Genomic DNA, 1,153,433 nt, shown 5'->3' with positions numbered 1-1,153,433 from the left:
ACATTAACCCCTTCATGCTGCATATTACTGGCTAATGGCTTAATTAACCCCCAATCACAAAACCCACCAAGACATTAACCAGTCCAGTGCACTGGAAAAGCATCACTGCAACATTACACTGTTAAGCAACATATATTCCCCTCTGTCTGCCATTGCTCACTTACCTAATTCCAGCAACATGCACGCTCTCTCGCGGTGCCTCTCTCTCTTCCTGTCCCGGCCTCTGAATGACATCATGTCAGAGGCGGGGACTAGAAATGATCTGTGGGGCGGAGTTCACTCCTCCTGACAGAGAAGTGTAACTGATGTCTTCTCAGCTGAGTGTAGGAGCGCAGGGAGCGTTCCAGCACTCAGCATCGCTGCAGCTCTGCAAGGACACTTTAGGTCTGACTTAGGTAGTGATCTGTGACTGTGTACTGATGTGCATGTTCATCTGCCATCGAGCACAGTTTAGCCGGCACTGCCCGCAATGTCACGTTGCCGATTCCAGGGGGGGCACTTGACCCCCATTGCCCCCTGCTGCGGACGCCCATGCAGCTGGGATCTCCAACCCCACTATACCTTCAGTCCTCTCTGAGACCTGCACTGACAGGAATGAAGGTGTAGAATTAGGTGTGTCACAGCCAAGTACTTGGGGGCAATCTGCTATCGGTACACCAACGTCAGATTGTACCAGGCAAATTTCCTTGCCCCAGTTTCTGCACCGCCGAAAGAAGTTCGCTCCCAGCCATCCACATGCCCAGCGGTTGAATGCTAGCTTGGCTAAATTGCTAGCACTTCAGCTGCTGCCTTTTCATTTGGAAGACTCTGCCCCCTTCCGTGAGTTTGTGGAGTGTGCGGTTCCTCAGTGGCAGGTTCCCAAACGCCACTTTTTCTCACGGAAGGCGATTCCGGCTCTCTACCGGCATGTGGAAGGCAATGTTTTGGCCTCGCTGGACAGGGTGGTCAGGGGTAAGGAGCATATTACTGCTGACTCATGGTCCAGCAGGCACGGACAGCGACGTTACCTATCTTTCACCGCGCACTGGGTGACTCTTCTGGCAGCTGGGAAGGATGCAGGACAAGGTGCAGTAGTGTTGGAGGTTGTTCCGCCACCACGCCTCCAAAATACTACTAGTGGTGATTCTGCCACACCTCTCTCCTCCACCCCTCCTCTTCTTCTTCCTCCATGGCCTCTTCCTGTGCTGATTTGACTTCAGAACCAGCGGTGCTCCGTAGGCGTTCAAGGGGCTACGCAAGCACGCAGGCCAAAAGATGCCATGCGGTGCTTGAGCTGGTGTGCTTGGGGGACAGAAGCCACACTGGGGCAGAGATTCTATCAGCTCTGCAGGGGCAGATTCAGAGGTGGTTGACGCCACGCCAGCTTAAGGCAGGTATGGTGGTTTGCGACAATGGCACCAACCTCCTCTCCGCCCTCCAACAGGGACAACTGACCCATGTGCCCTGTTTGGCTCATGTCCTTAACTTGGTGGTGCAGCGGTTCTTGGGCAGGTACCCAGGCTTACAGGATGTCCTGAGGCAGGCCAGGAAAGTCTGTGTGCATTTCCGCAGGTCATATAATGCCAGTGCTCGGCTGGCTGACCTCCAAAAGGAATTTAACCTGCCCAAGAACCGCCTAATCTGTGACATGCCCACTAGGTGGAACTTAACGTTGGCCATGTTGCAGCGGCTGCATATGCAGCAGAGGGCCATCAATGAGTACCTGTGCGACTATGGCACTAGGACAGGGTCAGGGGAGCTTGTTTTTTTTCCCCACGCCAGTAGACCATGATCAGGGGTGCATGCACTGTCCTGTCACCATTTGAGGAGGCCACGAGGATGGTGAGCAGTGACAGTGCATGCATCAGTCACACTGTCCCCCTTGTCCACCTGTTGGAGCACACGCTGCGTGGAATAATGGACAGGGTACTTGATGCAGAACAGAGGCAGGAAGAGGAAGACTTCCTTAGTTCTCAAGGCCCCCTTTATCCAGACAATGTTCCTGCGTGCCGGCCGATCACACAGGAAGAGGACAAGGAGGAGGAGGAGGAGCAGGAGGAAGAGGAGGATTGTGTCAGTATGGAGGTGGAGCCTGGCACTCAGCATCAGCAGCAGTCTTTAAGAGATCATTTACAGTCCCAAGAAACCCATGGACTTGTACGTGGCTGGGAGGAGGTGGTTGCGGATCATGTCGTCCTTAGTGACCCAGAGGACTCCGGACCGAAGGCCTCAGCAAACCTATGCTGCATGGGCTCCCTGATCCTGCAAAGCCTGCTGAAGGATCCTCGTATGCGTGGTATCAAGGAGAGGGATCAATACTGGCTGGCAACCCTTCTTGATCCACGTTACAAAGGTAAGGTTGCGGACCTTATCTTGTCGTTGCAGAGGGAGCAGAGGATGAAACATCTTCGGGAGGCCTTGCAGAAATGTCTGTGCAATGCATTCCCAGAGACTGGGGGGTTACAAACTCCTGTTCCTGGACAACGTGTTGCTGAGGCTTCAGTCAGTCAAAGGAGGAGTGGTGGAGAAGGTGGCCGTCTGACCGTTCAGACAATTTTTTAGTCTGCAGCCCTAAGGTATGGTCGATTCCAGCAATCATTGCCAGCGTCTGTTTTACATGGTGCAGGAATACCTAGGGGCAAGATCTGACTTGGACACCTTTCCCACTGAAAATCCTTTAGGTTACTGGGTCTTGAGGATGGATCACTGGCCAGAGCTTGCACAGTATGCAAGTGAGCTACTGGCCTGTCCAGCATCCAGCTTTCTTTCGGAACGCACATTCAGTGCTCCTGGAGGTTTTGTAACTGATCACAGGGTGCACCTGTCCACCGACTCGGTCGATTGACTGACCTTCATAAAAATGAATCAGTCTTGGATGACCACCAGCTACCAAGCACCTGATGCTGATGTAACCGAATAAAATTTTTTTTTTTAATGTGAGATCCCTTGAAGACTGCCTTTGCTGATGCTGAGTGACTATCCTCTTCCTCCTCAATGATCATGCTGATAGCTTGTAAGAATATTTTTGGTTCTGGGCGCCGCCACCAGTGGCTAAGGTCCAATTTTTCAGCCCCTGTTTAACAGGGGCGTGTAATTACAATTTTTGATGCAATATTTTACAGGAGGGCTCATTCCTGCACTCCAACTAGAGCAGGGGTCTTCAAACTGCGGCCCTCCAGGTGTTCAGGAACTACAATTCCCATCATGCCTAGTCATGTCTGTGAATGTCAGAGTTTTACAATGCCTCATGGGATGTGTAGTTCTGCAACAGCTGGAGGGCCATAGTTTGAGGATCCCTGAACTAGAGTATCTGTGAGGGGTTGCAGTGTTGTGGCACCAGTGCCTAAGGCCCAATTTTTCTGCCCCTGTTTAACAGGGACATGTAATTAGAATTCTTGAGCTAATATTTCACAGTAGGGCCCGTTTCTGCGCCCACCAAGAGTAACTGTGAGGACTTACAGTGTTGTGGCACCAGCACCACCTAAGGCCCAATTTTTCTGCTCCTGTTCAACAGGTGCATGTAATTACAATTCTTGATCTAATATTTCACAGCAGGGCCCGATCCAGCTCCCACCAAGCGTAACTGTGAGGATTTACAATGTTGAGGAAACACCACCACCAAAGGCCAAATTTTTCTGACCCTGTTCAACAGGGGCATATAATTACAATTCTTCTTCTAATATTTCACAGCAGAGCCCGTTCCTGCGCCCACCAAAAGTAACTGTGAGGGCTTACAGTGTTTTGGCAACACCAACACCTAAGGCCGCAATTTCTGCAGAGTATATAGGGCAGACCCCTACTTTAAACATCCAACTTACAAACGACTCCTATGTACTTGCAAACAGAAGGAGACAACAGGAAGTGAGATGAAATCTACCCTGTGACAGACTCACCCGGGATAGAGGCTTTTGGAGGGGACTGAATGTGAGCCTCTTGCCTACAGATTATGGGCCTTGGCATTTGGGGTACCCTTGAGGTGTTGTTACTTTGGCTTCAGGTCCTTGTCCCCCAGGACACACAGACTCTGGGGACCCTGTATTTGCCATAGTAGCAATAGTGACTGAGTCATACTGTTGGGACTCATACTGTGAGAAGATGCTAATGTCATCAACTCCACTCACCTGTCTGATGTCAGCTATAATGTGTTTAATGTAAATGAGTTTAGTCTGGCTTACCACAGGTTCTAAGGGTATTCAACTCATTGTTATTTGTTCTAATTAACCCTGTGTTGATGTTTATGGTAATGTGTGTTGAATAGTCAATGAGCTAGGAGACGTAGTCACCTAGGCTGTATAAAGAATTAGATAATTAGCTCATGTTAATTAGGTTACAGTTGTATTGTTAGAGGAGGTTCCAACGGCATATAAAGTCTTGTAATTTTGATTCTAAATAAAAACAGTTTATGTTAGCATCTAAGCAAGTGTCGCCTTGTTTTGTGCTTGGAAGCATTTGGAATATCTGATATCTGTATCCAAACTACAAGGAAGTGGTATACTGACGGAAGCACTCAAGTGGAGTGAGGGACGTTCCATGACATACCCCTAGGAAGGGAAATTCTCTCCTGTAAGAGTTAATATGGGAAAAACGTGTCTCCTCTCCACTGATGCTTTATCACCAATCCTTGTTTCACTAAAAACCCCAAATTGTCAAAAAAACATTTGTCATTGGGACAGAAAGTGAGGTAAAATCTTCTGAAGAGGTGCACAGACAGTAAAACAAATGTCACAGGGGTGATAACCCTTCCCTATGTTTTCCAAAAAGCTTAAAAATAGATTTTTTGGCTGGAGCTACACTTTAAAAATGTACCAGTTCAAAATTACAAACAGATTCTACTTAACAACAAACCTACAGTCCCTGTCTTGTTTTCACCACCTGTATACTGCTGTTCAGAGTATATAGGGCCTGGGGCCCCACGCCTTTCCTTTTTTTAATTTGGGTGCGGGGTTCCCCTTAATATCCATACAAGACCCAAAGGGCCTGGTAATGGACGGGGGGGGGGAGGGGGTACCCATGCCGTTTGACTCAGTGATTTTCATCCATATTACCAGGACCGGACATTACATTAAAGCCGTAAGCAGTTTTAAATGACTTTTATTACTTTAAAAATGTCATTTTGTGCAGGGACTGTTCTAAGCACGGGAAACACACGCCACTTTACAGGCATACTATTGACACCCCCCAGGTACGATATTTAAAGGAATATTTCACTTTTTTTTTTCACTTTAAGCATCATTAAAATCACTGCTCCCGAAAAAACGTCCGTTTTTAAAACTTTTTTTTGCATTGATACATGTCCCCTGGGGCAGGACCCGGGTCCCCAAACCCTTTTTAGGACAATACCATGCAAATTAGCCTTTAAAATTAGCACTTTTGATTTTGAACGTTCGAGTCCCATAGACTTCAATGGGGTTCTAACGTTCGTGCAAATTTTCGGTCCGTTCGCAGGTTCTAGTGCGAACCGACCCGGGGGGGGGGGGGTGTTCGGCTCATCCCTACTCTTGAAGAAGCGGTTCACCACAAAACTTGTAGAGTTTGGAACTGGGAAAGGGACGAATATCTAATCCCTCATCGTGGGTTGATACATGTATTTTCTTTCCAGTTCCTATCAGAGTTATTCAACTGTCTTAATGTGTTATGTGTCTATCCTTGTGTGTATTTTTAATTGATAATTCCCAATAAAATTCATATATTTTGTAAACCTTCTCTGTGATTCTATACCATACCATGAAAGTCCAAAGATGCCTCAAATTTTCTGCCTTTCTTTGAACTGATAGGATGAAGGTACATTACTAACAGACAAACAATCTTTAATCAGCCCAAGTTTACAGTTGGAATATTTTTTAAAAAGGGGGAAAAACCCATGTAATAGAAAAAAGTAGCTTACTTGTTGAAGAGCTAGCTATCAATCAGTTGTTACAGATAAACATAATTTGAATGTACAGATGTCTGCACATAGGCAGGGCACGTGAAAGTACCCCAGCACAACAATTCAAAGATATCAAATTTGTTAAAGTAAAGTCAACTGCTGAAATGTCATATAAGCCTAATGATACTAATATAAAGTTCCTTGTTTGGGCAAAAAAAAAACACCTTTAAAAAATATTGCACCCTCATGGTTGGATGCCATTCCCCTTCCTAGGCCGTCGGAAGAACAGCAACAGGCTCTTAACGCACCATGCACAGAGGAGGAGGTGGCCTCCATTATCTCTACCTTGAAACCTTCAAAGGCCCCAGGCCCTGATGGCTTTACGGCCAAGTATTATAAAAAGTTCAGGTCTTTTAACCCCAAAATTAACTAGACTTTTTAACAAAATCCTGGCGGGTGATTCATTCCCGACTGATATGCTTATGGCTAACATGTCATTGATCCCAAAGGAAAAGATCATTCTCTCCCTCAAAATTTTAGACCTATTTCGGTCATCAATAATGATTTAAAAATATTTAGCCACATATTAGCAGATCGCCTTGCATCTTCTATTACTACACTAATCTCCCCAGACCAGACAGGATTTATCCCCACTAGGCAAATAACAGATAACATACGTCTCGCGACTAATGTTATACAGGACGCTGACTTGCACTCCCGTAAGGTCTTGCTGATAAGCCTTGACATCAACAAGGCCTTCGATAGTGTCTTCTGGCCTTATTTAGACACAATCCTTTCCAAATTTGGGATTCAGGGAGAGTTTGTAAATGGTTTCCGTGCACTATACCACCTACCTCAAACCAGAATTAAACTACCAGGATGCTCCTCTGAATATTTTCCCCTGGGGAGAGGTACTAGACAGGGCTGCCCGCTTTCCCCTCTCCTCTTCGACCTCGCAATAGAGCCCCTCACTAGACATATTAATAGCAACCCCAATATTAAAGGATATATCAGTAATAGTCAAGAAACCAAGCAGAGTCTCTATGCAGATGATGTAAAAAAACAATGTAAAAAACAGCAAGAAGCGCCAATCTAAGTGCAGTATCATGAAACTTTAATGAGATAATTATAAACGGACAAACAGCCAAATGGCTACTCACAAAGATGAAATAGGTTAAGGCAAGGACAAGTAATGGGTCCAGGGACGTCCTCCTCAGATGTGGGCAAAGTGCATGGTGCAGGTTCACGTCCATACGTCACTTCCGCTTTGTTGGTTCCTGGACTAAGTGCCTTGCGTTCCACGCTTGACTTCCGGTTCCTGTCTACTGCGACGGCTCTGGCTCTCCATGTCCACTTAGACGCTGGTTGTCTTTGCGGACACCTCCATCGTTTTGCAGCCCAGCACCCAGCGATGACCCCGGTGACTACTTGCACATCCTAACGTGGACAGCGCTTCCAGGAGAACCTGCACCATGCACTTTGCCCACATCTGAGGAGGACGTCCCTGGACCCATTACTTGTCCTTGCCTTAACCTATTTCATCTTTGTGAGTAGCCATTTGGCTGTTTGTCCGTTTATAATTATCTCATTAAAGTTTCATGATACTGCACTTAGATTGGCGCTTCTTGCTGTTTTTTACATTGTTTTTTCAGAGTTGCCTGCTTCCACTCTCAAGTGAGCTGCCGCTGGTGCTTTTTATCAGATCTTTAATTTCAGTGACATTTTTTATATATATATATATATATATATATATATATATATATACATACAATTTTTCTATATATATATAATTTTATTGACTATCACACCCTGGATGTTTTTTCACATTTACTTTGGACTCTTTATATGCATGTTTGTATGTTCTAGCGCCATTTATCCTTTTTTGTATTTCTCTATGCAGATGATGTCCTGATGTTTCTATCTGACCCCTTAATCTCATTGCCCAATCTATTTTCAGCATTAGACAGCTTTGCCAAGGTGTCAGGTCTGGGTGTCAACCCCTCCAAATGTGTGGCTATGCCCATTAACTTACCAATTTCCTTAATATCTTCCCCAAAAAAGCAGCTTTGATATCTCCTGGAGTGTGGAGTCTCTACAATACCTGGGCATACGTTTAGCACCTTCCCTTAAGAAAATATACACTCAAAACTACCCCCAGGCTTTCTCAAATATTAAAAAATTACTGGCTCAATGGTCCATATAACATATCTCATTTTTAGGCCGCATACAAGCGGTTAAAATGTCGGCCCTCCCAAAGTTACTGTTTTACTTCAGGGCCCTGCCTCTGTATGTTCCCAGATCTACTATCCAAACCATTCAGAAGGCCTTGTTGAATTTTATCTGCCAGGGAAAACACCCACGCATGGGCAGGTCTTTGATGTTTAGGTCCCGAGATAAAGGGGGACTGGGATGCCCTGACATATGGAGGTATTACTTATCAGCTAGAATGGTACAACTGGTCCAATGGCACACCACCCAGTCTCATATACCATGGGTAAAATTTGAGAGGGCTTCGAATAGACCCTATTATCTCCCAGGCCTTCAATGGACAAATGCAGTGAACTACAGACATATCTCCCAGCTCAACGAAATAGTTGGGCATGTCCCTATATCTCTGGACCTTATGTAAAGATAAATTTGAGCTTCTTACCAAGCCCCCTCATCTGGCATCATTCTTGGGTGACCCTGAATTCCCAGCAGCCTTCCATGCTGAAATGGATTTCGCATACTGGTCCGTACAAGGATTGGTGACGCTGCATTCTCTGCTACAAGGCAACACTTTCTGTTCTTTTGAACATCTAACCCAACACTTTGCCATACCCAATTCAGATCTATTCAAATATTTACAGATTCGCCATTTCTTCCAAACAGCTATCTCCCAGCTGGGAGCTGAAGTAAGAACACCCTTTGAGGGTCTATGCCATGAAGGGTCCAGGGATAGGGGGACGATCTCTACATTGTATAGGTACCTCAGTGACCATCACACTGAAGCTAAATCTCAAGCAATGGTGGGTTGGGAGTCTGAGGTAGGCCAGGAATTCTCAGTAGAGGACAGGAACTATATGGTCTCCAATAAGCACAAATGCACCTGCTCAGTGGCCATTAAAGAAACGGTACTAAAACTGCATACTAGATGGTATTATACACCGTCTAGAATTCATAGAATGTTCCCAACAATCACAGACAGATGCTTCAGGGACTGTGGAGAGAGGGGTACTCTTCTCCACACTTTCTGGAGCTGTAGGGTTCTGGAGTCTCTCTGGCAGCAGACTGCCTCAAAAATACTGCAAATAACTGGGTCTGCCATTACCTTGACATATCAAATGTATATTCTGTTCGCTGACCTCCCGCTGGTAAATCCCTCAGAACAAAAACTGATCCACACATTATTTAGCGCTATACAGTGGGCAATAGCCTTAAATTGGCGTAAACCCACAGTCCCATGGTCCCAGGTTCTTACTCACATGGAATCTATAAAATTGATGGAACGTATTCACCACATGCTGGGGGATACTATGGAGATATTTGAAAGAAAATGGAACTCCTGGCCAGCTTCCTAGCGGGCTCGGGCCGTCGGTTATTCCCATGGGTTCCAGTACACATTTTTGACCCAAAGAGAAGATCCAGTTCATGGATTGTCTACATTATAATTTAGAAACCCTCGCATCATGACCTTACGGAATAACTTGCCGAAGCCCTATAAATGAGAGTTATAAGTCTAATTAGATGTGAAACCAGCCGCACCAGAAGCAGTATGTAATTTCATTTCAAATGTTTTAGTTTTTTCTTTTTGTGCCTTTTTTTTATGTTTTTTTTTCATTGCTCATTGATACACAATATATTTACAGCATCCTAAGAACTTGAAAACCACAGGTGCTCCCTATGTAATGTTTGAATTTCAGCATTCTATTCAGTGAATTATTACTATTTACAGTGTTCATAATTACCGGTATGTAGGCTGCTACCAATGTGGATATATGTTGCTGTAATATCTTTCAATGTAACTGTTTGAATCCTTTTCAATAAAGCTTTTGTAAACAAACAAAAAAAAAAATATTGCACCCAGCAACAGTTATGAAGTATGCTCTGTGAAAATACACATTTAGCTGCTTAGCATTAAAATAAAAGTGGACCCGTGCACAGCTGTTAAAAACCACATTCACCAAAAAATAGAAAATATGCTATTTAAAAACACACATGCAGTCTGGTGTGACTGTAAACATTGCATACTGAGAGGCTGTAAAGGAGCTGCTGGGCACACATTAACAGTCAGCACCATTAGGATGTAAAAATCCTACCAGGGCGGCCCGTCCATTAATACCACCCGTGCGCCGCCCCACCACCCTACATGGTTAATGGATATATTCATGCATAGCATGAATCGATCTACGGCCGCCGAGGCCACCCCCTATTCATGCGTCCAGCCCCTTTCAGGATGCCGGTGCATAAATTACAGTAGTGGGGGTTTTTTTTGAAGCACCTGATTAGAGCCATAGGCTCTAATAAGCTTTAAAATAGGGTGGACTCGGAGCGCAGAGCATTGCGCTCGGAGCCCACCGAGGTGTGTTAGAAAAATGAAATGAATATTTGCTTTTCTAACACTGAATAGCCTCTCCACCAATCAGGAAGTGCGGGTCTGATGATACCCGTTTCCCAATGAATGGCTGAAAGGTCAGGCGATCCTATTGGACACATATGAGGAGGGGAGGAGACACACGGCAAAAGCTGCCATGATCTCAGAAGAGAATAGGACACAGGAGATGCTGCCTGCCACAGCCTGATCCCCTGCCCGATGTGCCCGCCGATCCCCGCCACTGTGTGCCCGCCGATCCCCGATGCTGTGTGCCCACCAATCCCTATGTGCCCTCAATCCCCGCCGCAGATGGGGTAAGTGCCGGAGGACCGGCAGACAGTGGGGGGGTTGTTTTTACCACCCCCCCAAACAAAAAACCACCAGCCGCCACTGAATCCTACCCTCCCTCACCTCCAAATTTCCCAAGATCCCCAGCATTTTGCCCACCAAAGGACATTAGGTGAACGGTTAACGTCTATTTTAACATACTAGTGCCTGCCTACACTAATCTATCCCTGTGCACTTGGTGATAGCTGTCCTTCTCCTACGGCTACTGCTCCCAGTACCACCTCTCCAGACACTGCCAGCCCGCCTGGCTGCAGCTGCCCCTTTCACTAGCCCTACTTCTCCACAGTCCTCCCAGACTGATTCTGCATCCATCCCAGACTGCTTGCACTCCCCTTCAGTCTAGTGAAGTGAACTAGTCCCTTCAGGCATGCCTCTCAGTCCTCTGACAACATTTACCAGCCCTCTTGGCTGTCTTCCTCCCTGGAGATTTGTGTCCTCCTGCTGTCCTCTCCTTGCTCACATGCCATGTCTGTGTGTCATGAGAAGGGGTCCCTTCTGCACCCAGACCTGAGTTCAACCCCCCAGACAAGGGGGCTACTCTCAAAGGAATCCGACTGCCTAACACTCCATCTTCCACTCTGAACTCCACTGCCTCAGCTAGGCTAACCCTGAGTATTTAAGCGGGCCTGCCCCCTGTCAACCCTTCTGTTGGGGATTGGTCAGGGCCCTCAGAACATTCCAGCCAGCTCCTCCTAGACCCCACCCAACTGCTTCTGGAACCTTCTCCAAGTTTCCAGCAAGCAGGGAGGAGTCACCAGAGAAGCTGCTGCTGAGTCATCCAGCCTACCTCAGTCATCCCCCCCCCCCCAACGTCCAGCCTGTCCCAATGGCAGGGAATTTACAAAAAGTTCATCCCAAAAAATACAGTTTTGTAAGAGGGAAAGGGAACAAATTGGGGAGGGGCTAGAAAAATATACATTGTTTGAGAATCCATATATATACACCACACTATATACATCCTGGCTACAGGTCCCTGCAGCTAACACACACAATATCACAAAAAAATGGGCCAGAACACCTCCCCCTCAAGGGAAACCCTCTGCCCACTGGAAAATGTTGTCCAATGATGACAGGGTGAGCATCCACTCACAATGACACCTGCAAAACAGAGAGAACACAAGGTAAAAAATCATACTACTAACAACTGTCTGACTTTTTCTGTCAGCAGGGGGTTATGATTCCACTGATAGAAAATAAAAAAAATAAACACACTTTTTTTTATTTCTGGGAGGGGGGGACCTCTTGACCCACTGCTTGAATTCAGCTGCTCTGATCTGGGTGGTGGGGGGCCTGTTATAGAAGATCTTTCTTGCACTGACAGGGGTTCCTGCGGTTCCTCGGGTTCCCATAGCAGGATCTGGTATATCTAACACCTTGGACTGGATCTCTTCCTGGACCAGGGAGCCTCCCATCTTCCATTTCTCCTCTGAGCTACAGTGTGATGACCAATCCGCTATCTCATCTTCCAGGGACCCAAATTCTGCCTGCAGTCTGGGGGAACCCCAAACTATGGCCCTGTCTTCGCTATCCTCCTCTGGCTTCCCTCTTCCACTTGCTCCTTCCAGGAGGGGTCAGCAGATTACAGAAGCACAGCCGGCATTTCAGGGACATTACCTGGTTCCTGCTGGGCAGTATTTACAGTTACCAGGTCCCCGACCCAGCTACAGGCCACGGTAGATCTCCATTCTTCTTCCTCAATGTCGCTGGTTTTGGCAGGGGAGCCACCAGGCTCTGACTGAACTCTGCCTTGCTTGGATGATCCAAGGCCCGCTCCGGCCTTCTGGGACTTCCACGGGTGAAATTGGCACAGTCCTAATTGCAGGTCCACATGGTAGTACTGCGGCCCCTCCTCGCTGGATACTAGCTGGGTAAGGGGCTCATCACAATGTCCACACCGGACCCATGCACTGACCACTGTGGTATCCAGCATTCAGGACCCAGAAGGCATAGTTGCTCCATCCCCTCGATCATCCTGAGGGCGAATCCCCCACGATGCTCCAACTGGAAACCATTGTCCACCAGTGTCCGTTCCTGCAGATCAGGCAACCAGGTCAGTGCTGGATACACATGAGCACACTGCGCCATCTTGCTTCTCCCTGCTGGTAGGGTTCACTGAATTTCCTCTGGGGCGCAGCTCCACCCCAAAGCTTCCAGGCGGGCTGGCGCCTGTGGAGCTGATAAGCAGGCCTTTTCTCGCACTTACTGCTGTAACCCCTTGTTAGTTGTACTGAAGTTTGCAGGCTCACTGATGCTTGGAGAACTTGTCTGAACATGCTGCTCAGCAACTACTGTGCCCGAGCACTGGAAGCAGGTGGTCACTGACTTGTACTATGGTTGCCTGGGGTAACAATAAAGTCTATGGCACATATCTCACTGTAATGAGCAGGATTAGGACAGTCCCTCCTGCAGGCACCCACTGGCTTACCCCGATCACCACGGGCAACAGTAGATATCTCCATGCACACTTTACTGTAAATAGCAGGAGTTTGAAGCATAAAGTCACTATGTCCAGCATTAGAAGATTGCTGGACATATTTGTAATCCATGGGCGTGATCACAAGCCGTGATTGCCATGGGTGACAGTACATGGTAAAGTTACTGAATAGCAGGTTTGCATTCAAGTGTCCATCTCAGCCGCTGTTGAGGAAACTGGGTAAGCAGGGCAGCAATAACTTGAGAGGTAGCTCCCTCTGGTTGCTATGGGCAACGGCACTTGATTTTTGAAGGAACAGTCACAAATAGACAAAGCACATAAGTCTTCTCTGGTTCAACCCCTCTGGTCGTCGTTGGAACAAGGCACAGTTCCCTGGCTCAATAAAAAACTCTGATTGCTAGGAGCAATGGTCGGCAGGTTGACCGTAGGCAGATGGTTCTGGGGAGGGGCAAAATGCATTAGGTGGAACTTCTGGTGACGTCATATCCATTCTATGGAATGCAAATCGTGAGTATTGAACCACTGACTTGTTTTCTATGCCTGATAACCTAGTGTTGAATGTGAGTGTAATACTGTTTTTAACACATTTTTTAACGCCAATAGAAACTGATTTACACTACGAATACTAATTACTCTCCTCCATGCAAACCTCTCCAAGTTACTAAGGTACTGGGAAAGCCCAAAGACATTGGAGCTGGTTGTCAGATATCCAGTGGAACCTCATACATATATTACAGGCGCATGACCCACCTCGAGTCGGTGAGTTGGGCACATAAGAAGGGAGCACAGATTTGCACTTTGCCCACTACTATCAAGGTAATATCAGCACAGACTGCACTTTGTGAAGGATTTCAACATATTGTTAATTTATGGACACTTTTATTACTTTACTATTTTTTTCATGGCTTGGTTTATTTAAAATAGTAACATTTGTTTAAACGTGATTTTTAGTACACTTGGTCCTTAAGTGGACATGTCACCAGTAATTTAAAATAGTTTTTTAGTTTTGTTTTGTTTGAGATACAGACATCGCTGAGGTCACATATACTATTCAACATCTAGGGCATTTTGCCTATTTCACCAGCAGTCAATATATAAAAACACCCACCCAATCACCATAGCGCAGGAATAATTACCAATATATTAATGACAGCTTCAAGATGCCTCCTGTATGGAGAAACTAGTCACATTCATTACTGTGTGTAGAGTTGGGCGAATGGTTTGGGCTGAGCAAAAGTTTGGCGAACACAACCAAATCAATCAGGGCACAGTGAATAGCTGTTATTAAGGAGCGGGGCCATGAAGCTGGCCTCTGCGTCCTTAAAAACTGATGAGTCATCAGCTGTCAGTGGGCTTCCCCACTGACAGCTGAATAGAAAAAAAACATTGCTGGCAATAGCATAAAAAACGGTGTGAGGTCCCCCTCAAAATCCATACCAGACCACAACCACCGCCCCCTTATGACATCACAGACTGGTGCATGCTGGGTCAGTGACATCACAGGGAGGCAGCACTACCAGGTGATGTCACCAGGTGGCTCTGCCCTTTACCTAGATAAAAAGTGTCAAACAGCGGAGCCTGCAGTAGGCGGTTAGCCTTTGTTGCGGATGGACCTTTCTTTTCTTCTTTTTTTTGGGTCCAGCGGTGGCATCGGCATCGTAATTGATGGTGAATCTACATCGGGGGACAAAGCTTTTTTTTTTACTTTTAATAAAGGAATTGTCAAAAATTGTGTGTTGGTTTTTATTTATTTTTGGCACTTTTTTGGTGAATAGGTAGAGGCACAATGTATCCCATACTCAATCACATATGGGGGGCAGGATGTGGGGGTCTCCTTGTTCAAGGGAGCTTCCAGTTTCCGATAAGCCCCCTGCCTGCAGACCCCCACAACCAGAGGTCAGGGTTGTCAGAAGAGGCCCTTGTCCCCATCAACATGGGTACAAGGTGTTTTGGGGTGGAGGGGCGGCAGGGCACCCCCACCCCAAAAGCCCCCCTCATGTTGAGAGCATGTGGCCTAATATGGTTCAGGAGGGGGGCGTTCGCTTATTTCCCCTCCACACCATTTTTATTTTTAATTTTAGCATGGGGTTCCTCTTAATATCCATACCAAACCCAAAGGGCCTGATATGGATTGGGGGGACCCCATGTGTTTTTTTCCCACATTTTTCTATTGCCGACAATGGTATTGTATTGCTGGCATTTTAAATGTAATTTTTTTCTTTATAAATGTCAGTTTTTCTGCAGTAGGTTCTATACACTGTACAAATATGCTACTTTATAGGCAGACTAAGGGGACCCCCCCGCCACTAGGCGCTATATTTAAAGGAATTTTCCATTTCTATTGTTTCACTTTACCCCTTGCCAACCAGCCACCGCAGTTATACTACAGCAGTTTGGCTCGGATACGCAAATCGCCGTAAGTGTACGTCGTGCTCGTACAGGACAATCTGTGGGCATGCACCGATTGGCTAGCAGGGGGAGCCAATCAGCGGGACCGGCTGATTCAATGTCCGCCAGCCACCCGCGATCGTTCCGGGCAGTGAAAAAAACGGGAATCTGCCAAAGTAAACAAGGTAGATCTTCGTTCTGTCATGGGATGACACACAGATCCTGTCTTTCTGCTATGCAGGAAGACGGACCTGTGTGTTGTTCCAAGCAGCCCATCCCCCATACAGTTAGTGAACACACTGAGGGAACACATTTACCCCTTGATCGCCCCTGGTGTTAACCCCTTCCCTGCCAGTGCCATTAGTACAATGTCAGTGCATATTTTTAGCACTGATCACTGTAATAATGTCACTGGTTCCCAAAAAAGGGTAAAACATGTCAGTTCGGTGTCCAATCTGTCTGCTGCAATGTCACAGTCCCGTTAAAAATCACAGATCACTGCCATTACTAGTAAAAAGATAAATAATAATAAAAATGCCATAAATCTATCCCCTATTTGCGCAAACCAATCAATATACGCTTATTGGGGTTTTTTTGCCAAAAAACCCCAATTGATTCAGTTAACTGCAGTGTATTTCATATATATATATATATATATATATACAGTCAGACTGCTATATATATATATATATATATATATATATATATATATATATATATCCACTGTATCCAGTTTGACTAGCTCTCACTGACCGTTCCTGTTGTACTGTTTCTATTTCTAATATACTTCAGGCAGCCAGTTGATTCATTTAGCTGCAGTGCATTTCACTATATATACACATGCACACACATATATACAGGATTATATATATATATATATATATATATATATATAGTCTAGCCAAGCCTATACCTGACTGTAGGCCATTCCTGGAGTACTTGTTCAAAGACACTCTCAGGCAGGTGACTCATTGAGCTGCAGTTCATTTAATATAATAAATTAGAAGGCCAGTATGCTGGCCTAAATTTATGGGAGGAGCCCAGAGGGTATTTAAACTGACCACTTCCCCTTCCTCTTTGTCAGTTCCAGTGCACGATATCCTAACTCCCATTCCCCTTTTTACAGCACTCCTCAGCAAATTCTCCTCCACAATCATCCATTACTTATCTTGGGTATGGCCCCTTTTTTTGCTATACCTACCAGACGACCAAAAGCCACACCTCAGGTCTATTTATGTTGTGAGTCTTGTTGCGTGTTTATGTGATCCACATTTATCTTGGTCTTAGGGCCACGCCCATCAATATATATATTCATATACAGGCTTGTATATATAGTCTAGCCGAGCCTATACCTGACAGTAGGCCATTCCTGGAGTGCATGTTCAAAGACACTTTCAGGCAGGTGACTCAGTGAGCTGCAGTTCATTTAATATATATATATATAGTCTAGCCAAGCCTATACCTGACTGTAGGCCATTCCTGGTGTACTGTTTTTAGTAAACTTCAGGCGTTGTTTTGCTAATCTAATTGTACGGTATGTCTGGAAGGCCACCAAGGAGAGGCAGACACTCACAGGCTTCTAAAAGAGGGCAAGCAGGCTCTGTGTCTACAGCCAACAGTGCTGGTCTTGCACACACTGCATCCTCAGCATGTGGCCATGGGGCACGCTTGTCCTTTTTTTCGGCAGCTGGCCGTGTTGAGCCACAACATGCAGATGAGTTGATAAAGTGGATGACCAAGCCGTCCTCATCCTCTTTCACCCAGGCTCAGGATACTTTGTCTGCCAATGTAGCTGCCAAAGCGGCCTATTCCATTGGCTCAATGTCATCAGTCACTCCTTCCCTAGCCCCACCATCATGCCCTGAGGAGTCACCCGAACTGTTCGACCACAGTGTAGGGTACATGCTGCTGGAGGATGCGCAGCGCTTTGAAGGCTCTGACGATGGTACCCAGGTTGAGGATGAAGGCAGTAACGTGAGCCCAGAGAGAGGGGGTGCCCAAGAAGGACAAGAAGCTGGCAGTCATGTTCCCCCAGCTGCAGCATACTGCCAGGTTTGCTCCAGTGGTGAGGAGGGAGGGGATGATGAGGTCACTGACTTTACATGGGTGCCAGATAGAAGAGAGGAAGAGGAGGAGAAGGCACATCTCCAATGAGGCAGGATGCCCTCCAGGGGCCAGATTAAGGGCAGGCAACCGACTGCATCACACCGCAGAGCTCCGCATGCACATTTTTCCAAAAGTTCTTTGGTGTGGGCCTTTTTTGAGACGTGTGCAGCAGATCGCACCATTGCTGTTTGCAACATATGTCTGAAGCGTATCAAGTGTGGCCAAAACAGCAGCCGCTTGGGCACTACATGCTTGACCAGACATGTCGAATTCCCATGCAGTCTGTTGGCAACAGTACTTAAAAGACCCACACCAAAGAACAAGGCGGACCTCTCCTTGCTCCTCATCGGCTGGGATCTCCAACCCCACTATAACTTCAGTCGTCTCAGAGTCCTGCACTGAGAGGAATGAAGGTGTAGAATTAGGTGTCCCAAGCACTTGCGGGCAATCTGCTAGTGGTACACCAACATCCGATTGTAGCAGGCAAATTTCCCTACCCCAGTTACTAAACTGGCAAAAGAAATTTTGTCCCAGCCATCCACATGCTCAGCGGCTGAATGTTAGTTTGGCTAAATTGCTAGCACTCCAACTGCTGCCTTTTCAGCTGGTAGACTCTGCCCCCTTTCGAGAATTTGTGGAATGTGAGGTACCTCATTGGAGGTTCCCAAACGCCAATTTTTTTCTCAGAAGGCCATTCCGGCTCTCTACCAACATGTGGAAGGCAATGTCTTGGCCTCTTGGACAGGGTGGTCAGTGGTAAGGTGCATATAACCGCTGACTCATGGTCCAGCAGGCATGGACAGGGATGTTACCTTTCTTTCACGGCGCACTGGGTAACCCTGCTGGCAGCTGGGAAGGATGCAGGACAGGGTGCAGTATTGTAGGAGCTTGTTCTGCCACCATGCCTCCAAAATGCTGGTAGTGGTGATTCTGCCACACCTCTCTTCTCCACCCCCTCCTCTTCTTCTTCCTCTATGACCTCTTCCTGTGCAGATTTGTCCTCGGAACCAGCAGGCATTCTAGGGGCTACGCAAGCTCTCAGGCAAAAAGATACCATGCGGTGATTGAGTTGGTCTGCTTAGGGGACAGGAGCCACACTGGGGCAGAGATTCTGGCAGCTCTGCAGGGGCAGGCTCAGAGGTGGTTGACGCCACACCAGCTTCAGCCAGGAATGGTGGTTTGCGACAATGGCACCAACCTTCTCTCCGCCCTCCGACAGGGACAACTGACCCATGTTCCCTGTTTGGCTCACGTCCTTTATTTGGTGGTGCAGCAGTTCTTGTGCAGGTACCCGGGCTTACAGGATCTCCTGAGGCAGGCCAAGAAAGTCGTGGGCATTTCTACTGGTCATATAATGCCAGTGCTCGTCTGGCTGACCTCCAAAAGGAATGCAACCTGCCCAAAAACCGCCTCACCTGTGACATGCCCACCAGGTGGAACTCAACGTTGGCAATGCTGCAGCGGCTGCACACGCAGCAGAGGGCCATCAATGACTACCTGTGTGAGTATGGCACCAGGACAGGGTCGGGGGAGCTTGGCTTTTTTTCGCCATGCCAGTGGCTCATGATCAAGAATGCATGCACTGTCCTGTCACCATTTGAGGAGGCCACGAGGATGGTGAGCAGTGACAGTGCATGCATCAGTGATACTGTCCCTCTTGTCTACCTGTTGGAGCACACGCTGCATATAATAATGGACAGGGAACTTGAGGCAGAACAGAGGGAGGAAAAGGAGGACTGCCTTACCGCTCAAGGCCTCCTTTATCCAGACAGTATTCCTGCAGGCCCGCTTATCACACAGGAAGAGGAGGAGGAGGAGGATTGCGTCAGCATGGAGGTGGAGCCTGGCACTCAGGATCAGCAGCAGTTTTCAAAGGATCGTTTTCAGGCCCCAGAAACCCATGGACTTGTACGCGGCTGGTAGGAGGTGGCTGCGGATCGGGTCGTCCTTAGCGACCCAGAGGACTCTGGACAGAATGCCTCAGCAAACCTATGCTGCATGGCCTCCCTGATCCTTCAAAGCCTGCGAAAGGACCCGCGGATTCGTGGTATCAAGGAGAGGGTACTGGCTGGCAACCCTTCTTGATACACGTTTCAAAGGTAAGGTGGCGGAACTTATCTTGCCGCAGAGGGAGCAGTTGAAGAAACAACTTCGGGAGGCCTTGCAGAAAGGTTTGTGCAATGTGTTTCCAGAGCCTGAGAGGTTACAATTTCCTGGTTCTCCTGAACAACGTGTTGCTGAGGCTTCAGTCAGTCACAGAAGAAGCGCTGTAGAAGGTGGCTGTCTGATCGATGCGTTCAGACAATTTTGTAGTCTGCAGCCCCAAAGTCTGATCGGTTCCAGCAACCATTGCCAGCGTCTGTTGTACATGGTGCAGGAATACCTAGGGGCAAGATCAGACTTGGAGACCTTTCCAACTGAAAATTCACTGGGTTACTGGGTCTTGAGGATGGATCACTGGCCAGAGCTTGCACAGTATGCAATTGAACTACTGGCCTGTCCTGCATCCAGTGTTCTTTCGGAACTCACATTCAATGCTGCTGGAGGCTTTGTAACCAATCACAGAGCGTACCTGTTCACTGACTCAGTTGATCGGCTCACCTTCATAAAAATGAATCAGTCTTAGATCACCAACTACCAAGCACCTGATGCTGATGTAACCAACTAATTTTTTATGAATGTGAGATCCCTTGAAGACTGCCTATGCTGATGCTGAGTGACTATCCTGTTATGCTGAGTGACTATCCTATTCCTCCTCAATGTTCATGTTGATAGCTTCTAAGAACATTTTTGGTTCCGGGCACCACCACCAGTGGCTAAGGCCCAATTTTTCTGCCCCTGTTTAACAGGGGCGTGTAATTACAATTTTTGCTGTAATATTTTGCAGCAGGCTTGTTCCTGCACTCAACAAGAGTATCTGTGAGGGGTTGCAGTGTTGTGGCACCACCACCAGTGGCTAAGGCCCAATTTTTCTGCCCCTGTTTAACAGGGGCGTGTAATTACAATTTTTGCTGTAATATTTTGCAGCAGGGCTCGTTCTTGTGCTCAGAAAGAGTATCTGTGAGGGGTTGCAGTGTTATGGCACCACCACCATTGCCTAAGGCTCAATTTTTCTGCCCCTGTTTAACAGTGATGTGTAATTACAATTTTTGATCAAACATTTAACAGCAGGGCTCGTTCCTGTGCTCAACAAGAGTATCTGTGAGGGGTTGCAGTGTTGTGGCACCACCACCACTCCCTAAGATCCAATTTTTCTGCCCCTGTTTAACAGGGGCATGTAATTACAATTTTTGATCTACTATTTCACAGCAGGGCCCACCCACCAAGAGTAACTGTGAGGGCTTACAGTGTTGTGGCACCACCACCACACCACCAAAGGCCCAATTTTTCTGCCCCTATTCAACAGGGGCATGTAATTACAATTCTTGATATAATATTTCACAGCAGGGCCCATTCCTGCGCTCAACCAGAGTATCTGTGAGGGGTTGCAGTGTTGTGGCACCACCACCACTGCCTAAGGCCCAATTTTTCTGCCCCTGTTTAACAGGGGCATGTAATTACAATTTTTGATCTAATATTTCACAGCAGCACCTGTTCCTGCGCACAACAAAAGTATCTGAGAGGCTTTACAGTGTGTGTCACCACCGCCTAAGGCCCAATTTTTCTGCCCCTGTTTAACAGGGGCATGTAATTACAATTCTTGATATAATATTTCACGGCAGGGACTGTTCCAGTGCCCAGCAAGAGTATCTGTGAGGGGTTGCAGTGTTGTGGCACCACCACCACTGCCTAAGGCCCAATTTTTCTGCCCCTGTTTAACAGGGGCATGTAATTACAATTTTTGATCTAATATTTCACAGCAGCACCTGTTCCTGCGCACAACAAAAGTATCTGAGAGGCTTTACAGTGTGTGTCACCACCGCCTAAGGCTCAATTTTTCTGCCCCTGTTTGACAGGGGCATGTAATTACAATTCTTGATATAATATTTCACGGCAGGGACTGTTCCAGTGCCCAGCAAGAGTAACTGTGAGGGCTTACAGTGTTCTGGTACCACCAACACCTAAGGCCCAATTTTCTGCAGAGTGTATAGGGCAGGCCGCATAGTGTATACAGGCGGTCCCCTATTTTCAAAAATCCAACATACAAACGACTCCTACTTACAAACGGAGGCAGACAACAAGAAGTGAGAGGAAATCTACCCCTAGGAAGGGAAATTGTCTCCTGTAAGAGTTACATAGTTACATAGTTACATAGTAGGTGAGGTTGAAAAAAGACACAAGTCCATCAAGTCCAACCTATGTGTGTGATTATGTGTCAGTATTACATTACATATCCCTGTATATTGCGGTCATTCAGGTGATTATCTAATAGTTTCTTGAAGCTATCAATGCTCCCCGCTGAGACCACCGCCTGTGGAAGGGAATTCCACATCCTTGCCGCTCTTACAGTAAAGAACCCTCTACGTAGTTTAAGGTTAAACCTCTTTTCCTCTAATTGCAATGAGTGGCCACGAGTCTTATTAAACTCTCTTCTGCGAAAAAGTTTTATCCCTATTGTGGGGTCACCAGTACAGTATTTGTAAATTGAAATCATATCCCCTCTCAAGCGTCTCTTCTCCAGAGAGAATAAGTTCAGTGCTCGCAACCTTTCCTCATAACTAAGATCCTCCAGACCCTTTATTAGCTTTGTTGCCCTTCTTTGTACTCGCTCCATTTCCAGTACGTCCCTCCTGAGGACTGGTGCCCAGAACTGGACAGCATACTCTAGGTGCGGCCGGACCAGAGTCTTGTAGAGCGGGAGAATTATCGTTTTATCTCTGCAGTTGATCCCCCTTTTAATGCATGCCAATATTCTGTTTGCTTTATTAGCAGCAGCTTGGCATTGCATGCCATTGCTGAGCCTATCATCCACTAGGACCCCCAAGTCCTTTTCCATCCTAGATTCCCCCAGAGGTTCTCCCCCCAGTGTATAGATTGCATTCATATTTTTGACACCCAAATGCATTATTTTACATTTTTCTACATTGAACCTCATTTGCCATGTAGTCGCCCACCCCATTAATTTGTTCAGGTCTTTTTGCAAGATTTCCACATCCTGCGGAGAAGTTATTGCCCTGCTTAGCTTAGTATCGTCTGCAAATACAGAGATGGAACTGTTTATCCCATCCTCCAGGTCATTTATGAACAAATTAAATAGGATTGGTCCCAGCACAGAACCCTGGGGGACCCCACTACCCACCCCTGACCATTCTGAGTACTCCCCATTTATCACCACCCTCTGAACACGCCCTTGTAGCCAGTTTTCAATCCATGTACTCACCCTATGGTCCATGCCAACGCACCTTATTTTGTACAGTAAACGTTTATGGGGAACTGTGTCAAATGCTTTTGCAAAATCCAGATACACCACGTCTACGGGCCTTCCTTTATCTAGATGGCAACTCACCTCCTCATAGAAGGTTAATAGATTGGTTTGGCAAGAACGATTCTTCATGAATCCATGCTGATTACTGCTAATGATATCATTCTTATTACTAAAATCTTGTATATAGTCCCTTATCATCCCCTCCAAGAGTTTACATACTATTGATGTTAGGCTAACTGGTCTGTAATTCCCAGGGATGTTTTTTGGGCCCTTTTTAAATATTGGTGCTACATTGGCTTTTCTCCAATCAGCTGGCACCATTCCAGTCAATAGACTGTCTGTAAAAATTAGGAACAACGGTCTGGCAATCACCTGACTGAGTTCCCTAAGTACCCTCGGATGCAAGCCATCTGGTCCCGGTGATTTATTAATGTTAAGTTTCTCAAGTCTAATTTTAATTCCGTCCTCTGTTAACCATGTAGGTGCTTCCTGTGTTGTGTCATGAGGATAAACACTGCAGTTTTGGTTACTGAAGCCCCCCGATTCACTCGTGAATACTGAGGAGAAGAATAAATTCAATACCTCTGCCATCTCCCCATCCTTTGTAACCAGATGTCCTTCCTCATTCTTTATGGGGCCAATATGGTCTGTCCTCCCTTTTTTACTGTTTACATACTTAAAGAATTTCTTGGGATTTTTTTTGCTCTCCTCCGCTATGTGTCTTTCATGTTCTATCTTAGCCATCCTAATTGCACCCTTACATTTCTTATTGCATTCTTTATAAATTCTGAATGCTGTGGATGATCCCTCAACCTTGTATTTTTTGAAGGCCTTCTCCTTTGCTTTTATATGCATTTTTACATTGGAGTTAAGCCATCCAGGATGTTTGTTCGCTCTTTTAAATTTATTACCCAATGGGATACATTGGCTAATGCCCTTATTTAATATGCTCTTAAAGCAAACCCATCTCTCCTCTGTATTCTTTGTTCCTAATATTTTATCCCAATTTATGCCTTTTAGCAAGGTTTGTAGTTTAGGGAAGTTGGCTCTTTTGAAATTCAGTGTCTTTGTGTTCCCTTCATGTCTCCTATTTGTGTGATTTATACTGAAACTAATTGACCTGTGATCGCTGTTACCTAAATTGCCCCGTATTTCCACATCTGTTATCAGGTCTGTATTGTTGGTAATCAGTAGATCTAGTAATGTTTTATTTCTAGTTGGTGCGTCTACCATCTGACCCATAAAATTGTCCTGCAAGACATTAAGGAACTGGCGAGCCTTAAATGAATGCGCGGTTCCCTCCGCCCAGTCTATGTCTGGATAATTAAAATCCCCCATTATGATAACACTTCCCATCCTTGCTGCTAATCCAATTTGTGATAGGAGATCCGTCTCCACTTCCTCCCTCAGGTTAGGGGGCCTATAGCATACTCCCAGTATTATTTTCCCCTTAGCTTCATCCCTTTGGAGCTCTACCCATAAAGATTCCACCTCCTCCCTAGCCCCCTCAGTGATGTCATCTCTCACATTCACTTGTACATTATTCTTGATATATAGGCATACCCCTCCCCCTTTTTTACCCTCTCTATCCTTGCGGTATAGGGTATACCCTTGAATGTTCGCCAGCCAATCATGAGAGCTGTTGAACCAGGTCTCTGAAATTCCCACAAAATCCAAATCCTCCTTGTACAACAGTATCTCTAGTTCACCCATCTTGTCCGCCAGGCTCCTGGCATTGGTGAACATGCCACATAGTTTAGACCGGTCGCATATTGTCCTCGTATTGGGTGTTTCAAGATTGCAACTTGGACTTGCTACTATACTCACCTTGTGTTTTTGTGCTTTGGTTAACCTACCACTAATGCCCCCAATACTACCCTCTGGAATATCTTCCGCGCTGGCTATCACTGTCTCTGGACCCTCCCCCCCATCGCCTAGTTTAAAAACCCCTCTAACTTTTTGGCCATCTTCATTCCCAGCAGATCTGCACCCTCCTCATTTAGGTGCAGTCCGTCCCTTCTATAGTACCGGTTACCGACTGAGAAGTCGGCCCAGTCCTCCAGGAACCCAAACCCCTCCTTACTACACCAGCTCTTCAGCCACTTGTTTACTTCCCTAATCTCCCTCTGCCTCTCTGGTGTGGCTCGATGTACCGGTAGTATTCCTGAGAACACTACCTTGGAGGTCCTTTTCCTCAATTTAGCTCCTAAGTCCCTAAAATCGTTCTTTAGGACACTCCATCTGCCTCTGACTTTGTCATTGGTGCCAACGTGCACCATGACAGCCGGGTCTTCCCCAGCCCCTGCCAGTAATCTATCCACAAGATCCGTGATGTGCCGATGGGAATATGGGAAAAAGGTGTCTCCTCCACTGCTTTATCACCAATCCTTGTTTCCCTTAAAACCTCAAAATTTTCAAAATCTAATTGTCACTGGGACAGAAAGTGAGGTGAAATCTTCTGAACAGAGGCACAGACAGCAAAACAAATGTTACAGGGGTAATAACCCTTACCTGTGTTTTCCAAAAAGCTTTAAAATAGATTTTTTGGCTGGAGCTACACTTACAAAATGTACCTGTTCCAAATTACAAACAGATTCTACATAAGAACAAACCTACAGTCCCTGTCTTGTTTTCACCATCTGTATACTGCTGTTCAGAGTTTATAGGGCCTGGGGGCCCAACGCCTTTTCTTTTTTTAATTTGGGTGCGGGGTTCCCCTTAATATCCATACAAGACCCAAAGGGCCTAGTAATGGGGTGGGGGGTACCCATGCCATTTCTCTCACTGATTTTCATCCATATTTCCGAGACCCAACATTACTTTAAAGCCTCAAGCAGTTTTAAATGACTTTTATTCCTTTAGAAATGTCATTTTGTGCAGAGACTGTTCCAAGCACGGGAAACACGCACCAATTTACAGGCATACTATTGACACCCCCCAGGTACAATATTTAAAGGAATATTTCACCTTTTATTTTTTAACTTTAAGCATCATTAAAATCACTGCTCCCGAAAAACGTCCGTTTTTAAAACTTTCTTTTCCATTGATACATGGGGCAGGAACCGGGTCCCCAAACCCTTTTTAGGACAATAACTTGCATATTAGCTTTTAAAATTCGCACTTTTGATTTCTCACGTTCAAGTCCCATAGACTTTAATGGTGTTCGAATGTTCACGCAAACTTTCGGGCCGTTCGCATGTTCTGGATGCAAACCGAACTGGGGGGTGTTCGGCCCATTCCTAATACTGACTAGATTTCCTAGAATATATAAACATCAGCATAACCAAAATTATGATTTTGTAAAAAAATAATAACACACAATTGCTATGAAACTCAGGTATAATGTTTATGAAGATAAAAATAAAACTAAAACAGGTAATAATGTGCATGTCTGTCTGAAAAAAAATAAATAAATAGAGAGAACATTTTGTAACAGTATTATCGAGGGCTTGAACTACACTTTACTGGAGTGTACCTAAGATTTATAGCATGTTAATACACTGCAAGCTCTGTCAACCTGCTTTAGCTGTTACAGATGATTGACAGAACTACAGAGGAATACAAAACCATTATAACATTAATAATACTATTTTCTGCTCTGATAAGCCTGGTGGCCTTCCAGGCTGCTGCAACAGACATACTTGGGGCTGCATTTGCAAAGCATTCTTTTTTTTTTTTTCTTTAGTGGAATGAGGAATACAGACTCACTTCAGACTCTGCTTTCTGAATGTGCTGACCATTCAGCCTCACTTCATTTGCCATATTAATCAGAGTTGATAGACGTGGGAGGAAACGCTGTGTTGCTTTGCCAACAACAAAGCTTGGGGATTCAAGCAGTTTTGTCAGCAAAAAGAAAACACATGCTTACTCTAGTGGACCCTTTTTAATCCTACTAAGACACCTGAAAACCATAAACACATTCTGTACTTTCCAATAGTCTGCATGCATGGGTCTTTTTTGGTAACAGTAAGAAACAGAATAACTATTTATTTGAAATGATAAATCTTAGTTTTGTTTTTTTTTTCTAAATGTAAATTTATATGTCTAAATGTATGTAGAATAATAACTGTGCTACTGTGCACAGTCTTTAGAGCATATTTCCACTTTTGCAGTCACATTTGAGAAAACCCTACTATACATTTGTTATGTGCTTCCATTCACACAGCATGCTAAAAAAAGTGTATATATATATATATATATATATATATATATATATATATATATATATATATATATAAAATATATTTCATAACCTTTAGATGTTTCCAAGGAGAAGGTTTGATGGCTGAGGTTTGCTAATTGTTTTGTGTGGCTGCAAGGTTTTTTGTTTGCTGTGAGGCTGCAAGGTTTTTTGAACAATGTCAAGTCTGTCCTAAGTTGCCAGTAAAAAGCAAAAAAACTGAAATAGTTCCCCCATGGGCTTCCGGATCGCCCACTGTAGATATACATCGCTACTTTGACATTAAATACTGTTGGTATGGCAGCAGATAGCTGCCATAACCCTGGTATTTTTCTCCATAGTGAGTGGTCTGCTTTAAGATAAAAGTGGTCTCAGAGGGGGTTTTGCCGTAAGATCACTTTTATGGGTGATGGGAGAGATGCCCTCCCGCCGTTCCCGGGCGTCTCCGCTGCTTACCAGAGCCAATGGAAGCGGCCGAGACGATCCATTCCTATGGCTTGATGGGCAGGAAGTCAAGTGAGGGCGTGATGGCCCCCACTCAACTCTATGCCCTTGGAGGGCAGTAACAATGTCAAACGTCACTTCCGCCCAACGGCCTTAAAAGGACAATTTTTTTTTATTTAAAAAAGAAGACTTTTTTTTTTATTGCTTTTAAGTGTAAATGTGAGATCTGAGGATTTTTTGACCCCAGATCTCACATTAAAGAGGTCCTGTCATGCTTTTTTCTATTACAAGGGATGTTTACATTCCTTGTAATAGGAATAAAAGTGATCCAATTTTTTTTAAAGGGACAATGTAAAAATAAAAAATAAAAAGTAAAATAAATAAGATTTTTTTTTATAATAGTTTTAGGCACCCCGTCCCTCCATGCTTGCGCGCAGAAGCGAACATATACGTAAGTCGTGCCCACATACGTAAATAGTGTTCAAACCACACATGTGATTCATCGCTCATTAGAGCAAGAGCAATAATTCGAGAAAAATACCCCCTCTGTTAATCAAAACTGGTAACCTGTAGAAATTTTTAAATGTCGCCTATGGGCATTTTTAGGTGTCAAAGTCTATCGCCATTCCACGAGCGGGAGCAGTTTTGAAGCATGACATGTTGGGTATCAATTTACTCAGTGTAACATTATCTTTCACAATATAGAAAAAAGTTGGGCTAACTTTACTGTTTTGTTATTTTTTTATTTAAAAAAAGTGAATTTTTTTCAAAAAAATTGCGTTTGTAAGACCACTGCACAAATACGGTGTGACATAAATATTGCAAAGACCGCCATTTTATTCTCTAGGGTGTCTGAAAAAAATATATAATGTTTGAGGGTTCTAAGTAATTTTCTAGCAAAAAAAAAGAAATGATTTTAACTTTTAAACACCAAGTGTAAAAAATAGGCTTAGTCCTTAAGTGGTTAAGATTTCCAATGACTTTGGATAGTGACAAGCCATGCATGCACAATCTGGCCAATAAATTATTATTATTATTATTAGTTGTTGTAGTAGTAGTAGTAGTAGTTTAAAAGATTGTTGTACAAATATGCTCCTCTTTATCAGAAAATGTATGCGTTTTGCCAGTGGAGAAGGGAAGGTATAGCACTTGAGCCCTTGCTTAGTCTGAAACTAAATAGTAGTAATTGGCCACAAAAATCTATTATGGTCAAGTGATTTGTCTCAAATGGTTCTGAAAAAGTAAAAGTTGGGAAGTACAGACATAAGATCATTACCTCATCCAACAGTAACCAGCTGGATCAGGTGAGCCTTTCAACAGTAACTGGTAAAGCTTCTCATTTATTCCAGATGAATGTCTGTACATAAAACCATTTGCATCTTATATTTTATGAAACATTCTTATTAATATATATCACTGACAACCAAATTATTTGTAATGCCCTAAAATGTAGCTATACTGGTCATATAAAAATGTATCTAATACTGGTGTCTGGCTCATTTCTGAGTAATTTACAGTTCTTGTGTTTTAAACTTCATTGTCTGCAATCTGCATTTCACATAGACAGCCTGCAAAATATTGTTAAGAAGTATTCCTGAAGTAATCAATGTTATAGCTTCTCCTTCAGAATTGCACCCAACCTTTCTAGAAGGCTGCCTTGTGCTAGTGTCTCTTCTATTCATCAAACAGTATGCAGTTAGATACAGTTCATTGAACTTCCATGTCATTTCCAATATTCCCTGCTGCGTAAAGGTTGACCTGCTTCAAAATGTGTAATTTTTCCTGCTTTTGACTTCAGCATCATGTCTGTTAAGTTCACTCATGCTATGTTGATGAAAGAGAAATGGATGCATTTTGGTAGTATAAACAACATTTCCAAGTTTGCAGCATTTCAGTCTGCAGCTTTAGGCATTTTAGAATAAATTGTGTTCCCTCTTACACGCCAATATTAAAGATGTGAATTTCACAGCCATGATGACCTTTTCAACTAAATGTTCCTAATAATTAGCATTTAATAACAGTCAACCCAGCTGCCCTTTTTTTAGAAAAAAAAACCAAAACTAGATCTAAGTACACATTATTGTATTGACTCTTATTACGTATAACCAATATTAATGATTAATAAAATTAGGTTTCATAAAAAATAAAAAAAAAGCTTAAATAAACAACGAAAATAATGGGGGAATTCTTCAGAGCCCATTCACACAGGGGCAACTTTGGATCCGACTTCAAGTTGCCCCAAGTCGCCCCTAGTCGCCTCAAGTCGCCCTACACGAAAAAATCAATGTAAGTGAATGGATCTGTCTTAATGCACACTACTGCAGTCGCTCCGACTTCAGAAAAGGTTCCTGTACTACTTCAATCCGACTTGAAGGCAACTTGTACCCATTGATTTCAATGGAAGTTGCCTCCAAGTCTGATCACTGTTCATACCGAGGCAACTTTACAGGAAGCAGAAAAGAAACAGAAAGTAATTTCCTCCACTAAACAGCCAGCCCCCTCCTTCTCACACACAGCTGATAAGCTCTGATTGGCCACTTGTAAAGTTCCCTGTCCTGGAGGCGACTTCAAGTTGTGTTGTAAGTTGCCCCAAGTCGTGCTGTGATTCATACTCAAGTCGTGTCCAAGTTGCCTCCCAAAGTCGTGCTGGAAGTCGTGTTGCCCCTGTGTGAATGGGCTCTAAAGGGTGTTGTAGAATTATGTTGGCTGCTGTAATGAATGTGTCAGTTTTTCCAGCCAATTCAGTTACCTGTCACAGATTGTGACAGGCATATATCACCATACTGGACATTCTTTCCTTAATGTGCTCCCACCCTCCCCAGCCATTACGCTCATTACACTGACAGAAGCATGACTGAGGAGTTTTGTAGTAGGGGTGTTTGGAGCCTGATGGGGAACTAAGAGAATAGCTCCCTATGAGATCCACCTGGCTGTTGATTGACAGTGCACAACAGTGAACGGATCCATAGCTGCTATTCAGACTAATAGCTAATTTCGAATTTGTTCACTGCCATGCACTCTCAATTAAAAGTCTCTCAGTTCTCCATCAAGCTCCGCCCACCAATGACGCATGTCATTTCCCAAATATAGGCAATGTCACATTTGGGTAATGACATCACCACTATCTCCAGCATCTTGGAATACATTTAGCTTTCAGCCAGGGTGTCTGCCAGCTGACAGCTTAATGGGGATGGAGATACAGCACTGTGAAGAAGTTGTCACATTCATGACAGCTTACCAACACAGACATGCCCCACTCTGAGAACTGGGATACCCATGTATTCTAGCTTAGAACCGGTCTTAATGCTAGTTTCTCAATTTGCAAACTGTTGGTGATTCATTAAAAATCTGTTCTTAAACTGGCAGTAATTAGAACTACCTGAATTTTTTGCCCATGTAGGCAATCTTACCAAAACTGGTACAAATGCTTGCCTAAATTAGGAACAGGTAGTTGTAATGAAAACTACCACCAGAAAAAGGGTCTTTAAGGCTTTACTGAATTGCCATGAATGTGTTTTCTGCCCAACCTGCTATAAAACCACCAAACATCAGTCAGAGACATAATTTGGTTGATTTATTAAAGATAGCGAAGTGTATCTTGACTTTGCAAAGTGAACCACATTTACTAAATACAGTGAAGTTGTGTGACTGCGATACCCAATCATGTACAAGAAAAGTTGCACTGGAATTATAATATTGTATATGGATAGATTAGATGTCAATAATGCTTGGTAGAAGTTTTCTTTAAAGTACAGTAGTACAGAGGAATTTAAAACACCTGTAAGGTTTTTGTTGCTGTTTATGCTCCGTTAGAGACATTCAAATTGTTATGTTTACCTTTATCACTGAAAGTGAAAGAAAATCACCAATTTTGTTTTTTGTCCCCAGAACAGTAGTAGTAGGGAGATCTTCCAATGAAAACACTGATTCTAAAGATCCTGGTGACAGGCCGGGATTTCCTCTCACTTCCTGTTTTGGCTATGGGACAGGAAGAGAAGGAAAATCTCCCCAATGGAACACAGTTGACAAAAAAAATCCTGACAGTGGTTATAACCCTCTCTTACTCTATCTAAAATGAATAAAACTGTTTTGTGTTTAATTCTTCTTTAAGTCCTGTGCTGTAAAGAACTGTTTAAATGAAATGAACTCATGTTAAATAGTTAAGTTAAATATTAAGTGGCTTCTCTTAGTTGAACAAATCTGATTTAAGGCTGTCATAGGCAGCACCGTTCTGCCTAGCAGCATTAGTGTCATTGGTTTAAATCCCAACCACAGCACTACCTGCCTGGAATTTGCATGTTCTCCCTGTGCCTGTGTGGGTTTCCTCTGGGGACTCTGGTTTCCTCCCACACGCCAAAGACATGCTGGTAGGTTAATTGGCTACTGTCTAAATTGACCCTAGTGTGTGTATGTATGAATGTGAGTTAGAGACCTTAGATTGTAAGCCCCTTGAGGGCAGGGACTGATGTTAATGTACAATATATATGTAAAAGCACTGTGTAAATTGATGGCGCTATTAATAAATACCGGAATTTATCACAATATTCTGTAAGCTTATATTGATGGCAAAAGTCCCAAAATAGAAAGTCCTTACAGTTCTTGTGTAAAAAGTCAAAATGTATGTAATAATAAAATAGCATAAGATTACAAGAAAAATAATAATATAGAATGTAAAAATAAAATCAATAATGTAGTTACAGTATCTCACAAAAGTGAGTAGACCCCTCACATTTTTGTAAATATTTTATTATATCTTTTCATGTGACAACACCGAAGAAATGACACATTTCTACAATGTAAAGTAGTGTGTGTCAGCTTGTATAACAGTGTAAATTTGCTGTCCCCTCAAAATAACTCAACACACAGCCATTAATGTCTAAAAGTGAGTACACCCTAAGTAAGGTCTCAGGTGTGAATGGGGAGCAGTTGTGTTAAATTTGGTGTATTTCACTCTCTCATACTGTTCACTGGAAGTGCAACATGGCACCTCATGGCAAAGAACTCTCTGAGGATCTAAAAAAAGAATTGTTGCTCTACATAAAGATGGCCTAGGTTTCTGTTATGTAATCTTGAGTTTACTTATCTTTTGTTCAGATAATACTACCGGATGTCCATGTGTAGGCTACTTTGTTTACACTACATATTCTGTGAAGTTATCGTTTCAATGTATGTCGCATACCACTAAATAAAAAATTTAAAAAAAAAAAAAAAAAAAAAAAGGTGGCCTAGGCTATAAAAAGATTGCCAAGACTCTGAAACTGAGCTGCAGCACGGTGACCAAGACCACACAGCGGTTTAACAGGATAGGTTCCACTCAGAACAGGCCTCTCCATGGTCAACCAAAGAAGTTGAGTGCACGTACTCAGCGTCATATCCAAAAGTTGTGTTTGAGAAACAGATGTATGAGTGATGCCAGCATTGCTGCAGAGGTTGAAGAGGTGGGGGGTCAGTCTGTCAGTGCTCAGACCATACTTTGAGGGGACACTGCATCAAATTGGTCTGCATGGCTGTCATCCCAGAAGAAAGCCTCTTCTAAAGATGATGCACAAGAAAGCCCGCAAACAGTTTGCAGAAGACAAGCAGACTAAGGACATGGATTACTGGAATGTCCTGTGGTCTGATGAGACCAAGATAAATTTATTTGGTTCAGATGATGTCAAGTGTGTGTGGCGGCAACCAGGTGAGAAGTACAAAGACAAGTGTGACTTGTGTATAGTCAAGCATGGTGGTGGGAGTGTCATGGTCTGGGGCTGTATGAGTGCTGCCGACACTGGAGAGCTACAATTCATTGAGGGAACCAAGAATGCCAACATGTACTGTGACATACTGAAGCAGAGCATGATCCCCTCCCTTTGGAGATTAACCGCAGGACAGTATTCCAACATGACCCCAAACACACCTCCAAGACGACCACTGCCTTGCTAAAGAAGCTGAGGGTAAAGGTGATGGACTGGCCAAGCATGTCTCCAGACCTAAACCCTATTGAGCATCTGTGGGGCATCCTCAAATGGAAGGTGGAGAAGCGCAAGGTCTCTAACATCCACCAGCCCCATGATGTCATCAAGGAGGAGTTGAAGAGGCAGTGGCAACTCCAGTGGCAACCTGTGAAGCTCTGGTGAACTTCATGCCCAAGAGGGTTAAGGCAGTGCTGGAAAATAATGGTGGCCACACAAAAAATTAACACTTTGTGCCCAATTTGGACATTTTCACTTAGGGGTGTATTCACTTTTGTTGCCAACAGGTTAGACATTAATTGCTGTGTGATGAGTTATTTTGAGGGGACAGCAAATTTGCAATGTTATACAAGCTGTACACTCACTAGTTTACATTGTAACAAAGTGTAATTTCTTCAGTGTTGTCACATGAAAAAATATAATAAAATATTTACAAAAATGTGAGGGGTGTACTCACTTTTGTTAGATACTGTATATTCTTGAGATAAATATTGTATGTCTAATCAGATGTGTATGTCTGTGTGAGCTCTCTCATGTCTGCAGTCAAATATACTCCAAAATGTCTCCCTCCTCCTAACTTAAAAAACAATTATTTTGTTTCAGGCCCGGTTCACACTAGTGCGATGCTAGACATTGCATGTGATTTGCACCGCATTGCTATGAAGATCACATGCTATGTCTGTGCAATGCGATTTCAGCCATACTAATTGTATGGCTGAAATTGCATCACATTCACACTAAAATGGTGCAGGACCCTTTTTTGGTCCGCACTGGAATCGGATCGCATGGGTGTTTACACCTATGCGATCCGATTCCTGCACCATTTCACAGTTTGCACTGCGATCTGTGAACCAATTTGGGGGTGTCGTTAACCTTACATTGACACCCCCAGCAGTTCACAGATCTCAGTGTGAACCACAGTGCGATTCAGGGGCGGTGTGGGAGCCCGCACTGGGTTCTCGCATCACACCAGTGTGAACTGAGCTTCAGTTCAACCACCTCCCCCTTTTATAAAGCAGTGGGAAATGACTTAATACAAGGCAGCTAGCTACTGAAATACAATACTTAGGAATGTTCCTGCATAGTTGGAGGGGGGGCACACTCCAAACCTAAGAAGCTTTGTAACTATTTATCATCTACATCAAACAATACATATATTTTTAACACAGACTATAAATTCTATATGTATTACTTTTCCCAATCTAGAAAAAATAAATATTTACAACTCAATTATACTATTAAGCTACTATTCAGATCCACACACATTCATACTTATGTTAGTAATGTTAGTAATGTTAATAAGCAAATATTGGATATTAGACTAAGGAATAATAACATAATAAGTAAATGTAGATGCTCATGGGGATGGCATAGGTGCAGTGTTTCATGTTTTGCCTACAAGTCAAATAGATATCAATTGGACCTGCTGTGTTCTAAGAAATGCAAAACAAAGCAGCTGAAACACAGTCACAAAACAATCATCCAGTCTATATAATTGTAATGCTTGAAAATTTGCAGACTTCTGAGCAAACTGCAATTCAAATAGATGTCAAATGCAGGAAATCTAATCTACACAAGCCCCTATAAAGCTACAATGAGGTTAACCTAACTCCAGCACAATTTACAATGTACAATTTTAAATAGAGTGTTAGGATTAAGTTAACCTGTTGGTGGCACTATCCTGTTCTGGACTGTTTGCTGCAGCTCCAGTGTCCACCAGCAGGTGTCTCCCAGGAGCCAGAAGGCTGTGGTAATCAGGCACATTAGTGTTCACCTGCCGGGGGTCTACTTAAGGCTTCTCCTCCCTTCCCCCGGTGCATCACGATTCTGGTCCCTTCCTTGCTACCAGTTTGTGCCTGATTGCCAGATCCAGCCTACGCGCCCCTGCCTTGTTCTTGCCCCCCTCTGCCTAGCTGCTGCTTAAGTTCCCAGCCTTGATCTCCTCTACCTCACATCCCTGCATTCCCTGTACCCTTAGCAGTATATTGTATATATTTGTATTTCATTAGTAGTTATTCTGGTTCTTGTGCATTGGGGGTTTGGTTCTTGTTTGTCTTTGGGGTTGTTCATGTTTGTTGTTTGCTGTGTTCATGGTTTGCTGTTTTTCACTGTAAATAAATATCACTTTAAGGATATATACTTTCATTGTTCGGTCTCAGTTCCCTTGTGTAGCTACGTGTCTGGTCTCCTTAGCCACCGATTCCTGACATAATCGTGATGCCCACCAACAACCAGATCGACTACAATTGGGAACTGGTAGCCAGTTGCTTTGGATTTTTGCTTTTCCTTTGCCAAGAGGCTGAGAGTGAAGGTTATTTGCTGTGTGCAACTTGCAGTAGAGGATAAGGATTTTCATTATTCACTTTGGCAGGATCTCACTCAGGAGGAGCTGTTGGGAAGCATTCTGAAAGTACTTTAGCTGTTGGGGGCAGATTTTCCCTTAGTGAAGTACAACCTTTGATTCAGGTCTGTTCTGAGCTACTATTTCAGTTCATCTCTAAGGGCCATGATGTTTTCACCCCCCCCCCCCCCACTTACTATGTACCAGGCTAGATTTTTGGGATAGTTGATGACACACTGTGCAGGTTCTTTTTTTCAGCAGTATTCAGTCTATTCACAACAGATGGTATTGGCTTGTATTGCTTCTGTGCACTGTTTAATTTAGCTATGTAAGCAAGGAAAAACAAACTGACTTTAGTTCACCATCTGCTACAAGCTTGGTCAGGAATCATATCCCCAGTGCTAGATGAGTCACAAAGTTAGATCTGCTGCTAAAGATCAAGAATTTGTCCCTCTGTTACCCTTAGCAACCTTTGCTGCTACTGAGTGTTCCTTACCTCCTGTAGATCAGTATCCTGCCATCAGTAATCACACTTCCTCTGAATGTAATCCATTGAAAGCTCCCTCTGCAGTACCGTTCCTATATTTCTGCTACTCTTCCCTCTATTCTCCCCATTACTGTTACTACCTCTCCATCAGTACACTCTGGTCAACACAATCCAACTACGTGCAGGACTCCAGTATCTAAGCCAAAAAAGAAAATGAAAGAAACAAAACTGTTCTCCTGCTTTTATAACTCTGCCACTATCCATGTTGCCTGCAGATCCTGTGCCCACTGATCCAGTGCCTGCTGATCCGATGCCCACTGATCTGATGCCCCCTGCCCAGTCTGCTTATCCGATGCCCACTGATCCAGTGCCCACTGCCCAGTCTGCTGATCAGGTGCCTGCTGATCTGATGGCCACTGATCAAGGTCCCGCTGCCCAGTTTGCTGATCTGGTGCTTGCTGTACTGATTAGCGATGGGCTGAATGGACCCCTGTTCAGTTCGGACCAGAACTTCCAAACACCGCCAACGTTCGGACCCGAACACCGAACCCCATTAAAGTCAATGGGACCCGAACGTTAAATATCAAAAGTGCCCATTTTGAAGGCTTAAATGCAAGTAATTAGGCATACAATGGTTATAGGGGTTTGGGTCCTGCCCTGGGGGACATGAATCAATAAAAAAAAAGTTTGTGAAAAACGTCATTTTTAAATGAGCAGTGATTTTTTGATTTTTAAAGTGAAAGCCTAAAAATGAAAAATTCCTTCCAATATAGTGCCAGTGGGTTCCCTTTAGTCTAGTCACTGTAAAATGGCAGATCTGTACCATGTCTAGAATCTGCTGCAGCAATAATTGAATTTATAAAGCCAAAAAAAATTACATTTTTCCTGCAAGCTGCCTTTATTTTGCTCAGCAACAGCTGGGGAGCCATTGTTTATAATGAGGCCACAATGTAGTACACTGGGAACAAGATTAGAGATTTTTTGGATACATTCTGGTGTCACTTGTGACTTTGGATAGAAGAAACACGTGCGTTAAAATTGGTCTTTGAGTGTTGGTGGCGCCTTCCCACCGTAACCCTATATAGAGATAATTTTGATGAAAGCAATAATGTGGGTGGCAGGGACTGTATTTTTTTCCTCTGCAGAAGATGGGGCAGAGAAATTTGCCTGCTACAGTCTACAGCTGGTGGTGTGCTGCTGGTAGATGAGCTGCTAGGACCTAGGAATCCCTGTGCTATACCATCACCCCTGTCAGTGGAGGCTGCTGAAAGCTAATGACCCGGTATTGCAGGGGCAGACTGAAGTGGGTAAGGAGGAGGTGGAGGAGGAACAGATTTGTGCCCCTTTTGTGTGGCTTTTAGGTGCTCTTGCCAACGGGCTGAGTGGTTGGATGTTAAATGCCTTGTTAGGCATGTGATACCCAAATGGTTGGTGTTTTTGCCATGTTTTATGTGGCTGTAACACAGTTTGCAGATAGCAACAGTGCGATCTGCTGCAGATGTGCTGAAAAAAGCCCAGACAGCTGAGCTGTGGGGAGTGGGCCGGGAGATAACAGCTGCAGAATGTGATGGAATAGGGTGGCTGCTCTCTACTCTTTCTTGATGCCGATCTCCTTGGGGTTGTGCCACCTCACCTTCAGTTTCCTCCTCTGCTCTATCTGGCACCCAAGTCACTTCAGTGACCTCATCATCATCATCATCATCATTTCCATCTCCTCCATCTTCATCATTACCAATGGAGACAACTTGGCAATACGCTGCAGCTTGGGGAACATGAATGTCAATTTTTCTACCAGTGTTCCTCCCTCTCTCTAGGCTCATGTTCCTGTCATCCTCAACCTCAAAACCAGCATCTGAATCCAGTAATGGCTGGGCATCATAAAGGAGCAAGTGGCTGACGCTGTGGTCAAAACACTCAGCTGACTCCTCAATGGCTGATGTTAGGGCTATAGCAGGAATAGATGTGGACAAGGAGGCAGGTTTATTCACTCTGGCAACTTCAGGGGACTGCACACTTGTCTCGGCTTGTGTGACAGAGGATGAGGAGGATGAGGAAGGTTTAGTAAGCCAGTCCACCACCTCCTCAGCATGCTGTGGCTGGATAGCAGGGGCAAACTGACTAAAGAGAGGAAATGATGCCCTGCCTGAGGACTGACCACCACGTCCACCTTTGCCTGTGAACACATTTGTTGCTGGCCCCCTTACAATGCCAAGGGAATGTCTGCCTCTCCTTGTTGTTCTCCCAGACATTATTTGGAGAGAGGGGGTGGTGCTTATAAGCAAATGTAAAGGGGAAATTGAAATCTGTACGTAGATGCACTTTAATCAATGTAAAGAGGTGTTTGGTGGCCTTTAATTTGAGTACTCACACTACACAGACACACTCCACGGATACAATATAATACACTGCAATATAATGCGCCAAACGTACAGTGATGCACAGAACTATATGGCGTTAAACTGGCAGTAATGCACTCAAAACGATATGGCGTTAAACCTGCAGTAATGCAAAAAACTATATGGCGTTAAACTTGTAGTAACACACACAGAACTATATGGTCTTAAACTGACAGTAACGCACTCAAAACTATATGGCGTTAAACTAGCAGTAATGCACGCAAAACTATATGGCGTTAGAACTGGAAGTAACGCACGCAAAACTATATGACGTTAAACTGGCAGTAACGCACGGAAAACTATATGGCCTTAAAATGGCAGTAATGCACGTAATACAATATGGCCTTAAACTGGCAGTAACGCAAGCAAAACTATATGGCATTAAACCGGCAGTAACGCACGCAATACGATATAGCGTTAAACTGGCAGTAACACAATCAAATAGATGGTGTTCAACCATCACTACACTGAAGCTATCTGAACTGTCCCTACTCTAGCTATATACTAATGTCAAGATTACTGACACGGTCTCACTACACTACACTGAAATTATCTGCGCTGTCCCTACTCTAGCTGCACAGTATGAAAAGCTGAATGATGGTCCTCCTCACTACACTCACACTATCCATAGACTGACACTAAACTAATATTTTACACTGACAATTGAAGCAAAATAGCACAGCATAGCACACTAACTAATAGCACTAGCCAGAGCCCTGTTCTATCTCTCTCCACACCAAAATCACACTGAAAATGGCTGCCATTGAAAGAATACTTTTATACTGTGGGGCGAGAATGAGCCATGATTGGAGAAAGTCATGGTGACAGTGTCCAATCATGACTCTGACAGTGCTCTGTGCCCTGATTGGCTGAAGCTTTCACTGCTTCAGCCAATCAGAGCTTGCAATGCACTGTTCAATGCCACAATGCATTGTGGTTGGTGCGGGGGGCCGAACGTCCCGTTTGTTCAGCTGTTCTCCGAACGTCCGAACAACAAAAGTTTGGCCCGAACTTATGCTCGGGCCGAACCGTTTGCCCATCCCTAGTACTGATGCCCACTGACCTGGTGCCCACTGCCTAGCCTGTTGACCTGGTGTCCGCTACCCAGCCTGATGTGCTGCTGACTACTGCCGATGAGATCCAGTCCTCTTCCATGCTGATGACTGCTGCCAATTCAATCCAGTCCTCCTCCATGCTTCTGCCTGCTGATGGTGTCCATACCTCCTTCATGTTGCCGCCTGCTGATGGTGTCCATGCCTCCATGTTGCCGTCTGCTGATGATGTCCATGCCTCCTCCATGCTGCCGCCTTCTGATGGTGTCCATGCCTCCTCCATGTTGCCACCTGCTGATGGTGTCTATTTCTCCTCCACGCTGCCGTCTGCTGATGGAGTCCATTCCTCCTCCATGCTGCCACCTGCCGATGGTGTCCATTCCTCCTCCATGCTGCCGCCTGCCGATGGTGTCCATTCCTCCTCCATGCTGCCGCCTGCCGATGATGTCCATTCCTCCTCCATGCTGCCGCCTACTGATGGTGTCCATTGCTGAACCATGCTGCTGCCTGCCATGGGTGACCTGCCATCTGTTGCCAAGCTTGCGGCGGCTTGTTCCCAGGCTATCACTGCCCCACTGGACTATGCTGGTTCCCAGGCTGCTGCTGCCCCACTGGACTATGCTGATTCCGGGGTGGCCGCCCTGGTGGACTATGCTGATTCCGGGGTCGGTGCCCCGGTGGACTATGCTGAACCCTGGGGCTGCCGCCCCACTGGATTATGTTGATATACTTTGATTGTTTTGCTTGTGTAGCTACGTGCCTGGTTTCCTTAGTCGCTGATTCCTGACACAGAGCTTGCCATCCATCTAGACTAACACTTTCTATGCCAGGAGCCATTGGATGATTTCTATTTTGCACATGCCCTTGGTAAAGTGTCAGAGAATGAGTATAAAAACAACAACAAGAATTCCCAGAGAAATTTTAGATTTTAGATTTAGGCTGGGTTCACACATGTCCGGTGCAAATTGAATGTCCATTTTGACTGCGAATAAAAAAAAGCATTTGTTCAGCAGTTCAGGTACGTTTTTGATGTGAATTTGATGCAAACTTGCAAGGCTCAGAACCTGATTTTTGTCACAGCTGTGATTTCAGTACTGGCCAATACATAGTAGTTAAAGGGTGTTGACTCCTGTAGTAAGAGAGCAATCTGTACTGATATGCTGAACTGATTCCTGAACATACTGAGCTGAATCCTGAAATGAATCCTGTACTGAATCCTGAACATACTGAACTGAATACTTAACTGAATACTAAACTGAACACTGAACTGAATCCTGAACACAACTGAACACGTGTGATTCAGATACGTCCCATAGAACTCAATAGGGTCGATTTACTAAAGCCAGATAGGCTGTGCACTTTGCAAAATGCAGTTGCATTCTGCAAGGGCAGTTGCTCCAGAGCTTAGTACAAGTGTGTCCAAACTTTTTTCAAAGAAGGCCAGATTTGATGAAATGAACATGCGCAAGGGCCGACCATTTTGCCTGACATTCTTTGAACCATTAAAATTCGGTCTAAGTGTGTTAGTTCGAGCACAAATACACTGCCCAACAAGAACTCTCTTGCCTTTGTGGCTGTGTGTGAGTAAATAGATGAGCTTGGGTGTGTTATTTGGATATACCATATTTATTGGCATATAACACGCACCTTCACTTTAAGAGCAAAGTTTCAGGGAAAAAAAAAAATTTAAATAAAGAACTGTGAAGCAAATTAAGGGTCAGTGCCCATCTTCAGACCCACCATTGCCATGAATGTAGCCTCACCATTGCTAGGGATACAGCACCCACCATTGCCAGGAATTGCACACACCATTGCCAGGAATTGCACACACCATTGCCAGGGATTGCACATATCATTGTCAGGAATTGCACACACCATTGCCAGGAATTGCACACACCATTGCCAGGAATTGCACGAATTGCACATACAGTTGCCAGGAATTGCACATACAGTTGCCAGGAATTGCACATACCATTGCCAGGAATTGCACATACCATTTCCAGGAATGCACTCACGAGTGCCAAAGATTCCTACAGGAGAATCTCCTGTTTACACAGCGGCCTCTTTAATAGAAAGTCCTGTAGAGTAGAAAGTCCTCCTCCCTGTCCCCTCCACGGCATATACATCTTTTGTGGCCCCGGAGCTGGGAGATTGTCGGGGGCCACAAAAGATATATATATCCAAACAGCCAGGCGGGCCATTTAAAACCGGAACGCGGGCCGCGATTGGCCCGCGGGCTGGACTTTGGACATGCCTGGCTTAGTAAATGAGGTAAAGCTTCACTTTTCAAAGAATACCCAATCACGTGCAAGGAAAATAAAAAAAAAGCTTTTTTTGCTTGTGCATGATTGGATGGTGGAAGTCAGTAGAGTTTTTGCTCATTTAATAAGCTCTGGAGCAACTGCTCTTACCATTTGCAACTGCACTTTACAAAGTGTACAGTCTATTTGCCTTTAGTAAATCAACCTCAATGAGCCTGGAATTCGCACTGTGGATGCACCGCATACAGGGCTGCATTGGGACAAAAATTTGGCCCTGGGCTTCATCCAGACCGGCACACTTTATTTTGCAAACACACACAAAAACAGTATATAAACTATATGCAATTTTGCAAAAACATAAGTAAAAACATTCTACTGTACGTATAAATGGCTTTTTTTAAAAAAACTCTTTATTTAGAGAAAAAGTTACATTCCAACATTACCGACGCCTTCAGAATGACATGATTTGAATGAATGACTTACATCAGGGTCCCTAAAGAGTCCCCCTTACATCAGGGTCCCCAGAGAGCCCCTACTTACATCAGAGTCCCCAGAGAGCCCCTCCTTACAACAGGGTCCCAGGGAGCCCTGCTTACATCAGGGTCCCCAGAGAGCCTCCTCCTTACATCAGGGTCCCCAGAGATCCCCCCCACTTACATCAGGGTCCCCAGAGAGCCCCTCCACACCTCAGAGTCCCCAGAGAGCCACTTCTTACATCAGGGTAAGTGATGTAGAATGGGTGGTGAGAGATGATGTCATCTCTCTGCTCTCTCGCTCACCCATCTCTCCCGTGCTGCCTGCCCGCTCTCCCGTGCTGCCTGCCACATGGCTGCAGAGAGGCAGAGAGTAGCCACCCCCTAGCAACGCCACTGGTTGTCACTGAAACCGGCCCACTGAGCCATCGGCCCACCGGGAAACTTCCTGTAGTCCCGATGGCCAGTACATGCCTGACTGCATATATGTAAACAGCTTCAATGGAAATTAATGTTAATTCACACATCATGCGAATCAGACGCATTTCAAAACACATCCAATTTGCTTATATGTGAATGGAGCCAAACATTTGACTTCTGTTTAAGGCTCTTCACACTCACAAATGCATGCAAAGCCTGGGAACCAGGGCCTTAAATAGACTCTGCCTGACCCAAGATGGCTGCATGAGTCACATGGGGGGGGCAGCATACAATTGGATGTACAACTTGGAAAGAAAAATACGCTGTGCTAGGGTGTACTAAATATGCTGCTAAGTATGCCACAACTGGTACGTTTATAATAACGCATATAACCATAAGTGTATAAATAATATGCCCCCAACGGGCAAAAAAGAAATAAATGTGTATATAAATGCCATATATGTGATATATAAATGCATCAAAGTGCATATGCAATTTTCTGACACAGCTGAACAGCAGTCTCCTGTCTCCTCAAGAGGTTCAGTCAGCTCCTTTTTTTCCAGAGAGGAGCCATTACAGCAACCTGCAACAAATCCTCAAACATCAACACAGCCACCAGATCAAAGAGGAAAAAGAGGACAAGACGGGGGGTCATCATACAAACAACACAGGCTACAGAAGATATCCAAGGAAAGCCAAGAAGACACAGAACTAGCAATGGAGCCTGGGATCCTGTGATCTGCATAGAACCCTGGGGTGGTTCAAAAGCGTGATTTGACTTTGTTTAGCGACTTAGTCACACGCTCTGAGGTGAGCATATTACCTTGGGGGTCACTGGATTGCATTGTCGCATGGCCTGCAGCACTGAAAAATCTTGAGCATGTTTATTCACATCACTATTGGATACCACGTATAAGAACCTTCATTGTATATCTGCAGGACTTCACAGTTTACATTATGATCCAATTTATAAAGGACTGTTTTCTCATGAACTGTGTGGCACTTAGCACTTTTGTTGAATTTTGATTCAATCTTGCACTCAGCACTTTTTTGGAAATGATTTGCATTTGTATTCATACACTTGGAATTATTTGCATTTATATTTATGCACTTGTTTGATATTGTCATCAGATACACTGATTATTGCATATGCACTTTGATGCGTTTATATATTTATATATCACATATATGACATTTTATATACACATTTATTACTTTTTTGCCCGTTGGGGGCATATTAATTATACACTTATGGTTATATGTGTTATTATAAACGTACCAGTTGTGGCATACTTAGCAGCATATTTAGCACACCCTAGCGCAGCGTATTTTTCTTTCCAATTATCTTTGCACGCCTATTGGACGGGTTTAACGTGTGCAGCTGGGTAGTGTTTTTTTATTGAGCATAAGATTTAGTGTGGCAGGATATTCCCCTCCTTTTGTACAACTTGGTCCCCAGTGACCCAGGAAACCCTAAAGGCACCATGTTCCTTTTGACTTCCTATCCAACTGCAATGCCACTGTGAACGAGATAGCCAAGAATATTAATAGCCCAGTCATGTGAAGAATAAAGCTAAGATTCAGCAATACCAATTAAATCCTAGTTCTCTTCATGCACCAAAGCTTTCAACTCACCTATTTTGTTTGGCAGACTTCTGGCATTGGTGAACAAACACTTTAATTCATTGTCACATTTTACACACGTATCTTGCATATTTTTTATTATTATTATTATTATTATTATTATACAGGATTTATATATCACAGACAGTTTGTGCAGCACTTTACAACGTTAGGGAAAACAGTACAGTCTAGAAATAAATAGTAACATTTGCAATAGTTGTTTGTAACATGAGAACCTCCTTATCACCTGCCATAGGGCCCCCCCATCTTTCCAATTCCACCCACCAATAGAGACTGACCTGTCTGACCTGTCTGCCCCATTATAATCGTATTCTCCCTCCCTCTCAATCCTGGTTAAAATACTCCTCCAGCCTTCCCATAATCCTCTCCCCCAGCACAGCAGACCCCCTTCCATTTAGGTGCAAACCATCTTTAGCATATAGGTTGCACCCCAATGAAAAGTCAGCCCAATGCTCTAGAAAACCAAATTCCTCCTTCATACACCAGGTCTTTAGTCATGCATTCAGTTCTCTAATCTCCCCCTTGTTTTTCCTGTGTTGCGTGTGGCACAGGCAGTATTTTACAGATTATCACCTTGGAGGTCCTTCCCTTCAATTTGCAGTTCTTTAAATTGATTTTTAAGGAGCCTCCACCTTCCATATATTCTGTCATTGGTTTCAACATAGACTAGGACAGCTTGGTTATGCCCCTCCCAGTAATTTATCAACCCGGTCCACCACATGCCAAAACTTGGCACCAGGGAGACAGCAAATTATTTGGTTGAAGTGATCCTGGTGACAAATTATTTTATCAGACCTTCTGATTATAGAATGCTCTATTACCACCTGTCTAGGCCTTCCTGCACTACCCCAACAACCCCTACTAGATGGGCTGCTCTCCCGGATATTAGGGGTAGCAGTGCCATCTAGGGCTGCCACCTCTGAGCTTACCACCCCCACATCTTCACCCAACTTGGCAAATCTGTTTGGGTGCTGAAACCCAAGGCTGGCCTTTTCTTTTCTGTGAGCCCCTACCACTCCCTCTGACTACAATCACCCATCTTCCTACCTGATAATCCTGACCTACCCCTCCACATCAACCCTACTAATCACCTGTTCAGTGAACAGAGGACCCCTTTCAAGGTTGTCATCTCTGCCCAGTGTTGCAACTTGCTCCTCCTGATCTCTAAAGTGTTAACAAAGGCCCCATAATTACTGATAGTGGTGGTGCATAGGGAGTTGACCATTTTGTCTCGACCTAGGTTTGCACTTACTGAACCCTTGACTGTCGCCCCCTCCATTCAACCATTATCCCCTTATATAGCTGATGCCAGTTGTGGAGCTGTCATTTGGCTGGTGATGCCATTGGAAATAGTCACAAGTACTAGGTTGTTGTTTTTTTTTTTTGCCTAATCAGTGTGCAGCAGACATCATGATTGATGATGGATTTACAGTGACGGACATTATTTGGGGATTTTTATTATTTATAAAAAAGGACTTTTGGGTGTGTGTTTCTAGGTGACATCTCTTTTTTTTTTTAAATGAGGAGGGGTGCTTTGCACCCCATACTCATTCATGTGGCAGGGGGCCAGTATCTGGGAGCCTACTTTCTTTATCGTACATCACGGGACACAGAGCCATAGTATTAACTATATGGGAATATAGGCACCTTTAGGGGATGGACACTGGTATACCTAATAAAGGAAGTTCACACCCTATATAACCCCTCCTCCCACCAGGTGTATCTCAGTTTTTTTGCCAGTGTCTAAGGTGTTGGTCACGAGTGAAAATGTGCTCTAAAGAGCGTCGCTGGAGGGATCCTTGCTGGATTTAAACAGCCTTCACAGACCGGATCCATCCAAAGTGCCACTGAGGCCAAAGTGGATGGTACCTGGGCCTTGTATACGAAGAACAAGGTTTTGCCTGTAACACCTCTCCGTGCAGGGCTGGACCCCGGGACCCAGGGTTTTTGGTCATGCTTACATTACCTAAAGTTTTTCCTGGCGGGGTGCTAATACACGTCCAAGGGAGTGGAACCCCGATACAAAGGGACCCTATCCTTGAAGGTTTGCTAACACAGCCCACTGTGATGAATGAAGTTTGGATCTGTCTGTCTTCAGCAGTATCCTACATTGAGGATAAGGTAAGGGAAGAAGCCTAGGAACTGTTAAAAGTCCACCTATGTTTTTTTCTTCCATGAGTGAAATGTTGTCATGCCTTAAAGTCTCCACTATAGGGAGTAAATGCACATACCTGGTACGTTGCTTCTCGGTCAGCTCAGTGTCCCAGCTAACAGCATGTGTGTGTGGTCTCAGCCAGCCAGGGGGGATTCCTGATCTAGAACAAAGTTTGCAACAGTATGTTCTTTTCCCCCCTGGGGCAACTAAGGGGCTGGGAGGTACAAAAGTAGTTTGTACTCCCCCCGTGCGGCAGCTTCCCTACGTTGATATTTTATGTCCCCACAGAAGCCCATAAACATCAAGCTTAATTCCCTGCCTCCCCAGCTTTCCCTTTTTCTCCCCTCTCACTGGGTCTGCACTGGCAGACCCAAATCCCATCCGTGCACTCATGTGGACTATTGGTAGTTTTAAACAAGAGGAGGGGCTGGTTAATGAGTGGAGGGGGCGTGGCTTAGGCACGGTGCCGCGTGCGGGACATAGCGTCCACAAGGAGCACACAGCGCAGGTGCTGGGGACGCAGAGCAGAGAAAAACAGACACTTCTCAGCTAGGAGCTGGAGAATATGGATGTCTGGAGCACAGGGGCACATGAGGCAATGCATACAGGCATTTCCAGTACAGGAAATACATTTTACTCAGCACCAAGATGAACTTTATTAGCAGCATTGTATTGCTAGACTTTTGCTCAGAAAGTAGTGCATTTACTTAGTGCCTCTGCTTTTGTGCTTAGCACTATGGCTCCCAAAAAAGACACCACAAAGACCTCAAAAAAGGTACCAAAGATTTCACCCCCAGGCACTGGGAACTCCAGTTCTGCCACCACACTGTCATCCTCTCCTGAAATACCAGATGTGTCAAGCCAGGATGAGTCATTGGAACCAATTGGCGGTGCAGCTGCTTCTCACATTTCAGCCCCTGTATACGTGATTGAAGATGCCTTTTCCTTCACCCTGCTGGGCCTAGAGGGAAGATTAGCGGCTTTAATTGCATCCTCCATCCAAAAGGATAGGAAGTGTGTTAGATTACCCTCCCCCACGTTAGACCCTTTACCAAGGGAACAGTGGGTAGAGGATGAGGTGTTACCCTCTGGCGATCAGGAAGAAAGACAAACTGATTACACCTCTGCAGAGGAAACAACGGTGGATGAACCTTTTTCAGCCTCGCAATCTGAGAAATTGCTGGTGCAATCTCTTATGGAGATGGTTCGCTCCACTTTCAAGCTACCCTTAACAAAGTCAGCTGAAAGTTCCGTTTCTTCTTTGGGTTATTTAAAACCTTCACAGCCTTTGCATGCATTTCCTGTCCATGCATTATTAGAACAGATTATTTATGCTGAATGGAATCACCCGGATAAGCATTTTCTCCCTCCAAAGAGATTCTCAGTTCTCTATCCCATGGAGGAGAAATTCACCAAAAGATGGATTGTACCAGCAGTTGACACTGCAATTTCCAGTGTGAATAAAAGTCTAACTTGTCCAGTAGACAATGCACAAACGCTTAAGGATCCAACAGGTAAAAGGTTTATATTCCTGTTAAAATCCTCTTTTTCCTTGGCAGGTGCGGTTACTCAGCCTGCAGTCGCTGCAATAGGCATCTGTCAATACCTAAAGGACCAGTTTAGACAGGCCCTTAAGGAGGTTCCTGTACAGCAAGAACTACCAAAGGCATTATGTTTTGCCATAGACGCCATTAAAGATTCTATTCACCAGGCACCCAGCCTTGCGCTTGTGCTAGTACACATTCATAGGATCCTGTGGTTAAAAAATTGGTCAGCTGAAGCACCATGCAAAAGGCTCCTGACCGGGTTTCCTTTTCATGGGGATCGGCTATTTGGGGATGATTTGGACAAATAAATCCAAAGGATTTCAAGTGGAAAAAGTACTCTTTTGCCAGTTAAGAGAAGGAATATACGTCCTTCATTTAAGCGGACTCTTTCTCCTGCGCCAGAGGCATCCACCTCTAGGCAGTGGCGATGGCCTCCACCATCAGAGTCTAGAGGAAAGCCTCAGGGTCAGGCCCAGACACAAAAGAAGTCCTGGGGGCAGAAACCTGCAAAACAGAATTCTAAAGCCTCATTATGAAGGGGCCCCCAGCTCGCCAGGGTGGGGGGAAGGCTTCTGCAGTTCTCAGAAGTCTGGCAAGAGGAAATTCAGGACAGATGGGTCATCGCCACGGTAACTCTAGGGTACAAGCTAGAGTTTGGGGAGTTTCCACCGTCTTGTTTTCTGAGGTCAAACGTTCCCAAAGATCCAGGGAAAAGGCAATGTCTGTTTCGAGCACTAGACCGATTACTGGCTCAGGGGGTAATCATACAAATCCCCACAGTAGAGCAAGGTTTGGGGTTTTATTCAAACCTCTTTACAGTACCAAAACTGAATGGAGATGTCATACCCATTCTAGATCTAAAAAATCTAAATCAGTTCCTGAAGAATCCGCTCTTTTTGCATGGAGTCGATCAGGTAGGTGGTTTCTATCCCACAAGGAGGAGAATTTCTGGTGTCTATCAACATCAGGGATACATATCTGCATGTACCTATATTTCCCGCTCACTAAAGCTTTCTGCAGTTCGAGGTAGAACAGCATCATTTTCAGTTTGTAGCCTTGCCCTTCGGGCTAGCTACAGCACTCTGGGTGTTTACAAAAGTTATGGATCCACCTCTAGCCAGGTTAAGGGCTCAAGGCATAACAGTCTTGGTGTACTTAGATGATCTATTGCTAATAGACAAGTCAGTGGCTCGTTTAGAGCAAAGCATGCATATTACAACCAAATACCTGGAAAATCTGGGGTGGATTCTCAACCTAGAGAAGTCTTCCTTAAAACCGCTAAAAAGGCTGGAGTACCTGGGTCTGATCACAGACACAGCCCAGGCAAAGATCAACTCCATAAGAGAGCTGGTGCAGATGGTCAGGTCGAAAGGAGATCCCTCCATTCGCATTTGCATGAGGTTGTTAGGGAAGATGGTGGCTTCATTCGAAGCGGTTCCCTATGCCCAGTTCCATTCGAGACTGTTGCAAAACAGTATCCTGTCTGCTAGGAACAAAACAGTTCAAGCTTTAGACTTGCCAATGTGGCTGTCCCAAAGCCTCAGCTGGTGGTTGGTAACCAAGAATCTGCTGAAAGGAAAATCATTCAGATCGGTTATCTGGAAGGTGGTAACGACAGATGCCAGCCTTTCAGGCTGGGGAGCAGTACTAAAAGGGACAGTGGTCAAGAGCCTGAAAGAACCTTGCCCATCAATATCCTAGAGATTCGGGCAGTGTGTCTGTCTCTGAAGGCCTGGACATTCAGGTTACGGGGTTGTCCTGTCAGGATCCAATCCGAAAATGCCACAGCTGTGGTTTACATCAATCACCAAGGGAACACCAAGAGTCTCGCAGCACAGAGGGAGGACCATATCCTAACTTGGGCAGAAAGGAATGTTCCGTGCCTATCAGTTTTCATTCCGGGAGTAGAAAATTGGCAGGAGGACTTCTTGAGCCGCCAGCAGTTGCTCCCGGGGAATGGTCTCTTCACCCCGACATTTTTCGGGCTATTTGCCAAAATCGGGGACTCCGGACGTAGATGTTCTGGTGTTCAGATTCAACACGAAGTTGGTCAACTTTGTGTCCAGGACAAGGGATACACTCGCATACGGAACAGATGCGTTGGTGACCCTGTGGGATCAGTTCTCACTGATTTATGCATTCCCCTCTATTCAGTTGCTGCCACGACTTCTTTGCAGGATCAAGCTAGAAAGAAAGCCGGTAATTCTGGTAGCCCCAGAATGTCCCAGAAGGTCCTGGTATGCAGAAAACGTAAAGATGGCGGTGGAGGATCCATGGTTCCTTCCACTATGGCCAGACCTACTCTCACAGGGGCCGATATTCCATCCTTCCTTACAAACTCTAAATTTAATTGCTTGGCTATTGAAGCCCACATTCTGAAGAAACGTGGGCTTTCCGGGTCAGTTATCTCTATCTTTATTAATGCAAGGAAGCCAGCTTCCAGAACTATATATTATAAAGTCTGGAGGGCTTATGTTTCCTGGTGCGAGTCCAAGGGTTTGCACCCTCAGAAGTATAACATAGGCAGAATTCTTGCTTTTCTACAAGTAGGGGTAAGGATGAAGCTGGCCTTGAGTACTATTAAGGGCCAAGTTATTTCAAAGACCGCTTGCTTCGCATTCTTTGGTCTGGGTTTTTATGCAAGGGGTAATGCGGCTTAATCTGTCAGTGAGACCTTCTTTGAATGAACAAAATTCCAGGGATGGGGAGAAAGCAGGAAAGAAGCCCAAAGAGCTGGAAAAGGTTTCGTCAGGGAGGAACACCCAAATAACATATTCAGCAATTCTTTATTAGAAAATTACAAAAAGAAAAAATTGCACCCACACTAAATATAATGAGGTATCTCACTACCTCCACTGTAAATTTAAAATTAATGACAACGTTGTCATGAACAGGTGATCTCCACGGACAACACCCCTCAATCATACACACTTTCATCCACCATATGAAGCTCATACTAGAAACTGGAAATAAATACAATAATTTGCTGTAATAAATTAAATAAAGGTCAACAGTTCATAGAAGGCAAGATGGTAAATGTCCCAGCTAATGTAGAACCTGCCCTGACACTAAACATCAAGGGGAGCAGATAAGGAGATAAACAGGGGGCTGCAGGAGTAGTCCTGAATGAAGGTGGAGGTCCCCTGATAAGAGAGCAATTAAGGACAATGAATGAACCTATTGCCACAGCACTATTTAGTATAGAGATCTGTTTGATGAAAGATAGCAAGTGAGTGAGGGGGGTAAAACACCCTTCCTCTATAGTGATCTGTGTGTAGAGGCTTCAATGGAAGTAACCTTCATTAGTAAAACGGAAGCACATGCTCACAGGTGCAGAGATAGGCATATGTTATACACCCACAGTCTAGTATCCTTGTGAAGGCTTCAAATCAGGATAACAAAAGCAATCCAGTGTAAAGGGGCTTACTGGTCCGTGCATGGCTGTGTAGCGGTTTCCACAGGACCAGACCCGCTCCACTCACAAGCAAATTCACTCACCAGCCATGCAGCACCAAAGGTATAACCACTCAGGAGAGGTCTCAGGAAGGCTCTAAGCAGACGTTTGCCGGTCCTTGTGATTGTAGTCAGCGATGGTGCAGGGACCGGACTATTCATCTGACAGGCAAAGCCGCACACTGACCTGGTAACACTGACAAGGGAGTTCACGTGATGGAATTCCAAGCGGAGGCTTCGGTTCACATCCACTATGCATTAAAACTCAGGTGTGCGTAAGAACTGGTTGATCCCAAATATGTTGAGTGCCTCCTAGAGAGTCAGTGGACACAAAGTAAATCTCTCCTGAAAAGTTAGTTAGTGGACACAAAATAAGTTCACATTATGGAAGTAGTTCATCCATGAGAGTGCTGGCTGTTTAGGCTGTTTAGGCTGCAGGCATCAATAGGCAATGTGGTTTGCCCATGCTCTCATGCTCCCAGGGCAGGAATGGTGGGAGGTGAAGGGGTGAAGAGTCCTTAGTGAACACTGTAAAAAAACAGGGGCGTCTAGCTGATGCGTTTCTATCAGCAAGCAAAATTCATCAGTTGAATGCTGAATATGAGTCCACTAAATAGTAGATCAATTGACCTGATTGGCTACAGCAAACTCCATTGAGACTGCCCACACATGTCAGTTAACCCCAAAAACTCAAAAGCACTGAGGAAACATTCATTGTATATACAAAGAGATCTGGTATATCTTAACCGATGGCCTAGAGACAAGATAATCATGAGAATAAATGATCATATGGAGAATAGTATAAAGAAGCAAAGAAAAAAGGAAAACAGAACACTAAGACAATTGGTATAAAATTTACTATTAAAGAAAAATAGACGAAGACACAAAGGAAGGGGGGGGGGAGAAAGAGGGGAGAGAGGGGAGAGGAGGGGTGGAAAACAAGGGGGAAAAAAAAAAGAGAGGGGGGAGGGGGCGGAAGAAGGGAAGGGGGGGGGGGAAAGGGGAGAGGAGAAGGAAAGGGAGAGAAGGGAGGGGAGAAAGGCCCTTCAGCCTTCTGGCTTAAACAATGAATGTAATCTATCAGTGTTTTTAGACTCATGACATTTTTCGGGGTCTACTTGTATCCACACCGATATTTCTCATTCAAATCTCTCATCTCTCTGTGCTGCTGAACCTTTGTTTGTGTCCACTAACTAACTTTCCAGGAGACATTTACTTTGTGTCCACTGACTCTCTAGGAGGCACTCAACCTATTTGGGATCGTCCAGTTCTCACACACACCTGAGCTTTAATGCATAGTGGATGTGAACCGAAGCCTCCGATTGGAATTCCATCACGTGAACTGCCTTATCAGTGTTACCAGGTCAGTGTGCGGCTTTGCCTGTCAGCTGAATAGTCCGGTCCCTGCACCATCGCTGACTACAATCACAAGGACTGGCAAACGTCTGCTGAGACTCTCTCCTAAGTGGTCCTACCTTCTGTGCTGCATGGCCGGTAAGTGAATTTGCTTGTGAGTGGAGCGGGTCTGGTCCTGTGGAAACCGCTAAACAGCCGTGTCCGGACCAGTAAGCCCCTTTACACTGGATTGCTTTTGTTATCCTGATTTGAAGCCTTTACAAGGATACTGGACTGTGGGTGTATAACATATGCCTATCTGTGAACCTGTGAGCATGTGCTTCAGTTTTACTAATGAAGGTTACTTCCATTGAAGCCTCTACACACAGATCACTATAGAGGAAGAATGTTTTACCCCCTCACTCACCTGCTATCTTTCATCAATGGTGTCAGTCAATCACCATGGTGATCACCTGTTCATGAAAACGTTGTCATTAATTTTAAATTTACAGTGGAGGTAGTGTGATACCTCATTATATTTAGTGTGGGTGCAATTTTTTGTTTTTGTTTTTGTAATTTTCTAATAAAGAATTGTTGAATATATTATTTGGGTGTTCCATCCTGACAAATCCTTTTCCAGCCCTTTGGGCTCCTTTCCTGCTTTCTCCCCGTCCCTGGAATTTTGTTTATACTTGTTTTTGATTCAGAGGAACTTGCCTTATTAGCCTTATTATTATGATTTAACTATTTGGGCTATACGCAACTGACCTCTATCTCTGGGTGGGTTGAGTGTGTTATTATTTTTACTTCTGCTTAGATACTTTTACACTCCCCTTCCCTTGGGTTATTCTTACAGATGGTACCTCCTTGACGATTTTAGCCAGTTTTCTCTATAAGACCTTCTTTGAAGGGACTTGAACTTAGTTTTGTCAGTGTTACAAAAACAGCCATTTGAACCGATACAACATATTCCCTTAGTCCTTCTGACAAGGAAGTTGGTGTTCTTGGTTGCTATATCCTCAGCAAGGAGGGTTTTTGAATTGGCTGCTCTTTCTTGTAAAGAGCCATATTTGATTGTTCACGAGGACAGGGTCGTGTTGCATCCTCATCCAAGTTTTCTCCCTAAAGTCTCGGGTTTTCACCTGAACCAAGATATTGTCCTGCCATCGTTTTTTCCAAAACCATGTTCTAGGGAAGAGAAGTCACTACATTGTCTTGATGTGGTGAGAGCGGTCAAGGTCTATTTAAAGAAGACTGCTCAGATCTGGAAGACTGATGTCTTGTTTGTGCTGCCAGAAGGTCCTAGGAAAGGACAGGCAGCATAGAAATCCACTGTCGCTAAGTGGATTCGGCAAGTTATAATTCAGGCTTTTGATTTAAGGGGTAAGATTCCACCTTTTCAAGAGCCAGAGCAGTTAGTGCTTCTTGGGCAGTGTGTCACCAGGCCTCTACCAGAGCAGTTAGTGCTTCTTGGGCAGTGCGTCACCAGGCCTCCATGGCTCAGATTTGCAAGGCCGCAAGTTGGTCTTTAGTACATACATTCACCAGGTGGATGAAAGAAGGCATGAGGATAGTGCCTTTGGGCGCAGTGTGCTGCAGGCAGCAGTATAGGTCCTCAAGTCTGGGGTGCCCTATGGGTTGTGTCTCCCTCCCCTCAAATAGCATTGCTATGGGACGTCCCATATAGTTAAAACTGTGGCTCTATGTCCCGTGATGTACGATAAAGAAAATAGGATTTTTATAACAGCTTACCTGTAAAATCCTTTTCTTAGAGTACATCACGGGACTCAGAGGTCCGTCCCCTCTTTGCTACAAAAATCGAGATAACCTGGTAGGAGGAGGGGTTATATAGGGTGTGAACATCCTGTATTGGGTATACCAGTGTCTATCACCTGAAGGTGCCTATATACCCATATAGTTAATACTATGGCTCTGTGTCCCGTGATGTACTCCAAGAAAAGGATTTTAAAGCTAAGCTGTTATAAAAATCCTATTTTTAATAAATGGTGGTTTTTAGATTACAATAAACAGACTTGAGCACTTGGGGGATTAACTCAGGAAATTCTAAAATAGGTTGACATCTTAAAGTTCATTGAAGTTCATTCCAATTAATTATATTACTCTTTAGGTTCTAATAAATTAAATATAACCTATTCATATTTTTTTTTAATGGACTGGGCAGCATGTGCATACTGTAAACTCATTATTCTTAAACTGTGGAGATTTTTAGAGTTCACTGTGATGTTGACATATAAACAAATGCATTTATACAACAACAGGCAGTGCCTCTCCTCTATCATTTCCTGTGTGATGCTGGAAATTATCTGCGGGTGGACAGGACGCCCCAAGCACGCTCTATTTCTTATGCCTTTTGCACCACTGGCCATACCACACTTTCTGTGCAACTTGTTGGTTGACACAGTTTCACATGAGGTAACTGTCTTGGTATTTTTGGACCTTTTCTTGCTGTGCACAATTCCTTGCTGGTCTTTTTACTTCCTTGGCTGTTATATATATGACTGCCATATATTTTCTACCCCCAGACTCATTTATCTGGATATGGCTCCACGGTTCTTAATGGCAAACCTTTATCATCTCTCACTTACTAAGTATTTACCCAATACATTGGTAACTGGAATGTGCTGCTATTATGTTTTTTGGGTTGTATATATATGAATTACCTGGATTATGTAATTGTATTGTAGCGCTTACCCCCGAAGGAGCAGCTGATTAATTATTATATCCGTAATTCACGTTTACCACCTGACCCATCGCAGCCCATAAAATCAGAAACAGTCCATATTGCATTTTTCTTTTGCTTTATTAAGTAACATGAACTGGGATAGGAGAAGGGTTTCTTTTGAGATGCTCTTTTGTTGCTTTAACATCTTTTCACTGCCTCTCATACAAGGACCTGGAATCATTGCGGATAATAAGAAATCACTTTATGTGATTTCTTCAATCAGGGAAGATGGAAGTAGATTTGATAGAGAATAATCGATAAAGAGTCACTCTGAATAACTTCTTCATCTGCAGAACTTTTCAAGAACAGTCTGTGTCTCTATATGTGTGCTTGCAGCTTTACCGCTACCTTTTTACCACTACTTCCCATCTGCATGGTACTTCCAAGATGAGCTAAAGAAAAGTCACTCTGAATAACTCCTCCCGCTTGACTGATTGGAATCCCGGGGCATTGCTGAACCCAAAGTCACAGGCCATCACTGCCTGTCTCACCGACTTGCGCACCAACATCCCTCAGCCTCTGGCAGTACCCTTCCCTTGGGCTTTCACTCACGTGATCAATAGTCCATGTGCCACTTATAAACGATCGATCGCCCAGTTTCCTTCCGCTTTGTTGCTACTTCTTCCGCAATGATTCTTTGCTCCCTTGCCGCTTTTCTGGCACTCTCCCCTCCCCGCAGGGGCAGCCAACGATACCAGTGACTACATGCTGTATGGTGTCATCTACTCCTCTATGGATGCCGGTTCCCCACCCTCCTCGCAGGGGGGGCTCCGTTGGCTCCCCGGAGGGGGGGCCTCTCCCCTCTGGGAAGCAGGCTGGGCTTCTCCGAGCTCGAACAGGAAACTACTCACTGACCATGTGACCCGGCTTTTATATGAGAGTCCCAGGGCATTACTAAACAAATGAATGATTGGCCGAGACTCGCATACAAACCACCTGCCACTCAAATCCCAAATGAACAAACAGGCCTGCTGTAATGGTACAAGCCTGCCTACATTTACCTGAAACTATAACCTAGCAAAAAAAGTCACATACTTAAAAGTAGCTGCCCGCTACAGTATTCTTTAATTTTATGTGTTCATGAACTGTACTTTCAAAGCTAATACATATATGTGAATGTTGAATAATGTATGACATACTGAGTGCGGTTCTATACCCTCTTTATGTTAATAAACTCATTAAGTCCTTATGTATGTATTGCCCTGTTCAATTGCCATTTGCTGCATATAAAGTTCCAACTTCCTCTCTACTTTTGAGGGAGCAAAAGGTGTCAGAGGTTTGGTGACATGAAAAATTGTTGTCACTTAGTGTCAAGACTAGACAAGGCATTGCCTACATGACAATGCTTTGTCTTAAAATTATAGAACACACCTGGCCTTATCTGTAAAATAAGGCCAGTGCAACTGAGTTTTTAAAAGCTACTGATCTATCGCAGGTACATTTAAATTACAATGCAGAGAGAATTATGAAACAACACAAAATTTGAATAAAATTCAAACCCCACCCAAATCTCAATACTTGTAACAAATAAAGTAGAATGATTATACTTTTTCAGTATCTTAAATTCGTAGAAAAATGTTAAAATAACCACAACAGTAAACTAATATTAGCTGTGCTTTCATTAACTTTTGCAATCATATCACATGATTTCAAAATTAACAAATACATGTAAGCCCATAATGTCAAATGCAGAGACTCAAATCTGTCTGAAAACACCATTTTGCTTGACCTGCCTTACAGAATTTTTTTCACAATTGGATGTGCCTAATCAGACATCTCATTTTATACTCTGACTCATCTTTAGCCAATTTTTAACACAGTCTAGATGAGAAAAAAAGAAAAGCTGACTGAAGGCGTTTGTTAATGTCAACTAGAAGTTCTTAACCATTCTTATCTAGTCTCCCAGATGAAAGCCAGACATACATGAGTCTAAATTCAGCCGCTTCAGCAGGGACTGGCCAAATTTCCATGTATGGGCACCCTAATTATACACAAGTCAATTGATAGACCAGCCTGTCATGTTTTTCATGAACAATTAGTGCTGCCATCAACAGTAATCATTGTGTTCTGCCAGCAGGGAGGGATCCCCACATTCCCCACCAGTAGAACACAATAGCACTGCAGGAGGGATTTTCTCATGAACACTGTCTGTGTTGATGGGGGAATTGAACAATTAGTGGTAGAAGGAAAGAAAATTGCATAATAAATGGCCTGCTTAAGACTGGCACATTGAAGCCAACACTAAAAAGAATGTAAGATTGTTCCACATGGAAGATTATAGTAAGCAAAATCACTAATCATTAAGGATTAGGTTGTTCATTTATAATGATAAGGAAGAGGCCAGTTAAGAACAAGGTAAGGAGAAAGGATGGTGACTGTTCTATGGAAAAACAACATTGAATTAGCATGATGGTTTAGAGTCCTTTTTATCAATGAAAATTAATTGCTGCACTGTATTTTTCAACTATAGAACTACAAAAATTGTTTAGTTTTTCCTTTTAAACACAACTATACCAGTAACACAATGTAACACACTAATTCAGAGATTTGTTATAAAGTAAATTTGAATATTTGTTGCACTATGATCACTTTAATACTTGCCTGTGTGTCAAGAGCAATTTGATATTGAATGTAGTTACATAGTTAGTTTGGTTGAAAAAAAAAAAACACAAGTCTATCTAGTTCAACCAATATGAAGAATGACATTGTTAATGGAGCTAGTGATGAGGTGGAGTCTGTGTGGTTAATCAAAGGGATTAAACAAACAGTAAATTAATTGTGAGTGTATGCTATAGGCCCCTTAACATTAAGCATGAGTAAGAGACCCATCTTTCACAGTTTGAGATGGCAAGCAGGCAGGACAATGTTATAATTATGGGGGGACTTCAACTATCCTGATATTGATTGGACGGACAGAACTGCAGGCTCAATTAAGGATCATCATTTCTTGACAGTAATGCAGGATTATTTCTTGTATCAAATCTATGGAAGCTATGGAAGCCCCAACTAGATTAGACTAGACTTATTATAAACAACACAGAGCTGATTTCAAATGGGAAAGTAAGGGGTGAATTTAGGAAACAGTGATCACAGAGTAATTATGTTTGCCATAAATCATAGAAAAAGAAGAAATGAGGGCAGGACAAGAACACTAAATTTCAAAAGAGCCAACTTTACTGAACTGTGCTCCATTACTACATGTAACTGAATGGGATTATATTGTTGCAATAAAGAACACTGAATAAAGTGGGAATGCTTTAAGGACATATAAAACAACAGCATTTGTCAGTGCATTCTACTGGATAACAAATATAAAAGAGCATATGTTAAACCTGGGTAGCTAAATACTAAGGTAAAAAGGCATATTAATGAAGAAATAACTACCTTTTAAAGAAATATAAAGCTCACCATCAGCATTCCAAAACTACAAAGAATGAAATAAGAAATGCAAGCGTTCAATCCGGGTAGCTAAAATAGAGTGTGAGAGACACATTGAGGAGAGTGACAAAAAATCCCCAAATTTAAACAAAAATATATTAACAATAAATAGGTGAGACCTGAAAATATTGGCCCCATAAAAGATGATCAGGGTTGGTCCCAAGTGACAGGGACAAGCAACCGTATTAAATATAATCTTCTACTCTGTTTATACCAACAAAAAGAAGGTATATAAATAAACAAGACAGTAATGTTAATAACTGGTGTTCAGAAAAGTCCAGAGAAACATAATGTGAATAAGTCACTCAGATCACTCAGAACTCAAAGAACTTAGCCATGTTATGGCCAGACCATTATTCCTAATTTTTAAGGACAGCTTACTGGCTGGAATGGTATCAGCTGATTGTCCAAAAGCAAACAAGGTAACAATATTGAAAAAAGGGCCGAGAAATATATCTGAGATATGACATTGTCAGGGGCACACCCTCATATATGACAAAATATGTTGGGCTGAGCTTAGTGATCCTGGAATAAATTGGCTGCATGTGAGCTGGAAAAACTGAAGCAATGCATGGTGGTTTGGCTCTGTATTTCTCCGACAGCACTGTTATGTCAGTAATTTATGAAAGTGGTTTCTCCTTGTTTTAAATTTACACAGGTTGGACTGGATGGACTAGTGTCTTTATTCAACTTTACCAACTACGAAACCATGAAATGTGAATGCACTTTTGTTCAATTAAATAGTTTTAAGAGGTGAACACTAGGAGCCTCTCTCTCCCTGGATATTTTACCCTGGATGGTTTACCCAGATGGATAATTATTAAAGCTGTTCCTTGTGAGCCTAATGAAGTCATGCTGGTAATACACATTGGTTGAAGCATACTGGAAGGTTACCATTCCTATGTCCATTACTAAGTACCTTGCTGCATCCTGGTATGATAAAATGTGTGTTTTGACCTTTGCAAAGAGGGGCAAATCTTAAGATGAGCATTTACCCTCAAGGGGATGGTGGCAACCATTCAGCTGGAAGAGCACCTTTATTTTGGATATTTTGATTTTTTTTTACATATTGCACCATTTAGATTTTATAGTGCATTGTTTATTTCACATATTTTTCTGTTTATTTTAATACTTACACATTTGTGTATAATTATTACAATATTTACACGTTTGTTTCATTTTCTGGTGTTTTTATGTGTTGAATTGAGAATTCGGTAAGTGGTTTGAGCACAAAGGGAGGGATGTCCTTGAACTGGAGAGAATTCAAAGAAGCGCAGCAAAAATAATAAGGGGACTGGAGGACCTTAGTTATAAGGAATGACTACATAAATGAAACCGATGAAACCTAATTTACCTGGAGAAGGGGCGCTTAAAGGATAAGTTCACAGTAAAAAAAAATGCACATTTTTTGTAGATTAAAAAAAAATGGGCATTTAGTTTTTTTTTTGTTTTTTTGTTTGGGAGCCTGTAACTCATTGCACCCACGATCAGCAGATTGCAGGTGCTAAGTAGGGATGGGCTGAAATACCCCCCCTCCCAATTTGGTTCGCATCAGGATACCTCGAACAGGCAAAAAGTTGTAGTGAACATGCGAATCCTATTAAAGTCTATATGACACGAACATGAAAAATCAAAAGTTCTTATTTTAAAGGCTTATATGCAAGTTATTGCCATAAAAAAGTATATAGGACCTGGGTACTGCCCTGGGGGACAAGTATCAATGCAAAAAAAAGTTTTTCAAACAATAGTTTTTAAAGGAGCAGTGATTTTAATGATGCTTAAAGGGAAACAATAAAAATTAAATATTCCTTTAAATATCATGCCTGGGGGGGGTCTCCTTAGTCTTGCTGTAAAGTTGTGTATCTGTGTATAATGTGTAGAACATGCCTCAGCAATAATGACACTTCTAAAGGAAAAAATGTAATTTAAACTTGCTCATGGCTATAATGTATTGCCGGCAATATAGAAGAAAAAAAAAATGAAAAAATGGCATGCGGTTCCACCCAGTCCATACCAGACCGAGGTCCAAATAAAAAATTGGCGTGGGGTTCCCCCCAAAATCCATACCAGACCCTTATCTGAGTATGCAGTCTGGCAGGTCAGGAAAAGGGGGGATGAGTGAGTGCCCCCCCTCCTGAATTATAACAGGCCACATGCCCTTAACATGGTGGGTGGGTGCTTTGGGGCAGGGAGGGCTCTGCGTCCCCCACCCCAAAGCATCTTGTCCCCAATGTTGATGGGGACAAGGGCCTCTTCCTGACAACCCTGGCCAGCGGTTGTCAGGGTCTGCAGGCGGGAGGCTTATCGGACTCTGGAAGCCTCCTTTGACAAGGGTGCCCCCTGATCCCGGCCCCCCTATGTACATTGTACCCCTACCCATTCACCAAAAAAAGTGTCAAAAAGTAAAAACCACAAGAGACAGTTTTTGATAAATACTTTATTAAAAAAAAAAAGTTTCCCACAATGTAAATCCACCATCAATTATGCCGCCCGACGGACCTGAAAAATAGCAAAAAAAAGAAAAAAGCTGTCTCTTCGCTTTGACAGCTCTTATATAGGCGAGGGCGGGGTACGTAACTGGGTGACCCCGCCCCCTTCTGACATCATGTGTATTTAGGTATTTATAAAAACAATTAAGATTGCACTCATAAAATAAGAGGAATGCAAGCATGACATCAATCTCAGTAAAATGGCCGGTTTCCGTATGCCGAAGGTCAGGAGGAGGCTGGGTGGAAGATCTGTGATTCCTGCTGTAGATGGAGGGCAACGTGCCTTGGTGGTGATAGGGAGAATTCCACTGGATAGGCTGACAGGCAAGAGGATTCGCTGGTGGAGTTTGTAACCACGCTGGAATGCAAGGCAGTGTGGAGCCCCGAACTGGAAAGACGTCAGGGTGCAGTGACATCACAAAAAGGGTGGTAACATGTGTCGGAGCAAATCAGCTCCTTTGTCAAAACAAGTTAAAACCCCAAGACTAACACTACTAGGATAAAAACATGCAATCTTAAACAGAAGGAGTGGCTATGGAAACCTAGTGAAGCTTCCATTAAAGAAAAAGGGTCTGGACATCCAGAACACCACACAGAAGAATTAGTCTTATATGGCACCAAAAAAGGCAAAAAATGGCATAACATTTGGTGAGAGCGCATAGGTATAAAGAAGGCCATCAGTTGGATATCCATCAATGGGTAGTCGATGCCTGCCTGGTATTTGCCATGTGCAATGGCGACCATTTTTTATAAGTTATATGAATAAAGCACTTAGCCAAACTATAATAAATCCCATCAAAGTGAAGAAAAAAATATTAACAATTGTATCTACGGTGAATGAAGGCTTAAAGGGGAAATTAGAAAAATGGTTGTAAAGCACATAGGACACTAAGGACATTTCTTGCATAAGGCACTTTATTTTGGACTTTACAATTTTTTTGACTTTTTATATTGGTTTGATGTTTCATATACAATCACGTGGTTTTATGTATATAAACTAAGGGTATTTTTGTATATACAGTAGTATTGAGCACATTTTTAGCACTGTATATACTGTATAGTTGTTTATTTATATATTTTTATTCTTCCCTTTGCTGGGATTTTTTATAGCTTGGCTGAGCGCTTTATTTATATAATTTATCCACTTGCTGACCAGGCCTTTTCTGGAACTTTTTGTTTACAAGTTTAGTATTTTTTTGCTAGAAAATTACTTAGAACCCCCAAACATTATATATATATTTTTTAGCACAGACCCTAGAGAATAAAATGATGATCATTGCAATATTTTATGTTACACTTTATTTGCGCAGCGGTTTTTCAAACGCAATTTTTTTGGAAAAAATATACTTTAATGAATTAGAAAAAACAAAACACTAAAGTTAGCGCAGTTTTTTTGTATAATGTGAAAGGTGATGTTATGCTGAGTAAATAGATACCTAACATGTCAGGCGTTAAAATTGTGCACACTCATGGAATGGCGACAAACTACTGCACTTAAAAATCTCCATAAGCATTGCATTAAAACATTTTTACAGGTTACCTTTTTAGAGTTACAGAGGAGATGTAGTGCTAGAATTATTGCTCTCACTCTAACGATCGCAGCTCTACCTCACATCTGGGGTTTAAATAGCATTTACATATGAGGGCACGACTTACATATGCCTAAGCCCATTTCTGATATTTATTGCTTACAAGTTAAAATCTGTATTTTTTGCTAGAAAATACTTAGAACCCCCAAACATTATATATATATTTTTTTTAGCAGAGACCCTGGAGAATAAAATGGCTATCATTTTTTTTGTCACACAGTATTTGCGCAGCGGTCTTTCAAACTCGGTCTTTCAAACGAAACAGTAAAATTAGCCCAATTTTTATATTTCTATATAATGTGAAAGATGATGTTACACTGAATAAATAGATACCTAACATGTCATGCTTTGAAATTGCGCACACTCGTGGAAAGGCTAAAAACTATAGTACCTAAAAATCTCCATAGGGGATGTTTTAAAAAAAAAAGAAGGGTTACCAGGTTAGCGTTACAGAGGAGGTCTTTTGCTAGAATTATTGTTTTCACTCTGACGATTGCGGCAATACCTCACATGTGTGATTTGAACACTGTTTACATTTGCAGACATGACTTACATATGCATTTTTTTGCTGCGCCAGCATGCGGTAAAGAGGGTGCTTTAAATTATATTTATTTTTTTTTCTTATTTATTTTAACATTGTCCCTTTAAAAAAAAATCTGATCATTTTTATTGCTGTCACAAGAAATGTAAACATCCCTTGTGACTGTAATAGGCGATGACAGGTAATCTTTATGGAGGGATCTGTGGTCTAAAATCCCTCCTTTGCACTTAAAAGTATTCAGATCACCAAAATCGGCATTTCTGAATAATGGCGTCGCTTCTGGGATTTTACATTGGAGACCCGATCAAAGCCAAATCCGGCTGTGTGCGGGTCTCAACCTAGCCGGCAGACGTGCTGTCTGGCGGCTCGGGTCTCCCGATGGGACGAGAGGCCCGGGAAGAGCAGCGGAAGGTGACGGGAGGGGGGACGTCCCCTCCCGCTCCTTTAGGATAACAGCTGAGTGGCTTTTAGCCACATTGGTTGTTATCACTAAAAAGCCAACCGCTGGCTATAAAAACCATTACCGGGGTGATGCCTGCAGCTGTAAAACCCCTTCAAGCCATGAACACATATTTGTGTACGGTCGGCGTGAAGAGGTTACATTTTTTTCTTAATTATTTTTTTCTTAATTATTTTACTTTTTATTTTTACACTGTCCCTTTATTCTATATTTTTTATCACTTTTATTCCTATTATAAGGAATGTAAACATCCCTTGTAATAGAAATGAGCATGACAGGTCCTCTTTATTGAGAGAACTTGGGTAAAAAAAAAAGGCCCTTTGACTTTTAAAAAAAAATCATCTCTTTAAGCCCGAGAACTGGAAGTGATGTCAGAGGTTGCTCTGGTCCTCCAAGGGCATGGAGCCGAGCGGGGGGCCATCTTGCCCTCACTCAACATCCTGCCTAGCCATTGGCAGCATTGGATCAGTTCTGAGCTTACCAGCGGCTCCAATAAGCTCAGAAGCGACCAGGAAGCGACGGAAGGGAGGTTGGCACCTCTCCCGCCACCTCTAAAAGTTATCCGGGTTCAAATCCACTGCTGGAACCACTTTAAACTGACACTGAATCACCTACAGAATAAAATGATACCAGGGTTATGGCAGCTAGCTGCTGCCATAACAACGTTATTTAATGTCAAAGTCATGACGTAAATGTACTGTAGGCAGTCAGCAAGTGGTTATATCTTAGATCCCATTCTGATCCAGTACAGCAGCTGTATACAAAGTAGATACATAGCGTCAGATTATGAGTGTATAATGTTTTTCTGTATTTTGCCTTTTTATGTACAAGCTATTTTTGATAGCTTGATTTAAGCTAGGATTTTGTATATTTTGCCTTTTTGATGAACTATTTTGATTTGCTCTTTTTATGATCTTCCTTTGACCTCTACCCTGTATGTGTCTTTTAACCCTTGCACTGTGTGAGGTCATCACTAGGGGGTGTTGTTGGTGGGTGGGGCTTAGGGTTCATTAGTTTGTTCACTTCCATATTGTAGTGTCTTTAGAAAGATGGACTGAGTTTTATCAAAACATAGACAAAAAAAAACACTGCTGTTTTTGAGCTTACTGCTCTGCAAGACCCGACTGCCTTTGAAATCGAAGTACACATGTGTGAGAGTTGGCAAAGCTGCACGCCCCAAAAAATTGCAAAAATGGGACAGTTCCCCCAAAGGGTTTTTTTTAGCAGCAAGGTGATTAATTTGTAGAAGATTTATTTTTATTTAAAAATCTATTATTGTACAAAGAAGAAAAATTCTAATTCACAATGAGTTTAAAATATGAACTCTGGTTTGTGACATATGAAAAACATAATCCATCATTCCTGGTAAACAACACACAGTGTAGCCAGTTGTTTACAATACATTACATCATTGCCAACCACATAAATACCCCACAAGTGTTTCAACACCTTCAGTCGTGGTCTTCTTCAGGGAAATTTTTATTCTAAGGCGATATATCAAAAGAAAACTTCTTTTAAAATAATTAAACACTTTATAGTATACAAGGTATCTCTCCATATATGTGGTGATTTATTTACCTTTCAGAAGATGGCAAACAAGGAATGTGTCCTATAACCGGAGTTGTTTAACCACTTGCCGACCAGCCGTCATCATTACACTGTGGCAGGTCAGCACGATCCCGCGAGCCGTCGTAGCTATACGTCGGCTCCTTTAAGTGGGATAGCAGGCGCTGCACTGCAGGTGTTGCCGATGCTTGTGGCCAACGGTCGCGATGACTGCCAGCCATGAGCGATCGCGGGCACGAGAGGCAGAACAGGGATGTGTGTGTGTAAACACACACATCCCTGTTCTGTGAGGAGTGATAGATTGTCAGTTCCCAATAGCTAGGAACCATGATATGTCATTTCCTCTAGATCAGTCCCCTCCACCTACAGTTAGAAACACACACAGGGAACACAGTTAACCCCTTGATCGCCCCCTAGTGTTATCCCCTTCCCTGCCAGTGACATTTTTACAGTAATCAGTGCATTTTTATAGCACTGCTCGTGTATAAAAGCCAATGGTCACAAAAATGTGTCAAAAGTGTCTGATGTGTCTGACATAATGTCGCAGTCCTGATAAAAATCACAGATCGACGCTATTAGTGGTAAACAAAAAATAATAATAAAAAAGCTATAAATCTATCCCCTATTTTGTAGACGCTATAACTTTTGCGCAAACCATCGCAAATCAATATATGCCTATTGCAATTTTTTTTACCAAAAATATGTAGAAGAATACATATCGGCCTAAACTGAGAAAAAATTAGCTTTTTTAAAAAAAAAATGGGGATATTTATTATAGCAAAAAGTACAAAATATTGTGTTTTTTTTCAAAATTGTTGCTCTTTTTTTGTTTATAGTGCAAACAATAAAAACCCCAGGAGGTGATCAAATACCACAAAAAGAAAGCTCTATTTGTGGGAAAAAAGGACATCAATTTTGTTTGAGTGCAGCGTCGCACGACCACGCAATTGTCAGTTAAAGCTACGCAGTGCCATATCGCAAAAAAATGGCCCGGTCATTCAGCAGCCAAATCTTCCGGGGCTGAAGTGGTTAAAAGATTGAGCGATCCTGAAATTTTCATGTGTTACCTCCACCTCTTCCAGGCAAGACCCAGCTCCAGAGGGCTTAAAAGGAGCCACTTGGACCTCTGAAGGGAGAAGGGATGTGAAGCACCTGCGACGTATTATTTAAACAATAAGGCTCAAGACATGATAGGTCATGATAGGTCATTTATTTTGAAGGAATTGGAATATTTTCAATCACAATTACTTTTCCTTTGATGGTTCTCACTACCTCCAGGTGCAGTGTGTAGCTATGGGACATGTTGTTCCCCATCCTACGCCAACCTGTACCTGGGGGAGTGGGAACAATCTCTTTTTTGGTGATAAGGATCTTGTCAAGTACCTGAGCCATGTCTCTACATGGCTCAGGTACATTGATGACTTCTTCGTCACATAAGAGGGACATGAGGACCTTCTTTTGAAGTTTTTTTTGTAAAATCAGCATTAACAATTATAATTTAAAATTTAACATGGTCCATGACACCAAAACCATTACATTCTTAGATGTCCAGGTGGATTGCAACCTGGAAGGAAGATTGTGCAGCACTTTGCATCGAAAAAGTACTGCTGGTAACATTTTTATCCAACTTCCCCTAAAACATTCCATTCCATAATGACAATATCTTCATTTGCAAAGAAATTGTTCCAATGATGATGTTAGGAGAAGAAGCTGGCAAGCTTCAAAACAGTCTACTTGAACGAGGATACAGTCGTTCCTGTCTATGTAAAGCTTAAGAAGACCACGACTGTAGAGGTTGAAATGCATTGGGGTATTTATGTGGACGGCAATGTTGTAATGTATTGTAAACAACTGGCTCCACTGTGTGTTGTTTACCAGCAATGATGGATTATGGTCACAAACCAGAGTTCATATTTTAAATTCTATTTTTTTGGTACAATAAATGATTTTAAATGAAAATAAGTCTCCTACAATGTGATCACCTTGCTGCTAAAAAAAAAACCCTGGCGGAACTGTCTTTAAACCAGTTTTGGATAATATAATGTATATATTTTGTCGCTGTTCCACGGGCATGCACAATTTTATCATACAATTGGGTATTATATTGTGTTTTCTGTGCATTAAATTTCATTAAATTGTATTTGGCCTTCCTTGGACTAATTTCCTACTACAGATCGTGGATTTCAGAAGCCTCCCTACTGATGCAACCTTTGTACGATGCTCTGAAATCAGACCCCTTCCAGATGTCTCCAGAAGAAATATCCAACTCTGAGGCCCTCAAGCGCCATCTCCTCTGCCCCGGCGCTAGGGCTACCAGATTACGACAAAACATTCAAGCTCTTTGTATTCGAATGTCTGGGACATGCTGCAAGTGTACTTACCCAATCACACGGCAACCAGCTACGCCCCATAGGATATTATTCCTGTCGGCTGGATGTGGTAGCAAGAGGAGGCCCATCCTCCCAGCTGTCTTTGCTGCACAAGCCTTGCTTGACAAAACTTCGGTCCTCGAACACTTCCTCATTCTGCTTGCTCCCCATGACATTACTGCCATACTAAACCAGATCCAGCCGAAACATCTATTCACTGCCAGACACTTGAGACTCCAATGCTCCCTCCTTCTACCGGACAACATTACTCTCTTACATTGTCAAACACTGAACCCTTCCACCCTCCTTCCACTTTCCGAGGGGGGAATGGAGGAGGAGCCGAGTCCTGACTTGTCACCACATGACTGCTTCAAAATAATGCGGCTGGAGACCACGCATCTCCCCACCGTGAGTGAAATACCCCTGCAGAATCCAGACCTAACAATTTTTGTTGATGGCTCCCGATTTGCTGATGGACAAGGCAAATACCACACAGGATATGTTGTCACCACTGAAAACACAGTTCTACAAGCTGAAGCCTTACCACAGGTGATGTCTGCACAGGAGGCAGAGCAGCAAGCACTTACTACAGCATGTAAATTGGCAGAGGTAAAAGGAGCCAAGATTCATATGAACTCAAGATATGCTTTCGGTGTTGCCCATGATTTTGGTGTTAGTTGGAAGGCCAGAGGATTCCTGACGGCTGCAGGAACACCTGTGAAACACAGTTCAGCTATCAAAGACCTGAGGGACGCCTTGCTTCTCCCAACCCAAGTGGCTATTCTGAAAGTGAAAGCACACGGCAAACCGAACTTGAAGGAAGCTTGAGGCAATCATCTAGCCGATTCAGCTGCCAAACAACCAGCGGTCCACGGGAAGTGGACAGCAGGGTGGTAGAAGAAGACCACCCCGTGCTTGCCCTACAGACTCTCCCAGTGGACAGAGTTTATCTGAAAGAACTACAGGAAGCAGCAAGTCTGGATGAGAAGGAAAGCTGGAAGTGGAGAGGAGCAACTCTCAGAGATGGACTATTTGAGTGCAACAAGAAGTCTTGTCTACCCTGGAGTATGTACCCAGCCGTGGTGCAATGGGCACATGGAGCTGCACACTTGTCAAAGACTCTTATGAACTCTCTTATCAACAAATACTATGTAGCACCAGGAATTACTCCAGTGACCAACAACTTCTGCAGATCATGCTCTATCTGCACCAAATGTAACCCAGGATGCACAGAAAAGGCCCCGCCTTCACAGCCTCAGTGACCAAGGAAATCTGGACTGCACTGGGGTTTACCCTAGCTACCACCCCCAGAGTAGCGGGAAGATTGAGAGAATGAATCGTACCTTAAAGACCCAAATGTTAAAAATGGCCCAAGAGACAGGTGTGCATTGGCCGGACACCTTGCCCATTGCCCTATTCAGCATCAGATACATACCTAAGAGAAAACACTCCCTATCCCCTTATGAGATTTTGTTTGGTTCAGCCCTAGACGACTTGGTTGTTACTTTCCACAACACTTACAGTTGCAATCTGATGTGTTGACTAATTATGTAACCGCATTATCAGGAGAATTAACCCAAATACATGCCCAGGTGTTTTCTTCCATTCCAAATCCTGAATTAGATACAGGAACACACCAACTACTGCCTGGAGATTGGGTGCTGGTAAAGAAGTTTGTGAGGAAGCACTCCCTTGATCCAAGATATGATCCATTCCAAGTTTTGCTGACCACAGCCACCTCAGTCAAATTGGCCGGGAAGAACACCTGAATACACGCTTCCCACTGAAATAAAGCTCCAACCCCTGAGGACACTTCATGATGACCATGCTGCATATCCTTTTTCTGTTGGTCTGGGGGGGGCCCGGGTGGTCATCTAAAAAAATGATAACATAATTAAATTTTGGTATAACTCTTCAAGCACTCATGTGGCCACCTTTACCTTTGATTACTGTGACATAGTACCTTGTCCATTTGACCCACATGTGTACATAGATACCATAGGGGTCCCAAGGGGGGTCCCTTATGAATTCAAAGCCAGGGACCAGGTAAAAGCTGGTTTTGAGTCTTTGATCCCCATAATTACTGTTAACAAGAATGTAGATTGGATTAACTACATATACAATAACCGACAGATTTGTGAATTACACTAGGGATGCCCTTCAGGGAATTGCTGAATAGTTAGCCCCCACTTCCTATATGACATTCCAGAACCGGATGGCCTTAGACATAGTGTTAGCTGAGAAAGGAGGTGTCTGTAAAATGATAGAAAGAACGGGAACCTGTTGCACCTACATTCCTGATAATACTGGCCCAAATGATAAGGTTGCTCTAGCTATAAAGAAATTAGAAGATCTGTCATTGGAGTTGAAGAAGAACTCAGGTATCACAGACCCAGGGGATCAATATTTTATCTGGATGAGTGGGTGGCAAAAGGTGCTTGCCCAGATAGGGGTAACTGTATTAATAATCCTAGTTCTTTTAGCCCTGACTGTATGTTGTATCCTACCATTTGTAAAGAAGTTAATGAGCAAGGCTGTAGACAAGAGCACACCCACATTTCTCCACCAAGAAGAGGAGGACCCTATTGTGATGGAAGAAGATAAACCCTTCACCCCTCTACAGTCACTCCCTGTCCATAATCTCACAATCCTATAGGGTTGTAGGTATAGGTAGCGCCTGACTGCCCTTCTCTAGCTGTATCGATGAGGGGAAGTGAACTAGTTGCTGCCCATCTCTATATACAGTCTAAAAGAGTTGCTGAGAAAAATGGGCCACGTAAGTAGGACCTTTAGTATGAGGGACAGAAGAAAATAGCCATTTTAGGGGGGACTGTGAAGGAATGTAATGAGCATGATGATCAGAAAATGCCTATTTTCTTATGTGTATACATGATTCTATGCAACTCCTTACTTGTTATATAGTATACAGCTTAGCTTTGCTTCAGAACTAAAATGACACCTGCATCTTGCTGACTACACCCTGGAGGTATGAGGAGGTAAAGAGAGAACAAGCGACAACCAAGCTACAAGCATCAAGTTCCTGCATTCTTCCTGTATTTCAGCCACTAAGATGTGCCTTTTAGACTATGATCACATTTACATAGTAGTGACGTATACTCTATTGTTCTTTGTGTATAAAACGTTGGGCACCGCCCTGCAATAAAGAGAGATGAGGAAGTAATTGAACTGAGCAGACATCAGTGTGATTACTCCCGGCATGCACGTACATCCACATTTCATAATTAGGAGCAGCAACAGACATCTAACCTGAGCCCGATTGCAGCTCTGATCTAACACAATGGGACCTAGTGATGCAAGTTGAACACTAATGCCCTGTACACACGGTCAGACATTGATCGGACATTCCGACAACAAAATCCATAGTTTTTTCCAACGGATGTTGGCTCAAACTTGTCTTGCATACACACGGTCACACAAAGTTATCTGAAAATCCGATCGTTCTGAACGCGATGACGTAAAACACGTATGTCGGGACTATAAATGGAGCAGTAGCCAATAGTTTTCGTCTCTTAATTTATTCTGAGCATGCGTGGCACTTTGTGCGTCAGATTTGTATACACACGATCGGAATTTTGGATGCCCAGGGGCGCTCTTGCCTATTGGCAAAACTCCCGCCTCTCTGTGCCACCCTGCATGCTCTGCATCACTTCTCTCTGTTCCTACAGGGATGATTTCTCTCTCCTTCTTTGACCACCACAGGGGGGAGCTGCTCCACTCCATCGGACACCTGAGCCTTAGGACCTGGTGACGACGGGCGAAGCCGTGCGGTAGTGCACTGCACAGGCGCGTCACAGCTTCACGTCTGCCTCCGGCCCTTCGGGACCGGATGGGGGGGATAAAACGCCGCTGCTCCAGCGTTTACACACTGCTGGAGCCCCTTGGGACATGAAGTGCCACTGCTCGCTTAAAGGTAACATTCATAGGCCCTATTGAGGATCTTTGCTTGCCTCAACTGTATGTATACATATTCATGATTTGTTGCTGGGCTGTCTTATCTGTGACTGTCCTGGCTCCCTCTGACTCTCCCTACCTTTTTAAAACAACACTATTGCTTGTACTATTGGTCTTCCCCCTTTTGGATCATCTTTTTTTTACTAATTCCTTTTTTCAGTATCAGTCCACTGAATACCCTTAGTGTTGTGAGGTAGCCCTACTAAGTCCCTCGGTCTCAAGCTTTTCCAGGGTCTACATTGTAAGTTCATTCTTTATTATTCATTTAATTGGTTATTAGATTGTCCTGCAAACTTCCCACTTACCATATATATATTATATATATAATATATATATATATATATATATATATAGTTTAAGATATTTTATTTCTACTTCCGTACATCTTAATCCCTGTATATTGTTTTTAGCTGGCCCTTTTGTCCCCTCTGTGACCCCCAGCCGCCTGTGGCCTTGACTGTTACGGTCAGCTTTGGGTGTGACTGCGACAGGACTGCTGCCCCCGTTGCTTTGGTTGAATTGGGACAGAAGCACTGCCCTGGGAGTGGAGACACAGGTGCATATCTTTCTATTGTATATTTCATGTTTTTTGGAAGATGGCTGTTGAGTGTTTATTCATCAAAGCCTTGGTAGTCTGACACTCATTATTAATATTTTTTGTATATGTTGTTTGTCCATTTCAGAAGGTCTGTACCTCCGCAAAGACAGCTCCCCTGAAGAAGCCCGATCTATGGGCGAAACATGTCAGGTTTTTTATGCTGTCCTGTTTAACATCTCGACAATAGTATTGTACATGCCTGTGTCCTTTGGTTTTATGTATATTTTCTGTTTTGCTCTTCAAGACAAGAAATAAAATATTTTTTATTGAATACATTTGATGATATTTTGCACCTCTAAAATCCCCACCCCTTTTTTTCTTTGACTTCCAGGATCTAGGTGATTCTCAGAATCGCTGACATCAAATGACCTGGACAAGGCATTGGCTCGGAGGTTTTTGGCACCTGGACGAAAAGTAATGTTAAAGTTTAAGCGGGCGAAAAAGAGGGCCCAGCGAGCTTGATGTGGGTTCAAGCGTTTCGCGAATTGTAAATACCGCAAATTTTTATGATCAGTATAGATGGTAATACAATGGGGAGAACCCTCTAGAAGATGTCGCCATTCTTGAAGAGCTAGTTTAATAGCGAGTAGCTCACGGTTCCCAATGGTATAATTCTTCTCCGCATCAGAAAACTTCTTGGAAAAGAATCCGCAAGGCTGAGACTTGCCCTTCTGAGCTGGGAGTAGGACGGCACTGACTCCTACTGAAGAGGCATCAACCTCCAAAGAAAAGGGTTTTGTAATGTCCGGACGTAGGAGAATTGGGGCGGAGAGGAAGGCTGCCTTGAGTTTGAGGAAAGCATCAATGGCTTCAGGGGACCAGAGCCGGGCATTGACACCCTTGCGAGTGAGAGATGTAATAGGGGCCACCAAGGTGGAGTAGTTACGAATGAATTGGCGATAGTAATTGGTGAAGCCCAAAAAGCGTTGGGTGGCTTTAAGACCAGAGGGCTGGGGCCACTCAGAGATGACCCGAAGTTTGGCTGGGTCCATAAGGGGGCCCTGTGATGAGGTTATGTAGCCCAGAAATGGAACTTGTGTTTGTTCAAATAGACATTTCTCCAATTTTGCAAATAGACAATTGTCCCGTAGACGCTGTAGCACAGCTTTCACATGAAGACGATGGGTAAGTAAGTCTGGTGAGAAAATAAGAATATCATCCAGATAACCAATAACACAGAAATACAGAAGATCGCAGAAGATCTCATTAACCAAATTTTGGAAGACCGCTGGGGCATTGCATAAGGGAATCACAAGATATTCATAATGTCCGTTCCTGGTGTTAAAGACGGTCTTCCACTCGTCTCCTTCTCCGATTCTTATCAAATTGTAGGCCCCTCCAAGATCCAGTTTGGTAAAAACATGGGAACCTCGTAGTCTGTCAAAGGAGTTCCAAAATTAAAGGAAGAGGGTATCGGTTCTTCACGGTGATGGCGTTAAGGCCCCTGTAGTCGATGCATGGACGGAGTGAACCATCTTTTTTTTCTCTACAAAGAAGAAACCGGCTCCGGCAGGTGAGTTTGACTTCCTGATGAAACCTTTTTGCAGGTTTTCCCGAATGTATTCAGACATGGCTTGTGTCTCGGGGATAGATAGAGGGTAGACTCGGCCTCAGGGAGGAGAGGTCCCAGGTAACAGATCAATGGAGCAGTCATAGTCCCTGTGAGGAGGAAGGCGATCAGCGTTTTTTTTGCAGAAAACATCTCAGAAAGACTGATATTGGGAAGGCAGCATGGGAGTTGTGGAGGTCTCAGCCAGAGGAATGGAAGGAGGAGGCAGCATCCCGGATATACATTGCCGCTGACACGGAGGACCCCAAGCCAGTACTTGTCCAGAATACCAGTCAAGATGCGGGGAGTGTTTCTGCAACCATGGAAGGCCCAGGATGATGGGATTGGAAGACTTAGGCAGAATTAGGAAAGAGATCTCCTCAGCATGCAAAACCCCAATGCGTAAGACAATAGGAGGGGTTTTAAACTGGATGAGGCTCATAGGCAAGAAGGAGCCATCTACTGCGGTCACGGAAAGGGGTATAGCCAAGGCAACAAAGGCAATGCCCAACTCGAAAGCTAAAAATTGTTTAATGAAATTCTTGGCAGCACCAGAGTCCACGTATGCAGGGAGTTGATAGGCATTTTGAGCCCAGTGGATAGCCACGGGAAGGGTGAAATGAGGGAAGCGGACAAAATTAAAGAATCGGTCTAGATCACCTCCCTCCGAGTGACCTAGACCCTGGAGTTTCCTGGACGGACTAGACAGGAGTTCAAAAGATGTCTTTTATTGCCACAATAAAGGCACAAGCCCAATCCCATGCATCGGGCACGTTCCTCGGGAGTGAGGCGAGTTCGCCCAAGCTGCATAGGTTCTTCAAATGTGTGAGAAGTTGAAGACGGAGAGGGTTCCACAGGTCTTTGGACTACCTGAGCTGGACGGCCAGCAGGGGGATGACTGGATCTGGATTTCTCCAGGGCCCGCTCCTGGAAGCAAATGTTTATTTGAATGCTCAATGCGATTAAATCATCCAATGTGGTAGGAATGGTGCGTCCAGTGAGTTTATCCTTGACACGCTCATATAGGCCTTGCCAGAAGGTAGCACTAAGGGCCTCATTATTCCATTTGAGTTCAGTGGCCAGCTTACGGAATTGAACTGCATATTGGCCGACTGTCATTCCTTGCTGACGAAGACGAAGGAGGGCCCCAGCAGCCGAAGATCTGTCGGGCTCATCAAAAGTTTTCCGGAATGCATCCAAAAAGAGCTGGAGGTCGGAGGTGATAGAATCGTGTGATTCCCAGAGTGGGGAGGCCCAAGCTAGAGCATCACCGGAGAGGAGAGAGATGATATATGCGACTTTGGTGCGATAAATTGGAAAATGGTGGCTGGAAAGTTCAAAGTGGATGGAACACTGATTAATGAAGCCCTGACAAGCCTTAAGGTCGCCAGAAAAATGAGGTGTCGGCGGCAGAAGCAGGCAGGGATTGCCAGGTGTAGCAGGTAACACGGGAGCAGCTGAAGCAGAAGCAGGAATGGGAGGAGCTGAAGTTGCAGCTAGTTGCAGACGATACAGACGGGAGGCAAGATCCTGAAGGACCAACGTTATTTGTTCTTGATTTGCTTGCTGGGAGTTAAGTCTCTGAACTAGATGTTGCATTTGATCCTCGATCAGTGGCCAATTCTCAGAGGCGCTCATGGCTTGAACAAACTGTCACAGTACTACTTACAGTGAGTCCACAGGCAAGCAGGTGACACGGGATCCCCCAGGGTGTGGAGTCTAAGGGCCAGTCGGTATTCTGCCAGGGACCCCCTCACGAGGGTTTGGGCTTAGCTGCGTGCTGACCCCAGGTCACAACCCCTGGGTTCACCCCGCTCGCTAGGGAGGTACCAGAAGACACTGTCAGATGGATGGATGGATGGATGGATGGGTGAAGCAAAGGAGAGCCAGATAGCGAGCCAAGGTCCAGGCGGGCTGCAGACAATGTAATCAGAACAAGCCGAGTCGGTATACAAGAGATCAGTTCACGAGAGGTTAGGTTAGTAAGGTAAGTGGTAAGTGGTAAGTGGACTCCTACATAATAGTCTTAACTGTAATTTCTGAAATACAGTGCCAATAGCTCTTTATTCACATTAGAAAGAGGATTACTGAAAAAGTATAATACATTTAAAAAGGAAAATTTATTATCAAATGCTTACCGTAATTTTCCTTTCCTGATGGACTCCATGGCAGCCTACGTGTGGGTTAACCCCGCCTCCTCTCCAATGCTATAGGACCCCATTCCCATAAATGAGAGCTCACCACTAGGTACTGCGTTCCGTAACTAGCCTACTCTTTGACTGATGGGTGGGAACTCCGTCTGCCATGGGGTCCATCAGGAAAGGAAAATTACGGTAAGTATTTGATAATAAATTTTCCTTTTTCCTGACAGAATCCATGGCAGCCTACGCGTGGGAAATAACTAGCCAATCCACACGGGTGGGTATGCTAATCAGAAATAAATTTCAATTTGACCCATCCACCGACAGGATTTATAACAAAGTTCACAGAGGATAGTGAAGCAGGCTCAATATAGTAATGTGACGATAAAGTTTTAATAGAGGCCCATGAGGCCGCTTTGTAGATCACATCTGGAGCCACGTGCCGCGCTGCTGCCCATGAAGCCGCTATACCCCTGGTGGAATGTGCCATCACTGCTTCCAGAGGAGCCAGGCCCCTAGTTCTAAAAGGCTGATGGATAAACTGGATGATCCAGGCCACAGTTCTTCGAAAGAACCTGAGGATTATTGGGAGCGGTGGAAAGGCGTATGCCCTCTTGAAACTCAATCGATCTGTCAGGGCATCCATTCTGGAGGCCTAGCTGCAACGACCCCGAGTGTAATACCTCACCAGCTTGAAGTTGCCTGGGAAGAGAATAGATCCACTTCGGGATTGACTCCCAGGAACTGAATCCACTTGAATGTCTGCACACAAAGAGACCACTCATTAATGTCTTAACCGAACGGGCGATAAGAAATTCGCTCGGACGTTCTGGACTCTGGGGAAGTAGGCCGATGAAATGTTGTCTGGGCCCAAGACATGATGGGCTCGACCTCCCGGAATAGTGTGGAGCTTTGAGTGCCTTTATGATTCCTCATATAGGAGATCGCCATTGTCGCATCCATTCTCTTTTTTTTTTTGAAAATCTCTTTTGTTGGGTATAAGACATACAAACAGACAAACACCAGTAGATCTGCCACAGCATTGGGGTGTCGTCCATTTTTAATAATATTGGCCTCCCCAACCTGGCATCGGTCGTGACCTTGACCCATGAGTTGGGGCAATGGAGTGACAATTGGGCAGGTTTTGGGCTGAAGCCACCAGAAGAGGCTGCTTCTCGTCGTTGACATGTGAATAGGTTGACTGTTGCCCCTTGATTTCCATTACTGCAGAAAACCTGACTGGAAAGGGTATAACCTCTGCAGGGACAACTTGACCATAGGAGTCGCGGAGACCCATGAGCCGATAGTTTTAGGCCCTATAAGGCCCTCAGCCATGAAGTGATTAGAGACCACAAAATTCTCTCCTGGGTGACCGTGATCTTCCCCACTGGGAGAGAGATGGTGCGTGTAATGAACTGGGCCCCAAAGAACATCAGGCATTGGACTGGTTCTAGAAGGCTTTTTCACAGATTTAGGAGCCACCTGAAGCTGGTCAAGGTGGAGATTACCTTTTCCCTGTGAACCAGCAGCTGGACTTTGTCTTAGGACAGCAACAGGAGGTCGTCGAAATAGTGATAAAGATGTGCCCCTCTCGTTCTGATTAAGGCCATTATGGCCAGAGGAATTTTTGCGAAGACTCGGGTGAGGTTGTCAGCCCAAAAGGGAGGTGGAAGAACTGTAGATGGTCTTGCCAACTTGGAACCGGAGGTATTTGGGAAACTCCTTTGCCACCTGAACACGGAGGAAAGCATCTTTAAGTCGATTGAGATTAGGCAATCGCCTGGCCTTACAGATGGTCGACAGAGCCTTCATTTGGATCTTTCGAATTTTATATATAAATTAGGTAAGTTAGATCTAGCATTGGTTGCCATAAACCATTTAGTATTGTGTTAAGAAGAGGGGGAAGTATACCCCCCTGGAATTTTTTGTCCCTCGGGACGTGTACCACTGCTCCCTGAGACTACAGCGAGTCCACGTAGGACAGTAACGTCTGCTTCTTCTCTTCCGACCGAGTTAGCAGAGTGGAATAAATCTGGGTGGAGGAGTATCAGCGAAGGACTATGTGTGGCTCGATCAACCGTCTTGACGGCCCAGCAATCCGTGATTGAGGCCACCCAGACGTGCCGGAAGAGGAGCAGACAAGTTTTTAATAAAACACCCTTCCCTGACCCCCCTGGCTGCATGCTCGGATAAGGTTCTGGCATGGATTTTGGGGAGGACCCCAGCCAGTTTTTGTTGTGGGGTTCCCCTAAAATCCATACCAGACCCGAAGTGCTTGGTGTGGACTGGGGGGACCCTACAGGTGTCAGCGGGGAAACCCATTAACAGTTAATGACTCATCGGTTGTTAAGGACGCGGCGGCCGGCGACATTCCTTATCAACCAGCTTACACTGAGCCCTGATTGGGCAAAGTTTTGCCCAATCAGGGGACAGAATGCACTGTGCAGTGCTCAGTGCATTGCAGGGTGTTCGTCGGGGCGAACACCCAGTGAACATTCTGCAAATTTTGGTGTTCGGCAAACTGCTGAACAGGCAAATGTTCAGCCCGTACTCATGCTCGGGCCGAACCGTTTGCCCATCCCTAATGGACACAAATGATTTTGATCCACTGCTTAAAACCTATTTACACCGCTACCAAATAGGTACGTTAAAGTGATTGTAAAGGCTCAAAGTTGTTTGAGCATAAAGGTAAAAAGCCTTGTGTGCAGCAGCCCCCCCAACCCCCCCCAAAAAAAATTACCTGAGCACCATCTCGATCCAACGATATACACAAGAGCCTCGACTCTCCTGGGTCTCTCCCTCCTTATTAGCTGAGACAGCAGCAGTAGCCATAGGCTCCCGCTACTGTCAATCACAGCCAGTGAGCCCATGAGGAGAGAACAGTGGCAAAGCCGAGCCGTGAATGGACACACAGAGCAACAGTTTGGGAGCGAGCCTGCTTGGGTGCTCCCATAGCTTGCTATGGGTGCCCTTAGCAGGAGAGAGGGGCCTGGAGCACCGGTGGTGGACCCGAGAAGAGGAAGATTGGGGCTGCTCTGCACAAAACCACTGCACAGAGCAGGTAAGTATAACATGTTTGTTATTTAAAAAAACAAAAACAAAAGCTGGACCTTTAATATCACTTTAATGAAACCAAATCCTTAAATAGTTTTTAAGCCTCCTTGTCAACACAGAATATCTTTGCTGTCTACTTATCCATATACATATTATGTATCTTTCTTAATATTTGGATAAATGGGTACTGCATAAAAACTTAACAGAAAAAAAGAGAGCCAAAATGCTGTGATGAGGGTAATAACATTTTAGGTATAGAAGATGCTCTAGATCTTTGGATGGTTCTTTTCCACAGCACTTATTTATGTTAGTAATAATATGCATTTCGTTTTAGAATTACTTCTGGTGAAGACAGTTTTAAGATTTGGTAAGAATGGTACATGATGATAATGTATATGTGTCAGAAACCATGAACCAGACCGAGACAGAAGTACAGTAAAATCACACTTATTTATTAATAAAAATAAAAAGGTAAATAGAGTATGCGTAGTCAAAGCATAGCCAGAGTCAAGTAAGTGGATCGTGTAGTCAGCCAAGCCAGAAGTCAGGGATCCAAGTAGAGGAACAACAAGCAGCATAAGGAGCCAGAAGGGATGTCAGCAAAGCCAGTCTTTAAACAGGAACGCAGGAGATGGTTTCTTGTGATGTGACCAAGGCAAAAGCAGGAATGAAGTGAGCTGGAGATCTTTAAGTAGGCGGGACTGACGAGCAGATCCATAACAGCTGGTTAACTGTGGAGAGAGATGAGAGCTGACAATTAGCTGACAGCTGAGCGGCTAGCTCAGAGAAGGAAGGGCTGAGCCAGCCCTGAGAATATGGAATTTTGAACAGGAACTGGACTGAAACACGCAAGGAAGGAGAGTATGGTAGCCTCTCAGTTGACCACTGTTTCTGTCACAGGACAGTGTGATGACATCTCTAAAGTTGTCAAATATATTCCTGGACAGACATAGTTTATACTTGGTACATGACATGACATGACACGACACAAGATATATTATCCAGAAATTAACAGAAAAAAATGAACCATCCTAATTGAAGTCACTACTGATCTTTGGGCTTGCATAATTAGCACTTCTATGCATTAAGATAAAAAAAAACTTATGTGTGCAGCAGCCCCCTTCAGCCCCCCTAATTCTTACCTGAGCTGGTCTTTATCCAGCGATGTTGCAAGAGTGTCTAAGCTGCCCGGGAGTCCCCTCCTCATTGGCTGAGCCAGCAGCGTGGCACGATTGGCTCCCACTGCTGTCAATCAAAAATCATTCAGCCAATTAGAAAAGAGAGGGATGGGACAGGGGTGCGGCTCTGTGTCTGAATGGACACAAGAAGCTGTGACTCAGTTCGAGTGCCCCCATAGCAAGCTGCTTGCTGTGGGGGCACTCAACAAGAGGGAGGGGCCAGGAGCATAGAAGAGGGACCCGAGAAGAGGAGGATCTGGGCTGCTCTGTGCAAAACCGCTGCAACAGAGCAGGTAAGTATGGCATGTCTGTTTTTGTTTTTTTCTTTTTAAATCAAGACTTTACAATCACTTTAAGCTACCCATATCAGAGACTGGGCTAGAAAAATGAGACAATGGGATAAAAGTAAAGTCATATACATCCTACTCCTAGAAGATTCTCCCCCCCCACCCCAGATCCATCCATCGTGTCCTGGGAAAGAGACCTCCAGATGATCCTTACTGATAATGAATGGGATACCATTCACAATTACACACAGGCTCTTTGAACGTAGCGATTCAAGAAAATTGAAACCAGATGGTATTGAACTCCATCTCACCTCCACAAATTTTCCCCAACAATACCCAACACCAGTTGGAGATGCAGGAAAGTGGAAGGTACCATGCTCCACATCTGCTGGAAATGTGAATCACTCCAGCCTTTTTGGAGAGAAGTCCATTATCTTATCACATGTTACCACATTTATTCTAGACTACTGTATATCCCCACACAATTTCTCCTACACCACAAAACCTTGCCTAAAAAAGATTACCATCAGAAGCTAAGCAGTGTCGGTCCTGGTTAGTACTAGAATGGGAGAACGCCTGGAAATACCAGGTGCTGTAGGCTTAATGCAGTGGTTCTCAACTCTTGTCCTCTGGACCCACTAACAGGCCAGATTTTAGGTATTACCTTGGGGAGACGCAGACTAGAATACTGCAATCACTGAGCAGCAAATGATATCACCTGTGATGTATTTCAGTTTTCCTGCAAACCTGGCCTGTTAGTGGGTCCTGAGGATAGGAGTTGAGAACCACTAGGTCAAAGCCTACAACTTCACCACCCTGAATGCACTCAATCACATCTGATCTTGGAAGCTAAGCAGGGTTGGGCCTGGTTAGTACTTGGATGGGAAAAGAAAAAGATTACCACAAATCACTGGCTATGCACATGGTGAATGCGGCAAGATGTCCTGTACACTGGCACTCCACATGCATCCTGACAATTAGAGAATGGTTTGCTAGGCTCTCTAAAGTAGAGGAGATAGAAGAACTGAATCACATTTGCCATGAGCGGATACAAAAATTTACGAATACATGGTCAAGTTGGACCCATTTCAAAATCACTGAGCGTTTTCACTCTTGCATTCCTTAAATAAGTCACAGACACCGCCCATTTCAGGCGAGCAGGTGGGAACAGGGAGCGTGTCTAATCAAATCCCTGCCATTTCTATATTTGGCTACTACCTCTTTCCCTTGAGCCTTGCCTTCCCCCTCCCTTTACCTACCTTTTTTTTCTCCTTCTCTTTCTCCTTTTCTTTCTCTCTCTCTCAGGTTTTTCTGTGGCAACTTCTGTGCCCCAATACACGGAATCTAAAGTCCCCTATAAAATATGCACAGTGGGGATGATGTAACTTTGCTTTGGAACAAACCTGCATCTCATTTCTTCCCTGTTGAATGTACAAAAATGTATTTTTTACTTTTGTTTGATTTACTGTATTACTTCTGGCTATTATACTCCATGACTCATTAGCAATCTGTTGTCTACAAGTCCTACGCATGTCATGGTCTCTTAATGAAATTATGTGATTTCTGTATTGTTTGTACCACTTTTATTGCTGTCAATACAAATGTTTGTGTAAAAAAAAAGTAAAGTTTATTTATGTATTTATTTATATATTTAAGACAATTCTGCAGATTGTGACATTTTTAATGGACTAGCATATTTATTATTTAGCACTTATTTTATTCATTATTTAAACCTCTTTTTTTATTGAATTATTTATTCCAGCGTAGAGGAAACATGTCCTTTTGGAGAATTTTGTCACCTGTTTAATATAATTTACAACAGGCACTTGGGTTGCAATCTGCTGTACAGCTAAGTATTGCTGTGTAGGATCATCAGCTCTAATGTTCCTGATTCAGCCTTTTATTTAGTAAATAAATAAATGCAGGAGTTTTAGATCACTCCCACTCATTCTGATGTTACATTTTAAAAAACTATTTAAAGCGGACCTTCAGTCATTTTTTCAACTTTCCATCTATTAAATCTTCTGCCCTTGTTGTTTTAATTTGGATAGTAAAACATTTTTTTTCTGCCAGTAAATACGTTATATAGCCCACTTCCTGTTTCTTGTCTGGTCATTAGCCTAGGCTCATGACATTATGCACAGCTCTCTCTCTCACTTTAGTGAGAGTTTGCCAGGAAGGGAGGGGGGATGAGTCAAAAGAGAGCCAATGAAAACTGCAGGTCTGCAGAGCTGGAGATGTGCCTCTGTGTGTCTATGTAAATCCAGGAAGTGAAAAGGCAGCAGCTTCAGCTGCCCACAGTTAAAATGGCTGCAACCGGACTTAGTGGAGGGAGATTTCTGCAGCATATTTGGTAAGTACAGAATCACAGTATGTATATAACAATATGCAAAGTGTCACTTAAACTGATGTACTCACTAAACTACCCACAAGCCTTTTCCAATGTCAAACGCCTTCTTAACCAGTGGTCCTCATACCATATCTTATTTTTGAGCCACATACAAGCAGTCAAAATGTCTATTCTCCCTAAGCTATCGTTCCTCTTTAGATCACTTCCTATGTATGTCCCTCGCTCCACATTACTGACAATCCAATCGGATTTGCTCAAATTTATATGGCAAAATAAGAAGCCCCGACTAAACCGCTCATTTATGTATAGGGCCCGATCTAGCGGCGGCCGGGGATGCCCGGGTTTATGGAAATACTGGCATCCTGCCTTGTCCAACTGGCACAATGGCATGCTTTCACTACATCCATACTAGTGCAGATAGTGGGGTACTTTTACCTTAATGCAGAGAATGCATTAAGGTAAAAAAAAACATTCATATTTTAAAGTTCCCCCATTCTGGGATCTAACAAATCTTCTCATTAAGAAATCAGTTCTCTCTGTGTCAGAAGAAATATAATATACATAGAGAATAGAATATTACAAATTGAGATAAAAATATTCTAGAAGAACTCTGGAACCCTTTAGTATAATTTTATTTATTCCTTTTTTTCAAATGTTTTCAGTATAAATGTAAAGTTTGTAGTTCTGAAATTCTCACTTCTCACTCAGTTCAAATTATTTATATTTTGCTTTACATTTCTTACAGACAGTCCACTGATAAGTCTCATCATGCCTTGTCATTCCAAGTAATAATATAACATTCACAATATACAGTTATTTTTCATTTACTGCTCTGTCTGCTTAAACCTATTACCCGTGTTAGTTAAATAACAGAATACTGTTACTTCTCTTTGAGAAATTGCTAGAGGTACATTTGTTTCACATTTTTTCTTACTCATGTGTTAAATCATTATTAGTGTCAGACTGGCTTAAAAGATTACTAAACTGTACTACATGAATTAAAGGATCCATATCAATACTACTTTACAAAAAAGAATGCATGGACATGCTTTCACCCTGACTTATAAACACTAGTTTAAAGAGCAAATGCCATTGAAGAAGCTGCAGTTGGTATTTGGTAAGCATTTAGTAAACAACACCCTGCCTGAAAGTTCCCCAGAGCTTGATAAAATGTTAACAGAAATGAAATGTATGCTAAAGCCTGTATATGTTTGTTAAGGTCTTAATTATACTGGGAATATTTAATTTCTTAGTATCTTGATAGAAACCCCATTGATAATAACATCTTGCAGTTGAAAGAGTTTAAACTCAGGCTATTGAGTTTACAATGAGCTAACAATGAAAAATTAGCACTGTAATTTAGCATTTAGTGCATTGCATACTAGCACATTATGAAAGACTTACCTGAAAATGAAGCCCTCCAGCTGCACGCTGTCAGGGGGAGTCACAGCCATGGCACGGCTCTCTCTATGGACAGCACGCTGGTGCTGCTGAAGTAAATATCCTAAACGGTGCATGTTTAGGAGATATTTACTATACCCAGTGGCGTACCTACGGGGGGTGGTCTGCCCTGGGTGCCACACATGGGGGGGGGGGGGGTGTCAGGCCGGCTATCAGGGCCAGGACAAGGCAGTGGCAGGTGCAGGAGGTGCTCTCTGCTCTGTAGCTGTACTGGCTTTCTGTGTTTGTGTGAGTCAGCTGCTCTGTCATTGAGCTCACATTGAGCTCTATACTGCCACCTCTGGCTGCTTCAGGTATGTGCGCTCCCTGTGTTACTACCTGTACTGTATTTTCACAGGGACATGTGAGATCAAGACCTGGGACAAGGAAGACCACCTTACAAGTGGGGGCTGTGAGTACAAGTGAAGGGAGGAGGCTGTTTGCGTACAGGAGGTGGGGCAGAGCGGTGTGTGTGTTTACAGATGTGTGTGGAGGGGGCAGCTGAGTGTGTACAGGTGTGAGGGGGCAGCTGAAGCTGAGGGTGTACAGGTGTGTGGGGGCAGCTTAGTGTATACATGTGTAAGGGGGCAGATGAGCGTGTAAAGGTGTGAGGGGGGCAGCTGAGTTTGTACAGGTGTAGGGGGGGGCAACTGTGTGTGTACAGGTGTGAGGGGGCAGCTCAGTGTGTATAGCTGTGAGGGGGGCAGCTGAGTGTGTACAGGTGTGGGGGGGGCAGCTGAGTGTGTACAGGTGTGGGGGGGGGCAGCTGAGTGTCCACAGGTGTGAGGGGACTGAGTGCGTACAGGTATGAAGGGGGCTGAGTGCGTACAGGTATGAGGGGGGGCTGAGTTCATACAGGTATGAAGGGGGCTGAGTGAGTACAGGTATGAGGGGGCTGAGTGAGTACAGGTATGAGGGGGCTGAGTGCATACAGGTGTGGGTGGGCTGAGTGCGTACAGGTATGAGGGGGCTGATTGCATACAGGTATGAGGGAGTTGAGTGCGTACAGGTATGAGGTGGCTGAGTGCGTACAGATATGAAGGGGACTGAGTGCATACAGGCATGCTCAGTGAGGAGGGGTGCCAGATGGGGGGGTGCCAGATATAGGACCCGCCCCGTGTGCCAAATGCTGTAGGTATGCCCCTGTCCCTGAGGTGTGAGGGGGCAGCTGAGTGTGTACAGGTGTGGGGGGTAGCTGAGTGTGTACAGGTGTGAGGGGGCTGAGCGTCTACAGGTATGAGGGGGGCTGAGTGCGTACAGGTATGAGGGGGGCTGAGTGCGTACAGGTGTGTGGGTGGGCGGAGTGTGTACAGGTATGAGGGGGCTGAGTGCGTACAGGTATCAAGGGGGCTGAGTGTGTACAGGTATGAGGGGGCTGAGTGCGTACAGGTATCAAGGGGGCTGAGTGTGTACAGGTATAAGGGGGCTGAGTGCGTACAGGTATGAGGGGGCTGAGTTCGTACAGGTATGAAGGGGGCTGAGTGTGTACAGGTATGAGGGGGCTGAGTGCGTACAGGTGTGTGTGTGTGTGAGCTGAGTGTGCACAGGTATGAAGGGGGCTGAGTGTGTACAGGTATAAAGGGGGCTGAGTGTGTACAGGTATGAGGGGGCTGAGTGCATACAGGTATGAGGGGGCTGAGTGCGTACAGGTATGAGGGGGTTGAGTGCATACAGGTATGAAGGGGCTGAGTGCGTACAGGCATGATCAGTGAGGGGGTGCCAGATGGGGGGTGTGCCAGATATAGGATCCGTCCCCTGTGCCAAATGCTCTAGGTATGCCCCTGACTATACCTACAGGTAAGCCTTATTATAGGCTTACTTGTAGGTACAGTGCCTTGCAAAAGTATTCACCGCCTTGGCATTTTTCGTGTTTTGTTGCCTCACAACCTGGAATTAACATGGATTGTCTGATGATTTGCATCATATAATTCACAGAACAAGCCAACAACTTTGAAGATTTTTTTTTTATCGTGAAGCAAACATCAAATAGAACAAAATAACAGAAAAAGTTAATGTGCATAACTATTCACCCCTAAAGTCAATACTTTGACACAGCTCCAAGTCACTTTGGATGAGTCTATGAATTTGCCACATCTTACCACTGGGATTTTTGCCCATTCCTCCTTGCAAAACTGCTCCAGCTCCTTCAAGTTGGATAATTTGCACTTGTGAACAGCAATCTTTAAGTCTGACCACAGATTTTCTGTTGGATTGAGGTCTGGGCTTTGACTAAGCCATTCAAACACATTTACATGCTTCCCCTTAAACCACTCAAGTGTTGCTTTAGCAGTGTGTTTGGGGTCATTGTCCTGCTGGAAGGTGAACCTCCATCCTAGCCTCAAATCACACACAGAGTGGTACAGGTTTTGCTCAAGAATATCCCTGTATTTAGCACCATCCATCTTTCCCTCAATCCTGATTGCTGAAATGCATCCCCACAGCATGATGCTGCCACCACCATGTTTAACTGTGGGGATGGTGTTCTTTGGGTGATGTGATGTGTTGGGTTTCCGCCAGACATAGCATTTTCTTTGATGGCCAAAAAGTTCAATTTTAGTCTCATCAGACCAGAGCACCTTCCTCCATACATTTTGGGAGTCTCCCACATGCCTTTTCGCAAACTCAAAACGTGCCATTTTGTTTTTTACTTAAAGTAATGGCTTTCTGCTGGCCTCCTTGCCATAAAGCCCAACTCTATGGAGCATACAGCTTATTGTCATCCTATGTACAGATACTCCAGTGGAACTCTGCAGCTCCTCCAGGGTTACCTTAGGTCTCTGTGCTGCCTCTCTAATTTGCTGATCCATGAGTTTTGGTGTGCAACCGTCTCTTGGCAGGTTTGCTGTTGTGCCATGTTTTTTCCATTTGGTTATGAAAGATTTGATGGTGCTCCTAGGGATCATCAAAGATTTGGATATTTTTTTTTAACCTAACTTGTACTTTTCAACAACAGTGTCCCTTACTTGTTTGGAGAGTTCCTTAGTCTTCATGGCAGTATTTGGTTAGTGGTGCCTCTTGCTTAGGTGTTGCAGCCTCTGGGGCCTTTCAAAAAGGTGTGTATATGTAATCACAGATCATGTGACACTTAGATTGCACACAGGTGGACATCATTTTACTAATTATGTGACTTCTGAAGGTAATTGGTTCACCAGAGCTTTGTATGGGCTTCATAACAAATGGGGTGAATGCATACGCACATGATAATTATCAGTTTTTTATTTCTGAAAATAGTTTCATGAATATATTTTTAAATTTTACTTCACCAACTTAAACTATTGTGTTCTGATCCATCACATATAATTCAGATTAAAAAAACACTGAACTAAATACCGTATTTATCGGCGTATAACACGCACTTTTTTCCCCTTAAAATCAGGGGAAAATCGTGGGTGCGTGTTATCAGCCAATCCCTGCTAATTGTGAGCTATCGGCGGCGATCGCCACCGACATTCACATAGCGAGTAGTTTTAAATATGGCACCGCGGAGTTCGGAGGGACTCGGCAGAGCTGAACGAGCGCCGCCGAAATCACAGAGCCGAGATACACATAGTCGAGTGTATTTGGCTCTTTCCGGCGCCGCTCACAGTCACGCCCAGTCCCGCCATTGGACCTGTGTTATGTCCATCATAGGGCCGGACTGGGCGGGACTGTGAGCGGCAACAAGAAGAGCCGAATACACTTGACTATGTGTATCTCGGCGGCATTCGTTCAGTTCCGCCAGCGCTGAGTCCCTCCGAACTCCGCGGCGCCATATTTAAAACATGCAGCTATGTGTATGTCGGCGGCGATCAAGCATGGACACTGGGGGCAAGGCTGCACTGACCACTGGGGCAAAGCTGCACTGACAAGACTGCACTGGGGCAAAGCTGCACTGACAAGACTGCACTGGGGCAAAGCTGTACTGACAAGGCTGCACTGGGGAAAACCTGCACTGACAAGGCTGCACTGGGGCAAACCTGCACTGAAAAGGCTGCACTGACACTGAAAAGGCTGCAATGACACTAACAAGATGAACACTGATGAGGCTGCATTGATGGGCATTTAAATGTAAGTTTTTTTTCCTTAAACTTCCCTCCTAAAAGTTTTTTTCCTTAAAATTCTCTCCTAAACTTGGGGTGCGCGTTATACGCCGGCGCGTGTTATACGCCGATAAATACGGTAGGTAAAAAGCCAAGGGGGGTGAATACTTTTGTGAGGCACTGTATAAATAAATAAAAAATGCCTTTACTACCACAAGCTGAACTCCAAGCAGACACCTATATATATACTGTATACAGTTAAAGTACATTTGCAAAAGTTGTTTTATCTGCCAACAATGTCATTTTGTTTAGGCCTTCTAGTGGTCCAGGCAACTCTGTCAGGTGACACAGTGAGGTTAGTGACCCTGGCACCTTTTCACCAATGCAGTTAAGAAATACAGCTCAGTTAAAAAAAACTCCAATTGGACAATGGAAGAAAAGCAGCACACTCTCTCTCAACAGCTATTGAGTAACAGGCTTACATAACAATACCACCTTTCTTTTGGCTGCATTACAAAGGATTAAAAGAATATGATATTACAGAACCGATTTATGTATTTATACTAGTCTTATTTAAAATGCATTAAATATTTTGATTAATACAAAACTTGATTGAATTGTGCCTTTTTAATTTGTCTTGAGTTCAGTTTTAAATGCTGCATTCAGCACTACCAGATTACAGAAAAAGATCATTTAGAATGATTTGAGAAATCTTCTAGACTCATTCAGTGCTTTGTAAATGCATTCTGAACCTTATGCCGCGTACACACGATCGGAAATTTGGCCAGCAAAAGACCGATGAGAGCTTTTGGTCGGAAAATGCGACTGTGTATGCTCCATCAGACTTTTGCTGGCGGAATTCCAGCCAGCAAAAGATTGAGAGCATGTTCTCAATTTTTCGGTTGGAAAAAGTTCCTATCCGAAAATGCGATTGTCTGTAGCAATTCCGACACGCAAAATTCCTACGCATGCTCGGAAACATTTCCACGCATGCTCGGAAGCATTGAACTTCATTTTCTCAGCTTGTCGTAGTGTTGTACGTCACCGCGTTCTTGACGGTCGAAAGTTCAGTGAACTTTTGTGTGACCGTGTGTATGCGAGGCAAGCTTGAGTGTAATCCCGTCAGAAAACCCATCATACCTTTTTCCGACGAGAAGTCCGATCGTGTGTACGCGGCATAATACTGATTTCACTTTTTCATAAGATACGATTAACAAAATCCCTATGTGTACAGAGTAAACCTGTTTATTTATGTCTTTAATTTATTTTCTTAATTGCAGAATACATATTGTTTTATGTTACCTAAATTTTCAATTTTTTTACAACTTTATCTGTAAATTTGTTTGATTTACTATTAAAAACAATAAAATATGCACAGATCATTGCTGTGCCTTTCTCAAAGCAAATTGTCATATGACTTATTGGTTTGAACCATAAACAAACATAATTTTATAAGTACTCCCTGTTGTTGTTGTAGGAATAATGAATAGTTTGTTAGGCTATGTCTACAATAAAGTTTTTTTTTTTTTTTTCTCAGTGGGAGCTGCAGAAGCCTATTCTGACAATCTGACCAGCAACAAATATAACTTTAATCTGCTACCCCATATTTTCTGTATGCTTACATCATTTTATTCAACAGGGAATAAAGGCTGGCTGTTTTTATAACTCTTCTACAAGCAGATTGATATCGGATGTAGAATTTCAGATCAGAAGCTGGTCTTGTGCCAAGGTTGAACCAAGACCTGACTTAGTGTAATCTGAGGAGTCCTTCACTGTGTGCTTCTGAGTAAGTCAAAATCTCTAAAAGTCAGCAGGCTCTGTGTTACAGCAGAATGAAACCCGTCGATTTAACTATTTCCCAACACAGTTACATTTAAGGCATGCCATGAATGATAACTGTCACAGTTGCTTATGTGCTTAACTAAACCGTCAAGCCATCAAATGTATGGTGTCATAACTGATCCGTGTGCACTGTCATGGCAACTGCAGATCAAACAGAGGTGAAGATGGCAGATTTCTTGGCTGTAAAGGGTAAGAATTTAATTTCACTTTTTTATCAATGATGGATGACTCTCAGAAAGCTTAGAAGGGGGTCAATGCAGTGAAACCTCACCGGGTTGGGGTGAATCGACTGGCCAAGAGAGAGTGCCTTATCCTGGAATTGGCCTAAAATGTTTTATTTGCCTACATGTTAATACATGCATATTGAAAGTGTAAAAATTGGCTGTGCCTAATATACAATATTCAAAACTTCCAGTGACATAATAAATTATGTAAAAACCATATAAAAAATATTCATATACAGTAAATAACAAAAGTTCATATGTGTCCAATTATTCTTCTATGTTTATAATTGTTCAGGGCTGACCCCTGAGGAAGTCATGTTGGCATAGGCGTCACTAGCAGGTGGCTATTGAGGCTGGAGCCCTGAATCTGGTGCCCATAGCCCAGAGTCTAGGTTTGCCGCCTGTCAGCTTGAGTGTGGTAAGATAGCTGGAGAGGAGAGTGTGTGCTCTCCTCCCTCCAGCCTGCAGGGGGTGGCAGAGAGCTGACACAGCTCAGTGTGTCAGCGTGGGATTGCAGGGAAGTGATGCGTGGTCAATATCTGATTATTGAGGATTCGTGAGTGATCATAATTCTTCCCCAAACATTGTTGTAGAAGCCCCTTGTGTTTCTGGTGCTCCCTGTACTTTGACTATCACCACCTTTGGATTCTTCTAGTCTGATCTTCCTGCTTGTTTAACTGTCTGCTGTATGACTCTCATCCTCTCCTCTCATTACTATTCCTCTTGACCCTGAGCCCTCCGTGCCTGACTTCTAAAAGCTGTCTCTTTTCATGCAAAGTGAACAGTCAGCCCCCCCTGCAATAATCTTTTACAAGGCTTGTGTAAACACTGAAGTAACAGAGGTGTCAGATGGCAGGCAGAAAAGGTGCCCTCTGTATTGCGTGTGTTTATAGCAGGGGTAGATATGGTGAAATAGCTGAATGCAGAATTCACTAATGTGTGGGATATCTCCAAAATGAAATCACACTCCACCATGATTGGCAATAGACTAGGAATAACTAGGTGCTGTGTTCTGCTCACATCCAAATCCTCTGGTCTCCCTGCTGGGTGCTATGTTCTGCCCACATCCTAATCTTCTGGTCTCCCTGTAGAGTGCTGTGTTCTGCCCACATCCTAATCCTCTGGTCTCCCTGTAGGGTGCTGTGTTCTGCCCACATCCTAATCCCCTGGTCTCCCTGTAGGGTGCTGTGTTCTGCCCACATCCTATTTCTCTGGCCTCCCTGCTGGGTGCTATGTTCTGCCCACATCCTAATCCTCTGGTCTCCCGGGTGAGTGCTGTGTTCTGCCCACAACCTAATCCTCTGGTCTCTCTGCAGAGTGATGTGTTCTGCCCACATCCTAATCTTCTGGTCTCCCTGCTGGGTGCTGTGTTCTGCCCACATCCTAATCCTCTGATCTCCCTGTAGAGCGCTGTGCTCTGCCCACATCCTAATCCTCTGGTCTCCCTGCTGGGTGCTGTGTTCTGCCCACATCCTAATCCTCTGGTTTCCCTGTAGAGTGCTGTGTTCTGCCCACATCCTAATTCTCTGGCCTCCCTGCTGGGTGTTATGTTCTGCCCACATCCTAATCCTGTGGTCTCCCTGGTGGGTGCTGTGTTCTGCCCAAAACCTAATCCTCTGGTCTCTCTGCAGAGTGATGTGTTCTGCCCACATCCCAATCTTTTGGTCTCCGTGCTGGGTGCTGTGTTCTGCCCACATCCTAATCCTCTGGTCTCCCTGTAGAGTGCTGTGTTCTGCCCACATCCTAAGCCTCTGGTCTCCTTGCTGGGTGCTGTGCTCTGCCCACATCCTAATCCTCTGGTCTCCTTGCTGGGTGCTGTGTTCTGCCCACATCCTAATCCTCTGGTCTCTCTGCAGAGTGATGTGTTCTGCTCACATCCTAATCCTCTGATCTCCCTGTGGAGTGCTGTGTTCTGCCCACATCCTAATCCTCTGGTCTCCCTGCTGGGTGCTGTGTTCTGCCCACATCCTAATCCTCTGGTCTCCCAGTAGAGTGCTATGTTCTGCCCACATCCTAATCCTCTGGTCCCCTTGCTGGGTGCTGTGTTCTGCCCACATCCTAATCCTCTGGTCTCCCTGTAGAGCGCTGTGTTCTGCCCACATCCTAATCCTCTGGTCTCCCTGCTGGATGCTGTGTTCTGCCCACATCCTAATCCTCTGGTTTCCCTGTAGAGTGCTGTGTTCTGCCTACATCCTAATCCTCTGGCCTCCCTGCTGGGTGCTGTGTTCTGTCCACATCCTAATCCTCTGGTCTCCTTGCTGGGTGCTGTGTTCTGCCCACATCCTAATCCTCTGGTCTCTCTGCAGAGTGGTGTGTTCTGCCCACATCCTAATCCTCTGGTCTCTCTGCAGAGTGATGTGTTCTGCCCACATCCTAATCTTCTGATCTCCCTGTAGAATGCAATGTTCTGCCCACATCCTAATCCTCTGGTCTCCCTGCTGGGTGCTGTGTTCTGCCCACATCCTAATCCCCTGGGCTCCCTGCTGGGTGCTGTGTTCTGCCCACATCCTAATCCTCTGGTCTCCCAGTAGAGTGCTGTGTTCTGCCCACATCCTAATCCTCTGGTCCCCTTAATGGGTGCTGTGTTCTGCCCACATCCTAATCCTCTGGTCTCTCTGCAGAGTGGTGTGTTCTGCCCACATCCTAATCCTCTGGTCTCTCTGCAGAGTGATGTGTTCTGCCCACATCCTAATCTTCTGATCTCCCTGTAGAATGCAATGTTCTGCCCACATCCTAATCCTCTGGTCTCCCTGCTGGGTGCTGTGTTCTGCCCACATCCTAATCCCCTGGGCTCCCTGCTGGGTGCTGTGTTCTGCCCACATCCTAATCCTCTGGTCTCCCAGTAGAGTGCTATGTTCTGCCCACATCCTAATCCTCTGGTCCCCTTGCTGGGTGCTGTGTTCTGCCCACATCCTAATCCTCTGGTCTCCCTGCTGGGTGCTGTGTTCTGCCCACATCCTAATCCTCTAGTCTCCCTGTAGAGAGCTGTGTTCTGCCAACATCCTAATCCTCTGGTCTCCCTGCTGGGTGCTGTGTTCTGCCCACATCCTAATCCTCTGGTTTCCCTGTAGAGTGCTGTGTTCTGCCCACATCCTAATCCTCTTGCCTCCCTGCTGGGTATTATGTTCTGCCCACATCCTAATCCTCTGGTCTCCTTGATGGGTGCTGTGTTCTGCCCACATCCTAATCCTCTGGTCTCTCTGCAGAGTGGTGTGTTCTGCCCACATCCTAATCCTCTGGTCTCCCTGCTGGGTGCTGTGTTTTGCCCACATCCTAATCCTCTGGTCTCTCTGCAGAGTGCTGTGTTCTGCCCACATCCTAATCCTCTGATCTCCCTGTAGAGTGCTGTGTTCTGCCCAGATCCTAATCCTCTGATCTCCCTGCTGGGTGCTGTGTTCTTCCCACATCCTAATCCTCTGATCTCCCTGCTGGATGCTGTGTTTTGCCCACATCCTAATCCTCTGGTCTCCCTGTAGAGTGCTGTGTTCTGCCCACATCCTAATCCTCTGGTCTCCCTGCTGGGTGCTGTGTTCTGCCCACATCCTAATCCTCTGGTTTCCCTGTAGAGTGCTGTGCTCTGCCCACATCCTAATTCTTTGGGCTCCCTGCTGGGTGCTATGTTCTGCCCACATCCTAATCCAGTGATCTCCCTGTAGAGTGCTGTGTTCTGCCCAGATCCTAATCCTCTGGTCTCCCTGCTGGGTGCTGTGTTCTTCCCACATCCTAATCCTCTTGTCTCCTTGCTGGATGCTGTGTTTTGCCCACATCCTAATCTTCTGGTCTCCCTGCTGGGTGTTGTGTTCTGCCCACATCCTAATCCTCTGGTCTCCCTGTAGAGTGCTGTGTTCTGCCCACATCCTAATCCTCTGGTCTCCCTGCTGGGTGCTGTGTTCTGCCCACATCCTAATCCTCTGGTTTCCCTGTAGAGTGCTGTGGTCTGCCCACATCCTAATTCTCTGGCCTCCCTGCTGGGTGCTATGTTCTGCCCACATTCTAATCCTGTGGTCTCCGTGGTGGGTGCTGTGTTCTGCCCACAACCTAATCCTCTGGTCTCTCTGCAGAGTGATGTGTTCTGCCCACATCCCAATCTTTTGGTCTCCGTGCTGGGTGCTGTGTTCTGCCCACATCCTAATCCTCTGGTCTCCCTGTAGAGCGCTGTGTTCTGCCCACATCCTAATCCTCTGGTCTCCCTGCTGGATGCTGTGTTCTGCCCACATCCTAATCCTCTGGTTTCCCTGTAGAGTGCTGTGTTCTGCCTACATCCTAATCCTCTGGCCTCCCTGCTGGGTGCTGTGTTCTGCCCACATCCTAATCCTCTGGTCTCTCTGCAGAGTGGTGTGTTCTGCCCACATCCTAATCCTCTGGTCTCTCTGCAGAGTGATGTGTTCTGCCCACATCCTAATCTTCTGATCTCCCTGTAGAATGCAATGTTCTGCCCACATCCTAATCTTCTGGTCTCCCTGCTGGGTGCTGTGTTCTTCCCACATCCTAATCCTCTGGGCTCCCTGCTGGGTGCTGTGTTCTGCCCACATCCTAATCCTCTGGTCTCCCAGTAGAGTGCTGTGTTCTGCCCACATCCTAATCCTCTGGTCCCCTTGCTGGGTGCTGTGTTCTGCCCACATCCTAATCCTCTGGTCTCCCTGCAGAGTGATGTGTTCTGCCCACATCCTAATCCTCTGGTCTCCTTGCTGGGTGCTGTGTTTTGCCCACATCCTAATCCTCTGGTCTCCCTGTAGAGCGCTGTGTTCTGCCAACATCCTAATCCTCTGGTCTCCCTGCTGGGTGCTGTGTTCTGCCCACATCCTAATCCTCTGGTTTCCCTGTAGAGTGCTGTGTTCTGCCCACATCCTAATCCTCTGGCCTCCCTGCTGGGTGTTATGTTCTGCCCACATCCTAATCCTCTGGTCTCCTTGCTGGGTGCTGTGTTCTGCCCACATCCTAATCCTCTGGTCTCTCTGCAGAGTGGTGTGTTCTGCCCACATCCTAATCCTCTGGTCTCTCTGCAGAGTGGTGTGTTCTGCCCACATCCTAATCCTCTGGTCTCTCTGCAGAGTGATGTGTTCTGCCCACATCCTAATCTTCTGATCTCCCTGTAGAATGCAATGTTCTGCCCACATCCTAATCTTCTGGTCTCCCTGCTGGGTGCTGTGTTCTTCCCACATCCTAATCCTCTGGGCTCCCTGCTGGGTGCTGTGTTCTGCCCACATCCTAATCCTCTGGTCTCCCAGTAGAGTGCTGTGTTCTGCCCACATCCTAATCCTCTGGTCCCCTTGCTGGGTGCTGTGTTCTGCCCACATCCTAATCCTCTGGTCTCCCTGCAGAGTGATGTGTTCTGCCCACATCCTAATCCTCTGGTCTCCTTGCTGGGTGCTGTGTTCTGCCCACATCCTAATCCTCTGGTCTCCCTGTAGAGCGCTGTGTTCTGCCAACATCCTAATCCTCTGGTCTCCCTGCTGGGTGCTGTGTTCTGCCCACATCCTAATCCTCTGGTTTCCCTGTAGAGTGCTGTGTTCTGCCCACATCCTAATCCTCTGGCCTCCCTGCTGGGTGTTATGTTCTGCCCACATCCTAATCCTCTGGTCTCCTTTCTGGGTGCTGTGTTCTGCCCACATCCTAATCCTCTGGTCTCTCTGCAGAGTGGTGTGTTCTGCCCACATCCTAATCCTCTGGTCTCTCTGCAGAGTGATGTGTTCTGCCCACATCCTAATCTTCTGATCTCCCTGTAGAATGCAATGTTCTGCCCACATCCTAATCCTCTGGTCTCCCTGCTGGGTGCTGTGTTCTGCCCACATCCTAATCCCCTGGGCTCCCTGCTGGGTGCTGTGTTCTGCGCACATCCTAATCCTCTGGTCTCCCAGTAGAGTGCTGTGTTCAACCCACATCCTAATCCTCTGGTCCCCTTAATGGGTGCTGTGTTCTGCCAACATCCTAATCCTCTGGTCTCTCTGCAGAGTGGTGTGTTCTGCCCACATCCTAATCCTCTGGTCTCTCTGCAGAGTGATGTGTTCTGCCCACATCCTAATCTTCTGATCTCCCTGTAGAATGCAATGTTCTGCCCACATCCTAATCCTCTGGTCTCCCTGCTGGGTGCTGTGTTCTGCCCACATCCTAATCCACTGGGCTCCCTGCTGGGTGCTGTGTTCTGCCCACATCCTAATCTTCTGGTCTCCCAGTAGAGTGCTATGTTCTGCCCACATCCTAATCCTCTGGTCCCCTTGCTGGGTGCTGTGTTCTGCCCACATCCTAATCCTGTGGTCTCCCTGCAGAGTGATGTGTTCTGCCCACATCCTAATCCTCTGTTCTCCCTGCTGGGTGCTGTGTTCTGCCCACATCCTAATCCTCTGCTCTCCCTGTAGAGCGCTGTGTTCTGCCAACATCCTAATCCTCTGGTCTCCCTGCTGGGTGCTGTGTTCTGCCCACATCCTAATGCTCTGGTTTCCCTGTAGAGTTCTGTGTCCTGCCCACATCCTAATCCTCTTGCCTCCCTGCTGGGTGTTATGTTCTACCCACATCCTAATCCTCTGGTCTCCTTGCTGGGTGCTGTGTTCTGCCCACATCCTAATCCTCTGGGCTCTCTGCAGAGTGATGTGTTCTGCCCGCATCCTAATCTTCTGATCTCCCTGTAGAATACAATGTTCTGCCCACATCCTAATCCTCTGGTCTCCCTGCTGGGTGCTGTGTTCTGCCCACATCCTAATCCCCTGGGCTCCTTGCTGGGTGCTGTGTTCTGCCCACATCCTAATCCTCTGGTCTCCCTGTAGAGTGCTGTGTTCTGCCCACATCCTAATCCTAAGGTCTCCCTGCTGGGTGCTATGTTTTGCCAACATCCTAATCCTCTGGTCTCCCTGCTGGGTGCTGTGCTCTGCCCACATCCTAATCCTCTGGTCTCTCTGCAGAGTGATGTGTTCTGCCCACATCCTAATCTTATGAACTCCCTGTAGAATGCAATGTTCTGCCCACATCCTAATCCTCTGGTCTCCCTGCTGGGTGCTGTGTTCTGCCCACATCCTAATCCTCTGGTCTCCCAGTAGAGTGCTGTGTTCTGCCCACATCCTAATCCCCTGGGCTCCTTGCTGGGTGCTGTGTTCTGCCCACATCCTAATCCTCTGGTCTCCCTGTAGAGTGCTGTGTTCTGCCCACATCCTAATCCTAAGGTCTCCCTGCTGGGTGCTATGTTTTGCCAACATCCTAATCCTCTGGTCTCCCTGCTGGGTGCTGTGCTCTGCCCACATCCTAATCCTCTGGTCTCTCTGCAGAGTGATGTGTTCTGCCCACATCCTAATCTTATGAACTCCCTGTAGAATGCAATGTTCTGCCCACATCCTAATCCTCTGGTCTCCCTGCTGGGTGCTGTGTTCTGCCCACATCCTAATCCTCTGGTCTCCCAGTAGAGTGCTGTGTTCTGCCCACATCCTAATCCTCTGGTCCCCTTGCTGGGTACTGTGTTCTGCCCACATCCTAATCCTCTGGTCTACCTGCAGAGTGATGTGTTCTGCCCATATCCTAATCCTCTGATCTCCCTGTAGAGTGCTGTGTTTTGCCCACATCCTAATCCTCTGGCCTCCCTGCTGGGTGCTATGTTCTGCCCACATCCTAACCCTCTGGTCTCCCGGCTGGGTGCTGTGTTCTGCTCACATCCTAATCTTCTGGTCTCTCTGCAGAGTGATTTGTTCTGCCTACATCCTAATCCTCTGGTCTCCCTGCTGGTTCTGTGTTATTCCCACATTCTAATCCTCTGGTCTCCCTCCTGAATGCTGTGTTCTGCCCACATCCTAATACTCTGGTCTCCCTGCTGGGTGCTGTGATCTGCCCACATCCTAATCCTCTGGTATCCCTGTAGAGTGCTGTGTTCTGCCCACATCCTAATCCTCTGGTCTCTCTGCAGAGTAATGTTTTCTGCTCACATCCTAATCCTCTGATCTCCCTGTAGAGTGCTGTGTTCTGCTCACATCCTAATCCACTGATCTCCCTGTAGAGTGCTGTGTTCTGCCCACATCCTAATCCTCTGGCCTCCCTGCTGGGTGCTATGTTCTGCCCACATCCTAACCCTCTGGTCTCCCGGCTTGGTGCTGTGTTCTGCCCACATCCTAATCCTCTGGTCTCTCTGCAGAGTTATGTGTTCTGCCCACATCCTATTCCTCTGGTCTCCCTGCTGGGTGCTGTGTTCTGCCCACATCCTAATCCTCTGGTCTCTCTGCAGAGTGCTGTATTCTGCCCACATCCTAATCCTCTGATCTCCCTGTAGAGTGCTGTGTTCTGCCCAGATCCTAATCCTCTGGTCTCCCTGCTGGGTGCTGTGTTCTTCCCACATCCTAATCCTCTGGTCTCCCTGCTGGATGCTGTGTTTTGCCCACATCCTAATCTTCTGGTCTCCCTGCTGGGTGTTGTGTTCTGCCCACATCCTAATCCTCTGGTCTCCCTGTAGAGTGCTGTGTTCTGCCCACATCCTAAGCCTCTGGTCTCCTTGCTGGGTGCTGTGCTCTGCCCACATCCTAATCCTCTGGTCTCCTTGCTGGGTGCTGTGTTCTGCCCACATCCTAATCCTCTGGTCTCTCTGCAGAGTGATGTGTTCTGCTCACATCCTAATCCTCTGATCTCCCTGTGGAGTGCTGTGTTCTGCCCACATCCTAATCCTCTGGTCTCCCTGCTGGGTGCTGTGTTCTGCCCACATCCTAATCCTCTGGTCTCCCTGCTGGGTGCTGTGTTCTGCCCACATCCTAATCCTCTTGTCTCCCTGCTGGGTGCTGTGTTCTGCCCACATTCTAATCCTCTGGTCTCCCTGTGGAGTGCTGTGTTCTGTCCACATCCTAATCCTCTGGTCTCCTTGCTGGGTGCTTTGTTCTGCCCACATCCTAATCCTCTGGTCTCCTTGCTGGGTGCTGTGTTCTGCCCACATCCTAATCCTCTGGTCTCTCTGCAGAGTGATGTGTTCTGCTCACATCCTAATCCTCTGATCTCCCTGTAGAGTGCTGTGTTCTGCCCACATCCTAATCCTCTGGTCTCTCTGCAGAGTAATGTGTTCTGCTCACATCCTAATCCTCTGATCTCCCTGTAGAGTGCTGTGCTCTGCTCACATCCTAATCCTCTGATCTCCCTGTAGAGTGCTGTGTTCTGCCCACATCCTAATCCTCTGGCCTCCCTGCTGGGTGCTATGTTCTTCCCACATCCTAACCCTCTGGTCTCCCGGCTTGGTGCTGTGTTCTGCCCACATCCTAATCCTCTGGTCTCTCTGCAGAGTTATGTGTTCTGTCCACATCCTAATCCTCTGGTCTCCCTGCTGGGTGCCTTGTCCTGCCCACATCCTAATCCTCTAGTCTCTCTGCAGAGTGCTGTGTTCTGCCCACATCCTAATCCTCTGATCTCCCTGTAGAGTGCTGTGTTCTGCCCAGATCCTAATCCTCTGGTCTCCCTGCTGGGTGCTGTGTTCTGCCCACATCCTAATCCCCTGGTCTCTCTGCAGAGTGATGTGTTCTGCCCACATCCTAATCCTCTGGTCTCCCTGCTGGGTGCTGTGTTCTGCCCACATTCTAATCCTCTGGTCTCCCTGTGGAGTGCTGTGTTCTGTCCACATCCTAATCATCTGGTCTCCTTGCTGGGTGCTGTGTTCTGCCCACATCCTAATCCTCTGGTCTCTCTGCAGAGTGATGTGTTCTGCTCACATCCTAATCCTCTGATCTCCCTGTGGAGTGCTGTGTTCTGCCCACATCCTAATCCTCTGGTCTCCCTGTAGAGCGCTCTGTTCTGCCAACATCCTAATCCTCTGGTCTCCCTGTAGAGTGCTCTGTTCTACCCACATCATAATTCTCTGGTCTCCCTGTAATGTGCTGTGTTCTGCCTACATCCTAATCCTCTGGTCTCAATGCAGAGTGCTGTGTTCTGCCCACATCCTAATCCTCTGATCTCCCTGTAGAGTGTTGTGTTCTGCCCACACCCTAATCCTCTGGTCTCCTTGCTGGGTGCTGTGTTCTGCCCACATCCTAATCCTCTGGTCTCTCTGCAGAGTGGTGTGTTCTGCCCACATCCTAATCCTCTGGTCTCTCTGCAGAGTGGTGTGTTCTGCCCACATCCTAATCCTCTGGTCTCTCTGCAGAGTGATGTGTTCTGCCCACATCCTAATCTTCTGATCTCCCTGTAGAATGCAATGTTCTGCCCACATCCTAATCTTCTGGTCTCCCTGCTGGGTGCTGTGTTCTTCCCACATCCTAATCCTCTGGGCTCCCTGCTGGGTGCTGTGTTCTGCCCACATCCTAATCCTCTGGTCTCCCAGTAGAGTGCTGTGTTCTGCCCACATCCTAATCCTCTGGTCCCCTTGCTGGGTGCTGTGTTCTGCCCACATCCTAATCCTCTGGTCTCCCTGCAGAGTGATGTGTTCTGCCCACATCCTAATCCTCTGGTCTCCTTGCTGGGTGCTGTGTTCTGCCCACATCCTAATCCTCTGGTCTCCCTGTAGAGCGCTGTGTTCTGCCAACATCCTAATCCTCTGGTCTCCCTGCTGGGTGCTGTGTTCTGCCCACATCCTAATCCTCTGGTTTCCCTGTAGAGTGCTGTGTTCTGCCCACATCCTAATCCTCTGGCCTCCCTGCTGGGTGTTATGTTCTGCCCACATCCTAATCCTCTGGTCTCCTTTCTGGGTGCTGTGTTCTGCCCACATCCTAATCCTCTGGTCTCTCTGCAGAGTGGTGTGTTCTGCCCACATCCTAATCCTCTGGTCTCTCTGCAGAGTGATGTGTTCTGCCCACATCCTAATCTTCTGATCTCCCTGTAGAATGCAATGTTCTGCCCACATCCTAATCCTCTGGTCTCCCTGCTGGGTGCTGTGTTCTGCCCACATCCTAATCCCCTGGGCTCCCTGCTGGGTGCTGTGTTCTGCGCACATCCTAATCCTCTGGTCTCCCAGTAGAGTGCTGTGTTCAACCCACATCCTAATCCTCTGGTCCCCTTAATGGGTGCTGTGTTCTGCCAACATCCTAATCCTCTGGTCTCTCTGCAGAGTGGTGTGTTCTGCCCACATCCTAATCCTCTGGTCTCTCTGCAGAGTGATGTGTTCTGCCCACATCCTAATCTTCTGATCTCCCTGTAGAATGCAATGTTCTGCCCACATCCTAATCCTCTGGTCTCCCTGCTGGGTGCTGTGTTCTGCCCACATCCTAATCCACTGGGCTCCCTGCTGGGTGCTGTGTTCTGCCCACATCCTAATCTTCTGGTCTCCCAGTAGAGTGCTATGTTCTGCCCACATCCTAATCCTCTGGTCCCCTTGCTGGGTGCTGTGTTCTGCCCACATCCTAATCCTGTGGTCTCCCTGCAGAGTGATGTGTTCTGCCCACATCCTAATCCTCTGTTCTCCCTGCTGGGTGCTGTGTTCTGCCCACATCCTAATCCTCTGCTCTCCCTGTAGAGCGCTGTGTTCTGCCAACATCCTAATCCTCTGGTCTCCCTGCTGGGTGCTGTGTTCTGCCCACATCCTAATGCTCTGGTTTCCCTGTAGAGTTCTGTGTCCTGCCCACATCCTAATCCTCTTGCCTCCCTGCTGGGTGTTATGTTCTACCCACATCCTAATCCTCTGGTCTCCTTGCTGGGTGCTGTGTTCTGCCCACATCCTAATCCTCTGGGCTCTCTGCAGAGTGATGTGTTCTGCCCGCATCCTAATCTTCTGATCTCCCTGTAGAATACAATGTTCTGCCCACATCCTAATCCTCTGGTCTCCCTGCTGGGTGCTGTGTTCTGCCCACATCCTAATCCCCTGGGCTCCTTGCTGGGTGCTGTGTTCTGCCCACATCCTAATCCTCTGGTCTCCCTGTAGAGTGCTGTGTTCTGCCCACATCCTAATCCTAAGGTCTCCCTGCTGGGTGCTATGTTTTGCCAACATCCTAATCCTCTGGTCTCCCTGCTGGGTGCTGTGCTCTGCCCACATCCTAATCCTCTGGTCTCTCTGCAGAGTGATGTGTTCTGCCCACATCCTAATCTTATGAACTCCCTGTAGAATGCAATGTTCTGCCCACATCCTAATCCTCTGGTCTCCCTGCTGGGTGCTGTGTTCTGCCCACATCCTAATCCTCTGGTCTCCCAGTAGAGTGCTGTGTTCTGCCCACATCCTAATCCCCTGGGCTCCTTGCTGGGTGCTGTGTTCTGCCCACATCCTAATCCTCTGGTCTCCCTGTAGAGTGCTGTGTTCTGCCCACATCCTAATCCTAAGGTCTCCCTGCTGGGTGCTATGTTTTGCCAACATCCTAATCCTCTGGTCTCCCTGCTGGGTGCTGTGCTCTGCCCACATCCTAATCCTCTGGTCTCTCTGCAGAGTGATGTGTTCTGCCCACATCCTAATCTTATGAACTCCCTGTAGAATGCAATGTTCTGCCCACATCCTAATCCTCTGGTCTCCCTGCTGGGTGCTGTGTTCTGCCCACATCCTAATCCTCTGGTCTCCCAGTAGAGTGCTGTGTTCTGCCCACATCCTAATCCTCTGGTCCCCTTGCTGGGTACTGTGTTCTGCCCACATCCTAATCCTCTGGTCTACCTGCAGAGTGATGTGTTCTGCCCATATCCTAATCCTCTGATCTCCCTGTAGAGTGCTGTGTTTTGCCCACATCCTAATCCTCTGGCCTCCCTGCTGGGTGCTATGTTCTGCCCACATCCTAACCCTCTGGTCTCCCGGCTGGGTGCTGTGTTCTGCTCACATCCTAATCTTCTGGTCTCTCTGCAGAGTGATTTGTTCTGCCTACATCCTAATCCTCTGGTCTCCCTGCTGGTTCTGTGTTATTCCCACATTCTAATCCTCTGGTCTCCCTCCTGAATGCTGTGTTCTGCCCACATCCTAATACTCTGGTCTCCCTGCTGGGTGCTGTGATCTGCCCACATCCTAATCCTCTGGTATCCCTGTAGAGTGCTGTGTTCTGCCCACATCCTAATCCTCTGGTCTCTCTGCAGAGTAATGTTTTCTGCTCACATCCTAATCCTCTGATCTCCCTGTAGAGTGCTGTGTTCTGCTCACATCCTAATCCACTGATCTCCCTGTAGAGTGCTGTGTTCTGCCCACATCCTAATCCTCTGGCCTCCCTGCTGGGTGCTATGTTCTGCCCACATCCTAACCCTCTGGTCTCCCGGCTTGGTGCTGTGTTCTGCCCACATCCTAATCCTCTGGTCTCTCTGCAGAGTTATGTGTTCTGCCCACATCCTATTCCTCTGGTCTCCCTGCTGGGTGCTGTGTTCTGCCCACATCCTAATCCTCTGGTCTCTCTGCAGAGTGCTGTATTCTGCCCACATCCTAATCCTCTGATCTCCCTGTAGAGTGCTGTGTTCTGCCCAGATCCTAATCCTCTGGTCTCCCTGCTGGGTGCTGTGTTCTTCCCACATCCTAATCCTCTGGTCTCCCTGCTGGATGCTGTGTTTTGCCCACATCCTAATCTTCTGGTCTCCCTGCTGGGTGTTGTGTTCTGCCCACATCCTAATCCTCTGGTCTCCCTGTAGAGTGCTGTGTTCTGCCCACATCCTAAGCCTCTGGTCTCCTTGCTGGGTGCTGTGCTCTGCCCACATCCTAATCCTCTGGTCTCCTTGCTGGGTGCTGTGTTCTGCCCACATCCTAATCCTCTGGTCTCTCTGCAGAGTGATGTGTTCTGCTCACATCCTAATCCTCTGATCTCCCTGTGGAGTGCTGTGTTCTGCCCACATCCTAATCCTCTGGTCTCCCTGCTGGGTGCTGTGTTCTGCCCACATCCTAATCCTCTGGTCTCCCTGCTGGGTGCTGTGTTCTGCCCACATCCTAATCCTCTGGTCTCCCTGCTGGGTGCTGTGTTCTGCCCACATTCTAATCCTCTGGTCTCCCTGTGGAGTGCTGTGTTCTGTCCACATCCTAATCCTCTGGTCTCCTTGCTGGGTGCTTTGTTCTGCCCACATCCTAATCCTCTGGTCTCCTTGCTGGGTGCTGTGTTCTGCCCACATCCTAATCCTCTGGTCTCTCTGCAGAGTGATGTGTTCTGCTCACATCCTAATCCTCTGATCTCCCTGTAGAGTGCTGTGTTCTGCCCACATCCTAATCCTCTGGTCTCTCTGCAGAGTAATGTGTTCTGCTCACATCCTAATCCTCTGATCTCCCTGTAGAGTGCTGTGCTCTGCTCACATCCTAATCCTCTGATCTCCCTGTAGAGTGCTGTGTTCTGCCCACATCCTAATCCTCTGGCCTCCCTGCTGGGTGCTATGTTCTTCCCACATCCTAACCCTCTGGTCTCCCGGCTTGGTGCTGTGTTCTGCCCACATCCTAATCCTCTGGTCTCTCTGCAGAGTTATGTGTTCTGTCCACATCCTAATCCTCTGGTCTCCCTGCTGGGTGCCTTGTCCTGCCCACATCCTAATCCTCTAGTCTCTCTGCAGAGTGCTGTGTTCTGCCCACATCCTAATCCTCTGATCTCCCTGTAGAGTGCTGTGTTCTGCCCAGATCCTAATCCTCTGGTCTCCCTGCTGGGTGCTGTGTTCTGCCCACATCCTAATCCCCTGGTCTCTCTGCAGAGTGATGTGTTCTGCCCACATCCTAATCCTCTGGTCTCCCTGCTGGGTGCTGTGTTCTGCCCACATTCTAATCCTCTGGTCTCCCTGTGGAGTGCTGTGTTCTGTCCACATCCTAATCATCTGGTCTCCTTGCTGGGTGCTGTGTTCTGCCCACATCCTAATCCTCTGGTCTCTCTGCAGAGTGATGTGTTCTGCTCACATCCTAATCCTCTGATCTCCCTGTGGAGTGCTGTGTTCTGCCCACATCCTAATCCTCTGGTCTCCCTGTAGAGCGCTCTGTTCTGCCAACATCCTAATCCTCTGGTCTCCCTGTAGAGTGCTCTGTTCTACCCACATCATAATTCTCTGGTCTCCCTGTAATGTGCTGTGTTCTGCCTACATCCTAATCCTCTGGTCTCAATGCAGAGTGCTGTGTTCTGCCCACATCCTAATCCTCTGATCTCCCTGTAGAGTGTTGTGTTCTGCCCACACCCTAATCCTCTGGTCTCCATGTAGAGTGCTGTGTTCTGCCCACGTCCTAATCCTCTGGTCTCCTTGCTTGGCGCTGTGTTCTGCCCATATCCTAATCCTCTGGTCTCCCTGCAGAGTGCTGTATTCTGCCCACATCCTAATCCTCTGGTCTCCTTACTGGGTGCCGTGTTCTGTCCACACCCTAATCCTCTGGTCTCCCTGCAGAATGCTGTGTTCTGCCCACATCCTAGTCTGCTGGTCTCTGCATAGATGGGGGCAGAACACAGCACCCAGCAAGGACACCTGAGGACTAGGATGAAGGGACACCTGGGGGCACCTGATGTAATGAGGGGGGTTCGGGGGACCCAATCAATTAATAATAACAAACCATGGGATCCACACTCAGACATGTAACAATATTATATATATATATATATATACACACACACACAACACATGTATATTATAAGCATATGACTTTCTTTACTTTGCTGCTATGGGCTCTAGCCCCAGATCTTTTGCAGACCTAGCAACGCCCCTGCATGTGGGTGTGATGACAGGAGTTGGGTGGAGTCGGGTGACGTAGCACTGTGAAGGATGAGTGAAACGAATAGAACGGGAGCCGCCGCTCCGCTGGAAAACTCTGTGGGATCGCTAGACTGTTTTTTTAAATTTAAGTGTACTGTTGTGTGGAATAAAACACCTTTACATACTACACCACTGGGATCAATTTGTTTGAGGAATAGAGGAGTAAAGAGGAGCACTACCAGCATAGCTGAACCCAGAGAGGGGAGAAGGAGGACACAATTGATTTGAGCAGCTGATAAGCTGGGATATGAACCCCGGCAGGGGAAGGTGTTTTTAAACCAGGAAACAGGTCTAAATTTAAGGTGAGTGCAGTGGTGAACGGTGGTCGGACTCACTTTATGTCATTTATAACTATATAAGGATCACAATTTTTAACAATTATAAACACAGCAGAATATTTGGACACATATGAACTTGTGTTATTTACTACATGAAGATTTTATTATATAGTTTTTACATCATTTATTACGTCACTGGAAGTTTTGAATATTGTATATTAGGCGCATCCAATATTTACACTTTTATTCATTGTCAGTTGTGGGAACACAATTCTTTGGATTTGCAGCCTGTTTGTTGTTTTGCACTATATAGTTTAGGGAGCGTGGGACAACACACCAGCTTTTAATATAATACACGCATATTGCAGCTTCTACAGCACTGATTCACAAGCTGTTTACATGCCTGGTAAGCATATTACATGCTCTATATACGCCTGCAAATAGTTTTTACATATTAGACCAGAGACAGTTCCACTTTAAGGCACTAAAAGGCACTAGTGATTACATTTGTAATAAGGGAAGAGCAATGATTATTTCACTGGTGCGCATGTTAAAAACATACTGTGTCAGTGTCCAGATTAATGTTAAAATCATATATACAAAATAATCCTCACACAACCATGTTAATAATCATCTTCATTGTCTAGGCAGAGAATAGTGCCAGGGACTTGGATTCAATGCTGGAGATTACAATAAAGCCTTCTTCTCAACACTGTGATCTTGCTTTGTGATAGATGTGTTTTAATCATGATTATATAATTTTTTTAAATTTGTCAGTTTGTCTACACTGTAACTTATACTGTAAATGTGTTCAAAATCTATACAGCAACATACAGAGTCTTTATTATTGTTCCTTTAAAAAAGAAGCACAAAACCGATCTGCAGAACATAGTGATGCTCAGTCTTTTACTTAGATGTGGCTACCGGTACATTTTTTCACAACCCACCCCTACTCCTCCAGCCACTGAAAGTAAAGCTTGCCATTAACAGACTTTCGAACGAATGCTTGTACAAACATCAATTCTCAATACATTTGATGACTTGATGAATGTTGTTTGAAAGTACTTTGAAATGTTCTTTGCTTTTGAATTAGGAACAAATAACATTTGATTTAGGAACAAATAGACTCTCCAAAATGAAAACTACATACATTTTCATGTTCATGCATATGACATTATTTTTCCATACTGCTCCTTCAAGTTTTCAAGTCACCGTCAATTTGATACCCCACTAACAATTAGAAAATCAAATATTCTTAAAACTAAAAATGTAAATGGAAATTCTACTACTGTATGGCCAACTTAAGTTTCAAAAGATTAACACAATTTGATGAAAATTAGGGGCCCTGTAGGCAGTTTTTGTGAGTTAGGCACACCCAGTAAGAGAAGTAATAACTGTGATTGTTAAATCATGTGCAGATGAAATAAGTAGGCAAGATCTTTCTTTTTCATGTGATTGAAAAATTTAAGTGAATATTTACACTATTTATTGTGCAAAAATGATCAACACTTTTAGTAAATTAGCCTCAGCATTTTGCTAAAACACAATCTGTGTTCTGCTTTTACAATGACACATTGGGGGTCATTTACTATAGCACCATGGTGCTAATTTGCGCAAATTGCCGCAAATTAGCGCTAATTCGCAGCAATTTAGCATGAATTAGCGCTAATAGCTCTAATTCACGCTAATTCGCGCTAAAACGGTATTCACTATAGCGCTGGTGAGAAAATTCTCCCAAAATCAAATTTACTATAGCTCCCTGAAACTAAATAGTGCCCAAACCCTTACTCTGCTAAAACCTAGAGAATTGCACATGGAAATAATGTTTAGAGCATGATATAATTGCCTAAATGGTACTGAAATATGCGGTATATTATTTAAAGATAATCTGCTTTTAAACTGTGTGAAAATGTGATTTCTACGCTGAAATATCTTTAGAAGTCTGAAAAGTGAAAAATTCCCCGTTTTGGACAACTAGGTGCCAACACAACTGAGTATGCTCAGACCTGAAAATAACTCTCATTTTAACTCAAGTGTCTTTTTCACCCGGAGCTATAGTAAATACCAAAATGAGAGCTAATTAGAGAACACTTTTTGGGAGTTAAAATCTGCTCTATTTTAGTCCAAATGAAGTTTCAGTCATTGATTCTAAGGCCCCTTTCACACTGGGGCGGTTTGCAGGCATTATTGCGCTAAAAATAGCGCCTGCAAACCGCCCCTAAACAGCCTCCGCTGTTGTTAAGTGTGAAAGCCCGAGGGCTTTCACACTGAAGCGGTGCGCTGGCAGGAGAAGAAAAAATCTCCTGCAAGCCGCATCTTTGGAGTGGTGTATTCACGACTCCTAAACCGTTCCTGCCCATTGAAATCAATGGGACAGCGCGGCTATACCGCGGTAATACCGCGGCTATAGCCGCGCTATACGAGGGGTTTTAACCCTTTTTCAGCCGCCAGCGGGGGGGTTAAAACCGCACCGCTAGCGGCCGAATACCGCGGTAAAACAACGCTAAAAATAGCGCTGTTTTACCGCCGACGCCCCCTACCGCCCCAGTGTGAAAGGGGCCTTATGGAACAATTCTAACTTTCACAAAAAAAACCTTTTAATGTTGAGATTAAATGTATCTTTCTGTGAAATACATTTTCCTTTGCAACATTGTTGCTTCTACTTAAAATATTTTGATTTTAAGAATGCTACAATGTGGAATGTTTTGGTAAAATATATTTTTCTCTGTCACTTTCACTTGTTACTCTTCATTTCACAACAATCTTTACCCCAAACTCACACAGGTGTCTTTATAATCCACAAACAATACCATTGCTGATGCAAATTTAAAATGAATCACAATTTTTTGTGCTTTTTATTATTTCCAAATATTCATAATTTGAGCCCAAAAAATGTGATATGTGTACCAACATCAGAAATCAAAATGTAATTCCCAAAAATTTGAGGGTAATATTCTACTCTCACCCACAAAAAAAAAACACCAAATATCACAGAATAAATCAAGAAGAAAAACTCTTGAGTAATGTAATTCCATCACCTGTATGTCCATAGAAATGCAGTATTTATGTGTTTTTATGTGTATTTATGTGTAGTTATGTGTAGGAGGGTCTCACATGTGGCAGCTCTGTGCCTTAGAGGTTAGAACTTCTGCTTAGTATCTCTGAGGGTCTGGGTTCAAATCCCAACCATGTTACTTCATGTAGAGAAGTTGTCTTAGCTCCTATAACTATGTCTAAATGTAGTAGTTATGAGTAGGAGGGTTCCACCACCATTGTTAGTCTTTTCCAGATGCACAATTTAGCCAAAAGTATTGGGACACCTGCCTTTACACACACATGAACTTTAATGGCAGCCCAGTTTTACTCCGTAGGGTTAAAATTTGATTTGTCCCACCCTTTGCAGCTAGAACAGCTTCTGGGAAGGCTGTCCACAAGGTTTAGTGTGCCTATGGGAATGTTTGATCATTCTTCCAGAAGTGCATTTGTGAGGCCAGGCACTGATGTTGGATAAGAAGGCCTGGCTCGCAGTCTCTACTCTAATTCAGCCAAAGGGTGTTCTATCGGGTTGAGGCTAGAACTCTGTGCAGGCCAGTCAAGTTTCTCCACCCCAAACTTGCTCATCCACGTCTTTATGGACCTTGCTTTGTACACTGGTGTGCAGTTTTATCATTAACAGCTGTGGAGAATTGCAGGTAATGAATTCAGCTGGTGGATAGGCAGTGTTTGAATGTGTCAGCTCTGGTTCACATTGGTGTGATTTGACATGTCAAATCTGTGGCAATTGCACTGTTCTAATTGGTGCGATTTGTATTGATATTGGTGCAGAAACCTGCACTGATGTCTCTGATGTTGCCCCCACAGCTGGGACTGACATGCAGGAATGAAATTGTGGGAGTTCAGCTGAACGCTTTCCTTCCACTGTCAGTGTGAACCAGGGCTCAAACTGGGCCTTTTGTCTTTGTAATTCACCTGCTGCTAACCCAGGGACACCATTTCTTATCAAACTCCCTTAAGTTTACCTTCAAATATATGTAGAAATACAGATTTGCATATCTGAAAATAAAAAATACTAATCATGGTTGAGATCAAATATTTGCAGCTGCAATCAAAAGCGTGGTTTCACCTTCTGACCTGGAAATTAGTCATTGTATGCACCCGGAAGTTCCTGTGCTGGTCAGGATCTCCATCTAGGTGGACATGGCGAGGTCTCTTTAGCAAAGAGGAGGTGCTGCTCATTGGCCGGGTAAGTGTAGGATATGTACTTGTACTTAATCAATGCGGGGGTGGATGTCATAGTTAGATTTGGTGTGGGTGGGGTTCATTGATTTGTTTGGCATCACCACACATTTGCTTCCGTCCCATGTGCAAACATCACTTCCTGCATTTGTTCTGTTGATGTAAATCAGTAAGGTCTATGCAAGTATAAATGAGAGCTCCTTTTATTAAAATATATATGACTTGTTTCACAGCTGGGTGAATTTTCCAGCAAATTTGGACCTCTGAGTTGCATGACAAGTTGTACCCCATGATTCCCAATGATAACCATTCATATCTGTGCTACTTTAAGTCGCACCAACTTCAAAGTAGTCCCTGTACTACTTTGATGTGACTTTCATGTGACTTGAGGTATATCGGGTACAATATTACACAGGCATTCCCAGAAATTGGGGCCAAGTTGCTGCGGCAAAGTGGCAGCAAAATAGTGTGACTTTCAGGTCGCAGCAGTGTGAATGAGATTCAAGGATAACACCTTTGAATTTGACCCTATTGTCACTTGTGCATCCTGAAAGTGTGGCAAATTCGTCCCTGCACTACCTGGGTTTGACTTTGATGCAGGTCCATACACCACAAGATTACACAGACATTGCTTCAAGTCATGACAAAGCTGTGCAATTTTGAGGTCGCACAAGTGCAAATGGGGCCTTATTCAAAGGTGTTATCAATTAATTGCATTAGGTTACTATTACACTTGGGTGACTTTTCATGGAGCTTTGGACCTCAGAGTCACATGAAAAGTTGTCCCCCTTGATTTCCATGCATATTTATATTTTACGATCTTGAAAAAAGCGTTTCACGATTCTTGCTATGCAAAGAACTATTTCTGCTCTTCTGAAGCCACAGCCGAAAAACCAGGATGTCTGCCAAGAATTAGAACATTCTTTATCAGTGAACTTAACTAGAAACCTTGTAACAATTTGTCAATGAAATAGACTTCTGTACCCCCCTCTCCCGGAGCACATTCCTTCCGACGGGACCTGGAATACCAAGCCAGGGGACAACCTGTAACCCCCCCCGCAGGAATCACCAGGAGGCCTGACAAAGCCATCTTCAATTCTTTTTGATATCCTGACACTATCTAAGTAGGTCTGTTTTCCTCAAGAGAGATTCATCTTCCTGTTTTGGTTCACAGCTTTCATCTTTTTATTTTATGGAATTTATGACTCATCTCCATTATACAAGCTAGAACTGTGTATAACCTCATTTATGCAGAGACGACCATGACTTCCTTGCCCGCTGCCTTGCCCTTTAAAAATCTTGCACTATGACTCTAAACAAGGGTCTGCAGAAATCACCTGATCGGAATTTTCATAATTAGAGCAAAAAACCCATATAGACCCACGCGGAAAAAATATTGTCTGACCATGCAGCGAGGAATCGAGACACCTCCATTAAACCAGACTCTTGAGACTTCTGCATTACCTGCCACAACCTCCAAGTCTACAGCTGACATGCTCTCCTGCCGCCCCCAAGACAGCTGAGGCTTCTCAGCACGTTAAGAAGTTAACACATCTTACTCCTGAGGCTCTTCCCATACACTGGGTCTTTCAACGACCGCATACTCACCAACACCTTGGGAGACAACTTTTGTGTAAGATGAATACATACACTGCTCTTAGATATCTGGGACTCGATATATCTGTATTGGTAAAGTAACCGGTTTAACATTTTTCTTTCTAGGGACACCTTCGTCCTCCCCCCTATTCCTACCCATACCTTCACCCTTCCCTTCCTCATTTTTCCTTTCCCCCATTATCTCCCTCTCTCTTCACCCAACCCTCCTACCCCTTTTTTCCCTTCTCCCACCCCTTCCCCTCCCTCCCTCTCCCTCCCTCTCCCTCCCTTTAACCCCAACCCTCTCTCCCGACCCTCTCCCCCCTCCTTCCTCCCCATTTTATACCTCTCTCCCTTCCTTGTCCTCCGATCTCCAACCCCCTTTCATACGGATATATGCGCTAACTATCTCAGTATACCCTTAACATATGAATACGTATGATGATTGGGAGTCACCGAGGCAGACACATGCAGCTTCCCTTTTTTCCCTATAAGCGCAACTATCCTCCATCTGCCATTCAATGTAGATGACATTGGCTCGGAGACATACTAAAAGAACAATACTCTAGGATATTACTTACTACCCTAATAATCATGAACAGGAAGCCGCACAGTATGCCTCGGGGCTCATAGGGCTATAATGCTATAATGTCATAAGAGTTAATACGAATCATCAATACAGAAACCTGTATAATATAAATAAGAAGGTAACCCCCGAAAACCCCAGGAAATGGGGTGGTCCCATATCCCATACCCCTATTCTCACTGTCTAGTTCTAAGATGGGGAGTTACGGTTACATGACCCTATACACCTTCGAACGGGGGGGGGGAATTAGAGTGCACATGCATAACGAGGTGAAGCCCCCATAAAACCTAGATGGGGAGGCGAGTAAATGGATCTATGAGTCATGATATCTATGTTTATGTATAACATATGTTCTGAATATCTCTCAGTTTTCAGTTTCCAGGTATAAGACCTATATCTGTTCCCCACTGGTGGGCTCTCAAGATATTTATGTTGAGTTTACTGTTGACAGGATGCAATCGTCCCATCCTTATTTTCATTTTTGCACTGTTTCCTCTTACACTACCATCTACTCACACTCCTCTCTATGGCCAAGGAGTAGGACCCCAGACACGCTTACCAACCCCCAGCAGCAGCACTAAGAATTAGTCTGCTGACCAACCAGTTTCCTATATTATAGGTGGATTGGTACTTCCGTTTCCACCTCTGGTATTTCTTTCCACCCTATACCCTACCTGCCCCCACTGATTCCCTATCCCTCTAGCTTTTCTTACCCCTGGCGGGACTCCCCCTTTTTTTTTTTTTTTCTATCTCTTTGACTCCCCACAAGCTCTACCCCAACACACTTCGCAGCTACTGGCTGAACCACCCCGACGTGAACTGACAATCTTTAGAGAAGATAAATAAACACCCGGGTCTTGATCTTTATTTCGAAATCCATCTATTTACAAATTAAAAAAAAAAAAAAAAAAAGAGTAAAAGAAAATGCCTCACCGTGCTCCTCTAGCGTTGAAATGTGTTTCTCTCAATGCAAAAGGTCTTAATGTACCTGAAAAGCGCTCACAGGTCCTGTCCTCTCTTACCAAGCAAAAGGCCCAATTCATCTTCCTACAGGAGACTCATTTTCGCTCTAACTCCATCCCAAAAATTTCCAATCACATATACCAAACTGCCTTCCATTCCACCAATCCCATAGCTAAGACAAAAGGAGTTTCCATACTTGTTTCTAAACAGGCCCCATTTAAGCTCTCAGACTCCCTACTGGATCCTGAGGGTAGATTTGTATTTATTAAAGGTACCTATGCTTCTAAGCCGATAACATTGGCAAACATATATGCTCCAAATGAACACCAGGTATCTTTTTTTAGGAAAGTATGCGACCTTTCCTTTTGATCTCCTTCAAAGAGGGTATTGTACTCTTAGGAGGTGACTTCAATGTACCCCTCAACCCAAACCTTGATACCTCCTCAGGAACTTCAACGCTATCCTACCGAGCCCTAAGACAAATTAAATTACAACTTCAAGGTCTAGCGCTGCACGATACATGGCGCACAATGTTCCCCTCCGTGAAGGACTACACCTTCTATTCTATCCCTTTTCAAAAATACTCAAGACTGGACTACCTTTTCCTTTCCCAACCTGACTTAACCTATCTCACACAGGCCATGATTGACCCTATGTTCCTTTCTGACCACCACCCTATCTCAGTTACCCTGACCTTCCCGGACTTGACCCCCAAAACAAAAACATGGAGACTTAACTCCTCCCTACTAAAAGATGCAGCGTTCACCTCACGCCTGACAGCAAGTATTGACACATATTTCAGGGAGAACTCCACCACAGGTATATCTCCTACCACTTTGTGGGAAGCTCACAAATGTGTGATCAGGGGGGAGCTGATGGCCCAGGCTGCGAAAGTAAAAAGGTTGCATCAGGTCACCATAGATAACCTGATCGCCAACATTAGGCGACTGGAGACCAGACATTGCAGGAACTGATGCATTCACGCTAAACGTTGTTAGAAGAACTAGGTAAACGCACCAGGCGCCAGTATGTTCTCCACCAACGAGTCTTTTATGAACAAGGCAACAAGTGCGATAGATTACTGGCCAGAGCAGTACGTTCCTCTAGACCGTCTAACACAATTCACTACATACAGACCCAACAGGACACTTCACTATCTAAAAATGAAGACATAGCCCATGCGTTTGAACAATACTACAAAAGTCTATATAATCTTAAGACCCCCAATTCAAACTCTGAACAAGCATTACGCAGAACGGAAGCTATAAAGAGTTTCTTGACCCAATATGGCCCAAAACCAATCTCACAAACACAAGCAGAAGAATTAGAGCAGCCCCTCTCAACTGAAGAACTGCAGACCGCCATACGACAGATGAAATCGGGTAAAAGTCCAGGTCCAGGCGGGTTCACCCTGTAATATTATAAATGCTTCGTCCAGTCCCTAGCTCCAAAAATGTTAACCACCTTTAATTCTTTAGCGGACCCCACGATGAACATGGGGCGTATGTTGGAGGCACACGTAACAGTAATCCCTAAGGAGGGAAAGGACGCTACACGAGTACAAAACTACAGACCTATTTCACTACTCAATGTGGACATCAAGATTTACGCCAAAATCTTAGCCAACAGAATGTCCATTTTCTTGCCAAGCCTTATCTCGTTAGATCAGGTTGGTTTTGTCCCCGGACGAGAGGCCAGGGACAATACCATTAGAGCATTAAATATCCACCACTGGCTCACGACCACAAAAACCTGAGGGTTCTTTCTGTCTTTGGATGCTGAGAAGGCGTTCGACAGAGTGGCCTGGGATTACATGGAGGAGGTCCTGAAGAGGATCGGTCTCCACCCACGCATGTTGTCCCACATCTCAGCGCTGTACTCTAACCCGAGTGCAGCTGTAAGAGTAAATGGCCACCTGTCGGACGCCTTCCCTATAAGAAACGGTACGCGGCAAGGCTGCCCCCTTTCACCATTAATTTTTGTACTCTCCTTGGAACCTCTCCTTAACAGACTAAGAGACAATTCCGACATCACAGGTCTGACAATTCAAGGAAAGGAATATAAGGTATCTGCCTTTGCAGATGACATTCTACTCTCCCTGACCTCCCCAACCACCTCTATACCTAATTTACTCAAAGATATAGAGCATTTTGGAACCTTATCGCATCTAAAGATTAATTATGCGAAATCCCAAGCCTTGAATATCACCCTTACAACACAGGAACTTAAACGTTGACAATCTTCCTTTCCCTTCCAGTGGAACCAACAGGAAATAACCTACCTAGGTATCCAAATCACCACTAAATTAGAGGACATATACAGGGTTAATTTCCTTAAGGTCTTAAAGAAAGCGCAACTTGACTTAAAAGAATGGAGGAACCTTAATGTCTCCTGGTTTGGCAGCTCCGCTCTTTTAAAAATGTTAACCTTGCCACGATTTCTTTATATTATTCAGTGCCTACCTATTCATCTTACAGCATCCTTTTTTGCAGCATATAGGAAGATGTGCACACTGTTTCTATGGAAAGGTTCCCCTCCACGCATCAAATTCGCTAGGCTCAAGACTTAACGGAGGCATTGGGCTTCCAGACCTCCACAAATACTCCCTAGCGAGCCACCTTGCCCGAATCGTGGACTGGAATGTCCATGAACCGGGTAAGCTTTGGGTTACCCTGGAGAAATCGATCTCTCAACTTCCACTGGAGTCTCTCCCCTGGATCGCCCCAAAACAAGTGCCACAGGAGATATTGGCGCATCCTCTCATCTCAGCGTCGCTAAGTTCCTTTAGACGAACAATTAAAATCAGGTCAATCTCCTCTGTACCAGGCCCGTTAACCCCACTGAGAGGCAACCCTGAGTTTATCCCAGGGCTCTCATCATCCTTTCTCAACCTGACATGGCCACACAACAGAATGTTAGCCTATCAATTCTATGAAGTCAAGACCCCTAGATCATATGAGAACCTAGTTGACTCGTCCCTCCTCAAATCCTTCCCCTTTTGGACATACCGACAGATCAGACACTTTCTATCAACTCAAGGAACGACACTGACATGGACTAGACAATTAACTCCATTTGAGGAACTATGCACCAAATCCTCCCCACAAAGACACCTAATCTCGTACATGTACAACACGCTTATAGAAGATACCTCTTACACTCCAGACTCCGCACACACAGCATGGGAAGCAGACCTTCAGATGACCTTCACGGAGGAGGATTGGTCTCGTATCAACGAATATATACATAAGGGCTCCCTTAATGTAGCCATTCAGGAGAATGGCTATAAAATTCAAACACGCTGGTATAGGACTCCGTCACTTCTACATAAATTCTCTCCAACCATCCCAGACACATGCTGGAGATGTGGGAAAGCAAAAGGCACAATGCTGCACATATGGTGGAACTGCGTCTCCATACAGCCATTCTGGAAAGAAGTCCACGACCTCATCTCACATATCACAACATACTCCCTGACCTATTCCCCTGCCCAATATCTCCTACATCACACTCACCTGACTAAAAACGAGTACTTTAAATCATTAGCTATGCACCTGGTGAACGCAGCTAAACTATGTATCCCGACACATTGGAGATCCACTTCCACTCCCACGATTGGGGAGTGGTTCCGGAGGATCTCTAAGATAGAGGAGATGGAGGAGCTGGTGCACATTTCACAAGAACGAATCCAAAAATTTACGACCACATGGGCCTGTTGGACACATTTCAAATTATCTCAACGCTGTAGCACGTATAGCTCCTGAATATTCTTTTGATTAGACCATCAAGAATTAAAAACAGTTCAGGTCAGGTCAGGGTGACAATGCCCTATAAAGGGGACCGGATGGACCGCGACTTATGTCGCTATCCACCCCTCAAAACTCCACTATCTCTCCCCTACCCAACCCGCCATTCTTTTCCCCAGTTCCCACACTTCTCTATTCTACCTCCCTATCCCCCACACACTTCTTTTTTTCCCCCTTTCCTCATTTCCTACCTAAGATCCCTAACTTAATAAAGGGGTCATAAGAATCCCTTTGAACACCCCATCAAAGGTTATGTATAGAATCACACGAGTTTGTCAAAAACAAATTGAAATCCTGAATTGACATTTACATGTTTGTATTTATGTAATATATCTATATTTGAGAATATTGTGACAAAATTTCTATATGATACCCATGTTATTGTACAAGCTACTACCTTGCATATCTCTTTTCAATAAAAATTATTATGGAAATAGACTTCTGTGTAAGTGAGGAAAGTTTAACCACTTAAACACTAAACATTTTTCTGACATTTGTTGGTTTCAGGTTAAAATCATTTTTTTTTTTTTGCTAGAAAATTACTTAAACCCCCCCAACATTATATATATTTTTTTAGTAGAGACCCTAGAGAATAAAATGGTGGTTGTTACAATATTTTATGTCACACTGTATTTGCGCCTTTCAAATGCAATTTTTTTTGCAAAGAAAAGAAAAGTTAGCCCAATTTTTTGTGGGATAATGTGAAAGATTTTACGTCACGAGAATTGTGATCTTTTTATTCTAAGCAAAAAAATTGTGATTCTCATTTTGTCCAGAACCATGCAGCTCTAATATCTATGCAACTTCACCCATGTTCACATAGGTCTGAATTGACATGTCAAATTGTAGGCCAAATCAGCGCCTATTGATGGCAATGGAACTGTCCGAATTGGTGCGACGCCACAACGATTCCCAAAAGTAGTTCCTGCACTACTTTGGGCGACTTCAGGGGGCGATTTCTTACCTCCCAACTTTCTGAGATGGGTATAAGGGACACCTATTAGCAAAAGTAGGTAGGCATAGGACACCTTCTTAAAGGAGAACAGTTGGGACCTATGTGATTTCACTAGACATCTGTGCAGGAAAGTGCACTGATGTCTGTGAAATCGCTGACAAAGTCGGCTAAGTCACACTTGTGCAACTTTGGACATCAGAGTCGCATGACAAGTCATACCCCATGATTTTCAATGTGTACCATTCATATCTGTGCGACTTCAAGTAACACTGACTTCAACGTAGTCCCTGTACTACTTTGGTCTGACTTTGATGCGAGTTGAGGTCCATAGACCTCAAACATTAGTAAATGTATTTTCTCTGTAGGTAAGTGCTTAGCTCTGTAGCATAGCGGTATACCCTGCTGCCCCCAAAATTTCAAGCCATGATTTCAAATCCCACTGACAGCATCACCTCCTGGAAGTGTGCATTGTACTCAGAAGCATAATTAGCCAAAGCACATCAGCTTGCTTTATTCCATATTTTAACTCTTCAAATGCATGCAATGGTATGTACGTATTCAATAATATTATGGTATGGAATTGCAAAATTCAAGGAAAAAAATGTCGTAGGGTCCCCCCAGTACATACCAAGCCCTTCGGTATGGACTTTAAGGGGAACTCCACACCAAATTGTTAAAATACATTTGATGTGGGGCCCCCCAAAATCCATACCAGACCCTTATCTGAGCATGCAGCCTGGAGGTCAGGATAGGGGGGGACGTGTGAGCACCCTCCCCTTCTGAACCTTACCAGGCCACATGCCCCAAAGCAGCTTTTCCCCATGTTGATGGGGGCAAGGGCCTCTTCCCGACAACCCTGGTCGGTGGTTGTCGGTCTGCAGGCAGGGGGTTTATCAGAATCTGGAAGCCCCCTTTAACAAGGGGGCTCCCAGATCCTGCCCCTTATGTGAATAGGTATGGGGTACTTTTTACCCCTACCCATTTACCAAAAAAAGCAGTGAAATGTAAAAAAATCAATAGCCGGTTTTTGACAAGTCCTTTATTGTAAAATAGCTCTGAGCTGTGTTCTTCCCTGAGCCATCTTCTCCAGACGCTGTCTCTCCCTCCTCCATCTTCTCCCCGAGCTGTATTCTCCCAGAGCCGCCTCTCTTGCCGCCGCCATCTTCTCCATCTGCTGTGTTCTTCCGCACCGCTGGTTACCCACTAATAAAAAAAAAGCTGCTCTTCTTCCATGGTGGTCTTCCTCCGCTGTGTTGTCACCCGCTGTGTGGCGTCTCTTACATAGCGATGGAGCGGACTCTCCGGGTGACATTATCGGATGGCCACAGAACACCGCCACAAGAAGAGCGTCTTTTTTTTTATTAGTGGGTAACCGGCTGCGCTGAAGAACACATCAGCGGGAGAAGATGGTGGCAGCAGGAGAGACAGCTCAGGGAGAAGAAAAAAAAAGCAAATGATTATTAGCCAGTTAGCCAAAGCAGCATATGCTGAAAATAGGTGAATGCCAATTAGCCAATGCACTTTAAATTTGGCCGATTCTGTTATATTAACTCTTCAAATGCATGCAATGATATGTAAGTATTCAATACTATTATGGTGTGAAATTCCACACACTAACTAATGGGCAGATTACATTTTTTTGTTTGTTTATTTTAATTCGCATGTGCACTGAAAAAATAAACACAGCTGGGGGATGGTAGGTTAGCTGGTATTTGAACTTGTACCGTGAGTGCTATGGATACATCTGAGCAGACTACTAAGCCATTGTGCTAAGTATGAGACCTGCATAATAGTGTAGTATGATTAAAGAATGAATATAAATAATTGCCGCTTTATAGTCACCTAAATTAAAAAATAAAAAACATACAACAAATAGGTAACCTAAATGTTTAATACATGTAACTTTACAGAATAGCAGACATTACTATGTAATAATCATTCATAACTGCATTAGTTAGCAAAAGAAGGAAAAAACTAGGAATACTAATTGCAACATACATCAATAGATGCACACGAGGTAGAGCACATTTCACATAAAAATGTTTCTTTCACATACATGGATCATGGTTACAGTGCAGTACTATATAACAACTTGGTAGGAATTGGCATTTGCATATACGCGGAAGCGCTAATTAGCGCCAGCTTAAAATTTACTAACACGTGTTTCTCACTAATAGCGCTAATTTTTCATTCGCACATTCGCCTGTTGAAATTTTATTTGGCTAAAATGGGAGCTATTATTTGCCATAGTGCCCAGTACTTCCTGGCGCTATAGTAAATGACCCCCATAGACTTTAACGGTGTTCGCATGCTCGAACAAACTTTTTTCCTGTTCACATATTCTGGTACGAACCGAACAGGGGGGTGTTCGGCTCATCCCTACCTAGCAGTAAAAAGGGTCGCTGGTTCGTATTCCCAACCACACCACAAGACTACCTGCCTGGAGTTTACAGGTTCTCCCTGTGCCTGCGTGGGTTTCCTCTGGGTACTCCGGTTTCCTCCAAAGACATGCTGGTAGGTTAATTGGCTTCTGTCTAAATTGACCCTAGTATATGAATGTGAGTTAGGGACCTTAGATTGTAAGCTCCTTGAGGGTAGGGGCCCATGTGAGTGTATAATGTATATGTAAAGCACTGCGTAAATTGACGGCACTATAGAAGTACCTTAAATAAAAATAAATAAGTCTTCACTAATATTATGGTGTGAATCTCCAAAACACCATACACTAGCTAACAAGCAGTTTACATTTGATAAACTTTATTGTATGGTATATAAACCATCAAACACTAGTAAAAGTATTTTGTAGATATAATTGTGCTCAGCCAAATAGGCTAGCAGTTAGCACCTCTACCTTCAAAATTCAGGTATTGAAAGAGTCATGGGTTCAAATCCCACAGAAGAATCCTAAAAGATTATTATTGGTGGAGAAAAGGAGAATTACTGTTAGCCAGTTAGCCAATTAGCCAAAGCAGCATACATCGAATGCCAAGTAGCCAATACACTTTAATGTGGTTGATATTATTGTATTAACTCTTCAAATGCTTGCAATGGTATGTGTGACGGGAGGGCCCGTGGAACTCAGAATACATCTTATGTCTAAGTCACCCTGTGCCATCCTGGCACAGGGTGAGTGAGAAAATATATCTTGGACTACTTAAAATGGGATAGTAATATTTGTCCACAATATCGCCCAGGATGTATGTAGAAACTATTATTGGTTTGGTTGTTTCTGAACTCAACCTGTTAATTGAGTGGGCTGATCACATTAGCCTCCAGGACTGGCTAGGAAACAAACTGTTGATGAATAGGCTGAGGAGGGGGGAGATTGTTGTTTGTATTGTTAATTGTAATTAGCTCCTGTTATTGTGTTTATACTACTGTGTGAAGCTCGGTGCCCACAAGTCTGTCCTACAGGTCATGTCTCTGAGTCATCTGGTCTGGGTAAATTTAATAGTAAATTAGCTCATGTTAATTAGGTTAGCTTTGAGTCATCCTGGTGTATAAATGTGTGTGAGATCTCAAATAAAGAGTTAGTTCTGATGTACTCCAAGACTGATGTTGTCTAGTTCTTGGGGGTTCCTATAGCCAGATCCATTGGACTCGTGTTCCAGAACTTAGGAAGCGGTATACTGACGGAAGCACTCAAGCGGAGTGTGGGACGTTCCGTGACAGTATGTAAGTATTCACTAATATTATGGTGTGAATCTCCAAACACCACACACTAGCTAACAAGCAGTTTACATTTGATAAACTTTATTGTATAGTATATAACACATCAAACACTAGTAAAAGTATTTTGGATGTATATTTGTGCTCAGCCCAATAGGCTAGCAGTTAGCACCTCTACCTTCAAACATTCAGGTATTGAAAGACTCATGGGTTCAAATCCCACAGAAAAATCCTAAAAGATTGCATTGGTGGGAAAAGGAGAATGCCAGTTAGCCAAAGCAACACAAATATACATATATATATATATATATAATGAAAATAGGTGATTGCCAAATAGCCAATGCACTTTAATGTGAATGATTTTATTGTATTAACTCTTTAAATGCATGCAATGGTATGTAAGTATTCAATTATATTATGATGTGACATTCCAAACACCACACACTAGCTAAAGGGCAGTTTATATTTCTTTGTTTGTTTATTTTAATTCACTTGTGCACTGAAAAAATAAACACAGCTGGTGGATAGTAGGTTGGCTGTTGTTTGAACTCATACCATGAGTGGTGTGGAGATATCCAAGCAGACCACTAAGCCATTGTGCTAAGTACAAGACCTGCATAATAGTGCAGTATTAATAAAGAATGAACATAAATAATTACTGCTTTATAGTCAACTAAATTAATAAATAATAAATCAAAAACATGAAAAAAACAACATACAACAAATAGGTAACCTAAATGATTAATACATGTAACTTTACAGAATAGCAGACATTACTATGCAATAATCATTCAGAACTGCATTTCTTAGCAAAAGAAGGAAAAAAAACTAGGAATACTAATTGCAATATAAATCAATAGATGCACGGGAACTAGAGCACATCTCTGATAAAAATGTTTCTTTCACATACATGGATCATGGCTACAGTACAGTGCTATATAACAACTTGATAAGAATTGGCATTTGTATATACGCGGAAGCACTAATTAGCGGCAATTTAGAATTTACAAACGGTTGTTTCCCGCTTATATCGCTAATTTTCATGCGCAAATTCGCCGGTTTTGTTTCCATTTGGCTAAAATGGGAGCTATTATTTGCCATAGTGCCCAGTACTTCCTGGAGTTATAGTAAATGACCCCCATTGTATACAATTGTTACAATTCATGTGAATTGTATAAAGCCTGAAAGCCAGGATGGACAACAATGAGCTGGTGCTGACGCTTTTCCAGCGCTTACTGCCTGGAGTTCAACAAGGTCAAGTCGGTAGTATTTCAATACTTACCAGTATTGTACAATGACAAAATACAGCGTATTCTAAGATACTGTCTAAGGGTGTCAAGATTGTGTCCTGTTAGGCTCCCTCTTTGGGCACCTTCTTGTCTCCAAGTTGTTTTTTCAGAGAGAATTGTAAAGCGATGAGTTGGTTATGTTTTATAGGATATTTTAGATGTGATGACAATAGGTGCCCTTTGTTGCCCACTTATTGTTGTGGGTGACAATGTTAGGTCCATTAACAGTGGGAAAAACTCTTTTGTTAGTTGCAACACCAAATAAGTTACTGTATGTATATCATTACTTGCAGTATTTGCTCTGTGCCATATGTAGGCAGGACCACAAGAAGACTGTGGGGTTGCCTCCATGACCATTTGTATGACACAGAAAAAAATAATTTGTCCAATATTGCTAGTGATGAGTGAACCTTGAACATACCCAACATGTATGGGGTAATCCAAATCCCCTGTGTCTTATGCCGCGTACACACGAGTGGACTTTACGGCAGACTTTGTCCTGCGGACTTTGCGACGGACTTTCCGAATGAACGGACTTGCCTACACACGATCAACCAAAGTCCGACGGATTCGTACGTGATGACGTACGACCGGACTAAAACAAGGAAGTTCATAGCCAGTAGCCAATAGCTGCCCTAGCGTCGTTTTTTGTCCGTCGAACTAGCATACAGACGAGCGGACTTTTCAACCGGACTCAAGTCCGTTGAAAAGATTTGAAACATGTTTCATTTCTAGGTCCGTCGAACTTTTGGGGTAAAAAAATCCACCAGAGCCCACGCACGATCGAATTGTCCGACGGACTCCGGTCTGCAGGACCAAGTATGCCGTAAAGTCCGGTCGTGTGTACGCGGCATTATATATACAAGCACAGCACTGATATGCAATACACTTCCATAACATCTGACATTCCTTTCAAATTTGCTGCCTGTGTAAGACTGATTTTGTCAGCTATATTTTTTATTAAAAATGATCAATTTTCATAGTAAACAGGTTTCTTTAACCACTTGCCGACCGCCTAACGCATATATACGTGAACAAAATGGCACGGGCAGGCAAAATAACGTACCCCCCCCCTGGTGCCAGCGGCGGTCGGCTTTGGTCTGGGAGCGTTGAGAGGCGAGGGGAGGCCATCCGATCGTGGCCCCCCTTGCGATCGCTCCCAGCCAATGAGAAACATCCCCTGCCTCTGTATAGTACACAGAGGCAGAGGATGTGATGTCATCTCTCCTCGGCTCAGCAGTTTCCGTTCCGGCGCCGAGGAGAGAAGACATCTGAGTAAGTGTAAAACACACACACAGTAGAACATGCCAGGCATACATTACACCCCTGACCCCCCCCCCCCGATCACCCCCCAATCACCCCTCCCCCCTGTCACACTGACACCAAGCAGGTTTTTTTTTTTTCCTGATTACTGCATGGTGGCAGTTTGTGACAGTTAGAAGTGGTAGGACAGTTAGTATTAGCCTCCTTTAGGTCTAGGGTACCCCCCTAACCCCCCCAATAAAGTTTTAACCCCTTGATCACCCCCTGTCACCAGTGTCACTAAGCGATCATTTTTCTGATCGCTGTATTAGTGTCGCTGGTGATGCTAGTTAGGGACGTAAATATTTAGGTTCGCCGTCAGCGTTTTATAGCGACAGGGACCCCCATATACTACCTAATAAATGTTTTAACCCCTTGATTGCCCCCTAGTTGACCCTTTCACCACTGATCACCGTATAACTGTTACGGGTGACACTGGTTAGTTCGTTCATTTTTTATAGTGTCAGGGCACCCACCGTTTATTACTGAATAAAGGTTTAGCCCCCTGATCGCCCGGCGGTGATATGCATCGCCCCAGGCAGCGTCAGATTAGCGCCAGTACCGCTAACACCCACGCACGCAGCATACGCCTCCCTTAGTGGTATAGTATCTGAACGCATCAATATCTGATCCGATCAGATCTATACTAGCGTCCCCAGCAGTTTAGGGTTCCCAAAAACGCAATGTTAGTAGGATCAGCCCAGATACCTGCAAGCACCTGCGTTTTTCCTCTCCGCCCGGCCCAGCCCAGCCCACCCAAGTGCAGTATCGATCGATCACTGTCACTTACAAAACACTAAACGCATAACTGCAGCGTTCGCAGAGTCAGGCCTGATCCCTGCGATCGCTAACAGTTTTTCTGGTAGCGTTTTGGTGAACTGGCAAGCACCAGCCCCAGGCAGCGTCAGGTTAGTGCCAGTAGCGCTAACACCCACGCACGCACCGTACACCTCCCTTAGTGGTATAGTATCTGAACGGATCAATATCTGATCCGATCAGATCTATACTAGCGTCCCCAGTGGTTTAGGGTTCCCAAAAATGCAGTGTTAGCGGAATCAGCCCAGATACCTGCTAGCACCTGCGTTTTGCCCCTCCGCCCGGCCCAGCCCACCCAAGTGCAGTATCGATGGATCACTGACACTTACAAAACACTAAACGCATAACTGCAGCATTCGCAGAGTCAGGCCTGATCCCTGCGATCGCTAACAGTTTTTTTGGTAGCGTTTTGGTGAACTGGCAAGCACCAGTGGCCTAGTACACCCCGGTCGTAGTCAAACCAGCACTGCAGTAACACTTGGTGATGTGGCGAGTCCCATAAGTGCAGTTCAAGCTGGTGAGGTGGCAAGCACAAGTAGTGTCCCGCTGCCACCAAGAAGACAAACACAGGCCGTCGTGCCCATAATGCCCTTCCTGCTGCATTTGCCAATCCTAATTGGGAACCCACCACTTCTGCAGCACCCGTACTTCCCCCATTCACATCCCAACCAAATGCAGTCGGCTGCATGAGAGGCATTTTTATGTCCTCCCGAGTACCCCTACCCAACGAACCCCCCCAAAAAAGATGTCGTGTCTGCAGCAAGCGCGGATATAGACGTGACACCCGCTATTATTGTCCCTTCTGTCCTAACAATCCTGGTGTTTGCATTGTTGAATGTTTTGAACGCTACCATACACTAGTTGAGTATAAGCGTAGGGTACAGCATTCCACAGACTAGGCGCACTTTCACAGGGTCTCCCAAGATGCCATCGCATTTTGAGAGACCCGAACCTGGAACCGGTTACAGTTATAAAAGTTACAGTTACAAAAAAAAGTGTAAAAAAAAAAAAAAAAACCACAAACAAAAATATAAAATAAAAAAAAATATTTGTCGTTTTATTGTTCTCTCTCTCTTTATTCTCTTTATTGTTCTGCTCTTTTTTACTGTATTCTATTCTGCAATGTTTTATTGTTATTATGTTTTATCATGTTTGCTTTTCGGGTATACAATTTTTTATACTTTACCGTTTACTGTGCTTTATTGTTAACCATTTTTTTGTCTTCAGGTATGCCATTCACAACTGAGTGGTTATACCAGAATGATGCCTGCAGGTTTAGGTATCATCTTGGTATCATTCTTTTCAGCCAGCGGTCGGCTTTCATGTAAAACAATCCTAGTGGCTAATTAGCCTCTAGACTGCTTTTACAAGCACTGGGAGGGAATGCCCCCCCCCACCGTCTTCCGTGTTTTTCTCTGGCTCTCCTGTCTCAACAGGGAACCTGAGAATGCAGCCGGTGATTCAGCCAGCTGACCATAGAGCTGATCAGAGACCAGAGTGGCTCCAAACATCTCTATGGCCTAAGAAACCGGAAGCTACGAGCATTTTATGACTTAGATTTCGCCGAATGTAAACAGCGCCATTGGGAAATTGGGGAAGCATTTTATCACACCGATCTTGGTGTGGTCAGATGCTTTGAGGGCAGAGGAGAAATCTAGGGTCTAATAGACCCCCATTTTTTCAAAAAAGAGCACCTGTCACTACCTATTGCTATCATAGGGGATATTTACATTCCCTGAGATAACAATAAAAATGATTAAAAAAAAAATGAAAGGAACAGTTTAAAAATAAGATAAAAAAGCAAAAAAATAATAAAGAAAAAAAAAAAAAAGCACTCCTGTCCCCCCTGCTCTTGCGCTAAGGCGAACGCAAGCGTCGGTCTGGCGTCAAATATAAACAGCAATTGCACCATGCATGTGAGGTATCACCACGAAGGTCAGATCGAGGGCAGTAATTTTAGCAGTAGACCTCCTCTGTAAATCCAAAGTGGTAACCTGTAAAGGCTTTTAAAGGCTTTTAAAAATGTATTAATTTTGTTGCCACTGCACGTTTGTGCGCAATTTTATAGCATGTCATGTTTGGTATCCATGTACTCGGCCTAAGATCATCTTTTTTATTTCATCAAACATTTGGGCAATATAGTGTGTTTTAGTGCATTAAAATTTAAAAAAGTGTGTTTTTTCCCAAAAAAATGCGTTTGAAAAATCGCTGCGCAAATACTGTGTGAAAAAAAAAATGAAACACCCACCATTTTAATCTGTAGGGCATTTGCTTTAAAAAAATATATAATGTTTGGGGGTTCAAAGTAATTTTCTTGCAAAAAAAAATAATTTTTTCATGTAATCAAAAAGTGTCAGAAAGGGCTTTGTCTTCAAGTGGTTAGAAGAGTGGGTGATGTGTGACATAAGCTTCTAAATGTTGTGCATAAAATGCCAGGACAGTTCAAACCCCCCCCAAATGACCCCATTTTGGAAAGTAGACACCCCAAGCTATTTGCTGAGAGGCATGTCGAGTCCATGGAATATTTTATATTGTGACACAAGTTGCGGGAAACAGACAAATTTTTTTTTCTTTTTTTGCACAAAGTTGTCACTAAATGATATATTGCTCAAACATGCCATGGGAATATGTGAAATTACACCCCAAAATACATTCTGTTGCTTCTTTTGAGTATGGGGATACCACATGTGTGGTACTTTTTGGGAGCCTATCCGCGCACGGGACCCCGAAAACCAAGCACCGCCTTCAGGCTTTCTAAGGGCGTAAATTTTTGATTTCACTCTTCACTGCCTATCACAGTTTCGGAGGCCATGGAATGCCCAGGTGGCAAAAAAAACCCCCAAATGACTCCATTTTGGAAAGTAGACACCCCAAGCTATTTGCTGAGAGGTATAGTGAGTATTTTGCAGACCTCACTTTTGTCACAAAGTTTTGAAAATTGAAAAAAGAAAACAAATGAGAGCTGCAAAATACTCACCATGCCTCTCAGCAAATAGCTTGGGGTGTCTACTCCAAAATGGGGTCATTTGGGGGGGGGGGGGTTTGTGCCACCTAGGCATTCCATGGCCTCCGAAACTGTGATAGGCAGTGAAGAGTGAAATCAAAAATGTATGCCCTTAGAAATCCTGAAGGCGGTGCTTGGTTTTCGGGGCCCCGTAGGCGGCTAGGCTCCCAAAAATTCCCACACATATGGTATCCCCGTACTCAGGAGAAGCAGCTGAATGTATTTTGGGGTGCAATTCCACATATGCCTATGGCCTGTGTGAGCAATATATCATTTAGTGACAACTTTTTGTAATTTTTTTTTTTTGTCATTATTCAATCACTTGGGACAAAAAAAAAAATATTCAATGGGCTCAACATGCCTCTCAGCAATTTCCATGGGGTGTCTACTTTCCAAAATGGGGTCATTTGGGGGGGGGTTTGTACTGCCCTGCCATTTTAGCACCTCAAGAAATGACATAGGCAGTCATAAACTAAAAGCTGTGTAAATTCCAGAAAATGTACCCTAGTTTGTAGACGCTATAACTTTTGCGCAAACCAATAAATATACGCTTATTGACATTTTTTTTACCAAAGACATGTGGCCGAATACATTTTGGCCTAAATGTATGACTAAAATTGAGTTTATTGGATTTTTTTTATAACAAAAAGTAGAAAATATCATTTTTTTTCAACATTTTTGGTATTTTTCTGTTTATAGCGCAAAAAATAAAAATGGCAGAGGTGATCAAATACCGTCAAAAGAAAGCTCTATTTGTGGGAAGAAAAGGACGCAAATTTCGTTTGGGTACAGCATTGCATGACCGCGCAATTAGCAGTTAAAGCGACGCAGTGCCGAATTGTAAAAAGTGCTCTGGTCAGGAAGGGGGTAAATCCTTCCGGGGCTGAAGTGGTTAACCTATGCTTTTAAAATGTAAATCAACAATATTTTTTAAGTTTTAAACAGGTTTTAAGTTGGTTCTCAAAGGCATATTCAAAGTCCCTCAAGTTTTCTATTTTTACTCGGTTGTACACACATTTGGAATGATGCCACTGAGAACTTTATAGTACCGTATTTATCAGCATATAACACGCACAGGCGTATAACTCGCACCCTAATTTTAAGAGGGAAGTTTCAGGAAAAAAAACTTTCCACAGCCCCTTTTACATTCCAAAGCCCCCCCACCACTATCTTCAACCTCTAGTAAAACTCATTCCATCATAACTAAAAGACACAGGAGACACCATTCGACTTTTGGAAAAAGTAACATACCATGATGATGTAATTCTAGTTACGGCCGACGTGTCTGCTTTATACACTTGTATACCACACCATTTGGGCCTTTCAGCCGTTGAATATTACCTTAAGAAAAACTCATCCCTTCCACCAATTCACATTAACTACATTATGGAACTCTTGGTGTACACTACCAAACACAATTATTTTTGGTTCCAGGGTAACTTTTTTTTTACAGATTAAGGGTGAGGCTATGGGGGCCAAATATGCCCCCAGCCTAGCCAATTTGTTCATGGCCCATTGGGAGGAGCATGTCGTCTATGCTCTAAACAGACCTGCTGGTGTGGGCCAGGTATATAGATGACATCCTCCTCCTATGGAAAGGCAGCCATCCCTCCCTTGATTCCTTTATGGCTACTCTCAACAGCAATGATCGTGGGATTGTTCTCAATTACGAGGCCAGAACCACGACCATACACTTTCTTGACCTAGAAATTACAGCTATTAACAATCGCCTTGAACTCAAAACTTTTTTTAAACTTACTGACAGGAATGGATATATTCCTGTGGACAGCTGCCATCATTACCATTTACTTAAATATGTCCCCCGAGGCCAATTCCTTCGATTAAGGCGCAAATGTACTCAGAACAGCGACTTCATTTTCCAATCACAAGTTTTCAGGCAGCGATTCATAGAAAAAGGCTATAAGCCCTCTGACCTAGATGCGGATATCAGTTTGGTCTCCAGGATTGAGAGAGCGACTCTTTTGGAGCCCAAATCCAAGATGGCTACAAATAATAAATGGAAATGGTCCTTTTTCACGTCCTTTTCTTCCCAACATAGGGATGTGAAGAGGATCATCAGTAAGCACTGGAAGATTCTCCAAAGCGATAGCATTTTGGGTCCTTTGCTCCCAGACAAGGCAGGGTTTACCTTCAGGGGAGCACGCTCTATACAGAGCGATATCGCTCCCAATACCATCGATCCCCCTAAACGAATGGCCTTTTTCCCCAAATGTAAAGGCTATTTTCCCTGCAGAAGGTGCAATGTCTGTTTGCATAATGTTCTGGGTAAACGAAAAACCGAAACCTTTTCGTCCACAGTAACTTCACGTACATACTCTATGAAACACTTTACAACCTGTGTAACTAGTCTCATTACGTGCCCCTGCAAATTACAATACGTAGGGAGGACTATCAGGAATTTTAGCATTCCACCGGCACCCAATTTCAGATTATAGATCGCTTTGTCTCTAACTGGAGAGGTGATTCTTGCCTACGGGGGGTGTCTCAACTCGAGACATTCTGGATATATGAACTCAAATGTTATATGCCCCATGGTATGAATGTGGAGTGGGACCTTAATTGCTTTATCAACCAGGCCTAAGTGCATTTAATAACCGTCCCACTCCCCCTCCATACCCCATTCAGCATATATTCTCTCTGTTACTGTTCTCAGCAGTGAATGACCCCACATTGCACTTATATTGAGTTCCCTTAATACTGTTTCTGTCAACTAACACTTTGGGATTGAAGTATTGATACACAATCTCGTATACTGCGTATAGTGTGTTGCACAAAACATACGCTATCAAACACAGTTAGGCACGTTCATTATTACCATCATTTACCTATCCATTTAAACATTTACCTTTTGGATATCATCTATTCCATGCCCAGGTTGTTTTATGACTCTCTTTGCCGTTTACTATGAGATTTATCTCCTAACCAGAGTTTTAACCATGTTTTGATGTGCAAATTTATTTATTGTCTCCATTCAGTTTTATTTTCCCACCGGAAGTTGAACATACCCCAGAGGGTGTCACCTCATATTTTTGACACACCGCCCAGCCGTCATGTCAGTGGCGTTGTGCATTCCGATGCTTCGGATCTGCACACGTATTACGTCTGACGCCGGGCTATGTGGAATCCTTCCTTGGGTACAGTTCTTTGATCACCGTGTCCCATTGGTCGGAACACAATACATGACTTTAGTTCACATTGAGGCTTGGATCCCATTAACATATATCTGGCCTCTTTTTCAGTCGGTCATGTGACCTAGAAGTCACATGACCGCACCACGAGGTTTCACCGTCCTATAAGTGACTCTGGATTGGGAAATCTCTCACGATATACCGCCCAACTGTCTTGTCAGTGGCATTGCGCATCCCGATGCTTCGGGTCTGTGCACGTATTACGTCCGACGCTGGGCTGTGTATAACCCTTCCTTGGGTACTGTTTTATGAATACCAGACCTCATTAGTCCTAGCTTATCACATGATGGGAGTTCACATTGAGGCTTGGAACTCATGAACACATGTCCGGCTGTGTATAACCCTCCCTTGGGTACTGTTCTATGAATACCAGGCCTCATTGGTCCTAGCTTATCACATGATGGGAATTCACATTGAGGCTTGGAACTCAAAAACACATGTCCGGCTGTGTATAACCTTCCCTTGGGTACTGTTCTATGAATACCAGGCCTCATTGGTCCTAGCTTATCACATGATGGGAGTTCACATTGAGGCTTGGAACTCATGAACACATGTCCGGCCTCCTTTTCATTTACTGATAGGATTTAAACCCCTTTTTTCATTTCAAACTCTGGTGTAACATATATTGATTTAGTTATATGTTATCTAGTGCCACCTAATAATTTGTTCATTCTGCCTGTGTCACTGGCCATCCAGCTGGTCCTCAGACTCCGCCCCCTTGGAGGACGGATCTCTGGCACATTAGTGTATATATTCAATGGCAATGTGAGGAGATACAGTTTTGCCCCAGTTGAAGGCCCCTTAGTGTTGAAACCGGTCGGGCCAGCATTTCTTGTATCCCACATTGCTCTTATCTTATTTTATTACTTGTTTTTTGTGATCACTTTTATTACCTTGGAGTCTACCATTTGACTTTTTTAATAAACCCAATTGGTTTTTGACCTGCACCATTGGAGTCCTTCTCCTTTCCTCTGTTTTATATGATTACTTCCTGGAGCCTTCACGGAACAGCTTCGGAGACGGCTATTAGACTGGGGAGCACTTGGAGTCTGCATGGTTCAGGAGCCGAGGATATTACCTTGAACCAGGTCTCATTCATCTGTGTCCAGCACCCAAGCAACCTCCGATGAATACAGCACAAGATCCCAAGCTTGTTTGACCCCTCTGTCATACGACATTCGGGGTCCATCAAAGCTGGTAAGAGTACCCATTTACTTTTCGAGTTTCATTGTTATTGACTACAGACAAGCCTTACACCACTTTTCCAAGATTGGGACTACCTCCGTCAGAGGGACATATACCATTCAACACTCTTGTGGACACTTTTTTCACCTACTTACTGGGCTATATTTAGTCTAGCCAAAATGTTTTGGTTTCACATTTAGTTTTTTACTTATACTTTTTAATAGCGCTACACTGTCACTGTATCATCTAATTTGAACTTTGTATGTTTGAATGTTAGCAGCTTTTTCTCACTTACCCCATTATAGCGCAGTCCTTTCCTTTACCTCCATTACACAGACCCCCTGCACATTACACAGACCCCTTTACATTACATAGACCCCCCACACATTACAAAGACCAAAGCCCCCCCTGCACATTTCACAGCCTCTTTACATTACACAGCCTCCTCCCCCTGCACAGTACAGAGCTCCTTTACATTGCACAGCCCCCTTGCACTCCTAGGAGACCCCCCAGTCTCCTGGGAAAGCACTGCCAGCATACTTTAAAGTTTAAAAAAAAATCACTGCTAATACCTGCTCATAGATTCTTCCTACACTGTGTCACTGTCATTGTAAACCAAAGCCTGCAAATACCTCATTAGCTGCATTCTTTCCAGCTGGTCACATAATCGTTCTCCTCTCATGTGACCGCTCTCCTCCTCCAATCTAAAGCTACACTCGGAGGAGTGGGAGGAGGAGAGCGGCCAGGAAGAACAGGGAGAATGAGGTATTTGCAGGCTTCAGTGTTACTATGACACTTACACAATGAGGAAAATGTTATACTTACCTAATGGTAAATTTTCCTTTCCTGATGCAAGCATGACAGCATAAGCGTATGGGTAGGCTACGCCCCCTGCCCTATCACAGGACCGGTTATATTATAAGATTAGGTCTCCTCTCTACCTGCCTCATTCTCCTAATTTAGTATCACTGCGAGGCCTTTTGTTTTTCTTTTACATTTTTTTTATGGGAGGGACCCCTATATGTTGTCATGCTTGCATCAGGAAAGGAAAATTACCGTTAGGTAAGTATAAAATTTTCCTCATTCCTGACACAGCATGACAGCATATACGTATGGGTTGTACCAAATCACCAGACGATAAGGGTGGGTACTGTTGGAGTGTTTGAGGATTAGGTCTATCCCCACTAAGACTGAGATGTATTATAGTTAAGGCTGCTGGTCCACAAGAATGGACCCCCAACGTATTGAATGTAGCCAGGTCTTAGTTTACATATTAACTCTCAAGGTACTCTTTTGGAGTTCCGCCCATGGATACGCAATGAGTTTGGAAGAGCTGTCTCTGCCCTTATGTGATAGATTTGTCTTAGCCATCTAAGCCCTTTGACTGACTTGATCCACACCCCTGCGATTGTCTTTATTGGACAGCACTTGTCTTCTGATGTCGTTAGGCCTGACGAGCCTATCGTTTTGCTTCTTGAAGAAGGGACAATTCATGTCTATCATCTTCAACCTTGAATCTATTTTCAATGCTTGTGGTACTTCAAACACTTTAGTTTGGATATGCCAGAAGGATGATGTTTTAACCTAGGTTGCAAAGACACTAACCTTTGTATAGTGTTGGAAGAGACTAGAATCATTTTGCCTGATAATTTCAGCAACAAGGTAGTTTATGTTTTGACACTTGGATGTTTGAGATCCTTCTAGAACTATTTGCCATACAGAATACTTATTCCGTGTTATTGAGGATGTCTTATCCTTCTGGATGAAGCGTGAGACCATGTGTCTCACACTATTTGGAAGACCCCATGGGGGAAAGAATAATCTGCCCAGTTCTTTCGGAATTGGTTGTCAAGATATGCAACCGTTATTGGATCCCAGAGAGTGAGGACATGACTGAGTTTCATGTATCCTTTAATGCCATTTCTAGGTTTACTTGTATACAATTCAATCCTTACAGCAAGAAACAGAATTCCATCCTTTAAATTCTGTAGGTTTTTCTCGTATCTAATGTACTTGAAGTCTGGTGTAGGCGTTCTGACTTCCATAGGATTTCAAACACTAAAGGTGAGACCTCCACTTCTTGGTCTCCAGCATCTAGATATAAAACTTGTATGGATTTGGAAGATACCACTGGCCACGCTGTATAAGGTGTTGGACCTCTGGAAGGAGAATAGGATGATATTGTACCCGTGTATATCATGGCCTGCAGGCCACGGGGCCATTATTGTTATCACCACTGAACAGCTGCGAATCCGGATAAGGTTCCTGGAGACTGTTAGGTTTGTTCAATATACATATTGGCCAGTCTGTATGCCCAGCTGGCTGTGATTAGTTTCTCTGCTTCCACTTCTGGGAAGCCACCCAGGTTATTGTCAGACCAATATCTTGATAGTCTTTACTTGTTGCCGATCCCTTGATTGGCTTGTTGGTTTGGAGACTATCCATTTGTCATCCAACGGCCTTTGTACCTTACGCCATCTGGCAGTAAGTTCTAGAAACTGTACCTAACGGCCTGGTAGACCTGACTGGGAGATACCTCTGACAGAAGTTGACTAGTTCTGCATTCATTCTTGACAGCAAAGATAGGCCTTCCCCATTTTGCTGAGTCTTTGCAGCATAGTTGAGGCTCTTTTTGTTTTGGAAAGACTTCAGTCTGCGACCACTGCAACTCTGACTTTTGGACACCTTGTCCTTCATCGGCATGAATACCCGACGAGTAACAACTTGTGATGATTGATATGCCTAATAGCTGATACACTGAAAAATTAGTTAGCTTAGCTACCTCCTCATAGGGGACTTGTCTCCTCTGTGGAGTCACTGTTCCTGGTGCAGGAAGTAAGTCTTTCCTTACTACGAAAACAAGATAATACAGTTGTCAACCTTCCCTTGGGCCCTTTGAACCACCTGGGCTACTTTTATCCCTCTTGCGACTGTGAGATGCAACCAATGGGAAAGAGCTATTTGTTCAATTGAAATACTTATATTGTTGCTCTCTCCGAGGGTAACTTTATTGTATTTTTTCTGAGATTCAGAACTGCTTCCTGATAGGTCATTGTTGTAATGAGACTAGTTAGTCTCTAGATGATGGCTCCTCCTGACTCGATCAGAGTCTGTACTAGGATTCTTTTCCCAGAACCTGGAAGTCTTTGCGCCAGTCTATTGCTCAAACAAGGCTCACCAGAAGTCCTTGCAAGTCAGCCCCTACTGGACCCAATATCCCGGGAAAATGCCCGGAGTTTGTGAAAGGTCACAGTCTGCCCGATGAATTAGTAGTGAACTCTAACGGCCAAGCGAAGGTACTTGCTGAAACATGGGCATCTCGAAGTGTGTATACAGTATACACACATACTCAAACACACACTTTTGAACGACCACAACATACAGGATATACAAGGTAATACCGACATATAATCACACACATAGGTTGGACTTGATCGATTTGTGTCTATCCTCAACCTCACCCACTATGCAACCATGCGATTATGCAACTTGCTAGGTCCAAAGACCATCTACAGTCTTAGCCTAGGTTTCCACTATTGCGACCTAAAAATTGTGCAATTTTACTGTGATTTCTATGCGACTTGAATCAATGCCTGTGTATTCCTGATGTCCATGGTCCCAAGTACATCACAGTGGGATCAAAAGTAGTGTAGGGACTACTTTGAAGTCGTTGCAACTTGGAGTTGCACCGCTATAAACAATACTTCTTGAAAATCATGGGGTATGATTTGTGGAGGTCAAGCCTTACTGACGACGCAGTAATTGCAATGATGGCCTATGCAATTTTGGATCCTCATCCTTCTGCTTGTTATTTAAGTCTTACTTTTGACTAACGACCATGTAGTTACAACCCTTGTGCTCCAATGGAGGGGATGCAATGAATTGGCAGAGAGGAATGAAAATTCCATCGGTTTCCTTAATGCACAGGACCCACGGATCCTAAGCTCAAATTTACATAGAACTGTCAGCTGCCCTACTGGGCGGCTTGGGTTTAGGCAAATAAAGATGATAATTGATTCTTTATTTTCTGCTATAGTTCTCCTAGGTTTAGCCTGTCACTCTTCGTTACTTTTCCTTTTGGCTATCCTCTGGTCATTGGCGATTAACATAAGGATTAATCAATCCTTCTAGATATCACCAGATCCAAATTGAACAGTCACCACTCTGACTTAACGCAGCATGTGTTTACTTGTGGGATGAGCCATAAGGGTTCCCTGACCACAATGATTACTGGAGAAACAGCATACAGTCTTGTATCCGCAGTGGCTGAACTGCATCATTGGCTACTCGACTTTCAATCTAGGATCAGTAATCATAGAGAGTTTATCACTGATCAGAGCTCTGCTTTCATCCTGTCTGGGGTCCTGACAGTCTGGCTACCGAAGTGAGCTCAGTCGCAGGTCAAAAAACACTACTTGACAGTAGTATGAAACTTCATCTCTGTTTCTATTTTCTGTCCCAGGGTCTCTGCAAAGGATATTGTTTCTTCTGTTGGAAGAATGGCACCTTTAGTTAATCTGATGAAGCCTGTTTGGCCGGCTGCTTTTGAGGCAGAGGTACCCTTTAGGTGACTGTTTGAATAGCTTAGTACCTGAGCTCCACACAGTCAGTTTGGATGGGGTTAAAGTATCCACCTTTGCTTCTGATATGCCAACTTGCCATAGCAATTTCCCAGAAGCAAGCTAAGGCTGACCCCTCTGGCCAGTCCGATAAAGACTCCCTGGTCAAATGCTTCTGAGGTAGAGGTTGCCTTTAAATAAACACAGTTGTTTGATTAGGCTTGGTATGGAACCATTAGTGACTGTAGGCTTTCTCAGTCTCTGCCTATTTGTCACTGCTTCTGGCCTGCAACTTCATTTTGCATTTTGGCCGACACACCAGTTAACCCCAGACCACTATGATTACTGTAGAGATTTCTTAATCTGCCTCTTCTGGCAGTTAAATACATAGTGGTTCATTCAGGGCTGCAAAGGGCCTGTCCCTTGTGGCAGAAGCAGGTTGACTGGTGTTGGTGTTGAGGGCTGCAGAGATTACACTCATTATGTCCATAATGTACACTCTTTTAGGATAAAGCATATACCTACCTGCCCTCACCTTTTAGTTAAAGTTGCTGCTCTAGGAAGGCTGATTGCTACTGGTTCACAGATGAGCTGAAAGCCTGGAGTCATGTGTGGGAGTATTTGCCATAAGTAGTAACCACTACAAACCACATATCCCTCTGTGGGGGTACCCCAAATAACACCAGCAATTGCTCATTGCTAACAGGTAAGTACTAAGGAATGTGACTAAACAGATCCTAACAACGAAAAAGTGTAGCGCTAAACAATATCATAAACGACAATAGATAGGTCGATGTGCAGTGAAGGGGATCACCTATGCATAAAACTTTTTGTAAATAGGTAGTCCTGATATGGATATTATGACTAAAAATGACAGTGGTTAGTCCTTAAGTAAACATATATTACACAAATAATTCCAGCGTCCCAAAATGCAGATCAGCTCACTCCCACCGAGAGATGAAAAGGCTTACCAGATGAGGTGGACCCAAAGGGGCATACGCCAAATTGGGTCAGATAAGGCTTGGGTGGTGAGTGGCTGTGGATGCCTGTGATCCCACGGATTGCTGTATTCCTCCAAGTGGCACCCGGGTCCTGAAAGGTGTGGGGAGTCACACGGATGTAGATGGTCCTATAGGTCCTCCTCCTCACTAAGTGTGAGTGTGGAGAGAGTGTGTATCCATTGAGGAGGAGGACCTATAGGACCATCTACATCCGTGTGACTCCCCACACCTTTCAGGACCCGGGTGCCACTTGGAGGAATACAGCAATCCGTGGGATCACAGGCATCCACAGCCACTCACCACCCAAGCCTTATCTGACCCAATTTGGCGTATGCCCCTTTGGGTCCACCTCATCTGGTAAGCCTTTTCATCTCTCGGTGGGAGTGAGCTGATCTGCATTTTGGGACGCTGGAATTATTTGTCTAATATATGTTTACTTAAGGACTAACCACTGTCATTTTTAGTCATAATATCCATATCAGGACTACCTATTTACAAAAAGTTTTATGCATAGGTGATCCCCTTCACTGCACATCGACCTATCTATTGTCGTTTATGATATTGTTTAGCGCTACACTTTTTCGTTGTTTTCTTCCTATATATACTTTGTTGGTTGTGTTAGCTGCTTTTTGTTTCCTTTTTGGGTAGCGCAGAATTATTTTGCATATACTAAACAGATCCTGACTTTTATTTTAGCACCAAGGTCAGCATGTTAATGCATAGAAATAAACACATAACAGTCATTGATACTGTAGCGTTAATGTAATCACAGGTAAGCAGCACAAGTTAAGTCATCTGACAATTAGCACTAGCAGGTTAACCTACCTTAGACACATGTACCGCCAAGGATTATACCACAACCAACATCAATACACATTGAGCCCAGTCTGCAGGGCCAGGCCCTGCATTAATAGAAAGGGCTCAGCATCACCTGTTATCAGTCCAAGCATTAGCAATACTGCAGACACAGACTACAACCTGTGAAACATTAGTGAACAGAGTGGCCCTATAGACAGCCAGTAAGATTCGCATGTGATATATGCTTTTCAGAAATGCAAACTAACAGCATACCTGCAGACAATAAGTCAAGCCTGTAGGGCCAGGCTTTGCTCCGTTAATAGGAAGGCTTCAGCTCAGCACAGCACACCTGCTATCAGCATTAGCAGTATTGCAGACAAAAACCACAACCTTTCAGAGGTGCAAGCTTAACAACATACTTGCAGCAGTAACTGAATATTATGGATCTGTGCACCATGTGGTGCCTTACCACCTGCATGCTTCATGTTCCAAACAGAAAGTCCAATGAATATCCGTTCATGGCGTCATGATAAAGGAAAAATCAGAGACCAGATACCTGCACCCCTCTCCAGGATCCTTGTGGGGTGAGGTCTCCCCCATATAGGCGTTCATGTCAGCCTTCTTCACAGGAGAGGCTCGAACCTGTACGGATCGGTCAGAAGTGTCTGACAGGTGAGGGAAAAATTAGAAATCCTGCTCTTTCAGCAGAAGCATAACCGGCTGTTAGCAGTGAGGAAAAAAAAGAGAATGAGGCAGGTAGAGAGAAGACCTAATCTTATAGTATAACCGGTCCTGTGATAGGGCAGGTGGCGGAGCCTACCCATACGTATATGCTGTCATGCTGTGTCAGGAATGTTCAAAGGATCTATGTGAAGGGACTGGCAGTGTTTTTTTTATGACACCATCGCCAAATCCCTGTCCCCCCATTGGTAAAAAAAAGAGATATCAGCGTATAACATGCAGGCACAGTTTGTTCTCTGTTTTCAGGGGGAAAAAGTGTGTGTTATACGCCAATAAATATGGTATTTACCTGAGCTGTTCCCAGGGGTAGACTCAAATACTTTGTATGATGAGTCAGTTCCAGCAGCGATTTCTGAAGGTTCAAGATCTATCTGAACCATTGCAACTTCTGGACAGTCAAAGCCATGTTGTTTAACACAGCCTGCACCAAATGTTCCCTCAACAGTAGGTCTTCAAAGTATCCCAATCTGGGGATGCCTCAAAAGCATACCAGGGCTAGTACCTAGTAATAGGTTTAAAACTTTAGGGAAAACTTGAGGTGCAGAGGAGAGATTGAGGGGTAGGGCCACAAATAGAGATGGGCCGAACACCCCTCAGTTTGGTTCACACAAAAACTCCCGAACATAGCAAGAGTTTGGACCTGAACATCGAACCCCATTAAAGTCTATGGGACCATAACATGAAAAATCAAAAGTGCGCATTTTGAAGGCCTATATGCAAGTTATTGGTCATAAAAAGGGTATGGTATTAATGCCCTGAGAGATATTTATCAATGCAAAAAAAACTTTTAAAAAAGATAGTTTTTAAAGGAGCAGTGATTTTACTGCTGCTTAAAGTGAAACAATAAAAATGAAAGATTCCTTTAAATATAGTGCCTGGGTTTTTTTTCCTTTAGTCTGCCTCTAAAGTGGCACATCTGTACCATGTATAGAACCTACTACAGCAAAACTGACATTTCTAAAGAAAAAAAAATACATTTAAATTTCCAGGAATAACCTACCATTGCTGGCAATAGAAAAGCTGAAAAAAATGGCATAGGGCCCCCCTTCAATCCATACCAGGTCCTTTGGGTCTGGTATGGATTTTAAGGGGAACCCCACTCCAAAATGTAAAAAAAAAGGCGTGGGGCCCCCCAAAATCCATACCAGACCCTTATCCGAGCATGCAGCCTGGCAGGCCAGGAAAGGGGGGACGAGTGAGCGACCTCCCCTCCTGAACCATACTAGGCCACATGCCCTCCACATGGGGGGGTTCTTTGGGGCAGAGGGGCTCTGCCCCCACCCCAAAGCACCTTGTCCCCATGCTGATGGGGACAAGAGCCTCTTTTCGACAACCCTGGGCTGTGGTTGTGGGGGTCTGCGGGCAGGAGGCTTATCAGAATATGGAGGTCCCCTTTAACAAGGGTGCCCCCAGATCCTGGTCCCCCCATGTGAAGTATGTTGTAAATTGTTGTAAATATGTTGTAAATTGTACCCCTACTCATTGACCAAAAAAACTCAAAAACAAACAAAAACACTAGACACGTTTTTGACAAGTATTTTATTTAAAAAAATAAAAAACAATGTACCCCGATGTAAATCCATCATCAATTATGGCACCTGCCGCATCAACGGACCCGGGGAAAAAAAATGCTGCGCACTTGTTCACGGCTAACTGCCGAATGCCTCATGCGTGGGGTGACAGTTCTTAAGAAGTAAGGATTGGGGTCACCTTATGATGTCACCAGGTGGCCCCGCCCCTTAACTATTTAGGAACTGTCACCCGGCAGAAAAGGCATTTGGCAGTCTTGTCGAGGGCAGAGCTTTTTTTTGGGTCCAAACTTTCGCTGGTCCTGAACCATTTGCCCAACACTAGCCACAAACTGCAGTAGTAGTGAATGTGCCCCACAGTTAAAGTAGGAAATTTAGATCTACTGGAAAGAGGAGGATGTGCAGGTATGTGTCCTTAATATCCATGATATTGGCCATGACAGATTTGGAGGCATTCGTGTAGAATTTCTGGATTCAAAAGACATTTAAAGTGGTTGTAAACCCTTACATATACACAGTAACATGATTGGCCTCAGGTGATACACAGAGATTAATCAAATCCTTCTACATAGATGATTCCTGTTTATCTGTAATTTTCTCTTTTCTACATCCGTTTAAAGTCCAGGATTTATAAAGCTTGTCTGAGTGTTCAGAAAACAGGGGACAGAGAGCTGAAGTTGCACTCTGCAGAGCTCAGTGAGGAGAGCTCTGAGAGCTAATTGGAGGGAAGGGACATACTACCCTTCACACAGTACACAGATACAGAGCTGAGGCTGTAAATCAGCTGGCGCTCCCTCCCCTGTCACCTTGTGTTTCTTGGTGTCAGGAAAACTTGTCAGAGGTGATTCATACTGCAAGAGGAGGAACGAAGCAGCAAACAGATGTTTCAGGTCTGAGGTTTGCAACCGCTACTTTGTGTATGGAAGGAGTAAAACCCCTAAAACCATTCCAGCACTTGAAATGGGGCACTGAGACCTTGATCCAGAAGATCTGACAGTGCTCAATGGAGATCTGCTAATCTGTGGTGTGACACAGGCATTTTTGAGGTGAGAGAAGGAGTAGGGGCAGACCCAAACTAATGCCCCAGCTGCCTAGATGTACTACAATACCAAAGACAATGAGGAGGCCTGTAACAGGGCTCCAGCCAGTACTATGCCCTTTAAAAAAATACATAGTGACCAAAGAGAAATGTTGAAAGAAAAACAATTCTGGTGATGGAGTAAAGTACTGCTAACATCTCCATTAGGGCAAGTAGAGCTACATGGAAACAACTGCACAAAGGAATCAACAACAGCTTTAACCACATGAGATTTAAAAACGAAATTCCCTGAGTACTATCTTATCATGGTCTGTTACACATCCTGCATCAAATAAAGTACAATTTGACCATGATCCATTAATTATCCTGCATTACCATAGAGTTACTCTATGTTAATCTGGTAATAACGATGCTTCTTTTTTTTGACATAGTACACTTTTCAGGAGCTTTTATAGATAGAGTCCTATAGGAAGCCTTTTCATTCTCTAGTCAAACCCTGATGAAGCAGGATTGTTTGCTCCCTGAAATGATTGGACTGTCTTTTTTGTTCCTGTTATCATTTACAAGTGGAAATTGATGTACCGGTGTCTTTTTTCCCCCAACAAGTATGTAGCTAAACTATGTAACTAAGTATATAGGAAAATTAAATCTGCTGACTCTTAATACATGTCAACTGTACTTTGAATTTGCAAATGTTCTCCTTTAATATATGGCTTGATTATCATGATGCCATTAAAAATTTCAAACAAAGGGTACTAAGAGTACACACACAGCAATGATTTTTGCTAGAGTAAGCACTGTCCATGAACTTCCCTCAATTATTGCTAGCAATTAGCAATTGATCACTATATAAGGTGAATAACCAAGTGTAGCTAGCAAACTGCATGCAGCAGGTAATTGCAATTAATCATTGATAACAGTAAAATGAACCACATTTGTGTGATCAATCGATACTATGTGAAACGGCATGTGTAGAGATTGCTAGCGATTCATTCATGGGCAGTTCAAAATGATTTTAGTATGTGAACCTAGATCCAGACATAATTGGAGGTTTTTTTTTTTATGCTGGCACAGGTATGTACATGCAAAAATAACAATTTACCCCTGTAGCATTTTTTTTGTTCAGTCACTTTAACTACTTGCTTACTGGGCACTTAAACCCCCCTCCTGCCCAGACCAATTTTCAGCTTTCAGTGCTCTCACACTTTGAATGACAATTACTCAGTCATGCAACACTGTACCCAAACAATTTTTTTGTCCTTTTTTTCATACAAATAGAGCTTTCATTTGGTGGTATTTGATCACCTCTGGGTTTTTTAATTTTTGCGCTATAAATGAAAAAAGACCGAAAATTTTGAAAAAAAATGCTTTTTTCTTCGTTTCTCTGATAAAATTTTGCAAATTAGCAATTTTTATTCATAAATGTTGGCCACAATTTATACTGCTACATATCTTTGGTAAAAATAACCCAAATTAGTGGATATTATGTGGTCTGTGTGAAATTTATAGAGTCTACAAGCTATGGTACAAATCATAAAAAAATGATCACATCTGATCACACCTGATGTACTGAGGCCCATCTCCTTTCTTGAGACCATAACAAGCCAGGAAAGTACAAATGCCCCCCAAATGACCCCTTTTTGGAAAGTAGACATTCCAGGGTATTTAGTAAGAGGCATGGTGAGTTATTTGAAGTTGTCATTTTTTCCCACAATTCTTTGCAAATTAAGGTTTTTTTTTATTTTTTATATTTTTTTCAGAAAATTGTCATTGTAATAGCTTATTTCTCTCACATGGAATGTGCATACCACAAATGACACCACAAAATACATTCGGCTACTCCTCCTGAGTATTACAATACCACATGTGTGGGACTTTTTCACTAACTGGCCACATACAGAGGCCCAACATGCAGGGAGCATCATCAGGTGTTCAAGGAGCATAAATTACCCATCTAACTTGTTGACTACCTATTACATTTTGAAGGCCCTAGAGCACCAGGACAATGGAAACGCCCACAAAATGACCCCATTTTGGAAAGCTAACACCCCAACGTATAATCTATGAGGCATAATGAGTCTTTTTAACGGTTCATTTTTTTCCAGAAGTTTTTGGAAAATGTGGAAAAATATGAAAACGCATTTTTTTTTACACAAAGTTGTCCGTTTATAAGATATTTCCAACACATAGCATTTACATAGCAAAAATAACACCCCGAAATACATTCTGCTACTCCTCCTGAGTAAAACGATACCACATGTGTGAGACTTTTACACAGCCTGACCACATACAGAGGCCTAACATTGAAGTAGCACCTTCAGGTGTTCTAGGAGCATAAATTACACATCTCGATTCTCACCTACCTATTACACTTTTGAAGGTCCTGGAGCACAAGGACAATGTAAACGCCCACAAAATGACCCCATTTTGGAAAGCTAACACCCCAACGTATAATCTATGAGGCATAATGAGTCTTTTGAACGGTTCATTTTTTTCCAGAAATTTTTGGAAAATGTGGAAAAAAATGAAAACGCATTTTTTTTTACACAAAGTTGTCCGTTTATAAGATATTTCCAACACATAGCATTTACATAGCAAAAATAACACCCCGAAATACATTCTGCTACTCCTCCTGAGTAAAACGATACCACATGTGTGAGACTTTTACACAGCCTGACCACATACAGAGGCCTAACATTGAAGTAGCACCTTCAGGTGTTCTAGGAGCATAAATTACACATCTCATTTCTCACCCACCTATTACACTTTTGAAGGCCTTGGAGCACCAGGACAATGGAAACGCCCACAAAATGACCCCATTTTGGAAAGCTAACACCCCAACATATAATCTATGAGGCATAATGAGTCTTTTGAATGGTTCATTTTTTTCCAGAAGTTTTTGGAATATGTGGAAAAAAAATGAAAACCCATTTTTTTTTACACAAAGTTGTCCGTTGATAGGATATTTCCAACACATAGCATTTACATAGCAAAAATGACACCCCAAAATACACTGTGGCACTCCTTCTGAGTATGGCAATACCACATGTGTGAGACCTTTACACAGCCTGGCCACATACAGAGATCCAACATGCAAGGAACACCATTAGGTGTTCCAGGGACACATAGCATGCATATACCAAGAATTACACCCCAAAATACATTATGCTGAGCAAAGAGAAACAAAAGATTACCTGTGGTTTTAGTAGTATAGTTGTCCCCAGGAGGATAGCACTGGTCCAGGCAGCAGGCAGGGACTTGGTCAGCAACAGCGAACACAATTTTTCAGGCAGCAGGCAGAAATACTGTCCATAGTCAGTACAGGCAGCAGGCAGGGATACTGTCCATAGGTCAGTGCAGTGCAGGGTCAGTGCAGGCAGAGATTGTCAGCAGTGCCAAAATATTGGTCTTGGTAGTAGGCAGAAACAAGGTCCATGTGCTGTGGTCAGTGCGACAAACAGAGGCATGACAGCAGTAACTCCTACAGGCAGCAGGCAGAAGTAGGGCCTCGTTCAGGACAGAATGGGGACAGGGGTAGAGGCTTCTCCCTCCCAAATCTCTTTGAAGCCTCCGAGTCTCCAGACCCTAATCTAGGAATGAGAAAACAAAGAAAATTGTTTTCTTCATCCAGAAAAACTATTCTGGAGCCCCTCACATATGTGAGACCCCTGTGTTGAATCCCACTAGTCCAGTTGCAGGGTACAAGATCAGTCCAAGAGGCAGGCAAGAGGCATGGTCAAACAGTCCAAGGTCAGTTCCAGATCAGGCAAAGGTATGTACAGAATCGTTAGGCAGAAGCATGGTCGAATAACAGTCCAGGGTCAGTTCCATATCAGGCAGAGGTATGTACAGAATCGTTAGGCAGAAGCATGGTCGAAAAAACAGTCCAGGGTCAGTTCCAGATGAGACAGCGGTATGTACAAAATCGGCAGGCAGAAGCGTGGTCAAATAACAAGCCAGGGTCAGTTACAGAGCAGGCAGTGGCATAAGGGGTGTGAAGGCAGGAACTGAGGATTACGGTTACCATACTTCACTAATAATTTAGTGAAGTATGGTAACGGCGGAAGCATTCACCTATACAGAGGCCTGGTTCGGAAGGACATTCTGCACAATAATAAGATGTGTCTCTTCTGACTCCTGCTCTGGTACACACCTTACATCTTTTTTGGCGTCTTTGGCCTGTTGGTCTGGGAGGGAGTTTATCTGGAAAGTGGCGCTCGGAGAGTCGACTAACAACATCTGATCGGATGTTTACTGGTGGGCCGTTCGGGAATATAAGGGCAGTGTAAATTTCCTCCAGGTAGCCAAGGAAGCGTTGGGGGTTTTGGGTGGATTTGCAGTAAATGATATAGGAGTTGTATATGGCCAATTGAAAAAAATAAATCGCTACTTTTTTGTACCAGTGGTATGTCCTTCTTGAGGCAAGATATGGTTCCAACATTTGATCGTTAAAGTCGACTCCCCCCATAAACAAATTGTATTGATGGATGCATGTGGGTTTCTGGATGGGGCCATTCCTTCTGGGGATTTCCACATAGGTGTTGTTGTGGATGGAAGACAACATATACACATCCCTTCTGTCCCTCCACTTCACTGCCAGAATCTCTTTGTTACGCAGACATGCCGTTTCTCCTTTTCTCAACTTCTTATTAACAAGACTTTGAGGAAAGCCCTTCCGATTTTTTTTCACGGTGCCACATGCTGGCGTCTTCTTCCGATGAAGGTTGTGGAACAGGGGCAGAGAAGTGTAGAAGTTATCTACATACAGGTGGTATCCTTTGTCGAGTAGGGGGTATATGAGGTCCCAAACAACTTTCCCGCTGGTTCCCAAGTAGTCCGGGCAATTAGGAGGCTGCAGCTGGGTGTCCTTCCCTTCGTACACCCTGAAGGAATATGTGTACCCTGTGGCTCGGTCACATAGTTTGTACACCTTCACCCCATAGCGGGCCCTTTTGCTGGGGATATATTGCTTAATTTTAAGCCTGCCGCTAAATTTCACAAGGGACTCATCTACACATATTTGTTGGTCCGGGGTGAACAGCTGGGGGAATACTTCGGAAAAATAATTTAATATTGGGCGAATTTTGTAAAGCCTGTCAAAATTTGGATCAGTTCGGGGAGGGCACTGGGTATTGTCGCTGAAATGTAGGAACCTCATTATCATCAGATACCTGGTTCTGGGCATTACCGCGGAGAAGAGCGGCATGTGGTGGAGGGGGTGGGTTGACCAATAGGAACGGAATTCGTTTTTTTGAGCCCCATATTCAATGTGAGGCCCAAAAAAACCTTGAACTCCTCCACTGTCAGGTCTCTCCACTCAAAGGGACGGGCATAATATGATGTGGGATTTTGCAAAATAAATTGCTGTGCATACAAGTTGGACTGGGCCACAATTGACGCCAACATGTCCTCCGTAAAAATTAAATTAAAAAAATTAATTGGGGTGAAATTCCCTGTATCCACCTGGACTCCTGGCTGGGCCGTGAAAGGGGGAACGCTAGCTTCTCCTGAATTGGGAGGAAGCCACAGGGGTTCTGAAGTGCAAAGGGAAGGCTGGCATGGGACCTAACCCTTTGGGGCTGGGGTGACACCCCACTGGTACTTGGCCTTTCTTGCCGAGGCACTGCAGTGCTAGTGGATGCCACTGCGATGCTGGCAGATGCCACTGCGGTGCTGGTGGATGCCACTGCCTCCTCACTAGAACGCCTTCGTTTGGCGGGCCGAGTTTCTTCCTCCGAGTCTGTAAGTGTTTCACTACTGAGGACTGGCTCGTAATTTACGTCAGAATCCGAATTGGAGAGGGAATCTGAAAAAGAGAGCTCCGCGTTGCTCTCATCGGCCGTAGAAAGAATTTGGTATGCCTCCTCGGCGGAAAAGCTTTTTTTGGACATGGCTGCTGGTGGTTTATGAGATTGCACAGCTGTGTGCTAAGCCTGCACTGATGAGGTGGCACTAATTGATGGCACAGATGTGCACTGATGAGGCGGCACAGGTGGGCACTGATCGCACAGATAGGCACTGATGAGGCGGCACAGATGGGCACTGATGGGCACTGATGAGGCGGCACAAATGGGCACTGAGGCAGCAGATGAGCACTGAGGAAGCAGCACAGATGTGCACAGATTTACACTAATGAGGCGGCACAGGTGGGCACAGATATGCACTGATGTGGCACAGGTGAGGTGGCACAGATGGGCACTGATGAAGCGGCACAGATGGGCACTGATGAAGCGGCACAGATGGGCACTGATAAGGCAGCACAGATGGGCACTGATAAGGCAGCACAGATGTGCACTGAAGCGACAGATGGGCACTGATTGGTACAGATGGGCACTGATGAGGTGGCACAGATGGGCACTGAGGAGATGGCACAGATGGGCACTGAGGAGATGGCACAGATGGGCACTGATGAGATGGCACAGATGCGCACTGATTGCACAGATGCGCACTGCACAGACGGGCACTGATGGGCACAGACGGGCACTGATGGGCACTGATGGGCACTGATGGGCACAGACGGGCACAGATGGGCACTGATGATGCACTGATGGCACAAGTGGGCACTGATGTGCACAGGTGAGCACAGATGGCACTATATTGGTGTCACTGTGGGCACTGTTGGGCACTTTTTGGGCACACTTTGCTGTTTTACTACTCACAGAATCTCTCTCTCCTCACACGCTGTCTTTGTGTGAGGAGAGAGAGAGCCGGCAATGAGAGATGATCTCAATTGTTTACCTTTTAGATCATCTCTCATTGGAGGCGGCGATCGCGCTGTAAACGGCCGCTGTGATTGGCCGTTTACAGCGATCTGTGATTGGCTGTGTCCAAGGGACACGGCCAACACAGATTTTCCCCGAGGCGCGCTCACGAGAGCGCGCTGGGAATGAGGAAAGGGGAGGACGTCAATGGACGTCGTCCCGGTTTTTCAGATCCGCGCTGTTGCCGTCATTTGGCAATGGCCCGGATCTGAGCAGGTTAAAGGAAACATCTGCCATAGGAAATATGTGGCCTGTCATTGCTATTCTTTTTGAAAAATGCAGTAGCCTAACTGTCTCTGGCATCAAGTAGAGTAACTAACCTACAACTTGTATTCAGAAAGTTAAAAGTTAGAACGAATGATCTTTTTACCTGTTCTAGGTCAGTTACTCAGAAAACTATCTAGTCAGCATAGCAACCAGACAACTGCCATTTTTAGATGTAGAAGTTGAGCAATGGCAATTCACATATATTTCTTAATGGCAATGCCCTTTAAGTAATGTCCTACTATCAAAGTATACTTATTTAAACAGGTTTGCATAGTAGACTCAAAACTTCATTCATATTACTTTATAACCTGCAAATATTATAGCAGTTTTAAAGTTTAAAAGTGATTTCCTGCTTATGCTATGCCAGTATAAACTATACAAAACTTCAGACGTATTGCAAGAGGACTTTTAAATTTAAAAAAATCACAGGAGGCTAGAGATCACTACAAATATGCCCTGTACACGCGGTCAGACTTTCCGGCGGAATATGTGCGATCGGAGCTTGTTGTCGGAAGTTCCAACCGTGTGTGGGCTCCATCGGACTTTTTCCATCGGAATTTCCGACACACAAAGTTTGAGAGCAGGCTATAAAATTTTCCCACAACAAAATCCTTTCGCGTAAATTCCGACAGTGTGTGGACAATTTCAACGAACAAAGTGCCACGCATGCTCAGAATAAATTAAGAGACGAAAGCTATTGGCTACTGCCCCGTTTATAGTCCCGATGTACGTGTTTTACGTCACCACGTTCAGAGCGATCTGATTTTCCGACAACTTTGTGTGACTGTGTGTATGCAAAACAAGTTTGAGCCAGCATCCGTTGGAAAAAATCCATGGATTTTGTTGTCGGAATGTCCGATCAATGTCCGATCGTGTGTACAGAGCAATACAGACCTATTTCAAATTGCAGCCCATTTAAAATTATTGGTGCTAAACTTGATTTTTTTATCATCAAGATCAATTACAGAGGTTCAGAGGAAAAATGCATAAAGAAAAAGGAAGGGACAGCTTACAAATGAAAGCAGATAGGAAGAACAATTTGATCAACAGACTAATGCCGCGTACACACGATTGGAAACTCCGCCAGCAAAAGTCCTATGTGAGCTTTTGGTCAGAAATTTCGACCGTGTGTATGCTCCATCACACTTTTGCTTGCGGAATTTATGCCAGCAAAAGACTGAGAGCAGGTTCTCTATTTTTCCATTGGTAAAAGTTCCTATCGGAAATTCCATTCGTCTGTATGCAATTCCAACGCACAAAAAAACACGCATGCTCAGAATCAAGTACGAGACGGAATCACTCGGTCTGGTAAAACTAGCCTTCGTAATGGAGATAGCACATTCATCACGCTGTAAATTTTTGGATCTTTTAATGCAGCGCATTCTTTTGTTCTTTATAATGCTAGAAGAATGAAGTTGTTTTGCTGCTGATATTCACACAGAGTTCTGACAAACTTATTTCTTTATTATTTCTTGTGATCTCCTTAATAATATTTTTAGTTTTTAACCACCTCAATACTGGGCACTTTCGCCCCCTTCCTTCCCAGACCAATTTTCAGCGCTCTCTCACTTTCAATGACAATTGCGCGGTCATGCAATGCTGTACCCAAGTAAAATTTTATCATTTTGTTCACACAAATAGAGCTTTCTTTTGGTAGTATTTATTCACGACTCTGTTTTTTATTTTTTGCGATATAAGCGCAAAAAGAGCGGAAATTTGGGAAAAAAAACAATATTTTCTTCTTTCTATTTTAAAAGAAATCCAATAAAATCGAATTTTGTCATAAATTTAAGCCAAAATGTATTCTGCTTCATGTTTTTGATTAAAAAAATCCCGTTAAGTGTATAATAATTGGTTCGTGGGATCACGGACACATGTGCGCAAATGATCATGTACAGATGTGCGCAGGTGACATGTGTGCAGATAATCATTGGGACATGTGATTTTACTGGGACATATGTGGGGGACAGGTGTTTTTACTATGTGGGGACATGTGTTTTGGGACATGTGTTTTGGGGACATGTGTTTTGGGGACATTGTGTGTTTACTTTGTGTTTACTTTGTGTTTTTTCATGTGTGTGGGGACACTAGACTGGTGATCCTTGAGTAAAAAGCTGTAAAAAACAGCTCATACTCACTGATCACCAGCCAGCTGCAGCGATCCGCTCTCCTCTCCTCACTGACAACTTCCGTGTGAGGAGAGGAGAGCCGATTGCCTAGCAACCGGCTCTGTGTTTACATCACATGATGGCTGTGATTCGACACGGCCATCATGTGATCAGGAGGGCCAATCGCAGAGCCCTCCTGCCGATCGGAGATGCGCCGTGTCCGGGTGACATGAGCGCATCGGGATCGCGCTGCTGCGCGGGCACGTGCACGCGATCCCGCTCCTTCTGAGGTATCTCCATAATAATGTTTAGAATTATTTTTTATAATGATTCTTTTTTCCTTTTTTTTATTTAAATCAAGATCTACTTTTTTTATTATTTTAAAATTATTTTCTAGTGATCTCCATTTTTTTTTTGTGTGTGTGTCAAGTTACCACAACAACATTATTATCTTGTATTTTTTAACCTCAAGGAGCTTGGTGTCCCTTGTTATTTTGACATTGTATTTTTGAAATGTACCTGCCTACTCACAAACAAACTGTCCTTTTTTAATAAAAACACATAGGCAAGTATTTGCTGAAAACAAAATTACCATTTATTCTGGGTCATAACAAAAGAAAGAGGGAAGGCAATGCTGGAGAAACTGCAGAAATTTGTGAAGCCTTTGGACCCCAGGTCAGACATCAGCTATTTGAAAAACAAAATTGGTAGCCTGAGGAGTCCATACAATAGGGAGCACAATCTGGTCCTGGACTCCAAGAGATCAGGAACAGCAGCAGATCACAAATATGTCCCCAGGCTGTGGTACAACAACAGCCTGCGTCTTCTGTCAGTCCAGACTGAACCCAGGCCATCACTCTCTTGTCTTTCTTTCACGCTTCCCTGCATGCTGTGACTTTGTTTGTCGAGTTGTGGTAGCAGGTGGAGGAGGAGGGGGAGGTGGAAGAGGTGAAGGAGGAGGAGGATGGACGAACTCAGAAAGGTGTGGTTTTTCTGTCAGTTGGCCACTCAACCTCTTATTTAGGGTCTGTAAAATGATGTTCTCACAAATAAGGGAATTGGCCCTCCTCCATTTCCTGCATTTTCGCTGCTACTATGCAGGCATAGCCCTCTTGAACGCGGGGGGGTCTCTCAGGGTTGCTTGAGCATCCTGAATGAGGGCAAGTGCTGCCTCATCCACGTTCCTCCCCTTCCTGGGACTTTTGGGTGGAAGACGGAGGGGAGGGACCTGGAATTGGGTCAGTCCACTGGGCCTGGCTACCTCCTGGCTGCCACTTCCCCTTACCACCTCCTGCCTGCCACATTCCAGACCCTCATCCTGGCTGAGGCTTTGCTGTGTATAAAAAAGGACATAGTTTTAGTTTTTGCTTCATCAATCACACACAATTTTCAGCTCATGACTGTTGCAAATTGAATGTTAATATATAGAAAAGACTATCATTCTGACCCCAGCATTTTTCATTCTTGTCCCAATCATTTTTGGCCAATACTGTATATTGATATGTAAAACACCTTTTGTTCAATCATTAATTTCTTATCAATAATAATATCTAGTTAACATCATTCATTTTAGGACAAGAAATATGTAGAAAAATACTATACCTGGCTCAAGCTGGGCTCCTCCACTTCTTCCTGGATGGAAGGCCCAGGTTGGTCCTTGGAAGCCTCAGCCGGGGGGGAAGAAGTGTGGAAAGTGATGACCTCACTTCAGTCTGGTCTTCCAGAAAACGCATTTTGTTGTAGTACCACAGACTGGGTACATACATGTCCTCTGCTGCTGCTCCTGAACTCTGGGATGCCAGGACCTTATTACGCTCCTTCTTGTATGTGCTCCTCAAGCTACCAATTTTCCTGTCCAAAAAATCGCTGTCTGCATTGGGGACCTCCGTCTTCACAAATTCGAACAGTTTCTCCAACGCTGCTTTCCTAGCTGGTATGTTATGATATAAATAATGTTTGACTGGGCAGTTCCCTGTACCTATTGATAAAGTGGCTCATAAACTCAGGCTTTTTGAACAGATTCATTATTTCTGCAAGACAAAAAACAAGAGAAAAATAGTAATGTCAGTCTAAACTCTCATAATCTTATCACAATATAGGCCTCAATCTAGAAGCAGTATAGGCCACTGATGCTCCAAGTTAAAATGTTACCTTCTTTCTCATGATCGGCACTCCCTCCGCTCACAGATCGTACGTCAGACGCCCGCGTGTTACACTTTATATACACTACGCATGCGTGAAACTCCACCCGTGTCGCCCACCCCTGATGTTCTTTCTAGAATATTTCCCGCCCCTTCTCTTTCGGCGCAGTGGGAGAGGACATGGCGGAGACACAGCAGGTGTATAATTCCAGTAACGACGAAAGCCCGGAGCCGGAAACATCCCGATCCCGGAGGAGATATAAGGCCTCAAATATGTCCTTTGTAGAGATGGCAGAGATGGTGGACATCTTGAAAAGGGCCGACTATGATGGGAAGTATGGACCGTACCCCAACCCTAATGTGATAAAGACCAAGATCATGTTTAAAGTTTTGAGAAGTCTGTACAGGAATTTTGGGGTATGACGATCCAAGGAGCAATTGAGGAAATGCTGGTCAGACCTGAAATTGAGGGAGCATGACCAGTACAGAATGATCAAGAAACTGCTTCTAAAAAGTATTTGTCCTGTGTTCCTATTATTATTATTATTATTATTACTTGCATGCTGCATGGGTGAAATAGTGACCACAACAGGTCAGTGTCTGAGACCACAGCTGCAGGTAATAGATGTATGCCTGCATATTTAAAATACATGGTGTGTTTTTTTTTATTTTAGGTGATGTGCATGTTGTGGAAGAACAATCTCCTCATTTCATCAGTGCAAGTGCACAAATCCTAATCCAGGACATAATGATGTGTAGTCGGGATTTAGACATCATAAAGCAAAAAACCAATGATGTTGAACAAAAAATTAAGAACATGATTATTAGTGAGAATCTAAATAACAACAAAATGACACCATTTTAGAATTTTTTGGAGAAATTTCCTAAAGTTTTAATACATTTTAAAAGCCAAATTTTGAAGATGCACACAGTGTGTCAACATGTGCTATCTACCATCATGGGATAGCAATGTACGCGTTTTGTGGGTGCAACCCTTCCTCGCAACTCAAGTAGGTGAGAGGAAGGGGTTGCACCCCCAGAACACGTCCTTTGATCCCCCATGATGGGAGCTAGCACATGTTGACATTAGGCAATGGATCAGGAGGGAAATCCCCATTTTGAATCCCAATTTTCGTGCATCTTCAAAATTTGGCTTTTACAGGGATGACATCACCCCATCTGATGAAGACAAGATCAACACATTTTTGACATACTCATGTCTGATATTGCCTTCACTTTTTGTACGTTGAACTTTGTAAGTTCCAGAGTTGTGTATGTTATGGTTTGAAACATGCCTGTTAAAGCAAAATATAAAACTAAAAATGTCAAACCTAATTAAACAAAGATGTATTTTTGGTGGAAAATTGTTTTACAACACACATGTGAATGTGTACGGAGTAAAGGTTTTTATACTCAACAATATGTGGCTTCTTCTTTCAATGCTCAATACCAGTTTTTGTATTAAGTTGGTGTTTACAGTGACAATGGGGGTTATTTAATAAAGTAAAGTCCACTTGGCACTACAAGAGCACTAGGAGAACCTAGGAGACAGCTAAAAGAAACACAAGCAGTAAATCAAATTCAAGATGATTTCAGATCAAAATAATTTTTAATTTTAGAAAAGAATAAAAAATTTACTGGCATAGCAATGGCCCTCCTACATGTAAAATAGTCCAGATACTTTTGCCGCACATCACGGGCGCTTTGGGGGGGCAAGCCAGGACGGCCAGCTTCCAGGGCCGTCATTGGATTTATGTCCTGAATTGTGGCCTCAGGCCCAACTGAGGCCACATAATTTGGATATTTGGAGCATTTCTCCTTATAATAATTATGTAGAATACAGCATGCTATCACTATGTGATTCAGTTTATACTCCCCCATGTTGATCGTCGTAAGGAATAGGCGGAACCGGCTGGCCATTATACCAAACGCATTCTCCACCACTCTTCTGGCTCTGGCCAGCCGGTAATTAAAAACCCTCTTCTCTAGGGTGAGGGTCCTCTGGGGGAATGGCCTCATCAGATGTTCACCCACACCAAATGCTTCATCTGCGACAAACAGAAATGGGAGTCCTTCCACATTCTATTTAGCAGGTGTCAATCCCAGGCCACCACTCTGGAGACATCGGTAAAACTCGGTCTGGGCAAGACTCCACCATCCGACATCCAGACACTCTTCCCCATGTCCACATATAAAAACTCATATGTCGCCGACACCACCGCCATCAACACGATACCCTTATAGTTAAAATAGTATGACCCAAAGTGGGGTGGTGGGATGATGTGGATATGTTTCCCTTCGATTGCCCCTCCGGAGTTGGGAAAGTCCCACCGCTCGGCAAACTGGGAGGCCACAGTCTGCCATTCCTGTGGCGTTGAAGGAAACTGTGGAGTCAAACCAGAAAAAATAAAATTACTACTTTTGCACATAACATGGCAAGCAGATTGGACACGAACATTCTTGGCCAAAATCAGTATAACATTTATTTTAAGGAGTATTTAAAGACAAAAAGATAAGGTACACTTATCAGATTCCTCACCCCCTCTGATGGCCCATTGTAAAAATTTTAGGGGGGTTCTAGATGAGTTTGGGACCCCAAAAAAAAGATTATGGCACTCTGCCTATGAATTTAAGGACAACAATAACATTTGTACACATTTTAGGGGGTGTTTAGGGTAAAGCACTACTATGGAGCTGACAAAATACATTGTTAAGTTACTAAGCTAGGTGTGTATGGGCCCAGGATAGCATGCTGGGGAGGTTAGTGAAGGCAAATATGCATGAAGGACAAAAAGAGCATTAAAAGCTTACAGCATGCATGAGGACAAAGGGGACATTCACAGCATATTACAATCATGGTAATTAGGGAATGATTAAAGAAATAGAATACATTAGCAAACATTAAATACATAGAATGTGATGTTAAAGGAGAAAACTTACCTTAATATAGTCCTGCAGGACCTGTATAATGGCAGAACAGGTCTCTGCAATAATGATCCCCAGAGCCTGGGGGGAGATGTCTGTTGAGAACTTGAGGTCCTGCAGACTTCTCCCTGTCGCCAAGTACTGCAACATGGCGACGAGCCTCTGCTCGGGAGTAATGGCTTGCCACATGCAGGTGTCATGCTTCATAATATAAGGCGTGAGCAAAGCCAACAGATGGTGAAAAACAGGGTCTGTCATCTGGAGAAAATTCCTGAAATCATCATGATTATTCTCCTGGATCTCCCACAACAAAGGCATATGACAGAATTGGTCACGCTGGAGCAACCAATTCTTTGTCCATGAACTCCTCCCCACCCTGTTCATAGACTGGGCTTGGGTCAAAGCAAGAACCCCAACACCAAGCCCCCGCACAGCACGAACTCTATGATGAGTATGTAACCACAACATGGCTTCAAAATGGTCGGCTGGTCAGAATGAACTAACAGAAAGCACTGAAAAACAGAAAGGCCTGAGAGAGGCGAGCTGAAAATCAGAAACGAGCGGACAAGAAAGCACTGAAAAACAAATACATACTATAATAATACGCACTACACAAACACACTGAAGAACAGATACGAACCCACAAGCACAAACTGAAGAGCAGTAACGATCTGAAAAGCACGAGGCTGAAAAGCGCAAATCGTCTCTCACTAAACTTTTACTAACACGAGATAAACACAAGATTAGCAGAAGGAGCCCAAAGGGTGGCACGCTTCGTAATGAACTTACATTTTCTAGTGCCGTCGTACGTGTTGTACATAACCGCGTTCTAGATGGTAGAAAGTTCAGAGAACTTTTGTGTGACTGTGTGTATGCAAGCCAAGCTTGAGCGGAATTCCGTCGGAAAAACCATCCAAGGTTTTTCCAGTGAAAATTCGTGTGTACGCGGCATAAAAAATATTTTTCTCTGGCTCTAGGTAACCACTTAGGTAGGGAAAACACAGACTTGTTACTCCTGGGGCCCCAAAAGTTCCTTCAAATAGCCACCAGGGACATATTGGATTAATTAGATACCATGAATTGCTCTAGAAAACAAAATATAAAAATGGTCTAGTCTAATGGAAATTAAATCTTGGTTTATTAAATGTTTTTGTTTACTGAATTGAAAAAAACTGAAATAAAAACCAGCATTTAAAAGCATTTACATTGTAGGATATAATAATATTTATAGAGGAGTTTTATCATTTTGAGAATCATGTTTGTTAAATTTAAATAAAGGAGCAAACTGACCCAGTGGCAGCAGTTTTTCATAAAACACAATACACAATTCTCCGGCACAGAAGTGTGAGCTACATTTTTGGGCATGGCAGAGACTTTGCCTTTAATATTTATTTATAGCCTCACTTATAGATATCATCATAATAACTGAAAAGAACAGGGTCAAGTGAGCAAGCAAGACACTCTGAGATCTCGAAGTGCTTTAGTGCACTGCTTCTACTTGCAGTTTAGAGGTTGGTTGAAAATCTGATATTATTGCCCTCTGGAGCTTTTTATTATACCCAGCTAGACCTACTACATATTGGAAGGTTGGATTTGACTGGAATTCCTAGGAATATCTTAATGCCTGCCCAATGCAAATGGAAATCTTTGCTAATTTGCCTAAAGAAATTCTGTAACTGCCCCATGTATATAAAAATTAGGACCTGTGTCAATGGATTCTGGGCTTGTGTCGAAAGGCAGATAGAGCTTGCTTTCAGTTGCATTTTGCTTGAAATTGACATCAGTTTAATACACTTTGGAGATCATTACAGGTGCGTTTGACCTACAGCGGACTACCTTCTGACCTGCATTATACATTGTTGTAAGCTGTATAACTTATTTTTTTCTTTTTCTTTGTGAGTTGACTTCTATGGGGAGAGAAACAATTCTGGTACCCACTGACAAAAGCCCTTTAACAAAGGACCAAAAACTATTGTTCAAATCTACCAGTTTTCAAATCTTGCTAGACTTTCCCAGCCACTGTATGGAGCATGGATGATATCAGGCTAAGAAGGGGGAGCAGCAGTGTCAGGATGGCATGCAGAGCCTCTGTCTGTCACCTCTTGGTTAAGAAAAGAAGCAATGTTTGCAGAACACCAACAAAACTAAAATTAGAAAATAAAGGCAGGCACAGCTATTCAACTGTGAGTGGATTTTCATGACACCCTAACTTTAATGTGCATGAGATTGTGATGATGTCGCTTTAACCTGCTCTCTTCAGGCTTTTACAAGAGACAATACAAAAACAAGTATGAATTGCAAATTGCAATAAGCCTTAACATCAATTCATACGTATGTCTACTGACATCAAAAAAGTCAAATTATGAATTATGACTTGGATTAAATTCATGTACATTTCACACTGTTCTTTGGCTTAATAAAGCCTTTAGAAGTTTATACAATACACTTAATCCATATTCCCATATACTAAAAAAAAATAGGGTATTTTTTTATTTTTAGCGAAGAAAAAAATAGTAATTAACTACCAAATTTTGAAAAATTAGAATAATGTTTAGAAAATCTCAAAGCAATGCATACACAGCCAGCGCACGCACACACACACACACATACTCATACAAAGCTACTGTTTTTAGAAAATATATAGTTCACTTGTATAGAAATTATGTTTTTAGGCTGTGGAGGATGCATTTTTGCTTATACAGTACATTTTTATTGCACAGACTCTGTCCTGCATATAGGTGCTGCAATACATTCCTGGAAGGATTTGCACATCGAATCACTGTTTGGCATAGAAAATCGTTAATGCAGTTTTCAGGGGCAAACTAGGTCAACCACAATATGTATGCAGAGGCCATATATTCCTACTATAAATGATATGCAATATCTAGGAAGCAATAAGGGACGTTGTCATTTGTCAGGCTGACAGTGCATGATAGACAGTATGGTGAAACATTTTTTTACTGTTTATAGTGATATTAAAAGAAATGTATTTTTATTTCAAACATAAACCACACAATATTTCCCACTGTTCCTAGTTGTTACTCTCGTGGGTGGATAGTTTACTCAGCTTGTGGATTCATAGTATGATGCATCTATTTAATATACTCAGTGCAGGGAGTTATCATCTGAATCTTACAGTGGTATAATATAAGACAAAAAGATGAAAGTTAAGGATTCAAAAATCATTAAATGAGCTAGAGGAAAACATTAGACGCCTGCCTTTTTTCAATAGGATTGATTTGCTAAGGGTAAATTGGCTGTTTACTTTGTAGGAGATTTCTCCCTTAACTTGGTGAGTATGATGACATTTCGCATTGAAAAGAATACCCATACACGTACAAGGAAATTGGCTTGAGGAGGAAGATTTTCTAAAAGTTTGTATCTTTAACCACTTCAGCCCGGAAGGATTTACCCCCTTCCTGACCAGAGCACTATTTACAACTTGGCACTGCGTCGCTTTAACTACTAATTGCGCAGTTATGCAATGCTGTACCCAAAGGAAATTTGTGTCTATTTCTTCCCACAAATAGAGCTTTCTTTTGATGGTATTTGATCACCTCTGCGGTTTTTATTTTTTGCGCTATAAACGGAAAAAGACCGAAAATTTTGAGAAAAATGATATTTTCTACTTTTTGTTATAAAAAAATCCAATAAACTCAATTTTAGTCATACATTTAGGCCAAAATGTATTCGGCCACATGTCTTTGGTAAAAAAAATGTCAATAAGCGTATATTTATTGGTTTGCACAAAAGTTATAGCGTCTACAAACTAGGGTACATTTTCTGGAATTTACACAGCTTTAAGTTTATGACTGCCTATGTCATTTCTTGAGGTGCTAAAATGGCAAGGCAGTACAAACCCCCCCCAAATGACCGCATTTTGGAAAGTAGACACCCCAAGGAAATTGCTGAGAGGCATGTTGAGCCCATTGAATATTCATTTTTTTTGTCCCAAGTGATTGAATAATGACAAAAAAAAAATTACAAAAAGTTGTCAATGATATATTGCTCACACAGGCCATAGGCATATGTGGAATTGCACCCCAAAATACATTTAGCTGCTTCTCCTGAGTATGGGGATACCACATGTGTGGGACTTTTTGGGAGCCTAGCTGCGTACGGGGCCCCGAAAACCAATCACCGCCTTCAGGATTTCTAAGGGTGTAAATTTTTGATTTCACTCCTCACTACCTATCACAGTTTTGAAGGCCATAAAATGCCCAGATGGCACAAACCCCCCCAAATGACCCCATTTTGGAAAGTAGACACCCCAAGCTATTTGCTGAGAGGTATGTTGAGTCCATAGAATATTTTATATTTTGACACAAGTTGCGGGAAAGTGACACATTTTTTTTTTGCACAAAGTTGACACTAAATGATATATTGCTCACACAGGCCATGGGCATATGTGTAATTGCACCCCAAAATACATTTAGCTGCTTCTCCTGAGCATGGGGATACTACATGTGTTGGACTTTTTGGGAGCCTAGCTGCATACGGGGCCCCGAAAATCAATCACCGCCTTCAGGATTTCTAAGGGCGTAAATTTTTGATTCAGTCCTCACTACCTATCACAGTTTCAAAGGCCATAAAATGCCAAGATAGCACAAACCCCCCCAAATGACCCCATTTTGGAAAGTAGACACCCCAAGCTATTTGCTGAGTGGCATGGTGAGTATATTGCAGCTCTCATTTGTTTTTGAAAATGTAGAAAGACAAGAAAAACATTTTTTTTTTCTTTTTTCAATTTTAAAAACTTTGTGACAAAAAGTGAGGTCTGCAAAATACTCACTATACCTCTCAGCAAATAGCTTGGGGTGTCTACTTTCCAAAATAGGGCCATTTGGGGGGTTTTGTGCCACCTGGGCATTCCATGGCCTCCGAAACTGTGATAGGCAGTGAAGAGTGAAATAAAAAATGTACGCCCTTAGAAAGCCTGAAGGCGGTGCTTGGTGATGCTTTCAATCTGTATAGGTGTGGGTGCACAACCCCAAATGCAAACAGTGCGAGCTCGCATGCACCCAGACCTACATGGATTTCAAATTGGGAGCTATGGCTCTGTTCATGCAGTTGCTACATTCCAAATAACATCAATGGGACTACATGTAAACATGCCCTTGCAAGAGTGTAGGCTGTGTATACCCTGTGTATGCCCTTTCACATGAGCAGAGCGTTTTTCAGGTGGATCAGATCGGACCACCCATTGTTCTCTATTAGGAGGTGGACGTACATGGACATGTCTGTTTACACCCCCCCTGCATCTGATCCAGTCTTCCAAAAACAGACGGATGGGGATCTGTTCCCCATCCATCTAGCAGGTCAGAGTGGATGACAATCAGATGGAAATGGACAGGCAGAACAACGGGTTGTGTCCATGTCCACTCTGCACCAGATAATTATCTTTAGCTTTAGCGCATAAAGATTACCATTATATAGCTATGGATTTTGCTAGGTATTACTCATTTTATATTTTGGCCTTTGCTGTGTATACACACGGAATAAAAAGTAGAGGTGATACATTGAAGGACTATTCGTGGGCTTCTTTACACAGCAACTGAATTTTCAGGTAAGGTTTATATACTGTATATATGATTTATATTGCAGTTGTGTATCCACTTTATTATATACCTTTACATGTTTGATATACAGCACATCTGTAGCCTACTAGATGTGCATAAAATAGTACATTGTAGTTACAGTATATTTAGATATTATCAGTAGGTCATTTTATTGCATACTATAAGGACATTTCACACAGAAAGGTTTTAGTAAGAATCAGTTAGAAAAATATAATTTTGAAAGACTGCATTGTTTAATCATTCTTAAAGGTGTAAAAGCATAAGCAAACTGTAACATCCGTTTTGTATGTTTTTTTATTAGAGGAAAAAATATTAAAAAGTATTAAAGTAGAGCTGATTGTTATATCCTTCTTATATAGCTGATAAATTCTTCTAGAATAGTATCCTTTTTTGTCTGTTCAATTGTTTCTACTCTTAACAAGCTTCTTTTGTAAGTCTTACCAAACATGTCAAAAGTAGTGCTGCATCAGTTTACAGAGTAAAAAAAAATCCACTGAGCAGGTCTAAGATGTGCATCTGTTTGAAGAATTTTTTTCCAGCATACAGATGCAAGGCTCACGGATGTAAATAGAAAAACTTAAAAATCACAGTTTTTAACTCAAGCAGGTGCAGGTTTGTGCACCACCATATATTCTAAAGTAAATAGCCAAGCCACTAAGTCTGAACAGTCCAAAATGTAAAGAAAATGCCAACTATTAACAGTGTAAAAAAAAAAGCTTGTCTTCAAAGATATAAACTCAAAGTATAATTTGCTTCAATTTAGTTTAATAGCTATAACACAGTGAGTAAATAGCTTGTTAGTAAGAGACCCTAATAACTGATACAGAAAATACTGCCAAATACAGGCTCCCTTATAGGCACCCAATAAAAAAAATTGCTTTATTCATGAGGTATGTTTAGAAAGATTTCAGCAAAGGAACAGTAACTGCCCAATGTGTATTAGGAAAAAAAACACTTCATCATGGAGGTGCCATTATTGTGTAAGTGAGCACTAATTAAAAAAAAGTTAGTCAGATAAAATCAGGTAAGGTCCCTAGTTTTTTGGTTCTATTAGCTATAAACAAGATCATGGAATGGAGTTGTTTGTAGAAAAGCTGAGGAAGATGTTGCCTGAGGAGTATTTGGGATTTAAAGGATCTTTAAGAAAGCTTTGAAAGAGTAGCTTTGGAGGTTTGAAGAACTCATGATTATGCTTGGCAACATAAATATGGGCTGACTATTGCTATAAAACCACATTTATATATATATATATATATATATATATATATATATATATATACACACACACACACACAGTATCTCACAAAAGTTAGTACACCCCTCAAATTTTTGTAAATATTTTATCATATCGTTTTATGTGACAACACTGAAGAAATGACACTTTGCTACAATGTAAAGTAGTGAGTGTACAGCTTGTATAACAGTGTAAATTTGCTGTCCCCTCAAAATAACTCAACATACAGCCATTAATATTTTAACCGCTGGCAACAAAAGTGAGTTCACCCCTAAGTGAAAATGTCCAAATTGGGCCCAGTGTCAATATTTTGTGTGCCCACCATTATTTTCCAGCACTTAACCCTCTCGGGCATGGAGTTCACCAGCGCTTCACAGGTTGCCACTGGATTCCACTTGCACTCCTCCATGATGACATCACGGAGCTGGTGGATGTTAGAGACTTTGCGCTCCTCCACCTTCCGTTTGGTCGTTATCATGTTGGTATTCTGCCCTGTGGCCCAGTCTCTGAAGGGAGGGGATCATGCTCTGCTTCAGTATGTCACATGCTGGCATTCATGGTTCCCTCAATGAACTGTAGCTCCCCAGTGCTGGCAGCACTCATGCAGCTCCAGACCATGACACTCCCACCACCATGCTTGACTGTAAGGAAGACACACTTGTCTTTGTACTCCTCACCTGGTTGCTGCCACACATGCTTGACACCATCTGAACCAAATAAGTTTATCTCTGTCTCATCAGACCACAGGACATTATTCCTGTAATCCATGTCCTTAGTCTGCTTGTCTTTAGAAAACTGTTTGTGGGCTTTCTCGTGCATTATCTTTATGTAGAGCAACAATTCTTTTTTTCAGATCCTCAGAGAGTTCTTTGCCATGATGCACCATGTTGAACTTCCAGTGACCAGTATAAAAGAGTGAGAGTGATAACACCAGATTTAACACACCTGCTCCCCATTCGTACCTGAGACCTTGTTACATGACACATGACACCGGAGAGGGAAAATGGCTAATTGTGCCCAATTTGGACATTTTCACTTAGGAGTGTACTCACTTTTGTTGCCAGCAGTTTAGACATTAATGGCTGTGTTGAGTTATTTTGATGGGACAGCAAATTTCAACTGTTATACAAGCTGTACACTTGAGGATGTCCCACAGATGCCTTTACATTGTAGCAAAGTGTCATTTCTTCAGTGTTGTCACACGAAAAGATATAATAAATATTTACAAAAATGTGTACTCACTTTTGTGAGAGATAATATATCTCATAAATCTTTGTCATTGTTCATTTTTTACTCATTAATGTACACACAGCACCCCATATTGACAGAAAAACACAGAATTGTTGACATTTTTGCAGATTTATTAAAAAAGAAAAACTGAAATATCACATGGTCCTAAGTATTCAGACCCTTTGCTGTGACACTCATATATTTAACTCAGATGCTGTCCATTTCTTCTGATCATCCTTGAGATGGTTCTACACCTTCATTTGAGTCCAGCTGTGTTTGATTATACTGATTGGACTTGATTAGGAAAGCCACACACCTGTCTATATAAGACCTTACAGCTCACAGTGCATGTCAGAGCAAATGAGAATCATGAGGTCAAAGGAACTGCCTGAAGAGCTCAGAGACAGAATTGTGGCAAGGCACGTATCTGGCCAAGGTTACAAAAAATTTCTGCTGCACTTAAGGTTCCTAAGAGCACAGTGACCTCCATAATCCTTAAATGGAAGACTTTTGGGACGACCAGAACCCTTCCTAGAGCTTGCCGTCCAGCCAAACTGAGGGGGAGAAGAGCCTTGGTGAGAGAGGTAAAGAAGAACCCAAAGATCACTGTGGCTGCGCTCCAGAGATGCAGTCGGGAGATGGGAAAAAGTTGTAGAAAGTCAATCATCACTGCAGCCCTCCACCAGTCGGGACTTTATGGCAGAGTGGCCCGACGGAAGCCTCTCCTCAGTGCAAGACACATGAAAGCCTGCATGGAGTTTTCTAAAAAACACCTGAAGGACTCCAAGATGGTGAGAAATAAGATTCTCTGGTCTGATGAGACCAAGATAGAACTTTTTGGCCTTAATTCTAAGCGGTATGTGTGGAGAAAACCAGGCACTGCTCATCACCTGTCCAATACAGTCCCAACAGTGAAGCACGGTGGTGGCAGCATCATGCTGTGGGGGTGTTCTTCAGCTGCAGGGACAGGACGACTGGTTGCAATTGAGGGAAAGATGAATGCGGCCAAGTACAGGGACATCCTGGACGAAAACCTTCTCCAAAGTGCTCAGGACCTCAGACTGGGCCAAACGTTTACCTTCCAACAAGACAATGACCCTAAGCACACAGCTAAAATAATAAAGGAGTGGCTTCACAACAACTCCGTGACTGTTCTTGAATGGCCCAGCCAGAGCCCTGACTTAAACCCAATTGAGCATCTCTGGAGAGACCTAATAATGGCTGTCCACCAACGTTTACCATCCAACCCAACAGAACTGGAGAGGATCTGCAAGGAGGAATGGCAGAGGATCCCCAAATCCAGGTATGAAAAACTTGTTGCATCTTTCCCAAAAAGACTCATGGCTGTATTAGATCAAAAAGGTGCTTCTACTAAATACTGAGCAAAGGGTCTGAATACTTAGGACCATGTGATATTTCAGTTTTTCTTTTTTAATAAATCTGCTAAAATATCAACAATTCTGTGTTTATCTGTCAATATTGGGTGCTGTGTGTACATTAATGAGAAAAAAAAATGAACCTAAATGATTTTAGCAAATGGCTGCAATATAACAAAGAGTGAAAAATTTAAGGGGGTTTGAATACTTTCCATCCCCACTGTACATGCCAAGCACATGTATAATTGTAATCTTGTGTAAGCTACCAGCTCTTGTACATTTAGATGCACACTCCATAGCAAAACACACATTTTAGTAAATGTGTGCTTCTACCTTCATCTGCACAATGTTAGACTGGTCAGTTTAGTTTATATTTTCATTATTTTTGTCACTTACTGTTAATCTAGGGAACTGTTAATCTATGGGAATTTGGGTTTGGTTATCATAGCATATGTAAGTGAGGAGGACAAGTGAGGAAGATAAATGATGACAAATGAAAAGAGGAGAGGAGGATAAAAGATAAGGGTGGTAAAAAATCAAAGTTTAGAAGGAGGCATGGCCGAGGTTTGGAGGCCATGTTATAGTGGTTTGGAGGATGACTGATTATCATTATTCCATACTCTTACTCTTGGACCATTCTGCTGCCTTTGATACAGTTGACCACCCCCTCCTCCTCAAAAAACTCAATTTGCTTGGTCTTCATGGCTGCACTCTCCGTTGGTTCGAATCTTACCTATCTCATCACACCTTCAGTGTCACTTACAACTCCACTTCCTCTTCTCCAACTCCTCTTACCGATGGGTCCCCCAAGGGTCTGTCCTTGGACCTCTACTATTCTCGATCTACACGTCTTCCCTGGGTCAGCTAATAGCCTCCCATGGCTTTCACTACCATTTATATGCTGATGACACCCAAATCTATCTCTCTGCCCCTCAGCTCACCCCATCAATCTCTTCACACATCACTGATCTACTAACAGACATATCAGCCTGGATGTCAAACCACTTCCTCAAACTGAATCTATCTAAAACGGAGCTCTTAATATTTCCTCCCCCACGTGCCCCTTCCCCTGACTTCTCTGTCAAGATCAATGGCACATCTATCAGTCCGTCCCCGCATGCCAGGGTGCTAGGGGTAACCTTAGACTCTGAACTGTCCTTTCAGGCCCACATACAATCCCTGTCCAAATCATGCCGCCTTAGCCTCCGCAACATTTCCAGAATACGCCCCTTTTTAACTAATGACACCACCAAGCTTCTAATTCACTCCCTGGTCATCTCTTGCCTTGATTACTGTAACTCCCTCCTCATTGGATTACCTTTACATAGACTATCCCCCCTTCAGTCTATAATGAATGCCGCTGCAAGACTCATCCACTTTACCAACCATTCAGTGTCCTCCGCCCCTCTCTGCCAATCCCTCCACTGGCTTCCACTCACCCAACAAATAAAGTTCAAAGTACTAACAATAATTTACAAAGCCATCCATAACTCTGCCCCCAGCTACATCACTAACCTAGTCCCAAAATACCAACCAAGCCGCTCTCTTCGGTCATCCCAAGACCTCCTACTGTCTATCTCCCTTGTCACCTCCTCCCATGCTCGCCTCCAGGATTTCTCCAGAGCTTCTCCCATCCCTGAAAACCCTTCTCTTCAAAGAAGCCTATCCTGCTTCTAACACTGTTTTACTTCCTCCATCAGCTCATCCCCCCACAGCTATTACCTTTTGTATCAATTGACCCTTCCTTTTTAGATTGTAAGCGCTAACGAGCAGGGCCCTCTGATTCCTCTTGTACCAAATTGTAATGTAACTGTAATGTCTGCCCTCATGTTGTAAAGCGCTGCGCAAACTGTTGGCGCTATATAAAACCTGTATAATAATAATAATAATAATAATCAAGTACCCTAAAATGTTCAATATAAAAAGGGAACTTTGTATTTGTGGTAAATCTAGTGCTTTTTATATCCTAGAACAATAGACCTGGGAGAATTAAAGTAATCTTTAATTAGTGCTAAAAACTGATGATTTTTGTTCCACAAAAGAGAAAAATTAGGTCTAATTAGTTGGTAATAACACAGCTTTTGAATAGAGACCAGAGGTTTAGGTGTTATTTTCACATTTTTGTTGCCTCCGTTGGCATACATTTCCTTCATTGCTATCTGCGGTATACATGGCTTTTGAATTATTAAGTATATTTACTTACTTAGTATTTTTTTTAAATATGTATATTTATCCTATACATTGGTGTATAATTATTACTGAAGATTAGTTTGAGCTGCTTCTTTAAGGCTTTTGCATAAGAACTAGTGGTTTCATTGTAATAACGTCACAAATATCATCGATAAAAACATCATCAAAAACATTATCACTTACATTCACTGGTATGTTAGGCAGGTTCTCCATAATATATCAGTATTGAATACTCATGGATAAAGAGAAACTCTATCACGAGTAACCAGATCTTTTGTGCCATTGGGAGAATATTATATGGGTTTTCCTTTACAATGAAAAACATTCTTGTAGGCTTATAAACGTTTGAGCAAACTGGCTCTAATTTGTAACTATATATTAAAATGTTAGAATGGTAGTTACTTTGGAATGGTTTCAATGTTCTCTGCAATGACTAAATTAAACAAATGTGCAAAATAAATAAAAGTTGTGTAGTAAATCAATGTATTAGGAAAAAAAATTAAACTGTGCAATTAAAAAAAAATGTTAATTTAGTTGAAAAATGTGCAACCTATAATTCAGTATAATTCAACAGGACTACAGTCACATGCTGTGTCAGTGCAAAATACCCTTAATAAAGCAGAGATAATAAGCTCTGCTGACAGCTAGAAATGGCAATCCTAAGAAATTTCGATGCACGTGACATTAGTACAGGAATGAATAACTCTAGAAACTGTTTAATAGGATGTTTTATGCATTGGAGTCTGTGAAAACAATGGATTTTATTTTTTTGCTAAAAGTTGAAAATTGATGATTTGACACTGAATTAATGTTATTGCCTCCAGCAGAATTATTTTATATTTATTGGCAATAGAAATATTGAAAAAAAAAGTTTAAGCAGGTGTAAAAATGTATGTACTCTATACTTATATACTTAATGAACATATTCACATATTATTACTTTAAATTATGAATTTTTTAAAAAATGTAAAGAATGAAAAAAAAAAAAAAAAAAAAAAAACCTCCTGAAGAAAACTACTTGGCTTAATGCACAACACTGCCACACAATGATAATGTAAGGTACAGATCACCCAAACATGCTCACTTATGGCAATAATACTTGGTATGCCATAGACATTTTCAGTCTGGTTCACTAAATTGTAGTTTAAGCTACCAGGGATGGTGAGCAATGTCAATCTTCACTGGCAAAATAAAGCAAACCTTTTGCTCATTAAGTCTCTGGAATGGAGCTTGTAGCAGATACTAATTTATATTTTTCTTTTATCTTATTTTACTGTAATAACAACATCAAAAACAAATTGACTAAATTTAAGATCCAGACTGTATATTGCAATTCATTTTAGAAAATCATTGGATACCCTGCCGTAGCACCTGCGATCAGTCAACATGCAAGCCTATTGAAAGCCTATGCCTTTGGTAAAGCAGGGCAATTATGTCAGAACAAACACACAGTATGAGGTTGATCTACTGAAGGATTATTTGCTCTCTTGGTGAAAAGACCTGTGTTCACTAACATACTCTAAAACACTTATTTTATCAATGCTTGTGTAATTAACCATAACCCTTCTAGGTATTAAATTACCATCACTCCCTACCACATATACCAGATGATTTTTTAAAAATCATAAAACCAGTGAGGTGGTTGAAATTACTGCTGAAACAGAAATAAAGTATAGGTCAATAGTGAATTATCCATGTTTTCTGTGCAGCAGCTATAGAAATGAGGGAGGAGGATATGTGTTTAAAAAGCTTTAGGCAGTTCAGGCTTATGTTTAGGAGGAATTAAAATCTCACTTTTAATATTTTATGCAGATCTTTTTTATTTTTTCTAAAACAGCTGGTCCCATGAATATGTAAACATTGTTTGTTTCACCATAGGGTGAGTACATGGATTGAAAACTGGCTACAAGGGCGAGTTCAGAGGGTGGTGATAAATGGGGAGTACTCAGAATGGTCAGGGGTGGGTAGTGGGGTTCCCCAGGGTTCTGTGCTGGGACCAATCCTATTTAATTTGTTTATAAACGACCTGGAGGATGGGATAAACAGTTCAATCTCTGTATTTGCAGACGATACTAAGCTAAGCAGGGCAATAATTTCTCCGCAGGATGTGGAAACCTTGCAAAAAGACCTGAACAAATTAATGGGGTGGGCGACTACATGGCAAATGAGGTTCAATGTAGAAAAATGTAAAATAATGCATTTGGGTGGCAAAAATATGAATGCAATCTATACACTGGGGGGAGAACCTCTGGGGGAATCTAGGATGGAAAAGGACCTGGGGGTCCTAGTAGATGATAGGCTCAGCAATGGCATGCAATGCCAAGCTGCTGCTAATAAAGCAAACAGAATATTGGCATGCATTAAAAGGGGGATCAACGCAAGAGATAAAACAATAATTCTCCCACTCTACAAGGCTCTGGTCCGGCCGCACCTGGAGTATGCTGTCCAGTTCTGGGCACCAGTCCTCAGGAAGGATGTACTGGAAATGGAGCGAGTACAAAGAAGGGCAACAAAGCTAATAAAGGGTCTGGAGGATCTTAGTTATGAGGAAAGGTTGCAAGCACTGAACTTATTCTCTCTGGAGAAGAGACGCTTGAGAGGGGATATGATTTCAATTTACAAATACTGTACTGGTGACCCCACAATAGGGATAAAACTTTTTCGCAGAAGAGAGTTTAATAAGACTCGTGGCCACTCATTACAATTAGAAGAAAAGAGGTTTAACCTTAAACTACGTAGAGGGTTCTTTACTGTAAGAGCGGCAAGGATGTGGAATTCCCTTCCACAGGCGGTGGTCTCAACGGGGAGCATTGATAGCTTCAAGAAACTATTAGATAAGCACCTGAATGACCGCAACATACAGGGATATACAATGTAATACTGACACATAATCACACACAGAGGTTGGACTTGGTGAACTTGTGTCTTTTTTCAACCTCACCTACTATGTAACTATGTAACTATGTAACTCTCTAACTGTACTAGTAGTGGTTCCATAAAGTTATTGCTCATAATAAACAAAACTGCTGGTAATACAGTTAAAGCATACTTTACACAAAAAAAAAACTCCACTCATTCCTCCGTGTAATAGATACACTCCAATGCCTTAAAGTGATTGTAAAGTCTCATTTTGTTTTCTTTAAAAATAGCAAACATGTTATACTAACCTGCTCTGTTGCAGTGGATTTGCACAGAGCAGCTCTGATCCTCCTCTTCTCAGGTCCCTCTTCTGTGCTCCTGCCCCCCCCCTTCTGTCGAGTGCCCCCACAGGAAGCAGCTTGTTATGAGGCACTTAAGCCCAGACACTCATGGACATCGCTGGGCAGAGATGGGGCTCAGGTAAGTATTAGGGGTGCTGGGGCAGCTGATGCACACGGAAGGCTTTTTATCTTAATGCATAAAGCCTTTGATTAACCTTTACTACTCCTGCATGCTACCCCAATTTATTTCAGGTATGATGCACATTTGCATTTTCCCTGTCCTCCAGTGATATGTAGGGATGAGCCGAACACCCCCCAGTTTGGTTTACACCAGAACTTGAGAACAGGCAAAAAATTTGTGCGTAAAAAAAAGAAAGAGAAAACCTGCGCTATCAAGCAAAAAATTATTAATATAACTGCAGCTGCAACAAAACCACAAATATCAATGAGGTGAAAAATTACATACAAAGAAAAAATTGTGCGCTTGCATTAGATATTTAAATCTATATTACTACATGATTATCATAAGTAGATAAACAAATAAATAAAAAATAAATAAAAAACACCATCAAAGTTAATTGTGAGTGATTTAGAAAGTCGCTATGCTACAGAGCAAACAGCGACATGTAAGACAAATACTAATATTGACCATTGCATACATATAAACCAACAATAAAGTTATAAACTGGTGTGCAAAAAAGAAAAGAAAGAAAAAACAAAAAAACAAAGGTTATTCCACCCAAGTGCAAAGTCATAAAGTTCAAAATTGCATCCTGAGTCGCAGGAAAAACGCATATCCAAAGTTCATGAATTGTATTCCTTAGTGTGTATAAAGGAATAAGGGGACGTGAAGGGACCTCCAACCACCAGTGGATCCGAAGGTTGATAATAGATGTATCCTTACCAGACACGTTGGACCTCCTTTATAGCAAGGTCTTAGAAGCATGCAGATTTAGCCCTCTGCAGGGACAGTAGATGTCAGCTCACCACACAGCTGGAGATGGTTCCGACACTTCCGCATTGATGTAAACACTCCCTCGTTTGGACTCGTAGGTAAAGAAGGGGAGAAAGAAAAAACTCCAATGGTATAGTATGTAAAAAAAGGGGAATTTTATTGCCTCAGACAACTAGACATCTTTAAAACATCCAAAACATAAAAACATAAAAGCAGGTAAAATATAAAAACAACAGAGACGCCCGTGCTAGGTTACATGGGGCTCTATGGCGATCTGGCGTACACTGCGTAGCCACGCCCTACATGTTTCGTGATAGGTCACGTCTTCAAAGGGGCACGGGCGACGCAGTGAACCATCGCCATTTATAGTACTTCCTTACATTCAATACTCGTTTTCATCTGAGTGTCAATTACAATCTGAGCATGTGCAAAGGATACCAAGCCTCGATATGGCTCCCGTTATAATGCTTCCTCTCTATTCAAGCCTCGTTTTCGTCCAAAGAATGAATTACGATCTGAGCATGTGCAAAGGATACCAAGCCTCGACGTAGCTCGCATTATGAAACGCAAACCAGGAAGCTTGTTCCTGAACGTCATTAGCACACTTTATATGGCCAAAATTTTGTTCTCATCTCAAACTAATATATGTCATCTATTATAGGTCTAAGCAATTAGTTATTTTTGGGTCAAATCATCCCATTTTACATACTGTAGGACACTACTCCTACAGTAATAGACATTTAGCAACAAAAAAAGGGGAAATTTTTGAAAAGGACGAAAAAAAACCAAAAAAAAAACTGCTAAATCTAAACAATATTGCTTGTTCTTTCCTCAGACCACAACTACTGTATTATTGAAAAAAATCTCTATATTTGGGGGTTACATTACTAAGAATTGTCATACATTAGTCCTATATTTATGTGTATTACTACATTCAAAGGGCAGCCATATCTTGACATGGTATCCCCCTATATTTTTTACAAAACCGACAATATAACCACCCCTAGAAAAAGAGGGAGAGGGGGGGAGGGGGGGAGGTTTACAAATTATTCTCCCAAGTGTCGAAATCAATGCGTCCACACACAACATCGTCTAAGCATTGTCAATAAACGCATTAATCTCGACATCTACATTGAGCCCAAAGGGTTTTAAACATTTCATTCTATATATCCACTCCATTTCGAGCTTGGATATAGCTTGTTTTTTCGGACCACCCCTCCATGGTGTCTTGAGTCTATCTATGGCTATGAATTTTGTACCCCTAGGATCTCGCCCATGTACATCCAAATAATGTTTGGATACTGGGTGGCCTATAAACCCTCTTCGGATATTTCCAATGTGCTCGTTCAATCTGACCTGAAGGGGTCGTACTGTACGGCCCACGTATTGTAATCCGCATGGACATATTAAGAGGTATACTACGTGGGTGGTGGAACAGGTAATAAAGGATTTAATCGAAAAAATCCTCAAAGTGCTGGTAGAATGGAACTGTTTCACTTTACGATCTTTGATGTCATTAATAGTACAAACAGCACAGTTTTTACATTTTATAATACCCAACCAAGTTCTGAAAGAATATGGGTTTCCTGATGGGAGGGTCGCAGACACCGGGAGCTATCACTGATCTGATAGAAGGTACTCCTCTGAAAATTACACAAGGTTTCTCAGGAAGTAGAGGGCCTAATACACTGTAGTTTTTTATAATATGCCAGTGCTTATACATCAATTTCCTAACCAAGGAATATTGATGAGAGTAGCCTGTTATAAAGGGACAAATGGACTCTTTCCTTTCAGGAATTTCCACCCTACTCTTATCTCTAAGGAGTGACTCTCTATCAACCAACTCCACCTCTCTCATTTTTTCCTCAAGGAATGGAAATTCATATCCTTTTTCCAAAAACCTCTCAGTAAGTATCTTAGATTGTACTCTAAAGTCATTGATGGTAGAACAATTACGTCTAATACGTAAGTATTGACTTTTAGGGACTGAATCAAGCCAAGCTTTATGGTGGCAACTGTCTCTGGGGATAAATGAATTGCGGTCTGTGGTCTTAAAATAAGTAGAGGTATGCAAAGAGTCTCCTTCTCCCTTAATTACAAGATCTAGTAAGTTCACAGATTTTAAACTGGCCTCATACTTAAATTCAATCCCCCTGTCGTTCCTATTTAGATTTTCCATAAACTCACAGAGAGATTCATGGGTACCGTTCCACAGGAGGAGGACGTCATCTATGTACCTTGCCCACAGGACTAACTCTAATCTCCTCTGGGCATAGATGACGTCCTCCTCCCATTTGCCCATGAATAAATTAGCCAGGCTGGGGGCGAACTTCGCCCCCATGGCAACTCCCTTTGTTTGAAGGAAGTATTGATTCTTATGCCAAAAAAAGTTGTGCGTGGTGGCATATTCAAGAAGTTCCATTATAAACCGCTTTTGTCTCCTTGGGAGTGAGGGGTCCTTGTATAGAAAGTATTTTACTGAGGATATACCCCATTTATGGGGGATCGTGGTATACAGGGACGTAACATCGGCAGTTACCAGCCAATGTCCCTCCCTGTATCCACAATCTCTTAAAAGATTAATGGTATGTTTACTGTCCCTAATGTAAGCGGGTAATGATCTAACCAAGGGTTGGAGAAACCCATCGATATACTTGCCAACTCTTGAGGTGATGGAATTTATTCCACTAATAATTGGACGGCCAGGCGGGTGTATAGGGTTCTTGTGGATTTTCGGCAAGTAATATATAATAGGTATCCATGAGGATACTGGTATCAGAAATTGTTTCTCTTTTTTGTTGATAATACCTGATTGAAACCCGGAATCAACAATTCCCTCTAATTCCTTCCTGTACTTTATACGGGGGTCGGATTTAAGGAGAGTATAAGTAGTGGAATCTCCCACTAACCTGTCCAACTCCTGTAAATAATCACTTTTATTCAGTACTACAATACCCCCTCCCTTGTCAGCTGGCCTAATGACAAGGTCTTTGCGTTTGCAAAGTTGGTCCAACCCCTGTTCAAGGTCCTTGGTCATTCTATTATTTTTGATTTTTAAATAGTCAAGGTCCCTTAAAAGAACATCTCGAAATACCCTAATTGAAGCTGGCAGACCACCTGGGGGATTAAATAATGATGCGTTTGCAAGGCCTGAGTGACTAATATTAGTGAGATATTGGCTTTGGGTACCAATAGGATTAGATAATGGATACCTTTTGATATTTAACTTTCTGGTGTATTTGTGAATATCGATATATGTTTGAAATTTGTTAAGTGGCTTGGGGGGTGCGAATTTTAAACCCTTATCCAAGATGGCAGTTTCCTCTTGGGTCAGGGGGGTATTACTCAAGTTAAAAATACCTTGGCCCGTTAGACCCGTTTTCTTTTTGCTCCTTGTTCTCCTCCCCCCTCTGACTCCTCTCTTTTTTCTAGTGGTCTTTGATAGTATTGATCTCCTCGGGGAAAACCCCAATGTTGAGATTGGGAATACTCTTCCCATTGTGGATAATTAGGACTGTGCTGATCCATCCAGATATCTCTCTGGGGTCGAGGGGGGCGATCCCGGTTGGATGTGTCTCTCCTTGGGGTATGATTGCCTAAGTATGGACCTCCATAATCTTCCTCCTCCCTGTATTGATAATGTGTATCTCTTAAAGGTTGGAAGCGATTTTGGGTGCGGATGGGATATTCATCCTCGTATGGCGTACCCCGGGGATCGTGATAACTAGGGTAATGACCCTCACGATAGCTCCCTGTTCGCCCACGAGGGTGATAATCCTCCTTATGTTGGGTATGATTCCTTGGTTTCTGATTCCTAAACTTTTTAAATGGCTTTGGTCTGGCCCTCGGAGTATGAACTGGTGGCCGGGGATAAGGGACAGGATTATGTCTTACCGGTGACCTGTAAGAAACCCGTCTAGGGGGATTGGAATATTGGGCCTGGGTTGCTAGAATTCTATCTGGTGCTCCCGGCTGTCTACCTCTATTCTGACTTGGGGGGGCAGAAGTGTCCATGCTCTCAGTGGTTCCCGCCTCCTCAGCCGCAATCAGTGGCAAATCAAGATTGCGGCCTGAGAGATTTTGTTGGTTTATATGTATGCAATGGTCAATATTAGTATTTGACTTACATGTCGCTGTTTGCTCTGTAGCATAGCGACTTTCTAAATCACTCACAATTAACTTTGATGGTGTTTTTTATTTATTTTTTATTTATTTGTTTATCTACTTATGATAATCATGTAGTACTATAGATTTAAATATCTAATGCAAGCGCACAATTTTTTCTTTGTATGTAAAAAATTTGTGCACGCCAACAACGTTAAAGTCTATGGGACACGAACATGAAAAATTGTGCAAAGGCTTATATGCCTGTTATTGCCATAAAAAGTGTGCTGTTTTTTTTTTTTATCAGGAGCAGTGATTTTAACCACCGCAATACAGTACACCCCCTTCCTGCCCAGACCAATTTTCAGCTTTCAGCGCTCTCTCAGTTTGAATGACAATTACTCAGTCATGCAACACTGTACCCATATGAAACTTGCAGCCTTTTTTCACACAAATAGAGCTTTCTTTTGGTGGCATTTAATCACTAGAGGTTTTTTTATTCTTTGTGCTATAAATAAAAAAAGATCGTAATTTTTGTAAAAAAATGCCTTTTTCTTTGTTTTTGTCATAACATTTTGCTAATTAGTAATTTTCTTCATAAATTTTGGCCAAAATTTATATTGCTACACATCTTTGGTAAAAATAACCAAAATTAGTGTATATTATTTGGCCTTTGTGAAAATTATAGAGTATACAAACTATGGTGCCAATCACTGAAAATTGATCACATCTGATCAGGCCTTCAGTACATCAGGTGAATCGCATTTCTTGAGACAATAACAAGTCACAAAAGTACAAATACCACCCAAATTACCCCTTTTTAGAAAGTAGACATTCCAAGGTATTAAGTAAGTAGCATAGTGAGTTTTTTTTAAGTTGTAATTTTTTCCCACAATTCTTTGCAAAATGAAGATTTTTTTTTTAACAAAATTGTCATATTATCAGGTTATTTCTCACACACAGCATATGCATACAACAAATTACACCCCAAAATACATTCTGCTACTCTTCCCAAGTATGGCGTACTCGGGTACTCTGATGGACTGGTGACTGGTATTCGGGTACTCTGAAGCGTGGTGACAAGTACTTGGTACTCATATGAACTGTGACAGGTACTCATATGGACCGTGACAGGTACTCAGGTACTCAGGTACTGATATGGACTGTGACAGGTACTCAGGTACTCGGGTACACATATGGACTGTGACAGGTACTCAGGTACTCATATGGACTGTGACAGGTACTCAGGTACTCGGGTACTTAGATGAACTGTGACAGGTACTCAGGTACTCATATGGACTGTGACAAATACTCAGGTACTTGGGTACTCAGATGAACTGTGACAGGTACTCGGGTACTCAGATGGACTGTGACAGGTACTGGGATACTCGGATGGACTGTGACAGGTACTCGGGTACTCTGATGGACTGTGACAGGTATTTGGGTACTCTGGTGGCCTGGTGACAGGTACTCAGGTACTCTGATGGGCTACAGATAGGTACTCGGGCACTCTGATGGACTGGTGACTGGTATTCGGGTACTCTGAAGGGCGGTGACAAGTAAACGGTACTCATATGAACTGTGACAGGTACTCATATGGACCGTGACAGGTACTCAGGTACTCGGGTACTGATATGGACTGTGACAGGTACTCAGATACTTGGGTACACATATGGACTGTGACAGGTACTCAGGTACTCATATGGACTGTGACAGGTACTCAGGTACTCGGGTACTTAGATGAACTGTGACAGGTACTCAAGTACTCATATGGACTGTGACAAATACTCAGGTATTTGGGTACTCAGATGAACTGTGACAGGTACTCGGGTACTCAGATGGACTGTGACATGTACTGGGATACTCAGATGGACTGTGACAGGTACTCGGGTACTCTGATGGACTGTGACAGGTACTCGGGTACTCTGATGGACTGTGACAGGTACTTGGGTACCCTGATGGTCTGGTGACAGGTAATCGGGTACTCTGATGGCCTGGTGACAGGTACTTGGGTACTCTGATGGCCTAGTGACAGGTACTCAGGTACTCTGATGGGCTACAGATAGGTACTCGGGTACTCTGATGGACTGGTGACTGGTATTCGGGTACTCTGAAGGTATGGTACTCATTTGAACTGTGAAAGGTACTCATATGGACCGTGACAGGTACTCGGGTACTGATATGGACTGTGACAGGTACTCAGGTACTCATATGGACTGTGACAGGTACTCAGGTACTCATATGGACTGTGACAGGTACTCAGGTACTCGGGTACTTAGATGAACTGTGACAGGTACTCAGGTACTCATATGGACTGTGACAAGTACTCAGGTACTCGGGTACTCAGATGAACTGTGACAGGTACTCGGGTACTCAGATGGACTGTGACAGGTACTGGGATACTCAGATGGACTGTGACAGGTACTCGGGTACTCTGATGGACTGTGACAGGTACTCGGGTACTCTGATGGACTGTGACAGGTACTCGGGTACTCAGATGAACTGTGACAGGTACTCAAATGGACTGACAGGTACTCAGATGAACTGTGACAGGTACTTTGATGGGTGGTGACAGGTCCTCTTTATTGGGGGGGCAATCAGTGTGATTGGTGTACACTGTAAGCTGTAATGAGATGTTACCACAATCTCCTTCTCACACACGATCGGTGTGTGAGAAGGAGAATCCGGTAACATCTTGTTACTGCGGTTTGTTGACATTTAGGATCACAGCCGATCACGTGGTAAACACCTGCCGGCCAATGGCTGTTTGCCAGCGTTGGTGATGAGCAGTGTTCCCGGGAACACGCCGCCACCGACGTGCACATGCAGTCCATTCACGACTTCATCATGGCCGATCACGTGGTAAACAGCCATGCCCATATGGCTGTTCACCCCCCTCAGTGGCGAACTGTTTCTCCATGACACGCCGCTACCGAAGGTACAGGGATGTGCTCACATGATCGCGCACATTCCCTGTTTAAATGGACATCATATGACGCCCGCCCAGAACGAAAGCCACGCCGCCTGGCTGTCATATGATGGCCGGTGGGCGGCAAGCAGTTACTAATGCTTAAAGTGAAACAATAAAAATGAAATATTCCTTTAACCACTTGAGCCCCGGACCATTATGCTGCCTAAGGACCAGAGGTCTTTTTCCAATTTGGCACTGCGTCGCTTTAACTGCTAATTGCGCGGTCATGCAATGCTGTACCCAAACGAAATTTGCGTCCTTTTCTTCCCACAAATAGAGCTTTCTTTTGATGGTATTTGATCACCTCTGCAGTTTTTATTTTTTGCGCTATAAACGGAAAAAGACCGAAAATTTTGAAAAAAAATGATATTTTCTACTTTTTGTTATAAAAAAAATCCAATAAACTAAATTTTAGTCATACATTTAGGCCAAAATGTATTCGGCCACATGTCTTTGGTAAAAAAAATGTCAATAAGCATATATTTATTGGTTTGCGCAAAAGTTATAGCGTCTACAAACAAGGGTACATTTTCTGTAATTTACACAGCTTTTAGTTTATGACTGCCTATGTCATTTCTTGAGGTGCTAAAATGGCAGGGCAGTACAAAACCCCCCAAATGACCCCATTTTGGAAAGTAGACACCCCAAGGAAATTGCTGAGAGGCATGTTGAACCCATTGAATATTTATTTTTTTTGTCCCAAGTGATTGAATAATGACAAAAAAAAAAAAATAATAAATATTTACAAAAAGTTGTCACTAAATGATATATTGCTCACACAGGCCATGGGCCTATGTGGAATTGCACCCCAAAATACATTTAGCTGCTTCTCCTGAGTATGGGGATACCACATGTGTGGGACTTTTTGGGAGCTTAGCCGCGTACGGGGCCCCGAAAACCAAGCACCGCCTTCAGGATTTCTAAGGGTGTAAATTTTTGATTTCACTCTTCACTGCCTATCACAGTTTCGGAGGCCATGGAATGCCCAGGTGGCACAAAACCCCCCCAAATGACCCCATTTTGGAAAGTAGACACCCCAAGCTATTTGCTGAGAGGCATATTGAGTCCATGGAATATTTTATATTTTGACACAAGTTGCGGGAAAGTGACACTTTTTTTTTTTTTGCACAAAGTTGTCACTAAATGATATATTGCTCACACAGGCCATGGGCATATGTGGAATTGCACCCCAAAATACATTTAGCTGCTTCTCCTGAGTATGGGGATACCACATGTGTGGGACTTTTTGGGAGCCTAGCCGCGTACGGGGCCCCGAAAACCAAGCACCGCCTTCAGGATTTCTAAGGGTGAAAATTTTTGATTTCACTCTTCACTGCCTATCACAGTTTCGGAGGCCATGGAATGCCCAGGTGGCACAAAACCCCCCCAAATGACCCCATTTTGGAAAGTAGACACCCCAAGCTATTTGCTGAGAGGCATGTTGAGTATTTTGCAGCTCTCATTTGTTTTTGAAAATGAAGAAAGACAAGAAAAAACTTTTTTTTTTTTCTTTTTTCAATTTTCAAAACTTTGTGACAAAAAGTGAGGTCTGCAAAATACTCACTATACCTCTCAGCAAATAGCTTGGGGTGTCTACTTTCCAAAATGGGGTCATTTGGGGGGGTTTTGTGCTACCTGGGCTTTCCATGGCCTCCGAAACTGTGATAGGCAGTGAAGAGTGAAATCAAAAATTCACGCCCTTAGAAAGCCTGAAGGCAGTGCTTGGTTTTCAGGGTCCCGTACGCGGCTAGGCTCCCAAAAAGTCTCACACATGTGGTATCCCCGTACTTAGGAGAAGCAGCAGAATGTATTTTGGGGTGTAATTTCACATATTCCCATGGCATGTTTGAGCAATATATCATTTAGTGACAACTTTGTGCAAAAAAAAAAAAAAAAAAAAAAAATTTGTCTCTTTCCCGCAACTTGTGTCGCAATATAAAATATTCCATGGACTCGACGTGACTCTCGGCAAATAGCTTGGGGTGTCTACTTTCCAAAATGGGGTCATTTGGGGGGGTTTTGAACTGTCCTGGCATTTTATGCACAACATTTAGAAGCTTATGTCACACATCACTCACTCTTCTAACCACTTGAAGACAAAGCCCTTTCTGACACTTTTTGTTTACATGAAAAAGATATTTTTTTTTCCAAAAAAATTACTTTTAACCCCCAAATATTATATATTTTTTTAAAGCAAATGCCCTACAGATTTAAATGGTGGGTGTTTCATTTTTTTTTTTCACACAGTATTTGCGCAGCGATTTTTCAAACGCATTTTTTGGGGAAAAAACACACTTTTTTAAATTTTAATGCACTAAAACACTATATTGCCCAAATGTTTGATGAAATAAAAAAGATGATCTTAGGCCAAGTACATGGATACCAAACATGACATGCTTTAAAATTGCGCACAAACGTGCAGTGGCAACAAAATAAATACATTTTTAAAAGCCTTTAAAAGCCTTTACAGGTTACCACTTTAGATTTACAGAGGAGGTCTACTGCAAAAATTACTGCCCTCGATCTGACCTTCGCGGCGATACCTCACATGCATGGTGCAATTGCTGTTTACGTTTGACGACAGACCGCCGCTTGCGTTCGCCTTAGCGCGAGAGCAGGGGGCGACAGGGGTGCTTTTTTTTTTTTTTTTTTTTTTTCTTTATTATTTTTTTGCTTTTTTATCTTATTTTTAAACTGTTCCTTTCATTTTTTTTTTTTTTTTAAATCATTTTTATTGTTATCTCGGGGAATGTAAATATCCCCTATGATAGCAATAGGTAGTGACAGGTACTCTTTTTTGAAAAAATTGGGGTCTATTAGACCCTAATTAGACCCTAGATCTCTCCTCTGCCCTCAAAGCATCTGATGACACCAAGATCGGTGTGATAAAATGATTCCCCAATTTCCCAATGGCGCTATTTACATCTGGCGAAATCTAAGTCATAAAATGCTCGTAGCTTCCGGTTTTTTAGGTCATAGAGATGTTTGGAGCCACTCTGGTCTCTGATCAGCTCTATGGTCAGCTGGCTGAATCACCGGCTGCATTCTCAGGTTCCCTGTTGAGACAGGAGAGCCAGAGAAAAACACGGAAGACGGTGGGGGGGGGCATTCCCTCCCACGGCTTGTAAAAGCAGTCTAGAGGCTAATTAGCCGCTAGGATTGCTTTTACATGAAAGCCGACCGCTGGCTGAAAAGAATGATACCAAGATGATACCTAAACCTGCAGGCATCATTCTGGTATAACCATTCAAAGTCGTGAATGGCGTACCTGAAGACAAAAAAATGGTTAACAATAAAGCACAGTAAACGGTAAAGTATAAATAATTACATACCTGAAAAACAAACATGATAAAACATAATAACAATAAAACATTGCAGAATAGAATACAGTAAAAAAGAGCAGAACAAGAGAGAGAGAGAATAGAGAGAGAGAGAACAATAAAACGACAACTATTTTTTTTTTATTTTATATATATATTTTTTTTTTTTTACACTTTTTTTGTAACTAACTTTTATAACGGTAACCGGTTCCAGGTTCGGGTCTCTCAAAATGCGATGGCATCTTGGGAGACCCAGTGAAAGTGTGCCTAGTCTGTGCAATGCTGTACCCTACGCTAATACTCAACTAGTGAATGGTAGCGTTCAAAACATTCACCAATGCAAAGACCAGGATTGTCAGGACAGGAGGGACAATAATAGAGGGTGTCACGCCTATATCCGCGCTTGCTGCAGACACAACATCTTTTTTGGGGGGCGTTGGGTAGGGGTACTCGGGAGGACATAAAGAAAATGTCTCTCATGCAGCCGACTGCATTTGGTTGGGGATGTGAATGGGGGAAGTACGGGTGCTGCAGAAGTGGTGGGTTCCCAATTAGGATTAGCGAATGCAGCAGGAAGGGCACTATGGGCACGACGGGCCTGTGTTTGTCTTTTTGGTGGCAGCGGGACACTACTTGTGCTTGCCACCTCACCAGCTTGAACTGCACTTATGGGACTCGCCACGTCACCAAGTGTTACTGCAGTGCTGGTTTGACTACGACCGGGGTGTACTAGGCCGCTGGCGCTTGCCAGTTCAATAAAAAGCTACCAAAAAAACTGTTAGCGATCGCAGGGATCAGGCCTGACTCTGCGAACGCTGCAGTTTAGTTTAGTGTTTTGTAAGTGACAGTGATCGATCGATACTGCACTTGGGTGGGCTGGGCCGGGCGGAGGGGCAAAATGCAGGTGCTAGCAGGTATCTGGGCTGATCCCGCTAACACTGCGTTTTTGGGAACCCTAAACTGCTGGGGACGCTAGTATAGATCTGATCGGATCAGATATTGATCCGTTCAGATACTATACCACTAAGGGAGGCGTATGCTGCATGCGTGGGTGTTAGCGGTACTGGCGCTAATCTGACGCTGCTTGGGGCTGGTGCTTGCCAGTTCACCAAAATACTACCAAAAAACTGTTAGCGATCGCAGGGATCAGGCCTGACTCTGCGAACGCTGCAGTTATGCATTTAGTGTTTTGTAAGTGTCAGTGATCGATTGATACTGCACTTGGGTGGGCTGGGCTGGGCCGGGCGGAGGGGCAAAACGCAGGTGCTAGCAGGTATCTGGGCTGATCCCGCTAACACTGCGTTTTTGGGAACCCTAAACTGCTGGGGACGCTAGTATAGATCTGATCGGATCAGATATTGATCCGTTCAGATACTATACCACTAAGGGAGGCGTATGCTGCATGCGTGGGTGTTAGCGGTACTGGCGCTAATCTGACGCTGCTTGGGGCTGGTGCTTGCCAGTTCACCAAAATACTACCAAAAAAACTGTTAGCGATCGCAGGGATCAGGCCTGACTCTGCGAACGCTGCAGTTATGCGTTTAGTGTTTTGTAAGTGACAGTGATCGATCGATACTGCACTTGGGTGGGCTGGGCTGGGCTGGGCCGGGCGGAGGGGCAAAACGCAGGTGCTAGCAGGTATCTGGGCTGATCCCGCTAACACTGTGTTTTTGGGAACCCTAAACTGCTGGGGACGCTAGTATAGATCTGATCGGATCAGATATTGATCCGATCAGATACTATACCACTAAGGGAGGCGTATGCTGCGTGCGTGGGTGTTAGCGGTACTGGCGCTAATCTGACGCTGCCTGGGGCGACGCATATCACCGCCGGGCGATCAGGGGGCTAAACCTTTATTCGGTAATAAACGGCGGGTGCCCTCACACTAAAAAAAATAAACAAACTAACCAGCGTCACCCGTAACACTTATACGGTGATCAGTGGTGAAAGGGTTAACTAGGGGGCCATCAAGGGGTTAAAACATTTATTAGATAGTATATGGGGGTCCCTGTCGCTATAAAACGCTGACGGCGAACCTAAATATTTACGTCCCTAACTAGCGTCACCAGCGACACTAATACAGCGATCAGAAAAATGATCGCTTAGCGACACTGGTGACAGGGGGTGATCAAGGGGTTAAAACTTTATTGGGGGGGTTAGGGGGGTATCCTAGACCTAAAGGGGGGTAATATTCACTGTCCCAACACTGTAACTGTCACAAACTGACACCAATGCAGTAATCAGAAAAAAAAAAAAAAACTGCTGGTGTCAGTTTGTGACAGGGAGGGGGGGGGTGATTGGGGGGGGATCGGGGGGCGATCGGGGGGGGATCGGGGTGTTTTGTGTGCCTGGCATGTTCTACTGTGTGTGTAGTGTTAGTGCACTCACAGTGATGTCTTCTCTCCTCGGCGCTGCAACGGAATACCGAGCCGAGGAGAGATGACATCATTTCCTTTGCTGCTGTTTAGCATACAGTAGCAAAGGAAGTTATCTGATTGGCCGGCGGCGATCGCGAGGGGGGGCCACTAACGGATGGCCTCCCCCTCATCTCCGATCGCCGTGGGACCAAAGACGACCGCCTCGGGCACCGGGGGGGGTCCGATCGGACCCCCCACCCGCGGAAGGCAAATCACGTATATATACGTGATTTTGCCTGTCCGTGCCACCTTGCCGACGTAAATCGGCGTGAGGCGGTCGTTAAGTGGTTAAATATCGTGGCTGGGGGGTGTCCTTAGACTGCCTGTAAAGTAGCGCACCTTTCCCGTGTTTATAACAGTACCACAGGAAAATGACATTTCTAAAGGGAAAAATCTAATTTAAACTGCTCGCGGATGTAATGTATTGCTGGATCCCAGCAATATAGATAAAAATCATTGAAAAAAACAGCATGGGTTCCCCCCACAATTCATTACCAGGCCCTTTGGATGGGGTATGATTATTAAGGGGAACCCTGCGCCAAAATGTAAAAAAAAAAAAAAATGGCATGGGGTTCCCCCGCCAAAATCCATACCAGGCCCTTCAGGTCTGGTATGGATTTAAGGAGGAACCCCGAGCCAAAATAACCCCCCCAAAATTCATACAGACCCTTATCTGAGCACGCAACCTGGCAGGTCACAGGAAAAGGGAGGGGGATGAGAGAGTGCCCCCCTCCTGAATCTTATCAGGCCACATGCCCACATGCCCTCATCATGGGGAGGATGTTTTGTGGTCCCCCTCAAAACACCCTGTCCCCATGTTGATGGGGACAATGGCCTCTTCCTCACAACCCTTGCCCTGTGGTTGTGGGGTTCTGTGGGTGGGGGGGCTTATCGGAATTTGGAAGGCCCCTTCAACAAGGAGACCCCCAGATACCGCCCCCTATGTGAATGTGTAGGGGTACATTGTGCCCCTACACATTCACCAAAAAAAGTGTCAAAAAAGTAAAAATGACATTAGACAATTTGGGACAATTCCTTTATTAGAAAAAAAAAGTCCCACAATGTCCATTCATCTTCGATCACAGTGTAGACAACCCCCCCCCAAAAAAAATCTGAAAAACTCTGTCTTGTTAAAAACCACTGTGGGGAAGAGGCCCTTGTCCCCATCAACACGGGGACAAGGTGTTTTGGGGGAGCCCAAAACATCCTCCCCATGTTGAGGGCATGTGGCCTAGTATGGTTCAGGAGGGTGGCGTTCTCTCCCCCCCTTTCCTGCTGCCTGCTAGGTTGCATGCTTGGATAAGGGTCTGGAATGGATTTTGTGGGGAAACCCATGCCTTTTTTAAAATTTTGGCACAGAGTTTCCCTTAATTTCCATACCAGACCTCAAGGATCTGGTATAGATTTTGGGGGGACCCCCACACCATTTTTTTTAAAAATTGGTGCGGGGTTGCTCTTAAAATCCATACCAGTTGATTTTTTTTTCTATATTGCTGGGATCCGGCAATATATTACATCCGCGAGCAGTTTTAAATTACATTTTTTTCTTTAGAAATGTAATTTTGCTGCTCTCATTCATAACCCTTTGTACGGCCGCTGTGTAAGCAGCCTTACATAGTGTGGGGTGTGGACTCAGCCCCCTGAGCCATGATTGATCAAAGGCACCCTGCCTTTGGCCAATCATGGCTCCCACAACAGAGCACGCTGTGATTGGCCAAAGCATGCAGGCCAGGTGCATGCTTTGGCCAATCAGCAGCCGTCAATGCACTGCGATCTCGCAGTGCATTGACGGTCTCGCCGATCATTATGGGGCATGCCGTGGGCGCTCTAATTTCCCGCAAACGCCCATAATGTTCTAAATTTAGCGAACGGCGAACACCCGATGTTCGAATTGAACTTACGTTTCTTCTCGAACATCGGGCTCATACCTAGTGATATAACTTGGTCCTTGAACGGCTAATCACCAAACCTAAGCACTTTCACTTGAGGAATGGGAGATGTCTAACTGTGCAAAAAATGTGATGGCTACAATTGGGCTGGATGGTCGGCAGAAGCTGTGTTATGTCAGCACACATAAAAGGTGCTTACTACTCTTTAAATCCTAACCAATAAAGCAATGAGAATTCATAAAAAAATTATTATGTACAATTATTGTACAAATTATGTACAATGTATGCTAAACTGCAGGTGGAAGAAGGCATTTTGCATTGTTCAATGTGCTGTATGCACTGAGTTTTTGCTAACAAAAACAAAAACAAGGAGAGATATAGAACTCCAACAGCTAGCTTTTTCTCCCCAGCTTATTTTGGGTGCCAGGTTTGCCCCTTTTGATTGGCCGCTGCAGGATAAGGTCATTCCCATGCATGTACAGGTGTACAGTCATCCAAGCACACAGGCAACATGCCGGAAGGTAAACTGAATTGCACATGTGCAGCTCAATGTACATTCTACATAGGATTGCGAACATGTAGATATGTTTATTTTATTGCAGAGGAGACATTGCATGTCTTTTGCAATGAAACGCCTGCCTGTTAGCTATTTTTTATTTCTAGCATTTAGTTACATTTTAATGCACATGAATTTAAAGTAAAAATAAAACTAGCATAGTGTACGTCTGATTTATATAAAAAGCAAAAACAATTACAAACACCAGCTCTAGCAAGCCTGACATGTTTCAGCTTCTGACTTCATCAGGTGCCTCTGATGAAGTTGATGGACGAAACATGTAAAGGTGATTTTTTTGCTTTGTAGCAATTTGATTTTAGGTTTTGTTTCCACCTGTAAACTGTAAAGGGGTTGTTCAGCCAAGTGCAGCCAGGAGGTGGAAAAAGCAAGACATAGAGCCATGCTCCCCCTCCCCCACTGCAATGCAGTTGCTCAGAGCTGTACAAATGCCACAACACTTTGATTTGTGTTTAAAGTTAAACTAAAACAGTATGCCATTTTCTGCTGCCAAATGTGACCCTAGAAAGAGAATTGGGTGCACCATTAAAGTGTGGTGGGTCAGCATTGTAGGGTTAAAACAGACAGCGAGAAGATGATATGTTAAATGGCCTCTGAAAAGCAATCCTCCACGGGTTCGGCAATAATACTTGTGAACAAGCCCTAATACTCTGTATGTATGTAAGTTTTCCCTTTTTTTTTTTGTATTAGTAATTTAAATGGCTTCTGGCTGAATTTATATTATAGTAGCAAATGTGTGCCCATTCTGAGCAAAGAAGGAGCCATACTGATGAAAACATTTCAGTATTAGGTGATTCACAGGGGATCAACAGAGAAAAGTATGTTGCACCCTAGATAATGTAATGTACAGCAATTTATCCTTCAATAGGACCCCCTGCATAACAGCATCACAGGACCTTGCCCCACTCTGTGACACTGTTACACACATGTGAGGAGTCTGCATGAACTAGACTTGAGTTACACAGGTTCTCAGTGGTGCAGCACTCAGCACTTGGTGCAGAGATAGAGAAATATACTGTATGTAGCAGGCTGTCTATTCTGAGTGCTGGGCAGGGCACTTGCTGTGTGAGCATGGTTTGCTTTTAACTTACTGTTTTAATAAAGTTGCATTGTTTTGCTGTGAGACTTTACTTAATGGATCTACGAGGGAATATTAAAAAAAGAAAAACAGAAAGCCATGTATCTTACATGTTTGCCAAGCATCATTACACAACACTGTTTGGCCACCCTGCAACGAAAGGTCAAATAAATCTGGTTAGTGATCCTGAGCCACTGGGGATGTACTTATAAAGATGGGAAGCATCAGCACTTTATACGAGTGGATTTTTTTCACATTTCTGCATCAAATTGGCAATGTTGTTTATGCGATTTATACAAATTTTGTTAAGCACCAGCACTTTAAAAAACTAAGGGAGGCCATACACATATTTTGCACCATTTTGAGTAATTGTCACCAAAATCATTTTTGATTTTACCACTTTGATACATGGATTTATTTTGAGCGTGTGCAATATCCAGTGTCCAAATTTACCCAAGGTTTGTTAAACAATTTTCATAATTTGGTTATTGCACAGATTTACAACTACACTGTAATTACGCTGTAATTAGATTAAATCCTTACTTCTATTTTTGCACAAAAAAAATGCGTATAAAGACACATGATATAAACAGCCTGTTCACATTTCATTGTAATGGGTTCATTAGTATAAAGCGTTACCTTCAAAGAGATACTAAAAGAAAAAGAAAACTTGCAGGAGGCCTTACATTACAATTAGGGATGAGCTTCGTGTTCGAGTCGAACCCATGTTCGACTCGAACATCGGCTGTTCGATCGTTCGTCGAATTGCGAACGATATGGGCCGTTCGCGCCAAATTCGTGTGGCGCGTCACGGCCCATAATTCACTGCGGCATCGCAGTGCATTGCTTGCTGATGATTGGCCAAGCATGCACTATGACCCGCATGCTTGGCCAATCACAGCGCCGCCTTAACAGAGAGCCATAATTGGCCAAAGCCAAGGAGGCTTTGGCCAATTATGGCTCAGGGGATTTAGTACACGCCCCACACGATTCCGGTGTGCTTAGAGAGAGAGAGAGACAGTGTCATTTCATTTGAGTTAGCTAGATTAGGCAGGACAGTCAGTCAGTTAGCTGCACTTAAAGTGTATTGTGTATATATATGCATCCCAGGTGTTGCATATATATATATATACACTGTATTCAGTTTAGCTAGATCCATTCCTGTTATCTTCTAGACTATTTACATTTAGTGCAGTGCGTCCTGCTCACAGTGTTCAGCTAGATCCGTTCCTGTTATATTCCTACTGACAGGCAGGCTTGTCTTGTTACAGCATTTTGAAGAAAATTACTGGTGTTCTTTTGATCCTATTAGTACCACAGTCAGGCAGCTAGACTATTTACATTTAGTGCAGTGCGTCCTGCTCACAGTGTTCAGCTATCTGTTATCTTCTTACTGACAGGCAGGCTTGTCTTGTTACAGTATTTTAAAGAAAATTACTGGTGTTCTTTTGATCCTATTAGTACCACAGTCAGGCAGCTAGACTATTTACAGTTAGTGCAGTGCGTCCTGCCCACAGTGTTCTGCTAAACCTACAAGTAAGTGGGGTGCGTCCTGCTCACAGTGTTCAGCTAAACCTACAAGTTAGTGGGGTGCGTCCACCTCACAGTGTTCAGCTAAACCTACAAGCTAGTGGGGTGCGTCCTGTTCACAGTGTTCAGCTAGATCCGTTTCTGTTATCTTCTTACTGACAGGCAGGCTTGTCTTGTTACAGTAAATACAGCTACCTGAAGAAAATTGCTGGTGTTCTTTTGATCCTATTAGTACCACAGTCAGGCAGCTAGACTATTTACAGTTAGTGCAGTGCGTCCTGCTCACAGTGTTCTGCTAAACCTACAAGTTAGTGGGGTGCGTCCTGCTCACAGTGTTCAGCTAAACCTACAAGTTAGTGGGGTGCGTCCACCTCACAGTGTTCAGCTAAACCTACAAGCTAGTGGGGTGCGTCCTGCTCACAGTGTTCAGCTAGATCCGTTTCTGTTATCTTCTTACTGACAGGCAGGCTTGTCTTGTTACAGTAAATACAGCTACCTGAAGAAAATTGCTGGTGTTCTTTTGATCCTATTAGTACCACAGTCAGGCAGCTAGACTATTTACAGTTAGTGCAGTGCGTCCTGTTCACAGTGTTCTGCTAAACCTACAAGTTAGTGGGGTGCATCCTGCTCACAGTGTTCAGCTAAACCTACAAGTTAGTGGGGTGCGTCCACCTCACAGTGTTCAGCTAAACCTACAAGCTAGTGGGGTGCGTCCTGCTCACAGTGTTCAGCTAGATCCGTTCCTGTTATCTTCTTACTGACAGGCAGGCTTGTCTTGTTACAGTAAATACAGCTACCTGAAGAAAATTGCTGGTGTTCTTTTGATCCTATTAGTACCACAGTCAGGCAGCTAGACTATTTACATTTAGTGCAGTGCGTCCTGCTCACAGTGTTCAGCTATCTGTTATCTTCTTACTGACAGGCAGGCTTGTCTTGTTACAGTATTTTAAAGAAAATTACTGGTGTTCTTTTGATCCTATTAGTACCACAGTCAGGCAGCTAGACTATTTACAGTTAGTGCAGTGCGTCCTGCCCACAGTGTTCTGCTAAACCTACAAGTAAGTGGGGTGCGTCCTGCTCACAGTGTTCAGCTAAACCTACAAGTTAGTGGGGTGCGTCCACCTCACAGTGTTCAGCTAAACCTACAAGCTAGTGGGGTGCGTCCTGTTCACAGTGTTCAGCTAGATCCGTTTCTGTTATCTTCTTACTGACAGGCAGGCTTGTCTTGTTACAGTAAATACAGCTACCTGAAGAAAATTGCTGGTGTTCTTTTGATCCTATTAGTACCACAGTCAGGCAGCTAGACTATTTACAGTTAGTGCAGTGCGTCCTGCTCACAGTGTTCTGCTAAACCTACAAGTTAGTGGGGTGCGTCCTGCTCACAGTGTTCAGCTAAACCTACAAGTTAGTGGGGTGCGTCCACCTCACAGTGTTCAGCTAAACCTACAAGCTAGTGGGGTGCGTCCTGCTCACAGTGTTCAGCTAGATCCGTTTCTGTTATCTTCTTACTGACAGGCAGGCTTGTCTTGTTACAGTAAATACAGCTACCTGAAGAAAATTGCTGGTGTTCTTTTGATCCTATTAGTACCACAGTCAGGCAGCTAGACTATTTACAGTTAGTGCAGTGCGTCCTGTTCACAGTGTTCTGCTAAACCTACAAGTTAGTGGGGTGCATCCTGCTCACAGTGTTCAGCTAAACCTACAAGTTAGTGGGGTGCGTCCACCTCACAGTGTTCAGCTAAACCTACAAGCTAGTGGGGTGCGTCCTGCTCACAGTGTTCAGCTAGATCCGTTCCTGTTATCTTCTTACTGACAGGCAGGCTTGTCTTGTTACAGTAAATACAGCTACCTGAAGAAAATTGCTGGTGTTCTTTTGATCCTATTAGTACCACAGTCAGGCAGCTAGACTATTTACAGTTAGTGCAGTGCGTCCTGCTCACAGTGTTCTGCTAAACCTACAAGTTAGTGGGGTGCGTCCTGCTCACAGTGTTCAGCTAAACCTACAAGTTAGTGGGGTGCGTCCACCTCACAGTGTTCAGCTAAACCTACAAGCTAGTGGGGTGCGTCCTGCTCACAGTGTTCAGCTAGATCCGTTCCTGTTATCTTCTTACTGACAGGCAGGCTTGTCTTGTTACAGTAAATACAGCTACCTGAAGAAAATTGCTGGTGTTCTTTTGATCCTATTAGTACCACAGTCAGGCAGCTAGACTATTTACAGTTAGTGCAGTGCGTCCTGCTCACAGTGTTCTGCTAAACCTACAAGTTAGTGGGGTGCGTCCACCTCACAGTGTTCAGCTAAAGCTACCTGTAGAAGGTTGGTGGTGTTCTCATACTACAGGCAGGCAGTTGATTTTGCTAGCTGCAGTATCAGTACATATATATATATATATATATATATATATATATCCCAGCTTAGTGCAGCTACAGGCCATTAGTATGTCTGGAAGGCCAAGAAGGAGAGGCAGACAGTCACAAGCCAATAAGAGAGGGCAAGCAGGCTCTGTGTCTAGTGCTGGTCGTGGAGACGGTGCATCCTCATCAGCATGTGGCCATGGGACACGCTTGGCCTTTTTTTCGGCAGCTGGCCATGTTGAGCCGCAACATGCGGAAGACTTGGTCGAGTGGATGACCAAGCCGTCCTCATCCTCCTCATCCTCTCTCACCCATGCCCAGGGTACTTTGTCTGGCAAAGCAGCAGCCTCTTCCCTCGGCTCAATGTCATCAGTGACTCCTTCCCTAGCCCCACCATGTCCTCCTGAGGAGTCCCTCGAACTGTTTGACCACAGTGTTGGGTACATGCTCCAGGAGGATGCCCAGCATTTGGAAGGCTCTGATGATGATACTGAGCTCGATGAAGGCAGTAACACGAGCATGGACAGAGGGGGTGCCCAAGAAGGACAGCAATCTGGCAGTCATGCTCCCCCTGCTGCAGCATACTGCCAGGTTTGCTCCAGTGATGAGGAGGGAGGGGATGATGAGGTCACTGACTCAACGTGGGTGCCTGATAGGAGAGAGGAGGAGGAGGAGGAGGAGGAGGAGGAGGAGGCGGCACATCACCAACGAGGCAGGATGCCCTCCAGGGGCCAGCCTAAGGGCAGCACATTGACTGCATCACACCCCAAAGCTCCACATGTGCAGGGCGCTGCAGTCTCTGCGCGTTATTCAAAAAGTTCTTTGGTGTGGGCCTTTTTTGAGACGAGTGCATCAGATCGCACCGCTGCTATTTGCAACATATGTCTCAAGCGTATCTTGCGTGGCCAAAACATCTCCCGCTTGGGTACCACATGCTTGACCAGACATATGTTGACCTGCCATGCAGTTCGTTGGCAAGCGTATCTAAAAGACCCACACCAAAGAACAAAGAGGACCTCTGCTTGCTCCTCATCAGCTGAGATTTCCAACCCCACTAGACCTTCAGTCCTTTCTGAGACCTGCAGTGAGAGGAATGAAGGTGTAGAATTAGGTGTGTCACAGCCACGTACTTGTGGGCAATCTGATTTTGGTACACCGACGTCAGATTGTACCAGGCAAATTTCCCTGCCCCAGCTGCTGTACCGCCGAAAGAAGTTTGCTCCCAGCCATCCACATGCCCAACGGTTGAATGCTAGCTTGGCAAAATTGCTAGCACTTCAACTGCTGCCTTTTCAGTTGGTAGACTCTGCCCCCTTCCGTGAGTTTGTGGAATGTGCGGTTCCTCAGTGGCAGGTACCCAAACGCCACTTTTTCTCATGGAAGGCGATTCCGGCTCTCTACCAGCATGTGGAAAGCAATGTCCATGCCTCGCTGGACAGGGCGGTCAGCGGTAAGGTGCATATTACCGCTGACTCATGGTCCAGCAGGCATGGACAGGGACGTTACCTAAGTTTCACGGCGCATTGGGTGACTCTGCTGGCAGCTGGGAAGGATGCAGGACAAGGTGCAGTAGTGTTGGAGGTTGTTCCGCCACCACGCCTCCAAAATGCTAATGATTGTGACACACCTCTCTCCTCCACCCCCTCCTCTTCTTCTTCCTCCATGGCCTCTTCCTCGGAACCAGCGGTGCTCCGTAGTCGTTCAAGGGGCTACGCAAGTACGCAGGCCAAAAGATGCCATGCGGTGCTTGAGCTGGTGTGCTTGGGGGACAGGAGCCACACTGGGGCAGAGGTTCTGTCAGCTCTGCAGGGGCAGGTTCAGAGGTGGTTGAAGCCACGCCAACTTAAGGCAGGAATGGTGGTTTGCGACAATGGCACCAACCTCCTCTCTGCCCTCCAACAGGGACAAATGACCCATGTGCCCTGTTTGGCTCACGTCCTTAACTTGGTGGTGCAGCGGTTCTTGGGCAGGTACCCGGGCTTACAGGATGTCCTGAGGCAGGCCAGGAAAGTCTGTGTGCATTTCCGCCGGTCATATAATGCCAGTGATCGGCTGACGGACCTCCAAAAGGAGTTTAACCTGCCCAAGAACCGCCTAATCTGTGACATGCCCACCAGGTGGAACTCAACGTTGGCCATGCTGCAGCGGCTGCACACGCAGCAGAGGGCCATCAATGAGTACCTGTGCGACTATGGCACCAGGACAGGGTCAGGGGAGCTTGGTTTTTTTTCCCCACGCCAGTGGGCCATGATCAGGGATGCATGCACTGTCCTGTCACCATTTGAGGAGGCCACAAGGATGGTGAGCAGTAACAGTGCATGCATCAGTGACACTGTCCCCCTTGTCCACCTGTTGGAGCACACGCTGCGTGGAATAATGGACAGGGCACTTGAGGCAGAACAGTGGCAGGAAGAGGAGGACTTCCTTAGCTCTCAAGGCCCCCTTTATCCAGACAGTGTTCCTGCGTGCCCGCCGATCACACAGGAAGAGGACGAGGAGGAAGAGGAGGAGGAGGAAGATTGTGTCAGTATGGAGGTGGAGCCTGGCACTCAGCATCAGCAGCAGTCTTTAAGGGATCAGTCCCAAGAAACACATGGACTTGTACGTGGCTGGGAGGAGGTGGCTGCAGACCATGTCGTCCTTAGTGACCCAGAGGACTCCGGACCGAATGCCTCAGCAAACCTACGCTGCATGGCCTCCCTGATCCTGCAAAGCCTGTGTAAGGATCCTCGTATTCGTGGTATCAAGGAGAAGGACCAATACTGGCTGGCAACCCTCCTTGATCCACGTTACAAGGGTAAGGTTGCGGACCTTATCTTGCCATCGCAGAGGGAGCAGAGGATGAAACATCTTCGGGAGGCCTTGCAGAAAGGTCTGTGCAACGCGTTCCCAGAGACTGGGAGGTTACAAACTCCTGTTTCTGGACAACGTGTTGCTGAGGCTTCGGTCAGTCAAAGAAGGAGCGGTGGAGAAGGTGGCCGTCTGACCGATGCGTTCAGACAATTTTTTGGTCCGCAGCCCCAAGGTATGATCGGTTCCAGCAACCATCGCCAGCGTCTGTTTTACATGGTGCAGGAATACCTAGGGGCAAGATCAGACTTGGACACCTTTCCCACCGAAAATCCTCTGGGTTACTGGGTCTTGAGGATGGATCACTGGCCAGAGCTTGCACAGTATGCAATTGAGCTACTGGCCTGTCCTGCATCCAGCGTTCTTTCGGAACGCACATTCAGTGCTGCTGGAGGCGTGGTAACCGATCACAGGGTGCGTCTGTCCACTGACTCGGTCGATCGACTGACCTTCATAAAAATGAATGAGTCTTGGATCACCACCAGCTACCAAGCACCTGATGCTGATGTAACCGAATAATTTTTTTTGAAATCTCAGATCCCTTCAAAGACTGCCTATGCTGATGCTGAGTGACTATCCCTGAGTAATTATCCTCTTCCTCCTCAATCATCACGCTGATAGCTTGTAAGAACATTTTTGGTTCTGGGTGCCACCACCAGTGCCTAAGGCACAATTTTTCAGCCCCTGTTTAACAGGGGCGTGTAATTACGATTTTTGATGTAATACTTTGCAGCAGGGCTCGTTCCTGCATTCCAACTAGAGTGTCTGTGAGGGGTTGCAGTGTTGTGGCACCAGCACCAGTACCTAAGGCCCAATTTTTCAGCCCTTGTTTAACAGGGGCGTGTAATTACAATTTTTGATGCAATACTTTGCAGCAGGGCTCGTTCCTGCATTCCAACTAGAGTGTCTGTGAGGGGTTGCATTGTTGTGGCACCAGCACCAGTGCCTAAGGCCTAATTTTTCAGCTCCTGTTCAACAGGGGCATGTAATTACAATTCTTGATCTAATATTTCACAGCAGAGCCCTGTGAGGGCTTACAGTGTTGTGGCCACAGCAACACCTAAGGCCCAAATTTCTGCTGAGTAGGCAGGACCCTACTTTCAAACAACTAACTTACAAACAACTCCTACTTGCAAACGGAAGGAGACAACAGGAAGTGAGAATAAATCTACCCCTAGGAAGGGAAATTCTCTCCTGTAAGAGTTAATATGGGAAAAACATTTCTCCTTTCCACTGATGCTTTCCAATCCATTGGGACAAAAAGTGAGGTGAAATCTTCTGAAGAGGAGGAAAGACAGCAAAACAAATGTCACAGGGGTGATAACCCTTCCCTATGTTTTCCAAAAAGCTTAAAAAAGATTTTTTGGCTGGAGCTAAACACGTTAAAAATGTACCCGTTCAAAATTACAAAGAGATTCTACTTAACAACAAACCTACAGCCTGTATACTGCTGTTCAGAGTATATAGGGCCTGGTGGCCCCACACCATTCCTTATTTTAATTTGGGTGCGGGGTTCCCCTTAATATCCATACAAGACCCAAAGGGCCTGGTAATGGACTGGGGGGTACCCATGCCATTTGTCTCACTGATTTTCATCCATATTGCCAGGACCCGACATTACATTAAACCCGCAAGCAGTTTTAAATGAGATTTTTTCCTTTAAAAATGACATTTGGTGCAGGGACTGTTCTAAACACGGGAAACACGCGTCACTTTACAGGCATACTATAGACACCCCTCAGGTACGATATTTAAAGGAATATTTCACTTTTTTTTTTTTTTACTTTAAGCATCATTAAAATCACTGCTCCCGAAAAAACGGCCGTCTTTAAAAGTTTTTTTTGCATTGATACATGTCCCCTGGGGTAGGACCCGGGTCCCCAAACCCTTTTTAGGACAATACCATGCAAATTAGCCTTTAAAATGAGCACTTTTGATTTCGAACGTTCGAGTCCCATAGACGTCAATGGGGTTCTAACGTTCGTGCGAACTTTCGGTCCGTTCGCAGGTTCTGGTGGGGGGGTGTTCGGCTCATCCCTAATTACAATATTCATTTCTGACTATTTTACATTTCCTTAGGTGGCAGTTTATAAAAGTTTCCTGCAAAAGTAGGTCTTATGTAAAAGAAAAAGAAAAGATGTTTGATATGTGATGAAAACCATTTTAGTGTGTATGGAAAACCCCTATTTAACCACTTGCCGACCGCCGCACGACTATATACGTCGGCAGAATGGCACGGGCAGGCAAAAGGACTTACATGTACGTCCTTGCCTGCCCGCGGGTGGGGGGTCCGATCGGACCCCCCCCCGGTGCCAGCGGCGGTCGGCAAATCTCCCCCGGCGATCGGAGGTGAGGGGGAGGCCATCCATTCGTGGCCCCCCCCTCGCGATCGCTCTCAGCCAATGGGATCATTTCCCTGCCTCTGTATTGTACACAGAGGCAGAGGAAATGATGTCATCTCTCCTCGGCTCGGTATTTTCCGTTCCGGGCCGAGGAGAGAAGACTGCAATGTGAGTGCACAACACACTACACACACAGTAGAACATGCCAGGCACACTAAACACCCCGATCCCCCCCCCCGATCGCCCCCCGATCCCCCCCCAATCACCCCCCCCCCCTGTCACAAACTGACACCAGCAGGTTTTTTTTTTTTTTTTTTTTTTTTTTCTGATTACTGTATTGGTGTCAGTTTGTGACATTTACAGTGTTAGGACAGTTAGTATTACCCCCTGTAGGTCTAGGGTACCCCCCTAACCCCCCCTAATAAAGTTTTAACCCCTTGATCACCCCCTGTCACCAGTGTCGCTAAGCGATCATTTTTCTGATCGCTGTATTAGTGTCGCTGGTGACGCTAGTTAGTGAGGTAAATATTTAGGTTCGCCGTCAGCGTTTTATAGCGACAGGGACCCCCATATACTACCTAATAAATGTTTTAACCCCTTGATTGCCCCCTAGTTAACCCTTTCACCACTGATCACTGTATAACCGTTACGGGTGACGCTGGTTAGTTTGTTTATTTTTTATAGTGTCAGGGCACCCGCCGAATAAAGATTTAGCCCCCTGATCGCCCGGCGGTGATATGCGTCGCCCCAGGCAGCGTCAGATTAGCGCCAGTAACGCTAACACCCACGCACGCAGCATACGCCTCCCTTAGTGGTATAGTATCTGTACGGATCAATATCTGATCTGATCAGATCTATACTAGCGTCCCCAGCAGTTTAGGGTTCCCAAAAACACAGTGTTAGCGGGATCAGCCCAGATACCTGCTAGCACCTGCGTTTTGCCCCTCCGCCCGGCCCAGCCCAGCCCACCCAAGTGCAGTATCGATCGATCACTGTCACTTACAAAACACTAAACGCATAACTGCAGCGTTCGCAGAGTCAGGCCTGATCCCTGCGATCGCTAACAGTTTTTTTGGTAGCGTTTTGGTGAACTGGCAAGCACCAGCCCCAGGCAGCGTCAGGTTAGTGCCAGTAGCGCTAACACCCACGCACGCACCGTACACCTCCCTTAGTGGTATAGTATCTGAACTGATCAATATCTGATCTGATCCGATCAGATCTATACTGGCATCCCCAGCAGTTTAGGGTTCCCAAAAACGCAGTGTTAGCGGGATCAGCCCAGATACCTGCTAGCACCTGCGTTTTGCCCCTCCGCCCGGCCCAGCCCAGCCCACCCAAGTGCAGTATCGATCGATCACTGTCACTTACAAAACACTAAACGCATAACTGCAGCGTTCGCAGAGTCAGGCCTGATCCCTGCGATCGTTAACAGTTTTTTTGGTAGCGTTTTGGTGAACTGGCAAGCGCCAGCGGCCTAGTACACCCCGGTCGTAGTCAAACCAGCACTGCAGTAACACTTGGTGACGTGGCGAGTCCCATAAGTGCAGTTCAAGCTGGTGAGGTGGCAAGCACAAGTAGTGTCCCGCTGCCACCAAGAAGACAAACACAGGCCCGTCGTGCCCATAATGCCCTTCCTGCTGCATTCGCCAATCCTAATTGGGAACCCACCGCTTCTGCAGCGCCCGTACTTCCCCCATTCACATCCCCAACCAAATGCAGTCGGCTGCATGAGAGGCATTTTCTTTATGTCCTCCCCCTAGTACCCCTACCCAACGAACTCCCCCAAAAAAGATGTTGTGTCTGCAGTAAGCGCGGATATAGGCGTGACACCCGCTATTATTGTCCCTCCTGTCCTGACAATCCTGGTCTTTGCATTGGTGAATGTTTTGAATGCTACCATTCACTAGCTGAGTATTAGCGTAGGGTACAGCATTGCACAGACTAGGACACACTTTCACAGGGTCTCCCAAGATGCCATCGCATTTTGAGAGACCCGAACCTGGAACCGGTTACAGTTATAAAAGTTACAGTTACAAAAAAAGTGTAAAAAAAAAAAAAAAAACACAAACAAAAATATAAAATAAAAAGTAATAGTTGTCGTTTTATTGTTCTCTCTCTATTCTCTCTCTCTCTATTCTCTCTATTGTTCTGCTCTTTTTTACTGTATTCTATTCTGCAATGTTTTATTGTTATTATGTTTTATCATGTTTGCTTTTCAGGTATGCAATTTTTTATACTTTACCATTTACTGTGCTTTATTGTTAGCCATATTTTTGTCTTCAGGTACAGCATTCACGACTTTGAGTGGTTATACCAAAATGATGCTTGCAGGTTTAGGTATCATCTTGGTATCATTCTTTTCAGCCAGCGGTCGGCTTTCATGTAAAAGCAATCCTAGCGGCTAATTAGCCTCTAGACTGCTTTTACAAGCAGTGGGAGAGAATGCCCCCCCCCCCCATCGTCTTCCGTGTTTTTCTCTGGCTCTCCTGTCTCAACAGGGAACCTGAGAATGCAGCCGGTGATTCAGCCAGCTGACCATAGAGCTGATCAGAGACCAGAGTGGCTCCAAACATCTCTATGGCCTAAGAAACCGGAAGCTACGAGCATTTTATGACTTAGATTTCGCCGGATGTAAATAGCGCCATTGGGAAATTGGGGAAGCATTTTATCACACCGATCTTGGTGTGGTCAGATGCTTTGAGGGCAGAGGAGAAATCTAGGGTCTAATAGACCCCAATTTTTTCAAAAAAGAGTACCTGTCACTACCTATTGCTATCATAGGGGATATTTACATTCCCTGAGATAACAGTAAAAATGATTAAAAAAAAAAAAAATGAAAGGAACAGTTTTAAAATAAGATAAAAAAGCAAAAAAATAATAAAGAAAAAAAAAAAAAAAAAAAAAAAAAGCACCCCTGTCCCCCCTGCTCTCGCGCTAAGGCGAACGCAAGTGTCGGTCTGGCGTCAAATGTAAACAGCAATTGCACCATGCATGTGAGGTATCACCGCGACGGTTAGATCGAGGGCAGTAATTTTAGCAGTAGACCTCCTCTGTAAATCTAAAGTGGTAACCTGTAAAGGCTTTTAAAGGCTTTTAAAAATGTATTTATTTTGTTGCCACTGCACGTTTGTGCGCAATTGTAAAGCATGTCATGTTTGGTATCCATGTACTCGGCCTAAGATCATCTTTTTTATTTCATCAAACATTTGGGCAATATAGTGTGTTTTAGTGCATTAAAATGTAAAAAAGTGTGTTTTTTCCCCAAAAAATGCGTTTGAAAAATCGCTGCGCAAATACTGTGTGAAAAAAAAAAATTAAACACCCACCATTTTAATCTGTAGGGCATTTGCTTTAAAAAAATATATAATGTGTGGGGGTTCAAAGTAATTTTCTTGCAAAAAAAAATAATTTTTTCATGTAATCAAAAAGTGTCAGAAAGGGCATTGTCTTCAAGTGGTTAGAAAAGAGTGGGTGATGTGTGACATAAGCTTCTAAATGTTGTGCATAAAATGCCAGGACAGTTCAAACCCCCCCCAAATGACCCCATTTTGGAAAGTAGACACCCCAAGCTATTTGCTGAGAGGCATGTCGAGTCCATGGAATATTTTATATTGTGACACAAGTTGCGGGAAAGAGACAAATTTTTTTTTTTTTTTTTTTGCACAAAGTTGTCACTAAATTATATATTGCTCAAACATGCCATGGGAATATGTGAAATTACACCCCAAAATACATTCTGCTGCTTCTCCTGAGTACGGGGATACCACATGTGTGAGACTTTTTGGGAGCCTAGCCGCGTATGGGACCCCGAAAACCAAGCACCGCCTTCAGGCTTTCTAAGGGCGTAAATTTTTGATTTCACTCTTCACTGCCTATCACAGTCTCGGAGGCCATGGAATGCCCAGGTGGCACAAACCCCCCCCAAATGACCCCATTTTGGAAAGTAGACACCCAAAGCTATTTGCTGAGCGGTATAGTGAGTATTTTGCAGACCTCACTTTTTGTCACAAAGTTTTGAAAATTAAAAAAAGAAAAAAAAAATTTTTTTTTTTGTCTTTCTTCATTTTCAAAAACAAATGAGAGCTGCAAAATACTCACCATGCCTCTCAGCAAATAGCTTGGGGTGTCTACTTTCCAAAATGGGGTCATTTGGGGGGGGTTTGTGCCACCTGGGCATTCCATGACCTCCGAAACTGTGATAGGCAGTGAAGAGTGAAATCAAAAATGTACACCCTTAGAAATCCTGAAGGCGGTGATTGGTTTTCGGGGTCCCGTACGCGGCTAGGCTCCTAAAAAGTCCCACACATGTGGTATCCCCATACTCAGGAGAAGCAGCAGAATGTATTTTGGGGTGCAATTCCACATATGCCCATGACCTGTGTGAGCAATATATCATTTAGTGACAACTTTGTGCAAAAAAAAATAAATAAATAAATAAATTGTCACTTTCCCGCAACTTGTGTCAAAATATAAAATATTCCATGGACTCAACATGCCTCTCAGTAAATAGCTTGGGGTGTCTACTTTCCAAAATGGGGTCATTTGGGGGGGGTTTGTGCCATCTGGGCATTTTATGGCCTTCAAAACTGTGATAGGTAGTGAGGAGTAAAATCAAAAATGTACGCCCTTAGAAATCCTGAAGGCGGTGATTGGTTTTCGGGGCCCCGTATGCGGCTAGGCTCCCAAAAAGTCCCACACATGTGGTATCCCCATACTCAGGAGAAGCAGCTAAATGTATTTTGGGGTGCAATTCCACATATGCCCATGGCCTGTGTGAGCAATATATCATTTAGTGACAACTTTTTGTAATTTTTTTTTTTTTTGTCATTATTCAATCACTTGGGACAAAAAAAATGAATATTCAATGGGCTCAACATGCCTATCAACAATTTCCTTGGGGTGTCTACTTTCCAAAATGGGGTCATTTGTGGGGGTTTTGTACTGCCCTGCCATTTTAGCACCTCAAGAAACGACATAGGCAGTCATAAATTAAAGGCTGTGTAAATTCCAGAAAATGTACCCTAGATTGTAGGCGCTATAACTTTTGCGCAAACCAATAAATATACACTTATTGACATTTTTTTTACCAAAGACATGTGGCCAAATACATTTTGGCCTAAATGTATGACTAAAATTGAGTTTATTGGATTTTTTTTAGAACAAAAAGTAGAAAATATCATTTTTTTTCAAAATTTTCGGTCTTTTTCCGTGTATAGCGCAAAAAATAAAAACGGCAGAGGTGATCAAATACCATCAAAAGAAAGCTCTATTTGTGGGAAGAAAAGGACGCAAATTTCGTTTGGTTACAGCATTGCATGACCGCGCAATTAGCAGTTAAAGCGACGCAGTGCCAATTTGTAAAAAGTGCTCTGGTCAGGAAGGGGGTAAATCCTTCCGGGGCTGAAGTGGTTAAATATCCACATTGCTTTATTTCATTTTGTCACAGACCAGAAAAATATATCTTCTAGTCATCAAATCATTGTATTCTCCATACAAACCTATGGTAAATCTGTCTGTCTTTTTCTGAAATATTGATTACCCCTTAAATTCAAAGCAATTAAAAAATAGCACTGTCAGGTCTCAAGATCATGATATACATTTTAATAATATTGAAAATGAAACTTTACAATAATGAAAAGAAAAATAGGATACATTGGATATATCATTTTAAACTAAGCCATTTAAAAAAACAACCCATTCTGTGCATATATCAAATTGTGCTAATTTCTGTTACGCATTTTATTAGGTATGGTAATAAGGATATATCAATTTTATGCTAATATTGAGTTATTTTTGCATTTTTACTAAATATGCTTTTAGAATAGACTGTTTTGTGTTCAACTGTGCTTGTGGGTGTGGATGACTATTCTTCCTGGACTTTGGAAGAACCAATGATTTTGCTATTATTAATCTTAAGATGTTACTATTGGTTTCTTGAAAGTTATATTTTTTCCTATGTACAGCAAAAGATCTGTAGAATATTGTAGATTTGATTAAATGTTTTCTGAAAAACAATATGCTAGCTGGAGAGAGGGGGGGGTGACCGGATGGACGAAAGTGAGGAATGAGGAGTGAGAGCGTGTGTGTGTGTCTCCTTCCACCCGAAGTTCCCGCTGATGCAGCTGATACCGCTGATTGCCTTGCGCTGACCCTCGGCTGGGGAAGCTAAGCAGCGGAAATGCGAGCCACACAGTGCAGAGCGACTCTACCCCTCTCCCCCCGGCTGGCTGGCGGTGTGTAGTGGAAGGAAAATTGTGGAACTCCACGGCGTCAATCAAGAGAGGGGAAGTGGGGACTCTGCTCTACCCGGAAACAGCTGACGGAGCTTCATGGTGGTGAAGGCAGCGATCCCTAAACTGAATCCCGTGCCCTAAGCAAACCGCAAGCCCAGTACCTCCTAAGCAAGCCCTGTACCCTGCACTTTGGCCCGGAGGAGTCCCCTCTGTGAAAGGACATGTGAGTAAAGGGCAGACCCTGAACTCTGGATCCTTTAAACTGCCAGAAGGTCGCGTGAGTAAAGAGGAAAAGTGATATGCTACACGCTGCCATATGCTGTTATATGCTGTCATACGCTATTATATGCTGATCTAGAGACTGTATACTGGGAAGTTACAGCAGTGACAGTCTAAGAGTAGATCTATACAGACTTGGCTTGGCTTGGCTGGAATAACGGCAATAGTCAGTATATGTATAGGCACGTGCAATAAGGCAGGGTTAAGGCTTGCTATATATGCTATATGCTATACATGTCCAATATTGATGAACTTGAAGTATCTTTCAACACTGGCTTAATTTTATACATATAATGCTGGATTGAGATAAAAAAGGTTAATATCTCACAGACCCTTAGTAACATACTGTGTTTTTCTTTTCTTTTTGTGTACGAGACTGTAGCTACCAACTCCCTGCGACCCCCTCTTTTTCCTTTTTTTTGGGGGGGTGGAGGATAATAGCTAAATGCAGATACTCTATCTGGGGGACCACTGACTCCTGTGGTACCTGGGACACCTAGTGCCCCCTTTTTTTTTTCAAATATAAATTTTATTGATTTTCAAGAGAAAACATAGGAGGGAACAAAAAGAACAACAACAGAGTGAAAAAAAAGGGGAAAACGACAGACAGTATAGTACAATGCCAGCTTTAACAACTGATGGTCACAGGTAAGTTCATGTAAAAATATAAACCACAATGTCAGTGTTAGCCAAAATCGTGGTGGTACATCCGTCTGCCATACTTTCCATCTACAGCATAAAAAGGTGCACTGAACAAGGGATCTCACCACGTCTTTGTAATTGTAAGTCTGGTTGTATTGCCCGTTCCTTGAGTAAAAATACCTCATAAAACCAGAAAAGAGATAGAGTGGAGAAGAGAGAAAAGAAGAGCTGAAACGTGATGGCTAGAAGGAAAGGGACCTGAAAGTTCCAGAGAGGCTGGAGAGCGGGGGAGAGAGAAAATCAGAGAGGGGGGGTTGAGAAGAGGGGGAGGATTAGGGAAGTTAGGGGGGATTTAGCCCGGGTGAGAGGGCACGTTATCTTCAGGCCTGTGGGGTTTTATTATTCGTGAGGCAAGCAGCGCCGTTCCTTCATCTGAGAATATAAACAACCTCCAAAGCCTCCATACTTTGGAATGTTGTTCTTGTTTATTTAGTCCACCAGGACTAGGTCCTCTAACTTCCTGATCTCCTCCACTCTGCGTAGCCACAGCCCAATAGTCGGTGGTGAGCATTTCTTCCACATAAGTGGGATGCAATGTTTAGCTGCATTCAGCAAGTGTCTTATTATCAACTTTTTGTAACTCCGTGCTGGTATTGTGGTGGCGTGGAGCAGAATGAAAGCTGGGTCATCGCTTATCGTGTGATCTGTAAATTTTTGAGTGATCATCCGGACTGTTGTCCAGAAATGCTGAAGCAGAGGGCAAGACCAGAAAATGTGGAGGAGTGTCCCTATGTCTGTCTGACATCTCCAACATCCGTCTGTTGTAGTCGGGAAGCATGCGTGTAGCCTTTGAGGTGTATAGTACCATCTGGTCAGGATCTTGTAGTTGAGTTCTTGTATCTTTGTGCAGATAGATGATTTTAAGGAGAGTCTGATAATTGTTTGAATTTGGGCGGTAGTAAACTTGCATTGTAGGTCGGTTTCCCATTTCTGTATGAATGTCAGGTCAGGTTGTTCAAGTGGGGAATTGATTAATTCATAAGTTTTAGATAATAACCGGGGTAGCGTTCCCTCATCTGCACAATAATCTTCAAAGGTCATCAGGTCACGGTTAAACTGTGCCGGGTTAGGGATCGAATGTAGAAGTGGTGTATGCGAATTGCTTTCCAGAATGACAGTTGGAATTGTCCCCTAACATCAGTCAAGAAATGTGATGCTCGATCCCTGTTGGATGATGTAAGTGTCTCGTATTCTGACCGTTATAATCCGGGGGGGAAGTAGGATTCCCCAATATCGAGTAAAGAGGGGAGTCTCTAGAGGAGAGGGCGTTACCAAATAAAGTGGATGCGCCTTTTCTAAGGGTCGTGCCTATTACCGGGTGCGACTTCAATGCTGGCGGTAACTGGTCAAAACACCAAACCGCTCCCTTCAATGGGACCACGGACTGGGCCTGTTCCAATTGTATCCAAAGCTTGTTTTGGCCGTGCCGGTTCCAGTCTATAGTTCTACCTAGGTGAACTGCCCGGTAGTAGTTTTGTAGATCTGGGAGGGCCAGTCCTCCAAAATGTTTAGGTAATGTTAAATAGCGCCTGCGTAACCTAGGTTTTGAGTTCGCCCAGATGAATTTAACAAAAAGGGAATGCACTTGTTTAAGGTATTGGGGTGGAATCCTGACTGGCAGTGCCTGAAATAAATACAGAAATTTCAGGAGTATGGACATTTTGAGAAGATTACACCTACCGAACCAAGAGTGCGGTCCTTTGCTCCACTTCTCCAGAAATAGGCGGGTCTTAGTCAATAGCGGTGGGAAGTTAAGTCCAAAGGCGTGTTTTAGGTCATTTGGTATCCGGGTTCCCAGGTAATTGAGGGAGGTGTCTGACTATTTAAATCTAAACTGTGATTTTAGGGAGCTTAAGCTATTCGGTGTAATGTTATTCCCAACCCTTCTGATTTATCAAAATTGATTTTTAGGTTGGATAAGTTTCCATATCTATCGAATTCCCTGAGGAGGTTTGGTAAGGATACCACTGGGTTGGTTAGAGAAAACATCAGGTCATCAGTGTAGGCTGAGATCTTGTATTGGGTGTCTCCGACTGTCACGCCAGATATATCCGGGTTAGATCGTACAGTGCATAAGAAGGGTTCCAGGGCTAACGCAAACAGGAGGGGTGAAAGCGGGCATCCCTGTTTGATATAGGGAATGAATCTGATAGTATTCCGTTGGCTTTGACTTGGGCAGTGGGGTTGAAGTATAAACTAAGGATCCACTGTAACATCTTGCGTCCCAGGCCGGTCTTTTTGAGAACTGAGGACCTAAAAACCCAATTGACCCGGTCAAACGCCTTCTCTGCGTCTGTACTAAGGAAGACACATAGGGTTTTAGTAGAATGAGGTTAAGCACCTTGCTGGTGTTATCCCTCGCCTCTCGGGCAGGGACAAACCCCACCTGATCCAGGTGTACCAAGTTCGGCATATGTTGGGTCAATCTATTGGCTAAAATCAGAGCTTAAGATCTACATTCATCAGGGATATAGGTCTATAGCTTCCACATACCGCTGTGTCTTTACCTTCTTTCGGTATAAGGGAAATATGTGCCCTCAGAGTCTCTCTGGGTAGAGGGGCTCCCTCTCCCAGACCGTTAAACATCCTCACCATGTGAGGGGCCAGGAGCGGCAGGAGGGTTTGGTAATACTGCAAAGTAAACCCGTCTGGGCTTTACCAGGTTTCATCCCACCTACCGCTCGCTGCAGCTCCTCCACGGTAATGGGGTCATCCAATTCTGTACTAATTGCTGTCAAAATTTAGATTTGAGCTGCTGATATGTAGTCATTTATCGTCGTGTCGTTTGGGGGTCGTACTGGGAGGTTGTATAGAGAGGAGTAGTAGTCTCTAAATTCTTTCACTATCTGGGTTTGTGTGGTCTTTTTCTGTCCCAATGAGGCTATGATATGGGGAATGTACATGTTTAATTTATTACTTCTAACTGCTTTCGCAAGCAGTTTCCGCATTTATTCCCTGATTCATAAGAGAGTTTTCGGCATACTTGTAATGCTGCTTTGGCTCTATTATGTAGCAGGTCTACTGCTTGCTCTGAGTGAGAGCAGTTCCACTTCTAGTGAGGCAACTGGAGTTTGTTTGTGTTTCGATTCAACTACATGTATCTTATGGAGGAGTTGGAGAAGTTGCTGCTCTCTTTCTCTTTTGATGTGAGCGCCATGTTTAATTAACACTCCTCTCATCACAGCCTTGTGGGCCTTCCATAAGATACCAGGGTCACAATATTCAGTATCATTAGTGTGAAAGTAATGTTTCAACTCGTTTGTGACGTCTGTCAGGACTACAGGTGTCTGGAGTAGACTTTCATTTAGTCTCCAAAATTTGGATCTGATGCTCAAGGTGAATGACAGGCCATAACGCATGGTGATGGGCACGTGATCCGACCATGTAATATTGCCTGTCTCCACACTGTGGACAGTTTCTAGTTGACTATGTGGGACAAAGAAATAGTCTATTCTCGAATACACTTTATGCGGAGATGAGTAAAAAGTGTAGTTTCTCTCTCCCGAGAGGTGTAATCTCCAAATGTCTATCAGTTGGGCGTTGTGAAGATCTTGGGTTATGCATTTGTGCTCGTGCGTATGGAGGAAGTACACGATGAGGTGTCCACCGTCGGGGCTAAAGGTATGTTAATGTCACCCCCCAATATCAGATGGCCCTCCCTGAATTCTGCAAGTAAATTCAAAATCCGAGGCAGAAAGGCGTCCTGTCGATCATTAGGAGCATAGATAGTGGCCAATGTGACCTTCTTGTCCCCTATCCATTCCTTAATAAACACATAGCAGCCTTCGGGGTCCACTAAGGTGTCACTACATGTCCAGGGTACCACCGTGGATAGTAGTATGGACACACCCTTTGATCTGGCCGCTACATTAGTGGCGTGATAGTAGTGCGGGAAGTATCATTTTTTAAGGCATGGCGGATTACCTGTCTTGAAGTGCGTTTCCTGAAGGAATGCTATATCAGTGTGTGCCCTTTTAAGGTCATGTAGCAGCATGCGCCTCTTTTCTGGTATGTTTAAACCTTTCGTATTTAGCGAAAAGATGTTGATGGTGTCCATTGTCACCCGGGCTTAAGAGTTCTGGTGAAGAAGGTAGAGTGAGGGAAGTGGGGTGGGGGGAGGTCAAGGGGGGTTAGAATAAACAGATGTTAGTAAAGGCGTGAAAATAGAAGAGATAAGAAAAGAGAAATAAGATGGAAAAGGTGAGTGTGCACCCGACCAACAAGACGGATACTAGACAGTGAGATTTCACTGTCCTTTAACTAAGTGCAAATAAACTTATTTGCAAAGAAGCATGTCCCGACTCTCACTGGGGGATGCTTCATCCTAATGGAGAAGAGGTAAGAGTTTACCGAGAGAGAGTCTCCCAATCCACTCCAGTCCTCCCAGCTTGACAACATATATTAACAATTAATTCTTTAACAACTTACGTAAATAAAAAGGAAAAAGGAAAAAATTTGAAGAAGTGAGGAAAAACAACCACAGGGGGTTCCCACCTCCCTGACGTAGTGTGTACGGCAGCGTGGTGTATGCCCCAGAATAATTCGGGGGCCATCCACCAAACAGCGAGGTTGGTGTCACCCTCCATTCAACCTGTCCCCTGGATCCTCCTCCCAGGCCGTCCAAGGAATGCTGGAGCAAGTGTCTTCTGGTAAGTGTCCTAGCAGGGAATAGAGAAGTGGAAGGTGGGGCCAATCACGGGATGTAATCTCCCTTGTTGTGGGGCTATGCTTCTGTGAGTAGAGCAAACCCGGGTACTTACCCATCCCACCGCCTATTATTATAGTTATCCCGGCTATCGGCGATATAAAGTGAAGCCGTGGCCCCCCTTCCCCCAGATCTAAGCGACCGAACCTAATCCTCCCCCCCAACAAACCCTCTGGGGTCACCCGGGGACATTGGTGATATTGTGGGTATGACTTATTCCTTGAAATACTGCCCTGTATTTAACCTAAAAAATGTGGGTGCTTTCTGTGTAATATAACTATAGCAGCAGGAATTAACCACAGTACAATCTTACCGCTTAGTTAGTTAGTTACCCCCCCCCCACATTTCAGATCATAACATATAATAAGTATATAGATCAGCAAACCTCTATGCATGTTAACACAGTTCACAGGTCTAAACATAGTCTCCTTGTGTCCTCAGCATGTCAGGAATTGCTGAATCTTCTGGTGTCTCCAATACCCGTTTCCGAAGTCCTCTGGATGACTACCATAATGTCACGTTAGCCCTCCTGCTCGATAAGAGTTTGTTCAAGTCCTGTGTTAAGGGGCGTCTACTAGAGGTAATGAGGGCAGGGCGAGGAGAGAGGAAAACAAACAAAGAAGATGAATGGGCTCCTCTGTAGAACTTACAATAAGTGCAGAGAAGGTATGAACGCGTGTCTGCCTATGTAGAGCACTCGTAAAGCGTTCCCCTCTCCCGGCTTCCCTGTAAAACTGTTAATGTCTCTGGGTGGCTGTTGGCATCCAATGCTATGGCCAGGGGGGGGCAGCATGATCAGTCTCAGATTATAGGGGGATGTCCCGGGGGGTAGACAGCTGCAAACCAGGATGAGAAGAGACAACTAGGGGAGTAGGAGGACACATGGAGCATATAAGAACACGGAGGGAGGAAAAGGTGCATCAGGGTGGAGACCAGTTACTAATATCTCACCGCAGAGCTGGCGACAATCAGTCTTCCCTCGGTGCTTCTGCTGAGGTGAGGTGGGATCTGCGCCAGCTCCTCTGTGGTCTGGGTGATCTGGCTCTTCGTATGCCCGACTCTTCGTATGCCCAACTCTCCGAAGCGGGGGGTGAATCGCTGTAGCATCTGCAGACAATTAGGTACCTTGACGGGTTCTGTATCCAAGAAAGAGAATAGAGCCAGAAGGTCTGCGGGGGTCCGGAGCGTAAAGGCTTGCTGGGCTTTCCTAAATGTTACTGAGATGGGAAAGCCCCACCGGTATGTGAGCCCACCACGCCTGGCAGCTTCCAGTACTGGTTTCAGGAGAGCCCTTGGCTGTAGGATCGCTCTGGATAAGTCCGGCATGATACGGATGACAGCGTTGTCGAATACAAGATCTTCTTTTTCCCATGCTGTGCAAAGTATTTACTCCTTGTGGTTATACTGGTGGATTCGGCAGATGACATCCCTTGGTCTGTCTGGATCAGCTGAGCAGGGACCGAGGGCTCTGTGGATCTGATCAGAGGATAGGTTAGGGGGGAATAAATCTCCCGTTAGGACTCTGAACATTACGAGGGCAAATGCCGCTAGATCTTCCTTCCAGTGGCTTCTGGCAGGCCCCTTAGGCGTAGATTATTGCGCCTGCTGCGGTCCTCGATTTCTTCCATGTGAAGCTGATGTGTGAGGAGAGCATCAGCCTGGGATGCTTGAGTTGCCTCGACTGCCGATATCCGCCGCTACAATGCAGAGACTGAGGATTCTCCAGTCCCCATTCGTTCCGATAGCGACTTCACCTCCTGTCTCACCACCGCCATCTCTTTGCGTTGGGTTGCTTCCATTCTGATGACTATAGCTTCTATGTCCAAACGTGTTGGGAGAGCCTGTAGCAGTGCTCTCAGTTCGGTGTCAGCTTTCAGGATCAACGGCGTGGGAAATGGCTGTGACAGTTCTTGCGATTCCAGTCGGAACACCTCCGGAGTGGTAAGGTCCATGTCTGTGGTGGTTATCAGTGGTAGGGAGGTAAAGGAGGCCCGCAGCTACTGTTCTGTTGGAGGACCAGGCCTCGTGGTGTCTGCCATCTTGGTGACCGGAGAGGCCCCTTGATTGTTTAGGAGGTATTGCTGGATATCTGCACTCCTGTGTGATTTGGGAGATTCCCTCTTCCTCTGCTTTCCTCTCTGCTTCCCAGCGGAGTACATTCCAAGTGTACCGGGAAAATATAAGCTGGATAAAAGTTGTATAAGGACGGGTCGGACTGGGAGCTCCTAAATCATACGTGCTCACTGAGGCATGTCCAGACCACGCCCCCCGTACCCTTTTTTTTTGCCTCTCTCACACAGTTAACACTGGGGAGGGATATAATATAACTGAGCGGTACTGTTTGACACCCATTAATTGGAAAACACAGGATGCAACATCTATATCTTCAAAGGAGAAAAACTCTCAACAAATGGCAGCAGCAGCAAAATTGGAGCAATATGCCTATACCCCTGTTCAGACCCCACCAAAGAAGGGGTCACAGGCTAAAGCACAACAGGGGGCTACGTCAGACAGAAAAAGCCAGGGCCAAACAACAGTTACAGCACCGCCGGCCTTGACAGCAAAAATACAGAGCAATAAGAGCTCAGGGCCGGCTGAACAAAGTGCAGATGTAGCAAATGATGCTTGCTTACCTTTAGAGAAAGAACCAACATTGAAAGACGTATTTTTGGCAGTGAATGCATGCAAGGGTTCACTAAAGGAACTTTGCGATCAAATGAAAGGAGTAAAGGAGGATTTGATACTGGTCAGACAGGACCTACAAAAAACAGTGGAAAGAACAACAGCCCTGGAAGGGAGGACAAGTCAATTAGAGGATGATATATTTCCACTAATAAAAGAGGTGAAAAGTATGAAAACAGCTGACCAGATACGCGTCAAAAATGGATGAGATGGAGAACAGGCTCCGAAGGGATAATGTGAGGATGGTGGGGCTGCCTGAAAAAAGTGAGCGTTCCAATCCTATAGCGTTCCTGGAAAAATGGCTTGTGGAACTTTTTGGAAGAGAGACATTTTCAATAATGTTCTCTATTGAAAGAGAACATAGATTCCCCTTCAGAGCTCCGCCAGCAGGAGGATATCCTAGGCCACTCCTGATGAAGTTTCTGAACTATAAGGATAAAGTGACATTGCTGCGGAAAGCAAGGGAGGGGGGAAATATCTTTTTCAATGGTACCAAGATATCATTATACTCTGAATTGTCGACGGAACTTCAGAGACATAAAGCAGAGTTTATACAAATCAAACGTACTTTACAAAAGTTTAAGTTGCCCTACGCTTTTCTCTACCCGGCAAGGCTACGGGTAACTGCGCTGGGGGGAACCCTGATTTTTGATTCCCCGGCCAGCATGGAGACATGGCTGGAAGAAAACAAGGAGAAATTGTAGACAAACTGAAGGGTGGTGGGAGGGTGTAAAAGTGCTGTGGTTGCTGTATTTGTTTTTTCTCTTTTTTTCTTTTTCCTTTTTTTTGTTGTTGTTTTATTTATTTATTTGTTGTTGTTGTTGTTATCTTGAAGAATCATTGGGGGGGGGGGGGATATACACAGATGATGAATGAGGAGTGATGGATGGGAGTGATTATGAGGAACAAGTGGTGTGGGAAACGGTCACTAAAAAGCCCCTTAGAACACACCTAGATAGGTGGTGGGAGGGAGGGGGGAGGGGGAAGAGGGAGGTAACACTGGAATCGATCGATTATCAACACAGGGGAAATGTGGATTAAATAAGGGTCAAAGAGTCAAGGTCACAACACAAAGGAATTTTATAGGAAATTATATATGTTGGTTGCAAGATAATATACAAGGTAATAATTTTCGGTACAGAAAAATGGTGTTTGAAATTCATATGAACATATTTTGGAATGTAGGAAAAATGGTGTTTGAAACTCACATGAACTTACCTTGTAATGTATATTCACTGTTACTGGGTGTGTTGTTTAAAATTATAAAAGCTAATATAAGAGACACGGACACGGGGACTTCAATATACTCTAATTGGTATTAGAGTAGAGATTAGTTATGAATTAAATATAAAATTATTATTGAATAGGTACCTTCGACAGCTTTTTACATATTTCCCGCCTTTATATGCAAGCTAAAACACTTAATATAGGATCCTGGAATGTTAGGGGTTTGGGGACACCGGCCAAAAAAGCAGCAGTATTCTCCATGTTGGAAAGATATGGAACAGAGCTGGTCTGTCTGCAGGAAACGCACCTAACTAAACATACATCCCAGCAACTTCAGAATGAGAAATACCAACTTCAGTACCATTCGGTATATTCCTCCTATGGCAGGGGTGTAAGTGTTATGGTAAGAACTGGGGTGATTTTTTTCCTGCAGACAGACCAGCATAGATGAGAATGGCTGATATATCTTTTTGTATTGCTCAATTGATAACAGAATGTACATTGTGGCAAATATTTATATCCCTCCATCATTTAAAATGGATGTTATGCTCAGAATAAATGAATTCCTGTTAAGCCCCATACACACGATAGGACTTTGTACAAACTTTCCCTTGGATTTTTGTACAAAGGGCATTGGCCAGAAGTTTGTCTTGCATACAGATGGCAGGACTTTTCCAGCCAACTTTCACCAAATCACGTGGTTTTTCAGCTCTTTACCACCACCCTTTGGTCAACTTCTGTATTGTTGTCTGATATTGTGGCAATCTCGCCACTTTTATTGGCGAGATTTACACCTTGCTAGCCGGGTTCACACTGGTGCGGGGATCTGACTTGGATCTCCGCCAATGCCAGGCACTGTGTTTGGTATGAATCTTGAGGGGGAACTCCACACCAAATTTTAAATAAAAAACCAGCATGGGTCCCCCTCCAGGGGCATGCCAGGCCCTTAGATCTGGTATGGATCTTAAGGGGAACCCCCTACTCTGAAAAAACAGGGGGTCCCCCCAAAATCCATACCAGACCCTTATCCGAGCACGCAGCGGCCGGTCAATAAAGGGGGTGGGGACGAGCGAGCCCCCCCTCCTGAGCCGTACCAAAAAAAAGTGTCAAGAAAAAAACACACTACACAGGTTTTTAAAGTAATTTATTAGGCCGCTCCGGGGGTCTTCTTCCGACTTCAGGGGTCTTCTTCCGACTCCGGGGGTCTCTCTGGTGTCTTCTCCCGGTGTCTGGATCTTCTGCCGGTTCCTCCCCTATCTTCTGCTGCTCCTTTGCTAGCGGTGGCCTGGACATCTGGATCGTTTTCTTCCCTCTTCTCTTACAGAGATGTTGACACGATGCTCTCTCCGGCTGTAATGCTGTCTGTGCGCTCTGCTATGACTTATAGGTCATAGGATGACATGACCACGCCCCCTTATGACCTCACAGTTCCAGCATGCCTGTGATGTCATAGGGGGGCGGGGTCACGTCCATATAAGTCATAGCAGAGCGCACAGACAGCATTACAGCCGGAGAGAGCGTCTTGTCAACATCTCTGGAAGAGAAGAGGGAAGAAGGCGTCTCAAAAGACCGGGCTCCTCCGCTAGCAAAAGAGCAGCAAAAGAGCAGAAGATAGCGGAGGAGCCTGGCAGAAGGAAGAAGGCACCGGAGAAGAACCAGAGGGTGTGGAGACGACACCGGAGAGAGAGGGAGAAGAGGCCTGAGAGACCCCCGAAGTCGGAAGAAGACCCCTGGAGCTGCCTAATAAATTACTTTAAATTAAATTACTTTTGTTTTTTATTGACACTTTTTTTCCCTAGGTGAATGTGTAGGGATACCATGTACCCCATACTCATTCACATTAGGTGGGGGGCCAGGATCTGGGGGCCCCCTTATTAAAGGGGGCTCCCGGATTCCGATAAGCCCCCCCGCCCGCAGACCCCGACAACCAACAGCCAGGGTTGTCAGGAAGAGGCCCTTGTCCTCATCAACATGGGGACAAGGTGCTTTGGGGGAGAGGGGGGCCGCAAGGCCCCCCCCTCCCCCAAAGCACCCACCCCCCATGTTGAGGGCATGTGGCCTGGTACGGCTCAGGAAGAGGGGGGGCTCGCTCGTCCCCACCCCCTTTCCTGACCGTTCGGGCTGCGTGCTCGGATAAGGGTCTGGTATGGATTTTGGGGGGACCCCACGCCGTTTTTTCGGCGTAGGGGGTTCCCCTTAAAACCCATACCAGACCTAAGGGCCTGGTATACCCCAGAGGGGAATTCCCTCTTGCGCTCACCGCAATAGGAAAATGTGTTTTTCCTATTGCAGCCAGCGCAAGATGTACAGTACCCTGTCGCCGAGAACCAGCACGATGGGTTCGTGCTGGAAACATTCTCGCGGCCGCATACTGTAGTTTGTACAAAAGTCCAATGCTTTTGTGTACACACGATCGGACTTTGCTCCATCGGACTTTTGTTGCCGGAAAGTTTGTCCGTTCGCACAGCCAACAAAAGTCCGATGGAAACAGAAAAAGTTTGTCCTATGGAGCGTACACACAGTCGGATGTTGCTCCAAAACAGCTAATTTGCATGTTTGTTGTCAAAAAGTCCGATCGTGTATACAGGCCTTTAGATAAGGAAGAAGTGCCGGTCATAGTAGTAGAAGACTTCAGTGAGGTCCTAGACAAAAAGTTGGATAGGTTCCCCATACGGATACACTCAGAGTCTGCAGAGAAGTAGACTGAGCCAATTTTTGGATGAACTGGGGTTAATGGACATGTGGAGGGTGCAGAATCCGAGAGTTCAGCAATATTCCTGCTACTCAACCTCGTATTCCATGCTTTCCAGGATAGATATGGCCTTGGGAAATGATAGAGCGCTGCAGATCACAGAAAAGATTGTATATCTGCCAAGAGGGATATCAGATCATTCCACAATGGTGCTTACACTGAAACTAGGGGGGAAAAGAGCCCAGGGTGAGTGGAAAATAAACCCATACTGGTTTGAATTAATAACAAAAAAACAGATGGGGTCCTACCTAAACTAAGAGAATTTGTAGAATTTAATGAAGGTACGGCAGTAGCTGGGATATTTTGGGACACCTTGAAGGCATATCTCAGAGGTGTCCTAAATCAACAGGTGGCTAAATTTAATAAAGAGGCCAGGGTAGGGGAGGAAAATATCCAAAGAGAGGTGATAGAGGCTGAAAACAATTACGTAATAAATCCAACACCCAGGAGGGAAAAAATATGGTTAGATAAACAAGACTACAAGATAGCAGTTATGCGGAAAGCTGAGACTAGACAACTCCTCACAGCAGTCCTCTTTTGTAGAGGGCGAAAGCGTAGGAAAGATGTTGGCGCAGGTAGTGAAGTCCAACTCCCCACCTTCTATTATCCCTACTATTAGATCCACAGGAGGAAAGATTATATCTAACATCACAAAGATAGTGCAGATATTCAGAGCTTATTACAAAAATCTCTATACAGCTCAGAAGGTGGGAGTAGAGGGTGTAATAAAAGATTTCCTGGGAAACCTGGAAATACCGACCATTACACAAGAGGAAAGAGATTAGTTGGAAACTCCAATAACACTCGCAGAACTCCAACAGGCAGTAGCCAGTATGGCAAATCAAAAGTCCCCTGGTCCAGATGGGTTACCGATTGAGGCGTACAAATATTATGGAGAAATATTACTTCCGGAACTCCTAAAAGCATTAGGGGAAGCGGCCAGGGAGGGAAGACTGCCTGTTTCAATGCTAGAAGCAACTATTATAGTTTTACAAAAAGAAGGGAAGGACCCTCTAGATGTAGCTGCATACAGACCAATTTCTCTCTTATGCTCCCATGCAAAAATTTTGACTAAGGTCCTGGCAGCCAGGCTGAATAGAATTATCTCAAAACTGATCCACCCAGACCAGGCGGGATTTATAGCCAATAGATCAACAAGCATGAATATTAGAAGGGCATTCCTAAACCTACAGACCCCGACAGAGAATGAGGGATCAAGAACGGTGTTGTCACTGGATGTGACCAAAGCTTTTGACAGCATGGAGTGGGGATACATTTGGAGGGTGTTGGGGAAATTTGGATTTGGTCCCTTCACCGGCTGGATAAAAATGTTTTATGATAAGCCCAGCGCCAGGCTCAGAATTAACAACGAACTCTCGGATAAAATTGAGTTGGAAAGGGGGACGAGACAGGGGTGCCCATTGTTACCCCTGCTCTTCGCCCTAGCAATGGAACCCTTGGCTATCTCTATAAGAACAAGTGCTGAGATAACTGGTTTTCAGAGGAAGACGGGAGATGAAAAAATTGCGTTATACGCGGATGAAATCCTGCTCTTCCTGGGAGATACGGGGCAATCATTAACAAAAGCAATGAGCATAGTGGAGGAATTTGGTAGCTTTACAGGCTTAGAGATAAATTGGGGTAAATCTGAGCTTTTACCAGTGGATCCCATTAGTGATTTAACAATACCAGGAATGCCTCAGCTGGTGGTAGTGGACACACTGAAATACCTAGGGATAGCCCTAACAAAGGATCCTAACCAATTTATAAGTAAAAATCCTATATCATTAATGGCCAAATTGAAACAAAAAATTGGCCTCTGGAAATGGTTTCCATTGTCAGTGGCAGATAGATGCAGTCTAATAAAAATAATCTGGATGCCACAATTGTTGTACCTACTGCACAATTCACCAGTTTGGATATGCAAGAAATTATTCAACAAAATCAAGACCCTTTTCAGGGAGCTAATATGGAAAGGGGGACAAGCTAGGATTCGACTCCGAACGCTTCAGCTCCCGGTAGGGGAAGGAGGTTTGGCATTACCCCACCCTGAGCACTACTACCTGTCGTCACAGTTGCAGCATTTAATGGGTTCTGATACCCCGGGAGGAAGCACCCCTAACGGGAGAATAATATTAACCGGCGCTTTACACAATAGAATTATTGACCCAACAATAAAAATGATAATCAAAATATGGAAAACAGTTAAAAAACAGATGAGATACAATGGGGTAACTGAATACACCCCCCTATGGAACAACAGCAATCTGCAGGAAACTTTCCTGATAGGAAAAGCTAAAGCATGGGAAATACAAGGTATCAAAAGGCTGAGGCAATTGTATGTGGGTAATACTCTCAAAAAATTCTCGGACCTGAGACGGAAATTTAATATACCGCAATGTACATTCTACACCTACTTACAGGTGGGGCATGCCCTGGAAGCCCAATTTAGGGAAAAACCCTTAAATGGAATAAAATGCCCCTGTTTCAAAGTATACTTCAGGTAGGCTCCACTAAGGGTCTTATATCCAAAATATATGGACAGATAAGCAAAGAAGCCAACACTGGGTGGAAACTCTGCAATGAAAGAGAGAGATGGGAAATGGATATAGGGGTAATAACACAGGAGCAGTGGAGGAGAATCCTAGAGATGGGCCCGATGGTTTCGGTCTCACCCCCGCAGAAGATATCCCACCTGATGTTGATAAATACAGCTTATTACATCCCCAAGCAACTATTTAAGTTTGGCAGAAGACCAGATGACAAGTGCCCCAGATGCCAGGGTGCTGGCGATCTTATACATATGGTGTGGAGATGCCCCAAGCTGTTCTGATACTGGGAGGGAGTGCTTAATACCATGCGTGATATATTTGGAATAGCATTGGAGATGGATGCCGTGTTATGCATTCTGGGGTATAGGAAGGAATGGGGGGAGAGGAACAGCACCACAATTGCAATATTAAGATGCTTGTTTCAAGCGAGGAAAATTATTGCAACTAGACGACAGTCAAGGGCACCCCCTACAGTAAGAGACTGGATTGGGGTAATGAATGAGACCACTTGTAAAGAAAGAGCAGTGTATACAAAAAGAGGTAACCTCAAAGAATTTGATAAGATGTGGAGACTCTGGCTGGAGAAAAAAAATGGGTCCCCTTCCAAGGAGTGAAAAATGTATATATAAAGCCCGAGAACAACCAAAATAGATAAATTGACAGGTTAAGGACATTCTAGATAAACTTGACGTAATTAGTTTTCCAACTTTAATATTGTAAATCATGCGAAATGAAAGAAATGGTTGAGAGATTCGATCTATTAATTCAGTTATGAGATTATTGGAAGGCTAATAGGAGGGGTGGAAAAGAGGGGAGGGTTTAAGGAGTAACGCTAAATTTTATAATACTGGAAATAGGAGAAGCAAGGGGGATAAGGGTTCACTTTTGACTCTTTTTGTCTTTATCTCTCACTCTACACGATTATAGTATAATGTGATGTTACTTTTTTTGTTTTTTCTTTTTTTTTATTAATCTTACTGTGAAGATAGAGACTATCTGCTTTCCCTTTTAACTGAATTGTTAAGCTTTGAAAGAAAATTGAATAAAGAATAAAGTAAAAAAAAAAAAGAGGACAAACAATATGCTGCCTAGGTAGGTTATTCTGCATTGACTTTCTGTCATTGACATTCTGACAATAAAATTTATTATAATCATAAACAGTCTGGTTTCAGTTTCCTAAGTACAGCTACACTGATTCAGTCATCCCTGCTACTGCTGGATGTCTGCATCAGCAACGGGCTTATGTTCTCTCTCATCAGACATTCAGCAGATGACGTTGCCACTGCCCAGACAACCACTAGAAGGAGCAATTACTGGTCTATTTATGCACTATCATCACAAATATATGGCAGTGTTACATAAAGCCAAACAAAATATATTTATTTCTAGTTTAAGATTATTACCTTAAAGTGACAATTAAATATCAATTCCCATGCTTCTACAAAATCCTGAACATTCTATTTAATGTAGATCGCATTAAGGGGAAGATTCAGTAAGCAAATATTTAGAGGTGATCTGGGAAAAGGGTGTGGGCCGCTCAGGTTCGATAAAGAGGGGGTTTGTGGACAGTACATCCACAGCTGCTGCTAGAGTGCTGACAGGGGATGGAGCCTGTTCTGGCTCCTGCAAAGGTTCAAGAAAGGAAGGGTAATCCCTGGAAGTCATACATCTATGGTGTTTTACTGCAATGAATGGAGTGGCAACCTCAGCCTGGACTCTGACCTGGCCATGCGCCCATCGTTTTTCACTCCACCCCCTGGAGCTTAGTCATGGGGATGCTCCAGGGAGTGGAGTGAAACATACTGGGGGCATAGCCTGTCGGAGTTCAGGCTGAGGTTGCCACTCCATTCATTGCAGTAGGACATCATAGATGTGCAACTTCCAGGGGTTACCCTTTCTTTCTCAAATATTTTTGCTGTAATTTTTAAAGATGAATTTCATATTTTTACCTTTTTTATCAGTTTTTTTGCTACTGTATTATGAATAGAAATGTGTATATTGGCCACATGAGGGAACTCTTAGCAACCCAGTGGAATAATTTTCCTCTCTTTGGAATTAATGTTGTGTGTCTTGGGACCAATTTTATTCAATTCATTCACAAATGACACTGAAAATTGGATAAATAGCTCAGTCTCAGTTTTTGCAGATGACACAAAATTAAGCAGGGCAATAAATTCACACTGAGCTATAGAAATTTTACAGAAAGACCTGAACAAAATAATGGAGTGGGCAACTACATGGCAAATGAGGTTTAATGTGGAGAAATGTAAAGTAATGCACTTGGGTGCAAAAAAAACTACTCGCTAGAGGGAGAACCGATGGGGGAAATCAAGGCTGGAGAAAGATCTGGGGGCCCTAGTAGATGACAGATTGAGCAATAGCATGCAATATCAAACTGCAGCTACCAATGCAGGCAGAATATTAGCATGCATAAAAAAAAGGGATATACTCCAGAAATAGAGCAATAATCCTGCCACTTTATAAAACATTTGTTACAACAACAAGCATATGGGGATCCTTTTCTTGTGGTATCTCCCATCCACTATTATTTAGTATCTGTATACCCACCTGGCCTTAATTTAGTTATTTGATTACCTTTTCCTCATTTTATTTGAAAGAAAGGCTTCTTTTCTCCCTTTTTTGATTTTGTGGTGCATACTCATATGTGTATTCACAGATGGTATATATACATATCCATTCTTCCTCCTTTTTCTTACGCTTTTAGATCTGCATCTTCCATGCCCTTGTTTGGCGGTTCTCGTGAGTCCTGACCTGCTGTCCTACCTGGTGACACTAGGATAAGCCCCATATATAGCCAAGGCTCCATTGTATATATTTTTACTTTTCAATCAATCTATATTACTCTGGACCCGTTTTGAATGGTATTCCTATGTAGTGGACTTATGGACGTGGGAATTCATCTCCCTACACCCCTGCTGTGTACTATTGTCATGATAGTAGAACGGATGTCTTGTGAGTGCCCTTTGACCCAACACGAATGTTGATGCTTTTTTCTGCCCCTCTGAAGGAAAAAAACTTTGTCCCTTTTTTCACTGTATATGCTATTGTTCACATAAATGTGAAATATATTTACTCATATATATGTATGCATATATTTTTGTTTTGTTCTGATAGAAATGCAACAATCTGGTTTATCGAAACCCCTGAAGAAGGAAGTACATATCATAAAAAGAAATTAATCTTTTTGTGTTTTTCTGAAACATGTAGGGTTCATGTTGCATCCCCAATTTGCTTTTGGTCATTTGGTTTGCCTCAACTTGTGGCTGCTGCAGCATTCTAGCAGTTGTATCTTAACATTACTGTTCCCTTTGCACTAATGTTTTTAGATGTTAGTATGTTTTTTGTATGCTGAATAAAATTTTCTATTTTTTTTAAACAAACGTTACTTTATTTGTACCTTTAATTCATTGATCCTTGTTAGTCTACTGCCCATAATATCCCCTCTGGGGCATTTTTGTCATCTTGTTCTCTTTATAAAATATTTGTTAGACCACATCTAGAGTATTCTGTCCAGTTCTGGTCACCAGTCCTCAGAAGGGATGTGCTGGAACTGGAGAGAGTCCAAAGAAGGGCAACAAAACGAATAAGGGGACTGGAGGACTGCAATTACCAGGAAAGACTGCAAACACTAAATTTATTCTCGCTGAAGAAAAGACGCTTGAGAGGAGATATGTTAGCGATTTACAAATACCTCAATGGCGATCCCAGCATAGGAAAAAACTATTCAGTCTCAAGGAGAGGACAGGGGGCCACACATTGAGATTGAAAAATAAGCGGTTTAAACTTAAACTGCAAAGGGGGTTTTTCACTGTCAGGGCAATAAGGATGTGGAACTCTCCTCCACAATTGGTGGTGGCTGTGGGGAGTATTGATAGTTTTAAGAGACTCTTGTGCATCTTAAGGAACACGACATACAGAGATATGGGAGATAATTAAAGACACTGACACACCTGCACCTACACAGGTTGAACTGGATGGACTATTGTCTTTATTCAACCTTACATACTATGTATTAGGTAGTTCTGTAAACAGTATCTGATGAGTTCTCCTTTCTTCTGTCACTGTCCCGATAGCTTTGGAAAAGTTGGGCAGACCTAGATATAGATAAGCAGAGTTGAGCAATGAGAGATGGGAGTTTAGAATCATGTTGGTATCATTATATTGTCAAGAATAATGTAGAGACTACATGGGGGCATTGAGAGGACTGGTCAAAGTGCATGTAGAAGGATAAGATGTCAAGTACCCTGCATAGGAAATATGGCTGGAAAAGCTATTGAAAGTGGACTTTGAGAGATGACTCTTCTTTGAGGAAAAAAAATAGAATATATTTTTTAAGCCCAGTACAAACTGCAGTTTTTTTTGTATTTCTCATTCAACCCTGTGGGTTGAACGAAAAAAGAATCCCCTGACAGATCACAAGTGATGTTGGCGCATCGATTTCCCCCATTGTGCTATTGTGTGGGTGTAATGTTTGCCTGTTGTTCTTATTAAAACAATAAACATTATTGAAACAGAAAAATGTAATGTCTCCTTACATGAAGAAAGCCAAGTTCTGGAATACAAGCATATAGCTTTCAAGCAACTTTGTGCAGACAGTCTGAGTGAAAGCATACATCTGACCATGGTCATTTAAGAGAGTTTACTTGGCAGATTTGTGCTTGAATAATCATTTAATTTTCCTTCATGCTTACGCAGTGTTGTATTTGTAGGAAAGGGACTGTACTTCATGAGCAACTGCAGCAGCAAGAAAAAATAACCCCCTTCTACCCTACTTCTCTGATGCCACCTTACTACCTTTAGATGGTTATTACTGCATCTGTCCTTCAGTATGTTATCACTGTACAGTAGTTGTTGCATGACCAGCTCTATTCTCTGCTTACCATTTTCTTTTCCAGCCCTAGTTTTGCTATATTTGCCATCACATTAAAAGTTATTTCATAACCTCATAATTTCACAGTTATTTCATGCTACTCAAACTGTTATTTATTCTCCTTAACCTAATAGATACATTAGGCAACCTTGTACAGTTTATCTCCTTTCTAAGCTATACCTTGATTAAATTGAGAAAACACTATAATTTCTCTGTTTGTTAAGAATTAAAGACTGTGACTTAAGAGTAGTGGAGTCTGACAACTTAAAGTATGAGGAAAGCTCCTAGATTAAAAGAAATGAGATTAAGCAGTACCCTGGCACTAAGTTAATGTGCCATGTTCATTGGTATCCTCCTATTATAGCTGCAGAGATGAATGAGCCATCCAGTTGACAATGTCAGCACCATTATTTGGATTTACTGTCCTTCTTCATTCTATGTATAGGTTTTTACCATTCTGAGCACCAGTCTATAGAATCTTGTATGCTGGTTAGTGCTTGAATTTCTGACCATGTGCAAATACAAAACTGCTCCCCCATTGTAACTTTCTATGATGCATGTTGGACCTTAAAAACTATGAAGAAAATCATATTTTTATTTTGGGCACACCAAAGCTTAGTTGATGTATGCATTGGTGTTGGAAAGTACATTCCATAGCAAATCACCCTTGTTAGTAACATATACTGTGTATATATATATATATATATATATATATATACATGAGTGTTTGTGCATATTGTTTATAGCAAATTCCATGAGCATATGATTTGCATGTTTCTGCACAATGAATGTAGGGTTGTGCACACATAGCTATTAGTTAATCAGAAACACTCTATACAATACAGTGTTCTACTGACACTTTTTCAAAATGCTCTATGCGTACTAGAAATAATACTTTCTAAGGTTAGTTTTAAACTTTCCTTTTGCTAGTTTGAGATGATGCCCATGTGTTCCTGATCTCTATATATTGATAATACTGCCCTCCAAAAACGTATTTACAACCTACACCACTATCAAAAAGAACACATTTAAGTGAATACACTCTTAAATGCTTTTATATATATTGGTGTTCTGTGTTTACCCCAATTGACTTACTGCAGCAAAAGATTGTTAGGCACAATAAAAGCTTGCAACACATACAAACTAATTCTTACATAGTAAGGTTGAATAAAGACACAAGTCCATCCAGTTCAACCTGAGTGAGGGTGCATGTCTACAATTGTCCCTATCCCTATACATTGTGTCTCATTAAGATGCTCATCTATTATTATTATTTATTTAAGGTACCCATATAGTGCTGTCAATTTTTAACGCAGCGCTCCAACATACATCGCACACTCACATCGGTCCCTACCCTACCCTTTAATTTGAGGGTATTTACATCCAAATCAGGTGAACGGTGTAGGAATTACAACAGTTTGTATATGTACCTCCCACTTTTTAAGGGACCAAAAGTAATGGATCAATTGGCTGCTCAGCTGTTCCATAGCCAGGTGTGTGTTATTCCCTCATTATTCCACTTACAAGGAGCAGATGAAAGGTCCAGCGTTCTTTTCAAGTGTGCTATTTGCATTTGGAATCTGTTGCTGTCAACTCTCAATATGAGATCCAAAGAGCTGTCACTATCAGTGAAGCAAGCCATCATTAGGCTGAAATCAACTGTTGGCAACTGTGGCCAAATCAACTGTTTGAAACATCCTTAAAAAGAAAGAACTCACCGGGGAGCTCAGCAACACTAAAAGACCAAGGTACCAGAAGACCACAGAAAACAACTGTGGTGGATGACTGAAGAATTCTTTCGCTGGTGAAGAAAACACTCTTCACAACAGTTGGTGTAGGAGAACTATTAGTTCCTGTCCGGTGCGCACTTGTGCGCATGCCCGTGTGCACAGGCATTTGCAGATGCCTGGGCGAATCAATGCGAATGTGCGTGCGCGTCGGACTGCACGCACACGCAGGAGCGCACCCATAATGCCAATTGGCACCAAATGGCCTATTTAAGGAAGTGCTCTAACCCCAGACCCTTGCTGACTGGTCTTCAGCTGTGTTCCTGTTACCCTGAAACCTGTGTTATTCTGCCTGATTCCCGTTGTTGACCCGACTCTGAACTCTGCTTTACCTGATCTCTGGTTCCTGATCTCGGCTCCTCATCTGACTCGTCTCTGCCTGATGTACCGGTACCCTGCTGCCCGCCTGTTGACGAAGCCAGCTTCCCATCTGACCCGTCTCTGCATGATGTGCCGGTACCCTGCTGCCTGCCTGTTGATGAACCCGGCTATTCCCGTGACCTTGCCCTGGTGCCCAGCACAACTACCCGAGTGTCTGCAACCACAGTCCTGCGACCAGCTGTGACTTCCTATTCTGCAACCACAGTCCTGCGACCAGCTGTGACTTCCTACTCTGCAACCACAGTCCTGCGACCAGCTGCGACTTCCTGCTCTGCAACCACAGTCCTGTGACCAGCTGCGACGTCCTGCTACAGGTTTCCAGGTCTCCATCTGCAGGCACTCATGTGCCTCCTGTTCCTTGGTTCCTTCTGTTTCACTCTCAGCGGGACCTGGACTGGCGATACAAGAGAGGCCAACCTTGTCATTTTAGTCTCCCTTCAGGTACGTGAAAGTTGGCCAGATCAAGAACACTCTCCAAGAGGTAGGAGTATGTGTGTCAAAGTCAACAATCAAGAGAAGACTTCACCAGGGTGAATACAGAGGGTTCACCACAAGATGTAAACCATTGGTGAGCCTCAAAAACAGGAAGGCCAGATTAGAGTTTGCCAAACAACATCTAAAAAAGCCTTCACAGTTCTGGAACAACATCCTATGGACAGATGAGACCAAGACCAACTTGTACCAGAGTGATGGGAAGAGAAGAGTATGGAGAAGGAAAGGAACTGCTCATGATCCAAAGCATACCACCTCATCAGTGAAGCATGGTGGTGGTAGTGTCATTGTGTGGGCATGTATGGCTGCCAATGGAACTAGTTCTCTTGTATTTATTATTGATGTGACTGCTGACAAAAGCAGCAGGATGAATTCTGAAGTGTTTCGGGCAATATTATCTGCTCATATTCAGCAAAATGCTTCAGAACTCATTGGACGGTACTTCACAGTGCAGATGGACAATGACCCGAAGCATACTGCGAAAGCAACCAAAGAAGTGGAATGTTATGCAATGGCCAAGTCAATCCCCTGACCTGAATCCAATTGAGCATGCATTTCACTTGCTGAAGACAAAACTGAATGGAAAATGCCCCAAGAACAAGCAGGAAAAAAAGACAGTTGCAGTAGAGGCCTAGCAGAGCATCCCCAGGGATGAAACCCAGTGTCTATGCCTTCTAGACTTCAGGCTGTAATTGACTGCAAAGGATTTGCAACCAAGTATTAAAAAGTGAAATTTTGATGGATGATTGTTAATCTGTCTTTTGGTCCCTTAAAAAGTTGGACGCACATATACAAACTGTTGTACTTACTACACCGTTCACCTGATTTGGATGTAAATACTCTCAAATTAAAGCTGAAAGTCTGCAGTTAAAGCATGTCTTGTTCGTTTCATTTCAAATCCATTGTGGTGGTGTACAGAGCCAAAAAGATTATAATTGTGTCGATGTCCCAATATTTATGGACATGACTGTAAGTTCAACTCAAACATCGGTTGTTTGCCTGTTCTCCGAACAGCGAACAATATGTGGTGTTCACGGCAAATTCGAAAGCCGCCCGAACACCGTTAAAGTCTATGGAAAATCAAAAATGCTAATTTTAAAGGCTTATATGCAAGTTATTGTCATAAAAAGTGTTTGGGAACCCAGGTCCTGCCCCAGGGGACAGCGATTTTTTTAATGCTTAAAGTAAAACAATAAAAATGAAATATTCCTTTAAATATCATGCCTGAGGGGTGTCTATAGTATGCCTGTAAAGTTGCACATTTTTCCCGTGTTTAGAACAGTACCACAGCAAAATGTCATTTCTAAAGGAAAAATTATCATTTAAAACTGATCGTGGCTGTAATGAATTGTCGGGTCTTGGCAATATAAATAAAACTCTTTGGGTCTGGTATGAATATTAAGGGGAACCCTGAACCAAAAAAAAATTGCGTGGGGGTCCCCCTAAAATCCATACCCTTCAGGTCTGATATGAAAATTAAGGGGAACCCTGTGCCAAAATTTTAAAAAAATTGCTTAGGGGTCCCCCCAAAATCCATACCAGACCCTTATCCTAGCACGCAACCTGGCAGGCCGCAGGAAAAGAGGGGGGACAAGAGAGCACCCCCCCTTCTGAAATGTACCAGGCCATATGCCCTCAACATGGGGAGGGTGCTTTGGGGTCTGACCCCAAAGCACCTTGTCCCCATGTTGATGGGGACAAGGGCCTCATCCCCACAACCCTTGCCCGGTGGTTGTGGGGGTATGCGGCAGGGGGGCTGGCAAGAAGGAGACACAGTTGGGGGAGGGGAAAAGAAATTGCTGCTCACCCCTATTATGAAGGCAAAAAATAGGAAAAGGATTTCCCCAGATGGGGTTTTTAGGCAGCGGGGTTTGAAATATTAGACCAATGTTGTATAAAAAGAATAATGTTTATTATACAAAGAATAAATTTACACAAAGATTGTTAAAAAAATTAGCTCTGATATAGAGTGTTTACAAAACTAGTAGAGGCAGACACGCATTTATACAGACAAATTTTCCATAACAACATCATATAGATATTATCAATATTGAAAAAAGGGACCTGACGCGTTTCAACCTATATATTTCAAGGTCTTCTTCAGAGGTCTGTCTGTTGAAACATATACAATGAGAATATACTTATAAAAGCTTGGTTGCATATACCAAAAGAAACATATCATATTCCATATAGCATAGTTACCTAATAGTGCGTGTCCCATAAGCGAAAAACTTCCTATAAGAGAGGCCCCTTAAAATAAAAAATGCCTGCTCACTCCCCCTGAGAGGTCCTATAACGCTTCCACCAACGCAGCCACCGGAGCCGGGGCAGAAGCCAGTGATTACGAGAGGTCACACGAAGATCACCCCCCACCCGGACCACACAGTCGGTCGGGGGGAAGGCAAACACCTGCAGCAGAAGCCCAAAAAGAGCATTTTTGAGAAACATACTTATAATATATATCAAAAACATTGTATTAAGAAGTATATGCTTAATTAAGTGAGAAGGTAAAAAAGTAAAAGGTAGAGAAGTGAGAATATCAGTCTATACACATACCTCATATACAGACTGTATTTAAATAGTATTGGATATATATATTTGGAAATAAGTAGATCGTGCATATGGGTGACAGAAATACCAAGGTAAAAATTCAAAACGAGGAAACCAAGTGATGGTGATCAAATTCAGATGAATTGATCAGATGAAATTAGAAGTGAATAAAAAGGCATGGGGGTGTTTGTGTGCTGGGACTTTAAGAGATGATAGGAGACTATGTGTGCAGCATATATAATATATTGTATGTGCTGTGTAACAAGGAGAAGAAGAAAGAGCACGTATACCAAATAGGTAACTCAAATATAAGTAAGTGAGCAGAGATGTGAAAATAAAAAACTGAAAATAGGTGAGGGTGCCTGCAAAAAGCGCGATGTAACATGATGTGATAAGAAATATATTGATAATGGACAGTGCATTACCTTATATCAATGTGCAAGCAAAATGTGAAAGTGCACTGTACTGCCCTTTACATTTAGACCCAAATGTGACCCAACCCGGGAAATGGAAAAAATGCCCATATATGTGTCAATATGGGATTTACATGCGAACACATTGTTTAAAATCGCATGTATAAAATCGCATGTATACCTACAAAGGGGGAAGGGGATGAATATCAAAACAAAAGCAAGCAATGGGGGCCTATGTTGAACAAGAGAATGTTTTTTTACCAGGAGGGGGGGTCTATTGGGTTTTTCTGGACACAAACCCCCATAAAAATGGGGCGAATGAAAAAGCCTCATTCAACCCCAGAATGGGGATAGGGGGTAGGATGACAAATTAATCACGCTGAGGGATTCTGTTGTACCCTCGTGACATATGCGTCCAAATTCCCTACTCCCCTGTTTGTCTGGAGTAAGGGGAGTCCCCGTATCGGGTTTAAAGGACTCTGAGATCCAGGTTTCAGACGTCCTGTTGTTTGGCTCGTATGAGTGGTGTTAATTGAAATATTGGAGGAAACCAGATCCGTTTCACTCGTTCCTATAGTAGGCATATCAGGCCTAAGAATAGGGGGTGTCGGTTGATCGTGTATGGAAGCATTATACCCATTCTCCACGGATGTATCAACAGTACGTTTTTTCCTGTCTTGTTCGGGGGAACCTCCATTGTTTCGATTTCTCTTGAATTTTCCCCATCCCTTAGGTTGTATTTTTTGGTTCTGACCAGAACCAGATTTATCTTTCTGTTTTGGCATGTTGTTCATATTTCTAAATTGCTGTTGTGGTATGTGTTGTTTAGTGTTTTGATTTCTTATCAGAATCTGGAAGCCCCCTTTAACAAGGGGACCCCCAGATCCCGGCCTCCCCCCATATGAATTGGTAATGGGGTACCCCTACCATTTCACAAAAAAAGTGTCAAAAATGGTAAAAAAAGACAAGAGACAGCTTGGGACAAGTCTGGGAAGCCCCCGTGGTGTCAGAGGGGGGCAGGATCACCCATTTATGTCACTTGGTGGCCCCGCCCTCAGCTATATAGGAACTGTCACAGAGAAGAAGCGTCAGTCGGCGGGAGTCTCCCATGGAGGCAGAACGGTTACGGCTTTTTTTTTTCGGTCCGTCGGGCGGCATGAATTTACATCACGGGATATTTTTATTTTTTAATTTTTTTAATAAAGGACTTGTCCCAAGCTGTCTCTTGTCTTTTGATACTTTTTTGTGAAATGGTAGGGGTACAATGTACCCCATTACCAATACACATAGGGGGGAGGCCGGGATCTGGGGGTCCCCTTGTTAAAGGGGGCTTCCAGATTCCGATAAGCCCCCCACCCACATACCCCCCACAACCGCTGGGCAAGGGTTGTGGGGATGAGGCCCTCGTCCCCATCAACATGGGGACAAGGTGCTTCGGGGTCAGACCCCAAAGCACCCATGTTGAGGGCATGTGGCCTGGTACGGTTCAGGAGGGGGGCGCTCTCTCGTCCTCCCCTCTTTTCCTGCAGCCTGCCAGGTGGCATGCTTGGATAAGGGTCTGGTATGGATTTTGGGGGGACCCCTATGCCATTTTTTTAAATTTTGGCGCAGGGTTCCCCTTAAAATCCATACCAGACCCTTCAGATCTGGTACGGATTTTGGAGGGACCCCTACGCCATTTTTTTTTACATTTTGGTTCGGGGTTCCCCTTAATATTCATACCAGACCCAAAGGGCCTGGTAATGGACTGGGGGTGAACCCATGCTCTTTTTTTTTAATGAGTTTTATCTATACTGCCGAGTAGGGATGAGTTTCATGTTCAAATCGAACGCATGTTCTACTCGAACATTGCCTATTCAGTCGTTCACCGAATTCCGAACGATATGGGCCGTTTGCGCCAAATTCGAGTGGCGCGTCACGGCCCATAATTCACTGCGGAATCTCAGTGCATTGCTGGCTGATGATTGGCCAAGCATGCACTATGACCCGCATGCTTGGCCAATCACAGTGCCGTCTGTACAGAGAGCTGTAATTGGCCAAAGCCAGGGTGGATTTGGCCAATTATGGCTCAGGGGGTTTAGTACACGCCCCACACTATATAAGGCCGCCTGCACGGCGGCCCTGTGTAGTGTGTTCCGGCGTTGAGATAGAGATAGATAGACAGAGAGACAGTGTCATTTGATTTAAGTTAGAGTAGGCAGGCGAGTCAGTTAGCTGCACTTACAGTGTATTGTGTATATATATACGTCCTAGGTGTTGTGTGTGTGTGTGTGTGTATATATATATATATATATATATATATATATATATATATATATATATATATATATATATATATATATATACACTGTATTTAGTTTAGCTAGATCTGTTCCTGTTATTCTCTTCCTACTACTGACAGACAGGCAGGTGTTTTTACAGTATTTACAGCTACCTAAAGAAAATTGCTGGTGTTCTTCTGATCCTATTAGTCTTATTAGCTAAAGTATTTACAGTTAGTGTAGTGCGTCCTCTGCACAGTGTGCACCTAAAGCTACCTGAAGAAAATTAGTGTTCTTCTGATCCTATTAGTACAGTACCGCAGGCAGCTGTAGTATTTACAAGTTAGTGTAGTGCGTCCTCTGCACAGTGTGCACCTAAAGCTACCTGAAGAAAATTAGTGGTGTTCTTCTGATCCTATTAGTACAGTACTGCAGGCAGCTGCAGTATTTACAAGTTAGTTTAGTGCTTCCTCTGCACAGTGTGCACCTAAAGCTACCCAAACAAAATTAGTGGTGTTCTTCTGATCCTATTAGTACAGTACCGCAGGCAGCTGCAGTATTTACAAGTTAGTGTAGTGTGTCCTCTGCACATTTGCACCTAAAGCTACCTGAAGAAAATTAGTGGTGTTCTTCTGATCCTATTAGTACAGTGCCACAGGCAGCTGTAGTATTTACAAGTTAGTGTAGTGCATCCTCTGCACAGTGTGCACCTAAAGCTACCTGAAGAAAATTAGTGGTGTTCTTCTGATCCTATTAGTACAGTGCCACAGGCAGCTGTAGTATTTACAGTTAGTGTAGTGCGTCCTCTGCACAGTGTGCACCTAAAGCTACCTGAAGAAAATTAGTGGTGTTCTTCTGATCCTATTTGTACAGTACCGCAGGCAGCTGCAGTATTTACAAGTTAGTGTAGTGCGTCCTCTGCACAGTGTGCACCTAAAGCTACCTGAAGAAAATTAGTGGTGTTCTTCTGCTCCTATTAATACCACAGGCAGACAGCTACAGTATTTACAGTTAGTGCACTGTGTCCTCTGCACAGTGTGCACCTAAAGCTACCTGAAGAAAATTAGTGGTGTCCCTCTGATCCTATTAATACCACAGGCAGACAGCTACAGTATTTACAGTTAGTGCACTGTGTCCTCTGCACAGTGTGCACCTAAAGCTACCTGAAGAAAATTAGTGGTGTCCCTCTGATCCTATTAATACCACAGGCAGGCAGCTACAGCATTTATGGTTAGTGTAGTGTGTCCTCTGCACAGTGTGCACCTAAAGCTACCTGGAGACAATTGTTGTTGTTCTGCTCCTATTAATACCACAGGCAGGCAGCTACAGTATTTACAGTTAGTGTACTGTGTCCTCTGCACAGTGTGCACCTAAAGCTACCTGAAGAAAATTAGTGGTGTTCTTCTGATCCTATTAATACCACAGGCAGGCAGCTACAGCATTTACGGTTAGTGTAGTGCGTCTTCTGCACGGTGTGCACCTAATGCTACCTGGAGACAATTGCTGTTGTTCTGCTCCTATTAATACCACAGGCAGGAAGCTACAGTATTTACAGTTAGTGCACTGTGTCCTCTGCACAGTGTGCACCTAAAGCTACCTGAAGAAAATTAGTGGTGTTCTTCTGATCCTATTAATACCACAGGCAGGCAGCTACAGTATTTACAGTCAGTGTAGTGCGTCCTCTGCACAGTGTGCACCTAAAGCTACCTGGAGACAATTGCTGGTGTTTTCATACTAGTAATACTACAGGCAGGCAGTTGATTCTGCTAGCTGCAGTATCAGTAAAAATATATCCCAGCTTTGTGTTGCTACATCTTACTCCAGGCCATTAGTATGTCTGGAAGGCCAACAAGGAGAGGCAGACAGTCACAAGCAAAAAAAAGAGGGCAAGCAGGCTCTGTGTCTAGAGGCAACAGTGCTAGTCGTGGAGATGGTGCATCCTCATCAGCACATGGCCGTGGGACACGCTTGTCCTATTTTTTGGCAGCTGGCTGTGTTGAGCCGCAACATGCAGAAGACTTGGTAGAGTGAATGACCAAGCCGTCCTCATCCTCCTCACCCTCTCTCACCCAGGCTCAGCGTACTTTGTCTGGCAAAGCAGCTGCCAACGCGGCCTCTTCCCTCGGCTCAATGGCATCAGTCACTTCTTCCCTAGCCCCACCATGTCCTCCTGAGGAGTTCCCCGAACTGTTTGACCACAGTGTTGGGTACATGCTCCAGGAGGATGCCCAGCGTTTTGAAGGCTCCGATGATGGTACCCAGCTAGAAGAAGGCAATAACGTGAGCCCAGAGAGAGGGGGTGCCCAAGAAGGACAGCAATCTGGCAGTCATGTTCCCCCAGCTGCAGCATACTGCCAGCTTTGCTCCAGTGATGAGGAGTAGGGATGAGCTTCGTGTTCGAGTCGAACCCATGTTCGACTCGAACATCGGCCGTTCGATCGTTCGTCGAATTGCGAACGATATGGGCCGTTCGCGCCAAATTCGTGTGGCGCGTCACGGCCCATAATTCACTGCGGCATCGCAGTGCATTGCTTGCTGATGATTGGCCAAGCATGCACTATGACCCGCATGCTTGGCCAATCACAGCGCCGCCTTAACAGAGAGCCATAATTGGCCAAAGCCAAGGAGGCTTTGGCCAATTATGGCTCAGGGGATTTAGTACACGCCCCACACGATATAAGGCCGCCTGCACGGCGGCCCTGTGCAGTGTGTTCCGGTGTGCTTAGAGAGAGAGAGAGACAGTGTCATTTCATTTGAGTTAGCTAGATTAGGCAGGACAGTCAGTCAGTTAGCTGCACTTAAAGTGTATTGTGTATATATATGCATCCCAGGTGTTGCATATATATATATATATACACTGTATTCAGTTTAGCTAGATCCATTCCTGTTATCTTCTAGACTATTTACATTTAGTGCAGTGCGTCCTGCTCACAGTGTTCAGCTAGATCCGTTCCTGTTATATTCCTACTGACAGGCAGGCTTGTCTTGTTACAGCATTTTGAAGAAAATTACTGGTGTTCTTTTGATCCTATTAGTACCACAGTCAGGCAGCTAGACTATTTACATTTAGTGCAGTGCGTCCTGCTCACAGTGTTCAGCTATCTGTTATCTTCTTACTGACAGGCAGGCTTGTCTTGTTACAGTATTTTAAAGAAAATTACTGGTGTTCTTTTGATCCTATTAGTACCACAGTCAGGCAGCTAGACTATTTACAGTTAGTGCAGTGCGTCCTGCCCACAGTGTTCTGCTAAACCTACAAGTAAGTGGGGTGCGTCCTGCTCACAGTGTTCAGCTAAACCTACAAGTTAGTGGGGTGCGTCCACCTCACAGTGTTCAGCTAAACCTACAAGCTAGTGGGGTGCGTCCTGCTCACAGTGTTCAGCTAGATCCGTTCCTGTTATCTTCTTACTGACAGGCAGGCTTGTCTTGTTACAGTAAATACAGCTACCTGAAGAAAATTGCTGGTGTTCTTTTGATCCTATTAGTACCACAGTCAGGCAGCTAGACTATTTACAGTTAGTGCAGTGTGTCCTGCTCACAGTGTTCTGCTAAACCTACAAGTTAGTGGGGTGCGTCCTGCTCACAGTGTTCAGCTAAACCTACAAGTTAGTGGGGTGCGTCCACCTCACAGTATTCAGCTAAACCTACAAGCTAGTGGGGTGCGTCCTGCTCACAGTGTTCAGCTAGATCCTTTTCTGTTATCTTCTTACTGACAGGCAGGCTTGTCTTGTTACAGTAAATACAGCTACCTGAAGAAAATTGCTGGTGTTCTTTTGATCCTATTAGTACCACAGTCAGGCAGCTAGACTATTTACAGTTAGTGCAGTGCATCCTGCTCACAGTGTTCTGCTAAACTTACAAGTTAGTGGGGTGCGTCCACCTCACAGTGTTCAGCTAAAGCTACCTGTAGAAGGTTGGTGGTGTTCTCATACTACAGGCAGGCAGTTGATTTTGCTAGCTGCAGTATCAGTACATATATATATATATATATATATATATATATATATATATATATATATATATATATATATATATATATATATCCCAGCTTAGTGCAGCTACAGGCCATTAGTATGTCTGGAAGGCCAAGAAGGAGAGGCAGACAGTCACAAGCCAATAAGAGAGGGCAAGCAGGCTCTGTGTCTAGTGCTGGTCGTGGAGACGGTGCATCCTCATCAGCACGTGGCCATGGGACACGCTTGGCCTTTTTTTCGGCAGCTGGCCATGTTGAGCCGCAACATGCGGAAGACTTGGTCGAGTGGATGACCAAGCCGTCCTCATCCTCCTCATCCTCTCTCACCCATGCCCAGGGTACTTTGTCTGGCAAAGCAGCGGCCTCTTCCCTCGGCTCAATGTCATCAGTGACTCCTTCCCTAGCCCCACCATGTCCTCCTGAGGAGTCCCTCGAACTGTTTGACCACAGTGTTGGGTACATGCTCCAGGAGGATGCCCAGCGTTTGGAAGGCTCTGATGATGATACTGAGCTCGATGAAGGCAGTAACACGAGCACGGACAGAGGGGGTGCCCAAGAAGGACAGCAATCTGGCAGTCATGCTCCCCCTGCTGCAGCATACTGCCAGGTTTGCTCCAGTGATGAGGAGGGAGGGGATGATGAGGTCACTGACTCAACGTGGGTGCCTGATAGGAGAGAGGAGGAGAAGGAGGAGGAGGAGGCGGCACATCACCAACGAGGCAGGATGCCCTCCAGGGGCCAGCCTAAGGGCAGCACATTGACTGCATCACACCCCAAAGCTCCACATGTGCAGGGCGCTGCAGTCTCTGCGCGTTATTCAAAAAGTTCTTTGGTGTGGGCCTTTTTTGAGACGAGTGCATCAGATCGCACCGCTGCTATTTGCAACATATGTCTCAAGCGTATCTCGCGTGGCCAAAACATCTCCCGCTTGGGTACCACATGCTTGACCAGACATATGTTGACCTGCCATGCAGTTCGTTGGCAAGCGTATCTAAAAGACCCACACCAAAGAACAAAGAGGACCTCTGCTTGCTCCTCATCAGCTGAGATTTCCAACCCCACTAGACCTTCAGTCCTCTCTGAGACCTGCACTGAGAGGAATGAAGGTGTAGAATTAGGTGTGTCACAGCCACGTACTTGTGGGCAATCTGATTTTGGTACACCGACGTCAGATTGTACCAGGCAAATTTCCCTGCCCCAGCTGCTGCACCGCCGAAAGAAGTTTGCTCCCAGCCATCCACATGCCCAACGGTTGAATGCTAGCTTGGCAAAATTGCTAGCACTTCAACTGCTGCCTTTTCAGTTGGTAGACTCTGCCCCCTTCCCGTGAGTTTGTGGAATGTGCGGTTCCTCAGTGGCAGGTACCCAAACGCCACTTTTTCTCACGGAAGGCGATTCCGGCTCTCTACCAGCATGTGGAAGGCAATGTCCATGCCTTGCTGGACAGGGCGGTCAGCGGTAAGGTGCATATTACCGCTGACTCATGGTCCAGCAGGCATGGACAGGGACGTTACCTAAGTTTCACGGCGCATTGGGTGACTCTGCTGGCAGCTGGGAAGGATGCAGGACAAGGTGCAGTAGTGTTGGAGGTTGTTCCGCCACCACGCCTCCAAAATGCTAATGATTGTGACACACCTCTCTCCTCCACCCCCTCCTCTTCTTCTTCCACCATGGCCTCTTCCTCGGAACCAGCGGTGCTCCGTAGTCGTTCAAGGGGCTACGCAAGTACGCAGGCCAAAAGATGCCATGCGGTGCTTGAGCTGGTGTGCTTGGGGGACAGGAGCCACACTGGGGCAGAGGTTCTGTCAGCTCTGCAGGGGCAGGTTCAGAGGTGGTTGAAGCCACGCCAACTTAAGGCAGGAATGGTGGTTTGCGACAATGGCACCAACCTCCTCTCTGCCCTCCGACAGGGACAAATGACCCATGTGCCCTGTTTGGCTCACGTCCTTAACTTGGTGGTGCAGCGGTTCTTGGGCAGGTACCCGGGCTTACAGGATGTCCTGAGGCAGGCCAGGAAAGTCTGTGTGCATTCCCGCCAGTCATATAATGCCAGTGCTCGGCTGACGGACCTCCAAAAGGAGTTTAACCTGCCCAAGAACCGCCTAATCTGTGACATGCCCACCAGGTGGAACTCAACGTTGGCCATGCTGCAGCGGCTGCACACGCAGCAGAGGGCCATCAATGAGTACCTGTGCGACTATGGCACCAGGACAGGGTCAGGGGAGCTTGGTTTTTTTTCCCCACGCCAGTGGGCCATGATCAGGGATGCATGCACTGTCCTGTCACCATTTGAGGAGGCCACGAGGATGGTGAGCAGTGACAGTGCATGCATCAGTGACACTGTCCACCTGTTGGAGCACACACTGCGTGGAATAACAGACAGGGCACTTGAGGCAGAACAGAGGCAGGAAGAGGAGGACTTCCTTAGCTCTCAAGGCCCCCTTTATCCAGACAGTGTTCATGCGATCCGATCACACAAGAAGAGGACGAGGAGGAGGAAGAGGAGGATTGTGTCAGTATGGAGGTGGAGCCTGGCACTCAGCATCAGCAGCAGTCTTTAAGGGATCATTTACAGTCCAAAGAAACCCATGGACTTGTACATGGCTGGGAGGAGGTGGCTGCGGATCATGTCGTCCTTAGTGACCCAGAGAACTCCGGACTGAATGGCTCAGCAAACCTATGCTGCATGGCCTCCCTGATCCTGCAAAGCCTGCAGAAGGATCCTCGTATTCGTGGTATCAAGGAGAGGGATCAATACTGGCTGGCAACCCTCCTTGATCCACGTTACAAGGGTAAGGTTGCGGACCTTATCTTGCCGTCGCAGAGGGAGCAGAGGATGAAACATTTTCGGGAGGCCTTGCAGAAATGTCTGTGCAATGCGTTCCCAGAGACTGGGAGGTTACAAACTCCTGTTCCTGGACAACGTGCTGCTGAGGCTTCGGTCAGTCAAAGAAGGAGTGGTGGAGAAGGTGGCTGTCTGACCGATGCGTTCAGACAATTTTTTAGTCTGCAGCATCAAGGTATGTTCGGTTCCAGCAACCATCGCCAGCGTCTGTTTTACATGGTGCAGGAATACCTAGGGGCAAGATCTGACTTGGACACCTTTCCCACCGAAAATCCTCTGGGTTACTGGGTCTTGAGGATGGCTCACTGGCCAGAGCTTGCACAGCATGCAATTGAGCTACTGGCCTGTCCTGCATCCAGCGTTCTTTCGGATTGCACATTCAGTGCTGCTGGAGGTTTTGTAACCGATCACAGGGTGCGCCTGTCCACCGACTCGGTCGATCAACTGACCTTTATAAAAATAAAGTCTTGGATCACCACCAGCTACCAAGCACCTGATGCTGATGTAACCGAATAATTTATTTTGAAATGTCAGATCCCTTCAAGACTGCCTATGCTGATGCTGACTGACTATCCTGTTATGCTGAGTGACTATCCTCTTCCTCCTCAATGATCTTGCTGATAGCTTGTAAGAATATTTTTGGTTCTGGGTGCCGCCACCAGTGGCTAAGGCCCAATTTTTCAGCCCCTGTTCAACAGGGGCGTGTAATTACAATTTTTTGATGCAATATTTTGCAAGGAGGGTTCATTGCTGCACTCAACTAGAGTATTTGTGAGGGGTTGCAGTGTTGTGGCACCAGCACCAGTGCCTAAGGCCCAATTTTTCAGCCCCTCTTTAACAGGGGCGTGTAATTACAATTTTTGATGCAATGTTTTGCAGGAGGGCTCATTCCTGCACTCCAACTAGTGTATCTGTGAGGGGTTGCAGTGTTCTGGCACCAGCACCACCAAAGGGCGAATTTTTCTGCCCCTGTTCAACAGGGACATGTAATTACAATTCTTGATCTAATATTTCACAGCAGAGCCCATTCCTGCACCCACCAAGAGTAACTGTGAGGGCTTACAGTGTTGTGGCAACACCAACACCTAAGGCCACAATTTCTGCAGAGTATATAGGGCAGGCCCCTACTTTCAAACATCCAACTTACAAACGACTCCTACTTGCAAACAGAGGGAGACAACAGGAAGTGAGATGAAATCTACCCCTAGGAAGGGAAATTCTCTCCTGTAAGAGTTAATATTGGAAAAATGTGTCTCCTTTCCACTGATGCTTTATCCTTGTTTCACTAAAAACCCCAAATTGCCAAAAAACATTTGTCATTGGGACAGAAAGAGAGGTAAAATCTTCTGAAGAGGTGCACAGACAGCAAAACAAATGTCACAGGGGTGATAACCCTCCCCCATGTTTTCCAAAAAGGTTAAAAACAGATTTTTTGGCTGGAGCTACACTTTAAAAATGCACCAGTTCAAAATTACAAACAGACTCTACTTAACAACAAGCCTACAGTCCCTGTCTTGTTTGCACCGCCTGTATACTGCTGTTCAGAGGGCCTGGGGCCTCACGCCTTTCCTTTTTTTAATTTGGGTGCGGGGTTCCCCTTAATATCCAAACAAGACCTAAAGGGCCTGGTAATGGACTGGGGGGGGGTACCCATGCCGTTTGTCTCACTGATTTTCATCCATATTGCCGGGACCGGACATTACATTAAAGCCGTAAGCAGTTTTAAATGACTTTTATTACTTTAAACATGTAATTTTGTGCAGGGACTGTTCTAAGCACGGGAAACACACGCCATTTTTTAGGCATACTATAGAAACCCCCCAGGTATGATATTTAAAGGAATATTTCACTTTTTTTTTCACTTTAAGCATCATTAAAATCACTGCTCCCGAAAAAATTGACATTTTTTAAAACTTTTTTTGCATTGATACATGTTCCCAAACCCTTTTTAGGACAATACCATGCAAATTAGCCTTTAAAATGAGCACTTTTGATTCCTAACGTTCGATCCCATAGACTTCAATAGGGTTCTAACGTTCGTGCAAATTTTCGGTCCGTTCGCAGGTTCTGGTGCGAATCGAACCAGGGGGTGTTCGGCTCATCCCTATTGCCGAGACCCAACAATTCATTACAGCTGCGATCAGTTTGAAATGACAATTTTTCCTTTAGAAATGTCATTTTGCTGTGGTACTGTTCTAAACATGGGAAAAATGCGCCACTTTGCAGGCATACTATAGACACCCCACAGGCACAATATTTAAAGGAATATTTCATTTTTATTGTTTCACTTTAAGCATTAAAAAAAATCACTGCTCCCCCAAAAATGGCTGTTTTTAAAAATCTTTTTTGCATTGATACATGTACCCTGGGGCAGGACGCAGGTCCCCAAACACTTTTTGACAATAACTTGCATATAAGCCTTTAAAATGAGCACTTTTGATTTTTCATGTTTGTGTCCCATAGACTTTAACGGTGTTTGTGTGTTCTTCCGAATTTTTTGCCTGTTCGGTATGTTCTGGTGTGAACTGAACCGGGGGTTGTTCGGCTCATCCCTACTCAGCAGCTCAGAGAGGCCACACCTCATGAGGCAGAGATATCTTGGTAAGTGATCTGTAGCCAGATGAGAGGCCGTCAACTGACTGAACAGGTTTATAATCAACTGGGCCAGAGCCTAATAGCATGTAGCTTCTCTGTACATTACTTTCCTCCTCAAAAACATTTTCTCAAGTCCTCTGTTTTACCATTAGTGCTTCATTTTTTTGAACAAATTCAGATATGAAATCTCCAACACACATCTGTCTACCAGTTAAAAAAATAAGTTAATCGGGGGGGGGGTTGGGGGTGCGTGGCCAGCTGTGAAGGCAGATGGAAGCAGCCTGAGTGAGCTCTGTACGAACGGGTCTCCCTGTGGTATTTTAAAGCTATAAAAGCAATCCTGAGGGCTCCAACTGAATTCAGGAACGGCAGTGACCAGCTAGAAACAATGAGAAAAAGAAAAAAACTGAGAGAAACCCTGAAAAGAGATTTCATCTCCAAATACGGAAAGGTTTCTTCACAGTGAGAGCTGTGAAAATGTGGAATAGACTCCCTTCAGAGGTGGTTCTGGTCAGCTCAGTAGATTGCTTTAAAAAAGGCCTGGATTCTTTCCTAAATGCACACGATATAATTGGTTACTGACATTTATAGGTAAAGTTGATCCAGGGAAAATCTGATTGCCTCTTTGGGGTCAGGAAGGAATTTTTTCTCCTGCTGTAGCAAATTGGAGCATGCTTTGCTGGGGTTTTTCGCCTTCCTCTGGATCAACTGTGGGTATAGCATTGGGTATATGGGATTGTTTGATATTATTTTTTATTTATTTATTTTTATGGTTGAACTAGATGGACTTGTGTCTTTTTTCAACCCGACTAACTATGTAACTATCTGTACCATGTGATTAGCTATGGCCAATCACATCTAATCACAACAATACCCACTGAATGAACCAGTTTCATTCAGTAAAAATGGTTGCTTATACCAATGAAATTCATTGGTAAAAGAAATCATTATGTGTAAAAAAAATGGTAACACTGTATTGCTATGGTCAGAGTGTGTTAAAAAAATTGTCAAAAAAAGAAAAATTTTAATCAAAAGAAAAAAAATTTAAATAATTGAAAAAAAAGATTAACTTTTTTTTTCATACACTGTCACCAGTGTCCCTGATCACTGCCACACCCATTATATGATAGCACTGTACTGCACTGGTAACCAGGGCCGTCTTTATTATTGATTGGACCCTGGGCAAACATTTTCTTGGGCCCTCCCGAATCCTCTTATCAACTATTTGAGGGCTGTGTAGGCTTAAGGGGCAGCTGCTTTGGGCCCAACAATGACTGGGCCCGGGGCAGCTGCCCCTTTTGCCCTGTGGTAAAGACGGCCCTGCTGGTAACAGTGTGTAAAACAAATTGTGAAAAAACTATTTTTTTAATTTCGGAATTTTCCAAAAAATTGTGCCAAAAATTTTTAACTTATATATCATATATTGGACTGTCCACTTTTCAAAAAGGGGGAATCTGGGGGATATTTGTACTGTTCTAGCATTTTCGGGCCTCAAGAAATTAGATAGGCCATGAATGATCAATTTTCAGATATATATGGCCGACTTCCACAGTGCGGTGCCGTCACGTGACATTGCTGCGCCATGGAAGTCAGCCATCTTTATGGTTGGAAACTTTCTTGCTGTTTTTATGGATTGACTTGCAAGTTTTACATCTATGCTTGTGAGTATACTGGATTACTTTGAATTTTTTTTTTTGAATATCAGTAATACTGCACAATGAAGTGTTCTTTATCTATCTCCAAACCCTGCATGAGTTGAGGTTCATTTTCCCTTGGAGTCCCTACTGTTAGTGTGGCTACAGACATCTGGTGATCCAGTGGATCTTGTGGCTTAGAGTTGGGTTAATTAAATGCGTTTAACCACTGTATGAGGTGGTCCATCCACTACTGAGGGTAAGGGTCAGTGTGTGCTTTACTCTTGGGGAAGGACCTCTATAGCACTTCTTCTGTGTGGAGATTGCATGGGTTGGATCCCACACTTTAGAACTTTAATATCATACTGAAAAGGACTCTCATTGTGAATTACATGTGAAAGCGCTGCACCTATGGTATTGTTTTTATGTTTCATTTCCAGTGAATTGTGCGAGCTGCTTTCTTTATTGAGTTAACCTGTCATATACTTTCATATTCTCACATTATTGTAAGCGCAGGTATATTGTGGTTATATACAATTGATATACAGTATATATCATAAGTTTGTGGCCTCTGTAACTTTCCTCCAGACTGAATAATAAAAACTGATTTTGGATATTTTCACTAAATAAATTGAGCAGAATACATTTTGGCCTGTCTTTTTTCATTTATTTAGCAAGAAAAAACCCAGTGTTGATTAAATACCACCAAAAGAAATCTCTTTTTGTGTGAAAAAAATTATAAAAAATGTCATATGGGTACAGTGTTGCATGACCGCATACTTGTACCTCAAAGTGCAACAGCGCTGAAAACTGAAAATAGGACTGGGCAGGAAGGGGGTAAACGTGCCCTTTTTGGTGCTCTCATTGCATTGTATAGCATTGAAAGGGTCTTTAAAGAGGACACAGTTTGATGAGATTTTCCTGTTGAAATGCAACAGTTTGCCTTCTCAAAATATAATGCTATGAATATTCACTCATCTTTGCAGCAGAGTAGTCTATAGACTAGGCCTGTTTTTTCCATTGCCATTCTTAAGAGGACTGATTTCAATATCAGAACAAATAAAACTGGAATAAAACAACTTTTGCTCATTAAATAATGAGATCCCCAGTATTTTCTTTCCTATTGCAGACTACTTTACCATAATGGAGGATGTTAGCCTACAAAATGTGATCGCTGTTCTGATATATGTTCCACTGAATATTTAACAGGGTTTGAGGCCAGGGAACTTCATGGCTAAATAAAGCACACACCTCAGTTTATGTGCCCCGTTTTGACATAACCCTATGGCTTTAAGACAAACAAAAGCATATCTGAGCCTTGTGTATCATTATTTAGCAATTCTGCCAATTTTCAGGCATGAAACAGGATCGTCTGCTCTACTTAGAATTATAGTTTATTTGTAGCACTTGGTGATGAGACCCTTATATGCAGAGAAAACTGGCATCAACAGCTGAGATCATACACTTTATGGTATTTCACAAATCATTCATTATATCTTAATCCCTCTTCTTATATATACATAATGAAGAAAATAGGTACAAGAAAAAAAAAACCTTTTGGAGCAAATTGCTAATGTGATATACAGGTGCATGTTCATGCACTGTTGAATTGTAAAAGGTTAATTTGTTATGATAGGTCCACTTCAACCACATCTGGGTTAGGATTAATTAGTGAAGAAGCTGAGTAACTCAAGCCAAAATGAAAGCAAGAAATGAAAGTTTGCTTACATGAATCAGTGAATAATAATATTCAGAAACACGAAACAAGCAAAAGAAAAGAAAAAGAAAAAACCTCAATGACTTTACATATTTTCTCAAAGAATGAGGTTTTACCTTCTATCTTATTCCTCTTATACCAAGGTTCTCATTTGGGTTACTTTAATGTGTATATTCTCTGCTGGTCTAATCTTTCTGGTCTAGGTCTAATGTTATTTTGTCAAGTCAGGTAGAAATTAGAAAGAAAAATACACAAGCCATACATTTTCTACATTTTGTGGTGGCTGGCAAATGATTAATTTAGTTTAGTTGCTGATATTTTAAAGAGGAACTGCAGTCTGCTCACATAATTTGTAATAAAAACATCTTTGCCATTCTGAAGCTTTCCTCCAACCACTTTGCATATTATTTTATATATACTGTGATTCTGTACTTGCCAAATATGCTGAAGAAATCTCCCTCCACTGACTCTGGCTGCATCCATTTTAACTGTGGGCAGTTGAAGCTGCTGCCTGTTCACTTCCTGGATTTACACAGACACACAGAGGCACACCTCCAGCTCTGCAGCTCTCATTGGCCCTCTTATGTCTCATCCCCCCTCCCTTCCTGGCAAACTCTCACGAGAGTGAGAAAGCTGTGCATGATGTCATAAGCCAAGGCTTTTTACCAGACAAGAAACAGGAAGTGGGCTGTATAAGGTATTTACTGGCAGAAAAAAAAAATTACTATCCAAAGTTAAAACAACAATGGCAGAATATTTATTGGTTGGAAAGATGAAAAAAATGACTGAAGTTCCGCTTTAAGGAGAGCCTTCATGCAGCTACTGTTGTATGTTACTTTCTACAGAGGGAATAGGCACCCTAATACTACTTTTACGATAACCAAAATAGAGCACCATATTGTCTGCTTCCCCCTGGTGTGAAATGCAGAGTTAAAGAAGTACATGTGCTACTATTGTTCTTTTTGGAAACTACTAATTCCCTGGCTGACCATACTAATCCCCTGACTGACTCTACACATGAAGCAAGTAAAGTATACACATGAAGCAAGTAAAGTCCAAACTATTGATCTTCAAACTTATTTAAGGTCATTTGCAAATGGTGATGAAACCAGATGATCAGGAGCACAGACAGGCAACTCTCACAATATTTTTACCTTAAGTAGTGAACAGTTTTTAAGTTACACACAAGTAAGATTTAGTAACTCTGTCCTTACTAGTTTAGGTTATTCTCCCTCAGTTCAGGTAGGTGAACATAAACTCATGGCTGCACACCTGACATTATGACATTATTCAGCACTAGGTTTAAATTGGCATTACATACATTGTATTAACATAATATATGAGCACAGTTTTTTCTTGCTTGCACTCTATGCTACCAACCATAAAACTGGAGAGGAGGTACAGAGGCTATAATTTTTTTTCTTTACTGGCTGGGTAACCTGTGTGGCAAAACTCAAACACCTGTAGACCATCTACAGTATGCTGTAACCTTGTCCCTTTTAAAGCTGCAGGGTCAGAAAGATTACGGTATAATATTGATATATGGTTTACTGCAAATAAATAATGCAGCGCACACACGAGCGGAATGTCTGACAGAAAAAGTCCGACGGGAGCTTTTCATCGTATATTTTCCGATCGTGTGTATGCCTCATTGGACTTTTTCGGTCCAAAATTCTGACAGACCTAGAAAGAGAACATGTTCTAAATATTTCCAACGGAACCAATTCCTATCGGAAAAAACGCTCGTCTGTATGCTGTTCCGACGTACCAAAAACTACGCATGCTCTGAAGCAAGTACAAAACGGAAGCGCTCAGTGTGGTAAAACTAACGTTCGTAATGGAGCTAGCACATTCCTCACACAGCAAATTCTGTGATCTTTTAATGCAGCGCATTCTTTTGTTCTTTATAATGCTTTAAAATTAAGTTGTTTTGCTGCTGATATTCACACAGAGTTCTCACAAACTTATTTCTTGATTATTTCTCCTGATCTCATGAATAATATATTTTTGAAAAGCCCAATCTCCATAATAATGTTTACAATTATTTTTTTATAGTCATCTTTTATTTTTTTTTATTTCATCAAGATCTCCTTTTTTTGGATTATTGAAAAATTATTTTTTAGTGATCTGCATATACAATTTTATTTTGTAGGTGTCAAGTTACCAAAATAACATTAATATCATGTATTTTTTATTAACCTCAAGGAGGTTGGTGTCCCATGTTAATTTGACATTGTCTTTTAGAAATGTACCTGCCTACTCACAAACTGTCTTATTTAAATAAAACACATAGGCAAGTATTTTCAGAAAATAAAATCTCCATTTATTCTGGGTAACAAAATAAAGAGAGAGGCAACGCTGGAGAAACTTTTGGAATTTGCAAAGCCTTTTGGCCCCCAGGGCACACGTCAAGTCTGTGGAAAGGAAAATTGGTAGCTTGAGGAGTCCATATAATTTGGAGCACAATCTGGTCCAGGAATCCCAGAGCTTAGGACCAGCAGCAGATGACATATATGTCCCCAGGCTGTGGTACTACACCAGCCTGCGTTTTCTGTCAGACCGGACTGAAGCCAGGTCATCACTTTCTTCTCTTCACTGCAGCCTTCCCTCCACATTTCCCTGCAGCCTTCCTTGGAGGCTGTGGCTCTGGTGGTGGACTTGTGGCAGGAGGAGGAGGAGGATGGGCGAGCTCACATACATGGCTGTTCTCAGTCATTTGGCTCCTCAACCCCTTCTTTAGGGCTTCACCAATAATTCCCTCACAGAGGAGGTGTTGGCCCTCCTCCAATTTAGGCAATCTGGTGGCTAGATAGCAGCCATAGGCCTCTTCAGCATCGGGGTTGCTCCTGAGGACATTGCTTGCTTCCCTAATTAGGCCCAGTGCTGCCTCCTCCGTGATCGTCCCCTTCCTGGGCCTTTTTGTTGTAAGGTGGAGGGGAAGCACCTGGGAGTGTGTGAGGCTCCTACTGGGCCCACCCTCCTCCTGGCTGACACTGAGCCCACCCTCTTCCTGGCTGACACTGGGCCCGCCCTCCTCCTGGCTGACACTGGCACAGCCTCCTCCTGGCTGCCACTGGGCATGGCCACCTCCTGGCTGACACTGGGCACGGCCTCCTCCTGGCTGCCACTTTCAAGACCCTCCTCCTGGAGGCACCTGGGATTGTGTGAGGCTCCTACTGGGCCTGCCCTCCTTCTGGCTGACACTGGGCATGGCCTCCTCCTGGCTGCCACTTTCAAGACCCTCCTCCTGGAGGCACCTGGGATTGTATGAAGCTCCTACTGGGCCCGCCCTCCTTCTGGCTGACACTGGGTACGGCCTCCTCCTGGCTGCCACTGGACACGGCCTCCTCCTGGCTTCCACTGGGCACGGCCTCCTCCTGGCTGCCACTGGGCACGGCCACCTCCTGGCTGACACTGGGCATGGCCTCCTCCTGGCTGCCACTTTCCAGACCCTCCTCCTGGCTGAGCTCATCCTGTCTATAAAAAAGGGACATAGTTTAAGTTTTTGGTTCATCAATCACACACAATTTTCAGCTCGTGACTTGCAAATTGAATGTTAATAAATAGAAAAGACTATCATTCTGACCCCAGCATTTTTCATTCTTGTCCCAAACATTTTTGGCCACTACTGTCTATTGATATGTATACATCACTTCTTTTTAAATCATTAATTTGTTATCAATTATAACATCTAGTTAACATCATTAATATTAGGACAATAAATATGTCTAAAAATAATATACCTGGCTCCAGCTGGGCGCATCCACTTCTTCCAGGATGGAAGGCCCAGGTTGTTCCTCGTCAGCCTCTGCTGGGGTTGAGGGAAGGGTGGAGGGAAGGCTGCAGGGAAGGGTAGAAAGTGATTCCCTGGCTTCAGTCTGGTCATCCAGAAACCGCAGTTTGTTAAAGTACCTCAGCCTGGGTACATACACTCGCGCTGCTGATGCTCCTGATCTGAGTGATTTCTGGATCTTATTATGCTCCTTCTTATACGTGTTCCTCAAGATCCCACTTTTCTTTTCCAAGAACATGATGGTTGCATCGGGGACCCGAGTCTTCACAAATTCCAGAAGTTTCTCCAACGTTGACCTCCTAGTTTGTTTATTATAATTTAAGCTGTGTTTCACCTCCCACAAATTCCGCATCTCCCTGTACTTGTCAATGAAACTGGCCATAAATTCTGGGTCCTTAAAGTGATTCATATTTTCTGTGAGACAATACACAAGACAAAAACACTAATGTCAGCCTAAACTCTCATAATCTTATCCCAATATAGGCCTCAATCTTGAAGCAGTATAGGCCACTGATGTACCAAAGTTAAGAATTTACCTTTGTTAGAATGTTTGTCCTCCTTCCTCAGCACACTGTACGTACGTACGTACGACACACACGTGTTACTTTATAAACACTGCGCATGCATCGCCCGCATCACCCCCCCGACGTTCTTTCTAGTGTATTCCCTGCCCCTTCTCTTCGGCGCGCAGTAGGAGCGACATGGCGGAGACACAGCAGGTGTATGTTAATAATTCCAGTGATGAAGAGGAGGAAATAAACATCCCGATCCTGGAGGCGAAAATTTAAGGCCTCAAATATGTCCTTTGTTGAGATGGCGGAGATGGTGGACATCTTGAGGACGACTGACTGATGGGAAGAATGGACTGTACCTAAACCCAAATGTGAGAAAGGCCAAAATCTTGACAAAAATTGTGAAGAGTCTGCACAGAAATTTTGGGGTACGACGATCAAAGGAGCAAATAAGGAAACGCTGGTCAGACCTGAAACTGAGGGAGCAAGATCAGTATAGAAGGATCACAAGAAAGTGCTTAGAAAAAGTAAGTAGCTGTCGTGTGTTCTTCTTCTTATTATTATTACTTGCATGCTGCGCCATGTGATTTTATTTACTGTAGGACATTTTAAAATGGCAAGTTTCAGGTTAGTGGGCACAGTAATCGGTCGTAGTAAACATTGTTCGCTCATTAAATACGATGTTTTGGGCAGATACAGGTTAAATACATTTGGTCATGCCTAATTATCTGTGTGCTAAAGTATACCTTTTGTTTCATCCCCATAGGGGACCAAAGACTCGGAGGACACCACTCAACAGAGGACACCAGGAACCCCCACCACCTGACAAAGAAGGGGAACTCCGAAAAACACCACACTCCGAGGATCTGGAGGAAGGAGAGGTGGAGGAATTGGGCAAACTTGTCGCCACAACAGGTGAGTGTCTGACACCCCAGCTTCAGGTAATATATGTATGCCTGCATATTTATAATACACGTTTTTACCAAAAATTTTTAGGTAATATGTTGGTTGTGGAAGAGCAAACTCAACATTTCACAAGTGCAAGTGCACAACTCCTAATCCAGGACATCATGACATGGAATCGTGAAATCACCATCATAAGAAATAAACTAAATTTTCCTGAACAACAAATGAAGAACATGATTGATGTGTTGGGGAGAATTTAAAAGATCTTCAAAATGCAACCATTTTAAGAATTGTTGCTGTTATAAAAACACAATATTTTTGTAATTAGTAAAAGCCAAATTTTGAAGATGCACACAGTGTGTCAACATGTGCTATCTGCCATCAGGGGATATCAATGTACGCGTTTTGTGGGTGCAACCCCTTCCTCCCAAATGAAGTAGGTGACAGGAAGGGGTTGCACCCACAAAACATGTCCATTGATCCCCCATGATGGCAGATAGCACATGTTGACATTAGGCATGGGATCAGGAGGGAAATACCCATTTTGACTCCCAAATTGTGTGCATCTTCAAAATTTGGCTTTTATAGGGGTGACATCATCCCATCTGATGACGGCAATATCCATACATTTTGGACATACTATAATGTCTGATAATGCCTTCTGTTTTTCTACGTTGAACTTTGTAAGTTCCAGAGTTTTGTATGTTATGTTATTAAACATACCTATTTAGAACAAAAAAAAAAAAATTGTAAAAAAATTTAAAAAAATATCAAAAATTATTTTAACCAAAAATTTTAAAACGCACATGTGAATGTGCACACAGTAAAAACTTTGCTAATCAACAATATGTGGCTTCTTCTTTCAATGATCAATACCAGTTTTTGAAATAATTTTGTGTTTACAGTGACAATGGGGCTTATTTTTCTAAAGTAAAATCCACTTGGCACTACAAGTGCACTAGGAGAACCTAGGAGACAGCTAAAAAGAAACACAAGCAATAAAGAAAATTCCAGATTTTATCAGATATTTTTTTTTTTAATGAAAACATTTTTTAGACATTGTCTGGCATAGCAATGGCCCCCCTACCCATAAAATAATTTACATATTTCTGCCGAACGTCACAGGCGCTTTGGGGGGCCAAGCCAGTACGGCCAGTATCCAGGCCCGTCAGGGGATTAGCAGGAAGTCCGGCCTCAGGCCCAACTGAGGCAATATAATTTTGGGCATTTTTTCTTAAAAAATTGTGCAATATGCAGCAGGATAGGATGATATGGTTAATTTTGTAGTCTGCCATATGGATTGCTGTCAGAAACAGGCGGAACTGGCTGGCCATTATCCAGTACTCTCAACAACTCTTCTCGCTCTGGCCAGCCGGTAGTTAAAAACCCTCCTCTCCGGGGTGAGGATCCTTTGGGGGAAGGGCCTCATCAGGTGCTCGCCCAGACCGAACGCTTCATCAGCAATAAAGGCGAACGGGAGTCCTTCCACGTTGTCCGCATCAGGTGGCAATGCCAGGCCACCAGTCTGGAGACGTTGGTAAAACTCTGTTTGGGCGAAGACTCCTCCATCCAACATCCAGCCATTCTTCCCCACGTCCACATAGAAGAACTCATATTGTGCCGACACCACCGCCATTAACACTATACTATTAAACCCCTTATACAGTCAGGTCCATAAATATTGGGACATCAACAAAATTCTAATCTTTTTGGCTCTATACACCACCACAATAGATCTGAAATGAAACGAACAAGATGTGCTTTAACTGCAGACTTTCAGCATTAATTTGAGGCTATTTACATCCAAATCAGGTGAACGCCATATCAGTGCATAACTGTACGTTTAATGCAGTATATTTCAGTGTGTTAGTGCTCATTTACCACAGTATATTTCAGTGCATCAGTGCAGTTTTACTGCAGTATATTGTAGTGTGTCAGTGTAGTGTGTCTGTGTAATGCGTACTCAAGTTAAAGTGCACCACTTTTCATTGATTAACCATTGCTGGGCAGCCGCCGTCATTATATTGCAGCAGGTCGCCACAATCCCGCAAGCCGTCGTAGCTATACTATATATATACAAAAATCCGCGCTTAGGACAGTCAGTGGGCTGCTGCCTATCTCAAATTAGTACCACTAATGGTCTAATTGCAGAAGTAAATAGATATTAGAAGAGATAGAAATGGCGCTGCCCTCTATATTGCTTATTGAATAGTATAATCTTTAACCTAAATACAAGTGTCTGTGGCATATAGGACCTTCATCACTAAATGCCGTGAACAGGTCCCAAAATAGAAAATCTATACAATATAAACAGAACAGAAAATTTATATTCAAGTGAGATAAATATGAAAATGCTGTGATGCAAGTGAAAGGTGTATATAATATTACATGTGTCGTTGTGGTAACGTAAGTGAAACAGTATTCTTTGCACCAAAAATTGAAAATATGATAGAAAATGCACCCCAAAGTCCAAAAATATTGGGACAAAATGGCGCTTAAAAGTGAAAAGAAAAAAAAATTCTTTTGTAAACATCAAAAAATGTGTCAGTGCAATAACTAATAGAACAATGACAATTTAGGTGGGTTACTGCAATTATGTGGTAAATACCCCCGGACTAAATAATTACAGTAATATTTAACTCAAATGTTCAAAATTATTGAGACAGTGTGCCAATTGTGAACTGTGACATATTCCAATGTAAAACAGACTGGGTTTAGCATTAAGTGAAAACACTAACTGTGCATAAATAAAAAGATAAATATACAATAGTTCCAATATAGTAGATTTCAAGTAAAGTTTAGTCCATTCAGAGAGAAAAAATTATAATAAACCATGTAGGAAAAACAGAGTTCAAGTACAAATTGCTGTTTATTACACCCTAGAGGGTGCACCACGGTGACTTCAGTGCGATTTTTCACAAGGTGACTTGTAGTGCTCGCCCCCCAATGTTACCCCACTCACCAGAGATAGCCACCCCTGCAGGGGTACCAAGCGTCTGAGTGGGTGCCTTAGGGCGGGTGTTTTTTACTCCACAGACTGCTTCCAATCCTCTGCTTAATGCGGTCCTCACGGTTGTTGCAGGGAAAAAGAGTGTTCTGATATCAACATACTCCTCCAGCTGTATACCCCCTTTAAAATGCTAAACTCTCCAGATGACCGAAGAAAAGAGAAACACAAGGGGCTGCCTTCGTGAAGTATGTATAGGTAGTTTATTCCAATTTAAGCAAAGAAAAGTTCAAAAAGAGTATCCAAATCAAACTAGCCAGGAATTGTATTTGAAATAGAATCAAGCTGCGCTGTATGCAAGGAACGAACCAGCATCGGAAATGCGAGCGTGCGTTCCAACTTGCGTTCCAGCGTCTACTTCCGGGTATGACGTGTGAGCGTGACTCCGCCTTACGCGTTTCATCATAGGACGTTTTCAAAAGCCTTTTTGGAAAAGTCCTATGACGAAACGCGTAAGTCGGAGTCACGCTCACACGTCATACCCGGAAGTAGACGCTGGAACGCAAGTTGGAACGCACGCTCGCATTTCCGATGCTGGTTCGTTCCTTGCATACAGCGCAGCTTGATTCTATTTCAAATACAATTCCTGGCTAGTTTGATTTGGATACTCTTTTTGAACTTTTCTTTGCTTAAATTGGAATAAACTACCTATACATACTTCACGAAGGCAGCCCCTTGTGTTTCTCTTTTCTTCGGTCATCTGGAGAGTTTAGCATTTTAAAGGTGGTATACAGCTGGAGGAGTATGTTGATATCAGAACACTCTTTTTCCCTGCAACAACCTTGAGGACCGCATTAAGCAGAGGATTGGAAGCAGTCTGTGGAGTAAAAAACACCCGCCCTAAGGCACCCACTCAGACGCTTGGTACCCCTGCAGGGGTGGCTATCTCTGGTGAGTGGGGTAACATTGGGGGCCGAGCACTACAAGTCACCTTGTGAAAAATCGCACTGAAGTCACCGTGGTGCACCCTCTAGGGTGTAATAAACAGCAATTTGTACTTGAACTCTGTTTTTCCTACATGGTTTATTATAATTTTTTCTCTCTGAATGGACTAAACTTTACTTGAAATCTACTATATTGGAACTATTGTATATTTATCTTTTTATTTATGCACAGTTAGTGTTTTCACTTAATGCTAAACCCAGTCTGTTTTACATTGGAATATGTCACAGTTCACAATTGGCACACTGTCTCAATAATTTTGAACATTTGAGTTAAATATTACTGTAATTATTTAGTCCGGGGGTATTTACCACATAATTGCAATAACCCACCTAAATTGTCATTGTTCTATTAGTTATTGCACTGACACATTTTTTGATGTTTACAAAAGAATTTTTTTTTCTTTTCACTTTTTAGCGCCATTTTGTCCCAATATTTTTGGACTTTGGGGTGCATTTTCTATCATATTTTCAATTTTTGGTGCAAAGAATACTGTTTCACTTACGTTACCACAACGACACATGTAATATTATATACACCTTTCACTTGCATCACAGCATTTTCATATTTATCTCACTTGAATATAAATTTTCTGTTCTGTTTATATTGTATAGATTTTCTATTTTGGGACCTGTTCACGGCATTTAGCGATGAAGGTCCTATATGCCACAGACACTTGTATTTAGGTTAAAGATTATACTATTCAATAAGCAATATAGAGGGCAGCGCCATTTCTATCTCTTCTAATATCTATTTACGTTGTAGCTATACGTCGGCTCACGGGATTGGGATAGGAGGCACGCACACACACCCGCTGCAACTGCGGGGGTGCTGATGCTCGTGGCCGACAGTCACAATGACCGCCAGCCACGAGCGATCTTGGGCACGAGAGGCAGTACAGGGACGTGTGTGTGTAAACACACAATTCCCTGTTCTGTTCTGTGAGGAGTGACAGATCGTGAATTCCTAAAAGCTAGGAACCATGATCTGTTATTTCCTCTAGGTCAGTCCCCTCCCCCTACAGTTAGAAACACACACAGGGAACACAGTTAGCCCCTTGATCGCCCCCTAGCGTTAACCCCTTCCCTGCCAGTGACATTTTTACAGTAATCCGTGCATTTTTATAGCACTGATTGCTGTATAAATGCCAATGGTCCCAAAAATGTGTCAAATGTGTCCGCCATAATGTCTCAGTCCCGATACAAATTGCAGATCTCCACCATTACTAATAAAAAAAAAATAATAAAAAAAATGCTATAAATCTATCCCCTATTTTGTAGACGCTATAATTTTTGTGCAAACCAATCAATATACGCTTATTGTGATTTTTTTAACAAAAATATGTAGAAGAATACATATAAACTGAGAAAAAATATGCTTTTTATAAAAAAAAAAAGGGGATATTTATTATAGAAAAAAAGTACAAAAATTGTGTTTTTTCCAAAATTGTCGTTCTTTTTTTGTTTATAGCGCAATAAATAATAAACGCAGAGGCGATAAAATACCACCAAAAGAAAGCCCTATTTGTGGGAAAAAAAAGGACGTCATTTTTGTTTGGGTGCAGCGCCGCATGACCGCGCAATTGTAAGTTACACCAATGCAGTGCCAAACCGCTAAAAATTATTTAGCAGCCAAATCTTCCAGGGCTGAAGTGGTTAACGTGCATCCATATACACATTTCCACATCTTTATTACATTTTGTTAATAAGCACCCCTCCCCATCATGTTTAGGAGACCAACAAGGAGAGGCAGATTCTCCCATGCACTGTGAGGGGGCCAGAAGCACATGTGACCACAGGCAAAGGTGGACGTGGTCCGTTCTCAGGCAGGGCATCATTTCCAGTGTTTTCACTGTTTAGTGATGTTAACCGTGCAATCCAGACACAGCATGCAGAAGAGGTGGTGGACTGGCTTACTAAACCATCATCATCCTCCTCATCCTCCGTCACCCAAGCAGAGACTAGTGCACAGTCCACTGCAGCTGCCAGAGTGGCTTTTTCTGCCTCCTTGTCCACAGCTACTTCTGCCATACCCCCAGCATCAGGAATTGAGGAGTCAGTTGAGTTATTTGAACACAGCATCAGCCACTTACTGCTTGACGATGCACAGCCATTACTTGATTCAGATCTTGGTTCTGAGGTTGAGTAAGGTAGGAACATAAGCCTACAGAGAGGGGAGAACACTGGTAAGCAACAAATTGGCAGTTATGTTCCCCCAGTCGCAGCATATTGCCAAGTTGTCTCCAGTGATAATGAGGATGGAGGGGATGAGGTCACTGATGCGACTTGGGTGCTGGATAAAGCAGAGGAGGAAAGTAAGGGTGAGACACAACCCCAAAGAGGCAGCCATCATAGAAGAGTAAAGAGCAGCCACCCCATTTCCACCAGATTGTGAAGCTGTTATCTCCCGCCCCACTTCCCACAGCTCAGCTCAGCTCATTTGGGATCTACACTGTGGACGGGAGGCCCCCAGCCCCCCCCCCAACCTGCTACTAGTAAATTTGTTATCACAGCTTGACTTTCTGTAATATTTCGAGGGCAATAACATGAGGCAGGAAGACCTGCAAAGAATAACAAAAAAGAAAAAGGAAAGAGTAAGAAAGAGGAGGAAAAAGAAGAAGAAGAGAAAGGGTGGGGGAAGGGTTGGGGTTGAGTGCACCCCTAAGGATCACCACCAGGATCCATTATCTATCGAAGCCCGTGGACAGATAGGTCCACCATGGTTCCCAGATCCTGTCGAAAGCCTGTTGTTTATCCAAAAGAATCGCTGACAGACGCTCATTAATCATGATCTACGTCAGCTTCGCTTTTACCAATTCAAAGGGGACCAGAGGCTTTCTCCAGGACCTAGCAATCGCGATCCTAGATGCTGTAAAAATAAAAGATATACTTTTTTTGTGTGCCTGGGCACTCCTTCCACTGGACCCCCCAGTAGTGCCTGTTGTGGAGATTTGGTTAAATTACCTTGGGTCAGTGAGTAGATAAAGTTATAGATGTGTATCCAAAATCGTCTGACTTTAGGGCAAGTCCACCAAGTATGGTATATTGTACCTTCCCTGCCGCACCCCCTGAAACATAGTGGGGAAGCGCCAGGGATGTATGTAGCAATTCTCACTGGAACCATATACCACCGTAATAAGACTTTATAATTCGCCTCTATCAGGGAGGTATTTATATAACCTTTTGAGGCTAATTGAGCCATATTAAACCATGTATCCATCTCCATCTTTACCTCTATATCCTGTTCCCACTTTTGCATATAAAATAGTTTTTCTGTCTTAGAGGTCAGGATACCCCCGCATAAACTTTCCATTGGGGAGGAAGTCGTGATATCGGACTTGCGCTGTAGGGTTTTCAGGAAGTGGACTATTTGGAGGTAGTGATAGAATTCTGTATTAGGAAATTGATGCTTTTCTATAAGTGATTGTTTAGATAATATACCTCTATGGTCACATAGATCAGCTATACGAATCAGACCCTTGTTGGTCCACCATGATAATCTTTGAGGATTAAGACCTGGGTTGCCCGTTAACGGGGCTAAGGGAGCATGAGACGAGCGAAAAGTGAAAGGTTTTTGTAATCTGTCCCACAAGCTTAATGAAAAGGATAATGTGGGGCACAATATGGTCGGTCTGTCTTTCATATGAAGCCACAACAAATGGCTAATCGGTTTTGTGAGATATGGGGATGATTCCAATTTCATCCAGGATGGTTGAGGTAGCCCAGAGTGGGAGCGGATTAACTGGGCCAATTGGGCTGCCTCAAAATATTTGGCCAAATTTGGGACCCCCAAACCCCCTTTAGATTTGGGGGTGTAGAGGGTTTGCTGATTCACCCTGGGTCTTATCTCTCCCCATATGAACTTCATTATCTTTTTCTGAAAAACCATAAGATCAGGCCTATTGATTGCTATTGGGAGAATTCTGAACAAATACAACAGTCTCGGCAAGAGATTAATTTTGATGGAGTACAGTCTGCCAAACCACGACGGGGGGCTTTTAGCCCATGACAATAGGTCCGCTGTTAGTTTTCTATATAGGGGGGGGTAATTAGCTTGGTACATAGTCTGTAGAGTGGGGGTTAGAAAAATTCCCAAATATGGGAGTCTATCATGCTGCCATTTAAACTGAAACGATTTTTGGAGAAGTTTTACAGTCTGCGGTTCTAAGGTTAAGTTTAGGGCTTCAGATTTGGAGTGATTTATCGTGAGACCTGAGAAAACGGTAAAGCGTCGTAGAACCTGATAGAGATTAGGGAGGGACGTGATCGGGGAGGAGAGAAACATTAAGATATCATCTGCGAACAGAGAACATTTCTGTTCCCCGTCTCCGCACCATATCCCTTTTATGTCTTGGTGATGTCTAAGCTTGATTGCTGGGGATTCCAATGCTAAAATGAATAAAATAGGAGATAGGGGGCATCCTTGCCTCGTTCCCCTATGTATATCTATTGTGTAAGATTTGTAGCCTTTTATCTGAAGTATGGCTGTGGGTGAGTTGTATAGCATCTGTAATATAGTCAAAAAATGAGGTCCAAACACATATCTTCTCAATGTATAATAGATATATTCCCATGTGACTGAGTCAAACGCCTTACAAAGATCTAATGACAGTAGCATTCCCTTCCGCGAGCCTTGATTGTCCCAGTTTGAGTTAAGTGCTGCTATAATATCTATCGCCCGTCGGGTTTGGTCCAGAACCTGTCTATTGGGGACAAATCCCACTTGGTCGGGATGGATATATTTGGCTAGAAAGGAATTCATTCTGGTCGCCAATACTTTGGTCATCAGTTTGAGGTCCACAATGATGAGCGATATCGGACGATAGTTAGCAGGATCCCCATGATCCTTTCTTGGTTTAGGAATTACTTGGATAAGGGCCTCATTTTCATGTATATATAAAAAAATTCCGCGCTAGAAACACATATAAATGAGCAGCAGTAAACAGTGCGACAACACCAATCAGAATAAAGAAAAATTATAAACTGCGCTAAACAAAAAATATTAGGTAAGGTGGAAGTGTTGCCTACCACCAGCAAATATTGATAGAATTATGAGAAGCAATAATAAACACAGAAAAAGTCCAAATCTTCAAAGATAGTAGGATGTTCAGCTTATTTGTAGGTAACAGTCCAAAATAAGCTATGATTGCCCTTACCAGAACTTCAGTGATAATGAGCGGATGGCATAAAACCCTGCCAGGGCCTTAGGGATAATAAACCAGTCAGCACCTTCCGTTTTCAGATTAAAGTCCCCTCAATGGATTCAGGAGAAGAAACAAACAGAAAAAAGCTGGCCATAGTGTAGTATATCAGATGCTTAGCATGGACAAACAAACATACCAAACACCCTGGTGAGCACACAGGAACAACCAAAAAAAAAAGGGGAGGGAAGTGAAAAAAACCCCACCACCGTGGCTGTAGATTGTGCTTACCGACTCACGGTGATAAGCATGCTCTATGTCAAACTAGGAGCAGATCAGTAGTTGACAAGGAACACTTTGATTCGTCCACATTAGCCCGAAGTCCATACCATCAGTATACAACCTGGCAGTCAGGTATCCAAATTGTGATCTCAGCAATATCGCCAAAGGTGTGCTAGAGGTTATTGAAGTGGAACTACTTGAATTAGAGTGAGAAAGTAGATGCAGACGCTTTGCCTCATTTTCATGTGTAGCTAAAGGGTTACCTTTCCGTATCGCATTGAAAAGGGTAGATGAGGGGTCAATATGGCTGCATATTTTCTATAATAGTGGCCAGTGAAGCCGTCCGGGCCCGGTTCCTTTGATAGCTGCTAATATCTCTCCCTCGGTAAAGTCTGCTTCCATTAAGTCTATGTGTTCTTGTTCTACTTTTGGTAAAGGAATATCCTAAAAAAAATCATCTGCCCGGGCATTGTGAAATGGGGCTGGTTTATTGTATAGATCAGTAAAGAACCTTGAAAATTCTTTGAGTATCGCTTGGGGGTTTTGGGTAAGTTTCCCATCCAGTGTATGTAATCTCGGCAGTGCAGGGTTAAATGGTCGCGGGGTTAGTTTTCTAGCTAAAAGTGTGGTAGGTTTATCTCCCTTGGTGTAAAAACGATGTCTGGACCAGCGTAGATATTTCTCCGCTTTGGTTGTAAGGCTAAGATATTCTAGCTGTATCTATTTTATGTCGCAGGTCCAGATGATGGTTAGATTTTTGTTCCTGAACTATTTTTTGGAGCTCGTCTTCCTGTTGTTGAATCTTTTGTGTATTCTCCCTTTTTTTTCTAGAGGCCACTTGAATCAATTTGCAGCGAATGGTGGCTTTATGTGCCGCCCAGTTGATGCTAGGGGACATGTCGGTGGCTCGGTTATCTGTAAAATATTGTTGGATAGTCTTCTCTATCTCAGTGTATATAATGGGGTCATTAAGTAAGGAAGCGTTAAGTCGCCACGTTGAGGGTTTTGGTCTCGTCCATAAATCGGTTAGTGTCATTTGTACAAGTGAGTGGTCTGACCATGAACTGGGCACAATTTTAACTGATTCAATTGAAGGTAAGAGTGATGACTGTATTAGTAGGGGGTCTATCCGCGAGTACGTTTTATGGACCTGGTAGTGGGGTGGAAGTCTCTCCAGGTATCTATTTAATCATAAGAGTGTAGAGTCCGGGCCAGTTTGATGCCCTGCTTAGGAGTATGTTTCACTATCGGTTTATGTACATTGGTCCTATCAAGGGCTTAGTCTAATGAAACATTGCTGTCTCCGCCCATTATAACTTGTCCTTGTACATGAGGCATCAGTGTTTGTAGCATGTTTTCGAAAAATATTACCTGACCCGTGTTGGGGGCATAATATGAGATGAGAGTAATAGCATTTTCATTTACTTTCCCCACGACCATGACATACCTCCCCTCCTTATCTCTAATGACTGTTGAGGGGGTAAACGGTACCCTCTTTGCAATGCAAATCGCTACTCCTCATTTCTTATCTAGCCCGTTCGATAAATAAAATGTGGGAAATCTGGCATTCAGGTATCTAGGGGCTGAAGTACAAGAAAAATGCATTTCTTGGAGGAGTAGGAAATCTACATCTAGTTTATGGTAGTTAAGGAAGGCTTTAGCACGTTTTGTAGGGGAATTTAGGCCTTGAACATTATGTGTTAATACATGAGTGTGTGAATGGGGTAACTGAGATTTTAGCATTATCGTCTGGCAGACACGCCTGTTGTAGATGGTCGTCATGCCTCCCAAGCAGAAGATATTTTGATGGGCTTCTTTAAATTCCGGATGTAGGGGTGCACTCAAGGAAAAGAAAAAGACAAAAGAAAAATCAGTGTTAGGATAAGATGAACTGGACCAGAGTCCACCTGTCACCTTTGAGCTAAGGTACATAAAAAGCTGATATAACAACATGAACATATTCGTAAAGGTCCCGGAGACTATGGTCTCCACTAGGTAGGGTGAGGTTGTCTCCATCTAATTGATGACGACAAGCTCGTCGAGGAGTGGCATGCGTATCCGCCTCGGCACTTTCCGTATAAAACATTGTATTGGTAGAGAAGGGAGTCAGGCAAATCTAGCTAACTCAATCTAGTACATTCCCTCAAGTCCTACTGAACAAAACTAGAATAAACTAGGTTAGGGGGTTCAGGGTTTACTGAATCTATATAACCATCTTAATAAAATAACAAACATAGGTAAATCATTTCTAGTTTCCCAATAACGAAAAGGGGGTTTTAATCCCTCCAGGAGTTAGGCAGTCACATTGGCATCTCGAAGACGAGGTAAACTGGCTGAACTATAGCCAACAGTGTGAGTTCCAGACCGCTGAAAGGAAGTCCTATATGGGTTTATGGTGATATCAATTATCACTGTATGGTGAATACTTCACAAAAAAGGGGGATTCAACTCCATCATCCATCCGGACCAGCTACTGGGTGTCGTTTTCTAGAAGAGTATAGCTGGCGTTGTTCCCATAAGGGTGAGATTGGACGATCCGTTTCCTGTTGTGCTTTGGGGGCCGATGATTCTCTGGAGATCAAACCAAGGCCCAAGAGAATATCTTCTCCATCCGAGAAATTTGCAAAGGAATATGTCTTTCCCTTGAAGGTAAACGATAGTTGAAAAGGAAATGACCACCGATATTTGATTTGACGATTAGTGAGCTGTGCCAATAATGGTTTAAAGGCTCGTCTTTTTTGTATAGTCATTTGCAAAATGTCCGCGAAAATTTGTATGGGATGACCATGAGGTAAATTTCGCCCCTGGCCCGGGCTGTGGACATTATTTGTTCCTTGATTCTGTAAAAATGCGGGTTGACTATGACGTCTCTAGGAGGGCCATCTTGTCTTGGGACCATCAAAGCGCGATGTACCCTGTCAATTTCCATGTGCTGTGGTGAAATGTCTGGAATCAGATCTTGCATGAGAGTATGTACTGTGTCCTCCAGGTCAGTCACCGCCTCCGGTAAACCGCGAATTCCGAAATTATAGCGTCTGGATCTATTTTCCTGATCTTCAATTTTGGCATTGGCTTGATCTAGTTGATCTTGTAATGAGGCTATCATGCTTGAGTTCTGATTAACCCTCCGCACTGTGCCATCCATTTTGGATTTGATAGTGTCCAATTTGTCCCCTATGTCAATAAAGTCATGTTTCATTTCAGCTGTGATTAATTGGCAAGCCTTAGTGAGCTCTTGCTGCAATAGTGCTGAGAAACGAGCGAGGAGGACAGAATCCCCTGAATATGGTGCTGGAGGTGGGGGAGGTTGTTCACTCCCTATGCTGTTTTGGCTCAGGGCAAGTTTGGCTATTTCAGCCATATTCCTCTCCATGGAGGAGGCTGGGGAATCAGCACCATCCACTCCCTCCCCCTGATAGGTATGGGAGGGAGAGAGAGAGAACCGCGGGGACCCATCTTTCTGTGGCCTTGTGATATCTTCCTGTGACTGAGAGGAAAAGGGGTCCCGCTCTCTATCCAAGCCAGCTGCCGCTATATTGTGGGGAAAGAGTCCTTGTGGAGGGGGGGTCTGGTGCCGCTGGGTCCCGCTCACCTGCTTAGCAGCTTCTGCCTCTGTCCTCCGGCCCGCTGCCATCTTGGAAGGGGGACTCCCTGCTGTAGCATTCCCTGAACGGAACGAATAGCTGGATGTCGGGGGTTTCTTTTTTGGTTGTCCCCCCTCCTCTTCTGTTCATAGTGTGGATCGCGCAGAGAACCGCAGTCTTTGTGCCCTCTCTCTGGCTTAAACGAGCTTGGAAAGGCCAGCGGCGTACGGAGCAGGTCAGAACATGTCCGCTCCCTGCCCGCACGCATGCGCACTCCGCTTTTTATCTTTCCTGCTATATCTATTCAAATGAGCTGGGGAGATACGATGGAATCTGAGTTCTCATAACCCTATTTGGTATCTCTGGATGTCCAATCACCACCTATGAACCTTGGATTTGAGTCCATTCGTTGAGCTTTGGAGGGCTACATTTACACAGGCTTCCCCTGATCCTCTGTAGTGGGGGATCACAGGACTCTGGTAAGCGGCCAATCTTTTCTCACTGGTGGTGGATTGAACACAGTATTTCCTATGTTACAGAAGATTCCACATATTTACCAATTGTTGGACTTTTTCTTAATTTTAATATTCATTTGTTCACGGGTGTCGAACATTATTTTGGTTGAACATGTTATTATATATTTTAACACTTTGTATTAAGTACTTTTGTATTTTTGGCATTATGTCATTTTGGATTCTGATCATGCCACATATATTTATGTTTCACAGACATTAATATTACCAGTTCACATACCATTGAGCTAACGCGATTCTAATATTTTTTCTTTTTTTTCTTTTTTTCTTTTTTCCTTTACAACTCCTGCCTTTCCATCTAGTGGATTTTGCCCCCTTCTGTGAATTTACATAATGTGCTATACCACAATGGCAGGTTCCCAGTCACTATTTCTTTTCACGTAAGTCTGTTCCAGCTCTCTTCCATCACGTGGAAGGCAATGTTGTGGCATCGTTTGGCAAGGCAGTCAGCGGCTAGGTCCACTTTACTGCTGACATGTGGTACAGCAAGCATGGTCAGGGACGATATATTTCATTTACAGCACACTGGGTAACTCTGCTTGCAACTCGAAAGGATGCAGGACAGGGCTCAGTGCTTCAGCTTGTTTTGCCACCACGTCTCCATACAGCTAGTGGTGATAATGCGGGATTTGTCAGCTCCACCCCTTCTCCCTCCTCCATGCCCTCCAGGAGGATTCTGGCAGCTTTGGAGGCACTGAAGCAGAGCAAGACATACATCAACTATTAACAGATGGTTTTCCATCCCCAGAACCCTTGGGAGTAGTACGTGGCTGGAAGGAGGCAGCTCCAGATACTGTAATCCTCAGTGACCTTGAGGAGTCTGCTTCTCATGCCTCCGCAAACTTGCGGTGCATAGGCTCCCTCATTCTTCAAAGCCTGCCAAAAGACCCAAGAATACCTGGCATTGAGAAGGATCGCTATTGGTTGTCAACCCTCCTTGACCACCGTTACAAGGGAAAGTCTCGGAACTCATCCCATCCCCACAGAGGGAGCAGAAAAAAATGAGGAGGAAAATGTTGTTTTGAGGCTTCTTTTGGTCAAGAGAAGAGCGGTGCGGAAGGGGGCTTTCTCAGTGAGGCATTTCAAAAAATTTTAGTCCTCGGTGCCTAGGGCTATCAGCTTCCACATCCCATCAGCAGCGTCTTCATCATATGGGAGATTATCTAGGGGCGAAAACAGATATGGAGAGATTTCCAGTTGACGATCCACTGGGTTTCTGGGTCATGAGAATAGACCACTGGCCAGAACTTGCCCAGTATGTAGTAGAGCTGTTAGGCTGCCCTGCATCCAGTGTACTTTCCGAATGTGCATTCAGTGTTGCCAGGGATTTTGTGGCAGAAAAGAGAGCGTGTCTGTCCACAGACTCCGTGGACCAGATGACATTTATCAAAATTAATTAGTCCTGGATTAGCAGCAGCTATCAAGCCCCTGATGCTGATGTCGCAGATTAAGTGCTTTCTGGATCTCAAATCTCTGAAAGACTGTCTAGGCTGCCTAGCTTTGTGGGTGTTGATTTCATCTGGAAATTTTTTGGTGTAGGTTTCATGGGCACAATTAACACCCATGGACACATTTTTACGCAACTGTTTGACAGGTGCATATCATTGCAATTTTTGACAGCAAGGCCAATTCTTGCTTTCATTAAGAATACCTTGATAGGGTTACGGTGTGAAAGCACCACCGACACCCAAAGACCAATTTTTCTGCAACTGTTTAAGCGGGGCATCACATTTAAATTTTTGACAGCAAGGCCAATTCTTGCTTTCATCAAGAATACTTTGATAGGGTTACGGTGTGAAGGCACCACCGACACCCAAAGACCAATTTTTCTGCAACTGTTTAAGCGGGGCATCAAATTTAAGTTTTTGACAGCAAGGCCAATTTTTGTTTTCATCAAGAGTACCCTGTTAGGGTTATGGTGTGAAGGCACCACTGACACCCAAAGACTAATTTTTGTTTGACAGGTGCATATCATTACAATTTGTGACAGCAAGGCTGATTCTTGCTCTCATCAAGGGTACCTCGATAGGTTTATGGTGTGAAGGCACCACCAACACCCAAACACCAATTTTTATGCACCTGCTTGACATCAAGAATACCTTGATATGGTTACGGTGTGAAGGCACCACCGACACCCAAAGACCAATTTTTCTGCAACTGTTTAAGCGGGGCATCAAATTTAAATTTTTGACAGCAAGGCCAATTCTTGTTTTCATCAAGAGTACCTCGATAGGATTACGGTGTGAAGGCACAACTGACACCCAAAGACCAATTTTTGTTTGACAGGTGCAAACCATTACAATTTGTGACAGCAAGGCTGATTCTTGCTTTCATCAAGAGTACCTCGATAGGTTTATGGTGTGAAGGCACCACCGACACCCAAACACCAATTTTTATGCACCTGCTTGACAGGTGCATATCATTTCAATTTTTGACAGTAAGGCCAATTCTTGCTTTCATCAAGAGTACCTCTATAAGGTTAAGCCCAATTTTTCCACACCTGTTACTTTTATCCAAAGTCTGTGAAAGAGACACCAGAATTAATCCAAAAAATCTCTAATCTTGTTCTGAGTACACTAAATGGTGGCCTCATCATACAGACTGGCTCCCCAAGCTGTTGTTTATAAAAAATAAAGCAAGCTTGAATGGAAAATGTCATTTTTTTGGCTTTATAAATGTCATTATTGCTGCAGCAGGCTCTATACATGGTACAGATGTGCCACATTACAGGCAGACTAAGGGGACCCCAGACACTATATTTAGAGGAATTTTTATTGTTATTTCTCATTTTGATGGTTTCATTTTAATCACTTCCCGCCTGGCCTATAGCAAAATGACAGCTGGGCGGTGGTTCAGTTATCCTGACTGGGCGTCATATGACATCCAGCAGTATAACTGCCGCAAGCTGCGTGGGGGCAAGCATCTCAGCGATCGGTGGTGTGGTGTGTCAGTCTGACACACCGCTACACTGATCTCGGTAAAGAGCCTCCGGCGGAGGCTCTTTACCATGTAATCAGCCATGTACAATCATGGCTGATCACGATGTAAACAGGAAGAGCCATTGATCAGCTTTTCCTCACTCGCGTCTGACAGATGCAAGTAGAGGAGAGCCGATTGGTGGCTCTCCTGACAGGGGGGTCTGTGCTGACTGTTTATCAGCGCAGCCCCCCCTCGGATGCCCACACTGGACCACCAGGGAAGCCACCAGGACGACCAGGGAAGTCCCCAACATGTGGATGGCCAGGTACGTACCCCATGGCCTCCACATATACAAAAATATGCCAAATATATGGCAATCAGTGCCCACAAATGGGCACTGACCGGCAACATTATGCAGCAGATCAGACAAGTGATGCCCAGCAATGCCACCCATCAATGTCATCAGTGCCACCCATCAGTGTCCATCAGTGCCACCTCTCAGTGCCCATTCATGCCCACCTATCGGTGACCATCAGTGCCCATCCGTGCCACCCATCAGTGCCACCCATCAGTGCCACCCATAAGTACCCATCAGTTCCACCTATGAGTGCCCATCAGTGCCGCCAATGAGTGCCCATCAGTGCCGCATACCAGTGCCACCTATCAGTGCCCATCAGTGCTGCCTATCAGTGCCCATCAGTGCTGCCTATCAGTGCCTATCATCAGTGCCCATCAGTGCCACCTCATTGGTGCCCATGGGTACTGCCTTATCAGTGCCCGTCAGTGTAGCCATATCAGTGCCCATCATTGAAGCGGAAAACTTACTTATTTACAAGTTTTTTTTAACAGAAACAAAGAAAAACTTTATTTTTTTCAAAATTTTCAGTCTTTTTGTATTTGTTGCACAAAAAATAAAAATCGCAGAGTTGATCAAATACCACCAAAAGAAAGCTCCAATTCTGGGAACAAAATGATAAAAAATTTGTTTGGGTACAGTGTAGCATGACCACGCAATTGTCAAATTGCAACAGCACTGAAAGATGAAAATTGGCTTGAGCAGGAAGGTGTATAAGTACCTGGTATTGATGTGGTTAAGCATCAGTAAATCACTGCTCATTTAAAAATGATGTTTTTTACAAACTTTTGTTTCATTGATACATGTCCCTCAGGGCAGTACCCGGACCCCCATAACCATTGTATGCCCAATTACTTGCATATAAGCCTTCAAAATAGCCCCATAGACTTCAATGAGGTTCATTATTTGGTTCCGAACTTTTGCGATGTGCGAAAGTTCTGGTGCGAACCAAACAGAGGGTCATTCAGGCCCACCTTTACTAAAGAAGAAAATGAGCCTGCTAAACTTAAAGACATGGGGTGATTTATGAAAGACGAGCGCCATCAGTAGAGGTGCACGGCGAGGCGCAACACACATTTTCATATTTACGAAATGGTGCGCCTGTAATAGAGCGCAAATTCCCCATTTACTATAGTGATCTTGGGGCGCATGGGAGAAGGCAATCTGTGTGCCACTATGGACATGGCGTACGGCATCTCCAAATCAATATTGACAGAAGATGGAGGTGCCAATATTATGGGGTGATGTGAGGAAGTTTAGTAACAACTGCCCAAGTAACAAATATACCCAAAATTGAATGAGAAAGTAACTTTTTCAGAGAAAACCTGCTGTGCCTGCAAGTACGTTTAGAACTGCGTGAGATTAATGTAAGCAGTGCGCATGTGCAAACGGCTGTTGCGCTCGTTCACATGCGTTTGTTCACTGCACGGCCAAAATCTTAGCAAATGTTAAGCAATGTACATTATTAGTATTATTATTCAGCTGTCAGCGGTGAAGCTTGTTGACAGCTGATGATTCATCGGTTGTTAAGGACGCAGTGGCTGGCTTCCTGGCCCCACTCCACAACAACCAACTTACACTGCGCCCTGATTGGGCAAAGCTTTGCCCAAACAGGGCACAGAATGCACTGTGCAGTGCTCAGTGCATTGTGCACAGTGCATTGCAGGATGTCTGGTGAACACCCGACAAACTCCCTGCAAATTCAGGTGTTCAGCGAACAAGCCCAACACTACTGTCCAGTAGTCCAGCAATTTTGGGCTGAAGTTTTCTAAGTGTTAACAAAGCTGTTAAGGGACATGTTACCCTTACAAGGGAAATATGCTTTGTTAAATGTTAGACCTCCAGACCTCCACAAAGTACAATTCAAATTCTTACAGCAATTTAAAAAAAATGAAAAAACTATAGGCAAAGCTTAGAAAACTAGATCCAGAATTACAGAATTACTCAATTGATGCCCCATTACACAATTGATATTTGACAAGTACCTAACGATATGGCATCCCTTGGTTTCACACTTTCTTCCTTCAAGCTTTAGATGTAGACCTCCTTCATTTATAAGCTGGAGATTGTCTGCAGTCTTCTCTACCACCTTCTTCCTATCCTAATTCCTTCTCCCCTCTATCCTACCTGACTGTCCCCCGTCAAGCCATTGGCAGACTCAACCTGTTGGGTTCAAACAACATTACAATCCTTTTAAAAACACCATGTTAATTTTGAACATTACTTGGTTAGCGTAAATGCACTCTCTTATAACAAAAGAAAAAAAATGTATACAAGAGAAAACAGGCAAACATTGAAGCAATATGGTGTGAAGTTGTGCGCTAGCTTCAGCTGAAAATTCAGGAAAAATTATTCAGTCTTGCATTTACTCATAGTGGGGCAAACCACTTGACCTATGGTAATGAATATGTCATATAATGGGATTCTAAGCACTTTGGGTTTTTTCATTATGAGATGCTCAGAACAAGCTTCTGAAAGAACTGCTGCATATTTGATTTTTATGACAGTTAATATATTGGGCATAGGTCCACTTTAACTGGTTGCCGCCCGCCCACTGTCAAATGACGGCGGGGCGGCTCTTGTTCTGGGATGCTATCATATGCCAGAACGGCCGCTCTTGCACGCCCGCATGGGCACACAGCGTGGCGATCTCGCCAGCACCATGTTGCTAGGACACGGCGCAACCCCGATCTGTGTAAAGAGCCGCGTCCAATCACAGCCGGTCACATGTAAACACGGAGATGCTGGTAATCGGCTTTCCTCGCCTCTCACTGACAGAGTGCCGATCAGCGGCATCTCCTCACAAGTGGACATCTAGGGATGTAATCAGGGCACTGATCATCAGTGCCCTGATTACAATAAAAAAATATAGTGTAACAATACCGTGCCCACCAATGCCAGCATACAGTGCCCCACCACTGCCCACAAGTGCCACAAATCAGTGCCCATTAGCCATGCCAGTCAGTGCTGGTAATCAGTGCCACCTATCAGTGCTGCCCATCAACGTCCATCACTGCTGTCCATCAATGCCCATCAATGTCGCCCATCAGTGCCACCCATCAATGCCCATCAGTGCCCATCTGTACCGCCTATCCATGCCTCCTATCCATGCTGCCTATCCGTGCCCACCAGTACCGCCTATCAGTGCCCACCAGTGCTGCCTATTAGTGCCCAGCAGTGCCACCTAACAGTGCCCATCAGTGCTGCCTATCAGTGCTCATCAGTGCCACATATCAGTGCCACCTATCAGTGCCCATGAGTGCGGCATATTAGTGCCTCCTCATCAGTGCCCAGAAGTGTAGCCCCATCAGTGCCCATAAGTGTCACCTCATCAATGCCCACCAGTTCAGCCTATCAGTGCCCATCAGTGCCACCTCATCAGCGCATATCAGTGAAGGCGAAAAATTACTTAATTACAAAATTTACTGACAGAAAAAAAAGTAAAAAACCTTTTTTTTTCTAAATTTTTGGTCTTGTTTTTTGGAAAAAATAAAAAACCCAGCAGTGATTAAATACCATCAAAAAAAATCTCTATTTTTGTGAAGAAAATGATAAAAAATATGTTTGGGTACAGTGTAGCATGACTGCGCAATTGTCATTTAAAGTGCAACAGCACTGAAAACTGATAAATGGCTTGGGCAGGAAGGGGGTGTTAGTGCCTGGTAGGCAAGTGGTTAAAGAAACCTTTATGCAATTTAAAGAGAAAAAAAAAGTACAACATAATTGGTTTAACCAAGACCCCTACATAAGAAAACAACTGCAGGTGGTAAATAGTTTATGCTAATACTTAATGAACTTCTGGAAATAGCGTAGAAAGCTCTGGGGAGGAACAGTGGAGACTAAGCTGTTTCCTTGAAACAGCTTCTTAGTACTGAGCTACAAATGTATATCCAACAACTGTTATAATCTGTATACTATCCATGTGCTTCAAACAGCATGAAACATTCATTAACAAAATAGTTCTGCTATAGAATTTAGAGTTATTTCAGTCATCTGACTTGTAATTTTTAAGGTGATAAAGCTGAAAGTACTGAACAACACACGGTAAGCTAAAACAAAGTATGTTAAACCTCTACTACAATTAATATTTTTACAATTCTTCTGCCAACATGCCTTATCTGTTTCCAAAGAGATTTGCAAATTAAAAATTCCTGGCAGCTTTACAGGTGTCAGTTAACTATAACATTGAGTGGCTGTACTTAGTCCACTTTACACTTCAGTGATTTACACCATCACCATGTCACTGCCCCTGCATCATTTCTTCTGCCACTACTTCTGCCAAAACCAAAAGCAAGTTATAGTTTGGAAATAGCAAGATAAAAATGAATAGCTCAAAAGTTAAAATAACAAAACCTGTATTTGCTCCAATGTTCATCTTCAGTCCAGACATTTCCCCTATAATATTTTTTTCTGCAACTAGATGTCCTCGGTCCGATGGTCAACATCATTCAACCCATTTCCTCTGAGCCCTGGTCATCCTAGACCCAACCCAGCCTACTACTGGACAGGAAACAGACGTGGCACAGTAATCATCTCTCTGTCATTCTACTTTATCCCATTATTAGCATGCTTTTTATCAGCACATAAAACAGCTGTCTCCTTCTCTTACACTGCTTGCATTTAAAACAATATATTCCAAATGATGTATAAATTATTACATAGATGCATTATTTGTGTCTTATATCTGACTAGGGTTCACTCAAAAATCAATAATGATGTGCAAATTGCTATAGCCCCTGATAACCAATCTGATTTCAGTTTTTAACAATTAGAGAAGAGATCCTACTTTGTTTACGATCATTGCATTGTGTATGCATTTACTGAATTAACCAAATTGATGTACAACAGCTTGGTTAATAGTGTCAATCTGAGGAAAATCTGCTATTACTGCAAAGTGTTGTCTTGACATCTTCAAATAGCAAAGATACATCACACATTGTTGCACATGAAATGAAAGGCAATGGAATTAAACATAAACTGACTAAAAATGACATAGAGGGCTCTGCCTTGAAATGCCCTGTAATTACTGAAAATAATGTTGTTCCACAGATCATCTACTCCATTAATACGATTAAATGATTTAAATATTAAAGCTTCTCGAATGAAGCTTTTTTAAAGGTCAGTTATCTAAAGTAATAAATTGTGTTAACTACGCTTGTATAACATTTTATACTAAAATAGCCTATATCCTATTCTATGCTTTTCCAGCAAATTAATGAGTTTTCCAGTTGTTTTCAAAAGCAACTTATATAATGCTACCTGTGGCAATTTTTTAATTCATCACTGAACAGTAGAAAGTGAAAAATTAGATAAACAGATGCCCTGCCACTCCAAATAATGTATCAAGGCATTTACATTTAGTGAAGGGACAAGGTCATCCAGTGCCCAGGGCAAAGATACCAACTGTACCCCCTACTATGTCTGTGCCCAATTGTCTTCTGTAGTTGCAACCATGCTTGTCTTAGAGCTACTGCACAGCCCCAGGTCCAACAATCAATTTTAACATGAATTCAGAAGTATGCAGTAACATCATAGGACCCCCCTGCCCTGTGTCCTCTGTGTCTGGCGGTCTCTTTGCACTGACTGTCCTTAGTACTGGAAAGGCCAGAGGCAAAACTAGAGGAAGGGCACCAGGGGCATTACTAGGTTGTGAAAAACCAGGAAACTTCAGGGCACTATAAATAGAGGCAAAATGTGAGCTAACAGTGGAAGGACTTAAAAAAGTATGGTGAATTAGGACCTGAGCCTGCATGCTTTATGCACAGCACACATATGCCATATTCCTTGCACCCACAAAATTTGCTTTAAAGTGACATCTGCTTTATCTTTATCAGTATGCAACCTTTAAGTGATTCTAAAGTTTTTTTATTTTTTTTAATAACAAACATGTCATATTTACCTGCTCTGTGCAATGATTTTCAACAGAGCAGCCCCGATTCTCTTCTTCTTCCCACCGACACTCCTGACTTCTTCCCCTTGACAAGTGCCCCCAATAGCAAGCTGCTTGCTATGAGGTCACTGGTGCTTACTCGTTCCCGAGCCCCGCACTATGCATCCATAAGACACATAGAGCCATGACTTGACCACACCCCTAGGTCTCTCCTCATTGGCTCACTGACAGTGATTGAAAGCAGTGAGAACCAATGGCTCCCCCTGCTGTGTCTCAGCCAATGAGGAAGGAGGGACTCGGAACAGCCAAGGCTCCTGTGCACATCGCTGGATCGTGAGGAGGCTAAGAGGAGTATAAAGGAGGGACTGTGAGGGGGAGCAGCACACAGAAGGTTTTTCTACCTTCAGGCGTAAAATACATGAAGGTAAAAAAATCTTAATTAATTTTTTATAACCATTTTTTTTTTTAATCTTTTTATTAATTTTGTGCATTGAAAACATACAACACAGATATACAACCCAAAACCAGACGGGCAACATACCCGTCCTCAAGTTCGCCACATAGGGCCCAGACATTAAAGAACTAACATAGTTCAACTACCCCCCTTTGCCCCTCCCCTCCCCCCCTCCCTGTCCCGACCAACCGCCACAGCCACTAAAAATTTTTTGGATATGAATAAATGGGTACAATGGAAATATAGGTTTGCACTGTCCTCTGTATACACAGCTTAGTCTTCTCTCTTTTCCTATAAAATCAGTTCAGGAAATGTAAGAAGCAGCGATGAGACAAAACACCATCTAGCCCAACAATTCTCACTCGACAACAATATTTTACCAGCCTACAGTTTGTTGATCAGTTTAGCCCACAGTTACTGATGCATCCAACCATGCTTGCCATACTTTTGTAAATTTCTTTGGACAACCTCTGGTTCTATAAGTAGCCTTATACAGGGGTAACACTGAATTGACCAAACCCTTCCAGAAAGAAATTGTGGGTGCAGCTGAATTTTTCCATTTCAACAGTATAGCTTTTTTCCCATAAAATAAACCTATATTAAGTAGTGTGCGATGTGCTAGAGAAGGGACCACCTCCTCCACCAATCCAATGAGAAAGACTCTAGGAGTCAAAGGTACTGGAATGCTGAGCACCTCCGACAGACAGTCCGTGACCTCCTTCCAAAAGATATGTATTGCTGGACATCCCCAGAAGATGTGTTCTGTATCCGCTGGGGAATGCACACATCTCCAACATTTTCCATCGGAGGACGGGAAAATACGTGATAGCCTAGCTGGAGTGAAACAAATGCGGTGTAGAAATTTGAATTGAATTAACCGATCCCGGGCTGAGACTAAATTTTTAAAAGGGTGATCCCACATATCCTCCCAATCCTCCCCTTGGATATCTGGAATTTCCTTCTCCCATCCTTCCCTGCATCTGGCTACCCCCTGCGGTGTTTTTTTAAATAGGGATTTATATATCATTTATAATGGTTTAGTTAAATCCTCTTCCTTTAAAATCATTTTACAACCATTTTTAAAGAGAGTTTGTTATGAGGTGTTTGAACCCAAGGTGATTAGGGAACTGAATTGTGGTAGTGGCCTCAGTTTCTTGCAAAATGGCAAACTGACAATGCAGACTCCGAAAGCAGAAGCTGCTTGCAATTAGCAGGACAGCTATGTGAGAGCTGGAAGATAATAGGATCTGACACTTCCAAAAGTGCCAATTTCCTAGTGATTTTTCAAAACCTAAAAATAAAGGTCGGGGAGCGTGGCTGGCCGCGGAGCTTGATGGCCACTTAATCCACCAGCTCTGCTCAGCCTCCGGACAACCAGCAACCCTCTGCCTTCTACAGCGACTTTTGTCCCCTCTCTCCTGCACCAGAGGGTGCTCACACGTGCAGCTACTGAACGATATGTCCAGAAAGAGGAACACATACCCCCGCAACTCCCGCCGCCTCATGGACTATTTCACACACACAGCCATGCAGCAATGCCAAGATGGCACCAATGCGGAGCCTCTTCCTCTCCCCTCCTCACTATCTGATGCCGATTCACAGGATACCGCTGGCAACCAGGAGGATATGGACAGCACAGAGCCCACATCAGCTTTCCCACAAGGCTCACCTGCTGACAGAGGTAAGAGAGCTGCTCAATCCCCTGTGCTCTCTCCCTACAAAGCTCCTTCACATAAGAAGCAGCACTGGGATAACCCTGACAATCCACTTCAGGGTGAGAATGACATTGACTCCCTTGCTGCACACAGTGACCAGCCTGCTTCAGAATACACACTGAAGCTCATGCTCCTTTCCTTACAAAAGGACCTCCGCAATGAACTCCCCGCCTCCACATATTTTTTACACTCTAGAATAGACCCTGTGGAAGAGCGCACAGACAAACTTGAAAAAATAATTACTGAGCACATGGCAGCTTATAATGATGTTGCAGAGGTCCAGGACCACCACACTGAGGAGATCCGCTATCTATGGGCAAAAATGGCTGACCTGGAAGATCGTTCCAGAAGGAACAATATCAAATTCAGAGGCATTCCAGAAACCATCAAACCTCCTGAATTGCTTCAATATTTACAAAAATTATTTCTCAAACTCCTGCCCCGGCTAACACAAGCTGACATCACCTTGCTCATAGGATAGCCAAGCCTAACCACCTCCCAGCATCTGTTCCACGAGATGTGCTGGCACGCATTCACATAAAGGAATGCATTATGGCCGCAGCCCGTTCTGCCTCCACATTACTAGATCCCTATTCCTCTCTTCACAGATATATCCATTGCCACAGCTCAGAAATGCATGGAGTTCGCAGAAATCGCTGAGGTACTCAGAGATAAAAATGTCACCTACAAATGGGGCTTCCCCACCAAATTGGTAGTGACCTACCAAAGCCAACAAACCAACGTCTCAACATCGAAAGAGGACATCAAAAGGCTGCTAAACTGGGGCCTCCTCACCTCACCTCCACCGGATCCTAAACCAAGAACGGGAATACCCAAACTATCGTTCCTCATATTAACTATTATCGCTACCCTTGCTCTTGACCATGCTTCCGGTCGCTCAGGTGTTGGCATAGCACTCTGACTGCTTTCTCTGTTCCAACAATACAATGTCCCAGGTGAGTGACACTCCAAGTGTGCGTTCAGTGTTTTTGTGTTACTATCTTCTTACCCCGGAGAAGATAATAGGGTGCTAAGCATCATAACATAATTAAAAATTCTCATTTTACATTTTGTTGTATCTGTTACTGTCCTTTTTTTTACCTACTGCTGCAATACGTGCAAGCAACAGTTACCACTGTTGTTTGCACTCATATTATTGCTGTTTAACTGTATGGTTATAGAAGGTGTTGTCTACCTCCTCTCTTTCTGATTGTTTTGATCACTTCCCAGCATATCGATCATTATTACATCCTTAAATGCAAAGGGCCTAAACCCCCCTTTTAAAAGAACCCTATTATGGAAAGAGGCCCTTAACCACTTGACCACTGGGCACTTAAACCCCCTTCCTAACCAGACCAATTTTCAGCTTTCGGTGCTCTCACACTTTGAATGACAATTACTCAGTCATACAACACTTTACCCATATGAAATTTTTGTCCTTTTTTTCACACAAATAGAGCTTTTTTTTGGTGGTATTTAGTCACCAATGGGTTTTTTATTTTTTGCGCTATAAAAGAAAAAAGACTGAAAATTTGGTAAAAAAATGAATTTTTCTTTGTTTCTGTTATAAAATTTAGCAAATTAGTAATTTTTCTTTGGAAATTTTGGCCAAAATTTATACTGCTACATATCTTTGGTAAAAATAAGTACAACTTGGTGTATATTATTTGGTCTTTGTGAATGTTAGAGAGTCCAAAAGCTATGGTGCGAATGTCTGAAAATTGATCACACCTGAAGTACTGACGGCCTATCAAATTTCTTGAGACCCTAACATGCCAGAAAAGTACAAATACCCCCCAAATGACCCCTATTTGGAAATAAGACATTCCAAGGTATTTGAAAAGATGCATGGTGAGTTTTTTTGAAATTGTCATCTTTTCCCACAATTCTTTGCAAAATCAAGATTTTTTTTTTTCTTTTTTTTTTTTCACAAAATTGTCATATTAGAAGGTTATTTCTCACACACAGCATATGCATACAACAAATGACACCCCAAAACACATTCTGCTATTACTCCCGAGTATGGCGATACCACATGTGTGAGACTTTTACACAGCGTGGCCACATACAGAGGCCCAACATGCAGGGGAGCACCTTCAGGCGTTCTGGAGCACCCAGGCCAATTCTGACATTTCTCTCCTACATGTAAAAATCATCATTTATTTGCTAGAAAATTACATAGAACCCCAAAACATTATATATATTTTTTTAGCAAAGACCCTAGAGAATACAATGGCGGTTGTTGCAACTTTTTATCTCACACGGTATTTGCGCAGCAATTTTTCGAACGCGTTTTTTGGGGAAAAAAAACAGTTTTGTGCTTTAAAAAAAAACAAAACAGTAAAGTTAGCCCAATGTTTTTGCATAATGTGAAAGATGAAGTTACGCCGAGTAAATAGATACCTAACATGTCACCCTTCAAAATTGCACACGCTCGTGGAATGGTGCCAAACGTCGCTACTTAAAAATCTCCATAGGTGACGCTTTAAAATTTTTTACTGGTTACATGTTTTGAGTTACAGAGGAGGTCTAGGGCCAAAATTATTGCTCTCGCTCCAACGTTCGCAGTGATACCTCATATGTGTGGTTTGAACACTGTTTTCATATGTGGGCGGGACTTACGTAAGTGTTCGCTTCTGCATGTGAGCACACGGACAGGGGCACTTTAAAATTTTTTTTTTTTTTTTATTGTTTATTTTACTTTATTTATTTTAGTTTGACACTTTTTTCCCCCCCAAAAATTTTTTGATCACTTTTATTTCTATTACAAGGAATGTAAACATCCTTGTAATAGGAATATGGCATGACAGGTCCTCTTTACAGTGAGATATGGGGTCAATAAGACCCCACATCTCACCTCTAGGCTGGGAAGCCTGAAAAAAAAACGATCTTGGCTTCGATCTAGCGGTGAGTCGGTAGAAGCACCGGAGGGTGGCGGGAAGGGGGGGGCGTCCCCTCTCACCTCCCATAAGAACGATCAAGCAGTGGAACAGCTGCTATGATCATTCTTATGGTGTAGGAAATCGCCGGCTGAAAAAGCTGATATCTGAATGATGCCTGTAGCTGCAACCATCATTCAGATATCCCCGCTCAAAGTCAAGGACGTCATATGACTGTGGGCGGGAACTGGTTAAAAATTGCAGAGTATTGCAGAGTATTGCAGGGTATATTGCAGGGTAGTGCCGGGTATATTGCAGAGTAGTGCCGGGTATATTGCAGAGTAGTGCGGGGTATTATGCAGAGTATTGCAGGGTATTATGCAGAGTATTGCAGGGTATTATGCAGGCTATTATGCAGAGTATTGCAGGGTATTATGCAGAGTATTGCAGGCTATTATGCAGAGTATTGCAGGCTATTATGCAGAGTATTTCAGGCTATTATGCAGAGTATTGCAGGGTATTATGCAGAGTATTATGCAGAGTATTATGCAGAGTATTGCAGGGTATTATGCAGAGTATTGCAGGGTATTATGCAGAGTATTGCAGGGTATTATGCAGAGTATTGCGGGGTATTATGCAGGGTATTATGCAGAGTATTGCAGGGTATTATGCAGAGTATTGCAGGGTATTATGCAGAGTATTATGCAGAGTATTATGCAGAGTATTGCAGGCTATTATGCAGAGTATTGCAGGGTATTATGCAGAGTATTATGCAGAGTATTGCGGGGTATTATGCAGAGTATTGCGGGGTATTATGCAGAGTATTGCAGGGTATTATGCAGAGTATTGCGGGGTATTATGCAGAGTATTGCAGGGTATTATGCAGAGTATTGCAGGGTATTATGCAGAGTATTATGCAGAGTATTGCGGGGTATTATGCAGAGTATTGCGGGGTATTATGCAGAGTATTATGCAGAGTATTGCGGGGTATTATGCAGAGTATTGCAGGGTATTATGCAGAGTATTGCAGGGTATTATGCAGAGTATTATGCAGAGTATTGCGGGGTATTATGCAGAGTATTGCGGGGTATTATGCAGAGTATTGCAGAGTATTATGCAGAGTATTATGCAGAGTATTGCAGGGATGGCTGAGCATGGAGGGATGGATGGATGTGACAGCAATTGTCACTGAGCACCGCTGTGGGCACTACACATGCAGCCCACAGCGGTGCTGCCATCCGATCCCTCCCCCTCTCCTCTCACACTGTACCGATCGGTACACAGAGGGAAGGGATGAACCGGCGTCATGACATGACGCCGGTCTGTTGACATGTGATCGCTCCGTCATTTGACGGAGCGATCACATGGTAAACGGCCGCGATTAGCGTGATCCGTGATGCGCCGGGTCCTATGGACCCGGCGGTCACGGAAGTTCTCGGGTGCGCGCCCCAGGGGGCGCGCGAGAGCAGTATTCTGGGGGGAAGTCCATGGACGTCCACCCAGAACTAGCTGACCGCGCTGCAGACGTCTTTCGACTATTGCCCGGTCGGCAAGTGGTTAAACACAATACAGACCTGATATAGTTACATAGTTATATAGTAGGAGAGGTTAAAAAAAGACACAAGTCCATCAAGTCCAACCTATGTGTGTGATTATATGTCAGTATTACATTGTATATCCCTGTATGTTGCGGCCGTTCAGGTGCTTATTTAATAGTTTTTTTAACTGTTAATCCTCCTTTGATCCTCTTCCCGCTACCGATCCGGACCCCTACCGCTCCCATCTGCCACCGGACACCCTTGTGAACTCCGCATTGCTCACCCGGTGCTGTACGGACCCCATGAAGCCCCGTAAAGGGGATAAAGAAGCCGAGAACGGGACGAGCATGGAGATCCAAGATGGCGCCGACACACCTCAGGCACAGAGGCCGGCAAGAAGCTCCACTAAACAGCATGATAGCAGTGGTAAGTCTCACACTGCACAAAAGCACCAGGGGAAAGACCAGGGGAAAGATCAGCCCAGGGACATGCTGTATTATGCACAGAAGATGCAAGGGGCAGGCTGTTCGAATCCCCCTACCATTCAGGCCTATCATTATGATACTAACAGAGGACACAGCCCTCCAGCACTAGATGACACAGTGCCGCTGGAATCATCTATGGTCTTTACCCCTGATATGTTTGATATGCTGCAGGAGGACATACAGAAACCCACATTGAATGACATATTGCGTGCTGTACACCGATGCACTGCCTCAGTGGATGGCTTGAAAGAGCAATTTGGGGGGTTAACAGAGACAGTCTCTCTTTTAAGGCAAGACCTCCAGAAAATCAGAGAGAGAACCACATCGGTGGAGGGCAGAATTAGCGATATGAAGGACCAGATGCCCCCACTTACAAGAGATACCAGAACAGCACTGCAGCAAGCTGCGCAAGCTACCGCCAAAACTGAGGACATTGAGAACCGTCTTAGAAGGAATAATGTTCGCACTGTGGGACTTCCTGAAAAGGTGGAGGGCAGGTACCCAACGGCATTTATAGAGCAATGGTTGCAGGACATTTTTGGCAAAGAGGCCTTTACATCATTGTTTGCAGTGGAGAGAGCACACCGCACGCCACCAAGACCCCTCCCCCCAGGTAATTTGCCAAGGTCCATGCTGGCACGTCTACTGAATTACAAGGATCATGAGATCATACTCAAGCTGGCGAGGGAAAGAGGCTCTGTTCATTTCAATGGGACAAAAATTTCATTTTACCCAGATTTTTCTGCTGAGGTGCAGAGAAAAAGAGCCAAATTTGTGGAGGTGAAGAAGCGCTTACAAAAACTTCAAGTTACATACGCCATGTTGTTTCTGGCTAAGTTACGCATCACTGCCAGGGGTCAGGCTACCTTTTTTGAAACGGCCGCGGAAGCGACCTCATGGTTGGATCATAATGAACAAGACCTCCGGAGACGGCGAGAAAATGAACGAGGTGACTGACACTTGGAGAACAAATCTGACAAGTTCGGTAAGATGTCGGCAGATGGTTACATTATATGTTTAGCGGGACATTTTACATTTGATTAAGATCAGCGTGTTGAACAGGCTCAGACACAATGGGTGACTCCCACCCGCACGATCTTGCAGGTCACTAATGGGTCCCAACCTCAGGGACAGGTTAATTGTTGCCCGGTTGGCACAAGTTTGATGGACTGTTACACATCTAAAGAAGCAAGGAAACAGTGTATTCTAATCCCACGTTACTGCTACAACACCAGCGACTGTTTCCTCCGATGTCTTTCTGTTGCGCAGTTGCGCTATGCTCTAAGTCACATAATCTATTGCAATGTATCACTGAACTTGGAATTTGATCAGTTTATGCCCATAGGCTATCAAAGGGACTTGCTGCATATCCATGATTACGGGACACTTTTCCTTCCAGATGCGGGGCCGGATGGCCTTTGCGTCACTTAGATAAGTATTTAATTTACTGGACATGGCTGCTACATTAATGGTGTCCTGGAATGTCTGGGGTGTGCATGATCCCCTAAAATGCACAATGATAAATTAATGTCTAAAGAAGTTTCATCCTGCTATTGTGGGTTTACAGGAGACTCACCTCACTAAAGATGCGGTGGGACTCCTACAATATTCCTGGGTGGGGAGGGCTTATCACTCCACACATTCTGCGTTCTCCCGTGGAGTAAGTGTGTTGGTCCATAAGTCCTTAGCCTACCGAGTTATTGATCCACTAGGGAGATATGTGTTTATTTACTGCAAACTGTTTACTTTGACCCTGATTATTGCTTTTATATACATCCCCCCTGTTTTCTAGAGAAATATTACAGCTCCTGTTGTCATACCTGGTTGACAAGCCTGATGTACCCACCATAATTATGGGAGATTTTAACGGATTTCTTGATCCAAAACTTGACAGGCATCCACCAGTCCAGGCTCCACTAGGGGGAAGAGGCACTATTTTGAGTCGCCTGTTGTTGGAGGTGGGCTGGACGGATGTCTGGAGAACAAAAAACCCAGAATCCAAACAGTTTTCATGTTTTTCTAAATCGCATGGCTCACTCTCACGCATCGATTTATGCGTGGGGTCCTCCCATGTAGTGAACCTTATCACTAAAGTGGAATATTTACCCAGAGGGGTGTCAGACCACTCCCCAATAGTGGCACATGTGACAACGCGCCCAGTAGTTTCTTTGCCCAAAGCCCCTTGGAAACTTAATGCCTTCTGGCTAAAACTTTTTACATCTCAAGAAAGAGTAAGCAAACAAATTGAACAATACTTTTATGACAACCGAGACCATCCTGATGTTACAACTAAATGGGATGCTTTTAAGGCATGCCTTAGAGGCATGTTTATAACTGAAATAGAAGCCATTAAACATAATTCAACAGCCCTTCTGAAACAGGTTGAAGACCAGGTGCGATGGCTTGAGCTAACATATGTGACGGACCCATCCGACTCTGCGAGGGAGGCATGGATATCGGGACAGGATTCCCTGGACCGGTTGAGATCCTCCGCTGCAGAGAGGAAGCGTTTTTTACTAAGCAAGCTTTTTACGAGGAAGGGGAAAAGACTGGTCGACTATTGGCTAGAATATCGAAGTCTCAACAGTCCTCACCAGCAATAGGAGCCATTAGATGCTCAACTGGAAGACTAGTAAATGACCCTGAATTAATAATTACAGAACTAGCATCCTTCTATGAAAACCTATACAAGCCATGTGAAAATTACACAGATGAGGCACTACAGAAATACTTAGACACAATATCTTTGCCTGCCCTGTCGGGCCAGGCACGCGTAGAGCTTGAGGCCCCACTCACATTGGACGAATTGAAGGAGGCGGCTGCCTCCTTTTCTACGTGCAAGGCACCGGGGGATGATGGGCTCCCAATGGAGGTGTATACCCAATATGGGGAGGTGATTTTACCGAAATTGCTGGAGGTGTTCAATTCTGCCTTTAAATCAGGAAAGCTACCAACATCTATGACGAGAGCCAATATTATACTGTTACTTAAGCCCGGTAAGGACCCCGTAGACCCAAGCTCATACAGGCCCATATCGTTATTGCAAAGTGATGTGAAATTATTGGCCAAAATTCTGGCTTTAATGCCGCGTACACACGGTCAGACTTTTCGTCTACAAAAGTCCAACGGACGCTGACGGACTAAAGCTGGCTGGTAATCCGATCGTGTGTGGGCTTCTCCGGACTTTCAACTGACTTTTTCAGCCTCAAATCCAACGGACTTTAGATTTGAAACATGCTTCAAATCTTTCCGACGGACTCGAGTCCGGTCGAAAAATCCGCTCGTCTGTATGCTAGTCCGACGGACAAAAACCCACGCTAGGGCAGCTATTGGCTACTGGCTATCAACTTCCTTATTTTAGTCCGGTGTACGTCATCACGTAAGAATTCGACGGACTTTTGTGTGATCGTGTGTAGGCAAGTCTGTTCGTTAGAAAGTCCGTCGAAAGTCTGTCGGACAGGCTGTCGGACTTTTGTAGCTGAAAAGTCCGACCGTGTGTACGCCCCATAAGAGTCAATAAGGTCATATCTTCCATCATCCACTCTGACCAGGCAGGTTTCATGCCCAAAAAATCCACCGCCACTAACCTACGCAGACTGTTCTTGAACATGCAGACCCAGACGGATGTGGCCGGCAGAAGAGCACTGTTGTCTCTTGACGCTAATAAAGCATTCGACAGTGTTAGCTGGCGATATCTGTGGGCTGTATTGGTCAGGTTCGGGTTCGGTCCTAGGTTTATTACATGGGTGCGGCTGCTATATGCCTCACCGCAGGCAGCTGTACGTGTGTCGGACAGGATGTCACAGGTTTTTGCATTAGGCAGGGGGACCAGGCAGGGGTGCCCCTTGTCCCCCCTGCTATTTGCGTTGGCCATTGAACCACTTGCCGCACAGGTCAGGGATAGCCAGCAGATTAGGGGATTTCGCTATGGTGAATTGCATGAGAAGATCATGCTTTACGCGGATGATATGCTCCTCTTTTTGGAGGACGTGGACGCCTCATTATCCCATGCAATGTCCCTGATTGCAGACTTTGGCCTTTATTCAGGTCTTACTATTAATTGGTCCAAGTCTGCACTGATGTTTTTGGATGGGTCTTCGGATCTGCGGGCTGGTCTCTCATGTCCGGTCCCCATAGTTACCTCCTTTAAATACCTGGGTGTTTACATATCCCCCACTATAAATGATTACTACAAACTAAACATATATCCCCTACTAACTCGTTTTCGAGACAAAATAAATATATGGAACAGACTTAAAATGTCCCTGGCAGGAAAGACGAACCTTATTAAGATGATTCTAATGCCTCAACTCCTGTACATGCTGCACAACACGCCGATAGTCATACCACTTAAAATATTTAGGGTGGTTAATACGCTGTTCAGAACTCTGCTATGGCATACTAATCCTCCTAGGATCAAACTGGAACAGCTGCAATATCCAAGGGAGGGTGGTGGTCTTGCACTCCCTAACCCTTGGATATACTATCTTACAGCACCTAGTGGGGGCCATGGCTCCATCCCCCGCAAGCTCGTCAGCCAAACTTTTGCTGGCGGGGGGGGAGTCCATACCTGAGAATCTGGAAGCTCAGAGATTGCAGAAACCTAACAAACAGATGCCCACTTACACACTTATTCAAAAAGTGTGGAATAAGGTTAAACAATTGGAACATGTCACAGGATACACTACATATAGCCCAATTTGGGAAAACAACTCTTATGAGGAGTTGGCCAAAATTAAACAGGGTCATCGATCGTTCCCTGGGAATTACACACCTAAAACATATATTTCAGAATGGAAAACTGCTGTCCTTTGCAGACTTACAAGCTAAATATGCACTACCATCTAATATGTTGTTCTATTACTTACAACTACAACATGCAGTACAGGTGCAAGGGAGGGCGGTGGAATGGGGACAGTCACCCACCCCTATTTTTCATATATTACACGAGGCAACAGACACAAAGGGCATAATATCCCAATGCTACCTCATGCTTCTCTCCTCCTTTTTGGAGGGGAATCCCATGAAAGCAATGGCACAGTGGGAGGAAGACCTGGGTCCTATTACGGGGGAGCAGTGGGAGGAGGCCCTTCAAGCTGTCAATACCTGTTCACTAAATGTATCACAAAAAGTATCCCAATTATATATTCTGTTGAGAGTGCATTATACCCCAGTAAAACTACACAAAATGGGGAAATTACAAGACCCATTGTGCAACAGATGCAGGAATGTGCCGGGTGATCTGATTCATCTCCTATGGCGATGCCCCAAACTTCATAGATATTGGAATGGGGTTATGACACTACTTAACAGGGTGTTCCAGACCAATGTTCCCCTTGACCCATTGGGATGCCTCCTGGGGATACTGGAGGAGGTCATTCTGGAGAATATATCTAGAATGGCCTTTGCCAGAGCTCTATTTCAGGCGAGAAAAACAAAACTCCTGCAGTGGAAATCTGCCACACCGCCACTGGTCAAAACATGGATTCAACAGATGGGTACCACACTTGTTATGGACAAGTATATATATCAACACAGAGGAAACCCAGGGAAATTTGATAAGTCGTGGGACGCTTGGCTTGATACACCCGGCATAAGCCCAGTAGAATTGGTACAAATGAGGCTACTTAGAGGTACATAGAGATGTTTGGGAACAGAAGCAGAAGAATTAAAACTGTAAACTCTGGAATATTGCCATAAGGGTTAAAGTTATGGGATAGTGACTGGGGGAAGGAGAAGGGGGGGGAGGAAGGACAGGAGACATACTGGTGGTCAAAATGAAATTTATTTAGATTGTACCCTTTAACTCCCAATTGTATACTTAAATATGTACTGGTGAATAAGCAGGAAAAATGGCTAAATGACTGTATACAAGACATATAACTGATTGTATAGAAAATAATAATCAGCATAAGTGGTGATAATGTATGTTTCTTGAGCAATAAAAACTTTGTTGATATATAAAAAAAAAAAAAATAGTTTTTTTAAACTATCGATGCTCCCCGCTGAGACCACCGCCTGTTGAAGGGAATTCCACATCCTTGCCGCTCTTACAGTAAAGAACCCTCTACATAGTTTAAGGTTAAACCTCTTTTCTTCTAATTTTAATAAACGGTCACGTGTCTTGTTAGACTCCCTTCCGCAAAAAAAGTTTTATCCCCATTGTGGGGTCACCAGTACAGTATTTATAAATTAAAATCATATCCCCTCTCAAGCATCTCTTCTCCAGAGATAATAAGTTCAGTGCTCGCAACCTTTCCTCATAACTAATATCCTCCAGACCCTTTATTAGCTTATCGTAAGGAAAAAAGCTGCGCAATGTGAGATTAAACAAGGAAAATAATTAAAAATCCTCATATAACTTTTATAGATAAAAATGTGGTTACTCTCAGTGAAATGCTTGATACAAATCCCTAAGCATATAGGTTATATGATCTGAACAGATGTACTATACATTAGACTGCACAGTATATCTCTGAAAATGTCCTGAGTGCAGTTCTCGTTAGCAGAGAGTCCTCATCCAGAGCAATATGATTAATCCCAAATGTATAATGTCCTCAGTGCACTGGTTATTAGTGACTTCAAACTGAAAAAACACCTCAAAAGGAGTGATCAGGGATAGAAAAAGATTCCTCCACCTGGACAATAACTGCCGCTTACCAGCTACATTGATCTCTTTTTTAAGGAGATCGTATCCACTTGTGGCATATACCCCTGCCAGGGTCTTTATATACTTCAGCCAGATGTCACCTCTCTTCCCACATAGATTGCCTCTGAATGACTCCTGATCAGTGATTCCCCATGTTGAGAAAAGGGCTTACATAGTGTGATACCGTAAACACTTTATTATTGTTAAATAAGATTACACTTACAAGATGGTCGTTTTTGTAAAAGCAAAGCAAGATAACTCGAGCCAGCTGGCTCTCGATAAAAACGACCGTTGCTTCCGTGACTGCGTTGTCGTTGTGGTGATGTCAGCATGCCGCTCCTCCCTACGCCGTTTCGTCACAGATGACGTCGTCCAGGGGCACAGGTGGCGTGCTGACTCGCCACCTTATAAGCACAAACAGGTCATTCCCAGCCCTGAGCGTCCCCGTCACATGAATCATCATTTTGAAAAAGGGCTCTTGCCCTTACCTCTCCCAAACCTCCTCATAAAAAGGTGATAATGAGGGTTAAACATAAAAGGGGTGGTAACTCATTCTTCATATCCCACTATATACATTACAACTGGGAGGTTTTTTACAATCCTTGTACTGGAAAAAAAAATGTGCTCAATTACAAAAGGGACGCCTCATGGCTTCCCAATAAATTGCTTTCTTGATTAAGCCATCACACAATAACTGGTAATCTCCCATAAAAATGCACTTGCAACACTAAAAATGTATATTTATAAAAAGACAAAATTATGCTCAATAGAAAAACTTATATTCCATTGTTCATATCAAAAAGAGAAAAAGAAAACGAAAAAGAGGAAAACCCCGGTTTGTTTAAAAATTAATTTTCCAGAGAGAAAATTCATGTCTTATTTTTGGTCTAAGAATAAAATTGCAATTAAAATGAAATTAAAATCAAAAGGAGAATCTCCGGCTTGCAAAGAGGGAATGAGATAATCCGTCTACCAAAGTTCATTAGACTAAGTAAATAGATGCTCTCAACTACAAAGCAGGGGTCATCTGGGAGCTCAGGTCTAGTTCACATTAATAGATCTATCCATTGTCTATAAAAGCATTGACATCAATATCAATATTGAGGCCATACGGGATGTAGCAACGTACCCTGTGGATCCAAGCCATCTCTAACTTCTATAGTTTTCTCACTAAGGAGCCTCCCCTCCAGTGTGCACTATATTTGTCAATCGCCAAGAAAATTGTATTAGCTGGATTGCAATTGTGAAACATGTCGTAGAGGCTGAATGATACTTAAAACCAATTTTGATGTTAGCAATGTGTTCCCCTAGGTGGACCTGCATCGATCGTTTGGTCCTGCCAATATATTGGAGCCCACATGGGCATTGGAGTAAGTAAACCACCCCTGTGGAACTACAGGTGACAAATTGTTCAATTTTGTGTTCCCTAGAGGTACTAGTTGAAATAAAGGACTCAGTTCTTCTCATCTTATTTTTATTCAACGTGCAGACTTGACATTTGCGGCATTGGTGGTACCCAGAAAGATTCTGGAAGAAGGACAGCCTTTTAGTGGGTGGGTCTACAACGTTAGGGGCAATTCTGTCCCTAAGGGAGGGGACTCCTTTGAAGATTACCTGTGGGTTGGCTGGTAGAAAAGTGTTGATGATTCTATCATTACCCAACAGGTGCCAATGTTTACGAATAATTTTCTTAATCAAAAAATGTTGTGTCGAATATGTAGTAATGAAAGGTAGGATAGGTCCCTCTTTCTTTTGTTTCGGTCCTACATCCAATAAGGTTGATCTATCTAGCTTTGCTACTTCCTCCATGGTAACCTCTAGAGGGTCCAGATCGTAACCCTTTTCAAGCAATCTTTTTTTCAAGATATCAGCTTGAGATCTGTAATCCTCCAATTCTGAACAATTACGTCTCATTCTAATGAATTGACTCTTAGGAAACAACTTCAGCCAGGAGTTGTTATGGCAGCTGTCTAAAGGTATAAAAGTGTTACGATCAGTTTGTTTAAAATATGTAATTGTCTTAAAGCTACCCCCATCTTTTATTATAGTGAGGTCCAAGAAGTTGATTCTTTCCTGACTTGCTTCGTGAACGAACCTGATCCCTCTCTGATTTACAATAATAGAGGAAAAAAATGCATCAAGCTCAAAAATGGTTCCGTCCCATAGGAGGAGGACATCATCAATGTACCTCGCCCAAAATATGAGATGTGGGTTATGGTCACTATAGATGACATCCTCCTCCCACTTGGCCATGAAGAGGTTGGCCAAGCTCGGGGCGTACTTGGCTCCCATTGCCACACCACGCTGTTGTCGATAATAGTTGTGGTCAAACCAGAAACAATTGTGGTTTGCCGCAAATTCGAGTAAATCCATGATGTATTCCTGTTGTTGAAGTATTTTAGAAAATATTCCCAGTTAATATCTAACAGCTGATAACCCTAGATTGTGCGGAATAATGGTATACAATGATGTGACATTGGCTGTCATCAGCCAGGTATGGTCTTTAGGTTTTAACCCAGACAATAAATTAATCACATGTCTTGTGTCCTTTAGGTAAGAGGGCATTTGCTGCACTAGGGTTTGGAGAAAATGGTCTATATACTTGCCCACCCGGGATGTAACTGAGTCAATGCCACTCACTATTGGATATCTCAGGGGGCAAGTAAGACTCTTGTGGATCTTTGGAAGCTAATACATTACTGGGACCCTTGGGGCCTTAGGAACCAGAAATATTTTTTCTTTTTCATTGAGTATACCTGACTGAAATCCTTTCTGTACCAATAATTCTAGAGATTTTTTATACTGACTAACAGGATTGCCAGGTAAGGGAATGTAAGTGTCTCGATCCTCTACAATTTTATGCATTTCTTGCAAATAGTCTTTTCTATCCAGGGCGACAATTCCCCCACCCTTGTCTGCCGGACGGATGATTATTTGTTTATTGTTGCAAAGTGAGTCAAGTCCTTCTTCCAGGTTTTTTTTCTTTTTTTTTTTTCCATCTTTTGATTAGTAACTTTAATGGATTCTAAGTCTCTTAGGACTACGTCCCTGAATACCTTCAACGAAGGTGCCAAAACACCAGGGGGATTGAATGTGGAGGCATTTGCCAATCCGGAATGTTGAAATTCATGTTGGACTAGTTCTCCTGGTTTAGCTGTAATGCTCGCAAAATGTCTCTTGACGTTAATTCTGCGAACATACTTGTGAACGTCCATAACAGTTTGGAATTTGTTTAATTTCTTAGGGGGTGCAAATTTCAAACCCTTATTTAACAATGTTATTTCCGATTTTGGCAGCACTTGAGAGCTTAAATTAAAGATACCATCCCCTTTTACATTCTTTTATTTTTTGGATCTTGCTCTCCTCCCCCCTCTTGTTCCTCTTTATTTTCTACCGGCCTTTTTATCCCTTGATTGGGTCTGGGAAAACCCCACGGGTGTGAATCCTGATTTCTACCATTTGGTCTATCAGGGTAATCCCTAGATGATCTAAAGTACTCATAGTCTCTATTGTCATAATTGTAAGGGGTCCCCTCCCTTAGGGACAGGATTGCCCCTAACGTTGTGGACCCACCCACTAAAAGGGTGTCCTTCTTCTCTTCTCCATCTTTCTGGATACCACAAATGCCGCAAATGTCAAGTCTTCACGTTGAATAAAAATAAGATGAGAAGAACTAAGTCCTTTATTTCAACTAGTACCTCTAGGGAACACAACATTGAACCATTTGTCACCTGTAGTTCCACAGGGGAGGTTTACTTACACCAATGCCCATGTGGGCTCCAATATATTGGCAGGACCAAACGATCGATGCAGGTCCGCCTAGGGGAACACATTGCTAACATCAAAATTGGTTTTAAATATCATTCAGTCTCCAAACACTACGACATGTTTCATATGGTGACCCATCTTTTCTCAGTGTCAGACGATAGCAGACATAGTGGTATTTTACAAGAATGAGCCAGATGAATAATATCTAAAGCCCTAGTGGTATTATCTTTAGCCTCTTTGGTAGGCATAACGCCTACCTGATCAGGGTGGATGACAGTCTGAAGGAGAGGTTGTAGTCTTGTAGCTAATATCCTTGTGAAAATTTTCAAATCGACATTTAATAATGAGATTGGTCTATAGTTCTTACATTGGGTGAGGTCCTTGCCCTCCTTAGGAATGACTGCAATATGTGCCCTAAGAGTGTCAGTCGGTAAGGGTCGATCTTCTAGGAGGGAATTAAATGCTTTTGTAAATCTTGGACCTAAAATAGGGGCAAATACCTTGTAATAGACTACTGTATACCCATCTGGGCTGGGAGCTTTATGTGGCTTTAACGTACTGATTGCGTTCATATATTCGTCAATTGATATCGGCGCATTTAGTGCCTCCGAGTCGTCGTCGGAGATTGATGGTAAACCTGAGGAGGCAAGGTACTCTCGAATTAATTGTTGCTTTTGTGCCATTTGGTCTGACGGGGTATTCGTCTGTAAGTTATATAGTGACTGGTAATATTTTCGAAAAACCTCTGCGATTTTATTAGATTCGAAGAAACGGTTCCCTCCGTCAGAGTCTATATGTGGGACATAGTTTCTACGTGAGTTTTCCCTAAGTGAATGTGCCAGGAGTTTGCCTGATTTGTTCCCTTGTTCGTAGTGTACATTTCTAGCTCTCGCTGTCTGTATGCTGGCCTCCTGTTTCATCAAAGAAAAGAGTTTTTCCCGCTGTATCCTGAGATCTACTGCTACGGTTTGTGAAAGTGATTTTTTATGTTTAGTCTCTAACTCTGCTACCAATTTTAATTGATCCTGAAACACTCTTTGTTTTTTTTTAACTTATTTCTGTCGCCTTTTTAATCAATATACCTCGCATAACGCATTTATGTGTTTTCCATAGAATGAGTGGGGAGATTTCTTCTGAGTCATTTTTATTAAAGATTCTAATCAGTTCGCTAGACAACTTGTTCCGAAGTTGGCCTTCTTGTAGTAGCGATTCATTAAGTTTCCATGTCCATGGTCTGTTAGCCGGCTTAGACAGCTGAAGATCTAAAGACACCGGAGCATGATCTGATACCGTTAATGTCCCGATGGTCGAATTGACCATCCCTGGTAGTAAAGATTGAGATATTAACACATAATCGATTATAGAGTAACTATTGTGTGGCGCCGAATAGAAAGTGTAGTCATGTTGGGCTGGATGCTGGACTCTCCAAACATCTACAAGTCGCATAGATTGTATAGCTTTTTTTATTCGTCTAAGATATTGATAAGATAGATGTGTGGCGGATTTAGAAACGTCCAGTAAAGGATCAAGTATCAGTCCACCCTCCATAAAAACCTGTAGATTATTAAGAATTCCATTAAGACAACTCAACTGTGCCTGGTTCGGTAAATAGATGGACGCCAAAGTAACTCGACGGCCAGCTAAGTCGCCCTTAAGAAAAAGGTAGCGTCCTTCCGGATCGCTCATCTGGTCAGCGTAGAACCATGGAACCGTCCCAGAAAGAAAGATACTCGCCCCCCTCGTCTTAGAGTCTGGGGCTGTACTGTGGAAAACATATGGATATCTTTCATCTTTAAATTTTGGTGTCCTCCCGGATTGGAAATGTGTCTCTTGTATGAATACCACCTGAGCGCGCATGCGCCAGAGTTTACGTAGGACCACTGTGCGCTTCCCTGGTATATTCAATCGATTGACATTCAGGGAGAAGGCAGCGCACACTGGTCATAGCGAAGCCTGATACGGGAAAGAAGAGAGAGCGAGAGAAAAAAAAAACCCACACACCCCAACAAACCAAAAACACAAAATTGAATACACAACAAATACACAACAAACTACTAATAGGGCTCTAATTGAGCCTGGGCACCCCTGCGAACTCCTCCTAGAATAGCCCGGGAGGAGATAGCACTGGGAGGCAAAAAAATTCCTATGTGGAGGAGCTGGAGAGCGATACCAATAGTGGGGATCATTCGGATCACATTAACATATATAGCACGTGTGATTCTTTATCCTAATATCCACAGCTTAGGTTTCATATCAAATCACGTATTCCATGCCCGCCTTAAGAGGGGAAAAAAAAAAAACCCACACAGCTCCTGTATATTTATGACTTATACTCCATTTACATTATCTGTTATTATCCATGCCTGCCCCATCCCCCTCCCCCTCCCCCCAGACATCTCCCACCCCCAGTATTCTTATTTCTGTAAAGTAACTTTCCACAGTGCCTGCTCTTCATAGCACAGCACTTAAATAGTATAAAGCGGCCCCCGCTGCCTCCACCTCCCCCCTCCCAACTAAATGGGGGTGGGCAAAAAAAAAAAAGGGGAGGGGGGGATGGGAACGGGGGGGGGGACGGAGAAAGGGGATGGGGGAGAGGGAGATTCTAACACCCAGTTCTATTCCAGTCTAACACCTCTAAGGCTCTATTCACACTAATGCGTTTTTTTGATGCAGTTTGCATTTTGCAGAAATGCATGGGAAATTTTTAACATGGGTTCCCATGGAACATGTTCACATCAATGCTTCTTTATACCTCTGCGTTTTTGGAAAGGGTCTGGGACTTTTTTTCATGCAAAATGCAGCGTTTTGCATGTAATTCAATGGACAAGCATCAAAAACGCAAGTACAGCGTCTTCACAGCGCCTCCACAGCACCCCCGCGGCGCCCCGCGCCTTTACCTTTCTTCCCTTTACACTGAAACGCGGCAAAAACACGGCAAAAACGCGGCAAAAAAGCTGCAAAAACGCCGCAAAAACTCTGCTCAGGAACTCGGCAAGCACCACAAAAAACACTGCAGAAACGCTCAAAAGCAACATGCATAGATGTGAATCGAGCCATAGACATCTATAATGCTCATATAAACAGATAGATAATGGATTAGCAAATCAGTACTTTGTCAAAGCTTTATTTAGAAGTCATTCCTATTTGTGGAGAATAGAATATCTGATAAATAAGTTCAATCATGCTATATCAAGCCAGTTTCAGTGTCAGTCCAGTCATGAAGCAGAATAGGTGTCATAGACAGCCTAACGAACATATCTGGCAATTGGGTGTGTGCACGTAGTACAAAAAATTGTTGGCCTTTCTGTATATGCAGGGAAAAGGGGAAACCCCATCTATACGTAGCACCTTCTTCACGTAATTTGTCTAATAGGGGCTTCATGCTACGGCACATCTGTAAAGTATATTTTGAAAGGTCCGGCAGAATCTGTAAAGTCGCTCCATTAAAATCAGTAGTACCCAATGACCATGCCTTCCGGATAATTTCTTCTTTAATAATATAGAAATGTACTCTGAATAGGGTGTCCCTCGGTCTACCATCTGACAAAGGAGCATTGCCTTGTATCCGATGAACTCTGTCTAATTCAATATCCGCTGTCGAATCCATCCCCAGGATTTTATTTAATATGACCGTAACAGTGGGGCGCAGCTCTTTAGCGGACGTGGTCTCAGGGATACCCCGAATTTTTAAGTTATTCCTCCTGCTCCTATTTTCTAAATTGTCCTGTTGAAGTCGCACATTGTGTAGATACTGCAACTGTGCCGCTAACTTAGCCTCCAGAGTCGCTATTTTTTGTTCTGCTGCAGTCTTGTTGTGTTCAATGGTGTCTACCCTGAATGTCAAGCTATGCAATGACTCTTTGACCTCCTTGAACTCTTCTCTAAGTACTTGCTCTAGAGTAGCGGTCATTCGGTCCATATCTGCCTTAGTAGATAGTATAGAAAAAAAGGAATTTGTATCCGAATCGGCCAACAGAGATGGCAAAACCGGGATGGCAGGTCCAGTTGTACCAGTTGTGCCAATTATACCAGATATTTCTTTAGAGGGTGTTGGTGCATACTGACGTATATGCTGGTGTGTAAGCTGATGTATATGCTGGTTAACCTGACCCGAAAATCCATCAGCTGTTTGCCCCGTCTGCATGTTAATAATTATACTGGTACTTGTAGTATTGTTAGTGCTATTAACCCCCTTTTTGGCTCTTGTGTCCGGTTTGTTTACTGGTGTGTGTTTTCCTTTAGCTTCCTGTATGGGAACCCCAATAGGTCCCTCAGGAAAATTAATTTTTAAACAAACCAGGGTTTTCCTCTTTTTCGTTTTCTTTTTCTCTTTTTGATATGAACAATGGAATAGAAGTTTTTCTATCGAGCATAATTTTTTGTCTTTTTATAAATATAAATTTTTAATGTTGCAAGTACATTTTTATGGGAGATTACCAATTATTGTGTGATAGCTTAATCAAGAAAGCAATTTATTGGGAAGCCATTAGGGGTCGCTGGAGAGGCGTCTCTTTTGTAATTGAGCACGTTTTTTTCTAGTACAAAGATTGTAAAAAAAACTCCCAGTTGTAATGTATATAGTGGGATATAAAGAATGAGTTACCACCCCTTTTATGTTTAACCCTCATTATCACCTTTTTATGAGGTTTGGGAAATGACATAATCCTTAGTTCCGACAGAGGTAAGGGCAAGAGCCCTTTTTCAAAATGGCGATTCATGTGACGGGGACGCTCGGAGCTCAGGGCTGGGCGTTACCTGTTTGTGCTTATAAGGTGGTGAGTCAGCACGCCGCCTGTGCCCCTGAATGACGTCATCTGTGACAAAACGGCGTAGGGAGGAGCGGCGTGCTGACGTCACCACAACGACAACGCAGTCCCGGAAGCAACAGGCGTTTTTATCGAGAGCTGGCCGGCTCGAGTTATCTTGCTTTGCTTTTACAAAAACGACCATCTTGTAAGTGTAATCTTATTTTTTAACAATAATAAAGTGTTTACGGTATCACACTATGTAAGCCCTTTTCTCAACATGGGGAATCACTGACTGGGAGTCATTCAGAGGCAATCTATGTGGGAAGAGAGGTGACATCTGGCTGAAGTATATAAAGACCCTGGCAGGGGTATATGCCACAAGCGGATACGATCTCCTTAAAAAAGAGATCAATGTAGCTGGTAAGCGGCAGTTATTGTCCAGGTGGAGGAATCTTTTTCTATCCCTGATCACTCTTTCTGAGGTGTTTTTTCAGTTTGAAGTCACTAATAACCAGTGCACTGAGGACATTATACATTTGGGATTAATCATATTGCTCTGGATGAGGACTCTCTGCTAACCAGAACTGCACTCAGGACATTTTCAGAGATATACTGTGCAGTCTAATGTATAGTACATCTGTTCAGATCATATAACGTATATGGTTATCTTAGGGATTTGTATCAAGCATTTCACTGAGAGTAACCACATTTTTTATCTATAAAAGTTATATGAGGATTTTTAATTACTTTCCTTGTTTAATCTCACGTTGCGCAGCTTTTTCCTTACGATATTATTGAACTGTGTGTATCTCACATTTGAGCTGCAGCAGAATTTACTGTTTATGCTATTAATTTTAGCAGTTTTGTTTACGAGACAGCGCTGTACCTTCACCCTTGACCTTTATTAGCTTAGTTGCCCTTTCTTTGTACTCGCTCCATTTCCAGTACATCCTTCCAGAGGACTGGTGCCCGGAACTGGACAGCATACTCTAGGTGCGGCCGGCCCAGAGTCTTGAAGAGCGGGAGAATTATGGTTTTATCTCTGGAGTTGATCCCCTTTTTAATGCATGCCAATATTCTGTTTGCTTTGTTAGCAGCAGCTCGGCATTTCATGCCATTGCCAAGCCTATCATCTACTAGGACCCCCAGGTCCTTTTCCATCCTAGATTCCCCCAGAGATTTTCCCCCCAGTGTATAGATTGCATTCATATTTTTGCCACCTAAATGCATTATTGTACATGTTTCTACATTAACCACTTGAGCCCCGGACCATTATGCTGCCTAAGGACCAGAGGTCTTTTTCCAATTTGGCACTGCGTCGCTTTAACTGCTAATTGTGCGGTCATGCAATGCTGTACCCAAACGAAATTTGCGTACTTTTCTTCCCACAAATAGAGCTTTCTTTTGATGGTATTTGATCACCTCTGCAGTTTTTATTTTTTGCGCTATAAACGGAAAAAGACCGAAAATTTTGAAAAAAATGATATTTTCTACTTTTTGTTATAAAAAAAATCCAATAAACTAAATATTAGTCATACATTTAGGCCAAAATGTATTCGGCCACATGTCTTTGGTAAAAAAAAGTTGGTTTGCGCAAAAGTTATAGCGTCTACAAACTAGGGTACATTTTCTGTAATTTACACAGCTTTTAGTTTATGACTGCCTATGTCATTTCTTGAGGTGCTAAAATGGCAGGGCAGTACAAAACCCCCCCAAATGACCCCATTTTGGAAAGTAGACACCCCAAGGAAATTGCTGAGAGGCATGTTGAACCCATTGAATATTTATTTTTTTTGTCCCAAGTGATTGAATAATGACAAAAAAAAAAAAAAAATATTTACAAAAAGTTGTCACTAAATGATATATTACTCACACAGGCCATGGGCCTATGTGGAATTGCACCCCAAAATACATTCAGCTGCTTCTGAGTATAGGGATACTACATGTGTGGGACTTTTTGGGAGCTTAGCCGCGTACGGGGCCCCGAAAACCAAGCACCGCCTTCAGGATTTCTAAGGGTGTAAATTTTTGATTTCACTCTTCACTGCCTATCACAGTTTCGGAGGCCATGGAATGCCCAGGTGGCACAAAACCCCCCCAAATGACCCCATTTTGGAAAGTAGACACCCCAAGCTATTTGCTGAGAGGCATATTGAGTCCATGGAATATTTTATATTTTGACACAAGTTGCGGGAAAGTGACACTTTTTTTTTTTTTTTTTTGCACAAAGTTGTCACTAAATGATATATTGCTCACACAGGCCATGGGCATATGTGGAATTGCACCCCAAAATACATTTAGCTGCTTCTCCTGAGTATGGGGATACCACATGTGTGGGACTTTTTGGGAGCCTAGCCGCGTACGGGGCCCCGAAATCCAATCACCGCCTTCAGGATTTCTAAGGGTGAAAATTTTTGATTTCAGTCTTCACTGCCTATCACAGTTTCGGAGGCCATGGAATGCCCAGGTGGCACAAAACCCCCCCAAATGACCCCATTTTGGAAAGTAGACACCCCAAGCTATTTGCTGAGAGGCACGGTGAGTATTTTGCAGCTCTCATTTGTTTTTGAAAATGAAGAAAGACAAGAAAAAACATTTTTTTTTTCTTTTTTCAATTTTCAAAACTTTGTGACAAAAAGTGAGGTCTGCAAAATACTCACTATACCTCTCAGCAAATAGCTTTGGGTGTCTACTTTCCAAAATGGGGTCATTTGGGGGGGTTTTGTGCCACCTGGGCTTTCCATGGCCTCCGAAACTGTGATAGGCAGTGAAGAGTGAAATCAAAAATTCACGCCTTTAGAAAGCCTGAAGGCGGTGCTTGGATTTTGGGGTCCCGTACGCGGCTAGGCTCCCAAAAAGTCTCACACATGTGGTATCCCTGTACTCAGGAGAAGCAGCAGAATGTATTTTGGGGTGTAATTTCACATATTCCCATGGCATGTTTGAGCAATATATCATTTAGTGACAACTTTGTGCAAAAAAAAAATTTGTCTTTCCTGCAACTTGTGTCGCAATATAAAATATTCCATGGACTCGACATGCCTCTCAGCAAATAGCTTGGGGTGTCTACTTTCCAAAATGGGGTCATTTGGGGGGGTTTTGAACTGTCCTGGCATTTTATGCACAACATTTAGAAGCTTATGTCACACATCACTCACTCTTCTAACCACTTGAAGACAAAGCCGTTTCTGACACTCATTGTTTACATGAAAAAGTTATTTTTTTTTGCAAAAAAATTACTTTGAACCCCCAAACATTATATATTTTTTTAAAGCAAATGCCCTACAGATTAAAATGGTGGGTGTTTCATTTTTTTTTTTCACACAGTATTTGCGCAGCGATTTTTCAAACGCATTTTTTGGGGAAAAAACACACTTTTTTAAATTTTAATGCACTAAAACACACTATATTGCCCAAATGTTTGATGAAATAAAAAAGATGATCTTAGGCCGAGTACATGGATACCAAACATGACATGCTTTAAAATTGCGCACAAACGTGCAGTGGCAACAAAATAAATACATTTTTAAAAGCCTTTACAGGTTACCACTTTAGATTTACAGAGGAGGTCTACTGCAAAAATTACTGCCCTCGATCTGACCTTCGCGGCGATACCTCACATGCATGGTGCAATTGCTGTTTATGTTTAAGGACAGACCGCCGCTTGCGTTCGCCTTAGCGTGAGAGCAGGGGGCGACAGGGGTGCTTTTTTTTTTTTTTTTTTTTTTTTTATTATTTTTTTGCTTTTTTATCTTATTTTTAAACTGTTCCTTTCATTTTTTTTTTTTTTAATCATTTTTATTGTTATCTCGGGGAATGTAAATATCCCCTATGATAGCAATAGGTAGTGACAGGTACTCTTTTTTGAAAAAATTGGGGTCTATTAGACCCTAGATCTCTCCTCTGCCCTCAAAGCATCTGACGACACCAAGATCGGTGTGATAAAATGCTTCCCCAATTTCCCAATGGCGCTATTTACATCTGGCGAAATCTAAGTCATAAAATGCTCGTAGCTTCCGGTTTCTTAGGCCATAGAGATGTTTGGAGCCACTCTGGTCTCTGATCAGCTCTATGGTCAGCTGGCTGAATCACCGGCTGCATTCTCAGGTTCCCTGTTGAGACAGGAGAGCCAGAGAAAAACCCGGAAGACGGTGGGGGGGGCATTCCCTCCCACGGCTTGTAAAAGCAGTCTAGAGGCTAATTAGCCACTAGGATTGCTTTTACATGAAAGCCGACCGCTGGCTGAAAAGAATGATACCAAGATGATACCTAAACCTGCAGGCATCATTCTGGTATAACCATTCAAAGTCGTGAATGGCGTACGTGAAGACAAAAAAAGGTTAACAATAAAGCACAGTAAACGGTAAAGTATAAAAAATTGCATACCTGAAAAGCAAACATGATCAAACATAATAACAATAAAACATTGCAGAATAGAATACAGTAAAAAAGAGCAGAACAATAGAGAGAGAGAATAGAGAGAGAGAGAACAATGAAACGACAACTATTTTTTTTTATTTTATATATTTTTTTTTTTTTTTACACTTTTTTTGTAACTAACTTTTATAACGGTAACCGGTTCCAGGTTCGGGTCTCTCAAAATGCGATGGCATCTTGGGAGACCCTGTGAAAGTGTGCCTAGTCTGTGGAATGCTGTACCCTACGCTAATACTCAACTAATGAATGGTAGCGTTCAAAACATTCACCAATGCAAAGACCAGGATTGTCAGGACAGGAGGGACAATAATAGCGGGTGTCACGCCTATATCCGCGCTTGCTGCAGACACAACATCTTTTTTGGGGGGGTTCGTTGGGTAGGGGTACTCGGGAGGACATAAAGAAAATGTCTCTCATGCAGCCGACTGCATTTGGTTGGGGATGTGAATGGGGGAAGTACGGGCGCTGCAGAAGCGGTGGGTTCCCAATTAGGATTGGCGAATGCAGCAGGAAGAGCATTATGGGCACGACGGGCCTGTGTTTGTCTTCTTGGTGGCAGCGGGACACTACTTGTGCTTGCCACCTCACCAGCTTGAACTGCACTTATGGGACTCGCCAAGTCACCAAGTGTTACTGCAGTGCTGGTTTCACTACGACTGGGGTGTACTAGGCCGCTGGTGCTTGCCAGTTCAATAAAAAGCTACAAAAAAAACTGTTAGCGATCGCAGGGATCAGGCCTGACTCTGCGAACGCTGCAGTTATGCGTTAAGTGTTTTGTAAGTGACAGTGATCGATCGATACTGCACTTGGGTGGGCTGGGCCGGGCGGAGGGGCAAAATGCAGGTGCTAGCAGGTATCTGGGCTGATCCCGCTAACACTGCATTTTTGGGAACCCTAAACTGCTGGGGACGCTAGTATAGATCTGATCGGACCAGATATTGATCCGTTCAGATACTATACCACTAAGGGAGCTGTACGGTGCGTGCGTGGGTGTTAGCGCTACTGGCGCTAACCTGACGCTGCCTGGGGCTGGTGCTTGCCAGTTCACCAAAATGCTACCAAAAAAACTGTTAGCGATCGCAGGGATCAGGCCTGACTCTGCGAACGCTGCAGTTATGCATTTAGTGTTTTGTAAGTGACAGTGATCGATCGATACTGCACTTGGGTGGGCTGGGCGGAGGGGCAAAACGCAGGTGCTAGCAGGTATCTGGGCTGATCCCGCTAACACTGCGTTTTTGGGAACCCTAAACTTCTGGGGACGCTAGTATAGATCTGATCGGATCAGATATTGATCCATTCAGATACTATACCACTAAGGGAGCTGTACGGTGCGTGCGTGGGTGTTAGCGCTACTGGCGCTAACCTGACGCTGCCTGGGGCTGGTGCTTGCCAGTTCACCAAAATGCTACCAAAAAGATCGCAGGGATCAGGCCTGACTCTGCAAACGCTGCAGTTATGTGTTTAGTGTTTTGTAAGTGACAGTGATCGATCGATACTGCACTTGGGTGGGCTGGGCGGAGGGGCAAAACGCAGGTGCTAGCAGGTATCTGGGCTGATCCCGCTAACACTGCGTTTTTGGGAACCCTAAACTGCTGGGGACGCTAGTATAGATCTGATCGGATCAGATATTGATCCATTCAGATACTATACCACTAAGGGAGGCGTATGCTGCGTGCGTGGGTGTTAGCGGTACTGGCGCTAATCTGACGCTGCCTGGGGCGACGCATATCACCGCCGGGCGATCAGGGGGCTAAACCTTTATTCGGTAATAAACGGCGGGTGCCCTGACACTATAAAAAATAAACAAACTAACCAGCGTCACCCGTAACAGTTATACGGTGATCAGTGGTGAAAGGGTTAACTAGGGGGCCATCAAGGGGTTAAAACATTTATTCGGTAGTATATGGGGGTCCCTGACGCTATAAAACGCTGACGGCGAACCTAAATATTTAGGTCCCTAACTAGCGTCACCAGCGACACTAATACAGCGATCAGAAAAATGATCGCTTAGCGACACTGGTGACAGGGGGTGATCAAGGGGTTAAAACTTTATTAGGGGGGGGTTAGGGGGTTATCCTAGACCTACAGGGGGCTAATACTCACTGTCCCAACACTGTAACTGTCACAAACTGACACCAATGCAGTAATCAGAAAAAAAAAAAAACTGCTGGTGTCAGTTTGTGACAGAGGGGGGTGATTGGGGGGGATCGGGGGGCGATCGGGGGGGGGGATCGGGGTGTTTTGTGTGCCTGGCATGTTCTACTGTGTTGTGTAGTGTTGGTGCACTCACATACCTGTCTTCTCTCCTCGGGCCGGAACGGAAATTACCGAGCCGAGGAGAGATGACATCATTTCCTTTGCTGCTGTTTAGCATACAGCAGCAAAGGAATGATTCGATTGGCCGGCGGCGATCGCGAGGGGGGGCCACGAACGGATGGCCTCCCCCTCACCTCCGATCACCGTGGGACAAAAGACGACCGCCTCGGGCACCAGGGGGGGGTCCGATCGGACCCCCCACCCGCGGAAGGCAAATCACGTATATGTACGTGATTTTGCCTGTCCGTGCCACCTTGCCGACGTACATCGGCGTGAGGCGGTCGTCAAATGGTTAAACCTCATTTGCCATGTAGTTGCCCACCCCATTACTTTGTTCAGATCTTTTTGCAAGGTTTCCACATCCTGCAGAGAAGTTATTGCCCTGCTTAGCTTAGTATCATCTGCAGATACAGAGATTGAACTGTTTACTCCATCCTCCAGGTCATTTATGAACAAAATAAATAGGATTTGTGACTGACCTAGCCAGAACAGAGGCTGTTGGAGAGGACTGTATGCAAGCCTGTTGCCTTTTGATTATGGGCCCTGGATTTTCAATGGAACAATACTCTTTGTGAGGTGAATGAGAAATCCAGGCTGAACTGTACTAATCGGACTCAGTCGTGTATATATTGTATGGGGACTCCTTACTGTAGATTTGTGTCCCTGAAGAGGGAGGGGGGATTCCTCCAGCAGCCCCCTGCTGATAAGACTGATTCATTCTGTTGGGACACATCCTGTGAGGAGATGCCGGTGTTATCAATTCCAACTACCTGTGTTTATGTTAATTGAATGAGCTGATGACATTGTCCTCTATACAATGTAGGAGACGGGACGACTCCTATTGGAGCTGCTATTGTGTTGATATAACTGTGTGAAGCTCGGTGACCACAAGTCTGGGCGAAAGGTCATGTCTCAGTCACCTAGGCTGTATAAAGGATTAGATAATTAGCTCATGTTAATTAAGTTACAGTTGTATTGTTAGAGGAGGTTCCAATGGCATATAAAGTCTTGTAATTTTGATTCTAAATAAAGTGAGTTCTTGGTAGCAACAAGCAAGTGTCGCCTTGTTTTGTGCTCAGAGAGGTTGGGATATCTGTATACAGACTGGGAGGAAGTGGTATATGATGGAAGCACTCAAGCGGAGTGTGGGACGTTCTGTGACAGGATTGGTCCCAGCACAGAACCCTGGGGGACCCCACTACCCACCTCTGACCATTCTGAGTACTCCCCATTTATCACCACCCTCTGAACTTGCCCTTGTAGCCAGTTTTCAATCCATATACTCACCCTATGGTCTATGCCAACGGACCTTATTTTGTACAGTAAACGTTTATGGGGAACTGGGTCAGATGCATATGTATTCAAGAAACCCACTTTCCCTCCCATAAGCCCCCCAGCTGCTCACATAAGCAATTCCCACATTGCTTTTTTGCCAACTCCTCTAAAAAGAAAGCCGGGGTCTTAATTGCCATGCGCTTCTCTTTATCTTTCAAATTGCTTCACTCTGAGGTTGACCCCAATAGTAGATACCTTATCTTAAATGCATCTATCAATAACCGTGTAATGACCATTGTCAACATATATGCCCCAAACACTAACCAACGACAGTTTTATAAAACTGTAATGGAGAAGTTAAAACCTTTCCAACAATCTGCCCTTGTCATTTGTGGGGACTTCAACCAATTAGTAGATCCACTACTGGATTCCTCCAACCCCACACATAAACAATCCACTGCTCTCTCTTCTCTTTTATGCTTGGACCTCTATGACCCATGAAGGTGCCTCCACGAAACTACACCTTCTATTCCCATACGCAAAAAACATATTCACGGATAGATTCTTGGTTCACAAGCACACGCTCCAATCGGTTAAAGAAGCTAAGATTGATATTATTTAGTGGTCTGACCATGCTCCCATTTCTTTGAAATTATTCCCCTCTCTAAAGGCTGAGAAAAGTAATATGTGGAGACTTAACACCTCTCTTCTCTCTCATCCCCTCTACCAGAAACAGATTGCTTCCGAAATTGAAAATTATTTTGCCTTGAATACTGGTTCTGTGACTAACCCTACTCTCTTGTGGATTGCCCACAATGCTTGCATTCTTATCCAACTAGGGGCTCAGTTGGATAATTACCACCACCAATAACCTCCTAGACTGCATATGCACTCTAGAACTTGCCAACAAAGCACAACCATCACTATTTCTTGACGAGCTACGTTTAGTGAGACGCACACTTAGTGAACATCTCCACAACAATTATGATCTATCTCTTAAAAGACGTTGTCTACACTTCTACACACAGAACAACAAACCGGGAGCTTGTCTTGTTGGACAGCTCAAACATCGCCAAAACTCACTCTAAAATCCAGTACCTCACTTCCCCCACAATTTAGCTCCTATTATGCCAACCTATACAACCTCTCCACCTTAGGGCAATGTCCCAGCTCCTTCTCCAGAAAATATAACACATTTTCTAGAACACATACAGCTACCATTGGTCTCACCAGAATAACTCCAAACTCCTTCAGCTCCCTTTTCCCAACTAGAAATCCAACAAGCTATTACCTCCCTTCCATTACAAAAAGCACCCGGCCCTGACGGATTCAGCAATGAATACTATACAAAAATTTGCAGAACTACTCACCCCACACCTCTGCCATTCCTTCAACCACATTACCTCCACAGGCTCTATCCTGCCAGAATCCCTAGCTACCACCATCACCACAATTCCGAAGCCTGGCAAACCACCTGACGACCCTGCCAGTTATAGACCCATTTCTCTTTTGGACACAGACACCAAACTTTATGCTAAACTGATAGCCACTTGTCTGTCTAACATCATTCAGCATTTGGTCCATCCTGACCAAGTGGGATTTGTAACTGGCAGACAAATGTCAGACGGTACTCGAAGATTCATAGGTCTACTTCAGTGGGTCAAACATCACCAAATGCCTTTTCCGTTCATTTCACTTGACGTAGAGAAGTCATTTGATAGGGTGGATTGGAACTTTCTCAAAGCAGTCCTCATAAAATTCGGCTTTTTGGGTCCCATACATAAAGCCATAATGGCTCTCTACTCGATTCCCAGTGCGAGAGTTGTCACTACAGGCATCCTATCTGACCCCTTCCATATAACTAATGGGACTAGAGGTCTGCCCTCTCTCCCCCTTAATTTTTACGCTAATTATGGATCCACTCGCCCATGCCATACGCACAAATCCTCTTATTTCTTGCATTCAAGTGGGAGAATCCATCCACAAGTTGGCCTCTATGCCAATGATGTAATCATCTCCCTTACCAACCCAGTTGAATCCCTTCCTCACCTCCATCACACTCTAGACCTCTTTAGCAAAGCTTCACTTTATAAAATCAATTACACTAAATCCTGCATGTTGGGTGTACACAATGACCCAAACACTAAACACGATATCAATGCCAACACAATCTTCTCATGGGCCCCTAATTCTACCCTATGTGACCTAGGTATTCAACTGGTTACTCCCACCTCTCGCTTACTTTCCCTTAACTTTTTGCATTTCATTTCCAAACTCAAAAAAATGACGTGGGATCTCCAACATGTGCAACCATCTCGGGCTGGTCGAATCGCCTTATCCAAAAAGTACCTTTTACCACACGTACTGTACACATTCAGAACTACCTATTACCTTTCTGCAATCCTACCTTAACAAAATGCAAGCCATTATAACAACCTTCATTTGGAAAGGGAAACATCCCAGGATCAAAAAAGCCATAATGTGCACACCCACATCAGCTGGGGAAATGGGAGCCCCAATCATAAAAGCATACTTCAAGGCAATCATTCTAGATCAAGCAAGAATCTGGTGGAAACCTGCCTCGCAACACACTTGGCTACAGATCGAAAGAACAGTCTTATTTTCCTGTTACAATTTGCACCTCAGCGCCCTACTTCTTAGTCACCAAGGAACACACACACCTACCTTAGCACTATCAATGCAATCATCAAAATGTGCAGAGCAACTCACCAGCAAACTAAGGGTATCCTGCACAGATCACTATCCTTTATCCCCTTAGCAGCATTAACAACCTTCATACTTGACATCTCATTTTCAGAATGGATCAGTGCTGGTCTTCAAAACATTGGGAACTTATACCATAACTCCATACAACTTACATTCCAACAACTACAAGACAATTACAATATTGATCCAAAGACGTCTTTAAATACCTCAGACTCCGCTCAGCCCTCTCCCGGATACAATGGTCAAATGATCCCTTCTTCTGGCACCCTCTAAAGTCCTATGACGCAGAAACCCAGAACCAAAAGGGTATCTCCTTCATCTATAAACTCCTTACTGTCCCACTTCTCCAACACAAAACCTCTGCAATGCTTCATTGGGAGCGTCTCCCCAATCACACCTATTCGCCCCAACAATGGTACCAAGCCCTTCATTTACCAACAAAAATATCCAGATGCATACTCAATTGGGAATCTATCCAAAAAAATCCTATGCAAATGGTACCTTACCCCATCTAAACTAGCATGGATTTATCCTAACACCACTAACTTATTGTGGAGGAACTGTGGACACCCTGGTATATCCTTACATATATGGTGGACCTGCCCGGTAATTGCTCCCTTCTGGCCTCTCCTTTCCAGGTTTATAACCTCTATTCTCTCAATCCCTGTCCCTCTCTCTCTCCGCAGATGGTCCTGTTGGGTTTGGAAATCGATTCCTGGCCTCCAACCATGTCCACCGTCCTATTTCATGTACTTATTGCCACCAGACTAGCAATAGCTAGGAACTGGAAATCTCTCAAACCACCTTCTATTACGGAAATGATCTCAATTCTCAATACTCACTGTCTAATGCAATATATGCACGCTAAGGCCCACCTTCAGACCCCCAAATTCTACAGAAACTGGGGTCCTTGGATCAATCATCCCAAGTGCCTATCTCTTGACTAAACTGTCATCCCTCGAATAAGTTCCAACCATTGTCTATCATTTGATAACCCAACAGGACCACCTTTCATTTATTTTTTCTATTTCTTTTATTTCTATCTAGACTATAACATCTAATGATACAGACAACACCGTTTTACATTGCGTTACTTATTACTTTATTTCACGCCTTTTACTGTTCGTGAAATGTCTACTGTGTTTGCTAAGATTGAAACAGTTGGCAAGTTATTGTAAGCCAACCATGTCTTCCATAACGTACATTCATATATTGTTTAAACTGTTTGTTTTACCTATGAACAATAAGTGATCTGTGGCTGTATTACTTGATAAAATTTGAATAAAGCTTCAGTTTAAAAAAAAAAAGAAAAAAAAAAAAAAGGAAGGAGCAAACATTTAAAAAATAGCGCACATGTATCTTGTTTTATTAAAAGCATCTAAATAAAATAGCTTATTCTAGTTATAGGGTTTGTTTAGTTACTATGCCACCGATAATATAAAGCCTATAGGTAGGGTCTGCCTAAGTCTGCTTTAAAGAAAAACATTTAACCTTTACATTAAACTAGTCAGGATCTATTAAGTAACCAGCAACTCTTGAGACAGTGAACAATTTGGTCTGCTGGAGTAGAATACTACAATTGGCACATAAAGTTCAGAGATCAGGAGAATAAAATGTGCAGTATGTAACATACAGACAAGCGTACAGAGTGCAGTATATGTATTTAATATACAATAGAAAGGTGTGTGTACTGTACATTACATAGTAAAGCAATCAGGAGAATGTAATGTACACAGTATGTTACATAATCATGACTGCTGTACTCTGTACGTAGTGCTGTATGTTGCACACTCCTGACTGTTACATGGTTAAGGAGATGGTAATTTTTAGCTTGACCAATGATAGTTTTACATTTTTTTACTTTAGATAAAAAGTAAAACATTTTTGGCATTTATCCTGCTTTTAACAAAAAAATATGCTTACAAAGCATGGTACACTATGTTACCAAAAGTATTGGGACACTTGCCTTTTCACGCACATGAAATTTAATGGCATCCCAGTCTTAGTCCGTAGGGTACAATATTCAGTTGGCCCACCCTTTGCAGCTATAACAGCTTCAACTCTTCTGGGAAGGCTGTCCACAAGGTTTAGTCTATGGGAATGTTTGACCATTATTTCAGAAGCGCATTTGTGAGGTCAAGCACTGATGTGGATGAGAAGGCCTGTCTCACAGTCTCCGCTCTAATTCATCCCAAAGGTATTCTATTAGGTTGAGGTCAGGACTCTGTGCAGGCCAGTCAAGTTCCTCCATCCTAAACTCACTAATCCATGTCTTTATGGACCTTGCTTTGTGCACTGGTACAAATTATTTGGTGGAGGGGGGATTATGGTGTGGTGCTATTTTTCAAAGGGTTGGGCTTGGCCCCTTAGATCCAGTGAAGGGAATACTTAAGGCGTCAGCATATCAAGACATTTTGGACCATTTCATGCTCCCAACTTTGTGGGAACAGTTTGGGGATGGCCCCTTCCTGTTCCAACATGACTGTGCAATTTCCTGAAGCCTTTGTATTTTGTGAATAAGTTTACAGGATACAAAGTCTTCTTTGATTGGTAAGGAGGAAGGGAGGGGCAGGCATTCATTTGAATAAAATAAAGGAAAAATACTGGGCATGTGTAAAAACATAAAAAATAATGTCAATCACCATCATTACAGTGAAAATTGCCCAGTGGCACCACAAAAGTGAGATATAATCACAATAAACAACATGTAGAAAAAAATGATGCGCTAAACTAAAACTCATATTGGGCTATTAATTCCAACTACAGAAAACAAAAATTTGTGATAAGTAGTTGAATCCAATAAAAGCCTCCACCTCGTGCGTGCACCATCACCACAGGCAATATAGATAGACTCTTACCAGAGAGCCTGGACCCTTTATTATGAAGGGTCAAACAATCTTTGCAGGGGTCATCAGCTGGGAGATGTGTCCTCAGATCAAACAGGGCATAAGCAGGACATTCAAATCAAGCTCCATCCACCCCTCGATCAGATTGATCATAAAATGAAGGAGACGCCAGATAGTGTAAAATCCCAAAAGGTTTGTTTAACATAAAGTATTGCACTTACATTGGTACAGGTAAAACCAGCGCTGTGTACAATATAGGCAGCCGCCTTAAAATTTCCGGGCACTGTGCAAACAAACATGATAGCAGGAAACAGCTCCTAACTTGACCTGTTTCATCACAAAAGGACTTATTCCGGGGCATGAGCGTCATTTCCTACCATCGCTTGTAAATGGGGAAACAGGCAATTCAAGCCTTGCTTCCATTTCCACATTGAAGCCAAGTTTTCATTCCTGCTATCATAAGAGAGGATGAATATCTCACATCCAAGCCTCACTCTCATGCAAACAGGAACAAAGATAAATGACAAAGGCAATGCAAGCCTCATCTTAATTTCTGCAGCCACAAGAGAGGAGGGGTAAACACATCCCAATCCCACTCTCATGCAAACAAGTTATATTAACTTATAGAATAAGTTATAATATAATATATTAATATAAAAATATTTTAAATATTTAATCCCAGGACAAGAAAAAAATAATTAAAAAATTAAATAAATAAATATAAAAATGATTAAATATAAAGAGAGACTCTAACTGGTTAAAAACTACGGGCTACAGATATGAACATAGGCTAAGACACATAGAGGGTGAGGTAAAACTTCAAGGTATTAAATACAAAACATTCCCCTAGACACAAAATACTCTGTATCAAGAGTTATCTATAAAACTGTTAACATCCCAATCGATGTTCAAACCATATGGAACATAACTCTTAAGGGTATATATCCATCTGGTTTCCATCTTGGATAGCTCTCTGACCTTTTAACCCACCCTCCAATGGGGAGCGAAATGATCAATTCCCATAAAAAGGGTACCAGCTGGATCTCTATTGTGCACCAAATCATAATGTCGATAGTCATTATGCTTGGGGTACCCTTTATGAATGTTAACTATATGTTCATTAAGTCTAACATTTAGCGCACGGGTAGTCCGGCCCACATATTGTAGTCCGCAAGGGCATTGGAGCATATATACCACATGCGTAGTGCTACAGGTAATAAATGGCCCAACAGTGAAGTTTTTATGGGTAACATTGGAAGCAAAATCGCAAATTTTTCTAGTCTTGCATTTATTCAGATTACAAACCTGGCATTTCCCACATTTAAAATATCCTGTGATGCTATGAAAAAAAGATGGTCTGACAGGGGGATCTAAGACATTAATTGCCACTGTATCTTTCAAAGAAGTAACACCCTTGAATAGGCTGCCTAACCATTGGAATCCATGCGTCCGGCACCCCGCATGTATATTAGGGGGCCGGATGCATTGATTAGGGGGGGCGGCACCCCTGCACCCTGCATTACGGGCCACCACTGGTACACTAAAATGTACAAGCATTCAATGTAACAGCATCAGAAGGCCAGAGCACTGGAGCAAACAAACCGATGGACAGATTGGGGCTGGGCATGACCCAGAGGTCTCGGTCCATGTTGGAACCAATGACAGAATACATGGAAGGTGGAGGCTCCTTAAGAATCAATTTAAAGAACTAGGCTGCAAGTTGAAGGGATAGACGTCTAAAGGGATTTTCTCTGAAATATTGTCTGTGCAATACACAACACAGGAAAGGCAGAGGAAGCTTAGAGAACTGGATGCATGGCTAAAGACCTGATGTAAAAGGGAAGTATTTGGGTTCCTAGAACACTGGTACATACAAAATAAACAAACAGTGCAGTGAAACCCAAAACATCTCAACCTTCCATAAGTAACATGTATTTTTCTAATAAATATACACGATTCCTATAAGTGATCATACATATAAAAATCCTACACTATTGAATTCATATAGTGAATAATAAAAAAATTGTCAAGCTGGAAGACCCATTCATGACCTATCTTCAGTTTTCTGACTGAGGGAAGAAGGTTCTCATCCAAGATTTTAAAATACATGGCCCTGTCCATTGGCCCTTCAATGCGGCAAAGTCGGCCTTTACCTTTAGCAGAGAAACAGCCCCAAACTCCATGCTTGAATGTAGGGATGGTGATGAGGGTCATAGTCAGCATTTTTCTTCCTCCAAACACGGCGAGTTGAATTAATGCCAAAGAGTTCAATTTTGGTCACTTTCACCCAATCTTTCTCTGAATCATTTAGATGTTCATTGGCCTGACTGTACATGTGCCTTCTTGAGTAGGGGGACTGTGTTTGGAGGGAGAAAAATGCTGACTATAACCCTAAGAACACTATCCCTTTAGTCAAGCATGGAGCTGAAAACATTATACTTTGGGGCTGTTTCTCTGCTAAAGGCACATGTCGACTTTACCACATTGAGGGGCCAATGGATGGGGTCATGTGTTGTAAAATCTTGGATGAGAACTTTCTTCCCTCAGCCAGAACACTGAAGATGGGTCATGGATGGGTCTTTCAGCATGACCATGACCCAAAACATACCGCCAAGGCAACAAAGGAGTGGCTCAAGAAGAAGCACATTAAGGTCATGGAGTGGCCTAGCTAGTCTCCAGAGCTTAATCCTATAGAAAATTTATAGAAGGAGCTGAAACTTCGAGTTGCCAAGCAACAGCCAAGAAATCTTAAGGATTTAGGGAAGATCTATAAAGAAGAGTGGACCAAAATCCCTAATGAGATGTGTGCAAACCTGGTAACCAACTACAAGAAACGTCTTGCCTCTGTGCTTGCCAACAAGGGTTTCTCCACCAACTACTAAATCATGTTTTGCTTGGGGATCAAATACTTATTTTGACTGAACTGCAACTCAGTTTATAACATTTGTATCATGTGTTTTTTTGGATTTTTGGTAGATATTCTGTCTCTATCATTTAAAATACACCTATGATATATTCCCCTTGGCAATAAGTATACAGGCTGAAAAAACCTACATGGCTCTCGGCCAAAGTTATAAAACCTATAAATAATTAGAAAAGAGCTTTTAAAAAAATATAAAAATGAAGGAACACTATCATCATTGAAACGTTACAAAGACTATAACAGAATATGTAAAAGGAAATCGAGGCCACAAAAATTATAATGAAGAACAGATTGCAAAAATTCTTCAAATACAGTATATTAATAGTAAAAAGGGCAGGTCTGAGCATGTAGGGCCTTAACAAAATAATCTGCAGTGGGTGACTGGGGACAAAGAGAAAGCAAATGTATTAAATACCTTCTTCAGCTCTGTGTATACAAAGGAGCTTGGGGAAGCTCATGTCCATAATGTGGATGATATTGGCCCAAATGAACCACTATGGCTCAAAATGTATATGGTCCAGAAATATTTAGACATAATAAAGGTGAATAAAGCACCTGGACCATATGGCATTCACCCATGGATCCTAAAAGAATTGAGCTCTGTCATTTTAAAGCTATTGTTTCTAATTTTTAGGGACTCTTTAATGACTGGCATAGTACCACTGGATTGTGATGCCTATTTTTAAAAAGGGTCAGAGTCTTTACCAAGTAACTATAGACCTGTTATTTTATCTTCTATAGTTGGGTAGATACTGGAGAGTTTAATAAAAGCACTAGACAGCATGGATTCATAATAATTAGTGGATAAGGAATAGTGTTGGGCGAATGGCTTGGGTTGAACATTGGCTGTTCGCCCATTCAGCGAACACCCAAATTGTTGGGGCATTGTCAGGGCATTTGAACATTTGTTCTGGCCTCAGAACACCCCACAATGCACTGTGGCTCTGCATAGTACATTGGAAGCCCTGATTGGCTGAAGAAATAAAGAATTTGCCCAATCAAGGCACAGAACACTGTCAGAGCCATGATTGGAGAAAGTAATGATGACTGTGCCTAATCATGGCTCATTGCTCATAGACCCACCCCACAATATAAAAGGTTCCTTTCCAGAGCAGCCATTTGCAGTGTGAAATTGGAGTGGAGAAAAATAGAAGAGGGCTCTGTTCATTGCTACTAGCAAGTTAGTGTGCTATTGTGATTCTATTGTGAGTGTAAAGTATCAGGCAAAGGTGGATGTGGTCTGTCCTCAGGCAGGGCATCATTTTTTCTGTTTAGTGATGTTGCCTGTGCTATCTAGCCACAGCATGCAGAGGAGGTGGTGGACTGGCTTACTAAACCATCCTCATCCTCCACATCCTCTATCACCCAAGCAGAAACTAGTGTGCAATCCACCGTAGCAGCCATTCTGCCTCCTTGTCCACAGCTACTCCTGCCATAGACTCAGCATCATGCATGGAGGAGTCATGGAGTTATTTGAACACAGCATCATCCATTTGCTCCTTGACGATGCACAGGCATTACTTAATTCTGATGTTGGTTCTGAGGTTGAGGAAGGTAAGAATATGAGCCTACAGAGATGGGAGAACACATACTGACAAGTTAGCTCCAGTGATGATGAAGATGGGGGGGTGATGTCACTAAGGCAACTTGGGTGGCGGATGGAGCAGAGGAGGAAAATGAGGGTGAGGCACAACCCCAACGAGAGCAGCCGCCTGATTCCATCACATTGTGGAGCTGTTATCTCCCAGCCCACTTCCCACAGCTCAGCTGTCTGGGCCTTTTTTAGCACATGTGTAGCCGTTCTCACTGTTGCAAGACAGTAGCCCCCCAAAGCACCTTGTCCCCATGTTGATGGAAACAAGGGCCTCATCCCCACAACCCTTGTCGGTGGTTGGGGGGTCTGCAGGTGGGGGGCTTATCGGAATCTGGAAGCCCCCTTTAACAAGGGGACCCTCAGATCCTGCCCGCCCCTCTGTTTGAAATGGCAATGGGTACATTGTACCCCTACCATTTCACAATAAATGTGTGAAAATGTTAAAAAACCACAAGACACATCTTGGGACAAGTCCTTTATTAAAAAAATTAAGAAATAAAAATGTCCCACGAAGTCCATTCATCTTCTTCTCTCGCTCCGAAAAAAAAAAAAAACCTGCAGGCTGCCACCGATCCGCCTCCGTGTGAGGCACCCGCCGTAATGACCATTCTCTCAGGTGACATTTCTTTTATAACTGAGGGCAGGGCCACACGGTGACGTATCCGGGTGACCCCGCCCCCTCTGACGCACGAGGGCTTCCCAATGGCTTCCCAGTGGTGTCAGAGGGGGGCAGGGCCACCCGTTTACATAAACGGTGGCCCCGCCCCCCTCTGATGCCACAGGGAAGCCATTGGAAAGTCCCCTTGCGTCAGAGGGGACGGGGTGACCCGGGTACGTAAACGGATGGCCCCACCCCCTCTGACGCCACAGGGAAGCCATTGGGAAGTCCCAGAGAGTCAGAGGGGGCAGGGTCACCCAGGTACATCACCGTGTGGCCCCGCCCTCAGTTATAAAAGAACTGTCACCTGAGAGGATGGTCATTACGCGGGTACCTCCCATGGAGGTGAATCAGTGGCGGCGTGTGGATTTTTTTTTTTTTTGTCGGTCCGTCGGAGGAGCAAGAGAAGAAGATGAATGGACTTCATGGACATTTTTATGTTTTTATTTTTTAATAAAGGACTTGTCTCAAGATGTGTCTTGTGTTTTTTTTTTACATTTTGACACTTTTTGTGAAATGGCAGGGGTACAATGTAACCGTTACCATTTCAAACAGGGGGGCCGGGATCTGGGGGTCCCCTTGTTAAAGGGGACTTGCAGATTCCGATAAGCCCCCCGCCCACAGACCCCCACAACCACCGGGCAAAGGTTGTGGGGATGAGGCCCTTGTCCCCATCAACATGGGGACAAGGTGCTTTGGGGGCTACCCCAAAGCACCCTCCCCATGTTGAAGGCATGTGGCCTGGTACGGTTCAGAAGGGGGGCGTTCTTTGGCCCCCCTCTTTTCCTGCAGCCTGCCGGGTTGTGTGCTCGGATAAGGGTCTGGTATGGATTTTTGGGGGACCCCATGCCATTTTTTTTTATTTTGGCACAGGGTTTCCCTTAAAATCCATACCAGACCCTTTGGTATGGATTTTGAGGGGGACCCCTATGCCCTTTAAAAAAAAATTGGCACAGGGTTCCCCTTAATATCCATACCAGACCTGAAGGGCCTGGTATGGAATTTGGGGGGACCCCCACACAATTTTTTTTTTAATTTTGTTTCAGGGTTCCCCTTAATATTCATACCAGACCCAAAGGGCCTGGTATGAATTTTTGGGGGGACCTCCATGCCGTTTTTTTCAATGAATTTTTTCTGTATTGCCGAGACCCGACAATTCATTATAGCCGCAAGTTTTAAATGACTTTTTTTCCTTTATAAATGTCATTTTGTGCAGGGACTGTTCTAAACATGGGAAAAATGCGCCACTTTACAGGCATACTATAGACACCCCCAGGTACGAAATTTAAAGGAATATTTCACTTTTATTGTTTCACTTTAAGCATTATTAAAAACAGCCGTTTTTAAAACTTTTTTTGCATTGATACATGTCCCCTGGGGCAGGACCCAGGTCCCCAAACACTTTTTATGAAAATAACTTGCATATTAACCCTTAAAATTAGCACTTTTGATTTTTCACGTTCGTGTCCCATAAACTTTAACGGTGTTCGCGTGTTCAAACAAATTTTTTGCCTGTTCGCATGTTCTGCTGCGAACCAAACCGGTGGGTGTTCAGCTTATCCCTAGTCACCAGTACCGTATTTATAAATTGAAATCATATCCCCTCTCAAGCGTCTCTTGTCCAGAGAGAATAAGTTCAGTGCTCGCAACCTTTCTTCATAACTAATATCCTCCAGACCCTTTATTAGCTTAGTTGACCTTCTTTGTACTCGCTCCATTTCCAGTACATCCTTCCCGAGGACTGGTGCCCAGAACTGGACAGCATACTCCAGGTGCGACCGGACCAGAGTCTTACAATGTTGCAGAGAATACCATGTTAAGAAGCGAATGTGTTGTCACCTGTATACTCTCTTGACTTTGCTGTCTTTTCTCTCTTCGGTCTCTGTTATGTTGCCTTCCTACAAGTTATTAATGATTTGTCATTTGGCTTACACAGTGGTCCCAGGCAGGATGCCCTGGGCAATCAGGAAGACACCCAAAGGTACCTTGCAATGTCACCTCTTCCACCTGCCATTATATTGTCTATCCCTGGGTAAGCTATATATAGATCAGCTGACACTTATGAATGTATTTTACTGGAAATAAAAAAAATTTAATGTCTTGCATTCATAAAATGCTTTTTAATGTGCAAAACAACGTTTTAGATTTATAACCCGTGCATGCGTATACTGTTGCCTATGGGAGACGATTCAATACCAATGCTCCTTTTAGTGGCTATACCCCCGAGCCTAATGTACAGTTCAGTTGATAAAAAGCAGTACTAAAAAGAATAGAGGAAGGGACATACTTCCTTATGAGAGATCAACCTATTAACCTACCACACTGGGAGAGACCTCTGTCCCTCTACACCTGGACCTTAGCATCCACACTATTAAATCCAATTGAGATGAAGGGTGTAAGATTTGGCCCTGAAATAGCAGGTCTGACCAATCCAGCAGTTGCCAGGGTGAGGGGAGGAACACATAGCTCCGGGTGTAGTGATCGCTTGATGGAATAACAGCATCCACCAAGTTTGCCAGTGGACATAATCCCAAATTGAGTCAGAAAGTCTGCATGCATATGTGTTAATTTCTCATTTTGCATGGCTAAATGTGTGGATTGTTGTAAAATCGCCAGAATAAAGGTGTTAAAATGGCATTATATGTGCAAGGCGGAGCTTGGAAGGCCCCTAATCCTCTGTTCAGGGATGGTTGTTACAATTTGACATAGATGGCCTCTTTCATGCTTCTTGTAAACCAGTTGCTTTTCTTGTCCAAAACGTGCACTTCACTGTTCTCCAAAGAATGTCCCTTTTCCTTAAGGTGTAGGAAGACTGCCAAGTTTTGACCTGTAGAATTTTCTCTACTATGTTGGGTCATTCATTTGTTGAGCTGTTTTGTCTTCCTAATGTACGTTTTTTTAATTCCTCATTAAACTGCACTGCATTTACCAGGTTATAAAAGCTTCTCTCTCAGGGTATTGCTGGGCTTGAAAGACACAGGAATGCAATGTTGGTAAAGATCCTTCTGAGTTTCTTTTGACACTCCAGCTATGGCATAACTACATATATCACTGAGTAATTCTTCTTCCCTCTATTTGATGTTCCTGTGGTTTTTTTTTTTCAAACTTAGTTTTATTCTAACAACATAAGAACAGTCAAATGAGGAATAGGTTATCCTATCAACAAAAGGTATACATAGGTCACTTAAGATGCATTTGAATATGTCTAACGTAGGTTTAGCAAGTAAAGGTAAACATTTGTACTGTGCTGTGTTTGACAGATATATAGTCAGAGATATGGTCAATTGTGTGTGGACAAGGCATTAGGGTTTAAAATATGTGGTAGTGCATTCATGGGAGAGGTAAGTATTTAGGATGTTTGAGCCAAAGATCCCAGTGCTTTTGGAATTTAGGAATTTGTAGGTGGGCTTTGGCGTACATAAATTCTACCAGGCAATGGTTATTCAGAAGAGCAATTAGCTCTGAGCTAGGGGGTTGGGGGTTTTCCAATTTTTGGCAATAGCTAGTCGAGTAGCAATAAATACATAGGAGATGACTGTGTGGGAAGGTCGGGGCCAGATATCCATGTGGAGACCCAATAGCACCATTTGAGGTGTGAGGGATACAGGGGTTGGTAGGATGGAGAGGAGGATTCTAGAAAGCATAATCCAAAACGTGATGAGGGTTGGGCAGTTCCACCAAATATGTAGTGGGGTTCCTGGAGTTCCATAGTTTCTCCAACAGATGGTGGAAGATGGGAAGATGTGGGCGAGTTTGGTTGGTGTAAGGTACCAGTTGTGAAATAACTTTTGGACAGTTTGCCAGTGTAGTATACATTTTGAGATTTTCAAAGGCGATTGAAGCGAGCGGCACCATTGTTGGGGGTGTAGAAGCATTGTAGTAGTCGTTCCCATTTTAGCATTTTGTTGGGGTCTCAGAAGTTTGGCAGGTATCGGTAATGAGTTGGTAGATATATCAGATTCCACACTGGTGAGGGTTTTTTAGGTTGAAAAATCTTGTCATATGCCAGAGTAATAGGTTTTCTGACCATTTTACCTTAGATAGGGCTGAGCGTATCTTGAGGTATTTGAAAAAATCTTTAGACCCAATGTGCCGGGTAGCTTGTAGCTGCTGGAAAGACATGAATGTGGGACCTTCATATAAGTTTCCAATAATTAATTGCTCTGACTACAGTGGTCCAGTCAGAGAAATTAATGTTAGATGTAAGAGTGTGGAGTGCCTCCAGAGGTATATTTGAGAGGAAACATAGTGGGATGCCTTTAGAGCTTCGTATAGTGGCTTTCCATGTCTTGATGATGGAAATGATGGTGTCAAGGAATGTGTGAGTCCCTTGGTTCTGCAGGAGAAGAGCACTGAGAATCTGTTTGGGATGGGAAGCGAGTGCTACACTTTCTATTTGAAACCAGGGGGTTTGTTGCATAGGGTTCCACCAGACCTTGGCCTGGTCAAGAATAGTTGCCTTATAATATGCTAGAATGTCCGGTGCACCCATCCCGCCAGAGGATAGAGTGTTGCTTTTAAGACAAGAATGTTTTCCACCCCAGATGAATGTGGTTATGATAGACTGTAGCTTCAATAGTTGCTTTTTGAGAAAGGGTATCAGGATACTTCGGAACATATATAAGACAGGTGGAAGAAGATACATTTTGGCAAGGGCAATTTTACCTGCCCAGGAGACTGGGGTGTGTTGAAGGTTTTGCACTGTTTTCTGATGCTTGGATAAAAGATTATTAAAGTTGATATATCGTAAACGGGAGGAAGGGGTGATTAGTTGGATGCCTAAATATTTGAGGATGGAGTTAGGGGTCCACGAGAAAAACGTATGGGCAGTAATGTAATTTTTGGTGCGTTGGTCAAAGCCTATACCTAACATGCTAGATTTGGAGAAGTTAATTCTATAAAAGGAGGCCATACTAAATAAATCTAAGGTGTGGGGAAGTTCAGGGAGGGATTTAACAGGATCAGTCAGGGAGATGATGACATAGTCGGCGTAAAGGCCGATTTTATGTGTTCTATCACTGGCTGTAATTCCCGATATGAATGGGTTGTCTCGGATAGATTGGGCTAGGGGTTCCATGACAAGGGCGAATATCAAGGGTGAGAGTGGCCACCCTTGACGTGTCCCATTAGAGATGCAGAAGGGGTCTGAGAGTAGTCCGGAAGTCATTACTGTAGCGCTGGGAGAGGAGTAGAGGGAGGATTGACCTGTGTTTTTACTTGACCTTGTAAATGTTTTAATTAAAAGTCCAGTCTAGGTAGCCACAAGCTTAAAGATGTTTTTGTGCTTTGTTTTTAGACCCTGTATTTGTTGATGTTTGTTCACTTTCATCACTTTCCATTTGTATACTAAGTACAGAAGCTATTGAACCTGTAAAGAAACATCTGAAGCAAGATAAGGTTAAACAGTAGGAGAGAACTTTAGCCTGCTTAGTGGTGTTCCTTGTTGGACCTCTGTCTCAACACCACATATTTCAAGTACATGGATAACTTCAACAGACAGAAACATGGCCTGGCTGTAGTATTGCAAGAATCACTAATTGTAGCTAACCTGTACATGGAGGAGGTGGTGAAGAGAGCTTGTGATTTTCTCAGAGAAATAACAACAAAGTAATTGGTTCAAATATGTGGATGATACAATGGCCAAGATTGGAACATCTTTTCGTAAACACAGTGGAGATCATATACTTTGAAGTTACATGGGAGGAAGCACTGAATAATACATTATTTTTTTGGGGTGTGTGTTACATATCAAGAAGGGGTGAGGGGTGACTTGGACCTTGAGGTATACAGAAAACCTGTCCATGCAGACCAGTATGTGCTTTTTGACTGCCACCACCCACTGCAACACAGACTGGGGATTATTATACAAAAAGCATTTTTTTTAAAGTGGAGTTACTCTTTAAGGACATTCTTTGGAGAAAGGTGAGATGCACATTTGGGACAAGGAGGGAAACAGGTTTGGCATGAAAGAAGCCATCTACAGGTCAATTTGGAACAACCATCCCTGAACAGGGATGATGGCCTTTCACACTTTCTGTCTTCCACATGCCATTGTAACATCTCTATCGGATTTAACAGCAATTCACACCTTTAGCCATGTAAATTGAAAATGTAATACCTACGCAGACTTCCCGTTATCACGTATAGGATTATGTAACTAGTACAGGGTGGTTCCACAACGTACACACCTCCCACATTGTTCTTGGATTCCAAGTAAATCAGCAGCTACAGGTGTCTGTGTTACTTGTGTGGATATGAATTCTAGGGTATCTTCCTGACACTCATTGGAAGCAAAGAAGTGGCTTGAAGAAGCAACAAAATGTCTTCAACTTTACAGAACAAGTTCAGTTGAATGTGACCATCTAATACCAGCTATACCATCACCTGAATAAAAGAAAAGCTTCCCTTTAATGGTTCACATACTGTATACCACTTCTATGAAATTGTCAAACTAGACTAGCACCAGTTATCCTTGCAGAAGAACATTTTATCCTTGCAGAAGAACAATCAAATGAAGTAAAGACAGCCAAATGCATGCAGCTCTAACAGGTTAAAAGGTCAAAAGTTTACCCTTTATTAAATACCAACAGCTGTGCATTGACAGAGTGACCAGAACTTTGCCCTAACTGGAGAGACTAATGTCTGTGGTGAAAAAAAGGAGGAACAATTGTCCCAATGTTAACATGGGGAACTGAGCCATTACAGCAAAGAAGTCTTGTCTGTGGTCAAAGAGATACATTTCCCTGCACTGGGCCTAGATCTTCTAATCCTCGTCCTTAGCATCTGGGTTTTTTTTTTTAAGTGATAATAAAGACAATCTTTAAAAAAATAAAAATAAACATGATAGACGTACCTGTCCCCATCCTGCCACAATACTCCTCTTCTCATGTCCTCTGCCGGTGCTTCTGGACCCTCCCTCCTGCAAGCAGCTTGCTATGGGGGCAACCAAGCGGGCTATTCACACACAAAGCCATTTCTTGGCCCCACACCCATTGGCTCACTGGCTGTGATTGACATCCAATTGTTCCAGCCAATGAGGTGGGAGTGTCCACGGAGAGCTGAGGCTTTCGTAAACATTGCAATGGGGCCCAGGTAATTATTGGGGGAGATGGGGGGCTGCTGCACCCAGAAGTGTTTTTTTTTTTACCTTAATGTATAGAATGCATTAAGATAAAATAAACCTTCTGCCTTTACAACCACTTTAAGAAAAATGTTCACTATACTGGTGTCCATGATAAGACCTAAGGATTCCAGCTAAAAGGACAAAATAAAGATGGATTTCCTGATATTCAGTGCCCAGCTAAAATCCTCTAGAGTGTGCAGGATGATCCTGATGTTGCCTTAGAGGTTCTTTATCGAAGCAGAGAAACAAAGAGAGGGATTATTGAGATAGCAGCTATAGAGATGTGCTTTAGTCTCAGAAGGGTCAGATTTGGGAAAGCACTTTGATAAACATTGAAGGAGGCAAAGTTAGACCTAACGAATGATCAACATGCAGAAATCATTGGTCACCAGGAAATATTGGGATGTGTCGGTAGCACTCCAGTGGTATCCTGCTAAACCATGGCAATGTTTACAGAGGCCAAAAGGGGCCCTAGTGGATTTAGACATCAGCCAAGTAAACTACTTCCATACAAAAGTTTTGGAATCCTACAAAAATTTGAGGGCCTTGAAGTCTAGCTTTGGATGAATACTGCCCTTCTTAGGAACTGTAAACAGCTTAAAGTAAAAGGCTCCTAAGCATGACCTGGGAACAATGCCTTGTGACACCAGGCCTGTGATGGCTTAAAATAGGTCCGTAGTGCCTTCATGGGAAAAATAGGGCTGCAGATCACAGAAGGAAAGGAGGGAGAGTCCAGATAAAACAATGAGTGAGAATGAGTAAGTTAGAACTCTTTTTAGCACATGGCCACTAGCTCCTATACCCAGGTGTCAGAATTGTGTTGAAGATAGCATTTTGTGAAGGCTAAAAAAGGTCTCCCCATGCTAACATCTGAAGGTGGAGGCCAACTCGCATGCTGAGATGGACTTAATTGTATGCTTGGAATTCTTATCATGCAAAAGTCATTTAGGAACTAACCTAGAAGCCCACCTTAGCCTTCTAATCTTTGCTTTATGTAAATTTAGCGTTTATAAATTATTGAGGCTATGGTGCCAGGGGTTAAAGAGAGAGGTCTGATGGAAGTCTAGTTACTCCTCTACCCTTTTTGTCCATAGACCCTATTCAGGGTTACATTCTGCTATGAGATATGCCTTATCTCCTACATGTTACAAATTCTCTGTTACTGAATTAATATGCCATAAATCTGCCAGTAAACAAATCTAACTTTTTTGCTTTGCATGTGTGTGCCCTTAAGTTCCTTTGTTTACAACAGAAATGTCAGAACCCAGAGTGTCTGAGGTCTCGGAGGACTTGCAAGGTCAAGGCAACCAGTGGGGTCAGAATCTTTGAGCGGCCCTCAAGTGGGATATATATATATATATATATATATATATATATATATATATATATATATATATATAAAAAAAAAACTCCCCAAAAATAAACTTCAAATACAATAATGCTGCAGATGTAAAAAGGAGACTCCACCTGCTGGTTGGTTGAAATACTGCATAATGCTCATTATTAATATTTCATATTTACACTAATTTTTTTAAAAACATTTAAGTTTTATTCTTGATCAATTTAAAAATAGTAATATGTACAAAATGGCAAATTCCCTTTAAACTTGTAGAAAATATTGCACTTTACTAAACTCAATCTAATATTAAGGATTATGCAAGAAACAAAGACAAAAATCACACTTCTAAGTATGTTTTTGTGTGGTTTGCTGCTTTAAAAAAATTAACATTTTTATCATTTTCTGGCAACTTAGTTCATAGCATGTAACTTGGTAATGCTGCATGTAATTGGTAGACACTGCAATGAATGTCAGTGTAGATCGTGTGTAGTTCACTGGAGATGTATTTATACTGCTACAATATGTAATTAAACAGCTTTAACTGAATTATGGGATTATGGCATGTCTTTATCAGGAAAAAAGGAAATGTGTAACAGTGCTTTTCTATACTGATGATTGTCTTTTTCCAGCAGTATAAGATAAGATAGCAATACACAAACTATATTGTTCAGTTGATAAAATCATTTTAGGTACCAATTTATAAAAACATGCAGTTTCCCATGTTAGAGCTCAATTTAAGTTTGTTCTGTTGCTGGAAAATGCTGTCTCAGTGATTCATATTGTAGCCAGAAAGAACAAGACAGGCAGAAGTTGAAGATCATTTATCAATGTATGCTTGGCTCTATAAAGTACTGCAGATAAAATGGTTTTAGAAGCTCTTGGTCACACAGATCAGTTTGTACTTGTATTATACATGCAGTTTGTGCATATATTATAGTATCAGAACAAAGAAAACCTGTGGAGCTATATACTCACAATAGCCTGCATTATTTTTTTCCAACCTGTAACCAGTGGGTGTGATGACATTATAGGTTGCTAGCCTTTCCCTACACATTTTATTTATGCAAGAAACATCGAGGGAGAGTAAAGATAGAATACACACCATAGTGTAAACTCTACTGGTTAGCACTATGGAGAGCGCTTCTCTTTTCTTTTATGATACCATTCTCACATTGATCTGTGGGAACATAGTGGTTCAGTTGTTCAGCAAGGTGCTTGAGAGAAGCTGGACATCCAGTGGAGTGTATAGAGTGCTTTTTGACCACTCTTTATTGGGGATCATCCAATTTTAGTAAGCCCTCCTATTTTACTGTGTTGCCATGGCTATTTGCAGTGATTTTATAGCACTAATATGGAGTAGATTTAAGACCATGTGCTGTTTTAGAAGTTAGACCTCCCCATTGATATGCAAATTAACCAGTCAGAGTAGTTTAAGTCAAGTAACAGTACAGATGATGTACAGGAAGTACGGGGGAGGGGATTAGGACTTTTGAACAGGCATGTGGGCAGACAAAGAACAGCGTTGTGTTGGGAGACAAATGAGCAACATGTATGCTGGAAGCTGGAAGACTTTAAAGGAAACAGATGTTGAGCACTGGACTCCATGAGATGACTCCATTATAAAGAAGTTAAGTAGCTGTTTAGTATACTTATTACATACATATTGTACATGTTTATTTGCTAGAAAGGATAATTGACTTGTGCATGTTGTAGGCATATTTTGTAATACTTTGCATGCTATGAATTGTCTATCTTGAAGTTGTATGTGCAGCTTTTCTGTTTAGTAAAAGTATTAATACACAATAGAGGTCTAAGCTTCCTTGGCAGGGATGAGCCCAATGTTTGAGTCGAACGTCCAGCGTTCGCCCTGTTCAAGCAAAAATTCGAGCGCCCGCGGAACGCCCCATAAAGCACTGCGAGTTCGTCAAAGCACTGCGAGTTTGCAGTGCGTTGACGGCTGCTGATTGGCCAAAACATGCACCTGACCTGCAAGCTTTGGCCAATCACAGAGCGCTCTGCTGTGAGAGCCATGATTGACCAAAGGCCAGGTGCCTTTGGCCAATCAGGGAGCTAAGTCCACGCCCCACACTATGTAAGGCTGCTTACATAGCGGGCATACATAGTGTAATAATTGAGAGCAGCAAAATGACATTTCTAAAGGAAAATAATTTAAAACTGCTCATGGCTGTAAAGTATTGCCGGGTCCCAGAAATATACATAAAAATCATTGAAAACAATGTGACTCCCCCCCCCAGTCCATTACCAGGGCCTTCAGGTCTGGTATGGCTATCAAGAGGAACCCCGCCCCAAAATTTAAAAAAAAATGGCGTGGGGGTCCCCCCTAAAATCCATAACAGGCCCTTTAGGTCTGGTATGGATTTTAAAAGGAACCCCATGCCAAAATTAAAACAAAAATGGCGTGGGGTTCCCCCAATATCCATACCAGACCCTTATCTGAGCACACAACCTGGCAAGCAGCAGGTAAAGGGGGGGATGAGAGACTGCCCCCCCTTCTGAATCATACCAGGCCACATGCCCTCAACATGGGGAGGGTGCTTTGGGGTCCCCCCCAAATCACCTTGTCCCCATGTTTATGGGGACAATGGCCTCCTCCCCACAACCCTTGCCCGGTGGTTGTGGGGGTCTGTGGGTGGGGGGGACTTATCGGAATCTGGAAGCCCCCTTTAACAAGGGGGCCCCCAGATCCCGCCCCTCCCTGGGTATGGGGTACATTGTACCCCTACTCATTCAACAAAAAATGTGTCAAAAAAGTAAAAATGACAGGAGACAGTTTTGGACATTCCTTTATTAAAAAATAAAAATAAAAAAGTGTCCAACAATGTCCATCCATCTTCAATCACAGCGCAGACGGTCCTGAGAAAAAAAGAAACAGAAATATATTTTTCCGTTTTTTTTTTTTTCAGTAGTTGGCGCTGTGATTGAAGATGGATGGACATCGCGGGACACTTTTTTTTAATAAAGGAATTGTCAAAAACTGTCTCCTGTCATTTTTACTTTTTTGACACTTTTTTTGGTGAATGAGTAGGGGTACCCATTCACATGGGGGGCAGGATTTGGGGGCACCCTTATTAAAAAGGGTTTCTAGATTCTGATAAGCCCCCTGCCCGCAGACCCCCACAACCACCGGGCAAGGGTTGTGGGGAAGAGGCCCTTGTCCCATCAACATAGGGACAAGGTGTTTTGGGGGGACCCCAAAGCACCATCCCCATGTTGAGGGCATGTGGCCTGGTACAGTTCAGAAGGGGGCGCTCTCTTGTCCTCTCCCCTTTTCCTGCGGCCTGCCAGGTTGCATGCCTGGATAAGGGTCTGGTATGGATTTTGGGGGGGCCGCGGGGGGAACCCAGGCCGTTTTTTTCAATGATTTTTTACCTATATTGCCGGGATCAGGCAAATACATTACAGCCAAGAGCAGATTTAAATGACATTTTTTCCTTTTAAAATGTCATTTTGCTGTGGTACTGTTATGAACATGGGAAAGATGTGCTACTTTACAGGCAGACTAAGGAGAGCCCCCAGACATGATATTTAACCACTTCAATACCCGCGTATAGTCATATGACGTCCACAGATGGGATCTCCCATCCTGGGTGGACGTCATATGACGTCCTGGAATTCCCAGCCGTCTAGGGGGCGCGCGCGCGCACGCCTGCCGCGTTCTTTGGGACCCGGTGCGTGTGCCCGGCAGCCGCGATGTCCGCCGGGCACCCACGATTGCCCGTTAACCGGGCCGGCATGTGGATCTGTGTGTGTAAACACACAGATCCACAGCCTGTCAGCTCTGAGGAGAGCGATCTGTGTTCCCGGAACGGAGGAATACTGATTGGTCTCCTCCCCTAGTGCGTCCCCTCCCCCTTCAGTTAGAATCATTCCCTAGGAAACATACTTAACCCCTCCCCGCCCCCTAGTGGTTAACCCCATCACTGCCTGTCACATTTACACAGTAATCAATGCAATTTTATAGCATTGATCGCTGTATAAATGTGATTGGTCCCAAAAATGTGTCAAAAGTGTACGATGTGTCTGCCATAATGTCGCAGTCACCAAAAAAAATCGCGATCGCCGATAAAAAAATAAAAAAATATTTTTTTTTTAAAAATGCCATAAATCTATCCCGTATTTTGTAGACGCTATAACTTTTGCGCAAACCAATCAATATATGCTTATTGCAATTTTTTTTACCAAAAATATGTAGAAGAATACGTATCAGCCAAAACTGAGGAAAAAATGTGTTTTTTAAAAAAAAAATTGGGATATTTATTATAGCAAAAAGTAAAAAATATTGTGTTTTTTTCAAAATTGTCGTTCTTCTTTTGTTTATAGCGCAAAAAATAAAAACCGCAGAGGCAATCAAATACCACCAAAAAAAGCTCTATTTGTGGTGAAAAAATGACGTCAATTTTTTTGGGGTACAACGTCGCACGACCGCGCAATTGACGTTTAAAGTGCGACAGCGCTGAAAACTAAAAATTGGCCTGGGAAGGAAGGGGGTGAAATTGCCCTGTATTGAACCGGTTAAAGGAATATTTCATTTTTATTGTTTCACTTTAAAGTGGAGGGCCACCCTAAAAAAATTACATCAAAATGTTCCTAAAAATCTGGAGAAAAAAAGAAAAAAAAAACAATTTTAACTTACCAGAAATGGCTGTTGCTAGGCATATCGTCCTAATCTGCCACTTCCCACACCGCGGTGATCTTCAGTCTTCTCCTCCTCGTGTTTTCTTCTGGAGAATGGGGCACGCTGTATTTTGGGAACTGTGTGTGTCCTACAACACAGCGCACCCAATTCACAAAGCGCTGCGTGACTTGCGCATGCACAGTAGGGAACGGGCAGTGAAGCCGCAAGGCTCCACTGCCTGTTTCCCTTAGTTCGAATGGCGGCACCGGGACCTGAAAGCTGAGGGACAGGTAAGTGTGCTTATTAAAAGTCAGCAGCTACAGTGTTTGTAGCTGCTGACTTTAAAAAAAAAAAATTTCAGCTGGCCCACCACTTTAAGCATTATTAAAATCACTGCTCCTGAAAAAATTTTAGTTTTTAGAACTTTTTTCTGCATTGATACATTTCCTCTGTGGCAAGACCCAGGTCCCATACACTTTTTATGGCATATAAGCCTTTAAAATGACCACTTTTGATTTTTCACGTTCGTGTCCCATAGACGTTAAGGGGGTTCGCACACATTTTTTGCCTGTTCACATGTTCTGCTGCTAACTGAACCGGGGGTGTTCGGCTCATCCCTATTCCTTGGCTTTATTGCAATGTGACCTTACTAGATGCAAGCAAAATGTTTACACACTAAGGTGGTATGCAGTTTTACTTCTGGGAAGCTCAGAGGCTGTTGGGATTCAAATCTGTCCTCCTTTTGTCATCTACAGACAAGATTGCTTAGTTTACCTCCTGGCTCTTGATTGTGACATTTGGTTTATCTTTTTTATGCTCTTTTTTTCATATAAGCTTCTGTCACTTTTGATAATTGTGCCACACATATGTTTATAATTTGAATTTATCACTATTGTGATGTTTTTAGAGCTGTATTGTTGTTTAGTATATTTTGTGTACTGTATACCAAGGATTAGTGTATTGTGTTAGTTGCTATTAACCAGTTCCGAACCAGCCGCTGCAGTTATACTGCGGCAGGTTGGTCCGGGTGTGCGAAGCGTCGTAGCTATACGTCGCGCACATGGCGCACGCCCCCCTCACTGGTCGCGATGATCGGATTCGATCCAGAACTGATCAATCTTCAGGCCCAGGCCAATGAAATCTGGCCTGGACCTGGTGATCGGTCCTGGCGAATGAGATCCTTCCCATGTCTGTGTAAGTGTAAACACTGACAGGGGAAGTGATGTCATCTCTCCTCGTGTCGGTCTTTTCTGTTCCAGACCGAGGAGAGAGAACATCTAATAGTAAGTGCACTACACTGACACCAGTACATGTAGATAGACTTGCCACCCCCCGATCACCCCCCACAGTTAACCCTGTCACCCTCTGTCACTGTGTCATCCAGTGCAGCATTCAGATTTTTTTTTTGATCGCTGTACTGGTGTCATTAGTGACAAAAATCAACGTTAGGGTAATTAGTATTATGCCCAGATAGGTCTAGGGACCCCCCCTACCCCCCCAATAAAGATTTAACCCCTTGATCACCCCCTGTCACCAGTGATCACTGTATAAGTGTCACGGATGACGCAGGTTAGCTAGTTTATTTTCTCTAGCTTCAGGGCACCCGCCGTATTTTACCTAAATAAAGGTTTAACCCCTTATCACCTGGCGGGTGATCAAAGTTAGGTTTTAGCATCAGATAGGGTCTGCATCGTCTCAGGCAGTGTCAGATTAGTACCAGTAGCGCTGACACTCACACATGCACCATACACCTCCCTTAGTAGTATATTGTCTGAACAGATCGATATCTGATCAGATCTATACTAGCGTCCCCAGCAGTTTAGGGTTCCCAAAAACACAGTGTTATGCCCCGTACACACGGTCGGATTTTCCGATGGACAATGTCCGATCGGAGCGTGTTGTCGGAAATTCCGACCGTGTGTGGGCGCCATCGGACATTTTCCATCGGATTTTCCGACACATAAAGTTGGACAGCAGGAGATAAAATTTTCCGACAACAAAATCCGATCGCATCAATTCCGACCGTGTGTGGCCTGTTCCGACGCACAAAGTGCCACGCATGCTCAGAAGAAATTCCGACACGGGACAGCTCGTTCTGGTAAACGTAGCGTTCGGAATGGATACAGCACTTTCGTCACGCTGCAATGTTCAAAATGGTTTAATACAGCGCACTCTCTTCTTCTTTATAATGTGACAAGAATTAAGTAGTTTTGCTGCTCATATTCACACACACTTCTCACAAACTTATTTCGTTACTATTTATCGGGATTCCCTCAATATATTTTGATTTCTCACATCTGACAACAACATTTTTTTTTTGGACTTTAATGTAGATTCTTTTTTTGTGTTTCTCTTTTTTATTTTTTTTGGTGATTTTGATTTGTATTCCCGAAAATGTTTGTGTGTGTTTTTGGTGACAAGTTCCCACAACACCATTGATATGTTGTTCTATTTAATCTGTAGGAGATTGTTTGGTGTTGTTGACCCTTGTTAATTTCACATTGTACTTTAGAAATGTACCTGAATCGTCACCAACAAACTGTCCTTTTTGGATGAAAACACACACAGGAGAGTAGAATTTACCCAAAAAAATTTTAGTAAGGGCTCACAACTAAACAAAGAGGGAGGCAACGCTAGAGAAACTGCAGAAGTGGGTGAAGCCTGGGACCCCCAGGGCAGACATCAATTATTTAAAAGCAAAATTGGTGGCCTGAGGAGTCCATATCATAAGGGAGGGCAGTCTGGTCCAGAAGTCCCAGAGATCCGGAAAGCAGCAGATGACATCTGTGTCCCCAGGCTGTGGTCATACGAGAGACTGCATCTTCTGTCAGACCAGACTGAACCCAGGGCAATCACTCTTTGGTCTTCTTTCCACGCTTCCTTACAGGCTTTGGCTGTGGTGGTGGAGTTGTGGCAGCAGGAGGAGGAGGAGGAGGAGGAGGATCGTCCCTCTCAATGACATCCGTCTTGTGTGTCAGTTCCCCACTCTCCCCCTTACGAAGGACTTTATAAATCAGGTCCTCAGAGATCTTGCATTGGCCCTCCTGCATGCCCTGCAATTTTGTGGCAGCCATGCAGGCAAAGGCCTCTTCAGGACTGGGGAAGGCTCTGAGGGACGCCGAAGCCTCCTGGATCAGCCTGTACGCTGAATCCTGCACGGGACTCGGAGTGGCCTTCCTGGCTCGTTTATATGGCAGGCGGAGGGGAGGGACCTGAGACTCAGTCAGGCTGCGACTTGTCCCAGGCTTCTCTTGGCTGCCACTTAGCCCCGCCTCCTCCTGGCTGCCACTAATCCCCGCCTCCTCCTGGCTGACACTAATAATCCCCGCCTCCTCCTGACTGCCACATTCCACAGCCTCCTCCTGGCTGAGGTCTTCCTGTGTATGAAAAAGGGACATAGTTTTAGTTTTTTATTCATCAATCACACACAGTTTTCACCTCCTGACTGCTGCAAATTGAATGTTAACAAATATAACAGACTATCCTTCTGAGCCCAGCAGTTTTCATTCTTTTTCCAATTGTGGGTGCCCACTACTGTCTATTGATATGTAAAACACTTTCAATCAGCAATTAGTGATCAATAATAACATCTAGTAAACATAATTTCTTTATTGCCCAGAAATCTGTAGAACAATGCTATACCTGACTCCAGCTGGGCTCCTCCACTTCTTCCTGGCTGGAAGGCCCAGGTTGGACATCGGAAGCCTCAGCTGGGGTGGAAGGAAGTGTGGAAGGAAGAGTAGAGAGGGATTCCCTGACTTCAGTGTGGTCTGACAGAAATCGCAGTCTCTCATAGTACCACAGCCTGGGGACATAAACGTCATCTGCTGCAGCTCCGGACCTCTGGGAATCTGTGACCTTCTTGCGCTCCCTAAGATAAGTGCTCCTCAGGCCACCAATTTTAGCTTTCAAATAAGGGATGGTTGCTGTGGGGACCACCGGCTTCACCAACTCCAGCAGTTTCTCCAGCGCTGCCTGCCTCTTCTGTTTGTGATTATAGTGGGGGTGTCTCACTTGCCACAGACAGGGCAGCTCCCTGTACTTGTCAATGAACAGGGGCAGGAAATTGTGGTCGTTGAACCCATCCATTTTCTCTGTAAGACACAACACAAGACAAAGCCTAATGTCAGGCCAAACTCCCCTAATCTTGTTACAATATAGGCTTCCATTTCGAAGCAGTATAGGCCCAAGTTTAGATCCTACCTTCGTTAGCACGATCGGCATCTCCGATGCTCCTTCCTCCGCTCACAGATCGTAAGTAAGACGCGCGCGTTACGATTTATACACACTGCGCATGCGTATAACTCCGCCCGCCCCTGACGTTCTTTCTAGTCTATTCCCCGCCCCTTTTCGTTCGGCGCAGTGGGGGAAGAGTACATGGCGGATAGACAGCAGGATCGTGCTAATTGTAGCAACGAGGAGGAGGAGGAGGAAAGGCATGAGCCTGAAACGTCCCGATCCAGAAGGAGATTAAAGGACTCAAATATGTCCTTTGGGGAGATGGTGGACATCCTGAAGAAGGCCGACTATGATGGAAAGTATGGGCCTTACCCCAACCCCAATGTCAGAAAGGCCAAGATCATGGCGAAAGTGGTCAGGAGTCTGCACCGGAAATTTGGGGTACGACGATCGAAAGATCAGCTCAGGAAGCCGTGGTCGGACCTGAAATTACGAGAACACGAGCAGTACAGAAAGATCCGGAAAGTGCTGCAAAAAAGTAAGTAGTTGTGCTGTGTTCCTATTCTTTATGTTTATTACGTTCGTGCTGCTCCATGTGCTTTTAGGAACTGTTGTACAGTTTAAAATGGCAACTTTCATGTTCATGGGCACATTATTCATTCGGTTCACACATTGTTATTTCGGACGATAAAATACCATTGTTTAGGCCATATGCATTTGGCCACCATTTTGACGCCCTATACTTGTCTTCAAAGAATTGGGTTGTGTAGATGGCTTTGTTACTAGAATGAAATGCAAACTAGATTGTGTGTAAGGAGAGGGCACTGAGCAGCTGTTTTCACATCTGGACACTGGAGCACTAGTGTGGGACCCCAGAACACCATTTTTATTAGGTGGGGGCACACAGGTGCTCCAGTGTATACTATAGGTGGGGGCTCCATCTGTGAAGCTTGTACTAAACAGGTAAAGTATTGCAGCTTGACAAAGGGCACTAAAAAAGCTACATCTTGGAACTCGGCTAAAATAGACAATTGTACCCCACTTCCAAGCAATGTTTCATCTTTATAGTTCTGAAATTAAATATCTGTGTGCTAATTATACCATATTTGTTTTACATAGGGGAGAAAAGACTCGGAGGACACCCCTCATCCGAGGAGACTAGAGACCTTCCATCTCTGGAAGAAGGGGAAATCTACCCAACACAAGATGAGCAGGAGGAAGAAGACGTGGTGGAAGTAGTCACCACAACAGGTGAGTGTCTGCAACCACAGGCTCCAATAAGAGATGGATGGCGGCATATTTTTTAGACCTAATTTATTTTGGGTTTCCTCTCTTTTTAGGTGATCATGAGGTTGTGGATCCAGATCCTTTCACATCCGAAAGTGCCCAGATCCTGATCGGGGAGATCATGGGGTGTAATTTACAATTGTAAAACATCAAGCAAAACATCAATGATGTTATTCCAAAATATAAAAACATCATTGATGTTTTGGGGTGAGTTTAAAACCCCTCCAAATCACTTTCTTCTTTTGTGTGCTACAATGAGCGAAATGTTTTTGTGATTTTTCCCAAAGCCAAATTTGGAGGATGCACACAGTGTGTCAACATGTGCTATCTGCCATCACGGGAGATCAATGGACGCGTTTTGGGGGTGCAACCCCTTCCTCAATAATAAAGTAGCGGTGAGGAAGGGCTTTCTCCCCCAAAACACATCCCTTGATCCCCCGTGATGGCAGATAGCACATGTTGACATTGTGAAATTTGTGTGCATCTTCCAAATTTGGCTTTTCCAGGGGTGATTTCCCCCCATCTGAACGCAATATCAAACACAGTTCCTAAATACTCATGTCTAATATTGCCTTCCAGTTCTACCAAATGTGAACTTTGTAAGATCAAGATTTGTGTCTTTCTTGTGGGTTTTACACAGGCCTGTTTTCTATAAAATGCACATTTTGATTTTGGATAATGACACCACAAAAATTGTTATACAACAAACATGTTGGTTTGTCAGAAAAACCTTGGGTAAATGCACATGTGATTGTGCAGGTATTAAAAAGATTGCTCATCAAGAATGTGTGGATTATTGTCTCAACGCTACAACACTTTTGGGGTGATGTAATTGTTGTTTTATGAGAAAATGGGGGTTATTTCCTAAGGGGAAATCCAGTTTGCACTACAAGTGCAGTTTCAGTGCAGTTGCAAGTGCACTTGTAGTGAAAAGTGTCTTTGCATTTAGTAAATAACAGCCAACAGTGCTTTGTATAAGGTTACACAATCACAACATTTTCTGCACTCCACACATTTCTGTCAGGGTCAGCTCAAACAAACACAAGCCGTAAATGTCCACAAAGAAGAGCCTGGGGGGAGATGCCTGTCGAGAACTTGAGGTCCTGCAGACTTCTCCCTGTGGCCAAATACCGCAAGGTAGCGACCAACCTCTGCTCCGGAGTGATGGCTTGCCTCATGCAGGTATCCTGCCTGCTAATATAAGGGGTCAGCAAAGCCAATAAACAGTGAAACACGGGGTCCGTCATCCTGAGAAAGTTCCTGAAATCACCAGGATTATTCTCACGGATCTCACGGAGCAAAGGCATATGACAGAACTGGTCACGCTGGAGCAACCAATTCTTGGTCCATGAACTCCTCCCCACCCTGTTCATGGACTGGACTTGTGTCAAGGTCAGGACCCCAACACCAAGCCCCCGCACAGCACGAACTCTACGAGGAGTACGCATACGAAACATGGCTAGAAAACGGTCGGCTGCTCAGAACGAAGTAACAGAACGCACTGAAGAACAGCAAGGCCTGTGAAGAGCGACCTGAAAAACAGCAACGAGCAGGCAAGATCACACAGAAAACTGTGATACGAACTGACTGCACGCACTGAAGAGCAGATACAAACCCACAAGCACAAACTGAACAGCAGAAAACGATCTGAAAGCCACGAGTCTGAAAAAGCGCGAATCGTCTCTCACCAAACTTTTACTAACACGAGATTAGCAAAAGGAGCCCAAAGGGTGCCGCCCTTGGTTCTGAACCGGCCTTTTTTAGTCTCGTCGTACGTGGTGTACGTGACCGCGTGGTTGTCAATCGGAAATTCCGACAACTTAGTGCGACCGTGTGTAGGCAAAACAAGTTTGAGCCAACATCCGTCGGAAAAAATCCTAGAATTTTGTTGTCGGAATGTCCGAACAAAGTCCGACCGTGTGTACGGGGCATTAGCGGGATCAGCCCGGATACCTGCTAGCACCTGCGTTTAGCCCCCCTGCCCAGCTCAGCCCACCCAAGTGCAGTATCAATCGATCACTGTCACTTACAAAAACACAAAACACATAACTGCAGCATTCACAGAGTCAGGCCTGATCCCTGCGAACGCTAACAGGTTTTTTTGCAGCGTTAGAAGCAGTCGCTGACAGTCAGGTTCTTTTTTTCATGTGAGTCTCACTACTGTACCAGTAAATTTAGAAACCAAAATGTGAAATCGAGGGTACAGTACTGAAGAGGCCTACACATTTCTGAGCATGACAGATAGTGAAGAGGAAGTCACTCATCTGTCAGATTCAGGCTCAAAATACGAACCTGTAGACAGCAGCAGCACCCTGACAGATAGCTCTGATGACGGAGTTGTGGTCCCTGCCACGGTCAGGTGTATCAGACCCCATTCTTCTGCTGTTGTTGAGGTGCAAGAACCACAGGGCTCTCGTATGGAGCAGAGAGCCAGTACTAGTGCCGCTCATCCTTCTGGTGAACTGGCAAGCACCAGCAGCCTAGTACATCCTGGTCGTACATCCAGCACTGCCGTAACAATTGGTGACGTGGCGAGTCCCATAAGTGCAGTTCAAGTAGTGTCCCGCTAACACCAAGAAGAAGAGAAAGACAGGCCCGTCGAGCCCATAGTGCCCTTCCTGCTGCATTTGCCAATACTCCTAATTGGGAGCCCACCATGTTTGCAGCACCCGTACTTCCACCATTCACTGGCCAACCCGGAATTCAGGTGGAAATGGTTGATTTTACGTCACTTGATTTTTATTTGCTGTTTTTCACCAAAGATCTCTATAGATCTATTGTGGACCAAAGCAATTTGTATGCTGGTCAATTCACCGCCGCTAATTCCCAGCTGACCCTTGCCAGAGATTGTAAACCAATTACAGTTTCTGAATTTAAGACCTTCCTGGGCCTATCCCTCCTCATGGGCATAACTAAAAAGAGTGAGTTGCGGTCATATTGGTCCACTGACCCAATTCATCATATGCCCGTGTTCTCTGCCTCCATGACCAGGACACGATACGAGCAGATCTTGTGGTTCATGCATTTTAATGACAATGAACTCTGTCGTCCTCGGGGTGACCCTGAATACGATTGGCTCTACAAAATCTTCATCCCCTGATGAAGTCACGTGGCATGTGACGTCACGCGTAGGGATGGGACAGGCACTCTATGCTGACTGGAGATTACGAGCTCGCCGCTCGTCAGAGATAAGGCACCTTTTTGTTTGTTGTTATGTGAGTACTTTATTATGCTAATAAAACCCAGCTTTTAGCCGACAATATTACACTATTTGGGACCTTCCTTTTTTTTCATTGGTTACCCCCCTATATCCGTGGAGGGACTGAGCTCCTGCATGAGGATGTCGTTTATAGGATAAAAGGTTGCTACTCCCAAATACTGGTCTTAGGCTGATACCCCGTCACCTGGAAGGACCAAGTCCCTGCACCAGGAGAAAGGGCCGATACTTCTAACACTGTTTTTTTGCTGTTACCCCATTACCTGAAGGTAAGGGGCCACTACTTATAAGTGTGTGGTTTGTTGCACGAAGAGGAAACACTACTGTAGATCTGTTCCAGCCACCTCACCCCTTAAAGGAGGACTGTCATATGTGCACTTTATTTTGACATTTAGCAATAGTCACAAGGATTTTGTGTTTGTTTGCACGAGTCACTTTGTTTAGTGTTTGCTTGCTGTGTGCTTGGCATGCACAGTATGATATTATTTACATTGTACATTTGCACTCTATCTTAGTTTTTCTTTTAGTTATTTGCACTGTTTGTACTTAACAGGCACGTCTCAAGATTTAGCCTATCCATTGGGATTATTTTCACTGATTGGGGTTGTAAGTTGCACCCTTACACACTCGTTATTATTTTTCACATGTTTTGGTCACATGTGTGTTGATTTATTCGTTATGCTACAGTCATTAGTTGCTATTCAATATTAGTATGATATCATAAGCACTGTCACTTTATTTTTATGGTATACTTGCATTACTTTGTGTTCTTGGATTATACCATTAGCACCGTCACTTTGTTTTTATATTTGACTTTTACTTTTTGTATTATTTCCTTGCTGGATGAGCGCAGCACCACGCTTTATTTCTGTTTCACTGAATATTAGGGGCAGGGTGTACCCTATCCGGTGCAGGCAGCTTTTCCATTAGCTCCATTCTAACACACATGCTAGCGCAGGAATAACCATACATTTTTACTAGTGGAGTATTAGCTTAGGGTACAGCACCACACAGTCCTAGGCACACGTACACAGGGTCTCAAAAGATGTGATGGTTTACAGTTTTTTACAGTTTAATTAAAAGTGAAAAAAGTAAAAAAAAAATATTTAAAATAAAAAATCCAAAAATAGTTGTGGTTGTATTTTTCTTCTCTCTCTTTCTCTCTCTCTATTATTCTCTCTCTTATGCTCTCTACTGTCCGCTCTACTTTATTTTTACTATGTTTTATTGTATTTGCTTTGCAGGTATGGTATGTTATACTGTGATGTTTGTTTTATTGTTAACTAGGGATGAGCCGAACACCCCCCGTTCGGTTCGCACCAGAACATGCAAACAGGAAAAAAGTTTGTTCGAACACGCGAACACCGTTAAAGTCTATGGGACACGAACATGAATAATCAAAAGTGCTAATTTTAAAGGCTTATATGCAAGTTATTGTCATAAAAAGTGTTTGGGGACCTGGGTCCTGCCCCAGGGGACATGGATCAATGCAAAAAAAAGTTTTAAAAACGGCCGTTTTTCAGGAGCAGTGATTTTAATAATGCTTAAAGTCAAACAATAAAAGTGTAATATCCCTTTAAATTTTGTAGCTGGGGGGAGTCTATAGTATGCCTGTAAAGGGGTGCATGTTTCCCATGTTTAGAACAGTCTGACAGCAAGATTACATTTCAAAGGAAAAAAGTCATTTAAAACTACTCGCGGCTATTGCATTGCCGGTCCGACAATACACATAAAAGTTCATTGATAAAAACGGCATGGGAATTCCCCACAGGGGAACCCCGAACCAAAATTAAAAAAAAAAAAAAATGACGTGGGGGTCCCTCTAAATTCCATACCAGGCCCTTCAGGTCTGGTATGGATTTTAAGGGGAACCCCAGCCAAAATTAAAAAAAAAAACGGCGTGGGGTCCCCCAAAAATCCATACCAGACCCTTATCCGAGCACGCAACCTGGTAGGCCTCATCCCCACAACCCTGGCCGGTGGTTGTGGGGGTCTGCGGGCGGGGGGCTTATCGGAATCTGGAAGCCCCCTTTAACAAGGGGACCCCCAGATCCCGCCCCCCCGTGTGAAATGGTAAGGGGGTACCCCTACCATTTCACTAAAAACTGTCAAAAATGTTAAAAATGACAAGAGACAGTTTTTGACAATTCCTTTATTTAAATGCTTCTTCTTTCTTCTTTCTTCCTTCATCTTCTTCTTCTTCTTCTGGTTCTTCCTCCGGTGTTCTCGTCCAGCATCTCCTCCGCGGCGTCTTCTATCTTCTTCTCCTTGGGCCGCTCAGCACCCATGGCATGGGGGGAGGCTCCCGCTCTTCTCTTCATCTTATTCTCTTCTTCATCTTCTTCTCTTCTTTATCTTCTTCTCCGGGCCACTCCGCATCCATGCTGGCATGGAGGGAGGCTCCCGTTGTGTGACGTGTCTCCTCTTCTGACGGTTCTTAAATAATGGGGGGGGTCACACGGTGACTTGACGGGACTTCCCTGTGACGTCACAGGGAATGCCACAGGGAAGTCCCGTCATGTCCAAGGAGACCGGAGATAACCGCACTTAACCGGGATTGAAGGGGCTCCAACATCCGCTAACCGCCCGGGCATGGGTAGCCGGCAAGGTCCCCGGCGTCAAACCGGCTCCAGGGGTGACCCAGGACCCATGGTAGAGCTGCCCAAGGAGACCGGAGATAACCGCACTTAACTGGGATTGAAGGGGCTCCAACGTCCGCTAACCGCCCAGGCATGGGTAGCCGGCAAGGTCCCCGGCGTCAAACCGGCTCCAGGAACCGTCCAGGACCCATGGTAGAGCTGCCCAAGGAGACCGGAGATAACCGCACTTAACTGGGATTGAAGGGGCTCCAACATCCGCTAACCGCCCGGGCATGGGTAGCCGGCAAGGTCCCCGGTGTCAAACCGGCTCCAGGAACCGTCCAGGACCCATGGTAGAGCTGCCCAAGGAGACCGGAGATAACCGCACTTAACCGGGATGCAGCCTACCAGGTTGCATATTACTAAGCGGAGGAAAAGAAACTAACCAGGATTCCCTCAGTAACGGTGTTCTTCATCGACGCGTGAGCCGAGTGGGTCACCGGGTGGCCCCGCCCCCCGTTATTTAAGAACCGTCAGAAGAGGAGACGCGTCACACAGTGGGAGCCTCCCTCCATGCCAGCATGGATGTGGAGCGGCCCGGAGAAGAAGATGAAGAAGAAGAGAAGAAGATGAAGAGAAAAGCGGGAGCCTCCCCCCATGCCATGGGTGCGGAGCGGCCCGAGGAGAAGAAGATAGAAGACGCCGCGGAGGAGATGCTGGACGAGAACACCGGAGGAAGAACCAGAAGAGCCAGAAGAACCAGAAGAAGAAGAAGAAGAAGATGAAGGAAGATAGAAGAAAGAAGAAGCATTTAAATAAAGGAATTGTCAAAAACTGTCTCTTGTCATTTTTAACATTTTTGACAGTTTTTTAGTGAAATGGTAGGCCCTTACCATTTCACACGGGGGAGCCAGGATCTGGGGGTCCCCTTGTTAAAGGGGGCTTCCAGATTCCGATAAGCCCCCCCACCCGCAGACCCCCACAACCACCGGCCAGGGTTGTGGGGATGAGGCCCTTGTCCTCATCAACATTGCGACAAGGTGTTTTGGAGGGCTACCCCAAAGCACCCTCCCAATGTTGAGGGCATGTGGCCTGGTACGGTTCAGGAGGGGGGGCGCTCTCTCCCCCCTTCTTTTCCTGCAGCCTGCCAGGTTGCGTGCTTGGATAAGGGTCTGGTATGGATCTTTGGGGGGACCCCACGCCGTTTTTTTTATTTTGGTGCGGGGTTCCCCTTAAAATCCATACCAGACCTGAAGGGCCTGGTATGGAATTTAGGGGGACCCCCACGTCATTTTTTTTTTTAAATTTTGGCTGGGGTTCCCCTTAATATACATACCAGACCTGAAGGGCCTGGTATGGAATTTAGGGGGACCCCCACGTCATTTTTTTTTAAAAAATTTGGTTCAGGGTTCCCCTGTGGGGAATTCCCATGCCGTTTTTATCAATGAACTTTTATGTGTATTGTCAGACCGGCAATGCAATAGCCGCGAGTAGTTTTAAATGACTTTTTTCCTTTGAAATGTAATTTTGCTGTCAGACTGTTCTAAACATGGGAAACATGCGCCCCTTTACAGGCATACTATAGACACCCCCCAGCTACAAAATTTAAAGGGATATTACACTTTTATTGTTTGACTTTAAGCATTATTAAAATCACTGCTCCTGAAAAAACGGACGTTTTATTAAACTTTTTTTTGTATTGATCCATGTCCCCTGGGGCAGGACCCAGGTCCCCAAACACTTTTTATGACAATAACTTGCATTTAAGCCTTTAAAATTAGAAGAAACTATTAGATAATCACCTGAATGACCGCAATATACAGGGATATGTAATGTAATACTGACACATAATCACACACATAGGTTGGACTTGATGGACTTGTGTCTTTTTTCAACCTCACCTACTATGTAACTATGTAACTTTTAAAGGGTGTTCCGCGGCATTCGAATTTGCCGCGAACACCCCAAATTGTTTGCTGTTCGGCGAACTTGCGAACAGCCGTTGTTGGAGTCAAAGCTCATCCCTATTGTTAACCATCATTTGCTTAGCAGGTACGTCATTCAGCTGCAGCGCGGGTTTATTTATCTTGACAGCAACAGCGTTTGCTCCCACGATACATAAAGCCGCGACTCCAGCGCTGTTAAGGTGATTTTACCACCACAGTTAAAAAAAAGAGCATATATGCCCAAGCATGGGGGCAGGGGTGGAGGAGCTATTTGCTCCTAACACTAGGGTCAGATTGCCCCCATGCTTCGGCATATATTTTTTTAGGCACAGATTGCAATGTTTTATTTTTACCATGTTTTATTGTATTTGCTTTGCAGGTATGGTAAGTCTTACTGTTATACTGTAATGTTACTTTTTTATTCTTACTGTTTTATTCTTAACCACCATTTGCTTAGTAGGTACGCCATTCAGCTGCAGCACTGGTTTATTTATCTTGACAGCAACAAAGTTTGCTCTCCCGATACGTAAATCAGTGACTCCAGTGCTGTAGGAGGTGATTTCACCACCACAGAAAAAAAAAATGGTGCATTCTAATGGTGGGCATCAATCTCTTTTTTTCGTTCAGCCCACAGGCTGCATGAAAAAAAGAACATTACAATGTATGCCCAACAAGGACCAGCAACGTACTGGACTTTGAGTGGTTATACCAGAATGATGCCTGCAGGTTTAGGTATCATCTTGGTATCATTCTTTTCAGCCAGCAATCGGCTTTCATGTAAAAGCAGTCCTAGTGGCTAATTAGCCTCTAGACTGCTTGTATAAGCAGTGGGAGGGAGCGTACCCCCCACCGTCTTCCATGGTTTTCTCAGGCTCTCCTGTCCCAATAGGGAACCCAAAAATGCAGTCGGTGGTTCCGCCAGCTGACCATAGAGCTGATCAGAGACCAGAATGGCTCCAATCATCTCTAAAGCCTAAGAAACCAGAAGCTATGAGTATTTCATGACTTAAACAGCGCCATTGGGAAATTGGCAAAGCATTTTATCACACCAATCTTGGTGTGGTCAGATGCTTTGAGGGCAGAGGAGAGATCTAGGGTCTAATAGACCCCAATTTTTTCAAAAAAGAGTACCTGTCACTACCTATTAAAAATATGAATGAATAAAAACCAAGCGCTGATCTGGATAGATATGTGTGATATAAATAAATTGTGCTAAAAAATATATATAAACCAATATAGTTAGTGCTATAATAAAATCAGTAAATTAAAGCTGCTATCAATATAGGGTGATCAGATAACCAAACAAATAGTACTAAGTATAAAATTGATGCGCTTTAAATAAATAGTGCACAATATGTTGCTGCGACTAAGCTTAAATCCAGGAATAAAAAATGCATACATGTGAATAAAATAGATAAATAATTATGGTGCTAATACATGTGTTAAAATTGCCAAAATAAATCTTCAAATTGGTGATGTGACGGTGAATATAAATAAAATAATAATGACACTCTGAGTACAATGTCCAGATAGAGATAAATAGTGGGGGAAAGTAAAAATAATTAAACAGTTCCTTCCCTTAATCCAGATTGATTGACTCACTGGGTTAGATCGTTTGTCTCAGGATATTTAGTTTTTCTTGCATCCCACTTCAGCCATAATACTGCTGGTAATTCAACTCTCAGGATAAAGGTTTTATGCAAAGCAAGCAAAGAAAAAATAGATCATTGTGCAGTGAACTTACTAGATAGTGCACAAGCAAAGCAGGGACAAGAGATACACTCACAAACTCCCGGTCTATTAGAAGCATTCAAATATGCAGATTGCAGTCAGCCGCTGTGGACGAAGTTTCCCATAGAGAAACAGCTGCTGTTAACCTTCAGGTGTATTGCAGCAATGAACGTCCTAAGCTCCTCCCACGCGTTACATCACTGACACGTGACTTTTTCAAGGATCCTTGTTTAAACTTACTACCCACAAGTTATTACCTGAGTGACTGAAAGTCACACTTTAACGTATTTGCTAGTTGGCACGCAGCCACAAATGTTGAACCTCGGTTCCCACAAGTTTTTTTTTCTTTTTTTCCTTTTTTTTTCTTCTCTTCTCACCCCGACAGTCAAGACCATTGCTTCACACCTGGGAGGATGTTGCATCAATCAAGAAAAATCATCTCCAGAAAGTCTCAACGTCCCGCAAGAAATCAACATCCAGGTCAGGCACCTAAACGAAGTAAGTGACACTTATATTATAAGTCATACACACCATCACACAAACCGAATGCATGGCAGTGAATTTCCTGACCATTAATGCAAAAGGACTTAATCACCCGGCCAAGCGAAAGTCCTTATGGAAGGAAGCGATGCAAAAAAACAGCGACATCCTATGCACACAAGAAACCCATTTTCACATTGACTCACCACCTAAATGCTCCCATCCGAGATTCCCCCATATTTTCTGCGCAAACGCAAAGGCTAAAGCGAAAGGGGTGATGATAGCAATTAAGGATACAATCACATTCCTCCTGCATAAGATCTTATTGGATCCACAAGGCCGCTACATAGTTATGGTGTGTGACATTAACTCTGAAACTTTCACTTTGGCAAACATTTATGCCCCAAATGCAGGGCAATCCAAATTCCTGCACTCAGTCCTCAAGAAAATTGATCAGATACGCCAAGGAGCAACAGTGATATGCGGAGACTTTAACATGGTGCCTGAATCTGTTGTGGACTCAACATCCAACCCTAAAAGATCTCCACCAACCCTACAACCTATACTTCGCAAGTATTCACTGTATGATGCATGGAGATGCCTCAATGCTAATGAAAGAGACTACTCTTTTTTTTCCCACTGTCATAAATCTTACAGCAGAATAGACCTATTTCTAGTTGATAAACAGATGCTGTTTAAATGTAGAACTGCTAAAATACATAGTATAGCTTGGTCGGATCATGCCGCAGTGGAACTACAAGTGGGGAAACCTTCTACGATTAAAAACACTTATATATGGAGAGCCAACCCCAGGCTGTTCCAGCATGGCCCGACCAAGCTGTACATAGAACAGCAGATGAAGGAGTTTTTCTCACTCAATAAGGGGTCGGTTTCAGATCCATTCACCCTGTGGAATACCCAGAAGGCATTTGTAAGGGGGGTATTGATGCAGCAAGAGACGAGGTCCAGGAGGTTGAGGCAACAGCAGACAACGAGAATCATAAACCAAATTGAAATTTTAGAAAAGCAAAATATGACACTTACTTCTCAAAAATTGATAGAGCAACTTAATATGCTCCGTACAGAGCTGAGGCTAATTCTATTGGAGGACTTCGAAAAGGCCTCCAGGAAGTTAAAATTGACATGCTATACTAGCGGTAATAGAGCAGAGAAATTACTTGCCAATCAAATAAAAGGCCACAGACATAAAACACACATACCATATATCACGCATCCAAAAACACAAATCAAACACCAACATCCACAAGAAATAGCCGATGCCTTTAGCCACTATTACGGCTCTTTATATAATCTTAAAAATGACTCCACAATACCACAACCAAATATTGAAAATATAGAAACATTTCTACAAACTATACATTTACCTAAACTTACCGCAGAACACCTTCATACACTGAACTCCCCTATAAAAGAATCAGAAGTCAGTCTAACCATACAGTCACTGCCAATAAACAAATCCCCTGGACCAGATGGCTTCTCAGGGGAATATTATAAGGCCTTTCAAAATATACTAAACCCACATATGACAGAGATGTCCGGTGCTGCTGTTGCCTCCTCGTCATTCCCTCCAGAGATGTTGAAAGCTACCATAATAGCATTACCTAAACCAGGGAAAGCTCCGGATTCCCCACAGAATTTTAGACCTATATCCTTATTAAATACGGATATTAAGACCTATGCAAAATTACTAGCGAACAGATTAATGCACATTCTTCCTGAAATTATTCATATAGATCAATCAGGGTTTACAAAGGGAAGGCAAACTTCAGATGCCACAAGAAGACTGATCAACGTAATCCACATTGCGGACAGATGTAAAACACCTTCTCTGCTCCTCGCTTTGGACGCAGAGAAGGCGTTTGATAGAATCCATTGGCGGTTTCTCTCTCAAGTACTGGGGAAATTTGGGTTTGAGGGTTCAGTATACTCAGCCATTATGGCCCTATACGCACATCCATCAGCACAAGTACTCATAGCAGGAGCTCTTTCCGCCCCGTTCCAAATTACTAACGGGACGCGACAGGGGTGCCCTCTTTCCCCCCTGATCTTTAACTTATTAATGGAACCATTGGCAACCCATCTGCGAACACACCCAAGCATTTCCGGGGTACAGATAGGCCAAAGAAGCCATACCATCAGCCTATTCGCAGATGACATCATACTGATGCTCACAAATGCAGAAACCTCCCTACCACCAGTCCACAAGGCCCTACAAACATTCAACAGAGTATCGTACTATAAAATAAACGAATCTAAGTCCTATATCTTAAACCTAGGAATAACGCCACAGGTTAGTCACAAACTAGAACAAAATTTCCCATACATATGGAAAAAAGAGGGAATAAAATACTTAGGCATTACACTAACTGCTAAGTCTGGAGATCTATTGACAGCCAACTACACCCCCTTTCTGAAACAACTTCCCGACAAACTAAAAAAACTGGCAAAAACTGAACTCTCGTGGCTGGGCAGACTTGCAGCTTTCAAGATGCAAATTCTACCACAGATACTCTACCTATTTAGGACCCTTCCAATCCCACTACCAAACTCTTTCTTTAATTCCCTTCAACCTATAATAAATAGATACATATGGCAAGGAAAGAAGGCAAGATGTGCCTTCACCAAGCTTATAAAGCACAGGACAGCAGGAGGGGTGGGACATGTACACATGCAGGACTATTACTTTGCAACCATACTAGCGCAAACAAGAAATTGGATGACATCGGAGACGGATCTGTCTACACTGTGGGCAGAGATAGAAAAAAAACAAATAAAAAATAAATCATTGAAAGACTTTCTCATGACAGCCCATATGAACTTCTCCCTAGACATTAAGCTATCCCCAACCATACTTGCAGCAATAAGGGCATGGGGTTACCTTAGAAATTACCCAGACTGGACGGGAACATTGGCTCCACTTAAGCTCCAGATCTCCGCACTTAGCCATATCATTCCAGATATTAACTTAAAGACATGGAAGACAAAAGGAATACAACACATCGAGGACCTAGTAGAGGGTAGATCAATTAAATCATTCAACACGCTACAGGAGGAATTTGGTATACCACACACAGAATACTATAAATACGCACAGATTACTCAACTCCTGAAAAAACACCCCAACATATTTACCAACTTACCAACGAAGATACTCCATTATCTAACACAAACCACAACAAAATTAAAAGGGATATCAACCCTATATCTGGGTCTCCAAGAAAAAAAGGTTTGCACCAAATCCCAAAACATAATAGCATGGGAAATGGAAATGGGACAATCTTACCCGGTGGAAAAATGGGAAACAACTTTTAACAATATATACAACTCTACTAAAAGCACTAACCTAAGGGAGTTGCAGCAAAAAATATTCCACAAGTGGTACCTCACACCCAGTCGTATATCTAAAATCTATCACAATTCCTCTCCTAAATGTTGGAGACTATGTGGGGAGTGCGGTACGTTATCCCACATCCTATGGAACTGCCCTAAGATAAAACCATTATGGAGGCAAATAGAAAGTATAATACGAAATTTTTCGCAACAAACCCCTCCATTAAACTCATCAATGGCCATATTATCAATAAACCTAGATTCTATTCCAAACCAGTTCAGAACAATAATTTCTCACATATTGTTAGTAACCAGGCTTACAATTCTCAGACACTGGAAGGATATAGAGCCCCCATCCATAACAGAAGTAATAACTACAGTCCACAACTATGGTACATATGAAGTTTTACATGCATCAGCTATGGGGAATTATGAAAAGATATCCAAATTATGGGCACCATGGAATTCTTGGTATTCAAGGCGATTGATCTATTAAGAGTAAGAGTAATGTGAAATGAGACATCTACCCAGGGGAAGCAATAAGACTGTTGGGACAAGTTCTATTTATTTACTTGTTTTCTTTCCTTTATGTTACCTTAAGTAAATATTAAGATCAGAGATATTTTATCTATAAAGGTACAAGAAATTATTAACTTACCAATACAAACAGTCATAGTATTAGTAACCACTAGAAGCACTAATAGCAAGTTGAAGTAGAACTGGCTTCACGTCGGAGGATGCGACCATAATGAGAGATCGCTCAATCCAACGACGGAGAGGTCATGAACAAATACCACAACAGGATTATTGCACATACTTAACATGACGTAACATACAGTTATTGTAATGAGAAAAATGTGTAGAATGCTACAGTACTATGGAACGAAAGTCAACAGTACACAATTGTATGTATCATATCTTGTACATTGTTCAATAAAAAATATTTAAACAAAAAAATATATAATGTTTGGGGGTTCAAAGTAATTTTCTTGCAAAAAAATAATATTTTTTCATGTAAACAAAAAGTGTCAGAAAGGGCTTTGTCTTCAAGTGGTTAGAAAAGTGGGTGATGTGTGACATAAGCTTCTAAATGTTATGCATAAAATGCCAGGACAGTTCAAACCCCCCCAAATGACCCCTTTTTTGGAAAGTAGACACCCAAGCTATTTGCTGATAGGCATGTTGAGTCCATGGAATATTTTATATTTTGCCACAAGTTTCGGGAAAACTACACTTTTTTTTTGCACAAAGTTGTCACAAAATGATATATTGTTCAAACATGGCAGGGTTATTTGTGGAATTACACCCCAAAATACATTCTGCTGCTTCTCCCGAGTACGGGGATACCTCATGTGTGAGACTTTTTGGGAGTCTAGCCACATATAGGACCCCGAAAACCAATCACTGCCTTCAGGATTTCTAATGCCCCGTACAGACGATCAGACATTGATCGGACATTCCGACAACAAAATCCATGGATTTTTTCCGACGGATGTTGTCTCAAACTTGTCTTGCATACACACGGTCACACAAATCTTGCCGGAAATTCCGAACATCAAGAACGCAGTGACGTACAACACTTATGACGAGCTGAGAAAAATTAAGTTCAATAGCCAGTGCGGCTCTTCTGCTTGAATCTGAGCATGTGTGGCACTTTGTGCGTTGGAATTGTGTACACACGATCGGAATTTACGTGAACAGATTTTGTTGGCAGAAAATTTGAGAACCAGATCTCAAATTTTGTGCGACGGAAATTCCGGTGGAAACTGTCCGATGGAGCCTACACGCGGTCGGAATTTCCGACAACAAGCTCCAATTGCACATTTTACGTCGGAAAGTCCGACCGTGTGTATGCGGCATAAGGGTGTAAATTTTTTATTTCACTCCTCACTACGTATCGCAGTTTTGAAGGCCATAGAATGCCAATATAGCGCAAAACTCCCCCAAGTGACCCCATTTTGGGAAGTAGACACCCCAACTATTTGATGAGAGGCATGTTGAGTCCATGGAATATTTTATATTTTGCCTAAGTTGCGGGAAAATGAAAATTTTTTTTTTTTGCACAAAGTTGTCACTAAATGATCTATTGCGCAGACATGCCATGGGCATATGTGAAATTACACCCCAAAATACATTCTGCTGCTTCTCCTGAGTATGGGGATACCACATGTGTGAGACTTTTTTTTGGAGACTAGCCATGTACAGGACCCCGAAAACAAATCACCGCCTTCAGGCTTTCTAAAGGTGTAAAATGGTGATTTCACTTCCTCGCTACCTATCACAGTTTCAGAGGCCCTGAAATGTCAAGATAGCACAAAACCCCCACAAATGACCCCATTTTGGAAAGAAGACACTTCAAGCTTTTTGCTGAAAGGCATGTTGAGTTCATGGAATATTTTATATTTTGCCACAAGTTTTGGGAAAACTACAATTTTTTTTTACACAAAGTTGTCACTAAATGATATATTGTTCAAACATGGCATTATATGTGGAATTACACCCCCAAAATATATTCTGCTGCTTCTCCTGTGTATGGGGTCACCACATGTGTGAGACTTTTTGGGAGCCTAGCCACGTACAGGACCCCAAAAACCAAGCACCGCCTTCAGGCTTTCTAAAGGCGTAAAATTGTGATTTTACTCCTCACTGCCTATTACAGTTACGGAGACCCTGAAATGTCCAGATAGCACAACCCCCCCCCCCCCAAATGACCAAATGACCCCATTTTGGAAAGAAGAAACTTCAAGCCACTCAGGAGAAGCAGCAGAATGTATTTTGCGGTGTAATTTCACACATGTCCATGCCATGTTTGAACAATATATCATTTAGTGACAACTTTGTGTAAAAAAAAAAAAATAAATAATTTTCCCGAAACTTGTGGCAAAATATCTAATATTCCAAAGACACAACATGCCTCTCAGCAAAAAGCTTGATGTGGCTTCTTTCCAAAATTGGGTCATTTGTGGGGGTTTTGTGCTATCTTGACATTTCAGGGCCTCCGAAACTGTGATAGGTAGTGAGGAATTGAAATCACCATTTTACGTTTGAGCCATAGACCATTTAGTGACAACTTTGTGGAAAAAAAAAATTTTAAAAAATTAATTTTCCCGCAACTTGTGGCAAAATATACCAATACACACGATTGGACATTGATCGGACATTCTGACAACAAAATCCATGGATTTTTTCCGACAGATGTTGGCTCAAACTTGTCTTGCCCACACAGGGTTACTCAAAGTTGTCGGAATTTCCAACATCAAGAAGGCGGTGATGTACAACACCTACGACGAGCCGAGAAAATGAAGTTCAATAGCCAGTGCAGCTCTTCTGCTTGATTCCGAGCATGCGTGGCACTTTGTACGTCGGAATTGTGTACACACCATCGGAATTTGCGCAAACAGATTTTGTTGTCGGAAAATTTGAGAACCAGATCTCAAATTTTGTGCAACAGAAATTCTGGTGGAAACTGTCCGATGGAGCCTAAACACGGTCCGAATTTCCGACGACAAGCTCTGATCGCACATTTTATGAAAGTCCGACCGTTTGTAAAGTCCCTGACAAAAGTCTTGTCGCTTCTCTATTTTGTAGAAACTCCTGCTATTAACCTGACTTTTAATTAATCAATTGGTGTTAGAAAAAGCTCATATGAAAAGCTAAAGCCCTCCCAAATGATGTTTAATGCATTGAAATAAATTAGTTTCACTGAAAAAAGATTTATCATTTAATCAAGACAAACAGGTCAAATTTTGGCAAGACAAAAGTTTTGTCGCCTATACAGAAATTGAACAACTTTACTGAAAATCCAAAAATATGTCAGCAAATTAAGTAGTGGTGCTGTGAGATCCAAATTTAATATCTTGTATGACTTCCATGAGCTTGAAGGACAGCATCCATGCGGTTTGGCAAGGATTCATACAATTTATTGATGAAGTCATCAGGAATAGCAAAGAAAACAGTCTTGTATGCTTCCCAGAGTTCATCAATATTCTTTGGTTTCGTCTTCCATGCTTCATCTTTCATCCTACACCACATATGCTCAATGATGTTCATGTCTGGTGACTGGGCTGGCCAATCCTGGAGCATCTTGATCTTATTTGCCTTAAGGAACTTTAATGTAGAGATGGAAGTATGCGATGGAGCACCATCCTGCTGCAAAATTTGGCCTTTTTTATGGTTGGGAATATAAGAGGTAGCTAAGATTTCTTGGTATTTTAGACTATTGATGTTGCCCTCCACCCTGCAGATCCCTTGCACACCCCCATACTGGATGTAACCCCAGACCATGATTTTGCCTCCACCAAACTTCATAGTTTTCTGGGTAAATCTCAGCTCCATGCGGGTTCCAGTAGGTCTCCTCCAATATTTGCGGCGACTGTGGTGTAATTCAACAGAAGATTCATCTGAAAAATCCACCTTCTGACACTTTTCCAGAGTCCATCCTTTTAGCAGGCTGTGGCCCTTGGCAAATGCCACACGGTTTTTCAATTGTCTTTTGTTTAGTGCTGGCTTATGGGCACTGATTCGACCATGGAGGCCATTTCGAGACAGAATCCGACAAACTGTTCTGGCAGACACAGGGACTTCAGGTGAGCAGGTCTCGTGGAGCTCTGCTGCAGTGGAAAATGGGCTGGCCTTGGATTTTCGAGCCAACAAACGGTCCTCTCGAGCAGTTGTCTTTCGGGATCGGCCTGACCTGGTCTTGTCCAAAACATCTCCAGTCTCTTCAAATCTTTTTTTTATCCTCTGAACTTGACACTGAGACACATTGAAGATGTCTGCCACATCAGCAGTGGATCTGGTCTTCAGCCTCTTGATAATCAACACTTTATTTTCCGGGTGAATCTTAGGCATGTTTGCAGAGGTCTAGTTGCAGTTGAGAAGGTCTAGTGTACTGGTGTTCTTTTTATATGCACCTGAGATCTAATTGATCCATTATTAGTCACAGGTGAAGCTCATATAACAAGGCGACAACACTTATGTCTTGACAAAAATTGACTCAATGGGCTTTACCAAGCTGTGAGTATTAGAATACTTTTTGTCAGTTTTGTTTTGCATTGAAACATTATTACAAAAGCTGTTGGGATTAAAATGACCCATTTCTTGTAATAAAATCTTGATTAGAAATATATTTTAGCGGCACTTCAGGTCAATTTGTATACAAGCGACAAGACTTTTGTCAGGGACTATACGCGGCATTAGAAATCCTGAAGGTGGTGCTTGGTTTTCAGGGTCCTGTACACGGCTAGGCTCCCAAAAAGTCTCACACATGAGGTATCCCCATACTCAGGAGAAGCAGCAGAATATATTTTGGGGTGTAATTCCACATATAACCATGGCATGTGTGAGCAATATATCATTTAGTGACAACTTTGTGTAGTTTATTTTTTTTTGTCATTTTTCAATCACTTACAAAAAAATAAAATATTCAATGGGCTCAACATGCCTCTCAGCAACTTCCTTGGGGTGTCTACTTTCCAAAATGGGATTATTTGGGGGGGGTTGTACTGCCCTGCCATTTTAGCACCTCAAGAAATGAGATAGGTAGTCATAAACTAAAAGCTGCGTAAATTCCAGAAATGTACCCTAGTTTGTAGACGTTATAACTTTTGCACAAACCAATAAATATATGCTTATTGACATTTTTTTTTACCAAAGACATGTGGCTGAATACATTTTGGCCTAAATGTATGACTAAAATTGAGTTTATTAAATTTTATTTATAACAAAAAGTAGAAAATATAATTTTTTTTCAAAATTTTCAGTCTTTTTCCATTTATATTACAAAAAATGAAAATCACAGAGGCAATCAAATACCATTGAATTTGTAGGAAAAAAGGACGCAAATTTCGTTTGGGTACAACATTGCATGACCACGTAATTACCAGTTAAGTCAGCGCAGTGCCAAATTGTAAAAAGTGCTCCGGTCATTGAGCAGCCAAATCCTCCGGGGCCAAAGTGGTTAATTGTTACCAGTTTGGGATCCTAGCATGGTTTTCTTTAGCTCATAATTTTGCACTTAGGTGTATGTGTGCTCCAATCAATATTCATTACTATGGAAAAGCCATCCTTTATCCCAGCTTGGTTGACAGGCAGTTATTTTAAAAAGAAACTATACATAACAAGAAAGGTTGCTGGGGGAGCGTGTCTAGCCCAAATAAGAATACCTTTATACTAAAAATACAGTTATATTTTAAGAAAGGATGTGACACTACTAAGATCTTTTAAAATGTATTGCTAAAATTTGTTTGGATATTTTATAACATGCATTTTCTTTATTATGGCTATGCATGTGGTATCTAGCTCTATGTAAATATATGTATGGATATGCATGCCCTTTTATAACAATATATTAACCAGTTAATAATTATACGTTTACAGATGTTCTCAGGAACATTTCAATGCTCTTAAAGCGGGGTTCCACCCAAATTTTGAACAATATCTGTATGTATTCTCTTCCTTGCCTAGATGCTGACATGCCGTTTAAAAAAATTTAAATCGCTGTAATTACCTTTTATTTTTCTATTCTTCTTTGCAATTCCTGGTTCTCCTCCCGTGGGAGTAGGCGTGTTTCTAGCCTCTCCCAGACTCCTGGGAGCTAGTCTCAGGCTTCCCAGGATGCCACTGAGCATGTGCGGGAACGAGCGGTGAATGCTGGGAGCACAGCATTCACCACATCCAGGAAATAAATGCTTGTGGGCTTCAAATGCCCACAATGAAGATGGAAATCGCCTGCAGTGAATAGTATAAGTTATTCTTTCCGACGAAATCTGACACAGGCGGACATATTACACACAATATGTGAGTATGTAATGCTGAGAAGAAAAGTTTGTGAATGAACTAAAAAAAAAAAAACGATAGATAGGTGGACCCCCGCTTTAAGTCATCAAAGCACATGGAATAGATAAAGTATCATTATTGAGTCTACTGGATAGCTATTAGGTTACAGGCAAACCATTCAGTAATATTCATTTCCTCATTATGCATGTTAGTCCATTCATTTCTGGACTGCCATTGTCTCATTTCATCCATGGCATTGTAAGGGATATGAAAAAAACATAATTGTCCAGCACTGTCAGCTAAGTTAAATTCAGCAGACTTTTGTAGTCAAGTAGCTTTTGCAATGCAAAGTAATAGTGCCGTTGATTAAAGTATATGTCCATTGATTATTTCATAATTTCATGAAAAGATTTATCTTTGTTTCTACATAATAAGATGCTCTAAAACCCTTTATCTGAAGCGCTGTATTTAGATCTCTTTTGCCCTTTAAAACAAGACTTATACCTCTTCTGGAAACACAAGCACAACATGCCATACTGTACATACATTTATCAACATGGTGAGAAGGACATTAATATTATTATGATTTTTTACTACTATGACCCCAAGTGTACTGGAACACATCAGAATAAATTAAAAAACTGAATCCAAAAACGAATCTCTCTACTAAAGAGTCTGACTTTACAAGCAAGACACAAACAATAAATTCTACAGTGAGTATATACTAAATAGATAATTCTGTTATACCTTTACAAACTTTCATAATATGTATTGCATCCAAAAGGAAATAATAAAGCATTACTTATTATCACTGTAGAAAGACATGCCATGTCATATTTTACTGTAGGTATACAGGCATTCTATAGACATTTGTGGATTACTGGAGATGGTGTTCATAGCTGATGCCTGGCAACAAGAATATAACTACCAGATACAATGGATGGACTATCTTACACCTTTTCGGAAAAAATTACAGCTTCCAAATGTATCTTCTTGTCAGTGTACAATCTTTTTATCTTGCTTTAAGAACATTTTCTCTTCACCTTGCAGAATTATTCTTAGGTCATCTTGTATAATCTTTATGTTTAACTTCTAGCTATAGTTTTCCAGCAATTGATAACAATTTAATTTAGTAAAATAAAGAACATGTAACAAGGTTGTCCAATCAGCTGTACTAAAGGGACTAAAAAAAACCTTTCTTTATGTATTGATTATTTACAACCAGTCAGACTAATTCATCTTTCTGTCCAGTATGAGTGAATGTAACACTCCTATCTGTTTTCATAAAGGAAAATCGTTTGGATATTTATACATGTAAGAGAACAGCTGATTGATCCAGGCTAATAAGATCAGACCATCAGATTATGCAAATCATCAATTCATTTTACATATATAAAGCATCAATCACATTGTTCAGCGACAATGTACTAGCAAATGAGATTTCCCTGCTGTTTTAAGATGTTGATCTGCCGCACTTCCAGCACTAAATGACAGATCCCTGGCTGCTGTGGGTGATTCTATTAGCATATTTGGGAATCATTGTCAGGTGGCAAGGAAACATCATCGGGCGGTAGGTTGCCAGGATTTACATCAGTGAATGACGTAATTGATGCTGAATGCACATTTTTGTTATTTAATTAAAGAACTTTGTCATAGTGTGTGTGCGTTTTTTATTTTACTTAATCTTTTTTTGGAAAGGATTAATGAGGAGTACTAATTTACACTATGTACATTCCCCTGGAGGCAGGGTATATGGGAGTGCAAAAAACTAACAATGTAAAGCTCTGCATGATTTATATATGGTATATGGGAGTGCCCTTTTTTAAAAAGGGGCTTTCGGTTTCCTGGAAGTCCCCAAAATCCCCCAAATGGCTTTACCACACCCCACCTTGCAAGGTACCTTCCCAATGTTGAAAGACATAGGCCTGGTATAGTTCAGGAAGAAGGGCCGTACACTCACTATCCTCCCTTTCCTGGCCACCCAGGCTGCATGCTTGGATAAGGGGCAGGTATAACTTTTAACACTTTTAACGGGATTTCCATTTTGTTTTTGTTTTTTTGCTTTTTTGTTTTCAGTTTGTTTTTGTTTTTTTAAGTAAGAGTACACATTAAAAAACAAAAATTATCCCCGGACATCTTTATGGGGTTCACCCAAACAGTTTTAGCGCTGCATCCCTTTTGTTTTCTATACTTTATTGCAATTAGTCTTATTGCTGATGCTGGCAGCTGTTCGTTATTAGTAGCGCAAATTTCTTTCTTTCAATTTTCATAGAGGTATATTAACTAAACAGTTTCTGAATGAAAACATCAGATGCCGGAATCTGAATTATCTCGATATTATCAGATAGTGAGCTTTCTTAACTCTTTAAAATGTAACTTAGATATCAAATCTATGACGCCCATGGAATATTTATGTAATCATTTTGATAGACTTAAAAGTCATATTTCGGTAATATACTCTATCCTAACATCTACTACAGTGAAACATGGTTACTTGGAAAAATGGGAAAATTATTTGAATGCTACTTTAGAGTTGAAGGAATGGTATAGACTAGTCCACAATGCTTCTAAATCCCTAGTTAACACTTTGATTATCAAAGCCAATTATAAAGTATTATTAAGTTGGTATATGGTTCCAAAGAAAATGGCTTCCTACTTCCCGGAAGCCTCACCATTGTGTTTTAGGGGCTGTGGTCAAGAAGGGATGATGTATCACATATGGTGGCAATGCCCAAAAGTAAAACGTTTCTGGATCTGAGTTTATGATCTTATTTACTCCCTCACTCAAATAAACGTAAACAAATCCCCTAAACAAGCATTACTGTAGTTCAGTGAATAAAAATCCCAAGACACCTGGGAATATTGATTCATTTTCTCTATATAGCTGCAAAAATTACCATAGCTAGATCCTGGAAGACAACGACAATTCCTTTTTAATATACTCAAAGCTAAACTGTCTTGGATTATGGTCAATGAGCATCTTTCAGCCATTTGAAATGATAGGTTAGTTTTGTTTGAGAAATCCTGGAAACCCTGGATTGATTCTCTGGATAATGAATCCAAAGATGTATCAGCTTAAAGAACTCTCATACACAGATACGTTGGCATACAGTACTTTATATCTGTCACTTCTTTCTTCCTTATCTCTTTCTCTCTTTTCTTTCCTATTTCTGACTTTTGTTATGGACTTATAGGGTCTCAGTTGGACCCGATGCAACACCTATTTTTCATTTTAGGATGACATATAAAAACCCATCCATATTTAATTGGATATTTTTAGAGACTCTATATATATATTGAGTACGAATTTCAATTAATCCGTTCTTGACTTCTTTAATATCTCAAATCTTTCTTTTAGTGCATTTGAAAGTTAACTACATATGCATATTCTCATACTTTAAACATCTATACTCATACATATATTTGAGATCTTGAGTTGCTTTGACTTATAGTCATCCTAACCTATTATTACAGTGTATTTATGCATAATAATTGTTAATGTAACTAAATTATTTTTGCTGTACTTTATTATATGTTATTTTTTTTCATTGAAATTCTGAATAAAAACTATGAAACAGAAAAATTAATAGTTTTTTTTATTTTTTTCTGAAAATTGGTGAACCAAAATGAATTTCTAGGAGATCATATACCTGTTACTAGTATCATCTATATATCTCTAAAATATTCTCAGTGTGTGCTTCTTAAAAAATGACTTCTAACTTTTTAAATTTTCATAAAAGTCTCAAGAACCTGAACAACTTCCTTAATAGTCCACTGGACCTGGTTTGTTGACTAATATTATCACTTAAACACAACCTAAAGTTGAATTTTAGGTAGATATAAGAGAAATGAATGCAACTTCATGATCATTAATTCATAGTATATATATATATATATATATATATATATATATATATATATATATATATATATATATATATATATATATATATATTTATATATATATATATATATATATAACTTTGTATACTGTATATATTATTATGTGTTAATGCTTTAGGAAACTTTTCCATATGTTTAATAGCCCTGTGATTGCAGAGGTTTCTGCCTGTTTTTCTGTTATACAGCATTTTGTAAATTTGCTGCAATTTCACTCTGCAACCCAACCCCCCCCCCCCCCCCTTTTGGTTCACACCAGAACATGTGAAAAGGCAAAAATTTGTTCGAGCATGCAAACACCGTTAAAGTGTATGGGACATGAACATGAAAAATCAAAAGTTCTAATTTTAAAGGCTTATATGCATGGTATTGTCTTAAAAAGTGTTTGGGGACCTGGGTCCTGCCCCAGGGGACGTGTATCAATGCAAAAAAAGTTTTAAAAATGGCTGTTTTTTCGGGAGCAGTAATTTTAATAATGCTTAAAGTGAAACAATAAAAGTGTAATATTCCTTTAAATTTCATACCTCTGGGTGTCTATAGTATGCCTGTAAAGTGGCGCATGTTTCCTGTGTTTAGAACAGTCTGACAGCAAAATAACATTTCGTGGCTATAGGAGCCCTTTCACACTGGGGCGGGGGCGGCATCGGCGTTAAAATGCCGCTATTATTAGCGGCGTTTTACCGTCTGTATGCTGCCGCTAGCGGGGCGGTTTTACCCCCCGCTAGCAGCCGAGAAAGGGTTAAATACCACCACAAAGCGCCTCTGCAGAGGCACTTTGCCGGCGGTATAGCCACGCCGTCCCATTGATTTCAATGGGCAGGAGCGGTAAAGGAGCGGTATACACACCGCTCCTTCACTGCTCCGAAGATGCTGCTGGCAGGACTTTTTTGTCCTGCCAGCGCATCGCTCCAGTGTGAAAGCCCTCGGGGCTTTCACACTGGAATGAAAGTAGCGCCACTTTCAGGTCAGTTTGCAGGCACTATTATTAGCGCAATACCGCCCCAGTGTGAAAGGGCTCTTATGAATTGTCGGTCCGGCAATACACATAAAAGTTCATTGATAAAAACGGCATGGGATTCCCCCACAGGGGAACCCTGAACCAAAATAAAAAAAAAAAATGCGTGGGGTCCCCCTAAATTCCATACCAGGCCCTTCAGGTCCGGTATGGGTATTAAGGGGAACCCCGTGCAAACATTTTTAAAAAAATGGCATGGGGTCCCCCCAAGAATACATACCAGACCCTTATCCGAGCACGCAACCTGGCAGGCCACAGGAAAAGAGGGGGGATGAGAGAGTGCCCCCCCCTCCTGAACCGTACCAGGCCACATGCTCTCAACATTGGGAGGGTGCTTTGGGGTAGCCCCCCCAAAGCACCTTGTCCCCATGTTGATGGGGAGAAGGGCCTCATCCCCACAACCCTTGCCCGGTTTTGGAGGTCTGCGGGTGGGGGCTTATCGGAATCTGGAAACCCTCTTTAACAAGGGGACCCCCAGATCCCGCCCCCCGTTTGAAATGGTAATGGGTACAATGTACCCGTACCATTTCGCGAAACACTGTGAAAATGGTAAAAAAAAAAACACACGCGGTGGGAGAAGTCCTATATTAAAAAATAAAATTAAAAACTGTCACACGTAGTCCATTCACCGCCAACGGACCGAAAAAAAATAAAGAAGATCTGCCTCCATGGGAGGAACACGCCATATGACGCATCCTCGCAGGTGACAGCTTTTTTAAAACTGTGGGCGGGGCTACACGGTGTCATCGCTGGGTGACCCCGCCCCCCTCTGACAAACGGGGACATCCCTATGGCTTCCCCGTAGCATCAGAGGAGGCGGGGTCACCCGGTCTGCCCCCCTTTGACACTACGGGAAAGCCATAGGGATGTCCCCGTGTGTCAGAGGGGGCGGACCAGGTGGCCCTTCCAGGTTATTCACTCTCCTCCCTCTTTTTTCCCTCTCATCATTTGAAGCCCACTGTATACATCTATTCTCTCCAACTTCCCTAAGAATTGCTGTGATCTACCGGCCCCTGGACCATTATCGACTTTCCTTGACTGGCTACCCTACTTTCTCTCTTCGGAAATTCCTACAATCCTTCTTGGTGATTTCCCTGCTAATACAAACACTCCTGCTACTTCTAAACTTCTTAGTCTAATCTCTTTATTTGACCTGAAGCAATGGGTACAGGCTTCCACTCACTCTGACGGCAACACCCTTGACCTTGTATTCTCCTACCTATGCACTCCATGCAACTTCTCAAACAATCCTTTTCCTCTCTCCGACCACCACCTTATTAGTTTCTCTCTCCCCCTGTCTTCCACCACCTTTCCCTCCAATCGCCTAACCATCACCCGTAGAAACTTTCGCAACTTCAACTCCTCTCTCCTCTATTCTGCTACTGACCACCTCTATGACAAAATCTCTCCCCTGTCCTGCCCCAACCAAGCCACGACCATCTACAATAAATCCCTGTTCTCCACCCTGGACAAGCTCGCTCCTCTCACTACACGCATAATCAGGCCTTGACCCCTACAACCCTGGCAAACAGATGACACTAAAATTCTCAAAAAAACGTAGTCCTGCTCTTGAGCGTCTGTGGCACAAGGCTAAGTCTCTCAAAGACTTCAACCAATACAAATCTGCCCTCCAAAAATAACATTCTTTCCTCCACACTGCCAAGCAGACCTATTTTACAACTCTTATTAACACCTTCTCATCCAGTCCCCATAAACTCTTCTCTACCTTCAACTCTTTACTTCGTCCTCCACTGCCTCCACCCACTGACTCACTCACTGCCCAGGAGATTGCTAATCACTTCAAAAACAAGATTGATACAATCTGTGATGAAATCTCCACTCTACAGGTATCTCCTCCAGTTAAGACCCCATGTCAACAGGTACCACTGACGCTCCCCTTATTCAAATCTGCTACTACAGACGAAGTTGCTAAACTCCTTTCTATCGCCCACCTAACCACCTGTCCCCTGGACCCTATTCCCTCTCAAATGCTACGGTCGCCCTCTGACTCCATTCTACTATCTCTAACCCACATCTTCAATCTCTCCCTCACCTCTGGCGTCTTCCCCAATGCTCTAAAACATGCACTGGTCACCCCCATACTTAAAAAACCTTGGACCTTACCAATCTTAACAACCTATGCCATATATCCTTGCTCCCCTTTTCCTCTAAACTTATTGAATGCTTGGTTTACAACCAACTGAGTGACCACCTCATTAAGAATAACCTTCTTGATCCCCTTCAATCTGTATTTCGCCCTCAACACTCCTCCGAAACTGATCTTTTAAAACTCACAAATTACCTACTAACTGCAAAAACCAACAGACACTATTCTGTACTCCTACTTCTGGACCTTTCAGCTACCTTTGACACGGTTTACCACCCCCTCCTCCTCAAAAAACTTTACTCCCTCGGTCTCTGTGACTGTGCTCTTCAGTGGCTCTCATCCTAACTATCTCAATGCACCTTTAGTGTCACTTACAATGCTACTTCCTCCACTCCTCTTCCCTTCTCCGTTTGGGGTCCCCCAAGGTTCTGTTCTTGGACCTCTTTTATTTTCAATCTACACATCTTCCCTGGGTCAGCTGATAGCCTCTCACGGCTTTCAATATCATTTCTACGCTGACGACACACAAATCTATCTCTCCACCCTTCAACTCACTCCATCAGTCTTCTCACGCATCACTAACTTACTAACAGACATATCTGGATGGATGTCACACCACTTCCTCAAACTCAACTTGTCCAAAACCAAGCCTATAATATTTCCTCCCCCACGTGCCTCTTCCCCTGACTTATCTGTCAAGAGCAATGGCACAACCATCCACCCATCCCCACATGTCAGCATGCTAGGTGTTATCCTGGACTCTAAACTCTCCTTTCGGCCCCACATCCAATCACTTTCCAAAGCTTGCCGCCTCAACCACTGCAACATCTCTAAACTACGTCCCTTTCTAACCAATGAAACCACAAAGCTCCTGATTCACTCACCCGTTATCTCTCGCCTTGACTACTGCAACTCCCTCCTCATTGGCTTACCTTTAAATAGACTACCCCCCCTTCAGTTCATCAAGATTGCTGCTGCCAGACTCATCCACCTTACAAACTGCTCAGTGTCTGCTACTCCTCTCTGCCAATCCCTCCATTGGCTGCCACTCGCCCAACGAATTAAATTCAAAATACTAACAATACGTTCCAAAGCCATCCACAACTCTGCTCCCAGCTACATCACTAGCCTCGTCTCAAAATACCAACCTAATCAAACTCTTCATTCCTCCCAAGACCTCCTGCTCTCTAGTTCCCTCATCACCTCCTCCCATATCCACCTCCAGGACTTCTCCCGAGCCTCGCCCATCCTCTGGAATTCCCTACCCCAATCTGTCAGACTGTCTCCAAATTTATCCACTTTTAGCCGATCCCTGAAAACTTTCCTCTTCAGAGAAGCCTATCCTGCCTCCATCTAACAACTGCACTATTTTCTCCGTTAGCTCATCCCCCACAGCTATTAGCCTTTTGTATAACTTGACCCTCCCTCCTAGATTGTAAGCTCTAATGAGCAGGGCTCTCTGATTCCTCCTGTATTGAATTGTATTGTAATTGTAATTGTACTGTCTGCCCTAATGTTGTAAAGCGCTATGTAAACTGTCGTGCTATATAAATCCTGTATGATAATAATAATAATAATACTAATAATAATAATTGCCTTTGTTTTGAAACAAAATGAGGAACTAGATTTCTTACATGAACTGGGCTTGGGCAGAAAGACAGTGTCTGTCGGGAGCTGGTTTAAACAGCAGCCAGCAGGGCTGCTGAGATTGATTTTAAATGTGGAAAAGGCACCAGAGGGTATTGGAGAAAAGTTCACAGGTGAGTGGCTGAAGGTGGAGCTTGGTGTATGACTGTGAATTAAATGTGGAATTGCGTGTACAGTGAGTGACAGGAAGGGACAGTGGACGGGCTGAGGTACATGTAGACTGATGAGTAATTATAAACACTTTGGGGTGCTTGCCAGGGGATTGGATTTAAAAAAGCAAAAAAAAACTGGGTTTTGGAGGCTGGATACTGGCTGATGGGGAAATAGATATGAGGATTGTAAATAAACTGAGGGCAGGTGAGGAGATTGGGTAGCAAAAGTGAACAAACTAGGGCTTGCAGGGAGCCTGATGGGAGAGGGATACTGACGTATTGTGAAACAGGTGTAAAAGTGGGAGGTATGTGTAGGCTGCATTGTGGTGGATAGAGTGGGTGGGACTGGTCTGCCACTGGTGAGTGGGCAAATAGAATATGGATGATGTGGAGAGTGGGGATGCTCTCAGAGATTGTTATCATAATGGGGGATTTCAATTATACCGACTGGATGGAGGGAACCGCGCATTAGTTTAAGGCTCGCCAGACCCTAAATGTCTTGCAGGACAATTTCATGGGTCAGATGGTAGCCATACCAACTAGAAACGAGGCGTTATTAGATCTACTGATTACCAACAATACATACCTGATCACAGATGTGGAAATACAGGGCAATTTAGGAAACAGCGATCACAGGTCAATTGACTTCAGTATAAATCACACAAATAGGAAACACAAGGGGAACGCAAAGACACTGAATTTCAAAAGAGCCAACTTCTCTAAACTACAAAGCTTGCTAGAAGATATAAATTGGGATCATCATCAGCATTCAGACTTTACAAAGAATGCACCAAAATATGTAGGAGAGAGCAAGGAAAATCCCAAGAAACTGTTTAAGTAAATAAACAGTAAAAAAAGGGAGGACAGACCATATTGGCCCCATAAAGAATGAGGAAGGTCATCTGCTTACAAAGGATGGGGAGATGGCGAAGGTATTGAATTTGTTCTTCTCCTCAGTCTTCACGAGGGAATTGGGGGGCTTCAGTAACCAAAACTGCAGTGTTTGTCCTCATGACACATTACAGGAAGCACCCTCATGGCTAACAGAGGACAGAATTAGAAATAGACTTGGGAAACTTAACTTTAATAAATCACCGGGACCAGGGAATTACAGACCAGTTAGTCTAACATCAATAGTATGCAAGCTCATGGAAGGGATGATAAGGGACTATATACAAGATTTTAGTAATGAAAACGGTATCATTAGCAGTAATCAGCATGGATTCATGAAGGATCGTTCTAGCCAAACCAATCTATTAAACTTCTATGAGGAGCTGAGCTGCCATCTAGATAAAGGAAGGCCCGTAGATGTGGTGTATCTGCACTTTGCAAAAGCATTTGACACAGTTCCCCATAAACGCTTACTATAGAAAGTAAGGTCAGTTGGCATCGACCATAGAGAGAGAGAGTGAGTATATGGATTGAAAACTGGCTACAAGGGCGAGTTCAGTTTGTGAGAATAAATAGGGAATACTGGGAATGGTCAGAGGTGGGAAGTGGGGTCCCCAGGGTTCTGTGCTGGGACCAGTCCTATTTAATTTGTTCATAAATGACCTGGAGGATGGGGTAAACAGCTCAATCTCTGTATTTACGAATGATACTAAGCTAAGCAGGGAAATAACTTCTCCGCAGGATGTGGAAACCTTGCAAGAAGCTGCTGCTAACAAAGCAAACAGAATATTGGCATGCATTAAAAAGAGAATTAACTCCAGGGATAATTCTCCCACTCTATAAGACTCTGGTCCGGCCACACCTGGAGTATGCTGTCCAGTTCTGGACACCAGTCCTCGGGAAGGATGTCTTGGATATGGAGCGAGTACAAAGAAGGGCAACAAGCTAATAAAGGGTCTGGAGGATATTAGTTATGAATAGGGATGAGCTTCGAGTTTGAGTCGAACTCATGTTCGACTCGAACATTGGCTGTTCGCAAGTTCAGCGAACAGCGAACAATTTGGGGTGTTCGCGGCAAATTCGAATGCCGCGGAACACCCTTTAAAAGTCTATGGGAGAAATCAAAAGTGCTAATTTTAAAGGCTAATATGCAAGTTATTGTCATAAAAAGTGTTTGGGGACCTGGGTCCTGCCCCAGGGGACATGGATCAATGCAAAAAAAAGTTTTAAAAACGGCCGTTTTTTCAGGAGCAGTGATTTTAATAATGCTTAAAGTCAATCAATAAAAGTGTAATATCCCTTTAAATTTCGTACCTGGGGGGTGTCTATAGTGTGCCTGTAAAGGGGCGCATGTTTCCTGTGTTTAGAACAGTCTGACAGCAAAATTACATTTTGAAGGAAAAAACTCATTTAAAACTACCCGCGGCTATTGCATTGCCGACAATACACATAGAAGTTCATTGATAAAAACGGCATGGGAATTCCCCAAAGGGGAACCCCGAACCAAAATTAAAAAAAAAAAATGACGTGGGAGTCCCCCTAAATTCCATACCAGGCCCTTCAGGTCTGGTATGGATATTAAGGGGAACCCCGGCCAAAATTTAAAAAAAAAAATGACGTGGGGTTCCCCCTAAATTCCATACCAGACCCTTCAGGTCTGGTATGGATTTTAAGGGGAACCCCGCGCCAAAAAAAAAAAAAAAAAACGGCGTGGGGTCCCCCCAAAAATCCATACCAGACCCTTATCCGAGCACGCAACCTGGCAGGCCGCAGGAAAAGAGGGGGGGATGAGAGTGCGGCCCCCCCTCCCTCCTGAACCGTACCAGGCCACATGCCCTCAACATTGGGAGGGTGCTTTGGGGTAGCCCCCCAAAACACCTTGTCCCCATGTTGATGAGGACAAGGGCCTCATCCCCACAACCCTGGCCGGTGGTTGTGGGGGTCTGCGGGTGGGGGGCTTATCGGAATCTGGAAGCCCCCTTTAACAAGGTGACCCCCAGATCCCGGCCCCCCCCCTGTGTGAAATGGTAAGGGGGTACATAAGTACCCCTACCATTTCACGAAAAAAGTGTCAAAAATGTTAAAAATGACAAGAGACAGTTTTTGACAATTCCTTTATTTAAATGCTTCTTCTTTCTTCTATCTTCCTTCATCTTCTGGTTCTTCTGGCTCTTCTGGTTCTTCCTCCTGCGTTCTCGTCCAGCATCTCCTCCGCGGCGTCTTCTATCTTCTTCTCCTCGGGCCGCTCCGCACCCATGGCATGGGGGGGAGGCTCCCGCTCTTCTCTTCTTCTTTTCTTCTCTTCTTCTCTTCTTCATTTTCTTCTCCGGGCCGCTCCGCAATCCATGCTGGCATGGAGGGAGGCTCCCGCTGTGTGACGGCGCTCCTCGTCTGACAGTTCTTAAATAACGGGGGGGCGGGGCCACCCGGTGACCCCGCCCCCCCCTCTGACGCACGGTGACTTGACGGGACCTCCCTGTGACGTCACGGGGAATGCCACAGGGAAGTCCCGTCAAGTCACCATGCGTCAGAGGGGGGCGGGGTCACCGGGTGGCCCCGCCCCCCCCTTATTTAAGAACTGTCAGACGAGGAGCGCCGTCACACAGCGGGAGCCTCCCTCCATGCCAGCATAGATTGCGGAGCGGCCCGGAGAAGAAAATGAAGAAGAGAAGAAGAGTAGAAAAGAAGAAGAGAAGAGCGGGAGCCTCCCCCCCCATGCCATGGGTGCGGAGCGGCCCGAGGAGAAGAAGACAGAAGACGCCGCGGAGGAGATGCTGGACGAGAACGCCGGAGGAAGAACCAGAAGAACCAGAAGATGAAGGAAGATAGAAGAAAGAAGAAGCATTTAAATAAAGGAATTGTCAAAAACTGTCTCTTGTCATTTTTAACATTTTTGACACTTTTTTCGTGAAATGGTAGGGGTACTTATGTACCCCCTTACCATTTCACACAGGGGGGGGGCCGGGATCTGGGGGTCACCTTGTTAAAGGGGGCTTCCAGATTCCGATAAGCCCCCCGCCCGCAGACCCCCACAACCACCGGCCAGGGTTGTGGGGATGAGGCCCTTGTCCTCATCAACATGGGGACAAGGTGTTTTGGGGGGCTACCCCAAAGCACCCTCCCAATGTTGAGGGCATGTGGCCTGGTACGGTTCAGGAGGGAGGGGGGGCCGCACTCTCGTCCCCCCCTCTTTTCCTGCGGCCTGCCAGGTTGCGTGCTCGGATAAGGGTCTGGTATGGATTTTTGGGGGGACCCCACGCCGTTTTTTTTTTTTTTTTACAAATACCATACTGATGACCCCATGATAGGGATACAACCTTTTCGCGGAAGGGAGTTTAATAAGACACGTGGTCACTCACTAAATTTGAAGAAAAGAGGTGTAACCTTAAACTGTGTAGAGGGTTGTTTACTGTAAGAGAGGCAAGGGTGTGGAATTCCCTTCCACAGGCTGTGGTTTTACCGGGGGGCATCAATAGTTTCAAAAAACTATTAGATAAGCACCTGAACGACCGCAACATACAGGGATATACAATGTAATACTGACCTATAATCACACACATAGGTTGGACTTGATGGACTTGTGTCTTTTTTTCAATCTCACCTACTATGTAACTATGTAACTATGTAAAGATCCACTGTAAGATGCTTGAAAAAACTACAGTATCTATCTGCACACAAATGAGCTGTTGAGTTTGGGAAATTGAGCTAATGTGATGTTTTCTAAGACAGTTTAAAAAAGTAGTAGTGGGGGGCGTGGCGTCTGAGCCCAAAGATGGCCGCTTAGCCTGAGAGCTCCGCCACACAGCCGGGGGAATCCGTAACCATCGGAGCGCAGACACGGTTTACCCGCCCTCATCTGACCCAGCGCAGTCCGGAGAACCGATCGGGATGCCAAGGAGGAGAATAGAGCCGCCGCAGCTTTGTGAGCTGCCGGGCTACTTTCCTAATGCAGCGCGGCTCCAACAAAATGGCGCCTGAACGGAGAATGAGAACGGGAAGGCCGTGGCCACGGCCTATCCTTCTCCACACAGAGGGAACAGCAAGGGGAATCCCTCTAACGGATCATTATCCGCGGCCTCCACACCCACGACCAGAAGCCCTGCCAAGACTAGGCAACGCACAGCTTCTCCACAAGACGGCCCACGGCCTCAGGAAATGGAGGTGAGTGGGCATGGCTCATCACAGCCTCACACTACAGTGACTCCAGACCCCATAGCTGGATTCCCTACCACAGGGCAGCCCGTGTCAGATACGGTTTTAAAAGACATGCTAATGTCCCTGAGATCATCACTCCATAATGATATGCTGCACACAATGAGCAAATGTCAGGCAGAGGTCCACAGAGTGGGAGAGAGGGTGAATCAGATAGAGAATGCTATGGGAGAATACGCTACCTCTTTCAACAAGATGGTGGATGCCCACAGTGCCCACAATGATGAAATCTCATGGATCAAAGATAAAATAGCAGACCTCGAGGACAGATCCAGAAGGAATAACCTAAAAATAAGAGGTATCCCTGAGACAGTAGCTGCGTCACAGTTACCACAATATGTCCATGATCTATTCTCCGCCATAATGCCCACAATGTCTGCATTAGAACTCACAGTGGATAGAGTACATAGAGTTCCAAAACCGTCTTTCTTAGCAGACGATATACCCAGGGATGTTTTGCTGATTATGCACTTCTACAGAGCAAAAGAGAGCTTATTGGCTGCTTTTCGCAAAACTGACCAACGCCCAGCTCAATATGCCTTCCTACAACTACTCCCGGACCTCTCCAGACACACTCTTCAGCATCGCCGCAACCTAGCCACCATAACTAAAGCCCTGCGCAACCATCACATCCTACACAAGTGGAAATACCCTGCCACACTCTCCATCACTTACAACAGAACTGATACCAATGTATCAACCCTTGAGGAAGGATTGACAGCCCTTCGCCAATGGGGAACTTTATTGGACTCACCTCCAGTCCCCGTTCAAGTGGATGGTCCCCCACACGTACAACCTGAGTGGCAAGTGGTAAACCGGAAGAAAAAATGACAAGCAGAATGTACACCTCAAAAGAACGCTCTTACACATCTAAATATGATCTATTGCTAAATACCCCCCGGCAATGGTACGCATCACATGGAAATTCTTCCATTTCCCCCCACCTCTACTCAACAGTACACACGGTTCAAAAATCCCCAAGTGGATTCTCCTTTTACCCTGTCAACTGTTCCTTTTCTCTATTTCAGTTTGCTATGTTTTGCATTTCTATTTGTTTTTTTCGGATCAACAACCGGCATCAGAGACATCTTCAAGATTCCTTCCACTAAACCTCATCGACCCGCACTGTACCAACTTCCATTCACATGGCATTCCAGGACTTGAAGAATATGCCAGGATTCTCCTTTCCATTCGCCCAGGTCATAGTACACCTACAAAACATCGTCGCCTGTGAACATAGGAAACTACTCCTCCCTTGGCCCATCGATAAGCATCTCAATTGTGAGTACAATCGACACCCGATATTTAATGCACCCCCAAGCTAACACATGCCAGTTAAAATACTCTCCATTAATGCTCACGGCCTAAACCATCCGGCCAAAAGAGCATCTCTCTGGAAAGAAGCAGACTCTTCCCAATGTGACATCTTATGTATCCAAGAAACACACTTCCACCACACAGCTCCGCCCAGATGCTCTCATAGATGCTTCCAACATTATTTTTTCTCCAATATGCCAGCGAAAAAGAGAGGGGTTATGGTGGCAATCAAGGACTCGATATCCTTCCAACTCCACTCAGCATCTGGTCGCTATCTCATTATAGTGTGTGACATAAATGCCACCCGATATACTCTAGTGAACGTATATGTTCCCAATAACCACCAAATTCGATTCCTGAACAGGTTGATGGAAAAGCTCAAGAAGCTCCAACAAGGTTCTCTAGTAATATGTGGAGACTTTAACATTACACCGGATCCACGCATGGATTCCACATCGGTATCCTCCAACAGGTCACCCTCTTTGGCTAATTTCTTACGTTCCCAAGACCTGTATGATGCATGGCGATGCACACATGCCAATGAAAGGGACTTTTCGTTTTTCTCTCATAGACACTGCACATATACGAGGATTGATCTGTTTCTGATGGACAAGTGGCTGCTTCAAAAAATAATTCAAATCAAAATCAATAATATAACGTGGTCGGACCATGCTTCCGTCCTCCTGACTCTAGGGGATAACTACCCCAACAATAGAGCATATGTGTGGCGCTCTAATCCCCAGGTAATACAAAACCCGGCAACTAAAAAAATACTAGAGGGTCACTTGTCCGATTATTTTCAGATCAATCCCTCCTCTACAAAAGATCCATTTGTACTCTGGAACGCACATAAGGCGTACATTAGAGGAATGTTTATCCAACTGGGCGCAAGGTTCAAAAAGCAGAGACAGCAGCGGCTTAATACCCTACTATCAGAAATTAGTACCCTTGAGGCTCAAAACAAAATAAATCCAACGCACCACATCAGTGCGAAAATCACCCACCTGTGACACGACCTTAGGCTAGAACTTCTGCAGTCTTTTGAACAAACTGAGAGAAGGGTGAAAATGTCCTTCTATTCGTCCAGTAAAAAAGCTGGTAAAGCACTTGCTCGCAAACTACAAGGCCAGCGCTTTAAAACCAAAATACCTCATATCATCAACCCTAAGTCTAAACAAAAAGTATTTGATCCCCAAAACATTGCAGATGCCTTTAGTGAATACTATGGGTCCCTTTATAACCTAAATCAGGATAGCAATACTGCACAACCTTCTAATTCAGCTTTAGTTGATTTTTTAAAAGACATTAACCTACCACAACTCTCCGTTTCACAATTACAGGAGTTAAATACCCCCTTCTCCCTGTCGGAAATAATGAAGGTTATAGATACTCTTCCCAATAACAAATCCCCAGGACCGGATGAGCTGACAGGGGAATACTATAAAAATTTTAAACAAACTTTAGGCCCACACCTTCTTAGGGTGTTTGAGACCGCTGCTGCCTCTGCTTCCTTTCCATGTGAGATGTTAGAAGCTCTAATAGTTACTCTGCCTAAACCGGGCAAGACACCGGATGTCCCCCAAAATTTTAGGCCCATTTCTTTATTAAACAATGACCTAAAGATTTATGCTAAATTAATAGAACTGAGACTTGTGGACATCCTGCCCACTCTAGTGGACTCGGACTTATCTGGATTTACTAAGGGTAGACAGACCTCTGATGCCACCAGACGACTAATAGACATAATCCACTTGGCTACGAAACACAGGACGCCTTCTCTGCTCCTTGCTTTGGACGCAGAGAAGGCGTTCGATAGAGTACACTGGATGTACCTAACAACAACATTGGAGAAATTTGGCTTCACAGGCCATCTGCTTTCTGCAATATTAGCCCTGTGTACTTCCCCGTCAAGTCATGTGATGGTGATGACACACATAGGGACGGAATAGGCTGTTTCACATTGCTAGACACAGAACGAGTTCGCTGCTCGTAGGAGAGAGGTTTGCTCTGCATTGTTTTTATGTGAGTACATCTACTTAAAGATTTTTAATAAAGCATTACCTGGTTAAGACATACTTCACTATCAAGTACCTTTGTCCTGCATATTCCTGTACACACATACCTGAGATGTGGAGGCTGAGCTAGGATCCGCGCTGGTCCAGGACCCCTGATTGGACCATAGCCACTTGTAATCAGCTGCCATTAGGATAACCCAACACCGGCAATCGTGGATATAGGGACGCCATGGAGGCTCAGGACCTGGCGTTTTAGCTACAATTCATGCGGTTGACCTAGCACCGCTAGGTAAGGGGCCACTGCTTACATTAGTGTTTTATGCACGAAGAGGACACTGAGTGAATTGCATCCCAGACACCCCACTGTTGTTTTGTTGATTACACCAGAACTTGCTTTTGCACCTTCAATGACTTTTACACTGGCACTTTAAGTTTGCTGCACTTACTGGCATGTCATTGGTCATTTGTTTCGCAGGCCAGCACAATATATTTTATATCACTATTATTGGGACATTTACTTATATTATTTATTATCCATATTGCGTTGTATTGATGTGTTTTATTTGCGATATCTAGATCACCTTTAAGCACTGGCACTTTGTACGTTTTGCACCATTTATAAGGATATGTTTTTGATGGTTATTTCTTATTTATTGTATTTATTTTTTTTAGAATTATTCACATGAAGTAGTGTTTATGTCCCTTTGTGCACCTACACATGATTATCTAGATTTATATATTTTTCTATTTTTGTTCCTGTGGCATGTTCTTCAAAGTGCATTCTGCACATCTACAGCTGTGTTTTTGGCTCTGTGTATCACTGCTGGCCATTGACCCTCATTAGTTATAATGTAATTACTTTGTGTTATGTTGATATTTACAGTAAGTTAACAGTTGCTGACATCCCTGCTCTCTCTGTTTCTTTCATGTGGTGGGGGGGCGTTGTTTGGTGAGTGGCATCAGTGACCATTAAAAGACATGACCCTATTTGGTCAATGATGTGACTAGCCAGACCATGTCCCCTGCTTTATACTAACTGTCAGTCACAGGAGCTTACTTCCAAGGGAAGCGCTGTGATCACTGGTGAGTGACATCAATGGACAAATAGGGACTTGATCAAGCTTGATATTTACTGGTTGCCCTTAACTACTTCAGCCCCGGAAGAATCTATCCCCTTCCTGACCAAGCCATTTTTTGTGATACGGCACTGCGTCATTTTAACTGACAATTGCACGGTCTTGCGATGTTGTACCCAAACAAAATTTATGTCCTTTTTTCCCCACAAAGCGAGCTTTCTTTTGGTGGTATTTTATCACCTCTGCTTTTTTTAATTTTTTGCGCTATACACAAAAATACCATGTAGTGCGCATGCGCGAGAGCTCCAATATGGTCGCCTGAGCCATGAGCTCCGTGCCACCCCAGACCAATGAGCTGAACAAGCCACGCTACATCCCTCTGGGAAGCATCCCACCTACCTGCATGGGACCAGGTGCCTTTGGGTATCATTCTGGGATGTCCGGACCCCCAGCAAGATGTGACCTCGGGCCGCAGTTTAATACAGTGGCGGAGGACGGGTGTACCAAGATGGCAGCCGGCACTGAAGCTAAACAACCTCATGCAAGCTTACAGGCCAAGGCGCCAGAGCACAGGCAAGTCCTCACCTCAGCGACACTGACTTATGCCCAAGCAGCCCAGAGCACCCCCATCATGCCCCAGACAGCCCCTCATGGCCTCCACAAGCCCCAGGCCTCCTCCCTGGCTTCCACGGAGTCCTTGATTGGCAGGCACATGGAGGAGTATGCACTGTCTCCGTCTGGGCCTTCACAACCTCACCTTCCAGCCTATCCGTCCCTGGGCTTTTCAATCAGGGACATCACCACACTTCAGGAAGACCTTTTTGCTAAATTCTCTACTCTGATAGAGAGAGGCTTAGCCAACACAGCAACCCAAATCACTAACTCTATTAAATCTGTTCTCACCAGTTTGGGTTCTAGAATAGAGGCCATGGAGGACAAAATAGAAAGTACAGTTTCCAGAACCAACCAAAATACGGCGCATTTGCAAACCCTCCAGGAACAGCTTGATACGGCCCTCTCCAGGATTGACGACCTTGAAAATAGGTCCAGGAGGTATCATTTTAGAATTAGAGGCCTCCCTGAATCTTTCACCGATATCCCCCTCACAGTACGGGACATTATCTCCGAGCTCATCCCAGATATCCCATCACACCATCTAGAACTAGACAGAGCGCATAGGGCCCTGGGACCCCCCAGAAAAGATGGTACCCCCAGGGATATCATCGTTAAACCATACTTTTTTGCTGTCAAAGAGGAAGTCATGCGCCAATCATGCCTGAAACCTAAACTACAGCACCAGGGGCACCAGATGCAGATATTCGCAGATTTATCTCCTTCCACCATTCCAAGAAAAAGATCTCTCAAGCCACTCCTTACGGTCCTAGCTCAACGGGATGTTAAGTACTGCTGGACCTTTCCCTTTGCTGTGAAGTTTACGATGCAAGGGAAAACTCATTCCTTTTCCAACCTTCCAGGGGGTGAAAAGCTGTTTTTGTCCCTGAAATTGATCTCTCAGGAAGCACCCATGGACTTCTCCACGTCGTCCTCGGGGTCATCCAAACGTCCCCCTCCTGCCAGCCCGGTCTCCCCTCTTTGGAACAAGGGTCCCTCCAAGAAGTGCAAGGACGGAAGACCACCATAAGATGTTGTCCAGACCCCCTCACTCCAACGCCCTCTTTTGGGCACCTCCTTTTGGGACAGGAGTCCCTTCTGTTGATGGAGCTGGAGCTCCAAACCCAAATTTTGGATCGGTTTGTTCCCCATTTTCTTGAACCTCATTGTTCCACTTGGTTCCGCTGCCACCAGTTCTCACTACCCAAAGCGGAGTAACTTTAATAGCTTAACGACCACATACACTTCATACATTTCGGAGGCTTGTTTCCGGTTTCCTCTCCCTTTCAGCCGTGGATTCGAATCCAACTAGAACTGTTACCCCTGGAAAGCGAAGGTTCCTCCCCCTCCAAGACTGCTCTGTGGTGACTGGATCAGATAGGTCCAAATCTCTAGTGAGATTTCTACTAATAATTCATCAAGGAACCCTTCTTCCCCCCTCCTTCAGTTGGGGCCTGGAGCCCTTTTTACCTTCCTCCCCCTGGCCTGTCCACCCCCCGGGGTCAGGTGGGATCCGGGGACGCCTTCTGTGGGTGGCTTGGATTAGAGTTAATAATTGCTATTATTGTGCGAATGCTCCATTTTGTGTAACTGGTGGAATGCACCGAAGACGAGAATATATTAGTTGTGCAAAGTTTATGTATCAATCACATTTTGTTGCAAGGGCCCGGGGTGGCCCCCTTGCGCCTCCTCCCATTCCTTGGAAACCGACTGTGTTTCTCTGGCATGGGTTATCAGTCTGATTTTAGGGACCCAGAGGGAAGGTTTATTCTTGTAAAGGGCACTATAGAGGGAATACTGTATTCTATACTCTCCTACTACGCTCCTAATAAGGGACAAGCCACTTTCTTCCAGAATCTCTTTACAACTCTAAACCCCCTGCTGGAGGGCAAGGTCATTTTTGGGGGTGACTCCAATGTGGCTTTTGACACGAAACCCCCTAAAGACCAGCTCACGAGCCCCACGAAACTGAGCAGCAGAATAGCTAAAATCCTTCACTCCAATGACCTAGTGGACATTTGGAGGGAACTGAACCCCAAGAGTAGAGACTTTACACACTTCTCTGCCCCCACTTATCTTATGCCAGGATCGATCACATACTTATCCCAACAAACCTTACTACCCTGACTAATAAGGCATCTATAACAGACACAGCATGGTCGGACCACTCTTTAGTCCTCCTTACCCTGAGAAACACGCTTTCTGGGAAACAGGGCTCATACTGGCGTCTTAACGAATCACTTATTAGTGACCCAATACATACCAAAGTAATAGCAGATGCAATCAAAGAATATTTTCATTTAAATGATGTAGACAACATATCCCCGGAGACCCTCTGGGCAGCCCATAAGGCTACCATCAGAGGCGAAATCATCCGTATAGCGACCCAGGTTAAGAAGGAGCGTCTGATTGACATCCAAAAGTTGGAAACATCCTTTGTAGCCTTGCAAGCAGAACACAAGAAACAACCTTCCAAGGTCTTAACAGACCGAATGGACGCAATTAGACTTGAGCTCAATCTAGCCTTAACAGCCAAAGCGGAGAAACACATCCACTGGAGCGGGGCCAAATATTATTACCAAAAAGACAAAATAGGTTCGATGTTAGCCGCCAAGCTAACCCCCAAGTACCACTCTAGTACTTTCCCCAAACTTCGTATTTCAGGACAGCCTCCAACAGCCAACCCTAACAAAATTATGACTGCCTTCCACAAATTTTACTCCAAGCTCTACAACTCAACCCAAACAGATAGAGGCCCCATGACCACTTCTTTCCCCTAAAACCTCCAAATGCCCTCTATTTCCCCGGAACACAAAGACTTAATGGACAAAGCCTTTTCAGTTGAGGAGATTAGGGAGGTTATCAAAGGTCTTAAGACTGGTTCAGCACCAGGTCCGGATGGTCTTTCAGTCCCCTACTACAAGACATTCGGAGAAATATTGGCCCCTCACATGGCTAAATTCTTTAACTCCAAAAGATCAGGTTCCCCTCTAGATCCCCACCTGAACACTGCTTTCATATCAGTAATCCCCAAGCCCAACAAAAACCTTGAGGAAGTTGAAAATTACAGACCCATTTCCCTAATTAATAATGACCTGAAAATTGTAATGAAAATTCTCACCAACCGTCTAGCCACTTTTATTAAAGGTTATGTCCACAAGGACCAGGTGGGTTTTATTCCGGAAAAGCAAGGGCCAGACCAAATTAGGAGAGTGGTCGACATTGTATCCCTACTCCAGTCTAATTGGAAAGGGGATCCCAGGAAAGAGGGAATGATCCTTTCACTGGACTTACATAAGGCCTTCTATTCGATCAAATGGCTTTATCTATTCACCCTACTGGAGAGGTGGGGATTTGGGCCTGGATTTTTGGGGGTCCTCAGTTCCCTTTATTCCACCCCGAAGGCGGTGATCCGCCTACAAGGCCAGTACTCCAACCCCCTTAATATAGCGAGAGGCACCAGACAGGGCTGCCCTCTATCCCCTCTAATTTTTGCCATGGCAATTGAAACAATATCAATAGCAATATGTTCTAACCCCAATATCCATGGCGTGTCCTGCGGGAATCAAGTCCACAAATGCGGTCTATTTGCAGACGATATGCTCCTATTCATCACATCTCCAATCACCTCCCTCCCAAACCTTTGCAAAGGAGTTCTCAACGATATCAGGGTTACAGGTGAACTACGCTAAGTCCTTTACCCTAAACATCTCCCTCAAGACAGAAATAGTAGTTTCACTTCAAAGCTCCTTCGACTTTTAGTGGAGTGATTCCTCCATTGATTCCCTAGGGATTAAACTCACAGCAAAAACGGAACAATTATACTCGGCTAACTTCCCACCCACGTATCGTAAGCTCGAAACTGACTTGGGAAATTGGACCAAAGGGGAGGTTTCCTGGCTAGGGAGAATACACGCAATAAAAGTGACACTACTACCAAGACTCCTCTACCTCAGGGCCCTCCCAATCAACATTATAAAGGATCACTTGACTGCATTCTAAAGAAAAATCAACAAATTCATATGGGCAGGGAGAGGACATAGAATCCAGCAAAGAACCCTTTTCCTATCCAGATCTCAGGGGGGTTTAGGGCTCCCCCAGCTATTCTGGTATTATCAAGCTGCCAGGCTGGCCCAACTCTCCTCGGTCTACTCCAGGGCAGAGAAACCAAACTGGATTCAAATAGAAAGGCAGGCAGCTCCATCTTACACCCTAGACTTCCTACTTTGGGCCCCCCCAAGAAACCGTCCCCCAATCCTATCCCTTACTCTCTCTCATTCATTGAAAATATGGGGACAATTTGAGAACCAACCCTGCATTAACCTCGAGCGCCCACCCCCTAGCACATATCTTCAATAACTCTGACTTCACTCCTGGCCTAAACATCAAAGCCTTTGAATGGCGGCTCAACAAGGGGTTGTATCGAATCAGACACTTCTTCACTTCCAATGGTCCTATTTCCCTGGAATTTTGTGGCAATCATCTCGAGATCCCGAATTCAGAACATTACAGATTTTACCAAATAAGCCATTTCCTTCACCATATCTGGGTGGGGAAACCCTCGCCTCCCAGATTCACACCGTACGAATTATGGTGTGGGCAGTCCACGGAACAGAGGGGTGGAATCTCTGTCATATATCAGTCACTGGCACACCAATCAACTAAGGCCCCGTATATGATCACTTGGGAGAGCAACTTATCCCTCAACTGGGACATAGAAAGATGGCGAGCCTCCTTTAATAGATCCTTCAAGGGCATTAAAAATGTCTCCCTAATTGAATCTAGCCTCAAGGTCATTACCAGATGGTACCTTACCCTGGACAGATTATCCAAAATGTTCCCCTCAGCAGACCCCCGGTGTTTCCGAGGGTGTCAACTCTCAGGTACCTTAGCCCACATTTGGTGGGAATGTTCGAGATTAAGGCCCTTTTGGAGCAAGATTTTCTCCCTGATCCGAAAAGTTACGAAAATTCAGATCCCAAAGACCCCAGCCATTGCCCTTCTCAATGCAAATTTACCCAAAATACCGAAACAGACGCGCAAATACATTTCATTCTCCTGGGTGCCAAGCTGACCATTGCCAAAGCTTGGAAACAATCCAAGGTCTCCTTCAAGGCTGCCACACGTAAAATATCCTGGATCTTGTCCCAAGAGAAACTCTCCAGCATTCTCCTCAACACCAAAACGCAATTTGAAGCTACCTGGGAACCATGGGCCCATTATATGGGCATTCCCCTTATTCCAAGTGTCCAACCGCCAAGTTCTCAGGTCCGCAGGAGGACGCGCGGTACTCTCCCGCTGATAGGCTCTTTACTCTTTCCCTCTCTCTTCTACCCCCTCTTCTTCCCCCCCTTTCCACCCCCCTCCTCCTAACCCTCATAGGTACTCGGAGTGACCTTCCGACATTTGAGCATCATGTCCTTCTCCGGGAGGACGATCCCTTTGGGGCTTACGAATCAGGTTTTAGCAATCCTAATGTTTATGCTAAAATCCAGGCCTGACTGGTGATGTTTTGACACTGGGGGCTCGTAGAGATTCGGCCGAGCACAGCATGATCCCTTTCGGGGTGCTGGTGGAACCTCTCCTTGACCCCGCCTTTTTTGTCCTCAGGCCTGGCAGATAATCTACAGTTGGATGAGTGATATTAGCTTCTACGGTCCCTTTTCATCTGTTAGACACTTACGTGATACCTACTCTATGTATCTAGTTTATATTGTAACCTGAAAGGGTACTGATTTGTATTGTTTTGTTTTATATTGTTTTGTTTTATATTTTTAGAAATTCAATAAAATATTTTGAAAGAAAAACCAGTAAATACCATGGTTATTAAGGAGTGGACAGCCACCGCGTCCTTAACAACGGATGACTTATCTGCTGACAGCAGAATATAAACAATAGAACTGCTGATATTAATTTAAGTCTATCTATTGTCAATCACGACGCCTGCTGCACCCACGGATCCGAAAAAAGAAAAAAAAGACTTGCCAAAGGCTCCTGCCATCTGCCTGCTCCACAGTCTGACAGTTCTTAAATAGCTAAGGGGCACTAAGTGGCCCCACTCCTTTGTGACATCATCAAACCAAGGCATGCTGGGTTGATGACGGCACAAGGGGGTGGGGTCACTCGATGACTTCATCAGGTACCTCCACCCCCTAGTTATTTAAGAAATGTCAAATGGCAAAGCAGGCAGACAGCAGGAGATTTCAACAAGACCCCATACTATACTCATTTACATAGGGAGGGCTGGGATCTGGGGGATTCCAATAAGCCCCCCCCGCGCAGACCCATACAACCACCAACCAGGGTTGTGGGGAAGAGGCCCTTATCCCCATCAACATGTCCCCTGATGTTGATCCGACGCCCACCTCCACCACCAGATCCAAAAGAAAGAAAAAATATAGCCGCTCCTCCCACAATGCAGGCTGACCGCTGCTGCATGCTGGGTCGGTGATATCACAAGAGGGCGTTGCCACCAGGTAATGTCGTCAGGTGGCTCCGCCGCTTACCTATATAAGAACTGTCAAGCAGTGGAGCCAGCAGTAGGCGGTTAGCCTTTGTTGATGGCGGAGCGTTTTATTTTATTTTTTCAGTTCCAGCAGTGGAATCGGCATACTGAATGATGATGGATCTACAACGGGGGACTTTCTTTAAATTTTTAATAAAGGAATTGTCAAAAACTGTGTGTGTGTGTTTTTATTTCTTTTTGACACTTTTTTTGGTAAATGGGTAGGGAGACTATGTACCCAATACTCATTCACATGGGGGGCAGGATCTGGGGGCACCCATGTTAAAGGTGGCTTCCAGATTCTGATAAGCCCCACAAACACAGCTCAGGGTTTTCAGGAAGGGGCCCTTGTACACATCAATGTTGAGGGCTTGTGACCTGGTATGGTTCAGGAGGGGAGGAGGCGCTCGCTCGTCCCCCCCTTTCACTGAGCTGCCGGGCTGCATGCTTAGATAGGGGCCTGGTATAGATTGGGGGGACCCACAATGTTCTGTTGCAATGGTACTGTATTGCCGGCAATTTAAATGTAATTTTTTTCTTTAGAAATGTCAGTTTTTCTGCTTTAGGGTCTATACACGGTACAGGTGCACCACTTTACAGGCAGACTAAGGGGACCCCTCAGGCACTATGTTTAAAGGAATTTTTCATTTTTATTGTTTCACTTTAAGCATCATTAAAATCACTGCTCCTTTAAAAACAATCTTTTATAAAAGTATTTTTTTTGCATTAGCTGCATTAGTACATGTCAGCCAGGGCAGTACCCGGGCCCCCATCCCCTTTTTTATGGTCAATAACTTGCATATAAACCTTCAAGGGACTCTTAATTTTTCACGTTCAGGTCCCACAGACTTTAATAGGGTTCGGCGCAGAACTTTTGCTATGTTCGGGAGTTCTGGTGCAAACTGAACAGGGGGGTGCTCAGCTCATCTCTAATGAAAACCTGAAAGTTTACTAAACCAGTCCAACCCCAAACCTTTTGCTGGTAATCTGATGATCCTGGAACATGTGTTCTTGTGATGCCAGGATCCTAATAGTCTTTCATATGAAGAAAACTTGATGCATAAAAAAAAGACAACACTAGAGGGATTCTCACAGTCACCATTCACATTCAAACCTGCCTTGAAAGGTGATACAGGATAGAGAGAGGGAGGGGAAGTTACACAGCACAAGCTCCAAAAAACTCCTGCCCATCTACTAACCCTGAATCAGCAGTGTGTGCTTGTGAATGTATAACATCACAAATAACTTACAGTAAGTAAATCTGTTTGGCTACATATAGTTACATAGTTAGCCAGGTTGAAAAAAGACACAAGTCCATCTAGTTCAACCAAAAAAAAGCCCATAAAATCCCATATACACAATCCTATACCCACAGTTGCTACAGCAGGGGGAAACATTACTTCCTGATCCCCTGAGAGGTAATCGGATATCAACTGAACCAACTTTACCTATAAATGTTAGTATCTAGTTATATTATGTACCCCTAGGAAAGAATCTAGGCCTTTTTTTTAAGAAATCTACTGAGCTGGTCAGAACCACCATTGGAGGGAGTCTATTTCACATTTTCACAGCTCTTACTGTGAAGAAACCTTTCCGTATCTGGAGACTAAATCTCTTTTCCTCTAGACATAAAGAGTACCCCCTTCTCCTTTGTGATAACCTTAAAGTGAATAACTCAACACCAAGTTCACTATATGGACCCCGTATGTATTTGTACATGTCGATCATATACCCCCTTAATCTCCTCTTTTCAAGAGAGAATAAATTCAGTTCCTCTAATCTTTCCTCATGGCTGAGCTCCTCTATGCCTCTTATCAGTTTTGTTGCCTTTCTCTGCACTATCTCTATTTCCCCAATATCCTTTTGGAGAACTGGTGCCCAAAACTGAATTGTATATGCCAGATGAGGTCTTACTAATGATGTGTACAGGGACAAAATTATATATGTCTCTCTGGAGTCCATACCTCTCTTAATTCAAGAAAGGACTTTGCACACTTTGGAAACTGCAGCTTGGCATTGGCATATTAAGCTTATGATCTACCAAAACTCCCAGATCCTTCTCCACTATGGATTCCCCCAGTTGCACGTCCCCTAGTGTGTATGATGCATGCATATTCTTAGCCCCCAAGTGCATAACTTATAACTTTACATATATCAACATTAAACCTCATTTTCTACATAGTTGCCCAATGAAACAGTGCATTGAGGTCGGCTTGTAAGTTGGAGACATCCTGTAAGGATGTTATTCCACTGCATAGCTTGGTGTTATCTGAAAAGACTGAAATTATACTTTTAATCCCAGACCCTATATCATTTATAAAGATATTAAAAAGTAAGGGTCCCAACACTAAAACCATTTTAATGAATGGATGTTAGCTCACCAGGAAGTTTAACAACTTTTTTGCCCCAGTGGGTAACAAATTCTGCATTAGGAACATACAGTGGGGACTGAAAGTATTCAGACCCTCTTAAATTTTTCACTCTTTGTTATATTGCAGCTATTTGCTAAAATCATTTAAGTTCATTTTTTTTTTCTGATTAATGTACACACAGCACCCCATATTGACAGAAAAACACAGAATTGTTGACATTTTTGCAGATTTATTAAATAAGAAAAAACGAAATATCACATGGTCCTAAGTATTCAGACCCTTTGCTCAGTATTTAATAGAAGCACCCTTTTGATCTAATACAGCCATGAGTCTTTTTGGGAAAGATGCAATATGTTTTTCACACCTGAATTTGGGGATCCTCTGCCACTCCTCCTTGCAGATCCTCTCCAGTTCTGTCAGGTTGGATGATAAACGTTGGTGGACAGCCATTTTACGGTGTCTCCAGAGATGCTCAATTGGGTTTAAGTCAGGGCTCTGGCTGGGTCATTCAAGAACAGTCACAGAGTTATTGTGAAGCCACTCCTTCATTATTTTAGCTGTGTGCTTAGTGTCATTGTCTTGTTGGAAGGTAAACCTTCGGTCTGAGGTCCTGAGCACTTTGGAGAAGGTTTTCATCCAGAATATCCCTGTACTTGGCCGCATTCATCTATCCCTCGATTGCAAGGAGTCGTCCTGTCCCTGCAGCTGAAAAACACCCCCACAGCATGATGCTGCAACCACCATGCTTCACTGTTGGGGCTGTTTCGGACAGGTGATGACCAGTACCTGGTTTTCTCCACACATACCGCTTAAAATTAAGGCCTAAAAGTTCTATCTTGGTCTCATCAGACTAAAGAATCATATTTCTAACCATCTTGGAGTCCTTCAGGTGTTTTTAGCAAACTCCATGCAGGCTTTCATGTGTCTTGCACTGAGGAGAGACTTCCGTAGGGCCACTTTGCCATAAAGCCCCGACTGGTGGAGGGCTGCAGTGATGGCTGACTCTCTACAACTTTCTCCCATCTCCCGACTGCATCTCTGGAGCTCAGCCACAGTGATCTTTGGGTTCTTCTTTTCCTCTCTCACCAAGGCTTTTCTCCCCTGATAGCTCAGTTTGGCCGGACGGCCAGCTCTAGGAAGGGTTCTGGTCATCCCAGACATCTTCCATTTAAGGATTATGGAGGCCACTGTGCTCTTAGGAACCTTAAGTGCAGCAGAAATGTTTTTGTAACCTTGGCCAGATCTGTGCCTTGCCACAATTCTGTCTCTGAGCTCTTCAGGCAGTTCCTTTGACCTCATGATTCTCATTTGCTCTGACATGCACTGTGAGCTGTAAGGTCTTATATAGACAGGTGTCAAGTCCAATCAGTATAATCAAACACCGCTGGACTCAAATGAAGGTGTAGATCAGAAGGATGATCAGAAGAAATGGACAGTACCTGAGTTAAATATATGAGTGTCACAGCAAAGGGTCTGAATACTTAGGACCATGTGATATTTCAGTTTTTCTTTTTTTAATAAATCTGCAAAAATGTCAACAATTCTGTGTTTTTCTGTCAATATGGGGTGCTGTGTATACATTAATGAGGAAAAAATGAACTTAAATGATTTATGATTTTAGCAAATGGCTGCAATATAACAAAGAGTGAAAAATGTAAGGGTGTCTGAATACTTTCCATCCCTACTGACTGTAGTTCACTGAGACGGGGGGGGGTAGTACCGGAATGTTTCTGTCCATAGATATTCATAAAGCATTTTACTCTCTTATCCACAAATTTATAGCCTCACTCCACTCACTGTATAGCTAACCTACAGCCCAGATAGTTTTGCGAGGTCATAGATCGGAAAAGCTTCCCATATCTTCGGGTACTCGTCAGGGATGCCCCCTATCTTCTCTCCTGTTTGTTATATCTATTGAAACCCTAGCAACAGCCATTCACCAGAATCCAGATATCCAAGGGATAGAGAGTGGGGGTCAGAGTCATAAATGAGATTTATTCACAGGCGACTTACTGTTATTCATCACTTTCCCCCACACCACCCTACCGAATCTACTGTCCCTCTTGGTCTGTTTTGGGAAAATCTTGGGCCTATAAGTCAATTGGGAGAAATTGGAAGCTCTGAATGTCAAATTTGACTTTAGGGAGCCTTCAATCCCAATATCCTTTTTTGTGGCAACAGACCTCTCTTTCCTACTTTGGAATTTACCTAACCCCCAACATCTCCTCACTTTATAAAGTGAACTATCCGCCTCTATTCACTAAGCTTTTGGAGGATGTGAAAGCATGGTCTGATGTGAACTCCTCTTGGATTGGGAGAATAGCCTTGGTTAAGTCCTACCTAGGCTGTTATATTTTTTCAGGTCCCCGTTAATGTAACACGGCAATTTCAATCAAAAATTTTCCAATTCATCTTGGGATCAAAGGGTTGCAGGATAGCATGGGCTACAATGTACGCCCCCAAGTGGGAGGTTTGGGAGTACCAGCTTTGCGAAAATATTATGTAGCGGCGCAGCTAGCACAATTGTGCCAACTCCAAAGTAAACACTATAGGCCAGACTAGGTGTCTCTGGAGGCCCAAGTCTTCTCCCCACTTGCAATGGATTTAATACGGTAGACTCCTCCGAAATATCGCAAAGCAGGTTTGTGCCCTACGCTCTCCACTCTTTACACTTGTAAGACATAAGTTGTAGGAGATGGCCCTTGCCCTCTACCCATACACCTATGGCTTCTATCTTTGGCAACCCCCTGTTCCCACCTGGAATGCAATTAGCAATTAGCAAGCTTCTGCTTGTGGTTGAATAAGGGACTATAGCATATAGAGGACTATCTTGACCATAGGGGGACTTCATAATATTATTAAGGGTGCAAGCACTGCCCTACTAAACAAACCAGTTGAAAATGCACCAAGACACACACACAGACTCTAATATACTATATGTTTTTAGCAGCCAAAATCACTATTGTGACTGCTTGGAAAAGTCCAGCTTTGGACATAACTGTAATGAAACATAAACTCACATGGATCATGTTAAACGAAAAAATAGTGAAAAAAAAAAAACTGTTTTGATAAAATATGGTCCCCTTGGCTCACCTATTTGCAGGTACCAAACTGTGTTGACTCCAGGAACACTTGATGATTGATCCCCGGACAGACTCACCTTCTCTTTTTCACCTGTCTTTACTCATTCTTTTCTCTCTTACTCCCACCAGTGGCCCTGTGACCGGTCCTCCCCCTCTTCTTTATATCCTTTCTTACCAAATGTTCAACAAATTGTCAGTAATGGGGAGTAGTATCCCCCCATAAATTACCATGAGTAGCATGACAATAAAGAGATCATTTGAATTGTTTAATATACGCTAATTGTTTTCTCCATCTAAAGATCTCTTTGCAGAGGTCACACACTTTTGACATGTTAAATGTCATAATTTCTATGTATATCACAGGCAGACCAAACAAGCCATCTCTGTGATGAGGTTTTTTTTCATTCCTTAGGGCATTGTGGAGATACGTTAAGTAGCTATTTTCATATATGTGATCTCCCTCGTAGTGGGGGATTATAGGGGAGACTATGCTCAGGTTCTCCTCTTTGCCGTGGCTCTTCTACATCCCCTCTTTTATCACTTGTTTCTTTATATTATGTATGTATGTTTTTGAAGGTACAGAGCTTAGCAAGGATTGTTCACTGCTCTGCTTTGCATTGTTTATTCTTTACTTTTCAAATGTTAAATAAAAACAATTGGAAAATAAACATAGTTCACCTTTATTAAAAACTGCCTATGCAGGTTAGGTGTCTGCAGATAAAAGCAAACAGTGCAGCTTTGACCAAAGTTGAATAACGCGCTTGCTATAGGTATAGGCCATTTTTGCCCCTCGTGAAACCTGACTGAAAAACTCCCAGAGTTGCCTTGTGGGTAGGACATTGCTAAGACACTCCCAGCTCTTACTGTTTACCTCCACCATCACAGGAGTGAGCATTTTCTCTAGTATAAGCCCCCACACATGTGCTTTCTCTCCCCTGATGCAGTAGCTCTGAGCTCAGTGTTTCAGAGCTTAGTCCTGTGATAGTTGGCATGATCCGTTTCAGCAGGGAGTGTTATAGCAACAGCCAAGCAACAAGGTAAGATGGGATGATGCCATCTCTGGATTTTTTTCAGTCACGCTTCTGGAGGTATGTAAATGGCTTTCACCTATAGCAAGGGTATTATTCAACTTGGTCAAAGCTGAACTATATGCTTTTATCTTTAGATATCCCTTACCTGCATAGGCAGTTTTTTTGATAAAGGTGAACTATGCCTTTAACTACCCCATGAAAAAACCTGGGTTGTAAGGTCAATTTTTCAGGTACCTTTCCTTGAGATACCCACTGGCAAAATGGCACGTAGGTTGGTTTCAGTATGATGTTATGGCCTGCATGTTTGTTTCCCTTCAGGCGTACCAACTTGTATTCGTGGTTTACCAAGCTAGAATCATGTGGTGTGTAAGTGGGCTGCAAATCTTTACAGCATACAGTATATGTATTGAATATTTAAATATTTGAAAAAACAAGATTTGGTGTCTTAGGTCCTTTAAATAAAAAAAATAAAAAATAAATAAATAAAAAAGTAATAATAAAAAAAGCATATATTTGCTGGCCATGAGTCAGCCCATTCTAGGATGAATTTTAAACTTGGCAGATCCATTCACTTCTCTCTAGTCAAGTAGGAAGCAAAACAAGAAAATAAAAACTATTAATCTGTCAGTTCAGATTAGAATAAACAACTTCTCAAGTGCTTTTAATGGTTTAGAGCCAGAGCAAAGTGAGAGATACAATTGACAGATACAAAATGTGGCTTTCATTTTTTTCCCGATTAATTTGTGTGATTGCCAGACAAAGCAGTGTACAGTTGTACAGTGGCTGATAATCTAAAATATACTGGCTGTTTATCTGTACAAAGAATGTAAGCCATAATAGAGTTACTGGAGGTTGCCAGGAAAAAAAATGACTTAATGGAAGTACAGATAATAGATTAAGAAAGCAGTTTGTGACATGTAAACCCAAACAGTGAAAAAAGAGCGATCTCCATAATGTAATGTGACAACATTGGAGAGCATTGTCGTATTGTATTTTCCAGCTTTCTGAATATGTGAGATTCACATATAAAGGGAATATATCCTCAACCCTTTGTATAATCCCTTTTATGTTAAAATGCAGCTTTAGGTAGAGCATAGGTTTATTTTATACTGATGTTAAAATTATAATGCAACAATTTGCATTATTGTAAGTCAGCAGGGACATTTTATGCATAGCAAGAGTGTCATGTATATAAATGTATTCATTTTTACAATTAAACCCAATATAATGTGAAATTTTCACACATGGCGTTAGTTCTTTTAGAGGTGGTAATACAGATTTACTTCCTCTCAAGTTACCATTACACCTAATTTCTAAAAATCAGTTGATTCCCTAAATGCCAGTAAAAGTCCTGTTACATCAAATGACAGTAAACTGATTGGAATAATTGTGACTCAACATCTCATGTTTCTAAATATTTGATTAGGTCAATATTGGAAATGATAAAAATTGGTATGCAATGATATATCATGATTCCAAGCAGTAATTATAGAAAATGTATCTGGTATAAAATAAATATAACAACACATATGTTTGTAAGCTAACAGTTTTGAACCCTGTGTTTTTACAGGATTAGCTCTTATTAGTTGCACACTTTTTTTTTTCACTGTTTAGAAATTTGTTGAGGATGACTTCCAACTATCCCTAGAAATACAACTTAGCAAGCATGGATATCCTAATAACTTGAGGTCCAGAGAGCTTGCTGCCTCATTTACATTAACCCTATATGATTATCGGCATTAGGCAGGTGTTAAAACCACTGCTCCCTAAAAGCTTCCTACCTGTAAAAAAGCAGCCCAGCGTGGAAGGGCTACAAGTTCTTCTGCATGTTTGGTAGGGACAGTTAGCTAGTCACTAGTCCATATAGGGTTCCTATTAATCCTTCATCTATTCAATAACCACAAAGTAAAATGCAAACAAATAAGCTTTTTTTATTGTTTAATTTAAAAAAAAAGGTCATTCTCTCCTTTTTTTGTTAGTTAAAAAGGGAATTAAGCCTTTGGAGATCACATTTCTTTACTGAACCTTCTTTTTTTCCAAGAGAAATCTTGCATCAAAAAAAAAAGAAAAAAAGGAAAGTTTGCTATGGACAAGATAGCAGCTAAAAGTGATCTTTAACCCTGGATAAAGATAAAGACAAATAAGCCAACAATTACAAGTAAAGGGCAGCAAAGGCGTTTCTTGCCCAAAAAGCTAGCAATTAGTATTAAAGTACAGTTTCCTAATGATCACAATCTTTCCTCATGAAGTTTGTCAGCTTTTTTTATCCTTTCCCTAAAGCAGCTTCTAGGTACAAATAATCAACATGGAAAATTGTCCTCTTAAACCACTTCAACTTCAAGGATTTACCCCCTGCCTGACCAGTCCATTTTTTTGCGATAAAGCACTCTGTTACCTTAACTGACAATTTTGCGGTTGTGCGATGCTGTACCCAAATAAAAAATATATACATTTTTCCCCACAAATAGAGCTTTCTTTTAGTGGTATTTGACCACCTCTGCAGTTTATATTTTTTGCACTATAAACAAAAAAAGGCCACCATGTTTGAAAAAAAAAATAAATAATTTTAACTTTTTGCCATAAAACATACCAAAATAAAAAAGTTAAAAAAATGTAATTTCTTCATCAGTTTTCGGCCAATATGTATTCCGCTTTGGCTATGGGAAGGCAGAGAAAGAAGAGAAAGCAGAAACACAGGATCGAAGCCTTTCCCGCTTGTTTACATAGGCAGGCTGCTGTTCTGCTTGTGTCACAAATGATCAGTGGGTCCCAGCGGACATTGTGTCTGCCCAACCCACTAATTTGCTCCTGCTGTGTCCAATCACAGCGGGAGCGGGTCGTCGGTGGCGCACGCGCTCCCGAGACCCAGAGGTTTCAGATCACATACTAGGTACTTGATCTGGCACAGAGAGGCTGCCCTGCCACAATAAATATACGTGGGGTGGTTGCTAAGTGGTGATTGATACTGCCTCTGTGCCATCCTTAGTATAATGTTAATACATGTCAGTCTTCATATTTGCATCTTCAAAATTTTCAAAATGGTATGTTGTGGATAGTCTTTTTTTTACCTTCCTGACCCCTCATTTTCTTCATAAAATGGTATGGTTGGCATAGGTTATCTTTGCACAGGAAAGACCACATTTGTTTAATTGTTGAATATTTAGATGCATTTATAGACTTATATCATGACTTTATAGTAAATATATTACATACCTTAGGCATATAAAATAAATTGGCTAAGTTCATCAAGTAATTAAAATATGTAAATATTCAGCGCCAATATTCATAGTGGAAAAATATCACATGTGGAAGCATTGTATTTAATACCAGTAACACTCAATTGCACATTTTACAGATACATGGGGGAGAAGGGGGAGAATTACTTACACTGGTGCACACAGAATCTGGTGTAACTGTGCATAGTAACCAATCAGCTTCTAACTTCAGCTTGTTCAATAAACTCAATAACAATAAAACCTAGAAGCTGATTAGTTACTATGCACAGCTGCACCAGATTTTGTGTGCACCAGTTTTAGTTAATGTCCCCCACAATGTATTATACATCTCATGGTAATGTAGATAAAGTAGGTTATTAAGCTTGCTAGGTGAAGGTGTGCTATATTGTTTCGCCTATTCTGTGTTTTAATACATTTACATTTCTTAGGTTCCATTATGACATTGCTTGATTATTAAACTTTAGCATTGGAGAAGATGATAAATACAGAGTAATTATCTTAATGGTGCCTAAAAATATGATGATCTTTACTTGACCCAACCAGCTAATGTTTGAATAGTTATCACAAGTTTGTCCTCAACCTTTCCAGACACACTTCCTCTCTGATCTCCTCCATAGGCCTCAATGCTCACATATTTCTTCATTTGGATCATATCTACACATCCAATTGCAATCTGATGTCTGTTCTTGTGATGAAATAATAAAGTAAAACTATATGCAACCTCAGCTCTACTAATTTTTTTAACAGCCTGTAGTGGTATTAAACCCAAAACAAAATTGTAGTATATTCAGGGCCAGTGCTACCACTATGCGGATTAGGCAGCCGCCTAGGGCACACTGCCACCTAGGGTTCAACTGTGGCTCCTGTGTATACACAGCTCTCTGGTGTGGAGATGACACAGCCTTGTGTGTGTAGAGCCGGGTGTCAGTATAATGATACAGACAAGCATGAGGAGGGGGGGAGTGAGGAGACGCTGTGGCTCAGTCACTGAGGAAAGCAAAAGATTTTTGGTGAAGCCGCTCTGCAGTACATGTGTATGGGAGCGATCTGTGTTCCCCTCCTATAAACAATATACAGAGTAGCCTGGAAGTGTCTTCCGCCTAGCTCCTGACACTCACACATAAGTCCTGGGGAGAGCCACAGATCCCGTGTATAGGGAGACACCAGTGGAGGAAAGTACAGAGACTGGTGCTTGTAAATGCTGCCCTATACACACCACTGACGCCCGAGCCTTTACATTGCAGCACATCCACCCCACTGACTGCTCTGCACACTGCGCTCTGTACATACTCAGCCCGCCCATTACATGGCACAGTAAACAGTTCCATCGGCTTTCTGCAACTTTCATGACAGGATGATATGATACCAGTGTTCAGTTCAGCTCTTCCTCCTGATAACCCCGAGCTCCCTGGAACATCCCCCTCCCCCCAGTCACATTGCACAGGTCACAGGTTGGAAGCAGAGGATGTGGGTGAGTGATCAGTGTCCAGCTACACAATGCTATTACTGATATCAGTGCTGTGCAGGGAGGTCAGTGTGTCTGCTCTCTTTATGTTTCTTCTGCTGGTGACCACGCTGGAAAACTCTACCTTGCACCAGCAGTCAGCAGCTGCAGGAAGAAAATACAGCCAATCAGTTCTAGTAAATGCTGCCCCCCCCCACTGCCCAGAGGTCTGTACACCCACTGTGCTCATTATGAGGGGTTAATTTTGTTTATTGAAAAATCTTACAAACAACAACTTATATACAATAAAACCATAATAAATAAATAAAACATATTTACAAAATAATTGAATATGATAATACAAAACAAGAACATTATAAATGGTACAAACCAAATTGCGCACAACACAATCCTTATGGGAGAGCCAGACTAAGGAACATCACCGTCACCATGCATGTAGCCTTTTATTAAAAATATATTTGATCTTGAAAATCTAGGGGAGTGAATCAAGAATACAAAGAAAAGCCGCACACCCCGAGATCAACAGGCAGCAGCTACAGAGTCCTGATATTCCTCCACGCCCTTATCCAGGCCTCCTGCTGCCACCTGCCTTTCTCAAGACCCTGAATCTTCCCAACCTCACCCAGAATGTCCTGCACCACCACTTCAACAGGCAGGATTTTACTCCGTAAGGATACCTGACACCGTGCACTCCACATGAAATAACGGACTACTAGACTAACTAAAAAAAAAGTGTTTCCAAATCATAATCCCGACAAATCTGGAATGCCCCATACACCCACTCTGCATAACTCATATGGGGGAGGAAGGGTATACTCAGAGCCCTCCCAACCCTCTTGTACACTTCTATATTAAAAGGGCATTGAAGTAGAAAGTGATCTATGGACTTCACCACTCCTCCACACTCCACTCTCGGGCAGCCCCGATCACTCATGGAAAGAAACTTCAAGTTGCCCTTCACATATAGTTTTCCATGAAAGGCAAGCCAAGCCTGATCCCTAAACTTCATTGGGATTCTCTCCAAATTAATCAATCGCAAAACCACCCCCAAAACCAGGCTTGGGCAATCCCTCAAGGCCAGTGGCTCGCAAAAAGCAAAGCTCATGATCCGCTTCTCAAGAAGTTTCCTTGGAAGAGATCTGACTTCTCCTGCTGTTACTTGCCACTGCCGAAGCATTTTCAAACATCGGGCAACATAAGCCGGGAGCTGTTCATGCTTGACCCTCATGCTTTTCACTGGCCCAGCATTTTCCCAGTGTCGCAGAAAGGGCCTAAACCAGGACTGGAAAATACCAACCCACCCAGGTGGTCTCTCTGCCAACATGTTACCAAGATTGTACTTCACAAACATAAGAGAGAAAAAGACTACAGGGTTGACCATCCCTAGACCACCCTCCTGCCTAGGAAGGTAAGTCACATTCCTTTTGACAAGGTTTATTCTGTTCCCCCATAACAGCTGGAAGAAACAACTATAGATCCTGGTATAGAGAAAAACTGGCAAAATGCAAACAAAACTGACATACAGAAAAATCGGAATCAGGTAAGTCTTGATCAGATTAACCTTTCCCTTCAAGGAAAGCTGCCAACCTTTCCAGCTTGCCACCTTGGCATCAGAATTCTCCAGCCTGTTCACCCAATTTTCATGACCATAGTCACCTGGGCCGAATTCAATGCCTAGAACTCAAATTTTTTGTTGGGGCTCCGGGAAGTCATCCAGGAGAACAAAGCTCTCACCTTCCACGCCCATCCAGAAAACTTCACACTTGTCCTGGTTGACTTTTGAACCTGATGCCTCTGCATACTGCCCTACCACTGAGACCACCTCCTGCGCCTCCCCAGTCCCAGAGATAAAAACAGAAACATCATCAGCATAGGCCACAACCTTCAAAGGAGGCTCACCAGCAATGCCCAAAGGTACCCCACACAAAAGTCCACTCTCTAGCCTTCTAATGAAGGGGTCGATTGCAAACACATATAGCAGAGGACTCAATGGACACACCCGAGCCAACCGCAAAGGGCTGCCCGACCCAACCATTAACCAGAGGAAAGCTTTCAGCCCCTTTGTACAAAATCTTGAGCCAATCAATGAAACCCCCCTTCAGGCCATATTTGTCAAGAAGGAGCCACAAGTACTCATGATTAACCCGATCAAAGGCCTTAGCCTGATCCAATGTCAGCAAAAATTTACCCCAACCAGCAGCCCTACAACGCTCCAAGGCCTCCCGGACAGCTAACACTGCTGAGAAAGTGCTTCTACCTTGGACCGAACAGTGCTGGTGGTGGGATAACAAACTGCCTGCAACTGGTGATAATCGCCAGAAGAAAATCTTTGCCAGTATCTTTCTATCGACATTAAGAAGGCTAATGGGGAGCCAATTCCCAATCATCGAAGGATCTTCACCCTTTGACAGAAGGATCACTGCAGATTGCCTCATGGAGGGAGGGAGAGAACCCTCATTCAAACAGCCATTAAAAACCTCTGCAAGGTAGGGAGCCAGGATCGTCTTAAAACATTTATAGAACTCAGCTGTCAAACCATCTGGCCCTGGAGTTTTCTTGATGGCTAGTTTATCAATAGCCTGGATTACCTCATCTGCAGTGATTTCATCTGTCAAATTCATCAAAGGAACATTACTTTCCAGTCCTGGTGTAGAGTCCAAAAAACCCAACATCCTTGTCAAGGTTCCTTCCTCCCAGGAGCATAGTATGACCTGACAACCTCCAGGATCCCTGACCTAGACTTCGTCAGAGAGCCCTTACTGTCCCTCAGGCCATTGACCGTCCTAACTGCTACGCTCTGTTTACAATTCTGGTAAGGGTCAGGCGAATGGTATTTCCCGTAATCCCTCTCCTGAACCAAAGAGGCATGCCAGTCATATTGATGTCTCCTAAGGAGGAGCTTCACCTCAGCGATCACCCCAGAATCTCCTCCATTCAAAACAAGGCGGTCAAGTTTCCTCCGCAAACGCTGGTAGGTGATATACTTATCTTGCTGCTTCTTTCTTCCTATGGCCTTGAAAAGCCTCAAAGGATTGTCTTACTCTCTCGTCTTCCAGGAGGGCCGAATTCAATCTCCAGATACCCCTCCCCCTAGGTGGCATGTCTGGGGCATTCAGAGTCACAGATAGAATACAGTGATCAGAAAACTCCACTGCCCGACACACAGGTGCCAAAAAAGCGGAGTCTCCCTTTAAAAAAAAACCTATCTATCCTACTCTGACTACTACCTCGCTGAAAAGTGAACCCCGTGCTGTCTGGGCATCGCTTAATGTGCGCATCTACCAGACCTGCTTCCCTAACTATCGCATTAAGAAAAAGGGTGTCATAGCCCAGCTTATCTCTGAAACCTCTCCTGTCTTTAGACCTAGTAATGGTGTTGAAATCACCTCCAAAGATAACCTGCTGAGCCGTAAAAAGAAAAGGCTTAATTTTTGTAAAGAGGCATTTCCTGTCCCACTTCGTCTGGGGACAATAGATGTTAATCAGGCGCAAGTCCTGCCCCTTCACAGAGACGTCTAAGACCATGCATCTCCCTATCTCTACCTCAATTACCCGCCGGCATGTTACCATACCAGAAAAAAGGACTGCAACTCCGCTGTAAAGCTCGGCTGAAAGAGACCAAAATGAGGGACCACGTCTCCACTCCCTCTTTGCCAGATGTATATCGGCCAGACTACTCAGATGGGTTTCTTGCAAAAACAAAATGTCAGCATCAAACTCGCTGAGCAAAAATAAGGCCATATGACGAGCACTTACTGATCTTAAGCTGGCAACATTAATGGTTGCCACTTTTAACGGAGTGGGAACTGCCATTAGGGTAGTTGAGGCAGCCGTTTCTTAGCCTGACTACTCCCTCTTCCTGGAGAACCAGCGCGCTTCATTGCATGCTGGCACTCATCATCCATAGAGGATGCAGAACTCAGTGAGTCCCACTCATCATCATCATCAGACAGGACCTTAAACTTATTTTCCAAAGGCAAAAATTTAGGATTTAAGGTAACTGAACCCCCTTTTTTCCTTCTTTTGCCCCTCCTCCTCCTATCTTCCAACCACTCCATATCATCCTTAGACAAACCAGACTCAACAGCCTCCCCACCCCTATCCTCCCCTTCACCCCCTCCCCCCACTCCCCCTTCCCTTATCTACCACCAGGCCAGCCTCTCCACCATCCTCCCCACTCCTCTGCACCCCACGATCCTCAATAGAAACCCTGCAGCGTCGGGGGAGGGGAGTTGGCACCACACCTGACACACCTGCCTCAGCACCTCTTGCTGCCTCTGCAATTTTAGAAGACACAGACACAGAAGGATTGGACACATTTTTGGCAACTGATACCTTACCTACAGAAGACACGGGCACACTGGGTAAACGCACAGACTGGGGAGACACAGAAACATTAGGTATTGGCACAGACTGGGGCATCACAGACTGGGGAGACACATTGGGTATTGGCACAGACTCAGATGGACTCACAGACACTCCAGCTGCTGAGCTCCGAACATCCTCCATGTCCATGCGGAAGAACTCTCTCATGAGCTCAGGATTGTTGTGCATTGCCCCAGGACACTGACTGTAAGGATGTCCCACCGCATTGCACAGATTGCACCTGATGATATTACAATCCTTCACCAAATGTCCTATACCCTGACACAGAGAGCACTTCATCACTGGACAGGAGGATGCAAGATGCCCTTTATCTCCACACTTATTGCAGAGCTTTGGCTGGCCTGAGTAGAAGATGGTCAGCCTGTCCCTCCCCAGGAAAGCTGAGGATGGCAGATGCTGGACGACATTATCTACGACCTTTAATTTTAGCTGCACAGACCATCCCCCCGTCCATATTCCCCGATCATCTACAATCTTTTTTAGACGGCTCAGGACGTCTCCATACCTCCTTAACCATACAGATAAATCCCCTTGTGGTATGGATTCATTGCGGACCAAAATTGTCACCATTTTAATGAGGGGCTGGCATGAAACAAGCCAGCGATGAGCCCTTTCCAGTTTGGCAGGCCCCTACACACGTGTTCATACTTTTTCCAAAATATGTCCAAAGACTCCGGACGTATAAAGGACAAATCATACTCATGGGAACCTGCCGGACTGATCAGGGCGAAGATATCTGTGGGTGTAAACCCCATCTGCAGAATCTTATCCACCACTGTCCTCCTATGTGGGGGGATTCCACCGCCTTCCCATTTTAACTGCACAACATTCCTCCTTTTAAACAGGGAGGAAGATAAACCATTTTCATGCTCCTTCCCTGCTTGCTGCCCCTTCCCAGATCCTGTAGCAGCAACACCAGCGTAAGTTTTTCTTACACCAGCAGCATTTGCAGTCTTGTCCTTAGACACAATCAAACCTGCTGGCAGAGAGTCTGAATCAGCTGGGATAGCAGTCTTCTGATTAGCAGAGGCAGGACCCTCCCTCTCGCCCGAACACATGGTTTCTTTTCTGGGATCAATCACAGTCATGGCTGCTGCAGACTCCTGGAAAGTTGTAGCACTACTGCATCCAGCATCTCCTCCACCATTCACAGGAACAGCCGCTGTGCCTGGTCCAGGCAAAGTCTCTGTATCGTCCATGGACCTCTCTGCAGACTGAAGCTGACAGTTATTAGCAGATGTTATTGCATGCTGTGTAATGTCTATGGGTCTGGGCTGACTGCCTGCAGCACTACAACCCTCAGCAAGCACATTGTCATTAAAGTTCACACCATCCTGCACACACACTGTACCTGCACCTTGTCTCTCCAGAGGTCTTTCTTCCACAGGGCTAAGAACGGCGTCCATCTTTTCCTCACCATCCTGGGAAGCCACACCTGGAGGGGATTCAAGTTTATTGATAAAATCCAGCATTCCAGAACCTTCAACCTCCTGCTCAGATGTTCCACATTGCTGGGGAGTGAAGGGGACAGAGGCCTCCACCATTGAGGGCTCAGCAGATGACTGAGGTGTTGAAGAGCTGGGCTCATCCTCCGGGCCCACTTTTTCACTCTCTGCTGTCTGTACCTGTATCTCCTCACTGGTCTCCTCACCCTCCATGCAGGAAGTGGCTCCTCTTCTCATCTGGCTGAATCTTTCTTCATTCTTATATTTCTCTTTAAATGCTCCACTATTCTCCTTCAGAGAACTCACCAATTCTTTCTGCTTCCGCAGAGCTTGTTCCAGGTCTTTCAGCTCAGGCCTCAGAAGCGGTCTTTTCTTGCTGAACACTTTGGCACAAATCTGCTTTTTCTTTTTAAATTCATTTTTCAAAGCTACCAACTTCTCTTCCTTCTCAATCCGCTTCAACGTTTCAATAACCCTCTGTCTAAAGGCAGACAGGGACTCATCTTTCCTTGGGCCATGCCCAGTGTCGTCCACAGGCTGAGGCCTATCCAGGGGGCCTCCACCAGGGTCCTCCCCAGGATCCTGCATCACTCCTGGGGCAGAGGAGCAACTCTAGCCCCTGGTCTCTGGAAGCACAGGAGCAAAGGAACTAGCAACCTCACACCTCGCTGTCAAGGAGCGGAATGGCAGTTTCCCACCATCCCTGTGCTGAGTTCCCAGGTCTGTACACCTGCTGTGCCCAGTATGAGGGGTTCCCATCATCCCTTTGCTGAGTTCCTGGGTCTGTACACCCACTGTGCCCATTATGAGGGTTTCCCACCATCCCTGTGCTGAGTTCCCGGGTCTGTACACCCGCTGTGCCCAATATGAAGGGTTAATTTTGTTTATTGAAAAATCTTACAAACAACAACTTATATACAATAAAATCATAATAAATAAATAAAACATATTTACAAAATAATTGAATATGACAATACAAAACAAGAACATAATAAACGGTACAAACCAAATTGCGCATAACACAATCCCTACGGGAGAGCCAGACTAAGGAACATCACGGTCACCATGCATGTAGCCTTTTATCAAAAATATATTTGATCTTGAAATTCTAGGGGAGTGAAACAAGAATACAAAGAAAAGCCGCACACCCCGAGATCAACAGGCAGAAGCTACAGAGTCCTGATATTCCTCCACGCCCTTATCCAGGCCTCCTGCTGCCACCTGCTTTTCTCAAGGCCCTGAATCTTCCCAACCTCACCCAGAATGTCCTGCACCACCACTTTGACAGGGAGGATTTTACTCCTTAAGGACACCTGATACCGTGCACTCCACGTGAAATAACGGACTACTAGACTAACTGGTCTGGGATGCCTCATACACCCACTCTGCATAACTCATATGGGAGAGGAAGGGTATAATCAGAGCCCTCCCCACCCTCTTGTACACCTCTGTATTAAAAGGGCACTGAAGTGGAAAGTGATCCATGGACTCCACCACACCTCCACACTCCACTCTCGAGCAGCCCCGATCACTCATGGAAAGAAACTTCAAGTTACTCTTCACATATAGTTTTCCATGAAAGGCAAGCCAAGCCTGATAGCTAAACTTCATTGGGATTGTTTCCAAATTAATCAATCGCAAACCCACCCCCAAAACCAAGCTTGGGAAATCTCTCAAGGCCAGTGGCTCGCAAAAAGCAGAGCTCATGATCCGCTTCTCAAGAAGTTTCCTTGGAAGAGATCTGACTTCTGCTGTTACTTGCCACTGCCGAAGCATTTTCAAACATGGGGCAACATAAGCCAGGAGCTTATCATGCTTGACCCCCAGGCTTTTCACTGGCCCACCATTTTCCCAGTCTCGCAGAAAGGGCCTAAACTAGGACTGGAAAATACCAACCCACCCAGGCGGTCTCTCTGCCAAAATGTTACCAAGATAGTACTTCACAAACATCAGAGAGAAAAAGACTACAGGTTTGATCATCCCTAGACCACCCTCCTGTAATGGATGTGACTAGGAGTGTTATGTTGAAATGCCTTTTTCAAATACAGCCATATAGCAATAAGTGCTTATCTCTTTCTCAGCTATCAGCCTTAACCATATTCAATTAGATGTCTGCCAGCTTACCCCTCCTCCCCCTTCATGTGGAACAGAACTGCAAGAGTTAAGAACAAATTAAAGAACATTGCGCCTGTTTTCAAGACTTTGAGACTACACCCAAGAACTGGAAACAAGACCCACTATTTAGCTATGATAGTTTGCTATTCCCTTATATAGATATAACCCAGCTGAAAGCTTATACTTTGTCACAGTAATGAATATGTATATTTAGTGGTCTATATACGCTTGCCTTTTTGATAATGAAACATCCGGCTCACGGTATATTAGCCGCTTGAGCAGGAAGTAATAAAGGAGAAGTCCAATATACTGAACTCGTGTGTGTCAGTGATTTGCTTCGAGTGTGCACACTTTTACATTGAAGGTTAATTTGGCCAGGGCCACGCCTAGGAAGGTAAGTCACATTCCTTTTGACAAGGTTTATTCTTTTACCCCATAACAGCTGGAAGAAACAACTATAGACCCTGGTATAGAGAGAGGGGTTCCCACCATCCCTGTGCTGAGTTCCCATGTCCGCACACCTGCTGTGCCCATTATGAGCGGTTCCCACGATGTCTGTGCTGAGTTCCCATGTCTGTACACCTGCTGTGCCCATTATGAGGGGTTCCCACTGATTGTTGGTTGCACTGATGGGGGTGGCACTCCATACAAGTGGCACTCATGGGCACTGATAGGTGCCTTGATTATCTGTGTACATATCCCTATGTGCAGGGCCAGCGCTACCTGTAGACAAGGTAGGCGCCGGCCTAGAGCACACATCAGTCAGGGGCACTGTACCGATGCCCCCCACCACCTCCAGGCTCAGTGACTGACTCCACCCCCCTAAAATAATAGCAGTCTATAAAAAGGTGGGGTATACATGGGCAAAGGGGGTGGAGTCAGGGGTGGAGCCAAAGGGTTTCCCCTAGGGTGTCAAAAACCCTTGCACCAACCCTGAATATATTGCAGCTTATAGATTGTTAGGTGTGGTGTCTGCATTAGCTTTTGTCAAAGGAAAATATTTTTCATGTGTTTTTCGCGTGTTATTCCATGCCTTTGTTTTATTCGAAAATGAGGCATAAAGTTATAAACATAAACCTAAATCCACATAGAAAAACTCTCTGTGATTTCGTCAGAGAATGTCTATGGCATGTATTGTAGCTATGTATCCATTCCTCACTGCATCGACCTGTATTAAAAAGAGTTAAAAGGTTTTGTTTCTTATAGATGTAGCTTTGACTAAAGTGTTAAATTTTTACCAGTGTAAATTAAACTTACCACCAGTTTAAGTCCCTAAAAATAAAGAAGCAAAGAAGATATTTAATACTCATCTCTTCTATTGTCTATGCAACCAATCACTTTTGCAAGTGCTGGATTCCTATTCCCTCGATGATTCGACCAGCCTGCTCCTTGGTCACTCTACCTGTAATGACAAAAGAGTTTCAGGGCAAAGTGACAGTGCCACCTTGCCAGTATTCTCCCATCGCTCCTTGCCTCTTTGCAGATAACGACAATAAGGGTTTGGGTATAGAGCAACATTTGACCTTCTCCCCTGCGACAGTGCTTGAATCTAGCAGCCAATAAATAGCTCAAGTCAAGCACTAATACTTTTTTTTTTTTAATTAGATCCTTTTTTATTCCTTTTTTTTAAGCAAACAACATTAGGACAGTACAAACAAATTATTCAAACAAAATCACATTAAACAAAAATTCAAACAAAAAAAAAGAAAAAACAGAAAAAGAAAAGAAAAAATAGAAAAAACAGTATCTAATATTAAAAAGTGCATAGTACATATTGGTTTACAATAACGCCTAAGTCATGGATTGAAGCCACCTTGACTAGGTAGCATCAAACTTGCTCATGGAATTCCTTAGAAAATATGTATGTTTTTCAAAAAGTATAATCCTATTGAGATCTAGAATCCACTCAGATACAGTTGGCAAGTGGGGGGAGGTCCACTTGAGAGCAATCTGTCTGCGGGTAACAAAAAAGGTGCACGCCTTATAGTGTTACCCGTAGAGAGGGTATAAGTGAACATGTCTCTGTAGCCCAATAAACAGATAAGTGGTTCAATCGGAATGTTAGTATCCAGTAACCCGTTTAAGGTACCAATCACCTCCACCCAATATCTTTGGAGTTTTGGGCACCGCCACAAAAGATGTATTAACGTGCCTGTGTTGCCACATCTAGGACAGGCTGGCTCAGATCTTAGTCCAATTGCATGCAGAAATTGAGGAATTCTATAGACTCTATGAAGGACAAATATCTGTGTCAGTCTGTGCAATGGGGAAAGAAACACCCGGGGTGAGGACCACAAAATACCCTCCCAGACCTCCTCCAGGATAGGACCGATATTTTTTTCCCAGCCAGCCCTAGAGCAGATGGGAAAGTTCAATAAGAATGACAATACCCTAAATGTAGTAGAGGTAAGACCCTTTGTTGACCCTGCTTGTACTATCTTGTCAAGAACAAAAATGGGGGAAAGAACATCCTAGCAGAGGAGAATTGGGCATGTAAAGCATGTCTTAGTTGAAGAAATCGATAAAACCAATTAGATTGTACAGAGAACTCAGCCCTGAGTTCTTCAAAGGATTTAAGTATACCATTCTCGTATAGCTTAGCTAGGGTTGTTATTCCTAATTTTCCCCATCTCATAAAACCTCTAAGAGCCAAAATTTGAGGAAATCTATCAATCTTCCCATATGGGAGTATATCTGGTACAATAAGAAACAAGCAGCAATATTTTTGCTGTATCCCATATTTTACACATTAACATACATGTGGGCATATCAGCGAGTGATACATCCCCTCTAGCGCCATCTAAAACATGAAGCGGTAACCGACTCTTAAATGCATATGAGAAAAAACGTTGAGCGGGTAGGGATGTCTGCTCAGACTCCCATCCAGCAAAATTCTGTAGTTGGGATGCAAAAAAAATATCCTTGGATTAGGAACTGCCAGTCCACCCGCATTTTTGGGATGTTGTAGAGTCTTCAATTTAATACGAGGAGTTTTATTCCACCATATTAATCGCCTGCATATGGTATTTATCTTAATAAAAATCCATATGGTTATCCAAATCGGAGCATTGTGTAAAAAATAGAGAAGCTGAGGCATCCATATCATTTTGATTAGGTTGATACAGCCTATTTGTGATAGGGGAAGCTTATTCCAGATTTTACCTCGATTTTGAAATCTAGAAAATAATGGAAGTATATTATCCATGATATATGACTATGGGGAGTCAGTATACCCAGATGAGAGAGTGAAAATGGTAATGAGTCTGGAAGGGGATCCAGGGGCATCAACGTGGATTTCTCCCAATTTATACCTAACCCGGAGAACCTGCCAAACTCCTTGATATATTTCATTACTACCGGGAGGGATGAGCAGATATTGGACAAGAAAAAAAAGAAGCTCATCAGCATTTAATATCTTTTCCTCCATATCTCCCCTAATCAGACCTGTAACATCAGAAGATGCCCGCATAAGACAAGCCAAAGGCTCTATAGCCAGGGCAAAAAGCAGGGGGGACAATGGGCACCCCTGCCTAGTGCCCTTGGAAAGTCTAAAACCAGGAGATTGAATGCCATTGACCCTAACTGATGCCGTCGGGGTGGTATAGAGCAACCGTACCCACTGGCAAAAGCCAGAGCCAAGCCCAAACTTCAAGAATAGCCCAGAGATATGGCCATTCGACGCTCTTGAAAGCCTTGATTGCGTCTAGTGCCAAAAAGGCATGGTTTGAGTGGCCCGGAGCCGGAACCTGCATATTTAAGTATGCACGTCTAATATTAAATGCAGTTGATCTATTGAGCATAAATCCTACCTGATCTGAATGATAATATGTTTAATAACCTTATTTGATCTAGTAGAAAGTATTTTAGTGAAAATTTTAACATCTGTAGAGAGTAGAGAATTTGGTCTGTAAGATTCAGGATATAACAGGTTTTTATCCTTTTTTGGGTAAAACTACTATTACAGATTGCCCCATAGTATCAAGGAACCAACCCAGATGAAAGGCCTCATTTAATGTACTAAGAAGGGCAGGAAGCATCTCTTTGTTGTATTTTTTATAGATCTCTATAGGGAGACCATCAAGGGCTTTAGAGTTAGGAAAGCTAGCCACCGTGCTTTTCACTTCCAAAAGAGTGAGTGGAGCATTAAGAATCTCTCTCTCTCCTCCATTGGGATAACCGGAAGATTAATACTAGCCAAATAACTAGATAGCTCTGCTGAATTATAATCAACCCTGGAAGTATATAGATCTTGATAATAAGATTTGAAGATGGATATAATAGGGCTGGTTTGGTTGAGCACCTCCCCCTTTTCATTCATTAGAGCTGAGATGTATGTAGGGTTAGGTTGAGACCTCACTATCTGAGCCAATAATTTACCATTCGCCTCTCCCTCAGCCCAACTAAGTCTCTTCTGAAAGAAGAGTTTATTACTAGCCCTAGATTCCAGCAGTTCATTCAGCTTATTTTGAGATGAGAGCCATTCTTATTGGGCATCCGGAGAGGAATTCTGAATGTACATGGCTTCCGCTGCAGAGGTATAGGCCTTGGCAAGTTCGTGCTCTCTACGGGAAGCACTTTTAATAACGCTTATATTCTGGATTCAGGCTGGGTTCACACTGGTCCGACAAACGCTCCGACATTGGGAGCTCATGTCGCATGACGTGTGAAATTTAATGTTTCCCTATGGGAGCCGTCCTAACTGGTCCGACACAAGTCGTTCCGACTTTAGAAATGCTCCCTGTACTACTTTGGTCCGACTTTGATCCTACTTCAGCCTATTGACTATCATTGAAGTCGGATCAAAGTCGGATTGCCGTCTTGCATGATCCGACTTCGGCACGCGACTTGTGCTCAGATGTTCTTGAGGGGGAACTCCGCGCCAAATTTTAAATAAAAAACCGGCATGGGTTCCCCCTCCAAGAGCATACCAGGCCCTTGGGTCTGGTATGGACCTTGAGGGGAACCCCCTACGCCGATAAAAACGGCGTGGGGGTCCCCCCCAATCCATACCAGACCCTTATCCGAGCACGCAGCCCGGCCGGACAGGAATGGGGGTGGGGACGAGCGAGCGCCCCCCCCCCTCCTGAACCGTACCAGGCCGCATGCCCTCAACATGGGGGGTTGGTGCCTTGGGGGAGGGGGCGCGCTGCGGCCCCCCACCCCAAAGCACCTTGTCCCCATGTTGATGAGGACAAGGGCCTCTTCCCGACAACCCTGGCCGTTGGTTGTCGGGGTCTGCGGGCGGAGGGCTTATCGGAATCCAGGAGCCCCCTTTAATAAGGGGGCCCCCAGATCCCGGCCCCCCACCCTATGTGATTGAGTATGGGGTACATGGTACCCCTACCCATTCACTAGGGAAGTGTCAATAAAAAAAACCACAGTACACAGGTTTCAAAATTAATTTATTGGGCAGCTCCGGTATCTTCTTCCGACTTCTCCCGGTGTTCCGCCTCTTCTCCCGGGCCCTGCCGCTATCTTCTTCCAGCTCTATTGCCAGCGAGGGGCCCGGTCTGCTGCCGCTGTCTTCTCGCCGCTGTCTCGCCGCTTCTTCTCTTCATCTGATGTTGACACGACGCTCTCCCCGGCTGGAATGCTCTCTGTGCGCTCTGCTCTGACTTATATAGGCGGTGACCCCGCCCCCTTATGCCGTCACAGTCTCTGGGCATGCTGGGACTGTGACGGCATAAGGGGGCGTGGTCATCGGGTGATGACCACGCCCCCTAAAACGTCACAGTCCCAGCATGCCCAGAGACTGTGACGGCATAAGGGGGCGGGGTCACCGCCTATATAAGTCAGAGCAGAGCGCACAGAGAGCATTCCAGCCGGGGAGAGCGTCGTGTCAACATCAGATGAAGAGAAGAAGCGGCGAGAAGACAGCGGCAGCAGACCGGGCCCCTCGCTGGCAACAGAGCTGGAAGAAGATAGCGGCGGGGCCCGGGAGAAGAGGCGGAACACCGGGAGAAGTCGGAAGAAGATACCGGAGCTGCCCAATAAATTAATTTTGAAACCTGTGTACTGTGGTTTTTTTTATTGACACTTCCCTAGTGAATGGGTAGGGGTACCATGTACCCCATACTCATTCACATAGGGTGGGGGGCCGGGATCTGGGGGCCCCCTTATTAAAGGGGGCTCCTGGATTCCGATAAGCCCTCCGCCCGCAGACCCCGACAACCAACGGCCAGGGTTGTCGGGAAGAGGCCCTTGTCCTCATCAACATGGGGACAAGGTGCTTTGGGGTGGGGGGCCGCAGCGCGCCCCCTCCCCCAAGGCACCAACCCCCCATGTTGAGGGCATGCGGCCTGGTACGGTTCAGGAGGGGGGGGGCGCTCGCTCGTCCCCACTCCCATTCCTGTCCGGCCGGGCTGCGTGCTCGGATAAGGGTCTGGTATGGATTGGGGGGGACCCCCACGCCGTTTTTATCGGCGTAGGGGGTTCCCCTCAAGGTCCATACCAGACCCAAGGGCCTAGTATGCTCCTGGAGGGGGAACCCATGCCGGTTTTTTATTTAAAATTTGGCGCGGAGTTCCCCCTAAAGATTCATACCAAACACAGTGCCGGGCATTGGCGGGGATCCAAGTCGGATCCCCGTTCATTGAAAGTCGGACACATGCCGGCTTCATGTCGCAGGGCAAAGTCGTATCCAAAGTAGGACGGCTGTCGTGTCGCACCAGTGTGAACCCAGCCTCACAGTCCCCGAAGATAGGCCTTAAGAGTATCCCATACTATCTGTACGGAAGCAGAGCCCAAATTAAGGGACCAAAAATCCACAGTACGAGTGGGAATGACATCCTCTTTGGGAAATAATTCCAACCAAAAGGGGTTCAGCCACCATGGCATATTAGACGCCCGATACCTGGTTGTAAGGGTAACCAACAAAGGGGAGTGATCTGAAATTCCTTGAGGTTCAATATTTACATCAACAATATATGGTATAAGATCGACCGAACACAATGCCAAATCAATTCTAGATAATGTGTTACGTGTTTTAGAATAACATGTGTAGGTGCATTCTTCAGGATGTAGCCTCCTCCACATATTGTACAGTCCCAGTTCCCTGCATAGTCATCCCAAGAGGGAGAGAAGCCCATTGGTCATTGACACCAGGAGTGAAGAACCTGCAAAGGAAATGAGCTGACAAAATATTTCAGGATTATATGGAGGGGGATATATATATATATATATATATATATATATATATATATATATATATATATATATATATATATATATATATATATATATATATATATATATATATATATATGTATATATATATATATATATATATATATATATATATATATATATATATATATATATATATATAGCATCCAGAATCAACTCAAGATGATCCAACTTACATTGTAAAAAAAATGTATCTGCCATTTTCGTCTACCATAGTCCTACTGCAGGAGAATACCACACCAGCGTAAACCAGGATGCAAACTCCCCTTGAATGGGAGGTAAAGAATGAATGATATGCCACTCTGACCGAACGGCGCTTCAAAAATCTGGTCACACTAGGTGTGGCATGGGTCTCCTGCAGACAGATGAGGGCAGGGCGAAAAAGAACCAGTTACACTTACCGGTAACGGTGTTTCTGGGAAGTCTTCCAGGACGGCACCCTGAGAGATGACTGGTACACCTGACAGGAAACACAATCAATCAAGAGGTTAAAGGCCCCCGCCCCTCACGATGCTCCTCAGTTGTGACAAAGTATTGACTCACACCAGTGCACGAGAGTGAAAAACATAACCACCACCACACTCTAAACATTACATGTTTCTTAAATAGAACGGGTGGGAAGTAGGCCTGCCATCCTGGAAGACTTCCCAGAAACACCGTTACCGGTAAGTGTAACTGGTTCTTTTCTCAAGTCGTCTTCCAGGACGGCACCCTGAGAGAAGAGCAAGTAGCTCAGGCCTACCTTTAGGGTGGGACCACCGCTTGCAGGACCTTCCTGCCAAATGCCAGGTCCTGAGGAGATAGTAACTTCACTCTATAATGCCTCAGGAACGTGTTCTGGCTTGACCATGTAGCGGCTCTACATATCTGCTCCACCGAAGCTCCAGCCCTTTCCGCCCAGGAGGTTGCCAGAGATCGCGTGGAATACGCTCTAAGATTTCTAGGAGCTGCTTTACCTGACTGCTCATAGGCTAACGAAATGGTATGTTTAATCCATCTAGCTATAGAAGCCTTGGATGCCTGTTGGCCCTTCTTTTGGTCAGAAAAATTAACTAAAAGATGGCTGGACCTTCTGAATTCCTTAACCCTTTCTAGGTAGGATTATAATCAGCGTCTGATGTCCAGACAATGAAAAGAAACTTCCCCTTCACTTTTGGGGTTACTACAAAAGGAAGGCAGCACCACTTCTTGAGTCCTATGGAACTTTGATGCTACCTTAGGGAGGTACAGGGGGTCCTGCCTAAGTATAACCCTGTCCTCGAATTAAAACAAAAATGGTTCTTTAATAGAAAAAGCCTGAATGTCACCTACTCTCCTAGCTGAGGTGATTGCTAGTAAAAAGGCTAATTTAAAGGTCAGGATCCTAAGGGGGATCTGATCTATCGGTTCAAATGGGGCCTTTGTTAACCCCTCCAGTACTAGTGTAAGGTCCCAAGGAGGACACCTGGACATTTGAACAGGGGACAACCTCTCCCTGACCAAGAGAAATCTCTTGATCAGGGGGTGTAATGCCAAACGTTTCTCAAGGAAACAGGACAGGGCTGAAACCTGCGCCTTAAGGGTCTTGGTTGCCAAACCTAGATCTGCTCCATCCTGGAGAAATTCTAAGATAGCAGGGATCTCTCTTTGAGAAGTCCCTCTCTCCTGGCACCAGCGAGAGAAAATCGTCCAGGTCTTGGCGTAAATACGCCTTGTGACTGGCTTCCTACTAAGGAGCAGTGTATCCACTACTCTGTGCGACAGCCCCTTCTCCCGCAGGTTCTGCCTTTCAAGAGCCAGGCCGTCAGCTTGAAGAAGCTGGGGTCTGGGTGGCGGACTGGACCCTGAAGGGAGTCCAGTCCAGGGAGGTGAAGTGGTGGGGCTATGGACCAACCCTGCAGGGTTGGAAACCAGGCTCTCTTGGGCCACCAAGGGGCTATTAGAATCAATTTGCTTTCCGAGAGGAACAGTTTTTGAAGAACCCTCGGAATTAGTCCCAGAGGGGGAAAGGCATAGGCCAGTCGGAAGTCCCAGACCTGTGCCAAAGCATCTATCCCCTCTGAGCCTCTCTCTCGAGCAAGGGAAAAGAATCTCTTTACCCTTCTGCTCTTCCTGTGGGCAAAGAGATCTATCTCTGGAACGCCGAATTGCCGACTTACCAGGGAAAAGACCTCTGGATTCAGTTCCCATTCCCCCTGCAGAATCGGCTGCCGACTGAGGTAGTCTGCCTCTACATTTAATGTCCCCTTTATGTGGACTGCGGAGATGGAAGGAACCCGACTTTCCGCCCAGGACAGGATCTCTGCAGATAGGGATAGGAGTGCTGTAGATCTCGTACCCCCCTGATGATTCAGGAACGCCACTGCCGTGGCATTGTCTGACAAGACCTGCAGCTCCTGGCCCCTGATCCTTCCTTCAAAAGCCTTTAGTGCTTCTCCTATGGCCAACAGCTCTCGAAAGTTGGAGGAGGCCCTTCTCTGTTCTGAATTCCAGGACCCCTGAGCTATTAGTTCCTCTAGGTGGGCTCCCCACCCCCAGGAACTTGCGTCTGTAGTTAACCTGAGAGGCTGAAGTTGGCTCCAAAGGAGGCCCCCTTGAAGCCTCTGAGGAAGGAGCCACCAGTGAAGGGAGTTCTTTACTTCGACCGGAATGGCTATCTCTATATCCAGAGAGTCTCTTCTTCTGTCCCAAGAGGATAGAAGGAAGTGCTGGAGGGGCCTGGAGTGTAGCTGTGCCCAAGGAACTGCTGGGATAGCTGACGTCATTAGACCCAGAACTCTAATGATACCTCTGTAGGAGATGGTGCTTGCCTGTAACAGCGACCTGACCGCTGATATGAGGCCCTCTACCTTGCCCTGAGGTAGAATTAACTTTTGTTCTGAAGAGTCCACCAGGAACCCTAGATACAACTTTGTCTGAGCAGGAGTCAGTGAGGACTTTTCCCTGCTGACAATCCATCCCAGGTCTTCTAAGGTCTGCATTACTCTGGATAGATCCAGAAGTAGTTGATCCCGACTTAGACTGTAAATCAAAATGTTGTCCAGGTAGGGAAACAATGCCACTCCCTGGAGGTGCAAAAAAGCCACCACCTCGGCCATGACCTTTGTGAAGACTCTCGGACTGGATACCAGTCCAAAGGGGAGGGCTGTGAACTGCCAGTGTTGCACTCCCTCTGGAGAGGCAATCGCAAATCTCAGGAAACTTTGATGGCCCTGAAAAATGGGGACATGAAGGTAGGCGTCTTTTAAATCCAAGGTCACCATAAACACTTCTTTGAGGAGATGTCTCCTGAGGGAATAGACACTCTCCATGCGAAACTTCTTGTAACGAAGAAAAACATTGAGGTTCCTTAGATTTATAATAAGACGATACCTTCCTGAGGGTTTTGGTATCACGAAAATGTGGGAATAAAACCCCTGACCCTGCTGGTCCACTGGAACAGGTATTATAACCTCCTGACTGGCCAGCTCTCTTATATTCTGAAGGATTCCTACCACCTTGCAGGGATCCCTGGGAAGGTAGGTCAAGAGAAACTTGGGGGGTGGAGGGGAGAGAAACTCCAATCTGTAACCCTCTCTTATGATCCGAAGTACATAGGGGCTTTGGGTGATCCTTTCCCACTGAGAGGCAAAGTGGGAAAGTCTGCCCCCTACCGGAAAGTTATTTGGGGGTCTTGTCAACTGACTTCTGGCTGGAAAAGAGAACACCAGTTTTTTGTTTGTCTTTTCCTGCGCCCCAACGTCTATAAGGGGAGACCTTTTTCTCAGAGAAGTGATTTCTTGCCTGGGGGCCACGAAAAAAACGCTTCCTCTCTCTCCTAGGTTTGGTAGGAAATTTTTTCCCCTTCTCGGTAGATCTGGCTAGAGCCTGATCTAGGCCAGCACCAAAAAGGAGCGTCCCTTCAAAAGGGAGACCACATAGATGGGTCTTGGATGAGCTATCCCCATCCCAGGTTTTAACCCAGAGGGCTCGCCTGGCTGAGTTTAGTAAGGCACCTGTCTTAGCGGTTGTACGCACTGTCTCAACCGCAGCATCTGCTAAATATGTGATAGCATTCCCTATGACCTCCAGAGAATCCAGGACCTCCTTGGATTTTGAGGTTCGGGATACGTGGTCCATTAATTTACAGACCCACGTGTCGGCATTCCTTGCGATGCAAGCTGAGGCCAATGCGGGGCTCATAGCCGCAGCGTTAGCTTCCCAGGCTCTGCGTAAAATGGTTTCAGCCCTGTGATCCATTTGATCCTTTAAGTTACCGGTATCTTCAAAGGAAAGATCCGACTGCTTAGAGACCTGTGCTAAGGAGGCGTCTAGTCTAGGAGTTTTGAAAAACTTTTCCTCATTCTCCTCAGAGAAGGGGCATCTACGCTTTCAGGTTTTATATTTCAGAAGCCTTCTTTCTGGTTCTTTCCATTCCCTTAAGATGACTTCCTTAAGGGTGGAACGTACCGGAAGGACCCTGGCCTGAGGTTTACTCAAGCCTCTATACATCCTATCCTGAGCGGACACCTGTGCAGCAGGCTCCTGAATCTCTTCTGAGGCATAAATAGCTTTCAGAAGATCTTCCATGTCGTCGGCAGAAAATATATGTCTGCTAGACCTGGATTCCTCCCTCCCATCCTCCTCTTGGCTGTCCACCACCCCTTCTTCAGAAAACTCCTGATTAGGAACTTCTAAATCACACTCTTCCTCTGAATCGTGGGGGAGTGGATACTTCAGTACCTCCGCCCGATACCTCCTAGAGGAGGCGGAGCTCTCCTGGGAAGAGGCATCCTTACTAGAGTGAGCCTCTGAATCCCTAGGCTTAAGGGTGGCCTGAAAAGACTTTAAGGTGGACAGCATCTCAGTTTGCACAGTAAGGAATTCCTTCATTATCTGATATGTCTCCTTCCCTGTCAACTTCTGTATGCATTTAAAACAGAAGGGCTTTGGATGTTCTGGGGGTAGCCTGTCATTACAGTTCCCACATCGTTTAGAGCAGGTGGAGGATTTCACAGGACGGCTGGCAACCTCACGGGCGATAGCGTCGTCCCCTGAAAAAAAAAAAACACACAGGCATACACTGTCGGAGGAGAAGAGTTGGGGTACCCTCCCCCTCTAAACCTCCGAAGGCCGGTCAGACTCACCCCCTGTGGTCTCTTCCATGGCCGCAGACCCTGCAGGTCTCTCCTTCTCATGTTCCATGCTACTTCCAATCTCTCCCTGGAGGTGCTGCATACAGGAACACAGAGGAGACATGGGCACCTGTTCCCTATGGCTTTTTATATCCTCTGTATGCTGGCTGCAACTCGCCACCGCCATCTTGCCGAAGACAGGAAGTGATACTGGACCTGAGGTCACTTCCTGCTGCAGCCCTTCCCACTCCCTCCTCTTAGAGGAGGAAGTGATGTCATTTCCTGATCTTCAGGAAAATGGTGCTGAGCTACACTCAGCAAGGCCTGGAAGAAAAGCTCTCCATGTAGAGCTTCTTGCCGCATGACCTTCCATGAACGGTCGTTCCGGTCGGTGGACAGGCGGACGGACAAGCAGATGAACGGCAGCCCTGGCCAGACCTCAGAATGGGTCCCAGACTCACCTCCTGTGGTCTTCTAGCCAGTAGAAGGAAAACCACCAACTCCTGCAACTGCGCGGCCACCGCACAGGTAAGGAAGGGCAACAGGAAATTTGGCCCCTGAAGTTCTGGGTACACCACCGCACCCAGGGTTCTTCAGGACTCAGGGGGGACTCTTCCATGGAAAGAAGCACGGTTCTGCTGCCTCTCCCCCCCCCCGAGACACGGATTGGGAAACCCCCCAGGAAGGATGAGAACCATCCGGCCGGACCCAGAGGCTTCCCAGGCATTTGGTCCGGCTCCCAGGGGGAGACCACCAGCCCCAGGCTTTTAGGTCAACAGAAAAATAACAAACGGTTTCGCTGTGGGGAAACACAATCAAAAACTGAGGAGTATCGGGAGGGGCGGGGGCCTTTAACCTCTTGATTGATTGTGTTTCCTGTCAGGTGGACCAGTCATCTCTCAGGGTGCCGTCCTGGAAGACGACTTGAGAAAGAAGCAATATAATCAAATACAGATTGTCTTTTTAAAGCATTATTCATACCCATAGGTACAATGGCAAAATATCACTACTAGTAAAGCAACCTGCATCATATAACAAACAAAATATAACATGCAAATATAAGATATAATAATAAATACTCCAAGAAGACAAAAAAAACAGTTCCTTATGGGAAAAAATCCACTGATGTAAGAAAAAAAAAAAAACATTCAGTGGCTGTCGCTGATTAGTTCTCCAACGGCCTGGCTGAAAGTGAAAAAAAAATTGGCCAATGCCCCAGCAGTTCACATTATATAGAATTCCTGAAAAAGAAAATGGGCCCATCATCCCAGGGTCTAAGTTCTAACCTGACTGTCAAGCCAGTTCTGAGCTTCCTGAGGTGTTTGAAATATTTGTACATTACCGTTGCAGGCTACTCACAGACAGGCAGGGTATAACAGAGTATTTTAACCCTTGGAGTAACAGGTGTTTCTTCACTTCTTGAAAATTTGCTCTCCGTTTCTGAACCTCTGGTGAAAAGTCAGGGAAAAACATGATTTTTGATCCATTGTATTTAATAACATTTAGAACCCGCACCTGTCACAGAATATTTTCCTTGTCTCTATAATTTAGAAGCTGTATTAGAAAAAGCCGGGGTATATTTCCTGGTTTCTGTGAGCGGGTAGGGACCCAGTGGGCACATTCTATTACAAGTAATGAAGAAAAATGGTTCTTGCCAAGAAATTCAATAAGCCATCATTCAGCAAAGTTAATTGGATCATTGCCCTCGGCATTCTCTGGCAGACCCAGTACCCGGACATTATTAGAGCGTAAACGATTCACCATGTCTTCAACTTTAGCGATAGTAGTATTTAACTTGCGGTTAGCAGCCTTCACCTCTGTTACCATAAGAGGAAAATTATCCTCTTCACCACTAACCCTGTTTTCTAATGTCTTAGTACATTCCTGTACATTTTGAAGATCCCCACATATAAGAACATCTTGTTCCTCTATAGCCTGTACCTGGCCTGTAAACATGGAGAGGGAAGAGGAACAATGTTGTATCATAAAATAGACATCCCTTTTGTGGGTTCAAAAACCTTTTCAGCTGTGCTCTCCCCTTCAGTAAATGTCTGAGTAGAAATAATTTGAGCAATTGATGTATCTACATTCATACTCACATTTAGTGTAGAGGAGGATGAAGTGAAGGGGGGGCATTCTTTGTCATCACTGAGATGCAGTGTCGACTAAGCATCCATCTTAATCATCTGTGGGCATGGTTCTTCTATACGGAAGGCCACCCTGCATTCCTCTGATTGTACATGGTAGTCTTGCGTTGGATTGGTGCTGCTCCAGGATTCAGATTAACGTTAGTAAAAGTAGTAGTTGTAGCGCTTTTACCCTCCTTGTTTTTAGACAAGAAGGGCAAAGGGAAAAAAAAGGAGGTATTACGCCAGCAAACTGTTACTTTTCCAGAGATTTGGAGGCTTAGAGCAACCCTAAAAGAGTCTCTATATTGTATTTACCACCAAGACACCCGACTCCCCTGCACAACGTCCAGACACCAGCTTCACCAGCCTTAGTAAGGTAAAAAAAACAGGGCAAGGGGGGCAGGGGGCAAGAGGTGGGAGAGGGGGGAATGAGAGGAAGGAGAGAGCTGATCAGCCAGCCACCCCCATGGGAGATTTATCTCCAGTTGGCAATAAGAAGCAAACAATCAAAGACCTCTCAGCAGCAGGCTCAGAAAAGTTGTTTTCCCAGCATAGAGACCCTCGGATCCTCCAGGACACAGGAAAAAAGGAAACTGGCAGCCCACAGCCATGTTATGGCACACAGCACCAGACCCAGTACAAGCACAAGCGGGGGATACAGTACATTGCAGTGCAGTACAATACTGTACACTACACAGCGGTAAGCAGCGGGATTGATAGAGAGAGGACCCCGCTCTGTCACAGCTCAGACGGCTCAGTCAGCTCAATCAGCTTGCTGTGTGTGCTGTAGCATGAAACACGAGGCACGGAGCACGGAGCTCCAACAATGATCAGTCAGCCAGACATCGGAGCATAATCAGCTGTGAACATGCTCAGCTGCTCACATGCTCATTCAGAAAGCACTAATACTTGAACAGGGAAATTAGCTTCTGAAGATGCCTAGTGAGAGGGGTGAAACACGTCAAGCGAGGACATCCTATTACAACATTTTCATCTGTTGGAACGCACGTCAAGAAGGCAATCCTAGTTAGGTTTACATGCTCTGTTTACTGCTACATTTGTAGGTGTAACCTTTTTTTAAATGTAATAAATGGTATCACACTATGGAGATTTTTCTGTGATTTCTATGACATGAAAACATCATACTGGTCTGGTTAATGCTACAACTTGCCTTCAACTTGCAGCCTAGTTCTTTAAATTGATTCTTAAGGAGCCTCCACCTTCCATGTATTCTGTCATTGGTTCCAACATGGACCAAGACAGCTAGGTCATGCCCAGCCTCTCCCAGTAATTTATCAACCTGGTCCATTACATGCCGAACCCTGGCACAAGGGAGACAGCAAACAATTCTGTTAAGGCGATACCCTATTCCCTATTCCACCAACTGTCTAGGCTTTCTTACACTACTCTTCACTACCCCTACTAGATGGGCTGCTCTCCCAGCTGTTAGGGTAGCTATTACATCTAGGGCTGCCACAGGGCAAGGGGGACAGGGGGTAGGAGGTGGGAGAGGGGGGAATGAGAGGAAGGAGAGAGCTGATCAGCCAGCCACCCCCATGGGAGATTTATCTCCAGTTGGCGGTAAGAAGCAAACAATCAATGACCTCTCAGCAGCAGGCTCAGAAGAGGGGTTTTCCCAGCATAGAGACCCTCGGATCCTCCAGGACACAGGAAAACAGGAAACTGGCAGCCCACAGCCCTGTCATGACACACAGCACCAGACCCAGTACAAGCACAAGTGGGGGGATACAGTACAGTGCAGTGCAGTACAATACTGTACACTACACAGCGGTAAGCAGCGGGATTGATAGAGAGAGGACCCCGCTCTGTCACGGCTCAGACAGCTCAGTCAGCTCCCTGTGTGTGCTGTAGCATGAAACACGAGGCATGGAGCATGGAGCTCCAATAATGATCAGTCAGCTGGACGTTGGAGCATAATCAGCTGTGAACACGCTCAGCTGCTCACATGCTCATTCAGAAAGCACTAATACTTGAACAGTGAAATTAGCTTCTGAAGATACCCAGTGGGAGGGGTGAAACACGTCAAGCGAAGACATCCTATTACAACATTTTCATCTGTTGGAACGTATGTCAAGGAGGCAATCCTAGTCAGGCTTACATGCTCTGTTTACTGCTACATTTGTAAGTGTAACCTTTTTTTAAATGTAATAAATGGTATCACACTATGGAGATTTCTCTGTGATTTCTATGACATGAAAACATCATACTGGTCCGGTTAATGCTACAACTTGCCTTCAACTTGCAGCCTAGTTCTTTAAATTGATTCTTAAGGAGCCTCCACCTTCCATGTATTCTGTCATTGGTTCCAACATGGACCAAAACAGCTGGGTCATGCCCAGCCTCTCCCAGTAATTTATCAACCTGGTCCATTGCATGCCGAACCCTGGCACAAGGGAGACAGCAAACAATTCTATTAAGGCGATACCCTATTCCCTATTTCACCAATTGTCTAGGCTTTCCTGCACTACCCTTCACCACCCCTACTAGATGGGCTGCTCTCCCAGCTGTTAAGGTAGCTATTACATCTAGGGCTGCCACCTATGAGTTTGCCGCCCACATCTTCACACTACTTGACAATTCTGTTTGGGTGCTTAAACCCAGGGCTGGCATTTCTCTTTGTGAGCCCCTACCACTTGTTCTGACTACAATGACCCATCTTGCTACCTGATAATCCTAACTTACTAACTAACTTACCCCTTTACCCTCCACATGAACCCCATTAACCACCTGCTCAGTGACCAGAAGACCACTTTCAAGGTTGTCAGTGCTGCCCAGTTTTACAATTTGCTCCTCCAGATAATAAAACAATTGCAACAACAAGCAATCCCCAGCAGTCAAAAGCAGAATTCCTGTTTTTCACTCACCACTCAAATTTTCAACTTTTCAGCTTCCAACCAACAAAATGTGGCAAAAGGTGCACAGCTGCACCAGATTTTATACTCCCCGGTCTTACTGTTACCTCTAAGTTATTATGTATAAGGATTCATTACCAAAAAGTAATATCACTTTAATGATCTTATGAAGATGGGTTTCATTCAAATTTGACTTGTCAATGATATTTGGGTAAACTGCCCCACCAAAAATAAACGAGAGCTAATACCAACTATATACCATCTGTGATTTTTGTTTTTAGATTTGTTTACCGCTCCCAAAATTCCCTACTTTATTCCTATCATTTTTCAGCTGATGGTTTATTTGATCATTGAATAATTTCTGAACTGCACTCATAAAAATTATGTTAAAGCATAACTCAACTTTTGTTGAGAAAAAAACATTCCCCTCTGGTTAATCTATGTACATTGCAAGGATTATAACAACCTTTGTTGCAGATTCCTACATTTCGCTAATCTGAAGTAACCCCTGTGTGTTTGTCTGTGTCTCTGAGATGAGTAGGTCTAATGGGAGTGGTTTCATAATTATCTGTCAGCTGTCAGCAGCTACAGGGCACTAATTAGGAAAGCTGCTGGGCCTGCATTCTTTAGACGTGTTCCTTTTGGAAATATCTAATCAAAAATGCCTGAAATCTGACTTGAATCCTAGGCAGACTTCTGGGGAAATTGGTGAGCCAATCACGCAAGCAGGAAATTATGTTTCTGGGGAGTGGTCAGTACAAATTCTGTGCACAGAACAACTCCATGTAGCCATATTGCTTTGCATTTATAAAAAATTACAGTGGCTGCAGATTGAAAAGGAAAGGTAATTTAATAACATTCAATTACAATATGACCTGTATCACAGCTGTACACGCTATATTATTTTTTCTTTATTTGCTATTTTTTTTCCCTACAAAACTGTAGTTACCCTTTAAAGGTTTCAGAGGTAGTTTAAACTCTATATAAAAAAGGATAAAATATTTTGGCAACCTGCAAGTAGATCAGATGACAGATGTAACAAAAATTAATGCAGTAGTTAGGGCATGTTTAGACAATATGTGGTTTAAGATAACATATCGAGTATGAAGAAGTATCAAATAATGAATCCTACCTGACTGCAATGCATCCCCCATCCTCATTCCCTAAGGTATTCATAAACTAATCACAGACTCAGGCATTGACCACTGATAAATAATTCATTAAACAAAGTACTGTTTCATGCAAAAATGTATTCCCATATTCCCACAATATTCCCATTAATGAGCAAATAAAAATATGTTCAGTTCCATGTTTACAAAAAGTATCTCAACGCGTGGCACATTTGGTACCAGTTTTACGATAAATAGTGCAAAATGTTTAAATATATATATATATATATATATATATATAGCAATTGCTTTGGAATTTGGTCAGTTGGCTTAGAATGGTTTATAATGGGGGCTCTGTTATGTGCTTGTCACCTCACTTTACAAGGGGGGCAGAGCAGCCATTGTGTCAATGCATTGGAGGCTATTGCAGGGAAAGCATAGGAAAAGTGCATAGGGAGAGGATAGGATCAGTTAGCAAACTGTAATATAATTTGATTGCGGACTCTTTGGACAATCAAATCCTTTTGGAGAGAGAGTATCACCGCTCCAGGTGGGTCAGATCAAAGTAAAAGGCATCTCCTTCAGTCTAGAAGCCCAGGTGCTGGCAATGCTGTAGCAGTTAGACATCAAAGAAATCCTGGACAGCCGCACTCCAAAAATATTTGCCTTTATTCAATAAAGTGTCATCCAAAATACAGGTCACAGCAAAGTGGAAACAAAGCTACTTAGCTTTGTTCCACGTTGCTGTGACCTGTATTTTGGATGACACTTTACTGAATAAAGGCAAATATTTTTGGAGTGTGGCTGTCCAGAATTTCTTTGATATCTAACAATCAAATCCTTTGCTGTTTTTTATTCATACTTCTTCCTATTATTGGGGGCTTATTTTTGTGTGTTTTTGTGATTGATTTGAAGCCAGTGGTCACCTTTAATATGCTGTCCCATCCATAGCAACTGTTTTCTTTTTTTTTTTTTCTGCAAGGTTTCCCTTAAAAAATGGATTATTGTTGCCTTGGTATTATTTTGAGGTTTTCATTTATTTTGACAATATATTGGTTTTATTGTATGTTGATAGGGCTTTTTATGAGGTTAAACTCTTTTTTTTTCATGATGCAAGGCTTCCCCCTAAAAAAAGAGGGCTTTTGTTTCTGTGGTGTTTTTTTTTTTTTTTTTTTAGGGGGTTGCTTATTTATGTGAAATATGCCCTGTTACACACGGTCGGATTTTCCGATGGAAAATGTGTGATAGGACCTTGTTATCGGAAATTCCGACCGTGTGTGGGCTCCATCACACATTTTCCATCGGAATTTCCGACACACAAAGTTTGAGAGCTTGCTATAAAATTTTCCGACAACAAAATCCGTTGTCGGAAATTCCGATTGTGTGTACACAAATCCGACGCACAAAGTGCCACGCATGCTCAGAATAAATTAAGAGACGAAAGCTATTGGCTACTGCCCCGTTTATAGTCCCGACGTATGTGTTTTACGTCACCGCGTTTAGAACAATCGGATTTTCCGACAACTTTGTGTGACCGTGTGTATGCAAGACAAGTTTGAGCCAACATCCGTAGGAAAAAAGCCATGGATTTTGTTATTGGAATGTCCGATTAATGTCCGACCGTGTGTACAGGGCATAAAGCTCCATCTTGTGACTTAAAAAGAAAATGCAAAATAAAATTTAACATTTACTTGACTTAAAACTAAAACATACTTTTTGTGAATCTTACTCATAATAGTAAGAAATTACATACACATGACTGCACATTTTCTTTAAGTTGATATGTTTCATAGATAGTTGCTTTATCATAAATAAATGTTTCTTGGCAGAACAGTTTTAATGTTCTATTTTATTGTATTTATTTTCGCTAAGTGTATATTTTATATTTTTAAACGTCTCATAAATTATCTTGGATGCTGTTATGTGTGCGTTGCTCACATTTAACTAGATTTATACACATATTAATTGCAAACACACAGCTATTTATTGTTTGTATGGCTTTGCTCCCAAAAGACTTCTTAGTGTTCACAGCAACATGCCATAAATTGCAGTTAGTCCAAAATGTTGACACATGCTGTATTGAATATCCATAGAATCAATATGTTTAACTGATGTGCTATTACTTTTATGCAATGTGCTAATATTTAAACAAGAGTTAGGCAGCAAGACATGAAGTAAAATCATTAGATCTTGTGAAACAGGAATTTTTTTCACCTAGCAGGTTCTACAGTAAGGCTAGTCATAGACATGATAAGGCATTAAGAAAAACTGATTGCCAAAATACTTTTGTCACAAAAAAATACATTTTCAGAAACCGTTTTGGCTGAATGTACATGTTTATACACAAAATAGACTATTCTAGAGCCAATCTCATAATAAACTATGTTATTCATCTTGTTAAAGCAGTTATAAACCACTGAAAAAAAAACCTGCAAGACAATGGCATAATGTGCTAGTATGCACTGCATACTAACACATTATGAATAACTTACCTTAGAATGAAGCCCTCCCAGCAGCGCCCGGTCACCACTGAGAGGGCCTACATGTTCCCCTGGCCTTTCTTTAAGGTTAGGGGGCTCCGGCGCTGTGAGTGGCCTGAACCCTAATGACACCCAATGACATTGCGCATGCAGCCCTCCGTTCCCGCAAGAAACTCTGAAGGTCTAGCACCGTATGCCAAAGCTTCAGAGCACATGCGCCGCTGACGTCAGGGGGTGCACGAAGGGTGAATATCTCCTAAACGGTGCTTGTTTAGGAGATATTCATTTTACCTACAGGTAAGCCTTATTGTAGGCTTACCTGTGGGTAAAAAAATGACAAATCGGGGTTTACAGCCACTTTACCCATTTCACAGTACCTGAAATAAATGCTATTGTAAGCTCTTTATTGATCCCTGTTTAGATCAGCTGTAAAGCCAATATGTTTCTCTATAGTCTTGCTACTACTGTGAAGCTGAACTATTACCTGTGGTCCCATTGTCTGATGATCTGTTATTAACTGATTCTTGCATTGGTCTGGCAGCCTAGGTGAAGATTCTTGAAAAAAATTATTAAGATGGGAGGTACAAAAACTACCCCAGACCTAATACAAGCAAAGACAACATCATGGAGAAGGTTGTCCATGTGCTGGAGAAGAAGTATGGTGTGGAGCGAACAAAGGACCAGCTGCGCAAGAGATGGTCTGACTTGAAGCATAGGGAGGAAGCCCAGTTGCATAAAATACATAGAATGATCAAAAAAGGTATTTTAGCTTATTTTCTGACCTTTCTGCTCTCTCAGCTAGGCATGCAATCCATGTAGTCTCTGCATGCTTTTTCTCTGCATGCTTTTTTCATGATTTTTTATTTTCCTAAACCTAGAAAGACCCAAGAAAGCATACTTTGATAACAGAACTGTAACAACAGGAATGGATATTGTTCTGGTTGATGACACAGCTACTGCTATAGGACCAGATGATGATGATGATGATGCAGAACCATGCCAAACTATACCAGATGTTGAAGCAGACCAGGCCCAACATTCCTCAGATACCATCACAAGCAGCACAGGTAAGCCACTACACGTATACTTTAACATCAACTCCATTTCCAACACATTTTCATGATTTTTCTTTATTTTTTTCTTATCTTCAATAGCACATCATCTGTCTGAGGAACAGGGATTAAATTCCTTCACAGCCCAAAGATTGGTATCTGATATTTTGAAGTGCTCATCAGAGTTAGAGAAAATCAAAGATCACTTGACTTCCGTCCAAAAAACTTTTATGGTTGTAGTTGACACACTTTGTAAAATTTAACACGTGTCACTTTTGTCCATGTTTTTTTTTTTTTATTTCATGTTTGTATAGTTCAGTTCATGTGGTCATTGTTTGCACAAATTTGCACCAAAACTTCAGCTAGTTCTACTGTTGGGGACAAGCACTTTATTGTGGAAATACACATGGGATAACAGACAGGAAGGGAACTTACCAAAAAAAATACACCAGACACAGAATTTATCACACAATATCGGTTGCAAAAAATAAATAAAAAAAAAATTTAATTTTTGGGTGGGAGGGTGGATAGCACCATGGCTATACCTACTGAGACAAAGTGTCTACATGATCGATTTTCGGCCGTTTTTTCATCTAGTGCAGGGATATGCAATTAGCGTACCTCCAGCTGTTGCAAAACTACAAGTCCCATGAGGCATAGCAAGACTCTGACAGCCACAAGCATGACACCCAGAGGCAGAGGCATGATGGGACTTGTAGTTTTGCAACAGCTGGAGGTCCGCTAATTGCATATCCCTGATCTAGTGTATGGCCAGCATAAGGGTGTATTTAAGAGAAATATATGTTTGCGCATTTTTTCCCATGAATAAGGTGAGCTGCATCTATCTTTAATTTGTGTTCTCATGGAAATATCCTGCAAGTGCCTTCTTCCTACTGCTCTACATTTTTACTGAACTGTGAGTGCACCTAACTTCTTTGCCTTTGCGCATCTGTGTGCCACACTCCACACTCCACCCTTGGTTTTATTAATATATACACATACACACACAATGTTGTTTGAGTTTAAAGTAAACATGTTGGCTAACGTTTTTAAAGCAGAGTTCTGCTTTAAAAACAAACAAAAATATTAAAAGTCAGCAACTACAAATACTGCAGCTGCTGACTTTTAATATAAGGACACTTACCTGTCCAGGGAGCCCTTGATGTCCTCACCCTCGGCTCTGGGTGTAGGCATGGACATCCTTACTAAAGGAAATAGGAAGTGAAGACTTGCGGCTTCACAGCCCTTTTCCTACTGAGCATGCACGAGTCATGCTGCGCAATCTGAATTGTTCCTGCTTTCTTCTGTGTGTCTCCCAGAAGACGGGGGGGGGGGAGTAGGAGAGGCCAGACATTGCGTAGTTTGCCACACAAAGTGCGTCAATCTATGCCCAGAAGTGGGAGCAGATACCTGGATTTGACAGGTATCTGCTCTCCCCTACCCCTGAAAGGTGCCAAATGTGGCACTGGAGAGGGGGAGGAATCTGATCAGCGGAAGTTCCATTTCTCTGTGGAACTCCGCTTTAACTGCTAGAATGACAAATAAGAATTACATTAAACAATTTGAAACCATTTAACAACTAGTAACTGTTGAGACAATAAATACTTCAGCACAGCAGGGAAGCATAAGTAATATACAACATAATTTATAGTGTGCATTATCAATAGCATTGTTGCCAACATGTCCAAAAATTTTTTAGGGACACGTTTTTTGCAGAAAGCCAGTGTAGGCAGAGCAGTATGTTAACCACTTGTCGTCCCCCTTCCGCATATATACTGCGGCAAGGCGGCTCAGCTGCGCAAACCGACTTACCTGTACATCATCCATGCATGTGGTATTGTGGGCACGCGCACCCGCACTCTCGCAGGTCTGGCAGACTCAATGGTACAGAGAGGCAGAACGGGGATATGCCTATTTAAACAAGGCAGATCCCCTTTCTGACAGGGGACAACTCAGAGATCTGCTGTTCGCAATGTCGCAGTCCCACTAAAAATTTCATATAACCGTCATTACTAGTAAAAACAATTAAAAAAATGAAGTCTCTAAATCAATCCCCTATTTTGTAGATGCTATAACTTATGCGCAAACCAATCAATATATGCTTATCGCAATTTTTTTACCAAAAATATGTAGCAGAATACATATTGGCCTAAACTGATGAATAAATTAGTTTTTTTATATTTTTATTTTGGATATGTATTATAGCAGAGGGAGACACTCACCAATCCCGCCGCAGGATCCTGTCAAAGGATCCAATCTTCACCTATGATGGCAGGTCCAATCTCTCGTGGACCTTCAAGGACCAGGTCCCCCATATTATTTTGGGGTCTACACCCTTGGACCTGTAAAGCACCCTACTGGAAATCTCCTTGGGCATACTGACCAGGATTCCAATCTCCAGGGTCCAGTGCCCAACGGGTCGCATTACAGGAAAAATCTTGCTCCTACCTTCTGAGGCTCTGGTACCATCCATCTTAGCCTTTTTAGCCCTCCGAATGGATCCGATATAGCCCCCTTATTACTGAGACATCATTTAGGTTGAAGAGCTTTAACAGCCATGACCATCACCTTCAAGACCCTGGCGACAAAGCGGAGGTACTCACTGTGTGGGAGGGGTTATATAGGGGGAACTTCCTGTATATTGGTTTGCCAGTGTCCATTCACCTATAGGTGGTGTATAACCCAGATAGTCATTTTTAATCTGTGTCCCATGATGTATGATAAAGAAATGTATATTAACTTATTTAAATGGAAAGTTCAAACTGGCTTTAATATATTGTTTGTTACATGCAGTTATAATACTTGTGGCCCATTACAAATTAAAAGATGACATAAATACTTTGTGCTATTGACATACAATAATACATGGAAACAGTATAGTTACAAATTGACATCAAATTCTCTTTCAAAAATATCTTTCCAATAAAGTTCCATATATGAAGTAATGGATTCTATTGGACTGAATCTACATTAGCATTTAAATTAAATTAACTATTCAAAGCATAACTCGAATTTCCATCAAGCATGTTGCTTTCACACTCATTTCCATGATAAATACATCTGAATGATGTTTACCAGCCTAACAGTGAGTGGTATAAATCTTAAATACCATTTTAATACTTAATAGCCTGCTGTTCTCTAGGGCCTTCCTCCTAAAAAATTACCATGGAATTAAAGCACATATCTTATGTTCCTTTGAATTTTGAGCCCATTCTGCATAAAATGAGCATAACATATTTGGCAAACTCTAGAAGTTCTTAAAGAGACAAATAACAGGATAGGCCACAGTTGCAGAGATAAATAAAACATCACACACGGAGCTATTATTATAATTAGACAAGCTGAGAATCTTGTTGTAGACATACCCAGTGCTTTAGAGTATTATATTAAATTCTCAGTTTGCTTATTATGCAGCGTACACACGGTCGGACTTTTCGACCGGACTGGTCCGACGGACCGAGTCCGACGGACAATCCGATCGTGTGTGGGCTTTATCGGACTTTCAGCGGACTTTTCCAGTTGAAAATCTGACGGACTTTAGATTTGGAACATGCTTCAAATCTTTACGTCGTAACTCCGCCGGACCCAGAAATCCGCTCGTCTGTATGCTAGTCCGACGGACAAAAACCGATGCTAGGGCAGCTATTGGCTACTGGCTATCAACTTCCTTATTCTAGTCCGGTGTACGTCACCATGTACGAATCTGTCGGACTTTGGTGTGATCGTGTGTAGGCAAGTCCATTCGTTAAAAAGTCAGTTGGAAGTCCGTCAAAAGTCCGTTGAAAGTCCGTCGGAAAGTTCGTCGGACCAGTCTGGTCGAAAAGTCCGCCTGTGTGTACGTGACTTAATCCTCACAGTTGCCTACTGCTATTATGGACAGTGGGTCAGGGTGTAGCAAAGAAGAATCTACATTTATAGTAGCAGAATTGATGCAGTTACAGTAGGAAGAGGAAAAGCTACTTGGCCTAGCTCTAGGATTGGGATGTAATTCAAATACATTTGTTAAAAGGAGTTGTATTCTTTAAAAATTAAATATACAAATACAGTCAATGCCAAATAAGAATTTCTATCTCAAATGCTAATATCAGAAGCTACTGCTGTGGCTGCACAAGTAATGCTATTATTTGCTATAGAGTAACAACAGTCACAACTAGAGCCATGCCCAAATGCAACAGGGCTGTCATGCTCCTCTCCTCAGTTTCTTCAACCGGGAACATGGTCCTCAGGAATAGGTCAAGCAAAAAATAGCTAATTTTCTCACAGTCCTCCAACCAAGGTGCCTGAGTGCTTGGTATGTCAGGTTGTTGTCTCATGGAAAGGTAGACCTCCACAATTTTTTTTAAATTTAAAATCAGCTAAATTGTAAGATGTCCAGTGCTGTACCTGGGCAATACCAGATTTTCATATTGGGTTATATTGGGTTAAACATGAAATAATAATGAATTAAGTATTAACAAGACCACAGAAAATTCTTAACGGTTAATTCTTGAAACATTTCTTTCTGTGATGATTCAAGAAATATTATCACACGCATAAATTCTTGAAATTATACAAACAGTATGCGTTACCACCCCTTAATGCATCCAATGCATCCAGGCTGAAATGACTGAGTGTAAAATTAAGCTTTATTTTATAATGACCTTTGCAGATCATTTAGTGTTATTTTTTTCCTGACCCCCCCCCCCAAAAAAAGGAAATATGTGCAACCATATTTTTTTTAATGGTCATGGAACTAGTATGTGTTAGAAAAAAATGTAGTATGATAAATATAAAAACAAATTTACAATAATAAAACACAACTAACATTTAACCTGTTACACAAAAAATGCTGAAGTGTACACAGACAAGTGTATTCTTATCAGACAAGTAAATTAGCTTTTCACAAATTAGCTCTATAATATTACCAGCACTAAGGTAACACATAGAATGCACTCTAGTGTTAAATTGCCCACACTATTTTTGACAGATGAGTAATGGGCATTGTATATGCACCTAATGTACAAAGGCTTTCATGTGGAGCAGTTCATCATTTCGAAGTGTCTGAACTCTCTAATGTAATATGAAAAGTGTGCCAGTGTTTTCATCCAGATATACACTGCAAGTGTCATTTTTCCCTTTGAAAGTGGTAGCTACAGAATTGACTACATGAACTGACATTTTTACAATATGTTTATGTGAGAGGCACATTGTTAAACTTTACCTGTGTACACATATCTGTCTATTTAAAACAGGTGACTGTTGCAAACAGGGCTCTGTAAGAAAAGTTCTGAGAAATCCATCATTTGTGCTGGATTTTTTATTTGCATTACTATCCTGCTGTTCATCTAACACAAAACAAATGTTCATAAAAATCAAAAATGCATTTTATTTGCCTGTTTAAGAGAAAGTTTATCCTGATGTCTACAACTGGCTTCTGTGAATATAATCAAACAATTGTAAAGATGTAGACCCAAAAATCCTGACATAATGCAGAGACATTTTTTTAAGAATCATTCCAATTTAAGAAATTAAGGTTACCAAACTTAGGTTATCCATTTAAAGTATAATTCCATGCTAAACCTAACTAGTCTTAAAAATATTCCCCAACCCTCCCAACACCTATACTGACTAACTTGTGTAAAAAATATGTATATACTTACCTACTTTCAGCCCGGTCCAGTCACGTATCTGGCTTCCCTGTGTCAGCTGCAGGAGAGAGGAGGGACAGTCGACAATGGCTAGGACATGAGAGTCTACAGATGATGTTACTGCTCCTGGAATCTCCATCCATTATCAAATGTTCTCTCCTCAACCCTGTTGAGTTGCCGCTGGCTGACACAATTGATTACGAGACGAGACTGGAATGGGCTTCAAATAGGTAAATATAGACATCTTTTTTCACAGGTTAATCAAAACAGGTGTTAGGAGGATCCAGATCCCCTGATATCATATTCTGATGAAGCACGTGGGGCCTGGATACCCTGACATCATCACGCATACCAGCGATGTCAGTCAGAACTACTATAGCTGTACAGATAAGCATTACTGATCTAATTTCTATGTGAGTATTTTAATAAAATAACTGTTTTGTGGATTTACACTATAGCTGGCCCTTTTTCTTTCTGGGCATGCTAAATACTATTGTGAATCTGTAATTTTAACCCCTCAATTGACAACTGGAAGGAACAGAGCTGGAGGATTTGCTTTTAATGCTCATCTGCTCTATTCATAGGGTCAAGGACATCCTGGTAAGTGCTTTTCAGTTTGAGTACTGGGACCTTGGCTTAACTGGGAGATAAGGAGACCTTGATCATCTTCCAAGCGTACTTAAAATCACATTGGGTTTGTAAACTTTTTACAGCACTATTTGTTCATGCACATTGTTTGCACTAATAATAATTTTGGTGCTGTTCTGATTGCACATATTTAGTTTATGGTGTTCACTGTTTTATTTTTTTATGATTGGAGTGTTTTTTTATTTTCACATACGTTAGGATCGATGCATGATGCATATATATATATATATATATATATATATATATATATATATATATATATATATATATATATGCTTGGTTCTGTGCTGGTTAATGTTTTGATTTGTGGGATGCATGCGTAAGCATGGGTTTTTCTTTTTATAATTTTTCCGTTGGTTTAAAAAAGATGTCTAAAGAACAATAACCTATTGCGACCAAAAATAATTCACTTTTAATTAGTTTACAGCATTTAGATCAGTGAAAGATAAATGCTGATTGGTTGTTATGGGTTACTGCACTCTGAGCATTATCCTTTGCTTTTTTAGACTGATGGTCTGCTTACATTTACATATTCCTTAATATGGCCTCTTTCAGCAGGATAATACATCCTGTCACACAGCTAAAATGGCCCAAGAATGGTTTGAGGAACACAACAATGAGTTGGAGGTGTTGGTTTGGCCTGCAGATTCTTTAGATCTCAATCCAATTGAGCATCTGTGTGATATGCTGGAAAAACTAGTCAGTTCCAAGGAGGCCCAATCCTACAATTTAAAGGACGTAAAGGATCTGCTACTGATGGTTGGGTGCCAGATACCTTGAGAGGTCAAGTGGAGTCCACAGGTCAGGGCTGTTTTGGTAGCAAAATGGGGGGGGGCTTAATAAATAACTAATAACTAAATAACTAATTTATATGTTTAATCATTATTCTTGCATTATAATGTTCAAAATCAGATACATATGAGATTGTACATTTCTGACAGCCGGAACCTCTCTCATGCAGCTTTAAAAAAAATTACCCCTAAGCGGTAAAGGAATATATTTTAATATACTGTAAAATCGAAGTCACGTATTTTTTTAAATGATAGTGTAAAACCATAAAAATTATTAATGGGACACTCAATATTCATTTTGGGACAGTCAGCCCAAATGCATAAATGCATATATAAGCCCAGTGGAACTCGTAGGCAGCAAACTTTAGCACAGACTACACAATAGTGCACATCCAGGTTTGTTCTGCTCATGTATACACTGAAGACATGCTGGCAGGATTTCTTTTATAAATTCATGTAAACTTTTAATTGCATGTGTGAACACTAATGAATAGATGTGAACATGCACATTTTTTCGTTTTAAAAGGCTTGATTTGTTTAAATCAACAGAAGGAGAACCAGACGGTCAAAATAAAAAAAAAATAAATAAATGTAATGTAGTTCTTAGTGTGCTACAATATAGTTTTTTTATGTCACATTATATAAACAATACAATTGTTATTAAAGATAGTAAACAGACAGTTCAACAAATACCTAATTTTGTTTTTTGCATTCTTCAAATGCTTTTGGAATATCCTTATTTATTATAATTAGATATTCTTCTAATGCTTTTAGTATATTCTTTTTTATGTGTGTAATTTCTTTTAAAGCCTTGAGTTGAAAAATATTCTAACTATTCTTCCTTTATGTGTATTAGCCATAGTAAGTTGTTCTATTTAGAAAGAGTAAATACTGCTCATGCTTGCTTACAGCATAACATTATCTTTAGTAAATCAGGCATATTATGTCTTATAAAGCAATGTGATTGTAGTATCTGTTGATATCATTTATAATCAAATCAATGATCCTGTCAGAATAAAAATATGAGTGCTCTGCTTAAAATGGTTGTATACCCTCATTTGTAATTTTTACCTACAGGTAAGCCTATAATAAGACTTACCTGTAGGTAAAATGTATATCTTCTAAACCCATACTGTTTAGGAGATATTCACTTTGCATTCAGCCACTTATGTCAGCGGCACATGCGCTCTGAATGCCTGGCTGAAGGTCCGGCAGGCGCTGCCGGACCTTCCCGGGAAAAAGTCTCCCACGCGCTGGTGCGGGAGTGACGTCATTGTGGCTCCTGCCACTCACAGAGCCGGAGCCGCAAACCTGGAAGAAACGCAGAGGGCAAAATGTCAGCTCCCTCGGTGTGGACTGGGCTGCGATACTGGGTCTTCGAACTAAGGTAAGTATTAGGTGCATACTAGCTCATTATACCTTTGCCTTACATTTTTTTTTTATCTTTTTTTTTTTTTTTTTTTTTTTTTTTTTTTTTAGATGTGCGGGTATACAACCGATTTAAGCTGGGACCAGTAACTAAATGTAAAAAAACATACACAGTTGTACCTCTGGTCGTGAACTGAATTGGTTGCGAACCAAGGCAAGTTTTCCCACAGGGTTCAATGTAAATCAGGTTAATCCATTCTGAACTTTTTTGTTTGTTTATATATATATATATATATATATATATATATATATATATACACAGTGAAATTATGAAATGTATGTACACAAAAAAGGATTTTAAACATATATTACATATAGTCTTTTACATTAAGCTGACCTCTTTCATGTGTACATCCTAAAAAAAAAAAAAAAAAAAAACTATAGCTCCTCTTTAATACTTGTTTGAAACAAGCCCAAAAATCACTTAAAATGGTAGCAAGCCAAATACATTGAGACTCTACCAGATGCTTTAAGGCCTCATGCACATGGGTGGTTTGGCTTGTGAGTCTCAAATCCTGACCTTTATGGGTGCCCTGGTGGCACAGGTGCAGCATATAGCCCTGCTGCCAGCAGCGTATCAAAATGTCAAGCTGCAAAATGTGGGGGCTGGATGATGTATTTGCAATTAGGGCCATATGCATTCATATGCCACAAACACAGGAATTCTGCATTCGGGGAATATGTCCCTTAACACATACAGTCCTAAATGCAAGTACCACTCTGTACAGCGTCCAGTGGCATCCAGCTGCCACATATTTCAGGGCTATTAAATTGGGTGCTACTACTTCTACATTTTCCCTCAGATCTATTTAGATCATTTACTCACAAAAGAAATAATGCTTGCTGGCGTAAAGCTACCTTTTATTTTTAGCTTTTTACCCTCCATAAGTCATTGTACATCTGCTGCACATCATTATTGTGATACTTCCCCAGCTGAAAGACAATATAGTAAAATAATGTATAGTGGTTTATCAATTATGGAGCTTAAGGTAGATGTAAAACCAAATTAAATGCCATTTTGCTTAAGCACTGCATATCATAAACAATTACCAGGAAAGTATCAACATTTTCAAAGAAAATACTTGTTTTCATCTTTTATACCCTTTATTTAGTATAATTATAATTACTATCATTATTTTTATTATTACTGTTACTGTTTTGATCCCCTGCATCCTCTTTGCAGCTATTTTCTGACCATATTTATACACTCCAGCCATTGCTGAAGGATATTGCTTTAGGGTGATTTTTCTTGATGGTAGTACAGTGGGCCATGCCTGTCTGTGTGTGTTGAAAAGGTTACTTGTAGTTTCCATTGGAGCCCCATGTTACATAGTAATAATGCAGGAGTCACTTAGGACACAGGGGCTGAGTGTTGTCATCCTATACCAGGAAGTTCTTGAACAAGGACTTTAATGGCTGGACATCAGGTATTATTTTAATGATAGCTGCTAATACATTAACATATTAAAGCATATATTAGCATATATTGTATTGATTGTAATTATATATACTTAAATTGTTCATCATATGCATTTGGTAGATATCAATAGTGATCAGTAAGTTATTTATTTTTACAAATAAATGATTATCAGTAAATAATACGAGAATACATATGCCCATCCCTCCATACTGCCCATGTCACAACAAATCCATCCTTCTTCTCACATGGCCAGTGAACCTCTCACACTGAACGGTCAAAATACAACACAGGGGCTGAGAAAAAAATCAAGCTTATATACTCCTCCTCTGGTTTCACTTGATCAAACATCGTCTGTGGTGACCAGGAGAAAAGCTTGTCATTGTAAAGAAGTATTTATGGCAGTAGAGTATCTGAAGTTTAATACTTTTCCAACAGCATAACAACTTTCCATTAATGTGGCATTTTGCACCAAATTACTTGAGATATCCAAACAACAAGTCTTGTGAATCCATCTGTAGAGCCCAGCCTTTCTCATGGTGAGACTAATAATCATTTACACTCATTTAAATACCCTAATACCCCTCACAATTTGTTGGAGACAGCTACCAATAATTGGTACAAATTCCTACCAATATACACACATAAGCAGCATTTTTAAAAGCAGCACAGTGGCTCAGCCAACAATTAAGTCCACTAGAGATGTTTCTGAAGGGACCTCTCCTGCGGGTGGAGAGCAGAGCTGAAGCCATCTTACAGTACATTATCTGACCTATTTTGGTCACAGTGATAAGGTGTCCTGTGTGTGATCAGTTGCCATTTTTCCTTAGCACAGTGGCTTAGTTGTTAGCACCTCTGCCTGCTCAGTTAAAAGCCCTGCTAGGACACTATCTGCATAAAGTTTGCATTTCCTCTCTGTACTTGCATGCATTTTCTCTGGCTTTCTCCTACACTCCAAAGACATGCTGGTAGTTTAATGAGCTTCTGTCTAAATTGACCTTGTATGTGTGACCTAGTGTGTGAGATAGGGACATTTGATTGTTAAGCTATTTAAGGGCAGAGACTGATTTGAATGAATAGTATGTAAAGTGTGTGCAATATTTAAAATACTGATCCACTTACTAATATAATTGTAATTGCATTTTACTACTAGGACCAAGGATAGGGAATATTGAGAACGATTTTACCTTGGTAGTCACTTGTTAGAACATTACTGACTTACAGTTTCCTCTTTGTGGTATATTGAAAGTTCAGTATAAACGGCTGACTGACTGATGTAAGAGGCAAGCGGAATTTGTTATCACATACTGTGATAACACATTTGGCTGTGATAATGTAACTGCAGTATGGAGGGATGGACCTATGCCTCTGTATGCATTACCAACAATCCTGTTACCTGGAACTGGAAATGATACCTGGTATTTTAACAAATGCATAAAATTAAGCATTAATATGTCTGCTGATTTATTCATTTCCGGAACAGAATATTGCCAGTGATTAAAAAATAGAATGCATTTGTAGTTTACTAATGTTTGCAAACTTCTTACAAACTATTATTATTATTATTATTTATTATTTATTTTTTTTGAGGATTTGATTTGCTTACATCTAGAGATAACTATTACAATTTAAATGTAATGTTACTTTATATTCAGTTTATTAGACATTAAATTTTGTCTATTAGATTTTCTGATATGTTTATGGTATATTTCACTATGGTGGAGGTGATTTGGATGTAGTTATACACCAACTGTTTAGGGTTAGGTAAATAACCTTTATTTGTATCCCCATTTTCAGGAAATAAGGTTTTAGAGGGAACTAGCTAAGTGTTTTCTTCTATTTTGTTGTTAGTAAATATTATATGTAAGTGCATATCAGATTTTGGACAACCAACTCATGCTTGCTTGCTCTAGCCCAGCGACTCAGTGTGTAGTGAACAAAGGATAATGAAGACCACTCTGGAGCATATGTCTTCAAAAACAAATCATCAATGGTAGCTACCATAATCCTACCCTGACAGATTCCCTTTAAACCAATGGCTAAAGCAACATTGGCACTGTGCATGGTTTTATTCCTAGTTAAATTCATTACACTATTGCTTTCAGATATCCATCAGCTATCCCATCCAGAGTGAGCCTGTAGATACTGCACTGCTAATTAAAGTATGTGAGCAGTGGAAGATTCTCAAGCGGTAGTTAAGCAGACCTCAGCACTTTATACAGTGATTAATTGACCATGACGTTCAAACTGTGGGGAGGGGAAGACAAAAGAGGCCCTCCAAGACTAAGAATTCACCCCTTACCTTTTCCGACATGATCATAGAGGAGCCACCATGAATCCCCAGAATCGGGATAAAGGTCTGAGATGAAACAAAATCCAAAATCTGAGCCACAGCCTCTTGGTCAGTGTCATCTCCAAAAATCACCCCGTGGATCTTTGTGCCTGACATCAGGTCACACACGTGGGTGATGATACTTTTGGGGTCTGTCTGATTTACAATCAGGGTCACCACATTGACATCAAAGTTCAAGAACATATCCCTTGTCCAGAGAGTTCGGACATCCCTCTCGGTGATATAACGAGTTTTCCCCAAAATCACAGCAATGTTGAGGACTGGAAAAGTTTTCTCTGCTGCTCCGTGACCTAGATCCACCATCTGTAAGAGAGCTTGGAGCAGCAACACAGCACAGCCAAATGGATCCATCTTCTCCAGCTTCACTTCCTGCAAGGGATTGATGGAAAAAAGTTTCAGGTCAGTCTCCCATCACCTTCTTCCCCCATTGATCACACTAGAAAGGCTGAACACTTCATTTGGTGCAGTGACAAGAAGTGGAGCGGTAAAAACAATTAGCTTTCCCCTTTGTTTTAATATCAGGCTGTGTCATGTTTTCCCAATAGAAAAGCTCCCTAGTGACAGCCCTGCCGAAGATGCATGGGGAAGGAGCTGCCACCATGTTATCGTCCCTATTCCAGCATTCTTGCGATATTGGGATTACACTTCTGGGAGCCATGCAGCATCTCTGCATAATTACTATCCCCTCCCCCCCTGCAGATTTGACAGAGGAAGCCTAACATCAGCAAATATTGTGACATGCATCTCTTACAGACAGCTTCAAAATAGCCATAAGCCTGATACTAATGAGATCCATTGGAGTGGCTTGTGTGTTTACTGGGGAGAGATCGGAGCTGTCTTTGTACATCATGCTGCGGATGGCACTCTGCTATGACTCATTAGGTTGCCCGTGACATTCCTACACACTAGGATTTGCACTGACTCCTTCCTCTTTGTCGCCATGGCATCAGTTGATGTGTCTAAGACACACTGCATATTACGTCTACAGGGGATACCCAGGCAGGCAGCACAGTCCCTCTAATGGCATTTCTATTAGCTCGATCAGCAGTCAGGTGTCTGTCACCTGTCAGAGTGTGTCGGCCACCATAACCGGGCCCCACAGACATGCACCCAATCAAGCGATCGCCGATGATGTTTCTCTCTGCAGTCCAGTGCTATTGGTATCGCATTACGTGCTGGGTCGTGTTCAGCGTTTGAAAATGATTGTAGCGGTTAACGATTGAGATTAGGCGGAACACACACAATACACTAGTATGGATGTTGGGATGGAGTTTAGTGGGGATTGCAGGGAAGCTCCTCTTATTACGTACATTATGGGGAACTTAACTCCCTATTCACTAGCGGAACGAAAAGTACACCAGCGCCCCCTCCCGGTGTGCGAACACCACTGCCGCTTACTACAAGTACAGAGCCGACATACCGGAACCTTCAGAATGGGTGGTTGGTATTTGGCATGCTGCAAAGTTTGGCATGGCGTAGCTCTCAGCACAGCTTCCTAGAATGCTCCTCCACTCTCTCCTCCGAGAACATTCTCCCTGCTGCACTTTGATTTACACAAAGCTGCCGACAAAACCATCCACCCCAGCTGGTGCATGTGGTACAACTGCCTAGAGAGAAATGGCAACAACATAGCAGATAAGGAAGAAATCAAGGAGTCTATGAGCACAGATAGATTTCAGAACATTCGCCTATTGGCTCCAGAACACACGGGAATTAGTATCTTGTTTTATAGCACTAGGATGGCCAATAAAGTAATATAAAAGCCTCCGTTTTTATAGACTGATTTAATCATTTACTGTGTATGCAGCTTCTCTTTTAGTCCTTACCTATGTGTTCTCTTTAACCTGGTGCCATGACGGTTGCCCCAGGTTTACTGGGTCAGGTTCCCTCTTTTCTCTTGCAGCATCCTATGGAGCCACTCTGGCATGCAGGAACTAGAAATGTGGCTTTCTACATTGTGTGCATCAATAGAAACATTTACCCCTATAGTCCAGGGTGGCAAAACACATCTCTGCTTATTCCCTTTCCCCCTCTTCCTCTGGCCAGGCTATCAGAATGATTAGAGACTGCACTATCCACAGTTAAGCTTGTTCATGAAGGCACTTCTCTACTACCCCCATCCCTTCTCCAAGCTAACAGACTGACTGGAGACTGCTCTGTCCACTTTCCCATGAAGTCCAGATATTCAAGAAAGTAATGCTGAGAAGTCAAGCAGAATTAAAAGATGTAAACTGCAAATGCCAGGGTAAGAGTTTTAACAAATGGTTTACTGAGGAAGGCTTATTTTTTGTGCTTATATGTGTAAAGCTGAAAAAAGACCAGGTTTAAATAGAATTGAAAGTGCTATATGATTTTGTGTAATTCTGTATATGATATGAGAGGCTTGCAACTTTAGGCTTTACAATTGTCTACATGAAATTGCAGTGATTATGTGATTTTTGGAACTGTAATTTTTTTTCTCAGCATCAAGAATTTCTAAACACTAATTTAAAATGTAATAAAGATGAGCTACTTATAAATAGCGCAGTCTATGGCGAAGGATAATGATCTGCCTAATCTTTAGCTGCTTAGGGCAGTCTATAAAGAATTATATTTTGTAGAGGTTCCCAAGTTAGATCAGAAGTGCAGTCTACAGGGCGTCTATCACTTGACAAGACTGGCACATTTCATACAGCAGATAAACTCCTCGTTAAATATCTGTCTGTAGTGAGTCTGACAGCTAAGCTGGAATACTACAGCAACCGATAGAGGATTGTTCTGATTATATGAAAGTTTGAAGAAATCTAAGAAAATACAATGAAGAGAATTTGCTAATAGAAAGGAAGGTGCATGACAACCAATCGGTTTCCAGTTTTCATTTTCAAAGCTTACCTGAGCAAGCTAAGGTTGAAAGTTGATTGGTTACTTTGGACAGCAGCTCCAGATTCTGTTTTAGAAAATCCCCCTCTTTGCAACACTGCAGGTTTCATTTGCAATTGCTTAGCAATCATTAAATCTTCTTCCCAGTTTCAGCAACTTACAAATGTCACCTAACAGTGCTTACAAGCAGTGTTTTCACATTTGATCTGAAAAACAGTTCATAAGAAAAGAAGAAGGCAAAAAGGCCCCAATACTCACTGCATTCTTCTTTCAGATAATGTATCCTGGGGGTCGTATCCCACAAAGTCATCTCAGTTAATTCTCTGCAGCAGTAGTCTATGTCTTCCTCAGATGGAACTGGATACCTGTTCACATTGCAGAAAATGCAGCATCAATCAGCTTCACTAAAGTTTAAAGCCAGGAATCCATTGTCAGCCATTCCAGTCCAGATCCAGGCTGTGCTCCCTTTGTAGATGTGTTTGTGTGTGTATCTTTTTTTTTTTTTTTGCTGCAGCAGAACACACATCCAGTCTCTGTATTCCTCTTAGCTTTTGGGGAAGTGAAGGTTGCAGTCAGCTACACATCCTTAAGGTAAGAGAGAGAATTACAGTCAGCTCTGACTGCACACAACACAGACACTGGAGCTGCAGTCAAGTTGTGGAGTAGAAAACAGGCAGACAATCCTCTCTGTATTCTGCGGAAGTTCTCCCAGGCTGCTATGCAAACTGAGAAACAGCAGGTGTGTTTGGCAGAAGAGGCAAATTGGTATTTTTGTATTGGATTTGTAGCTGACAAAACAATCTGCATACCATGAGATTCCCTGCTGCGTTTACTATCATTTTACTATTAGTTACATGAGATTTTACATTGATATTATGTTTTTACACTTTGTGAAAACAAAGACAGTGATTAATCAGTATTGTTGCAGTGTAAGATTCTAGGCAATTGTCATGCTGCTCTCCAAGGTCCTGAAATTGTCATGTTGCTTTCCAAGGTCCTGAAATAGACCTTATACAATGGTAGGGCAGCATCCTTTCTATAGTCATGTTAAAATCTTTGGACTGATCTGATCTATATGATTGGAATGTCTCAGTGATGGCATCAGACCTGCTACATGGAACTTAATGTCAGTGCTGTAAACTGCATGAAGAGTAGAAAGCTGCAGTGCTTTTCTCTGGAGCTCTGAACATTACTCACATTATGAAGAGAAAAAAACACTTTGCAGTTTAGGCTGAGTGATGGGGAATATCATGGTCTCATTATCACTGGGAATATGCTGACCTGTTAAGCTTTTGGCTTTGAAATGTGTCAACAAACACACAATATCCGATGGGTGTATATTCTTTTAATGAAGGGTACATGGCAATATTGGGAAATTAGTCAACATGATGTTTAAATTAGTAGAGACAAAAGAAAAGAGCATATACATTTCTGTTTCAGCATATCCACTGCTACTGAAAAGAAATATATAAGGCATTTTCAGCAGCTGTTTCCCATCTTCAAAGGTAATCTTAGTGTTGCAGCAGAATCTATTTATTTACACTTACAGCTTGGGTAAGTAAGCCCCATCCACTATCTAATATAGGGACCTCATATTATGTCATGTCTGCAGCTATTGATCACATAGTTGAGTGACGTAATATCTATCATATATCTCTGTGCTGCAGCAGGATAAATCTATTTACATATACAGTTTGGGTAACTAAGCACAATTTGCTATCTACTATAGGAACCCCAAATTATATAATGTATGTCTGCAGCATTTGATCACATAGTCGATCACCTAACGTAAAAAAACAAAAACAAAAAAAACTATGATATATCTCAGGGCTGCAGCAGAATAAATCTATTTACTAATACAGTAAGTACATATTATATCATGTCTGCTGCTTTTGATCACATAGTTGACCAACTAAGGTAAAAATAAATAAATAAATAAAAAATAAATCCATACTATATCTCGGTGCTACAGCAGAATAAATATATTTACACACAGCGCTTAGGCAAAAAAAAAAAAGCCCCATTCACTAAAAAGTATAGGGGTCTCATATTATATGATGTCTACAGCTTTTAATCACATAATTAGCCACCTAAGGTTAAAACAAATAATAAAATCTATGATACATTGGTGCTGCAGCAGAATAAATCTGTTTACTACTACAGCTTGGGTAAGTAAGCCCTATTCACTATCTAGTATATGGACCTCATATTACATCATGTCTGCAGTCTGTGATCACATAGTTGGCTACCTAAGGATAACGGAAAATTGTATACTTACCTTCCGTAATTTTCCTTTCCTGACGCATCCCATGGCAGCACACACATTGGGTTGTGACTCCCCCTCCACAACCTGATAGGATTGGTTAGCTATAAGTTTTGAAGAGGAGTCCACCGCTGTATTCTCAGTAACTATCACCTTAGAAGGGTGGGATTCTGTGTGCTGCCATGGGATGCATCAGGAAAGGAAAATTACACTAGGTAAGTATACAATTTTCCGTTTTCATGACGCATCATGGCAGCACACACATTGGGAAATAACTCGCTACATGGGTGGGTGCTTTCAGAATATTTTATTTACTCAGGTACAAGGTATAGAAGAGTTAGTTGGAATGATTGATCTCCAGAACTCAACCGTAGTTAATTGAGCCGGGTCTATTCTGTAGTGTGACATGAACGTGGTTTTGGAAGACCAAGTTGCTGCCTTGCAAATGGTTTCTGCAGAGTGGCAGCAGAAACCATTTGCAAGTTGCTGCCTTGCAAATGGTTTCTGCTGACACTCTGCAGTACGCTGCCCAGGAGGTGGCCGCTGCCCTGGTCGAGTGGGCCTTCAGTCCATCCGGTATTGGGAGTGATTGTATAAGGTATGTCCTTTTGATGATTTTAATTAGCCAAGCCTCTATTGTTCTTGAGGAGGGTGCTTGCCCTCTTTTGGGGCCATGTAGAATGACCAGCAGGTTTTCGGCCTTCCTGTACGGTCTAGTAGCTTCTAGGTAGGAAGAAATGACAGATTTAATGTCCAAGGGGTGTGGATGCCCCTCATTAGAGAGGAAGACTGGAAGATTGATTTCTGAGTTAAAATGGAAGGTGGATGCCACCTTGGATATAAACTGTTCCGAGGGTCTGAGGACGACTCTATCCGGATAAAAGATTAGATGCGGCTCTTTAATTAATAGAGCTTGCAGCTCTGAGACTCTCTTGGCAGACGTTATTGCGATCAGAAATGATAGTTTGAGCGTTAGATCCCATAAGGATATTGATTCAAGAGGAAAGAATGGTTCTTTTCGACAGAGCTTCTAGAACGATGGATAAGTCCCAGGTCAGAAAGACTGGTTTCCTGGGTGGCCTTATCTTCAGGCATGCCTTTAGGAACTGAATTATGAGGAGGTCTAATGCCCATCTGGTACCCATCATTGTGGACAGGACAGAGACTTGTACTTTGAGAGTGCTTGAACCTAGGCCCCTTTCTAGGCCTAGTTGCAAGAACTCTAGAATATGCGAGACTGATGGGGAGAGTGGACCCCAAGACTGTTGCTGAGCAAAAGCGGTGAAGCTCTCCCAGATCCTGTTATATGTGCTGTTTGTTGACCTTTTCCTGGCCTGTTGTAGCGTGGTCACTACTCTAAGTGAACATCCTTGATCCAGCAGCCTTTCCCTTTCAACCTCCAGGCCGTTAGGTGTAAACGTTCTGGTGACAGGTGTAGGAATCGACCCCGCGAGAGCAAATCCGGGCTCACTGGGAGCGGAAGCGGCTCTTCTGTGTTCAACTGTAGTACGGTCGCGAACCAAGGTCTCCTCGGCCAGAATGACAACGCTGCTATGACTGTGGATGTCGAGTTCCCCAGTCTGGCCAGAAATCTGGCTTTTAGGGGAATCGGAGGAAAAATATAACCCAGGTGAAATTTCCATGGGTGGTGAAGGCAGTCGATCCCTGCTGCTGTCGGATAGTCGGCCCTCGCCAGGAATCGGGGACATGTGTTGTTCTCTGGGGTTGCCGCCAGATCTATATCGGGAGTTCCCCATCTGCGAGTAAGGAGAGCGAAGGCTTGGGGACTGAGAGACCACTCGTTGTTCGATACAAATATCCTTCTCAAGTTGTCCGCTAGTTGATTTTGTATTACAGGAATGTAGATCGCCTTCAAGTCCGCCAGGTGAACCTGAGCCCACTCAAGTATGGGTCGAACCTCTTCCATGATCGTTTTGCTCCTGGTACCTCCTTGTCTGTGGATGTAGTTCACCGCCACAGTGTTGTCCATACGCAAGAGAACACTCTTTCCTGCTAGGAATGGCCCGAATGTTAGGATGGCGTGCCAGGCGTCCCTGAGTTCCAGGACGTTTGAGACTATGCCCTGTGGGCGAAAGGACCAATGTCCCTGTGCTCCGTGATGTTGGTAATGTGCTCCCCATCCCTGGAGGCTGGCATCTGTCATGACTATTTCTGGTAATGGAGGGACTATGGGTCGACAGCGTGTTAGATTGCTGACTTGTGTCCACCACCATGCAGATTTTTTTACTGCCTGGCTGATGACTATTCGCTGCTTCATTGAAGACCCGTTCCATTGTGACAGGAATGAGTTTTAGAAGATCCTTGAATTCCACTGGGACCACTGGACCATTAGGAAGGTGGAAGACATCGAGCCCAGGATGCTCAGACTCATTCTGACAGGAAGGTGTTCCGCCGCCAAGAGGTTCTTTATTTTGTGAACCAATGGTCCTATCTTCTCTTGGGGGAGCCCGACCATATTGCAGCTGGTGTCCAATTCGGCGCCTAAGAAGATTATTTTTTGCGCTGGGACCAGGCTGCTCTTTTTCCAGTTTATTATCCAGCCGAACTGTTGAAGTGTGGAAATTAGAATCGCTCGATGTTGGAGGAGAGTTTGTTGGCTGTCGGCCAGAAGGATAATGTCATCGAGATAGTGAAGGACTCTTAGTCCTTTTTCTCTCAGATGCGCTATCTCCGGTAGCAAGACCTTTGTAAAGGTTCTGGGGGCGGTGGATATCCCAAATGGGAGGCTTTGGAACTGAAAGTGCTGGCGACCTATTGCAAAGCATAGGTATTTCTGGAAGGTTTGATGCACCGGAATATGCAGATAGGCGTCGGACAAATCGACCGAGAGCATCCAGTCCTTTGTTCCTATTGCTAGTAATATGGATTGGAGGCTCTCCATCTTGAAGGATTCGACTGAAATCGTTTCGTTTTGGTTTTTCAAATCTAGCACCGGCCTCAAATCTCCCATCTTCTTTGCTACTAGAAAGAGCGGAGAATAGAATGCTATGCCCCTCTGTTCCTGTGGAACCTCTACAACTGCTTGTTTTTGTAACAGTTCCAGAATATAACTGACTGGGATTTTTCGTTTTGGGAGAGAAGATGGTTGTCTGGTAGGCCTGTAGTGATCCTTGGGAGGTTTGTGTTTGAATGTCCATCTGTGACCCTCTTGGATGGTGGCAATCATCCAGGGGTCTTTTATCTGACCTGACCATACATGAGCAAATAGCCTCAACCTCACACCTACTATTGCGGGCTGGGCGTGCTTGCCCTCAAAATGACTTCTGTTGATCTCCTGAATTGGGGATTTTCGGTTTTTGCCCCTCACAAAGGATGGTTGGGAATTTCACCAGTTTCGTTTGAATTCCTTCCCCGGTCTGTAAGATCTTGCCTCTCTGTATCTCTCCGGCAGATGGCGTCTAAAAGGTGGATTTCTTTGCTGTTTGGGTCTTCTATCAGAAGGAATGAGACCCGATTTCCCTCCTGTAACCTTCGAGATTGCTGTATCAAGCTTAGGACCGAATAAGTTGGTGCCGTCGTAGGGAATTCTACACCAAGTTGATTTAGAAGTCGTATCTGCGACCCAGGGTTTTAACCACAGCGTTCTCCTAGACATTACTGATGCCAACATCGCCCTTGCTGATGATCTTATTATATCAACCGCTGCTTCAGCCATGAAATCTCCTGCTAGGCTGAGTTCTTGCATAGCGGATATGATTTTTTTCTTGGTCCGCTGCTTCAAGCAATGGTTTTTCAATGTTGGATGCCGAGCATGTGATCGCTCTGCTGACCGCTGCCAGAGTGATTGCTGGTCTGCATGATCCTCCTACCACTGAATAGGCTTTCTTAAGATCGAGATCTATTTTCTGATCCATAACATCCCTGAAGGTCACAGTATCCTCAGTCGGGAGTGTTACATGTCGCGCCAAGTGCATTAATGAGGAATCCACCACAGGAGCTGAGATTAGAGGGTTTACCATTGGTTGCCTTAGTGGGTAGAGCTTAGCTATCCTGTTGTTTAGACCGGATTTTTTATCTGGTTTCTGCCATTCATCCTTTATTAACTCCTCGAGTTCTTCAATAAAAGGGAAAGTTTCAGGGTCCTTTTTCAGTTTAGGTACTAGTATTAGTACTTCCTTAAATTGCGTGGGGGCGTCCTTATCCTCCTCCCAACCAATTGCCTCTTTTACGGATTTTGCGAAAGGATCTATGAGTGCGAAATCAAATGAAGTGGGCATTAGAATTTCGTTCTCTTCTGGGGAATCCTCTTGTAGAATATGTGACAGGGAGAGATCTTGGGGAATATAAGACGTTGAGGCCACTGAAGGTTGTCTGATGGGTTCGTGAGCTGCCACTTGCATGATAGATTCTTTTACTCACTCTCTTATTATATTGGATGCTTCCCTTGCATCCAATTCTTTATCACGGGTTGCTTCGTCCAAACAGGTTTGGCAGACTAATTTACTAGGCAGCGCTACTGCCCCGCAGACCCAGCAAGCATTGGCCGCAGGACGGGTACGTTGGTCATCGCGAGGTTGACAAGATGAAGCCGCATCTCTGTGGTGACGGGAGGAGGTTCTTGACCGACTTCTTCGGGACTGGGAGTGTCTTGAAGGTGAGAGGTCTTTGTGTTTAGAGTGCGATGACCTTGATGATCTGCCAGACCTACCAGGATGAGATAGCATTAGTGGCAAGGCTCTCTTTTTCTCCTCTTCACTACTTACCTAATCTATGCCCCCTTACCTTACAGCTCGTGGATGGTCTGCTGGAGCAGCGGCCTCCATGGAAGGAGATAGAGTGTACCTGAAAGGAAGAGGTCTTTAAGTAAGAGGTGCAAAAAGTTAGTCATACAGTGCTGGGAAGGGGAAGGGTGATAAAAACGCACCAGTGTCAGAGATAAAGCTATGGCCACAAGGCAGCAATGTCGGGAGCAGAACCCGGTGAGGTAGGAAGCTCTTGCCTTCACAGGGGCTGAAAGACAGAATTTTCCTTTTTTTAAATAGATCGCGGTCGCAGATATATACAATAAATATAAAATAGCTCCTTGGGTCTTATTGTGTGGAATATTTGTAACACGCATATATACAATATATGGTTTCCACAGAAGGAAAAATAATGTACTTGATTAATATATTAAGATATGGTGGATATCTATATATGGGTATAGATTTCTTCCATTAAATATGCAGCACTTCTATCATTCTCTTCTCTCCCTGGACAGATTTTAAGAGTCTTTAAAGGACGGTATATATTGATATACACGATTTAAACTGTTCAAAGATTTACATTATATGTTTTTCGCTCATTTTTTTGTTTTTGATTTTGTTTTTAATACATTTTTTTCTTATATGTTTATATTTTCTATTTTTTGTTTGATTATTTTGTAACCATATTAAGATTTTATGTTGGTGAGGCTTTGTGTTGATTGCTCTCAGTTTACAGGTGTTTTGGGTTAGGCACTTGATTTGATACATGCCTTTAAATAGCCTGTACTGAGAACATTTCAATTGTGAACAAGCACGATTCTTTTGTGTGAAATGCGTCAACTAATCATCCTTGCAAGTTTGTCTGGCTTATGACAATAAAGAAATTTCAACAGCATCCTTTGGATTCGAGTGTGCAATCAATTGCTTCTCTTCTTGATATGACTTATAGTGATGAGGCGGGATTAGCACCTTGGACCAGGTGTGCCCATTCTTTGCCTGAAGAGGTGTGTGCGCCCTTCTTCTGTTTCTTAATTATTTGTCATCCTGTGGTAGAGACATTTTGGACTTTTGTGTTTTCTGTCTGTTTTCACAACATCAGATCTCCTAATGTAACCATGAGCTCTGAAATGTTGACTATTTATTTGAACAGATGTCCAGTATCATAGTGTCATATTTGTACTTTTACTCAAGAAATATTCTCCAGACTGATTTGCTTCATCGAAGACAAATCATTAGTCTTGACAGAAAATCTTTAAAACCAATCATTTTTCTAACATGCTATTTGGGCTTAAACAAAATCTTGATTGATACTAAGTGTAATTTTGAACAAAAGATTTGCAGCCAATGACTTGGAACATATGCAAGCTGTACAATTATCTGCCATGAATACATAATGGGATGCTTTCTTTATTGTATTATTTCAAATGTTATAATTATTTGGCTACAGATGGCTCCTCTGCTGAATACTGGCAAGAGTTTGTCTTTGACAAAATACTACGGGACAGTTTACCAAGTGATGCATGATACTATTGCCTTGAGCTTATAGCAATTTTACTGCCATACCTGAATTTATTTTGAAGCAGAATATAGTAAATAAATCAATCTGAAGTCCAGGGTTCGCAGGTGTTTCATACATTTTAGAGTCCTCATCTAAGAAGAAAATGGCAGGAAAATAGTCTTCATAATTTAAAAAAACAGAGTATATGGTCAGTTGCAAAATCATCTGGCACTGAAGCATTTTCACTTTCTAGGTTGTGCTGTATCACTGGCAGAGACTCTTCCCTTATGGCCATGCTTGCTGTAAACAAGAAATCTTAACTATATATAGCAGGTAAAAGGATAATGTTAATCTCCTGTATGTGAAATTAAACGACTGTTACGTCTCATGGATCAACATTGAATCCTGAAGGAATGTTATTATAGTATAATTGAATCACTTTTATAATCATATTTGGTGATCATAGAATAATTTGCAAGTTAAATTTTGTAGTTCAATAGGTTTTTATTTGTTTTTCAAGAGTAAGAACATACATGTATACAAAGTTACAAAAGAAGTATGTACTAACGGTATACACACAGTTACAAAATAGGGATAAGAGGTCAGAAAAATAAGCACCAATGAACAATAGAAGAAAAAACAAAAGAAGTATGAGTCACGTAATCCACTAACATAGTTATAGAGTGTCAGAGTAATTACTTGGAGGAATATGATTAAAGGAATTGTAAAGTCATAAGGTGTTTTATTTTAATATGTTCTATGCATTAAGATAAAAATCCTTCTGCGTGTAGCAGCCCCCCTCAGCCCCCCTAATACTTACCTGAGCCCCATCTCTGTCCAGCAATGTCCATGAGTGTCTCAGCCATCCCTTCCTCCTGATTGGCTGAGACACAGCAGTGGTGCAATTGGCTCCTGCTGCTGTCAATCAAAGTCAGCTAGCCAATCAGTAGAGAGAGGGGGCAGGGCCAGGCCACGACTCCATGTCCGAATGCACACAGGGATCTGTGACTCAGCTCAGGTGCCCCATAGCAAGCTGCTTGCTGTGGGGGCACTCAACAGGAGGGATGGACCAGGAGCACAGAAGAGGGACCTGAGAAGAGGAGGATCCGGGTCGCTCTGTGCAAATCCACTGCACAGAGCAGGTAAGTATAACATTTATATTATTATTATAGAAAAAAAACAGGAGACTTTACAATCACTTATTATAAAGTTGTCAGCGAGCTTAACAGGTGTCACTAGTAACTTGAGATTGACCAGACATTTCATACCACTGCGACCAAACTTGCCATTGGTTACAAACTTAAGTATGTGACCCATTCGACAATGCAAACAGTTTCATAAGTATGGTGAGAGTGCACATTCGCAATTACCTCAGGTACAGAGGGAGCTATTGATAATTTCCAGTGTCTCAATAATACTAGTCTCGTGGCTAGGAAGATATTCGTCACTACCACTCTGGTGTGGTGGAGAAAAGTATCTATTCCCCATAATAAATACAAATAAATAAAGTAAAATAAATAAAGTAAACATTAGACATTCAGTTTCCTGAAAAGACACATATAGTTTTGGATTAAAGTTCCTGAACAAGAAGGGGTATCTAGTACTCGAATGCAGCTCACTGCTGCTCAGGTTGAAAAAGAAGTAATTTAATGCCAAAGGTGGCCTCTGATCACCAGAGGAACATAAAGGTAGCAGGATCTGTGCTTTCCAAGGTCAGGTATGCTTCCTGGAATTTTTGGCAGTAACCATCACCACTCAGGTTACACTGATTGAACACTCTTTGGTGAATGTGAGTTGTTGGGAGGGTCAGGGATAATCTGCAATTCTTTTAGTAGGGAAATACCTTTTTCCAAGGAATCCACTATATAGATAGATTCCTCTTTGGTAATGGAGAGCTTTGTTGGTTACCCCCATCTATAACTGGTTCTGTGGTTCCTGAGAGCTTTGGTAATAGTAGTGAGGCTTTTCCTCTTTTGGAGGGTGTACTGGGATAAATCTGCATAAAATTGAAGATTTTGGTGTGGAGGGATTTGCTCTTTATTGTGCATAGCCGCCATAAGTTTCTCTTTGGCATGCTAGAAATGTAGGCATAGTATTGCATCCCTGGGGTCTAGATTAAAAAGATATGCTGGTTTGGGAAGGCAATGGATTCTGTCAATAGTGACATCTAGCTCAGTGAGGCAGAATCTCTTTAAACAGCCTAATGGCAAAGGCCCGTAATTCAGCTTGTTGGACAGATTCAGGAACCCCTTTAATCTTCATAATGTTCCCCCTGGATCTGTCCTCCATTTCTGCTAATTTAGCCCTAATTTAGCCATTCCATCCCCTCCTCTTTCCCTTCATGGGCATCCATGCGATCATTGATGGTGGATGCAAATTCCTCCACTTTGGATTCAACATGATACACTCTAGATTCCACTGCTTGAATTTCAGTTTTAATATTGTCATGTGTCATCGTGTGAGCCTGGGGTGAGTTCTGCAAATATAAAAGCATATCTTTTAACCTCCCTGGCGGTATTCCCGAGTCTGGCTCGGGTTGGATTTTTTATACCAAAAGCGGTATCCCCGAGCCAGACTCGGGCTTGCATCGCAGGATCCAGGAAGAGCATACTTACCTTGTCCCCTGGATCCTGCGATGTCTCCCCGCTGTGATCGGCGAGCCGCTGTGTCTCGCTCGATTCACAGTGCCGAGCTCCGTTCCCTGCGAGCGTTGCGACGCACGGGGACGGAGTTCGGCGGTAAATTCAAAAGTGAAACACACAGTATAGATACAGCATACTGTAATCTTACAGATTACAGTACTGTATCAAATAATTACACATCCCCTTTGTCCCTAGTGGTCTGCCCAGTGTCCTGCATGCAGTTTTATATATATAAAACTGTTCTTTCTGCCAGGAAACTGGAGATTGTCCATAGCAACCAAAACTGTCTCTTTACATCAAAAGTGGTTTTAGAGCAGCTAGAAAAAAGCGATAATAAATTAGAATCACTTGCAGAATTGAGCGATAGTGATTTGTGGGGAGATCCGTCATCAAACACTAATGCCGCGTACACACGGTCGGACTTTTCGTCTACAAAAGTCCAACGGACGCTGACGGACTAAAGCTGGCTGGTAATCCGATCGTGTGTGGGCTTCTCCGGACTTTCAACGGACTTTTTCAGCCTCAAATCCGACGGACTTTAGATTTGAAACATGCTTCAAATCTTTCCGACGGACTCGAGTCCGGTCGAAAAATCCGCTCGTCTGTATGCTAGTCTGACGGACAAAAACCCACGCTAGGGCAGCTATTGGCTACTGGCTATCAACTTCCTTATTTTAGTCCGGTGTACGTCATCACGTAAGAATTTGACGGACTTTTGTGTGATCGTGTGTAGGCAAGTCTGTTCGTTAGAAAGTCCGCCGCAAGTCCGCCGCAAGTCCGTCGAAAGTCTGTCGGACAGGCTGTCGGACTTTTGTAGCTGAAAAGTCCGACCGTGTGTACGCGGCATAAAAGTAACGAAAGCTAAAATTCTGCAACTGAGCAAATTTCAGTGTTTTTGATTTGATTACATTATTATATATTTTTTATTATTATTATATTATTATTTGTTATAATTATTTATAGTTATTTATTATATTATAATTTTTTATTTCGTTTTTCAAACTTTATCATACCCGGGATGTCTACTAGACTCTTGTTTGGACAGATTTAAGTGAACTATTCCTAAGAATTACAGGCCTACAATATAAAACGCCAAATTTCTGTGCAAAATAATTGTACCGCTTTCAGCACCTAAAATCAGAAATAATCATACCGCCAGGGAGGTTAATACAGTGTCAGTAACAGGCTGGTTCATGGTAGGGAATTACTAAATGAAATCAAGCAGCTCCTTTGTGTCCTTCCCAGAGTCTGTGACAGGGCTGGCTGCAGGGCTGCATCCAAAGCCATCCATCCTGAATTTAGCCTTAGCAGGGTTGGCAGATAGAAGTGTAGGAGGATAGGACTGTGGGCTTTTAGGAGAGCCACTATTTTTGTGAGGAGGATTAGTCTAAGACCCCATACACACTATTGAATTTTCTGCAGATTTTGTCTTCAGGTTTACCAAAACCATATAATATGAGGTCAAATCTTAAGAGTTTCAATTTGTATGCAATCAGGCAGGCCCTTGCACTACATGATTTTGGTAAATTTAAAGACAAAAAACTGCTGAAAATCTAATAGTGTGTATGGAGCCTTAGATAGCTGAGGATGTGCACTATGTGCTGAGGTAAAGGATGAACCGGCATTATTTTGCCTACCTCCATGCTGCTGCTGAGTGAAGAAAGCAGTCAGTTTTTGTGTTTTTCTCTCATCTTTACATTTCCTCGACATGTTCCGTGGGTTGTTGCAGACCAGATAGCCGAGATGAGGTGATGTAAAAACCTCCTGGAAGGCTGCTATGTGCCGCTGAGCCCCCCAGGTGCCAAGCTGCCATCACAGTCTGTGGTTGGCCACGCACTGGGTGGTTTGGAACTGTAAAGGTAGTTCGAAATTTTCCTTGGGATTTGGCATATCCTCCCTGGGTTATGACGAAGAAGAGATGCTATCTGTAAGTATGTATAGCATGCTAGTAGGTGGTATTCAGTTTGAAGGGTCGGGAAGGATTTAAGGTTGTTGAGGTAATACAAATCTTTCAGCCACCGAATACCTCTACTGTTCCATTCGGACAATGATATGTAGGGTATAGCTGTGTCAGGGCTGGGGTCAGCCCTTCCTTCGCTGAGCTGGCAGCTCAGCTGTCGGCTAATTGCCAGCTCCCATCTCTCTCCACAGTTACCCAGCTGTTGCTGATTCTGCTCGTCAGTCCTGCCTACTTAAAGTCGTCCAGCTCACTTCATCTCTGCCTTCGCCTTTGTCAACATCACAGAGACTTTCTCCTGCGTTCCTGTTGAAGACTTGCTTGGCTGACGTCCCTTCTGGCTCCTGATCCTGCTTGCTGTACTACTACGTTCATCTCTGGCTCTCTGACTTTGGCTTGGCTGACTACCCTATCTGGTTACTGAACTCTGGCTTGTTTTGACCACGCTTACTCTGTTTACCTTTTTATTACTATTATTAAACAAGTGTAATTTAACTATACTTCTGTCTCGGTCTGATTCATGGTTCCTGATAGTAGGCGAAGGCCATGAATTCAGAAGATAGTCAATCCACTTGCTGGTAATATTTTTTCCAGATTGGATGAGCAAGATCAGCGCATGGATCAGTTTGCCATGGCGTTGCAAACGCTCTTGAGTCACACGGCCTGGAATCTCCCACTGTGGCTGCTCCAGTACAACCTGTTGCAGGCCGTCCCTGCTGCTGTGCCAGTCTCTGTGCAGGCACCTGCCTCGAGTATTACCCCTATAAGAGGTGTGTCTGGTTCCGCTCTGCTTCCCCAGCGATTTGGGGGTGATCCAGTTCAATGCAGAGGGTTTCTCAACCAGGTTGAGAAATACTTTGAGATGCTGCCCCAGGTGTTTCCCACTGACAAAAGCAAAGTAGGGTTCGTGATATCTTTGCTTTCTGAGAGAGCCTTGGCCTGGGCAAACCCTCTATGGGAGATGCAAAAACATGTTGTCTTGAGTTACCCTGAGTTTGGGGCCTCCTTTAAAAGGGTATTTGACGTTCCCGCATGCTCCCAAGTGCCTCATGTTCATCAAACAGAGTACGAGAACTGTTGCCGTCTACGCCATTGAATTCTGTACTCTGGCAGCAGAGGTTGCCTTTTCTCATGGTCTCTCGGATTTCATCAAGGATGAGATAGCAGCCCAAGATATACCCACTGAGCTGGAGAAGTTGATCACGTTTGTCATCCTCATTGACTCCAGACTCAGAGAAAGACTCTTTTTTTAAGGGGAGCGCTTCCAGAAGCCTCCTGTACATTTGCCTCCGAGCTTTGCAGTCCCACCCGTGCCTCCCTCACCTCCCATGCCTCCTGGTACTGAGTTGGTCAGTGAAGATGAACCTATGCACTTGGGCTTCACGCGTCTCTCTGCGGATGAGAGAACCTTTAGGAGGAGGGAGAGATTGTGCCTTTATTGTGGCCAGGCAGGTCACTTTTTGAGGTCTTGTCCTGTCCATCCAGGGAATGCCCAAACCTTGAGGTCCTGTCATGGACAGACCTTAGGTGGCGTTGTTTCATCCCCAGTTATCCAGAAGGATAAGCCCCTGGTTTCGGTCACCCTTTCTTGGGCTGAGTCGTCCATCGAGATACAGGCTCTAATCGACTCTGGGGCTACAGGCCTGTTCATTGATGCTGCCTTTGTATCGCAGCACTTGATTTCGCTGCTGCTGCGTGACACTCCATATGCCATTGAGGCTCTTGACGGGAGACCTCTACAGCCTGCCCATGTGACTCATGAGACGGTTCCATTGTCCATGGCCATAGGGGCTCTTCAACATGAGATAATCCAATTCCAAGTTATTTCTTCACCTAGGTTTCCACTGGTTATTGGTTATCCTTGGTTACAGAGGCACAACCCCTCTTTTGATTGGCTCCATGCTGAGATTCTCTCCTGGTCACCACAATGCAGTAAGACATGCTTCCATAAGGTAGCCAAGGTCCTGTGCACCTCTCCAATCTCCTCCCTGCCAGTAGTTTGCCTCCACACCAGCCTTATGATTGCGCAATTGACCTTCAACCTGGTGCCATACCCCCTCGTGGCTGGGTTTACGCACTTTTTTGAGGTTTCATCCCCAAATCCTCGTCTCCTGCTGGTGTTGGTTTCTTCTTTGTGAAGAAGAAGAGCGGTGAACTGAGACCTTGTATTGATTATAGGGGTCTCACGATTAAGAATGCCTGCCTGATTCCATTGATTACAGAGTTACTTGACCGCCTCAAGGGAGCAACGGTTTTCACAAAGCTTGATTTGAGAGGGGCATACAATCTCGTGCGGATTAAGGAGAGCGACGAGTGGAAAACTGTGTTTAATATCAGAACAGGCCATTATGAGTACCTCGTAATGCCTTTTGGCCTTTGTAACGCCCCGGCAGTTTTCCAAGAATTTATTAATGATGTCCTCCAAGAGTTGTTGCAGTTATGTCTGGTGGTTTATCTCGATGATATCCTCATATTTTCCAAGTCCCTGGGGAGCCACCACACAAATGTCTGTCGTGTGCTTCAGAAACTAAGAGAGAACAATCTCTATTGTAAACTGGGGAAGTGTGAGTTCCATTGTGAACAGGTTAAATTCCTGGGCTATGTCACTTCCACTGCTGGTTTTTCGATGGACCCAGAGAAACTTACGGCATTCCTACAGTGGCCCCGACCCATGGGTTTACATCTTCTGCATCATTTCCTGGGCTTTGCCAACTATTATCAGAAGTTTATTTGTAACTTCTCGTCTCTGGTCAAGCCCCTAACTGATATGATCAGAAAAGATGGTAACCCACAGAGTTGGTCTCCGGAGTCCATTAAGGCCTTTGAGAGTCTCAAGGCTGCCTATGTTTCTGCTCCTGTGTTGGCACATCCTGATCCTACGTTGCCTTTTATCCTTGAGGTTGATGCTTCTGAGACTGGTGCTGGCAGCGTCCCTTGTTCACCTCTGGACTGTCCGTGGCTAAGTGCGCATGTGCGAGATCTCTCCACGTGCGCATGGCCCCGCGACGTCTCGCGCTTTGCGGCAGAGATGACGGCAATGGCCGGGGCATAATTGCCTTCCAGGACGCCGAGGGAGCCACACTTGGGGCCATGTATGTCACGGCCCAGATGCTTGCGGGGAGCGATGGCACCTGTGCTAGTTTTCCATAATTGTCAATAATGATAATAGGTGATGTGGCGCCACATCACCTATTATCATTATTGACAGTTATTTCATGGTGTGGGAACACCTTTAGGGTGGCAGCTTTATCACCTATATTTATTATTTTATTTACAGTCTAGTTGGTGGATTGGGCACTAGTACGCATTATTATTTTCAATCAGTTTACCATAATTGCCTTCATGGCATATAACAATGATCCTCTGCATGCGAACCACTCCATGATTCCTTGCAGGGCAGGACAGACGGCATTGCATGCAATCCTTTTTGGTTCTCTAGTCCCTATTTTTCTGGCTCCCTTGTATCCTGGGACCCACAACCATCAATCTCCAATCTATACAAACTACACTTGTTTTACAAGGTAAATGATAACATTAGATTCAACAATTGTTTATTTTTTATCACTTTTTGCATTTTTTCCTTACATAGTTTATAGTCATTACATTCCAGCACAATTATCCTTTCAACAACCTTTTCACATGTTTGTTAGTTGGTTATCCTACACGGGATTTATATATTTGGTATTCCATTACGTGTTTTAATTTTATTTTTCATCTTCAACACTCAGCACACATCACTATATCACGGTCACATGGGGTTGTTGCATCAACACCGACACAGTAAATTGCACCACTATTACCAATACTGTTTCAACATTGCTCACATCTTACAACATTCCTCACCATTTCCAACATTTTTAATTTTCTTATAACTAGACATACACTGGTCAATCCCACCCTTGGAACCCTATGATAGTCTGTTGTGCACATAACAATATGTTGCTGCCTGTCTATATATTTAATATATTTAACCAATTTTAATTAATTATTCATACAATTAGCTATCTTCAATCTTATTAAATTCCTCTACTTCATATAGGGTCATCAATTGGAGACTTGTTGCAGGTGCCGTTTCTCTCTTGTCCTTTCCTCCGCCCTGGCGGGCGTCCTTTGGGTGGCTTCCTGTAAGCCCATTGGGTTAGGCCCCTTTTCCTCCGGGGAGGTGGGGGCAGGTACGTGGCCCCCAGGATCACATTATGGTCCTTCAACTTCTTTGGTCATGCGATTATCCACTCCACTACTATATGGTAAATATACCACCACCATATACCCTATTGTGATGTAGGATGATATGTTTCAAATTCTGAAGGTAATTTATATGTCTCTTAGAGTCCACGATCCCCCTGAAGATGACCACCCTATGGTCAAAACACGGCGGGGATTCAACACTTCATAGTACTCGCTATGTTACCATGTCCTTCAACTTTGTTTAGTTTGCTTGTATGCTATAGTGTGGATTATGCATTTTAGTATCTGGCCAGATTTTTTATATATATATTGTAATTCAATTATATTATGATATTTGGAAACTCTTATGATTAAAAACTTTTTATTAATCATTTGTAAACATCCTTGTTTATGTCCATATTGCTATCCAAAGCCCCAATGGGGAGATCTTTCTATGTACACTGTCTCAACGTCCTACCTCTGAGAGTGCTATGCATCCTTGTGGCTACTTTTCCAAGAAATTGTCACCTGCGGAGTGCAATTACGAGATTGGTAACAGAGAGCTGTTGGCGATCATTTTAGCCCTGAAAGAATGGAGACATCGCCTCGAAGGTACCACTGTACTGGTTTTCATATCTCACATTCTTGTCTGAGGCTAAACGCTTCTCTCCCAGAAGGGCGCGATGGGCTCTTTTCTTGTGAAGTTTCAATTACATTGTCTCATTCTTACCTGGTACTAAGAATGTAAGGGCTGGCGCCTTGTCACAACAATTTTCCTCCACTTTCAAGTTGGAGTTGGTTCCGGTTCTTATGATTCCTCCTGATCGTATTCTGGCTATGGTTCACACCAGTCTTACTTCTCCTTTGGGTGACAAAATTCTTGCTGCTCAGGTCCATGCTCCTCCTGAGAAACCTTGTGACTGCTGCTTTGTCCCGGAGAGTCTCTGTACTGCCGTGCTCCAGACTTACCATTCTCCCAAGGCAGCTGGCCACCCTGGGAAGAATTAACTCATTTGGGCCATTTCCCAAAAATTCTGGTGGCCTAGTCTGTGGGCTGATGTAACTGCATTTGTAGCTGCCTGTTCCTTGTGTGCTCAGAATAAGACTCCACGACACCTTCCAGTGGGCCTCCTACAACCCATACCCAAAGGAGAGAGGCCCTGGACCCACCTGTCTATGGATTTCATTGTGGAGTTACCCAACTCCCAAGGCAACACTGTTATCCTTATGGTGGATGACCGTTCTCAAAGATGTGTTATTGTATTCCACTTAAGAAGTTGCCCACTTCTAAGGAACTGGCTTCCATTTTTCCTCGGGGGGATCTTTCGCTTACATGGGCTACCCAAGGTGATTGTCTCGCACAGGGGTAGTCAGTTTGTGTCCCGGTTCTGGCGAGCCTTTTGTGCACAGTTGGGAATTCAGCTTGCTTTCTCTTCTGCGTATCACCCGCAGTCTAATGGGGCCGCAGAACGAGCCAATCAGTCCTTGAAGCAATTCCTACGTTGCTATATTTCTGACCATCATAACAACTGGTCAAACCTATTACCGTGGGCAGAGTTTGCTCACAACAGTGCCTTGAATTCTGCTTCCCGTGTGTCCCCGTTTATGGCAAATTATGGTTTCCAACCTTCCATGTTGCCTGACTCATTTGTTCTGCAGAGTATTCCTGCATTAGAGGAGCATCTCCATGGTCTTCGTTCTACTTGGGCACAAGTCCAGGAGGCTTTGCATCATGCTAATGATATGTACAGACTCCATGCTGACCGCAGATGCCTGCCTGCGCCTTCCTACCATGTTGGGGACAGGGTCTGGCTGTCATCTCGCAACCTCTGACTTCGTGTTCCCTCACTAAAGTTTGCACCTCGGTTTATTGGGCCCTTCCGTATTCTTCGCAGGATTAACCCAGTGGCTTACGCATTAGACCTTCCTTCTAATATGCGTATTTCAAATGTATTTCATGTCTCCTTATCAAAACCTTTGGTCTGCAAATGTTTTACCACATCGGTGCCACATCCTCACCCTGTACAGGTTGAGACCATGAGGAGTATGAAGTATAATCTATTGGTCACTCCCGTAGTTTCCGTGGGCGCATACAGTACCTGGTGCATTGGAAAGGGTACGGTCCGGAGGATCGCTCTTGGGTTTCATCCTCGGACGTACATGCCCCTGTCCTCCTCTGTGATTTCCATAGACGTTTTCCCCTCAAGCCTGGTGGTCCTCTGAGGGGGAGGGGTCGTTGAGGAGGGGTACTGTCAGGGCCGGACTCAGCCCTTCCTTCTCTGAGCTGGCCACTCAGCTGTCAGCTTATTGCCAGCTTCCATCTCTCTCCACATTTACCCAGCTGTTGTTGATTCTGCTCATCAGTCCTGCCTACTTAAAGCTGTCCAGCTCACTTGATCTCTGCCTTTGCCTTTGTCAACATCACAGAGACTTTCTCCTGTGTTCCTGTTGAAGACTTGCTCGGCTGACGTCCCTTCTGGCTCCTGATTCTGCTTGCTGTACTACTACGTCCATCTTGGGCTCTCTGACTTTGGCTTGGCTGACTACCCATTACGATTGCTCAACTCTGGCTTGTTTTGACCACGCGTACTCTGTTTACCTTTTTATTATTATTATTATTATTAAAAAGTGTGATTTAGCTATACTTCTGTCTTGGTCTGATTCATGGTTCCTGATAAGCTGCTTAGCATACAGCTAATTGGATAAGGAGGTCAGTTGATTGGTTGGACTGCACTTTTAAGGTGAGCTCTCATCATGCATTGATAGCAGAAAGGTGGGCGAAAGTTCACAGTGAATCTGGGGTTTAATATGTTGAGCTAAGAGGAAGATCACTAGGTTTTTCCCAGGGATAGATTCTGATTCAATATCAGTCCACAAGTGGGAGAATGGGCCGCCAAACCAATGTTTTAGTTGTGTTAGAATAGTAGCTAAATAGTAATCCCTCAGAGCAACATGGCCCAGGTCACCAACCTTCCTATGATTGATCAGTTTGTTAAAAGGGCAACGTGCCTTTTGGTTCTTCCACACAAACCTATTAACGATGGCTTGTAGAGATTTAAAGAAAGAGTCAGAGACCACTATAGGTAGGGTGATAAATATGTAGAGTAATTGAGGCAGTACCATAATTTTAAAGGCTGCCAGCCAGCCAGCCAGACCATGAGAGTTCAAAGCTGGAAATATGTGACAGCGAGTTACAAACTTTTTGCACAAAAAGAGCATAATTTGCATTAAACAAGGATTTGGTTGAGCTACTGAGAGTGGTACTTAGATACGATTTACCTTCTTCTTTTCACACAAAAGGTAATTTTGCTGCAGCTTCTGTTTCAAGGGGGCGTCTATGCCCAGATTCATTATAAACTATTTGGTTGTGTTGACCTTATAGTATGAGACAGTGTGGAATAGGTGTAAAGCATTCTGGACCACTCCCAACAAGGTTTCCGCATTTGTCATCATCAGTATGATGTCATCCGTAAATAGGCATATAGAGTGGGCCCTACTTCCAGTTTGGAAGCCAATGATATCTGGTAGTGAACGGATAGGGGGCATCCCTGCCTGGTCCCATTGATAATGAAAAAAGGTTGGAATAGCATGCCTGCCATGAATACTTGGGCTGAAGGGCAGGTATAGAGCACCAGGATGGAGGAAAATATGTGTCCAGAAAAAATAATTATTTTCTAAAACTTGGTTAGGTAGGTCCAGTGAATGCGATCAAACACCTAACGCTAGAAGCAAAGAGGGCATTTTTATGATCTTAGCATAGTGAATGACTTTGATAACCCTTCTCATGGCATCCAAAGTTTGTCTATCTTTGGTAAATCTGGATTGAATCAAAGCAAGCAATATATCCACAAATCTAAAGGCTATAAGTTTCTCGTATAGGTTTGTTCAATAATGAAATCGGCCTAAAGTTTTGAGGAGTGTCAGGGCTTTTCCCTGGTTTAGGCAGTTTAATAATTAGAGCCCTTAACATTTCCTGAGGAAAAGAGTAAGAGGTGCAGCAGAGTTGAACATTGTAGTTAGGTGAGGTGCCAGTATGTTTTAAATAGTTTAAAGTATTCTCCGCTATAGCCATCAGGCCCTGGTGATTTATTATTGGGGAGAGAATCTGTTGCCTTGCAAACTTCAGCTAAGGTGATGGGTGCATTTAATGCTTCCAATTGGGACTGAGATAGGGTAGGTAGGTGGACTTTTTAATTTTTTTATTTAACAGTATGCGACAGACATAATAAGAGATAACTTCACATTGCATTTGAACAATGTTCAGTAAGAAAATTCAGATCGTATAAAAGGTTTATTCTGTCAAGTACAAGAACCCTGAAAACACAAATAAATCATTATGACCATATACAGATATATATACTGCTATTATTAATGTGGGAAGAAAAAAAAAAAAAAAATATATATATATATATATATATATATATATATATATACGCAGTTTTCCAGTATATATTCCATATTTATACATATTGAATGAATTCATCTCAGTAAAACCAGTCCCAGTAAAACCACCTGGTCTTATGTTCCTCTGATTTGTCCCAGGGTGCAGCTGTCAGGTCTTCCTTCCGTTCAATGTCAATTACTCTCACAATCCATTGGGCAACCGTAGGTGCAGACTGTTGTTTTCACTGGCCCGGGACACATACACGGGCAGCATTAAGGAGATGTTTAAGAAGAGATTTGTGGTAACGTTTCCTTGATAGAAGAGTAGAGGACCAAGGTTGAGTAGAACAGCTGCAGGATTATCACATAGAGATATATTGGTAAATTTGTGAATACATTTAAGAACTGGTTGCCAGAAAGATTGCAACTTAAAGTGGTTTCTTGATACTTGCTACAGAGGGAGGATTTCTGCGCAAAGAAAAGTATGCATTCCTTATGCGGTTCTGTGAAGGTGACACATAGGTCTCTTTCCCATTTTGCTAAGAAAGGTGGGTCTGTGGTAGCATGTAAGGTAGGTGGACTTTTTTTTTCATTGAACAAAGGTTTTTATTGATCAAATGGTGCATAAATGTTATGTTTGCTTTTGCATATAAACTTGGTAACTGTTACATTATATTATACATTTTGTAGGCAAGATAACAGGTATATTGTTTTTGCCATGTGGGTATGTTCTACTAGTGCATATTAGACATGTGCACACTGAAATATTTCATTTCGGAATTTCGTTTTCGTCTCAAAAATAAATTTATTTAGTTACTCCCGAAATTCGTTTTTATTTATTTCGTTTTTCGTTAAAAATTGCATTCGTCCGAAAATCCAAATTAAGGTCGAATCTGTCATTGAAGGCTTATGGTGTCTGTCGAATGTTCAAAGAAGATTCGACGGAGCAGCTAAACTGTACAATGCTGTATAGTTTACCTGCTCCGTCGAATCTTCTTAGAACTTTCAACAGACACCATAAGCCAAAGTACGTGTGTACTTAGTTCTAGCTATTTTACTGCTCCACCTCTTTGGTTACAATCAGCCAATAACATTCATCATCATCATTATTTTTATTAATCTTTCCTCCCCTACGTCGAATCTTTCCTCCCCTACGTCGAATCTTTCCTCCCCTACGTCGAATCTTTCCTCCCCTACGTCGAATCTTTCCTCCCCTACGTCGAATCTTTTCTCTCTACGTCGAATCTTTTCTCTCTATGTAGAATAATCTTGGACTAATAGAGCTAAGGTTAGGCACATTCGACCACAGGTTTGATGGACACAGATTGTTATTGTCATCATCATGTCGAATCTCCTATCTATATCGAACTGTTGTAGCAACGAAAACGAAAATAAAGCATTTGTTTATGTCTGATCTTTCGTTTTTCGGACCCTGCACTTTCGTTATCGTTTGTTAAAACGATAACGAAAATACCTGAAATTCGGACGAAAATGCATTCGGACGAAAACGAATGCACATGTCTAGTGCATATATTACAAATAAAGACTATACAGTGAGATATGTGTCTGAGTATTCATTCCAAACTGATATGGTTTTGCTACACACAGGTATCAGACTCTTGTAGCCAGTGGTCCCATACCTTGTTATATTTGTTTGGGCAGCCTCTAGTAGCCTCCCTGGCAGTATGATTATGTCAGATTTTTGCGTCTCAATTATTTTGCATAGAAATTTGGCTTTTTATATTGTAGGCCTGTAATTCTTAGCAATAACACACTTAAATCTGTTCAAACAAGAGTCTAGTAGACATCTCTGGTATGATAAAGTTTGAAACACAAAATCATAAATTATAATATAGTAAATAAATATAAATAATTATAAAAAATAATAATATAATAATAATAAAATTAATTTCTCCACAATTCACTATCGCTCAGTTCTGCAAGAGTTCTAATTTACTATCGCTGTTTTCTAGCTGGTCTAAAACCACTTTTGACGTAAAGGGACACATTTTGGTTACTATGGACAATCTCCAGTTTCCAGGCAGAAAGAACAGTATATATAATATAAAACTGCATGCAGGGCATTGGACAAACCACTGGAGACAAAAGGGATGTGAAATAATTTCATACAGTATGTATTATGATTTTTCACTTTTTTGAATTTGCCGCAGAGAACGGAGCCCAGCACAGAGAGGCATCGGGCGGTGGACAGAGCCCACTGACACAGTGGGGGGACATCGCAGGATCCTGGGGAGAAGGTAAGTATACCGCACCAGGATCCTGCAATGCAATCCCGTGTGTGGCTTGGGGTTACCGCTAATGGTGCTGAAATTTAGCCCCGAGCCACACTCGGGAAAACCACCAGGGAGGTTAATATATATACATTTCTTGTATGGCAGGGTATTATTTACTTCTAGTTTCCATTCTACTATCTTGGGAGGTGCTTGTCTCATCCATTTTTTAGCTATAATTTTCCTGGCTGAAAACAGCATCTCATGAAGAAATATTTTTGTATATTTATCAATTGTATCTGGTAATATTCCAAGGAGGCATTGTTTTGGGTCTAATGCCAGGAGTGAGCCCATTGTATCATTTAGAAATGTCACGATTTGCTTCCACAAGCCTTGTATCTTGGGGCATGTCCAGATCAGGTGGAAAAATGTGCTGTCTCTTGTCCACACATCAGACATGTTGTAGATTGAGTTTGTTTGTATCTTGCCACTCTGAGGGGTGTGAAGTATGCCCTATGTAGAATATAAAGCTGTGATAGTCGATCAGATAGTTTGGGGGATACAGCCTTACAGGGCTCCAGTGCCTCCCCCCCTCCTCATCCTCAATTGATCCCACTTCTCTGTCCCACCTGGGTTTCAGATCGTATGCTATTTTGGCAGAAATGGGGCTGGATAACATATTGTAAAATGCCGAGAGGGGGTCTGTACTTTTAATCACTGCCATAATAACGTTGGGTGTAGGGTGTGGGACGGAGTCAGGAAATTGAGATTGTGTCGTGTGGTGGAGTTGTAAAAATCTAAAAAACATTTGGTTTTGGATTGTAAATTCTTCTCTAAGTAAATTGAAAGTTTTGAGGTGTCCATCTTTTAGGATGTGATGTAGATAAAATATTCCCTGCCTGGACCATACACTTGACGGGTGGTCTAGAGGCATAGTTTAAATTTTAAATTTTGATCTTATATTGGATTTTCACATATGTCTTCTTGCTATAAAGTCTCTAAGTTACATAACCTTCTGCTTTCAGCAAGATCAATTTGAACTTTATATACATATTAATAATCATATTGTTCTCTTATTTGTATCCCAGGCTTTATTATTTATTACTTGTTATAATTTGTATTTTATTTATACAAATTTCAATAAAAATATTGAACAAGGACCATAAGCTTGTGTCATGTATTTTGGTGAATTTGGGTAGATTCTTGTTATGCCATATCGTAATCGTTGTATCGTGGAATTTCGGGTTTTGAAGAGGCTAATGCCCTGTACACATGACCGGTTTTGCCATCGGAATAAACTCCCGAGGTTTCCCTGACGGAACTCCGACAGAATTCCATACAAGCGGTCTTGCCTACACACGGTCAAACCAAAGTCCGACCAAAGTCCGACCATCCAGAACGAGGTGATGTACAGCACGTACGACGGGACTAGAAAAAGGAAGTGCAATAGCCAGCACACCACCCTTTGGACTCCTCTTGCTAATCTCTTGTTTATCTCATGTTAGTAGAAGTTTGGTGAGAGACAATTCGCGCTTTTCAGCTTTCGTGCTTTTCAGTCCGTTACTGCTCTTCAGTATGTGCTTGTGGGTTTGTATCTGCTTTTCAGAGCGTGTAGACAGTTCGTATCTGTTTTTCCAGTGTGTTCTTGTGCGCTCGTTTCTGATTTTCAGCTCGCTTTTCACAGGCCTTGTTTTTTTGAAGCCATGTTGCGTATACGTACTCGTCGTAGAGTTCGTGCTGTGTGGAGGCTTGGTGTTGGGGTGCATTCTTTGACCCAAGCCCAGTCCATAAACAGGGTGGAGAGGAGTTCATGGACCAAGAATGTGTTACTCCAGCGTGACCAGTTCTCTCATATGCCTTTGTTTCGTGAGATCAAGGAAAATAATCCTGATGATTTCAGGAACTTTCTCAGAATGATGGACCCCATTTTTCACCATCTGTTGGCTTTGCTGACCCCTTATATTAGCAGGCAGGATACCTGCATACGGCAAGCCATCACTCCGGAGCAGAGGCTAGTCGCCACGTTGTGGTACTTGGAGACTGGGTGAAGCTTGCAGGACCTCAAGTTATCAAGAGGCATCTCCCCCCAGGCTCTGGGGATCATTATCCCAGAGACCTGTTCTGCTATTATTCAGGTCCTGCAGAAGGACTATATTAAGGTAAGTTTTCTCCTTTAACATCACATTCTATATATTTAATGCTTGCTAATGTTTTGTATCTCTTTCATCATTCCCTAATTACCATGATTGTAATATGCTGTGAATATCCTCTTTGTCCTCATGCATGCTGTAATCTTTTAATGCTCCTTTTTTGGCCTACATGCATATTTTCCTTCACTAACCTCCCCAGCATGCTATCCTGGGCCCATATACACCTAGCCTAGTCACTTAACAATGTATTTTGTCAGCTCCATTGTAGTGCTTTAACCCAAACACCCCCTAACATGTTTATAAATGTTATTGTTGTCCTTAAATTCAGGCAGAGTGCCAGAGGTTTTTTTTGGGGGGGGCAAACTCATCTCAAACCCTACCCCCCCTAAAATTTTTACAATGGGCCACCAGAGGGGGGATTAATCTGATAAGACTTATATTTTTGTCTTTAAATACTCCTTAAAATTAAATGTATACTGTTGTTAGTCAAGAATATTTGTGTCTAATCTGCTTGCAATGTTATGTGCAAAAGTACTCATTTTTTTTTTTCTGTTTTGACTCCACAGTTTCCTTCAATGCCACAGGAATGGCAGACTGTGGCCTCCAATTTTGCTGACCGTTGGGACTTTTCCAACTGTGGAGGGGCTCTAGATGGGAAGCGCGTCCACATCGTGCAACTACCCCATTCTGGGTCATACTATTTTAACTATAAGGGGTTTCATAGTATCGTGTTAATGGCAATGGTGTCGGCACAATATATGCTCCTCTATGTGGACATGGGGAAGAATGGCCGGATGTCACATAGAGGAGTCTTTGCCCAGACGGAGTTTTACCAACAGCTCCAGAGTGGTGGCCTGGGATTGCCACCTGATGCAGGCAACGTAGATGGACGCCTGTTCATCTTCCTTGCTGATGAAGCGTTCGGTCTTGGCAAGCACCCAATGAAGCCATTCCCCCAGAGGACCCTCACCCCGGAGAGGAGGGTTTTTAACTACAGGCTGGCCAGAGCCAGAAGAGTCATGGAGAATGCCTTTGGGATAATGGCCAGCCGGTTCTGCCTGTTTCTGACAGCCATACACATGGTGGAGTATAAACTCAACCACATAATCTTATGCTGCTGCATTTTTGCACAACTTTTTTAGGGAAAAATTAAACAAATTATATAACCTCAGTTGGGCCTGAGGCGGGACTTATTACTTCCAATCCTCTGACAGGCCTGGATACTGGCCGCCCTGGCTTGGCACCCCAAAGCGCCTGTGAAGTTCGGGAGAAATATGTTAATTATTTTACGGGTAGGGGGGCCATTGCAATGCCAGACAATGTCTAAATATTTTTTAACAAATACAAAAATTAGATCTGAAAAAATCTTGCATTTTCTTTATTGCTTGTGTTTCTTTTTTGTCTGTCTCCTAGGTTCTCCTAGTGCACTTGTAGTGCCAAGTGGATTTTCCTTTATAGTAAATAAGCCCCATTGTCACTATAAAATCAAAATTATTTAAAAAACTGGTATTGAGCATTGAAAGAAGAAGCCACACATTGTTGATTATCCAAAAAATTTTACACTGTGCACATTCACATGTGCGTTCCAAATTTTAGTGTAATTTTTTTTTTTTAGAAACAGGCATGTTTTAAAACATAACATACACAACTCTCGAACTTACAAAGTTCAACATATAAAAACTGAAGGCAATATCAGACATCATAGTGTCAAAAATGTCTTGATATTGCCTTCATCAGATGGGGTGATGTCACCCCTGTAAAAGCCAAATTTTGAAGATGCACACAAAATGTGAGTACAAATGGGTATTTCCCTCCTGATCCCATGCCTATTGTCAACGTGTGCTATCTCCCATCATGGGGTATCAATGGACATGTTTTGGGGGTGCAACCCCTTCCTCTCACGTACTAGAGTTATGAGGAAGGGGTTGCACCCACAAAACGCGTACATTGAGATCCCCTGATGGCAGATAGTACATGTTGACACACCGTGTGCATCTTCAAAATTTGGCTATTAAAATGTAGAAAAACAAAATAGGTTTAAGTCCAACAAATGGGAAAATGTATTGGATTTGCAAAACAATTATATCCTCCCCAACACATCAATCACGTTCTTCATTTGTTGTTTCATAACATTCAGTTTCTTCCCTATAAGGTCAATTTCCACATTCCACATCATGATGTCGTGGATGAGCCTTTGGGCGCTGTCACTGGTGAAAGGTTCAGCTTGTGGTTCAACAACCAGCACATCACCTAAAAATTGGGAAAAAAACTTGTAATATAAATATGCAGGCATACATATATTACCAGAAGCTGGGGTGTCAGACACTGACCTGTTTGGGTATCAATCTTGTCCACTTCCTCCACCTCTCCTTCCTCAAGATCCTTGGGGGTCTAGGGCTGATTTCCCATTCTTGATGTGGGGGGGTCCCTTGTGTCCTCTGATGAGTGGTGTCCTCAGAGTCTTTTCTCCCCTATGAGAATGAAACAGATATTTCAGTCCAGAAATATGAATAGAAAACATTGCTGAGAAGTGGGGTTCAATTGTCTGTTTTGGGCAGAGTTCCAAGCTAAAGACATGTGTGGGACACCTTAAAAAGTTTGTTCTTGTGTCCCACACTAGTGTTCCTGAGTCCAGATGTATAAACAGCTGCTGAGTGTCCTCTCCTTACATTGCACTGAATCAAGCTTGCATTTCATTCTAGTTACAAACAATCTAGACAGCAGCGTACAAAACTTAATTTTAGACAAATAGGCATGACCAAATGTATTTAACCTGTATCTGCCAAAAACATCATATTTAATGAGCGAACAATGTTTCCTACGACCGATTACTGTGCCCACAAACATGAAAATAGCCATTTTAAACTGTACAACAGTAAAGAAAAGCACATGGTGCAGCATGCAAGTAAATAATAGTGATATGAACACACGACAAGTACTTACTTTTTTGAAACACTTTCTTTGTTCTTCTTTACTGATCCTGCTCCCTCAGTTTAAGGTCTGACCAGTGTTTCCTTAATTGCTCCTTGGAGCGTCGTACCCCAAAATTCTGCCACAGAGTCTTCACAACTTTTGTCATGATCTTGGTCTTGCGCAAATTCAAGTTAGTGTACGGTCCATGCTTCCCATCTTAATCGTTCCTCCGCAAGATGTCCACAATCTCCACCATTTCTGCAAAGGCCATATTGGAGGCCTTACATTTCCTCCTCTGGGATTGTGTAGTTTTGGGCTCCGGGTTTTCCTCCTCCTCGTTACTGTAATAATAATTTCCACACACCTGCTGTGTCTCCGCCATGTTGCTCCTACTGCGCACCGAAGAGAGAAGGGACAGGGAATATTCGAGAAAAAGAATTTCAGGTGCGGGCGACGCGGGCGGAGTTTCACGCATGTGCAGTGTATATCAAGCTAACATGCATGTGTCGTACGAACGATCTGTGTGTGTGTGTGTGTGTTTGTGTGTGGAGGAAGGATGAACGGAAGTGCCGAGCGTGCTTAATGAAGGTAAACTTTGAACTTGACCCATCACAGTGGCCTATACTGCTTCAAGATTGAGGCCTATATTGGGATAAGATAATGAGAGTTTAGGCTGACATTAGTGTTTTTGTCTTGTGTATTGTCTTACAGCAAAGATGAATCACTTTAGGAACCACTTTAGAATTCATGGGCAGTTTCATAGACAGATACAGGGAGATGAGGAATTTGTGGGAGGTGAAACACAGCTTATATTATAATAAACAAGCTAGGAGTTCATCGCTGGAGAAACTTCTGCAATCTGTGAAGACTCGGGTTCCCGATGCAACCATCAAGTTTGTGGAAAATAAAATTGGGATCTTGGCATATAATAAAATCAAGAAATCCCTCAGATCAGGAGCATCAGCAGCACAAGTGTATGTACCCAGACTGTGGTACTTCAACAAACTGCGGTTTCTGGATGACAAAACTGAAGCCAGGGAATCACTTTCTACCCTTCCCTGCAGCCTTCCCTCCACCCTTCCCTCAACCCCAGCAGAGGCTGAGGAGGAACAACCTGGGCCTTCCATCCTGGAAGAAGTGGATGCGCTCAGCTGGAGTCAGGTATATTATTTATAGACACATTTATTGTCCAAATATTAATGATGTTAACTAGATGTTATAATTGATAACTAATTAATCTTTTTAAACAAATAATTTACAAATGAATAGAAAGTAGTGGCCAAAATGTTTGGCACAAGAATGAAAAATGCTGGGGTCAGAATGATAGTCATTTCTATTTATTAACATTCAATTTGCAAGTCATGAGCTAAAAATTGTGTGTGATTGATGAAGCAAAAACTAAAACTATGTATGTTTTTTATACACAGGATGAGCTCAGCCAGGAGGAGGGTCTGGAAAGTGGCAGGCAGGGGGAGGCTGTGCCCAGTGTCAGCCAGGAGGTGGCTGTGCCCCATGACAGCCAGGAGGTGGCCATGCCCAGTGACAGCCAGGAGGTGGCTGGCCCCAGTAGGAGCCTCACCCAATCCCAAGTGCCCCCCTCTGCCTTCAAACAAAAAGGCCCAGGATGGGGACAATCACGGAGGAAGCAGCACTGGGCCTCATTAGGGAAGAGAGTGATGTGCTCAGAGGCCCCCCTGATGCTGAAGAGGCCTATGGCTGCTATATAGCCTCAAGATGAATGAAATTGGAGGAGAGCCAATGCTTACGTTGTGATTGAATTATTTTTGACGGCCTTCATAAGGGGTTAAGGGACCAGCTGACAGAAAACAGCCATATGTCTGAGCTTGTTCATCCTCCTCCTCCTCCTACAACAAGTCCACCACCAGAGCCACAGCCTCCAAGGAAGGCTGCAGGAAAGGCTGCAGGGAAGGGTGCAGGGAAGCATGGAGGGAAGGCTGCAGCAAAGAGAGGAAAGTGATGGCCTGGCTTCAGTCTGGTCTGACAGAAGACGCAGGCTGGTGTAGTACCACAGCCTGGGGACATATATGTCATCTGCTGCTGGTCCTGATCTCTGGGAGTCCTGGACCAGATTGGGCTCAAAATTATATGGTCTCCTCAAGATAACAATTTTTTTTCAACAGACTTGATGTGTGCCCTGCGGCCAAAAGGCTTCGCAAATTCAAAAAGTTTATCCAGCCTTGCCTTCCTCTTTATTTTGTTAACCAGAATAAATGGATATTCTATTTTGAGAAAATACTTGCCTATATGTGTTTTTCTAAAAATAGGATAGATTGTTTGTGAGTATGCAGGTACATTTCAAAAAGACAATGTCAAATTAACAAGGGACACCAACCAGCCTCCTTGAGGTTACAAAATTCAAGATAACAATATTATTGTGGTAACTTGACACACCATATAAAAATTAAATATGGAGATCACTAGAAAATAATTTTGCAAGGATCAAAAAAAAAAAAGATATCTTGATAAAAAAATACATTTTAAAAAAAGATGCCTCTAAAAAATAATTTCCAACTTTATTCTGGAGATCTGGCTTTTAAATAAAAAGATTATGCATGAGATCACGAAAAATAATAAAGAAAAAAGTTTGTGAGAACTCTTTTTCTGAACTCTGTGTGAATATCAGCAGCAAAACAAGTTCATTCTTCAGGCATTATAAAGCACAAAAGAATGCGCTGCATTAAAAGATCACAGAATTTGCAGCGTGAGGAATGTGCTATGTCTATTCCGAGCGCTAGTTTTACCAGACCGACCGCTTCCGTCTCGTACTTGCTTCTGAGCATGCGTCGTTTTTGGTACATCGGAACAGCATACAGACGAGCGGGTTTCCCGATAGTAATTAGTTCCGTTGGGAAAATTTAAAACATATTCACTATCTAAGTCCGTCAGAATTTTAGACAGAAAAAGTCAGATGGAGCATACACATGATCGGAATATATGATGAAAAGCTCCCATCTGACTTTTTCGGACGGACATTCCGCTCGTGTGTACGCGGCATAAGTCCCATATTTTCCTATAGTGATATAGTATGGTTTGTCTATTTTCCCCTGGCTCCGTCCATCCTGAGCCCTAATGCTATAGCGTATATCGAGTCTTTGGTGTGTTGTGCCCACTTTGGACATAGGAGAGTGAGGAATCTCTCGCTATCCATCTTATCTAAGTGGAATAGCTGTGACAACTGTGATGCAATGTAGTATAAATTGAAGTCAGGGAGAGCCGTGCCTCTAAGGTCAGTTGGGTTCTTGAGAGTTTGCCACGCTAGTATGTGTCTGTTTGCTCCCCACACAAAGGGCTTTAGAAGGGCTTCCAAAGATTTAAAATGTTTCAGAGGTAGGTATACTGGGGTATGCCACAGAACATTTAGTATTTTAGGGAGTGGAACCATTTTAATTAAATTTATGCAGCCCCAGACCCCAAGTGGGAGTCAGGACCGAACTGTAGTTTAGTTTTAACCAGGGAGAGGAGAGGTTCTATGTTGAGGGAAATGTAGTCTGCAGGGGTTCTGGATATGTGAATCCCTAGGTATTTGATGACATTGACTCGTTGTAATGGTAGTCTGGCTTGGGATTCCGGGGGTGGGAAGCTGTCAATTGGCAGAATTTGGGATTTATCCCAATTGATTTTCAACCCTGAAAATATTCCAAACTGATCGTGTGAAGTGCAGTATGTAAAGATGGGCCTGAATCTGCCAAATATATCAGCGTATCATCTGCATACATACTGATTTTTTCAATCAGGGAGCCCACTCTCAATCCCCTGATCTCTAGGTTTGCTTGGATGGACATCACAAGGGGTTCTGCCGCAAGGGCATATAGCAGTGGGGATAGAGGGCAGCCTTGTCTCGTGCCTCTACTGAGGTCAAACATCCGAAACAGCCACCCGTTGGCTACCACCTAGGCTATGGGTTCCTGGTAAAGTAGTTGGACCCATTTAATGTATTTGGGACTGAAGCCATAGTCCTCCAAGCATCTCCAGAGATACCTCCACTTCACCGAGTTGAAAGCTTTTGCTGTGTCTAGAGTCACTACGACTCGTGACCCAACCTCCTCATGTGTGGCTTCTATATTTATGTATAGTTTCCTGAGATTAAATGAGGTATTGCGACCAGGCATGAAGCCTGCTTGGTCCGTGTGTATTAAGGATAAGATGACCTGATTGAGCCTGATGGATAGTACTTTGGCCAGTATTTTGATGTCAACCTGTAATAGGGATATGGGGTGGTAAGATTCTGGATATTCGGGGTCTTTTCCTGGTTTAGGGATGAGAACTATTGTTGCCTCTGTCATGGATGGAGTTAATACACAAGACTCAAAGTGATGGTTGTATAAAGCTAGCAATTTAGGGGTGAGTATTTCGCTAAATTGGGAATAGAATTCAATTGGGAGTCCATCTGATCCTGGGGATTTAGACCTGGCAAAACTGGCTATGGCAATCGTGATTTCATCTTTGGTGAGGTGTGCCACCAGGCGGTCTATCTGTTCTTTTGTCAGTTGCGGGAAAGTGATCCCCTCAAGAAATAGGGACATCAATTGCATCTCAGTGGGAGCTGTCATTTTGTACAAGTCAGCAAAGAAGTCTTTAAACATGGAAGTTACCGTAGGTGGGTCTGTAATTTGTTGTCCTCCGGGGCCATGTAGTGTGATAACCACCGGAGGCCTATCTTCACTGTGTACCAAGTACGCTAATAACTTTCCGGCTTTTTCCCCATGTTTAAACATTTTTTGTTTAGAGAAGAATAGTTTTTGTCTTGCTTTTTTTTTTTTCTTTTTTTTTTTCTTTTTTTTTATTAAGGTTTTTTGAAATAAAGTACATTGAACAGACATTGATATGGTATGTTATGTACACAATGATGATAGACAAACATAATGAACTATATTTGTTGTATCGGGTAACATGAGTATATTGCCAATCCCTACCCCATCTCCTCCAGCACCCCAACTGGGAACAAACTGTGCTGGGAGAGACTGGGCAGTACAGTCACTGAATAGCATAAACCAACGGTACCTAAAGTGTACATAGTAGGGTATAGTGGGAATGATTTTCTTTTATTATTTTAACAAAAAGACATCCATTTAATAGAGGATTAAGAGGGCAGATGAGAGGGGCAAGGGAGAGAAGGAGAGAGGGGACTGGGAAAAGAAAAGAAAGAAGGACAAGAAAAAAAGAAAAAAAGGAACGAAGAAAGAACACTTAACCATTTGTATGGTTTACCGCTTGTACCAGTTTTTCCAACATTTCCAATAATTGTCAAAAGATGTGCAAGAGGTTTTCCTTATAGCTATGAGCCTTTCATATTGGTAGTTGAGGTTGACCTGCGCTAAGACTTCTGAGGGGTTGGAGAATAAATGCTTCTCCAATGTCTGGCTATAACTAATTTTGCAGTGATTAGAATGTGGATAACCACTATGCGGGATGTCAGAGGGTATTTGTCTATGCCTAGATGAAGGATTGCCAACGCTGGCTCTGGAGTTTGTAGGATCCAGGTCATATCTGCTAAAACACTAAAGATTTTTCTCCAGAAGCTAGACAAATTCTTGCATTGCCAGAATATGTGAAGAATTGTGCCAGGGATGCCAAACTCTCTCCAGCAAAGTGTGGAGTGAGAGGGAAACATTTTGGCTAGTTGATGGGGTGTTCTATACCATCTCGTTAGGACCTTCTGAGTAAGTTCCCAATGGCTAATGGAATGTGAAGCAGTGTAGTTGTACCAGAACGCTGTGGTCCATTGTTCGGAGTCAAAGACTCTGTTCAGGTCTTTTTCCCAGGACAAAATGGTTGGAGATTTAATAAATTGTTGTTTGAATTGGAGTGTATTGTAGAGGAGAGAGATGCCTCTGCAGTTATTATTGGTAGTTGTGTAGAAATGCCACACTCTTGAGTTTAGTTTAATCAATGGAGGGGGATTTTTAGTTAGAAAGGAGGCAACCCGTCTGTGTAAAAAGTGGCTCCAGCTAGGGATGTTATGCTTATGCCCCGTACACACGGTCGGACTTTGTTCGGACATTCCGACAACAAAATCCTAGGATTTTTTCCGACGGATGTTGGCTCAAACTTGTCTTGCATACACACGGTCACACAAAGTTGTCGGAAAATCCGATCGTTCTAAACACGGTGACGTAAAACACATACGTCGGGACTATAAACGGGGCAGTGGCCAATAGCTTTCATCTCTTTATTTATTCTGAGCATGCGTGGCACTTTGTGCGTCGGATTTGTGTACACACGATCGGAATTTCCGACAACGGATTTTGTTGTCGGAAAATTTTATCTCCTGCTCTCCAACTTTGTGTGTCGGAAAATCCGATGGAAAATGTCCGATGAAGCCCACACACGGTCGGAATTTCCGACAACACGCTCCGATCGGACATTTTCCATTGGAAAATCCGACCGTGTGTACGGGGCATTAGTCTGTAGGGATACAAATGGTTTAGGGGAACCCTGTTCGAAAAGATCATCTACCCACTCTATACCGTTTTCTTTCCAAATGTTAACTGAACAGTAAGGGAGTAGCATTTCTAATGTTTGGATCGGGAGTCTGATCGTGGATATTGAGCTGTCGTGCTTTGATTGAGACAGTAAATGTCTTCATGCTAATAATGAAGCTTGGGTTGTTGGAGGTAGGGTGGAAAGAGAGAGAGGTTTCCACGCGTCAGCCAACACTAGGAGTTTCATGTTGGGAGCTTTAGCAATGGCAACTTCAATACCCATCCAGAGAGGTTTAGATGGGGACATAAACCAGTGTTTAATTTGTGTTATTATAGTTGCCCAGTAATAGTCTTTTAGGTCTGGTACACCCATCCCTCCCACCTTTCTATGTTGAATGAGGTTGTTGTGAGAGCATCCTGCTTTTTTCCCCTGCCAGAGAAGTTGTTTAAGAATCCTGTTGAGTTTAGAGAAATTAGTTGTTTTGAATGGAGCTGGTAGTGTACGAAATATGTATAAAATTTTTGGGAGGATCAGCATTTTGAAGGAAGCAATTTTCCCCACCCAGTTTTTAACTATGCAAGTTAGAGTTTTACGAATGTCTGATAGGATAGGTTTGAAATTGGTCTCTGCTAAAAGGGATATTTTTGTTGTCAGTAGGATACCTAGGTATGGGATGGAATTCTCTGCCCAAGAGTAGGGAAGTAGTTGTTTTAAGTGCATGCGAGCGTGATAGTTGATATCAAGATCTAGGATTAAGGACTTGCTGCAGTTGACTTTATAATATGATAAGGTACTGAAGAGATTAAGGGTATCATGGGCAAATGGCAGCAAGATAGTGGGCATCGCCTGCGAAAAGGTTAATTACATGTGATTTCTGTTGGAATTTGAAGCCTAAAATATGGGGATGTGATCGGATGGCCTCCGCCAAGGGTTCCATCATTAGGTTGAAAATGGAGGGGGAGAGTGGACAACATTGTCGGGTGCCATTCGAGATAATACATTTTTTCGACAGTAAGCCTGAGGTGAGGACTTGTGCTGAGGGGTTTGAGTACAGAGCAAGCACAGCGGAAAGAATTTGACCCTGAAAACCAAATTTTTGTAGCACCACTTTCATGTATCCCCAGTGAACTCTATCAAGCTTTGGGATAATGTCGAAAAGCCTGTTTGCTAATAGTTTGGCATATAATTTGATGTTCACATTTAATAAAGAAATAGGGCGAAAGTTGAATAGTACGTCAGGGGATTTTCCGGGCTTGGGTAGGGTGATGACGAAGGCTCTAAGCATTTCTGCTGGGAAAGTGCCCATGGACATGGCTTCGTTGAATAGAGGTAGTAAGTTGGGAATCAGAGTGTGGCTGAATGTTTTATAATACACATTCGAAAGTCCATCTGGACCAGGGGCTTTATGTGTCGGGAGAGATTGTATAGAATGTTCCAGCTCTTCAGAGGAAAATGGGGCATTCAGTGATTGTAACAGATATAGAAAGAGAGGGTAAATTGATTTTGGCCAGGAAGTTATCTATGTCCTCGCTTATCGGCTGAGGAGTTATGGGATCATCTTTAAGATTGTACAGTGAGGAGTAGTAGTCGGCAAAAGCATCTGCTATTGCCTGCGGATTCTCCACTTTGGCAGAAGTTGTGGGATGGAAAATATGTGAAATTTTAGTTTTAGTTCTTTGTACTTTAAGGCGCTTGGCTAAAAATTTGCCTGCCTTGTTATTATTCGCATAATAATTTAATTTAAGCTTACGCGTGTAGTGATCATTTTGGGTGCAGAACATTTCTCTACGGTTGAAGCGAAGACCGGATAGCTTCGAGACCAAATATGTAGATTGGTTTGATTGGTTTTGGGATTCCAAATTACGAATTTCGGTAAAGAGATCCGTAATTTTCGCTGATCGGATGCGTCGTAATCTGGAGTTCAATTTGATAAGAACGCAGCGTAATATATGCCTTATGGGAGTTCCAGTTAATAAAGGAATTAGTGGCGCATGGGTCATTGAGGCAAAAGAACTCTTCTAGTTGTTGGGATATCTCGATTCATTGCATCTCCATATACGTGCTGTTGCAAAGGCATGCCCCCCTCTATTTGAATTATGATGGGGGCGTGGTCAGACCATGTTATGTCTTGGATAGATGAGTGGGAAATTCTCTGCAACAGTACCTTGTCTGATAAAAACAGATCTAGCCTAGAATAGGAGTTGTGCCTAGGGGAATAGTATGTATATGATCTTTCACTCGTGTTTTGACAACGCCAAACATCATATAGTTCCTCTTTGAAGAGGAGGTCCCGAAAAAGATGGGAGTGGCTCCTAATCGAAGAGGTAGTATCTAGGTTATTATCAACAATCATGTTAAAATACCACAAATTAATATGTTCCCAGCTCACATTTGGGTAACCTTTATGAAAACTTTTTTGATAAACTTGATTTGGTGCGAGCGATATAGCGTCCATCTGGGTCAATAAATGAGTCCTTGAGTTCGAAAGAAACCATGTCCCTTATGGCCAACATTACTCCCCTCTTCTTTGCTGGAATAGAGGATTTAAAAATATGAGGAAAGCTTGCATGGGAGCATTTGGGAGTGGCCAGCTTGTGGAAATTAGTTTCTTGAACTGCTAGGATGTCGGCCTTGTGGTGGAGTGACTCTTTCCATAAGGACCTTCATTTGGCAGGATGGTTAAGTCCTCTTGTGTTTATGGAAAGGAGTTTAAGACTCATGAGTATAGTTCCAGATGATATAGGAAACCATGAGGGCGGTTTGTTTGTTCTCAATCCGAGAGAGAGAGAGGTACTCTAATATGGCAAGTGTATAAATGTGGAAGTAGAGAGCTGTACAGTTCTGGAAAGAATTGAGGAAGGAGTACTGAGGTAATGAGAGATAAGTTTGAGAGTCTGTTGAGTATAGACATGTTATATCAATGCCTAAGATTGAATGAATGTTCAATGTGAAGAATAATAACTGCAACGTTGCCAATGGGGAACCAGGAAACTGAACTAAATAAACAAAATTAAGGTTATGAAAAGGGTCCGAAAGGACAAGACAGTGAAGCTGCCAAAAACAGTGGGGTTAAGGTACAGTGACAGGTACCAAAAGCACTCGGGAAATCCTATTAAGAGAGTTGAACGGAAGGTCTGTTTCAGGAAGACTCAGGTGCGCTTTGAAGATGATTTCCGTTGAGGTTTAATTTGCCAGTCTTGGTGGACTTTGTCGGGAGAAGAATTACGCTGCAGGAGCGGGTCATGACCCATATCTGGTGGTAATATATGCCAATTTTTCAGAAGGTGAAGGCCTTCTTCCAGGGAGTTAACAAGGTGATTGGAGCCTTTGTAGGAGATATTGAGTTTGGCCGGTTATTTCCATCGGTAAATTATCTTGTTGTTCCTATGAATCCTGTCAATGGTGAGGTCCGTTGGGGACAATGAGGGGATCACCGCTTGGAAGAGGTCCCGGGCATAGATAGGTAGATGTTGTGCAGAAATGGTTTTGGGTATCCCGCGGATCTTTAAGTTGTTTCTGTGGGAACGATCTTCGAGATCGGCTAATTTCAACTGGATTTTGGAAATGGCCTCTTGATGTGACGAGTGAGAGTAACTTCGCACATCCTTGACTCCACTTGGTGAACCCTGTCCCCGAGGTCATACATTTCAGCTCTGCACTGTTGAGTACATAATATCATATCTGACTGTAAAGAGGATCTTAGTGACATCAGCATCTCTTTCATGGTAATATCAGATATAGGTTGTCCCGTGGCGGGAAACAGTGCAATAGGATCAACGAGTGGCATGGTATTTGGATCGATGTTTTGGGATGCACTCACCTCCATAGACAATGCAGAGTATCTGTTGTTACATGTATCTGCCTCTGGGTCTAGTCTTGGCTTAGATTTAACAGGGCTCCTAGTAGACGGAGAGCCACAGGGAGGATTAGAGTCACTAAATTGTGTGTCTTCTGCAGCTGTAGCTGCATCTGTGTCTTTCTCCGCTATTCCTGTGTGATCAGGTGCTGCTGGCACTAGAGGTCCAGTGACTCGCGGCGCTTGTTGATTCCTGCCGCCATTTTGTTGAAACCCGCGGGTCATAGTCGGGTAGAAATCCGGCAATTTTAAAGCCTGCGGCTGGTCTAGATGTCTCCTCCGCATGCTGGTCAGATTCCTGGGATACAGGGGAGTCCGGGGGATTAGCGGCAGAGAGTGTAGATGGCTGCAAACGGAAGCAATGCTTATCCGTTTGTGCTGAACGTAGCTCTTCTCCTATGCGACCATCTTGGTAAGCAGTCGCCAGGCCACCCATTTTTGTCTTGCTTTTTGAAATTGGAGTTGGGTGACTACTTTAGTTTTTAGTGTAAGCATGTTAGCCTTTGCGGGAGTTGGGTTGGTGGCAAAGTCTCGCTCAGAGGAGGACAGGTCCGCCATCGCCTAAGCAAGGGCAATGGCGGAGTCTGCCTTAATTTTATTGATACTTGTAGTTAGCTTTGAGCGAGCGAATAGCTTAAAGGAGTCCCATACTGCAGAGGGTGATGCCAAGTTGTCATTCTCCACAAAGTATAGTTTCCATTTGTTCGCAAGCTCATCAACCATCCTCTGGTAGGAGTGAGAGTCAAAATGGGTTTAAACACCAAGATCTTGGTGGTTTATTAATGGGGATGCTTAGAGTTATCCAGTAGGGACTATGGTCTGAAAGTATTCTGGGGCAGAATGTGGCCTCTAGCAGTCGTGGTGTCAGTCTGTGAGACATGAGTATAAAATCTATATGGCACATAGAAGTACGAGTGGATGAGAAACAAGAGTATGACTGCGCATGCGGGAATTTGTGGCGCCATGTGTCTGTTAAATGAAAGGTGGAAATGAGCTTAGAAAACTTTCATTGGGTGCGTTCGGGGTGGGTGGAGTCAGTTGTAACCTGTGTAGAGTTGGATTTACCATGGTATTAAATTCGCCCAGCCAGACTGCAGATAAACTGGAAGACATGTGCTTCCACTGTGGAGACACATATACATTTTGTAGTGTTAGGACTGCAAGTAATACAGGGTGCCTTGACGAGGCCTTGCAGCTTTCACATGCGTTTACAAATGTGTGCTAACTAAACCCCTGCTTTTAACAGACGGTTAGACAGGCTAATTTGGTTGGTCAGCAGACTGGTTGGCGAGTTGAGCAATGGAATTGTCTTTGTCTTACATGTATATGCCCTCCATATGCTCCTTACTGTGAAGGCCAGTTATGGGTGTGGGCGGTGGCCATTTTTTTGAGACTGCAGATATTGCAGGGTGATGGGCATAAATGACAGTACCTCTTTAATTATGGCGATGTTGAACGGGGGTGGCACATAAAAGGCCAGTATGAGGAGGGGTTCACCGTACAATTTAGCCAGAAGGAATACGTATTGCCCCTGTGGGTCAGTGGATAGTTCACACAATTCAAAATGTACAGATTTAGCTATTAAGATTGAGACTCCCCTGGCATGGGAAGTGTGGGTTGAATGAAATGCCCACCCCACTCATGGACGGCAGAGTGCCATCTGGATGTTCCCCTCAACATGCATTTCCACCAAGGCTATCACATCAGCATATTGTCTCTTAAGAAATGTGAAGACTGCTGAACGCTTAACTTTCTCGCGCATGCCCCTCGCATTCCACGTAAGAAATTTTAAAGATGCCATGGATGGAACTTTTTGGAATCAAATAGTAGAGTCATGTTAGGCAAATTTTCCTCTGTGCGTGTAGCACTTAGGTTCCCAATACTCAGACATGGATATAGCAGTATTGTTTTGCATAACATATATGAACATTCACATAGACATAGCTCTCGAAGTGTTACCTGTTTTTTGACAATCACAATCAAGTTCAATAAAACTGTAACCGAATTAACTCCCCCCCCCCGCCCTGCACCCTTCCCAACTGGTGTGGGCTTGTTCCCTTAACTTGTGCGTTCCAACTAAGAAATGCTCTATCTTCTAAATTGTGTAGATAAGGTAGTACAACTGGTTGAGTCTCTGGGTTCTGAATAGGTCAAGGCAGGCATGTACTGGCCATCGGGACTACCGGGAGTTTCCCGGTGGGCTGATTGCTCAGTGGGCCAGTTTCAGTGACAGCCAGTGGCATCGCTAGGGGGGGAATTTTGGGGCTATAGCCCAGAATCTGGGGCCCATAGCCCAGAGTCAGACCAGGGGTCCCAAACCACAGGGTCCCAGACCACTACCGGGCCATGGGCTCTCTGCAGCCGAGCGGCAGGCAGCACGGGAGAGCTGGTGAGCGGGCAGGCAGCTCTCAGTGCCTGCCCTCTCTCTGGTAACCCTGATGTAAAGGGGGGCTCTCTGGGGAACCTGATGTAAGGGAGATGCTCTCTGGGGACCCGGATGTAAGGGGCAGGCTCTCTGGGGACCCTGATGTAAGGAGGGGCTCTCTGGGGACCCTGATGTAAGGCAGAGCCTCTCTGGGGACTCTGATGTAAGAGGGGCTCTCTGGGGACCCTGATGTAAGGGGAAGGCTATATGGGGACCCTGATGTAAGGGGGGGCTCTTTGGGGACCCTGATGTAAGTGGGGGGCTGTCTGGGAACACTGATGTATGGGGGGCTCTCTAGGGACTCTGACGTAAGGGGGCTTTTTTTGTGCAATTGCGTACAGTTTATATAATGTTTTTGTGCTTGCAAAATTAAAGTGGGCCGGTCTGGATTAAGTCCAGGGCCAAACTTTTGTCCCAGACCAACCCTGGGTCAAGGGGTACCTCCCATATTAATAGGTTAAGATAAACCAAAGTTATTCGATCCCCCTGTTTTCTGCAAAAGGCACCAATCAAGCTCCAGAGAAAACTCCAGCAAACATGATAGTGACTCCCAATGGTATGTGGGGCATCATGTCGCTGCACGATGCATGTGGCTGGTAGGACTCCTGTATCTCCAGGGGTCCTTTGATTAGAATGGTCTGGAGTAGTATGTAGGGTTCCAGTGATGTATTGGGCAGGGCCAATAGGACTCCTGTATAGCAAATGTCTGGGGTTTGTGTTTTGTACTCACATTGGTGCATAGCCATTCCATATCGCATGCAGGAGCTTGCTGTGTGTGGCATGAGATGTTCGATGTCCAGAAGTGGGTAGTTTCAAATAAAGTTCCATGCGACTTTGGGGAACAGTACAATTATGCGACTCTGGAGAAAAATAGCACTAGAAATGGTTGTGAGCAGAAAAAGTCTGAGCTGTATACCTGGGACTTGATCAATCGGCTCTTTCAGGGATAGCACAGTGCTCCTGCCAGGAAATAACTTCTTCCGTATCCTCAAAGAAGACTGCACAGCCATCATGTTCCACTCTGAGGTGGGCAGGGAAGAGCATGGAGTATTTGTAATGTTGATTCCTCAGCCTGTGTTTGGCCTCCATAAAGCTCTGGCGGCAGCATTGTACCTCTGCTGAGAAGTCTGGGAAGATGGCACCTTTAACATCCCCCACTGGGATATTGCCTTTCTCCCTTGCCATTCTCAGGGCTGCATCTCGGTCTTTATAGTTAAGGAGTTTAGCTATAATTTGTGTGGGGAGGAGCTTCTTGCGGGAGGGTCTGGCTGGCATGCAGTGCGTTCGCTCCACTGCAAAATGGGGCAGAAGGACTCTCTCCCATAGGTGGTGATTAGGAGTTGTTCTAGGAATGTGGTGGTGTCCTTACCTTCAGTCCCCTCTGGCAGACCTATAAGGCGCAAATTACATCTCAGCCTGTTCTCCATATCAACTTGCTTAGTGAGGAGTTGGTGTATCTGCTGTTGCATGTGATCTGCGGATGTCTGAATGGTGTCCTCCACTGTGCTCAACCTGGTCTCTGTCTCTTTCACCCGGTCTCTGAGCTTTTGGCAGTCCTTACTGATAAGAGAAATATCCATCTTTACCTCCTCAATTTGCTCTGTGAGGGAAGTTCTGCAAAAAGTGATCACTTCAAGCAGTCTGTCAGTGTCACCTGCCGTTTGTCCCCCTCCCACCTTCTCAGGAGCGCCATCTTCCTCCATGTCCTCCTTTTCCTGTCAGCGGTACTGTTTGAGTTTCGCCACCGCCGCTTTCTGCGATTTTGTTGGTGACATTCCTTGGGGGTCTGGGGTATCGTTTTATGCATTTTAAATCCTGTATAGGGTGATCCAGAAGGCAGCAGGGTCAGAATACAGCGCTGGCCAGAGAGTCGGGTGTACCAAGATGGCCGTGGACCTCCTGGAGTAGGCTGAAGCCGCTGACTTTCTTGAATGCGGCGGCCGCCTCGTAGGAGATCGCCGCTCCGCTTGTGCCACCGTATGGCTGAAGGCCTATAGAGTTTAGGCAGGGTGAGAGTCCCCAGGAAGTGGATGGTGGAGTTTGTGGAGTTCAGGATGAGATGTTACAGGAGTAATGGATGGAGCTCAGGGCACACACGTCCTACTCCATGCTGCGTCAGGCCACACCCCCAAGGTAGGTGGACTTTATTTAAAAACTTTAAAATATCTGCTGATGATGGTTGAGGGGTTGTGGGGTCTTTCCCTACATAATAGCAGCTAAAGGCATCACCAATCCCCCTTGGATTCAGCACTTTTTGTTTGATAACGGGGTGGTAAATAAAAGGTATTTTAGTTTTGGTTCTGGAGCCTTGGAGGCATCTGGCTAATAATTTATTTGCCTTGTTACCACTAATGTAATATGTAATTTTCATACATCTGGAGTCTGGGGCAGGGTTAGGGTTGGATTTGTTCGTTATTTTGTGCTGTCTTATTTTAAATAGCAGTTGATCTATAAGTTGCCGCCTTTTCCTCTTAGCCCTGGCACCAAGTTTAATAAACAGTCCCCACATATAATACTTGTGGGCATTCCATAATATAAATGGGTCATTGACAAAGCCTTCATTAAACTGGAAATATTCCAAGAGTCCCTTTTCCAATGTAATTCTAGGCTCCTTAGCTTTCAATAGAGAGCGGTTAGTTTTCAATAGAAAAGTGGGTTGTGAAGCATATGAGTCTGAGATTTTGAGGGTGATGGAAGTGTGGTCTGACCACGATATATTGTTTATAGTGGAGTTTTGGATCCTTTGCAAAAGCCATTTATTGGTCAGGTATAAATCAATTCTTGAGTAAGTAGTGTGGGCCTGAAAAATAAAGTCTCTCTCAGTGGTGTGGAGGCACCGCCAAACATAATAGAGGTCGTGTTGATGTAGGAGAGATTGTAGTGAAAGTGAAGATCGTTTGGGTACAGCAGTAGGGTCAACATGGGGGATCCGGAGGGGCATTGAAATCCCCACACACTAACAAGGAATTTGTTCTATTTTAATGAGTTGTCTGTTTAAGAAATGGATCTGATGCTTGTTAGGTGCATACAAATTCCCTAGGGTGTACTTAGTTGTGTTTATGTCACAGATCAGGATTATATATCTGCCTATAGGGTCGATGACTTGTTCAACTGTAAAGCAACAGTGTCCCAAATTGTGACCAAAACTCCCCTTTTTTAGCTGGAATGGAGGCAGGGAAAATGTGGGGATAGGAAATATGTGTGCATCTAGGAAGGGCTGACTGGTGAAATGTGCGTCTCCTGAACGCATAATATGTCAGAGTGATATTTGGTTTGAAGGGATGAACGTTTGGCTGGGTGATTAAGCCCTTTGGCATTAATTGATAGTATGTTGATAGACATATTTTTAAGGCATAGAAGTGCTGGCGTCAGATGACAGGGTACTCACGTGCTTGATATAGTCTGACTGACAGATAGCATAGGAGAAACAGCCCCACAGAGTGTAGTCAACCTTGACAAAACCCATATGATGGAGGCATGATGTTCAGGTCCAGAAAGTAGTAGTTGACTAATAGAAAGAAAAACAAAAAATAGCATATAAACCAGAATATAAGCAACAGTTATTGGATTAAAAGGTGAATCTTTGATCTGTGTGCAGTGAAACCCTGCTAAAGGCAACTGGAGGAAAGTCCACTAGCAGGTTTCCATAAAGCAGACTAATGCCCTGTACACACGGTCAGATTTTCCGTCGGAAAATGTTCGATGGGAGCTTGTTGTTGGAAATTCCGACCATGTGTAGGCTCCATCAAACATTTTCCATCGAAATTTCCGTCACACAAAATTTGAGATCTGGATCTCAAACTGTCCGACAACAAAATCCGTTGTCATAAATTCCAATCGTGTGTACACAAGTCCGACGTACAAAGTTCCACGCATGCTCAGAATCAAGTACGAGATGGAAGTGCTCAGTCTGGTAAAACTAGCATTGGTAATGGAGATCGCACATTCGCCACGCTGGACTTTTTTAAATCTTTCAATGCAACGCATTCTCTTCTTCTTTAGAATGCTAGAATAATGTAATTATTATTATTATTATGTAATGAAATTGGCAAAGCCTTTGTACCCCAGGGCACACATCAATAATTTTACAGGCAAAATTGGTAGCATGAGGAGTCCATATAATAGTGAGCACAATCTGGTCCTGGACTACAAGAGATCAGGAACAGCAGCAGATGACATATATGTCCCCAGACTGTGGTCATACCACAGCCTGCGTCTTTTGTCAGACCAGACTGAAACCAGGCCATCACTTTCTTGTCTTACTTCCACTCTTCCTTCCAGGCTTCCTTCCAGGCTGTGGCTATGGTGTTGGAGGTGTGGCAGGAGGTGGAGGAGGAGGAGGAGGATGGTCCAACTCACACAGGTGGGTTTTGTTTGTGAGTTGGTCCCTCAACCCCTTATTTAGGGTTGTATACATTATTTCCTCACAGATGAGGCATTGGCCCTCCTCCATTTCCTGCATTTTGCTGGTAGTCATGCAGCCAAAGGCCTCTTAAGGAGTGGGGGTGGCTCTGAGGGTCGCCTTAGCCTTCCAAAACAGCTCAAGCGCTGTCTCCTGCACATTACTTCCCTTCCTGGGCCTTTTGGTTGTAAGGCGGAGGGGAGGGACCTGGGATTCTGTCAGGCTACTGGGCACAGCCACCTCCTGGCTGCCACTTACCCCCGCCACCTCCTGGCTGCCACTTTCCACGCCCTCCTCCAGGCTGAGGATTTCCTGTGTATGAAAAAAGAACATAGTTTTAGTTTTTTGTTCATCAATCACACACAATTTTCAGCTCATGACTGTTGCAAAATGAATGTTAACAAATAGAAAAGACTATCCTTCTGACCCCAGCATTTTTCATTCTTGTCCCAATCATTTTTGGCCACTACTGTCTGTTGATATGTAAAACACTTTGTTTTTTTTTCACAGAAAAATTTTTTATTAAACAAATCAGCATTACAGTACAAGAACTTAGTACAGTCATTATGGTAAAGATAATAACAGTGGGAATTACCCTAAAACAATAACTACTGATTATCAGTTGTTCCAGATGTGTACACAATAGAATTTTCACTTAACCATAGCTCTCATGGCTCATGTCATCTTAAAATTCTTGGATAATATGAAGTATATAACCCAGTATTCAATCAAGCCTAGTAGGGGCAACGGGGGGGGGGGGAGAGAAGAAGGGGGGGAGGGGCGGGAAGAGGAAGGGAGGCAGGGGGGAGAGGGAAAGGGAGGAAAAGGAAGGGGATGAAGGGAAACGGGTATAAGAAGACTTGATATGCAGGATGTCCTCTCCTATGTTTCATGTCTTACTTATGGGGTAGGGGGTTCAGGGTCCCCAGAAGCGTCTATCCAGGACGACCAAATTTTGTCAAACTTCCCTGGACATTGCCTGCTTTCGTACGTCAGTCTATACAGGGGAAGTACCTTGTTCACCGACCTTATCCACGAGGCCAGGGTAGGAGGCTCCACCAGTTTCCATCGCAGTAGAATTTCCCGCCTAGCATAGTACAATGCGAAGGTTAGACACAGTTTATCATACCTATCACCCTCGACATCCTCCAGATGACTGAGCAGTAGTATTTGGGGATCAACCGGTAAGTCTGAGCCTATAACATTGCCCAGTGTGGAGGCCACTGCTGACCAAAAGGGTCGTAGTTTGGAGCAAGACCAGACCATGTGCCAGAAAGTACCCACTTCTTGTCTGCATCTCTGACAGTTGGGATCTCTTTGGTGGTATATGCGCGCCAATCTCTGTGGGGTGAAATACGCTCTGTGTAGGAACTTGAATTGTATGAACCTATCCCTTGCAGCGATCATGGAAGGAATGTAGGAGATTAAACACTCCTTCCACTCCTCCTCGTCCAGAGAGAGAATATCAACCTTCCACTTTTCCCAGATTTTAGTTAATTTCGCATCATACTCCACCGTAAGGTATAAGTATATTGTTGAGAGAGGCTTCCCCATCACGCTGGAGGTCAGGAGCCTTTCAATGGAGTCCGGTTCCAGAGTGAGGGGGGCAGGGAACTGAGCCTCAAAGGCGTGCTTCAGCTGCCAGTATCTAAATTGGAAGGAGGATGGGATAGCAAAGGATTGCCTCATGGCTTGGAAAGTCATGAGCCTGCCATCTTTAACTATATGTTTTAATGTGAGGATCCCCTTTTTTGCCCAAAGAGAGGGGTCCAGAATAGTGTAAAACTGGGAGAGTAGAGTAAAACACTTTGTTAAATCAGCAATTAGTGATCAATAATAACATCTAGTTAACATCATTAATTTTACGAAAAGAAATCTGTTGAACAATGCTATACCTGACTCAAGCTGGGCTTCTCCACTTCTTCTTTCTGGCTGGAAGGCCCAGGTTGGATGTCGGAAGCCTCAGCTGGGGTGGAAGGAAGCGTGGAAGGAAGAGTGGAAGGAAGGGTGGAAGGAAGGGTGGAGAGTGATTGCCTGACTTCAGTCTGGTCTGTCAGAAATCGCAGTCTCTCATAGTACCACAGCCTGGGTACATAAATGTGATCTGCTGCAGCACCTGATCTCATGGAATCCTGGACCTTATTGCGCTCCCTATTATAAGTGCTCCTCAGGCCACACATTTTGGATTTAAAATAGGGGATGATTGCCGTGGGGACCACCGGCTTCACCAACTCCAGCAGTTTCTCCAGCGCTGCCTGCCTCATTTCTTTATTATTATAATGCGGATGTTTCACCTGCCACAGACAGGGCAGCTCCCTGTACTTGTCTATGAATAGGGGGAGGAAGTTGTGATCATTGAAGCCATCCATTTTCTCTGCAAGACACAACACAAGACAAACCCTAATATCAGGCTAAATTCTCCTAATCTTGACCCAATATAGGCCTCAATCTAGAAGCAGTATAGACCACTGATGCCACAAGTTCAAATTGTAACTTCGTTCTACTGATCGGCGCTTCCGATACTCCTTCCTCCACTCACAGATCATGCATACGACTCATGCGTGTTATGCTTTATGTACCCTGTGCATGTGTGAAACTCCGCCCGCCCCTGACGTTCTTTCTAGTCTATTCCCTGCCCCTTGTCTACAGCACATGGCGGAGAAAGAGCAAGTGCATGCAGATAACAGCAGCAATGACGAAAGCCCGGAGCCATGAATGTCCTGATCCCAGAGGAGATTTAAGGCCTCAAATATGTCCTTTGTAGAGTTGGTGGAGATGGTGGACATCTTGAAGAGGGCCGACTATAATGGAAAGTATGGACCTTACCTTAACCCAAATGTGAGAAAGGTCAAGATCATGGCTAAAGTTGTGAGGAGTCTGCGCCGGAATTTTGGGGTACAACGATCCAAGGATCAACTGAGGAAACACTGGTCAGACCTGAAATTGAGGGAGCACGATCAGTACAGAAGGATCAAGAGAGTTCTTCAAAAAAGTAAGTTGTTGTCGTGTGTTCCTATTATCATTATTACTTGCGTGCTGCTCCATGTGCTTTTCTTTACTGTTGTAGAGTTTAAAATGGCAACTTTCAGGTTTGTGGGCACAGTAATCGTTTGTAGTGAACACCATTTGTTCGCCCACTAATACGATGTTTGGGGCAGATCCAGGTTAACTACATTTATTCATGCCTATTTGTATTGAAAGAAGTTTAGTACATTGTTGTCTAGATTGGTTTGTAAATAGAAAGAAATGCAAACTTGATTCAGTGTAAGGAGAGGACACTCAGCAGCTGTTTACACATCTGGACGCAGGAGCACTAGTGTGGGACACCAGAACAAACTTTTTAGGGTGTCCCACACAGGTGCTCCAGTGGATACTAGGGGTGTCTCCATGTGTGAAAATTGTACAAAAAAAGTAAGTATTCCAGCTTTAGAAAGGGAAAAAAATAATGTCTTAACCTGGAACTCTGCCCAAAAAGACAATTGTATGACACTTCCAAGCAATGTTTCATATTCCTATTTGTGCCCTCAAATATCTGTGTGCTCAGTATACCTTTTTTTTATTCACATAGGAGAGAAAAGACTCGGGACATCAGAGGACACCAGGGACCCCCCATCTCACAAAGAAAAGCAAATCCCCACACCACAACCTGAGGATGTGGAGGAAGGAGAGGTTTACGAAGTGGGCGAAATAGCGACCACAACAGGTGAGTGTCTGAGAACACAACTTCAGGTAATAGATGTATGCCTGCATATTTATAATACACAGTGTAGTTTTTTTTATTTAGGTGATGTGAATGTTGTGGAAGATTCGTATTTCACAAGTGCAAGTGCACACGTCCTCATCGGGGAGATCATGGTGTGCAATCATGATTTACAAAAGATCAAGCAAGACATCAATGATATTGAAAAAAGACTCAAAAACATCATTGATGTTTTAGAGCCAAATCTAAAATACACCTAAAGTCTTCATTTTTTTGCGATTCTTTACCAATTTTGTAAGTATCTTGAAAGTCAAATTTTGAAGATGCACACAGTGGGGTTGATTTATTAAAGGCTAATATACTGTGCACTTTGCAAAGTGCAGTTGCCCCCTGCAAGTGCAGTTGCTCCAGACCTTAGTAAATGAGCAGAAGCTCTGCTTATTTCCCTCATCCAATCATCTGCCAGCAAAATGCTGTTTTTTTTAATTTTCCTTGCACATGATTGGGTACTCTTTACAAAGTGAAGCTTTACATCATTTAATAAGCTCTGGAGCAACTGCACTTGCAGAGGGCAACTGCACTTTGCAAAGTGCACAGTCTATTTGCCTTTAGTAAATCAACCCCAGTGTGTCAACATGTGCGACCCCTAAAGTAACTGAGAGGAAGGGGTTGCACCCCCCGAAACACATCCATTGATTCCCTATGATGGGAGCTAGCACATGTTGACATTAGGCATGGGATCAGGAGGGAAATCCCCATTTTGACTTTCAATTTGTGTGCATCTTCAAAATGTGGCTTTTACAGGGGTGACATCACCCCATCTGATGAAGGCAAGATCAATACAGTATGGACATACTAATGTCTGATATTGCAGTTGAACTGAGTTGTGTGTCATTGTGTGTCAATGTCTGAGTTGAACTTTGTAAGTTCCTGAGTTGTGTATTGTTTTATGGTTTTAAACATGACTATTTAACACAAAAAATGCTATTTGGACTGTCTATACCAAAAATGTTATTCCAAAAATATGTTGGTTTGTTCAAAAACCCTTTTATAAAGCACATGTGAATGTGCATAGAGTAAAAAATTTTTAAATCAACAATGTGTGGCTTCTTCTTTCAATGCTCAATAGCAGTTTTGGTACTAAGTTGGTGTTTACAGTGACAATGGGGGTTATTTACTAAAGGCAAATCCACTTTGCACTACAAGTGCATTTTCAGTGCAGTTTCAAGTGCACTTTTACAGTGCATTTGGAGTGCAAAGTGGATTTTCCTTTAGTAAATAACTCCCACAGTGCTTTATAATTTGCCACAATCACGCCATTTTCTTGACTCCCAAAAAATCATTCATGGTGCTGAAAATGATTAATCTTTTTATCATTAATGCATTATATACATTAACAACAAAAACAAGGTGTGTGTGCGTAGCAGACCCACAACATAATAGTTTGCTGAAGAAGAGATTGTCACCTCATGTTTTAACTAAATTACAGGGATACCCCACTTTTAAGTACACAATGGGGTTTATTTACTAAAGCTGGAAAGTGCAAAATCAGGCTCACTTCTGCATAGAAACCAATGAGCTTCCAGGTTTTATTATTAAAGCTTAGTTGAACAAGCTGGGGTTAGAAGCTCATTGGTTTCTATGCAGAAGTGGGCCTAATTTTGCCCTTTCCAGCTTTAGTAAATAAACACCATTGTGTCCTTAAAAGTGGGGTATGCCTGTATGTTTGCACTATTGAAGAAAATGGGTAAAAAGAAAAGCCCATTAGAGAACCTAGGAGACAGCTAAAAGAAACACAAGCATTAAAGCAAAGGAAATATTATTTCAGTTCAACAGTTCAAATATTATTTCCAGGTTCAAGAGCCGTCAGTGTTGGATCCGGCAATAAGCCAGCCTCAGTCCCAACTGAGGCCACATAGTTGGATGCATTTTTTCTTAAAAAGTTATGTAATATGCAGCAAGCAGAGTCCTTCCACATTCTCTTCAGCAGGTGGCAATCCCAAGCCACCATTCTGGAGCTGTCTATAAAACACGGTCTGGGTGATGACTCCACCATCCGACATCCAGCCATTCTTCCCCACTTCCACATAGAGAAACTCATATGTCGCCAACACCATCGCCAACATCACAATACTATTAAACCCCTTATAGTTGGTATAGTATGACCCCGAGTTGGGGGTGGGACTATGTGGACGTGTTTCTCATCAAATTGGAAAGCCACAGTCTGCAATTCCTGTGGCGTTGAAGGAAACCGTGGAGTCAATCAAGAAGAAAAAATTAGTAATTTTGCACATAACATTGCAAGCAGATTAGACACAAACATTCTTGGCCAACATCAGTATAACATTTATTTTAAGGAGTATTTAAAGACAAAAATATAAGGTCCACTTATCAGATTCCTCACCCCCTCTGATGGCCCATTGTAAAAAATTTAGGGGGGGGGGGATGTTTTGGACAGGTAACCCTCTCTACTTCATTGAGAGCTGAATGCATAAATAATGTGTTGTAATTTGGATAGCCTCTCCTTACTTACACAATTGGCAGACCAATGGACATGTAAGAGGTGTCATAACAAAATGAAAATAATACACACTGTACAAATTGAAGCACTTTTTGACATTCTGCAATTACCTATCAAGATAATAGGAGAACAAAACTTTAAACAGTACCATTTGAAAGTATTCAGGCAGGCCCTGTCACTACATGCTTTGGTGAATTCATCCATAAATATGAACACAAAAGTGGTAGGTATATTGTGTATGGGTTTGGCAAAGTTAGCAGATAGAGGATTGGTATCGGTTGACTTAGCGGTTGGGGGGAGGGAGGGTTCCAAATGATTTTGGGACCCCCAAAAAAAGCCTCTGGCACTCTGCATGAATTTAAGCACACAAATTACATTTAAACACATTTTAGGGGGTGTTTAGGGTAAAGCACTACAATGGAGCTGACAAAATACATTGTTAAGTGACTAGGCTAGGTGGGTATGGGCCAAGGATAGCATGCTGGGGAGGTTAGTGAAGTCAAATATGCATGAAGGACAAAAAAGGATGTTTAAAAACTCCCAGCATGCATGAGGACAAAGAGGACATTGACAGCATATTAAAATCATGGTAATTAGGGAATGATGAAAGAAATACAATACATTAGCAAACATTAAATACATAGAATGTGATCTTAAAGGAGAAATCTTACCTTAATATAGTCCTTCTGCAGGACCTGAGTGATGGCAGAACAGGTCTCTGGAATAATGATCCCCAGAGCCTGGGGGGAGATGCCTGTTGGGAACTTGATGTCCTGCAGACTTCTCCCCATCGCCAAGTACCGCAACGCGGCGACTAGCCTCTGCTCGGGAGTTATGGCTTGCCGCGTGCAGGTGTCCTGCTTCGTAATATAAGGGGACAGCAAAGCCAACAGACGGTGAAATACGGGGTCTGTCATCCAGAGATAATTCCTGAAGTCATCAGGATTATTCTCTCGTATCTCCCGCAACAAAGGCATGTGCGAGAATTGGTCACGCTGGAGTAACCAATTCTTGGTGCATGAACTCCTCCCCACCCTGTTCATGGACTGGGCTTGGCTCAAAGTAATAAGAACGCCAACACCAAGCCCCTGCATAGCACAAACTCTACGAGGAGTACATAAACGCAACATGCCTTCAAAACATTCAGCTGGTCAGAACGAACTAACAGAATGCACTGAAAAACAGAAAGGCCTGAGAAGAGCGAGCTGAAAATCAGAAACAAGTGGACAAGAACGGTCTGCAAAATCAAATACGTACTATAAATTACGCACTGAAAAACAAATGCGAACTGACTACATGCACTGAAAACTAGATACGAACCCACGAGCATAAACTGAACAGCAGTAACAATCTGAAAAGCACGAGGCTAAAAAGCGCAAATCGTCTCTCACCAAACTTCTACTAACATGAGATTAGCAGAAGAAGCCCAAAGGGTGGTGCACTTGGTATTGAACTCCCCTTTTATAATGCCGTCGTACGTGTTGTACGTCACCGCGTTTATGATGTTCGGAATTTCTGACAAGATTTGTGTGACCGTGTGTGAGCAAGACAAGTCTGAGCCAACATCCGTCGGAAAAAATCCATTGATTTTGTTGTCGGAATGTCCGACCGTGTGTATGTGGCATGAGACTGGGTTCATACTATTGGATGCAGGATCCCTATGGAGCCAGTTCACATATCTCTGATGTGGCTCCGGTGCGAATTTGCACAGGAGCCCTGTCCGTCTTATGGTCCGTTTCATGTCTGAATTCAGCCAAAAACTGGGGCTGAAGTCGGACCCGAAACAATGAACCAGGATGCACACGACCCCTGCTGGGAGCCGCATTGGTATTAGGTGTGAACAGAGTCTAAGAGTTTAGGATTAAAGTAAGGTAATACTGAAGATTAAATACTCAAGTAGGAGGTGATGAAGTTTGAAGCACTTGCTGCCTTTCTGGTGATTGTCGGGCTGGAGTACGGCTTTCCCTAGTGGACAATGAAGTGTTGTCCAGGATTTCCCATGTTCTCAGGGAGGTCCAATTCTTTCTCTAAGGTGTGAATGACATGAGCAGGGGTGTTGCTCGGTGTGCAAAAGACCAGGGGCTTCCGCCCAAAGGTAAATTTGATAACCTCACCCCACATTTTAATGTAAGTCCAGCCCAAGCCCGGCGTCATTGGGGAGTAGGCTCACTTGCTGGTTGCTGCCTGGCTGGGCTGGGCTGCAGCCTGTTCCAGTGCTGTCCGATGGACCTCAATGATAGCAAACTGAGTCTGCCCATCAATGCAGCCTCATCAGTGCCCATCAATGCAGCCTCACCAGTGCCCATCAGCGCAGCCTCATCAGTGCCCATCAATGCAGCCTTACCAGTGCCCATCAGCTCAGCCTCACCAGTGCCCATTAATGCAGCCTGATCAGTGCCCATCAGTGCAGCCTTACCTGTGCCCAACAATGCAGCCTGATCAGTGTCCATCAATGAAGCCTGATCAGTGTCCATCAGCTCAGTCTTGCCCATGCCCATTAGCGCAGCCTCGCCAGTGCCCATCAGTGCCGCCATGGGGAGAGGAGAGCCGCTGCCTGGCCATCATAGGAGCCAGTCCACTGGACTTCGTATGTCACTGGGCTGAACTGGGTAGTCTCGAGTTCCCGGCTCACCCCAGGCCTGTGGAGTCGGGGCTAATAATTTTAAATGACCAACATCAGACTCTGGGCTTTTTGGGGGCCCACGCGGGGCTATAGCCCCTGGTCAGCCCTCCCTCCTAATACCACTGACATGAGTGTCCAGCTGCTCTTTTACATGGCACATCTCTAGGTACATGCTCCGGGATGAAGGACGGTTTAGGAATACGGTGGATTCTGTCAATAATTGGGTCAGATTCAGTGTGCTCAGGGATCAGTGATTTAAAGAGATCACAAGCATATTGGCAGAGCTCCTGTTGCTGCACAGATTCAGGGATCCCCCTTATCTTTAGGTTGTTTATTCTGGAGCAATCCTCCAAATCAGTACTCTGGCTTTGATCCAGGTACGCTCATCTGTGTTATCATCATGAGCATCCACTAGGTCATTTATAGTATGGGCAAATTCATCCATTTTATTCTCAATATGATCCACCCTGGAGCCAATAGCATGTATTTCTCCAGTGAAGTGTTTAGTGAGCTTCATAATGTGAGCATGGGTAGTTCCTCTGAGTAAAACTAGCATATCTTTCAGTGCAGTCTCTGAGACTGGCTGGTTAGTGGCTGGGAATGACAGGATGGATTCTGGCAGTTCCCTTGTGTTATCAAGAGAATCAGAGACAGGGGAGAACTCACCCATTACGTCTCTGTGGTCACCCAGCCTGATCCTCAATTTGGCAGGGCTTCTCTGAAGTGGAGTAGAGGCTGCAGGAGATAAGGAGGTGACTGGAGAGCCTCCTACCCAGGGCCGCCAGAAAGGGCCACTGCTGGTGTCTTTCAGCCGCCTCGTGAAGACGTATGCGATCCGTGCCATCTTGCCTGGGCTCAAAGTGGAAAAAGGCAGTATATTTTTTGGGCTGGGAGTAGTCTTTTCTCTTGCAGATCATGTCGCCTGTATGCTGGGCAAGTGATCCGCCACGGCAGGGAGGGGAAATGAGGCCTGAGCAAGTTGCTGTGTGCAAAACTTCTCCCTAAAGGAGGACATTATGCGTAAAGCACGCAGAAATGATCAGATCATCTTTAATGGTGAAACTATTATGCTTTTCCACGATCTCTTACAGATCACACTAAAAAATCGCAGAGCCCTCCGGCCATTGCTCGAGAAGCTGAGAGAAAAGGACTTACGTTACACGTGGCGCTTCCCATTTGCACTCTTGGTGAACTATAATGGGAAACAACATACACTTCGCTCGCCGGAAGATCTTCCTGAATTTTTTCAGGCACTTCAACTAGATCAAGTGAAACTACCGGAGTGGTATCAGGAATTCACTCTACCTCCTCTGGACAGGCCCCAACACTGATCTCCATTCGCCTCCCCAGACAAGCGTCAACCTAAAAAGTTAAAACCATTTCGCTCGGGCAGCTCCCAAGCAGGTACATCAAGCAACAGATCTTATTCCTCCAGAGGATCTGAAGACATCTGACAGCAGAATCCGTGACTTCAACACACCCTACATGACTATAAGTAACCCACACCTGTAACGCCATTTTGACCTTAAGTCCCAAAATCACTTGGTCACGGCAAACATAGAGACAAACCAGGTAAAGCTACGTTTAGGTGAGGTCAAACTTTCCCCACCTCAAACCCAACGTACACGGGACCGATAGATCCCTACCTTTGCATTACCCTGGAAAGTTAAACCCTCACAGGAATTAATGCACTTCCTCGCCCCTGATCCCCATACGTTTATAAGGGATTCACATTTGGGACTTTTCAGCAGAAATTAACTCTCTTCACACCCAAGTGAAGTTTTTCAAACCTGGAAGAAATGGAAAGGCACAAGAGGAAATTCTATTGACTCTCCTTATCTGGATTGAGATTATCCACATCAGGACAATCTCTTTTCTTACTTCCACAGGTTATCATCAGCCAATTGGCAGTGGTCTACAGTTACAATAGCAACCACAGATAATATACTGACAGTAAGAATACATGGATGATGGATGGTAACTGACAGTCTAACCTGGTTACAAAGGATTGTAGATCAATGTGATGTTGGCTATAACTATGGGTATACTGCAAAATCCTAGATCCATCCCCACCTATGACACTGTATGGGAATAGCACGGTTTACAACCCCACACAGATGGGGACCTTGCGGTTTCCATCCAGGGCAGTGGTATCTTCGCCTAACCTAAATTTACCCTACCCTGTTTAAGTTAAATTTTCAAGTGATAAGTTTATAGTTTCCTTCTTAAGGCACCATGGGTGCAGAGATGACAATTTTAGCTTCTACATTGTCTATACAGGCTGCTGCCGGTCTTAGTTCACACCTCAGTTTTTATCAGTTTTAATATATTTCATTCGGCTGAATCGACCATGTAGGTTGCCGCCCACTAACCCCCAAAGAGTGCCCCTTGACATGAGAAAATGATCCCGGTGAAGGGCACTAATTTACTTATAGATAAAAATGTCCTTCACATGTACCATACAGGCAAACAACTAGGGTGGCACTTCCTTTCTGCCATACAGCCTCCGACCTGGATATCGCCAATGTTCAATGAGGGGTAAAAGAAACATGTATCCCGCTGTGACTTTCTATTAAAATAATACATCAGCTAGAAGAACATCAGGAGCCGGAATCTCTGCACTATTGGAGTTTCTTTTTTCCCCTCTTTTTGGGTAATCCACATGATGCTCATGCCTGTTCCGTGGAAGCGCACGTCCATTGGTGCATAGCGATTGTCTCCTGGAAGTGCGCCATTGAGGATGATCTTCATTGAAGCTGACCGGCCACCTGTGTAGGAGGTCTGGGAGATCCTAGCAGCTTTCCTGTTGCTCTACTAAGCCTGTTTAGACCCCCCTGAGTAAGGGCGGTCACAGGCTTTCTGGTAAGCCTCCATTGTTTCTATTGAAATGTGACGGGCAGCACAAGTGGTGGAAAACATAGACCCTGGGTCACGCATTGGAAATCTTCCTTTTGGAAATTTTATTTATGAATTGATTTTGTCACCAATTTTTTTGTTTTTATATGCATGTTTACTGCCAATGGAGTAATTACATATGGACTTTTTTTTCACTTGACTTTTCATTTTTTTCATTTTTGCACTGGATTATTGATCACTATTGTTATACTGGTAATATACTGTATACATTATCATTATACATATTATACTCACTTGTAGTATTTATCTGGTGCTACACTTGGGGTTATAGTGTTCAGCTGCAGGATATCCTTCACGGCCCCTTTTATTTAATTTTTCACATTTTTCACATTTATCACGCACCTAGCGCAATTCTTCTTTTTTATTTTAGTTACACTAATTTACTTAGCTTGGACCTGTATTAGTACCCAAGGAGATTACAGTATATCTCATTCATTTTTCTCTTATTTCCATCTTATATTTTCTCTTCTATATTACTGTCTCTCTCCCACTTTCAAATGTAACACGGTATATATTTTTGTGTAATACACACTAAAGATTCTAACGGTTATCAAAGCTTTATTTCCAGATTCTAGCTCCCCGAATCTCTCTGAATCCGCACCATGGCTTATGCCTTCCTGGGACACGCACCCACGGTGATCTCGCACAGCACCAAGGGATTGAATATCCCTGAAAAATGCACTGCTCTTCTAAAAGAACTCCAAAAAGGTAGGCCCCGCTTTGTATTCCTACAGGAGACTCTTTTCAAGACTCAACAAGTCCCTAGGATCACAGACTCCTTTTTCACACAGGCCTACCACGCAACCAATGACCTAGCCAAATGCAAGGGAGTGTCTATACTCATTAGTAGAGATACCTCCTTCGAACTCACTGACAAACCTATTGATCCCCGAGGCAGATTCCTCTCTCTGAAGGGAAAATGCGGTGGAACTCCTATCACGTTAGCAAACGTGTATTTTCCGAATACGGCCCATCTGACCTTCTGCCAGCACACACTTGACAAACTCAAAGACTTCAGCTCAGGATGCCTTATTATGGGAGGAGACTTTAACGTGCCACTGAACCCTCTCACAGACACATCCACAGGCAAAACTTATATTACTTACAAAATTCTCAAATGAATCAAAACTCTACTGAATTCCCTTCAACTGGTTGACAATTGGTGCTTTATTCACCCAGATGATAGGGACTACACTTTCTATTCTATACCGCACTGTTGTTATTTGAGAATCGATTATATCTTTGTTTCACAAAGAGATCTCGACAAGAATTCAGGAGCTAATATAGGGATTCAAACCCTATCAGATCATGCCCCTGTCTCCTTAACTCTAAATCTGTCAGAACCCCCTCCCAAATCTAATACCTGGAGGCTGAATTCTTCTCTACTGACTGACCCAATACTGTTCCTTCAAATAGCTGCATCACTGAAGGACTACTTCACTCACAACATCACACCAGAGATAAACCCCATGACGGTTTGGGAAGCCCATAAATGCACTATCCGGGGAGAACTCACCAGACTAGGAGCCCAATGTAAAAAAGACAAAGAGAAAGAAATCAAACATCTGACAGACAAAATCCAGTTCCTAGAAACCCAACACAAACAATCCCTAACTGAACAGTCTGCATTAGAGCTTTTAGAAACCAGAAAAGCACTCCAACAGATTTTTGACACTAAGACCAAAAGATGCTTATTTTTTAAGAAAAAAATTTATTATGAACATGGTAATAAAACAGGCAAATTTCTAGCGAGAGCCCTGAAAACTGCCAGAACACACCAAAATATTTCGGGCATACGAACGAAAGAAGGAAAATTAGACACCACTAAACAGATCGCTCATACCACTTCCATGACTATTACATGGCCTTATGTAACCTACCTGAACCACAGAAACCAGGTACCACACAGGGAACTAGGCAACAAGTCATTAGAAATTCTCTAAAAGAATCTAATTTACCCACTCTGACAGGAGATGACATAGACCAATTAGAGAGACCCATCAAAGCCATAGAACTCCACCAAGCCATCAAAGACCTTAAGACTGGGAAAAGCCCGGGACCAGATGGCTTTACAGCCATTTACTACAAAACCTTTCAAACCACCCTGCTTGGGCCGCTGCTGAGCGCTCTGAACTCCATGTCAAAACCCAGGGAGACTCCATCAACTCTCCATGTAACAGTGCTTCCCAAGCCAAAAAAGGACCCAGCAAACTGTGCCAGCTACAGGCCAATTTCACTACTCAATCTAGATGTAAAATTGATGTCAAAAATCATTGCCAACAGACTGAAGCCCCTGCTTCACAGCCTAATAGGCCCTGAGCAGGCTGGATTCATGCCGGGCAGAGAAACAAGAGATAATGTGATTAAAGCACTCAATCCAATACATGCTACCTGGATGCAAAATATCGAGGGCCTTCTCCTGTCAACCGATGCAGAGAAGGCCTTCGACCGAGTGGCCGGGGAATTTATGCTGGAGACATGCAGGTACATTGGCTTGGGAAAACATAATGACATGGATCTCCTCTCTCTATAGAAATCCAACTGCACAACTCAAGATCAATGGATCTTTATCAAACACAGTAAAAATTAACAATGGAATGAGACAAGGATGCCCCCTCTCACCCCTTTTGTTTATCCTAACACTTGAACCATTCATCAGACGAATCGCAGCAGAGAGCACATTTGTCAGGGCTGGCTCAGCCCTTCCTTCTCTGAGCTGGCCGCTCAGCTGTCGGCTAATTGCCAGCCCTCTTCTCTCTCCACAGTTAACCAGCTGTTGTGGATCTGCTCGTCAGTCCCGCCTACTTAAAGACCTCCAGCTCACTTCTTTCCTGCCTTCGCCTTGTTCACATCACAAGTAACCATCTCCTGCATTCCTGTTTAAAGATTGGCTTGCTGACAACCCTTCTGGCTCCTTATCCTGCTTGCTGTTCCTCCACTTGGATCCCTGACTTCTGGCCTGGCTAATTACCCAATCTGGTTTCTGAACTCTAGCTTGGCTGACTACCCGATCCGGCTACTGGACTCTGGCTATGCTTTGACTACACTTACTCTATTTAGCTTTTTATTTTTATTAATAAACAAGTGTGATTTAACTGTACTTCTGTCTCGGTCTGGTTCATGGTTTCTGTCAACAATACAGGGGTTTAAAGTCGATGGAAAGGAGTTCAAGGTAGCGGCCTATGCAGATGATCTGCTATTCTTCATAAGCAACCCACACATCTCACTCCCCTCCTTAATGAAATAATTTTCAAACCTAAAAATCAATTACTCCAAGTCTGAAGCAATGGACATTTCCATCCCCACAAAAACTCTTGAGACCATTAAATCCAACTGCCCCTTCAAGTGGGGGGACTCAGCGCTTAAATATTTAGGGATATGGCTGAGTCCTAAGTTATCCCAAATGTATGAGTGTAAATTTTTGCCCTTGCTGAAAACAATTTGCACAGATCTCCAAACCTGGCACCCACGGTGCTTCTCCTGGTTTGAGGAGTTGCTGTTTGCAAAATGACTATTTTGCCAAGAGTTCTCTACTTATTCAGGAACTTACCAATAAAAATCCCCCAGAGTTTTTTTAAAGCTCTACGTTCGACTCAATTGAAATTTATATGGGCCCATAAAAAACCCAGAGTTAAATTCACCTTACTTACACAAACCAAGGAAAGAGGAGGGATGGGCATCCCTGACTTCAGAAATTACTATTTTGCCTCACATGTTACTAGGATTATTGATTGGCACTGTCACCATAAACTAAAGGACTGGGTAAAACTGAAGGATGAGCTGAGTCATACATCCATTCGGTTCTCTCCGTGGATCCCATGGACAAGCTATCCAGCAGCCGTAAAAAATTACACCCTCTTATAGGCACTACCCAACAATTTTCCATAAACTAACCAGACTCTCAAATTTCTCTTCTCACCTAAGCCCACTTAACCCTTTGCAGAACAACCCCGACTTTCTACCAGGAATGGCAAATTATACCTTATGTTCCACTCAAACAAACCTCTTCTAGCTATGCACTGTTTCCACAACCACAAGTTCAAAGAATTCGCAGACATTAAGGAAGACAACCACCTCCCAGACCTGCCAGTATGGACATATTTTCAATGCCGCAGCTACCTTAATCATACAACAAAAAAGGCTAAATTCAGCAGACCGCTGACAGAACTAGAATTAGTCTGCAATGCAGAAGATCCTATCCCCAAAACGACATCACTTGCCTACAGATGGATTCAGAATGGAGATGGTGCAGGCGAGAGTGGATTCAGAGAGTGGCAAAAAGCTTACATATTTACTCATAAATGCTCTTTGAGCACCAGAACTCAGGAAACAGCATATAAGCTGCTTACTCAATGGTATGCCACCCCTTTAAAGCTACATTCATGGTTCCCCCAACACCCCGACACTTGCTGGGGTTGCCACAATGATAGGGGCACCTTATTACATATATGGTGGCACTGCCCTGTGCAAAAACCTTTCTGGTCTGAGGTCAGGGAGAAAGTGTTTCAGATCACAGAGATGAAGCTGAAGCTGGAAGCGGTGGGTTGCCTCCTCCATGTCACAGATTTTCCTATCAAAAAGTACAAACACTCGCTCTCCAAACATTTACTGAATGCTGCAAAAGCGCTCATTCCTCTTTATTGCAAGTCCACATGCATTCCCACCATTCAGGAATGGCTACGTAAAGTGTCTGAGGTCTGCGAGATGGAGGAGACCATTGCCCAGTCGGGTGACAATGCTAAACGCTTCCACTACACATGGTCGCCCTGGTTTCTATACAAATACTCTCAGGCACACTCAAATCTAATAAATACACGTTCACGTTTTATGCCTCTACATGTTTGACCTTTACAGAGGAATTATACACTTAATGGTTTATAAAATTGATGTTTCTGACTATACTTATATGGATGACTGTTACAATAGGACTTACCATGAAAGGTACCAAATAAGATTAGTTATGTATTGGATGACCCAACATTACTACACTACTATCTTCTTTCTAATCTTTCCCCTTCTCAGAACTAAATCTCTTTCCCCTTTTATTAAGACAATCTTTAAACTATGAGTTTTTTTGATACTATTTTTAGTACATTAACATAAATAGAATTTAAAAATTTCACACTAGACAACATCTTGGTGTAATAGAATATTATTACATTTAATCATAAGTTTTCGTACATACTCGATTTCTCGTACTCGATTTCTGTATTTTCATTAAATGGAGCTGCGACTTCATAGCTGTATTTCTTTAACTTCAATAAACTTTTATGTTAAAAAAAAAGATAGATATCCATCAGGTTCAATCTCTCCTGCAGTTATGGACCACAAAAAGGAGCACAATTCTTTCTAGACCCAAGCCCGCCCAAAAACAGTTTGATCAATTTCCTGAATCACTTTATAGTTTTCTATGTTATCCTTTAGTAATCATAGTTTTACATATTGTTAGTCATAAGAAAATAATCTAGGTTTTTCTTTTCTATGTATATTGCTTCCTCTTGCAGAAAGTAATTCCACAGCTTAATAAGGATCTGTCACCATTCCCATTCAAAGTGAAAGATTCTTTTAATGCAACTCTCAGCCAACCACTGATACTCATCTTCACTACACCCCCTTCCCCTCTGTTCATCTGCAGGAGTGCTGAGAAATGGGGGAATATGTGACTTTCTGCTAAGATGCAATGCTTGGGCCTGAACAGTCAATTGTGAGGTCCAAACATTTTGGGTCAAGGAAGTGGATAAGGTCATTAACTATATATAGGATCTGACACTAACTAAGAGATAGCACAAGGTTTAGGTGCAAGTAAATGGTGCTGCAGGGAAGACAAGTAACAGAGGGTGGGTGGTGTACTTAGTGAAACAACCACTTGTAGTTTTCATTGAAAGCTAGTGTGACGTGACAACAGAGCAACCCAACTGGGAGTCAGGAACAAAAGTCCAAAAAGGAAGCAGCAAAGTGCTTGAGCAAGGACCTTCATTGCATTATTGTTTGGCATTATTTGAATAAAAGCTGCAGATTTTAAAATAGTGAATTTAGGGGGACATGGCTGGATCTTGCAGATGGCTGCACACTAACACTGCTCTGATCCATGGCAGCTCTCCAGGGCACACACAGCCAGGTGAACAAATCCCCACAGTAGCAACTCTCAGCGCCAACACCCGGAGACATCAGGGAGTGTGTCTAAGAGGAGGAAAGACCGATCAGCTCCCCACAAACTGAAGCAATTCTATTTGCCACCACCAAAGCCATCCTTCCAAGCCGTCCTTTCAAGATGGCACCAGGAGACCCCCGGCTTCATCACGCCGTGGACTGACAGCCTCTCCAGCCCAAGCATACACTGCCCAGAATACTGCCAGCTCACAACACAGGACGGACGCAGGCTCAACTTCTTCCACACCATCCACAAGCCCAGTCAAATCCAAGCTGCAGTTAGCACAGGCAGAGGATCCAGCAACTGAGGTAGGCCTCCCGCTACAGCCCTTCCTCACAGGCACAACACTGCACAATTCCATAGCAGCATACCCCACCATAAACCAGCCAGTGCTGGTCACCACCTTAAGAGATATGCTAATAACTGTGCAAAGTGCTATAAATTCTGAAACAGCAAACATGGTGCAGCACGTCTCATCTGAAATTTCATATATGGGAAATAGAGTATCAAATATAAAGACCAAAATAGGTGAAATTACATCTTCCTTTAATGACACGGTGGATGTACAGGTAGAGCAATCAGATGATATCGACCGGGTAAAGGCCAAGGTGGCAGATTTTGACGATCGTTCCAGATGGAACAATGTTAAAATAAGGGGGATCCCAGACACTGTCCCACAGTCCGCTCTAAGAGATTACTTCACGTAACTTTTAGTGGCATTCCTCCCTGATTCCCAAGAGGGTGAGCTGGTAATCGACAGCATCCACCGCCTTCCTAAACCGACCCACTTGCCAGATACTGTCCCGTGGGACACCATTGCCCACATTCATTTTTTTCATGTGAAAGAAAGGTTCATGAGAGCAGCTAGAAACACCACGGAGTACACAGAACAATACTCCAACTTCGCTTTTTATGATGACCTATCGAAGTATACAATGCAACAACGCCAAAATCTGGCCACAATTACTAAACCGCTTTACAACCATCAGATCCCTTATAAATGGGGCCACCCAATGAAGCTAATAATCATGAAAGCCAACAACTCCTTCACGATCCATTCGCTAGATGAAGGCCTTTCGCTTCTTAGGCAATGGAATATCCTGGAACCACAGGAACAACAACAGCAACGTCAAAACTTGCCCACAACTTTGAAGATTTTTTTTATTGTGAATCTAACAACAAATAGGACAAACTAACAGTAAAAGTTAATGTGCATAACTATTCACCCCCCTGAAGTCAATACTTTGTAGAGCCACCTTTTGCGGCTATCACAGCTCCAAGTCGCTTTGGATAAGTCTCTATGAGCTTGCCACATCTTACCACTGGGATTTTTTGCCCATTCCTCCTTGCAAAACTGCTCCATCTACTTCAAGATGGCTGGTTTGCACTTGTGAACAGGAATCTTTAAGTCTGACCACAGATTTTCTATTGGATTGAGATCTGGACTTTGACTAGGCCATTCCAACACATTTACATGTTTCCCCTTAAACCACTCAAGTGTTGCTTTAGCAGTGTGTTTGGGGTCATTGTCCTGCTGGAAGGTGAACCTCCATCCTAGCCTCAAACCACACACAGAGTGGTACAGGTTTTACTCAAGAAAATCCCTTTATTTAGCACATCCATCTTTCCCTCAACTCTGACCAGTTTCTCAGTCCCGACTGATGAAAAACATCCCCATGCATTATGATGCCACCACCTTGTTTCACTATGGGGATGGTGTTCTTTGGGTGATGTGATGTGTTGGGTTTGCGCCAGACATAGCGTTTTCTTTGATGGCCAAAAAGTTCAGTTTTAGTCTCATCAGACCAGAGCACCTTTCTCCATACATTTAGGGAGTCTCCCATATGCCTTTTTGTAAACTCAAAACATGCCACTTTGTTTTTTACTGAAAGTAATGGCTTTCTTCTGGCCACTCTGCCATAAAGCCCAACTCTATGGAGCGTATTGTCGTCCAATGTACAGATACTCCAGTCTCTGCTGTGGAATTCTGCAGCTCCTCCAGGGTTACCTTAGGTCTCTGTACTGCCTCTCTGATTAATGCCCTCCTTGCCCGGTCCATGGTGTGCGGCTGTCTCTTGGCAGGTTTGCTGTTGTGCCATGTTCTTTCCATTTGGTTATGATAGATTTGATGGTGCTCCTAGGGATCATCAAAGATTTGGATTTTTTTTATAACCTAACCCTTACTTGTTTGGAGAGTTCTAGGTGTTGCAGCCTCTGGGGCCTTTCAAAAAGGTGTGTATATGTAATGACAGATCATGTGACACTCAGATTGCACACAGGTGGACATCATTTCACTAATTATGTGACTTCACTTAACAACCCTGTGAAGAGACTGGCAGTTCTCAGGCACCTCAAGTCTACAGGGGCCAATATAGTGTGCCTGCAAGAGACTCATTTTTCAGCAGACCCGGCTCCTAGCTTTAGCCCTCGAGTATATTGTACTCAGTTCCACTCCACGCACTCGGCTTATTCAAGGGGAGTGAGTGTCCTGATACGTCAGGACACTCAGTTCCACTGTACTCAAAAGCTTGTGGATCAGGAGGGTAGATATATTTTCTTTCTATGTAATGTGTCCGGTTTATCATGTATATTAGCTGCAATATACATCCCACCTCCATACTCATCCAAGGTCCTCAAACGCCTTGCCAATTTTATGGCCCAGTTTCCGAATGTACCACTCTTAGCAGTAGGTGATTATAATAACTATATAAAACATCAATTAGATAAATTACATGTTCCATCTAATGTACCCCTAAGTAAAGGGGGACAGACATATTTCGCGGGCCTACTTGAGGAACTCGGAATAAGGGATTTATGGAGATTGGGACATCCTTTGGTCAAACAATACTTATGCTGCTCGGCTTCTTACAGGAGCCTGTCCAGAATAGACTTAGGTCTGGGTAACGATCTTATAATCCCATTGTTAGTGGATGCAGGATATAATGGTAGACACATATCTGATCATTCCTTATTGTGGGTTTCGATATCATTACCCAATGTGACCAAACGCAAATGTTGGAAACCTAACCTCTTCTGGCTTTCGCTGTTACCTGAACTGGACCCCATAAGGGAACACATAAAATTCTTTTTTCAGGACAACATTCAGTCAGCGCATCTGACTGTGGTCTGGGATGCAGCCAAAGCATTTATGAGCGGGCAATTTATTACTGTAATTAATCAGATTTAAACTAATACAAAAGCCTGGGAGACTGAGGTCTGTAGGACACTTAGGGATTCTGAAGATAAATATATCAACAACCCTACAGAAGATACAAAGAGAGTTTGGCTCGGTGCACAATCTATGTCCAGACAACTAGAATTGCAGTTGGCTGAAAACAAACGTTTTTTTCTACAACAGGCCCATTTTGAGGAGGGGGAGTCCATTGGGCATATGCTGGCCATTCTAGCGCATGCGCAGAACTCCACCTCCACAATCTCAGCCATACGTGATGTGCGGGGTATCATTCAAACGCAAACTGCCACAATAATAGAGATCTTTAGAACGTTCTGTATTGATATCTACTCATCTAAAGTGCAACCTACAGAGGGGGAACTAGAGGGCTTTTTAGAAAAATGCACATTACCTCGTTTGTCGGCTTCGGTTGCGGCCTTACTTAATGCCCCACTAACAGAAGAGGAAATAGCTACTGCAATAGCACAAACTCACAACAACAAATTCCCGGGGGCTGAGGGTCTTCCGTTCGAGGTCTATAAAAGATATGCAGACACACTGTTACCCACCCTATTGAAGGTATATAATGAGGCACTGAAGGAGGGAACACTCCCTAATTCTATGAATGAGGTTATTATTATCCTACTATTGAAACCAGGCAAGCATGCTGCACTGCCAGACTCCTACAGGCCCATTTCTCTTCTAACGTCTGATGTCAAGCTGTTGGCCAGGGTATTGGCCACTAGGTTGGCACAAGTGATACATACGCTTGTCCATAGAGACCAGTCAGGGTTTATACCCACTAGAACTACAGCCCAAAACATAAGGAGACTTTTTCTGATTCTACAGATCCCTGCCTGTAATACCAGAAATAGAGCGATTTTCTCACTGGACGTAGCTAAGGCCTTCGACAGTGTCGAGTAGCCTTACTTGTGGAAAGTGCTGGACCATTTAGGGCTAGGCACCAACTTTATTACCTGGGTTAAACTATTATATGCCCAACCATTGGCCCGGATTAGGGTAAATGGGGAACTGTCAGAGCCTTTTTCATTGTTCCGGGGCACCAGACAGGGGTGCCCACTGTCGCCCCTGCTGTTTGCCCTGGCCCTGGAACCTTTCGTGTCCAGTATAAGAGGTGACAGTGACATAGTGGGATTTAAGCATGCGTCGGGTGCGGATGTAGTATCATTGTATGCTGATGACACGTTGCTTTATTTCGGTAACACACAAAACTCATTGAGTGCTGTGATGGCTTTCATCTTAGCCTTCGGTACTCTGTCTGGCTTTTCCATTAATTGGAACAAATCGGTGTTAATGCCAATAGACCCCATTACAGCTCCTCTGCCGGAATACGCGGCAACGATACAGATAGTGTCCTCCTTAATTTACTTCCTCTGCTTGCTAAATTTCGGGATAAGGCTAAAGCCTGGTGCAAACTGCCTTTATCTGTAGTAGGCAGAATTAATCTCATAAAAATGGTGTGGGCTCCCCAATTGCTGTACATTTTTCATAACTCCCCAGTCTGGATTCCTCGGTCTTGGTTTGATAGGATTGATGGTTTTGGGAACTAATATGGCGTAAAAAAACAGCAAGAATTAGTTTATCAACATTACAATATAATCAGGATGAAAAGGGATTAGCGGCATCCACTCTAGAGCATATTATCTCTAACAGCTACAACAGCTGGGAGGCTGGAAAATAATAGATACGTCAGATCCGATCCACAGGCTCCTCCATGTCACAGCCGGTGATGACATTACAGCTCTGGCATGCTTGGAGGCGGGTTATTCGCACTTAGATCCTGGAGCTCCAACCATAATCCTTTTAACTTTCAAAAGGTTTTTATTTTATTTTCCATTTAACAGAAATGTAAAATAAAAATAAATCATCAAAATAGTTGTACATACACTTATTGCAGTGTGACATTATCAGACATATTCATAACACATTAAAATGAATTCAATAAACATGGTACCAATAAGCTGTATATTCTTGCCCTAGAGAGTTCCTGTATGCTCCTGTTATCGTAGATGGGAGGACCAACAAAGGAGACTGAGGAGCACTCCGGTCATCCCTTCTGGGGATCATGCTGTGCCCAGGGAAAACCCCTCCAACTCTCCCCTGTAGTACCCCGCTTACTGGGCCCTAAAGGCCATGGTCATCGGGTGAGAAATGTTGGAGCCCCAGCCCTAAGTCCTTGGAGCCGGGGATCCCTTGCATTATACTCCCGGCAGCGGTTGGATCAAATGTCTCCTTGGTAGGAAGAGAATGCGTTCAGTGTATGGTAAAGGGAAGGAAGGGTATAGAATAGAAGATAAAGGGGAGGAGGAAGTGTAGAAAGGAGGAAAGGAAGAGAAGACAGTCAACATTCTGGGCTTGCTGGAAGAAGTCCCTTAGGCTGTAATCCCGGGTATGATGGTTATGCCCATATATTTGGCCCAGGGCTCCCAGGTGGCTTCAAATTCATTGGTTTTGTCTAGTATGCCTGTGAGTTTTTCTTGGGACATAATCCATGAGATTTTACATTTTGTGGACAACAGGGACACTCTGGGTTGTTTCTAAGCTTTGGCTATCATTAGCTTCGCACCCAGCAACATAAAATGAATCAGTTTGCGTGTGGGTTTAGGCATCCTGGGAAAATTGGCATTTAGAAGAGCAATAGCTGGGGTTATAGGGATCTGATGAATAAAGTCAATTGTTCCGCGCTTAGGAAAAAAAGGGGAACTGCAGCCTCCCCAACAAAGAATATCACTTTAGTGAAATTCAAGCAATCGAGATTCTATTATGGGGGAATTGGCGCTGTTCAAAAAGGTATTCAACAAATAATAAATATTAACCACTTAAGGACCAGCCTCGTTTTGGATTTTAGGTGTCTACATGTTTAAAACAGGTTTTTCTGCTAGAAAATTACTTAGAACCCCCAAACATTATATATGGTTTTTCTTCTAACACCATAGAGAAGAAAATGGCGGTCATTGCAATACTTTTTTTTGCACCGTATTTGCGCAGCGGTCTTAAAAGCGCACTTTTTTGGATAAAAATTCACTTTTTTGAATAAAAAAATAAGACAACAGTAAAGTTAGCTCAATTTTTTTTTTATATTGTGAAATATAATGTTATGCCAAGTAAATTGATACCCAACATGTCATGCTTGAAAATTGCACCCGCTCGTGGAATGGCGTCAAACTTTTACCCTCAAAAATCTCCATAGGCGACATTAAAAAATTCTACAGGTTGCATATTTTGCGGTACAGAGGAGGTCTATGGCTAGAATTATTGCTCACGCTCTACCGGTCGCTGCAATACCTCACATGTGTGGTTTGACCACCGTTTTCATATGCGGGCGCTACACGCGTATGCGTTCGCTTCTGTGCGCGAGCTCGTCGGGACAGGGGGGTTTAAAAATTTTTTTTTTTATTTTTATTATTTATTTTACAATATTTTATTTATTTTTACACTGTTTAAAAAAAAATGGTGTCACTTTTATTCCTATTACAAGGAATGTAAACATCCCTTGTAATAGAAAAAAGCATGGCAGGACCTCTTAAATATGAGATCTGGGGTCAAAAAGACCTCAGATCTCATATTTACACTAAAATGCAATAAAAAAAAAAAAAAAAAGTCATTTAGAAAAATAACATTTGAAAAAATGTGCCTTTAAGAGGCGTGGACGGGAGTGACGTTTTGACGTCGCTTCCGCCCAGCAGTGTCATGGAGATGAGTGAGCGCCATCTTGGCCTCACTCGTCTCCAGACAAACCACGGAGGAGGACGCGATCGCCTCCGCCGCTACCGACGGCTCCGGTAAGCGGCGGAGGGCACCGGATCGCGGCGGGAGGGGGGGCCCTCTCCCGCCACTGATAAAAGTGATCTAGTGGCGAATCCGCCGCAGGGACCACTTTTATCTGAAAGCCGGCCACCGCATGAAAACGGGGATACCGGGGTTATGGCAGCTAGCTGCTGCCATAACAACGATATCCCCGTTCAAAGTTTGGACGTACATCGTCGTGCGGCGGTCTTGAAGTGGTTAAATAAATATTAAATTAATACCAATCAGTGATTAAAAAGTGAATCATCATATAAATGCTTCAGGTGAAAAAATGCCATAAATACACTAATGTGCTATAAAGTGCAAAGTGCAAAAAAAATGTGATCTGAATATATGGAATAAATACACTTCATGTGAATAAAATAAATAAATCACTAACAGTGATATTAAACATCAAATAACATGTTGTAAAAAAAGTCTTTCAAATAACTCCACAATAAACCACTGTGAAAAAATGATAAAAACCACAAAATGTGATATGAAAAATACTGGGTGTGAAATATAAAAAATATAAAAAGATCTGTGTCCTAAAAAAGATGAATACAGTCTGTGAAAAAACTACGGTGTATCATTTCAAAAATAATTCTTGATATGGTGATTTAACAAGTGCTCACTGTCTTCAACTGCAACCCCAATCGTGCCCTCACTCACCAGAGCGCCTAACCCCTGCAGGGGTAATAGGCGTGTAAGCTAAGATCCAGCAGTGATGTTTCTTGGTGGTGGGTAATCCTTCACACGGATGCCATTTTCTTCCCGTTTGCTTATGTACCACAGAGATCCTCTTAATACTCCCCAGCGATGGACATCTATATAATATAGAAAAAAAGGAGCCTCATAGTGTGAATCCAAAAAGCGAAATTTATTGTAAATAATAAAACTGATTTAAAACCGGAGCTAACAATGCTCCATCAGCTGGCTCAAAGCCGATCACCGCAGCAACAGTGTGGTAGCGGCGTGCGTTCCACAGCCTGCCTACCAGAAACCAGAAGTCCAAAGGAAAAAACACAAAAGAGACGTATGCGTACCACGTAGCCCCGCCTTACGCCTTTCGTCACACGGATGTCATCTGAGGAGCGGCCATATTGGTACACCATACGTCTATATATAGTGCATAGAGGCGCCATAATATCCAATCAAAACCTATACATACAATCACACCCACAGGGCGGATGTAAAAAAATCTCTAATGAGGGAATGAAGAGGTTTGCACCAAACGCCATCTAGCGGAATATTAGAATAATGTCATAGCTGGTGCCTCCATGTATACAATTTGATCAACAACCAAAAATATTATTAAAATATATATATAAAATTTTTTTTATATAATAAAATGTATATATAAAAACAACAAGAGGTGGCAATATGCAGAAAGGTGAGTCCCCTGCAGTAGATCAATTAAAATAGAAATAAAAAATAAAATAAAAATAAAAATAGATGCATCACTGCATATATTAAATATAAGAAAAATAGATAAATTTAAAACAATACTATCATAAAATGAAAATGTATTCCATAACAAAAATTGAGAATAATTACTTTTGGTATAGGAAAGAATTCTATGTTCAGAAAAAAGGCTTGGCCATGGGTGCCAAGTATGCCCCAAGTGTGGCAAATTTATTAATGGATATGCTGGAAGACCGTTACATATATGGTATCAGGCGACCTGAAATAAAGTTTTACCGTCGGTACACCAATGATGTAATCATACTGTGGGAAGGAGATTTGGAGTCTTTTCAGGAGTTCCTGGATGAATTAAATCACAATGTGTATGGTATTTCCTTTACTGGTAAATGTGATCATAATCTGATAGACTATCTAGATCTACAGATTTACAAAGAGGGTGAGGAATTGTCTACAAAGACCTTTTTTAAGGTAACAGACCGCAACGGGTATATACCCACCTCCAGCTGCCACCACCCAAAGTGGAAAGAGAACATCCCTAAGGGACAGCTGTTGAGAATACGGAGGAATTGCCGCAACATTGAGGACTATCAGAACCAAGCTGATACCCTGATAAATAAATTTGTAGACAAGGGGTCATATTGATCCCTTAGTAAGATTAAAGAAGGAGATACAAGATCTTGATCGGGATTCTTTATTAACAAAAAATAGGAATGCGAGTAACAACTCTCCGCTGGATGTAGTTTTCATTATAGGCTTTACTAACCAATATCGTTCCTTTGAACATATAGTGAGGAAGTACTGGCCCATTCTAAAATCTGATAGGACCTTAAGGAAAATCCTTACAAAAAAGCCCCGTTTTATCTATAGGAAAGCACCTACCCTCAGAAACCATTTGGTTCATAATGTAATTGACCCCCCTAAAACTATTAAATTGTTTTCTAATATGAAGGGCTTTTACAGGTGCCAGAAATGTCTGGCTTGCCGGGTCAGTAAGAAACAACCTAAGAAGAGAACCTCCTTTAAATCAAGGAATGGAAAGGAGTATGAGATTAGAGAATTGGTCACCTGCAATACTACCCATGTGACTTACATCATCGAATGTCCATGCCGATTGCAATACGTGGGTAGGACCACCAGACCCCTTTGTGTACGCATAGGGAACACATTAATAATATTAGAAAGGGGTTCCCTAAACACAACCTTTCCAGACATTTTGATGAATTTCACCAAAGGGATCCATCTGGTTTGGTTTTTTAGGGCATTGACACCATTAAGGACCACTGGAGGGGGGGTAATAAGAAAAATCTGATATCCCAGAACGAAACCAGATGGATATACCGTTTAGATTGTTTGGTACCCAGAGGGCTAAATATGGAGATTGATTTAAACTGCTTTTTATCTAATTTTTAATATGGATCACCTCCCTAGTCCCTACCCATCTTCCATTTATCTCCCTTCCCTTTTTTTTTAATTTTTAAATTTTTTTCTTTTTTAATTTTTTATTATTTTTTTATTATTTATACTTAATAAACTGATACACACATTTGCTTAAAAATACATATTTTTGTTACAGAATACATTTTCATTGTACGATAGTATTGTTTTGAATCTATCTATTTTTCTTATATTTAATATATGCAGTGATGCATCTATTTTTATTTTATTTTTTATTTCTATTTTAATTGATCTACTGCAGGGGACTCACCTTTCTACATATTGCCACCTCTTGTTGTTTTTATATATACATTTTATTATATAAAAATTTTTTTATATATATTTCAATAATATTTTTGGTTGTTGATCAAATTGTATACATGGAGGCGCCAGCTATGACATTATTCTAATATTCCGCTAGATGGCATTTGGTGCAAACCTCTTCATTCCCTCATTAGAGATTTTTTACATCTGCCCTGTGGGTGTGATTGTATGTATAGGTTTTGATTGGATATTATGGCGCCTCTATGCGCTATATATAGATGTATGGTGTACCAATATGGCCGCGCCTCAGATGATGTCTGTGTGACGAAACGCATAAGACGGGGCTATGTGGTACGCATACGTCTCTTTTGTGTTTTTTCCTTTGGACTTCCGGTTTCTGGTAGGCAGGCTGTGGAACGCACGCCGCTACCACGCTGCTGCTGCGGTGATCGGCTTTGAGCCAGCTGACGGAGCATTGTTGGCTCCGGTTTTAAATCAGTTTTATTATTTACAATAAATTTTGCTTTTTGGATTCACACTGTGAGGCTCCTTTTTTTCTATATTATATGGATGTCCATCGCCGGGGAGTATTAAGAGGATCTCCATGGTACATAAGCAAAGGGGAAGAAAACGGCATCCGTGTGAAGGATTACCCACCACCAAGAAACATCACTGCTGGATCCTAGCTTACACGCCTATTACCCCTGCAGGGGTTAGGCGCTCTGGTGAGTGAGGGCACGATTGGGGTTGCAGTTGAAGACGGGGTGCACTTGTTGAATCACCATATCAAGAATTATTTTTGTATTGATACACCGTAGTTTTTTCACAGACTGTATTCATCTTTTTTAGGACACAGAGTTTTTTATATTTTTTATATTTCACACCTAGTATTTTTCATATCACATTTTGTGGTTTTTATCATTTTTTCACAGTAGTTTATTGTGGAGTTATTTGAAAGACTTTTTTTTACAACATGTTATTTGATGTTTAATACCACTGTTAGTGATTTATTTATTTTATTCACATGAAGTGTATTTATTCCATATATTCAGATCACATATTTTTTGCACTTTGCACTTTATAGCACATTAGTGTATTTATGGCATTTTTTCACCTGAAGCATTTATATTATTTATTGATTCACTTTTTAATCACTGATTGATATTAATTTAATATTTATTTAATATTTATTATTTGTTGAATACCTTTATGAACAGCACCAATTCCCCCATAATAGAATCTCTATAGGGATCTGATGGGTCATGACCCTCTGGATCAAGGCAAACATCCTGTTCCAGAATGACCTTATTCTTGGGCATTCCCACCAAGTGTGGGCCATAGTACCCTTTAGTTGGCAACCTCTAAAACATCGAGGGTTGACTGTTGGGTACATGGTCGCCAACCTAGCTGGTGTAAGGTACCATCTGGTCATCACTTTCAAATTGGATTCGATCAAAGAGATATTCTGAATCCCCTTGAAAGATCTGGAGAAGGATGTCTGCCAAGTCACCAAGCTCCAACTTATTTGGAAGTCCTCCTCCCAAGAAGTCATATAGGGGGTTTTGTTGGGCATTTGGGCCAGTGACTAGTAGACTATGGAGATTCCACCCCTCTGTTCCGTGGCCTGACCGCACCAAGTGAAGTGTTCAGAGGCTGGGATTTCCAGTTGTTCCCTACAGAATTTCATGGAGATTGGTCCTGCCAAGGTCAAAAAATGTCAGATCCGGTACAACCCCTTATCCAACCACCATTTTAAGGCTCTGATTTTTAGGCCTGGGATGAAGTTGGGGTTATTAAAGATACGTGAAAGGGGTTGGCATTCTGAGATTAGGGAGTGACTCATTCTCAGCTTGTCCCACAGGGCTAGAGATTGGGATAGGATGGGTGAGAGGATCGGGGGTCTGTTTTTGGAGGGGACCCCTAAAAGGTAGTCAAGGGTATATGAGGGGGCCACCTGTCTCTCTATTTGGATCCAGTCAGGTTTCTCTATTTTGGAGTGCACTGTAGAAAGCTGCGAGAGTCTGGCTGCTTGGTAGTACCAAAGCAGTCTAGGCAGCCCCAGTCCCCCTTTTGCCCTAAGTCTGTATAGTGTGGTTTGCGGTAGTCTGTGGCCTGAAGCCCCCCATATAAATTTGTTAACTTTTTGTTGAAAAGTTTCAAGTGGTCCTTTCTTACACAGATCGGTGTCATGGTTATGCAATAGAGTTTGTCAGCTTACCTGTCTCCATGTGTTCATCTCTAGAGACCAGCTGATCCTCACCTGACTGCTTTTATAAACTCTCCTCTCCAGCTCCTATCAGGGAACCCTATATTAACCTGTGCACTGCAAGCCAGCAGTGCTGATCAACCATTGTGTGTTAGCTTTCGTGTGTACTTGCTGTGTTTCCTACATCTGATTCCAGTTACCGACTTTGGCCTGTTCTCAACTTTCCCTGTCTGCTTGTGACCCTGACCTTTGGCGTGTTATGTTTATCCTTGTCTGCTAGTCGCTGTGACATTTGGCTTATTCCTTACTTTTCTTGTTGTTCCAGCCTGCTGCCTCCTTCCTCTTCTCCTGTAGTCTACTGTGAGCGTGAGCTGTGAGACCCTGGGGGCCGCGACCTGGAGCCAGACTGCAGCTCAGTCCATCCTCACCACTAGGGGCTCTGGTGAACACCTGCTGGCTCTTAGACTCCGCGCCCTGGGGAATCTATGCTCTAGCTCCCAGTGGGATATGTGTTAGTGATCCAGAATGTACAGTGCAGAACAAGGGAGGAAATGACTGTGTGTGCAGGATAGAGTTCAGGGCTCAAGGCAGGCTGGCTGGCATATTTATCATCACCCCTCCAAGTCTGGCCATGACCCCTCTCTGAGTCCCACCCAATTACTGAGGCAAGCTCCACCTGACCTCCTACCATTGCAGATGCCCCCTTCCAGGTAGACACATTGGAATCGTCCCCTATTGGAACGCAGTATACATCGGCTGATCCGGACACCACCATCCAGCTGTCCCTGCAGAGGGCTGTATCTGCATGCTTACGAGACCTTGCTATCAGGGAGGTCCACCATTCCTGGTAAGGGTCTATCTGTAGTATCCCCTGGAGTCACTGTCTGTCTGGATACCCCTCCACGCCACTTTTCTTCTGTTTCACTTATATCGGTGATTTCCAAAGACTTGTGGATCTACCCAAATTTATAGCATTTTTTGATTGTGTTATGACATTCACTAACTATGCACAATATATATGCACTCATATATTTATGTAAGCAGTATATGAATTCAGTTTATATGATCATCTGATTGCCAGCGCACTTATTTTATTTATTTTGGTTTAATACACAGATATTGGTGTTTTTTTGTTGCAGCTGCAGCTCAGTTCTTTGCTTATTGTTTTTTAGCGCAGGTTCTCCTCTTTATATTTAGTGATCCAGTAGACCTGCTTTCTGAACCTCCAAGGGTTCAATCCGCAGCAGTCAGTCCTACGGTCCACTACCTAGCGGTGTACTTCCGACTCCTACAGAGTGCATCTGTCACCTAGCCTCAAGGTGACCTGACAGTTTGATCAGCCATGGACCCGGCTGATGTGCCGCTACCGGCAGATGATCCGTTGCAGGGCTTAGTTCGCAGACTTGAGACCCAGGAATCGCATAAGACCCAGGTGATGCGATTCCTTCAGGATTTGGCATCCTGATTTGAACAGGTTCAGGCCTCATTGGGACCCCCGGTTCAACAACCGCATCCGCTGTCTGCTGCTGCACCTATCGCACCAGTCGCAGCCACACATTCATTACAACTGCCAGCTCCAGAACGTTTCTCTGGGGACTCCAAGGCTTGCAGGGGGTTCCTTAGCCAGTGCACAATTCATTTTGAACGTCAGCCCCAAAACTTCCTGTCCGATCGGGCGAAAGTAGCCTATATTGTATCCCTCCTGTCCGGCGAGGCTCTAGCTTGGGCTGCCCCTATGTGGGAACTGAATGATCAGTGGTTTCTAGCTTGTCTGATTTCTTGAAACTTTTTCGGAATAACTTCGAGGAACCGGGTCGTGTCTCCTCAGCGGCTAGCGCTCTTTAACGTCTCCGTCAAGAGTCCGCTTCTGTGGCACCAGTTCCACAGTCGCTACGCCCTGACATGCGATTCTGGTGATCGCTGCACCTGGCAATGCTGTCCAATCAGCCTCTGCACCAGTTCAGCCTATGCCCAGTGAAGCTATCCAGCTTGACTTCTGTGACACATCACTTTCTAACCAACCTGGTCTCAGGGATTCACTGACTTCTGCCCAGTCTGATGATCCTGTGCTGGATGTCCAGCTCATCTTTAAGGGTCTGGGTGACCCTGCTCAGTCTCCTGATGGTCTTCTTATGCCTTTACCCATTCCTAAGAAGCCTTTAGCCCTCAATAAGTCCTCTCGTCCTCTCCCTACCTCGGTTTCGGTCTCTGAGGATAATCTTAAGTACGAGATTAGTCAAGTTCTGGATTCCCGGTGCCGTAGAGGCATTCTTCAGTACCTCGTACATTGGGAAGGGTTTGGTCCTGAGGAGAGGTCTTGGATCACTGCATCTGAGATCTTTGCGCCTCGTCTGTTGAGGAGGTTTCATCTGGAGTTTCCCTTTAAGCCAGGGCCCAGGTGGGGGAGGGGAGGCCTCATAAGAGGGGGGGGGGTACTGTCATGGTTATGCAATAGAATTTGTATGTCAGATTACCTGTCTCCATGTGTTCATCTCTGGAGACCAGCTGACCCTCACCTTGTCACCCTGTCACCTTGTTTATCCTTGTCTGCTAGTCGCCCTGACATTTGGCTTAATCCTTACTTTCCTTGTTGTTCCAGCCTGCTGCCTCCTTCCTCTTCTCCTGTAGTCTACTGTGAGCGTGAGCTGTGAGACCCTGGGGGCCGCGACTTGGAGCCAGACTGTAGCTCAGTCCATCCTCACCACTAGGGGCTCTGGTGAACACCTGCTGGCTCTTAGACTCCGTGCCCTGGGGAATCTATGCTCTAGCTCCCAGTGGGATCTCTGTTAGTGATCCAGTAGACCTGCTTCCTGAACCTCCCAGGGTTCAATCCGCAGCAGTCAGTCCTAGGGTCCACTACCTAGCGGTGCACTTCCAACTCCTACAGAGTGCATCTGTCACCTAGCCTCAAGTTGACTTGACAATCGGGAGGGCTCTGAAAAGGTAAAGGAGTCTGGGCAATAGTGTCATCTTAACGGCATGTATCCTGCATAGCCAGGAAAGTTCTCCTTTTGCCCAATTTTTTAAGTCAGACTCTAACTTCCGGTATATGGGGATGAAGTTAGAGGAGTATAGGTCTTCAATTTTGGCTGTAAGGGTGATCCCTAGGTAAGCTATAGAAGAATTACTCCACTTGAAAATAAAGGAGCTTTGTAAAGATTTAACTATGTCTGGTTTCAGTGAGATGTTTAGGGCGTGGGATTTGTCGTAGTTTACTTTGAGACCTGAAATGGCAGAGAAGTCATGGAGCGTTTTGCAGAGGTTAGGAAGAGACGTAATCAGGGACGTCAAAAATATAAGTCGTCGGCGAATAAGCCACACTTGTGGATTTGTGTGCCGCATGTAACCCCTTGAATATTGGTATTTGTGCGTATTGCTGTTGCTAGCGCTTTGATGGCGATAGCGAAAATTAGTGGGTATAAAGGGCATCCTTGTCTAGTACCTTTTGCAATACTGAAGGGCTGTGAGTATTGACTCTGTATGTGAATCAAGGCTTTCGGGGTGGAATAGAGTGAATGGAGCAGCCCCATAAAGCGTCTGTCGAAACCCCATCGCTCCATTATAGCAAATATGTATGCCCAATCGATTGAATCGAACGCTTCGTGTAAATCAAGGGACAGAAGCATTCCTTCTTGCTTAGGGCCATTGTTCCAATTAGACTGTAAAATAGAAATGATATCTATGGCTCTCCTAGTCTGGTCGGGCCCCTGTCTCCCGGGAATGAACCCCACCTGGTCCTTGTGAATGTATCTGTTAATGAAGGAGGAAAGACGGTTAGCTAAATTTTTTGTTAATATCTTTATATCATTATTTATTAGGGATCTGGGCCTATAGTTTTCGACTTCTTCTGGGTTTTTGTTTGGTTTGGGAATTACTGATATATAGGCAGTATTGAGTTGGGGGTCCAGAGGGGATCCTGTAGTTTTTGCATTGAAAAATTTGGCCATGTATGGGTGTCTGCGAACGCTTTATAATAAGGGGTTGATAGGCCATCCAGTCCTGGGGCTGAACCCTTCTTGAGATTTTTGATGACATCCTTAATTTCATCTATTGAAATGGGTCGGTATGGGTAAGTCCCACATGAATTCGGTGATCATGGTGCTTCTGTCTGTGGGGGCGGGGGCGTATAGTGCAGAATAGAAGTCATGGAAGGCTGCTAATATTTTGTCGGGATTTGCTGAGGGCATCTGTCCTGGTCTCCTAATCTTGGGTAGGGAGAAGTTGTGGGATTTTGGGGTGAGCTTCGCTGCCAGCATGGAGCCTATTTTGTCCTTCTGAGTATAAAATTAAGCTCCGCTCCAGCGGATATGCTTCTCCGCTTTGGCGGTTAGAGCCAGATTAAGCTCTAGTCTTGCTACTTGTAGTCTGTCAAGAAGGGTTTTAGAGGGATTTTTTATGTTTAGCTTTTAGGTCAGAGAAAGTTTTTTCTAATTTGAGAACGTCCAACTGTCTTTCTTTTTTGATTCGGGTTGCTATCTGAATTAGAGTGCCTCTGATGGTGACTTTGTGTGCCACCCAGAGTATTTCAGGGGATATGTCAGTCTGGTCATTTAGTGTGAAGTATTTTTTTAGGGCCTTTTCTATCTCTAAGATATACGCGGGATTACTGAGAAGTGATTCGTTAAGGCGCCAGTGTGACACTGGTGTTCTAGTATTTGTGTTCTGTAGGATGAGAAAGACTAACGAGTGGTCCGACCATGCTGTGTCAATGATAGAAGCTTTTTGTGCTGAAGGGATCATGATGGGGGAGACCATAATATGGTTGATTCTAGCATAGAATTGGTGTGGATAAGAAAAGTGGGTGTAACCCCTTTTTGAGGTGTTCAGTTCCCTCCATATGTTAACAAGGCCTTGTGAGATAAAAAGTCTTGCTACACTTAGGCTTGTCTTGGTGGGACGTGTCAATTGGGCTGCTGGGGGTTTTGATTTATCTAACCCTTGGTCAAAGGCCAGGTTCAAGTCACCTCCACAAATGACCGAACCCTTCAGGAGTGGGTTCAAGGTCTTGAATAGGTTTTGAAAAAATTTAAAATGGCCTTTTTTGGTGTGTAATAGGATACCAGTGAATATAGCCTGCCTTCCACCGTGGCCTTTACCATAAATAAATTAATAAATCGGCTTTCTGGATCTTTATATTCTGAGATAAGGGAGAAATTACAGTGCTTAGAAATTAATATTGCGGCCCCCTTGGTCTTGTTGGCCGCATTGGCTAAGTAGAAGGTCAGATAATATGCGTGGAAGAATTTGGGGTTGTACCGGGCTGGGAAGTGAGTCTCCTGTAGCATAATGATATCTATTTTAAGGGTACAGTAATTTTAGAAAGCCCTTCTTCTTTTGTTAGGGGAGTTTAGTCCTTGGACATTGTGAGAGGCGATTTTAATTAACGGCCCTGATGATGTGGGATTAGCCATAGGAACAAAGGGGCGGAGTGCTGCTGTGTATACCGCCACCTACCTTTTGCTGACTTCTTCTTTTGGTGCCCTGGGAATGTGTGGGAATGGGTCCTGAGGGTTATGAAAGAGTAGAGAGGGGAAAAAGATACAAGAAAAAAGACAATGTGTCTTCTAAGAAGACCAATCAGGTCTGACTTTGACTTAGTCAGCCAGACTCCTACCCGTGGGCATCTACTGCCCCAATAAGGGGGCCGACAACCCATCACTCAGGAACCAAAACTAGTCTCTGTGTGATAGGTGGAGGTGCAGAGGGGTCACCCCGGACCCCTATGTCAACATGGAACTAAATATGTAAAGAAACACAGCATAAATTCACTTGGATTAAATAGAACCACCCAAGTTAGATGTTGCCAACAGTATTAAAAAAAAAAACAAAACAACTCATAACATGCATAAAAGAAGTTTTTAACCGTGTCAGGATAGGCTGGGGAATCATCCCGAATGAAATCACTCGGGGTGACTTCTCAACCTGTGATTGAGGGAGAATGTCGATTCTGGGGGAGGCAGCAAGGGGTCCCCTTCCGGATGTCTCACTAGACAGATATCCCAACTGGGGCCCCCGCTTCTAGTCCATAGTTGGAAAAGGAGAGACTGTATCTCAAGGCCTCCTTTCGGCGAGTCCTCAGGGAGTAAGTGGTGTCTATGGGTAATTGTTGCAATCTCTGGACTGTGGACTAGCCTGGGTGAAACTGTAGGAAAATTAAGGTTGTTAGACCTCCTTTAACTCGCAGCGTGAAGGAAGTCTTCTCTCCGCCAAAAGGAGTGTTGTAGTCCCTTGATGGATCATTAACTATGGTATAAACTTTAAGTGACCGTCCCGTGCGGCAACAAAGAATAGGGGCGTTTAGCCCCGACAACAGGGAGGATCGCTGGTCTGGCGAGGCAAAAGACCCAGTGCGGGCTAGGTATAACTTGCGGGGGTCTCTCATCTTAAGGTGGTCTGCTGTCCTTGGACTTCTTGCTTCTTCCCATGTCCCAGAGGGGGGAAACTGGACTTGTAGGGGTCGGGTGCTTGGAAGAGCTCGCTGCAGCCATTGCCAGGTCCATGGTAGCTCCCTGTGAAATCAGTTTGAGGTGCAGGAGTAATTTTTCTCCCTCCAGTAGGTTGGAGAAGGAGTGTGATTTTCCTTGTAAGGAGAATTTCACTGCAAATGGGAATGCCCATTTATACTTGATATCTTGTTGGGAGAGGGCTGTAAGAAGAGGTTTTAGAGATCTTCTCTTCTGTATGGTCATGGGGGAGAGATCTGCAAAGATTTGTATTTGATGGCCCAGGCAGAGTAGTTTCAACTTGGAGCGTGACTGCCGCATAACCTCTTGCTTTACATTATAGTGATGTGGCTTCACTATAATGTCCCTTGGAGACCCATCCTTCCTAGGAGGCCCTAGGGCCCTGTGGGCTCTGTCCAGCTCCAGGCGGTGGGATGGAATGTTGGGTAACAGGTCCTTGATCAGGCTCTGGACTGCTGAGGTGATTTCCGTGACAGATTCTGGTAAGCCTCTGATTCTAAAGTTGTATCTCCTGGACCTATCTTCATGGTCATCGATTCTGGAGAGGGCGATGTCCAGTTGGTCCTGGAGTACTTGTATGTGTGAGGCATTTTGGTTTTAGCAACAGTAATGTCCAGTTTATGTTCAATGGCCTCCATTCTTGAACCCAGGTTGGAAAAATCTGATTTGAGGTCCCGTGTGATTTCATCTGCTGTATTGGCCAGTCCCCTTTCTAAGAGATAAGATAATTTAGAGAATAGGTCCTGTTGCAGTGAGCCCTGGTCCTGAGCCATCATGCCTGGAGAAGAGGAAGCTTGCATGTGAGGCAGTGTGGGCCCCTCTGGAGAAAGGTGGTAATCCTCCATTGTGCGGCCTATTAGAGATTCCGTGGAGGCCGGCGATGGGACTGGGGGGAGCTGTGGGGTACCCTGGGTCACCTGGGAGTACGTGAGTGTGGCTGGGAGGATCACTTGCCTCTGTTCTGGGAGCCTGCCTTCAAAGGCCACAAGTGGCAGCATGGAAGCGGTGCCGGAGGCCATCTTGGTACACCCATCCCGCTGTGCTTGGGCGAATTGCGGCCCGAGATCTCTTCTTGTGGCCGGTCCGGACAAAATAGTTTTATGTATACATTTTTCTAATTTTACTTCACCAACTTAAAATATCGTGTTCTAAACCATCACATATAATTCAGATAAAAAAACATTGAACTAAAGGCTGTAATGTAACAAAATAGGTAAAAAGCCAAGGTGGGTGAATACTTTTGCAAGGCACTGTATATGCCAAAATGGTAGCCCAAAGGTTAGCACCCATCATGCACAATATTATACTTCCGTACCAAGTAGGCTTTATCTTGGGCAGACAAGCTCCAGATGCCACACGAAAAATTATCACCCTCTTACACTTTACTGAATCTAAAAAAAATCCCAGGAATTTTTGTAATGCTATATGCCAAAATGGTGTTTGACAGGATACACTGAGGCTACCTAACACAAACCCTTACCAAATTTCTTCACAACCATATTGCCGTTTTCAGTGGTACAAGACAGGGTTGCCCTCTCTCCCTGTTAATATTTACTTTGATGATGAAACCATTGGTTGAAACAATACACAGTAACACACATGTTCCGGGCATACAAGTAGCAGATCAGAACCACAAAATCACCCTTTTTTCGGCTGATACCATCCTTACATTAACTGAACCAGCTTCTTCCCTACCAGCAGTATGTGATATACTTGACAAATTCAATGTATGCTCCTTTTATAAAGTCAATGAAACAAAGTTGAATATTTTAAGTGTGGGTATACAGAACACATTACAAGCCAAAATAGCATACCAGTGGCTGTCCTCCTCAATGTCATATTTAGGCATATTCCTTATTGACCCCGTCAAACAAATTATTCTCACGCAACTTCACCCCATTTCTGAACACTTGTATGCAAGACCTGCAACAGATTAATAAGCAACACCTCTCGTGGGCAGGAAGAGTGGCAGCATTCAAAATGCTTACTGTGACAAACCTAGCCAGGAGAGAGACTTTTAGAAGGGACTGAATGCTAGCCTCTTGCCGATCGATCGTGGGCCCTGGCATTTGGGGGAACAATGCTCTTTGTGAGCTGTATGCCTGGGGACCCTTGAGGTGGTACCACTGTGGATTCGGGTCCTGGTCCCCCAGGACACACAGACTCTGGGGACTCTGGATTTGCCATATTATAAATAGTGGCTGATTCATAATGCTGGGACAGATACTGTTAGGAGATGCTGATGTAAATTCCAGTACCTGTCTGTCTGTTGCCTGCTAGAATGTGTATTGTAAATAAGTCTCTAGTATGGGATCTAAGAGTCATTAGATCCCATTGTTGTTTGTGTTAATTAACTCTGCTATTGTGATAATGTTGATTGGGTTTTCTGAGCTACAAGATGACCAGTCTGGCCTAAAGGTCATGTCTCAGTCATCTAGGCTGTCTAAAGGGATTAGTTAATTAGACCATGTTAATTAGGTTACAGGTGTATTGTTAGAGTAATATGAGCCGGAGGTATGCACCACCACTTTTAGTGTATAAAAGAGCCTGTATTTTCCAATAAAGGAGATTCCTGGTTGAACTTACATACAGCCTGCCTGGTGTTTGTTCTGAGCTATCACAACTGGGTTAGAACGGCACAGCTGTAGTTCTAATCCCGGAGCATTGGATGACCGAGCAATTAGATGGTGCGATCTGCAATCTGATTCTATAGCAGCAGAGGAGTGTCGGGAGAGTGGAACCGAGCAAGCAAAGGGACTCATTACACTTACACTCCCCAAACGTCTATACCTATACAGAGCCATACCGATTGACATTCCTGACTCCTACTTTACCTCACTGTAAAGAAAACTGTGCTCCTTTATCTGGTCACACAAAAAACCAAGATGCCCTCATGCAGTAACTACCAGACTCAAAAAATCAGGGGGCATGGGCTACCAGATGTGAAAGACTACTACATAGCAGTCCTATTAGACCAAAATCGCCATTGGTTCACCCCCACATTGGGTAAATAATGGAGACACATAGAGCAATCTTTCATACCTAGAGGGGATCTGGGTACACTACTCCAGGCCAGTGGGATATCACATATCAACTGCAACATAAGCCATCCGATAGTTACAGCAACCCTGAGGGCTTGGAGATTTTCTATTTCCAACATTAATAGAAAGGCACCAAACACGCGTATTCCCACAAAAGTAGAAATCTTCTAATGTCATCTTCCCAGATATATCACTGAAATACTGGCCCTCCCTTAAACACAAACCACTGGAGGTGTGCATGCGCGGGACTCCCAAGAAGACGCTCTAATCGAGAGCTCCGCACCGTTCCGGCCCTTCTTCTCCCCCAGAGCTCTCAGATCGAGCGGAACCGGCACCAATCCTTCCCCTGGGCTCACCGAACCCCCCCAGCCCACTTTTATATGCCGAGCGGCACGCAGAAGAGCGAAGTGAGCCGTCAATTGATCTTTAATCAGGCGGCCCCTGACCCGTCCAAGATGGCGACCGCAGCTTCTCTGAGGAACGGCATGGAAGTCACTGAACACTCACCCCCCTCCCAGCAGTGCGCGGACATGCTGGCAACAACTGTAAGTCACAGCATCGCTCAAGGGATCCCCCCTGCTAACACAGACTCCCTCCTTAACAGGACCCTGGGTGATATCATTCACCCTCCCAGGCTCCATTCTCCTCTAGGCCTAGCAGGGCCCATTCCTCCCTCAGCCTCACAGCAGCCCCAGACCCAGGACATGCAGCTCTTGCTACAGAGCTTTTCAGACATGCTGGCAGCAGGCCTAGCTCAAAATGCTACACAGATTACAGCCGTTATCAAGGCTGATCTACAAAATTTGGGCTCCCGCATAGATGCGATTGAGCAGGTGGTGGACAACACTGCTGCACGCACCAACCAGAACACAGCCTGTATTCAGTCTTTACAAGACCAGCTAGATACTGCTCTATCTAAAATAGACGATTTGGAAAACAGAAATAGACGTTACAATTTCCGTATACGTGGAATACCCGAAACAGTAACGGATATACTGAATACCGTCCAATTATTTATCAAAGACCTCATTCCAGACATCCAAAGTCACAGACTTGAACTGGACAGGGCACACAGAGCCCTCCAGCTTCCCTGCCAAGATGGCCTCCCGAGGGACATTGTAGTCAAGCCCCATTTTTATGGTGTAAAGGAGGAGGTCATGAGAAGATCCCGCAACATGGATAACCTGTCTTTTCAAGGGCATAAGATTCAAATCTTTGCGGACATCTCGCCAGCCACGGTTCAAAAACGAAGAGCGCTCAAGCCACTGTTGGTAATACTCGCCCAAAACTCCATCAAATATCGCTGGTCATTCCCTTTCCGCCTTCAATTCCACTTCAAAGATGTTCCCTACCACTTCTCCAACTTCCAGGATGGGGAGCACCTGCTCCTGCTAGACCTGATCTCACAGACCCTGGCTCCTCTGCATGAATCACCTACCCCGGGTTCTTCCAAGAGGACCCCCCGGGCAGCCCCCTTACTCCACTGTGGAACAAGCAGCTACCAAAGCGACTACGGGACTCTCGCTCCACAAGATGATCGTTCCTCCTCACGTCTGGAATGGAATTTCTTCCTCTAACCTACCTGTTGGACCGAGGACCATGTATTTTTTTTTATTTTTTTTGAGTAGGGGCGTCCCTACGTTGAACTAACCTCGACAACCTTCTCAAGCCGGTCTATGCCCACAATTAGGCCCCTCTAGCCCTTCTTATGGCTATGGGGGATCCCTTTCCGGGCTACACTGTATTCTTCCGACGAGGACATTTACCTCACGGCATGTCACAGTAGACAATACAAAGGAGACCCTTGTAAAGTCGAACAAGGAAAGACTATACTTTTTTAAAATTTTTTTTACCTCCCCCCGCAGTGACTTTCCCCTTCTTTTATTGCATTTTGATCTCGGTTACTTAATTTATACCTATTGACCTACAAACAACTTGCAATTTAGTTTACACTCCATCCTGGTGACCGATACCACATTTTTCCGCCTTTCATTGGGGGATCCAGACGGCCGGAGCGGCCCTGCATTCCACCCTTTCTGTTGTGACTCAAGGGGACACAGTACCCCTCTGGTGACATCAGGTAGACAACCCTACTTGAGGTTGCCCTCTCCCCCTTTTTTCCGGGCTCCCCCGCCTAGGGGAATCCAGACTAGGACTAGTAATACTAGTCCGAGTTTTGATTACTTCTTATATATACTGTTTCCTAGTTTTGACCTCATTAACTGTTGGTTTTGCACTTAATGTTTGCGGTATTATTATGCCTGATTAATCTACTTGTCCTACATTCTTCTCATTCCCTTCTTCTCTCTCCCTTTCCTTTCTCCTCCTCTCCTGTGCCTCCTCCCCACTCCCCTCCCTCTCTATCCCATTCTCTCCAGGAACCCTCGCGGAATATGCCTTTCTACCCAGACCTCAGGAAGAATTTTGAATTTATTCCTCTTCGAGCCACTGTCCACTACCGGATGGTGCAGGTAAGCCCCCTTTGCTTCATATCGCTCCAAACTCCTTGCACCCATGGCTGACCCGACTACCCAGACACATTCGTTAAAAATAGCCTCGCATAATGTCCAGGGACTCAACTCCCCCTCTAAACGCCGCAAGGCATTTCAGAGCTACCACTCTAGGGGCCTCGATATTGTTCTACTCCAGGAAACCCATTTCCCAGCCAATTATAACCCCACCTTTCTACACCGCACGTTCCCGGCTTTTTTCCTGGCGAATGCTGACACCAAAAAAAGGGGTGTCGCCATTCTCCTATCTAAAAGTACCCCCTTCACACTCACACACACACGATCAAAGACCCAGAGGGCAGGTATATTTTAATAAAAGGAACTATAGGGGGGATTTTGTACTCTATCATTTCATATTACGCTCCTAACCAAAGACAGGCACGTTTCTTCACCTCTATGCTGTCGACTCTAGCCCCGCATTTGGAAGGCAGGGTGATCATGGGTGGTGACTCCAACATCACCTTTGATCAACTGCTGGATAAGTCATCCCATGGGAGATCTCGGCTTAAGAATCCGCCCACTCAAAGTCTCAGAATTGCCTGCCTTTTAGATGATATGGGCCTGATAGACGTGTGGAGGGAACTAAACCCCACGGCAAAGGACTATACCCATTTCTCAGCACCTCATAATACCTACGCCAGAATTGACCATATATTCCTCCCAAATTCAGATTTCCACACAGCATCCCATGCCTCCATACAGGAAGTCCCCTGGTCAGACCACTCCTTAGTGACACTTAAAATCTCCTGCTCCCTTTCACCCTCTGGGCCTCCTCAGTGGCGCCTAAGTAAATCTCTACTGTCCAACCCTGTCCACTGCATAATTCTAGAAAAATAAATCAGGGAATTTTTCCGTCTTAATGATACAGGAGACATCTCTCCTAGTGTGCTATGGGGAGCACACAAGGCTGTCCTTAGAGGGAAAATGATCCAACTGGCGTCTCAACTCAAAAAAGAAAGGAAAGCGGGTATTTTGCAAATGGAAAGGGAATTCCATTCCCTCAGTAAATCACATAAAGCTAACCCATCTTCCACAACCCTAACCAAGCTAGAAGCCTCCCACTTAATCTGGCCCTTACATCCAATGCAGACAAACATCTGACCTGGCTCAGTGGCAGATTCTATATCCAAGCAAATAAAATTGGTCCCCAGTTGGCTACTAAACTATCCCCTAAAATAAAAACCTTCTCGCTGCCCAAGATCAGATCCCAATCGGGAACTCTCACCCAAAATCCCCAAAAGATCTTGGAAACCTTTCAGGCTTTTTACTCTAAGCTTTACTCAGCCCCCGACCCTCACAACTCGGACTCTATTGCTTCCTTCTTCAATAGCCTTGATATTCCTACACTCTCGGACTCCCATAGGTCCATTATGGAATCCCCCTTCAGAGTGGAGGAAATTCATGAAGTCATAAAGAACCTCAAAACAGAATCAGCCCCAGGCCCCGATGGCTTCTCCGCACATTATTATAAAGCTTTTTCAGACGCCCTCTCTCCTTATCTGGCCCGCCTCTTTAACTCACTTTGCGCGGGGTCCCCCCTGGAACCGTCAGCAAACTTGGCATACATATCAGTAATCCCTAAACAGGGCAAGGACCCCAGTGACGTTTGCAACTATAGGCCAATCTCGTTGATTAATAATGATTTAAAGATTATGACGAAAATTCTGGCAAACAGACTGGCTTCCTTCATTGCTAACTATATCCACAAGGACCAGGTAGGGTTTATCCCCGGAAGACAGGGGCCGGACCAGATCAGGAGAGCGGCAGACTTAATTTCCCTTATGCAATCATCATGGGATGGGGGTCCTTCTCAACCAGAATATGTCCTTTCAATAGACCTCCAAAAGGCCTTCGACACGGTCACCTGGCCATACCTCTTTACTGTTTTACGGAAATGGGGCTTTGGCCCGGACTTCATTACCACTATATCCTCCCTCTACTCCTCCCCTAAAGCACGTATTAAAATACAAGGTCACCTGTCCGAAGAATTCTCTATCTTGCAGGGGACTAGGCAAGGCTGCCCTCTTTCACCGATCCTATTCGCAATAGCGATAGAAACCTTGGCTCTGGCCATAAGACAAAACCCTGACATCCATGGAGTGCAATGTGGCCAGAAGACACATAAAAGCGCCCTCTTTGCCGACGACGTCCCCCCCCACTTCCCCCCTAATTTCCACCCCCAACATTCTACAACTACTTAACTCGTTTGGCGGCATCTCTGGACTCCAGGTTAACATGGCTAAATCAATGGCTCTGAATATTTCCACCCCCCATGAGCTGGTGGAGAGGCTCAAGACCCATTTTCCCTTCACCTGGTGCGACTCCTCCCTACCCTACTTAGGTGTTTTTTTATCAGCAAAAATAGAACGTCTCTACCACAACAATTACCCCCCAATGCTCAAGAAACTCTCCGATGATCTCGCGCATTGGGCCCGGTATAAAATGTCCTGGATAGGTAGAATAAATTCGGTCAAAATGACATTACTTCCTAGGATCCTATATCTCTTTCGCTCCCTACCTATCCCAATCCGGAAACACACACTAGACAAACTACAGGCTTCAATCACCAGATTTATCTGGGGGGGGGGAGGGACATTGCTTTTCCAAACAGGTGCTACACCGTCCAAAGAAAAAAGGGGGCCTAGGGCTCCCTAATTTATGGTGGTATTATCAAGCTGCCCAACTCTGCCAATTCTCAGCTATTTATTCTAAAGGCCCTAGGCCTGATTGGGTTGATATTGAACGCCAAGCCACTCCCAACCACACTGTAGACTTCCTGGTTTGGAGACCACAAAAGGACAGACCCCCGATTCTTTCCCCCTCCTTGTCTCACTCAATGGCCCTGTGTGACACACTATATAAAAAACATTACCTCACCTCCCCATGGTTGCCCCTGGCACACATTTTCCACAACCCACAATTCCAGCCGGGCATGAACATCGAGGCCTTTAGGTGGTGGCTCGACAAGGGCCTTTACAAAATAGGGCAATTCTTCATTAACTCTGGTCCCATTTCACTTAAGTACTGCATCTCTAAATTGGAGATGCCAGCATCAGAAACTTTCCGCTATTACCAACTATCACACTTTTTGCGGGGGGTCTGGAAAAGCTCGCCAACCCCACTATCGGTTACTCCCTACGAATTCTGGTGCTCATCAGCCATGGGTGTAAGGGGAGGAATTTGCCTAATATACTCTGCACTAGCGGAGCCCCGGGAGAAAGCAAATTATATGTTGCAATGGGAGCGGGATCTGCAACTCGACTGGGACATGGATACCTGGCATACTTGTGTCTCCCGATCCTTTAAGGGCATGCTTAGTTCCTCTCTGATGGAGGCGGATCTTAAAGTCATGACCAGGTGGTACCTGGTACCCACCCGAATTACTAAATTTTATCCACATTCATCGCCCCTCTGTTTCAGAGGTTGTGGCCATATAGGTTCCCTACTTCACACATTTTGGGAGTGTCCCAAAATTAGAGGATTTTGGAATGGAACTTTTTATCTCATTCGCAAAACCACAGGCTTTGCAGTCCAACAAAGCCCCACCATAGCTCTACTAAATGACAACATCCCGAAAGTGCCTAAATTGTCTCGGTCTCTGATTCACTTCATTCTGCTTGGGGCCAAGATTACGCTAGCTCACGCCTGGAAAAAACCTTCGGTCTCCCTTCGCCAGGCCAAACAGAAAATTTCCTGGATTATGACACAGGAGAAGGTCGCGAGCAGAATTTTAGACACCTCTGATAAATTCAGACTTATTTGGGAGCCTTGGGCTCGTTTCTTAGGCATACCACCTCTTACCTGAATCTGCACAAGGTCTAGGTATCCCCCAGGCTCTGGTCAGCTCCGGGCCCACCTCTTCTTCCGCGAGGGTTCTTGCTCCTAATCCTCTCCTACCTCTTCCTCTCTTCCCCCACTTTACCCCTCTGTTCTTCCTTCTTCTCCCCCTTTCCTCCTACTGGCTTTTTTCTAAAATCCTACTCAATGTGAGACGCAAAGGTTGAGAGTAATGTACCTTGCAGAACTCTCCTTCACTCTTTATATTTCCATTAATCATATGTTAAGGCTGTACAGTCTATTGCCCCGTACACACGGTCGGATTTTCCGACGGAAAATGTGTGATAGGACCTTGTTGTCGGAAATTCCGACCGTGTGTAGGCTCCATCACACATTTTCCATCTGATTTTCCGACACACAAAGTTTGAGAGCAGGATATAAAATTTTCTGACAACAAAATCTGTTGTCGGAAATTCCGATCGTGTGTACACAAATCCGACGGACAAAGTGCCACGCATGCTCAGAATAAATAAAGAGATGAAAGCTATTGGCCACTGCCCCGTTTATAGTCCCGACGTACGTGTTTTACGTCACCGCGTTTAGAACGATCGGATTTTCCGACAACTTTGTGTGACCGTGTGTATGCAAGACAAGTTTGAGCCAACAGCCGTCAGAAAAATCCTAGGATTTTTGTTGTCAGAATGTCCGAACAAAGTCCGACCGTGTGTACGGGGCATAAGAATGGAAAAATCCACAACATTTATTTTATTTATTTCAGGTACTTATATAGCGCCGTCAATTTACGCAGCGCTTTACATATACATTATACATTCACATCAGTCCCTACACCCTCAAGGAGCTTACAATCTAAGGTCCCTAACTCACATTCATACATACTAGGGCCAATTTAGACAGGATCCAATTAACCTATCAGCATGTCTTTGGAGTGTGGGAGGAAACCGGAGTACCCGGAGGAAACCCACGCAGACACAGGGAGAACATGCAAACTCCAGGCAGGTAGTGTCGTGGTTGGGATTCGAACCAGCGACCCTTCTTACTGCTAGGCGAGAGTGCTACCCACTACACCACTGTGCCGAAAAAAAATGGAAAATATCCTTCTCTAACGCATAATGGTGCCAGGCCATCCACTATAACATTTAAAATAGCCTCTAAAAGTGCCAACTACTGGGAGTTATGTCAAAAACTTCACCTCAGGTGGTATCTGACCCCTGTTCACAACATAGTGGTTTAGCATGTACCATCTCTAATTTTGGGGGATAGCCCCCTGTATAAGTGATACTATCTTTTACATTATTGTTGGGCTCATTTCATTGTTAATTATTTCAACAGAATTCTTGTTTTTTTTTTTTTTTTTTTTTAACAACGGGTGGGCCGTGAGTTTAGGACGGGACCGGGGAAGGTCTTTTTGATCCCCCGACGCTCCACTCAGTTAGTCTGCGCACAGCAGGTTCCCATTTGGGGTGCGTGGCCTACCCTTGAGGAGCCCTGGTACCTGCGAGCTTTAGCTTCCCTATCCTGACCTCCGGTTGCCACTATCTAGGAGATAGAGTATTTAATGATGCCCTTGAGACTATAAATGTTTGTGCCTTTATTTTGAAGATGACTCTGTGGCAGGTACATGCACACCTTGATATAATGTTATTGACATGGTTGTGTTACCTCGTTTGGTCTCTGCCAATTTGATACCTTTGTACTGTTATTTATTTTCCAATAAACAGTATTTAAAATGAAAAAAAAAAAAAACACAAACCACTGTCAACTGTGATTATGAAAGATAAGCTCCTTCCCTATCTAACATTACAAGCCAAATACAACTTGCCCCCACAGGGCTTATTTGCTTACAGGCAAATTACCTCTTACCTGCGGAAAAACCCCACCCCAGTTATACACTTACCTGGAAAAATGTGGTCTTTTCTATCCTCTGACTTGTCAACACTTAAAGGCATTTCAATGCTCTATGGTTTCCTACATGACAAAGGTACATTGTTAAAAACCCAGCTCTCAGAAGGTGGGAACGGGACTTGAAAATATCCTTCTCTAACGCACAATGGTGCCAGGCCATCCACTATAACCTTTAAAATAGCCTCTAAAAGTGCCAACTACTGGGAGTTATGTCAAAAACTTCACCTCAGGTGGTATCTGACCCCTGTTCAAATGCACAAATTCGCAAATCTAGATGATGACAACTGTTGGCGAGGTTGCTCACATACAGGCTCTCTGACACACATTCTCTGGGAATGCCCTCACGTTGTCCCTTTCTGGAGAAAAGTGTTTTCCTTCATAGCTGAGATAACCGACATAGTATAGAAACCCTCTCTAACACTATCAGTCTTAAGCTTGGGGATCACTTAGTTCCCAACCAAGTTCAGAATCATAGACTAAAGATAATGCGAAAGTGGAGACAATCAACTGCTCCAAACATTTCTGATGTAAAATTACACCTTAACCTGATTAAGGAACATGAACACATCACAGCCCTAAATTCTGGCACACCTACAAAATTTACATACTCTTGAGAGCCATGGCTCTGACTCCAGAAACACTATGGGTAATGATACGCTACTCCCATTAGCTTCCCTATGAATCCCTTTATTGCGTAACAATAACTACCTATCCAACACATATCCCTCTTAGAAACCAAGTTTGTATTTACTGCTTTGGACCACATCTATGTATATGTCAATACTTACTGTTCTGTTGTTAAACCACCTTTCATCCTCTTATGCCCCGTACACATGAGCGGAATTTCCATCAGAAAACACTTGCATGGTTTTTCCGCTCAAGCTTGCCTTGCATACACACTGTCACACAAAAGTTCTCTGAACTTTCGACTGTCAAGAATGCGGTGATGTACAACACTACGATGAGCTGAGAAAATTAAGTTCAATGCTTCCGAGCATGCGTGATTTTTTGCGTGTCCGAATTGCATACAGACAATCGCATTTTTGGATAGGAACTTTTTCCGACCGAAAAATAGAGAACCTGCTCTCAATCTTTTGCTGGCTGGAATTCCGCCAGCAAAAGTCTGATGGAGCATATACACGGTTGCATTTTCCGACCAAAGGCTCACATCGGTCTTTTGCTGGCGGCATTTCCGACCGCGTGTACGCGTCATAAGACTATAAAGTGATGTAAATTCTGTTACACTTTGAAAACAAAGTTTGTACTAACTGTATTGGACCAACTCTGTGTCTATGCCAATACTTACTGTACTGTTGTTAAACCGCCTTTCGTTCCCTATAAAATTGTAAAGTCACGTGCTTTCTCTTAGTCTTTGAAAAACCAATAAACATTTTAACACAAAAAAAATAGTGAATTTAATTATTGAAATTACATGAACTTGTTAAAGATGATGCAATATTTTATTCACTGGTTTATCCTATGCATTCATTCTTTTAGCACATTGGGTGGATGTTATTTGGGCCTAATGCAGCGTACACACGGCCGGACTTTTCGACCAGACTTGTCCGATGGACGCCGACGGACCAAATCCGGCGAACAATCCGATCGTGTGTGGGCTTCACCGGACCTTCAGCAGACTTTTCCAGTCGCAAATCTGATGGACTTTAGATTTGGAACACGCTTCAAATCTTTATGCCGTAACTCCGCCGGACCCAGAAATCCGCTCATCTGTTTGCTAGTCCGACGGACAAAAAACAATGCTAGGGCAGCTATTGGCTACTGACTATCAACTTCCTTATTTTAGTCCGGTTTACGTCATCACGTACGAATCCGTCGGGCTTTGGTGTGATCATGTGTAGGCAAGTCCGTTCGTTAAAAAGTCTGTTGGAAGTCCATCAAAAGTCTGTCGAAAGTCCGCTGGAAAGTCTGTCGGACAAGTCCGGTCGAAAAGTCCGCCCATGTGTACGCGGCCTAAGGCTTCATCTGTCTTCAATGTTGAGGTGTAACTGCACTTCTTTCTGCCATAGACGTATAACATTGAAAAGGGAGCTCTGATAATCTCTCTCCGTTATATTATTTGATATTAGATATATTTTGTGGCAAATAATGAAGAGTATGTATCTAAGAGCTCAGTTATTGTTTTATCTTATAAAACGGTACTTCCCACATTTTACTTTAATAGATACTATTAGATATACTATAAGATATACTATAAGAGATCTTTCTGTTAGAGGCAACATAATGCATTTGTAAGTTTGTATTGCACTCAAAAAATATTACTAGCAAAAGTGTGTTCATTTCATAATGAGAAAGGTTGGGTTACATATCCTCACCTGGGACAAAAGTCTTCAATATTTGGAGATAAGGGACAACTGACAATTTGAAATGTAGTTTGATCTCCAATATTGAAAATATAACTCTTGAGTGTTTTTTAAGCCCATTTTCAATATCACAGCAGTCGGTGGGTGTGCTACAATGTGGGCGTGGTTTTAAGGAGAACAGTTTTCTGTAAAAACACCTTCACATATGTACATGCTTTATTTAGAAAGTGGGACTGTAAAGGATACATTTTAAAGCGTGAGGTATGCCAGGAACATATTTACACTTTTTTCTCCACTACACTGGATACTTTGGATCCCCCTTTTCCTACCAACCCTAGAAAATGATTTGAATGCTTTGCCCTACCCTCACACACATAGGCACACACTGTATGAGCTATTTCACATAAGCACGAAGAAATAATCACAGGACTTTATAGTTAAAGGTATAAAAAAAACCTGAATTCCTCAAATAGAAATACAAATACGTACATGACAATGTATTCTTAAAAATGCAATATTTACATGTTAATAGAGTGATTTTTAACAGCTCAGCATTAAATCATTGAGCAAATCAATGAATACTGAAAATAACATGTCCGCATAAACCTAATCAGTATCATGCTGACAGAAGCAGAAACGTGCTTGAAGCCATATTCAATATTGTACTACAACAACCAGGAACATTTCCAAGAATACCCAACCAGTACTATTTTGATGTAACCAGAAACATGTCTCAAGACACACTATCAGTATTGTGCTGGCACAGCCAAAAACCTGTCAGCAGAGACACAATCAGTACCTTACTGACACCCAGGGCTTATCCTAGGGTCACAGACTCCTGAGTGCAGAAATATTTGCGGCGCCCCCACATGGGCATGGTCATCGTGCTAACTCCTCCCCTTTACAAATGTTTCTATGGCAACCACTCAAACACAGAGATATTCCCCTAAAGGAGTCTTCATTACCTTGGGATCCTCCCATGACCTCTTAACAATAAACAAAATACAGGAAGAGAAGCAGAGTACTCTAATGGGACCTGGAGGGGGGTCTCTCTTATGGACAAAGAGAGGGCTTCTATTAGAGAGTCTGTTAGAAAGAGCTCCCAGACATACTGCAGACATGCTACAGGAGATGGTTAGAGACTGAATACATGATACAGGAGATGGTCAGAGACTGCAGACATGATACAGGAAATGGTAAGAGACTGCGGACATGATACAAGAGATCAATGCAGCCTCACCAGTGCCCATCAAATGCAGCCTTATCATTGCCCACCAAATGCAGCCTACCAGTGCCCATCGTATGCAGCCTACCAGTGCCCAATTGCAGCCCACCAGTCCCCATCAAATGCAGCCTTATCATTGCCCACCAAATGCAGCCTACCAGTGCCCATCGTATGCAGCCTACCAGTGCCCAATTGCAGCCCACCAGTCCCCATCAAATGCAGCCTACTAGTGCCCATCAAATGCAGCCTACTAGTGCCCACCAAATGCAGCCTACCAGTGGCCATGGATCACACAGAGCGGCGATCCCCTGCTGTCATGGAGCTTGGATCACCCAGGTGGCCACTGTAACAAAGTCCCGCCTCCTAGACCGGCTCGTGGCTCCTATGATACACGTCACACTGATTCAATTTCACTGCATTGGAACAATGTTCTGTCTATCACAGGAGTCGGTCTAGGAGGCGGGACTTTGTTACAGTGCCACCAGGCATTTCAGACCAAAGCTCAGGTGGTGTGTGTGACATACACAAGGAGAGGAGGAGGGAGGGGAGCACTCTGGCATTCAGGGCTGGTGCAAGGATTTTTGACTACACAGGTGAGGATGCATTTTGACATCCCCCCAACCCATCCGCACTGTCCTCTTGCCACTCCCTGTCTAAAACAGAGCTGGTACCTCCTTCACAATGCTCCTGTAATGTTATGGGGCGCAACATGAAGGACATCACATACCACTGAAAATGGAAGTGTGCCGAACTTCCACTAAACAGCAGTGTGTAATGGGGTGGTAGGGTTATGCATTCCTCGCTTCCCCTCACTGCCACAGACAGCTGAGGCCTACTAAAACTTCCAATGGCTGGGTTCCCCCTTAAGCAAACTCCCAGATTACACCCCACAGATACTCCCACTTTGATCACACCTCCCCAGATTCCCCCACCCCCATTATACTCCCATATACCCCCATCCTGATCACACCTCCCCCGATTACCCTACCCCAATTACAACCCCAGATACCCCTCACTCTGATCTCACACACCCAGATACCCCTACACTGATTACACCCCCAGATACCCCCCCACTCTGATCATACCCCCAGATAACCCACCCCACCTTGATCACACCTCCCAGATACCACTACCCTAATTACACCCCTAGATACCCCTCTACACACTTCAGAGCACTCCATCTATAGAGAGAGGAGGGGCTGAGAGAGAGACAGGCTGATAGAGAGGGAGAGGCTGAGAGAGAGAGAAAGAGGGGCTGAGAGAGAGTGGCTGAGAGAGAAAGAGCGAGAGAGGGGCCGAAAGAGAGGGGCTGAGAGAGAGGGGGGCTGACAGAGGGGGGCTGGGCTGACAGACGGGGGATGAGAGAGAGACCCCTAGCCCTGTCCCTATCCACAGTCCCTCCTCTGCCCCCCTATCCTAGTCTGTATCTGCAGGTAGGTCTGTATCAGTTTATGATGCCCAGTACCTTTTAAATCCGGGAGGTGCCCTGCTACTCCTTCCAGCAGCTCCCTGGCAGCTTGTACCTCCTGCTTGTCCTTGTCCTCACTGACTGCTGATGCTGGAGCAGAGAGGAGGTTGGAAGAGACGGAGTCCAGGCTTTGGGACTCCGGGGATGCTTCTGGGCACCACTTTGGGTGTCAAGGAAGTTGTGCAGCTCTTCTCTCTCTTGGGCTCCCAGCTGCCCTCAGTGTTCACCTTCCATGTGGACGCAGCCTCCTTCTGCGGGGCCGCCCATTCACCATGTGGAGATGCCTGAAGGCAGGAAGATGGCAGGACCATTATGGCACAAGGAAAGGAAGGAGCACTATGGTACATGGAAGGCAGGAAAGAAGGATCACTATGGTGCGTGGAAGGCAGGAAGATTATGGCACATGGAAGCCTGGAAGACTTTAGCACATGGAAGGCTGGAAGACTATGGCACATGTAAGGCATGAAGGAGGGATCACCTACACATGGAAGGCAGGAAGGAAAGACCACTATGGCACATGGAATGCAGAAAGGATCACTATAGTACACAAATGGAATGACCACTATGGCAAGTGGGAGGCGGGAAAAGAAGGATCACCAAGGTACATGGAAGACAGGATCACTATGGCACATGGAAGGCTGGAAGAGATGTACACATGGAAGGCTGGAAGACTATGACACAAGGAAGACTGGAATACTATAGCACATAGAAGGCAGGCAGACTATGGCACGTGATAATCTGGAAGAGTGTGGCATGTGGAAGGCTGGAAGAGTATGGCACATGGAAGGCTGGAAGTGTATGGCACACGGAAGACTGGAAGAGTATGGCACGTGGAGGGCTGGAAGAGTATGGCATGTGGAAGGCTGGAAAACTAAGGTACATGAAAGACAGGAAGAATATGGCATGTGGAAGGATGGAAGAGTATGGTATTTGGAAGGCTGGAAGACTATGGCACGTGGAAGGCTGGAAGACTATGACACGTGAACGGCTGGAAGACTATGGCATGGCACGTGGAAGGCTGGAAACTATGGAACATGGAAGGTTGGAAGAGTATGGCACATAGAAGGCTGAAAGAGTATGGCATATGGAAGGCTGGAAGAATATGGCATGTGGAAAGCTGGAAGAGTATGGCATGTGAAAGGCTGGAAAAGTATGGCACGTGGAAGGCTGGAAGATTATGACACGTGGAAGGCTGGAAATGTACGGCACATGGAAGGCTGGAAGATTATGACACGTGGAAGGTTGGAAGAGCATGGCATGTGGAAGGCTGGAAGAGTATGGCATGTGGAAGACTGAAAGAGTATGGCATGTGGAAGGCTGGAAAACTATGGCACGGGGAAGGCCGGAAGACTATGGCATGTGGAAGGCTGGAAGACTATGGCATGGGGAAGGCTGAAGGACTACGGCACATGGAAGGCTGGAAGGCTATGGCAGGTGGAAGGCTGGAAGACTATGGCACGTGAATGGCTGGAAGACTATGGTACGTGGAATTCTGTAGAACTATGGTACATGGAGAGCTGGAAGAGTATGGCAAATGGAAAGCTGGAAGAGTATGGCATATGGAAGGCTGGAAGAATATGACATGTGGAAAGCTGGAAAAGTATGGCACGTGGAAGTCTGGAAGAGTATGACACGTGGAAGGCTGGAAGGGTATGGCACATGGAAGGCTGGATGACTATGGTACATGGAAGGCTGAAAGTCTGACATGTGAAAGGTTGGAAGAGTATGGCACATGGAAGGCTGGAAAACTTAGGCACATGGAAGGCAGGAAGAATATGGTACATGGAAGGCTGGAAGAGGATGGCACGTGGAAGGCTGGAAAAGTATGGCATGTGGAAGGCTGGAAGATTATGACACATGGAAGGCTGGAAGAGTATGGCATGTGGAAAGCTGGAAGAGTATGGCATGTGGAAGGCTGGAAGATTATGGCACGGGGAAGGCTGGAAGACTATGGCACGTGGAAGGCTGGAAGACTATGGCATGTAGAAGCTTTAATGCGTATGGCACATGGAAGGCAGGAAGGAGGGATCACTGGCACATGGAAGGCAGGAAGGAAAGACCACTATGGCACATGGAAGGCAGAAAGCATCACTATAGTACACAAAAGGAATGACCACTATGGCACGTGGAAGGCAGGAAAAGAAGGTTTACCAACGTACATGGAAGACAGGATCACTATGGCACATGGAAGGCTGGAAGAGATGTACACGTGGAAGGCTGGAAGACTATGGCACATGGAAGACTGGAAGACTATGGCACATGGAAGGCAGAAAGACAATGGCACGTGGAAGGCTGGAATAGTATGGCACTTGGAGAGCTGGAAGTGTATGCCACGTGGAAGGCTGGAAGAGTATGGCACGTGGAAGGCTTGAAGAGTATGGCATGTGGATGGCTGGAAAACTAAGGCACATGAAAGGCAGGAAGAATATGGCATGTGGAAGGATGGAAGAGTATGGCATGTGGAAGGTTGGAAGACTATGGCACGTGGAAGGCTGGAAGAATATGGCACGTGAAAGACTGGAAGACTATGGCACGTGGAAGGCTGGAAAACTATGGTACATGGAAGGCTGGAAGAGTATGGCACATGGAAGGCTGGAAGAATATGGCAAGTGGAAAGCTGGAAGGGAAGAGTATGAAACATGGAAGGCTGGCAGAGTATGGCACATGGAAGGCTGGATGACTATGACATGTGGAAGGCTGCAAGAGTATGGCACGTGCAAGGCTGGAAGAGTATGGCACGTGGAAGGCTGAAAAACTAAGGCACGTGGAAGGCAGGAGGAAAATGGCACATGGAAGGCTGGAAAAGTATGGCATGTGGAAGGCTGGAAGAGTATGGCATGTGGAGGGCTGGAAGATTATGACATGTGCAAGGCTGGAAGAGTATGACATGTGGAAGGCTGGAAAAGTATGGCATGTGGAAGGCTGAAAGTCTATGGCACGTGGAAGGCAGGAAGTGTATTGTACATGGAAGGCTGGAAGAGTATGGCACATAGAAGGCTGGAAGAGTATGGCATGTGGAAGGCTGGAAGAGTATGGCACATTTAGGGATGAGAGAAAGGGGAGAGATCACTCACCTGGGCTGAATTGTCTTCAGATGCACAGGCAGCGACATCAGGCAGAATCACTGGCTGCTTTAAAATCTCCAGCCCACACCCCATTCCCAGGCACAGTTTGGCTACACAAAGGGGTTGTGGATGGGCACAGGGAGACATGGGGAGGAGGTGGGGCAGACCTAGCCTACCTCCTCCTCGTACGGGCTTTACAGTGGGCGGGGATGTGTAGCAGGTGCACCGGCAGGTGGGGGATGTGCACACTACACTGGGCAGGTGAGTGGGCGGTGGAGGCACTGAGCAAGACCAAGCGCCCTCGACTGATGTGCGCTCTAGGCAGCCAGGACCAGCTGCTGCCGGCTACACAATACTAACTGGGCTTGAGGCAGCACACTGGGGACTAACGGTGCCCTGACACTTTGGCGCCCCCCCTCCTGTGGCCCATGGGTGCGGTGCACACCATGCACCCACCCAGGATTGGCCCTGCTGACACCCCAAAAACATGTTCTCAGAGCCAATCAGTATGGCAGCATAGTGATTTAGTGGTTATCACTCTTGTGATTTTCCGATATGTAAAGCACTACGTAAACTGTCCACACTATATACATGTAATGTAAAAAAAAAATAGTCTCAATCACACAATCAGCACTACTAAAAAAGCATAAGCATAAATTTGTACAGTTAAATAAAAATAAAGTGCAGCGCTGTGAATGTGCAAAAAAGCAAAAGCAAGTAAAGTGTCAGTGTGACACTATAGGTATGTCAAATGTACAGGGATAGTAAATTACACCTGTATAAACATAAAACATATGTGTGTATATACATAATAAAGTGCATATGTACCAACAGGAACAAATCTTAATCAAAAGTGAATGCACATATTGAATAAAATACATCCATGTAAATAGATGTGACTTAGGATGAGGACAGTTCCGAGATTATAGGAATGTATACAGTCTGCATCCGTGAAGAGAGACCACCATGGAAAGAGTGCACCATCGACTGTGCAACCACCACGAAAAAAGATGTTTAGGTACTCCTACCAAATCGCGTGGACCCCCAGCCAGTGGTACGGAGTCAATCAAGAGTAGAAACTGGCAAAGTAGTCACTTCACAAGAAACCAGTACGAGGAATGAACAGCAACACCGTCTCAATACCAAAAAGCATTAGGCTTCACGTGATCTACTGCAAATCCAAGGAGACACCTGAATTCTTTCTTTGCTATCAGGAAGTCATTTTCACTGCCCTCTTGTATCCTGAAGGCCCACCAGAAAGCATTTGTTTAGATGCAGTGAGCAGACTCCACAAACGCCATTTTCCCGAAAAAGTCCCACAATGAGGTAGAAATATTCAAGCAGTGATTAACAAGCCAGATGGGGGCAGAGTGTTACGTTACAGCGGCTGGTGGATGGATGATACCGCTGCTGGCTTGTTGAACATACCATACTGATGCAGCCAGAAACATGTGCACAGGACCTCCGCAATGGCACCAAAGTTTAGCATAATTTAATTTCATTCTCTTACATTCCAAAGGGATGACACCAGTGAGATTTTGCACTATCTACATTTACCTCAGTCTCAACTCTGATAAGATAAGCGGCACCTAGCAAATTACCATTTAGGTAGGTTTCATAATCCAGTTCAGAATCAGTTTTAATTACTAACCCAAAATCCAGGGCACACACAAGATGACAACCTACCTGCCAGCAGTGCATGCTGCTCCAGGGTTCCAAGAAATTGGTGCCAATTTATAAAGAAGAATAGATCAGGGGGAGAGTGAAAACTGGTACTTTTAAGGGAAATAGCCTCTGTGAGCCTGTGGTTTGCAGAAACTGCCAGGATTTTGCAATGCAATGGTATGTAGCTTCGCCCCTGGCAGCCATAGGACCATTTTCTCTGGGGGAGATTAAAAATACTAATTCAAAACTTTTTTTTTTCATTTTGGATAGAGTAAGGGGAGATTAAAATCCCTGTAAAAATGTTTTGCAACCTGTGTACCATTGGGGAGATTTCCTTCCACTTTCATTTATGGAGATATTGGTCACCAGGACAAATAGATTGGGTGAATCTCCCTAACAAGGACACAGACAGCAATACAAATCTGACAGGTGTTCTAATCCATATCCGCTCGGCCTATTGTGAAACGACAGCTGAGTGAGAGCACTGTTATCCTGGGTGGACATCATATGATGTCCTCCAGCAGGCTAAGGCATTTAGGCAGATCACTGTACCATGTGATCGCTGTGATTGCATTTTACATTTATTGAAAGGTTTTTTTTTTCAATCAAGTTTGACATCAAGAAAAAAGAAAAATACGAATTGTACAAAATACAACCGCCAACATAAAAGTAACCAAGAGAGGATATTCAAGGCTGCCTGGTAGGCTAAATGGAATCAAATAGGGTTATTTATAACAATGTTAGATACCTGATAGCACACAGTGCAAGTTTCAAATACACTCCATACATTTTATGAAGCTTAAAGGGTAAGTCCACCATTTGTAACATAAGAAAAAAGGTGCACTAAAATAGCCACGTCCGTAAATATTGAGGAGACAGTAAAAGGTACTACTGAGTGTTACCAAAAGGGCGGACTTTATAGGCTAAGAAACAATGGAGAAGAAGAACAGTATAAACAATCAAATTTATTGAAAATTACATTCCACAAAATAGTCAAAAGGGTAAAAAGCGTAGCATATATGCATCTGTGTTTTTGTGCAGTGAGCCCTTGTGCATCTACACGTTTCGCCGTTAGTCTTCTTCAGGACACGACCAAGGTTCAGAGATGAAACAGATTTCTCTATCTGAAATGAGATACGCCATTAAACCATACACCTATATTCAGGGTGTAACATGTTACACATGCACCTCCCCTGCAACCCTACCCCCCAATCCTCTATTTTGACAGGGAGTGGGGGGATCTTCTCCCCCCACTCGCTGTCACAAACAAAAATAAAACGCTCCGCCCACTTGTCACTAGGAATGAGCCGAACACCCCCCGGTTTGGTTTGCAGCAGAACATGCGAACAGGCAAAAAATTTGTTCAAACATGCGAACACTGTTAAAGTCTATGGGACACGAACATGAATAATCATGCAAGTTATTGTCATAAAAAATGTTTGGGGACCTGGGTCCTGCCCCAGGGGACATGTATCAATGCAAAAAAAGTTTTAAAAACGGCCATTTTTTTGGGAGCAGTGATTTTAATAATGCTTAAAGTGAAACAATAAAAGTGAAATATTCCTTTAAATTTTGTACCTGGGGGGTGTCTACAGTATGCCCGTAAAGTGGCGCATGTTTCCTGTGTTTACAACAGTCCCTGCACAAAATGACATTTCTAAAGGAAAAAAAATCATTTAAAAGTACTCGCGGCTATAATGAATTGTTGCTGTCCATTTTAGAGGTACATGCAGACAGCTACATGGGAAGTCTGCAGGACTGCAGCATGATACCAATGATCTGCTGATCATGGGTGCAATGCTTTACAAGTTCCTAAAAAAAAAAAAATACAAAATAAATGCATATTTTCTTCACCTGCAAAAAATGTGCATTTATTATTATTTAATTTTTTTGTAAAGGTGAACGTATCCTTTAACAAAGAAAGCAGGTACATTAACAGTGAAAGAAGTTTGAACCAGAGACCCCTCATGGTGGATATGTCATGGATGCTTGTCTCCAAGGAGAGCAAAAAAAAAGGGGGGAGGGGTATTGGGGTGGAGGGGGCACTACTCAAGAAGGGAAAAGGCAGAAAAGTGACACCCAGAGAAAAAAAATAAGGGGAAGGGAAAAAGGAGGGTAAAGGACACACGGCACAACAACGAGCAATCTGATCCACAACTCCCATATCAGTGGCCTTGAGGTTGCAGGTCTTTCAGTGTTCTGGAGATTCCCAGCACATTTTGATGATGACGATATGTTTGAAATACAAGTTATGAATTACATTCTACATACTGTATTCTGACAAACACCCTTCTAGTTTTAATTTAAATACATTCTTTTCCACTTTTTAGGTGACTAGACACATTTGCTCCTTATCCCCTCTACTATTTAACATATCTTTGAAACTTTTAATGAGATTTTTTGAATCACTGGAGATCTACAGAGGATAGAAGGTGGGTGATCAGAAATGTAAATCCATTTTTTTGCAGATTAGGTTATTCTCTTCCTGTCAGAACCTAAGGCTGTCTTACCCAGATAAATTCATCACTTAGATCTGTTGGGATCTTTGTTATGCCCCGTACACACGGTCGGATTTTCCGACGGAAAATGTGTGATAGGACCTTGTTGTCGGAAATTCCGACCGTGTGTAGGCTCCATCACACATTTTCCATTGGATTTTCCAACACACAAAGTTTGAGAGCAGGCTATAAAATTTTCAGACAACAAAATCCGTTGTCGGAATTTCCGATCATGTGTACACAAATCCGACACACAAAGTGCCACGCATGCTCAGAATAAATAAAGAGATGAAAGCTATTGGCTACTGCCCCATTTAGAGTCCCGACATACGTGTTTTACATCACCGCGTTCAGAACGATCGGATTTTCTGCCAACTTTGTGTGACTGTGTGTATGCAAGACAAGTTTGAGCCAACATCCGTTGGAAAAAATCCTAGGATTTTGTTGTCAGAATGTCCGATCAATGTCCGACCGTGTGTACGGGGCATTAGGGTTGCATATAAACTATGATAAAATCAATTGAATTCACATATCTAAGCTGACACCTTGTGGCAGACAGAACTTGGCTAACCCACTGCAGATTTAAGATGCAGTTACTTATTTGGGAATAGTAATTTCCCTGGAGACTATAGTGATTTTTTTTTAGGATATTTAGTCAAATTATGAGAGGTATAGACTCCAGAGAAAAATATATAATTTTGCCTCTGTAGAAATCATTAGTAAGACCTCATCTGGAATATGCAGTTCAGTTATGGGCACCAGTTCACAAAAAAGATATTGGGGAACTGCAGAATGTGCAGAGCAGAGCAACCAAACTGATAAGAGGCATGGAAGATCTCAGCTATGAGGATGGAAAGATTAAAGGAACTGAATTTATTCTCTCTTGAGAAGAAGGGATTTAGGGGAGATATAATCAACAAGTATAAATACATAAGTGGTTCATATAGTGAACTTGGTGTTGAGTCACTTTAAGGTCATCATCACAGAGGACAAAGGGATGCTCTTTACAGCTAGAGGAAAAGAGATTTAATCTCCAAATATGGAGAGGTTTCTTCACAGTTATGCTGCGTACAGACGATTGGAATTTCCAACAACAAATGTTCGATGTGAGCTTGTTGTCGGAAATTCCGACCGTGTGTAGGCTCCATCGGACATTTGTTGTCGGAATTTCCGACAAACAAAATTTGAGAGCTGGTTCTCAAATTTTCCGACAACAAAATCCGTTGTCTTAAATTCTGAGCGTGTGTTCACAATTCTGACGCACAAAATTCCAGGCATGCTCTGAATCAAGTACGAGACGGAAGCGCTCAGTCTGGTAAAACTAGCTTCGTAATGGAGATAGCACATTCGTCATGCTGCAAAGTTTTTAATCTTTTAATGCAGCGCATTCTCTTCTTCTTTATAATGCTAGAATAATGAAGTTGTTTTGCTGATGATATTCACACAGAGTTCTGACAAACTGATTTCTTTATTATTTCTTGTGATCTCATGAATAATCTTTATTATTTTTTTTGCCAGATCTCATGAATGATGTTTTTTTTTATAGTGATCTACTTTTTTAACATTTTTTTATCAAGATCTCCTGATTTTTTAATTTTTTTTTATAGTGATCTCCATAATATTTTTTACGTTTTGTCTCAAGTTTGTGTCAAGTTACCACAACATCATTATTATCTTGTATTTTGTAACCTCAAAGAGATTGGTTGGTGCCCCTTGTTAATTTGACATTGTCTTTTTGAAATGTACCTGCCTACTCACAAACAAACTGTCCTTTTTGAACTAAAACACATAGCCAAGTATTTGTGAAACTAAAAAAGACATTTATTAGCTGTTATAACAAAAAAAGGGAAGGCAACACTGTATAAACTGGTGAAATTGGCGAAGCCTTTGTACCCCAGGGCAGACTTCAATTATTTGACAGGCAAAATTAGTAGCCTGAGGAGTTTATTTAATAGGGAGCACAATCCGGTCCAGGATTCCAAGAGATCGGGAGCAGCAGCAGATGACATATATGTCCCCAGGCTGTGGTCTTACCACAGCCTGCGTCTTTTATCAGACCAGACTGAATCCAGGCCATCATATTCTTGTCTTCCTTCCACACTTGCTTATGGGCTGTGGCTCTGGTGTTGGAGTTGTGGCAGGAGTTGGAGGAGGTGGAGGAGGAGGAGGATGGTCCAACTCACACAGGTGGGTTTTGCTTGTGAGTTCACCCCTCAACCCCTTATTTAGGGCCATATAGATCACTTCCTCACCAAAGAGTCATTGGCCCACCTCCATTTCCTGCATTTTGCTGGCTACCATGCAGGCTTAGGCCTCTTGAATATTGGGGGTGGTTCTGAGGGCCTTAGTAGCTTCCCGAATGAAAGAAAGCACTGACTCCTGCACCTTCCTCCCTTCCTGGTCCTTTTTGGTGGAAGGCGGAGGGGAGGAACCTGTGATTCGGTCAGGCTACTGGGCCCGGCCACCTCCTGGCTGTCACTTACTCTGCCACCTCCTGGCTGCCACTTTCGCCCGCCACCTCCTGGCTGCCACTTTCCCCTGCCACCTCCTGGCTGCCACTTTTCCCGCCACCTCCTGGCTGCCACTTTCCACGGCCTCATCCTGGCTGAGGCTTTCCTGTGTATGAAAATGGGACATAGTTTTAGTTTATTGTTAATCAATCAAACACAATTTTGAGAAATATATTAAAAAAAGCTATACCTGGCTCAAGCTGGGCTCCTCCACATCTTCTTCCTGGGTGGAAGGCCCAGGTTGGATGTCAGAAGCCTCAGATGGGGTGGAAAGAAGTGTGGAAGGAAGGGTTGAGAGTGATGGCCCAATTTCACTCTGGTCTGACAGAAACCATAGTCTGTCGTAGTACCACAGCCTGGGTACATAAACATCATCTGCTGCTGCACCTGATCTCATGGAATCCTGGACCTTCTTGCGCTCACTATTATGTGTGCTCCTCAGGCCACCAATTTTGGCCTTCAAATAGTTGATGTTTGCTGTGGGGATTTGCAGCTTCACCAACTCCAGCAACTGATCCAGCGCTGCCTGCCTCTTTATTTTATTAGTATAAAAGAGGTCTTTTACCTGCCACAGACAGGGCAGCTCTCTGTACATATCAATGAACTGGGAGAGGAAGCTGTGATCATTGAATCGATCCATTTTATCTGCAAGACAAAACACAAGACAAACCCTAATGTCAGGCTAAACTCTCCTAATCTTGTCCCAATATAGGCCTCAATCTAGAAGCAGTATAGACCACTGATGCCCCAAGTTCAAACTGTACCTTTGTTATCATGATCAGCGCTTACTCTACTCCGTCTTCCGCTCACAGATCGTACGTACGACGCACGCGTGTTACGCTTTATATACACTGCGCATGCATGAAACTCCGCCTGCCCCTGACCTTCTTTCTAGTATATTCCCTGCCCCTTCTCTTTTGGCGCAGTGGGAGAGCACATGGCGAAGAAAGAGCAAGTGCATGCAGAGGAGAGCAGCAACGAGGAGGACGACGAAAGCCCGGAGCCACAAACATCCCGATCCCGGAGGAGATTTAAGGCCTCAAATATGTCCTTTGTTGAGATGGTGGAGATGGTGGACATCTTGAAGAGCGAAAATATACAGATAACAATCAGCGCAAACAATTGTAACCAATCCCTAAATTGCAAGCTGAACACTACAGGTAATCACATATGCCTGAAAATATAACTGAAAAAAAGGGGGTAAGTGCAGCGCAATATAAAATCAAATAAATTACCCTATATTCAATCTGGGCCAGTCCACTAATAATATTCAACGATAAAGAAAACAATCTTGCAAGCAGTATCCTGTTGCGCTTACCGAAGGAAGTGGACCTCTGCACAGCAGGGGTCAAACTCACGTGTATCCCCTGAGGGATGATGTTACTCCTTGGAGATGTCACTGGAGATACACACTGTAGTTGAAGTATCCAAATATCCAAAGGAATGAGCCAGCCATCCAACACAGATAACCCAAGGGATGTGAAATGCCAAATTCCAATGAAGACCGCTCTTGGTGGGGTGGAAATATCGCACACTTCCTCCACCTCTACGTCCTCCAGCTTGTCGGGTGGGCGTGGTCTTGGGCTGAAGCTTGGGGTAATTTCAGCTTTAGGCTGGTGACTTGGGGGGGGTTCTGGGATCCTTGGACTGTTGTCTGAGTCTTTTCTCCCTTTTTAAGTTCTCTAAGGAGTGATGGCGATAGATTGCGAAAAATCATTGATGTTTTAGGCAGAATCTGAAACACCCCAAAATTATTTAACCACTTGCTTAGTGAGCACTTAAACCCCCTCCTATCCAGACCAATTTTCAGCTTTCAGCACTGACACACTTTGAATGACAATTGCGCGGTCATACAACACTGTACCCAAATGAAATTTTTATAATTTTTCCCCACAAATAGAGCTTTCTTTTGGTGGTATTTGATCACCTCTGCGGTTTTTATTTTTTGTTAAAAAAATGTAAAAAGACTGAATTTAAAAATATATATATATTTTTTTATATTTTGTTATAAAAAAATTAAAACAGGTAATTTTTCTCCTTCATTGATGTACGCTGATGAGGCGGCACTGATGGGCACTGATAGGCGGCAGTGATGGGCACTGATGGGTGGCAGTGATGGGCACTGATGGGTGGCAATAATGGGCACTGATCTGTTACACTGATAGGCAGCACTGCTAGGTGGCACTGATTGGCGCTACTGGTGGGCATTGATAGCTGGCACTTGTGGGCACTGTTCGGTGGCACTTGAGGGCACTGTTCGGTGGCACGTGTGGGCACTGTTAGGCGGCACTTTGGGCACTATTAGGTGGCACTGTGGGCACTGTTAGGTGGCACTGTTAAGAAGCACAGATGAGGCAGATGTGCCTCTTCCTCTTCGGGACCTTTGTCCCTCTCATCTGAGCCGGTGATCGGCTTTTTTTTCTACTCACTCTATCAGCGTGAGTAGAAAAAAAAACGATTACCGATCTTTTGTTTACATCATGTGATCAGCTGTCATTGGCTGACAGCTGATCCGGGACCGGCCCCTTACTTGGATCGGTGATCAGCCGAGTCTTAGTGACTCGGTGATCACAGCGCGCTTGGCGCGCGCCCTGCAGGGCGCATGCAGAGCGCATGCACAGGGGAAGCCGTCATATGACGGCCTCCCGGGAATTCAGTACGTGCTGTGGCCGTCATTTGCCCATAGCGCGGATGGCAGGTGGTTAAGTTTGTTTTTATTTTTCTGATTTTCTCAAATTTTTAAAATTATTTAGAAAGCCAAATTTTGAGGATGCACAGTGTGTCAACATGTGCTATCTGCCAGCACGGGATGTACGCGTTTTGTGGGTGCAACCCCTTCCTCGCAACTAAAGTAGATGAGAGGAAGGGGTTGCACCCCCGAAATACGTCCATTGATCCCCCATGATGGGAGATAGCACATGTTAACATTAGGCATGGGATCAGGAGGAAAATCCCCATTTTGACACCCAATTTGTGTGCATCTTCAAAATTTAGCTTTTACGGGGTTGACATCACCCCATCTGATGAAGGCAATATCAACGCAGTTTGGACATACAAATGTCTGATATTGCCTTCACTTTATCAAAGTTGAACTTTGTAAGTTCCTGAGTTCCTGAGATGCCTGAGAACCCAAAAAAGTATATTTGTACTGTCAAACCTAAAATGTTATACAACAAATATGTTGGTTTGTTCAAAAACCCTTATCTAAGGCACTTGTGAATGTGCTTTGAATAAAATGTTTTCTACTCAACAAAGTGTGGCTTCTTCTTTCAATACTCAATACTAGGGATGAGCCAAACACCCCCCAGTCCGGTTCGCAGCAGAACAGGCGTACAGGCAAAAAATTTGTTCGAACACGCGAACACCGTTAAAGTCTATGGGACACGAACGTGAAAAATCAAAAGTGCTAATTTTAAAGGTTAATATGCAAGTTATTTTCATAAAAAGTGTTTGGGGACCTGGGTCCTGCCCCAGGGGACATGTATCAATGCAAAAATTTTTTTAAAAACGGACTTTTTGTCGGGAGCAGTGATTTTAATAATGATTACAGTGAAACAATAAAAGTGAAATATTCCTTTAAATTTCGTACCTGGGGGGTGTCTATAGTATATCTATAAAGTGGTGCCTTTTCCTGTGTTTAGAACAGTCCCTGCACAAAATGACAACAAAATTTTTAAAGGAAAAAAGTAATTTAAAACTACTCGCGGCTTTAATGAATTGTCGGGTTTCAGCAATACAGATAAAATTCATTGAAAAAAATGTCATGGGAGTCCCCCCAAAAATCCATACCAGGCCCTTTGGGTCTGGTATGAATATTAAGGGGAACCCCGAACCAAATTTTTTTAAAAAATTGCATGGGGGTCCCCCCAAATTCCATACCAGGCCCTTCAGGTCTGGTATGGATATTAAGGGAAACCTTGCGCCAATTTTTTTTTAAAAATGGCGTAGGGGTCCCCCTCAAAATCCATACCCGACCCTTATCCGAGCACGCAACCTGGCAGGCCGCAGGAAAAGAGGAGGGATGAGAGAGCGCCCCCCCTTCTGAACCATACCAGGCCACACGCCCTCAACATGGGGAGGGTGCTTTGGGGTAGCCCCCCAAAGCACCTTGTCCCCATGTTGATGGGGACAAGGGCCTCATCCCCACAAACCTTGCCCGGTGGTTGTGAGGGTCTGCGGGTGGGGGGCTTATCGGAATCTGGACCCCCCTTTAACAAGGGAACCCCCAGATCCCAGCCCCCCTGTTTGAAATGGTAACGGGTACATTGTACCCCTACCATTTCACAAAAAATGTGTCAAAATGTTAAAAAACCACATGACACATCTTGGGACAAGTCCTTTATTAAAAAATAAAAAAATAAAAATGTCCCACAAAGTCCATTCATTTTCTTCTCTCGCTCTGCCGATGGACCAAAAAAAGCCCCCGCACACCGCCACCGATCCACTTCCATGGGAGGCACCCGCCGTAATGACCGTCCTCTCAGGTGACAGTTTTTTTATAACTGAGGGCGGGGCCACACGGTGATGAACCTGGGTGACCCCGCCCCCCTCTGAACCACGGGGACTTCCCAATGTCTTACCTGTGGAGTCAGAGGGGGCGGAGCCACCTGTTTAAATAAACGGGTGGCCCCACCCCCTCTGATGCCATGGAGAAGCCATTGGGAAGTCCCCGTGCATCAGAGGGGGCGGGGTCACCTGGGTATGTTACCATGTGGCCCCGCCCTCAGTTATAAAAGAGCTGTCACCTGAGAGGAAGGTCATTATGGTGCGTGTCTCCCATAGAGGCGGATCGGTGGTGGCATGCATGGTTTTTTTTCCGGTCTGGCGGAACGAGAGAATAAGATGAACGGACTCTGTGGGACATTTTTATTTTTTCATTTTTTAATAAAGGACTTTTCCCAAGATGTGTCTTGTGGTTTTTTAACATTTTGACACTTTTTTTGTGAAATGGTAGGGGTACAATGTACCCGTTACCATTTCGAACGGGGGGTGGGATCTGGGGGTCCCCCTGTTAAAGGGGGCTTCCAGATTCCGATAAGCCCCCCACCTGCAGACCCCCACAACCACCGGGCAAGGGTTGTGGGGACGAGGCCCTTGTCCCCATCAACATGTGGACAAGGTGCTTTGGAGGGCTACCCCAAAGCATCCTCCCCATGTTGAGGGCATGTGGCTTGGTATGGTTCAGGAGGGGGGCTGCTCTCTCAACCCCCCTCTTTTTCTGCGGGCTGCCAGGTTGCGTGCTTGAATAAGGGTCTGGTATGGATTTTGAGGGGGTCCCTACGCCATTTTTAAAAAAAAATTTGGTGCATGGTTCCCCTTAATATCCATACCAGACCTGAAGGGCCTGGTATGGAATTTGGGGAGACCCCTATGCAATTTTTTTTTTTATTTTGGTTCGGGTTCCCCTTAATATTCATACCAGACCCAAAGGGCCTGGTATAGATTTTTGGGGGGACCCCATGCCGTTTTTTTCAATGAATTTTATCTGTATTGCCGAGACCTGACAATTCATTATAGCCGCGAGTAGTTTTAAATGACTTTTTTTCCTTTAGAAATGTCATTTTGTGCAGGGACTGTTCTGAACATGGGAAAAAGGCGTTATTAAAATCCCTTCTCCCGAAAAAATGGCCATTTTTAAAACTTTTTTTGCATTGATACATGTCCCTTGGGGCAGGACTCAGATCCCCAAACACTTTTTATGACAATACCATGCATATAAGCCTTTAAAATTAGCACTTTTGATTTCTCCCATAGACTTTTAAAGGGTGTTTCGCGGCTTTCACCCCAAATTGTTTGCTATTTGGCGAACAGGCGAACATCGGGCTCATCCCTACTCAATACCAGTTTTTGGAGTAATTTGGTGTTTACAGTGACAATGGGGGTTATTTACTAAAGGCAAATCCACTTTGCACTACAAGTGCACTTTCAGTGCTGTTTCAGTGCACTTTCAAGTGCACTTGTAGTGCAAAGTGGATTTTCCATTTGCCCTAATTAGGTCCGTTTCGGGACTCAAAACAATTAATTCATGGTGCTGAAAAGGATGTGTTTTTTTATCATTAATGCATTACATTAACAACAAAAACAAAGTGTGTGTGTGTAGCAGACCCAAAACATAATAGTTAGCTGAAGAAGAGATTGTCACCTCATCTATCAAATAAATTACGTTTGCACTATTTAAGAAAATGGCCAAAAAGAAAACCCCTTTGGAGAACATTGGAGACAGCTAAAAGAAATAAAGGCAGTAAATCAAACAAAATATTATTTCAGTTTAACAAAAAAATGTATTTTAACCACTTCCCGCCTGGCCCATAGCAGATGACGGCTGGGCGGTGGTTCAGTTATCCTGACTGGGCGTCATATGACGTGCAGCAGGATAACATGCCGCGGTGCGCCCACGTGGACGCGCATCTCAGCGATCGGCGGAGTGGTGTGTCAGTCTGACACACCGCTCCACCGATCTTGGTAAAGAGCCTCCGGCGTCTGACAGACGCGAGTAGAGGAGAGCCGATTGGCGGCTCTCCTGGCAGGGGAGCACAGCCCCCCTTGGATGCCCGCCCTAGATCACCAGGGAAGCCGCCAGGACCACCAGGGAGCCGGGCAACATGTGGATGGCCAGGTATGTACCCCATGGCCATCCACATGTGCCCAATGTGCCCAATCTGTGCCAATCAGTGCCTACAAATGGGCACTGACTGGCACCATTTTAAATCAGGGATGCCCAGCAATGCCACCCATCAATGTGATCAGTGCCGCCAATCAGTGTCAACGGTGCCACCCATCAGTGCCCATCTGTGCCACCTATCAGTGCCACCCATAAGTACCCATCAATGCCACCTACGAGTGCCCAGTGCTGCCTATGAGTGCCCATTGGTGCCACCTATGAGTGCCCATCAGTGCTGCATACCAGTGCCACCTATCAGTGCCCATCAGTGCCACCTATCAGTGCCCATCAGTGCTGCCTATCAGTGCCCATCATCAGTGCCCATCAGTGCCACCTCATCAGTGCCACCTCATTTGTACCACCTCCTCGGTGCCCATCAGTGCCATCGTATCACTTCCCATCAGTGCAGCCATATCAGTGCCCGTCATTGAAGAAGAAAATGTACTTATTTACAAAAAATTTTAACAGAAACAAAGAAAAACTTGTTTTTTTTCCAAATTTTTGGTCTTTTTTTATTTGTTGCGCAAAAAATAAAAACCGCAGAGGTGATCAAATACCACCAAAAGAAGGCTCTATTTGTGGGAACAAAAGGATAAAAAATTTGTTTGGGTACAGTGTTGCATGACCGCGCAATTGTCATTCAAATTGCAGCAGCGCTGAGTGCCTGGTATTGAAGTGGTTAAAAATATTTATCAATCATGCTGGCATACCATAGGCCCCCCTACCCGCATTATTCCAAATAGTATTCCATATATTTTAGACGGACCTCACGGGCGCTTTGGGGGTGCAAGCCAGGACGGCCAGCTTGAAGCACTGTCAGGGTTGTTGTTTGTTCTGAAAATCCGGCCTCAGGCCCAACTAAGGCCACATAGTTTGTAGCATTTCTCCTGAGAAAGTTGTGTAGAATGCAGCATGCAAGAATTATATGATTTTGTTTATATTCTGCCTTGTTGATTGGCGTCAGGAATAGGTGGAACCGGCTGGTCATTATGCCAAAAGCATTCTCCACCACTCTTCTGGCTCTGGCCAGCTGGTAGTTAAAAACCCTCTGGTCCGGGGTGAGGGTCCTCATCAGGAACGGCCGCATCAGGTGATCACCCAGCCCAAATGCTTCATCAGTGACAAAGACGAATGGTATACCAGCCATGTTGTCTTCCGGAGGTGGCAAGCCCAAGCCACCACTCTGGAGCCGTCCGTAGAACTTGGTCTGGGCGATGACGCCACCATCTGACATCCGGCCGTTCTTCCCCACGTCCACATAGAGAAACTTGTATGTCGGCGACACCACCGCCAACATCACAATAATATTAAACCCCTTATAGATGTAATAGTATGACCCCGAGTTGGGGGGTGGCATGATGTGGACGTGTTTCCCATCAATTGCCCATCCGCAGTTGGGAAAGTCCCACTGCTGGGAAAATTGGGAAGCCACAGTCTACCATTCCTGTGGCGTTGAAGGAAACTGTGGAGTGAAACAAGAAAAAATAAATTAGTACTTTTGCACATAACATTGCAAGCAGATTAGACACAAACATTCTTGGCCAACATAAGTATAAAACATTTATTTTAAGGAGTATTTAAAGACAAAAATATAAGGTCCACTCAGATTCCTCACCCCCTCTGATGGCCCATTTTAAAAATTTTAGGGTGGGGGGAGATGTTTTGGACAGGTAACCCTCTCCCCCCATTCATTAAGAGCTGAATGCATAAATAATGTGTGTTACTTTGGCCAGGCCCTCCTTACTTACACTATTGGCAGCCCACTGGACAGGTTAGAAGTGTCATAATACAAAAATATGAATACACACTGTACAAACTGAAGCACATTTTTACATTCTGCAATTACCTATCAAGATAATAGGACAACAAAACTTTAAACGGTACCATTTGAAAGCAAAAAAGGCAGGCCCTTTCACTACATGCTTTGGTCAATTCATCCATAAATATGACCACAAAAGAGGTAGGTATAGTGTGTATGGGTTTGGCAAAGTGACCAGAGTTTTGGTATCGGCTGACTTACCGGTTGGGGGGGACGGATGGTTCCAAATGAGTTTGGCCCCCAAAAAAAAGCCTCTTGAACTCTGCCTGAATTTAAGGACAAAAATAACATTTGTACACAATTTACATTTTAGGGGGTGTTTAGGGCAAAGCACTACGAGCTGACAAAATATATTGTTAAGTGACTAGGCTAGGTGTGTATGGGCCCAGGATAGCATGCTGGGGAAGGTTAGTGAAGGCAAATATGCATGAAGGACAAAAAAGAGCATTAAAAACTTCCAGCATGCATGAGGATAAAGGGGACATTCACAGCATATTACAGTCATGGTAATTAGGGAATGATGAAAGAAATACAATACATTAGCAAACATTAAATACATAGAATGTGATGTTAAAGGATAAAACTTACCCTAATCTAGTCCTTCTGCAGAACCTGTATGATGGCAGAACAAGTCTCTAGAATAATGATTCCCAGAATCTGGGGGGAGATGCCTGTCAAGAACTTGATGTCCTGCAGCCTTTGATCAGGAGTGATGGCTTGCCGCATGCAGGTGTCCAATAAATGGTGAAAAATGGGGTCTGTCATCCGGAGATAATTCCTGAAATCATCAAGATTATTCTCACGGATCTCCTGCAACAAAGGCATGTGCGAGAATTGGCCACTTTTCTGGCTCTGGCCAGCTGGTAGTTAAAAACCCTCTGCTCCGGGGTGAGGGTCCTCATCGGGAACGGCCGCATCAGGTGTTCACCCAGACCAAATGCTTCATCAGCAACAAAGGCAAACGGGAGTCCTTCCACGTTCTCTTCAGCAGGTGGCAATCCCAAGCCACCATTCTGGAGCTGTCTGTTAAATTCGGTCTGGGCGATGACTCCACCATCCACATAAAGAAAATCATATGTTGCCGACACCACCGCCAACATCACAATACTATTAAACCCCTTATAGTTATACTAGTATGACCCCAAGTTGGGGGGTGGCACGATGTGGATGTGCTTCCCATCTATTGCTGCTCCGCGTTTGGGAAAGTCCCACCGCTGGTCAAACTGGGATGCCACAGTCTGCCATTCCTGTGGTATTTAAGGAAACTGTGGAGTCAAACAAGAAAAAAAAAATTGGCATTTTGCACATAAACATTGAAAGGCGATTAGACACAAACATTAGACATTAGACACAAAATTAGTATTAACATTTATTTGAAGGAGTATTGAAGGACAAAAAGAGACGGTCCACTTATCAGATTCCTCACCCCCTCTAATGGCCCATTGTAAAAATTTTAGGGGGGGGGAGATGTTTTGGACGGGTAACCCTCTCCTCTTCATTGAGAGCTGAATGCATAAATAATGTTTGTTACTTTGGCCAGCCAATCCTTATTTACACTATTGGCAGCTAGGGATGAGCCTCATGTTCGAATCGAACGCATGTTCGACTCGAACATTGCCTGTTCGGCCGTTCACCGAATTCTGAACGATATGGGCCTTTCACGCCAAATTCGAGTGGCGCGTCACAGCCCATAATTCACTGCGGCATTGCAGTGCATTGCTGGCTGATGATTGGCCAAGCATGCACTATGACCCGCATGCTTGGCCAATCACAGCGCCATCTGTACATAGAGCCGTAATTGGCCAAAGCCAGGGTGGCTTTGGCCAATTATGGCTCAGGGGGTTTAGTACACGCCCCACACTACATAAGGCCGCCTGCACGGTGGCCCTGTGTAGTGTGTTCTGGCATTGAGAGAGAGATAGATAGACAGAGAGACAGTGTCATTTGATTTAAGTTAGATTAGAGTAGGCAGGCGATTCAGTTAGCTGCACTTACAGTGTATGTATTGTATATATATATATATATATATATATATACATCCTAGGTGTTGTGTATATATATATATATATATATATATATATATATATATATATACATACACTATATTTAGTTTAGCTAGATCCATTCCTGTTATTCTCTTCCTACTACTGACAGGCAAGCAGATGTTTTTACAGTATTTACAGCTACCTGAAGAAAATTGCTGGTGTTCTTCTGATCCTATTAGTCCTATTAGCTACAGTATTTACAGTTAGTGTAGTGCGTCCTCTGCACAGTGTGCACCTAAAGCTACCTGAAGAAAATTAGGGGTGTTCTTCTGATCCTATTAGTACAGTACCACAGGCAGCTGTAGTATTTACAAGTTAGTGTAGTGCATCCTCTGCACAGTGTGCACCTAAAGCTACCTGAAGAAAATTAGTGGTGTTCTTCTGATCCTATTAGTACAGTACTGCAGGCAGCTGCAGTATTTACAAGTTAGTGTAGTGCGTCCTCTGCACAGTGTGCACCTAAAGCTACCTGAAGAAAATTAGTGGTGTTCTTCTGATCCTATTAGTACAGTACCGCAGGCAGCTGTAGTATTTACAAGTTAGTTTAGTGCGTCCTCTGCAAAGTGTGCACCTAAAGCTACCTAAACAAAATTAGTGGTGTTCTTCTGATCCTATTAGTACAGTACCGCAGGCAACTGCAGTATTTACAAGTTAATGTAGTGCGTTCTCTGCACAGTGTGCACCTAAAGCTACATGAAGAAAATTAGTGGTGTTTTTCTGATTCTATTTGTACCGTACCACAGGCAGCTGTAGTATTTACAAGTTAGTGTAGTGCATCCTCTGCACAGTGTGCACCTAAAGCTACCTGAAGAAAATTAGTGGTGTTCTTCTGATCCTATTAATACCACAGGCAGGCAGCTACAGTATTTACAGTTAGTGTAGTGCGTCCTCTGCACAGTGTGCACCTAAAGCTACCTGGAGACAATTCCTGTTGTTCTGCTCCTATTAATACCACAGGCAGGCAGCTACAGTATTTACAGTTAGTGCACTGTGTCCTCTGCACAGTGTGCACCTAAAGCTACCTGAAGAAAATTAGTGGTGTTGTTCTGCTCCTATTAATACCACAGGCAGGCAGCTACAGTATTTACAGTTAGTGTAGTGCATCCTCTGCACAGTGTGCACCTAAAGCTACCTGGAGTCAATTGCTGTTGTTCTGCTCCTATTAATACCACAGGCAGGCAGCTACAGTATTTACAGTTAGTGCACTGTGTCCTCCGCACAGTGTGCACCTAAAGCTACCTGAAGAAAATTATTGGTGTTCTTCTGATCCTATTAATACCACAGGCAGGCAGCTACAGTATTTACAGTTAACATAGTGCGTCCTCTGCACAGTGTGCACCTAAAGCTACCTGGAGACTATTGCTGTTGTTCTGCTCCTATTAATACCACAGGCAGGCAGCTACAGTATTTACAGTTAGTGCACTGTGTCCTCTGCACAGTGTGCACCTAAAGCTACCTGAAGAAAATTAGTGGTGTTCTTCTGAACCTATTAATACCACAGGCAGGCAGCTACAGTATTTACAGTTATGCCCTGTACACACAGTCGGATTTTCCAAGGGAAAATGTGTGATAGGACCTAGTTGTCGGAAATTCCAACCGTGTGTGGGCTCCATCACATATTTTCCACATTTCTGACACACAAAGTTTGAGAGCTTGCTATAAAATTTTCCGAAAACAAAATCCGTTGTCGGAAATTCCGATTGTGTTTACACAAATCTGATGCACAAAGTGCCATGCATGCTCAGAATAAATTAAGAGAGGAAAGCTATTGGCTACTGCCCCGTTTATAGTCCCGACGTACGTGTTTTATGTCGCTGCGTTCAGAACGATTGGATTTTCCAACAACTTTGTGTGACCATGTGTATGCAAGACAAGTTTGAGCCAACATCCGTTGAAAAAAATCCATGGATTTTGTTTTCGGAATGTCCGATCAATGTCCGACCGTGTGTACAGGGCATTAGTATAGTGCGTCCTCTGCACAGTGTTCACCTAAAGCTACCTGGAAACAATTGCTGTTGTTCTGCTCCTATTAATACCACAGGCAGGCAGCTACAGTATTTACAGTTAGTGCACTGTGTCCTCTGCACAGTGTACACCTAAAGCTACCTGAAGAAAAATAAGGTGTTCATCTGATCCTAATAAAACCACAGGAGCGTGTTGTCGGACATTCCAACCGTGTGTGGGCTCCATCGGACATTTTCCATCTGATTTTCCAAAACACAAAGTTTGAGAGCAGGATATAAAATTTTCCGACAACAAAATCAGATTGCGTTAATTCCGACCGTGTGTGGCCTGTTCCGACGCACAAAGTGCCACGCATGCTCAGAAGAAATTCCGAGATGGAACAGCTCGGTCTGGTAAACTTAGCATTCACAATGGATACAACACTTTCGTCACGGTGCAATGTTAAAAATGGTTTAATACGGCGCACTCTCTTCTTCTTTATAATGTGAGAAGAATTAAGTAGTTTTGCTGCTCATATTCATACAGACTTCTCACAAACTTCTTTCTTTATTATTTAGCGGGATTCCCTTAATATATTTAGATTTGTCACATCTGACAACATTTTTTTTGTGTTGGTATTTTTTGTTTTGTTTTTAAGGCAGATTATTGTTTTTTTGGTTTGTCTTTTTTTCAAGGCTGATCTTTGTTTTATTGTATTTTTAGTTTTACTACAGATTATTTTTGTGTGTGTTTTGTGTGTCAAGTTACCACAACACCATTATTATCTTGTATTATTTAATCTGTAGGAGATTGTTTGGTGTTGTTGTCTCTTGTTAATTTCACATCGTACTTTAGAAATTTACCAGAATCGTCACCAACAAACTGTCCTTTTTGGATGAAAACACACATAGGAGAGTATAATTTTCCCAAAAAATTCCTTTATTAAGGGCTCACAACTAAACAAAGAGGGAGGCAATGCTGGAAAAACAGCAGAAATGGGTGAAGCCTTGGACCCCCAGGGCACACATCAAGTATTTTAAAGCAAAATTGGTGGCCTGAGGAGTCCTTATCTAAGGGAGTGCAGTCTGGTCCAGAAGTCCCAGAGATCCGGAAAGCAGCAGATGACATCTGTGTCCCCAGGCTGTGGTCATACAAGAGACTGCATCTTTTGTCAGACCAGACTGAACCCAGGTCATCACTTTCTTGTCTTCTTTCCACGCTTCCTTCCACGCTGTGGCTGTGGTGGTGGAGTTGTGGCAGCAGGAGGAGGAGGAGAATGGTCCAACTCAATCACGTTGGTCTTGGGTGTTAGTTCCCCACTCACCCCCTTACTTAGGACTTTTTAAAGCAGGTCCTCACATAGCTTGTGTTGACCCTCCTGCATGCCCTGCAGTTTTGTGGCAGCCATGCAAGCAAAGGCCTCTTCAGGAGTGGGTAAGGCTCTGAGGGACGCAGAAGCCTCCTGAATAAGCCTGAGTGCAGAATCCTGCATGAGAGTCGCCTTCCTCGCTCTTTTGTATGGAAGGTGGAGGGGAGGAACCTGCGATTCTGTCAGGCTGCGACTTGTCCCAGGCTTCTCCTGGCTGACACTGAGCCCCGCCTCCTCCTGGCTGCCACTAACCCCCGCCTCCTCCTGGCTGTCACTTTCCACAGCTTCCTCCTGGCTGAGGTCTTCCTGTGTATGAAAAAGGGACATTGTTTTAGTTTTTTATTCATCAATCACACACAATTTTCACCTCCTGACTGTTGCAAATTGAATGTTAACAAATATAACAGATTATCATTCTGAGCCCAGCATTTTTCATTCTTGTCCCAATTTTGGGTGCCCACTACTGTCTATTGATATGAAAAACACTTTTTTCAATCAGCAATTAGTGATCAATAATAACATCTAATAAACATCATTTATTTGACCAGAAATCTGTAGAACAATGCTATACCTGACTCCAGCTGGACTCCTCTACTTCTTCCTGGCTGGAAGGCCCAGGTTGGACATCAGAAGCCTCAGCTGGGATGGAAGGAAGAGTGGAAGGAAGAGTGGAGAGGGATTCCCTGACTTCAGTGTGGTCTGACAGAAATCACAGTTTCTCATAGTACCACAGCCTGGGGACATAAATGTCATCTGCTGCAGCTCCTGATCTCTGGGAATCTGTGACCTTCTTGTGTTCCCTAAGATAAGTGCTCCTCAGGCCACCAATTTTGGCTTTTAAATAGGGGATGGTTGCTGTGGGGACCACCGGCGTCACCAACTCCAGCAGTTTCTCCAGCGCTGCCTGCCTCTTTTGTTTGTGATTATAATGCGGGTGTTTCACCTGCCACAGACAGGGCAGCTCCCTGTATTTGTCTATGAACAGGGGGAGGAATATGTGGTCGTTGAAGCCATCCATTTTCTCTGCAAGACACAACACAAAACAAACCCTAAGGTCAGGCCAAACTCTCCTAATCATGTTACAATATAGGCTTCAATTTCGAAGCTGTATAGGCCCAAGTTTAGATCTTACCTGCGTTATCACGATCAGCGCCTCGATGCTCCTTCCTCCAGATCGTACGTACTACGCACGCGTGTTACGCTTTATACACACTGCGCATGCGTGTAGCTCCGCCTGCCCCTGACGTTCTTTCTAGTCTGTTCCCCGCCCCTTTTCGTTCAGCGCAGTGGGGGAAGAGCACATGGCGGATACACAGCAGGTGTGTGCTAATTATAGCAACGAGGAGGAGGAGGAGGACAGCCCGGAGCCAGAAACGTCCCGATCCAGAAGGAGACGATTTAAGGCCTCAAATATGTCCTTTAGGGAGATGTTGGAGATGGTCGACATCCTGAAGAAGGCCGACTATGATGGAAAGTATGGACCTTACCCCAACCACAATGTCAGAAAGGCTAAGATCATGGCTAAAGTGGTCAAGAGTCTGCACCGGCATTTCGGGGTATGACGATCAAAAGATCAGCTCAGGAAGCAGTGGTCGGACCTCAAATTAAGAGAGCATGAGCAGTACAGGAAGATCCGGAGAGTGCTGCAAAAAAGTAAGTAGTTGTCCTGTGTTCCTGTTCTTTATGTTTATTACGTTCGTGCTGCTCCATGTGCTTTTCTTACAAGTGTACATTTTTAAATGGCAACTTTCATGTTCATGGGCACATTATTCGTTCGTATCAAACATTTTTCTTTCGGCCTATAAAACACCATTGTTTTGGCCATATGCATTTGGCCACATTTTTTACGCCCTACTTGTATGAAACTAATTTGGTTGTGTAGATGAGTTTGTTACTAGAATGAAATGCAAACTAGATTCTGTGTAAGGAGAGGACACTCAGCAGCAGTTTTCACATCTGGACGCTGGAGCACTAGTGTGGGACCCCAGAACACCCTTTTTATTAGGGGTCCCACACAGGTGCTCCAGTGTATAATATAGGAGGGTCTCCATCTGTGAAGCTTGTACAAAACAGGTAAGTATTCAAGCTTGACAAAGGACACTGAAAATGCTACATTTTGGAACTCTGCCAAAATAGACAATTGTACCCCACTTCCAAGCAATGTTTCCTATTTATAGTTCTGCCATCAAATATCTGTGTGCTAAGTATAGCATTTTTATTTTACATAGGGGAGAAAAGACTCGAAGGACACCCCTCATCCGAGGAGACCACAGACCCCCCACCTCGGGAAGAAGGGGAAATACCCCCAACCCAAGAAGAGCAGGAGGAGGAAGACATGGTGGAAATTGTCACCACAACAGGTGAGTGTCTGCGACCACAGGCTCAGGTAAGAGATGGATGCCGGCATATTTTTGATACCTTTTTTTTGGTTTCTCTCTTTTTAGGTGATCGTGATGTTGTGGATTCAGATCCTTTCACATCAGAAAGTGCCCAGATCCTGATCGGGGAGATCATTGGCTGTAATTTACAATTGGAAAACCTCAAGAAAAACATCAATGATGTTATTAAAAAAAAAAAAAACATCATTGATGTTTTGGGGCGAGTTTAAAAGTAAAAGCCCTCCAAATACCTTTGTTTTTTGTGTGCTACAATGTTAAAAATGTTTTAGCGATTTTTCGAAAAGCCAAATTTGCAGGATGCACACAGTGTGCCAACATGTGCTATCTGCCATCACGGGAGATCAATGGACGCGTTTTGGGGGTGCAACCCCTTCCTCAATAATAAAGTAGCTGAGAGGAAGGGGTTTCTCCCCCAAAACACGTCCCTTGATCCCCCGTGATGGCAGCTAGCACATGTTGACATTGGGAAATTTGTGTGCATCTTCCAAATTTGGCTTTTCCTGGGGTGACTTCACCCCATCTGAACGCAATATCAAACACAGTTCCTAAATACTCATGTCTGATATTGCCTTTAAGTTCTACCAAATGTGAACTTTGTTCGTTCAAGATTTGTGTCTTTCTTGTTGGTTTTACACATGCCTGTTTTATCTTAAATGGACATTTATCTTTTTTCTAATGCTACCCCAAAAATTGTTATACAACAAACATGTTAGTTTGTTTTAAAAACCTTTACTAAATGCACATGTGATTGTGCAGGTATTAAAAAGATTGTTAATCAAGAATGTGTGGATTATTGTCTCAACGCTACAACACTTTTGTGGTGATGTAATTGCTGCTTTATGTGAAAATGGGGGTTATTTCCTAAGGGCAAATCCTCTTTGCACTACAAGTGCAGTTTCGGTGCAGTTTCAAGTGCACTTGTAGTGCAAAGTGTCTTTGCCTTTAGTAAATAACACCCAACAGTGCTTTTTAAGGTTACACAATCACTCCATTTTCAGGACTCCCCACATTGCTGTCAGGGTCAGCTAAAACAAACACAAGCAGTGAATGTCAACAAAGATTAGCTTTTTTTTATTTGATAAAGGCTTCACAAATTGTCTGGCATATTGATGGCCCCCCTACCCGCAAAGAACTCAAGGTATCTTAACCGGACATCACGGGCACTCAGGGAGGGCAAGCCAGGACGGCCACTTTCAAGCGCCGTCAGGGTTGTTTCATGTAGAATTCCGGCCTCAGGCCCAACTGAGCCAGCATAGTTGGCAGAATGTTGCCGTAAAAAGTTATGTAGAACACAGCACGCCAGGATTATATGATTAAGTTTATACTCCGCCATATGGATGGGTGTCAGAAATAAGCGGAACCGGTTGGCCATGATTCCAAATGTGTTCTCCACCACTCTTCTGGCTCTGGCCAGCCGGTAATTAAAAACCCTCTGTTCCGAGGTGAGGGTCCTCATCGGGAATGGCCGCATAAGATGGTCCCCCAGCGCAAATGCTTCATCCGCAACGAAGATGAATGGGAGTCCTTCCACATTGTCTTCTGGAGGTGGCAAGTCCAAGCTGCCATTCTGGAGATGCCTGTAAAACTCTGTCTGGGCGATGACTCCACCATTGGACATCCGGCCATTCTTCCCCACGTCCACATACAGGAAGTCGTAATTAGCCGACACCACCGCCAACATCACAATACTATTGAACCCCTTGTAATTATAATAGTACGATATAGTACTAGTATAATAGTTGGGTGGTGGGACGATGTGGACGTGTTTCCCATCAATTGCCCCTCCGCAGTTAGGAAAGTCCCACCGCTGGGCAAAGTGGGAGGCCACAGTCTGCCATTCCTGTGGCGTGGAAGGAAACTGTTGAGGAAAACAAAAAAAATTACTATTTTTGCACATAAACATGGCAAGCAGATTAGAGACAAACATTCTTGGCCAACCTCCAGATAACATTTATTAAGGAGGAATTTTACAACACCAAAGTATAAGGTACACCTATCATATTCCCCCTCCCCCCTCTCATGGGCCATTTCTAACATTATAGGGGGGAATCTTGGACAGGTAACCCTCTCCACTTCATTGAGAGATGAATGCCGAAATACAAGGTATTACTTGGAACAGCCCCTCCTTAGTTACACTATTGGCAGCCCACTGGACAGGTAAGAAGTGTCCTAATACAAAGATATAAATACACAATGTACACATTTGAGCACATTTGAACATTCTGCTATTACCTATTAAGATAATAAAAGTATCCAAAAACTTGAAACAGTACCATTTGAAAGTATACAGGCAGGCCCTTGCACTACATGCTTTGGGGAATTCATCCATACATCTGACCACAAAAGAGATGGGTACAGTGTGTATGGGTTTGGCAAAGTCAGCAAATAGATGATTGAGGATAGATAGAGAATTGGGATCAGCTGACTTAGCAGTTGGGGGGAGGGAGGGTTACTAAAAATGATTTGGGGACACCACAAAAAAAAGCCTCTGGCACTCTGCCTGAATTTAAAGCACAAATCACATTTCAAAACATTTTAGGGGGTGTTTGGGGTAAAGCACTACTATGGAGCTGATAAAATACATTGTTAAGTGACTACATGAGGTGAATATAGGGGCAGGAGAGCATGCTGGGGAGGTTAGTGAAGGCAAATATGTATGAAGGACTAAAAAAATAACTACATAAAAATCCAGCATGCATGAGGACAAAGGGGACATTCACAGCATATTACAATCATGGTAATTTGGGAATGAGGAGAGAAATACAATATATTAGCAAACATTCAATACAATAAAATGTGATATTAAAGGATAAAAATCTTACCTTCATATACTCCTTCTGCAGGACCTGTATGATGGCAGAACAGGTCTCTGGGATAATGATCCCCAGAGCCTGGGGGGAGATGCCTGTCAAGAACTTCAAGTCCTGCAGGCTTCTCCCTGTCGCCAAGTACCGCAGGGTAGCGACGAGCCTCTGCTCCGCAGTGATGGCTTGCCTCATGCAGGTATCCTGCCTGCTGATATAGGGTGTCAGCAAAGCCAGCAGACGGTGAAATACGGGGTCCGTCATCCGGAGAAAGTTCCTGAAATCATCAGGATTATTCTCACGGATCTCACGGAGCAAAGGCATATGAGAGAACTGGTCACGCTGAAGCAACCAATTCTTGGTCCATGAACTCCTCCCCACCCTGTTCATGGACTGGACTTGTGTCAAGGTCAGGACCCCAACACCAAGCCCCTGCACAGCATGAACTCTTTGAGGAGTACGTATACGCAACATGGCTAGAAAACGGTCGGCTGCTCAGAAAGAAGTAACAGAACGCACTGAAGAACAGCAAGGCCTGTGAAGAGCGACCTGAAAAACAGCAACGAGCAGGCAAGATCGCACACAAAACTCCGATATGAACTGACTGCACGCACTGAAGAGCAGACACAAACCCACAAGCACAAACTGAACCGCAGAAAATGATCTGAAAGCCACTAGTCTGAAAAAGTGCGAATTGTCTCTCACCAAACTTTTACTAACACGAAATTAGCAAAAGGAGCCCAAAGGGTGCCGCGCTTGGTTCTGAACTGGCATTTTCTAGTCTCGTTGGACGTGGTTGACGTAACCACGTTGTTGGCGATCGGAAATTCCGACAACTTTGTGCAACCGTGTGTACGCAAAACAAGTTTGAGCCAACATCCATCAGAAAAAATCCTAGGATTTTGTTGTCGGAATATCCGATCAATGTCCGACCGTGTGTACGGGGCATTAGTGTAGTGCGTCCTCTGCACAGTGTGCAACTAAAGGTACCTGGAGACAATTTCTGTTGTTCTGCTCCTATTAATACCATAGGCAGGTAGCTACAGTATTTACAGTTAGTGTACTGTGTCCTCTGCACAGTGTGCACCTAAATCTACCTGAAGAAAATTAGTGGTGTTCTTCTGATCCTATTAATACCACAGGCAGGCAGCTACAGTATTTACAGTTAGTGTAGTGTGTCCGCTGCACAGTGTGCACCTAAAGGTACCTGGAGACAATTGCTGTTATTCTGCTCCTATTAATACCACAGGCAGGCAGCTACAGTATTTACAGTTAGTGCACTGTGTCCTCTGCACAGTGTGCACCTAAAGCTACCTGAAGAAAATTAGTGGTGTTCTTCTGAACCTATTAATACCACAGGCAGGCAGCTACAGTATTTACAGTTATGCCCTGTACACACAGTCGGATTTTCCAAGGGAAAATGTGTGATAGGACCTTGTTGTCGGAAATTCCGACCGTGTGTGGGCTCCATCACACATTTTCCATCGGAATTTCCGACACACAAAGTTTGAGAGCTTGCTATAAAATTTTCCGACAACAAAATCTGTTGTCGGAAATTCCGATCATGTGTACACAAATCTGACGCACAAAGTGCCACGCATGCTCAGAATAAATTAAGAGACAAAAGCTATTGGCTACTGCCCCGTTTATAGTCCCGACGTACGTGTTTTATGTCACCGCATTCAGAACGATCGGATTTTCCAACAACTTTGTGTGACCGTGCGTATGCAAGACAAGTTTGATCCAACACCCCTCTGAAAAAATCCATGGATTTTGCTGTCGAAATGTCTGACCGTGTGTACAGGGCATTAAAGTAGTGCGTCCTCTGCACAGAGTTCACCTAAAGCTACCTGGAAACAATTGCTGTTGTTCTGCTCCTATTAATACCACAGGCAGGCAGCTACAGTATTTACAGTTAGTGCACTGTGTCCTCTGCACAGTGTGCACCTAAAGCTACCTGAAGAAAATTAGTGTTGTTCTTCTGATCCTAATAATACCACAGGCAGGCAGCTACAGTATTTACAGTTAGTGTAGTGCGTCCTCTACACAGTGTGCACCTAAAGCTACCTGGAGACAATTGCTGTTGTTCTGCTCCTATTAATACCACAGGCAGGCAGCTCCAGTATTTACAGTTAGTGTACTGCTTCCTCTGCACAGTGTGCTCCTAAAGCTACCTGAAGACAATTGCTGGTGTTCTCATACTAATAATACTACAGGCAGGCAGTTGATTCTGCTATCTGCAGTATCAGTATATATATACATCCCAGCTTTGTGCAGCTAAATCTCACTGCAGGCCATTAGTATGTCTGGAAGGCCAACAAGGAGAGGCAGACAGTCACAAGCCAATAAAAGAGGGCAAGCAGGCTCTGTGTCTAGAGGCAACAGTGCTGGTCGTGGAGACGGTGCATCCTCATCAGCACGTGACCATGGGACATGCTTGTCCTTTTTTTCGGCAGCTGGCCATGTTGAGTCACAACATGCGGAAGACTTGGTAGAGTGGATGACCAAGCCGTCCTCATCCTCCTCATCCTCTCTCACCCAGGCTCATGGTACTTTGTCTGGCAAAGCAGCTGCCAACGCGGCCTCTTCCCTGGGCTCAATGGAATCATTCACTCCTTCCCTAGCTACTAGGCATGTGCATTTCGTTTCGTTCCGAATCGAAATTCGGACGAATTTTTCATTATTCGGAAATTCGGATGCATCCGAATTTCCGAATGACAAAAGTAAAGAATTTAAACGAATCCGAAAAAAAACGAACGAATTCGAATCGAATTCGAAAACATATTCGAATCGAATTCGAAAACATATTCGAATCGAATTCGAATCGAATTCGAAAACATATTCGAATCGAATTCGAAAACATAATCAAATTAAAAAAAAATAGAAAACGTTTTTCTAAAAAAAACAATAAGGTAGAATATAAAATAATAAAGCAATAGAATATGTATATATATATATATATGTGTTTTTTTATGCTTTTCTTTTCTATTATTTTATATTCTATAATAGTATTTTCAATTCAAATTCATTCTATACGAAATTCGAATTTCGGAACATGGCTTCTGAAGTTTGAATTTCGTATAGAATGAATTCGAATTTGAATAGAAAAGATTAGAACAGAAAATAATAGAAAAGTATAGACTAGAAAAACAATAGAACAGAATAGAAGAAAATATAATATATATATTATATTTTCTTCTATTCTGTTCTATTGTTTTTCTAGTCTATTCTTTTCTATTATTTTCTATTCTAATCTTTTACATTCAAATTTGATTTCGGTCTATATGAAATTCGAATTTTGGAAGATGAGATATATATATATATATATATATATATATATATATATATTATATAATTTTCTATTCTGTTTCATTGTTTTTCTATGCTATTCTTTTCTATTCTATTCTAAACTTTTCTATTCGAATTTGAATTCATTCTATATGAAATTTGAATTTCGGAAGATGGCTTCTGAAAGTGGAATTTCATATAGAATGAATTCGAATTTGAATAGAAAAGATTAGAATAGAAAATAATAGACTAGACAAACAATAGAACAGAACAGAATAAAATATAATATATATAATTTATTCTATTCTGTTCTATTGTTTTTCTAGTCTTCATATTATAATTCATATTATAAGAAATTCAAATTTCGGAAGATGGTTTTATATTTTTATATATATATATATATATATATATATAAAAATATAAAACCATCTTCCGAAATTTGAATTTCTTATAATATGAATTTGAATAGAAAAGATTAGAATAGAGTAGAAGAGAAAAGACTAGAAAAACAATAGAACAGAATAGAATAAATTATATATATTATATTTTATTCTGTTCTGTTCTATTGTTTGTCTAGTCTATTATTTTCTATTCTAATCTTTTCTATTCAAATTCGAATTCATTCTATACGAAATTCCACTTTCAGAAGCCATCTTCCGAAATTCGAATTTCGTATTGAATGAATTCAAATTCGAATAGAAAAGTTTAGAATAGAATAGAAAAGAATAGCATAGAAAAACAATGAAACAGAATAGACAATTATATAATATATATATATATATATATATATATATATATATATATATATATATATATATCTATCTCTCTATCTCTCTCTCTCTCTCTATATATATATATATATATATATATATATATATATATATATATATATATATCTCATCTTCCAAAATTCGAATTTCATATAGACCGAAATCAAATTTGAATATAAAAGATTAGAATAGAATAGAAAATAATAGAAAAGAATAGACTAGAAAAACAATAGAAGAAAATATAATATATAATATATATATATATATTATATTTTCTTCTATTCTGTTCTATTGTTTTTCTAGTCTATTCTTTTCTATTCTTTTCTGTTCTAATTCGAATTCATTCTATAAGAAATTCAAACTTCAGAAGCCATGTTCCGAAATTCGAATTTCGTATAGAATGAATTTGAATTGAAAAGACTATTATAGAATATAAAATAATAGAAAAGAAAAGCATAAAAAAACAATAGAAGAGAATAATACAAAAAAATTACCGTATTTATCGGCGTATAACACGCACTCCAAGTTTAGGAGGGAATTTTAAGGAAAAAAAAACTTTTAGGAGGGAAGTTTAAGGGAAAAAAACTTACATTTAAATGCCCATCATTGCAGCCTTCTCAGTGCAGCCTTGCCCCAGTGCAGCCTTGCCAGTGCAGCCTTGTCAGTGCAGCCTTGTCAGTGCAGCCTTGTCAGTGTCCATTGCCCCAGTGCAGCCTTGCCCCAGTGCAGCCTTGCAGCTCGCAGTTTGAAAATCCTATGATCCCCTGCGATCCTGAGCTTCAAAATCGCTGACCGCGATTTGAAAATGGTGCCGCCGGCGCCAAAATACACAGAGCCGGTCCTCGGCTCTTCTCGGCGGCTCTCGTTCACTTTCGGCTCCACTCGTAGTCCCGCCCGGGATGGGCGTGACTGGGAGCGGAGCTATCCGAACCTAGCCGAGTACACTCGGCTAGGTTCGGGCGGCACTCGAGTGAAGCCGAAAGTGGTCGAGAAGAGCCGAGGACTGGCTCTGTGTATTTCGGCGCCATTTTCAAATCGCGGTCGGCGATTTTGAAGATCTGTCAGCTCAGGATCGCAAGGGATCGGCGTATAACACGCACCCATGATTTTCCCCTAATTTTAAGGGGAAAAAAGTGCGTGTTATATGCCGATAAATACGGTATATATATTTATATATATTTTTTTTATTTTTATTTTTTTTCTATGCTGGTCTATTGTTTTTCTATTCTTTTCTATTCTTTTCTATTTTATTCTAATCTTTTCTATTTGAATGCGAAATCATTCTATACGAAATTTGAATTTCCGAAAATGGTTATACAGAAACAGAATGAAATAGAATGAAATCGAATTCTAATAGAAAAGACTAGAACAGAAAAACAATAGAACAGAATAGAAAAAAAAAAAAATATATATATATATATATATCTCTTCCGAAATTGGAATTTGGTACAGAATGAATTCAAATAGAAAAGATTAGAATAGAACAGAAAATAATATAAAAGAATAGCATAGAAAAACAATAGAACAGAATAGAAAAAAATATAAAATATTCTATTCTAATCTTTTCTATTCGAATTCATTCTGTACCAAATTCCAATTTCGGAAGATGGTTTTATTTATTTTTATATATATAAAATATTTCTTACTATTCTGTTCTATTGTTTTTCTATTCTATTCTTTTCTATTAGAATTTGATTTCATTCTATTTCTATATAACTATTTTCTGAAATTCGAATTTTGTATAGAATGAATTTGAATTCAAATAGAAAAGATCAGAAAATAATAGAAAAACAATAGAACAGAATAGAAAAAATATTTTTTATATGTATGTATGTATGTATGTATGTATATAAAACCATCTTCCAAAATTCGAATTTCGTATAAAATTAATTTGAATAGAAAAGATTAAAATAGAGTAGAAAGAATAGACTAGAAAAACAATAGAACAGAATAGAATAAGATATAATATATATATTATATTTTATTCTGTTCTGTTCTATTGTTTTTCTAGTCTATTCTTTTCTATTCAAATTCAAATTCATTCTATACGAAATTCTAATTTTAGAAGCCATCTTTCGAAATTCGAATTTCGCATAGAATTAATTCAAATTCGAATAGAAAAGTTTAGAATAGAATAGAAAAGAATAGCATAGAAAAACAATGGAACAGAATAGAAAAAAAATATAATATATATATTTAACCATCTTCCAAAATTGGAATTTGGTACAGAATGAATTCGAATTCAAATAGAAAAGCTTAGAATACAATATATTATATTTTTTTCTATTCTGATCTATTGTTTTTCTATGCTATTCTTTTATACTTTCTATTCTATCCTAATCTTTTCTATTGGAATTCGATTTCATTCTATACGAATTTCAAATTTCGCAAAATGGTTATATATAGTTTACTTTTTCAAATTCAGTTATTGTTTTTTTCGAATTTTATAGTTTTTTTCGAATGTGGTAGAAATTTTTCGAATTTGACAGTTTTTTTCGAATGTGGTAGAATTTTTTCGAATTTAATATTTTTTTAAAATGTAGTAACATTTTTTTTGAATTTGATAGTTTTTTTCGAATGTGGTAGAATTTTTTCGAATTTGACAGTTTTTTTCGAATGTGGTAGAATTTTTTCGAATTTGACAGTTTTTTTTTCGAATGTGGTAGAATTTTTTCGAATTTGACAGTTTTTTTCGAATGTGGTAGAATTTTTTCAAATTTGATAGTTTTTTTCGAATGTGGTAGAATTTTTTCGAATTTGACAGTTTTTTTCGAATGTGTTAGAATTTTTTCGAATTTGGATAGTTTTTTTTTCGAATACGGTCGAATTTTTTCGAATGCGGTCGAATTTTTTCGAATTCGAATACGAAACGAAACGAATTCCGAAAACGAATGTAATGAATGCAACGAATTTAACTAAACAAATTAAGTTAAATAACGAATCGAAACGAAACTAAACTAAACGAATTTTTTCATCCTGCACATGTCTACTAGCTACCTGAAGAAAATTAGTGGTGTTCTTCTGATCCTAATAATACCACAGGCAGGCAACTACAGTATTTACAGTTAGTGCACTATGTCCTCTGCACAGTGTGCACCTAAAGCTGCCTGAAGAAAATTAGTGGTGTTCTTCTGATCCTATTAATACCACAGGCAGGCAGCTACAGTATTTACAGTTAAATGGGTATAAGGAAGAGAGGGATTTTCACGGTGCAGATAGATTAAGTGTATGAAAAAACTATATATCTTTTCTCTTTTTCTTAAAAAAAAAGAACAATTTTATTGTTTACATTTAAAAAACACATATACTGTATCAAATAAACTCATTATGACAATACGATTAAAACAAAGTGGTCAAAAAATGGGAAATGACAAGTAGGATATACACTACAAATTCATGGGTGGTAGTTATTGCATACTAGCCCGACATGTTTCGCATTTGTCGCTTTCTCAAGGGGTATGCAACTATATAGTGAGTCATCCAATACTTTTAGTGATTCTACAAAAAAAAGGGAAAAGAGTTTTTGTATACATAGATAAACATTTTACAATAATGATACAACATTAGAAGGCATGAGGAAATACGTGTTGTCACTCCGAAGTATCCATAAAGGCTTACCCCCAGAGTTGACCCTATGGAATCTCGTCAGAACCGGCATGTACAGACGCAGCCAAGCAAGACAGCAAGAGGGCTTATTTGCAACCACAGGGAGCAGTAAGGAGAAGCTGTTGTATAGATAATAAATATTCAATATCAGAGAAGGATATCATTATGCAAAGGGTTAATTGATTATTTTGAGGGTGTTTTTCCCATTCTCGGAACCAAAACCTTAAACAGTATTTACAGTTAGCGTAGTGCGTCCTCTGCACAGTGTGCACCTAAAGCTAACTGGAGACTATTGCTGTTGTTCTGCTCCTATTAATATCATAGGCAGGTAGCTACAGTATTTACAGTTAGTGTACTGTGTCCTCTGCACAGTGTGTACCTAAAGCTACCTGAAGAAAATTAGTTATGTTCTTCTGATCCTATTAATACCACAGGCAAGCAGCTACAGTATTTACAGTTAGTGTAGTGTGTCCTCTGCACAGTGTGCACCTAAAGGTACCTGGAGACAATTGCTGTTGTTCTGCTCCTATTAATACCATAGGCAGGCAGCTACAGCATTTACAGTTAGTGTACTGTGTCCTCTGCACAGTGTGCACCTAGAGCTACCTGAAGTAAATTTGTGGTGTTCTTCTGATCCTATTAATACCACAGGCAGGCAGCTGCAGTATTTACAGTTGGTGTACTATGTCCTCTGCACAGTGTGCACCTAAAGCTACCTGAATAAAATTGGTGGTGTTCTTCTGATCCTATTAATACCACAGACAGGCAGCTACAGTATTTACAGTTAGTGTACTGCGTCCTCTGCACAATGTGCACCTAAAGCTACCAGAAGAAAATTGCTGTTGTTTTGCTCCTATTAATACCACAGGCAGGCAGCTCCAGTACTTACAGTTAGTGTACTGCATCCTCTGCACAGTGTGCACCTAAAGCTACCTGAAGACAATTGCTGGTGTTCTCATACTAATAATACTACAGGCAGGCAGTTGATTCTGCTATCTGCAGTATCAGTATATATATACATCCCAGCTTTCCAGTTACTGTATTGTGTACCCTGCACAGTTGCACCTACAGTATGGCTACCTGTAGCCAGGTGCTTGTGTAGGTTCTTTGAAGTATTTCCAGTTACTGTACTGTGTACCCTGCACAGTTGCACCTACAGTATAGCTACCTGTAGCCAGGTGCTTGTGTAGGCTCTTTGAAGTATTTCCAGTTACTGTACTGTGTACCCTGCACAGTTGCACCTACAGTATAGCTACCTGAAGACAAGTGCAGATGTTCCCATAATAATAATACTACAGGCAGGCAGTTGATTCTGCTAGCTTCAATATAATCGGTATATATATACATCCCAGTTTTGTGCAGCTAAATCTCACTGCAGGCCATTAGTATGTCTGGAAGGCCAACAAGGAGAGGCAGACAGTCACAAGCCAATAAAAGAGGGCAAGCAGGCTCTGTGTCTAGAGGCAACAGTGCTGGTCGTGGAGACGGTGCATCCTCATCAGCACGTGACCGTGGGACATGCTTGTCCTTTTTTTCGGCAGCTGGCCGTGTTGAGCCACAACATGCGGAAGACTTGGTAGAGTGGATGACCAAGCCGTCCTCATCCTCCTCACCCTCTCTCACCCAGGCTCATGGTACTTTGTCTGGCAAAGCAGCTGCCAACGCGGCCTCTTCCCTCGGTTCAATGGCATCAGTCACTCCTTCCCTAGCACCACCATGTCCTCCTGAGGAGTTCCCCGAACTATTTGACCACAGTGTTGGGTACATGCTCCAGGAGGATGCCCAGCATTTTGAAGGCTCCAATGATGGTACCCAGCTAGAGGAAGGCAGTAACATGATCCCAGAGAGAGGGGGTGCCCAAGAAGGACAGCAATCTGGCAGTCATGTTCCCCCAGCTGCAGCATACTACCGGCTTTGCTCCAGTGATGAGGAGGGAGGGGATGATGAGGTCACTGTCTCCACATGGGTGCCTGATAGGAGAGAGGAGGAGGCACATCACCAACGAGGCAGGATGCCTTCCGGGGGCCAGCTTAAGGGCTGCACACCGACTGCATCACACTGCAGAGCTCCGCATGTGCAGGGTGTTGCTGTCTCTGCGCGTTATTCCAAAAGTTCTTTAGTGTGGGCCTTTTTTGAGATGAGTGCATCAGATCCCACTGCTGCTATTTGCAACATATGTCTCAAGCATATCTCTCATGGCCAAAACATCTCCCGCTTGGGCACCACATGCCTGACTAGACATATGTTGACCTGCCATGCAGTTCGTTGGCAAGCGTACCTAAAAGACCCACACCAAAGAACAAAGAGGACCTCTACTTGCTCCTCATCAGCTGGGATCTCCAACCCCACTATACTTTCAGTCCTCTCAGAGACCTGCACTGAGAGGAATGAAGGTATAGAATTAGGTGTCTCACAGCCAAGTACTTAGGGGCAATTTGCTATCGGTACACCAACGTCAGATTGTACCAGGCAAATTTCCCTTCCCCAGCTGCTGCACCACCGAAAGAAGTTCGCTCCCAGCCATAGGTTGAATGCTAGCTTGGCTAAATTGCTAGCAATTCAACTGCTGCCTTTTCAGTTGGTAGACGCTGCCCGCTTCCGTGAGTTTGTGGAATGTGCGGTTCCTCAGTGGCAGGTTCCTAAACGCCACTTCCAAGCGGAACCAGCGGTGCTCCGTAGGTGTTCAAGGGGCTACGCAAGCATGCAGGCCAAAAGATGCCATGCGGTGCTTGAGCTGTTGTGCTTGGGGGACAGGAGCCACACTGGGGCAGAGATTCTGTCAGCTCTGCAGGGGCAGGTTCAGAGGTGGTTGAAGCCACACCAGCTTAAGGCAGGCATTGTGGTTTGTGACAATGGCACCAACCTCCTCTCCACCCTCTGACAGGGACAACTGACCCATGTGCCCTGTTTAGCTCACCTCCTTAACTTAGTGGTGCAGCAGTTCTTGGGCAGGTACCCAGGCTTACAGGATGTCCTGAGACAGGCCAGGAAAGTCTGTGTGCATTTCCGCAGGTCATATAATGCCAGTGCTCGGCTGGCTGACCTCCAAAAGGAATTTAACCTGCCCAAGAATCGCCTAATCTGTGACATACCCACCAGGTGGAACTCAACGTTGGCCATGCTGCAGCAGCTGCACACGCAGCAAAGGGCCATCAATGAGTACCTGTGCTACTATGGCACCAGGACAGGGTCAGGGGAGCTTGTTTTTTTTTCCCCATGCCAGTGGGCCATGATCAGGGATGCATGCACTGTCCTGTCACCATTTGAGGAGGCCATGGGGATGGTGAGCAGTGACAGTGCATGCATCAGTGACACTATTCCACGCTGTGTGGAATAATGGACAGAGCACTTGAGGCAGAACAGAGGCAGGAAGAGGAGGACTTCCTTAGCTCTCAAGGCCCCCTTTTATCCAGACAGTGTTCCTGCGTGCCCGACGATCACACAGGAAGAGGACGAGGAGGAGGAGGATTGTATCAGTATGGAGGTGGAGCCTGGCACTCAGCATCAGCAGCAGTCTTTAAGGGATCATTAACAATCCCAAGAAACCCATGGACTTGTACGTGGCTGGGAGGAGGTGGCTGCGGATCATGTCGACCTTAGTGACCCAGAGGACTCCGGACCGAATGCCTCAGCAAACCTACACTGCATGGCCTCCCTGATCCTGCAAAGCCTGCGGAAGGATCCTCGTATTCGTGGCATCAAGGAGAGGGATCAATACTGGCTGGCAACCCTCCTAGATCCATGTTATAAGGGTAAGGTTGCGGACCTTATCTTGCCGTCGCAGAGGTAGAAGAGGATGAAACATCTTCGGGAGGCCTTGCAGAAAGGTCTGTGCAACGCGTTCCCAGAAACTGGGAGGTTACAAACTCCTGTTCCTGGACAACGTGTTGTTGAGGCTTCAGTCAGTCAAAGAAGGAGCGGTGGAGAAGGTAGTCATCTGACCGATGCGTTCAGACAATTTTTTAGTCCGCAGCCCCAAGGTATGATCGGTTCCAGCAAAGATCGCCAACGTCTGTTTTACATGGTGCAGGAATACCTAAGGGCAAGATCTGACTTGGACACCTTTCCCACCAAAAATCCTCTGTGTTACTGGGTCTTGAGGATGGATCACTGGCCAGAGCTTGCACAGTATGCAATTGAGCTACTGGCCTGTCCTGTATCCAGCGTTCTTTCGGAACGCACATTCAGTGCTGCTGGAGGTTTTGTAACCAATCACAGGGTGCGCCTGTCCACCGACTCGGTCGATCGACTGACCTTCATAAAAATGAATCAGTCTTGGATCACCACCAGCTACCAAGCACCTGATGCTGATGTAACCGAATAATTTTTTTTGAAATGTCAGATCCCTTCAAGACTGCCTATGCTGATGCTGAGTGACTATCCTGTTATGCTGAGTGACTATCCTCTTCCTCCTCAATGATCATGCTGATAGCTTGTAAGAATATTTTTGGTTCTGGGCACCGCCACCAGTGGCTAAGGCCCAATTTTTCAGCCCCTGTTTGACAGGGGCGTGTAATTACAGTTTTTGATGCAATATTTTGCAAGGAGTGTTCATTGCTGCACTCAACTAGAGTATTTGTGAGGGGTTGCAGTATTGTGGCACCAGCGCTAGTGCCGAAGGCCCAATTTTTCAGCCCCTGTTTAACAGGGGCGTCTAATTACAATTTTGATGCAATACTTTGCAGCAGGGCTTGTTCCTGTGCTCCAACTAGAGTATCTGTGAGGGGTTGCAGTGTTGTGGCACTGCCACCAGTGCCTAAAGCCCAATTTTTCAGCCCCTGTTTAACAGGGGCGTGTAATTACAATTTCTGATGCAATATTTTGCAGGAGGGCTCATTCCTACAGTCCAACTAGAGTATCGTGAGGGGTTGCAGTGTTGTGGCACCAGTGCCTAAGGCCCAATTTTTCTGCCCCTGTTCAACAGGGACATGTAATTACAATTCTTGATCTAATATTTCACAGCAGGGCCCGTTTCTGTGCCCACCAAGAGTAACTGTGAGGATTCACTGTGTTGTGGCAACACCAACACCTAAGGCCCCAATTTCTGCAGAGTATTTGGGCAGGCCCCTACTTTCAAACATCCAACTTACAAACCACTCCTACTTGCAAACGGAAGGAGACAACAGGAAATGAGATGCAGTCTACCCCTAGGAAGGGAAATTCTCTCCTGTAATGCCCCGTACACACGGTCGGACATTGATCGGACATTCCGACATTCCTAGGATTTTTTCCGACGGATGTTGGCTCAAACTTGCCTTGCATACACACTGTAACGAGCCCCTTGCTCGCTCGGTTCCACTCTCCCGACACTCCTCTGCAGCTATTGAATCAGACTGCAGATCGCAACATCTGATTGCTCGGTCATCCGATGTTCCGGGATTAGAACTACAGCTATGTGCCGTCCTAACCCAGTTGTGATAGCTGAGAACAAACACCAGGCAGGCTGTATGTAAGTTCAAACAGGAATCTCACTTTATTGCAAAATACAGGCTTTTATACACTAAAAGTGGAGGTGCAGACCTCCTGCTCATATTACTCTAACAATACAGCTGTAACCTAATTAACCTAATTAACATGAGCTACTTAACTAATCCCTTTAGACAGCCTAGATGACTCAGACATGACTTTTAGGCCAGACTGGCCGTCTTGTAGTTCAGAAAATCCAATCAACATTATCACAATCAACATAGACTCTTCACACAATAGCAGAGTTAATTAACACAAACAACAATGGGAATCTAATGACTCTTAGATCCCATACTGTAGACTTATTTACAATACACATTTTATCAGACAACAGACAGACAGGTGCTGGAATTTACATCAGCATCTCCTAACAGTATCTGTCCCAGCATTATGAATCAGCCACTATTCCAATATGGCAAATCCAGGGTCCCCAGAGTCTGTGTGTCCTGGGGGACCAGGACCCAAATCCACAGTAATACCACCTCAAGGGTCCCCAGGCATACAGCTCAAAAAGAGCACCGTTACCCCAAATGCAAAGGCCCACGATTGATCGGGAAAGAGGCTAGCATACAGTCCCCTCCAAAAGTCTCTCTCCCGGCTAGGTCTGTCACACACACGGTCACACAAAGTTGTCGGAAAATCCGATCATTCTGAATGCGGTGACGTAAAACACGTACGTCGGGACTATAGATGGGGCAGTAGCCAATAGCTTTCATCTCTTTATTTATTCTGAGCATGCGTGGCACTTTGTGCGTTGGATTTGTGTACACACGATCGGAAATTCCGACAACGGATTTTGTTGTCGGAAAATTTTATAGCCTGCTCTCAAACTTTATGTGTCGGAAAATCCGATGGAAAATGTGTGAAGGAGCCTACACACGGTCGGAATTTCCCACAACAAGGTCCTATCACACATTTTCCGTCAGAAAATCCGACCGTGTGTACGGGGCATAAGAGTTAATATGGGAAAAACGTGTCTCCTTTCCACTGATGCTTTATCACCAATCCTTGTTTCACTAAAAACCCCAAATTGTCAAAAAACATTTGTCATTGGGACAGAAAGTGAGGTAAAATCTTCTGAAGAGGTGCACAGACAGCAAAACAAATGTCACAGGGGTGATAACCCTTCCCTATTCTTTCCAAAAAGCTCAAAATAGATTTTTTTGCTTGAGCTAAACATGTTAAAAATGTACCAGTTCAAAATTACAAACAGATTCTACTTAGCAACAAACCTGCAGTCCCTGTCTTGTTTGCACCGCCTGTATACTGCTGTTCAGAGTATATAGGGCCTGGTGGCCCCACACCTTTCCTTTTTTTAATTTGGGTGTGGGGTTCCCCTTAATATCCATACAAGACCCAAAGGGCCTGGTAATGGACTGGGGGGTACCCATGCCGTTTGTCTCACTGATTTTCATCCATATTGCCAGGACCGGACATTACATTAAAGCCCCAAGCAGTTTTAAATGACTTTTATTCCTTAAAAAACGTCATTTTGTGCAGGGACTGTTCTAAGCACGGGAAACACGCGCCACTTTACAGGCATAATTTAGGCACCCCCAGGTACAATATTTAAAGGAATATTTCACTTTTTTTTCACTTTAAGCATCATTAAAATCACTGCTCCCGAAATAACGGCCGTTTTTAAAACTTCTTTTTGCACTGATACATGTCCCCTGGGGCAGGACCGGGTCCCCAAACCCTTTTTAGGACAATACCATGCATATAAGCCTTCCAAAAATTACCACTTTTGATTTCAAACGTTCGAGTACCAAGACTTCAATGGGGTTCTAACGTTCGTGCGAATTTTTGTGATTTTGTGACCCCAAAAAAAAGCCTCTGGCACTCTGCATGAATTTAAGGACACAAATGACATTTGTACACATTTTAGGGTGTGTTTAGGGTAAAGCACTACTATGGAGCTGCTAAAACACATTGTTAAGTGACTAGGCTAGGTGTGTATGGGCCCAGCATAGCATGCCGGGGAGGTTATTGAAGGCAAATATGCATGAAGGACAAAAAAGGAAGTTTAAACGCTTCCTGCATGCATGAAGACAAAGGGGACATTCACAGCATATTACAATCATGGTAATTAGGGAATGATGAAAGAAATACAATACATTAGCAAGCATTAAATACATATAATGTGATAATGTGACCCACACCATGTGGAGTTTTTTCCTTTTTTCCTCCATGACTCCATCCTCAACTGGTTCTTTTTGATCTTTCAGTTCCTGCATTGGAGAGTGTGCGTGATAGCCGTCAACTTCCACCCAGGACAACCCTTCCTCATCAGTGATCGTGACCTAAGGGACAACACCCGGGCGGATACCACGGGAGGTTATCTCCACAAGCTCTAACAGACATACTGCTATATGGCAGATATGTCCTACAGATCTGGTAAGAGTATTTAATCTTCTTGATGCCTGTGGCGTGTTCCCTGAGGTCGCTTTATGTCTAAGTTTCCAGTCACCATCCAGTGTCCAAGCTACTCCTCCGTTTGAGAAGACCTCCATTGATTCTATGTTTAAGGACTCTGGCCCCAGAACACAATATATTGCACTATAGACATTGTTTTATATATATATCCCACATGTTCTTGTATTGTGTTGATTCACAATTGTTTCTAGGATTTTCCTAATATTTCACAGACTTATGCCCCGTACACACGGTCGGATTTTCCGATGGACAATGTCCGATCGGAGCGTGTTGTCTGAAATTCCGACCGTGTGTGGGCTCCATCGGACATTTTCCATCGGATTTTCCGACACACAAAGTTGGACAGCAGGAGATAAAATTTTCCAACAACAAAATCTGATCGCGTCAATTCTGACCGTGTGTGGCCTGTTCCGACGCACAAAGTGCCACGCATGCTCAGAAGAAATTCCGACACGGGACAGCTCGTTCTGGTAAACTTAGCGTTCGCAATGGATACAGCACTTTCGTCACACTGCAATGTTCAAAATGGTTTAATACAGCGCACTCTCTTCTTCTTTATAATGTGACAAGAATTAAGTAGTTTTGATGCTCATATTCACACACACTTCTCACAAACTTCTTTCGTTACTATTTATCGGGATTCCCTCAATATATTTTGATTTCTCACATCTGACAACATATTTTTTTTTTTTTACTTTAATGTAGATTCTTTTTTTGTGTTTCTCTTTTTTAATTTTGTTTTTTGGTGATTTTGATTAGTACTCCCGAAAATGTTTGTGTGTTTTTTGTGACAAGTTCCCACAACACCATTGATATGTTGTTCTATTTAATCTGTAGGAGATTGTTTGGTGTTGTTGTCCCTTGTTAATTTCACATTGTACTTTAGAAATGTACCTGAATCCTCACCAACAAACTGTCCTATTTGGATGAAAACACACACAGGAGAGTAGAATTTACCTAAAAAAATTTTATTAAGGGGTCACAACTATAAACAAAGAGGGAGGCAACGCTGGAGAAACTGCAGAAGTGGGCTTAGCCTTGGACCCCCAGGGCAGACATCAATTATTTAAAAGCAAAATTGGTGGCCTGAGGAGTCCTTATCTAAGGGAGGGCAGTCTGGTCCAGAAGTCCCAGAGATCCGGAAAGCAGCAGATGACATCTATGTCCCCAGGCTGTGGTCATACGAGAGACTGCATCTTCTGTCAGACCAGACTGAACCCAGGGTCATCACTCTTTAGTCTTCCTTCCACGCTTCCTTCCAGCCTTTGGCTGTGGTGGTGGAGTTGTGGCAGCAGGAGGAGGAGGAGGAGGAGGATCGTCGATCTCAATGACATCCGTCTTGTGTGTCAGTTCCCCACTCTCCCGCTTACGTAGGACTTTATAAATCAGGTCCTCAGAGATCTTGCGTTGGCCCTCCTGCATGCCCTGCAATTTGGTGGCAGCCATGCAGGCAAAGGCCTCTTCAGGACTGGGGAAGGCTCTGAGGGACGCTGAAGCCTCCTGGATCAGCCTGTATGCTGAATCCTGCACAGGACTGGGAGTCATCTTCCTGGCTCGTTTATGTGGCAGGCGGAGGGGAGGAACCTGAGACTCAGTCAGGCTGTGACTTGTCCCAGGCTTCTCTTGGCTGCCACTTAGCCCCGCCTCCTCCTGGCTGCCACTAATCCCCGCCTCCTCCTGGCTGACACTAATCCCCGCCTCCTCCTGACTGCCACATTCCACAGCCTCCTCTTGGCTGAGGTCTTCCTGTGTATGAAAAAGGGACATAGTTTTAGTATTGTTTTCATCAATCACACACAATTTTCACCTCCTTACTGCTGCAAATTGAATGTTAACAAATATAACTGACTATCATTCTGAGCTCAGCATTTTGCATTCTTGTCCCAATTTTGGGTGCCCACTACTGTCTATTGATATGTAAAACACTTTTTTTTATCAGCAATTAGTGATCAATACTAACATCTAGTAAAGATCATTTCTTTATTGCCCAGAAATCTGTAGAAGAATAACCTGACTCCATCTGGGCTCCTCCACTTCTTCCTGGCTGGAAGGCCCAGGTTGGACATCGGAAGCCTCAGCTGGGTTGGAAGGAAGTTTGGAAGGAAGAGTAGAGAGGGATTCCCTGACTTCAGTGTGGTCTGACAGAAATTGCAGTCTCTCGTAGTACCACAGCCTGGGGACATAAACGTCATCTGCTGCAGCTCCGGACCTCTGGGAATCTGTGACCTTCTTGCGCTCCCTAAGATATGTGCTCCTCAGGCCACCAATTTTTGCTTTTAAATAGGGGATGGTTGCTGTGGGGACCACCGGCTTCACCAACTCCAGCAGTTTCTCCAGCGCTGCCTGCCTCTTCTGTTTATGGTTATAGTGGGGATGTCTCACCTGCCACATACAGGGCAGCTCCCTGTACTTGTCAATGAACAGGGGCAGGAAATTGTGATCGTTGAACCCATCCATTTTCTCTGCAAGACACAACACAAGACAAACCCTAATGTCAGGCCAAACTCCCCTAATCTTGTTACAATATAGGCTTCCATTTTGAAGCAGTATAGGCCCAAGTTTAGATCCTACCTTCGTTAGCACGATCGGCATCTCCGATGCTCCTTCCTCCGCTCACAGATCGTACGTAAGACGCGCGTTACGATTTATACACACTGTGCATGCGTATAACTCCGCCCGCCCCTGACGTTCTTTCTATTCTATTCCCCGCCCCTTTTCGTTCGGCACAGTGGAGGAAGAGCACATGGCGGATAGACAGCAGGATCGTGCTAATTACAGCAACGAGGAGGAGGAGGAGGAGGAAAGGCCGGAGCCTGAAACGTCCCGATCCAGAAGGAGATTAAAGGCCTCAAATATGTCCTTTGGGGAGATGTTGGAGATGGTGGACATCCTGAAGAAGGCTGACTATGATGGAAAGTATGGGCCTTACCCCAACCCCAATATACGAAAGGCCAAGATCATGGCAAAAGTGGTCAGGAGTCTGCACCGGAAATTCGGGGTACGACGATCGATAGATCAGCTCAGGAAGCGGTGGTCGGACCTGAAATTACGAGAACATGAGCAGTACAGAAAGATCCGGAGAGTGCTGCAAAAAAGTAAGTAGTTGTGCTGTGTTCCTATTCTTTATGTTTATTACGTTCGTGCTGCTCCATGTGCTTTTAGGAACTGTTGTACAGTTTAAAATGTCAACTTTCATGTTCATGGGCACATTATTCGTTCGGATCACACATTTTTATTTCGGACGATAAAATACCATTGTTTAGGCCATATGCATTTGGCCACCATTTTGACGCCCTATACTTGTCTTCAAAGAAATGGGTTGTGTAGATGGCTTTGTTAATAGAATGAAATGCAAACTAGATTCTGTGTAAGGAGAGGACACTGAGCAGCTGTTTTCACATCTGGACACTGGAGCACTAGTGTGGGACCCCAGAACACCATTTTTATTAGGGGGGCCACACAGGTGCTCCAGTGTATACTATAGGGGGGGATACATCTGTGAAGCTTGTACAAAACAGGTAAAGTATTGCAGGTTGACAAAGGACACTAAAAAAGCTACATGTTGGAACTCTGCTAAAATAGATCATTGTACCCCACTTCCAAGCAATGTTTCATCTTTATAGTTCTGACATTAAATATCTGTGTGCTAATTATACCATTTTTGTTTTACATAGGGGAGAAAAGACTCGGAGGACACCCCTCATCCGAGGAGACCAGAGCCCCCCCCTCTGGAAGAAGGGGAACTCCCCCCAACACAAGATGAGCAGGAGGAAGAAGACGTGGTGGAACTAGTCACCACAACAGGTGAGTGTCTGCAACCACAGGCTCAGATAAGAGATGGATGGCGGCATTTTTTTAGACCTAATTTATTTTGGGTTTCCTCTCTTTGTAGGTGATCGTGAGGTTGTGGATGAAGATCCTTTCACATCCGAAAGTGCCCAGATCCTGATCGGGGAGATCATGGGGTGTAATTTACAATTGGAAAACATCAAGCAAAACATCAATGATGTTATTCCAAAATATAAAAACATCATTGATGTTTTGGGGCGAGTTTAAAAGCCCTCCAAATCACTTTCTTCTTTTGTGTGCTACATTGTGCTAAATGTTTTTGTGATTTTTCCCAAAGCCAAATTTGGAGGATGCACACAGTGTGTCAACATGTGCTATCTGCCATCACGGGAGATCAATGGACGCGTTTTGGGGGTGCAACCCCTTCCTCAATAATAAAGTAGCGGTGAGGAAGGGCTTTCTCCCCCAAAACACATCCCTTGATCCCCCCTGATGGCAGATAGCACATGTTGACATTGGGAAATTGGTGTGCATCTTCCAAATTTGGCTTTTCCTGGGGTGATTTCCCCCCATCTGAACGCAATATCAAACACAGTTCCTAAATACTCATGTCTGATATTGCCTTCAAATTCTACCAAATGTGAACTTTGTAAGATCAAGATTTGTGTCTTTCTTGTTGGTTTTAAACAGGCCTGTTTTCTATAAAATGCACATTTTGATTTTAGATAATGACACCACAAAAATTGTTATACAACAAACATGTTGGTTTGTCAGAAAAACCTTTGGTAAATGCACATGTGATTGTGCAGGTATTAAAAAGATTGTTCATCAAGAATGTGTGGATTATTGTCTCAACGCTACAACACTTTTGGGGTGATGTAATTGTTGTTTTATGAGAAAATGGGGGTAATTTCCTAAGGGCAAATCCACTTTGCACTACAAGTGCTGTTTCAGTGCAGTTGCAAGTGCACTTGTAGTGAAAAGTGTCTTTGCATTTAGTAAATAACAGCCAACAGTGCTTTGTATAAGGTTACACAATCACGACATTTTCTGCACTCCACACATTTCTGTCAGGGTCAGCTCAAACAAACACAAGCAGTAAATGTCCACAAAGAAGAGCCTGGGGGGGAGATGCCTGTCGAGAACTTGAGGTCCTGCAGGCTTCTCCCTGTGGCCAAATACCGCAAGGTAGCGACCAACCTCTGCTCCGGAGTGATGGCTTGCCTCATGCAGGTATCCTGCCTGCTGATATAGGGGGTCAGCGAAGCCAACAAACTGTGAAACACGGGGTCCGTCATCCTGAGAAAGTTCCTGAAATCATCAGGATTATTCTCACGGATCTCACAGAGCAAAGGCATATGACAAAACTGGTCACGCTGAAGCAACAAATTCTTGGTCCATGAACTCCTCCCCACCCTGTTCATGGACTGGACTTGTGTCAAGGTCAGGACCCCAACACCAAGCCCCCGCACAGCACGAACTCTACGAGGAGTATGCATACGAAACATGGCTAGAAAACGGTCGGCTGCTCAGAACGAAGTAACAGAACGCACTGAAGAACAGCAAGGCCTGTGAAGAGCGACCTGAAAAACAGCAACGAGCAGGCAAGATCACACAGAAAACTCCGATACGAACTGACTGCACGCACTGAAGAGCAGATACAAACCCACAAGCACAAACTGAACGGCAGAAAACGATCTGAAAGCCACGAGTCTGAAAAAGCGCAAATCGTCTCTCACCAAACTTTTACTAACACGAGATTAGCAAAAGGAGCCTTTTCTAGTCTCGTCATACGTGGTGTACGTGACCGCGTGGTTGTCTTGCATCCGTCGGAAAAAATCCTAGGATTTAGTTGTCGGAATGTCCGAATAAAGTCCGACCGTGTGTACGCCCTATTATATTTGTTCCATTCATGTTTCTAGTTTATGTTTGGGACCTTAGCGCTGCACTTTTTTATATATCTATTGGTGAGACTTGGTTTGTTTGTGTGTCAGCTGCTGTTCACTTAAATTGTATTGATACCTTTATATTCTTTTCACTTTTCTTGGGTCAGCGCAGCACTTTCTTTATCACTATAACGTGATGTTAACTGCTTGCGGACCAGCCGCCGCAGTTATACTGTGGCAGGTTGGCTCCACTGTGCAAAATCACATAACTGTATGTGATCTTGCAAGGTCTGGATAGCGGGCACGCCCGCCGCGAGCTCCATGAGTCCAACCACGGGTCCTGCAGACTTGATGTCCACGGGGATACCCACGATCATCTCAGGGAGAGGAAGAATGGGGATATGCTGATGTAAACAAGCATTTCCCTGTTCTGCCTAGTGACAGGACACTGATCACAACTCCCTGTAATCGGGAGCAGTGATCAGTGTCATGTCACACATAGCCCATCCCCCCACAGTTAGAATCCCTCCCTAGAACACACTTAACCCCTGCAGCGCCCCCTCCTGGTTAACCCCTTCACTGCCAGTCACATTTACACAGTAATCAGTGCATTTTTAATCGCACTGATCGCTGTATAAATGTGAATGGTCCCAAAATAGCACCAAAAGTGTCCGATCTGTCTGCCATAATGATCACTGCCATTACTAGCAAAAAATTAATAAAAATTCCATAAAACTATCCATTATGTTGTAGACGTTATAACTTTTGCGCAAACCAATCAATAAATGCTTATTGCAATTTTTTTTTACCAAAAATATGTAGAAGAATACATATTAGCCTAAACTGAGGAAAAAAAATATTTTTTAATATATTTTTGGATGATATTTATTATAGCAAAAAGTAAAAAATATTGCTTTTTTTCAAAATTGTCTCTCTTTTTTTGTTTATAGCGCAAAAAATAAAAACTGCAGAGGTGATCAAATACCACCAAAAGAAATCTCTATTTGTGGGGAAAAAAGGACATCAATTTTGTTGGGGAGCCACATCGCACGACCGCGCAATTGTCAGTTAAAGCAACGCAGTGCCGAATCGCAAAAAGTGCTCTGGTCAGGAAGGGGGCAAATCCTTCCGGGGCTGAAGTGATTAAAGGAGAAATCTTACCTTAATATAGTCCTTCTGCAGGACCTGAATGATGGCAGAACAGGTCTCTGGAATAATGATCCCCAGAGCCTGGGGGGAGATGCCTGTCGAGAACTTGATGTCCTGCAGACTTCTCCCCATCGCCAAGTACTGCAAGGTGGCGACTAGCCTCTGTTCGGGAGTGATGGCTTCCCAAATGCAGGTGTCCTGCCTGCTAATATAAGAGGGACAGCAAAGCCAAGAAACGGTGAAAAACAGGGTCCGTCATGCGGAGATAATTCCTGAAATCGTCAGGATTATTCTCACGGATCTCCCACAACAAAGGCATGTGAGAGAATAGGTCATGCTGGAGCAACCAATTTTTTGTCCATGAACTCCTCCCCACCCTGTTCATGGACTGGGCTTGGGTCAAAGCAAGAACCCTAACACCAAGCCCCCTCACAGCACGAACTCTACGACGAGTACGTAACCGCAACATGGTTTCAAAACGGTTGGCTGGTCAGAACAAACTAACAGAACGAACTGAAAAACAGAAAGGCTTGAGAAGAGCGAGCTGAAAATCAAACACGAGCGGACAAGAACGCACTGAAAATCAAATACGTATTATAATAATAAAAATACGCACTGACAAACAAATGCAAACTGACTACATGCACTGAAGAACAGATACGAACCCACAAGCACAAACTGAAGAGCAGTAACGATCTGAAAAGCACGAGGCTGAAAAGCACAAATCGTCTCTCACCAAACTTCTGCTAACACGAGATTAGCAGAAGGAGCCCAAAGGGTTGTGCACTTGGTAGTGAATTTGCGTTCTCTAGTGCCGTCGTACATTACCGCGTTATTGACGTTTAGAATTTCTGACAACGTGTGACCGTGTGTATGCAAGACAAGTTTGAGCTAACATCCGTGGGAAAAAAAACATGGATTTTGTTGTTGGAATGTGCGATGGTGTGTACGGGGCATTACACTTGAACAGCAACTGTTTATCTACCAAGAAGAGGTCTATTCTGCTATAGGATCTATGACTGAGTGAAAAAAAGAGTAATCTCTTTCATTGGCATTGAGATACCTCCAGGCATCAAACATTTCGTATTTACGGAGTAGCGGCATTAGAGATGGTGGAGAGAGTTTTGATCTGGAGGTAGAATCTAGGGTTGGGTCAGGTGTGATATTAAAGTCCCTGCATATCACCAATGTACAATTTTGGACCAGACGTATCTTCTTCATAATTTTATGGAGGAATTTGGTTTGTCCAGCATTAGGGGCATATATATTTGCCACTGTAAAAGTGGTAGAGTTGATGTCACACATAGGGATGAGCTTCGAGTTGGAGTCGAATGTAAGTTCGACTCGAACATCGGGCATTCGACCATTCGTCAAATTACGAACATTATGGTCCTTTTGCGCCAAATTCGAGTGGCGCGTCACGCCCCATAATTTACTGCAGCATTGCAGTACATTGCTGGCTGTTGATTGACCAAGCATGCACTATGACCCGCATGCTTTGGCCAATCACAGCGCGGTAAGAGCGGAGAGCCATAATTGGCAGGGTGGCTTTGGCCAATTATGCCTCAGGGGATTTAGTACATGCCCCACACTATATAAGGCCGCCTGGAAGTCGACCTTGTGTAGTGTGTTCCAGCGTGCTGAGAGATAGAGAGAAAGAGAGTCATTTGAGTTAGATAGAGCAGGCAGGCGAGTCAGTTTGCTGCAGTCAGTGTATTTAGTATATATATGCATCCCAGGTGTTGTATATATATATATATATATATATATATATATATACACACTGTATTCAGTTTAGCTAGATCCGTTCCTGTTATTCTCTTCCTAATATACTTACAGGCAGGCAGCTGCAGTATTTTCAGTCAGTGTACTGTATCTTGTGCACAGTGTGCAACTAAAGCTAACTGCAGACAATTGCTTGTGTTCTCTTCCTAATAATACCACAGGCAGGCAGCCGCAGTATTTTCAGTCAGTGTACTGTATCCTGTGCACAGTGTGCAACTAAAGCTAACTGCAGACAATTCCTGGTGTTCTCTAACTAATAATACCTCAGGCAGGCAGCTGCAGTATTTTCAGTCAGTGTACTGTATCCTGTGCACAGTGTGCAACTATAGCTAACTGCAGACAATTGCTGGTGTTCTCTTCCTAATAATACCACAGGCAGGCAGTTGATTCAGCTAGCTGCAGTATATTAGTGTACTGTATACTGCGCACAGTGTGCAGCTAAAGTTCACTGCAGACAATTCCTGTTGTTTTCTACCTAACAATACTACAGGCAGGCAGGCAATTCAGCTAGCTGCAGTATAATCAGTATATATATATATCCCAGCTTTGTGCAACTACATCTCACTGCAGGCCATTCCTTGTGTACCTATTCCAATACATCAAAGACAGTATGTCTGGAAGGTCAACAAGGAGAGGCAGGCAGTCACAGGCTAATAAAAGAGGGCAAGCATGCTCTGTGTCTAGAGGCAACAGTACTGGTCATCGACACGGTGCATCCTCATCAGCACGTGGCCGTGGGGCACGCTTGTCCTTTTTCTTGGCAGCTGGCTGTGTTGAGCCACAACATGCCGAAGAGTTGATAGAGTGGATGACCAAGCCGTCCTCATCCTCCTCATCTTCTGTCACCCAGGCTACCTTGGCTGGCAATGCAGGTGCCAAAGTGGCCTATTCCTTGGACTCAAGGTCATCATCAGTTACTCCTTCCCTAGCCCCACCGGAGGAGTCCCCCAAACTGTTCGACCACAGTGTCGGGTAAATGCTGCAAGAGGATGCACAGAGTTTTGAAGGCTCCGATGATGGTACCCAGCTTGAGGAAGGCAGTAACGTGAGCCCAGAAAGAGGGGTTGCCCAAGAAGGACAACAAACTGGCAGTCATGTTCCCCCAGCTGCAGCATACTGCCAGGTTTGCTCCAGTGATGAGGAGGGAGTGGATGATGAGCTCACTGACTCTACTTGGGTGCCTGATAGGAGAGCGGAGGTGGAGGCAGAGGAGGAGGAGGCACATCTCCAACAAGGCAGGATGCCCTCCAGGGGCCAGCTTAAGGGCAGCCAACTGACTGCATCACACCGCAGAGCTCCGCAAGTGCAGGGTGCTGATGTCTCCGCACATTATTCCAAAAGTTCTTTGGTGTGGGCCTTTTTTGAGACGTGTGCAGCAGATTGCATCTTTGCTATTTGCAGCATATGTCTGAAGCATATCAAGCATGGACTAGACAGCAAGTGCGTGGGCACCACATGCTTAATCAGACATATGTCGAGCTCCCATTCAGCCCGTTGGCAACACTACCTAAAAGTAGTGTGTTTTGTTTTCTATGTATATAGTTTCTTTAATTGCTGCAAGTATTCATTTTTGTTTGTTGTCTGTTTTTTGAAAATTAATAAAAACATATATTTAAAAAAAAAAGAACAAGGCGGACCTCTCCTTGCTCCTCCTCATCAGCTGGGATCTCCAACCCCACTACACCTTCAGTCCTCTCAGAAACCTGCACTGAGAGGAATGAAGGTGTAGAATTATGTGTGCCACTCCCAAGTACTTGGGGGCAATCTGCTATCGGTACACCAACGTCCGATTCTAGCAGGCAGATTTCCCTACCCCAGTTGCTCCACCGGCTAAAGAAGTTCGCTCCCAGCCATCCACATTCCCAGCGATTGAATGCTAGCTTGGCTAAATTGCTAGCACTTCAACTGCTGCCTTTTCAGTTGGTAGACTCTGCCCCTTCCGTGAGTTTGTGGAATGTGCGGTACCTCAGTGGCAGGTTCCCAAACGCCACTTTTTTCACGGACTGCGATTCCAGCTCTCTACCAGCATCTGGAAGGCAATGTCCATGCCTCGCTGGACAGGGCGGTCAGCGGTAAGGTGCATATTACCACTGACTCATGGTCCAGCAGGCATGGACAGGGATGTTAAAAGAATTGAATAATATGGCGCTCTCGGATTACAACAATCATATATATAAAAATCATGAAGCAATGTGACAGCAGTGTACGGATAGTGTTTTGCCACTGTATGGTGAACACTGACACTACACATAAAAAACATAAAAACGATATAAAAACAGTTGGAATCAAATGTCAAAATACAAAGGAAATAAATCTGTCCACAGAGGGCTGACAGTTCGGAGTAAGAATGAACAAGAACTCTGGAATAGAGAAACGAAAAAGAACAGAGCCCTCTAAGTGCAGTATACAGGTTGGTTTAATCGATTAAAAATGGTTTTAAAAACACTCACAAAGGCGAAGAAACAATAGGCATGAATTCTCATCTGCTCCCGATGGCTGGGTGAGAGTGGGGGAGGTCCGTGAGATGTGGCGGTGGCTGTGTCTCCTGGATCAGATCCTATGTCGGTCACACCGCTGGTTCACTGTGCTGTCCGGTGAATAGGAGAGAGGATCGGTGGTTGACACTGCTTGCTGTAGCAGATGTCACTTCCGGGTCAGGTCAGCGGGAGGTGCTCGTGTTTGGGACATGCGTGTCCCTTCCTCAGGCTTGGATGGTGGCTCTCTTCAATGTCGGCATGTTATAGCCACACAATGCACAGTCACATGATTTGTTGCCATGGAAACAATGTACACAACATAACACACAAGGAGAAGGGGATGGGAGGGGAGTGGAAAGGAGGATAAAACTACTACTATTAAGCGACCTAGTTGTGTGTGTGGGGCAATGGATTGAAAATGCATATGCAGCAGATAAGGAGAAGGGGGGGAGAAGGGGTGGATGGAGGAAGGAAGAATTGAAATACGTGTAGGAAAATATGGGGAAGAAATGCAATTGGATTGGGCGATGGTGGGTAAATATATTGCAGAGGATGTAATAGCTGAAATATGGTAAACTGGTAAAATGATTTACATGGATAGAGTGGATTAGGTAAAGGCTAATGGCTTAGGAAAATGATAATAACAAAATTAACTATGACAAATAAATAAATGATGACTAGAAAAAATGACTAGAAAAAATGACTGGAAAAAATAACTGGAAAAATGCTAATAATAGAAAAAATAACAATGAAAATAAAAATAAAATAAAAATAAAAATAAAATAAAAATAGGAATAATAATGAATATAATTTAATAAAAATAAAAATAAACATAAATAAAAATAAAAATGGGGAGAGTGGTGAAATGACTATTGGGATGGGGGGATGAAGCTAATAAGAGTCTGGATCAGATGGTGATGTGTAGATTTGGCAATGAAACAAGAATAAACAAGAATAAACAAACATAAAAAAACAAACAAAAATGTCAGCTGTATGAGACGGAAAAAAGGATAAAAAAAAAAAAAATATTGGTGAAAAGGATATATTTAAAGTTGCACAAGAGTGAGTGTAAAAGTATGCGGGTGTGTGATATGTAACGTATGCAAGTCTGCATATGCAAGAGGCAACCTAACAAAAATGCCTAGACATTATTTGCGAGAGCAGATAAAATACTGGGGGTTGTGTATTGTCTGAATCATAGTTGGATGTTGATTTCTATGGTTTCGTTAAGGCCTCCAGGGGATAAGGTATCCAGGGTGTAAATCCAATAATTCTCTCTTTCGCAGAGTTTTTTGTATCGTTCAGTGGGAGGAAGGGTGTTCGGAATGGCCTCAAGTATCCAAACCCGTAATCCAATGGAGGACTGGTCATGAAATTCCAGGAAGTGTCTGGGGATGCTGTGTTTGTCCTTTCCCTGTTCAACCAGGTTGCTATGTTCTCCAAAGTGTTTACATAGGGGTCGGATCGTGCGGCATATTTTACTACATGTATTTCAATTCTTCCTTCCTCCATCCACCCCCCCTTCTCCTCATCTGCTGCATATATGTAGCGCTGGTAGATTTGCGATCTACCATATATTAGGTAAATTTAGTAACTTGTTCGTTAAATAGGTTAAGTTTGCCTCTGTTTCAGCTTGGCTGACATTGCGTGTGTTTCCATACTGACCGGTGGGTGTCACTGTTATTACTGGTCAGTGTTGGAAAGGCAATGTGTTGAACCGTATGAATGCTCTTCTGTCCCGGAGACAATTGCATTCTGGGCGAGGGTATTTATGGGACAGAAGCCATATTGTGGGGTTCGTTTTACAGCCACCTGCTGGCCCTCCTGGCCGATAGGTATGCGTTAGAGAGCAATCTCGTGGTCCTCCGTTCCGGAGGCCCACGCCGCAGCGGCGCAGGGGTGGGCCCAGAAGCTTGTCTGGGGCCTACCACAGCAGCCGAGGAATGGTCCTGAGCTGTCTATCCAGAAGGGAAGAAGCTGGACAACCGAGGAGATCCCAGGGGAGGACCTGTCATGGAAGGATCACGCAGTGCGCTGGTCTGGAGAGGGGCCTGGTGACTCAGTTGGAGGACGTATCCTAAAAAGTAACTTTACAGCATAGTGTTGCCGGGTTGGCTTAAAGGTTCAAGCACTGTGACTGACGTTCACTACAGAAAGACCAGTAAATCCTGTGGCAGAGGATTGTACAGGTTTATCCCATCCAAGTCTGTGGCAGAGACTTTTGTTCGTGCTACGTACTGGCTGCTAGGCAAGTGAGAGAGGCCTATCCAGGCGAGCAAAGAGTGTGTCCCACGAGGGGAGCGCATCCTATTGTAATATCCAAAATTCTACCAGGACATTTATCAAGAACCTTACAAGAAGATATTTGAGTTTCTTCTGCAGTTTCCCTTCTGCCTCTTTCCTGCTACTTCTTTAGTAAATCGTTTAATAAAGCATTGAAAACGCATTCAAGTGTTGGTGCGTGTATCGTCTAGAGGTAAACTCAACGGAACCCTAGACCCAGTGTAGGTAAAACAGAGGGAAGGAGAGTGAAGGTAACAAGCCGGCTTAAACCAGCAGCTCCACCGAGAGTTAGTGCTACATATACATTTTCAATCCATTGCCCACACACACCAACTAGGTCGCTTAATAGTAGTAGTTTTATCCTCCTTTCCACTCCCCTCCCATCCCCTTCTCCTAGTGTGTTATGTTGTGTAAATTGTTTCCATGGCAACAAATCATGTGACCGTGCATTGTGCCATCCAAGCCTAAAGAAGGGACACGCATGCCCCGAACGCGAGCACCTCCTGCTGACCTGACCCGGAAGTGACGTCCGCTACAGCGAGCAGTGTCAACCACCAATCCTCTCTCCTATTCACCAGACAGCACAGTGAATCAGCGTTGTGACCGGCATAGGATCTGATCCAGGAGACACAGCCACCGCCACATCTCACGGACCTCCCCCACTCTCACCCGGCCATCGGGAACAGATGACAATTCATGTCTATTGTTTCTTCACCTTTGTGAGTGTTTTTAAAAAAAACATTTTTTATCGATTAAACCAGCCTGTATACTGCACTTAGAGGGCACTGTTCTTTTTAGTTTTTCTATGGACAGGGACGTTACCTATCTTTCACTGCGCACTGGGTGACTCTGCTGGCAGCTGGGAAGGATGCAGGACAGGGTGCAGTAGTGTTGGAGGTTGTTCCACCACCACACCACCAAAATACTACTAGTGGTGATTCTGCCACACCTCTCTCCTCCACCCCCTCCTCTTCTTCTTCCTCCATGGCCTTCCTCTTCTTCTTCCTCCATGGCCTCTTCCTGTGCTGATTTGTCCTCGGAACCAGCGGTGCTCCATAGGCGTTCAAGGGGCAGGCAAAAAAGATGCGATGCGGTGCTTGAGCTGGTGTGCTTGGGGGACAGGAGCCGCACTGGGGCAGAGATTCTGTCAGCTCTGCAGGGGCAGGCTCGGAGGTGGTTGATGCCACGCCAGCTTAAGCCAGGAATGATGGTTTGTGACAATGGCACCAACCTCCTCTTTGCCTTCCGAAAGGGATAACTGGCCCATGTGTCCTGTTTGGCTCACGTCCTTAACTTGGTGGTGCAGCGGTTCTTGGGCAGGTACCCGGGCTTATAGGATGTCCTGAGGCAGGCCAGGAAAGTCTGTGTGCATTTCCGCTGGTCATATAATGCCAGTCCTCGGCTGGCTGACCTCCAAAAGGAATTTAACCTGCCCAAGAATCGCCTAATCTGTGACATGCCCACCAGGTGGAACTCAACGTTGGCCATGCTGCAGCAGCTGCACACGCACCAGAGGGCCATCAATGAGTACCTGTGCGACTATGGCACCAGGACAGGGTCAGGGGAGCTTGTTTTTTTTTTTCCCCCGCCAGTGGGCCATGATCAGGGATGCATGCACTGTCCTGTCACCATTTGAGGAGGCCACGAGAATGGTGAGCAGTGACAGTGCATGCATCAGTGACACTTTCCCTCTTGTCCACCTGTTGGAGCACACGCTGCGTGGAATAATGGACATGGCACTTGAGGCAGAACAGAGGCAGGAAGAGGAGGACTTCCTTACCTCTCAAGGCCCCCTTTATCCAGACAGTGTTCCTGCATGCCCACTGATCACACAGGAGGAGGAGGAGGAGGATTGTGTCAGCATGGAAGTGGAGTCTAGCACTCAGCATCAGCAAAAGTCTTCAAGGGATCATTTACAATCTGAAGAAACCCATGGACTTGTACGTGGCTGGGAGGAGGTGGTTGCAGATCATGTCGTGCTTAGTGACCCAGAGGACTCTGGACCGAATGTCTCAGCAAACCTATGCTGCATGGCTTCCCTGATCCTGCAAAGCCTGCAGAAGGATCCTCGTATACGTGGTATCGAGGAGAGGGATCATTACTGGCTGGCAACCCTCCTTGATCCACATTACAAGGGTAAGGTTGCAGACCTTATCTTGCCGTCGCAGAGGGAGCAGAGGATGAAACATCTTCAGGAGGCCTTGCAGAAAGGTTTGTGCAATGCGTTTCCAGAGCCTGGGAGGTTACAATTTCCTGGTCCTCCAGGACAACATGTTGCTGAGGCTTCGGTCAGTCACAGAAGGAGCGGTGGAGAAGGTGGCCATCTGACCAATGCGTTCAGACAATTTTTTAGTCCACATCCCCAAGGTATGATCGGTTCCAGCAACCATCACCAGCGTCTGATTCACATGGTGCAGGAATACCTAGGAGCAAGATCAGACTTGGACACCTTTCCCACCGAAAATCCTCTGGGTTACTGAGTCTTGAGGATGGATCACTGGCCAGAGCTTGCACAGTATGCAATTGAGCTACTGGCCTGTCCTGCATCCAGTGTTCTTTTGGAACGCACATTCAGTGCTGCTGGAGGCTTTGTAACCGATCACAGGGTGCGCCTGTCCACCGAATCGGTCGATCAGCTGACCATCATAAAAATGAATCAGTCTTGGATCACCAGCTACCAAGCACCTGATGCTGATGTAACCAAATATTTTTTTTTTAATGTGAGATCCCTTCAAGACTGCCTATGCTGATACTGAGTGACTATCCTGTTATGCTGAGTGACTATCCTCTTCCTCCTCAATGTTAATGCTGATAGCTTGTAAGAACGCTTTTGGTTCTGGGCACCACCACCAGTGGCTAATGCCCAGTTTTTCAGCCCCTGTTTAACACGGGCGTGTAATTATAATTTTTGATGCGATATTTTGCAGCAGGGCTCATTCTTGCACTCCAACTAGAGTATCTGTCAGGGGTTGCAGTGTTGTGGCACCAGCACCAGTGCCTAAGGCCCAATTTTTCAGCCCCTGTTTAACAGGGGCATGTAATTACAATTCTTGATCTAATATTTCACAGCAGGGCCCATTCCTCTACCCACCAAGAGTAACCGTGAGGGCTTACAGTGTTGTGGCAACACCACCACACCGTCCACCACCAAAGGCCCAATTTTTCTTACCCTGTTCAACAGGGGCATGTAATTACTAGTCTTGATCTAATATTTTACAGCAGGGCCCATTCCTGCGCCCACCAAGAGTAACTGTGAGGGCTTACAGTGCTGTGGCAACACCAACACCTAAGGCCCAAATTTTTGCAGAGTATATAGGGCAGGCCCCTACTTTCAAACATCCAACTTACAAACGACTTACAAACGGAAGGAGACAACAGGAAGTGAGAGGAAATCTACCCCTAGGAAGGGAAATTCTCTCCTGTAAGAGTTCCTTGTTTCACTAAAAATCCCAAATTTTCAAAATCCAATTGTCATTGGGACATTAAGTGAGGTGAAATCTTCTGAACAGGTGCACAGACAGCAAAACATATGTTACAGGTGTGATAATCCTTCCCCATGTTTTCCAAAAAGCTTAAAAATAGATTTTTTGGCTGGAGCTACACGTAAAAAATGTACCAGTTCAAAATTACAAACAGATTCTACTTAAGAACAAACCTACAGTCCCTGTCTTGTTTGCACCTCATGTATACTGCTGTTCAGAGTATATAGGGCCTGGGGGCCCCACGCCTTTCCTTTTTTTTATTTGGGTGTCCCTTGATATCCATACAAGACCCAAAGGGGCTGGTAATGAGCTGATTTTCATCCATATTGCTGGGGCCAGACATGACATTAAAGCACAAGCAGTTTTAAATGACTTTTTTTCTTTTAGAAATGTCATTTTGAGCAGGGACTGTTCTAAACACGGGAAACACGCGCCACTTTACAGGCATACCATAGAAACCCCCAGGCATGATCTTTAAAGGAATATTTCACTTTTATTTTTTCACTTTAAGCATCATTAGAATCACTGCTCCCGAAAAAACGTCCATTTTTAAAACTTTTTTTTGCATTGATACATGTACCCTGGGGCAGGACCCAGGTCCCCAAACCCTATTAAGGACAATAACTTGCATATTAGCCTCTAAAGTTTGCACTTTTGATTTCTCACGTTCGAGTCCCATAGACTTTAACAAGGTTTGAAAGTTTGCGCAAACTTTCGTTCCGTTCAAATGTTCTGATGTGAACCGAACTGGGAGGGGTGTTCAGCTCATCCCTAGTCACACACTAATATTATTTATTTTATTTTATTTATTTATTTCAGGTACTTATATAGCGCCGTTGATTTACGCAGCGCTTTACATATACATTGTACATTCACATCCGTCCCTACCCTCAAGGAGCTTACACTCTAAGGTCCCTAACTCACATTCTTTCATACTAGGGCCAATTTAGACAGGATCCAATTAACCTACCAGCATGTCTTTGGAGTGTGGGAGGAAACCGGAGTACCCGGAGGAAACCCATGCAGTCACAGGGAGAACATGCAAACTCCAGGCAGGTAGTGTCGTGGTTGGGATTTGAACCAGCAACTCTTCTTACTGCTAGGTGAAAGTGCTATCCACTACACCACTGTGCCGCCCATGAAGCGACCATGCGGGTCTATGATATTCTTATGTAGATGGAAGGCTATTGTGTCTCTAACCGCTATCATCACTCCTTTTGATTTTGCTTCCACATTTGCATAGTATATAAATGGGAATTTTGGGTGGGTGTACCTTGGGGGTGCTTTGATGTGAAAATGAGTCTCTTGGGTGCATAGAATGTCACATTTCCATTGTAGGGCTTCTTTGCATAAGGACCTGTGCTTGTCTGGGTGATTGAGGCCTTTAGAGTTAATAGTTAAGACGTTTACCGCTATGTATCCGGGATGGTAGAGTGTGTGGGGTTGTGTATGCTGGGTGCATCACTTACTTTTGATGATATCATACCTCGTGGGAAAGAAAGAGATGAATAATCAAGAGGATATGAAGACTTTGGGATCAGCTTGAAAGTTGTTCCGAAGTTCCTTGGGATTGAAATGTCACATTTGACTGACAAGGTAAAAAAGGTAAAAAAGCAAAAAAAAGTTTACGTGAACAGAAAGTCAACATAACTGTGCCTGATTGCCAACTAACAAGAAAGGTAGTAGGGTGTGAGTTATAATCACTAAGGGTTCAACTTGCGGGTAAGAAATTGGAACAAACTTTTCGGATCAGAAGTAATTCCTTTTCTGGGGGGCGTGTCCGGCTGTTGAAGGAGCAAGACGTGCTCCAGAGGAGCTCCGCAGAGCCTGAGACAATACGGCTATCAGTTGTGGGAGAGCCTCCAAACTCTCCCCAGCTATCCCCAGGCAACATCTACCTTATCCCCTGCGGGAATTGTGGTGATTGACCGGCCGATCGGGTTCATCCAGGTCCGCGGCTGAGCCTACAAGACAGCAACCCGCCGCCATCTTGAAGCCTATTGTGCCTCCTGCATCTTGAGGCCTATTGTGCCGCAATCCGCGGGTGAAGAGGCAACAGATCGCCACACACAGTCATCAGACATCCCTGGGAGGAGGCCACACTGTAACGGGTCCCAAGAAGATGCTGAGAGCTCCACGGAGGCCAATTCTGGAAGTCTGCGGACCGCCGCCATCTTGCGGCCTGCTACACAGGACAGAGCCTCCAGGACCAGGTACTTTGCCTTAGTATAGTGGCGCCGCTCTCCCTGCGCCATAACCTGGACTTATTCTCCTGCCCTCTTTGTGCCACCATCTGAGTACCTGTGATCCTGTACTTCCTCCCCAGTGCCTCCACCCTCATAATAGCTGGGCTCTGTTGGGGGCCCTGGTCTGGAACAGGCAGTCTATCATCCCAACAGCTCTCATCCCCTCACTGGACTCTTGGGGTTTGCCTGCTACTAATTGCCACCCTGCAACTTACTGCACAAGACACAATCTTCACATCAGCATGCTGTCCCTCAGCAACGTAGTGCTGTCCTCCCACTGCCACAATTTGCAGGAGTAGCCATATTGATAAGGAAGTCATGTCCTATTAAGGTAAAAAATTCTCACATTGACCCCCATGGAAGATTCCTTGTTTTAGATTGTGAATTTATGTCCACTTCTTTTACTCTGGTTAATCTATATGCCCCTAATACAGGCCAGATTGACTTCCTTGACAAACTTTTTGACTCTCCCTAATACTACTCACAACCTTTATGGTTATTGGCAGGGATTTCAATCTGATTATGTCACCCATTAGAGATAGACAGACCCTTCGCGGTAATGTGTCTTCCAAAAAAATTGTATCACAAGCTGCTGCCTTTCGTAGATGTATTAGATCACGTCAGCTATTCAATTCATGGAGGATAAAACACCCCTCTGCCAAACGGTTCATGTTCCATTTTCCGGCACATCAGATGTACTCACGTTTCGACCACTTTCTCATCTCAGCCCCACTTATCCCCTATGTGGTCGAGTCTGACATTCTCCCTATCACATGGTCGGATCAAGCGCCCATAATCTTGGATCTAACAATCTCCAAGACATATCCCAAATCCCGTCATTGGCATTTAAACAATCACCTCTTGCAGTCTGAGGTCTCCCGTTCTATCCTAGAGAAAAGTCTAAGAGATTATTTTCAACTCAACACAGGATCAGTATCTAAGTTTTCTACACTGTGGGAGGCAGACAAGGCCGTGTTTTGTGGTACTTGCATTGCTGAAAGCTCTCGGTTGAAGAGAGATAGGGATGGACTTGTACAGTCCCTGACATCTGTTCTAATAGCTGCTGAGCGTAGGCTGCTGTGTGCTCCCACAGTGGTGAAACTGCGTAGAGTCACCTCTCTCAGATAACGAATTAAACTGATAAAGTTAGAAAATACAGCTAGGTCCCTATTGTGGACAAAACAGAAATTTTACAAATACTCTAATAAACCTCATAGGATGTTAGTAAATAAACTGTGCCCATTCCTGACTTCCTCCAGCAAGCAGACGGATCTAGAACGCACTGCCCACGTGAGATGTCCAAGATTTTTGGTAAATTTTATTGCAAATTGTATAACTGCTTGACCCCAGAGAATAATTTTAATTTCACCCAGGAAAAATTTGAATCCTTCTTTTCTAATATAAAGCTACCGACATTGATAGTCCTGATGGTCTATCTTATTTTTATTACAATACTTTTTTTGACATTCTCTCTCCACACATGTTAACTCTATATGACTCTCTGCTTAAAGGTACGCCCCCACTCCCACATTTCTCTCATTCATCTCAGTTATTCCGAAACCTGGTAAGGACTCCTCTATCCAAGATAACTACAGACCCATAGCCCTTCTAAATTCAGACTATAAAATATTTACCAAAATACTTGCATCGAGATTATGCAAACTTATCCCCAAACTGATTCATGGGGACCAGGTGGGTTTTGTGCAGACATGCGGGGACAATACCCACCGTACAATAGATCTAATAGATCTTAATAGATCTTAAGTTTAGACGCACAGAAGGCCTTTGATAGGCTGAGCTGGCCTTAAATGTTTGCCACCTTAAAAACATATGGTTTTAATGGCCCTTTTTTAAAAGCTTTAGAGGCTCTTTACTCCACTGTCACGGCTCAAGTACAGATGCCGTTCCTCCTGTCGCCTGATTTCCCCATGACTAATGGGACTCGGCAGGGATGTCCTTTATCACCCTTACTTTTTGTCCTGTGTCTGGAACCACTGGCCGAGTCCATCCGTACTCATCCAGATGTCCGTGAGGTGGTGATGCGACAGGGGGAATATAAACTATCACTCTTTGCAGACGACATTCTGTTAGCTATTACCAATCCGCTGATATCTCTCCCTTCCTTACACAAACTACTGACCTCCTTTGGTGCCATCTCCGGTTACAAAGTCAACACTTCCAAAACTGAAGCCCTTTCCATACATATTCCCCTGCCACTGCTATCTCAGCTTAAAGACTCATACCCTTATAAATGGTGCACTACCTCTCTTAAATATTTAGGTGTCTTACTTACCCCATCTTACTCTTCCCTTTACTCCGCAAATTTTCCTCCTTTGATTTTAGACATTTATAAATCTCTATCGACTTGGACAAAATATCCTCTATCCCTAATAGGCAAGATCAATGTTCTCAAAATGTCTATTTTACCCAGGTTACTTTATCATTTTGAGACATTACCAGTTGCCTTACCCTCCTCTCAAATGAAAGCACTCCAGAGGAATTTTTTAAAATTCATATGGAACGGCAAAGCTCACCGCATTGCAGCCTCGGTAGTATTTTCTCTGAGATCCAGGGGAGGTATGGGAGCTCCGGACATCACCAAATATTATTATGCCACACACTTGAGGGCTATCATATCGTGGTCCTCTTTACATGCATCTAATCAATGGACTGCTATTGAAAAGGGAGTGCTATACCTGGTTCACCCATGTTCTCTGGTTTGGGGTGCCCCCCTTCCCTGGATCCCATATACAAACACCAATGCACTGCTCCAATGACTTTTACCTTAACCACTTGGCGTAAGTGTCTCAAAAACTACTCACTTACTTCGTTATGTTCTCCTCTTGCTAACGTGCTATTTAATCCGCTCATACTAGATAGCTTGTCCCTGGATAGGGTCTTCCCATGGCTCACCGCATCCCTCCTCCAGCTCCGAAACCTAGTCCACCCCACCGAAAATTACATATTTTCAACACTTTATGTGAGAAATTTGATATACCCCCCTATTTCTTCCATTTCTATATGCAGGTAAGACACTTTTTTCACTCTAAAGCCTCAACTCTGATCCTTGACATACCTACTGCTTTTGAATACTTGTGTGCACAGGGCCCACACCAATTACACTTAATCTCGTACATCTACTGTATCCTCCATGAGTCGACTCCCTTTGCGGAGACCACTTATCATTACATGAGAAGATGGTCCCATATACTGAGCCGACCTATCACGGTACAAATGTGGGACAAGATTTGGTCCTCTATTTTTAAGTCTTCTAAATGTGTAACCCAGAGAGAGACATCCATTAAGATCCTTATGTTTTGGTACAGGTCTCCAGATGCAATTCATAAATTTGACCCCTCAGTCTCGCTGCGCTGTTGGCGTTGCGGAACCAACACGTGTTCTCTATTTCACATTTTTTGGCAGTGTTCATTGATACAACCCTTTTGGCGTGATGTGAGTGAACTCATTCAAAAGGTAGTAGATGTGTCCCTCCCATTGGATCCCTTGAACTGTTGGTTGGGTTTTTCCCTTTCAAACACAACCAAAAAAAAGAATCATTTAATCTCCTATATTCTATTAGCCGCCAGAAGGCTTATTCCATTGTGCTGGTTATCCAGTGCTCCTCCTCCGTGATCCAGATTCTTAGTTTGGTGGCTGAAATTCGAAGGATGGAGTTTCTAACAGCCTCCATACATGATTCCATCTTTCAATTTAATAAAACTTGGGAATCTTGGGATCTATCGGATTTTTGGACACCTCTGCCAAACAACACGCCCTAAGTAATATTAATTTCATTCTATTCTTGCATGTATGCACTCCTTTTTTTTCTCTTCTTTTTTTATTGATATCTCTAATGCGTATGCCATACCCTTCTTAGAAGTCCTGTGGCTTTGTGACTGCTTTTGAGTTTTAATCTATATCCATGAGTTACCTGTTTTACGTACTGTTAAAAGCGATACAGTCCACTCCTGTGTCCTGTATCCATGGACATCATTGGTTTACAATTACATTTACTTTTCTTTTTATCCCAACATGTATGTTAACATTGCGTTGTTATTACTAGTGTGATGTACAATGTGTAACAAGATTGTATATTTTCTTTTAAAAATTTAATAAAAATACAATTATAGAAAAAAAAAGAAGTAATTCCTCCCAAGCAGCTATTACTTCATGTCTTTTGCCCATGTTCGGGTCAGTTATGAGTGCGGACATTCCTGCGGTCTACTGTACCCCATTCAGGTTCAGGACTTGTAGTGGAACTTCCTTGGCATGGGTGCGGTTGGGGTTCTGGAATAATCCCCCATGTGTTCAGTAGTGCCATGCCTTTGGCAACAGAGTCCATCACAAACTCCTTGCCCTCCCTGGTAACAATCAGCTTGGTTGAGAATCCCCATTTGTACCCTAGCTTATGGTTCCTGAGGGCTTTCGGGATAGTATTCATGTTCCTGTGTTTCTGTAGGGTGTATTGAGATAAGTCAGCATAGAATTGCAGGCTGGAATATGGGGATGGCATCTGGTCTTTTTGTCTTGAAACTGCCATTAGCCTCTCTTTCATGTGGTAGAAATGGAGTCTCAGGATAACATGCCGTGGTATATTATCCAATAGGTATGTGGGTTTAGGGAGTCTGTGTATCCCACAGTGAAATCTAAATCTGTCATATTGGGTAAAATTGCGTTGAAGAGCTGGGACACATAGTTCCGCAGATCTTATTGTTTGATAGTTTCTGGGACCCCTCTTATCTTCACATTATTCCTCCTGGATCTGTCCTTTATGTCCACCATTTTATCTTTGATTTCTTCTATGTCATCCTCCATGCCTTCATTAGCGTCTACCAGATCGTTAATTGTGGTGGCATACTCCCCCATCTTATGTTCTATGTGGGAAACTTTGTCTGACATAGACCGGAGCTCAGTGCTAAACTTGTGAATACATGATATCATATCTGAGTGTAGAAAGCCCCTCAGTGACACTAACATCTCTTTCAGCACTGTCTAAAACTGGCTGGCCATTAGTATGTAATAAGTCTATAGAGTGAATATAACATGGCGTTCAGTCTATAGTCAGTCTTGTCTGTGTATGACTATGAAGGCGCAGACCTAGGAAAAATGAGACTCTAAAATGATATTTACTCTGCTGGATATTTTTGTCATCCGGGTTACGGCACCAGTGTAGTGATATGATGTATAGTGGTGTAGATAATTAATTTAGTAGTTCCGCAGCAACCCAATTCTTCCAGAGAGATGCACTTTATTGACTTCCAACACAGAACAAGGTCCAAAGTCCACAGATGACAAAAATATCCAGCAGAGTAAATATCATTTTAGTGTCCCATTTTTCCTAGGTCTCGCCTTCATAGTCATACACAGACAAGACTGACTATAGACTGAACACCATGTTATATTCACTAGACACTGAATGGCTGAGCAATTTGTTTGGCTGTTTCCATTCAGGCCTTTGATATGCTTTAGTCTTTCAGACAGACAAAAACCCACAGCCGTGAACAGCTGCAGTCACAAACCGCCCCAGTTTGCACTCCCGCATATCAACATCAACAAGTCCCCTTAGATATGTGTAATTAGATTAGATTAACATATACCACCAGAACACCCTTTTGAGCCCTGGAATACCTACATTCCTAATCTGTATTCTTGCATATTAACATCAAAAAGTCCCCTTTGATATACTAGTACCCTGGGAGGGAGTTTCTGCTAGGTCAATATTGTACTGTATGTGTACATATATATAATAATATAATATCCCACATAAATCGACAAACATATTACAACAGTTCCCTGGTGTCATCTCCTAAATCTGGGAGTGAGCTCACCTCAGTATTGTCATCCATGGCATCCGCCTTGAACCTTGCCTTTTCCGGCCTCCCTGAGGATGGAGTAGCTGGTGGGGACTGTGAGCCCTTAGGAGGATTGCTCCTTTTCTGCGTTCTCCTCTGCTGTGGAGAGTGAGGCTGGGCCGCAGATGCCGGCGTGGATGAGGAGCTGGCGCCATTTTGTCTAGGCCCAAAGGAGAAGAACTCCGTAAGTTGCTTGGGCCGGTTCCCTTCCTTCCTCCATCTCGGCATTTCTGCACTCCATTCCATTGGGGAGATGGAATGCCACAATTTGGTCAGGTTTGGTGGCCCAGGTGGGTTGCTATCTGCCGTGTGGGTCCTGGTGGCGCCGGAGCTCCACTACTGCGCGTTCATCTTGGTCTCCGGCTAGCCCTAAAAAGCAAATTTTTTACTCAGTTTAGGCCGATATGTATTCTTCTACATATTTTTTGTAATAAAAATCGCAATAAGCGTCTATTGATTGGTTTGTGCAAAAGTTATAGAGTCTACAAAATAGGGGAAAGATTTATGGCATTTTTATTATTATTTTTTTTTTTTACCAGCAATGGCCGTGATCTGCGATTTTTAGCAGGACTGCGACATTGCGGCAGAGAGATCGGACACTTTTGACACATTTGTGGGACCATTGACAATTATACAGTGATTAGTGATAAAAAAATGCACTGATAACTGTGTAAATGTCACTGGCAGGGAAGGGGTTAACACTAGGGGCGATCAAGGGGTTAAATGTGTTATCTATATAGCTACGACAGCTCACCCAGGGGAGCCAACCTGCTGCAGTATAACTGCGGCTGCTGGTCGGAAAGGGGTTAACTTTATCCACTTAAAGTGGTTTAAACCCCAAAGCAAATATTTAATTATATTGCAGCTTACCAATTCTTAGATGTGATGGCTGCATTCATTTTCTTTTCTAGTCTTTTTTTTTTTCACCTAGTGATCCTGCTAGTGAATCTGTTGTTTTTCAAGAAGACAAGCTGTCTTGCAGATGTTGCAGTTAGAGGGTTGAAACAAACAATTAAACACTGACAGAGGCGCTTACAATGATCTGCTTTCATTTATTTATGTTTGAGATGATTGTAGCTGTATTAGTGCACTTGCGACAAAGACAATTGAGTACTGTCCGTGATACTTTTTTTATTTGCACTGGGACCTTGGTGAAGGGGACATACCCCAAAAGCTTGTCCTGAAAAATTGTATGTTAGTACAAATAAAAAAAGTATCACGGACAGTACTCAATTGTCTTATTTATTTATGTAAGACCTTTATCCCGAAAGGAAAAAAAACTGATTATAAAGTGTGAGCTGGAGTTTGGCTACAATTTGTTTAGTGTACTTAAATCTGCTAGTACATCTAACCCCCCTACCCCCCCTGCCCCTCAGACTTCTGTCCAAAGGTGTCTCTGTTGCTCCTTCATTCAGAGTGGGGGCACTCTAATACAAGAGGTGTGTTACTGACCAAATCACCAGGGCAAAACAGAAAAAACAAAAGCCTAAAAAAAGAAAATGAATGCAGCCACCATATCTAAGTATTGTAAGCTGTAATATATTACATTTTTGGTTTGGGGTTTGATACCACTTTAATTTGTTCCATGATATTGTTAATATTTGCACTGAAAATTGTATTCCTCTCCATTCACAGCCTGAGCCCCCATACCCACCATGGCTCCAGGTGAGAGGGTAACAAATTTGAGGAAAGAAGGGACCCCCCCTCCTTTCCTCCCATCCCCAGGTGTCTCTTCTTTAATTCCTGCTCTGCTGTATATAAGGGCTGCTCATTATTTACAGCCTGAGCCTCTGATTGGTTGCCCGCAGCCTGCAGCCCACAGCCTTTTATTATTGGTTGAATCTTAGAAAATATCTCTTTGACTACTGTAGTCAAAGAGATATCTCAAATTCAACCAATAAAAGAAAAGGCTGCAGACAGCCAATCTGAGGCTCAGTTGTGAGTGGAGGAATCCTTTGCACTTCCACAGCCACAGTTTAATACTGTACTAGTGGTAGGGACCTTGCTAAAATCCACACTTAGGGGCGCAAATTACTTACCTTGCCCTGGGCGCTGACAACCCAAGCTACGCCAGTGGCCCAGGAACACACCTACTGTCTTAGAGTTCCCACACTCTGGATGAAGGAGGGCAGGGGGCACATTTGGACAGCAGTATTACCAGTCTAGGGGGAGGGTATTGTTAAATTTACTTGCAAATTTATATATACTAACAAATTGAAGCCAAACTCCAGCTCACACTTTATAAGCAGTTACAAATAACAGTTTTTTTTTTCCTTTTGGAATAAAGGTTTTACATAAATAAATAAAAGCTGGTCATTGTAAGCACCCCTTTCAATGTAAAATGGTTTGTCTCATCCCTACAAACTGATACATCTGGAAAGAGAGCTTGTTCTTTTGAAAAACAAGAGGCTTACTGTCCAGATCACTGGATGAAAAATAGAAGAAAGAAAGCCTAAAAAAGAAAATAAATGCAGCCATCGCATCTAAAAATTGGTAAGAGGCAATATAATAAATGTTTGCTTTTGGGTTTATAAAAGCTTAAAATTGTCTTGTAGTGAGTTTTTAAATTACTTCCCTTTTACTATTCCAGCATTGCCATTTCATCAGTCAATTTTAACGTCTCCCATTATTGCTACTGTCACAGCCTGTGCAGCCCTTTTTGTTTGTGTAAAGAGCTGAGGCTCTGCTTCCTCATTAATACTGATATCCTGTAGCATACTTCAATAATTAACGTAGCAGCGGGCAAATCTATATGTAACTCCACCTATAATGCCCAAGTTATCATCAGACCATCTATTTAAAAGATCATATTTCACTATAGTTTATGATTTTTCTATGATTCACTACAGCATGAAAAATAAAACCGTTACCCACAGCAATCTATTAAATTGATTAAGCAAACTAAGGTAGCCGATCTGTACAGTAAATGCAATGTGGCTGTATGCTAGTGTATTTTTTTTTTGCTTTCATCTTTTAACATGGAGTAGGAGACTGACACCATTAGCATTACTTATTTGGTAAGGTAGATGCCAATACTAGTCATTAATGATAATGACATTTACTGTGTATTAATATTTTACAAACTACACATCCCTACTGCTCAGTTCACCTATTTTTTAAATACTATTTTGAAATACCATGGGCAAGAAAAGAACATATTCCTTTGAATAGTTTGCTTATTCCTACTTGATGGGACTTTAACGGCAACGGAGTAATAAAAAACAATTTTATTGATACAAATGTACAAAATACAAAAACGGGAAAAATCAACATGTAAATCAAGTATTGTATAAAAGGTAAATATGATGGTGCGGTTGTCAAAGATATATGTTTCCTTAATGTCAAAGTGTGCAGGGACATTTTGTAACCCATATATATTTATCTTCAAGTGATAATATCACTTGGTCATATTGCAAATGTATACAAGAGAAAAAGCACTGATATATGATAACCCAGAGAAACTAGTATACAACAATCTGATTCTATTAAATTATAAAAAGCAGAAAACTGGTTGCATTGTGCCACTTAAGTTTGCTATATCGGTTCATGTAAACTGTTTATTTTAATACCTATTTTAATCTGTTTAAAATGTTGTGTGAACTTCAAGTAGGAATAAAATAAAAAAGGGATATCATCCAATTAGGTCATAAAAATTGTCACCATCCCTGATATGCGGAAATAAAGTAACCCCCTCAGATAGTTGGTGGGACTTTAACGGCAACGGAGTAATAAAAAACAATTTTATTGATACAAATGTACAAAATACAAAAACGGGAAAAATCAACATGTAAATCAAGTATTGTATAAAAGGTAAATATGCTGGTGTGGTTGTCAAAGATATATGTATTTGTGCAATCTTCTACTTGAACTGACGCATTTCGGGACTGAAAAGAAAGTCCCTTCATCAGAGGAAACTTGTGAGAAGAGTCACACCAAGCATATTCAGTCAGAGAAGCTCACTGCCAAGTCCCAGAGGCAAAACTGTAAAGGACGCCCCAAAATGCCAACAGAGGACGGGGTGTATGGCTGGCCACTGCCTTGTCCACACTGGTCCACCCATATGACGCCGAATTCGGCAAGACTCACCGGGGAAACAATAGTAGTATCGTGGAAGGAACATAGGTAGGTATCCAAATGTAAGCACAAAACCTCGAGGTTGGAGACAAACGGGTGAGGGAAGAGTCAAAAATACAGGGGAAAGAGGCCCCTTATATGGGTTGATAGCTCGGATAGATCTATTGATCTATCACCTCTATGGACGATCACAACTTTCTAAGAACTGTGAACGTCAGCTCTGGATCTTTATGATTGTCTGTGTGAATAAATCAGTTACTCAATAGATCTATCCGAGCTATCAACCCATATAAGGGGTCTCTTTCCCCTGTAGTTTTGACTCTTCCCTTACCCGTTTGTCTCCAACCTCGAGGTTTTGTGCTTACATTTGGATACCTACCTATGTTCCTTCCACGATACTATTATTGTTTCCCCGGTGAGTCTTGCCGAGTTCGGCATCATACGGGTGGACCAGTGTGGACAAGGCGGTGGCCAGCCATACGCCCCGTCCTCTGTTGGCATTTTGGGGCGTCCTTTACAGTTTTGCCTCCGGGACTTGGCAGTGAGCTTCTCTGACTGAATATGCTTGGTGTGACTCTTCTCACAAGTTGACCCTGATGAAGGGACTTTCTTTTCAGTCCCGAAACGCGTCGGTTCAAGTGGAAGATTGCACGAATACATATATCTTTGACAACCACACCAGCATATTTATCTTTTATACAATACTTGATTTACATGTTGTTTTTTCCCGTTTTTGTATTTTGTACTTTTTTATCAATAAAATTGTTTTTTATTACTCCATTGCCGTTAAAGGCCCCACCAACTATCTGAGGGGGTTACTTTATTTCCGCATATCAGGGATGGTGGCAACTTTTATGACCTAATTATATGGTATCCCTTTTTTATTTTATTCCTACTTGAAGTTCACACAACATTTTAAACAGATTAAAATAGGTAATAAAATAAACAGTTTACATGAACTGATATAGCAAACTTAAGTGGCACAATGCAACCAGTTTTCTGCTTTTTATAATTTAATAGAATACGATTGTTGTATACTAGTTTCTCTGGGTTATCATATATCAGTGCTTTTTCTCTTGTATACATTTGCAATATGACCAGGTGATATTATTACTTGAAGATAAATATCTATGGGTTACAAAATGTCCCTGCACACTTTGACATTAAGGAAACATTAGAGGTTTCTCACTTGCAGGGGACGCTCCAGGAACTTTATATAGCTTTCTCTTTGCCCTAAAAAGACAGCATGTAAAATCTCATCTTCACCAAACCATGTTCATATTTCCCTTTGGAATACCTGACATGACCAGATTCTACCTATTTTTCTTTGCTATGTAAAACTGAAATAACTAAACATGAATATTTATTGTGAAATGTTCTTTAGCACCGGAATTCGGTATCTGACATTTTCATTTATGTTGTTTAAGATATAATCAGCGCATGTCATCACTCATATTTAGCACAGTTTTACCATCAATAATACAAAGATTGTATTCTATAGCTGGCGGTAAAATTTTACTATTGGATTCTCATGGGATAACACTTTCAGTGTCCTTGAGATGTAAAGCCAAACTGAAGGTTGCTTTAATGTACTTGTAACTAACTGCAAATGAATCTGTAATTATTACTAACAGGTAGAGATGGGCCAAACACCCCCCCTGTTCGGTTCGCACTAGAACTCCCCAACAGAGAAAAAGTTCTGACCCAAACGGCAAACCCTATTAAAGTCTATGGGACCCGAACCTGAAAAATCAAAAGTCTCCATTTTGAAGGCTTATATGCAAGTAATTGGCCATAAAAAGGGTATGGAGTCCGGGTACTGCCCTAGGGGACATGTATCAATGCAAATAAATTATTTTTACTATGTACCCCATACTCATTCACATGGAGGGTGTCAGGGCTGGGCTCAGCCCTTCCTTCTCTGAGCTGGCCGCTCAGCTGTAGGTTAATTCCCAGCTCCTTTCTCTCCACACTGACTCACCTGGCGATGATATCCTGCTCATCAGTCCTGCTTACTTAAGCTGTCCAACCCAGATGATCTCTGCCTTTACCTGGTCAACATCACAGAGTTTCTCTCCTGCATTCCTGTTAAAGACTTGCTTGGCTGACGTTACTTCTGGCTCCAGATCCTGCTTTCTGTTCCACTACACTGATTCCTGGCTTCCCGACTTTCTGGCTTGTCTAACTATCTGTTCCGGTTACCGAACTTTGGCTATGTTTTGACTATGTTTGTTCTATTTACTTTTATTATTAAACAAGTGTGATTTAACTGTACTTCTGTCTTGGTCTGATTCATGGTTTCTGACAGTAGGCAAAGGCCATGAATTCAGAAGATGCAGTCAATCCACTTGTTGGTAATATTTTTTCCAGATTGGATGAGCAGGATCACCACATGGATCAGTTTGCCATGGTGTTACAGATCCTCCTGAGTCACAAGTACATTTTTTTTAACTGACAACATTCAAGATTTCACTAATTCTTCTCAAATTGTATATTACCACTGGTAGAGAGTTTGTGCTATCACTGTCATACCATAGGGACAGCAAGCATTACAAGAGAAAGTACATTTGATCACGTACACTCGATCAGCTGAATATAGAGAGTGGGTAATTTAAACTCTCCTTCACATCAAGTTCACGTGGAGGGGTATATTTGTGGTACAAGGACAGTTGAAGTGTTCTTGGATAAGCTGACTGTAGATGGCTGCCAGCTCGTGACAAGCTAGAATTAACTCTGTGGAAGGCAAAGACAGAAGGAGAGCAGCTCCATCTAAGTGCTTATTAAGACATTTTATTCCATAAAAGACCATTGGTAACTCACAAGATGTATGAGATGTCAGCGCGTGTGGGATTAATAATGTGGTTCATCTGTTCGTGGGAAAGAATATCTTGTCACTGGAGAAGAGACAGCTGGTCCAGGGATGCTGGTGGTTCCCAGTCAGTGGCGGCTGGTGAAGTTTTAGAATGTTGGGCACCAGACCCCGCCCTTCCTTTATGACCCCTCCCACTCGGTGAAAATGGGCGTAGTTTCAGCAAAAATAGTGGGCGTGGCTCTAAGGTGGTGTGGTTAGCATCTGAGATGAATGAGGGATGGGGGGAGAGGGAGGGAGAGAGGGAGGGACAGCAGGCCCAGATCCTACACAACAATAGAAATATGTGTATTCAAGAAAGTTTAACAATCAGCAGATAAAGATACTCCAAACACCTGGTGTTAGCACTTCAATCATCCCGGCACCATGGTTGTTATTGTGTCAGGATGATTGAATTATTTCTATGATTACATTGTAATATAAAATGAAATCATTCAACTTACCATAATGCAGAATCAGTGGGAGCCCTGAGCGTGTCACCTGCCACATCGCCTACCACCAGATGCCATCAGGTGTCCCCAGCGGAGTCCGTCCTTACATCAGGTGCCCCCAGCAGAGTCCGTCCTTACATCAATTGCCCCCAGTAGATTCCGTCCTTACATCAGGTGCCCCAGCAGAGTCCGTCCTTATATCAGGTGCCCCCAGCGGAGTCCGTCCTTACATGAGGTGCCCCAGCAGAGTCCCTCCTTACATCAGGTGCCCCCAGCAGAGTCCCTCCTTACATCAGGTGCACCAAGCAGAGTCCCTCCTTACATCAGTTGCCTCCAGCAGAGTCCCTCCTTACATTAGGTGCCCCCAGCAGAGTCCCTCCTTACATCAGGTGCCCCCAGTGGAGTCCCTCCTCACATCTGTGTCCCCATCACAGGGCCCCTCCTTACATCTGTGTCCCTGTCAGCAGAGTCACTCCTTACATCTGTGTCCCCATCAGTGGAGCCCCTCCTTACATCTGTGTCCCCATCAGTGGAGCCCCTCCTTACATCTGTGTCCCCATCAGCGGGGCCCCTCCTTACATCTGTGTTCCTGTCAGCGGAGCCCCTCCATACATTTTTGTCCCCATCAGCGGAGCCCCTCCTTACATCTGTGTCCCCATCAGCAGAGCCCCTCCTTACATTTGTGTCCCCATCAGCAGAGTCCCTCCTTACATCTGTGTCCCCATCAGTGGAGCCCCTCTGTCACCATCAGTGGAGTCCCTCCTTACATCTGTGTCCCCCAAAATGGAGTCCCTCCTTACATCTGTGTCCCCATCAGAGTCCCTCCTTACTAGGGATGAGCTTCGCGTTCGAGTCGAACCCATGTTCGACTCGAACATCGGCTGTTCGATCGTTCGCCGAATTGCGAACGTTATAGGCCGTTCGCACCAAATTCGTGTGGCATCGCAGTGCATTGCTGGCTGATGATTGGCCAAGCATGCACTATGACCCGCATGTTTGGCCAATCACAGTGCCGTCAGTAGAGAGAGCTGTAATTGGCAAATGGTGGCTTTGCCAATTATGGTTCAGGGGGTTTAGAACACGCCCCACACTATATAAGACCGCCTGCACGGCGGCCCTGTGTAGTGTGTTCCAGCGTGCTTAGATAGACAGAGAGACAGTGTCATTTCATTTGAGTTAGTTAGATTAGGTAGGACAGTCAGTGAGTTAGCTGCACTTACAGTGTATTGTGTATATATATATGCATCCCAGGTGTTATATATATATATATATATATATATATATATATATATATATATATATATATATATACTGTATTCAGTTTAGCTAGATCCGTTCCTGTTATCTTCCTACTGACAGACAGGCTTGTCTTGTTACAGTATTTACAGCTACCTGAAGAAAATTGCTGGTGTTCTTTTGATCCTATTAGTACCACAGTCAGGCAGCTAGACTATTTAGAGTTAGTGTAGTGTGTCCTCTTCACAGTGTTCAGTTAAAGCTACAAGTTAGTTTAGTGTGACCTCTGCACAGTGTTCAGCTAAAGCTGCAAGTTAGGGTAGTGCGTCCTCCTCACAGTGTTCAGCTAAAGCTACAAGTTGGTGTAGTGCGTCCTCCACACAGTGTTCAGCTAGAACTACAAGTTAGTGTAGTGCGACCTCTGCACAGTGTTCAGCTAAAGCTACAAGTTAGTGTAGTGCGTCCTCCTCACAGTGTTCAGTTAAAACTACAAGTTAGTGTAGTGCGACCTCTGCACAGTGTTAGCTAAAGCTACAAGTTAATGTAGTGCGTCCTCCTCACAGTGTTCAGCTAAAACTACAAGTTAGTGTAGTGCGACCTCTGCACAGTGTTCAGCTAAAACTACAAGTTAGTGTAATGCGTCCTCCTCACAGTGTTCAGCTAAAACTACAAGTTAGTGTAGTGCAACCTCTGCACAGTGTTCAGCTAAAGCTACAAGTTAGTGTAGTGCGTCCTCTGAACAGTGTTCAGCTAAAACTACAGGTTAGTGAAGTGCGACCTCTGCACAGTGTTCAGCTAAAGCTACAAGTTAGTGTAGTGCGTCCTCTGAACAGTGTTCAGCTAAAACTACAGGTTAGTGAAGTGTGACCTCTGCACAGTGTTCAGCTAAAGCTACAAGTTAGTGTAGTGCGTCCCCCTCACAGTGTTCAGCTAAAACTACAAGTTAGTGTAATGCGACCTCTGCACAGTGTTCAGCTAAAGCTACAAGTTAGTGTAGTGCATCCTCCTCACAGTGTTCAGCTAAAACTACAAGTTAGTGTAGTGCGAGCTCTGCACAGTGTTCAGCTAAAGCTACCTGTCGAAGGTTGGTGGTGTTTTCCTGATCCTATCACTACCACAGGCAGCTAAATAAGCTACAAGTTAGTTTTTTGCAAGCTCTGCACAGTGTTCAGCTAAAGCTACCTGTCGAAGGTTGGTGGTGTTTTCCTGATCCTATCACTACCGCAGGCAGCTAAATAAGCTACAAGTTAGTTTTTTGCGAGCTCTGCACAGTGTTCAGCTAAAGCTACCTGTAGAAGGTTGGTGGTGTTTTCCTGATCCTATCACTACCGCAGGCAGTTAAATAAGCTACAAGTTAGTTTTTTGCGAGCTCTGCACAGTGTTCACCTAAAGCTACCTGTCGAAGGTTGGTGGTGTTTTCCTGATCCTATCACTACCGCAGGCAGCTAAATAAGCTACAAGTTAGTTTTTTGCGAGCTCTGCACAGTGTTCAGCTAAAGCTACCTGTAGAAGGTTGGTGGTGTTCTCATAGTACAGGCAGGCAGTTGATTTTGCTAGCTGCAGTATCAGTATATATATATATATATATATATATATATATATATATATATATATATATATATATATATATATATATATATATATATCTCCCAGCTTAGTGCAGCTACAGGCCATTAGTATGTCTGGAAGGCCAACAAGGAGAGGCAGACAGTCACAAGCCAATAAAAGAGGGCAAGCAGGCTCTGTGTCTAGAGGACATGGTGCATCCTCATTAGCATATGGCCGTGGGACACTCTTGGCCTTTTTTTCGGCAGCTGGTCACGTTGAGCCGCAACATGCGGAAGACTTGGTCGAGTGGATGACCAAGCCGTCCTCATTCTCCTCATCCTCTCTCACCCATGCTCAGGGTACTTTGTCTGGCAAAGCAGCTGCCAACGCAGCCTCTTCCCTCGGCTCAATGGCATGAGTGACTCCTTTCCTAGCCCCACCATGTCCTCCTGAGGAGTCCCTCGAACTGTTTGAGCACAGTGTTGGGTACATGCTCCAGGAGGATGCCCAGTTATTAGAAGGCTCTGATGATGATAGTGAGCTAGATGAAGGGAGTAACTTGAGCACGGACAGAGGGGGTGCCCAAGAAGGACAGCAATCTGGCAGTCATGCTCCCCCTGCTGCAGCATACTGCCAGGTTTGCTCCAGTGATGAGGAGGGAGGGAATGATGAGGTCACTGACTCAACGTGGGTGCCTGATAGGAGAGAGGAGGCGGAGGAGGAGGCATATCACCAACGAGGCAGGATGCCCTCCAGGGGCCAGCCTAAGGGCAGCACACTGACTGCATCACACCCCAAAGCTCCGCATGTGCAGGGCGCTGCTGTCTCTGTGCGTTATTCCAAAAGTTCTTTGGTGTGGGCTTTTTTGAGACGAGGGCATCAGATCGCACTGCTGCTATTTGCAACATATGTCTCAAGCATATCTCGCGTGGCCAAAACATCTCCCGCTTGGGCACCACATGCTTGACCAGACATTGACCAGCCATGCAGTTCGTTGGCAAACATATCTAAAAGACCCACACCAAAGAACAAAGAGGACCTCTCCTTGCTCCTCATCAGCTGAGATCTCCAACCCCACTATACCTTCAGTCCTCTCTGAGACCTGCACTGAGAGGAATGAAGGTGTAGAATTAGGTGTGTCACAGCCAAGTATTTGAGGACAATCTGCTTTCGGTACACCGACGTCAGATTGTACCAGGCAAATTTCCCTGCCCCAGCTGCTGCACCGCCGAAAGAAGTTCACTCCCAGCCATCCACATGCCCAGCGGTTGAATGCTAGCTTGGCAAAATTGCTAGCACTTCAACTGCTGCCTTTTCAGTTGGTAGACTCTGCCCCCTTCCGTGAGTTTGTGGAATGTGCGGTTCCTCAGTGGCAGGTACCCAAACACCACTTTTTCTCACGGAAGGAGATTCCGGCTCTCTACCAGCATGTGGAAGGCAATGTCTTGGCCTCGCTGGACAGGGCGGTCAGCAGTAAGGTGCATATTACCACTGACTCATGGTCCAGCAGGCATGGACAGGGACGTTACTAAGTTTCACCGTGCATTGGGTGACTCTGCTGGCAGCTGGGAAGGATGCAGGACAAGGTGCAGTAGTGTTGGAGGTTGTTCCACCACCACGCCTCCAAAATGCCACTACTAATGATTGTGACACACCTCTCTCCTCCACCCCCTTCTCTTCTTCTTCCTCCATGGCCTCTTCCTGTGCTTTTTCCTCAGAACCAGCGGTGCTCCGTAGCTGTTCAAGGGGCTACGCAAGTATGCAGGCCAAAAGATGCCATGCGGTGCTTGAGCTGGTGTGCTTGGGGGACAGGAGCCACAGTGGGACAGAGGTTCTGTCAGCTCTGCAGGGGCAGGTTCAGAGGTGGTTGACGCCACACCAATTTAAGGCAGTAATGGTGGTTTGCGACAATGGAACCAACCTCCTCTCTGCCCTCTGACAGGGACAAATGACCCATGTGCCCTGTTTGGCTCACGTCCTTAACTTGGTGGTGCAGCGGTTCTTGGGCAGGTACCCAGGCTTACAGGATGTCCTGAGGCAGGCCAGGAAAATCTGTTTGCATTTCCGCAGGTCATATAATGCCAGTGCTCGGCTGGCAGATCTCCAAAAGGAGTTTAACCTGCCCAAGAACCGCCTAATCTGTGGCATGCCCACCAGGTGGAACTCAACGTTGGCAATGCTGCAACAGCTGCACACGCAGCAGAGGGCCATCAATGAGTACCTGTGCAACTATGGCACCAGGACAGGGTCAGGGGAGCTTGTTTTTTTTTCCCCACGCCACTTTGACAATGGGGATAAGGTACATTGGGTACTTACTATTGGAGGATATCTAGAGGAGGAATAAGGTGGTAAAGGTCCTTATTAGGGATGGGCTGTTTGTTTGACTCGAACATTGACTGTTCGCCCGTTCGCCGAATAGCGAACAATTTGGGGTGTTCGCGGCAAATTAGAAAGCCAAGGAACACCCTTCAAAAGTCTATGGGAGAAATCAAAAGTGCTAATGTTAAAGGTTAAAATGCAAGTTATTGTCATAAAAAGTGTTTGGGGACCTGAGTTCTGCCCCAGGGGACATGTATCAATGCAAAAAAAAGTTTTAAAAATGGACGTTTTTTCGGGAGCACTGAATTTAATAATGCTTAAAGTGATAAAATGAAAGTGAAACATTCCTTTAAATTTCGTACCTGGGGGGTGTGTATAGTATGCCTGTAAAGTAGCGCATGTTTCCTGTGTTTAGAACAGTCCGAGAGCAAAATGACATTTCTAAAGGAAAAAAGTCATTTAAAAGTACTCGCGTCTATATGAATTGTCGGTCCCGGCAATACACATAAAAGTAATTGAAAAAAAGGCATGGGATTAACCCACAGTCCATTACCAGGCCCTTTGGGTCTGGTATAAGTATTAAAGGGGAACCCCAAACCAAAATGTAAAAAAATAAATTACGTGGGGGTCCCCCCAAATTCCATACCAGGCCCTTCCAGTCTGGTATGGATATTAAGGGGAACCCCGCGCCAAAATTTAAAACAAATGGCATGGGGGGCCCCCCTCCAAATCCATACCTGAAGGGTCTGGTATGGATTTTAAGTGGAACCCCGTGCCAAAATAAAAAAAAATGGCATGGGGTCCCCCCAAAAATCCATATCAGACCCTTATCCGAGCACACAACCTGGCAGGCTGCAGGAAAAGAGGGGGGACGAGAGAGCACCCTCATCCCTGAACCATACCAGGCCACATGCCCTCAACATGGGGAGGGTGCTTTGGGGTAGCAGCCCCCCAAAGCACCTTGTCCCCATGTTGATGGCCTCATCCCCACAACCCTTGCCTGGTGGTTGTGGGGGTATGCAGGCAGGGGCTTATCGGAATCTGGAAGCCCCCTTTAACAAAGGGACCCCCAGATCCCACCCCCCCGTGTGAATTGGTAATGGGGTACAAATGTACCCCTTCCTTTTCACAAAAAAGTGTCAAAAATTTTAAAAAAGACAATAGCCGTTTTTTGACAATTCCTTTATTAATGTCTTCTTCTTTCTCCGCTTCTTCTTTCATCTACTTCTGGTCTTCCTTCGGTTTTCTTCTTTTTCCTCCATCTTGTTCTTCCCCCGCTTCTTCCTCTATCTTTCTCTGTTTCATCCTCTGGTCCTCTGCTTCTTCCTCCGGTCTTCTCCTCCGGCTTCTTCTTCCCCGCTTCATCCTCCGGATGATCCTTCTCAATGGGAGTCTTCCACTGTGTGATGCTTCTGTTCTTGTGACAGCTCTTATATAACTGAGGGCAGGGTCACCCGGTGACCCCGCCCCCTCTGACGCACGGGGACTTCCCTATGGCTTCCCCCGTGGTGTCAGAGGGGGGAAGGGTCACCCATATACATAAATGGGTGACCCCGCCACCATCTGACACCCATGGAAAGCCATAGGGATGTCCCCATGCTTTAGAGGGGGGCGGGGTCACCCGGGAATGTCAAAGTTATAAAAGAACTGTCAGAAGAACAGAAGCGTCACATAGCAGGAGACTCCCATTGAGGTGGATCGTCCGGAGGATGAAGTGGGGAAGAAGAAGCTGGAGGAAGATGCCAAAAGAGAAGACCGTTGGAAGAAGCAGAGGATCGGAGGATGAAGCGGAGGAAGATAGAGGAAGAAGCGGGGGAAGAACAACATGGAGGAAGAAGAAGAAAACGGAAGGAAGAGCAGAAGAGGATGGAAGGGTCTGGTATGGATTTTGAGGGGGATCCCCACGCCATTTTTTTTAAATTTTGTCATGGGGTTCCCCTTAATATCCATACCAGATTTTTCCTTTAGAAATGTCATTTTGCTCTCGGACTGTTCTAAATATGGGAAAAACATGTGCTACTTTACAGGCATACTATAGACACCCCCAAGTATGAAATTTAAAGGAATATTTCACTTTTATTGTTTCACTTTAAGCATTATTAAAATCACTGCTCCCAAAAAAAGGCTGTTTTTAAAACTTTTTTTGCATTGATACATGTCCCCTGTGGCAGGACCCGGGTCCCCAAACACTTTTTATGACAACACCATGCATATAAGACTTTAAAATTAGCACTTTTGATTATTCATGTTCGTGTCCCATAGACTTTAATGGTGTTCACGTGTTCGAACAAATTTTTTGCCTGTTTGCATGTTCTCCTGCGAACCGAAGCGGGGGGGTGTTCGGCTCATCCTTAGTCCTTATGTCTAAAAACGATTGATGATAAAGGTTGTTAGCCAAAAAGATTGAAATATTATAATAGGGCAAAGATAATATATATGATATATGGTGATGCATGTTTAGTTACATAGTTACATAGTAGGTGAGGTTGAAAAAAGACACAAGTCCATCAAGTCCAACCTATGTGTGTGATTATGTGTCAGTATTACATTACATATCCCTGTATATTGCGGTCATTCAGGTGATTATCTAATAGTTTCTTGAAGCTATCAATGCTCCCCGCTGAGACCACCGCCTGTGGAAGGGAATTCCACATCCTTGCCGCTCTTACAGTAAAGAACCCTCTACGTAGTTTAAGGTTAAACCTCTTTTCTTCTAATTGTAATGAGTGGCCACGAGTCTTATTAAACTCTCTTCTGCGAAAAAGTTTTATCCCTATTGTGGGGTCACCAGTACAGTATTTGTAAATTGAAATCATATCCCCTCTCAAGCGTCTCTTCTCCAGAGAGAATACGTTCAGTGCTCGCAACCTTTCCTCATAACTAAGATCCTCCAGACCCTTTATTAGCTTTGTTGCCCTTCTTTGTACTCGCTCCATTTCCAGTACGTCCCTCCTGAGGACTGGTGCCCAGAACTGGACAGCATACTCCAGGTGCGGGCGGACCAGAGTCTTGTAGAGCGGGAGAATTATCGTTTTATCTCTGCAGTTGATCCCCCTTTTAATGCATGCCAATATTCTGTTTGCTTTATTAGCAGCAGCTTGGCATTGCATGCCATTGCTGAGCCTATCATCCACTAGGACCCCCAGGTCCTTTTCCATCCTAGATTCCCCCAGAGGTTCTCCCCCCAGTGTATAGATTGCATTCATATTTTTGCCACCCAAATGCATTATTTTACATTTTTCTACATTGAACCTCACTTGCCATGTAGTTGCCCACCCCATTAATTTGTTCAGGTCTTTTTGCAAGATTTCCACATCCTGCGGAGAAGTTATTGCCCTGCTTAGCTTAGTATCGTCTGCAAATACAGAGATTGAACTGTTTATCCCATCCTCCAGGTCGTTTATGAACAAATTAAATAGGATTGGTCCCAGCACAGAACCCTGGGGAACCCCACTACCCACCCCTGACCATTCTGAGTACTCCCCATTTATCACCACCCTCTGAACACGCCCTTGTAGCCAGTTTTCAAACCATGTACTCACCCTATGGTCCATGCCAACGCACCTTATTTTGTACAGTAAAAGTTTATGGGGAACTGTGTCAAATGCTTTTGCAAAATACAGATACACCACGTCTACGGGCCTTCCTTTATCTAGATGGCAACTCACCTCCTCATAGAAGGTTAATAGATTGGTTTGGCAAGAACGATCTATTATACCAGGGATAAATGTTGTGTATATATAATATAAATAAGAGTACACATTTATACAAGAAAGAATGGGGTGTGGGATTAGGAGATAATTTGTGTTAATCTAGACCAATATTTAAAGTAAAGGGTTAATTTCTAGTTCCTCATTCAGCCCACCCAGTGCAAGGGTATCTAATCGGTATATCCAGTAGGATTCTCTTGCGCAAAGGCGCCTGAAGTGTTTGGCTGCTGGGAAATTATTTGGTATTACCCAAACTTTCAGGTCAAGGGAAGAGTGTTCGTGGTGAATGAGAACATGTTTGGGGACACTATGTTGGTCTGACCCATTGTCCACTAGGCGCCTGTGTTCCCCAAACCTTTTTATGAAGTGTACGGATTGTATTGTGCGGCCTACATATTGTAGGCCACATGGACAGGATAGGCAATACAAAGGAAACTCTGATGAGCAAGTATAAAAGTCGGATATGGGATATTTTTGGCCCTTGGACTGGAATTCTTTTAGTCTATAGGTGACATGTAAGCAAGTCAAGCACTGAGACTTAGGACATTGATACATGCCTTGAATGTTGAAAAAATTCAGGGAGGCACTGGTGAAGGAAGAAGTTGGTTTTAATCTGCTAGGTGCAATTTTGTTTTTTAGGTTCCTGGCTCGTCTGTGAGAGATGAGGGGTCGTGCTGAGATTGTGGATTTAAGGTGTGGGTCCTCTTGTAGAATGGACCAATGCTTTTGGAATATGGGTTCCATATTTCTAAATTTAGTGTGAAAATTGGTTGTGCATCTCAATGGTTGTATGGATGAGGTGGTTTTATTATTTTGTCTATCTGTGGTATTGCTTTATTGTGTGTAAAACATGAAGGCTTCATCTATGAGGGTGGGTGGATAACCTCTCTCTAGCCATATTCTACCCATGTTGACCATGGGTAGGGTAATCTTCATTTCTAGTACAGTTATGTTTGAGGCGGCAGTATTGGCTCTTGGGGATGTTCTTGATCCAGCGAGGGTGGTGACAACTGTGATAATGCAGATAAGAGTTGCCTGAGGTTGGTTTGGTGTAGTTTTGGGAATGTATGATCCCTTGATCATGACTAAGTGTCAAGTCAAGGAAAGCTAAAGATTTATCATCACAGACTGAAGTGAATGATAAACCCATATTGTTGGTAATACAGTAGGCTAATTGTGGGATTAGAGATTTAAGACCATCCCAAATGATTATGACATCATAGATATATCGGCCATAAAATGTCAAGTGTGAGGAAAAGGGATTGTTAAGTCAGATGTAGCGATTCTCCCACATACCATGGGGAAATTGGCATAGCTTGGGACAAAGTTAGCTCCCATGGCTGTGCCATGAGTTTGTAGGTAGAAGCCGCCATTGGATTCAAAGTAGTTATGCATCAAGCAGAACTTTGTGGCTTCCAAGATGAATTGGGCTTGACTGGTGTTCAGCATAGGAACATCATTAAGGAATTGTAGTACAGCTCTCAAGCCAAACTCATGTGGTATAGAGGTATACAGTGAGACTATATCTAAAAAGAGCCACATGTAAGATGGTTCCCAGGTGTCATTTTTGAGAGTTTGTAAAAGATGTATGCTGTCTTTGATGTATGAAGGTAAACTGAGCTAATGGCTGTAGGAAATTATCAATATATGGAAAAATAGCTCGTGATGCTCTAATTTCCTCCTCTTTCTCCTCTCTCCCTTATCCCTCTCTTTGTTCACATCCATTCTATGTAACTATATTCCATATTTATAACTATTTTTTATCTTCATTTATATTTATTTTTATTTTTACTTACATTTTTATTTTTATTATTACTCTAATTTTTATTTCCCACGTGATGCACTTAGATGGCTCTCCTTCTGTCTTTGTCACAGCAAGCATTACACAAGATTAGTTAGTTAGACTTTTAGTGACCTTAGGTCAGCATTAAAGCAGAACTTCATCTAAAACAGGAAGTTTCGCATCGCACATTCTCCTCCTCCTCCCCCCTTCTCTCTCATCATTGCAGTTTTTGTCTGGGACAAAGTACCTATTTATGACAGGTAGGGATGGGCCGAACACCCCCCCGTTCGGTTTGCACCAGAACATGCGAACAGGCAAAAAAAATTGTTTGAACACGCGAACACTATTAAAGTCTATGGGACACGAACATGAAAAACAAAAGTGCTAATTTTAAAGGCTTATATGCATGGTATTGTCTTAAAAATTGTTTGGAGACCTTAGTCCTGCCCCAGGGGACATGTATCAATGCAAAAAAAAAGTTTTAAAAACGTCAGTTTTTTTCGGGAGCAATAATTTTAATAATGCTTAATGTGAAACAATAAAAGTGTAATATTCCTTTAAATTTCGTACCTGGGGGGTGTCTATAGTAAGCCTGTAAAGTGGCACATGTTTCCAGTGTTTAGAACAGTCTGACATAAAATTGACATTTCTAAAGGAAAAAAGTCATTTAAAACTACTTGCAGCTATAATGAATTGTCGGTCCGGCAATACACATAAAATTTAGTTAATAAAAACGGCATGGGCCCTTCAGGTCTGGTATGGATAATAAGGGGAGGTCTGCCCCCCTCTGACGCACGGTGACATCCCTATGGCTTTCCCGTTGCGTCAGAAGGGGGTGGACCAGGTGGTCCCGCCCCCCTCTGACGCTACGGGGGAAGCCCTAGGGATGTCCCCATGCGTCAGAGGGGTCGGGGTCACCCGGCGCTGACACAGTGTGGCCCCGCCCACAGTTTTAAAAGAGCTGTAACTTGTGAGGATGCGTCATATGGCGTGTGCCTCCCATGGAGGCAGATCTTCTTTTTTTTTTTCGGTCCGTCGGCAGAGGTGAATGGACTATGTGGGACAGTTTTATTTTTTTATTTTTTAATAAAGGACTTCTCCCACAGCGTGTGCTTTTTTTTTTTTACCATTTTCACACTTTTTTGGTGAAATGCTATGGGTACAATGTACCCGTTACCATTTCAAACAGGGGGGCCGGGATCTAGGGGTCCCTTTGTTAAAGGGGGCTTCCAGATTCCGATAAGCCCCCTGCCCGCAGACCCCCACAAGCACCGGGCAAGGGTTGTGGGGATGAGGCCCTTCTCCACATCAACATGGGGACAAGGTGCTTTGGAGGGGCCGCTACCCCAAAGCACCCTCACAATGTTGAGAGCATGTGGCCTGGCACGGTTCTGGAGGGGGGCCGCTCTCTCATCCCCCCTCTTTTCCTGCAGCCTGCCAGGTTACGTACTCAGATAAGGGTCTGGTATGGATTTTTGGGGGGACCCCACACCATTTTTTTTTATTTTGGCACGGGGTTCCCCTTAAAATCTATACCAGACCTAAAGGGTCTGACATGGATTTTGAGAGGGACCCCACGCCATTTAAAAAAAAAAATTTTGGCGCGGGGTTCCCCTGTGGGGGAATCCCATGCCATTTTTATCAATGAACTTTTATGTGTATTGCCGGACTGACAATTCATTACAGCCACAAGTCGTTTTAAATTACTTTTTTTCCTTTGGAAATGTCATTTTGCTGTCAGACTGTTCTAAATAAGTGAAACATGCGTCACTTTACAGGCATACTATAAACACCCCCTAGGTACGAAATTTAAAGGAATATTACACTTTTATTGTTTCACTTTAAGCATTATTAAAATCACTGCTCCCGAAAAAACGGCAGTTTTTAAAACTTTTTTTGCATTGATACATGTCCCCTGGGGCAGGACCCAGGTCCCCAAACACTTTTTATGACAATAACTTGCATATTAACCTTTAAAATTAGCACTTTTGATTTCTCCCATAGACTTTTAAAGGGTGTTCCGCGGCTTTTGATTTTGCCGCGAACACCCCAAATTGTTCGCTATTCTACAAACGGGCGAACAGCCAATGTTCGACCCAAACATAAAGCCCATCCCTAGTGACAGGTACCCACTCCCACTTCCACTCTTCTCACCTAGAAAAGAAGACCAGAGGACCCCAACCAAAAGCTCCAGGGACACATCATATGTCCCAGGAGGCTTCAGGAGTAGTCTGAAAATGCAGCACATATTGCAAATGCACAGTGGGGAGCTGGCTGAGAAACAACAGGAAGTCACAGTCAGCTTTCCACAAGCAAGATAGCTGCATCAGGGACCTGAAGAATGGTGAAGAACTGGCCCGGGTGATGACAGCGCTGGACTCCTAGACTAGTGGGTATCTTTTCATTAAAAGTTTATTGTACAGTAGTTTAAGTGTTTTTAGGAGTTAGGGTGGATACTGTTATATTATGCTTTCTATCGGGTATGTTTGGTACAATACAGATCGATATATTTGTGATGTATTGTAGTTTGAGATGTGTGCATTGTTAATATATTTGTTATGTATTTGATTTTGTTTCAGTTCTTGTTGAAAAGATTTCCTATCACTTTTTGTCTTGAATGAAAGTTAAGGTTCTGTCACCCACAAGAGACACAGATAGCAATAAAACTGTGACAAAGGCTCCTAGGGTATGCAATAGATTTTAAAACAAAAATATGTACCTAAATTCTTATTAAAATTTGTAAGAAAATGCTTAGTACATTCAAATGATATTCAGAAATAGTTCAAGATTTCATTTGCTTTTAATATTCAGTTTTAAAATGAGTAGAGAAAAATGATGGAACATTCTTACAACAAAAAATGTAGAACAAAATTCTATTAGTATATACCCAGCTTAACCCTTCTTTTTCCAAAACAAAACAAAAATCTTTGGCTGGAGTTGGAATTCAAGATGTAAATGCACCATTGGTGCATGCTCACTTACAGTATATGCAGGACCGGATTAAGAACAACATGGGCCTGGTGCTGAGGATTATGGTGGGGCTTTTAATTAAAAAAAAAAAAAAAAATTAAAAATACAAACATTTTTTTTTATATAACAAATTAAATTAAATAGAGAGAGGGAGGATGAGAGAGAGAAAGGGGATGAGAGAGGGGTGAGGTGTAAGAGAGGGAGGATGAGAGATAGAGGAGGGATTGGAGAGAGAGAGGATGCGAATGAGCATGCGTGGAAGTGACAGCAACACTGCCTGGCCAAGGCAAGTGACTGAAGGCACAGAACCTGGAGGGAAGACAGGGTGAGGATGGAACAAAAGTGTGGCGGAGCCGGCGCGCAGCATGTGAGGACGTCTTGAGAGGAGCTCTCCCTGCAGATTCCACATCCTGACCTAATCCTATGAGCAAAAGCCGGCGTTTTGCCCTGGACTGCTGGGGCATGAGTGGAGGACCTTCTGGAGAGCCTCAGGGGATGATGAAATACGGGCCTCCGTGGCCAAAAACACCGGGAGAGAGACTGGCCCCTTATGCCTGGGGCTCTCAAGATGGCGCCGCGGCGCCGGGCAGAGAGGAGGATGAGGAATGGCCGCCACTCCAGCAGCAGCATGAGGACACAGAAAGACCACAGCCTGCTTCCTCTGGTCGGGTGAGTCCCAGAACACAGAGAGACCGCACCATACGCAGGGGGAGATCGCTGAACAGGGACGATGTGCTCATACATGATGCAGACAGGGCCCTGGAGGAGGAGGGAGAACCGTCCCTTAAGCAAATAATGCATGCCATACAGGGGTGTCAAACTAAGCTGCTAGATCACTTTGGGGAACTGCAAATGGAATTCTCCTTTATGAAACACGATATGCAGAAGCTTAGAGAAAAGGCCCAGGCTACTGATCATCGCATTGCTTCTCTGGAGGACACTGTTAGACCTATGAGCACTGACAACCATGTCATTAAAAAGACCCTCTCTGAGCACACTCTTAAAATGGCCGACATGGAGGATCGCATGAGAAGAAACAACATAAGACTGGTGGGGTTCCCTGAAGGAGTGGAAAGTAGTCATCCTGAGGAATTCTTGGAGGACTGGCTGAAAGAGAATATGGCCCCTGGAACTTTCACTGCTATGTTTGCCATAGAGAGGGCGCACCGTGTACCAGGTAAACCCCCACCAAAGGGAGCAATCCCCAGACCCATGATAGCAAAGATTCTGCACTTCAGGGACAGAGAAAATATCCTAAAAGGAGCCAGGACAGGCCCTGAGCTGAAGGGTCATAATTATCGGATATCTATTTATCCTGATTTCTCTGCCACCACGCAAAAACAGAGGGCTTCTTTCTATCCGATAAAGAAATGGCTTAGAGAACTGAACCTGATGTACAGTATGCTATATCCAGCAAAACTACGCGTTGTGGATAATGGCAAAGCACATTTTTTTACCACCCCCACGTAGGCTTCTGATTGGCTGGATGCGAGGGGACGACCGAGAAGAGGGGGCTCTCCAAGATCACTTTAAATTCCTACATACAGATAGAGAAGATGTTGGGGGATAAGGGATGCCAGGAGAAGGAAATATGGCGGACGCTGAGCTGATCATTTACCGCCCTTTTTTCCCCCAATCCTCTTTACAAGGTGTCAGGAGGCACTGACTGGGGCCCTCGGATGTGGCCTTATACACCTGACAGCCCGGAGGACTACAGAAGATCTCTGCTTGCTGCTTTCAAATGCTCAATTATACTTTTAACACCGAAGGAATCTGCAGGTTTTTTCTCCTTTCGGAAACAAGGGGTTTTTTGTTTGTTGTTTTTCTAATCTCACTTGAAACCTGAGGAGTGGAACAAGAAGTCTTCCTCTTCTCCCTGAACACATATAATTTTTTGTATTTTTGTGTTGTAGGTTTTTTTTCTTGTGGGGGGGGGGAGGAGTTTCTCTCACAATTGAACTCACGCCTCACAATGCTGGAGCCTGTGCGATTTTTTGAAATCGCACATCCGTTATAACCTCTTTTGTGTTAAAGGTTTTGGGAATGAAGTGCCTTGCAAGTTGGGGGCGGGTACAGGGTGGGGGGAGGGGGACAAGGGGGGGGAAGAAGTATTAGGGAAAATTATCATTATGCTTTGTGTATGCTCATGATTTCAAGCTCATTTTCGATACCTGATGTCTGCCTTATATGTTGCTGCTCACCAGGGCGGAGGGGGGAGTGCTGGAGCCCTGGAAGATACCCTACCTGAACGTTGGGAGTGAGGGGGAGGGGGAGGGGGGGTGTTTTTTGCTTTATCCAATATGGCTGTGAACCTTAGAGTGATCTCCTGGAACGTCAGAGGCCTTAACTCCAAATTTAAAAGATCGCTGGTCTTTGATTATCTAAAAAAATACAAACCGCATTTAATATTGCTACAGGAAACACATCTGCAGGGCTCCAGGACTCTCTCTTTAAAAAGGGCACATATTGCTGGGGCTTACCATGCAAGTTATTCTTCATTAGCTAGGGGAGTGTCCACACTAGTCGCTAAATCCCTACCCATATGTATTCATGCAATTATAATGGATATAAAGGGTAGATATGTTATCATAGTGATAAAGGTGCATAATAAATTCATGACCTTTATGAACTTGTATGTCCCGCCTCCCTTCTCCTTGTCTCATCTGGATGATATGCTTCAAGCAACTTTTGAGATAGCAGAAGGGAGGATTTTCATTTTGGGTGACTTGAACGCGGTGGTGGATCTGACAATGGACAAGTTGGATGCACCACCAAGAACGCCAACACCACTAGCGAAGTGGATGTCAGCCCACGGCTTCTATGACGCATGGCGGGCGAGACACCCAGAGATTAGGGAATATTCCTGTTACTCTGAGACACATAAAACACTGTCCAGGATAGACACTGTATTGGTTGAACCTGAGGGACTGCAACTGGTGGCTGGGGCGAGGTACTTACCTAGAGTGCACTCGGACCATTCACCTATACTGGTGGATATTGTAGTGGGACAGAGACAGGGAATCAGACACTGGAGGATGGAGGCTAGTTGGTTACAGGAGGAATATGTTAAAATTAAATGTAATGAGACTATTCAGCTGTTCTGGAAGGAAAAAAAGGAAGCTGGCTCAGATCTAATAAAGTGGGAGGCATTCTACGAGGGGTGTTCATGGCGGAGGTGGGTAGCTTCAAAAAGCAACTAGCCTCTTCAATCATGGACAGGGAACGAGAGGTATCCCTAGCTGAGGCAGAATACGTTAGGAGACCAACTAGGGAGGGTTTGTGTACTCTCCAGGATAAGACACGGGCATACAAGGAAATACTGACCAGACTACCAAACTCGGACTTGCGCAACGTAGACTCATCTTTGAATTTGGGGACAAAAATAGTAGACTGTTGGCATATTTGGCATGACCAGAATACACACCCATATGTATAACGAGTATCTATGGCCAAGGTGGGGTAGAGGTGAGTGATTCCGAGGGTGTGCTACAGGTCTTTGTCCAGTTTTACAAAGAACTTTACAAGTCATGCACCCCACCGGGATGTAACACTCTAGAAAATTATCTGAATGATATTGATCTTCCTAAGTTAACAAATCTAGACCGTGAAGAATTGGAAGCTGACATAACTGTGGAGGAGGTTGCGGGGGCAATAGCTTCTTTTGCCCCTAGGAAATCTCTGGGCCTAGATGGTATACCCTCGGAATGCTATAATACCTTTAGGGGTGGACTGGCGCCCCGACTATTGCGAGTGTTCCTGACTGCGCGGCGGGAGGGAAAACTTCCTCCCTCTATGAGAGAGGCCTTGGTGGTCCTGATACATAAAGGGGGAAAAGATCCTAAAGAATGTGAATCCTATAGGCCCATTTCATTGATGAATGTCGATACCAAAATACTAGCGAAAGTATTGGCGGGGAGATTGCAATCGGTAATCTTAAAACTAGTCAACCCGGATCAGACAGGCTTTATACAAGGGCGCTGTGCACAATTGAACGTTAGAAGGTTATTTATTAACCTAGAGACGGACCATGACAATTCCGGGGAGAGAGTGGTGGCCTCTTTGGACACCAAGAAGGCCTTTGATTCGGTGGAGTGGACCTATCTGTTTGGTCTCCTGGAGATATTGGGATTCGGGCCTATATTTATATCCTGGGTGATGCTGTTATACACTGACCCAATGATCAGGGTGAGGGTAAATGGAATTATATCTGAGCCCTTCTCTGTCCTCCGGGGGACCAGACAGGGGTGCCCGCTATCCCCCCTTCTTTTTGCTTTGGCCATAGAGCCACTTGCGGCAAAGATAAGGGATGCTCCCCATTTGAATGGACTTCGGGTGGGGGGGATTGAGGAACGAGTCTCCCTTTATGCGGATGACATGCTTTTGTATCTGCAGGATCCGGGTGCTTCGTTGTCTATGGCCTTCCGGTTGATACAGGAATTCAGAGATTACTCTGGGTTCCGTATCAATTGGAGCAAATCATCCCTGTTTGCTATAGATGACGCAGTGGCGGTCTCGGTGGAATCCCCCATTCAACTATCTCAATCCTTTAAGTATCTGGGAGTTGTGATTCAACTTCCCATTTCGGGGTATCTGGACCTTAATCTGAGACCGGTAGTGGAGGCTCTTCGTGAGAAGGTGCAGCGGTGGAGGAATATGCCATTGACAGTGATGTGTAAACCTATTTAAAATGATTGTCCTCCCAAAGCTGTTGTACGTTCTATCGAACTCACCTGTATATGTCTCGGTGAAACTGTTTAAACGCATAGACTCCATTGTGGTGGATTTCCTGTGGGGAGCCAAGGCTCCCAGGTTATCCCTAGCAATCCTGAAACTACCAATAACTCGGGGGGGGTTGGCTATGCCGGACATGAGATCCTATTTCTTCGCATCCCAAATGACATTCTTGCATTGGCGGTGTTTCCCCCAGATACCTAATGCCACTACTTTACTGGAGGCAGCTGTTGCCACATCTCAGGAAACATTACTGAATATCCTGTTTAGAAAAGAGATACCAGGGAGAGGGATGGGATCTGTTATGGCACTACCAGGTAGGGTGCGCAGAAAATAATGGATGACCCGCTATGGTTATCACCTAATTGTCCCCTCTGGTACAATAAATCCCTAAAAGAGTTCTGTAAAATAGAGGATGGGCATGGATGGGCCAAATTTGGGATTAAATATCTACATCACATATACCAGGATGGCAGGCTAACATCCTTTGCACAACTGAGGGAGCAGTTTGGTGTACCTAGGACCTGGCAGTTCAGATATACCCAACTGCAGCATGCAGCGACAGCCCAGTTTGGAAGGGGAGAGGTGAAGGTACAAAACACAGCCTTGGAAAGGGTCCTGATTGACCCGGAACCGACTAAGCGTATATCTAGATACTACAAGGAGATTAGATTGGGAGGCCCTGACCTGACCGCTAGGACTAGAAGTAGGTGGATGACTTTCATTCCAGAACTGACTGAGGAATTGTGGCAGGAGGTACTCGATACATATTTTGTATCGGTGATTTCCTCCACGGATAGAATGATACAGCTTAGATATCTACACCAGATGTACTACACTCCAACCAGACTATTTAAAATGCACAGAAGGGACAATCCAGAGTGTCATAAATGAAGGGGTAATGAGGGAACTTTCCTTCACATGGTGTGGGATTGCCCTAGGATAAGACCTTTGTGGTCTCAGGTGACCGAGTTCATATCTGACCACTTTGGTCTTCCAAACATATGCTCTCCTATGAGGTGTCTGTTGGGGATTTTTGATCAGGAAGAGATGAATACAAATACTAAACTGTTCCTTAGACTTCTCTATTTTGGGGTGAGAAAACTGATTGCTCGACGATGGATTCATGGTGAACAACTCACCTTGGGAATGTGGATAAAAATAATAAATGCTGATGTACTTATGTATAGAATGACATACGAGGCGAGAGGAGCCCCCAAAAAATTTAGGAAAGTGTGGTGTAGGTGGACTGAGTCCAAAAATACCTTATCGGTAGAAGAGGAGGGGAGCAATAGAGAGGGAAGAATATAGGCAATGATGAGGGTGGACGGTAGAGTGTTGAAAGAAAGGATGCATACAATATTATGAGCAGATAAATAATGAGGGGGGGAGAGAAGGGAGGGGAGGGAGTCCATGCAGGGGGGGTATGTTGGGAGTTTGTTTTTCTCTGGTTGACACTAAGTTTCCAATGTTTATGTTGACTGTCCAGACGCTCTTCTTTCTGAGCGGTTCTTCAATAAAATATGATATATATATATATAAATAAAGATTTAAAGGGGGGGGGAGGGGAGAGGGGAAAAAAAAAAAAACAAAGAGAGCAAAACAATCAGGTTGAATGAAGTAAAGGCATTTTTACTATTGAAAGGAATAATTGCAAAACATGTGAAACTGGATGTGTTATATGTGTAGAGGTAACATGTTATCTTCAATGAGATGTATAACGACTTATTGATTACAGAATGTGATGTAACATGCCAATACGCTCAATAAAAATCTTGTTTAAAAAAAAAAGAAGATGGAACAAAAGTGTGCCCATTCTCGAGCTGGTAACATTGAGGATATTCAATATAAATTTAAAGAACTTTTTTGTGTGTAAGAGGCATTGGGGAGGAGTATGGATGGTAAAAAAGTGGGAAGTGTGTGCAGGTGAGGGAGAGGAATGTGGAGGGTATGACCATGGGTAGTATGTACAGGAGAGGAGTGTGGAGGGTGTGACAGTAAGCAGTATGTACAGGAGAGGAATGTGGAGGGTATGACAGTGAGCAGTATGTACAGGAGAGGAGGGTGGAGGGTATGACAGTGGGCACTATATATAGGAGAGAAGTGTGGAGGGTATGACAGTGGGCACTATGTATAGGAGAGGAGTGTGGAGGGTATGACAGTGGGCACTATGTACAGATGAGAAGTATGTAGGAATCTGGGAAGGAAAAATGTAAAGGTTTGTGGAAGGATGTTTAGGGACTGTGTAGTGGATAAGCGGGCCATACATGAATTGAAATGAAGTGAATTAAGCAGAGACCAGCTATAGTCAATATATTTAGGGACTAGCTGGTTATACACAAGTCAATCTATTAATTGACTTGAGTACAACCAGCCTGTCAGGTTTTACTCAAAACAGTCAGTGCTGCCAGCTATAGTTAGCAGCACTGATCATTAAACAAAAAACTCTGATGGGGGAATTGGCGCTGTTCAAGAAGTATTTATATATACAAGTGTATGTAAAATAGGGAGTGTGTGTGCGTGAAAGTGCACCAAAGTTTAAATGAAGTCTATGAAGGTGCTAAACCTATAAAATGTGTATATCAAATGAACTGTAATACACGAAAAACCACAAAAAAAATAAAATAAATTAAACATCAATTGACAAATGTTAAAATCTCAACCATTGTAGAAGTCCCAAAAAAGTGATAATCGATATAAACAGTGTGACACAGTGTATCAAATGGCATCTATTGAATCTCTCAACCAATATCTAAAAAATGACAAAAAATCCCAAATAGTGATAGTAGATGTATAAATGAGAAGAAAAAAAATTTGTGAATAATGAAAAAATGAAAAAAATTCAAAAAATGCAAAAAATGAAAAAAATTGATATAGTGTCCTATAAATGTGCCAAAAGTCTGAAATAAGATAGTGATGTGTTAATCCAAATAATCCAATAAAGATCTTAGTATAATGCTGTGACTGGTGTTCCCCGTCTTCTGTTGTACCCCCACTCGTGCCCTCACTCACAGGAGCGCCCAACCCCTGCAGGGGTAATAGGCATGTAGATGTGGATCCTGTAATGATGTTCCTTAGTGATCGATGTTCCTCTCAGCAGTATCCTTCTCTCCTTTCCCAGTATGCCACTGATGTCCTCTTAGTAATCCCTACCGAAATGTATCCATGTATAGTGAGAAAAAAGAAGCCTCATAGCGTAAATCATCCCAAAAAGCAATATTTATTTAAAACAGTTAAAAAGTGGAGCTGACACTGCTCTGCCGGCTGGCTCAAAGCCAAACACCGCAGCAACAGTGTGGTAGCGGCGTGCGTTCCACAGCCTACCTACCAAAACCGGAAGACTCTGGCAAAGCTAAAAACAAAGGCGACGTATGCATACCACGTTACCATACAATCAGAAACATGGAAGTGCAATTGCGCCCACCCAGCGGACCTGGTTGGTGGGGAGTGTGAAATGGATGCTGTGTTTCAAGTTTCTTTCACATTTGCAGTAATGCTTACTGTCCTCCAAAAAGTGATCTGTGAGGTGCTACTGCCGCCTCCTTTTTTTTTTTACATTGCTAAATGGCAGTTTTACATTGTTGAACTATGCTGTTACTGCAAGTGAGTTTGACAGGTGGTGCTGCCTGTCAAACTCTGCAGGCTCCAAGCTATCCATTGAGCTCAGTGCCTCTGATAAGAAGTGAGGAGAGGCACTGTGAGCTCATCCTCTCAGTCTGCTGCAAACAGAGTGTGCCAGCTTGTATTTAAACTGGCTGCTCTGTATGTAGCTTCTGACAGGCTGCACAAGGAGCCCCTGTATCTCCAGGACCATAGGTGATAGGAGCCCCAAATTTTTACCAGTAGTGGGGTAGACCTTTAGCTACATACCCCCTAAATTTGGGCTCTATGTGACCCTGGTCGCTGAGCCACGACCCTTGAAGTCAATCTTTTTTTTGTGATTTTTTTTTTAAATGGGCCTATCTTAAGGTAAGGGGCCTGGAGCTGCAGCTCCGATAGCCCCTATGTTAATCTGGCCTTGAGTATATCCTGGGCCCACAAACCCCCCCCCGCCCTTTCTCAGTCATATACTGATTATTTCCAATCCAGAATTATATCTCTCACTAGATATCACACACTGGATTTGTTTGTCAGAATTTTCCTAGCATGGACAGTGCATGCACCGTGCAACCTCATTTATTTCTATGGAGCTTGTACTCAGAAGTCTAAAGGAATTAATGGGTTTGCGCAAGCAGCTCTGTTATTGTCAGGAATCAGCAGCAGAGATGACCAGATCTGTGTGGCTACACTCATGAAACTGGGACCAGACTGTGTATGCTTTAAAGGATAAGTTCACCTTTTGGAACATGTTACACGTGCCACTCATATTTAGGGTGGAACATGTAACATGTTCCAGCAGCTGCAGCCTCTCTCCCCCCTCCCAGTGACAGCGAGCAAGGATCTTCTCCCGTGCCAGCTGTCACTATTTGAAATTATGTGGCTGTGCAGAGTTCTGGCCATATGGCCACATCACTCATTCAAAGTTTCCTCGGAATGCACAAACTACAACAACCATCAGCCATTGCAGCTGATGGCTTTTAGTTCTGAATGGATTGCAGAGATGCTGATGAGCGGCCTCATAGTTTATTCACAAGCCCTGCAGCTTGTAGGTGTAACAGTCAGCCCGTATATAGGTATGGGCTAAAAGCTGCAGGGCTTTTCTTCAGGACTCTGGCATTGCACCCCTTATCCACTGATCAGGGGTGCAATGCTTTCCAGGCTCCTTAGGGAATAATAAAAAAATGCACATTTTTTCCTGCAAAAATATTTGCATTTAATTCTTTTTTTCAAAAGGTGAACGTATCCATTATATGAGATTACTTTACAGTGAAACAAAATCTTTCCAAACACCAGCACACATGAAAATATAAGGGAACCCAGTGACAGAATACCTGACTAATCACTAACAAACAGAAACCTAACTAACAACTAACTGTATTGCAGTATATACAAAATAGGAAACACTGAAAAGCAGGAAAAAACTGGAGGTGCGGGGAGCAGGTGGGAAGAGGGAAACAAAACTGGGATCAGGAACAAGGGGAAGGAGGTACAAGGCAACAGGGCACAAGGCAGGACGCAAGAGCAAGATCTAGGCAAACAGAATGCGACAGCAGCAAAACACTGGAGTGAGAGGCACTTAGAGGGGAGGGAAGAACCTAAAATACCCTCCGAGCAGTCAGCATTAAGTAGAAACTGATTACTGTGGTCTTCTGTCTGCTGGAAGACACCTGCTGATGGTCATTTGAATTACAACCCTCCGTCCACGGAACCACAGTGACACCAGCAGGTGATCCACGTCCTGACAGTTATCTAGTAAGTAATTTTTTGCTGGATCATTTATTGCAATATGTCTCTTTTTTATTTGCCGCTGTTGTTGGCTAACAACGAATGACTGTTCTGTGTGCATGGTCATGCTGGCAAAGTGACAGGGACTAGACAGCAGTCACTGAGGCTGGACTAGATTCATTAATTAGTTTTTAATAAAGAATTTAATGCATTTGGGGGAAATAACCTTCATTGCTTCACTTTCTTTTTGAAAATATGCTAGAGAAAGAGCATGGGATCACCTAGATGGCAAGCTGATGCTTGGGCAACCAGTTCAGCTTTTATTATTTGGGTAAAGTGGCAGTCCAGATAAAACTATATTTTCCAAGAGCAGCATATTACTTTTTGTTACCAATTGATGTTGCTTTTTGTATTTCTGCTAGTCCTGGTAGAGTTAACCAAAAAGAAGCAGTTGAGAGAAGTGAAGAAAGTCCTAAAGACAAGATACTGGTAGCCAATACCATGAATAAAAATGATCTATTTTCAGTAGACATGGGCATGACGAAAAAATTAGTTTAGTTTTGTTTTGATTCATTAATCAGTTATTTCGTTTAATTTAATTTGGTTTATTCATTCAATTCATATTTGGAATTCGTATTCAGAATTTTCAAATTTTCTTTGAATTTAGTGATTTTTTTCAATTCAAAATGTTCAAATCGATACATTTTGGAATCAGTCGAAATGAAAATGTTTTATTGTTTTCGATTTGAATGCAGCAAAGTGAACAAACAAAAGAAAAATCTTCATCAAACAATTACAATTACTCTTTAAATGACCTTTGGCTTAACAAAAACAGCATTATTTAAAAATGGTACTCCAATAACACACACAGTCTTTGATTTCAGCATTATGTGTAGTTAGAATTCAACTGGAGTCCAATGTAAAATTTGATTCGAATTTCAGTCTGAATTTCCGAAATTAGGATGAATTTTGTTACGTTATTCGGAGCATTCGGTAAAATTTGTTTACATTGTAATTCGGGTATTCAGATATATCCAGATCTCCGAATAACAAAAAATGTGGCCGAATATTAATTTGGAACGAAATGAACTGCACAATTCAGTGCTATAATCCTTCTCCTCACTGCTCTTCTAACTCCCTATACCATTGAAAACATTTTTCTTCATAAATATTCCAACTATACATTGGTTAGATTCACTAGACTGTAACTAATGAGTACCAGAGATTGGCAACGTTGACTGTGAGTAAGAGGACCTATGATTGGTTGAGAAGAAACTAATTTTGCTCTCTGTTTAGGAAATTTCACCTCACTTTTTGTCTCAACAGCAGGTAAAATTAGTGCAGCAAGGATCATAAACACAGGAAGCCACACAGATTGCAATACAGACCTTAAAGTGATTCTAACCTTTCTTCATGCTGTTAAAAAAAGACACTATCATCTAGGTAGGTTCAGCCATTATGTTCCTATTGCCCCAAGTTGCTCAAGCTGACAAAGGTTTCTTGCCCTCCACTAGTTTATAACCAAATTTATTGATTAAGCCTAATGTTACAAGGGATCACATAAGGTTCATTTGTCTCATGTCCTCATTTAAAATTTTCTGTGAGCAGCCACTGGACTATGTGACAGTTTTTTAGCAACAGAAAATAATACAGATGAGATACAAAAAAAATCTGCAAACTGATTGCGGATGGTCATGACCTGTGCAGTTGACTGCAAGTCCATAAACTGCACACACATTGACTTGGATTTTGGGGCTCTGGTTCAACAGTGCCTCTATCCTTGTCCCATAGAAAGTTATGAAGGACACAGCATGCCCGTACCACTTTGATGCCATTTTCCACGTCTAGCGGCAAACATGACAGTAGTGCTCTCCACTTTGCAATGCAGAGGCCGAAGGCACATTCTACAACATGGCGGGCAAGGTTGAGCCGATAATTGAATATTTTTTGCTTATGGCTGAGACAATTGCCACTCTATGACCTCATTAGATTTTAGGGTAGACTGTTTTTTTCTGTACAAGGTAGAGGCCTGCTGGAATGTTAAGACTCGTGAAAGATATGGGCATCACCTTGGCTGCCGTACGCTCCGACATCCACAGCTATGACTCTTAGGTTGACATCAGCCAATGCCAGGAGGACCATCGAGAAATACTTTTTATATTTGAAGTATAGCGATCCAGACTGAGTGACTTTACTCTGATATGCTTGCCATCAAGGGCACCAATGCATTTGGGGGACTGGGTGTTCTCCCAAAACTCATCCGCTATAGCTTCCCAGATGTCTTCAGTAGGCTCAGGCATGACCACTTCCTTCAACTCCTCCCATGGTGCCGCACAGGTTTCTCTCGTTACTTTGGCCACCGTGGAGATGCCCAGTACACAATAGTGGTGTAAGGACACAAAAGTTTGTAGCAAGAAACCTAAAAAAATAACAAAGTAAAAATACTAAAGAAAAATATTTACCAGAAAAAAAATACAATTATTAACATTTCAAACATATTATACATTTGAAATAAAGGGATGAGAATCAATTAAACTAAAATAAAATGAAAACAAAAATTATATATCTGTACTTTTTTCATGATAATAGAAATGTAACATCCTGAGTGTCACAAGCAGCCATTCCTGCGGTGGCACATTGGTTCTAATCTGAGTGTTCAATTATGCCAGCCTTGGTCTGAGCCTCTCCAGCAGGTCAATAAACCCCAGGAACAGACATCCGCACATTTACACATTTTTCCGGATGCATGCATAGTTGGGCAAACAAATTGGAAAAGTACCCAAAAGAGAGATGCTGGGATATAATAGGATGCGTCCAGAAATGCTGTCTCCTTCTCTGCAGCCTCTGTAAGATAATCAGCAAGATGGTGTGATCAATTTTCAGAACGACAGGATGCATTACAGCAATCAAATACTCGTAGATGCTTTCAGATGCTCTCTCTCCAACCAAAATGGTGCAGAGAAATGCTAATTAGAATATTGATTTAGGCATTGGGAGAAATTTGAGAGTGGAAAATAGAAGAGGTCAGTGTTTTTTTTAAAACACTATGCGGCTAAAAACACGTTTTTTTTATGCTGCTTTTTTCTGGCGGCAGTGTAGGCATTGCAGCTCATTTTTTTAATGCTCTGTGTGCAAAAGGCCTTAGACTAGAAGGGAATGTTGTCATTAATGAACAAAGAACAGAAAAGGAAATGCTGCAAAACAACTGTATGTAAACAAACTGCAAAATATGGGCAATATGTTTAAAAAGCTAAAAATAAAACCTATGTGGTTCATGCCCAAAGTTAAATAAAAACTATAAATAATAAGAAAAGAGCATTTAAAAAAATAATACAAATGGGAAAGGGGCGTGACCGGCATCCGAGGAGAATGGCCGCAGTGTGAGAGAGCTCTGTTTCACAGCGGCAGTCCGGAGCGATATACAGCCTTCCTGAGCCTCTAATCACGGCAGTTTTTGGACACAAACCTTCGGGCAACTCCAGGCAATATGTTGAGGAAAAGAAAAGGAGCTGGGAAACTGACCACTATGATGGATTTTTTTCAACAGCACCGCCGCTTGCATTCCCAAGATGGTTCCGGTAAGCTCACAGACGCAACACATGGCAGGCAATCGGGGCAGAAAGGCAGCACACACAGCTTCCCTGCATACAACTCCAGATCTAACCAGGGACACAGTGACTGGTCTCAATCTTCCTCCTCATCATCCAGCCCAGTGAAAGCTAAGCAGCAGAACCTGTAGCAACCTAACAATGAGGGAGTGTTAGAAGAATTAGACTCCTCACTTAATGACACCAGGGAACTGCAGGACTCCATATTAAAGTTTCCAACTAAAAATCAGCCTGTGATAGACACAACTTTGAAAGACATGCTTGTCTTGCTGCGCAGCACAATCCAAACTGATATATTGTCCCTCACAAACTACTTCAAGTCTGAAATCAAGGAGGTTACGGGCAGTGTGACCCATATTGAAAACAAAATGGGTGAGTTTGCAGATACAATGAATTAAGTTATCAATGCTCATAATGACCGGGAAGATGAATTACAATCAATCAAAGCCAAGCTGGCCTATCCTGAGGATCGATCGAGAAGAAACAATATAAACATCCGTGGGATACCAGAAACTGTTAAGACGACTGATCTCCATGATCACTTTCAAAACATACTGCAGGAAGTACTCCCTGATATTTCTATGGCTGAATTGTCTATCCATAGGATTCATAGACTACCCAAGCCGAAACACCTGCCAGAACACTTACCAAGGGACACAATTGCCCAAAAATGTTTTTTCCATACCAAGGAGGAATTCCTAGTGCGCACAAGAAACCTTGACACCACTCTACCCTGCATTGAGGGCATATCATTCTACCAATCCGCATACTCGATGCAAAGACGAAGAAACATGGCCACTACCACCAAGCCACTGAGAAATCATAAGATAATATACAGTTGGACATACACAGCTAAACTCCAGATTACAAAGGACAGTAACTCGTTTAACATCAGCTCTGTAGAAGAAGGTATACGTCTGTTGAGGGATTGGAACATCCTGGATCCAGATGAGAGCCCACGGACAGCTACTACATCGCCACGTCCACATTCTCCTACTTGAGGTTTCACATCGGAAGTCAGGAGGCTCAGAATATAAAATATCCAACTACTCAAACACAGCTCCGGTAAGCTTAAGGAATACAATCCAGGTCTGTTTTAACCCTGAATCTCCTCAGATTCAGTTAGAATCATATTTTTTTACTGTTGATATACCAGAAGTTCAGAGTTTTATTTTTTCTATGGTGTATATTACTTTCTTTACTTGAAGTGAACTTCTTCTACTAGAATTTGTGACATTAACTTACTACCAATACCACAAACTCTAATCATATACTATCATCACAAGCTTCTATCCCTATATAGACTATCTGTGAATCATTGTGATCTGCAACAGTGGATCGTCTGTCCATTTCACATCTTCTGCAACTTTTTAAATCCAGGAGACTTGGATAACCATACCGAGCGATTACCACAATGGGTTTTGAAAATTTCAATGTTCGGGGACTGAACAGCCCCGCTAAGAGAAGTATGCTCTGGAAGGAGGCACAACTCTTACAATGTGACCTAATATGTCTCCAGGAAACTAATTTCTGCCTACAAAAGCCACCAAAACTTCAGCACCCATGCTTTTCCATAATAATTTGCTCCAATGCTCCTAAGAAAAAATGTGGTGTTGCTATTATTGTTAAAGATACTGGGGGTTATTTATGAAAGGCAAATCCACTTTGCACTACAAGTGCACTGCAAGTGCACTTGTAGTGCACTTGTAAGTGCAGTTGTTTTAATTCTAAGGGGTAGATCTGAAATGAGTGGAAGCTCCACTGATTTTATCATCCAATCATGTGCTATAATGCTGTTTTTTATTTTCCTTGCATGTCCCCCTCGAATCTACAGCAACTTTACTTCCAAGTGCACTTTCAGTCCACACCGAAATTTACACTATGGGTAGATATATTATACTAATATGCAAAGTCAATAATGTAGTATATACGATTTTAAATGTATACATACCTAGTGTAAAACAATTGACATGTTTGAAAAAAATATGGAAACTGGTACAGAAAGTGCGACAGGGACATACCATTCTTTGTGGCGACTTCAACGCCATACCCAACAAGCAACTGGATGTATCAGATACATCATATAACCGCCAAGGGAGAGCCACCCTTTTGCACTTTGTGTCATCAGAGAAACTGTATGATGTGTGGCAATGCCAACACTCGACAGAGAGAGACTACTCTTACTTCTCGAGTGTACACTGTACATATCTGAGAATTGATCTCTTTCTGGTTGACACATTTTAACTACAAAATATCAGTGTATCTAACATACACAAATATTACATGGTCTGACCATGCTCCAGTTTCAAATCACTGTGGAGGGGACCCACACGGAAACTAGGGCAAATAGATGGAAAAACTATGTCTTTCTCTTCGATCATCCGATCATGTAAAACGCAATTCATTATGGAAAGAGGCCATTACACACCAATGTGATATTGTATGCGCACAAGAGACACACTTCTTAGCCTATAAATATAAATATATCAACAGATCCGCGCTTACAGACTAATTTACACCTGCAGCCCCCCTATGTGGGAAGGGGATACCTAAGTGATCCCCCAAAAATTGAAAATCAAAGTATAGGGAATGGCGCTGTGTTAGAACTAAGAGTGTGGCTGTAAATTAAACAAATGCTCAAGTGTATAAAATAATTACTATTTAGAAGTGAAAAAATATTTTGGTATGATCCAAAACTTCCACAAAAAAATGTATCCTTATTTTAGTGAAAACACCTTATTAAGTGATAGAGAAAATATGCTACTATATGTGCAAAAAATACCGCAAATATTAAAACAACACCATTATATAACATATATAAATCTTCACATTAATAAATATAAAGTGACAAGTGCCAGAAACAGTGGTTATCAAACCATAGTGCATTAACGTGCAATAGCCATTTGCAATAATAAATCATTAATAATGTGTCAAATCGCAACTATGTATCAAAGAAAAAAATCCCATATGCTGTTTGGTGCAAAAATGTTCATAACAGTAATACAATGTGCCGTGCAATCGTGCAAGAAATTCTTCTTTGATGGTAAAAAGCCGTGCTGTGATAACTGGTAGTCACCCCCCAATGTGGTTGCACTCACCGGAGCACTCCACCCCTGCAGGGGTATGAGCGCGTGATGTTGGTCCTGTCACTCCGGTCGTGTGGGTGCCAATTTACTTCCACGCGTCCCAATCCTAAAGGCAGCTGCTTACATACAAGGAGGTGGGGACTTCCTGTCCCTTGATGTAGTAAAGGTCCTCACTGGGTATCCACTTAAGTGTTAAAAATATTAAAAGAAAGGTTTCCACATAGCGTGATTCTGTTTAAAAATGTGTTCCTTTATTTATATAAAACAGTCCAGTCAAAGTAGGCTGATATCACACTAGCAGATAAACAGTAAAATATTCCCAGGTAGGAGAGAGAGCTCACATGCTGGTATGCCCTCCACACAATCCAGGGCCACAGCGTCAGCGTGAACCGCCGCTTGCGTTCCACCGGTCGGATATCCGGAACCACGATCCGCGGAAATGACGTTGTGCGTGCCAAGATAGTCCCGCCTTACGCGTTTCGTCACATGGACGTCATCGGAGGCGCTGCCATCTTGGCACTCCCAACGTCCTTTATCGAGGGTGTAGTCATCGCTGCGGCCAATCAGATCCCGACTGTCGGACTCACACATCCAGCGGTGTGAATTAGCAATTAGTTGCTAGGTAGATTAGGCCTACAGAGAATGATGTAGCGATGGAAGATTCCATAGGAGCATAGCCTAGCATAGCCCCGTTACGCCCTCTACTGGCATAACAAAGCCAAATACTACAACAGCCGCAGCGATAACTTACATTAATGCATTCATTATAACATAAATGTATTACAGGACTCATAATATACAATTATATTCCTATTGCAATAAAAGTGACTGTTTCAAACCATTCCTGAAACCAACATATATTACAATATTTTCAAGAGGTACAAGCTTAATAGAAAATCTTATTTCATGTTAGATTAAATGGAAAAAAACTAATAAAAATAAAAAATAATAAAAATAAAATTAAAAAAAATTTTTTATTAAAAATTATTTTAAAATAAGTTCTTATTATAAAAAATGAAAAAAATGTATTTATATTTGTTGAAAACTCTAACCATACCCATGTGTTCAAGAAAGGGCAAATGGGAATATGAAAGAGAGAGTTTTATAGATAAGTGGCCCTAAATCAGTTTATAAATGAGTGATCCTCAGTTATTATTCTATAATTAGACTTCTGGAGATTCCTATAAGCAAAGGGTAAACGAGAATTTGTATGGGGCATATTTAATAAACCCCATAAAAATTGGGTTACATATACGGGAAAGGATAGTGAGTTCTATTACTTATATAATTGTATTTTTATTATTATATTATTATGTATTATTAAATTCATTAAAAAATAAAAAATTATTAAATTATCAAATTCACTGAAAATATTTTTATTATTATATTATTATATATTATTAAATTCGCTAAGAATTAAAAATTATTAAATTATCAAATTCACTGAAAATAGAAAATGGGAACTCCAAATCATGTGTGTATGTACATGTTCCTATCTTATATATATGTAAAAAATTATTTGTAGAATCTCTGATATATAAGCAAATAATAAAAGTCTACGTGAGCCTAAAGAGGTCTACTACTAGGACACTTTTAATGTATTTGATTCCCTGATGGTATTAATGGGCAGTGATTGTATTAAAAATTAGACAGGAAACAATTGAGGTCTATATCCACATTCAACCCTCTTGGTACCAAACTGCCCAGGCGGTAAATCCATTTAGTTTCATTCTGGGACACTTTTATTTTCTTGTTACCACCCCTCCAGTAGTCTTTGATCAGATCGATGCCATAAAAAATCAGTCCCGTGGGGTCCCTATTGTGGAATTCGTCGAAATGCCTCGAGAGATTGTGTTTTGGGAATCCTTTTTTGATATTATTAATATGTTCTCTGATCTTGACATAAAGCGGCCTAGTGGTCCTTCCCACATATTGTAATCGACAGGGACATTCGATCACATATGTGACGTGAGTACTGTCACAAGTGATCAATTCCCTAATCTGATACTCTTTGCCGGATCTGGATTTAAACGATAATTTTTTCCTCGGCTGTTTTTTGCTTACCATGGCAAACATTTTTGGCATCTAAAAAAACCTTTCATTTCAGGGAAAAGTCTGATTGTCTTAGGTGGATCGATCACATTGTGTACCAGTTGATTCCTCAAATTGGGGGCCTTTCTGTAGATAAATCTTGGTTTTCTTGAAAGCAGCCCTGCCAGGGCCCTGTCGGATTTTAGAATCGGCCAGTATTTCCTGATGATATGTTCAACTGAACGATATTGGTTAGTAAATCCCGTGATAAATGCCGTGTCTGTCCCAGAGGGGTTGTTATCTTTTTCTTTTTTCCTCAATAGGGAATCACGGTACAGGTCACCTATCTCCATCTTCTGCCTCGCTAGGGATTCCTTTCGGTACCCTTTATCAATAAATTTTCCAATCATATTATCAGCTTGTGTATAATAATCTTCTATTCTATGGCAGTTTCTTCGTAGTCTCATTAGTTGACCCTTCGGGATGTTCTCCTTCCATTTGGGGTGGTGACAGCTGGAAATCGGGATATACACATTGCGATCAGTTGTTTTAAAAAAGGTTCTGGTGTGTAATTCATTGTTTTCTTTAAAGATTTGTAAGTCTAAATATTCTATTTTTTGAGGATCGCATTTACCACTAAAGGAGATACCATATTGGTTCCGATTCATCATTCCCAAGAATTCCTGGAAGGAATCTGATGTGCCTTCCCACACAATGATCACGTCGTCTATGTAGCGACGGTAAAATTTTATCTCTGGGCGTAATCTCTTATAAATATGTTCTGCTTCCCACATGTCCATAAATAAATTCGCCACGCTCGGGGCGTATCTGGCCCCCATGGCAACGCCCTTAGTCTGGAGGTACACTTCTTAGCCTCCAACCCCCCTAAATTTACCCACAAGAATTATCCACATATCTTTACAGCGAACGCACAGTCCAAGACCAAGGGAGTTCTAATAGCTATAAGGGACACGGTGGCATTCAAGATCCACAAAGCTGTGTATGATCCTTTAGGAAGATTTTTGATTCTGGTCTGTGACCTAAACTCTACAACTTATACGTTAGTTAATGTCTATTCACCCAACAACCACCAAATTCAGTTTTTCAACAGATTATTAAAAAAAGTGAAACACCTCCAAAAAGGACTTTTGGTGCTATGTGGAGACTTCAATCTTACTCCTGACCCTGCTTTGGACTCCACCTCTCAACCCAAAAGAACAAGCCCAGCTCTTCTCCCCTCCATAATACAACATGATCTCCATGATGCATGGCGTTGTTTGCACGCCACTGAAAAGGATTTTACTTTTTTCTCATCACCTCATCGTATCTATACTAGAATTTATTTATTTTTGGTCGACCAACAGACTCTTCTACGAATATCATCAGTAAAAATTAATCCAATAACGTGGTCGGACCATGCTTCAATGTTATTCTCCATGTCGGACTCAATGTCAATTAACGCAAGGCCGATATGGAAAATTAATACGTTTCTCCTATAACAAAAGGAATGTAAAAAAATTTTTCAAGCAAGATTGTCCGAGTTCTTCTCTAACAATGCGGGATCAGTTAAAGACCCATTTGTGTTATGGAATGCGCACAAGGCATTTATGAGGGGATATGCATACAAATGGGGGCGAGGGAAAGGAGGCAGAGGCAAAGGCGGCTACAGGACTTGACAACTAAAATTCACACATTAGACAACCAAAACAAAATTAACCCGTCACTATCTATCTCCCAAAAAATAATCCAATTGAGATATGACCTTAGATTACTACTTCTTGAAAATTTTGAAAAAACCAGTAAGAGACTTAAAATGACATATTACGCTAGCGGGAACAAAGTGGGTAAATTATTAGCTCAAACCATAAAAGGGCATAGAATCAAAGCAAAAATCCCCTATATTATACACCCTAACACTAAGCAGAAGGAATATAATCCCCAAAAAATAGCGGACGCTTTTAGTTCTTACTACAGTTCCTTATACAACCTGAAAAATGATCCCAAGACTCCTCAACCCACCCCAGAAATAATTAATAATTTTCTTTCCCAACTACCAATACCAAAACTGACAGATACCCAATTAGAAACCCTGAACACTCCGGTTACTGAAACTGAGATACATAGGATAATGGATTCTTTACCTTTAAATAAATCTCCAGGACCTGACGGATTTAGTGGGGAATACTATAAAGAATTCAAACGCACTTTATCACCATATTTAAATAAAATTTTCAATGCTGCTGCCGCCTTTGCCTCTTTCCCTCTGGAGATGTTAGAGGCACTTATTATAACGTTGCCTAAGCCAGGGAAGGAGCCCAACTCCCCCCCCGAACTTTAGACCGACATCGCTTTTGAATACTGATCTAAAGTTATACGCGAAGTTATTAGCAGCCCGCTTAGTAGATATATTGCCCACATTGATTCATCCCGATCAAACGGGTTTTACCAAAAATAGACAGACATCTGACGCTAGCCGAAGATTAATTACAGTATACACCTGGCGGAAGTGAAGAAAAGGCCTTCTCTGCTCCTAACATTGGATGCAGAGAAGGCCTTTGACCGAATACACTGGCAGTATCTACTCAAAGTACTAGAAACTTTTGGATTTAATAGCAATATTCTATCGGCCATTATGGCACTCTACTCTAAACCTTCTGCCAGAGTGTACATGTCAGGAATACTCTCATCCCCATTTTCCATATCCAATGGAACAAGGCAAAGATGTCCCCTATCCCCTTATTAATGGAACCTTTTGCTATTCACATTCGTTCCCATGCTAATATAACAGGTTTCACAGAAGGAGGAACTGAACACATCATCAGCCTTTTCGCTGATGATGTTATCATGATACTAACAGAAGTGGAATCTTCCCTGGCTGCAGCACATGAAGCTTTATCTTTGTTTAATCGCATATCATACTATAAAATCAATGAAAGCAAATCCCAGATATTAGGACTAGGAATAGATGTTCGTACGCAGAATAGACTTCAGAAAACATTTCCTTGTCAAAAGAAGTTTATTGAGTATACAATGTTATAAAGATACATAAAGTAAGTTTACAAGGATCTATAAAGTAAGCTCATTGTTTTACAGTAGAGTTTATATAGGTAAATATCATGAAATTTCAAATATTAAACATTGGGTTCACGTAAACCTAAATTAAAGATATATATAATTTCCTTAGTTACTTTTGTAGGTATTTAAATGATTTATACCTACTATACATATTGTTTACAAGTAGAGTGTATATAGGTCAAATAAATTCTGATAATGAGCTTTAATCATAAGGTGGAGAAAAGGAAAGAGAAAGAAGAAAAAGGGTTGAAAGGAAGAGGTATGGTCCACAAGGTTGTCCCGCTCGTCAGTTTATTATTCTTTTTAGTTCTCTTTGAAGCCTTAGAATGGGTGTCTCTGTAAGTCATTTAATCTGTTACCATGGCAACAGGACAGAGTCATTGAAATTTGACAGGAACTGTTGTTTTATCCAAGGATGCCAAAGTTTTTCAAATTTTGGAATTTGATTTTGATCGATGGCTACCATCTTAGCATGGGACATTGTATTATTCATTCTGTGAATTGTTTCTGCTAGTACCAATGTTGGAGATTTCCATGCCTTGGCCACTGTTTGTTTTGCAGCCGTTATTAGTTGGATCATAAGTTTGAATTGAGAGAGTGTTAACCATTCCGGTTTTAGATTAAGTAAAGTTAAATATGGATCTGGTTGTATTATTTTTTCAAATATTTTAGATGCAATCACGAAGACTTCCTTCCAGAAGGTTTGGATTACTGGGCACGTCCACCATATGTGTAAATATGTGCCTATTTCTGGGCATCCTCGAAAACAAAGAGTTGAGGTATTAGGTGAATATTTTGCCACTCTAGCGGGTACAAGGTACCAGCGAGTTAGGACTTTATAATTTGTCTCCAGTGCTAAGATGTTGGGTGAAGATGACTTAGATGTGAGCCATATATTAGACCAGTCCGTGTCTTCTAAAGTTCGTCCCAGGTCCTCCTCCCACCTCTGAACGTAAGAGGGTCTATTAAGATTTGCTACTCCATATAATTGATTATAAAGTGATGAAATTGTACCTTTAGCAAATGGATCTTTTGTACAGATTGATTCAAAAATGGATAATTGGGATAATGGTGTATCCCCCTTTAGGAATGGTGTATAGAAATTTTTGATTTGGAGATATCTAAATATCTCAGAGTTTGGTAGATCATATTTTTCTCTAAGCGATGGGAATGAAAGGAATGATTTAGATACTATGAAGTCATTTAGTGTCTGAATGCCTGATGTTGTCCAAGCTTTAAAAGAATTTGGGTAGATCCATGCCGGATAAAAGGCCGGATTTCTGATAAAAGAAAGGAGAGGATTGTGTGGAGATTGTAACTGATATTTGGTTTTTAGTTTATCCCAGAGAGATAAGAAGTGTTTAGTTATGGGATTATGAATTTTAAAGCGGTCTTTAGGATCAAGCCATAATAAATTTGATATTAATAGAGGGTCATTTTCTGAAGCCTCTATAAATACCCATAATGGGATTTCCTGTTTTGCATGGTATTTGGTCAGACTGGCCAAATGTGCTGCTCTGTAGTAGTTAGTAAAATTAGGGTATCCCAGGCCTCCTTTATTTTTGGGAAGATGTAGTGTGTGTATAGGTATACGTGGTTTAGAAGAGCCCCATATAAACGAAGTTGCTCTTTTTTGTACTATTCTCAAAAAATAGGAAGGAATTGGAATAGGGAGGACTCTGAATAGATAAAGCAATTTGGGTAGAATAGTCATTTTGATTGCATTAATCTTCCCTATCCAGGATAAAGGAAGTTGCGACCATTGTTTTATTAGATTTGTGATCTGTCTTAATACAGGAGGATAATTGGTTGAGAATAAGTCAGAATGAGATGCTGTTAAATGAATTCCAAGATATGGGATTGATTTTTCTGCTCATGTGAATGGGAGTGCTGCCCTAGTCGGGATCAATTCCATGTTTGTGAGTGAAATATTAAGCACTAGGCATTTCTTAGGATTAATCATAAGGCCGGATAGGGCTGCAAATCCATCAAGAGCTGGTATTAAGTTAGGACCAGAGACCTGTGGTGATGATAGAAAAAGTAATATATCGTCTGCAAATATACATAATTTGTGTGTAATACCTCCTACTTCAATGCCAGTTATAGTTTGGTTTGTTCTGATGTATTGGGCCATGGGTTCGAGTATAAGGGCAAATAATAAGGGAGATAATGGGCAACCCTGTCGGGTACCTCTTTCGATATTAAAGGCTTCAGATTTGTATCCAGCATATTTTATATAGGCTTTGGGTTTATTATATAATGCTTTGATCCATGTTAAAAAGTGGGGACCAAAACCCCATTTTTGTAATGAATATTGCATATATTGCCAGGATACTGTGTCAAATGCCCTCTTAATATCGAGAGATAGAAAACATAAAGGGATTTTCCGTTTTTTAGCAATATGTGCCAATAACACTGCCCTGCGTATATTATCGCCTGCCTGTCTATTTGGCATGAAGCCTACTTGATCTCTATGTATTAATTTTCCTATAATGCTATTGAGGCGTTTTGCTATTATTTTTGCTAATAATTTAATATCAAGGTTTAACAGAGAGATAGGCCGATAATTCACACAGGAAGTATCATCAGAAAGGGGTTTTGGGATCATACAAACAATTGCCATTAGTGTTTCTTGCCGAAAAGAATGTCCATCTAGAAGTTTGTTAAAAGTTTCAGTGAGAATGGGAGAGAGTATTTCTGAGAATGTTTTATAGTATAAAGCCGAGTAGCCGTCTGGGCCTGGTCTTTTGTTAAGTTTTAGGTCTTTTATGGCGTTAGCAACTTCATCTATAGTTATAGGCTCATCCAAACTGCTTTTTTGATTCTGAGATAACTCAGGTAAGGTTATTTTTGAGAAGAAGGATTCAGCCTCTGTAGGATTAAATTCATTGTTTGTCTTGTATAAAGTTGCGAGATGTGAGTGAAATTTATGGACTATTTTAACTGGATTACAAGTGTAAACATTTTTTGATAATTTCAAACGTATTGGTTTGAAAGATTTGTTAGTTGAATTTAATGCCCGAGCCAAATATGTACCTGGTTTGTTTGTATTCATGTAGAAATTGTGTTTGGAGCGTTTGAGGGATTTATCAACTGACTCAGTGAGAAATAGATCGTATTCCAATCTAGATTTTTCCAGATGAGATTTTGTACTCTGAGATGGATTATCTTGAAATGATATGTAGGCTGCATTAAAATTGAGTTCTAGTTTTTTTGCTAGATTTTTGCGTTCCCGTTTAAATAGTGCCATTTGTCTTTGTATTGTACCACGCAAGACAGGCTTATGAGCTTCCCACAGTGTTATTGGGGAGATGTCTGTTGTATTATTAATTGATATGTATTCCTTTAAAGCTTGTTCAATGGCCATCTGATGTAGTGGATGTTTGAGCATTATGTCCGGTAAGTACCACGTTGGGTCATGCGCTTTTGGTATGGCTGAGGCTATAGTAGTGTATACTGCATTATGGTCAGACCACGGAATCGGAATTATATCTGATGCAATAATTTCTGGTATCACTCCTATTGTTAGAAAAATATGATCTATTCTGGTGAAGGTTTGATGAGGGTGCGAGAAATAAGTGAATTTCTTTTTCATTGGGTTACTTTCTCTCCATGAATCTACCAGATTGTATTTGGAAAGAAGTTGAGAAAAAGGTAATCTAGAGGTTATTTTGGATGGTGTAAATGGTGATTTATCTAGAAATGGGAGGAGGACCTGGTTCGAATCCCAACACATTATCACTGTTCCTATTTTGTGTGTATTAATCACTTGTAATATATGTGAGAGGAATGGTGTAGATTGTTTGTTAGGAGCGTAGTAGGAAATCACCGTGATTGCTGTATCCATTATATAACCCATGAGTATCAGGTATCTACCTTCTGGGTCTTTAATTTCTGATGATAAGGTGAATGGTGTGGATCGGTGAAATGCAATTAGAGTTCCCCTTTGCTTGGTACAGGCAGAAGCCGTGTAAATTTGTTGATAAAAAGGAGAAATATATTTTGGAGTAGAATCTTTGGTGAAGTGTGTTTCTTGGAGGCATACTATGTGAGCCTTCTTGTTATGGAAAGTACGGAAGGCTTTGGTCCTTTTTTGAGGGACATTTATTCCCTGAACATTCAGGGAAAGTATATTCAGTGGTGCCATGGCAATAGATCAAATAGTTTTGACTTACTTTTTGTTATGCAGAGCTGACTGCGCAGATCAACCTGTGTGGACTGAAGAGATGAATAGATAGAAAAGAAACCAGTGAATTCTGGAGTAAAGAGTAAACAAAAAACATATGAGATTAGATGATACATTGTATAAATTATTTTTTGCAAGTAATCACAATTTACCCGTGAAAGAGAATAAATATCTCTCTCAGGGGAATAAGTGCCTTCGTCACACTCCCACATAATATGGTTGGGAGAATGAGGAGGGCTAATGGGGGTACATGGATCTTCCGCTTACAGGAGAGAAGTGCTATGTCAAAAGACATCAAAATGATGTTTCATTAATTGGAATGCAGAATATAGTTTTTGTTGAAATTATTTATTCCAGGGTGGTTGTATATGGTTAGTCTTGCCCTAGGCTAAATAATTCAGTTAGAAAGGTACTGTTAATAACTTTGGTATTGATGAAGATAGTTTGAATTATTTTGGGATTTTAACCCTTTTAGAGTAAACAATTACATATTTTATTCATATGTAACTGTTTAGATATGTTAACTCATAAAATTGAGGTTGTATTGCTTCAGATTAGAATAAATAAAAACATAATTCTAGGGACTAGTTAGGTAATAATATATTTGTTTTAAGAAAAGAAAGAAAAAGCTTCCATTACTTCTGGATTATTGAACATATTTGTCCTAAAAAGTAATAAATCTATTATTATTACCTGATAATATATAACTGAACAAGAATTTCCTTATTTCACTTATATATTCTAAGGCTATATGAATCAGAATGAATAAGAAATATAACTGGAATGTAACATGATCCCACACAGTGTGTGACTATCAGAATGCAGTTACATTCAGTTATAAATATAGGTTTTTTATAGAGAACCATCTCTTAGTATAATAAATGAAGAGATATCAGGAATTAGGATGTCAGTCCATTGAATCTTCTTGGTCCATGGATGATGTGGCATAACGGCCTCTTTTGTGAGAATGATGATTCCCATTTTGTTCTGAAATTTTCTGGGTGCTGCCTGAAGGTGAAGATGACGCCATTCTTCTGCGTGTGGGAGTGTTGCTGCTTGTGGGTTCTGTCAGATTTAATTTTAAAAGGGTTTGTTGTAGTTCATCTGCTGATCTGCTTCTGTAAATTGTACCTTGGTAGTTAAATCTGACTGAAAAGGGGAAGCCCCATTGATACATAATGTTGTGGCGTTGCAGTTCCATTAGTTGGGGTTTCATGGATCGTCTTTTAGTAATAGTAAGTTGGGATAGGTCAGCAAAAATTTGATAATTGTGTCCTTGAAAATTAAGTTCCTTTTTTTCTCTTGCAGCAATTAGTATTTGTTCTTTCGTTCTGTAATAATGAAATTTTGTGATTATATCACGTGGGGGTCCATCTTTCTTTTTGGCTGTGAGGGCTCTGTGTACTCTGTCCAGTTCTAAACGTTCAATAGGGATATCTGGCTTTAGTTCTTGTAATAGAGCAGTAATAGTAGATTGCAGGTCTGTCACAGTTTCAGGTATTCCCCTTATGCGCAAGTTTGAACGTCTGGCTCTATTTTCGTAATCTTCGAGCTTAGTTTGAAGTATTAAATTCTCTTTTTTTAATTGTTCCAATTCTGTTATATTTTCTTGGGTTGTAATTTCAATTTCATCCATTTTTATTTCTAAGGCTGCGGTGCGGTTTCCCAGCTCTCTTATTTCTTTGGTTAGGCTTTTTGTTATTTGGTCTGAGGTTTGTTTTAAAGCCTTATGAAGCATCTTTTCAAATTGTAATAATATTACTGGGGATACTGAGGAGGCTTGTGGAGAAGTTTGTGAGAGGATTTGTTCTGTATCTGACTCAAATGGAGAGTCTTGCTGTGACATTTTCTGTCTGTGAGAGCGCCTTGATGCTGTGTATTGTGAGGTGACTGGAGCTGCTTCAGCTGCAGTGAGTGCCTGTGAGCTCTTTGTGAGGTGATTTTTATTTCTGCCACGGCTTCCTCCCAGTACCATATTTCCTGCCCAAACTTTCACAGTTTGTTCCCTGGGGCAAAAAGGTTCAAATGGATACCTTTTGAGCCTGCAGGCTCCGCTTTGTCCTTCTCTTCTCTCCTCAGCGGTGTGGAGCTCTAACAATGCATGTCTGCTCTGCTAGGCTCTGCCTCCTGCCCCCCAAGAAAACATTTCCATACGCTTGGAGCTCTAAAGGAATAAAATATCTAGGTATAACATTAACTGAAAAGACCGATCATCTAGTCAACGCAAATTACACACCATTCCTCCAAGACCTTTATTCCAAGTTAAGCAACATATCCACAAAGAAATCTCATGGTCAGAAAGACTAGCGTCCTTTAAAATGATGATTCTACCACAATTTATTTACTTATTTAGAGCCTTACCAATTCCAGTCCCTGAAAACTGCTAAATCCCAATCGGTAATTAACTAATTTCTATGGCAAAAGCAAAAGGCCAAATGTGCATTTCATAAACCGATTAAAACTAGGAGAGCTGGTGGGGTGGGGCATGTACTGTTGAAGGACTACTACTTAGCAACTATCCTAGCTCAAACAAAACAGTGGTTCCCGCAACCCCAATCACCTAGGTGGATAGAACTAGAGAAGGCCCAATGTGTTAGCCACAATCTATATGACTTATTGATAACAAGTACTCTCAAACCCATTAAAGCAAATAGCATGTCCCCTACTATGAAAATCACGCTTAAAGCCTGGTCCTTACTTCTGAAATCCCCTATGTCCAATCAAATTATTAAAACAATACTATTAACTATCTTGAGTTTACAATTACTAATTCCTGATCTAAACATTCGAAACTGGTCACTAAAAGGCATTACTACTACAGAAGATATCACAATTGGCCCATCACTTAAAACATTTAGAACAATCCAAATAGAGTATGGACTAGAATCAAAAGACATATATACCTATAATCAAATAGCACATCTATTAAATACCACTCAAGCAAATACTGTTTCTATACCAAGTAGGTCCTTCCTATATTTCACGAACCCGACTATACCTATTAAAGGCATTTCCCTCTTTTACAATTTATTACACCAAAAATCAGAACTTACCAAATCTCCATCTATGAAAACTTGGGAACTAGAATTAATGTCCTCATACTTCATAGAACAATGGCGAGACTCAATTAAGATCACCTTTGCAGCCTCCAAAAGTGTCAATTTATGGGAACTCTCCAACAAAATACTCTTGCGGTGGTATCTAACACCCGCAAGAATAGCCGGATTTCATCCTCAAACATCTCCACTTGCATGCCGGATATTGAAGACTGTTTGGTTTAGTGTCTTTGATCTAATTAGAAAAATCACCAATATATATGTCCCTGAAACTCCAGAACTTGCTATACTATCAATAAGTATAGAGAAAATATCTCCAGCTTATAAACATATAATTTTTCATATTCTAGCAAGCGCCAGACTGACAATAGTCAGAAAGTGGAAAAATAAAGAACCGCCATCCTTCATAGAAGTAATAAGAACCACCAACTTGCATATACATTACTAATTAATGTTCGCTGCCTCCCAAGGTAACTACCAATTAAAATATAAGACATGGAGTCCATGGTTAGATTGGTTACAAAAACATAAGTTACATTGAGGTATTGGCTTTAATACTAAATGTTTACATGTGAAGAGATTTCTTTATAATTATGCTAGGTACACTAGTGTGACTTCCTAGAATGAAGGAGTAGACCTGGTTGGGCCCAGCGCTGGATGCAGTAAGTTCCCGTTGGGGCATTCGGTGTCTGGGGCCACACCGGATAAACATACTATAGTGAGGAAGTCGGTACCCTATAGTGGGGTGGACTTTATAAACGGAGGTCAATATTGATGTATCTAGTGATGGTGTTTTTTTGTTCAGTTTAAGATCAATGATCTGTTTTGCAGGTTTAGCTCAATAAGTTTATCTAAACGCTACTACGGGTAATCTTGTGTAATATAATGGTTATTAACTTGGCAATCTGTTTGCTAACTTTATGTTTATCTACATTTTCTTTTTCTTTTTGGTAACTTTTTATGTATTCTTTATATTTTTAATACACTGTACCTGTACTACTATACGTATACTGTTAACTCTATTTTGTCAAAAATGGAATACCTTTTATTCTTAAATAGGGATGAGCTGAACACTCCCCTGTTTGGTTTGCACCAGAGCATGCGAACAGGCAAAAAATTTGTTCGAACACGCGAACACCGTTAAAGTCTATGGGACACGAACATGAATAATCAAAAGTGCTAATTTTAAAGGCTTATATGCAACTTATTGTCATAAAAAGTGTTTGGGGACCTAGGTCCTGCCCCAGGGGACATGGATCAATGCAAAACAAAGTTTTAAAAACGGACGTTTTTTCGGGAACAGTGATTTTAATAATGCTTAAAGTCAAACAATAAAAGTGTAATATCCCTTTAAATTTCATACCTGGGGGGTGTCTGTAGTATGCCTGTATGTTTCCCGTGTTTAGAACAGTCTGACAGCAAAATGACATTTCAAAGAAAAAAAGTCATTTAAAACTACTCGCGGCTATTAATGAATTTCCTGGTCCGACAATACACATAGAAGTTCATTGACAAAAATGGCATGGGAATTCCCCACAGGGGAACCCCGTACCAAAATTTTTAAAAAAATGACGGGAGTCCCCATAAATTCTATACCAGGCCCTTCAAGAGCCGAGAACTCTGGGCAGAGGAAGAGCACGTCCCCACCGGATGAAGTTCCAGGGCTCATGTAAGTAAAACAGGGGGGCTGGAGGGCCGGTCACTACCAGGTGTTTTTTCTTTTTAATGCATAGGATGCATTAAGGTGAAAAAAACAAGGGTTTACAACCCCTTTAACATACCCAAAATTATTGACACTTAAAAAAAGTCCCGTAACAAATCACCAGGACCAGATGGCTACTCCTCAGGGTATTACAAACTTTTCTCTGAGCTACTTGCCCCCATCTAGCGAAGGTTTACAATGCAGCCATGTCTTCTGCCTCTTTTCTCTCTGAGATACAGAACACCACAATAGTTATGCTGTGTACAGGCGATCGGAATTTCCAACAACCAAATTGTTGATTTATTTCCAACGGATGTTGGCTGAAACTTGTCTTACATACACACGGTCGCACAAATGTTGTTGGAAATTCCGATCGGCAAGAACTCCCTGACATACAACACCGACAACGGGACTAGAAAAAGGAAGTTCATTAGCCAGTGCACCACCCTTTGGGCTCCTTCTGCTAATCTCGTGTTAGTAGAAGTTTGGTGAGAGAGGTTTCGTGCTTTTCAGCCTCGTGCTTTGCAGTTCATTACTGCTCTTCAGTTTGTGCTTGTGGGTTCATACCTGTTTTTCAGTGCATGTAGTCAGTTCGTATCTGTTTTTTTCAGTGCGTTCTTGTCCGCTTGTTTCTGATTTTCAGCTTTTGATTTTCAGTGCATTCTGTTAGTTCCTTCTGGCCAGCCGACCGATTTGAAGCCATGTTGCGTTTACATATTCGTCATAGAGTTTATGCTATGCAGGGGCTTGGTGTTGGGTTTCTTACTTTGACCCAAGCCCAGTCCATGAACAGGGGGAGGAGGAGTTGCTATCCTGAGCCCATACACACCTAGCCTTGTCACTTAACAATGTATTGTCTGCTCCATTGTAGTTAGTTTTGTCCTTAAATTCATACATAGTGCAATAGGCTTTTGTTTTGGGGCCCAAACTCATTTGGAACCCTCCCTCCCCCCAACCGCTTAGTCAACTGATACCAATCCTCTATCTGCTGACTTTGCCAAACCCATACACACTATACCTACCTCTTTTGTGGTCAAATTTATGGATGAATTCACCAAAGCATGTAGTGCAAGGGCCTGCCTGAATACTTTCAAATGGTACTGTTTAAAGTTGTGCTCTCCTATTATCTAGATATGTAATTGCAGAATGTAAAATTTAGCTTCAATTTGGACAGTGTGTATTCATATTTTTGTATTATGACACTTCTTACCTGTCCAGTGGGGGGTGCCAATAGTGTAAGTAAAGAGGGGCTGGCCAAAGTAACACACATTATGTATGCATTCAGCTCTCAATGAAGTGGAGACGGTTACCTGTCCAAAACATCTCCCCCCAACATAAAATTTTTTCACTGGGCCATCAGAGGGGAGGAGGAATCTGATAAGTGTACCTTATACTTTTGTCTTTAAATACTCCTTAAAATAAATGTTATACTTATGTTGGCCAAGAATGTTGTGTCTAATCTGCTTGCAATGTTTATGTGCAAAAGTACTAATTTTTTTTTCTTGCTTAACTCCACAGTTTCCTTCAACCCCACAGGAATGGCAGTCTGTGGCATCCCACTTTGCCCAGTGGTGGGACTTTCCCAACTGCGGAGGGGCAATCGATGGGAAACACGTCCACATCATCCTACCCCCCAACTCAGGGTCATACTATTATAATTACAAGGGGTTGAACAGTATTGTGATGTTGGCTGTGATGTCGGTGACATACAAGTTTTCGTATGTGGACGTAGGGAAGAATGGCCGGATGTCGGATGGTGGAGTCATCGCCCAGATGGCGTTTTACAGATGGCTCCAGAATCGTGGCTTGGGCTTGCCAGCTGTGGAAGACAACATGGCTGGTCATCCATTCGTGTTCATTGCTGATGAAGCATTTGGGCTAGGAGAACATCTAAAGAGGCCATTTCCCATGATGACCCTCACCCCGGACCAGATGGTTTTTAACTACCATAATGCAGCAGGCAAAGACTATGTGGTTGAGTTTATATTCCGCCATGTGGATTGGCGTCATGAATAGGCGGAACCGGCTGGCCATTATGGCGATAGCATTCTCCACCACTCTGGCCATCCGGTTCCGCCTATTCATGACGCCAATCCACATGGCGGAATATAAACTCAATCACATAGTCCTTGCCTGCTGCACTATGCACAATTTTCTATGGAAAAATGCTACTAACTATGTGGCCTCAGTTGGGCCTGAGGCCGGCTGTCCAGATCAACCAACTCTGATGGCACTTGAAGCTGGCCGTCCTGGCTTGCCCCCCCCAAAGCGCCCACAAAGTCAGACAAAAATATCTGGAGTACTTTGTGGGTAGGGGGGCCATTGATATGCCAGCAAATGTTTGAGAAATATTTTTAAATAAATTTTGATTTCAAACTGAAATAATATTTCATTTGATTTACTGCTTGTGTTTCTTTTAGCTGTCTCCTAGGTTCTCCAAAGGGCTTTTCTTTTTGGCCATTTTCTTAAATAGTGCAAACATAATTTATTTGATACATGAGGTGACAATCTCTTCTTCAGCTAACTATTCTGTTGTGGGTCTGCTACACACACACATTGTTTTTGTTGTTAATGTATGTAATGCATTAATGTTAAAAATAATCATCCTTTTCAGCACCATGAATTATTTGTTTTGAGTGCCTAAAATGTCCTGATTGGGGCCAATTTTAGAGTACTGTGTGGGTTATTTACTAAAAGCAAATCCACTTTGCACTACAAGTGCACTTGAAAGTGCACTGAAACTGCACTGAAAGTGCACTTGTAGTGCAAAGTGGATTTGCCTTTAGTAAATAACCCCCATTGTCACTGTAAACACCAACTCCAAAAACTGGTATTGAGCATTGAAAGAAGAAGCTACACATTGTTGAGTATAAAACATTTTACTCAAAGCACATTCACATGTGCATTAGAAAAGGTTTTTGAACAAACCAACATCTTTGTTTTTATGGTTGACATTAGAAATATCATTTTTTTGGTTAAACAGGCATGTTTCAAACCATAGCATACACAACTCATGAACTTACAAAGTTCAACTTTGAAAAAGTGAAGGCAATATCAGACATTAGTATGTCAAAACTGTGTTGATATTGCCTTCATCAGATGGGGTGATGTCACCCCTGTAAAAGCCAAATTTTGAAGATGCACACAAATTGGGAATCAAAATGTGGATTTCCCTCCTGATCCCATGCCTAATGTCAACATGTGCTAGCTCCCATCATGGGGGATCAATGGATGTGTTTCGGGGGTGCAACCCCTTCCTTTCATCCACTTTAGTTGCGAGGAAGGGGTTGCACCCCCAAAATGCGTACCTTTGTATCCCGTGATGGCAGATAGCACATGTTGACATACTGTGCATCTGCAAAATTTGGCTTTTAAAATACTTTAAAACTTGAATTAAGTCCTCGACAAAACAGTACAATTTTTGTGTGTTTTAGATTCTGCCTAAAACATCAATGATGTTCTTCATTTTTTGTTGCACATCATTGATGTTTTCTTTTATCTTTTCTAAATCACGATTGCACACCATGATCTCCCCAATGAGGACATGTGCACTTGCACTTGCGAAATAAGTTTCTCCTTCCACAACATCCACATCACCTAAAATAAAAAAAACACACCATGTATTATAAATATGCAGGCATACATTTATTACCTGAAGCAGTGGTCTCAGACACTCACCTGTTGTGGTCACTATTTCAACCACGTCATGAAACTCTCCTCCCTCCACATCCTCAGATTGTGGTGTGGTGACTTCCCCTTCTTTAGGAGGTTGGGGGTCCTTGGTGTCCTCTGATGTCCGAGTCTTTTCTCCCTTATGTGAATAAAAAAAAAGGTATACTTAGAACACAGATAGTTGAGGCAAGAAATAGGAATATGAAACATTGCTTGAAGTGTCGTACAATTGTCTGTTTTGGAAGAGTTCCAAGCTGAAGACATTTCTTCAAGCTGGAATACTTACCTTTTTTGGTAAAGTTTCCCACAAGGGGACACCCCTAGTATCCACTGAAGCACCTGTGTGGGACACCCTAAAAAGGGTGTTCTTGTGTCCCACACTAGTGCTCCTGCGCCCAGATGTGTAAACAGCTGCTGAGTGTCCTCTCCTTACACTGAATCAAGTTTGTATTTCATTCTAGTTACAAACCCATCTAGACAACAAACTTCTTTTAATACAGATAGGCCTGAACAAATGTAGTTAACCTTCACCCAAAAAAACATTGTATTAGTGAGCGAACAAACAATGTTTACTACGAATGATTACTGTGCCCACGAACCTGAAACTTGCCATTTTAAATGCCGTTTTAAACTGTACAACAGTAAAGAAAAGCACATGGAGCAGCACCAAAGTAATAATAATAATAGGAACACATGACAAAATACTTACTTTTTTGCAGAACTCTCTTGATTCTTCTGTACTGATCCTGCTCCCTCAATTTGAGGTCTGACCATCGTTTCCTCAGTTGATCTTTGGATCGCCGTAATCCAAACTTCTTCTGCAGACTTTTCACAACTTTAGTCATGATTTTGGCCTTTATCACATTTGGGTTGCTGTACAGTCCATATTTCCCATCATAGTTGGCCCTCTTCAAGATGTCCACCATCTCCACCATCTCACCAAAGGACATATTTGAGGCCTTAAATCTCCTGGATCATGACGTTTGTGGCTCCGGGCTTTTGTCGTTGCTGCTCTCCTCTGCATGCACCTGCTCTGTCTCCGTCATGTGCTCTCCCACTGTGCCGAAAGAGAAGAGGCGGGGAATATACTAGAAAGAAGGTCAGGGGCAGGAGGAATTTCACGCATGTGCAGTGTATATAAAGCGTTACACGCGTGCGTCGCACGTACGATCTGTGAGCAGAGGAAGGAGTAGTGTAAGCGCCGATCCTGATAACGAAGGTACAATTTGAACTTAGGGCATCAGTGGTCTATATTGCTTATAGATTGAGGCCTATATTGGGACAAGATTATGAGAATTTAGCCTGACATTAGGGTTTGTCTTGTGTTGTGTCTTGCAAATAAAATGGATAGATTCACTGATCATGACTTCCCCCTAGCTACATTGATACAGGGAGCTGCCCTGTCTGTGGCAGGTGAAACACCCATTTTATAATAATAAAATAAAGAGGAAGGCAGCACTGGATCAATTGCTGGGATTGGTGAAGCCGGTGATTCCCATGGCAACCATCGCCTAGTGCGAAATTGGTGGCCTGAGGAGCACATATAATAGGGAGCGCAAGAGGTTCCAGGATTCCATGAGATCAGGAGCAGCAGCAGATGACATTTATGTCCCCAGGCTGTGGTACTACGACAGACTGCGTTTTTTGTCAGACCAGATTGAAATCAGGCCATCACTCTCAACCCTTCCTTCCACTCTTCCTTCCACTCTTTCTTCCACCTCAGATGAGGCTTCAGAAGTCCAACCTGGGCCTTCCACCAAGGAAGATGTGGAGGAGCCCAGCTTGAGCCAGGTAGCATTGTTCAACATATTTCTTGCCAAAAATTAATGATGTTAACTAGATGTTATTTTTGATCACTAATTTCAGAATTAACAAAGTGTTAACATAAGAATTAACATATCAATAGACAGTAGTAGCCAAAAATTATTGGGACAAGAATGACAAATGCTGGGGTCAGAAGGATAGTCTTTTCTATTTGTTAACATTCAATTTGCAACAGTCATGAGCTCTAAATTGGGTGTGATTGATGACCAAAAACCTAAAACCATGTAACATTTTCATACACAGGAAAGTCTCAGCCAGGGGGAGGGTGTGGAAAGTCTCAGCCAGGAGGAGGCCGTGGAAAGTGGCAGCCAGAAGGTGGCCGTGGAAAGTGGAAGCCAGGAGGTGGCTGTGGAAAGTGGCAGCCAGGTGCCCAGTAGCCTGACCAAATCGCAGGTTCCTCCCCTCTGCCTTCCAACAAAAAGGCCCAGGAAGGGAAGTAACATGGAGGAGTCAGCGCTTTCTTTGATTCAGCAGGCTACTGTGGCCCTCAGAACCACCCCCAATCTTCATGAGGCCTATGCCTGCATGGCAGCCAGCAAATTGTAGGTAATGGAGTTGGGCCAACGCTTCATTTGTGAGGAAGTCATATGTCAGGCCCTAAATAAGGGGGTGATGGGCGAACTCACAAAAAAAAGTCACATATGTGAGTTGGACCATACTCCTCCTCCACCTCCTGCCACAACTCCAACACCACAGCCACAGCCTGGAAGGAAGCATGGAAGGAAGACAAGAGAGTTATTGCCTGGGTTCGGTCTGGTCTGGCAAAAGATGCAGGCTGTTGTAAGACCACAGCCTCAGGACAAACATGTCATCTGCTGCCCCTCCCGACCTCTCAGTGTCCTGGACCGTATTGTGCTCCCTATTAAATGGACTTTTCAGGCTACCAATTTTGCCTGTCAAGTAATTGATGTCTGCCCTGGGGTACAAAGGCTTCGCCAATTTCAGCAGTTTATCCAGCATTGCCTTCCTCTTTATTTTGTTATGACCCCCAATAAATGTCTAGTTTTTTTTCACAAATACTTGGCTATGTGTTTTAGTTCAAAAAGGACAGTTTGTTTGTAAGTAGGCAGGTACATTTCAAAAAGACAATGTCAAATTAACAAGGGACACTAACACTAACCAATCTCCTTAAGGTAAAAAATTTAAGATAATAACGGTGAACAGGTAAACAGTCCCGGGGCATAATAGGTCTGTGCCGTAATAAGGGGCGGGGTCACCCAGTGACATCACACGGTGACCACGCCCCATGCCTATATAAGTCGCCGCACACCTCACAGACGGCATTACAGCGGGAGAGAGCGTCGTGTCAACATCGGAAGAAGAGAAGACGGCTAAGAAGACTGGGCCCCCACTAGCGAAAGAGCTGGAAGAAGATAGCAGGGGAGTCCGGCAGAAGATACCGGAGAACAACCAGACAGCGGCAGAGGACCGGGCCCCCACTAGCAAAAGAACTGGAAGAAGATAGCGGGGGAGTCCGGCAGAAGATACCGGAGAGCGGAGAAGAACCGGACAGCGGGAGAAGACCGGGCCCCCGCTAGCAAAAGAGCGGCAAAAGAGCAGAAGATAGCGGAGGAGCCCGGTAGAAGAACCGGACACCGTGAGAAGAGGGCGGACAGCGCGGAGAAGAACCGGACACTGGAAGAAGATGCGGAGAAGAGGCCAGAAAGCGCGGAAGAACCCCCAAAGTTGGAAGAAGACCCCTGGAGCTGCCTAAGAAAATACTTTAAAAAACTGTGTAGTGTGTTTTTTTCTTGACACTTTTCTCCCCCAGGTGAATGGGTAGGGGTACCATGTACCCCATACTCATTCACCTAGGGCAGGGGGTCGGGATCATCTGGGGGCCTCCTTATTAAAGGGGGGCTCCCAGATTCTGATAAGCCCCCCGCCCGCAGCCCCCGACAACCAACGACCAGGGTTGTCGGGAAGAGGCCCTTGTCCTCATCAACATGGGGACAAGGTGCTTTGGGGTGGGGGGGCGCAGGGCATCCCCCTTCCCTAAAGCACCCATCCCCCATGTTGAGGGCATTTGGCCTGGTACGGTTCAGGAGGGGGGTGCTCGCTCGTCCCCCACCCCCTTGCCTGACTGGCCAGGCTGCGTGCTCGGATAAGGGTCTGGTATGGATTTTGGGGCAACCACCCACGCCTTTTTTTGCCATAGGGGGTTCCCCTTACAATCGATACCAGACCGAAGGGCCTGGTATGCTCTTGGAGGGGAACCCATGCCGTTTTTTTATGTAAAATTTGGCGTGGAGTTCTCCCTCAAGATTCATACCACAGTGCCTGGTATTGGCGGGGATCCAAGTCGGATCCCCATGCTTGTCGCTCATTGGGAAAGGAAAAAACATTTTTTCCTTTCCTGATGAGCGAGCCAGCTCGCCGCTGCTATCTGCAGCTGACACAGTGCACTGCGATTACCTGCGGTTATGTGCTAAATCGCTCCTGGATGCAGTCAATTCTATTTTTTCTATCCGCACCAAACCGCATGTAATCAAAACGCAGTGTGTGAATGGGGCCATAGGAAAGCATTGTGTGCGTTTAGCTGCGGTAAAAAACGCAGCTAAAAGCACAATTCTATCCGTCCATTTTTCAGGTGCTATAGCGCTAAAATTAGCACCTGAAAAATGCCCTAAAGAAGTGGCTCCATTCACTCCAGTGTGAATTGAGCTTTCACACTGGAGCGGTGTGCTAGCAGGACAGTAAGGCCCTTTTCACACTGAGGCGGTGGAGGCATCTGCGGTAAAGCGGCGCTTTTTTTAGCACCGCTTTGCTATCATTTTAGCGGCGTTATTCAGCTGCTTGCAGGGCGGTTTTAAACCCCCTGCTAGCAGCTGAAAAGGGGTTAAATCCACCCACAAAATGCTGCTGGAGCTGCATTTTTGCCTGTGGTATCACAGCGCTGCCCTATTGATTTCAATGGGGAGGAGCGTTGAGTTCACCGCTCCAAAGAAGCTGCTGGCAGGACTTTTTGTGATGCCCTGCCAGCGCACTGCTCCAGTGTGAAAGCCCTCACTGGAGTGAATGGAGCTGCTTCTTTAGGGCATTTTTCAGACGCTATTTTTAGCGCTGTAGCACCTAAAAATGCCCCAGTGTGAAAGGGGCCTAAAAAAAGTCCTGCTAGCAGCACCTTTGGAGCGGTGTATAAACCACTCCTGCCCATTGAAATCAATGGGACAGCGCGGCTCTACTGCCAGATTTATATAATCCACTTTTCGGCCGCTAGCGGGGGTTAAAATCGCTAGTGGCTGAATACCACCAGTAAAGCGGCACTAAAAATAGCGCCATTTTACCGCTGCCGCCCGCACCGCCCCAGTGTGAAAGGGGCCTTTCACAGGGACGGACCGTTCAGGTCCGCCTAAGACCTGCGGACCTGAACGGACACTCCATAGACCTCTATGGAGGGTCGGATGTCAGTGGTGACATGTCCGCTGACATCCGACCCACTCCAATCCGAAAAAGTGTAATGGAGGAAAAACCTATTTTTCCATCCCTCTGCGGATCGCATCGGGTGATGACGGACTCTGCGGTCCATCATCATTCAATCCCCCATAGAGGAGAGCGGCACTCTGACAGGTCCGTCCCTGCCAGTGTGCAGAGACAGACCTGTCATCTGCCTGCTCAGAGGGGATCCATGGAGCGATCCCCCGCTGAGCAGAGCGGGCTCCGTACATGGACACGTTCGTGTGAAAGAACCCTAAGGCCAACGCCCTTTGTACAAAAATCCACAGGAAAGTTTGTACAAAGTCCCATCGTGTGTATGAGGCTTAAACACCAGAAATTCAAGTTTTCATATCTTTAAAGGTCACCATACACTGGCCAATCAGTTAGATCTTCCATAAATTAGATTCAGTGCAAGAGCCTGTTTGGTTTTCTACAATTATGCCCTGTACACACGGTCGGATTTTTCAATGGAAAATGTGTGATAGGACCTTGTTGTCGGAAATACTGACCGTGTGTAGGCTCCATCACACATTTTCCGACACACAAAGTTTGAGAGCAGGATATAAAATTTTCCGACAACAAAATCCGTTGTCGGAAATTCCGATCGTGTGTACACAAATCCGACGGACAAAGTGCCACGCATGCTCAGAATAAATAAAGAGATGAAAGCTATTGGCCACTGCCCCGTTTATAGTCCCGACGTACGTGTTTTACGTCACCGCGTTTAGAACGATCGGATTTTCCAACAACTTTGTGTGACCGTGTGTATGCAAGACAAGTTTGAGCCAACATCCGTCGGAAAAAATCCTAGGATTTCGTTGTTGGAATGTCCGAACAAAGTCCGACCGTGTGTATGGGGAATTAGAAGTAATTCTAATGCCCTGTACACACGGTCGGACATTGATTGGACATTCCGACAACAAAACCCATGGATTTTTTCCGAAGGATGTTGGCTCAAACTTGTCTTGCATACAGACGGTCACACAAAGTTGTCGGAAAATCCGATCGTTCTGAACGCGGTGACGTAAAACACATACATCGGGACTATAAATGAGGCAGTAGCCAATAGCTTTCATCTCTTAATTTATTCTGAGCATGCGTGGCACTTTGTGCGTCGGATTTGTGTACACACGATCGGAATTTCCAACAACGGATTTTGTAGCAAGCTGTCAAACTTTGTGTGTTGGAAATTCCGATGGAAAATGTGTGATGGAGCCCACACACGGCCAGAATTTCCGATAACAAGGTCCTATCACACATTTTCTGTTGGAAAATCTGACCGTGTGTACGGGGCATTACAGTGCATCTTCCTAATAACGCTTTAGCCTAATGCTCTCTTTCCACTATTTCAACCCCAAAGTTGTGTGATTTACAATGTGCTTTTTCGGCTTGTTTTCCACTATTGAAATTGGTCATGCCACTAGGGACTGAAAAGTTGCATAACAAGTTCTACCCCATGATTTACAATGAGTATCGTTCATATGTGTGCGACTTGCTTATGCCCATGTGCACGTGCCATATACACAGCCGGCACACATCTTTATTACAGAAATCCATATTTGGCATGGAAATTAACCACTTGCTTACTGGGCACTTAAACCCCCCTGCTGTGCAGACCAATTTTCAGCGCTGATGCACTTTGAATGACAATTGCACGGTCATACTTAGCCAGAGGTTTTGTTTGCATTCTTTTGGTGGTATTTGATCACCTCTGTTGTTTTTTTTTTATTTTGTTCAAAAAAAAAGAAAAGACAGATTTTTATAAATAATTTTGTATATCTTTAGATATTTTGATATAAAATTTTGCATATAGGTAATTTTTCTCCTTCATTGATGTACACTGATGAGGCGCCACTGATTGGTTACACTGATAGGCAGCACTGCTTGGGACCCCTGGTGGGCATTGATAGATGGCACTGGCAGGTGGTACTGGTGGGCACAGATGAGGCAGAATTGCCTCTTTGGGACCAATATCCCTTGCACCTAAGCCGGTGATCAGCTTTTATTTGTATCCTCATGCTGTCAGCGTGAGGAGAAAAAATAAACAATTACCGAGCTTTAGTTTACATCATGTGATCAGCCGTCATTGGCTGACAGCTAATCGTGTGGTAAGGGGCTGGGATCGGCCCTTACTTTGATCTGTGATCACCCGAGTCTCAGCGACTCAGTGCGCACTGCGTGCCCCTGCAGGGAGCACACGGTGAGCCCATCCTATGACAGCCTCCCAGAAATTCAGGTCCACGCTGTGGCTGTCGTTTGGCTATAGCACAGACACCAAGTGGTTAATAGAAAAACAGATGCAGATTTCTAGGACTGGCCAAAAATAATGTTTGGAGTCAAAGGCAACTGATGACTTGCTCTAAATGGTCTAAATGGGCCATTAACATGCATCATAATTGAATTTAGGAATGTGTCTTTGCAAAGTTAAACTAATTAAAATCCTTTCTTATTTTTGCTTGGGGATAGACTGCAGAGGGATTAGAAGTTTTGGGGGATGTCTACACCCCTGATAGGGTGAAGACAACTTCCAAATTTTGCCAATTTCTCATTCAAAATTATTCACTTCCTGTCACATAGCAAACAGGAAGTGAGGATAAAACCCCACCAATGTATGTCCTTGGGGACACACAGGTCAATCTAAATAGTTTCCCCATTTAGGAAATTGCACTCTAGCATTTTGCCATGTACATCCCAAATTATTATGTATCTTGGGGTTTATTTACTAAAAGGTAAATCCACTTTGCACTACAAGTGCACTTAGAAGTGCAGTTGCTGGAGATCCGAGGGGGACAAGCAAGGAAAAGAACAGAAACAGCATATTTGCTTCTACATTATTGGATGATAAAATCACCAATGTTTCCCCTCTGATTTTCATCAACTACACTTGTATTGCAGAAAGGATTTGCCTTTAATAAACCCAAAAATACCTAATAATTTGGGGTGTACACAACAAAGTGCTAGAGTGCAATTTGCATGATGGGGACACTAGTTAGAGTGACCTGTGTGTCCCCAAGGAAAAATATTGTTAGGGATTTATTCTCACTTCCTGTTTGGCTATGTGACAGGAAGTTAAGCCAATTTTAAGAAAACGGACACAAAGCCCAACCCAAAAAAAAAAAAAAAAAATCTTGATTTTTCTCAAATGTCCACAATTAGAATAGGATTGTCTTCAACTTGATTTTAGTTCAGTGCTCTAAATCAGTGCTTCTCAACCCTGTCCTCAAGTACCCCACAACAGGCCATGTTTGCAGGTTTTCCTTCATCTTGCACAGGTATTTAAAATCAAAGTCAATGGCTTTGTATTTTGGACAGTTATTTTAGAGAAGATACATTTCCTAAACATGTCCTGTCGGGGGGGTACTTGAGGACTGAGGCTGAAAACCACTGCTCAAAAAGAAAATTGAATACTTACCACTCTGAAATGTTACTTTCCTGGTCACTATCCATGGCAGCATACACACAGTCCATGCATGTGCTACGATGAAGGCACCAGGAAAGTAACTTAAAACTAAAAAAAAAAAACAAGGGATTTGTCTAAAACATGCCAATCAGCCTAGTTAAGCTGCAGCTGGGAAGTCCGTTGCATTAAAGGACCACACATAAAAAAAAAAAATTGAAACAATTTTATTGGTTAAAAAAAAAAAAAAACCACAGGACTTGGAAAAGCAGCAAGGAAAGCAAAATATATATATATATATATATATATATATATATATATATATATATATATATATATATATATATATATATATATATATATATATATATATATATATATACACACATACACATATATATATATACATACACATACACATATATATATATATATATATATATATATATATATATATATATATATATATACATACACACACATACACACACACACACACACACACACACACACACACACACACACACACACACACACACACACACACACACACACACACACACACACACACACGTATGTTAATTTGAGACACTAACAGAATATGTTTGAGGTTTGACCCTTTTGCAGTGTAAATTAACAGGAGTTAAAAGGAGTGCACCCACAAATGGACATCTATTAAGGATTAAAACAACATTAGGCAAAACATCTTGAGAAAGAATTTTAAGAATAATGCAGCACAGACAGTTAAATCAAAGTGAACAACGTAAAAACAACAAAAATGGCCAACATAAAAAAGATTTCATGGTAAAATAACCACCACCCAAAAAAATACAACAAATCAAATTAACAAATAAATTGCATAAAAACACATCTGTTTTGCAACAACATAACAAACAAAATACAAATAGAAAATACATGTGTTAAAAACTTGATAAGGACACCCAAACGTACTCCCTTGCTGGCCCCACACACACAATCTTGGCTCTTTTCAGGGCAAAGTAAAGAATGCTATCTGCAAGCTTTATAACATAGGTTTGTATGCTAATGAGGCAATTGCAAACACATGGACAATCCATGAAACACACAAAATGCAAGTTCACCCAATGTAGAGAGAACTTCAAAGTGGGTACACCTGTTAAGGATATCCTTAAATTACTAACCCAAAAAACACACTCTAAGCATGCCCAGGAACATCCAAGTGCTGTTCACACACAAAAAGCACCACCAAATAGTCTCAGAGCATGACCAGAACAACCCAAATGCAGCTAGCACAAAATAAACCACCCCCTTGTCCAAAATTAAGCACATCATCCAGCATGCACCAAAATTACAGATGGGACAAAACACACACCCCCAGTCCAGGGGGTCAACTAAAGAGCCTAACATGTGCAAAAGTTATACAACAAATACCACTGCAGTCTAAGGGAACTGACTTGGTAATTTTACTAGTCCCCACTTGGCTGGCTTATCTTCTAGTTATTGGCCTTAAAATGGGTATGGGGCCCAGGTCCCACCCTAAGGGACATATATCAATGTCACCAATTGGACAACCCCAAAAACGAAACAAGGAGAAATGCCTTTAAATATGCCAAATTGCTTAAGGACCAGTTCACACCAATGCAGTCCAGTGCATATTTTATGCATCAAAAATGCGTGGAAAGTCGGTTATATGGTTTTCAATGGCATAGTTCATTCCAGTGCTTGCATTTCCAGTGCGTTCCAGTTCCAGAAAAAAAAGTAGAACATGCTGCATTTTTTATGCACTGGACTGTACTGGAACATTGTAAAATGCATCAAAAATGTACTGGAATGCACCTAAATGCATCAAAAATGCACTGCAACACACTTGTCCTTATTTAGGGTTAAGAAAAAAGAGGGGGGAAAAAGCACTGGACTGCATCAAAAGCGCACCAAAAACGCACTGGAATGCATCAAAAACGCGCATGCAGAAAAGCACCTGGAACGTGCCCGGACTGCGTTTCTATGGTGTGAACTGGCCCTAAGGGCCCTAAGGGCCAGATCACGCCATAGAAACGCAGTCCGGATGCATTCCAGGTGCTTTTCTGCATGCACGTTTTTGATGCATTCCAGTGCATTTTTGATGCAGTCCGGTGCTTTTTTCCCCCTCTTTTTCTTAACCTTAAATAAGGACAAGTGTGTTGCAGTGTGTTTTTGGTGCATTTAGGTGCGTTCCAGTGCGTTCTTGATGCATTTTACAGCGTTCCAGTACAGTCCAGTGCAGTGGAACTGGAAATGGACTGGAACTGCAAGCACTGGTGTGAACTATGCCATTGAAAACCATATAACCTACTTTCCGTGCGCTTTTGATGCAGAAAAAATGCACTGGACTGCATGTGGTGTGAACTTGCCCTTAAGGAATAAAAGTTATTTAAAACTACTCGCGGCTATAATGAAATGTCGGTCCGGCAATGCACATAAAAGTTAATTGATAAAAACAGAATTAAGAAAAAAAACAAAATTAAGAAAAAAATGTGTGGGGTTCCCTAGAAATTCCATACCAGGCCCTTCAGGGCCATTTTTTTTATTTTGGCGTGGGGGTCCCCCTCAAAATCCATACCAGGCCCTTCAGGTCTGGTATGGATTTTAAGGGGAACCTCGCACCAAAATAAAAAAAATGGCGTGGGGTCCCCCTAAAAATCCATACCAAACCCTTATCCGAGCACGCAATCTGCAAGGCCGCAGGAAAAGAGGGGGGACAAGAGAGCACCCCTCCTTCTGAACCGTACCAGGCTACATGCCCTTAACATTGGGAGGGTGCTTTGGGGTAGCCCCCAAAGCACCTTGTCCCCATGTTGATGAGGACAAGGGCCTCATCCCCACAACCCTTGCCCGGTGGTTGTGGGGGTCTGTGGGCGGGGGGGCTTATCGGAATATTGAAGCCCCCTTTAACAAGGGGACCCCCAGATCCCACCCCCCCGTGTGAAATGGGAAGGGGGTTCAAAAGTACCCCTACCATTTCACAAAAAAAGTGTCAAAAATGTTAAAAATGACAAGAGATAGTTTTTGACAATTCCTTTATTTAAAGTCTTCTTCTTTCCATCTTTGGGTCTTCCTCCTTCTTCCTTCCTTCATCCTTCGGTTTCTTCCCCTATCTACTTCTTCCTCTGCTTCTTCCTCCGATCCTCGGCTTCTTGCTACGGTGTTCTCATCCGGCATCTTCTTCCGCGGCATCTTTTTCCCCGCTTCGTTCTCCGCATCCATGATGGAAAGCTCCCGCTGTGTGACGCTTCTCGTCTTCTGACACTTATATAACGGAACCGGAACGGACACAAAGCCGTGCTTCAGAGGGAGCAGGGTCACCGGGTGGCCCTGCCCTCCGTTATTTAAGAAGTATCAGAAGACGAGAAGCATCACACAGCGGGAGCCTCCCATCATGGATGCGGAGCAGCCCAAGAACGAAGCGGGGAAGAAGACGCCACGGAAGAAGATGCCGGACAAGAACACCGGAGCAAGAAGCCGAGGATCGGAGGAAGAAGCAGAGGAAGAAAAAGATAGAGGAACAAACCGAAGGATGAAGGAAGGAAGAAGGAAGAAGACCTGAAGAAGATGGAAAGAAGAAGACTTTAAATAAAGGAATTGTCAAAAACGGTCTCTTGTCATTTTTAACATTTTTTACACTTTTTTGTGAAATGGTAGGGGTACTTTTGTACCCCCTTACCATTTCACACAGGGGGGAGGCAGTGATCTGGGGGTCCCCTTGTTAAAGGGGGCTTCCAGATTCCGATAAGCCCCCCCCGCCCGCAGACCCCCACAACCACCGGGCAAGGCATTTTAAGGGGAACCCCACGCCAAAATCTAAAAAAAAATGGCGTGGGGCCCCCCTCAAAATCCATACCAGACCCTTATCCAAGCACGCAACCTGGCAGGCCACAGGAAAAGAGGGGGGGCGAGAGAGCGCCCCCTCTCCTGAACCATACCAGGCCACATGCCCTCAACATTGGGAGGGTGCTTTGGGGTTGCCCCCCAAAACACCTTGTCCCCATGTTGATGAGGTCAAGGGCCTCATCCCCACAACCACCGGGCAAGGGTCTGGTATGGATTTTGAGGGGGACCCCACGCCATTTTTTTTTAAATTTTGGCGCGGGGTTCCCCTTAAAATCCATACCAGACCTGAAGGGCCTTGTATGTATTTTGAGGGGCACCCCCACGGCATTTTTTTTTTATTTTTGGCGTGGGGTTCTCCATACTCTCCATACCAGACCTGAAGGGCCTGGTATTGAATTTCGGGGAAACCCCACACATTTTTTTTTTCTTAATTTTGTTTTTTTTCTTAATGTTGTTTTTATCAATGAACTCTTATGTGTATTGCCGGACCAATATTTCATTATAGCCGCGAAGTGAACCAGCGTTAAAAAAAAAAAGTTTAGAGGTGCGCCCGTTCAACCTATGCAAATACATTTACGTTGCTTGACATTTACTAAGATTTTGCCGACGCACTGAACCAATGCATTCGAAATGCTGTTTGAGCATGGGCAGTGCATAAATTCACCTCCCGCAGTTCTAAATGTACTTGCTGGCACAGCCGGCTTGTTCAGAAAAAGTTACTTTCTCATTCTATTTTGGGCATATTTGTGACTTGGGCAATTAGTACTATACTTCCTCACATCACCCCACATCACCCCCATAATATTGGCACTTCCAGCTTGTTTAAATCTTTAAGTTAAAGATACCTTGCGCCATGTCTATAGTGGCGTACCGATCACCTCTTCCCGTGCCCCGGGAAGAGAATAGTAAATGGGGGATCGCGCTGTGTTACAATGTTTTGTAAATACGAAAATGTAATTTGCGCATCGGCGTGCGCCGCAACTCATGGCGCAAACGCTTCGTAAATCAGCCCAACTGTCTCATTTCAACTCCATGAAGTGATTGCAGACCCACAAGGACGGTTCATAATATTAATTTGCGATATCAACTCCTCAACGTACACTATTGTGAACCTTTACGCCCCGAATTCCAACCAAATACGCTTTATTGACAAAACTTTGCGGAAGATACGGGCCCACCAAAAAGGAGCCCTGGTGATATGTGGGGACTTAAACCTTATCCCAGACTCACACCTTGATTCCTCTTCTACCCCATCAGAAAAACCCAAACGCTTCAAAACACCATACATCAGCAAAACTTCGCCTGGAGATGTCTTCACGCAGGGCAAAAAGACTTCACTTTTTTTCTTCACCACACAGGTCATACTCACGAATTGATCTATTCCTAGTAGATCAGTGGACCTTGTCCAGAACTGTAGCAGTATCCATAAATGATATCACGTGGTCAGATCATGCGTCTGTAGTGCTGACAATCACTGACTCATTTTCCTCAAACCCTGTTCCCATCTGGAGAGCTAACCCGCTTCTTACAGGAAAAACCTACTAAAACTATATTGGAACAACATTTAATGCAATATTTTAGCGATAATGTGAATTCTGTGGATGATAAGTTTACATTGTGGAATGCCCATAAGGCGTTCATGAGGGGTAGGGATGAGCTTCGAGTTTGAGTCGAACTCATGTTCGACTTGAACATCGGCTGTTCGCAAGTTCGCCGAACAGCGAACAATTTGGTGTGTTCGAGGCAAATTCAAATCCCGCGGAACACCCTTTAAAAGTCTATGGGAGAAATCAAAAGTGCTAATTTTAAAGGCTTATATTCATGGTATTGTCATAAAAAGTGTTTGGGAACCTGGGTCCTGCCCCAGGGAACATGGATCAATGCAAAAAAAAGTTTTAAAAACGGCAGTTTTTTCGGGAGCAGTGAATTTAATAATGCTTAAAGTGAAACAATAAAAGTGTAATATCCCTTTAAATTTCATACCTGGGGGGTGTCTATAGTATGCCTGTAAAGGGGCGCATGTTTCCCGTGTTTAGAACAGTCTGACAGCAAAATGACATTTCAAAGGAAAAAAAATCATTTAAAACTACTCGCGGCTATTAATGCATTGCCGGTCTGACAATACACATAAAAGTTCCTTGATAAAAACGGCATGGGAACCAAAATTTAAAAAAAAAATGACGTGGGGGGTCCCCCTAAATTCCATACCAGGCCCTTCAGGTCTGGTATGGATATTAAGGGGAACCCCGGCCAAAATTTAAAATAAAATGGCGTGGGGTCCCCCTCAAAATCTATACCAGTCCCTTCAGGTCTGGTATGGATTTTAAGGGGAACCCCGCGCCAAAATTTAAAAAGAAAACGGCGTGGGGTCCCCCCAAAAATCCATACCAGACCCTTATCCGAGCATGCAACCTGGCAGGCCGCAGGAAAAGAGGGGGGGACGAGAGAGCACCCCCCTCCTGAACCATACCAGGCCACATGCCCTCAACATTGGGAGGGTGCTTTGGGGTAGCCCCCCAAAACACTTTGTCCCCATGTTGATGAGGACAAGGGCCTCATCCCCACAACCTTGGCTGGTGGTTATGGGGGTCTGCGGGCAGGGGGCTTATCGGAATCTGGAAGCCCCCTTTAACAAGGGGAGCCCCAGATCCCGGCCCTCCCCCTGTGTGAAATGGTAAGGGTACCCCTACCATTTCACTAAAAAACTGTCAAAAATGTTAAAAATCACAAGAGACAGTTTTTGACAATTCCTTTATTTAAATGCTTCTTCTTTCTTCTATCTTCTATCTTCCTTCGGTTTCTTCCTCCATCTTCTTCTTCTGGTTCTTCTGGTTCTTCTGGCTCTTCTGGTTCTTCCTCAGGTGTTCTCGTCCAGCATCTCCTCCGCGGCATCGGCGTCTTCTTCCCTTCTGAAGAGGAGGATGAGAAGAAGATGAAGAAGAGAATAAGATAAAGAGAAGAAGATGAAGAGAAGAAGATGAAGAGAAGAGCGGGAGCCTCCCTCCATGCCATCATGGATGCGGAGCGGCCTGAGAAGAAGATGAAGCGAAGAAGATGAAGAATAGAAGAAGATGAAGAGAAGAAGATGAAGAGAAGAAGATGAAGAGAAGAGCGGGAGCCTCCCTCCATGCCATCATGGATGCAGAGCGGCCCAAGGAGAAGAAGGGAAGAAGATGCCGACGCCGCGGAGGAGATGCTGGACGAGAACACTGGAGGAAGAACCAGAAGAACCAGAAGAAGAAGAAGATGGAGGAAGAAACCGAAGGAAGATAGAAAATAGAAGAAAGAAGAAAGAAGAAGCATTTAAATAAAGGAATTGTCAAAAACTGTCTCTTGTCATTTTTAACTTTTTTGACAGTTTTTTAGTGAAATGGTAGGGGTTGTACCCCCTTACCATTTCACACAGGGGGAGGGCTGGGATCTGGGGGTCCTCTTGTTAAAGGGGGCTTCCAGATTCTGATAAGCCCCCTGCCCGCAGATCCCCACAAACACCGGCCACGGTTGTGGGGATGAGGCCCTTGTCCTCATCAACATGGGGACAAGGTGTTTTGGGGGACTACCCCAAAGCACTCTCCCAATGTTGAGGGCATGTGGCCTGGTATGGTTCAGGAGGGGGGGCGCTCTCTCGTCCCCCCCTCTTTTCCTGCGGCCTGCCAGGTTGCATGCTCGGATAAGGGTCTGGTATGGATATTTGGGGGGACCCCATGCCGTTTTTTTTTTTAATTTTCGGGGTTCCCCTTAAAATCCATACCAGACCTAAAGGGTCTGGTATAGATTTTTAGGGGGGACCCCACAGCATTTTTTAAAAAATCTTGGCCGGGGTTCCCCTTAATATCCATACCAGACCTGAAGGGCCTGGTATGGAATTTAGTGGGACCCCCCACGTCATTTTTTTAAAAAAATTTTGGCCGGGGTTCCCCTTAATATCCATACCAGACCTGAAGGGCCTGGTATGGAATTTATGGGGACCCCCACGTCATTTTTTTTTTAAATTTTGGTTCGGGGTTCCCCTGTGGGGAATTCCCATGCCGTTTTTATCAATGAACTTTTATGTGTATTGTCGGACACATAAAAGTTCATTGATAAGAGATTCTTAACAAGATCTGGTGTGTAGATTGAGGTGTCTGTGGTTGAACATTTGATCTGCTTCCATACAATGCTGATGTACAGCTGAATCTGGGAGGTGGAAGGAAGCTCTGCAATCTCACGCTGTTCGCTTTCTCTTATAAATTGGAGATCTGGACGCAAGGGTCACGCTCCCGTAGACGTCCTCTGACGAAACGCGCGTAGGGCGTGGCCTAACTCCGACGCCTTGCACCATCTCCCAGCGAACACAGACTTTGTACCTGACGTTTTCTCGGATGACATTTCACTGCTTGTTTGAAACCACTACAATGTGAGTACCAGTTTGTCATCTAATGTAAATAAAAGTGTTTGTGGATTTACACTATGGGAATCTCCTCTTTCTTTCATGTTCAAATGGTTCCCCCGATCCTGAGCCTGCCAAGGACTGCCGCAAAGTGGCATACACTGTGACTGCACGTTACCCCTGCAGGGGCTAAGGAAGCTGGTGAGTGTCTGCACGATCACAGCGCGGGACACAAGCACCCGGTAACCATAAAAATAGTAGCAGATACAAGTTGAATATGCCTGCCTTGTCTTAAAGGGAAACACCAAGGAATTCACATAGACTGTTGATTTTCACCTATGGTGCACTGAGCACGAATCACGGCTGGTTTAACCAGTATATTGTCAAAGAGTGATTACAATAACATCATTTCATAAGGACTGTTTAATTATCACTCGGTACATTATCTATGTGTGATTACAATAACACTATTCTAAGGTTTACGTAACTATTATCACAGCTGCATGTCACGTGTTATAACATATGTTTACTTTTGATTATTTATTTTATTTTTAATTTCTTATTTTTTACTTTCTATGACACATAGCACAAGTCACTTTAATATCTTTTCCTTGTTCACAGTTAATCACTAAGGAGGTTTTTTCTTTGACAATAATATTTTAGGACGGCACCATACTCACTCTTTACTTTACATTTACTTTTCACTCACTCCACTTCGGTGGAGATTGCATGTGTGAGGGCAGCAGTCCAACATTTTGTCTTTATTTAATTCAGTTGCGCGGATTCCCTACCCAATTTTTGCCAATAACTTGCATATAAGCCTTTAAAATTAGCACTTTTGATTATTCATGTTCGTGTCCCATAGACTTTAACGGTGTTCGCCTGTTAGAAAAATTTTTTTGCCTGTTCGCATGTTCTGGTGCGAACCGAACAGGGGGGTGTTCGGCTCATCCCTAACGAGTTGTATCATTATTAAACTGGGGGCAAGGAGGAAGAGGCAGCACCAACATCAAATACAGGATTTCACAAACAAAATTCACAACTTAGAAATCAGTAATAAACAAAAACCCAAACCCTCAATTTCTAAACAATTATCCCAACACCGTTATGATCTTCGATTGCTGCTATTAGGAAATTTTGAAAAGTCTACTAGATGTCTAAATATGAACTATTATGTAAATGGTAACAGGGCGGGGAAACTCCTAGCACAACGCTTACGGGGCTGCAGGTACAAAACAAAGATACCATACATCCAACACCCAATCACTAAAGTTAAACATCAACACCCACAAAAAATTGCCGACACATTTAGCCATTATTATGGATCTCTGTACAACTTGGCAGATGATCCAAATACCATTCAACCAACCCCCGAGCGAATACAGGGCTTTCTAAAGAAATTGTCTCTTCCCCAATTAACCCCAACACAACTACAACACCTTAATTCTCCCTTCACAAACCAGGAAGTGTCTCATGCTATAGATACGCTACCGCTAAACAAGTCCCCAGGTCCTGATGGATACATAGGAAAATACTACAAAACATTCAAGTACATCCTCACACCCTACCTAACCAATATTTTCTACGCTGCAGCTGCCTCTTCCTCCTTCCCATCAGAAATGTTGAAAGCACTTGTAATCACCCTGCCCAAACGAGGGAGGGAACCATCTCTTCCACAGAATTTCAGGCCAATATCATTACTTAAAAAAGACCTGAAACTATATGCCAAACTGATTGCACTAAGGCTGATAAACATACTTCCACAGCTAATACATATGGATCAATCCGGATTTACAAAAGGACGTCAAACCACTGACGCCACTAGGCGCCTAATTAATATAATCCACCACGCAAATCTGAAGGGAACGCCTTCTCTGCTCTTAGCTTTGGATGCAGAGAAGGCATTCGATCAGATACATTGGGGATATCTTGTCAGGGTATTGAAGAAGTTTAGATTCCAAGGCACCATATTTTCCTCAATTATGGCATTATATTCCAAGCACTCTGCCCAGGTTTACACCTCGGGGGCACTTTCCACTCCATTTAATATTACAAATGGAACTCGCCAGGGGTGCCCACTTTCACAGTTCATTTTCAACCTTCTCATGGAACCTCTGGCGATTTACATACGCAACCACCCTCAAATTACAGGACAACTCAGCACACGCCATCAGTCTATTTGCTGATGATGTTATACTCATGATCACAGACGTAGAGACCTCATTAGCCTCAATACTTCAAACACTCAAAATGTTCAACGGTATATCCTACTACAAAGTAAACAACACTAAGTCATACATCCTTGGCATCAATATACCACCTAAAACTAGGCGCAAAATGGAACAATTATATCCATACACGTGAAACACCACCGCTATAAATTACTTAGGCATCACCTTAACACCTAAGACAGAGGAATTGTTCAAAGCAAATTATTCCATATTCTTAGATAAACTACATCCCAAACTCCAAAATCTAGCAAAAACAGAATTATCCTGGTCTGGGAGACTGTCAGCCTTTAAAATGGTACTGCTACCACAATTTCTATACCTATTTAGGACCATGCCTATTCCCAGTGCCTAAAATCTTCTTTATTAAAGCCCAATCTATGATCAACAGATATCTTTGGCAAGGAAAGAGGGCGAGGTGTGCATTCTCCAAACTAATCAATACTAGGAAGGCGGGAGGAGTGGGCTTAGTAGTACTTAAAGACTACTACTTTGCCTCAATATTGGCGCAAATTAAAACATGGTTCCCCCAAAGCCCCAATACCAGATGGAAAGAACTGGAAAATATACAACTTAAAGGTGGCGATCTTTATCCCTTTTTTCTTACTAGCCAACAATACACCCCTAGATATGCATCGCCTTCTCCCACCATCACAGCATCACTTTATGCCTGGAGAGCTTTGTTAAACACTCCATCTCAGGACTCCATTACCTCCACGCTATCAATGCCTACCTATAGCTTGACACACATCATACCTGACTTAAACGTCTCAAGCTGGGTGGAAAAAGGGATAGAAAAAATTGAAGATATGATGATAGGTCCAACTCCAAAAACCTTCAGGTCCTTGCAAAAAGAATACAGCCTAGCTTACACATACCATAGAATTACACATCTACTACGCTCCAACTTGAAAACAAATATTGAGATGCCATGGAGAGTACTCCAATACTACACAAACCCTACCACCAAGATTAAAGGTATATCGTTGTTGTTGTTCTATAATATACTGAAAAATAAGGATATACCCTTGAAAACAACTCATATGATTGCCTGGGAGAAGGACTTAGATACCTTTTACTCCCTGGAACAATGGCAAAAGGCACTTCACATCACGTACGCTGCAATAAAGAGTGTAAACTTATGGGAATTATCACAGAAAATCCTCTTCAGATGGTATCTGACACCCCATAGAATAGCTCAATTCTCACCACAAAGTTCCAATACCTGCTGGAGGAACTGTGGTGCTGTGGGAACATTGTACCATATACTCTGGTCTTGCCCTACTATAATCCCCTTTTAGAAAGGTGTATATGGAGTAATTTCGCCAAGTACCCATGTCGCCGGAAAATGCAATTTTATCCTTAGATGTAGAGTTAATTCCACCAGAATACAGGACCATAGCCGTGCACATTCTTCTGAGTGCACGATTAACGATAATGCGCCATTGGAGAGATCAACAAACCCCGTCTATACATGAAGTAATAAATGCAACTAACACTCATGCAGCGTACGAGATGTTATATGCATCAACCCAAAACAATTACAGTAAAGCCCAAAAAATATGGGTAAAATGGGTAGATTGGTACACAATGAAACATAAGACCTAAATGTATCACTTATAAACCTTACTGTACTACCAAAGGGAAGTAACTATCTGACTGTGTTTTTCTCCTTTTTTTCCTAATTTTATATTATTTCATACTTTTATATTTTATAGTTCTTACTTTTTTCTTTTTCAAACCGAGCGGTACCTTGTATTCTGTATATGCTTGAGTAGCATCTCGGCATGCATTCCAGCTGATCCAGGAACGGAGGACTCGTGAATGTGTCTCGAGCCTCCCTTCAATATATTTCATCCTGAAGACGCACGCACAGCGTGAAATGTATTGAAGGGAGGCTCGAGACACATTCACGAGTCCTCTGTTCCTGGATAAGCTGGGACGCATGCCGAGACGCTACTCAAGCATATACAGAATACAAGGTACCGCTTGGTCTCTGCTTTCCTCCTGTAGCGCAATCCGATTTTCATCCTGTACCTGCACATTTTTTTGGAAGCTTTGTTTATTTGGAATAAAAGACGTTTTTACACTATCCAAGCTTTGTGGCTTTCATGGGGAGCCACTTTTTGCAAATTTAGTTGATGCATTGATGCACCGAGGATCAGATATAGAAGCTATATACAATTCCTGCTGACTGGTGATTGAAGTACTTCTGCCAGGATATCTGGAAAAGTTACCTTTGAAGATATATAGTTTTTTTCATGCCTGAGGGTCACTCTGTGGCTACTACTGTCTGGTGAGCACTTTGATTTACCACTTCAGGTGAAGCACGAATAAGAAAGCATGTGCGCTTTATTATGTGGTGATTGGATCTACTAAGAAGAATTTTGTGTGTTTTTCTTCATAATAATTTGAGGACATTTGATATGTCACACTAAATTCACTTTATTGCAAACACAGAATATTTATTGCTTATGCACTGGAGCACTTTAATATATGTTAAAATCAACAGGTTCACATTGAATATATTGCACTATTGATGCACCCTATATTATCTGTTATATTCTGGAGATCTGGCAAAAAAAAATAAAGATTATTCAGGAGATCACGAGAAATAAAAAAGAAATCAGTTTGTCAGAACTCTGTGTGAATATCAGCAGCAAAATAACTTCATTATTCTAGTATTCTAAAGAAGAAGAGAATGCGCTGCATTAAAAAATTAAAAAACGAAAGTGCAGCGTGACAAATGTGCTATCTTCATTACGAACGCTAGTTTTACCAGACCGCGCGCTTCCGTCTCATACCAGCATGCGTGGAATTTGTTGTTTTAGAATTGTCTACACAGGCTCGTAATTTATGACAACGGATTTTGTTATCGGAAAATTTGAGATCCAGCTCTTAAATATCTGTTGTCAGAAATTCCGACTGGAAATGTCCAATGGAGCCCACACACGGTCGGAACAAATTTTAGACCTATCTCAATATCAAATGTCGACCTCAAATTATACTCCAAAATAATAGCTACCAGAATTCCACATCTTATACCTTCTTTGAATAAACAGGACCAAGTGGGCTTTATTTCTGGGCGACAGACACCTGATGCCACTAGGCAGATACTAAATCTTGTCCACCATATTGAAACTACTGGCGAGCCTTCTATGCTTCTCACTCTCTCTCAAACCTCAGGTATAAAGGTTGGTGATCAGCAACATATTATAACTCTATTTGCGGATGATGTTATCTTGACCCTATCAAATCCAGCCTATGAAGTGTTACAGGCATTTAATAAAATATTATAAAATCAACTACAACAAATCTAACCTCAAGACTCTGGTCCGGCCGCACCTAGCGTATGCCATACTCTTCTGGACACCAGTCCTCGGGAAGGATGGGCTGGAACTGGAGAGTCCAGAGAAGGGCAACAAAGCTAATAATGGGACTGGAGCACCCTAGTTATGATGAAAGGTTATGAGCACTGAACTTATTCTCTCTGGAGAAGAAATGCTTGAGAGGGGATATGATTTCAATGTACAAATACCGTACTGGTGACCCCACAATAGGAATAAAACTTTTCCGGGAAAAGGAATTTAAAAAAACATGTGCCCATTCACTAAAATTAGAAGAGAAGTGCTTTAACCTTAAACTGCGTAGAGAGTTCTTTACTGTAATGCCCTGTACACACGATCGGTAATTGATCGGACATTCCGACAACAAAATCCATGGATTTTTTCTGACAGATGTTGGCTCAAACTTGTCTTGCATACACGTGGTCACACACAGTTGTCGGAATTTCCGAACGTCAAGAACGCAGTGACGTACAACACATACGATGGGACTATAAAAGGGAAGTTCAATACCAAGTGTGCCACCCTTTTGGCTCCTTCTGCTAATCTCGTGTTTATCTCTTGTTAGTAGAAGTTTGGTGAGAGACGATTCGCGCTTTTCAGACTCATGCTTTTCAGTCTGTTACTGCTCTTCAGTTTGTGCTTGTGGGTTTGTATCTGCTTTTCACTGTGTGTAGTTAGTTCGTATCTGTTTTTTCAGTGCGTTCTTGTCTGCTCATATCTGATTTTCAGCTCGCTCTTCTCAGGCCTTGCTGGTTTTCAGTGCATTCTGTTTGATCGTTCTGACCAGCTGACCGTTTTGAAGCCATGTTGTGGTTACGTACTCGGCGTAGAGTTTGTGCTGTGCCGGGGCTTGGTGTTGGGGTTCTTACTTTGACCCAAGCCCAGTCCATGAACAGGATAGGGAGGAGTTCATAGACCAAGAATTGGTTACTCCAGCGTGACCAATTCTCTCATATGCCTTTGTTGCGGGAGATTCGTGAAAATAATCCTGATGATTTCAGGAATTATCAACGGATGATGCACCCCATTCACTATTTGTTGGCTTTGCTGTCCCCTTATATTATGAAGCAGGACACCTGCATGTGGCAAGCCATTACTCCCGAACAAAGGCTAGTCACCACGTTGCGGTACTTGGCGACGGGAGAAGTCTGCAGAACATCAAGCTCTCAACAGGCATCTCCCCCCAGGCCCTGGGAATCATTATTCCAGAGACCTGTTCTGCCATCATTCAGGTCCTGCAGAAGGACTATATTAAGTTTTATCCTTTTACATCACATTATATGTATTTAATGTGTCCAAATGTTAATTGTGTGCTTAAATTCATGCTGAGGGCCAGAGGCTTTTTTTTGGAGTCCCAAAATAATTTGGAACCCTCCCTCCCCCAACCGCTAAAGTCAACCGATTCCAATCCTCTATCTGCTGACTTTGCCAAACCCATACACACTATACCTACCTCTTTTGTGTTCAGATTTATGGATGAATTCCCCAAAGCATGTAGTGAAAGGGCCTGCCTGAATACTTTCAAATAGTACTGTTTAAAGTTTTGTTCTCATATTATCTTTTTTTTTCCTCAATAATTTTTCATTGAAAGGTTTCAAGTGATACAGAATTAAAGAAACATATGCAGTGTTATTCTTTAGAAGATACAGACAACTTTATGAGACAGTTTAACATCTTGCCTAGTATTAAGTAAGAAGAAGTTGTACGGCAAGCTAGGAGATATGTAGTGATACTAACATGTATACATAGTTGTACAACTGCAAGGAACATTGATAGTCAATTGATCTTGATCTTGACCCAGGGGGTCTTGGGATGACAGCTTCACCCGAACACCCGAGAAGGGTGCTAAACTGTGTCCGTGTAAAGCTGCCCCCCCCTTATTAAACCTCCGGACCGGAGTCTCAGGATACTTAACCAATGATGGTAAACTTACAAACAGTGAACATAAAATACTTGCTAAGGAAGACATCAGGAGGATTGTACAGATAAAACTTAATAGAACCATGCAGAGTCTCTTGTTAGTGTTAAGGAATGAGTACCTTTGACTATTTCTGGTGATTTAATCCAATCAGTCCATGGTTGCCACATGTGGAGAGTGTGCGTTTTGTTATGGCTTAGTGCTAGAGTTGTTTCATGGGTGAAGTGGACGTGAGTGGTGTGAACTACGTCCTGTAATGTGGGGGGTCTGGATCTTTCCACTTCCTAGCTATACTGAGTCTTGCTGCTAGGAGTATATGTGTTATTATATTCCTCATCGGATTGGTGTATTGCTCTATATCTAGTGATAATAATGCTAGGGAGGGCTTTTCTTTTATAGTCAAGTTTGTAACTTCCGAGATTAGATGAAAAATGGAGCGCCAGTAATGTGTAAGTTTGGGGCAGTTCCAAAATGTATGTAACAGGTCACCTTTTTTCCACAATTCCTCCAACAAGAGTTGTCAATATTTTTGTCAAATTTAGACAATCTGTCATAAGTCATATACCAACGGTAAGTCAGCTTGAATGCTTGTTCCCACAGAGTGGAGCAGCAAGTGGCCTTATAGATGGATTTACATGCTTTCTCCCATTTGTCAATTGTGAATGTTTGACCTAGATCTCTTTCCCAGCTAAGTATCGATGTCGAGCTAGTGAATGTCCTCTTATGGTGAAGTAGGTTGTAAAATAATGATATTCCTTTACAGTGTATTACAGGGGATCTAAAGTAGATCCATGCTTCTTGGGGAAGTATACATTTCCATGATTTGAGTGACATAAGGCAGTGACAGGTGCGAATGTATAAGAATATGTCAGAGCTTGGAAGTTGGTACTCTTTCTGTAGTGAGGGGAATGATTTAATTTTGTCCTTGTCTATCAAGACAGAGAGGTAGATAATGCCCTTGTTTTTCCATCGTAAATAAGATGTCGATATCATTAGGTGATGTAGAGATTCTATAGGAATGTGTACTGTTGAGTGCACGGATTGAGTTGAAGCCGCCTGCTGGAGTTTGAACCACGCCTTAATTGTCGCCATTATCATCGGCGAAAGGTGGGGGAGGTTTGCTCCTAACGCAATGGCGAATAGCCAAGACGATGGATTGCCACTGGGAATTGAGGGTAGAAACCATTCCCTAGATCGGGTGAGAACGGATGCTGTGTAGTAGTCTAAGAAATCTAAAATACCTGTTCCTCCTGCTAGTCTGTGTTTAACCAATTGAGAATGTCCACATCTGGGTTTCTTATCCTGCCAAATATATTTTGATAGGAACGTTTGTAACGATTTGAAATAGCTAAGGGGTATAGGAACGGGTAAAGTTTGGAATAGATAAAGTACTTGAGGGAGATGGAACATTTTAACGCTGAGAAGCGTCCCAACCACTCAACTGATGCCAGCCTGGTAAGATTGTTTTGTAGTTTGGTTTGGAGCGGTAAGTAGTTCAATGCTATAGAGCTGCGGCGCTAATAGCGCTACTTAGCGCTAAACTGGTATTCATTATAGCGCTGGTGAGAAAATACTCCCAAAATCAAATTTACTATGGTTCCCTGAAACCAAATAGCGCCCAAACCCTTACTCTGCTAAAACCTGGAGTAGTGCTCATGGAAATAATGTTTAGAGCATGATATAATTGCCTAAATGGTACTGAAATATACGGTATATAATGTGCTTTTAAACTGTGTGAAAAAGTGATTTCTACGCTGAAATATCTTTAAAAGTCTGAGAAGTGAAAAATTCCCCGTTTTGGACAACTAGGTGCCAACACAACTGAGCATGCTCCGACCTGAAAATAGCTCTCATTTTAACTCAAGTGTCTTTTTTACCCGGCACTTTAGTAAATACCAAAATGAGAGATAATTAGAGAGCATTTTTTTGAAGTGAAAATCTGCTCTATTCTAGTCCAAATCAAGTTTCAGCCATTGATTCTAATGGAACAATTCTAACTTTCACAAAAAAACCTTTTAATGTTGAGATGAAATGTATCTTTCTCTGAAATAAATTTTCCTTTGCAACATTGTTGCTTCTACTTAAAATATTTTGTTTTTAAGAATACTAGAATGTTTTTATGTTTTGGTAAAATATATTTTTCTCTGTCACTTTCACTTGTTACTCTCCATCTTACACAAATCTTTACCCAAACTTACACAGGTGTCTTTATAATCCACAAACAATACCATTGCTGCTGCAAATTTAAAATTAATCACAATTTTTTGTGCTTTTTATTATTTCCAAATATTCATAGTTTGAGCCCCAAAAAAAGAATAACTCTTGAGTAATGTAATTCCATCACCTGTATGTCCAAAGAAATGCAGTATTTATGTGTTTTTATGTGTATTTATGTGTAGTTATGTGTAGGAGGCTCTCACATGTGGCAGCTCTGTGGCTTAGAGGTTAGAATTTCTGCTTAGTATCTCTGAGGGTCTGGGTTGAAATCCCAAACATGTTGCTTCATGTAGAGAAGTTGTCTCACCTCCCAGGTGCTATAACTATGTCTAAATGTAGTATTTATGTGTAGGAGGGTTCCACCACCATTGTAAGTCTTTTCCAGATACACTATTTAGCCAAAAGTATTGGACCTGCCTTTACACACACATGAACTTTAATGGCAGCCCAGTCTTAGTCCGTAGGGTTAAAATTTGATTTGGCCCACCCTTTGCAGTTAGAACAGCTTCTGGGAAGGCTGTCCACAAGGTTTAGTGCAGGGGTCTCAAGCTGGGGGCCCTCGAGCTGTTGCGAAACTACAAATCCCATCATGCCTCTGCCTGTGGGAGTCATGCTTGTAACTGTCAGCCCTGCAATGCCTCATGGGACTTGTAGTTTCGCAACAGCTGGAGGGCTACCAGTTTGAGACCCCTGGTTTAGTGTGTCTATGGGAATGTTTGATCATTCTTCCAGAAGTGCATTTGTGAGGCCAGGCACTGATGTTGGATGAGAAGGCCTGGCTCGCAGTCTCTACTGTAATTCAGCCAAAGGGTGTTCTATTGGGTTGAGGCCAGGACTGTGTGCAGGCCAGTCAAGTTTCTCCACCCCAAACTTGCTCATCCATGTCTTTATGGACCTTGCTTTGTGCCCACCAGAACCTGCGAACGGACCGAAAATTCGCACAAACGTTAGAACCCCATTGACCCCATATGGGACTCGAACGTTCGAAATCAAAAGTGCTCATTTTAAAGGATAATTTGCATGGTATTGTCCTAAAAAGGGTTTGGGGACCCGGGTCCTACCCCAGGGGACTTGTATCGATGCAAAAAAAACTTTTAAAAATGGATGTTTTTTCGGGAGCAGTGATTTTAATGATGCTTAAAGTTAAAAAAAAGTGAAATATTCCTTTAAATATCGTACCTGGGGTGTGTCTATAGTATGCCTGTAAAGTGGCGAGTGTTTCCCGTGTTTAGAACAGTCCCTGCACAAAATGTCATTTTTAAAGGAAAAAATCTCGTTTAAAACTGCTTGCGGGTTTAATGTAATGTCGGGTCCTGGCAATATGGATGAAAATCAGTGAGACAAACGGCATGGGTACCCCCCAGACCATTACCAGGCCCTTTGGGTCTTGTATGGATATTAAGGGGAACCCCGCACCCAAATTAAAATAAGGAAAGGTGTGGGGCCACCAGGCCCTATATATTCTGAACAGCAGTATACAGGCGGTGCAAACAAGACAGGGACTGTAGATTTGTTGTTAAGTAGAATCTGTTTGTAATTTTTAACGGGTACATTTTTAACGTGTTTAGCTCCAGCCAAAAAATCTTTTTTAAGCTTTTTGGAAAACATAGGGAAGGGTTATCACCCCTGTGACATTTGTTTTGCTGTCTTTCCTCCTCTTCAGAAGATTTCACCTCACTTTTTGTCCCAATGACAAATGTTTTTTGAAAATTTGAGGTTTTTTGTGGAACAAGGATTGGAAAGCATCAGTGGAAAGGAGAAATGTTTTTCCCATATTAACTCTTACAGGAGAGAATTTCCCTTCCTAGGGGTAGATTTCATCTCACTTCCTGTTGTCTCCTTCCGTTTGCAAGTAGGAGTCGTTTGTAAGTTAGATGTTTAAAAGTAGGGGCCTGCCCTATATACTCAGCAGAAATTTGGGCCTTAGGTGTTGTTGTGGCCACAACACTGTAAGCCCTCACAGGGCCCTGCTGTGAAATATTAGATCAAGAATTGTAATTACATGCCCCTGTTGAACAAGGGCAGAAAAATTGGGCCTTTGGTGGTGGTGGTGCCACAACACTGTAAGTCCTCACTTACTCTTTGTGGGTGCAGAAATGGGCCCTGCTGAGAAATATTAGATCAAGAATTGTAATTACATGCCCCTGTTGAACAGGGGCTGAAAAATTAGGCCTTAGGCACTGGTGCTGGTGCCACAACACTGCAACCCCTCACAGATGCTCTAGTTGGAACGCAGAAATGAGCCCTGCTGCAAAGTATTGCATCAAAAATTGTAATAACACGCCCCTTTTAAACAGGGGCTGAAAAATTGGGCCTTAGGCACTGGTGGTGGCACCCAGAACCAAAAATTTTTTTACAAGCTATCAGCGTGATGATTGAGGAGGAAGAGGATAATTACTCAGGGATAGTCACTCAGCATCAGCATAGACAGTCTTTGAAAGGATCTGAGATTTAAAAAAAAATTATTCGGTTACATCAGCATCAGGTGCTTGGTAGCTGGTGGTGATCCAAGACTGATTCATTTTTATGAAAGTCAGTCGATCAACCGAGTCGGTGGACAGACGCACCCTGTGAACGGTTGCAAAGCCTCCAGCAGCACTGAATGTGCGTTCCGAAAGAACGCTGGATGGAGGACAGGCCAGTAGCTCAATTGCATACTGTGCAAGCTCTGGCCAGTGATCCATCCTCAAGACCCAGTAACCCAGAGGATTTTCAGTGGGAAAGGTGTCCAAGTCAGATCTTGCCCCTAGGTATTCCTGCACCATGTAAAACAAATGCTGGCGATGGTTGCTGGAACCGATCATACCTTGGGGCTGCGGACCAAAAAATTGTCTGAACGCATCGGACAGACGGCCACCTTCTCCACCGCTCCTTCTTTAACTGACCGAAGCCTCAGCAACACGTTGTCCAGAAACAGGAGTTTGTAACCTCCCAGTCTCTGGGAACGCGTTGCACAGACCTTTCTGCAAGGCCTCCCGAAGATGTTTCATCCTCTGCTCCCTCTGCGATGGCAAGATAAGGTCCGCAACCTTACCCTTGTAACATGGATCAAGGAGGGTTGCCAACCAGTATTGGTCCTTCTCCTTGATACCACGAATACGAGGATCCTTCCGCAGGCTTTGCAGGATCAGGGAGGCCATGCAGCGTAGGTTTGCTGAGGCATTCGGTCCGGAGTCCTCTGGGTCACTAAGGACGACATGGTCCGCAGCCACCTCCTCCCAGCCACGTACAAGTCCATGTGTTTCTTGGGACTGATCCCTTAAAGACTGCTGCTGATGCTGAGTGCCAGGCTCCACCTCCAAACTGACACAATCTTCCTCCTCCTCCTCCTCCTCCTCCTCCTCCTCTTCCTGTGTGATCGGCGGGCACGCAGGAACACTGTCTGGATAAAGGGGGCCTTGAGAGCTAAGGAAGTCCTCCTCTTCCTGCCTCTGTTCTGCCTCAAGTGCCCTGTCCATTATTCCACGCAGCGTGTGCTCCAACAGGTGGACAAGGGGGACAGTGTCACTGATGCATGCACTGTCACTTGCTCACCATCCTTGTGGCCTACTCAAATGGTGACAGGACAGTGCATGCATCCCTGATCATGGCCCACTGGCGTGGGGAAAAAAAAACAAGCTCCCCTGACCCTGTCCTGGTGCCATAGTCGCACAGGTACTCATTGATGGCCCTCTGCTGCGTGTGCAGCTGCTGCAGCATGGCCAACGTTGAGTTCCACCTGGGGGGCATGTCACAGATTAGGCGGTTCTTGGGCAGGTTAAACTCCTTTTGGAGGTCCGTCAGCCGAGCACTGGCATTATATGACCGGCGGAAATGCACACAGACTTTCCTGGCCTGCCTCAGGACATCCTGTAAGCCCGGGTACCTGCCCAAGAACCGCTGCACCACCAAGTTAAGGATGTGAGCCAAACAGGGCACATGGGTCATTTGTCCCTGTCGGAGGGCAGAGAGGAGGTTGGTGCCATTGTCACAAACCACCATTCCTGCCTTAAGTTGGCGTGGCGTCAACCACCTCTGAACCTGCCCCTGCAGAGCTGACAGAACCTCTGCCCCAGTGTGGCTCCTGTCCCCAAAGCACACCAGCTCAAGCACCGCATGGCATCTTTTGGCCTGCATACTTGCGTAGCCCCTTGAAAGGCTACGGAGCACCTGGTTCCGAGGACAAAGCACAGGAAGAGGCCATGGAGGAAGAAGAAGAGGAGGGGGTGGAGGAGAGAGGTGTGTCACAATCATTAGCATTTTGGAGGCGTGGTGGCGGAACAACCTCCAACACTACTGCACCTTGTCCTGCATCCTTCCCAGCTGCCAGCAGAGTCACCCAATGCGCCGTGAAACTTAGGTAACGTCCCTGTCCATGCCTGCTGGACCATGAGTCAGCGGTAATATGCACCTTACCACCGACCACCCTGTCCAGTGAGGCATGGACATTGCCTTCCACAAGTAGAGAGCCGGAATCGCCTTCCGTGAGAAAAAGTGGCGTTTGGGTACCTGCCACTGAGGAACCGCACATTCCACAAACTCACGGAAGGGGGCAGAGTCTACCAACTGAAAAGGCAGCAGTTGAAGTGCTAGCAATTTTGCCAAGCTAGCATTCAACCGCTGGGCATGTGGATGGCTGGGAGCAAACTTCTTTCGGCGGTGCAGCAGCTGGGGCAGGGAAATTTGCCTGGTACAATCTGACGTCGGTGTACCAAAAGCAGATTGCCCACAAGTACTTGGCTGTGACACACCTAATTCTACACCTTCATTCCTCTCAGTGCAGGTCTCAGAGAGGACTAAAGGTATAGTGGGGTTGGAGATCTCAGCTGATGAGGAGAAAGGAGAGGTCCTCTTTGTTCTTTGGTGTGGCTCTTTTAGATACGCTTGCCAACGAACTGCATGGCAGGTCAACATATGTCTGGTCAAGCATGTGGTACCCAAGCGGGAGATGTTTTGGCCACGCGAGATACGCTTGAGACATATGTTGCAAATAGCAGTGGTGCGATCTGATGCACTCGTCTCAAAAAAGGCCCACACCAAAGAACTTTTTGAATAACGCGCAGAGACTGCAGCGCCCTGCACATGTGGAGCTTTGGGGTGTAATGTAGTCAAGGTGCTGCCCTTAGGCTGGCCCCTGGAGGGCATCCTGCCTCGTTGGTGATGTGCCGCCTCCTCCTCCTCCTCTCTCCTATCAGGTACCCACGTTGAGTCAGTGACCTCATCATCCCCTCCCTCCTCATCACTGGAGCAAATCTGGCAGTATGCTGCAGCAGGGGGAGCATGACTGCCAGATTGCTGTCTTTATTGGGCACCCCCTCTGTCCGTGCTCACGTTACTGCCTTCATCAAGCTCAGTATCATCATCAGAGCCTTCCAAACTCTGGGCATACTCCTGGAGCATGTACCCAACACTGTGGTCAAACAGTTCGAGGGACTCCTCAGGAGGACATGGTGGGGCTAGGGAAGGAGTCACTGATGACATTGAGCCAAGGGAAGAGGCCGCTGCTTTGCCAGACAAAGTACCCTGGGCATGGGTTAGAGAGGATGAGGAGGATGAGGACGGCTTGGTCATCCACTCGACCAAGTCTTCCGCATGTTGCGGCTCAACACAGCCAGCTGCCGAAAAAAAGGCCCAGCGTGTCCCATGGCCACGTGCTGATGAGGATGCACCGTCTCCACGACCAGCACTAGACACAGAGCCTGCTTGCCCTCTCTTATTGGCTTGTGACTGTCTGCCTCTCCTTCTTGGCCTTCCAGACATACTAATGGCCTGAAGCTGCACTAAGCTGGGATATATATATATATATATATATATATATATATATATATATATATATATGTACTGATACTGCAGCTAGCAAAATCAACTGCCTGCCTGTAGTATGAGAACACCACCAACCTTCTACAGGTAGCTTTAGCTGAACACTGTGCAGAGCTCGCAAAAAACTAACTTGTAGCTTTTTTAGCTGCCTGCGGTAGTGATAGGATCAGGAAAACACCACCAACCTTCTACAGGTAGCTTTAGCTGAACACTGTGCAGAGCTCGCAAAAAATAACTTGTAGGTTTAGCTGGACACTGTGAGGAGGACGCACCACACTAACTTGTAGTTTTAGCTGAACACTGTGAGCAGGACGCACCGCACTAACTTGTAGGTTTAGCTGAACACTGTGAGGTGGACGCACCGCACTAACTTGTAGTTTTAGCTGAACGCTGTGAGGTGGACGCACCACACTAACTTGTAGTTTTAGCTGAACACTGTGAGCAGGACGCACAGCACTAACTTGTAGTTTTAGCTGTACACTGTGAGCAGGATGCACCGCACTAACTTGTAGGTTTAGCTGAACACTGTAAGGTGGACGCACCACACTAACTTGTAGGTTTAGCTGAACACTGTGAGCAGGACGCACAGCACTAACTGTAAATAGTCTAGCTGCCTGACTGTGGTACTAATAGGATCAAAAGAACACCAGCAATTTTCTTCAGGTAGCTGTAAATACTGTAACAAGACAAGCCTGCCTGTCAGTAAGAAGATAACAGGAACGGATCTAGCTGAACACTGTGAGCAGGACTCACTGCACTAACTTGTAGCTTTAGATGAACACTGTGCAGAGGTCTCACTACACTAACTTGTAGGTTTAGCTGAACACTGTGAGCAGGAAGCACAGCACTAACTTGTAGTTTTAGCTGAACACTGTGAGCAGGACGCACCGCACTAACTTCTAGGTTTAGCTGAACACTGTGAGGTGGACGTACCCCACTAACTTGTAGTTTTAGTTGAACACTGTGAGGTGGACGCACCACACTAATGTGTAGGTTTAGCTGAACACTGTGAGGTGGACGCACCACACTAACTTGTAGTTTTAGCTGAACACTGTGAGCAGGACACACTGCACTAACTGTAAATAGTCTAGCTGCCTGACTGTGGTACTAATAGGATCAAAAGAACACCAGCAATTTTCTTCAGGTAGCTGTAAATACTGTAACAAGACAAGCCTGCCTGTCAGTAAGAAGATAACAGGAACGGATCTAGCTGAACACTGTGAGCAGGACAGAGCGGGAGCCTCCCTCCATGCCAGCATGGGTGCGGAGCGGCCCGGAGAAGAAAATGAAGAAGAGAAGAAGAAAAGAAGGAAGAAGAGAAGAGGATGAAGAAGAAGATGAAGAGAAGAGCGGGAGCCTCCCCCCATGCCATGGGTGCGGAGCGGCCCAAGGAGAAGAAAATAGAAGACGCCACAGAGGAGATGCTGGACAAGAACGCCGGAGGAAGAACCAGAAGAACCAGAAGAAGATGAAGGAAGATAGAAGAAAGAAGAAGCATTTAAATAAAGGAATTGTCAAAAACTGTCTCTTGTCATTTTTAACATTTTTGACAGTTTTTAGTGAAATGGTAGGGGTAAGTACCCCCTTACCATTTCACACAGGGGGGGCCCGGGATTTGGGGGTCCCCTTGTTAAAGGGGGCTTCCAGATTCCGATAAGCCCCCCGCCCGCAGACCCCCACAACCACCGGCCAGGGTTGTGGGGATGAGGCCCTTGTCCTCATCAACATGGGGACAAGGTGTTTTGGGGGCTACCCCAAAGCCCCCTCCCAGTGTTGAGGGCATGTGGCCTGGTACGTTTCAGGAGGGGGGGCGCACTCTCATCCCCCCCTCTTTTCCTGTGGCCTGCCAGGTTGTGTGCTCGAATAAGGGTCTGGTATGGATTTTTGGGGGGACCCCACGCCGTTTTTTTTTTTTTTTGGCGCGGGATTCCCCTTAAAATCCATACCAGACCTGAAGGGTCTGATATGGAATTTAGGGGGAACCCCATGTCATTTTTTTTTTTTAATTTTGGCCGGGGTTCCCCTTAATATCCATACCAGACCTGAAGGGCCTGGTATGGAATTTAGGGGGACTCCCACGTCATTTTTTTTTTTTTTAATTTTGGTTCGGGGTTTCCCTGTGTTGAATTCCCATGCCGTTTTTATCAATGAACTTCTATGTGTATGGTCGGCAATGCAATAGCCGCGGGTAGTTTTAAATGGAATTTTTCCTTCGAAATGTCATTTTGCTGTCAGACTGTTCTAAACACGGGAAACATGCGCCCCTTTACAGGCATACTATAGACACCCCCCAGGTACGCAATTTAAAGGGATATTACACTTTTATTGTTTGACTTTAAGCATTATTAAAATCACTGCTCCTAAAAAAACTTCCGTTTTTAAAACTTTTTTTTGCATTGATCCATGTCCCCTGGGGCAGGACCCGGGTCCCCAAACACTTTTTATGACAATAACTTGCATATAAGCCTTTAAAATTAGCACTTTTGATTTCTCCCATAGACTTTTAAAGGGTGTTCTGCGGCATTCGAATTTGCCGCGAACACCCCAAATTGTTCGCTGTTCGGCGAACTTGCGAACAGCCAATGTTCGAGTCGAACATGAGTTCGACTCGAACTCGAAGCTCATCCCTAGTGTTGACCATTATACACTGAAATTAAAGCTGTATCCACTCTAAGGTTTTGTCAAATTTTACATTGTATGCTCCTATGAGCAGGGCCCTTAAAATCCCATTGCTAAATGTAGCACCATATATCCTGTCCAAATTTTTTGAAGCTAGTAAATGAATGTACATTTTTTTTTTCTGCTGGTAAAATAAAAGTACATTATTGAGCTTTGTTGTGGTCTTTTTTTTTCTTCTACTTTTCTTTCTCTTTAGTTTTTGTAGGTGGTGGTTTTGGGAAAGTGCAATATCTTATATTTTATTTCAATATGTATTTGTGCACCAAAAAAATAATCTCTTTGCCCTGGTTCACATTGATGCTACTTTCAAAATAGCAAGGTCAGCGTGATTTCAGGTGCTACTTGATAGACATCCGTGTGGCTTCATACACAAATGTCTATTGAAGTCGCACCTGAAATTGGCAAAAGTAGTGCAGGAACTACTTTAGCAAATTGGTGCGGCGCCACAAAATTGGTGTTGCATCGATTGGAACAGTGCCATTGCTGCCAGTAATCATGCAACTTGATCTCTCAAATCGCATGACAAATCGTTCCAATGTAAACCTAGGCTTCTGCACACCTGCAAGTAAATAATAAAGGTAGAATCTTTATATGTAACAGCTGTGGAGAATTGCAGGTAATGAATTCAGATGGTGGATAGGCAGTGTTGTATGTGTCAGCTTTAATTCAAATTGGTGCGATTTGACATGTCAAAGCGGTGACAATTGTTTTAATTGGTGCAATTTGTATTGATATCAGTGCAGAAACCTGCACAGATGTCTGTGAAATTCCCCCTGCAGTCGGGACTGACATGCAGGAATGAAAGTGTATGATTTCAGCTGAACGATTTCCTCCCTATGTCAGTGTGAACCAAGGCCCAAACTGGGCCTTTTGTTTTTGTCATTCACCTGCTGCTAACCCAGGGACACCATTTCTTATTGAACGCCTTTAAATATCAGTAGAAATACAAATTTGCATATCTGCAAATAAACAAAATAATAAAATTTGAATTGTGGTTGCGATCAAATATTCGCAGCAGCGATCAAAAGAGTGTGGTTTCGCCTTCTGACCCAGAAATAAGTCATTGCAATCACCCGGAAGTTCCTGTGCTGGTCAGGATCTCCATCTAGGTGGACATGGTGAGGTCCCTCTTTAGCAAAGAGGAGGTGCTGCTCATTTTCCGGATAATGGTATGATATGTACTTGTGCTTAATCAATGTGGTGGTGGATGTAGTAGTTAGATTTGGTGTGGGTGGGGTTCATTGATTTGTTTGGCATCCCCACACAATTGCTTCTGGCCCATGTGCACACATCACTTTCTGCATTTGTTCTGCTGATGTAAATGCAAGTATAAATGAGAGCTCCTTTCTATTAAAATATATATGACTTCACAGTTGGACAACTTTGGACCTCCGAGTTGCTTGACAAGTTGTACCCCATGATTCTCAATGATAACTAGGGATGGGCTGAACATCCCCCCCTGTTCGGTTCCCAGCAGAACATGCAAACAGACAAAAAATTTGTGCGAACACCGTTAAAGTCTATGGGACACGAACATGAATAATCAAAAGTGCTAATTTTAAAGGTTAATATGCAAGTTATTGTCATAAAAAGTGTTTGGGGACCCGGGTCCTGCCCCAAGGGACATGTATCAATGCAAAAAAGTTTTAAAAATGGCTGTTTTTTCGGGAGCAGTGATTTTAATAATGCTTAAAGTGAAACAATAAAAGTGTAATATTCCTTTAAATTTCGTACCTGGGGGGTGCCTATAGTATACCTGTAAATTGGTGTGTGTTTCCTGTGTTTAGAACAATCTGACGGCAAAATTACATTTCTAAAGGAAGAAAAAAGTCATTTAAAAGTGCTAGCGCTAGTGCCGGTGTTCTGCCGAGAATGTTCCCCCCGGCGGATAAGGACTTCCCTGTACTGCGCAGGTGCAGCGCTTGCGCAGTACGAGCCGCCGAAAATAGCCGAAGCTGAACACCTGTGAGTCAGCTGTACAGGCCTAAAACAGGACCTGTTGACGATCAGCTGTTCAACTTCGGAGACTTTTGGCGGCTCCGTAGTCGTTTGTACTGTGCAAGTACAGCGCATGCGCAATACAGGGGGGTCCTTATCCGCCAGGGGAACTTTCTTGGCAAGACACTGGCTATTAATGAATTATCAGTCCTGACAATACACATAAAAGTTCATTGATAAAAACGGCCCGGGATCCTGCATAGTCCATTACCAGGCCCTTTGGGTCTGGTATGAATATTAAGGGGAACCCCAAACCAAAATTAAAAAAAAAATGCGTGGGGTCCCCCCCCACAAATCCATACCAGACCCTTATCCGAGCACACAACCTGGCAGGCCGCAGGAAAAGAGGGGGATGAGAGAGCAGCCCCCCTCCTGAACTGTACCAGGCCACATGCCCTCAACATTGGGAGGGTGCTTTGGGGGTAGCCCCCCAAAGCACCTTGTCCCCATGTTGATGGGGACAAGGGCCTCATCCCCACAACCCTTGCACGGTGGTTGTGGGGGTCTATGGGTGGGGGGCTTATCGGAATCTGGAAGCCCCTTTAACAAGGGGACCCCCAGATCCCAGCCCTCCCCCCTGTGTGAAATGGTAAGGGGGTACAAAAGTACCCCTACCATTTCACAAAATAAGTGTCAAAAAGGTAAAAATGACAAGAGACAGTTTTTGACAATTCCTTTATTACCGGGTGGCCCCGCCCTCCATTATTTAAGAACCGTCAGAAGATGAGAAGCGTCACACAGGGGGATCCTCCCATCATGGAGGATGCGGAGCGGTCCGAGAAGAAGTAGGGAAGGAAAGAAGATGCCAGACGAGAACACCGGAGGAAGAACCAGAAGAAGAAGAAGATGGAGGAAGGTTGCGTGCTCGGATAAGGTTCTGGTATGGATTTTTGGGGGGACCCCACGCTATTTTTTTAAAAAATTTTTGCACGGGGTTCCCCTTAACCTCCATACCAGACCTGAAGGGTCTGGTATAGATTTTGAGGGGGACACCACACCATTTTTTTTAATTTTGGCCGGGGTTCCCCTTAATGTCCATACCAGACCTGAAGGGCCTGGTATGGAATTTAGGGGGACCCCCACGCCATTTTTTAAAAAATTTTGGTTTGGGGTTCCCCTGTGGGGAATTCCCATGCCGTTTTTATCAATCAACTTTTATGTGTATTGTCGGACCGGCAATTCATTAATAGCCGCGAGTAGTTTTAAATGACTTTTTTTCCTTTGAAATGTCATTTTGCTGTCAGACTAAGTAAAAGTAAAGATGGCTAGATGGTACCAGAGGATACAGCACCTCATCCCCTAAATAATCAAACGTTAAATGGGTGTGTGGACAAGGGATTATAGCGGTGCTAGGGTCAGGAAGATTAGAGAAGAAAAGATAAAACAAAAAATACTAAAATTACAAATTTTATTAATAGTCTATCATAAATACAATGTACATTATAAACAATTCATACAATAATTATACAAATTTTGTGGATACATGTACTGTAAGTGACCCTAAGAATGGTCAAGTGGGCCAGATGGCAAGTGGCCGTTGAAGGAGGGGGGGCTCATTTTCCTACATGTTTCGCCAAAACATTGGCTTCTTCAGGGAACAGGAGCTCATAGGGTGGATATATATAAAAAATTCTGTGTGGTGGACATAAAAACACGTTAGAAATATTAATTTGACCAAACACTGCATAGTAAAAACAATAACACATTGCAACTGTGGCTGGACATTCATGCAACCCTAAGCTCCACACCACTAAACGGAACTGCGGACATACCTGGGGCGTCAGTGCCCAAGACGGGAGGGAAGAGAGGGAGAGGGGGAACACAGCCACCCAAGGAGATCCCCACAGGGGAGCAGGCAGACCGCGCCGTAAATTGTGCCTGCAGGGGGCATACAGTACACCTGGCAAAGGAATGTAAAGATAGTCATGTGTCATAATGCACTGTGGTAGTTATTCCAGGAATAGAAGGTTGCGCATATATGCATTGTATTAAAAAGAGAACAAAAAATATATGTATATAAATAGGTATAAATGTATCTATATCTCTGGAAAAGGTGCGGACTTACATGTATATCTAAAAGCTGTAGAGAGGCAAGGTCAGGAAGTGCCTGTGATATATGTATGCACACAGCAAGGAAAGGACATCAAGGTTGAACCATATCTGCAGACCACTTAAAGCAGGCCTAGTTGGAAAAATGGGTAATGTTAGGGGTCTTGCTGTTGTTAACTGGGGCCAGATATGGTAGTTTATGCCTATACTTACTTGATGGTATCTGCTGTAAGAAAAGATTCTCATAGCGGTACATTCACAGGTATATAGTACCGGTGCTGGGATGAAAAGGGATAAAAATAAACGTGGATCCTATATGAAATATAAAGAAAAAAAGGAGGATCAGAAAGGTAGGGAAATGGAAGCTTTAAAATGTACTTGGGCACAGGTGAGGCTAGTGAAAAGGAGTCTATTACCTAATTCATCATGAAGCACACCGTGTTGCTTGAGAAAATCAGTGTTAACCACCAGAGTAAGAGGCCGGTCCAAAGTAAGTTCTAAAAAGTATGTAAAGGAATAATAAATAATTCATGTAAACAACATGAAGTCAGGGTGTTTTGAAAGGCAGAAGTTTACCTTGTAGCTGTGTGCAGAGCGAATGCAGGCACGTCCCTCGTCCATGGGAACTGAGGGACTGGCCGGTTACTCATATACCCCCCACACCTGATCAGATGATGATCAGGTGTGCGGACGCTAAACGAGGGGTAGCCACGGCTGTGCACTGCACGGTGCCTAGGAACTACGAGTTCCATCATGCAACGCGCGCACATGCTCAGATCTCACGGACCGTGTGGCGATTGGAGAGGCGAACACCCCTGGAATGGGAAGTACCAAGGTGTCATCTCACCCAATCTGCCGATGGAATAAAGGACCAGAGGGTCTGAGAACAGACGTGGGCACCCAGGGGCAGACAGTTGTCTGCGCCTTGGCGTCCGTACAGGCAAAGACAGCGCTAGCCATGCCACCCCCAAACCGGGAGAGCCCGCGGAGCCGCCGCCCACCACCCACGCCACAAATAATCCCCCCAGTCGTGGGGCTAGCCAAGGCACCAGGGACAACCGCAGTCCAGTGGCGAGGAACAAAGGGGCACGAAGTGTAGTGCGCCGAGACACAGGATGGGAGGATATCCCAAAGGTTGTCCAACGATCCACAGAGGCCACTGGGGAAGGTGGGAATTACTGTGTGTCAGCACACGACATCCAGCCACAATGTGTGCAGTGTGCATAGAGAACCACTGGGTCCCAGTACGACAGTAAAACCTGCAACCAAAAATTGAAAATACAATGCAAAAACAATATATAGAAAAGAATATATAAAAAAGGAAACACACAGTATATGTATTGCAACAGTTGTGTCGAAAAATATTGTTCAATAATGGCAAAAAAGAGTTTTAAGTCGCAAATAAATACAGGCAATATACACTTATAGAATACACAGGGATATAAGATATATTGAGTCAATTTGCCAGCTTGTCTCAGAAAAGGAAAAAGGCATTTGTAATCAATGTAGAAGGCAAGGTATTAGTCCATGTCAAAAAAACATATGGATGAAATACCGGGTGGAGCCATGGCAGCAAAGGGAAAGAAAGACTGGGAATACAGGAGAATGAGAAACTAAGAAGGGAAGAGAAGGGGGGAGGGGGGAAAAAGGGATGGAAGAGGATAGGGTAGAGAGGAAAAACCACAAACGACGTTGTCTGGGGAAGGGGCATGGAAAAGAAAAACTTAAAGGAAGGGCTTAAAACTAATATATTCATTGAGTCCTGGGAAGATGGTAGCATTTAATATATGAATCCATTTGGTTTCGAGTCGTAATAGTGAATTATCAGTACTACCGCCTCTTACATGTGAGGGGATATGTTCAAGTGCGGAAAACAAAATAACATGGGGATCGGAGTTATGTTGGGCAGCGATATGCCTATTAATGGCCGTAGTGGTGGTGTTCTTGTATAGTGGTTTGATATGGTCCCGGATACGGGTCTGACTGTACCCGCGATGAAGATTTCTTCAGGGCGGCACACGACCTCTATAATAGACTCTTAGATAGAGGCTACAGCCACTCTCTCTTAAAGAAAGCATTTCATAAGGCAAAAAAACTCAATCGTAAAGACCTGGTTTTCTCCGACAAACCATTGGATTCTAAACAACCCACACGACTCATCACCCAATTCTCCAATCAGCATACCCAAATCAAAGACGTCCTCAAACAATTTTGGCCCTTACTCACATCTGATCCTACCATTGCCAAATATATTAACACTTATCCTGATATTACCTATCGACGCTCTCCCTCTCTCCGTGATCGTCTGATTCATAGTCATCATTCTACTGACACTGCACATAGGCCCACTGCCACCGGTACCTATCAATGTGGCAAATGTGACATATGTACATTCGTTGCCAACTCTCAGGTTGTTAATCTACCCGATGGAAACACACACACCATCAGACACTATGTCACCTGCGCCACTGTTGGGGTTGTATACCTGGCCCAATGCCAATGCGGCGCATTCTATGTTGGCAAAACCAAGCGCCCCTTTCAGACCCGTATCCGGGACCATATCAAACCACTATACAAGAACACCACCACTACGGCCATTAATAGGCATATCGCTGCCCAACATAACTCCGATCCCCATGTTATTTTGTTTTCCGCACTTGAACATATCCCCTCACATGTAAGAGGCGGTAGTACTGATAATTCACTATTACGACTCGAAACCAAATGGATTCATATATTAAATGCTACCATCTTCCCAGGACTCAATGAATATATTAGTTTTAAGCCCTTCCTTTAAGTTTTTCTTTTCCATGCCCCTTCCCCAGACAACGTCGTTTGTGGTTTTTCCTCTCTACCCTATCCTCTTCCATCCCTTTTTCCCCCCTCCCCCCTTCTCTTCCCTTCTTAGTTTCTCATTCTCCTGTATTCCCAGTCTTTCTTTCCCTTTGCTGCCATGGCTCCACCCGGTATTTCATCCATATGTTTTTTTGACATGGACTAATACCTTGCCTTCTACATTGATTACAAATGCCTTTTTCCTTTTCTGAGACAAGCTGGCAAATTGACTCAATATATCTTATATCCCTGTGTATTCTATAAGTGTATATTGCCTGTATTTATTTGCGACTTAAAACTCTTTTTTGCCATTATTGAACAATATTTTTCGACACAACTGTTGCAATACATATACTGTGTGTTTCCTTTTTTATATATTCTTTTCTATATATTGTTTTTGCATTGTATTTTCAATTTTTGGTTGCAGGTTTTACTGTCGTACTGGGACCCAGTGGTTCTCTATGCACACTGCACACATTGTGGCTGGATGTCGTGTGCTGACACACAGTAATTCCCACCTTCCCCAGTGGCCTCTGTGGATCGTTGGACAACCTTTGGGATATCCTCCCATCCTGTGTCTCGGCGCACTACACTTCGTGCCCCTTTGTTCCCCGCCACTGGACTGCGGTTGTCCCTGGTGCCTTGGCTAGCCCCACGACTGGGGGGATTATTTGTGGCGTGGGTGGTGGGCGGCGGCTCCGCGGGCTCTCCCGGTTTGGGGGTGGCATGGCTAGCGCTGTCTTTGCCTGTACGGACGCCAAGGCGCAGACAACTGTCTGCCCCTGGGTGCCCACGTCTGTTCTCAGACCCTCTGGTCCTTTATTCCATCGGCAGATTGGGTGAGATGACACCTTGGTACTTCCCATTCCAGGGGTGTTCGCCTCTCCAATCGCCACACGGTCCGTGAGATCTGAGCATGTGCGCGCGTTGCATGATGGAACTCGTAGTTCCTAGGCACCGTGCAGTGCACAGCCGTGGCTACCCCTCGTTTAGCGTCCGCACACCTGATCATCATCTGATCAGGTGTGGGGGGTATATGAGTAACCGGCCAGTCCCTCAGTTCCCATGGACGAGGGACGTGCCTGCATTCGCTCTGCACACAGCTACAAGGTAAACTTCTGCCTTTCAAAACACCCTGACTTCATGTTGTTTACATGAATTATTTATTATTCCTTTACATACTTTTTAGAACTTACTTTGGACCGGCCTCTTACTCTGGTGGTTAACACTGATTTTCTCAAGCAACACGGTGTGCTTCATGATGAATTAGGTAATAGACTCCTTTTCACTAGCCTCACCTGTGCCCAAGTACATTTTAAAGCTTCCATTTCCCTACCTTTCTGATCCTCCTTTTTTTCTTTATATTTCATATAGGATCCACGTTTATTTTTATCCCTTTTCATCCCAGCACCGGTACTATATACCTGTGAATGTACCGCTATGAGAATCTTTTCTTACAGCAGATACCATCAAGTAAGTATAGGCATAAACTACCATATCTGGCCCCAGTTAACAACAGCAAGACCCCTAACATTACCCATTTTTCCAACTAGGCCTGCTTTAAGTGGTCTGCAGATATGGTTCAACCTTGATGTCCTTTCCTTGCTGTGTGCATACATATATCACAGGCACTTCCTGACCTTGCCTCTCTACAGCTTTTAGATATACATGTAAGTCCGCACCTTTTCCAGAGATATAGATACATTTATACCTATTTATATACATATATTTTTTGTTCTCTTTTTAATACAATGCATATATGCGCAACCTTCTATTCCTGGAATAACTACCACAGTGCATTATGACACATGACTATCTTTACATTCCTTTGCCAGGTGTACTGTATGCCCCCTGCAGGCACAATTTACGGCGCGGTCTGCCTGCTCCCCTGTGGGGATCTCCTTGGGTGGCTGTGTTCCCCCTCTCCCTCTCTTCCCTCCCGTCTTGGGCACTGACGCCCCAGGTATGTCCGCAGTTCCGTTTAGTGGTGTGGAGCTTAGGGTTGCATGAATGTCCAGCCACAGTTGCAATGTGTTATTGTTTTTACTATGCAGTGTTTGGTCAAATTAATATTTCTAACATGTGTTTTTATGTCCACCACACAGAATTTTTTATTTATATCCACCCTATGAGCTCCTGTTCCCTGAAGAAGCCAATGTTTTGGCGAAACATGTAGGAAAATGAGCCCCCCCTCCTTCAACGGCCACTTGCCATCTGGCCCACTTGACCATTCTTAGGGTCACTTACAGTACATGTATCCACAAAATTTGTATAATTATTGTATGAATTGTTTATAATGTACATTGTATTTATGATAGACTATTAATAAAATTTGTAATTTTAGTATTTTTTGTTTTATCTTTTCTTCTCTAATCTTCCTGACCCTAGCACCGCTATAATCCCTTGTCCACACACCCATTTAACGATTGCTGTCAGACTGTTCTAAACACGGGAAACATGCGCGCCTTTACAGGCATACTATAGACACCCCCCAGGTTACGAAATTAAAAGGAATATTACATTTTTATTGTTTCACTCTAAGCATTATTAAAATCACTGCTCCCGAAAAAACGTCAGTTTTTTAAAAAAATGTTTGCATTGATACATGTCCCCTCGGGGAGGACCCGGGTCCCCAAACACTTTTTATGGCAAAGAACTTGCATGACGGCGCTATATAAGTACCTGAAATAAATAAATAAAAATATAAGCCTTCAGTGAGAACTTTGGATTTTGCAGGTTCGAGCCCCATCGACTTCCACTATTCCAGCATATGTGATCTGACAGGCATTATTGCCGGCAATAGCGCTGCTTCCCATTTGCATTAGCGCTGACTTTCTGAGAGTTGAAGTCTTTCTGGCCTTTTTTGAGAGTTATATTTTGGTACTGCAGGATAATTTTTTGGCGCTATAGTAAATGACCCCCAATGTATTAGTTGATTTGGAAAGTTGTATTCCCAGATATGTTATACTATTATCCGCCCATGTGTATGAGAATTGCGTTTTTAGTCACTTGCTAGTAGGCACATCTAGGCCAAGATCCAGTATATATGATTTAGTCTCATTGACTTTGTAATATGAGATATCACTGAACCGTGTGAGCGTCTTTTGGATCTCGGGCAGGGATCGGTCAGGGTCAGTGATCATTAGGATCACATCATCAGCGAACAGGCTGATTTTGTGTTCCATGCCAGCTAAAGAAATTCCAGAAATGTTGTTGTCAGATCTAATACGTTCGGCTAGGGGTTCCATGATAAGGTTAAATATGAGTGGTGATAATGGGCACCCTTGTCTTGTCCGTTTTGATATTAGGAAAAGTACAGATAGGGTGTCTGCAGAGAACACTCGAGCTGATAGGTTGCAGTACAAGGCCATTATTGCTTTGTGTATTTGTCCTGTGAAGCCAAACTTGGTCAGTACTGCTGAGATGTATCCCCAGTGAACCCTATCAAATGCCTTTTCGGCATCTAGGGATAGGAGGAGGGAAGGTATTTTATTGGATTGTACATGGTGGATTATGGCGACCTTTGGTGAAGACGGATTGGTCTTGGTAAATAAGGGAGGGGAGTATGTTCTCAATTCTATTGGCGATGATTTTTGCATATATTTTTACATTCAAATTAAGTAGTGACACAAATTTTGGGGGGATGTAGGTTCTTTGCCAGGTTTAGGTAAAGTTACTACCATGGCGCTAAGCATTTTGATAGGGAATGCAGCGGAGTCAACAGCTGACATAGAGTGGGAGCTAGAATATGTTGAAATTGCTTATAGTATTCCCCGGTAAAGCCATCTGGTACCGGGGACTTGGAGTTAGGGAGTCTGTTAATTACTTTCAAAATTTCCGCAGTCGTGAAGGGGTCGTTTAGCGAAGATATTTGTTTGGTGGTTTAAGGAGGGAAGATTGACATCTTCTAGGAAGGCCTGGATTGATTCGGGGGAAGGTTGGTTGGTGGCTGGGTTGTTTTTGAGATTGTATAGGTCTTCGTAGTACGTACTAAAGGCGTTTGCTATTGAGTGTGGTTTAAGGAGTTTTTAGTTGGAGTGGGGATGATGCAGGAATGGGATTTTTGTTTTGTTTCTGTGCCCTTTGACTTGTAAGGACATTGTCTTACCTGCCTTATTTCCTGTGGTGTATGAATTAGCTTTGAGGATTTTGTATGATTTTTCATACTTCTCAAGGAGCAGGGACCTCAACTTGTGATGGAGGTTGAAGATTTTAGAACGAAGGATAGGAGATGGGTTTGTTTTGTTTAGGGATTCAATCTTGGAAATGTCAGCTGTCAGTTCATCTAGTTTCTGAGACCTATTTTTCTTAGCCCTAGCACCCATTTGGAGGAATACACCTCTTATCACAGCCTTATGAGCGTTCCACACCACCAGTGGGTCAGACACTAAGGTTTGCTTAAACGAGAAGAATTCTTCTAGGTGGTGTTTAATGAGCGCCGAATAGCATGGTGTGTTGAGGAGGAAGTTATTGACTCTCCAAATGTATGAATTGGGTTGAGGTGAATTGTCGGAAATGGTGATACTAATAGGGGCGTGGTCTGACCAGGTGGTGGTGTGGATAGTAGAGCTCGACACTTTTTGTAGTAACCATTTGTCAGCTAGAAATAGATCAATTCATGAATAGGTGTTGTAACGCGACGAGAGGAAGGTGAAGTCCCTCTCGTTCGCATGACAACACCTTCAGACATCATATAGATCATTAGTATTAAAAAAGTTATCTAAAGGAGAAATGTGCCCTTTGAGTCCTGCTGTGGAGTCCATTATGTTGTTCGGGACCATGTTGAAGTCTCCACATATCAGCAAATGACCTTGTTGGAATTTCCGTGCTGATCGCAGTGTTTTCCTAAGAAAGGTCATTTTGCCGTAGTTAGGAGCGTAGATAAAGATTAGAGTGTATGGAACATTATTGATCGTACAGGATAGAAAAATGTATCTACCTTCCGGATCCATGACACATTGCTTTAGTTGGAAAGTCACAGTGTTCCTGATAGAAATCATTACCCCGCGTTGCTTTTTGGGATATGAGGTTTGGAATACAAGTGGGAATTGCCGGTGTTGACACTTAGGAGATGCATTAAGGGCAAAATGAGTTTCTTGGACGCACAGTATGTCGCTGTTGTGGGCAATTGCCGTTTTCCACAAGGAGGCACGTTTCGCAGGGTGATTTAACCCTTTAGCGTTGAGGGAAAGGATGTTGATTCCCATGTTAGGTATATGTATGATGTATCAGAGAAGCTAGTAACTTACAGTTTGTTGGATGCTGGTTTTGATCGTAGAGGTCCTTTTGATGTGGGATGAGAAGGCTGTTGTCAAGGATCGTCAGTTCATTGACAAATGTCACTAGCAAGGTTCTATAGAAGTATAAGACAGGTCAGATGTGACAGTTGATGATAGGTATAAGTTGTTGTTCCATGTGTGCCTGAGGGTTCTGGCTATCTAGGCACGGCAAGCATGTGGAGAAAACACAAAAAAGGAGAACAATAACTGATAATAAGAATAACGAAACTACAAAACAAACACACCCTGTGGTAAAACTCACAGGTGCATCAGCTCACGTGAACTGCTGATCAATTTTGGGAAAGAGGTTAGCAAGCAGATTTTAAAGTGCATTAACAAACCGGACTTGGAGAGTTGCTCAAAATAGTAGCTGGGCTAGATAATTAATGATGTTTATCTTTGAACTTCTCCTGGCCCATGCTGAAGGTGAAAGGGTTTGGGTTCCTGTGAGGGTCTGGCTGATTGTGAGGTTGTTCTGACACGATCCCCCAGGCATGCAGAAGTTTAATGCCACCTTCTATGGTGGAGATTATGTGGGGTATGCCATTATAAGTAGCGAAAATTGTGGCTGGGTGTCGCTATTTGTATGTGATTTTATGATTGTTCATGGCCTTTGTGACGGTTTTTAGCTGCCTCCGCATTTGGAGTGTGTATTGTGATAAGTCAGCGTACAGTTGGATATCTGAGTTTGGTGCTGGAAGTGGTGACAACTTCCTTGCTTTCAAAAGCATCTGTTCTTTTGCCTGGAAAAAGTGGATTCTTAGAAGTACATCCCTGGGTACGTCCGCTTCTAGGTGGCGGGGTTTAGGCAGTCTATGGATGCGATCGATAGTGAGCTCAACAGGGGATAACTCAGGGAGCATGCTGGAAAACATGGTGCTGGCGAAGTTGTGTAGCTCTTTGGACTGGATGGACTCAGGGATCCCACGTATTTTAATGTTATAACATCTGGAGCGGTCCTCGAGGTCTGCAAGCTTTGCTTTGATCCAGAGGGAGTCGTCCTTCTGTTCAGTATAAGCATCTACCAGATCATTAACAGTATCAGTGCATTCCTCCATTTTTTTTCTATAAATTGCATCCTATTATCTATGTGTTTCATTTCTAATGAGAACTGGTTGATCAGGGATGATAGGTTTGACATAAGAGAGGATTGCAAAGATAGAAGCATATCTTTCATGGTAGTGTCCAGTACTGGCTGTCCTGTAGTTGGAAACTGTGCTATGGAGGACAGAAGTGAGGAGATGGCAGAAGCATTATGTAGCCCTGTCCCTTGTTAATTTAACATTGTATTTTTGAAATGTACATGCCTACTCGCAAATAAACTGTCCTGTTTGAAGTAAAACACATACCCAAGTATTTGTCAAAACAAAAATACAAAATTATTAGGGGTCCTAAAAAGATAAAGAGGAAAGCAACACTGATGAAACAGTTGGATTTGTTGAAGCCTTTGTACCCCAGGGCAGATAACAATTATTTGACTATCAATATTGGTAACCTGAGGAGTCCATTTAATAGGGAGCACAATATGGTCCAGGACTCCAAGAGATTGGGAGCAGCAGCAGATGACATGTGTCCCACCACAGCCTGCATCTTTTGCCAGACCACACCAAACCCAGGCCATCACTCTCAACACTTCTTTCCAGGCTTCCTTCCAGGCTGCTGTGGTGGGTTGGGTGGCTGTGGTGGTAGTGGTGTTGCTGGAGGTGGTGGTGGTGTTGCTGGAGGTGGTCGAGGAGTAATATGGTCCAACTCACACAAGTGGCTTTTAGTTATGAATAGATTGTGTAATGGGGTATGGCGCTCCCTTTAGGATAATGGGGTATTATAGTGTTGGGGGAAAGGTTTTTCTGTTGCAGGGTTCCTTGTGACTGGAACCAATTATTTACTCCAGCTATACCCCTATTAGTGGTACGGAGTACCATCAACCCAATAAAGTGAAGACCCTAATGTGCAACGATGCAGTCTTCAGATGAAGCAATACATAATTCATACATGTGGATAAGTGATATGAGAGTGAGAACGGCGCTGCCCTCTCCGTTGTTAGATAATGGGTAAAAATAACAAACTCGTTTTATATAGCTAAAATATATATACTATAAATAAACTACACCATCAACTATCATAATAAGGTCCCCAGACAAAAAAAGCCCATATATTCGGGCAAAACCAAAAAACTCAAAAGACCAGTGATTTAGAGAATGGTAAATAAAGCTGTTAAATAAAAATATAAATATGTCCCTCCAGTGAGTAAGGATTGCTGCCACAGTGAAATAAATCAGTGGGAATATAATATAGTGCACAATGCAGTAATATTAAGAGTGAAAAAATATAATTTGACCCCAAAGTTCAAAAATATTGGGACAAGATGGCGCCTAAAAAAAATTATTTTGAATTGCTAAAAATTATATGTGCATCATAGTGTCGTAGGAATAACCGTGCTACCCTTTCCATAAATATGTGACAATGATGAGTGAGATGGGGATTAGTCCCAATATTCAAAAGTATTGGGACAGCAAGACATTTGTAGTCCTAAGGGTGTGTGAAACAAAATCAAAATCAGATACACGTTCCCTGTGGATTAAATACAATAAATAAAAAAAGATAACTATATAAATATAGAAATGACATATATAAAGGTAAGTTCCAGTTATTCTTGCTTAAGCCAGATGGTGGTTAAACTACTAGAGGATATTTTATATACAGTCCACAAAATAGGTGTTATAAGCAAATATGAGAACAAAAGTTCAAAAGTAAAAGTTGATTATTTCACCCTATCGGGCTCATCACAGTGACTTCTGTGCATTTAGTTCAGATGGTGACTTGAAGTGCTCACCCCCCAATGCTACCCTACTCACCAGAGATGACCACCCCTACAGGGGTACCGAGCGACAGAGTGGGTGCCCAGGGTCAGGTGATGGTGACTTCAGTAATGCTGCCGTTCCTCTGCTCAATGCGGTCCTTACGGCTGTTCCACGAGAGATATATGCTTTGTATGTAACCTTGCTACTCCATCGGTATACCACCTTCAACTGTTATACTCTCCAGAGATGCAGAGACAAGGGAAACAAAGAAAGGGGGCTTCCTTGGTGAAGTAAGTCAAGCTCATTTATTGCACATATCAAAAGAGTCCAAAAACACAAAGAAACAATCCACAAAGTAAGTATGTCGGCAAGATTGTATGCAGGAGTGGGAGCAGCACTAGGCTGCGAGCGTGCGTCCCACCGTGCGTTCCAACCAACACTTCCGGGTATGACGTGTAAGCGTGACTCCGACTTACGCGTTTCGTCATAGGACGTTTTCAAAGAGTGTCGACGCCTACGCTTCACACTCTATTAAAGTCCTGCGGCTCACAGCACCACGCCTCTAATTATGGTAATGTCGCTCGGGGGGAGGGTGTTCTATGGCCGCTTACTACAAAGTTAAAAACTAAGCAAAAACAGACACTGCACAATGAATCTGTACACCATTCACCGCTATATGTACTTCAATTACCCACTTAAAAGATGACCCGTAGACCAAATCCATTACATACATGGCAGATCTGTGGTCAAATACAAAACCATTACTCCTTAGTTAGTATATATTAGAAACAAATAGCAGTGAATAACCATAAAGCATTATAATACGTAGATTGTGGTTGGACAAATATAATAATATTATCTGTATATTAATGACAAACAGAATTATATAATACACGTAAGATAAAAATTATATGATAATACACATAATAAAAATTATATATAAAATATATACACAAAGAAATTATATATATAAAATATATATATAAAAAATGGTTTTATTAATAAGGTCCCCAAAAAATTAAAAAAATGTTTTTTGTATAAAACTTTAAAAACTATTTACCAGACTAAGTTTAAAATGTACAAAAAATGATACACCTACATGTAGTTGTGCGGTTAAAATTATATATATGTTAAAATAATTGGTAACAGGCAAAAAAGTGAGGAAGTGATAATTAGATCTTCTTGAGGTCAGGATTTATAATACTAAAAATATTAATGGTATATTATATATGTTTTTACAAAAAGTAGAAGCAGTTATATTGTAAGCACCAAAACCTGGATACTGAATGGGCCTCAGCGTTCAAAAGTTTTGGGACAGGCCAATGTTAAACTATTCTGCATAATATAGTACCAGCCAATAAAGAGGCGTCAGCACTCGGATGGATACTCCATACCCAAAGTGCTAGGGAGGGTGGGGAATTGGAGGTTAGGGAGTTAGCCCCTAACGTTATATCTGTGCAGTGGGCCAGATATTCACTCAATAAATACTAGGACACAGGATAGGGAGGCATCCACTTAAGGGACTCGGTCTCACTTATAGGTAAGTAGGCTATGGGTTTGCAATATAGCAATTCAGGTCTATATCTAAATTAAGCCCTTTAGGGGCAAGGGAACCTAAACGGTAGATCCAACTCGTTTCGTTTTTAGATATTAGAGTTTCTCTGTTACCTCCACGCCAATGTTCCTGCACAGTGTCAATCCCATAGAAGGTAAGACCACTCGGGTCCCTGTGATGGACCTCATCAAAATGTCTAGATAGACTATGGTTGGGAAACCCCTTCCTGATATTTTTAATGTGTTCCCGGATCCGAACAAACAGCGGACGGGTAGTTCTTCCCACATATTGGAGGTGGCATGGGCATTCCACAACATATGTGACATGTGTACTTCTACAGGTGATTAGTTGGTTGATTTTATATTCTTTATGATCAGTAAATGATTTGAATGTATTCTTCCTTATTGGTTGTTTTTTGGCTACTTTACAAGGTAAGCATCTTTGACACCTAAAAAATCCTTTCAATTCTGGACACATTTTAATAGGCTTTGGGGGGTCAATAACATTTTTCACTAAGTGGTCCCTTAAATTGGGTGCCTTTCTATATATGAAGTTGGGTCTGGCCAGCAAGAGTTTTGTTAAAATGAGATCTTCTTTAAGTATAGGCCAGTACATTTTTATTATTTTTTCTAGTTCTCTGAATTGGCTATTAAACCCAGTGATAAATGCTACTTCCGGCATCTTCTCAGCTTTCTTGTTCTTGTTGAGAAGCAAAGAGCTCCTATCAAGCTTCATGATGTCTGCTTTTAATTTTAAAAGTCTCTCCTTATCATATCCTTTTTCTTGGAATTTTTTAATTAAAACATCGGCCTGTTTATTAAAATCCTCAGCTATATCACAGTTGCGTCTTATCCGTAGTAGCTGTCCTTTAGGAACGTTGGTTTTCCATCTTGGATGGTGGCAGCTGGATGTGGGGATGTACCCGTTTCTATCTGTCGCTTTAAAAAAAGTACGAGTAGATAGCTTGTCTCCTGTCTTAAAAATTTCTAAATCCAAATAATCAATTTTATCATGGCTCCACTTCCCAGTAAACTTGATACCATATTTATTGTGATTGAGGTTCTCAAGAAATTTTGTAAGGCTATCTGGTGTTCCATTCCATAAAATGATCACGTCATCTATGTACCTTTTATACATTTTAATCTGCGGTATATCTTTACTGTAGATGTATTTATCTTCCCACAGATCCATGAATAAATTAGCTACGCTGGGAGCATAGCGTGCTCCCATTGCCGCTCCCTTTGTTTGTACGTAGTATTTTTTCTCATGCCAGAAATAGTTGCATTCCATGGCCATTTTTAGGCCCTCGAGAATATAGCCGATCTGTTCCTGCTTCATGCCCGTATTCATGTGGAGGGCTCTTTCCACGCCCCGTAAGCCATCCTTCAGTTCGATACTGGTGTACAGAGAATTGACATCTACTGCCACCAACAACCATTGTTCCGCTCCCTTGATCTCTTGCAGTTCTTGAATTAGTTGCATACTGTCCCGCAGGTAGGATTTCCCTTCTTTAACTAGAGGTTTAAGAAATTTGTCCAGGTACTCTCCCAACCTGGAAAAGATAGAGTTAATCCCACTGATTATGGGCCTTCCTGGTGGTTTTTCCAATCTTTTGTGGATTTTTGGTGTGTGGTATATCACAGGTGTTTTAGTTGAATTGGATATTAGATATTCTGCCTCTTTACAGTTAAGGATACCTATGGTTTTCCCTTTTTCCACATAGGTTTTTAGCCGCTTTTCATATTTTTTCTTCAGGTTCCCTTTGAGTGTTTTGTAGGTATTTTCTATGCTGAGAAGATTATTCATTTCATCCTGATAGTCTTTTTTATTCAGAATGACTAGGCCACCCCCCTTATCGGCAGGCCTGATCACTACCTCATGTTTTTTTCCAATGCCTTTGATGGTTTTCCAGATATTGTTGGGTCTCTTTTTAGTATTTCCCATTAGTTTAATGTCTTCTTCCACCATTTTTTTAAAAGCATTAATACATTGGTTCCCTGGGGTTTTTGGATTAAAAATAGAGTTATTTTTGAGGTTCGTTTGTTCAAATAGTGAGTCTACCCTTGCTATTGCTCCTGGGTTCATCGCAAAATGTTTCTTTATGTTCAACTTTCTTAGGAACTTTTGTAAATCGATAAAGGCCTCAAATTTATCGAAAGGTTTATCAGGGGCATACTTGAGTCCCAATTCTAGCACCCTTAATTCTTCTGGCGTAAATTCCACACTACTAAGGTTAAATAAACCTTGTCCTAATAGTTTCTGGGCCTCTTTCTTCTTCTTGCCTCCTCGTTTTCCTCGTGCCTGTTTTCTCTTTCTATATGTCTGTGTGTGGGTCCTATGTCCGTCCCCTGTTGGTATTCTCTCATGTTCTCGGTCCGTGGATTTATATCGTATTCCTGATATGCTTTGCGATCTCTTGTCCTCCTTGGACTCCAGTATCGGTCTTCCTGTCTTGATCCTCCTTCCATATTCTGTCCCCTCCATCCATAGGTCCTGTACGGAATACGGGGTCTCCATCTGCCTGGGGGTTTGTCTTGATAAGTGACTTGGGGAAAAACCTTCCTTCCTCCCTCACCTCTTCCATGTCCTGAGTATGGTCTTCTATGTTCATACCTCGGAGGGGGTCTTCTATACTCATCCCTCAAGGGGGAATATCGGTTGTTCACAGGTACATTATATCTGCTTATAGGGGTCCTATAGTTGGGAGGTCCTTTATAGGCATCTCTTCTAGTGTCCCTTCTGTCCACTGGCATATTGGGGGTGTGGTGCTCTGCTGGGCTATATGGTGGGTTCTCTATTCTTCTAGGTGTACTCAGGGACAGAATAGGTATTGTTTCCTCAGATTCCACCTCCATAGAGGGGTCTTCTAGTAGGTCCTCTTCCTCTTCTCCATTGGTTTGCCATTATAGACTTTCGAATTTTTATAATCCATCACATCTCTTTTAAATTTTTTCTGTTTTTTTGCTTGTATGTTGCTATCATACTTTTTGATGGACTCCTGTAATTCTTTTTCTTTATCTTTATATTCCTTCAAATGAATGAAGGGTAGGAGTAAATTTTTTATTTCAGTGATGCTGGTCTCTATCATTCGCATTTTAAATTGTCTTCTTTTAATAATGTTCTGGAGTAGTTCTCCCTCACACTTGTTAAATAGGGAGTACCAATCTCTCATCAGGTCACTGTTGTCTATCCCATCATTGGGGTGCATATCCCACCTAAGCCTTCTAGGGGTAATCTTTTCTGTAAAATACATTTCAAGCGTGGAAATATCCCACCACACCCTGAGTTGTTTTTCCAGGGTGTGTTTAAGTTGTTTGAGCAGCCCATGCATGTCATTATTATTTGAGATCTGCTCTTGGCTAAAAATCGCCTCTACATTAATATTTCTAGTGTTGAAATAACCGAAAATATCCATAGCTGCAGACTAAATCCACCCAAGGGTGGTATTTTAAAGATATAGATAAATGAATCCGCGCTTAGGACAGTATGAGGGCTGCTGCCTATCTCTAATTAGTACCCCTAAGGGTCTAATTGCATAAGTGGATAAGTGATATGAGAGTGAGAACGGCGCTGCCCTCTCCGTTGTTAGATAATGGGTAAAAATAACAAACTCGTTTTATATAGCTAAAATATATATACTATAAATAAACTACACCATCAACTATCATAATAAGGTCCCCAGACAAAAAAAGCCCATATATTCGGGCAAAACCAAAAAACTCAAAAGACCAGTGATTTAGAGAATGGTAAATAAAGCTGTTAAATAAAAATATAAATATGTCCCTCCAGTGAGTAAGGATTGCTGCCACAGTGAAATAAATCAGTGGGAATATAATATAGTGCACAATGCAGTAATATTAAGAGTGAAAAAATATAATTTGACCCCAAAGTTCAAAAATATTGGGACAAGATGGCGCCTAAAAAAAATTATTTTGAATTGCTAAAAATTATATGTGCATCATAGTGTCGTAGGAATAACCGTGCTACCCTTTCCATAAATATGTGACAATGATGAGTGAGATGGGGATTAGTCCCAATATTCAAAAGTATTGGGACAGCAAGACATTTGTAGTCCTAAGGGTGTGTGAAACAAAATCAAAATCAGATACACGTTCCCTGTGGATTAAATACAATAAATAAAAAAAGATAACTATATAAATATAGAAATGACATATATAAAGGTAAGTTCCAGTTATTCTTGCTTAAGCCAGATGGTGGTTAAACTACTAGAGGATATTTTATATATAGTCCACAAAATAGGTGTTATAAGCAAATATGAGAACAAAAGTTCAAAAGTAAAAGTTGATTATTTCACCCTATTTGGCTCATCACAGTGACTTCTGTGCATTTAGTTCAGATGGTGACTTGAAGTGCTCACCCCCCAATGCTACCCTACTCACCAGAGATAACCACCCCTACAGGGGTACCGAGCGACAGAGTGGGTGCCCAGGGTCAGGTGATGGTGACTTCAGTAATGCTGCCGTTCCTCTGCTCAATGCGGTCCTTACGGCTGTTCCACGAGAGATATATGCTTTGTATGTAACCTTGCTACTCCATCAGTATACCACCTTCAACTGTTATACTCTCCAGAGATGCAGAGACAAGGGAAACAAAGAAAGGGGGCTTCCTTGGTGAAGTAAGTCAAGCTCATTTATTGCACATATCAAAAGAGTCCAAAAACACAAAGAAACAATCCACAAAGTAAGTATGTCGGCAAGATTGTATGCAGGAGTGGGAGCAGCACTAGGCTGCGAGCGTGCGTCCCACCGTGCGTTCCAACCAACACTTCCGGGTATGACGTGTGAGCGTGACTCCGCCTTACGCGTTTCGTCATAGGACGTTTTCAAAGACGGTGTAGACGCCTACGCTTCACACTCTATTAAAGTCCTGTGGCTCACAGCACCACGCCTCTAATTATGGTAATGTCGCTCGGGGGGAGGGTGTTCTATGGCCGCTTACTACAAAGTTAAAAACTAAGCAAAAACAGACACTGCACAATGAATCTGTACACCATTCACCGCTATATGTACTTCAATTACCCACTTAAAAGATGACCCGTAGACCAAATCCATTACATACATGGCAGATCTGTGGTCAAATACAAAACCATTACTCCTTAGTTAGTATATATTAGAAACAAATAGCAGTGAATAACCATAAAGCATTATAATACGTAGATTGTGGTTGGACAAATATAATAATATTATCTGTATATTAATGACAAACAGAATTATATAATACACGTAAGATAAAAATTATATGATAATACACATAATAAAAATTATATATAAAATATATACACAAAGAAATTATATATATATAAAATATATATATAAAAAATGGTTTTATTAATAAGGTCCCCAAAAAATTAAAAAAATGTTTTTTGTATAAAACTTTAAAAACTATTTACCAGACTAAGTTTAAAATGTACAAAAAATGATACACCTACATGTAGTTGTGCGGTTAAAATTATATATATGTTAAAATAATTGGTAACAGGCAAAAAAGTGAGGAAGTGATAATTAGATCTTCTTGAGGTCAGGATTTATAATACTAAAAATATTAATGGTATATTATATATGTTTTTACAAAAAGTAGAAGCAGTTATATTGTAAGCACCAAAACCTGGCTACTGAATGGGCCTCAGCGTTCAAAAGTTTTGGGACAGGCCAATGTTAAACTATTCTGCATAATATAGTACCAGCCAATAAAGAGGCGTCAGCACTCGGATGGATACTCCATACCCAAAGTGCTATCTCTCGTGGAACAGCCGTAAGGACCGCATTGAGCAGAGGAATGGCAGCATTACTGAAGTCACCATCACCTGACCCTGGGCACCCACTCTGTCGCTCGGTACCCCTGTAGGGGTGGTTATCTCTGGTGAGTAGGGTAGCATTGGGGGGTGAGCACTTCAAGTCACCATCTGAACTAAATGCACAGAAGTCACTGTGATGAGCCCGATAGGGTGAAATAATCAACTTTTACTTTTGAACTTTTGTTCTCATATTTGCTTATAACACCTATTTTGTGGACTGTATATAAAATATCCTCTAGTAGTTTAACCACCATCTGGCTTAAGCAAGAATAACTGGAACTTACCTTTATATATGTCATTTCTATATTTATATAGTTATCTTTTTTTATTTATTGTATTTAATCCACAGGGAACGTGTATCTGATTTTGATTTTGTTTCACACACCCTTAGGACTACAAATGTCTTGCTGTCCCAATACTTTTGAATATTGGGACTAATCCCCATCTCACTCATCATTGTCACATATTTATGGAAAGGGTAGCACGGTTATTCCTACGACACTATGATGCACATATAATTTTTAGCAATTCAAAATAATTTTTTTTAGGCGCCATCTTGTCCCAATATTTTTGAACTTTGGGGTCAAATTATATTTTTTCACTCTTAATATTACTGCATTGTGCACTATATTATATTCCCACTGATTTATTTCACTGTGGCAGCAATCCTTACTCACTGGAGGGACATATTTATATTTTTATTTAACAGCTTTATTTACCATTCTCTAAATCACTGGTCTTTTGAGTTTTTTGGTTTTGCCCGAATATATGGGCTTTTTTTGTCTGGGGACCTTATTATGATAGTTGATGGTGTAGTTTATTTATAGTATATATATTTTAGCTATATAAAACGAGTTTGTTATTTTTACCCATTATCTAACAACGGAGAGGGCAGCGCCGTTCTCACTCTCATATCACTTATCCACTTATGCAATTAGACCCTTAGGGGTACTAATTAGAGATAGGCAGCAGCCCTCATACTGTCCTAAGCGCGGATTCATTTATCTATATCTTTAAAATACCACCCTTGGGTGGATTTAGTCTGCAGCTATGGATATTTTCGGTTATTTCAACACTAGAAATATTAATGTAGAGGCGATTTTTAGCCAAGAGCAGATCTCAAATAATAATGACATGCATGGGCTGCTCAAACAACTTAAACACACCCTGGAAAAACAACTCAGGGTGTGGTGGGATATTTCCACGCTTGAAATGTATGTTACAGAAAAGATTACCCCTAGAAGGCTTAGGTGGGATATGCACCCCAATGATGGGATAGACAACAGTGACCTGATGAGAGATTGGTACTCCCTATTTAACAAGTGTGAGGGAGAACTACTCCAGAACATTATTAAAAGAAGACAATTTAAAATGCGAATGATAGAGACCAGCATCACTGAAATAAAAAATTTACTCCTACCCTTCATTCATTTGAAGGAATATAAAGATAGGGAAAAAGAATTACAGGAGTCCATCAAAAAGTATGATAGCAACATACAAGCAAAAAAACAGAAAAAATTTAAAAGAGATGTGATGGATTATAAAAATTCGAAAGTCTATAAATGGCAAACCAATGGAGAAGAGGAAGAGGACCTACTAGAAGACCCCTCTATGGAGGAGGAATCTGAGGAAGCAATACCTATTCTGTCCCTGAGTACACCTAGAAGAATAGAGAACCCACCATATAGCCCAGCAGAGCACCACACCCCCAATATGCCAGTGGACAGAAGGGACACTAGAAGAGATGCCTATAGAGGACCTCCCAACTATAGGACCCCTATAAGCAGATATAATGTACGTGTGAACAACCGATATTCCCCCTTGAGGGATGAGTATAGAAGACCCCCTCCGAGGTATGAACATAGAAGACCATACTCAGGACATGGAAGAGGTGAGGGAGGAAGGAAGGTTTTTCCCCAAGTCACTTATCAAGACAAACCCCCAGGCAGATGGAGACCCCGTATTCCGTACAGGACCTATGGATGGAGGGGACAGAATATGGAAGGAGGATCAAGACAGGAAGACCGATACTGGAGTCCAAGGAGGACAAGAGATCGCAAAGCATATCAGGAATACGATATAAATCCACGGACCGAGAACATGAGAGAATACCAACAGGGGACGGACATAGGACCCACACACAGACATATAGAAAGAGAAAACAGGCACGAGGAAAACGAGGAGGCAAGAAGAAGAAAGAGGCCCAGAAACTATTAGGACAAGGTTTATTTAACCTTAGTAGTGTGGAATTTACGCCAGAAGAATTAAGGGTGTTAGAATTGGGACTCAAGTATGCCCCTGATAAACCTTTCGATAAATTTGAGGCCTTTATCGATTTACAAAAGTTCCTAAGAAAGTTGAACATAAAGAAACATTTTGCGATGAACCCAGGAGCAATAGCAAGGGTAGACTCACTATTTGAACAAACGAACCTCAAAAATAACTCTATTTTTAATCCAAAAACCCCAGGGAACCAATGTATTAATGCTTTTAAAAAAATGGTGGAAGAAGACATTAAACTAATGGGAAATACTAAAAAGAGACCCAACAATATCTGGAAAACCATCAAAGGCATTGGAAAAAAACATGAGGTAGTGATCAGGCCTGCCGATAAGGGGGGTGGCCTAGTCATTCTGAATAAAAAAGACTATCAGGATGAAATGAATAATCTTCTCAGCATAGAAAATACCTACAAAACACTCAAAGGGAACCCGAAGAAAAAATATGAAAAGAGGCTAAAAACCTATGTGGAAAAAGGGAAAACCATAGGTATCCTTAACTGTAAAGAGGCAGAATATCTAATATCCAATTCAACTAAAACACCTGTGATATACCACACACCAAAAATCCACAAAAGATTGGAAAAACCACCAGGAAGGCCCATAATCAGTGGGATTAACTCTATCTTTTCCAGGTTGGGAGAGTACCTGGACAAATTTCTTAAACCTCTAGTTAAAGAAGGGAAATCCTACCTGCGGGACAGTATGCAACTAATTCAAGAACTGCAAGAGATCAAGGGAGCGGAACAATGGTTGTTGGTGGCAGTAGATGTCAATTCTCTGTACACCAGTATCGAACAGAAGGATGGCTTACGGGGCGTGGAAAGAGCCCTCCACATGAATACGGGCATGAAGCAGGAACAGATCGGCTATATTCTCGAGGGCCTAAAAATGGCCATGGAATGCAACTATTTCTGGCATGAGAAAAAATACTACGTACAAACAAAGTGAGTGGCAATGGGAGCACGCTATGCTCCCAGCGTAGCTAATTTATTCATGGATCTGTGGGAAGATAAATACATCTACAGTAAAGATATACCGCAGATTAAAATGTATAAAAGGTATACATAGATGACGTGATCATTTTATGGAATGGAACACCAGATAGCCTTACAAAATTTCTTGAGAACCTCAATCACAATAAATATGGTATCAAGTTTACTGGGAAGTGGAGCCATGATAAAATTGATTATTTGGATTTAGAAATTTTTAAGACAGGAGACAAGCTATCTACTTGTACTTTTTTTAAAGCGACAGATAGAAACGGGTACATCCCCACATCCAGCTGCCACCATCCAAGATGGAAAACCAACGTTCCTAAAGGACAGCTACTACGGATAAGACGCAACTGTGATATAGCTGAGGATTTTAATAAACAGGCCGATGTTTTAATTAAAAAATTCCAAGAAAAAGGATATGATAAGGAGAGACTTTTAAAATTAAAAGCAGACATCATGAAGCTTGATAGGAGCTCTTTGCTTCTCAACAAGAACAAGAAAGCTGAGAAGATGCCGGAAGTAGCATTTATCACTGGGTTTAATAGCCAATTCAGAGAACTAGAAAAAATAATAAAAATGTACTGGCCTATACTTAAAGAAGATCTCATTTTAACAAAACTCTTGCCGGCCAGACCCAACTTCATATATAGAAAGGCACCCAATTTAAGGGACCACTTAGTGAAAAATGTTATTGACCCCCCGAAGCCTATTAAAATATGTCCAGAATTGAAAGGATTTTTTAGGTGTCAAAGATGCTTACCTTGTAAAGTAGCCAAAAAACAACCAAGAAGGAAGAATACATTCAAATCATTTACTGATCATAAAGAATATAAAATCAACCAACTAATCACCTGTAGAAGTACACATGTCACATATGTTGTGGAATGCCCATGCCACCTCCAATATGTGGGAAGAACTACCCGTCCGCTGTTTGTTCGGATCCGGGAACACATTAAAAATATCAGGAAGGGGTTTCCCAACCATAGTCTATCTAGACATTTTGATGAGGTCCATCACAGGGACCCGAGTGGTCTTACCTTCTATGGGATTGACACTGTGCAGGAACATTGGCGTGGAGGTAACAGAGAAACTCTAATATCTAAAAACGAAACGAGTTGGATCTACCGTTTAGGTTCCCTTGCCCCTAAAGGGCTTAATTTAGATATAGACCTGAATTGCTATATTGCAAACCCATAGCCTACTTACCTATAAGTGAGACCGAGTCCCTTAAGTGGATGCCTCCCTATCCTGTGTCCTAGTATTTATTGAGTGAATATCTGGCCCACTGCACAGATATAACGTTAGGGGCTAACTCCCTAACCTCCAATTCCCCACCCTCCCTAGCACTTTGGGTATGGAGTATCCATCCGAGTGCTGACGCCTCTTTATTGGCTGGTACTATATTATGCAGAATAGTTTAACATTGGCCTGTCCCAAAACTTTTGAACGCTGAGGCCCATTCAGTAGCCAGGTTTTGGTGCTTACAATATAACTGCTTCTACTTTTTGTAAAAACATATATAATATACCATTAATATTTTTAGTATTATAAATCCTGACCTCAAGAAGATCTAATTATCACTTCCTCACTTTTTTGCCTGTTACCAATTATTTTAACATATATATAATTTTAACCGCACAACTACATGTAGGTGTATCATTTTTTGTACATTTTAAACTTAGTCTGGTAAATAGTTAAAGTTTTATACAAAAAACATTTTTTTAATTTTTTGGGGACCTTATTAATAAAACCATTTTTATATATATATTTTATATATATAATTTCTTTGTGTATATATTTTATATATAATTTTTATTATGTGTATTATCATATAATTTTTATCTTACATGTATTATATAATTCTGTTTGTCATTAATATACAGATAATATTATTATATTTGTCCAACCACAATCTACGTATTATAATGCTTTATGGTTATTCACTGCTATTTGTTTCTAATATATACTAACTAAGGAGTAATGATTTTGTATTTGACCACAGATCTGCCATGTATGTAATGGATTTGGTCTACGGGTCATCTTTTAAGTGGGTAATTGAAGTACATATAGCGGTGAATGGTGTACAGATTCATTGTGCAGTGTCTGTTTTTGCTTAGTTTTTAACTTTGTAGTAAGCGGCCATAGAACACCCTCCCCCCGAGCGACATTACCATAATTAGAGGCGTGGTGCTGTGAGCCGCAGGACTTTAATAGAGTGTGAAGCGTAGGCGTCGACACCGTCTTTGAAAACGTTCTATGACGAAACGCGTAAGGCGGAGTCACGCTCATACGTCATACCCGGAAGTGTTGGTTGGAACGCACGGTGGGACGCACGCTCGCAGCCTAGTGCTGCTCCCACTCCTGCATACAATCTTGCCGACATACTTACTTTGTGGATTGTTTCTTTGTGTTTTTGGACTCTTTTGATATGTGCAATAAATGAGCTTGACTTACTTCACCAAGGAAGCCCCCTTTCTTTGTTTCCCTTGTCTCTGCATCTCTGGAGAGTATAACAGTTGAAGGTGGTATACCGATGGAGTAGCAAGGTTACATACAAAGCATATATCTCTCGTGGAACAGCCGTAAGGACCGCATTGAGCAGAGGAACGGCAGCATTACTGAAGTCACCATCACCTGACCCTGGGCACCCACTCTGTCGCTCGGTACCCCTGTAGGGGTGGTTATCTCTGGTGAGTAGGGTAGCATTGGGGGGTGAGCACTTCAAGTCACCATCTGAACTAAATGCACAGAAGTCACTGTGATGAGCCCGATAGGGTGAAATAATCAACTTTTACTTTTGAACTTTTGTTCTCATATTTGCTTATAATACCTATTTTGTGGACTGTATATAAAATATCCTCTAGTAGTTTAATCACCATCTGGCTTATGCAAGAATAACTGGAACTTACCTTTATATATGTCATTTCTATATTTATATAGTTATCTTTTTTTATTTATTGTATTTAATCCACAGGGAACGTGTATCTGATTTTGATTTTGTTTCACACACCCTTAGGACTACAAATGTCTTGCTGTCCCAATACTTTTGAATATTGGGACTAATCCCCATCTCACTCATCATTGTCACATATTTATGGAAAGGGTAGCACGGTTATTCCTACGACACTATGATGCACATATAATTTTTAGCAATTTAAAATAATTTTTTTTTAGGCGCCATCTTGTCCCAATATTTTTGAACTTTGGGGTCAAATTATATTTTTTCACTCTTAATATTACTGCATTGTGCACTATATTATATTCCCACTGATTTATTTCACTGGGGCAGCAATCCTTACTCACTGGAGGGACATATTTATATTTTTATTTAACAGCTTTATTTACCATTCTCTAAATCACTGGTCTTTTGAGTTTTTTGGTTTTGCCCGAATATATGGGCTTTTTTTGTCTGGGGACCTTATTATGATAGTTGATGGTGTAGTTTATTTATAGTATATATATTTTAGCTATATAAAACGAGTTTGTTATTTTTACCCATTATCTAACAACGGAGAGGGCAGCGCCGTTCTCACTCTCATATCACTTATCCACTTATGCAATTAGACCCTTAGGGGTACTAATTAGAGATAGGCAGCAGCCCTCATACTGTCCTAAGCGCGGATTCATTTATCTATAATTCATACATGTGACAAAAAAAAAAAAATAATATATATATTCCCAATTTCAAGTGTGCTAAATCAGTAATTTTCCCTTATATCACATGGACTTCCAAGTGCATTCTTACTCAGATAAGTGCAAGTGTGTGCAATGACAATTTAGTGGTAGATAATGTGTACAACAATGATTTGGTAATAAGTAATAAATAATAAATAATTATAGTCCATGTGGTGATCAAAATCTTCAAATCCGATATTCAAATGATTTCCAAACGAACTGTGACAACGGTGCTTTCAGATGATAATGGTGACTTATTGTGCTCCCCCTCTCGGGTCCCCACTCACCGAATCCTGCAGCCCCTGCAGGGGCAAAACAGCTTAGGGTATCACGGCCACAAACTCCTCTCCTCCGCGAACATCTGAGGTGTCCAGTTTTGGTCTCCACTCCCCGTGTTTTTCTCAAATGGCTCCCTCATGTAAAAAGGAATAAAGTGCTCCCATAGTGTAATAAAGTAAAACCGTTTTTATTCCACAACTTTTCCAATTAATTACACCATCAGGTAAAAATAGTTAAAATTAAAAAATATATATAAACTAAAAAGTATATATCTAAAAAATATATAGAGAGAATCCAGTGCTGGTAGGTCAAAAAATACCATCCAGCGTGCATAAACTAGTGGAACGTGCCTAATTAGCGTGGAGGCGACAGCGTGGGCTATGGCCGAGATGTTTGCGCTCCACCTGCGTTCCAACAGAGTCCGCACCCGGAAGTGACGTAGCGTGCGTGGCGCCGTCGACTTTAGTTATGAGTTGGCCCCTCATGCTCTTGTTTAGGGCCTGAAGTATTACCTCCTCACAGATGAAACGTTGGCCCTCCTCCATTTGTTCCAGTTTACTGGCTGTCAGACAGCCATATGACTCGGGGCCACCAGGGGTTGTTGTGAGGACCGCAGTAGCTTTCCGAATCGAAACAGTCACTGACTACTCCAAGTTTTTCACTTTCATGGTCCTTTTTGTTGGATAGCGGAGGGGAGGAACCTGGGATTCGGTCAGGCTGCTGGGCACGGCCACCTCCTGGCTGCCACTTTCCACAGCCTCCTTCTGGCTGAGACTTTCCTGTGTATGAAAATATAGACATAGTTTTAGTTTTTTGGTCATCAATCACACACAATTTTTAGCTCATGACTGTTGCAAATCGAATGTTAACAAATAGAAACAACTATCATTCTGACCCCAGCATTTTTCATTCTTATCCCAATCATTTTTGACTACTATTGTCTATTGATATGTTACTTTGTTAAATCTGAAATTAGTAATCAATAAAAGCATCTAGTTAACATCATTACTTTTTTGACAAGAAATATGTTGAACAATGCTATACCTGGCTCAAGCTGGGCTCCTCCACATCTTCTTCCTGGGTGAAAGGTCCAGGTTGGACTTCTGAAGCCTCATCTGATGTGGAAGGAAGTGTGGAAGGAAGTGTTGATAGCGATGGCCTGGGTTCACTCTGGTCTAACAAAAACCATAGTCTGTCATAGTATCACAGCCTGGGGACATATACATCATCTGCTGCTGCTCCTGATCTCATGGAATCCTGGACCTTTTGCCCTCCCTAATATATATGCTCCTCAGGCCACCAATTTTGGCCTTTAAATAGGGCGAGTCACCAGATTCACTAATTCCAACAGTTGCTCCAGCGCTGTCTTCCTCTTTAGCTTGTTGACGTAATCTCTGTGTTTGACTTGCCAGAGACATGGCAGCTCCCTGTACATGTCTATAAAGTTTAGTAGGAATTCTGGATCTGTAAAGTTATCCATTTTATCTGCAAAAACAAGACAAACCCTGATGTTAGGCTAAACTCTCCTAATCTTGTCCCAATATAAGCCTCAATCTATAAAAGCAGTATAGGCTACTAACCACTGATGTCCCAAGTTAAAATTGTACCTTCGTTTGCACGATCGGCGCTTACGCTACTCTGTCCTCCGCCCACAGATCATACGTATGTCGCACGTGTGTTATGCTTTATATACACTGCGCATGCGTGAAACTCCGCCCCTGACCTTCTTTCTAGTGTATTCCCTGCCCCTTCTCTTTCGTCGCGCAGTGGGAGAGCACATGGCAGAAACAGAGCAGGTGCCTACAGAGAGCAGCAATGAGGAGGATGAGGAAAGCCCGGGGCAAGGCAATTCCTGATCCACGAGGAGATATAAGGCCTCAAATATGTCCTTTGTAGAGATGGTGGAGATGGTGGACATCTTGAAGAGGACCGACTATGATGGGAAGCATGGACCCTACCCAAACCCAAATTTGAGAAAGGCCAAGATCATGACTAAAGTTGTCAGAAGTCTGTACAGGAATTTTGGGGTATGACGATCCAAGGAGCAAATGAGGAAACGCTGGTCAGACCTGAAATTGAGGGAGCACGATCAGTACAGAAGGTTCAGGAAACTGCTTCTAAAAAGTACGTTTTTGTCGTGTGTTCCTATTATTATTATTACTTTAATGCTGCTCCATGTGCTTTTCTTTACTGTTGTACGGTTTAAAATGGCAAGTTTGAGGTTCGTGGGTACAGTAATCGTTTGTATTAAACATTGTTCGTTCGACCACTAATACAACGTTTTTGGCAGATGCAGGTTAACTACATTGTTCATGCCTATTTCTATGAAAAGAAGTTTAGTACATTGTTGTCTAGGTGTGTTTGTAACTAGAATGAAATGCAAACTTGATTCAGTGTAAGGAGAGGACACTCAGCAGCTGTTTACACATCTGGACACACTAGTGTGGGACACCAGAACAACCTTTTCAGGGTGTCCCACGCAGGTACTCCATTGGATAAGTATACCTTTACATAGGGGAGAAAAGAATTGGGACATCTGAGGACACCAGGAATCCCACTACTCATAAAGAAGGGGAAATCCGTACACACCATGAAGAAGATGTGGATTCCGAGGTTCTCTATGCAGACCTAACTGACAAACCATTGTTCTTTGGGATATCCCATGGTCACTTCTGCTCCCCCGATAAATTAATATCTTACAACAATGGCTCCCTGTCCAATTCCTTTGTCCCTTCCTCAAACATACTTTCCTAACCAAGTTTACAATCCCAATTGAATACCAACTAAAAAGATAAAATCAATCCCTATATCCCCTATAAACTTACTAATATTACAAATTTAAAAGTATTTAACTCCTGAATAGCTATCCCTATGGGTATCTTTTTAGTATTATGTTATCTGTTTTAGTTTCATATTTTACTGTTTTATTTCCTTATTTATGTTTCTGTTTCAATGTTAATTTGTTATCTGTTCTGATGTGGCTCACGGCTACATACTCCCCCTCTATTGACCTCCTGGTTGGCTTAGAGGCATTCGGTCTGTCCAGTTCAGTCGCACAGCGCCGCACATCCTGCCTTCTTCTCTTGACCGGATATGCAGCGACTGACAGGGACATGGGGCGACCTTTGGTCCTTTCGATCCCTGCCCCTGCTGTCTGTGCATTGGCCGGTTACCGCTGCGACAGGGGTGTCCCCTGGTGCATGCACAGCAGCCGTCGGCCGGGCCGCGGGCATCACTCCCAGCTGGGAGTGACGCACTTCCGGCAGGGACGTATATATATAGACACATGCTCTGCTTGGCACCGCTAGCAGACGCTGATGTGAGACCAGGAGACCCTTCAACACCATACAAACATGGCTCTTTATTTTTTGAGGTAACCACTCTATGTACTTTCACATATTCCTCTACCTAACCTCATCTGATGGGCTAGCTGTCTATATGTTTTATATTACATTTTTGTTCTATTATAGGTACTAGCCTCTTTGAGCCTCCAGATAGACTCTCTACATTATTTAAACAGACTCCACAACTATAGTAAGGCTGTGTTTTCTACTAGCACCTATGCCTTCCTAGATATGTCCGGTGTTCATTTCTCCCTGGATACACCTGTACAATATTGCTTACCAGCAACACACTATATTACTTTTTACGCATCTGATAATTACACGGTAAGCCTCTATGCCTTTTTTTCCTTCGCCGTGTATACTGGCTTTGACATTATAATAATACATTTTAATACTACTATAAATAATTGCTGGTCATTCTGTTGCTTGTCCAGCACCTGTATAATGAATAACATTATTGAGCAACTTGCCTGTATTCTCACTCACCTCTATGTGAGACCTACTGGTCTCTTTTTTCAATTTTTTTTTTTTTTTTATCAAGTTTGTGTCATTTATATCCTAAAATTACTATCTTATTGCAAACATCGCTGATTCTCTCTCGGTGATTTAGCTTTAAATCTCATTATGACTCACTATATTTGCTCAATTCGCTATATATACCCAATCAGTAACAGGCTTGTTCAATGATCAATTTCAAAATTTTACTGTTATTAACTTTTTACTCACAGCTATCCTTATATTATCTTTATACGTTCCAACTGGGTGGCTTTGGTTCCTGCCTCCACTTGGTCAATTTGTGGTGGCTATGTCCTGCCAACTGACCTAGTCAGAGCATTTATGTATTTTGTATCACTCTTATCTCCCGTTTATTTTATCATAAGTTTTTTATACTTTGTTAATAAGTTATATATTTATTGTTATTTTGTTCTGTATATATCTAATAGACTGTTATGCTCCTGCAGAAGAGTACTTATATGCGCAACATGTCGAGCGACTGAGTGAATTACTGTGCCCGGATACACACCCTGACCCATAGCATTTCTCTCTTACTCGGATAGCATTTTGGGAATCCCAACTGCTGTCCCTTTGAATGTATTACTGTATCTTGGTATCATAATAAGTGGTGTCAGAGTTTATTTCTATGTGAGGGGTTCACAAACATCAATTTTATGTAACCTCTTATTTGTATTTATATGTAATATCTATTTCCTCAATCAATTGTCTACTAAATAAATCAAGTTATCACTTTTAGAAGCGTGATGTCCCCAAGGGTAATCTAGTTGTATGCTCGTTATGTGCAATATAGTGACTGGACACCAATCTATCGGAGCGTGTTGTTGGAAATTCCGACTGTGTGTGGGCCCCATCGGACATTTTCCATCGGATTTTCCGACACACAAAGTTTGAAAGCAGGCTATAAAATTTTACGACAACAAAATCCGATTGCGTCAATTCCGACCGTGTGTGGCCAATTCCGACGCACAAAGTGCCACGCATGCTCAGAAGAAATTCCAAAACGGAACAGCTCGGTCTGGTAAAATTAGCGTTTGGAATGCATAGAGCACTTTCGTCACGCTGCAATGTAAAAAATTGTTTAATACAGCGCACTCTCTTCTTCTTTATAATGTGAGAAGAATGAAGTAGTTTTGCTGCTCATATTCACACAGACTTCTCACAAACTTCTTTCTTTATTATTTATTGTGATTCCCTCAATATATTTTGATTTGTCACATATGACCAAATTTTTTTTTTGGTTGTTTTATTTTTGTTTTGTATTTTTTTCACGGGTGCATTTTTTTTTTTTTTTGGTTTTGTATTTTTTTTAAGGCTGTTTTTTTTTTTTTTTTTTTGGTTTTGTATTTTTTTCAAGGCTGATTTTTTTTTTTTATTGTTTTTACTCCAGAATATTTTGTGTGTTTTGTGTGTCAAGTTACCACTACACCATTGGTATATTGTATTATTTAATCTCAAGGAGATTGCTTGGTGTTGTTGTCCCTTGTTAATTTCACATTGTATTTTTGAAATGTACCTGAATCCTCACAAACTGTCCTTTTTGAAGGAAAACACACATAGGCGAGTATAATTGAACCAAAAATTCCTTTTATTAAGGGCTCAGAACCAAACAAAGAGGGAGGCAACGCTGGATAAACATCATAAATTGGTGAAGCCTTTGGCCCCCAGGGCATACATCAATTCTTTTCCAGCAAAATTGGTGGCCTGAGGAGTCCTTATCTAAGGGAGTGCAGTCTGGTCCAGAAGTCCCAGAGATCCGGAAAGCAGCAGATGACATCTGTGTCCCCAGGCTGTGGTACTACAAGAGCCTGCATCTTTTGCCAGACCAGACTGAACCCAGAGCCATCACTCTCTGGTCTTCCTTCCATGCTTCCTTCCCGGCTGTGGCTCTGGTGTTGGAGATGTGGCAGGAGGAGGAGTAGGACCTAGAGGAGGAGGAGGAGGAGTAGGACCTGGAGGAGGAGGAGGAGGAGGACTGTGTGTGAGGTCACAAATGTGGGTAGCACATGTTATTTGGCCCCTCAACCCCTTATTGAGAGCTTCTAAAAATTAAGAACTCACACGGTAGTCGTTGGCCCTCCTCCATCTGCATCATTTTGCAGGCAGTTATGCCAGCAAAGTCCTCCTCCACACTGTGGGGGGTTCTCAGGGCCTCTGTAGCCTTCCAAAATAGGCCTATTGCAGCCTCCTCCAGGTTACTCCTCTTCCTGCCACTTTGTCTTTGAAGGCGGAGGGTAGGGACCTGGATATCAGGCAGCCTGCTTGGGCCGGCCACTTCCTGGCTGAGACTTCCCTGTGTATGAAAAAGGGACATGGTTTTAGTTTTTGCATCATCAATCACAATCATAAATTAGCAATCCAAACTAACATCTATTTAACATCATTGACTGGACAACCAGAAATATTTAGAAGAATGCTATACCTGACTCAAGCTGGGCTCCTCCACATGTTGCTGCCTGGAAGGCCCAGGTTGGGAGTCAGAAGCCTCAGCTGAGGGGGAAGGAAGCGTGGAATAAAGAGTGGAGAGTGCTGGCCTGGGTTCAGTCTGACCTGCCAGAAAATGCAGCCTGTCATAGTACCACAGCCTGGGGACATAAATGTCATCTGCAGCTGCTGATCTCAGGGAATCCTGGACGTTCTGGCGCTCCCTTAGATAAGTGCTTCTCAGGCCACCAATAAGGATCTTCAAATAGATGATGTATGCCGTGGGGATCACCGTCTTCACAAATTCCAACAAATTATCCAGCGCTGCCTTCCTCTTTGTTTGGTTCTTATATTCCGGGTGGTTTATTTGCCACAGACAGGGCAACTCCCTGAACATATCAATGAAGACTGGAATAAAGTCCTTATCTTTCAAAATATCAATTTTTACTGCAAGACACAACACAAGACAAACCCTAATGTCAGCCTAAAGTCTTCTAAACTTGTGCAAATACAGGCCTCAATCTAGAAGCAGTATCGGCCCAATGTTAAATCTTACCTTCGCAATCACGATCAGCGCCTCCACTACTCCTTCCTCCGCTCACAGATCGTAAGTACTACGCACGCGTGTTACGCTTTATAGACACTGCGCATGCATGAAACTCCGCCCGCCCCTGACGTTCTTTCTAATCTATTCCCCGCCCCTTCTCGTTCTGCGCAGTGGGGAAGAGCACATGGCGGAGACACAGCAGGTGTCAGATAATTACACCAACGAGGAGGAGGAAAGCCCGGAGCCTGAAACGTCCCGATCCAGATATAGACGATTTAAGGCCTCAAATATGTCCTTTGGAGAGATGTTGGAGATGGTGGACATCCTGAAGAAGGCCGACTATGATGGGAAGTATGGACCTTACCCCAACCCCAATGTCAGAAAGGCCAAGATCATGGCGAAAGTGGTCAAGAGTCTGCACTGGAATTTCGGGGTACGAAGATCAGCTCGGGAAGCAGTGGTTGGACCTCAAATTAGGAGCGCACGAGCAGTACAGAAAGATCCAGAGCAGGGGTCTTCAAACTACGGCCCTCCAGTTGTTCAGGAACTACAATTCCCATCATGCCTAGTCATGTCTGTGAATGTCAGAGTTTTACAATGCCTCATGGGACGTGTAGTTCTGCAACAGCTGGAGGGCCGTAGTTTGAGGATCCCTGATCCAGAGAGTGCTGCAAAAAAGTAAGTAGTTGTCCTGTGTTCCTATTCTTTTTATGTTTATTACGTTTGTGCTGCCCATGTGCTTTTCTTAACTGTTATCCAGTTTAAAATGGCAACTTTCATGTTCATGGGCACATTATTCGTTCGTGTAAAACATTGTTCATTCGGCCCAGAAAACACCATTGTTTTGGCCATATGCATTTGCCCACATTTTTTATGGCCTACTTGTCTGAAAATAATTTGGTTGTGTAGATGGGTTTGTAACTAGAATGAAATGCAAACTAAATTCTGTGTAAGGAGAGGACACTCAGCAGCAGTTTTCACATCTGGACGCTGGAGCACTAGTGTGGGACACAAGAACACCCTTTTTATTGGGGGCCCACACAGGTGCTCTAGGGGGGGTACTATAGGGGGGTCTCCATCTGTGAAGCTTGTACTAAACAGGTAAGTATTGAAGCTTGACATAGGACAATAAAAATGCAACATCTTGGAACTCTGCCAAAACAGAAAATTGTACCCCACTTCCAAGCAATGTTTCGTATTTATTGTTCTGCCATCAAATATCTGTGTGCTAAGGACACCCCTCATCCGAGGAGACCACAGACCCCCCACCTCTGGAAGAAGGGGAAATCCACCCAAGCCAAGCAGAGCAGGAGGAGGAAGACGTGGTGGAAATTGTCACCACAACAGGTGAGTGTCTGCGACCACAGGCTCAGGTAAGAGATGGATGCCGCCATATTTATAATACATGGTGTTTTTTTGTTTCTATCTTTTTAGGTGATCGTGATGTTGTGGATCCAGGGCATTTCACCTTGGAAAGTGCACAGATCCTGATTGGGGAGATCATGGGGTGTAACTTGGCCCCCAGGGCACACATCAATTCTTGGAAAACATCCTGAAAAACATCAATGATGTTCAACAAAAAATGAAGAACATCACTGATGTTTTAGGGAGAGTTTAAAACCCCTCAAAATCCCTTATTTTTTGGCGCTTTTTGTGAGCTAAAAATTTTTACCATTTTTGGACATATTTGCGAAAAGCCAAATTTTGAAGAGGCACACAGTGTGTCAACATGTGCTATCTGCCATCACGGAAGATAAATGGATGCTTTCTGGGGGTGCAACCCCTTTCTCAATAATAAAGTAGCTGTGAGGAAGGGGTTGCACCCACAAAACACGTCCCTTGATCGCCCGTGATGACAGCTAGCACATGTTGACATTCGGCAATTGGTGTGCATCTTCAAAATTTGGCTTTTCTAGGGGTGTCTTCACCCCATCTGAACGCAATATCAAACACAGTTTGTAAATACTCATGTCTGATATTGCCTTCAAGTTCTACCAAATGTGAACTTTGTAAGTTCAAGATATGTGTCTTTCTTGTTGGTTTTAAACATGCCTGTTTTATCTTAAATGGACATTTCTACTTTTTCTAATGTGACCCCAAAAATTGTTATACAACAAACATGTTGGTTTGTTTAAAAACCTTTTCTAAATGCACATGTGATTGTGCTGGTATTAAAAAGATTGTTAATCAAGAATGTGTGGATTATTATTTCAACGCTCCAAAACTTTTGTTGTGCTCTAATTGGTGTTTTCTGTGACAAAGGGGGTTATTTCCTAAGGGAAAATCCACTTTGCACTACAAATGCAGTTTCAACTGCACTTGTAGTGCAAAGTGTCTTTGCCTTTAGTAAATAACACCCAACAGTGCTTTGTAATGTTACACAATCACGCCATTTTCAGGACTCACGACATTTCTGTCAGGGTCAGCTAAAAGAAACACAAGCAATAAATGTCACCAAAGATTTTAGTAGTTAAATTTTTTTTTTTATTTGAAAAAGGTTTCAGACATTGTCTGGCATATTGATAGCCCCCCTACCCGCAAAGTATTCAAGGTATCTTAGACGGACATCACGGGCACTCAGGGGGGGCAGGCCAGGATGGCAACTTTCAAGCGGCGTAGGGGTTGGTTCATTTTGAATTCCAGCCTCAGGCCCAACTGAGCCAGCATAGTTGGCAGAATGTTGCCGTAAAAAGTTGTGTAGAACACAGCACACCAGGATGATATGATTCAGTTTGTACTCTGCCATGTGTATGGGTGTAAGAAATAGGCGGAACCAGCTGGTCATGATTCCAAACGTGTTCTCCACCACTCTTCTGGCTCTGGCCAGCCGGTAATTAAAAACCCTCTGGTCCGGGGTGAGGGTCCTCATCGGGAATGACCACATAAGATGATCCCCCAGCGCAAATGCTTCATCTGCAATGAAGACGAATGGGAGTCCTTCCACATTGTCTTCTGGAGGTAGCAAGTCAAAGCTACCATTCTGGAGATGCCTGTAGAACTCCGTCTGGGTGATGACTCCACCATCGGACATCCGGCCATTCTTCCCCACATCCACATACAGGAACTCGTAAGTAGCTGACACCACCGCCAACATCACAATACTATTGAACCCCTCATAGTTGAAATAGTATGACCCCGAGTTGGGTGGTGGGACGATGTGGACGTGTTTCCCATCCATTTCCCCCCCGCAGTTAGGAAAGTCCCACCGCTGGGCAAAGTGGGAGGCCACAGTCTGCCATTCCTGTGGCGTGGAAGGAAACTGTGGAGTCAAACAAGAAAAACAAATTAGTCATTTTGCCCATAAACAGGGTAAGCAGATTAGACACAAACATTCTTGGCCAACATCAAGATAACATTTATTTGAGAGAGTTTTTAAAGACCAAAGTATAAGGTACACCTATCAGATCCTCCCGCCCTCTCATGGGCCATTTCTAACATTTTAGGGGGGAGCTCTTGGACAGGTAACCCTCTCCACTTCATTGAGAGATGAATGCCTAAATAATGGGTATTACTTTGGCCAGCCCCTCCTTGGTTACACTATTGGCAGCCCACTGGACAGGTAAGAAGTGTCATAATACAAAGATATAAATACACATTGTACATTCTGCTATTACCTATCAAGATAATAACAGGATACAAAAACTTTTAGCAGTACTATTTGAGAGTATACAGGCAGGCCCTTGCACTACATGCTTTGGGGAATTCATCCATAAATCTAACCACAAAGGAGATGGCTATGGTGTGTATGGGTTTGGCAAAGTCAGCAGATAGATGACTGAGGATAGATAGAGAATTGTTATCAGCTGACTTAGCAGTTGGGGGGGAGGGAGGGTTCCAAATGATTTGGGGACCCCCCAAAAAAAGCCTCTGGCACTCTGCGTGAATTTAAAGCACAAATCACATTTAAAAACATTTTAGGGGGTGTTTGGGGTAAAGCACTACTATGGAGCTGATAAAATACATTGTTAAGTGACTACATGAGGTGAATATAGAGCCAGGAGACCATGCTGGGGAGGTTAGTGAAGGCAAATATGTATGAAGGACAAAAAAAAAATGACATAACAATCCAGCATGCATGACGACAAAGGGAACATTCACAGCATATTACAATCATGGTAATTAGGGAATGAGGAAAGAAATACAATATATTAGCAAACATTAAATACAATAACATGTGATATTAAAGGATAAAAATCTTACCTTAATATACTCCTTCTGCAGGACCTGGATGATGGCAGAAAAGGTCTCTGGGATAATGATCCCCAGAGCCTGGGGGGGAGATGCCTGTCGAGAACTTCAAGTCCTGCAGGCTTCTCCCCATTGCCATGTACCACAGGGTGGCGACTAGCCTCTGCTCTCGAGTGATGGCTTGCCTCATGCAAGTATCCTGCCTGCTAATATAAGGGGTCAGCAAAGCCAACAAATGGTGAAATACAGGGTCCGTCATCCTGAGAACGTTCCTGAAATCATCAGGATTATTCTCACGGATCTCACGGAGCAAAGGCATATGGCAGAACTGGTCATGCTGAAGCAACCAATTCTTGGTCCGTGAACTCCTCCCCACCCTGTTCATGGACTGGACTTGTGTCAAGGTCAGGACCCCAACACCAAGCCCCTGCACAGCACGAACTCTACGAGGAGTACGTATACGCAACATGGCTAGAAAATGATCGGCTGCTCAGAACGAAGTAACAGAACGCACTGAAGAACAGCAAGGCCTGTGAAGAGCGACCTGAAAAACAGTAACGATTGAACAAGAACACAATGACAAGAGTCAATAGTACTCTCTGCATGCACTGAAGAGCAGATACAAACCCACAAGCACAAACTGAACAGCAGAAAACGACCTGAAAACAACGAGTCTGAAAAAGCGCAAATCGTCTCTCACCAAACTTTTACTAACACGAGATTAGCAAAAGGAGCCCAAAGTTTGCCGCGCTTGGTTCTGAACTGGCCTTTTCTAGTCTCGTCGTACGTGGTGTACGTCACCGCGTTCTTGGCGATCAGAAATTCCGACAACTTTGTGCAACCGTGAGCACGCAAAACAAGTTTGAGCTAACATCCGTCGGAAAAAATCCATGGATTTTGTTGTCGGAATGTCCGATTAATGTCCGATCGTGTGTACGGGGCATAAGAGAATTGGCACGTCTGAAAACAATTTCCGGACGTTCACCAATGTATTTTTTGAGTATTGGGTCTTCCTGTAGAAGGTGCCAGTGATTGTTCATTATCAGCCTGACATCCTCATGGATGTGATGAGAATTTCATGATTAGTTTATCCGTAGGTGTAACGAGCCCCTGCTCACTTGGTTCCACTCTCCCGACACTCCTCTGTGGCTATAGAATCAGATTGCAGATCGCAACATCTGATGGTTCGGTCATCCGATGCTCCGGGAATCGAACTACAGCTATGTGCCGTTCAAATTCAGTTGTGATAGCTCAGAACAAACACCAGGCAGGCTGTATGTAAGTTCAAACAGGAATCTCACATTTATTGGATGCACACAACACACTTTTATACACAGCAGGTTGAATGCCCTGCCCCCAACAAGCACTTTCCTATTGGTCAATTGTAAAGTACACTTTAGTCCTCAATTAGGTCCTCTTGACCATGCAAATGAGGACTTGAAACAGGGTCAGCAGGGATTGGTCCGATAGCTTGAATAAGAGGACTGATAGGTGTAATGACACAGAGAAGCCCCAGGGGGTAATTAAAGTACACAAACAAACAGTCAAACACAGAACAATGCATTCCTTCCAGACCATGGAGCGGTCTGGAGGGGGTTAGCCTTAAAACAGGGCATAAGATCCCCCCACTGTGTAATAGAATCAAAGGAGAAATACTTCAGTATTCCAAACTTCATGACAGTAGGTTTCTTGAAAGGGATCTTGGTCTTAAATAGCAGGTCACTGCATGTTTAACACAAGGCCTTGTTATAGGCCTGGCATAGCAGTGATCGGCTATAACCTCTTGCAAGAAAACGTAATTGTAGTTGTTTAGCTTGATGCTGAAAATCTGACAAATGTGTACAGTTACGGTGGAGCCCAATGTATTGGGCGTATGGTATGCTTTGAATGAGTGCTGGAGGATGTGCACTAGCTGTGTGCATCAGTGTGTTGCCAGCTGTGGTTTTATAAAAAAGAGGTTTGTTGCCAGTGTGTTGTCTCTGTCCCTGTAGATAACAAGGCCAAGGAAGTTGGTTTGATTTTTGTCACAACTGTAGGTAAATTTAAGGTTAAATTGATTGATATTTAAATTGAAATTTAAGTTATCGCTTTTAGATGGTTTATTTGTGTGCCTATAAAGTCCACTTTTTTAGCTAGTGTAGTGCTGACAACTGTTGTTTCTAGCTCTATGTGTATTATTCAGTACAATAGTTGTGTTAGTGCCATCTTGTGGACAATTGATAGAGTGCAAGAAGTTTACGTCCCAGGATTAAGGAACACGGAAGTGATTCATTGCTTACTTTGGAACTGTAGCTCTGACCCACCCACAATGCTCCTGGACAAAGTCAGAACTGAACTGCATTGTGGGGGGATATAAAAGGGTAAGCAGCAGCCATTTTAGGTCTCTTGTGCCTGGGACGCATGGCCTGCCAGCAGTACTCTGTGGGTGTGTGTGTCCCACAGGGTTGGGGCCTACTTGGCGAAGGAGCAGAGCAGCTATAGTATCCTGCCATTGCATCGTAGTGAGCTGGACAAGAGACGGTATTGTTTCGGAAAACCTGTGGGGAGGTAACTGAGGACTCACGGTCGTTTGTGACGGAACAGTGTGACAGCGTGGTGGTGCCTCTTTACGGAACTGAGAAATGCTGAACCAGAGACATCCACCTGCCTGGATCCCGTGTGGTAAAAGGGTTGTTACCCAGAAGTTCAATTGAGTATTACACACACAACTTTAGAACTGTACAGAGTGTTGCTGGGACTGATTGTCCCACGGAACAAGTTAAGTCTGAGAGCATTACATCCAGATAGACTTCAGTGTTCAAGAGCGGATGTTAGATGTTTTGTTTCTTCATATAAAGACACCTAGTCACTCATTTGGATTACAATTGTTTTAGTGTGTTATACTACACTACATAGCACACAGGAGGAACCCCCCTATAAGGATTACAATTACAAAAGCTAGCGAAGACTGAAGACGTCTGGACTGCCTTTTTCATTCCAGGGCCCTGCATTTTAGTATAGTGACTTTAAGGTCTAGATTAAGGGGAGCTCCCAGGTATAGATTCATACCAATATATATATTTCTGTGATTGTCATTGATTGTCATATCATTCCTTATACTATCTCACTACGTTGGTGTGATAGTATATTTATTGAAATAACTCTTTATATAAATATATTACTTATTCAAAGAAGGAAGTTATTTGTGGTCATTATTGAAGTTTGTGTGCAGTGTTGTCATTTCTCCTACAGGTGGAGTTACCAGTACCCAGGGAGAGGTAATCCTAATTGTAAGTGTATATTATGGGTTAAAGTTAATGCTCATATTATTACAGGGGGCTGCACATACAGGGGTTCTTCCAAAGAAGTGGGGTTCTTTAAATAAGTGGCACTTCTGCTCTTGCACTATCCATCTGAACATTTTCTTCTCTCTTCGCAGGTAATCTGCGTTTATATTCCCATGTCCTGCAAACTGAAAATTGACTGACCGCTTATATACATTTTTGGTAATCTGCGTTTATATTCCCATGTCCTGCAAACTGAAAATTGACTGACCGCTTATATACATTTTTGGTAATCTGCGTTTATATTCCCATGTCCTGCAAACTGAAAATTGACTGACCGTTTATATACATTTTTGGTAAATCTGTTTGTCACCGCTGTCTCAACTACATCTGTAGCCATGCTCACATTATTTCAATGTTTATTTAGCCATTAAGTTTTACCTAAATTATGGGTTCCCTTATCTTTACAATTTTGGCTTTTTAGTCCCCTTGCAGTTTGATTGTGGTGTGAAAGTTATGCCCTGCTAGCTGTGTTGCTAATATGCCCTCCTAATTGATTAATTGCCAGATTCCATCCACACCCAACACAGTATATAACAAGGCCTTCTTTACGGGGGAACATACAGGGGGCTGCACATACAGGGGTTCTTCCAAAGAAGGTGGGGTTCTTTAAATAAGCGGCACTTCTGCTCTTGCACTTCAGCGATTTGCACAAAGCAAACCATTGCAGGTGATCTCATTTTCATATTATCTCACCTTCTCTGAAACATGCACTCTTTACCTCTCCTCCTCTTCACAATTGCAGCCTCTCTCCTCAAGCTCTCTTTTCTACATCCTTCTGCTCCACTACACAATCTGTACATATCACCCTCACTTCTTCCCTCCCCCTATTACTGCACTCATCACCTCTTTCTAACTCTAAGCCCACTTGCTAACATACCCCCCAGGATACTGAAGCATGTCCCCTCATACAAATCATATTCTCATATTACCTCCCTCACTCTTCTGCTTCTCCTAATCGCTGGAGATATTTCCCCAAACCCTGGGCCTCCCTTATTTAACTGTGCCCAACACACCCATCACCATCACCCTACACCCTCTGGCAGTAGTCGCAATATACACAATTTAGTCTCCATTCCTCTTCTTCCCAACACCAGCCTCCCTTTCTCCTGCGCCCTCTGGAACGCCCGCTCTGTCTGCAACAAACTCACTGCTGTTCATGACCTCTTTGTCACTAATTCCTTTAATCTACTTGCTCTCACCAAAACCTGGCTCCACGAATATGACATCCCTTCTCCTGCTTCCCTCTCCCAGGGTGGCCTTCACTGGACTTACTCCCCTAGGCCTAATGGACGCAAGGGAGGTGGAGTGGGATTCCTCCTATCCCCCCAGAGCACCTTCCAGGTTATTCACCCTCCTCCCTTTTTTTCCCTCTCATCATTCGAAGCCCACTGTATACGTCTATACTCTCCTACTTCCCTAAGAATTGCTGTGATCTACCGGCCCCCTGGACCATTATCAACTTTCCTTGACGAGTTTTCTGCCTGGCTACCCCACTTTCTCTCTTCGGATATTCCCACAATCCTTCTCGGTGATTTCAACATCCCTGCTAATACAAACACTCCTGCTACTTCTAAACTTCTTAATCCAACCTCTTCATTTGACCTGAAGCAATGGGTACAGGCTTCTATTCACTCTGATGGCAACACCCTTGACCTTGTACTCTCCTACCTATGCACTCCATGCAACTTCTCAAACAATCCTTTTCCTCTCTCTCCGACCACCGCCTTATTAGTTTCTCTCTCCCCTTGTCTTCCACCACCTTTCCCTCCAATCGCCTAACCATCACCCGTAGAAACTTTCGCAACTTCAACTCCTCTCTCCTCTATTCTGCTACTGACCACCTCTATGACAAAATCTCTCCCCTGTCCTGCCCCAACCAAGCCACGTCCATCTACAATAAATCTCTGTTCTCCACCCTGGACAAGCTCGCTCCCCTCACTACACGCAGAATCAGGCCTCGACCCCTACAACCCTGGCAAACAGATGACACTAAAATTCTCAAAAAATGTAGTCGCGCTCTTGAGCATCTGTGGCACAAGACTAAGTCTCTCAAAGACTTCAACCAATACAAATCTGCCCTCCAAAAATACTATTCTTTCCTCCACACTGCCAAGCAAACCTATTTTACAACTCTTATTAACACCTTCTCATCCAATCCCCGTAAACTCTTCTCTACCTTCAACTCTCTACTTTGTCCTCCACCGCCTTCACCCACTGACTTACTCAGTGCCCAGGAAATCGCTAATCACTTCAAAAACAAGATTGATACAATCCGTGATGAAATCTCCATTCTACAGGTATCTCCCCCAGCTAAGACCCCTTGTCAACAGGTACAACTGACACTCCCCCTATTCAAATCTGCTACTACAGATGAAGTTGCTAAACTCCTTTCTATCGCCCACCTAACCACCTGTCCCCTGGTTCCTATTCCCTCTCAAATGCTACGGTCACCCTCTGACCCCATCCTACACTCTCTAACCCACATCTTCAATCTCCCCCTCACCTCTGGCATCTTCCCTGATGCTCTAAAACATGGACTGGTCACCCCCATACTCAAAAAGCCGTCCTTGGACCCTACCAATCTTAACAACCTACGCCCTATCTCCTTGCTCCCCTTTTCCTCTAAACTCCTTGAACGCCTGGTTTACAACCAACTGAGTGACCACCTCATTAAAAACAACCTTCTTGATCCCCTTCATCTGGATTTCGCCCTCAACACTCCACAGAAACTGCTCTTTTAAAACTCACAAATGACCTACTAACTGCAAAAACCAACAGACACTATTCTGTACTCCTACTTCTGGATCTTTCAGCTGCCTTTGACACAGTTGACCATCCCCTCCTCCTCAAAAAACTTTACTCCCTTGGTCTCCGTGACTGTGCTCTTCAGTGGCTCTCATCCTACCTATCCCAACGCACCTTCAGTGTCACTTACAATTCTACTTCCTCCACTCCTCTTCCCTTCTCTGTCGGGGTCCCCCAAGGTTCTGTTCTTGGACCTCTTTTATTTTCAATCTACACCTCTTCCCTGGGTTAGCTGATAGCCTCTCAATATCATTTCTATGCTGATGACACACAAATCTATCTCTCCACCCCTCAACTCACTCCATCAGTCTCCTCACGCATCACTAACTTACTAACCGACATATCTGTATGGATGTCACACCACTTCCTCAAACTCAACTTGTCCAAAACCGAGCTTATAACATTTCCTCCACCACGTGCCTCTTCCCCTGACTTCTCTGTCAAGAGCAATGGCAAAACCATCCACCCGTCCCCACATGTCAGGGTGCTAGGTGTTATCCTGGATTCTGAACTCTCCTTTCAGCCCCACATCCAATCGCTTTCCAAAGCTTGCCGCCCCAACCTCCGCAACATCTCTAAACTATGTCCCTTTCTAACCAATGAAACCACAAAGCTCCTGATTCACTCCCTGGTTATCTCTCGCCTTGACTACTGCAACTCACTCCTCATTGGCTTACCTTTAAACAGACTATCCCCCCTTCAGTCCATCATGAATGCTGCTGCCAGACTCATCCACCTTACAAACCGCTCAGTGTCTGCTACCCCTCTCTGCCAATCCCTCCATTGTCTACCACTCGCCCAACTAATTAAATTCAAAATACTAACAATAAGTTACAAAGCCATCCACAACTCTGCCCCCAGCTACATCACTAACCTAGTCTCAAAATACCAACCTAATCGCCATCTCCGTTCCTCCCAAGACCTCCTGCTCTCTAGCTCCCTCATCACCTCCTCCCATATCCGCCTCCAGGACTTCTCCCGAGCCTCGCCCAGCCTCTGGAATTCCCTACCCCAATCTGTCAGACTGTCTCCAAATTTATCCACTTTTAGGCGATCCCTGAAAACTTTCCTCTTCAGAGAAGCCTATCCTGCCTCCATCTAACAACTGCACTATTTTCTCCATTAGCTCATCCCCCACAGCTATTACCCTTTTGTATAACTTGACCCTCCCTCCTAGATTGTAAACTCTAACGAGCAGGGCCCTCTGATTCCTCCTGTATTGAATTGTATTGTACTTGTACTGTCTGCCCTAATGTTGTAAAGCGCTGCGTAAACTGTCGGCGCTATATAAATCCTGTATAATAATAATAATAATAATAATAATATTATTTCAACACTGCACTACAGTTGTGTCAGGGGGAGTGAACAATTTAAAAAGGGTGTAGAGCAAAGAGAACAGGCCCGCTTAAACCAGCAGCTCCACCGTGAGTAGTGCTACATGTGGGGGCTCGTCTGGGATCACTGTCATTCTAAAGCCAAGCACCCTCTTAATAACCCTAGAATGGATCCCCTCACTGTGGCACAGTGGTGTGAGGCAGAAGGCATCCACTCAGAAGTGAGCGTAGCCATGGAACTCTGGGGAGATATCTGGGAGAAGGAACACATTAACCAAGTGGTGAAAACACTATCCCCAGGACAAAGAGCCAAGGTTGCCGCAGTAAGACCTGATCCTGAGACATACCGCACCTATGCCTTATTAGAATGGAGAAAGGGAGTTCCAGAAAACTTCAAGGGTGAAAGTGTTGAACTCGCTGACAAGACAAAATTTAACCTGACCCACCCAAAAGAGCAGGGGGAGGATCCTGCCACCTTCTCTCAGATGAGTTTAACAAGAGTCAGGGGTCCATCACAGTCAGAACCGGCTGCAATTGAGCCCAAACTCATCACAGCCCTTGGAAACTTGGTGTCCCAATGTCAGAAAGGGAGCCCAACCTATTCAGGGATTGGGTACCGAAAACTGGGCATCTTCTCGGGCCAACGGCCTGTACCAAAGGAGAAGATACTTTTGAAGAGTGGTTGGAACAGACCACGCAGGTGCTGGATGAGTGGGACATCCCTGAAACACAGAAGAAGCAGCTGATCACTGAAAGTCTCAAGGGGCCTGCTTCCGAGGCCATTCGAAATTTAAAGCTTAGCAAACAGAACTGTGTAGCCCAAGTCTATTTAGATATCCTGCAAGATGTGTTTGGACGTACTGAAAAGGTTTCCAACCTAATTTACCAATTAGAACACACCTATCAGGAAACTGGAGAGAAGTTATCAGAATATATGAGACGGCTGGACAAGGTCATCCACCAGATATTACTGAAGAGGGGAATAGACCCTTGTAAGGTGGATGAGATTCGAGCCAAACAAGTCCTGAGAGGTGCACAGCCTTTGGACCCTATCACCCTCCAGTTAAGAACCCACCAAGATGGAGGCATATTGAAATACCCAGTTCTAATTCGGATTGTAAGGGAGGAAGAAGCTATCCTAGGAGAGCATTCAAGAACCAAAGAACACTGTTGGAGTCCGAACAGTTAATGTGGTGGAGGATGATCCCCAGATTGAGCTTTTTAAGACTCAGGTGAGTCAGTTGATGGAAATGATGGCTTTGCTGACCACGAGACCCCCCAAATCTGCCCAGTGAAGGAGCAGAAAAATTGAAGAGAGTACCAGACTCCACCTTCAGAAGCCGATCTGGACGTTGTTTCAACTGTGGAGGGGTTGGACACTTCGGGAACATGTGCCCAAGTCCAAGAGCAGCAGTGCAATGTCAAAAGCCGGCAGAAAACTTCAAAGGGCCCCAGTGAAGGAGTCAGCTGGGCGCCCTGTAACTGTTGTCAATTCCAACAAAACCCAAGTTCCCAAAGTTTTGAGAGAAGGAGGAAGAATGAAGCTGAGGAAGCGTCCATGGAAACGAGGAGTCAGGATGTGCTCTAGTAGGCAGGAGAAGTCGAACCCTCAGGGTGAATTTCCCCGCAACTTAGTGGGACCCTCCCCGATCATCCCAATCCAGGTAGAGGGAATCTACACCAAGGCACTGTTGGATACCGGAGCCCAAGTGACCTTACTATACAAAGATTTCTACATGAAGCATCTTAAACATTTGCCCCTGCAAAAGTTGGAGGAATTGGAGATATGGGGTTTAGGTACCCAGAACTTCCCTTATGAAGGGTATATTCCTATCAAAATCACCTTTGATCCATGTGTGGCTGGAAAGGCGGAGACTTTCGACACCCTGGCAGTTGTGTGTCCCCAGCCCCCTGGGGCCCACAAAAGTTGCCTCATCATCGGAACAAACACTGATCTGGTCAGAAGACTCCTGATACCCCTTGTACAGAAGGAAAGTGACCCGGCCATGAAGGTACATCCCATGCTAACCCAAGTGTACAAGGACATGGTATATGAGCAGAAGGCCCCAGCAGAAGGAGTGGGAAAAGTTTGGCGTTTAGACCGAGGTGAACAACTACTACAACCAGGTGAAGTGGTGTGCATGAGGGCCTCTGTTAAGTTGAGCTGGAGACAACCTGGTCCTTTCATTGTCTTAGAAACGGACACCCAGGAAGAGAATGTGGGCCTGGAGATACTTCCAAAAGTGTTATCGACTAAGGCACTCAAGAGGAGCAGAGGGAGAGTCTCAGTCAGTGTTCGGAACACGACAGCCTTGCCTGTGAAGGTGCCAGCAAGAGTGCTGCTTGGGCAGGCGAACCAAGCAACCCCAGTTTCCCCAAGAGATGTAAAGAGAAGCCCCGAAGAGGAGATCCCCATAGAGAATTTCTACCCAAAAAACACCTCTCTTACGCCTGCTTGGATGGAGAGGGCCAAAGCCCAGCTCATGAGATGGAAGGAAGTTTTCTCAAGGAGTGAGTTTGATGTGGGGTATGCAAAAAGTGCAGCGCATAAGACAAACCCTTCCAGGAAAGGGTAAGGAGAATCCCATTGGGGGACCTTGAAGACCTCCGAGAACAGCTGACTGAGCTAAAAAGGACTGGGATTATCAAAGATTATCAGAGTCCAGGAGTCCATATGCCTCTCCGATAGTGGTGGTGAGGAAGAAAAATGGGTCACTCCGGCTGTGTATCGACTACAGGACTCTGAACCGACGGACCATCCCAGATCAATACACTACCCCCCGTATAGAAGATGCCCTACAGAGCTTGTCAGGGGCGAAGTGGTTTAGTGTATTAGATCTGAATAGTGGCTATTATCAGATCCCCATGAGTCCTGAGGATAAGGAGAAGACTGCTTTCATCACCCCCGTGGGGTTCTATGAATTCAACCGGATGCCACAAGGTCTGTCTAGGGCCCCAGCAACTTTCCAGCGGCTCATGGAGAAGACAGTAGGCGACATGAATTTGATTGCGGTCTTAGTATACTTAGACAATAACATTGTGTTTGGCCGAACTATTGAAGAGCATGAAGAGCGACTGGAAAAAGTTCTAAAGAGGTTACATGGAAGAGGGTTTGAAACTTTCAATGGAGAAGTGTCAATTCTACCAGTCTTCAGTGAACTATCTGGGGCACATTGTGTCTGAAGAAGGGATAGCAACTGATCCTGAGAAATTGGAAGCTGTTACCTCTTGGCCAAGGCCCACAAATGTAACTGAGCTCAGGTCCTTCCTAGGATTCTGCTCCTACTACCGGAGGTTTGTGGAGGGGTTCGCAAATATAGCCCACCCACTTACAGATCTACTAAAGAATCAGGAAGAGGCTGATGAGGATTCGGAGAAACCTGGGAGACAAAAAGAAGGGCCCCGGAAGAAAAAGGAATCTATTCTGGATCAGTGGACTCAGGAATGTGAGGAGAGTCTATTGAAGAAGAGTCTTACAACTGCTCCAGTGTTAGCTTATGCGGATCCTACCAAGCCCTATGAACTGCACATGGATGCCAGCCGAGATGGGCTGGGCGGAGTGCTCTATCAGGATCACAATGGACAATTAAGGCCTGTTGCTTATGTGAGCCGAAGCTTGTCTCCTGCTGAGAAGAACTACCCAACTCATAAACTTGAGTTTCTGGCCTTGAAGTGGGTTGTGGTAGACAAGCTGAGGGATTATCTTTATGGTGCCGAATTTGTAGTGAAAACAGATAACAACGCCCTCACATACTTATTCACCACCGCAAAATTGGACGCCACAGGCCATAGGTGGTTGGCTGCTCTCTCAACATTCTCCTTCAGCCTGAAATACAGAGAGGGAAACAGAGATGCAGATGCGCTGTCAAGAAGACCCCACAGTCCCCTGAGCTCCCAAGGGGATTGGACTCAACTTGCCCCAGATGGGGTAAGAGCCCTTTGTGAAGGAGCCATCAAGCAGGAGAAAGGTGGAGCCAGAGCTGAAGAGATTGGAGTGACTACGGCAGGAGTACCTAGGTATTACTGCAATGTCTCCCAGATTGCTGCAGAGGGTTTACCTAAATTATCAAGGAAAGATCTTAGGAAAGATCAACAAGAGGATCCACTCTGCAGCCTGGTGTTGGAAGCTCTGGAGGGGAAACACCCTGACCTACTTTTGAAAAGCGCCCGAAAAGAAGCTCTACTGTTACACAAAGAGTGGGATCGGTTGCAGTTGTTGCAAGAGATGGTCTACCGAAGGGGCCCCTCTGAAGATCCGGAGGAGAAGTGGCAATTGTTGCTGCCAGAGAAGCACAGAGAGACAGTGTTAATCGCTCTACATGATTGTCATGGACATTTGGGGTCAGAAAGAACTCTTCAATTGATAAGAGATAGATTCTACTGGCCTTACATGAAGAAAGAAGTGGAGAGTTACTGTCACTCCTGTCATAGGTGTATCCAGAGAAAGACTCTGCCACAACGGGCAGCCCCAATGGGACATTTATCAAGCCAAGGCCCCATGGATCTAGTTTGCATAGACTTCCTGTTTTTAGAATCTGACTTGAGTGGGCAAGGAAATATTCTGGTAGTCACAGACCATTTTACCCGATATGCTCAAGCTTTCTCCACAAAAGATCAGAAGGCAGTCACAGTGGCAAAGACATTAGTGGAGAAATTCTTTGTCCATTACGGCTTACCACAGAAGATCCACTCAGACCAGGGGAGGGACTTTGAGAGTACACTCATCAGGAGGTTGCTGGATCTACTGGGGATAAAAAAATCCAGAACTACACCCTTTTATCCGCAAGGAGACCCTCAGCCGGAGAGGTTTGATAGAACTCTTCTTAATATGTTGGGGACATTAACCTCCGAGCAAAAGCCCAACTGGAGTAAGCATATTGCTGCTTTAGTACATGCATATAACAGCACCAAGAGTGACGTCACAGGATATTCACCTTATCGGCTGATGTTTGGGCGTGAGGCTAGGTTACCAGTGGACCTGGCTTTTGGAACTTCTCTGGATCATACATCAGAAGCTTCCCATCGAGGATATGCAAATAGGCTGAGAAAGAGTCTGAAGGTTGCTTATGAGAAGGCCTGGACCATGTCGGAAAACCGGGAGAACAGGAATAAGAGAAACTTTGACCTTAAAGTAAGGATCCAAGATCTTCAACCAGGTGACCGAGTCTTACTAAGGAATTTGGGTGTTCCTGGCAAACAGAAGTTGGCAAATCGATGGAGATCACAACCAGCGAGTTTTTCATCACCCACAGCTGAGGGGACTAATGAGGTCCCCAGGCCAGAAGCCCCAGAGTTTGTGCCATTGTCTGGAAGAGCGGAAGAGTGTTTATCTCCCACTGAAGTACAAGAAAGTGGTGTCCAGCCAGAAATAGGGGACACACCAAAACAACAAAGGGAAAAGAGGAACATTCGCCCACCCAAGAGACTAACATACGATACATTGGGTGAGTCTTCTGAAACAACCAAGATTACCAGTAAAAGGAACATTGATGAGCCTAGTTCCTCCTCAGTCAGTCTGGATAATGAGAACCCTGTTTCACCCCTTGGCACAACTGTATCCGATACTAAAGTGACAGTTGTGGGTACACAGAGTAGCTTTCCAACACCTGAGAATTGGTGGGAGGCTCCCCTGTCGGTCCTGTGTTCTCGTTTAGAGGCTAAGATGTGTAGTAGAAACAAGGTCTTACATATCTTTGGGGACCAAAGATTTAGAGCAGGGGGAGTATGTAGCGCTGACAACTGTTGTTTCTAGCTCTATGTGTATTATTCAGTACAATAGTTGTGTTAGTGCCATCTTGTGGACAGTTGATAGAGTGCAATAAGTTTACGTCCCAGGATTAAGTAACACGGAAGTGATTCATTGTTTACTTTGGAACTGTAGCTCTGACCCACCCACAATGCTCCTGGACAAAGTCAGAACTGAACTGCATTGTGGGGGATATAAAAGGGTAAGCAGCGGCCATTTTAGGTCTCTTGTGCCTGGGACGCATGGCCTGCCAGCAGTACTCTGTGGGTGTGTGTGTCCCACAGGGTTGCGGCCTACTTAGCGAAGGAGCAGAGCAGCTATAGTATCCTGCCATCGCATCGTAGTGAGCTGGACAAGAGACGGTATTGTTTTGGAAGACCCGTGGGGAGGTAACCAAGGACTCACAGTCGTTTGTGACGGAACAGTGTGACGGCGTGGTGGTGCCTCTTTACGGAACTGAGAACTGCTGAACTGGAGACATCCACCTGCCTGGATCCCGTGTGGTGAGAGGGTTGTTACCCAGAAGTTTAATTGAGTATTACACACACAACTTTAGAACTGTACAGAGTGTTGCTGGGACTGATTGTCCCACGGAACAAGCTAAGTCTGAGAGAATTACATCCAGATAGACTTCAGCGTTCAAGAGCGGATGTTAGATGTTTTGTTTCTTCATATAAAGACACCTAGTCACTCATTTGGATTACAATTGTTTTAGTGTGTTATACTACACTTCATAGCACACAGGAGGAACCCCCCCTATAAGGATTACAAATACAAAAGCTAGTGAAGACTGAAGACGTCTGGACTGCCTTTTTCATTCCAGGGCCCTGCATTTTAGTATAGTGACTTTAAGGTCTAGATTAAGGGGAGCTCCCAGGTATAGATTCATACCAATATATATATATTTCTGTGATTGTCATCGATTGTCATATCATTCCTTATACTATCGCACTACGTTGGTGTGATAGTATATTTATTGAAATAACTCTTTATATAAATATATTACTTATTCAAAGAAAGAAGTTATTTGTGGTCATTATTGAAGTTTGTGTGCAGTGTTGTCATTTCTCCTACAGGTGGCGTTACCAGTACCCAGGGAGAGGTAATCCTAATTGTAAGTGTATATTGTGGGTTAAAGTTAATGCTCATATTATTTCAGCACTGCACTACAGTTGTGTCAAGGGGAGTGAACAATTTAAGAAGGGTGTAGAGCAAAGAGGACAGGCCCGCTTAAACCAGCAGCTCCACCGTGAGTAGTGCTACACTAGATTTCTATAAATGCCCACTATTGGGACGTTGGCACACTGCTACCTGTATACTCACAGTGTCACCCTAGGAAAGTATACCTAAATTAGAATCCATTTTCTTCTCTAATACATTCCGCAATTACCTATCAAGATAATAGGAGAACAAAACTTAAAACAGTACCATTTAAAAGTATTTTTAAAGGAAGGAAGGCACTTGCACTACATGCTTTGGTGAATTCATCCATAAATATGACCACAAAATAGGTAGGTATAGTGTGTATGGGTTTGGCAAAGTCAGCATATAGATGATTGGTATCGGTTGACTTAGCAGTTGGGGGGAAGGGAGGGTTCCAGATGAGTTTTGGCCCCCCAAAACAAGCATCTTGCACTCTGCATAAATTTAAGGCCAAAAACAACATTTGTATACATTTTAGGGGGTGTTTAGGGTAAGCACTACAATGGAGCTTACAAAATACATTGTTAAGTGATTAGGCTAGGTGTGTATGGGCCCAGGATAGCATGCTAGGGAGGTTAGTGAAGCCAAATATGCATGAAGGTCAAAAAAGGAGCATTAAAAGCTTCCAGCATGCATGAGGACAAAGAGGGCATTCACAGCATATTACAATCATGGAAATTAGGGAATGATGAAATAAATACAACACATTTTCAAACATTAAATTCATAGAATTTGATGTTAAAGGATAAAACTTACCTTAATATAGTCCTTCTGCAGGACCTGAATTATGGCAGAACAGGTCTCTGGAATAATGATTCCCAGAGCCTGGGGGGAGATCCCAGTTGTAAACTTGATATCCTGGAGACTTCTCCCCGTCGCCAAGTACCGCAAGGTGGCGATGAGCCTCTGCTCGGGAGTGATGGCTTGCCGCATGCAGGTGTCCTGCTTCGTAATATAAGGGGACAGCAAAGCCAACAGATGGTGAAAAACGGGGTCCGCAATCCAGAGATAATTCCTGAAATCATCAGGATTATTCTTCTGGATCTCCCGCAACAAAGGCATGTGCGAGAATTAGTCACGCTGGAGCAACCAATTCTTCGTCCATGAACTCCTCCTCGCCCTGTTCATGGACTGGACTTGGGTCAAAGCAAGAATTCCAACACCAAGCCCAAGCACGAAGTCTACAATGAAATCATACCTGCAACATGGTTTGAAAATGGTCAGCTGGTCAGAATGAACTGACAGAATGCACTGAAAATCAGAAAGGACATGAGAAGAATGATCTGAAAATCTGAAACAAGCGGACAAGAAAGCTTTGAAAAACAGAAGTGAACTATTAAATAGAATGCACTGAAAGACAGGAACAAACTGACAACACGCACTGAAGAACAGATACGAACCCACAAGCACAAACTAAAAAGCACGATGCTGAAAAGCGCGAATCGTCTCTCGCCAAACTTCTACTAACACGAGATTAGCAGAAGGGTGGCACACTGGCTATTGAACTTCCTTTTTATAGTCCCATCGTACATGTTTTACGTAACCGCGTTCTTGGCGTTCGGAATTTTGGCCAACATTTGTGTGACCGTATGTATGCAAGACAAGTTTGAGCCAGTATCCTTCGGAAAGAAATCCACAGTTTTGTTGTCGGATCGTTTAAAGTGAAAGAACTGTAAGTAATTTCACCAACAAAAACACACAAACTCACAAGAAATACACACAACTTTAACTGTATCTCAGACCTGGGAATCGTTTCAATTCATGGACCATCTTTTTCACCAGGTAAATAGAGAATATTTAGAGATACAAAAACAATCTAAAAGGGCTCATAAAATAAATATGTTTAAACCACAGTTTTAGCCAAAACCTGTCAGTAGGACAGGTTTTCCTCCAGTTACTTGTTACTCAAAGTGACACGTTTTGGACTCCCTCTGGTTTGGTAGCCATAGTTCTCCCAATTTTACCCTCTTCCTCCTTCCACTTCCAAATGTCCTCCTCCTAGTCAGCACTCACCCTTCTTTCACATCATCACTGCCAGCACTGCAACACTCCTCCTCTTCTTCTTCAGCAGAGGTTTGTTAACGTTTGTGTGTAGGCAGTCTGTGTGACTTTAAAGTTTTTGCTGATGCTGTAGGGGTTGGGTCAGTTGTGACACAGTTTCCCCTACAGGTAAGTAATTTTCCCTTGTGAAGGACATAAATGCATGAAAGACAACCTCATGGGGGAGTCTGGTGTGGGAATCAGACAAGTAAAGATCTGTATTGTCAAGGAGTTTTTTTCTTTAGGCAATCAGTGGGCCTCCAGTGGGACCCATTCTTTAGGGCAACCATCTGTAATGGACTTTGTTGTTATGAACTACTACACCTTAGGGTATGGGTAGCACAATTTATCAATGCATCATAAACCTAAAGCACCACTAGGGTTAATGTATCTAAACAGCACAGTCATAAAACACAGAAAATTATTGCAACCTGATATAGCAATGTAATCCTATGTGTAGTAAAAAGGCAAGGACGGAACACACAGGCCCCATAAAGGACGAGGAAGGCAAGGTGGTTACAGATGACATGGAGAAGGCAGCTCTGCTAAATGTTTTCTTCTCCTCAGTCTTCACACAGGAAAAGGAGGGGTATACCGACCATGACAGTATTGTTAGTAACACGCCACAGGATCTACCCTTGTGGCTAACAGAGACCGGAGTCCGGAAAGGATTAGAGAAGCTTGACATAAATAAATCAACAGGACCAGATGGCTTACAACTGAGAGTCCTTTATAGTCAGGTTATAGCCAGACCGCTATTCTTAATCTGCATGGACAGCATACTGACAGAATTGGTACCAGCTGATTGGCAAAAAGCCCACGTGGTACCAATATTCAAAAAATGGCAGAGAGGGGGCAGGAGGCGGAGCCTAGCGGAGCAGACATGCATTGTTAGAGCTCCACACCGCTGAGGAGAGAAGAGAAGGACAAAGCGGAGCCTGCAGGCTCAAAAGGTATCCATTTGAACCTTTTTACCCCAGGGAACAAACTGTGAAAGTTTGGGCAGGAAATATGGTACTGAGAGGAAACCGTGGCAGAAATAAAAATCACCTCACAAAGAGCTCACAGGCACTCACTGCAGCTGAAGCAGCTCCAGTCACCTCACAAGATACAGCATCAGGGCGCTCTCACAGACAGAAAATGTCACAGCAAGACTCTCCATTTGAGTCAGATACAGAACAAATCCTCTCACAAACTTCTCCACAAGCCTCCTCAGTATCCCCAGTAATATTATTACAATTTGAAAAGATGCTTCATAAGGCTTTAAAACAAACCTCAGACCAAATAACAAACAGCCTAACCAAAGAAATAAGAGAGCTGGGAAACCGCACCGCAGCCTTATGCCGCGTACACACGGTCGGACTTTTCGTCTACAAAAGTCCAACGGACGCTGACGGACTAAAGCTGGCTGGTAATCCGATCGTGTGTGGGCTTCTCCGGACTTTCAACGGACTTTTTTAGCCTCAAATCCGACGGACTTTAGATTTGAAGCATGCTTCAAATCTTTACGTCGTAACTACGACGGACCCCGAAGTCCGCTCGTCTGTATGCTAGTCCGACGGACAAAAAAACGACGCATGCTCATAAGCAAAAACTAAACGGAAGCACTCGGTCTAGTAAAACTAGTGTTCGTATTGTAGGTAGCACATTCATCACGCTGCAAAATCTGTGATCGTTGAATGCAGCGCATTTTATTTCTTCTTTACGAAGGCTCTATAAAGAACGAAGGTGTTTTGCTGTTCATAATCAGAGTTCTCCCAAACTGATTTCTGGATTCTTTTTCTCTTTGATCTCATGAATGATATAGTATGCATTTTAAAAACAATGTTTCCATACTAATAATACTTTTTCCCCTTTTTTTTTTTTAGGTTTGTAAAGTTACCACAAAGAACCCATTATTCTGTTTTTTTTTTTTATAGTGATTATTTTTTAGTTTTTAGATAAAGTTAACCCAAAGCACCGTTTTTGGTTACGTAAATTTTTTGATTTTCAAGACTTACCACTTGAACATTATTAACATTAGTAATGTATTTTTGGTGTGTTTTTTTTCAAACTCAATGAGATTGTTGTCCCTTGTTAATTTAACATTGTGTGTAAAATCAATGATTTCAAAGAAAAAACATAAAGTCTTTTGCTAAACTCAAAAAATGATCCATTTATTCATGGTCAAAATAAAATAAAGAGGAAGTCAACGCTGGAAAAAGTCGGTGTACCAGAAAATTGGGATCTTGCGGAGTCCATATAAGAGGGAGCACAATCTGGTCCAAGAATCCCAGAGATCAACAGCACCAGCAGATGATCTAGATGTCCCCAGACTGTGGTCCTACAACAGCCTGCATCTTCTGTCAGACCAGACTGAACCCAGGTCATCATTTTCTTCTCTTCCCTGCAGCCTTTCCTCCACGCTGCCCTGCAGCCTTCCCTGTAGCCTTCTTTTGAGGCTGTGGCTCTGGTGTTTCAGTTGTGGCAGGAGGAGGAGGAGGAGGAGGAGGAGGAGGAGGGGGGGCTGCCTCATGTAGTTGGGTGTTTTGTGTTAGCGTGCCCTGCAGCCCCTTATGGATTGTTTCCCCAAATAGGCGCTCACAAATGAGGCGCTGCTCCCTATTCATCTGAAGAAGCCTGCTGGCTAAGTAGCAGCCATAGGATTCTTCCGCTTCGGGGGGGCTCCTTAAAAAACGGGTGGCCTCTTGCATGAGGCGCAGGGATGCGTCCTGTGTGACCATCCCCTTCCTGGCCCTTTTTTTGGGAAGGTGGAGGGGAGGCACTTGGGATTCGGTCAGGCTCCTACTGGGCCCAGCCACCTCACTTGGCCCAGCCACCTCACTTGGCCCAGCCACCTCACTTGGCCCAGCCACCTCACTGGGAGCAGCCACCTCACTGGGAGCAGCCACCTCCTGCCTGACACTGGGCCCAGCCTCCTCCAGGATGATGGTGAATCCGGCCTCCTCCAGGCTGTCCATGGGCCTGGTCTCCTCCTGCCTGCCACTTTCCCCACATTCCTCCAGGATGGACTCATCCTGTGTATAAAAAAAGGACAATAGTTTGAGTATATTTTTTTGGGTTCATCAATGACACACAGTTTGCTTCTCATGAATAGCAAATTCAATGTGAATACTTCTCTTTAATAAAAGAGTCTAATCAGACACCCTAATTATTTCAAGCAGGTGCCAAACATATTTAGCCACTACTGTCAATTGATATGTATACACAATTTTGAGTGCCAAATTATTTTAGACAATTATAACATCCAGTTAACATCATTAATATTAGTACAGTAAATATTTGTTAAAATAATTTACCTGACTCCAGATGGTCATATCTGGTTCATCCAGGATGGAAGACCCAGCTTGCTCCTCATCAGCCTCTGCTGGGGTGGAGGGAAGGGTGGAGGGAAGGGTTGAAAGTGATGGCCTGGCTTCATTCTGGTCATCCAGAAAACGTAGTTGATTATAGTACCACAGCCTGGGTACATAAACATCATCTGCTGATGCTCCTGATCTCCTTGATTCCTGGATCTTCTTATGCTCCCTCTTATACATGTTCCTCAAGCCCCCAATTTTCTTGAGCAATGTCTCCATTGTTGCTTCCGGGATGGTCGCCTGGACAAAGGCCAGAAGTCTCTCCAGCGTTGACTTCCTCACATGCTTAGCATAATACTGAGGGTGTTTCACCTCCCACAAATTCCTCATCTCTCGATATTTGGAAATAAAAGATGTAAGGAACTCTGGATCCTTAAATAGGGGATTCATTATATCTGGAAAAGATGAAGTCACAAGACAAAAAACACTTTTATTATAGGTTTCGGCTAACCCCTCATCATCTTCTCCCTATGTAGGCCTCATCAATCTATCAAGCCATATAGGCCGCTTGCTACAAAGTCATGACCATAAAACCCCAAAAAAATATATTTAAAATTACCTTCGTTTTGTAACGTCCTGGTCCACTATCACCTACGCACAGAACGTACGTACGACACGTGCGCAAGGGCCCTCTTCATACACTACGCATGTGTGAAACTCCGCCTGCGTCGCCCGCCCCTGACGTTCGAAATTAACTCATGTTCTCCGCCCCCTAATTCGACGCACAGAACGTACGTACGACACGTGCGCAAGGGCCCTCTTTATACACTACGCATGTGTGAAACTCCGCCTGCGTCGCCCGCCCCTGACGTTCGAAATTAACTCATATTCTCCGCCCCCTAATTCGACGCACAGAACGTACGTACGACACGTGCGCAAGGCCCCTCTTTATACACTACGCATGTGTGAAACTCCGCCTGCGTCGCCCGCCCCTGACGTTCGATTTTAACTCATGTTCTCCGCCCATTTTTTGTTACGCCGCGTAGTGGAGTTAAAGAATGGCGGAGACACCTGAAATGTTGACGACCTCAGGTAGTGGAGACAGCCCGGAGGCTGGAACGTCAGCGAAATCTATGAGGCCTAGATTTAAGGCCTCTAATATGAGTTTTAAAGAGATGGTGGAGATGGTGGCCATTCTTCACAAAGACGACTATGATGGCAATTATGGGCCGTACGCACGGCCAAATTTGCGCAAGGCCAAAATAATGGCGAAGGTCGTGGAGACTTTGCAGGCATCTTTTGGGGTCCAGCGCTCCAAAGATCAACTGCGAAAAAGATGGTCTGACCTGAAACTCAGGGAGCCGGATCAATACCGACGTATCCGGAAAGTTCTTAAAAAAAGTAAGTACTTGTCGTGTTTTTCTCTTGTGTTTATTACCTTGTATACTGCTCCATGTGCTTTTCCTTCCTATCCGATTTTTTGTTCATCGTTTTAAACGATCTTTTAATAAACCTCGTTACATATCTATAGATATATATCTATATATACATATACACATATATATACATACATATATATATATATACATATATATATACATATACATATATATATATATACATATATATATATACATATATATACACATACATATATATATATATACACATATATATATAGACATATATATATATATATATATATATATATATATATATATAACTATATATATATATAACTATATATAACTATAGAGAGAGAGATATATATATATATATATATATATATTGAGAGATAGATATAGATATAGAGATATAGAGAGAGAGAGAGAGAGAGAGAAATATATAGAGAGAGAGAAATATAGAGATAGGTAGATAGATAGATATAGAAATGTAAAACATTCTTTTTGAAGATTTGAAGTTATCTTAATTTTTTGGCTTTACATTTAGTTAGATATTTAGAGATTTTGTTCCAGATATAGAGAGAGATCAAAAGATTATTAACTATATTTTGAGATATTGATATCTATCTATCCGATATGTCTTTCTAATTTTAAATATTGAGGTAAAATAGGAACTCTACACAAACCACTTCATTACAAATGTTGGAAAATTACTATGTACTAAAATATCTGTGTGCTAATTAGATTAATAATTTTTTGTTTCACATAGGGGAAAAATCACTCAGCCAACAACCAGAAGACAGTCCACCCCAAGCAAAACATGATTGGGAAATAAGCCCAAGTCCCATTGAGGATGTGGAGGAAGGAGAGGTGGGCGACATGGGCACCCCACCAGGTGAGTGTCTGACACACCAGCTTACGGTAATCTATGCATGGCTGCCTTTTATTTTATGTAATTTTTCTACTCTATTTTAGGTGATCTGGTTGTGCTTGAGTCAAGCAACAGCGCCACCCCCGAGGATGTTCATGAAGTATGCGACATGGGCACCCCACCAGGTCAGTGTTTGAGACACCAGCTTTATGGTAAGGTAAACTTATGTGTGCATATTTCTAAACATATTTTTTTTTTCATTCCACTTTAGGTCCAAGTGACTATTTCACCACAGACAGTGCCCAACGGCTAATTGCTCAAATAATGGCCTGGAATGGGGAGATCGATCAAATGCGGAATCGGCTGGATCGTATGCAGCAGGAAATGAAGGACATGATTGATGTTTTGGGTCGAATCTAAATGCCCTTTTTTAAACCCCAAAACATCAATCATGTCCTTCATTTCCTGTTTTGCTGACCCCATTCTGGGCCTTCTCTTTTTTTTTTTTGGCAGAACATAAATGGCTGTTTAACCTAATGTAAAAAAGGAGGGCTGTTTTTCGTAAATACCTCAAAAATCCACAAAAAAATAAAACTTGATTTTCAAAAAAACACAAAAAAAAAAAAAAAAAAAAAACTTGATTTTAAAAAACCAAAAAAATTAAAAAACTTGATTTTAAAAAACCAAAAAAATTAAAAAACTTGATTTTAAAAAAACAAAAAAAATTAAAAAACTTGATTTTAAAAAACCAAAAAAATTAAAAAACTGGATTTTAAAAAACCAAAAAAATTAAAAAACTGGATTTTAAAAAACCAAAAAAATTAAAAAACTTGATTTTAAAAAACCAAAAAAATTAAAAAACTGGATTTTAAAAAACCAAAAAAAATTAAAAAACTTGATTTTAAAAAACCAAAAAAATTAAAAAACTTGATTTTAAAAAACCAAAAAAATTAAAAAACTTGATATTAAAAAACCAAAAAAATTAAAAAACTTGATTTTAAAAAACCCAAAAAAAATAATATACAAACTTTATTACAAAAAAATAATAAAAACAAAAATAACTTGATAAAAAAAAAAAACATAAACAAAAAAATTGCTTTAAAAAAAAAAAAAACAAAACTTGATTTTCCCAAAACAAAAAAATAAGCCTGTTTGTGAAAATCAAAAAGCCAAAAATATTTTTTTGTGGATTAGGTATAAATATTTAGATATAATTATATTTTGCTACATTATTAAGATATCATTCTATTTTTGTCTATGAACATTTTATACTAAATGCAGAACTGAATGCATAACAACCATTAATAAAAACATCTCCTTATAGGAATTAAATAAATGTGTGGTTTGTTATTTCAAGGCTCAGTATCATTTTAGTTATAATTGTAAAAAAGTTGTTTACAGTGGCAATGGAGCTTATTTAGACATTTAAAATTACAATACAGTTGGCACTACAACTGCTCGACCATAACCTAGGAGACAGCCCAAAAGAAAGGCAAGCAATAAATATAATGCAAGATTTCATCAATAATTTTTTTATTGTCAAAAATTATATATCCTGGCCCATTGCAATGGCCCCCCTACCCATAAAATAATTAACATATTGCTGTCTAACTTGACGGGCACTTTGGGGGGCCAAGCCAGTACGGACAGTATCCAGGCCTGTAAGGTTGGCTTCTATTTGTCCGGCCTCAGGCCCAACTGTGCCTATATAATTTGTAGAATGCTTATTTAAAAAGTTGTGCACGATAAAATGATAAAATTAAGTTTGTATTCCGCCAAATTAATGGCTGTTTGAAACAGGCGGAACCGGCTGGCCAGAATTCCAAACACATTCTCAACCACTCTTCTAGCTCTGGCCAGCCGGTAATTAAAAACCCTCCTCTCCGGGGTGAGGGTTCTTTGGGGGAATGGCCTCATGAGGTGCTTGCTGAGAGCGAAGGCTTCATCGGCAATGAAGACAAAGGGGAGTCCTTCCACGTTATCCTCATCAGGTGGCAATCCCAGGCCACCACTCTGGAGACGCTGGCAGAACTCCGTCTGGGCAAATACTCCTCCATCCGACATCCGGCCATTCTTCCCCACGTCCACATATAAAAAATCATAGTGTGCCGACACCACCGCCATTAAAACAATACTGTGGAACCCCTTATAATTAAAATAATATGACCCCGAATGGGGTGGTGGCACAATGTGGACATGTTTCCCATCTATAGCCCCTCCACAATTGGGAAAGTCCCAACGGCTGGCAAAATGGGATGCCACAGTCTGCCATTCCTGTGGCGTTGAAGGAAACTGGGAAATCAAACAAGAAAACCAAAATCAATTAATTTGGAAGCTAACATTGCAAGAAAATTAGACAATTAAAAACATTATTCCCCAGCATCAGTATAACATTCAATAATTTAATTGTTCTGGAATAACTAATATGGAAAGGCACACTTATCAGATTGCTCACCCCCTCTGATGGAACATTGATTACATTTTAGGGGGTTGTGAAATCCCTAAAAAAAATTACTTTTAGGACACGCAGGAATTTAGGGACTAAAAAGGCTACAAGACTGCAGTTGTCGCACTCTGCAGGTGCAGTTGCTAACCAGCTTACAGTAAATGAGGTAATGTAAAAAGGCATTCATGTTGCAAGGAGTACACAATCACATGCAAGGGCAATTAATGAAAACACTTTGAGGCTTGCATATGATTTGATGATGGAAATCAGCAGAGCTTCTGCTCATTTACTAAAGCACTGGAACAAATGCACTTGTAGAGTGCACATGCATTTTGCAAAGTGCAACATATATTTGCTTTAGACAAATCAACACCACAGAACATTCCAGCAAATTTTAACGAGGGTGGGGGTGGGGGGGTTGTGAAATCTAGATAATTGCTCATTAGCAGCACACTATTTGGAGTGAGTTTAGGTGGGGGGGGGTTGTGAAATCTAGATAATTGCTCATTAGCAGCACACTAAATACACTCAAACAAAATACATTCCAAATGAGTAGACTAGGTGGATATGTTCCCATCACTTCATGCTGGGAAGGTTATTGAAGGAAAATATACATACATGACAAAAAATAACAGTAAAAAATTCCAGCATGTGTGAGGATAAAAAGGGGACATTCACACTATATTGCAATGATGGTAAGTAGTGTTTGAAGCAAGAAATACATCACATTATCAAAGATTACATAAAAGAACATGTGATGCTAATAAAAGAAAAATATCTTACCTTAATATAGTCCTTCTGCAGGACCTGTATGATGGCAGAACAGGTCTCTGGGATAATGATCCCCAGAGCCTGGGGGGAGATGCCTGTCGAGAACTTAAGGTCCTGCAGGCTTCTCCCTGTGGCCAAATACCGCAAGGTAGCGACCAGCCTCTGCTCCGGAGTGATGGCTTGCCTCATGCAGGTATCCTGCCTGCTGATATAGGGGGTCAGCAAAGCCAACAAACGGTCAAAAACGGGGTCCGTCATCCGGAGAAAGTTCCTGAAATCCTCAGGATTATTCTCACGGATCTCACGGAGCAAAGGCATGTGACAGAACTGGTCACGCTGAAGCAACCAATTCTTGGTCCATGAACTCCTCCTCGCCCTGTTCATGGACTGGTCTTGGGCTGAAGAATAAACTACAGCACCAAGCACATACAATGCACGAGCTCTACGACGAGTACGTACAGGTAACATGGCTTCAAAACGGTCGGCTGGTCAGAACGCACTAAACAGAACGCACTGAAGAACAGCAAGGCCTGTGAAGAACGACCTGAAAATCAGGAACGAGCGGCCAATAAAACAAAGATTTCTCAATGCCAACTGACCAAACGCACTGAAAAGCAGATACAAACCTCACAAGCACAGACTGAACAACAGTTAAAACGAACTGAAAAATACGAGTCTCACAAGCGCGAATCGTCTCTCACCAAACTTCTACTAACACGAGATAAACACGAGATTAGCAGAAGGAGCCCAAAGGGTGTCATACGGGCTATTGAACTTCCGTTTTATAGTCTTGTCGGACTTGGTGTACGTCACCGCGTACTAGGCTGTCGTACTTTTGTGTGGTCGTGTGTGTGCAAGTCCGTTCGTAAGAAAGTCTGCCGCAAGTCCGCCGAAGGTACGTCGGAAGTCTGTCGGACAGGCTGTCGGACTTTTGTAGACGAAAAGTCCGACCTTGTGTACGCGGCATTAGAAATAAAAATGGATGAAATTGAAATTACAACCCAAGAAAATATAACAGAATTGGAACAATTAAAAAAAGAGAATTTAATACTTCAAACTAAGCTCGAAGATTACGAAAATAGAGCCAGACGTACAAACTTGCGCATAAGGGGAATACCTGAAACTGTGACAGACCTGCAATCTACTATTACTGCTCTATTACAAGAACTAAAGCCAGATATCCCTATTGAACGTTTAGAACTGGACAGAGTACACAGAGCCCTCACAGCCAAAAAGAAAGATGGACCCCCACGTGATATAATCACAAAATTTCATTATTACAGAACGAAAGAACAAATACTAATTGCTGCAAGAGAAAAAAAGGAACTTAATTTTCAAGGACACAATTATCAAATTTTTGCTGACCTATCCCAACTTACTATTACTAAAAGACGATCCATGAAACCCCAACTAATGGAACTGCAACGCCACAACATTATGTATCAATGGGGCTTCTCCTTTTCAGTCAGATTTAACTACCAAGGTACAATTTACAGAAGCAGATCAGCAGATGAACTACAACAAACCCTTTTAAAATTAAATCTGACAGAACCCACAAGCAGCAACACTCCCACACGCAGAAGAATGGCATCATCTTCACCTTCAGGCAGCACCCAGAAAATTCCAGAACAAAATGGGAATCATCATTCTCACAAAAGAGGCCGTTATGCCACATCATCCATGGACCAAGAAGATTCAATGGCATCCTAATTCCTGATATCTCTTCATTTATTATACTAAGAGATGGTTCTCTATAAAAAACCTGTATTTATAACTGAATGTAACTGCATTCTGATAGTCACACACTGTGTGGGATCATGTTACATTCCAGTTATATTTCTTATTACTTCTGATTCATATAGCCTTAGAATATATAAGTGAAATAAGGAAATTCTTGTTCAGTTATATATTATCAGGTAATAACAATAGATTTATTACTTTTTAGGACACATATGTTCAATAATCCAGAAGTAATGGAAGCTTTTTTTTTTTTTTTTTTTTTTTTTTCTTTTCTTAAAACAAATATATTATTACCTAACTAGTTGCTAGAATTATGTTTTTGTTTATTCTAATCTGAAGCAATACAACCTCAATTTTATGAGTTAACACATCTAAACAGTTACATATGAATAAAATATGTAATTGTTTACTCTAAAAGGGTTAAAATCCCAAAATAATTCAAACTATCTTCATCAATACCAAAGTTATTAACAATACCTTTCTAACTGAATTATTTAGCCTAGGGCAAGACTAACCATATACAACCACCCTGGAATAAATAATTTCAACAAAAACTATATTCTGCACTCCAACTAATGAAACATCATTTTGATGTCTTTTGACATAGCACTTCTCTCCTGTAAGCGGAAGATCCGTGTACCCCCATTAGCCCTCCTCATTCTCCCAACCATATTATGTGGGAGTGTGACGAAGGCACTTATTCCCCTGAGAGAGATATTTATTCTCTTTCACGGGTAAATTGTGATTACTTGCAAAAAATAATTTATACAATGTATCATCTAATCTCATATGTTTTTTGTTTACTCTTTACTCCAGAATTCACTGGTTTCTTTTCTATCTATTCATCTCTTCAGTCCACACAGGTTGATCTGCGCAGTCAGCTCTGCATAACAAAAAGTAAGTCAAAACTATTTGATCTATTGCCATGGCACCACTGAATATACTTTCCCTGAATGTTCAGGGAATAAATGTCCCTCAAAAAAGGACCAAAGCCTTCCGTACTTTCCATAACAAGAAGGCTCACATAGTATGCCTCCAAGAAACACACTTCACCAAAGATTCTACTCCAAAATATATTTCTCCTTTTTATCAACAAATTTACACGGCTTCTGCCTGTACCAAGCAAAGGGGAACTCTAATTGCATTTCACCGATCCACACCATTCACCTTATCATCAGAAATTAAAGACCCAGAAGGTAGATACCTGATACTCATGGGTTATATAATGGATACAGCAATCACGGTGATTTCCTACTACGCTCCTAACAAACAACCTACACCATTCCTCTCACATATATTACAAGTGATTAATACACACAAAATAGGAACAGTGATAATGTGTGGGGATTCGAACCAGGTCCTCCTCCCATTTCTAGATAAATCACCTTTTACACCATCCAAAATAACCTCTAGATTACCTTTTTCTCAACTTCTTTCCAAATACAATCTGGTAGATTCATGGAGAGAAAGTAACCCAATGAAAAAGAAATTCACTTATTTCTCGCACCCTCATCAAACCTTCACCAGAATAGATCATATTTTTCTAACAATAGGAATGATACCAGAAATTATTGCATCAGATATAATTCCGATTCCGTGGTCTGACCATAATGCAGTATACACTACTATAGCCTCAGCCATACCAAAAGCGCATGACCCAACGTGGTACTTACCGGACATAATGCTCAAACACCCACTACATCAGATGGCCATTGAACAAGCTTTAAAGGAATACATATCAATTAATAATACAACAGACATCTCCCCAATAACACTGTGGGAAGCTCATAAGCCTGTCTTGCGTGGTACAATACAAAGACAAATGGCACTATTTAAACGGGAACGCAAAAATCTAGCAAAAAAACTAGAACTCAATTTTAATGCAGCCTACATATCATTTCAAGATAATCCATCTCAGAGTACAAAATCTCATCTGGAAAAATCTAGATTGGAATACGATCTATTTCTCACTGAGTCAGTTGATAAATCCCTCAAACGCTCCAAACACAATTTCTACATGAATACAAACAAACCAGGTACATATTTGGCTCGGGCATTAAATTCAACTAACAAATCTTTCAAACCAATACGTTTGAAATTATCAAAAAATGTTTACACTTGTAATCCAGTTAAAATAGTCCATAAATTTCACTCACATCTCGCAACTTTATACAAGACAAACAATGAATTTAATCCTACAGAGGCTGAATCCTTCTTCTCAAAAATAACCTTACCTGAGTTATCTCAGAATCAAAAAAGCAGTTTGGATGAGCCTATAACTATAGATGAAGTTGCTAACGCCATAAAAGACCTAAAACTTAACAAAAGACCAGGCCCAGACGGCTACTCGGCTTTATACTATAAAACATTCTCAGAAATACTCTCTCCCATTCTCACTGAAACTTTTAACAAACTTCTAGATGGACATTCTTTTCGGCAAGAAACACTAATGGCAATTGTTTGTATGATCCCAAAACCCCTTTCTGATGATACTTCCTGTGTGAATTATCGGCCTATCTCTCTGTTAAACCTCGATATTAAATTATTAGCAAAAATAATATCAAAACGCCTCAATAGCATTATAGGAAAATTAATACATAGAGATCAAGTAGGCTTCATGCCAAATAGACAGGCAGGCGATAATATACGCAGGGCAGTGTTATTGGCACATATTGCTAAAAAATGGAAAATCCCTTTATGTTTTCTATCTCTCGATATTAAGAGGGCATTTGACACAGTATCCTGGCAATATATGCAATATTCATTACAAAAATGGGGTTTTGGACCCCACTTTTTAACATGGATCAAAGCATTATATAATAAACCCAAAGCCTATATAAAATATGCTGGATACAAATCTGAAGCCTTTAATATCGAAAGAGGTACCCGAGTTGCCCATTATCTCCCTTATTATTTGCCCTTATACTCGAACCCATGGCCCAATATATCAGAACAAACCAAACTATAACTGGCATTGAAGTAGGAGGTATTACACACAAATTATGTATATTTGCAGACGATATATTACTTTTTCTATCATCACCACAGGTCTCTGGTCCTAACTTAATACCAGCTCTTGATGGATTTGCAGCCCTATCCGGCCTTATGATTAATCCTAAGAAATGCCTAGTGCTTAATATTTCACTCACAAACATGGAATTGATCCCGGCTAGGGCTGCACTCCCATTCACATGGGCAGAAAAATCAATCCCATATCTTGGAATTCATTTAACAGCCTCTCATTCTGACTTATTCTCAACCAATTATCCTCCTGTATTAAGACAGATCACAAATCTAATAAAACAATGGTCGCAACTTCCTTTATCCTGGATGGGGAAGATTAATGCAATCAAAATGACTATTCTACCCAAATTGCTTTATCTATTCAGAGTCCTCCCTATTCCAATTCCTTCCTATTTTTTGAGAATAGTACAAAAAAGAGCAACTTCGTTTATATGGGGCTCTTCTAAACCACGTATACCTATACACACACTACATCTTCCCAAAAATAAAGGAGGCCTGGGATACCCTAATTTTACTAACTACTACAGAGCGGCACATTTGGCCAGTCTGTCCAAATACCATGCAAAACAGGAAATCCCATTATGGGTATTTATAGAGGCTTCAGAAAATGACCCTCTATTAATATCAAATTTATTATGGCTTGATCCTAAAGACCGCTTTAAAATTCATAATCCCATAACTAAACACTTCTTATCTCTCTGGGATAAACTAAAAACCAAATATCAGTTACAATCTCCACACAATCCTCTCCTTTCTTTTATCAGAAATCCGGCCTTTTATCCGGCATGGATCTACCCAAATTCTTTTAAAGCTTGGACAACATCAGGCATTCAGACACTAAATGACTTCATAGCATCTAAATCATTCCTTTCATTCCCATCGCTTAGAGAAAAATATGATCTACCAAACTCTGAGATATTTAGATATCTCCAAATCAAAAATTTATATACACCATTCCTAAAGGGGGATACACCATTATCCCAATTATCCATTTTTGAATCAATCTGTACAAAAGATCCATTTGCTAAAGGTACAATTTCATCACTTTATAATCAATTATATGGAGTACCAAATCTTAATAGACCCTCTTACGTTCAGAGGTGGGAGGAGGACCTGGGACGAACTTTAGAAGACACGGACTGGTCTAACATATGGCTCACATCTAAGTCATCTTCACCCAACATCTTAGCACTGGAGACAAATTATAAAGTCCTAACTCGCTGGTACCTTGTACCCGCTAGAGTGGCAAAATATTCACCTAATACCTCAACTCTTTGTTTTCGAGGATGCCCAGAAATAGGCACATATTTACACATATGGTGGACGTGCCCAGTAATCCAAACCTTCTGGAAGGAAGTCTTCGTGATTGCATCTAAAATATTTAAAAAAATAATACAACCAGATCCATATTTTACTTTACTTAATCTAAAACCGGAATGGTTAACACTCTCTCAATTCAAACTTATGATCCAACTAATAATGGCTGCAAAACAAACAGTGGCCAAGGCATGGAAATCTCCTACATTGGTACTAGCAGAAACAATTCACAGAATGAATAATACAATGTCCCATGCTAAGATGGTAGCCATCGATCAAAATCAAATTCCAAAATTTGAAAAACTTTGGCATCCTTGGATAAAACAACAGTTCCTGTCAAACTTCAATGACTCTGTCCTGTTGCCATGGTAACAGATTAAATGACTTACAGAGACACCCATTCTAAGGCTTCTAAGAGAACTAAAAAGAATAATAAACTGACGAGCGGGACAACCTTGTGGACCATACCTCTACCTTTCAACCCTTTTTCTTCTTTCTCTTTCCTTTTCTCCATCTTACGATTAAAGCTCATTATCAGAATTTATTTGACCTATATACACTCTACTTGTAAACAATATGTATAGTAGGTATAAATCATTTAAATACCTACAAAAGTAACTAAGGAAATGATATATATCTTTAATTTAGGTTTACGTGAACCCAATGTTTAATATTTGAAATTTCATGATATTTACCTATATAAACCCTACTGTAAAACAATGAGCTTACTTTATAGATCCTTGTAAACTTACTTTATGTATCTTTATAACATTGTATACTCAATAAACTTCTTTTGACAAGCAAAAAATGGCAGAGATCTATTCCTGGGAACTATAGGCCTGTCAGTCTAACGTTGGTAGTTTGCAAACTATTTGAGGTTATGATAAGGAACCATATGCAAGTTGTTGCTGATGAAAAGCAATAATCAGCACGCATTTATGAAAGGTCGCTCTTGCTAAACCAACCTGTTAACATTCTATGAGGAAGTGAGCTGCCATTTGGACAAAGGTAAGCCGGTGGATGTTGTCTATCTGGATTTTGCAAAAGCATTTGATACAGTCCCCCACAAACGCTTAATCTACAATGGGGATGGGCGAACGGTTTGGCCCGAGCAAAAGTTCGGGCAGAACTTTTGTTGATAGGTCGTTCGGCCGTTTGTTCGCAACCCCGAACTGAATACAATGCATTGCGGCGCTGAACAGTGCATTGCAAGCCCTGATTGGCTGAAGCAGTGAAAGCTTCAGCCAATCAGGGCACAGAGCACTGTCAGAGTCATGATTGCACACTGTCATCATGACTTTATCCAATCATGGCTCATTACCGCCCCACAGTATAAAAGTATTTTTTCAATGGCAGCCATTTTCAGTGTGATTTTGGCGTGGAGAGAGATAGAACAGGGCTCTGTTCAGTGCTATTAGTTAGTGTGCTATACTGTGCTATTTTGCTTCAATTGTCAGTGTACAATATTAGTTTAGTGTCAGTCTAGGGATAGTGTGAGGTTAGTGAGGAGGACCATCATTCAGCTTTGCATAGTGTACAGCTAGAGTAGGGGCAACTCAGATAGTTTCACTGTAGTGTAGTGAGACCGCGTCATTCATACATACATTAGTGTAGAGTAGGGACAGCTCAGATAGTTTAAGTGTGGTGTAGTGAGACCATGTCAGTAATCTTTAAATGTGTGTATAGCTAGAATAGGGACAGTTCAGTGTAGTGATGACTGAACACCGTCTGATTGCGTTACTGCTAGTTTAGCACCATTTACTTCTGTGTGCGTTACTGCCAGTTTAACGTCTTATAGTTTTGCATGCGTTACTGCCAGTTTAATGCTATATAGTTTTGCGTGCACTACTGCCAGTTTAACGCCATATAGTTTTGCGTGCGTTACTGCCAGTTTAACACCATATAGTTCTGTGTGCATTACTGCCAGTTTAACGCTATATAGTTTTGCATGCGTTACTGCCAGTTTAATGCCATATAGTTCTGTGTGCGTTACTGTCAGTGTAACGCCATGTAGTTTTGAGTGTGTTACTGGCAATTTAATGCCATGTTGTTCTGTGTGCATTACTGCCAGTTTAATGCCATATAGTTTTACGTGCGTTACTGCCAGTTTAACTGCCAGTTTAACACCATTAGGGATGAGCCGAACAACCCCCTGTTTGGTTCACACCAGAACATGCGAACAGGAAAAAAGTACGTTCGAACGCGCGAACACCGTTAAAGTCTATGGGACACGAACATGATTAATCAAAAGTGCTAATTTTAAAGGCTTATATGCAAGTTATTGTCATAAAAAGTGTTTGGGGACCTGGGTCCTGCCCCAGGGGACATGGATCAATGCAAAAAAAAATTTTAAAAACGGCCGTTTTTTCGAGAGCAGTGATTTTAATAATGCTTAAAGTCAAACAATAAAAGTGTAATATCCCTTTAAATTTCATAGCTGGGGGGTGTCTATAGTATGCCTGTAAAGGGGCACATGTTTCCCATGTTTAGAACAGTCTGACAGCAAAATGACATTTCAAAGAAAAAAAGTGATTTAAAACTACTGGCGGCTATTGCATTGCCGGTCAGCATTTAAATAAAGGAATTGTCAAAAACTGTCTCTTGTCATTTTTAACATTTTTTGACAGTTTTTTTGTGAAATGGTAGGGGTACACCCTTACCATTTCACACGGGGGGGCGGGATCTGGGGGTCCCCTTGTTAAAGGGGGCTTCCAGATTCTGATAAGCCCCCGCCAACAGACCCCCACAACCACTGGCCAAGGTTGTGGGGATGAGGCCCTTGTCCTCATCAACATGGGGACAAGGTGTTTTAGGGGGCTACCCCAAAGCACCCTCCCAATGTTGAGGGCATGTGGCCTGGTATGGTTCAGGAGGGGGGGCGCTCTCTCGTCCCCCCTCTTTTCCTGCGGCCTGCCAGGTTGCGTGCTCGGATAAGGGTCTGGTATGGATTTTTTGGGGGACCCCATGCCGTTTTTTTTTTTTTTTTTTGGCGCAGGGTTCCCCTTAAAATCCATACCAGACCTGAAGGGTCTGGTATGGAATTTAGGGGAACCCCACGTCATTTTTTAAAAAAATTTTGCCCGGGGTTCCCCTTAATATCCATACCAGACCTGAAGGGCCTGGTATGGAATTTAGGGGGACCCCCACGTCATTTTTTTTTTTTTAATTTTTGTTCGGGGTTCCCCTGTGGGGAATTCCCATGCCATTTTTATCAATGAACTTTTATGTGTATTGTCGGACCGGCAATAAATTACTTTTTTCCTTCGAAATATCATTTTGCTGTCAGACTGTTCTAAACATGGGAAACATGCGCCCCTTCACAGGCATACTATAGACACCCCCCAGCTACGAAATTTAAAGGGATATTACACTTTTATTGTTTGACTTTAAGCATTATTAAAATCACTGCTCCTGAAAAAACGGCCCTTTTTAAAACTTTTTTTTGCATTGATACATGTCCCCTGGGGCAGGACCCAGGTCCCCAAACACTTTTTATGACAATAACTTGCTTATAAGCCTTTAAAATTAGCACTTTTGATTTCTCCCATAGACTTTTAAAGGGTGATCCGCGGCATTCAAATTTGCCGCGAACACCTCAAATTGTTCGCTGTTCGGCGAACTTACGAACAGCCGATGTTGGAGTCGAACACGAAGCTCATCCCTAATGAGGAGGAGGTCACTGATGCGACTTTCCAGATAGAGCAGAGGAGGAAACTGAAGGTGAAGTTGCACAACCCCAAGGAAGCCGACATCAAGAAAGAGTAGAGCACAGCCACCCTATTCCATCACATTCTGCAGCTGTTATCTCCCGGCCCACTCCCCAAAGCTCAGCTGTCTTTTTCAGCATATCTGCAGCAGATCGCACTGTTGCTACAGTACCTGCCCACGAGAATGTGTTTCCAGCATGATCCTATTGCGCTGGTTCTTGCACTGTACATCTCGCGCTGGCTGAAATAGGAAAACCACATTTTCCTATTGCAGCGAGCGCGAGAAAGAATTCCCTTCCAAGAAGGTCTGGTATGGATTTTAAGGGGAACCCCCTATGCTGAAAAAATGGTGTGGGGTCCCCCCAAAAACCATACCAGACCCTTATCCGAGCACGCAGCCCAGCCGGTCAGGAAGGGGGGTGGGGACGAGCGAGCGCCCACCTCCTAAACCGTACCAGGCTGCATGCCCTCAACATGGGGGGTGGGTGCTTTGGGAAAGGGGGGCCCTGCGGCCCCCCACCCCAGAGCACCTTGTCCCCATGTTGATGAGGACAAGGGCCTCTTCCCGACAACCCAAGGCCATTGGTTGTCGGCGTCTGCGGGAGGAGGGCTTGTCGGAATCTGGGACAATCACAGTCCCAGGACATGATGGGACTGTGATGTCATAAGGGGTGGGGTCACCGGGTGACATCACCCGGTGACAATGCCCCATACCTATATAAGTCGTTACACACCTCGCACATGGCATTACAGCAGGAGAGAGCATCGTGTCAAGATTGGAAGAAGAGAAGAGGGAACAAGAAAACAGAGAAGACCAGGCCACCACTATCAGAAGAGCGGCAAAAGAGCAGAAGATAGCGGAGGAGCCCAGCAGAAGAACCGTAGAGCGGGAGAAGAACCGGAGAGCATGGAGAAGAGGCCAGAGAGAGCAGAGAAGTCAGAAGAGACCCCTGAAGTCGCAAGAAGACCCCCGGAGCTGCCTAATAAATTACTTTTAATAAATTACAACAGCCAAGGTTGTCGGGAAGAGGCCTTTGTCCTCAACATAGGGACAAGGTGGTTTGGGGTGGGGGGACCGCAGGGCAATGGATCAGCCATTTAGGTGTTGCAGCAGTGCCCCTTAGCATAGGTATTTCTGACAGTGCAGGAGTTTCTTCATCATTTACCCACCCCCCCATGTTGAGGGCATGCGGCCTGGTATGGTTCAGGAGGGGGGGCGCTCGCTCGTCCCCACCCCCCTACCTGACAGGCTGGGCTGCGTGCTCGGATAAGGGTCTGGTATGGATTTTGGGGGGACCCCCATGTAATTTTTTCAGCGTACGGGTTCCCCTTAAAATCCATACCAGACCTAAGGGCCTGGTGTGCTCTTGGTTGGAAACCCATGCCGGTTTTTTTATTTAAAATTTGGCGTGGAGTTCCCCCTCATGATTCATACCAAACACCTATCAGCAATGCTTGTCGCTCATCGGGAAAGGAAAAAACACATTTTTCCTTTCCAGATGAGCGAGCCAGCTCGGCGCTGGCTCCCGTGACAGGGCTCGCAGGTGTCAAATCTCGCCGATAACTGCCGCGAGATTGACACAATATCGCAGTCACCTACTGTATCTGCAAACTGTGTCTCAGGCACATCAAACGTTGCAAAAACAACAAACATTTGGGTACCACATGCCCAACACCATCCAACCACTCAGCCCGTTGGCAAGAGCACCTAAAAGCCATACAAAAGGGGCACAAATCTGTCCCTCCTCCTCCTTACCCACTTCAGTCTGCCCCTGCGATACCGAGTCATTACCTTTCATCAGCCTCCACTGACAGGGATGATGGTGTAGCACAGGGTGTCCCAGGTCCTAGCAACACATCTGCCAGCAGCACACCACCAGCTGTAGACTGTAGCTGGCAAATTTCCCTGCCCCATCTGCTGCAATGGAAAAAAAAATACAGTCCCTGCCACCCACATGCCCAGCATCTGAATGCAAGCTTGTCAAAGCTGCTGGCTCTCCAAATTCTGCCGTTCAGCCTGGTTGATTCTGCCCCCTTCCGTGAATTCGCACAATATGCTGTACCACAATGGCAGGTTTCCAGTCGCTACTACTCTTCAGGTAAGGCCGTTCCATCTCTCTACCATCACGTAGAAGGGAATGTTCTGGCATTGCTGGGCAAGGCAGTCAGCTGTAAAATCCACCTTACTGCTGACACGTGGTCCAGCAAGCATGGGGCAGGGATGGTATATTTCATTCACACCACACTGGGTAACGCTGCTAGCAACTCAAAAGGATGCAGGACAGGGCTCGGTGCTGCAGCTTGTTGTACCCCCACATCTCCATACAGCTGGTGGTGATAATGCCAGACCTGTGAGCTCAGCTGGTGTGCTTCAGCTGGTGTGTTTAGGGGACAGGAACCACACCAGAGCAGAGATTCTTGCAGCTCTGCAGGGACAGGCCCAGAGGTGGTTCACACCACACCAGCTGAAGCCAGGAATGGTGGTGTCCGATAGTGGCTCAAACCTCTTGTCTGCCCTTTGACTGGGAAAGTTGACACATGTGCCATGCCTGGCACATGTCCTCAATTTGGTGGTGCAGCGTTTCCTAAGTACGTACCCAGGGTTGCAAGATGTACTAAAGCAGGCCAGAAGAGTCTGTAGCCTTTTCAGGTGCTCATAGGCAGCCAGTGCTCAGTTGGCTGAAATTCAGCGGGAATTCCACCTGCCTGTAAACCGCCTGATTTGTGATATGCCCACCAGGTGGAACTCAACTTTGGGAATGCTGTAGCAGCTATACATGCAGCAGAGGGCTGTTAGTACCTGTGCCAGTATGGCATGACGACAGGCTCAGGCCACCTCAGATTTTTTCCCCACGCCAATGGCTGATCATTAAGGATGCATGCACTGTATTGTCACCATTTGAGGAGGCCACAAGGATGGTGAGCAGTGACAGTGCATGCACCAGTGACACAATCCCTGTTGTGTTCCTGCTGGAGCAGACTCTGTGTAGCATTATGGACAGGGCACTGGAGGCAGAGCAGCAGGAGGAAGAGGAGGACTTCCTTTCCTCTCAAGGCCCACTTTATCCAGACACCATCATTCCTATGTCAAAGAATACACAGGAGGAGAGAGGGGAGGAGGATGAGGAGGAGGATTATGGCACTTTCATAGGCTTTGAAGAAGAGGAAGACATGCGTAAATCTGTAAGCGATGACCTTCAAACCCCCGGACCCTTGGGAGTAGTACGTGGCTGGGAGGAGGAAGTTCCAGATTCTGTCATCCTGAGTGACCCCGAGGAGTCTACTTCTCAAGCCTCAGCAAATTTGAGGCGCATGGGCAACCTCATGCTTCAAAGCCTGCGAAAGGACCCAAGAATCCGTGGCATAAAGGAGAAGGATGATTACTGGTTGGCAACCCTCCTTGACCACCGTTATAAGGGGAAGGTCTCAGAACTAATCCCGTCCCCACATAGAGTGCAGAAGATAAAATCTCTTGAGGACACGTTAAAGAGGATTTTATTGGACATTTTTCCTGACTCCAGTAGGTTAAAGTGTGGTGGAAAACGTTGTTTTGAGTCTTCTGCTGGTCAAGAGAGGAACGTTGGAAAAGGTGTCCGCCTAAGTGAGGCATTTCGGAATTGTTTTAGTCCTCGCTGCCTAGGGCTCTCAGCTTCCACATCTCATCGGCAGCATCTGCATCACATGGTGGACGGTTACCTCGGGGCTAAAACAGAGATGGAGAGCTATCAAGCTGATGATCCACTGACTTACTGGGTCATGAGAATAGACCACTGGCCAGAACTTGCCCAGTATGCTATTGAGTAGTTGGGCTGCCCGTGCATCCAGCGGGCATTCAGTGCTGCAGGAGGTTTCATTACTGATCATAGAACGTGCCTGTCCAAAGACTCCGTGGAACGTTTGACTTTCATAACAATAAATCAGTCCTGGATTACCAGCTATGAAGCCCCTGATGCCGATGTCACTGATTAAGTCTTTTTAGGATTTGGAATCTCTGTTCAATCATTTCATCTGGAAGTGTTTAACCAAATGTTTTTGGTATAGGTTTCATGGGCACAATTAACACCCAAAGACCATTTTTTTCAGCACCTGTTTGACAGCTGCATATCATTGCAATTTTTTACAGCAAGGCCAATTCTTGCTTTTATCAAGAGTACCTCTATAGGGTTATGGTGGGAAGGCACCACCGACACCCAAAGACAAATTTTTCAGCGCCTGATTGACAGGTGCATATCATTGCAATTTTTTTACAGCAAGGCCAATTCTTGCTTTCATCAAGAGTACCTCTATAGGGTTACAGTGGGAAGGTGCCCCCAACACCCAAAGAGTAATTTTTCTGCACCTGTTTGACAGGTGCATATCATTGCAATTTTTTACAGCAATGCCAATTCTTGCTTTCATTAAGTGTACCTCTATAGGTTTACGGTAGGAAGGTGCCACCGAAATGCAAAGACCAATTTTTACGCACCCGTTAATTCTATCCAAAGTCAAAGTGACACCAGAATGTATCCAAAAAAGCTCTAATCTTATTCCCAGTGCACTACACTGTGGCCATCATACACCGTGGCTCCCCAGCTGTTGCTGAGGAAAATAAAGGCAGCTTGCAGGAAAAATTTCATTTTTTTGGCTTTATAAATGCAATTATTGCTGCAGCAGATTCTGGAGATTGTACAGATCTACCACTTTACAGGTAGACTAAGGGGACCCTCCAGGCACTATATTGGAAGGATTTTTTTCATTTTTATGCTTTCAATTTAAAAATTTAAAAATCACTGCTCATTCAAAAATGACATTTTTCACAAAATTTTTTTAATTGATAAATGTACCACAGGGCAAGCCCCGGACACCTATAACCATTGTATGCCAAATTACTTGCATGTAAGCCTTCAAAATGGGCACTTTGGATTTTTGCTGTTCGGGTCCCATTGACTTTAATGGGGTTTGTTATTCAGGTCCAAACTTTCACAGTGTTTGAAAGTTCGGGTGCGAACCGAACAGGGGTCCATTCGGCCCATCCCTAATCTACAAGCTGAGGTCTGTAGGCATGAACCATAAGGTATGTACCTGGATAGAAAACTGGCGTGTCCAAAGGGTGGTGGTAAATAACGTACACTCAGAATGGTCTAGCTTGGTTAGTGGGGTACCCCAGGGCTCTGTCCTGGGACCAATTCTGTTTAATTTATTTATAAATGATATAGAGGATGAGATAAATAGCTCAATCTCAGTGTTTGCTGATGACACAAAAATATGCAGGGCAATAACAACACAGCAGGATATAGAAACTTTACAAGAGGACCTGAATAAATTAATGGAGTGGGCTACTACATGACAAATGAAGTTTGATACTGGTAAATGTAAAGTAATGCACTTGGGGGGTAAAAATATAACGCAAGTTACTCTTTAGGGGGAGAATCTCTAGGGCCTTTCAGGATGGAGAAGGATCTAGGGGTCCTAGTAGAAGACAAACTGAGCAATAGCATGCAGTGTCAAGCTGCAGCTTCCAAAACCATCAGAATATTAGCATGCATTAACCACTGAATGACCGGAAGATTTTCTCTCTAATGACCAGGCCATTTTTTGCGATTTAAAATTATGGAAATGTTATTAAATGTTTTCTTTATCGTACATCACGGCACATAGAGCACCATAATAATGACTAATTGGGTTATACGCTACCTTTAGGTGATTGGACACTGGCAACCAATAGTAAGATGGTTCCTCCCATATAACCCCTCCTATACAGGAAATACCTCAGTTTTTTCACCAGTGTCTTGAAGGTGATGGTCATGGTTGTTGAAGCTCTTCAAAATTCTTCAAATAATGTCTCTATGAGGATGTTATAATCGGATCCATTCGGATGGCATAAGAAAGCTAAAGTGGATGGTACCCGAGCCTCGGTTCAAGAGTGAGGTTTTGCTTGTAATGTGTCCTATATGGCACTGGACCCTTGTTAAGTTGGTATTCCTGGTCATAAACTTGCCCAAGGTAAACCAGAAGGGTGCCTTACAGGTCCAAGGGTGTGGCCCCAAAGAATGGGGAACCCGGTCCTTGAAGGTCCTCAGAGGCGCTACCCGCCGTGATGGGGGAAGATTGGGCCTGGTAAAACAGGCCCTGCTGCTTGGGACAGTGAGTACTCCCTTTGGGAATCTTTTATATATTCATTCCCTCTGTTCCATTGAAAAACCTTTGCTTGTGTTCCAAGAACCAGCCAAGTTGGAAATTACAGACGGACAGGTATGGCGCGCACATATGGCAGGCATGCACATGCGCCACGTGTGCGCTGCATGCATGCCACCATTGTGCGCGTGCACTCCTGGCGTGCGCACCAGTGGTGTGTGAGCGTCGCTGCTGTGCGCATCACGGATGCGCGGCGTGCGCAGTGTGTGTCTGGGCATGGCATATGCGCCGTGCATGCTGCTGGTCGCGCGGGAGCGTGCATGTGCTCAGTCCACTGCCAGGTTAGGCTTTATAAGAAGCTGTAGCTCCTGGCGTGTGCAGGGACAACACAGGGCGATACTTGGGCACGTGAGTCTGGAGGTTTTTGGACACAGTTGCAATAGGTTAAGCGCTGGTTACAGCTTGTGGGGAGTACTTTTTCCTCGTATGTAAGCAATGTCCAGAAAATGAGGTACAGGGAGCAGGGCAAGCATAGGGGTAAGAGTACCTTCCTTGAAAACAGGAGACCAGCCCCATGCTGATGCAGCCTCAGTCTCCCCTGGAAGACCTGTGGCATCTGGCCTGGCTGAGCTATTGCATTTGTCAGGCATAGTTGCCACTACCAATATTCCTGCCTCGGCTTATGTTACAAAGAATGATTTGGCATCTGCATTAGCAGGCCTTGAAGGCAAAATAGCTGGCATGATTGCTTCTGTAATGCAGGGAGGGAAGAAGCGTAATAGATCTCCCTCCCCTGAGCCCGGGCCAAGTGGAGATTCATTAGAGCACCAGGACTCTTATAGCCAGATGGGTCCACGTGATCTGGAACCAGAGTGAGCAGAGGATTGGAGGAGGTGGCCATAAAAGACCGGGAGGAAGGAGAGGCCTAAGAATCCTCAGCTGAGGACTCAGGTTCAGAGTAGCCAATTTCAGCCTCCCATTCCCAAGCGTTCCCTTTGCATCCATTATTGGAGCAGGTGATCTACACAGACTGGGATCATCCTGACAGGATATACTTACCTCCAAAAAGGTTTTCTATCTTATATCCTATGGAGGAAAAGTTCAGAAAGAGATGGGGTACACCTTTGGTGGACGCCGCCATTTCTTCAGTGAATAAGAGTTTTACATGCCCAGTGGATAATGCCCAGGTATTTAAGGATCCGGCCGATAAAAAGCTAGAGTCCTTATTAAAAGCCTCCTTTGCGGTGGCTGGTGCAGCAGTTCAGCCAGCAGTTACAGCCATTGGGATTTGCCAATCCCTAAAAGACCGTTTTAAAAGGTTAATAAAAAACCTTCTTGTCAGGAGGAACCTCCCGAGGAATTGTCGGAGCTTCCTCATGCTTTATGTTTTGCAGTGGATGCATTGAAAGACTCAATCCAGCAGATGTCTCGTTTTGCGTTACTGTCCGTACATATGCGCAGGGTTTTGTAGCTAAAGAACTGGTCTGCTGAGATGCCATGCAAAAGGTTACTTGCAGCTTTTCCATTCCATGGAGAACGCTTGTTTGGCGAGGATCTGGATAAATATATCCAAAAGATCTCTGGAGGAAAGAGTGCCCTTCTCCCTACTAAAAGGAGAGGTAAGCAACCCTCTTATAAAATTCCCAATGCTCCAGGACCTAGTGCTTCTTACCCCAAGCAGTATCGACGGCCTCAGCCGTCTGGTTTTAAAAAACCTCAGGGTCAGAGGAAGCCCTGGAACCAAAAGCCAGCCAAGTCCAACTCCAAGTCAACCTTGTGAAGGGACACCGCCCCCGCTCTCACGGGTGGGGAGCAGGCTTCGGCTGTTTTTGGATGCATGGGAAGATCTGGTCCAAGACAGATGGGTAATTTCCACTATAACACAGAGTTGCAGAATAGAGTTCCGGGAAATTCCTCCAGACCGTTTTCTGTACTCAAGGGTCCCATCGGATCCAGAGAAAAAGAAATGCCTATTCCTAGCCTTGCAGCATCTGCTGAATCAGGGGGTAATTGTCGAAGTTCCGCACGAAGAAAGATACAAGGGGTTTTACTAAAACCTTTTTACCGTGCCGAAACCAAATGGGGAAGTAAGGCCCATTTTGGACCTCAAGGCTCTCAATCTCTTTGTAAACGTCCGGTCCTTCCGTATGGAGTCGGCTCGTTCAATAATAAAATGTCTGAGAAAAGGAGATTATTTAGCGTCCATAGATATCAAAGACGCGTACCTTCATGTACCGATCTTTGGTCCACATCAAAGGTTTCTGCGTTTTGCAGTAGAGGGCATCATTTTCAATTTGTGGCACTGCCATTCGGTCTAGCCACGGCCCCCAGGGTCTTCACAAAGATTCTGGCACCGGTGTTGGCATCCCTAAGGTCCCAGAAGATCTCCGTGGTAGGATACCTGGACGATCTTCTCCTAAGGGATTGCTCTTGCCCCATCCTGATCCAAAACGTGTCAAGAACAGTGCGGATCTTACAATGCCTAGGTTGGATTCTAAATGTGGACAAGTCAGCCCTTTGTCCAACCCAGGCATTGGTATATCTGGGTTTGGTCTTGGACACCGCCCAAGAAAGGGTGTTTTTACCACCCTTGTAGGTCGTTTCCATAGTGGAACTCGTCCAGAGGGTGAAAATAGAACCAAGGCCTTCTATTCGGCTGTGCATGAGGTTGCTGGGCAAGATGGTGTCATCCTTCAACGCAATTCCATATGCACAGTTCCACTCCAGGGTGTTCCAGAACAGTATTCTAGAAGCCTGGGACAGGTCTGCTCGAACCTTAGATCATCCTATGGTACTATCCCCACAGGTACAATGGAGCCTCTCTTGGCCTGGAGAGAAGTAACTACAGACGCCAGTCGTCTCGGCTGGGGAGCAGTCCTGGAGGAGGCGTCTGTTCAGGGAATAAGGTCCCAGACAGAAAGGACCTTGCCCATCAATCTATTGGAGATTCGGGCAGCTCGTCTGGCTCTGCGCTTCTGGACATCCAGGTTACGGGGTCTCCCTGTCCGAGTCCAGTCTGACAACTCCACGGTAGTGGCATATAGCAACCATGAGGGAGGTACCAGGAGTCGGGCAGCCCAAAGAGAAGTAAATTACATATTGACTTGGGCAGAAAGGCATGTGCCGTTTCTTTCGGCAGTGTTTATACCGAGGGTGGACAATTGGCAGGCAGACTTCCTAAGTCGCCAGAAATTGTTGCCAGGGGAATGGTCCCTGCATCCCGAGGTTTTTCTACAGATCTGTCAACACTGGGGGATCCCAGATGTGGATCTGCTGGCATCCAGATTCAATGCCAAGCTGGACAGGTTTGTATCCAGGACCAAGGATATGCTTGCTGTCGGGATAGACACATTAGTAGTTCCTTGGGATCAGTATTCTCTGATATATGCCTTCCCTTCGATCCAAATTCTGCTGCACTTACTATGCAGAATACAGGAGGAACGGAAGCCAGTGATCCTAGTGGCCCCAGCGTGGCCCTGGAGATCCTGGTACTCGGAGATTGTGAAGTTGGCAGTGGGGGACCCATTGGTCCTTCCATGCCATCCAGACTTGTTGTCTCAAGGACCCATATTCCATCCTTCTTTACGGTTGCTGAATTTGATGGCATGGCTATTGAGACCAGAGTATTGAAAGGCCGTGGTATTATGGGTTCAGTCTTGTCTACTCTGATAAACACTAGAAAGTCAGTTTCTAGAACTATCTATTATAAAGTCTGGAAGTCATACATTTCTTGGTGTGAGGAAAGGAAATGGAACCCTCGTAGGTATAAGATTGGAAGAGTTCTTGCTCTTCTTCAAGCAGGAGTAGACTTGAAGCTGGCTTTAGGGACAATTAAAGGACAAATTTCGGCCTTATCGTTTTTTTCCAAAGACCAATTGCATCCCATTCCTTGGTACGAACCTTTGTCAAGGGAGTAACGCACCTGAGGCCGCCGGTTAAACCGCCTTTATGTCCCTGGGACCTAAATTTGGTACTGTCAGCCTTACAGGGTCAACCGTTTGAACCTATTGGACATATTCCGTTTGTCCTATTAGCCAGGAAATTGTTTTTTTTGGTGGCTGCTAGAAGGGTGTCAGAATTGGCCGCCCTTTCTTGCAAAGAACCTTTTTTGATTCTTCATCAGGACAGGGTGGTCATGCACCCTCGTCCGGATTTTTTACCAAAGGTGGTTTCCAAATTTCATTTGAATCAGGATATCATTCTACCTTCATTTTTTCCAAACCCTAAAACTAGGGAGGAAAGGTCGCTTCACTCACTTGATGTGGTGAGGGGGATCAAAGTTTACTTAAAGTTGACAGCTTCTTTTCGGAAGACTGACTGCCTTTTTGTCCTGCCAGAAGGTCCTAGAAAAGGACAGCAACAAGTTCAACTATATCTAGGTGGATTCACCAGACTATTATCCAGGCGTATGGATTAAAGCGCAAGGTTCCACCTTGGGATTTAAAAGCACACTCCACTAGAGGGGTTAGTGCATCATGGGCAGTACGCCAACAGGTGTCTATGGCTCAGGTTTGCAAAGCGGACGCTTGGTCTTCAGTTCATACGTTCACCAGGTTTTACCAGGTGGATGTTAGATCTCAAAAAGAGACTGTTTTTGGCCACAGCGTGTTGCAGGCAGCTTTACAGTCTCTGGCCCGTTTGGACTTAGGGATATAGTGTTCCCCCCCGTCATGAAGCTTGGAATACTGAAGTATTTCTCCTTTGATTCTATTACATAGTGGGTGGGATCTTCTGCCCTGTTTTAAGGCTAACCCCCTCCAGACGGCTCCATGGTCTGGAAGAAGGCATTGTTCTGTGTTTGCTGGTTGTTTATGTACTTAAATTACCCCCTGGGGCTTCTCTGAGTCATTACACATATCAGTCCTCCTATTCAAGCTATCGGACCAATCCCTGCTGACCCTGTTTCAAGTCCTTATTTGCATGGCCAAGAGGACCTAATTGAGGACTAAAGTGTACTTTACAATTGACCAATAGGAAAGTGGTTGTTGGGGGCAGGGCATTCAAACTGCTGTGTATAAAAGTGTGTTGTGTGCATCCAATAAAAGTGAGATTCCTGTTTGAACTTACATACAGCCTGCCTGGTGTTTGTTCTGAGCTATCACAACTGCATTTGAATGGCACATAGCTGTAGTTCTAATCCCGGAGCATCGGATGACCGAACAATCAGATGTTGCGATCTGCAATATGATTCTATAGCTGCAGAGGAGTGTCGGGAGAGTGAAATCAAGCAAGCAGGGGCTCGTTACATTGGTTGGCAGCGGTGGGATTTGCTCTCCAGTTACTGGGACACTCCAAACCACCACAGTGAATGACCAGCTATGCAGCCTGCAGGAGAGCCATGCTGAAAGACTTACTTGAGAGCTGTAGAGGGACCGGTGGGATCGTGCTTCCTTGCTGTGAACACATTCAAACCATCGCCTGGATCCAAGGTCTGGCTAGAAGGAGAGGAGAGGTATAGATACGTCGTCATGGAAGAGGAATTCAGAAGGAGGTTGCGAGAGATGCAGATACAGCACAGAGGACCAGTATCAGAGCAGGTCCTGCTGAAATGGTTTGATTCTATCCGCTGCGAACTCTGGAAGGAAGCGCTAGCCCGTGAGCAGTGACACCTGGGAAAAGTTCTCCCCTCCATCCATGTAAGGTACTGGCCGCAGTATGAAGTACGCATGCTGTTATTGGGGGAACAACCGAACCAGGAGTGGACAGCTGAGTTAAGCAAGCTGATCCGGGCAGAAATGCGGTTGGACGAGAGCTACAGAGCCCTCCAGTGGTTTATAGCCCAAGTGTGCCCGTGGACAGCGGATGACAGCCCCATGGAAGGCTTTGATTACGATGGCCTGGGATTGTTGTACTGGAGGCTGTCCAGGGACCCTGACTTTGGGAGTGATCGAGAGTGGCGTTTGGAGGAAATAATGGAGCACAGAGAGCGAAGACTGAATGTCTCGAAAGTGCACTGGGCACAGGAAGATTTGGAGTTTCTGGCCGTTCAGGAATGGGAGCTGGAGATCGCCTACAGACAGCTGTTAGACTCTGCTCAGCAGCAGGGTGGGGCTCCCTTTGCCTGGGACTATCCGGAAATACCAGTTGACAACTCTGAAATCCTGGCTGAAGAGTCGACAATGTGGCAGAGTAACGGCGGATGGAACAAGTGCTGACTGACCTTGATGAACCTGTTTCTGCATTGGATGATCTTGGATGGATGAATATGCCTGTCCAGCAGAATGAAATAAAACAAAAAGTGTAGCGCTAATATAACTAATGCAATGTGCGTAAGTGAATAAACCTCAAAGAAACTAGACAAATTGAATATAACCATAGAAATAATCACATTACATATGTCTAAACATAATGTTAACTGTGCATATATTCTCAATTTAAATATCTCTCATATATCACATATAAATTGCAAAAACCGGAAAAGACTGAGATAGGTGTCCATAAATGTGTTCTTCATCGGAATAAATTAGAAGTGAATCCTGAACCCGGTGCATGTATCAAAATAGTGAAAAAAACACCACCTATTAAAAGGGAGGCTTACCAGATAGTTTGAACATGTCAGAGCATACGCCCCGTGTGTCAAACAAGCTTTAATAAACAGTAGAACGGACTCTGCACTGTATATCCACAGGTAGGTATTCCCTCCAAAGACCGCCAGGTTGAAACCACAGAGGATGTAATACAACCGACAAACCGGGGCTCAGATGTCCACAGGTATATAATAGTGTTTTAAAGAAGAAAGCAAAAAAGGACCATAGTGTAATTCCGTAAAAAACCTTGATTTATTTAAAAAAGTGAATAACACTCACATGATTGAAAATAAAAGACAGCGCTGATATAAAATCAATAGAGGCAACAGTGAGGATCGGTCCGACGCGTTTCGTCTCTACAGGACATCATCTGGGGTGTCCAACCACTGTTGCCCTTCCCAATATAAAGATAATATGACCCCCATCGTAAGAATCCACCCCACAAGCCGTTGCGGTGTATGGAAAGTACACTTCCGGTGTTTCTAAGATGGCGATCTGGCGTGCGTTCCACGCCGCTCATCTAATAATATAGAGCTGCGTTCCATAGGCTAAATTCCTCTCTGGATGACCTGGAACTAGAATCTAGGCCAGCTAAAATTAATGAGCCCGGATATGTTAATCTGAACATGTGACCCTCCGTCACACATCTAAGGAGTCACATGTCCTGACGTCTCTACAATAAGACCAATCTAAGTTCCGTAATCTCGCGATACCTTTCCTGATGAGTCTCGGGCGTGCATGTCATGCACGTAAACAACGTGCGTTCCACTCCTTAGTTAACGCAAGACTTGATCTCCTCCTACTATCTGGCTGCCGTGATAACAGGGCGGGTATTAACCATTTAGTAGCAGTCATCCTAGAGCCTAAATAGGCAATCTCGGAGTAATCTCGCTATTAACAGCAAACTGAAATTACTAATAAAACTAATTTAAATAGGGAGAGTTCGGGTTCTCTTGGATAATATTTAACAAGTGAATACTCTGTAATTAATAATTAATATTCATTTATATAAGAACATGAAATGACCTTATAATAGACATAATATACCTAATTAAATTAAATATAGGTATATATTAGAAACCCCAACTCCTTTGTTATTAGAAAATTAGTTTAAAATTACTACAAAATATGACATTAACCACTGGAATTAAATTTATAATATTACCTACTATCCAACCCGAAATTTAAGAAGATGTGTACGTTATTTGTGGGGTGAACTCTCACGTGAGACAACATATATACCACTTATAATAAACATACTTATATTAAGTTCAATATATAAAAAACAGAAGGGAAATTCGATATACAAACATTTTTAACAGAAATACATTATATTGAAATCAGGCCTGGCTAATGAACGCATTAATATCCCACTCTGTGTTATACCATAAGGCGAATAAGTACGAAGTTCGTAAATCCAGAAGGTCTCAAGTCTTGAGACACCTCTGGTTTTAGCCCCTCCTCTCCATGGAGCCACATATCTATCTATGATTGAAAACGTGGTCCCTTTCAAACTACGATCATGGTAAAGTTTGTAATGTCTTGGTACAGGGTGCTTTGTGTCGCCATCCTTGATCAGAGTAATATGTTCGTTCCCCCACTCTTATGGAAAAAGTACAGATAGTGCGACCCACATATTGCTTCCCGCATGGGCAGGTGATTAAATAAACAATATAGTGGGTCGCACATGTATAGAATTGTTTGATTGAATATTGTTTGTTAGTAACAGACGATCTAAAATTGACCACTCTGCGGCCCACCTCTGTATTATAACAACATACTTTACACTTCCTACAGGGAAAAAAACCTGTAAGTTCTTGAAAGAATGACATCCGTGTGGGAGGATTAATAATGTTTGGGGCTACTTTACTTTGCAGTGTAGGGGCCCATCTGAAGACAATTTTAGCCTGATCTGGTAACGAGGGACCTAGAACACAGTCACCTTTTAAAATATTCCAATATTTAGAAAAAATAGCCTTAATCTGACGAAATTGGGTAGAAAATTAAGTAAACATAGCCCATTTAAAGCTGTCATTCTTGTCGGATTTAGGTTTAGTGGCTAGTAGAGATTCCCTGTCTATTGCTAGAGTTCGGGAGATTTCTGCATCAATTTCTGAATGGCCATACCCCTTATCGATAAAACATGTTTTTAATGCATCTGCTTGTGTTAAAAATGTTTCTACTTTGCTACAATTCCTCCACAATCGTAAAAATTGGCTACGCGGGACGGACCAGAGCCAGGAGGGGTGATGGCAACTGTCTATAGGAATGTAGCCATTTCTATCTGTCAATTTAAAAAAGGTTTGGGATTGAAAGTGTCCATTAATTAATTGAATCTCCAAATCTCGAAAATTGATCTTGTCTCTACTAGAAGAATATGTCAAGGAGATACCTCTATCGTTTTGATTGAGTGTCTCAAAGAAAATCTGTAGGGAGTCAGCGGTGCCGTTCCATAGGAGGAGGATGTCGTCTATATAACGCGCCCAGAGGATCAAAGATGGGTTCTCAAGGGCATAGATGACATCCTCCTCCCATTTAGCCATGAATAAATTAGCGAGGCTTGGGGCAAACTTTGCCCCCATAGCCACTCCCCGAAGTTGTAAATAAAATTGTTGGTTGAACCAAAAATAATTGTGAGTTGTCGCAAATTGCAACAACTCCATGATGAACTCACATTGAGAGGGGACCAAAGAAGGTTCTTTATTTAAAAAGTAACTAACAGCCTCAAAACCCCTTTCATGTGGTATGCATGTTTAGAGGGAGGCTACATCAGCAGTAGCCATAATGCAGCCTTCCTATACTACTAGGCCCTCCAAAAGACAAATGGTAGACCCCGTGTCTTTTAGATGGGATGGTGTTCACCTCACTAGAGGTTGCAGATAGTGATCGATATAGCGACCTATGCGAGAGGTGATAGAAATAATACTGCTCACTATAGGTCGACCAGGTGGATGAAATGCATCTTTATGGATCTTGGGTAGGTAATATATAGTTGGTAACCTGGGAGCTACTGGGACTAAGAATTCTCTCTCTTTTTTATTCAGAATTCTATTGTCATAGCCTCTGGTGATAATTTCCACAAGATCTTTTTTATATGCTTGTGTAGGATTATGCAAAAGTATTTTATAAGTGTTTGGTTCACTTAAAATCCTTTTCATTTCAGATTCGTAATCCGACTTGTCAAGGACAACAATACCGCCTCCCTTGTCTGCCCGTCGTATAACTAAATCTTTTTGTCGACACAAAGATTTCAGGCCCATATTAGACAATGTTTGGCGGCGAGTATGTCTTATTGGCAAGTCAGATAATTCCTTCAAAACAAGGTCCTTAAAGGTATGTACAGCTGGAGCCACAGGGACAGGCAGGTTAAACACTGAAGGGTTAGCCAATCCGGAATGTACTGTCCCTGAAGTTGCAGCAACTTCCATCCTTCTACGAGGATTAGAAATAAGATACCAATGTACATTTATTTTACGTATATATTTTTGTATATCTATAAAAGTTCCAAATTTATCCAACTTTTTAGGGGGGGCAAATTTAAGGCCCTTGTCTAAAACTGATAACTCTTCCTTAGAGAAAGTTTTGGAACTTAAATTAAATACACCTTGTCCTAATATTTTCGCTTTCTTTTTCCTGTACTGTACTCTCCTTCCTCCTCTTGTACCTTTCTTGGGTTTGGACCGTTTCGTCGTAATGTTGGATCCATGTGAAAAACCTGTTCCTGTGTGTTGGGAATAGTTTGGTTGTGTCTGTACCCCGATTGTTCATAATAATCTTCTCTATCTGACGGACAGTTACGTGTAGCTCCATGTTCAAATGAGTAGTCACGTGTGTCCATAAGGGGAGAGAACCTATTATAATTAGAAATAGGAGGTGCTCCATATTGTCGTGGGTTTGAATAATGAGAGTAATCTTTATAGTAGGCAGGAGAGGCTTCTCTATGATGACCATAGTAATATAGTTACATAGTTACATAGTTACATAGTAGGTGAGGTTGAAAAAAGACACAAGTCCATCAAGTCCAACCTATGTGTGTGATTATGTGTCAGTATTACATTGTATATCCCTGTATTTTGCGGTTATTCAGGTGATTATCTAATAGTTTCTTGAAGCTATCAATGCTCCCCGCTGAGACCACCGCCTGTGGAAGGGAATTCCACATCCTTGCCGCTCTTACAGTAAAGAACCCTCTACGCAGTTTAAGGTTAAACCTCTTTTCTCCTAATTGTAATGAGTGGCCACGAGTCTTATTAAACTCTCTTCTGCGAAAAAGTTTTATCCCTATCGTGGGGTCACCAGTACAGTATTTGTAAATTGAAATCATATCCCCTCTCAAGCGTCTCTTCTCCAGAGAGAATAAGTTCAGTGCTTGCAACCTTTCCTCATAACTAAGAACCTCCAGACCCTTTATTAGCTTTGTTGCCCTTCTTTGTACTCGCTCCATTTCCAGTACATCCTTCCTGAGGACTGGTGCCCAGAACTGGACAGCATACTCCAGGTGCGGCCGGACCAGAGCCTTGTAGAGTGGGAGAATTATCGTGGGAGAATAATCTCGAAGATAATCTAAATTAGAATGTTGAGGGTTTTGAAAACCCGAACTTCTCTGGCTTCTACCGCCTCTTTTACCTCTATTATGACCTCTCCCTCTTTGGGAGGTATTTGGTGTATGGGGGCTGTAATGACGTATGTTATAATGGGGAACTCTAATTGGTCCACGTGTGTCCCTATCATATTCTCATTACCAAGAAAACTAATAGATTAACCCTAATAGATAGAGAAATTAAAGAGCTTAAAGATAAACTTCTGGCATTCAAATCCTCTCCAGAATACAGTCTGCTTTCCTCTAATCTTCAAAGTCATCTAGAGAAAGAGGAAAAGGATCAAAAACTTAAAAAGCAGAAAAAGTATTCTAGAGACATTGCAGACTATAAAAACAGAATGGTCTTTGGAGGGTAGAAGCTACTACCCTCTGAACCAACTGCAGATAGCACTTTTACTGCCCCCCTAGCTTCTCAAAATTCAACGTTACATAAATCATAAATGGATAATGGGAGAGTCATATCCCCTATATATCCTATATATAAGAATGATAGGGACACACGTGGACCAATTAGAGTTCCCCAATCTAACATACGTCATTACAGCCCCCATACACCAAATACCTCCCAAAGAGTAAGAGGTCATAATAGAGGTAAAAGAGGCGGTAGAAGCCAGAGAAGTTCGGGTTATCAAAACTCTCAACATTCTAATTTAGATTATCCTCGAGATTACTATGATCTTCATAGAGAAGCCTCTCCTGCCTACTATAAAGATTACTCTCATTATTCAAACCCAAGACAATATGGAGCACCTCCTATTTCTAATTATAATAGGTTCTCTCCCCTTATGGACACACGTGACTACTCATTTGAACATGGAGCTACACGTAACTGTCCGTCAGATAGAGAAGATTATTATGAACAATCGGGGTACAGACACAACCAAACTATTCCCAACACACAGGAACAGGTTTTTCACATGGATCCAACATTACGACGAAACGGTCCAAACCCAAGAGAGGTACAAGAGGAGGAAGGAGAGTACAGTACAGGAAAAAGAAAGCGAAAATATTAGGACAAGGTGTATTTAATTTAAGTTCCAAAACTTTCTCTAAGGAAGAGTTATCAGTTTTAGACAAGGGCCTTAAATTTGCCCCCCCTAAAAAGTTGGATAAATTTGGAACTTTTATAGATATACAAAAATATATACGTAAAATAAATGTACATTGGTGTCTTATTTCTAATCCTCATAGAAGGATGGAAGTTGCTGCAACGTCGGGGACAGTACATTCCAGATTGGCTAATCCTTCAGTGTTTAACCCGCCTGTCCCTGTGGCTCCAGCTGTACATACCTTTAAGGACCTTGTTTTGAAGGAATTATCTGACTTGCCAATAAGACATACTCGCCGCCAAACATTGTCTAATATGGGCCTGAAATCTTTGTGTCGACAAAAAGATTTAGTTATACGACGGGCAGACAAGGGAGGCTGTATTGTTGTCCTTGACAAGTTGGATTACAAATCTGAAATTAATAGGATTTTAAGTAAACCAAACACTTATAAAATACTTTCGCATAATCCTACACAAGCATATAAAAAAGATCATGTGGAAATTATCACCAGAGGCTATGACAATAGAATTTTAAATAAAAAAGAGAGAGAATTCTTAGTCCCAGTAGCTCCCAGGTTACCAACTATATATTACCTACCCAAGATCCATAAAGATGCATTTCATCCACCTGGTCGACCTATAGTGAGCGGTATTAATTCTATCACCTCTCGCATAGGTCGCTATATTGATCACTATCTGAAACCTCTAGTGAGGTGAACACCATCCCATATAAAAGACACGGGGTCTACCATTCGTCTTTTGGAGGGCCTAGTAGTACAGGAAGGCTGCATTATGGCTACTGCTGATGTAGCCTCCCTCTACATATGCATACCACGTGAAAGGGGTTTTGAGGCTGTTAGTTACTTTTTAAATAAAAATTCCTTCTTTGGTCCCCTCTCAATGTGAGTTCATCATGGAGTTGTTGCAATTTGCGACAACTCACAATTATTTTTGGTTCAACCAACAATTTTATTTACAACTTCGGGGAGTGGCTATGGGGGCAAAGTTTGCCCCAAGCCTCACTAATTTATTCATGGCCAAATGGGAGGAGGATGTCATCTATGCCCTTGAGAACCCATCTTTGATCCTCTGGGCACGTTATATAGACGACATTCTCCTCCTATGGAACGGCACCGCTGACTCCCTACAGTTTTTCTTTGAGACACTCAATCAAAACGATAGAGGTATCTCCTTGACATATTCTTCTAGTAGAGACAAGATCAATTTTCTAGATTTGGAGATTCAATTAATTAACGGACACTTTCAATTCCAAACCTTTTTTAAATTGACAGATAGAAATGGCTACATTCCTATAGACAGTTGCCATCACCCCTCCTGGCTCCGGTCCGTCCCAATTTTTACGATTGCGGAAGAATTGTAGCAAAGTAGAAACATTTTTAACACAAGCAGATGCATTTAAAACACGTTTTATCGATAAGGGGTATGGCCATTCAGAAATTGATGCAGAAATCTCCCGAACTCTAGCAATAGACAGGGAATCTCTACTAGCCACTAAACCTAAATCTGACAAGAATGACAGCTTTAAATGGGCTATGTTTATTTCATTTTCTACCCAATTTCATCAGATTAAGGCTATTTTTTCTAAATATTGGAATATTTTAAAAGGTGACTGTGTTCTGGGTCCCTCTTTACCAGATCAGGCTACAATTGTCTTCAGAGGGGCCCCTACACTTCAAAGTAAAGTAGCCCCAAACATTATTAATCCTCCCACACGGATGTCATTCTTTCAAGAACTTACAGGTTTTTTTCCCTGTAGAAAGTGTAAAGTATGTTGTTATAATACAGAGGTGGGCCGCAGAGTGGTCAATTTTAGATCGTCTGTTACTAACAAACAATATTCCATCAAACACTTCTGTACATGTGCGACCCACTATATTGTTTATTTAATCACCTGCCCATGCGGGAAGCAATATGTGGGTCGCACTATCCGTACTTTTTCCATAAGAGTGGGGAACATATTACTCTGATCAAAGGTGGCGACACAAAGCACCCTGTACCAAGACATTACAAACTTTACCATGATCGTAGTTTGAAAGGGACCACGTTTTCAATCATAGATAGATATGTGGCTCCATGGAGAGGAGGGGCTAAAACCAGAGGTGTCTCAAGACTTGAGACCTTCTGGATTTACGAACTTCATTCTTATTCGCCTTACGGTATGAACACAGAGTGGGATATTAATGCGTTCATTAGCCAGGCCTGATTTCAATGTAATGTATTTCTGTTATAAATGTTTGTATATCGAATTTCCCCTCTGTTTTTTATATATTGAAATTAATATAAGTATGTTTATTATAAGTGGTATATATGTGGTCTCACGTGAGAGTTCACCCCACAAATAACGTACACATTTCATTATTTTGGTTTGGATAGTAGGTAATATTATAAATTTAATTCCAGTGGTTAATGTCATATTTTGTAGTAATTTAAAACTAATTTTCTAATAACAAAGGAGTTGGGGTTTCTAATATATACCTATATTTAATTTAATTAGGTATATTGGGGGTCATTTACTATAGTGCTATGGTGCTAATTCGCGCAAATTGCCACGATTAGCGCTAATTCACAGCAATTTAGCGCAAATTAGCGCTAATAGTGCTAATCCTCGCTAAAACGGTATTCACTATAGCGCTGGTGAGAAAATTCTCCCAAAATCGAATTTACTATAGCTCCCTGAAACTAAATAGTGCCCATACCCTTACTCTGCTAAAACCTAGAGAATTGCACATGGAAATAATGTTTAGGGGGGCAGGAGGCGGAGCCTAGCGGAGCAGACATGCATTGTTAGAGCTCCACACCGCTGAGGAGAGAAGAGAAGGACAAAGCGGAGCCTGCAGACTCAAAAGGTATCCATTTGAACCTTTTTGCCCCTGGGAACAAACTGTGAAAGTTTGGGCAGGAAATATGGTACTGGGAGGAAACCGTGGCAGAAATAAAAATCACCTCACAAAGAGCTCACAGGCACTCACTGCAGCTAAAGCAGCTCCAGTCACCTCACAAGATACAGCATCAGGGCGCTCTCACAGACAGAAAATGTCACAGCAAGACTCTCCATTTGAGTCAGATACAGAACAAATCCTCTCACAAACTTCTCCACAAGCCTCCTCAGTATCCCCAGTAATATTATTACAATTTGAAAAGATGCTTCATAAGGCTTTAAAACAAACCTCAGACCAAATAACAAAAAGCCTAACCAAAGAAATAAGAGAGCTGGGAAACCGCACCGCAGCCTTAGAAATAAAAATAGATGAAATTGAAATTACAACCCAAGAAAATATAACAGAATTGGAACAATTAAAAAAAGAGAATTTAATACTTCAAACTAAGCTCGAAGATTACGAAAATAGAGCCAGACGTTCAAACTTGCGCATAAGGGGAATACCTGAAACTGTGACAGACCTGCAATCTACTATTACTGCTCTATTACAAGAACTAAAGCCAGATATCCCTATTGAACGTTTAGAACTGGACAGAGTACACAGAGCCCTCACAGCCAAAAAGAAAGATGGACCCCCACGTGATATAATCACAAAATTTCATTATTACAGAACGAAAGAACAAATACTAATTGCTGCAAGAGAAAAAAAGGAACTTAATTTTCAAGGACACAATTATCAAATTTTTGCTGACCTATCCCAACTTGCTATTACTAAAAGACGATCCATGAAACCCCAACTAATGGAACTGCAACGCCACAACATTATGTATCAATGGGGCTTCCCCTTTTCAGTCAGATTTAACTACCAAGGTACAATTTACAGAAGCAGATCAGCAGATGAACTACAACAAACCCTTTTAAAATTAAATCTGACAGAACCCACAAGCAGCAACACTCCCACACGCAGAAGAATGGCATCATCTTCACCTTCAGGCAGCACCCAGAAAATTTCAGAACAAAATGGGAATCATCATTCTCACAAAAGAGGCCGTTATGCCACATCATCCATGGACCAAGAAGATTCAATGGACTGACATCCTAATTCCTGATATCTCTTCATTTATTATACTAAGAGATGGTTCTCTATAAAAAACCTGTATTTATAACTGAATGTAACTGCATTCTGATAGTCACACACTGTGTGGGATCATGTTACATTCCAGTTATATTTCTTATTACTTCTGATTCATATAGCCTTAGAATATATAAGTGAAATAAGGAAATTCTTGTTCAGTTATATATTATCAGGTAATAACAATAGATTTATTACTTTTTAGGACAAATATGTTCAATAATCCAGAAGTAATGGAAGCTTTTTCTTTCTTTTCTTAAAACAAATATATTATTACCTAACTAGTTCCTAGAATTATGTTTTTGTTTATTCTAATCTGAAGCAATACAACCTCAATTTTATGAGTTAACATATCTAAACAGTTACATATGAATAAAATATGTAATTGTTTACTCTAAAAGGGTTAAAATCCCAAAATAATTCAAACTATCTTCATCAATACCAAAGTTATTAACAGTACCTTTCTAACTGAATTATTTAGCCTAGGGCAAGACTAACCATATACAACCACCCTGGAATAAATAATTTCAACAAAAACTATATTCTGCACTCCAATTAATGAAACATCATTTTGATGTCTTTTGACATAGCACTTCTCTCCTGTAAGCGGAAGATCCGTGTACCCCCATTAGCCCTCTTCATTCTCCCAACCATATTATGTGGGAGTGTGACGAAGGCACTTATTCCCCTGAGAGAGATATTTATTCTCTTTCACGAGTAAATTGTGATTACTTGCAAAAAATAATTTATACAATGTATCATCTAATCTCATATGTTTTTTGTTTACTCTTTACTCCAGAATTCACTGGTTTCCTTTCTATCTATCCATCTCTTCAGTCCACACAGGTTGATCTGCGCAGTCAGCTCTGCATAACAAAAAGTAAGTCAAAACTATTTGATCTATTGCCATGGCACCACTGAATATACTTTCCCTGAATGTTCAGGGAATAAATGTCCCTCAAAAAAGGACCAAAGCCTTCCGTACTTTCCATAACAAGAAGGCTCACATAGTATGCCTCCAAGAAACACACTTCACCAAAGATTCTACTCCAAAATATATTTCTCCTTTTTATCAACAAATTTACACGGCTTCTGCCTGTACCAAGCAAAGGGGAACTCTAATTGCATTTCACCGATCCACACCATTCACCTTATCATCAGAAATTAAAGACCCAGAAGGTAGATACCTGATACTCATGGGTTATATAATGGATACAGCAATCACGGTGATTTCCTACTACGCTCCTAACAAACAACCTACACCATTCCTCTCACATATATTACAAGTGATTAATACACACAAAATAGGAACAGTGATAATGTGTGGGGATTCGAACCAGGTCCTCCTCCCATTTCTAGATAAATCACCTTTTACACCATCCAAAATAACCTCTAGATTACCTTTTTCTCAACTTCTTTCCAAATACAATCTGGTAGATTCATGGAGAGAAAGTAACCCAATGAAAAAGAAATTCACTTATTTCTCGCACCCTCATCAAACCTTCACCAGAATAGATCATATTTTTCTAACAATAGGAATGATACCAGAAATTATTGCATCAGATATAATTCCGATTCCGTGGTCTGACCATAATGCAGTATACACTACTATAGCCTCAGCCATACCAAAAGCGCATGACCCAACGTGGTACTTACCGGACATAATGCTCAAACACCCACTACATCAGATGGCCATTGAACAAGCTTTAAAGGAATACATATCAATTAATAATACAACAGACATCTCCCCAATAACACTGTGGGAAGCTCATAAGCCTGTCTTGCGTGGTACAATACAAAGACAAATGGCACTATTTAAACGGGAACGCAAAAATCTAGCAAAAAAACTAGAACTCAATTTTAATGCAGCCTACATATCATTTCAAGATAATCCATCCCAGAGTACAAAATCTCATCTGGAAAAATCTAGATTGGAATACGATCTATTTCTCACTGAGTCAGTTGATAAATCCCTCAAACGCTCCAAACACAATTTCTACATGAATACAAACAAACCAGGTACATATTTGGCTCGGGCATTAAATTCAACTAACAAATCTTTCAAACCAATACGTTTGAAATTATCAAAAAATGTTTACACTTGTAATCCAGTTAAAATAGTCCATAAATTTCACTCACATCTCGCAACTTTATACAAGACAAACAATGAATTTAATCCTACAGAGGCTGAATCCTTCTTCTCAAAAATAACCTTACCTGAGTTATCTCAGAATCAAAAAAGCAGTTTGGATGAGCCTATAACTATAGATGAAGTTGCTAACGCCATAAAAGACCTAAAACTTAACAAAAGACCAGGCCCAGACGGCTACTCGGCTTTATACTATAAAACATTCTCAGAAATACTCTCTCCCATTCTCACTGAAACTTTTAACAAACTTCTAGATGGACATTCTTTTCGGCAAGAAACACTAATGGCAATTGTTTGTATGATCCCAAAACCCCTTTCTGATACTTCCTGTGTGAATTATCGGCCTATCTCTCTGTTAAACCTTGATATTAAATTATTAGCAAAAATAATAGCAAAACGCCTCAATAGCATTATAGGAAAATTAATACATAGAGATCAAGTAGGCTTCATGCCAAATAGACAGGCAGGCGATAATATACGCAGGGCAGTGTTATTGGCACATATTGCTAAAAAACGGAAAATCCCTTTATGTTTTCTATCTCTCGATATTAAGAGGGCATTTGACACAGTATCCTGGCAATATATGCAATATTCATTACAAAAATGGGGTTTTGGTCCCCACTTTTTAACATGGATCAAAGCATTATATAATAAACCCAAAGCCTATATAAAATATGCTGGATACAAATCTGAAGCCTTTAATATCGAAAGAGGTACCCGACAGGGTTGCCCATTATCTCCCTTATTATTTGCCCTTATACTCGAACCCATGGCCCAATACATCAGAACAAACCAAACTATAACTGGCATTGAAGTAGGAGGTATTACACACAAATTATGTATGTTTGCAGACGATATATTACTTTTTCTATCATCACCACAGGTCTCTGGTCCTAACTTAATACCAGCTCTTGATGGATTTGCAGCCCTATCCGGCCTTATGATTAATCCTAAGAAATGCCTAGTGCTTAATATTTCACTCACAAACATGGAATTGATCCCGGCTAGGGCTGCACTCCCATTCACATGGGCAGAAAAATCAATCCCATATCTTGGAATTCATTTAACAGCATCTCATTCTGACTTATTCTCAACCAATTATCCTCCTGTATTAAGACAGATCACAAATCTAATAAAACAATGGTCGCAACTTCCTTTATCCTGGATGGGGAAGATTAATGCAATCAAAATGACTATTCTACCCAAATTGCTTTATCTATTCAGAGTCCTCCCTATTCCAATTCCTTCCTATTTTTTGAGAATAGTACAAAAAAGAGCAACTTCGATTATATGGAGCTCTTCTAAACCACGTATACCTATACACACACTACATCTTCCCAAAAATAAAGGAGGCCTGGGATACCCTAATTTTACTAACTACTACAGAGCAGCACATTTGGCCAGTCTGTCCAAATACCATGCAAAACAGGAAATCCCATTATGGGTATTTATAGAGGCTTCAGAAAATGACCCTCTATTAATATCAAATTTATTATGGCTTGATCCTAAAGACCGCTTTAAAATTCATAATCCCATAACTAAACACTTCTTATCTCTCTGGGATAAACTAAAAACCAAATATCAGTTACAATCTCCACACAATCCTCTCCTTTCTTTTATCAGAAATCCGGCCTTTTATCCGGCATGGATCTACCCAAATTCTTTTAAAGCTTGGACAACATCAGGCATTCAGATACTAAATGACTTCATAGCATCTAAATCATTCCTTTCATTCCCATCGCTTAGAGAAAAATATGATCTACCAAACTCTGAGATATTTAGATATCTCCAAATCAAAAATTTCTATACACCATTCCTAAAGGGGGATACACCATTATCCCAATTATCCATTTTTGAATCAATCTGTACAAAAGATCCATTTGCTAAAGGTACAATTTCATCACTTTATAATCAATTATATGGAGTAGCAAATCTTAATAGACCCTCTTACGTTCAGAGGTGGGAGGAGGACCTGGGACGAACTTTAGAAGACACGGACTGGTCTAACATATGGCTCACATCTAAGTCATCTTCACCCAACATCTTAGCACTGGAGACAAATTATAAAGTCCTAACTCCCTGGTACCTTGTACCCGCTAGAGTGGCAAAATATTCACCTAATACCTCAGCTCTTTGTTTTCGAGGATGCCCAGAAATAGGCACATATTTACACATATGGTGGACGTGCCCAGTAATCCAAACCTTCTGGAAGGAAGTCTTCGTGATTGCATCTAAAATATTTACAAAAATAATACAACCAGATCCATATTTAACTTTACTTAATCTAAAACCGGAATGGTTAACACTCTCTCAATTCAAACTAATGATCCAACTAATAACGGCTGCAAAACAAACAGTGGCCAAGGCATGGAAATCTCCTACATTGGTACTAGCAGAAATAATTCACAGAATGAATAATACAATGTCCCATGCTAAGATGGTAGCCATCGATCAAAATCAAATTCCAAAATTTGAAAAACTTTGGCATCCTTGGATAAAACAACAGTTCCTGTCAAACTTCAATGACTCTGTCCTGTTGCCATGGTAACAGATTAAATGACTTACAGAGACACCCATTCTAAGGCTTCAAAGAGAACTAAAAAGAATAATAAACTGACGAGCGGGACAGCCTTGTGGACCATACCTCTACCTTTCAACCCTTTTTCTTCTTTCTCTTTCCTTTTCTCCACCTTACGATTAAAGCTCATTATCAGAATTTATTTGACCTATATACACTCTACTTGTAAACAATATGTATAGTAGGTATAAATCATTTAAATACCTACAAAAGTAACTAAGGAAATGATATATATCTTTAATTTAGGTTTACGTGAACCCAATGTTTAATATTTGAAATTTCATGATATTTACCTATATAAACCCTACTGAAAAACAATGAGCTTACTTTATAGATCCTTGTAAACTTACTTTATGTATCTTTATAACATTGTATACTCAATAAACTTCTTTTGACAAGGAAATAATGTTTAGAGCATGATATAATTGCCTAAATGGTACTGAAATATGCGGTATATTATTTAAAGATAATCTGCTTTTAAACTGTGTGAAAAAGTGATTTCTACACTGAAATATCTTTGAAAGTCTGAAAAGTGAAAAATTCCCCGTTTTGGACAACTAGGTGCCAACACAACTGAGTATGCTCAGACCTGAAAATAACTCTCATTTTAACTCAAGTGTCTTTTTTACCCGGAGCTATAGTAAATACCAAAATGAGAGCTAATTAGAGAACATTTTTTGGGAGTTAAAATCTGCTCTAATTTAGTCCAAATGAAGTTTCAGTCATTGATTCTAATGGAACAATTCTAAATTTCACAAAAAAACCTTTTAATGTTGAGATGAAATGTATCTTTCTGTGAAATAAATTTTCCTTTGAAACATTGTTGCTTCTACTTAAAATATTTTGATTTTAAGAATGCTAGAATGTGGAATGTTTTGATGTTTTGGTAAAATATATTTTTCTCTGTCACTTTCACTTGTTACTCTTCATCTCACAACAATCTTTACCCCAAACTCACACAGGTGTCTTTACAATCCACAAACAATACCATTGCTGATGAAAATTTTAAATGAATCACAATTTTTTGTGCTTTTTATTGTTTCCAAATATTCATAATTTGAGCCCAAAAATTGTGATATGTGTACCAACATCAGGAAGCAAAATGTAATTCCCAAAAATTTGAGGATAATATTCTACTCTCACCCACAAAAAACACCAAATATCACAGAATAAATCAAGAAGAATAACTCTTAAATAATGTAATTCCATCACCTGTATGTCCATAGAAATGCAGTATTTATGTGTTTTTATGTGTATTTATGTGTAGTTATGTGTAGGAGGGTGTCACACGTGGCAGCTCCATGGCTTAGAGGTTAGAACTTCTGCTTAGTATCTCTGAGGGTCTGGGTTCAAATCCCAACCATGTTACTTCATGTAGAGAAGTTGTCTCATCTCCCAGGTCCTATAACTATGTCTAAATGTAGTATTTATGTGTAGGAGGGTTCCACCACCATTGTAAGTCTTTTCCAGATACACTATATAGCCAAAAGTATTTGGACGCCTGCCTTTACACACACATGAACTTTAATGGCAGCCCAGTCTTAGTCCGTAGGGTTAAAATTTGATTTGGCCCACCCTTTGCAGCTAGAACAGCTTCTGGGAAGGCTGTCCACAAGGTTTAGTGTGCCTATGGGAATGTTTGAACATTCTTCCAGAAGTGCATTTGTGAGGCCAGGCACTGATGTTGGATGAGAAGGCCTGGCTCGCAGTCTCTACTCTAATTCAGCCAAAGGGTGTTCTATCGGGTTGAGGCCAGGACTCTGTGCAGGCCAGTCAAGTTTCTCCACCCCAAACTTGCTCATCCATGTCTTTATGGACCTTGCTTTGTGTACTGGTGTGCAGTCATGTTGGAACAGGAAGGGGCTTTCCCCAAACTGTTCCCACAAAGTTGGGAGCATGAAATTGTCCAAAATGTCTTGGTATGCTGACGCCTTAAGAGTTCCCTTATCTGAAACTAAGAGGCCAAGCCCAACCCCTGAAAAACAACCCCGCACCATAATCCCCCTCCACCAAATCATTTGGACCAGTGCACAAAGCAAGGTCCATAAAGACATGGATGAGTGATTTTGGGGTGGAGGAACTTGACTGGCCTGCACAGAGTCCTGACCTCAACACAACAGAACACCTTGGGGATGAATTAGAGAGGAGACTGTAGGTCAGGCCTTCTCATCCAACATCAGTGCCTGACCTCACAAATGCACTTGGAAGAATGGTCAAACATTCCCATAGACACACTCCTAAACCTTGTGGACAAGAAGAGTTGAAGCTGTTATAGCTGCAAAGGGTGGGCCAAAAGAGTTTTGAACCCAATGCTAATACTGGGATGCCATTACAGTTCATGTGTGTTTAAAGGCAGGCATCCCAATACTTAGGCCAATATACTGTATATTGCTTGTGACACTGAGCATGGCTATGGACTTAGGGCTGGTTCACACCACAGAGATGCAGAGAACATGTGTGGGGCTGCCTGGTGGCTAAGTGGGTAGCAGTTCTGTCTAGCAGCACCTGGGATGTTGGTTCAATTCCCCAACATGCTATGCTTGTGTTGAAGTTTATATGTTCTCCCTATGTGGGTTTCTCACCACACTCCAAAGACATGCTGGCATTTTATTTGTCTCCTGTCGAAATAGGTTCTAATGTAAGAAAGTTAATTTTGGACTTTATATTGGAAGCTCATTGTAGCCAGGGACTGATGTTAATGTTTATTAGCACTAATCATGCCCAGGGACTTGGACATTTAAAATTTTAGGGTTTACACTGCACAGATACATATGCTTAGAAAACTGTTGCTTTGTTTATGTGGATGCAAATGGACTTTGATCTTTGGCCTGTAGTTGGAGATTTGATGCACATAGCCAAGGGCTAACACAGTTGCAAATACTATTATGTGTTCCTGCTTATCAGGTGCAATCACTTTAGACATACATGAAGAGACAGATTGAAAGATACTGGTGGGCATGTACTTCTATTGGGTGTGTCAGTGTGCTAACAATACAACCTCTCTTATATAAAGGCCTGCAGTAGGGGGGTTCATTTGGCCTGAGAAGGTCAGGTTTTTTGTTGTGAGGGAGAAGGAATGATATTGGGAGATTTGATGAAATTCTTGTGCATTTTTTCAAAAGTGGGTTTATGTGGCCATGCTGTCAATGTTGTGTGTGTATTGTTCCTGTCTGATCGTGCAAACATTGTTTGGAAGCATCTGCTGACCTACTCTTTTTGATCTCGTTTAATTGTGTACACCGAAATGCAGCTTCCAGCAGAACATGGTCACCAATGTATGTATGTGTGGATTGTGGGCTGGTGGTGGGTGTTTTGAATAAGTCTTTTGTAATATTATGTGGGAATGCTTTGTAAGAATGACTGTTAAGTATGTTTCTATAATCTTGCAGATAATAATGTGATGTGTTGCCCGCTATACACTGAAATTAAAGCTGTGTCCATTCTAAGGTTTTGTCTAATTTTAGATTGTAAGCTCCTATGAGCAGGGCCCTTAAAATTCCATTGCTAAATGTAGCACCATATATCCTGTCAATTTTTTTTGAAGCTAGTAAATGTAAATTTTTTTTATTCTGCTGGTAAAATAAAAGTACATTATTGAGCTTTTGTTGTGATGGTTTTTTTTTTTTTTTTTTTTTTTTTCCTTCTACTTTTCTTTCTCTTTAGTTTTTGTGGGTGGTGGTTTTGGGAAAGTGCAATATCTCTTATATTTTATTTCAATATATATTTGTGCACCAAAAAACTAATCTCTTTGCCCTGGTTCACATGCTACTTTGAAATTGTGCTACTTCACTTGAAGTAGCACGATTTCAAAGTAGCAAGGTCAGCGTGATTTCAGGTGACTTCATACACAAATGTCTATTGAAGTCGCATCTGAAATAGGCAAAAGTAGTGCAGGAACTACTTTAGCAAATTGATGCGGTGCCACAAAAAAAAGTTGCATCGATTGGAACAGTGCCACTGCCAATAGTCATGCGATTTGATCTCTCAAATCGCATGACCAATCGCTCCAATGTAAACCTAGGCTTCTGCACAACTGCAAGTTATGTATAAAGATTCCACCTTTATCATTAACAGCTGTGGAGAATTGCAGGTAATGAATTCAGCTGGTGGATAGGCAGTGTTTGAATGTGTCAGTTCTGGTTCACATTGGTGTGATTTGACATGTCAAATCTGTGGCAATTGCACTGTTCTAATTGGTGCGATTTGTATTGATATTGGTGCAGAAACCTGCACTAATGTCTCTGATGTTGTCCCCACAGTCGGGACTGACGTGCAGGAATGAAATTGTGGGAGTTCAGCTGAACGCTTTCCTCCTGCTGTCAGTGTGAACCAGGGCTCAAACTGGGCCTTTTGCCTTTGTAATTCACCTGCTGCTAACCCAGGGACACCATTTCTTATCAAACTCCCTTAAGTTTACCTTCAAATATATGTAGAAATACAGATTTGCATATCTGAAAATAAAAAATACTAATCATGGTTGGGATCAAATATTCACAGCTGCAATCAAAAGCGTGGTTTCACCTTCTGACCTGGAAATTTGTCATTGTATGCACCTGGAAGTTCCTGTGCTGGTCAGGATCTCCATCTAGGTGGACATGGCGAGGTCTCTTTAGCAAAGAGGAGGTGCTGCTCATTGGCCGGGTAAGTGTAGGATATGTACTTGTACTTAATCAATGCGGGGGTGGATGTCATGGTTAGATGTGGTGTGGGTGGGTTCATTGATTTGTTTGGCATCACCACACATTTGCTTCCATCCCATGTGCACACATCACTTCCTGCATTTGTTCTGCTGATGTAAATCAGTAAGGACTATGAAGTATAAATGAGAGCTCCTTTTATTAAAATATATATGACTTGTTTCACAGCTGGGCGAATTTTCCAGCAAATTTGGACCTCTGAGTTGCATGACAAGTTGTACCCCATGATTCTCAATGATAACCATTCATATCTGTGCTACTTTAAGTCGCACCAACTTCAAAGTATTCCCTGTACTACTTTGGTGTGACTTGAGGTATATCGGGTACAATATTACACAGGCATTCCCAGAAGTTGGGGCCAAGTTGCAGCGGCAAAGTGGCAGCAAAATAGTGTGACTTTCAGGTCGCAGCAGTGTGAATGAGATTCAAGGATAACACCTTTGAATTTGGCCCTATTGTCACTTGTGCATCCTGAAGGGGTAGCAAATTCGTCCCTGCACTACCTTGGTTTGACTTTGATGCAATTTGAGGTCCATACACCACAAGATTACACAGACATTGCTTCAAGTCATGACAAAGCTATGCAATTTTAAGGTCGCACAAGTGCAAATGGGGCCTAATCGCATTAGGTTACTTTCACACTTGGGTGACTTTTCATGGAGCTTTGGACCTCAGAGTCACATGAAAAGTTGTCCCCCTTGATTTCCATGCATATTTATTAGAGCTGCACGATTAATCGTCATCGTGATTTTTTTTCCCCTTTACGATCTTGAAAAAAGCGTTTCACGATTCTTGCTATGCAAAGAACTCTCTCTGCTCTTCTGAAGCCACAGCCGAAAAACCAAGAAGTCTGCCAAGAATTAGAACATTCTTTATCAGTGAACTTAACTAGAAACCTTGTAACAATTTCTCAATTAAATAGAATTCTGTGTAAGTGAGGAAAGTTTAACCACTTAAACACTAAACATTTTTCTGACATTTGTTGGTTTCAGTTTAAAATCATTTTTTTTTTGCTAGCAAATTACTTAAAACCCCCCAACATTATATATATTTTTTTAGTCAAGACCCTAGAGAATAAAATGGTGGTTGTTACAATATTTTATGTCACACTGTATTTGCGCCTTTCAAATGCAATTTATTTTGGAAAAAATTACTTTAATGAATTAAAAAAAAAAAAAAGAAAAGTTAGCCCAATTTCTTGTGGGATAATGTGAAAGATTTTACGTCACGAGAATCGTGATCTTTTTATTCTAAGCAAAAAAATTGTGATTCTCATTTTGGCCAGAACCGTGCAGCTCTAATATCTATGCAACTTCACCCATGTTCACCCATGTCTGAATTGACATGTCAAATTGTAGGCCAAATCGGCGCCTATTGATGGCAATGGAACTGTCCGAATTGGTGCGACGCCACAACAATTCCCAAAAGTAGTTCCTGCACTACTTTGGGCGACTTCAGGGGGCGATTTCTTACCTCCCAACTTTCTGAGATGGGTATAAGGGACACCTATTAGCAAAAGTAGGTAGGCATAGGACACCTTCTTAAAGGAGAACTGTTGGGACCTATGTGATTTCACTAGACATCTGTGAAGGAAAGTGCACTGATGTCTCTGAAATCGCTGACAAAGTCGGGCTGAGTCACACTTGTGCAACTTTGGACATCAGAGTCGTATGACAAGTCATACCCCATGATTTTCAATGTGTACCATTCATATCTGTGCGACTTCAAGTAACACTGACTTCAACGTAGTCCCTGTACTACTTTGGTCTGACTTTGATGCGAGTTGAGGTCCATAGACCTCAAGTTTACACAGGCATTCCCTGGAATTGCGGCAAAATTGCTGATGCAAAATCGTGGGAAAGTTGCGTGTCTTTCCCTGCGACTCCTGTGTCCATAGACCTCAAGATTACACAGGCATTGCTTAAAGTCGCATTAAAATCTTGCAACTTTCAGGTCGCACAAGTGTGAAAGGTGCCTAAGTCACTGTGCTGAGTACTATTTTATACCTAGAATATAAAGTAGTCCCACCATCAAACACTAGTAAACATATGTTCTCAATATAATTGTGCTCAAATGGCTGCAAATCACACAGATGGTATCACCTACTGAAAGCTTGCATTGTACTCAGCAGCATATGCTGAAAAGAGGCAAATGCCTATTAGCCAATGCCACATCGGCATGAGCATGGTTGTTACTATAATATTAATGCCTGAAATGCAAAACATTATTGTATTGAATCAAACATTAGTAAATGTATTTTCTCTGTAGGTAAGTGCTCAGCTCTGTAGCATAGTGGTATACCCTGCTGCCCCCAAAAGTTCAAGCCATGAATTCAAATCCCACTGACAGCATCACCTCCTGGAAGTGTGCATTGTACTCAGAAGCATAATTAGCCAAAGCACATCAGCTTGCTTTATTCCATATTTTAACTCTTCAAATGCATGCATTGGTATGTACTTATTCAATAATATTATGGTATGGAATTCCAAAATTCAAGGAAAAAAATGTTGTAGGGTCCCCCCAGTACATACCAGGCCCTTCGATATGGACTTTAAGGGGAACCCCACACCAAAATGTAAAATAAATTTGATATGGGGCCCCCCAAAATCCATACCAGACCCTAATCCGAGCATGCAGCCTGGAGGTCAGGATAGAGGGGGATGAGTGAGCACCCTCTCCTTCTGAACCTTACCAGGCCACATGCCCCAAAGCACCTTTTCCCCATGTTGATGTGGACAAGGGCCTCTTCCCGACAACCCTGGTTGGTTGTCGGTCTGCAGGCAGGGGGTTTATCAGAATCTGGAAGCCCCCTTTAAAAAGGGGGCTCCCAGATCCTGCCCCCTATGTGAATAGGTATGGGGTACATTTTACCCCTACCCATTCACCAAAAAAAGCAGTGAAATGTAAAAAAATCAATAGCCGGTTTTTGACAAGTCCTTTATTGTAAAATAGCTCCGAGCTGTCTTCTTCCCTGAGCCATCTTCTCCAGACGCTGTCTCTCCCTCCTCCATCTTCTCCCTGAGCTGTATTCTCCCAGAGCCGTCTCTCCTGCCGCCGCCATCTTCTCCATCTGCTGTGTTCTTCCGCACCGCTGGTTACCCGCTAATAAAAAAAAGCTGCTCTTCTTCCATGGTGGTCTTCCTCCGCTGTGTTGTCACCCGCTATGTGGTGTCTCTTACATAGCCATGGAGCGGACTCTCCGGGTGACATTATCGGATGGCCACAGAAGACCGCCACAAGAAGAGCGGCTTTTTTTTATTAGTGGGTAACCGGCTGCGCTGAAGAACACATCAGTGGGAGAAGATGGTGGCAGCAGGAGAGACAGCTCGGGGAGAAGAAACATCAAACACTAGTGAATGTATTTTCTATGCATTTTCTATGTATGACTGTGCTACACCCAATAGGCTAGCGATCAGCACTTCTACCTTGAAGAACTCATGGGTTCAAATCCCACAGAGAAATACTAAAAGATTGAATTGGTGAAAAAAAAGCAAATGACAATTAGCCAAAGCAGCATATGCTGAAAATAGGTGAATGCCAATTAGCCAATGCACTTTAAATTTGGCTGATTCTATTATATTAACTCTTCAAATGCATGCAATGATATGTAAGTATTCAATACTATTATGGTGTGAAATTCCAAACACCACACACTAACTAATGGGCAGATTACATTTTTTTGTTTGTTCATTTTAATTTGCTTGTGCACTGAAAAAATAAACACAGCTGGGGGGTGGTAGGTTGGCTGGTATTTGAACTTGTACTGTGAGTGCTGTGGAGACATCTGAGCAGACCACTAAGCCATTGTGCTAAGTATGAGACCTGCATAATAGTGTAGTATGATTAAAGAATGAATATAAATAATTACCGCTTTATAGTCACCTAAATTAAAAAATAAAAAACAACATACAACAAATAGGTAACCTAAATGTTTAATACATGTAACTTTACAGAATAGCAGACATTACTATGTAATAATCATTCATAGCTGCATTAGTTAGCAAAAGAAGGAAAAAACTAGGAATACTAATTGCAACATACATCAATAGATGCACACGAGGTAGAGCACATCTCACATAAAAATGTTTCTTTCACATGCATGGATCATGGTTACAGTGCAGTACTATATAACAACTTGGTAGGAATTGGCATTTGCATATACGCGGAAGCGCTAATTAGCGCCAGCTTAGAATTTACTAACATGTGTTTCTCACTAATAGCGCTAATATTTCATTCCCACATTCGCCTGTTGAAATTTTATTTGGCTAAAATGGGAGCTATTATTTGCCATAGTGCCCAGTACTTCCTGGCGCTATAGTAAAGGAACCCCCATAGACTTTAACGGTGTTTGCGTGCTCGAACAAACTTTTTTCCTGTTCACATGTTCTGGTGCGAACCGAACAGGGGGGGGGGTTGGCTCATCCCTACCTAGCAGTAAAAAGGGTCACTGGTTTGTATTCCCAACCACACCACTAGACTACCTGCCTGGAGTTTGCATGTTCTCCCTGTGCCTGCGTGGGTTTCCTCCGGGTACTCCAGTTTCCTCCCACACTCCAAAGACATGCTGGTAGGTTAATTGGCTTCTGTCTAAATTGGCCCTAGTATATGAATGTGAGTTAGGGACCTTAGATTGTAAGCTCCTTGAGGGTAGGGGCCCATGTGAGTGTATAATGTATATGTAAAGCACTGTGTAAATTGACGGCACTATAGAAGTACCTTAAATACAAATAAATAAGTCTTCACTAATATTATGGTGTGAATCTCCAAAACACCATACACTAGCTAACAAGCAGTTTACATTTGATAAACTTTATTGTATGGTATATAAACCATCAAACACTAGTAAAAGTATTTTGTATATATAATTGTACTCAGCCCAATAGGCTAGCAGTTAGTAGGCATGTGCATTTTGTTTCGTTCCGAATCGAAATTCGGACAAATTTTTCATTATTCGGAAATTCGGATGCATCCGAATTTCCGAATGACAAAAGTAAAGAATTTAAACGAATCCGAAAAAAAACGAACAAATTCGAATCGAATTCGAAAACATATTCAAATCGAATTCGAAAACATATTCGAATCGAATTCGAAAACATATTCGAATCGAATTCGAAAACATATTCAAATCGAATTCGAAAACATAATCAAATAAAAAAAAAATAGAAAACGTTTTTCTAAAAAAAACAATAAGGTAGAATATAAAATAATAAAGCAATAGAATATGTATATATATATATATTTTTTTTTTTTTATGCTTTTCTTTTCTATTATTTTATATTCTATAATAGTATTTTCAATTCAAATTCAAATTCATTCTATACGAAATTTTAATTTCGGAACATGGCTTCTGAAGTTTGAATTTCGTATAGAATGAATTCGAATTTGAATAGAAAAGATTAGAACAGAAAATAATAGAAAAGTATAGACTAGAAAAACAATAGAACAGAATAGAAGAAAATATAATATATATATTATATTTTCTTCTATTCTGTTCTATTGTTTTTCTAGTCTATTCTTTTCTATTATTTTCTATTCTATTCTAATCTTTTACATTCAAATTTGATTTCGGTCTATATGAAATTCGAATTTTGGAAGATGTTTTATATATATATATATATATATATATATATATATATATATAATTTTCTATTCTGTTTCATTGTTTTTCTATGCTATTCTTTTCTATTCTATTCTAAACTTTTCTATTGGAATTTGAATTCATTCTATACGAAATTCGTATTTCGGAAGATGGCTTCTGAAAGTGGAATTTCGTATAGAATGAATTTGAATTTGAATAGAAAAGATTAGAATAGAAAATAATAGACTAGACAAACAATAGAACAGAATAAAATATAATATATATAATTTTTTGTATTCTGTTCTATTGTTTTTCTAGTCTTTTCTCTTCTACTCTGTTCTAATCTTTTCTGTTCTATTGTTTGTCTAGTCTATTATTTTCTATTCTAATCTTTTCTATTCAAATTCAAATTCATTCTATACGAAATTCCACTTTCAGAAGCCATCTTCCGAAATTCGAATTTCGTATAGAATGAATTCAAATTCGAATAGAAAAGTTTAGAATAGAATAGAAAAGAATAGCATAGAAAAACAATGAAACAGAATAGAAAATTTTATATATATATATATATATATATATATATATATATAAAACATCTTCCAAAATTCGAATTTCATGTAGACCGAAATCAAATTTGAATATAAAAGATTAGAATAGAATAGAAAATAATAGAAAAGAATAGACTAGAAAAACAATAGAACAGAATAGAAGAAAATATAATATATAATATATATATATATTATATTTTCTTCTATTCTGTTCTATTGTTTTTCTAGTCTATTCTTTTCTATTATTTTCTGTTCTAATTCGAATTCATTCTATAAGAAATTCAAACTTCAGAAGCCATGTTCCAAAATTCGAATTTCGTATAGAATGAATTTGAATTGAAAAGACTATTATAGAATATAAAATAATAGAAAAGAAAAGCATAAAAAAAAATAGAAGAGAATAATACAAAAAAATTACCGTATTTATCGGCGTATAACAAGCACTGGCGTATAACATGCACCCCAAGTTTAGGAGGGAATTTTAAGGAAAAAAAAACTTTTAGGAGGGAAGTTTAAGGGAAAAAACTTACATTTAAATGCCCATCATTGCAGCCTACTCAGTGCAGCCTTGCCCCAGTGCAGCCTTGTCAGTGCAGCCTTCCCAGTGTCCATTGCAGCCTTATCCCAGTGCAGCCTTGCCCCAGGGCAGCCTTGCCCCAGTGCAACCTTGCAGCTCGCAGTTTGAAAATCCTGTGATCCCCTGCGATCCTGAGCTTCAAAATCGCCGACCGCGATTTGAAAATGGTGCCGCCGGCGCCAAAATACACAGAGCCGGTCCTCGGCTCTTCTCGGCGGCTCTCGTTCACTTTCGGCTCCACTCGTAGTCCCGCCCGGGATGGGCGTGACTGTGAGCGGAGCTATCCGAACCTAGCCGAGTACACTCGGCTAGGTTCGGGCGGCACTCGAGTGAAGCCGAAAGTGGCCGAGAAGAGCCGAGGACCAGCTCTGTGTATTTCGGCGCCATTTTCAAATCACGGTCGGCGATTTTGAAGATCTGTCAGCTCAGGATCGCAAGGGATCGGCGTATAACACGCACCCATGATTTTCCCCTGATTTTAAGGGGAAAAAAGTGCGTGTTATATGCCGATAAATACCGTATATATATAGTTATATATATTTTTTTTCTATGCTGGTCTATTGTTTTTCTATTCTTTTCTATTCTTTTCTATTTTATTCTACTCTTTTCTATTTGAATGCGAAATCATTCTATACGAAATTTGAATTTCCGAAAATGGTTATACAGAAACAGAATGAAATAGAATGAAATCGAATTCTAATAGAAAAGACTAGAACAGAAAAACAATAGAACAGAATAGAAAAAAAAAAAAAATATATATATATATATATATATATATATATATATATATATATATATATATATACACACACATCTTCCGAAATTGGAATTTGGTACAGAATGAATTCAAATAGAAAAGATTAGAATAGAACAGAAAATAATATAAAAGAATAGCATAGAAAAACAATAGAACAGAATAGAAAAAAATATAAAATATTCTATTCTAATCTTTTCTATTCGAATTCATTCTGTACCAAATTCCAATTTCGGAAGATGGTTTTATTTATTTTTATATATATATAAAATATTTCTTTCTATTCTGTTCTATTGTTTTTCTATTCTATTCTTTTCTATTAGAATTTGATTTCATTCTATTTCTATATAACTATTTTCTGAAATTCGGATTTTGTATAGAATGAATTTGAATTCAAATAGAAAAGATCAGAATATAATAGAAAATAATAGAAAAACAATAGAAACAGAATAGAAAAAATATTTTATATATATATATATAGATATATCTATATATATATAGATATATCTATATATATATAGATATATCTATATATATATAAAACCATCTTCCAAAATTCGAATTTCGTATAAAATTAATTTGAATAGAAAAGATTAAAATAGAGTAGAAAGAATAGACTAGAAAAACAATAGAACAGAATAGAATAAGATATAATATATATATATTATATTTTATTCTGTTCTGTTCTATTGTTTTTCTAGTCTATTCTTTTCTATTCAAATTCAAATTCATTCTATACGAAATTCGAATTTTTAGAAGCCATCTTCCGAAATTCGAATTTCGTATAGAATGAATTCAAATTCGAATAGAAATGTTTAGAATAGAATAAAAAAGAATAGCATAGAAAAACAATGAAACAGAATAGAAAAAAATATATATATTATATTTTATTCTCTTCTGTTATTTTGTTTTTCTAGTCTATTCTATTTCTATTCTAATCTTTTCTATTCAAATTCGAATTCATTCTATACGAAATTCTAATTTTAGAAGCCATCTTCCGAAATTCGAATTTCGCATAGAATTAATTCAAATTCGAATAGAAAAGTTTAGAATAGAATAGAAAAGAATAGCATAGAAAAACAATGGAACAGAATAGAAAAAAAAATATAATATATATATTTAACCATCTTCCAAAATTGGAATTTGGTACAGAATGAATTCGAATTCAAATAGAAAAGCTTAGAATACAATATATTATATTTTTTTCTATTCTGATCTATTGTTTTTCTATGCTATTCTTTTATACTTTCTATTCTATCCTAATCTTTTTTATTGGAATTCGATTTCATTCTATACGAATTTCAAATTTCGCAAAATGGTTATATATAGTTTACTTTTTCAAATTCAGTTATTGTTTTTTTCGAATTTTATAGTTTTTTTCGAATGTGGTAGAAATTTTTCGAATTTGACAGTTTTTTTCGAATGTGGTAGAATTTTTTCGAATTTAATATTTTTTTCAAATGTAGTAACATTTTTTTTGAATTTGATAGTTTTTTTCGAATGTGGTAGAATTTTTTCGAATTTGACAGTTTTTTTCGAATGTGGTAGAATTTTTTCGAGTTTGACAGTTTTTTTCGAATGTGGTAGAATTTTTTCGAATTTGATAGTTTTTTTCGAATGTGGTAGAATTTTTTCAAATTTGATAGTTTTTTTCGAATGTGGTAGAATTTTTTCGAATTTGACAGTTTTTTTCGAATGTGGTAGAATTTTTTCGAATTTGATAGTTTTTTTCGAATGTGGTAGAATTTTTTCGAATTTGACAGTTTTTTTCGAATGTGGTAGAATTTTTTCGAATTTGATAGTTTTTTTCTAAATGTGGTAGAATTTTTTCGAATTTGATAGTTTTTTTCGAATGTGGTAGAATTTTTTCGAATTTGACAGTTTTTTTCGAACGTGTTAGAATTTTTTCGAATTTGATAGTTTTTTTCGAATGCGGTCGAATTTTTTCGAATGCGGTCAAATTTTTTCGAATTCGAATACGAAACGAAACGAATTCCGAAAACGAATGTAATGAATGCAACGAATTTAACTAAACGAATTAAGTTAAATAACGAATCGAAGCGAAACTAAACTAAACAAATTTTTTCATCCTGCACATGTCTAGCAGTTAGCACCTCTACCTTCAGAAATTCAGGTATTGAAAGACTCATGGGTTCAAATCCCATAGAAGAATCCTAAAAGATTACTATTGGTGGAGAAAAGGAGAATTACTGTTAGCCAGTTAGCCAATTAGCCAAAGCAGCATACAGTGAATGCCAAGTAGCCAATACACTTTAATGTGGTTGATATTATTGTATTAACTCTTCAAATGCTTGCAATGGTATGTAAGTATTCACTAATATTATGGTGTGAATCTCCAGACACCACACACTAGCTAACAAGCAGTTTACATTTGATAAACTTTATTGTATAGTATATAACACATCAAACACTAGTAAAAGTATTTTGTATGTATAATTGTGCTCAGCCCAATAGGCTAGCAGTTAGCACCTCTACCTTCAAACATTCAGGTATTGAAAGACTCATGGGTTCAAATCCCACAGAAAAATCCTAAAAGATTACATTGGTGGGAAAAAGGAGAGTGCCAGTTAGCCCATTAGCCAAAGCAACACAAATATACGTATATATATATACTGAAAATAGGTGATTGCAAAGTAGCCAATGCACTTTAATGTGAAAGTTTTTATTGTATTAACTATTTAAATGCATGCAATGGTATGTAAGTATTCAATTATAATATGATGTGACATTCCAAACACCACACACTAGCTAAAGGGCAGTTTACATTTATTTGTTTGTTTATTTTAATTCACTTGTGCACTGAAAAAATAAACACAGCTGGTGTATGGTGGGTTGGCTGTTGTTTGAACTCATACCATGAGTGGTGTGAAGATATCCAAGCAGACCACTAAGCCATTGTGCTAAGTACAAGACCTGCATAATAGCGTAGTATTATTAAAGAACGAACATAAATAATTACTGCTTTATAGTCAACAAAATTAATAAATAATAAATCAGAAACATGAACAACAAATAGGTAACCTAAATGATTAATACATGTAACTTTACAGAATAGCAGACATTACTATGTAATAATCATTCAGAACTGCATTTCATAGCAAAAGAAGGAAAAAAAACTAGGAATACTAATTGCAATATAAATCAATAGATGCACGGGAACTAGAGCACATCTCTGATAAAAATATTTCTTTCACATACATGGATCATGGCTACAGTACAGTGCTATATAACAACTTGATAAGAATTGGCATTTGTATATACGCGGAAGCGCTAATTAGCGGCAATTTAGAATTTACAAACGTTTGTTCCCCGCATATAGCGCTGATTTTCATTCGCAAATTCGCCGTTTTGTTTCCATTTGGCTAAAATGGGCTCTATTATTTGCCATAGTGCTCAGTACTTCCTGGAGTTATAGTAAATGACCTCCATTATGTCTATTATAAGGTCATTTCATGTTCTTATATAAATGGATATTAATTATTAATTACAGAGTATTCGCTTGTTAAATATTATCCGAGAGAACCCGAACTCTCCCTATTTAAATTAGTTTTATTAGTAATTTCAGTTTGCTGTTAATAGCGAGATTGCTCCGAGATTGCCTATTTAGGCTCTAGGATGACTGCTACTAGATGGTTAATACCTGCCCTGTTATCACGGCGGCCAGATAGTAGGAGGAGATCAAGTCTAGCATTAACAAAGGGGTGGAACGCACGTTGTTTACGTGCGTGACACACACGCCCGAGAATCATCAGGAAAGGTATCGCAAGATTACAGAACTTAGATTGGTCTTATTGTACAGACGTCGGGACATGTGACTCCTTAGACATGTGACGGAGGGTCACATGTTTAGATTAACATATCTGGGCTCATTAATTTTAGCTGGCCTAGATTCTAGTTCCAGATCATCCAGAGAGGAATTTAGCCTATGGAACGCAGCTCTATATTATTTTATGAGCGGCGTGGAACGCACACCAGATCGCCATCTTAGAAACACCGGAAGTGTACTTTCCATACACCGCAACGGCTTGTGGGGTGGATTCTTATGATGGGGGTCATATTATATTTATATTGGGGAGGGCAACAGTGGTGGGACACCCCAGATGATGTCCTGTAGAGACGAAATGCGTCGGGACAATCCTCACTGTTGCCTATTGATTTTATATATGCGCTGTCTTTTATCGTCAATCATGTGAGTGTTATTCACTTTTTTAAATAAATCAAGGTTTTTTACGGAATTACACTATGGTGCTTTTTTGCTTTCTTCTTTAAAACACTATTATATACCTGTGGACATCTGAGCCCCAGTTTGTCGGTTGTATTACATCCTCTGTGGTTTCAACTTGGCGGTCCTTGGAGGGAATACCTACCTGTGGATATCAGTGCAGAGTCCGTTCTACTGTTTATTAAAGCTTGTTTGACACGCGGGGCGTATGCTCTGACGTGTTCAAACTATCTGGTAAGCCTCCCTTTTAATAGGTGGTGTTTTTTTCACTATTTTGATACATGCACCGGGTTCAAGATTCACTTCTAATTTATTCAGATGAAGAACACATTTATGGACACTTATCTCAGTATTTTCCGGTTTTTGCAATTTATATGTGAGAAATATTTAAATTGAGAATATATACACAGTTAAGATTATGTTTAGACATAAGTAATGTGGTTATTTCTAGGGTTATATTCAATTTGTCTAGTTTCTTTGAGGTTTATTCACTTATGCACATTGCATTAGGTATATTAGCGCTACACTTTTTATTTTATTTTGTTCTTAATACCATTGTTTCCATAAGTGGTGTGTTAGCTGCTGGTTTTAGGAGCAGCGCAAAATTAATTTGTTTTTGATTTATAGCTGTCCAGCAGAATGCCAGAGAATCGGCAGTGAAAATCTGGAGATCGCTATCCCCAAAGCTGAAGTTTTGACAACAGGGCAGAGCTCTGCTAACCTCTGCCCATCACTGATAGCATCTTCTGGGTTCCACGGACAGGAGAGGGTGAACCTTTATCCCCAGACACCAGTTGCAGAGACAGGGGATTTGATAGACTTTTCTGCTAAAGAAGAACAACCTGGTGAGTCTCCAGCAGAAGAAGAGCTGTTATTAGGGCCAAACTTCACTGTGCTCTGCCCAGCACCAACAGCAGTATCTGTGGTGTCACAAGGAACTTCCCCAGCTCAAGCGCTGGCCACTGGACAGAGCGTCCAAGACCTCTGCCCCACATCTGTGGCAGTTCCAGAGGCTCAGGGTGAAAAGGGGGTGGTCACTTCCCAGCAGCAGATCAGGATACAGGGGGAGAAGGGAGAGGAGGTGTTCGTCGTCCCTTCCCAACAGTTGGCCAGGGTGGAGGAAGCGGTCTTTCCTCCCCAGCAAAGATCTGTGCACCTGAGAAACAGTACCACAGACATATCGTCCCAACAGCCAGATGAGGGAATGGAAAAGGAAGCAGCCGGCTCACCTCCCCAATGGCAGTTACACAGTTTGGGAGTGGAGAAAGCCAGCCTCCTGCCCCAACGATTAGCCAGAGCAGAGGATGTGGAGTCCCCAGCACAAGTGCTGGCAACAGGGCAGAGTGCTGCTGGCCTCTGCCCTCAACTAACAGAAGAGGGAGTTCCTGTGGTAGTGGATGGGACTTCGGTCTCCACTGACACAACCCCAGAAAATGGTGCGACACTGAGACAGGAGGATGTCAGCCATGCTTTGCAAGCACTGGGGGATTTTCATCTTCTAAAAGTGGATGGGACTTCAGTCCCCACTTGTATACCCCAGGGATGCTGGGCAGTCGGCATTAGGGGACTGGAACTATGGACTAACTTCCAAGTAAATCCGTCTGGGGTCTCCTCTTGTGTTAGTCATCTGCTGACAAGGGAGAAATGTGACAGACTGAGCCAGGACAGAGGCCTTTGGAGGGGACTGAATGCTAGCCTCTTGCCAACTGATCGTGGGCCCTGGCATTTGGGGGAACAGTGCTCTTTGTGAGCTGTATGCCTGAGGACCCTTGAGGTGGTGTTACTTTGGATTCAGGTCCATATCCCCCCAAGAGACACAGACTCTGGGAAATTGTATTTGCCATATTACAGTGTGACCGATTCATACTGTTGGAACCTTAAGACTACTTTTCCAACATCCTCGAGTTGACCCGTTCGGGGTCCCACTGTGGCTGTTAGACTGTTTTCCAGGGGGAGTATTGTCATGAAGCTTGGAATACTGAAGTATTTCTCCTTTGATTCTAATACACAGTGGGGGGGATCTTCTGCCCTGTTTTAAGGCTAACCCCCTCCAGACAGCTCCATGGTCTGGAAGAAGGCATTGTTCTGTGTTTGACTGTTTGTTTATGTACTTTAATTACCCCCTGGGGCTTCTCTGTGTCATTACACATATCAGTCCTCCTGTTCAAGCTATCGGACCAATCCCTGCTGACCCTGTTTCAAGTCCTCATTTGCATGGCCAAGAGGACCTAATTGAGGACTAAAGTGTACTTTACAATTGACCAATAGGAAAGTGGTTGTTGGGGGCGGAGCGTTCAAACTGCTGTGTATAAAAGTGTGTTGTGTGCATCCAATAAAAGTGAGATTCCTGTTTGAACTTACATACAACCTGCCTGGTGTATGTTCTGAGCTATCACAACTGGAGTTGAACGGTACATAGCTGTAGTTCTAATCCCAGAGCATCAGATGACCAAACAATCAGATGTTGCCATCTGCAATCTGATTCTATAGCTGCAGAGGAGTATCGGGAGAGTGGAATCGAGCGAGCAGGGGCTCGTTACACCCCCCCTCAGGTGCATTGCTTTAGGACATCCCAATTAGTCATTATTATGGTGTTCCGTGTCCCGTGATGTACGATAAAGAAAAATGGATTTTTAATACAGCTTACCTGTAAAATCCTTTTCTTGAAGTACATCACGGGACACAGAGGTCCCTCCCCTCTTTTCTGGGATCGTCATTGCTTGCTACAAAACTGAGGTATTTCCTGTATAGGAGGGGTTATATGGGAGGAACCGTCTTACTATTGGTTGCCAGTGTCCAATCACCTAAAGGTAGCGTATAACCCAATTAGTCATTATTATGGTGCTCTGTGTCCCGTGATGTACTTCAAGAAAAGGATTTTACAGGTAAGCGTATTAAAAATCCATTTTTTAGACATGTGTGACCAAGCCAACCTACAGGGCGATATCAAAGACAAAAAAAAGGATTTTGATAATGCCCTGTAGGTTGGCGACACATGTCGACGTATTTCTGGTGGCACTGACATTATTTCCTGCTCCTTGGAACACACTTCCTGGTTTCTGGAACGTATGCCGTGAGCAGCATCCGGATCCACCTCTAATCCCTTTACATGCCTGTTTTTATCAACTATTTTGTAAGTACCCATTTGTATATGGAATAAATCCCTTTTCAAACGGTACTTTTCACTATTAGTTCAATTTTTTTTCTTTTTTGGTGCCTGGTGATTCTGCTGAGAAATTCCAACAAGAAATCCTTTGATCTGATGTGCACAAGACCACTCCTGAGCTTCTCTGGATACCATCACATAAGCCTGAAGTGACCCCCAGACTGCAAAGCTAGGGGTCATTGCCATTTGGTGAGTGGGGACACATGTGGGGGTGGCGTTTCTACACCTGAAAAGTCCTGGAACATCTGTGGTCTATTGCACTTCAAAAGTTTTTTCCCATTGCGGATCAGAACATTCAGCACATTGTTTTGGACTTTATTTACATGATTTTTGCTTTGTATATTTACATCTGCACTCATCTTCACTTGGTCACACATGTCTAATAACATTTGCAAGTGCCACATTTCCATAATTTTACATTTCTAGTGAGTAGCACTTTGTGTGTGGCAGCTGCTTTCGTTTTCTTTTTCACTGTTTTTTCACCATTCAGCGTGAGTTTAAATTTTATATTATTCACTATTTTTTGAGATTTGGCACTGCATCACTTTAATTGACAATTGTACGATCGTGCGACGTTTTACCCAAACAAAATTGATGTCCTTTTTTTCCCACAAATAGAGCTTTCTTTTGGTGGTATTTGATCACCCCTGCGGTTTTTATTTTTTGAGCAATTAAAAAAAAAGATACTGACAATTTTGAAAAAAAAAAAATATTTTTTACTATTTGCTATGATAAATATATTAAAAAAATCTTCATCAGTTTAGGCCAATATGTATTCATCTACATATTTTTGGTGAAAAAAACACAATAAGTGTATATCGATTGGTTGTGATGGACAGATCGGAGACTTTTGACACTTTTTTGGGACCACTGACATTTTATATAGCGATCAGTGCTATAAAATGCACCGATAACTGTATAAATGACACTGACAGAGAAGGGGTTAACACTAGTGGTGCTCAGGGGGTTAAATGTGTTCCCTGGGAGGTCCTTCTAACTGTGGGGGGAGTGTACTGACCGGAAGAAGAGAGAGATCGCTGTTCCTGATCACTAGGAACAGACAATCTCTCTCTCCTCCCCTGTCAGAAAGGGGAACTGTTTGTTTACATTGACAGATCTCCATTCTGGCTCTCTGTGGAGCGATCGCAGGTGTCCGGTGGACATCAGCTCACCCGACGTACAGCTATGGTGATTTGCGGGAATGAGCAGACCTGCCCTACTATAATGATGGCAGCTGGTCCGCAAGTGGTTAAGGGAATTTACTCCAGAGATAAAATGATTATTCTGCACTTTATAAAACTATGGTTTGTCCACATCTGGATTATTCCATCCAGTTCTGGTCACCTATCCTCAGAAGGGATGTGCTGGAGCTGGAGAAAGTCCAGAGAAGGGCAACTAAATTAATATGGGGACTGGAGGACCTCACTTATGAGGAACGACTACAAGCACTAAATTTACTCTCCCTGGAGAAGAGACACATGAGCGAGGATATGATTGCAGTACAAATATCTCAACAGTAGGGATGAGCTTCGTGTTCAAATTGAACGCATGTTCGATTTGAACATTGCCTGTTCGGTCATCCGTCAAATTCCGAACGATATGGACGTTCGCGCCAAATTCCAGTGGTGCGTCATGGCCCATAATTCACTGCGGCATCGCAGTGCATTGCTGGCTGATGATTGGCCAAGCATGCACTATGACCCGCATGCTTGGCCAATCACATCGCTGTCTGCACTAAATTTACTCTCCCTGGAGAAGAGACACATGAGCGAGGATATGATTGCAGTACAAATATCTCAACAGTAGGGATGAGCTTCGTGTTCAAATTGAACGCATGTTCGATTTGAACATTGCCTGTTCGGTCATCCGTCAAATTCCGAACGATATGGACGTTCGCGCCAAATTCCAGTGGTGCGTCATGGCCCATAATTCACTGCGGCATCGCAGTGCATTGCTGGCTGATGATTGGCCAAGCATGCACTATGACCCGCATGCTTGGCCAATCACATCGCTGTCTGTACAGAGTGGCTTTGGCCAGTTATGGCTCCGGGAGTTTAGTACACGCCCCACACTATATAAGGCCGCCTGCACGGCGTCCCTGTGTAGTGTGTTCCGGCATTGAGAGAGAGATAGATAGACAGAGAGACAGTTTCATTTGATTTAAGTTAGATAGAGTAGGCAGGTGAGTCAGTTAGCTGCATTTACAGTGTATATACACATACACACTGTATTTAGTTTAGCTAGATCTGTTCCTGTTATTCTCTTCCTACTACTGACAGGCAGGCAGGTGTTTTTATAGTATTTACAGCTACCTGAAGAAAATTGCTGGTCTTCTTCTGATCCTATTAGTCCTATTAGCTACAGTATTTACAGTTAGCGTAGTGCGTCCTCTTCACAGTGTGCACCTAAAGCTACCTGAAGAAAATTAGTGGTGTTCTTCTGATCCTATTAGTACAGTACCGCAGGCAGCTGCAGTATTTACAAGTTAGTGTAGTGTGTCCTCTGCAGTGTGCACCTAAAGCTACCTGAAGAAAATTGGTGGTGTTCTACTGATCCTATTAGTGCAGTACCGCAGGCAGCTGCAGTATTTACAAGTTAGTGTAGTGTGTCCTCTGCAGTGTGCACCTAAAGCTACCTGAAGAAAATTAGTGGTGTTCTTCTGATCCTATTAGTACAGTACCGCAGGCAGCTGCAGTATTTACAAGTTAGTTTAGTGTGTCTTCTGCACAGTGTGCACCTAAAGCTACCTAAACAAAATTAGTGGTGTTCTTCTGATCCTATTAGTACAGTACCGCAGGCAGCTGCAGTATTTACAATTTAGTGTAGTGTGTCCCCTGCACAGTGTGCACCTAAAGCTACCTGAAGAAAATTAGTGGTGTTCTTCTGATTCTATTAATACCACAGGCAGGCAGCTACAGGATTTACAGTTAGTGTAGTGCGTCCTCTGCACAGTGTGCACCTAAAGCTAACTGGAGATAATTGCTGTTGTTCTGCTCCTATTAATACCATAGGCAGGCAGCTGCAGTATTTACAGTTAGTGTACTGTGTCCTCTGCACAGTGTGCACCTAAAGCTACCTGAAGAAAATTAGTGGTGTTCTTCTGATCCTATTAATACCACAGGCAGGCAGCTACAGTATTTACAGTTAGTGTAGTGCGTCCTCTGCACAGTGTGCACCTAAAGCTACCTGGAGACAATTGCTGTTGTTCTGCTCCTATTAATACCATAGGCAGGCAGCTACAGTATTTACAGTTAGTGTACTGTGTCCTCTGCACATTGTGCACCTAAAGCTACCTGAAGAAAATTAGCGGTGTTCTTCTGATCCTATTAAAACCACAGGCAGGCAGCTACAGGATTTACAGTTAGTGTAGTGCGTCCTCTGCACAGTGTGCACCTAAAGCTACCTAGAGACAATTGCTGTTGTTCTGCTACTATTAATACCACAGGCAGGCAGCTACAGCATTTACAGTTAGTGCACTGTGTCCTCTGCACAGTGTGCACCTAAAGATACCTGAAGAAAATTAGTGATGTTCTTCTGATCCTATTAATACCACAGGCAGGCAGCTACAGTATTTACAGTTAGTGTAGTGCGTCCTCTGCACAGTGTGCACCTAAAGCTACCTGGAGACAATTGCTGTTGTTCTGCTCCTATTAATACCATAGGCAGGCAGTTACAGTATTTACAGTTAGTGTACTGTGTCCTCTACACAGTGTGCACCTAAAGCTACCTGAAGAAAATTAGTGGTGTTCTTCTGATCCTATTAAAACCACAGGCAGGTAGCTACAGGATTTACAGTTAGTGTAGTGCGTCCTCTGCACAGTGTGCACCTAAAGCTACCTAGAGACAATTGCTGTTGTTCTGCTCCTATTAATACCACAGGCAGGCAGCTACAGTATTTACAGTTAGTGTAGTGCGTCCTCTGCACACACACGATTGTCCTTTTTTTCGGCAGCTGGCCGTGTTGAGCCGCAACATGCAGAAGACTTGGTCAAGTGGATGACCAAGCCGTCCTCATCCTCCTCATCCTCTCTCACCCAGGCTCAGGGTACTTTGTATGGCAAAGCAGCTGCCAACGCGGCCTCTTCCCTCGGCTCAATGGCATCAGTCACTCCTTCCCTAGCCCCATCATGTCCTCCTGAGGAGTCCCCCGAACTGTTTGACCACAGTGTTGGGTACATGCTCCAAGAGGATTCCCAGCATTTTGAAGGCTCAGATGATGGTACCCAGCTACAGGAAGGCAGTAACATGAGCCCAGAGAGAGGGGGTGCCCAAGAAGGACAGCAATCTGGCAGTCATGTTCCCCCAGCTGCAGCATACTGCCAGCTTTTCTCCAGTGATGAGGAGGGAGGGGATGATGAGATCACAGACTCCACGTGGGTGCCTGATAGGAGAGAGGAGGAGGAGGAGGAGGCACATCACAAACGAGGCAGGATGCCCTCCAGGGGGCAGCTTAAGGACAGCACACCGACTGCATCACACTGCAGAGCTCCGCATGTGCAGGGCACTGCTGTCTCTGCGCGTTATTCCAAAAGTTGTTTGGTGTGGGCCTTTTTTGAGATGAGTGCATCAGATCCAACCGCTGCTATTTGCAACATATGTCTTAAGCGTATCTCACGTGGCCAAAACATCTCCCGCTTGGGCATCACATGCTTGACCAGACATATGTTGACCTGCAATGCAGTTCGTTGGCAAGCGTACCTAAAAGACCCACACCAAAGAACAAAGAGGACCTCTCCTTGCTCCTCATCAGCTGAGATCTCCAACCCCACTATACCTTCAGTTCTCTCTGAGACCTGCACTGAGAGGAATGAAGGTGTAGAGTTAGGTGTGTCACAGCCAAATACTTGGGGGCAATCTGCTATCGGTACATCGACGTCAGATTGTACCAGGCAAATTTCCCTGCCCCAGCTTCTGCACCGCTGAAAGAAGTTCGCTCCCAGCCATCCACATGCCCAGCGGTTAAATGCTAGCTTGGCTAAATTGTTAGCACTTCAACTGCTGCCTTTTCAGTTGGTAGACTCTGTCCCCTTCCGTGAGTTTGTGGAATGTGCGGTTCCTCAGTGGCAGGTTCCCAAACGCCACTTTTTCTCATGGAAGGCGATTCCGGCTCTCTACTGGCATGTGGAAGGCAATGTCTTGGCCTCGCTGGACAGGGCGGTCAGTGGTAAGGTGCATATTACCACTGACTCATGGTCCAGCAGGCATGGACAGGGATGTTACCTATCTTTCACTGCACACTGGGTGACTCTTCTGGCAGCTGGGAAGGATGCAGGATAAGGTGCAGTAGTGTTGGAGGTTGTTCTGACACCACACCTCCAACATACTACTAGTGGTGAATCTGCCACACCTCTCTCCTCCACCCCTCCTCTTCTTCTTCCTCAATGGCCTCTTCCTGTGCTGATTTGATGGATGGATGCTTAAAGTAAAAAAGTGAAATATTCCTTTAAATATTGTACCTGGTGGGTGTCTATAATATGCCTGTAAAGTGGCACGTGTTTCCCGTGCTTAGAACAGTCCCTGCACAAAATGTCATTTTTAAAGGAAAAAAGTCATTTAAAACTGCTTGCGGCTTTAATGTAATGTCGGGACCTGGCAATATGGATGAAAATCAGTGAGACAAACTGCATGGGTACCCCCCAGTCCATTACCACGCCCTTTGGGTCTTGTATAGATATTAAGGGGAACCCCGCACCCAAATTAAAAAAGGAAACAGCAGTATACAGGCTCTGTACTCTGAACAGCAGTATACAGGCGGTGCAAACAAGACAGGGACTGCAGGTTTGTTGTTAAGTAGAATCTGTTTGTAATTTTGAACTGGTACATTTTTAACATGTTTAGCTCCAGCCAAAAAATCTATTTTAAGCTTTTTGGAAAACATAGGGAAGGGTTATCACCCCTGTGACATTTGTTTTGCTGTCTGTGCTCCTCTTCAGAAGATTTTACCTCACTTATTGTCCCAATGACAAATGTTTTTTGAAAATTTGGGTTTTTTTGTGAAACAAGAATTGGTGATAAAGCATCAGTGGAAAGGAGAAACGTTTTTCCAAATTTACTCTTACAGGAGAGAATTTCCCTTCCTAGGGGTAGATTTCATCTCACTTCCTGTTATCTCCTTCAGTTTGCAAGTAGGAGTCGTTTGTAAGTTGGATGTTTGAAAGTAGAGGCCTGCCCTATATACTCAGCAGAAATTTGGGCCTTAGGTGTTGTTGTGGCCACAACACTGTAAGCCCTCACAGGGCCCTGCTGTGAAATATTAGAACAAGAATTGTAATTACATGCCCCTGTTGAACAGTGGCAGAAAAATTGGGTCTTTGGTGGTGGTGGTGGTGCTGGTGCCACAACACTGTAAGTCCTCACTCGCTCTTGGTGGGCGCAGAAATGGGCCCTGCTGTGAAATATTAAATCAAGAATTGTAATTACATGCCCCTGTTGAACAGGGGCTGAAAAATTGGGCCTTAGGCACTGGTGCCACAACACTGCAACCCCTCACAGATACTCTATTTGGAATGCAGGAACGAGCCCTTCTGCAAAGTATTGCATCAAAAATTGTAATTACACGCACATGTTGAACAGGGGCAGAAAAATTGGGCCTTTGGTGGTGGTGCCACAACACTGTAAGACCTCACTCGCTCTTGGTGGGCACAGAAACGGGCCCTGCTGTGAAATATTAGATCAAGAATTGTAATTACATGTCCCTGTTGAACAGGGGATGAAAAATTGGGCCTTAGGCACTGGTGCTGGTGCCACAACACTGCAACCCCTCACAGATACTCTAATTGGAACGCAGGAATGAGCCCTGCTGCAAAGTATTGCATCAAAAATTGTAATTACACGCCCCTGTTAAAGAGGGGCTGAAAAATTGGGCCTTAGGCACTGGTGGCGGCGCCAGAACCAAAAATGTCCTTACAAGCTATCAGCGTGATCATTGAGGAGGAAGAGGATAATTACTCAGGATTAGGGATGAGCTTCGTGTTCGAGTCGAACCCATGTTCGACTCGAACATCGGCTGTTCGCCGAATTGGGAACGATATGGGCCGTTCACGCCAAATTCGTGTGGCGCGTCACGGCCCATAATTCACTGCGGCATGGCAGTGCATTGCTTGCTGATGATTGGCCAAGCATGCACTATGACCCGCATGCTTGGCCAATCACAGCGCCGTCTGAACAGAGAGCCATAATTGGCCAAAGCCAAGGAGGCTTTGGCCAATTATGGCTCAGGGGATTTAGTACACGCCCCACACTATATAAGGCCGCCTGCACGGCGGCCCTGTGTAGTGTGTGTTCCGGCGTTCATTGAGAGAGAGACAGACAGTGTCATTTGATTTGAGTTAGATAGATTAGGCAGAACAATCAGTCAGTTAGCTGCACTTACAGTGTATTGTGTATATATATGCATCCCAGGTGTTGCATATATATATATACACTGTATTCAGTTTAGATAGATCCGTTCCTGTTATCTTCTAGACTATTTACATTTAGTGCAGTGCGTCCTGCTCACAGTGTTCAGCTAGATCCGTTCCTGTTATCTTCTAGACTATTTACATTTAGTGCAGTGCGTCCTGCTCACAGTGTTCCGCTAGATCCGTTCCTGTTATCTTCCTACTGACAGGCAGGCTTGTCTGGTTACAGTATATAAAGCTACCTGAAGAAAATTACTGGTGTTCTATTTGATCCTATTAGTACCACGGTCAGGCAGCTAGACTATTTACATTTAGTACAGTGCGTCCTGCTCACAGTGTTCAGCTAGATCCGTTCCTGTTATCTTCCTACTGACAGGCAGGCTTGTCTGGTTACAGTATATAAAGCTACCTGAAGAAAATTACTGGTGTTCTATTTGATCCTATTAGTACCACGGTCAGGCAGCTAGACTATTTACATTTAGTACAGTGCGTCCTGCTCACAGTGTTCAGCTAGATCCGTTCCTGTTATCTTCCTACTGATAGGCAGGCTTGTCTGGTTACAGTATATAAAGCTACCTGAAGAAAATTACTGGTGTTCTATTTGATCCTATTAGTACCACGGTCAGGCAGCTAGACTATTTACATTTAGTACAGTGCGTCCTGCTCACAGTGTTCAGCTAGATCCGTTCCTGTTATCTTCCTACTGACAGGCAGGCTTGTCTGGTTACAGTATATAAAGCTACCTGAAGAAAATTACTGGTGTTCTATTTGATCCTATTAGTACCACGGTCAGGCAGCTAGACTATTTACATTTAGTACAGTGCGTCCTGCTCACAGTGTTCAGCTAGATCCGTTCCTGTTATCTTCCTACTGACAGGCAGGCTTGTCTGGTTACAGTATATAAAGCTACCTGAAGAAAATTACTGGTGTTCTATTTGATCCTATTAGTACCACGGTCAGGCAGCTAGACTATTTACATTTAGTACAGTGCGTCCTGCTCACAGTGTTCAGCTAGATCCGTTCCTGTTATCTTCCTACTGACAGGCAGGCTTGTCTGGTTACAGTATATAAAGCTACCTGAAGAAAATTACTGGTGTTCTATCCCAGCTTAGTGCAGCTACAGGCCATTAGTATGTCTGGAAGGCCAAGAAGGAGAGGCAGACAGTCACAAGCCAATAAGAGAGGGCAAGCAGGCTCTGTGTCTAGTGCTGGTCGTGGAGACGGTGCATCCTCATCAGCACGTGGCCATGGGACACGCTGGGCCTTTTTTTCGGCAGCTGGCCGTGTTGAGCCGCAACATGCGGAAGACTTGGTCGAGTGGATGACCAAGCCGTCCTCATCCTCCTCATCCTCTCTCACCCATGCCCAGGGTGCTTTGTCTGGCAAAGCAGCGGCCTCTTCCCTCAGCTCAATGTCATCAGTGACTCCTTCCCTAGCTCCACCATGTCCTCATGAGGATTCCCTCGAACTGTTTGACCACAGTGTTGGGTACATGCTCCAGGAGGATGCCCAGCGTTTGGAAGGCTCTGATGATGATACTGAGCTCGATGAAGGCAGTAACATGAGCACGGACAGAGGGGGTGCCCAAGAAGGACAACAATCTGGCAGTCATGCTCCCCCTGCTGCAGCATACTGCCAGGTTTGCTCCAGTGATGAGGAGGGAGGGGATGATGAGGTCACTTACTCAACGTGGGTGCCTGATAGGAGAGAGGAGGAGGAGGAGGAGGAGGAGGCGGCACATCACCAACGAGGCAGGATGCCCTCCAGGGGCCAGCCTAAGGGCAGCACATTGACTGCATCACACCCCAAAGCTCCACATGTGCAGGGCGCTGCAGTCTCTGCGCGTTATTCAAAAAGTTCTTTGGTGTGGGCCTTTTTTGAGACGAGTGCATCAGATCGCACCGCTGCTATTTGCAACATATGTCTCAAGCGTATCTCACATGGCCAAAACATCTCCCGCTTGGGTACCACATGCTTGACCAGACATATGTTGACCTGCCATGCAGTTCGTTGGCAAGCGTATCTAAAAGACCCACACCAAAGAACAAAGAGGATCTCTCCTTGCTCCTCATCAGCTGAGATTTCCAACCCCACTAGACCTCCAGTCCTCTCTGAGACCTGCAGTGAGAGGAATGAAGGTGTAGAATTAGGTGTGTCACAGCCAAGTACTTGTGGGCAATCTGCTTTTGGTACACCGACGTCAGATTGTACCAGGCAAATTTCCCTGCCCTAGCTGCTGCACCGCCGAAAGAAGTTTGCTCCCAGCCATCCACATGCCCAGCGGTTGAATGCTAGCTTGGCAAAATTGCTAGCACTTCAACTGCTGCCTTTTCAGTTGGTAGACTCTGCCCCCTTCCGTGAGTTTGTGGAATGTGCGGTTCCTCAGTGGCAGGTACCCAAACGCCACTTTTTCTCACGGAAGGCGATTCCGGCTCTCTACCGGCATGTGGAAGGCAATGTCCATGCCTCGCTGGACAGGGCGGTCAGCGGTAAGGTGCATATTACCGCTGACTCATGGTCCAGCAGGCATGGACAGGGACGTTACCTAAGTTTCACGGCACATTGGGTGACTCTGCTGGCAGCTGGGAAGGATGCAGGACAAGGTGCAGTAGTGTTGGAGGTTGTTCCGCCACCACGCCTCCAAAATGCTGATTGTGACACACCTCTCTCCTCCACCCCCTCTTCTTCTTCTTCCTCCATGGCCTCTTCCTCGGAACCAGCGGTGCTCCGTAGTCGTTCAAGGGGCTACGCAAGTACGCAGGCCAAAAGATGCCATGCGGTGCTTGAGCTGGTGTGCTTGGGGGACAGGAGCCACACTGGGGCAGAGGTTCTGTCAGCTCTGCAGGGGCTGGTTCAGAGGCTGTTGACGCCACGCCAACTTAAGGCAGGAATGGTGGTTTGCGACAATGGCACCAACCTCCTCTCTGCCCTCCGACAGGGACAAATGACCCATGTGCCCTGTTTGGCTCATGTCCTTAACTTGGTGGTGCAGCGGTTCTTGGGCAGGTACCCGGGCTTACAGGATGTCCTGAGGCAGGCCAGGAAAGTCTGTGTGCATTTCCGCCGGTCATATAATGCCAGTGCTCGGCTGACAGACCTCCAAAAGGAGTTTAACCTGCCCAAGAACCGCCTAATCTGTGACATGCCCACCAGGTGGAACTCAACGTTGGCCATGCTGCAGCGGCTGCACACGCAGCAGAGGGCCATCAATGAGTACCTGTGCGACTATGGCACCAGGACAGGGTCAGGGGAGCTTGGTTTTTTTTCCCCACGCCAGTGGGCCATGATCAGGGATGCATGCACTGTCCTGTCACCATTCGAGGAGGCCACGAGGATGGTGAGCAGTGACAGTGCATGCATCAGTGACACTGTCCCCCTTGTCCACCTGTTGGAGCACACGCTGCGTGGAATAATGGACAGGGCACTTGAGGCAGAACAGAGGCAGGAAGAGGAGGACTTCCTTAGCTCTCAAGGCCCCCTTTATCCAGACAGTGTTCCTGCGTGCCCGCCGATCACACAGGAAGAGGACGAGGAGGAGGAGGAGGAGGAGGAAGATTGTGTCAGTATGGAGGTGGAGCCTGGCACTCAGCATCAGCAGCAGTCTTTAAGGGATCAGTCCCAAGAAACACATGGACTTGTACGTGGCTGGGAGGAGGTGGCTGCGGACGTTGTCGTCCTTAGTGACCCAGAGGACTCCGGACCGAAGGCCTCAGCAAACCTACGCTGCATGGCCTCCCTGATCCTGCAAAGCCTGCGTAAGGATCCTCGTATTCGTGGTATCAAGGAGAAGGACCAATACTGGCTGGCAACCCTCCTTGATCCACGTTACAAGGGTAAGGTTGCGGACCTTATCTTGCCATCGCAGAGGGAGCAGAGGATGAAACATCTTCGGGAGGCCTTGCAGAAAGGTCTGTGCAATGCGTTCCCAGAGACTGGGAGGTTACAAACTCCTGTTTCTGGACAACGTGTTGCTGAGGCTTCGGTCAGTCAAAGAAGGAGCGGTGGAGAAGGTGGCCGTCTGACCGATGCGTTCAGACAATTTTTTGGTCCGCAGCCCCAAGGTATGATCGGTTCCAGCAACCATCGCCAGCGTCTGTTTTACATGGTGCAGGAATACCTAGGGGCAAGATCAGACTTGGACACCTTTCCCACCGAAAATCCTCTGGGTTACTGGGTCTTGAGGATGGATCACTGGCCAGAGCTTGCACAGTATGCAATTGAGCTACTGGCCTGTCCTGCATCCAGCGTTCTTTCGGAACGCACATTCAGTGCTGCTGGAGGCGTGGTAACCGATCACAGGGTGCGTCTGTCCACCGACTCGGTCGATCGGCTGACCTTCATAAAAATGAATGAGTCTTGGATCACCACCAGCTACCAAGCACCTGATGCTGATGTAACCGAATAATTTTTTTGGAAATCTCAGATCCCTTCAAAGACTGCCTATGCTGATGCTGAGTGACTATCCCTGAGTAATTATCCTCTTCCTCCTCAATCATCACGCTGATAGCTTGTAAGAACATTTTTGGTTCTGGGCGCCACCACCAGTGCCTAAGGCACAATTTTTCAGCCCCTGTTTAACAGGGGCGTGTTAATTACAATTTTTGATGTAATACTTTGCAGCAGGGCTCGTTCCTGCATTCCAACTAGAGTGTCTGTGAGGGGTTGCAGTGTTGTGGCACCAGCACCAGTGCCTAAGGCCCAATTTTTCTGCCCCTGTCTAACAGGGGCGTGTAATTACAATTTTTGATGCAATACTTTGCAGCAGGGCTCGTTCCTGCATTCCAACTAGAGTGTCTGTGAGGGGTTGCAGTGCTGTGGCACCAGCACCAGTGCCTAAGGCCCAATTTTTCTGCCCCTGTCTAACAGGGGCGTGTAATTACAATTTTTGATGCAATACTTTGCAGCAGGGCTCGTTCCTGCGTTCCAACTAGAGTGTCTGTGAGGGGTTGCAGTGTTGTGGCACCAGCACCAGTGCCTAAGGCCCAATTTTTCTGCCCCTGTCTAACAGGGGCGTGTAATTACAATTTTTGATGCAATACTTTGCAGCAGGGCTCGTTCCTGCGTTCCAACTAGAGTGTCTGTAAGGGGTTGCAGTGTTGTGGCACCAGCACCAGTGCCTAAGGCCTAATTTTTCAGCTCCTGTTCAACAGGGGCATGTAATTACAATTCTTGATCTAATATTTCACAGCAGGGCCCTGTGAGGGCTTACAGTGTTGTGGCCACAGCAACACCTAAGGCCCAAATTTCTGCTGAGTATATAGGGCAGGACCCTACTTTCAAACATCTAACTTACAAACGACTCCTACTTGCAAACGGAAGGAGACAACAGGAAGTGAGATGAAATCTACCCCTAGGAAGGGAAATTCTCTCCTGTAAGAGTTAATATGGGAAAACAATTTCTCCTTTCCACTGATGCTTTCCAATCCTTGTTCCACAAAAAACCCAAATTTTCAAAAAACATTTTTCATTGGGACAAAAAGTGAGGTGAAATCTTCTGAAGAGGAGGAAAGACAGCAAAACAAATGTCACAGGGGTGATAACCCTTCCCTATGTTTTCCAAAAAGCTTAAAAAAGATTTTTTGGCTGGAGCTAAACGCTTTAAAAATTTACCCGTTCAAAATTACAAAGAGATTCTACTTAACAACAAACCTACAGTCCCTGTCTTGTTTGCACCGCCTGTATACTGCTGTTCAGAGTATATAGGGCCTTTCCTTATTATAATTTGGGTGCGGGGTTCCCCTTAATATCCATACAAGACCCAAAGGGCCTGGTAATGGACTGGGGGGTACCCATGCCGTTTGTCTCACTGATTTTCATCCATATTGCCATGACCCGACATGACATTAAACCCGCAAGCAGTTTTAAATGAGATTTTTTCCTTTAAAAATGACATTTGGTGCAGGGACTGTTCTAAACACGGGAAACACGAGCCACTTTACAGGCCTACTATAGACACACCCCAGGTACGATATTTAAAGGAATATTTCACTTTTTTTTTTTTACTTTAAGCATCATTAAAATCACTGCTCCCGAAAAAACGGCCGTTTTTAAAAGTTTTTTTTGCATTGATACATGTCCCCTGGGGTAGGACCCGGGTCCCCAAAACCTTTTTAGGACAATACCATGCAAATTAGCCTTTAAAATGAGCACTTTTGATTTCGAACGTTCGAGTCCCATAGACGTCAATGGGGTTCTAACGTTCGTGCGAACTTTCGGTCCGTTCGCAGGTTCTGGTGCGAACCGAACCGGGGGGTGTTCGGCTCATCCCTACTCAGGATAGTCACCCAGCATCAGCATAGGCAGTCTTTGAAGGGATCTGAGATTTCAAAAAAAATTATTCGGTTACATCAGCATCAGGTGCTTGGTAGCTGGTGGTGATCCAAGACTGATTCATTTTTATGAAGGTCAGTCGATCGACCGAGTCGGTGGTCAGACGCACCCTGTGATCGGTTACAAAGCCTCCAACAGCACTGAATGTGCATTCCGAAAGAACGCTGGATGCAGGACAGGCCAGTAGCTCATTTGCATACTGTGTAAGCTCTGGCCAGTGATCCATCCTCAAGACCCAGTAACCCAGAGGATCTTCGGTGGGAAAGGTGTCCAAATCAGATCTTGCACCTAGGTATTTCTGCACCATGTAAAACAGACGCTGGCGATGGTTGCTGGAACCGATCATACCTTGGGGCTGCGGACCAAAAAATTGTCTGAACGCATCGGTCAGACGGCCACCTTCTCCACTGCTCCTTCTTTGATTGACCGAAGCCTCAGCAACACGTTGTCCAGAAACAGGAGTTTGTAATCTCCCAGTCTCTGGGAACGCGTTGCACAGACCTTTCTGCAAGGCCTCCCGAAGATGTTTCATCCTCTGCTCCCTCTGCGACGGCAAGATAAGGTCCGCAAACTTACCCTTGTAACGTGGATCAAGGAGGGTTGCCAGCCAGTATTGGTCCTTCTCTTTGATACCACGAATACGAGGATCCTTACGCAGGCTTTGCAGGATCAATGAGGCCATGCAGCGTAGGTTTGCTGAGGCATTCAGTCCAGGGTCCTCTGGGTCACTAAGGACAACATGGTCCGCAGCCACCTCCTCCCAGCCACGTACAGGTCCATGTGTTTCTTGGGACTGATCCCTTAAAGACTGCTGCTGATGCTGAGTGCCAGGCTCCATCTCCATACTGACACAATCCTCCTTCTCCTCCTCCTCGTCCTCTTCCTGTGTGATTGGCGGGCACGCAGGAACACTGTCTAGATAAAGGGGGCCTTGAGCGCTAAGGAAGTCCTCCTCTTCCTGCCTCTGTTCTGCCTCAAGTGCCCTATCCATTATTCCACGCAGTGTGTGCTCCAACAGGTGGACAAGGGGGACAGTGTCACTGATGCATGCACTGTCACTGCTCACCATCCTCGTGGCCTCCTCAAATGGTGACAGGACAGTGCATGCATCCCTGATCATGGCCCACTGGCGTGGGGAAAAAAAACAAGCTCCCCTGACCCTGTCCTGGTGCCATAGTCGCTCAGTTACTTATGGATGGCCCTCTGCTGTGTGTGCAGCCACTGCAGCATGGCCAACGTTGAGTTCCACCTGGTGGGCATGTCAGAGATTAGGCAGTTCTTGGGCAGGTTAAACTCCTTTTGGAGGTCTGCCAGCCGAGCACTGGCATTATATGACCTGCGGAAATGCATACAGACTTTCCTGGCCTGCCTCAGGACATCCTGTAACCCCGGGTACCTGCTCAAGAACCGCTGCACCACCAAGTTAAGGACGTGAGCCAAACAGGGCACATGGGTCATTTGTCCCTGTCGGAGGGCAGAGAGGAGATTGGTGCCATTGTCGCAAACCACCATACCTGCCTTAAGTTGGCGTGGCATCAACCACCTCTGAACCTGCCCCTGCAGAGCTGACAGGACCTCTGCCCAGTGTGGCTCCTGTCCCCCAAGCACACCAGCTCAAGCACCGCATGGCATCTTTTGGCCTGCATACTTGCGTAGGCCCTTGAATGGCTACGGAGCACCGCTGGTTCCGAGGACAAAGCACAGGAAGAGGCCATGGAGGAAGAAGAAGAGGAGGGGTGGAGGAGAGAGGTGTGTCACAATCATTAGTAGTGACATTTTGGAGGCGTGGTGGTGGAACAACCTCCAACACTACTGCACCTTGTCCTGCACCCTTCCCAGCTGCCAGCAGAGTCACCCAATGCGCGTTGAAACTTAGGTAACATTACTGTCCATGCCTGCTGGACCATGAGTCAGCAGTAATATGCACCTTACCGCTGACCGCCCTGTCCAGCGAGGCCAAGACATTGCCTTCCACATGCCGGTAGAGAGCCGGAATCGCCTTCCGTGAGAAAAAGTGGCGTTTGGGTACCTGCCACTGAGGAACCGCACATTCCACAAACTCACGGAAGGGGACAGAGTCTACCAACTGAAAAGGCAGCAGTTGAAGTGCTAGCAATTTTGCCAAGCTAGCATTCCACCGCTGGGCATGTGGATGGCTGGGAGCTAACTTCTTTCGGCTCTGTAGCAGATGGGGCAGGGAAATTTGCCTGGTATAATCTGACGTCGGTGTACCGAAAGCAGATTGCCCACAAGTACTTGGCTGTGACACACCTAATTCTACACCTTCATCCCTCTCAGTGCAGGTCTCAGAGAGGACTGAAGGTATTGTGGGGTTGGAGATCTCAGCTGATGAGGAGCAAGGAGAGGTCCTCTTTGTTCTTTGGTGTGGGTCTTTTAGATACGCTTGCCAACAAACTGCATGGCAGGTCAACATATGTCTGGTCAAGCATGTGGTGCCCAAGCGGGAAATGTTTTGGCCACGCGAGATACGCTTGAGACATATGTTGCAAATAGCAGCGGTGCGATCTGATGCACTCGTCTCAAAACAGGCCCACACCAAAGAACTTTTGGAATAACGCGCAGAGACAGCAGCGCCCTGCACATGCGGAGCTTTGGGGTGTGATGCAGTCAGTGTGCTGCCCTTAGGCTGGCCCCTGGAGGGCATCCTGCTTCGTTGGTGATGTGCCTTCTCCTCCTCCTCCTCTCTCCTATCAGGCACTCACGTTGAGTCAGTGACCTCATCATCCCCTCCCTCCTTATCACTGGAGCAAACCTGGCAGTATGCTGCAGCAGGGGGAGCATGACTGCCAGATTGCTGTCCTTCTGGGGCACCCCCTCTGTCCGTGCTCACGTTATTGCCTTCATCTAGCTCAGTATCATCATCAGAGTCTTCTAAATGCTGGGCATCCTCCTGGAGCATGTACCCAACACTGTGGTCAAACAGTTTGAGGGACTCCTCAGGAGGACATGGTGGGGCTAGGGAAGGAGTGGCTGATGCCATTGAGCCAAGGGAAGAGGCCGCGTTGGCAGCTGCTTTGTCAGACAAAGTACCCTGAGCATGGGTAAGAGAGGATGAGGAGGATGAGGACGGCTTGGTCATCCACTCGACCAATTCTTCCGCATGTTGCGGCTCAACACGGCCAGCTGCCGAACAAAAGGCCAAGCGTGTCCCACGGCCACATGCTGATGAGGATGCACCATCTCCACGACCAGCACTGTTGCCTCTAGACACAGAGCCCGCTTGCCCTCTTTTATTGGCTTGTGACTGTCTGCCTCTCCTTGTTGGCCTTCCAGACATACTAATGGCCTGTAGCTGCACTAAGCTGGGATATATATATATATATATATATATATATATATATATATATATATATATATATACATACATATATATATACTGATACTGCAGCTAGCAAAATCCACTGCCTGCCTGTAGTATGAGAACACCACCAACCTTCTACAGGTAGCTTAAGCTGAACACTGTGCAGAGCTCACAAGAAACTAACTTGTAGCTTATTTAGCTGCCTGCAGTAGTGATAGGATCAGGAAAACACCACCAACCTTCTACAGGTAGCTTTAGGTTAACACTGTGCAGAGCTCGCAAAAAACTAACTTGTAGCTTATTTAGCTGCCTGCGGTAGTGATAGGATCAGGAAAACACCACCAACCTTATACAGGTAGCTTTAGCTGAACACTGTGCAGAGCTCGCACTACACTAACTTGTAGTTTTAGCTGAACACTGTGACGAGGACGCACTACACTAACTTGTAGCTTTAGCTGAACACTGTGCAGAGATCGCACTACACTAACTTGTAGTTTTAGCTGAACACTGTGAGGAGGAAGCACTACACTAACTTGTAGCTTTAGCTGAACACTGTGAGGAGGATGCACTACACTAACTTGTAGCTTTAGCTGAACACTGTGCAGAGGTTGCACTACACTAACTTGTAGTTTTAGCTGAACACTGTGAGGAGGACGCACTACACTAACTGTAAATAGTCTAGCTGCCTGAATGTGGTACTAATAGGATCAAAAGAACATCAGCAATTTTCTTCAGGTAGCTGTAAACACTGTAACAAGACAAGCCTGCCTGTCAGTAGGAAGATAACAGGAACGGATCTAGCTAAACTGAATACAGTGTATATATATATATATATATATATATATATATATACACACAACACCTGGGATGCATATTTATACACAATACACTGTAAGTGCAGCTAACTCACTGACTGTCCTGCCTAATCTATCTAACTTAAATCAAATGACACTGTCTCTCTGTCTATCTCTTTTAACGCCGGAACACACACTACACAGGGCCGCCGTGCAGGTGGTCTTATATAGTGTGGGGCGTGTACTAATTCCCCTGAGCCATAATTGGCCAAAGCCTTGTTTGCTTTGGCCAATTACAGCTGTCTGTTCAGACGGCGCTGTGATTGGCCAAGCATGCGGGTCATAGTGCATGCTTGGCCAATCATCAGCCAGCAATGCACTGCGATGCCGCAGTGAATTATGGGCCGTGACGCGCCACACAAATTTGGCGCGAATGGCCCATATCGTTCGCAATTCGGCAAACGATCGAACAGACGATGTTCGAGTCGAACATGGGTTCGACTCGAACACGAAGCTCATCCCTAGTCAGATTCCTTCAAGACTGCCTATGCTGATGCTGAGTGACTAACCTGTTATGCTGAGTGACTATCCTCTTCCTCCTTAATGATCATGCTGATAGCTTGTAAGAATATTTTTGGTTCTGGGCACTGCCACCAGTGGCTAAGGCCCAATTTTTCAGCCCCTGTTTAACAGGGACGTGTAATTACAATTTTTGATGCAATATTTTGCAAGGAGGGTTCGTTGCTGCACTCAACTAGAGTATTTGTGAGGGGTTGCAGTGTTGTGGCACCAGCACTAGTGTCTAAGGCCCATTTTTTCAGCCCCTGTTTAACAGGGGCGTGTAATTACAATTTTTGATGCAATACTTTGCAGCAGGGCTTGTTCCTGCGCTCCAACTAGAGTATCTGTGAGGAGTTGCAGTGTTGTGGCACCAGTACCAGTGCCTAAGGCCCAATTTTTCAGCCCCTGTTTAACAGGGGCGTGTAATTACAATTTTTGATGCAATATTTTACAGGAGGGCTCATTCCTGCACTCCAACTAGAGTATCTGTGAGGGGTTGCAGTGTTGTGGCACCAGTGCCTAAGGCCCAATTTTTCTGCCCCTGTTCAACAGGGACATGTAATTACAATTCTTGATCTAATATTTCACAGCAGGGCCCATTTCTGCGCCCACCAAGAGTAACTGTGAAGACTTACAGTGTTGTGGCACCAGCACCCCCACCACCAAAGGCCCAATTTTTCTGCCCCTGTTCAACAGGTGCATGTAATTACAATTCTTGATCTAATATTTAACAGCAGAGCCCGTTCCTGCGCCCACCAAGAGTAACTGTGAGGGCTTACAGTGTTGTGGCAACACCAACACCTAAGGCCCCAATTTCTGCAGAGTATATAGGGCAGGCCCTTACTTTCAAACATCCAACTTACAAACGACTCCTACTTGCAAACGGAAGGAGACAACAGGAAGTGAGATGAAATCTACCCTTAGGAAGGGAAATCCTCTCCTGTAAGAGTTAATATGGGAAAAACGTGCCTCCTTTCCACTGCTTTCCACTGATGCTTTATCACCAATCCTTGTTTCACTAAAAACCCCAAATTGTCAAAAAACATTTGTCATTGGGACAGAAAGTGAGGTAAAATCTTCTGAAGAGGTGCACGGACAGCAAAACAAATGTCACAGGGGCGATAACCCTTCCCCAAAAAGCTTAAAATAGATTTTTTTGCTGGAGCTAAACACGTTAAAAATGTACCAGTTCAAAATTACAAACAGATTCTACTTAACAACAAACCTACAGTCCCCGTCTTGTTTGCACCGCCTGTATATTGCTGTTCAGAGTATGTAGGGCCTGGTGGCCCCACACCTTTCCTTTTTTTAATTTGGGTGCGGGTTCCCCTTAATATCCATACAAGACCCAAAGTGCCTGGTAATGGACTGGGGGGGTACCCATGCCATTTGTCTCATTGATTTTCATCCATATTGCCAGGACCCGACATTACATTAAAGCCGCAAGCAGTTTTAAATGACTTTTATTCCTTTAAAAATGTCATTTTGTGCAGGGACTGTTCTAAGCACGGGAAACACACGCCACTTTACAGGCATACTATAGACAGCCCCCAGGTACGATATTTAAAGGAATATTTCACTTTTTTTTCACTTTAAGCATCATTAAAATCACGGCTCCCGAAAAAACGGACGTTTTTAAAACTTTTTTTGCATTGATACATGTCCCCTGGGGCAGGACCCGGGTTCCCAAACCCTTTTTAGGACAATACCATGCAAATTAGCCTTTAAAATTAGCACTTTTGATTTTGAACATTCGAGTCCCATAGACTTCAACGGGGTTCTAACGTTCGTGCAAATTTTCAGTCCGTTCGCAGGTTCTAGTGCGAACCTAACCGGGGGGTGTTCAGCTCATCCCTACTCAACAGTGATCCCAGCTTAAGTATGAAACTTTTCAGTTCTAGGGAGTGTAAGAGGACATGGGGCCACACAATGGGACTGGAAGAGAAGCGGTTTAACATTTAAGGGGTTGTAAACCCTCGCCGTTGCACGCTATGCATTTAGGTGAAAAACATCCTGGGTTGCAGCAGTGTCAGGGCTGGGCTCAGCCCTTCCTCATCTGAGCTGGCCACTCAGCTGTTGGCTAATTGCCAGCTCCCATCTTTCTCCACAGTTATCCAGCTGTTGTTGATTCTGCTCGTCAGTCCTGCCTACTTAAAGTCGTCCAGCTCACTTGATCTCTGCCTTCGTCTTTGTCAACATCACAGAGACTTTCTCCTGTGTTCCTGTTGAAGACTTGCTCAGCTGACGTTCCTTCTGGCTCCTGATCCTGCTTGCTGTACTACTACATTTATCTCTGGCTCTCTGACATTTGCTTGGCTGACTACCCGATCCGCTTACTGAACTCTGGCTTGTTTTGACTACGTTCTCTCTGTTTACCTTATTATTATTATTATTATTATTATTATTAAACAAGTGTGATTTAACTTTACTTCTGTCTCAGTCTGATTCATGGTTCCTGACAGTAGGCGAAGGCCATGAAATCAGAAGATACAGTCAATCCACTTGTTGGTAATATTTTTCCCAGATTTGATGAGCAAGATCACCGCATGGATCAGTTTGCCATAGCATTACAAACGCTCCTGAGTCGCACGGCTCACCTGGAAACTCCCACTGTGGCTGCTCCAGTACAACCTGAGTTGCAGGCTGTCCCTGCTGCTGCGCCAGTCTCTGTGCAGGCACCTGCCTCAAGTATTACCTCAAAAAGCGGTATGTCTGGCTCCACTCCACTTCCCCAGCGATTCGGGGGTGATCCAGTTCAATGCAGAGGGTTTCTCAAGCAGGTTGAGATTTACTTTGAGATGCTGCCCCAGGTGTTTCCCACAGGCAGAAGCAAAGTAGGTTTCGTGATATCTTTGCTTTCTGAGAGAGTCTTGGCCTGGGCAAACCCTCTATGGGAGACGCAAAAACCTGTTGTCGTGAGTTACCTTGACTTTGTGGCCTTCTTTAAAAGGGTATTTGATGTTCCCGCACACTCCGCTTCTGCTACCAAGTGCCTCATGTCCATCAAACAGAGTACGAGAACTGTTGCCGACTATGCCATTGAATTCCATACTCTGGCAGCAGGGGTTGCTTGGAACAATGAGGCCCTCATGGCTGCTTTTTCTCATGGTCTCTCAGATTCCATCAAGGATGAGATAGCAGCCCAAGATATACCCACCGAGCTGGAGAGATTGATCACGTTTGCCATCCTCATTGACTCCAGACTCAGAGAAAGACTCTCTTTTAAGGAGCGCTTGCGGAAGCCTCCTGTACGTTTGCCTCCGAGCTTTGCAGTCCCACCTGTGCCTCCCTCACCTCCTATGCCTCCTAGTACCGAGTCAGTCAGTGAAGATGAACCCATGCACTTGGGCTTCACGTGTCGCTCTGTGGATGAGAAAGCCTTTAGGAGGAGGAAGAGATTGTGCCTTTATTGTGGCCAGGCAGGTCACTTTTTGAAGTCTTGTCCTACCCATCCAGGTAACGCCCGAACCTTGAGGTCCTGTCATGAAAAGACCTTAGGTGACATTGTTTAGTCCCCAGTTATCCAGAAGCCCCTGGTTTCAGTCACCCTTTCTTGGGCTGAGTCGTCCATCGAGATACAGGCTCTAATCGACTCTGGGGCTGCAGGCCTGTTCATTGATGCTGCCTTTGTATCGCAGCACTCGATTCTGCTGCAGCTGCGTGACACTCCACTTGCCATTGAGGCTCTTGATGGGAGACCTCTACAGCCGGCCCACGTGACTCATGAGATGGTTCCATTGTTCATGGCCGTAGGGGCTCTTCACCATGAGATAATCCAATTCCAAGTTATTTCCTCACCTAGGTTTCTGCTGGTTATTGGTTATCCTTGGTTACAGAGGCACGACCCCTCTTTTGATTGGCTCCATGCTGAGGTTCTCTCCTGGTCACCACAATGCAGGTAGCCAAGGTCCTGTGCACCTCTTCACTCTCCTTCCTGCCGGAGGAGTACCGCGATTTTAGCGATGTCTTTGACAAAGGTCAAGCCGGTAGTTTGTTTCCACGCCAGCATTATGATTGTGCAATTGACCTTCAACCTGGTGCCATACCCTCTCGTGGCTGGATTTACCCTTTGTCGGTCTTGGAGGATAAGGCCATGGAGGAATATGTTGCAGATGCACTTTCTCGAGTTTCATCTACAAATCCTCGTCTCCTGCTGGTGCTGGTTTCTTCTTTGTGAAGAAGAAGAGTGGTGAACTGAGACCTTGTATTGATTATAGGGGTCTCAATCATTTCAAGATTAAGAATGCCTACCCAATTCCATTGATTACAGAGTTATATGACCGCCTCAAGGGAGCAACAGGTTTTACGAAGTTTGATTTGAGAGGGGCACACAATCTTGTGCGGATTAAGTAAGGCGACAAGTGGAAAACTGCATTTAATACCAGAACAGGCCATTATGAGTACCTCGTAATGCCTTTTGGCCTTTGTAACGCCCCGACAGTTTTCTAGGAATTTATTAACGATGTCCTCCGAGATTTGTTGCAGTTATGTGTGGTGGTCTATCTCGATGATATCCTCATATTTTCCAAGTCCTTGGAGAGTCACCACACAGATGTCTGTCGTGTGCTTCAGAAACTAAGAGAAAACAATCTCTATTGTAAACTGGAGAAGTGCGAGTTCCATTGTGAACAGGTTAAATTCCTGGGCTATATCATTTCCACTGCTGGTTTTTCGACAGACCCAGAAAAAATTTTGGCAGTCCTACAGTGGCCCTGACCCATGGGTTTACATCCTCTGCAGCTTTTCCTGGGCTTTGCCAACTATTATCGGAAGTTTATTTGTAACTTCTCGTCTCTGGTCAAGCCCCTGACTGATATGACCAGAAAGGATGGTAAACCACAGAGTTGGTCTCCGGAGTCCATTAAGGCCTTTGAGAGTCTCAAGGCTGCCTTTGTTTCTGCTCCTGTGTTGGCACATCCTGATACTACGTTGCCTTTTATCCTAGAAGTTGATGCTTCTGAGACTGGAGTTGGCGCCCTTTTGTCTCAGCGCCCTAACTCTGAGAGCGCTATGCATCCGTGTGGCTACTTTTCCAAGAAATTGTCACCTGCAGAGTGCAATCACGAGATTGGTGACAGAGAACTGTTGGCGATCATTTTAGCCCTGAGGGAATGGAGACATCTCCTTGAAGGTACCACTGTGCCGGTTCTCTTTCTTAATGACCATAAGAAACTCACATTCTTGTCTGAGGCTAAGCTCCTCTCTCCCAGAAGGATGCAATGGGCTCTTTTCTTGTCGAGTTTGAATTATATTGTCTCATTCTTACCCGGTACTAAGAATGTAAGGGCTGACGCCTTGTCACGACAATTTTCCTCCACTTCCAAGTTGGAGTCGGTTCCAGTTCCTGTGATTCCCTGATTGTATCCTGGCTACAGTTCGCACCAGTCTTACTTCTCCTCTGGGTGACAAAATTCTTGCTGCACAAGTCCATGCTCCTCCTGAGAAACCTTGTGACCACTGCTTTGTCCCAGAGAGTCTCCGTACTGCCGTGCTCCAGACTTACCATTCTCCCAGGGCAGCTGGCCACCCTGGGAAGAATCAACTCGTTTGAGCCATTTCCCAACAATTCTGGTGGCCTAGTCTACGGGCTGATGTAACTGCCTTTGTAGCTGCCTGTTCCGTGTTTGCTCAGAGTAAGACTCCATGACACCTTCCAGTGGGCCTCCTACAACCCATACCCAATGGAGAGAGGCCCTGGACCCACCTGTCTATGGATTTCATTGTGGAGTTACCCAACTCCCAAGGCAACACTGTTATCCTTATGGTGGTTGACCGGTTCTCAAAGATGTGTCATTGTATTCCACTTAAGAAGCTGCCCACTTCTAAGGAACTGGCTTCCATTTTTGCTTGGGAGATCTTTCGCTTACATGGACTACCCAAGGTGATTGTCTCAGACAGGGGTAGTCAGTTTGTCTCCTGGTTCTGGCAAGCCTTTGGTGCACAGTTGGGAATTCAGCTTGCTTTCTCCTCTGTGTATCACCCGCAGTCTAATGGGGCCGCAGAACGAACCAATCAGTCCTTGGAGCAATTCTTATGTTGCTATATTTCTGACCATCATAACAACTGGCCAGACCTATTACCGTGGGCAGAGTTTGCTCACAACAGTGCCTTGAATTCTGCTTCCCGATTGTCCCTGTTTATGGCGAATTATGGCTCCCAACCTTCCATGTTGCCTGACTCGTTTGTTCCTCAGAGTATTCCTGCGTTAAAGGAGCATCCCCGTGGTCTTCATCCCACTTGTGCACAAGTTCAGAAGGCTTTGCAACATGCTAACAATAGGTAAAGACTCCATGCTGACCGCAGACGCCTGCCTGCACCTTCCTACCAGGTTGGGGACAGAGTCTGGCTGTCGTCTCGCAACCTCCTAATTCGTGTTCCTTCTTTGAAGTTTGCACCTCATTTTATTGGGTCTTTCTGTATCCTTTGCAGGATTAACCCAGTGGCTTACGCCTTGGACTTTCCTCCTAGTATGCGCATCTCAAATGTGTTTCATGTCTCCTTATTGAAACCTTTGGTCTGCAATCTGCAAGCTTTACCACCTCAGTGCCACGTCCTCACCCTATACAGGTTGAGAACCATGAGGAGTATGAAGTACAATCCATTGTTGACTCCCATAGGTTCCGTGGGCGCATACACTACCTGGTGCATTGGAAGGGGTATGGTCTGGAGGAACGCTCTTGGGTCTCCTTCTCAGACGTACATGCCCCTGTCCTCCTCCATGATTTCCATAGACGTTTTCCCCTCAAGCCTGGTGGTCCTCCGAAGGGGAGGGGTCGTTGAGGAGGAGGTACTGTCAGGGCTGGGTTCAGCCCTTCCTTCTCTGAGCTTCCCCCTCAAGCCCAGTGGTTCTCCGAGGGGGAGGGGTCTTTGAGGAGGGGGGTACTGTCAGGGCTGGGCTCAGCCCTTCCTTCTCTGAGCTGGCCACTCAGCTGTTGGCTAATTGCCAGCTCCCATCTCTCTCCACAGTTACCCAGCTGTTGTTGATTCTGCTTGTCAGTCCTGCCTACTTAAAGTCGTCCAGCTCATTTCATCTCTGCCTTTGCCTTTGTCAACATCACAGAGACTTTCTCCTGCATTCCTGTTGAAGACTTGCTTGGCTGACATTCCTTCTGGCACCTGATCCTGCTTGCTGTACTACTACATTTATCTCTGGCTCTCTGAAATTTGCTTTACTGACTACCCGATCCGGTTACTGAACTCTGACTTGTTTTGACTACTCTCTCTCTGTTTACATTATTATTGTTATTAAACAAGTGTGATTTAACCTTACTTCTGTCTTGGTCTGATTCATGGTTCCTGACTAGCAGCGCCCCCGAGCCCCCCTTATACTTATCTGAGCCCCGTAATTCCCAAAAGGAACGAGCACACCAGCTTCGGCCGCTGTCTCGTGCCCTGATTGGATAGACTAAAAGTAGTGCAGCCATTGGCTCCTGCTGCTGTCAATCAAATCCAATGACATGGGCACCGGGGCACGGAGCTGAGTCCTGCTGTCTATGTCTATGGACGCAGCAGCAGGACACAGGAGCGCACCCGCACTGGTGTCCCGTTGGAGAGTTCTTCTCCGGTGGGACACTTGAGAAGACAAAGAGCCAGGAGCGCCACAGAGGGACCACAGAAAAGGAGGATCGAGGCCACTCTGTGCAGAACCAACTGCACAGTGGAGGTAGGTATGACATGTTTGTTATTTTTATTTTTTTAAACCAAACCTTTAAAACCACTTTAAGCTGCGTAGGGGGTTTTTCACTGTCAGGGTGGTAAGGATGTGGAATTCTCTTCCACAATTGGTGGTGTCAGCAGAAAGTATGGATAGTTTTAAAAGACTTTTTAAATTATTTTTCTACACACGCACACACACACACACACATACACACACACACCTACACAGGTTGAACTGGATGGACTGTTGTCTTTATTCAACCTTACCAATTATGTTACTATGTGTATGAGGATAATTATGTATTTATTTTTATATGGATGTACAATTGTAAAATTACGAGTAAGAAAAGGACTTTTATTACTAAGAGAAGAGTCTGAGTCATTTTACTGGGGAATAGGTAATTGAACCGTGAGAGCAAGGTGTAACTATGGTGTATGGATAGAACTTAATGTTGGGAGTGAAGCAATATTAACCCTCTGTGTTAATCAGAGATATTTACATGCATAACCAAGTACCACTGCTGTTAGTGGGTGTATCATGGTAAACCGTTATGGTTGTGGAGGAAGCGTTCAAGCTGAGTTTCACCCGTCCCTTTAAAAATTAAAAGTCAACAGCTACACATACTGTCCAACAATGTCAGCACCACAGCTGATGTTTCCATTGGCTGGTTGGGAACCCGCCAGTGTAGCCTTTCGGCTTCACGACCGGGACCCTACTGCGCATGCCCGAAGCGCTTCGCTCTCTCTCTGGCGGGAGGGAGTAGTGACCAGCTGGCAGTGGAAGTGGGTGAAGGTGGTGGGTGATGGGAATTCCAGTAGTGTGGGAACCAGTGTATTTCATATTCCCAACTTAGTAGCTTTGTCTCTATCTTGGAGCCTGCTACAATACAGGGTTCACCTAGAGGGGTGTCACATTCTGCATGGTGTTGCAAATTAGAAATACATTGGCTTTCTTGTGTACACAGGAGACAGAATCAGCTAAAGCAGGAGTAGGCAAATTTTGAGAGGTGGAGATCTACCTGAACAACATAAAAGAGATCAAAGAACACTGGTGAATGGTGCCCTTTTCTTTTTCTTTTTTTTACGAAATGAACAAGGCCTAACTAAATAGTATGAAAAACGTAGAAAAATATAATAAAACAAACGTCACTGTAAAAATATAAACATAGCCTACCTTAAAAGTGGGCAGTGACAGTAGGGTAATGGACAGTGTGTGGACAGTGTCAGTAGGGCAGTGGGCATTGGCCTACCCTAAAGTGGGCAGTGACAGTAGGGCAATGGATGGTGGGTGGACAGTGTCAGTAGGGCAGTGGACATTGTCAACAGGGTGGTGGACGGTGTCAGTAGGGCAGTGGACTGTGTTAGAAGGGCAGTGGACAATGTCAATAGGGAAGTGTATGGTGTCAGCAGAGCAGTGGACAGTGTATCATTAGGTCAGTATACAGTGTCAGTAGAGTAGTGGATGGTGTCAGTAGGGCGGAGGTTGGTGTCAGTAAGGCAGTGGATGGTGTCAGTGAGGCAGTGTCAGTAGGGCAGTGGATGGTGTCAGTAGAACAGTGGACGGTGTCAGTAGGGCATAGGATGGTGTCAGTAGGGCAGTGGACAGTGTCAGTAGAGCAGTGGTCAGTAGAGTAGTGGACAGTGTCAGTAGGGCACAGGTTGGTGTTAGTAGAGCAGTGGACAGTGTCAGTAGGACAGTAGATGGTGTTAGTAGAGCCAGGGAAGTTTTCCTATGCCTGTAAAGCCAGTGAGTGTTTCCCCTTCCAGCAGGTAGCAACTGTAACGTGCCAGGCCAGGCTTAGCACTATGCAGCATTACAGGCCTCCTCAGATGACCGTTCAGAGCACTGTGCAGCATTTACTGGCCTCCTGACTGTCCAGAACACTGTGTTCAGCATTACAGCCCTCCCTAGACCACTGCCCAGAGCACTGTGTGTATTACAGGTCTCTTCAGACTTTCCAGAGCACTGTGTGCATTACAGGCCTCTTCAGACCATCCACAGCACTCACTGTGCATTACAGGCCTCCTCGGACCATCCACAGCACTCACTGTGCATTGCAGGGCTCCTCAGACCATCTACAGCACTCATTGTGCATTATAGGCCTCCTCAGACCCTTCAGACCTCTCTCACTCCCATTTACTTTGCATCCACACTACATATTAGATTTTAATTCTAGGAGTATATGCGTTTGGAAATTCTAGAGAAATGCTTAAATAATGCATTACAATTTAACTAAACCCATTAGATTTTAATCAACTAAAATGGTTTAAATTGAGTAAAATGTACTGGAAGTTTAAATCAAACAGCAAGAAGCACTCACATGAGTGTAGACGGGTAGGCCGCACACCCCATACAGTGCATGAAAAGAACAAGAAAGAACCCCCTATCGGGGCTTTTAAGCAGCCAATAAAATGCAATATAGGTGGTTGAAAAAATTGGGTTTTATTGGTACAAAAAATATATATATAAATAACGTTAAAAGAGAAAATTCATTGAAATGAATACTGACTGTTAGAGTCAGGACACGAACTGAATATGGCGTACATATGCAACAGACAACAGCCTACAGTGAAAACCAATGCAAGACACAATGTATACGGGGGCAGCCTAAATTCCCCCAATTGTGAGCCTTGGGGTTAAATAACAATAAATGCCTCTAAATAAAGACAGTAGGCCATACAGTGTATGTGGGACAACAATAATTGTATGTATTAAAACTGACGCGTTTCGACCCTTCCCGGGTCTTCTTCAGAGGATGGCTGTCCACACTAAAAGAAAGGGGGTAACATATATCAAACATAACATCAAATTTCCACGGTGCTAGAAACCATGCAAGGATACCCTGTAATGTAATTGAATAAATTGTATAGTTGCCTATCGCAAGAATTGTGACACTACAATGTCATTGTTGACATTGCAAAATGTTTGAGATGGTACAATTATTCCTTCGCTCCCCTGTCTCCCCCGTGTCGGACCAACTCCCCCAGGGACGGGTGATGGACCAAATGAGTCTTACGAGAGATCACGCTTACCAGCCCCCCATGTGGGAGAGGGAGGGAAGAGGAGGGGCGAGACGGGCAATCCAAAACCGCACCCAGATAGGATTCACGTTAGTGCTACAAATCAAAAATGGAAAATAACGGAGGGTCAGTTGATTCATACCATGTAGTTGGGAAGTTTCCCCACCCTGGAGTTCTGTATGCTTACTAAATTATAAGTCCATGGATGTACAGGAGGGCATTGCTAAAGAATGAAAAAGGGAAGGAGAAAAGGGGAGGAAAGGGGGGGAAGGGAAAGGGGAGGAAGGGGAAAGAGGGCGGAATAAGGAAAAATGGGAAAGGAAAGGCATGTGAGGAGAGAGTGAAAAAAAAAGGAAAGAAAAAGGTGAGTAAAGGATGAGTGAGTGAAATACAATTAAACTAGAAAATAGCAAATGCCCTGCTGACAATTGTTCACCATGCGACTTCGAAATATATAAGGAAATTGATAGGGTAAAAGTACCAACAAACCACAAAGGAATGGACAAGTGAGCAAAAGGAGAAGGGGAAGAGCAGACCAACGGTATTGGATGGGACAAAGGGAAGAATAAAAGGCAAAGGGGGGGAGGGGGGAAAGAAAAAAGGAGGGAGGGGAAGGAAAAGGGGGGGGAGAAGACGGGGAGAAGGGAGGAGGTAAAAAGGGGAGGAAAAGAAGGAGAGGGAAGGGAAGGGGGGGGAGGGGAAAAAAGGGAGGGGGGGAAAGGAATTAAAAAAGGGGGGAGGGGGAAAGGGGGGAAGGGGGAAAAAGGGGGGGAGAGGGGGGAAGAGGGGAAGGGAGAGGGGGTGAAGGGGGGGGAAAGGGAAGGGAGAGAGGAGGGGGGGGGAGGGGAGGGAGGGGGGGAAAAAGAAACTACGGACAGGCAAAAAAGTGAAGGAAGGGAGAAACAGGGAAAAAGAGGGAGAAGGGAAAGAAAATATAGGAAGGGAAAAAAGAATATAATAAAATAAAAATGACGGGGGGGGGGGGGAAGAGGGGGAAAGAGGGATGTGCAAGAGTGTAGCGGTGAATGAAGTGTAGTGGTGAATGAATAGAAGTGAGTGAAGAGTGATGGGAATAGAAAAAAGGGGATGTGAGGAGGGGGATATAGGGGAGTGAGACAAGAAATGGAAATGTGTGTAGGATACACAATAACAATGTGTGGAGGAAGGAAGGAGAAAGTGCGACGGTGAATAAAAAGAGTACCCGTGCATGCACAACATAAACAAGTAAACGTGAAAAAAAACACACTAAAAAGCAACAACACTGTGACAAAGTGCAAGGGTGGTGGTGGGACTAATTACCCAGTCAAGCTGAACTGAATAACAGAGTTGGTGTATTCGTTATTCTGAAAGAATTGGATTATGAATAAGAAGTCATGACAAGATCAGGAATAGTTTCAAAAAAGAAACAAATTGCTAAGAAGCTTGTATAAACATGTTACCATCATTTCAGGTACACTTACCACTTTGATGGGTTAGTCAGCGCCTTGCCTGGTGTCTCTGTGTCAGGGAAAATCCAATAAAGTGCCTCTGAAGTTTCCTCTGTTTATAAGGAGTGTCAATTGACTAACTCCCATCAGGTGCAAGTATGTAGTTGCCTCCCCGCCCCTCCCCCGCCTCTTACCACAACGGGGGGGGAAACGAGCAACACAGCTGTGTGCTCAACGTGACCCCCCCAGCGTTCCGGAGAGGATAGCTCCTCCGGGTGTCCCCGTACACCTCCGTCGCAACTGCGCAGGCGCCGCTACGTCACGCGCACGCGCGCTAGGGCGCGCGCGCGTGAGCACGGCGTCCGGAAGGGATCCGGGACGCCGCTGGCAGGGCAAGAAGTGCCCACTGACGGTGCAGCCACCTAGTGGGCACATTTAGGAGACGCGGGCCCCAGCATCTCCTCTCTCACCCTGCCAGGAAGACACATAGGTGCACCCCCGCCCCCAGAGGGGAAGGACAGGCACTGAAGGAGAGGTGGAAGTAGATATAGCACCATACATTCGATACTTTGCAAAAGATTCTTAATGAAGAAATAGTATTAACAATCCTCATCACTTGTTCACAGGGTACTGCATGCATGATCCATGCAGGGCGGATTTAACTACATGCTGACCAAACCATATACATCGTTCATTACATGTCATTGTTTGTTTAAGCAGGGTTATACACTTATAATGGCATCGTCCTCTTGCAAATACATATTTACATAACGTGTATATACAAAAGATAAAAATTGCATAATATTACATGTTGTTACATATAAAGAACTCAGAACTGTATTTTAGGCTAGATTTTCCTCAGAGAAAGAGCGTTTTAAAATGTGTGGTCCATTATCATTGAATCCCATAACTTACGTGGCCATATGCACATCATGCATCCAAGAATAATGGAGAGAACAATGGTGACATAGATGATCATACATGGGGAAAACCAGGCAGTATATATAAGACTGGGAACACTGGATGGATAAAGTAATAGTGGAAAACTCCACTTAGATCAGCATAAAGGGAACAGGGGAACACAGAAAGGGGGAGGAAAAAGGAAAGGAAACACTGGGGAAGGGGAAAAGAGGAGGAAAAGAGGAAAATGAAGAATAAGGAAAAAGAGGGAGGGAAAGAATAGGGAGAGGGGGGGGAGGGGGAAGAAAAGAAAGAAGAAGAGGAAAAGGGGAGGAGAGGAGGAAAAGTGAAGAATAAAGAATAGGGAGGGGGGGGGGAGGGAAGGAAAGAAAGAGGAAGGGGGGGAAAGGGGGAGGGAAGGGAAAAGGAAAAGGGGAGGGGGAGGGAGGGGAAGGGAGGGGGGGGAAGGGGAGAGAAGGGAGGAAAAGGGGGGGGGAGAGGGAAAGGGGAGGAAGAAAGGATTGGGGGGAAGAAAACGAAAAAGGGGAGGGGGGGAGGGGGTTTGGAGGGGGGAAGGGAAGACAGAAGAAAACAACAAAGAGAAAAGAAAAAAAGGAAAAAAGAAGAAAGAAAAAAGAAGAAAGGGAAAAAAGGGGGAAGGGAAATGGTAAATAGAAAAATCTAAATGACAATATGGAATAAAGGTTTATTTTCAATACGTTATTGTGTCTTCCCAGATGAAAACCCCTGCAAGAAAGGGGCATACGAAATTGATTCATTTAAGCCTGGTGGAGAGGTGGCCTGCAACTGGAATATCCATCTCTGCTCTTTCTGCAGCAGAGACTTATTCCAGTCGCCACCTCTGATGGGAATCTTTATTTTATAGAGGGCCACAAAGGTAACTCTGGGGACACTGTAGTTGTGTGTGCTGATTATGTGCCTCCCGATAGGGAGGTATGGGTTCCCCACCTCCATGCTATAAATATGTTGGGAGATGCGTTTCCAGAATTCCTGCCTGGTTTTCCCCACGTAATATGCACCGCATTCACATTCCATCAAATATACAATTCCGCGAGTGCGGCAATTCACAAACTGTGTGGGTGTAAAGGTGTCACCATTAGGCAACATAAAGATTTTTTCTTGTTTGATGAGTGAACAATATGAGCAATGTCCGCAGGGGAAAGATCCCACTGCAGGACAGTGCTTCAATCTCATATTTGCGTTGGTATACTCACTCCGAACGAGCTTGTCACGTAGTGACATAGCTCTTTTGTACGTTATGGAGGGTTTTTTATGAACGAATCCACGCAGTTTTGGGTCATCCGTGAGGATGTTCCAATGACGCTCTATAATCTTTTTGATGACCTGGTATTGTCGAGAGTAACGCATGATGATTCGGGTGGGGTTACATTCAGAGCCTTGGGAGGGTTTGGATTTAAAAAGTAGCTGAGATCTAGAGTGTCCTAAGGCTTGGTTAAAGGCTTTTTTGAGGCAGGATCTACTATAACCCCTTGCTAGGAGTCGATTTTGGAGCCCCTCTGCTTCTTTTTTGAACAAAGCATCATTCGAACAGTTTCGCCGAAGGCGCAAATACTGTCCATAGGGGATCGAGTTCTTCAGTGGGATCGGATGAAAACTCTCAGAATGGAGAACCGTATTCCCAGCGGTCGTTTTTCGAAACAGAGTGCTAGAAAGGTGTCCATCCCCGGTGACTGAAATGGAGACATCCAGGAAGGTGACGCTGTGGAAATTATGGGTCATCGTAAACCTCAGATTGCGATCGTTTACATTAATTTTATGAAAAAATTCAAGTAGTTTGGTCTCAGGTCCCTCCCAGACGACGAAGACGTCATCGATATACCTCAGCCATTTGGTTATATGGCTGGTGTACTCGACAAGGCCCTCGTCGTCCAGGAGGGACTTCTCCCACTCCCCCAAGTACAGGTTGGCGTAAGAGGGGGCACAGCAGGTCCCCATAGCCACACCCTGCACCTGGAGGTAGTGTGAGTTGTCAAAACAAAAATGGTTATAATGCAATATATAATGTAGCCCATTCAAGATGAATCTGGCCAATGCTGGATCGTATTGGGAATGCTGTTGCAGGGCCCTTTGTACAGCATCCAAACCCTTGGAGTGGGGAATGCTGCTGTACAGCGCCTCGACATCGATGGTTACCAAAATCGCATTTTTGGGTATCTTCAGATCATGAATGAGTTGTAGAAATTGTATTGTGTCCTTGACAAACGAGGGCAGGGACAGAACAAGAGGTTGCAAGTGTGCATCTATAACCCGACTTAGATTTTCCGAGATGGCTCCATTGCCTGAGACAATGGGGCGACCTGTGGGTTTAGTTGGATTTTTATGTATCTTGGGTAGACTGTAAAATGTGGCTACCCTGGGGTGTGGAGTTCTGACAAATTCATAGATGTCTTTGGTGATTTCCCCTCTATAGAATGCACGGTCGATCATATTATAAAAGGTGATATTGTATTGATTGATGTTAAGGACTGAGATTACTTTATACCATTCTTTGTTCTTTAATATGTCAAAACACATTGAAACGTAGTCATCATTGTTCATGACGACTACGTTGCCCCCTTTGTCCGAGGGTTTTATCACAATATCAGAGTTTTTTATGAGACGTTGGAGGGCCAAATTTTCTTCATTAGAAAGGTTGGCCGGTTTGGACTGAATTTGCGATAATTTACATATATCGCAAATTGTTTGCCTTAGAAATATTGCTACATTAGGGTTAATGCTAGATGAAAGAAAAGTAGTAGAAGCCTTTTTAAACATTGTTAGGGGATTTGGGGTCGACTTGTCAGCCTCCTGCAGTAAGGCGTCCAAATCGATTTGATCTATTAAATCCACTGTGTTGTTTTCTTGATAAAGAAGAGTTAGGTCACGTAAGGCCCTACATTCCCTCATACTGAGGGGAGACCCATCCACAGCGTCACCTTCCGAGTCATCCTTCGCATGCAGGTATTTGAGTAGTAACCTGCGTGCAAAGAGTTGTAAATCAGTAACTGTTTCGAAAACGTCAAACTGTTGTTCAGGGCAAAAAGTTAGTCCACGAGATAAAAGTTGCACTTCGCTGGGTGAGAGGTTGGTAGAAGATAAATTAACCACACTTAGGTGGCTTGTTGTATTCGCACCACAAAGGGGTCCAAACCTTTGCCTGTTTTGTTGATTTGTGGGGACGCGGGTCCCCGAGATGGGTTTAAAGCTTTTTGTGAAGCTACCTTATTAGAGCCAACGGAGGGGGTGGGATGTCTTGAGGATTCCTGTGTGGATAGGATATTACTATTTGATTCTGAAGAAGTTGCCCTTCCCGCTTCCGCAGCACAATCTGCAGTCTGGTCGGGCTGGGCAACTTGGGAATCTGCTTGTATGCATCCATCGCACGTTTTTTTGAGTCGTGTTCAGGAGAATTTCTAGAACTACGATCTCTTTTCTGCTGGGCTTTGTTGCGCATTTGATTGCGTTGAGAAGAATTCTTGCGTTCAGGTTCGGGATCCAAAGGTCTCCCAACTTTGGAAGTTTGAGTATTCGTTTTGTGCTTAAGTTCCCGACGTGGTTGGCTATTAGATACACCCCCTTGGTTCTTCCATCTATAAGCGTACCCCTCTGAAAAGGCATGTTTATCCCTCCAAAATTGCGTTTCCTTGTTATGCAAAATGTTTTTATTAAAGATTGAGAGATTTTCTTCCAGGCAAATTTGAGATTCAGCGAATAGGGGATGCTGGGCATATTGGCTCAGTGTTTGTTCCAATTTACCAATGACGCAGTCTAAGAGGGCAATTTGTTTGTCGTACTCCCTGGACAGGATTAACATCATCTCCCTGGAGCACGACTTGAGATTGGCCTCCCATTCAGCCCTACACTCATCACTTATTAGATCAACATTTGGAAAAATTTGGACACGTAGTCCATAGGGATTAATTTGTTCCTTGAGGTATCTGCCGAAACTCTTGACGTGCCAAAAAAAGGCAGATTTTCTCTCGAGCACCCTAGTTAGTTTTTGAAATAGCGATGTGATAGACAGGGTTTTTTGATCGCCCTGTTCAAAGGAGTTTTCATACTGAGTCATTAGATTAGCCCAATCAGCCCCGTAAATTTACTCATCCTGAATCAAAAATTGCAAAAAATTAATAATGAAACAAATACTCAAATGGCATAGAAAGAGAGAAAGAAAAACATATACCAGGATAATAGATGACGCCTAAAAAAGCCAATTCACAGTTCGTGTCTAAACTCGAGTGCCAGAAAAACGGGGGAGGGTGTTTAACCACCCAAAATCAAATCAAACAGCAAGAAGCACTCACATGAGTGTAGACGGGTAGGCCGCACACCCCATACAGTGCATGAAAAGAACAAGAAAGAACCCCCTATCGGGGCTTTTAAGCAGCCAATAAAATGCAATATAGGTGGTTGAAAAAATTGGGTTTTATTGGTACAAAAAATATATATATAAATAACGTTAAAAGAGAAAATTCATTGAAATGAATACTGACTGTTAGAGTCAGGACACAAACTGAATATGGCGTACATATGCAACAGACAACAGCCTACAGTGAAAACCAATGCAAGACACAATGTATACGGGGCAGCCTAAATTCCCCCAATTGTGAGCCTTGGGGTTAAATAACAATAAATGCCTCTAAATAAAGACAGTAGGCCATACAGTGTATGTGGGACAACAATAATTGTATGTATTAAAACTGACGCGTTTCGACCCTTCCCGGGTCTTCTTCAGAGGATGGCTGTCCACACTAAAAGAAAGGGGGTAACATATATCAAACATAACATCAAATTTCCACGGTGCTAGAAACCATGCAAGCATACCCTGTAATGTAATTGAATAAATTGTATAGTTGCCTATCGCAAGAATTGTGACACTACAATGTCATTGTTGACATTGCAAAATGTTGAGATGGTACAATTATTCCTTCGCTCCCCTGTCTCCCCCGTGTCGGACCAACTCCCCCAGGGACGGGTGATGGACCAAATGAGTCTTACGAGAGATCACGCTTACCAGCCCCCCATGTGGGAGAGGAGGGAAGAGGAGGGGCGAGACGGGCAATCCAAAACCGCACCCAGATAGGATTCACGTTAGTGCTACAAATCAAAAATGGAAAATAACGGAGGGTCAGTTGATTCATACCATGTAGTTGGGAAGTTTCCCCACCCTGGAGTTCTGTATGCTTACTAAATTATAAGTCCATGGATGTACAGGAGGGCATTGCTAAAGAATGAAAAAGGGAAGGAGAAAAGGGGAGGAAAGGGGGGGAAGGAAAGGGAGGAAGGGGAAAGAGGGCGGAATAAGGAAAAATGGGAAAGGAAAGGCATGTGAGGAGAGAGTGAAAAGAAAAGGAAAGAAAAGGTGAGTAAAGGATGAGTGAGTGAAATACAATTAAACTAGAAAATAGCAAATGCCCTGCTGACAATTGTTCACCATGCGACTTCGAAATATATAAGGAAATTGATAGGGTAAAAGTACCAACAAACCACAAAGGAATGGACAAGTGAGCAAAAGGAGAAGGGGAAGAGCAGACCAACGGTATTGGATGGGACAAAGGGAAGAATAAAAGGCAAAGGGGGGGAGGGGGAAAGAAAAAGGAGGGAGGGAAGGAAAAGGGGGGGGAGAGACGGGGAGAAGGGAGGAGGTAAAAAGGGGAGGAAAAGAAGGAGAGGGAAGGGAAGGGGGGGAGGGGAAAAAAGGAGGGGGGGGAAGGAATTAAAAAAGGGAGAGGGGGAAAGGGGGGGGGAAGGGGAAAAAGGGGGGGAGAGGGGGGAAGAGGGAAGGGAAGGGGAGGGGGGGAAGGGGGGGAAGGAAGGGAGGGAGAGAGGAGGGGGGGGAGAGGGGGGGGGAAGGGGAGGGAGGGGGAAAAAGAAACTACGGACAGGCAAAAAAGTGAAGGAAGGGAGAAACAGGGAAAAAGAGGGAGAAGGGAAAGAAAATATAGGAAGGGAAAAAAGAATATAATAAAATAAAAATGACGGGGGGGGGAAAGAGGGGGAAAGAGGGATGTGCAAGAGTGTAGCGGTGAATGAAGGTGCAGGGTGTGGCTATGGGGACCTGCTGTGCCCCCTCTTACGCCAACCTGTACCTGGGGGAGTGGGAGAAGTCCCTCCTGGACGACGAGGGCCTTGTCGAGTACACCAGCCATATAACCAAATGGCTGAGGTATATCGATGACGTCTTCGTCGTCTGGGAGGGACCTGAGACCAAACTACTTGAATTTTTTCATAAAATGTAAACGATCGCAATCTGAGGTTTACGATGACCCATAATTTCCACAGCGTCACCTTCCTGCATGTCTCCATTTCAGTCACCGGGGATGGACACCTTTCTAGCACTCTGTTTCGAAAAATGACCGCTGGGAATACGGTTCTCCATTCTGAGAGTTTTCATCCGATCCCACTGAAGAACTCGATCCCCTATGGACAGTATTTGCGCCTTCAGCGAAACTGTTCGAATGATGCTTTGTTCAAAAAAGAAGCAGAGGGGCTCCAAAATCGACTCCTAGCAAGGGGTTATAGTAGATCCTGCCTCAAAAAAGCCTTTAACCAAGCCTTAGGACACTCTAGATCTCAGCTACTTTTTAAATCCAAACCCTCCCAAGGCTCTGAATGTAACCCCACCCGAATCATCATGCGTTACTCTCGACAATACCAGGTCATCAAAAAGATTATAGAGCGTCATTGGAACATCCTCACGGATGACCCGAAACTGCGTGGATTCGTTCATAAAAACCCTCCATAACGTACAAAAGAGCTATGTCACTACGTGACAAGCTCGTTCGGAGTGAGTATACCAACGCAAATATGAGATTGAAGCACTGTCCTGCAGTGGGATCTTTCCCCTGCGGACATTGCTCATATTGTTCACTCATCAAACAAGAAAAAATCTTTATGTTGCCTAATGGTGACACCTTTACACCCACACAGTTTGTGAATTGCCGCACTCGCGGAATTGTATATTTGATGGAATGTGAATGCGGTGCATATTACGTGGGGAAAACCAGACAGGAATTCTGGAAACGCATCTCCCAACATATTTATAGCATGGAGGTGGGGAACCCATACCTCCCTATCGGGAGGCACATAATCAGCACACACAACTACAGTGTCCCCAGAGTTACCTTTGTGGCCCTCTATAAAATAAAGATTCCCATCAGAGGTGGCGACTGGAATAAGTCTCTGCTGCAGAAAGAGCAGAGATGGATATTCCAGTTGCAGGCCACCTCTCCACCAGGCTTAAATGAATCAATTTCGTATGCCCCTTTCTTGCAGGGGTTTTCATCTGGGAAGACACAATAACGTATTGAAAATAAACCTTTATTCCATATTGTCGTTTAGATTTTTCTATTTACCATTTCCCTTCCCCCTTTTTTCCCTTTCTTCTTTTTTCTTTCTTCTTTTTTCCTTTTTTTCTTTTCTCTTTGTTGTTTTCTTCTTTCTTCCCTTCCCCCCTCCAAACCCCCTCCCCCCCTCCCCTGTTTCGTTTTCTTCCCCCCAATCCTTTCTTCCTCCCCTTTCCCTCTCCCCCCCCCTTTTCCTCCCTTCTCTCCCCCTCCCCTTTTCCTTTTCCCTTCCCTCCCCCTTTCCCCCCCTTCCTCTTTCTTTCCTTCCCTCCCCCCCCTATTCTTTATTCTTCACTTTTCCTCCTCTCCTCCCCTTTTCCTCTTCTTCTTTCTTTTCTTCCCCCTCCCCCCCCCCCCCTCCCTATTCTTTCCCTCCCTCTTTTTCCTTATTCTTCATTTTCCTCTTTTCCTCCTCTTTTCCCCTTCCCCAGTGTTTCCTTTCCTTTTTCCTCCCCCTTTCTGTGTTCCCCTGTTCCCTTTATGCTGATCTAAGTGGAGTTTTCCACTATTACTTTATCCATCCAGTGTTCCCAGTCTTATATATACTGCCTGGTTTTCCCCATGTATGATCATCTATGTCACCATTGTTCTCTCCATTATTCTTGGATGCATGATGTGCATATGGCCGCGTAAGTTATGGGATTCAATGATAATGGACCACACATTTTAAAACGCTCTTTCTCTGAGGAAAATCTAGCCTAAAATACAGTTCTGAGTTCTTTATATGTAACAACATGTAATATTATGCAATTCTTATCTTTTGTATATACACGTTATGTAAATATGTATTTGCAAGAGGACGATGCCATTATAAGTGTATAACCCTGCTTAAACAAACAATGACATGTAATGAACGATGTATATGGTTTGGTCAGCATGTAGTTAAATCCGCCCTGCATGGATCATGCATGCAGTACCCTGTGAACAAGTGATGAGGATTGTTAATACTATTTATTCATTAAGAATCTTTTTCAAAGTATCGGATGTATGGTGCTATATCTACTTCCACCTCTCCTTCAGTGCCTGTCCTTCCCCTCTGGGGGCGGGGGTGCACCTATGTGTCTTCCTGGCAGGGTGAGAGAGGAGATGCTGGGGCCCGCGTCTCCTAAATGTGCCCACTAGGTGGCTGCACCGTCAGTGGGCACTTCTTGCCCTGCCAGCGGCGTCCCGGATCCCTTCTGGATGCCGTGCTCATGCGCGCGCGCGCGCCCTAGCGCGCGTGCGCGTGACGTAGCGGCGCCTGCGCAGTTGCGACGGAGGTGTACGGGGACACCCGGAGGAGCTATCCTCTCCGGAATGCCGGGGGGGTCACGCTGAGCACACAGCTGTGTTGCTCGTTTCCCCCCGTTGTGGTAAGAGGCGGGGGAGGGGCGGGGAGGCAACTACATACTTGCACCTGATGGGAGTTAGTCAATTGACACTCCTTATAAACAGAGGAAACTTCAGAGGCACTTTATTGGATTTTCCCTGACACAGAGACACCAGGCAAGGCGCTGACTAACCCATCAAAGTGGTAAGTGTACCTGAAATGATGGTAACATGTTTATACAAGCTTCTTAGCAATTTGTTTCTTTTTTGAAACTATTCCTGATCTTGTCATGACTTCTTATTCATAATCCAATTCTTTCAGAATAACGAATACACCAACTCTGTTATTCAGTTCAGCTTGACTGGGTAATTAGTCCCACCACCACCCTTGCACTTTGTCACAGTGTTGTTGCTTTATAGTGTGTTTTTTTTCACGTTTACTTGTTTATGTTGTGCATGCAGGGGTACTCTTTTTATTCACCGTCGCACTTTCTCCTTCCTTCCTCCACACATTGTTATTGTGTATCCTACACACATTTCCATTTCTTGTCTCACTCCCCTATATCCCCCTCCTCACATCCCCTTTTTTCTATTCCCATCACTCTTCACTCACTTCTATTCATTCACCACTACACTTCATTCACCGCTACACTCTTGCACATCCCTCTTTCCCCCTCTTCCCCCCCCCCCGTTATTTTATTATATTCTTTTTTCCCTTCCTATATTTTCTTTCCCTTCTCCCTCTTTTTCCCTGTTTCTCCCTTCCTTCACTTTTTTGCCTGTCCGTAGTTTCTTTCCCCCCCCCTCCCTCCCCTTCCCCCCCCCTCCTCTCTCCCTTCCCTTTCCCCCCCTTCCCTCCCTCTCCCTTCCCCTCTTCCCCCCTCTCCCCCCCTTTTTCCCCCTTCCCCTCCCCTTTCCCCCTCTCCCCTTTTTTAATTCCTTTTCCCCCCCTCCCTTTTTTCCCCTCCACCCCCTTCCCTTCCCTCTCCTTCTTTTCCTCCCCTTTTTACCTCCTTCCTTCTCCCCGTCTTCTCCCCCCCCTTTTCCTTCCCCTCCCTCCTTTTTTCTTTCCCCCCTCCCCCTTTGCCTTTTATTCTTCCCTTTGTCCCATCCAATACCGTTGGTCTGCTCTTCCCCTTCTCCTTTTGCTCACTTGTCCATTCCTTTGTGGTTTGTTGGTACTTTTACCCTATCAATTTCCTTATATATTTCGAAGTCGCATGGTGAACAATTGTCAGCAGGGCATTTGCTATTTTCTAGTTTAATTGTATTTCACTCACTCTTCCTTTACTCACCTTTTTCTTTCCTTTTCTTTTCACTCTCTCCTCACATGCCTTTCCTTTCCCATTTTTCCTTATTCCGCCCTCTTTCCCCTTCCTCCCCTTTCCCTTCCCCCCCTTTCCTCCCCTTTTCTCCTTCCCTTTTTCATTCTTTAGCAATGCCCTCCTGTACATCCATGGACTTATAATTTAGTAAGCATACAAAACTCCAGGGTTGGGAAACTTCCCAACTACATGGTATGAATCAACTGACCCTCCGTTATTTTCCATTTTTGATTTGTAGCACTAACGTGAATCCTATCTGGGTGCGGTTTTGGATTGCCCGTCTCGCCCCTCCTCTTCCCTCCCTCTCCCACATGGGGGGCTGGTAAGCGTGATCTCTCGTAAGACTCATTTGGTCCATCACCCATCCCTGGGGGAGTGGGTCCGACACGGGGGAGACAGTGGAGCGAAGGAATAATTGTACCATCTCAAACATTTTGCAATGTCAACAATGACATTGTAGTGTCACAATTCTTGCGATAGGTAACTATACAATTTATTCAATTACATTACAGGGTATGCTTGCATGGTTTCTAGCACCGTGGAAATTTGATGTTATGTTTGATATATGTTACCCCCTTTCTTTTAGTGTGGACAGCCATCCTCTGAAGAAGACCCGGGGAGGGTCGAAACGCGTCAGGATTAATACATACAATTATTGTTGTCCCACATACACTGTATGGCCTACTGTCTTTATTTAGAGGCATTTATTGTTATTTAACCCCAAGGCTCACAATTGGGGGAATTTAGGCTGCCCCCGTATACATTGTGTCTTGCATTGGTTTTCACTGTAGGCTGTTGTCTGTTGCATATGTACGCCATATTCAGTTCGTGTCCTGACTCTAACAGTCAGTATTCATTTCAATGAATTTTCTCTTTTAACGTTATTTATATATATATTTTTTGTACCAATAAAACCCAATTTTTTCAACCACCTATATTGCATTTTATTGGCTGCTTAAAAGCCCCGATAGGGGGTTCTTTCTTGTTCTTTTCATGTACTGGAAGTTTTAGTTGACCAAAATACGACTAAAATTAAAATGGCATTTTAGTCAGAAGACTATGACTAAAGCTAAATTGAAATTTGACATCAAAATTAACACTGAGTAGAGCAGAGAATGGTGTCAGTAGAGCAGTGGATGGTAGCAGTTAGGCAGAGGTTGGTGTCAGTAGTTTTTTATTTTTATTATTTTTTTTTTCTTTATTTTTTTTTAAATGATTTTTTACAATTTTTAGGAGCCCCGTTGGGGGGCTTTTGTGAAATTTTAGGGTTTTAAACAGACCCATGATGTCTCACCTTTGAGACAGAGAAAGGGAATGAGGACAGAGATTCCCCGGTTCCTTTTTCTGCAGCCTCAGCTGCATTGGACAGTGAATGAATGGAAAGTGCATTGTGTTGACTAGCTTCCTGTTTATTCACAAGCTGAAGCATAATAAGCACAGCTTACTATGCTTCAGTTGTGAATGAGCACAGTCAGTGATTGGTACCAACTTGATTGGTATCACTGACGGGATTCATTTACTGCCACTTCCCCCGCTCTCCATCTTGAATAGATCCCCTTTAGCAGCCGGCAGGAGAGGTGAGGAGGGAAGCTGTCAGTGACACAGGGGGGAGGGACAGTAGATCACACGGGGGGGTTGAGCAACAGAGGAAAGAGGAACCCGGAGAGAAAGGGCAGTGGGGCAGCATTTACTAGAACCAATGGCTGTATTTTCCTCCCTGCAGCAGCTGAATGCCAGCCCGAGGGAGAGGAGGAGAAGCGGGCATTCACCTGATGCATTGAGGAAAATACAGCTATCGGTTCTAGTAAATGCTTCCTCGCCTCTCCAGGTTCTGGGTTGGCAACCAAGGGACACAATCTAACCATCACCTGCCTGTGATCAACGGGTGAATCATGATCAATGAGTTGCAGACCCCCAAACTAAAAACATAGAGCTAAGAGTGAGAATTTGAGAGTCAAGTTTACTTAAGAGATTACACTGTCAAGTTAATCATGGGTCAAGTGAAGACATAGAGGGCTGATGGAGTTTAGAACATGCTCAGCATTACTTGCTCAAAATGCTATGGAGTCCACACGTCGAGCATTTAGACCTAGCCACTGGCTGAAGAGATGGGACATGGTGCTTTAAAAGTGTGTAAGGGGCTATGATGTCAATTGACTTCAGGCTTGATAGTGGTAATGGCTGTACAGTACAGTGAATTACAGTGCTACTTTTATGGCTTACAGTTAATGTGAGCTAACTTGGCTCTGAGGAAAAGTACAAGTCCCTCAAAATGTGTTAGCCTTCCAGACTTGTATTGGTCATTTGTGTGATGTGATGTGTTTTACAGACATATAGCAAGTTTGGTGGTCTGTGCCTAGATTTGTTCTGATGAGCCTGTACATATGTTGGTTTGTGAGTATATAATACATTTCTTGATTTTATCAATAAAGGATATCTAAGGATAATGTACTAGGCTGGTGCACCCTTTTCTTGTTTTATGGTTGCAGCTTGTCCAGACTACCCCAGTATTAAGAAAACAGTAAAGCGTAGATTGGAAGAAGGTATTAAGAGCCTGTAGAATCTGAATACCATTTTCAAGTGCAGGAGGTTTTTGTGTGCTTCAAATTATTAGGAAGTCATTGGTACCTGGGGTTTGACCCTGACGACTCCCAGTGCCATTAGTGGCACTGGGAAATGCCACTAATGGATCCTCTTTATCATATGTGGACACTACCTTTGCAGGTATGCCGAGGCAGCGCATAGCCTGAGCTAGGTTTAGGGATGTAGGAAGAAAAACTGTTCTTGCACATGGACTTTGTAATATGTTGCACTTTTTCAGTAAAGCTTTTGAAAGCTTTTGTTCTCGCCTGGTCTGAAGTTGCTAGAGGGGAGTAATGCAAGTAATTGGCACATTTCTACAGTTCAGGTCACTAAAGCACTTTAACCGCTTGCCGACCAGCCACCTTTGCTCTTCTTAACGTATCGCTGTACCTGTACGGCGGCTTGCGCAGGTGCAGTTGCTGGTGGGTGAGCGCTGCTGCCGGCACACTCTCGCTCCCGCTGCATGCTGCGAGAGCGTGCCTGTGGGTCAGGCAAACTCGATGTCCGCCGGCGACCCGCGGTAGCCAAGTACAGAGGCAGAATGGGGAACTGTCAGTGTAAACAAGCACTTAACCCCTTGATTGCCCCCTAGTGTTAACACCTTCCCTGCCAGTGTAATTTTTACATTTTTACATTGATCACTGCATTTTTACAGCACTGATCAATGTATTAATGTCACTGGTCCCCAAAAAAGTGTCATTTGGGGTGAGATTTGTCCCCCGCAATGTTGAAGTCCCACTAAAAATCGCAGACCGTGATATTACTAGTAACCAGTAAAAACAATAAAAAAAGTAAAAGTCCCTAAATCTATCCCATAGTTTGTAGACACGATAACTTTTGCGCAAACCAATCAATATACACCTATTGCGATTTTTTTTACCAAAATATGTAGCAGAATATATAAACTGATGAATAAATTTTTTTTTATATTTTTTTTGTATATGTATTATAGAAAAAAGTAAAAAAAAATGTTTTTTTTTTCAAAATTGTCGCTCTTTGTTTATAGCACAAAAAATAAAAACTGCATTGATCAAATGCCACCAAAAGAAAGCTCTATTTGTGGGAAAAAAAGGATGTTAATTTTGTTTCGGTACAGAGTTGCATGACCATATAATTGTCAGTTAAATTGACACAGTGCTGTTTCGCAAAAAATGGCCTGGTCATTAAGTGGGCAAATCCTTCCTGTCCTTAAGTGGTTAAGGTATGAATACATCAGTAGAAGGTGTTCATACAATGTCGAGATATAAGTGGCAATGGAGGTTTACCAAGCAGCCTGTCATAAAGTGTTTGCCTGTGACAGGTGGGACAGCCTTTTACAGTGAGGGAGTTGTTGCTGGCACTCTCTCTGTGAGCCGTCCATTTCCTTTAGTAATGTGAGCAGAGGCCCCGCAGAGGTCCCCAGCCTGTACACAGGTTTGGAAGAGTGAAGTCAAGCGCATGCATGGAGTCTGCACCAGGTGAACGGCAGGAACCCCATACCGTTACTGGGAGTGAGATAGCGGTGATACGCTGAACGAATGGATGTGGACAAAGCTCAGTGTGTCCCTCATAAGTCTGGGTTCACGCTGATGCAAAATGGATGCAGGTTTCAATGACAGGAAAGTGTGACCGGCTCTCAATGGATCCGGTTCACGCAGCTCTGGGGCGGCATTGAAAAGGGTCCTGTGAGTCTTTGGCTCCATTGCAAATTCAGGCAAAAATTTGCACCTGAATCGGTGAACAGGGACACACTGGACCCCCTGCTGTGACCCAGCCTGAATGCAAGTTACAGAGAAGGTGTACATTGTCACAGGGACCCGAGAGTTAACTGGAAATCAGTTATGGTGCAAGTGTACACAGTGTACGTTCATCTCTAAAAGCAGAGGCCTGCCTCAAGGTCGAATATTCCCCCACAGCGGGCTCTGCCTTTTCCTAGGGCACTGATGAAAAAGACACAGAAGTAAAGGTATGCCATGTGTAGTAAAGTGATCCTGTTACAGGTGCCCAATCTAACAGGTGCCAAGGAGAACCCACGCTGGGGTAAGCCTTCTGTGTGACCCACACTTGGCAACCAATGAGGAGGGAAACATGAAGGACATTTACATGCATCCTTAAAAAAGAACCATCACCAGAAGAATTGAAAGCTTTCCAATCTCCGAGGATATCCAATGCACATAACACTTGTCCCCACAGCTGTGTTGTCAGATTACTAGCCTGTCCACCCACCTAGCTATCCAACAACACTGATCATTGGAAACACATTTCTGAATGACAGCTCAGGAGGAGAAAGGTGTGACAGGCAGAGTACACAGATCCTCTAAAGCTGAATTTGCGGGACACTCTGCGGGATGTTCACCCACCGAGCGCCCTACAATGCATTGTGTGCTGCACAGTACATTCTAGGGCCCTAAGTGGATAAAGCAATGCACCTGGCCATTGGTCAGGTGCAAGGTTTTGCCCAATCAGGGCACAAAGCACAGTCAGAGCCATGATTGGACAAAGTCATGATGACTTTGCCCAATCATGGCTCATTGCTCATAGTCCCCACACTATAAAAGGTCCCTTCCCACATGAACCTTTTGCAATGTGTTGTTGTAGGGGAGATAGATAGAGCAGGACTCTGTTTGCTACTAACAAGCTGGTGTGTTGTTGTGACTCTGAGTGTCAGTGTAGTGTTATGCCCCATACACACGATCAGACTTTCTGACAACAAAACCATGGATTTTTGTTCGAGGGATGTTGTCTCCAACTTGTCTTGCATACACACGGTCACACAAATGCTGGCCAACAATTACGGACGTAGTGACATACAAGACGTACGATGAGCCGATAAAAAGGAAGTTCAATAGGAACTTCATATATATGAAGTACCAATTGCAATGCTATACACTCTATAACTATTGTGTATATGTATCAATTTGTTGAGTCCCTATAATTGCTAGTCTAATCTATCAGTATCAGAGTATGCTAGGCCTAATGATATAATGTTAACTATGAAGACAGACACCTTTGCTTAGTGAAAACAATATCTTCCATTTATTTCCCAAGGAATTAGGAAACTAACATAAAGGTATTACAAGAAATTACAATTTTACAAAGCTTACAATCAGAACACAATACAAAAATATATTTATAACATCCTCGGCTGGTCTCAAGATGTTGAAAGAGAGAGCTCTGTGCCGCATGGTTTAGGCCCCAGCCAACACCCAGAGCAAGGCCTCAAGATGGCAGAGCCACCATGAGACTTGCAAAGACCAGCATCAGCAGAGAGAGAAAGGGAAGAGAGAGAGAGAGAAATCGCTTGTGTGTGCTCCTTTTATTCAAACATGCACGCCCACTCGTAGCCACCCCCACTTGCCTCCCCCCATAGATATTGCCAAGAGGTATTCCTTGTAATATAATATACTGGCCTCTAGGTGGCAGTATTGCCCATATCATCTCCATGAGCCCTGGGCCGTCTTAACTAGTTCTTATTCTCTTTGAAGCCTGTAATCTCACATATCACAACAGGTGGGCTTGAGCCAAGCCCTTGTTATTCTGATATGCTAAAGCTTTGATGTACAACTTAGGCCACCTGGCTGTGTCAACCAGGAAATGAAATACCAGAAATACGATATTAAACCATGCTGACTTCCAACACCCTCCCCCCAACCGCTAAGTCAACCGATACCAATACTCTATCTGCTGACTTTGCCAAACCCATACACACTATACCTACCTCTTTTGTGGTCATATTTATGGATGAATTCACCAAAGCATGTAGTGCAAGTGCCTGCCTGAATACTTTCAAATGGTATTGTTTAACCACTTCAATACCAGGCACTTATGCACCTTCCCGCCCAGACCAATTTTCAGCTTTCAGCGCTCTCACACTTTGAATGACAATTACTCAGTCATGCTACGTGTATCCAAACAAAATGTTTATCATTTTCTTCTCACATTATTTTGGGGGTAATTAATCACCACTGGGTTTTTCATTTTTTGCGATATAAGCAAAAAAACTGCAAAAATTGTGAAAAAAACATACTTTTTTTTAGTTTCTATTGTAAAATTTTGCAAACAAGTCATTTTTCTTCATAAATTTGTGCCAAAATGTATACTGCTACATATCTTTGGTAAAAATAACCCAAATTAATGTATATTATTTGGTCTTTGTGAAAGTTATGCTGGCCATACACTATACAGAAAATCGGCCGAACCCATTTTCGAAAAAAGACGAAAAAAAACGATCACGCCATCAGGTAAGTAAAGATTTTCGATCGTTAAATCGTTTATGAACAGCAATGTATCGTTTTTTCGTTCGTTTTTTTCATTTATAAAAGGAAGTGTCAAAATGTGTGACCTCTGTACTGTGGCTTCCTGTGTTTGACGAGGAGCAACATACGTTCGTGCGTACGTCGGAACGAACCCTCTACCTACAATATGGATGTAGATGAAAGGACCATTGGCATAGTCATGCTTGGAGTGATGGCTATACAACAAGCAGAGGAACCCATAATCAAAAGGCGAAGGTTATGGAGTAAAGAGTGGCTGAAGAACCGGGATGACTTCTCCCATATGAAATTGGTTCGAGAGCTCAAGGAAAACAATCCAGATGACTATCGGAACTATCTGAGGATGCCTGATGAGTCCTTTCAGCTCTTATTGAGTAAAGTGTCACCCCTTATTACCAAAAAAGACACCGTCTTAAGACCAAGCATCCCAGCAGAGCAGAGACTGGTAGCAACACTTCGCTTTCTGGCAACTGGCCGAAGTTATGAAGATTTAAAGTTCACTACCGGAATCTCTGCCCAGTCACTTGGCCGCATCATACCAGAGACCTGCCAAGCCATTATAAAGATCATGCAAGAGGAATACCTAAAGGTAATGACACACTGCTTTTATTTTGAACTCTCAAACACTGTACAGCTTGCTTTGTTTAACTTTGATTTTAGAAGCTCTAAACATATCAGTAAACTCAAACTAGTTCATAACATGTCAAACTGACAAACATAACATATTTAAACCCAAATGTATGTTATTCACAAAGATGTGTACTGATAATCATGTCCCCAGTTGCTTTGTTGACGATCCTGCTGTGGGAATGGTATGTGCCATTGATGCATTTGTGGAGGTACTTGCAATGATTGTGGGTGTGTGGTTTGCAATGATTGTGGGTGTGTGGTTTGCAATGATTGTGGGTGTGTGGTTTGCAATGATTGTGGGTGTGTGGTTTTGTGCTCAGCTAAGTGTGTATTTGTGGTCAGCTCCCCCCTTAACCCTTTATTAAGAAGTTGAATGAGTAATGGATCCAGTAATTGTTTTTGGTCTTCTGACATCCTGCGCATTTTCTTTGCTGCAAATGCACCCAGGTCATCACATTCATCCTTCTTCTGATTTAACGCTGCAGATGCTTGTAGTAGAAAGTTGCCTGTTGCATCTTGCTTTGTCTTTCTCTTTTTGGTAATGCTTACTGGTGGTGATGTGACAGTTTGTGTTTCACTGCCAAATAGATCCTGTATAATAAAGCCAATTGTTATAATTTTTGGACAATTAAGCCTTAAAATTTTTTTAAACATTTATTTTTATCTTTGCACAGCTGCCATCATCTGTGGAGGAATGGAAATTAACTGCCAAACAATTTGAAGACTATTGGAATTTTCCAAACTGTGGTGGTGCCATAGACGGCAAACATGTTCGGATAATACCCCCAGCAAACTCTGGCTCATTCTTCTACAATTATAAAGGCTACTTTAGTATTGTGTTAATGGCAATTGTCAATGCCAAGTATGAATTTATTTTTGTTGACATAGGGAAAAATGGCAGAAATTCGGATGGGGGAATAATAGAGAAGACCTCTTTTTTCCAGCACTTAAAAAATGGACTTCTACATCTCCCATCACAAGAGGATACAGTTGAAGGTCTCAACTTCTCATTTGTTGCCGATGACGCGTTTGCGTTATCTGAGCATATTTTAAAACCTTTTGCCCTCAAAAACCTGACACCTGAGCAAAAAATTTTTAATTATAGGTTATCTCGTGCTCGACGAGTAGTTGAAAACGCGTTCGGTATTATGGCCAACCATTTTAGAATATTTCACACAGCAATAAATGTAGCCCCCCCAAAAATTGACACAATAGTCCATAGTTGCTGTGTGTTACACAATTTCTTACGGCGTACTAGCTCCACGTACATGCCCCAATCCCAGTTGGACCGGGAAGATACTTTGTCTGGGGATGTCACGCCTGGTGAGTGGCGTAATGACACCGAAGGCTTATTAAACCTAGGCCGTGCCCCACCTCGTCTCTCCAGTCAAGTCGCTCGCCAGAGTCGCATTGATTATATGCACTATTTTCTCGGTCCTGGAGCAGTCGATTGGCAAAACAATGTCTAAATGCTATGTCAATTTGAGTGGCTGCATTTATATATTATTTCATTACTAAATACAGATGTCATGTAAGATTTTTCTTTAAATAAAAAACATTAACAAGTTACATGTGCTTTGATTTTTGTATGTATTCTCTTCAATTTTTAGTTTCAGATGTGTATAATAAAACATAATATTCTGACTTTACCTGACTGTCTGCCATTTCGTCAAATGTTCCATCTTCTTCATCTCCTGAAATATTCTCACTGATACTGTCTAAACTTGACACAGAGGGTCGTGCTTCCTCCTGGTCAGTCAGAAAACGTAGACTCTCGAAATACCACAGGCATGGCACATATACTTCATCTGCACCTGCACCAGATCTTTTGGATTCATTAATTTTATTTAATTCTTTTTTGAAGATCGTACGCAGATTGGCAATTTTTTTGGTCACATAGGATATATCTGCTTTTGCATACACAACAGTGTATAGTTCCACTAATTTAGTATACGCTTCTTTACGTTTTTGACGATCTGAGTAGTCTTTGGAGCGCACTTTCCATAGACATGTAAGGTCTCGGTACATTTCAATGAATTGTGGCAGGAAATGTGGTGATGTAAATTTGTCCACCATTGCTCCTGTAATTATCAAAAATGCTGCATTGTTCAGTTGCCAAACTACACCTAACAATTAACACCCTATAACTATTGTACTGGTCTGCTTACCTTCAGTTTTTCAAAATCTTCTGTGTATTGGCCCGTGTAATCCTTTTGTCTGGTCAGTGGCAAGACAACGTTCTGTTCAGTGTGTGTTAAGCACCATACACACGATCGGACCTTGTACAAACTTTCCCGTTGTTTTTTTTTTTGAAAAAGGGCCTTGTCTCTCTGAACTTGTATTGCATGGAGACGGTCTGACGTTTAGGCAACAAACACGAACGTAGTGACGTTAAAAACGTACGGATAAAACTTCCAAAGAAGACGTTAAATTCTTCGGCGTCACGCTTCGGCTCCCTCTGCTAATTTCTAATTCTTACGTTTGGTCAGTGCGGATTCGTGCGTTACTTTGCGTTTACGACCGTTTGTAAAATTGTATGACAACCAGCCATGTTACACAATCCTAGGAGAGAGTGTGTTGTTTATGGGCTTGCAGTTCTTGCTGTGACTCTAGCCCGGTCCTGGAATAGTCAGAGTAGTAGGATGAGGATTATTTGGGACAAAACTTGGCTACTTAATCGTGACCAATTTAGCCATATGCCCTTGCTGCGTGAGCTGCAGGAGAATAATCCAAATGATTCTCTGAATTATCTCCGGATGACGGACTCCTGCTTTCAGCAACTATTGTAATTGCTGTCCCCCTATATCATGAAGCAGGACACCTGCATGAGGGCTGCTATTCCAGCCGAGCAAAAGCTCATAGCTACCTTACGTTATTTGGCGACAGGGAGGGGTCACCAGGATATCAAGTTTACCACTTGGATCTCTCACAAGGCTCTGGGAGAGATTATTCCTGAGACATGTAGTGCTATTATCCAAGTCCTGCAGAAGGACTATATTCGTGTAATTTTTTGTATTTAATATCACCTTCGTGTTTTTATAAAGTATTTTATAAATTTATTATTCCATCCTTCCCATTTTTGTAATATGCTGTGAATGAATGCCCTCTTTGTCCTCATGCATGCTGTAACTTTTTGGTGGCCTACATGCATATTTTCCTTCACTAACCTCCCCAGCATGCTACCCTTGGCCCACACACACCTAGCCTAGTAACTTAAAAGTGTTTTTATTTATGCTTCATTTTTAGGTTTACCACAAACACCCCCTAAAATGTGTCCCAATCTTATTCCTGTCCTATAAATTCATGCAGAGTGCAAGATTCCCTTTTTGGTTGTGCAAATACTTATCCCCCCCCTAAAAAAACACCCAAAAAACAGTCAACCGATATAGCTACTCTATCTGCTGATTTTGCAAAACACATACATAGTATACCTTATTTTTTTAGGTAAGATTGCTGCCTAAATTCTCCAAAGCATGTAGTGCAAGGGCCTGCAAGATTACTTTCAAAAGGTCAAAATGATACGTTCGTTATGATGAATTTAGCATTATGAGGGGCTCACACCATCCCTGTGCTGTGCTGACTTCCTGTGTTTATAACTTTATCATAACGAATAATCCTAATTAACGAACATTGTTATTATTTTGTCCGATGTATGTCAAAATGTGTATAGATTTGAACAATGTGCCTTCTGATTAACGGATTTGCCCACTTCTTACCTGGCCACTGGCCTGACAATGTTCTAAAGATAGATGGTCAGGCAAAATAATAATTAATTTTTCATGCATTTAGCTCTCATGGAAGTGTAGAGGTTTACTTGTCAAAACCAGCTACCAATTCAACTCCCCCCCTTAAAGTTTAGGAATGTGCCACCAGAGGGGGTGAGGGAGCATATAATTTGAACTTAGCCTTTTTTGGATGTTGGGATGAATGGACGCCACTCTGACGGAGATGTGATGATACGTACTGAATTTTAGGATCGTATACAAAAAGGGACCTTAATTTTTCAAAATGCTCTGGACAATATTGAGGTACTAAATTTTGTCTTTGGGGCAGATGAGGCTACATTGCCTCAGAGAAAAGTGATGAGCCTTTTTCCCGACCAGCTCAATAGGCTGTGATGCCAGCTATGGCAAGTGCATGTGCTGGTTTGGGCTCCCAGAATGCCCGTCTTGTCAGTGAACAATATATGGACTACTTTTTTACATGCTGATTAATTATTTTACTTCTTAATAAAATGAGATTTTCAAGGAAATACTGTTGTCTGTTTACTAGCTTTGCAAATAGCCTTGATCTTTTGAATTTTTGCCACTAGTGCAAACCAACCTGATGTGCAACATGAGGTGACAATCTCACTTTGAGCTAACTATTATATTGTGCTGTGTCTCAGCTACACACATTTTAGAGTACACTGTCAATGTAACCACAGCAACTTAACAAATATACTGGTATTGAGCACTGAAATAAAAAAACATACATTGTTTTTTTTCTAAAAAGTTTTTATATGTGCACATTCCTGTGCGTTTTTTTCTTTGTACAAACAGGCATATTATCAAAATGAACTTGTATGACAACCACGAACTTACAAAGTTCAACATTAACAAAATCTTTCAATTTTTTATTTTCTTTATTTCTTAGAAACAATTGTTTCACAAAATTTTTGCTTTAAAATCTTGATGTAAATTTTTTATGTATTTTTTTTTTTTATATATTTTTTTATTTTTGTGTGTAATTATTTTTTGATAATAATTTATTTTTTTTTTTTATTTTTATATATTTTTTTTTTTTAACATTTTTTTGGTCATTATTTTTTTTTTTAAATTTTGGTGATTAGTTTTGCAAATTTTTTAAAATTTTTTTTGTTTTTTTTAATTAACAAACAGAAACAATAATTTGGACATAATCATGCAGCAGGAAATGAAGAACATGATAGATGTTTATGGACGTCAAAAGTGTTTAGATTCTACCCAAAACATCTATCATGTCCTTCATTTCCTGCTGCATTGTGTTAAGACGAGCTCTCATGGCATCTATTTCGCCATTCCATAACATGATCTTCGCTATGAGCCTTTGGGCGCTGTCTGCTGTAAAGTGGTCAGGTGGCTCTTCCACAACCAGAACATCACCTAAAAAAGTGAGAAAAAACATGTATTTAGAAATATGCAGGCATACATAGATTACCTGAAGCTGGGGTGTCAGACACTCACCTGGTGAGGTACAGGCTCCCACTTCCCCCACCTCTCTTTCATCATGTGTGATGCTGGTGCTGGGTTCAGGTTGGGGGTCCTGTCGATGTTGTGGCTCCCGGCGAGGTTGTGGCTCCCGGCGAGGTTGTGGCTCCCGCCGAGGTTGTGGGTCCCGGAGATGTTGGTGGTCCCGGCGAGGTTGGGGGTCCTGTTGACCCTGTTGTCTGCGTCTTTGATTCCCTATGAACAATTAAAAAAAGGTATACTTAGCACACAGATATTTATGGCCCGAAATAGGAATATGAAACATTGCTTTCAAGTGGTGTCCAATTGTCTGTTTAGGAAGAGAACCAAGTTGAAGACATGAAACCGAGCCCTTTCTTTGATGGCCTTCTCCATCCAGCCTACCCTACCGCATTTGGGTCGCACGCAATATCTATGCTTGTTGGTTGTTAACCATTTTATTGCTCTCTCTATGTATTTAATATTGTGAACTAAAAAGTTTTTAATTTTACATTCTTTTCTCTTATTCACCTGGAATACTTTAGCACTGCTATAATCCCCTGTCCCTTTACTCATTGGTTATGATTAAAAAGACCTTTGACCCCAAATTCAATACTTACCTTTTTGTGCCAAGTTTTTATGGTGTCCCACACTAGTGCTCCTGAGTCCAGATGTGTAAACAGCTGCTGTGTCCTCTCCTTACATTCCACTGAATCTATTTATCAATTAATTAAAATTTCAAAGACATCTAGACAACAATGTCTTTTAAATTCGTTCAATCACATAAATGATCATGACCAAAACAGTCATAAGCCTATATCAGTTTAAAAAAGTCGTATTCATTGGCAAACGATCACTGTTGGTCCTTACGAACGTTATTTCCTACCCACGAACGTTATTTAACACCTACGAACATTCAGTATAACAGTCCAGAAAAGCACATGGAGAAGCAGGCAAGTGAAGAATCATAAATGGGACACACAAGTACTTACTTTTTCGAAGTTCCTTCCTTATTTTGAGGTACTGATCTGGCTCCCTGTTTTTCAAGTCAGACCAGCGCTTCCTCAGCTGGTCCTTCTTTCTATGGACCCCAAACTTCTGCTCCAAGGCCTTCACCACATCAGTCAGGATTTTGTCCTTTACCAAATTGGGATGGGCATATGGGCCATGTTTCCCATCGTAATCTTGCTTTTTCAAGATAGAAACCATCTCCACCATCTCCTCAAATGACATGTTGGTGGCCTTCCTGGATCTGTATTCTGACACATGTGTCTCCGCCATGTTTGCTCCTCACTACGCACCAAAGAGAAAAGGGGCGGGCAATATTCAAGAAAAAGAACGTCAGGGGCGGAATTTCAGGCATGCGCCGTCTATGTCAAGTTAACACGCGGTACGAACGAATGCGTGATGCCGTTCGGGTAGCGGAGTTTTCACGCCTAGATAGTGTATATCAATCGAACGAGCGTGTGATGTAAGATTACGTTCTGTTTGTGTGCGAGACAAAGGCAATCCGAGAGTCACCGCGAAAAGAAGCTGGTTCCAAATTCTGTCGCTCCCGTTCGTAATTTTTAATGACATTTTTTAATTTGAAATGTCATTTTGCTCTCTGACTGTTTTAAACAGGGGAAACATGCGCCCCTTTACAGGCATACTATAGACCCCCCCCATGGTACAAAATTTAAAGGAATATTACACTTTTATTGTTTGACTTTATTCATTATTAAAATCACTGTTCATGAAAAAATGGGTGTTTTGTAAACTTTTCTGTCCATTCATACATGTCTCCTGGGGCAGGACCCAGGTCACCAAACACTTTTTTGGGCAATACCATGAATATAAGCCTTTAAAATTACCACTTAGAATTATTCATGTTCAACTCCCTTAGACTTTAATGGTGTTCACGTGTTAAAATCAATTTTTGGCCTGTTCAAATGTTCTGTTGCAAAACTAACAGGGGGGTGTTGGTCTCATCCCTAATGGCAATTAGCTTGCATATTATCTCTTAAAATTATCACTTTGGAATTCTACCATAGATTTTTAGAGGTTGGCAAATTAGAAAATGTTGTATGGGCCACACTGCAAACAGCCCCCCCCCCCCCACAGCTGCCCTACTGTCAATGCAGCGTGACCTGTGCCACATACAGCATGACCTGTGCCCAATACAGCCTGGTCTGCCTGTGCACCATACAGCCCCACCTATGCTGAGGAAGAGGCAAGCTACTAGGATCAGCAGAGAGCAGGATTGGCCACTGTAATAGCTTTCATTTGAATTTCTCCTCTTCCCGGGGCTCATCACATAGCCCCACCTCTTGGCCCGACGCCTTTGATGACGTCACATGTCCCACATTGGATCGGCGTTCTATCAAATGCACTGGCCCAAAAGGTGGAGCTATGTGACGTGAGCCCCGGGAACACTGGAAGTCATAATGAAAGCTCTTACATCGGGCAATTCAGCTCTGCTGATACGGACAGCTCGCCTCTTCCTCTCCTCTCTCTTCCCCTGGCTGAGAGACTGTGCCGGCGGTGCTCTTATCCTCACTGGGCCCCACTCGGCTGCGGGCCCCATAGCGCCCGCATGGGTCAATATGGTGGTAGTTACGACCCTGAATGCATAGTAATTTTTTTGGGTTCAAAAAGTGAGTCCCATATCAATAGACAGCAGTGCCCAAAAAGGATTAGGACAAGAATGAGAAATGCTGGAGTCAGAATGATCTTCTTTCCTATTTGGACACATTACAAATGAAAAAGTCATGACATGAAAATTGTTGATGAATGATGTCCAAAAATTAAAATGATGTTGTTTTTACACACACAGGAACTTTAGAGCCAAGAAGAGCCTGGGCCCAGCAGCCAGACAACAACTGAGTGCAGGATCCCTCCCCTGCGTCCTCCCAAAAAAAGGGCCAGGAAGAGCCAACATCTGGATGAGACCACAGCTGAGTTCTTAACTAGGGCTACCTCTCTGATAAACACAGCACCCGATAGTGCTGAAGGGTTTGGCAGTTTTAATGCTAGTAAGCTCCGTGAGCTTGAGGCAGATCAAAGGGAGCTATGTGAGGCTCTAATCATCCAGCTCTTCAGCAAGGCCAGGAAACAAGAGCTAACCACTAAATCTCATGTGTGTCATTTGAACAACACTCCTCCACAACAAACCTACCCACCCCAGCAAGCCCACCCACCTGAGCAGCATGGTGGTCAGTGGCAAAAGCAGCCCCAAGGATCCACAACAAGGCCACTGGTGTGGGGAGTTTAGGGGCTAATAATTTAGCAGGTTGAATTTTTTGATTTCAGTATGATTGAATAAGATATATTTTTTATTTTGATGTGTATCGTTTGCTCTTTTTCTTTTGAAATTCTAATTTTTAATTGTGAGGACAGAGAACATGTCTAATAATTTTGTAAGTTTATTTATGTTGTGAATGCACAATAAGCAAAATGGCCTTAAAAAACAAAAACAAAAAAAAGGATTGCTATCACTAGAACACAAATCATAACTAAAATATGTTTGTCTGTACTCTGTCAGTATAACCAGCAAAGCAGATTTATTCTTAAGCCATTAAAAATTTGTGATGGTCCTTGCTTCCGACCATGCGTGTTTGTACTTTGGACTAAAGTCCGATGGTATTTTGTGCACACACGATCGGAGTTTTGTTGACAGAAAGTTTGTCCGTTCGTAGCCAACAAAAGTCACAAAAAATAATTTGTCCGATGGAGCGTACACACGGTCAGATGTTGCTCCAGAACTGCTAATTTGCATGTTTGTTGTCAAAAAGTCCGATCGTGTGTGAGGGCCTTTATATAGTTGGTGTTGACGATTGGTCATGACGTTTGGACGCGAACGTATTTGACACGAATATTTCCCTTCCGGGTTAAATTATTTTCAACCATGCGCAGTAGCAACCATTCGTTTTTTCACGGACGAAGAACGCGTTAAACTTGCAATTTATCGTACGTTCGGCAGAAAATTTCCAAACTTGCCGTTCGTTTTTTTTTCACAAAAACGTCACAAACGATTATCGATTTGTGCCCATTAACTTGCCGAAAAACTAACGAAGTGTCTATATGAACGATTTTTCGGCCGATTTTCTGTATAGTGTATGGCCAGCATTAGAGTCTACAAACTATGGTGCCAATCACTGAAAATTGATCACACCTGATGTACTATCTCACCTGAAGGCCTATCTCATTTCTTGAGACACTAACAAGCCAGGAAAGTACAAATACCCCCCAAATGACCCCTTTTTGGAAAGTAGACAGTCCAATGTATTTACTAGGAGGCATAGTGAGTTTTTTGAAGCTGTAATTTTTTCCCACAATTCTTGGGAAAATTAAGATTTTTATTTTTTTTTACACAAACTGGTCATATTAACAGGTTATTTCTCTCACACAGCATATGCATAATTGCAACTACCCCCCAAAATACATTCTGCTACTCCTCCTGAGTATAGCGATACCACATGTGTGAGACTTTTACACAGCCTGGCCACATACAAAGGGCCAACACTGAAGTAGCACTTTCAGGCGTTCTACAAGCATAAATTGCACATATCCTTTCTCAACCACCTATTACACTTTTGAAGGCGCTGGAGCACCAGGACAATTGAATTGTCCACAAAATGACCCCATTTTGGAAAGCACACAGCCCAACGTATAATCTGTGAAACATAATGAGTCTTTTGAACGGTTCATTTTTTTCCAGAAGGTTTTGAAAAAAGTGGAAAAAAAATGAAAATGCATTTTTTTTTACACAAAGTTGTCCATTTATAAGATATTTCCAACACATATCATGTACGTAGCAAAAATGACAACCCAAAATGCATTCCTCTACTCCTCCTGAGTATGGTGATACCACATGTGTGAGGCTTTTACACAGCCTGGCCACATACAAAGGCCCAACATTGAAGTAGCACTTTCATGCATTTTACAAGCATAAATTGCACAAATCCTTTCTCAACCACCTATTACAATTTGAAGGCCCTGGAGCACCAGGACAATGGAATTATTCACAAAATTACCCCATTTTGGAAAGCACACACCCCAACGTATAATCTATGAGGCATAATGAGTCTTTTGAACGGTTCATTTTTTTCCAGAAGGTTTTGGAAAATGTGGAAAAAAAAGAAAATGCATTTTTTTTACACAAAGTTGTCCATTTATAAGATATTTCTAACACATAGCATGTACATACCAAAAATGACACCCCAAAATGCATTCCAATACTCCTCCTGATTATGGCGATACCACATGTGTGAGACTTTTACACTGCCTGGCCACATACAAAGGCCCAACATTGAAGTAACACTTTCAGGCGTTCTACAAGCATAAATTGCACATCTCATTTCTCAACCACCTATTACATTTTTGAAGGCCCTGGAGCACCAGAACAATGGACTTGTCCACAAAATGACCCCATTTTGGAAAGAAAACACCCCAACATATAATCTATGAGGCATAATGAGTCTTTTGAATGGTTCATTTTTTTCCAGAAGTTTTTGGAAAATGTGGGGAAAAATGAAAATGCATTTTTTTTACACAAAGTTGTCACTTTATAAGATATTTATAACACATAGCATGTACATAGCAAAAATGACACCCCAAAATACATTTTGCTACTCCTCCTGAGTATGGCGATACCACATGTTTGAGACTTTTACACAGCCTGGCCACATACAGAGGCCCAAAATCCAAGTAGCACCTCCAGGCATTCTAGCAGCATTCATCACACATATCATTTTCTGACTACTGATCACATTTTTGAAGGCCCTTCATATTTCTAACACATAGCAGGTACATACCAAATAACAAAAGATTATCTGTGGTTTTAGAAGTGCAGTGGTCCACAGAGGAGAGCATCGGTCCAGGCAGCAGGCTGGAATGAGGTCAGCGACAGCAAAAGCAATCATCCAGGCAGCAGGCAGGAATACTGTCCATAGTTCGTACAGGCAGAGATACTGTCAGCACAGCCAGAGCACAGCCAGAGCACAACCAAAGCACAGGTCCAGGTAGCAGACAGAGGTGTCCCGGCAGAAATACTGTCCAAAGTCAGTAGAGGCAGCAGGCAGATATATGGTCAACACAGCCAAAGTATTGGTCCAAACAGCAGGAAGAAACATGGTCCATAATGTCATGGGTCTTTACAGGCAGCAATATGGTCAGCACAGCCAAAGTATTGGTCCAGGCAGCAGGAAGGACCATCAAGCTTAGGGCCAGGGGGACAGGGGTAGAGGCTTCTCCCTCTCAAATCGCTTTGAAGCCTCCGGGCAACCAGACCCTGTTCTGGGAGCACAAAAAACGAAAAACTCTCTACTCAGAACACTATTCTGAAGCCCCTCACATATGTGAGACCCCTGTGTACTAAAGTAGATGGCCAAAAGATCAGTCCAAGTGGCAGGCAAAAACATGGTCGATTAAGAGGCCAAGGCCGGTGCATGTGGAAGTCAGAAATTTTGTTTTAATCGTCAGGCAGAGGCATCATCGGTAAACAGGCTGAGGTTGGTGCACGTGGAAGTCAGAAACGTGGTTTAAATCGGCAAGCAAAGACATCGTCGGTAAACAGGCCAGGGTCAGTTAATTAACATGGTAGCAGGCAAATGGGGCAATGGCAGTCTGGTAATAATACAGGGAACTAATATTGGATGGATGTATGATAATTTTTGAAGCAATCTCCGATGCACAGGCCAGGTTGGGAGGGACATTGGGGACAATAATAGCTGGAATCTCTTCTTACTCCTCCTCTGCTGCATACACAGCATTTCAATTGGCGTCTTCTTCCAGATTCTGTGGGGGAATGCTATAGGGAAAGTGTTGCTCGTGAAGTTGACTCACGCTATCAGAATGAATGCTTACTGGGGCGGGACCTTGTTGGTAAATGAGGGCAGTGACGATATCTTCAATATACTTGAGGTAGGTGACTTGTTGGTTTTGAGTTGCTTTTTGGTAGCAGACAAACGAATTAAAAAGGGCCATGTGAAACAGGTGAAAGGCAACTTTCTTGTACCAGTAACGGGACTTTCTGTTTGATAAATAGGGCTGTAGCATCTGATCCTTTAAACCCACCCCCCATATACATATTGTAGCCGTGGACACATTCGGGCTTTACAATGGGGCCGCGTCTTCTTTGGATCTCCACCACGGTGTCATTGTGGATGGTAAAGAGGATGTGGACATCTTTCTTGTCCCTCCACTTCATGGCCAACACCTCCTCGTTCCTCATGAATGCCGATTCTCCATTTTGTAATTTTTTTGTCAACAGATTTTGTGGGAATCCCTTCTGGTTTTTTTTTTAAGGTACCACAGGCCGGGGTTTTTTTACTGTAAAGATGACGAAAAAAAGGGGCAGGCTGGTATAATAGTTGTCGACATATAAATGGTATCCTTTGTCGAACAGGGGGTATGCCAGCTCCCAGACAATTTTCCCACTGGTTCCAATATATGTGGGGCAGTCACGGGGCTGGAGCTGGGAGTCTTTTCCTTTGTAGATCCGGAATGTGAAGACATATCCAGTGGCTCGATCGCATAATTTATTTAAGTGCAGTCGGCCAGTGAAATGTATGAGGGACTCGTCCACACAAATTTTTTGGTCTGGGATGAAAACTTCTCTAAATCGCTGGGAAAAGGAATTGATTAGGGGGCGTATCTTGTACAATTTGTCATGGTTGGGATGATCTCGGGGAGGGCACTGTGAATTGTCATTGATGTGGAGAAAACGCATAATTATGTCGTATCTTGTCCTGGACATGACAGCGGAATATATGGGCATGTGTTGGATGGGGTTGGTGGACCAATATGCATGGACTTCGTTCTTTTTTGTAAGCCCCATATTGAAAGTTAGGCCCAAAAACAATTTAAATTCATCCAGTGTGACACATCGCCACTGAAACATGCGGGCGTAGGAAGAATTGGGGTTGGCAGCAATAAATTGGGATGCATACAAATTAGTTTGATCCACCATATTCTGCAGAAAATCTTGTGGGAAAAATAAAGAAAAATTATCGAATTGAGAAAAATTTGTAGGGGGATGATAGCGGATCCTGAGTTGGCAGGCAACCATAAGGGGTTTGCCAGGGCAAAGGTAGGACTGGGGCTGGGTTCTTCGGGTTGGGCGGGTAATTCCAGTACTTGTACTGGGCTCCTCTTCCTGGGGTCTGGCGCTGCTGGTGGTGGGCAGATCTCGTGATCTTGGTCCTGATCTTGGTCCTGATCTCATTCTTTTGGGAGGGACGGTTTCCTCCGTGGACTCGGACTTTGATCCACTATCCTCCACTGGCTCGTATTCCGAACCAGATAATGTGAGCTCCCCGCTGCTCTCATCATCCGACATGGCAAGAATCTCATATGCCTCCTCAGGTGTGTAAACCCTTTGGGACATTATGGCAATGCTTATTGGCGGGTCTGTGTAATGGTACTGCTGGTGGTAGTGGTACCCATTGAGGTATTAGTGGCGGGCCTGTGTGGTGGTACAGATGGCGGTATGGGTGGCGGTGGTACCAATGGTGGTACGGGTGGTGGTGGTGGTACCGATGGCGGTACGGGTGGTGGTGGTGGTGGCGGTACGGGTGGTGGTGGTACCAATGGCGGTACAGGTGGTGGTGTCGGTACAGGTGGTGATTGCGGTACCGGTGGCAGTACAGGTGGTGGTGGTACCGATGGCGGTACAGGTGGTGGTGGCAGTACCGGTGGCGGTATGGGTGGAGGTGGTACCGATGGCGGTACAGGTGGTGGTGGCGGTACAGGTGGTGATTGCGGTACCGGTGGTGGTACAGGTGGTGGTGGTACTGATGGCGGTACAGGTGGTGGTGGCGGTACAGGTGGTGTTTGCGGTACCGGTGGCGGTACAGGTGGTGGTGGTACCAATGGCGGTACAGGTGGTGGTGGTGGTACAGGTGGTGATTGCGGTACAGGTGGTGGTGGTAGCGATGTCGGTACAGGTGGTGGTACCAATGGCGGTACAGGTGGTGGTGGTGGTACAGGTGGTGATCGCGGTACAGGTGGCGGTATGGGTGGTGGTGGTACCGATGGTGGTACTGACGGTGGTACGGGTGGTGGTGGTACCGATGGCGGTACTGGTAGCCTGTGTGGCGGTACCGATGGCGGTGGGCCTGTGACAGATGGGCTGGTTGACAGATGGACTGATTGACAGATGGGCTGATTGACAGATGGGCTGTGTGAGAGATGGGCTGATTGACAGATGGGCTGTGTGACAGGTCCTCTTTATTGGGGGGGCCGTGTTGTGCACAGTACAATACAATAAAGTCAGACAGACACTGATTTCACTCAGTGATCCCTGCTCTCTCCTCTCATGATCGGTGTGTGAGGAGAGAGCAGGGATCAGATGGTAACCGCTACTCAGCCAATTTCATTGGCTGTTTATCCTGATCGGGGAAGCGCTGTGTCTAAGGGACACTCGCCTTCCTCGATCCCTGCTTTGCATGCCTTAGGCGGCTCGCACGGAGCCTTGTTTGTTGTGACAGGTGATCGGCTGTGACTTTGACAGCCGATGAAATTGGCTGTTTACCATGATCGGGGAAGCACTGTGTCCGAGGGAAAACCCAATCAACATTATCACAAATCAACACCGAACTCTTGTTCACACAATAGCAGAGTTAATTAAAACAAACAACAATGGGGATCTAATGACTCTTAGATCCCATTGTAGACTTATTTACAATATACATTCTAGCAGGCAACAGACAGACAGGTGGCTGGAATTGACATCAGCATCTCCTAAAAGTATTTGTCCCAGCATTATGAATCAGCCAGTACAAAGAGCACCATTCCCCCAAATGCCAGGGCCCACGATCGATCGGCAAGAGGCTAGCATTCAGTCCCCTCCAAAAGTCTCTCTCCCGGCTAGGTCTGTCACACATGGCAAATGTCTTCAATTTGGTGGTGCAGCATTTCTTAAACAGGTAGCCAGGTTTGCAAGATCTTCTAAGGCAGGACAGAAGAGTCTGTAGCTATTTCAGGCGGTCAACCACAGCCAGTGTTTGGTTGGCTGAAATTCAGTGGGAATTTCACCTGACCATACTCCTCAGTGACCCTGAAGACTTTGTTCTGATGCCTCCCCAAACTTGCGGTGCATGGGCTCTCTTATTTTTCAAAGCTTGTGAAAGGACCCAAGAATTCTTGGCATCAAGGAGAAGGATCATTATTGGTTGACAAACCTCCTTGACCACCGTTACAAGGGGAAAGCCTCAGAAATCATCCTGCCCTTGCAAAGGAAGCACAGGATGAAATATCTTGAGGACATTTTAAAGAGGAGTTTATGTAACACCTTTTCAGACTCTGGTAAGTTACAGTCCCATAGAAAAGGTAGTTTTGAGGCTTCTGTTGGTCAAAAAAGGAGTGGTGGAGAAGGGGGCCGTCTAAGTGATGCAATTAAAAAAAAAATGTAGTTCTCACACCCAGAGCTGTCAGCTTCCATATCCCATCGACAGCTTCTGCATTATATGGTGAAAGATTATCTAAGAGCAAAAACAGACATAGTGAGCTTTCCAGTAGACAATCCACTGGGTAACTGGGTCATGAGAATAGACAACTGACCAGAACTTGTCCAGTATGCAATTGAGATACTGGGCTTTCTGAACAGGAATTTAGTGCTCTCTGAGGTTTTGTGACAGATAAGACCCAGTTGCCCAGCCGACATTTTTCAAAATGAATCAGTCCTGGATTAGCAGCAGCTATCAAGCACCTGATGCCGATGCCACTGATTAAATGTATTTTATTTTGAAGTAATATTTTGGTACAGGTTTCATGGGCACAATTAACACCCAAGGGCTAATTTTTCCATACCTGTTTGACAGGTGCATATAATTTAATTTTTTTACAACAAGGCCAATTCTTGCTTTCATCACATGTACCTCTATAGGATTATGATGTGAAGGCACCACCAACACCCAAAGCCCAATTTTTCTGCGCCTGTTTGACAGGTGCATATACCTTCAAATTTTTACAAAAAGGCCAATTCTTTCTTTCATCAAGCCATCTAGCCATTTCCTGCTCTCTCCGATGGTGTGTTCTCGAAACATTCCGAAGGGAAATTTTTTCTTCCTTCCACTGGTCTGTAGCTCAGCGGTGGTTTCAGCGGCAGAATGAGTTTGCCACTAAACCCAGAATATTCCTTAATGGCCTTACTGGTAAGCCAATAATAGTGAAACTGAAGTGGGGTATGGAATACAAGGGGTATCTGGTCTCTGTGGATGGCTACAAGATGCAGCTCGCCAATAAAGAAAAGCATTTTGATGGGGTATTGTCTGGACATCTTGGAGAAGTTCTAATAGGGTGTAATAATGTATTGAGTATAAGAGGAGTTTAAGAGGAGGAAGAAGATGGTAAGATGAGAGAATAAAGCAATTTCCAAATTAATTTTGTAAATTTATTTTGAAACTCTCCTTTGATTGGTTGGACATTTTTTTGTATTGGACATTTTTTTGTATGTTTTGTTAAGAAAAATAAACTGTTTTTTTTTTTCAAGAGTACCTCTATAGGGTTACTGCGTGAAGGCACCACCAACACCCAAAGCTATTTTTTTTCTGCACCTGTTACCTCTAAAGTCTGTGAAATAGACACCAGACTTTATCTTAAAAAATATTGTTAATCTTGGCCTGAGTGTACTATAATTTGGCTTCTTCACATAAGGCCCACTGGTCCAAAATTGTGTTATTGTTATTGTGTGTAGCAGGTTCTATACACGTTACAGATGCGCCATGTTACAGGCAGACTAAGGGGACCCCCAATGCACTATATTTAACCACTTCAATACAGGGCACTTATACACCTTCCTGCCCAGACCAATTTTCAGCTTTCAGTGCTGTCGCAGTTTGAATGACAATTGCGTGGTCATCCATCACTGTACCCAAACTAAATTTTTATCATTTTGTTCCCACAAATAGAGCTTTCTTTTGGTGGTATTTGATCACCTCTGTTGTTTTTATTTTTTGCTAAACAAATAAAAGGCCGCAAATTTTGAAAAAAAAAAGTTTTGCTTTTGTTTCTGTTATAAAATTTTGTAAATAAGTACGTCTTCTCTTTCACTGATGGCCACTGATAAGGCGGCACTAACAGGCACTAATAAGGTGGCACCAATGAGGTGGCACCAATGAGCGGGCACTGACGATGGGCACTGATATGCGGCACTGGGCAATGGTAGACGGCACTGATGGGTAGCACTGATATGCAGCACTGATGGGCATTGATAGGAGGAACTGGGCACTCATGGGTGGCACTGGTGGGCACTGATGGGCACTGATAGGCGACACTGGGCACTGAAAGGCTGCAAAGATGGGTTCTTATAGGTGGCACTGATAGGCGGCACTACTGGGCACTGATGGGCACTGATAGATGGCACTGATGGGCACTGATAGGCGGCACTGCTGGGCACTGATGGGCATTGATACGTGGCACTGATGGGCACTGATACGCGGCACTGATATGAGGCACTGAGAGGCATCCCTGGTGGCACTGGCAGTGGTAGGCATTGTAAGTGGGCACTGATTGGCAGCTGCCTGGGCACAAATTAGTATTTCCCTGGGGGTCTAGGGGGGCATACCTGGTGGTCCAGTGTGGATGGCCATCCTGGTGGTCCTGGGCGGCATGATGGTGGTCCTGGGTGTGATCCAAGGTGGGCTGTGCTGATAAACAATCAGCACAGACCCCCCTTGTCAAGAGAGCAGCCGATCGGCTCTCCTCTACTCGCGTCTGTCAGACGCTAGTGAGGAAAAGCCGATCACTGGCTCTTCCTATTTACATCGTGATCAGCCGTGATTGGACACAGCTGATCACGTGGTAAAGAGTCTCCGTCAGAGACTCTTTACCTAGATCGGAGTTGCGGTGTGTCAGACTGACACACCGCAACAACGATCGCTGCGATGCATGCCCCCGGGGGCACGCAGCGGCTTAATATCCTGAGGACATCATATGACGCCCAGTCAGGATATTGAAACTATTTTGCAGCTGTCATTCTGCTATATGGTGGGCGGCAAGTGGTTAAATGAATTTTTCATTTTTATTGTTTCACTTTCAGCATTGTTAAAATCACTGCTCCTTTTAAAACCATTAAAAAGGGGGCGCATGCACAGCGCGGAACTGGAAGGTCGCTTCTGAGCAGAGCTCCGTCTCAGCGGGAACCATAACTCCTTCCCCGGGGCCAATTAAGCTTCTAATTGCTCCCAAACTTACCTGCACCCCCGGGGGAACAAGTGGTGCATGCCGTCCTACAAGTCCCGTCGCGGGAAACCGGCACAGAGGTCCCTAACGAACTATCTCCTCAGAGCCCGGGAGATGGCCGAGAACTCCCAAGATGGCGCCGCCTCACAGCGTGCTTCAGCCCCTGCACACAGCCTGACGGCCTCTCCTGCGCATTCGTTTGGGGATGGTGAGTACTCCTTGCAACTCACAAAGGCAGACCTGGATGACAGCCTCACAGCCATGTATAACAAAATTGCTGAGAAATTCCAGACGGAGCTGCACAAATCTACTAGCACACTACAGAATGAGATAGCGGTTCTGGGAGGGAGAACGGATCTCTTAGAGACAAAACATGATGAGCTGCAGCTTGCATACACTGACCTCCGGAGAGATCATGAGGCCCTCACAGATTCTGTTACCCAACTCCAGGCCCACTTAGAGGACCTGGACAACAGAAATCGGAGAAACAAAGATAAGACAAATTTAAGAATCAGAGGGGTCCCTGAGATGGTCACCGAGTTAACCCCTGCTGTTTACAAGCTTTTCCAGTCCCTGCTCCCAGAATCACCCCTCACTGCCTTTGCCTGTGACAGGTTACACAGAGCCCTTCGGCCTAAACCTCCAGATGACAGGCCCCCAAGAGACATAATTTTATGCCTCAAGGATTATCTGGTGAAAGAAGAGATTCTTAGGGCCTCCCGTAATACCCCTACGCTGGAAGGGTGAGAGAGAACTGCCTACTTCATTATCACTGGAATCCCTCACCCTCCCTCAATCTGTAACCACCTCCATGCACATTTTTTCTGCTAACAGGGTTCCCAGCGGGGTCGACGTTCAGTGGTACCCGCTTGGTTGTTCCCCCCTCTTGCTGATCTGCACAGTCTGAGGGACCAGGATTGTTCCCTCATCCAGTCATTCAAGAGTGTTGGACATTAGTGTCCTACTGTTTAAAAAAGTTTTTGCTTTTACAGCTAAGCATAGTATCCTTTTGTCAGGATGGGCTTTTTCCTCCTGACCCCAAAGTTTTGCATTATGTTTTTTTTTTGTTTTTTGGTTTATGGTTTTTGGGTTGCGGGTCCTTGTCTATGAATGCCCCTGGGCTTAGTTTTACTCAGTAATGTATATATGAGTGTATGCCTGACTGACATCCACAACCTTTCGAGGCAGAGGATGTTGACTACCAACCCCTCGGGATCTCCTCAGGTTGATCTATACCCTTGTACCCTTCTTCACTTACTATGGGTCTTAAATTAATATCCCATAATGCCAGGGGCTTCAACTCCCCACATAAATGTAAGAAGGCCTTTACTATGTATAAACACCTTCGGGCGGATATCATTCTTCTACAGAAGACCCACTTCTCCGAAAACAACCATCCCACATATTTCGATAGAACTTTTGGTCAAGGGTATTATACGACTTTCGGTTCCAGATCCCAAGGGGTTGCAATATTTGTTAAAAGAGGCCTAGTTTTTGAAGCTCATAATGTATACAAAGATCCCGCTAGCAGATTTATCATCCTGCAGGGCTCCTTACAGGGCAAGAGGGTTACCATAGCCAATGTATATGCACCTAATGATTCTCAAGCATCATTTTTTAAGGCTTTTTTCCAAGTGTTGGACAAATATAATTCCCCGCATCTACTATTGGGAGGGGATTTTAACTTGGTGGCGCATTCGGCCATGGATCGGAGCAGAATGGGCAGCACCTGCAATGCGCCCTAAAACTCTAAAATCACTTTTGCACTCACATAATTTAGTAGACTCATGGAGAGCACATAATGTGGGGGCTAGAGAGTATACTTTTTATTCCCACCCTCGTGACAGTTACTCCAGATTGGATTATCTGTTTTGCTCTCCTATATTGCTAGCTAACTCCTCTGCTGCTGCCATTCACTCCTGCCCGTGGTCGGATCACCAGTTGGTATCCCTTGATATTTCCCACATAGGTCTCAAACCCAATGTGGCTGGGTGGAGGCTGAATGAGTCTCTCCTCACTAACCCTATTATAATTTCACAGATCTCTAAACACTTAGAAGACTATTTTGCCACCAATAACGTAGGAGACGCTTCGCCCCCCAGCCTTTGGGCAGCCCATAAGGTTGTGATCAGAGGCCATTTAATCCAGATTGCTGTAGAAAGGAAAAAACAAAAACTGATCGATATTACCAAACTAACGTCAGAGCTAGATAGGTTATACCACTTGCACACACAGAACCACTCTACCGATCTCTTACAACAAATTAATAACACTAGATTCGAACTAGACAAAATCCTCTCAGAACAGACAGAAAAGGCTCTCAGATGGTCGAAAGCTAAGTTTCTGTTACACAGTAATGCGGCATCGCCCATGTTTGCTAGAAAGCTCAACCAATCCATTCAACCCTCACATACCTATAAGTTAAGAAACCCTAAAGGAAGCTTGGTCTCCCACCCAACTGAGATCCTTCAGATTTTTTCTAAATTTTACGAAAATCTGCTTTCTCCTCCCACCTCCTCTCCTAACCCCGTCCTTAATACATGGCTTGAGAATATCCCTCTCCCCAAACTAACACAGGACCAACTCTTAGCGCTTAATGCCCCTTGCTCGGACCAGGAAATTACTAAGATCATTAAATCCCTAAAACCTTCTAAAACTCCAGGCCCAGATGATTATTCGGCCCCCTATTACAAGAAATTCTCCCACCTTTTGACCCCATATCTACAGGCTAACTTTAATCATATATTAAAAGGTAATGTCTTCCCAGATGATATGCTTCATGCGAACATGTCATTAATCCATAAACCCAACAAGGACCACTCCCTGCCACAAAATTACAGGTCTGTTTCTGTCATCAACACAGATCTAAAGATATTCGGGTGTATTTTGGCAGATAGGCTTTCGACTATTATCACTTCCTTAGTTTCACCTAACCAAACGGGTTTCATTCCTACTAGACAAATCACTGACAACATCAGACTGGCTTCTAATATTATTCAGGACGCTGATCTACACTCCCTAAAGTACTATTTCTAAGCCTGGACATCCATAAGGCCTTTAATAGCATGCTCTGGCCATACCTCGAACTAACCTTAGAGAAATTCGGCTTTATGGGAGCTTTTGTTCATGGCTTCCGAGCATTACCGGGCTGTAACTCAGAGTATTTTAGGTTGGGCAGGGGAACAAGGCAGAGTTGCCCCCTATCACTGCTTTTATTCGCCCTCGCCATTGAACCCCTGGCCCAGTCCATTAGTTTTGACCCTAACATCAAAGGTTATATAAAAGGAGATCAGGAGTTCAAATTAAATCTGTATGCAGACGATGTTCTCCTATTTCTCTCTGATCTGATTGCCTCAATCCCAAACCTGATTTCTACCCTCCATACCTTCCGAGATCTCTCGGGCTTAGGGGTTAACATCTCTAAATGCTCAGACCTTCCTATAAACTTTCCCCAACATATTACCTCCACAGTCCAAGCCAACTTTGGTTTTCCCATGGATGGTCAGTATCTGTCTTATTTAGGGATTAAATTGGCACCATCTCTTTACAGATTATATTTAGCTAACTACCCACCAGCATTTACTAGAATCAGACAACTTTTAATCACGTGGAATTCTTACCATATCACTTTTCTAGACAGGATCCAAGCAATTAAATTGTCCATTTTTCCTAAACTTTTATTTTTTTTTAGGGCCCTTCCAAATTATGTGTCACGGAAAACAATTGATTCCATTCAAAGAGATATTAATAAATTTGTATGGCACAATAAAAAACCCAGATTAGGTAAGCAGATGATTTATAGACCCCGGGCCCGGGGTGGATTGGGCCTTCCTAATCTTTGGCATTACTACCTTTCAGCCAGACTCACTCAGCTAACTCAGTGGCATGTCCCCCCTCTTGGGATCCCATGGCTCAGTTTTGAGTGCTCCTCCATAGCCCCTTACTCTCTACCTGGATTATTGTGGGCCCCAGCAATTCGTCCAAAGAATATCTCCCACTTTAATTCAGTGGTGGGCCAATACCTACATCTATGGTCCTATATAAAAAGAAATTCTCCCTACTCCCACCTTACCCCAAATTGGCCACATTTCTAGGTAACCCTCCTTTCATCGCTGCTTTTCCCAACCCCAATGCCTTTGCCTTATGGATTTCTGCTGATCTGGTCACGCTCGGCTCTCTACAAAAGGATGGAGTGCTCCATTCCTTTCTATCGTTGCAAACTTCTCACTCTTTACCCAGGTCTGAGTTCCACAGATACCTTCAGATCAGAAATTTTTATAACTCACACTTTCCTAATCAAGTTCCCTCACCTGACATCACATTTGAAGATCTTTGTGGCCCTGCTTCTAGAGACAAGGGGATAATCTCACTGCTATACAATCATCTGGGTGGCTTAGGCCTCTCAGAGAAATCCTCTGCCATGATTCAGTGGGAGGCAGAGACTGGACAGGAGGTATCCCCCGAGGAGTGGATGGATAGGTTAACGAACCTTCATAAATGTACCAGGTCAGGTAAAGAAACAGTGATGAAGCTACACACTAGGTGGTATTACACCCCCGCTAAATTGCATAAATTCTTCCCCACGGTTTCTGAAAGGTGCTTCAGGGGATGTCTCAAACAGGGCACTCATCTACATATTTTTTGGAGTTGTATAGCCATAAGAGACCTCTGGCAGAGGGTTACAGCCAAGGTGGCAGAGATTCTAGGGATACCGGTTACTATAACTTATCAGATGGGCCTACTTTTTGTGGATATCCCTGGAGCCTCTCCCCCTGACCAAAAACTATCCCATACTCTATTTAGCGCGGTCCATTGGTGTATAGCCCTGTTTTGGCGCACACCCGGAGTTCCCTAGGAACAAGTCCTTCGACAAATGCCTGCCATTCAACTTATGGAAAAAATTTTGCATACAGTCACTGACACTATGCACATTTATGAGCAGAAATGGAAATCATGGGTTCCTTAAACACCCAGGATTTTCTGGTATTAACTAGCATGATCTCTTTCGCCTCTTGGCATCAAATTCACTTCGCCTACATTGGTCTCCCACAACCCGACATGTACCTTATATTCAAGGTTGATTATCCATGTTTTTTTCTTTGTTATTTATGTTTTCAGTTAAATCCTCAAGCAGTTACTTGTATATCTTGAATGTCAAAACTAAGTGTACAAACCCTCCAGTCCTCTCTCAGGCCCCAGGACCCTCCCTCCCGGGAGACCTCCTCAGCTCATAAGGCTTTATTTAGTAACTTATATTTTGGTGATTACTATATGTACATCTGATATTCTAAGTTCTGGACCAGACTTCTAGACCATCATGTACTGTTTTTGACATATTATGTATTCTGTTCTATTCTTTCAATAAAAATGTGTGTGAAAAAAAATAATAAAACCATTAAAAAAAATGTGCCCGAGGCAGTACCTGGGCCCCCATACCCTTTTTATGGCCATAACTTGTATATAAGCCTTCAAAATGGGCACTTTTGATTTTTCAAGTTCGGTCCCATAGACTTTAATAGGGTTCGTGGTTTAGGGTCTGAACCTTTGCGATGTTCGAGAGTTCTGGCACAAACTGAACTGGGGGGTATCTTTATTCTTCAAAAAATAATAAAAAAACTTTCCATCAAGTGCAAAATCACTGGAATAGAAAGCCAAACTCTCTAGTACATAGATGGGAACATCCAATTCCACTTGTATGAGGAACTCAACTTAACACATAGTTGGGAAGGTGCTGATGTGATGCTGCAAGGGCTGGGTCATTTATGACACAGTTTAGCCTGCAGGTATGTCTCTTCCTCTTGTGAAAGACATAAATGCAGAGGGAGCAGACCTCCTCCCTGGGGTAATTTGATGTGGGAAGTAGACAAGTGAAGACCTATATCTTCATGTTTTTTTTATTCAGGCCTCCACCCTCTCCAGTGAGACTCATTCTTTAGGGCAACCATATGTAATGGAGTTTGTTGTTATGTACTACTGTACCTTAACCACTTGCCTTCTGGAAGGTCTTACCCCCTTCATGACCAGGGCATTTTTGCTATTTAGCACTGTGCTACTTTAAAGCAGAGTTCCACCCAAAAGTGGAACTTCTGCTTCTCTGATTCCTCCCCCCACTTCAATGCCACATTTAGCACCTTTCAGGGGGGAGGGGGGAGGGGGAAGTGGGTACCTGTTTTTTACAGGTACTCTTTCCCCACTTCCGGGAGACTGGGCCACGGTGAATTACGCCAACAGCTCAGCCCCCCTCCTGTGAGTGACGGAGTGCTGGGTACACAGGAGATTGTGGCTCTGTGTAATTCATCGGCGCTCGCTCCTCCTCTTCCCTTGGAGACAGCAGGGATAATCCAACACTGGTGAGGCTGAAATGATGGGAAAGGTGAGGCTGCAGATGGGCAGTGAACAGGCTGCATTGTTGGCCAGTTTATATGCTGCAGATGTGCTCTGAACAGGCTGCATTGTTGGTAAATTTAATGGCTGCAGATGGGCACTGAGCAGGGTGCATTGATGAGCTGTGACCCTAATTTTGCTTCAAATTTCTTATTTTTTTTAAAAGCATTTAAATAAAGGAATTGTCAAAAACTGTTTCTTGTCATTTTTAACATTTTTGACACTTTTTTGTGAAATGGTAGGGGTACTTTTGTACCCCCTTACCATTTCACACAGGGGGGAGGGCCGGGATCTGGGGGTCCCCTTGTTAAAGGGGGCTTCCAGATTCCAATAAGCCCCCCACCCACAGACCCCCACAACCACCGGGCAAGGGTTGTGGAGATGAGGCCCTTGTCCCCATCAACATGAGGACAAGGTGTTTTGGGGGCCTCAATGTTGAGGGCATGTGGCCTGGTATGGTTCAGGAGGGGGGCGCTCTCTCGTCCCCCCTCTTTTCCTGCAGCCTGCCAGGTTGTGTGCTCGGATAAGGGTCTGGTATAGATTTTGAGGGGGACCCCATGCCATTTTTTTAAATTTTGGCCGGGGTTCCCCTTAATATCCATACCAGACCTGAAGGGCCTGGTATGGAATTTAGGGGGACCCCCACGTCATTTTAAAAAAAAATTTGGTTAGGGGTTCCCCTGTGGGGAATTCTCATGCCATTTTTATCAATGAACTTTTATGTGTATTGTCGGACTGGCAATTCATTAATAGTAGTTTTGAATGACTTTTTTTCCTTTGAAATGTCATTTTGCTGTCAGACTGTTCTAAACACGGGAAACATGCGCCCCTTTACAGGCATACTATAGACACCCCCCAGGTACGAAATTTAAAGGGATATTACACTTTTATTGTTTCACTTTAAGCATTATTAAAATCACTGCTCCTGAAAAAACTGCCTTTTTTTGCATTGATCCATGTCCCCTGGGGCAGGACCCAGGTCCCCAAACATTTTTTATGACAATAACTTGCATATAAGCCTTTAAAATTAGCACTTTTGATTTCTCCCATAGACTTTTAAAGGGTGTTCCATGGCTTTTGAATTTGCCGCGAACACCCCAAATTGTTCGCTGTTCAGCGAACTGGTGAACAGCCGATGTTTGAGTCAAACATGAGTTCGACTCGAACTCGAAGCTCATCCCTACTTGCGGCTATTAATGAATTGCCGGTCCAACAATACACATAAATGTTCATTGATAAAAACGGCATGGAAATTCCCCACAGGGGAACCTCAAACCAACATTAAAAAAAAATGGCATGGGGGTCCCCCTAAATTCCATACTAGGCCCTTCAGGTCTGGTATGGATATTAAGGGGAACCCCAGACAAATTTTTTTTTTAAAAATGGCGTGGGGTCCCCCTCAAAATCTATACCAGACCCTTATCTGAGCACGCAACCTGGCAGGCCACAGGAAAAGAGTGGTGGACGAGAGAGTGCCCCCCCCTCCTGAATCGTACCAGGCCACATGCCCTCAACATTGGGAGGGTGCTTTGGGGTAGCCCCCCAAAACACCTTGTCCCCATGTTGATGGGGACAAGGGCCTCATCCCCACAACCCCTGCCCAGTGGTTGTGGGGGTCTGCGGGCGGGGGGCTTATCGGAATCTGGAAGCCCCCTTTAACAAGGGGACCCCCAGATCCCGGCCCCCCGTGTGAAATGGTAACCTACCATTTCACAAAAAAGTGTCAAAAATGTTAAAAATGACAAGAGACAGTTTTTGACAATTCCTTTATTTAAATGCTTCTTCTTTCTTCTATTTTCCTTTGGTTTCTTCCTCCATCTTCTTCTTCTTCTGGTTCCTCCTCCGGTGTTCTCGTCCGGCATCTTCCTCCGCGGCGTCTTCTTCCCTTCTTCTCCTCGGGCCGCTCCGCATCCATGATGGGAGGCTCCCGCTGCGCTTGCACAGTACGAACGACTATGGAGCCGCCTAAAGTCTCCAAAGTTGAACAGCTGATTGTCAGCTCTACACGGGGCCTGCGCACTACATTCTGCCTTGAGTCCAGGTTCAAGCCTCACCATCCAAGCGGACATAGAGTTAGACTAAAAATATGCCGAACAAAGCGAGGCCGTGCCTGAAGCATTAGCGAGCGAAGCGAGCCCACGAGGGGCCCTGTTACAGGCGCCCTGTACAGCTGACTCACAGGTGTTCAGCTTCGGCTATTTTCAGCGGCTTGTACAGCGCAAGCACTGCGCCTGCGCAGTACAGGGGAGTCCTTATCCGCCGGGGGAACTTTCTCGGCAGAACACCAGCACTAGCGCTAGCACTTTTAAATGACTTTTTTATTCCTTTAGAAATGTAATTTTGCTGTCAGACTGTTCTAAACACGGGAAAAATGTGCCACTTTACAGGCATACTGTAGACACCCCCCAGGTACAAAATTTAAAGGAATATTACACTTTTATTGTTTCACTTTAAGCATAATTAAAATCACTGCTCCTGAAAAAACAGACATTTTTAAAACTTTTTTGCCATTGATACATGTCCCCTGTGGCAGGACCCGGGTCCCCAAACACTTTTTGAGACAATAACTTGCATATTAACCTTTAAAATGAGCACTTTTGATTATTCATGTTCATGTCCCATAGACTTTAATGGTGTTCGCACAAATTTTTTGTCTGTTTGCATGTTCTGCTGCGAACCGAACAGGGGGGATGTTCGGCCCATCCCTAGTTATCATTGAGAATCATGGGGTACAACTTGTCAAGCAACTCGGAGGTCCAAAGTCGCCCAACTGTGAAACAAGTCATATATATTTTAATAGAAAGTAGCTCTCATTAATACTTGCTTTTATATCAGCAGAACAAATGCAGGAAGTGATGTGTGCACATGGGCCAAAAGCAAATGTGTGGGGATGCCAAACAAATCAATGAACCCAACCCACACCAAATCTAACTACCACATCCACCCCCACATTGATTAAGCACAAGTACATATCATACCCTTATCCGGAAGATTAGCAGCACCTCCTCTTTGCTAAAGAGGGACCTCACCATGTCCACCTAGATGGAGATCCTGACCAGCACAGGAACTTCTGGGTCAGAATGCGAAACCACACTCTTTTGATTGCAACCACTATTAGAATTTTATTATTTGTTTATTTGCAGATATGCAAATTTGTATTTCTACTTATGATATTTAAAGCCGTTCGATAAGAAATGGTGTCCCTGGGTTAGCAGCAGGTGAATGACAAAAACAAAAGGCCCAGTTTGAGCCCTGGGTCACACTGACAGAGGGAGGAAATTGTTCAGCTGAAATCACACACTTTCATTCCCGCATGTCAGTCCCGACTGCAGGGAAAATTTCAGAGACATCTGTGCAGGTTTCTGCACTGATATCAATGCAAATTGCACCCCAAAGTCGCACCAATTAAAACAGTGCAAATGTCACCGCTTTTACATGTCAAATCACACCAATGTGAACTAAAGCTAACGCATGCAACACTGCCTATCCACCAGCTGAATTCATTACCTGCAATTCTCTACCACTGTTATAAAGATTCCACCTTTATCATTAACTTGCAGGTGTGCAGAAGCCTAGATTTACATTGGAGCGATTTGTCATGTGATTTGAGAGATCAAATCGCATGACTATTGGCAGCAATGGCATTGTTCTAATCGATGCAACACCGATTTTGTGTCGCCGCACCAATTTGCTAAAGTAGTTCCTGCACTACTTTTACCGATTTCAGGTGCGACTTCAATAGAGATTTGTGTATGAAGCCACACGGATGTCTATCAAGTCGCACCTGAAATAACGCTGACCTTGCTACTTTGAAATCGTGCTACTTCAAGTGAAGTAGTGCGATTTCAAAGTAGCATCAATGTGAACCAGAAAGAGTTTAGTTTTTTGGTGCACAAATACATATTGAAATAAAATATGAGATATTGCACTTTCCCAAAACCACCACCCACAAAAACTAAAGAGAAAGAAAAGTAGAAGAAAAAAAAAAAAAAAAAACACAACGCTCAATAATGTACTTTTATTTTACCAGCAGAAAAAAAAAATTACATTCATTTATTAGCTTCAAAAAAATTTGGACAGGATATATGGTGCTACATTCAGCAATGGAATTTTAAGGGCCCTGCTCATAGGAGCTTACAATCTAAAATTTGGCAAAACCTTAGAGTGGACACAGTTTTAATTTCAGTGTATAATAGGCAACACATCACATTTTTATCTGCAAGAGTATAGAAACATACTTAACAGTCATTCTTACAAAGCATTCCAACATAATATTACAAAAGACGTATTCAAAACACCCACCACCAGCCCACATTCCACACATACATACATAGGTGACCATGCTCTGCTGTAAGCTGCATTTCGGTGTACACAATTAAACAACAAGATCAAAAAGAGTAGGTCAGCAGATGCTTCCAAACAATGTTTGCATGATCAGACAAGAACAATACACACAACATTGACAGCATGGCCACATAAACCCACTTTAGATTGAAAAAATGCACAATAATGTCATCAAATATGCCTAGTTGGGCATTTGTCAATATGCACAATATCATTCCTTCTCTCCCCCCCCCAAATCACAGCAAAAAAAACCTGACCTTTTAAGGGCAAACAAACCCCCCTACTGCAGGCCTTTATATAAGAGAGGTTGTATTGTTAGTACACTGACACACCCACTAGAAGTACATGCCCACCAGTATCTTTCAATCTGTCTCTTAATGTATGTCTAAAGTGATTGCACCTGATGAGCAGGAACCAGTATTCGCAACTGTGTTAGCCCTTGGCTATGTGCATCAAATCTCCAACTACAGGACAAAGATCAAAGTCCATTTGCATCCACATAAACAAAGCAACAGTTTTCTAAGCATATGTACCCATGCAGTGTAAACCCTAAAATTTGAAATGTCCAAGTCCCTGGGCATGATTAGTGCTAATAAACATTAACATCAGTCCCTGGCTGCAATGAGCCTCCAATCTAAAGTCCAAAATTAACTTTCTTACATTAGAACCTATTTTGACAGGAGACAAATAAGCTGCCAGCATGTCTTTGGATTTTGGTGAGAAACCCACACAGGGAGAACATATAAACTTCAACACAAGGATTAGCATGTTGGGGAATTGAACCAACATCTCAGGTGCCACCAGGCAGCCCCACAAATGTTCTCTGCATCTCTGTGGTGTGAACCAGCCCTAAGTCCATAGCCATGCTCAGTGTCACAAGCAATATGCAATATATTGGCCTAATTATTGGGACGCCTGCCCTAAACACACATGAACTGTAATGGCATCCCAGTATTAGTATTGGGTTCAAAACTCATTTGGCCCACCCTTTGCAGCTATAACAGCTTCAACTCTTCTTGTCCACAAGGTTTAGGAGTGTGTCTATGGGAATGTTTGACCATTCTTCCAAGTGCATTTTTGAGGTCAGGCACTGATCTTGGACGAGAAGGTCTGACCTACAGTCTCCTCTCTAATTCATCCCCAAGGTGTTCTGTTGTGTTGAGGTCAGGACTCTGTCCAGGCCAGTCAAGTTCCTTCACCCCCAAATCACTCATCAATGTCTTTATGGACCTTGCTTTGTGCACTGGTCCAAATGATTTGGTGGAGGGGGGATTATGATGTGGGGTTGTGTTTCAGGGGTTGGGCTTCAGGGGTTGGGCTTGGCCTCTTAGTTCCAGTTAAGGTAACTCTGAAGGCATCAGCATACCAAGACATTTTGGACAATTTCATGTTCCCAACTTTGTGGGAACAGTTTGGGGAAAGCCCCTTCCTGTTCCAACATGACTGCACACCAGTGCACAAAGCAAGGTCCATAAAGACATGGATGAGCAAGTTTGGGGTGGAGAAACTTGACTGGCCTGCACAGAGCCCTGGCCTCAACCCGATAGAACACCCTTTGGCTGAATTAGAGTAGAGACTGCGAGCCAGGCCTTCTCAACCAATATCAGTGCCTGGCATCACAAATGCACTTCTGGAAGAATGATCAAACATTCCCATAGGCACACTAAACCTTGTGGACAGCCTTCCCAGAAGCCGTTTTAGCGGCAAAGGGTGGGCCAAATCAAATTTTAACCCTACGGACTAAGACTGGGCTGCCATTAAAGTTCATGTGTGTGTAAAGGCAGGCGTCCCCAATACTTTTGGCTAAATAGTGTATTTGGAAAAGACTTACAAAGGTGGTGGAACCCTCCTACACATAAATACTACATTTAGACATAGTTATAGCACCTGGGAGATGAGACAACTTCTCTACATGAAGCAACATGTTTGGGATTTGAACCCAAACCCTCAGGGATACTAGGTAGAAGTTCTAACCTCTAAGCCACAGAGCTGCCACATGTGAGAACCTCCTACACATAACTACACATAAATACACATAAATGCTGCATTTCTTTGGACATACAGGTGATGAAATTACATTACTCAAGAGTTATTCTTCTTGATTTATTCTGTGATATTTGGTGTTTTTTTGTGGGTGAGAGTAGAATATTACCCTCAATTTTTTGGGAATTACATTTTGCTTTCTGATGTTGGTACACATATCACAATTTTTGGGCTCAAATTATGAATATTTGGAAATAATAAAAAGCACAAAAAAATGTGATTCATTTTAAATTTGCATCAGCAATGGTATTGTTTGTGGATTGTAAAGACACCTGTGTGAGTTTGGGTAAAGATTGTTGTGAGATTGAGAGTAACAAGTGAAAATGACAGAGAAAAATATATTTTACCAAAACATCAAAACATTCCACATTCTAGTATTCTTAAAATCAAAATATTTTAAGTAGAAGCAACAATGTTGCAAAGGAAAATTTATTTCACAGAAAGATACATTTCAGCTCAACATTAAAAGGTTTTTTTGTGAAAGTTAGAATTGTTCCATCAGAATCAATGGCTGAAACTTGATTTGGACTAAAATAGAGCAGATTTTCACTTCAAAAAAATGCTCTCTAATTAGCTCTCATTTTGGTATTTACTATAGTGACGCTGGAGTTAAAATGAGAGTTATTTTCAGGTCTGAGCATGCTCAGTTGTGTTGGCACCTAGTTGTCCAAAACAGGGAATTTTTCACTTCTCAGACTTTTAAAGATATTTTAGTGTAGAAATCACTTTTTCACACAGTTTAAAAGCAGATTATCTTTAAATAATATACCGCATATTTCAGTACCATTTAGGCAATTATATCATGCTCTAAACATTATTTCCATGTGCACTACTCCAGGTTTTAGCAGAGTAAGGGTTTGGGCGCTATTTGGTTTCAGGGAACTATAGTAAATTAGATTTTGGGAGTATTTTTTCACCAGCGCTATAGTGAATACCATGAATTAGCGCTAATTAGCGGCAATTAGCGCTAATTAGTGCCGCAGCTCTATTGTAAATGACCCCCATAGTCTCCCTTGTGCTTGGGTGTAACTTTGGACCATATCGTTTATCTATGCTTTTTTTACAGACATTGGTGCACTCGCCCATGATGATATGGTAGGAAACCATGAAACGTGCGTCAGGCCAATTTTGATGCACCATTTTCTTTTTAGATGGTTTTATTTCATCCACTCCCAAGCTACCCCACCATGCTGCTTTTCAAGCGATTTTTTACTATGGACGTTCTCCGATACCACAATTAGAGATGAGCTTTGAGTTCGAGTCGAACATGAGTTTGACTCGAACATTGGCTGTTCGATCGTTCGAAGATCGAACATTATGGGGCGTTTGCACCAAATTCGAGCGGCGCGTCATGCCCCATAATGCACTACGTCATCGCAGTACATTGCTGGCTGATGATTGGCCAAGCATGCACTATGACCTGCATGCTTTGGCCAATCACAGCACCGTAAGCAAAGAGAGTAATAATTGGCCAAAGGCAGGGTGCCTTTGGCCAATTATGGCTCAGGGGTTTAAGTCCACACCCCACGCTATATAAGGCCGCCTGCACGTCGGCCTTGTGTAGTGTGTTGCTGGTGGAGAGAGAGATAGATAGAGAGAGAGAGAGAGAGAGAGAGTGTCATTTCATTTATTTTGAGCAGGCAGTTTATTCAGTTAGCTAGATCTCACTGCAGACAAGTTCCTGCTGTACTGTTTCTAATCTACTTCAGGCAGGCAGTTGATTCAGTTAGCTGCAGTGTATTTTGTGTATATATATATATATATATATATATATATATATATACAGTGGGGATCAAAAGTTTGGGCACCCCAGGTAAAAATGTGTATTAATGCGCATAACGAAGCCAAGGAAAGATGGAAAAATCTCATTACAGATTAGACAATCTTATAATATGTCAAAAAATGTTAGATTTTATTTCCATCATTTACACTTTCAAAATTACAGAAAACAAAAAATAGCCTCTGCAAAAGTTTGGGCACCCTGCAGAGTTAATATCTTGTACTGCCCCCTTTGGCAAGTATCACAGCTTGTAAACGCTTTTTGTAGCCAGCCAAGAGTCTTTCAATTCTTGTTTGAGGTATCTTTGCCCATTGTTCCTTACAAAAGTCTTCCGGTTCTTTGAGATTTCTGGGCTGTCTGTCACGCACTGCTCTTTTAAGGTCTATCCATAGATTTTCAATAATGTTGAGGTCAGGAGATTGTGAAGGCCATGGCAAAACCTTCAGTTTACGCCTCTTGATGTAATCCCCCATGGATTTTGAGGTGTGTTTAGGATCATTATCCATTTGTAGAAGCCCTCCTCTCTTTAACTTCAGCTTTTTCACAGATGGCATCAAGTTACCATCCAAAATTTGCTTAAATTTTATTGAATCCATTTTTCCTTCTACTCGTGAAATGTTCCCTGTGCCACTGGCTGCAATACAACCCCAAAGCATGATTGATCCACCCCCATGCTTAACAGTTGGACAGATGTTCTTTTCATTAAATTCTGTGCCCTTTCTTCTCCAAACGTACTTTTGCTCATTCCGGCCAAAAAGTTCTATTTTAACCTCATCGGTCCACAGAACTTGTTTCCAAAATGCCTCAGGCTTGTCTATATATTCATTTGCAAAGTTCAAATGCTGATTTTTGTGGTGAGGACGTAGAAGAGGTTTTCTTCTGATGACTATTCCATGAAGACCATATTTGTACAAGTATCTCTTTATAATGGAATAGTGTACCACAACTCCAGTGTCTGCCAGATCTTTCTGCAGGAATCGTGCAGTCAAACGTGGGTTTTGAATTGCTTTTCTCACAAGCTGTTCTGTCTGATATTTTTCTTGGTCTTCCAGATCTTGCTTTAACTTCCATTGTTCCTGATGACTGCCATTTCTTAATTACATTTCGAACTGAGGATATTGACATCTGAAAACGCTTTGCTATCTTCTTATAGCCTTCTCCAGCTTTGTGAGCATCAACTATTTTCAGTTTCAGTTTTCTAGACAACTGCTTAGAAGAACCCATGGTGCTGATTGTTGGGGCAAGGTCAGATGAGTCTGGTCATTTAAAACCTTTGAGATTGACATCACCTGGTCTTCCCAGACAATGATTGAGAACAATCCATGACACTGGCAGGTCTCAGCTTTGCAAAGGGGGCAGTGCATGCTATAAATTCTGCAGGGTGCCCAAACTTTTGCAGACGCCATTTTTTTGTTTTCTGTAATTTTGAAAATGTAAATGATGGAAATAAAATCTAACTTTTTTGACATATTATAAGAATGTCTAATATGTAATTTGATGCCATTTGGAGATTTTTCCATCTTTCCTTGGCTTCGTTATGCACATTAATACACATTTTTACCTGGGGTGCCCAAACTTTCGATCCCCACTGTACATTCCGGCTTTGTATATAAATATATATATATATATATATATATATATATATATATATATATATATATATATATATATTGTATCCAGTTTAGCTAGATCTCACTGCAGACCATTCCTGGTGTACTGTTTGTAATATACTTCAGGCAGGCAGTTGATTCAGTTAGCTGCAGTGTATTTAATATATATATATATATATACATCCCGGCTTTGTATATATATATATATATATATATATATATATATATATATATATATAGGCCACTGTGCTCTTAGGAACCTTAAGTGCAGCAGGACCATGTGATATTTCAGTTTTTCTTTTTTAATAAATCTGCAAAAATGTCAACAATTCTGTGTTTTCTGTCAATATGGGGTTCTGTGTGTACATTAATGAGGAAAAAAATTAACTTAAATGATTTTAGTAAATGGCTGCAATATAACAAAGAGTGAAAAATTTAAGGGGGTCTGAATACTTTCCGTCCCTACTGTATATACATCCCGGCTTTGTGTATATATATATATATATATATATATACAGTTGCAATAAAAAGTATGTGAACCCTTTTGGAATGATATGGATTTCTGCACAAATTGGTCATAAAATGTGATCTGATCTTTATCTAAGTCACAACAATAGACAATCACAGTCTGCTTAAACTAATAACACACAAAGAATTAAATGTTACCATGTTTTTATTGAACACACCATGTAAACCTTCACAGTGCAGGTGGAAAAAGTATGTGAACCCCTAGACTAATGAGATCTCCAAGAGCTAATTGGAGTGAGGTGTCAGCCAACTGGAGTCCAATCAATGAGATGAGATTGGAGATTTTGGTTACAGCTGCTTTGCCCTATAAAAAACACACACCAGTTCTGGGTTTGCTTTTCACAAGAAGCATTGCCTGATGTGAATGATGCCTCACACAAAAGAGCTCTCAGAAGACCTACAATTAAGAATTGTTGACTTGCATAAAGCTGGAAAAGGTTATAAAAGTATCTCCAAAAGCCTTGCTGTTCATCAGTCCATGGTAAGACAAATTGTCTATAAATGGAGAAAGTTCAGCACTGCTGCTACTCTCCCTAGGAGTGGGCGTCCTGTAAAGATGACTGCAAGAGCACAGCGCAGACTGCTCAATGAGGTGAAGAAGAATCCTAGAGTGTCAGTTAAAGACTTATAAAAGTCTCTGGCATATGCTAACATCCCTGTTAGCAAATCTACGATACGTAAAACACTAAACAAGAGTGGATTTCATGGGAGGATACCACAGAGGAAGCCACTGCTGTCCAAAAAAACATTGCTGCACGTTTACAGTTTGCACAAGAGCACCTGGATGTTCCACAGCAGTACTGGCAAAATATTCTGTGGACAGATGAAACCAAAGTTGAGTTGTTTGGAAGAAACACACAACACTATGTGTGGAGAAAAAGAAGCACAGCACACCAACATCAAAACCTTATCCCAACTGTGAAATATGGTGGTGGGGGCATCATGTTTTGGGGCTGCTTTGCTGTGTCAGGGCCTGGACGGATTGCTATCATCGAAGGAAAAATGAATTCCCAAGTTTATCAAGACATTTTGCAGGAGAACTTAAGGCCATCTGTCCACCAGCTGAAGCTCAACAGAAGATGGGTGTTGCAACAGGACAACGACCCAAAGCATAGAAGTAAATCAACAGAATGGCTTAAACAGAAGAAAATACACCTTCTGGAGTGGCCCAGTTAGAGTCCTGATCTCAACCCAATTGAGATGCTGTGGCATGACCTCAAGAAAGCGATTCACACCAGACATCCTAAGAATATTGCTGAACTGAAACAGTTCTGTAAAGAGGAATGGTCAAGAATTACTCCTGACCATTGTGCATGTCTGATCTGCAACTACAGTAAACGTTTGGTTGAATTTATTGCTGCCAAAGGAGGTTAAACCAGTTATTAATTCCAAGGGTTCACATACTTTTTCCACCTGCACTGTGAATGTGTACATGGTGCGTTCAATAAAAACATGGTAACATTTAATTCTTTGTATGTTATTAGTTTAAGCAGACTGTGATTGTCTATTGTTGTGACTTAGATGAAGATCAGATCACATTTTATGACCAATTTGTGCAGAAATCCATATACTTCCAAAAGGGTTCACATACTTTATATTGCAACTGTATATACACTGTATCCAGTTTAGCTAGATCTCACTGCAGACCGTTCCTGGTATACTGTTTCTAATCTATTTCAGGCAGGCAGTTGATTCAGTTAGCTGCAGTGTATTTAGTATATATATACATCCCGGCTTTGTATATATCTATACACTGTATCCTGTGTAGCTAGATCTCACTGCAGGCCATTCCTGGTGTACGTATTCAAATACACTTTCAGGCGGGCAGGCCAGGCAGGTTATTTAGTAATCTGCATTGCATAAAATATATATACTGTCACCTACATATATATCCACTGCATTCTAGTCTAGCCAAGCCTATATCTGACTGCAGGCCATTGCTGGTGTACGTTTTCAAATAGACTTTCAGGCAGGCAAGAGAGTCAGTTATCTGCAGTGCATTAAATATATATACAGTCTCCAACAAATATATATCCACTGCATTCTAGTCTAGCCAAGCCTATATCTGACTGCAGGTAGTTCCTGGTGTATGTTTTCAAATACACTTTCAGGCAGGCAAGTGATTCAGTGATCTGCAGTGCATTAAATATATATATAGTCTCCAACATATATATATCCACTGCATTCTAGTCTAGCCAAGGCCCGTAGACGTGGTGTATCTGGATTTTGCAAAAGCATTTGACACAGTTCCCCATAAACGTTTACTGTACAAAATAAGGTGCGTTGGCATGGACCATAGGGTGAGTACATGGATTGAAAACTGGCTACAAGGGCGTGTTCAGAGGGTGGTGATAAATGGGGAGTACTCAGAATGGTCAGGGGTGGGTAGTGGGGTTCCCCAGGGTTCTGTGCTGGGACCAATCCTATTTAATTTGTTCATAAACAATCTGGAGGATGGGATAAACAGTTCAATCTCTGTATTTGCAGACGATACTAAGCTAAGCAGGGCAATAACTTCTCCGCAGGATGTGGAAATCTTGCAAAAAGACCTGAACAAATTAATGGGGTGGGCGACTACATGGCAAATGAGGTTCAATGTAGAAAAATGTAAAATAATGCATTTGGGTGGCAAAAATATGAATGCAATCTATACACTGGGGGGGAGAACCTCTGGGGGAATCTAGGATGGAAAAGGACCTGGGGGTCCTAGTAGATGATAGGCTCAGCAATGGCATGCAATGCCAAGCTGCTGCTAATAAAGCAAACAGAATATTGGCATGCATTAAAAGGGGGATCAACTCCAGAGATAAAACGATAATTCTCCCGCTCTACAAGACGCTGGTCCGGCCGCACCTGGAGTATGCTGTCTAGTTCTGGGCACCAGTCCTCAGGAGGGATGTACTGGAAATGGAGCGAGTAAAAGAAGGGCAACAAAGCTAATAAAGGGTCTGGAGGATCTTAGTTATGAGGAAAGGTTGCGAGCTCTGAACTTATTCTCTCTGAAGAAGAGACGCTTGAGAGGGGATATGATTTCAATTTACAAATACTGTACTGGTGACCCCACAATAGGGATAAAACTTTTTCGCAGAAGAGAGTTTAATAAGACTCGTGGCCACTCATTACAATTAGAAGAAAAGAGGTTTAACCTTAAACTACATAGAGGGTTCTTTACTGTAAGAGCGGCAAGGATGTGGAATTCCCTTCCTCAGGCGGTGGTCTCAGCGGGGAGCATTGATAGCTTCAAGAAACTATTAGATAATCACCTGAATGACCGCAACATACATGGATATGTAATGAAATACTGACACATAATCACACACATAGGTTGGACTTGATGGACTTGTGTCTTTTTTTAACCTCACCTACTATGTAACTATGTAACTATGTATATCTGACTGCAGGTAGTTCCTGGTTAGGGATGAGCTTCGCGTTCGAGACGAACTCATGTTCGACTCGAACATCGGCTGTTCGCCAGTTCACCGAACAGCGAACAATTTGGGGTGTTCGCGGCAAATTCGAAAGCCGCGGAACACCCTTCAAAAGTCTATGGGAGAAATCAAATGTGCTAATTTTAAAGGCTTATATGCATGGTATTGTCATAAAAAGTGTTTGGGGACCTGGGTCCTGCCCCAGGGGACATGGATCAATGCAAAAAAAGTTTTAAAAACTGACATTTTTTCAGGAGCAGTGATTTTAATAATGCTTAAAGTGAAACAATAAAAGTGTAATATTCCTTTAAATTTCGTACCTGGGGGGTGTCTATAGTATGCCTGTAAAGGGGCGCATGTTTCCCGTGTTTAGAACAGTCTGACAGCAAGATGACATTAACACTACTCGCGGCTATTAATGAATTGTCGGTCCGACAATACACATAAAAGTCCATTGATAAAAATGGCATGGGATTTCCCCACAGGGGAACCCCAAACCAAAATTAAAAAAAAAATGCATGGGGGTGCCCCTAAATTCCATACCAGGCCCTTCAGGTCTGGTATGGATATTAAGGGGAACCCCGCGCAAAAATAAAAAAAAATTGTGTGGGGGGTCCCCCTCAAAATCCATACCAGACCCTTCAGGTCTGGTATGGATTTTAAGGGGAACCCCGTGCCAAAATTAAAAAAAATGGTGTGGTGTCCCCCCAAAAATCCATACCAGACCCTTATCTGAGCACGCAACCTAGCAGGTCGCAGGAAAAGAGGGGGGACAAGAAAGCGCACCTCCCTTCTGAACCGTACCAGGCCACATGCCCTCAACATTGGGAGGGTGCTTGCCCAGTGGTTGTGGGGGGCTGCGGGCGGGGGGCTTATCGGAATATGGAAGCCCCCTTTAACTAGGGGACCTCCAGAGCCTGGCCCCCCCTGTTTGAAATGGTAAGGGGATACAAAAGTACCCCTACCATTTCACAAAAAAAGTGTCAAAAATGTTAAAAATGACAAGAGACAGTTTTTGACGATTCCTTTATTTAAAGTCTTCTTCTTTCCATCTTCTTTCTTCTATCTTCTTTCTTCTATCTTCCTTCGGTTTCTTCCTCCATCTTCTTCTTCTTTCTCTGGTTCTTCCTCTGATCCTCTGCTTCTTGCTCTGGTGTTCTTGTCTGGCAACTTCCTCCGCGGTGTCTTCTTCCCTTCTTCATTCTCGGGCCGCTCCGCATCCATGATGCGAGGCTCCCACTGTGGGACGCTTCTCGTCTTCTGACACTTCTTAAATAACGGAGGGTAGGGCCACCTGGTGACCCCGCCCCCTCTGACGCACGGGGACTTGACGGGGACTTCCCTATGGGTTTCCCCATGATGTCAGAGGGGGGCTGGGTCACTCGTTACGTAACCAAGAACGAAGAAGGGAAGAAGACGCCGCGGAGGAGGATGCCGGACTAAAACACCAGAGCAAGAAGCAGAGGATCGGAGGAAGAACCAGAGGAAGAAGAAGATAGAGGAAGAAACCAAAGGAAGATAGAAGACAGAAGAGAGAAGATGGAAAGAAGAAGACTTTAAATAAAGGAATTGTCAAAAACTGTCTCTTGTTATTTTTAACATTTTTGACACTTTTTTTGTGAAATGGTAGGGGTACTTTTGTACCCCCTTACCATTTCACACAGGGGGGGCCAGGATCTGGGGGTTCCCTTGTTAAAGGGGGCTTCCAGATTCTGATAAGCCCCCCGCCTGCAGACCCCCACAACCACCGGGCAAGGGTTGTGGGGATGAGGCCCTTGTCCCCATCAATATGGGGACAAGGTGCTTTGGGGGGACCCCAAAGCTCCCTCCTAATGTTGACGGCATGTGGCCTGATACGGTTCAGGAGGGGGGGCGCTCTCTCATCCCCCCCTCTTTTCCTGTGGCCTGCCAGGTTGCATGCTCGGATAAGGATCTGGTATGGATTTTTGTGGGGACCCCACGCCATTTTTAAAAAAAAATTTGTCGCGGGGTTCCCCTTAAAATCCATACCAGACCTGAAGAGTCTGGTATGGATTTTGAGGGGGACTCCCACGCCATTTTGTTTTTAAATTTTGGTTCCGGGTTCCCCTGTGGGGAAATCCCATGCCGTTTTTATCAATGAACTTTTTATGTGTATTGTCGGACCAATTCATTAAAAGCTGCGAGTAGTTTTAAATTACTTTTTTTTCCTTTGAAATGTAATTTTGCTGTCAGACTGTTCTAAACACGGGAAACATGCATACAGGTATACTATAGACACCCCCCAGGTACGAAATTTAAAGGAATATTACACTTTTATTGTTTCTCTTTAAGCATTATTAAAATCACTGCTCCCGAAAAACTTTTTTTTGCATTGATCCATGTCCCCTGGGGCAGGACCCAGGTCCCCAAACACTTTTTATGACAATAACTTGCATATAAGCCTTTAAAATAAGCACTTTTGATTATTCATGTTCGAGTCCCATAGACTTTAACGGTGTTCGCGTGTTCTAACAAATTTTTTGCCTGTTCGCATGTTCTGGTGCGAACCAAACAGGGGGGTGTTTGGCTCATCCCTATTCCTGGTGTACATTTTCAAATACACTTTCAGGCAGGCAGGCAGGTGATTCAGTGATCTGCGGTGCATAAAATATATATACAGTCTCCTTCATATATATCCACTTCTAATCCAGCCAAGCCTATACCTGACTACAGGCCATTACTGGTATACGTTTTTAAATACACTTTCAGGCAGGCAGGCCAGGCAGGTTATTCAGTGATCTGCAGTGCATAAAGATATATATATACAGTCTCCTATATATATATCCCCTGCATTCTAGTCTAGCCAAGCCTATACCTGACTGCAGGCCACTCCTGGTGTAATTTTTCTAGTAAACTTCAGGCAGTGTTTTGCTAATCCAATTTTACAGCATGTCTGGAAGGCCACCAAGGAAAGGGGGACGTTCACAGGCCACTAAAAGAGGGCAAGCAGGCTCTGTGTCTACAGCCAACAGTGCTGGTTTTGGACACGGTGCATCCTCAACACGTGGCCATGGGGCACGCTTGTCCTTTTTTTCGGCAGCTGGCTGTGTTGAGCCACAACATGCAGAAGAGTTGGTAGAGTGGATGATAAAGCCGTCCTCATCCTCCTCCTCCTCTGTCAACCAGGCTAAGAGAGGTTTGGCTACCAATGCAGCTGCCGAAGTGGCCTATGGCATCAGCCACTCCTTCCCTAGCCCCACCATCATGTCCTGAGGAGTCCCCCGAACTGTTCGACCACAGTGTCGGGGACATGCTGCAGGAGAATGCGCAGCGTTTTGAAGGCTCCGATGATGGTACCCAGGTTGAGGATGAAGGCAGTAACGTGAGCCCAGAGAGAGGGGGTGCCCAAGAAGGACAAGAAACTGACAGTCATGTTCCCCCAGCTGCAGCATACTGCCAGGTTTGCTCCAGTGGTGAGGAGGGAGGGGATGATGAGGCCACTGACTCTACGTGTCTGCCTGATAGAAGAGGGAGGAGGAGGAGGCACATCTCCAACAAGGCAGGATGCTTTCCAGGGGCCAGCTTAAGGACAGCCAACCGACTGCATCACACTGCAGGGCTCCACATGTGCAGGGTGCTGCTGATTCTGTGCGTTTTTTCAACACTTCTTTGGTGTGGGCCTTTTTTGAGATGTGTGCAGCAGATTGCACCGTTGCTGTTTGCATCATATGTCTGAAGCGTATCAAGCATGGCCAAAACAGCAGCCGCTTGAGCACCACATGCTTGACCAGACATATGTCGAACTCCCATGCAGTCCTTCTGTAACAGTACTTAAAAGACCCACACCAAAGAACAAGGCGGACCTCTCCATGCTCCTCATTAGCTGGGATCTCCAACCCCACCATACCTTCAGTCCTCTCAGAGATCTGCACTGAGAGGAAAAAAGGTGTAGAATTAGGTGTTCCAAGCACTTGCGGACAATCTGCTGGCGATACACCTAAATCCGATTGTAGCAGGCAAATTTCCCTACCTCAGTTGCTAAACCGGAAAAAGAAATTTGGTCCCAGCCATCCACATGCTCAGAGGCTGAATGCTAGTTTGGCTTAATTGCTAGCACTGTAATTTCTGCCTTTTCAGCTGGTAGACTCTGCCCCCTTTCGAGAATTTGTGGAATGTGCGGTACCTCAATGGCAGGTTCCCAAACGCCTTTTTTTTCTCGGAAGGCCATTCTGGCTCTCTACCGACATGTGGAAGGCAATGGCTTGGCCTCGTTGGACAGGGCGGTCAGCGGTAAGGTGCATATTACCGATGACTCATTGTCCAGCAGGCATGGACAGGGATGTTACCTTTCTTTCACTGCGCACTGGGTAACCCTGCTGGCAGCTGGGAAGGATGCAGGACAGGGTGCAGTAATGTTGGAGCTTGTTCCGCCACCACACCTCCAAAATGCTGGTAGTGGTGATTCACCTCTCTCCTCCACCCCCTCCTCTTCTTCTTCCTCTATGGCCTCTTCCTGTGCAGATTTGTCCTTGGAACCAGCGTTGCTCAGTAGGCGCTCTAGGGGCTGCGCAAGCACTTAGGCAAAAAGATGCCATTCGGTGCTTGAGTTGGCCTGCTTAAGGGACAGGAGCCACACTGGGGTAGCAATTCTGATAGCTATGCAGGGGCAGGCTCAGAGGTGGTTGCCAGCTTCAGCCAGGAATGGTTGTTTGCGACAATGGCACCAACCTCTTCTCCGACCTCCGACAGAGACACTTCACCCATGTTCCCTGTTTGGCTGATGTCCTTGATTTGGTGGTGCAGCAGTTCTTGTGCAGGTACCCGGGCTTACAGGATCTCCTGAGGCAGGCCAGGAAAGTCTGTGGGCGTTTCCACCAGTCATATAATGCCAGTGCTCGGCTGGCTCACCTTCAAAAGGAATGCAACCTGCCCAAGAACCGCCTCATCTGTGACATGCCCACCAGATGGAACTCAACGTTGGCAATGCTGCAGTGCTCCTCTCAAGGCCCCCTTTATCCAGATAGTATTCCTGCAGGCCCACCTATCACACAGGAAGAGGAGGAGGAGGATTGTGTCAGCATGGAGGTGGAGCCTGGCACTCAGCATCAGCAGAAGTCTTTAAGGGATCATTTACAGTCCCAAGAAACCCATGGACTTGTACGTGGCTGGGAGGAGGTGGCTGCGGATCATGTCGTCCTTAGTGACCCAGAGGATGCTGCATGGCCTCCTTGATCCTGCAAAGCCTGCAAAAGGACCCTCGGATTCGTGGTATCAAGGAGAGGGTTCAGTACTGGCTGGCAACCCTTCTCAATCCACGTTACAAGTGTAAGTTTGCGGAATTTAGAGGGAGCAGGGGATGAAACATCTTCGGGAAGCCTTGCAGAAAGGTTTGTGTAATGCGTTTCCAGAGCCTGGAAGGTTACAATTTCCTGGTCATCCTGGACAACGTGTTGCTGAGGCTTCGGTCAGTCACACAAGGAGTGGTGGAGAAGGTGGCCGTCTGACCAATGCGTTCAGACAATTTTTTAGTCCGCAGCCCCAAGGTGTGATGGGTTCCAGCAACCATCGCCAGCGTCTGATTTACATGGTGCAGGAATACCTTGGGGAAAAATCAGACTTGGAGACCTTTCTAACTTAAAATCCACTGGGTTACTGGGTCTTGAGGATGGCTCACTGGCCAGAGCTTGCACAGTATGCAATTGAGCTACTGGCCTGTCCTGCATCCAGCGTTCTATCTGAAAGCACATTCAGTGCTGCTGGAGGCTTTGTAACCAATCACACAGTGCACCTGTCCACAGACTCGGTTGATCGGCTCACCTTCATAAAAATGAATCAGTGTTGGATCACCAGCTACCAAGCACCTGATGCTGATCTAACCGATTCATTTTTTTTATGAATGTGAGATCCCTTGAAGACTGCCTATGCTGATGCTGAGTGACTATCCTGTTATGCTGAGTGACTATCCTATTCCTCCTCAATGTTCATGTTGATAGCTTCTAAGAACATTTTTGGTTCTGGGCGCCAGCACCAGTGCCTAAAGCCCAATTTTTCTGCCCCTTTTAATAGGGGCATTTAATTACAATTGTTGCTGTAATATTTTGCAGCAGGGCTTGTTCCTGTACTCAACTAGAGTATCTGTGAGGGGTTGTAGTGTTGTGGCACCAGCACCAGAGTCTAAGGCCCAATTTTTCAGCCCCTGTTTAAAAGGGGCGTCTAATTACAATTTTTGCTGTAATATTTTGCAGCAGGGCCCGTTCCTGTACTCAACAAGAGTATCTGTGAGGCTTTACAGTGTTGTGTCACCACCACCACCACCACTGCCGCCTGAAGCCCAATTTTTATGCCCCTGTTTAACAGGGGAACGTAATTACAATTTTTGATCTAATATTTCACAGCAGGGCTCATTCCTGCACTTAACAATAGTAACTGTGAGGGTTTACAGTGTTGTGGCAACACCACCACACCACCACCAAAGGCCCAATTTTTCTGACCCTGTTCAACAGGGGCATGTAATTACAATTCTTGATATAATATTTCACAGCAGGGCCCGTTCCAGCGCCCACCAAGAGTAACTGTGAGGGCTTACACTGTTCTGGTACCACCAACACCTAAGGCCCAAATTTCTGTAGAGTATATAGGGCAGGCCGTATAGTATATACAAGCGGTCCCCTACTTTCAAACATCTGACTTACAAATGATTCCTACTTACAAACGATGGAGGGAGACAATAGGAAGTGAGAGGAAATATACCCCTAGGAAGGGAAATTCTCTCCTGTAAGAGTTAATATGGGAAAAAGGTGTACCCACTAAAGCTTTATCACCAATCCTTGTTTCCCTAAAAACCCCAAATTTTCAAAATCCAATTGTCATTGGGACAGAAAGTGAGGTGAAATCTTCTGAACAGGGGCACAGACAGCAAAACATATGTTACAGGGGTGATGATAACCCTTCCCTTTGTTATCCAAAAAGCTTAAAAATAGATTTTTGGCTGGAGCTACACTTAAAAAATGTACCTGTTCCAAATTACAAACAGATTCAACTTAAGAACAAACCTTCAGTCCCTATCTTGTTTGTAACCCAGGGACCACCTGTATTCTGCTGTTCAGAGTATATAGGGCCTGGGGGCCCCATGCCTTTTCTTTTTTTAATTTGGGTGTGGGGTTCCCGTTAATATCCATACAAGGTCCAAAGGGCTTGGTAATGGGCTGGGGGGGTTACCCATGCCGTTTTTCTCAATAATTTTCATCCATATTGCCGGGACCCGACATTACATTACAGCCGCAAGCAGTTTTAAATGACTTTTATTCCTTTAGAAATGTCATTTTGTGCAGGGACTGTTCTAAATACAGGAAAAATGCACCACTTTACAGGTATACTATAGTCACCCCCCCAGGTACTATATTTAAAGGAATATTTAACTTTTATTTTTTCACTTTAAGCATCATTAAAATCACTGCTCCTGGAAAAACGGCCGTTTTTAAAACTTTCTTTTGCATTGATACATGTCCCCTGGGGCAGGACCCGGGTCCCCAAACCCTTTTTAGGACAATAACTTGCATATTAGCTTTTAAAATTCGCACTTTTGATTTCTCATGTTCGAGTCCCATAGACTTTAACGGTGTTCGAATGTTCGCGCAAACTTTCGGTCCGTTCGCATGTTCTGGATGCCATTAGGAGGCTGTGGAATGTGGCAGCCAGGAGGAGGCAGGGGTTAGTGGCAGCCAGGAGGAGGCGGGGTAAGTGGCAGCCAGGAGGTGGCAGGGCCCAGTAGGAGCCTTACAGAATCACAGGTTCCTCCCCTCTGCCTTCCAAACAAAAGATGTAGGAAGAGGAGTAATGTGGAGGAGTCATCGCTCAGGCTGATTCAGGAGGCTTCTGCATCCCTCAGAGCCACCTGGGCTGCCACCAAACTGCAGGACATGGAGGAGGGCCAATGCCTCGTGTGAGGAAATAATTTATAAAACATTATAAAACATTAAATAAGGGGTTGAGGGCCCAACTCACACCCAATACCCACCTGTGATGCAGGCTCTTGTGTGACCACAGCCTGGGGACATAGATGTCATCTGCTGCTGTTCCTGATCTCTTGGACTTCTGGACCAGATTGCACTCCCTAAGATAAGGACTCCTCAGGCCACCAATTTTGCCTGAAAATAGTTGACGTGTGCCCTGGGGGATGGATTTACATTGCGGGACATTTTTATTTTTTATCTTTTAATAAAGGACTTGCCCCAAAGTGTCTCCTGTCTTTTTTACTATTTTTGACACTTCTTTTTGTGAAATGGTAGTAGTATAATGTACTCGTTACCAATTCACATTGGGGGGAGGCTGGGATCTGGGGTTCCCTTTGTTAAAGGGGGCTTCCAGATTCCGATAAGCCCCCTGCCCGCAGATCCTCACAACCACCGGGCAAGGGTTGTGGGGATGAGGCCCTTGTCCCCATCAACATGGGGACACGGTGCTTTGGGGGGATACCCCAAAGCACCCTCCCCATGTTGAGGGCATGTGGCCTGGTATGGTTCAGGAGGGGGGGCGCTCTCTCATCCCCCCCACTTTTCCGGCAGCCTGCCAGGTAGTGTGTTCGGATAAGGGTCTGGTATGGATTTTTGGGGGACCCCCACACCATTTTTTTAAGAAATTTTGTTGCCGGGTTCCCCTTAAAATCCATACCAGACCTAAAAGGTCTGGTATGGATTTTGATGGGGACCCCCACGCAATTTTTTTAAAAAAATTTAGTTCGGGGTTCCCCTTAATATTCATACCAGACCCAAAGGGCCTGGTAATGTACTGTGGGGGAATCCCATGCCATTTTTTTCAATGACTTTCATGTGTATTGCCAGGATCGACAATTCATTATAGCCGCAAGTACATTTAAATGACTTTTTTCCTTTAGAAATGTAATTTTGCTTTCGGATTCAGACAAGGTGCTTTGGGGGCTACTCCAAAGCACCCTCCCCATGTTGAGGTCATGTGGCCTGGTTTGGTTCGGGTGGCGCTCTTTCGTCCCCCCTCTTTTGCTGCGGCCTGCCAGGTTGCGTGCTCAGATAAGGGTCTGGTATGGATTTGGGGGGGCCCTTTGCCATTTTTTTTTTATTTTGGCGCAGGGTTCCCCTTAATATCCATACCAGACCTGAAGGGCCTGGTATGGATTTTGGGGGACCCCCCTGCAATTTTTTTTAAATTTTTGGTTCGGGTTCCCCTTAATATTCATACCAGACTCAAAGGGCCTGGTAATGGACTGGGGGGAACCCATGCCTTTTTTTTAATGAGTTTTATCTATATTGCCGAGACCCGACAATTCATTACAGCCGTAATCAGTTTTAAATGACTTCTTTTCCTTTAGAAATGTCATTTTGCTGTGGTATTATTCTAAACACGGGAAAACTGTGCCACTTTACAGGCATACTATAGACACCCCACCAGGCATGATATTTAAAGGAATATTTCATTTTTATAGTTTCACTTTAAGCATTATTAAAATCACTGCTATCAAAAAAATGGCGGTTTTTAAAACATTTTTTTGCATTGATACATGTCCCCTGGGGCAGGACCTGGGTCCTTTAAAATTAGCACTTTTGGTTTTTCATGTTAATGTCCTAAAGACTTTAACGGTGTTCCGCGACTTTCAAATTTGCCGCAAACACTGCATAATGTTCGCTGTTCGGCGAACACCAGATGTTCGAGTCAAACTTATGTTTGACTCGAACATCGGGCTCAGCCCTAGTGGCAATGGCTCTTCTCGCTGAGTTACCTGAAATGCTGGACAGCACCCTGTCTGATCCATTGGACAACCCTGCCTAGTGCCTTGACTTCTGCTGAACCTTGAACTCTCTGATCCTCCCATGAACTTCCTGATTTAAGCCATGTCTTTACACTTCCTGTTTGCCAGATTATTGTGCTCTCTTCAGTCAGTATCTCACTCTTGTCTTCCCTGCTGCCATCCAAATTTTGCTACCACTTGTTATCAAACCCTTGGCTTGTTCCTTGACTAGTCTTCTGCCTGATCCCAACCTGCAACTACTCATTACTGACGTTTGGCTTGTTTACTGACTACACTTCTTGTCTGCTTATCCACTACTGGACCCTGGTTTGCTTACCTGCTGGCGGGGTGATCCTGAGGACTGTGACCTGGTACTAACATGCAGCAAAATTAATCTCCACCATCAGGAGCTCGGGTGAACACCAGTTAGTACTTAGACTCCACACCTCAGGTAAGCCTGTGTCATCCGCCAGGGTGACTTCCAGTGTACCTATCCTGCGGGTCAGTGGTAGTCCCATTACTGCTATAGCAACAGGTCTTCAAGCCTGACCCCTGATCGTGACATAGCAGCTACATACACTGTAGCTGCTGATGTTTAATACTAGGACACTTACCTGTCCAGGGATCCATAACAGTCCTCACCTGAGCCTGCTCTTCGGCCAGCTTCGGGTCCAGGTGCTGGCGTGTTTACTTTGGGAAGCTAGCTGTGGCTGCTTGAAGCTTCACAGCTTGCACCCCAGTGCGCATGTGTGAGCCGCTTTGCACCTTGTGAATGATCCCATAGCTTTCTGGGACCTGTGATGTGTCCCAGAAGGCTGCAGGGGAAGGAGTGGAGCTGAACTTCCACTAGGATCATCGTGGCAATCCGATCAGAAGTGGGAGTGGGTACCTGTCAAAACCAGGTACCTGCTCCCCCCCAAAACAAGAAGTGCCGCAACTTAAAGGTGGAGGGGAGGAGGTATCCCTTTTGGGTGAAGTTCTGCTTTAACATATGCAGTGTTACCCCTGTAGGAGCTTGGGTACTCTGCTTTTGTCTAGCCCAATGCAAGGCCTCACCCTTGCTGACACCACCAGAATACAAACAAAAACTAAAAATTAAAAACCTGATTGGACTCAACCATCCCTACTAAACAAAAATTATATATATATATATATATATATATATATATATATATATATATATATATATATATATATATATATATATATATATATATATATATATATATATATATATATATATATATATATATATATAATCAACTCACTGGGTCAATTGAAATCATTTGTGTATTTATTATGAAAAGAAAATGCAACATATAAAATTATACCACATAAGACAAACTACACTTATGCTTAAAAACTGTATATCCGCCTCACATATCCAAATATCCAAAAGACCATTTTGTTTGGCCCAACAAGGTATAGGATATGAAGTGTGAATCCCCCTAACTTATCAAAGTACAAGTGTGGAGGAGTTAAAGTTTTGCAGATGCTAAGTGCAGGAAGGAAGACTTTTTGTAAATATTGTAATGTGATGCATAACTGTGATGTATGACTTGCCAGTTCCAATTTCCTGTGTAATGTGTGTTCTTACATTCAATAACATTGAGGGAAAAAAATCAGACAAGTGTCTTCTTTGGAACTGAACTTAATATATGTTTTTTTTAGAACAAATGCGATTTATCATTCATTTCAGTTAACTTTTTTGTGTAATTAAGTTTTTATATTAATGGGCCCACGAAGTGTCCTGAGCCCCCCAAGGTCTAAATCCAGCACTGCTTGCAATCCACTCTAAACTATCCCTATCTTGCCAATGTCTGTCCAATAAAAAGTGAATATGTATCTGTCTCAATGTAAGTATAGCAGTTTTTAATAAATATTAGCAGCAACTAGTTCACAGTGCAAACACTCAAGCACACACTGACAAAAGGCTGCTAGCACACTGCTGCCTAGGGGGCACTGCCACGGCTGCTGACTTCCCCACAAGCCTGGCCAGGGAACATGAGGGGCCCTACACTGGGCTGGGGTGCTGACTGACACTCCAGAGAAAGCAGCAGCCATGGAGGACCTCCGTCATGGCTGCTGCAGAGGAGGTCAGCAGCAGCTCAGCCTAAGAGGTGGGGGGGCAGTGGAGGAAATGGGCACAAGAACAGCTGGGGTGGTGGGTACAAGGACAGCTGGGGAGGTGCAGAAGGTGGGCACAGGGACAGCCGGAGAGCCAGAGGAGGCAGGCACAAGGACAGCTGGGGAGCTGGAGGAGGTGGGCACGAGGACAGCCTGGGAGCCGGAGGAGGTGGTCACCATGTCTCCACATAGTAGAAATTCGGGGGGGGGGGTTGGTGTTAGTGTGTGTATTTGCAGTTTCTTAGGTAGGTGCTGCAGTAGTACATTGCATATTTCAAGTAAGAGTCTAATTACTGGAAGATGAGATATTATTGCATGTATTGGCTGATTTATTATCATTTTCTTTTAGAGGTAGGGTGTTGTCTGATATAGGCCCTACATTCTATTACAGACACAAAACATTATGTAACTATTGTCCTCCAAATGGTGCATCCAATCAATTTACTTAGTTATGACTGGAATATCTGTTTTGCCTGGATTTTACAATATAAATATTTCTCTGCATATTTGTTTGCTGATTGATTAACAACAGTAATGTTTTATCCAATTGATCTTACATTTTCTGCTTTGTGAACACTAACATTTGAATTATTTAAAAAAGATAAATCAAATATTGCTGTTTTATTACACATGCTCTGCTTGTGTTGTGTAAACGCCTTCCCTGAGTATTTTTCATGTTCTGCCCTTGAGAAGGTTTTAACATTACTTTTGATGTGGGTCAATTTCTCCTTTAGTACCCTCAGGCAAAGAAATTGTCATACAAATTGTCAGCTGCTACTTCTTATCTGTCATCAGCAGATGTTATCCTCCTGAGTCTTCAAAATTGCCCTCTCAGGATATCCTTTTATTATGAAGGGTTTGTTAAAGCTCCAAGCTAGTAATACATTATTATTTTCACCTGGCCTGCTTTATATATCTGTTGGAAAAAAGTCTTAGCTGAGCATTAACGTGAAAACAACAAATAGCTATCAAGAAGTCTCTGTATGTGGATTTTGTAAAAGTGATGTCAGCGTCCATCAACATTACTATGGTTTAGCTGACTCTTTCATAAATCAAAATCATAATTTTGGTTGATAGTAAAATGCATAATGTGGAGCCTACTCAAATAAGGGATAAATCTACAATAATAAATAGTATCACCTAAGCTACTAAAGGTGAGCAAATAAACAAAATATAAATAATCCTTCTTAAGCAATACTGTGCAATATTCCAGAAACGATACTTGAAGACAATACGGTGTAAATAATAATGATAAATGTGATAAACTTTTCTTCAATATGGTGCAAATAATAATAAAATGTGATAAACTTTTCTTCAATAATAAAGTGCAATTATTTCAAAGTGACAATTCAGTAAATCAATGTGAACGTGCCTAATCATAAAGTTCATATAAATAAAGTCCAGTTTAACATGCAATAAAAAGAGGGCTTCATGGCGTAGTATTCAAATGTTTTAATACATTTTATTTGAATACTACACCATAGAGCCCTCTATTTATTGCATGTAAAACTGCATATGATGGGAAGGAAGAGCCTGTAAAGGAATTTATAAGCCGCTGTTATCCATTTGGCTGGGTGTCCCTGGAAATCAGATTAGCTCACTGTGGAACCAGGAGTTTCATTTATACAGTGGCTTGACTCGACCTGTAGGGGTCTCTGTCCAAGGTGGGAGGCTGGGGCAAACCACTAGCGCACAGCAGATGGTGGAAGCATTTGGACAAATTGGATCTTTCTGCTGTTTTGCACAAGCGCTTTATTTATATGAACTTTATGATTAGGCAGGTTCACATTGATTCACTGTATTGTCACTTTGAAATAATTGAACTTTATTATTCAAGAAAAGTTTATCACATTTTTTTATTGTTATTTGCACGGTATTGAAGAAAAGTTTATCACATTTATCATTGTTATTTGCACCGTATTGTCTTTAAGTATCGTTTTTGGAATATAGCACAGTATTGCTTATCAAGGATTATTTATATTTTGTTTATTTGCTCACCTTTAGTATCTTAGGTGATACTATTTATTGTTTGTAGATTTATCACTTATTTGAGTAAGCGCTATATTTTTCATGTTACTATTAGCATTGTGTGGGAGCACCATTTATGTTGGCAGCTACTTAGCTTTTTATTTATTTGGCTTGTGCATTAGTACCTATATTTCAGAATTTTGGTTGGTTGACTTGGGATTTACATTTTTTTTGTTTCTTTTCCATTTTCACAGAAAGAGAGAAAGTATTCCATATACAGTTCTAGTCCTGTTTCTCTTCATATTTGTGCCAGAGATTGGCGCTGTTGTGTAATAAGACATTAAGGATGAGAAAATGTGCCTGCGCCTGATTTGTGGAGTGTTTGTTGAACTCTTCAAAAAGTCAGAAAACTGCAATCTCAATTTTGAACCTCACTGAAGTCTATGGGGGTGAATCTTGTAAATCTATTCTGGCTACTTTCAAGGCTACTATGCAAGGGATTGTTAAACAAAGAGCATGTGGAGCTTGGCACTGCTATGAGCCTTGGTGGATATGTACCAATGCAAACAAAACAAATATGAAGTACAATGAAGAGAGGGTACTCCTTTTTGTACATCTTTGAGAGTGACAAGGAAAAACATCACTTCTTTCAATGGCATATTTGGGAGATTCCTTTAGGCTGTGGTGTTATACAACAGTACAGTTCTCACTATCAGTGACACCATAATTCAACATCACATATTTTTCATGTGTAATAGTTTTTTCTTTTTTTACATTATTCCTTGGATTAAATACAGCAAAAGTAGCAACTCAATATGATGCATCAAAACATTTTTTTTTTCAGGATGCTTTGGCTGCAACGCTAGACAGAGGGCACAAAAATTCTTCAAAACCACAACCTCTTATTCCCTGAACCCCATCCCATCTCCATATCCTCAAAATATTCTCAATAAAGACATAAGGCATGCGTTTGGCAGTAATTGGCTAGCATAATGACAGCACACTAGCCTTCGAATAGGCAACAAATTAAAAGGGTTCTGCAGCTTGGATTTTTTTTTTTACCATATCTGTTGCTAACAGCACTGTAGTGATCCACTATGGTGACATTAAGCTACTCTGATGACAGGATGTAAAGAAAAAAAAAAGTTAAACATTTCTTCCAAAAAGTGTTGTGGGGGGTATATATATATATATATATATATATATATATATATATATATATATATATATATATATATATATATATATATATTATTATTAACTTGCACATGATTGGATAATAAAATCAACAGAGCTTACCCTCATTTCAGATCTACCCCTCAGATTTACAGTGACTGCACTTCCAAATGCACTTTCAGTGCAATTTCAAGTGCGCTTTGCACTTGTAGTTTGCATTTGTAGTGCAAAGTGGATTTGCCTTTCATAAATAACCCCCTATAACTTTCACACAAACAAATTAATATACACTTATTGGATTTTTTTTACCAAAGACATGTAGCAGAATATATTTTGAAAAAAAAAGAGGGGGGGTTGGGACTTTAAATGAGGTGTGTTGGATCACACAGCTCCATCCCTATCTATATGCAAGAAAAAGAGGGTTTGGGACTTTAAATGTAACAAGACATGTTTTATTCATTAAAAAACATGACATGGCAATATGAGTACATACATAGTAAATACACATAACAATCACATATTATTGACCAGATTTTCATAAAAACAATCATAGCAACTTGGAGATGACATATTGAGATATCGGACAATTGTCCATTGTAAAGAATCGCTTGAAAAGCAGGATGATGGGGTAGCTTGGGAGTGGATGATATAAAACCATCTAAAAAGAAAATGGTGTATCAAAATTGTCCCGATGCACGTTTCGTGGTTTCCTACCACATCAGGGGCGAGTGCACCAATGTCTGTAAAAAAGCATAAATAAACAATATGGTCCAAAGTTACACCCAAACACAAGGGAGACTATGGGGTCCACTTTGCACTACAAGTGCAAAGTGCACTTGAAATTGCACTGAAAGTGCATTTGGAAGTGAAGTCACTGTAAATCAGAGGGGTCGATCTGAAATGAGGGGAAGCTCTGCTGATTTTATTATCCAATCATGTGCAAGCTTAAATGCTGTTTTTTATTTTCCTTGCATGTCCCCCTTGGATCTTCAGCGACTGCACTTCCAAGTGCACTTTCAGTGCAATTTTTAAGTGCACTTTGCACTTCTAGTTTGCACTTGCAGTGCAAAGTGGATTTGCCCTTACTAAATAACCCCCCCATGAATCATTCTGTGAAGTAAGGTGTAGACTCGGTGGACTATTGAGTTTCCAGGTTAACAACTAGATGTAAAATTTCTGATTTGAGCTACAAAATACTTACGCTATGGTATCACATTTCATTTTATTTGGTTTAATACAATGTATGAGGGAAGTGATTTGGGGGAGGAAAACCGCACTGAAAGAGCTTAGCAGATTTTAAAAGACCCATGCCTGATAAAACTGTGGAGTGACCCCCAGGAGAAGCTGATCGGTGCATAACACCCCTAGTGTGTGGAAACAGCTACAGCAACCTATTGGACCACTATCAGGAAAGCTGAGGAGGTAGTCCATCCACGGTACCCACATATGCCTAATACCCCTGCAGGGGTAACAACTTCTGGTAAGTGGGGACCCAACAGGGGGAGCACTACAAGTCACTTGGTTTGTTGAGCACCAAAGTCACTTTTAAGAGCTGGAATTAGCCACCCTGGAATCACAATTTTACCGTTTCACATTCACCAGTTTTTTGGACTTTTTATGCTGTATTTATATACACACAGTGTGTGTGGAACCCTTTATATATATTTCTAAGTTATACGTTTATATATGGGACTTTATTATGTAAGATTGTTTATTTTATTTTTTCACGTCACCTAGGAGGGGGGCTTAGGAGGGGAGTATAGGAGGGGGGCACTCGCTCATCCCCTCCCTTTCCTTACCTGCCGAGCTGCATGCTCGGATAAGGGTCTGGAATGGATTTTGGGGGGGACCCACACTGTTTCTTTATTAAATTTTGGCATGGGGTTCCCCTTAAAATCTATTCCAGACCCGAAGAGCCTGACATGGATTGGGGAGACCCCCCACACCATTTAAAAAAATTAATTGTAATGTCGGTGTCCTATCGAATAGTGCCTTTGGTCGAAAAGTGCCAACGCATGCTCAGTAAAGAAGGCCACTCCAGCTGATTTCCCGATCAGCTGGCGTGATGTCACCATAGCACATGTGCACATTGTAGGAGGCATTTTTTTTACAGGAGATACCATTTGACGGGCAAAATTTAAACCTTTGCAAACAACGGAGGGAGACGGTAGTTGTCTGATTGTGCCTCATTGTTGCGGGTTGGGTTTACAGTGTGCTCAAGGTCGGGTTTTCTCTGTGTTGCAGGGCGGGTTTGATGTGTTGAACGGTGGGTTTTGCCTGTGTCTAAGGGTGGGTTGTAACACAGACAAAACCCACCTTTGCAACACAGCCACAACCCACCTTGCACCAGGAAGGCACAATCTGACAACTACGGTCTACCTCTGCTGTTTGCATAGGTTTAAATTCTGCCCGTTAAATGGTCTAATTGAAAAATGCCTCCTACGATATGCGCACATCACACCAGCTGATCAGGAAATCAGCTGGAGTGGCCTTCCGTACTGCGCATGCGCGGGCACTTTTTGACGGAGGGCACTATTCAAAAGAACACCGGCATTGTTTTGTTTACATTTTTGGTGTCAGTGGGGAAGCTCACTTAACAACCAATTATTCTTCACACAGATTTCGAATAGGTCGGTCATTTTTAGACCGATCCGAATTCTAATCGTTCTGAAAATTTGGAATTTGTTAGATAACAAAAAAAAAAATTTTTTTTATGAATTTCAACAAAATTCATTACTATTCGTTACTATTTCATTTGGAGATTCGGAAACAAATTGTAAATGTCCACTATACAATAATGTAAATAAACTCCCTCCAGTGACACCATGCACATGGAACTTTACTACAACACACCTCCCTCAGTTGCATCTTTAAGGCCCCTTTCACACTGGGCAGATTCCCTCAGCCGAGTCCGCCAGCTCAGCGGGAGATCGTTCCATTGATCTCCCCTAAGCCGGCGGATGACAGGTCCGTCTCTGCTCACGGAGCAGGGAGGGACCTATCAGAGCCCTGCTGATCTCTATGGGGAGATCAGACGAAAAACGGACAGCATGCCTGTTTTCATCAGATCTCATCCAATCCAATCCGCCAGATGGATGGCTGAACGTATCACCATACATCTGTTTTTAGCGGATCGGATGGCAGACAGGTGTCAGCGGACACATCTCTGCTGACATCCGCCTGCCCATAGGAGTCAATGGGTGGCCCACTCTGATCCACCTATCGTGTGAAAGGGGCCTAAGTGATGTGCATGTATCAGTAAGTACATAAATCAATAACACACAATATTTCAACTATAACAATCACAACATAGTGCATAAATATTGTAAACAATATACTGTAAATGCTTTAAAGACAATATGGTATGGCACTTGCAATACTACAATGCAACAACTCCCCTGTACAATAATGTAAATAAATGAATTGCCTTCAGTGATACCATACACATGGAACTATACTACAACGCATCTCCCTCAGTTGTTTCCTCACTGTGTAATATAGTGCATAAATACTGTAAATTAAATATATTAAAAACAGCGCTAAGGAAATAGAAATGTGTTTAAATACCCAGTGTCCCCGCTGTTCCCCAACTAGGTATTGGAATCCCACACTATTACCTAAGATGAATAAAAAACCCACACAGAATGAGTGCACTGGGATGAATACCTAAAAATTATTTTTAAACTATTCAACATATAAATGTGTGCAGCAAACACATGAAAAAATCATACAAATAATATTAACAAACATGAGTGTAGACAAGGCATCTTTTCAGAAGGAACGTGGGGGATTACAGTTCTGGCACCACCAGCACTGAATGTATGTACTGGCATAATGGGGTGTGCTGGAGGGTCTATTGATGGTGGCTACTTGGGGATCTATTGTTGCTGAAATCTATAGTTGGTGGAGTGTTTTTTTTTTTTTTTTTGCTGTGAGGGATCTAATGTTGAGGGAAGGGTCTCCTGATGTTGGCTGCTGGAAAATCTATTGTTGCTTGGGGGGGTATTTTTTCAAGGGGGTCTATTGTTTTTGGGAGTCCTATTGTTGTTGGCTGCAGGGGATATATTTTACTGCTTTTAATGTTTTCATTAACAAAATGATACTGGTTCTGTATTCTCTAAAAATGGTGGGACTGGGAGATGGACAGGGGGTGGAACCAAGGGAGTGCTCTGAGGTGGGTAGGGGGTGGAGGCAAAGGGTTACTGGCAATAGGGAGTACCTGCACCTATTCTCTGAGGAAAAAAATCCCTGCATATAGATGTAATCCACATTACAGTGTCCATGCAATCACAAGTGTTCTCTCCCCACATAAAGGAAGTGCTAAATCCTTTGTTTCCAAAATTAAACTGTGATCACCGCAGTGAAATTCACACTCCACCAACCTAGCATACCCCCAGTCAGTGACGTCACATGGAAGTGGGGCCACTTGGGAACGTCATCAGGTGGCACCACCCCTTAGTTTATTTACCCCATACTTATTCACATGGGGGAGCAGGATCTGAGGGCCCCCTTATTAAAGGGGGCTTCCAGATTCTGGTAAGCCCCTTGCCCACAGATTTCCACAACCACTGGCCAGGGTTGTGGGGAAGAGGCCCTTGTCCCCATCAACATTAGGACAAAGTGCATGGGGGGAGCAGAGGGGGCAGAGCTCCCCCGCCCTAAAGCACCCCCACATGTTGAGGGAATGCGGCCTGGTATGGTTCAGGAGGGGGGGTTGCTTGCCCCCCTTTCCTGACCTTACATAGTTACATAGTAGGTGAGGTTGAAAAAAGACACAAGTCCATCAAGTCCAACCTATGTGTGATTATGTGTCAGTATTACATTGTATATCCCTGTATGTTGCGGTCATTCAGGTGCTTATCTAATAGTTTCTTGAAGCTATCGATGCTCCCCGCTGAGACCACCGCCTGTGGAAGGGAATTCCACATCCTTGCCGCTCTTACAGTAAAGAACCCTGTACGTAGTTTAAGGTTAAAAGTCTTTTCTTCCAATTTTAATCAGTGGCCACGAGTCTTGTTAAACTCTCTTCTGCGAAAAAGTTTTATTTCTATTGTAGGGTCACCAGTACGGTATTTGTATATTGAAATCATATCCCCTCTCAAGCATCTCTTCTCCAGAGAGAATAAGTTCAGTGCTCGCAACCTTTCCTCATAACTAAGATCCTCCAGACCCTTGATTAGCTTTGTTGCCCTTCTTTGTACTCGCTCCATTTCCAGTACATCCTTCCTGAGGACTGGTGCCCAGAACTGGACAGCATACTCTAGGTGCGGCCGGACCAGAGTCTTGTAGAGCGGGAGAATTATCATTTTATCTCTGGAGTTGATCCCTTTTTAATGCATGCCAATATTCTGTTTGCTTTATTAGCAGCAGCTTGGCATTGAATGCCATTGCTGAGCTTATCATCTACTAGGACCCCCAGGTCCTTTTCCATCCTAGATTCCCCAAGAGGTTCTCCCCCCAGTGTATAGATTACATTCATATTTTTGCCACCCAAATGAATTATTTTACATTTTTCTACATTGAACCTCATTTGCCATGTAGTTGCCCACCCCATTAATTTGTTCAGATCTTTTTGCAAGGTTTCCACATCCTGTGGAGAAGTTATTGCCCTGCTTAGCTTAGTATTGTCTGAAAATACAGAGATTGAACTGTTTATCCCATCCTCCAGGTCGTTTATGAACAAATTAAATAGGATTGGTCCCAGCACAGAACCCTGGGGAACCCCACTACCCACCCCTGACCATTACGAGTACTCCCCATTTATCACCACCCTCTGAACTCGCCCTTGTAGCCAGTTTTCAATCTTTGTACTCTCCCTATGGTCCATGCCAACGGACCTTATTTTGTACAGTAAATGTTTAAGGGGAACTGTGTCAAATGCTTTTGCAAAATCCAGATAGACCACTTCTATGGGCCTTCCTTTATCTAGATGGCAACTCGCCTCCTCATAGAAGGTTAGTAGATTGGTTTGGCAAGAACGATTCTTCATGAATCCATGCTGATTACTGCTAATGATACCGTTCTTATTAATAAAATTTTGTATATAGTCCCTTATCATCCCCTCCAAGAGTTTACATACTATTGATGTTAGGCTAACTGGTCTGTAATTCCCAGGGATGTATTTTGGGACCTTTTTAACCACTTGCCGACCGCCTCACGTCTATATACGTGAGCAGAATGGCACGGGCAGGCAAAATCACTTACCCATACGTGATTGCCTTCCCGCGGGCGGGGGGTCCGATCGGATCATCTCTCCTCGGCTCGGCAGTTTCCGTTCTAGCGCCGAGGAGAGAAGACATGTAAGTGCACCAACACACACACACAGTAGAACACCCCGATCGCCCCCCGATCCCCCCCCAATCACCCCTCCCCCCTCCCTGTAACACTGACACCAAGCAGTATTTTATTTTTTTTTTCTGATTACTGCATGGTGTCAGTTAGTGACAGTTACTGTGGTAGGACAGTGAGTGTTAGCCCCCTTTAGGTCTAGGGTACCCCCCTAACCCCCCTAATAAAGTTTTAACCCCTTGATCACCCCCTGTCACCAGTGTCACTAAGCAATCATTTTTCTGATCGCTGTATTAGTGTCGCTGGTGACGCTAGTTAGGAACGTAAATATTTAGGTTCGCCGTCAGCGTTTTATAGCGACAAGGACCCCCATATACTATCTAATAAATGTTTTAACCCCTTCATTGTCCCCTAGTTAACCCTTTCACCACTGATCACCGTATAACCGTTACGGGTGACGCTGGTTAGTTGGTTTATTTTTCATAGTGTCAGGGCACCCGCCGTTTTTTACCGAATAAAGGTTTAGCCCCCTGATCGCCCGGCGGTGATGTGCGTCGCCCCAGGCAGCGTCAGATTAGCGCCAGTACCGCTAACACCCACGCACGCAGCATACGCCTCCCTTAGTGGTATAGTATCTGAACGCATCAATATCTGATCCGATCAGATCTATACTGGCGTCCCCAGCAGTTTAGGGTTCCCAAAAACGCAGTGTTAGCGGGATCAGCCCAGATACCCGCTAGCACCTGCGTTTTGCCCCTCCGCCCGGCCCAGCCCAGCCCACCCAAGTGCAGTATCGATCGATCACTGTCACTTACAAAACGCTAAACGCATAACTGCAGCGTTCGCAGAGTCAGGCCTGATCCCTGCGATCGCTAACAGTTTTTTTGGTAGCGTTTTGGTGAACTGGCAAGCACCAGCCCCAGGCAGCGTCAGGTTAGCGCCAGTCGCGCTAACACCCACGCACGCACCGTACACCTTCCTTAGTGGTATAGTATCTGAACGCATCAATATCTGATCCGATCAGATCTATACTAGCATCCCCAGCAGTTTAGGGTTCCCAAAAACGCAGTGTTAGCGGGATCAGCCCAGATACCTGCTAGCACCTGCGTTTTGCCCCTCCGCCCAGCCCAGCCCAGCCCAGCCCACCCAAGTGCAGTATCGATCGATCACTGTCACTTACAAAACACTAAATGCATAACTGCAGCGTTCGCAGAGTCAGGCCTGATCCCTGCGATCACTAACAGTTTTTTTGGTAGCGTTTGGTGAACTGGCAAGCACCAGCCCCAGGCAGCGTCAGGTTAGCGCCAGTCGCGCTAACACCCACGCACCGTACACCTCCCTTAGTGGTATAGTATCTGATCAGATCAATACCTGATCCGATCAGATCTATACTAGCGTCCCCAGCAGTTTAGGGTTCCCAAAAACGCAGTGTTAGTGGGATCAGCCCAGATACCTGCTAGCACCTGCGTTTTGCCCCTCCGCCCAGCCCGGCCCAGCCCACTCAAGTGCAGTATCGATCGATCACTGTCACTTACAAAACACTAAATGCATAACTGCAGCGTTCGCAGAGTCAGGCCTGATCCCTGCGATCGCTAACAGTTTTTTTGGTAGCGTTTTGGTGAACTAGCAAGCACCAGCGGCCTAGTACACCCCGGTCGTAGTCAAACCAGCACTGCAGTAACACTTGGTGACGTGGCGAGTCCCATAAATGCAGTTCAAGCTGGTGAGGTGGCAAGCACAAGTAGTGTCCCGCTGCCACCAAAAAGACAAACACAGGCCCGTCGTGCCCATAGTGCCCTTCCTGCTGCATTCGCCAATCCTAATTGGGAACCCACAACTTCTGCAGCGCCCGTACTTCCCCCATTCACATCCCCAACTAAATGCAGTCGGCTGCATGAGAGGCATTTTTATGTCCTCCCGAGTACCCCTACCCAACGAACCCCCCCAAAAAACATGTTGTGTCTGCAGCAAGCGCGGATATAGGCGTGACACCCGCTATTATTGTCCCTCCTCTCCTGACAATCCTGGTCTTTGCATTGGTGAATGTTTTGAACGCTACCATTCACTAGTTGCGTATTAGCGTAGGGTACAGCATTGCACAGACTAGGCACACTTTCACAGGGTCTCCCAAGATGCCATCACATTTTGAGAGACCCGAACCTGGAACCGGTTACAGTTATAAAAGTTAGTTACAAAAAAAAGTGTAAAAAAAAACAAAAAAAAACAAAAAAAAACACATACAAAAATATAAAATAAAAAAAAATAGTTGTCGTTTTATTGTTCTCTCTCTCTCTATTCTCTCTCTATTGTTCTGCTCTTTTTTACTGTATTCTATTCTGCAATGTTTTATTGTTATTATGTTTTATCATTGCAATTGCAATTTTTTATACTTTACCGTTTACTGTGCTTTGTCTTCAGGTACGCCATTCACGACTTTGAGTGGTTATACCAGAATGATGCCTGCAGGTTTAGGTATCATCTTGGTATCATTCTTTTCAGCCAGCGGTCGGCTTTCATGTAAAAGCAATCCTAGCGGCTAATTAGCCTCTAGACCGCTTTTACAAGCAGTGGGAGGGAATGCCCCCCCCCCACCATCTTCCGTGTTTTTCTCTGGCTCTCCTGTCTCAACAGGGAACCTGAGAATGCAGCCGGTAATTCAGCCAGCTGACCATAGAGCTGATCAGAGACCAGAGTGGCTCCAAACATCTCTATGGCCTAAGAAACCGGAAGCTACGAGCATTTTATGACTTAGATTTTGCCGGATGTAAACAGCGCCATTGGGAAATTGGGAACCACCTATTGCTATGATAGGGGATATTTACATTCCCTGAGATAACAATAAAAATGATTTTAAAAAAAAAAGTATGAAAGGAACAGTTTAAAAATAAGATAATAAAGCAAAAAAACAATAAAGAAAAAAAAAAAAAAAAAAAAGCACCCCTGTCCCCCCTGCTCTCGTGCTAAGGCAAACGCAAGCGTCGGTCTGGCGTCAAATGTAAACAGCAATTGCACCATGCATGTGAGGTATCACCGCGAAGGTCAGATCGAGGGCAGTAATTTTAGCAGTAGATCTCCTCTGTAAATCTAAAGTGGTAACCTGTAAAGGCTTTTAAAGGCTTTTAAAAATGTATTTAGTTTGTCGCCACTGCACGTTTGTGTGCAATTTTAAAGCATGTCATGTTTGGTATCCATGTACTCGGCCTAAGATCATCTTTTTTATTTTATCAAACATTTGGGCAATATAGTGTGTTTTAGTGCATTAAAATTTAAAAAAGTGTGTTTTTTCCCCAAAAAATGCGTTTGAAAAATCGCTGCGCAAATACTGTGTGAAAAAAAAAATGATACACCCACCATTTTAATCTGTAGGGCATTTGCTTTAAAAAAAATATATAATGTGTGGGGGTTCAAAGTATTTTTCTTCTTTTCCCAAGCTATTTGCTGAGAGGTATAGTGAGTATTTTGCAGACCTCACTTTTTGTCACAAAGATTTGAAAATTGAAAAAAGAAAAAAAAAAAATTTTTTCTTGTCTTTCTTTATTTTCAAAAACAAATGAGAGCTGCAAAATACTCACCATGCCTCTCAGCAAATAGCTTGGGGTGTCTACTTTCCAAAATGGGGTCATTTGGGGGGGGGTTGTGCCACCTGGGCATTCCATGGCCTCCGAAACTGTGATAGGCAGTGAAGAGTGAAATCAAAAATTCACGTCCTTAGAAATCCTGAAGGCGGTGATTGGTTTTCGGGGCCCCGTACGCGGCTAGGCTCCTAAAAAGTCCCAAACATGTGGTATCCCCATACTCAGGAGAAGCAGCTAAATGTATTTTGGGGTGCAATTCCACATATGCCCATGGCCTGTGTGAGCAATATATCATTTAGTGACAACTTTGTGCAAAAAAAAAAAAAAAAAATTTGTCACTTTCCCGCAACTTGTGTCAAAATATAAAACATTCCATGGACTCAACATGCCTCAAAGCAAATAGCTTGGGGTGTCTACTTTCCAAAATGGGGTCATTGGGGGGGGGTTTATGCCATCTGGGCATTTTATGGCATTCAAAACTGTGATAGGTAGTGAGGAGTAAAATCAAAAATGTACGCCCTTAGAAATCCTGAAGGCAGTGATTGGTTTTCGGGGCCCCGTACGCGGCTAGGCTCCCAAAAAGTCCCACACATGTGGTATCCCCATACTCAGGAGAAGCAGCTAAATGTATTTTGGGGTGCAATTCCACATATGCCCATGGCCTGTGTGAGCAATATATCATTTAGTGACAACTTTTTGTAATTTTTTTTTTTGTCATTATTCAATCACTTGGGACAAAAAAAATTAATATTCAATGGGCTCAACATGCCTCTCAGCAATTTCCTTGGGGTGTCTACTTTCCAAAATGGGGTCATTTGTGGGGGTTTTGTACTGCCCTGCCATTTTAGCACCTCAAGAAACGACATAGGCAGTCATAAATTAAAGGCTGTGTAAATTCCAGAAAATGTACCCTAGTTTGTAGGCGCTATAACTTTTGCGCAAACCAATAAATATACACTTATTGACATTTTTTTTACCAAAGACATGTGGCCGAATACATTTTGGCCTAAATGTATGACTAAAATTGAGTTTATTGGATTTTTTTTAGAACAAAAAGTAGAAAATATAATTTTTTTTCAAAATTTTCAGTCTTTTTCCGTGTATAGCGCAAAAAATAAAAACGGCAGAGGTGATCAAATACCATCAAAAGAAAGCTCTATTTGTGGGAAGAAAAGGACGCAAAATTAGTTTGGGTACAGCATTGCATGACCCCACAATTAGCAGTTAAAGCGACGCAGTGCCAAATTGTAAAAAGTGCTCTGGTCAGGAAGGGGGTAAATCCTTCCGGGGCTGAAGTGGTTAAATATTGGTGCTACATTTTCTTTTTTCCAATCAGCTGGTACCATTCCAGTCAGTAGACTGTAAAAATTAGGAACAACGGTCTGGCAATCACTTGACTGAGTTCCCGAAGTACCCTCGGATGCAAGCCATCTGGTCCTGGTGATTTATTAATGTTAAGTTTCTCAAGTCTAATTTTAATTCTGTCCTCTGTTAACCATGGAGGTGCTTCCTGTGTTGTGTCATGAGGATAAACACTGCAGTTTTGGTTACTGAAGCCCCCCGATTCACTCGTGAAGACTGAGGAGAAGAATAAATTCAATACCTTCGCCATCTCCCCATCCTTTGTAACCAGATGTCCTTCCTCATTCTTTATGGGGTCAGTATGGTCTGTCCTCCGTTTTTTACTGTTTACATACTTAAAGAATTTCTTGGGATTTTTTTTGCTCTCCTCCGCTATGTGTCTTTCATGTTCTATCTTAGCCATCCTAATTGCACCCTTACATTTCTTGTTGCATTCTTTATAAAGTCTGAATGCTGAGGATGATCCCTCAACCCTGTATTTTTTGAAGGCCTTCTCCTTTGCTTTTATATGCATTTTTACATTGGAGTTAAGCCATCCAGGACTTTTGTTCGCTCTTTTAAATTTATTACCCAATGGGATACATTGGCTAATGCCCTTATTTAATATGCTCTTAAAGCAAACCCATCTCTCCTCTGTATTCTTTGTTCCTAATATTTTATCCCAATTTTAGCAAGGTTTGTAGTTTAGGGAAGTTGGCTCTTTTGAAATTCAGTGTCTTTGTATTCCCTTTATGTTTCCTATTTGTGTGATTTATACTGAATTAAACTAATTGACCTGTGATCGCTGTTACCTAAATTGCCCCGTATTTCCACATCCGTGATCAGGTCTGTATTGTTGGTAATCAGTAGATCCAGTAATGTTTTATTTCTAGTTGGTGCATCTACCATCTGACCCATAAAATTGTCCTGCAAGACATTAAGGAACTGGCGAGCCTTAAATGAATGCGCGGTTCCCTCCGCCCAGTCTATGTCTGGATAATTAAAATCCCCCATTATGATAACACTTCCCATCCTTGCTGCTAATCCAAATTGTGATAGGAGATCTGTCTCCACTTCCTCCCTCAGGTTAGGGGGCCTATAGCATACTCCAGTATTATTTCCCCTTAGCTTCATCCCTTTGGAGCTCTACCCATAAGAATTCCACCTCCTCCCTAGCTCCCTCAGTGATGTCATCTCTCACATTCACTTGTACATTATTCTTGATATATAGGCATACCCCTAGCCCTTTTTTACCCTCTCTATCCTTGCGGTAAAGGGTATACCCTTGAATGTTTGCCAGCCAATCATGAGAGCTGTTGACCCAGGTCTCTGAAATTCCCACAAAATCCAAATCCTCCTCGTACAACAGTATCTCTAGTTCACCCATCTTGTCCACCATGCTCCTGGCATTGGTGAACATGCCACATAGTTTAGACCGGTCGCATATTGTCCTCGTATTGGGTGTTTCAAGATTGCAACTAGGACTTGCTACTATACTTACCTTGTGTTTTTGTGCTTTGGTCAACCTACCACTAATGCCCCCAATACTACCCTCTGGAATATCTTCCGCACTGACTATCTCTACCTCTGGACCCTCCCCCCCATCGCCTAGTTTAAAAACCCCTCTAACTTTTTGGCCATCTTCATTCCCAGCAGATCTGCACCCTCCTCATTTAGGTACAGTCTGTCCCTTCTATTGTACCGGTTATCGACTGAGAAGTCGGCCCAGTCCTCCAGGAACCCAAACCCCTCCTTACTACACCAGCTCTTCAGCCACTTGTTTACTTCCCTAATCTCCCTCTGCCTTTCTGGTGTGGCTCGATGTATTGGTAGTATTCCTGAGAATACTACCTTGGAGGTCCTTTTCCTCAATTTAGCTCCTAAGTCTCTAAAAGCGTTCTTTAGGACACTCCATCTGCCTCCGACTTTGTCATTGGTGCCAACGTACACCATGACAGCTGGGTCTTCCCCAGCCCCTCCCAGTAATCTGTCCACAAGATCCGTGATGTGCCGAACCCGAGCACCCGGTAGACAACATACTGTTCGACGCTTCAGGTCTTGGTTACAGATTGCCCTCTCTGTCCTTCTAAGAACTGAGTCCCCTACCACCAGAATCTGTCTTTCCTTTCCCTTCGCTGCCCCCCCCACTCTCACTGGAGGAGTTCTTCCCCCGGCAGCTAGGTGAGTCCCTCAGCTCCAGCAGTGCTGGTCCCTGACTGATTTCACCAATGTCACTCAATGGAGCGTACTTATTGGGATGCTCCAGTCCTGGATCGGCCTCCCTGGCACTTCCCCCTCTACCCTTCCTGACTGTCACTCATCTACTCTTTGCTAGTGCCTGCACCTCTTTGTCTCCACCCGCCTCTGTGCTGGCCCCTGCCGGCACCTGCCATGTACGTTCCTGGCTCTCCTTTAGTATGGAGGGACTTCTCAGTGCTGACAGTTGTTTCCCCAGATTCAGAACCTGGGCTTCCAGGGAAACAATGTGCTTACATTTTGCACAGCAGTATTCGCCCTCGATCGGATGATCAAGGAACGCATACATGCAGTAAGATGTACAAAAATTTGCCTCTCCACACCCGCCGGGCATCGTACCTATTCAATTTAGTGAGGATTGGGGATTATACCCTGTCCAAATTACCTAACAGCTAGCTTCCTGGCACTAATACTCAAGACAATACACAGGTGTGCAACAAGACAATACACAGGTACTCACAGACCTACGTGCACTCGCAGAACAGTCGCAGGCCTATGTGCATTTGCAGGCCTACGTGCACTCGCAGGCCACTTGCAGGCCATGCGCAGACCTACATGCACTCGCAGGCCTACGTGCACTCACAGACCTACGTGCACTTGCAGGCCACTCGCAGACCTACGTGCACTCGCAGACCTACGTGCACTCACAGGCCACTCGCAGACCTACGTGCACTCACAGGCCACTCGCAGACCTACGTGCACTCGCAGACCTACGTGCACTCACAGGCTACTTGCAGACCTACGTGCACTCGCAGACTACTCACAGACCTACGTGCACTCACAGACCTATGTGCACTCGCAGGCCACTCGCAGACCTACGTGCACTCGCAGGCCTACGTGCACTCGCAGGCCACTCGCAGACCTAGGTGCACCCACAAGCCTACGTGCACTCGCAGGCCACTCGCAGACCTACGTGCACTCGCAGACCACTCGCAGACCTACGTGCACTCCCAGACCTACGTGCACTCGCAGACCTACGTGCACTCGCAATACACAAGTATACAGTACACAATACACAAGTACTAACGATCCACACACACTACTCAGACAACACTCTACAACACTACAAAGGTACTATGACCCCTGTTATAACCTCCTGTTTTAACTCACCACTTAGACCAGTTCCTCTAACTCTGGTTTTAACTCACCACTTAGACCAGTTCCACTAACTCTGGTTTTAACTCACCACTTAGACCAGTTCCACTAATTCTGGTTTTAACTCACCACTTAGACCAGTTCCACTTGCACAGAGTTCCAACAGCCTCACAAATGAGCAGGCTCACTATGAGTCCTACATAAGGTTATATAGGCCTCAAGCACCTGTGAGCAATTAACCACTCCCCTTAATTGGTAGTCTGAAGGAACCAAAGAAAAAAAAAACTGTTTAAAAAGTGACAGAAAAAGGTGATTGAAAAGCTAAAAGGAAAAGCCCCAAAAATGCAACCCAGCAATCAAAAAGCAAGACTTGTTCACTCTCCACTCAAGGTCCCCCCTCTGGTTTTAACTCACAACTTAGACCAGTTCCACTTGCACAGAGTTCCAACAGCCTCACAAATGAGCAGCATAAAATGGTGTTTGGTCCCCCCAAACTATACCAGGCCCTAATCCCAGCAATGAGAAGCCTTCCAGGCTTCATGCTAGGATTAGGGCCTGGTATAGTTTGGGGGGACCAAACACCATTTTATTTCTTAATCTTTCATTGCCGGCAATTCTTTTTTTTACATTCAGCTGTCAGCGGGGAACCTTGCTGACTCATCGGTAGACATGTGCACACTGAAATATTTTGTTTCGGAATTTCGTTTTCGTCCCAAAAATACATTTATTTAGTTACTCCCGAAATTTGTTTTTATGTATTTTGTTTCGTTAAAAAAATGCATTCCGATATAAATCCGTCGAATCTGTCATAGAAGGCTTATGGTGTCTGTCAAATGTTCTAAGAAGATTCGACAGAGCAGCTAAACTGTATGACCCCGCAATCGTACATTTACGGTCGAATGTTCCGCCTACAAGCTATAGTAGAATTTTAATGTTGTATGACACTAGCAGGGGCGTTGCTAGGTGGCAAAAAGACCAGGGGCTTCAGCCCGAAGTCCAAGGCCGGCACGGGGGGGAGGGCCTCTAGTGCCCATCAATGCTGACCACTAAACTGACCTACCTACCTGACATACACTGACCTACCTGACACACACACACTGACCTACCTACCTGACATACACTGACCTACATACACTGACCTACCTGACATACACTGACCTACATACACTGACCTACCTGACCCACACTGACCTACCTGACCCACATACACTGACCTATCTGACATGCACTGACCTACATACACTGACCTACCTGACCCACATACACTGACCTATCTGACATGCACTGACCTACATACAGTGACCTACCTGACCCACATACACTGACCTATCTGGCATGCACTGACCTACATACACTGACCTCCCTGACTCACACTGACCTACACTGACCTACATACACTGACCCACCCACACTGACCTACCTAAACCACACTGACCTACCTGACCCACACTGACTGGGTTAGACACAGGCAGGGGTGGTGAGGGGGGGTTAGACACAGGCAGGAGTGGTGAGGGGGGGTTAGACACAGGCAGGAGTGGTGAGGGGGGGTTAGACACAGGCAGGGGTGGTGAGGGGGGGTTAGACACAGGCAGGGGTGGTGAGGGGGGGTTAGACACAGGCAGGGGTGGTGAGGGGGGTTAGACACAGGCAGGAGTGGTGAGGGGGGGTTAGACACAGGCAGGGGTGGTGAGGGGGGGTTAGACACAGGCAGGGGTGGTGAGGGGGGGGTTAGACACAGACAGGGGTGGTGGGGGGGTTGTACACAGGCAGGGCTGGTGAGGGGGTTTAGACACAGGTGGGCTGGTGAGGGGGGGTTGGACACAGGCAGGGGTGGTGAGGGGGGTTAGACACAGGCAGGGGTAGAGGAGGAGGGTTAGACATACACAGGCAGGGGTGGTGAGGAGGGTTAGACATACACAGGCAGGGGTGGTGAGGGGGGGTTAGACATAGGCAGGGCTGGTGAGGGGGGGTTAGACACAGGCAGGGGTAGAGGAGGAGAGTTAGACATACACAGGCAGGGGTGGTGAGAGGGGGTTAGACACAGGCAGGGGTGATGAGGGGGGGTTAGACACAGGAAGTGGTGGTGAGGGGGGGTTAGACACAGGAAGTGGTGGTGAGGGGGGTTAGACACAGGCAGGGGTGGTGAGGGGGGTTAGACACAGGCAGGGGTGGTGAGGGGGGGTTAGACACAGGCAGGGGTGGTGAGGGGGGTTAGACACAGGCAGGGGTGGTGAGGGGGGTTAGACACAGGCAGGGGTGGTGAGGGGGGGTTAGACACAGGAAGTGGTGGTGAGGGGGGGTTAGACACAGGCAGGGGTGGTGAGGGGGGTTAGACACAGGCAGGGGTGGTGAGGGGGGGTTAGACACAGGCAGGGGTGGTGAGGGGGGTTAGACACAGGAAGTGGTGGTGAGGGGGGGTTAGACACAGGAAGTGGTGGTGAGGGGGGGTTAGACACAGGCAGGGGTGGTGAGGGGGGGTTAGACACAGGCAGGGCTGGTGAGGGGGGGTTAGACACAGGCAGGGCTGGTGAGGGGGGGTTAGACACAGGCAGGGGTGGTGAGGGGGGGTTAGACACAGGCAGGGCTGGTGAGGCAGGTTAGACACAGGAAGTGGTGGTGAGGGGGGGTTAGACACAGGCAGGGGTGGTGAGGTGGGTTAGACACAGGAAGTGGTGGTGAGGGGGGGTTAGACACAGGCAGGGGTGGTGAGGGGGGTTAGACACAGGCAGGGGTGGTGAGGGGGGGTTAGACACAGGAAGTGGTGGTGAGGGGGGGTTAGACACAGGCAGGGGTGGTGAGGGGGGTTAGACACAGGCAGGGGTGGTGAGGGGGGGTTAGACACAGGCAGGGGTGGTGAGGGGGGTTAGACACAGGCAGGGGTGGTGAGGGGGGGGTTAGACACAGGCAGGGGTGGTGAGGGGGGTTAGACACAGGCAGGGGTGGTGAGGGGGGGTTAGACACAGGCAGGGGTGGTGAGGGGGGGTTAGACACAGGAAGTGGTGGTGAGGGGGGGTTAGACACAGGCAGGGCTGGTGAGGGGGGTTAGACACAGGCAGGGCTGGTGAGGGGGGGTTAGACACAGGCAGGGGTGGTGAGGGGGGGTTAGACACAGGCAGGGGTGGTGAGGGGGGGTTAGACACAGGCAGGGCTGGTGAGGGGGGGTTAGACACAGGCAGGGGTGGTGAGGGGGGGTTAGACACAGGCAGGGCTGGTGAGGGGGGTTAGACACAGGCAGGGCTGGTGAGGGGGGGGTTAGACACAGGCAGGGGTGGTGAGGGGGGGTTAGACACAGGCAGGGGTGGTGAGGGGGGGTTAGACACAGGAAGTGGTGGTGAGGGGGGGTTAGACACAGGCAGGGCTGGTGAGGGGGGTTAGACACAGGCAGGGGTGGTGAGGGGGGGTTAGACACAGGAAGTGGTGGTGAGGGGGGGTTAGACACAGGCAGGGCTGGTGAGGGGGGTTAGACACAGGCAGGGGTGGTGAGGGGGGGTTAGACACAGGCAGGAGTGGTGAGGGGGGGTTAGACACAGGCAGGGGTGGTGAGGGGGGGTTAGACACAGGCAGGGGTGGTGAGGGGGGGTTAGACACAGGCAGGGCTGGTGAGGGGGGTTAGACACAGGCAGGGCTGGTGAGGGGGGTTAGACACAGGCAGGGGTGGTGAGGGGGGGTTAGACACAGGCAGGGGTGGTGAGGGGGGGTTAGACACAGGCAGGGGTGGTGAGGGGGGTTAGACACAGGCAGGGCTGGTGAGGGGGGGTTAGACACAGGCAGGGCTGGTGGAGATGAGATCAATGGTGCTGACACTTACTTTCTCTCAGTGTCAGCCGCGCCTTCAGCGATCCCTCTTTCATCAGGGGGTCTCAGTGCACAGCAGGAAGCTCCTCCCCTCTGCTGTTAGCCGTCAGCTGACTTTCTCTTGTTGTCCCGACATGTCAGCAGCAGTAGGGGGGAGCCGTGGAAAGCATGGGCGGCGGTCCGCTGTGCGGGTATAGCAGCGAGTTCTCTGCCGTCACCTCTAAAAGCAGCGGCGCCGCCCAGGCCACCCTCACAGTGGGATAAGAAGTGGAGCGATCGGCGGGAGTTCCGCCACCATCTTCTTAGGCCGGCCCTGCCCATGAGCACTAGCGCGGAGGAGGAGGAAGTGCAATCCTCCTCCGCTAGGCGGCTATAGCAACCAGTGACCAAGAGTACAGTCAGGCGGGGGTGGAGGCGGAGCTGGAGCCGGAGCTAGCGCTACCACGGCGCAGTCCGCCCCTGTCCCCGGCATTCCAGGACCGGGACAAGAGACTCGGGGCTATTAGCTCCAGGCTCGGGGCTGTAGCCCCAATAGCCACCCCCTGACGACGCCTCTGGACACTAGTAATAATTATGTTTATTAATTATTATTATTAGTCAACCAACATTAGAATTCTTCTATAGCCTATGGGCTAGCATTTGACCATAAATGTCCGCTCGCGGCGACTGCTTCGTCGAATATTTATGTTGAACTTTTTCTCTCTATGTCGAATAATCTTGGACTAATAGAGTTAGGTTAGGCACTTTCGACCTTTTTTGCTATTGTCTCTATAATGTCGAATCTTTTCTCTCTATGTCAAATCTTTTCTCTCTATGTCAAATCTTTTCTCTCTATGTAGAATAATCTTGGACTAATAGAGCTAAGGTTAGGCACATTCGACCACAGGTTCGATGGACACAGATCGCTATTGTCAGCGTCATGTCGAATCTCCTATTTATATCGAACTGTTGTCACAACGAAAACGAAAATAAAGCATTTGTTTATGTCGGATCTTTGGGTTTTCAGATTCTGCACGTTCGTTTTCATTTGTTAAAACTATAATGAAAATACCCGAAATTCTGACGAAAATGCATTCGGACGAAAAAACGAATGCACATGTCTACTCATCGGTTCTTAAGGACGTGGTAGCCACCGCTTCCCTAACAACCTTGACCATTACTGGTTGTTAAGGACACCGGCGGCCACCTGCAACCAGCTAGTTACAGTGTTTGTTAAGGATGCAGGCTTTCACTGCTAAAACACTGCATGGCCTAATAAAATAATTCATGCGGTATTTTTGTAGCATTCTTTAGTGAATGCCAAAAAACTGTCTGAAAACTACTGTATACTCAACTTACAGCATACTCGGATGCGGTAAGATACCACTTTGTGAATGGAGCTCACTGTCTTTGCTTACCTTGGTTGTATCCTATTTATAGGTTATACTGTAAGCACAGTGGGGCAGCTGCACTTGGTAACAGACCCATAGTGCAGAGTATTGAATTGATTGGTTTACTATTGTTTTTGTTTTTTGATGTGGAGTGAATCCACCTCCTGAATCTCTGTACTGGAGATGTTACCTGAGATTACTTTGATGAAGGTCTTTCTTTTTTCTGTATTTGTACACTTGAAAATGTATAACATTTTATTCTTTAACCACTTGCCGACCGCCTAATGCAGATATACTGCGTCAGAATGGCATGGGCAGGCAAAATCACATACCTGGACGGTCGGCATTGTTAGGTGAGCGATCAATGCTGAGGGGGAGGCCACTCATTTGCGGTCACCCCCTCGCGATCGCTCCCAATGAATGAAAATCTTCCTCTGCTGCTGTAATGTAAACAGCGGCAGAGGAAGTGATGTCATCTCTCCTCGGGAAGCCTTTTCGTTCCGGCTCTCGAAGAGAGATGACATCCAAGTAAGTCTGCACAACACTACATTGACAGTAGAACATGCAGCCACACTTTTCACCCCCCGATCACCCCCCTGCACCCCCTGATCACCCCCCTGCACCCCCTGTCACAGTGACACCAATAGCAGTTTTTTTTTCTGATTACTGCATTGGTGTCATTTTGTGACAGTTATAAGTGGTAGGGCAGTTAGTGTTAGGCCCCTTTAGGTCTAGGGCACCCCCTAACCCCCCTAATAAAGTTTTAACCCCTTGATCACCCCCCGTCGCCAGTGTCACTATGCAATCGTTTTTCTGATCGCTGTATTAGTGTCACAGGTGATGCTAGTTAGGGAGGTAAGTATTTAGGTTCGCCATCAGCATTTTATAGCGTCAGGGACCCCCATATACTACCTAATAAAAGGTTTTAACCCCCTGATTGCCCCCTAGTTAACTTTTTCACCAGTGATCTCAGTATAACTGTTATGGGTGATGCTGGTTAGTTAGTTTATTTTTTAGAGTGTCAGGGCACCCACCGTTTATTACCTAATAAAGGTTTAACCCCCTGATCACCCGGCGGGTGATACAAGTTAAGTTTTAGGGTCAGATAGGGTCTGCATCACCCCAGGCAGCGTCAGATTAGTGCCAGTACCGCTAACACCCACGCACGCAGCATAGTGGTATAGTATCTGAACGGATCAATATCTGATCTTATCAGATCTATACTAGCGTCCCCAGCAGTTTAGGGTTCCCAAAAACGCAGTGTTAGCAGGATCAGCCCAGATACCTGCTAGCACCTGCGTTTTGCCCCTCCGCCCGGCCCAGCCCAGCCCACCCAAGTGCAGTATCGATCGATCACTGTCACTTACAAAACACTAAACACATAACTGCAGCGTTCGCAGAGTCAGGCCTGATCCCTGCGATCGCTAACAGTTTTTTTGGTAGCGTTTGAATCAGTCGCTAACAGTCAGGCGCTTTTTTACCTGTGAGTCTCACTACTGTACCACTAAATTTAGAGTCCAAAATGGCAAATCGAAGGTACAGTAGTGAAGAGGCCTACACATTTCTGAGCATGACAGATAGTGAAGAGGAAATCACTCATCTGTCAGATTCAGGTTCAGAATACTATCCTATCCAAGGTCAGGCGTACCCGACCCCAATCTTCTTCTGCTGTTGTTGAGGTGCAGGAGCAGCAGGTCCCTCGTATGGAGCAGAGCAGTACTAGCGCCGCTATTCCTTCTGGTGAACTGGCAAGCACCAGCGGCCTAGTACACCCCAGTCATAGTCAAACCAGCACTGCAGTAACACTTGGTGACATGGCGAGTCCCATAAGTGCAGTTCAAGCTGGTGAGGTGGCAAGCACAAGTAGTGTCCCGCTGCCACCAAGAAGAAGACAAACACAGGCCCGTCATGCCCATAGTGCCCTTCCTGCTGCTTTCGCCAATCCTAATTGGGAAACCACCACTTCTGCAGCACCTGTACTTCCCCCATGCACATCCCCAACCAAATGCAGTCGGCTGCATGAGAGGCATTTTCTTTATGTCCTCCCGAGTACCCCTACCCAACGAACCCCCCAAAAAAGATGTCGTGTCTGCAGCAAGTGCGGATATAGGTGTGACACCCGCTATTATTGTCCCTCCTGTCCTGACAATCCTGGTCTTTGCATTGGTGAATGTTTACTGTGTTTTATTGTTAACCATTTTTTTGTTTTCAGGTACTCCATTCAGCTGCAGGGCGGATTTATTTATCTTGACAGCAACAGCGTTTGCTCCCACGATACATAAAGCCGTGACTCCAGCGCTGTCGGAGGTGATATATGCCGAAGCATGGGGGCAGCAAGGGCGGAGGAGTGATTTGCTCCTAACTTTTGGGGCGGATGCCCCCATGCTTTGGCATATATAAATGGTGCATGTATGCCCATCATTAGAAGTGGGTGGATGAAGGGAGTTATTCTAATGGTGGGCATACCCACCGATCAATCTCTTTTTTTCATTCAGCCCACAGGCTGCATAAAAAAAGATTACAACATATGCCCAACAAGGACCATCAATGTACTGGTATGTTGCTGGACTTTGCTGGACTTTGAGTGGTTATACCAGAATGATGCCTGCAGGTTTAGGTATCATCTTGGTATCATTCTTTTCAGCCAGCAGTCGGCTTTCATGTAAAAGCAATCCTAGTGGCTAATTAGCCTCTAGACTGCTTTTACAAGCAGTGGGAGGGAATGTCCCCCCCCAATGTCTTCCATGTTTTTCTCTGGCTCTCATGTCTCAACAGGGAACCTGAGAATGCAGCCGGTGATTCGGCCAGCTGACCATAGAGCTGATCAGAGACCAGAATGGCTCCAATCATCTCTATGGCCTAAGAACCCGGAAGCTACGAGCATTTCATGACTTAGATTTCGCCGGATGTAAACAGCGCCATTGGGAAATTGGTGTGGTCAGATGCTTTGAGGGCAGAGGAGAGATCTAGGGTCTAATAGACCCCATTTTTTTCAAAAAAAAGTACCTGTTACTACCTATTGCTATCATAAGGGATATTTACATTCCCTGACATAACAATAAAAATTATAAAAAAATTAAAGGAAGAGTTTAAAAATAAGATAAAAAAAGCAAAAAAAAAAAATAAAGGCGAACGCAAGTGTTGGTCTGGCGTCAAATGTAAACAGCAATTGCACCATGCATGTGAGGTATCACTGTGAAGGTCAGATCGAGGGCAATAATTTTAGCAGTAGACCTCCTCTGTAAATCTAAAGAGGTAACCTGTAAAGGCTTTTAAAGGCTTTTAAAAATGTATGTAGTTTGTCGCCACTGCACATTTGTGCGCAATTTTAAATCATGTCGTGTTTGGTATCCATGTACTCGGCCTAAGATCATCTTTTTTATTTCATCAAACATTTGAGCAATATAGTTTGTTTTAGTGCATTAAAATTTAAAAAAGTGTGTTTTTTCCCCCCAAAAAAGTTTGAAAAATCGCTGCGCAAATACAGTGTGAAAAAAAAAAATGACCCCATTTTGGAAAGTGGGAGAGAGGCATGTCGAGTCCATAGAATATTTTATATTGTGACACAAGTTGTGGGAAAAAGACAATTTTTTTTTTTGCACAAAGTTGTCACTAAATGACATATTGCTTAAACATGCCAGGGGCATATGTGGAATTACACCCCAAAATACATTCTGATGCTTCACCCCAAGATATTTGCTGAGAGGCATGGTGAGTATTTTGCAGCTCTCATTTGTTTTTGAAAATGAAGAAAGAAAAGAAAAATGTATTTTTTTTTCTTTTTTCAATTTTCAAAACTTTGTGACAAAAAATGAGGTCTGCAAAATACTCGCCATACCTCTCAGCAAACAGCTTGGGGCATCTACTTTCCAAAATGGGGTCATTTGTGGGGGGTTTGTGCCATCTGGGCATTCCATGGCCACCAAAACTGTGATAGGCAGTGAGGAGTGAAATCAAAAATTTACAGCCTTAGAAAGCCTGAAGACGGTGTTTGGGTTTCAGGGCCCCGTACGCAGCTAGGCTCCCAAAAGGTCCCACACATGTGGTATCCCCGTACTCAGCAGAATCAGCAGAATGTATTCTGCGGTGCAATTCCACATATGCCCATGGCCTGTGTGAGCAATATATCATTTAGTGACAACTTTTTGTAATTGTTTTTTTTTGTCATTATTCACTTGGGACAAAAAAAAATAATATTCAATGGGCTCAACATGCCTCTCAGAAATTTCTTTGTGGTGTCTACTTTCCAAAATGGGGTCATTTGGGGGGGGGGTTTGTACTGCCCTGCCATTTTAGCACCTCAGGAAATGAGATAGGCCGTCATAAACTAAAAGCTGTGAAAATTCCAGAAAATGTACCCGTTTGTAGATGCTATAACTTTTGAGCAAACCAATAAATATACACTTATTGACATTTTTTTACCAAAGACATGTGGCTGAATACATTTTGGACTAAATGTATGATTAAAATTGAGTTTATTGCATTTTTTTATAACAAAAAGTAGAAAATATCATTTTATTTAAAAATTTTCAGTCTTTTTCCGTTTATAGCGCAAAAATTAAAAACCGCAGAGGTGATCAAATACCATCAAAAGAAAGCTCTATTTGTAGGAACAAAAGGACGCAAATTTCGTTTGGGTACAGCATTGCATGACCACGCAATTAGCAGTTAAAGCAACACAGTGCCAAATTGTAAAAAGTGCTCTGGTCAGGAAGGGGGTAAATCCTTCCGGGGCTGAAATGGTTAAAAAAAATATGGGGCCTAGTAAAAGTCCTTAACTACTGCTCATGAAGTCAGTACAATCATTTGGTGGCTTTTTATCCTGAAATAATATATTTTAATGCTAACTTTTGGACTAAAAGATGGTGTCTCTGCAAATGCAGCCTAGTAACAGTGATTCAACCTGCGCCTTGCTGACCTTGGACTGTGGCTCTGTTCCCTCTGCCACTGGGGAACCTAAAGCCTCGTACATACGGTACGATTGTTGGCAGGGGATTGTCTGTTGACAGATTGTTGTCCTAAAATCTTACCATTAGTACGCTTCTTTTGACAATTATTGTCCAATTTTCCGCTATTGGATGACAGGCTAGTAAATTTTCGGCGGACAACGGTTTGACGTCAAACAAAAGTTGAAAGTACAAACATGCATGCTCAGAATCAATGCACACCAAGCCCAAAATTACTAGAAGGGGCCCAAAGGGTGGCGCTCAAGAGCTGAAATTCCTCTTAGTACATCACTACATTCATGTTCGTGGCATGACAATTGTGTACCGTTAGTATGCAAGACAAGATCCTGGCACATGCCCTTTTGACAAAAATCATACGCTCGGTTGGCCAACAATCGTACTGCATGTACCAGGTTTTAGTCATGTAGTATACACCTTCCATAGTACCGCTGTGTCATAAACAGGTGTGACCTGAACTGTGTGGACTGCAACAGAGTGAACCAAAACATATTAAAGGTAAAAAAGAAATGTTGTTTATTAAGATAAGTGAACACAGATATAAACGCACCTCCAATACCAAACAGTGTAAAACAAATCAAACAACCAAACAGTGACCCACAAAGAACAGCAATCTAAACTAGTATATACAGCAGATAGGGAATACCAGAATCGTAACCGTAGCCAGGCCAGGGTCATATACGGGAGATCAGCAGAAGGGGGCAAGGAGCAAGACTGGACAGGGAAAAGGTGGAAGGGATCAGGCTGAAGGGTGGGAGTACAGGATCACAGGAGGGACAGGAACAGGTTCACAGGATCACAGGATCACAGGTACAGGTCAGGGCTCAAGGACAATACCAAGGCAAGTGTGTGAGTGCTTGCTGGGTATATATACACATCTCCGGCAATCAGTCTCAGGTGATGCCTGATTGTAGGAAACGGTGTCGGCTCCAGATTGCTAGGAGACATCCGCTGGTGGACAACAGTACTGCGGCCCAAAGATCAGACAGTGCCACCAGCAGGTGAAACCTTTCCTGACAGCTTCAGACTGCTAGGAGACACATGCTGGTTGACACCAGTACTGCGGCCCAAAGATCTGACAGTGCTACCAGCAGGTGAAACCTTTCCTGACAGTACCCCCCTCAAAAGAGCGACCTCCGGACGCTCCAACTAGTCGCAGCTGTAAAAAGTCCATGGCATCAAGCTGGGCAGTGGGCAGAGGACATCAAGCTGGGCATGTAAAAAGTCCATGGCATCATGCCGGGCAGCGGGCAGAGGGCAGATACACATCAAGCTGGGCATGTAAAAAGTCCATGGCATTAAGACGGGCAACGGACAGAGGCACATCAATCTGGGCAGCTGGCGGTGGCACGTCAAGCTTGGCAGTGGGCAGAGACACAAATTGGGCAGCTGGCACAGACACATCAAGCTGGGCAGCGGGCAAAGGCACATCAAGCTGAGCAGTGGGCACAGGCACATCAAGCTGGGCAGCAGGCACATCAAGCTGGGCTAGGTGTAGACAGAAAAGATATTCCCCTGCATTCGTGCTGGCGGTTTTAGTACAAAATGGTAGTAATTTCAAATAATATAATATATTATATGAATAGAACCTGCATGTCCCGCTGCCTGAACTGACTGGGGGAAGTCTGGAAAAGCTGAGTGATAAGGGAGAAAGGAGGCGCGTGATCTAAAGCATGAATCAGGTTGATAAATAAAGTTTATTCTAAACAAATAAATAAATACAATGAAAATCACTATGTGTTCATAAAAACAGGTTACAATATTCTCATTTGATAAAATAGTGGAAATTATTATAAAAACCATGCAAGGGTATAGGCTAAATCGATGGCTAACACGTTTCGAGGGGATGGTGGATTCTCCTCTGTTCTAGTGGTGTTCCCATCCACATCACAATGATCTATGTAAAACAAATACAACATATGTATATATATATATATATATATATATATATATATATATATATATATATACTGTATATCATGTACATATACATATACACATATACAGAGAGAGAGAGAGAGAGAGAGAGAGAGATGAAATTAGAATTGCAGATGGTGTAAAATAAATAAATAAATATATATATAATATATATATATATATATATATATATATATATATATATATATATATATATATATATATATATATATATATATATATATGTATATACATGGTCGAACCATGATAAAAACTGTATATAAAACGGTTAATGTTATTCCACAGAGTGAAAAGTAATTAAAATTGTGTATATATATATATACACACACACTTAAAATGTCAGACATACGCACATCTGCATATATTGAAAGCATATACAATGCAACATATATAAATGGGCGCTCATTCATGTATTTAGAGGAGCAAAAATTAGCGCCCACATAGATCAGTGGGGTATATGCATAAAAGTAATAGTATTATGCATTGTTACGGACATGAAGTGTGAGAATAAAACACCAAAGCAATGAAGCTACAGAACTTCTCCTCACTAGAGTGAGTCGATTGCAATAGATATAGAGAAATATGCATAGAGAGTGTACGAGTATATGTACGTAAGAATACAAAAATTACTAAATTACAAAAATACAGAGGTACAGTAATACTGAGATAAGACACTCATGTGTATTCAGTAACAACAGTGGTAGAAGCCATAACAATACATAAACGCACAGATATATGCATTCATATATATGTATATACATTTGCATCAATGAGCAAAGTGAATAGAACCTATGTAGCTGTATAAGCAGGCTCATGCAAAGGGAAAGAGTGTGAGTATGCTAGCTTAGTAGCACAGATGATATTATAGCAGGCAGTGCAAGGTGGACTAACTGAACGGTGCTAATTGTGAAGTGGTGACATGAAGTACATCAAGCTGGGCGGCAGGTAGCAGCACATTAAGTTGGGCAGCAGGTAGTGACACATCAAGCTAGGCAGCAGACACAGGCTCATCAAGCTGGGCAGTGGGCAGAGGCACATTAAGCTGGACAACAGGCACAGGCACATCAAGCTGGGCAGTGGGTTATGGCACATTAAGCTGGGCAGTGGGTACATCAAGCTGGGCAGTGGACAGAGGCACACCAGGCTGGGCAGAGGACAGAGGCACACCAGGCTGGGCAGTAGACAGAGGCACATCAGGCTGGGCAGCGGGCAGAGACACATCAAGCTGGGCAGCAGGCACAGGCACATCAGGCTGGGAAGCAGGCAGGGACACATCAGGTTGGACATCGGGCAGAGGAACATCAAGCTGGGCATCAGGAATAGGTTTAGCAGGCACCATGTCTTCAAGCTGGGCAAAGGGCATCTGTCTGGGTAAAGGGCCCCGGGTCATCTGGCTGGACAGCGGGCTCCAGGTCATCTAGCTGGGCAGCAGGCTCTGGGTCATCAGGCTGGGCAGCAGGCTCTGGGTCATCAAGCTGGGCAGCAGGCTCTGGGTCATCAGGATGGGCAGCAGGCTCTGGGTCATCAGACTGGGCAGCAGGCTCCGGGTCATCTGACTGGGCAGCAGGCTCTGGGTCATCTGGCTGGGCAGCAGGCTCCGGGTCATCTGGCTGGGCAACAGGCTCTGGGTCAGCTGGCTGGGCAGCAGGCTCCAGCTCAGCTGTCTGGGTAGCAGGCTTCGGGTCAGCTGGCTGGGCAGCAGGCTTCGGGTCAGCAGCTAATTGGACAGCAGACACTAAAACATCAGGCCAGGCAGAGGACACTTGAGCGAAAGGCTGGGTAGCAGCAGCAGCAAGCTGGGTGTCAGGAACCGATTCAGCAAGCACCATATCAGCAGGCTGGGTAATGGACACCGGCTCAGCAAGCTTGGGGATGGACACCGGCTCAGCAGGCTGGATGGTGGGTACTGGTTAAACAGGCTGGGAAACGGGCACCGGAACTTCAGGCTGGGACAAGGGCAACAGAACTTCAGGCTGGGACACAGCACTGAAACTTCAGGCTGGGACATGGGTACCGGAACTTCAGGCTGGGACACGGGCACCGGAACTTCAGGCTGGGATATGGGCACCGGAACTTAAGGCTGGACTGTGGGCACTGAAACATCAGACTGGAGCATGGGCACAGAAACATCAGGCTGGACAGCGAATACTGGAACATCAGGCCGGACAGCAGGCAGAAAGTTGGCAGGGTTAGGTGGGTATTCAGGTTTAGGATCATCAGAGGCTGACCTCATTTTCAATCACGGAGGCAGACTGGTGTAGCTCGGTTGGCATGGAGGAAGACTGGAGCAAATAGCTGGTGTGGATGCAGGTTGGGATAATGGCAGGATCGTATGGGTCGGGAAAAACTTCAGTTTTTTCTTCAGTTTAGCCACCAAAGTTCTGTAGGAGACTACAGGACTGTAAGTAGGGGGTGTAGCACATTGAGGAGAAGGGCTGAAATACTGTAAGGAAGAGGGAACAGTGGCTAGGGGGAGTCTTTTTGGGGGTGTTGCAGGCAGCAGAGAAGAGGTGGATGGATTAAAGGCAGGATAAGTGCAGCAAGTGGAAACAGGGTACTGATATTTGGTTGGAAGCAGGGTGTATTGGGCTGAGACTGGGGTTGCTGTGGGTGATGGGGAGAGAGACATTTGGGCAGGCAAGTGTCTGGTAACAGGAATGGGTTGTTGTGAGTTGACTGAGTGTAATATATCAGACCATGTTTGGAATAATGGCTGAACATAATTTGGTTTACATGCTGCCCGCCTGATAAGGGACTCCACTGAGTTAACACACTCCACTAGCACCTGTTGGGAACATGCTGAATAGGGATGAGCCAAACACCCCCCCGGTTTGGTTCGCGGCAGAACATGCGAACAGGCAAAAAATTTGTGTGAACACCGTTAAAGTCTATGGGACTCGAACGTGAAAAATATAAAGTGCTAATTTTAAAGGCTAATATGCAAGTGTTTGTCATAAAAAGTGTTTGGGGACCAGGGTCCTGCCCCAGGGGACATGTATCAATGCAAAAAAAAGTTTTAAAAACTGCCATTTTTTCGGGGGAAAATTATTTTAATGATGCTTAAAGTGAAACAATAAAAGTGAAATATTCCTTTAAATATCGTACCTGGGGGTAACTATAGTATACCTGTAAAGTGGCGCATTTTTCCCATGTTTAGAACAGTCCCTGCACAAAATGACATTTCTAAAGGAATAATTTAAAACTGCTTGCGGCTGTAATGTAATGTTGCCCCCCCCAGCCCATTACCAGGCCCTTTGGGTCTGGTATGGATATTAAGGGGAACCCCACACCCAAATTTAAAAAAAAAAAGGCGTGGGGCCCCCAGGCTTTATATACTCTGAACAGCAGCAGTATGCAGGCAGTTCCCGGGTTACAAACTGTCAGGGACATATCAGTGGCCATCGGGCGAACATGCGTGCGCACAGGTGCACGAGCGGCCTTCCCAGAGCAGTTCTGCTGAAATCTCCACCAGGGGGCGCCGGAGTGCTCCTGCTCGCTCCCGTTCGCGCGTGCGCATGCATGCCCGTGCGCGCGCCCCCGTTCGCGCTAGTGCTGTTTGGCGCCAAGGGCCCTTTAAAAGACTGTCAGATGCTTCCATCAGGTGCTGTTCGTCTGCAGCTCTGCACCTGAGTTCCTGTATCCTGCCTGTTGTTGTATTGCTAGTGACCCGGCTCCGTCTGACCATTCTCCTGTCTCCAATCCGACCCGGCCTGCCTGACCTCGCTTATATCTTGTGACCCGTTGCCAAACTCCTGCCTGCTTGACTATTCTTGGATTATCCCTCCTGCCATATACTTGCCTGATCTCCTGCCAAATGGACTGTCTGACTCTGCTTTGCCTGTGTCCTGTGACGCTGCTTCCAGCCTGCTCTGCCAAGCTCCAGGTTCTGCTGCTGCCGAGTCATCCACCTGTCTGCCTACTGATCCGCTTCAGCCTACCTGCATCCGCAGCTCAGCCATCCCGGAGGGACGTCTTCCCAGTTCCAGTGTTTGCTACCGCAGGAAACTGCATCAGGCCCTCCTACCCCCTGTGCTCAGGAGACCACTGTTCCCACTTCCAGTGGCTCCTGAACCAGCATTTAAGAGAGGTCTCCTTCTACCAGTCGCGCTCAACTACCAGGTACCTAACAGTATGAACAGCCATGACTGAGCCCACAGGAGAGACCTCTCCCATCAAGGAGATCTGTACGCACCTAGCGGCACTCACCCAGGCAGTAAAGACTTTACAAGACAGCTACAACAGACTGGAGGGTCAAGTGCTGAACCTTAGTGGTCCTGGAGGTGTGGCCTCTGCCTCCGCAGCTGCTCCAGCACAGGCTGCTGCACCTCCCTCTGTGGTCATGCTCCCACCTGAACCAAGGGTCCCCATCCCTGAGAGGTTTTCTGGTGACCGAACCAAGTTTCTGGCCTTCCGCAGCGCCTGTCAACTTTACTTCACCCTGCAGCCACGGACTTTTTCCTTGGAGACTACTAAAGTGGGATTTGTCATATCCCTTCTTCAAGGGGAACCCCAGACCTGGGCCCACCGCCTGCTTCAAACCAACTCTGTACAGATCCAGTCTTTGTCCGCCTTTTTTGAAGCCATGGCCCAGTTGTACGAGGACCCTCAGTGGACTGCCACTGCTGAGGCAGCTTTGTTCGCGCTCCAGCAAGGCAAGGCCGCTCTTACCATCCAGATTGACGGACGCCTTCGTGAGCACCGGTCTGAACGCTCTTCCCAGCAAAAGCACCCTATGTGGATGACTGCAAGAGTTCCGGTTCCTGCCTCCCGATATCTACCTCCTGCCTGCCCAAGTCCGGCCACCCAAACACCTGATGCTCCCGAGCCAATGCAACTGGGACTTATGTGCTTTACTTTGCCCCCAGAAGAACGGGCACGCAGACGCCAGCTAAACCTCTGCCTCTACTGTGGTGGGGCGGGCCACTACGTGAACAACTGTCCAGTCAAGACTCGTAAGTGTTTTCCTTCTACTCCGGCCAGCTTATCCGCCTTAACCGCCAATGCAACTCAACTTGCTCTCCCTCTCTCATTACAGCTCCAGGGAAGAACAATCCAGGTCAACGCCATTATTGATTCTGGGGCATGTAGCTGCTTTATTGACTCTGCTTTCGCTACTCAACAAAATCTTCCCCTAAAAGACAAGACACACAGACTCTCAGTTTTTCTGGCCGATGGGTCCCACATAAAATCAGGACAAGTCTCTCAAGAAACCCTTCCTCTGTCTGCCACCTGTTTATCTCAACACAAAGAGATCCTAACTCTGGACGTTATCTCATCTCCATTATTTCTGATCATTTTGGGCATGCCCTGGCTCCAGGCCCATAACCCTCACGTTAACTGGTCTACGGGTGAAATCGAGTTTCGTTCACCCTACTGCCAAAAACATTGCTTACCTGAACCCTCTAAGCCTGCTGCCACCTTACTTTGTATGGACATTGACCAAGACCTGCTTCAAACCATACCAGAGGCCTATGCGGGAATTTGTGGATGTGTTCAGCAAGAAGGGAGTGGACTCCCTGCCACCCCATCGTCCCTATGATTGCCCAATTGAGCTGTTCCCTGGGGCTGAGATTCCTTTCGAGCGCATCTTCCCGCTGTCTGAAAAAGAACAAGAGGCACTTAAGATATACATAAATAAAAACCTCGAAAAGGGCTTTATTCGACCTTCTACTTCCCCAGCTGGTGCCGGAATATTTTTTGTCTCCAAAAAAGATCAGACTCTTCGTCCATGTGTGGACTATCGGGAGTTAAACAAGGTCACGGTCAAAAACCGCTACCCATTGCCTCTGATACCTGAACTGTTCCAGAAGTTGAGGTCTGCCATCATCTTCACCAAGCTGGATCTAAGAGGGGCCTACAATCTGGTCCGCATTCGGGCCAGAGATGAAGACGGCTTTCCGGACCCGTTTTGGACACTATGAGTATCTGGTTATGCCCTTCGGCCTATGCAATGCTCCTGCCACTTTCCAGCATCTGGTCAACAATGTGTTCAGAGATTTCCTGGACATCTTTGTAATCGTCTACTTGGATGACATCTTAATCTCCTCCAGTTCACTCAATCAACATAGGGAACATGTCCGTAGGGTCCTGGACCGTCTTCGTTTGCATGGACTGTATGCTAAAGCGGAGAAGTGCGAATTCGAACAAGAAGAGATTCAGTTTCTGGAGTTAGTGATCTCCCCAACCGGCATCAAAATGGACCCTCAGAAGGTGTCCGCTGTGCTAGATTGGCCAGCTCCTCTGGACAAGAAGGGCGTGCAACGCTTCATTGGATTTGCAAATTTTTATAGGAAGTTCATTAGGGGGTTTTCTGCCATTATCTCCCCCATCATGCAGCTAACCAAGCAGAACTCTCCTTTCTACTGGAGCCCGGAGGCTCAGGGGGCCTTTGAAGAATTAAAGAGACGTTTCACATCAGCTCTGATCCTTAGCCATCCTGACCTATCTTTACCTTTTATCCTGGAGGTTGATGCTTCCGAAGTGGCCGTGGGTGCTGTCATTTCTCAACGACAGGGCAACAAGGACCTGATGCACCCCGTAGGATTCTTTTCTAGAAAGCTCTCGCCGGCGGAGCAGAATTACGATGTGGGAGACCGGGAACTACTTGTTATCAAGACAGCTTTAGAAGAATGGAGGTACTTGTTAGAGGGCGCAGTCCATCCGGTGCTGATATATACTGACCACAAGAATCTTGAATACTTAAGATCTGCTAAGAGACTGAAACCCCGACAGGCCCGATGGGCTCTATTCTTTACACGTTTCTGTTTCCACATCACTTACCGGCCTGGATCTAAAAACGTAAAAACCAGACGCGCTGTCGCGCATGTTTGACAACCCTAAAGACCTTTCAGTACCTGACACCATTCTGCCGGCAAATAGCTTCCTACCTCTTCAAACGGATCTCCTGTCCATGATCAGAGAAGCATCACCAGAACCTTCAAGTCTCCAGGGATCCTCTTTAACACCCCGAGATAGATTATTGTGGAGAGGAAGTCAAATATTCGTACCGGAGAGTGCCCTAGTCAAGGTGCTGACATTATTGCATGACCACCCACTTGCAGGACATTTTGGGGTCCGCAAGACCCTTGAGCTTGTGCAACGCACTTTCTGGTGGCCTAACCTGAAGGAATTTTGCAGAAAGTTAACTCTTGTTCTGTTTGCATTCAGAATAAAACTTCCAGGAACAGAGCTTGGGGACTACTGAGACCGTTGCCTATACCAGATAGACCCTGGAGGATGATAGCAATGGACTTTATAGTTGAACTACCATGCTCTGAAGGATGTTCGGCGATCTTTGTGGTCGTCGACCGGCTGTCTAAAATGGCCCACTTCATGCCCCTAAAGGGAACACTTTCTGCTGTTGAAACGGCCCGTGTGTTCATCAAGGAGATTGTTAGGCTGCACGGAGTCCCCGCAAATATAGTGTCCGATATCTTGTGACCCGTTGCCAAACTCCTGCCTGCCTGACTATTCTTGGATTATCCCTCCTGCCATATACTTGCCTGATCTCCTGCCAAACGGACTGTCTGACTCTGCAGGCTTCCAGCCTGCTCTGCCAAGCTCCAGGTTCTGCTGCTGCCGAGTCATCCACCTGTCTGCCTACTGATCTCCTTCAGCCTACCTGCATCCGCAGCTCAGCCATCCCAGAGGTACGTCTTCCCAGTTCCAGTGTTTGCTACCGCAGGAACCTGCATCAGGCCCTCCTACCCACTGTGCTCAAGAGACCACTGTTCCCACTTCCAGTGGCTCCTGAACCAGCGTTTAAGAGAGGTCTCCTTCTACCAGTCGGGCTCAACTACCAGGTACCTAACACAAACAATATAGGGACTGTAGGTTTATTCTTAAGTTGAATCTGTTTGTAATTTGAAACAGGTACATTTTGTACATTGTGTAGCTCCAGCCAAAAAATCTATTTTTAAGCTTTTTGGATAACATAGGGAAGGATTATCATCACCCCTGTAACATTTGTTTTGCTGTCTGTGCCCCTGTTCAAAAGATTTCACCTCACTTTCTGTCCCAATGACAATTGGATTTAGAAAATTTTGGGTTATTAGGGAAACAAGGATTGGTGATAAAGCATCAGTGGAGATACCTTTTTTCCCATATTAACTGTTACAGGAGAGAATTTCCCTTCCTAGGTGTAGATTTCCTCTCACTTTCTGTTGTCTCCCTCCGTTTCTAAGTAGGGGTCGTTTGTAAGTTGGATGTTTGAAAATAGGGGACCGCCTGTATATACTATACAGCCTGCCCTATACACTCTGTGGAAAATTGGGCCTTAGGTGTTGGTGGTACCAGAACAATGTAAGCCCTCACAGTTACTCTTGGTGGGCACTGGAACGGGCCCTGCTGTAAAATATTATATCAAGAATTGTAATTACATGCCCTTGTTAAACAGGGGAATAAAAATTGGGCTTTAGGCGGTGGTGGTGGTGGTGGTGGCACAACACAACACTTTTGTTAAGCGCAAGAACAGGCCCTGCTGTGAAATTTTAGATCAAAAATGGTAATTACGCGCCCCTGTTAAACAGGGGCATAAAAATTGGGCCTTAGGCGGTGGTGGTGGTGGCACAACACTAAAGCCTCACAGATACTTTTGTTGAGCTCAGGAACAGGCCCTGCTGTGAAATATTAGATCAAAAAATTTAATTACGTGCTCCTGTTAAACAGGGGCATAAAAATTGGGCCTTAGGTGGTGGTGGTGGTGGTGGTGGTCGCACAACACTGTAAAGCCTCACGGATACTTTTGTTAAGCGCAAGAACAGGCCCTGCTGTGAAATTTTAGATCAAAAATGGTAATTACACGCCCCTGTTAAACAGGGGCATAAAAATTGGGCCTTAGGCGGTGGTGGTGGTGGCACAACACTAAAGCCTCACAGATACTTTTGTTGAGCTCAGGAACAGGCCCTGCTGTGAAATATTAGATAAAAAAATGTAATTACGTGCTCCTGTTAAACAGGGGCATAAAAATTGGGCCTTAGGTGGTGGTCGTGATGCCCTGAACCAAAAATATTTCTAGAAGCTATCATGAAGAATGAATAGGAATAGGATAGTCACTCAGCATATGCAGTCTTCAAGGGATCCCACATCCATAGAAAAATCAATCGGTTAAATCAGCATCAGGTGCTTGGTAGCTGGTGATCCAAGACTGATGAATGTGACTGAACAAAGCCTCAGCAACACGTTGTCCCAGAGGCGTAACTAGAATCTTCAGGGCCCCAATGCAAGAAACCATGGAGGGCCCCCCTGACCCCCGGACAGGGCTCTTTTCTCTGAGCCCGATGGCGGAACACCAGGGTCCGGTCGCAAGTGGGTGGCTGCATGTAAAGGAATCGATTTCTCCTCCCCCCCGCTTCTCCTCTTCTCCCTCCCACAGGCATTCAGCGGCTGCAGGAGGAAAATGGAGAGATGGGTTCCTCTATGTCGGTGTTTTTCAATCTTTTTCCAGTCAGAGCACCCTTGAAGTGGCTGCACTGCAACCACCCTGCAACTGTGTGCATTGCATGCAGTTGCAGCATAGTGATGATGCATTTAAGGGGTTAAAACAGGCGGTCAGGAGGCAACATATTGCCTCTTTACCGGCTGTCAAATGCCTCTGAAAAGCGATCTGAGCATGGATCACTTTTCAGAGGAACAGCATTTTTTTTTCTGGTACTATGGACAAGCAAAAAAAAAAAAAAATCGGTTCTAATGGGACACATATAGGGGGTCAGCATTAAAAGCGCATACATAAAATGTGCATATATACATGTAAACACACATACATACACACACACACATAAATACACACACACATTTTATATATATATATATATATATATAAATGCACATATGCACACACATATAAACCAGTGGCAGATGGTGCTCAACATTTTTGGGGGGTGCAAGCAAACTAAAAAATTCTTAAAAAAAAAAAACGCATCAATTGCAGCCTCACTGTGCTCATCAAACGCAGCCACTGTGCACATCAATTGCCACCACTGTGCCCATCATATGCAGCCACTGTGCCCATCAAACTCAGTCACTGTGCCCATCAAACTCAGTCACTGTGCCTATCAAACGCAGCCACTGTGCCCATCAAACGCAGTCACTGTGCCTATCAAACGCAGCCACTGTGCCCATCAATTGCCACCACTGTTCCCTTCATATGCAGTCGTGTGCCCATCAAACGCAGCCACTGTGACCATCAAACGCAGTCACTGTGCCTATCAAACGCAGTCACTGTGCCTATCAAACGCAGCCCTTGTGCACATCAATTGCCACCACTGTGCCCTCAAACACAGTCACTGTGCCTATCAAACGCAGCCACTGTGCTCATCAATTGCCACCCCTGTGCCCTCAAACGCAGTCACTGTGCCTATCAAACGTAACCACTGTGCCCATCAATTGCCACCCCTGTGCCCTCAAACGCAGTCACTGTGCCCATCAAACGCAGCCACTGTGCCCATCAACTGCCACCACTGTGCCCTCAAACGCAGTCACTGTGCCTATCAATTGCCACCACTGTGCCTATGAAACGCAGCCACTGTGCCCATCAAACGCAGCCACTGTGCCCATCAAACTCAGTCACTGTGTCTATCAAACGCAGCCACTGTGCCTATCAAACGCAGCCACTGTGCCCATCAAACTCAGTCACTGTGCCCACCAAACGCAGCCACTGTGCCCATCAAATGCAGTCACTGTGCCTATCAAACGCAGCCACTGTGCCCATCAATTGCCACCACTGTGCCCATCAATTGCCACCACTGTGCCCATCAATTGCCACCACTGTGCCTATGAAATGCAGCCACTGTGCCTAGCAAACGCAGTCACTGTGCCTATCAAAAGCAGTCACTGTGCCTATCAATTGCCACCACTGTGCCTATCAAACGCAGCCACTGTGCCCTGAAACGCAGCCACTGTGCCCATCAAACGCAGCCACTGTGCCCTGAAACGCAGCCACTGTGCCATCAAATGCTGCCACTGTGACTCCCCTGCCCGCTCGCAGTCTGCCCGGCACTTACCCTGTCTCGGTGGGGCAGCGGGTGACGGCGACGAGCGGGGTCCTCCATGCGTCTCCTCCTTCTATCCTCTCCTCCTGATAGGCATCCAATAGCGGCACCTGTCGTTTCAGCCAATCAGGTGACGGGTAACAGACCCGAGCACCTGATTGGTGGAGAGGCGTGTTCAGTGTTAGGAAAGCAAATATTTATTCGCTTTTCTAACACACCTGGGTGGACTGTGAGCGCCAAGCATGGCACTCGCAGTTCACCTATTTTGAAGCCTATTAGTGCTTTAAAAACACCCCCGCGGGTGTCATTCAGGCACCCGGCGTCCAAAAAGGGGCCAGGCGTCTGAATAGGGGGGGGGCAGTGGCGGCCATAGATAGATTCACACTATGCATGAATCTATCTATTTGTGATAGAGGGGTGCCTGGAGAGAGGGGGCGGCGCCCATGTGCCCCTATGGATGCACCACCACTGATATAAACACATACACATACATACACACACATATACATAGATGCACACACATTCACACACATAAATGCACACACACATGCACATACACACACACACATACATACACACACATGCACACACACATACATACATGCACATACATATAAACACACATACAGTAGATAAAAAATGGCAGACCTTTACCTTAGCTCTTCCTGCCGGGTACTGCACTGTAGGGGGAGACAAAGAGCACAGCACTGTGCTTTCACTTTCTTAATGTCACCAGCTCCCTGCACAGTGCGGAATACAGTTCGGCTTAGAATCGGGGAGCTTGTCTGCGCTCCTCCTAACAAAGTACTGCATACAGGGGGCCCTCAAGGGCCCCCTGCAGCAAGGGGCCCGGTCGCCATGGCAACCTCAGCGACCCCTATAATTCCGCCACTGCGTTGTCCCGCACCAGGAAATTGTAACCTCCCAGGCTCTGGAAACGCATTGCACAAACCTTTCTGCAAGGCCTCCCGAAGATGTTTCACCCTCTGCTCCCTCTGCGAAGGCTGGATAAGTTCTGCAACCTTACCCTTGTAACGTGGATAAAGAAGGGTTGCCAGCCAGTAATGATCCCTCTCCTTGAGACCACGAATCCTAGAGTCTTTTCACAGGCTTTGCAGGATCAGGGAGGCCATGCAGCGTAAGTTTGCAGAGGCATTTGATCCTGAGTTTTCTGGGTCACTAAGGATAACATGATCCTCAACCACTTCCTCCCAGCCACGTACAATTCTATGGGTTTCTGGGGACTGCAAACGATTCCTTTGAAGACTGCTGCTGATACTGAGTGTTATCCTCCACCTTCGTGCTGACACAATCCTCCTCCTCCTCTTCTTCTTCCTGTGTGATCGGCGGGTCTGCAGGAATAATAGTATCTGGATAAATGGGGCCTTGAGAGGTAAGGAAGTCCTCCTCTTCCTCCTGCTGTTCTGCCTCAAGTGCCTCAAGTGCCCTGTCACTGATGCATGCACTGTCACTGCTCACCATCCTCGTGGCCTCCTCAAATGGTGACAGGACAGTGCATGCATCCTTGATCGGTAGCCACTGGCGAGGTGAAAAAAAACAAGCTCCCCTGACCGTGTCCTGGTGCCATACTCACACAGGTACTCATTGATGGCCCTCTGCTGCATGTGCAGCCACTGCAGTATTGCCAAGGTTGAGTTCCACCTGGTGGGCATGTCACAAATGAGGCGGTTCTTGGGCAGGTTGCATTCTCTTTGAATATCAGCCAGCCGAGCACTGACATTATATGACCGGCGAAAATTACCACAGACTTTCCTGGCCTGCCTCAGGAGATCCTGTAAGCCAGGGTACCTGCTCAAGAATCGCTGCACCACCAAATTCAGGACGTGAGCCAAACAGGGAACATGGGTCAAGTGTCCCTGTCGGAGGGCGGAGAGGAGGTTGGTGCCATTCTTGCATACAACCATTCTTGGCTGAAGCTGGCGTGGCATCAACCACCTCTGAACCTGCCCCTGCAAAGCTGCCGGAATCTCTGCCCCAGTGTGGCTCCTGTCCCCTAAGCAGACCAACTCAAGCAGCGCATGGCATCTTTTTGCCTGAGTGCATGCGTAGCCCCTTGAATGCCTAAGGAGCACCGCTGGTTCAGAGGAGAAATCTGCAGAGGAAGAGGCCATAGAGGAAGAAGAAGAGGAGGGGGTGGAGGAGAAAGCTGGGCAGAATCACCGCTAGCATTTTGGAGGCGCGGTGGTGGAACAAGCTCCAACAATACTGAACCCTGTCCTGCATCCTTCCCAGCTGCCAGCAGAGTTACCCAGTGCACCATGAAAGAAAGATAACGTCCCTGTCCATGCCTGCTGGACCATGAGTCAGCAGTAATATGCACCTTACTGCTGACCGCCCTGTCCAAGACATTGCCTTCCACATGCTGGTAGAGAGCTGGAATGGCCTTCCATGAAAATAAATGGCATTTGGGAACCTGCCACTGAGGTACCGCACATTCCACAAATTCACGAAAGGGGGCAGAGTCTACCAGCTGAAAAAGCAGCAGTTGCAGTGCTAGTAATTTGGCCAAGCTATCATTCAGACGCTGAGCATGTGAATGGCTGGGACCAAATTTCTTTTGACGGTTTAGCAACTGGGTTAGGGAAATTTAGAGTCCCAATTCGGGGTGATTGGCGCTGTTCCACTAAACCACGTCTGATGTGTAGAAACTAGTGAGGTGTATCAAATAAAAATGAATAAATAGTGAAAACTAAAAATATATTATTATTATATATGTGGGAATAATAACATTTCAAATGTGTGGGAGAAATATTCTTGGTGTATATGCGAAAACTGCCCACAAATATATAAAGTGCAACGTGTATTATCACCTTACTAGATTAGAGGTGATCAAAACAAAACGATATAAATTAGTATATAAAAAATGGTGTAAATTCCCAAAAACCTCCAAAAAATCCTTGAATAAAAATAGTGAAAATATGTGCATAAAAAGTGCTAAGACATATAAATAAGAACCATATAATCATAAATGCGCATGAAAGTGTTTAAAATTAATCATTAAATCATCAGTCCAAAAAATGTCCCAAAAGGAAAAAGGAAAGAAAGTCCATAGAACATTCTTCCTAAAGTGCAATAATAAGTATCTTCAAACATCTAGCAGTACTCTTGATGTTATAAACTCCTCCAGCCTTCCAAAGGACCCCCCTATGTGCCCTCACTCACCGGAAGAATTCACCCCTGCAGGGGTATCAGGCCTGTCAGCCGTATCCTGCAGCAATGGTCCCTGGTGACAGTCCTCTGTTCGGATCTCCACTCCTGGTATCCCGATCACTTCCAGTCACTCCCCGCAGAAACATCCATATGAAACAAGAATGAGCCCCATCGCGTAAATCCGTAAAAAAACTTTGCTTTATTGTAAAATAGTAAAAAGGAAGCAAAAGTGCTCCGCTGACTAGTTAACAGTCACACAAAAAGTGGTGAAAGCAGCGCGGTGCGGCGTGCGTTCCACCGCCCGCTGCACACCTGGAAGTAAACCAGAAAGACAAGACGTATGCGTATCACGTGGCCACGCCTTACGCGTTTCGTCATCAAGACGTCATCGGAGGCGCGGCCATCTTGGTACTCCATACGTCTTATATGTACGAGGGAGGCGCCCGGAGGCCAATCATGATGGAAATCCCGCCCCTCAGCCTAGGTAGAATAATATAGGCACAAGGGATATGTCCCAAGCGCCATCTAGTGGGCCGAAAGGAATACACTATATTCGGCGCCTCCATCATAAACTTGTAAACAAAACGAGGAGAGAGAAGGGAAGTAAAGGAATAATAATAATAAAAACATATTTGCACTCATAAAGCACTGGTACATCGGTAAGCAATAAAAAGTACCTATCACAAAGGGGATAATTTATACACATAAAAAATCGTAAAAATTGTAAAAATTGTTATTCACATATATGTGGGTTACTCAAATGTACACACAAATGTAGAACATAATAGGGTGGTGATATACATAACTATCCCAAAAATTGGGACTCTGTTACCCCATATGAATCAATATATCCATCGACTATCAATGGGTAAAAATAGACCCTATGCAAACCATATATATAAAAAACCATGGAAACTACCCTATATATACTCCTATTAGTTGCAATCAGTGTGCACCTTAGTTCTGATATAAAAGACTTATGATGTAAAAAATGGACATCCATAAATAAGCGATGCAGTGTAAAAATGTAAAATATGATATAGACTAAAAAACAGGTGTGTGGAAACAAGAAGAATACAAAGAATGAAAAAGTGGTGACCATCATTGTGGTACATGAGGGTGTGAGGCCTCTGAGAAGGACCATGCAATTAAAAATTAGATAAAAAACAGTTCAGGTCTATTTCCACATTAAGTCCCCTAGGAACCAAACAGTCTAGACGATGTATCCATCTGGTTTCATTTTGGGAGATTAGCTTTTTCTTATTGCCCCCCCTCCATTGTTCCTTGATCGTGTCAATGCCATAGAATATCAAACCAGATGGATCCCTGTGGTGATATTCATCAAAATGTCTGGAAAGATTGTGTTTAGGGAACCCCTTTCTAATATTATTAATATGTTCCCTAATACGTACACGTAGGGGTCTTGTGGTCCTGCCCACATATTGCAGTCGGCACGGACACTCAATGATGTATGTCACATGAGTGGTATCGCAAGTAACTAACTCCCTTATATCATACTCTTTACCACTCCTTGACTTAAAAGAGGTCCTCTTCTTAGGTTGCCTCTTGCTGGCCTTACAAGCCAGGCACTTCTGGCACCTGTAAAAACCTTTCATGTCGGCAAACAGTTTCACACTCCTAGGGGGATCAATAACATTATGAACCAAATGGTTCCTGAGGGTTGGTGCTTTCCTATAAATAAACCGAGGTTTCTTTGTAAGAATTTTCCCTAAGGTCCTGTCTGATTTTAAAATCGGCCAATACTTCCTTACTATATATTCAATGGACCTATATTGGTTGTTAAAACCTGTTACAAAAGCTATATCTTCTGGGGAATTTTTTCTATTGCACTGTTCCTTTCCCAACAAGGAATCCCGATCCAGTTCTTGTATCTCATCCTTCAATTTGACTAAGGGACCAAATTTGTAACCTTTGTCTACAAATTTCTTAATCAAGGCATCAGCTTGATCTCGATAGTCCTCAATGCTCCGACAATTCCTCCGTATTCTTAAAAGTTGCCCCTTGGGAATGTTCTCTTTCCATTTCGGATGATGACAACTAGAGGTGGGTATATACCCATTGCGGTCCGTTACCTTGAAAAATGTTTTTGTAGACAATTCGCCACCCTGTTTAAAAATCTGTAAATCCAAATAATCTATCACGTCATAATTGGATTTGCCGGTAAAGGAAATACCATAATCATTCTGATTGAGTTCATCCAGGAAATCCTGAAACGACTCAGGACTTCCCTCCCACACAATGATTACATCGTCGATATACCGACGGTAAAACTTTATTTCAGGCCTACTTCTACCATATATGTAGCGTTCTTCCAACATGTCCATGAATAAGTTTGCCACACTCGGTGCATACTTGGCACCCATGGCCACACCTTTTTTCTGAACATAGAAATCTTTCTGATACCAAAAGTAATTACTTTCCATTGCCAGTTGAAGTCCTTCTAATATAAAGTGAGTTTGTTGGTGTCTGAGACCTGATCTCTCATACAAGGCCTTCTCGACCGCTTTTAACCCATCCTTCTGTGAAATACTGGTGTACAGGGAGTTGACGTCTATAGTTGCCAATAAACAATGTTCAATCCCAGTGATCGTCTTCATTTCATTAATAAGTTGGGTACTATCCCTAAGATAAGATTTACCCTTCACTACCAGCGGTTTTAAAAACTGGTCAATATATTCCCCTAATCTAGAGAATAAGGAATCCACTCCACTGACAATTGGTCTACCCGGTGGTTTGTTCAGCCTCTTATGTATTTTGGGTAAGTAATATATAACAGGAGTTTTTGTGGATTCCGGAACTAGGTATTTGGTTTCCTTTTTATTCAAGATGCCTATTTCTCTCCCTTTTTTCACTAATCTTCTCAAACTTTTGACATATTGCGGTTTGGGGTTGCTTTTCAATTTTTTATATGTATTCTCAACCCTCAATAAGTTGTTCATCTCGTCCTCATAAACCCCCTTTTTTTAGTATCACTAACCCACCCCCCTTATCGGCGGGTCGTATCACCACTTCCTTTCTTTTACCGAGTGCTTGAATTGTTTTCCATATGTGCTTACTTTTCGTCTTCTTCTTTTCCATTTTCGCCAAGTCGTTTTCCACCATCCGTCTAAATGCACCAATGCACTGGTCCCCTGGCACCTTGGGATTGAAGATGGAGTTGTTCCTGAGCTTCGTATGGACAAAACCATCAGATTCCATCATAAGAATGACTTCTTTATTCAGAGCTTAGTGTTTTTTTTATCTTCAATTTCCTAATAAATTTTTGTAAGTCAATATACACTTCAATTTTATCGATGCTCTTCTCTGGTGCATATTTCAGTCCTAAGTCTAAAATCTTCAATTCATCTTCTGTAAAAACCGCATCACTTAAATTAAAAATCCCTTGGCCTAGTACTCCCTTCTTCTTTTTCTGCTTCCCTCCTCGTTTTCCTCTAGTCTGTTTCTTTCGTTGCCTCTGTGGAAATAATCCGGTTCCCTCTCCGTAATCCTGTTCCTCCCATTCGCGGGGTTCATACGTGGATGTTGTGGGGTTAGGGTAAATTTGCCTGCTAAAATCCGATGTTGGTGAACTGCTAGAAGATTGTCCGCAAGTACTTGGGACACCTATTTCTATACCTTCATTCCTCTCAGTGCAGGTTTCTGAGAGGACTGGAGGTATAGTAGGGTTGGAGATCCCAGCTGATGAGGAGCAAGGAGAGGTCTGCCTTGTTCTTTGATGTGGGTCTGTTACGTGCTGTTGCCAACGGACTGCATGGGAGGTTGTCATATGTCTGGTCAAGCATGTCGTGCCCAAGCGGCTGATGTTTTGGCCACGCTTGATAAGCTTCAGACATATGTTGCAAACAGCAACGGTGCGATCTGCTGCACATGTGTCAAAAAAGGCCCATACCAAAGAACTTTATAAAATATGTGGGGAGTCAGCAGCACCCTGCACCTGCTTAACTCTGCGGTGTGATGATATAGGATGGCTGCCCTTAAGCTACCCCCTGGAGGGCATCCTGCCTCGTTGGAGATGTGCCTCTTCCTCCTCCTCCTCTCTTCTATCAGGCACCCAAGTAGAGTCAGTGACCTTATCATCCCCTCCCTCCTCGTCACTGGAGCAAACCTGGCAGTATGCTGCAGCTCGGGGAAGATGACTTCCAGTTTCTTGACCTCCTTGGGCACCCCTCTCTCTAGGCTCACGTTACTCCCTCCCTCAACCTGGGTACCATCATCGGAGCCTTCAAATCGCTGCGCATCCTTCTGCAGCATGTACCCGACACTGTGATCGAATAGTTCGGGTGACTTCTCTGTGCATGATGGTGGGGCTAGTGAAGGAGTGACTGTTGACATGGAGCCGATGGAATAGGCCACTTTGGCAGCTGCATTGGCAGGCAAACTACTCTGAGCCTGGGTGACAGAGGATGAGGAGGATGAGGAAGGCTTTGTTATCCATTCCACCAATACTTCTGCATGTTGTGGCTCAATAATACAGCCAGCTGCAGAAAAAAAGGACAAGCGTGCCCCACGGCCACATGCTGAGGATGCACTGTGTCCACGACCAGCACTGTCGACTGTAGACACAGAGCCTGCTTGCCCTCTTTTAGTGGCCTGTGAGCGTCTGCCTCTCCTTGGTGGGCTTCCGGACATGCTGTAAATTTTGTTTAGCAAAACCACACTACACTGTATTGTGTACTGTGTACACCACCAGAAAAGTAGTAGCAACTGCACCAGGGGTGCACGGTACTGTGTACACCAACAGAAGTGTAATAACAACTGTGGGTGCACTGTGTCAGGAAAGAAGCAAGTACCAGTCTTGTCAATATCGCCGCTTTCCTATGCACATGCACAGTAGAGCGGCATCTAGGCACATCCCTTAGCACAATACAGCAGAATGGCTAATGCGCGTGGCCAATTCAGCGGAACGGCACACGCACGTACACAATAGCGCACGCACATCCTGAGCCTCCCACTGCCTATAAAAGCCACTCTGTTCCATGGCCAAGTTGCTGGTTTGTCTTTCAGCCTCCTGTGTGTTTCCTGCTTGTATTCTGATTCTTGATTATCCGTTGTGACCTGGATTGACCTTGACTTACACTGATCTCTTCCTGCATCTGCCTACCTTCGGCTTGCCTCTCGGACCTCGCTACTTGCCTCCTTTATTTGACCCTCGGCCTGTCTACGGATATTGTTTCCTGTCTCCAGTGATTCACCCTCGGCCTGCTCTCAGACTCTGCTATTTGTCTCCAGTGCTTGACCCCTGGCTTGCTTGCAGACTTTGCCTCCAGTTACCTGTGTTTGACCCTCTGCCTGTTTTATGGACCTCCTATCAGTCTTCAGCATTTAATCATCAACCTGTTTGCAGACCTGCTATCAGTCTCCAGCACAAGACTGTTCTGCCTATCTAAGAGACTCTTGCCAGTCATCAGTGTTTGACCCCCGGCCTGATGTTGCACTAGCTGCTCATCTACCTCCCTGAGCTTTAGCATCTCCCAGTCCTGCACAGCTGTCTCCTTCCCAGTGACCTTCACACAAGACCTGCCCTGCATGCTGGTGACTCGTGCCTCTTGTGCCCTTCACCCCCTGTACCATCTCCAGGAGTGGAGTGCGCTTAGTCACAAGAGGTTACCGCTCTAAGCATCTCGGCCTCGGTGAGTACCCATATCCGACACACTGTATGTATTGTGTACACCACCAGGAAAGTAGTAGCAACTGCACTAGGGGTGCACGGTACTGTGTACACCAACAGAAGTGTAATAACAACTATGGGTGCACTGTATGTATTGTGTACACCACCAGGAAAGTAGTAGCAACTGCACTAGGGGTGCACGGTACTGTGTATACCAACAGAAGTTAAATAACAACTATGGGTGCACTGTATGTATTGTGTACTGTGTACACCACCAGAAAAGTAGTAGCACTAGCAACTGCACTACAGTGCATGGTACTGTGTACACCAACAGAAGTGTAATAACAGCTATGGGTGTACTGTATGTATTGTGTACTGTGTACACCACCAGAAAAGTAGTAGCAACTGCGCTAGGGTTGGACGGTACTGTGTCCACCAACAGAAGTGTAATAACAACTATGGGTGCACTGTATATATTGTGTACACCACCAGGAAAGTAGTAACAACTGCACTAGGGGTGCACGGTACTGTGTACACCAACAGAAGTGTAATAACAACTATGGGTGCACTGTATGTATTGTGTACACCACCAGGAAAGTAGTAGCAACTGCACTAGGGGTGCACGGTACTGTGTATACCAACAGAAGTTTAATAACAACTATGGGTGCACTGTATGTATTGTGTACTGTGTACACCACCAGAAAAGTAGTAGCACTAGCAACTGTACTACAGTGCATGGTACTGTGTACACCAACAGAAGTGTAATAACAGCTATGGGTGTACTGTATGTATTGTGTACTGTGTACACCACCAGAAAAGTAGTAGCAACTGCGCTAGGGTTGGACGGTACTGTGTCCACCAACAGAAGTGTAATAACAACTATGGGTGCACTGTATATATTGTGTACACCACCAGGAAAGTAGTAGCAACTGCACTAGGGGTGCACGGTACTGTGTATACCAACAGAAGTGTAATAATAACTATGGGTGTACTGTATTGTGTACACCACCAGAAAAGTAGTAGCAACTGCACTAGGAGTGAACGGTATTGTGTACACCACCAGAAGTCTAATAGCAACTCTGGGTGCACTGTATGTACTGTATACACCACCAGAAAAGTGGTAGCAACTCCACTAGGGCTGTAGGTACTGTGTACCGTGCACCAACAAAAATGTAATAACAACTATGGGTGTACTGTATTGTGTACACCACCAGAAAAGTAGGAGCAACTTCACTAGGGGTGCACGGTACTGTGTACACCAACAGAAGTGTAATAACAGCTATGGGTGTACTGTATGTATTGTGTACTGTGTACACCACCAGAAAAGTAGTAGCAACTGCGCTAGGGTTGGACGGTACTGTGTCCACCAACAGAAGTGTAATAACAACTATGGGTGCACTGTATATATTGTGTACACCACCAGGAAAGTAGTAGCAACTGCACTAGGGGTGCACGGTACTGTGTATACCAACAGAAGTGTAATAATAACTATGGGTGTACTGTATTGTGTACACCACCAGAAAAGTAGTAGCAACTGCACTAGGAGTGAACGGTATTGTGTACACCACCAGAAGTCTAATAGCAACTCTGGGTGCACTGTATGTACTGTATACACCACCAGAAAAGTGGTAGCAACTCCACTAGGGCTGTAGGTACTGTGTCCTGTGCACCAACAAAAATGTAATAACAACTATGGGTGTACTGTATTGTGTACACCACCAGAAAAGTAGGAGCAACTTCACTAGGGGTGCACGGTACTGTGTACACCAACATAAGTGTAATAACAACTATGGGTGGACTTTGTACACCACCAGAAAAGTAGTAGCAATTGCACTATGGGTGCACAGTACTGTGTACTGTGTACACCGCTTGAAGTATATTAGAAAAAGTACACCAGGAACAGCCTGCAGTCAGATATAGCTAAACTGGATACAGTGGATATATATATTAATATATATATGAGACTGTCTGTGCATATATATATATATATATATATATATAAATATATATATATATTATATATATATATATATATATATATATATATATATATATATATATATATATATATATATATATATATATATATATATATATATATATATATATATATATATATATAAATATATATATATTAAATACACTGCAGCTAACTGAATAACCTGCCTGTCTGAAGTATATTAGAAGAAGTATACCAGGAACGGCCTGCAGTCAGATATAGCTAACCTGTACGCAGTGGATATATATATATATATATATATTACACAACACAAGGCTGTCTGTAGATATATATTAAATACACTGCTAACGGAATAACCTGCCTGCCTGAAGTATATTAGAAAAAGTACACCAGGAACGGACTGCAGTCAGATAAAGCTAAACTGGATACAGTGGATATATAGATATATAAATATATCTATATATCTATATATATAGATATATAGATATATAGATATATAGATATATATATATATATATTTATATATATATATATATATATATGAGACTGTCTGTATATATATATATATTAAATACACTGCAGCTAACTGAATAACCTGCCTGCCTGCTCAATCTAAATGTCTCTCTCCGTCCACGCCAACAACACACTACACGGGGCCAACGTGCAGACAGCCTTATATATTATGGGGCATGGACTTAGTCCCCCTGAGCCATGATTGTCAAAAGGCACCCTGCCTTTGGCCAATTATGTTATCTTAGCTGAGGGTGCTGGGATTGGCCAAAGCATGCAGGTCATGGTGCATGCTTTGGCCAATCATCATACAGCAATGCACTGCACTCCCGCAGTGCATTATGGGCCATTACGTGCCGCTCGAATGTGACGCGAACGGCCCATAATGTTCAGTTTTTGATGAACAGGCGAACAGCCAATGTTCGAGTTAAACTCATGTTCGACCTGAACAGAAAGCTCATCCGTAATGCTGAATTGTGCTCAAAGAAGTATGCAGAGTCGTAGTCCAAAAGCCACACTAGAGACTCAACCTGATCAACACGGAAGGGGGAGAAAAATCATCACTGCCCTTTAGAGTACTGGACAAGGCTAGCTCTGCACACACTTGAATCAGAGGCTGAACGTTTGCAAACAATATACTGCCCTGGTCAACCAGAAAATGGACCAGACAGATAAATTCTAAAAGTTGATCCCTGGCCCACTCCTTCAATACCAGACAGCAATAATTATTATCCTCCGTTACCAGAGAAGCAAAATAAACAACTGTTTCTGAATGCATTTTAGCAAAAGCAACAGAACCACGATGCCTCCTCTGTGCAGCCACTTCTGGTCAGGAATGGCCTTAATATTCTGTCATAAACAGGTGTGACCAGAACTGTGTGGATTGCAACAGAGTGAACCAAAATGTATGTATGGTTAAAAACTAATGTAGTTTATTAAGATACGTGAACACAGATATAAATGCACCTCCAATACCAAACAGTGTAAAACAAATCAAACAACCAAACAGTGACCCACAAAGAACAGCAATCTAAACTAGTATATACAGCAGATACGGAATACCAGAATAGTAATCGCAGCCAGGCCAGGGTCATATATGGGAGATCAGCAGATGGGGCAAGGAACAAGACAGAACAAGAAGAAGGTGGAAGGGTTCAGGCTGCAGGGCAGGGGTATAGCATAACAGGATCACAGGAGGGACAGAGGTACAGGATCACAGGTCAGGGCTCAAGGACAAGTGTGTGAGTGCTTGCCGGGTATAAATACACATCTCCTGCAATCAGTCTCAGGTGATGCCTGATTGCAGGAGATGAAGTCAGCTCCAGATTGCTAGGAGACACCCGCTGGTGGACACCAGTACTGCGGCCCAAAGATCAGACAGTGCCACCAGCAGGTGAAACCTTTCCTTACAGCTCCAGACTGCTAAGAGACACGCGCTGGTGGGCACCAGTACTGCGGCCCAAAGATCTGACAGTGCCACCAGCAGGTGAAACCTTTCCTGACACTCTGCTACTATGACTCTATAGTCCCACCTGCCTTCCATCTGCAATCAATCCACAATCAGAATAGCTTAAATTGTAGTACTTTCTGTGGACTATGCCCGTTTGTTGGATCTGTTTCCTTGGGTGTGTGATATACTGCTGAGTTACTGGACTTCTGGACCATGTCCTCTGCTTGTTTCTTGGATTACTCTCTTTGCCTGACAATTCTAGATTACTATGCCAACATGTGCATGACCCTGCCTGTCCCCAACCATGTTTCTGGATTCTGAATCTACCTTTTTGCCAAGACTTGTTGCTGATCCAGCCTGCCTGACTATGCTAACGCCTCAACCCCCAGCCAACGCTTCACTCTGGACTAAACCTTTCAACAGGTACCTTACATTACAAAAGGGCCACAATGCCAGTGGACCCAGCTGAGGTGGTTAAGGCTATTACGCACCAGGGACATTTGCTTGGTAATCATGATGTGCATCTATTTTCTCTGGATGTTAAACTTGATGAACTGTCTGCTATGAATAAATCCATGCTGCTGACATCCTTTAAACAAGTCCATACTTCTGCTCCTGCTTGAGTCCAAGCCCGATTTGGAAGTGATACTGAGGACTTCAGAGGCTTTCTGAACATTTGCACTTCCACAATAGCCATGAGGCATTCAGTACAGCTTCTGTCAAGGTGACCTTTGCCATCTCATTGTTAAAGGGGAAGGAACTAGCATGGGCCTCTCCTTACCTGGAACGCAATGATCCTTTGCTTCCACCCCAAAGCACCTTGTCCCCATGTTGATGGGGACAAGGGCCTCATCCCCACAACCCTTGCCTGGTGGTTGTGGGGTCTGCGGGTGGGGGCTTATCGGAATTTGGAAGCTCCCTTTAACAAGGGGACCCCCAGATCCTGCCCCCTATGTGAATTGGTAACGGGGTACAATGTACCCCTACCATTTCATGAAAAAGTGTCAAAAATGGTAAAAAAGACAAGAGACAGCTTGGGACAAGTCCTTTATTAAAAAATAAAAAAATAAAATGTCCAGTAATGTAATTTCCCGCCGCCCAACAGACAGAAAAAAAAAAAAAAGCCACAACCATTCCACCTCCATGGCTCCCGTCAAGTGACACTTCTTCTGGGTGACAGTTCTTATATAGCTGAGGGCAGGGCCACCCAGTGACATAAACGGGTGACCCCGCCTCCCTCTGATGCCACGGGGAAACATTTAAGGATTATGGAGACCACTGTGCTCTTAGGAACCTTAAGTGCAGCAGAAATTTTTTTTGTAGCCACATCTGTGCCTTGCCACAATTCTGTCTCTGAGCTCTTCAGGCAGTTCCTTTGACCTCATGATTCTCATTTGCTCTGACATGCACTGTGAGCTGTAAGGTCTTATATAGACAGGTGTGTGGCTTTCCTAATCAAGTCCAATCAGTATAATCAATCAAACACAGCTGGACTCCAATGAAGGTGTAGAACCATCTCAAGGATGATCAGAAGAAATGGACAGCACCTGAGTTAAATATATGCATGTCATAGCAAAGGGTCTGAATACTTAGGACCATGTGATATTTCAGTTTTTCTTTTTTAATAAAGCTGCAAAAATGTCAACAATTCTGTGTTTTTCTGTCAATATGGGGTGCTGTGTGTACATTAATGAGGAAAAAAAAATGAACTTAAATGATTTTAGCAAATGGCTGCAATATAACAAAGAGTGAAAAATGTAAGGGGGTCTGAATACTTTCCATCCCCACTGTACCTGTCACAGTCCATCAAAGTACCTGTCACAGTCCATATGAGTACCTGTCACAGTTCATCTGAGTACCCGAATACCTGTCACAGTTCATCTGAGTACCCGAATACCTGTCACAGTCCATCTGAGTACCTGAGTACCTGTCACAGTCCATCTGAGTACCCGAGTACCTGAGTACCTGTCACAGTCCATCTGAGTACCTGAGTACCTTTCACAGTTCATCTGAGTACCTGTCACCACCCTTCAGAGTACCCAAATACCAGTCACCAACCCATCAGAGTACCTGAATAGCTATCTGTAGCCCATCAGAGTACCCAAGTACCTGTCACCAGGCCATCAGAGTACCTGAGTACCTGTCACCAGCCCATCAGAATACTGAGTACCTGTCACCAGCCCATCAGAGTACCCGAGTACCTGTCACCAGCCCATCAGAGTACCCGAGTACCTGTCACCAGCCCATCAGAGTAACCGAGTACCTGTCACCAGCCCATCAAAGTACCCGAGTACCTAGCTGCAGCTCATCAATTTACCCGAGTATCTGTCTCCAGCCCATCAGAGTACCCGAGTACCTATCTGCAGCCCATAAGAGTACCCGAGTACCTATCTGCAGCCCATGCCTCATAGAATATACGTTGGGGTGTTTGATTTCCAAAATGGGGTAATTTTGTGGGTAATTCCACTGTCCTGGTGCTCAAGGACCTTCAAAAATGTGATAGGTAGGAATGAAATGAGATGTGTAATTTATGCTCCTAGAACGTCTGAAGGTACTATTTCAATGTTGGGCCTCTGTATGTGGCCAGGCTGTGTAAAAGTCTCACACATGTGGTATCGCCATACTCAGGATGAGTAGTAGAGTGTGTTTTGGGGTGTATTTTTTGCTATATACATGCTATGTATTAGAAATATCTTATAAATTGACAACTTTGTGTAAAAAAAAAAAATGTGTTTTCCTTTTTTCCACATTTTCCAAAAACTTCTGGAAAACAATGAACCATTGAACTCATTATGCCTCATAGATTATAAGTTGGGGTGTTATCAGGAACCATGAATCAGATTGAGACAGAAGTATAGTTAAATCACACTTGTTTAATAATAATAATAATAATAATAAAAAGGTAAACAGAGTAAGCGTAGTCAAAACAATCGAGAGTTCAGTAACTGGATCGGGTAGTCAGCCAAGCCAATGTCAGAGAGCCAGAGATAAACATAGTAGTACAGCAAGCAGGATCAGGAGCCAGAAGGAACGTCAGCCCAGCAAGTCTTCAACAGGAACGCAGGAGAAAGTCTCTGTGATGTTGACAAAGGTGAAGGGAGAGCTCTTTTGGATTGGACGGCTTAGGTAAGGAGGACTGAAGAGCAGAATCACTAACAGCTGGGTCACTGTGGAGAGAGATGGGAGCTGGCAATTAGCCAACAGCTGAGCTGCCAGCTCAGAGAAGGAAGGGCTGAACCCAGCCCTGACAGTACCCCCTCCTCAACGACCCCTCCCCTTTGGAGGACCACCAGGCTTAAGGGGAAAACATCTATGGAAATCACAGTGGAGGACAGGGGCATGTACGTAGGAGGATGAGACCCAAGAGCGTTCCTCCAGACCGTACCCTTTCCAATGCAGCAGGTACTGTATGTGCCCACGGAACCTACGTGAGTCAACAATGGACTGTACTTCATACTCCTCATTCTCAACCTGTATAGGGAGAGGACGTGGCACCAAGGTGGTAAAGCGGTTGCAGACCAAAAGTTTTAGTAAGGAGACATGAAATACATTCAAAATACGCATATTAGAAGGAAGGTCTAATGTGTAAGCCACTGGGTTAATCCTGCGAAGAATAAGGAAAGGCCCAACAAACCGAGGTGCGAACTTCAGTAAGGGAACACGTCGGAGGTTGCGAGATGACAGCCAGACCCTGTCCCCAACCTGGTAGGAAGGCACGGGCAGGCGTCTGCGGTCAGCATGGAGTCTGTGCCTATCATTAGCATGACACAAAGCCTCCTGGACTTGTGCCCAAGGGGAACGAAGACCATGGAGATGCTCCTCTAATGCAGGAATACTATGTGGAACAAATGAGTCAGGCAACATGGAAGGTTGGAAATCATAATTCACCTTAAACGGGGACAAATGGGAAGCAGAATTCAAGGCACTGTTGTGAGCAAACTCTACCCCCGGTAATAGGTCTGACCAGTTGTTATGGTCAGAAATATAGCCACGTAGGAATTGCTCTAAGGACTGATTGGCTCGTTCAGCGGCCGCATTAGACTGCAGGTGATACGCAGAGAAGAAAGCAAGCTGAATTCCCAACTGTGCACAAAAGGCTCGCCAGAAACAGGAGAGAAACTGACTACCCCTGTCCAAGACAATCACCTTGAGTAGCCCATGTAAGTGAAAGATCTCCCAAGCTTCTTAAGTGGAATACAATGACACATCTTTGAGAATTGGTCAACCACCATAAGGATAACAGTGTTGCCTTGGGAGTTGGGTAACTCCACAATGAAATCCATAGACAGGTGGGTCCAGAGTCTCTCTCCATTGGGCATGGGTTGTAGGAGGCCCACTGGAAGGTGTCGTGGAGTCTTACTCTGAGCACACACGGAACAGGCAGCTATGAAGGCATTTACATCAGCTCATAGACTAGACCACCAGAATTGTTGGGAAATGGCCCAAATGAGTTGATTCTTCCCAGGGTGGCCAGCTTCCTTGGGAGAATGGTAAGTCTGGAGCACAGCAGTACGGAGACTCTCTGGGACAAAGCAGGGGTCACAAGGTTTCTCAGGAGGAGCATGGACCTGAGCAGCAAGAATTTTGTCTCCCAAAGGAGAAGTAAGACTGATGCGAACTGTAGCCAGAATACGATCAGGTGGAATCACAGGAACCTGAACCGACTCCAACTTGGAAGTGGAGGAAAATTGTCATGACAAGGCGTCAGCCCTTACATTCTTAGTACCGGGTAAGAATGAGACAATGTAATTGAAACTTGACAAGAAAAGAGCCCATCGCACCCTTCTGGGTGAGAGGCGTTTAGCCTCAGACAAGAATGTGAGATTCTTATGGTCAGTAAGAATGAGAACCAGCACAGTGATACCTTCAAGGAGATGTCTCCATTCTTTCAGGGCTAAAATGATCGCCAACAGCTCTCTGACACCAATCTCGTAATTGCACTTGGCAGGTGACAATTTCTTGGAAAAGTAGCCACAAGGATGCATAGCACTCTCAGAGGTAGGACGTTGAGAGAGAAGGGCGCCAACACCAGTCTCAGAAGCATCAACCTCAAGGATAAAAGGCAACGTAGGATCAGGATGTGCCAACACAGGAGCAGAAACAAAGGCAGCTTTGAGACTCTCAAAGGCCTTAATGGACTCCGGAGACCAACTCTGTGGGTTACCGTCCTTTCTGGTCATATCAGTCAGGGACTTGACCAGAGGCGAGAAGTTACGAATAAACTTCCAATCTCAAATCAAGCTTTGTGAAAACTGTTTCTCCTTGAGACGGTCAAATAACTCTGTAATTAATGGAATCAGGTAGGCATTCTTAATTGTGAAACATTTGAGACCCCTATAATCAATACAAGGTCTCAGTTCACTGCTCTTCTTCTTCACAAAGAAGAAACCAGCACCAGCAGGAGACAAGGATTTGCGGTTGAAACCTTGAGAAAGTGCGTCTGCAACATGCTCCTCCATGGCCTTATCCTCCAAGACCGACAAAGGGTAAACCCGGCCACGAGGGGGCATGGCACCAGGTTGAAGGTCAATTGTGCAATCATAAGGCTGGTGTGGAGGCACACCAGCGGCCTGACCTTTTACCAAAGACATCGCTAAAATCGTGGTACTCCTTTGGCAGGGAGGAAAGTGAAGAGGTGCACAGAAGCTTGGCTACCTTCTGGAAGCATGTCTCACTGCATTGTGGTGACCAGGAGAGAACCTCAGCACGGAGCCAAGCAAAAGAGGGGTTGTGCCTCTGTAACCAAGGATAAGCAATAACCAGCGCAAACTTAGGTGAGGAAATAACTTGGAATTGGATTATCTCATGAAGAACCCCTACGACCATGAGTCACATGGGCAGGCTGTAGAGATCTCCCATCAAGAGCCTCAATGGCAAGTGGAGTGTCACACAGCTGCACCGGAATCGAGTGCTTCAATACAAAGGCAGCATCAAAGAACAGGTCTGCAGCCCCAGAGTCGATTAGAGCCTGTATCTCGATGGATGACACAGCCCAAGAAAGGGTGACTGAAACCAGGGGCTTATCCTTCTGGATAACTGGGAACGAAACAATGCCATCTAAGGTCTGTCCTTGATAGGACCTCAAGGTTCAGGCATTCCCTGGACGGGTAGGACAAGACTTAAAAAAGTGACCTGCTTGGCCACAATAAAGGCACAATCTCTCCCTCCTCCTAAAGGTTCTCTCATCCACAGAGAGACACGTGAAGCCGGAGTGCATGGGTTCATCTTCACTGACCGACTCAGTACCAGGAGGCATGGGAGGTGAGGGAGCCACGGGTGGGACTGCAAAGCTCGGAGGCAAACGTACAGGAGGCTTCCCCAAGTGCTCCTTAAAAGAGAGTCTTTCTCTGAGTCTGGAGTCAATGAGGATGGCAAATGTGATCAACCTCTCCAGCTCAGTGGGTATATCTCGGGCTGCTATTTCATCCTTGATGGAATCCGAGAGACCATGAGAAAAAGCAGCCACGAGGGCCTCATTGTTCCAAGCAACCTCTGCTGCCAGAGTACGGAATTCAGTGGCATAGTTGGCAACAGTTCTCATACTCTGTTTGATGTACACGAGGCACTTGGCAGCAGAAGCGGAGCGTGCAGGAACGTCAAATACCCTTTTAAAGGAGGCCACAAACTCAGGGTAACTCAAGACAACAGGTTTTTGCGTCTCCCATAGAGGATTTGCCCAGGCCAAGGCTCTCTCAGAAAGCAAAGATATCACAAAACCTACTTTGCTTCTGTCCGTGGGAAACGCCTGGGGCAGCATCTCAAAGTGTATCTCAACCTGGTTGAGAAACCCTCTGCATTGAACTGTATCGCACCCAAATCGCTGGGGAAGTGGAGCAGAACCAGACATACCTCTTATAGAGGTAATACTCAAGGCGGGTGCCTGCAGAGAGACTGGCGCAGCAGCAGGGATGGCCTGCAACTCAGATTGTACTGGAGTAGCCACAGTGGGAGATCCCAGGTGAGCCGTGCGAGCATTTGTAATGCTATGGCACAACTGATCCATGCGGTGATCTTGCTCATCCAATCTGGAAAAAAATATTACCAACAAGTGGATTGACTGTATCTTCTGAATTCATGGCCTTCGCCTACTATCAGGAACCATGAATCAGACAGAAGTATAGTTAAATCACACTTGTTTATTAATAATAATAATAAAAAGGTAAACAGAGAAAGCGTATTCAAAACAAACCAGAGTTGAGTAACCGGATCGGTTAGTCAGCCAAGCCAATGTCAGAGAGCCAGAGATAAACGTAGTAGTCCAGCAAGCAGGATCAGGAGCCAGAAGAGATGTCAGCCGAGCAAGTCTTCAACAGGAATGCAAGAGAAAGTCTCTGTGATGTTAACAAAGGCAGGGGGCGGAGCCGGCAGCCAGAGCTCATGGACGTGTGAGAGGAGAGCTCTGCCACATCGGGTCAATATAGCGGCTCACAGCGCACCTAAACTAGCCAAAAAGCACACCATTTGAAAGAGGAGAGCGAGGGGCACACAGTGGGCATGATGTACAAGAGGAAGGAGAGAGAGGGACCCTGAAAATTAACAGATTTCTTCCGTCCTGCTGAGGGCTGAGATTTCCAAGATGGCGCCGGTGCCGGGAGCCGTTCGTCAGACTCCACATCACAGGCAACCAGCAATCCATTGCCATCCTTGGGTGAGTCGCACAGCAAAGACAATCCCTTGCCATCCTCCCAATTCTGTAGCCCTGTAAAACAAAAAAGGAGGCTTGGGGAAGGAGGGGAGGCTGGAGATGAGGCAGGAGTAGCTGGGTGAAGAAATAGAGGAATCCTCCACACATGCAGAGCAGCTAGATGCATTCCGTACCTCAGGGCAGCCTATTATTGATACTACAATGAAGGAGATGCTGCAAACCCTGAGGGGAGCCCTTCAATCCGATATGGAAGCTTTTATGAGGAACACAAAAAAGGAAATATCAGCTGTCAGCAACAGAGTGGAATATGTAGAGAATAAAATGGAGGAGTTTACTCTAGCACACAATGAGCTGGTAGATGCTCACTTTGAGGTAGAAGAAGAAATCAGAACCATGCGTCTCAAAATGGCGGATATTGAAGATAGGGCTCGAAGGAACAATATCAAATTTAGGTCCCCGAGACCGTCAAACCTGCAGAGATCACTACCTACCTGCAAAAGCTCATGATAACTGTCCTTCCATCCCTAAGCCCAGCAGATATCACTATTGACAGGGCTCACAGACTGCCAAAACCATCCTTCCTGCCTGAACAAATACCTAGGGATGTGATAGCAAGAATTCACTTCTACCACATTAAGGATCAACTTATGCAATATGCAAGACAACATCCTTCCCTCCATGACCCATTTGCTGGTATCGCACTTTATGCAGACCTGTCGCAAGCCACCCTCTCAGCCAGGCACAACTTTGTACCTATCACCAAGATTCTGCGCAACCATAAGATCCTCTACAAATGGGGTTTCCCTGCTAAACTTCTGGTAGACATGAACAATGAATCGCATACAATCCCTAGAAAAGGGCCTGGACATTGGCTGTTCGGTCGTTCGCCGAATTCCGAACCTTATGGGTCATTCGCGCCTAATTCGTGTGGCGCGTCACGGCCCATAATTCACTGCGGCATCGCAGTGCATTGCTGGCTGATGATTGGCCAAGCATGCACTATGACCCGCATGCTTGGCCAATCACAGTGCCGTCGGTAGAGAGAGCTGTAATTGGCCAAAGCCAGGGTGGCTTTGGCCAATTATGGCTCAGGGGGTTTAGAACACGCCCCACACTATATAAGGCCGCCTGCACGGCGGCCCTGTGTAGTGTGTGTTCCGGCGTTGAAAGAGAGATAGATAGACAGAGAGACAGTGTCATTTCATTTGAGTTAGATAGATTAGGCAGGACAATCAGTGAGTTAGCTGCACTTACAGTGTATTGTGTATATATATGCATCCCAGGTGTTGTATATATATATATATATATATATATATATATATATATATATATATATATATACACTGTATTCAGTTTAGCTAGATCCGTTCCTGTTATCTTCTTACAGACAGGCAGGCTTGTCTTGTTACAGTATACCTTCAGCTACCTGAAGAAAATTGCTGGTGTTCTTTTGATCCTATTAGTACCACAGTCAGGCAGCTAGACTATTTACAGTTAGTGCAGTGCGTCCTGCTCACAGTGTTCAGCTAAAACTACAAGTTAGTGTGGTGCGTCCTGCTCAAGGTGTTCAGCTAAACCTACAAGTTATTTTTTTGCGAGCTCTGCACAGTGTTCATCTAAAGCTACAAGTTAGTGTAGTGCATCCTGCTCACAGTGTTCAGCTAAAACTACAAGTTAGTGTAGTGAGACCTCTGCACAGTGTTCATCTAAAGCTACAAGTTAGTGCAGTGCGTCCTGCTCACAGTGTTCAGCTAAAACTACATGTTAGTGTGGTGCGTCCTCCTCACAGTGTTCAGCTAAACCTACAAGTTATTTTTTTGCAAGCTCTGCACAGTGTTCATTTAAAGCTACAAGTTAGTGTAGTGCGTCCTGCTCACAGTGTTCAGCTAAAACTACAAGTTAGTGTAGTGAGACATCTACACAGTGTTCATCTAAAGCTACAAGTTAGTGCAGTGCATCCTGCTCACAGTGTTCAGCTAAAACTACAAGTTAGTGTAGTGAGACCTCTGCACAGTGTTCATCTAAAGCTACAAGTTAGTGCAGTGCGTCCTGCTCACAGTGTTCAGCTAAAACTACAAGTTAGTGTAGTGAGACCTCTGCACAGTGTTCATCTAAAGCTACAAGTTAGTGCAGTGCGTCCTGCTCACAGTGTTCAGCTAAAACTACAAGTTAGTGTAGTGAGACCTCTGCACAGTGTTCATCTAAAGCTACAAGTTAGTGCAGTGCGTCCTGCTCACAGTGTTCAGCTAAAACTACAAGTTAGTGTAGTGAGACCTCTGCACAGTGTTCATCTAAAGCTAAAAGTTAGTGCAGTGCGTCCTGCTCACAGTGTTCAGCTAAAACTACAAGTTAGTGTAGTGAGACCTCTGCACATTGTTCATCTAAAGCTCCAAGTTAGTGCAGTGCATCCTGCTCACAATGTTCAGCTAAAACTACAAGTTAGTGTAGTGAGACCTGTGCACAGTGTTCATCTAAAGCTACAAGTTAGTGCAGTGCGTCCTGCTCACAGTGTTCAGCTAAAACTACATGTTAGTGTGGTGCGTCCTCCTCACAGTGTTCAGCTAAACCTACAAGTTATTTTTTTGCAAGCTCTGCACAGTGTTCATTTAAAGCTACAAGTTAGTGTAGTGCGTCCTGCTCACAGTGTTCAGCTAAAACTACAAGTTAGTGTAGTGAGACATCTACACAGTGTTCATCTAAAGCTACAAGTTAGTGCAGTGCATCCTGCTCATAGTGTTCAGCTAAAACTACAAGTTAGTGTAGTGAGACCTCTGCACAGTGTTCATCTAAAGCTACAAGTTAGTGCAGTGCGTCCTGCTCACAGTGTTCAGCTAAAACTACAAGTTAGTGTAGTGAGACCTCTGCACAGTGTTCATCTAAAGCTACAAGTTAGTGCAGTGCGCCCTTTTTACAGTGTTCAGCTAAAACTACAAGTTAGTGTAGTGAGACCTCTGCACAGTGTTCATCTAAAGCTACAAATTAGTGCAGTGCGTCCTGCTCACAGTGTTCAGCTAAAACTACAAGTTAGTGTAGTGAGACCTCTGCACAGTGTTCATCTAAAGCTAAAAGTTAGTGCAGTGCGTCCTGCTCACAGTGTTCAGCTAAAACTACAAGTTAGTGTAGTGAGACCTCTGCACATTATTCATCTAAAGCTACAAGTTAGTGCAGTGCATCCTGCTCACAATGTTCAGCTAAAACTACAAGTTAGTGTAGTGAGACCTGTGCACAGTGTTCATCTAAAGCTACAAGTTAGTGCAGTGCGTCCTGCTCACAGTGTTCAGCTAAAACTACATGTTAATGTGGTGCATCCTCCTCACAGTGTTCAGCTAAACCTACAAGTTATTTTTTTGCGAGCTCTGCACAGTGTTCATCTAAAGCTACAAGTTAGTGTAGTGCGTCCTGCTCACAGTGTTCAGCTAAAACTACAAGTTAGTGTAGTGAGACCTCTGCACAGTGTTCATCTAAAGCTACAAGTTAGTGCAGTGCGTCCTGCTCACAGTGTTCAGCTAAAACTACAAGTTAGTGTAGTGAGACCTCTGCACAGTGTTCAGCTAAACCTACAAGTTATTTTTTTGCGAGCTCTGCACAGTGTTCATCTAAAGCTACAAGTTAGTGCAGTGCGTCCTGCTCACAGTGTTCAGTTAAAACTACATGTTAGTGTGGTGCATCCTCCTCACAGTGTTCAGTTAAACCTACAAGTTATTTTTTTGCGAGCTCTGCACAGTGTTCATCTAAAGCTACAAGTTAGTGTAGTGCGTCCTGCTCACAGTGTTCAGCTAAAACTACAAGTTAGTGTAGTGAGACCTCTGCACAGTGTTCATCTAAAGCTACAAGTTAGTGCAGTGCGTCCTGCTCACAGTGTTCAGCTAAAACTACAAGTTAGTGTGGTGCGTCCTCCTCACAGTGTTCAGCTAAACCTACAAGTTATTTTTTTGCGAGCTCTGCACAGTGTTCATCTAAAGCTACAAGTTAGTGCAGTGCGTCCTGCTCACAGTGTTCAGCTAAAACTACAAGTTAGTGTGGTGCGTCCTCCTCACAGTGTTCAGCTAAAACTACAAGTTAGTGTAGTGCGTCCTCACAGTGTTCAGCTAAAACTACAAGTTAGTGTAGTGAGACCTCTGCACAGTGTTCAGCTATAACTACAAGTTAGTGTAGTGCATCCTGCTCACAGTGTTCAGCTAAACCTACAAGTTAGTGTGGTGCGTCCTCCTCACAGTGTTCAGCTAAACCTACTAGTTATTTTTTTGCAAGCTCTGCACAGTGTTCAGCTAAAGCTACCTGTAGAAGGTTGGTGGTGTTTTCCTGATCCTATCACTACCGCAGGCAGCTAAAAAAGCTACAAGTTAGTTTTTTTGCAAGCTCTGCACAGTGTTCAGCTAAAGCTACCTGTAGAAGGTTGGTGGTGTTCTCATACTACAGGCAGGCAGTTGATTTTGCTAGCTGCAGTATCAGTACATATATATATATATATATATATATATATATATATATATATCCCAGCTTAGTGCAGCTACAGGCCATTAGTATGACTGGAAGGCCAAGAAGGAGAGGCAGACAGTCACAAGCCAATAAGAGAGGGCAAGCAGGCTTTGTGTCTAGTTCTGGTCGTGGAGACGGTGCATCCTCATCAGCACGTGGCCGTGGGACATGCTTGGCCTTTTTTTCGGCAGCTGGCCGTGTTGAGCCGCAACATGCCAAAGACTTGGTCGAGTGGATGACCAAGCTGTCCTCATCCTCCTCATCCTCTCTCCCTCATGCTCAGGGTACTTTGTCTGGCAAAGCAGCGGCCTCTTCCCTCGGCTCAATGTCATCAGTGACTCCTTCCCTAGACCCACCATGTCCTCCTGAGGAGTCCCTAGAACTGTTTGACCACAGTGTTGGGTACATGCTCCAGGAGGATTCCCAGCGTTTGGAAGGCTCTGATGATGATACTGAGCTCGATGAAGGCAGTAACATGAGCACGCACAGAGGGGGTGCCCAAGAAGGACAGCAATCTGGCAGTCATGCTCCCCCTGCTGCAGCATACTGCCAGGTTTGCTCCAGTGATGAGGAGGGAGGGGATGATGAGGTCACTGACTCAACGTGGGTGCCTGATAGGAGAGAGGAGGAGGAGGAGGCGGCACATCACCAACAAGGCAGGATGCCCTCCAGGGGCCAGCCTAAGGGCAGCACATTGACTGCATCACACCCCAAAGCTCCACATGTGCAGGGCGCTGCAGTCTCTTCGTGTTATTCAAAAAGTTCTTTGGTGTGGGCCTTTTTTGAGACGAGTGCATCAGATCGCACCGCTGCTATTTGCAACATATGTCTCAAGCGTATCTCGCGTGGCCAAAACATCTCCCGCTTGGGTACCACATGCTTGACCAGACATATGTTAACCTGCCATGCAATTCATTGGCAAGCGTATCAAAAAGACCCACACCAAAGAACAAAGAGGACCTCTTCTTGCTCCTCATCAGCTGAGATCTCCAACCCCACTATACCTTCAGTCCTCTCTGAGACCTGCACTGAGAGGAATGAAGGTGTAGAATTAGGTGTGTCACAGCCAAGTACTTGTGGGCAATCTGCTTTTGGTACACCGATGTCAGATTGTACCAGGCAAATTTCCCTGCCCCAGCTGCTGCACCACCGAAAGAAGTTTGCTCCCAGCCATCCACATGCCCAGCGGTTGAATGCTAGCTTGGCAAAATTGCTAGCACTTCAACTGCTGCCTTTTCAGTTGGTAGACTCTGCCCCCTTCCATGAGTTTGTGGAATGTGCGGTTCCTCAGTGGCAGGTAGACAAACGCCACTCTTTCTCACAGAAGGCGATTCCGGCTCTCTACCGGCATGTGGAAGGTAATGTCCATGCCTCGCTGGACAGGTCGGTCAGCGGTAAGGTGCATATTACCGCTGACTCATGGTCCAGCAGGCATGGACAGGGACGTTACCTAAGTTTCACGGCGCATTAGGTGACTCTGCTGGCAGCTGGGAAGGATGCAGGGCAAGGTGCAGTAGTGTTGGAGGTTGTTCCACCACCACGCCTCTAAAATGCCACTACTAATGATTGTGACACACCTCTCTCCTCCACCCCCTCCTCTTCTTCTTCCTCCATGGCCTCTTCCTGTACCTCGGAACCAGCGGTGCTCCGTAGCCGTTCAAGGGGCTACGCAAGTACGCAGGCCAAAAGATGCCATGCGGTGCTTGAGCTGGTGTGCTTGGGGGACAGGAGCCACACTGGGGCAGAGGTTCTGTCAGCTCTGCAGGGGCTGGTTCAGAGGCTGTTGACGCCACGCCAACTTAAGGCAGGAATGGTGGTTTGCGACAATGGCACCAACCTCCTCTCTGCCCTCCGACAGGGACAAATGACCCATGTGCCCTGTTTGGCTCACGTCCTTAACTTGGTAGTGCAGTGGTTCTTGGGCAGGTACCCGGGCTTACAGGATGTCCTGAGGCAGGCCAGGAAAGTCTGTGTGCATTTCCGCTGGTCTTATAATACCAGTGCTCGGCTGGCGGACCTCCAAAAGGAGTTTAACCTGCCCAAGAACCGCCTAATCTGTGACATGCCCACCAGGTGGAACTCAACGTTGGCCATGCTGCAGCGGCTGCACACGCAGCAGAGGGCCATCAATGAGTACCTGTGCGACTATGGCACCAGGACAGGGTCAGGGGAGCTTGTTTTTTTTCCCCACGCCAGTGGGCCATGATCAGGGATGCATGCACTGTCCTGTCACCATTTGAGGAGGCCACGAGGATGGTGAGCAGTGACAGTGCATGCATCAGTGACACTGTCCCCCTTGTCCACCTGTTGGAGCACACGCTGCGTGGAATAATAGACAGGGCATTTGAGGCAGAACAGAGGCAGGAAGAGGAGGACTTCCTTAGCTCTCAAGGCCCACTTTATCCAGACAGTGTTCCTGCGTGCCCGCCGATCACACAGGAAGAGGAGGAGGAGGAGGAGGAGGAGGAAGAAGAAGATTGTGTCAGTATGGAGGTGGAGCCTGGCACTCAGCATCAGCAGCAGTCTTTAAGGGATCAGTCCCAAGAAACACATGGACTTGTACGTGGCTGGGAGGAGGTGGCTGCGGACCATGTCATCCTTAGTGACCCAGAGGACTCCGGACCGAATGCCTCAGCAAACCTACGCTGCATGGCCTCCCTGATCCTGCAAAGCCTGCGTAAGGTTTCTCGTATTCGTGGTATCAAGGAGAAGGACCAATACTGGCTGGCAACCCTCCTTGATCCACGTTACAAGGGTAAGGTTGCGGACCTTATCTTGCCATCGCAGAGGGAGCAGAGGATGAAACATCTTCGGGAGGCCTTGCAGAAAGGTCTGTGCAACGCGTTCCCAGAGACTGGGAGGTTATAAACTCCTGTTTCTGGACAATGTGTTGCTGAGGCTTCGGTCAGTCAAAGAAGGAGCGGTGGAGAAGGTGGCCGTCTGACCGATGCGTTCAGACAATTTTTTGGTCCGCAGCCCCAAGGTATGATTGGTTCCAGCAACCATCGCCAGCATCTGTTTTACATGGTGCAGGAATACCTAGGGGCAAGATCTGACTTGGATACCTTTCCCACCGAAAATCCTCTGGGTTACTGGGTCTTGAGGATGGATCACTGGCCAGAGCTTGCACAGTATGCAATTGAGCTACTGGCCTGTCCTGCATCCAGCGTTCTTTCGGAACGCACATTCAGTGCTGCTGGAAGCTTTGTAACTGATCACAGGGTGCGTCTGTCCACCGACTCGGTCGATCGACTGACCTTCATAAAAATGAATCAGTCTTGGATCACCACCAGCTACCAAGCACCTGATGCTGATGTAACCGAATAATTTTTTTTGAAATCTCAGATCCCTTCAAAGACTGCCTATGCTGATGCTGAGTGACTATCCCTGAGTAATTATCCTCTTCCTCCTCAATGATCACGCTGATAGCTTGTAAGAACATTTTTGGTTCTGGACACCACCACCAGTGCCTAAGGCCCAATTTTTCAGCCCCTGTTTAACAGGAGCGTGTAATTACAATTTTTGATGCAATACTTTGCAGCAGGGCTCGTTTCTGCGTTACAACTAGAGTATCTGTGAGGGGTTGCAGTGTTGTGGCACCAGCACCAGTGCCTAAGGCCCAATTTTTCAGCCCCTGTTTAACAGGGGCGTGTAATTACAATTTTTGCTGCAATACTTTGCAGCAGGGCTCGTTTCTGCGTTCCAACTAGAGTATCTGTGAGGGGTTGCAGTGTTGTGGCACCAGCACCACCACCAAAGGCCCAATTTTTCTGCCCTTGTTCAACAGGGGCATGTAATTACAATTCTTGATCTAATATTTCACAGCAGGGCCCATTTCTGCGCCCACCAAGAGCGAGTGAGGACTTACAGTGTTGTGGCACCAGCACCACCACCAGCACCAAAGGCCCAATTTTTCTGCCCCTGGTCAACAGGGGCATGTAATTACAATTCTTGATCTAATATTTCACAGCAGGGCCCTGTGAGGGCTTACAGTGTTGTGGCCACAACAACACCTAAGGCCCAAATTTCTGCTGAGTATATAGGGCAGGCCCCTACTTTCAAACATCTAACTTACAAATGACTCCTACTTGCAAACGGAAGGAGACAACAGGAAGTGAGATGAAATCTACCCCTAGGAAGGGAAATTCTCTCCTGTAATGCCCCGTACACACGGTCGGATTTTCCGATGGAAAATGTCCAATCGGAGCGTGTTGTCGGAAATTCTGACTGTGTGTGGGCTCCATCGGACATTTTCCATCGGATTTTCCGACACACAAAGTTGGAGAGCAGGAGATAAAATTTTCCGACAAAAAAATCAGATCGCGTCAATTCCGACCGTGTGTGGCCTGTTCCGGCGCACAAAGTGCCACGCATGCTCAGAAGAAATTCCAAGATGGAACAGCTCGTTCTGGTAAACTTAGCGTTCGCAATGGATACAGCACTTTCGTCACGCTACAATGTTAAAAATGGTTTAATACAGCGCACTCTCTTCTTCTTTATAATGTGACAAGAATTAAGTAGTTTTGCTGCTCATATTCACACACACACTTCTCACAAAGTTTTATTTTTTTTTTTTTTTTTGGGATTCCCTGAATATATTGTTATTAGTTGTCACATCTGATAGAATTTCTTTTTTTTTTATTTAATTTTTTGGGGGATTTTAAGCCTTTTTTTTTATTTAATGTTTGGATTTTTTCAAAGGCTGATCTTTGTTCAATGCTATTTTTATTTTTCCTCCAGAATATTTTTGTGTGTGTTTTGTGTGTCAAGTTACCCCAACACCATTGATATCTTTTATTATTTAATCTCCAGCAGATTGCTTGTTGTTGGTGTCCCTTGTTCATTTCACATTGTATATTTGAAATGTACCTGAATCCTCATTTTTGAAGTAAAACACATAGGAGAGTATAATTCAAAACAAAAATCCTTTATTAAGGGATCAGAACCAAACAAAGAGGAAGGCAACACTGGATCAACATGAGAAATTAGCGAAGCCTGGGACCCCCACGGCAGACATCAATTCTTGAACATCAAAATTGGTGGCCTGAGGAGTCCATATGTAAGGGAGGGCAGTCTGGTCCAGAATTCGCAGAGTTCCGGATAGCAGCAGATGACATGTGTGTCCCCAGGCTGTGGTACCACAAGAGGCTGCATTTTTTGGCCGACCAGACTGGATCCAGGGTCCTCACTTTCTGGTCTTCCTTTCACGCTTCCTTCCCGGCTGTGGCTGTGCAGTTGGAGATGTGGCAGGAGGAGGAGTAGGACCTGGAGGAGGACTGGGAGGACCTGGAGGAGAGGGAGGACGAGGAGGAGGACCTGCAGGAGGAGGACCATCGCAAAGGTGTGTCTGAGCTGTCATTTGGCCCCTCATACCTTTGTTAAGAGCCTCCAATATGAGCGCCTCACACATGACTTGTTGGCCCTCCTCCATCCTCTACATTTTATAGGCAATGACGGCAGCAATGTCCTCCTCCACGGTGTGTGGTGCTCCCAGGACCTCTGTAGCCCTCCAAAAGAGTCCTCTGGTAGCCTCCTCTAGGGCACTCCTCCTCCTGCCACTTTCTCTTTCCAGGGGGAGTGGAGGGACCTGCAGATCAGTCAGCCGGCTCGGCCCGGCCACCTCCTGGCTGAGACTTCCCTGTGTATGAAAAAAGGACATGGTTTTAGTTTTTGCTTCATCAATCACAATCATAAATTAGTACTCCCAACTAACATCTAGTTAACATCATTGATTGGACAAGCAGAAATATTTAGAGGAATGCTATACCTGGCTCAATCTGGGCTCCTCCACATGTGGCCTGGAAGGCCCTGGTTGGGCGTCAGAAGCCTCAGCCGGGGGGGAAGGAAGCGTCGAAGGAAGACTGGAGAGGGATGGCCTGGGTTCAGTCTGACCTGCCAGAAAATGCAGCCTGTCGTAGTACAACATCCTGGGGACATAGATGTCTTCTGCTGCTCCGGATCTCTGTGAATCCAGGACTTTCTTGCGCTCCCTCAGATATGTACTCCTCAGGCCACCAATGAAGATCTTTAAATAGGTGATGTCTGCCGTGGGGATCACCTGCTTCACAATTTCACACAATTGCACCAGTGCTGCCTTCCTCTTTGCTTGGTTCTTGAAATGGGGGTGTTTAATCTCCCACAGACCGGGCAGCTCCCTTAACATATCTAGGAATACTGACATGAAGTCATTATCTTTCATTAGCATATCCATGTTCACTGCAAGACACAACACAAGACAAAGCCTAATGTCAGACAAAACTCTCCTAATCTTGTTACAATATAGGCTTCAATGTAGAAGCAGTATAGGCACAAGTTTGTCTCTTACCTTCGTTCTTACGATCAGCGCGTCCAATGCTCCTTCCTCCGCTCACAGATCGTACGTAATACGCATGCGTGTTACACTTTATACACACTGCGCATGCGTGTAACTCCGCCCGCCCCTGACGTTCTTTCTAGTCTATTCCCTGCCCCTTTTCATTCGGCGCAGTGGGGGAAGAGCACATGGCGGAGTCACAGCAGGTGCGTGCTAATTGCAGGAACGAGGAGGAGGAGGAGGAAAGCCCGGATCCGGACACGTCCCGATCCAGAAGGAGACGTTTTAAGGCCACAAATATGTCCTTTGGGGAGATGTTGGAGATGGTCGACATCATGAAGAAGTCCGACTATGACGGAAAGTATGGGCCTTACCCCAACCCCAATATCAGAAAGGCCAAGATCATGGCGAAAGTGATCAAAAGTCTGCAGAAGAATTTCGGGGTACGAAGATCGAAAGATCAGCTCAGGAAGCGGTGGTCGGACCTGAAATTGAGAGAGCCAGAGCAGTACCGAAAGATCCGGAGAGTGCTGCAAAAAAGTAAGTAGTTGTGCTGTGTTCCTATTCTTTCTGTCTTTATTCCGTTCGTGCTGCTCCATATGCTTTTATTAATTGTAACGTTTAAAAGGGCAACTTTAATGTTCATGGGCCCATTATTCGTTCGTATCAAACATTTTTCTTTCGGCCTCTAAAACACCATTGTTTAGGCCATATGCATTTTCCCACATTTTTTTTGGGCCTACTTGGATGCCAAATAGTTGTTTGTGTAGATGGGTTTGTTACTAGAATGAAATGCCAACTAGATTCTGTGTAAGGAGAAGACACTGAGCAGCTGTTTTCACATCTGGACACTGGAGCACTAGTGTGGGACACAAGAACACCATTTTTATTAGTGGGCCACACAGGTGCTCCAGTGTATACTATAGGGGGGTCTCCATCTGTGAAGCTTGTACTAAACAGGTAAAGTATTGCAGCTTGACAAAGGCCAATAAAAAAAATACATCTTTGAACTCGGCTAAAATAGACAATTGTACCCCACTTCCAAGCAATGTTTCCTATTTCTAGTTCTGACATCAAATATCTGTGTGCTAATTATACCATTTTTGTTTTACATAGTGGAGAAAAGACTCGGAGGACACCCCTCATCCGAGGAGACCACAGACCCCCCACCTCTGGAAGAAGGGGAACTAACACCAACACAAGAAGAGCAGGAGGAAGAAGAAGATGTGGTGGAGATTGGCACCACAACAGGTGAGTGTCTGCGACCACAGGCTCAGGTAAAAGAGATGGATGGTGGCAGATTTTTGATACCTGTTTTTGTTTTCTTTCTCTCTTTTTAGGTGATTGTGAGGTTGTGGATCCAGAACGTTTCACATCAGAAAGTGCCCAGATCCTGATCGGGGAGATCATGGGGTGTAATGTAGAACTGCAAAACATACAGCAAAAAATCAATGATGTTATTAAAAAAAATAATAACATCATTGATGTTTTGGGGCGAATTTAAAACCCCACAAAATCACTTTTTGGATTGTGGTCCAATCTTTTAAATATTTTTGCAATGTTTTGAAAAGCCAAATTTGGAGGATGCACACAGTGTGCCAACATGTGCTATCTGCCATCACGGGAGATCAATGGACGCGTTTTGGGGGTGCAACCTCTTCCTCAATTATAAAGTAGCGTTGAGGAAGGGCTTGCTCCCCCAAAACACGTCCCTTGATCTCCCGTGATGGCAGATAGCACATGTTGGCACACTCTGGAGATGCCTGTAGAACTCCGTCTGGGCGATGACTCCACCATCGGACATCCGGCCATTCTTCCCCACGTCCACATACAAGAAGTCGTAATTAGCCGACACCACCGCCAACATCACTATACTATTAAACCCCTTGTAATTATAATAGTATGAGCCCGAGTTGGGTGGTGGGACGATGCGGACGTGTTTCCCATCAATTGCCCCTCCGCAGTTAGGAAAGTCCCACCGCTCGGCAAAGTGGGAGGCCACAGTCTGCCATTCCTGTGGCATGGAAGGAAACTGTTGAGGAAAAAACAATAAACATTACTATTTTTACTCAGAAACATGGCAAGCAGATTATACACAAACATTATGGGGCAACCTCCAGATAGCATTTACTAAGGGGAATTTATCAAGGCCAAAGTATAAGGTACACCTATCATATTTCCCCTCCCCCCTCTCATGGGCCATTTCTAACATTATAGGGGGTGTGTGGAAATCTAAGACAGGTAACCCTCTTCACTTCATTGAGAGATGAATGCCTAAATAATGGGTATTACTTTGAACAGACCCTCCTTAGTTACACTATTGGCAGACCACTGGACAGGTAAGAAGTGTCATAATACAAAGATATAAATACACACTGTACACATTTGAGGACATTTGGACATTCTGCTATTACCTATCAAGATAATAATAGGATACAAAAACTTTAAACAGTACCATTGGAAAGTATACAGGCAGGCCCTTGCACTACATGCTTTGGGGAATTCATCCATAAATCTGAGCACTAAAGAGATGGGTATAGTGTGTATGGGTTTGGCAAAGTCAGCAGATAGATGATTGAGAATAGAGAATTGTGATCAGCTGACTTAGCAGTTGGGGGAGGGAGGGTTAGTAAAAATTATTTGGGGACACCACAAAAAAAAAACCTCTGGCACTCTGCCTGACTTTAAATCAAAAATAACATTGCCAAACATTTTAGGGGTGTTTGGGGTAAAGCACTACTATGGAGCTGATAAAATACATTGTTAAGTGACTACATGAGGTGAATATAGGGCAGGAGACACCATGCTGGGGAGGTAAGTGAAGGGCAAATATGTATGAAGGACATAAAATAATAATTACATAAAAATCCAGCATGCATGAGGACAAAGGGGACATTCACAGCATATTACAAGCATGGTAATTAGGGAATGAGGAAAAAAATACAATATATTAGCAAACATTCAATACAATAAAATGTGATATAAAAGGATAAAAATCTTACCTTCATATACTCCTTCTGCAGGACCTGTATGATGGCAGAACAGGTCTCTGGGATAATGATCCCCAGAGCCTGGGGGGAGATGCCTGTCGAGAACTTCAAGTCCTGCAGGCTTCTCCCTGTGGCCAAATACCGCAGGGTAGCGACCAACCTCTGCTCCGGAGTGATGGCTTGCCTCATGCAGGTATCCTGCCTGCTGATATAGGGGGTCAGCGAAGCCAACAAATGGTGAAACACGGGGTCCGTCATCCTGAGAAAGTTCCTGAAATCATCAGGATTATTCTCACGGATCTCACGGAGCAAAGGCATATGAGAGAACTGGTCACGCTGAAGCAACCAATTCTTGGTCCATGAACTCCTCCCCACCCTGTTCATGGACTGGACTTGTGTCAAGGTCAGGACCCCAACACCAAGCCCCCGCACAGCACGAACTCTACGAGGAGTACGCATACGAAACATGGCTAGAAAACGGTAGGCTGCTCAGAACGAAGTAACAGAACGCACTGAAGAACAGCAAGGCCTGTGAAGAGCAACCTGAAAAACAGCAGCGAGCGGACAAGATCGCACAGAAAACTCCAATACGAACTGACTGCACGCACTGAAGAGCAGATACAAACCCACAAGCACAAACTGAACGGCAGAAAACGATCTGAAAGCCACGAGTCTGAAAAAGCGCGAATCGTCTCTCACCAAACTTTTACTAACACGAGATTAGCAAAAGGACCCCAAAGGGTGCCGCGCTTGGTTTTGAACCGGCCTTTTCTAGTCTCGTCGTATGTGGTGTACGTGACCACGTGGTTGGCGATTGGAAATTCCGACAACTTTGTGCACCGTGTGTAGACAAAATAAGTTTGAGCCAACATCCGTCGGAAAAAATCCAAGGATTTTGTTGTCGGAATGTCCGAACAAAGTCCGACCGTGTGTACGCCCTATAAGAGTTAATATGGGAAAAACATTTCTCCTTTCCACTGATGCTTTCGAATCCTTGTTTCACAAAAAACCCAAAATTTTCAAAAAACATTTGTCATTGGGACAAAAAGTGAGGTGAAATCTTCTGAAGAGGAGGACAGACAGCAAAACAAATGTCACAGGGGTGATAACCCTTTCCTATGTTTTCCAAAAAGCTTAAAAAAGATTTTTTGGCTGGAGCTAAACACGTTCAAAATGTACCCGTTCAAAATTACAAACAGATTCTACTTAACAACAAACCTACAGTCCCTGTCTTGTTTGCACCGCCTGTATACTGCTGTTCAGAGTATATAGGGCCTGGTGGCCCCACACCTTTCCTTATTTTAATTTGGGTGCGGGGTTCCCCTTAATATCCATACAAGACCCAAAGGGCCTGGTAATGGACTGGGGGGTACCCATGCCGTTTGTCTCACTGATTTTTATCCATATTGCCAGGACCCGACATTACATTAAACCCGCAAGCAGTTTTAAATGATATTTTTTCCTTTAAAAATGACATTTTGTGCAGGGACTGTTCTAAACACGGGAAACACGCGCCACTTTACAGGCATACTATAGACACCACCCAGGTACGATATTTAAAGGAATATTTCACTTTTTTTTTTTTACTTTAAGCATCATTAAAATCACTGCTCCCGAAAAAACGGCCGTTTTTAAAAGTTTTTTTGCATTGATACATGTCCCCTGGGGCAGAACCCGGGTCCCCAAACCCTTTTTAGGACAATACCATGCAAATTAGCCTTTAAAATGAGCACTTTTGATTTGGAACGTTCGAGTCCCATAGACGTCAATGGGGTTCTAATGTTCGTGCAAATTTTCGGTCCGTTCGCAGGTTCTGGTGCGAACTGAACCGGGGGGTGTTCGGCTCATCCCTAGCCTGGACCTTCTCCGTAAATGGTGCTTACTTCCCGCAGACGCAGTACCAGAGGACCATAACCCACACTATAACAGACGCAGCAACCAACGTACATCCAGAGAAATACAAGTAGCATCCTGCCTACGTACACACCACTGCTATTTTTCTTAGTGAGTGCTCTCCTCTCACAGCAGCCAGCCTGCTAGTCAAGGTGATTTACAGCTTTCTAGGAAGTTGCACTTTATGATCAAACACCCGATGTTCGGCTACTCACGGGTTTACTTTACTTTAACTTTACTCGTAACTACCTACTTTAGTTACGAGATGTTTCCCGTAACCTACTATCCGCAATTCATGCGGCCTACATCTCGCCATTCATCAACTGTTCAAGTTTATTCGGTTAAAATGTTCACTTGTAAAGTTATAAGGACATTACTTCCTCAGATCCCATGCATACTGACCATACCTAACATCTCAACCCCACTGCCTGGAACTACCACTAGATGGCACTGCTGCGCAACCTTCCACAGGAATGAATCTTAAACTGATGTCATATAATGTGAGAGGCTTGAACAGCCCCTACAAAAGAAGAGCCCTCTGGAAATCAGCCTTGGAAGCAAAATGTGACTTTCTATGTGTACAGGAAACTCATTTCACCAGTGGTAACTCCCCGAAATGTACACATCCCAAGTTTCCGCATGTATTTATGGCCAAGACTGCGACAAAGAAGAATGGGGTAATGATTGCGTTTAAGGACACACTAACCTTCTCTCTCTTACAGGAACATATTGATCCCCAAGGTCGCTTTCTGATCATAATCGCAGAACTGGACCATGTCACCTATACTATAGTAAACTTGTATGCACCTAATACTAGAACATTAAGGTTTATTTGCAAGGTTGTAAGTATGGCTAAAAAGGTGCAAAAAGGCAACTTATTAATATGTGGTGATTTTAACTTGATTATGAACACAGAGTTAGATGTGTCCTCGGTGGCCTCTAAGCGACGGCCTTCTCTAGATTCGCTGTGCCACGAAGAAAGGCTTTATGACCCTTGGCGCTGTCTTAGATCCACCGAGAGAGACTACACATTTTACTCAGCTGTACATAAGAGCTATTCTAGAATTAATTTTTTTCTCACAGATCTGTACACTTTGCAAAATATCCAGAAAGCTGACATCCACAATATCACATGGTCTGACCACGCTCCAGTGACTATTGAGATTGTGGATGCCAACAAGACCTCCCACAAGCCACTGTGGCGTAACAATACAATTCTTCTATCACACCCCAAACTCAGAGATGAAATTGCAGCAAAAATTACAGAATTCCTTCAATTCAATAATAATAGAGAATGTTCCCCTATGACCACATGGTGTGCACACAAAGCATTCGCTAGAGGCGCCCTTATACAGATAGCCTGTAGGGAAAAGAAAAAAAAAACAACAGCGCATGAAACAACTACTTGAGAAGATAGCAGATTTAGAAGCACAACACAAGAATCCTGCTACCTCCTCAAGGGAAATACTCAAACGTCTCAAATAGCTACCGCGAAGAAGTAAGACAGGAAATTTTAGCAGATTATGATACCTTTTTTAAAAAACTAAAAGTCTCCTACTACTTTCAAAACAACAGGGCAGGTAAAATCCTAGCTTCCCAGCTTAAAAAGAAACAAGCACATTCTAACCTCAAGAACCTTAGACATCACAGTATCAAAGTCATGTACCAAAATCCCAAAGATATCGCCAATGCATTTAAGGACTATTATGAATCCCTATACAATCTCAAGGCAGACCCACTCATTTACCAGCCCTCTGACATAGAGATAAAAGAATTCCTACAGACCGTTCACCTACCCTCCGTAGACAAAATTTCCCTACAAAAAATAAATGCGCCCATCACACTTACAGAGGTTGAATCAGTTATTCAATCATTACCCATGCAGAAATCACCAGGAGCAGACGGATTTTCCGCTGAATATTACAAAGCTTTCTCTGCTCTCTTTGCCCCCGAATTGGTCAAAATTTTTAATTTTAGCAAATAGACTTATGGAAATAACCCCCTCCCTCATAGGACTTGACCAGGTTGGTTTTGTAAAGGGCAGACAGGCACCAGATGGGACTAGGAGGATGTTGGACCTTCTGCGTATAGCAGAGATCAATAAGCAGCCCAGCATCTTTCTGGCACTAGACGCAGAAAAGGCCTTCGACAGGGTCCATTGGGGATACCTGTCCAAGACCTTACTCAAATTTGGTCTCTCAGGATGGATACATTCAGCAATTATGTCCCTATATTCCGACCCATCTGCAAGAGTCTTCTCCTCTAGCTTGCTCTCTGACCCCTTTACACTATCTAATGGAACCCGTCAAGGATGCCCATTGTCCCCAATTATCTTTTCCTTGGTCATAGAACCTCTGGCAGAATCTATTAGATCCAGCGACAAAATAGAAGGCATCCAAGTTGGCTCTGATAGCCATAAAATAGGACTATTTGCTGACGACATAATTCTCTCTCTATCAAATCCAGCAACTTCTTTACCCAGAGCCACAACAATATTACATAAATTCGGGCAAGTCTCTCTTTACAAAGTTAATACAACCAAATGTTACGCAATTTCGCTTAACGTATCAAAAAAAACAGGTTGAAAAATATATTTCCTTGCAACTGGGATCCTCCTTCCGTTAATTATCTTGGTGTGCAGCTGACTTCCGCTTCCTCTAAAATTTATTCACAAAACTTCCCTCCATTATTAACTAAAATTGAAGAGAGGATAGATGCATACCAAATGCAAAATATTACCTAAACTCCTATATTATTTTAGATCACTGCCCATACCAATTCCCCAGAAATTTTTTATACAACTAGAGAAGTGTCTGAAAAAATACATATGGTGGGGGGGAACCCAGAATAGCATTGGCCCAACTCTATAAACCTAAACATCTAGGGGGAGTAGGATTACCTAATGCACAGATATACTATAAAGCTGCAATATTGGACCAAATGCGTTACTGGTTCTCCTGTCAAACAGATAACCGATGGTCAGCTATTGAACGCACCGTTACACCAGGTCATGACCTCCCTGCAATGGCTATAGCTGCCTGTATACATTGCAAACCAAAAGCCCCACCTTACTCAACTATACAAGCAACAATAGATGCCTGGTCCTCCTTAGTGCACAATCACTTTACAGACACCCCAATTAGGAAACTAAACATACCACTTGCATCCTACGAATACCTAATCCAAAACTTCTCAGTTCAAGTTCAGAAAAGTTCTGGAGACAACTTTACCACACCTGTTCTATCTCAACGAAATATGGTAGATAGATATAGGGCATATCAAATACACCACTACACGAGCAAAAACCCAACCAGACATATAGCTATACCACAGATTTTATGGGACTTCCTCTTAAGTAAAACTTCCACTAAACGTAAAGGGATATCGCTTTTTTTACAAATTTACCACCCCCCTCTACTTACAATCCAAAACTCCCAGCATGGTGAAATGGGAACATGAATTACAAAAAAAATTTCTCTATGTCCCAATGGCATGAAGCGATAAAATATAAATATAATAACAAGTCCTCAGCGTGCCTAGATCACTGGGATAATGCACAAAAGCTATTACATAGATGGTACATTACTCCGTTTAGGTTACATAAAATGAACCCTAGTATTACACCTCTCTGTTGGAGAAACTGCCAAGGTATTGGTAACCTCCACCATATATTCTGGAACTGTGCAGCTATACAACCTTTCTGGCAGAAAATCCATTCAGAAACGTTACCAACTCTGACTATGCCATCAACCCTGCTCTTGCCCTTCTAAGCCTAGGTATCGAAAATTTTCCTCCTTTGATGAGAAAAGTGGTAACCCACATCTTGTTTGCCGCATGTATCTCAATAGCCAAGGAATGGCGCTCTACATCACCTCCCAAAATTGAAGAAATCATATCTAGAGTAAATGCTCAATATACTATGGAAAAAATGCTAGCATATACGGAAAGATGGACCCCGAGTTTCCACAAACATTGGGAAACTTGGAGATCCTCTAAATATGCCTCCTCACATTTGTGACAAGTGTTCCATCTTATCTACTAATGATATACAATCACAAATCGTCTAGTGGTACTACCCAAGGTTAGGTATGGTAATATATGGTCTTATAGGAAGCACACAACATAGAACTAATACACTTGTTACCTCAGCATATGGGATAGATAATGTCTAACTTATTATAAATAAGTCGTTCTAAGTTTATTATTGGTTAATGACATAGCCTAAAGGGAACTTATGTAACAGTATGTTTGAGTGGACCCTCAGTAAGGTCCTCTCAGGGCTACCTTTGAAACATTCAGCAGAAAGTCTGCTCACAGTGTGAACCCACAAGGGTGGACAGGCTTGTCCATTATATAAAGCTTAAATGAAGATATTTCTTAGTAACCCTACCAGTTTATCCTGTTATACTCTACTAATGTAGTAAGATCCTTATTGTCGAACAATATGTAAAAATGAGAACGGTACAATATACTTGCAATATGTATATTTTGGAAAAAAAAACAAAACCAATAAAAATCTATTGTTTAAATAAAAAAACAAAGGGGAAGGCAGAGCTCTTCTGGACTGGACGGCTTAAGTAGGCAAGATTGACGAGCAGAATCAGCAACAGCTGGGTAACTGTGGAGAGAGATGGGAGCTGGCAATTAGCCGACAGCTGAGCGGCCAGCTCAGAGAAGGAAGGGCTGAGCCCAGCCCTGACAGGTGTTTGCTTTCCAAAATTGTGCCATTTTGTGGTCAAGTCCATTGTCCTGGTGCTCCAAGGCCTTCAAAAATGTAATGGGTGGTTGAGAAATAGGGATGAGCTTTATGATCGGGTCAAACATGAGTTCGACTTGAACATTGGCTGTTCGCCCGTTCGCCGAATAGCAAACAATTTGGGGTGTTCTCAGCAAATTCGAAAGCTGCGGAACACCCTTTGAAAGTCTATGGGGGAAATCAAAAGTGATAATTTTAAAGGCTTATATGTATGGTATTGTCATAAAAAGTGTTTGGGGTTTTTATAATAATGCTTAAAGTGAAACAATAAAAGTGAAATATTCCTTTAAATTTCGTACCTGGGGGGGCTTATCCCTACTTCCCAGCAGCGGCCTGCATCCTGGTTGCTATGTAATTCAACATAGGGCTGCTCATGGTCTGCTTGACAGCTGCAATGGGACACAGCCTCCAAGTTCCTCCCAGCTGTTACTTACTGCTGCCCTGTACTTACCTCAGTTGTGGAGTAACAAGACTGGTCATATGCCCCGTTTTTTCGGGAGCAGTGATTTTAATGATGCTTAACCACTTCAGCCCCGGAAGGTTTTACCCTCTTCCTGACCAGAGCACTTTTTACAATTTGGCACTGCATCGCTTTAACTGCTAATTGCGTGGTCATGCAATGTTGTACCCAAACAAAATTTGCGGTCTTTTCTTCCTACAAATAGAGCTTTCTTTTGATGGTATTTGATAACCTCTTCGGTTTTTATTCTTTGCGCTATAAACGGAAAAAGACCGAAAATTTTGAAAAAAAATGATATTTTCAACTTTTTGTTATAACAAAAATTCAATAAACTCAATTTTAAAGTCATACATTTAGGCCAAAATGTATTCAGCCACATGTCTTTGGTAAAAAAAAAAGTCAATACGCGTATATTTATTGGTTTGCGCAAAAGTTATAGCGTCTACAAACTAGGGTTCATTTCCTGGAATTTACACAGCTTTTAGTTTGACTGCCTATCTCATTTCTTGAGGTGCTAAAATGGCAGGGCAGTACAACCCCCCCAAATGACAACATTTTGGAAAGTAGACACCCCAAGGAAATTGTTGAGAGGCTTGTTGAGCCCATTGAATATTTTATTTTTTTGTCCCAAGTGATTGAATAATGACAAAAAAAAAATATTTTACAAAAAGTTGTCACTAAATGATATATTGCTCAAACATGCCATGGGCATATGTGGAATTACACCCCAAAATACATTCTGCTGCTTCTTCTGAGTACGGGGATACCACATGTGTGGGACTTCTTGGGAGCCTAGCCACGTATGGGGCCCCGAAAACCAAGCACCGCCTTCAGGATTTCTAAGGGCGTAAATTTTTTATTTCACTCCTCACTACCTATCACAGTTTTGAAGGCCATAAAATGCTAAGATGGCACAAAACCCCCCCAATGACCCCATTTTGGTAAGTAGACACCCCAAGATATTTGCTGAGAGGCATGGTGAGTATTTTGCAGCTCTCATTTGTTTTTGAAAATGAAGAAAGAAAAGAAAAATGTTTTTTTTTTTCTTTTTTCAATTTTCAAAACTTTGTGACAAAAAGCGAGGTCTGCAAAATACTCACCATACCTCTCAGCAAATAGCTTGGGGTGTCTACTTTCCAAAATGGGGTCATTAGGGAGGGGTTGTGCCATCTGGGCATTCCATGGCCTCCGAAACTGTGATAGGCAGTGAGGAGTGAAATCAAAAATTTACACCCTTAGAAACCCTGAAGGTGGTGCTTGGTTTTTGGGGTCCTGTATGCGGCTAGGCTCCAAAAAAGTCTCACACATGTGTTATCCCTGTACTCAGGAGAAGCAACAGAATGTATTTTGGGGTGTAATTTCACATATGCCCATGGCATGTTTGAGCAATATATCATTTAGTGACAACTTTGTGCAAAAAAAAAAATTGTCTTTTTCCCGCAACTTGTGTCACAATATAAAATATTCCATGGACTCAACATGCCTCTCAGCAAATAGCTTGGGGTGTCTTCTTTCCAAAATGGGGTCATTTGGGGGGGGGGGGTTGAACTGTCCTGGCATTTTATGCACAACATTTAGAAGCTTATGTCACATGTCACCAACTCTTCTAACCACTTGAAGACAAAGCCCTTTCTGACACTTTTTGTTTACATGAAAAAAATTTTTTTTTTTTTGCAAGAAAACTACTGTGAACCCCCAAACATTATATATTTTTTTAAAGCAAAGGCCCTACGGATTAAAATGGTGGGTGTTTAATTTTTTTTTTTTCACACAGTATTTGCGCAGCGATTTTTCAAACGCATTTTTTGGGGAAAAAACACACTTTTTTAAATTTTAACGCACTAAAACACACTATATTGCCCAAATGTTTGATGAAATAAAAAACATGATCTTAGGCCGAGTACAATGATACCAAACACGACATGCTTTAAAATTGCGCACAAACGTGCAGTGGCGACAAACTACATACATTTTTAAAAGCCTTTACAGGTTACCACTTTAGATTTACAGAGGTCTACTGCTAAAATTACTTCCCTCGATCTGACCTTCGCTGTGATACCTCACATGCATGGTGCAATTGCTGTTTACATTTGATGCCAGAACACCTTTGCAAGAACAAGGGCATATGGTGAATTGGGTCAGTGGACCAATATGACCGCAACTCACTCTTTTTAGTTATGCCCATGTTGAGGGAAAGGCCCAGAAAGAGCTTAAATTTGGAAACTGTAATTGGTCTCCAATCTCTGCCAAGGGAGGACTGGGGAATAGTGGCAATGTGTTGACCAGTGTACAAATTGCTTTGGTCCACAATAGATCTATAGAGATCTTCGGTGAAAAACAGTGAATAAAAATCAAGTGGCGTAAAATCAACTATTTCCACCTGAATGCTGGGTTGGCCAGTGAATGGGGGAAGTACCAGTGCTGCAGAAGTGGTGGGTTCCCAATTAGGATTGGTGAATGCAGCAGGAAGGGCACTATGGGCACGACGGCCTGTGTACATCTTCTTGGTGGCAGCAGGACACTACTTGTGCTTGCCACCTCGCCAGCTTGAACTGCACTTATGGGACTCGCCACGTCACCAAGTGTTACTTCAGTACTGGATGCACGACCAGAGTGTACTAGGCCACTGGTGCTTGCCAGTTCACCAGAAGGAATAGCGGCGCTAGAACTGCTCTGCTCCATACGAGAGCCCTGCGGTTCTTGCACCTCAACAGCAGAAGAAGAAGATTGGGGTCTGGTATGCCTGGCCTTGGCAGGGACCACAACTCTGTCGTCAGAGCTATCTGTCATGGAGCCACAGCTGTCTACAGGTTCGTATTCTGAGCCTGAATCTGACAGATGAGTGACTTCCTCTTCACTATCTGTCATGCTCAGAAACGTGTAGGCCTCTTCACTAGTGTACCTTCGATTTGCCATTTTGGGCTCTAAATTTAGTGGTACACTAGTGAGACTCACAGTGTATCAAAACGCTACCAAAAAACTGTTAGCGATCGCAGGGATCAGGCCTGACTCTGCGAACGCTGCAGTTATGTGTTTAGTGTTTTGTAAGTGACAGTGATCGATACTGCACTTGGGTGGGCTGGGCTGGGCTGGGCTGGGTGGAGTGGCAAAACGCAGGTGCTAGCAGGTATCTGGGCTGATACCGCTAACACTGTGTTTTTGGGAACCCTAAACTGCTGGGGACGCTAGTATAGATCTGATCAGATCAGATATTGACCTGTTCAGATACTATACCACTAAGGGAGGTGTATGCTGCATGCGTGGGTGTTAGCGGTACTGGCACTAACCTGATGCTGTGTGGGGAGACGCAGACCCTATCTGACCCTAAAACTTAACTTATATCACCGCCGGGTGATTAGGGGGTTAAACCTTTATTAGGTAATAAACGGCAGGTGCCCTGAAACTATAATAAACAAACTAACTAACCAGCGTCACCGTTAACAGTTATACGGTGATCACTGGGGAAAGGGTTAACTAGGGGGCAAATAGTGGGTTAAAACCTTTATTAGGTAGTATATGGGGGTCCCTGACGCTATAAAAAAGCTGATGACGAACCTAAATACTTACCTCCCTAACTAGCGTCACCTGTGACACTAATAAAGCGATCAGAAAAATGATCGCTTAGTGACACTGGCGACAGGGGGTGATCAAGGGGTTAAAACATTATAGGGGGGGTTAGGGGGTACCTAAAGGGGCCTAACACTAACTGCCCTACCACTTATAACTGTCACAAACTGACACCAATGCAATAATCAGAAAAAAAATTTACTGCTATTGGTGTCACTGTGACAGGGGGTACAGGCGGGTGATCGGGGGGTGATGGGGGGTGAAAAGTGTGCCTGAGTGTTCTACTGGAAGTGTAGTGTTGGTGCAAACTTACTTGGATGTCTTCTCTCCTCGGGAGCTGGAACGAAAAGGTTTTCCGAGGAGAGATGACATCACTTCCTCTGCCGCTGTTTACATTACAGCAGCAGAGGAAGCCTGTCATTCGCCAGGAGCGATCGTGAGGGGGTGGCCATGAATCAGTGGCCTCCCCCTCAACTCAGATCACTCCTGATGAGAATCCGACCGCCGCAGGCACCGGGGGGGTCCGATCGGACACCCTGCTCGCGGGCAGGCAGGGACGTACAGGTAAGCCCTTATGTCTGCCTGTGCCATTGTGCCGACGTACATCAGCGTGCGGCGGTCAGCAACTGGTTAAAGTGAAAAAAATAAAAGTGAAATATTTCTTTAAATATTGTGCCTGGGGGGTGTCTATAGTATGCCTGTAAAGTTGCGGGTGTTTCCTGTGTTTGGAACAATCCCTGCTCAAAATGAAATTTCTAAAGGAAAAAAGTCATTTAAAACTGCTTGCGGCTTTAATGTCGTGTCTGGTCCCGGCAATATGGATGGAAATCAGTGCGGTGCGGTGCAAACAAGACAGGCACTGTAGGTTTGTTCTTAAGTAGAATCTGTTTGTAATTTTGAACTGGTAAATTTTTTACGTGTAGCTCCAGCCAAAAAATCTATTTTTAAGCTTTTTGGAAAACATAGGGAAGGATTATCACCCCTATAACATGTTTTGCTATCTGTGCACCTGTTCAGAAGATTTCACCTCACTCTCTGTCCCAATGACAATTGGATTTTGAAAATTTGGGGTTTTTAGTGAAACAAGGAACTCTTACAGGAGAGAATTTCCCTTCCTAGGGGTAGATTTCCTCTCACTTCTTGTTGTCTCCTTCCGTTTGCAAGTAGGAGTCGTTTGTAAGTTGGACGTTTGAAAGTAGGGGCCTGCCCTATATACTCTGCAGAAATTTGGGCCTTAGGTTTTGGTGTTGCCACCACACTGTAAGGCCTCACAGTTACTCTTTGTGGGCGCAGAAACGAGCCCTGCTGTGAAATATTAGATCAATAATTGTAATTACATGCCCCTGTTAAACAGTGGCTGAAAAATTGGGCCTAAGGCACTGGTGCTAGTGCCACTACACTGCAACCCCTCACAGATACTCTAGTTGGAGCGCAGGAATGAGCCCTGCTGCAAAGTATTGCATCAAAAATTGTAATTACACGCCCTTGTTAAACGAGCAGAAAAATTGGGCCTTAGCCACTGGTGCTGGTGCCACAACACTGCAACCCCTCACAGATAGTCTAGTTGGAGCGCAGGAATGAGCCCTGCTGCAAAGTATTGCATCAAAAAATGTAATTACACGCCCCTGTTAAACAGGGGCAGAAAAATTGGGCCTTAGCCACTGGTGGCGGTGCCCAGAACCAAAACTGTTCTTACAAGCTATCAGCATGAACATTGGGGAGGAAGAGGATAGTCACTCAGCATAACAGAATAGTCACTCAGCATCAGCAAAGGCAGTCTTCAAGGGATCTCACATTAAAAAAAAAATATTTGGTTACATCAGCATCAGGTGCTTGGTATCTGGTGATCCAAGACTGATTCATTTTTATGAGGTCACCCGATCGACCGATTCAGTGGACAGGCGCACCCTGTGATCGGTTACAAAGCCTCCAGCAGCACTGAATTTGCGTTCCGAAAGAACACTGGATGCAGGACAGCCCAGTAGCTCAATTGCATACTGTGCAAGCTCTGGCCAGTGATCCATCCTCAAGACCCTGTAACCCAGAGGATTTTCGGTGGGAAAGGTGTCCAAGTCAGATCTTGCCCCTAGGTATTCCTGCACCATGTGAATCAGGCGCTGGCGATGGTTGCTGGAACCGATCATACCTTGGGGCTGCGGACTAAAAAATTTTCTGAACGCATCGGTCAGACGGCCACCTTCTCCACTGCTCCTTTTGTGACTGACTGAAGCCTCAGCAACACGTTGTACAGGAGGACCAGGAAATTGTAACCTCCCAGGCTCTAGAAACGCGTTGCACAAACCTTTCTGCAAGGCCTCCCGAAGATGTTTTATCCTCTGCTCCCTCTGCGACGGCAAGATAAGATACGTAACCTTACCCTTGTAACGTGGATCAAGGGGGGTTGCCAGCCAGTAATCATCCCTCTCCTTGATACCACGAATACGAGGATCCTTCCACAGGCTTTGCAGGATCAGGGAGGCCATGCAGCATAGGTTTGCTGAGGCATTCGGTCCAGAGTCATCTGGGTCACTAAGGATGACATGATCCGCAGCCGCCTCCTCCCAGCCACGTACAAGTCCATGGGTTTCTTCGGACTGTAAATGATCCTTTGAAGACTGCTGCTGATGCTGAGTGCTAGGCCCCACCTCAATGCTGACACAATCCTCCTCCTCCTCGTCCTCTTCCTGTGTCATCAGCGGGCACACAGTTACACTGTCTGGATAAAGGGGGCCTTGAGAGGTAAGGAAGTCCTCCTCTTTTTGCCTCTGTTCTGTCTCAGGTGCCCTGTCCATTATTCCACGCAGCATGTGCTCCAACAGGTGGACAAGAGGGACAGTGTCACTGATGCATGCACTGTCACTGCTCACCATCTTTGAGGCCTCATCAAATGGTGACAGGACAGTGCATGCATCCCTTATCATGGCCCACTGGCATGGGGAAAAAAACAAGCTCCCCTGACCCTGTCCTGGTGCCATAGTCGCACAGGTACTCATTGATGGCCCTCTGCTGAGTGTGCAGCCGCTGCAGCATGGCCACCATTGAGTTCCACCTGGTGGGCATGTCACAGATTAGGCGGTTCTTGGGCATGTTAAATTCCTTTTGGAGGTCAGTCAGCCGAGCACTGGCATTATATGACCGGCGGAAATGCATACAGACTTTCCTGGGCTGCCTCAGGACATCCTGTAAGACTGGATACCTGCCCAAGAACTGCTGCACCACCAAGTTAAGGACGTGAGCTAAACAGGGCACATGGGTCATTTGTCCCTGTTGGACAGCAGAGAGGAGGTTGGTGCCATTGTCGCAAACCACCATTCCTGCCTTAAGCTGGCATGGCGTCAACCACCTCTGAGCCTGCCCATGCAGAGCTGACAGAATCTCTGCCCCAGTGTGACTCCTGTCCCCCAAGCACACCAGCACAAGAACCACATGGCATCTTTTTGCCTGCGTGCTTGCGTAGCCCCTTGAATGCCTACGGAGCACCGCTGGTTCCGAGGACAAATCAGCACAGAAAGAAGCCATGGAGGAGGAAGAAGAGGAGGGGGTGGAGGAGAGAGGTGTGGCAGAATCACCACTAGTAGAATTTTGGAGGCATGGTGGCGGAACAACCTCCAACACTACTGCACCCTGTCCTGCATCCTTCCCAGCTGCCAGCAGAGTCAGCCAGTGTGCGGTGAAAGATAGGTAACGTCCCTGTCCATGCCTGCTGGACCATGAGTCAACGGTAATATGCACCTTACCGCTGACCGCCCTGTCCATCGAGGCATGGACATTGCCTTCCACATGCCGGTAGAGAGCCGGAATCGCCTTCCATGAAAAAAAGTGGCGTTTGGGAACCTGCCACTGAGGTACTGCACATTCCACAAACTCACGGAAGGGGCAGAGTCTACCAACTGAAAAGGCAGCAGTTGAAGTGCTAGCAATTTAGCCAAGCTAGCATTCAACCACTGGGCATGTGGATGGCTGGGAGCAAACTTCTTTCTGCGGTGGAGCAACTGGGGTAGGGAAATCTGCCTGCTAGAATCAGACATTGGTGTACCGATAGCAGATTGCCCACAAGTACTTGGCAGTGGCACACCTAATTCTACACCTTCATTCCTCTCAGTGCAGGTTTCTGAGAGGACTGAAGGTATAGTGGGGTTGTAGATCCCAGCTGAGGAGGAGCAAGGAGAGTGTGGGTCTTTTAGGTAATGTTGCCAACAGGCTGCATGGGAGCTCGACATATGTGTAATTAAGCATGTGGTGCCCAAGCGCTTACTGTCTAGTCCACGCTCAGACCTATGTTGCAAATAGCAACAGTGCGATCTGCTGCACACGTCTCACCAAAGACGTGTGCAGGCCCACACCAAAGAACTTTTGGAATAACATACGGAGTCACCAGCACCCTGCACTTGCTGAGCTCTGTGGTGTGATGCAGTCGGTTGGCTGCCCTTAAGCTGGCCCCTGGAGGGCATCCTGCCTCGTTAAACATGTTCCTTCTCCTCCTCCTCCTCCTCTCTCCTATCAGGCACCCACGTAGAATCAGTGAGCTCATCATCCCCTCCCTCCTCATCACTGGAGCAAACCTGGCAGTATGCTGCAGCTGGGGGAACATGACTGCCAGTTTTTTGTCCTTCTTGGGCAACCCCTCTCTCTGGGCTCACATTACTGCCTTCCTCAAGCTGGGTACCATCATCAGAGCCTTCAAAATGCTGCGCATCCTCCTGCAGCATGTACCCGACACTGTGGTCGAACGGTTTGGGGGACTCCTCCGGTGGGGCTAGGGAAGGAGTAACTGATGATGACCTCGAGTCCAAGGAATAGGCTGCTTTGGCACCTGCATTGGCAGCCGAGGTAGCCTGGGTGACAGAGGATGAGGAGGATGAGGACGGCTTGGTCATCCACTCTACCAACTCTTCGGCATGTTGTGGCTCAACAAGGCCAGCTGCCGAGAAAAAGGACAAGCTTGCCCCACAGCCACGTGCTGATGAGGATGCACTGTATCCATGACCAGCACTCTTGCCTCTAGACACAGAGCCTGCTTGCGTCCTTTTATTGGCCTGTGACTGTCTGCCTCTCCTTGTTGGCCTTCCAGATATACAGTCTTTGATGTATTGGAATAGGTAGACAAGGAATGGCCTGCAGTGAGATGTAGCTGCACAAAGCTGGGATGTATATATATATACTGATTATACTGAAGCTAGCTGAATCGCCTGCCTGCCTATAGTATTATTAGAAAGAGAACACCAGCAATTGTCTGCAGTTAGCTTTAGTTGCACACTGTGCCCAGTATATAATACACTAATATACTGCAACTAGCTGAATCAACTGCCTGCCTGAGGTATTATTAGAAAGAGAACACCAGCAAGTGTCTGCAGTTAGCTAGTTGCACACTGTGCACAGGATACAGTACACTGACTGAAAATACTGCAGCTGCCTGCCTGAGGTATTATTAGAAAGAGAACATCAGCAATTGTCTGCAGTTAGCTTTAGTTGCACACTGTGCACAGGATACAGTACACTGACTGAAAATACTGCAGCTGCCTGCCTGTAAATATATTAGGAAGAGAATAACAGGAACGGATCTAGCTAAACTGAATACAGTGTGTGTATATATATATATATATATATATATATATATATATATATATATACATACATACATACAACACCTGGGATGCATATATGCGCAATACACTGACTGCAGCTAACTGACTCGCTTGATCTAACTCAAATGATATGACACTGTCTCTCTCTATCTCTCTCTCAACGCCGGAACACACTACACAATGCCGACTTCCAGGCAGCCTTATATAGTGTGGGGCATGTACTAAATTACGTGAGGCATAATTGGCCAAAGCCACCCTTCCTTTGGCCAATTATGGCTCTCCGTTCTTACCGTGCTGTGATTGGCCAAAGCATGTAGGTCATAGTGCATGCTTGGCCAATCATCAGCCAGCAATGCACTGTGATGCACAGTGAATTATGGGCCGTGATGTGCCACTCGAATTTGGCGTGAACTGCCAATAATGTTCGGATTTCGACGAATGGTTGAACGGCCGATGTTCGACTCGAACTTATGTTCCACTCGAACCTACGTTCGACTCAAACTCGAAGCTCATCCCTACTGGGAAGATAGACAAGCCATTGAGGGTGGCTAGATGCAGACAGGGAGGTCTACCTAACATTAGCCCCCACTTGAGGAATGGCCTCTGGACCCTTTTTTAATTAATTTGTATTTATTTATTATTTATTTTATTTTTTTTTACTCTTTTATGTTTATGCTTTTTCATACATATAAATACACTGCCTCTCAAGAGGCTCATACAATTTAGAAACATTTTGTCAACCATATTTACATCACCTCATCAATTCTTGAAATTGGTTACCTATCTATACCTTATTGTAAGCCATTACTATTTGCTCAGGGAGCGATTTATTATACAGCATATCAGGAAATGGTCCCCTGGAAAGGGATAATGAAGAATTTATGTGCTACACTAATCATAATTCCAATCCCTCTGTTAGTACCGTTTCCCCTCCTTTTTTCCTTTTTTTTTACCCCTCCCTCTCCCCTTCCCCCCATTATCCCCCCCACTCCCCCTTAGTGCATTATACGCCTTCCTCTCTATACACATTATTCATTATTTGTGATCATTAAGTATAGTGCGTTTTATTCCTTTCTTTCTCCCTCGCCTTCCCCCCCACCCGAGTCCTCTCCACACCCCTCTCTACGCCTCTTACTCCACATTTTCTTTAGGCATATTCTCTATTCCCCTTTATAATGGGCATCCTATTTTATCCAACCAGGGCTTCCACATTTTTAAGAATTTATCCAAATTCTTCCACCTTGTAGATACCACTTTTTCCCTCCATACGTTGGCGTCCATCACCTTACCTCATTCTTCCGATGTAGGGGGCCTTGCGGATTGCCAATTTTGGGCAATTATCTTTCGTGCTTTGAATAGACATCTTGTTACTGTCATTTTGATATTTTTAGATATACTGTTTACCTCTATTTTCCCCAGCAAACATAATGTAGCATCAATCTCCAGCTTAATCCCAAAGGTCCTATTGATTTCCTCAAGTATGTCATTCCAGTACCTGAATAGTTTTGGGCACCTCCATATCAGATGAATTAAATCACCTGTTCCTTGACACCTTGGGGCTTTATCATCCGCTCTATACCCATACCGAAAAAGCTTCTTTGGGGTGTAATAAGCTCTATGTAACAAAAATAATTGTGACATTCTTTGTGAGGGGGAGACTGACACCTGGGGGCTCATTTCCATTATCCTTTTCCATTGTTCTTCAATGATTTTTTCTCCCAGGTTTTCCTCCCATCTATTTTTATTTTTAGCCAGTCTTTCCCCATTAATTATTTTCCCACATATTTGTTCATATATCTCGGGTATCAGACCTTTGGATGAGCTAGAGTTAACTATTTTTTGTATAAGGGGGAGTCTACACCATTCCACTGTTTGTGTTTTAAACTGAGCATTCAGGGCATGTCTAACTTGGAGATACCGATAAAATGAGTGGTTTGGGATACCGTACTCGTCCCTCAACTCGGCAAATGACTTCAGAATATTCCCTTTATATAGTTGAGCGAGTTTTCTGATACCGCAGACCTCCCATTCTTCTATTTTACCCACCGGGATCAGCTCTGGGAGATGTTTATCATCCCAAATCGGGGCAAAATCTGATATCCCATTGTATCCCATAATTGTTTTAGATGCCTGCCATACCTTAGACATTAAATTTAGTGTAGGGGGCCCAGTCGAGAGAGAATCTGCCTCCAAGGACTCGACCAGGTTACTATGCAGAGCTCCTTGCAGCATCAGTTGTATATTTATGTTCCTATCCCCCAATATACTACCTCCCCTTAGATGTTGCAACTGGGCAGCTAAGAAATAGTTATTGGGGTGTGGAACTGCCGCTTCTCCTTCTTTTGTTGGTAACTGCAATATCTGTGGCCTCTGGACCCATAGAAGCTATTTTCACAAGATAAGACTGGTCAAAAATTCTTATCAAACATTTAGCATGAACCAAAGAGGCTGGGACCCATAAACATTCAGGACTGTAGTCCTTCTAATGTAAAAGGAACTGAAGAGAGGGAGCACCCGTTTCAGCAAGGACATGTATTGGGAATTTTAAAGGAAGGAGGGAATCTGAAATGAAAGGAAACAGGATTTACTCTGTAAATACTCTGGTAAGGGTTAATGCACCTGGGTGTGAGTTTTTGTGATGGAACTTTGAGAGACATGTTCTTTGGTTGCGAGCCACAGAAAAGTCACCAACTGTCATGTACCTGGTAGGCGCCTGAGATGACGAGGTCAGCCTCTCATGTATCTCTTGTCCAGGCCCCACTAAGAGTGGAACAGATGGTGCCAAGGGACAGAAGTAACACAAGTCCCGGCAGGTGTTGATTGCAGAACTTGTGGCTGGAGTTGTAGACTCAGTGGATCAGGCAGAGCATCAGGTCAGGAACCAAGACAATGCAGGATAGATCAGCCGAGGTTAAAGGGGCACTGCGCTGGGATTGCAGATTCAGGATGCGTGGCTTGCCGGAGCACCCGGATGGCTGGAGACAGGAGCACACCATGTCCACTGTAGCTGGGAAGAGGGGCAGCCAGCACAGGCACCAAGAAGTAACATGAAGACAAATAGGAGACAGAAGCATAGTCCAAAGGATAGCCAGAGTCAGCAACAAGCGGGCAGTGAGGTACCAAAGCCGAGGCCCGAAACTGATGATCAGAAGCATAAACAGGATCTGAGGTCAGGTCAATACCAATCCAGGTCAGCAACAGATATCATACTGGATTCAAGCAGGGCACAAGGAAACAGCTGAAGACCAGTCAGCGCTGAGCAGGAGTCTGAGCATTCTTTAAATAGGCCATCTGGCTCCAATGAACACTGTGAGTATGTATCATTCCATGGGCAATAGTATGGGAATATGCACCAGATGTGTCACAGCAGCCTCTTGACATTGTGCCCCTCCTTATGGGTAGCCTACAGATGCCCTTTAGTGCCTTCTGAATGATGCTGAAAATAAGCTTGCACCAGACGTGGGGCATGCACATTTGAAGCTGGTTCCCATGAATTCTCCTCTGGGCTGTAGCCCTTCCATTTGATAAGGAACTACATTTGGCCCCTTTTAAATTCTACAGTCCAATACAGCTTTCACTTCGTATTCCTCATTGCCTTCGATAAGTAGTGGAGAAGGGATCTCTGGACCTCGATCTGGAAAGGGATTTGGCACCATTGGTTTTCAATAAAGAACATGGAATACAGGGTGGATTTTCAGATTTTTAGGTAAAACCAACTCAAATGGCACTGAAATAAATTTTCCTCTTGACCGAAAAAAGGGCCGAGTTTCTTTGAGGGACAGCTTAATTTTAGGTTTGCTGTGGACAGCCAGACTTTAAACCCAGGTTCCAGATTCAAATTTCCTTTCTTCTTTAAAAAAAATGTTTTTATTGTTTGCCTGAGCTTAAGAAATGGCGTCTTGTAACAACTGGTTGTTGGAATTGAAAAAGTTCAATCTGTCTTTTACAGCTGGCACAGAAGATTCCACAGACATCTCAGACAGAAAAGAAGAATGATACCTGTAGTTAGGATAAGAGGGTGACTGCTTGGTGGCAGAATGAATGGAACTATTGTATGCAAACTTTGCCAGTGGAAGAAGCGACACCCAATCATCCTGTTCAAAAGAGGAAAAGCACCACAAGCCCTCTACAAAAGTTTTGTTTGTCCTTTCAGTCTGTCCATTTGTTTGAGGATGGTATGCAGTGGATAGACAGAGTTGAATGTTTAAACCTCACATAAAGCCCTCCAGTATCTAGAGGTGAACTGTACCTGGAGACAATGCTGTCAGGAATACCATGTAACTTCACAATAGGGATGAGCTGAACACCCCCCGATTCGGTTCGCACCAGAAGCTGCAACCGGACAGAAAGTTCGGGCGAACTTTAGAACCCCATTAAAGTCTATGGGACTCGAAAGTTTGAAATCAAAAGTGCTAATTTTAAAGGCTAATATGCAAGTTATTGTCCTAAAAAGGGTTTGGGGACCCGGGTCCTGCCCCAGGGGACATGTATCAATGCAAAAAAAAGTTTTAAAAACTGCAGTTTTTTTGGGAGCAGTGATTTTAATGATGCCTAAAGTGAAAAAAAAAGTGAAATATTCCTTTAAATATCGTACCTGGGGGTGTCTATAGTATGCCTGTAAAGTGGCGCATGTTTCCCGTGCTTAGAACAGTCCTTGCACAAAATGACATTTTTAAAGGAATAAAAGTCATTTAAAACTGCTTGCGGCTTTAATGTAATGTTGGGTTCTGGCGATATGGATGGAATTCAGTGAGACAAATGGCATGGGTACCCCCCACCCTCCAGTCCATTACCAGGCCCTTTGGGTCTTGTATAAATATTAAGGGGAACCCCGCACCCAAATAAAAAAAAGGAAAGGCGTGGGTCCCCTAGGCCCTATGTACTCTGAACAGCATTATACAGGTGGTGCAAACAAGACAGGGACTGTAGGTTTGTTGTTAAGTAGAATCTGTTTGTAATTTTGAACTGGTACATTTTTAAAGTGTAGCTCCAGCCAAAAAAAGTGTTGTACTGCCACAACACTGTAAGCCCTCACAGTTACTCTTGGTGGGCCCTGCTGTGAAATATTAGATGAAGAATTTTAATTACATGCCATTGTTGAACAGTGGTAGAAAAATTGGGCCTTTGGTGGTGGTGATGGTGGTGCTGGTGCCACAACACTGTAAGTCCTCACAGTTACTCTTGGTGGACGCTGGAACGGGCCCTGCTGTGGAATAACATATCAAGAATTGTAATTATATGCACCTGTTGAACAGGGGCAGAAAAATTGGGCCTTTGGGGGTGGTGGTGGTGTTGTCACAACACTGTAAGCCCTCACAGTTACTCTTGGTGGGCGCTGGAATGGGCCCTGCTGTGAAGTATTATATCAAGAATTGTAATTACTAATTAATCTCTCTCCTATGCTCCGACGCCAACATTTTGGCCAAGGTCCTGGCAGCCAGGTTAAATAGAATTATCCCCAATCTGATCCATCCAGATCAGGCGGGATTCATAGCCAATAGATCCTCAAGTACAAATATTAGAAGGGCATTTTTAAACCTACAGGCTCCAACGGAGAATGAGGGATCAAGAGCCATATTGTCATTGGATGTGACCAAAGCTTTTGATTGTGTAGACTGGGGGTATATTTGGTGTGTGTTGGGGAAATTTGGATTTGGTCCCTCTTTCACCGGGTGGATTAAAATACTTTATGATAGGCCCAGTGCAAGACTTAAAATTAATAATGAACTTTCTGATAAGATAGAACTGGCTAAGGGGACAAGACAGGGGTGCCCATTATCACCCCTGCTCTTTGCTTTAGCAATGGAACCCCTGGCTATCTCTATAAGATTGAGCACCGAGATAATGAGCTTTAAAGCGGGGTTCCACCCAAATTTTGAACAATATCTGTATGTATTCTCTTCCTTGCCTAGATGCTGACATGCCGTTTAAAAAAATTTAAATCGCCGTAATTACCTTTTATTTTTCTATTCTTCTTTGCACTTCCTGGTTCTCCTCCCGTGGGAGTAGGTGTGTTTCTAGCCTCTCCCAGACTCCTGGGAGCTAGTCTCAGGCTTCCCAGGATGCCACTGAGCATGTGCGGGAACAAGCGGTGAATGCTGGGAGCACAGCATTCACCACATCCAGGAAATAAATGCTTGTGGGCTTCAAATGCCCACAATGAAGATGGAAACCGCCTGCAGTGCATAATATAAGTTATTCTTTCCGACGAAATCTGACACAGGCGGACATATTACACACAATATGTGAGTATGTAATGCTGAGAAGAAAAGTTTGTGTGAACTCAAAAAAAAAAAAAAACGATAGATAGGTGGACCCCCGCTTTAAGAGGAAGTTGGGTGAAGAAAGAGTTGCGTTGTACGTGGATGACATTTTGCTCTTCCTGGGAGATACGGGTCACTCATTGATAAAAGCAACAAGCATAGTGGAGGAATTCGGTAGTTTTTCAGGGTTGGAGATAAATTGGGAGAAATCTGAACTTTTACCAATAGACCCCATTAGTGACTTATAATACCAGGTATACCCCAGCCTGCGGTAGTGGACACATTGAAATACCTGGGGATTGCCATAACGAAAGACCCTAAACAATTTATAAGTAAAAATCTTACACCACTCTTGGCTAAATTTAAACAAAAAGCTGGCATCTGGAAGCGCTTCCCATTATCAGTGGCAGGAAGATGCAGTCTAATAAAAATGATCTGGATGCCACAATTGCTGTACATTTTGCACAATTGCCCAGTGTGGCTGTGTAAGAACTGGTTCAATAAAATTGAGAGCCTTTTCATGGAGCTAATATGGAAAGGGGGACAAGCTAGAATCGGTCTTCGTACACTCCAGCTTCCGGTGTGGGAAGGCGGTCTTGCGCTGCCCCACCCTGAGCACTGTTATTAATCATCACAGCTGCAGCAGTTAATGGGATGTGGAGTTCCGAATGGAGGCACTCCTAATGAAAGAATATTACTAACAGGTGCTTCTCATAATACAATAGTTGAAGTGTTGGAGGCGGATTCTTTTTGCTATAAGTATCCAACAATTAAAATGATAACTAAAATATGGAAAACAGTTAAAAATCAGTTGAGATAAAATGGGTTTACGGAATATACCCCCATCTGGAATGATAATAATTTGCAGGAAATCCTCCAGAAAGGAAAAGCCAGAGAGTGGGAAAAACAAAGGTTGAGACAGCTCTATGTGGGTAATACTCTTAAAAAATTCTCTGAGCTGAAACGTGAATTCAATATACCGCAGAGTACATTTTATACCTATTTACAGTTAGGACATGCCCTTGAAGCCCAATTCAGGAGTCAACCCTTAGAATGGAAAGAAACACCTCTCTTTCAAAGTATATTGCCGGTGGGCCCTACTAAAGGTTTGATATCCGAAATATATGGGCAAATAAGCAAAGAATCAATAAGGGGGGGGGAACTATGCTCTGTAAGAATAAGCTGGGAAGGGGACATAGGGGCAATAACCCTGGAGCAGTGGAGGAGAATCTTAGAGATGGGATCGATGGTGTCAGTCTCCCCCCCACAGAAGATATCACACCTGATGTTACTAAACAGAGCCTATAATACTCCCAAGCGGTTATTCAGGTTTGGTAGAAGATCTGATGACAGCTGCCCCAGATGTCAGGGGACCGGGGATCTCATTCACATAGTGTGGAGATGCCCCAAGTAGTTTCGCTACTGGGAGGGGGTGATCAATACCATGAGAGATATATTTGGAATTACATTAGAGAGGGAGGCTATAGTATGCATACTGGGGTACAGGTGGGAATGGGGTGAGAAAAAGAGTACCACAATAGCAATCCTGAGATGCTTATTTCAAGCTAGGAAAATAATTGCATTGAGATGGCAATCAAAGGCACTCCCTACAGTAAGAGACTGGACTGAAACAATAAATGAGACACTCTGTAGAGAAGGAGCAATGTATGCAAAGAGAGGCAACCTTAAGGAATTTATTAGGATATGGAGGCCCTGGTTGAAAAAAATGGGTTTCCCTGTATAGAATGTAAAGAGTAGGGATGAGCCGAACACCCCCTGTTCGGTTCGCACCAGAACATGCGAACAGGCAAAAAATTTGTTTGAACACATGAACACCTTTAAAGTCTATGGGACACGAACATGAATAATCAAAAGTGCTAATTTTAAAGGCTTATATGCAAGTTATTGTCATAAAAAGTGTTTGGGGACCCGGGTCCTGCCCCAGGGGACATGGATCAATGTAAAAAAAAGTTTTAAAAACGTCCGTTTTTTTTGGGAGCAGTGATTTTAATAATGCTTAAAGTGAAACAATATAAGTGTAATATTCCTTTAAATTTCGTACCTGGGTGGTGTCTATAGTATGCCTGTAAAGGGGCGCATGTTTCCCATGTTTAGAACAGTCTGACAGCAAAATGACATTTCAAAGGAAAAAAAGTCATTTAAAACTACTCGCGGCTATTAATGAATTGCCGGTCCGACAATACACATAAAAGTTCATTGATAAAAACGGCATGGGAATTCCCCACAAGGGAACCCCGAACCAAAATTTAAAGAAAAAATGGCGTGGGGGTCCCCCAAAAATCCATACCAGACCCTTATCCGAGCATGCAACCTGGCAGGCCACAGGAAAAGAGGGGGGATGAGAGCACCCCCACCCCCTCCTGAACTGTACCAGGCCACATGCCCTCAACATTGGGAGGGTGCTTTGGGGTCCCCCCAAAGCACCTTGTCCCCATGTTGATGGGGACAAGGGCCTCATCCCCACAACCTTTGCCCGATGGTTGTGGGGGTCTGTGGGCGGAGGGGCTTATCAGAATCTGGAAGCCCCCTTTAACAAGGGGACCCCCAGATCCCGGCCCTCCCCCATGTGTGAAATGGTAAGGGGGTACAAAAGTACCCCTACCATTTTACAAAAAAAGTGTAAAAAATGTTAAAAATGACGAGACAGTTTTTGACAATTCCTTTATTTAAATGCTTCTTCTTTCTTCTATCTTCTTACTTCTATCTTCACTTTTATTATTATTCATGTTCGTGTCCAATAGACTTTAATGGTGTTTGCGTGTTCGAACAAATTTCTTGCCTGTTATAATGTTTTCTTATTAACTGTGATGTTAAAGTTTTAAAAATTGAATAAAGATTTAATATAAGAAAAAAAAAAAGAATTGTAATTACATGCACCTGTTAAATAGGGGCAGAAAAATTGGGCCTTTGGTGGTGGTGGTGTTGCCACAACACTGTAAGCCCTCACAGTTACTTGGTGGGCGCAGAAATGGGCCCTGCTGTGAAATATTAGATCAAGAATTGTAATTACATGTCCCTGTTGAACAGGGGCAGAAAAATTGGGCCTTAGGCACAGGTGCCACAACACTGCAACCCCTCACAGATGTATAGTTGGAGCGCAGGAGTGAGCCCTGTGCAAAATATTGCATCAAAAATTGTAAATATATGCCCCTGTTAAACAGGGGCTGAAAAATTGGGCCTTGGGCACTGGTGCCACAAACTGCAACCCCTCACAGATACTCTAGTTGGAGCGCAGGAATGAGCCCTGCTGCAAAGTATTGCATTAAAAATTGTAATTACATGCCCCTGACAAAAAGGGGCTGAAAAATTGGGCCTTGGGCACTGGTGCTGGTGCCACAACACTGCAACCCATCACAGATACTCTAGTTGGAGCTCAGGAATGAGCCCTGTTGCAAAGCATTGCATCAAAAATTGTAATTACATGCTCCTGTTAAACAGGGGCAGAAAAATTGCCACAACACTGTAACCCCTCACAGATGCTATAGTTGGAGCGCAGGAATGAGCCCTGCTGCAAAGTATTGCATCAAAAATTGTAATTACATGCCCCTGTAAAACAGGGGCAGAAAAATTGGGCCTTGGCCACTTGGTGGAGGTGCCCAGAACCAAAAATGTTCTTACAAGCTATCAGCATGAAAATTAAGGAGGAACAGGATTGTGATTTAGCATAACAGGATAGTCACTCCGCATCAGCATAGGCAGTCTTGAAGGGATCTCACATTAAAAAAAAATCAATCGGTTACATCAGCATCAGGTGCTGGTGATCCAAGACTGATTCATTTATATGAAGCTCAGCCAATCTACCGATTCGGTGGACAGGAGCACCCTGTTACAAAGCCTCCAGCAGCACTGAATGTGCATTCCGAAAGAACGCTGGATGCAGGACAGGCCAGGAGCTGAATTGAATAATGTGCAAGCTCTGGCCAGTGATCCATCCTCAAGACCCAGTAACCCAGAGGATTTTCGGTGGGAAAGGTGTCCAAGTCTGAGGCATTCGGTCCAGAGTCCTCTGGGTCACTAAGGACGACATGATCCGCAGGCACCTCCTCCCAGCCACGTACAAGTCCATGGGTTTCTTCGGACTGTAATGATCCCTTGAAGACTGCTGCTGATGTTGAGTGTCAGGCTCCACCTCCATACTGACACAATCCTCCTCCTCTTCCTGTGTGATCGGTGGGCACGCAGGAACACTGTCTGGATAAAGGGGGCCTTGAGAGGTAAGGAAGTCCTCCTCTTCCTCCCTCTGTTCTGCCTTAAGTGCCCTGTCAATTATTCCATGCAACGTGTGCTCCAAAATATGGACAAGAGGGACAGTGTCACTGATGCATGCACTGTCACTGCTCACCATCCTCGTAGCCTCCTCAAATGGTGACAGGACAGTGCATGCTTCCCTGATCATGGCCCAAAAAAAAAAAACAAGGTTCCTTGACCCTGTCCTGGTGCCATAGTCACATAGGTACTCATTGATGGCCCTCTGCTGCATGTGCAGCTGCTGCAGCATGGCCAACGTTGAGTTCCACCTGGTTGGCATGTCACAGATTAGTCGGTTCTTGGGCAGGTTAAATTCCTTTTGGAGGTCAGCCAGCCGAGCACTGGCAATATATGACCTGCGGAAATGCACACAGACTTTCCTGGCCTGCCTCAGGACATCCTGTAAGCCCGGGTACCTGCCCAAGAGCTGCTCCACCACCAAGTTAAGGACGTGAGCCAAACAGGGCCCATGGGTCAGTTGTCCCTGTCAGGGGGCGGAGAGGAGGTTGGTGCCATTGTTGCAAACCACAATACCTGCCTTAAGCTGGCATGGCTTCAACCACCTCTAAATCTGCCCCTGCAGAGCTTACAGAATCTCTTCCCCAATGTGGCTCCTGTCCCCCAAGCACACCAGCTCAAGCACCGCATGGCATCTTTTTGCCTGCGTTCTTGCATAGCCCCTTGAACGCCTACAGAGCACCGCTGGTTCTGAGAACAAATCAGCACGGGAAGAGGCCATGGAGGAAGAAGAAGAGGAGGGGGTGGAGGAGGGAGGTGTGGCAGAATCACCACTAGTAGAATTTTGGAGGCGTGGTGGTGGAACAACCTCCAACACTATTGCACCCTGTCCTGCATCCTTCCCAGCTGCCAGAAGAGTCACCCAGTGTGTGGTGAAAGATAGGTAACTTCCCTATCCATGCCTGCTGGACCATGAGTCAGCGGTAATATGCACCTTACCGCTGACCGCCCTGTCCAGCAAGACCAAGACATTGCCTTCCACATGCCAGTAGAGAGCCGATATCGTCTTCCGTGAGAAAAAGTGGCATTTGGGAGCCTGCCACTGAGGAACTGCACATTCCACAAACTCACGGAAAGGGGCAGAGTCTACCAACTGAAAAGGCAGCAGTTAAAGTGCTATTAATTTAGGCAAGCTAGCATTCAACTGCTGGGCATGTGGATGGCTGGGAGCGAACTTCTTTCGGCAGTGCAGCAGCTGGGGCAGGGAAATTTGCCTGGTACAATCTGACATCGGTACCGATAGCAGATTGCCCGCGAGTACTTGGCTGTGACACACCTAATTCTATACCTTCATTCCTCTCAGTGCAGGTTTTAGAGAGGACTGAAAGGGGTTGGAGATCCCAGCTGATGAGGAGTGGGGATGAGCTTTGTGTTCGAGTCGAACGCATGTTTGACTCGAACATCGTGTGTTCGGTCGTTCGCCAAATTACAAACGATATGGGCCGTTTGCACCAAATTAGAGTGGCGCGTCACGGCCCATAATTCACTGCAGCATCGCAGTGCATTGCTGGCTGATTATTGGCCAAGCATGCACTATGACCATCATGCTTGGCAAATCACAGCGCTGTGTGTACAGTGAGCCGTAATTGGTAAAATTATGGCTTAGTGGGTTTAGTACATGCCGAACACTATATAAGGCCGCCTGCAAGTCGGCCCTGTGTAGTGTGTTCCAGCTTGAGACAGAGAGAGACAGAGAGAGAGACAGTGTCATTTGATTTAAGTTAGAGTAGGCAGGTCGAGTCAGCTAGCTGCACTTACAGTCTATTGTGTATATATATGCATCCCAGGTGTTGTGTGTATGTATATATATATATATATATATATATATATATATATATATACACACACACTGTATTCAGTTTAGCTAGATCCTGTTCTTCTCTTCCTAATATACTGACAGGTAGGCAGGTGTTTTTACAGTATTTCCAGTTACTGTACTGTGTACCCTGTTGCACAGTTGCACCTACAGTATAGCTAACTGAAGCCAGGTGCTTGTGTAGGCTCTTGATGTATTTCCAGTTACCGTACTGTGTACCCTGCACAGTTGCACCTACAGTATAGCTACCTGTAACCAGGTGCTTGTGTAGGCTCTTTGAAGTATTTGCAGTTACTGTATTGTGTACCCTGCACAGTTGTGCCTACAGTATGGCTACCTGTAGCCAGGTGCTTGTGTAGGTTCTTTGAAGTATTTCCAGTTACTGTACTGTGTACCCTGCACAGTTGCACCTACAGTATAGCTACCTGAAGACAAGTGCAGATGTTCCCATAATAATAATACTACAGGCAGGCAGTTGATTCTGCTAGCTGCAGTATAATCGGTATATATATACATCCCAGTTTTGTGCAGCTACATCTCACTGCAGTAACAAGCCAATAAAAGAGGGAAAGCAGGCTCTGTTTCTAGAGACAACAGTGCTGGTCGTGGAGACGGTGCATCCTCATCAGCACGTGGCCGGGGGACACGCTTGGCCTTTTTTTCGGCAGCTGGCCGTGTTGAGCAGCAACATGCGGAAGACTTGGTCGAGTGGATGACCAAGCCGTCCTCATCCTCCTCATCCTCTCTCACCCAGGCTCAGGGTACTTTGTCTGGCAAAGCAGCCTCTTCACTCGGCTCAATGGCATCAGTAACTCCTTCCCTAGCCCCACCATGTCCTCCTGAGGAGTCTCTCGAACTGTTTGACCAAAGTGTTGGGTATATGCTAAAGGAGGATTCCCAGCGTTTTGAAGGCTCCGATGATGGTACTCAGCTAGAGGAAGGCAGTAACGTGAGCCCAGACGGAGGGGGTGCCCAAGAAGGATAGCAATCTGGCAGTCATGTTCCCCCTGCTGCAGCATACTGCCAGGTTTGCTCCAGTGATTAGGAGTGAGGGAATGATGAGGTCACTGACTCCATGTGGGTGCCTGATAGGAGAGAGGAAGAGGAGGAGGAGACACATCGCCAACAAGGCAGGACGCCCTCCAGGAGCCAGCCTAAGGGCAGCACACTGACTCCATCACACTGCAGAGCTCCCATTGTGCAGGGCTCTGCTGTCTCTGCATGTTATACCAAAAGTTCTTTGGTGTGGGCCTTTTTTGAGACGAGTGCATCAGATCCCACCGCTGCTATTTGCAACATATGTCTCAAGTATATCTCGCATGGCCAAAACATCTCCCGCTTGGGCACCACATGCTTGACCAGACAAATGTCGACCTGCCATGCAGTTCGTTGGCAAGCGTACCTAAAAGACCCACACCAAAGAATAAAGAGGACCTCTCCTTGCTCCTCATCAGCTGGGATCTCCAACCCCACTATACCTTCAGTCCTCTCTGAAACCTGCACTGGGAGGAATGAATGTGTAGAATTAGGTGTGTCACAGCACTTTAACTGCTGCCTTTTCAATTGGTAGACTCTGCCACCTTCCGTGAGTTTGTGGAATATGCGGTTCCTCAGTGGCAGGCTGCCAAACGCCACTTTTTCTCATGGAAGGCAATTCCGGCTCTCTACTGGCATGTGGAAGGCAATGTCTTGGTCTCGCTGGACAGGGCGGTCAGCGGTAAGGTGCATATTACCGCTGACTCACGGTACAGCAGGCATGGACAGGGACATTACCTATCTTTCACCGCGTACTGGGTGACTCTTCTGGCAGCTGGGAAGGATGCTTCTTCCTCCATGGCCTCTTCCTGTGCTGATTTGTTCTCGGAACCAGCAGTGCTCTGTAGGCGTTCAAGGGGCTACGCAAGAACGCAGGCAAAAAGATGCCATGCGGTGCTTGAGCTGGTGTGCTTGGGGGTACAGGAGCCACATTGGGGAAGAGACTCTGTAAGCTCTGCAGGGGCAGATTTAGAGGTGGTTGACGCCAGCTTAAGGCAGGTATTGTGGTTTGTGACAATGGCACCAACCTCCTCTCTGCCCTCCAAACAGGGACAACTGACCCATGTGCCCTGTTTGGCTCACGTCTTTAACTTGGTGGTGCAGCAGTTCTTGGGCAGGTACTTGGGCTTACAGGATGTCCTGAGGCAGGCCAGGAAAGTCTGTATGCATTTCCGCCAGTCATATAATGCCAGTGCTTGGTTGGCAGACCTCCAAAAGGAATTTACCTGCCCAAGAACTGCCTAATCTGTGACATGCCCACCAGGTGGAACTCAACGTTGGAAATAATAGAAACCTTCGCGCCAGTGGTGTCGATAGCAGATAATATATATGAATTACATATACTGGTGGTACATCTAGTAAGAAAACATTCCCAACAATAAAAAAAATTGTGGAAATATATAAACAATCAGTTTTCCCTGAAGACGTTCACTACGAAATAGGGCTGAAACAACTAATCGATTAATCGACAACTAATCGATTATGAAATTAATCGATTATTATTTTCATAATCGATTAATCGGCCAGCTGCCTGCATACAGAATGCATTATTTGTTTACATATCAGGAAATACAGTGCAGCACACATACAGCACACATGTCAGTAAGTGCCTGAGAACTTGTGAATGTGTGAGGAGCAATGCCCCATGGGACTTGTAGTCCTGGGCAGGAAGTGAGTGGTTCTAAAGGCAGAAGTTTTCTTTACCTTGTTATTGGGGCACTCTATACTGTACTTAACGCACAGCAAAAAGCAGTGTAGAAACAGATCAAAAGCAAACTGCATAGGCATGTACCGAGCCTTATGCTGGCCACACGGATCAATTTTCAGATGAGAATATTCATATGAAAAATCTTTGTACATTTGCTGAATGAAAGAATGTTGTTTGAAATTTTCACTTGCTTTTAACATTCTGTTTTAAAATGAATGCAATTTCTGAACCAAAATCACATACACTGTCTGAAAAATTCCTTTGACCAAGAAATTTTCTATTATTTCTAAATTTTTCTGTCACTGTGGTTGAAAACGAACGTCGATTTGACGCCACTAATGATTCGAAAATCGAACGAACGTTCTTAAAATGAAAATTTTTTGAGGGAAGACATTGTTTTTGTATGGCCAGCATATAATATATTACAGTTCTGTTTGAAAATCTGCAAAACCGTCTTTTTTTTTTTTCTTTAAAAAAAGATCCTAGTCTGATGATATTTACCAGATTCAACCTCTAATAGCATATACAGTATATCTCCTCTAATAGTATATACAGTATATATCTCTTCTAATAGTGTATATATAGTATATCTCTTCTAATAGTATATACAGAATATCTCCTCTAATAGTATATACAGAATATCTCCTCTAATAGTATATACAGTATATCTCTTCTAATAGTATATACAGTATATATCTCTTCTGTCTGTTATTCTCAGAGTGGATAAGAGATTTTGCTCTTTGCCTTTTTTTTAAACTTTACATTTTAACTAAATCATACGCCCAACTTTTTTTAAGGTTATTAACCGATTATTCGATTAATCGAAACAATAATCGGCCAACTAATCGATTATGAAAATAATCGTTAGTTGCAGCCCTACTACGAAACGTACATCGGAGCGGTACGTGGTCACATGTCCTATCATCCAACAACATCCGGATCCTTTGGCTGCCCCCCTGTGTAAGCTGGAACGCACGCCAGCGTGGAGGAGACATGAAAGGCTTTTGTTGACTGCAAAGTCACCCTGAAATGCAAGCAGCCCCAGTGCCGGGTAGGCACCCACCAACGTAAGCGGCCATTTGGCTTTTTAATTTGTTTACTTTTTTAATAAATGGTTTTACGCTATGGAGACTGTTTTTGTTTCCTATGTATCCTTATCCTATCTTGAATGAGCCTGACGGGAATGATCCATGCCTATAATACCAACCACAGCCCGGCCATCCATGTGAGCAGGCACAACCCTGCACAAGCTCTAGTGACTCTCTTTTTAACTAAAGGAGTCATTGGTATCTGGTAAGCAGATATCTACTACTTTGAGGTGTTTTCCTTTTCTTTTGTTTCTTTGGTGATGGAAAACCTTTTGTTTACAGCAACAAGATTGGGATAATATTGAAAGATATCACTTCAACTACTTCAATCACTTTTTTATGTGGACAATCAATCATTATATATGTTTTCACTAATGTGGGCACTTCAATGTGTAATCTAACTATTATTTGTCAATATTATGATTTTCATTTTTTTTGGTAACACAGGAGATATATGTATTTAGAGCACTTGATTAGTATGGTATCTAGCGCCCTCTAGCTTTCTTACATTTCCATTTTTTTGGTAATGCAGGAGATATATATATATTTTTTTTTTTTGGAACTCAACATTGGCCATGCTGCAGCGGCTGCACACGCAGCAGAGGGCCATCACTGAGTACCTTTGAGACTATCTCACCATGACAGGGTCAGGGAACCTTGTTTTTTTTCCCCACGCCAGTGGGCCATGATCAGGGATGCATACACTGTCCTGTCACCATTTGAGAAGGCCACGAGGATGGTGAGCAGTGACAGTGCATGCATCAGTGACACTGTCCCCCTTGTCCACCTGTTGGAGCACACGCTGCGTGGAACAATGGACAGGGCATTTGAGGCAGAACAGAGGCAGGAAGAGGAGCACTTCCTTAGCTCTCTCAAGGCCCCCTTTATCCAGACAGTATTAGTGCATGCCCGCCGATCACACAGGAAGAGGAGGAGGAGGATTGTGTCAGCATGGAGGTGGAGCCTGGCACTCAGCATCAGCAGCAGTCTTTAAGGGATCATTTACAGTCCCAAGAAACCCATAGACTTGTACGTGGCTGGGAGGAAGTGGTTGCGGATCATGTCGTCCTTAGTGACCCAGAGGACTCCAGACCGAATGCCTCAGCAAACCTACACTGCATGGCCTCCCTGATCCTGCAAAGCCTGTGGAAGGATCCTCATATTCGTGGTATCAAGGAGAGGGATCATTACTGGCTGGCAACCCTCCTTGATCCACGTTACAAGAGTAAGGTTGCAGACCTTATCTTGCCATCGCAGAGGGAGCAGAGGATGAAACATCTTCGGGAGGCCTTGCAGAAAGGTCTGTGCAATGCGTTCCCAGAGACTGGAAGGTTACAAACTATTGTTCCTGGACAATGTGTTGCCGAGGCTTCGTCAGTCAAAGAAGGAGCAGTGGAGAAGGTGGCCGTCTGACCGATGTGTTCAGACAATTTTTTAGTCCGCATCCCCAAGGTATAATCGGTTCCAGCAACCATCGCCATCGTCTGTTTTACATGGTGCAGGAATACCTAGGGGCAAGATCAGACTTGGACACCTTTCCCACAGAAAATCCTCTGGGTTACTGGGTCTTGAGGATGGATCACTGGCCAGAGCTTGCACAATATGCAATTGAGCTACTGGCCTGACCTGCATCCAGCGTTCTTTTGGAACGCACATTCAGTGCTGCTGGAGGCTTTGTAACCGATCACAGGGTGTGCCTGTCCACCGACACCACCAGATACCAAGCACCTGATGCTGATGTAACAGAATACATTTTTTTTAAATGTCAGATCCCTTCAAGACTGCCTATGCTGATTCTGAGTAACTACCCTGTTATGTTGAGTGACTATCCTTTTCCTCCTCAATGATCATGCTGATAGCTTGTAAGAATATTTTTGTTTCTGGGTGCCGCCACCAGTGGCTAAGGCCCAATTTTTCAGCCTCTGTTTAACAGTGGCGTGTAATTACAATTTTTGATGCAATTCTTTGCAGCAGGGCTCGTTCCTATGCTCCAATTAGAGTATCTGTGAGGGATTGCAGTGTTCTGGCACCATCACCAGTGCCTAAGGCCCAATTTTTCAGCCCCTGTTTAACCGGGGCATGTAATTACAATTTTTGATGCAATTCTTTGTAGCAAGGCTCATTCATGCGCTCCAACTAGAGTATCTGTGAGGGGTTGCAGTGTTGTGGCACCAGCACCAGTGCCTAAGGCCCAATTTTTCAGCCCCTGTTTAACAGGAGCGTGTAATTACAATTTTTGATGCAATTCTTTGCAGCAGGGTTCGTTTCTGCGCTCCAACTAGAGTATCTGTGAGGAGTTGCAGTGTTGTGGCACCAGTGCCTAAGGCTCAATATTTCTGTCCCTGTTCAACAGGGACATGTAATTACAATTCCTGATCTAATATTTCACAGCAGGGCCCGTTCCAGTGCCCACCAAGAGTAACTGTGAGGACTTACAGTGTTGTGGCACCAGCACCACCACCATCACCAAAGGCCCAATTTTTCTGCCCCTGTTCAACAGGGCCATGTAAGTACAATTCTTGATCTAATATTTCACAGCAGGGCCCTGTGAGGGCTTACAGTGTTGTGGCAACACCAACTCCTATGGCCCCAATTTCTGCAGAGTATATAGGGCAGGCCCCTACTTTCAAGCATCCAACTTACAAACGACTCTCACTTGCAAACGGAAGGAGACAACAGGAAGTGAGAAATCTACCCCTAGGAAGAGAAATTCTCTCCTGTAAGAGTTAATATGGGAAAAACGTTTCTCATTTCCACTGATGCTTTATCACCAATCCTTGCTTCACTAAAGACCCCACATTTTCTAAAAACATTTGTCATTGTGACAGAAAGTGAGATGAAATCTTCTGAAGAGGAGCACAGACAGCAAAACAAATGTCACAGGGGTCATAACCCTTCCCTATGTTTTCCAAAAAGCTTAAAAATAGATTTTTTGGCTGGAGCTACACTTTAAAAATGTACCAGTTCTAAATTACAGATTCTACTTAACAACAAACCTACAGTCCCTGTCTTGTTTGCACCGCCTGTATACTGCTGTTCAGAGTATATAGGGCTTGGGGGGCCCCACGCCTTTCCTTTTTTTAATTTGGGTGCGGGGTTCCCCTTAATATCCATACAAGACCCAAAGGGCCTGCTAAAGGACTGGGGGGGTACCCATGCCATTTGTCTCACTGATTTTCATCCATATTGTCGGGACCCAACATTACATTAAAGCCGCAAGCAGTTTTAAATGACTTATTCCTTTAAAAATGTCATTTTGTGCAGGGACTGTTCTAAGCATGGGAAACACGCGCCACTTTACAACCATACCATAGACACCCCCCAGGTACGATATTTAAAGGAATATTTCACTTTTTTTTCACTTTAAGCATCATTAAAATCACTGCTCCTGAAAAAACGGCCATTTTTAAAACTTTTTTTGCAATGATACATGTCCCCTGGGGCAGGACCCAGGTCCCCAAACCCTTTTTAGGACAATACCATGCAAATTAGCCTTTAAAATTAGCACTTTTGATTTAGAACGTTTGAGTCCCATAGACTTCAATGGAGTTCTAACATTCGTGCAAATTTTCGGTCCGTTCACAGGTTCTGGTGCTAACCGAACCAGGGGGCATTCCGTTCATCCCTAATGAGGAGCAAGGAGAGGTCTGCTTTGTTCTTTGGTGTGGGTCTTTTAGGTTCTTTTGCCAACAAACTGCATGGCAGGTCGACATATGTCTGGTCAAGCATGTGGTGCCCAAGCGGGTGATGTTTTGGCCACGCGAGATACGCTTGAGACATATGTTGCAAATAGCAGCGGTGGGATCTGATGCACTCGTCTCAAAAAAGGCCCACACCAAAGAACTTTTAGAATAACGCTCAGAGACAGCAGCGCCCTGCACATGCGGAGCTCTGCGGTGTGATGCAGTCAGTGTGCTGCCCTAAAGCTGGCTCCTGGAGGGCATCCTGCCTTGTTGGAGATGTGCCTCCTCCTCCTCTCTCCTATCAGGCACCCACGTGGTGTCAGTGACCTCATCATCCCCTCCCTCTTCATCACTGGAGCAAACCTAGCAGTATGCTGCAGCTGGGGGAACATGACTGCCAGATTGCTGTCCTTCTTGGGCACCCCGTCTCTCTGGGCTCACGTTACTGACTTCCTCTAGCTGGGTACCATCATCGGAGCCTTCAAAACGCTGGGCATCCTCCTGGAGCATGTATCCAACACTGTGGTCAAACAGTCTGGGGGACTCCTCAGGAGGATATGGTGGGGCTAGGGAAGGAGTGACTGATGCCAATGAGCCAAGGAAAGAGGCTGCGTTGGCAGCTGCTATGCCAGACAAAGTACCCTGAGCCTGGGTGAGAGAGGATGAGGAGGATGAGGACGGCTTGGTCATCCACTCTACCAAGTCTTCCGCATGTTGTGGCTCAACACGGCCAGCTGCCGAAAAAAAGGACAAGCATGTCCCACGGCCACATGCTGATGAGGATGCACCGTCTCCATGACCAGCACTGTTGCCTCTAGACACAGAGCCTGTTTGCCCTCATTTATTGGCTTGTTACTGTCTGCCTCTCCTTGTTGGCCTTCCAGACATACTAATGGCCTGCAGTGAGATGTAGCTGCACAAAGCTGGGATGTATATATATACTGATAGTGCAGCTAGTAGAATCAACTGCCTGCCTGCAGTATTATTAGTATGAGAACACCAGAAATTGTCTTCAGGTAGCTTTAGGTGCACACTGTGCAGAGGACACAGTACACTAACTGTAAATACTGTAGCTGCCTTCCTGTGGTATTAATAGGATCAGAACAACAGCAATTGTCTTCAGGTAGCTTTAGGTGCACACTGTGCAGAGGACGCAGTACACTAACTGTAAATACTGCAGCTGCCTGCCTGTGGTACTAATAGGATCAGAAGAACACCACCATTTTTCTTCAGGTAGCTTTAGGTGCACACTGTGCAGAGGATGCACTACACTAACTGTAAATACTGCAGCTGCCTGCCTGTGGTACTAATAGGATCAGAAGAACACCACCAATTTTCTTCAGGTAGCTTTAGGTGCACACTGTGCAGAGGACGCACTACACTAACTGTAAATACTGCAGCTGCCTGCCTGTGGTACTAATAGGATCAAAAGAACACCACCAATTTTCTTCAGGTATCTTTAGGTGCACACTGTGAGGGGGCACACTACACTAAATTGTTAATACTGGAACTGCCTGCGGTACTGTACTAATAGGATCAGAAGAACACCACTAATTTTCTTCAGCTAGATATAGGTGCACACTGTGCAGAGGATGCACTACACTAACTTGTAAATACTACAGCTGCCTGCGGTACTATACTAATAGGATTAGAAGAACACCACTCATTTTCTTCAGGTAGCTTTAGGTGCACACTGTGCAGAGAACGCACTACACTAACTTGTAAATACTGCAGCTGCCTGCGGTACTGTACTAATAGGATCAGAAGAACACCACCAATTTTCTTCAGGTAGCTTTAGGTGCACACTGTGCAGAGGTACGCACTACACTAACTGTAAATACTGCAGCTGCCTGCCTGTGGTACTAATAAGATCGAAAGAACACCACCAATTTTCTTCAGGTAGCTTTAGGTGCACACTGTGCAGAGGACACAGTACACTAACTGTAGCTGCCTGCCTGTGGTATGAATAGGATCAGAACAACAGCAATTGTCTTCAGGTAGCTTTAGGTGCACACTGTGCAGAAGGAGGATGTACTACACTAACTGTAAATACTGCAGCTGCCTGTGGTACTAATAGGATCAGAAGAACGGCACCAATTTTCTTCAGGTAGCTTTAAGTGCACACTGTGTAGAGGACGCACTACACTAACTGTAAATACTGCAGCTGCCTCAGGTACTAATAGGATCAGAAGAACACCACCAATTTTCTTCAGGTAGCTTTCAGTGCACACTGTGCTGAGGACGCACTACACTAACTGTAAATTCTGCACACACACACACACACAACACCTAGGATGCATATATACATATACATATACATATTTATATATATATATATATATATATATATATATATATATATATATATATATAAATATATATATATTTACACAATACACTGTAAGTGCAGCTAACTGACTCGCCTGCCTACTCTAACTGAAATCAAATGACACTGTCTCTCTGTCTATCTCTCCGCCGCCGCCGCAACACACTACACAAGGACGCCACTCAGGCGGCCTTATATAGTGTGGGGTGTGTACTAATCCCCCTGATCCATAATTGGCCAAAGCCACCCTGGGTTTGGCCAATTACGGCTCTCTGTACAGACGGCACTGTGATTGGCCAAGCATGCAGGTCATAGTGCATGCTTGGCCAATCATCAGCCAGCAATGCACTGTGATGCTGCAGTGAATTATGGGCCATGACACGCCACTCGAATTTGGTGCGAACGGCCCATAATGTTCAAAATTCGGCAAACGGTCGAACATGTGATGGGACATGGGTTTGACTCAAACTCGAAGCTCATGCCTACTTCACAACAGTGGTGGTGTGTCTATTAGGGGTGCCTGGGTGCCGCCCTTTCTGTCACGCCACCCCCTCTGTATAGAATGGATAGATTCAGACATTGCCTGAATCTATCCATGGCCGCTGTAGCCACCCCCTATTTAGGCATCCACCTCCTTTTCGGACGGCAGGGGTGTTTTTTTGAAGCACCTGATTAGAGCCATAGGCTCTAATAGGCTTCAAAAAAGGTGGACTTGGAGCACAGAGCATTGCGCTCACAGTCCACCCAGGTGTGTTACAAAAGTGACTGAATATTCGCTTTTCTAACACTGAACTTCCTCTCAGCCAATCATGAGGCACGCATCTAATGCCCATCACATGATTAGCTGAAGGCACAGGTGCTCCAATTGGATGCCTAGCCGAAGGAAGATGAGACAAATGGAAGACACAGAAGCCGCTTCCGTCACCTGCCGCTTATCCCACTACCTGATCCCCCACCAAGATAGGGTAAGTGCCGGGCAGCGAGAGGGCCAGGGGGCACAGTGGCGGCATTTGATGAACACAAGTGGCTGTATTTGATGTGGCACAGTGGCAGCATTTGATGGGCACAAGTGGCTGCATTTGATGGGCACAAGTGGCTGCATATGATGGGTACAAGTGGCTGCATTTGATGGGCACAAGTGGCTGCATATTATGGGCACAAGTGGCTGCATTGGATGGGCACAAGTGGCTGCATCTGATTGGCACAAGTTGCTGCATTTGATGGGCACAGTGGCTGCATATTGAACACAAGAGGCTGCATATGATGGGTACAGTGGCTGCATTTGATGGGCACAAGTGGCTGCATTTGATGGGGTACAAGTGGCTGCATTTGATGGGCACAGTGGCGGCATTTGATGAGCAGAGCGGATGCATTTGATGGGCACAGTGGCTGCATTTGATGGCACAGTGGCTGCATTTGATGGGGACAGTGGCTGCATTTGATGGGCACAGTGTCTGCATTTGAGGGGCACAGTGGTGGCATTTTCAAGGGCACAGTGGCAGCATTTGACGGGCACAGTGGCTGCAATTGATGGCACAGTGGCTGCATTTGATGTTTTTCAGTATTTTTCAGAATTTTTTTGTTTGTTTGCGCCCTCCCCAAAAATTTTGAGCACCAGCCATCACTGCTTCACAATCTCTTTAATGAAAACAGAGGCATTCTCAGTGGCAGAAGGAGTTCTCTTCAAAGGTACAAAATGTAAAACAGAATAAAAAAGCCTTGCGAGCTACCGTGTGTGTTCACTAGATCATATAAGAACCAGCTGCTGACACTGCTCACAATCCCACATGTTCTAAATGCAATCAAATCAATATAAGTGCCACGTTTTGCCCTCCATCCAAATAATAAATATAAATATTACGTGCAATAAACAGAACATCAACTCATGTATACAGTTCAATGTGAAAAATAGAAATAAATAAATCGTGAAAATATTCCATGCAAAGAAAGTACAATCAAGTGCAATGCATATGTGTCTTTAAAAGTGTGAATTCATCAGCAAATTGTATCCCTTAAAGGCTTCTTAAACTGGTTAATCCATGTAATGGTGCTCCAAAATCAAAAACCTATGTGCCACCACTCTCGTGCTCCCCCCATTGGTATTATCCTCACCTCAGGGAGTGTGACATCACACTTAAGTTTGGTCAAACAATGCTGGCGAGCCTCTCCTGGACTCAGTTAGATAGATGGAATGTCCAGGCTTCTAAGCTGACCCTTGGATCAGTTTCCCCGGTACATGGAAATGAAAACAAGCTCCAATAGTGCTTATAACGTTTAAAATATATACTTTGTTTATAAAAGAAAAGCAAGTGAGGTACTAACATATTCCTAGTGCTTTCAGTGTGCCAGGCTACATCAAACAGTCGGTGTGTAAAGTCCCAAAAAGAGTCACACAGTCAATACCTGCTCGTAAACTCATCACTCCTCGTAAGGATACAGATGCCTCCACTGTCCTCGGCTCTCCCCTGCATGTGTCAACACAGGGACCAGAAATCCCCATGAGGAAGACATGTGGAGGATTTGGATTTACAAGGAGAATTTGGATTTACAAGGAGGATTTGGTTCAACAGCTCTCATGATTGGCTGGTAACCATTTAAGGGTATACGCTTTATCGCAGGAATAGATAGGGTAAAAAAGGGTGAGGGGTATGCCTATATATCAAGAATAATGTACAAGTTAATGTGGGAGATAACATCACTAAGGGAGCTAGGGAGGAGGTGGAATTCTTATGGGTAGAGCTACAAAGGGATGAAGCTAAGGGGAAAATATTACTGGGAGTATGCTATAGGCCCCCTAACCTGAGGGAGGAGGGGGAGACGGATCTCCTATCACAAGTTGGATTAGCAGCAAGATGGGAAGTGTTATCATAATGGGGGATTTTAATTATCCAGACATAGACTTGGCAGAGGGAACCACGCATTCGTCTAAGGTTTGCTAGTTCCTAAATGTCTTGCAGGACAATTTCATGGTTTAGATGGTAGACTCACCAACTGGAGATAAAGCGTTACTGGATCTACTGATTACCAACAATACAGACCTGATCACAGATCTGGAAATACAGGGCAAACAGTGATCACAGGTCAATTGGCTTCAATATAAAAATAGGAAACATGAGGGACATACAAAGACATTGAATTTCAAAAGAGCCAACTTCCCTAAACTACGAACCTTGTTAGAAGGCATGAATTGGGATAAAGTCTTAGGAACAAAGAACACGGAGGAGAGATGGGTTTGCTTTAAGAGCATATTGAATAAGGGCATTAGCCAATGCATCCCATTGGGTAATACATTTAAAAGTCCTGGATGGCTTAACTCTAATGTAAAAATGCATATAAAAGCAAAGGAGAAGGCCTTCAAAAAATACAAGGTTGAGGGATCATCATCAGCATTCAGACTTTATAGAGAATGCAACAAGAAATGTAAGGGTGCAATTAGGCTGGCTAAGATACAACATGAAAGACACATCGTGGAGGATAGCGAAAAAAAAATCCCAAGAAATTCTTCAAGTATGTAAACAGTAAAAAAGGGAGGACAGACCATATTGGCCCCATAAAGAATGAGAAAGGACATCTGGTTACAAAGGATGGGGAGATGGCCTAGGTATTGAATTTATTCTTCTCCTCAGTCTTCACGAGAGAATCAGGGGGTTTCAGTAACCAAAACTGCAGTGTTTATCCTTATGACACATCACAGGAAGCACCTCCATGATTAACAGAGTATAATTCAACAAAGAAAAAAGGGGGAGTGGAAAAAATGGAGCTCGTTTGAATAGTCTATAAAAAGAAGAGAGAGAGAAAAAATTTGGTTTTAGATCATTCGGTAGTGCATCTCAATCAGTAGCGGGGAGCACCACAAAGAAACAAACAGGTGGCCCTGACATAGGACATGCAAGGGTGACAAAAGCTCACATGTGGGGATGTGCCTGGTAGTAGAACCGTAAAGATGTGTTTATACATAAGTATAGGGTTAATAATGAAGGACTGTTTAAACACACATATATATATATATATATATATATATATATATATATATATATATATATATATATATCTACATATACTCTCTAGAAACAGCGATGCTTATCACCAAGCACAGTCTCACCATCTATTAAGCCTATATCTGTAACGAACATTTCCCAGTCATCTAGAGGCAATATTTAATCATTTCCTCTAAGGTAGGCTCATTCCTATTTGCTTATATTCTATTATCATACAGTTTCCTCTCCTGCATGGATTGATACTATCTACTGTACCTTATTTTACGTTCGGTGAGGTGACACAGACCATTTTTTCTTTTTTTTTTCTTGTATTCTTGGTAGAGGAGATTATAATCCCCTTGTCTCTCTGCTGCCTCTGTCCATTTCGCCATTTTACATTCTTTACGGTTCTACTACCAGGCACGTCCCCACATGTGAGCTTTTGTCACCCTTGCATGTCCTATGTCAGGTCCACCTGTTTGTTTCTTTGTGGTGCTCCCTGCTACTGATTGAGACGCACTACTGAATGATCTAAAACCAATATTAATTGTATGTACTTTTTGTGCTTGTGTTTTTTCTTTCTCTCTTCTTTTTATAGACTATTCAAATGATCTCCTGAAGAAGCATTCAATTGTTAAACATGTAGAGCATTTTGAGTTTGATGTCCTGTATAACTGTTTAGAGGGATATGTCCATGTTTTAAAGTATGCCTCTCTGGAGTCTATGACCCCCTTGAGAGAGATCTAGCTAGTCTCTTGCACTTTAATTGCAATGTTTTAACATGTTTGTGCTTTTGTTTTGTGTATTATGTGTATAATAAAATATTTGTATTTAATTTTATGACTGGTGCCTATAAAGTCCATTTTTTCCACTCCCCCCTTTTTTCTTTGTTGAATTATATTCATATTTAGGACGTGGCACTGCCTTACATATTAAATTTCCACAGATCCATCCTGTGTTTTTTGCTCCATTAAAACAGAGGACAGAATTAAAATTAGACTTTGGAAACTTAACATTAATAAATCACCGGGACCAGATGGCTTGCATCCGAGGGTGCTTAGGGAACTCAGTCAAGTAATTGCTAGACCATTGTTCCTAATTTTTACTGACAGTCTACTGACTGGAATGGTGCTAATGTAGCCCCAATATTTTAAAAGGGCCCAACATACCTCCCTGGGAATTACAGACCAGTTAGCCTAACATCAATAGTATGCAAGCTCTTGGAACAAATTAACGGGGTGGGCAACTACATGACAAATGAGGTTTAATGTAGAAAAATGTAAAATAATGCATTTGCGTGGCAAAATTATGAATGCAATTTATACACTGGAAGGAGAACCTCTGGGTGAATCTAGGATGGAAAAGGACCAGGGGTCCTAGTAGATGATAGGCTCAGCAATGGCATGCAATGCAAAGCTGCTGCTAACAAAGCAAACAGAATATTGGCATGCATTAAAAAGGGGATCAACTCCAGAGATAAAACCATAATTCTCCTGCTCTACAAGACTTTGATCCGGCCGCACCTAGAGTATGCTGTCCAGTTCTGGGCACCAGTCCTCAGGAAGGATGTACTGGAAATGGAGCGAGTACAAAGAAGTTCAACTAAGCTAATAAAGGGTCTGGAGGATATTAGTTATGAGAAAACGTTGCGAGCACTGAACTTATTCTCTCTGGAGAAGAGACGCTTGAGAGGGGATATGATTTCAATTTATAAAGACCATACTGGTGACCCCACAATAGGGATACAACTTTTTCGCCGAAAGTAGTTTAACAAGACACGTGGCCACTCATTAAAATTAGAAGAAAAGAGGTTTAACCTTAAACTACATAGAGGGTTCTTTTCTGTAAGAGCGGCAAGGATGTGGAATTCCCTTCCACAGGTGGTGGTCTCAGCGGGGAGCATTGATAGTTTCAAAAAACTATTAAACACCTGAATGACCACAACATACAGGGATATACAATGTAATACTGACATATAATCACACACACAGGTTGGACTTGATGGACTTTTTTCAACCTCACCTACTATGTAACTATGTGGTCCCTGTGTTGACACGCATAGGGGAGGGGGCGAGGACAGTGGAGGCACCCATATCCTTATGAGGAGTGAGGAGTTTATGGGCAGTTAGCATGTGTGCAACTCTTTGGAGACATTACACACTGTTTGATGTAGCCTGTTGCTCTGAAAGCACTAGGTATATGTGAGTACCTCACTTGTTTTTACAAATAAAGTATATGTTTTAAACGGTATAAGCATTATTGGAGCTTGTTTTCATCTAAATGTACTGGGAAAACTGATCCAAGGATCAGCTTAGAAGCTTGGAGATTCCATCTGTCTGACTGAGCCCAAGAGAGGTTCGCCAGCGTTGTTTGACCAAACTTAACTGTAAGGTCACACTCCCTGGGGTGAGGATAATACCACTGGGGGGAGCACGAGAGTGGTGGCACATAGGTTTTTGATTTTGGAGCACCATCATATGGATGAACCAGAATAAGAAGCCTTTAAAGGATATGATTTGCTGATGAATTCACGCTTTTAGACCCATATGATTTGCACTTGATTGGACTTTTTTTGTATGGAATATTTTCACATTTTATTATTTATATTGTTTCACATTGAAATGTATATATGAGTTGCTGTTCTATTTATTGCACATAATATTTATATTTATCACTTGGATGGAGGGCAAAGCATGGCACTTATATTGATTTGAAAGGTACAAATTGTGCCATCTTGGTCAGACCATCAATCACAACAAAAATATTAGTGGAATCCCCTGATGGGGGAAGTTAAAATACATAGAAATCATACTCCATGGTTTCTCAGGCACTAGGAGAGAATCCAGTAATCTCCAAGTTCTGGCTTTATCAGATTTACTCCAAAAACTTATTAAACAAGATTTAACATATTTTTTGCAATCCTGCATTAAATCTGGCCACCAGAAGGAATGGGAGATCAAGTCTGCAGTCTTGTGGATTCCAAAGCGACCCACCAGGCGGTGATCCTGACATCTCTTAAGGATGGCAACCCTAAGTTGTTCGGGAGCAAAGAGTTGTTCATTATGAAAGTAAAGGCCATTCTTCAACTAAAGAGACACATTTTGAGAGGGTGGCTGGTTTACAACAGCTGCCTTTATTTGTGACACCAGATCTGCTTGAAGAAGTAGGAAGTTCTTGGCTGCCAAAATAGTATCAGGCTCTGAGGGCAAAACAGAGTCATGGAACATGTGTGAGAGATAAAAATTAAAAAATGGGGGGTGTGACCTATCCACTGACTTATAAAGAATGCACCAACATGCCTCCATCCCAATTGGGTGATAAATAAAGATAGAGGAGAAAAGCGGGACTTTACGTGAGGCATGTTGGTGGAGATGTAGACTGAATAGTATATGCTAAAGTATGTTATCTAGGATGTGTCCTATACATAGTTGTGTTCACAAAGAGTGAACCAAATGTAAATAGTATAAAAAGATTTTTTATTTGCATAGGTCCTAGAACCAAATACAGTCATGAAAAAACATCATATGCAACATTTAGGCATGCAGTAGACAATATATTTTGAAAGACATAATAAAGACACTGGTTGTACAATTTACAACAGAGAATAAATGCAATATATGCTGGATAAATATGTGCATCGATAGTTATTAACTCAACGCGTTTCTTGGCTTGTAACCAATCATCAGGAGTCCGATGCAATTTAAGCTGCATTGAAACAATAAACGTGTATTAATATGTGGGCAGATATGTAGGAGAAAAATGCAAAAGAAGTTCCAATTGGCCATCGTACTCACAGACAGTGTCTTGGTCCATGATAACCTAAATCCTAGAGTGCAGCAATGATCCAGGTCTATAAAGTCTTCCCCGGGGTTGAGGCAGGAAGCTCACCCCAGGAGGTCCTCGGCCACAGCCACCAGGATGGCCAGGGTACACATAGGGGCCGCCAGGCAGGGACAAACAACGAAGCCACAAAACCCTGGAATAGCTGTGAAAAATGAAATAAGTGTTTGAGCATGGGACAGCCGTGAGGAAATGGGTAAGGTGAAAAAATAGTGAGAAACCAAAGAGTGGGTGAATGTGGATTATAGACCGGAGCCCGAAGGAACACAGAAGGGGAGATAGGGAAGTGTGTGAAGGAAATAAGGGAGAGAATGTGTGTTGAGCAGGGGGGCAGAAGAGCCAAAGTGGAGAAGTGCAATGAGGTTACCTGTGTATTGAGAGTGATGGGCTCGGCCGATTGCCACAAATCCCTAGCGAACCTACATGCACCCGGCCTGGGGCCGCCATTATATGCCGCGGACCAGGGGCGTGCACCTGCCAACGTCATCTGCTGGTGTAATTACGCACTAGGGGAGGGACAGACAGCCCGGACATAAAGGCAGCCGCCTCCCATCCCCGCAGCGCAAAAGCCAGAGAGTGGTATGCCACTAATTCCCGCAGAGCGGCGGCACCTGGCGCCGCGTGCGGGGCGTGGGAAAATGACGCCGATGCGCCAAGGTCAAGGCCCGCCCCCGTCACATGACAGGACGGGTGACAGGTCAGGAGCTGGGCGCATCGCAACCCCGGGTATGGGACCAGACAGACCACAACACCAACTGCACTCAGGGAATAGTAGGATAAAGATGTATGTATCAGTATTCGAAAATAATAAAAAATGGATTGATGAAAGAAAAAAACAGAAAACGGAAAGGAAGAGAGAAAAATGGGGGGAAAAAGGGGGGAAAATAAAGAAGTTTAGAAGGAAAAGAAATGGCACAGTAACAAAATACACATTCTTTGCACTGAATAAATCAAAATACAAAAAAGTGTGAGAAGTATAAACTTTAGTCCTGAATTGAATCAGCATAATATTGACTAAAGATACACAAAAAACAAAAACAAAAACTTCAGCCCTGAATTAAATCAGTATTTATCTGACTGAAGGGAGAACAGAAACTTTAGCCCTGAATTTAATCAGTATTATCTGACTAAAGAAAAATAAAAAATAAATAATTGAAAAATGAATAAAAAGGGGGGAAAAGAAAGTTTCAGGGGTGTTAAAAAATAAAAAATGAAGAAATTATTTATTCAAAGTTTTTTACAGTAAATAAATATTATGTAAAGGAGTATATATATAAATTTATAAAAATAATATACCACTCTTGCACTGAAAATATTTCAATAGACAAAGGGGGGGGACCATAGGTCTCAATCTATTATAAATTACTCTAGAAAAGAGGGGAAAAAAAGGAACACAACATATGAAAATTGAGAGAAAAAGTAAAACATAAAACGGAGTATGAATAAGATACATGAGAATAGATGGAGTAAATTGCAAAGGATATGTATAGACTTGATAGGTGGAATTAGGTCACAGGAAATAGGTGTTTGCCACCCTGGTGTTAAGTGTTAAAAAATGGGGGGTGTGACCTATCCACTGACTTATAAAGAATGCACCAACATGCCTCCATCCCAATTGGGTGATAAATAAAGATAGAGGAGAAAAGCGGGACTTTACGTGAGGCATGTTGGTGGAGATGTAGACTGAATAGTATATGCTAAAGTATGTTATCTAGGATGTGTCCTATACATAGTTGTGTTCACAAAGAGTGAACCAAATGTAAATAGTATAAAAAGATTTTTTATTTGCATAGGTCCTAGAACCAAATACAGTCATGAAAAAACATCATATGCAACATTTAGGCATGCAGTAGACAATATATTTTGAAAGACATAATAAAGACACTGGTTGTACAATTTACAACAGAGAATAAATGCAATATATGCTGGATAAATATGTGCATCGATAGTTATTAACTCAACGCGTTTCTTGGCTTGTAACCAATCATCAGGAGTCCGATGCAATTTAAGCTGCATTGAAACAATAAACGTGTATTAATATGTGGGCAGATATGTAGGAGAAAAATGCAAAAGAAGTTCCAATTGGCCATCGTACTCACAGACAGTGTCTTGGTCCATGATAACCTAAATCCTAGAGTGCAGCAATGATCCGGGTCTATAAAGTCTTCCCCGGGGTTGAGGCAGGAAGCTCACCCCAGGAGGTCCTCGGCCACAGCCACCAGGATGGCCAGGGTACACATAGGGGCCGCCAGGCAGGGACAAACAACGAAGCCACAAAACCCTGGAATAGCTGTGAAAAATGAAATAAGTGTTTGAGCATGGGACAGCCGTGAGGAAATGGGTAAGGTGAAAAAATAGTGAGAAACCAAAGAGTGGGTGAATGTGGATTATAGACCGGAGCCCGAAGGAACACAGAAGGGGAGATAGGGAAGTGTGTGAAGGAAATAAGGGAGAGAATGTGTGTTGAGCAGGGGGGCAGAAGAGCCAAAGTGGAGAAGTGCAATGAGGTTACCTGTGTATTGAGAGTGATGGGCTCGGCCGATTGCCACAAATCCCTAGCGAACCTACATGCACCCGGCCTGGGGCCGCCATTATATGCCGCGGACCAGGGGCGTGCACCTGCCAACGTCATCTGCTGGTGTAATTACACACTAGGGGAGGGACAGACAGCCCGGACATAAAGGCGGCCGCCTCCCATCCCCGCAGCGCAAAAGCCAGAGAGTGGTATGCCACTAATTCCCGCAGAGCGGCAGCACCTGGCGCCGCGTGCGGGGCGTGGGAAAATGACGCCGATGCGCCAAGGTCAAGGCCCGCCCCCGTCACATGACAGGACGGGTGACAGGTCAGGAGCTGGGCGCATCGCAACCCCGGGTATGGGACCAGACAGACCACAACACCAACTGCACTCAGGGAATAGTAGGATAAAGATGTATGTATCAGTATTCGAAAATAATAAAAAATGGATTGATGAAAGAAAAAAACAGAAAACGGAAAGGAAGAGAGAAAAATGGGGGGAAAAAGGGGGGAAAATAAAGAAGTTTAGAAGGAAAAGAAATGGCACAGTAACAAAATACACATTCTTTGCACTGAATAAATCAAAATACAAAAAAGTGTGAGAAGTATAAACTTTAGTCCTGAATTGAATCAGCATAATATTGACTAAAGATACACAAAAAACAAAAACAAAAACTTCAGCCCTGAATTAAATCAGTATTTATCTGACTGAAGGGAGAACAGAAACTTTAGCCCTGAATTTAATCAGTATTATCTGACTAAAGAAAAATAAAAAATAAATAATTGAAAAATGAATAAAAAGGGGGGAAAAGAAAGTTTCAGGGGTGTTAAAAAATAAAAAATGAAGAAATTATTTATTCAAAGTTTTTTACAGTAAATAAATATTATGTAAAGGAGTATATATATAAATTTATAAAAATAATATACCACTCTTGCACTGAAAATATTTCAATAGACAAAGGGGGGGGACCATAGGTCTCAATCTATTATAAATTACTCTAGAAAAGAGGGGAAAAAAAGGAACACAACATATGAAAATTGAGAGAAAAAGTAAAACATAAAACGGAGTATGAATAAGATACATGAGAATAGATGGAGTAAATTGCAAAGGATATGTATAGACTTGATAGGTGGAATTAGGTCACAGGAAATAGGTGTTTGCCACCCTGGTGTTAAGTGTTAAAAAATGGGGGGTGTGACCTATCCACTGACTTATAAAGAATGCACCAACATGCCTCCATCCCAATTGGGTGATAAATAAAGATAGAGGAGAAAAGCGGGACTTTACGTGAGGCATGTTGGTGGAGATGTAGACTGAATAGTATATGCTAAAGTATGTTATCTAGGATGTGTCCTATACATAGTTGTGTTCACAAAGAGTGAACCAAATGTAAATAGTATAAAAAGATTTTTTATTTGCATAGGTCCTAGAACCAAATACAGTCATGAAAAAACATCATATGCAACATTTAGGCATGCAGTAGACAATATATTTTGAAAGACATAATAAAGACACTGGTTGTACAATTTACAACAGAGAATAAATGCAATATATGCTGGATAAATATGTGCATCGATAGTTATTAACTCAACGCGTTTCTTGGCTTGTAACCAATCATCAGGAGTCCGATGCAATTTAAGCTGCATTGAAACAATAAACGTGTATTAATATGTGGGCAGATATGTAGGAGAAAAATGCAAAAGAAGTTCCAATTGGCCATCGTACTCACAGACAGTGTCTTGGTCCATGATAACCTAAATCCTAGAGTGCAGCAATGATCCGGGTCTATAAAGTCTTCCCCGGGGTTGAGGCAGGAAGCTCACCCCAGGAGGTCCTCGGCCACAGCCACCAGGATGGCCAGGGTACACATAGGGGCCGCCAGGCAGGGACAAACAACGAAGCCACAAAACCCTGGAATAGCTGTGAAAAATGAAATAAGTGTTTGAGCATGGGACAGCCGTGAGGAAATGGGTAAGGTGAAAAAATAGTGAGAAACCAAAGAGTGGGTGAATGTGGATTATAGACCGGAGCCCGAAGGAACACAGAAGGGGAGATAGGGAAGTGTGTGAAGGAAATAAGGGAGAGAATGTGTGTTGAGCAGGGGGGCAGAAGAGCCAAAGTGGAGAAGTGCAATGAGGTTACCTGTGTATTGAGAGTGATGGGCTCGGCCGATTGCCACAAATCCCTAGCGAACCTACATGCACCCGGCCTGGGGCCGCCATTATATGCCGCGGACCAGGGGCGTGCACCTGCCAACATCATGTGTGAGAGATATAGGGCAATATGTAATATGGAACATAAAATGAGAGAAGAAAAGCACCCACCTTGCTTGCTTGCCTTAGTCATCTAGCCGTCCTCAAGTACTCCAAATTCTTGTGGTCGGTGAATATTAGGTTAGGGTGAGAGGCTCCCTCCAAAAGATAGCACCATTCTTCTAGAGCAGCCTTGACAGCCAACAACTCCTGATCCACTACATCGTAGTTCCTCTTGGAGGGAAAAAGGCAACAGGATGAAGCAGCCATTTAGGACCCTGACGTTGCAACAACATAGCCCCTGCTGCATTTTCAGATGCGTCTACCTCCAATAAATAAGCCAACGCAGGATCGGGGTGCTTCAGATTGGGGCAGAAGTAAATAAAGCCTTTAATTGTCCGAATGCTACTTGAGCTTTTGGGGTCCATTAGAAAGGAACATGCTGCTTAGTCAATTGTGCAATTGGAGCAATAATGCCAGAAAAGTTCTTGATAAACTTCCTATAGGAGTTAGCAAACCCCACAAACCACTGTACTGCATTTCTGTCCATAGGAGGAGGCCACTCCAAGACAGCAGCAACATTCTGAGGGTCCATGGCAATGCCATCAGCAGAAAGGACAAGTCACAGAAATTTTATGGTTTGTTTTTCAAAAATCACATTTTTCAGCCTTAGCATAGAGATGGTGATTAGGGATGGGCGAATGGTTCGGCCCGAGCATAAGTTCGGGCCAAATTTTAGCTGTTGGGACGTTCGATGAACAGCCGAACACACGGGTAGTTTGACCATTTGTTCGCCCTCCTGAACTGACCACAATGCATTGCCGTGCTGAACAGTGCATTTCAAGCCCTGATTGAGCAGTGAAAGCTTCAGCCAATGAAGACACAGAGCACTGTCAGAGTTATGATTGGACACTGTCATTATGACTTTATCCAATCATTGCTCATTGCTTCCCCACAGTATAAAAGTATTCTTTCGAGGGGCGTGGCTTGGCGTGCAGCGGAGATGGCTGACACTAAAGGAGCTCCGTGGAGAGACCCAGCCTGAGGCACCAAACACAGCATAAATCAACCTGGAAGTGAGCAAGCAGACTGCCCAAACACCACAGACATGATCCCGGCGCAATACACCAGACTACCCAGCCCAGGACATACCAGACATGTTCAAGAGGCAGGCGAATGCACGAGGCAGCATGACGGGATCCAAGATGGCACGGTCACAGGGAGAGGAGGACGCCTATAGTGAGGACTCACAATCAGCAACAGAGGATGGAGGTAGGAGCTACAAACAGACCAATCTCCCCCTGACCTATGCTGACATGTCAGTCTTTGCTGCTGACATTAAATCTACATTCTCGGCTGCAATAACTGACCTCAAATCGAACCTGTTAGTTCTCACAGAGAAACTGGCAGCAGTTGAGACTACAGGGAAACACAGGGACAGGAGACTGCTCAGACTCGAAAATATAGCAAACTCCCATTCCTCACACCTGATTGAAATAAATAGGCACCTTGAGGACCTGGACAATAGGGGCAGGAGGACTAATATCAGGGTGAGAGGTATCCCGGAATCTGTGGACTCATACTCAGCCCAGATAGTGCCAGCCCTACAGAGAGTATTCAACAGCCTGCTGGAAAGACAGGAGGACACAGCAATCAAATTTGTCAGGGCTCACAGAGCTCCCAGGGCTAGAGGACCTGATACAGCTCCCCCCAAAGACATTGCCTGTTGCCTGCAAAGCTTCCAATTTAAAAAAGCCATAATGCCAAAAGCCAGGAGAAATGACAGCATAATCTTTAATGGGGAGATTATCATGTTGTTCCAGGATCTCTACCAGATAACCTTAAGGACCCGAAGGGCTCTGAGCCCTCTGCTGGACAAACTGAGGGAGAAAGAGATAAAATACACATGGAGATTTCCCTTTGCCCTTGTTGTCACACAGACAGGGAAGCAACACATCCTCCACACCCCTATGGATCTGCCAGACTTCTATAAGTCCCTGAACCTGGACCCTATAGCTCTCCCCGACTGGTACCAGGAGTTTGCGTTACCCCGGTCAGAAGGAGGCCCACATAGATCCCCAATCTCCTCTCCTGACAAATGGGCCAGTAAAAGATCAAAACAAAGCAGAGGCTCCAGCTCACATGACGGGACCCCAAATTCCAAAATGGCTCCCTCCAGGGCTTTAGAAGAGGATGAGTTAGGAGCACCTGCCTGGTAACTTGAGATCTTGTCAACCCCTGGGGCACTGGGAACATATATTCTTTAGTTGTACCTGAAGAGGACGATACCCACTTTTGCCAAAGTGACACCACACATTCTTGCTGCACCTGACCCACTACCCTTCTGAAGTGTACTTCACATAGCTTTATCAAGAACTTTAAGGTAAAGCCTCTAGTCACTTAACAGCCCATGCAGCTAAACTTACAACAGCACTTCTATCTGTCCTGTTCTACAAACGTGGCACTGACTTTTATTTTTCCCGCCAGAAAATAACAATCCTGCACAAGAATTTATTCATGGGATAGACTTTGCAATGATTAGGCTTGACAATATATTATGTCTGACATGACACTTCAAGAGCAGTTGGGTATAAAAATCTGTCTTCTTACTACCTGACTCAGGTCACTGCTTACAAGATGCTCTGTTTGAGCAGGAAAGCTTTATACCTGACTCATCACATGGAAGTGACTCAGACATGAAACATTTGGGAACCCGTGTGATATTTGAGTCGGATTCCTGAGATCTTGCCTAACAGACCCTGGGAAATAACCTAGCCCGTTGAGGCTTCTGCCATGACTCTCAGCTAGATCTCCAACCCTTGCCAGAGGCCAGACAACAAACTTCGATTGTGGATACTTAGCCACTTACATTTTCCATATTGTTCTCCATGTCCCCCCTCCCCCACCATTGGGATATCAGGGGATACAGGATTTCAACAAGATTTCTATCTTAGGTTGATTGATAAAAGGTTATACCATTGTGTAACATAACCTTTTGTTTTTTCTTTAAGTTCAGATAAAGTTATTGATTATGCATCCCAGTTAATGTTTTCTCTAGTTTAATGTTAATGGGAACATTTCTATATACAGGCTGGGCTTCTCCCACCACATGTTTAAGACAGTCTATACTACAAACACAATTACTTGCTTTGTTTCTTTTTCTGTCCCTTACTTGACCACAGGAGATATTAGGACATAACAACTCATAACTCATTTGAAACAAGAGTCTAAACCTCCTAAGATCTGCTGCAATCAAGCCAGGCTACCACAAAGTGGCTCTGAGGTAGGAACACCTTCCCAGACCCACTAATTGTTTACTTTGGTGTAACGAATATACTAAAGTGTCCTTATAAACCTCCTATCTATTTCTTCCATTCTCTACTCACTGCTCCTACCCATCTTTCCACACCTCCCCTTCCCTGACAAGGGAGCCTCTAAGAAGTTCTCAGTCATATTTCTTAAAGGCTCGGTTCGACGACATACATCCGGGAGTGTTCAAGATGGCATACTCCTCACTGGGGCACTCCCCCACGATCATATCGCACAATGTAAGAGGGCTGCATATTCTAGAGAAAAGGACCACTCTTGAGGGAGCTCAAAAAAGGTAGGCCGCATTTTGCCTTTTTACAAGAAACCCATTTTAAAACCAACCAGATCCCAAAACTGACAAACTCATTTTTTACTGATGCACACCACGCCACTAACAATCATGCCAAATCAAAAGGCATGACGATCTTGGTGAGTAAAGAAGCTCCCTTTGTAATGACAGATCATCTAGCAGATCCAGAGGGCAGATACATCTTCATTAGAGGTACTTATGGGGGTGCATCTATCACACTAGCCAGTGCATACTTCCCCAATATGTCACATGCACCCTTTTGCCAGAGATTGATAAGAGCCCTCCAAGGATTCTCTATGGGTTGCCTTATCCTGGGAGGGGATTTTAACATACCCCTCAATCCCCTAGCAGATACATCCTCAGAGTAAACCTGCATTACCTACAACTGGAGATTCCTACAACCAGAGGGCAGGGACTACACATTTCACTCTATACCCCACAATCGCTATTCGCATATAGATTATCTGTTCATCACGCAGAGAGACTTATCCAGAGTAACCAGTGCTAAGATAGGCATACAGACACTCTCAGACCACGCTCCCATATCGACCATGCTCCCATATCCCTAACGATAACCCCAATGCCCCTACTCCCAACACTCTCATGTGGAAACTCAATGATGGACTGTAACCTCCTACCAAAAATGACACAATCACTCAAGGAATTTTTTACCTTGAATGACACGCCAGAAGCAGACCCCATGATGGTGTAGGAGGCACACGAGTGCACTATGAGGGGAGAACTGATAAAATTAGGTTCCCAACATAAGAGACAACAAGAAGCCATGACCAAACGATTAATCTCCACAATTTCTCAATTAGAGCTGAAGCACAAACAAACCCTGACTGAACACTCAGCTACAGCACTTCTAGAGGTGAGGAAAGCTCTACAACAGATTTTAGACACTAAAACGAAATGCCTCCTCTTCTTTAAAGCGGGGGTCCACCTATCTATCGTTTTTTTTTTTTTTGAGTTCATTCACAAACTTTTCTTCTCAGCATTACATACTCACATATTGTGTGTAATATGTCCGCCTGTGTCAGATTTCGTCGGAAAGAATAACTTATATTATTCACTGCAGGCGGTTTCCATCTTCATCGTGGGCATTTGAAGCCCACAAGCATTTATTTCCTGGATGTGGTGAATGCTGTGCTCCCAGCATTCACCGCTCGTTCCCGCACATGCTCAGTGGCATCCTGGGAAGCCTGAGACTAGCTCCCAGGAGGCTGTGCGGAGTCTGGGAGAGGCTAGAAACACGCCTACTCCCACGGGAGGAGAACCAGGAAGTGCAAAGAAGAATAGAAAAATAAAAGGTAATTACGGCAATTTAAATTTTTTTAAATGGCATGTCAGCATCTAGGCAAGGAAGAGAATACATACAGATATTGTTCAAAATTTGGGTGGAATCCCGCTTTAAAAAGAAGATATACTACGAGGCAGGGGACAAATCAGGCAGACTGCTCACTAGAGCGCTACAGTACGTGAATCCAATACCTACAGGAACATCTTAGAAATCAAATGTACTGATTGGAAACTCCACATTGAAATGGAGGCAATAGCTTCACATTTGCATAATTACTACTCCAAACTGTATAATCTGCCTCCGCAATGCCAACCCCATGATATGCAGAAAGACAGGATTAAGGCGATACAAGAGTACCTAGACAAAAGTAAACTTCCGAAATTATCAAAGGAGAAGATAGCCACTTTAGAAGACCAGATATCGTCAGCTGAAATACAACAGACGATTAACACTTTAAAATCAGGAAAAAGGACGGGGATGACGTGAGACAGCGTCGGAAGGGGAGGGAGGAGCCTGGGTGTGCCGACATCCCGGCTGCGTGCTAGATGGGGAAGCCGCGGAGGGATTGAGAAAGGGGAGAGAGAAGCCGGGACTAAGATCTATCCCCGTCGGAAGCGTTCCGGTCATCCGAGGTGCCGGATGCTTTGAGGAGTCTGAGGCGGGCACTCGGCCCCGGAGGCGAGACACATCGTGCGGGACTAGTGATCATCCCCTTCACCTCCCCCCCGGAGCTCCCGTCCATGGTGGCTCACTACTGAAGCAAGGAGTCAGCGCTTTGAAAGAGAGGACGAATAAAGCTAGCTGCTGAGCCCTGGTAGGAGAAACTCCCCAGCCCCACGGAGAGCCTTTTCTGTAAGTATCGTGCTGTCTTTTAAAACCCCAGGAAAGAGAGGTAAGCGGGGTTATCCCATACCGTGAAGACTAGGATGTGACTGTCTTGTTTGGAAGGGTAAACTGCGGTAAGATGCATTCTCAATAAAGCAGGGTGACCTCATGGTAAGCTTTCAGTAGTATGTTTTATACCTGAAGTGGGCTGAAGAGAGGATTGGCTAAACTTCTATAACTGGTCTTGCTGACTGACTGAACCGTATATTTACCTTGGAATAATCTCTGCATTTATGAACTTAGGAATTTATGAACTTTTGTATCATTGAAACTTGCGGCCTGTCGCATCATATCTGAAGCCCCATTAGGGGAAACCGGAGGGGTCTCTAAACATTTTTTGATCCCTAGAACTCTTTTTTGGGATCATTTATGAAAATTAACTGCTGTGGTAAGCTGCCTGATCTACCTGCAGGGGGGGCCGGAGAGAGGTATAGTTGGTGCTGACCCTAGAAGGACCTCTGAATTAGACATAATCTTTTGAATGGCTGAAATCTTTCATTAGAGGCACTACACCTGACTCCCCTGTGGGGTGAAGTTGGAGGGGCCAAAATACATTCTGAACTTTCTGATAAAAGAAAAGGAAGGGGGAGGAATGGAAAGGGGAAAACTTATATGGGGGGGTCGGTTAGCCCACCATGAGCAAATCTTCATCTAAATCTACCAGGGGGGGCACCTAAAATCCCAAAGGATAATACAGTGGGAAGTACAATTAAACAGTACCTGGCCCAGGGATCAAGCCCGAATAAAAGTAACCCCATACTCCACAAGCAAGGTAGAGTGGATAAAAAGAAAGGATCGGAGGAGAGGAAAGAAGGTACTCCAAATCAATCTAAAGAGGACCTGGCAAATGAGAGTGAATTAGAGTCAACTAGACTAGAAGATCAAAGGATGGAGGCTCAACTCCCCACAAAAGGAGATATTCTGGAAATGTTTACGAGATTAGAAAATTCCATCAAAACCGAGATTAACATATTGAGATCTGACCTGGGGCACCTGCTGGCTAGAATTGAGACGGCGGAAGACTCACTGGATAAACAAGCCCTAGAGATAAGTGCTCTGAAAGACCAAATTAAAAACATACATCTTAACCAGGCCAAATTCCTCTACAGGTTAGAAGATCATGAAAATAGAAATAGAAGACAGAATTTGAGACTGCGATCAGTACCGGAAAAAAGGGGGGAAGACCTGAGGAAGGTTATTGGAGAGTTATTCTCCCCAATACTTGATGTTGGCATGGAGGACGTTCCGAACATTGAGCGGGCACACTGGGTGGGGAGATATGACTCCAACAGGCCCAACAGAATGCGAGACATTATTGTAAGATTCAGGTTTTACGAGGATCTGGTCAAACTTAAGAAGGGAAAACACCATTGCAGTTTGAGGGTGCCGAAGTCCAGGTTTTCTTGGATCTGGCACCTGAGATATTGGCCAGAAGATGGCTGCTAAAACCCCTGCTAGAACAGATGAGGACACTGAACATAAAATATAGTTGGGGTTTTCCTGCTTGCCTCCTCGGGACAAAAGACGGGAAGTCAGCTAGGCTGAGATTTCCTGATGAACTGGGGCACTTTTGTAAAAAACTAGAGATACAAGAACCTCAGTTGCCAGAATGGTTCAATGCGTGGGGAGAAGGGGGGCTATGGGAACGGGTTAGAAAGTGAGTGCGCCAAAAAAGTGATGGGGGTTTGTGGGGGAGGGGGATGGAGGGAGCGAAGAGTATAAAAAAAGGAAGGATAGTGGATTTGGAAGGGATGCATGGAGGGTGACCGGCTAACCGCCCCATAATTCACCTTGTATCTATTGAAGTGGAAAAAGGGGCACACCGGGAGCTCCACCTCTGGAGTTGGAGATGCTTTGAGGCACATGAGTCATCGTGTTCTTCAGGGGTCTACGGGCCGGTCTGGGGCTGGGGGGGTGGGGGGAGGGGGGGGATGGGGGCAGGGGGGGTGGATGGGAGGAACGGGGTGGATGGGGAGGGGGGATACCGCTGCTACACTGTCCGTAAATAGAGTTAAAATTGACGACAGAACAAAAAGGAATGGCAACAATTAAGTTTATGACCTACAATGTCAGGGGGCTGAATATCCCTAGTAAAAGACATATGATAATGAAAGAGCTTAAGCAGTTTGGGGCAGAGGTAATTTTTCTTCAAGAGCCACACATCTCACATGTATCAAAAGTTAAACTATCATCCAGGGATTTCCCGCTATGGTACCACGGGTATACAATCACTAAGAGGGAGAGGGGGGTCGCAATTGGATTCGCGAATGGAATCCGGTTTGTACTGGAAGACAGGTTAACCGACCCTGAGGGTAGATTCTTGTTTCTAAAAGGGAAATTAGGGGATGAGGAATATACATTAGTAAATGTTTACGCCCCCAATAAAAACCCGATGAATTATCTTAAGGGAATCTTGGTTAAGTTGGAGACCTTCAGGAAGGGGACATACGATTCTGATGGGAGACTTAAATTTTTGCATGGCACCCAGTCTGGATAGCGGGACCCGTGCACGGGAGACTAATTGCGTTCAATTGAAAGGAGTTAAAAAAAAACTGCATGATTGCCAAATGGTTGACATTTGGAGGATTCAACATCCTAAAACACATGATTTTACGTTTTACTCCCCTGTGCACGGGTCCTACTCCAGAATAGATTACATCTTGGTTGAACACAGGGATGTGGATAAGGTGATGGAATCTAAGATTTAAATTTCTACAATATCAGACCATGACCCAGTGGGGATGATAATGTCAGCATCGGGGAAAGTAGGTCGGATGGCGTTTGAATGAAGAAATGATTAGAGATAAGGAAGGAGGTTTATTGGTAGCAAGGGAACTCGCAAACTATTTTTTATATAATGACACGGGAGAAGTAACGGGCTCTGCCTTGTGGGAGGCCCATAAGGCCTATATCTGGGAGATCCTGATAGAGTTAGGGTCATGGAAAAAAAAGGAGAGGTCTGAGAAAATATGCTTACTCAGAAAAGAGTTAGGAAAAGCTGTATAAGAACATAAGAAGCACCCAGACCACCATAAAGAGTTATATAAAATGGTAATAAATAAAAGAACAGTGTTAAAGGAATTATTAGATCACAAAACTAAGATGACCCTAATTAGGACGGCCAGGGAAAGATTAAATGGGGAAATAAACCTAGCAAATACCTTGCAAAAACCCTACAAAAGAAAAAAGCCATCAATTATATCGAGAAAGTTCAATCAAAGGATGGCAACATGGTCTATTCGACCCAAAGGAATCACAGAAATTTTTAAAACTTACTACCAATAATTATATTCAGTACAGCAACAGGAAGCCTGGCCTGGGGAAAAGACTAGAAAAATTACTAATTTCCTTAAAAATGCAGGTTTACCGAAAATTGCCAATGAGAAGCGCTGGAGGCCCCGATCTCCGAGGAAGAAATAGGGAAGGCCTTGTCAGAATCATCATCGGGGAAGAGCCCAGGGCCGAACGGTCTCACAATATCTTACTATTAAAAATTTAAATCAATCCTGGTCCCAAGGCTGTGTCATTATATGAACGGCCTGGGTGCAGAGTATAAAATTAGTAAGGAGGCCTTGTCAGCTGCAATAACTGTCATCTTAAAAGAGGGAAAGGAGGAAATGTTGTGTTCTAGTTATAGGCCAATTTCATTACTCAACGTGGACATAAAGCTCTTTGCTAAAGTCCTGGCTGGGAGGTTGAAAGGACTTATGAACACACTTGTAAACCCGGACCAAGTAGGTTTCCAGCCTAAAAGAGAAGGGAGGGATAATGGGGTTAAAACAGTACTCCTGCTTCAAATGATAAAAGAAAGAGGACCCCCAGGACTGCTACTGTCAATTGATGCCGAAAAGGCCTTTGACAGGGTAGACTGGGGGTTTATGATTCAGACTCTAGAGACAATGGGCATTGGCCCAAGAATGATCGGCTGGATCAAATCATTGTACCATCATCCAACCGCATCAATAAAAGTTAACGACGTAATGTCTCTCCCTTTCGGGATGAAAAACAGGACAAGGCAGGGATGTCCCTTGTCTCCAATGTTATTCGTTTTATCCCTAGAACCACTTCTGGCCACGATCCGTAAGGATCCTAGTATATCCGGATTTAAGCTGGGACAGGAAGAGCACAAACTTTCCGCTTTCGCGGATGACATATGGTTTTACGTCATGAACCCCCGGGAGACAATGCATAATCTAACTAGTACCCTGAAACAATAAGGGGAAATCTCCAACTTTAAAGTAAATACTGCTAAATCTGAGATATTAAATGTCAACATCAACCAGACAGAAGTAAGAGCATTAAAAAATGAGTTTAAATTCACCTGGACTAAAGAATTAAAATATTTAGGTATTAAACTAGCAAATACGAGGGAGCAGATATATAAAATCCCTACTGGACGAAGTTAGGTCTGATTGCAATAAACTTCTAGGAACGTCGCTATCTTGACTGGGAAGAATTATTACCATAAAAATGATGATCCTCCCTAAGGTCATGTATAGATTCCAGATGGTGCCACTAGCCCTCCCTCAACAATACTTGAGAAAAATAAAAATGTTGCTGTCGAATTTAATTTGGAAACATAAAAAAAAGAGAGTTTCTTTTCAAATGCTGAAGCAGGGGAAAAGGAAGGGAGGCCTGGCTCCAGACATCTCAACCTACTACAAAGCTGTTGTGCTGTCCAGGGCGGTAGAGTGGGCAAGGGAATAAAATGAAAAAAAAATGGGTTAACATAGAGAAAACACTAAGTAAAGCACAATTGGGAAGCATAATTTGGAACCCTCCACAACACAGAAGACTTGACGAATACAATGATACACTGACACATAATGTTTTTAAAATTTGGGACGGGATATATAAAAGGGTTAACGGTAAATATAATTCACCTTTAATCACATTAGTAAACAATGAATACTTTCCACCAGGGAAGAATTGCATAGGAGGTGTTTGGTTAAAAAAGGACGTCTCACAGCTTAGGGATATTGTAAAAAAAGGGAAAATGAGGCCCATACAGGATTTATTGCACAATAATCTCACACCGGGGATGGTAGAGTTGCAGTCTCTCCAGTTGAGTCACTTTGTCAAAAATTTACCTCAACCTATCAGATCCGGAGACGATCTCTCCATTTTTGACGGATTGTTTGTGGAAAAGGACTTGAGAAACACTATATCAAAAATGTATACGGTATTGTTGAGGGTGGACGAACTGGAGACACCGCCATTCATCACTAAATGGGAGAGGGAACTGGGCACATTGCAAGACAGGAACTCTATCAGAAAAATCTTTAACCTTGCTCACTCCTCGGCAGTGGACAGCAGAACGGCAGAGATGAATTATAAATGCCTAGTAAGGTGGTAGGCTACCCCAGATAAAATAAGCAAATTTCAGTGTAATACATCAGTGAAGTGTTGGAGAGGATGCAAAGAGGTGGGCACCATGACACACTTGTGGTGGGAATGCCCCAAAATTAGGGAATTCTGGAAAAAGATATTGCTAATGATTAAGGAGATCACTCAAAAAGAAGTAGTGGAAGACCCTTGGGTGGTATTGTTCCACGGTGAGGCGGGTGACATAAAACAGTATAAAAGGTCCTTGACCCCTTGTAACGAGCCCCTTGCTCGCTCGGTTCCACTCTCCCGACACTCCTCTGCTGCTATAGAATCAGACTGCAGATTGCAAAATCTGATTGCTCGGTCATCCGATGCTCCAGGATTAGAACTACAGCTCTGTGCCGTTCTAACCCAGTTGTGATAGCTCAGAACAAACACCAGGCAGGCTGTATGTAAGTTCAACCAGGAATCTCACTTTATTGCAAAATACAGGCTTTTTTACATTAAAAGTGGAGGTGCAGACCTCCTGCTCATATTACTCTAACAATACAGCTGTAACCTAATTAACCTAATTAACAAGAGCTAATTAACTAATCCCTTTAGACAGCCTAGATAACTCAGACATGACTTTTAGGCCAGACTGGCCATCTTGTAGTTCAGAAAATCCAATCAAAATTATCACAATCAACATAGACTCTTCTTCACACAATAGCAGAGTTAATTAACACAAACAACAATGGGGATCTAATGACTCTTAGATCCCATACTATAGGCTTATTTACAATACACATTTTAGCAGACAACAGACAGACAGGTGCTGGAATTTACATCAGCATCTCCTAACAGTATCTGTCCCAGCATTATGAATCAGCCACTATTCCAATATGGCAAATCCAGTGTCCCCAGAGTCTGTGTGTCCTGGGGGACCAGGACCCGAATCCACAGTAATACCACCTCAAGGGTCCCCAGGCATACAGCTCACAAAGAGCACCGTTCCCCCAAATGCAAGGGCCCCTGATCGATCGGCAAGAGGCTAGCATACAGTCCCCTCCAAAAGTCTCTCTCCCGGCTAGGTCTGTCACACCCCTCATCTCTTAAATGCTGCTAAGAGACTCATACCCAAGTATTGGCATAAAAAGGAAGCTCCCTTATTGTGGGAGTGGATAGATATGGTTGAGGAAACATACACCATGGATTGCTGGGGTAGTACGGAGGAGGAGGAAATTAACAGCGCAACGGCAAAATGGGAGGGATGGATAGCTTTAAAAAAGACATGGAGCTATGCCCAGGAATTGAGACAGTAGAACCAGGGTAGGGTGACGACTGATCTTGGCTGTAACCTTCCGGCCAGTGGGAGAGTAGCGGTGGGTTCGGGGTTATGGGGTAGGGGTAAAGGGGGTATATAGGGTAAGGAGTTACACTTGTTTGGTTGTAAACTGTTGGGAAAAAATCCTTTTCTGTGCTTCTTTTAAAAATGCCACGATGATGTGACAATTAAGGGGACGGGATGGGTGTGATGATTGGCAAGGCTGATTCAAGTCCCTGATCACTGTCTGCTGAAGTGGTAAAAAAAAAAAAAAAATCAGGAAAAAGCCCAGGCCCAGATGGCTACACATCAATCTATTACAAAACCTTCTTAGATATACCGACTGACCCACTCAGAAAGACCTTTAATTCAATGGCTACCCCCGCCAAATCCCACCAGATTTTCTTGCTTCACATGTCACGGTATTACCTAAACCCAATAAGGACCACACAGACTGTGCCAGCTACAGGCCTATTTCTCTTTTAAACATAGACCTGAAACTAATGGCCAAAATCTTAGCAAACAGACTTAGACCACATCTAGAGAGTGTCATTGGCCCTGAACAAATCAGCTTTATGCCAGGCAGAGAGACCAGAGACAACATCATTAAGGCTCTCCTCCTTACACATGACACCCGGTCTCAGAATATCGAGGGCCTTCTCCTGTTCATGGATGCGGAGAAGGCCTTTGATAGAGTTGCTTGGGACTCTTTGCTGGCAACCTGCAAACATATAGAACTAAACTCTCACATGTTGGCCTGGATTGGGCTCTACCAGAATCCCTCAGCCAAAATCAGGGTTAATGGCACTCTCTCATGCAAAATTGACATTCTAAATGGCACAAGGCAAGGGTGTCCACTATTACCCTTACTCTTCACATTGACCTTAGAACCCTTTATTATGACGATTAACAATGACAACTCAATAAAAGGTATTCCCCTCCATAACAAAATGTATAAAACTGTGACATATGCAGATGACCTCCTTTTCTTTATCACGGACCTGCACACAACCTTACCCAATCTCCTAAAAGACTTCGCTCAATACGGCTTTATCTCCAACCTCAAGATAAATCTAACCAAATCAGAAGCAATGAATATGAACCTATCCCCCAAAACACTGGCCAGAACATGAGAAAATTGTCCTTTTAAATGGGAAGAGACAGCCCTGAAATACTTAGGTACTTGGCTGACCACAAATATCTCACTAATCTTTGACGCAAACTTTCCACCTCTTCTCCAGGTGATAGAGAAAGATCTAAAAATTTGGAACGCGGGTTATTTTTCCTGGTTTGGGAGGGCGGCCGTTCTTAAAATGGTCATCCTCCCAAGGCTGCTATACCTACTACGAGCATTACCGATGTCTATCCCTCAAAATTAAAAAAAAAATTACAATCAATCCTATTAAAATTCCTCTGGTCACATAAAAGATCCAGAATCAAGTTCTCACTCCTAACGAGACCCAAAGAAGCTGCGGGAATGGGACTCCCTGACCTTAAAAAATATTACCAGGCGGCACATTATACGAGACTAGTAGACTAGCACTGCCACAGGGTTTCCAAAGACTAGGTTACCCTAGAAAAGGATTTGAACCCCTCCACACTACATATCTCACTGTGGAATCCGGGCCTTAGACACAAACAACTATTACTTCTCCACCCCATCACGAAAACGACATTAGAAGTGTGTGCAAAGAAGTAGCAAAATTATCCAAAGTTACTTCCTCACTTAGCCCCATGACCCCTTTGGTTGACAACCCAGACTTTCCTCCGGGAGTCGGAAATCACTTTCTATACCACCCGACAGCCAACAAACCCCTATTTACAGGTGAGTGTTTTCATGCTGGGACCCTCAAAGAGTATGGATCTCTTAAAATAGATAACAAACTCCACACTCTCCCTCTTTGGACTTATTTCCAACTCCGTAGCTATCTAAACAGCACAAGGAAACAGGGTGACTACACACGACAGTTGACAGAGTTAGAACAAACTTGTGCTTTAGACAAACCTGTTCCTAAAACCACCTCCTTGGCCTACACCTGGTTAGGGATGAGCCGAACACCCCCCGGTTTGGTTCGCACCAGAACCTGCAAACGGGCCGAAAATTTGCACGAACGTTAGAACCCCATTGAAGTCTAAGGGACTCGAACGTTCGAAATCAAAAGTGCTCATTTTAAAGGCTAATTTGCATGGGTTTGTCCTAAAAAGGGTTTGGGGGCCCAGGTCCCGCCCCAGGGGACATGTATCAATGCAAAAAAAAGTTTTAAAAACGGCCATTTATTCGGGAGCAGTGATTTTAATGATGCTTAAAGTGAAAAAAAAGTGAAATATTCCTTTAAATATCGTACCTGGGGGGTGTCTATAGCATGCCTGTAAAGTGGTGCGTGTTTCCCGTGCTTAGAACAGTCCCTGCACAAAATGACATTTTTAAATTAATAAAAGTCTTTTAAAACTGCTTACGGCTTTAATGTAATGTCTGATCCTGGTAATATGGATGAAAATCAGTGAGACAAACGGCATGGGTACCCCCCCCAGTCCATTACCAGGCCCTTTGGGTCTTGTATGGGTATTAAGGGGAACCCCGCACCCAAATTAAAAAAAGGAAAGGCGTGGGGCTCCAGGCCCTCTGAACAGCAGTATACAGGCGGTGCAAACAAGACAGGGACTGTAGGTTTGTTGTTAAGTAGAATCTGTTTGTAAGTTTGAACTGGTACATTTTTAAAGTGTTGCTCCAGCCAAAAAATTTATTTTTAAGCTTTTTGGAAAACATAGGGAAGGGTTATTACCCCTGTGACATTTGTTTTGCTGTCTGTGCACCTCTTCAGAAGATTTTACCTCACTTTCTGTCCCAATGACAAATGTTTTTTGACAATTTGGGGTTTTTAGTGAAACAAGGATTGGTGATAAAGCATCAGTGGAGAGGAGACACGTTTTTCCCATATTAACTCTTAAAGGAGAGAATTTCCCTTCCTAGGGGTAGATTTCATCTCACTTCCTGTTGTCTCCTTCCGTTTGCAAGAAGGAGTCGTTTGTAGTGGATGTTTGAAAGTAGGGGCCTGCCCTATATACTCTGCAGAAATTGGGGCCTTAGGTGTTGGTGTTGCCACAACACTGTAAGCCCTCACAGGGCCCTGCTGTAAAATATTAGATCAAGAATTGTAATTGCATGGCCCTGTTGAACAGGGGCAGAAAAATTGGGCCTTTGGTGATGGTGGTGGTGCTGGTGCCACAACACTGTAAGTCCTCACAGTTACTCTTGGTGGGCGCTGGAACGGGCTCTTCTGTGAAATATTAGATCAGGAATTGTAATTACATGTCCCTGTCGAACAGGGACAGAAAAATTGGGCCTTTGGTGGTGGTGGTGCTGGTGGTGCTGGTGCCACAACACTGTAAGTCCTCACAGTTACTCTTGGTGGGAGCTGGAATGGGCCCTGCTGTGAAATATTAGATCAAGAATTGTAATTACATGCACCTGTTGAACAGGGGCAGAAAAATTGGGCATTTGGTGGTGGTGGTGCTGGTGCCACAACACTGTAAGTCCTCACAGTTCCTCTTGGTGGGCACAGAAACAGGCCCTACTGTGAAATATTAGATCAAGAATTGTAATTACATGTCCCTGTTTAACAGGGGCAGAAAAATTGGGCCTTAGGCACTGGTGCCACAACACTGCAACCCCTCACAGATACTCTAGTTGGAACGCAGGAATGAGCCCTCCTGCAAAGTATTGCATCAAAAATTGTAATTACACGCCCCTGTTAAACAGGGGCTGAAAAGTTGGGCCTTAGGCACTGGTGCTGGTGCCACAACACTGCAACCCCTCACAAATATTCTAGTTGAGTACAGCAACGAAACCTCCTTGCAAAATATTGCATCAAAAATTGTAATTACACGCCCCTGTTAAACAGGGGCTAAAAAATTGGGCTTTAGCCACTGGTGGCGGCGCCCAGAACCAAAAATATTCTTACAAGCTATCAGCATGATCATTGAAGAGGAAGAGGATAGTCACTCAGCATAACAGGATAGTCACTCAGCATCAGCATAGGCAGTCTTGAAGGGATCTGACATTTCAAAAAAAAAATATTCGGTTACATCAGCATCAGGTGCTTGGTAGCTGGTGGTGATCCAAGACTGATTCGTTTTTATGAAGGTCAGCCGATCGACCGAGTTGGTGGACAGGCGCACCCTGTGATCGGTTACAAAACTCCAGCAGCACTGAATGTGCGTTCCGAAAGAACGCTGGATGCAGGACAGGCCAGTAGCTCAATTGCATACTATGCAAGCTCTGGCCAGTGATCCATCCTCAAGACCCAGTAACTAGGGATGAGCCGAACACCCCCCTGTTCGGTTCGCACCAGAACATGCGAACAGGCAAAAAATTTGTTTGAACACGCGAACACCGTTAAAGTCTATGGGACACAAACATGAATAATCAAAAGTGCTAATTTTAAAGGCTTATATGCAAGTTATTGTCATAAAAAGTGTTTGGGGACCTGGGTCCTGCCCCAGGGGATATGGATCAATGCAAAAAAAAAGTTTTAAAAAGGGCCGTTTTTTCGGGAGCAGTGATTTTAATAATGCCTAAAGTGAAACAATAAAAGTGTAATATCCCTTTAAATTTCGTACCTGGGGGGTGTTTATAGTATGCCTGTAAAGGGGCACATGTTTCCTGTGTTTAGAACAGTCTGACAGCAAAATGACATTTCAAAGGAAAAAAAGTCATTTAAAACTACTCGCGACTATTAATGCATTGCCGGTCCGACAATACACATAGAAGTTCATTGATAAAAACGGCATGGGAATTCCCCACAGGGGAACCCCGAACCAAAATTAAAAAGAAAATGACGTGAGGTTCCCCCTAAATTCTATACCAGGCCCTTCAGGTCTGGTATGGATATTAAGGGGAACCCCCGGCCAAAATAATAAAAAAAAAAATGGCGTGGGGTCCCCCTCAAAATCTATACCAGACCCTTCAGGTCTGGTATGGATTTTAAGGGGAACCCCGTGCCAAAATTTAGGAAAAAACGGCGTGGGGTCCCCCTAAGAATCCATACCAGACCCTTACCCGAGCACGCAACCATGCAACCGAGACAGTTTTTGACAATTCCTTTATTTAAATGCTTCTTCTTTCTTCTATCTTCTATCTTCCTTCGGTTTCGTCCTCCATCTTCTTCTTCTTCTGGTTTTTCTGGTTCTTCTAGTTCATCCTCCAGTGTTCTCGTCCGGCATCTTCCTCCGTGGCGTCGGCGTCTTCTTCCCTTCTTCTCCTCGGGCCGCTCCACATCCATGATGCGGAGGGAGGCTCCCGCTCTTCTCTTCATCTTCTTGCATTCGAATCGAACACGATGCTCATCCCTACACCTGGCTACAAAACACCAATACACAAACAGTGGACAGGTTCCGGAATCTCTGGTCCGCAGCACTTGATACAAACATAACCGAAAAATAATGGGGAAGGGCTTGCATACTAGCACATAAGTGCTCAGTCAGCACCAAAACACAAGAAACGTCCTAGAAACTGTTGACTGACTGGTATATCACCCTGGCGAAAATATATGTCTGGAATCCGCGGACCCCAGACACATGTTGGAGATGTGGTAGTGGAGGGGGCAGCCTGGTTCACATCTGGTGGTCTTGCCCTTCCCTGACCCCTACTGGGATAAGGTCAAGGAACAGATAAAATAAATTACAGATACCTCGATGGAACTCAGTGCTGCCTGCTGTTTGCTCCACATCTCAAACTTTACACTCAAGAGATACAAAAAATTCACTAACAAAACACCTACTAAACACAGCCAAAGTGCTGATTCCTGCCCTCTGGAGATCCACACGGGTGCCTTCTATCACAGACTGGCTTACAAGAGTAGGTGACTTGACTTGATTGTAGCCGTATTAGTGCAATTGTGACATAGAAAATTGAGTATTGTCCGTGATACTTTTTTTATTTGCACTGACATACAATTTTTCAGGACAAGCTTTTGGGGTATGTCCCCTTCTTCAAGGTCCAAGCAGTACTGATTCACACATTTTTAAGCAGAATGTTAAAGAAAATAAAAAGAGAAAAACAAACACATACAAATCAATGGTAATAAAGATAGCAGCAGAGTTAGTGAGATAAGACAGAGGGAGAGCTATAGACTGGAGGGGGGTGGGGGATACTGGTCACAGAGGGGGTCGTAAAACTTTAGCATAGTGTGTAAGGAAACCAATATCTAAATTCAGTCCATTATTTTTTGTGTCAAAAAGAAGTATCATTCTTAGTTCAAACGTTTTCCTTTCCTGGATAGTTCTGAAATTCCCTTCTAAGAGTAGCTGAAATATGCAAAATGGAAGACATATTAGCCCAGGCATCAGAAAAAGTGGACAGGTTATACAAAACCTGGTCACCCTGGTTTGTATTCTGCTACTCTGATGAATACCAGAAACTGAAATCAGGATGTCCGTCGACCCGAGCCTCACCCCTTTGACTTCCCCACTCTTTCCCCCTTTCCTTATACTCTCTACTATAATCTATGATTTTAGTTCTATCTGTATTAAGATTCTTAAGATATCTGAACAAATAAACCAACGTATAGTCATAATATTTGGTAACTTTGCTTTCAAGCCAGACAAACCTGTACATTAGATTTACATTATAAGCTGATAGTAATGCTGGACCACACATGCGGTTGTATATTGTTTCTTAATGAGATGTTTTGATCATTTGATAACCCCGCAAGATATAACAAATCACAACTGAATCCTGACATTAGGATTACGATATATTTGCCTGCCTTACGATATTTTTTACTTTTTTTCTCAATAAACTTTGAATGTTCAAAAAAAAAAAGTTTTCTTTCAATGGCAGCCATGTTCAGTGTGATTTTGGCATGAAGAGAGATAGAACAGGGCTCTGTTCAGTGCTATCAGTTAGTTAGTGCGCTATACTGTGCTATTTTGCTTCAATTGTCAGTGTAAAGTATTAGTTTAGTGTCAGTCTAGGGATAGTGTGAATGTAGTGACCATCATTCAGCTTTGCATAGTGTGCAGCTAGAGTAGGGACAGTTCAGATAGTTTCACTGTAGTGTAGTGAGACCATGTCATTGATACATACATTAGTGTGGAGTAGGAACAGTTCATATAGTTCAGTGTAGTGAGACTGTGTCAGTGATCTTGACATTAGTGTATAGCTAGAGTAGGGACAGTTCAGATAGTGTCAGTGTAGTTGAACACGTCCATTTGATTGCGTTACTGCCAGTTTAACACCATTTACTTCTGTGTGCGTTAATGCCAGTTTGACGCCATATAGTTTTGTCTGCGTTACTGCCAGTTTAATGCCATATAGTTCTGTGTGCGTTACTGTAAGTTTAACGCCATATAGTTCTGTGTGCGTTACTGCCAGTTTAACACCATATAGTTTTGTGCATTACTGCCAGTTTAACACCATTAACTTCTGTGTGTGTTACTGCCAGTTTAACGCCATATAGTTTTGTGTGTTTTATAGCCAGTTTAACGCCATATAGTTTTGTGTGCGTTACTGCCAGTTTAACGCCATATGGTTTTGTCCGTCACTGGCAGTTTAACGCCATTTACTTCTGTGTGCGTTACTGCCAGTTTAACGCCATATCGTTTTGTGTGTGTTAATGCCAGTTTAACGCCATATCATTTGGGTGCTTTACTGCCAGTTTAACGCCATATAATTCTCAGGTTTGGCGCATTATATTACAGTATATTATAGTGTATTCGTGGAGTGTGTCTGTGTAGCTTGAGTACTCAAATCAAAGTGCACCGAACACCTCTTTACATTGAATAAAGTGCATCTATGTATAGATTTCAACTTCTTCTTTACATTCGCTTATAAGGACCGCCCCCTCCATCCCAATAATGTCTGGGAGGACAACAAGAAGAGGCAGATGTTCCCTTAGCACTGTAAGGGGACCAACAACAAATGTGTCCACAGGCAAAGGTGGATGTGGTGGTGACTCCTCAGGCAAGGCATCATTTCCTTTGTTTAATGAGTTTGCCCATGCTATCCAGCCACAGCATGCAGAGGAGGTGGTGGACTGGCTTACTAAACCTTCCTCATCCTCCTCATCCTCTGTCACGCAAGCAGAGACAAGTGTGCAATCCCCTGCAGTTGCCCGACTGGATAAACCTGCCTCCTTGTCCACATCTATTCCTGCCATAGCCACAACATCAGCCATTGAGCAGACAGCTGAGTTATTTTACCACAGCCATTACTGGATTCAGATGTTGGTTCTGAGGTTGAAGATGACCGGAACATGAGCCTAGGGAGAGGGAGGAACACTGGCAGACAAATTGGTATTCATGTTCCCCAAGCCGCAGCGTATTGTTTCCAGTGGTAATAATGAAGATGGAGGAGATGGAGATGATGTTGATGATGAGGTCACTTATGCAACTTGGGTGCCAGATAGAGCAGAGGAGGAAACTGAAGGTGAGGTGGCACAACCCCAAGGAGGCATCAAGAAAGAGTAGAGAGCAGCTACCCTTTTCCATCACATTCTGCAGCTGTTATCTCCCGGCCCACTTCCCAAAGCTCAGGTGTCTGGGCCTTTTTCAGCACATCTGCAGCAGATTGCACTGTTGCTATATGCAAACTGTGTCTCAGGCACATCAAACGTGGCAAAAACACCAACCAATTGGGTAGTACATGTCTAACAAGGCATTTAATGTCCAACCACTCAGCCAGTTGAGACACACGCACCTAAAAGACACAAAAGGGCACAAATCTGTCCCTCCTGCTCCTCAGTACCCACTTCAGTCTGCCCCTGCTATACTGAGTCATTACCTCTCAGCAACCTCCACTGACAGGGATGAGGGTATAGCACAGGGTGTCCCAGGTCCTAGCAACACATCTGTCAGAAGCACACCACTAGCTGTAGACTGTAGCTGGCAAATGTCTTGCCCCATCTGCTGCAGCGGGAAAAAAAATACAGTCTCTGCCACCCACATTCCCAGTATCTAAATGCAAGCTGGTCAAACCTGTTGGCTGTCCAACTTCTGCCTTTCAGCCTGGTGGATTCTGCCCCCTTCTGTGAATTTGCACAATGTGCTATACCACAATGACAGGTTCCTAGTTGCTACTACTTTTCACGTAAGGCCGTTCCATCTCTCTACCAGCACCTGGAAGGGAATGTTCTGGCATTGTTGGGCAAGGCAGTCAGCTGTAAAATCCACCTTACTGCTGACATGTGGTCCAGCAAGCATGGGCAGGGACGATATATTTCTTTCACAGCACACTGGGTAACGCTGCTTGCAACTCGAAAGGATGCAGGACAGGGCTCGGTGCTGCAGCTTGTTGTGCCTCCATGTCTCCATACAGCTGGTGGTGATGATGGCAGACCTGTGAGCTCTAACCCCTTCTCCTCCTCCTCCTCCATCACCTCCATGCCCTCCTCTACAGAATTGTCCTATGAACATCAGGTACCCCTAAGCATTCAAAGGGCTATTCCATGAATCAGGCTAAAAGGTGCCATGCAGTGCTTCAGCTGGTGTGTTTAGGGGACAGGAACCACACCGGAGCAGAGATTCTTGCAGCTCTGCAGGGACAGGCCCAGAGGTGGTTAACACCATGCCAGCTGAAGCCAGGAATGGTGGTGTCTGATAATGGCTCAAACCTCCTGTCCACCCTTAGACAGGGAAAGTTGACACATGTGCTATGCCTGGCACATGTCCTCAATTTGGTGGTGCAGCATTTCCTAAGTACATACCCAGGATTGCAAGATGTATTAAAACAGGCCAGAAGAGTCTGTAGCCATTTCAGGCGGTCATACACAACCAGTGCTCGGTTGGCTGAAATTCAGTGGGAATTCCACCTGCCTATAAACCGCCTGATTTGTGACATTTCCACTAGGTGAAACTCGACTTTGGCAATGCTGCAGCGGCTATACATGCAGCAGAGGGCCGTCAATGAGTACCTGTGCCAGTACGGCATGACGACGGGCTTAGGCCGCCTTGGATTTTTTTCCCCACGCCAATGGCTGATCATTAAGGATGCATGCACTGTATTGTCACCATTTGAGGAGGTCACAAGGATGGTGAGCAGTGACAGTGCATGCATCAGTGACACAATCCCTGTTGTGTTCCTGCTGGAGCAGACTCTGCATGGCATTATGGACAGGGCACTGGAGGCAGAGCAGCAGGAAGAAGAGGAGGACTTCCTTTCCTCTCAAGGCCCACTTTATCCAGACACCATCATTCACATGTCACAGAACACACAGGAGGAGAGAGGGGAGAAGGATGAGGAGGAGGATTCTGGCATTTTCATAGGCTTCGAAGAAGAGGAAGACATGCGTCAATCTATAAGCGACAGCTTTCCAACCCCAGGACCCTTGGGAGTAGTACGTGGCTGGGAGGAGGAAGTTCTAGATTCTGTCATCCTAAGTGACCCCAAGGAGTCTGCTTCTCAAGCCTCGGCAAATTTGAGGCGCATGGGCAACCTCATGCTTCAAAGCCTGCAAAAGGACCCAAGAATATGTGGCATAAAGGAGAAGGATGATTACTGGTTGGCAACCCTCCTTGACACCCTTATAAGGGGAAGGTCTCAGAACTCATCCCATCCCTGCAGAGAATGCAGAAGATGAAATCTCTTGAGGACACATTAAAGAAAATTTTATTGAACATTTTTCCTGACTCCAGTAGGTTACAGTGTGGTGGAAAACGTAGTTTTGAGTCTTCTGTTGGTCAAGAGAGGAGCGTTGGAGAAGGCATCTGCCTAAGTGAGGCATTTCAGAATTTTTTTAGTCCTCGCCGCCCAGGGCTGTCAGCTTCCACATCCCATCAGAGCCCTCCTCTACAGAATTGTCCTATGAACATCAGGTACCCCTAAGCGTTCAAAGGGCTATTCCATGAGTCAGGCTAAAAGGTGCCATGCAGTGCTTCAGCTGGTGTGTTTAGGGGACAGGAACCACACCGGAGCAGAGATTCTTGCAGCTCTGCAGGGACAGGCCCAGAGGTGGTTAACACCATGCCAGCTGAAGCCAGGAATGGTGGTGTCTGATAATGGCTCAAACCTCCTGTCCACCCTTAGACAGGGAAAGTTGACACATGTGCTATGCCTGGCACATGTCCTCAATTTGGTGGTGCAGCATTTCCTAAGTACATACCCAGGATTGCAAGATGTACTAAAACAGGCCAGAAGAGTCTGTAGCCATTTCAGGCGGTCATACACAACCAGTGCTCGGTTGGCTGAAATTCAGTGGGAATTCCACCTGCCTATAAACCGCCTGATTTGTGACATTTCCACTAGGTGGAACTCGACTTTGGCAATGCTGCAGCGGCTATACATGCAGCAGAGGGCCGTCAATGAGTACCTGTGCCAGTACGGCATGACGACGGGCTCAGGCTGCCTTGGATTTTTTTCCCCACGCCAATGGCTGATCATTAAGGATGCATGCACTGTATTGTCACCATTTGAGGAGGTCACAAGGATGGTGAGCAGTGACAGTGCATGCATCAGTGACACAATCCCTGTTGTGTTCCTGCTGGAGCAGACTCTGCATGGCATTATGGACAGGGCACTGGAGGCAGAGCAGCAGGAAGAAGAGGAGGACTTCCTTTCCTCTCAAGGCCCACTTTATCCAGACACCATCATTCACATGTCACAGAACAAACAGGAGGAGAGAGGGGAGGAGGATGAGGAGGAGGATTCTGGCATTTTCATAGGCTTCGAAGAAGAGGAAGACATGCGTCAATCTATAAGCGACAGCTTTCCAACCCCAGGACCCTTGGGAGTAGTACGTGGCTGGGAGGAGGAAGTTCTAGATTCTGTCATCCTAAGTGACCCCGAGGAGTCTGCTTCTTAAGCCTCGGCAAATTTGAGGCGCATGGGCAACCTCATGCTTCAAAGCCTGCAAAAGGACCCAAGGATATGTGGCATAAAGGAGAAGGATGATTACTGGTTGGCAACCCTCCTTGACACCCTTATAAGGGGAAGGTCTCAGAACTCATCCCATCCCTGCAGAGAATGCAGAAGATGAAATCTCTTGAGGACACATTAAAGAAAATTTTATTGAACATTTTTCCTGACTCCAGTAGGTTACAGTGTGGTGGAAAACGTAGTTTTGAGTCTTCTGTTGGTCAAGAGAGGAGTGTTGGAGAAGGCATCTGCCTAAGTGAGGCATTTCAGAATTTTTTTAGTCCTCACCGCCCAGGGCTGTCAGCTTCCACATCCCATCAACAGCGTCTGCATCACATGGTGGACGATTACCTCGGGGCCAGAACAGAGATGACGAGTTTTCCAGCTGATAATCCACTGACTTACTGAGTCATGAGAATAGACCACTGGCCAGCACTTGACCAGTATGCTATTGAGTTGTTGGGCTGCCCTGCATCCAGTGTGCTTTCAGAATGGGCATTCAATGCTGCAGGAGGTTTCTTTACTGATCATAGAACGCATCTGTCCACAGACTCCGTGGACCGTTTGACTTTTATAAAAATGAATCAGTCCTGGATTACCAACTATGAAGCCACTGATGCCGATGTCACTGATTAAAGCAAAAAAACTCTAATCTTGTTCCCAGTGCACTACATTGTGGCCTCATCATTCACACTGGCTCCCCAGCTGTTGCTGAGCAAAATAAAGGCAACTTGCAGAGAAAATGTATTTTTTTTGGCTTTGTAATGGATGTGATCATGGTGAACTGTCTATTCCAACACCTGCTTTATATACTTAACATATATAAACTCAGCTTCTATGCTTATTAAGCCTTAAGACATTTACAGATATTCTGCAAAGCTAAAAGCTTGCTTAGGAAATGGACTGACTGCAAAGAGTTAATCAAAAAGTTTGCGCCTGCTTCCCAGAATACATTCAGAATATAACAGCATAACACAATGGAGCAATGAAGAGAATGCTGCAAAAACAATTATTCACTTCTGCAAATGTGCATCAGCTGAAAGCCAAAATTTTGTCACATATTTGTATTTTTTATATTTGTGGTTTGTATGCACCAGTCTTGTTGACGTATCTCAATCTTCAATGGAATTTTATAAAAGTCTTGAGAAGCAGAAATATTAAACAGAAAGTAATTTAAATCTGAACTAAGCAGTCTCAGTGTGAGCTTACTTGAAGCATGTATGCTTTTGTATTAAACAATCTGATCGGGGTAGATATAATAATATCAGAACTTTTGTTCTGAATCCAAAACATTTTGGTGCCCAACGTGGGGCTCGAGGCTAGGATCCCAAGGGATAGCCGATCCAGAAGCGACCAGGGCAAGCCAACACAGAGAGACAGGATATGGAGACTGATCTCATTTCTGAGAAGCAGAAATATTAAACAGAAAGTAATTTAAATCTGAACTAAGCAGTCTCAGTGTGAGCTTACTTGAAGCATGTATGCTTTTGTATTAAACAATCTGATCGGGGTAGATATAATAATATCAGAACTTTTGTTCTGAATCCAAAACATTTTGGTGCCCAACGTGGATCCCAAGGGATAGCCGATCCAGAAGCGACCAGGGCAAGCCAACACAGAGAGACAGGATATGGAGACTGATCACCACCTATCTACCGCCTGTTTTGTTCTGTTCTGTTTTGTTGATCGATCTTGTGTTTTGTGGCGGCTGTTGGGAATGAGGGATTGATTATGTAGTCACGGATGAAAATTAGAGGACGTGGTTAAACTTCTCCTGGGGGAAATATAATTGTGCGGCAAAGCACGGGTGCAAGGAAGTGCACGGGTAACGTAACCAGGAGAGGGCGTCAGGAATAATACGCCTAGCAGTGGCGTGGGGATCCCGTGAGATCTGAACAATCCTTTATTCCTCTACGTTTGTCCTCTACGTTTGTTGTGGGTCACATTTTTGTCGGTGGTAATGTTGTGTCCTAAGTGTGTTTGTGGTCTGTTATTTGGGATACATGAAGAAGGCTGAGGGTTGGTTAAAGTGGTCGAGCCAGGATATAAAAGGCAATGTCTTGGTTATAAACCCCTGTTAGCGGAGACCACACATGTGTTGGTTTTCAGATTAAATGTGCATTACCCAGTTAAACATGAGGTTGGCAAGTCACCATAGGCTAAAGAAAGTGAAGTTAGAAGGAGGGGACACGCAGCCGAAAGGTGCCCCTTACAACCTCAACAACCAGAACAGTTCGAAGAGGTAGAAAAAGACAGAGTGAGAAGTTTGGGCTTTGAGTTGGAACATGTAAATGACATTTGAAGTGGTGCATTATTGAATATTAACTGCTGTACTCCTTATCTGTTTGATAAGTGTCTTGCTGAGAGGTCTCTCTCTCTCTCTCTCTCTCTCTCTCTATCTCTCTATCTCTCTCTCACTCTGTAATAAGGGCAGTTTGGCTTGTAACTTGGTATTAGAGCGGGAAGGAGAGGGTGCTGTCAAAAAGGGAAAGAAATTGGCAAAAGTGTGGGGTTGATATGCATTTGGGCAGAAGGCTACAAGTAGATGAATGGCGTACTGTTTTTGAAACGTAAATAAGGTCTGTTGTCAGATCATGGGTTGCTACGAGCAGTAGATGCTTGGTTTAAAGTTGCAAATGCTATTTATGTAGAAGGGGGTGGACAGAACATGAAATTAATCAAAATAATCAAAATGGTCGTATTGTATATGTGTATAGAAGACTAGAAAAGAGGAAGCTAAGTAGTCAGCCACCACCCTATAATGGCGTCTGGTCCCCAGGAAGTAGACACTGCCCTTCGTCTACCACCCCTCTGTTCTAAGTTACACCTCCCCCTGTGGCAACACACCCTATGCCACCACCCCCTGAACTGCCCACACCAAAACCCACCCACATGTTTCCAGAGATGGAACATAGTAGCAATCAATGTAGCATTTTAATTAAATACATAATTTATGTATAGGATGTCTTGAATATTTCTAAATATTTCAGTCAGAGTCTGAATTTAGTTGTAATTGCTTATCCTTGCATTATTGAAGCTAAAAGGTGTTTCTTTTCTAATAACAGTAAATGTAGCAAATGTTCTATATTTATGCAAATGGTTTTAATTGTGTTTAAGCTGTATTAGCAACAATTGGGGAGTTTAAAATGTTCAATTTCAATATTTAACAGTATTATAAATAAAGAGGAAGTTTATGTATTCTGGGTGTTATGCTAGAAGAACGAAAGAGGAAGTGCTTTCCTTGCTTAAATCTATGTGCTAGATTTAGGCCCCATTCACATCTGAGCGTTTTGTATTCTGAAAAAAAAAAAAAAAAAAAACACAAAACAATTATTCTGTATGGAGATGTATTCATATCTCCACTCTAAAAATCCTGAAGCCAATATGTGTAAAAGAGGTCACACAAGAAAAGGCAAATCTGTTGAGAAATAGCACAAGAAGTGTATTGATTTGGGTTTTAGCGTGCTGAACAGAGCGCATAGATACATGTTTGCTGCTGCATTTATTTCAGGTCTTAAAGAGTCAGTCCGAAAGGGTCTAAGTATAGAGTAATGGAGCTTGAGACGTTGTTATTAATAATTATTAAGTCCAGAATCCTCACAGAGCAGTAGAGAGTAGCTCCTCTCATGATGGCCTCTGACACACCCTATCTGCGCCCACCAGTACCAACTCCATGTGTCTGCTACAACTGCGGAAGACCCGACCACTCCAGAATGGAATACCGAAGCCCCTGGAATTTCACCCACAGTCAACCGAGCCCCAACCGTGGTCCACATGAAAACGCCCAGTACCAGGGACATGACACCCCACCTCGCCTACCACCTCGCCCACCTCTCCGGATCACATGGACCTTCTCCACAAGGATTCAGGCAAGCCTGTTTCACCTGCCAGCTACACCTGGACTGTTATGCCAGAAGGTGCCCTGAACTCCCCCTCCCAATTCGCCAAGGCAATGGCCCTCATTCTGGACACCTGGATGAAGTTACACCCAGACATTGTACTCCTTCAGTATGTAGATGACTTCCTGCTTGTGCAGATACCCTTGGTGATGCCTCAATCTTCTCTGAAAGCCTCCTCCACTACCTGGCTGAGCAAGGATGCAAGGCCTTAAAGCAAATAGTCCAGAGAGAAGGTGATTTTCTTAGGCCACTGCATCTCCCAAGGCACCCGACATCTCACTGAAGAAAGAGTTGCTGCAATGAAGGGCATCCCTCAAGGTCAAAAGCCCCTTCACGCCTTTCTAGGATTAATCTCCTACTGCCATTCTTGGATCCCACAACCCTCCCTTTATGATGCCCTGAAATCTGACCCTTTCTCGCTTTCTCCGGAAGCTGTGGATAATTTTGAAACTCTGAAGGAGATCCTCTCAACAGCCTCTGCTTTGGGACTAAAAGACTTTCAAACTGGTTGTCTCAGAGAGGCAAGGACATGCCACAGGAGTTTTGGCTCAGGCCCATGGTAACAGATTCAGACCCATTGGGTATTACTCCTGTCAACTGGACTCAGTGGTCAGGGGGGACCCTGCTGCCTCAAAGCCGTCTTTGCAGCCCAAAGCCCCTCATGACATAACTGCCATACTGAACCAAGTACAGCCCAAACACCTGTCCTCAGCAAGAGACCTCAGACTCCAGTGTGCCTTGCTTCTCCCCAATAACATCACCATCCTCCGATGTGATACCCTTAACCCATCCACTCTGCTTCCTCTTCTCGAGGGGGGGAACCTCTTTGGAGAATGATCCTCATCTCACCGCTTATGACTGCTTCGAAGTGATGAAGATGGAAACAACACACTTACCGACAGTCAGTGAAACAGCCCTTAAGAATCCTGACTTGACAATTTTTGTGGATGGTTCCAGGTATGCAGGCAAAGCAGCAGGAACACCTGTAAAACACAGTGCAGCTATCAAGGACTTAATGGATGCCCTACTCCTCCCAGCACAAGTGGCTATACTTAAGGTAAAGACGCACGGCAAGCTGGTATCCCAAGAAGCACAAGGCAAGCACCTGACAGATACCGCTGCGAAACAAGCTGCAGATTGAACGCAAGAAGTGGTCAGCAGGGTGAATGCACTCATCCTGGATGAACCAATAGACACCCCTGAAGAGACTGTACAAACCACTATGATTCTACAGGAGCAACAGGAGGCAGCTGACAAAGAAGAAAAAGAAGTGTGGATCAAAAAAGTAGCCACAGAAGTTGAAGGAATCATGGAATTAAATTAGAGACCGTGTCTGCCACATCCCATCACCAACATGACAGCAAAAACCACAGCTAAAAGACTTTAAACAGAAATAGTGTGCAGATATGGTGTCCCAGAGGTCATAGAGAGCGATCAGGGGCCGGCTTTTACAGCCTCAGTAACCAAAGAGATATGGGCAGCTTTAGGGGTCACACTAGCTTTCCACACCAGATGACCCATCCTCAGAGCAGTGGGAAGGTGGAAAGATTAAATGGCGCAATAAAATCCAGAATGCTAAGAATGTCTCAGGAAACGGGAATGAGTTGGCCTCAGACAGCGTACACATTGCCTTATTCAGTGTTAGGTACACTCCAAGGGGAAACCATGGTCTGTCATCCTATGGGATATTGTTTGGTTCAGCCCTCAGAATAGGTTGTTATTTCCCACAACAGTTGCAGCTCCAATCTGATGTATTGACTGATTATGTGACTGCTTTATCTCGAGAATTAACCCATATCCATTCAGAAGTGTTTTTTCCATTCCAGATCCTGAGCTAAATACAGCCACGCACAAGCTGGTTCCCAGTGATTGGGTCCTGATAAAGAAGTTTGTGAGAAAACATACTCTTGAACCCAGATATGATGGTCCTTTCCAGGTTCTCCTAATAACAACTGCCACATCAGTCAAAGTGGCCGGGAAGAACACGTGGACACACGCCTCCCACTGCAAGAAAGTCCCTGTACCTGAGGAAGAGGCCGGGGGGACCAAATGATTCTGTATATCCTTTTCATAATAATCATTGCCCAGGCGCAAGAGGTAGCCATCAAACAAAAAGATGGTATCACCCAGTTCTGGTATAACTCATCCAATACACATGTTGCCACTTTTATATCCACTTACGAACAGATAATTCCAGGTACTATGTACAAGATCTGGTCCTGGGATGAAGCAGTAAGACCCATGACTGTGTATGTATGTGTCACTGACACCTATTGGGGTAACAACTGTAATTCCTGGGGAGCAGTGGGTTTGAACACTGGGGGTACAAACTGGGTACAAACCTGAAAATGCCCAAAATAGAAAAGACAAAAATGGGAAGTCACTCTTAGATAGAATGACAATCAACAAACACACAGATCAGCCTTACACCAAAGAGTTCAGGCTGACCATTGAGAATCCTAGCCCAGAAGACAGTTGGACCTATGTTCTGGGCCTATGGTGGGGAAGTGGGTATCCCGGTTTTAGAAAGTCTTTCCAACTGAAAGATATGTTCAATAACCCAGAGTGTGGAGTTCCCCAAGCCACATCTAGCTCAAACCCCCTGAGGCCCCATATACAGACATTAAAGGACATGGTGGCCATAGCAGACCCTACCTTTGAGGATACCATGGCTGCAGAAACCGGGTTCTCATATGTCAATTGTGGCTCAAGTGGATGAGGTACAGTGCAGGGAAACATAATAAGACCAATTGCTATGTGTGTGGGGGGGCTAGACCACACTTAGGAACGGTACCCCTAAACATACCCCCAGAACATGAGACATGTTTCCTCAGCCTATTTACCAACACAACCACTGACCACTCCCTGTGTGAACATTGGAAGAAGGAATATCCCATAGTTACCCAGACCCCCAAAGCCAGGAGAAGGAATCATCATATATCTTGGCAATTACACATGCTATGGACGGTATCAGGGAGTGGGGAAACCTCTTGGGAATTTCATTTAGGGTTACTGTGGATCTTATAGTGAGGTGTCTGCAGATCTAGTGCAAAATCAAGTCCAGTCTTTGGGAGACGTGTACTGAATCTGTGGTGACATGAAAATTAGGAGCAGATTGACAGGACAGTGGACATGAGAACTGTGCACTGGCCAAGGCCATAATGCCTCTACATATTCTCTCGGAAAACCCAAAGTCAAATACAAACAACACACCCAGGCCTAACAGGAGGCGTAGGAGTGCCCCAGCAGGAAGCTTCCACCCACATGTATACATAGACGCCATAGGGGTCCCTAGAGGGGTCCCAGATGAGTTCAAAGCAAGAGACCAAGTAGCAGCAGGGTTTGAGTCCCTGATCCCCATCATCACTGTAAACAAGAATGTAGACTGGATAAATTACATCTACTACAACCAACAAAGGCTTGTTAATTACACCAGAGATGCACTCCGAGGTTTAGCCGAACAACTAGAAGCCGCTTCACATATGACCTTCCAAAACCGTATGACCTTAGACATGGTCCTAGCTGAAAAGGGGTGTGTGTGTAAGATGTTACCAGAAACGAGTACATGCTGTACTTATATCGCAGATAACAGAGGCCCAAATAGTAAAGTGACTTTAGTAGCCATCCAGAAGCTTGAGGATTTGTCCAAAGAATTAATGAAGAATTCAGGGCTCTCCAACCCCTGGGACCAGTACTTCACCTGGATCAAGGGGGGATGGCAGGGAAATTCAACACAGATCGGAATAGCCATTCTGATAATTCTAGTGACCCTAGCTGTCATGGTCTGCCATGTTCTTCCCTGCTTTAAGAAGTGTGTAGAAAAAGCTGTTGCCCAATCTACTCCCATGTTTGTGAACCAGGAAATACCAGATGATGATGAGGATTATGTAAGACTTGATGATGATTATGTGTTACACTCCGTGACAGACACCCTCCCCTGAGATGCAACACCGTAGGGCTATAGGGACAGATAGCACCTGGCCGCACTCCTCCAGCTGTATCGAGTCGGGTAGTGAACTCTTTCTTTAATCAAAAAGTTTGTGCCTGCTTCCCAGAATACATTCAGAATATAACAGCATAACACAATGGAGCAAGAGAATGCTGCAAAAACAATTATTCACTTCTGCAAATGTGCATCAGCTGAAAGCCAAAATTTTGTCACATATTTGTATTTTTTTATATTTGTGGTTTGTATGCACCAGTCTTGTTGACGTATCTCAATCTTTAAAGGAATTTTATAAAAGTCTTGAGAAGCAGAAATATTAAACAGAAAGTAATTTGACTCTGAACTAAGCAGTCTCAGTGTGAGCTTACTTGAAGCATGCATGCTTTTGTATTCAACAATCTGATCGGGGGTAGATATAATAATATCAGAACTTTTGTTCTGAATCCAAAACAGCTTTATAAATGCAATTATTGCTGCAGCAGATTCTAGACATGGTACACTTTAAAGGTAGACTAAGGGGACCCCCCAGGCACTATATTGGAAGGATTTTTTTATTTTTATGCTTTCACTTTAAAAATCAAAAAATCACTGCTCATTTAAAAATGACGTTTTTTACAAACTTTTTTTTTTATTGATATATGTCCCCCAGGGCAGGACCCAGACCCCTATAACCATTGTATGCCCAATTACTTGCACATAAGCCTTCAAAATGGGCACTTTTGATTTTTGACATTCGGGTCCCATTGACTTTAAAGGGGTTCATTATTCAAGTCCGAACTTTTGTGGTGTTCAGAAGTTCTGGTGCGAACCAAACAGGGGTCTGTTCGGCCCATCCCTAATGGTGATCAAGGAGTCTGACCAATACCTTCATTTCGTAGGTTTGATGTAGTTTCACAGAATTAGATAAGATAAAGATGCCACCCAGATAAACAATAATGAATAAGTTAAGAAAGTCCCACAAAATATCATTTAGCGCTGGAATGTAGTTGGAGCAATACAAAGTCAGGTTTGGAGAACACCCGTGCCCCCTGCAATCTCTGAAAAAGGTTAGGAATCAGAGGCAGGTGGCAACTATTCTTGACAGTGATTATATAGAGGTCTAGATAGTCCACACAAGGCCTCAAGATGTGATTCTTCTTCTCAATGAAGAAGATGTCAGCACCCGCTGGCAAGATAGAAGGCTAGATAAACCCTTTTTCCAGACTTCTGTCTATATATTTATGCAGTGCTTCCAGTTCAGGCTCGGAGAGAGGGTAAATTTGACTGAACTGAATTTAAGCCCCTGGTAGGAGTTCAATGGGACAATCATAAGTCCTATGAGGAGGAAGGGTATTTGCACTCTTCTTGTTGAACACATCCAAGTATTCATGATAGACATCAGGAACCAACTTCATAGTTTCTGGGTCACATTGGTGACAAAGAAGAGGAGCTGTCGTAATAGGCTCTTTCAGAAGACCATGCATTCGACAGTAATGGGATGAGAAAGAGATATCTCCTGTAAGCCAATCAATGTGCGGGTTATGTACCTTCAATCAGGGTATGCCAAAGATAATGGGAAACATGGGTGAAGCCAAAACATCATGATCGACTCTCATGGTTTGGAGTGTGAATTGCCATCATCCCTTAACAAACTTACAGAAGAGAAACCTTGAAAGTGGGATTTTTAAGGCAATTTAAACAAAAAATATATATAGAAAATAGAAAATATGATTTTATTAACCACTTCAGCCCCGGAAGGATTTACCCCCTTCCTGACCAGAGCACTTTTTACAATTTGGCACTGCGTCGCTTTAATTGCTAATTGCACAGTTATGCAATGCTGTACCCAAACGAAATTTGCGTCCTTTTGTTTGCATAAATAGAGCTTGCTTTTTATGGTATTTGATCACCCTTGCGGTTTTTATTTTTTGCCCTATAAATGGAAAAAGACAGAAAATTTTGAAAAAAAACGATATTTTCTACTTTTTGTTATAAAAAAATCCAATAAACTAAATTTTAGTCATACATTTAGTCCAAAATGTATTCAGCCACATGTCTTTGGTAAAAAAAAATGTCAATAAGCATATATTTATTGGTTTGCGCAAAAGTTAGACCCTAGATCTCTCCTCTGCTCTCAAAGCATCTGACCACACCAAGATCAGTGTGATAAAATGCTTTCCCAATTTCCCAATGGCGCTGTTTACATCCGGCGAAATCTAAGTCATGAAATGCTCGTAGCTTCCGGTTTCTTTGGCCATAGAGATGATTGGAGCCATTCTGGTCTCTGATCAGCTCTATGGTCAGCTGGCCGAATCACCGGCTGCATTCTCAGGTTACCTGTTGAGACAGGAGAGCCAGAGAAAAACATGGAAAATGGTGGGGGGGACATTCCCTCCCACCGCTTGTAAAAGCAGTCTAGAGGCTAATTAGCCACTAGGATTGCTTTTACATGAAAGCCGACCGCTGGCTGAAAAGAATGATACCAAGATGATACCTAAACCTGCAGGCATCATTCTGGTATAACCACTCAAAGTCCAGCAACATACCAGTATGTTGCTGGTCCTTGTTGGTCATATATTGTAATCTTTTTTTTCATGCAGCCTGTGGGCTGCATGAAAAAAAAGAGATTGATTGGTGGGTATGCCCACCATTAGAAAACCTCCCTTCATCCACCCACTTCTAATGATGGGCATACATGCACCATTTATATATGCCGAAGCATGGGGGCATCCGCCCCAAAAGTTCAGAGCAAATCGCTCCTCCGCCCCTGCTGCCCCCATGCTTCGGCATATATCACCTCTGACAGCGCTGGAGTCACGGCTTTTTGTATTGTGTATCGTATCGTGTAACGTTGTTGCTGTCAAGATAAATAAATCCGCGCTGCAGCTGAATGGCGTACCTGAAAACAAAAAAATGGTTAACAATACAACACAGTAAACAGTAAAGTATAAAAAATTGCATACCTGAAAAGCAAACATGATAAAACACATAATAACAATACAGTAAAAAAAGAGCAGAACAATAGAGAGAGAATAGAGAGAGAGAGAGAACAATAAAACGACAACTATTTTTGTTTTTTTTATTTTATATATATTTATATATATATATATATATATATATATATATATATATATATATTTATATTTTTTTACACTTTTTTTGTAACTGTAACTTTTATAATTGTAACCGGTTCCAGGTTCGGGTCTCTCAAAATGCGATGGCATCTTGGGAGACCCTGTGAAAGTGTGCCTAGCCTGTACAATGTTGTACCCTACGCTAATACTCAACTAGTGTATGGTAGCGTTCAAAACATTCACCAATGCAAAGATCAGGATTGTCAGGACAGGAGGGACAATAATTATTATTATTATTTTATAGGATTTATATAGCGCCGACAGTTTACGCAGCGATTTACAACATTAGGGCAGACAGTACAAGTACAATACAATTCAATACAGGAGGAATCAGAGGGCCCTGCTTGTTTAGAGCTTACAATCTAGGAGGGAGGGTCAAGTTATACAAAAGGGTAATAGCTGTGGGGATGAGCTAATGGAGAAAATAATGCAGGTGTTAGATCGGAGGCAGGATAGGCTTCTCTGAAGAGGAAAGTTTTCAGGGATCGCCTAAAAGTGGATAATTTTGGAGACAGTCTGACAGATTGGGGTAGGGAATTCCAGAGGATAGGCGAGGCTCGGGAGAAGTCCTGGAGGCGGATATGGGAGGAGGTGATGAGGGAGCTAGAGAGCAGGAGGTCTTGGGAGGAATGGAGATGGCGATTAGGTTGGTATTTTGAGACTAGGTTAGTTATGTAGCTGGGGGCAGAGTTGTGGATGGCTTTGTAACTTATTGTTAGTATTTTGAATTTAATTAGTTGGGCGAGTGGTAGCCAATGGAGGGATTGGCAGAGAGGGGTAGCAGACACTGAGCGGTTTGTAAGGTGGATGAGTCTGGCAGCAGCATTCATGATGGACTGAAGGGGGGATAGTCTATTTAAAGGTAAGCCAATGAGGAGTGAGTTGCAGTTGTCAAGGCGAGAGATAACCAGGGAGTGAATCAGGAGCTTTGTGGTTTCACTGGTTAGAAAGGGACGTAGTTTAGAGATGTTGCGGAGGTTGAGGCGGCAAGCTTTGGAAAGTGATTGGATGTGGGGCCGAAAGGAGTGTTCAGAATCCAGGATAACACCTAGCACCCTGACATGTGGGGTCGGGTGGATGGTTTTGCCATTGCTCTTGACAGAGAAGTCAGGGGAAGAGGCACGTGGGGGAGGAAATATTATAAGCTCGGTTTTGGACAAGTTGAGTTTGAGGAAGTGGTGTGACATCCATACAGATATGTCGGATAATAGCGGGTGTCACGCCTATATCCGCGCTTGCTGCAGACACGACATTGTTTTTGGGGGGGTTCGTTGAGTAGGGGTACTCGGGAGGACATAAAGAAAATGCCTCTCATGCAGCCGACTGCATTTGGTTGGGGATGTGAATGGGGGAAGTACGGGTGCTGCAGAGGGGCCCGTGTTTGTCTTCTTCTTGATGGCAGTGGGACACTACTTGTGCTTGCTACCTCACCAGCTTGAACTGCTCTTATGGGACTCGCCACGTCACCAAGTGTTACTGCAGTGCTGGTTTGACTATGACCGGGGTGTACTAGGCCGCTGGTGTTTGCCAGTTCACCAAAACACTACCAAAAAAACTGTTAACGATCGCAGGGATCAGGCCTGACTCTGCAAAAGCTGCAGTTATGTGTTTAGTGTTTTGTAAGTAACAGTGATTGATCGATACTGCACTTGGGTGGGCTGGGCCGGGCGGAGGGGCAAAACGCAGGTGCTAGCAGGTATCTAGGCTGATCCTGCTAACACTGTGTTTTTGGGAACCCTAAACTGCTGGGGAAGCTAGTATAGATCTGATCGGATCAGATATTGATCCGTTCAGATACTATACCATTAAGGGAGGTGTATGGTGCGTGCGTGGGTGTTAGCGCTACTGGCACAAACCTGACGCTACCTGGGTCGACGCAGACCCTATCTGACCCTAAAACTTAACTTATATCACTGCTGGGCGATCAGGGGGTTAAACCTTTATTAGGTAATAAAAGGCGGGTGCCCTGACACTATAGAAAATAAACTAACTAACCAGCGTCACCCGTAACAGTTATACGGTGATCACTGGTGAAAGGGTGAACTAGGGGGCAATCAAGGGGTTAAAACCTTTACTAGGTAGTATATAGGGGTCCCTGACGCTATAAAACGCTGAAGGCGAACCTAAATACTTATCTCCCTAACTAGCGTCACCAGTGACACTAATACAGCAATCAGAAAAATGATTGCTTAGTGACACTGGCGACGGGGGGTGATCAAAGGGTTAAAACTTTATTAAGGGGGGTTAGGGGGGTACCCTAGACTAAAGTGTAGTGTTGGTGCACTTATTTAGATGTCTTCTCTCCTCGGCGCCGAAACGGAAAAGACCGACACGAGGTGAGGTGACATCGCTTCCTCTGCCGCTGTTTACATTACAGCAGCAGTGGAAGGTTTTCATTCATTGGGAGCGATCGCAAGGGGGTGGCCACGAATGAGTGGTCTCCTCCTCAGCATGGATCGCTCCCCTAATGATGCCAACCGCCTATGTGATTTTGCCTGCCTGTGCCATTCTGCCGCAGTATATCTGCGTTAGGCGGTCGGCAAGTGGTTAATACAAAATATATAAAATTCTTATGGAAGGAACCACAAAAAAGCCATATGTACAAATATTACAGTAAAATTATACAGAAATAAACAGAAGTAGCAACAATCCTACTACAATCAAAAACAGCTAAACAGATGACAGAAAATGATGAGCAGAGGAAAGGTCCAACGCATTTCAAAAGTACATACAATATAATCTTCATCGGGGACTAAAGCCACCTCTGAAATTGTAAAGTACAGTATGAATATACTATATAAACATTAACAATGAAACATTAATTGATTACAGCATATAATAACACTTAATGATACCTTGGAATAAACTTACACGTCAGATAGATTGGTTCTGGAAACAAGTTCTTCCCCCTCACCAAAGATCATCCTCATAGCTTGTCTAGGCCTTTCATCACATATAGGGGCTAAAGGGTAAAAAGGAGGTCCCAAAAGACTTGTCTCTGCCACTAATAGGGGGAAGCCTACAATGGAATAATTAATAGTTAGAATGGGCACTTGAAAAAATTCCAAAGGTGTTATAGGGTGACAAAAGTCAAAAGCCCCAAGCCAGGACACCACCCAAGGAAAAAAACACCCACATACCCAGAAGTAGGCTGAATCCCTGGGAGCACCCCACCCCAGGACGGAACCTGTACCCCAAAACATAAACAACACCTCAAAAATCAAGAATAAAGTTGAATAATCCGGGCCAAACTTACATACTACAATTGCAGCATATCCCGAATCCAAAAGGCGGAATTTGCAGCAAAGGCCCCCAAATAAATGGTCCAAACAATCAAGGAGGAACACCTAAAATGATTATATATTATATTGGGGGTGTAAGTTAGCGGTGTCCCCCAAGGTACATGTAGAAAATCCCACCAGTAAGGACACCGTCTAAAAGACAACAGCCAAATCACCAAGGATAGCTGCATCTAACTAAGCATTCAACATTGATGGGTCCAGGACTCGCACCCCAAAGGGAACACATCTTAACAACACATATGGGAAACTTACCAAATGGAAATCAGTAAAAATCTGGTCCAAGACTGGACCCTAGATTGCCAAGGCTGGTACCCTGCAAGAACAAAGGCTGTACCCCCCGAAAGAAAAATTGAGGCTTCAAATGAAAAAAATCCTCATGAACAGATGAGAGAGGAGAAAAGACACCCTTATGGCCCCTGGCATCCTCCTTATATATCCCCCTAGAAGGATATAACCTGTTTGGCTCCAAGAGATGATGACAAGCCAAAAACATGGCCGTAACGTCATCTCACTAAGCAACATCAAACAACGGGCCAAGGCGGGAAAGCAAGGCCACGTGAGTGGTGGCATCACGTGACGTGGGCGCAGCGGAATGACGTGACCAGACCCCCCAGAGAGAAAGACGCAACCACGCCAAAACATATGACGTGGTTACGTCATGGTGTAGGGCGTAGCCGCGTCATCCAAGAGGACAGAGGCGCCCACCCTCAATCAGGAGATTTAACAGATCCGGAAGTGGCCGCTTGCAATGTGTAACTCCACACATAAAGGCGGAGAACACACAGGCGCACACTGCAGGGAGCTGTAACTGGCCCAAATCAAGAAAGAATGCCGCAAACAGATAAAGGGGGTAAATGCTCATGGCACAGTGTGCAGACGTCATCCATGGAATGATGCTGCACAAGGTGAAACCATTGGCTGTGGAATCCCCTGAAAAAAATTCCCTGAATGCTCCAAATCGCTGAAAGGGGGACAAAAAATTGCCAAAGAGTGGTGGGGGGAAAAAATGGGGAAACCCCCAATCCAAACATAAGGTGATGCACAACCCGGATTGGGAGATCAGGTCCCAAAAAGGAAGGGCTAAATCTGGCACAGAACCTTCCCATTATCCATGAGAAGGGGCTGAAAGTACAAAAAAGTGTGTAAGAGGGCCTATATGTGCAGGATATGTGATGATGGCCACAAACTAGGACCAAAGACCAGAACAGAGGGAGAACCTATCCCACTCCAAAATAAAAAATGACATATAAAAAAATAAATTGTATACATGCAAAAGTACAGCAAGGCTCAAAATTAGAGATACCGAAGGCAGCTCCTGAACATATCAATGCTACTATCAATAACTAATAACAAAAAAAAACACAAAAACTCCCGTAGAGAGGACCATCCTAACATCTATGAACATAGAAAAAAAGAGAAAAAAAAATTTCCGACCAAAAAATTGAGAACATGCTCTCAATCTTTTTCTGGCTGGAATTCGGCCAGCAAAAGTCCGATGGAGCATACACACTGTCGCATTTTCCGACCAAAAGCTCTCATCTGTCTTTTGCTGGCCAAATTTCTGATCGTGTGTAAGCGGCATAAGAAGGGCCTAAAACTCTTCGCCTCATTGAGGCCAGGTGGGGTGGTGGAATCCAAATATCGAAACCAACGCATTTCGCGCTGTAACAGGATTTTTTTCCAGTCCCCTCCTCTAGTTGGAATGTGCACTCGGTCTAGGACCGTAAAGTAACCGTTGGCATTCTATCACCATGTCTCTTGGCCACATGCCTGCCAAGAGGAAGATAGAGATTGCCAATATGCATGCTATGTAAATGTTTACTGAAACGCTGTCCAAATTCCAAATTTCCCACATAGAAAGCTCCACATTGGCACTGAAGGAGATAGACCACTCCCTTCATTTTACAGTTTGCATAATGTTTCAAGCGAAAACATTCCCCATTAGGTAATGTTAAAAAGGATCTCCTACCAATCACCCCACAGAAGGAACAGGGTCCACAAGGGTAGGTGCCCCAGACTTTTTATGGATCTTTTCTCTGAGTACCCCTGTATTCGCTTTGGGTCAGCATCCCACCAGTGGATCCTGCCCTTCTGAAGTTAATCAGAGGATTAGAGATAACTAAACCTTTCAAAACAGGGTCCTCAGTGAGAATAGACCGATGTTTGGTCAGAATTTTTTTCACCTTTTTGTGTTCATTTGAGTAACGCAGTATGATCCTTGTTGTATCATCTTTTTTCTTACCCTTGGTCTTAAAAATCAAATTGTGCCTATCTTTATCCTTGACTCTATTGAAGGCTTTTTTAAGAGAGGATTTCGTATATCCCCTCAATAATAGTCTCTTACATAATTCATCAGCCTCTTGCTGGAACGCTTCTAGGGTGGTACAATTAAGCCTTAGGCGTAAGAATTGGCTGAACGGTATGGACTTCTTCAGAGGCTCAGGATGGAAACTGTCGGCATGCAACAGAGTTTTGCCGGCAGTTTCCTTCCTGTAGAGTCTACTAGTAAGTCGGCCATCACAATCTTTGATAATACAGACATCTAGGAAGTTGATCTTGTGGTGATCATATGACATTGTAAAGAATAAATTAAATTCATTACAATTCATTACCTTTAAACCTTGTTTCAACTTTTCTTCTGGGCCATCCCACACAAGAAAAATGTCATCAATATATCTTTGCCATACGAAGACATGCTGTCTGTAGGTGGCAGTTGATCATTTAGCAAAAAAGTCTTTTCCCACTCCCCCAGGTACAGGTTTGCATATGAGGAGGCGCAACACATCCTCATAGCAACACCCTGTACCTGGAGGTAGTGGGAACTCTTGAACAAAAAGACATTGTGTTAAATTTCCACTCAGTGGTTGCCTTTTGCTGCAAAATGCGACTAACTGCCGCCACCCCCAAATCATGGGGAATGCTGTTATATAATGACTCAACGTCTATTGTAACCCAGTGAGGAATCCCCATGTTTTCCAACATTTGCAGTAAGTGGATCATATCTTTGGTATAGGATGCCAATTCAAGAACATGTGGTTTTAGATGTTGATCAATGACCTGACTGATCCCCTCGGTGATACTGCCATTAGGGATGAGCTTCAAGTTCAAGTTGAACTCATGTTCGACTCGAACATCGGCTGTTCGTCAGTTTGGGGTGTTTGCGGCAAATTTGAAAGCCGCAGAACACCCTTTAAAAGTCTATGGGAGAAATCAAAAGTGCTAATTTTAAATCCAAGCACGCAACCTGGCAGGCCACAGGAAAAGAGGGGGGAACGAGAGAGAGCGCCCCCCCTCCTGAACCATACCAGGCCACATGCCTTCAACATTGGGAGGGTGCTTTGAGGTAGCCCCCCAAAGCACCTTGTCCCCATGTTCATGGGGAGAAGGGCCTCATCCCCACAACCCTTGGCCGGTGGTTGTGGGGGTCTGCAGGTGGGGGCTTATCGGAATCTGGAAACCCCCTTTAACGAGTTCCTGTTCTTTCTGTGGAGTTCTTGGGTCATTTGTCTAAAAAATCATCAAGTTGAGTTTGAGTTTTTGGGATTGCACCCAAATCTTTACCAATTTTAGGTGTTTTACCTTTACCGGGATATAACCCTTTAGTGTTTTCATTATTACTCTGAGAGTGCCGAGAAGAACCTCCAGATTTACCCCCACGTGCTGTGTGCGTCTGTTGTGTTTCCTTGGTTCGTATCTTATTGACCTGTTGGAGTTCCCCTTCCATATCCTGCTGTTTGGCAAATGGGCCTGTTCTCTTTCTGAGGGAGAGAGGGCGATCTACATAAGAAGAGGCTGAAGAAGAAGTATTAGACGGTGTATCAGAATTATAGTCATTCTTGGTATCCTGATTCCTAGTAAACCTTTTGTACTTATTTCTAAAATTCTTATCTTGGTGCCATCTATATGCTCGATTTTCCCCAAAAGCATTTTTATCTCTCCAATATTTATTTTCTTTCTTTTGGAGAATAATTTTACTGAATTCCTGTAAATGTTCTCTCAGTTTTACCTCAAATTTTATATAATCCTCGTGTGCCTTTAGTGGGATCAAACAAGCATATAAAGCACCAATGTCTGTATCCAAATTATTCAGTTGTTGTCTATATTCATTTTGCAACATCATCAAATTTCTAGAGCAGTCGTTAAGTTTAGTTTCCCAATTTATTTTCCCAGTCTCAGCATCGGGGAAGACATCATTCCTGTTACCCCTGTCTTCCTTGGCGGATACTGGACTTGGCTTTGAGGCTGTGTAGTAAGTATCCCAATTTATCTCCACCTTGTTGGGATATAATCTCTCTGTCCTCCCTTATTCTAAGGGCATTATCATTAACCCTTGTCCATTTTCTTTCCAGTATATTACTTCATAACACTGCTGATGAATGGCTGTAATGCCAGGAAAAGCATTGAGTGCCACTAGATGCCCAAAGTTATCTGTTCCTATGATACATGTTTTTTAAACTATTTATCTTTTCATGTACATTTACGATGTCTAATTCCTATTTGTATTGCATGCTATGTAGCAGCATATTTAGTGTAAGTCATGTGACTACCTATTTGATACAATATTTTTCTTCAATGTAACAATAAATCATGTTCTGTAACTTCAACTTTATGTTGTTTTCGTCCATATCTGACATGGCGGTCGCCTCATATAAAGTCCCACAGTTCTCCTTTTCTATAAATTGGTTCTGGAAACAAGTTCTCCCCCCGCACCAAAGATCATCCTCATAGCTTGTCTAGGCCTTTCATCATATATAGGGGCCAAAGGGTAAAAAACCCAACAAGGGCATACAAAAAGAAGCCCCAAAACACTTTTTTCTGCCACTAATAGGGGGAAGCCTACAATGGAATTATTAATAGTTAGAATGTGCACTTGAAAAAATTGCAAAGGTGTTATAGGGGGACAAAAATCAAAAGCCCCAAGCCAGGACACCACCCAAGGAAAAAAACGCCCACATACCCAGAAGTAGTCTGAATACCTGAGAGCACCCCCACCCCGGGCCAGAACCTTCATCCCAAAACATAAACAACACCTCAAAAATCAAGAATTAAGTTGAATAATCTGGGACAGACTTACATACTACAATTGCAGCATATCCCGAATCCAAAGGCGGAATTTGCAGCAAAGGCCCCCAAATAAGTGGTCCAAACAATCAAGGAGGAACACCTAAAATGATTATATATTATATTGGGGGTGCACATAGACAAGTTAGTGGTGTCCCCCAAGGTAAACGAAGAAAATCCCACCGGTAAGGACACCGACCAAAAGACAATAGCCAAATCACCAAGGATAGCTGCGTCTAAATAAGCATCCAACATCGATGGGACCAGGACCTGCACCCCAAAGGGAACACATCTTAACAACACATATGAAGGGAAACTTACAATTGGAAATCATTAAAACCTGGTCAAAGACCAGACCCTAGATTGCCAAGGCTGGTACCCTGCAAGAACAAAGGCTGTACCCCCTGAAAGAAAAAATGAGGCTTCAATTGAAAAACATCCTCCAGAACAGGTGGGAGAGGAGAGAAGATGCCCTTTTGGCCCCTGGCGTCCTCCTTATATATCTCCCTAGAAGGATATAACTTCTTTGGCACCAAGAAATGAGGACCAGCCAAAAACACGGCCATGACATCATCTCACAAAGCAACGTCAAACAACGGGCCAAGGCGGGAAAGCAAGACCACGTGTGCGGCGGCATCATGTTATGTAGGTGCAGCCAAATGACACAACCAGACCCTCCGGGGAGAAAGATGCAACCACGCCAAAACATATTACGTGGTTGCGTCAAGGTGTAGGACGCGACCACATCATCCAAGGGGACAGACGTGGCCACCCTCAACCAGGAGATTTAACAGAAGTGGCCACTCGCAACATGTAACTCATACATAAAGGCAGAGAACACACAGGCGCACACTGTAGGGAGTTGGAACGGGCCCAAATCAAGAAAGAACGTCGCAAACAGATGAAAGGGGGAAAATGCTCATGGCACAGTGTGCAGACGTCATCCATGGAATGACGCTGCACAAGGTGAAACCATTGGCTCCGGAGTCCATGTTCAACAGTTGGAGCTCCCAGGGAAAAAATTCCCTGAATGCTCCAAACCACTGAAAGGGGGACAAAAAATTGCCAAAGAGTGGTGGGGGAAAAAATGGGGAAACCCCCAATTCAAACATAAGGTGATGCACAACCCGGATTGGGAGATCGGGTCCCCAAAAGGAAGGGCTAAAGCCACCGGCACAGAACCTTCCCATTATCCATGAGAAGAGGCTGAAAGCAGCATATCTCATGGAGTGTGGAAGAAAAATTGGCCCTCGAACAAAAAAGTGTGTAAGAGGGCCTATGTATGCCGGATATGTGATGATGGCCACAAACTAGGACCAAAGACTGGAACAGAGGGAGAACCTATCCCACTCCAAAATAAAAACTGGCATATACAAAAATAAATTGTATATATACAAAAGCACTGCAAGGCTCAAAATTAGAGATACTGAAGGCAGCTCCTGAACATAGCAATGCTACTGTCAATAACTAATAACAAAAAACCAAAACACAAAAACCCCCATCCTAACATTTATGAACATAGAAAAAGAGAGAAAAAATAAAAAAAAACAATCATTAGAGAAAACATTAGAATTGCATATGTACAAACATATCAAGGAACTTTGGAATTAACATGGAGACAGATTTATGAAAAAAAACCCATATTATAAAGATATGGAAAAAAAAAAAACATCATGAATGAGGGCACTCACAGAGACCTGTATTGTGGGTCAATCTCATTCAAAGATGTACACAAAGATAAAAAATCAAGAAATAAACATGATAAACCATCAGTACGAGATTGAAAAAACCCCTATTGAATTAAAGATTTCATCAGTTTTGCCTGCGCTAAAGCCTTCTAAGAAGGGCCTAAAAATCTCTGCCTCATTGAGGCCCGGTGGGGTAGTGGAATCCAAATATCGAATCCAGCGCATTTTGCGCTGTAACAAGATTTTGTTCCAATCCCCTCCCCTAGTTGGAATGTGCACTCGGTCTAGGACCGTGAAGTTAACCGTTGGCATTCTATAACCATGTCTCTTGGCCACATGCCTGCCAAGAGGAAGATCGAGATTGCCAGTACGCATGATATGTAAATGTTTACTGACACGTTGTCCAAATTCCTGTCGGGTCTTCCCCACATAGAAAGCTCCACATTGGCACTGAAGGAGATAGACCACTCCCTTCGTTTTACAGTTTGCATAATGTTTCATGCGAAAACGTTCCTCATTAGGTAATGTAAAAAAGGATCTCCTACCAATCACCTCACAGAAGGAACAGGATCCACTAGGGTAGGTGCCCCAGACTTTGCATGGATCTTTTCTCTGAGTACCTCTGTACTCGCTCTGGGTCAGCATCCCACCAATGGATCCTGCTCTTCTGAAGGTATGTAAGTTTGGCCCGGATTATTCAACTTTATTCTTGATTTTTGAGCTGTTGTTTATGTTTTGGGGTGCAGGCCTGGGGTGGGGTGCTCCTGGGGATTCAGCTTACTTCTGGGTATGTGGGCAGTTTTTTCCTTGGGTGGTGTCCCGACTTGGGGCTTTTGACTTTTGTCCCCCTATAACACCTATGGAATTTTTTCAAGTGCACATTCTAACTATTAATTATTCCATTGTGGCTGAGACAAGTCTTTTGGGACTTCTTTTTGTACGCCCTTGTTGGGTTTCTTACCCTTTGGCCCCTATATGTGATGAAAAGCCTAGACAAGCTATGAGGATGATCTTTGGTGCAGAGGGAGAACTTGATTCCAGAACCAATCTATCTGACGTGTAAGTTTATTCCAAGGTATCATTTGGTGTTATTATATGCTGTAATTAATTAATGTTTCATTGTTATTGTTTATGTAGTATATTCATACTGTACTTTACAATTTCAGAGGTGGCTTTAGTCCCTGATGAAGATTATATTGTATGCACTTTCGAAATGCGTTGGACTTTTCCTCTACTCATCATTTTCTGTCATCTGTTTGGATGTTTTTATGATTGTAGTAGGATTGTTGCTACTTCTGTTTACTTCTGTAATATTTGTACATATGGCTTTCTTGTGGTTCCTTCCATAAGAATTTTATATATTTTGAATTAATAAAATCATATTTTCTATTTTCTATATATATATTTTGTTTAAATTGCCTTAAAAATCCCACTTTCGAGGTTTCTCTTCTGGAACTTTTCAAGTGTCAGCCATAATTGACTCCGGGGCCTGCAACGTTTCATCGTTTTGGCTTTTGCTGCTGAACATCAGATACCTCTGCAACCCAAGTCCCAGAGACTTTCTATTTATCTTACACATGGGTCTGTCGTCAAGTCTGGGCTTGTCACCCAAAAGACCGTTCCACTGTCTACCACCATTGCCACCAGTCACAAAGAAATGCTGCGCTTAGATGCCATTGCCTCACCCCTGTTTCCCATCATATTAGGCATGCCATGGCTACGGGCACACAACCCGTACATTGATTGGGTCACACAAGAGATTCAGTTTCACTCACACTACTTCCAACAACATTGCTTGCCGGTACCTTCATGTCAACTACCATCTCTACTGTGTATGGACTTTGACCCTAAAGCATGTACATCCATTCCTGTTGCATACTGGGACTTTCTGGATGTCTTTAGTAAAAAGGGGTCAGAAATTCTTCCTCCTCATAGGTCTTATGACTGCCCAATTGAGTTACTCCCGTGGGGCTAAGGTACCTTTTGGAAGAATTTTTCCCTTAATTGAACTAGAACTGGTGACTCTAAAGGAGAACATTGATGAAAGTTTAAGGAAAGGATTCATTCAACTATCCACCTCTCCAGCTGGGGCAGGCATTTCCTTTGTGGAAAAGAAGGACCATTCACTTTGACCTTGTGAGCTCAATAAGTTCAGAATCAAGAACTGGTACCCCCTACCCCTGGTACCTGAACTATTTTAAAGGCTGAGACTGGCAAATATCTTCACGAAGTTGGATCTTCAAGGGGCATACAATCTGGTTCGCATACAGCTCGGGTATGAATGGAAGACCGCATTTCGTACCCGATTCAGGCACTTCGAGTACCTATTGATGCTCTTCGGGCTGTGCAATGCCCCTGCTACATTCTAGCATTTTGTCAATAACATTTTTCGGGCCTTTCTGGATCTTTTTGTTATTGTCTATTTAGACTATATTCTGATTTTTTTCTTCTTCTCTAGAGGTTCACTAGGGACATATGAAAAAGGTGCTGACTCGACTCCGTCAACATGGTTTATATGCCAAACCGGAGAAGTGTGAATTTGAATGCCAGAGCATCCAGTTTCTGGTTTTTTAATCTCCACAGAAGGTATAAAAATGGATCCCCAGAAGGTTACCACCATCTTGGCTTGGCCGGCCCCCACAGACAAGAAAGGAATACAACGTTTTGTGGGGTTTGCAAATTTCTATTGGAAATCCATTAAAGCATTCTCCGCCATCATTTCACCAATCACACAACTAACCAAGCACAAAAACTGGTTCTCCTGAACTCTTGAAGCTCAGTCTGCTTTTGAGACCCTTAAAGGGTTGTTTACCTCAGCATCCATTCTGAAGAATCCTGATCCAGCCCTACCATACGTCCCGGAGGTTGACGCATCAGAATCAGCAGTGGAGGCGGTACTCTCCCAACATCAGGGGGCCAAGACCCTTCTACACCCGTTTGCATTCTTTCCCCCTAAAACTATCATCAGCAGAAAAGAATTACGATCTGGGAGACCGTGAACTTCTTGCAATTAAGGCTGTGCTGGAGGAGTGGAGACATCTCTTGGAAGGAGCCGCTCACACAATACTAATTTTTACCGACCACACGAACCTAGAACACTTAAGAATGGCAAGATGTTTGAAGCCCCGTCAAGTCAGGTGGGCACTGTTTCTCTGGTTGCCTTCCACATTACTTACAGGCCTGGGTCAAGGAATACTAAGCCAGATGCTTTATCCCATATGTTTGGTGAATCTGAAGAATCTGTGCTTCCTGATACCATCCTGTCTTCATGGAACTTCCTTCTATTACAAGAAAATCTGTTGTCACAAATTAAGCAGGCTTCTGTGGGAGTTCCCTCACCCCCTGAGACATCCAAGTAAGGGATGGTCTGTTATGGTACCAAGACAGGATCTTTGTGCCAGAAGATGTGCGTGTCTCTGTTCTAGGCTAGTGCCATGATCATGCATTAGCGGGACATTTTGGAACCAGTAAAATTTCTGAACTAGTACAACATACCTTTTGGTGGCCTCACCTAGAAATGGACTGCTGGAAGTATGTGGAATCATGTACCACATGTATTCAGAATAAAAGCAACAGGACCAAAGCAAGGGATCTGTTAAACCATTACCAATTCCATATAGACCCTGGAAGATGATTTCAATGGATTTTATTGTTGAGCTTCCCCCAATCAGAAGGCTGTATGGTCATCTATGTGGTGGTAGATCGATTGTCTAAAATGGCACATTTCATACCCTTGACAGCCACACCATCTGCTCTTGAAACAGCACAGATTTTCATCAAGGAAATAGTAAGGCTCCATGGAATCCCAGCTAACATTATGTCTGACCGGGGGTTTCAATTCACCTCAAGATTTTAGAAATCTCTTGCTCAAACTCTGAAGATCGAGTTGTCCTTCTCCTCGGCCTATCACCCTCAAACTAATGGTCAGATGGAAAGGACCAACCAGACCCTGGAGCAGTACTTACGCTGCTTTTCTTCATTTTCTCAGAATGACTGGGTATCATTGTTATCCTTAGCTGAATTTGCTCACAACAATTACTGGCTAGGGATTGGCCGAACACCCCCCGGTTCGGTTTGCATCCAGAACATGTGAAAGGACCGAAAGTTTGCGCGAACATTCGAACACCGTTAAAGTCTATGGGACTCGAACGTAAGAAATCAAAAGTGTGAATTTTAAAGGCTAATATGCAAGTTATTGTCCTAAAAAGGGTTTGGGGACCCGGGTACTGCCACAGGGGACAAGTATCAATGGAAAAAAAAGTTTTAAAAATGGACGTTTTTTCAGGAGCAGTGATTTTAATGATGCTTAAAGTGAACAAATAAAAGTGAAATATTCCTGTAAATATCGCACCTAGGGGTGTCAATAGTATGCCTGTAAAGTGGCGTGTGTTTTCCGTGCTTGGAACAGTCCCTGCCCAAAATGACTTTTCTAAAGGAATAAAAGTAATTTAAAACTGCTTGAGGTTTAATGTAATGTCGGGTCCCAGCAGTATGGATGAAAATCAATGAGACAAATGGCATGGGTAGCCCCCAGCCCATTACCAGGCCCTTTGGGTCTTGTATGGGTATTAAGGGGAACCCCGGACCCAAATTAAAAAAAGAAAAGGCGTTGGGCCCCCAGGCCCTATATACTCTGAACAGCAGTATACAGGTGGTGCAAACAAGACAGTGACTGTAGGTTTGTTCTTCTATAGAATCTGTTTGTAATTTGGAACAGGTACATTTTGTAAGTGTTAACCCCAGTCAAAAAATTTATTTTAAAGCTTTTTGGAAAACATAGGGAAGGGTTATCACCCCTGAAACATTTGTTTTGCTGTCTGTGACCCTGTTCAGAAGATTTTACCTCACTTTCTGTCCCAATGACAATTGGATTTTGAATATTTGGGGTTTTTAAGGGAAACAAGGATTGGTGATAAATCAGTGAAGGAGACACCTTTTTCCCATATTAGCTCTTACAGGAGAGAATTTTCCTTCCTAAGGGTAGATTTCCTCTCTCTTCCTGTTGTCTCCCTCCGTTTGTAAGTAGGAGTCGTTTGTAAGTCAGATTTTTGAAAATAGGGGACGCCTGTATATACTATACGGCCTGCCCTATACACTCTGTGGAAAATTGGGCCTTAGGTGGTGGTACCAGAACACTGTAAGCCCTCACAGTTACTCTTGGTGGTCGCTGGATCGGGCCCTGCTGTGAAATATTATATCAAGAATTGTAATTACATGCCCCTGTTAAACAGGGGCAGAAAAATTGGGCCTTAGGCGGTGGAGGTGGTGGCACAACACTGTAAAGCCCCACAGATACTTTTGTTGAGCGCAGGAACAGGCCCCGCTGTGAAATATTAGATCAAAAATTGAAAATTGTAATTACACTCCCCTGTTAAAGAGGGGCAAAAATTGGGCCTTAGGCAGTGGTGGTGGTGCCACAACACTGCAAACCCTCACAGATACTCTTGTTGAGCACAGGAACGATCCCTGCTGTTAAATATTTGATCAAAAATTGTAATTACACGCCCCTGTTAAACAGGGGCAGAAAAATTGGTCCTTAGGCAGTGGTGGTGGTGCCACAACACTGCAACCCCTCACAGATACTCTTGTTGAGCTCAGGAACGAGCCCTACTGTTAAATATTTGATCAAAAATTGTAATGACATGCCCCTGTTAAACAAGGGCAGGAAAATTTGGGCCTTAGGCAGTGGTGGTGGTGCCACAACACTGCAACCCCTCACAGATACTGTTGTTGAGCGCAGGAACGAGCCCTGCTGCAAAATATTACAGCAAAAATTGTAATTATATGCCCCTGTTTAACAGAGGCATAAAATTTGGGCCTTAGCTACTGGTGGTGGTGCCCAGAACCAAAAAATGTTCTTAGAAGCTATCAACATGAACATTGAGGAATAGGATAGTCACTCAGCATAACAGGATAGTCACTCAGCATCAGCATAGGCAGTCTTCAAGGGATCTCACATTCATAAAAAAATCATCAGTTACATCAGCATCAGGTGCTTGGTAGCTGGTGATCCAAGACTGAATCATTTTTGTGAAGGTGAGCCGATCAACCGAGTCAGTGGACAGGTGCACTCTGAGATTGGCTACAAAGCCTCCAGCAGCACTGAATGTGCGTTCCGAAAGAACGCTGGATGCAGGACAGGCCAGTAGCTTAGTTGCATACTATGCAAGCTCTGGCCAGTGATCCATCCTCAAGACTCAGTAACCCAGTGGATTTTCGGTTGGAAAGGTCTCCAAGTCTGATCTTGCCCCTAGGGATTCCTGCACCATGTACAACAGACACTGGCGATGGTTGCTGGAACCAATCAGACCTTGGGGCTGTGGATTAAAAAATTGTCTGAACGCATCTGTCAGACTGCCACCTTCTCCACTACTCCTTCTGTGACTGACCAAAGCCTCAGCAACACATTATCCAGGAGGACCAGGAAATTGTAACCTCCCAAACTCTGGAAACGCATTGCACAAACCTTTCTGCTAGGCCTTCCGAAGATGTTTCATTCTCTGCTCCCTCTGCAACGGCTGGATAAGTTCCGCCACCTTACCCTTGCAATGTGGATCAAGAAGGGTTACCAGCCAGTACTGATCCCTCTCCTTAATACCACAAATCTGAGGGTCCTTTCGCAGGCTTTGCAGGATCAGGGAGGGCATGCAGCGTAGGTTTGCTAAGGCTTTCAGTCCGGAGTCCTCTGGGTCACCAAGGATGACCTGATCTGCAGCCACCTCCTGCCAGCCACATACAAGTCCATGGGTTTCTGGGGACTGGAAATGATCCCTTGAAGACTGCTGCTGATGCTGAGTGCCAGGCTCCACCAACATGCTGACACAATCCTCCTCCTTCTCCTCTTCCTGTGTGATAGGTGGGCCTGCAGGGATACTTTCTGCATAAAGGGGGCCTTGAGAAGTAAGGAAGTCCTCCTCTTCCTCCCTCTGTTCTGCCTCAAGTGCCCTGTCCATTATTCCACGCAGCGTGTGCTCCAACAGGTAGACAAGAGGGACAGTATCACTGATGCATGCACTGTCACTGCTCACCATCCTTGTGGCCTCCTCAAATGGTGACAGGACAGTGCATGCATCCTTGATCATGAGCCACTGGCGTGGTGAAAAAAAGCCAAGCTCCCCTGACCCTGTCCTGGTGCCATAGTTGCACAGGTACTCATTGATGGCCCTCTGCTGCATGTGCAGCTGCTGCAGCATTGCCAATGTTGAGTTCCACCTGGTGGGCATTTCACAGATGAGGCGGTTCCTGGGCAGGTTGCATTCCTTTTGGAGGTCAGCCAGCTGAGCACTGGCATTATATGACCGGCGGAAATGCCCACAGACTTTCCTGGCCTGCCTCAGGAGATCCTGTAAGCCCGGGTACCTGCACAAGTACTGCTGTACCACCAAATTAAGGATGTGAGCCAAACAGTGAACATGGGTGAAGTGTCCCTGTCGGAGGGCAGAGAAGAGGTTGGTGCCATTGTTGCAAACCACCATTCCTGGCTGAAGCTTGCGTGGCGTCAACCACCTGCCCCTGCAGAGCTGACAGCTGCCCCTGCAGAGCTGGTGCCCCTGCAGAGCTGACAGAATCTCTGCCCCAGTGTGGCTCCTGTCCCCTAAGCAGACCAACTCAAGCACCACATGGCATCTTTTTGCCTGAGTGCTTGTGTAGTCCCTAGAAGACCTACGGAGCACCGCTGGTTCCGAGGACAAATCTGCACAGGAAGAGGTCATAGAGGAAGAAGAAGTGGAGGGGGTAGAGGAGAGAGGTGTGGCAGAATCACCACTACCAGCATTTTGAAGACTTGGTGGCAGAACAAACTCCAACAATACTGCACCTTGTCCTGCTTCCTTCCCAGCTGCCAGCAGGGTTACCCAGTGCGCTTTGAAAGAAAGGTAACATCCCTGTCCATGCCTGCTGGACCATAAGTCAGTGGTAATATGCACCTTACCGCTGACCACCCTGTCCAACGAGGCCAAGACATTGCCTTCCACATGTTGGTAGAGAGCAGGAATGGCCTTCCGAGGTACCACACATTCCACAAATTCTCGAAAGGGGGCAGAGTCTACCAGTTGAAAAGGCAGCAGTTAGAGGGATAGCAATTTAGCCAAACTAGCATTCAGCCGCTGAGCATGTGTTTGACTGGGACCAAATTTCTTTCGAAGGTTTAGCAACTGGGGTAGTTTGCCTGCTACAATTGAATGTTGGTGTACCGTTGCCAATGGACTGCATGGGAGCTCCACATATGTCCGGTCAAGCATGTGGTGCCCAAGCGGCTGCTGTTTTGGCCACGCTTAATGCGCATCAGACATATAATGCAAACAGCAATGGTGCGATCTACTGCACACGTCTCAAAAAAGGCCCACACCAAAGAACTTTTGGAAAAAATGCATGGTGTCAGCAGTGCCCTGCACATGCAGAGCTCTGTGGTGTGATGCAGTCGGTTTCCTGCCCTTAAGCTGGCCCCTGGAGGGCATCCTGCCTCGTTGGAGATGTGCCTCCTCCTCCTCTCTTCTATCTGGCACCCACGTAGTGTCAGTGACCTCATCATCCCCTCCCTCCTCACCACTGGAGCAAACCTGGCAGTATGCTGCAGCTGGGGGAACATGACTTCCAGTTTCTTGTCCTTCTTGGGCACCCCCTCTCTCTGGGCTCACGTTACTGCCTTTAGCCTCAACCTGGTTACCATCATCAGAGCCTTCAAAATGCTGAGCATCCTCCTGCAGCATGTACCCTACACCTGAGGTCGAACAGTTTGGGGACTCCTCGGGGCATGATGGTGGGGCTAGGGAAGGAGTGACTGATGACATTGAGCCGATGGAAGAAGCCGCTTTGACAGCTGCATTGGCAGACAAAGTACCCTGAGCCTGGGTGACAGAGGATGAGGAGGATGAGGACGGCTTGGTCATCCACTCTACCAACTCTTCTGCATGTTGTGGCTCAACGCAACCAGCTGCCGAAAAAAAGGACAAGCGTGCCCCAGTGAGATCTAGCTAAACTGTATACAGTATAATGTGTATATATATATATATATATATATATATATATATATATATATATATATATATATATATATATATATATATATATATATATATACATACACACACACACACACACACACACACACACACACTAGACTGACTGTATATAATATATATATATATATATATATATATATATATATATATATATATATGAAATACACTGCAGCTAACTGAATCAACTGCCTGCCTAAAGTATATTAGAAACAGTACAGCAGGAATGATCTGCAGTGAAATCTAGCTAAACTGTATATGTATGTATATATATATATATATATATATATATATATATATATATATATATATATATATATATATATATATATATATATATATATATGAAATACACTGCAGCTAACCAAATCAACTGCCTGTTCAAACTAAATGAAATGTCACTCTCTCTGCCTCTCTCTGTATATCTCTGTCTCTCATTTAACAATGCCACCAACACACTACACACAGCCGACGTGCAGGCGGCCTTATATAGTGTGGGACATGGACTTAACCCCCTGAGCCATAATTGGACAAAGGCACCCTGCCTTTGGCCAATTATGGCTCTTTTCGCTGACGGCGCTGTGATTGGCCAAAGCATGCGAGTCATAGTGCATGCTTGGCCAATCATGCACTGCATTTTGGGCCATGACGCGCCGCTCGAATTTGGCGCGAACGGCCCTTAATGTTCGATCTTAGTCGAACGATCAAACAGCCGATGTTCGAGTCGAACTCATGTTCGACTCGAACAGCCAGCCCATCCCTATTCCTGGCACTCTGCTACCAGACTATCTCCATTCTTCGCCAAATATGGCTTCCACCCATCATTCCTGCCCAGTGAAATTCCAGAATGTTCTGTTGCAGCTCTTTTAGAAACAGTAACCTTCTGCAAATCCAAAAACAAACTGTTACAAGAAGCAATAGCAAAAGCGCAGGCATGCAGTAAAAGAGTTTTTGACAGAAAGAGACATGGGGGGTTAATCTTGTAACCTGGCGATCAGGTATGGCTTTCCACTGCAAATTTAACCACTTGCTTACCGGGCACTTAAACCCCCCTCCTATCCAGACCAATTTTCAGCTTTGGGCGCTGACGCACTTTGAATGACAATTGCGCGGTCATACAACACTGTACCCAAATGAAATTTTTATCATTTTTTCACCACAAATAGAGCTTTCTTTTGGTGGTATTTGATCACCTCTGCGGTTTTTACTTTTTATTAAAAAAATGTAAAAAACTGAATTTTTTTTTAAAAAAAAGTTTATTTTTTTATATTTTGTTTTAAAAAATTTTAAACGGGTAATTTTTTTCCTTCATTGATGTACGCTGATGAGGCGGCAGTGATGGGCACTGATAGGCGGCAGTGATGGGCACTGATGGGTGGCAGTGATGGGCACTGATGGGTGGCAGTGATGGGCAGCACTGGCAGGTGGCACTGATTGGCACTACAGGTGGGCATTGATAGGTGGTACTTGTGGGCACTGATAGGTGGTACTTGTGGGCACTGTTAGGTGGCACTGTGGGCACTGTTAGGTGGCACTGTGGGCACTGTTAGGTGGCACTGTGGGCACTATTAGGTGGCACTGTGGGCACTATTAGGTGGCACTTTTATTGGGCACTGATGAGGCAGATGTGCCTCTTCCACTTGGGGACCGATGTCCCTCACATCCGATCCGGTGATCGGCTTTTTTTTCTACTCGCGCTGTCAGCGTGAGTAAAAAAAAAAACCGATTACCGATCTTTTGTTTACATCATGTGATCAGCTGTCATTGGCTGACAGCTGATCACATGGTAAGGGGCCGGGACCAGCCCCTTACATAGATCGGTGATCAGCCGAGTCTCAGTGACTCGGTGATCACAACGCGCCCGGCGCGCGCCCTGCAGGGCGCGCGCAGGGAGCGTGCACAGGGGAGGACGTCATATGACGTCCTCCCGGGAATGTAGGTCCGCGCTGTAGCCGTCATTCGGCTATAGCGCGGATGCCAAGCGGTTAAAGCTGGCTTGTCCAAAGAAACTAGGACCTAAGATTGTGCGGCCATTTCCAGTGAAGAGAAAAATCAATGATGTCACCTATGAGCTAGAGTTACCAGGCTCCTTCAGAATTCATCCTGTCTTTCACGTAACCTTACTAAAACCTGCAACTCCTGATCCTTTTCCTGAAAGGAATTCGGGTCCACCTGAGCCGATGATAGTTGACGGGGGCAGAAGATTATGAAGTTGAGGTAATTCTAGATTGCAGAAAAAAGAGAAACCAAACCCAGTACCTGATAAAATGGAAAGGTTATGGACCTGAGGAAAATTCTTGGGAACCTGAAAATAATATTCACACTAAATGACTTGTCCAAGCATTCAACCGTTCCCATCCAGGAAAATTGGCCCAGTTGGGCATCCAAGGGCTGCCCATTGGGAGGGAGCAATGTTAGGAAAGGCTTAACAGAAGAAGAAATGGTTCCTGCAGTCTAACTCCTGTTCCCAGAACTTGTCTTAGGAAAGGTGCGTTAGCGCATGCTAACATACGTTCACGTATGCATGCGAAGATGCACCAGAATGCAAAAGGATATGTGCATGCGCGCATTAGTGCGAGTGGTGCATCCTGTGACAGATAAGTCAGATCAGTACACAGATCCAGTGCTGTCTTGTCTACAGTGTTCTCGTGAGTGCCCTGTCCCCTGTTTATCTGCATATGATTCCAGTTACCTACCCGGCTTGCTTTGACTATTCCTGCTCTCCACCTGCACCGATCCCACCAACCTTGACCAATTGCCAGTCTCCGCATATGTACCTTATCTGACCGCACTGTGTATGACTCGGCTTGTCCGGCTCTGCTCCAGTCTTCTGCTTCCAGCTTGTGTAGCTCCGGTACCACTGACCTGCATCCACAGCATACCTGCATCTGCTGTCCTGCATCTACAGCTTGCCTGCATCCACTGTCCTGCATCCACAGCATACCTGCATCCGCTGCTCTCCATGTACAGCTTACCTACATCTGCTGTCCTGCATCCACAGCATACCTGCAACCCCTGTCATTTGGTACACCACTCAACCGGAAGTCCAGCATCTAGCATGACTACTGGCCCTTGTGCGACTGCACTCCTGTGTCACCTGTCAGCTCTACCAGGGGCCCCGAGTCAGAGGAGTATGAGAAACCTTCCTCTGCATATCAGGCTCATCCTACCAGGTACGTGACAGCAACTGAACAAAAATTTCATTCACACTCCTACTATTTCTAGACCTGACTGTCAGGGCTGGGTTTAGCCCTTCCTTCTCTGAGCTGGCCGCTCAGCTGTCTGCTAATTGCTAGCTCCCTTCTCTCTCCACAGTTACTCAGCTATTGATGATCCTGCTCGTCAGTCCTGCCTACTTAAGCCGTCCAGTCCAGAGGAGCTCTGCCTTCGCCTTGGTCACATCACAAGAAACTATTTCCTGCGTTCCTATTTAAAGACTGGTTTTGCTAACATCCCTTCTAGCTCCAGATCCTGCTTGCTGTTCCACTACATTGATCCCCTGACTTCTGGCTTGGCTGACTATCCGTTCCGGTTATTGAACTTTGGCTATGTTTTGACTACGTTTGTTGTTTTTACTTTTATTATTAAACAAGTGTGATTTAATTGTACTTCTGTCTTAGTCTGATTCCATGGTTTCTGACAGTAGGCCATGAATTCAGAAGATGCAGTCAATCCACTTGTTGATAATGTTTTTTCCAGATTGGATGAACTGGATCACCGCATGGATCAGTTCGCCACAGCGTTAAAAACGCTCCTGAGTCACACGGCTCACCTGGAATCTCCCACTGTGGCCGCCCTGGTACAACCTATGTTGCAGGCCGACCCTGCTGCTGCTCCAGTCTCTGTGCAGGCACCCACCTCGAGTATTACCTCAATTAGAGGTATGTCTGGTTCCACTCTGCTTCCCCAGTGATTTGGGGGCGATCCAGTCCAATGCAGAGGGTTTCTCAACCAGGTTGAGATATACTTTGAGATGCTGCCCCAGACATTTTCCCACAGACAGAAGCAAAGTAGGTTTTGTGATATCTTTGCTTTCTGAGAGAGTCTTGGCCTTGGCAAATCCTCTATGGGAGATGCAAAAACCTGTTGTCTTGAGTTACCCTGAGTTTGTGGCTTCGTTTAAAAGGGTATATGACGTTCCCAAACGCTCCGCTTCTACTGCCAAGTGCCTCATGTCCATCGACTACGCCATTGAATTCCGTACTTTGGCAGCAGAGGTTGCGTGGGCAGCCCCCATGGCTGCTTTTTCTCATGGTTTCTCAGATACCATCAAGGATGAGATAGCAGCCCAAGATATACCCACTGAGCTGGAGAAGTTGATCACTTTTGCCATCCTCATTGACTCCAGACCCAGAGAAAGACTCTCTTTTAAAGAGCGCTTGCAGATGCCTCCTGTACGTTTGTCTCCGAGCTTTGCAGTCCCACCCGTGCCTCCCTCACCTCCCATGCCTCCTGGTACCGAGTCAGGCAGTGAAGGTGAACCCATGCACTTGGGTTTCACGTGTCTCTCTGTGGATGAGAAAGCCTTTAGGAGGAGAGAGAGATTGTGCCTTTATTGTGGCCGAGCAGGTCACTTTTTGAAGTCCTGTCCTACACGTCCTTGAGGTCCTGTTATGGACAGACCTTAGGTGGAGTTGTTTCATCCCCAGTTAATCAGAAGGATAAGCCCCTGGTTTCAGTCACCCTTTCTTGGGCTGAGTCATCTGTCGAGATACAGGCTCTAATTGACTCTGGGGCTGCAGGCCTGTTCATTGAGGCTTCCTTTGTATCGAAGCACTCGATTCTGCTGCAGCTGTGTGATACTCCACTTGCCATTGAGGCTCTTGACGGAAGACCTCTATAGCCTGCCCATGTGACCCATGAGACGGTTCCATTGTCCATAGCTGTAGGGAATCTTCACCATAAGATAATCCAATTCCAAGTTATTTCCTCACCTAAGTTTCCACTGGTTATTGGTTATCCTTGGTTACAGAGGCACAACCCCTCTTTTGGTTGGCTCCATACTGAGGTTCTCTCCTGGTCACCACAATGCAGTGAGACATGCTTCCAGAAGGTAGCCAAGGTCCCGTGCACCTCTTCACTCTCCTCCCTGCCAGAGGAGTACTGCAATTTTAGCGATGTCTTTGACAAAAGTCAAGCCGGTAGTTTGCCTCCACACTGGCCGCATGATTGCGCAATTGACCTTCAACCTGGTTTCCATACCCCCTTGGAGGATAAGGCCATGGAGGAGTATACAATCCGGTTAGGATTAAGGAGGGCGATGAGTGGAAAACTGCATTTAATACCAGAACAGGCCATTATGAGTACCTCGTAATGCCTTTTGGCCTTTGTAAAGCCCTGGCAGTTTTCCAGGAATTTATTAGCGATGTCCTCTGACATTTGTTGCAGTTATGTGTGGTGGTTTATCTCGATGATATCCTCATATTTTCCAAGTCCCTGGAGAGCCACCACACAGATGTCTGTTGTGTGCTGCAGAAACTAAGAGAGAACAATCTCTATTGTAAACTGGAGAAGTGCGAGTTCCATCGTGAACAGGTTAAATTCCTGGGCATGTCATTTCCACTGCTGGTTTTTCGATTGACTGAGAAACTTTCCGCAGTCCTACAGTGGCCCTGACACGTGTGTTTACATCCTCTGCAGCGTTTCCTGGGCTTTGCCAACTATTATCGGAAGTTTATTCGTAACTTCTCATCTCTGGTCAAGCCCCTGACTGATATGACCAGAAAGGACGGTAACCCAAAAAGTTGGTCTCCGGAGTCCATTAAGGCCTTTGCGAGTCTCAGGGCTGCCTTGGTTTCTGCTCCTGTGTTAGCACATCCTGATCCTACGTTACCTTTTATCCTTGAGGTTGATGCTTCTGAGACTGGAGTTGGCGCCCTTCTGTCTCAACATCCTACCTCTGAGAGTGCTATGCATCCTTGTGGCTACTTTTCCAAGAAATTGTCACTTGCAGAGTGCAATTACGAGATTGGTGACATTGAGCTGTTAGCGATCATTTTAACCCTGAAAGAATGGAGACATCTCCTTGAAGGTACCACTGTGACGGTTCTCATTCTTACTGACCATAAGAATTTCACATTCTTGTCTGAGGCTAAACGGCTCTCTCCCAGAAGAATGCGATGGGCTCTTTTCTTGTTAAGTTTCAATTACATTGTCTCATTCTTACCCAGTACTAAGAATGTAAGGGCTGACGCCTTGTCATAACAATTTTCCTCCACTTCCAAGTTGGAGTCGGTTCAGGTTCCTGTGATTCCACCTGATCGTATTCTGGCTACGTTTCGCACCAGTCTCACTTCTCCTTTGGGTGACAAAATTCTTGCTGCTCAGGTCCATGCTCCTCTTGAGAAACCTTGTGACCGCTGCTTTGTCCCAGAGAGTCTCCATACTGCCGTGCTCCAGACTTACAATTCTCTCAAGGCAGCTAGCCACCCTTTGAAGAATCAACTCGTTTGGGCCATTTCCCAACAATTCTGGTGGCCTAGTCTATGTGCTGATGTACCAAAGTGAAAAAGTGAATCTGCTGCGCCAACCAAAAAAATAAAATAAAAAACAAGCAGCCAACACCATCAATTAGACTAATTGTGAAAATTAATATATAAACAAAAAGTGTAGCGCTATAATGTGTCAGTCAGCAGTATTTTAAAGTATGCTGAATAATATATATCGAATGTTAGGTCTTGCTAGACCTCATAGAAAAAAAACAATAAACTAGTGAAGAATCTAATATTCAAAAAGAAAAACACTAGTGACATATCCTATGTAATAAATAGTATAGATTATATGTGCATCAAAAAGGTTGAATCCAAACTCTCAACACAAAACAACAAGCATGTAAGGGTGAGGATAAGTGATAGGTCACTGAGATCTTGAATAGTTCATTTCATCAAGCAGAGAAATCCTGGAGCATGGACATGAAACTCATAATAGCATCTATTCTTATCTCCGATAGACTCTTCTAATAATCAGCCCGGTGCAACAGTAACATAAAATGCCCTTACCGGACGTGGTGGACTCACAGGCCGTTGGCGGTGAGTCATACGAGCTTGAACCGTAAACACGGTAAGGCAACAGCTGTTTCTGGTCCTCAACCGAAGGGTCCTGGGAAGGTCTCCAATCCCGAGCGATCCCCCCGGTTCGTCCTCCAGCAATCACTTGGATCTCAGGCGATTTGAGGCAGGGAAAGTGGGAGAAAAAAGGCTCCACATAGTGTGAATTCCGAATTATCAGGAAGTTTATTGTATAAAAAGTTCCAACAAAAAATTCAAAATAAAAACAAAATTCTTACAGACGTAAAAAAATGTGTTTAGCGCAGTAGACAGATGGTTTAAGGTAGCGTCCTACACCCGACGCGTTTCGTCTAAAAAGACATCAACTGGGGTACAGCCAACCTCTCATCTGCTGCGCTATTTATTTAAAAATGTTCAAATTTCCATTGGGGACACCTGTGCGGCGTGACTTCCGGGTTAGTGTCATGTGAGGGTGTTCTTGATCAGCTGACTGTCTATCTAGCCTATCACAAGGTGAATACCAGCTCTAAACCAAGCCTCAGTTTGAATCTCCTGTCCAACCGATTATAATTGGGCGGTGAGGACATGTGATTACTACGTCCGAGCGTCACAACATGGTGATGCGGAACGCAAATTATTCATCCTGGTTAGCTAGCCGTTTCCGGGTATGTGCGTCATCGCGTATTTACGCGGTGACGTCACGCGTCAGTCGTACCCTCTCATTATTCGGAAAATGCATATAGCCAGGAACACCGTCTATCACGCAGGCGCAACAGCACGAGAGCTGAGGGTCTTTCCACCTCAGTGCGTCAAGACGTAGTGTTGTAAACAGGCACCAATCGAAAACACTTCTTCACTATGTTAGCCACTCATATCATTCCCTGTGTTTACCAGAATCACCGGACATGAATCCGATGGGCCGTTTAATATCCAGAGAGAATAAAATCACTGGGGCATAGAAATAGTGTAGGTGCGCATACTATTAAATCATCGAGGGAAAGACTTAGGTGTGAAACTATAATAGTCATAACACACATGTTCCCCCATGTTTACAACCATTGCTCCCCAGCAAAAACAGTATAATCATCTTAAAAAACTACATATTATAATACAAATTCATATAAAAATACATATATAAAAATAGATATATGGCTACATAGAGTAGGGATCCACTCCATGTTTAACCAGACTAACCATCCAGCGGGAACGTATGTGAAAGGAAAAAGACATATATGTTTCTTTTCTGACAATTTAAAATGAATCTCAGATGCTTCCCAATTTGAGGAAACATGGGGGGGAGGGAAGAGGAACAATATATATATATAAAAATCACAAATCAAAATATTACTGTGAAAAATAGCTATTATAAATATTGGAGACGTGTAGAATCAGTATAGTAGGGATAGTGACATATAATGCCGAGTGAGATGACCACAGTCAATCAAAATCATGGAGATTTCACGTAAAGGGATGAAAAGAGGGACGTAACTAGAATCTTAAGACTGATTAATAAACGCATTAATGTCCCACTCGATGTTTAAACCATGAGGTACATAGCATTTAATTTGGTGTATCCACCAAGTTTCGAGTCTAGAGACTCCCCTTACTTTGGATTCCCCTCTCCAATGTGGTATAAACCGATCAATGACCTGAAAAGTGGTCCCTGCTGGGTTACGGTCATGATGTAATGCATAGTGTTTGGGAACACTATGATTGGTTTTACCTTTCTTGATTGCTGTAATATGTTCTTTCACCCTAGTGGTAAAATTACGTATTGTCCGACCAATATATTGCTTTTTACACGGACATGTGATAAGATATACAATGTAAGGAGTTTTACATGTAGCAAATTGCTTCATTTTGTATTCTTTACCTGTAGTAGTGGAATAGAATGTTTCGATTTTGCGTGCTCGACAGACATTCCATTTGCAAACTGTACATCTTCGACATGGATAAAATCCCTTCATATTGTGAAAGAATGATATCTTATTTGGGGGATCTATCACATTCGGTGCGATCTGTCCTTTGATTGATGGAGCACCCCTAAAGATAGTGGCAGCTTGTTCGGGTAACACAGGGCCCAGAATGGTATCACTTTTCAATATTTTCCAGTGTTTTTTAATGATGTCCTTAACTTGTTTATGTTGAATGGAAAAGTTAGTTAGAAACGACCACTTATGCTTGGAATCTCCGTGTTCTTTCGGTCTTTCTGGTCGAGCCACCAATAGAGAGACCCGATCTATTAGGGTTACCTGTTGGATCTCCTTAGTGATAAGGGAATTGTCATATCCCTTTTCACAGAAGCGTGTTTTTAAAATCTCTGCTTGTAAGAAATAATCAGACAGGTGAGAACAATTTCTCCTGATTCTCACAAGCTGGCTTCTGGGGATGGACTTAAGCCATGTCTCGTGATGGCAGCTATCGGTCGGAATATAGCCATTCCGATCCGTAGCTTTAAAATATGTTTTAGTATCCAGATGACCGTTATTGGATATAATCTCTATATCCAAGAAATGGATTCTGGACGGGCTGGCTTCATAGGTCAAATGGATCCCTCTTCGGTTCTTATTCAGAGTTGCAATAAATGCATCTAAAGAGTCCATATTGCCCCTCCATAGGAGGAGGATATCGTCTATGTACCTCACCCACAGAGCTAACTCTGGGGGGTTTTTAGCATAGACGACATCCTCCTCCCATTTGGCCATAAAAATATTCGCCAGGCTGGGGGCAAATTTTGCCCCCATGGCTACTCCCTTTGTTTGTAGATAAAACTGGTCATTATACCAAAAATAATTAGCACTTGTGGCAAATTTAAGTAAATCCATAATGAATTTTTTCTGTGTTAGGGGGATGTTTCTCTCTCTTGAAAGGTTTAGAGCTGGTATTCACCTTGTGATAGGCTAGATAGACAGTCAGCTGATCAAGAACACCCTCACATGACACTAACCCGGAAGTCACGCCGCACAGGTGTCCCCAATGGAAATTTGAACATTTTTAAATAAATAACGCAGCAGATGAGAGGTTGGCTGTACCCCAGTTGATGTCTTTTTAGACGAAACGCGTCGGGTGTAGGACGCTACCTTAAACCATCTGTCTACTGCGCTAAACACATTTTTTTACGTCTGTAAGAATTTTGTTTTTATTTTGAATTTTTTGTTGGAACTTTTTATACAATAAACTTCCTGATAATTCGGAATTCACACTATGTGGAGCCTTTTTTCTCCCACTTTCCCTGCCTCAAATCACCTGAGATCCAAGTGATTGCTGGAGGACGAACCGGGGGGGATCGCTCGGGATTGGAGACCTTCCCAGGACCCTTCGGTTGAGGACCAGAAACAGCTGTTGCCTTACCGTGTTTACGGTTCAAGCTCGTATGACTCACCGCCAATGGCCTGTGAGTCCACCATGTCCGGTAAGGGCATTTTATGTTACTGTTGCACCGGGCTGATTATTAGAAGAGTCTATCGGAGATAAGAATAGATGCTATTATGAGTTTCATGTCCATGCTCCAGGATTTCTCTGCTTGATGAAATGAACTATTCAAGATCTCAGTGACCTATCACTTATCCTCACCCTTACATGCTTGTTGTTTTGTGTTGAGAGTTTGGATTCAACCTTTTTGATGCACATATAATCTATACTATTTATTACATAGGATATGTCACTAGTGTTTTTCTTTTTGAATATTAGATTCTTCACTAGTTTATTGTTTTTTTTTCTATGAGGTCTAGCAAGACCTAACATTCGATATATATTATTCAGCATACTTTAAAATACTGCTGACTGACACATTATAGCGCTACACTTTTTGTTTATATATGTGCTGATGTAACTGCCTTCATAGCTGCCTGTTCCGTGTGTGCTCAGAGTAAGACTCCACGACACCTTCCAGTGGGCCTCCTACAATCCATACCCAATGGAGAGAGGCCATGGACCCACCTGTCTATTGATTTCATTGTGGAGTTACCCAACTTCCCAACTCATGGGCTATCCAAGGTGATTGTCTCAGACAGGGGTAGTCAGTTTCTGTCCCGGTTCTGGCAAGCCTTTTGTGCACAGTTGGGAATTCAGCTTGCTTTCTCCTCTGCATATCACCCACAGTCTAATGTGGCCTCACAACGAGCCAATCAGTCCTTGGAAGCAATTCCTATGTTGCTATATTTGTGACAATCATAAAAACTGGTAAGACCTCTTACCGTGGGCGTAGTTTGCTTACAATATTGCTTTGAATTCTACTTTCCGATTGCCCCCGTTTATGACGAACTATAGTTTCCAACCTTCCATGTTACCTGACTCATTTGTTCCACAGAGTATTCCTGCATTAGAGGAGCATCTCTATGGTCTTCGTTCCACTTGGGCACAAGTCCAGGAGGCTTTTCGACATGCTAATGATAGGTATAGACTTCATGCTGACCGCAGACACCTGCCTGCGCCTTCCTACCAGGTTGGGGACAGGGTCTGGCTGTCATCTCGCAAACTCCAACTTCGTGTTCCCTGTTTGAAGTTCGCACTTCAGTTTATTGGGCCTTTCCGTATTCTTCGCAGAATTAACTCAGTGGCTTACGCATTAGACCTTCCTTCTAATATGCGTATCTCAAATGTATTTTATGTCTCCTTATTAAAACCTTTAGTCTGCAACCGCTTTACCACCTTGGTGCCTTGTCCTCACCCTGTACAGGTTGAGAACTATGAGGAGTATGAAGTACAGTCCATTGTTGACTCCAGTAGTTTCCGTGGGTGCATACAGTACCTGGTGCGGAAAGGTTAGGGTAACGCTCTTTGGTCTCATCCTCAGACGTACATGTCCCTGTCCTCCTCCGTGATTTCCATAGACATTTTCCCCTCAAGCCTGGTGGTCCTCCGAGGGGGAGGGGTCATTGAGGAGGGGGTACTGTCAGGGCTGGGCTCAGCCCTTGCTTCTCTGAGCTGGCCACTCAGCTGTTGCCAGCTCCTATCTCTCCACCTATCTCTCCACCTGTTGATGATATCCTGCTCGTCAGTCCTGCCTGCTTAAGCCATCCAGCCCAGATAATCTCTGTCTTCACCTTGGTCACATCTCTAGAGATGCTCTCCTGTGATCCTGTTAAAGACTTGCTTGGCTGACATTCCTTCTGGCTCCAGATCCTGCTTGCTGTTCTACTATGCAGTTCTCTGGCTCCCTGACATGTTGGCTTGTCTGACTATCCGTTCCGGTTCCTGAACTCTGGCTATGTTTTGACTATGTTTACTCTGTTTACCTTTTTTTATTATTATTATTAAACAAGTGTGATTTAACTGTACTTCTGTTTCAGTCTGATTCATGGTTTCTGACAATTCCATACTCTGGAAGCAGAGGTAGCTTGGAACAATGAGGCCGTCGTGGCTGCTTTTTCTCATGGTCTCTCAGATATCATCAAAGATGAGATAGCAGCCCAAGACACACCCACTGAGCTGGAGAAGTTGATCACGTTTGCCATAATCATTGACTCCACAGTCCGAGAGAGACCTTCCTTTAAGGAGCGCTTGTGGAAGCTTCCTGTATGTTTGGCTCCAAGCTTTGCGGCTGAGGTCCTGTAGGGGACAGACCTTAGGTGGCATTGTTATGTCCCCAGCAAACCAGAAGGATAAGCTCCTGGTTCCGGTTACTCTTTCTTGGTCTGAGTCGTCCATCCAGATACAGGCTCTAATTGACTCTGGGGCTGCAGGCCTGTTCATAGATGGTGCCTTTGTGTCTAAGCACTCGATTCCGCTGCAGATTTGTGCCATTCCACTTGCCATTGAGGTTATTGACGGGAGACCTCTACAACCTGCCCATGTGACTCATGAGACTGCTTTGATGACCATGGCCGTAGCGGCTCTTCACCATGAGATAATCCAAATCCAAGTCATCTCTTCACCTCATTTCCCGGTGGTTATTGGTTATCCTCGGTTACAGAAGCACAACCCCTCTTTTGATTGGCATTGTGCTGAGGTTATTTTCTAGTCGCCACAATGCAGGAGGACGTTTCCAGAAAGTGGCTAAGGTCTTGTGCACCTCTTCACTCCTTCCTGCCGGAGGAGTAACATGAATTTAGCGATGTCTTTGACAAAGGTCAAGCCGGTAGCTTGCCTCTACACCGGTCGTATGATTGCGCATGATTGCGTATGATTGCGCAATTCACCTGGTGCCATACCCCTCATGGCCGGGTTTACCCTTTGTCTGTCTCAGAGGTAAAATCCATTGAGGAGTATGTTACCGATGCACTTTCTCGAGGATTCATCCATAAATTCTTGTCTCCTGCTGGTGCTGGTTTCTTCTTTGTGAAAAAGAAGAGTGGTGAACTGAGACCTTGTATTAATTATAGGGGTCTCAATCATTTCACGATTAAGAGTGCCTATCCGATTCCATTGATTACGGAGTTATTTGACTGCCTCAAGGGAGCAACGGTTTTCACAAAGCTTGATCTGAGAGGGACATACAATATCATGAGGATCAAGGAGGGCGAAGAATGAAAAAATGGGTTTAATACCAGAACAGGCCATTATAAATACATTGTAATGCCGTTTGATCTTTGCAACGCCCCAACAGTTTTTCAGGAATTTATCAATGATGTCCTCTGAGATTTGTTGCAGCTTTGTGTGGTAGTTTATCTCAACGATATCCTCATATTTTCCAAGGTCCTAGAGAGCCACCACACGGATGTCTGCCTTGTGCTTCAGAGGCTGAGAGATAATAACCTGTATTGTAAATTGGAGAAGTGCGAGTTTCATTGTTAACAGGTTAAATTCCACTGCTGGTTTTTCGATGGACCCAGAGAAACTTTCGTCAGTACTACAGTGGCCCTGACCCATGGGTTTACATCCATTGCAACATTTTCTTGGCTTTGTCGAATATTAATGGAAGTTTATTCGTAAATTCTTGTCTCTGGTCAAACCCCTGACTGATATGACCAGAAGGGACCGTAACCCAAAATAATGCCTTTGAGAGTCTCAAGGCTGCCTCTGTTTCTGTTCCTGTGCTGGTACATCCTGATCCTACGTTACCTTTCATCCTTGAGTTTGATGCATCTGAGACTGAGCTGGTGCCCTACTGTCTCAAGCCCTACCTCTAAGAGCGCTATGCATCCTTGTGGCTACTTTTCCAAGAAATTGTCTCCTGCGGAAGCAATTCTGAGTTTGGGGACAGAGTTTTGATAGAAATCATTTTAGCCGTTAAAGAGTGGAGGCATCTCCTCGAAGGTATCACTGTGCCGGTTCTTATTCTAGATTCTAGACATATTGTCTGAGGCTAAACACCTCTCTCCCAGAAGGGAGCGATGGGCTCTTTTCTTGTCAAGCTTCAATTACAGTGGGGACGGAAAGTATTCAGACCCCCTTAAATTTTTCACTCTTTGTTATATTGCAGCCGTTTGCTAAAATCATTTAAGTTCATTTTTTTTCCTCATTAATGTACACACAGCACCCCATATTGACAGAAAAACACAGAATTGTTGACATTTTTGCAGATTCAGAACCTAAGTATTCAGAACCTTTGCTCAGTATTTAGTAGAAGCACCCTTTTGATCTAATACAGCCATGAGTCTTTTTGGGAAAGATGCAACAAGTTTTTCACACCTGGATTTGGGGATCCATTCCTCCTTGCAGATCCTCTCCAGTTATGTCAGGTTGGATGGTAAACGTTGGTGGACAGCCATATTTAGGTCTCTCCAGAGATGCTCAATTGGGTTTAAGTCAGGGCTCTGACTGGGCCATTCAAGAACAGTCACGGAGTTGTTGTGAAGCCACTCCATTATTTTAGCTGTGTGCTTAGGGTCATTGTCTTGTTGGAAGGTAAACCTTCGGCCCAGTCTGAGGTCCTGAGCACTCTGGAGAAGGTTTTCATCCAGGATATCCCTGTACTTGGCCGCATTCATCTTTCACTCGATTGCAACCAGTCGTCCTGTCCCTGCAGCTGAAAAACACACCCACAGCATTTTGCTGCCACCACCATGCTTCACTGTTGGGACTGTATTGGACAGATGATGAGCAGTGCCTGGTTTTTTCTACACATACCACTTAGAATTAAGGCCAAAAAGTTCTATCTTGGTCTCATCAGACCACAGAATCTTATTTTTCACCATCTTGGAGTGCTTCGGGTGTTTTTAACTCCATGTGGCTTTCATGTGTCTTGCACTGAGGAGAGGCTTCTGTCAGGCCACTCTGCCATAAGGCCCCGACTGATGGAGGGCTGCAGTAATGGTTGACTTTCTACAACTTTCTCCCATCTCCCGACTGCATCTCTGGAGCTCAGCCACAGTGATCTTTGGGTTCTTCTTTACCTCTCTCACCAAGGCTCTTCTCCCCCGATAGCTCAGTTCAGGAATGATTCTGGTTGTCCCAAACATCTTCCATTTAAGGATTATGGAGGCCACTGTGCTCTTAGGAACTTTAAGTGCAGCAGAATTTTTTTTGTAACCTTGGCCAGATCTGTGCCTTGCCACAATTCTGTCTCTGAGCTCTTCAGGCCGTTCCTTTGACCTCATGATTTTCATTTGCTCTGACATGCACTGTGAGCTGTAAGGTCTTATATAGATAGGTGTGTGGCTTTCCTAATCAAGTCCAATCAGTATAATCAAACACAGCTGGACTCAAATGAAGGTGTAGAACCATCTCAAGGATGATCAGAAAAAATGAACAGCATCTGAGTTAAATATATGAGTGTCACAGCAAAGGATCTGAATACTTAGGACCATGTGATATTTCAGTTTTTCTTTTTTAATAAATCTGCAAAAATGTCAACAATTCTGTGTTTTTCTGTCAATATGGGGTGCTGTGTGTACATTAATGAGGAAAAAAAATGAACCTGAAATAATTTTAGCAAATGGCTGCAATATAACAGAGTGAAAAATTTAAGGGGGTCTGAATACTTTCCGTCCCCACTGTACGTAGTCTCATTCTTACCATGAGGAGTATGGATAGGCTTCATGTTCAGGTGAAACATGAGTTCGACTCGAACATTGGCTGTTTGCCCGTTCGCCGAATAGCAAACAATTTGGGGTGTTCACGGCAAATTCAAAAGCCGCGGAACACCCTTTAAAAGTCTATGGGAGAAATCAAAAGTGCTAATTTTAAAGGTTAATATGACACTTTTTTTGTGAAATGGTAGGGGTACGTTTGTACCCCATTACCAATTCACACAGGGGGGGCTGGGATCTGGGGGTCCCCTTGTTAAAGTGGGCTTCCAGATTTCGATAAGCCCCCCACTCGCAGACCCCCACAACCACTGGGCAAGGGTTGTGGGGATGAGGCCCTTGTCCCCATCAACATGGGGACATCCTCCCCATGTTGAGGGCATGTGGCCTGGTATGGTTCAGTAGGGGGGGCACTCTCTCGTCCCCCCTCTTTTTCTGCGGCCTGCCAGGTTGCGTGCTCAGATAAGGTTCTGGTATGGATTTTTAGGGGGACCCCACGCCATTTTTTTTTCAAATTTTGGCGCGGAGTTCCCCTTAAAATCCATACCAGGCCTGAAGGGTCTGGTATGGATTTTGAGGGGGACCCCCATGCCATTCTTTTTATTTTGTTGCAGGGTTCCCCTTAATATCCATACCAGACCTAGAGGGTCTGGTATGGAATTTGGCGGGACCCCCAAGCATTTTTTTTTTTAATTTTGGTTCGGGGTTCCCCTTAATATTCATACCAGACCCAAAGGGCCTGGTAATGGACTGTGGGGGAATCCCATGCAGATTTTTTCAATGACTTGTATGTGTATTGCAGAGACCCGACAATTTATTATAGCCGCAAGTATTTTTCAATGACTTTTTTCCTTTAGAAATGTCATTTTGCTCTCAGACTTTTGTAAACACGGGAAATATGCGCCACTTTACAGGCATACTGTAGAAACACCTCCAGGTACGAAGTTTAAAGGAATATTTAAATTTTATTGTTTCACTTTAAGCATTATTAAAAACACTGCTCCCGAAAAAACTGACGTTTTAAAAACTTATTTTTGCATTGATACATGTCCCCTGGGGCAGGACCCAGGTCCCCAAACACTTTTTATGACAATAACTTGCATATAAGCCTTTAAAATTAGCACTTTTGATTATTCATGTCCATGTACCATAGACTTTAACAGTGTTCGCGTATTTGAACAAATTTTTTGCCTGTTCGCATGTTCTGCTGCGAACCGAACAGGGGGGTGTTCGGCTCATCCCTAATGAGGAGTATGAAATACAATCTATCATTGGTTCCATGGGAGCATACAGTACCTGATTCATTGGAAAGGGTACGATCTGGAGGAACGCTCTTGGGTCTCATTCTCAGACATATATGCTCCTGTCCTCCTCTGTGCTTTCCATAGACATTTTCCCCTCAAACCTGGTGGTCCTCCGAGGGTGATGGGTCGTTAAGGAGGTGGTACTGTCAGGGCTGGGCTTAGCCCTTCCTTCTCAGAGCTCTGTGCTCAGCTGTTGGTTAATTGCCAGTATGCTTCCTTCCACAGTGAATCACCTGGTCTTCATTTCCTGCTCGTCAGCTAGCCTTGCTGGCTATTTAAGCTGCCTGGATCAGATCTCCTGTGCCTTCGCCTGGTCAAGATATTCATATACTCTCTGCTGTGTTTTCCTGTTAAAGACTGGTCGCCACAATGCAGGAGGACACCTTTGTCTGTCTCAGAGGTCAAATCCATGGAGGAGTATGTTACCGATGCACTTTCTCGAGGATTCATCTGTAAATCCTCGTCTCCTGCTGGTGCTGTTTTTTTCTTTGTGAAAAAGAAGAGTGGTGAACTGAAACCTTTTATTGATTATAGGAGCCTGGCTGACTTCCCTTCTGGCTCCTGATCCCGTTTACTGCCTCCACTACGCTAATCACTGGATTCCTGTTTCACTGGCTTGTTCCAACTACCCACTCTGGTTACTGAACCCTGGCTATGTTTTGACTAAGTTTGCTCTGTTTGTACCATTTTACCATTTTATTGAAAAGTGTGATTTTTAATGTACTTCTGTCTCAGTCTGATTCATAGTTCTTGACAATCAGGGAGAGGAACTGAGACATTGCAGTATAGATTAGCCAAGGTTAATTTCAGATTCAGAATGCATGGCATGCTGTAACTTCCATCAGGCTTAGGACAGGAACACACCGTGTTCATTGGAGCTGGGAAGAGGGGCAGCCAGTGCAGACAGTCAGAAGTAATGTGAAGCCAAACAGGAGACAGAAGTGTAGTCAGAAGAATAGCAACAAGCAGGCAGTGAGGTACCAAAGCATCAGGCAGGAGTGAGGTCAAGAGTAAGCCAAGGTCAGGAACCGACAATCAGAAGCCTAAGCAGGATCCAAGGTCAGGTGGATAACAAGCCAGGTCAGCAATGGATATCATACAGTACAGGATACAAGCAGGGCACAAGGAAACAGCTGAAGACCAGTCAGTGCTGAGCATTCTTTACCACTTAAGGGCCGCCACACGTACATGTACTGCAGCAGGGGGGCCCTTAATCGCAAAATCACGTATCTGTATGCAATTCCTCTTCTCGGCTCTGGGGCGCGCGCTCCTGCTGGAGCCATGCTCCAGCTGTGATTGGACACAGTGGGAGCCAATCAGTGAGTCCGGCGGCTGCGATGGCTGCCGGCCACCTGCGATCATTCGCTGGAGGTGCAGATTGGCTGCTCTGTCAGAGAGGAACAGTGGGATCTTGTGCTCTTGCTAATCAGGAACACAGATCTCTCCTTTCCTCCAGTCAGTCCACCCCCCCACAGTTAGAAAGTACTCCCTAGGAGCACACTTAACCTTTTGATTGCCCCTGATGTGAGCCCCGTGCCTGCCAGTGTCATTTAAACAGTGACAGTGCATTTTTTTTAGCACTGATCACTGTATTGGTGTCACTGATCCCCAAAAAGTGTCACTTAGTGTCAGATTTGTCCGCCGCAATGTCGCAGTCCCGTTAAAAATTGCTGATCACTGCCATTACTAGTAAAAACAATAAAAATAAATAAAAGGTCCATAACTCTATCCTATAGTTTGTAGACGCTATAACTTTTGCGCAAATCAATCAATATACGCTTTTGGGATTTTTTTTACCATATTGGCCTAAATCAGGGGTCTCAAACTGTTGTGAAACTACAAGTCCCATGAGGCATTGCAAGGCTTACAGTTACAAGCAGGACTCCCTCAGGCAGAGGCATGATGGGACTTGTAGTTCCGCAACAGCTGGAAGGCCACAAGTTTGAGACCCCTGCCCTAAATTGATGAAGAAATTGGATTTTTTACATTTTTTTATTGTATGTGTTTTATAGCAGAAAGTAAAAAATATTGTTTATTTTTTCAAACTTGTTGGCCTTTGTTTGTTTATAGCGCAAAAAATAAAAACCGCAGAGGAGAACAAATAACACCAAATTAAACCTCTATTTGTGGGAAAAAAAAGGACATCAAATTTTGTTTGGGTACTGCATGAACGCGCAATTGTCAGTTAAAGCAACGCAGTGTCGTATCGCAAAAAAATGGCCTGGTCAGGAAGGGGGTAAAACCTTCTGGGGCCGAAGTGGTTAAATAGGCTGTCTGACCCCAATGGACACTGTGGATGCACTCCTGTGAATATATGCATTCCTGCGAATATGTGTGGGCCTGTGTACACTTCGATGGGCAATAGTATGTGCATGAACACATGTGTGCTCCTAATGTGCCATATAGCAGCCTCCTGACACCAACCTTGAGCTCAAGAGAAGGATGACAGTGAACCTCAGCTATGATCTTCTTGGAGGATACTGTGGATGTAAAATTGTCATGGGCAGAATTCCAGACCTGGAGAAAATATTGAACTACAGAGGGACACCAGGGACACTGAAAGAAAAGTTGGAGAAGGAGCAGATGTTAAGTTGATATTTGTACTGTGTATAGATGAGTGAGATCCTGTTTAAATGTGGGTAATTATTATTAGCAAATCATGCCCAGGGTAAGTGGGACACCCAGTCTAGTTTGTTAACGTAGAGCACTGAAGGAAAAGCTCCAGGGTTGTACTAGTCCTTTTGGTCTGTCTATTAGTGTCTATTAGACTGGGATAATAGGCCAAGGCAAGACATTCCCAGAAAAGAGCAGAAGGCTTGCCAGTACTTGGAGACAAATTAAGAGCCTCAATCAGAAACAATGTCTAAGGGGATAGCATGCAATTTGAAAAAATATTGGAGGAGGCTGGAGACAAAGAAATGGAAAATTGAATTCAAATACTTACCGTAATTTTCCTTTCCTGATGAGTTCCATGGCAGCACAGCTGGGTATAGGCTTAGTCCCCCATGCCTCCATGACTTAACTCATAAATTTGAGCCCACCTACAGCCTTGGCATTCTGTAACTAGTTCTACCAAGCTGGGTGGGATCTGTGCTGCCATGGAGCTCGTCAGGAAAGGAAAATTATGGTAAGTATTTGAATTTAATTTTCTGTTTTCCTGGCGGCTCCATGTCAGCACAGCTGGGAACTAACTAGCCAAAACAGGGGAGGGATAATGCTACACACTTCTCAATTCTGACTAAAAAACAGAAGCCAGGATGCCTCTGCCAAACTCAACTGTCATAAAGCCATAAATATGAATATTTTGATGCCCACGTGCCTTGCAGATAGTTTCAGACACTCGGCCTGCTGCCAATCTCAAGGTCGAGACTCTGAGACCCTTCTAGTGAAGAGTGCCGTGATTCTCCTGGCACAGTCAACCCTTTCAACTTGTAGGCCAAGGAGATGAGCTTTACCAACCAAGAGGCAATCTTGCTGGAAGCCGTAAAATCATTATGTGTTCCACCTGGAATGACAAACAGATGCTCCGACTTCCTGATGGCAGAAGTCGCCTTGATTAAACATTTTAAAGCTTGGCCCACATCCAGTGGGCTAATTTCTTGAGTACTCCCCAATAGGAACATGGGAGGACAACCTCTTGTGTGGTATGGACTCTGAAGGTCAGTTCAGGCACAAATTCGAGCATTGGCATGAGTACCACCCTGTCTGGGAAGTACGCGAGTATGGGTTCTTTAAACCCCAAGGCCACCAATGCTGAATCTCTTCTGGTTGATGTAATTGCCACCAGTAAATCAGTTTTCAGTGAGAGGTACCACAGGGTGACTAAAGGCATCTGATGCAATAACATCCAACAGCAATGGGAGATCTCATTTCGTAAACAATTTGAGGTTTCAACCAAATTGCATCTTAAAAAACAGTATAATTAAGTGTTGGATGCAAACTGTATGCCAGTGAAGGCAGGGTTAGCCGAAATGTGTGCCTATAGCATACTTATGCATAGAACTAAATGCCTGCAGACATTTTAGAACAGACTTCTGAAGAGTCCAGCGTAAAATCTTGATCAGCAATAATACTGGGAATTTATGCCATATTCTACTATAGGCACGGTTAGCGCTGTCCTTTCTTGTTATCGTAAGAGTATTCACAATCTTCACAGAGTATTCAAAATCCATTTGCCTCTGCCTCTCCAGACCCAGGCCATCAGCCTGAGTCTGTCGGCTGCTGGATGAATGGGACTTTGGAGAAGATTTGATCTTACAGGCAGAGGGAATCAATCCTTGACACTCATAAGGGATGAGCAGAGGGTACCAAGGCTCCTTCGGCCAATCTGGGATCATCACCAGAGCTATCGCCTTCCCCCACTACAGCCTCAGCTGGAAGCTGAGAATCAGAGAGAGCAGCATAAAGGCATTAGCTTGGCATAAGCTTGCTGTTGACTTGGTGTTGACTGGGGATGTGAGCGGTCTACCTCTGGAATAAAAATACCAAGCTCTGTTAGTTCTCGAAAGACTCACAGTAGTCTGGACCATTCATTGTCATCCCGACTTGTCCTGGACAAATAGTTTGCCTGAAGATTTTTCCGACCAGGCACATAGGCCACAGATAGCTGCAGAAGATTGGCTTGGGTGGATTCTAGAATTAGAGAAACCTCCTTCAGAAGGGGAGAGACTGAGTCTTGTTTCCAGATATAGGCCACAGTCATTGCTCTGTCCAACTTTACCAGAACAGGCTTACCCCAGATGAGGTGACTGAAGAGCCTGAAATGCTCCTCTCAACTCCAGGATGTTGGACACCATCTTGGACCCTTGAAAAGGACCATTGGCCCTGAGCCCATTGTTCTTGAAGTAGGGCTCCCCCACTACTTTGTTGGTGTCTGACTTTACCACCAGCCACTAGGTCGTCAGAAGGGAATGACATTGCAGACGATTTAGTTTCTTCAACCACAAGTTTAGGCCACTGGTCCAGAAACCCGACTTGAACGGGAGCGAGAGTTAAACTGAGCCTACCTGAGCTGCTGGAGAGAGGTGATTTCTATGGCTTAATCTGAGACGTGAAGGATGAAAGATCTCCAAATATGGCCTAAAATGCTTGCCTTAAGGGACCACGTGTCAATCACCAAAGCCGTACTTATGTCCACAGAGGAGCCACATAGTGCCCCTAAGGCATGTATGGGTGACACAATCCCAAAATAACAGAAAGCATCCTGACATGGAACACTTTATTGACTTCTTGGTTTATGCGTTTGGCTTCCCAGTTTTTCTGGACTCACAGACAGAAATGCAGAAGCTAAGCTCACTGGAGTGAGCGTGGAAACTGTCTCTTGAGTTTTTCGGTCTCCTTAAGCTCAGCAGACGTTAATCTTGAGGCAGGAAGCCAAACTGACCGCTATTAAATTTAGGCTTGACCTATGATCAAGAAAAATGCAGCGATATCATTTATTCTTGAAGGCCACAACATCTTCTGATGGTAAGGTCACGTATATGGCCAATCCCACAAGGGACACACACTGACCAGAGGGGTGATCCCAAGCCCTGGACATCTTTCAGTTCAAAAGGGCATAACTTTGACATCCTGGTGTGACAATATACTCCAATCTTGTAGAACGAGCACTTGATCCATCCAACATAAGGACATTGTCAAGCTGTCCTCTGGAGGTACTTAAAATACTTCCAAAGCTTCACTTCTATTTAAAGGCATTTCACCAACCTTACATAGTTACATAGTAGGTGAGGTTGAAAAAAGACACAAGTCCATCAAGTCCAACCTATGTGTGTGATTATGTGTCAGTATTACATTACATATCCCTGTATGTTGCGGTCATTCAGGTGATTATCTAATAGTTTCTTGAAGCTATCAATGCTCCCCGCTGAGACCACCGCCTGTGGAAGGGAATTCCACATCCTTGCCGCTCTTACAGTAAAGAACCCTCTACGTAGTTTAAGGTTAAACCTCTTTTCTTCTAATTTTAATGAGTGGCCACGAGTCTTATTAAACTCTCTTCTGCGAAAAAGTTTCATCCCTATTGTGGGGTCACCAGTACAGTATTTGTAAATTGAAATCATATCCCCTCTCAAGCGTCTCTTCTCCAGAGAGAATAAGTTCAGCGCTCCCAACTTTTCCTCATAACTAAGATCCTCCAGACCCTTTATTAGCTTTGTTGCTCTTCTTTGTACTCGCTCCATTTCCAGTACATCCTTCCTGAGGACTGGTGCCCAGAACTGGACAGCATACTCCAGGTGCGGCCGGACCAGAGTCTTGTAGAGCGGGAGAATTATTGTTTTATCTCTGGAGTTGATCCCCCTTTTAATGCATGCCAATATTCTGTTTGCTTTATTAGCAGCAGCTTGGCATTGCATGCCATTGCTGAGCCTATCATCTACTAGGACCCCCAGGTCCTTTTCCATCCTAGATTCCCCCAGAGGTTCTCCCCCCAGTGTATAGATTGCATTCATATTTTTGCCACCCAAATGCATTATTTTACATTTTTCTACATTGAACCTCATTTGCCATGTAGTCGCCCACCCCATTAATTTGTTCAGGTCTTTTTGCAAGATTTCCACATCCTGCGGAGAAGTTATTGCACTGCTTAGCTTAGTATCATCTGCAAATACAGAGATTGAACTGTTTATCCCATCCTCCAGGTCATTTATAAACAAATTAAATAGGATTGGTCCCAGCACAGAACCCTGGGGAACCCCACTACCCACCCCTGACCATTCTGAGTACTCCCCATTTATCACCACCCTCTGAACTCGCCCTTGTAGCCAGTTTTCAATCCATGTACTCACCCTATGGTCCATGCCAATGAACCTTATTTTGTACAGTAAACGTTTATGGGGAACTGTGTCAAATGCTTTTGCAAAATCCAGATACACCACGTCTACGGGCCTTCCTTTATCTAGATGGCAACTCACCTCCTCATAGAAGGTTAATAGATTGGTTTGGCAAGAACGATTTTTCATGAATCCATGCTGATTACTGCTAATGATATCGTTCTTATTACTAAAATCTTGTATATAGTCCCTTATCATCCCCTCCAAGAGTTTACATACTATTGATGTTAGGCTAACTGGTCTGTAATTCCCAGGGATGTATTTTGGGCCCTTTTTATTGGTGCTACATTGGCTTTTCTCCAATCAGCTGGTACCATTCCAGTCAATAGACTGTCTGCAAAAATTAGGAACAACGGTCTGGCAATCACTTGACTGAGTTCCCTAAGTACCCTCGGATGCAAGCCATCTGGTCCCGGTGATTTATTAATGTTAAGTTTCTCAAGTCTAATTTTAATTCCGTCCTCTGTTAACCATGGAGGTGCTTCCTGTGTTGTGTCATGAGGATAAACACTGCAGTTTTGGTTACTGAAGCCCCCGATTCACTCGTGAAGACTGAGGAGAAGAATAAATTCAATACCTTTGCCATCTCCCCATCCTTTGTAACCAGATGTCCTTCCTCATTCTTTATGGGGCCAATATGGTCTGTCCTCCCTTTTTTACTGTTTACATACTTAAAGAATTACTTGGGATTTTTTTTGCTCTCCTCCGCTATGTGTCTTTCATGTTCTATCTTAGCCATCCTAATTGCACCCTTACATTTCTTATTGCATTCTTTATAAAGTCTGAATGCTGAGGATGATCCCTCAACCTTGTATTTTTTGAAGGCCTTCTCCTTTGCTTTTATATGCATTTTTACATTGGAGTTAAGCCATCCAGGATTTTTGTTCGCTCTTTTAAATTTATTACCCAATGGGATACATTGGCTAATGCCCTTATTTAATATGCTCTTAAAGCAAACCCATCTCTCCTCCGTGTTCTTTGTTCCTAATATTTTATCCCAATTTATGCCTTTTAGCAAGGTTTGTAGTTTAGGGAAGTTGGCTCTTTTGAAATTCAGTGTCTTTGTGTTCCCTCAATGTTTCCTATTTGTGTGATTTATACTGAAACTAATTGACCTGTGATCGTTGTTACCTAAATTGCCCCGTATTTCCACATCTGTGATCAGGTCTGTATTGTTGATAATCAGTAGATCCAGTAATGTTTTATTTCTAGTTGGTGCGTCTACCATCTGACCCATAAAATTGTCCTGCAAGACATTAAGGAACTGGCGAGCCTTAAATGAATGCGCGGTTCCCTCCGCCCAGTCTATGTCTGGATAATTAAAATCCCCCATTATGATAACACTTCCCATCCTTGCTGCTAATCCAATTTGTGATAGGAGATCCGTCTCCACTTCCTCCCTCAGGTTAGGGAGCCTATAGCATACTGCCAGTATTATTTTCCCCTTAGCTTCATCCCTTTGGAGCTCTACCCATAAGGATTCCACCTCCTCTCTAGCTCCCTCAGTGATGTCATCTCTCACATTCACTTGTACATTATTCTTGATATATAGGCATACCCCTCCCCCTTTTTTACCCTCTCTATCCTTGCAATATAGGGTATACCCTTGAATGTTTGCCAGCCAATCATGAGAGCTGTTGAACCAGGTCTCTGAAATTCCCACAAAATCCAAATCCTCCTTGTACAACAGTATCTCTAGTTCACCCATCTTGTCCGCCATGCTCCTTAAGACCTCTATTAACTTACAAAAACCAAAAAATTAGTGCAAATTAATATAAGCAACGCTAGTATCAGTGATGACACCACCTGGTGTTCAAAAATATTATACCCTTTGTGCTATAGTGCTATAACAATATTGCGTGATAGTTATGTATACCATACACAGAACAATCTATAAATATGCCACAAATCAACATTGCATCATAAGTGAAAAAAATAGGAGAAAAAATAAAAATAAAAGCATCTCATCCATGAAGAGTCCATAGAGTGAACACCGTGAAAAAGTGTGCGATTTTCTGAAATGTCCACCAATTCACACAGTGCCAATGATTCCTCTCCCTCTGAATTCAACACTCACCGACTAAATATGCCTCACACTCTCGTGTTTTGGCAATCAAGCATAATCCACTGGATGGTCAGGTAAAGGTGAAAACTCCAAGTTCCATCCGTTCCAGTGTCATCTCATTCCATATAAAAATAAAGATGCACAGATAGTGTAATACCGTAAAACATAAAAATGTATTAAACTTGTGAACACCTTCAATCATTTCACTCACATGATAAACTCTTTAGATAAAGCCAAATCAACACAGAAATCCAAAAATCAGTCCTCCTCTGTGAAATGCCCAGCACCACTGTGAATGAAGGTCGTGGCGGACCCAAGGTAAGCGATAACAGGCTCTCGCCCCCACTCGCTAAAGCTCATCAAATCGAGCACGGAACTCCCGCTGACACACGGAGATGAGATGCAGCGTCCCGTCCGTCACTCTCTGCTATTGATGGATGCCGTACAGCCACGCCCTGACATGTTTCGTCATACCTGACTTATTCATGGGATTGGCTGTACGGTACGGCACCTCCTACTCTTATACCCCTCGCTTCTATCCAGGTTAAAGATTGCATTGTACTTCCGCATTCACCAGGTGTCCCCGTGGCCTCCAAACAGCAGCACTGGGCCGATCACAAACTCCAGGAGGCGCTTACATTTAAAAGCATTCTAGAGATAGAGTGCATCAGAAGACATTGCATAAATAAAATAAAATAATACATGAGCCATACTTATTATGTTATATAGTAATCACAAGTTGCATAGTCAGCAGTACGTTTCTCACATATGCACTAATTAATCTATAAAAAACGTAAAATACTTGTAACCATCTATAAAGAAATATTGCATTTCTGTAATATAAAGTTGAACAGTACTTGGATCGTAACCGATCTATCCAAATGATCAGAAAATTCCCTTAGTATATACACAGTACCAATAAGAATTGGTTAGACAAATGTGAGTCTTGAATGACCAATATATGTGCGCATAACAAATTAGCCTATACTATTTAACCTCAAGGTACCCGTCCACTGTTGACATACGTGATCCATGTGAAGGCCCTCTAGTGGTGAAGGTTATGATTAAACCATTTTAGACATACTATCAGTTCAGCGCGGAATTAATCCGCACCAATACCGCCCCCCTATCATAAAAAAGGACTGCCACATTTAGATCTAGGTCGTATCAGTGGATAAATTATCAAAGATGTAGCACAGTGTTTTTAATTGTGTAATGTAGACACGGAAACCTCTTATAGTCAGCAAGTAAAAATTAACAGGTAAAAATTGTTGTAATCAAAAGTCATTAATGGAGCAGTTCAAGTCTACTTCAATATTGAGGCCCCTGGGGGCAAGACACATCAAACGAAAAATCCATAGGGTCTCCCTTTGTGAGAGATCCCTTACCCTGTTTGACCCTCTCCATGATGGATGCACACAGTCTATCCCGCAAAATTGTACTAGAGAGGGATCTTGATTATGTTTCTCTTTGAAGTGTAGCGATACGCTATGATATATGAAGCCATTTTTAATATTCGTAAGATATTCATATATTTGAATTTTAAGTAATCTTTTCGTCCTTTCTACATACAATAATCCGCATGGGCACCATAGTAGGTAAACGACATGCGAGGAATTGCATGAGATGAACTCCTTTATCTCAAAGGTTTCCTGATCTAGATTGGTGATACTTGTCATCCCCCTATTTGAGACCCTTACAGTCTTGCAGCATACACACTTTCTACACGGATAAAATCCTTTTAGGTCAATCCTCAAGGTTTGTTGACCTGGTGGGTCTAAGATTTTTTTCACCACCCGGTCCCCAAAATTCGGGGCTCGTCTATAGATACATTTCGGTGATGAGGGTAAGATTCCCCCTAATAGTCTATCTCGGTCCAAGATATGCCAGTGTTTTTTAAAGATAGCCTCCACATCCCTAAATTGGAAATGGAAGCCAGTGATGAACCTTATTTGATGTTGGTTACTCACTACTGGTGGCTGTCCACTCACAAAACAATGGTCCCTAGGTGTATGTGCTACCTCCTGTATTGTATTATCTAACATCTGTACTTGATAGCCCTTCTGCATGAATTTATCCTTCAGTACTTTAACTTGGGTGTGATAGTCCTCCAGCTCAGTACAATTTCTTCGCACTCTAAGTATTTGTCCCTTTGGTATATTGCAGATCCAAGTGGGATGATGTCCACTATTGATTGTCAAATAACTATTACGATCCGTTGGCTTGAAGTAAATTTTTGTATTCAGCCCATTTACCTTCCTTTCAATGGTTACATCTAGGAAGTTGACAGAACTACCACTAATTTGGTACTCTAATTTGATGCCGTTGGAGTTATTGTTCAAAAACTCCAAAAACTCGATCACTGACTCCCTTGATCCTTCCCAAATGAACATCAAATCGTCTATGAAATGACGGTAGAACTTCAATTTTGATCTCTGGGTGCTGAAAACCCGTCTATCTTCCCACTCACCAATAAACAGGTTGGCGAGGCTGGGAGCAAATTTAGCTCCCATAGCCACGCCAACCTGTTGTGAGAAGAAAAAACCGTGGTACCAAAAATAATTATGGGACATGCATCATGGGACATGATGGTATACAGTGAGGATACATCAGCCGTTACCAGATATGTTTCTATTTCAGGATTGATCACCACTCCCTTCAAATGTTGTAAGACATAGAAACATATCTGGTAACGGCTGATGTATCCTCACTGTATACCATCATACAGCATGAGGATGTGCTGTTGGCATTGAACTGGGCACTGAGTAAGAGGGATGAAATCCCTCATGTGCAGAAGCGATTTTTGGGACATGCTTTGGATTTTTGCATGTCCCATAATTATTTTTGGTACCATGGTTTTTTCTTCTCACAACAGGTTGGCGTGGCTATGGGAGTTAAATTTGCTCCCAGCCTCGCCAACCTGTTTATGGCTGAGTGGGAAGATAGACGGGTTTTCAGCACCCAGAGATCCCAATTGAAGTTCTACCGTCGTTTCATAGACGATTTGATGTTCATTTGGGAAGGATCAAGGGAGTCAGTGATCGAGTTTTTGGAGTTTTTGAACAATAACTCCAACGGCATCAAATTAGAGTACCAAATTAGTGATAGTTCTGTCAACTTCCTAGATGTAACCATTGAAAGGAAGGTAAATGGGCTGAATACAAAAATTTACTTCAAGCCAACGGATCGTAATAGTTATTTCACAATCAATAGGGGACATCATCCCACTTGGATCCGCAATATACCAAAGGGACAAATACTTAGAGGGCGAAGAAATTGTACTGAGCTGGAGGTCTATCACACCCAAGTTAAAGTACTGAAGGATAAATTCATGCAGAAGGGCTATCAAGAACAGATGTTAGACAATACAATACAGGAGGTAGCACATACACCTAGGATCCAGTGTTTTGTGAGTGGACAGCCACCAGTAGTGAGTAACTAACATCAAATAAGGTTCATCACTGACTTCCATTTCCAATTTAGGGATGTGGAGGCTATCTTTAAAAAACACTGGCATATCTTGGACCGAGATAGACTATTAGGGGGAATCTTACCCTCATCACCGAAATTTGCCTATAGACGAGCCCCTAATTTTGGGGACTGGGTGGTGAAAAAAATCTTAGACCCACCAGGTCAACAAATCTTGAGGATTGACCTAAAAGGATTTTATCCGTGTAGAAAGTGTGTATGCTGCAAGACTGTAAGGGTCTCAAATAGGGGGATGACAAGTATCACCAATCTAGATCAGGAAACCTTTGAGATAAAGGAGTTCATCTCATGCAATTCCTCGCATGTCGTTTACCTACTATGGTGCCCATGCGGATTATTGTATGTAGGAAGGACGAAAAGATTACTTAAAATTCGAATATCTGAACATCTTACGAATATTAAAAATGGCTTCAATTATCATAGCGTATCGCTACACTTCAAAGAGAAACATAATCAAGATCCCTCTCTAGTACAATTTTGCGGGATAGACTGTGTGCATCCATCATTGAGAGGGTCAAACAGGGTAAGGGATCTCTCACAAAGGGAGACCCTATGGATTTTTCGTTTGAAGTGTCTTGCCCCCAGGGGCCTCAATATTGAAGTAGACTTGAACTGCTTCATTAATGACTTTTGATTACAACAATTTTTACCTGTTAATTTTTACTTGTTGACTAAAAGAGGTTTCCGTGTCTACATTACACAATTAAAAACACTGTGCTACATCTTTGATAATTTATCCACTGATACGACCTAGATCTAAATGTGGCAGTCCTTTTTTATGATAGGGGGGCGGTATTGGTGCGGATTAATTCCGCGCTGAACTGATAGTATGTCTAAAATGGTTTAATCATAACCTTCACCACTAGAGGGCCTTCACATGGATCACGCATGTCAACAGTGGACGGGTACCTTGAGGTTAAATAGTATAGGCTAATTTGTTATGCGCACATATATTGGTCATTCAAGACTCACATTTGTCTAACCAATTCTTATTGGTACTGTGTATATACTAAGGGAATTTTCTGATCATTTGGATAGATCGGTTACGATCCAAGTACTGTTCAACTTTATATTACAGAAATGCAATATTTCTTTATAGATGTTTACAAGTATTTTACGGTTTTTATAGATTAATTAGTGCATATGTGAGAAACGTACTACTGACTATGCAACTTGTGATTATTTTATAACATAATAAGTATGGCTCATGTATTATTTTATTTTATTTTATTTTATTTATGCAATGTCTTCTGATACACTCTATCTTTAGGATGCTTTTAAATGTAAGCGCCTCCTGGAGTTTGTGATCGGCCCAGTGCTGTTGTTTGGAGGCCACGGGGACACCTGGTGAATGCGGAAGTACAATGTAATCTTTAACCTGGATAGAAGCGAGGGGTATAAGAGTAGGAGGTACAGCCAATCCCATGAATAAGTCAGGTATGACAAAACATGTCGGGGCGTGGCTGTACGGCATCCATCAATAGCAGAGAGTGACGGACGGGACGCTGCATCTCATCTCCGTGTGTCAGCGGGAGTTCCGTGCTCGATTTGATGAGCTTTAGCGAGTGGGGGTGAGAGCCTGTTATCGCTTACCTTGGGTCCACCGCGACCTTCATTCACAGTGGTGCTGGGCATTTCACAGAGGAGGACTGATTTTTGGATTGCTGTGTTGATTTGGCTTTATCTAAAGAGTTTATCATGTGAGTGCAATCATTGAAGGTGTTCACAAGTTTAATAAATTTTTATGTTTTACGGTATTACACTATCTGTGCATCTTTATTTTTATATGGAATGAGATGACACTGGAACGGATGGAACTTGGAGTTTTCACCTTTACCTGACCATCCAGTTGATTATGCTTGATTGCCAAAACACGAGAGTGTGAGGCATATTTAGTCGGTGAGTGTTGAATTCAGAGGGAGAGGAATCACTGGCACTGTGTGAATTGGTGGACATTTCAGAAAATCGCACACTTTTTCACGGTGTTCTCTCTATGGACTCTTCATGGATGAAATGCTATTATTTTTATTTTTTCTCCTATTTTTTTCACTTATGATGCAATGTTGATTTGTGGCATATTTATAGATTGTTCTGTGTATGGTATACATAACTATCACGCAATATTGTTATAGCACTATAGCACAAAGGGTATAATATTTTTGAACACCAGGTGGTGTCATCACTGCTACTAGCGCCGCTTATATTAATTTGCACTAATTTTTGTTTTTTGTAAGTTAATAGAGGTCTTCAGTTTTCATATTTAAAGTGGCTGCTTCTGATTTATTTCACTGAGATACACATACTCCAAAATCACACTGATTTCACACACAGGGGTAAAACACTTCTTTTGGTTTTGAGCGCAGTGGTGGGGACTCAAGGAGGGCGCAGATATCTTTCAGTTTCATATTTTATAATTTCACCAACCTTACCAATCTGGACAAAGGTCGTCCTCATCTTCCTGTTCAGAAGAGACTGAAGAGGATTGATTGGCTTGATAAGGCCCTGATTAGAAGACTGGACATTGCCAGAATAGATGGCCTTTGCAGAAGACTCCTTTAGAGTGTCTTGACCATATGCTTAATTGTGACAACTTGGTTACCATCATCTTAATCACAGCCGGCCTGAACAAAGTAGGAATCACATGTTCATTCACCTCTATTTGGGAAGAAGCTGACAAGGGTTAATTTTCCTGAGGAGGTTCTGAGACTACTCATTGGCACCATATATGACCCCTTCACAGAGTGAGTGGAAACAACTCCTTTAGGCCCCATTCACACTAGCGCGTTTTTTGATGCATTTTGCATTTTGCAGAAATGCACGGGAATTTTTTAACATGGGTTCCTATGGAACATGTTCACATCAATGCTTTTTTGTATCTCCGCGTTTTTGGAAAGGGTCGGGGACTTTTTCTCATGCAAAATGCAGCGTTTTGCATGTAATGGTTTTCAATGGACAAGCATCAAAAATGCAAGTGCACCTTTTTTGCAGCGTTTTTGATGCGTTTTTGGTGCGTTTTTGGTGCGTTTTTGCCGTTTTTTTATTTTTTTTTTTTTTTGTAATTTTTTTGTAAGACTGTAAAAAAAAATGAAAAAAAAAAAAAAAAAAAAAAACGCAAAACGCAAATCGCGGCAAAAACGCGGCAAAAACGCCGCTAAAACGCGGCAAAAACGCGGCTCAAAAACGCGGCAAGCATGAAAAAAAAACCTCCAAAAACGCTCAAAAGCAACATGCATAGGTGTGAATCGAGCCTTAGAGTGTATTGACCACATGCTTAATGAATGTGACAACCGGATAGGTGTCATCGTTATCTTTATCCTAGGTTGCTTGAACAAGGCAACATTCTTGCAGTCATGTTCATCTGTATTCTCTTTGGAAGAATCTGAAGCAGATTGTTTGCCTGGGAAGGCTTGCAAAATGCTTGGTAACCCTTTCACAGGATGAGTGGAAATACTCCCTTTAAAGTGCATTGACCACAGGCTTAATGAATGTGACAACCTGTTAGGTGTCATCATCTTTATCCTTGGTTGCTTGAACAAAGCAGAATTTATGCAGTCATGTCCATCCGGAAATTCAGAAAATGAGCTGTTTTACCTGGTATGGCTAGGCAGCTTCTCATTGCCAGAGCAGATAACCATTTCAAAGGGTGAGCAGAAACCACTCCCTTAGGCCCCATTCACACTAGCGCATTTTTTGATGCATTTTGCATTTTGCAGAAATGCACGGGAATTTTTTAACATGGGTTCCTATGGAACATGTTCACATCAATGCTTTTTTGTATCTCTGCGTTTTTGGAAAGGGTCGGGGACTTTTTTTCATGCAAAAAGCAGCGTTTTGCATGTAATGGTTTTCAATGGACAAGCATCAAAAACGCAAGTGCACCGTTTTTGCAGCGTTTTTGATGCGTTTTTGGTGCGTTTTTGGTGCGTTTTTGCCGTTTTTTTATTTTTATTTTTTTGTAATTTTTTTGTAAGACTGTAAAAAAAAAATGAAAAAAAAAAAAAAAAAACGCAAAACGCAAATCGCGGCAAAAACGCGGCAAAAACGCTACAAAAACGCTGCTCAAAAACGTGGCAAGCATGAAAAAAAACCCTCCAAAAACGCTCAAAAGCAACATGCATAGGTGTGAATCGAGCCTAAGAGTGTATTGGCACTGTGTTTATGTGTTTATTGAATGTGACATCCTATTAGGTGTCATCCTTATCCCTTGCTGCTTAAGCCAGTGGGATACATACGGTCATGCCCATCCGTGTATTCCTCTTATAGAGTCTGAAGAGGGATATTTGCTTGGGAAAGCTATGAGAATGCTCCTTGCCATAGAATTTAACCCCTTCACAAGGTAATTGGGAATAAAGCCTTTGAGTGTATAGGCCACTTGTTTACTAAATAAGACAACCTGTTAAGTATTATCATCCTCATCTCTGGTTGCTTAATCAAAGCAATATTCACACAGTCATGTTCATCCACGTCTTCTTTATTGAAGAGCCTGAGAGGGCTGTTTTGCTCTGAGACTGGTAATTACCAATAGATAACCTTTCCACAGGGTTTTGCGTGCCATTTAACAAACCCAAAAATAATTAGTGCAGTAAAATAGTTTGCTTAGTAACAGACCTTAAGGGGTTAACCACTGCTAGAGGGAGACTGAAGCCTCCATCTACAGCCCTGATTCACCAGGTGGTTAATGAGCTAAACCTTGCCCTGCCAGGAATCATGACATAATGAAAGTTTTGTTCAGAACAGCAACAAAAAGGGAGGAATTTTAAACAGAATTACAAAAATATTCTGCAATGTACACAAACCATCAAAAACATGCTTCTCCCCCTTTTTTTGGTGAAAAACTGGAGAGCACATAGAAATATAAAAAGGATATCCCATATTTTAACAGGCCATAGCCGGCTCCAGTAGTCATCCACAGGGGACTCCTCTACCTTCTCTGGAAATGCTGGTCTCGTGCGGGTTGGCATAATGGCACAATAGTAAAGCAAACATGAGAAGCCACCATCAGGTTATTGCCATGTGTGAACAGACAAAGTATTTCTTTGTGTACCTGTTATGCAGAGTACTCCTTGTGGAGGAGCTCAGGCTATGCATAGTGGCTGCAGGGAGCAAGGCACCACAATACCCAGCAATGCAGCATTCATTTGGATAGAAAGCATTTTTCACATTTATCTCACCCATTCTTTGTCATCCGACCGTAAACACAGACACAGCGCAGGTGCGCATGCATAGGGGAGACTCTGCCAACACCGCTGCCCACTTTACATGGACCCAGCGGACCCCAGACAAGGCTGTTAGCCATGATAAAAGCCGCCCCGAGGACCAGCAGTGGGGCTCCCTGGATTATGGGTCATTTAGCCGAGACACCAGGGACTGAGTCCAGCCTAATCTACACACATGGACGGACGGCCAGCCCTTTAGACCAGCCAGGTAATGGAGCACACCTAGGTTCTGCACATAGGAGGAAAAAAGAAGAACACCAAGGCTGTGGGTGGGCTCAAATTTATATGAGTTAAGTGCTGGGGGCATGGGGGGTGGAGCCTATACCCAGCTGTGCTGACATGGAGCTGTCAGGAAAAACCCATGTGTTAAATTGACAATGTAGGATTCAGCTGCTGTGAGCTCAGTTCAGGACACACTCCTTGAAGACAAAGATATTTGATGCAATTGAAGGTTTTCATACACATAATTACGTAGGTATCACATTAATATTACAATTATACTTGTATGGTAACAAGGGGCGTAACATAGGCAGGTGACTCTAATCAGTGGGTCACAGGCGCTTTTTTGACCCAGCTTAGTTGCGGGCTCACACTCCCTGAGGTGAGCCTACACCTATTGGGGGGAGCACGTGTGAGGTGATACAGCGGTGGTCAAAGCATTTTAATTTGGATTGCAAAGTTTATCGTTTATTGTGATCCCTCTATTCATCAAGTCACATGTGGAAGATTTGCACTCCACATTAAATAAACTTTTTCAGCACTTATTAATTGCATGATTATTTTTGTTTAATTGTTAGTAGTTTTGAGTGACAACATTTTTTGTTACAAGAGCATGTATTGATTATTATATTATTTTATTATATTAGGATTGGTTGACACAGCACAGCACCTGTTATTTATGTTAGTTTATTTTGCACATGAGTATATTAATGTGATCAGTGCTAGCAGCTTGTCTGTGTATCCTCTGTCATTATTTCTTCTGTATTTAATATTGGTGAACACATTGTAGCTCGCAAGGCTTCTCTTCCGAATACATAAAACAAATGATTGATAAAAGATATTTACAGTAATTATCTGTACACTCCTGTGGCCAGAATGGCCTTGTACTTTAATTGTGGACATGGGAGTGTACAGATAATTACTCTATACAGTAAATATTTTTTTATCAATCATTTGTTTTATGTAAGTTTTAGTCACAATGAAAAGTATTTTTTGTAATACTATAGCTGCTCTCAGCTATTATTTTCTCCAATGGAGTTTGCATTTTTGGGCGGGACTACCTACACCTAAGGATAGGTTCCAGGTTAAAGGACTCACTCCCCTAGACCTAATGGACGCAAGGGAGGTGTAGTGGGATTCCTCCTATCCCCACAGAGCACCTTCCAGATTCTTCACTCTCCTCCCTCTCTGCCCCTCTCATCATTTGAAGCTCACTGTATACGCCTATTCTCTACAACTTCCCTAAGAAATGCTGTGATATACCGCCCCCTGGACCATTATCAACTTTGCTTAATAAGTTTTTGGCCTGGCTACCCTACTTTCTCTCTTCTGAAATTCCCACAATCCTTCTCAGTGACTTCAACATCCCTGTTAATACAAACACTTCTGCTACTTCTAAACTTCTTAGTCTAACCTCCTCATTTGACCTGAAGCAATGGGTACAGGCTTCTACTCACTCTGATGGCAACACCCTTGACCTTGTATTCTCCTACATATGCGCTCCATGCAACCTCTCCAACAATCTTTTTTCTCTCTCTGATCATTACCTTATTAGTTTCTCTCTCTCCCTGTCTTCCACCATCTTTCCCCCCAATCGCCTATCACCCATAGAAACCTTCGCCACTTCAACCCTTCTCTCCTCTATTCTGCTACTGACCACCCCTATGACAAAATCTTACCCCTGTCCTGCCCAAACCAAGCTACTTCTGTCTACAATAAATCTCTGTCCTCCAACCTAGATGAGCTTGCTCCCCTCATTACACACAGAAAAAAGCCTCAACTCCTACAAACCTGGAAAACAGATGACACCAGCAATCTCAAAAAACTTAGCTGTGCTCTTGAGCATCTGTGGCATAAGACTAATGCTACGTACAGACGATTGGACATTCCGACAACCAAACCGTGGATTTTTTCTGACGGATGTTGACTGAAACTTGTCTTGCATACACACGGCCGCACAAATGTTGGAAATTCCGATCTCCAAGAACGCGGTGACGTACAACACGTATGACGAACCAAGAAAAAGGAAGTTCAATAGCCAGTGCGGCTCTTCTGCTTGATTCCGAGCATGCGTGGAATTTTGTGAGTCGGAATTGTGTACACATGATTGGAATTTCTGACAAGTTTTTTTGTCAGAAAATTTGAGAACCAGCTCTCAAACAGATGTTGTTGAAAATTCCAACAGAAAATGTCCTATGGAGCATACACACGATCGGAATTTCCGACAACAAGCTCACATCGAACATTTGTTGTTGGAAATTCTGATCATCTGTACGCGGCATAAGTCTCTCAAAGACTTCAACCAATACAAATCTGCCCTCCAAAAATACAATTCTTGCCTCCACACTGCCAAGCAGACCTATTTTACCACTCTCATTAACACCTTCTCATCCAGTCCCTGTCAACTCTTCTTTACCTTCAATGCTCTACTTCGTCCTCCACTGCCTCCCCCACTAACTCACTCACTGCCCAGGAGATTGCTAATCACTTAAGATTAAATAAGATTGATGCAATTTGTGATAAAATCTCCACTCTAGAGGTATCTCCCCCAGTTAACACCCCAGGTCAACAGGAACAATTAACACTCCCCTTATTCAAATCTGCTACTATAGATGAAGTTGCTAAACTCTTTCTAACACCCACCTAGCCACTTCTCCCCTGGACCCTATTGCCTCTCAAATATTATGTTCACCCTCTGACTCTATCCTACACTCTCTAACCCACATCTTCAATCTCTCCCTCTCTTCTGGCATCTTCTGGCAAATGGAGATAAGCTTAATGCAGTAAAATAGTATGCATGTAAATATTCATAAACCAGCATGAAGTAAACGCTGCTATGGACTGGGAAACTGGAGGGGCAATAAAAATGATCGTTGAAAAAGGTGTGGGAGGATGTTTAATAAGTTGTGTATAGGGTGCACTAGGGGTAAAAAAAAAGCATGTGCAGACATGATTGCATACAGGAGTGTGAATGAGAAATGCTGCCATGTCAGGCTCCAACTTATACCTCCGGGAGGACCGGATGCTCCGCCCCCAACATCATGTACAGGTAAACAAGGCGTGTGAACGCAGGAGACACTCGCCACCACTGGGGCTGCGCAGACGCAGTGTTCCTGGTTCCCCAAGATGGTCCACACAGCCCATACACAGTGACACCATGCTGGCACCAACTGATGGGCATGAAAAACGTGACGCCGATATGCAGGTGGCCCCACCCAACAGCAGGAGATCAGAAGACCCCCTGACACGTATTGCAGCTCCCGAGCTGAATGCTGGGATGCTGCCACCATCCGGGAGCAGCGAGAGATGGCTGGACCAACCCAAAAACACCTCCTGCTAATGTGTAATCCAATGTTGCCAAATCATAGGTGTATATCAATGTATATAATAGATAGTAACTATTGGTAGCAGCAGACCAGGTTTGGGCTAAATAGGTGTCTTCCATCCTGGTTACATAGGAACATATTGAAAGGTCTGATGTCACCCCAACATCACCTCCATACCCAATGAGATACATATATACAAAGGAATCACCCTGGGGCTTTGAATGAGGTGAGTATGGTTAGCCAATGAACATACCATGAGTACATGCAAAAATAGATTTATTGCAACTTGTCGTGCATATGGAGCACAACAGCAGTAGTGAGCAGGCCGATAAGGTATACATACAGTGTGAAAAGGAAACAATCCTCATACAAAGGTAAATAAATTGCATACAAAACAGTATACAGGCATCAACATTATGTACAAGCAGCAGTAGTACCTGACGTGTTTCACAAGACCATGCTCGCTTCTTCAGGGGTAGATGCTTTCGTGTATCTGCAATGCAAGTAATAAACCAAGTAAATGTATGCTACAGAAAATTTGACAGGAAGGTAAGTGGACATAGGGCTCTGAGTGTAAGATCCCATACTCACCAATGGATTAGGCCAGGTCATCAATCACTGACTCGACAGGCGGTAGCAGCAAAAGACATCCAGCTCAGGAGCTGAGGAGGCAGAGCAGCAGGCAACCCCAACAGGGGAACAACCAGAGAATTGACATGGCTATGGTGCATGCATGTGTCCCTAGAATTACCACCTTGTCTATAATAGATGACAACTGAAAATAATGAATAATAAAGAAGTATATTTGTATGTCAAATTACCCTGCCAATGCAGATAAGCTTAATGCAGTAAAATAGTATGCATGTAAATATTTATTAACCAGCATGAAGTAAACGCTGGTATGGACTGGGAAACTGGAGGGGCAATAAAAATGATCATTGAAAAAGGTGTGGGAGGATATTTACCAAGTTGTGTCTAGGGTGCACTGGGGGTAAAAAAAAGTAATATAAATCTATGCTAAAATGTGAGCTAAACTAGAAAATATCAGTGGTTACCTGAGTGAAGTATGCAAGTCAGAAACTGAAGTCTTTCCCCCGTGGAAGTGCAGCTATGATTGCATACAGGAGTCGGAATGAAAAACGCCGCCATGTCAGGATCTAACTTATACCTCCGGGAGGACTGGATGCTCCGCCCCCAACATCATGTACAGGTAAACAAGGCATGTGAGCACAGGAAACACTCGTTGCCACTAGGGCTGCGCAGGCGCAGTGTCCCTGGTTCCCCGAGATAGTCCACACAGCTCATACGCAGTGACGCCATGCTGGTGCCATCCAATGGACATGGAAAACATGACGCTGATATGCGAGTGGCCCCGCCCATCTGGGTGGATGGGAGGGGACAGCAGGAGATCAGAAGTTCCCCTGACACATATTGCAGCTCCCGAGCTGGATGGTGGGATGCTGCCCATGATGATTTGGCCGCATTGGATTACACATTGGCGTATACCACACCGGAACAGCTTACATTGAAATTGCCTCTGCTCTGTTCGCCGTCACACACAGCCCTGCCTCCTCCTAACCCCGCGTCCGTGATAGACAGAATGTGGGTCCAATGCTGGGATGTATTAAAGTATATAAAGAAAAAATGGGGAAATAGCGCTACCCTATTATGACACAGTATTTATATTGCAATTGCAGTGGTAATAAAAATCAAAAATAAAGGTAAAAGTGATCATGATAAAAAATAACTATTGCAAAACCCAGTGAAATTAACAAATGTTAAAGTAAGTACCATATACGTGCATGAAAATATTTTAAGCATACAGTATTATAAATCACAGCTACGCTAATTATAAAAACCATACAGTTATTCCAGTGTATCACCCCTTAAAGCAATCAACAGTGATAGTAATATTAAAGTGTATAATCAATGTGTATATTCAATCCATTATCTTCTGTTTCTAGTGAGATGAGCAGTGAAGCATTTAATATACTGATTCCGGAAAGTCTGTGTATGTGTGTAATCATATAATTAAACCACACATTGACTCGTGAAGTGTATAAACAAGATTTGTATGAAAAATCCAGACCAGATGTGTATACGGTTATATAATTATTAATGGCCTCGTTTAAAGTGTATGTGACAGAGTCTATATGAAAAAGCAAAGTCTCTGTGAAAAAACAAACAAAATCTCTGTGAAAAAAACGGAGCCGAGATCCCACCAAATGCAATCCAAAAAATAATAAAGATGAAAACAGTGACTTCTGTGCTCATAAAGACTGGTGACTCCAAGTGCTCCCCCAATGTTCCCCCACTCACCAGAGGCAGTCACCCCTGCAGGGGTAATGGGCATAGAGTGGGTGTCTTGGGATGGATGTCCCCTTTGGATGTCCCGCTTGTACTCCGCTCCTCCGTAGGTTTGCACCAGCAATCCGGTTCAAGATTCCCGGCAACTGTTAAATGTTTCACTGATCATCTCACTAGAAACAGAAGATATTGGATTGAATATACACATTGATTATACACTTTAATATTACTATCACTGTTGATTGCTTTAAGGGGTGATACACTGGAATAACTGTATGGTTTTTATAATTATTAATTATTAATTAATTATTAATTATTAAAATTATAATTTTTATAATTATAATTATAATTATAATCACGCTGCAATGATGGTAACAGGTTACGCCTCATTGATGGGCACAGGTGATCCTGTATTGATGGGCACTGGTGAGGCTGTGCTGAGGGGAACTGATAACATTGTTGTTAATATTTATTTTTGTAACTTAATTCTGCATAAAACATTTAAGTGTCATTTCATGAGATAATTTATTAGGGCGTAATTAGGGGCAGAATTAGGGGCGGGGCAGGGTAGGGGCTGGGTGGGGCAACTGGTGGTGAGTAACCCTTGAGGCCTGGCTAGTAGCTCAGGACTTGAAATTTTGAGCCCTGATGTACCCGATACCAATTTCACATGGGGGCAGGATCTGGGGTCCCCTTGTTAAAGGGGGATTCCAGATTACGGTAATCCCCCCACCTGCAGACCCCCACAACCACCGGGCAAGGGTTGTGGGGATAAAGCCCTTGTCTCCATCAACATGGAGACAAGGTGTTTTGGGGGACCCCAAAACACCCTCCCCATGTTGAGGGCATGTGGCTTGGTATGGTTCAGGAGGGGGGCTGCACTCTCGTCCCCCCTTTACCTGCGGCCTTCCAGGTTGTGTGCTTGGATAAGGGCCTGGTATGGATTTTGGGGGGACCCCTACGCCATTTTTAAAAAATGTTGGCACAGGGTTCCCCTTAAAATCCATACCAGACCTGAAGGGTCTGATATGGATTTTGGGGGGACCCCTACACCTTTTTTAAAAAAAGGATTGCTGCAGGGTTCCCCTTAATATCCATATTAGACCTGAAGGGCCATGTATGGATTTTGAGGTGACCCCCACGCATTTAAAAAAAATTTTGGTGCGGGGTTCCCCTTATGGCCTGGTAATGGACTGGGGGGGACGCATGCTTTTTTTTCAATGTTTTTTATCTATATCGCCAGGATCCGACAATTCATTACAGCTGAGAGCAATTTTAAATTACTTTTGTTCCTTTAGAAATGTTATTTTGCTGTGGTATTGTTCTAAACACGGGAAAGATGTGCTATTTTACAGGTATACTAAGGACACCCTCCAGGCACGATATTTAAAGGAATATTTCATTTTTATTGTTTCACTTTAAGCATGATTAAAATCACTGCTCCTGAAAAAACGGCCGTTTTTAAAACATTTTTTGCATTGATACATGTACCCTGGGGCAGGACCCAGATTTCCATACACTTTTTATGGCAATAACTTGCATATAAGCCTTTAAAATTAGCACTTTTGATTTTTCATGTTCATGTCCCATAGACTTTAACAGTGTTCGCTTGTTTGTACAAATTTTTTGCCTGTTCACATGTTCTGGTGCGAATCGAACTGGGGGTGTTCGGCTCATCCCTAGTGATGATAGACACTTAATTTTTGCTGCTGCTTTGCCTTTTTTACCTTTTCTTCATGCTGTCTGTCCTTCTCCCTGCCTTGCGGAAGGGTGGGCAGCCTTTTTCTATGTTTTTCTCCCCCTCCTCATGGCAGGACCTCATTCCTTCTTCCCCATGCCAGCATCCAAACTATCCCCCCTAGCAGGATTAGCAGAAATTGAGGGAGAATGAGGAAAAAATGGCATTGACAGTAATCCAAAAAAATGGCTGCTATTTACAATAAATAACGAGGAGGAGGAAGAGCCTACATTAGGAGCCCTTATAAAATTGCTGGCATGTACGGTAGTGGGGGAGGAGGAAAAGGGTGCATTTTCAGGCCAAAAACATGAAATATGGCTTCAATGTTCAAGGTTGGGGGGGGTTGGAGAAGGGAAAGGGCACAGTAGCACCTCTAAAAAAGTAGCTAATTTGCGCTTTTGAGAGGGGGAGGAGACAAAGGCTGTACAGGGAGTTCATAAAAAAAATGGTGAATATATATCCTTGAGAAGGAGGAGATAAAGGGCAATGCACCCTTGAGGGGAGGGAAAATGGGTATGTTAGTAGGCCTAACAAAAATGGTTGCTATTCACCCTTGAAAATAAGGAGGACCTGGAAAAAGGTGCATTAGAAGTACTCTAAAAGAAATTGGTTGCTATATGCCCTTGAGGAGGAGGACTACATTCCTTTTTCTGTTGTATATATTTACTCTTGCATGTGGTATTTAAATGGTTGTTGCTTTTACCATGGCTTAGCAAAACCTATAAACCACAACACTGCAGCTGGCAGCAGATACGTTAAAAATGGCACACATTGCAGCACTTTTTCTATATGCTGCCTATTGAAATGTTCCAGTACTGTCCTGACACTGGGCAATTTCTAACAAACAGGCAGCTAACCAATCTACACATAAAAAATATTCTGAAAAATAATTGTGGGGAAGGGGGTGGGCTGGGGAGGTTGGGAAATGTGAGGGTTTTTTTTGTAAAGGTTTTTTGTACCATGTACAAAAAATATGCACCATTTTGATCTGTTGTGGCTGCTACTTTTACTGTTCAATTTAAGCCTCTTGTTGGGAGGATCTGTTCAGCGCTTTCTTTCCTGGGGCCTCTGCCCCAGGAGGCAGCCTGTGTTTCTGAAGAGCTGTTGATATGAGGCCTTAGCATGTGTTTGGCTGAAGGTATAGAGCAGGGGTCTTCAAACTATGGTCCTCTAGTTGTTCAGGAACTACAGTTCCCATCATGCCTAGTCATGTCAGTGAATGTCACAGTTTTACAATGCCTCATGGGATGTGTAGTTCTGCAACAGCTGGAGGGTCATAGTTTGAAGATCCATGGTATAGAGGAACCTGGACTGAAAGAAATTTGCTGGAACACACTACCTTAGGAAGCTGGCCTTTCTCTGAAGAGTGTCACAAGGAAGCTGCTTGGATAGGTTTCTCTGGGCATTGTGAGTAGGACCTTTTGCCTAGAGATCCAGGTGTGCCTAAGTTTTGAGAGTTAGATGCCAGTGGTTGCCACAAGGACTGTGACTGTTTCTACATAGGTGAATGTTAAGACTGCGCTTGCTTAACCTTAGAGGATGAGCTGTACTGAAAATACTGTAGTGAATACTATGAACACCACTCTTAAACCAATCAAAGTTCCAAAATGATACTATAAAAGTGACAAGTAAAGTGCCATAGCGCAAATGGAAAAAGTCTCTCAGTACAATATGAAGTGCTTCATGCTTTGTTCCCAGGATACTCCCTGTGTGTCCACCACATGAGGTTATATAGTCACTTTGCACTCACCTGATTATGGTGACTGTATAGTGAGAAAAGTCAACTGGGCTTGTAGGTCTTTTTGGGGGACCTATCCCACTGTGATGTTCCCTGGAGACTTCCCACACGTCCAGACTTCCTCCTGTCCTCCTCTGAGAGATGTGACATCTCCACCTTCCCGATTCCGCCCTCACTCCACTAAGTAGGAAATGTGCACAGAATAAAGCCCCGCCTGCTTCTACGTAGACATGGGCTGAATGACCCAGTTTGCGGCAGAACATTTTGAACATCGCAAAGGTTTGGAATCGAATAACGAACCCCATTGAAGTCTTTGGGACCGGAACTGGAAAAATCAAAAGTGCCCATTTTAAAGGCTTATATGCAAGTAATTGGGCATACAAAGAGTATGGGAGTACAGGTATTCCCCTAGGTAACATGTATCAATGAACACAAAGTTTATAAAAACATAATTTTTAGACAAGCAGTGATTTACTGATGCTTAAAGTGAAACTGGAAAAATTGGGCTTTGGGTGTTGGTGGTGCCTTCACACCGTAAGCCTATAGAGGTACGGTACTCTTGGTGAAAGCAAGAATTGGCCTTACTGTCAAAAATTTTAATAATATGCACTTATTAAACAGGTGTGGAAAAAGTGGGCCATGGGTGTTTAATTGTGCCCATGAAACCTACAGCAAAAAAATTATTTCAGATAAAATCAACACCCACAAAGCTAGGTAGCCTAGACAGTCTTGCAGAGATTCCAGATCCAGAAAGCACTTAAGCAGCAACATCGGCATCAGGGGCTTGATAGCTGCTGCTAATCCAGTACTGATTAATTTTGATAAATGTCAGCTGGTCCACAGAGTCTGTGGATTTTCACGCTCTCTTATCTGTTACAAAACCTCCAGCAGCACTGAATGCCAGTTTGGAAAGCACCGTTGATACAGGGTAACCCAGCAGCTTACTGGCCAAGTTCTGGCCAGTGATCTATTCTCATGACCCAGTAACCCAAGGGATTGTCAACTGGAAAGCTCTCCATGTCTATTTTCACCCCTAGATAATCTCCCGCCATATGAAGTAGACGCTGCCAATGTGATGTGAAAGCTAAAAGCCCTGAGTGCAGAGGACTAAAACATTTTTGAAATGCATCATTGAGGCAGGTCTCTTCTTCACTGCTCCTCTCTTGACCAACAGAAGCCTCAAAACTATGTTTTCCACAAGACTGTAACCTAGGTTGGGTGTTTTCTACTTGTAATGGTCATCAAGGGGGGTTGCCAACCAATTGTGATCCTTCTCCTTGATGCCATATATTCTCGGGTCCTTATTCAGGCTTTGAAGAATAAGGGAGCCCATGTGCTGCAAGTTTGTGGAGGCAGGAGAAGCAGACTCCTCAGGGTCACTGAAGCTTACAGTATCTGGAACTTCCTCCTCCCAGCCACTTACTACTCCCAAGAGTTTTGGGGATGGAAAAATCTAATAAGGGTTGACGTATGTCTTCCTCTGCTTCAATGCCTCCAAAACTGCCAGAATCATCATCCTCCTCCCTCATCTCCTCTTGTGTTTTGTGTGGTGTTGTAAAAAGGGTGTCTGCATTAAGCAGGTCTTGAGAGGAAAGGAAGTCCTCCTTTCCCTCCCACTGCTGTGCCTCGAGTGCCCTGTCCATTATACCATGCATAGTCTGCTCCAGCAGGAACACAAAAGGGATTGTGTCACAGATGCCTACATTGTCATGGCACGCCATCCTTGTCCTTGTGCCATACTGACACAGGTACTCATTGACCACCCTCTGCTGCATGTGCAGCCACTGAAAGCAGTGCCAAAGTTGAGTTCCACCTGGTGGGCATGTCACAAATCAGGCAGTTTACAGGAAGGTGGAATTCCCGCTGAATTTCAGACAACCGAGTAAATATACCATGATACTAAAGGATCTTTTTTTTTTTAAAATAACAAACTTGTCATACTTACCTCCACTGTGCAGCTCGTTTTTCACAGAGTGGCCCCGATCATCAATTTGTGGGGTCCCTCGGTGGCTCTTGTGGCCCCTCCCCGCATTAGATAACCCCCTTGGAAAAGAGTTCTCCGGAGGGGGTTACCTTGTGGACGCGCCCCCGAGTCCAGCATTTCACATCCATAGAGGTCGAATGCAGGACTTGACCCCGCTCCCCGGCGCCTGTGTCATTGGATTTGATTGACAGCAGCGGGAGCCAATTGCTGCTCTGCTATCAATCTATCCAATCAAGAACCGGGAACCCGTGGAGAGAGGGACGGTGGGATGTGCCAACGGAAATTTGGGGTTCAGCTAAGTAAAATGGGGGGGGCTAGGGGGTCAGTGACTGCAAGGTGTTTCTTCACCTCAATGCATAGGATGCATTGAGGTGAAAAAACACGACCCTTTACAACCCCTTTAAGCATGTAAAAATATAGAACAATAAACACATCAGAATTAGTACATATCAAAATCTCAGCTGCATAGCAATTGTCCATGAAATATAAAGGGGGAAGGGGTGTGACAGTCCATAAAAGCAAGTGGGAGGAGCATGACAGCCTTTAGGCCAAATAAAAAATAGTCCCAAAGAAGAACACAAAAAAAACTCTTGTATGGCTTATGAATGTCCATAGAATTCAAAAGGAAAAAGGAAAAGGAAAATATTCACATTATAATTTACATTCTCCTAAACTTTTCCCAAACTTTTCCCAAACTTTTGGTTCTATTCTTTGTTCATCCATATTTACAGAAATTCTCCACCCCAAACCCTGCCTCCTTGTAAGGACAGAACTCGATATCCACAGACAGGCTGGAACTGATGCATTGGGCTAGACTTGGGTCTTTGGGCTGGCATCTGGATCTCTCCCTTGTGGTTCTCACTGGAATTAGTAGACCTCAGGCGTGCGTCATAGGCTAACCCTCAAGGTGTCATTCCCAGGGACATTTTCCAGCAGGAGTCCATCTTTACTCATCGCAGCACCTCCCATGGCATTAGAGCAACAAAGACGAACAACGAAGATTTCCATGTAAAATATGTAGTCATTTCTTCAAGTAACTTGACATTCGGATAGGGTATAGGGTAGGGCAGTGCATGGGCATGAATGGGGGGGGGGATTTTTTCATATGCATGGGGCTGGAGTGAATACTGGCTGGGGTGGATACTCCTCATCCAACATAAATAACCACAGAATCTACTTGATTAATTCAGGCCTTAACCATTGGAGGTATTAAAAATAATATTCCTCATTAATTCAAACATAAATCCATAAAGCATGCAGAAATAAAATGTTTCTCAGCAACAGTTTTCATCATATAGATTCAATATATTTAACTATATTTAACTGAAAATTTTTCCCAAGTCCAGTATTACAGCGGGATTTCAACAAAACATAAACACCTTTAGTTCCTTCTATCCCCAGGACCCAAGTGGACCCGAGGGTCTCAGAACAAAATATTTTACCCAAACACATATTCTGACTCAGAAGTAAGCCTCCCAACTTTGCAAATATATCTGACCATCAGCAACAAACATAGCAGTGATGAATAAACAACATTACTGTATATCATCAACACTTTACAGTTGAATTTCTGGGAATTCAAAAAGTAATATACAGTGGGGACGGAAAGTATTCAGACCCCCTTAAATTTTTCACTCTTTGTTATATTGCAGCCATTTGCTACAATCATTTAAGTTCATTTTTTTCCTCATTAACCACTTGCCGCCCGCCCTATTACCAAATGACGGCTGCAAAGTGGTTTGATATTCCTGACCAGACGTCATATGACGTGATCAGGATATCGAGCCGCTGCGTGCCCCCGAGGGTCTGACACCCTACAACACCGATCTAGGTAAAGAGTCTCTGACAGAAACTCTTTACCACGTGATCAGCCGTGTCCAATCACGGCTGATCACGATGTAAATAGGAAGAGCCGGTGATCGGCTTTTCCTCACTCACATCTGACAGATGCAAGTAGAGGAGAGCCTATTGGCTGTTCTCCTGACAGGGGGGGTCTGTGCTGATTGTTTATCAGCACAGCCCCCCTCGGATCCCACCCAGGACCACCAGGGAAGCCGCCCAGGACCACCAGAGTAGCCATCCACACTGGACCACCAGGTATGCCCCTAGACTCCCAGGGAAATACCACTATGTGCCCAGGCAGCTGCCAATCTGTGCCCAGGCAGCTACCAATCAGTGCCCACTCCAATATATATACAGAAAGTGCAGCGCTGGAAGACTACTACAATAGTAGACAATGGAGATTGTACTGAAATGAAAAACAAAAAACAAGAAAAAAAAAAAAGGGAAAACCAAACACATACAGATCAATGGTAATAAAGATAGCAGCAGAGTTAGAGAGATAAGACAGAGGGAGAGCTAGGGGGGAATGTGGGGGGGGGGGAATACTAATCACAGAGCGGTCGTAAAACTTTAGCATAATTTCCCTTTTTTTTTTTTTCTTTCTTCTTTAACATTCTGCTTAAAAATTTGTGAATCAGTACTGCTTGGACCTTGAAGAAGGGGACATACCCCGAAAGCTTGTCCTGAAAAATTGTATGTTAGTGCAAATAAAAAAAAATAAAAAAAGTATCACGGACAGTACTCAATTTTCTCTGTCACAATTGCACTAATACGGCTACAACAAATCACTTATGATTAATACCCACTGATCCTTATAAGATAATTAGTGGAATATTAATGTGCACGGTCTGTCAGCACTTATGTTTTTTATTTTTCTTTTGAGTACAATCTCCATTGTCTACTATTGTAGTAGTCTTCCAGCGCTGCACTTTCAGTATATATATTTGGTTTGTGCCCCCTATCAGGGTTATTGTGTTCAGCTGCAGGATATTTATTTTTATTCATAGTTTCCAGTCACTTATTTTCTTTGTACACCTAGTGCAAATTTTTCTTTTAGATTAATTTTAGTGCCCACTCCAATGCCTACCACTGCCAGTGCCACCAAGGATGCCTATCAGTGCCTCATATCAGTGCCGCGTATCAGTGCCCATCAGTGCCACGTATCAGAGCCCATCAGTGCCCAGCAGTGCTGCCTATCAGTGCCCAGCAGTGCCGCCTATCAGTGCCGCCTATCAGTGCCACCCTATCAGTGCCCAGCAGTGCCCAGCAGTGCCGCCTTTCAGTGCCCATCAGTGTCATCTATCAGTGCCAACCAGTGCCACCCAGTGCCACCCATGAGTGCCCATCAGTGCCGCTTATCAATGCCCATCAGTGCTGCATAGCAGTGCCACCCATCAGTGCCACCTACCAGTGCCATCAGTGCCGCATATCAGTGCCCATCGTCAGTGCCCATCGTCAGTGCCCATCAGTGCCCGCTCATTGGTGCCACCTCATTGGTGCCGCCTTATCAGTGCCCATCAGTGAAAGAGAAAACTTACTTATTTACAAATTTTTTTAACAGAAACAAAAGCAAAACTTTTCTTTTTTTCAAAATTTTCGGTCTTTTTTTATTTGTTTAGCAAAAAATAAAAACCGCAGAGGTGATCAAATACCACCAAAAAGCTCTATTTGTGGGAACAAAATGATAAAAATTTAGTTTGGGTACAGTGTTGGATGACCGCGCAATTGTCATTCAAATTGCGACAGAGCTGAAAGCTGAAAATTGGTCTGGGCAGGAAGGTGTATAAGTGCCCTGTATTGAAGTGGTTAATGTACACTCAGCACCCCATATTGACAGAAAAACACAGAATTGTTGACATTTTTGCCTAGTAACCTCTGTTCCCAAAATAAAAGAACACAATCACTTGAAATAACCATCTCTTTGTGTACATAATAAAACAAACTTAGTGTCAGAAACCATGAATCAGCTTGAGACAGAAGTACAGTTAAATCACACTTGTTTAATAATAATAAAAAAGGTAAACAGAGTAAATGTAGTCAAAACATAGCCAGAGTTCAGGAACCGAAACGAATAGTCAGACAAGCCAAAACGTCAGGGAGCCAGAGACCAGCGTAGTAGAACAGCAAGCAGGACTTGAACCAGAAGGAATGTCAGCCAAGCAAGTCTTAAACAGGAACACAGGAGAGTGTCTCTAGAGATGTGACCAAGGCAAAGGCAGGGATCATCTGGACTGGACGGCTTAAGTAGGCAAGACAGATGAGCAGGATATCATCAACAGGTGAGTCAGTGTGGAGAGGTAGGATCTGGCAATTAGCTGACAGCTTTGAGAAGCAAGGGCTGAGCCCAGCCCTAAAACTTAGATACTTTACTGATCAAATAATACCTTGTGCATTCATTAAACACAATACAACCACTTTCTCATTCCACATTCATTGGCCATTTCATTCATTCTCCAGTTAGAAATGTTTCCATATTTTACCCTCGAACACTTTATTCTCCATTTAGAAATTTTTCCATATTTTTTTTATCAAATCCATATCTCATCAAAAGGTATATTTTTCCTTTCGTTACCTAATACATAAAATTACACAACCTTAAGTTACTTTCCTTTTTTTTCTTAACCACAATTCCTTTGGCATAACGCCTGGAACACATAACTTCCTCTTTTTTCTTTTCTTAATACATAGCATGAATATCCATTTACTAATTATAATATTCTTAAACTTGTGTTGCCTAAAGCCTTAACCCAAAACAAAAAAAAAATCAAACATTTGCACAAAAACCAATCCCTTGTTTTGTAACAGGTAATATCATTGTGCAATGCCAAGTTCCCATTTCTTTCATTTCAATATCAACAAATGGGGGCCCATCGGCACAATTTTTTTAAAACATATAATCTATTTTTCCTAATTAATCTTTAACAACATATATATATATATATATATATATATATATAAATATCTATCTATCTATCTATCTATCTATCTATCTATCTATCTATCTATCTATCTATCTATCTATCTATCTATCTATCTATCTATCTATCTATGTATATACACACACATATATATATATATATATATATATATATCTATATGTACTACTCTAGGCTCTTCTACAAAAAATATAATACCATTTATTGAACACTTCGGAGCCCAGGTCAATTATATCAAACCAGAAATATATCTGTTGATATTGCAAAATACCTTCCAAACCTTCAACAATGTGAAGATAGGCAATTGCACAATTAAAAACATTCCTTAAAGTCAGACTCTAAATGGAATAATTAAAATACCCCAGCTAAAAGTTAAAATGTTACTCTTAAAAATTTATATTTTGCAATTATCTTAACCCCTTTAAATCTACTTGACTATCTGATCAGATTCCTCAAAAGAGGACATTTAATACCACCATATACATATAATTTAATAGTGATGTCACATTCTCCATATACAGTCAGGTCCATAAAAATTGGGACATCAACACAATTCTAATCTTTTTGGCTCTATACACCACCACAATGGATTTGAAATGAAACTAACAAGATGTGCTTTAAATGCAGACTTTCAGCTTTAATTTGAGGGTATTTACATTGAAATCTGGTGAACGGTGTAGGAATTACAACAGTGTGTATGTGTCTCCCACTTTTTAAGGAACCAAAAGTAATGGGACAATTGGCTGCTCAGCTGTTCCATGGCCAAGTGTGTGTTATTCCTCATTATCCAATTTACAAGGAGCAGATAAAAGGTCCAGAGTTCATTTAAAGTGTGCTATTTACATTTGGAATCTGTTGCTGTCAACTCTCAATATGAGATCCAAAGAGCTGTCACTATCAGTGAAGCAAGCCATCATTAGGCTGAAAAAACAAACCCATCAGAGAGATAGCAAAAACATTAGGTGTGGCCAAATCAACTGTTTGGAACATCCTTAAAAAGAAAGAATGCACCGGAGAGCTCAGCAACACCAAAAGACCCGGAAGACCACAGAAAACAACTGTGGTGGATGACTGAAGAATTCTTTCCCTGGTGAAGAAAACATCCCTCACAACAGTTGGCCAGATCAAGAACACTCTCCAGGAGGTAGGTGTATGTGTGTCAAAGTCAACAATCAAGAGAAGACTTCACTAGAGTGAATACAGAGGGTTCACCACAAGATGTAAACCATTGGTGAGCCTCAAAAAGAGGAAGGCCAGATTAGAGTTTGCCAAACATCATCTAAAAAAGCCTTCACAGTTCTGGAACAACATCCTATGGACAGATGAGACCAAGATCAACTTGTATCAGAGTGATGGGAAGAGAAGAGTATGGAGAAGGAAAGGAACTGCTCATGATCCAAAGCATACCACCTCATCAGTGAAACATGGTGGTGGTAGTGTCATGGTGTGGGCATGTATGGCTGCCAATGGAACTGGTTCTCTTGTATTTTTTGATGATGTGACTACTGACAAAAGCAGCAGGATGAATTCTGAAGTGTTTCGGGCAATATTATCTACTCATTTTCAGCAAAATGCTTCAGAACTCATTGGATGGCGCTTCCCAGTGCAGATGAACAATGACCCGAAGCATACTGCGAAAGTAACCAAAGAGTTTTTTAAGGGAAAGAAGTGGAATGTTATGCAATGGCCAAGTCAATCACCTGATCTGAATCCAATTGAGCATGCATTTCACTTGCTGAAGACAAAACTGAAGGGAAAATGGCCCAAGAACAAGTAGGAACTGAAAACAGTTGCAGTAGAGACCTGGCAGAGCATCACCAGGGATGAAACCCAGCATCTGGTGATGTCTATGCGTTCCAGACTTCAGGCTGTAATTGACTGCAAAGGATTTGCAACCAAGTATTAAAAAGTGAAAGTTTGATGGATGATTGTTAATCAGTCCCTTTACTTTTGGTCCCTTAAAAAGTGAGAGGCACATATACAAACTGTTGTAATTCCTACACCGTTCACCTGATTTGGATGTAAATACCCTTGCATTAAAGCTGCAGTTAAAGCACATCTTGTTCTTTTCATTTCAAATCCATTGTGGTGGTGTATAGAGCCAAAAAGATTAGAATTGTGTCGATGTCCCAATATTTATGGACCTGACTGTATGATTACAATTAACAGTGCATTGGGCATGGGCTTAATAATATGTGCCCAACACCTTCCTTGAACAGACTGAGAGTGGTTGCAACCTTTTAACAACAAACATGTAATAAAACATAATTTAGATCTAGAAAGATAACTTCTCTGAACTAAGCCCTGCTCAACAATTTGCATTTGTTTTCAACACTCACTCTCCATTCCAACAAAGCTAGGACTTGCTGAATATGGATTGTAAATGCAGCAATATGCATTCTCGAATAACAGAGGGTGAAGTGCGCCCATAAAATTTAATTTACAAGAATTTATTTTAAATATATCATCTACCTTCATTTCTAACTTTTATTATTGAATTATCAGAACAAAGATGGCAATATTATATGTGTTATATGGGGGCGTGGCATAAACAGACACGCTGACTGAGCGTGTTGCTCAGTGATCCCTGGGCTCCAGGAAGATAGGCTGTGGTGGTCAGCAGGCTCCAGACCGGCTAAAGCACGTCCACACGCCACCGTACAGCTGCAACTCTAACTGGTGGTGATGGAAAGAGCCAGGCTAACCGGCTTAGAGCTTACCTCTTGGTGCACAGTGCGGATCCTGGGAGCGCAATTAAAAGAATCCCGGTCCAGGAGCGAAGGAAGTTCGGCTCCCCTGATATGAGGGGGGAGGGACGCGATCCCCTGTACAGGGTCGAGGAGTGACAGGCTTTGGAAGGGGTGTTGTAGCACATGGCAATGGCCAAATACCTCTAAGCCCAAAGCAGAGCTGTACAGCCCTGGAAAGGGATCTCCCAGGGGAACGGAGAGACACCTTGGTTTATGGCGGTGGAATGGAGGGTCCGGAGGGGGAGTGTATTGGAAAGGACTTGTGATTAATCCAGAGACAACCTCTACAGAGCAGGTGCAGTATGTTAACCCTTTGTATGGTGATCTTAATAATGAACTAAGTGCATCTCCATCAGAGCTAATAGTGGATTGGGATTTAAAAGAACATTTGAGAGCACTTCCTACAAAGAAAGACATTCAATTACTTATAACCGCTGTCGAATCATCCTGCAAACAGGTTGTGGAGGGGTTAAGGGAGGAAATAGGGGCACTGGGACACAGAGTAGAGGAAATGGAGATGGGCCAGGATGATATTAGACAAGGAGTGGCTAGAAGGGGCCTGCTTGAAATAAAACAACATTTTGAATTACTTCCAAATGTGATCAGTCTGTTCCAGTTAATTCTGGGGCCATCTGCACCAGACAAGATTGAAATAGACAGAGTTCATCATGCCCTTGCCCCCCAAAATGCAGAAAAACCAAGAGATGTCATTTGCAAACTATATAGATATCTAGTAAAAGAAGCCATCATGAAAGCAGCCCCCAATAAATCCATGGTTGATTTTGAAGGTGCACAAATAGCCTTATTACCAGATCTATCATATAGAACTCTTATGCAAGGCAGGATGATTGATTAAACCCTTGTTGGAAGTTCTACAAGCAGCTGATGTTAAATATCGCTGGGGATATCCCTTTAAGGTTGTAGCAACCCAGAATGGGAAAACAGCAACACTTAAAATGAAAGATGACTTGCAACACTTCATAGAGGTGCTAGAGCTCCCCCTGGTGGTCTTTCCAGATTGGAGATTGAATAACTACAAACCATCACTACAACGACCAGAACGATGGAAACAAGTGCCAGTTAAAGGTCGACAGAAAATTGATGTGCATAAGACAGAACTACATTCCGGTCATAAAAATATATGCCTGAGTAGTGGTGTAACGTGAAAAAGGCTAAGAGGAAAGGAGCAGATTGCCTAGAGTTGACTGGGGGATCTGTGTGTTTACTCCTGCTCGGTTACCGGACATCGCGGCCGCCGGGCATGCGCACCGGGACCCGAGTGACGCGGCGGGCCCGCACCCCCTGGGGGACCTGGAAGGGCCGCCTCATATGACGGCGGCCCAGGATAATAGCTGCACCGTCCCGCCATCATATGACGGTGGGCAGGCAGCAAGTGGTTAATAATGCTTAAAGTGAAACAATAAAAGTCTAATATCCCTTTAAATTTCATACCTGGGGGGTGTCTATAGTATGTCTGTAAAGGGGCGCATGTTTCCCGTGTTTAGGACAGTCTGACAGCAAAATGACATTTCAAAGGAAAAAAAGTCATTTAAAACTACTCGCGGCTATTAATGAATTGCCGGTCCGACAATACACATAAAAGTTCATTGATAAAAACGGCATGGGAATTCCCCACAGGGGAACCTCGAACCAAAATTTAAAAAAAAAAATGATGTGGGGGTCCCCCTAAATTCCATTTCCATACCAGGCCCTTCAGGTCTGGTATGGATATTAAGGGGAACCTCGGCCAAAAAAAAAAAAAATGGCGTGGGGTCCCCCTCAAAATCTATACCAGACCCTTCAGGTCTGGTATGGATTTTAAGGGGAACCCTGCACCAAAATCTAAAAAAAAAAAAAGCGTGGGGTCCCCCCAAAAACCCTTATCCGAGCACACAACCTGGCAGGCCGCAGGAAAAGAGGGGGCTCCCGAAAAAATGGCCGTTTTTAAAACTTTTTTTTGTATTGATCCATGTCCCCTGGGGCAGGACCTAGGTCCCCAAACACTTTTTATGACAATAACTTGCATATAAGCCTTTAAAATTAGCACTTTTGATTATTCATGTTCGTGTCCTAGACTTTAACTGTGTTCACGTGTTTGAACAAATTTTTTGCCTGTTCACAAGTTCTGGTGCGAACCGAACAGGGGGGTGTTCGGCTCATCCCTAGTCTCTAATTAGGAACACTATATTAACCTGGGCATTGCAAGCCAACCTTGCTGATCAACCATTGTGTGTTAGCTTTCGTGTGTACTTGCTGTGTTTCCTGTGTCTGATTCCAGTTACCGACTTTGGCCTGTTCTCGACTATTCCTGTCTGCTCGTGACCCCGACTTTTGGCGTGTCCCCAATTATCCCTGTTTGCCTGTGACCCTGAAACCTGTTATGTTTATTCTTGTCTGCTAGTCGCCCCGACATTTGGCTTATCCCTTACTTTCCTTGTTGTTCCAGCTTGCTGCCTCCTACCTCTTCTCCTGTAGAGTACCGTGAGCATGAGCTATGAGACCCTGGGGGCCGCGACCTGGAGCCAGACTGCAGCGCAGTCCATCCTCACCACTAGAGGCTCTGGTGAACACCTGCTGGCTCTTAGAGTCCGCACCCTGGGGAATCTATGCTCTAGCTCCCAGTGGGATCTGTGTCAGTGTTCCAGTAGACCTGCTTCCTGAACCTCCCAGGGTTCAATCCGCAGCAGTCAGTCCTAAGGTCCACTACCTTAGCGGTTCACTCCTGACTTCCACAGAGTGCATCTGTCACCTGGTCTCAGGTGACTTGACATTCCCTCTGTCCTCTCTTAGTCCTCCACCACCCTCCCCCTTTCTTTTTTCCCCTTCTTCCCCCCCTAAATATTTTTTGTTTTCTCCCCTTTGGTGGGAATTTTTCAGACAATACGCTGAAATACTGTAAAAATATAAATGGAAGCCCAGGGTTCACAAGGTACCCTGTTCATGTTTTTAATAATCTTTTCCCCAATAGGTCGGTCCCGAGACAAGGGACTTTGTTTTCTGCCAAAAGGCGGAAGTGGGCACAGGTGGTGCACCTCTGCCAGGATTCACCCTCCCTTTAGGGGAATGTGCTACAGACAGTAGCATAGTAGGTCATGGTTTTTAGATGGTTTTGTGTGTTTTTTTCTTCTCCTCCTCCTTCTTCTCATCAGATGCATCCAAGGCGAGAGAGCTCAGAAGGCTGAGCACAGACACTGATCAGGAAAAGCAGTACAATAAGAGACTCATGGGGGTAATGAGAGAATGGCAGGTAGAATGAAGATTGTATCATATAATGTGAGAGGGCTTTGTTTGATTGGTAAGAGGGGCCACCTCTGGCATGAACTACGTCATATGAAGGCAGAGTTTTTAGCAAGAGACACACTTTGTGGCAGGGTCAACCCCTTGTATGCCTGTTTTTCCATATAATCAATGGTTTCATGCACCTTCACCCATTCCTAGGGCTAGAGGAGTTACAATAGCTATACACAAACAACGTCCTCTAGTACCTACAGAAATACGAGTAGATCCTGAGGGCCACTTTCTTTTTGTTAAAGGAAAGATCCAGGACCAGTGTTATACCCTAGCTATTATATATGATATGCCTCCAATAGCCATACAATTACATTTTTATCTAAAACTTTGGATATTTTGGGGAAGTTTCGGGAAGGTTTACTGGTTATGGGAGGGGATTTTAACATTACATTGGATCCTAGTTTAGACACCTCTTCGGGGAAAACCTTTGTGCCTCATAAAGCATTAAGATATGTTAAACAGCGCCTTTTCTCTCTGCATTTGGTGGACAGTTGGAGGGTGCTGCATGAGCAGGAAAGGGATTTCAGTTATTACTCCAAAATACACAATGTATATTCAAGGATCGATATTTGTTGATCGATCAATATTATCTGAATTATGTAAATTCATCAACTATTGAGTCAATCACCATGTCAGACCATGCTCCAATAAGTTTAACGATATGTCTGGCATCGATTGGGCAACCAAGTGGTATGTGTAGCCCACAAGGCAGTCATCAGAGGGGAGTTAATTTCAATGTGTTTGCGTATTAGAAATGAGAGACAGAAGGAAATGGTTGTGCTCTTAGAGGAAATACATAAACTTGAAATTAAACATAAGGCCCATTTAAAACCTGGGGACATGCAGAGACTGGAGAAACTGTAGGCAAACTTAAAACAGCTTCTCGATTGAAAAATTTGAAATAAACATAGATACTTTGCCCACCAATTTTATGAACAGGGGAATAAGGGTGGGAGACTATTGACTTCACAACTAAAGAAACAACAGGATTCATGCCATGTTTATACTATAAAGACAAGCAATAGGCATATAGTGGACTCCCAAGCAATAGCAGCTGAGTTTAATTGCTTTTATGCGTCTCTATATAACATAGACTCAGTTCCTGTGGAGGCAGAGGAGGATGGATGCTTGGATAGAATTCAGGAATATCTTGAGGCCTCGGGGCTACAGGCCATTCCATTTGCGGCCTTGGAGGAAATTGAAAAAAGCAATCTCCATTGAAGAACTGGCGGAGCGATTGCGGCTTTACTATTAGGTAAAAGCCTGGGACCTGTTGGTTTCACAAATATGTATTATAAAAAGTTTTCCTCAATCCTGTTGGTTCCTCTTTGTAGATACCTTAACTCTATTGCCCTGTACACACGGTCGGATTTTCCGACAGAAAATGTGCGATCGGAGCTTGTTGTCGGAAATTCCTACCGTGTGTGGGCTCCATCGGACTTTTTCCATCGGATTTTACGACACACAAAGTTTGAGAGCAGGCTATAAAATTTTCCGACAACAAAATCCAATTGCGTCAATTCCGACTGTGTGTGGACAATTCCGACGCACAAAGTGCCACGCATGCTCAGAAGAAATTCCGAGACGGAACTGCTCGGTCTGGTAAAATTAGCGTTTGGAATGGATAGATCACTTTCGTCACGCTGCAATGTTTGAAATTGTTTAATGCAGCACACTCTGTTCTT

The sequence above is a fragment of the Aquarana catesbeiana genome, linkage group LG06 (genome assembly GCF_042186555.1).
Source record: "Aquarana catesbeiana isolate 2022-GZ linkage group LG06, ASM4218655v1, whole genome shotgun sequence".
NCBI classification, from domain to species: Eukaryota; Metazoa; Chordata; class Amphibia; order Anura; family Ranidae; genus Aquarana; species Aquarana catesbeiana.
Note: the sequence above shows the minus strand (reverse complement) of the source record.